The sequence below is a fragment of the Hippopotamus amphibius genome, chromosome 11 (assembly GCF_030028045.1).
Source record: "Hippopotamus amphibius kiboko isolate mHipAmp2 chromosome 11, mHipAmp2.hap2, whole genome shotgun sequence".
Taxonomy (NCBI): Eukaryota; Metazoa; Chordata; class Mammalia; order Artiodactyla; family Hippopotamidae; genus Hippopotamus; species Hippopotamus amphibius.
In genome coordinates this window covers 15422637-16576069 of record NC_080196.1, presented here as the reverse complement: position 1 = coordinate 16576069, position 1153433 = coordinate 15422637, and the positions used below count along the sequence as shown (strand labels likewise).

The 1153433-nt window shown below is 39.4% G+C and overlaps 4 protein-coding genes, 1 long non-coding RNA gene and 2 pseudogenes across 20 annotated transcripts in view; 1 reads left to right on the top strand and 6 right to left on the bottom strand.

Moving 5' to 3' along the window:
- Positions 1–3424, bottom strand: part of SOX4 (SRY-box transcription factor 4) — a 5102-nt gene extending 1678 nt beyond the window's left edge. Inside the window, exon 1 of the mRNA XM_057699108.1 lies at positions 1–3424. This exon is cut by the window's left edge and continues 1678 nt beyond it. Coding sequence (XP_057555091.1) covers positions 1066–2532 — 1467 coding nt within the window. The 5' untranslated portion in view covers positions 2533–3424 and the 3' untranslated portion in view covers positions 1–1065.
- Positions 3425–153496: 150072 nt separating this feature from the next.
- LOC130830805 (60S ribosomal protein L5-like) lies at positions 153497–166040 on the bottom strand (annotated as a pseudogene).
- A 154484-nt stretch (positions 166041–320524) lies between these two features.
- CDKAL1 (CDK5 regulatory subunit associated protein 1 like 1) lies at positions 320525–944063 on the bottom strand. Of its 14 annotated transcripts, none has more exons than XM_057700490.1 (16): positions 943999–944063; positions 943139–943182; positions 929522–929696; positions 928121–928233; positions 831641–831725; positions 771728–771824; positions 753965–754013; positions 729268–729388; positions 665275–665378; positions 567715–567881; positions 536519–536664; positions 481509–481689; positions 441872–441934; positions 354139–354222; positions 350996–351160; positions 320525–324158 (listed from the first exon to the last, which is right to left on the bottom strand). In XM_057700490.1, exons 3-16 carry the CDS (start codon positions 929689–929691, stop codon positions 323967–323969), a joined length of 1737 nt encoding a protein of 578 aa, XP_057556473.1. In that variant the 5' UTR covers positions 929692–929696; positions 943139–943182; positions 943999–944063; the 3' UTR covers positions 320525–323966. The 14 variants fall into 14 exon arrangements, with proteins under 14 accessions (XP_057556473.1, XP_057556483.1, XP_057556472.1 ...); XM_057700500.1 differs by having other exon boundaries at positions 929522–929691; XM_057700489.1 differs by having other exon boundaries at positions 943957–944062.
- Positions 666357–670234, top strand: LOC130831977 (transcription factor Sp1-like). Its single transcript, XM_057700486.1, is given in 1 exon segment — positions 666357–670234. A coding segment is annotated over 1 exon segment (2340 nt). The 5' UTR covers positions 666357–667011; the 3' UTR covers positions 669352–670234.
- LOC130831981 (prothymosin alpha-like) lies at positions 844989–845494 on the bottom strand (annotated as a pseudogene).
- Positions 944064–980691: 36628 nt separating the features above from the next.
- E2F3 (E2F transcription factor 3) lies at positions 980692–1050059 on the bottom strand. 3 transcript variants are annotated; one of them, XM_057700502.1, is made up of 7 exons: positions 1049370–1050059; positions 991270–991381; positions 989823–990042; positions 988301–988459; positions 985243–985357; positions 983828–983963; positions 980692–982678 (listed from the first exon to the last, which is right to left on the bottom strand). In XM_057700502.1, the coding sequence occupies exons 1-7, from the start codon at positions 1049760–1049762 to the stop codon at positions 982416–982418; spliced, it is 1398 nt and encodes a 465-aa protein (XP_057556485.1). In that variant the 5' UTR covers positions 1049763–1050059; the 3' UTR covers positions 980692–982415. The 3 variants fall into 3 exon arrangements, with proteins under 3 accessions (XP_057556485.1, XP_057556486.1, XP_057556487.1); XM_057700503.1 differs by having other exon boundaries at positions 989823–990024; XM_057700504.1 differs by lacking the exon at positions 1049370–1050059 and adding an exon at positions 1048150–1048389 and having other exon boundaries at positions 989823–990024.
- An 88707-nt stretch (positions 1050060–1138766) lies between these two features.
- Positions 1138767–1153433, bottom strand: part of LOC130831572 (uncharacterized) — a 15569-nt gene continuing 902 nt past the window's right edge. Inside the window, exons 2-3 of the long non-coding RNA XR_009048076.1 lie at positions 1142006–1142066; positions 1138767–1139823 (exon numbers count right to left, since the gene is read on the bottom strand). This is a non-coding gene — a long non-coding RNA (uncharacterized LOC130831572). The remainder of the gene's footprint in view (positions 1139824–1142005; positions 1142067–1153433) is intronic.

Here is a 1153433-nt window from a genome sequence, read left to right as displayed (position 1 = left end):
GTCTCCTCTCCTCCGCGCCTGCGGGCCGTGAAGTCTCACCTCACTGATTTCAGAGATGCAGGAGGCGGAGGCCCAGGAGACGCCGCCACCTTCTCCCGAACGTGCAAATCCGTTTCAGTTTTATTCTTCGCCCCCTTCCAGTTCGTGTCCTTCTCCTCCCCGCCCCTCGCCTTGGCTGGTGTGGCTTTCCAGCTAGGTTCTCGGGTCATTTCCGAGCGCCGGTCACTCAACATCTCCTCCTCCGGCTGCAGGGGCAACAAAAAAAAGAAAAAAAGAAAAAGAGGAGGAGGGGAAAAAAACACCTCCAAAAACAAAATGGGAATTCGCCAGTGTGGAGTTTCTCAGTCGCGGCGCCCGGGCCCATGCGGCCCCCCAGCATCTGCAGTCGGTCAAATTCGACGCCTCGGAGCCGTCTGTCTTCTTGGGGGGGGGGGGGGGGGGAGAGGATGGAGGCGGGGAAGCTGAGAACAAAATCCGCCGGAGGCGCGCTGGACATTTTTTACCCCCTCCTCTCTGGATCAAAAAACAAAACCCAAAATAAAATAGAACAAAAACACCAAGGGGCGATGAGAAAGGGACGAGATTCCTTCAGTCTCTTAGAAAACTACCAACTCGGCTCTGGCCGGGGGTGGGGGGGGGGGGTGCAGACAAGTCCGGAAGCTCCTTGGAAGGGGCGGGAGTGGGGGGGGTCTCTTCAAGCAAAGGGGAGGAAACTCGAAGTCGTTTTTTCGCCATCAACAACAACATCAAGAACAACAATAAAAGGTCGCCCCTGTCTACCTCCGCCTCCGCCGCATCCCTCCGGCCGGGGAGGTGGGGGGGATGGGAGCGCGGGTCCCCAGACGCCGCCGCGCTGCTCTCTTCGGCCACCGGGACGCGGCCGAAGCCGGCCCTGCTCACTTTTTTTTTTTTTCTTCCTTTTCCTTTTTCCTCTTTTTTTTTTCTTTTTCCCTTTTCTCTTGCAACTCTTTCTCTGTCCAGATTTTTTTTTCTTTTTTTTTTTTTCTTTTTTTCTCTCCGCCCCCCCCCCCCCCCCCGACCCTTTTCTCCCAGCCCGCGTGCCCTTCAGTAGGTGAAGACCAGATTGGAGATGCTGGACTCCAGCCAGTCTCCCGAGATCATCTCGCTCACCTCGGGCGTGCAGTAGTCCGGGAACTCGAAGTGCGAGCCGGAGCCGGGCTCGAAGTTAAAATCCAGGTCCCGGTCCAGCGCCGACGACGAGCTGAAGCTGCCCAGGGACATGCTCTCAAAGTTTGAGCTGGGGTTCAGGTCGAGCAGGTCGTCTTCGAACTCGTCGTCCGAGGACGACGAGCCCGAGGAGGAGGAGGACGAGGAGGACGAGGAGGAGGAGTGGGACGAGGCCGACGAGGACGCGTGCGAGGGCGCGCTGGACGGGGCGGGCGAGGCGGCGCGCAGGCTAGCGTAGCTACGGTGGTCGGCGGGCGAGCGGCCGGCGGCCGGCGACGACGCGGCGCTGCTGCGGCCGCTCAGGCTCGGCCCGTCGGGCGAGCAGCCGGCGCCGCCCTCCTCGTACAGGCCCAGGGGGTCGCTGGGGTCGGCGCCGGCGCCCACGCCGCCCACCGGCGAGGACGACGCGCCCAAGCCGCCGAACAGGTAGACGCGCTTCACCTTCTTCTCCGTCAGGTGCTTGCCCGAGGCCGCCAGGCCGGCGGAGGCCGACGCCGAGGCCGAGGCGCCGGGAGTCCGCGCCTTGTACAGCGAGTGGTGGTCGGCGGCGGCCGCGGCGGCGGCGCCCAGGGGCAGCAGGGCGGCGGCCCCCGCCTGCTCGGCCCCGAACGAGGCGGCGGAGGCGGAGGAGGAGGCGGCGGCGGCGGAGGAGGAGGAGGCGGCCGCCGCTTTCCCGCCGCCGCCCGCCAGGATGAGCTTGGCGTGGGGCTTGCCGACCCCGCCGCCCGCGCCGCCCGCCACTTTGGAGCCGCAGCCCTTTTTCTGCGCGGATTTGGAGTTGGCGCCGCCGCCGCCGCTCGCGCCGCCGCCTCCTCCCCCCGCGTGGCCGCTGCCGCCGCCGCCCCCGTGGCCGCCCCCGCCGTTGCCACCGACCTTGTCGCCCTTCTCCCCCGGCTTGGAGGAGGCGGCGGCCGAGGAGCCGGCGTTGGCGTTGCCGGACTTCACCTTCTTCCTGGGCCGGTACTTGTAGTCGGGGTAGTCAGCCATGTGCTTGAGGCGCAGCCGCTCCGCCTCCCGGATGAAAGGGATCTTGTCGCTGTCTTTGAGCAGCTTCCAGCGTTTGCCCAGCCGCTTGGAGATCTCGGCGTTGTGCATGTCGGGCGACTGCTCCATGATCTTGCGCCGCTCGATCTGCGACCACACCATGAAGGCGTTCATGGGCCGCTTGATGTGCCCGCTCGGCGTCTTGCACCAGCTCGGGTCGTCGGCCTTGCCGCCCGTGGAGGCGGTGGAGCCGGGCGTGGGGGAGGAGGCGATGCCCAGCTCCAGGCCGGCGCCCGAGTCCGAGCTCTCGCCGGCCAGCAGCGCTTCCGTGTTCTCGGCGTTGTTGGTTTGCTGCACCATGGCCCCGGCTCGGCGGGCGCCCACGCGCGCTCAGACCCTCGCGGCGGCCGCGGCGCGATCGCCGGGCCCTCCCGGCTCCCGGGGCCAAGCGCACGCCGAGGCTGGGGCGCGCGCGCGCGGCGGCCGGGCGGGCGGCTCAACTCCCGGCCGGGGCGGAGGTGGGCGAAGAGAGAAAAGTCTCCAAAAGATGCGGGTCCGGAGTACTCCGCTTCTTGCAGAGGAGTTTATAGTTCCCAGGCTGGAGAGGCTCCCTCTCCCTCTCTCTCTCGCTCGCTCTTCTCTCTCTCACCGCGCCGCAGTTTGCGCTGTCTCTCGGCTCTGAGTCCTGGAGACCGTGCTAAAGTGGAGAGGAGTTTCTTGAATGCTGGTTGCTGAAAGCTTCCAATGCAAGTTTCTCGCCGCCTCCTAGGCAAGTCTGGGTTTTTTTTTTTGTTTGTTTGTTTTTTTTTTCCTTCCCCTGAAGCAGTTGATTCCAGTTCACGAGCGCTCTCAGGAGCTCAGGAAAGCGACATAGTCTCTATGACTTAGTCCCTCTCCTACAATGCAAAGCAGAAAAGACTCTGGCTCCAGGACTCTCTGTGGGCGGAATCGGCACTAAGGAGTTTGTGCAATTATTTTGTTGCAAGGTAGGAAGCCAAAAAGCCTTCATGCAACAGACTGGCATGAATAAATGTATGTTTCCCCCTCCCTTCTGCAAGAAGGGAGCTGGTAATGGCAGAGTTCCTCCAATGCAGACTCTTAAAGAGCGTGCAAGAACTAGAGACCTGGGAGCGAAACAGGCTTCTTCCTCTCACACACTGTTTCCCTTGCTGCAGCTTAGAGCAGACCCCAATTCCGCCTCGCGCCTCTTTATCCTTTCCCAGTCTTGGCCGCGGCCAATCAGCCGCTGTAACCAACGCTTCCTCGTGCCAAGCCCCTCCCCCGGGCTTCCCATTGGCTTGGAACCCGATGCAATAATAATCTCCGCGTGCAATGAGAAGCTCCAAATCTGACCTCATTCCAATTTACAGAGCAAACTTTTTAAAAGGGCTAGAAGTACAGCTGAGATTTCTGCTGCCTCTTCTCTCCTTTTGCTGTGCGTGCCTGCGTCTGTGTGAGCGCGCGCGCGCGTGTGTGTGTGTGGTGTGAAGAGGATGTTAATGCATGAAATTATTAGGGGGAGAGACGGAAATGTATTCTAACCATTATGTTAGATAACAAGGGGCTTAGAAGGGGGGGAAGGGTGAAATACTGTAAATGGAAGCTTTCTGCTTAAAAGCCAAGTGATTATTTTTATTAGTTCTTTTCAGGATGGGAATAAAGAATCAGCCTCTAGTGCAAAATCTGCTCCTCGGCTCCTTCATAAAGCCAAGTATGTAAAAGGGGGAGGGAAAGCCACGACAATAAATCAATAGATATTGAAAACCATTAAGAAAGTGGTACCCAGACACCTGTCATCACAGTTATTTTAACAATTCCAGGTATAGCACAGATGTTGATGTATTGTGTGAATCCCTTCAGTGCAATTTTGGTGCTGTTTGTGGAAGGCAGAAAAGAGGAATTTTTGCAATAATTACTTGCTCTTTTAACCAAACAGGGGTTAACTATGGCTATTTAGTGATTTACACTCCCCTATAAATCCTGGATAGCCCAACAGAGGAGCTTTCCACTGGAACACATCAGGCAGTGTTCCATGGTTAACTCAATGGGAGAATTTCCATACAGTTTTGTGTAAGTAAAAGATGGGAATCGATTTTACTTTCTAAATATTTGTTTTCCACATTTTCAAAATTAAAGATAGCTTCGCTCGCCATCCTTCTCTCCCAAACCCTCCTCCTCCTTTCCTTTGTATGCATTTTCTCCTATATGTTTGTTACTTCAATCAAATGGAACTAAAAGGCAAAGGAGAAGAGAAACTGTAGAAGGCCGTGGTAACTGGTAGCAGAAGAGAATGGAACCTCTGGATTTATATTAGAGCTGGCTGCTAGTCCTTCTTACTGGTCTTGTGACCCCAAGTCTCAGTTTTCCTCATCTGTGAGGTGGGAATACTAAGAACTACTTTATATAGGGTTGTTGTCAGGGTTCAATGAGCTTGAAGTATAGTAAGCCCTCAGTGAATGCTCTTATCCTTCCCTTGATAATTCAGATTCCCAAAGACACTCCCTCTAGTAGAAGCAGCATGTTGTTCAAGAGACTAAAATCGAGAGTGGCCACTGATGTGAAAAAATAATCACAGGTCATGGATGTGAACCATCCAGGGACCACAGCAGCAAGCCTGTCATCCCAGTGATTTGAAAAGAAACTTCATGAAGAGCATTGTGAAGAACGTGGCAAAGAAAAGGTACCTAGGTAGTCAGAATACATGTTAATTTGGCCACAAACATCGCCTTTGTTCCAGGGTATGAAAATTAAAATTCTAGCAAAAATTGGTCTTCCCTAACATCATAATAGTAAACTGTTTTTCTACAGCCCAATTATAGGTGGTTAGGTAGGGCTAACATAATTAAGTCAGCTTCTGATTCAGATCAAACTAGTGCTAGGCAGCAGATTTCTATTTATCTTGTCAAACTTTTAAAGTATGTAGGCTGGCTAGAGGCCCAGGTTGTCAGATTTAGAATTTTACTGGAAAGAACACCCTTTGGAGACATCTGACTGGATCTCTAAGGACCAGCCACAAGCAAGAATGTTTTTGTGGGTAAAAGCAAATAATTTTTGACCAGTAGTTACCCAAGTTATATATTTTTTCCTTTAGAAGGGGAAATAAATCTTGAAAACAAACAAAAACCCCACAGGCACCTCTTTTGCATACAACAAAGTTGGGTGTGTCATCACACTTTTCATTTTCTTTGGTATGCACACTGCAACACACCCCTACATGTTATCAATCAGACATAAATATTACTCTAAGAGGTCTATTATTTGTAAAATCAGTATTTTCACCAGAATAAAAAGAGAATAAGCACTACATTTATTTTGGGATGTGCACCAATGATTTGAGGGTATGGCTGGTTTGTGGTATTTCAGCAAGGTGAGTGAATAATGTAATCAATATAATTGATTATATTCCCAAAGCCATTTATGATTCTACCAGTGAATATGATCAAGTAAAAGTGGAGGTGAAAGCAGTCAGAGTAATTCTATGTTTAAAGCACACAGATTTTTTAAAAGTATGTACTAAAAAAAAAAAATAGCCACTGGCCTATTTCTATTGTTAGATATATTTTCTATATTTCAACAAATCTAATTGATGTCTTTAAGACACACCATTGTCACATGCCATTAAAGGAGAACAACTGTCAGTGAAACTGACATCTCCATGGTTGTAAGGCATCTGAGCTGTTGAAAAGAAAAAGTTCTTCTTAGAATTGAAGAAATCTGATATTAGTAATTTCCATTGACATTATAAGATTGTTATCGTATATATCAATGCTTAGACTTCTGAAGTAGTTTGTTCTTATGTGTTAGTAGTTCTCTTAAAATGTAAAAAAACAGTGACAAATGGTCTTTTATTAAAGTCAACTTTCTCACCAACTGAGTATGTGCACACTGGAATGTATTAGGCCTCTGAATACCAAATAATGAAAAAAGATTTCTGTGTTCTCATTACCTAACTTCATATGCTTTGTAACCAGTTTTCCATTACTGACATTTTTTTCCCAAATACCAGATATTTGGTGGCCCCTACTAAATCAGTACTCAGTGTTCCCTCTGCTGGCTTTGCAGTACATGAAGTAATTCTTAATGCTACTCTTTAAGCCACATTAACAGTAAAGCAAGATAAAAATTTTTTTGCAAAAAAAAAATTCCTGTTTTAGAATAATAGACTAATTGTCTTTATTAGCAATGATGATAGACATTCCAAATTTTGAATTTAGGTAAATATTTTCCCTTATTTATTTTCCATTAAATAATGGAACTATTTGAGATGTAATGTAATGTCTGCTAATCCATTTCTTTTCTTCTGCTCTCACATACCTACACAAAATAAAATCTCACATCCATAAAATAGTATGGGGTATAGGTGGAAATAAGATTCTGTCCCACTGCTTAATATATTTCTATAGCATAGAAGGAGAAAAAAAAAACAAACCTTAAGGGAAATTAGTTTAACAAATCTCTTGGATTTGCACTGATTTGCAAGATTTTGCCTTGCCTTGGTTGTAGAAACTATGATTGTAGGAGCTAGTCTGACTTGACAACTGTTCAGTTCAAAGAAAATAAAGGGGCGGGGGTGGGGGGTAGGGGTGGGGACGGGACCTGTCTTTGTTACTTTAGCAGACAGGGAAGAAGCCTGAGAAATTTGATGTCATTGGGGTTTGCCAACTGAAAGGCCCCAGGCTTTTTGGTTTCACTCTTTATGGAAAAGAACCCTCCATCCGAAGCTGATATACTTCTCAATCAAGTAGACAAACATAACTTGCACTTCATCTTTTGGGGCTGAAGAAAAATTGTATTGGAACTGGGCTTCCTGGGCAGGGGTGGGGGGTTGTATTGAAAAACAGTGTATGGAAGTAATTCTTATTTGCACGATATCAAAATAGGATTTGAGGTAAAATTAAGTCCATGACTTATTTTTACTCTTAAACTGAGAATAAGAACTCTGCATTTCTAATAATTTTCACCATTTTCTCTCCCCTCCTAACCAGTGAATGACACGTGGTAGGTTTATGTACGCATTTCATACCAGCGCTAACGCACTTTTCTTTTCCTTTCAATTTCCTCATAAGAACAAGCAGAAAATGAGTGTTTGCACCGAGCCACGTAGATGTGAAGCATGAATACGAGCTTCTGCCCCATTTCGCGAAGCAGAAGCAAGGCACACCCACCGGGGATCCGGGTTTGCTCTGCCACCAGCCGGCTCCCAATCCGGGGAGACGCAGCCGCCAGGTGGCAGCGCTGAGCCTTCCCTGCGCCCACGAGGAGACGTGGGAAAACGTGGGGACGGTCGGACTTCTTTCTTCTCCCCCTTCCTCCTTTCCCGAACCCTTGTCATCCTCCACCATGCTACCTTCTCTAGGTAGCAGTTTAAACGATCAGCGGTGAATAGGGTGTGTCGGTGCATACTGATGATCTTTTTAAAATCAGAAATCAAGAGTTTAGGGCAATGACTTGTCAGAAGCTCCCAGAGACCGGGGACGCCAAGGCCGGCTCCCGTTTGGATCCAGTAGCTGAACCGGGAGATGGCCAGTTACCGTGCCCGTACCTTACCGAAGCCGGAACGAGTTAGAAGGCTCTCTCCTGGAGCCGCTGCAGAGGAGGCGCGCCTTACTTAAGGACCAGCCAAGGCCACCCCTCCTCCTCAAAAGATGGTTTCCGCCGGCCGGACGCCTCGGTGGCGCAGGCACCGCGCTCCTCCTGCCCTGAGCCCTGCGAGGATTCGGCGGGGATTAGGGGTGCTCAGCCTCGCTCCGCCGCCGCGGCTGAGCCTCGCCTTTCGATGACAGTTACAGGGAGGAAATAAATTGGAATCGACTCCAGCTGTGCTCTTTGGAGGACAGTCTTTCCTACTGTAAACATGTCTCAGGCGATGCTGTCAGCAGCACTTTAACACCCGTCTTCCGTTTAGGTTTACGACCGATGAAGAGGCCGGGGTGGGGTGCGGGGAGAGAGAAAGAGACACCCCCCCACCCCCACGCCCTCGCCAGCTCCTAGCCCTTCCTAGCCCCCCTTTGAAGTTGCGATTGGCCGCGCTAGCCGGGGGTTGTTTCCCCCGCGCTCGGCTCTTCCATCCCCCACCCCCCCACCCCCAGAGCCAGCTGGGCCCTCGGCCACCGTGCCCAGTTCCGTGCCTGAGCGGAACTGACAGCCACTTGGCCCCCTGGTCCCCAGCGCGCCCACCGCCTTCGCTGTGGACGCCTGAATTCTCAGCGCGCTCTGTGCGTCTGGAACCCACGCTCCGGCTGGCATGCGACATTCGTACACGGGCTGGGCAGCCTCTCCCCGGTCCCGTTGAGCGTGCAGCTGCCTGGTCTCTTGCAGGAGGCAGAGCAGGGTGTGTGCGCGGCGGGCGGGGGGGGGGGGGGGGCGAGAAAAAGCCGTAGGGCGAAGGGAGCTTGACAATTGGTTGCACCCGAATGTTGAAGCGTCCCCTTCCCAGGGACTCTGGAGGGGCCGGCGTGCCTCGGTGCCCTCCCACGTGCGGGAAAGGCGGGGGGGGGGGTGTGTGTGTGGGGGAGTCACGGTGCCAGGGCCCTGTGGCATGGGGCGCACCGACGCCCCCAGTGACTCGGCCCCGGGTCTCAAGTCTGGGAGCAGGAAGCTTCTGGCAGATAAATCACTGGTAGTAGAGGCTGCGCCCCAGGAGAGTTGCTTAGAAGCAAAGCGTCCTGGAGGGGTTCGGCTCGCTTTGTCCCCCCTTGGATTCGCGTCTTGCTGCCTTTGCGCAGGCCACCTCGGCACCCAGCCTCGGGAGTGGGCTGCCAATCCCGCCCCACACCTCGCGGGGCGCCCCGAAACCATCCCAGCGACCCCAGAACGCGGCGTGCATGGGAGCATATCCCGCGGGGTCCCCACCCCCAACTCAACAGCCAAGTGGAAGCAGTTACAGTTGGAGCCCCGTGGGGAAAGAGGCTGATTTCACTTATGGAAAAACGCTTAAACAAGAGCAAAGCTAAGCCAACGTTAGCAAACGAGCTGACCTACAATTGGAGGCTGTGCGAGGGCGGGCTGGGGCGGGCGCGTCTGCCAAGCAGGGAAACCCGCTGGGGAGTGGGTAGAGGGAAGCGAGGCAAAATGTCAGATAAGAGGAAGAGAGGAAGAGGGGAGGGGGAGGAAGAAAGGCGCTCGATGGCAGAGAGGGAGGGTGGGAAGGCGCGGAGGCTGCGCGGGCTGCCAGGCGACGCGGGTCAGAGGGGAAGGGAGGCGGCCGCCGGGTGGGCAGCGAGCGCAGGGCGCGCGGACTCCGCCAGGCACCACATCTCCTCGCTCCCAGCCCTCCCCTCCGCGGCTCCTCCTCGGCCCAACGTCACGTGTGGCGCCGACGGCGGCTCGTGGAGATGGGAGGGTGGGGTGGGGTGGAGCAGGAACCAAAGAACTCCGTGCCCCAGACCGCGCCGGGCGTGTTGCACACCTGGCACCCGGGACTCGCCATCTGCTCCGAGCTTACCGCCTCTCGGGCCAGGGTGTGGTCCTGGGGAGATATAAGGATATTGCCTGGGAAAAATATGGCTTCGAGTCAACCGAGGCAATGAACTTGGTCAGTCAATGTTTATGGTGCTCCTACTGTGTGCAGAGTCACCCCTCCAGCTGCTGGGCTCAGGAACGGCACCATCTGTTCTGTTGCGTATGTTGTACATTGTAGAATAAGTTCACAATTCGAATGATTATCTATAAGCAAATTCGCAGTGCCAGGGAGGGCGGTTGAGGCAGCTTCTCAGTCTGGAGAGGTGATGTCTGGCAGCGTAAGGAATGAGAGTTTGGTGATTTTCCTCTGCTTTCTTAAGGACGAGTCCCCCTCCCCGTGCTTCCTGTCCCAGGTTCTCAGAACACAGAGATCAAAATTAACAACAATAATTTTAAAATAATTTAGTGACACTTAATCTGGGCTAGAAGAGTTCCCAAGTAACTGAAGCCTGGTCCATAAACACTCAAACTTAACTCATTAATTTCACAAATATCAGACCCAAACACTGCCTTACCAGAACAAGTGTTTTGTAATGTAACTTAACTATCCTACTAGAAAATTTGTAGATAATATAACCTACCATGATTTAATAATGTTTTTTAAAATCAACATAATGCTCAAACTACAATATATAGGAGAAATAGGCACAAAATTTGTAATATAATAATATACATTTCAAATGTGCATGTCCAGGCTATATTTCACTAGAACACCCAAAATGTTGTCTAAAAGTTCCAAAATTCTCCCTAGGGAGTACTGCCCAGATGTGTGTTATGAATTAAGGGTGCCAGGCAAGTACTAAGGAATGGGAATGCTTTTGATATACCAAAGTCTTAAATTCACAGTGGATGATGTAGATTCTTGTGATAAATCAACCTGCTGGTATTTATACCTTTTGTGGATCTTCCCCCATCAACTCTGGATTTGACCACATGACTTGCTTTGGCCAGTGGGGCATTAGCAAGCCTCGCCCAAGCAGAGGCTTGATAAGTGCCTGCACACAGGGGTTTGTCCACTGGAAATCTAAAGAGCGTTGTGTTGTGAAGGAGCTGGTTTGACTTACGGGAGGATGAAAGGCCCAATGGGGAGAAAGTGACGCCCTGCCAGTGCTAGTGCCCCAGGCGTGTGACTGAGGCTGTCTAGGGCTTCAGTAGGATTGTCAGATGACTACAGCCACATGAGCCAACCCAGATGAATCCAGCAGAAGAATCACTAGATTGACAACCCACAGAATTATGAGAACAATACGTAGTTGTTTTAAATCACTATGTTTTGGGTGGCTTGTTATGCAGTAAGAGAGGACAGAGTAGTATTAATTACAATACCATGTGATAGATGCTAAAATACACATCTACCCGAGAAGATTATCTTTCTCTAATGACTCCAGATCTTCTTTATGAGTTGGGTCAATATATTCATGAATGCCCACGGTGGATATAGGGGTTAGCTGGACTTGAATAATTCAGCTTATCTATTCTTGTTGCAAGTTGTGCTCCTTTGCCGTTTCCCAGATTTTCCTGAAATTCCTTCTCCTCTCCAGAGACCTGCAGCCACCAGCACTGTTGTTTGTCTGTCATCTCTCACTCCGTTTGCTCTCTGTGGCCTTTTCTGGCTAACTTGTTTCTTTCCATTATTTTTTTTTTCTTTTTCCTTCTTCCGGGTCTCACTTTTCATTTTCTGCTATTGCTTCAACATTTATTTACTTATCATCAGTAAACAGGCCAACCACACTGAGCCTTCTATTATTTGATTCTTTAGCTTATTTTGGCTTTTTGGTCATTTCTTGTGCTTGTAAACTGCTTTCAGTCAAATGTTGCAGGTGGGCTGAGTATCAACTCTCTAAACCCTAGAAAAGTGTGGTGGTCACATACAGGGTGTGATTCTAATGCCATGGGATGGGTGTACTAATCATGGTTCTCCAGAGAAACAGAATATATATATATATATTCTATATGTCTATAGTATCAATGTATAGCCAGATATACATAGTGTATATGGCTGACAACTCCCAAGATTTAAAATCCAATGGTATGGTTTTAGTCCAAAGGCCAGGAGACTCAAGAACCCAGGAAGAGCTAATGTTTCAGTTGGAGTCTTAAGGTAGGAAAAAAGCCAGTGTCCCAGTGTGCAGGCAGTCAGGCAGGGGGAGTTCTCTCTTACTTGGGGGAGAGTCAGGTTTTTTGTTCTATTCAGGCCTTCAACTGATTGATTGGGGCCCACCCACATTAGGCAAAACCTTCATGGAAACCTTCGTAAAAACTCCTTCACAGAAACACTCAGAACGTTTGACCAAATGTTCTGGGTACCTCACTCATGGCCTGGTAAAGTTGACACATAAAGTGAACCATCACAGATAGTTACCAATAGTCCTGTTTTAGAAAACTGACTACTCAAGGATGGCCTTCAAGAATAGGTTGACTAGGTAGCTACCCAAAAAGGTGTTTTGATGGTAAATGGGAAGATCTTTAATCCTCCCTTCTGATATCTTAACCTTCCACCCCCACCCCCCCCAACCAATAAATAGCAGCAAAGCTCATCCCTTTAGGTTATAATATATATATTTCTAATTAAAATGAAGATTATTCAAGAAGGTGTTGCATTACTATTAGGCAATAACAGCTTACAGTACAGTTCTTTATAATAGCTTTTCTAGTAGGTTCAAGTAGGTTTTAACATGAGTGGGAAGGGTGGAGGAAAGGGAAAAAGAGAAGATCATTTTGAGAAGAGAAGGTTTAAATGCAGTGCCCTTGGCTAGAGGGTATGGTATGATGGATGAGAAAAGGAAGAACTAAAGGTTAAAATTTGCTGCCCCTTTAAATGTATAGCTTTAATTTCCTGAGACTGGAAAGTCCCTGATGCTAATATGCACAATAGTATGACTAAAATTACTTCAAGTTTAAGGTATGGTATAGCTTAGCTCAGAATAGATATAGTTTTCCCTTTCATGTATATGCCTCAAAGGTAAAATGAAAAAGAAAGAAAAGACTCCAAAGGAAACTGCATACCTTGTAAATAAAGGATGTTCTTCAGTAACCATCCTTTAGAAATAATTTTATCATGATAAACATTGGCTGTAATATTTAGTAGTCCAAACAACAGTTTCTAGAATATTAGAATTGGGAGGATTTTTTTAAAATAGTAATCTGAGAAAATGCTCTGTCTGTGTTAGTTTAGGCATTCCTTACTGTATTTACCTTTATAGGATGGACTATGATGAGATGTAGATGGGTCCTGAAAACTCAGTGACTCAACACATTAAAGTTCTTTCTTACGGATACGAAGTCCACTGTGAGCCCAGCAACTCTCCAGAGTGGCTCCCTTTCCCATCAGTGGCTTAGAGAACCAGGCTGAGTGGCTCTATATCTAAACATGTGACCTTCCTTGTTGTCTTGAAAGGGAGAGTGTAGAGAACTCTTATTCATTTTTAAATGCCTCTTCTTGAAAGCAACACATATCATTTATGCTCATAATCCATTGGACATAACTGGGCAACTGGCCCTGCCTGAAGGCTTGGAAATATGGCTGTCCTCTCTGTTCCAGGAAAGAGGAAAAATGGGTATGAGCGAACACTAGAACTCTGTTCCATATGATTTTGAAATTGATGTACCTCATCTAAATTTGCTATAGAGTGGATTTGTTTTAAGTGAATCCTATTCTCCTTTCAGCTGCATTTAAAATCAGAATTAGACTCTACCAGAAAAAAATTTTTATCTGGACTACTATTTTAAGAGAGTTTTGTCATTTTAAGCCACATTAAGATTTAAAAAATCATTACAGACATGAACATTTCTGCTTCTGAGTATGATGTGGTAGTATCAGAAAGCTGTCACAACTAGAAAAAAAAAAGTTTACAGTCATATGTTTAAAACATATTGGAGAGAAGAATATAAGATTAGAAGAAATAAATTTTAGAGAAAAGGCTGAGGCTGCTGGTCTTTTTCTTGCTTGGGAGCATCTGCTGAGTCTGGTCATAGGCTGTCATAGTAAAGTAAAGGTGAAAAACAAAATTTTTTATATCCATGTTGATTGGCATGGGCAAATTGGAATCTACAGGATCATCAACTAGCCATTTTCTCCCAGAGAATATTTGCTCAGTGCTAGGGCAATATAGGACAGGCAAATCTAATTGTTAGTGATAGAATTGAGAAGAGTAGTTATCTGTCTGTGAGGAGTCGACTGCACGTGGCCATGAAAGAACCTTCTAGAATACTTGAAATATTCAGTACATTTATCTGAGTAATGCTTGCATGGGTGTATGCATGTGTAAGAATGAATTGAGCAGTACAGTAAATAACAGTGCTGTTTATGCCTTTAGTGTCCATATGCCTCAATAAAAAAGATAAAAACAATCAGAAAAAGATGAAAGTTATTTAAAGAAAACCTACTTTTCGATACTTCAAAGCAGGAGTCAGCAGACATTTTCTGTAAAGGGCCAAACAGCAGATATTTTAGGCTTGAAGGCCGTATTCTCTATCACAGTTACTTAACTCTGCTGTTGTAGTGCAAAAGCAGATATACACAATATATAACCAAGTGACTATGGCTGTGTTCTAATAAATTTCATTTACAAAAATAGGTGGCAGGCCACATTTGGCCTGCCAGCCATAGTTTACTGACTCCTGCTTTAAAACATTAGCAAAGATATAACCTTATTGTTAAAATAAGTCACATAATACAATTCCTTCCTCTATAATATGAAGTAATTATAGTAAGGTTTCTTCTAGCCCAAGTGTACAGTATGATTATTTTTTAAGTACTGGAAGTAGTGTGGGGTTTTTGTTTGTTTTTATAAAAGTGAAAAAGAGTGCCAGTAATTACACCAAAATAGTTGTAAAATATCTCTGTCACCTTTCTCTTTTTCTATACCTTCTCCCTTCTCTCCTATTGAATCAGGAATGAATTTTCATTCAACATTAATGTAACAAAAACTTCTGCGACATGTATACAGTGCACACTCTGTCAGGATCCAGTGTGTAATGGAAATCGAATTAGACATGGTTCCTAACCTCAAGGAACTGTCTAATCAGAGAGTCAGGAATGAAATGAATACATACAGAAATAAGTAACTATGTGGGCATGGTAAGGAAAAATTAAGCACATGAGAAGGAATAGTAGAGCATAATTTAAAGAGGGAGTTGGTCAGGGCAGACTTGTCTAAGGTTGGGTCATTAAATATGAGACCTAAAGAATGAACAAATAGAAGTTGTCCAGGTTAAGAATGGTGAGGAATGTGGGGGTGGCAGGGAGAGCACAGCAGCTAGGGGGAACAAAATGGGCCAAGGCAGGAGAAAGGAAAGCTTAGTACATGAACTAGTGTGATGAGAGTGTAATGAGCAAGGAAAAAATGGCACAGAAGAAAAGGAGTGGTGGGTAGGACCCAGACCATGCAGGGTACTGGGTTATACTAAAGAGTTTAGATTTTATTCTAAATGCAATAGGAAGTTATGGATTGATTTTAAATAAGTGAATGGCATGACCTGATTAACATTTTTAAAACTTCATTCTACTTTTGGTTTTATTTCCTTTGCTTTCGGAGGCAGATCCAAAAATATTGCTACAATTTATGCCAAAGAGTGTTATGCCTATGTTTTCTTCCAGGGGTTTTATGGTTTCCAGTCTTACATTTAGGTCTTTAATTCATTTTGAGTTTATTTTTGTATGTGGTGTTAGAGAATGTTTTAATTTAATTCTTTTATATGTAGCTGTCCAGTTTTCCCAGCACAACTTACTGAAGAGACTGTCTTTTCTCCATTGTATGTTCTTGCCTCTGTTGTTGAAGATTAATTGATCATAAGTGCTTGGGTTTCTTTCTGGGCTCTCTATCCTGTTCTGTTGGTCTATGTGTCTGTTTTTGTGCCAGTATCATACTGTTTGATTACTGTAGCTTTGTAGTATAGTCTTTCTCAAGATTGTTTTGGCTATTTGAGGTCTTTTGTGTTTCCATATAAATTTTAAAATTATATGTTTTAGTTCTGTGAAAAATACCATTGGTATTTTGATAGGGATTGCATTGACTCTGTAGGTTGCCTTGGGTAGTATGGTCGTTTTAACAATATTAATTCTTCCAATCCAATATCAAGGCATATCTTTCCATCTGTTTGTGTCATCTTCAATTTCTTTAATCGGCATCATATAGTTTTTGTAGTATGGGTCTTTTGCCTCCTTAGGTTTATTCCTAGGTATTTTATTCTTTTTAATGTGATGTAAATGGGACTGTTTCTTTAATTTCTCTTTCTAATAGTTCATTGTCAGTGTATAGAAATGCAACAGATTTCTTTTTTAATTGTCTTTTTAAAAATTTTTATACATCTTTATTGGACTATAATTGCTTTACAATGTTGTGCAAGTTTCTGCTGTACAACAAAGTGAATCAGCTATATGTATACATATATCCCCATATCTCCTCCCTCTTCAGCCTCTCTCCCAGCTTCCCTATCCCATCCCTCTAGGTTGTCACAAAGGACCAAGCTTATCTCCCTGTGTATGCAGCAGCTTCCCACTAGCTATCGATTTTACATTTGGTAAATATGTATATATGTCAGTGCTACTCTCTCACTATGCCCCAGCCTTTCCTTCCCTCCACCCCCTGTCTCCTCTAATCTGTTCTCTACATCTGCGGCAACAGATTTCTGTACATTAATTTTGCTGAGGTAGAACTAACAGCTCTGCATTTTGGATGGGTCCTTCAATACATGTTGAAGTGGTCTTAAATGATGACAGGAGTTAAGGTGGACTGGAAGATTGGAAGCCAGATGTTGAAAGCTCAAGGGAATGAATAAAGTGACAGCAGGTGACAGCAGTAAAGAGGAAAGTATGACACAACTGAATAGCATGGGCCTCAAAGGAGAGGGGATATTTACAAGAGGAAGCAAAATTTAATATCTGAAAGTAGGTAAACATGGACCCAGCTACCAAACCTGAGGTGAGAATAAGCCTCTTTTCTACTTAAGAGGGCTACAAGAGAAGTGATGTTCTTGGAGAGGCTTTAGGTTTTACCGAGGCAGAGGTGGAAAGAGTGGGCAGAGCAAGGTGGAGAGTATAGCAAAGTTGGTTGAGCACAGAGCAGACATTTTCGAGGCTGCAGTTAGGTCCATTTGGGTCAAATGGAGTGATGGGTATGGTAAGCAGGTAGGAGCTGAGAGTTGATGAGATGAGGGATTTCTGGGGAGACTTTTCTATCTGGCAGAGGATTTAACTCCTAAATGGTTTTTGGAAGAAGGTGAGCACTTAGCCTAACGTCGAAGTCTGAAGGGTTTTGTTTTAACATCGAATATGGTAACTTTGGGGGACATTTTCATTTTCAAGCTGTCTTTTCATTTTAAAGCTGATTATAAAAATACACAACAGATTAATTAGTATAGAATTTCTGCTTGGGGTGATGAAAACATTCTGGAAATAGATGGTAGTGATATTGACACGGCATTATGGATGTACTTCATGCCACAGAATTATGCACTGAAAAATAGTTAAAATGGTAAAATTTATGTTGTATATATTTTACCACACGAGAAAACAGTATTTAGCAAAGGTTGTGAACTAGCATCCCATTGGCTAAATCTGCTCCCAGATATGTTTGGTTTGGCTGCAAACTGTTTTGGACATCATTGTGTGTGAAAAAAAAAAAAGAAGAGAGAAGGGGAGGGGAGGGGAGGGAAGGGAAGAGATTAATGCCTGACATTTAGAAATCTGGAGATTTTGTATAACATCTCTTTAAAAACTGGTCTATCTGCTAATTGTGGGCACACAGTCCTACTTGGGTAGGACCAGCTGGAGCCCAGGGAGACCTGCTCCTCTCACATGGAGCCCAAGCTTCCTCACTGTCTTCTTTTCACCACTGAGGCCTCAGCCCTCCAGGCAGTCAGCCTGGTCCTTGCCCTGTTGGTTCTCTTTACAGAATTCATAGGATGGTGAAAAACTGTATAGCCAGCCTCTGATAAAAAAAATGAAAGGTAGACTGAGCAGAGCCTTGTGTTTCAAGAAAAGTGGGAGAAAACACATTTCTGGGTGGAAGTGAAGCTGCGTGTTTAATGTGTAAACAGAGTACGTCCTGAGAATACAATCAGGTCAACTTCAGTTATTTTTATTACCTGCCCAACTCCTGAGGGTGGTTGTGGTTGCCTCCACGATTTATATAAACTGTTTATAACTTAAGTTTTAAATAATTTGTGTAAAGCTGAAAACCTAACAAAATAGAAAATCTCGAATTTTCGTCAGGTCTTTGATTAATAAAAGTATCCTGACTTTGAGCCTTTGGGGAACAGTCTGTGGGGTATTAATTCATTAACTCATGGATTAACTTATTATTCTCAGTACTTGTTTTTATGACAAATATTTATATGTTTTCTGTTGTGTGTGTGTGTCTGTGTGTGTGCATGTTAGAGGATAAAAAGAGAAGGGGGTCACGTAGATCTATCTTATTTGTTGGCACATAAATGCATTGTTTGTGCCAAATCAATCAGAAGAAATGGGAACATTAAATTGTGTGTCAATATTGCTGTGAAAAAAAGATTCTGGTACACAAAATGGGCACGTACTGTCACCAGAAAAAGTACACTGACTTCCTTTTGAAAGTCAAAAATACAGTAAACACCAGATATTCTGGCACAATGATTAACTCTAGTCTAAAATTTCCTAAGACTTTTAAGTTTACATAGAAAGCATTTTGCCTTTCTTTTTAGTTCTCTTCCTACTGGATGAACTTAACCTTTGGCCATCTTTGCTTGGGAATAACAGTGCATTGAATTACTATATCACTGGATGAGAGTTGAAAACGACCCTTAACAAGTACGAAAAGGTCCAAATTCTACTTAGAAATGGAGAATTTCCCCAGTATCTGTTGACCACAGTCTGACTTCTGTTTGTGGCCTGTGACATTAGGAAATATACCTGGCTAAGTCATATATGGGCATAGAGGATGTATTAGTTTCCTAGGCCCACGGAAACAAAATATTACAATTAGCATGGCCTAAACAACAAAAATATATTCTCTCACAGTTCTGGATACTAGAAGGCTGATATCTGGCTCTCAGCAGGGCCATGCTCTCTCTGAAGGCTCTAGGGAAGTATCTGTTCCATGCCCTTCTCTTAGCTTCTGATGTTGCCACCAATCCTTGGCATCCCTTGGCTTATAAACACATCATTCCAGTCTCTGCCTCCATTGTCACATGGTGTTCTCCCTGTGTGTCTTTATCTGTGTCTCTCTTCCTCTTCTTATAAGTCATACTGGCTTAGGGGCCACCCAATCTTAACTTGACTACATCTGCAAAGACCCTACTTCCAAAGAAAATCTCATCCACAGGAACCAGGAGTTAGGTCTTCAACATATCTTTTTGGAGAACACAATTCAACTCATAACGGAAGGAGAAAACAATGGCCATAGTGTGACCATTGAATTAGCTCTTCAATTAGACGCCGGCCCAGCTGTTTCTCATCTCAGCCATTGGCATGACTGCCTTGTTTCCTTCTTCACTTGTTTCTGAGCCATCTCCTGCTTTACCCTTCTGCCACAAGGCTAGTCAATGTCAGTCAACTTTCATCAATTTACACAGGTTCCTGAAACTAACACAACATTACTCCAATATAAAATAAAAAGTGAAAAAATAAGAAAAAAAATTTACACAGTTTCCTATTTGTGACTAGTCTCCCTGCTAGTGTGCTCTCTCTTTACCCCAAACCTTGGAAATAGAATCCCTTGATCAGAATCTAGAACGCCAGTCCCATGAATTGCTTCTGTCCATCCTTTCCCTCTTATCTTTAATTCTTCCCTGTTTGTTTCAATTTTCTATTGTCATCGCTTCAGTCACCTTGCAACTCTCTTGTCCTTCTCTTCCACCCACTTGTTGAAGCCCAGTCTTGACAAAGTCCAACTGTTTGGTCTCTGGGCTCATACATGGGCAGCTGAGCACTGTGAGAGGAAATCACACAGCTGTTTTCCTCATTAGCTTTCTCCTTGTTCCCTGCAGAGGCATTTCATTCTAGCCATAAGCTCCTTAATCCTGTGACATCACTGATTCCCCATTATTCATACCTTTCTCTTCAACTCTTTGTTCACGGAGAAAATACACAGGTACCCTCTTAACTTCATGCCACCAAATCTACAAATTAGCCTTGATCTGCACCCAGCACTTTTCTTCTTCCCAGTTGCAACAAAGGAAACAAAGTCCATGTAAGGTCTTCTTCCGCCTGTCTCGGGACTCAGTCCCCTTTCTGTTTTCTAAAGATCTCCATGGCTTTTAATCATTTCTCCTGTACCTTCACTCTCCATCCCCTTCATTGGCTCTGTCTCATCAAAATTTTGTGTCATCCATTTTCTATAAACAAACAATCCTTCTGTCACCAAAAACTCTTCCCTCAACCTGATAGCCACCTTCAGTTTTTTTAAACTATTATAGCATGCTTTATTTTGCAGTATTTTACAGGTTCTAAACTTTCACTCTCTATTTTCTCCAGCTCCTCCCATTCTCAGTTAAACTTCTTTAGTTATCTATCTTTGCTGTCTACAGGTGACTCACACACACGCATTCTTAGGTGCAATATAATCTCTCAACCAACCACTCCAAGATCATTGAAGACTTGCTTGTTGGTGAATCTAATAACATTGTTTTGTCTTTTATTATTCTTGCTTTTCCAGCAGCAGGTGACACATTTTTACTTTCTACTTCTTCAGTTTCTCTTATTAGCTTCTAGATACCCACACTTCTGGTTTTCCTTGTAACTCTCTGATGTCTTCTCATTCTTCTTTGCAGATTTCTCCTCCTTTCACTGTCCCTTAAATATTAGTGATCTTTGGTTCCTGCCCTTACCTATCACTGTTTCTCATTCTATACAATTTCCCATAGGATTTCATGAATTTATATGCTGACAGTTTCCCAATCTATAACTGTAGATCAGATTGCTCTCCAAAGACATATTCACATACCCAACTGTCTCCTAAACACCTTCACTTAGATGTCCCACGAGCACCTCAGATGAATCATGCCAAAAATCAAACTCATAATCTCTGTTCTCCACCACCCTTCTGTCTTGCTTTAACCCCTGGGTTCCCCATCTGAGTTCATCCTTACCCTACTGATCCACACCAGAGACTGAGTGTCATCTGTAGCAAGTAATTTTGGAGCCTTACCATTCCATGTGCTCCTGCCCATTTCCTAAGACCTGTATCTATGTCTTTTTTGCCTGAGGGCCTTTAAAGAAGCAACAGAAAGCTGCTCCGCCTGCCCAGAACAGGCTGGAAATGCCAGGGAATTAAACCCATCAGCCAATGACTCATGGCAATTGGTTTATAAATTCCCCAGCTCCCCAATCTCTTGGGTGAGAGAACTCTGAGATATTTGTTTTATACCATTTCCCAGGATTTCTCTATGACATTAATAGCGTAGTTGGCTTGATAAAGCACTCTCTCTTGGCTACATTTCCTCCTTGATATCACTTCCTCATTTTCCTACCCATATTCCCTGTTCTTCTCAAATGAACTACTTGCACTTGAACCTTTTCCTTGAGATCTGTTTCTGGGGAAAACCAAAGTAGGATATCACCCTTCTTTCCAATCCCGTCGTTGCTTCTTCCAGTTAATTACCAGATTCTATTAATTCTACTTCATCGTCATCTGGAAAAACTGGCCACGTGTCTCCAGCCCAGCTGCCGTGTTCCCACAGTACCTGCTGCCATCCTCCCTAGCCGGATCACTGCAGGAGTCTTCCACTGCCCTTCAGTATTGTCCCCCTTCCGACTTTTCTCTCCCCCACAGGCAGTGATCTTTCAGATATGCAAATTTGATAATATCACCACCACTGTAAACGTTTCGGGTCTCAATTCAGAGTTGAGAAGCTTTCCTTAACCTTTCATTTCTGGAGACCTGTTAAAAAGAGCACCCTGTGCAGCCATTATGGAAAACAGTATGGAAGTTCCTCAGCAAACTAAAAATAGAATGACCATACGACCCAGCAATCCCACTCATGGTCATATATCCAGACAAAACTCTAATTCAAAAAGATACGTGCACCCCTATGTTCATAGCAGCATTATTCACAACAGCCAAAACATGGAAAGAACCTAAATGTCTATCGTTGACAGATGAATGGATAAAAAAGATGTGGTACATACCTACTACTCAGCCATAAAAAAATGAAATAATGCCATTTGTAGCAACATGGATGCAACGAGAGATTATCATGCTAAGTGAAGTAAATCAGAAAGACAAATACCATATGATATCACTTATAGGTGGAATCTAAAGTATGGCACAAATGAACTTATCTACAAAACAGAAACAGACTCACAGACATAGAGATCAGACTTGTGGTTGCCAAGGGGGTGGGGAGGGAGAGGGATGGACTGGGAATTTGGGGTTGGTAGATGCAAACTATTACATATGGAATGGATAAACAACAAAGTCCTACTGTGTAGCACAGGGAACTATACCCAATCTCCTGGATAAACCATAATGGAAAAGAATTTTTTAAAAAAGAATGCATATATGTGTATAACCAAGTCACTTTGCTGTATAGCAGAGATTGGCACAACAATGTAAATCAACTATACTTCAATTTAAAAAAAAAAAAAGAGCACCCTGTCCTTTCCCTGTTAAAACACTTCTCACGCTGTACACAAATTGCCTATTCATTCATCCGTGTTCCTCACTATACTGTAAACTGTAAGGATAAGAACATTGCTTTTTGTCTTTCTTTTCCTTTTCTTTCCTTTTTTTTCTTTGTTGTTGCTGGACTCCTAGGTTCTAACCCAATATAGGGTACAGAGTAGAAACTCAGTAAGGATTTGCTGAATAAATGAGTGCTTAATGGGTCATTCCTCTCTTACTCATCTTGGCCTGTTTCTGGAGAGCCAGAATCAGAAGGCTAGGGAACACATCTGCAGTTTGTACCTGTGTTTACTCTTATGTTCTATTTTAAGAATTCTTTTTCTATAAATAATGACTAGTGATCTCATTAGGGGATGAGTTCATCAGATGATGGTGAGTCGGGCTTAGGACTGATTTTGTTTAAACCTTAATGCGTGATCATTCCTGTTATTTGATAGAAAAAGAGGTATGGACAAGATGGTAGCTTGGAACTTCCAAATTCTTTACATTTAAGGACTTTCCTTAATTCTTTACATTTATTCCTTCATAAGAGTTTGTTTCCTAAGAATATATTTCACATTTATTCTTTCAAAGAATAAATTCTTTCATGAGAATAAATTCATGCCAATTCATTGATGTCACTTATCATTTGAATCCTGTTAATTGAATGTCTGCTAAGATGGGCATGTTTGTATTTAAAAAGAAAAAATGCTACCATTATAATTCCTACCCAATTCTATAAAATTCAAACTTCAAAACTTCTGATTCTTATCCATGCCTCTAACTTAGAGTTTTCTTCTCCCATTTAGAAGTATTCTAACATTGCATTATTTATTCTAATTACATTGATGAAAACGGGTAGCCTGGACTCAATCATATTATTTGTAATATGGACTTTCAGCTACAGAACACAAACCACTTTATTTTTCTCTCTGCTTTTTTTGTTATTATAGGATACGTGTTAAAAGCACACATTTTCAAATGCAATGGACAGGCTAGAGTCCTCATTCTGCCAATTATTAAGCTATGTGAGCAGAAGTAGTTTACTTCATCTCTCCAAGCCTCAGTTTCCTCATCTTTTAAAAGGGTAAAATGATATCTACTTCTTAGACTTCCTGTGAAACAAATGAGACAACAGATGTAAAGGGATTAGCACATAATAAGTACTCAGTAAATGATGTCATCATCATCATTGTTATTTGTTTATTTATTTTTAGCTCTTTATTGGAATATAATTGCTTTACACTGTTGTGTCAGTTTTTGCTGTACAACAAAGTGAATCAGCTGTATTTATACATATATCCCCATATCCCCTCCCTCCCACGATTCCCTCCCACCCTCCCTATCCCAGCCCTCTAAGTCATCACCCATCATGGAGTTGATCTCCCTGTGTTATGCAGCAGCTTCCCACTAGCTATTTTACAGTTGGTAGTGTATATACATCTGTGCTACTCTCTCACTTCGTCCCAGCTTCCCCTTCACCCTCCCCCACCCGATCCCTTGTCCTCAGGTCCGTTCTCTACATCCGCATCTTTATTCTTGCCCTGTCACTGGGTTCATCTGTACAATTTTTTTAGATTCCATATATATGAGTTAGCATATGGTATTTGTTTTTCTCTTTCTAGCTTACTTCACTTTGTATGACAGACTCAAGGTCCATCAACCTCACTACAAGTAACTCAATTTAATTCCCTCTTATGGCTAATATTCCATTGTATATATGTGCCACATCTTCTTTATCCATTCATCTGTTGATGGGCATTTAGGTTGCTTCCATGTCCTGGCTATTGTAAATAGTGCTGCAATGAACATTGTGGTACATGTTTCTTTTTGGATTATGGTTTTCTCTGGGTATATACCCAGCAGTGAGATTGCTGGATCATAGGGTAGTTCTATTTTTAGTTTTTTAAGGACCATCCGTACTGTTTTCCATAGTGGCTGTACCAATTTACATTCCCACCAACAGTGCAGGAGGGTTCCCTTTTCTCCGCACCCTCTCCAGAATTTATTGTTCCTAGATTTTTTTTAATGATGGCCATTCTGACCTGTGTGAGGTGATACCTCACTGTGGGTTTGACTTACATTTCTCTAATGATTAGTGATGTTGAGCATCTTTTCATGTGTTTGTTAGCCATCTGCATGTCTTTTTCGGAGAAATGTCTATTTAGGTCTTCCGACCATTTTTGGATTGGGTTATTTGCTTTTTTTGGTATTAAGCTGCATGAGCTGCTTGTATATTTTGGAGATTAATCCTTTGTCAGTTGCTTTGTTGGCACATATTTTCTCCCATTCTGAGGGTTGTCTTCTTGTCTTGTTTATGGTTTCTTTTGCTATGCAAAAGCTTTTGAGTTTCATTAGGTCCCATTTGTTTATTTTTGACTTTATTTCCATTATTCTAGGAGGTGGGTCCAAAAGGATCTTGCTTTGATGTATGTCATAGAGTGTTCTGCCTATGTTTTCCTCTAAGAGTTCTATACTGTCTGGCCTTACATTTAGGTCTTTAATCCATTTTGAGTTTATTTTTGTGTATGGTGTTGGGAAGTGTTCTGATTTCATTCTTTAACATGTAGCTGTCCAATTTTCCCAGCACCACTTACTGAAGTGGCTGTCTTTTTTATCATTGTTATTTATTAGCTGTTTGTTGGAGTGTATATCCTTTTATTATCTTATTTAGTCTTCATAACAATACTATGATGTGACCAATGCTATGATTCCTGTCTTACAAATAAAGAAACTGAGGCCCAGAGAACTTAAGGAAACTTGCTAATAATTATAAAATAACGATAATAGAAAAAATTGTAAAGTGTTCCCCAGGTATGAGGCACCATTCTAAGCTGTTTATATATGAATTTATTTCCTCAATCCTAATAGGTATGTCGTCTTTATCCCCAATTTGCAGAAGGAGATTAAGACCTAGAGCTATGAAATAACTTGTTCAAGATCACACAGCTCTTTTTTTTTTTAATTTATTTATTTATTTTATTTTTGGCTGCATTGGGTCTTCATTGCTATGTGCCGGCTTTTTCTAGTTGTAGTGAGTGGGGGCTACTCTTTGTTGCAGTGCGAGGGTTTCTCATTGCTATGGCTTCTCTTCTAGAGCACAGGCTCTAGGCACCCAGACTTCAGTAGTTGTGGCTCGCAGGCTCTAGAGCTCAGGCTCTGTAGTTGTGGCACACGGGCTTCGTTGCTCTGTGACATGTGGGATCTTCCCAGACCAGGGCTCGAACCCTTGTCCCCTACATTAGCAGGCGGATTCTTAGCCACTGTGCCACCAAGGAAGCCCCACACAGCTTTTAAGTGGTAAAACTAGGATTCAAATGCAGGAAATCTGGTTTCAGAGAATATGTGCTTAACCAGTGTGTACATGCCTCTCTCGTGCTACTCTAGGCTGCTGTGCCTTGATAAAACAATTAATGAATACAGAATTGGAAGTTTGAGAAAAACACAAAAGCATATTTTTTATTTTAAATTTAGGAACAACTAACAGGTGAATTCCTGCCTACATTCTGGTACAATTCAGGGCAAACAAAAGAAAACATTTATGACCTATCTTCTTTTGGGTTCTCTGCAATTTTAGGATTTTTCCCCCAGCTTTATTGAAGCATAATTGAGAGATAAAATTGTATATATTTAAATTATACTACATGATGATTTGACATGCATATACTTTGTGAAATGATTACCACAATCAGGTTAATTAACACATCCATCACCTCATCTTTGTGTGTGTGTGTGTGTGTGTGTTTGGTGAGAATGCTTAAGGTCTATTCTCTTAGCAAATTCCCAGTACACAGCACAGAATTATTAACTATAGTCATCATGCTATACATTAGATCCCCAGAGTTTATTTATCTCATAACTGAAGGCTTGGATCCTTTGATCAGCATCTCCCTATTTTCCCTCTCCTGCTAGCCCCTAGTAACCACCACTCTACTCTCTTTTCCAATTTTGACTTTTGTTTGTTTGTTTTTATTATTTTTTTTAAACATTTAAAAAAATTTATTTGGGTTGGGTCTTCCTTGCTGTGCAGGCTTTCTCTAGCTGTGGCAAGCAGGGGTTACTCTTCATTGCAGTGCACGGGCTTCTCCATGTGGTGGCTTCTCTTGTTGTGAAGCACAGGCTCTAGGCTCTTGGGCTTCAGTAGTTGTGGCTTTCAGGCTCTAGAGCACAGGCTTAGTAGTCGTGGCTTTCAGGCTCAGTAGTCGTGACACACAGGCTTAGCTGCTTGGCAGCATGTGGGATCTTCCCGGACCAGGGATCAAACCCATATCCCCTGCATTGGCAGGCAGATTCTTAAGCACCGTGCCGCCAGGTAAGTCCCTGTTTGTTTTTAGATTCTGCATAGAAGAAAGATCATACAGTATTTGCCTTTTCTCTCTGGCTAATTTCACTTGCCATAATATCCACTAAGTTCATCCATGTTGTTACAAATGACAGGATTTCTTTCTTTCTTATTTCAACTTTGCTATTGAGTTGTATAGGCTTCTTATATATTTTGGATATTAACCCCTTATGAGATATATGATTTACAGATCTTTTCTACTATTCTGTGTGTTGCCTTTTCATTTTGTTGATGATTTCTCTTGCTGTGCAGAGCTTATTAGTTTGATGTTGTCACAATTGCTTATTTTTGCTTTTGTTACGTATGCTTTTAGTGGCATATCCAAAATATCATTGCCAAGACCAATGTCAAGAAGCTTTCCCCCATGCTTTCTTATAGGAGTTTTATGGTTTCGGGTCTTTTTAGTCTTTAAAACATTTCAGGTTAATTTTTGTGAGTAGTGTAGGGTAGGGGGGTCCATTTCATTCTTTTGCATATGAATATCCAGTTTCCCCAGTATCATTTACTGAAGAGACCATCTTTTCCCCATTGTGTGTTCTTTGTGCCCTTGTCAAAGATTAGTTGACCATATACATGTGGCTTTATATCTGAGCTCTCTATTCTGTTCCATTGGTCTATGTGTCTATTTTGTGCCAGTACCGTAATGTTTGATTACTAGAGCTTTGTAATAGAGTTTGAAATCAGGAAACTGATTTCAAACTGATTTCACACACAAGGAATTGTGATGCTTCCAACTTTGTTCTTCCTTCCCAAGATTGGTTTGGCTGTTTGCAGTCTTTTGTGGATCCATACAAATTTTAGGATTGTGTTTTTCTATTCCTTTGGAAAATGCCAATGGAATTTTGATAAGGATTATATGGAATCTGTAGATCTCTTTGGGTAATATGGATATTTTACCAATATCAATTCTTCCATTCCATGAACATGGGATATCTTTCTATTTATTTGTGTCATCCTCAATTTATTTCATCAATATCTTGTAATTTTCAGTGTATAGGTCTTTCACCTCCTTGGTTAAATTCATTCTTAAATAATTGTTTTTAATGCTAATGTAAATAGGATCATTTTCTTAATTTCTTTTTCTAATAGTTTGTTGTTAAGAGAAGTGCAACTGATTTTTGTATATTGCAACTTTACTGAATTTGTTTATTATTTCTAACAGTTTTTTGGTGGCGTCTTTGGGTTTTCTATTTATAATGTCATGTCATCTGCAAACAGAGACAAATTTACTACTTTATTTCCAATTTGGATGACATTATTTCTTTTTCTTGCCTAATAGCACTGGATAGGGCTTCTGGTACTATGTTGAATACAAGTGGTGAGAGTAGACACCCTTACCTTGTTCCTAATCTTAGAGGAAAAGCTTTTAACTTTTCACTGTTGGGTATGATGTTAGCTTTGGGCTTGTCAGAATTGGCCTTCATTATGTTGAGGTATATTTCTTATATATCTAAGAGGTATATTTCTTAATATCTGTTAATGTGGTAGATCATATTTATTGATTTGTGTATGTTGAACCATCCTTGCACCCCAGGAATAAATCTAAGTTGATCATGGTATATGATACTTTCACAGTGCTGTTTAGTTCTGCCTGCTGGTATTTTGTTGAGGATTTTTGCATCTATATTCATCAAAGATACTGGCCTGTAGTTTTTTCTTGTAGTGTCCTTGCCTGGCTTTTTTATCAGGATAATACTGGCCTTGAAAAATGAATATGTAAGTACTCAAATTTTTTGGTAGAGTTTGAGAAAGATTGGTTTTAATTCTTCTTTAAATGTTTGGTAGAATTCAGCAGTAAAACCATCAGGTCCTGGACTTTTCTTTGTTGGGAGGTTTTCAATTACTGATTCAATCTCCTTACTCATTATTAGCCTGTTCAGTTTTCTGTGTCTTCATGATTCAGACTCAGTAGGCTGTGTATTTCTAGGAATTTATCCATTTCTTCTAAGTTGTCTGATTTATTGACATACAGTTGTTCATAGTTGTCTCTTATGATGCTTTGTATTTCTGTGGTATCAGTTTTTTTTTTTTAACTTTATTTTTATTTTTTAAAATTTTATTTATTTATTTATTTATTTATTTATTTATTTATTTATTTATTTATTTATTATTTTTTGGGGGGTACATCAAGTTCAATCATCTGTTTTTATACACATATCCCTGTATTCCCTCCCTGTGGTATCAGTTTTAATGTTTCCTCTTTCACTTCCGATTTTATTTGAGTCTTTTCTTTTTTTTATAGTTAGTGTAGCTAAAGGTTTGTCAGTTTCATTTATCTTTTCAAAATACCAGCTCTCAGTTTCATTGATCTTTTCTATTATTTTTCTGGTCTTTATTTAATTTCTTTCTCCTCTGATCTTTGTATTTCCTTCCTTCTGCTAACTTTTGGGCTTCATTTGTTCAACTTTTTCTAGTTCCTTGAGGTTAGTTGTTAGGTTGTTTACAAGAGATCTTTCTTTTTTCTTAACGTAGGTGTTTATTGCTATAAATGTCTTTGAACTGTGTTGCTGCATTTCATTAGTTTTGATATGTTGTGTTTCCATTTTAATTTGTTTCAAGGTATTTTTAATTTTCCTTTTGATTTATTCTTTGACCCATTGGTTGTTCAGGAGTTTGTTGTTTAATTTGCACATATTTGTGAATTTTCAATTTTTCCTCCTGTTACTGATTTCTATTTTCATACCATTGTGGTCAGAAAAGATACATGGTATGATTTTAGTCTTCTTAAGTTTGCTGAACTTGTTTTGTGGCTTAACATATGCTCTATCCTGGACAATGTTCCTTGTGGGCTTGAGAAGAATGTGTAGTCTGCTGCTGTTAGAAAAAATGTTCTATAAATGTCTATTAGGTCCTTTGGTCTAAAGTATAGTTCAAGTCTAATGTTTCCTGTTGATTCTCTACGTGGATGATCTATTCATTATTGAAAATGGGGTACTGAATTCCCCTAATATTATTGTTTTGTTTATTTTCTCTTCAAATAATTTAGTATATGCTTTATATATTTAGGTGCTCTAATGTTGGGTACATATATATTTCAATTGTTATATCTTTTTGATGAGTTGACTGCTTTATCATTATATAATCATCTTCTTTGTCTTTTGTTACAGTTTTTGACTTAAAGTCTATCTTGTCTGATACAAGTATAGCTACCCCTTTTCTCTTTAGGATTCCATTTGCATGGAGTTTCTTTTTCTATCCCTTCACTTTGAACATATGTGTGTCCTTAAATCTGAATTGAGTCCCTTGTAGGCAGCAGATAGTTGGGTCTTCTTGTTTTATCCATTTAGCCACTCTGTGTCTTTTGATTGGAGAATTTAACCCATTTACTTTAAAGTAATTATCAATAGGTAAGGACTTACTAATGCCATCTTGTTAATTGTTTTTTGGCTGTTCTCTATCCCTTTGTTCCTTTCTCTCCTGCTGATTTGCTTTGTAATTTGATGATGCTTTGATTCATTCCTCTTTATCTTTGTGTGTCTGCTGTAAACGTTTGCTTTGTGGTTACTATGGAACTTACATAAAACATCTTATACCTATAACAGTCTATTTCAAGCCGATAACTTAACTTTGATCACATACAGAAACTCTACCCTTTTACTCCTCTCATTTCATGTTTTTGATGTCACAGTTTACATCTTTTTATATTGTATATGCATTAACAAATTATTATAGCTATAGTTATTTATAATGCTTTTGTCCTTTAGCTTTATACTAGAGTTGATTAACACAACACCATATCACTATTAGAGTTCTCTGAAGTTGACTATATAGTTACCTTTACCAGTATATCTTATATTTTTATATCTTTTTATGTTACTAATTAGTGTCCTTTCATTTAAACTTGAAGAATTCCTTTCACCATTTCTTATAAGGCAGGTCTAGTGATGATGAGCTCCATCAGCTTTTGATTGTCTGGGAAAGTCTTTATCTCTCCTTCATTTTTGAAGAATAGCCTTACTGGGTAAAGTCTTCTTGGTTGGCAGTTTTTTGTTTTTTTCTTTCAGTGCTTTGAATATATTAACCCACTCTCTCCTGACCTGCAGGTCTTATTCTGAGAAATCTGCTAATAGCCTTATGGGGGTTCCCTTGTACATGAGTTTTTTTTCTTTCTCTTTGTTGATTTTAAAATTCTTTTTCTTTGACTTTAGCTCATTTTATTATAATATGCTTGGAGAAGGTCTTTTTGAGTTGAGTCCTTTTGAGGACCCATGAGCTTCATGAACTTGGATGTCCACATCTCTCCTCAGCTTCTGGGAAGTTCTCAGCCACCATTTCTTTAATTTTTCTGTTTCTCCCTCTGTTCTCCTTCTGGTACTCCAGTAATTCATGGATTGTTTTTCTTGATGGTATCCCATAATTCACTAGGCTTTCTTCACTCTTTTTAATTTTCTTTTCTTTGTTCTCCTCTGTCTGGATAATTTCAAATGACTTCAGTTGACTTCACAACTTCTTCCTTCTGCTTGATCAGGTCTGCTGTTCATGCTCTCTATTGCATTTTTCCTTTCATTCAGTGTATTTTTCAGCTCCAGACTTTCTGTTTGGTTCTTTTTTATTATTTCTATATCTCTGTTAGACTTCTCATTTTGTTTGTGTATTATTTTCCTGATTTCTTTGAATTGTCTTTCTTTTTTTTTTTTTCCACCGAGCTCCTGAAGACAGCTGTTTCCAATTCTTTATTAGGCAAATTGCAGATCTCCATTTCTTTAAAGTTGGTTAGTGGAAAAGCATTGTATTCATTTGGTAGTGTCATGTTTCCTTGTTTTTTCATGTTCCTTGAAGTCTTGTTTTGCTGTATTTGCATTTGAAGAAGCAGTCACTTTGTGCCGTCTCTACTGAGTGTCTTCAGGAGAGAAATACCTTCTGCCAGCCCTTGTTAAGTATTCTGAGGTTCTCTCAGGAATTTTCCATAGATACACATGCTTCTCACTTCTTGTTCCCTCTTGGAGGAGGGGGATTCTTAATAATGGTATTCTTTCTCTTGAGACTGCAAAGTGTGGCTGAATGCTCACAGCATCCCATTTGCTTTCCCTAGAGCAGTGCTGAATGTTCAAGTTTTTATATTTTCTCCCAATCCTGTAGAGTTGAGTCAGCTTTCTGCACATACTCACTAGCTGTCTGCTAAGACTTGCACTTGTTGGCCTTGGGGGCACGAGCCGGCCATGTGGACGTGGTGGTGGTGGTATGTGTGGGTGAACTGTGCAGAGTGTTGGGGGTGTCTGTGGGCCAGTTGGCAGGATCCACAGTTGAGGCATCCCCAGTGACTTGTTGTTGAGCTTCTTGATAGAGTCTGCATGGCAGTTAGTAGGATCCGCATCGCTTTCTGACCTCTAGGAGTCCTGGCTGCTGTTTTTTCAGCCCCTCCCCACCACACAGTTGTATAGCACATCTCAGTATTCTGATGAAGCAAGAAGGAGGTGGGCCCCTTTGGCCGCATCCTGTACAACTGGAAAAACCAGGCTCTCACTTATGTGCTCTCATTGACATAGAAGGTCTCTCTTAGCAATGAGCTGTACCACCTTGGGGCAGGGGGTTGAATTGGGTAAGGTGAATTTCTTCCTCTTACCTTCTTCAGTGTGTCCAATCTCAGTATTTTTTTTTCTCCAACAGTGTGTTGGAACTTCTCTGTTGGACTTCTGAACTTCCACAGAAGCATTCTCATTTGTGTGTGGTTGTCAAAATTGGTGTTCCTTGGGGGGAAGACAGTAGAATTCTGCCATTTTGTTGTCACCACTCCCTGCATTTTGTGTTTTGTAATGTAAATTGCACAAATATCTAAGCTTTGGGGAAGAAAATAATTTTACTGTTAATGCAGTAGACAACTATGGATTCTGTGTGGTTTTGTTCGACAGAGACTCAGGTTTAGAATCTTTGCTTCTTGGAATTACACTTGGAACTCTGCTGGAAAATGTTACTGTTCTCTTTTCTCTATAATATTGATATACCTGTCAGATTCAAGTAGGACCCATGATTCATCTTAATGTGCAAGTGTTCCTAACTGAGGCCAGAGATTTGAATTTGCTTCATTCTACGCAGTCTGTTTTAATTTTGATTAATTGCCTTCAGGACTAATAACTCCTCAGGGCAGATCATTAGGAAGCTAGAGAATCGATTATGTTTAGCTACATAATATGTAAAACTAGTCACCACCACTGAAATGATCATAGATACCCTTGATGTTGCATGCACAAGGAATACTTAGGTCATTCCAACCGGATTTCAGAAACAAATTAAAATGGAATTGGAAATGCTTTTTCATAAATAAGTTAGCTTTCAAGTTTGCCCTTTTTTTCCTCAATAGATTTTCTTCATTCTGACATGAAAATCAGTAATCTCAGCTGGTAGTCATGGTTGGCAGGAATAATATGCTTTAGGTATATGCTAGGGAATTTAGATCAGTACATATTTGCAATAATTAATTGGGGGACTCATGGACCCTCAGTGCATAAGAAAGGACCCAAGCTTACCTGCTATCTTCCACCTGAGACCACTGCCTTAGTGGAGAGTGTTTCACTTTGTGGTTAATGCACTAGATTCCTAACTTCTTTACTTCTGGTATAGTTTCTTCTTGGCCTATTCATGCTTGACTCTTTGCTGTTTTCTAAATAGACCACACCAGCTCCTACCTTTGCATATGGCTCTCACTATTCCTGGAACACTCTTACTCCCCTTTTTCATCAACTATCTCTATTCATACTTAGGACTTCTCTGAAATGCCACTACTCTCGGAAGCTTTATTTGTTGCATCACTCTCCCCCAGGTGGCTCTTCTATGTGTCCCATTGCACCTTGGACCATTTCTGCATGACTGTTATCATATTTATTGTTGCTAAGTGTCCATTTCCTCTGTTGCAGGAGAACCTGTCTTGTGTCTCTGCAGCCCAAGCTCAGTGGATCCTAACCCTTTCATCTTTGCACACGCCTTTGAGAACCTGATGAAAACTGTAAACTTCCTCTCTAGACAAAGTAGTCTAAATTTTGCAAATAATTTCAGGGAGTTCTGGGACACTCTAAAACCATCTGTGGACCCGAGGAGTTCATGGACTCCTGGCTAAGAATCCCTGCATGAGCTCCTGGATACATGAAAATAGTTATCACTTAACAGATGTTTGTCGCTGTTCTGAGCACTTCATGTGATCTGCCCCATTAATTCCTTACAACAACCCTGTGAGGTAAATACTATCATTACCCCCAATTTGCAGATGAGGAAACTGAGGAATAGCACATAAGTGACTTGACTGAGGCTGTTCTTGAATCTTCTTTTAACCAGCCTGCCCTGTTAACCACAGCATTACATCACCTCTCCGCCTCACTATGGTCCTGTTCATAAAAGGTACTGAGTGGATGTCTATTGAATGAACCATAGAATGAAGGAAAGTAATAGTGTTATATATCAGGAACTATGAATGAGATTAAAATCATGCAGAAAATAAAGTGGTTTAGCATCCAAATGGTTTATAAATGCTATGAGCTTTTTCAGTGGAGTAAATAGCGTAGGAGATAAGCCACATCTAACCTTCAGTTAGCTTTAAGGATAAGGGATAGAAGGGCAAAGAACTTTGACTCAGTACTTAATACATGCCTGACATTGAGTTTGTACTTCTTAAACAGACTACATTATATAAGAGCGCTACTAGACCTGGGAATATAGTTGAATTTTGAGTCCAGTATTGACTCCGGGGAAGGACTGAATGGGAAAATATAAAATGCTGTGTTCTTTAGAGCAAGCATTTAGAAAGCACAGTTTGTAAAAGCCTAACCGTTGACTCCCTGTGGCATTAAGGAGTGGAAGTTTTACTGCTAGAATGGAGAAGGGTTAAGGAGGGAGGGGTGGGATCAGCTTTTTCTTTCTTTTAATAAAGATAAGCCTTTCAAGTCTTTTGTGATAAGAGTTTTACAATTACAGTTAGGTGTGAATAGGAACTTCACTCAAGGGTGCATATATACACACTTCTGCTCTGGTTTCAGAAAGGCAAGGAAGGAAGGTGGGAAAGAGAGAGGAACAGAGATCAACATGTGATTATCATGTGCCAGTAATTACACTAAATGATTCCAAATAGACACTCCCAACTCATCCAGCCTCTAGTTCCTACGATGGCCAATGGTTCAATGGTCAGATATCAGGTACTTGGTTGCAGAGGCGGCCTGGCAGGAGAGGCAGCAGAGAGACTTTTCATGCTCAGAGAAACTTGCAGTCTTCTTTGGAATCTTATGAGAATACTACACTAGCAATTCTAATCATTGTCCGTGAACAATTTTAACCACACTCAAGAAAATGCACTTGGTGTCATTCATTCCCGACGGTTGAGAAGGCTGATTTTACTGTGTTCTGCATTCCTGAGTCAGGAGATCCATCTCCAGGTGCGCCTTGAACCACCTCTAGCTTATCTGTAGAGGTGGCTCTGGTCTGTGCAGGGTGCATGTCTACCCATAAAGCTCTCAAGAGTATTAATCTATGTGTCCGGTGGGGAGGCGTGCCCCAGATCAATCACAGAGATCAAGGGTGTGTGATATTGATTTCTGTCTCTACTATGGATCTCCTAAATGGTCAGAGTACTTAAAACTCCATCTCAAAAATTGTGGGTGTGGGTGATACTTTTCCTATCAGTTTTTTTGGCCTCACACTTATCCACATCACTGACTCTAGGTATCTTGGTTTCTCAGTGTCAATATATTTGGATGAAGGAGAATGATATAAAGAACAAACTAAGACTGGACTTTTGGGAACTAAATTTGAGGAAATTTTCATTTTTTATAGTATAAAAAATACTGTCTTTAAATGTTGTTTTAGCAAGCTGTTTTAAAATACTGGGTTGGAAATGTTTAAAAATTTTTCTAATACAACCTTGAATATTCTTTATAGCAGCTATCTTAAACTACAGGCAATATGGAACTTAGTTTTTTGTTTTTTGGTTTTTCATTGGGATATAGTTCTTTTACAATGTCGTTTTAGTTTCTACTGTACAGTGAAGAGGAGTTCCCTGTGCTATACAGCAGGTTCTCATTAATTATCTATTTTATGCATATTAGTGAATATATGTCAATCCCAATCTCCCGATTCATCCCCCCCTTCCCCCCCTTGGTGTCCATACATTTGTTCTCTACATCTGTGTCTCTGTTTCTGCCTTGCAAACTGGGTTCATCTGTAGCATTTTTCTAGATTCCATATATATGTGTTAATATATGATATTTGTTTTTCTCTTTCTGACTCACTTCACTCTGGATGACAGTCTCTAGGTCCATCCATGTCTCTATAAATGACCGAATTTCTGGAATTCTTACTTTGAAATACAGTCATTTTCTCTAACAAATCATCGGAAGAGGGCTAAATTAAGCCAGCTTTCCACTGAGTTACAGTAATGGAGATTCTAATTATCCAGTCTGCATCTCAAGTTGTGTTGTAATTCATTAAAATACTTTTTGCCCCTTTTCAGTTGGATGAATTAAAGCAATCTAAATTCTAGTCTCTTCCTGTTTCAAAAAAAATGTAGACAGTTAATAGAGTATATTTGTATTTCATTTGTTTGTTAATTTGATTTTGTAATGATCTCTTTGTCCCTTCATTTCTATAACCCATGGCTATGTGTATATTACCAGTCAAAATGCAAATTTTCTTAGAGGCCAGGCCCAACAGTCCCTAACAAAAGAATTTTGATCTTGCAAAATGATTTGCATTTGGATGAAGAATTCCCACCACATGTATGAATTTGCACCTGGATGCAAATTCAGGGAGAGGGGGTTCAATGGTGGCCTACGGGAAAGGGAGTTGAAGTCTTTGGGGTGAAGGAAGGTGTTACACTATGTGAGGAATGCAACCTCATGCTACAGAACAGGACTGAGAGCGAAGCCTTTGATTTTTACCCTTTTGGAAGTTCTGCAAAGGTGTGTAGCTATAAGATGTTGGCAGGTTAACTGCATGTTGTCAGGGCAGTTGAGTGTATGTCAGTATTCTGCCCTTTGGCTTTCAAAGATCTCTCTGGGCAGCCCAACTAGGAGAGGTTATCAGGTCCCCTGCCTGCTTGCTGGGGATCACTATTTAACTTGTATAAACTCTGCGTGGAAATGTGTATCTTTCCTTACCGCGGATCATATCATTTTTGTAACTAGGCACCCTGGGAAGTCTGGAAGTATCCCTCCTAGGAATGAGTAGCCTTGGAGCTGCCCATGTGAAGTTTATCTTTGCTTGTCCTAATGTTTGCTATCTGGAGAGGATTATCCAGGGAATAGTTTGGCTTAGGTGTGAGGTTGATCTTTTCATGTCTTCTCCCCCAGTGAAAACATCAGGGCTTTAGATTACAAAGGAAATGTAATTCCATCAGGAAGAGTGGACTCCCAGGAGAAAATAGGAAGAGCCAAGGATTACTGAAAAATCGGATACAATGTGTCGTTCTCCACACATTTTAGAGAAGGAAGATCTATGATTTATTTTTTTTATAACTTTAAAAAGAATTTATTTATTTTTATTTTTTAACTTATTGGCTGCGTTGGGTCTTTGTTCCTATGCATGGGCTTTCTCTAGTTGCGGTGAACAGTGCCACTCGTCATTGAGGTGCTCAGGCTTCTCAGTGCGGTGGCTTCTCTGGTTGTGGAGCACGGGCTCTAGGCACACAGACTTCAGGAGTTGCAGCACATGGGCTCATTAGTTGTGGCTCACGGGCTACAGAGCACAGGCTCAGTAGTTGTGGCGCATGGGCTTAGTTGCTCCACAGCATGTGTGATCTTCCCAGACCAGGGATCAAACCCATGTCCCCTGCATTGGCAGGTAGATTCTTAACCGCTGCACCACCAGGGAAGCCCAAAAGACCTATGATTTATACTGGAGTTCTGCTTTGTGTTTTAAGATGTGAATCAGAGAATCTTTTAGAAAGGGGGAAATGAAGTGAGAAATAACTTTTAATACATGTCCAATTACCTGAATATTATTTTACAGGCCTGAATAAAGAGAGAGAAGATGATTTTAGATTATATATAATCGTTCAATATTTGTTAGTCTCATATAAAAATTAAATCAGATTATGCATCACATACTCTATATTTTACTTAATGTAGTTTTAATAAATAGCGATTTTCAAGCACAGTTCACTTGCTAATCACAGTGAGTATACTGGTTAAGGGTTATACACTATAAGAAGATAAAAATATTTGAGCTGATTAGGAATTTTGTCTAATTATGCTGGCCCATTAAAAAAATACATATAGTATTGGCTAAATGGCAAGATTATAACACCTAAATTTATTGCTGGAAATCCAAATGCTATCTTGCTTTCTCTTCTTTTATCCTGTGGAACATGGTGTACCAAAGATCTTATTCTGCAAGTTTTTGCAAGATGATTTTAACAGCCCTCCCTCTAAATTCCTTCTGCAAGAGTCATTCCTTTTTTTGAAGAGTGACTTATTTATAATTTGGGACTTGAACCCCTGGGAACCCTTGAAGTTACTTTAAGGAGTCCTGGAATCTATATTTATACCAAGTACTATCAAGGACAGAATAAATAATGCATTGGAATATATGCACTACTATTTTTCATGTGTAAGTTGCTCTTGTAATGATTAATAAATACAAAATATGCTGCTTTCACAGTAGCTTTTGGTATTCTCAGTTAACAGGGACTAAAACAGAACTATTATTAGGTAAAACATGGGCTCCCATACTTGAAAAGTTTGGAGACTGCTAGAAGAAAGGAGTGGAAAGTGCCACGAATACAACACATTTCCATTTGAACTGAAGTTCCTTGTGTACCTCTGAATTGCATGCGGTCAAAGAGTTATTCAAGTCTAAAAAGGAATCATGCTTATATAACATACTGGTAACAGAAGTGTAGAGTGTTAGGATTTGTGGGGAGAAAACAGGAGCATATTCAAATGAGCTGCTAATATGAAATCTTTTTTTTTTTTTACCCATAATGCTCTCAAATTACCACATTGTGGCTAAGTAGATGACAGCTGGCTGTAGAGGTCTATAAACTCATTTCAATCGTGCTTTCGGCCAGTCAGGATCCACTGAATCAAATTAAGGAGAGGATGCCACAAAATGCACCCAACTCCACCCCCTTTCCCAAGCGGAGCTCCACTTCTCCCAACTCGGGGTGGATGCTTGGTGGTGGAAGCAGAGGCCAGCTGGAGGCAGATGAACCAGAAAGTACCAAGGCCAAGTTGCAAAGAGAAAAGATCCTACTTGCTGAAGGATAGAATCCGAAAGTAGTAGGAGTTTACTCCTCCTACACTCTGAGAGAAACAAAACCTAGAGTCTAACATTTGAATATAAAGGACTAGGCAAGGAGGAGGCATTTCTAAGCACAGCACCAAAGTTGTCAACTACCTGGAAAACATCTGCTTCCGCTCTGAGTAGGCAAATAAATCCATTCATTTTATACACTGCACAGAAGTTTTTATTGTTTATAAATTACTACAGCTCTCTTTCATGTTTCCACATTCTGGGTCTGAGGAGAGAAGAGAATTGGGCCTGTTAACCTTCATATGCAACTAAGAAACAGTTTATGGCTGGCCAGGTGCACATGCCTATCTAATCTCTCCCTGTGTCTGCCCTGGAGCAGCTGCAGCAGTTGGAGGGAGTTAGAGAGTTATTAAATATCAAGGAAATGTTTGTGCCAATATTGTCCCAGTTCAGGGAGGTAGGAGAAATTTACAAGTTGTTTTCCATTTAGAAAAAGTGACTATCATCACTGTGGAAAAGCTATTTTTACTGAGATCTCAACAATGGGGGTGAGGACAAGGTAACCAAGTCCAAAGGGAAATTTGAGACCCTTTATCAGTCTGTTTCCTTTTTTGGCACCATGGCCCCTATAGTTGCAAAAGCCTTTACCCTGTACTTTTCTTACTGCCACTGGTTCCTTGTGATTGTGGATAGGATACTCAGGTCTCAGAGCTAAAGTATATTCACCTGGAAAACAAAAGTTTTCTTTAATTCCTCCTGAATGTCCAAGGATATGTAAAAGGTTAATAATATAATTCTGGGTACAGTAAAATGAGATCTTGAAGAGAGAGAGTATAAGACAAAAGGCAGTTTTGTATGTATTATTCAAATGAGGTGGTGCAATGTGATGAATACTGGCTGAGAATCTGAGAGTGATTCCGGCAAGTCCTAGAGAGCACAGGCTCTAGGACTTGCCAGAAGCCTGAGTTGGGACCAGGCATGTGAGCCCCAGTTTCCTTATTTTTTACCATAAGTTGCTTTTTGCAAGACTCCTTGAGTTTTACAAATCTATACTGAATGCATACCACTCATCCAGGAGAGGGCTAGGCACTGGTCAAATGTAAAGGAAATAAGACATAACCCATATGTTCTCATAGTGCTCATAGTGGAGACAAGACTAGCACAGGTGAAACAATTACCTGTTGAGATGAACTTTTTACAAAGTAAGATATTAATGTAAGAACAATCCTCTCCATATATATGTATATGCATATGTGTATATGTGTGTGTGTATAATCAAATCATGTTATATACCTTAAACTTACACAGTGTTATATGTCAATTATATCTCAATAAGTTTGGAAAAAACAATCAAGCTGGAGGATGGTTTGTAGTGATACGTCATAGTGTTCTTTTTTTTTTTAAATGAGGTTATTTATTTATTTATTGGCTGCATTGGGTCTTTGTTGCTGCGTGCGGGCTTTCTCTAGTTGCGGCGAGCGGGGGCTGCTCTTCATTGCAGTGTACAGGCTTCTTAGTGAGGTGGCTTCTCTTGTTGCGAAGCATGGGCCCTAGGCACAGGCTTCAGTAATTGTGGCATGTGGGCTGAGTAGTTATGGTGCATGGGCTTAGTTGCTCCATGACATGTGGGATCTTCCTGCACCAGGGTTCGAACCCGCGTCTCCTGCATTGGCAGGCGGATTCTTAACCACTGAGCCACCAGGGAAGTCCCATAGTGTTCTAGCTTTAGCTCTGTTCTGTTTCAGTATCTTTTATCTCCCCCAAATATTTAGATGCGACTACAGATGGCATCTGTAGTGCACAGCAATTGCATTTGCTAAATGCAACAGAACCCTGACAACAGAGGCTTAACCAAAGAAGGGTTGTTTTTGTCACAAAACAAAGACCCTGGGAGTGCCCAGTGAAGGGGCTGTGCAGCTGCTATGCAGTGGCACCATGCCCCAGGCTACTTTTCTTTCCTCTTCATCTTTCCTAGAATCTGGTTTCCATCCTCATGGATCTGGCCTCTTTAATAAGCTTGCCTGGGAGCCTTCCCAGTGATGTCTGCTTTTACCTCATTGGCCAGGACTGTATCACATGACCACCCCTAGCTGCAAGTGATGCTGGGATGTAGAGTTCAGTTGACCCTTGAACAGTCGAAACTGCTGGTGTAACTTTACAGTCTGCCCTCCGTATCTGTGCTTCCACATCCTCGGATTCAACCAACCATAAATACTGTTTATTGTTGAAAAAAATCTGCATAAGTTGACCTGCACAGTTCACACCCATGTTGTTCAGGGGTCACCTGTACTTTAATTGAGCCCATTGCTACAATTTAACCCGGTCAAGCATTTGTTAGTAAAGAAGAAGTTGAAAAATGGGTATTGGGTATGTCATAGGAGTGGATGTCACAGGCTTCACCTGAGGTTCACAGAGCACACAGTCTGGGGGGGACAACGAAGGCACTCAATGGTGGAGTCAGAACACAGAAGGATCTTAGGAGAATGAAACAATAAAATGAATCTAACGTGCAAAATTCAGTAGTTAGGACTTCCCTGCTGGTGCAGTGGTTAAGAATCCACCTGCCAATGCAGGGGACTCAGGTTCAATTCCTGGTCTGGGAAGATCCCACATGTGGTGGAGCAACTAAGCCCATGCCCCACAACTACTGAGCCTTCACTCCAGAGCCCGTGAGCCACAACTATTGAGCCCATGTGCTGCAACTACTGAAGCCCATGCACCTAGAGCCCGTGCTGCGCAACAAGAGAAACCACCACAATGAGAAGCCCACACACCACAACGAAGAGTAGCCCCCACTTGCCATAACTAGAGAAAGCCCTCATGCAGCAATGAAGACCCAACGCAGCCAATAAATAAGTAAATTAATTAATTTTAAAAAATTGAGTAAAGTCTTACTCCTGAGTCTAAAAGAATCATCTGTATACAGATAGAATGGGGAAATGTTTCTTAATAGCACTCTGTAAAAATCTCTATTAATTTAAATCTATCACAAGCGTAGTAACAGCAATCCAAATAATATGTTACATTTCTTGAATGTTTAATGTTAGTTATCGCATTTAATTCTCATAGTAATCCTCTTAGGTGGATTTATTATTATTACAAACCCTGTTTTATTTTTGAGAAAACATAATTATAAGTAACTTGACTAAAGTCCTATAGCTAGTAAGTGGCTAAGCCAGGATTTGAACCTAAGGCCAGGGCTCTTATTAATTACCTCTGTATCATACTATTTCCTAAGGAAAAGTGATCTACTGTCTAAAGAAGTTAATTCAGTGGTTGTCTACATTAATAGTATCACCATGTCTATGTCTAGGAAGATAATAGTCTGTCTTTTCTGATCAGAACATGTCTGCAGTGTTGCTTTTAAATCTGGAAACCACATTCAGACAGGCAGGAACCAGTAGCTCCCCCGTACGCCCATACCATCTTTCAGTTTCAGAGGATAAGAAGGATGCTCAAGGCCAACTCCTCCTCCTCCAAGGATGCTCTCGGCCCCATCCCACATCTCTCTGGAATTCCATCAATTAACCCTGCTATCTTCCATGTCGCCAACTTACCACTTTTTACGAATTATTTTTCCTGAGCCAATAAGTTTATTTTTTAAATTTCTATCCTAAATAAATACACCCCCAAATCTCATGTATAGAAATATGTACCCTTTACATTACTCCTTCTGATGAGTTCGTTAACCATAGCTCTTAAAAGAATATGCAACATATGCTGTCTCCACCTCTTTGCCTCCCATTCACACCTTCTTCCTCAATTTCCAACTATGCTGAACGTCACAGCCGCTACACATGCAGCTGGCAGCTGGCTTTATAAGTCAAAGACATTGACAAACCGCTTAGTTGTTGGATGCTTGTATGTTAAGGGCTGCTCCTTTGTCAGATTTGCATGCAGAAAGCATTCATAAATCTGTCATGAAGTCTAGTTTTCACAAATGTGTTCTCCTACTAAACCTGGATGACTTGTAGTTCACTTTGAGGCTGTGAACCTAAAGTCTGCATGATTTTATTGGCTCGTTATTGGTTTTCTTATTGTAGTATTCTTAACAAGGCTGACTAATTCAGCTCTTTCATACTTAGGAAATAATTTTGATGGCTGTAACACTAACTTGTTACGGAAATGGTGGTATGTTGAGTGACACAGAAAATGAAAACTGGCTGGTTCCACTTTGAATTATCAGTGCAATAAGCATTAGAGACGCGAAGGATCTGAGGAAAGAAAATGTACGGTCTGCATCCACCCTGGGACTGGCATTGCCCAGCACCACGTCCTCCGAGAATAGAAGAGACAGGAGTCCCTTTGGCAGAATGTTTTGTAAGCAGGTAATTTCACTGTAGAGGCATAGAAAATCTTAGGTTTCCATTGTAAGCATAATATAATCATATGTCTAAACTTCACCATCTAGAATATGTCAGGAATCCTGGTGGTGGTCAGAAGTTCTGATTCTTACCCATTTTAACTCAGACTCTTTCTGTATCCAGCAGATGGTAGCAAGCAATATCCTTCAAGAAAAAAATCCCAACATTTCCTAAAGGTAGGAGTAAAGCAGTAATTAACTTAACATCCTGCTAAGATACAAAGAACAAGTTTTCTACAAGGTTTGGCTTTTTGCAGCTCTTTGTTTTGGACCATATGCAGGGCATGATTAAAACAAGAAATTGCTAAAGACAGGTTGGAATGAGAGGCAGGGTCTAGGAGCAGTGGGGGAGTGGAGAGTGAGCAGTGGTGTACAGCCAGATCATGTGAGATTACTAGAATTTACTCAAAAATGTGAAGAATACTGTTACATTACTGCCTGTAGTTTAAAACAGCACTTCCAGCTTTTTAAAGCATGTTCATGTGCCTGATGCGTTTGTGTGCATTACTCACAAAATGTATTCATTTGCAGCTTAAAATTAATAAGCCTGAGATGGGAGAAGGTAAGTGATTTGCCCAGTGTCTTCTATCTCCCAGCTCAAAGACCTCTCCCCCATGCCCCAGGCATGCACTTATTTACTTTTATCTCTTCTCTTTTAGCTCCCATTCCTGAAATGAGAAAGGAGACAGAGGGAGAGAGAAATGCAGCCAGACTTGTTATTAGAATAAAATGGAATCAGAAGGCAGTGATACTTGGGGAGGATTCTGCAATCCCTATGTGCTAGAAAGAGCCCTACATTAATAAACAAACAAGAAACTTGGCACAGCTATGTATTTTTCCAAAATAGACTGCATTTACAATCAACTTTTAAAAGCTAACAACCTTTACATAAAGTAGAAAAAAGAAATCAATCCATATTGAGTTCTAACCTATACATAGAGCCTACCCTTTAGTATATTTTCCCAAACAACATTATTCAAACGAGTGATGGCTTAGCATTAAACAGAACCAAGGGGAAAAAAAATAACTTTAAAGTGTTCCACAGGTATAAGAAACAATTTAGGGGAATCTTCTATTAAACCTGTTTTCATGGAGAAATCAAAGAACATGCAATTATTTTGTAACTACCTTTCAGCCCCTTGCTGTAATTATTCATTTGGCTATATATGCTTTACAAATGAGTGCCCCCAAAGATCTAAAAAGAAAAATATTGCACAGAACATGGTGATCATCCTTAGAGTTACTTGGTTTCTCAAAGGGTAATTGCAATTTCATTTGCTAGGTCTAAATTCCTCTCGTGACCTCATGGTAAACCTGTACTTACAGAGTGACTTTGCATGGTTGTTGGGGCCTCAAAGTATTGTGCCCTGGCTAAAGTATGGGTAAGCACTTGGGAACAGGTACAAATCCAAAATGGTGAGTGCCGTGTGTTCGTACCTGCTCTTGCCTATACAAGGCTTGCGATACATAGTATCGAATGCATGTGTTGGGAGGGGCATGTGTGGAGTCGGGGGCACAGTGCAAACATATACCTGCAGACTCCTTAGTTCTCTCAAAGGCTGAGCAATTCTCAGCATGCGCAAACTCCTACCCAGTCAATCAAGGGTCACTCCCACTTAAAAAGCTACACACATTTGTTAATTTGTTAGACAGTCAAGGGAAGAGAAAAATAAATGAGTCACCTTCCTTTAAAATCAAGAACAACAAAAGTAAAAACATTTTTCATTACATACAAGAAGTACAAGCACACAGCTTGGGAGGGAGAACAAGAAAGATACAGGAGACTATCTAAGACCTTGAGGCACCAGAGAGCTGGGGTTTAATCAGAGAGATGAAGGCTGTCCTGAAAGTGGAGGCATTATAAAATGATATGGCTTTTGGAGGCTTTGAGGGAATCTGCTATGTGAGCCCAAACTGTGGTGTGCTGAGGGCTACTCCTACTAGCTTGCGAGAACCAATTGTTAACTGTTCAGGAATTTGGGGAACAGGTTGTTACTGTTGGAATCTTGAAATTGGCCACAGTGGGAGTATTACACCATGAGCTGCAAGCCAGGGCCCCCAGCCCGCACCCAAGCCAATTTATCAGCATACCACTGAGTTCAAATATTGTTAAAGGAACACTATAATGAAAAGCCCAGTTCTCTAATAATTCGTATAGGACAGTGTCTCCCTACTCATCAACTCTTTGACTTTAACCCTTCCCCTGAATGACTCCAAGTCTCACTTCCCTTTTTTTCTTCTTTCTTAGCTCTTCCAACCCCTTATATGCTTAAGCACTTTGGATTCTGGGGTTGAAGTAAAGGAACGTATGATTACAAGTTGGCATAATTAAATATATTACACCACGTAAACCAGCTCTCCAGAAAAAAATCCACAACCCTAAATTTTTATTTTTAATATTTGTCCATTTCCATGGTGTGAAGAGTCCCACCATGGTTAATTTCAAGTACCCAGCTTTTAAAATCCCTGCACATCACTGCCTAAAAATCAATATATATTAGGAAGGGTTTACTGTAGGTTTAGAAGAGTTGGGTCCTGGGCTCTATTCCCTTTTTACTCACACGCTGCTGTGGCAAGACTCAATCTTTTTTGAGCTTCAGTGCCCTCCCCTCATCTGTAAAACAAAAAATAGAATCAATTGCCCTCACTTTTTTTTTTACGGGTCTCTCTAATGTGATTTGACAGTTTGGAAAGTACAGTGTTTTTTTAATGTGAAAATGAGGAATCTGCTAGTCACTGAAAAGGTCCCTTTTGAGAAGAAACATTGTTTCAAGTTTAATGAAATTCAATAAATACAGTCATCTATTTCCCTCCCTATACTTGTATCTTGTCTAGGCGCTTTTTAAAAAAATAAATTTATTTATTTTATTTTTTATTTATTGGCTGCATTGGGTCTTTGTTGCTGCGCGAGGGCTTTCTGTAGTTGCAGCGAGCGGGGGCTACTCTTCATCGTGGTGAGTGGGCTTCTTATTGTGGTGGCTTTGCTTGCTGTGGAGCATGGGCTCTAGGCACTCAGGCTTCAGTAAGTTGTAGCACGAGAGCTCAGTAGTTGTGGCTCATGGGCTCTAGAGCGCAGGCTCAGTAGTTGTGGCCCAGGGGCTTAAGTTGCTCCACGGCATGTGGGATTTTCCCGGACCAGGGCTCGAACCTGTGTCCCCTGCACTGGCAGGCGGATTCTTTTTTTTTTTGGTCGTAGATTTTTCTTTTTTTTTTTTTAAGAACTTTTATTGAGATACAGTTAACATAGAATAAACTGCATATATTTAGAGTGTACAATTTACTATTCCAATCTCCCAATTAATTTCCCCCCAACCCTCCCCGCTTTCCCCACTTGGTGCCCATATGTTTGTTCTCTGCATCTGTGTCTCTATTTCTGCCTTGAAAACCGGTTGATTTGTACCATTTTTCTATATTCCACATATATGTGTTAATATACGATATCTGTTTTTCTCTTTCTGACTCACTTCACTCTATTTGACAGTCTCTAGGTCCATCCATGTCTCTACAAATGTCCCAGTTTCATTGCTTTTTACAGCTGAGTAATATTCCATTGTATGTATGTACCACATCTTCTTTATCCATTCATCTGTTGATGGGCATTTAGGTTGCTTCCATGTCCTGACTATTGTAAATAGTGCTGCAAAGAACATTGGAGTGCATGTGTCCTTTTGAATTATGGTGTTCTCTGGGTATATGCCCAGCAGTGGGATTGCTGGGTCATAGGGTAGTTCTATTTTTAGTTTTGCAAGGACCCTCCATACTGTTCTCCATAGTGGCTGTATCAATTTACATTCCCACCAACAGTGCAGGAGCGTTCCCTTTTCTCCACATCCTCTCCAGCATTTACTGTTTGTAGATTTTCTGATGATGCCCATTCTAACTGGTGTGAGGTGATACCTCATTGTAGTTTTGATTTGCATTTGTCTAATAATGAGTGATGTTGAGCAGCTTTTCATGTGCCTCTTGGCCATCTGTATGTCTTCTTTGGAGAAATGCCTATTTAGGACTTCTGCCCATTTTTTGATTGAGCTGTTTGTTTTTTTGATATTGAGCTGGATGAACTGTTTATATATTTTGGAGATTAATCCTTTGTCTGTTGATTCATTTGCAAATATTTTCTCCCATTCTGAGGGTTGTCTTTTTGTCTTGCTTCTAGTTTCCTTTGCTGTGCAGAAGCTTTGAAGTTTCATTAGGTCCCACTTGTTTATTTTTGTTTTTATTTCCATTACTCTAGGAGGTGGATCAAAAAAGATCTTGCTGTGATTTACATCGAAGAGTGTTCTTCCTATGTTTTCCTCTAGGAGTTTTATAGTGTCTGGCCTTACATATAGGTCTTTAATCCATTTTGAGTTTATTTCTGTGTGTGGTGTTAGGGAGTGTTCTAATTTCATTCTTTTCCATGTAGCTGTCCAGTTTTCCCAGCACCCGTTATTGAAGAGGCTGTCTTTTCTCCATTGTATATCGTTGCCTCCTTTGTCATGGAATAGTTGACCATAGTTTATCTCTGGGCTTTCTATCCTGTCCCATTGATCTATATTTCTGTTGGCAGGCGGATTCTTAACCACTGTGCCACCACGGAAGCCCTAGGTGCTTCTTAAAGACACTTTTTTTTTTTGGGCCGCACTGCGCAGCTTGTGGCATCTTAGTTCCCTGAGTCGGGGTAGAACCCGTGCCCCCTGCAACGGAAGTGCGGAGTCCTAACCACTGGACTGCTAGGGAATTCCCATTGTCTAGGCGCTTCTTGAACTTGCTTTCTTATTGGGTAATTGTTGGAAGAGAGACAATCAAAGTCACTTGCAATTTTACCTTGGGAATATTTTGATTTTCTAAGGCAAAGATTCTTCAGCTAGGATATTTAGGACAGTTAGTTTTCCTTGTAATCCCATTTATTATATTGTATATGCATATAAAAGCATCCTTGAGAAATAAGCCATAAACTTTACAAGACTACCAGAGACTGCATAGCAGGAAAATAAAAAAAAAGATGTGCACGTTCCAGAGGGCTTAGGAACAGAATTTTTTTTCCTGCTCTGTTCTGGGAGAGGGCAGATTTCTAGCAAAGGCATAAAGAGTCACTGCTTCATCGGCCTCACTCTCCAAAATGAAAAGGAAAATAAAATATGTGCTTTAATTTTCCAAATATCTAAATTTAACTGAAATTTATTAGCCATTAACTACTAATGGGATTTTGATTGACTTTCATAAAGTGTGTCATCCATTTTTCTACACATCCCCCCTTTTTTAATTCTTTGCTCAAAGCCAAGTATAAATATTGGCTTTGAGTCAGTATTTACGGTTGAGAATGAACGTTCAGTCATTGGGAAGCATGTTCTCTCAGGATAATCTATAAGGAAGGAAAAGCTTGAACTTCTTGTGTTGGAAACTTGGGTATCGCTGAGCTGTCTTCTCTAACAGGAAGACATCTTTTAACATTCCCTCACTCCTTTCACAAATACTGAGGACATACCACTTGCCAGGCAGAGTGAAGGCACTGGGGCCATTAAGACAAATGTCCCCCACCCCTGCTCTCAAAGAGCTAAGTCCCCGGAGGAAGACACTAGGTGAGCAAAAAATCACAACACAAGGTGCTGAAAGAGAAGAAAAAACAAGTTGCTTTGGGAGGGTGTGACCTCCACAGGTGACCAGACTGTCCCCAATTACAGAGGACATATGGGTGTATCTTAGTTACATAGATTTCCTCAATTAACATCAGTTTTTATTGATTTGTACAGAATTTTAACAGTAAAGATAGACACATTTGAGGACATTTTTATTTCTTAATTCTCGCATTCAACTAAAATATATATATTGTGTATTTGAATTGTTAACCACAAATTCACATTGCATTATTTAATCAGTAGTGCTCCATGTTGGATACGTGGTAGAATTAATGACCTGGTGGTGGGGGTGGCGGGGAGCTTTATAAAAATACGAATGTGTGGGCCACTCTTCCTTGATGGGCGAGGACCTGAGAGAAATCACGAGGAAAGATGGGATGCCCTTGAAGAGGGAGAGAGATGTTGCCAGAGTTTCTCCTGCCCCCATGACCCACACTGACCATCATATTCAGGGCACATGCTGGCTTTCGCAGTTCCCAGACCAAGCCTTACCTGCTCCACTGGGAGGTCAGCACCACAGGCACAGACTGGCCGTACGATGGAGACGTGGACTCCCTGGAAGGCCTCCTTGCCCCACAGAAATGACTTCCCACCTGGAGCATTGGTGCGTGAAATCCCCCCATGAGATAGCCATGCCTTTTCTGGAAGCCCTAAGTTCTTCAAAGACATAAGTGCCTGTGAGGAATTACATGAAAACCTATTGGTTATTTGTACCATCTGAGGGCTCATTTCCTGATAGCAGATTTTGAAAGAAGGTTGCAAGGTGAATTTATGAGATTTGGATTCTTAAATGAGAGCTGAAAAAGGGGACAGGAAGAGAAGGCCTCTTTGGTTCTCTCCAGATAGCATCCCTCAGCATGGGCCTGCGCCCAGCGACCACCTCAAAGTAGAATCACTGCTTTATTTAAATGTCACTTACTACTCATAATAGTTCCCTAATTATCAACACATGGAGGACACTTCTATCCAGTTTTGACCTCTCGGTTTGCTATTGAAAAACTTCTTCTTTCAAGTGGGATTCATGTCAAGAGAACCAAATAAGAAGCAAATAGGAGGATAAAATCCATAAGGCACAAAAAGGGAGAAAAATCACTGAATCCTTACAAAGCAAGTGGCATTGGTCCAGGTGGTGATCCTCTGGATGCTATCCACAGGATATATCCATAGATGTGTCTTTCTGGCTCAGAACCACAAGCACCTGTCCTCAGAGAGGCTGGTCATGGATTGCTCTGTAGAGCACTTAGCACATTCTGAGTGCTCTGTCATTGTCGGGGATGTGAGATCATCTTCAGGGGATGTTGCCTTAGAGGAAGGTGCCATGTAGATACTAGTATTGTTATTCTTTTAGCACAAATTTATAATTGACTTTCTGTTAAACATCGCAGCAAGTTAAATTAATTCAGTATGATTACAGTCATTAAACAAATGCCTGGTAATGACTGCTTTCTTATTTTAGCATTCCTCAAATCACTGGGGTAATACCACACAAGGCGGCTGCTCCACTGTCACATTAATTGGGACGCGCACCCTGCCTTTTGCAGTAGAGCCTGCACACAGCTTCACAGCAGCCGGACCATGATTTAAGGCTACTGCTAGACTAATCTACCTTTGAGTTTTTTCCTATTGCTCTTGCCATTCCATTAGGTACAACTTGCTAGTTCATTTCAGCATACAAGTAGCTTAAGGCAATTTCTACCTGCTAAAAAAAGCAATATGCTTTTAAAACCAAAACGCAGGCAGGGACTCTCCCACCATTCTTCTTTTGATGCTGAAATTAACCCAAACAATAGGGACCGTGAAGGTTTTCACCTGTTTTCGCCTTGGGACCGTCACGCCGAGAACCACCTGCCTTCTTCTCAAGCAGGACAGAAATAGTTAAGTCCCGAAGGCTGTGAGTTAAAAACTCTGCCTGAGAGACACACAATGTGAGGTGTCCCTGCCAGGTGTGGGGTAGCATTGCCAGGTGTGGACGGAGAAAGGCTGCCCTCCTGCAACTCAGCTTCACAGTCAAGGTCGTCTGACTGGTGCCACCTTAGAAACTGGCCCGGTTCTGTAGAGGACCTTGAACGATCACACCCTGCAAGTCAGCTGACTGCTGTGTCATCGCTGCTGCTTTCTGCATCACCGCACTGCTCCAGCCCGGGTCCTGCCGTTTCCTCGTCACAAGGCACACAACTAGGCAAAAAGCGACAGTTTGAAAGGGTTCTTTTCCTGCTGCTACCTAGCATTTCTTCCGTGAGGAGTATTTACCTTTGTTTAGCCAGGAGCAGAGAAGCAGTCTGAATGCACACGATGGCTTCACACTTGGCAGCGTGCATTTGCGGCAGAGCAGGTACTGCTGTAGGAGCCTGGTGGCCAGACTGCCCCTGGTGGAAGGCGGCTGGGTCCCCAGCACTTGTGGGAATAGTGTGCGGGCTGCTCACGCCGCGCAGCTCTACCTGCAGGAATAAAGGCTAGCACAAAGGAGATGCTGATGCTGCTTGTCTGGCTGGGGCCTGGGCAGGCAGACTTCACCGAACTGATGCTGTGGGACTCTCCCAGCTCCCAGTTCGGGCTGGGCACGGGGACTGGCGCAGATCCCTGCTCCTCAGTTAGAACACGGTTTAAAGGAGAAACCAGACTCACTGACCTAAATCCATCCCAGTTCTCTCTGGATGCGGGGACAGCTGTCGACTAGCAGTGACACAGCCAGCCATCAAGTGGAGAATCGTGGCGACTGCAGTCTGGGTGCAGGTGGAGCCTGGGAGATTGACAGTTTAATTGTGGTCCTCCGATGGCTTCTTATTTTCCTAAATAATTGCGCTTGCTAACATGTACAGTTGCCTGGATTAGTCTGCCTTCCATGCAGTCTTCATCTGCGCTGGTTGCGAATCAGGGTGCCAGGCAAGCCTGTTTAGTGCTGACTTCTTCCTGCGTGATGTTATTCAACTAGGATGGGTCACACTGACAACAAAGAAGGGAGCAGAAAGCATCACTTTATCGTCTCTTGTGATGTTAGCAGAACATAACTGTTCTTCGCATTGATGCCCTTCTCTGTGTGTGTGTGTGTGTGTTTTAATTCATCTAATTGAAGAGCCTAACAGATATCATCATGGATGTGTGTGTGCTTTAAAATGATTTGGGGAAAAAAAAAAGGCAGCCTGTGGAGACAGTGACTTGAGACAGCCGCACATTTAGGTTATTGCCAATTCGAAATACTTTGGTTTGTGAAGCCAAGCCCTAAGGGACAAGCTGGGTAACTGAGAAGGAGATTGTAGATGAAATAAAAATGACAAGCATAATGGAGGCTCTGCAGAAGGACTGTCAGAGCATCAGTTCCTGGATGGCAATTTCGCCAGGCTGAGATTGAATAATTCATGGATTGAAATTACCCTGCTTTCACCTTTCCATTTAAACCGGCATGATCTGAATCTCAAATAAATTTTCAAGATAAAATAAAATGCCAATTTGAATCTGAAGAGCTTTTAAAACCAGATGCTGCATCCCTGAATCTTTCGGTATCTTTCACAATTATCCTGTGACAACTGCACTTCGTCATGATGCACCATTACCACGGAAAATTACTGTGATTACAATAGCAACAATAGAATACCATCAAATGATCTCGAATTTACCTAATTTGCGAAGACTGACTGTGTGCTTTTAATGCCCATTGTATGTCACCCTGCCTGGCATTGGTGGGTATCTCTTGCACAGGAACAAAAGTGAGGCAGTGTGTGTGATACCTTAACTCCTAAAGCAAAGAACATTCTCCTAGGTTACAATGTGTCTTTCATTGGGTTTGCGTGTGTGTGTGTGTGTGTGTGTGTGTGTGTGTGTGTGTGTGTGTGTGTGTGTGTGTATGTTTCCAACGCTTATACCCCAAATGCTCATTTGGGGAAATGGTGAGCCTATTATGGATTTGGGGGTGATTCTTGGTTATAGGAAGCATGGACTTGTTAATTTATACACTCTTAATTTTAATGTATCCAAGCATGTGTTTACCAGGAAGGAGGGAAGATTCTATTCTGGGAGAGGAGTTTAACAGTGTAGCCAAGATGAACCTTTCTTTCTTGTTCATTTTTGTTTCTTCTTTGAAACCCCTGTCGGCTTTCAGGTTAGAGAGCCTTTGAGGGAATTATAATCCTGGTGTGATGTGTTTAAAAAAAAAAACCCCCAAACCCTCCCAGATTGAAAAGAAGCTCAAGAGACATCCAGTAATAACTCTGTGCAGCCCTTATTAAGAGCTTGTGTGTCTGAGTGAGTAAATGAAGCTTTGGTCCTAGACTTTGGTTGTGTTTGTGTCTGCTTGCTCTCCAAGTAGAAGTCTCACCCAAACAAGTGCTGTAGGTTTCATCTCAGGGGTCACTGTGTCACCCGGAGAGAGTGGCATGGCTCTTCAAGCCTCCGTGGAACAGCCTATAATCATTTAATAGGCACAGGGACTTGTGGAATTTCACTCTCTGTTGCAGACAGTGTGTGGGCTCCTGCTAGTCAAGTGATTTAAGTTTGATTCTCTAGGTAGGGCTTCTGAGCGATGACAGTCTCTGGGGAGAAAGGTAGGGTGAAACGTACCCGTCTAATATTGTGAATTGTTCGCTGAAGATCCTGAGCTCTGATGTATTTCTTAATGTGTTATCCCATCTCTACCCCTTCCCGCACCCCTGCAAATACCTTTGTCAGAAGGAGGTAAGTTGTATATCTAATCATTTCTATAGTTGATGATGTTCTTTGTTGTTTGGTTTCAGTGGGTATGTGTTTTTAATGTTGTACATTCTACTTACTGCTCTTCTCACTAACCTCAGGCTGACAACTTTTTTTTCCTGTGTTTTTTCTTGTATTTAGAAAAATGAAAACATGATGGTTTTTAAAAATCATTAAATATAGTTTTTGTTCTCTTTATCTGAATACATTCAAGGTTTTAAGGCTTTTCAAAGGAAAGGGGAAACAGTTTTACATAGTAAATAATTTGTTGAAAAATAGCAAGCAGTTCACTAGAGATCAATTCTGTTACCATATTGTTTTGTGAAATAGCTCACATTTCTAACGCTGAACCTATTCTTATTTTTCGAGAAGGAAGCTTGGCTCTTAGTGACAAAGGGCTTGTCACAAACCCACACTGCCTAGGTGCCAAAGTGTTTTCTTTTGTAGTGAAAAACAAACAAACAAAAACATAGCCTTGATGTTCTGCACAAAGTTTTAAACCCCTGCCATTTTAAAGTTCTCCAGTGTTCAGAATTGGAGCAGGGTAGTTAATCATAGATTTAGCAAACTGGTTTACAAGTCTGATATTTAAGTAATAACTGGTATCCTAAAATTCTCTAAGAATAATTGGAAATCAGATTTTTGTTACTTTTTTGGGAATCAGAAGCTACTTGTATTCACTTGATAAGATAGCAAATTTGAAACTGATGGCTTTATATTCGGGTATCTGTACTTCATATTCTTGGAAAATGAGGGGATTGTTTTATTTTGTTAGGATGCAACAACAAAGAAAAGATTCAGCATTTAGAGCTGCTAACTTAAATTTTTGAACTCCAGTATTTCTCTAAAATTAAATTTTCTTTTTATACTATTTAAGTCATTGAATGTAAATGATCGTAGTATCCTAAAATAAGTTCTTTAGATAATTTCTAATCCATTATTGACACTTTTTCACTATGAGTATGTCTTACCTATAGTGCTCTAGATAAGCATAACAGTTGAAAAAGACTACCAGGATAACTTTACAATTGCAAGTAATTTGAAAAATTAAAGAATTAACTGTGAAAGTATACTAGCAGGGGTTAATTTGGGTGAATCTCAGATACTATCATGACTTAACACTATTTTGTAATTTTTTTTTTTGATGAGCACGAGAAAGATAGGCAAAAAGTTATCTCCTCCCTCCTAACTCCTAAACCCCAATCACTGCAGAGCATCAGCTGCAGTTAGAAGGAGTGATTTAAAATGTAAACACCCAGAACTGCCCTCACAGAATCCACAAAGATGCCTCATGCTTTAAGATAGGATGTGCAAACTTTACCACTTAATAACTACAGTCTTTTCTGCAATACAAATACTTTGGTGAACAGATGGATTTGACATATAGTCAAATAGAATGTTCCTAGTTGATGTGAGATTTCTCTCATTAACATACGCTACAAGGATAATGGCATGGTATAGTTTTCCCTAAGTGTTAGGGGTGTAGTAATGAGACATGTCTTTACCAAGTACCAATATTTGTGCTGTCCTAGGCTGCCAAAGAGAAAAAGGCAGGTGAGACAAAAGAAACAGGTGAAGATCAAAGAAAAGCACTCACATTGTTCAGTGCACCTCTTTAAAAAAAAAGTAGTATGATCAAAAAGATTGAAAATCTTGAGTCTGTGTAGTGTGTCTGTGCACTTTTTAAAAAGCCTCTTCTTTCTAGTAAGAGAATCTTTCCACCATTTTACCATGAAAAATTTCAAACATACAGAAAAGCTGAAAAGTTATGAACACCCAGATAGCAACCCTCCCTCGATAAATAACATTTTCCTGTACTGGCTTCATCACATGTATATCCAGCTATCTACCCCTCTGTTCATCCACCAATTCATCTTATTGTTTTGATGCATTTCAAAGCAAGGCATCAGTATACTTTACCCCCTAAGGAGATGCCTATTTGTTTATAGTGCTTTCCTTTAAGTAAAATTTATATATGATGAAGATGGAATTTTGAAAACAACATATTTTTTCTTACGTGGCATTAATTATTTCTTTAACATGATGAGTGGCTGCCTGCAAACCCTTATGATCCTATGTTTTAAAGGTAGAAATCCCTCATTTGTGGTGGAGGGAAAGAGGCCCTTCCCAGTCCCCATCCCCATTGCCCACGTGAGCCTTCACGCACCGAGCCTGGGGACCGCTAGTAACTCGGCATCAGTATTGGGTTGGAAGAAGTTTCAGGGCATACATAATTAATTCCCAAGGTCTATCCCTATTCTTGGACCAGCTCTCCCTTCTTTTATCTGCAGGCCCTTGAAAAGTAACCCCTTCGCCTCTTGAACAATCACCAGCTGTTATTTTACTTGGATTCTTCTCCACCTCTTCCCTTTCCTCCCCTACTTTTCCCAGTTGGTTTTTCCCTTTTCCACTTCCTTCTGACTTCTGATTTCTTTTCTCAGAACAGAAAACCAAATCTCTTCATTTTTCAAGTCATTCTTCTGCATGCAATTTCAGGGAAATGATTATGGGAGGCAAAGGTAGGGAGTTAAAGAATCACAGGAACGCTTAAAGGGATTAGTTTCTCTTGGTCATTTATGTTATAACAACATAAATGAGTTAAGGACTGCCCTCTCAAGACCTCTTCATGAATCCATCTCTTGAATACAGTCTTATGGGTGAGATTTATCCAATCTTCTCTTAACTGAACCCTAGAACCAGCTTCTCTAAGATCGGTACTGCTGTACCTCCTAAGAATGAGGACATGCTGCTTCCCAGATCGGCTGTTTCATAGACTCAGCTTCTGGTCACCAGCTCTGGTCCGTAACACTTACATCAGTTACCAGCACAAGGCCTGCCTCTTAAATTATGCTTGGCCCTGATCCCCCAGGATGAAGAAATTCTCAAATCTTTGGTCTTTGTACACATGGCAGTCACTTTCTAGGTGGCCTCTCCCTCGGGCCATCTTTCTTCATTCAGTTCAGCCTGCCTAAAGCTTTCATTAGACATTAGATCATTGTGCCTGGGTCTGTCTTTGGGTGGATCACCACCAATTTGCCTATTTTTATAAAGTGCTAATTGGTTATAACAGACCGGTTAGAACCTGGATTGTAATCTTTATTGCTGTTTAACTAGCAGCATTACTCTAAGACAAGTTCACTTCTTCAAAGGTTGCTGTGAATATTAAATTACATTTATATATTATATAATATATACATATTTATATATAAACAATAATTTATATATTTTATTTTATAACTATTCATATTATAAATTACATATTATTTATATATAAGTATATATAAGTATATTATATAATTATGTGACATTTTATTAGGTATATTTAATGTATTTAACACAATGCTTAGCAGCCACTTGGTACTCAGTACATATTAGTGTCCTTATCATCACCATCACCACCATCATCATCATATCAACCGAAGATGCCATCCTCCTAGAACTCAATTGGCCCTCCATCAGTCTGGGCTCTCATAATAATAATAGTAGTAATAATAATAATAATAATAATAATAATATAATAATCCTAGCAGACCACCCTCTCTTCCCATGTCCAAATTTGCTTATCTTAAAGGACCTCCCGTTAAATTCCACCCCCCCCCTTTTTCTTAAGGTCTAAAAATGCCCCTCCCCCCAGCTTTCAGTTTGTTGTGGAGCAGAAACAACCAATAGCACTCACTGAATGTTATCAAGCTCTTCCAGGTGAGGGCTCCAGGTTTTCCTCAGGTTTCTCCCATGAGACTGCCCTCATTCTTTCAGAATTCGACATTACAAAGTCAAATTGTGGAATATGTACAAGCATAGGTTTAATTTAATTTTAACAAAAGGGGGAGGCACAGGGTCTTTCCCTCTAGGAGGGTCAAGGGTAGAATTGTGCAAGATTAATTTACTACCATATCATCACACAACATAGCAGATGACTGAGGATATACGATAGAAATACAGCCTTTAGACCCAGCAAGAGGGGCCTCTGCCCTGGGCACCATGCTTTTGAGAGCTGCGCTTCAGAGAGCCCTGCCCCGCCCCTCCGCTGTCATACCCTGTCATAGCACTCCCCACAGGGCAAAGTTGGGGGTCAAGGGGACCGGTGCATCCAGAGCCTGTGCTTCCCCTAGCTCCTAGAGCGTGCCTCCTGGAATCCTGAATTCCTGCATGAACATCCCTGCATAAACATCCTTGGCCTGCCCGGCTTAGGATGAAGGATGCTGCCAGTGTATGAGCTCCTAGGCCTGAGAGGTCGGTAGAGGAGGCTCTTGGGGAGCGGCCTCAGGTTGTAACCAAGCAGGACCCTGTGGGGGCCCCCCAGGACAGACCCCTCCCCTATATCCTCTGCTTTAGCTCCTCTCTCAAGTACCTAGATAACAGTATCTGATGCACATTGCCTGAATTGTTTTACAGGTGAGAAAACCCCCACCAAATGGAAGATGTTAACCACCTGATGACCACGAGAGCATGTAGCCCCTGGTGCCTACCGGGGCCTAAGGATTGATTATGTTACCCCTGAGACACCTGTTACCTCACCATCAACCAATCAGAGAATTGTGCAGGAGCTGATCCCGTACCCTGGGACGCTCCTCCCTCACCTGGCCTTTAAAAATGCTGTGCTGAAACCCACGGAGGAGTTGAGTGTTTTGAGCACCAGCTGTCCTGGACTCCGTGCTCCGTGCTTTGCAGCAAACGCTGCACTCTTCTTCCACCGCAATCAAGTGTCAGCAGATTGGCTTTACTGCGCATGGGTGAGCGGACCCGCGTTTGGTTGGGTAATAAGGTGGGCTGGGGTATCCGCACGTGTGGGGGACACCTTTCCTGGTGCAAGAAAGCGCTGGGGATGGGCAGAGGGGCTGGTCAGGCCAGGGGCTGCTGCCCATATCCGCGCCACGTTCTGGCACAGAACCCCGGAGCAGGGAAGGACCCCACGTTCCAGTCTGGTCTCGGGAAGGAGGATTTGTCAAGGTAAGAGAGTAGAATTTATTTAAGAGCATGTTGGCTCGATTTGTACCTTTGAAATATTTTGAGGTGGTGTGGAGGCCTCCGTCTGTACTCTGGCCCAGACCCTGCTCATGGGGGCTCAGGCCTGAACCTGAGCTCGCTTGTGGCGGCCCAGTCCCCCAAAACCTGATTGGTTGGCCGTTGTTGTGTTCGTGGACAAGTCAGTCTTACTCTTAGCACAAAGGGGGAAAGGCTGTTTATTCACTCAAATCTAGGAAGCTCATTCTCTGAGGTTTTTAATCCCCACCGGGTTTGAAAGTTAGTAAATTCCGAAAACATGAAAGTTACATTTTGTATTTACGTACAGAACATTCTATGGGTAAAAAAAGTGAAAATGATTCTTTCTCTCTACTGGCATATTAAAGAGGTAAACTGGTTTTTTTTGTACTTGACCTAGCTAGAAAGCTAGCAGCTAACTGAATTAGGTAGGGGGCGAGGTAGGATTGGTACATTAAAGGCTGTGAACCCAAAGGTGCTATTTTATTGAGCTACTTAAAGACATGATATCTCTTTCACTGCACTGACTTCAATATTCAGTACCAAAGAGGTGAGTTGAAAACAGAGAAGTTAAGAAATTAATACCCGGTTATAGGAGAGTCCCTGTTTCATAAAATAAATCCTGGAGTGTATTTGATATATTTTTTTTCCAATTGGGTTTCCAAAAGAAAATTCAGGGGACAAAAAGAACTTTGGGAATCGTGGAGAGGGAATACACCTAGGGCCGTGTGGGTGTTTTACCCACAGTGAATAGTAGACGTGTCAACGTCATTTAGTTCAGCATCAAACACAGGGGCTAAGGTAGTGCAGTCTGGAGCCACTCAGCTGGGGTTTGAATCCTGATTTTGTTGCTTTACTATCTGTGTGAACTTTGGTGAGTTTTTAACCCTTCTTTATTTCTTGGTTTCCTCATACGTAAAGTAGGGATAATAGTGCCCTCCCTGTAGGGTAGGAACGAGTATTAACGTAGTTAATATTTGCAAGACGCTGAGAGTGTGGGAACAGAATAGGTGCTATAGAAACATTTGTTAAATAACAGAGTAAAAATGGAAGATGAAGAAATTGAGTCAAGAGAGGTTATTAACTTGTTCCCAATCACACAGTGAATTAATAAAAGATCCACCATCCAACACAGATATTCACATATCAGGCCTGTTTCTGAGAGTGGCACATTGCCCAAGAACTGATTTTGGCCAACATAAAATATCTATTTGTGTCACTTATTAGATGTCTAAAGGAGAAACAAAAAGAACTTTAAAAAATATTGCAGTACATTATCCTGATATATTTTTAAAGTTTTTGTCCTACCCTTTCTGTATTTAAATGTTGTTTTTCACCTTGTTATCCTTTTTTGAAGTTAACTTTTTTTCCTAGCCAGGAATCTGCCAAGATAGCTTACTCCCTCACTCCAGTGTGTACACTACTCCAGAAAAAGGGCCACTGCCACACACACACACCCCATCATTGTACTGTTGCAGTGAGTCTCATTACAAGAATAATGCAAATATATGAAAGAAATTGGGAAAATGAACAGAAGCATAAAAAGCAAAATAAACCCCAACAATAATCCTACCACTCTTAAGATAAGCACTGCTTGTCTATGTGATACAATTGTGTGTGTGTAAATAAATTATAAAGATTTGACTTAAATTGCATATCCTGGTTTGTAACCTGCTTTTAAAAAAAATGAGTATAGCAAGGTCAGAGCCCTTTGATTGCTGTATATTATTCCAATATACAATCCCTTTAGTGGGACATTTAAATTTTTCCAGATTTCCACTATTATAAATGTAATTAGAAACATTAAAAATTTAATGTGGCAGAATACATTCAGAATCAACTGGGTTTGTTTCCAGGCTGTAAGTTCTTTATAAAGCAACCAAGGTCTTTCTTTCCTCCTCTGCCCAAGGACCCACATAGGGCTTTGAGCATGGCTATCTGTACTTTTTTTGGTCCCAGGGGCAAGTCAACAGGCCCTTGTGTTTTCAAAAGTGTGTGTCCAGGGAGGTGCGTCAACTGGGAGTCCTAGATAGGAAAGCGTCGGAGGCTTTGAACTTCTAGAGTCGAGAGGGAAAAGAGCCAGACTGGAAGCAGAAGGTGGAATATTCTAAGACTGGGAACGAGGGGAGGTTTCCTCAAGAGGGAGGCAACCGTCAGGAGGCGATGGTGGCAACAAATTGGTGGTGGTATCCTGGAGGGCGTAGAGCTTTGAATGGGGGACTGTGGGGATGCCTGGGGACTACTCTACACTCCTGTGGCCGAGTTGGGTTCAGAGGGTTGTGATGTCATCAGCAGAGGCTCTGGCCTTGACAATATGCATGCAAGCCTGGAGAGTAAAACTTCTGGGAACTACCTTTCCTAGATTCTTCCACTGCTTAAGCCAAAGGATTCTCCACAATCCCAAGGGTTGGAAGAGAAAAACTAGAACTCAGAAAAATGATTGAACATCCCACCAACCCTAGCTGGTGGTATAAACTAGACTTAATTGTGTTTAGAAAGATGATATGGTACCCAAGTATCAATATTAGGGGTACTTTTCCTTTATTTATATTTTTTAAAATTTATTGGCTGCATTGGGTCTTCGTTGCTGTGCGTGGGCTTTCTGTAGTTACAGAGAGTGGGGGATACTCTTTATTGCGGTGCACAGGCTTCTTATTGCGGTGTCCTCTCTTGTTGTGGAGCACAGGCTCTGGGCATGCAGGCTTCAGTAGTTGCCGCACGTGGGCTCAATAGTTATGGCTTGCAAGCTCTAGAGTGCAGGCTCAGTAGTTGTGGCACACGGGCTTAGTTGCTCTGCGGCATGTGGGATCCTCCCAGACCAGGGCTCGAACCCATGTCCCCTGCATTGGCAGGCAGATTCTTAACCACTGCACCACCAGGGAAGCCCAGGGGTACTCTTCTTGTATGTATAACTTTGTATGCCTGGTGATCTGCTTAGAATAAATTCCTAGAAATGAAATTACTAAAAAAAAGGGTCTAGTTTAAAAAGGGTCCAGTTTAAGCCTTTTTCTATATGCTAAGTCTTATAAGTTTCTATATTTTTCAAGTCCACTGCGTTTTCTATTTCTCACAAAGGATTGTTAGGGAAAGGGGGAAAAGGAAAATTAGCCAAGCTAATTGATCACTAAGTATAAATTTCCATTTATAATCTTCCCCATCTCAGAAGACTTAATTACTGTATCACTTTATTGATAAGCCCAAGTGATAGTTAATCATTGAGTGTTTAAGCAAACAACATAAATTCCCGCATGAGCAAGTGACATGCACTTTATCAGTTATGCAGACTGTCAAGAAATAATCTAAAAAACCCAACTCCTTGGCAACCTTGCCAGTTGTATGACCTTGAGCAAGTTACTTCACTTCTCCAAGCTTCAATTTCCTCTTCTATAAGCAATGGGTAATAATAGGCCTGACTCCTTGGGGTGGCTGGGAGAATTGAAAGAGGTGATACATGAGATATACTAGAAAAGTACCTGGCACTTGGTGAGCACTCTATAAATGTCATCATCAGAGCATGCAGCATGCCCTGCAAGGCAGGCCTCCTTCCTGACTCCCCAGTCACCTCTCCTGCTCCCCTCACCTTAGGCCCCAGCTATACTGAAATGCGTGCTAACTCTAACCTTTCCACGCTTTCATTTTTCGTGCCGTCGTGCCTGCCGCTTTTCTGCCTGGAATGACCTTGACTCCCTTCTTTTCCTAGAGAATTCTCTTATCATCCTTCAAGATGCAGCTTCTGTGTCACCCCTCTCCCTGCCTGAGCTGGGCAGCCCTCTGATGTGCACTTCTGAGACGTAGCAGAGTGTATTTTAATTGTTTGTTTATGCTGCTGCATTCCACCCCCACGTAAGCTCCCCGGGGTCAGGGAACATGCCAGATTTTCTGTTGTATCTCCAGGGCCCAGCCCAGTGTGGCCCACCATAAATCCTCAATAATCATCTGCTCAATGAGTGTATTTGTCATAAGATCACTGGGGGAAGAAAGAGAAAGTTTATATTCATAGTGTTTTCAAGCATTTCCACAAACCTCTCATTAGATTTCTATGGACCAGACAAGCAGGGATCATTTCCACTCTTAAAGATGTGGAAACTGAGGCTCCGGGAAGTTAAAGCTCTTACCCAAGAAGCCCTAGCATGCAAGAACTGAAGCCCAGTTCCTCTCCCTCCCCTCGCGGCCACTTTTTTTTTTTCCATTACACAGCTCCGTCTTTCTATAGCAGTCTCTATAAGACACTGTGTGTGCTTTTGACTAAGGGCTGATCTCTCCAAGTAGGAGTTAAAAGAAAGAAACGGCAGTGTAAAACCTGGAGATAGGTGAGCTGATTGGAAAACTGGAATGGCTGATGAAGGGAAGAAGACAGAAGACCCAGGTTTTGTCGAGGTGCTTTGGGAAGGTGGGAGAATGGACCTCGGGGTGACGTGCCCACCTCTGGGTTTGAGAAGTGGATCAGAATCCTTACATCCAGTTTGCTAGCAGGCTTTAGGCCAACACAAATCATTTGGATTCTCTTTCCTTCATGCCTGCCTCTTGAGGCCTCAAAATCTGACTCTGTGGTTCTTGTTCTTACCCACGGGCACGTGGCAGTGATTCAGAGTCCATCAATCAGATGGAAATCAGCTGCCTGCCTTCCTCCGCTATAGGCTGAACTTCCCATTCAGACACTGTGATTGATATTAGAAGATTGTGAGGCAGGAAGGATCTACTTTTGACCACAGTTGCGTTTATGTTCAAGAAGAATGAATGCTCTTCAGAATTTCATGCCTCAGATACCAGTAACAAAGGAGCTGTGACAGACAACGTTTAATTTCATTACCCCTCCTTGGAGGCTTCTAATTAAATGATGCTTTATTAGAATTGTGGTAGAGTTAAGCCGACACGTTCTTCCATGCTGCCTTTAATTTTCAGTCCCTTCTGCTTTGTGAGTTAGGATAATGGCCATTCTTTATATATATTATTTTCCAGTTTTCAAACCACTCTCATCTACGTTATCTCATTTGTTTCCTATGACCCTGAACTTGGAACATAGAGAATTGAAACGACGGAAGGTCATGCAGATGATGAGCAATCAGATCAGAAGCTCAGCTCCTGACTGCAGACTTGCATTCTCTCCTCACCCCTCTGAGGGTATTCTGACCAGGACCATAGGATGCCTGGTCTGAGGCTGGCCTGCCAGGTCAGGTCACGCAAGAATGGATTAGGGTTCCTTACAACTTCGAGGCTTCTGAAATCAAATTTTGAAGATGAGCGGTTTGGCGAGGAAAGAACTGAGTGAAAACTTTCAGAGGCAGAGTCCCCTGTTCCATGATCATACTGTGAGTGTTAACTGTTTTGGCAGAGTAAATGTAGCTGTTCAGGAATTGTCGTCTCAAAAAAGATTTCATGCATTTCCAATGGTGGGCCTTTATGATAAGGCCAATTGATAGCAGGAAGGCAGCAAGATCCTGGGTGAAAAGCATGGAGTAGGGAGTGAAATGGACCTGCTTTTCAAGCCAGCTTTGCCATGGACTGGCTGTATGACCTTGAGAAGTTATTTACTCTCTGTGGGCCTTGGTTTCTTAATTTTTACGGTGTAGATAATAACTACCTTGTAATGTTGTGAGGGTTCCCAACAGCATGTACCTCCAGTACTTAGAACACCAGCTCATTTAGTAGATGCTTGATAAAAAATCTGTTGAATGGATGAAATGAATTTGGGACACATATGGTGCACCTACATGGAGCCTGGTGAAAACAACAAAGGCTTTCAGCTGTCAAAGACCTCCAGAAGCACTAGAAGCGAATAAGTTAATCTAGCAGTGGAATAAAAATAAATGTGTATGAAAGAGATGATTTGTTTGGTTATTGTGAAATCAATCCCAACTCTCTTTCTGGTCATTTAAGAGACTGGAGGGAAAGAAAGTGTCTTTTAGATCATCTTGAAACATGGTTAAGAAAAGGGACTTGGCCCCAGTCTTCCTCATGCTTTCTGGCTGACAAGTATAGACTAGCCAGGATCTTCAGTGGGTTTGTGAACTTCAGGCCACTGATACACCAAAATTGCACCATCTTTGCAAATCTTGTGTAAGCTCATAATGGGGCATTGTCTTCTCTGCTCCACGGTATGAGGATTGTTTGAAAGAAAAGGTTAGTTGTTGCCATGACGGAACTTGGTATAGCCAAGACTACAGTGCAGTATTGAAGCAGAAATAAACCACGGGCTCTTGACATGTTTGCCAAGTGATTTAAAAAGTAAACATAACACATAATCTTGTATATTATGTCTAGGGAAGTTTTGTGACTCTACTGTAAAATGCCCACATCATATTCAAGTGATGACTTCACATCTCCCTACTAGGATCTCAGATCAATTTTTAGTTTTATCCAAATGCATTTCAGTAAACTCAACAAATCTTGATTTCCTGATCTTTTATTTATACTTCATTTATCCAGTTCTCTTTTTTTTTTCTCGACATACCTGAAACTAGTTTTGAATAAGAGGAACGGCATTAACCTTAGAACCTCTAAAAGCAATGTGTTATTGGAAGTTTTCCAGTGAAGTAGATGAAGGGGGAGAAGGGTGTTCTTGCATTTTTTGGTATTTCACAGAGCTTTGAGAGGTACAGAATGTATGGCTTTGAAATAGTGAATCAAATCATCATATACCTAATGAGATCACCTGATCCAGTCTCCAGGCTTCAGGCAACAGAATGTCTAAATCTTCTAAAACACATAATAATGCATATTTCTCAACTTAAAGATCTTAAAGGATAGAGACATTGTTGTCTGCCTTAGTAACCTGACTGAAGGGCTAAAAACTTTTTCTACATCCAACCTAAACTTTTGTCATCTAAATGGTAAATGGAAAAGTAACTGATCAGAACACCTGTGGCAGACACATAAATTGATAGACCCAGCACCCATTCCTATCACTTTTTCCCTTCCTGTCTCCACTATAGAATCTTGGAAAGTTAAGCAGTCACCTTCCCAGCTTCCTTTGTAGATAGAAATAATGATGCAAAATTTCAGACTAATATTCAGCAGATGAATATCCACTGGGGATGGTGATGGAGCAAGGCTCTGGATAAACTTTTGTTGTCCTGATAAAACATGACAAATATGTCTTGTGATACCCCTTTTCCTTTCTTCCTGTCTAAAACACAGATGGGATGCCTGGAGCTACAGTAGCCATCTGGAAACCATGAGGGAAAGGCCAAGAGAATCACACAGACATTGGTCTTATATTTTTGAGCAGTTGAACCACAGCCAGCTGCCACTAATCTCCAAACTTCTAATAAGTCCACCCCATTCCTTTAAGCCACTATTGTTGGGTTTTCTACTATTTGCAACTGACCTTAATGCTATCTAAAATTCATTATCTAAAAGATTTCATGTGGCCAGAGTCAAATCCATTCAGCTTCTCAAGGCAGGCTCTGTTCTCCCACTGCACTTTTCTAAGTTCCTCCCTTCTCCAATCAAAGCAGGCAATGAAGGCATTGGTTCCTTGGTTACTTTTCTCTATTTTCTCTCTTTAAAAAAATTTTTATTGGAGTATAGTTGCTTTACAGCATTGTGTTAGTTTCTGCTATACAGCAAAGTGAATCAGCTATACATATACATATATCCCCTACTTTTTTTTTTAATTTTAAAATTTTAAATTTTTTCCAATTCTTATTGGAGTGTAGTTGGTTTACAATATTGTGTTAGTTTATACTGTACAGCAAAGTGAATCAGCTATTTGTATACATACATCCCTCCTTTTTGGATTTCCTTCCCATTTAGGTCACCACAGAGCATTGAGTAGAGTTCCCTGTGTTATTCAGTAGGTTCTCATTAGTTATCTATTTTATACATAGTAGTGTGTGTGTATATATATATATATATATATATATATATATATATATATATATGTCAATCCCAATTTCCCAATTCATCCCACCACCCCCCTTTCCCCCTTTGGTGTCCATACATTTGTTCTCTATACTAGTGTTTCTGTTTCTGCTTTGCAGATAGGTTCATCTGTACCATTTTTCTAGATTCCACATATATGCATTAATATATGATATTTGTTTTTCTCTTTGTCTCTTTGATTTACTTCACTCTGTATGAGAGTCTCTAGGTCCATCCATGTTGCTGCAAGTGGCATTATTTCATTCTTTTTAATGGCTGAGTAATATTCCATTGTATATATGTACCACATATTCTTTATCCATTCATCTGTTGATAGACGTTTAGGTTGCTTCCATGTCCTGGCTATTGTAAATAGTGCTTCAGTGAACACTGGGGTGCATGTAACTTTTAGAATTATGGTTTTCACCAGGTATATGCCCAGCAGTAGGATTGCTAGATCATATGGCAGTTCTATTTTTAGTTTTTTAAGGAACCTCCATACTACTCTCCATAGTAGCTGTATCAATTTACATTCCACCAACAGTGTAAGAGGTTCCCTTTTCTCCACACCTTCTCCAGCATTTATCGTTTGCAGATTTTTTGATGATGCCATTCTCACTGGTATGAGGTTATACCTCATTGTGGTTTTGATTTGCATTTCTCTGATAATTAGTAATGTTGAGCATCTTTTCATGTGCCTTGCAGCTATATGTATGTCTTCTTTGGAAAAATGTTTATTTAGATCTTCTGCCTATTTTTTTTATTGGGTTTGCTTTTCTGATATTGAGCTGCATGAACTGTATATTTTGGAGATTAATCCCTTGTCAGTTGCTTCATTTGCAAATATTTTCTCCCATCCTGAGGATTGTCTTTTCATTTTATTTATGGTTTCCTTTGCTGTGTAAAATCTTTTGAGTTTAATTAGGTTCCATTTGTTTATTTTTGTTTCTATTTTCATTAGGAGATGGGTCAGTAAAGATGTTGCTGCAATTTATGTCAAAGAGTGTTCTGCCTATGTTTTTCGCTAAGAGTTTTATAGTGTCCAGCCTTACATTTAGGTCTTTAATCCATTTTGGGCTTATTTTTGTGTTAGGTGTTAGGGAGTGTCCTAATTTCATTCTTTCTCATCTATCTGTCTGGTTTTCCCAGCTCCACTTGAAGAGACTGTCTTTTCTCCATTGTATATTCTTACCTCCTTTGTCGTAGATTAGGTGACCATAAGTGTGTGAGTTTACCTCTGGGCTTTCTATCCTGTTCCATTTGTCTATATTTCTGTTTTTGTGCCAGTACCATACTGTCTTGATTATCTCTATTTACTCTTGGTTTACTTCCCTCTCTGCCCTCATGCCTAAATCTGTTCCATCTTTAAAGGCACATAATTATCTGTAGTCTCTCTTACATACTGAGCCCTACACAATTCCCCAGTAAAACATTTATGTATGGTCACTGTGATGCCTAGACTTTCCTGTGGAGTCTCAATTGTTCACTGCTTCTCCAAGACCCTGTGCTAGAAATGCAAAGGAGGGGGCAGGATAAATAAAATTTGAATGAGATGAAGAAATGGCATTAATAGCCATGGATTACTTAGAAAATGTCATATAGCATTAGTTCTTCCATTATTCCAGGTAATCATGGAGTGTCTCTAAATAAAAAAGATTCTTTAAAGCAGTAGCTCTGACTCCAGAAGTGTTTTTTGCAATCACAGCTCTATTAATGCAAAAGATTTTTTTTAAAAATAAGATCCAACTTCTCATTAGTCAGAATAAGAAAAATTATCCCTAGAAATTACTTACTAAATGAAATAAGATGGTTGAATTAGATTATCTTTGTTTCCTTCTAGCTTCAAATTTATGATTATAATGAACTTTTTAGACTTTTGCTTGATAAAAACATCTTCCCAAATAATCAAGTGATATCTTTTTTAAAAAATTATTTATTTATTTATTTTTAAGCTTTTTATTGGAATATAATTGCTTTACACTCTTGTACCAGCTTTTGAGTACACCAAAGTGAATCAGCTGTATTTATACATATATCCCCATATCCCCTCCCTCCTGCGACTCCCTCCCAACCTCTCTGTCCTGGCCCTCTAAGGCATCACCCATCATTGAGTTGATCTCCCTTTGTTATACAGCAACTTCCCACTAGCTATCTATTTTACAGTTGGTAGTGTATATATGTCTATGCTACTCTCTCACTTTGTCCCAGATTCCCCTTCGCCCCCCCCCCGTACCCCCAACCCTGTGTCCTCCAGTCCATTTTCTGCATCTACATCCTTATTCTTGCCCTGTCACTGGGTTCATCAGTACCATTTTTTTTTTTTTTAGATTCCGTATATATGAGTTAGCATACAGTATTTGCTTTTCTCTTTCTGGCTTACTTCACTCTGTATGACAGACTCTAGGTCTATCCATCTCATGACATATAGCTCCATCTCATTCCTTTTTATAGCTGAGTAATTTTCCATTGTATATATATGCCACATCTTCTGTATCCATTCATCTGTTGATGGGCATTTAGGTTGCTTCCATGTCCTGGCTATTGTAAATAGTGCTGCAGTGAACATTATGGTACATGTTTCTTTTTGGATCATGGTTTTCTCTGGGTATATGCCCAGTAGTGGGATTACTGGATCATATAGTAGTTCTAGTTTTACTTTTTTAAGGAACCTCCAAACTGTTTTCCATAGTGGCTGTACCAACTAACATTCCCATCAACGGTGCAGGAGAGTTCCCTTTTTTCCACACCCTCTCCAACATTTATTGTCTCTAGATTTTTTGATGATGGCCATTCTGACTGGTGTGAGGTGATACCTCATTGTGGCTTTGACCTGCATTTCTCTAATGATTAGTGATGTTGAGCATCTTTTCACGTGTTTGTTGGCCTCCTGTATGTCTTCTTTGGAGAAATGTCTATTTAGGTCTTCCACCCATTGGTGGATTGGGTTATGTGCTTTTTTGGTATTAAGCTGCATGAGCTGCTTGTATATTTTGGAGATTAATCCTTTGTCCGTTGCTTCATTGGCAAATATTTTCTCCCATTCTGAGGGTTGTCTTCTTGTCTTGTTTATGGATTCTTTCACTGTGCAAAAGCTTTTAAGTTTCATGAGGTCCCATTTGTTTATTCTTGATTTTATTTCCACGATTCTAGGAGGTGGGTCAAAAAGGATCTTGCTTTGATGTATGTCATAGAGTGTTCTGCCTATGTTTTCCCCTAGGAGTTTTATAGTGTCTGGCCTCACATGTAGGTCTTTAATCCATTTTGAGTTTATTTTTGTGTATGGTGTTAGGAAGTGTTCTAATTTCATTCTTTGACATGTTGCTGTCCAATTTTCCCAGCACCATTTATTGAAGAGGCTGTCTTTTTTCCATTGCATATTCTTGCCTCCTTTGTCAAAGATAAGGTGCCCATATGTGCTTGGGTTTACCTCTGAGTTCTCTATTCTGTTCCATTGATCTTCCTTTCTGTTTTTGTGCCAGTACCATACTGTCTTAATCACTGTGGCCTTGTAGCATAGTTTGAAGTCAGGAAGCCTAATTCTACCAACTCCATCTTCCCTTCTCAAGATTGCTTTGGTTGTTCGGGGTCTTTTGCGTTTCCATACAAATCGTAAGATTTCTTTTTCTAGTTCTGTGAAAAATGCCATTGGTAATTTGATCGGGATTGCATTGAATCTGTAAATTGCTTTGGGTAAGATAGTCATTTTCACAATATTGATTCTTCCAATCCAAGAACATGGTAGATCCCTCCATCTGTTTGTATCGTCTTTGATTTCTTTCAACAGTGTCTTATAGTTTTCTGCATACAGGTCTTTTGCCTCCTTAGGCAGATTTATTCCTAGGTATTTTATTCTTTTTGTTGCAATGGTAAATGGAAGAATTTCCTTAATTTCTCTTTCTGTTCTTTCATTGTTTGTGTATAGGAATGCAAGAGATTTCTGTGCATTAATTTTGTATCCTGCTACTTTACTAAATTCATCGATTAGTGCTAGCAGTTTTCTGGTAGAGTCTTTAGGGTTTTCTATGTATAATATGTCATCTGTGAAGAGTGATAATTTTACTTCTTTTCCAATATGGATTCCTTTTATTTCATTTTCTTCTCTGATTGCTGTGGCTAACACTTCCAAAACAATGTTGAATAATAATGGTGAGAGTGGATACCCCTGTCTTGTTCTTGACCTTAGAGGGAATGCTTTCAGTTTTTCACCATTTAGGACGATGTTGGCTCTTGGTTTGTCATATATGGCTTTTATTATGTTGAGGTAATTTCCTTCTGTGCCCATTTTCTGGAGAGTTTTTATCATAAATGGATGTTGAATTTTGTCAAAAGCTTTTTCTGCATCTATTGAGATTATCGTATGGTTTTTATCTTTTAATTTGTTAATATGGTGTATCACATTGATTGATTTGGGTATATTGAAGAATCCTTGCATTCCAGGGATAAACCCCACTTGATCATGGTGTATGATGTTTTTAATGTGCTGTTGGATTCTGTTAGCTAGTATTTTGTTGAGGATTTTTGCATCTATATTCATCAGTGATATTGGTCTGTAATTTTCTTTTTTTGTGACATCTTTGCCTGGTTTTGGTATCAGGGTGATGGTGGCCTCGTAGAATGAGTTTGGGAGTGTTCCTCCTTCTGCTATAATTTGGAAGAGTTTGAGAAGGATAGGTGTTAGCTCTTCTCTAAATGTTTGATAGAATTCACCTGTGAATCCATCTAGCCCTGGGCTTTTGTTTGTTGGGAGATTTTTAATCACTGTTTCAATTTCCATACTTGTGATTGGCCTGTTCATATGTTCTAATTCTTCCTGGTTCAGTTTTGGAAGATTGTACTTTTCTAAGAATTTATCCATTTCTTCCAGGTTATCCAATTTATTGGCATACAGTTGCTTGTAGTAGTCTCTCATGATCTTTGGTACTTCTGCAGTGTCCGTTGTTACTTCTCCTTTTTCATTTCTAATTCTGTTGATTTGCATCTTCTCCCTTTTTTTCTTGATGAGTCTGGCTAATGGTTTATCAATTTTGTTTATCTTCTCAAAGAACCAGCTTTTAGTTTTATTGATCTTTGCTGTTGTTTCCTTCATTTCTTTTTCATTTATTTCTGCTCTGATCTTTATGATTTCTTTCCTTCCACTCACTTTGGGGTTTTTTTGTTCTTCTTTCTCTAGTTGTTATAGGTGTAAGGTTAGGTTGTTTATTTGATATTTTTCTTGTTTCTTAAGGTAGGGCTGTATTGCCATAAACTTCCCTCTTAGGACTGCTTTTGCTGCATCCCATAAGTTTTGGGTCATTGTGTTTTCATTGTCATTTGTTTCTAGGTATTTTTTGATTTCCTCTTTGATTTCTTTAGTGATTTCTTGATTGTTTAATAGTGTATTGTTTAGTCTCCATGTGGTTGTATTCTTTACTGATTTTTTTCCTGTAATTGATATCTAGTCTCATGGCATTGTGGTCAGAGAAAATGCTTGATACGATTTCAGTTTTTTTGAATTTGCCGAGGCTTGATTTGTGACCCAAGATGTGATCTATCCTGGAGAATGTTCTGTGTGCACTTGAGAAGAAAGTGTATTCTGTAGTTTTTGGATGCAATGTCCTATAAATATCAATTAAGTCGAGATGCTCTAATGTGTCATTTAAAGCTTGTGTGTCCTTATTTATTTTCTGTTTGGATGATCTGTCCATTGTTGTAAGTGGAGTGTTAAAGTCTCCTACTATTATTGTGTTACTGTCGATGTCTCCTTTTATGGCTGTTAGTATTTACCTTATATATTGAGGTGCTCCTATGTTGGGTGCATAGATATTTACAATTGTTATGTCTTCTTCTTGGATTGATCCCTTGATCATTATGTAGTGTTCTTCCTTGTCTCTTGTAATAGTTTTATTTTAAAGTCTAATTTGTCTGATATGAGTATTGCTACTCCAGCTTTCTTTTGGCTTCCATTTGCATGGAATATCTTTTTCCATGCCTTTACTTTCAGTCTATATGTGTCCCTTGGTCTGAAGTGGGTTTCTTGTAGACAGCATATATAATTGTCTTGTTTTTGTATCCATTCAACCAGTCTGTGTCTTTTGGTTGGAGCATTTAATCCATTTACATTTAAGGTGATTATTGACATGTATGTTTCTATTACCATTGTCTTAATTGTTTTCAGTTTGTTTTTGTAGGTCTTTTCCTTCTCTTGTGTTTCCTGCTCAGAAAAGTTCCTTTAGCAATTGTTGTAAGGCTGGTTTGGTGGTGCTGAATTCTCTTAACTTTTGCTTGTCTGTAAAGCTTTTGATTTCTCCGTCGAATCTGAATGAGATTCTTGCTGGGTAGAGTATTCTTGGCTGTAGGTTTTTCTCTCTCAGGACTTTCAATATACCCTGCCATTCCCTTCTGGCCTGCAGAGTTTCCCTTGTATGTTATTTGTTGCTTTTCTCTTTCTGCTTTTAATATTTTTTCTTTGTGTTTAATTTTTGTTAGTTTGATTAATATGTGCCTTGGTGTATTTCTCCTTGGGTTTATTCTGTATGGGACTCTCTGTGCTTCTTGGACTTGATTAATTATTTCCTTTCCTATGTTGGGGAAGTTTTCCACTATAACCTCTTCAAATATTTTCTCAGACCCTTTCTTTTTTTCTTCTTCTTCTGGGATGCCTATGATTCGAATGTTGGTGCGCTTTATGTTATCACCAAGGTCTCTGAGACTGTCTTCCATTCTTTTTATTCTTTTCTCTTTTTCATGTTCTGTGGCAGTTATTTCCCCCATTCTATCGTCTAACTCACCTATTCGTTCTTCTGCCTCAGTTATTCTGTTGTTTATACCATCTAGAGTATTTTTAATTTTGGTTGTTTTGTTATCTAGTACTGTTTGTTTGCTCTTTAGTTCTTCTGATTCCTTTTTAACTGTTTCTTGTAGATTTTGGATCATCTTTACCATCATAACTCTGAATTCTTTTTCAGGCAATTTTCCTATTTCCTTTTCATTTATTTGGTCTTGTGTATTTTTACCTTGTTCCTTCATCTGTGGCATATTTTTTTGTCATCTCATTTTCCCCCCACTTTGGATGGATGGGATTGTGTTCCTGCTGGGTTTTGGTGTTAAGTTGAGAACCTCTGGGAGACCTCATGGTAAAGGATATTTCCTGGGAACTGGATTTCCCTGTTAGTCCAGTGTTTTGGCCTCAGAGCTCCCACCTCAGGAATGCAGGCCTGACACTGGCTTGTGTATCAAGATCCCACAAGCCAGTTGCTGCGGGGTTCCTGTGGTCTGCTTGGGCCTCAGGTCCCCTGCTGGCCTCCGGTAATTGTTCTATTTGTGGAGAGACCCAATCTCTGTGTCTTCCCATGCCGCCATCTTGACTCCGCCCCTATCTATTTTAACTATAGCAGTGTGTACATATTAGTCCCAAACTCCCAGTCTATCCCTCCCTCCCACCCTTCCCCCCAGGTAACCATAAGTTCATTCTCTAAGTCTGTGAGTCTGTTTCTGTTTTGTAAATAAGTTCATTTGTATAATTTCTTTTAGATTCCACATATAAGCAAAATCACATGATATTTGTCTTTCTCTGTATGACTTACTTCACTTAATATGATAATCTCTAGGTCCATCCATGTTGCTGCAAATGGCATTATTTCATTCTTTTCAATGGCTAAATAATATTCCACTGTATATGTACCACATCTTCTTTATCCATTCACCTGTTGATGGACACGTAGGTTGCTTCCATGTCTTGGCTATTGTAAACAGTGCTGCAGTGAACATTGGGGAGCATGTATCCTTTTGAACCACATTTTTCTCCAGATATATGCCCAGGAGTAGGATTGGTGGGTTATATGGTAGCTCTATTTTTATTTTTTTAAGGAACCTCAGTACTGTTCTCCATAGTGGCTGTATCAATTTACATTCCCACCAACAGTGTAGGAGGGTTTCCTTTTCTCGACATCCTCTCTAGCATTTATTGTTTGTAAGCTTTTTGATGGCCATTTTGACTGGTATGAGGTGATATCTCATTGTTGGTTGATTTGCATTTCTCTAATAATTATCAGTGTTGAGCATCTTTTCATGTGCCTCTTGGCCATTGGTATGTCTTCTTTGGAGAAATGTCTGTTTAGATCCTCTGCACATATTTTTTATTGGATTGTTTGTTTTTTTGATATTGAGCTGCATGAGCTATTTGTAAATTTTAGAGATTAATCCCTTGCTGGTCACATCATTTGCAAATATTTTCTCCCATCCTGTGGGTTGTCTTTTCATTTAATTTGTGGTTTCCTTTACTGTGCAAAAACTTTTGGTTTAATTGGGTTCTATTTGTTTATTTTTGTTTTTATTTCCATTACACTAGGAGACAGATCAAAAAAGATATTGGTGTGATTTATGTCAAAGAGTGTTCTGCCTATGTTTTCTTCTAAAAGTTTTATAGTATCAGTCTTACACTTAGGTCTTTAATCCTTTTTGAGTTTACTTTTGTGTATGGTGTTAAAAAATGTTCTAATTTCATTTTTTTCATGTAGCTATCCAGTTTTCCCAGCACCATTTATTGAAGAGACTGTCTTTTCTCCACTGTATAGTCTTGCCTCCTTTGTCGTAGATCAGTTGAGCATAGGTGCATGGGTTTATTTCTGGGCTTTCTATGCTGTTTCATTGATCTATATTTCTGGTTTTGTGCCAGTACCATACTGTTTTGATGACTGTAGCTTTGTAGTATAGGCTCAAGTCAGAGAGTGTGATTCCTCCAGCTCCATTTGTTTTTCTCAAGATTGCTTTGGCTATTTGGGGTCTTTTGTGTCTCCATACGAATTTTAAGATTTTTTAATTCTACTTTTGTGAAAAATGCCATTGGTAATTTCACAAGGATTGCATTGAATCTGTAGATTGCCTTGGATAGTATGGTCATTTTCACAATACTGATTCTTCCAGTCCAAGAACATGATATGTTTTTCCATCTGTTTGTGTCATCTTTGATTTCTTTCATCAGTATCTTATAATTTTTAGAGTACAGGTCTTTTGCTCCCTTAGGTAGGTTTATTCCTAGGTATTTTATTCTTTTTGATGTGATGGTAAATGGGATTGTTTCCTTAACTTCTTTCTGATCTTTTGTTATTAGTGCATAGAAATGCAACAGATTTCTGTGTATTAATTTTGTATCCTTCTACTTTACCAAATTCATTGATGAGCTCTAGTAGTTTTCTGGTAGCATCTTTAGGATTTTCTATGTATAGTATCATGTTGTCCACAAACAGTGACAGTTTTACTTCTTTTCCAATTCGATTCCTTTTATTTCTTTTTCTTCTCTGATTGCCATGGCTAGAACTTTCAAAACTATGTTGAGTAAAAGTGGTGAGAGTGGACATCCTTGTCTTGTTTCTGAGCTTAGAGGAAATGTTTTTAGCTTTTCACCATTAGCTGTGGATTTATCATTTATGGCCTTTATTATGTTGAGGTATGTTCCTTCTGTGCCCACTTTCTGGAGAGTTTTGTAAATCATAAATGGGTGTTGAAATTTTATCAAAAGCTTTTTCTGCATCTATTGAGATGATCATATGGTTTTTATTCTTCAGTTTGTTGATGTGGTATATCACAGTGATTGATTTGTGGCTAATGAAAAATCCCTGTATCTCTGGGATAAATCTTAATTGATCCTGGTGAATGATTCTTTTAATGTATTGTTGGATTCAGATTGCTAGTATTATTTTGAGGATTTTTGCATCTGTGTTCATCAGTGATATTGGCCTGTAATTTTCTTTTTTTGTGGTATCTTTGTCTGGTTTTTCTATCAGGGTGATGGTGGCCTCATAGACTGAGTTGAGGAGTATTCCTTCCTCTGCAGCTTTTTGGAATAGTTTCAGAATGATAGGTGTTAACTCTTCTCTATATGTTTGATAGAATTCGCCTGTGAAGCCATCTAGTCCTGGGCTTTTGTTTGCTGTAAGATTTTTACTCACACTTTCAATTTCAGTACTTGTAATTGGTCTGTTCATATTTTGTATTTCTTCCTGGTTCAGTCTTGGGAGATTGTACCTTTGTTAGAATTTGTCCATTTCATCCAGATTGTCCATTTTATTGGCATATAGTTGCCTTTGTTAGTCTCATGATTCTTTGTATTTCTGTGGAGTCCATTGTAACTTTTTCGTTTCTAATTTTATTGATTTGAGCCCTTTCCCTTTTTCCTTGGTAAGTCTGGTTAAAGGTTTATCAACATTGTTTATCTTTTCAAAGAACCAGCTTTTAGTTTGATTGATTTTTTTTCTATTTTCTTCATCTCTATTTCATTTATTTCTGCTCTGATCTTTATGATTTCTTCTTCTGACTTTGGGGTTTTTTTTGTTCTTGTTTCTCTAGATGCTTTAGGTGTAAGGTTAGATTGTTCATTTGTGATTTTTCTTGTTTCCTGAGGTAATATTGTATTGCCATAAACTTCCCTCTTAGAACTGCTTTTGCCACATCCCATATGTTTTGGATCATTGTGTGCTCATTTTCATTTGTCTCTAGGTATTTTTTGATTTCCTCTTTGATTTCTGTAGTGATCAATTGGTTCTGAAGTGGGTCTCTTGTAGACAGTGGGTCTTGTTTTTGTATTCATTCAGCCAGTCTGTGTCTTTTGGTTGGAGCATTTAATCTGTTTACGTTTAAGGTAATTATCAGAATGTATGCTGTTATTGCCATTAAAAATTGTTTACGATTTGTTTTTGTAGGTCTTTTTTCTTCCCTTCCTCTTTTGTTCTCTTCTCTTGTGATTTGATGACTGACTTTAGTGTTGTGTTTGGATTCGTTTTTGTTTTTTGTGTGTATCTGTTGTAGATTTTTTGATTTGTGGTTACCATGAGGTTTTGATTTAGCAGTCTGTGTACAAACAAGATTGTTTTAAGTTGCTGGCCTTTTAATTTCAAATGCTTTTCCTACATCCTGCATTTGTTTTCTCCTCTTCTCACAGTTGCTGGTTTTGGTATCATATTTGTGTGCAGATGATTTCCAACCTTTACTGTATTTTTGCCTTTACCAGTGAGCTGTTCCATTTGTAATTTCATTATTTCTAGTTGTGGCCTTTTCTTTTCCATCTAGAGAAGTTTCTTTAGCATTTGTTGTAATACTTGTCTAGTGGTGCTGAATTCTCTTAGCTTTTGCTCATCTGTAAAGCTTTTGCTTTCTCCTTCGAATCTGAATGAGAGCCTTGCTAGTATTCTTGGTTGTAGGTTTTTCCCTTTCATCACTTACATATATCATGCCATACCCTTCTGGCCTGCAGAGTTTCTGCTGAGAAATCAGTTGATAACCTTATGAGAATTCCCTTATTTGCTATTTGTTGTTTCTCCCTTGTTGCTTTTAATAGTTTTTCTTTGTTTTTAATTTTTGTCAGTTTGATTCCTATGTGTTTTGGCATGTTCCTCCTTGGGTTTATCCTGCCTGGGACACTCTGTCCTTCCTGGACTTGGGTGACTGTTTCCTTCTCCATATTAGGGAAGTTTTCAGCTATTATCTTTTCAAATATTGGATTGGCCAAGAAAATTTCCAGAACGTCTTACAGAAAAACCCAAATGAACTTTTTGGCCAACCCAATGTTTTCTCAGGTCCTTTCTTTCTCTCTTCTCCTGGACCCCTATAATGTGAATGTTGGTACATTTAGTGTTGCCCCAGAGATCTTTTAGACTGTCTTCATTTCTTTTCATTCTTTATTCTGTTCGTGCCAGTGATTTCCATCATTCTGTCTTGCACCTCATTTATCCATTACGCCTCAGTTATCTACTATTGATTCCTTCTAATGTATTTTTATTTCAGTTATTGTATTGTTCATCTCTGTTTGTTCTTTAGTTCTTGTAGGTCTTTGTTAAACATTTATTGTATCTTCTCGATCTGTGCCTTGATTGTTTTTTCTGAGATCTTGGATCATTTTTACTGTCATTACTCTGAATTTTTTTTTTTTTTTGATTGATTGCCTATCTCCATTTCATTTAGTTCTTCTGGGGTTTTATCTTATTCTTTCATCTGGAATATATTTCTCTGCTGTCTCATTTTGTCTAACTTTCTGTAATTGCTGTTTTTGTTCCGCAGGTTTCAGGATTGTAGTTGTTCTGGCTTCTGCTGTCTGGCCCCTGGTGGATGAGGCTAAGAGACTTACGAAGGCTTCCTGGTGGGAGGGACTTGTTCCTGCCCACAGGTGGATAGAGCTGGGTCTTGCCTCTCTGGTGGGCAGGGCCATGTCAAACAGTGTGCTTAGTGGGCAGCTGTGTTTTCAGGAAGACTTTAGGCAGCCTGTCTGCTGATAGGTGAGGCTGTGTTGCCACCCTGTTGGTTGTTTGGCCTGAGGTGTCCCAGCACTGGAGCCTACAGGCTGTTGGGTGGGGCCAGGTCTTGCTGATAAAATGGCCACCTCCAAGAGGGCTCATGCCAATGAATACTCCCCAGAACTACTGCTACCAGTGTCTTTGTCCCCACAGTGAGCCATTCCCCTTCCTTGCCTCTGCAGGAGACCCTCCAAAACTAGCAGGTAGGTCTGGTCCAGGCTTTTATGAGGTCACTGCTTTTGCCCTGGGTGCTGGTGCACATGAGACCATGTGTGCACCCTCCAAGAGTGGAGTTTCTTCCTCCCCCAGTCCTGCAATCAAACCCATTGGCCTTCAAAGCCAGATTCTCTGGGAGCTTCTCCTCCCATTGCCAGACCCCCAGGCTGGGGAGCCCAATGTCAGGCTCAGAACTTTTGCTTCTGTGAGAGAACTTCTGTGGTATAATTATTTTCCAGTTTGTGGGTTGTCCACCCAGCGAGTATGGGATTTGAGTTTATTTGCAGTTTCACGCCTCCTGCTTCTCATTGTGGCTTCTTCTTTGTCTTTGGATGTAGGGTATCTTTTTTGGTAGGTTCCAGCATTTTTTTGTTGATGGTTGTTTAGCAGTTAGTTGTGTTTTTTTTTTTTTTTTTTTTTTAAAGAAGAGGTGAGCTCATGTTCTTGTACTCCACCATCTTGTCTCTGTCTCTCAAGATTGGATTTTCCCCAAGATCTTTCATATAAACTGAAAGTTCATGGAAAAAAATCAGAACTTTTATAGTTTTCCTCCAAGTGGTCTTATGAAACAAATTATGACGGCTTTACCCCTGCTGAAAAAGAGAAAATTGTGGCATGAGGACTTGCTTTATCTGTAACCAGGCATCCACTTTTCACCACTTGTGCACAGTCTGCCCCATGGCCCCTCACAGATTCTGCTAACTCCTTCTTTTCTGTCAGACCTGAACACTGGCTGCTCTGGGGTCACCAGAAATGCACCCCAGGAACTCAAAAGCCCCCAATTTAAATTTCATCCTTTACCAAAGGAATATGTTCAGAATAGTAATAGAATTCTTATTAAGTTAATATGTGTGAAACAGGGAAATAAAGGTTTTCAGCTTAAATGTACAGGGAGGTATCATTTTCCATTTCTGAATTTAGACTTCAAATAAACCTATGCAATTTAGCAATGGCTGAGTAAAAAACATCTTAGGTTCTTCATGTCATTGGCTAAAGCAAAACTTTCTTTCAGTTTGGTAAAACCACATTCTATTTCTGTGTTTATTTTGTTACTTTGTCAGTGGTCGTGGGTTGTTTAACTTCATCTATTTGTTTACCAAATATTTCTAATAGCTTATTGCCTACTGGGCATCAAACTAGGCACTGCGATTCATCAGTTAACAAGACCACCATGGTCTCTGCCCTCATGGAGCCTCACTCTGCCCTTTGTACAACCTGATGCTGGACTGAAAGCCATGTATAAATATGGGGAAACTGGGGGGCTTCTCCATATTTGCTTGTCAGGGGTACTAGCAAAACACATTACTACATGAAGTTGTGAAAACGTTATTGGAGATTATTGACATTAGAGGACTGTTTACGTTTGCCTTGGTTGGGTTATAATCACCTTTTCTAGAAAAACAGAGTAGACAACCTTTTTGGAACTTTTAAATTTTTTGTTTCATCTGTGTATTACATAAAAATATTGCTTGGTTTTCAAACATAATGATGATTCCATTGGCCAATTATCTTGTTTGCTTTTTTCTGGAAGTTGGGATAGATTGCTCCATTCTGTCCATATTCTCCTTTCTGGTTTCTTTGACAACTGACATCAGACACTTGTTTCAGAATTCAAGTGAGATTGAGGGTAGAGACCATTAAAAAGAGGGGAGCTAATTACCTGGTCCACATGCACTTCAGATTTATGTGAATGTGGATAAAATAATGCAATCAGGAGGAAACGATCTAGATAAGCATCCTGGGAGGCAGCAAGGATAATGGAAAGAACTTGGGCATCACATCAACCACTTTTATGTGATCTTGGCCAAGTTACTTGAACTCTGAGATTCTTGGTCCTCTCACCTATGCAATGTAGGCAGGAATACCTATCACATAGTACTGTTGTAAGGATTAAAGTGAGATCATTTATGTGACATGCTGCAGGTCTATATGTAAACGGTCTTAGCATGCACAGAAATACCTTTGTGTCAGTCCTACCTAGGTGTGTGTGGTCTAATCTGCTCCAATCTCTTACATGTTAACACAGGTAATGATGGTTAATTATTGTCTCAGTAGTTAGGATAGGCTAGGTTATGCTGCAGTACCAAGCCATCCCTAAGTCTCAGTGGTTTTCAAAAAGAAAGTTTTTTTTTTCACACTTAAGCAAAGGCCATGACAGGTCTGTGTGACTCTTCAGGGAAGCTATCCTCCTTTCATGGCTCAGCAAGACACCTCTTTATGGATATAGGCTTCCATGACACTGAGGCAGGAGAAGAGGGTGCTGTAACTGAGGACCAGTGGTTAAATGATTTGACTCAGATATGAAATACCATGTCTGCTCACTTTTCATTGGTAAAACCAAGACATGTGGCCATGCCTAAACTCTAGGAACTAAAGAAATGCAACCTTCTGTGTTCCCAAAAAGAGGACCAGAAATATTGGTGGGCAGCACTGATGCCTATCAGTCTTCCACAGTGAGTGACCTCTAACCAAGGGAGCACTGGGGTGGGAGCTAAAAGTTACTAGAAAAGTTAGAATTCCTAAACCTTGAAAACTACATAAAACCTTCAGTGGCCACTCCAGTAGTTTCTGAAAATAATACTCTGCTTTAGAATAGCAAGGATGTTTCTTTACTTATTTCGCCATTAGCATGCTTTCTATTTCCCATTTTTCATCTTTTCTGCACGTTTGTGACTCAGAGACGTGGCAGTGAATTGTACCAAGCACATAGTGAGTGCTTCTAACTCATTTGTTGATTGATTCAGACCATCATAAAGAAACCACATTTGTAAGGGCAGTGAATTGATATGTTTCCTGTGCAAAGTCACAAGGCGTTGAGGGAGCCAGAAAGAGACATTCATGCTGACTGCCATTGGCCACAAGGGTACATTTATTACTTCCTCGAGAAAAGCTGGCCCCAGAAAAGTTATTCATGTTTGTTGGCAGTTTCCAAAGGTGATTACCGCTTTTAGCCTTGGACCGTAGTCATGCCCAGAATGTTAGGAGCAATCATAGTACAAAACAATGTCAGACACAATTAAGAGATCCTGACTGCAGGTCACTCCCCGGTGTCTGCTCCAAGAACATACAAAACTACCACTCATCTTTCAAAACTCAGCTCAAATGTCACTTCCTCTGTAAAGCCACTGCCAGTACCCGGTCAGAACTGGTAGTTTCTATACGTTTTTATACTTCTAGTGCTAGATAGTCAAATTTATATTCATAGCACTTCCATATCCTTTACTGGATTTTGACCTCTGTGAAGACACAGATCTGAGATTATTCAGATTTACTGCTCCCAGCACCTGAGAGACTTCTTAGACTAAAGAAAGACAAAATAACTCTTTGCTGAGTTGAAGCCCTGCATTCACTTCAAAAACCCAAACTGTGGTACTTGCCTCACCCCTTGCCACGTCTTAAAATCACAAACCAGTATCTATAGGCGAAGAAGAAAGATAGGGATGGTCTGTGTTTGTAATCCTGGTCCGAAACATACATCATGCTGAAGAGAGAATTTGATTCCATTTCAGAGCTGTGGTCTCAGGTCCAATTTAATTTGATCCCCAAATGACCAAGCTGATTAATTGTCAGCTCCAGTCTTTCTTCACTGTAAACCTTAATCCCTCCTAATTTGCCGTGAAATTCGTGGGAGTGGACTGTTCTAGGCATGAAAAACGTAGGTCTTGTTCAAACCTCCCCAGGGCTTCCTGAGGCAAGGTGGGGATGGGGCTCGCAGCCCTGGAGAGGAGCAGGTGTCTTGAGGATTAGGTCGCATGGGGAAAAGGGGGCTGCGTCAGGCGGGCAGCTGGTGAAATGCCAGGTGTGCGCGAGTTGGCAGGGGTACAAACAGAGGAGAGCTGCAAAACAGCACAGAGTCCCTGGGCTGTGCAGCTGCTTGCTTGGCACGTGCGCGGGCCCCACCTGTAGTGTTGATGGGCACAGCCCACGCCCAGGAGCAGGGAAGTCTGAAAGGTCTCCAGGGAGCTGCGGCAGCCCCACCCCTCCCAGGCGGAAGGCGGGAGGAAGCCAGCTTGCCGGAGGACTTCCGGGTAAAGCATCTCTCTTGCACGTTGTTACCTCCCCAGGCTTAAGACAAGGCAGCTCTGGCTTTTCTTTTTCAAATGATGGCCCTTGGAGGACGAAGATAAAGATATTTCTTTTCTTTCCAATCGGGGGGCATGTTTCCAAGTACACCTAGAAAGTAAGTGAAAAACTCCCAGAGCTGGAGAGTAAGTCAACAGGCAGAGTTACTCAGGGAAGAAAACAGGCTCAAGGCCAAGAGGCAAAAATAAATGATCATCCCCTCTCCTGGGCTGTGGGGAGCTCATGTAAACAAACTCATCATAACAAGCCTTTCTTAATCTGTTTCTGTCCCGCTGCTAATCGCTTCTGTGGTTTTTGCAGGATAGAATGCATTCTCAGTGCTGGGGCTAGTGTTTCAGATTTAGTTACTGTGAATTATGGAACATCTCTTGATCTCTGAGGACAAGAGGGGACTGCTGGCCACAAATTCAAATGACTGTCGTTCATGTAAGGTGAAATAGCAGTCTCTCTCCAGTGTACCAGCTGTAGAGGGTGGTGACCTCTCCTCTCCATATTAGGCCAGCCTCCAGAACAATTATGACACAGGTTAAGGCCATCTTGACCACTTACTGCTCTACTTTGCCTTCTCCTATCTCTGCTTTTAAGTGCAAATAGCAGAACCTACCAATCTGCCTGTACACAGCATCCATCCCCCTGTTCTTCTTACTAACAGAATCCCAGCTTTGGGGCAAGGGGACAACGCAGTGTACACAGTCAACACATACTCACAGCCAGACTCTGTAGCATCTGGGCATGGCTGTGTGACATTTATGGTCAAGGAGATATAAGCAGAGGAAGTCTGGGAAAGATAAAAGGCCTGCCCATTCTGGATCCACCCATTTTTCCTACCTGGCGTGCAGATGTGGCATATAGAGTACATCTTGCGCCCATGAAGATGAAAGCCACATGCTGAAGAGGTCGGTGCAGGGGAAGAGAAGTAGCCCACGTCCTCAACATCACTGAGCCAGGGTACCAGCCCCAACTGCTCAACCCTGGGCTTCTGTTAGGATAATCCCTGTGGTTCCCATACTCCAGCGGGCATCTTAATCATTTGGAGGGCTCATTAAAAGGCAGGTTTCTGGGCCCCTGCCCCAGAGTATCTGATTCAGAAGGTCTGGGGTGGGGCCTGAAACAAGTTCCCAGGTGCTACTGATTCCACTGGTTGGAGACCAGGCTTTGAGAACCACTTGGATAACTGAACTCCCATCCGTTGAAGCCATGGTCTTTATATATTCATAGCTGAATACAGTCCCAACTGACATGCTGCCCTCTAACCCCTCAATAGCTATATAGCCCACCTAGTCCTTTACCTCCAAAAAGGGGCTAAAAACTCAGTTAATCAGAAGGCATAAATAACCAATGAGGTTTACAATCTATCAGGATTCTCATTAGAGAGACTATTAAGTCAAAGAAAGGAATCTCAGCTTTTAACTTTGAGGCATCCTTGGCCTGATTGGAAGAGATATTTTGGAGCAGGAAGACTTTCCTGGAATCTCTGAAATTACACCAGACTTTTACCTTTTATACTTACAAGTGGATTTTCTCTGGGAACTCTTTCTTTCAGAGACCATTAGCCTAAGGCAGTAGGGTACATTAGCTATGGGACTTGGGGAAATGATTTTTTAATTAAAAATTTTTTCATTCTTTTTCATATTCTTTCCCATTATGGTTTATTACAGGATATTGAATATAGTTCCCTGTGCTATACAGTAGGACCTTGTTTATCCATCCGATATATAATAGTTTGCATCTGCTAATCCCAAACTCCCACTCAATCCCTCCTCCCCCTTGGCAACCACAAGTCTGTTCTGTGTCTGTGAGTCTGTTTCTGTTTTGTAGATCAGTTCCTTTGTGTCATATTTTAGATTCCACATATAAGAGATATCATGTGGTATTTGCCTTTCTCTTTCTGACTTACTTCACTTACTGTGATAATCTCTACGTCCATCCATGTTGCTGCAAATGGGAAAATTTTGTTCTTTTTTATGCCTAAATGGTATTCCTGTGTGTGTGTGTGTGTGTGTGTGTGTGTGTGTGTGTGTGTGTGTATACATACGTACCTATACACACACACCACATCTTCTTTATCCATTCATCTGTGAATGGACATTTAGGTTATTTCCATGTCTTGGCTATTATAAATAGTGCTGCTATGAACGTAGGGGTGCATGTATCTTTTCAAATTATAGTTTTGTCCAGATATATGCCCAGGAGTGGGATTGCTGGATCATATGGAAACTCTAGTTTTTTGAGGAACCTGCATACTGTTCTGCATAGTGGCTGAACCAATGTACATTCCCACCAACAGTGTGAGAGGGTTCCCTTTTCTCCACACCCTCTTCAGCACTTCTTATTTGTAGACTTTTTAGTGATGGCCATTCTGACCTGTGTGAGGTACTACCTCATTGTGGTTTTGATTTACATGTCTAATAATTAGTGATGAGCATCTTTTCACGTGCCTGTTGGACATCTGTATGTCTTCTTTGAAGAAATGTCTATTTGGGTCTTCTGCACACTTTTTGATTGGGTTGCTTGTTTTTAATATTGAGCAGTATGAACTGTTTATTTTGGAAATTAAGCCCTTGTTGGCTGCATGATTTGCAAATATTTTCTCCTAGTCTATAGGCTCTTTTCATTTTGCCTTTGGTTTCCTTTGCTGTGCAAAAGCTTATAAGATTGGGTCCCATTTGTTAATTTTTGCTCTTATTTCTATTGCCTTGGGAGACTTACCTAAGAAAACATTGGTATCATTTATGTCAGAGAATATTTTGCCTGTGTTCTAGGAGTTTTATGGTGTTATGTCTTATATTGAAGTGTTTAAGCCATTTTGAGTTTATTTTTGTGTAGGGTGTGAGGGTGTGTTCTAACTTCACTGCTTTACATGCAGCTGTTCAACTTTCCCAACACCACTTGCTGAAGAGACTGTCTTATCCCCATTGTATATTCTTGCCTCCTTTGTCGAAGATTAATTGACCATAGGTGTGTGGGTTTGTTTCTGGGCTTTCTATTCTGTTCCATTGATCCATGTGTCTGTTTTTGTGGACGTGGGGCAATTTTTTTTTTTAAACTGAGGAGAAAAGTGTATGGGGGCAGTGGTTAAGAAAATTTTAATTTGGAAACATTTTCAAACTTACAGAAATGTTGGAAAACTAATACAAAGAACTTTCATATACCCTTTACCCAGATTCTCCAATTATTAACATTTTGCCTCATTTGCTTTATCATTCTCTCTCTATATGCATATTTTTGAGTCACTTCTGATTAAGCTGTTTGTATTACGCCCCCTTATACCTAATTATTTCAGTGTATATTTCCTAAGTATAAGAACATTTCTCATATTATCCCAGTATAATGAAAACTAACATAATACTTTAATCGACCTCTCATAATTTTGGGGGCAAGTTTTTTTAACTTGCTTAAACCTCCGTTTTCTCATTGGAACACTGATACTCCTCAGATAGGCTTGTTGTGAGGCATAAGTGATGCTGGGGAAATAGAGACAACCTGCGTGTCCCTCAGTGAGAGGACACACAAGTAAGATGTGTGGGTGAAAACCACAGAATATTATATAGCAGTCAGAGTGACAGAATACCTGCACACGTAGCAAGACCTTGAAAGCACAGTGTTGAGTGAAAAAAGACATACAGTGCAACCATCTGATGAACTAAAGAATTAAAAATACATACCAAATACTACCCATCCTGCACAATATAAACAGATATATATTAAATATATTAAATTGGTTGTCTGGGACGGGGAGGGAATGGCAGTATGATATAGATATAAAAGCTTTTTTTTAAAAATAAATGTGTCTATCACATTGATAAAAATCAGTGTCTGACAATACCAAATTTTAATGAAAATATGGAAGAAAAGGAGCTCTTATATCCTGCTGATAGGTATGTAAATTTGTGCAAGACATCAGTATAGTGTACTAGTTATCCCAATATCCATTTCCTCTTTTGTTATGACCAGGATCCTAGGCCTCCTTAATCAATAGAAACCAGACAGATTCAGGCAAGGCTGAACTGGGGGCTCTGCTGCAGCAGGGAGTGGCGAGAACAAACCACAGGTTCCCTTGCTAGCTTGCTGAGGGGTGGGGGTGGGGAGGGCAGGCTGGTTCCTTATATGGGGTGAGGTAGGGGTGTATCCAGGGGTCGGGCCAGAGGCATGGCTTAGGTGGTTTGCCCACCCCTTTGGTGGTGGTGTGTGCAGGGCACATGCACAGTACCCTGCTTTTGCTGCCAACAAAAGCTCCCAACCCCCTGCTTTTGTTCCCAGCTTTTCAGAAGTGGCGGTTGGGCTTTTGGGGTTTTTTTGTTTTGTTTTGTGTCTTGTTATCCAGAGTTTGCCCCAACGGTATATGTACGCCGTTATTTTTAGTGTTTAAGGAGACATCTGTCCAGGAGCAAGCATTGCAGCACTGCAGCAAAAGGTCCCAGATCCCAGCCTGTCTCACGTCTACAAAGTTGAACCCTGATTCTTTAACTTAGCCCGCGGCCACTCAGAATAACTCTCCACTTCCCAGACTCCTTTGAAGCTCAGTGTGGGTATATGAATAAGTTCTGGCCGATGGCATGTGACTGGAGGCATCGTTTGAAATTTCTGGGAAGTGTTAGGGGGGTGTCTCAATATATGACTGGGGACAAAGGAGGCTGGCAGAGAGAGATGGAAATGATCTGTCATGTCTTAAGTCTCCCCCTTAGCTGACCCAGCCCCAAACTGGGAGGCAGGTAATCCAAAGTGCTCACTCTTGCCTTAAAGGAAGAGGGAAATAGGCCTGCGGTACACAAAATGATTGTACAGTATGTAACTGAGCATAGGTACTGCAACACCCTAAGAGGATGAAATTGTTAGAAAGGGACAGCCATAAACAAATGTAAAGTGAAGTGATCTGAAGCACAGTGGTGAAGGACGTTCTTTATAATTACTTTGTAAACCTCTGCCTCAGCCTGGAGATGTGTTAACAAAAAGAGTCCCCCCCTGTTCGTTGTGCACTATTCAATGTGTGCATAAACAAATATCTTACAGTTTGTTTTTGATGGTTAGGCGATCCCTTGAAGTTTTAAAAGATGATGAATTCAATTTGTTAATATTTTTCTGTCCTAAAAAAGAAGATAGTACGGTTCTCAGTCAGCTGCTTGTTTCAGTAACAGTTTGTCTACCACTCAAAACCATAGCCCCACATCTGTTCCTAATAAAAACCTATAATCAGAAATGCCCATTGCCTTTCAAAACTTATTTTCTTCATCCCCAAACTATGCACAGACCTGGCCAAAGCTTATTTCTGTTGTCACCAAGATATAACGGCATTGCATTTATTCCAGGATAAATAAATCAACAGCGATTCCAAGTAGAATCAGTGTCAGCCACTTAGGCGATTGAAAAGTTGAGCCTTAATTACAAATTGACATTTTCACTTATTAAAGTGCTAGCGTAGGCAGGTTTTTCTTGTTTTTAAGTTTATGACATTCAAACTTTTGTGATACTTTGTTTCAGGTCACAAGGCTAAAAGACATTTGATAATAAAAACAGTTCACATTTTCTGGAAAAAACGGACTCTCAAAGCAGCAACCCTAAGACACCCTTTCTACAAGAAACATTTATTTATAAAAATTGCGGACTTTAAATTGAGCCTGAAAGACAGCAGACCAGGCCACTGTCTAGCAAAGAACTTCACCTGGAACTGGCCTGAGGCCTGCAGGTTCCTGGAGAAGAGATTTAGAAGCAGTCCACTGCCCCACTTGGGCAGACTGTTTTGTGGCCATGTGAGATGCAGCCCAGCCAGGGTGTTTAAAAACAGCCTTTGGAAAAGGATAGTATACAATTCCGGGTGAAAGTTTAGTGCCGCTTTTCCTGGCAGTGACAACTCTCCATATTTTCTTCTTCCTCTGAGAACAGTTGATCCTCAGTGTTTTTCTAGCTTTGAGCCATTTTTAAAGAGAAGCACAAGTTGGGAGCTTCAGCTATTGCAAAGTAGGAGAAGTATGCAAAGCCATGGTGCAGAGTCACAGGGAACTCAGCAAGCCCAGGGCATGGAGACACCGGCAGAGAGGGGCAGGGTCCGGAAGCAGCCTCAACACCTCATGGTCTCAGGAGCAGCCACGTGGAGCTAACTGCTGAGGATGTATTTATAACTCTATGACCACTTCCTTCATGATTCAGAGGTGGGCACCAAACATTCGTTACTTCAGGCGATAATATCTCCTCATTCTACTGGTGACATCTAATAGGCGTCTTTTAGCTACAACCAGATCACTAAAAGATGCTGAAAACAGCATACTCCCTTTTGAAGGATGTCCATTAGTTTGTTAAAATCCCTATTTTTCAAACTCAAGGCCTGTAATGTCACAAATTGATTGTTTTGCGTGGAGGAAGGGAGAGGTTTAAATGCATGGAAAAGATATGAAAAGGGCATAATTTTGGGTTATCAGGATGACTTCAGAATGATATTTTTTCTCTACCAGGGACCTCTTAATTGTGATGTGCAGGAATACTAGTTTTTGAATTTAGGGCAAGTGGCCCTAATTCCATTTGTTTGTGCTTTGTTCAATGAGTGTGTATATAAAGAAAGAAAGATGTGGAGTTCAAGATGGCAGAGTAGGAGGACATGCACTCACTCCCTCTTGCAAGAGCACCAGAATTACAGCTAACTGCTGAACAATCATCAACAGAAAGACACTGGAACTCACCAAAAAAGACCCCCCACATCCAAAGACAAAGGAGAAGCCGCAGTGAGATGGTAGGAGGGGCGCAATCGTGTTAAAATCAAATCCCATAAATGCTGGGTGGGTGTCCCACAAACTAGAGAACAGTTATAGCACAGAAGTCCACCCACTAAAGTGAGGATTCTGAGCCCCACATCAGGATACCCAGCCTGGGGGTCAGGCAGGGACATATAGTAGTCAAATTGACAAAAATTAAAGACAGAGAAAAGTTATTCAAAGCAACAAGGTTAAAATGACAAATAACATACAAAGGAACTCCCATAAGGTTAACAACTGATCTCTCAGCAGAAACTCTGCAAGCCAGAAGGGAGTGGCATGGTATATTTAAGGTGATGAAAGGGAAGAACCTACAACCAAGAATACTCTACCCAGCAAGGATCTCATTCAGATTTGAGGGAGAAATCAAAAGCTTTACAGATAAGCAACAGCTAAGAGAATTCAGCACCACCAAACCAGCCCTACAACAAATGCTAAAGGAACTTCTCTAAGCAGGAAACATAAGAGAAGGACCTATAAAAACAGAACAATTAAGAAAATGGTAATAGGAACATACATACTGATAATCACCTTGAATGTAAATGGACTAAATGCACGAACCAGAAGACACAGACTGGCTGAATGGATACAAAAACAAGACCTATATATATGCTGTCTACAAGAGACCCACTTCAGACCTAGAGACACACACAGGTGGAAAGTGAGGCGATGGAAAAAGGTATTCCATGCAAATGGAAATCAAAAGAAAGCTGGAGTAGCAGTACTCATATCAGATAAAATAGACTTTAAAATAAAAAATATTACAAGAGACAAGGAAGGACACTATGTAAAGATCAAGGCATCAGTCCAAGAAGAGGAGATAACAATTATAAATATATATGCACCCAATATAGGAATGCCTCAATACATAAGGCAAATGCTAACAACTATGAAAGAGGAAACTGACAGTAACACAATAATAGTGGGGGACTTTAACACCCCACTTACACCAATGGACAGATCATCCACACAGATAATTAATAAGGAAACACAAGCTTTAAATGACACTAAATCAGCTTGATTTAATAGATACCTATAGGACATTACATCCAAAAACAGCAGATTACACGTTCTTCTCAAGTGCACATGGGACATTCTGCAGGATAGATCACATTTTGGGTCATAAGTCAAGCCTTGGTAAATTCAAGAATATTGAAATCATATCAAGCATCTTTTCTGACCACAACACTATGAGATTAGAAATCAATTACAGGAAAAAAACTATAAAAAACACAAACACATGGAGGCTAAACAATACGCTACTAAATAACCAAGAGATCATAAGAAATCAAAGAGGACATCCAAAAATACCTAGAAACAAATGACAATGAAAACACAATGATGCAAAACCTACGCGATGCAGCAAAAGAAGTTCTAAGAGGGAAGTTTACAGCAATACAATCCTATCTCAAGAAACAAAAAAAATCCCAAATAAACAATCTAACCTTACACCTAAAAAAAACTAGAGAAAAAAAGCGCAAATAAAAGCCAAAGTTAAGTAGACAGAAATCATAAAGATCAGAGCAGAAATAAATGATATAGAAACAAAGAAAACAATAGCAACAATCAATAAAACTAAAAGGTGGTTCTTTGAGAAGATAAATAAAATTGATAAACCTCTAGCAAGACTCATCAAGAAAAAGAGGGAGAGGACTCAAATCAATAAAATTAGAAATGAAACAGGAGAAGTTACAACAGACACCGCAGAAATAAAAAGCACCATAAGAGACTACTACAAGCAACTATATGCCAATAAAATAGACAACCTGGGTGAAATGGACAGATTCTTAGAAAGGTATATCCTTCCAAGACAATCAGGAAGAAATAGAAAATATGAACAGACCAATCACAAATAATGAAATTGAAACTGTGATTAAAAATCTCCCAACAAACAAAAGTCCAGGACTAGATGGATTCACAGGTGAATTTTATCAAGCATTTAGAGACGAGCTAACATGCATCCTTCTCAAGCTCTTCCAAAAAACTGCAGAGGAAGGAACACTCCCAAACTCATTTTATGAAGCCACCATCACCATGATACCAAAACCAGACAAAGATACTACAAAAAAAGAAAATTACAGACCAATGTCACTGATGAATTTAGATGCAAAAATCCTCAACAAAATACTAGCCAGCAGAATCCAACAACACATTAAAAGGATCATACACCATGATCAAGTGGGGTTTATCCCTGGAATGCAAGGATTCTTCAATATACACAAATCAACCAATGTGATACACCATATTAACAAATTGAAGGATAAAAACCACATGATCATCTCAGTAGATGCAGAAAGAGCTTTTGACAAAATTCAATACTCATTTATGATAAAAACTCTCCAGAAGGTGGGCATAGAGGGAACCTACCTGAACATAATAAAGGCCATATGACAAACCCACAACAAACATCATTGTCTATGGTGAAAAACTGGAAGCATTCCCTCTAAGATCAGGAACAAGACAAGGATGTCCACTCTCACCAGTACTATTCAACATAGTTTTGGAAGTCCTTGCCACAGCAATCAGAGAAGAAAAAGAAATCAAAGGAATCCAAATTGGAAAAGAAGAAGTAAAAGTACCACTGTTCGCAGATGACATGATACTATACATAGAAAATCCTAAAGATGCCACCAGAAAACTATTTGAGCTAGTCAATGAAATTGTAAAAGTTGCAGGGTAGAAAATTAACACACAAAAATCTCTTGCATTTCTATACATTAACAATGAAAGATCAGAAAGAGAAATTAAGGAAACCACTGCAACAAAAAGAATAAAATACCTAGGAATAAACCTAACCAAGGAGGTAAAAGACCTGTACTCAGAAAACTATAAGACACTCATGAAAGAAATCAAAGACAGCACAAACAGATGGAGAAATATACCATGTTCTTGGATTGGAAGAATCAACATTGTGAAAATGACTATCCTACCCAAAGCAATTTACAGGTTCAGTGCAATCCCTATCAAGTTACCAATGGCATTTTTCACAGAACTAGAACAAGAAATTTTACGATTTGTATGGAAACACAAAAGACCCCGAATAGCCAAAGCGATCTTGAGAAGGAAAGACGGAGTTGGTGGAATCAGGCTTCCTGACTTCAAACTATACTGCAAGGCTATAGCGATGAAGAGAGTATGGTAGTGGCACAAAAACAGCAATATAGATCAATGGAACAGGATAGAAAGCCCAGAGGTAAACTATGGTCAACTAATCCATGACAAAGGAGGCAAGGTTATACAATGGAGAAAAGACAGCCTCTTCAATAACTGGTGCTGGGAAAACTGGACAGCTACATGGAAAAGAATGAAGTTAGAACACTCCCTAACACCATACACACAAAAAAACTCAAAATGGATTAAAGACCTAAATAAATGTAAGGCCAGACACTATAAAACTCCTAGAGGAAAACACAGAAAGAACACTCTTCGACGTAAATCACTGCAAGATCATTTTTGACCAACCCCCTAGAGTGATGGAAATAAAAACAAAAATAAACAAGTGGGACCTAATGAAACTTCAAAGCTTCTGCACAGCAAAGAAAACTAGAAGCAAGACGAAAAGACAACCCTTAGAATAGGAGAAAATATTTGCAAATGAATCAAGAGACAAAGGATTAATCTCCAAAATATATAAACAGTTCAGCTCAATATCAAAAAAACAAACAACCCAATCGAAAAATGGGCAGAAGACCTAAATAGGCATTTCTCCAAAGAAGACATACGGATGGCCAAGAGGCACATGAAAAGCTGCTCAACATCACTCATTATTAGACAAATGCAAATCAAAACTACAATGAGGTATCACCTCACACCAGTTAGAATGGGCATCATCAGAAAACCTACAAACAGTAAATGCTGGAGAGGGTGTGGAGAAAAGGGAATGCTCTTGCACTGCTGGTGGGAATGTCAATGGATACAACCACTATGGAGAGCAGTATGAAGGTTCCTTGCAAAACTAAAAATAGTTATCATATGACCCAGCAATCCCACTGCTGGGCATATACCCAGAGAACACCATCATTCAAAAGGACACATGCACCCCAATGTTCATGGCAGCACTATTTACAATAGCCAGGACATGGAAGCAACCTAAATGTCCATCAGCAGAGGAATGGATAAAAAAGATGTAGTACATATATAGAGTGGAATATTACTCAGCTGTAAAAAGCAATGAAACTGGGACATTTGTAGAGATGTGGATGGACCTAGAGACTGTTAAACAGAGTGAAGTGAGTCAGAAAAAGAAAAATATCGTATATTAACGCAAATGTGCGGAATATAGAAAAATAGTACAAATCAACCGGTTTGCAAGGCGGAAATAGAGACACAGATGTAGAGAACAAACACATGGACAGCAAGTGGGGAAAGCAGGGAGGGTTGGGGGGGAATGAATTGGGAGACTGGGATAGCAAATTGTACACTCTAAATAGATGCAGTTTATAAATGTCTATTAACTATCTCAAAAAAAGTTCTTAAAAAAAAAAAAGATGTGGTTTATGCCAGAAACCTGCAGATTTTCCCAAAAACCCTTAAGAGAACTTGGAGTGTATTCCCAGCATGGGAGGGTAAGAATTGCCTCCTGATTCACAGTGGGTGAACTTGAGTCAGAAACAGAGGGTGCACTGGCACCCTAGGGGACCCTCTAAATAGAATGAGGATGAGCTACAGGGGGTCCTGTTAGGTCAGAGGCTGGAAACTTTTGGCCCTGGCCCATGGATGACAACTTCAGATGCCCAATCCCTAGCATCTGTTTGCACAGAGACATCTGTGTTGGGTGCGGGAGTCGAGGGGTGTAATTTTGCGTGAGCACCTGGAAGGAAAAGAAAGGGGAGCAAGTCCCCTACTCCCCCACCAGCCTGGGGGGTTGCCCAGAAAATTCGCAGACCCAGACCCCAAAGCAACTGTGGTCACTGAAGACTCAAGCAGAAGCAGAGCTGCTTGCCCTCCTCCCCTCCCTCGCCCAGAGGCCACAGGGAAGCTCCAGGGCTGAGGACAGGAGACTCCCAAGTGGCTTAGGTGGTTGGCATCGTGAGGACCTCTCAAGAGGGCACTGGCAGCAGAGATGGTGGGCAGGTATCTTGGCCAAGTTGGCATGGAAGGATGTGGCAGAAATACAGAGAGGGAGATGTGTCGAGGGCCTGCAATTACTGGGGCTGGGAGCTGAGAGCACTTAGATTTATATTTTAATGTAATCTTTTGTTGCCACAGGAGGGTGAGGCTTGAGATACTCAGTTTCTGCATACAAAGAGCCCCCTCACTATTGCACCCCTTACCAGGTCAATGACCAGTAAAAAGGGGATCCATCAGATTTCAGGCTTTCAGGGGCACAACCAGAGTCTGCGAGGCACCTCTTACCAACTGTAGAGGTGCCATCATTGAGAACCACGTGGCCCCTGTGCAAGGATGTGCTGGGTGTCCTTGGCTGAAAATAGGAATGGCTGTAAATGGCCCTGGCCTGCCCTAGTCTGTTCCTCATTCACATTTATCCAACAAATGTTCATTGAGCGTGTAGTATGTACCATGCACTATTCTAGGTGCTGACGGTAAAGGAACGAACAAAAAGGAGGGAAGATCCGACATCATGGGGTTTATGTTTCAAAAAGCAGGCAGATAATGAGATACATTTTCCAACCACAGAGCACATCAGGCAGTCATGAGTGCTAAGGTTAAAAATAAAGCAGAGGGCTTTCCTGGTGGCACAGTGGTTAAGAATCTTCCTGCCAGTGCAGGGGACATGGGTTTGATCCCTGGGCCAGGAAGATCCCACATACCGCGGAGCAACTAAGCCCATGCACCAGAACTACTGAGCCTGCGCTCTAGAACCCTAGAGCCACAACTGCTGAGCCCACGTGCTGCAGCTACTGAAGCCTGCATGCCTAGAGCCCATGCTCCGCAACAAGAGAAGTCACTGCAATGAGAAACTGGTGCAATGCAACAAAGAGTAGCCCCCGCTCACCACAACTAGAGAAAGCCCATGTGCAGCAACGAAGACCCAATGCAGCCAAAAATAAAATAAAATAAATAATAAAATAAATCTTAAATAAAAATAAGGTAGAGAAGGAGGCTGGGAAGAGTGTAGGAAATTACATGAAACCATGGAAAGGTAGGGAACAGAAGCCTGAGTGATCTGATTTCAAGGGGCGTTCTTCTTGGAAGGGAGAGAACTTGCGGTTCAAGTCAGAGCTATTCTCTCCCTTGGCATGTTTGGGAGGAGAGACTGTAGGAAGAAGTCATGGGATGGCAAAAGCTTTGGAGTTTGGGGTACTTGAATTTTTAGAGCATCAGAGCCTTTATCTCACCTTCACCCTCAGTAGAAAACCATCTGAAATGAAAGTTCCCCAAGATAGAGCAGTTTCCGAATTGTGCTGTCGATGGAGGCCTGGACACAGAGAGAAAGGAGGCTGAGTCAGGCCCACACAATCCAGGGAGAAGCAGTGAGGATCTGGGGCTCTTCTCTCCAACCCTCAATCGTGAGCTGCACAGAGGGTCCCACAGGAGGAAACAGGCAATGACTCCTGCTGAGAAGTTGATCAATGGCCGGAGGCCAACAGCTGCCATCTGAGGAGACTCTGACAGGAATGAACAAGAGGGCATTTGAGCCAGTGCCGTCCCGACTGAGACTCTGAAGCTGCACTGAGCCTATTTCCTTTAAAGGTGGGGTGATATCTCTGGACTTACTTTTTTCCCCCACTTTAAAAAAAACTGTGGTAAAATACACATAAAATTTACCATCTTAAATAATTTTAAGTTCAGTGGTATTAAACAGATTCCTAATGTTGTGCAACCATCACCACCATCCAGAATTCTTCTCATCCTATAACACAAACTCTGTATCCATTAAGCAAGGACTCCCCATTCTCTCGCCCCCCACTTGCTGGCAATCACCATTCTACTTTCTCTCTGGACCTAATCTCAATCACCCTATAAGGTCAGAGAAAACCTCTTATAAATCAATGGATTCATTGGAGAATGGACCCAAATCAGGGTTCTCACGTGGAGTTCTGCAGGGCCCATGCCTTGACCGAGGGCTGCCAGTTCCACCGCAGCAGGAAAGCAGGGAAGAGGCCTGGAGTCCTCCCACTCTGCTTTTCCTCCATGGAGACTGGCTGAGGCTCAGCAAACTAGAAGGGACCCGCTGTAAAGACCTTTGGACTCCTGCTACAAAATAAGAGCTCATTACCATATGGGAGGTTTCCTTTTTTAAATTTTTTTCTATTTTGTATTGCTTTTGACTGGAAAAGAAACAATTTAGGGAATTTGTATGGCTGATAAAAAGGCAAAAAGAGACTGGACTGTTAGAATAGGACAAATATCCACTACCAAGCAGGACGAAACTTGTCTTTATTGAAGGAGAAGTGGAAGGTTAAAAGGTACTGTTTGTCTACAGGTTGAGATTTGCACACAGAATTTGCAGAGTGCTGAATTTCAGCAGGATGGCTGCAGAGAAGTTGGAACGCATCTCTTGCCAACTTCTCAGGTGAAGGGGGACTTGACAACTGAGACTTCACGAATAAGTGACAAAAATTACGTGGGTAATAATTTGACATTTCCAGTGTGAAAGTCTCTATTGAAATAGAATGCGTAAATTAATACTCTTAAGAGACCTGCTTAGAGGAAAAACAGAAGGGAGATCATGAACTCTATTAACTCATGTCTCAAGCTTCTAATGAAAAATTCCTGAGGGAATGGGACTGAGTAGGGTGCTCTGAGTATCTGGGAACTTTGTTGAGTCCACAAGCATGTGTTTTATAAAGTTGCACAGCAGAGTCCTCAACTGATTTTTATAACTGAGATTTATGTCTCTAACAAAATAAGATACATAGCAAAAGAATCACTCTGCTAGCCTTTTCTGGAGAGGGAATGATAAGTTCTCTAAAGACATTGTTTATTCTGCCGAGTTATCTGCTTTTTTCTGTAAATTCTCCACATGGCCCCAGGTTGGAACTCCAAATCTGTTGCTCCCATCAAATCAATTTCCCCAGAGACTGAAGAGCACAGTAAATACTGTGCTTACAATTCATTGTTATCTGTTAAGAACCCAACTCAACAAGAATCACTGAGATTAAGAGGGTCTGTGTAGTGAAAATGGAGAGAATGTAGAAAAAAAAAAAAAGATCCACATGCTGATTATTTTCTAATAAAACTGTTCATTCTATCAGTAAAAGGACAGAATTAAATATAAACAGATTTGTTTAAACCCAGTTTCACTACTAGTCTGTACATTGCCGTAACCCTATTCTGACATAAGTTATTAAATAAATGGTGATATTTTCACAGATAGGAAACAACCAAGCTGAAGTTACCCAGACCAACAGGATTATTCTGTATTTAAATTTACACAGGTTAAAAAAATTTTATGGGCTATAGAACATATTCACAGATTTCACGAGCTTGGAATTCCATCCAACAAAATGACCATTTGTCAGGATGTATAACAGAGTTTTTAAAAATTAAAATAGAAAGTAACAGTAATAGAAACAACTCACTCAGTGCCTACTATATGACAGAGACATTATATATATATATATACATAGTTTATACCTCTAATCCTCCAACAACCCTGCAAAGTAGTATTAATATTCTGATATCACAGAGGAGAAAACTCAAACTTACAGAAATTTTCTAATGTTAAGTAAAGTCTTATCCATGGTTAACTAAAGCATAGAACCAAGGTTTTATGTGAATCTGACTCCTAAGTCCTGGATACTTTCCATCACTGTGCTCTGTCCAGTACTACAATTAGGTGGTTGTCAACTGGAAATTCAAAAACCCTAGTTTTCATAAATAACATTCCAAATCCATAGTTAAGGGACATATATTGATTGCAAATGTATTTGTGTGCGTGCTTCCCTAATCAGCTTCCTTGATTGAATTAAAATGTAATGGACTTCTTTAAAATGAAAATAGAAAAACTGGTTTTATTTGCTTCTTATTTATTAGGTACCTGCTAGGGCCCAGGCACTATGTCGGATGTTGGGGAGATGGGGGTACATAGATTTCCATCTCTGTCATTAATGCTTTAATGACTGCCGTTGTGAGCTCTAAAGCAAGTTTTCAAACATTGATTTAAAAGGACTGAAGATATAAAGGCAAAAGGGCTGTTCAGTCTTATTAGGTGTTTCAACTTACCTCTACTAAACCCACATGACAATTAAGCAGTAATGCAGAGAAGCATTTTATACTGCATTTTTCTTTTTTTTATTAGAGTATAGTTGGTTTATAATATGTTAATTTCAGGTGTACAGCAAAGTAAGTCAGTTATACAGCAAAGTAAGTCAGTTATACATATAACATATCCACTCTTTTTTAGATTCTATTCCCATATAGGTCATTACAGAGTACTGAACAGAGTTCCCTGTGCTATTCAGTAGGTTCTTATTAGGTAGCTATTCTATATATAGTGGTGTGTATATGTCAATCTGAATCTCCCAATTTATCCCTCTCCCCCCTTTCTCTCCTGGTAACCACAAGTTTGTTTTCTACATCTGTGACTCAACTTCTGTTTTGTAAATAGGTTCATTTATACAATTTCTTTAGATTCCACAGATAAGCAATATTGTATGATATTTGTCGTTGTCTGACTTACTTCATTCAGTATGACAATCTCGAGGTCCATCCATGTCACTGCAAATGGCATTATTTCATCCTTTATGGCTGAGTAATATTACATTGTATATAAGTACCACATCTCCTTTATCCATTCATCTGTTGATGGGCATTTAGGCTGCTTCCATGTCCTGGCTATCGTAAACAGTGCTGCAGTGAACACTGGGGTGCATGTATCCTTTTGAATTACGGTTTTCTCTGGAATATGCCCAGGAGTAGGATTGCTGGATCATATGGTAGCTCTATTTTTAGTTTTGCAAGGAATCTCCATACTGTTCTCCATCATGGCTGTACCAATTTACATTCCCATCAACAGAGTAAGAGGGTTCCCTTTCCTTGACATCCTCTCCAGCATTTATTGTTTGTAGATTTTTTGATGATGGCCATTCTAACTGGTGTGAGGTGGTATCTCACTGTAGTTTTGATTTACATTTCTCTAGTAATTAGTGATGTTGAGCATCTTTTCATGTGCCTCTTGGTCATCTGTACATCTTCTTTGAAGAAATGTCTATTTAGATCTTCTGCCTATATTTTGATTGGGTTGTTTGTTTTTTGATACTGAGCTGCATGAGCTGTTTGTATATTTTGGAGATTAATCCCTTGCTGGTCACATCATTTGTAAATATTTTCTCCCATTCTATGGGTTTTCTTTTCATTTTGTTTATGGTTCCCTTTGCTGTGCAAAAGCTTTTAAGTTTAGTTAGGTCCCATTTGTTTATTTTTGTTTTTATTTTCGTTAATCTAGGAGGTGCTACATTTTTCTTTTATATGGCTAAACGAAAAGTGAAAAGAATGTTGGCTTGGAAGCTAGTTCTGGTCTATTACCCACCTCGTGACCAGGCTTCTGTGAGTGTAAAAATGGAGATGGTAACATGGTTTTACAGGGCTTTTGCTCAGACTCAGCATGATCTCTGAGAACTGTTATGGTCTCCCTTCTAGTCCGGTCTACCGCTCTTTCTGTCACTCTGAGTACCCTAGGGTCCTGTCTCTGAAAGATTGGCTTTCTCCAACAGACCAAATACTTCCTGCACTTGCATGTCTCTGCTCGATTCCTCATCCAGGACTGTCCAGCATGCCCTTGCCTATGGAAATCTCTGCCACTTGGAAACCTTCTTCTGGATACCCCCAATCTGAACTAAGAGCTCTGGACCATGTCTTAGTTTCCTTCACTGTGCTTAGGACGGTGCTCTCTAAAGAGCAGTACATGCCGAACTAGTGAATGAATCTGTTCTCTATCAACACAGGGAAGGGGTTGGGAAAGAAGGTCCTCTTCCTTAGACGCCATTCAGTAATTAGTTCCATTGTCAAAAGACATATAAAATTTTTAAACAGTGTGTTTTCCAGTGCGGGTATCATTCTCCACCAATTAAAGTCTCAGACTCCAGTAAAGAAGTGATTTTGAAGGGTGATAAATAGTGATCTAAATGTTTTAATTGTGTACTATCATGAAAATGTTTTATATTTTTTGTGTAAATATACACAAATTTTAAACCCCAATATATGTATACATACTAACAAAGTATGCCTATATCCTACTTATTAATATATATGATACAGAAAATATAAATTTTTTAAATGAAGAAATAAAAATAAAGTTTTAATATTTTCTTTTTGTACCCCAATAAATGGTTTGCACAAGCAAAGACTAATCTTGGCTGAGCAGCTGCATTTTCTGGTAGGAAGGAAATCATGTTTTTCTTTTCCTAGGATATTCCCTGATGTTGGCTAATTCTTCTCTCTGTCCAGGTTTGTCTTATTAGACCACCAACATTCTTCAAATGTTAGTGAAATAAAACAGGGGGAGGGTTTAGAGCTCTGGATTCTCAGTTTATTAAATGTCACAATTTGATCTCAAAGGTTTGCTGTGAAGTTGTAAGCATGACAGTGTGAAACTCCACATATTATTCTTGAATTCCTTGTTTGGTTTCACTGTGACCTGACTCTCATAAAATTTTATTTTTTTCTTCAAAACTCCCAGGATGTGTGGTCATATAATTTAAATGGAGAAAAACACTGTCAAAATATCAGTAGTATCAAGGAATTACCACTGTCACACTGTTTTTATTAAATGAAAAGCTCTAATGTTCAGATAATCTAATTCTATAGTTTTTGTCTGTATCTTAAAGAAAAAAAGATTTAAACAAAGAGTTTGTTTTGAGAATGTATAAAATGCCCACAGCATTAAAACTATTTTAATTGTGTGCAGACCTACACACACACACAGGAAAAAATATCACATGGATATGCTCCAAAAGTTAACAAGTTATATCCCAAGATGTGAGATTGAAGTTAATTTTGTTTTCTTCTTTGTGTATTTCTGTCATTTTCCAGACATCCTATAATATCCAAGTACTTTTTTTTTTAATTGAAGTATAGTTGATTTTACAATGTTGTGTTAGTTTCAGGTGTGCAGAAAAGTGATTCAGTTATACATATATGTGTGTGTGTGTGTATAGTTTTTCAGATTCTTTTCCCTTATAGGTTATTACAGGATATCAAGTATAGTTCCCTGTGCTATACAGTAGATCCTTGTTGATTATGTTACATATAGGAGTGCGTATATGTTAATCACAAACTCCTAATTTATCACTCCCTACCCCCTTTCCCCTTTGGTAACTATAAGTTTGTTTTCTGTGTCTGTGGGTCTATTTCTGTTTGTGTGTAAGTTCATTTGTATCAGTTTTTTGTATTCCACAGATAAGCAATATCATATGATATTTGTCTTTCTCTGTCTGACTTCACTTGGTATGTTAATATGTAGACCCATCCATATTGCTTCAAATGGCATTATTTCATTATGTCTGAGTAATATTATATTGTGTTATATATATCACATCTTCTTAATACATTCCTCCATTGATGGGCATTTAGGTTGCTTCCATGTCCTAACTATTGTAAATGAACATTGAGGGGCATTATCTTTTCGAATTGTGGTTTTCTCAGGATATATGCCTAGGAATGGGATTGCTGGATCATATGTTAACTCTATTTTTAGTTTTTTAAGGAACTTCTGTACTGTTCTTTATAGTAGCTGCACCAATTTACATTCCCACCAACAGTGTAGGAGGGTTCCCTTTTCTCCACACCCTCTCCAGAATTTATTACTTGTAGACCTTTTGATGATGGCCATTCTGATCATTGTGAGATGATACCTCATTGTAGTTTTGATTTGCATTTCTCTAATTAGCAATGTGAGCATCTTGTGCCTTTTGGCCATCTGTATATCTTTTTGGAGAAATGTCTATTTAGGTCTTCTGCCCATTTTTTAATTGGGTTTTTTTTCTTGATGTTAAGATTTATGAGCTGTTTGTATTTTAGAGATTAATCCATTGCCCATCCCATAGTTTGAAAATATTTTCTCCCATTCCATTGATTTTTTTTTTTTAGTTTTGTTTATGGTTTCTTTTGCTGTGCAAAAGCTTTTAAGTTTAATTAGGTCTCATTTGTTTATTTTTGCTTTTGTTTCCATTACTCTAGGAGACAGATCCAAAGAAATATTGCTGTGATTTATGTCAAAGAGTGTTCTGCCTGTGTTTTCCTCTAGTTTTATAGTATCCAGTCTTGCATTTAGGTCTTTAATCCATTTTGAGTTTACTTTTGTGTATGGTGTTAGAAAATGTTTTATTTTCATTCTTTTACATGTAGCTGTCCAGTTTTCCCAGCACCATTTATTGAGGAGATTGTCTTTTCTCCATTGTATAGTCTTACCCCCTTTGTCATAGATTAACTGACCATAGGTGTGTGGGTTTATCTCTGGGCTTTCTATCCTGTTCCATTGATGTATGTGTCTGTTTTTGTGCCAGTACCATGCAGTTTGATTACTATCGTCTTGTAGTATAGTCTGAGGTCAGGGAGCCTGATTCCTCCAGCTGTTTTTCTTTCTCAAGATTGTTTGGGCTATTCAGGGTCTTGTGTTTCCATACAAATTTAAAATTATTTTGTTTCAGTTCTGTGGAAAATACCATTGGTAATTTGATAGGGATTGCATTGAATCTGTAGACTGCCATGGGGATATGGTTATTATGACAATTATTGATTATTCCTATCAAAGAATACAGTATATCTTTCCACCTGTTTGTCATCTTCAATTTCTTTCATCAGTGTCTTGTAGTTTTTGGAGTAAAGGTCTTTTGTCTCCTTAGTTAGGTTTATTCCTAGGTATTTTATTCTTTGTGATGGTAAATGTGATTGTTTCCTTAATTTCTCTTTCTGATCTTTCCTTGTAAGTGTATAGAATGCAACAGATTTCTGTGTCATTGAACTCTAGTAGTTTTCTGGTAGCATCTTTAGGATTTTCTATATAGTATCAAGTCACCTGCAAACACTGACAATTTTACTTCTTTTACAATTTAGATTCCTTTTATTTCTTTTCCTTCTCTGATTGTTGTGACTGGGACTTCCAGAACTATGTTGAATAAAAATGGCGAGAGTGGACATCCTTGTCTTGTTCCTGTTCTCTATTTCGTTTATTTCTGCTCTGATCTTTATAATTTCTTTCCTTCTACTGATTTTGGGTTTTATTTGTTCTTCTTTCTCTAGTTGCTTTAGGTGTAAGGTTAGGTTGTTTGAGATTTTTCTTGTTTCCTGAGGTAAGCTTGTATCACTATAAACTTACCTCTTTGAACTGCTTTTGCTGCATCCCATACATTTTGGATTGTTGTGTTTTCATTTTCATTTGTCTCTAGGTATATTTTTTATTTCCTCTTTGATTTCTTCAGTGATCCATTGGTTGTTTACCAGCATATTAAACAAAACACTAGCCTCCATGTGTCTGTGTTTTTTGTAGGTTTTTTTTTCTTGTAGTTGATTTATAATCTCATAGCTTTGTGGTCAGAAAAAAGATGCTTGATATGATTTCAATTTTCTTAAATTTACCAAGGCTTGCTTTGTGGCCCAGAATGTGATCTATCCTGGAGAATATTCCATGTGCACTTGAGAAGAATGTGTATTCTGAGCTTTCAGATGTAATGTTCTATAAATATCAATTAAGTTCATCTGGTATAATGTGTCATTTAAGGCCTGTGTTTCTGTATTGATTTTCTATCTGGATGATATGACCACTGATGTAAGTGGGGTGTTAAAGTCCCCCACTATTATTGTGTTACTGTCAATCTCTCCTTTTAAGTCTGTTAATATTTGCCTTATATATTGAGATGCTCCTATGTTGGGTGCATATATATTTACAATTGTTATATCTTCTTTTTGGATTGATCCCTTGATCATTATGTTGTGTCCTTCTTTGTCTCTTATAACAGTCTTTATTTTAAAGTCTGTTTTGCCTGATATGAGTATTGCTACTCCAGCTTTCTTTTGATTTCCATTTGCATGGAGTACCTTTTTCCATCCTCTCAGTTTTAGTCTGTATGTGTCTCTAGATCTGAAGTGGGGTCTCTTGTAACCAGCCTTTATATATGGGTCTTGTTTTTGTATTCATTCAGCTAGTCTATGTCTTTTGGTTGGAGCATTTAATCCATTTCATTTAAGGTAATTATCAACATGTGTGTTCTTATTACCATTTTCTGAATTGTTTTTGACTTGTTCTCTTGTGATCTGATGACTGTCTTAGTGTTGTTTTTGGATTCCTTTTTCTTTCGTGTGTGTGTGTGTGTGTATCTATTATAGATTTTTTGTCTGCAGTTTCCATGAGGTTTTGATATAGCAGTCTATATATATTCATGATTGTTTTAAGTTACTGGCCTTTTAATTTCAAATGCATATCCTGCATTTGTGCTCTCCTTCTCTTACAATTACTGGTTTTGGTATCATATTTGTGTGTGAATGATTTCCAACCTTTACTGTATGTTTGCCTTTAATGGTGAGCTTTTCCATTTGTAATTTATTTCTAGTTGTGGCCTTTTCTTTTCCTAGAGAAGTTCCTTTAGCATTTGTTGTTAACACTGGTCTGGTAGTGCTGAATTCTCTGTTTTGCTCGTCTGTAAAGCTTTTAATTTCTCCTTTGAATCTGAATGAGAGCCTTGCTAGGTAGAGTATTCTTGGTTGTAGGTTTTACCCTTTCATCACTTTAAATGTATCATGCCACTTTCTGCTGAAAAATCAGCTGATGACCTTATGGGGATTCCCTTGTATGTTATTTGTTGCTTGTCCCTTTTGCTTTTAATATTTTCTCTTTAATTTTTGTCAATTTGATTACTGTGTCTCAGCGTGTTCCTCCTTGGGTTAATTTTGTATGGGACTCCCTGTGCTTCCTGGACTTGAGTGACTGTTTCCTTTCCCATGTTAGGGAAGTTTTCAGCTATTATCTCTTCAGATATTTTCTCAGGCCCTTTGCCTCCAACAAGAGTTCAAGTAGATTAACTCTCCCTGATATTTCTGCCACCAGCTTTTATGATGCCAGAGAGAGCCACAGCCATCCCCTGCCTCTCCAGGAGACCCTCCAAGACCAGCAGGTAGGTCTAGCTCAGGCTCCTATGATGTCACTGCTTTTGCCCTGGGTCCTGGTGCACAGGAGACCTTGTGTGCACCCTCCAAAAGTGCAGTCGCTGTTTCCCCCAGTCCTGTGGAGCTCAGTCAGGCCCCATTGGTCTTCAGAGCCAAATGCTTTGGGGGCTCCTGCTCTCCATGCCAGACTCCCAGGCTGGGGCACCTGACATGGGGCTCAGACATCTCACTCCTGTGCATAAACTTTTGCAATATAATTGTTCTCCAGCTTGTGGGTTGCCCATCTGTGGGGGTATGGGATTTGATTACATTACGAATGCACCCCTCCTACATCTGTGGTTCCTTCTTTATGTCTTTGGATATAGAAGATCTTCTTTGGTAGGTTCCAGTCTTTTTATCAACAGTTTTTCAGCAGTTAGTTGTAACTTTGATGTGCTTGTGAGAGGAGGTGAGGTCAAGGTCCTTTTACTCTACCATGTTGTCCAGGAACCTAAGTTCTTTTCTTAAAACAAGAATATACATATAACCAGTTGTAAATAATTTATGTAGGTTTCTATAATATAAACTTCCCATAGAAATTTTTAAAATAGCTTTTTGAGTTACTGGTATTGAGGAGAAAATTTTCTATCGTTCTCATGCTTTGTGATGCATTGTAACAATTTATACAGTTATTTTGGTTCCACATAAGAAAATTGCATTTTAAATCAAATGAGTCATAATGGAACCTCCCTTTTCTAGATTTTAGCCCCATTTTATATTGGGGATACAAAGAGAGGCAGAGCACCAGTCCAGAGAGCTTGTAAACTAATGGAATCAAAGCAAAAAAGAAGCTCCTATATCAGAAGGTGGGTTTATCTGGAGAAGATTAAGATTGTGATAGTCCTTGTGAGGAAAGCCATCATCATCATCATATACATGGATAGTCTGGAATCCCCGTCCCCCTTATTTTTTCTGTCAGAGTCTCAGTTTGGCTCAGATGTCCCATGCGTCCAAGTTGGTCTAAACTATATATGATGGTCTCCTTCCCCCTGTCGTGACTCATTTAGGCAATCCCTGCCATTGGGACCTAAGAGGTATTCTGTTGAGGGCATTCTGGATAGACTTTCCCCTACTTATGAAGGCTGAACAAAATATTTAAACCAACTACTGAAAGCCATAAAGGAATAATGAAGGCAAACAGGACTTAAGTAGCCAAATTTCTGGAGAAATAGGAAACAAACTGAAGGAAGCCCTGCATTTTTTTTTTCACCATTGGGACACTACTTCTACCCATTAATGGTGTGGCGAGTGAAGGTGGAGCAGAAAGCGACAATCTCTCTAGGCTGGAAAAAGTTCAGGTTTGGAGTTTCTAAAGACAATAAGCAGATAGAGGTTGAAGTTTGAGGCCCGACGTGTTTGAAGGGCCCTGATCCTCTTGAGAGCCCAGATGACTCTGCTATGAGATTAAGAAGAAACCGTGAAGAGATGAAGCCTGAGAAAGCCTAGGATCCACCCTTAGCCAAATCAGGTTGACCTGAAAATATCCTATCTGCCTTCCAGAAAAGGATTAAATCCTCTTTGGATGAAAATAGCGTTAGTCAGAGCCTTACAATTTTTCATACACAATGCCTGACGTTCAATTAAAAAAAAGCAAACAAATGAGCAGTATATGAACAAATGGGATTGAAGGACAAAAACCAGTGTGAAACAGATAATATACATTACACCTAGGGGTGACTGAAGTATTTGAGTTCTCAGACAAGGAAGTAAAGTAACTGACCAATATGTTTAAGAAAATAGAAGAAAAGTAGAGAATTTCATGAGAATGACTATAGGAATCTCAGAGGCATAAGGTTCTGGTAACGTTTATCTGTATGGTGATGAATTGGGTGTTCTGGTAAAAATTTATCAAGCTGAACATTTAAGATTTCTGTATGTATGTTATACTTTTTAAGAAGTTCAGTAATAAATTCTAAGAGAGAAAGAAAGAAAATATCTACCTTATCTTTGCTGGCCATCATCATACCTGTGATCCTTCAGATTAATGAACTTCTCTCAACCATGAAGGAAGACACTGTCAATGTGATGAAGATGGCAAAGTAGAAAGCTAGAAATTAGCTAGGTCCAGAGGTGATATAGCAAATGTTTAAAACCAGTTCTATAGGCACCAATCAGAATGCACACCAACTGTAAATCAAGTGGTAGGCTTGAATTGGTGTTTTCTATCATTTATGAAATTGCGGAGCCAATGGATTAAGAATAGTCCTATTATATAGTTAAAAGAGTACGATTTTGAGTTGGGCAGCTTAGGTGTAAATTTTGGGTATTACATCCAGTATATGTGTAAACTTTAATAATAAACTTTCAGTGCCTCAGTTGCCTCATCTCAAGTTGGCGACACATCATGAGCTTTATATAAGGGGATAAATAATACATGTTAAGGGCATAGAATAATACCTGGGACATAGTCCTTAATGTTATTTCTTAAATTATTATTAATAGTATTATTCCTTATGGAATTTTGTTATGTGAAATAATAAAGCCCTTCCTGTTTACGTTTTTATTTGGATCTTCTGTTATATCCCAGTGCCTTCATGTGGCATCCAGTAAAGACAGAAGTATAAGGCAAATGCTAATTGGCCTTAAGGTAAGAGTCCTTTCTGGATGAACAATTCTGTAAGAATTCTCTCAAGCTAGTTCTTTCCCTTTTTCCCCTCCCATGAATCAACCTGAACACAGGTGTACTGTTGCCATGATACAGATTTCTCCATATAGGTGCCACATTTCAACAATGATTCAACTATGCTTGTCATATTATCATAGTTAAAAGATTCAAAGCCTTTGTTACTATTGTAGAGCAGTATGTATACTTAAGAAGTGTAGCACCAGAGCTGTGAAACATGTTTCCCTAGCCGAATACTTCTCTGGGATTCTTGCCACCTGGTTTGGAATTGCTCTCGGTTGCTGTCCATTGTTAGCAATACCCATCCAAAAATTTCCTTTTTTAAAACTTGAATCTAAGTTTTCATAGTCTTTTTCCAAGTAATTTTACTTCTGAGAATCCTAAGGATAAAAATCCCAAATTGAACAATCAATCAAGCAAGCAAAATCTATGTTCAGGAAGATGTTCATGTCAAGGCTATAATAACAGTAAAAATTTGAAAATAAAGTTCAAATAAGAAAATATTTAAGTAAATGAGTATACAGCTATTCAGTGGAATAATCTGTTGTCATTAAAAGGATAGCCATGAAGATATAGTAGCAAGGAAAATAGTTACAAGCTAGTGCATTTTAAAAACAGGATGCAGAAATACAAAGGATAAGAGACTACTATGAACAACTATATGCTAATAAAATGGACAACCTAGAAGAAATGGACAGAGTCTCAGAAAAAAGTACATGCTCCCAGGAGTGAACCAGAAAGAGAAAATATGAGCAGACCAATTACCAGTATTTAAATTGAATCAGTAACTTAAACTCCCAACAAACAAAAGTCTAGGACCAGATAGTTTCACAGGTGAAATTCTACCAAATCATTGAAAAAGTTAATACCTGTTTCTGAAATTATTTCAAGAAATTGCAGGTTAAGGTACACTTCTGAACTCATTCTATGAGGCCACCATCACCCTGATACTAAAACCAGACAAAAATACTACAAAAAAATAAATCACAGGCCAATGTCACTGATGAACACAGATGTAAAAATCCTCAACAGAATACTAGGAAACTGAATCTAACAATAAGTTGAAAGGCTCATAGAGGAAAGGGAACCCTCCTATGCTGTTGGAATTGTAAATTGATGCAGCCACCATGGAAGACAGTATGGAGGTTCCTCAAAAAACTAAAAATAAGAGTTGCCATATAATCCAGCAAGCCCCTCTTGGGCAGATATCTAGACAAAACTATAATTCAAACAGATATATGAACCCCTGTTTTCATAGCAGCACTATTTACAATAGCCAGGACATGGAAACAACCTAAATGTCCATCAACAGATGAATGGATAAAGAAAATATGGTGCATATATACAATGGAATATTACTCAGCCATTAAAAAGAATAAAATAATGCCACTTGCAGCTACATGGATGGACCTAGAGATTATCACAGTAAGTCAAAGACAAATACCATATGATATCACTTATATGTCTAAAATCTAAAATATGACACAAATGAACTTCTCTACAAAATGGAAAAAGACCACAGATATAGAGAATAGACTTGTGGTTACTGAGGGGGAGGAGGGGAGGGAGAGGGATATGCTGGAAGTTTGGGGTTGGCAGATGCAAACTGTTACATTTAGAATGGATAAACAACAAGGTCCTCCTGTGTAGCACAGGGAACTATATTCATTATCCTGTGATAAACCATAATGGGGAGGAATATAAAAAAGAATGTAAATATAACTGAATCACTTTGCTGTACAACAGAAATTAACACAACATTGTAAATCCAACTATACTTGAATAAAATATTTTTTTTAAAAAAAAAGGCTCATATACCAGGGTAAATTTGGATTTACCCCAGGGATGCAAGGATTTTTCAAATCTGCAAATCAATCAATGTGATACACCACATCAACAAATTGAAGAATAAAAACCATATGATCATCTCAATAGATGCAGAAAAAACTTTTGATAAAATTCAACATCCATTTATGATGAAAACTTTCCAGAAACTGAGCATAGAAGGGACATACCTCAACATAATAAAGGTCATATATGACAAACCCACAGTTAACATCATACTCAGTGGTGAAAAGTTGAAAGCATTTCCTCTAAGAACAGGAAGAAGACAAGAATGTCCACTCTCGCCACTTTTATTTAACATAGTTCTGGAAGTCCTAGCCATGGCAATTAGAGAAGAAAAAGAAATAAAAGGAATCTAAATTGGAGAAGTAAAATTGTCACTTTTTGCAGGTGACTTGATACTATATAGAAAATCCTAAAGATACTACCAGAAAACAAGTAGAGTTCATCAATGAATTTGGTAAACTTTCAGGATACAAAATTAACACACAGAAATCTGTTGCATTTCTGTACACTTACAAAGAAAGATCAGAAAGAGAAATTAAGCAAACAATCACATTTACCATCACAAAGGATAAAATACATAGGAATCAACCTACCTAAGGAGGCAAAAGACATGTACTCTGAAAACCATAAGATGCTGATGAAAAAAACTGAAGATGGCAAAAACAGGTGGAAAGATATACCATGTTCCTGGATTGGAAGAATCATTATTGTCAGAATGACGGGGTGAAAGGGAAGTTGGGACAAAGTGAGAGATTAGCATTGACATATATACACTACCAAATATAAAATAGATGGCTAGTGGGTGGCTGTTGCATAACACAGGGAGATGAACTCGATGATTATTGATGACCTAGTGGCATGGGATAGGATGGTGGGAAGGAATAAGGGGATATATGTATAAATACAGCTGATTCACTTTGTTGTACAGTGGAAACTGGCACATCATTGTAAAGCAATTATACTCCAGTAAAGATCTGAAGAACAAAAAAACCTAAAAATGAATAAGAAAAACCCAAACAAAATAAATGAACAAATGAAACCAAACAAAAACAAACATGTAGATACAGAGAACATAGTAGTGATTACCCAAGAGTAAGGGGGGGGGGTGGTGGTGGTGGTATGTGAAATGGGTAAAGGGGATCAACAAGACGGCAATGAACAGAAATTAAATTTTTCATGGTGAGCACTCTAGAGTATACAAAAGTGGAAATATACTGTTGTACATATGAAAGTTATGTTATGAACCTGTGTTACCTCAAATAAAAAATAAATTAAAAAAAATATTGTCAGAATGATTGTACAGTGGCATTTTTCACAGAACCAGAAGAAAAAAAATTTAAATTTGTATGGAAACACAGAAGACCCCAAAGAGCCAAAACAATCTTGAAAGAAGAACAGTGCTGGAAGAATCAGGCTCCCTGACTTCAGACCATAGTACAAAGCTACAGTCATCGAAACAGTATGGTACTGGCACAAAAATGGAAATATAGATCAAAGGAACAAGATAGAAAGCCCAAAAATAAACCCATGCACGTGTAGTCAATTAATTTATGACAAAGGAGGCAAGAATATACAGTGGAGAAAAGACAGTCTTCTCAACAAGTGGTGCTGGGAAAACTGTACAGGTATGTGTAAAAGATGAAATTAGAACATTCTTTAATACCATATACAAAAATAAACTCAGAACGGATTAAAGAGCTAAATGTAAGACTGGATACTATAAAACTCCCAGGGGAAAACACAGGCAGAACACTTTGACATAAATCACAGCAATATTTTTTTGGATCTGTCTCCTAGAGTAATGGGAAAAAAAGCAAAAATAAACAAATAGGACCTAATTATACTTAAAAGCTTTTGTACAGCAAAGGAAACCATAAACACAACTAAAAGAATACTTATGGAATGCAAGAAAATATTTGCAAATGACATGACTGACAAGGGCTTTATTTCCAAAGTATACAAATAGCTTATATAGCTCAATATGAAAAAAAACCCAGTCAAAAAATTGGTAGAAAACTTATGTAGACATTTCTCCAAGGATGACATACAGATGGCCAACAGGCACACGAAAAGATGCTCAGCATCACTAATTATTAGAGAAATGCAAATCAAAACTAAAATGAGGTATCCCCTCATACCAGTCAGAATAGCCATCATCAAGAAGTCTACAGATAATAAATGCTGGAGAGGGTGTGGAGAAAAGGGAACCCTCCTGCACTGTTGGTGAGAATATAAATTGGTGCAGCCACTACAGAGAAAAGTATGGAGATTCCTTAAAAAACTAAAAATAGAGTTACCTTACAATCCAGCAATCCCACTTCTGGGCATATATCCAGAAAAGATGAAAACTTTAATTTGAAAAGGTGCATGCATCTTTTTTAAGTAGTTCATAGCACTATTTAAAATAGCCAAGACATGGAAGCAACCTAAATGTCCATTGACAGATGAATGGATAAAAAAGATGTGAGATACATATATATGTACACACACATACACACACAATAATGGAATATTACTCAACCATAAAAAAGAATGCAGCAACATGGATGGACCTAGAGATTATCATACCAGGTGAAGCCAGAGAAAGACAAATGTCATATGGTATTGCTTATATGTGGGATTAAAAAAAAAAAGGGATAAATTGAACTTGTTTATAAAAAAATACCAAAGGGGAAAGGGGCAAGGGATAAATTGGGAATTTGGGATTTACAGATTCAAACTACTATATATAAAATAGACAGACAACAAGGACCTACTGTTCACAAGAAACTATAGTCAGTATCTTGTAATAACCTTTAATAGAAAAGAATCTGGAAAGGAATTGGTACATATGTGCATGTATAACTGAATCACTTTGTTCAATCATTGTAAATCAACTATACTTCAATAAAACTTAAAAAAAAAAAACCCAGGATGTAAACTTGTATAGAAGGTGTCAGTATAAGTATGTTTGCAAAAGCATGCATAAGAAAACTATGCATGTCAAAAGAAGTACACCAAAGTGCAAAGCATGGTAGTGTTAGGGTTATAGGGCTATGGGTTTTGGGGTTGTTGTTGATTTTCTCTGTATAACAAATTCTCTGTAATAGAATTATATTCGTCTTATTAGTGGAAATTTTACAAATTAAATTAATTAAAAATAAATAGGATGTTAACATATTGTATCATCCTGAAAATATGAAATTAAAAGCCAGAAAATTGAAAAAAAGTTGTGTGTAATCTGAGTATCTCATATAAATCTCTATCAGAGGCCTAAATTCTGTTTTATAATTAGCACCTTTTATTAATTTCAGTGGTACCCCATTTATACGGCCCATTCAAATCTTTGGAATGTGGTCAAGAAACAAAAGTAAAAAGTAAAAGGATTCTAGCAAGCAATGAATGTCACTTTACTCACAGGCTTCTACTAAGAACCAGTTAGGCTCACTCATTCTTGCCACAAATCTAACAAGTTAAGAGTTTTAGGCCATAGCATGTGAGAAGCAGGAAACTGAAAAGTGAATGGGGTTGCAAAAAGTGACGTCTGCCAGCCTGACAGTAAAGTCCAGAGGTAGAGAAAACCACCCCAAAGCGGACTAAAACATTTTGAAAATGATTTACTATTAGGTGCCAAGCATAACTGTATCCCATTATTTTCTATGGTAGTTGGCTCTAATAATGACATTGGAGCCCTCAGTTGCAAGACACTTACCCTACTTAGGATGCTGTCTCGTTAGAGAGGCATGTGGAATACACATTTCAGAAAGAATTCCACTGAATATGGTTTCTTTTTAAAAATATTTTTGGTACTTGTTTTGCCTTAAAACACACACAGATACACACAACTGCAAGGAATTGCCCAGTTCTCCATCACAGGCAATAAGTGAGGAGTTGAACTTTTCTGGAAAAAAAAAAAAGTGGCAATTTTTTATTGAAGCAATTCTCTCCTCAAATTTCCCTGGTTTTGCTCTGCTACTAATGAAGCATGATGAAAACGTTTCAGTCGCAAGGTTTGCAATGTGTCCTTTGTCTCCTGTTTCATACCCTCCCCCACCCGTGCCTTTTTTCCCTCTGCACTCCATCCTCCTACTTGCTTATCACAGGCCTGAGCTGCACCAGTCTACAGGGAATTAAAACTGAGATATGTAAATGTCAGATTCTATCATAGCTAATAAGAAGCTCTTCTGCCAGGATCTCCGCAAGCACCGTAACCCCTGGGAGATTGGGTTCCCCAGGATTGGGGCCACCTGTGGATCACAACAGTGGGGGCTGCTGGGAAAGTTTAAGGTTGTTTGCTTTAATGGATTTGTTCCAAGTGAGGCGCATGTTTTTCGAAAACGAATGCCAAAGATAATAAAGAATGCAAAGGAGAGGGGAAAGGGAGACTTATCCAGAATATACGAGTGAACCCGGATAAGACTTTACTAAACAGCCAGGACGTTCAAGGGCGCTTGGCTCTCCACCTCATTTAGAATGACCCAGAAGGACTGAGGTTAAAAACAATGTACATAATCACTTGGAAGACAGTGATTTGGGACCCGGAATGTGTTTAACATCTTCTTCATGTCACTTGGGGCATAGGCCACTGCACTATTCTGTTATTTAAGCTGTTTACAGCTATATTTGAGTGGTCTTTGTTGACAATTTTGGTTCCAAGTAATTTTCTAAAAACACTCTAATTACCGTTCCCTGTCATTAGCTACTGTAATTTGTTTTCAGGGCCAATGGTCAGCACTGTAATTGCATTTAGGACGCTGAATGGGTTTTTGCATGGTCATTTGGTGCACCTCCCTGCTAAACTTACTGCTGTTTCTTGAACCCACTTTAGATTTAAAAGAGTATGTCATTTACATCTTTAAAGAAGATAATGGAAGATGATTATTTTCTGTTATCATTTAGCATTTGCATAGCACTTCCATTTTCAAAGGCATTACAATCACTTATTAATTAGCCAGCCCTGTACCCTTGGGCTCTAAGCCACGTGGAGTCTCTCTGATGTCCAGATAAGCCACTGAGGCTGGGGAAGGGCAGTTGCCTGGTGAAATGCTCCTCCCTTCCTGTTAGGATTCCCACCCTTTTTTCCAGGCCACCCCACCCAACTGGGATCTGCACGGGCTGGCTTCATTGCTCTGTTTGAAGTTTTGTGTTTGATGTTCTCTGAATGTGTGTATGAAGTACATTCCTGAATGTGTGTATGAAGTACATTCCAAAGTCACATATAGATTACTCTGGGATTATTTGATGTTTGGGATTTTCCCTGTTACTATTCACTCCCATTCCTTCCTTTGCCCCTTCATTAAAATCTGTATTGAGTTGCCCCTCTGTGTCAGGCAGTGAGCTAGGCTCTGTGGAATGGGGAGCTTCAGTCTCACCATACAAATCATTAAGAATACGACTGAAAATACTGTTACATGTGTGGGATGGCATCTGAAGGAAATACCATGGGAGAACCAGTGGCATTGTTTCTTCTTGGGAGGGCAGGGGTGGTGTTTTTTGAGCTGGCAGTTGGAGGCTCCAGTTTTGTGTTGTGTGCACTGGGTGGGAAGTGGGGAGGAAAGGGTGAAGAAGAGGTGGAATGAAATAGGATTATTCCAGGGAGAAAAAACAGCAGCATGGAAAATGGGAAGTCAGGGGGAACAGTAAGTCACTTATTTGCCCTGATTAAAGGGTTTGTTGTAAGGAATGATGGTAAATGAGGCTGGAAAAATGGTTTAGAGCAACATTCTGGGTGGTCTGGAATTGTTTTGCTGATCAGGGTGAACTTCACCATTAAGCCCTATCTCCCCAGATGGACTATAAGTGATTGAAAGTAGCCAGAAACATAGGGACGGTAATAGGTATAGTTGCATACACTGTATGGGAGAAAGTTACACAGGGAGACAAATTATATGGATGAAAAACCAGTGACCAAACAACCAAGAGAACCAAAGAAAGCCAAGAGAATAGAGTTTAGGAAGGATAATTGAAAATTAAGTAAAGGGTTAATTATATTGGAGAATATTGAAAGCAACAAGATTGAGGAGAGTTTTCTGATTTTCTATCAATAGATTTATCTTAAACAACATAGGCTTCACTCAATCATTTATTTATTTATAGGTGATTAAAGGCTCAAATACTCTGAATTTCAGCTCTTATTTACTCATGGATTCCTCTTTCTCTCCTCCCTTCTGACTTTTTTGTCTCCCCCTGTGCTCTATACCAGAGTGGTGCCAACCAACATTTTATGCCAACTCCCACAGGAAGTCCAGTCATATCAATGATACTGCAATGTGTGCAGTTTATAGAGACGTGCAGGATGTTTAGAGCGTGGGTCACATCACAACCTTTTATCATTTCCCTCTCCTCAGCATCACCCAGCTTATAAAGACACCCCCCACACACACTCAGCAAGCTCCCCTTCATGACAGGTGGCCCTTCCCACCTGTTCTCAGCCTGTAGACACTGAAGACCTACCTCCGATTCACATTCTTCAGTTTATAAAGATAAGATATAATAAAGTTGGAGCAACTACCATTTATTGAGCATCTACTATGTGCCAAGTCCCAAACTAAGAGCAGCGTACCTGCATTATCTCATCTGACTCTCTAACTCTATTACTAAGGCAGGTTACAGACAAGGAAAGAGAAGCACAGAGAGGTTAAGTCACCTGTCCAAAGTAATCCACATTTTAAGACGCAGGTCTATTAGTCTTAAGTGTCATTAAAATTGTCCTCATTTCTCCATGCAAAAGACACATTGTCCTAGGCATCCTCTGGATAAGAATCAGATAGGTTATGGCAAAATTTTAAATATAGGAACCTCAGTTATTCAGAATGAAAAATCAGTGAGTGAGGTATTAACATATAATTTAAAGTCACTAATAATTATAGTGATGGTCCTTCAAATACCAAGTCTTTTAACTGTTTATACCTTCTGGTTAAAATCTTTCCAGAGGGTCCTGGTTACTTCTGTGTATTAGTTAATAGAACACAGTGACTTTAATCTGACTGCTTCTAGGAGGTTTGTTTTTGAGACACTGAAAGCATTTGTTACTGCACTGAGTGTATCAGTGAGGCTACCAGAAACCAGTACCTTTACAGCAGCGGGTGCTTCTTACATGGGTTTTCTCTGAATGCCACACCTCCCCCACATCATGGGTTGAAGTTCATTCCCCTTCCCCCCACCCCCACCCCACACCCTGCACCAAATTCCTATGTTTATGTTCTAATACCTAATACCTTAAAATGTGACCTTATTTGGAGACAGGGTCTTTATAGAGGTAAGCAAGTTAAAATGAGGTGATTAGAATGGGCCCTAATCCAATACGATGGGTGTTTTTATAAAGGGAGAAATTTGGACAGAGGGGGAAGATATAGGGAGAAGATGGCCATCGATGAGCCAAGGAGAGGCCGGGAATAGATCCTTCCCTCACAGCCCTCAGAGGGAACCGACCCAGCCGACAGCTTGATTTTAGACTTCCCAGCCTCCAGACGTGTGAGACAGTACATTTCTGTTACGAAGCCACCCCACCTGTGTACTTTGTTACAGCAGCCCTAAAAAACTAAAATACCTACCCCACACCTCTAACACTATGATAGTTGGAACTCCCTGTCCCTTCCTCATGGTCATCACATTGAATAAGAACCAACAGAACCGACTGCACTTTGATGACCTGTCACTTTTTGAACAAAGTACCAGACAGTGAGCTTGCCCTAAAAGAGTATCCTTTGGGTTGATCTGCTCAGGTGATTGGGTATATAAGAACAAGTATTTGAATATTACTTTTCTTGAATTAAAAAGAAAAATGAATGAGTTCTCTAGGTCTGTAATAGCTTTTGAGCCTGACCCACACTGTAGCAGGGGCTGATTCTAACAGAGACGGACTCTTCTATGAGATTACTGGAGACTGCCAGTAGGATTCCAAACGGATCTTAAAACAAGTATATGCAGCTTCCTGCTTAAGATGTGTAAATAAATTGGCAGCCAAGTCAACAGCCCCTTGTCTATTCCTTTTTTTAAGTAATTTTCAAGACAAGCTCAAACATAACTCTCACAGTTGGTTACTAGAGGAGTTAATGACTCCAAGCTCAAAAGGAATGACTTTTTTGAATTATCCATTTTACAAAAGTCTCCCTAAGGCAACACTTTTACCCCATGCCTGCTTCCCTAGTCCAAGGTAGCAAATGTGTATTAATTACTTGAAGCTAAATCCCAGGAAGCACTAACCCTTGCCTTTTCTATTTCAGAATACTGAGTTCACATTAGAAGACAAGTAATTCTAAATTACCTAGAAGCTTCTTGTTATGTGAACTGAAAGTTTCCTGGTAAATATTTTCTACAGACTACCAAATTAAGGACCTTTCATCTCAGTGGGACTCATGTGCTATGAGGGCAGTTTGTTCCCTACATGAAAAGATTAGAGAGTCAGCAAAAACGTGTTCCTCTCCAATGCATTGCCTTCACTGGGTTGTTGCAAATATCAGGATTTCACAACAAATACATCAGTTTTAGAGTTAATCATTGCCTTTGCTTCTGCATCAAAATGTACCATGCCTGGAAGACATAACTTCTGTTTCGTATTGGAACCCACTCACAGAGAGGGGGAACTCAGCAGGGACAAGTCAGAAGGGCCCCACCAGGCCCTGGAGCATGAAGCTTAGTTTTGCAGGGATCAGTGGGAAAAATGGTAGCAGAGGACATGCTCTTGGCAGGGTATTGAAAGTCAAATCAGCGCTGGCAGCCTTTTTTGCAAGTAAGTTGGGCTTTCAGATCTTCCTCCTATTGGGAGTCAAAAATAGTTCATAGTTTGTTGGTACTACCTGGGTAAGAAGTCCATTATTGGATTGACAAGATAACATTTTAAGTTGCTTGCACATTGGTAGGAATTGGGCTTTTGTGTCTAATTTTCGATGTGATGAAAATGATGCTAGCTGGATGAGAGGACTGGCCCCTCAGAGGGGGTTGGTGTGGGCAGGGCCACCAGAAAGGATAAAAGAGGAAACTGAAGACAAAATGTCTAGCCTCCAGAAATGTGAAAAAATAAATTTCTGTTGTTTAAACCATCCCCTGGTAGTACTTTGTTACAGCAGCCCTAGCAAACTAATAATGCTTTAGTGTCTTTGTGTGATGCACTATAAAAAATTGGTAATGCCTTTTTCCAAATACTTTGCTTCTTTTTGTGGTGACCTACAACTATAAATTCAGCCCTGTTGGATCATTCGTGGTATATTAAAATCTGAGACTTATGCTTGATGAGACACTTATCAAGTCTGCCATTGAAAACATATTTCTAGAGGAGATGATGAGATAATCCCAAATGTAGGGAGAGTTCATGGAGCCAGAGATGATGGTAACTTATTATTTGTCAATGCTTGCTATCTGTCAGCACTTTAAATGCACAGACTCAATTCTTATGACAATTCTATGATTTGAATTTTAATGCAGACTAATGAATAATTATTATTCTCTCCCGCTTTACATGAGAAAGGTGAAGCATAGAGAAATTAGGGAGCTTCCTTAAGATCATACAACTAGTAACGGAAGAAGAGGATCTCTGCAATTAGATGCTAGAGCCTGAGCTTTTAATCACTGCTATTCTGCCAAGACATTTCATTTTAGCAATAGAAAAACAAACTGAAGTTGGAACCCTACCTCACACCACACACAGAGCTAGACTGAAGACCTAAATGTAAGAGCAAAGTATAAAATTTCAAGAAGAAAACAAAGATGTAGGTCTTTTTGACTTGTCATTAGACAAGGATTTCTTAGATATGCTACCGAACGCACAAACAGAAAAAAATATATTTTAAACTTTTGCACTTCAAAGGACAGTATCAAGAAAGTTAAAAGGCAATCCACAGAATAGGAAAAAATATTTGTATCTAGAATATATGAAGAATGCTTAAAATTCAACAACAAAAAGACAGATAACTCAAAAAAAGTAGGCAAAGGACCTGAATAGATACTTTGCCAAAGAAGATACACAATGGCCAACAGGTAAAGATGCTGAATCTTATTAGTTAATAGGGAAATGCAAATCAAAACCGTGATGAGATACCACCGCACACCTTCTAGAATAGCTATAATTTAAAAAAGACAATAACGAGTATTAGGTATAAAGTGCAGAAATTAGAACCTCTTACCTTACTGATAGGAAAGTAAAATGATACAGCTGCTATAGGAAACAGTATGGCAGTTCTTCAAAGAGTTAAACATAATTACCACACAACCAAGCAGTTTTACTTTTATATATATCAAAGTATTATCATAATAGAAAGCAAAAACCAACTAAATGTTTATCAACTGACGAATGTATAAACAAAATGGTATATCCATACAGTGGAATATCATGCAGCCATAAAAAGGAATTAATTACTGGTACATCTACATCACAGAAGAACCTTGAAAACATTACACTACATGAAAAAGTCAAACATGAAAGATCATATATTGTATGATTCCATTTATATGAAATGTCCAGAATAGGCAAATCTATAGAGACAGAAAATAGATTTGTGGTACCCAACTGTTCGTTGCAGCACTGTTTACGGTAGCCAAGACATGGAAGCCACCTAAGTGTCCATCAACAGAGGAATGGATAAAGAAGAGGTGGTACGTATATACAATGGAATATTAGCCATAAAAAGAACTAAATAATGCCATTTTCAGCAACATGGATGGACCTAGAGATTATAATACCAAGTGAAGTAAGTCAGAGAAAGACAAATACAATAAAGCCTTGGTTTGCGAGCATAATTCATTCTGGAAACATGCTTGTAATCCAAGGCAGTTGTATATCAAAGTGAATTTCCCCATAAGAAATAATGGAAACAGATGATTTGTTCCACAACCCAAAAATATTCATATAAAAATGATTACAGGGCTTCCTAGGTGGCGCAGTGGTTAAGAATCCGCCTGCCAATGCAGAGGTCACGGGTTCGATCCCAGCTCCAGGAAGATCCCACATGCCGCGGAGCAACTAAGCCCGTGTGCCAAAAAAAAAAAAAAGACTATATATTGAAAAAAAAAATGATTACAATACAGTAATATAATATGAAATAATAAAGAAAACACAAAATATAAAGAAAAATAAATTAACCTGCACTTACCTTTTAAAACCTTTGTGGCTGGTGTGAGGGAGACGAGAGAGGAGGTTTATTGTTTCAGTATCATTAACGGAATCACTACTATCTATTGGCTCAATGCAATCTTTTTCTTTTCTTGCAACTTTAACAAGGAACCTATCCAATGACACTTGCTTTTGCCTCCTTTTGAGGATTTCGTGGAAATGTGACATTGCATTGTCTTTAAACAGGTTCATCGCTTGCATTGTTACAGCCTTATTCGGGTGGTGCTTTTCTACAAAACTTTGCACTGTTTCCCACATTTTACACATCTCCCTAATCTCATTCGAAGTGAGGGATTCCTCCGCCTTTTTCTCCTCCTTCTCTGCAGACGAGATCTCCTCCATAACCTCTTGCTGTTGCTCGCGATGCAGATCCATCAGTTCGTCGGTGGTCAGCTCCATTGGCTCAGTTGTGATCATGTGACGTTTGGTGTCACGAACTACTCATATTACAAGATATTGCTCATTTATCAAGTTAAAATTTATTAGAAATGTTTGCTTGTCTTGAGGAACACTCGCAGAACAAGTTACTCGCATTCCAAGGTTTTACTGTATGTGATATCACTCATGTGGAATCTACTTTAAAAAATGATACAGAAACAGACTCACAGATTTTGAAAACAAATTTATAGTTACCAAAGGGGAAACATGGTGGGGAGGGATAAATTAGGAGTTTGGGATTAACGTACACACACTACTACATGTAAAGTAGATAACCAACAAGGAACAACTGTATAGCACAGGGAACTCTACTCAACATGCTGTAATAAACTCTATGGGTAAAGAACCTGAAAAATAATGAATACATACATATGTATAACTGAATTACTTTGCTATACACCTGAAACTAAGACAACATTGAAAATCAACTATACGCCAATAAAAATTTTTTTTTAAAAATTAAAAATTAAAAAAAAGAGAAAATAGATTAGTGGTTGCCAGGGGTTGAGTGAAGAAGGAATGGGGAATGACCATTAATGGGCGAGGGTTTCTTTCTGGGACAGAGAGAATATGGTGGTTACACATCTTTGTGAGTACATTCAAAACCACTGAATTGTACACATTAAAATAGTGAATTTAATGGTATGTGAACTAAATCTCCCTAAAAAAAATGCACGTCTCTCAAATTTTAGCCAAGATAAAAACAAAATAATTTCAGATGTGCTGAATTTGTTTATTAGGGAATGTCTTTTGGGGAACAAAAGGTCTGTCTCTTTCCATTAATATGTATGTACATTGAAAATAATTTTAAAGCTCCAGAGGTGACTTTCAAAATGACTTAAAATAGCTGTCACACATACTGATAATATAATGTGGAAATAGTTGGAAAACTAAGTTGTTTTGTGGAAAAAGGAAATTTCAGCTTTGCTTTGAACTAAAACTTCCTCAAAATAATAGAGAACTAAAACTAACCAGATTTAACATACATTAAAAAAATTCAGTACATTCTAATAAGGTTTATAGATACTGAAAATGTAGAGTTTGGGGTTTGGACCCTGCCACTGATAAAAGACCTTGGGCAAGTTTCTTAATCTCTTTGAATATGAGTTTTCCTATTTGTAAAATAGGCAAAATAATATCTCCTGGGCAGGGGATTTGCCAACATTCAACGAAATAACAAATTCAAAGTGCCTGATATGTATTTCATTTCATGGGGGCTGTGTTGATGGTGATGGTGATGGTGAGGGATGCAAGGATCCCAAATGAGCTAAGTTCCTGCAGACTCAACAATGCCCAGCACAGGGCTAGATATGAAGTAGGTCCTAAACAAACACATGTGAGTTGATCAGTTATTTCCTACTGGAAACCACACAAATTAAAAACATTTGTCTTCTGATTTGTCATCTCTTTTCAAGGGACCTCCTACCCCTAGGCGTTAGCACGTCCTTTCTAACTAGCAAATACACCCTCCCCACTCATTAATACTGGCTCAGGGCAAGCCACTCTACAATATTATTTTCTTTTGATTATATTTTCCCCATCTAAGAACGTTTACTCATTCCGTATTATGCCAAACCGCATAATCTGGAAGGACGAACTACAACTCCAGTTGGAAAGACCTAATTGGGTTTCAGCCATTGCTGGGAAAGTTGTAGTCCTTGTTTAAAATCATTACTATTTTAACTGGCCGAGTGCCCTTTGTTCCCAGATTAATAATCTCCGCATCATGCCTGAAGCCTTGACATTATTTTCACTTTTACGCTAAATTTCACCAGATTCTTTTTGAAAGAAAAGCACACCCTTATTTTCAGAAGTCAAAACTCCTGTGAGTTTTTCTGTTCACCTATTTCAGAGCCCTAAGCTTTTGAAAGGAAATCTCACTGGGTTTAGTTCTCTTGAGCCTATCCACAGAGGCAGCTATTTTCACTGGCAAAAGGAAACACTATTTGGTTACTGTTCATTTATTTGTTTCAGAGAAACTTTGTCATGCCCCAGTTTAAACCATCAATATGAACATTAGTCTAGTAAACAATGCAATATTTTGGGACCCAATCAGTTTCAGACTGTTGCACTGGAATATTACAATAGACTGAATTATGTACAATATGTTCAAGCTAATATTGCCCCCTCTCCAAAGCACTAAAAATCTAAAAGTAAAAACAAGCTGAAGTCAAAGCGTAAAATAGAAGTGTTGTTTCTTCAGTAAGGTGTTTAATCAAATATAAAGTTTTGAAACTATTCAGCTAATTCTCAAACGTTCCATGGTAATTAACTGGGCTACTGAAAACCTAAAGCAATCCAAAAGCTTTACTTTTGCCTCCTCCAAGATAAAATTCGAATCCATTCTTGGTAACAAGGAAAATAATGTATGGGTTTCCATGCCTTTCTTTCCCCCTGTTACCCTCTCACCTCCAAGTTCTGAAATAGCTCCAAGTCAGAAATATGTTAATGTCCAACCCAAGGGCAAGTTCATTGATAGTTTGTGAAATTTGCCTCCGAGAATCTGAAGCTGACTAATTCCAGGAAGATTTCTGAGGAAGAGACAGTCTAGTAGATCAATTGAGGAGGCTCCAGTTAACCTGTCACCAGGGGACCCCGGTGGGCTCGTCTGCCCAATCCTGCCCCAGTGAGGGGGGCATTTGTGGGAGGGAATGAAATTGCCCTTGGATGTTAACTCCTCTCCCCAGCTTCCTCTCAACAGCCTGTTATTGATTTATTGTCTGTATATTTGTCTAAACCCTAAAGCTATTTATCTTTTCACCAGGATTACAAGTTCTGTATGTATTCAATCTACTACATAAGATAGAACTTTTTTACTTTTCCCTTAAACGAGCTGCTTTAAGCTTCAAAAAGATTCTGAGATTTAGGGAACAAGTTCTTACACAGATTTTTCTCTACCTTTCATGATTTTATGGACTTTCATCAGTTCCCCTCAGCTTTAGTCTTTTCCTGCCAATACTTTCATCCCAGCAGGCATCAAGAAAGAGGTAGATGAGGACACAGTAAACTGTGAGGGGGGGAAATGGAATAAAAGACCTCGGATGGGGAGCTGGAGAAAGATGAAGGCTTGAAGAATTGGCCATTGCAAAACAAAAGGCTTCTGGTAAAATACCAGTGATAACTTAGAAGAAAGTGCTTCACATTAATTTATTGAGCCTTTTCAAGTGGTATGTACTTGAAAGAAAGAGATACGGGTAGACCTATTGCTACACATGCCAGTAGGATTAAAAGCAGAGTCTTGCTATAGTAAAGACTTTCTAAGTCACATATATTAAAACCTCATTGACCAAAAAAGTCCCATATTGTAGGATTCCATTTATATGAAATATCCAAAATAGGTAAATGCAGGGAGACAGAAAAGATTACTAGTTGCCAGGTGCTGGAGTGAGTTCGGGAGTTGGGGTGGGGATGACTACTTAATGGGTGTGGGGTTTCCTCTTGGGGTAATGACAATGCTTAGAAACTGGACAGAGGTGATGACTGCACAACATGGTGAATGTATGAAACACCATTGAACTGCATATTTAAAATAGTTAATTCTATGTTATTTGAATTTTAACGCAGTAAACTATAATCCTGTCTCATGATATATGCATAGAAATACATATAAGTTGTATTCAATTTAACAAATATTTGAGTGTCAATGATATGCTAACCACTTTGCAAGTACTGGGGATTCAGCAATGAAACATATATAGCTCTTATGGAGGTTTTAATAAATTAACGACGGAATCACCCTGCAGTGTGAGAAGCACTGTAACAGGGAAAGCGCAGGTCGCTGTGGGAGGGACGATTAACCCAGACATAGAGGATCATGGAAGGCTTCCTACGAAAGTAACACTTAAGTGGAATTAAGAGGTGCCACTCCTTCCACAAATGGGTGCTAGAAGGTACTAGTCATTGATATAGGCCCTAAGGCCATGGCAGTGAACAAAATGAAGTCCCGCCCTCATAGACCTTGTAGGAGAGACAAAGGGTACCAGTAAGTATAAACGTGTAAGTGATAAATGCCACGGAGAAAAATAACCTAGAGGAGGTGGTAAAGAGGTGTACCTGGGGAGCAAAGGTCCACCGCTTTAGACAGCTGGGTCAAGGACTCCCTCCCTGGTAAGATGATATTTGAGCAGAAACCCAAAATTAGTGAGGGTGGAAGTCAGGTTTCTGTCTAGGGAAACAGCCATCCAGGCAGGTCATAGCAAGTGTAGAGACTCAGATGCAGAAGAATTCTTGGTGGGCTTAATGAAAAACAAGGAGGACAGTGGGTCTGGAACACAGTGAGTAAGAGGAAGAGGGCCAGGAAATGCAATTGGGAGGATCACCGCAGCCTCTTATCCATAAGACACTGGGTTGACTCTAAACGGGAAGACTTTAGATGATCCTAAGCAGAGCAGAGATTTTAAAAGAACTCCTCTAGCTGCTGTGCTGAGAAAGCAGATAAAAGGGCACAAGAGAGGAAGCAGGAAGATGAGTAAGGAAGCTGTTGCATTTAAGCAGGCAAGAAACAAGGTGGAGCTCGGGCCACATGGGGGCAGCAGGAAATGACTTGATTCTGGATTGATGTTCTTTGAAGGTGGAACCAACAGTTTTGCTGATGGATTAGATGTGGATCATGAGGGATGGGATGATACCAAGGTTTTGGCCTGATCATGGGGAAGAGTGGAATCGACATTTGCTGGGATGGGGAAGATGGCAGGAAGGACAGGTTTGCTGGAGAGGAATCGAGAGTCAAAGGTTCTGAACATGTGAGATTTGAGATGCCTAAGAGACATCCCAGGTGTGATCTGGAATAGGAAGCAGGAGTTTAGGTAAAATTCTGGGCCAGAGGACATAGCAAGTTGGGAGACATAAGCAAACAGATGGTATTGAAACCTTGAAACTGAATGAGATCACCCAGGAGTGAGTTACCCAATGTTTGAAAAGTCAAGTAAAAAATATCCCTGAGTCTTAATGCTGAGCAGATCATTTATGTGGGGAGGGAAGCAGTCGTTACAGAGCTTGGAAACTCAGCAAGCATTTACATGCCAGATCCAGTTTTCACCAGACATCTCAAAATCGTTCAAGAAAGAGTCAACACATATGTACAGACAGGAAAGCCGGCATATCTCCAAAGACAGATAGGAGCAGATCTAAACGGGAGAGACCTGACAGTCCTAGATCACAGCCTGCTGCTGCCTCTGTTCTACAGATTTCAGGGACATTGTGTTCTTAATAAGAACAGTATCCCAGTTCAAGAAAGCTAGAAGCACCGGATGGACTGCCTCTGAGTTTAGCCCATCTTGTTTTGTTTCATTTTATTATTTTGAATAAACACGTGTGTCTCCAGTAATCGGAGAAACTTTTCAAAGCATGAGAATTTTTAACCAGCAAGATCATTTCTTCCGCACTCTTTTCAGCTAGCAGCATGGTAAGGAATAGACCAGATTTTGCTATCAGAGGGACGGGCTGTTCCTCAGGGCTCCATCTTCAGACAGAGCTAGGTATCACTGGCCCCAAGTGCCGCCTCCCTCCTCTAGTTGGCCTAAGTGCTAGAAGACCCCTAGGAGGTGGGTCTTCTGGCCCCCTAACGTGTAGCTGGTATCAGACATCATTTGCAACACTATGCTAACATAGATGTTACCGAACCAAGTTCATCTGTGCAACTTGCAGCAAGCCAGATGCCAAGGCACTGAGGTTTGCAGCAGAGAAGGGGTTTACTCACGAGGCAGCTAAACTAGGGAATGGGAGAACAAGCCTCAAATCTGCCTCCCCAAAGCATGGGGCTTGGGATATTTGTGGGTAAAGAGTATAAGGTGGTTGGAGGTAAAGGGGAAGGTGATTGGAGGGAGGAAAAAGGTGACGTAATCGCGGCTCTGCGCAGGCCTATCCGAATTACGCACTTTTTCATGGGACTCATGTTCAGAAAATGGAGGCGTTCGCATGATCTGAGGATGAGTTTTTGACTCTCTGACGTCCAAAGGTCACTGAACGGACACTTGTGCGTGCCCAGTTGTCAGGTTGGTGGACCCAGCCAGTCTTAACTGGCTCGGACTCAAACTGGACAGCTGCTGACTCCAAGTTCCTGAAAAACAACTGTTACCATAGCAATGCATACATCAGAGGTGTTATCTATAGGGGGCAGTTAAAGCCTAAGCTACGTGAAGCTTGCAGGGTATGCAATTTGCAAGAATGACTAGTCAGTGAAGGCAGGTTACAGGATATTCTTTTTTTTTTTTTTTTTGGCATGTATGAATTGTAAGTTACATACATGTTTAAACTCTACAATTTATAACCAAAACCACTCACATGTAATTTGAGGAGATGGGAATCTGGCTTCCTGTTAACCAAACCAGACCCTGGGAGGTATCCCCAGATGTGCATGCCCTGTTGTCACTATCAAACGCCATCTTAAAAAGATCTAAACGATTTATAGGGTTGCTAACAGCAGCCATTATGGGCATCATTGCTACAGTTACTACAGCTGCTGTCGCTGGAATGGCATCACACCAGACGATACAGACAACTAGTTTTGTGCAAGAATGGCATAAAAACGCCAGTTCCGTGTGGGGAAGTCAAAGCCACACGGACGAGGAAATAAACAGTTGCCGTGTAGATTCAGAAAATGCTATACTGTTTTTGGGGATGGAGTGCAAAATTTAAAGTTGCAAACACATCTGAAATGCGACTGGAACGTGACCCTGTTCTGCGTAAGGCCACAGGAATATGATGCGGGTGACACATCTCGGGATAGAGTGAGGAGACCTCTACGGGGGTAAAGAAGATACCTTCACGCTAGACACACAACACTTACAAGCGAAAATAACTGGCACACAACATGCAACCATACAACCTCTACCGCAAACTGCAACTTTACGAGGCATAACCCACGGATGAACAGCACTGAATCCTTTGGACTGGATGAAAAGCATGGGTAGTGGTCTCCTAGGCACTCTGATAGTCTTCTGTTGCTTTTTAATTGTCTACGGTGTAGTCCTCAGATGCGCAGGAGAAGCCCTCGGAGAACTGACGAAAGAAGTCGTGGCTGGATGGGCTTGTCTTCTCCTACAAGAGCAAAAAGGGGGGCAACGTGGGAACACATTCAGGGGTCTTTCTGAAGCCTTGAGGATGTCACAGAAACGTGGCTAAAAGCAGCCGAAGTCCGCGGGCGAGCGCCGGGGCAGGAGGTCCCGCGTGCGCCGGGCAGAGCGCGGGCGCGGACCCGGGGAGGCGGGTCGGCGGGTCAGAAGACTGCCGGCGGCACCGACCCGCCGCGGCTGTCCTCGCGGGGGCACGTGGGAGGCCGGCGCCGGGGACGCCGCGCGGGCCGCGGACCCCGGGGGCTCCAGCGCGCTCTCGCGTCGGCCCGCGTCTCTGCACGCGGCGGCGCCGGCCTTCGCCCGCGCGGCCCAGCGGGTCTCGGCAGGCCGGCCCGGGCTCCGCGGCGGGGCGCGGCCCACGCGCGTCCCCAGGCCCACGGCCCGGCCGCCGGGCGCGCCTGCGCTCGGCTCCGTCCTCCGGGCTCCTTCCCGCGGTGCGGGCGGCCCAGGATATTCTTGATTAATTAATTAAGCTATGGTTTAAGGGATCTAACTGAGGATTGCCCTCAGATTCACAAATAGAAATTGTACTGCCTGTTCCCATTTAGTTTTCAAGTGCATAGTTCTTTATGGTAACCCTACAGGTTGTTGTTGGTTGGTCTGTCTTACTAATTTTTCTTTGGCTCTCCCTCACCCAGAATTCCCCATTATTGACCCAGAACTCCCACATTTACTGGTAACCTTATTAAAGTTAGACTCTGCATTTCATAATCTACGATGGTAACACTGTTCAATTTGTTGACACACTGAACCTGACCAAAATTGCTTGGACCAGGAGCCCTGTAAGAACCGTTGATTGCATTTATTCCTTTCCTGGGGCAAAAAGCTTCCATCTCCTTTAAGCCAATATCCCTCTCTGCAAAACCAGATCCGTTTGCTAGCAAAGCTACCAAAAACTCTTAACTACTGTTGCCAGTTGTCAGTGGACACTCATAACATGTTCTGCCGTGACAGAGCCAACCCTACAAAGAGAGGAGGTGCGTGGCCACTGCCTGGTAGGATTTCAGGACGGGGGGGGGCTCCCATGCAGGATCCCCTCCCAGACCACCTGAGCCCTGCTGCCTGAAACTCCACCACGAGTGAATCATTTCTTTACAGTAAGCATTACCTCTTGGAAAACATTCTTCAAAGAGGTATCATATTTAAGTCAGTTGGTGGTTAAAAGGATTGGGGTGGGGGGGGACATTACAAAAAGAGGCAAAGAGGAGGAGAGGTGAAATGAAGGTGGTAACGGACAACGCTGTGTGTGGAGAGTCTCATTAAGGATGTATTGCAACACTGGTGTAAACAGAGTAGGTAACAATTACGAGAGAATGATTCCAGTATGGCTCAAACCCGCAGGCACATGTCTAATGTGGTCTTATTATTATGTATTTGTAGGAAAGCTTAATAAATAAGTGAAGATTCAACCTGATTTGTAATTGGAATACTAATTCAATATAAATTATAGGGTTTTGTTTAAGATGGTGATGCTCAACTGGGGCCACTTTGCCCCATCCTCCCATGGGTTACTGGCAATAGCTGGAGACATTTTTGGTTGTCAAAAGTGGGGGTGGGGGTGGGTGCTACTGGCATCAAATAGGTAGAGGCCAGGGATGCTGCTAGTAAACATTCTAGGAGGCACAGGAAAGCCTCTTCCACAAAAGAATGATCTAATCCAAAAGTATCAATTGTGCTGCAGTTGAAAAACCCTGCTTTAGGGTTACGGGTGAGTAGCCAGGGTTGTGGAAATGACAGAACTGTCGTGTAGTAATTTCTAGTTCTCCCGTGCACAGGAACAAGAATGCATGGCTATAGAGCATGAAGGCAAACCATAGCCCTTGAATGTTGTTCATCTGCAGAAACTCATCATTACGTCCAGTCCCGCAGTCTACTATTTGGAGAATTGGTTTTCGGTCCCTACATTTAATCTATTCATTACCATCTCAGAAGCCAGAAGGAAAAGGCTAGGAATCTTAGCCAACTCATTTTAAGAAGCTCTGGGCCCCTGTTTCAGTGATACCTCTAATCAGTAAGTTCTAAGAGAGGAAATTTCCTATAAATAAATCACTCAGTGATGTATCTTGATGAGTGGCAAGAATGTCTTAGTTTCCAGCATCTAACTGTTCCAGCCAAATCATGGCAGACAGATGCCATGAGAGACCATCTTCCCCTCTGGCCTCTTCTGTATTTCTTTCCCTCTGATGGGAGTAATTCCCTCCCACTGCCCCTTGAGCACAGTGTGCACCCTTTAGCTTCACCTATTTGCCTTCTTCTCCATCCCACCCCCTCCTTCCCCAAGAGCAAGGGCAGGTGACTAAGAGCTGGTACAGAAGGATCTGCCATCACTTTCTTCCTGTTATTGATCGAATGCACTTTAATAGCAACTCATCCCCAGCAGACGGTGAGCTCATAGGTATTTGTGGAATAAAAGGATTTCTCCATTCCACCCTCCACTTTGGCAAAGCCACTCCAGACTTGAATAGCAGCAGAAAGATCTTGGGGGAGAGCAAACAAAATTTGGAAATTTCACTAAGCCTATTGCTTTGTCTGAAGGTAAATTGGATTTGGTCTTGAAAACTCATTTGGGAAAGGGGAGAGGTGTCATAATCAGTATATGCTCAGAAGGGACCAGCAGTGAGTCTCTGTTACCTGACACCCCCTGACTTAGGGCAGACCTGCCAACTTGGCCAATCAGAGTGTAGAAGAAATTTTTTTCAATCCTTCCTGAACACTCCATACCCTTAAAAGAACAGCCCCTGCTGGCAATCTGCTCCCTGCAAGCTTTCTTCGTGTTTCTGACGGTCAATCAATCAGTTCTTCCCCTTAGCACCGAAGTTTCTAAGACACATTTTTAATGTCTTATATTACCGGAACCTACATTACTATCGGATGACTTTTTTTTGTAATACCAGAAGTGCCCTGATGTAGCCCCATGGGGCCCTCCTGGGGCCCTCCTTTAACCCTCCTATATTCTGACTCTGATTGTGTAGCTTCTGATAAAATGTGTCCCTGGAATGTCCCTCTTGGCTAATGGAAGCATCACTGTACTGCAGTCACGATCCCTCTTTAGGAGACTCTGGTTTTAACCCGATTGGAACCTGACTGGTATCTGTAGGATAAAAGAGAAATGTTGCTGAGTAGTCAAGAGAATTTGTCCAGACCTCCAGCCACAGGGAGAAAAGGAAGGAGGGTGGGAAGGAACCAAACTAATCTTCATTCTTCCAGCAGAGATACAGAGGCTGGGAAACATCACATCCATAACAACTAAATCATGGCTCCCTCCCGTTTATGCTCCTTTCCATAAGGCACTTAGAGAAGAAGAAAAAATCAAGTCCCCCTTCGCCTTTATTCTCTTAGCCAAGTTGTGACAAGCCACTGATTCTACCCTATAAATTATTTAAAATTCCACCTTCACGTTGGGATTGGAAAATCAATCTCCCTGATTAAAAAGTGACCAGCTTCACATTTCTAAATGTCTCTTTAATCTTTTAATTATGTCTGGTTACAGACAGCATGAGTCTCAAAGAAGCAGAGAAATACACTCTGTGCTAACTGAACTCAGACGATCTATAAGTCCATCAGCCTTTTTACTTAACCATCTGGCGGTGTCAGTGTCACGTAGGACTGCTGTAGAAACACTGCCTGAAGACGAGAATCTTAATATACTCCGGTTTCAATGTCCTATGTAATGTTTTGTTGTTTCTAATTTCTCCAACTAAATTAAATATTATAGCATCTAACTGGAGTCTTTGTAGATACAAACACTAGTTTAATACAAAGCACTGAGGCATATGAATGTTCATTTACAGGCCTGAGAATTCAAGCAACATCCACCATCATAAATAGGCAAGCCAAAGTAACCCAGCTAAATGTATACATTTTTAAATTGACTCCGGTGCCAAGATTGTTGGAAGAAGAATTACAATCACTTCAACAACCCAATTCTTCATGAAAAACTACTCCTCTCTAGTGAGCTAGAGGAAAAACAGTCTCCAGCAGGCTTTTAAATGTAAGCAACAGATGATGGAGTGCAAAGCAAGGGGAGAGGGATCCAGGTGAGCCCCACGGTGATTCTTGGAGACGTCATTTATTATGTGCACTGTTTGAAAATGCAGCGAAGTCTGCGATAACGTGGCCCAGGAAACCAAAGCATTTCAAAGCCCAAGACACAGACATGCAGCCAGCTATTCTTGACTCAACATCCCAAGGACCATCAGCAGAAATCCCTGCTGACTTATCAGCTTGCTTAAACACCATAAACCACTGTTTTAAAATATTCTTGCCATGATGTGAATTGCGCTGTAAATTTCACACCCCCTTTTCTAAGTGTCTAGTGGAGAAAAAGCACATCTAGCCTTTCAGGGTCCAGTCTAAACAGAGACCAGGATGGAGGCTCCAAGGGAGACACTTCAGAGTGGAAATGGATGATTCTAATTCCCTCACTTGTAGGTCTGTGCCTGGTTGGGATGTTGGGGCATACAGAACATGGTGGGATCTGAAACACAAGAGCTGATTGTAAGCAAGAGGAGAGATTCACTGGGAAGCTTCTACGGCCATGAACCACTTTGGTGGTCTAACCTGCCTCCTGCCCGACACGTTCAGTGGGCTTTCTCCATCTCATCTAGGCGGGGAGTGACAGCATCCACTGGAGACGATGTGTTCTGTGGTCTTACCGCCATGTGCTTGTGATAAGGTGAGTCTGTACAACTCTTGAACTTAAAGTACAACCTCCTTATCTATCCTTGTGTTACAAGGACCACCCCTGAAATCTCTTGGAAATAATGAAAACTTGTATTCTCCAAGACTATTCTGAAAAAGATGACTTAACTCATATCCCCTATAATATTGCACAAAACTCTTCTAATCTCAGCCCCAGATGCCTCAAAAATCCAACTTTGAGCTAATTTAGACACTCTAGTTGAGTTGATATGGTATTGTCATGGCCTAATGATTTCCTTTATAAAATCAACTTTTTAAAAATGTTGTGTATTTATGTCCTTACGACTTTATTTTTAATTTTCCTGGTCCAAAGCCCTGTACTGGATCTGTTCCTTCCCATGGGATTGGCAGGATCTTCAGCTCAGAGCACTGCCCTTCTGAGTTAACCTTATTTAAATATAAAGGCCGGAACAGTGAAGCAAGATTAGCCATCAGTCATTAGGCATCTATATAGGCCAAGTGATAAAGGGGTACAGAGATAAATATACATAGAGATATCCACATAGACATATGTTTAAAGCGATAGGTATAGCTAGAGAGAGAGGAAGAGTTTAAAATCAAGTGAAACATACTAAAATAACTAAATAATTACAAAGTAGAATAACATAAATTCCAAAAGAGAGGAATACTGATTTGTGCAAAAAGGTAATGAGTTTCCTTTTAGGTATATTGATTTGTGAATTTCGTAAGAGGGAGAGATGAGTGTGTAGATTAGCTGTCATTATCATAGAAGTCATAATTAGAGCCCTGGAAGCAGATGAGGTTCCCCTGGGGGAAAAAAAATGAAAGAAAAAACATGATCAGCAGTAAAATTGAAAAATCAAAACGCAAAAGCTCAATGAAGTCCTCGTAAGAGAGTTTAACCTAAGAAGGTGTTTCAAGGAGTCAGATGTTGCAGGGTTCAAAGGAGACACTAGCAGACAAAAGGCTGTTGGCTGGCAGATCCCTTTGAAGCAAGGTGTACCAACCATACTGGGAAATAAGTGAGGAAGGCATGGTCTCAGCACACAAAGGACTTCCAGCAATAACTGGGAGGACAAAGCTGACCCAAAGAGTGGTACTAAATTGTGTGATGCCAATTACAGAAGGTGGGATATTCTACGATGGCCCAAGTTGCCGGCTGCCAAAGAGCCTTTGACCCCACAAAGAGCAAAAGCAGATGCTGCCCAGATTGCTACAGTAAGAATGACACTGAGGCAAGAACTTTTTAAGAAATAAATTGCCCAAGCTGGAAAATGGTGAAGGATGGTTTAGCCAAACATTGCCCCTGCGTTCCTGAATGGAAGAGTGAATGGAAGATATGATGGGAAATGCTGCACTCCAGCTCTGTGGATGAAAGCTACCAATGCATGAAAAGACACATGAACTCTCATCTCACCATCTCCTCTCACCTCTTAGTCTGTTGCAGAGCCTCACAGCCAAAGACTCTCTTATCTGCAGACCTGCCAGAGGAAATGATTGCCAACAGGTCTTTTAAATGAAGAATGGAGACAATCTGTTGCCTCTTTTCATTCTGAACCAGGGTATTGGATGTGAAGTGTTATTTGGGCATTTAAAAATGATGTTAGTGTCCCTTAGCTCTGTTTGCAACACTACATAACAAGTAATCCAGGAACTCAGGAAAGAACAGTGGTTTATTAGGATCAGCAAATAGCTAAAGAAATAGATTCTAAAGGAAGAAAATGGCAAATGATGACTCATATATCAGGAAAATAGCCTCATCTCGTGTAATCCAAACATTCTTTGATTTATTCATTCATTCATTAAATATGCATTAAGTGCCAACTTCATGTCCAGCGTTGCACAAAGGGTGGGGCTACATGTAAGAAGAGCATATGGTCTCTCCATCTGAGACGTTCCCAGCCTGATGGCGAAGGAAGAAAAAATAATTTCTGCCATTTATTCTGCACCTGCTTCCCATCAAGAACTGCCCATAGCCCTTTATCTGGCTTTGTTCATTTAATACAACCAATCTGGGAGTTAGGTATTATTATCTCAGTCTGATATAGCAGGAAATTTAGGTGTAGCAAAGTGGAGTAATGGACCAAAGTCACCCAGCCAATATGGGGAATTCAAACCCAGCCCCCCTGCAAAACACCACACTCTTTGCATGGCACCACAGGGTCTCCTGAAATGAATAAGACCTTCAACCTACCCTCAAAGATTACATGGACATGTTTACAAAAAATAACAATGATATAATTATTGTAATAATAATCTCACTTTCAAGGCTTAGCCAGGATTCTTCTCAGCACTGAGGAGCATTTTTGAACCCACACACGCCAGTGGATCAACTCTGAAGGGCATAGCCTGGGGAGTCTGCCCATGATGAGGAGAAGATGTATTTAGAGCTTCTGTGCATCTCTGGTGATGCTCCTCTAGGTACAGAGGCTGCTAAAATATAGCATCTATCTGTTTATCTATCTACCTATCTATCTGATCTATCATCTATCTATCACATATAGCTATATATCTAGCATAGAGCATACAGCTATATGGACTCATTTCCAACCTTCACACTAGCCAGAACCTTGGATCCTACATAAAGAGCATCAAGAAAAAGTGACCCAGGTATTTTTATCACCTTCAGGGGGAAATGGTACTCCCATTGCATTGGGTGCATGTTTCTAAACTACGATGAATTATGTTGCCTAATATTTATCTGTTTTCTTGCCAGTCTTTCACTAGGTTGTAAAGCTCTCCAGGCTAAGGACTCTGTTTCCTTCATCATGATATTTCCAGCTCATACAGAAGTTTATTGCACTTAGTAGGTGATAATTAAAAATGTTTATTGAAGAAAAGAAGAAAACTGCAACTCTATTAATTCATTGTGGTTGTTCTTGTTGTTTTTAAGTTTATTTGTAAAAGTCTGTGGGCTAAGTCCTAGGAGAATGGGTCACACAAAACCAAATAAGACAAACCCTGGTCTTGGTCTAACCTAGTTAGGACATCCATCTTGCACATATTATTTGTTTAATTTATAAGGGAAGACAGGGTCTGCATGTATTAACTTTGAAATAAATGCTATGTTAATATGATATATAAATTCCCACTCTGATTTCATTTATCAGTATAAGGTCTGACATCCCGTAAAAAATAAGCTATAACTCAGAAGTAATCATCAATCAAGTTACAAAATTGATATCCAACTAAATGTGAGACACTGGGGGGGATGAATATATATATTTATTTATAAATATTTTTTATTTATACACACACACACACACACACACACACACACACACATAGACATTCCTCCTGGAAATCCACTCACATGTCAGTAAAAGAATACAAAAGTATAAACCGACAAGAAACACAACAGCAAAGAGGACATTTGTGGACAAGGATGTCAACAGATATCTGCTATATGAACACTACTGGAGGAGTGATAACAGTTTAAGCAGAACAGATGAGGCTGGAGTCTATGTGCCCACAGAGGCAACCCAATAAGGAACAAGTATCCATCCTTCAGAACTCTGGGAAGGCTCAGGAACTGGAGGTGTGGGGCCTGCAGAAGGTACACGCTTGAGGTCAAGGGTGATTGAAAGTCAACATAAGGCAGCTAGGTCCGTAGGTCTATCCATTAACATCACCTGCCTCCCACCTCCAGAGACCGGTGACTTATTCTCTCAAAAAACGGAACCAAACAGGCTCAGGACCAGGGACCCAAGGCACAGAAGACAGAGAAACAGGGGCCATTAGCAGAAGTCTGATCACCAAACTCTTCTAGCCTTCTTCCACCTACCACCTAGAAGGCCACAGGCCAGGTTTATAATCCCTAGGAAGAGCTTTGAAACATCCTGCTGTTGAGAAATCAAAGGGCCTGAGGAAAAGACCTGTATAATTCAGGGGTACACTAATAAAAATGCTGGCTTACTGCCCCATCATTCTATAGTGAAAAACCTCAGTTGCTGAGCCTTACATACACATGGAACAGCCAGTTCACATGTGATTCCCTCACAGCCAAGAGTCACAAGATTTGAGGGACAACCTCCAACATGAAAGAGACAAACCAGCAAACATAAAACAAGAAAATCAGAGGGAAGAAAAACAATGCAGGGATTAGAACACTTCAAATAAAGTATGATGAATATCCACAGAGGTTAAAAAAAAAATTACATCTGTAAAACAGCACCAAGAATAAGTGCTATAAAAAAATGGAAACAATCCTAGAACATGAGAGATTCCCTAGAAATTAAAAATATGGGATCTGATATTTTTAAAACATCAATAGAAAGTTTTGGAGACAAAGTAGGTGAAATCTCCCAGCACATAAAACAAAAAGATAAAGCGGGCACTTGTGAGAGAAAAGATACGAAAATGTGAGATTAGTCTGGAAGAGTCAATAACCAACCAATAAGAGGTCCACAGGAGAAATCGGGGGTTGGGGGAGTGGGGAGAAACAAACTATTGAAGAGACACTACAAGAAAATTTCATAAACCTGAAGGATATGGATCTTTAGATTAAAAGATTCCAAAAGCTATGGAACTTTAGATTAAAAGGACCACTTAATGCCCAACACAATAAGACCCAACCAAGGTATATCATTTTGAAATTTCAGAGCTACAGAGCTACACAATGCTTACATAAAAATCATGGGGACTCAGAATGACATTAGACTTGTGAATGGAAACATTGGAAGCTAGAAGATAATGGTGCAATGCCTTTAAATTCAGAGTGAGAATTATTCTAACCTGGAATTCAAATTTCAGCCAAACTACCAAACAAATGCAAGGGTAGACTAAAGATATTTTCAGGCAGGAAAGCTCTCAGTAAATTTACCTCACATGCACCCTTTCTCAGGAAGGGTGTGCCACCAAAATGAGGGAGTAAAGTAAGAAAGACGAAAACCAGGAAGGAATCGAGAAGGAGAGGCTCCAACACAGGAAGGAGGTGAAGAGAATCAACAAGATGATAGCAGAGGGCAGTTCTGGGAGAACAGTGGTACAGTAGCCCAAGGGAAAAACCAGTCCAGGTTGGAAAAAAGACGTCAAGAGTCCCAGAAAGGAGGTATTTAGACTCTGACAGACTACCTGTTCTACGTTACTATGTGGAAAATTTGGGAGACACTCTTGAAAGTTGGGGATGGTTATATACAAAGCCAGGCTGATGGAAAAAACAAGGCAATTATTAACTCCAAGAAAAACAAAAAGTTGTACAAGAAAGGAAAGGAAATTATAGTGTAGCGTTAGCTCAGTAGAGAACATTATTTACAAAGTTATAATAATATAATCCTGAATATTGATTTAACCAAAAAGGGGAACAAGAGGAAGCAGTGTTGTAGGATAGGAGACTTAAGTCCTCCCCAACTGTAGTAGTCACTAAATAATGATCTAGTCAGACACATATATGACTTAGAAGTATGGAAGTAAATACCAGAAGAAACTGCTAAAATTAATTTAAAGTAGCTACCTTCAGGGACTGGTGGTAAAGGAGGTGAGGCAGGAGAATAACTGTGGGTTTTGTCTTTATTTTTTTAAAGCCCTTTAGTAATATTTGACTCAAAATATATACATTTATTTGGATACATTTACAATTATTTTTAAGCTGCCGTAACTCTGGTTCTAAGGAGGTTTATGATCAAGAAATTAGATACACTCCTATCCTCAAGAACAGTACAATTAAACACAAATCTGAGAAGACTCATACAGACGATTTTCTAATCTAACAAAGCCTAGGAGATTTCAGAACCAATCTGAATGCATTTGCCCCTTCTCCTCGCCAATCTGTAGAAATCTTTAAAATGTGAAAAGTTCCATAAGCAGATACTCCCACATTTTTCCAACATGTTTAAGAGATTACATAATTATAAAACTTGACCACAATCTGAGTGAATTTGTACATGGTAGCACTTGCTCACCAAAGCAGGGAAACCCAACTGATGTTAGGAGAATTTGTAGAGTCTTTTTCTGAGTAGAGATTCAGGGAAGGCACCAAGGATGGAGGGGTTTTGAGCCAAATCTTCAAGTACAATAGATGTGCAATTTGATGGATAGGAGGTAGTTCTATCCCCGAATCACGGAGAACAGCTTGGAAAGGAGGAAAGTTGTAGGTTAAACTGAGAGTCAGAATAGCCCTGGGGGTTCTCAGAAACCCACAAGGTTTGGGGAAATCAGACATGCAAGAGTCACAGAGAATGTAACCTGCTAATTCATCCCCAAACTGTAATTTCTTCATCACAGCCGAAATCCCTGGTAGAGCAATAAAGACTCTTCTCCTAAAGTGGCATCTCTATGACCAAGCAATAGCTGGCCTGCTAACAACAATAATAATGTGTTAATGACTTTGATAAGGGAGGATACATATCATTATCACCTCTTAATTACCTTTTGAGCAATGGGAAAGCAGCTGTGGAATACACAAATAAAGGAACCAGGGGAGGAAGTTCCCCTTAAAGTGGTCTCTGTGATTGTTAATTTTGTACTATTCTGCCTCTATTAATTATCTTTTTTTTTTTTTAAGGTTACCTGCCATTAGTTAGGAAGCAAAGTACAGGTTTATGGTTGATTTGGTTCCAATTACAAACATGGTGTTTATCTATGGGAAGACCTTATGGCTTGTTGACTTCCCTCCGCATCTTCACATTCACAAGATGCCGTTCTACGCATTTCCTTGGCAAACCAAGAACTAGAAGGCACTTTGGGGGGCTGTGATTCCTTAAGAAGAAGGCAAGCTCTAGTTTTTATTCACCACAGCACCTGGCACAATATAGATGTGTTATATGGCATCCCCAAAACTTCAGTCCTGAGGTGTCCCGTCCCCCAAAACTCTGTCCAGTGGCCGGCCGAGGAAGGAGTGAACTTTGTGCGGTAGATCAATACCTTTTCCCTTTCTCTCCACATCAAAGCCAGTCATCAACGTCAGTTTTTCCTTGCAAGCCGCTCTCTGGGATTCAAGGCTACCTGAACACAATTCCTGTGATCGCTTCAGGATTCCTCTGTCTTCATATTATCTAGCCCTCTGTGGAATGACTTTTCAGCTGTATGAAATTCTGGCCCAACTCCCTGTTCAGAGTTCACTGTTATCAGTTACAATCTTTAATGCTCCTGAGACAGCTCATTTCTCAGGTTGGCAAAAATCATTGCTTGAGAGAGATGCGGGGTGTGTGTGGGGGGGAGGTGCAGAGAAGGAAGGGGAGGGAAGGATGGGGGGGAGGGAGGGATGGGGAAGGGAAAGAAAGACACTAGACTGTTAATACATTCAGCTGGAAAAATTTAAATCCTGGTTCTTAAAGTTTATCTTGCCTTGTTATTTTTATTTTGATAGATTTTGTTCTACTTTCTGCTTCTAGTCTGGACTAGGAATAAAGGAGTTACGGAAGTCCTTTATATGCGTGAACCCGGGCAATCTAAGTCTAAGATTATACCTCAAATCTGAAGTTAGCACAAAACCACAAATGAGGAGCGGGCAGCTGAGATGACCACAGATTCCATTATTTGGATAGAACAAAAAGAGATCAGAAAAAGTGCTGTTTAGATTAATGGTCATCCTGATTTTTCTACAGTGACTCTGCCTTGTGTGTCTAATTTCTAAACGTTAAAATGGGGCATCTGAATTTTGTAAAAAAAAAAAAAAAAAAAAAAATTGCAGGTGAGTGCAATTCGCTGGGCCCGTTTCTATCTGCCCTGTGCACATAAGCAGACCTGGAGCAGCCGCCCGGCCCCTTGCCTTCCAACCTGGCTGCTGCTGTCCGGCGCGACCCCTTATCTCAGCCGGCTGGGCAAGCACAGCGTCTGTGACGTCAGAACAGATAAAGGGAAGCGGTGAAGGGAGGAGAGCAAGAGAGAAGACGGACACTCCTTTCTCTTCCACCCCACCTGCAACGGCCTCCTCGGTGTCACCTAACGCCCACCCCAACACTTTCCAGAGCCCCCGAGCCTTCTTTTCCTCTGTTTTGGCAACCACTCCTCAGTGGTACCCTGAAGCTGGGGTTTACTAAAACAAAAGAGTATGATTGCCCCTTTGTATCCGTGGGTTCCGCATCCCAAATTCAACCAACCTTGGATCGGAAATATTCAAAATAAAACATTCCAGAAAGTTCTGAAAGAGCAAAACTTGAGTTTGCCACACGGGAAAAATTATTCACATGGTATGTACAATTATTTACATAGCATTTACATTGTATTTGGTATTGTAAGTAATCTAGAGGTGATTTAAAGTATAAGGGAAGATGTGTATAAGTTATATGCAAATACTGCACCATTTCATATAAAGGACTTGAGCATCCGTGGATTTGGGTATCCTCACGAGTGCTGGAACCAGTCCCCTGTGGATACCGAGGGACAAGTGTAATTTTTACTTTCAACAATGGCGTTTGGGAATAACCTGCTATTAGCTTTTATTAGCTAATGAATCTATCTCTGTTCCTGGTTGAAACTGAAAATGAAAGGGTGGAGGGGGAAGACAGAAACCCCAAACTGCTGTGTGTTTGCTGTAAAGACGGCACAACTAGAAAACAAGAAAGGGAACCCTGGTTTCTAAAAGCCAGGCCAGTGAAATCTGTAAGTGTGACAGCAGACCGGAGGGGTAGAAGAGAAAGGGCGTTGCCTGTGAGCTCAAATGGGCCCCAGAAATGTGTGTATGAGTTGGTGACCGTGCGTGAGCAAGGGCAAGAGGGCTGGAGTTCATGACAGACGGTGCTAGCCCAACAGCTGTCCTCTTGATCCCCCCTTCACTCCCCTTACACCTTCACACATGATCCTCTGTTCCTTCTGCTTAGCCCACCCACCGGAAACGACCAAGAGCATGTGTCCTGAGTTTTCTAAGACCGTTTCTATTTTAAATGTCTGTTCTACTGGCCCTACAGACAATAGTAGCAAAGGCCAGAGTGCTGGGCTCTGGCACCAGACTGCCCAGGTTTGAATCCCAGCTTTGCCACGTAGTGACTGCGTGACCTTCCTTAACCTTCTAAATCTCAGTTTCTCACTTACAAGTCAGCCATAATAGTAGTACATCGGGCTTTTGTGGAATTAAGCATGATAATATGGTAAATAGTTTAAAGTAACATCTACTTCTGCTAATATCTAATAGTATCCAATAGTAATAGGAAGCCCTCAATAATGCTAAACTTATCTTACTCCTAACTGTCATACTATACAAGTAGATACTTTACGTACATTACCTCTAATCCTTACCACAACGCAGGAAGGGATAAAATGTCTTAGAAATTGCATACGTTGGTGACAAAACAACATCTCCCAGATTGCCCCTCCTGTCAAGAAAATGAGGTGTAACTCTTTTCTCATACTACTTATCCTCATTTTTTTTAATGGGAAAATGTGGCGATGGAACACAGAGCTCTCAACCTTCTCCCATGTTCTCCCCGCTCCTCCTCGACACTTTGGTCCCAGGCTGCTGTCAGAGAGGCTACATGGCTACTTAGTCCTGTCTTTCAAGTGGGGGGTGGGTGGGGGGACAACAGGGAAAGAGGGTACCCCCTCTCCCTGGGTAATGGTAGGGTGAGGGGAGCACAGTGAAGCAGTGGACAGGGGCAGGGAGCCATGGTCCCAAAGAACTAAGTTGGAGCTCTGTTGATTTTTCTGAGAAAAATCCATTCACATATGGTTAGATTCTATAGTATTAATATTATACTCTGCTAAACTTTTGTTATAGTGGATATAATAGGCTTTTCTGTGCTACCCCAAGGACATGATCACTATGCAAAACTGTTTGAATTAGGAAAAGGGGTTTCCAAAGTTCCAAAGAATATTCTTAGCAATGGACTGTTAGAACACAGCTGATACATAATGTGCAAACTTCCTTGTATGATTTTAAGTCAACCATGGCCATTTTCCTGCTAAGAATCTGTAGTAGATTTTCACAATTGAATCAATGTTAGGTAAGCCTTAGTAATGATCTGTTTTGACCCTATAGGATTGCACAGCTGTGACCCTCAGGGGGAGGCAGGAGCTCTCTCAATTATTTTAAACCTTCCTCCAGCATAATTCTTTTCACATTGCCCTGTGTTCACTGGTTTGTCTTTCCCAAGAGACTCAGCCAGGTCCTAGTCACCTCTGTATCCCCAGAGCCTAGCAAGATCCACCTCCCAGTAGGTGTTCGAGAATCTTGGTTGAATGAATAAACTAATAAAAGTTAAAGGTGGAGAGATTTCAACTCAGCATAAATGTGGAAGCACGGGAAGGAGGGAGGGAAGGAGGAAGGAAAAAAAAAAGAAAGGAAACACTGGAGAAGGGAAGCAAGGGAGGAAGGGAGGCAGAGGGGGAAAGAAGGAAAGAAGGAAGGAAGGGGTAGAGTATTACCAAGTGGTTATTTCTCTAATACAGCAGAGTTTATTTGCCTATCTATTATCTGGATTCAAAAGTCCCAACTCTAAGATTCTATGAATTATTGAACACCTATTATGGAATTAGAACTCTGATGGTTACCGGAAGAAAGGGAAAGTGAGAGTTTAGCAAATAGACATTAGACACAAAAGTTATCCTAAGGAACTTACAATTTAATTGGGGAACTAAAATGAACACATGAAGCAGTCAAAAGGCAATATATCCTAGCATGTGATTAGGTTCTAAATTACTTGTCACAGACAGAATTGTAAGATCAGAAGGGAGGAACTGTAAGTAAGAGCTGGAGGAATCAGGGAAGACTTGTCTGAGATTTGAGACTTGGGCTGCCCCCTGGAAGGATAACAGGGAAGAGCAACCACCTCAATAAAGACAGAGGCAGAGAGGATTCTGTTCGGGGATCAGGGAGACCAATGTGGCTGGGGGAGAGAAGCAGGCAGGGCGGGACCAAATTACTGGTGTCCTTGGAAGTCTGCCTAAGGCCTTTTTACACAGGATGTGGTAGCAGAGAGAAGCCAGGAGGAGGTTTCAGGTGGGAATCACTTCTTAGTCTTTCTTTCTCTTCCCTGTGGATGGGGGTGACTTGCATTGGCTAGAATCACCCTATGGGTGATGAATTTCCGAGAATGTGGCAGATGAAAGCGGTCGTGGCAGCACCAGGCAGCTCATTCTGGTTTCCAGATGGTGATAAATCTAGGCCAGGAAGCGTCACTACTTCCCCAAATTCTGTGACTTCACAAGTTGCAGGAAATGGGGTGGAGGTGGGAATAAAGAGCTTTTCTCCACTGCCTCAGAGGGTGGTATTTTACAAGAAGCATATGGTGCTGGCTTCCATTTGAGATGGTTTCCACGTACGCCTCTTCTCATGAGGGATAAACCAATCAGAGAAGGATCCTCTTGGCAAAACAGCCCAATGCTGGGTGATACTACTTTCCATCTTTCTAGATCATTCAGACTTTACATAAATACATAAGTATGTGTTTTTCTCTCTATCTTCTCTGAAGAGATTCTAAACACAGTTGATGGAGTATATAATATTGGCTCTCCATGAAAATGAACTCACCACAAAATTTGAGCTATCATTATAACACCCTGTTATCTCAGAATAATAACTGCTTGCAGCTATTATGATATTTGTAAAGTATCAGAGCTTTAACAAACTGAAAACATGCCATAGAAGAAATGCCCTTCAAATTTTATGCAAATATCTCAATTTGAATAAAATAAACATTAAGTTTACATATGCAAATTCTAACTAGCCATGTTTTCATACTTAGTTATTAGCCACAGTTTTCTTTTATGTTTCACTGAAATTAGCCCTATCATTTAGAAAATATTAACAAAAGAGTGCTTTAAATGCTTTAAATTTTTATGCATTAATTATGAAAAATCCAAATAAGAAAAAAATGTATTTGAAAATATACTATAAAACAATAAAGAAATAATGTTATGGAACTAATTTTGTGTTAATTTGAGATTTTACTTGAGATCAGAGAAACCATGTGTATTCGTGTCTCTGTTATGTATCTGTGATCCTACCACGTTTGTTTGTTTATATCTCCATTCTAAGACTGAGTCTTAGGATGATTTCTCATGGGAACAATAAAAAGGCGCTTTTACCAATGAATAAGGTAGCAACGGGACTTGCTTGGCAGTCCAGTGGTTAAGACTCCATGCTTCTACTGCAGGGGGCGCAGGTTTGATCCCTGGTCAAGGAACTAAGATCCCACATGCCACACTGCATGGCCAAAAAAAAAAAAAAGGGTAGCAAGAAAATGTTTGGGGGGAAATATTGAAAAGCAAGTCTGATCTTTTGTTTTATATACCAATGAGTAATTATAGCAGTTTTAATTAAGGTATCTTCTGCATCGTAAATACATATTTTCAACAAACATACAGTAATAATGGTCATTGCTTACAAAATCCATTTTGCAGGTAGAAAAACTGATTGCAAGAATAAATGACTTGTTTACAACACAGATTGTCAGTAACAATATCAAACCTAGCTGTCTTCACTTTTAGCTCAAAATATTTCTCATTAACCCTCATTCACGTCCAGGACCCACCAGTGAATAAGACCTCACTTAGCCCAGAAATGGGCTCACAAGAGAAAAACAGTGGATTTTAGGATATATCTCCCTATTATGTCCCCCCTCTTAATTTATATAGGAAAGTAAACCACTGGTTCTTAGCTATGGTTCATCATCAGAATCACCCATGAGGCTTAAAAACATGCAATGATCAGGACCCACACCAGAGCTAATGAAATATAATGTCTGGAGGTGGAGTCCTTTAAGACTTCTTTTTCAAGAAAAATAACATATGTTAACTCATCAACTTATGTATTGCTTTTTATTTCCTATTTGGAAATGTCCTGATTCTCATATTCCTATTTATTTATTTATTTGCTTATTTGCTTATTTATGTATTTGTCATTTCCATTTTCTATATTTTCTGTCCCTTTAGTCTTTTTAAAAGCTCCCCACTCCAAAGGATTTTGATGATCTTAAAGATTTAGAAAGGAAATGGTATTAGAAAATTTCTAAAACTCTCTGTTTTAGAATGAAAGAATTAAAAGAAAATCATTTGCTCTGGGGGGTGTCTTACTCATCATTTCATCAGCATTTTTGGAGATGGCTGTGAGGCAAAAAGATTCACTGATGAAGCGACACAAAGGAAAATACATACAAAGAAGAGCTCATTCTTACCAAGGAAGAAACAGACCCAGCCACGCTAGCTCATATGCAAGTGTTATTCTGTAACCTGTTTTAATTATCTAAATGGTACTCTTATATGAAGAAGAAGAAGAAAAAAAAGGTCTTTACAGGGAAGAATGGCCATCACTGAGGTTTCTTTTACCCACTTTGTTGCACACAATTCTATTAACCAGTGCTAGAATAAGATTCATCTAAAAACCTAATATGATGAAACAAAACAACAAAATTACAAATTTACTATTCCTCCAGAATGCTTGGTAGAGAATTTAAATTAACACCAAATTGTGATAAATTGGTAACAGCAATGTTTACTGTTTCATACAATATATTTAACAGTAAACATATTCTGAATATAATTTTTTTTATTAATTAATTAATTTATTTTATTGGTTGTGTTGGGTCTTCCTTGCTGTGCGCGGGCTTTCTTTTTAGTTGCGGTGAGTGGGGGCTACTCTTTGTTGTGGTGCGTGGGCTCCTCATTGCTGTGGCCTCTCCTGTTGTGGAGCACAGGCTCCAGGCGCATGGACCTCAGTAGTTGCAGCACATGGGCTCAACAGTTGTGGCTCACGGGCTCCAAAGCGCAGGCTCAATAGTTGTGGCGCACGGGCCTAGCTGCTCCGTGGCACGTGGGATCTTCCCAGAGCAGGGATCGAACCCGTGTCCCCTGCACTGGCAAGCGGATTCTCAACCACTGCGCCACCTAGGAAGCCCCCTGAATATAATTTTTAAATTTTTTATTTTTTATTGAGGTAACATTGGCTTATAACATTATGTAAGTTTCATGTGTACATTATATGTCTACTTCTACATACACTACAGTGTGCTTACCACCCAGAAATTAGAAACTAGAAATTTCCATCCATCATCATACAGCTGATTCCCTTTACCCATTTCACCTTTCCCCTGAATATAATTTTTTTTGATACATCAAAGAAGTCATATCTTTATTTCTCACTGGGCAATTCTTTTAGGTGCAAATGTACCCACAGAATTGGCATGAAGTGACTGAGCAGAAGTGTCTGTATTCTCTCTGCCCTTTCCATCACCACAGCAAGCAAGAGGACACAGCTGACAGAGAGGGCAGGTGTGTCCTCATATTCATGCATATGTATGTCAGGCACTGTGCTAGGCAATGGATTTACAGCTGTGAGTGTAAGTTATGGTCCTTGCCTTTCTAGTACTTACATTCTAACTGCAGAGACAGAGAACCATGGCGTTCCAACTGAGAGTGGAAGAAAGCAAAGCCACTGACTTAGTCTGCCCAGGCTGCTATCCCAGAATACCACAGGCTGGGGAGGCTTAAACAACATTTATCTCTCACAGTCCTGCAGGCTGCAGTCCAAGATTAAGGCTTCGGCAAAACTGATGTCTGGTGGAGCCCTCTTCCTGGTTTGCAAACAGCAGTCTTCCCCTTGTATGCTCACATGGCTGAAAGAACAAGCTCTAGTCTCTTCCTATAAGGACATTAACCCAGCATGGGGGGCAGGTGGGAAGAAGGGACTCCATCCTCACGACCTTATCTAAGCATAATTACGTCCCAACTCACCTTCTAATACCATCCATTGGGGGTTAGGTTTCAAAACATAAATTTTGGAGGGACAAAGTCCTTAGCAGCCATCTAGATGTGCGCTCTCCAACAAGATAGCCACTAGCCACATGTAGCTACTGAGCCCTTGAAGGTAGGCTTATCCAAATTGAGATGTCCTGTAGTGTAAATTATACACCAGATTTCAAAGATTTAGTAAGGGAAAAAAAAGCTATGGCAAATACCTCATGAATAATTTCTTATGTTGTTACCTATTAAAATGGTAACATTTTGGATATATTGGGTTAAATAAAAAAGATCACAACTTATTTTGCTAGTTTCTTTTTACTTTTTAACTTTTCTATTAGAAAACTTAGAATTACTTCGGATGTTCACACTTAATGTCTTGCATCATATTTCTGTAGGACAGCAGTGGTCTAGCCCCTTGGTTCTCAAATGGAGGTGATTTTAGCCTTTAAGGGACATTTGGCAATGTCTGGAGACATTTTTTGTTCGTCACAACTGGAAGGAGTACATGCCACTGACATCTAGCTGTTAGAGGCCCCAGGAAGCTGCTAAACATTTTACAATGCACAGGACAGTCTTCCCCCTCATAACAAAGAATTACCCACCCCAAATGTCAACAGTACCAAGGTTGAGAAACTCTGATCAAGAGAATGCAATTAATAAAGTATAAAAAAAAAGCTTATAGTGAACAAGTGAAAAGTCTACAAATCTATATCTATATAATGGACTACATATGAGATAGTAATCTGTAACCAATAAACTGCCATTTGCAAGATAAAGGGCCTAAGGCCTGAAGCATCCTATGCACGTAGCATGCGACAGAAGAGCAGATCAGCTCAGGTCATTTCTTCAGACACCTGGTTGTCACATATCACCAGCACGTTCACGAGTAAGAACTGGTCCTCTCAGAACCCTGAATAGATGGTTTGAAGTTTAAGGCATATACTTATGGGTCTGAGTATCCACAACAAATACTCACGACAGAACTCCTTAGGTCTTATGTGAAAGAACTTACTGCTTATAATTCTGACTAGTTGGAACCTTCCATAACAAAGATTTTAGAGTTCAGAATAAGCAATGGGTGGTAAATTGTTCATCTTGGAGAAGTTTACTTCTGCCCGAATGTGCCGTGTGTTTTAGAGAAGTTAAGAAACTTGGTTGAAATCAGTGCTAACCCTGTAACATTCTGGAAGTTGCTTTTCTTTTGAAGGTGTGCCTGATTTCAGCTGGTTTACTTGCCATGTGATTTTTTTCTTACTCCCAGGCAATAAAGAGTTCTGATTATTTTAGCTTTCTGGTTGTTTGGATTTTAGCATGGAAGTGTAACCGTACTTGGATGTGATGCACAACATATTTGAAGTTGTAGGATCAAAGGGTTTTGGGACTTCGGCTAAATATTTGGAACCCTTACTTCTGTATCTGTTTCCATCCTGATGCAAGAGAGCCCAGTGGTTATCACTGAAGTTCTTCACACATAACAGCAGGAAAATAAGTTTCCTTCCTTTGTCCCCAGAGATGAAAACCTACTCCCTTCTTCCCCGCTCCAGTGTCCCATCTGAAAACTCTGCTTCTTTGATTCTCCAGTTCCCCAGGCCCTGTTCACCTTAACCGTTCCTTCTCAAAGCACAACTGTTGCTTTGAGATTTAAATAAATAAAGTTTTCTCATTCATGCAGTAGCATTTTTACATGCAGGCCACCTCGGATTATTTCTTAAACATGCAGAAAGTGGCGTGCCCTTATAGTCACAGTCTTCAAAATTTAGGCAAAATTAAGGCTCTACTTGAAAGCAAAAACAAACTGGTTAGTGATCGGGTGAAAGAAAATTATCTTGTTATAGAAACCACTTGAGGAAGACCAGGATTGGTCTGCAAATACTGTGCCGCACCATTAAACCGCAGGGGGAGGAAAAAAGGAAACCACATTACTTTACATAACTTTCAAACCTCATGTAACCTCCCAGGCCCTCCCCCTCAGCCAGATTCATCCTCTGCCTCTAAAGCACAATAATTTTCCAGAGTAAAACACGTCTGGGAAAATTTCCTATACTTTGGATAAAAATACATATCACTCGTTTATATTCTAGGTGATGTAGGACTATGTTGAACAGTAGGGAGAATCGCAGATTGAGTTGGCATACGTCACAACTACTCCATTTCTCCTTCTGAGTACTTGGCAGAATCGCATGTTCCCACCCTTTTGAATTTAGACACAGCCATGCGGAAATGGCTAAGAAAAATACGAGCAGAAGTGATGAGTGTCACTTCCGGTCAGCTTTGAGAGGAAGTGCTCATGGCAGCATCTATCAGCTTGGATCTTGAGTGAATTAGATAACCAAAATCCTTCTGAAGACCTAACTTTGAAGATGTAGCCTGTGATGTTAAGTCCCAGAGATCTGGGGTTTTTCATTACTACAGCATCTCTCTCTCCTGACTAATAAACACATCGCTTAGTATTTAGTATCTTATTTTTACCCTCTGTGTCTTTTCAAAATATCACTTACTTTCTCCCAACATAACAGAGGAAAGAGAATTTTATAAACAGACTTAAAAAGAATAATTACAAAGAAAAAAAGTACATTTAAAGCACAGAGAGTATAGTGTCAGGGAAGAAGAGGGTGATTGTCTGACAATAGCCGTTGTTCTGCCGTCGTGTGTGTTTTGTTTTCATGGTGCCACTTCGCTGTGTTGAGCATGGTGATTTGCTCCACTTTTCCCCCGTGCCAATTCAACAATGCTACCACAGAATGATTTTTAGTGACCGATTTTTCCATGCCCTGCTTTTGGTTGCAGCCAGTTTTCCATTATGTTTTGCTGTTTATGGTCCTTATTTGACTCTGTTAGGATGGAGACTACCAACTTGAAGAACACCTGCAGTGTCTGAGGCTCGGCATCTAACTTTTCCATGTGCTTTTTTTCAATTCTCCCACTGTGTACTAACCACAAGTATGCAAGCCAGAAGACTGAATACTAATCAAAAGGGAAAACTGGGTTGGTTGTGGCTTAAGGTCTTAGTAGGAAATTCCTCCAGCTGCCGGGGCATGTGTTGAACACATGACTACTGCTGGCAATGGCCGATGCTCTACACCAGCTGACTACCAATAACTTGGAAGTTTAGTTATTTTTCTTTTTTATTTCCACTTAATTTGCAGTTTTATCAAAATGAAACATGTACTTAATTTTAAAAAATCAAACAATTCTACACAGCCTGCAATGAAAACCTCTATCTGTCCCAACCCCTGATTTACACTCCTCAGATATCCATTTTAAAATCCATTCACAGGGATTTCCCTGGTGGCGCAGTAGTTAAGAATCTGCCTGTCTGTGCTGGGGACATGGGTTTGAGCCCTGGTCTGGGAAGATCCCACATGCCTCAGAGCAATTAAGCCTGTGTGCCACAACTACTGAGCCCACGCACCTAGAGCCCGTGCTCTGCAACAAGAGAAGCCACTGCAATGAGAAGCCTGTGCACTGCAATGAAGAGTAGCCCCTACTCTCCGAAACTACAGAAAGTCCACATGCAACGAAGACCCAATGCAGCCAATAAATAAAAATTAATTGATTAATTAATTTTAAAAAATCCATTCACAGTTTTTGTCCCCATGTTTCTAAATAATCTGCTTCTCTTGTGTTCCTTGGTTCTTTAGATTTAGATAGATGTATTGATTTCCCATTATAGAACACAAGAACTTCGCTTTACTGCATTAACATCCTCCTGTAGACACACATGCATACATATGTGTGTCTACATACATACACACTACACACACATATGCATAATATCAGTTCGGTTTTGCTGTGTAACAAGTCATCCCAAAACATACTGGCTTAAACCAGCCATTTATGTACTCTCAATTCTGTGGGTCAGCCATTTGAACTGGACTGGGCTGGGCAACCTTAGTCCTGGCTGAGCTCATGGTCAGCTGGGGTAGCTGGAGGCTGACTGGCCAGAGTGGCCTCAGCTAGGGTGGCTCTTCCACTCTCCATGTTGTCTTCCATCTTCTAGCAGGCAAGACCAGGCTTGCTCATACAGAGGATGGGCAGGGTTCCGAGGGTCCAAGTGGAAGCACGTGATGCTTCTTGAGGCCCAGGCTCAAAACTGGCTTTCTGGTACTCCCATTGCATTCCCTCACAAGGCCAGCTGGATTTAAGTAGAAGAGGAATAGACCCTACCTCTAGATGGGAGATGCTGTAAAGTCGCGTCGTGAAGGATACAGGGAGAAGAGAACTGTGGCCATTTTTGCAATCTACTACACACAGGTAGTATATGCACACATCTGCACTTTCCTTTGCCACCATTCTCTTTATGTAAACAAATCATATATCAACAATCAGAAATGATGGACATTTACTTATAACTAGATCTCATAGTGAACTAGGATTGCGTTTTCTTTCTCACATGAGGAATTTTGCTCTGATCCTTAGAGTAAATAATTGTCTTGTTTTGAGCTGGCTGCTAAAGTTTTTCTACGTACTTCAGCTCCAAACTCTGCAGTAAGTATACATTTCCTAAGAACTGCAGATGAATGATCAGTTTCTCCCTCCACCCCCTTGGAGTCTTCCCTCTGGAGCCCTCCATCCTTCTATTCCATCTGGACTGGGTCTTCTTTGTTGCATAGCAATCACTCGGAGGTTCTCTTGGCTACTTTCTTCTGTGGAACGCCCTGTTTCTTGTCTACTAGTATCTACTTTCTAAGTTTTCTCCTCATTTTGGAGGTTATTCTCTAGTAGATTTCTGGAAAATAGTGCATAGGCAGCACTTTTTAAGACTTTGAATGTTTGAAATGCTACCCCACTTGCAGACTTATTTAACAGTGTGGATGGAAATTCTAAGGTGGAAATTACCTTCTTCAGAATTGTTAAGTCACTGCGTTTCTACTTCCATTATTATTAAGACCTCTGAGACCTTCTGATGCCTGATCCTTTGTCCATAATTGGGTTTTTAAAAAAAATTTATTTATTATTTTTTTTGAGGTATGCCAAGTTCAATCATCTGTATTTATACACATATCCTCGTATTCCCTCCCTCCCTCAACTCCCCCCCCCCCCCGCCCCGTCGTCCCAGTCCTCTAAGGCATCATCCATCCTCGAGTTGAACTCCCTTTGTTATACAGCAACTTCCCACTGGCTATCTATTTTATGGTTGGTAGTATATATATGTCTATGCTACTCTCTCACTTCGTCTCAGCTTCCCCTTCACCCCCCGCCCCCCCCCCCCCCCATAATTGGATTTTCTTCTCTAGAATTTTTTAGAATCATCTCTATTACCGGGCTTCTGGAAAAAAAAAAAAAGACAATGATATGTCTCAGTGGGGGTCCTTTTTCATTCATGTTATAGACACACTGACTCAATCTAATCACTTCTCTATTGTGGGACTTCCATTGGGTATCCTCGATGGATTTTTTTTTTTCTCTTTTCTCTTATTTTAAAAACTGTTTTCATTTGTTTTATTTTTATGCAAGTTTTTGTTGGCGGTGGTGGTGGTGCTGGTAGTGGTAGTGGTTTTTAGCTGCTTTGTCAATACATTTATTGACTTTATCTGAAAAATCTTCATAGAAGATTGTGGTTTGGTTTATCTTTCAGTGGTCCACTCCTGAGCTCTGAGGCAGCTTGCCGTCTTATGAGATACTCGATGTTTCTTCTGAGCAAGAAACATTTTGGAACTGTTCCACCGCTTTTTTTATTTCTTTCTTAAGCTTCTTCTGATAGACTAGACTCTCTCATATAGTAGCGCAGTTTTCGTGTACGTCTCCTCCATCACGTCTGGAGTTAGGTTGTTCTTTATGTATTGAGAGAATTGTTTCTTGCTAGAATCTTGATCCTCTTCCACAAGGTAACTCATATCCTCTGCAACACTCTGACCCATGATGTGCTTCCGAGGTACTTCTGCACTGAATTCCATGCTTTCTGAATCGTAATCAGGGAACCATCTGTTACTGTGAGGGACTGATAACCCTCCATCCAAAACTCCCCACAGGGCCCCCCAAACTTTATTTCCAGTGGTATAATTCTAGCAAGGTTTGCATTCAAATAGCAGGTGAAAGCACAAGGTTGATCATCAATGCTTTCCTCACTGTATTTATATCCTGTCCATGCCAAACCAACCAAGAAGCCTGCAGGCCAGCAGTAGGCCAGGACAATATGCCACAGTGTATCTGTCAGGCCAACTGTCACACTATGCTTTGGAAGTTCACGAGCCTTATCTGCGCAGACTGTCATATCCCCTTCTACTCAGGCATAAGAGATTTGACAAGTGATATCTCTGTTGGTTACAGGGACGATCACCCTTTATTTGGGTGTGTTGTATTTAACTTTTGTCCTGGGTTACCAAGTGTTTCTGAGCATAGAAATCAACTTTACCCTCTTGTTTACTTCTAAATTTCACTTGGTATCTCTTAAAGTAAGACCTATTTCTTTTTGTTTTTTTTATAAACCATTTATTAAATGCTTAAAGTACAGACTGCTAGTTGCCCCCTCCCAGTATCTATTCACCACTTCTATTTTGGCTGTCTAGCTAGGGACTACATTTCTCAATCTTGCTAGCAGCTAGATAATATGTTCAATGTCTAGGTCATTACAGTAAGACCTATTCTTGATATCTTTAACAGAGATCCATGTTGACAGCTTGCCATTGACTTCTCTTTAGGAGTTTTAAAAACATCATTTCTCTACCATTCTATTTAGTACTTATTTATTCTATTTTATTTTTAAATTCTAAGAATGCTTTTGGTCTTATGAATGTTCCTTTCTAAGAGCACTCTGTTCTTGTTTCATGGATGCAATATCTTCTCTTGTTTCTCTGAGAGTTTTGTTTGTTTTTTACATTTTCTTCTGCTCCTTGAATGGTCCCTTCCCTCTGTGGTGTTTATTAATTTTGGACTTTGCCTTTTATGTTAGATATCTCCTTCAAATATCTGTTACTCTTTGGCTGTCCATTTGCAAGAGAAGTCCCAAAAAGTTAATCGCAGAAGTCCTCAGAAGTTCCAGTCTGAGGAAGGAAAGTGTATGGGTGGGATGTGCAACAGATGAGATTCACGATAGGGTAATCAGGTATTTTGTTGGGTTCCCCCAACAGTCTGTATCTGCCCTGGTTTTCTATTGCAGCAGTAACAAATTACCACGACCTTGGCATCTAAAGCAACACAAATTTACTATCTTATAGTTCTGGAGGTCAGACGTCTGATACAGTCTCACTGGGCTAAAATTAGGTTGTTGGCAGGGCTGCATTCCTTTCTGCAGCCTCCAGGGAAGAGCCCATTTCCTTCCCTTTTCCAAGTTCTAGAAGCCACTCGTATTCCTTGACCTTTGGCCCTCTTCCTCCATCTTCAAAACCAGTCCCCGTGGGTCAAGTCTTTTTCATATCACATCACTCTGACCTCTTCTGCTTCTCTCTTCCACTTCTGAAGTCCCTGGTGATGACCTTGGCCCACCTGGATAACCCAGGACATTCTCCCCATTGTGGTCGGCCGATTAGCAACCTTCATTCCACCTGCCACCTTAATTCCCCTTTGCCATGTAATCTCGCATAGTCAGAGGTTTCAGGGACTAGGATGTGGACATCACTCTTACCACAGTTACCCCAGTATCTGTAGATACTTTCTCTTGGGCTGATCAGTTTACCCAAAGAGGAGGGCGCCTTTATCCTGCCAGTGCACGTGCAGCCTGGCTGTCAGCATTCTGGAAGCAAGGGTGCAATGGTGCTGGTGGTGCCACTAGTTGGTCTGCAGATGCCCCTCTTAGCCTCCCTGGTTTCTACTTGTCATGAGTGCCCTCAGCTGTGGCCAGTGTTCGCTCATCCAGAATGTTCTCACGCAACCTCTTTTGAAAATAAACCTTCAGTCTTGTACTGGGTTGGGAAGGGATAGTGGCTGGCAGTGCAGGATACCGTAGGGAATCTAGGTCCAGCTATTCCTTAAACGGATTTTTAATCATTCCTCCTGGTGTCTGTCTTGGCCACACCCTTTTGGAGGCAGCTAGTACCTCTACTGCTGAGACTCTCCAGGCCTCTGTGGCTCCGTCAAATCTGCTTTTTGGCTTTGCTTCTTCCAGGCTCTTGCCATTCAGCTTTCTCCTGCCAGTAAGTCGGTTACTGCCCATCCACCTGCTCTCTGGCTTTCAAAATAATGCTGTTTCCTCTTCTGTTCCCATGGTCCTTACGGATGTGTGCCTTTTCATTCTCTGTCATCTTAGTCGGGCTTTGAGTATTATCATTTTTTTTTTAAATCTGCCATGTTTAGCTAGAAGTTCCTATGGTTTGTTTTTTGGGAGCACTAAGTAATTGTGAAACCAAATATATTCTTTTTTTTTTTAAGCTCTTTATTGGAATATAATTGCTTTATACTGTTGTGCCAGTTTCTGCTGTAGAACAAAGTGAATCAGCTGTATTTACACATATATCCCCACATCCCCTCCCTCCCGTGGCTCCTTCCCACCCTCCCTATCCCACTCCTCTAAGGCATCACCCACCCTCGAGTTGATCTCCCTGTGTTAAGCAGCAGCTTCTCACTAGCCATCTGTTTTACAGTTAGTAGTGTATATATGTCAATGCTACTCTCTCACTTCGTCCCAGCTTCCCCTTCACCCCCCACCCTGTGTTCTGCGTGACAATCAGTTTCTATTAGTTTTCTGAGCACCAGTGACAAGAGTTCAGAAAATTTTGTATTCCCTGTGAAGGAAAAAAAGAAGTGAAGGGGGCAATTACCAAGTGGCCATCTCAAAATAGTAATGTCAAGACAGCCTTCTTTGCCTGGGCCAGGATAGGTGCTCAGTAGGGCATTTGTGTGAATTACATGATGCCTAAAATGTACTCCAAGAATTGGGTGGGTCCAACCTTTAATCCCAATATCTCTAAGCACAGGCTCAAGCATACTGAGTTGTTGCTGAATAAATACTGATGAGTTCATTAGTTGTTTTTCTTGAGTTGAAGCTAGAAAAGCAAGCTCCTTCTCATTCTAAATGTCTGAAATGAGAAGTGAAAAGTAGCATACCCTAATTAATTTCAGGGAAGGCAAAATATTGAATTCCCTGGAATGCATCAAACAGAATTTTGATATTTTATATACTAGTGATACTGTCGGTAGCAAACCATGTGTAGAAGATGTGGATTTTATCACCTCCTAGTTATGTTATATTACTATGCCATGCTCTCTCCTCCTTCCCCAAAAGCATGCTATTTTACCTTTTCCTGAGAACTTCTGTCTGAGGATTGAAAGTTTGGCCAACTACTAATTGGACAATGCAGGGCGAATGGGATGTAAACATCACCCAGTTAGAGGCAGAGTGGTGGCTACAATCTCAGTCTTTTCTCTTAGCACTACGGCTCTTTTCACAAGTATTTGCTGCCCCTTTTGGGTGCCTGCAGTTTGTTCCATGTAAATATCAGTAAGAGGTATTGGGAGCTAGCAGTGGGTTCCCAGGGGCCTCCGGGCATCTAGCAGATTGCTCAGACCAAGAGCCAACACAGCTACTGGGCAGGCTCCGAATGAGGACACTGGGTGCTCTCAGAAGCCCTCTTCTAGCCCTGGGCTAACGTCTCCACTGTCTTGGGCTTTCTTTGTTGACACCTAAGAGCAGCAGCTGCATCCAGCAATACCATGACACAGAAACTGGTTGTGTTAGCAAGGCCTACTTCTGCTCTGAAATGCTCCTAATTAGCTGTTAACACATGACATCTTCACACACACACCTCTGTGCAGAGAACAGTCAGTTCAACCCATGCATAGAAAGCTGATGACAAAGGTGAGAAAGAATGAATGGCTATGATACATTTTGTTCTTTCAGAGTAAAAGAAAAATATTTGATGAATGGTATATTGTAGTACTTTGTTGTCCCAAATTTATGATTCCAAACATGAGGCCTCATCTGGAATGCTGGGTGGCTGAGAAAACACAAGGAGAAGAAAAGACTTTTCTTTTTAATCTGCTCTGCAAAGATATAAAAGCAATTGAAGAGATACTTATTAAAACTTCAAGGAGCTCTGTGACCTTGGGCGCAATCTTTCTTCTCTTAGGACCTTAATGTTTCTCATTTACAAATGAAGGGATTGGGTTCTTTATATATTGAACTAAGAGGTTTCTTTCAATGTTAAAAACCTGAGATTCTAAGATAGGCTACTTTCCTGAAGCAGTGGGGAAGAAAGCCTTTGAAAAAGCACAACTCCCATTACATGAGGATTTGTTATATCCAGCTCAGATTTAGCACCTTTATATACAGACAGGTGTTAGAAAATTGCAATGAGTAAGAAATATGCTGAAAGATTTAGTAGAAAGAAACAGCATATTTTTTAAAAATAGCAATATGGTTGTTTGAAGAGCTCTGTGCATTGGGAAATTGTCATCTAGTACCAAAGAAAATGTCTGTCATATTTATGTTTTCATTTCATGATCTCAAGCATAAATTTGTAACTGCAACTAGTCCACCTGTCAAATCTTGGGACCCGGAGATTTCTAACTCCACAGGGAAGACAGGAGAGTGTCGCCGTGCACTGCACCTCTTAGCCCCACACAAAGTGTTTTATCACATATTATCTCACGCAGGACTCTTTTCTTACAGTCAGAAAGACACAACTTGAAAGAACTTTTTTGCAGACATTTTGAAAGCTAAACTTCTCTTTGTGGGTGGTAGATGAAAGGTCAGTGTTTGATTACCCATGGCCTTATGGCTAAGATGAATATTTCACTCTGCTTCAACCCAGTTTCCAAGGGCACAACCAATTTTCCCGATGGAGAGTGGATTAAATTTGCAGATAAAACAGTGCTGAGGCAAGAGACCTGGCCTAGGAGCCTCAAGGGAGGAGAGTTCAGAGCCTAACTAACGAGTTGGGTGGTCTAGGGAGAGTCACTTTCCTTTCTGCAGCTCAGTTTCTCTACTGTATGTAACGCCCATGTCACTGCATTCGCAACAAGAATCTTCTCGGGTAGTTTGCTTTGTGGAATGATGCCAGCTTGGAATTTTTATGCTCTCTTCTTTCAGATTCCTGGGAATGGCTTAAATAAGGAGAGGTATTATCACTCCAAAGTGACTTTAATACGTCAATTACATAAACTAAAGTTAGTTCCATGGTTGAGAAATACCATGCCACCAAAGTCTACATCTCACATGTTTTGAGCCCAGCTTCTGCAAGCCTGAAATGCCAGCACTCATTATATTTCAGCTTCCTTAACACGTTGTGGGCTTCCTCTTGTTCACACTTCCATTCTCTGGTTCCTTCTTGCCCTTCCAGAATCTTCTAACTGCATTATGGGCACATGCTCTCTCTTACTATGGAGAAGGGAACATGCCCTTTAGCATACAATTTTGATCTTCCTCTCCCGTGTAATGATTTTTAAAATTATTATTATCCAGACAGAGCACCAACGTGGGTCTTGTTTGAGGGCTGTTGGTAATTCTCCAGGTCTTGCTCTTTCTTATGACTATATTCAGTTAGGATTAGGTTTGGCCATGAATAATGGAACCCTAAATAATGAAGACCTGCACAAGACAAATGTCTTACTTCTCTTTCATGTAAAAGAAGGCTGGGGGCAGGTACCTAGACATGCATCAGCAGAAAATCATCACAGATGCAGGCTCTATCTTGCTATACTGCCAGTTTTAGCATAGGGATCACACCTCGTAGTCTAAGATGGTCCCTCAAGCTTCATCCATTATTTTGACATCCCTCTGTGCTAGAAGGAGAAAAGGCTTAAAGGGGAGCACTTTCTTACTTTAAAAATCACTTCCATAAGTTATATGTGACATTCTACTTATATCTCACTAGCCAGAACTTAGTCACGTGGCCACAACTAGCTGCAGGGGAGGCTGGAACACTGTAGTCTCCCTTCCAGGCAGCCATGGACACAGCTAAATGAGACGGTTATGGGGATGAGCACTAGGGTCTGGCCCAGATCAGATATCCTGAAGAATTCTTTCTCTCTCAAATTGTCATGAGTTGTTCCTCTGGAAAGGCTACAAGGTTAAATTAGGAAGTACTGTCCAGGGAAGGACAAAGGGGAGATAAGATGGATAAAAGATAACCTCAAGATGCACTAGACTATTTCAATAATGTCTTATCACATCCTTGCAGAGTGTGTTAACCTATCAGAGTAATGCAAGGGGTGTGGTGGTTATGGGTTAACTAGAAAAGTTTCCATGGATAAATTTTATCCAAAATCAAAAAGATGGGAAAGATACAATTTGGCAGGATGAAGAGGTGGCTGTTTCAAGAAAGCGTACGGTTGCTCTTTGGCAAAACCATAAAGTAAAGGACGTTCTTTTCACTTCCCCTCTATTCCCACCTCTACATACTTTCTTCCCTTTCAACACTATTCCCTTCCCATGAGCATGCAATGGTGTGTACACACGTGAGCACACACACATACACACACATATACACACATGCCCATACACAAAGGTACACACTAATATTTTACTGAACCATAATTTAAGAGGAAAAAACCAAGTCTGCTAATCAGCTCATCTATTAACGACTTAACTTTCTACCATCCCAGGAATATTGTGCAAATCAAATTAAAATTAAAGTTCCCGGGAGTGAGTGTTGCTTCAATTCCAGGCAACAAATGCCTTAGAGACTATTTCTTACAGATGCTATGAGGATGAAAAATATATATATTTCTACCCTCAAAGAGGTTATACTCTGGTAGAGAGTCATGCTCATTCCTTCCAAGAAAAACATGCAGTATGGTCTTTTATTCGAAATGTTATGAGGGCACTGGGAGAGCAGAGTTTAATCCCAGCTTGAGAAGAGGAGGATGAGAAATGGGTAATGCTCTGTAGGTAGAATTAGACCTGGTTGAAAGGAGGACATGTCAGGTGGAAGGACCAGCCTGAGAAGAGGATGGAGGCGGATGACAATGAGTAGCCTATATGAGGGAAGGAAAGGGACCAGGGAGGGCATCAGGAGTCTTGCAGCTGAAAATGCCATTTGAGATCTTATCATGAAGGGACTGGGAACTTTAACAACAAAAGAAATGGGCAATACATGAAAGTTAGAGAGAAAGTACCCTGATCAAAGCTCTTCCATAAGAAATGTCATCTAGAGGCAGCACATAGACTGAAGGGTGAAAAGGAGCAATCTAGGCAGAGCAACTTGGAGTCCAGCTTAAGTCCAGACAAGAAGTAACAGAGACCTGAATAAAGTTAATGGGAACTGAGAAGACAATGTATCTCTAACGGTGAAATTTCACATGAAAATCAGGTGGGATAAATGGGGGAGGGAGCCCTTCTAGGCACTTCTCAGGTAACGCCATGTGAGTTTCCACATTTCCCAATGGTATGTGTGACACCTGAGCCCAAGTGCAGAGAGGCAGAGGGAGGAGAGGGTGGTGGGGGGTGGGGATGGGGGTGGAGGAGAGAGGGTGGAGGCAGGAGAACTTTAATAAATCAAAAAGTAAGAGGAGAAAACAGAATCACAGACTTTCAGATGTGACTGGGCCCTACCGCAAGTTTCACATTTTTTACAGGTGAAGAAACAGATTTGGGGACATAGTGGTAGCCCAAGACATGTGGGACTTGCCCTCCCTGGTGTCTTAGCAGTAGAAAGAGATATTATCTATATATATGAAAACACCGCATGGAAAGTCGTAAGACAAATGACAAACTGGGGGAAATAGCTGCAACATATATCACAGGTAAATGGTTAATATCACTAATAAAAAGCACCTAGATAACAGGAAGGAAAAGATTAAGTGCCCAACAGAAAATGGGCAAAAGACATGAACAGTCAGTTCATACACACACAAACTACAAATGGGGACCTCCCTGGTGGCACAATGGTTAAGACTCTGTGCTCCTAGTGCGAGCCGGGGGGTGGGGGTGGGGGAGCGGGGGCAGGGTCAATCCCTGGTCCAGGAACTAGATCCCACATGAATGCCACAACTAAGAGTTCACATGCTGCAACTAAGAGTTCCCATGCCACAACTAAGGAGCCCACGTATCACATCTAAGAAGCCTGCGAGCTGCATCTAAGGAGCCCGTGAGCCACAACTAAGGAGGCCACCTGCCATAACTAAGACCCAGTGCAACCAAATAAATAAATAAAAATTAAAAAAAAAAAACTACAAATGGCCCTCAAGCACATGAAAAGATACGCAACCTTACTCAAAATAAGAAAGATGCACATTGAAATTGCCCTGAGTGCTGTTTCTTACCTCCCCATCAAAAGTCGGACAACACGACGGGTGAAGCTGTGGAGAAACACACACTCATGTTTTGCTGGTGAAGGTGGGAGATGGTACAACCCACAGGAAAGGTAATGTGGCGATTGCTATCAAAATTACTGATGCACTTATCCTTTGACTCAGCAATCCTATTTATGGGTATTTACACAGAACTTGCACATGTGGAAAAGACAGAGACAGGCACACCTGGTTATTAACTGCAGCATTATTTGTAATAGGAAAAGACTGAAAACATCTCAACGGCCAGCATAAAGAACTCGTTCCGGAAACAGTGCAAGAGTTTCACAGTAGAATTCTATGCAGCCCTAAAAAGGAGAAAGATTCTTTATGTGTTGATATAGAATAAGCTCCAGAGTACATTGTTAGGGAAGAAAAAGTTATGGTGTAGAACATATAGAAAGTATGTTATCTTTTGTGTCAAAAAGGGGACAAACAAGATATATATTTGTATTTGTCCTTGCAAAAAAGAAATACCGGAAAGATAAATAAGAAACTAATAAAACAAACGTTTGTCTCTAAAAGGAGAGGTTGTAGGAAAAATGAGAACAGAAATCAAAGCTAGATAGCTCAGTAAATATCATTTTATTTCATTTTTTTTTTTGCCAAGTAAACATGTTTACAATAGGAAAAACAGATATAAAAGTTGAGAAATGGCAATTGTGACAAACATGTAATTGAGCCATTCACAGTATTATCACAGCCGGGAAAGACCTGACCTAATCATAAAGGTCAGGGAAGCCTTCCTGAAGGAAGTGGCTCTTGAGATCTGAAGAATGAAGAAACGTTAATGGGTTCAGAAAGCAGAGAACATTATAATCAGATAGGGAAACCTGTGCAAAGGCCCTGCAACGGGAAGGGGAAAAGTGTTTATGAAGGACTGAAAGCCAGCTGTGAAATGAGGCTGAACCAATAACGGCAGGCTAGACCATGTGGGGCTTGTGGGCCATGCTGAGAAATGTTTTTTTATCCTAAGAGCAATGAGATGCTATTGAAAGGTTTTAAGCAGGTGGACAGAAGGAGGTCCAGGGGAGTTTTTGCATTCTTCAGGGGAATATTCACAGAAGATTACAGAGGAAAAAGGTGTGATCACTACACTCGTTCTTAGAAAGAATCGTTGGTCCTTCTCATCCCCCCAGTTCACCTGTAAAATCGCATGTGATGCTTGCTAACGACAGTCTGTATTTCAATTATGATCCATCAGTTGCTATTTGCTTAAAAACATTACACAAATTGCACAAAGGATAAAGTTGTTATAGTCTAATTTTACATTGGAACTTATCTTCGTTTCTAGGCAACATCATTGCACTGGATAATGATGGCTCTGACCCTCAGAATCTTTCACAATCTGGTAAGAGAAATGAACGAGGGAACCAATTTCTGTGTCTTCAGGCCAGTATCTCAGCCTATTAGATCCAGCCTGGGAATAAAACCCATTTTTAATGCATCATTTGATAAGAACACTTAACCTCAGTATGTGTTGTAATTAGATAATTAGAACTTCACTAGAACCTCTTAAGACTAGGAATACATTTGAAATTCACCTAGAATGAAAATTGCATTATCTAAGACCAATCCAAGGTATTTTTCCTTCCAACTCTACCTTGCCTCTCCCCCATCCCAAAGCTTTTGCAGTCTAAGAAGTGTGAAAAGGTAAGAAGTTTATAGGTAGTGCATATCACAGAAGGCTAATGGGTTCAGTTGAAAATTGCTTTATAGTTCTTTGAAAAGGAAAAAAAAAAACACTAAATTTTGAAAATGAGTTTCAGAGGCTGAGTATGAAGACGGAATGTGAGTCATGCACGCAGAGAGAAAAAACTGCTCTTGCAAGAACCCACTCAAAAAATGTTAATATATGCGGAAGAAAATTGTGTTCCTTAATCTCTGAAGAAACACTTATCACTAAGAACCCTTTAATTCTTTTCCTGTGCTTGATTTATTAGCTTATGAAATTATGTTAATAACCTTCATGTTAATGGTTTGGGGGCTCAAATGACCTGATTTTAATAATGAAGTAATTTATGCAATAAATGCAATCAGCATCTATGAATCTCACTTAACACAACGGTATTGGTGATTAGCCAATGCTAAAACCAGTGACTGTCAGTGTGGGGCAATGCATGTGCTTCTGCAGAGAAAACAGATCTCGCTGATGGGTGATGGGCACAGAGGTGGGGGCTCCTCAAGGCACGTGATGTAAGCTGCAGCTCTTAGCTGCAAAAGCTTTGATAGAGAGGTTGAGCTTGAATCCCAACTTAATTTACGAACTGTAAAATGAGGCTGGTACTTCACTAACTGTACAATAAATCTGCATAGGAGGTGTATCCATGACAAGGAATATTTGTATGTTTGTTGGAGTGGAGTAATTTGCTGGAAGGAAACTGGGGAGCCCAGAAAAGAGCAGATGAAGGAACAGCTAACAGCTTCCTGGGAGAGAGCAGAGGGGCCATGGAGGAAGGCCTCCCCGGAGGTGGAGGGGACACCTAGGAGGTATGGAGGTTCCCAGTCCTGACATCAGAAAGTCCACGTCTTAGAATAACCTGGGTGCTAGTGTTCCTCAACTTTGCCTTTTGAGATTATTAGGGTGACTTATCCTTTTTCCTTTGCTTTTTTTTTGTTTTTTGACTTTTTTCCAGTCCCTATAGATCTAAAGCATAGAAACAACTAATTTACACCCCTATACACTCATCCAAGTGCAAAGACACACTTTAACCATGCGAGATAGATGAGTTTTTCTCCTTTCTTTCTTCAGCGATTCCCCAGGAAACAACTTTCCATTTCTTTCTCTTATCTTATGATTTAAATATTCCTCTTAAAAATTCTATCTCCCTCCCAAGTAAAATCTACTAAACCATTATCTGATCTCCTAGAGATAAAGACAGTTGTGGTGATGGCCTCCTCCCATTGACTCTGCAAAACCCCAGCCAGGGGTGAGGAGGGCAGGCCGTTGTGTATGCCTGTGTTTCCAGCAGAGTCCGGATACCACAGTGAGAACCTTCCAGCACCCCTGATCTTCACCCCGAACACTGACATCCGGCATGGTATTTTTTTTTAATGTTCAAAAACACTGTCGGGATACTTGATAGAATGTTATACCTCCCCCTAAGAAAGTTTTACATCAAATGTGCTTTTGACACAATGTTAAGTCAAAACAAAAAGCAAAATATTAAATTAGCTGAACTCTGAACTGTGATGTCACAAAGACAGCATTAGCTTGGAAATCAGACTTCCTGGGTTCCTAACTTGGCTTCCACTCTCACTAATTGTGGACCTGGTCAAGGCGCTTAACTCTTTTAAGAGAGACATACTTATTTCTATCTTTCTAGATTTTAAGAATGGGCATTAATTTTATGACAAAATCATAAACTGTATAATTTTGGAAAATATATACAGACTACACCTTGTAGGAAGATAAATCTTCAGTAGAATTTTAATTCTTCATGTCAGTGGTAAATTGGCATTATATTGACTATATTGAAAATGAGGGTTATCCAAACCCTTGTGTCTCATATGATATTGAACCCAAACTCCACTCTTTTTTTGGCTCTGCGTAAAGTTGATCATAATTTTACCATTCCAGAAAGCATGAAGTAAAATGCCTTTGAGAGGCTTCATGTGCAATCTGCAGTCGGAGCTGCTATACATAATTCCATAATTTAGAAAATTACAAGTGATAATAATACCTTGCTCACTGCAGCACCAAAGTCCTCAAACCTCTACTCACAGGTGGTCAAGCCCAGCACCATGCAGGCGTTGAATGATTATTCAACACCACCACTGCATTAATCCTCGCCATTGAAAAGTAACCACAAGTGTTGTCCCATTTCACAAATAAAAACTGCTGAGAGACTTTGTACCTGCTTTCTCCGTGTCTTCAAGCACAAAATCTGGAATCTTCGTCCACTGTAATAACTGCCGTACGGTCATGCCTTCATCCATCAGCATTCTCGTCAAATATGGGCTTAACCTATGACATCACAAATAAATTAATTAATAAAATTACAAGGATACCTTCACTTTGCAAAAGAGATAACTCTTGAAGTTATTCAAGCCATCTCTCTGCATGCAAAATTTTGAGGAATTTTTTTTTCTATAGCCAGAAAACATTGTAAAAAGAAAGAAACCATACTTTTTTCCTAATATCAATGTAGAAAATGGAGATTAAGCCTTCCTTTGACTCTAAGGAATGGCATCCAAGATGTATAGTTTTGATGGAATTCCATCCTATTGAGTTCTGATGTAATTCCTTGGCTTTTAATATTATTTCTAAACTCTTACCACTATTACTTTAGGTGTCTTTCCCCTCACTTGTTTGAGCTTTCAAACTCACAAAGACACTTCCTTGCACTTCAGTGCAAACACTGTACCTTGCAAAGCAGGAAGAAAAAAGGGACAGGTGGAGGAGTGGATGGGTCAGAAGTGGGGCTCCTCTCTCCCACTCTGCTTCCAATCTCTTCTCTGTTTCGCCCTATAGGTACTCGCCACATGTCGAGGAACATTGGCCAGATTATAGCCACTTCAACCATCTTGAGAGACTACTTAAAATTATCCTTTGGGTGGAAAAAAACAAATGCTCTTTCCAACCCTGTGGTATTGAGATAGCTACCAAACCTGATCCTATTCAGGCCAGGAGGGTAACACAAAGTTCCTCTGAACACGTGTTTCTCTTGCTTTCTCCGCATCTTACTGTACTCTTTTCAGCAGTGCAAAAACTCTGACTTGTTTTGTATTTAAACTGACTTAAAATGAATGGGTAACAAAAAAAAGAGACATCCTCTTGCTAACAAAACTATTTCTGGGATACATGAATATATTTTTACACCCATGGCCAGAAATAGATTACTTTTAAAATCCCAGTGTCTTTAAATAACTCAGAACCACAGTATTGTGGTTGAAAAAGTGGATTCTGAGCCAGAATAACTTGGATACGAATCCTGCCTCTTTTGTAATAGCTGTGTGACCTGGGGCAATGGTCTAACTCTGCAGCTGGCTCTCCTCATCTTAAAAATGGGGATACTAATCATACCTACCACTTTTATTTATTTTTTTTGCTTTTCCTGGCTGTGCCGCAAGGCATGTGGGATCTTAGTTCCCCATCCAGGAATCAAACCCGTGCCCCCTGCATTGCAAGCACAGGGTCTTAGCCACTGGACCACCAGGGAAGTTCCATACCTACCACTTTTGATCGTAGTGCAGACCAACTGAATTCATACATATATAGCACTTAGAACTATGTCTGGCATAGAGTAGGTATTCAACAACTATTACCTATTACTCGTGTAATAATTACGCACCACATCCAGTCCCATTAATAAAAAGGCCATTCACCCACTGTGATTCTTCTTGGACTCTCCAAGTAGGATCAAGAACAAAGAAAATGTTTTGCCTCTAATATCCTCTCTAAAATACTTTTCTCTTTACTATTCAACAATTCTTTTGATTCAGCACTATCTTGAAAAGATACTTATCAAGATAATAGTTCAAGGGAATATGTGACTTAAATATGATAATCAGAGTTAGCCAGATAAGCATTTGACTCATAATGTTTAGTAGTCTTTTTCTTTTTTTTTAGCTCTTTATTGGAGATGTTTAGTACTCTTAACAACTTTGGTTTAAGCCCTACATAATCGAAAACAATCAAAGCAGTAGCTCTGTCAGCTTCTCCACAGAAACAAAAGTCATCAGAGGCCAAAGGAAGTTAAGATATTTGTCTTTTCCCTGTAAGAATTTCTCATCTCACATATAAAATACAGATTGCTGTCACTGCATCAAGCTTTAGCGAAATTAAGATATGTCTTGTGGAAGGCATTAAAAATTATTCGCCCAAAGCAGCTTTGCAATGTTCTATGTGTGTATGTGGGGGGGGACAGTCATTGTTTCTCCTAATTCTACCCCATCAAGATTATCCTCCAATCTGACATTTCTTAATCTGAGTTTATTTTCCAGGTCATTAATTTGATTTCTCAATGTTTTGCAGCCTTTAAATTTCTCAGTTAAAACAGCATCATCAACATCAATCATCATTTTCACTTCTTCCTTTTTTTTTTTTCCTTTTCTCCCGCCATCTTGGTTTGTTTGCTTTGTTTAAACTTTTTCCACCACTATTTTGGAATCCTTTTTCCATCACTATTTTTAACCTTTCTTTGCATCAACCCAAGCTAATTCAACTTAATAAATCAATTTTGAGTCTCTAAAGGGAGACAAATGGAAGAGTGGGCAGGCCTATATCCTGGATTGTGGAAACCAGAAGAATAGCAACATGGAAGCATATGTTTCTCTCTGCAGTATTTTTTCCTGAAAAACAACAAACCTGGCTACCAACCAGATAACATTACAAATGGAAAGCAGAAAATCTTCTAAGTGCATCATACCATCAACAGATAGCTGCCCACTCACCCAAATTCTCTTTTAGCTGAACCATGGGGATGCTTCTCTCATCATTGACCATGCTCTGGTCTGGTTATAAATAGAGAGGGCTTTCCTTTACATCTATGTTAGATGTAAAGATATAAAGATAAGCAGATCTCCCAGAATACTGAAACCTCTACATAAACTAGGATTTAAATTCTGCAGAAAGAAAAATAAGAGGAGTGAAATTCCAGTGACTCATTATCTGAAACTTAAATTAGTTCAAGTGAATGTACTTAAGTACTAATATTGCAACTTAATAGTTCTACTGTTCAGAGTCACAAATTGAGGGCATATGTGTACATTTGTTTAATATGTTTCAGTATGTGTAAAACTTTGGCCACCTGGCCAAGGTCAGCCTTACTGGGATTTTCTTTGGGACACTCTCAACTCTGAAATTGTCCACAACTCTCCATTATTCTTATTGTCTGGGGTCAGGGCAGCCCTGAGTATCTGACACTCACCTAGAGGTTTGTTGACTGCTTCTCGAAGACCATTCCAAAGCATTTCCATGGCTCCAAAGCAGAATTGCTGCTTTCCTCTGCTATACACCCTGATGTCTGATCACCATTCTTCAGCCATTCAATAGAACCCTTCATAAGCATTGCTGTCATGTGTTTAGGCATTTTGAGCTTGAGTTGATGAGGTACACATGAAGCATCTGGGTAGAGAAAGAAAGGTGAATTAAGTTACAAAGTGTCTTTGCATGGTTTTTGTTTGTATGTTTGTTTAACATATAGTGCATTAAAAAAAAAACAAAACCCACAATTCTTTAGGTGGTTAGGTTTCCAAGCCTGACTCTAAAAATTTATTTAAATGTTAGGATAGTTGAATTGGAGTATGAAAATCATTTCCCATTGTTTCTTTAGGAAAAACAATGAAATAATCCTAACAGAGATATTGGAAGCAGGGTGAGAACTCTGCTGTTGCTACAGTTCTAGTCTTCAGAAGTGAATTTCCTTTAAGTTTCTTTCCTCCTTTTTCCCTCAGGGAAAAATGAATTTTCTCTTCCCTTGTCCATTTTTCCTTCTTTTTCAGGAAATGCAAGTGGATTTCTTTTTCCCTTTTATGCCTCTCCAAACAATAACAGGACCCTCAGGGGGCCCTGCCTGGCAGCCAGGACAGTGAATCCAATGGTGGACAGTGACAATGAGGGTCAAGAGAGAATCTTCCTACAGCCCTTTTTGTCCCGTGTCAGCTGTGCAGTCCTTGGGGACCACAGGTAATAAAGAATAGCCGTGGCAAAACTACGGAGGCAACAAAAGGACAGTGGTTATCAGGGGTTTGGAGAGAGGAGGATGAACAGACAGAGCACAGAGGATTTTCAGAGCAGTAAAAATACTCTGTATGATACTATAATGGTGGATACATGTCATTATACTTTTGTTCAAACTCATAGCATGTACAACACCAAGAGTGAACCCTAATGTAAATGATGGGCCCTGGGTGATTATGATGTATACCAATGTAGGTTCATCAATTGTAACAACGGCATCAATCTGGCAGGGAATGTTGATAATGTGGGAGGTTACACATGTGTGGGGACAGGAAGTATATGGGAAATCTCTGTACCTCCATGTCAATTTTGCTATGAACCTTAAATTGCTTTAAAAAAACCCAACACTGAAGTCTTAGTGTTTTAAAAGAGGAAAAAAAGGAGGGAAAAGAAATACAGTAGAGCAATCCTGGAAAAAAAAAAAAGCCACCAACAATAATTTACTACTTACAAGACATACCCCTACCCATCATCACATTTAATACTCACATTAACCTTGCCAGGTAGGTGTGACTTCCACCGCCACCCTACAGAGAAGGTAACTGAAGCCCTGAGAGGGTAACTTAAACAAGGGCACTTGGTTCATAAGTGGTGGAGCTAGGATTCTAAATTCTTTTCATTTCACAGTATCAACTTAAGTCTTTAATGTGGAATTGTCATCAATTATACGTCAACAAACTTGAATGTAATTGTCTTAGTAGCACAAGCAGAGAGATGCAGTACAAACTTCTTTTAACTATTTTTTATTTTTTTTATTTTTTATTTTTTGGCACATGGGCTTAGTTGCTCCGTGGCATGTGGGATCTTCCTGGAGCTGGGATCGAACCCGTGACCTCTGCATTGGCAGGCGGATTCTTAACCACTGCGCCACCTAGGAAGCCCTCTTTTAACTATTAATGATCAACTTGCCTTTGCATGAAACTTAAGGAGTATTTTTCCTTTTTTTTTTTTTTAAAGAATCTGTATTTTAAAGCTTATTATTCTATTTTATTCATTTAAATGTTAAGGGCTTGAAAAATTGAAAAGCATACCTATCAGTGTATAACACAAGGATTTATTACAGAAACCTAGGAATGAACACTAGGAATTTTACCAACATAATTTATTCCGTTAATAAATTAAGCGGAAATATAGGATTATACCAATATATGATAAAAGAGTGATTGATATAATTCAGTAAGCATTCATGGTGAAATCTCTAAGTAAAATAAAAATAGAAGAAAATTTTAAAATGAGATAGAGTATTTATTGGAAACTAACAATGAAATACTAAAGAAATTTCTGTTAAAATCAGAAATAAGAGCTGTCCATGTTGCCATTATTATACAGAATGTGTTTCAGAGGCAGCTAATATTTTTGGGGGCGTGGCCAGAGAAAGGGGGAGCTGCACAGAGCTGGGGCCCAAGAAAACGGGATGGCCACTCCCTCAGATATTGGGCCAAAAACTAAGAAGCACATGTACAAAGCTGGACTCTGTGAATTCTGCTGCTGGGGGCTGAGAGCTGAACAGAGATATTAGAGAGCACACAGAGTTTGCAGACATTGGGACTGTAGTCCAGCCCCATTGGACATTCCTCACTAAAAACATAAGGCATTCGACTGAGACCCTAGAAAAGCTCTATCTTAGTAAAATTTATGTCCTAGAATAAAAACCATTCCCTAGGACTTAGGGAAAAAGTAGTAATAGACCATTCTAAGAAATCTTAAAGTCTGACTAGATCAAAATCTACCAATTATGTATCTATTCAATACTACCAAAACAAAACTCATCACCCTTTAAAGGGAGACAACATAATCAATTCTCCCTATAATGGATCATCTACAGTGTCTAGCATGCAATAAAAAATTACTAAACCTGCAAAGAATCAAGGGAAAAAACATGGAAACAGACCTTGAAAGACCCAGTTGTTAGGATTAGCATATGAGGATTTTAAAACACCTATTATAAATATCCTTAAGGACATGAAATAAAGCATGAATAAATGTGATGTAAGAGATGGGGAATCTAGTCAGTATATAAAAACAATTAAAAAAAGAGACAATGGATATTAAACTGAAAAATACAAAATCTGAAAAGATCCCCTGGATAAGCAATTTACTATTAAGTGAATTGAACACGACAGAAGAAAGCATCAGTGAACTTGAAGATAGCTCAATAGAAATTTTCCAAATTGCTGAACATGAAAAAAATTTCTTCAAAGTAAAAATAAACAGAACTTCAGTGACTTGTGGGAAATATAAAGTGATCTAACATAGTGTAAGTGGAGATGAAGAAGGAGAGGAGAGAGAATAGAAAAAAATATTTAAGTAAATAGTGTCTGAGAATTTTCCAAATTTGATGAAAGACATTAAGAAAATCATACTTGGGCATATCATAGTCAAAATACTAAAAATCAAAGATAAATTATAAAGCATTCAGAGGAAAAGAAAGAGACATTGTGTATCAGGGGACAAAGATAAGAATTATGAAGACTACTACTCACAGAAAACAATGAAGATCAGAAAACAATTGAATGGTATGCATAAAACACAGAGAGAAAACTGTCAGCCTAGAATCCTACAGCCAGTGAAAATATCCTTCAATACATGAAGGATATTTTAAAATATTTTTTAAAAAATTTTGGACAAAAGAAAGCTGAGAGAATTCATAACCAGCAGATCCTCACTTTGAGAAATGCTAAAGGAAGTTCTTCAGACTGAAGAGAAATAATAGATGGAAACTCAGTTACACAGAGAGAGAGCACTACCACCACTCTTAGTAACTATGTGGGTACACTTTTAAAAACCTGTCTTTCTTATTTTTTTAATTTCTTTAAAACAAAATTGATCGTTTAAGTTAACTATAATATTTTGCTGTTGATTTTATAACATAAATAGAAGCAAAATATACAATTCATACAGGATGGAGTAGCAGCATATGGAATTATACTACTGCAAGATTCTCGTATTTTACATGAAGTGGTACAATATTAATTTAAGTGGACTATGACAAATTAAGGATGCACAATAAAATCCCTAGAGCAATAGCAGGGAGGGTGAGAGGGAGGCTCAAGCGGGAGGGGATATGGGGCTATATGTGTAAATACAGCTGATTCACTTTGTTGTACAGCAGAAAATGACACAACAGTGTAAAACAATTATACTCCAATAAAGATCTGAGAAGATAAATAAAATAAATAAAAATTAAAAAAACACAAAGAGGAATACCCAAAAAGTCAATAGACATTCAACAAATGTTGCATCACAACTGGATATCCACATGCAAAAAGTTAACTTCCATCAACACAAAAATTAACTCAAAGTAGGTCACAGATCAAAACATAAAACCAAAACTCTAAAATTTATAGAAGAATACATAGGAGAAAACCTCTGTGACCCTGGGTTAAGGCAAAGATTTCTTAGGTATGACAACAAAAGCGAGATCCACAACAGAACAAACTGATAAATTAGACAATCAGAAATAGAAATTTCTGCCATTTATGAGAAGAAGATGGAGAGGATGAAAAGACCAGCTACAAACTGGGGGAGATATTTGCAAACCATGTCTGATAAAGGATTTGTATCCAGAAAATATAAAGAACTCTCAAAATTTAGTAATAAGAAAACAACAACCCAAGTTTTAAAAATGGTCAAAAGATTTGAACACACACTTTGCCAAAGAAAACAAGCAGATTTTTAAAAAAATATTTAACTTTGGTTATTAGGGAAATGCAAATTAAAAGCACAGTGAGATGCCACAAACATCTATTAGAATGGCTAAAATTATAATGACCATATCAATGTTGAAAAAGATGTAGAATACCTGATGATGGCAATATAAAATGATGCAACCACAGGAAAACAGTTTGACAGTTTCTTAAACATATACCTATCATTGGATTCAGCAACTCTACTACCAGATATTAACCCAAGAGAAAAGAAAACGTGTGTCAAAACAAAGACTTGCACACAAATATTCCTAGAAATTTTATTTGTAATACCCCAAAACAACACAATCCAAATGTTCATCAGTAGATAAATGGATAAACAAATAGAATACTTCTCAGTAATAGAAAGGAATGAACTGTTGACATACTCAAGTATAAGGATGACCCAAAGAGCCAGAAAACAAAGAGTATATAGAGTATGATTCCTTTTGTATACAAGTCTAAAAAATGCAAACTAATCTACAGTGACAGAAAGCATATCTGTAGTTACTGCATGGGGATTAAAAAAACAAACAACGGGGAGGAGAAGAGATGTGGAAAAAGATTGCAAAAGAAGCACTGAGGAAATTTCGGGAGTGATGGACACGTGTTATCTTGGATATGGTAATGGTTTTGTAGATGTATACATATGACAAAACAAAACTGTACACTTTAAATATGTATAGTTTATTGCATGTCAGCTATGCCTTAATAAAGCTGTTTTTAAAAAGTCAATAGAGGAAGTAGAATACTAAAATCTATTTTATTAACTCCAAAGAAAGTAGGAAAGGTGAAATAAAAGTTAAACATTTCCACTAATCAAAATGTGCCATTAAGAAAATACAAAGGGAAGTCACAAGATAAGAGAAAAATTAGATAAACAGATATACATATCTCAAGGGGCTTGAATCCAAAATACATAAAATCCATAAATCAATATTTTACAAAACAAAAACATTTTCAAATGGGCAAAATGCTTAAATAGACACTTCACCAAAATAGATTAAAATGACACACACAAAAAAAACATATGAAGGAGTGCTCAATTTTCCTAGTCAACAAAGAAATGCAAATTAAAACCACAATGAGAAACCACTCATTCCACTAAAAAAATAATTAAAAAGACTAACAACCATCAAATGTTGGCAAGAATGTGCAGGAATTGGCATTCTTATACCATTGCTGGGTATATAAATTGTACAACGCCTATGGGAAAAACTTTGTTGGCTTCTTTATAAAGTTAAAAATGTACCTCCCTATGACTCAGCAATTCCATTCTAAGAAAAGAAAAACACATATCTGCAAAAAGACATGCACAGGAATGCTCATTGCAACTTTATTCATAATCCCAAACTTACTCTAAAGTCCATCAACAGGAAAATGGAAAAAGAAATTGTGGTATATTTACACAATTGAAAGCTACTAAGCAACCTAAAGAGAAAAACTACTAAAACATGTGACAACATGGATAAATCTAAAACCCATTTTGTCATGCTAAAGAAATCAGACACAAAAGAGTATATACCATGTGATTTCATTTAAATGACATTTCAGAACAGACAAAAATAATCTACTGTGATAGGACAGGATTTGCTTCTTGAGAGGGACTGACTGCAACATGGCATGAGCAAACTTTTCAGAGTGATGAAAATGTACATCTTTATCGCGATGTTTGTTTCACAGATGTGTAGGTCTGTCAGAAGTCATTGGATTTGCACTTATTCACTGTGCATTTTACTCTATATAAATTTTGCCTAAATTAAAAATAAAACAAGAAAAGCATAATGAATTAGTGAATTCAAAATCTGAGCAGAAATTTATTCAATCACACAAAAGGATGAGGTCTAAAATATAAAAGAAACATTGCAAATGTAACCAAATATTATCATGTTAAATCAGGATACTGGGTATATGGGGTGTCTGAAATGTATAAACTATTCTGCATGTATAAACTATTTCAAATTAATTAAAATAAAACATGATGAAGTTAAAATGTCTCTCCAATCTTAGTTGTATCCTTACAGTCAGACTTGGGTCAGAGATCAATAAATAATGTCACTGTTTTAAAAGATCCCATATAAGAGAAATGCAAGTTTATTGACCCATGATATCTGATTTAAGAGTCATTATTCTATTGTCACTTAACAGCGTAATGTATAGCCTTTGTCTCAAACCAAGATGTCAGTTTCCTAATTCATTAGGTTTGTCACAGTATTGTAAATCCTATGAGCCAATATTTCATCAGATGAGTTGGGAGCACAATTTCTGCACTGTCTTTTGTTCCAATTTTGCTTTTGAAATTTGGGCATCTGACTGTTCCACTCAACTGAAAAACCATAGCGAAGCTCTTTAGGGGATTTACTCTTGCATTTTAAACGCAAAGAGCTTTCTAAGTGAATTGATACTATTGTTTACAATGTCATTCAATTGTCATCATTAAATTTCACTCAGTTGGACCTACTAGGGGGACCAGATTCTTTAAAAATTTCATTTTCATACATTGCTCACATGGAGGTGACATTTTAAAGAATCAACTGCGTGATTAGTGTCCTTAGTTTATTACTACACCAATTAGTGTCCATGCAGTTCTCAAAGAGTGGGTGGTAAATCAGTCTAGTAATATCTGATTCCTTCAACAAATTTCGAGTGCTTTGTATTAAACACAGACTCTATTCTAGGTGGGAGGTGAATACAAAACTATAAATGATACAGCCCAGGACTTTCCAGTTAGAAAAAGACATGACGTTCACACAACAATGATGCCTGAATATGAAAAATGACTGAAGAGATGTAAGGAAAGTGTTTTTGGAATTCAAAGGGAAAACTTTCTGGCAGCTGGGAGGAGAGAGTGGGTTCTCAGGAAAGAGTTCTTGGGTGGTAATGATGTTTTAATAAGGTTTTTAACGGTGGGGATTTCAGTAGCTGGGTAGAGGGACGGAGGGAGTTTGGGGGGCATTTATAGAGAAGCATAGATGCATTTGGCTGGGGACCTTGACGTCATAAAGATCCAGACTGCAATTAGGTGGAAACAGAAAATAAAAATGGAACAAGACGGTGTACAATGCTTTCGGCTACAAGTAGCTAAAGGACGACTGATTTAAAATGAAAAATTGTATCATATCAATATCATGGGGTCTCCAGAGGCAGGGCAGACTTGAGAGTTAGTAGTTGCTTCAGCAGCTTGGGGATGCCACTAAGGACCTAGGTTCTTTCTGTCTCTCTGCTCTTCCATCCTTGGGGTTGGCTTACTTCCAGGAAGCCCAGTCAAACGTGCAGCATCCAAAGACAGACTTCGCTTCTCCCTAAGACTCTCTCAAGAGCAAGGAAACTTCCAGAGGCCTCTGACACACTTCTCCTCACATCTCATTGGCCAGAACTGTGTTATTAGCACATTCCTAAACCAATCACTAGCAAGGGGATTTGGATTATTCTTAGACCAACCAGAGCCTCCCTTTTCCCCAAGACATATTTCTGAGGGTTAGATAAATGGAGATCTGAGAAAGATAAGGGTTATCTTAGGATAAAGGAAGTGGGGAGAGAAATGGATGCCAGAGGGAAGCCACTAACCTCCACTAAGGGGACCAACACTTGTCACGTGCCTTCCATGTACGAGCATAGGTCTTCTATACGTGAGTATTTTAGTTTAAAACGTGTGGATGTGGAAAATGAAGAGCTTGTACAGGACCAAGCTGAGATAGCTGGACTTTACTCCATAGGCATGAAGAGACTTATGGGTTTTGAGCAGGGAAATGATATAATCAGAGTATGATATTTAGAGACTTACAAGAAAGAGGCTGTGAAAATGGAGAAAATGCACGTGTACCTGAAAGTAGTATGACCACTTGTCAAAAAAAAAAAAAAAAAGTGTCAAATTTTCACTAGCTTCCCTTATTTTCCATTTTTAGTGGCACCCCTTCCTCCATCCTTCTGCCTGGCATTTGGTCAACACAACTGTAAAGTTAAGCTTTACCATCATATGAAGCAGATCTGAGGTGCAAACAGGATGGAATGGAGATAAATAACCAATAAAATCCCATGCTACTCCAATTGTCACCCTTTAAAAGTAATAAAGAGTCCCTGTCTGTGCCTCTGGCATAGATCCTAGTTTTGAGATTCTGCTTTCATCTACTTCGTGGTGTATTTAGTTCCCAGAGTTGAGCTCCCATCTCCTTCTATACTTTCTGAAAGTGGTTCTTCCAACTCTATTCATTCCAGTTCCTATCGTCCCTTCTAATCTTGCTATGAAGACCTTCCCAGAGATGTCCTGTGGTCCTTCCATGTAATTTATAAGGTCTCTCTCTTTCTTATTTTCATTTGGGTTTTTCAATATGCCATCTAGCCACTTCATCCAAATACACAATATCCTTGCTCTTATAAACCAGAGCAAGTGAGATTACTGAAGTGTATTTTAATTCCTCAATCAAATCTCTGAACTCACTTTTGGGAGTCAATATCTGTATCTTTTGCCACCAGATTAAAGGGTCCAAAATATCACAGGATTAAATTTAGAGCATAAGTCACTAAAGATGCTCAAATATTGGCAGATAGAAAAGGCTTCGAGAAATGATGTTGTTAACTCATCTCTGAGGTGGTGAGCAACTGTGTCAAAATAACATTTTGAGCGCATCTAACTTTCTTATTTGCAGTCAGAAGTTTGTCAGTTACATCTCCCTTACATCCTAGAGCCTCCTGAGAGAGGTCCCGTCTCTCTCACTTTCTCTTTTCATTGGTGGCTCCTGCCTTGGGCCAGTTCCAACTGTGGATTCATCAGCGGTAGCCTCCCTAAGGAAGAAAGGGATCAGGGAGTGGAAGTCAATGTCAGATCCAGGAGGAATCCTTTTACTCCCTTCTACCCCCTTTCCATGTCCCCTAAGCAATCCCATAAGCACCTGTGAGCTTGTCGGCAGCATGAGGAAATGGCCTGTAGTATTTCCAAGGGGATAAATTCTGGGGGATTGGGAATGACTAACAGCCATGGAAAGAGAAACGGGAAGGCCAAGCCCAAGGTCAATGAAATAAAAGCCTAACTAGGGAACTGGGAGCTTTTTCCTGATCAAGGTCTGACTTCAAGGTTTGCAAACATAGGACAACATGCAATATGGTCTCCTCTCAAACTCCTCATCAGCCTTTGCCCAGCCCCCCAGCAAGAGATGGAGTGATTCTATCCTGAAGAAGGATGGTCCCACTCAGCGCTACTCACTACCATCTAATACTGGAGTTGTGAACAGATTTCCCCTAGTGGAAGATGCTACATTGGAGAGGTGGGTTTTCTGCGCTCCTGAGATGGCACTGTATTGAAGGTATACATAGTCTAGAGGTGGAAATGCAGAGTCAAACCCACTGTCCCAAGCCACATGGCACATTAGTTTCAGATCCCGGACTAGAACTCAGTCTCCCAACTCCCAAACCAGCCCTCCTTCACGACAACTCCATTATGAGTGAACTGGGTTTTTTAGAGTGAATCTGAGACCCTGAACACGTCCGCTTACATAATCTATATGAGAGGGAAAAGCACATGGAATTGCAAACGATTAATTCTGCGAACATTCCTAATAGGGGACATCCCGTACTGGACTTGCAGCTCCCTGTGTCAGCCTTTTCCTCTAAATGCCTCTAGCATGTCTTCCTAGTATTGAACAAACATCAGTTCTGCCTAGGTCATGGATTTTGTCAATATGAGCTGAAAATGTGCTACCTTTTTTTTTTTTTTTTTAATCATCACTAACAGCTTTCTTAATTAACCTGCTGATAGAATCAACAGCACAGTTCACTGTTCGCTGTTTGCTCTCCCACCACTGCGGAGTCAAGATGCTCTTGGAGAAGTACAGAACACTTGCCTGAGGTTGTTTTGTTTTCCAGAAAGAAAGGGGGACAAAAAACCCAAACCCTCACAACCACAGTGAATTTGACTTAATTGCTAAAACTTCCTTCTGATTGTTTTGCCCCGAGTAACAGCCCTTCCTTAACTAATAACTTTAATTATAGCAACCACCAGTTATAAAAGTGTACCTTTCCTCTTGACTAGGTCTGTTCCTGCAAAACTTCTAATTACAAAACCAAGGATCAGCAAGTCACCTTCCTGGGTTTCATTAGATGGGATGTCGGGTACAGGAATTACACACATTGTATATTTCATGCTCTGCACATCAGTCTGTCATGGCTGAAGTCCATCTGCTGGACTCTGTCTTTAATGTTTTCCTTGACACATGCAATGAATACAAAGCAGAAACAGGATCCTGATTCTCAAAGGACTCTTCAGAGAATAACAAAGTTGAGGATGTTGTGTACCCTCTTTAAGATGAATATAGATTTCCCAATGAAACTCAAATTCATTTCATCTCAAAAAGTTTACTAAGATGGTACAGTTACTGTAAAAAAAAAATTAAAAGCTGTTTAAATTTAACGAACCAAAAAATTCCAATGGGAGCCTGTTCTCTGGCTCTGTACCCACAACACTTTCATCTGATTATGAAGAAAATCAAATTTTCCTGTACTTCAGGCTATTGTGTCAGTATTCTTCTTACAGGATGGTTAAAGGCCATGGTGGGCTCACTCGCAGTGAGAAATTACTTAAAGGATCTAATTCAAGTTTGTTGTGACCAGGTAAGGATGATCTCGTGTTTGATGACACACATTCAGTGGTGGATTGTGCAAGAAATGGTGATGTTTTTCTAGAATGTTGTGTCTCCCTATGCATCGAGCTAGCTTGCTTTCCCCACGCTGCCTTGCAAAGCTGCCCTTTGTCTTTGAAAATCACTCAGCAGTTTCGGAGGCACTCCCACTTGCTGGCTCTTCTGAGATGCTGTGGGGTGGACGTTCTCACCCCCGGCCTCACTGCCACCCGCAGGGAGTCCGTGGTTGGCCCTCACTTTCATATCCAGGTTGGGAGAAGCAGAAAGGGCAGTTCTCGGCATGTGGCCGCCATATGTGGAGAGCTGAGCGCGGGGTGCGTGGTGGTGCACTACCTATTCTTTCTGTCATGATGATGGACACTCCTACCCACACACCACAAGACCTTCCCACAGCCTCAGCTGAAAAACTGGATCCTGACAAAATGATTTCTAACCAGTGACAGTATCTGCTTAATGGGATATTGACTACCAAAGTTTCACTTCTCAGAATTCTTTCCTGGTCCCTCCTTCTGTGTGTCCCCCCCCCCCCCCCATATCTTACTGTTGTTAACTGTTTACAGAGACATGTAATGTTAAATGGGTGCCTGGTTAATCAGAATTGTTAACTTTTATTTTTTAATGAAAGTAGGTGGTTATTTAAAATTTGCAAGCCACATCTCTCTCCTAGAGATGCCACGTCCTCTTGGAGGTTTCCCTGGCTCTGGGAAGAATAAATTTAATGTAAAGTAAGTAGGTATCTGTAAACCAGTCTCTGGTGGATTAGAGTAGACTGACTGAGGGCTTCTGGCAGGAAAAGACATCAAGGGCCCCAGAGGAGGTCTCAGCATGATGGCAAAGAGAAGGTCTAAAAAGGTAACCCCAAATCCATAAGAGCGGAGTGATGGAGAGGTGGTTCCGGGGTAGGGTAGACAATGTGAGTGTGCTGGGATGGTCGGAAACAGGCAAGCGAGGAAGTGTAAACCGAGAGCTGTGGACCTTGAGAGGGTGGTCATCCTCCTGTCGTAAACAGCCACTTGGCACGAAGATCTGGACCAGCAGTGGCATTGTCACAGGACAGGATGGGCGCACTGAGCTGTGACCATGTGGGTCTACAGGAAGGCAGTGATGGAGCAAGAGCAGCCACCAGTGTGCTACCTCGTGGACTAGTCACATATGGCAGTTCTCTCTCCAAGAGCTGTTTATTACCGGAACTAAGTAATCTGGATAGCTTAGAGAGATTGCATATCCTGTCAACCTCTGGAGGACCAAGTTAGATTTAACTTAAATATCAAAAGGATGTGGCTCTATATGTGTCCAAGGTGGGACTCCAGTCGTTTAGGCTAATTTAGAACCAGAAAGGAATACAAAGGTCAATTAGTTGTCATTTTGCAGAGAAGAACTAATCAAGTCCAGAGTATTTACCCCCATTACAAAGCAAGTAATGCGTAGAGTTTATGTAGAAGACACTGACATGACTGCCAATCCAGTGTCTTTTCCATTGTCAAAAATGCAACCTCCCCATAAATGCAGTCCTATTTGCTTTAAGCAGTCTAAGACTAAGGAGGGTGCAAACTTTAGCTCCTACTTTGGAATTTTGAGATTAAGCCTGAATTTTCCAGTTTCATGCTTTGGGATATATGTTATCAATTTTCCTCTAGCAATTAGGATAGCCTAGAGATTTCTTAGTAAGGCAGCTACAGAGATGTAACTCTTATTTTTGACCCTTATTCCAGATCTCTCTTTCAAGCTCTCATCCTTTATATGTAGCCACCAACACAACATCTCCATCTAGACGATCAACATGGTTAACGCATAAAGAGTCATCTCAGTCTCCACCCAACCAGTCCCCACGCCCCCAAACAAAACCCCATTCCTCCTCCTGAGTTCTCTGTTTGAGGAAGGGCACCCCAGCCTTCTCCTCAGCCATACACAGTCCTACAGATTCCAGCTCCTAAAAACTTATTTTATATCCTCTTTTTTATTCCCACTGCTATAGGATCTTACCATCTTTCACCTGAACGGTGATAATTTCCTAATTGGCTCCCTGTTTTTTCATCCCATTCCAGGTCTTTTTCCTCACTGCTACCAGAGTGATCTTTTGAAAATATAAATCAGATCACGTTATTCCTTCAGTGGCTCTGGGGTCCATCAAGATAAGCTCCAAACTCCCTTGCATGCAACGAGCACCTTTCATTTTATTCCATTCAGGTCTTATTTCACACAGTCCACCAACCGTCTCCCCAAATGCTATGTCCCAGCTATTCCAAGCTCTCGGCGTCGCTCTGACTAGTCAGCAATTTTTCATGCCCTCTTTGTTCATCATGAATCCCCCCACTGCGCCACCTGGAATGTCCCTCTGCCTTTTCTCCAGGTGACCACTTACATCTTTGAAGACTCAATTCAAGTGCCACCTTGTCTATGAAGCTTTTTCCAACCTCTCAATTCCACAGGCTAAGGATGAACATACACCCTTTCATGTCCCGACTGGACCCTTTTTAGATGTCTATCCTAGCACCTCTAACATTGTGGGGTAATTATTTGCTCCATGTCTTGTCTCTTCTCCATGATGTTAGGAACAACTTGATGGTAAAGAGCATGTCTCATTTATCTTTGATTTTCTAGGAGCAAGCACAGTGCTGGGCATATAGTAGACACTTGATAAGTGTTTTCAGAAGGAGGGAAAGAGAGAGGGAGGGAAGGAGGGAAATAGATATTTTCACAAAATATTATTATTCCATTTTTTATTATTTCCAGAAAGAAAGGCATGCGATAAAACTTTGACCATTATTTCTATAAAATGCTGAAGCTCGTTACCCACGGCAGTTCAGGAATTCAATTAGTGGTGTTAACAAAGATAAACATTTATTCATTCTCCTACTGCACACTGTGGCCATTGGTGAGATACCTCAACCTAAAGATTTTTAAAAGTTCACATTAGGGACTACAGTGGACACTGTTTTTTGGTCCGGATGCCCCTCCTATGTTGAAGAATTCCCCTACGTATAAGTCTTTTGGGGAGGCAGAGCCCCTGATCCTCAATAGTAGCTGCAAAGCAGATGCTGGGAATGTGGGGTACCCACATTCCCAGCATCCTTTCCAGCCAAGGCACAGACTGAAGTGTGCACAGGGCTCACCAAGTATATGTATCCATAAGGAAGAGAAGTTGATGATAATAAGGTGTGGGGACACAGGATAACTCTTTTCTAGTGGTGGTAATGGTACCAGCAGCATCAGAGTTCAGCACCAGCAGCCGCATGGACCACAGTGACTGGCGGTGGCAGCAGTGTCCCCATGGCCCACTCTGCAGAGGGATGTTAGCCAGAAATCTGATGCATTGCCTCCCTCTGATTCTGCCCAACTCCTGAGCCTGGTCCCTCCGCTGTCCTAGCGGTTCTCTGAGCCAACTAATCTTTTCAGTAAATTCCTTGGCTGCCCGTAGTCCTTTCTGTTCCAACTAACAAACCCAAAGAGATCCAGAAGTCCTTGGTGATTCATACGTGCTCCTGGCTTCAGTGACTTGGGTCTACTAGTATGCATGATTTACATGAGTCTGGTTGGTAAAATATCTTATCCACTGGTGAGTCAATGGTTAGTTCATTCCACATTATTACAGGTGTTTTTCTAGGCAGATTATTTTCCAGAAAAGCCTCACTGGGGCAGGTTTTCTTCCCCTAAATCACACCCCCGTGTGTTAGTACACTGCCTAACATATACTAGGTACTTGATGAATACTTGCTGAAGGAACTAATGATGAATGTTTAAATCCAGGAGATTGTTACCTAATTTTACTATATCAAATTGATACTAAGATAAAATCCGAAGAAACTAGATGGTCTTTAAAGATTCTCTTCCTACGTGTGATTTGATGATGAACTCACTCAAGAATAATGCTGGTAGGTATTCCCAGTTCAATCCAACAAATATGTATTGATCCTTATTGATCACTCTTCATGCTGAGGTGATAGCTCCCCCAATTGCTGTCTGTGAGCTTTGGCCAAACTTAATCTCTGTGACCCTCAGTTTCCTCATCAATAAAATGGAGATAATAATCTTTCCTCAAAGGGTTGTAACCAAAATCAAAATGTTACTGAAAAAAAAAAAAAATGTTACTGAGGCCCATTTCTTTTTGCCTATATTATTCCTGTTTCTACTCTCAGCATCCTCTCTTAAATTTCGGTCAAAACCCCTCACGAGAACCTTCTCTGCTCCACTAAGCCACAAAGGTAAATAGGGCCTGCTCCTGCTCTCCAGGAGTTCACCATGTAGTCAAGGAGATGAATGGGCCAAAAGCAATCAGCAAATGTGGTGAGGGGAGCGATGGAGGCAAACGCAGGTACTGCTAAGGAAGGGAAGTTCATGGAGGAAGTGATGGCAAATGTGGAAGGATTCCTGGAGATGTCCTTGAAGGGAGGTCTCGAAAAGGCAAAGAGAAAGGCATGGACCTCCAAGAAAAATAAAACTACATGTGCAAAGGCAAACATGGAACATGACATTTCAGTATTTCTGGAAGGTGAAGTTCAAGATGGGTTTGGAAGAAAGCCAAGTTGGCAGACGGAGGTGGGTAAGGTCATGGACTGTGTCTGTTAATAAAGGGCCATGGGACTCTGGGTAGTAGGGAGTCTCTAGAGGATTGCAAACAAGTGTCTGTCTGCAAAACCTCAGTCTGGCACTAGTATGGAGGATGAATATGGGCAGGCAGGAGCCCGCGCGAGGGGAGGCACAGTAGGAAGTCATCCTCTGGTCCAGGTGAGTGATTGCCTGGGTGCAAATCAGTAGAATGGTGTGAGAGAGAGGCATGAAGGAAAGGAGTCAGCAATGTTTAAGAAGACATTAGGGACTTCCTAGGTGGCGCAGTGGTTAAGAATCCGCCTGCCAATGCAGGGGACACGGGTTTGAGCCCTGCTCTGGGAAGATCCCACATGCCGCGGAGCAACTAAGCTCGTGCACCACAACTATTGAGCCTGTGCTCTAGAGCCTGTGAGCCACAACTACTGAGCCCATGTGCCGCAACTATTGAAGCCCACACACCTAGGGCCCATGGTCCACAACAAGAGAAGCCACTACAATGAGGAGCCTGCGCACCACAATGAAGAGTAGCCCCCGCTTGCAGCAACTAGAGAAAGCCCGTGTGCAGCAACGAAGACCCAACGCAGCCAATAAAAAAAAAAAAAAAAAAAAGACATTAAACATGTTATGGGAGGGCCTATTTGTCTCCTCGGGGTTCACCTTTGTTCTACTTCTATTTCCTAGGCAATGTCATGGCTCAAAGGGGTTGAACTGATGATGATGGATGGTCACTTGGCACACCCATTCCCCACCCCTCCATCTTCAAATAGGATGGAGTTAGAGCCCATCAGACATTGTGCCCAGCACCAGGTTGTGACAGCTTTGTTCCAAAGCATCTTTCATTGATACTCAAAGATCACACAAATAGTGGAAAGGCTTCTAATATTTTCCATGTCAGAAGATATTTTCCATGTGATATAAATTATTCATCTTTCTGGAATTCCTTGTAAAATATTTTAAATTTTTTAGACAATCCTATTCAGAAGTTCAAATGGATCTTTAGCTAGGATTTCTTATTTTCCCTGGATGGCTCTCGTGTACATTAAAATCAAATAGGACAACAAGGTCCTACTATATAGTACAGAGAATTATATTCAATATATAATTCAATATATAATATAGAATTATATTCAATATCCCATAATAAACCATAATGGAAAATAACATCTATCTAAATCACTTTGCTGTGCAGCAGAAATTAACACAACAGTGTAAATCAGCTATACTTCAACAAAATAAATTTTAAAAAATCAACTAGGAAAAAAAAGGCAAAAAGGACATTAGGGTAAACACATGATAACATTGGCCAAAAATGTTGAGAACAGCTGCCCCGTTCTGTCAAATAGAAATGAGGCCAGACAGTTACTTCACTGGGATTTACATTCCTCCGCAGCACTGCCCACCCCCCAACGAATCTAATCTCATCCTGGTGTTCACAGTCTAGGCCAGCAGGAAGACAGTCTAAATGTGGAGCACAGAGATGCAGATAGCCTGGCTCCGTTCCCAGAAGGCCAGGTCAGAATGAGAATCAATATTTCAATAGCTCGGGATTAGGAAACACACATATCAAATCTTGTCCATTAAGGACACAAACGTTAAAACCACAGACATCCTGTATCTCGCACAGACTGATAGGGATGAAGTGTTTGACTCATCGGCAGAAATGTACCCATGATTCTTGTACTTTTCCGATGTGTACAAGTCGTGTAAAAACTTCTCAGAATGAGACCGGGACTGCTCAGAGGATTGCCGTAAATAAGATCTTAAGGACCCTGATGAGCAGCTTTTTGGGGGGTAAAGGGAAGACAGAGCAGGGCCCTTAAATGTGGTTGTGTTGTCCTATGTTATCTAGAAAATAAAAGTCACAGAAATCAGAAGAGGTAGAATATGGCTTGGATATGCAGCAGCCTTTGCTCAGATTTGACAGACCTCCCCCGGGTTCCTCTGCATCACCCCCTCCCACCCCCCCTCCCTGCCACGCCAAACATTTGGAAAAATCCAGGCAACTCAACGTTAGTCCCAGCCAATTGGTACCTTTCCTGTTTGTATCAGAGGAAAAGCACTTAAACCACAGCATGATTCATGTCAGCTCACATGCATCTGCAGGTATAACAGTGGGATTTCACACTTACCTTCTCCCCCTTCAAAAATGAGGACTGAAAACAGCTGTATTTAGAAAAGGGGTTTTCCTCGAGGAGAGGTTATGTCTCTCACGTCCTAGGGCACACTCAACCGCACGGCTTTCCCCGGGGGCATGCCTGGGTCTAGCACTTCCAGGTGTCCAAGAAAAGAGAAGGAATAAGAAAGGGCGGGGAGGGGGCGGGGCCAAGTGCAGAGTCTCAAAGATCTAATGGCAACTTTGACAAGTAGCAGATCAAAAGCATCTCTGCTTGGTCTTTGATCTCTTGATAACCACATTTAGCACCCTCCGCTGGCTGTGCCTGGGGCAGGCAGCCCTCCTTCCTCACTCCCTCAGCTCTTCCTCGTTTAAATAATTCAACTGCTAAGCACTTTCAAAGGGGTGGAAATAAGCAAATGCTTGAGGATCCAACTCTCTTGGTAAAGTCCCGTTACCATATTCATACCAGATTGGAAAATAAAAATAAACACCATCAGATCCTAACGAGGATAGTTGTGGCTTTTAATCCCTCATCTGACTTAAGTCTGTACAGCAAGTGCACAGAAATGTGGCACTGACCACAACTTCACCTCCGGAGGGGCCTGGGGTGGGAGGAAGGGCAAGAGGTGGCTTCCGGTTCTTCTGCTAGCAGAGGCGAGCATCTCCGGCAGCAGGCAGCCCCTCCCTCCTCCCAGATTCCCAAGACAGTTGGCTGGGCCTCCCCCTCAGGTCCACATCATCCAGTATCTTCTGGTGCTGAGTTTCCTTATCAGGTTGTACCCAGAGTGTTCCACTCAGAGATGGCCTTTATTAAACCATCAGGGAGCAGGGTGGAAAGCCTTGCTATGGAACTTGCTTCTACCCTAAGGTGAGTCGGGGTTGCCAGATTTAGCAGATAACAATACAAGCCAGCCAGTTCAATGTGAATTTCAGATAAATGATGAATCATTGTTTAGCATATGTGCCAAATGTTGCATGGGACACACTAGTACTACCTACCTAAAAAGTTATTTGTCATTTATCTGAAATTCACATTGAACTGGATGCCCTGTATTTCACCTGGCAACCTACCGGGGTTTCTCTGTCACCAAACCTTGCTGGAACGCCATGGGATAGCTTGGCTTCAGATTGTAGCACAGAGTGATTCAGTCCTGCTCTTCTGTTCCCTTGTGAATCTGGCCCAGGACAGGCCTTTTACCAGGTGGCAGGGGACAGAAGGGGGCAAGCATCTGCTGAGCACTTGAAGACATCATGTCCCATTGGATCCTCATAATTCCCCTATAGGATAGGGACTACGATTCCTCTTTCACAGTAAAAAAAATTTTTTTTATTGCAGTATAGTTGATTTCCAATATTGTGTAAATGTCAAGGGTACGGCACTGTGATTCCATATATATACATACATATATTCTTTTTCAGATTCTTTTCCCTTCTGGGTTATTACATAATATTTGGTGGAATTCAGGCCCTCCAAAGTCACAGTGGCCAGGTTCTGAGTGTTGGAGGTAGGATTCTCATCCAGGTATCCCTCACTTCAAAGCCATTATCTGTCCACTACATACCACTGTGTCCTTCCCTTTCCCCAGTGGGGTATGACAGACCGTGAGGCTAAAGAACTTGTTCCAACATAAACAGGCCTTTCTCATTCCTGATATATCTTTTCATGTTAATCAAATGTTCTAGATCTTATTTTCCAGAACTCCCTGTTTTGCCATTAGAGACTGAGGGATGTGGAAAATCCAGTCCAAGAAAGAAGAGGAGATCTGAAGGGGGGTCTTACACAGTAAAGTAAATTGAATAGTCGCCAGTGGTTTTCCTCACACCGGTGAGCCTGTGTAAACGCACTAATCTGCACTGAATTCAAGCTAGGAAACCAGCATATTGTGCAATCCTGACTTCCTTATTTCCTGGGGCAGTGGTTCCCAAATTTAAGTGTGTTTCAGAATCATCTGGAGGGCTTGTTGAAATACAGATGGCTGGGTCCTGCCCCTGGTCTGGGTTGGGGCCCAAGAATCTGCATTGCTGACAGATTCTGATGCTGCTGATCTGGGGATCCCACTTTGAGAACCACTGCTCTAGGACTAGAAAGGGGCTTCCCTAAAACTAATATAAAGTATGTGGAACTTAAATCCACATACACTTAGAATTCAAGGCCATTCTGCACCTTTCGTCCCCATCATCTGAAAATCTCCCACATCCCTACCTCTTCAATGAAGTCTACAAATATTCTTTCACTCAGTTGTTCCCACAGATATCAAGCAGGAAAATGTAACATATCAGATACTGTATGAATCCTCAGGACAGAGATGAACTAGACCCACTTCCTGCCAGGGTACAGGAGATAATCACCACATGCACAAAATAACACCAAGGGACTAGGAGATGTTACAAGGGAAGCAGATAAACTCAGTCACAAAGGAAGAGAGAGAAGGAAGGGAGGGCTCTTTAGAAGCTAAAGATGGGGTTATAGGAAGACAGAGGGCAGAGGGACAGTCTATGCAGAGCAAACACCATGTGCAAAAAGCACAGAGATGTGAAACAACATGGCTATTTCCAGGGCTGCAGGAAATTTACAGTAATCAACGTATATGGTCCATTTGCTGGTAGATGGGGGTGAGTGAGGAGGAGCCCAGCAGCAGGGCATGCTGAGATGCTTGGCTTTCTTTTAAGCAGATGAGGAGGCACTGTGTGGTTTTTAAAGGATAAATGACATATCCAGGCCCATAATTTGGAAAGATTATCTGAACGCAGGGGCCAGACATATCAAACTCAGAAGCTGTCCCAGTAGGACCCACTAGAGATGGTGAGGGAAGGTGGGACCTCTGTGAATTGAATGCAGAAGTAAATACTGATGGGTGGGAAGTGAAACCTTCATTTCCACTCTTGCTATTCTCCACTGCCAGAAGGACACTAACTAAATTGGGGGGAATAAGATGCAAATATTTCTGTGTGTTTTTATACTGCTATCTTAATAAGACTGCGCCTTAGTCTTATTAAGATAGCAGTATAAAACCATGCACTTCTGCTCCAGTAACTACCACCTTTTAAAGGATCGCTTTAACTCTTTATTAGTTGTTTAATTTTACTCTCCTTTCCATTCCCAGACATTTCTTTATTCATCCAAAATCATTTGGTAGCTTACTGGCTGGTAGAGGAGACAAAGAAGTAAATGGAGAGTTGGAATTCAATGTGGCACCTGATACAATGCTGGTATCTGCAAACATCCATGAGATGAACCTAAAAATGGTCAACTGTACAACAGTTAATTTTGAAATCATTTTGAAATCAATTTTATGGACTTGAATAGAAAATATCAATTCATTCCTTAGAATGAAAACTACTTCTCAGAAGAGCCTGTATTTTTTCCTTTATACACTGTCTAATAGAGCACCTATAAATACGTTTTGGTAATTACGAAGATTAAACTCTTTTAACACAGTAATCTCACTAGAATGTCAAAAAAATCTAAAATAAGTAGAACTGTCTTCATTATGTGACTTTTTCCAAATAAAAATATTTTAAAATTTGACTTAAAATGTTTCTAATTGTAGTAAAAAAACAAAAAACAAAAAACCGGTGAGAGTATAATATCAAATTATCCAGTACAAAAACCTAGCCCGAAAGAGAAAGCTTGACTTTCAAAGCCCTGATTGGTTGATGCAATTAGGACTCATTATGGAGTGAAATAATGGAGGACGTAGAAGAAAAATATACCAATATTCAAGAAATACACTTTTAGAAGATAAAAACATTTTCATAAATCACTCCTATGCGTATGTTAGGAAACTGAAGCAGCAGCAGTAGCATGATAAATCAATAGAATTTCTTTAAATAAGGCAAGTTTGAAAAACCATCTTCCAGCAAGTCACTACCAAATGCTTGAGCTGGAGATAGCAGAAGTTACACTCAAAGGGCAAACCTTTCTCTGGGTTTCCTGTGGGCTACACGTTCAGCTGGGAGTCCTGAGGATGGCAGCTTCTCCCCAGCTCCACAGATGACCTCTGGCAAGTCACCCACTGCGGTGTCCACAAAGAGTCATTGTCTGCCTTTGAGAGCTGCCAGCAGCCCCATCCATTGGGAGACCAGGAATGTAAATGATCCTCCCCAAGCCCAGTGCCTTGACCTCACTGCAGGGAAAACCCACGCCTTTGCAGCCAAAGGAACTTCCAAGATGAAATGGAACTAAAATTAACCGGGAAAAAATGAGAGAAAAGAAATTAAATAGAATGATTCAGGATCTCCCCCTTCTTTTGGCTCTTCTTGCTGAGCTAGTTCATGATTGGCCTTGTTCTTGAGGAACTAATTCAAGATTGGCCGTAAGAGTCTGCAGCTAAGCAAAGGCAGCTTCCAGAGGGTCATCCTGGCCTCACCCCTCCGAGGCCATACAGCTCGAGGAATGATCAGGCTGACTCCCAGAGGCAACAGTGACCTAAAGCCAGGAGGACCTGCTCTTTCAGCTCCTGCACCTGCAGCCCTAGCTGTGCTGTAGGTTGAAAGCTGCTAGCATCTTTCTTAAGGGCCTGGAAAGGGTCCTGGGTGTGGTTCCTGACAGCAGGTATCTGTGAAATTTAGTTTGCATGGCAATAAAAACAAAAACAAACAAACAAAAAAGCCAAACAGGCATTGGGGAAGTCACTTAGCAACTGGGATACCAGAAAAGTTGTCGATCCCGGGAAAATGACAATTATAAATTGGGTTCATCACTGCTGCCATCACATCTTGCTCTCATCATCCCATCCCATCCCATCGCTCAGCCCTACTCCCACCCTGCACTTCAAACTCCTCAGAAACCTGTTTGCTTAATGCACACTGTACAATGAAACTATCCTTCCTTTTCCTCACCTTGGGTCTATTTCTGTCCTACATATCTGCCAAAATTCCTCTCCTATAGCATAACAGCTTTCAGGTAAAAAAACAAACTGATCAGTTATTTACACTAAGGTGTGAACAGCAACACCAGCAGCAGATACGTTGCTCACTCACCCATTCTCTTCTTCTTTGTACTGACTAGTTATAATCCCAGCTGGCTTACTGGTTCTCCCAGCCTTTCTAGCCTGGGGTGGCCATGAGTCATTCTGGCCAATGGAACATAAGCACAGCGCTGCTGGGGATGTCCTTGACAGTGTTTTCCCCATAGAAGGAGGCAGACACCTGTCTTTACCCTCCTTCTACTGGGAAGCAGGCACGTCAGCTGGAAGCATAGAAGCCATGCTACAGGGACTTTCCTGGTGGCGCAGTGGTTAAGAATCCACCTGCCAATGCAGAGGACACGGGTTCCATCCCTGGTCCGGGAAGATCCCACATGCTGCAGAGCAACTAAGCCCATGTGCCACAAATATTGAGCCCAAGTGCTGCAACTACTGAAGCCAGCACGCCTAGAGCCCGTGCTCTGCAACAAGAGAAACCATCGCACTGAGAAGCCTGCGCACTGCAATGAAGAGTAGCCCCCACTCGCCACAACTAGAGAAAGCCTGCGTGCAGCAATGAAGACCCAATGCAGCCAATAAATAAATAAATAAATAAATAAATAAATAAATAAATAAATACTTTACCAAAAAAAAAAAAAGAGAGAGAGACAGAAAAGGTAAATTAAAAAAAAAAAAAAAAGCAGCAGCAGCAGCTATGCTACAGCCAGGAGGGAGGCAGCTGGCAAAAAGGAAAGGTGGAGGGAGTCTCAAGAAGACAAGTAATTGGCTTTGATTCTTCATCTAGCTGTATGGCATCCTGGATCCTGCCGGCACATCCTCCTTTATCAGCATCCTCCATGCCCTTGTGTCCTCTTCTGATCCTTTGCCTCTCTAATCCACCCCTTGAGCACCATCTAATCATTGACCTTCTCCTGTACTGCCTGCCCCCTAAACCCCCATCCTGTTGGTAGAAAAGGTTGATTGGCTCCATTACGTACTTGAGATTGGTTTTTGTTGTTGTTGTTTTTATTGTGGTAAGAACAGTTAGCATGAGATCTACCCTCTATAAGATTTTTAATGTACAATATAGTATTATTAACTGTAGATACAATGTCACACAGCAGGTCTCCAGAACTTCCTTATCTTGCAAGACTGAAGTTGTATATCCATTAAACAGCAAGCAACTCCCCATTCCCTCCTCCCCCCAGCCCCCAGCAACCGCCACTCTACTCTGTTTCTACGAGCCTGGGTATTTTAGGTTCCTCATATGAGTGGAATCAAGCAGTATCAGTCCTTCTGTGACTGGCTTATTTCATTAATCAAAATGTCCTCTAGGTTCACCCCTGTGGTTGCATGAGGCAAGACCTCCTTCTTTTTTTAAGGCTGAATAATATTCCATTGTGTGCACACATTTGATATTTAAACCTGAGGTGTAACATTTTCTCAGCCCTCATCTTCAGTAGGAACCACACTCACCGTGCCCCATGGCGGAAGGAGAAAGGAAAATACTTGAACTTAATGATTTTCTCTGGCACTTCCAATTTCTGGATCTGGTATAACTTTACTTTCAAGATCACAAAGAGATCTCTGCCTCCCTGTTCTCCTGGTTCTTGCCCCACTATTATTAGACAGAGAGTAATGGGTAATGTTTTGGTCAGAAAGACCTGGGTTCCTTTCCCTGCTCTGCCAGGAGAGCTGAGTAACTTAACTTCTCTCACCCTCAAATTCCTCCCTTGTAAAATGAAACCATTTTAGCTGTCTTTATGAATTGTTATAAAATACAAGTTATCATTCACGTATGTAATAAGAGTTCACTAAGCATTAGCCATTATGCTTAATGGGGTCTGGCCACTAGGCCACTGTCACTCTGGGGCCACCTTACCCGACACCAGCAGCAATTTACTCACTGGCTCAAGGCTCTCCCTAACTTCAAAGTCCCCTTTCTTCTTGAGAGCGAGAAATGCATTGTCACAAAGATAGCAGGTTAAATCTGTTTTTTAAGTTTCATTATTTTAGTGGCCGAAGCCGGGGTAGGATTAGAACATGAGAGCCTTCCTGAAGTAGACAAGATCAGGAGGCTGACAGTGATGGGATGGGGATGGAGAAAAGGGTGGGAAAAGTAGAAGAAACTAGGACCAATGGAGCTTTGCCCCAGACACAGTCCTAACTGGGTTCTTCTCTTCTCTGTTGCTGTTTTTGCTTCCTTTGGTTCAAAAATAAAGTGTCCTGTCTTAGCTCTCATGATGCCTTTTATTTTCATATTTATAAGATTAAAATTGCATAACCTGCCCAGGACAAACTATGATCTTAAGCATTTGATGTGTGTTGGAGAAGGAAGGGGAAAAAAAGCCTCAAGCCCAATCCGAAGAGGCAAAACGCTTATGTAGCATGAGAACCTTATGATTGGAGTTTCGGGACTCTTCTCCCAGGCAAGGAAAACCATCTTACAAAACAAACAAACTTGTATTCTGGGGTATTTCCCAGAAAAGACGCAGGTGTGGTTTAGTAAGATGGGATTTGGTTTTGTTTTTGGAGCTTCAGCCGGGTGGTAAAAGGTCAGCTCTGTGTTGTAATCCACTCTGGTGCCTTTCTCCCGTAATCCTAACCACAGCCCTCTAAGAGCTATGCAGCATGGCAATTAGTAAAATGAAATTTCATTTTTTAAACATCTTCTCCTTGATACCTTCAGAAGTCACTGCTACGTCTTAGAATATTCTGGAAAAACTCTGGTGGTCCAAAGTCAGAATAATGTCCCTCGCAGAAAGCTGTTAAAACTATTTTCTCTAAAATAAGTTAATGAGATGGAAAGATGGGGCAAAGCAGCATGTCTAACATGACTGAGGTCTTGAGAATGGGTTAGAAAAAAAATGAGGTGGTGAAATGTGGAGAGAAAAAAATTTTTTTTTTTTTTTTTCAAAAAAGTAAGAGCTGCGTCACCTCTTGACCTGCAAACGAGTATGTTTGCTGGTATGAAGCCCACCAGTCTGCCCCAGTCTGTTCCATGAACCACAGCCTATTTCAAGCCCTGTCCTGGGTCCTGGACCTCCAGGCCGGGAAGCTCAAGCTCCACCCTGTGGAGTGTGGGTTCCCTGAGGTCAGTGTGGAACAGAACCTGCCACCTATACACACTCGACGAAAGTGTCAAACAAGTAAATCACATGGCAGTGAGCATCGTCGCAAGGAGTCCTCTTAATATCATGGATTGCACAATATTGAGTTGGACTGCAATCCTTACTTCATCACCACCATTATAATTAGGTCTGGTATCTTACCCTGAATTCAGCCACCGCCCCCTTGTCTATCACTGTGACGGGAAGCCGCTTACACACACCATGAACTAAGAGCCTCGTTTTGACCCCATCTTGTTCCCAAAGCTTCGTGCCACAAAGTGAGACACATTGGCTTGAACTTTATTTTTCCCCCTTTACCTAACTTTTATTATAAGAAACTGGGAGGTGGAAAAAAAAAAAAAAAAAAAGTAAAATGGGGACATCAAGACCCTATATATCCCATAAACTAATTAATAAGCTCCCAGTTCAAGAGAACTACTCTTTTGTTATGGATTGAATTGTTTTCCCCAAATTCATATGTTGAAGTCCGAACCCACAGGACCTCAGTATGCGACCTTATTTGCAGATAGGGTCATTAATTGATATAACTAGTTAATGAGATCATACTGGAGTTGGGTGAGCCTTAATCCGATATGACTGAAGTTCTTATAAGAAGGGGACATTTGGACGCAGACACATGCACACAAAGAGAACACCATGTGAAGATAAAGGCAGAGATCAAGGTGGTGTTTCCACTAAGGAACACCAAAGATGGCCAGCAACCACCAGAAGCTGGGGACAGGTTCTCCCTCACGGCTCTCAGAAGGAACCAACTGTGAGGACGCCTTGATCTCGGTGATCTTCTAGCTTGCAGAACTGTGAGACAATATGTTTCTGTTGGTTAAGCCACCCCATCTGTGGTACTTTGTTACAGCAGCCCTGGAAAACCAGTACATCTTTACATTTAAAATCCCCGTGATTTGGACACAGGGCTGTCTCGACATGAATAGAAGATTGTGGGTACCCATTTAAACTTTGGACGGTTTCCCACAGGTTTCACGATCAGCTCTGTGTTTACAGAGTGAGGTGTGAGAGTCTCATAGGGATGAATAGAAATCTTCATTGTTAGGGAAGAAAATCAAAATGTATTGTTTTTCAGGCACTGCCCCCTCGGTAAGTCTCGTCCACCTCAGGTTATTAACAGGTTAATATATTTCCCACACAGCTGTGATCTGATGAAGAGGAAAGTGATCTTTAGAACAGTTTTCAACCTACGGTTCCTATGAAACCACCTCACTGTGTTCTTTATATTACTCTACCTGAGCGTGTGGTGCTGTCACTCCAAGAGCAGTACAGATATCAATGGAAATTAGGAGAAATAATTCACATCAACACTTCCCCTGCCTTGCAACAGTGATTCTACGTTCAACCCGTAAGGATGTTAATATCTACCACTGACAAGACCATTTACTATGGGCTCAGCAGAAAAGGAGGCAGGGATCTCTCCCAGCACCAATTGATTTCCTACAGCCTCCTGATCGTTATAGGTAAAGCTCAAAACCATCCTAGCAGATCCCAGGGGGAACTGTCTTTCCATTACCCAGAGCAGGCTGGTGCTGGGATGGATTCCTGGCCAGGTTTGCACCTTCCATGTGGCTTCTGAGCACTTGCTCTTGCTGGAAAATATTGACGTCAACAGGAAAGCGAAGCAGGTTGAATGAATATTATCAAGCAGATTTTCTGAACTCACTTTTGCCAAAATAATCCATTCCATTGACTATTTACATGTGAACTGGTCATGAAAATATGGTTCGCTTTGGCAATCTGCTGTCAGATGGACTGGCGTTTCACCATCCTCTCCAGGCCGTTTCCCTAATATTTACATCTCCTCATGTTACTCCACTTTGATCTTATTTTTCCTTCCAAGCTCCCAAGCTGAAATTTCAACAGAACTCCACCCCAAAAGCTGCTCCTATACTACTGGTGCTAATAATTTTTATAAGCAGAAAATGAAAATTGTGTATAGCGCTAAGTGGGGCAGAAAATTATGGCTTTCACTCTCTGCCCCTGAAGGCAAACCTTCTGTCCAATCTGCAAAGTGCCAAAGACAGCATTTGGTGCTTAAAAGGAGGAGGAAGAATGACTGTAAATGGGACTCAAGATATGGCGGTTCCCTGGGGGCTTTCCAATCAAGTTATCTCTAAAGGGTGTGCTTCGGACAAGGTATTTTTAAACAATACTTTGCAGAAGAAAAGATTTTAGGCCTCAAGGCAAGTGATGTGCTAATTAAACGGTTGTGTAGGGGACCAACTCTCTGCTTCCTGTGAGCACCTAGAAGATATGTCTTCTGTAAACCTTCTGAGGGTTTTACCTTCATGTTCAATCCTCTGATCACTTTGAAGTTATTACCTCCTTGAGAGTAGTGACCATGAATACGGAACCCCATACACCTGGTTACAGTCTAGGAGTGGTTAAAGCCCAGTGTCTGCAGACAGAGAGGCCTGGGTTGAATGGGGACTCTGCCATCTTGCTCGCTGTCTGATCTTCAGAAGAGTACTCACCACGGAGGGTTCTTGTGAGGATTAAACAAACTAATGTGCAAAGTGCAAGCACTGCTTTGGAGCAAGTGCCCAAGGGTAGCTTCTACTACTGCTGGTGTTGCAGACTATCTGGGGCACTTGGGAGATCTGGGTGGCAATCTAATGGGCCTGTTGCCCTGACCACCTGCAGTTTTCTATGCAGAGCTCAAGTGTGCAACAAACCTGTGCGTTTGCATCTCTTCTTTGTCTGGGTACTTTCGCCTCAATCAGTCTATTCAAGGTCATAGAGGGTTCCTACATCCGTTTCTCTTCAATCTGGTAAGCTCCCCCCTGCCCTCAACTTCTCACACACGTTCCCAAAAGTCATTCCGAGTCCTATATAATCACAGCTCTGTTTTCATTTCTCTTGTGCACAGCCTGCTAGGCACTGTTGCAAAATGTCAAGAGATTGACCCATTCATTCATTCATTCAACAAACATTTACCGAGCAAATATCTGCTATGTGTGGAGAGCACTTTGTTGGGAAGAGACAGGACAGGCATGGCGGTCCTCACGCCCATCACACTCACAGACTAGTGGGGGGACAGTGATTGAGCAAATCGACACACATGCATCTTTCCCCAGTGTGACAAGTACTGTGAAGGAAGTGACCAGCTGCTGTGGTAGGGGATGATGGGGGAGGAGGGAGGCCAGTTCCTCAGGAGGGCGTGTCCAGGCTGAAACCTGCAGGATGAGAGGCGCCTTTCAAGCGGAACAGCACATGCAAAAGCCCTGGAGAGGGAGTGCGCCCTGCATGTCCGGGCAGTTGAGAAAGCCTGTGTGGCTGCAGGGAGGAGTCTGAGGGGCAGAGTGGTGTGGGGCAGAGTTAGGGAGGCAAGCAGCGTTCAGCTCATGCCAGGCCTGGGAGGTCCTGGTAGAGCTGGAATTTTATCCTCAGAGAAATGGGAAACGATTGACAAATTTTAGGCAAAGGATGGACATGATAGGATTAAGATTTACCAAGAAAAGGAGAATCTCCCACATCACCCCTGAACCTGGGACATTCTGGTGCCCAGTTCTTGTGGGCATCCAGCAATGCTGTCTCACACAGGTCCTCACAGCTCTTCTCTCTCTGTCCCTGCCCTTGGGAGCTCTCAGCACTCACCCTCCCTACCTACCTGACTGCAAGACTGAGCTCACCCTTTCTCTCTCTCCCTCTGATAAACTAAAGCTCACATAAAATTTCCACTACTGGTAAGTGTACGATTCAGTAGCATTAAGTACATTCACCATCCATTTCCAGAGCTTTCTCATCATCCCAACCTGAAGCTCTGTACCCACCAAACGACACCCTTTCTCTTTTAACTTCTCTCCTCTGTACCCTCACCAGCAACTTCCATCCTGTCTCTGAAGAAAAGTAGGCCCCTCCTGTGCCAAGGCCTGTGCTCAATGCTGGTCTTCATTCCATCTTCTCCAACGCTCTCTGAGCCATTTCCAGGGACACAGCCTGTTTATATCTTTGACCTTTGCACTCTCTCCTTATACCTCCCTGACAAACAGACTTCTGTCTTTCTGACAGCAATATGAATGAATGAATGAGTGTTTTTAAAATCCTTCCTTCACTCATGCTACGCCCTTGGTACAAGCATAACGTGTTCCTTTGCTTCGACACCTAGATTGCGAGTTACTCTGTCCTTGGCCTGTACCGCTAACACCAACAGTAGCCAGGACCCCAGGGACCATCAGCTCTGGCCTAGCTGCAGCAGGTGACACTGTTTGCTGCCACTACCTCCTCAAGGTTCTTCGATTTTCTGGCTCCCATCACGCTGCACCACAGCAGTCCCTCACACGAGGAACGCCCCTTTCCTGTCCCCGCCTCCACTCCTCCCCTTCCTCCTGTCTCTAACCGTAGGTAGGCAGCTCCCGAGGTTCTGTTCCCCAACCCAGTGCTTCTACCATCAGGCTCATTTCTCCAGCTGCCAGCTGGACATCTCCACGGGGACAGCCTGCCAGCATCGAAAATGCAACAGGTCCAAAACCAAACTGGTAATTTTCCCCAACCAGGTCCAGCTCCACTGCCAGTTCAAGTGTCCCAAAGGCCCTCATTGCTGCTGCCCTAGTTCAGGTCTTTTTAACGCTTCCCTTTACTATGGCAAGAATCTCCTCTATGTCTCTGACTCCATTCTTGCCCTGCATGAATCCACCTTATCTGCTGCTTCCAGATCTATCTTCCTAACACCTGGGCTTGATCACAGTACTCACCTGTTCCATCATATCACTGACACACCTTTAGCCTGACATACAGCAGTTCCCAGACCGCCCTTCAGCCTTATTGAGGACAACGGACTGAACTGCAGGAGTCCGAGCATCCTTCAGCATCTGGGCTCCCGCCGCTTCCCACATTCCCCCATATGACATCTATATCGCTTTCTTTCCTCAAGGTCCTTCTAGATGATACTGTTCCTTCCTAAAATCTTCTACTCAAAGTGGTGCCTCTCTACTGTACTTTGTTACAACTTTCCTGTCAACGCGAATCAAGATCAGTCAGCTTCAGGTCTTCCTGGGCACCTCCACCTTGGCCAGGGAGGCCTGTCCCTCTGATCCGAGACCACCCCCATTTCCATACACTCAGTCTTTCCGAGGTCCTCACCGCTCCCAGTAAGTTCACCTTCGTGTCCAGCCATCTCCCTGGCTGACTCCCTCGACTTCTGGTCACATATCCAATCTCTTCCTCACAGTGAAGTGTCTGTGCCCACAGAAGGTCAAGTGCACACGGAGGAGAGATGAAGAATAGACAAGAGAGGGTGTGTGTCCCCAGCTACCCCAGGAGGGTGCCCAGGGGAACATTCTCCAGATCATCCTCTGTGCCCTGTCTGCTCTGAAGAACAAGTGCCACTATTTATTCACCGAGTTCCAAACTTAAAGTCTTAGAACACTTCTCCCCCAGTAAAAAACGGTTCCATCATACGGTCTTACTCATACTGTACTTAAGAAGGTGAAGAGCTTTTTCTAGTCTTTTTCATCTGTTTCTGTATTTAACACCTGTCTTGTACAGATGATTGTCAAGGGCTAATCCTGAGAAAGTGTGGAGGAGATGATGGGGTGCCCGAGCTTGTGTACTCCCTGCCCTTCCCATGCAGTGCATGCCCAGGGCTCCCTCTGCTTCTGCGAAAGGCATTCACCTTCAGCCCTTGAATGCACACTTTAATGTGGACCAACTCAAGTTGCAGTCTAAGCACCCCTCCCATCAGAAAGCCCTTGGTGCTTGTTAAAAAGCAAATTCCTAGCCTCACCCAGAACCACTGAGTAAGAATATTAAGGAGTAAGGGTTGAGGTCTGTTTCTTGCACTTAGCTTGTATTTCGTCCGTGTGCTAACGTATCTCAGGGATATATTTTAGCAGGAGGCACTGGGAACTTGGGAACTGATGACCAATCAGTAGGGGTGTGGGAGGCTGGAGATGGATAGGGTTGGGGCGGGGGGTGGATTTTGAAAACCAGAGATCTTATTTATAATGTTAAAGTCATACCTCTGGGTCACACCACCTCAGTCTATTAATATATTCTGTCTTCTCTAACTAGCTGGCACCTCAAATCTATGCCAGTTTAGAAATTCTGAAAATAGGCCTGCCACTGAGCTTCTGAAATGAGCTGTCGTTGTCAAGAATGTGACACCCCTCTTTCAGGAGTTTTAACTTCCTGCCACGTTCAGTTATAACAATTGTATTTTATGCAGTTGGAGCAACAAATGGCCAAATTAAATCTGTACAGAGCTCTGCTCCTTCTCCTCTCCCTTATATACATATAGTTTATATACGTTCCTCACACACACACAACTTCCTTATATACGTACAACACGGAGGCTTTCTCCCACAGGAAGACTTCATAACAGATCCAGCCAAAGGGGTTTGTGAAACAGCACCCTGCTGGATTTTTTTTTTTTCCAAAAATAATTCTCATATGGTACCAAAATAATTATATTTACTAAAGAACATTAATATTTTCCAGCCTTAAATAAAACCTGTGTCTATATGTACCTTTTTTTTAACTTTTTATTTTTTTAATTTTTTACAATAAACTGCATATATTTAGAGTGTACAATTTGGTATCCCAATCTCCCAATTCATTCCTCCCCCCAACCCTCCCTGCTTTCCCCACTTGGTGTCCATATGTTTGTTCTCTACATCTGTGTCTCTATTTCTGCCTTGCAAACCAGTTGATTTTATATGTACCTTAATTATATATATTTTATATGTACATATAATTAACATATTAAAAATAAGCTACATAAAACTAAAAATATTTAGTATATAAAGTTTAATGAGTATATCTAGTTAGTATTATATATATATGTATACATTTACACACACACACACATATATACATATCCATTAATCCTCAAGAATATCTTTCAGTGCATGGTCTCTGAACAAATCTTTTTAGCTGGAGCCCATTTCTGCTGCCTAACACTTTTTTTTAAGCAGATGAAGCTTGGTATAAATGAGGCCAGCTTTGTTTGGTTGCATCTAGAAACTATGGGTGCTCCTGGAAAATGCAGATTCCCAGGCCTTGTATTTTACTGACTAGATCAGCATCTCAGGGGATGACGTGCATCTGTTACGACTCCTCAGGAGACTGTGATCACCTGGATGTCGTATCCTATAGCATACATTTCACAAACTACTCAGGTGGAAGGTAGATGCATCCTTGCCAGGCTCTGAGTTCATGTGAAAGCAGCTTAGCTCTCTAGCAAGGCCCGGTGGCCAGGTAAGAACCCCGTCTTTCCCTTTTGAAATATCTCACAGCATGTAATAGGTACTCAAAACAGATATTTGTTTCATTGTTTCTCCTGTTTCCATGGAGGGAAGAGGGATCATGAAATGCCAGTAAGAAAGTGTGGGGGCTCTGCTGAAGCCCCCTCGCCCTAGTGCCTGCATGCAGCAACTGCTGAGCCCACCCGCTGCAACTACTGAAGCCCGCGTGCTCTAGGACCCGCGTGCCACAACTACTGAGCCCACCTGCTGCAACTACTGAAGCCCGCGTGCTCTAGGGCCTGCGTGCCACAACTACTGAGCCCACGTGCTGCAACTACTGAAGCCCATGTGCCTAGAGCCCATGCTCCACAACAAGAGAAGCCACTGCACTGAGAGGCCCATGTACCGCAACGAAGAGTATCCCCTACTCACAGCAATGAAGACCAAACACATCCAAAAAATAAATTAAAAATTTTTAAAAAGTGTAGCATCTAAGGGACTCATGCCAATAGTGTCTTACCTGTTGACCCTTATTTTCTAAGCCAGGTAATAGTGATAACTCCTCCACGTTCCAGAACCTCTCTGACCTTGGATCTGCAAAGACGGTCCCATCCTGTTCTTCCAGTAGCAGACAACTCTAGCCGCAGGCTGAATTTAACTACTGCAGACTTCTATTTCATCTTTCCTCATGGCTAAAGACTCCTTGACATCAGACTTAATGGTAAATTCTTTCTGGAAATCAAATAACACTTAGGCAAGTAAGTGTAATATCAATAGTATGGCTTGGTACTGCTCCCTCCCACAAAAAGAATACTTTTTCTACAGTACTAGGAATAACACCCACTTCAATAAGCCCTCCACAGCCCATGGAATTAAAAGTTTGGGAAAGCAATATTACAATGTGTTTAGTGACCAAAAATGCCCTTAACAACTGGGAAGGAAAATGGGAAGATATGGAAAAGAAAGACTGAGTAATTCATGAATTAGCTTTTCATATTTGTAATATTAAGAACTGTAGTCATTATGATAAAATTTGAAGATCTGAACTTAGGATCAGTACACCATGAGAACACATTGAGTTTGTTGTTATTTTACTATTTTTTTTTAACAGCCTAATTCCAGGCACCATCTGAAGCTACATATTTTAAAACAATAATGCTGGAGACAATTTTTTAAAAAAAGAAACTTTAAAATGTTCATTTTGAGTAAACCATTTGACAGTGCCTATTCCAATAAAAATCTCATTTCAGCTTCCTTTCACTGCAAGATTCTAGGCCTGGCTAGAGCTAAAGTTTTCCTTTCCTGAGATGGTGGAATTTCCATGAAGGTCAGAGTTTATCCTTGCAGCAAAGGTTAGACAGGTCAGCGATTTGGCAGTAGAATAAAGGGCTGGAGAGGAAATGAAAATCAAGATAACAGAGAATGTCAAAATACAGTCTATTCCCCCAAATGTAAAATAACTTAACATAACACTCACATACATGATGCAGATGAACAGAAATGCTTAGAAGCCAAGGAAAGGAAAATTGTTTTCTTTTGCTGCTTTTTTCCCCAAAGATCTCTGAATCTGCACAGACACACCCCAAAACACTTGGCTTGTTCCCAAAACTCCAGATGCTCAAGCTGCTGTAAAAATAGCTGTGAGCTAGAAGGAATGAAGGGTGGCAAGAATCTGCGTTTCTGAGAGGGGCCTTGTTCGGCTTCTGCCCAAAAGATTTTTTACGTGTACAGAATGATTTGTCCACGTGGCTGAATGCAGTCACTATGATAATCACATTTACAGGGCAAACAGTCACATGAAGTAAAAATCTCTGGCAGTATTCATGCTGTGAGGGAAAAGAGAGAGAGAGTCATTCCAGATGTTGCTAGATGATTCCGAGCTGTTTCCATGAAAAGCTGGAGGAATGGCATTAGCTCACATGGAAATAATGTTTTAACTAGCTAGGAGTGGTTCCTGGGGCTCGCCCCGATCCTGCCCAGATCTAACCCACCCTGGGCCACTGAAGAAACTATACCCAGGTACTGAGCTGTTAGAATTAACAGAGTTGAGCAGAGCTCTGGTAGAAATAACCTCTGGTCGGAAAAGACATGGCATTTATCACTGCCAGCATAGGCAGTGGTAAACATGCCTCAGAAGACCAAAAACTTAGGGCTCTAGGTCACAAGAAATGCTGAGATAACCCCACAGAGGTAACCAGGCAGAGCAGTTTCAGGGGACTCTGTGGAATTGAGTATATCAGTTGCAAAGAAAGGCATCTTCTGTCTATAACCATTGGGTGAAATCTGCCACTATGCAGTTTTATATATATACATACATATATGTGTGTGTGTGTATACACACACACATTTTTTTTTTTTCCTTCTCTGTAATAAACAGTCCTGGTGACATGAATTGATTTTACTTGATTTTGGTGCCAATGAAATGTCAAGATTGTCAGTTCAAATTAAAATCTTTTTATTTCAGGGTGAATAAATGTGAAAGGGTTCTTTGGAATACGGCTTTGAGCTGGAGTCTGGAGCTCCTAAGAAAACTGTGCAATGCTCTTCCCCTAAAATGCTAGAATTATAAAATAAAAGAGTGTAAAAAATGTTCTCAGATGTGCCTCTGCCTTAACCACAAGACTGCTGAGAACCAGCCCCTCACTCCCCCAGGGCCTGTCCAAGCAACCTTCACTGTAGAAACCTTGTAGAACTCAGCCTTAAAGAGACAGCACTCTATAAGAGGGACTTGTCTCCTCCTCTTGGCCACCATGGGCATGAAATCTAGGCTTGACTAGTTCGGGAGGGTCTGTCAGATCTGTCATTCTTGCTAATTGCGGTAAGTAGGGTGCAGAGCACCATCTTGGCCACAAGCCTCAAAGTCAGCTCCCACTCAGAAGTGGGCAAGGCCGGCTCCCAGCTGGGGCTGTGAAGCAGAGGACATCTACCGATGAGGGAGTGGATAGAGGAAGAGAAAAAACTAGAAGGAAATGGTCAACAATAGAAGGGTCCAACAGGTTCGGGAGGCAAGGATCTGGAGTGTTTCGTTAAGCCACTGGTACACAAGGGGATGGAGATGTTACCGAGAAACTGGAGGAACAGCATGTGGTGGAGTTGCTGAGGACCCCCAGGCCGTTGAGAGGACAACAGTGACACCCAGAAGGCCTTTCACTGGGACCCTCCCGAGGAAAACAGTAGGTTTTGTTGAGGATGTTGAACATGACACTGTAATGAGAATTAGACTCCATTTAGGGTTGTCCTCTAAAATACAGAACGGATATTGCACGGGACGGATATACACTGCAACAGTTACTCATTGTTTACCTGAAATTCAGATGTAACCAGGCGTCCCATATTGTTATTTGCTAAATCTGGCAACCCAGATTCAGTTTACAATGCTCACTATGATTAAACAAAATGAACTGTAAAGTTTACCTAGTGGGTTTTAGCACGTGCCTTCAATTCTTTCTCCTGTAAGGAACTGGGGGGGCTGGGAGGGAATAACCTTTAACACGAATGTGGCTTCAGAAATAGTCTCTCTTCATCTCAAGTCTTGATCCCACTGTATACACCACATGTGGTTTGTGAACCACAGCCTCTTATTGTTTCCAGGCCATTATTACTAAGTCTTCTCCTCCCTTACGCAGTTACTCTAAGTACAGTTGTTCAGTACCCAGTCTACAAATCTTTAGAAATTAACTTCTACAGAAGCTTTATTTGCTTCCAAAATACTCTTCAAAAGGTGTAATAACCTGTATTCCTCATTAACTTAGAAAAGCTGCACAAAACTGCATCATATCCTTTTTCTGAGCTATGAGAATTCTCTACATGGTGTAGCTTTCCAATTACTACACTTGTCTCTCAGTTTTTTTCCTCTCTCTCCCTCTCATGCAAGATACCAGGCCCCACAGAGCTTATCCACACCTTCTAAAGAATTCAGGGTGCTATGGAATTTTGTTTCCATTTTCCATCTTCTTGGCTGAGAATCTTACCCTAGCGATTAAATCAATGACTAGCTCCACGTGAGGATGATCAAAACCCACGGCTCCAGCTGTGATCTCTTTCCTACTTTGCAGACCTACATATTCCACTGCCTGCTCAGCCTGGCACCAGGGTGCTTCAGCAAAAGAGCCAGAAAACATCCTGGACCCACCGATTGTCAGCCACTCCCAAAAAGGCATGATGGGAGGTGAAGCACCTGTAATCACAGGAAGTAGTTTTACATTGGAAAGAAGAGTACGCCGCAGGTGGCCTCCTCTGGGGACCTTTGAAGGATAAAGGGCCATGGGATCAAGGAAGGGAGTTCCACTTTGAAGGGCAGATGCAGGGCAAATAGCCCCGTTTTCTGAGACAGAGGGGGCCAAGGGAGATTCTTTGTGGTTCAAGGAAAGTAAGAAAAGCTTCCCAAGGCTTGATGGAGGACTGAGGGGGAAAGGGGAGCTGTTCCGTGGAGGGGTAGACGCCTGCATTAAACTGGAGTGGAGTTTGGCTGAGAAGGAGATTTATTTCTTTTTTTATATGAGCTCAGATGAGTTTTTTTTCCCCCAAAGAGTCTTATGGAGGCTAACATTTCATGGGTGGTTACGACAAGTTTGATAGCACCCCTGTTAAGGATGAAGAGTGGTAGCGTTCAGCCAATAGTGAAATATGCAGAAAATACTGCAGAAACAGGCAGTAAACCTGAGAAGGATGGTCACCTCCCATGAGCATCTGAAGAAGCAGATTTGGTCAGTGCCGTGGATGGTTCTCACAGCTTAACGCTTCAAATGAGATTATTGACTAGGTTAATTTTCTGTGGGGTATTGGATTTGGTTTGCATTTCAAAATCAGAGTTCATTAAATTTGCATTGCAGTTGATTATCTTCCATTAAGGAGCACATCTTGAAGTTTCATTACTGGGAGATGTATGTGTGTTGACACCTCCTCAGCTCCAATGCTCAGAATGCAAATACAGGAGCTTCCTATTGATTTCACTGAATTTCACGAGGCAGCCTAAACCCATATTTCACCTTAAATCCCCATTCCCCGTTCCTTGAAAAATTAGCACCACTACCTGTCACTGCAAAGGGGTAGAAGCCTAGAAAATTATCACTACATTGCATAGGCCCTTCACATAATGAGCAGAGAGTAACTGAATGAATAAATCTGCTTTAAACAATATTTCTAACTTAGCAAATATATGACTCAATACCTTTTGAGGACAACTTCACTTATACGTCTCTCTGGGAGTTGGGTTTCTGGTTTTGGTTTTTCAATTACCACCGTATCTATGCAGGTTTTTAAAGCTATATTTCAGACTGATAACCTAGGAGCCGTGTGTCAGATCTCAGAACCTGAGCTCAGGAACACCAATCACTCTGCATCACAAAAAAACTGAAGAAAGAAGATATAATCCTACGAAACACCAAGTTAGCTTTGTCCATCTGGAAATCTCTCCCAGGCAGCCTGGGCTGTGGGTAATATAGATGACCATCCTACGTGGTGAAAAAGAGTGTGTTGTTCAAAGGCAAATGAGAATTTCAAAGGAAGAGTTCACAACTCCTAAACTTTTTTTTAACCTCTCACTTGCAAGAGACCAGGACTCCTGGAGTTTTTAACCGAAGTTGTTGAGATGTGGGAAGTTCTCACTCTTTTTTTTAACTGCCACCCTGGCAAGCCTATGTCTCAGGATAACAGACACAAAGTGGGGAAGGGATTTGTGAGGCTTAATAATGGTTTATGAGAGTTTCACCTTGATCTAAATTCCGGAAGCCACCCATTGTCCTTTCTGTTTCCTCAATAGTGAAATGATGAAGTTTAAACAACACACAGGAGTCCCACGCTAGAGGCTGGGCATTTCAGAAACGGAAATTTGCCTCATTTGGGAGGACATTTTACTAAGGCAAAGTGTGAACTTTGATCACCCTGTTTCTCCACCCATTCTGAGGTGTATGAAGTTCTATAATCAGAGTGCAGGCTCTGAGCTGGAGAACCACGAAAGCCGCCACCACAAACACACACACACACACACACACACACACACACACACACACACACCCCTTCCAGTTCTTAGTTCTTGAACTCTGGGAGCCATGAAGATGGCAAGACCCATAAAGACATGCTGTTATAGCCTTGGGTTGTGATATCAGGACCCCCCAGGGCCACATATTCTCTTTTTAAATGTCTCACAGCCAGAGACTGCAGATGGAACTAGAAAATCATGGCCTGGTCTCTAGAAGCAAAGGTTCTGCTAAAATGCCTCTTGATATAATTGGGTTTTTCTGCAAGAAAATTATGTAGGAGAATGCAAGTTTCAGAGGCCAAGTAGGCAACAGGTTGGGAGATAAGACAAAAAATTATCAAACATCAAGACCCAGGCAGACTGGAGAGTCACTACAAGGTCAACTCAATAGCAGTCAATACAACAAAAGCATCAGATAAACCCTACCCAGAACCCAGATGTAGATTCAGCTAAGCCATGGTTCTCAGCCCTGGCTATACATTAGAATCACCCGAGCTATGCTTTAATCTAAATTCAATAATCAACCCCGCTCCATACCAACTGAGTCCAAATTTGGAGCATAAGTAGGGTTAGATTTAAAACAGGTGACTCTAATTTGCAGTCACAGTTGAGAAACACTGAGCTAAAGATTTCTTAAATAGTCCAGCTGGGGCAGGTAGTGGTCACATGTCATGGACAACAAGAGCTTAACCCTAGGGAAGGATGGAAATGGATCACACCTGGCTGGAAACAGATGTGGAAAGAGGTAGATGAAGGTAGATTTTGATATAAATGCTTGGGCAACTGTAACTAGCCTGGTTATAAAACATGTCTTTGGGCCTGGGAAAATGGAAGAGGGCCTGATCCGCAGCCTATGGGAGTCATATTGCTGCTATTTCCCCAGGTCTATATAATCCCTTCAAAGTCAAGTGGCCCCATTGCTGGTTCTACTCCTTCAGTGCCGAGCTTATCAATAGGAATCGCAGAGCTGTAATCTCCTACCAACCCCCACCCCTCCTCCCACAATGGCTCTGCCACCTCAGAGGCCCCGAATGTGTGTGGGATCAATTATCCACACCTTGAAATACCCCATCATCCTTCCCAGTCTCCACAGGCCCAACACAAAAATGTTTCAGATCTGCTCCACATCTAGCAGAAGAGAAAGTTAATACATATACGTTTCTCCCACAAGTATCTTTGAGCATCATACTAAAATCCTGCCACCTTCTTTCTAGTCTGATTATGAATACGTTGAAAAGCAGTAATTCCTATCAAAGCCATCTTGGAGAAGTCAGTCCCCAAGAGGAGATATGTGGTTTTCTGGCCAAGTTCAAAGTACTTAGCAGATGTCACGACTTCCTCCCAGTGTGGTTCAATTTATCTTCGCACAATAAACAGTCGATCCCCAGGTGATTTCTCTGTTTCTATAATCATCTTCCAAGATTAATGGCTCGTAAGTACTTTCCCACGTGACTGGAGCTATTCGGTCTGTCACTATCATACCTTCCGAGTATCATTTCAGATTAAACTAGTTTAGTAGCTGAAGTTCGTCTGTGTGATAACTCTGGATTCTATTATTAAACCAGTTTAGAAACCACCATCTGGCTTTGGTGTTGATGTCAGCAATTTCTAGGTTCAGCATATAATATATCCACCAGAGAGATCTTTCTGGCGGTAACAATATTCCTCAAATTGACCATTACCATAGCTAAGAAAACCAGCACTAATAAAATTATTTCTCCTTTGACAATCACATTCTCTTTCATGCCTCTCTCTTGCCTTCACTCTCCTAAACCCTGGGCAGCTGTCCCTGTTACACCCTGAGACACCCAGGACACAAAAGTTAGCCTCTTCTCCAATTACTTCAAGGCAGGCATTTTAGGACTTTTTTCTTGACAGATTGTACTGGAGATGTGTGGATTTGCAGGAAGGAGTCGCACTGCAGATCTCTTGGCCTTTGATCGTCTCCCTTGCTCTACCTTTATTCCCCGCTCTATTGCACCGTGCTGAAAAGAATAAACTAAATCTTCTGTAAACAATATTCTCAAAGGAACCATACAGAAAATGCAGCATCTCTCCCTCCACCCACCCCCATTACTTTTAACTGAAAAATTTCACACATCAATGGTTGGTGGGTTTCTTGGAAAGAAAGTCTTTCAAATGAGCTCCCTCCCTACCTCCCTTCCTTCCTTTCTTTCCTTTTTAAAAACTAATTTCTAATGATTCGGGGTGCAGGGCACCCCGGAACACATACTCAGAGCCTGGCTTTCATGGGGATCACCAGAAGTGTCACAGCTCTGGCCGTTGACTCTCCCTACCCTTAAAATACGGAAGCTTTTATTTAAAAAAATTTTTATTTTCAAGAGTGGTTCACAGCAAAATTGAGCAGAGAGTACAGAGAGTTCCCATATATTCCCTGACCCACATACACACAACCTCACCCACTATCAACATGCCACACCAGAGGGATACTGTTGTTGCAACTGATGAACCTACACTGATACGTCATTATTATCCAGTGCCCATAGTTTACATTAGGTTCACTCTTGGTGAGTGGAAGCTTTTTTTATCAACAGGTTTATAGCACCTGCTCTGGGATCTCGGTTCTGCTGGGCCTTATGAACCGATGCTTACCCATATTCCCCATCAGAGGGCAGACAACACGAGGCCAGGGACCTCAATTCCAAGTTCTGTTTAATTCCAATGGCCTTCGATATTCTGCACAGCGATTGCTATAGACTTATCTTAACGTTCTGGAATAGAAAGATTATTTTACAGGTCGGGAAGAGTCACAAGCATGACTTTAAACAAGCCATTGGGGTGAGCTCACGTGGGAGCGTTTTCAGGACCGAGATGGCGGTGATGCCCTGCAAGGTTAGCGGGGTCGGATGTCCTCATGGGACTTAATCAGTGCCAGAGGCAGTGGGTTCAACTCAGCCTCAGTGTGGCAGCATCAGAACGCGGGGTACCAAGTTGCAAGTGTTGTTTAAAAAGAAGAGAGAGTCTTGTCTCTGCTTCTTTTATTACTTTTGGATCCTCGATTTCTTTCTAAAATAGTCCTGGTTCCAAAGCAAACACATCTCAGCTAATGTGCTCTGCTGTGTGCTTCTGACCTTGGCCAGGCCCTGACGGCTGCACCTTGTGGGTCCCTGAACTCACCACAGTTACTGCCGACTTTCTCATTGCGCAGTTGGAAGGGGCCTTCATTTTTCAATGATTCCAAAGACTGCACTCCTTGCTGAGGACAGTGTCTCAGGGAGCTCGGATGCAGCGAACTGTGAGAATCTGGAGGACAGTTTATCTTATTTCATAAACCCTAAAACTCCTAACACGCTGAAGTCACACGGTATCTTAACTTTTTGGACACTGAAATCCAAGACAAGGGGAGGGCCAACTTAAAACTTGTTTTAAGTTTGTGGAAAAGCAGGTTTTTCTTTTTGGAATCGTGACTCATTTAAGTGATCGTGAAAGACTGAAAATCAACCTTTCCAATGGGCCTTCCACAATGAATAAGGGTTATTTCGACAAAATCAAGAAGAAGGCTTCCCTTTTTTTGGTTTTCTTTCTTAAAAGTAATGCTTGGTCAAGTGACAACTTTGTAAATACATATTTTTCAAAATTATTATCTTTGGGTGGTAGAACTAAGGGTGATATTTTCCAACCTTTTTACTTCTTTGTATTGTCTTACTATTTCATAAAAAGTGTGTTGCTTTTATCATTTTTAAACCTGGTTTGTAAATAGATATAGATTTAAAAACCCTAGGGTTCTTATAAGACAAATTAAAACCTTTTTTTGACCATTATTATGGATTAAAAATAGAGGTAAGCAGGTTGATTTATTATAGAGATATTGCAAACTCTCCTAAACCAATTTGCACATTCTCAGTTAGCCTCCAGAGACTAAAGGCAGTGGTGTTCAGGAAATGTTTAATGACCAGCTTTCCCAGGGTAAAAAGAAAGCCCTGATTGGTAGTATTTGCTCATTTTCATGGTGGATTTTAAGCTAGTTTGTGACATCACTGGACATAGGGTTGAGAAGCAATGTGCAACACTGTCCTCTTTCCAGCCCACACTGGCCAGTGCCTGCAACTCCAGCCCACCAGTGGGATAACTGGTGTGCACGCGTGTGCACACACACACACTTACCACTATGGACATGTTACAATGGAAGTAAATCCCAGACTGATTCAGCAAACATTTCCCAGCAAACAGGCACCCGGCACCCGTGCAGTCACAGCCTGTGTTCTTGGAAGGTGAGGGAAATCCCAGGCCTCTGCCTGTTTACACATCCCAACAAGCACTTTCCGAACCACTCTCATTTGAGGCACGTACTCCTCAATCCTAACAGCAAGATTCAGTTTACTTTCCAGTGGGTATCAGGTAACCGCATCAGGGCCACACAAAATGCCATTCTGAGAAGTATCTGCGACCAGGCTGACTGCAGCCTTCAGCTCCGTCTGTGGGAGAGCAGAGGGGCCTGGAGACTGCTCCAGCCGGTCCCTGCATCTTAAACACCAGTCATCTTGATAAGGACAAATGTTTCCCAACATCTCCTGTGCTAGAACACAAAGCGTCTGCTGCTCGTGGAGACAGCCAGGAAGCAAAGCCTCGAAGGAGATACCTCTGGACTGTGGAGCAGAGAGGGCTGCAAACCTAACAGACCCCCTGGGGGTGGAATGTTCCCGACCGGAGTACATACTAACCCCTCGAGAACAGAGATTAAAACGAACAGCTCTAATCAACAAGGACCTACTGTATAGATCAGAGAACTCTACTCAATACTCTGGAATAATCTATATGGGAAAAGAATCTGAAAAGGAATAGATACATGTATAACTGAATCACTTTGCTGTACACCTGAAAATAACACAACATTGCTAATCAACTATACTCCAATAGTGAGAGGACAGCACTGACATATACACACTACCAAACATAAAATAGATGGCTAATGGGAAGCTGCTGCAGAGCACAGGGAGATCAGCTTGATGCTTTGTGAAGACCTAAAGGGGTTGGATAGGGAGGTTGGGAGGGAGGCTCAAGAGGGAAGGGATATGGGGATATATGTATACACACAGCTGATTCACTTTGTTGTACAGCAGAAACTAACACAATACTGTAAAGCAATTATACTCCAATAAATAAATAAATAAAATCAAAATAAAAAAATTAAGAAAATGAACATCTGTATATCTCACAGGCTGTCCTTTTGGAACACATAAAGCCCTAGGGCTAAGTGAAGCCGGGTACCAGCCTGGCCCCACACACTCCCCAGGGTCTGCCAGCTGAGACAGCATCACTTTCATCCCCCTTCGGCCTGCCTCTGCATGGGAAGGGAAAGCCAGCAACCATGAAGGCCTCTGAGTGACTGGAGCATTGACTGGTCCATCAGCCATGCTGACTTAACCTCCTGGTCTCCAGATTTGCCCGTAGGACAAGCTTATATTTGTTGTGAGTCTATCCCGGACTTGGATAAATAGCTAAGGCCTTGGTAGCCCAGGAGGCACACAGGGCCCAGTGTAAGAGCAAGTTTCTTGGGGAAGGGGAGAGTAAAGATGCACGAAGACAGTGAGCAGCCCACAGGGCATCAACATCCAAGATCTATGATATTTCCATCAGCTCATTTCATGGTATTTTGGCCAATTTCCAATGGCCACTAGTCATGTGACCCTAGGCAACTCATCTGGTCTTTGGAGTCTCTGTTTTCTCATCTATAAAACAGGGAGAATTTGATCTTCCTCAGGGAGATGGTGTGATTGAATAATTAATGAAGAAGAGCTTCTGCCAGGCTGTCACATACAGGCCACTCAAATGTCAATATTATTAATCTTGACCAACTGATACCAGCCTAAAAAAAAAAATCACAGCCAATTTCATGTGACAAGAAACTCTTCAAGAACACGAAAATGTGCTTTGTATCCCTAAAGTTTTCGCCTTCCTTCTCTCTCATTCCTGTCATTTATTCTGAACCCAATTTGTTGAATCAATTTCTCAATCTATCAATTAATGACATCATTTGTTTTCTTTTGTTTTAAACATTATATTGGTTCTAGTCTTGATAAAGATGAGAAAGCTCTGGGCAGGAACTGGGAGAAAAGAATGTTACCATCATTTTTACACACACAAAAAAATAAGAGCTAAAAATAGTGCAGTGATTATTCAGGAAAAGAAGATCTAGATTTGACAATCTCACTGTCATTTTTATTTCTGCTAGACTATCATGCCTCCTACTGTTTTAACCTAGTTTTTAAAATTTATTTTCTGCACTCCAGCAGCATCCTGCCTGTCACGAGTAGCTTTTATTGCTATGATATCTCATGCCAAGAGATTTGTTGCCGCTGAGAACATCTTTAGGGGATAACATGATTTAATGATTAAGCCTCTGTAAGTAAATATGTAAGCACAAACATATGCATGAACATATCAGGCACAGACACTCACGTTAACAAAGATTTTTTTCAATTCCTAAATATTGGCCCAAATCTCAGGACTTTGCTTTATTCTTTCTGTTTGTCGAGTTCGCTCTAATGCCCTGATTATACACCCGGCAAAAGCATCAAGTGAGGTCTGGCTGGTGGGCTTGTGACCACAGTGTCCTGCTACCCCATCAGCGCCGGACTGCCAAGGGCCCGGGGGACAGGGAGGTGAGCGAGGGCACGGCTTGGAGTGGGCCGGCCAGGGAGGGGAAGGGTGAACCATTCCTTCCTCACCCCCTCCGCCCCTTAGGAGAGGCTGTGACACAGCAGCTCTTGCTGCCAGTCACAAGATCCCCTGAGGCCTGCCTCTGCAGGACGTGCCAGGGCTGCGGTTGCTGCAGATGCAGTCTGGCTTCTACCGCCTTCCTCGGGCTCACCCCCAGGGCAGATGCCCCAGGACCGGACGTTCCACGTCAACAGGGGCAGCTTTCCCCAAGGCACCAAATGAGGGCCTCAAGACTGAGAGGCCAGTATTAGTCTAATTCCTATTTTATGTTGGAAAAGAGGATGCCCATGACCAAACAAAAAGGGTGCTGAGAGAGCTCACTGGGGACGCGTAAAAGCCAGCTCAGCCAACAACAGGTACATACAGCTCTGACCCACACAGTTCTGGGCTGGGGTTCAGAGCTGTTACAGCCAGAGGGTATCTGTGCCACCTGGAGGCATCTGGTCATCTCCACTCTCTGCCTGTTGGTAGGAGAGGGAAGCCAGAGGGCAGGAGGGGCTTCTCACTTTCTAGAAATTGATCTCTCTACCTAATGCTCACAATGGGCTGTCGGCCCCCTCCATTGCCTGGGTGGGGCAGGTTAGAGAACATTCTGGATCTGGAGAGGAGCAGGGGCTCTGGCACCCTATAATGAGATTGGTTCCCAAGTACAAGCCACAGCTGTTCATTTGTGAAGGCAGAGGTAGGCTCCTTGAAAGCTGCACAATTAAAAACAGAGTCAATAGAACCATAAAGACACAGATGACCCTCCCTACAGGAGAAAATCAGTTCTTTTTTTTTTCCTTTAAATAAAATGGATTGATAGGCTTTTGGGAGGAAGAAAGGGTAGACGTGAAGCCCAGAGGGCATGGGACTGTGAGAGCTGGAAAAACAAGGAAGACAGCCCACAGAAGAAATAGGAGGTGGGAGGAAAGCTCAGAAGCAGGTGGAAAAGGAGGGAAGAGAGTTGCTCATAGTCTCTGGTGAGGTCTGACTCCCTCCAGCGAACACTTAGGGGCAGTCCTCTCAGGCTCTTCCTCCTTCTGGAACCTCTGCTCCTAGTGCTTTCCCATCCCTGGTGTAGGCGGGGCTCCTCTGCTCAGACCTGGCTGCCCTTTTAGTTTCCACCAGGTTCCTGTCTCAAGGGGAGAAGATGCCTATAACCTCCCTAGTATGTCACTTACAGCCCCAAGACGGTCAGCCCTGTTATCCAAGGAGATTGGTTCCAGAAGCCCTGAGGTCCCAAAATCCACAGATGCTCAAGTCCCTTATATGAAATGGTACAGTATTTGTATATAACCTACGCACCTGCGCACACACTCCCATACACTTTAAATCATCTCTAGGTTACTTACAATACTTAACACAATGTAACTGCTGTATAAATAGTTGCCAGCACGTGGTAAATTCAAGTTTTGCTTTTTGGAACTTTCTGGAACTTTTTTATTAAATATTTTTGATCTGTAGTGGTTGAATCTGCAGATGTGGCACCTGCAGATACTGAAGGCTGACTGTATATAATAAAAGCATATAAATTCAATGTTTTGTAAAGATTTTCTTTTACTGACTTCTCTCTTCAAAGGCTTTAAAGAAAGGAGTGGTAATATTAAAGAATAACGTTAACTCTCTATTAAAGATGTCTCTTGTTATAGGTTGAGGTACATCCCCCAAAATGATGTGTTGAAGTCCTAACCCCCAGTACCTGTGAAGGTGAATTCATTTGGAAATAGGGTCTTTGCAGGTGCAATCCAATTAAGATGAGGTCGTTAGGGTGGGCTCTTAATCTGTATGCTCGGTGTCTTTAAAAGAGAGAGAATCCCAAGTGCAGACAGACACACAGAGGGAAGATGGCCACGTGAAGACAGGCAGAGATTGGAGTGATGCAGCCACAAGCCAAAGAACGCTTGGGCCACCAGAAGCTGGAAGCAGCAAGGAAAGATCTTCCTGAAGAAGATTTGGACCTGCCAACATCTTGATTTTGGACTTCTAACCACCAGAACTGTAAGAGAACAACTTTCTCTTGTTTAACACCACTCAATTCATGGTATTGGGTTGGCCAAAAGGTTCATTTGGGTTTTTTCCATAACATCTTATGAAAAACTGAAATGAACCTTTTGGCCAACACAATACTTTGTTATGGCAGCCCCGGGAAACTAATAAATCCCTTCTGTCTCTCACTGGCCTAGAGGCCTTACCCAAATATCATGACCCTTTACTCTCTCTTCTCTGAGTGTGAGTCCCTTCCCAAGAAGCTCTTTGGATCAAATTCAAATAGGTCTGAGTGGCCTACCCCAGGCTTTCCACATGCATCTGAGTCCCAGAGGGAACACGGCTAACACTCTGAAGCTGGCACTGCCACTATATCTCTTTTTTTTTTTCTAAATGTAGTAATCACAGAGACCCCTAAAACCTATCTTCAAAATTCTCATCTTCAACAGCATTTATTGACAAGCTACTATATGCTAACCACTATTGTAGACTGGTGGGGAGGTTCAAATGAAGTAGGTGGTCTCTGCTTTTAAGAAGTGGATGTTTCTTGCTGGCAAGAAGAAAGCAAAAATACATATATATTTAAAGGAGACTCTAAATCACAACATCTAATTAAATGTTAAACTGCAGTATAAAACTTAGTTTCTGACGGAGTTCAGATAAAAAGGGCTTGGAGATGTCAGGAAAAGCTTCCTGAAGATGGGGCTCGAGGGGTGCAGTGAAGAGACTGAGTGAGGCGAGGAGAAGGGAGAGGGTGGAATACTGTGGACAGTAACGCTTTGGGCTGCCCGCAATGGGAGGCCAGGGAGTCCTGGGGAATAACTCTGCCCCCAGATCGTAGAGCCCCACGAACCTCAAGCAGAAGGAAAGTCCATTTGCCTCCAAATTGCTAAGGGAAGCAGATGACTCCACAGGGGAGAACAAGCAGAAGGATAATCAGCTCGTCTGCTCCCAAGTTGGGATTTTCACTCTGTTTCTTGGAGTTTCTAAGATCATCAGGGACTAGAGGTAAGTACACACTCTCAAAAGCAATTTTCAAAAGATGAACAGAGCACTGAAATGTCACAGTGACTCTCCGGCACATCTCATCCCGCCCCATCATAAGCAGAATTGCGGCCGACACCCCAACGTAAGCTGGGGAGGAAGGCTGGAGATGTATGAGGTGTCTTAAGTGTGCTCTCAGAGATAGGCTCCACAAATAGCCCTGCCAGCATTCCGCCACCAAGAGTTACGGACGCCAGATGCTGTTAGCAGCTCGTGACTGCGGAGACCAGAAACAGGGGTCTTAGCGATACGACCATCATGTAGCTCCTGGCCTTAAGGCTCTTATCATGTTACTCACCCGATGACTAAGTGGAGAGCATTCTTCTTTCCAGGAATGTTTTTGTGCTTTGCTGTTTGCATTCTCGGTCTGTGAACATAAAGCAGCTGAGTTCAGAGTGCTGAGTTCCAGAAAAATCATTGAGCCGGATTTTCAGAATGCTGATGTCTCTGAGTGTGTCTGCCAGTCTGAGAGGTGGGGACCCCAGGGGTCGTGAACACCAGCTCACACACCAGGTGGGACCTGAGGATGAAATGTGAAGAAGTGTCACCATGACATTTCAACGCTCTGCTAATCCTTTGAGAACTGCACTTACAAGCAAATACCTATCTCTGGTTCCTAAGAATTTTAGAAACTCATAGAAACACTATGTCCTCGGCTGCAATTTGCAATAATGCATTTGTGACAAATTGTCACTCTGCCCCTTCCAAAGGCCTGGGGTGGCATGCTCTTTGGCTCTTCCTTCCATTTGGGATGGACTAGGCAACCTTCCAGAATCTATTATAAGTGTCCAGGCATGTTCATGACCCAAGTTATTATCTAGAGAAAGTCTGCGTGCAGTTATTTTGCCACCTTTCTGCTAGTCCTGGAGACCTTATCACCTGATCCACCTGGTGAGGGGGTCAGAGCCACCTGGGTGCCCTGAGACAAGAATCCAGGCCAGGGCTTTGCCCTATCATCTCTCCTCCCACACACAGAACAAGTCCTTGAATATAAAAGACTTCTTTTACTATAGATCAGGGGTCAGTGAACTTTTTCTATAAAGGGTCAAATAGTAAACATTTGGGACTCTGTAAGCCAGACTGTCTCTGTCTCGGTGACTCAGTTCTGCCACTGTTGGTGCAGCAGCAGCCGTAGACAATAAGTGAGCAAACGCACATAGCCACGTGCCAATAAAACTTTATTTACAAAATCAGGAAGGGGGCCAGATTTAGTGTGCTGTTCTAGATCTACACATACATAACTATCTTTGAACAGCCATATAACTTTAAAAGTACATTCACAGATATCTCCGTTTCTCACCACCCTGGTAAGGCAGGTAAGCCAGTGTTGTACACACTCATTTTATATACGAGGCAACTGAGGTCACTAGCGACTTATCTGATGCCAACAGTTAGAAAATCACAGAGGAGACTCAGACACAGGCCTTTTGTTTCGAAATCCAACGTATCTTCTACCAGGCCAATGTTTTCCAGAATGTGTCTCTGCCTCTTAATAGGTGTTATGTGAAAGTGGAGTTTTGGAGTCAGCTAAGTTTGGGAGACCACATTAACCAAGGTTAGGGAGGCTTTTAATGTTTGTTATGAATCTCCAAGAGGGGATTATAGCATGCTGAGTTTTCCAAACATATTAGACGCCAGGCCCCCTTTTATTCTTCTTGTCAAAACAGCTCTCAGGACTCACGCGTCTTGGATCAGAGTCGAGGAAATCCTTCACTAAGGATAAATACAAGCTATAGGGAAGAAGACATTTCAGAGGAGAAATGTCAGACTGAGCTATCAAACAGGTTAAGGCCCCACGGCAGCCCACCTAAGACAGACCGTGGACTCTGATCAAACCTTGACCCAGTGGAGTGATAGCAGATTGAAACAGGGACCACCATACCCTAGACCCAAGTTCAGTACAAACAAGGTAACTGAAAGAAGGGTGGAGGGAAATGTATTTTGCTCTGCCCATACTGTAACTGCTTCTGCTTTTTCTCCTTCTCAGGAGGAACTGCTGATGTGATTGGTCACGATCCACGTCACTGGTTGGGCCTCTTTTCCCTCACCATCTCTCGAGGAGAGGGCACAGGCCCTAGCCAAGATGCCGTATGGGGTTTGGTTATGGTCCACAGTTTCTAAAGAAACACTCCTTTTTATGATGCCAGATGTCACTTATAACCAGTATAATATTTCACTGAGCCAATCAAAGTAGTGAGGGTCCCCTGCGAGGGGGTTTGATGATACTCTGAAGGCACTGTGACTAGAAACCCGAGAATGTCTGAATCCTGACTGCAGATACCCCATCTCCCTCCAGGATTCGGGAGTAGGTGATACTCAGGAACCATCACAGGATAAGAAGCAAAATGTATAGTTTTAATAATGGCACAAATGCCCCTAAATCCCCGGTGCTGGCTTCTCTGATAAAGCCAGGGTTGGAGTCCACAGCTGAGGCTCAAGTCTAAATGAGGCTTCACTCACCACTTACCACCAAATCCAAGAATAGTGGCCAGCACACCAGGGCATGTTTGTGCAGAGCGAGAGCTTAAAGTATGATGGGCCCCTAAGAGGGATCCTGACTCAGTTTTCTAAGAGTGCTACGCTTTGTGGAAAAAAGATGTGCAAAGAGTAATGGCTTGTGAGCTTCAGTGAACAGAGGCAAGAAGCACACGAAGGAAGGGAGAATGGTTTTCAGTTTACAGCCTGGTCACCACGTCTCACTTGAGTCTGGCGGCTGCATGGCATGTTTCAGGCCAAAGAAACGTATGCTAGTCAGCTGAGGTCCTCTTGTCTCTTCTGGACAGCTCTCCAGGGAGTATCCTGGGATGCTGAGGATATTTCTCTCCTTAACCTCCTTTAAGGAATATGAGTCAACCAACAGTAAATGAAGGTCCACAGTTGCCTGAAGGTAGAGAATAGTTGCCTTTGAAAGAGCCTGTGGGAGAAGCTGACTAGCAGATTAGGCAAAATGGGGACGACAAGGTCTCTGGTAGGACATGGACAAGACAGTAGCAGAAATATCCTCTCCCTCCTTTTGTGAATGAGCACTGCTTGTGCCTGGAGTGCCTGAGAAATGCTTGCAAATCCCATGGACCATAGTGTGTATCTGCAAGAACAACACAAACCTAGAATAGAAATCATTTCTCTTCATAAACAATACATGATCTTATGCATCTACCTTAAAACCCTCTTGGAAAAAAAACAAACAAACAAACAAAAAAAACCCTCTTGGAATAAATTAAGGCACATAAAAATACATTTATGCATAAATCAATCAACCAATTCATAATATTGCACCTATTTCCAAACATTTTCTTATGAGCAAACAATCAGTTTGGGGGCTAGATGGTGCCCCCCCACCCAAATATGCCCACATCCTAATCCCCAGAATCTGTGAAGATGACCTCAGTTGGAAAAAGGGTTTTTGCAGATGTAATTAAGTTAAGAATCTTGAGATGAGGAGATCATTACAGCCCTACAACCAACGACAGGTACCCTTCATAGAGACACAGAGGAAAAGGTAATGTGAGGATGAAGGCAGAGATTAGAGTGACGTGGCTACAAGCCAAGGAATGCTGGCAGTCACGAGAAGCTGGAAGAGGCAAGAAACAGATTCTCCCCTAGAGCATCCAGAGAGAGCACAGCCCTGCTGACACCCTGCTTTCAGACTTCCAGCCTCAGAACTATAAGAGAATAAATTTCTGTTGTTTTAAGCCACCCGGGTCTGATATTTTTTATAGCAGTCATAGGAAATGAATATAGGTGCTTAACCTTCTAATGTACTTTTAGTTAAATTTCAAATGAACACACACACACACGTACAGATACATATTCATGTTGAGCTTCCACGATTCTCAATCTCCTCATACAAGTGTAAGACCTCATACAAGGCCTGCCACGTGGACCTGCTCTCAGCTCCCCACCTTGGATGTGGAAGAGGCTAGAAGCATGTGACTTGGTTTTTATGGCAGAGATTGGGGAGAAGGAGGGTCTGAAGATAGAGAGGAAAAGGAAGGGCTTCTTCTCACAGGACCAACCAACCTGCCAAATCAAATGGAGGTGTAGGTGGTCGCCAGCTCTCACCAGGAACTTGATTTGTGTTTCACTGAGAGAGAAATGAGGTGATGCCACGAAACTCGGCTCCATCCTCTCACTCTGCTCCAAACAGTGAGAACACCTCTTTGGTAGTTAGTGTCTGAGCTTCAGACATGGGATTCTATCTGGCTAACTTCCTGGGTCTGGAATCTACAGTGCAAATCTCCCTATTCCTGCTCCCATTTAATCTAGTACAACATTCTAATTCTGTCTCATTTGCACTATCTTCAAAAGAAGTGCTGGTTTACCCAAAGTTGATTTCTATCTCCCTTGAGAAACTAGAGGGAAGGGTGAACGCTGGGGGAGGATTGAGGGGGATGATTTGGTTGAGAAAATGAGCTGGGTTCCCAACTTGTACAATTAAATGGAGGGCTTTTTTGTTTTAATCAATTAGGTCAAAGGGTATTGAAGAAATGAAATGACTAAAAGGCACTTTCCCCCTAGGATTTAAGTCCAATTCAATTAAGTCCTTGACAGGAAGGTGCTTAACTTTTTTAATAAACAGGTATCCAGCAAGAAGGCAGCAGAAAAATTCTAGTAAGAGAGCAATAGGCAGTGTTCTCAGTAGCCACTTCTCAACTTTCAAGGCCTTGTGCTGTATTTTTCCATTAAAAAAAAAAAAAAAAAGATTATGCATTAAAAAAAAAAAAAAAAAAAGGAAGTTAGAAGTTACTGCCAAAACAGATCAGTTCCACCAAAAATGCACCAGAATACTCTTTTCCCTGCCCTGGAAATTATGCAGCTCTCCACCCTTCTAAATTACACTGTCCTGATAGATTTTATTTGCCCACTAAAAATACAGAGTGGAGATGTTAGCTGATAACATGGTTCGTGCTACTTTTGGCCAAGCATGTTTTTTTTTTTTTTTAATTTTCGCAAGAACAGAACCAAGTTCTGGATCACAAGACCTTTAGAAATAAAGCCTGCATTTCTTTGTCCTTTGCAAAAATGTGGTGGCTGTTTCTTATACCACAGAGGGGACCTAGAGGCTACAGCAATAGTATATATGAAATAGTTTTGTAGAAATCGCAGCTGAAAAAGGAGTACATTAATATTGCGTTTGGATTCTGCCCAACATGTGTCTCATCCTTCCTCTAAACATCCTTAAACATTCCAGAGCCTCAGACAGAGAAAAGACTGACAGTGGAATCAGTTTCTAAGTTAAAAGCAATCACAGCCTTGATGCAAAAACAGCAGCCAATAGCCTCAACACTGGTCCTGACTTGGGTCTAGATTGGCCTGCTAAGGAATCCACCAACATGAGAACCCTAGCCGGTCCTATCACTTCCCACCAAAATGAACGCATCTGACTTCCAAATGGTAGTTTCGAATAAAGACAATAATTTGTTTCCAGCTGGTACAATTGTTTAATAAAATGCCTGCTGGCTCTCCAGAAGTAATATTTTCCTCTCCTTGGCAACAATGAAAATTACCCTGTCTTGGGGACCACTAACTCAATCCATACAAAGTGTTCTCAACTTGAAGTATAAGATTTTCGATGATAGTAATTTGCCATATGGAGGAATGAAAAAAAAAGTTTCAGAGATACATAGTCAACTGGAGGAGAGAAAAAAAAAAAAAAACTTAACAGAAGGCTGAAGCCATTTCACTATTGTAATAATTATTCTTCTAATGTTTTAATCAAAGGAAGCAGCCGGTCTCTCTCCCCTCATCTATATTCAAGCCACCACACTTTGTAGGTGTTAATCTCCACGCCTTCAGGCTGTCAGGAGGGAGCGGAAATTGGCAGCCCCTGCACTGCAGAAGCCTGGAGGATAACAGTACCTGGCACTGCCCTTAATTATCTCAATTATGTGAATATGTGTTGTTTGTCAACAGCTAGAAAGAAATGAGACTGTTAGGCAGTTGGGGAGATCGGTTTTTAGATGTAGGTTTGGACAACGAAGGTTTCCTTTCTGTTATAATTTTTTAAAATTGTTTAAGGGACTTTTTATTTATGAGTGTGAAAGAAGAATCTAAAACGTCACCCGCATAATCTCAGCTAGTGTGTATTTTCTGAAAGTCATTTATCCAGTGTGGTTTCAGTAAGCTTTTATGCTCCTCCAGAAGTGATCAAAAAATGTGTGCCTATATAAAACATATAAATGAGTAAATGCAAACATTATACACACAGAATGTGAGGGGTTGTGATTTATTTTCCAGGAGCTAAATTAGCTAATTAATTAATACATAAAATCAGTAGCATGTAACACTTTAAATACAACAGGAAAACATTTTAGACTCTTCATGTAAAAGAAAACAATGCCATTAGTATTCAAAACCCTAACACTAGCAGATCTTTTTCAGAGCAGCATGGCGAAGCTTATATGAGAGTTTTGGTCAATTGTCCAGTTTTCTGGCATAAACAACTCCTGGAACCCAGCCTAGTCTGTCCATCCGGAGACCGCAGAAGTGAACTGAACCAAAGGCAATTGAGTTATTACTAACTCACCAAACACACACAGGGTGTGTTCCCGTATCAGCAACAGAAATGAGAAACAGGAGTGTGTCCTTTTTCTTGAGCCATTTCTGCTCGGAATGTGAGCTTTTTCTGAGTATTTCCCGAGCTGCCCAGGCAGAGCGTGGCCTGACCACTGGAGGGAAAGGGAGCGAGCCGTGGCTAGCCTGTTCTGATTTCAACAATCTGAGCCGCAGTTTCCTCATCTGTTGAAATGATGCTAATCAGGCTGGCTGGTTTTGATCAGCCAGCTCTCAGAGCCTCTGTCCCAACTTGCCGGATTGGCCTGGAAGAACAGGGGCCTGAGGAGGGACTGGCATGTTATCATTCAGCTGAAAGCATCGAAAAGCGTTGAAACTTTCTTTCCAAACCCCACAGGGACCCTAGAAATGTGCGACTCTTCCAGAAAAAGAGCCCTTGCACAGCAGGGCAGCAGAGTGGAGAGAGGTAACTGTGATTAAGGACCTGGCTTCAAGCCCCATCTTCCATCAACTTGCTGGGTGATTTGGAAAAGAAATGTAACATGTCTAAGTCAAACACCTTACACGTAAAATACAACTAACATAACACTGCTTTCATTGGGTTATTTGTAAAAATTAATTCAAAGAATGTAAGAAAAAATTTTATAAGGTATCAAAGGCTACATAGATGTAAATCTCATCCTACCTTTCTTCTGAAGGCAAATACTACTTTTAGATTCAGAACACTCTTATTTTCACTGAGGTGTGGGGTATGTCACCCTCACAAAGTGAATTTTATTCCCATGCGTACAATGTTCAAGATTTTCTGTTGAGGATTTACTCCTTGGCTATGTGCTAGAACTTACTTCCATGCAGAAAGAAAAAAAAATTGTGTCATACCGAAAAGGAGTTGTTATCGCCGTTTTTTTTTTTTTTAATGCTGATTGGAAATGTTGGGCCAAATTAAATATAAGTGTGAGCTTTTCTGCCTAAAAAGATCTGGAGAGAATTCGGTTTGCTGTGTCCCTGACGAGAGAAAAGCTGAGTGGGACAGCAGGGCCTTCTCCTGCCCTGCAGCCCGGGTGAGCCAGTGGGATGGGGTTGGCAGGGAGCCAGTGCTCACAAGCACCTTCTACTGGTCCTGCCTTCTGCCCAGGAAAGAGAGCAGAGCCAGGCTCCGCCGCTCTCCTCCCAACAAAAATGTAACTGCAGTGGGGTTGCCAGATGCAATACAGAACACCCAGTTAAATCAGAATTTCAGATAAACAACAAATGATTTTTGAGAAGAAGTATGTCCCAAATATTGCTCAATCTGGTAATCCCAAACTGTTGCCTGAGGCAGAATCGTGGAATCATGTAATTTCTTTTTTAAAGAAGAGGAACCACAGCAATCTTCTAATTCAGCCTCCTCATTTCATGTATGGGAAAAAAGAAAGCTACTTGCTCTCATAAACACCAATAGAACCAGGCCTAGAATCCCCCCAAAGAGCTGACTTTTTACGGATAGCAAATTTGTGGCTGATTTTTTTTTTTTTTGAAAAGCTACTGAATACACAGTACCTTCCATTTTTCTGAATATTTGTTCACATAAACCCAGGAGGCTACTGAGCTGCTGTTTTTATACCAAAGTCTTTGCGTGTCCGTGGCCAAGAGAAACAGCTGGCCCTAAAAGGTTAATTAATGTCCATCTACAGCTACTTCTGCTGACCACAGGATGCGAGGACAGGAGGGGATTTTGTGTGAGGTCAGTTATTTCACAGGATTTCCACCACGACGTAACTTGAGATAATGAGGTCAGGAAGCCAGGAAGGTGCAGAGTAAAGAGAGGTAAGAAAGGCCCACCAGGAAAAGGCTTTTACCTAAGAACTCAAAGTACACCTGTTTTAGTCAGTCTCATCCTTTGGCTTCTGTCTTCTGACCTTGACCTACCTGTAGACCCAAGGCTGCCACTGCCTCCTTCCCCTTCCATAGATGGGGCACATGTGGGTGCCCTCCATCACAGTAGCTCCACTTCTGAAATTGTTAGGCAGTACATTTCTACCTCAAGGTCAAAGCATACAACGAAAACATCGTGTGGCACAATTAAAGCTGGATTTGAGAGGAGGGTGGGAGGTCTACCGTGTTTCAGGTGGATACATGGGGTGGGGGAGGGGGGTGCTCTGACATTCCAAGGCTTCCGTTTCATGAATATAAACCAGTACTTCTTCCCCCTTTCTTTGTCTTTTCAGGTATTTTCACCTTGTGCTATGAGACACTTGGTACACACAAAGTATTATAAAAAGAAGGCTGGGGACAAGCTTTGTGTCGTCACTTTTTTCCCACACTCCAGAGCTGGCTAACACACTCCTCCTCTGTAGCCGGCCAAGCCTTGATGCCTGCAGAGTGTTTTGGAGCTGGTATCTATCATACCCTCCTCTGCGACTGGCCCTCAACTGCACACATGGGCCACCAGGGACTTTCCCCTCCATGCTCCGCAGTTAGCACTGAATCTCCTTGGCAAGGCTCACGGTGACTGCACAATCTCACACCTGCCCGTGCTGGAAAGTTCTGGAAATAAGCCCTCTGTGCCAGACATTCCTCTGGAGCACTGCACTTCATCCAGTTCCTCATTCTCCCGGCTGTTAGCCGAGTCGCCAATTTCTTGAACTTGGTTCAACTTTCTGCAGTGAAAGTATGCAAAGAGCGTATCTGAGAACCGAAGTGGCTGCCCAGGCCCTCGGGCTCTAGTGCTGGCTTTCTGGCTGCCTCTGACTGCCTCCCTCGGGTGGCACGCTTCACACTTTCCAAAGCATCCTATATCTGCTCCTCCTTGGCTCTTTAGGACGGCTCTGCGAGACTGAGTGGGCAAATTCACGTCAAGTAACACATTGTGAGGACTCACCCCGTGACAGGTTTGTGCTAGGCAACTTCGTCTCTTTTATCTCGTGGGATCCTGCTGATAATCCTACAAGGTAGGGGGGGTAAAGAGAAGGTACCCGCCACACAGATGAAACGCCTGAGAACCAGAGAGTGGAATGCCCCAGAGTTGAAAGTTGACTCTTCTTCTGCATTACAGATAACTTATTTTAAATTCTGTGCCTCAAAACTGACATATGGATCAATGGAACAGAATGGAGAGCCCAGAAATAGACCCACACACCTATGGTCGGTCAATTCATCTTCGACAAAGGAGACAAGAATATAAAATAGGAGAAAGATAGTCTCTTCAGCAAGTGGTGTTGGGAAGGTTGGACAGCTGCATGTAAATCAATGAAGTTACAATACACCCTCACACCCTATACAAAAACAAACTCAAAATGGCTTAAAAACTTAAAACATAAGACCTGACACCATAAAACTTCTAGAAGAGACCACAGGCAAAACATTCTCTGACATAAATCGTACCAATGTTTTCTTAGGTCAGTCTCCCAGGACAATAGAAATAAAAACAAACATAAACAAATGGGACCTAATCAAACTTACAAGCTTTTGCACAGAAAAGGAAACCATAAACAAAACAAAAAGACAGCCTACAGAATAGGAGAAAATACTATCAAATGATACAACCAACAAGGGCTTAATTTCCCAAATAATACAAATAGCTCATACAATTCAAAAACAAAAAAAACCCAAACAATCCAAATGAAAAATGGGCAGAAGACCTGAAGAAGACATTTCTCCAAAGAAGAAATACAGATGCGGGCTTCCTAGGTGGTGCAGTGGTTGAGAATCCATCTGCCAATGCAGGGGACATGGGTTCGATCCCTGTTCCAGGAAGATCCCACGTGTTGCAGAGCAACTAAGCCTGTGCGCCACAACTATCGAGCCTTCGCTTTAGAGCCCGTGAGCCACAACTATTGAGCCCATGTGCTGCAACTACTGAAACCCACACTCCTAGAGTCCGTGCTCCACAACAAGAGAAGCCACGGCAATGAGGAGCCTGCGCACCAAAATGAAGAGTAGCCCCCACTCACCGCAACTAAAAAAAAAGCCCTCACACAGCAAAAAAGACCCAACACAGCCAATAAAATAAATAAATAAATCTATTAAAAAAATAAAAATACAGGTGGCTAAGAGACACATGAAAAGATGTTCAACATCACTAATTATTAAAGAAATGCAAATCAAAACTACAATGAGACACCATCTCACACCAGTCAGAATGGCCATCATTAAAAAGTCTACAAATAACAGATTCTGGAGAGGGTGTGGAGAAATGGGAACCCTTATACACTGTTGGTGGGAATGTAAACTGGTGCAGCCACTATGGAAAACAGTACGGACGCTCCTCAGAAAACTAAAAATAGAATTACCCTATGATCCAGCCATCTCAGTCTGGGCATACATCCAGACAAAACTATAATTCAAAAAGATACACGCATCCCTATGTTCACAGCAGCACTATTCACAATAGCCAAGACATGGAAACAATCTAAATGTCCATTGACAGATGACTGGATAAAGAAGATGTGGTACATATGTAAAATGGCATAATATTGAGCCATAAAAAAGAATGAAATAATGCCATTTGTAGCAACATGGATGCAACTAAGGATTATCATACTAAGTGAAGTAAGTCAGAAAGAGAAAGATAAATACCATATGACGTCACTTATATGTGGAATCTAAACTATGACACAGATGAAGCCATCTATGAAACATAAACAGAATCATGGATATAGAGAATAGACCGGTGGTTGCCAAGGGGGAGGGTGTTGTGGGAGGGATGGAATGGGGTGTTGAGGTTAGCAGACATAAGCTTTTATATATAGAATGGATAAACAACAAGGTCCTACTATATAGCACAGAGAACTATATTCAATACCGTGATAAACCATAATGGAAAAGACTATTAAAAAAAGAATATATATATATACACACACACACACATATACATATATATATATAAAACTGAATCACTTTGCTGCACACCAGAAATTAACACAATGTTGTAAATTGACTATACTTCAATTTAAAAATATTGATAAATAAATTCTATTAAAATTCTTTCATTAACTATAGTGAACCCCTTCAAATGTATGTTCTTAAATACTATTTCCATGGGAGTGCCGAGTTAAAGTATATGCACATTTTTTTTTTATAGATGTGGCCAGATTACTTTCCTAAGAGGCTCTAATAACAATCATTCACATTTCAGCCAGCGGTGTGAATCCATGAGCACCCATCTCTTCCATCCTGGATGACTTTTGGTGTTTGTTGGTTAGTTCTGTCAATCTAATGGGTGTAAAGTGACAGCTCACTGATATTTTAATTTGCATTTCCCTCTCTATGGGGAGGCTGAGTATCTTTTTACGCTTGTTGACCATTTGAATTTGTTCTTCAAACTCTCTGTAATCGTCTAATTATTTTTCCTGTCTCCCTGGAATGTAAGCTCCACTTGGCAGATACCAAGTTTGTCTTGTTATTCCGGTTGTTATTTCTGGTTCCTAAGACAGTTGCTGGCAAATAGTAAACACTCAATAAAGAGTTGCTTAATCAATAAGTGAATATGCTTCTACCTAGCCATTCTCCTCCAAAGGAACGGTATTAAAGAAATAATAACAGCTGTGTGTAATGATTTGTCCATGAAATTCTCATTATAGGACTGTTTATAACTAGAACTAAAATAGGTAATGATATTTGACACAAAAGAGAAAATAATAATGACTATAATAGCTAAGTTTTATTTAGTGGATACTGTGAGATAGTGTGTTAAAACTTTTTTATAATTTATCCTGTTTTATCCTCACAATATATAAAGATTTAAAAAGTACTGTATGCACAATATAATCCTCATGGGTTAAAGAAATGTTTTGGTATGCATCAACAATCAACTGGAAAGATATATGCCAAACTTAATAGTGGTTTATTTGTGTGATTTTTTAAAATATAATTGTGTTTAGTTTCTTTTTTGCTTAAATCTACTTTTATCTAAGTTTTCTCCACCTTTTGAAATAAGAAAAGGAATGTAAGAAAAGCAATTCTTGAATAATATCCTAGTATCTAGTGCTTTCTTCTTGTTTTTAATAAAGTGTACATATATTTACTATATATGTATACATATCTTAAAATCTACATACGTATAAATATGTATATAAAAACCTAATGAAGTCCTACAATAAAGGCTAAAGCTGATAAATACCTAATGAAATAGCTCATTGGCCACCTCATTTTTCCTCGATAATGTATGTCCTGGGGCTTGTTTCCTCATGAACGAGGCATATTTCTCTCCTCAGTCTTTTAGGGTTGACCCAAAGGACCATTAATCATTCTGCCTGGAGCTCAGAGAGAACTCTCTGGAAACAGGGAGCCCGTCCAGCCTCGGCAGCGATGATGAAGGTGCCCGGCCACTGGGACGGAACCAAGCACAGGCACCAACAGAATGATGAAGTGTGTCATTTCCCGCCTCGCTGGCCTGCGCTGCAGGTGAGACCCCCACCTGCCCCACTCACACCCTCAAAGCAGTTCTTCCCCCTAATGTCATACGGAATTGAATGAGGTTTTTCTCTCAGTGGAGATCAGACTGGAAACCAGAGAGCAGAGCTGCGATGCAGCCCTTTAAGTGGTATAACGTGAAAACAAAGAAGCCAGTGACAACACATCACAAGGAAGATCTCCCCTTAGCAGCAAAAACAGCCCCCCCAACATCCAAACAAATAAATCAACAATTAAAATTTTAAAAACGCCTACTCTGGTTCTCTTGGGTGTTTCACCCCAAATTCCCTTCCTGTGTTTTGAGCAAACTCAGCAGAAGCCACACAAACCAATCTCCCCATGCTCTGTCCTCAGAAAACTCACGGGCTGATTCCATTTGTGTGGATTTCAGCTATTTCTAAGGACCTTGTGGACACCAAGCAAAGCCCAGGCCCAATCTGGGGGCTCACGGAAAGCTGTGTTGAGACACAATGTCAGTGCCGCAGGATCAGGCCCAAAGACGCAAGGTAAGAGCCTTCACGTAAGTGTGGAAAGTGGTCAAAGCACATCGTCCTCCACGGACCCTTGGTGACCAAGGCCCACCATCCCTTCCTGCTGTGTGCCTCTCTGCTAGTTGGATGCCAGTGTACCCCCAGTACCCCCAGCAACACCAGATACCAATGAAAATCAGCCTGGGGGTGGTATTCACACACGTCTCTATTAACATTCTTAAAATAAATTTCCTTTTCTCAAGAGACCTGGGCCTGCCATAACGTAAGGACAGCCCCCTTAGCACAGGCTGTTATCCCCACTGAGCCCAGGGGTCCTCACCTAGAGAAGGAGGCGGGACCCTGACGGGCATCAGCTCCCCATCAGCTCTGGATGACTACCATCTCTTCTCGTTACCATCGTAGTCCTCTCCTCACTCATCCTCCAAAAAGATGCCGTTCGCTTTCCCATGTGTTACCTAAGCAGGCTGCCACCTGTCCTGGCCCTGACCTAAGCGGGGGCCTCGCTGGCCTGGCCCTGACTCCCAGGCCCAGCGCTGCCCAGTCACAGAGGGAAGCCAGAGGTCAGGAGTGGGATGGGGAGCTGGAGGCAGGTGAGGAGCAGCCAGCTTCCCCTGGAAAGCTGCCCTAGACGGACGGTCTTGGGGACAGGTGTCAGGGCGGCTGCACCCAGCACACAGCCGGTCCTTCACTTGTTGCTGAAGGAAAACACAGAGATGCTCTCCTGGAGCCACCTTCGGTTGGCTCACGAAAGCCGATGATGGCTCCATCTTCAGGAACTCTGAGAGCCTGCTGAGTTCACAAGTTCACACTGGCAGCTTAAAATGGGCCCCAGAGTACTCAGCCACGGAAATCAGCAGAAGCTGTCACCAATGAGGCCTTTGTTTGTTTGTTTGAGAGCCGGTTGTTAAACCTTCCCCAGCACCTCACTGGGTGGGGGGCATCCCCAGCAAGTCCAACGTGGTGGACCAGGGCGAGGCCTGAGTCCCCATCCCAGCTCTTTCACTCACTACCCAGAAAACACGGGGGCAGCTCCCTAACCTCCCAGGGCCGGTCTGCTTCTCTGCAAGAAACGATAGACCCTATAGGAGGACTAAATGAGTTCATTTATTTAAAATGCTAAGAATTGTTCCCAGCACACTGTAAGTATTTTCCATTATTATCTGCTTTTATTACCCTAGGGCACAGAATGGATTGAGAGGCAATGATAAAAAAAACACCCCACCTGCCCCCTGCCACATCCTGAATGCCCTGAATGTTTAGCAAACTCATTTCAGGATTCAAATGTGGCTGGCTATACCAAGACAACTAGGTGCTAGAACGTTCAAAACATGAGCCACAGAGACAAGGATTCACCAGATAGGTGTGAAAGAGAGAAGATGTCAATGTAAAAGTACATGACGCATACAGTGGCTTCATCTGCTGATTTTCCCTGAATACACATAAGAAGGAACGGGAAAACGGAAGATCTTGGTGAGCTAACAGACTTGTAAAGTCCATCTGAGAAGCCGAATTCCTTCACAGCAATTATTCAGATGATGTTTTCACTTAGCTGTTCTGTGTTTAGAAAAAAACTCCAAGAGCATTTAGCTCACAAATGCAGAAACCTCTGTAACGTCTCATGCTTTGCAAAGCTGTCGGAGCCAAACACCACCGTGAAGTAAGCGGGTAGCAATAAATGGTTTTTTTTTTTTTTTTTTTTCACGTGAAGAAAGTTCTATTTTGTCCAACGCTTCACTCACCCAGGTGATCACAGTCAAATATTCGAATTTGGATTTCTGTTTCTCGCTTTGGTTTCTAGTGCACTGGGCCCCCTTCCTTCAGATGTTTATCATTTCAGGGACAGACTTGCCAAGAGCATTTTGGTTTCAGGCAGAAAACAAAAATAGACGCACTTCAAAAATGATCCAAGTGTTGTTATGGGTCTGATTTTTTTTATCCCCTCAACCACTAAAAAAAAAAAATCCTGCCGCTTGAAATAATCGCCTAAATCCCCTGAGAAGCTTTAAAGCACGTTAGACAATTAAACAGATTCCTGGCATCACTGGGGCCAGCTGTGTGTGTGGGTAGCACACAAGCAACACAGTGCAGCCAGAGGTAATACTCGGAGGACGCGCAGCAGGTGTAAGCAGCATCTTTTTTCCCCCGGAAGAGACCACATCTCAAAGTTGCTTTGATAATATCCCCATGACTTCTTGTCAGCATGATGCTTCCAGCAGTTTTGTTGAGAAATGCCTTTTGTGCTGAGGAGACCACGTGGGCTTTGACCCCGACCTTGTTTTTTCACATTTAATAAATCAGAAGAAAACAGAGCTAGAGGACATTACTCCAAAGACATTACTCCCAAACTTTCTTTTCCATGATTATCCACAGCAGTGTCTGTGCCTGAGAACACGGACAGGGGGTACTACTGTAATGTGATAATCCTGGCACCAAGGAGCAAAAAGGAGGCTTCAGGCCCTGATCATCTACCTTTGTCTGGACAGGGTTACTTCGCGGCACTGAAAGATCAACAAAGAAGAAGTGTCGTAACGCAAGTAAAAACTCTTCCGCCTTAAGTGTGTACAGTCCGCTCTCCGTATCCATGGGTTTCGCGTCCATGGATGGAGGGCCGACTGTATTACGCCATGTTACATAAGGGACTTGAGCATCCTCCAATTTCGGTACCGTGGGGGCTCCTGGAACAAATTCCCCCATGGATACCAAGGGAGGACTGTACTGTAATTGCAGTTCTGCGTCCATAAAAAACTTACCGGTACAGAAGCAAAGGTGGGCGTTGTACGCCAATATCAGACACACAAAATATAAATGGTGGAAATACAGGTACCTTACATATCCATTTGCAGACACCTTGTTCCTGAAAGGGCTGGGACAGCTTGCAAAAATATATAAAATTTAAGACAAGGTGTTTGGGGTTTTTTTTTTTAATCATGGTGAAATACACACAACATGAATTCACCATCTTAACTGTTATTAAGTATACAGTTAAGTATATTCACATTCTGGTGCAACCAATCTCCAGAACTTCCTAATCTTGCAAAGTTTTAACTCTCTACCCATTAAACAATTTTCCATTAGCAAGTTGATATAAGTTTGTATATTCCTTAATGAAAACAAAACATACTTTAAAAATGAAGCAAAAGTAATGACTTCTGCTATTCATTAAAGAAGGCTTTTTGGCTTGGAAACATTTTGCTTATCAACCAGAAAATTCCTTTTGACAGAATAGAAAAGGCTAGTAAGGAAATCAGAGCAGACTTACAGGAGGGTAGGCAACATAGAATAAAATCTGTAACTTTAGTATGTAAAACACAGCGGGTAAGGTCCAGTATGTTGCAAAAGCTGGGCTGCAAATGTCACAGGAGACCCTCCAGCAGCCCATGGGAAGAGAGAAAGATGAGCAGTTATAGGAATGAAGAGTAGATCCACTACTGCTCTCTCGCGAGACCAGCCAGGAAATAAGCTTCAGGAAAGGCGGGGACTGAAGGGTGCTGACAAGAAATGTACCTGAGACTAAGACAAAAAAAGGCGGGAGGTGAATGGAAATGGGGCAGAAATGGAGAGAATCTAAATGAAACTAGAGGACCCTTCTAGAGTTTCCAGGTGGAAGGATAATCTACAATTTGCTTGACCCAGGCTGGGAGTGAGAGCTCAAGACAGTTCAAAAGATCCCAATTATAGAGTCTAGAGAAGCAAATAGCAAGCTAACTCAGACTGTAGTTGTATCCACGTTGGAAAATTCCTCTCCAGAAAGTAACTTCTTTATACCCAAGCTAGTAGATATAAGAAGAAAACCCACCTTAAAATCTATTTCTAAACTAAGCCTAAAATTTATTTTCAAATGGATAAGTTAGATTTCCATATTCCTCCTTCCATAACACATAATGCACTTTAGAGCGTTCCAAGATTACACGCTACCGAGGAAAATCCTTTGGATGCTGGCACCAGAATCTACTAGAAGAAAATAGAGAGGATTTCTGCTAAATTTCAGGCATAAACAGAGATGAAAATCTGTCTCGTGGGATTGATGGCATGGATGGTATGGAAAAGAAAGTTTTCTCAGATTCTCAAAAGATGCTTTTAGCTCCATGGAAGAGAAACAGTCAAATGTGGATGTTCCTGACAGCATCTCACAGCTTTACTTGGAAGAATTTTAGCAGTGTTTTTGAAACTTGGAGAGTTTCCAAGCATATTCTATGGCTTTTTAAATAACTCTATATCCTATAGAACTAGAATACTACTCTCATGCCTTATAGAAATGCTACCATTGCATTTAGACTGTAGTAGCTGCCAAGGTGGAGGGAAAGGGCACTGGTGTTAGGTTCCACAATTTATTAGCTATGCAACATTGGGAAGATCACTTAAACTCTCTGACCTTTAGTTTTCCATCTGTAACCTGCAGGTGATAATACTGTCTTATGAAAATCATTGGGAGGAATGTGAATTGAACTGGATGCAAGAAAGTGTTACATGGATTTCAGAATATAATATTGAACTTTCAGCAACAAGGCAGATGAATCTGATGTGGCCTCGGTTCCCCAAGTTACAAAGATTCCCGAATGTTGGATAAAATAGAACATTTACAAATATAGAGGGAGAGCTGAGACTGAAGGAAAACAGGGGAAATGGCTAGGTGCCAGAAAGGAAAGAAAGCCAGAGAAATGAATATAAGCTGATTTGGAAGCAGCCCCGTGGGTTTTCACTGGGTTTCCAAAGTTCCTAGATGCAGAGTGATAGGCTTCTAGAGCCCGTGGAGATAAGAGGTAGAGCCTTTTTGCCTATAGATGGTGACGGGAGAGTGAAGCCCAGAGTGAAGAGCTGCCCCAGCCATTAAAAAGAGCTGTACTGTCTGCTCAGGTTACCATAACAAAATACTATAGACTGGCTGGCTCATCGAAATTTATTTTCACACACTGTTGGAGGCTGGAAGTCCAAGATTAAGGTATCGGCAGATCTGGTTTCTCCTGAGGCCTCTCTCCTTGGCTTGCAGACGGCCGCCTGCTCCTTGTGAGCTCATAAGGCCTTTCCTCTGTGTGCAACCCTGGTGTCTCTTTCTGTTCTTATTGGATTAGGGCCCCACCCTCACGTAACCTTAACTACCTCTTTAAAGGCCCTATCTCCACATACAGTCACATTCTAAGGTACTGGGGATTAGGGTTTCACCATATAAATTTGGGGGGACACAGTTCAGTCCATTACAGGGGCTGACAAAAACTCTACACGTAGGCTCAGAGAGGCAGTAAGAAAGCTTAAGAAAACTTGCCATTTATCAGGGGCTTTAAATGAGATGAGTGCGAAGATCACCAGTGAGAAATAAATAAAAACCCAAACTCGTAACATGTACATGTGTGGGCTTTGAACCTGTCCTCCCAGCATATTGTGGCAACTGCAAACTAAGAAACTGACATCAAGTGAAATTTCTCAAACCCTACCAGAAACTTAAAAAAAAAAAAAACTTATCAAAGCAAACATCTTACACCCAAGATATGACACAGATATGTTTTAATCCTGCTAAAAATTGATTTAAAAAAAAAAGCCACAAAAACTATAATGAGAAGCATCAAATACAATAGATCAATGGTTCTCAAAGTGTGTTCCCTGGGCCAGCTGCATCAGTACCACCTGAGAACTTGTTAGAAATGTAAATCCTTTGGGCCCCATCTAGACCTTCTGAATCGGACACTTGGGGAGTGGGGGCAAGACATCTGTGTTTTAACAAGCTCTCCAAGGGATCCTGATGAAATGCAGGAAGCCCTGCAACGGAGTGAGCGTCTTAGCAACTGTGGAGTGTGATGCTTCCAAACAATAACGTCTCCCTAGATGCCACCCGCTCAGACACTTATGCCACCAAATGCACTCTCCACAGCCCTTCCCTGCTGGCATGCTGTTCCAAGCCCCAGGCCACTTCCCTTCATTCCTAAATGCCTTTCCCCCTCCATCACTAACCCTCTCTGCTCTCCCCCCCACCCCCCGGGCTTAGCACATAGGTGGTGTTCAATACATTTTTAATGGAAAGAATAAACAAGAACTGCATGTGTTGTTGGGCTATGTTCTTTAAAAAGCTGCTAACCTTACCACATTTGATATTTAAAATGAGAGTGATGGGCTGCTACCTCCAACATGGCTACACCTAGAAAGCATACCTCTGAGACAAAGAAAGTAACTTTGCAGAAGGAGACTGCATCCCTCAGTTAGGGCTACTGTAACAAAGTACCACAAACTGGGTGGCTTACACAACAAATATATTCAATCATAGTTTTGGAGGCTAGGAGTCCAGATCAAGAGGTTAAAGAAGAGGATGAACTTGAATCCAGAGACCAAGATGATGAAGATGAAGATGATGGCAAGAAACAGGGTGTTGTCTAATTTTACAATCTCTACGTGCGATAGAGATTATATTGTAACTTTGCAGACAGTCGTGAAACAGCACTTTGGTTTGCCTCCACAGAAAATAAAGATCTAGAAGCCAAGTGGAAAACGTTCACTAATACGACAATTGACACACTTTTGAAAATGATGCCACCCATGTTGATAATCCTATACTCTAACTTTATGCAGAACACACATCTTTCATTGAAGTTTATCCGGGAACTTCCCTGGGGCGCAGTGGTTAAGAATCTGCCTGCCGATGCAAGGGACATGGGTTCCATCCCTTGTCCGGGAAGATCCCACATGCTGCAGAGCAAACTAAGCCCATGCACCACAACTACTGAACCTGAGCTCTAGAGCCCATGAGCCACGACTATAGAGCCTGTGTGCCACATATACTGAAGCCCACGTGCCTGGAGCCTGTGCTCCACAGCAGGAGAAGCCACTGAAATGAGAGGCCCACACACCACAATGAAGAGTGGCCCCCACTCACTACAACTGGAGAAAACCTGCACGCAACAATGAAGACCCAATGCAGCCAACAAATTAATTAATATTTAAAAAAAAGAAATTCATCTGAACTGACCCAAAATACAATTTGCAGAGAGCTTCAGACACCAAAAATGTAACATTTTAAGGCATGTGGGGGCAACACTATTTGCCTTAGTTCACTGGTTGCTTATATAAGTTCTGTATTTGTCTGCTATTTTTACTTTTCAGAATTTGTGACTTTAAGTACTAACACATTTGATTTAATGTGTGTTGGAACCACTGTTTATGAATTCATTATTGGAGTTCTTAGCTAATGATCTCCTTTTAAAGAAATGGATTTACTTAAAGGCAAGATAGGGTGGTCTGGGGGATAATATAGCATCAGCCCTTCACCCCTAAGATGAGCAGGATAGGACAGTTTAGAATGAGTGCCTGGACACTTGATCTGGCTGCATTCTGTACCTCAGTGAAGAAACAGAAGGATGTTGGAACACAGTGAAGAGGAGGGTGTTTCTGAGAAACTTCTGCAGCACTGTATTGGTATGTGTTCGGCTTGGGTTTTATTTTAAGCTAAACATTAAAATGAATTACTAGTTAACAGCTCATACAACTCAGATTTAGTAGTATTGTTTACTATGAAATATATTATGTTCCTACTTTTAAAAAGATGCAAACTATAGTTTATATAATGTACTGGCATTTTTGCTGAATAGGTTTAAGTCAGATAATAGGTTTTTAAAAAGCAATGAAGGAACATGTCAAAATTTAAAGTTTTCATTAAAAGAGTAGATATTATGTTCACTTCAAAAAAAAAAGAGGTAGGCAGGGTTCCCTCTGAGTGCTGTGAGGGAATGTGTGCTCTGCCTCTCTCCTAGCTCCTGGTTCTTCAGGTGTTCCTTGGTTTATTGAAGGTGTTCTGCGTTTTCACCTCATCATACCCCTGTAGGTGTTTCTGTCTCTTGCCAGGACGTTCTGTTTATAAGGACACCAGTCACAGGGACTCACCCTACTTCAGTACAACTACGCCATAACTCAACCAATCACATCTGCAGCTGCACTTTTTCCAAATAAGGCCACATTCTGAGGTGCTGCGGGTTAGGACTTCAACAGAGGAATTTAGGGAGACAAAATTCAACCCATAACAGATACAATCAGCTACGTAAAGTTTTAAATTATATAAAACCGTAAACCAGAAACAACATAGAATATAATTTAGGGACACACAAATGCATAGTGAAAGTATAGAAACACGTACGGCAGGGAAAAGACCGACTTCAGCATAGTGGAGGGAGAAAGGGAAGGAAACGGTACCAAGAAGGGGTCTGGAAAGGGGATTGGACTGCATCTGCACCATTTGTTTTTTAAAATATGAAGCAAACATAGCTCAGTGTTAACATTTGTTAAATGGTGGTGGTGGATTATTATTGTATCTCTGCAATTTTCTCTCTCTCTCTTTTTTTTTTTTGGCATGTCTGAAATATTTCAAAGTATTTCGCTTATTTGCGAAAGTAGCGTTAGGGAAGACAGGTTCCAGTCTATATTGACCATGACATTAGGACAAGCCCAGTAGAAGGCAATATGAACTTGGTGCAGGTGAAGACGTCAGGGAATGCCAAGCGGCAGGTGGCTGTATGAAAGGACGAGGACAAGGGGTTGAAACCAAGAGCCAGGCCAGACTGCAGCCGGGCAGGTGTGTCCTATGTCAGGCCACCGTTATGGGAGATGGGGGGTCAGGCAGGTTAACACAGGCAAAATCCAGAGGACGCTGCCCAGGTCAGCAGGGAAGGTGAGGCTGTGGCAGAGATGTAGGTGAAAGCCAGGTGAGCCAGTTCCAGGAATGCAGTCCAAAGAGACAAGCATCCAAGATGTGAACTTGCTGCAGGCAGTGAGCTAAGATGGGTGGCTGGAATAGGCACCGGTCAAGCAGGACTGGATTCGGAATTGTGCCTTAGAATTCTAGGGAGGGGGTTAGATTCCTACAATTTCACAAGAGGTGCTTGGAAAGGGAATGACCCAGATTTAATGGAGGCCCCAAACCAATTGGCACCCGGGTGTTTGGTTTTCCCCACACCCCAGAACAACTGCCAGGTGATAGACCTAAGGAGGGAGGGTAGGGCAGTAACCCTGACCCATCTCTCCTCACTGGGAAGACTGAAATGTTTGCCAGGTCCAGAGCTAAGCACTTTACAAGCATCCTCTCAATCCTCACAAACCCCATGGAGGTGGTACTACTATCCCCACTTTACAGATGAAGATGCTGAGGCTTAGAAAGATGACATAACTTGCCAGTAGACACAAGATGGCAGAAAATCAGTAGATGACAAAACTGGCATCTGATCCTAGTCTGGATTCCAGAGCTCGCAATTTCACACCCTGTGTTTCACCTCCTTTCATTTACATCAGAAATACTTGCCTGACCCCAGTTCAGGTGCTGGAAATACAGCATTGAATAAGCCAGAGAATGGCTCTGTCTTCTGCACACTTATATTCTAGGAAGTAGCTCACCACTCCCATCTTAAATAGCAAACGTAGCATTAGAGGCTTTTTTAGAACATGCCCCAATAACCTTAGCCTGACAGTTTTTTTTAAAGTGGAGAAGGGTGGGGTTCGGGGAAAGGAATATAGGCAGGACGCCCAGCTACATGGAAAGGCCAGGATTTCTAAAAGACACCTCTAATCACTTTTGATGTGACAAGACTGTAATGATGACCTTTGAGCTAAAAGGAAAAGAAGGAGGCAAATCCAGATGGCATGCCCACCGACAGGGAGACCCTGTTCTGGCTGAGGTGCACTGTGCTTATTATTCTAGCCTGGGGAGAAAAGAAGTCAATTCAAAAATTGCTTGTTCATGTCATGGTAAATCCTTAATGCTTTTAATGAAAATTCTTCTCCTTCATGAAATATTTTCTGTTTTAAAGAAGAACGGCAAATTAATACAGCGTTTCCAATAGCCTTTAAGTCAGGTTTAATTGGGGCAATTCCCTCCAGTGAATCGAAAGATGACATTCGTCTTCATTGCCTGGGTGGAATGTTAAACTAGAAGCAGAGAGGAAATGTCAACGTAAAATAATGCTAATAATTATTCTGAATGTTACATTCTCCTTGACCTTGGAATTTAAAGGGCCAAGATGAAGGCTTTTTGTCAAAAGTCAAGAAGTCATCTAGAGACGCTGCTGACATTTATGATTAATGTAATCTGGGATTATTCGGAGAGAAATGCAGAGCATGATTAGCTTCCAGGATCTCAGTAATTCATTTTTATATCATTATAGAAACCATATAGTATACGGACATAAAAAGAGCTGACATGCTGTGGATAATCCTAATCTCTAGAAATTTAAAATGGAAACCTTTAAAGATAAGTAAGACTTTTTAATTAAAGCTGCAGTGACCAAATAATTAAATTTATAGGTCTGTAGTAAAAAAAAAAAAAAGGGAAGAGAATGACCCCAGTCTGGGGAAAGATAATGATTTCTTATGCATCACACACATGTGCACACAAAAGAAATCAAGCCTCTATCTGTCAGGTCCTGTCGCTTCAGAGGATTTTCTGGTTCATTTGTGGTGACAAGAGAGAGTATGGCTGGGAGAAGGCTTCCCCAGCATGAGCTCTGAGCAGGCAAGTCACGTGCTCCCTGAAAAAATGACACTGGGTAACAGCAAAGCACCTCTGTGATGGGAGAGATGGCTTCCTGTTTCTGTTGAGGAAAACAAAGCTCCTGTTTTAAATAAAGCTTTTGGCCCAAAGCTTCAGCTGGGCAAAGTGCAAAGGGGAAGGGGCACCCACTCTTTGGGACCTGGTTTTCCTGCCCCCCAGTTCCCCTCAGCAAATTTCATCTCATGCCTCTCCTTTCTTGCCCAGCCTGAAGCAGGAATGAGGGAGGGGTGGGGCGGGCAGGGAAACCGACTCTTAGAAAGAAAAATAAATTGGTAAGAAAGATTCACATGCACATTACAAACAAAGAAAAAAGGGGGGGAAAGGGTTTTGAGAGAGAAAAAAATATAAAATATTTAACATCCATTTTAAAATTAAAAACTGGAAATGGGAAGCTTTACACCACACACTCTAGCAATATATATCATTTTGCTATATGTACAAACAACATATATGTCTAGGATGTGTCATATCCGCACAGTAACTCTTCATCAATTTTTCCCCAATAGGGACAGAGGAGAGAGAGTGTATGAGAAAACAGAAAGGAGGTGGGAAAAGGTGAGGAGACGTGTGTGGGAGAAAAATGTGGAAGGGAGACGGAGGCAGAAGGAAAAAGCACAAAGAAGAGAGACCTACATGGAGAGGCTTTCCCTAGTGCACCCTATATCCTATCCCTGTATCAGAGGTGTTTTTGATAGTTTTTGATTACTCCCTGGTAACTGAGAACAGGGTCTCCGGTTAAAGTCTCACTCTCATCATCTTGCCAGGTCAACCCCCAGTGCTGGTAGATATTCATGTTGGTGTACATATCAATCCATTCCATACAAAATCTGTGTAGGTCAAGAGAAGGGCTCACTCTTCCGTGGGTCTGTACAGCCTGCATTACACTGCAGGCATTTGGCATCGTAAGAAATAATAACTCAGGGGAAGTTAAGGGAGGCACTGTTTGCAAAGGAATCTTATGAGCATTTCTTATGTTGTACTGAAGGTACTTGTGAAAACAAATGAAAGGAATGTACTTGCAAAAATCCCAATAAGGTTGAGAAAACTATGCTCGAAAATCTCTCTAAATCAATACAGCTGACGAAGGACTTGAGACGACTTTGAAGCATCTGGAATCTGAGATGCAGCAATAATCACAGTTTGTTCCACTCATTCCAAGCCTCCCCCTGCCCCCCTCTGCCCCAGATGTTGCCATCTTAAATAAACACACATTTAAATGGACATCCTCAGCACCTTAAAAGGCATAGCTGCGGTCAACGTTGAAAAGATATACGTGGAAAAAATCTCTGAATGTCAAAACTTACCACGGCCAAGTGGCAGCGGGAGGTGTCATGGTGACCACTAAAACCTCACATCCACAAACATTCTTTGTGGACCACGTGCAGACGCTACTCTCGGCCCTGAAAGAGGGCAATGGATAAGGCACAGGGTTTACTGTCCTCAGGCGCTAAAGGAGCAGACAGACAAGCAAAGCAGCCATGAAAATACACCGGTGTGAGTGCGCAGGCGTAAATACTGAGCGCTAAGGACGGGAAGGGGAGAGGCACTCACCCAGTGCATCTCTGGGTGGGAGAAGGGGTGATAAGGCTTCTCAGAGGAGGGAACCCTTGAGCGGAAGTTTTAAAGAAGAAGGAGTTAGCCAGAACAAGGAGGAAGACTAGGGTGTCTGAGCGGGAGTTGGGGTGGGTGCACGTGAATGGGAATTCCCGCCACAGGGAACACTCTGCAGGAAGGTATAGCAGCCCACTTCCCAACAGAGTACCACTGTCCATCTAGTGGCTCAAGCGAGAACCCAGGAGGCACTCTTGACCCCCTTCTTTCTCTCCCTGATCACATCTAATCATTAATTCCTGTTGACTTTACCCCAAAATATATCCCAAATCCATCTAGTTCTAACTTCATGCTACCTCCTATTAGACACTGTGCAACAGACTCTGCAACAGACGCCTCACTTTCTTGTTATGGGCTGAATTATGTCCTCTGCCCCAAACCCACCTGCCCACCCCCGCCCCCGCTTCCATATGTTGAAACCCTTACCCCAGTGACTAAGTATATCAGAATGTGACTGTATTTGAAGATGGGGCCTCTAAAGAGATGATTAAGTTAAAATGAGGTCATTAGGGTGAGTCCTAACCCAATCTGACTGGTGTCTTTATAAAAAGACCTTAGGATACAGAAAGGCACCCGGGATGCATGCACAGAGGAAAGACCACGTGAGGCCACAAGCAAGCGGACAGTCATCTGCAGGCCAAAGAGAGAGGCCTCAGGAGAATCCGACCCTGCTAACACCTTGATCTTGGGCTTCTTTGCCTCCAGAACTGTGAGAAATACGTTTCTGTTCTGTAAGCCACTCAGTCCGTGAAATTTGTTAGGACAGCCTTAGCAAACCTTTCCCCTATATCTTAGCCAACCCTTCCCCTATATCTGTGTTTTATACAAGACGTGCTCAAGGGGAGTGGAAGTCCTTCTGATTTCAGATGGATGGTCATTTTCTCAAGAGAGGCCTTCCCTGGTCCCCGGTGTGAGGAGCTCACCAGACCTCTCCGGTAGATCAAGGTGCTGCATTTTCTTCCCAGTATCCAACACTGTATGATATTTTCTTCTTTATATGATTGCTTATTTCTCTGCCTTCCCCACTAGAATGTAAGCTCATTTGTTCTACCTCCAGAACCTTCATCTGCCACATTCTATCTCCTGATTGCAGAGCACAGTAGAGGCTCGGGTATCTTTTTGGATGAATGAACAAGAGCAGAGTACCTGACCTATTAGAGAATTGCATGTAGCTCAGGCTGGCTGGAGGATGGACAGGGAGGAGGCTGGAGAGGTAGACAGGAGTCAGAACAATTCTGATGTGAGGGACGCCAACGGTGCTGTGTCTGGAAGGAGTTGATACCCACCCACACACACTGGGTCTATGCACTCTAGTCAATGTCTCCTTAATTGCTATAGAGTATTGAGGGACAACTGAATAGTTATCCGGTCACAGGCTCTGCTTCATAACGGGGCTCACAAGCCCCATGAAAAAGGACCCACACCCTGTGCATGATTGGGGATGAACACTCACTAACATGACTCATGGGCTCTGGGAATGGGGTAGGTCAAGGACGGAGCCTGCAGATGACAGATGAACAATGATGCTGACAGAAAATCAGCAAATCAAGGACGAACGTGGAGGAATGGGCTGGCGTGGGTGATGGAGCCTGAGTGACAGCAAGGCGGAGGAGCTCAGGATACGGTACGGGGTTCAAATCCGCACCCCATCCCTGCCTTTCCCAGAGTAACTGTGTGCCGTGGAGGATGAGAGGCTTTGGGGGGAAATGGCAAAAATTTTTCACTACGGGCTGGGCCCCTCTGCAGGAGGCCTTTCCTCTCAAAGAGACAGGCACTTCCAGCTGGAGACAGGGAGGGCCGGAGACAGGGAGGGCCAAAGACAGGCGAACAAATGGTATTTGTAGGAGAAAATTCCTCAGCAGTGGGGAGAGAAGGCAGACCTCCTGGCCGCCACAGCCGAGCCCCAGAAGCCCTTCTCAGAGCCCCGGAGGTGTCAAGAGGGACGGCTGATGGAGAGTCATGGCCAGAAGAGAGGAAGGCGGAGGAGCGGTGCTGAGTTCACGTGTAGCCATCCCCCTCCCGTCCCTGATGGGGATTTGTAGAGAGACTTGAGAAACGGAAGACTTCCCAGTCTTGTAAAAAATGACCAATGAAGATTTCAAAGTGAGAAGACAATAATTTACTGTTTTAAAAGATTACTCTTGATACCAAATAGAAGATGGACTTGAGGGGAGAAGCAGGAACTTCCGCCCCATGTAGTTGCAGAGCTGCGACCCTCTCCAGCTCTCCAAGAATTCTGAAAATATCATCACAGTATCTAACTTTCAACTCAATTTGACAACGATTTTTATGATTCCCAGGAATTATAGGGTAACTGCTGGACTAAAAGGTTTCCTCCATTCCACATAACTAGGAAATTCAGCTCCATGAAAGAAAGCAGTGCTCTGATACCTATAGATACTGCCATTCCTTAAAATAGCTTGTAAATCACGTAAGTAAATATCTCAATGCTTAATCCAGACATATGTTTTCAATTAAAAATTATATCCTCCAACCTAATAAACCATCTTAATCATCAAATTTGGCCCTAAAAGAATCCCAAATGTTTTCAAACAAACAAGCTGCCCTCCTAGGGCAAAGATTTGTCCATTTTACTATTTTAAAAAATCTGAGATGAGTTCTGATTTTTTTTATTTTAAAAAGTCAAAACTGGTTTGGGCAACAGAAATATTTGACCAACACTGTTTTAATAAGCTTTTAGTCTCAGAATGATTAGGTGGTAGAAGCCATTGGGATAGAATTTCTAGCATGTGTATTTTTTAGAAATCAGATATGATTTTATGTTAAATGATATGTTTGTGTGCGTTGGGGTGATGGAGGGGCAAGGCAGAGAATATATGTGTATATTTCATGCATTCAAAGCATCATCAAAATTCTAATGGGATACTCCTAGCATCTCATTATTCTTGAGGTTATGGGCCACACAAAATGTAATTACAGTACATAAAAACTAGCCACATTATAATCAACCTTCTGTTCAGTTTCCCTTTTATAAAACAAAGGAAGTGATAGCATTTCTTTGGTTCAGTTTCTAAACTTGCACTGCTTTAAAAAATGACACTAATTTGGATACATTAATACACATTAATGTAAGATCCTATTAAGCAGTCACAGAAAAAGGCCAATTACTTCTGCTTCTGACAACACATCTTTTCCTGGCTAGCCCACAACGGCTTCAACCAGTTCAGAGAAGGAAGAGATAATAGTAGAGCTAATTCTCCTATTGCCCACTAAATAAATTTTCCTACAAAATGGCAAAATATTACTTCTAAAAATCACAGGGAAATTCATAAAATATTGGAGGTTTGTGATAAATATCCTGTACAAAAATTTACTTTTGGAATTTAATATATGTCATCAGTATCAGTACCAACTCCCCAATTACACAACACATTTTGAAAGTTAGTTAGCCAACTACACCACTCACTGCACTGTAAGGGTTGACACCAGAACAAACTTCAGATATATCAAGTGTTTTAAAAACTAACAAAGATGGGACTTCTCTGGTGGCACAAGTGGTTAAGAATCTGCTTGCCAATGCCGGGTTGGATCCTTGGCCCGGGAGGATCCCACATGCCCCAGAGCAACTAAGCCCGTTCACCACACCACACCTACTGAGCCTGTGCTCTAGAGCCCTCGAGCCACAACTACTGAGCCCACGTGCTTTAACTATTGAAGCCCATGCGCCTAGAGCCTGTGGTCCACAACAAGAGAAGCCACTGCAATGAGAAGCCTGTGCACCACAATGAAGAGTAGCCCCCACTCATCACAACTAGAGAAAAGCCTGTACATAGCAATGAAGACCCAACGCAGCCAATAAATAAATAAATTAAAAAAAAGAGATAAAGGAGATTTGAAAATTTTTTTCCAGGTGTATCAAGATATAACTGACATACAATATGTAAATTTTAGGTGTACAACATGTTGATTTGATACACTTACTATAGCATTAGTTAATACCTCTATCACATCACATATATGTAATTACAATTGTTTTTTGTGTGGCAGGAACATTTAAGATTTACTCTTTTAGCTACTTTCAAGTATATAGTATAGTATACCTAAGTATAATCATCATGCTTTATGTTAGATCCTCAGACCTTATTCATCTTATAATGGGGAGTTCATATTCTTTGACCAATATCTCCCCCTTTCCCCCATCCCCCAGCTCCTGGTAACCACCATTCTACTCTCTGTTTTTATGAGTTCATCTATTTTAGATTCCACATATAAGTAATATCATACAGTATTTGTCTTTCTCTCTCTGACTTACTTCACTTAGCATAATGCCCTCAAGTTCCAGCCATGTTTTTGTTAACAGCAGCATTTCCTTCTTTCTCGTGGTTGAATAATATTCCATTGAATGTATGTACCACATCTTCTTGTCCATTCATCTGTTGACAGATGCTTAGGTTGTTTCTGCATCTTGGCTGTTGTGAATAACGCTGCACTGAACATCTGAGTGCAGTTATCTATTTGAGATAGTGTTTTCATTTCCCTTGGATGTATGCCCAGAAGCAGGTTTTCTGGCTCATATGGTGGTTCTATTTTAATTTTTTTGAAGAACCACCATACTGTTTTCCACAGAGGATACACCAATTTGCATTCCCACCAACAGTACACAAGGGTTACCTTTTCCCCACATCCTCATTAGCATTTGCTATCTTTTGGAGTATTCTGTTTGTTTTTGGAGAGGTGGTTTTTGATAACGGCAGTTTTAACAGCGGTGAGGTGCAATATCTCATTGCGGTTTTTGTTTGCATTTCCCTGATGATTAGTGATGTCCAGCACTTATTCATGAACCTCTTGACCATTTGCATGTCTTCTTTGGAAAAATATCTATTCAGTTCCTCTGCTCATTTTTTAATTAGGCTTTTTTTTGTTTTTGTTTTTAAATATTGAGTTGCATGGGTTCTTTATATATTTTGGATATTAATCCCTTATCAAATATATGATTTGAAAAACATTTTCTTCCATTCTGTAGGCTGCCTAGAAAATTTCTTGATAGTTGTACCAAGCAGCCTCTTCCATGAATATCTAATCTTAAGGTGTTTTTTAAAAATAGCTCTATTGAGTTATAATTTACATAAAATTCACTCACTGTAAATGCAAAATTCGATAATTTTGGCACACTTGTGTCATTGGGTAATTATCACACCACCACCATGATCCAGTTCTAGAACATCTCTAAAAAGTTCCCTTGTGCCTGACTTCTGACAATCCTCATCCCCAATCCCAGAGGCAGGCAAACACGGACCTGTTTTCTGTCTCCATGTATTTTCCTTTTTTTTTTCTTTGATATATCATATAAATTAAACCATGTAGTCTTTCCTGCTTGGCTTTTTTCACTTAGCATAATGTTTTGAAATTCTATCCATGTCGTACTGTGTATCAATAGCTCATTCTTTTTTACAACTGAATAGGATTTCATTGTATGAACATTTTGTCTATCTATTCACCAGTTGATGGACCTTTGGATTGTTTCCAGTTTCAGGCTATTATGATGAAGTTAGGAATATTCACATTCAAGTTTTGTGTGGACATATGTTTTCATTTATCCTGGGTAAATACTACTGATGTATCTTAAGTTACTACTGATGTTACTACTGATGTATGGTAACTCTATGTTTAATCTTTTAAGAAAATGCCAAATCATTTTCTCAAGTGGCTCTATACCATTTTACATATCTTACAGCAATGTACTAGGATTCCAGTTTCTCCACATCCTCATCGATGCTTGTTGGTATTATTAGACTTTGACTATAGCCATTCAAGTGGGTATGTAGTGGTATCTTACTGTGGTTTTAATCAGAATTTTCTCAGTAACTAGTGATGTTGAGCAACTATTCAAGTACTTATTAGCTATTTCTGTATCTTTTTTGGTGAATTGACTAAGTCTTCTGCCAAATTTTAATTGGGATGTTGCCTTATTATTTAGTAACAAGAGAGTTTAAAACAATATACTCCATATATAAGCCCTCTATCACATACACAAATATATGATTTACAGTAAGATATATATCTTATAAGATATAAAATACATAAGATATATATAAAATATTTTATAAGACATAAGATATCTATCTTATAAGAGGTATATTGTGTGTGTATGTTTGCTCTTGGTAGAAGTCTTCTATCATATTTGCAAACACTTTCCCAGTCTGTCTTTTTATTTTCTTTTTATTTTCTTAATTGTCTTTTTATTTTCTTAATTGTATCTTTTTATTTTCTTTTTATTTTCTTAATTGTATCTTTTGGAGGACAAAAGTTTTTAATTTTAATGAAGTCCAATTTATCAACACTTTTAAATGGAAGTTACCTTTGTTGTCTATCTAAGAAACCATCAGCTAACCTAAGATCACAAAGATTTTCTCTTATGTCTTCCTCTAGAGCATTAGCTCTTATACCTGAGTCTGTGATCTATTTTAAGTTCACTTTTTCGTTTATGGTGTAGGGTCTAGGTGGAGGTTTCTTTTTTTCCTATGGAAAAAAATTGCCAATTGTTCTAAAGCCATTTGTTGAAAAGACTGCTCTTTTTCCCACTGATCTGCCTTTTCCACTCTTGTCAAAAAACACTGTAAATGTAAAAGTTTATCCCTAGATGCTAAATTTTGTTTTATTCATCTGTATGTTTACCCTATGCCAATGCTGCAGTCTTAGTTACTATACCTCCACAGTGAGTTTTAAAATTGGATAGTGTAGGGACTTCCTTGGTGGCACAGTGGTTAAGAATCCACCTGCCAATGCAGGGGACAATGGTTTGGTACCTGGTCCGCAAAGACCCCACATGCCAAGGAGCAACTAAGCCCATCACCACAACTACTGAGCCTGTGCACCGCAACTACTGAAACCCATGCGCCTAGAGCCAGTGCTCCGCAACAAAAGAAGCCATCACTCATTGAGTTGATCTCCCTGTGCTATGCTGATCGGTGATGACCTAGAGGGGTGGGATAGGGAGGGTGGGTGCGAAGCTCAACAGGGAGGGGATATATGTATAAATACAGCTGATTCACTTGTTGTACGGTGGAAACTGGCACAACATCGTAAAGCAATTAAACTCCAATAAAGATTTAAAGAAAAAAAAGAGAGAGAGAGAAGCCACCACAATGAGAAGCTGTGCACTGCAGTGAAGAGTAGCCCCCGCTCGCCTCAACTAGAAAAAGCCTGCATTCAGCAACTAAGTCCCAATGCAGCCAAATAAATAAATAAAAATTGGATAGTGTAAGTCATCCAACTTTGCTCTCCTTTTTCAAAATTGTTTTGGCTATCATAGGTCTTTTGCATTTTTATATGCATTTAGGATCAGTTTGCCAATTCCTACCCCAAAAAAGAAAAGCCTGATGGGATATTGATATGGATAGTGTTGAATCTATAGATCAATTTGGGGAGAATTGTCATCTTAACAATATTGAGTGTTCCAATTCATGACCATGGAATGTCTCTCCATTTATTTAGATCTTTTTAAATATCTGACAGCAATATTTTTCAATTTTAAGTTTAAGCGACTTGCTCTTTTGCTGATTTTTTTCTGAAGTATTTTATTCTTTTGGACGTCACTATCAATGGAATTGTTTCCTAATTTTATTTTTTGATTGTTTATTGTTGATACATAGGAAAATGATTTGTGTATAATGATCTATTATTATCGTGGAATCCTGCTAAACACTCTTGATTAGTTTTGGTAGCTTTTGTGTAATTTAGGTAGGGTTTTTTATACAGGATCATGTTGTCTACAAACAGAGTTTTACTTCTTCCTTTCCCATTTGATGCCATTGATTTCTTTTTATTGCTTTATTTCACTAGCTAGAACCTCTGGTACGATGTTGAACAGGCATAATGAAAGCATTCTGTTCACTATTAAGTATTATGTTAACTGTAGATTTTTCATACCTGCCCCTTATCAAATTAAGGAAGTTTTCCCTTTTATTCCTTGTTCAATATGAGTGTCTCATAATGAATGGGAGACAGATTTGCCAAATGCTTTTCCTGCATTTAATGATTATCATTAATCATGTGGGGCAGTTGGTTCTTTACTGTATTAATATGGTATGTTAATTTATATTTGGATGTTAAACCAACCTTGCATTTCAGAGATAAATCTCACTTGGCAATGATGTAACATCTTTTCTTTTTAAGATGTTGCTAGATTCAGTTTGCTAATACGTTTAAACAGATTTTTGCATCTATGTTCATGAGAAATATTGGCCTGAAGTTTCCTTTTCTTGTGATGTCTTTGGCTTTGGTATCAGTGCTTCAAAGAATTAGTTGGGAAGTATTCCTTTCTCTTCTATTTTCTGAAAGAATTTGTCTAGAAATGGTTTTGTTTCATCTTTAAATAATAATAGAATTCACCACTTGGATACGGGGGGGATTTTATTTGTAGGAAGATTTTTAGTTACTACTTTAGTCTCCTCACTTCTTATCCTTCTATTCAGATTCTCTATTTTCTTCAAGAGTTTCGGTAATTAATGCCTGTCCGGGAATTTGTCCATCTTTTCTAAGTTGTCTAATTTATTGCCATAAAGTTATATAATATCCCATTTAAAATTCCTTCCGTTTCTGTGGGGTCAGTGATGTCCCTTCTTTCATTCCTGGTTTTAATGGTTTGTGTCTTCCCTCTTTTATTCCTGGTCAGTGTAAGTAAAGGCTCATCAATTTTCTTCATCTCTTCAAAGAAGCAACTTTGATTTCTTTGGGTTTCTTTTTTGTATTTTTGCTTTCTATTTCATTGAGTTCTTCTATTTAGATTTCCTTCCTTTTGCTTGCTTTGGGTTTAATTTGCTTTTCTTTTGCTGGTTTACAGTGGAAGCTTAGATGTTTATTTTGAGAATCTCTTTTCTAATATAGACATTTAAATCTATAAATTTCCTTCTAAGTACTATTCTAGCTGCATCCATAACTTTTGGTATGTTGTGTTTTAATTTTCTTTCAGTTCAAAATATTTCCTAGTGTCCCTTTTGATGTCTTCTTAGACCCATGTGTTATTTATAATTGTGTTCATTCCCAAATAACAGGAAATTGCTAAATTTCTTCCTGTTAATGACTTCTACTTTAATTCTGTTAGGGTTGAATGGTTCTAATCCTTTTAAATTTATTCTTATGACATAGTATCTGGTCTATCCTGGAAAATATACCTTTTGTACTCAAAAATAATATACATTATACTGTTGTTGGGTGGAGTGTTCTATAAATGTCATCAGGCCATTTAAGTCAAGTTTGGTAGTGTTAAGTCTTCTACATCTTTCCTGATGCTCTGTTTAGTTATTCTATTAATTATTGAAAAAGGAGTATTGAAATCTCTGATTGTTCAATTTGATATTTCTTGTTTTCTTCTGCCATTTTTTGGTTCCTATATCTTGGGGCACTGTTGTTACATATGTATACATTTATGATTGTCATATCTTTTTCGTGTATTGATTCTTTTATTTTTATAAAATGTCACTCTTTGTCTCAAGTAATTTTTGACTAAGGACTATTTTGTCTCATAGTACTATAGCCACTCAAGCTCTGTTATAGTTACTATTTGCATAGCATATTTTTTCTACCATTTTACATTCAATCTATTTGTGCTTTTGACTCTAAAATCTATTTGTTGTGGACAGAATATTGTTAGATCTTGTTTTTTATTCCATTCTGGCAATCTCTGCCTTTTAATTGGAATGTTTAGTCCACTCAAATTTAATGTAATCATTGATTTGGTTGGATTTATTTGTCATTTTGCTATGTTTTCCATATCTCATCTTTTTTGTTCTCTTCTCTTTCACTACTTTATTTTGTGTTAAACAGATATTTTCTAGTGTGCCATCTTAATTCCTTTTATTATTTTATGTTATTTCCTCAAAAGCTATTTTCATAGTGGTTGCTCTAGGGATTACAATATGCATCTTAAATTCTAACGATATACTTTAGTTTGATTCTGACTTAATTCTGATAAAATATAGAAATTTTGCTCCAATTACTTCATCTTTCTATATGTTATTACTGCCACATATATCACATGTATGTATGTTATAAATCCAAATAAATTGTATAAAATTGTTTTATACAATTTTAAATGTCCTTTGAAGAACGTAAGAGAAGAAAGGGAAAAAATACATTTATACAATCTTTTATATTTACCCATATATTTGCCACTTCTAACCCTTAGTTTTATTGGGTTGGCCAAAAAGCTTGTTTGGGTTTTTCTGTAAGATGTTATGGAAAACCTGAATGAACATTTTGGCCAACCCAATGTTTTCTTCCCACATGTTCTCTACCTCAACTTTCTCTTCTACTTCTCTCAAAGTGATTCAGCCACAGGAAAAAATGTTAGTAACCACAGAAAACATCCTGAAACTAAAAGCTGTCCAGAAGTCTGATTTCTGATATACATCAGAAAGAAAGAAACTTTTTCAAAAATGATTCAAATGCCACCTTCCTAAAGAGACTCTTCCTAGAAGCAATCTTTCTGTGTAAAACCAAAGAGCATTTCAGCCTATTATTTCACAGTCTTGTTTTGAGGGTAACTTGCAACAATTTATGAACCTCATCCTTGAATAGTTGCTGATTTACTCCCTCCCACAGATATTCTTGGCAATCCCATTTGCTGTGTTTGCTGTTCATTTCCAAAATCCAGGTGTTTCCCTTTACCTCTCAATAAACTGATTCATTTCCTAGGTGTGATTACTTGGACTATTCTTCCTAGAAGTATTTGAATGACAGGGTTAGCAAGAGGATATCTTTCTGGCCTACAGAAACTGAACTCAGACTTAAATCTATATTAAACACCAATCTGGGAAAAAATCCTACTACTTTCAAATTCTTTCAACTGTGGGATAATTGATTGAACTCTTAGACTTCTAAGTTTGCATTCCAAACAGAACAGTAAAATAATTATTCTTGGACCTGTTAAAGCTTGACTAAATGTTTCATTAAGATTATGATTATAGTTTCAGGACATCACTAAGAAAATATTCCAGCATGTCATATCTGTTTAATTGTATGTATAAACCTATGGAGGCAATTGATTCATAAACAAACACATTTGCTTTTTTTCTTTTTTTCTTTTTTTGCTCTTGCTGTTACTCCCAGTGGTTTGGGCTTCCTTAAAATACTGCCTATGTATCTTTTTACCACTTCATAATAGGAATAATGTTTATAGGTATGAGATTCCTAACAGTAGGGTCTAATTCACAGTTGAAGGAGAAATAAAGAAAGAAAGAGGGGAAAGGGAGGCAGGAAGGGGGAAGCAAGGGAAGGGAAGGGAGGAAAGGAAGGAAGGAAGAAAAAGAAAATATAAGCTAAGAAATGTGTGAGAATTGGGAAGAAATAATCTGTGTCTGCGTCTCTTCCTTGATCTAATTATTACCTGAGAGAGTAAAACCTTGGAGCCCTGAAGAGAAGGAAATAGAGAACTGGGGTCAGAGTAAAGTCTAAAGAAATTGTATTTTAGTCACCAAGGTGCTTTAATTAAAAAAGGTAAAAAGGACACTCTTCTCCTTCAAAACAGAAGGCCTATTGAAATGCAAACTAATGATATCTTCAGGAAAACAGAAGGGGTTTGATGCGGAAAATAACTAACATCCTACACAGCAATATTTTGTTATTGGCAAACAGAAAGCAATAGTTCAAAATTTATCAAGCTTATCAGTTCCACCTAATTAAGGCTATAGCCAGAGGGTATAGCAAACAAAACTCTAATAACTCACTTCTGAACTCCTGGCTCCAGTGAAATCTAATATCCTTCTTGAAATGTGCTTGGTGGTCTCTGCTCATCTTGACCTTCGTCTGAGAGGCGACCACATGGAAACACTCTGATTCTGTTGAGGCCAAGGATGGCATTATTTAGAGCTTACATTTTTGTCATCTATGACAGATACTTGTCTCCAGCCATAATTTTGCCAGAGGATGCATGAAATTTGTATGTGATTCGAGGAAAAATAAGGTCTATAGAACGTGGAGGAGGACAATTTAATTTCTATTTCAATTACCACCACCATTTGTTTCAAAATGAAGCCCAACATTTTCCCAGAAAACCTCCCCTCTCAACTGAAAAGATGGTTCAGTGTGAAAGTTACATGTTCGTCAGAGTCCTTGGATGAGGGTCACAAAACAGTTTCTGAAGCTAAAATTACAAACACTGGAAATAATAGCTGAATGCAAATTTGAAGACCTTCAGGCTCCTGACTTCTAATCCTCTTCTACCTCTGCCCCAAATTCTCTTTCTTTTCTTCCTTTTTTTTTTTTTTTTGAGGACAAAATGGACTTTATTACTTTTTTCTGAATTAAAGAAATTTTATTTTATTTAAGTATAATTGATTTACAATGTTTCAGGTGTACTCTAACTTTTTCTTTGGAACCCACTTGTTGTCCTCTTTCAACCTACAGAGAGGAGAATGTTATAAACAAATGTTTGTGTCCCTCCCCCAGTTCCTTTGTTGAAGCCCTAACCCCCAATGTGATGGTGTTTGGAGATGGGGCCTTTGGGAAGTCATGAGTATGGGACCCCCATCATGGGAGTAGTATCCTTATAAGAAAAGGGAGGGACCAGAGCCCCCTTTCTCTTCACCATGTGAGCACACAATGAGGAGATAGCCATCTGCCAGCCAGGAAGAGAGTTCTCACCAGAATCCAAGCCTGATGGCACTCTGCTCGTAGACTTTCAGCCTCCAGAACCATGAGAAATAAATGTCTGTTGTCTAAGCCACCCAGTCTACAGTGTTTTGTTATGGCAGCCTGAGCAGGCTAAGAAAGAGAGATGGCCTTAAGTAGGGCTGGTTTGTCCTCAGGCCATATCACTGTCACATTGAGATACGGCAGCCACAGCAGCCGAGAGGGGCAAGGCAATTCAATCAGGCAGGCAAGACATCTCTGCCCAGAGTGGCTATGATGACTGGAAGGGCCAGGTAGATAAATGCGTCAGAGGCAGGAAACCCATTTCTCAGAAGAACCGAAAGCAGCAAAGAGTCCACAAACACTGGGTCTACCCAGCGATAAATCAGTGGGTACTCTTTAGCCAAGAGCTCAAAGAACCAGAGAAAGGGATACCAGAAAAGGGGAGAAATGGAGGCAGACGTCAACCTGGGGCAGAAGCTGATCTGTACTCAGATACATTCTGGACCTGCCTCTCTACAAGGTGGTCAGGGGTCTATGCTCTCCAGCTTAGATCCTCCATCACGCCCTCACATCATAAGTAGCCTGATAAATGATTCCTGGGAGGGGCATTGGCCCCAAATGAGGTGGTGATAACCTGGAATCATAAAGTCTAGAAACTCAGAGGTATGAGAAAGGAGAGGGATCACTGAGCCACTCTTAGTTAAGCAGATGAGGGACTGGGACGCCAAGAGACTAAATGATATCTTCCCCCTCAAGGTCACACCATCAGGAATTAAAACCTAGTTAAGTTATGAAACAATGCCACGTCAGCATTTTGTGCTCTACCTCATGATATCTTTCCTTGCACAGTGTCTGGAGACCACCACACATCCTTTGGTTTAGATCTCAGCCTACTCTCCAGGCACAATCATGACCCCCAAAAATAATTCCTTAATGGAGAAGTACATTAGGGCCAAATTATGGAAGATCTAGAATGGAGGCTTATGGAAACTGGACTTTTTCTGTAGGTCATGGTTTTTCATATGAAAATGTTAAAAGTCTCCTGAAAGTGATAATTAAAGAGGGTACGTGTGTGCATGCATGCACACACACATCTTCCTGGGAAGACCTGTTCAAAAGAATTCCAATATAGGTAAAGAACGACTGTTGTCAGCAGAGGAGAGTTACAGAACATTTTTAAACTAGAGAAGGTCATGACCCAGAGTCTTTTCTCCTGCATTAGGAAGAAGTTGGGAATCTGCTTCTAAAGTATTACTTTTAACAACCATACTCACGTCCTTTAAATTAGCCAAGCTTTTTTTTCTGTCACTTACACTCTGTCAAAGAAATAGATGTGCTTTACTAAGTGTTAGAAACTCTTCCTAAGCAAATACTTCTAAGAGTGTAATTCCCATCCCTCCTAATTGGAGCTGCATTGTCAAGATGAGGAATTCTGTTCGTTAGGTCCTGATATGCCTAGAAACTTGTTCTGGGCAAGTGGAGAAGAAAGAAGAGTTCCCCCTCTCCAACCCAGAGTTCACCTGGTGTTCAGAAAAACCACATTCCAGGGTCTGGTTTGCTACTTTGTCATTCTGCCTTTTTACCATGCATGACAGGAAAGTTTCCTGTTCCTAGTCCCTCTGCAGGGCTTGCCCTCAGCACAGTTGAAAAGTAGGAAAAGTTTGTCCTCATTAGGCTCCGCAAACCTTTTGGCTTTGGGCTTCTAAAAATTGAGTCTGACAGCTAAGTAGTTTGTGGTTTTCAAATCACATTGTCCATCTTGCTACTAAATCCTCCTTTTAACCAAGCCCTTTCCTTCTGTTTTATGGGCATTTCCCGCTCCTCCTCTCTGTTACATTCATGCTAAGAAGCAGATTCACCGCTGGGTCTGGGACATTTGTGCCTTTGGAAATGTGTTACTTCTCCCAAAGGTGCTGAAGTATAGAATGGATCTATAGATGTAGAATAAGAGACTTTATCAAGAGGTAATGTTGTCATAAACTATGTTGAGAGGTAGGGACATTTTCTGAGAGCCTTGAGTCATATGGGAGGGTCCTGCCTGCAGGAAAAATCTGTCTTGGCCATACGCACCTGTAAATTGGGCTACTGAGAATTTTCCTGTAACACATAGTGGAGAACCCCAACTCCAAAAATAGTTATATAGTCATCACCACAGAATCTCCTCAAATATGTATTTTACATCTGTTAACAATTCTTCTCTGCATACTGGTATGCATATACAATGAATCAATCTACTTAGTACTAAAATAAGGCTGAAAAAGAAATTTTCAGTTCGACATGCAAAATGTTTTTTTTAAAATGCAGATGTTGTTCGACTCATAGTTCCAACCAGGCATGTAAAAGGTCATTTTACACCAGGATTCCCACAAGGAACTCTGAGGAGCCAGGAATTGTGGACTCATTTTTCATATAAGCTAAAGAACTGTTTTAAATTTGCACACAATTTGCACAAGTCTTGCTAATCCAACACATATAGACGAGTTCAGTAAATAACAAACACAAAATGACTAAGCCTTTTTAAAAATATTCTTCCTTCAATAACCTTGAGAGCAGGAACCAGAACACCATTTTGAATCCTGGAGAAGCCCAAAGCTAAGCCCTAGATCTTTCTCCCTGGTCATTGGGGGAAGGCTAGCCTTCACCTTGACTATTTAGAAAAAAGTGGCAGTACTCCCAGTTTAAATCCGACATGGTTATTCCCTACTCTACTTCATTCTGGCCAGGAGAGCATTGCCAATTTTCTGTTTTTCTAAAAGCCGAACAAGTATGGCTTACAAAAATTCAGTCTGACAGGGAGTTTGAGGACTTCAAATCACATTGCATGTCTTGCTGTAGAATTCTAACATTGTAATCAAAACATAATGTTTCTGTGAAATCTAATTTTGACCAATGAGTTACAAGCAACGGGCATTATCAAACAGGAAATTCCATAATTCAAATAGACCATTTATCCATTTTCTGCATGTCAGAAATATCCTCGATGAGATTTGAGTTTTTCCAGTTTTTGTCCACATCCATTGATCCTCTGTGAGACACACAAAGTCCCTCTTCTGGCTTTAAACTCCATTATCATGACAAGGGGCTCAAAACGGCTGGCCTTCCCACCAGGGAACTAGAAAAACATTCGAAAGCGGTCTGGAGTGCTTTTGGATGCAGGTGGTAGAACAAACATGTTTGTGGCCCCGTTCTCTTGGAAAGGACCCCTGAAACCACCCCAAACAACAAAGATGTGGAAACACAAAGTTTATGTTTAATGAAACAAGAAGACAACTGTAATGGAAACAACAGCATATAAAGAGAGAAAGAACGTGAAGGAATGGTAAATACTTTGCAGAGGAGGGAGGATTCAAGCTGAAGTGCTTGCAGGGATGACGATGCTGAGAGATCAGCTATTTTACCTCTCAGAAACCCAGAAAAGCTCCCTGGAGACAGTTTCAGCCTGAAGGAGATACATATGAGATAGGCGATAAATACATGGAAATTGTTTGGAATTCCATATGAGAAACAAATTGACCCTGGTCTCCTTCTTGTCCTTTATTGAGGAAAACCTCCAAATAAAAAAAGCTATAAACAATTAACTGCCCCCTCCCCCAAAAAAGCCCTCAGAGGAAATGAAAACAACACAGAAAGCCAAAGAAAACTTCAAGACATTACATTTATGAAATAAGAATAAGATGTATTTACTAACAACAACAATAATAACAACAATAATAATAAGAGCACCCGGAAGCTAAAAATATGAAAGCCAAATTACAAATTTAAAAGTGCGATTGGAAGATAAAGCAGACTTTTACAAAATGATAAAAATGGAGAAGAGGAAAAAGGCAGGAAAATTAGGGGTTCAACAAGAAAGTCCAATACCCAAATAAGAATTCCAGAAAAAGAAAGCAGAGAAAATATTAGAGAGATATAATAATACAAAAGAAAAATCCCAAAACTGAAATAAATGAAGCTGAATCTCCAAATTGAAAATTTCCAGTAAGTGAATATTTTTTCAATGATTCACATCAAGATGCATTACCATATTTCAGAACAACTAGAAACACTTCTAGGGAAGACACCTAGGTTACATACAAAGCAGGAGTCAGAGCAGCACTGGGCACTGTGTCAGTCTGCTTGGGCTGCCATAGCACAACGCTATAGACTGGGCAGCTAAAACGACAGAAATCTCTCTTCCTCTTCTCATTAGGCCACCACTCCAATTGGATTAGGACCTCACCTTTATGACCTTATTTAAACTTAATTACCTCCTAAGAGCTGTATCTCAAAATCACATTGGGGGTTAAGGCTTCCACATTGAATTTTGGACAATTCAGTCTCAAGGGCAACACTGGAAGTGAGAAGATAATGGAGGAATGCATGGGAGGATTCATGAGGCAAAGCATCTCTCAAAAAACAGCAACAGTGTTCAAAGGAGACTTTGCAGTTACACAATATGACAAATGTCCACCACCAATTTACATAACTCGATAATAAAAGTTTCATACATGGATTTAATTTTTTAAGTGATATAACTAAATTGAGAGGGGAGGGGAGAGGAGAGGAAGGGAAATATAAGAGCTAAAGTACTATGTATCAAAAAAGGAATTCAGTAATATCTAAAATTGATTAATGCAATATAGGTTCATAGGTTGTGGCAGATATACTCTAAGGTGGCCCCCATGGGTCACAGCCTTGTATAGTCCTACCCATTCAGTGTAGGCAGAAACTGTGACTTGTTTTCTTGGCCAGTAGAATATGGCAAAGGTGAAAAGACTTTGCAGATACAATGAAGGTCCCAAGTCGGTTGATTTCAAGGTGAACCAAAGGAGATTATCCTTGGTGGACTTGGATTAATCAGATAAAAGTCTTTAAACAGAGATTTTCTGCTGAAAGAAGTGAGAGGGCCAGGTGGCAAAGAATATCAGGTAACCTTGAGCAGCTGAGAGCAGGCCACAGCCGACAGCCAGCAAAACAGGGATTTCAGTCCTGTAACTTCAAGAAGCTGAATTCAGCCAATAAGCCCATGAGCGTGGAAGAGGATTCTGAGCTCAAGAATGGAATACAGCTCAGCTGACATCTTGGTTGTAATTTCTGAGACTATGTGCAAAGGACACAGTGAAGCTGTGCTGAAATCCTGACCTGCAGAAATAATGAGCTAAGAAATGTATGCTATGTGAAGCCACTAAGTTTGTAGCCACTTATTATGCAACAATAGATAATTCATGGGCACCGTATTTAGAAATATGAAGGAACATGTCAAAAGACATTAACATGGTTACCTTTGAAACTCTGGACCTGGAAAAGTGGGGTGGGAGGCAATAGGTCAGTAGAGAGGGGCTATTTTAGTTATTGTTACAAGGCTTTTATTATTATTATCTGACTTTGAAAACTATCCATGTATTACTTTGAAAAAAAAATTGTTTTACAGAAGGTAACCTGAGGAAAATTTAAAGATTTTAGGACTTATTTCAGATGAAATGGGATAATATACATAAATGTTCTTTAAAAAGATAAAAGGTGCTGTATAAAGATAGGGACTTGTAATTGTTTCAAAATCTCAGTCTGTTACAGACTGAATGTTTATGTCCCTCTAAAACATTCGTATGTTGAAACCCTGACCCTGAGATGGCTATATTTGGAGATGGGGTTGCTAAAGAAATAACTAGCGTTAAATATAGTCATAAGGGTGGGGCCCTGATTCAACAGGATTAGTGTCCCTACAAGAAGAGACACTATAGCACTTATTAGTGCACTCACTCTACCCCCACACACCTGCATACACACTGAGGAAAGTCCATGTGAGGACATAGTGAGAAGGCGAGTGTCTCTGCCAGCAAGAGATTCCTCACCAGAAACTCAGCCAGCTGGAGCCTTGATCTTAGACTTCTAGCCTCCAGAACTGTGAGAAAACAAATTTCTGTTGTTTAAACCACCTGATCTATGACATTTCCTTATGGCAGAGCAAGAAGACTAATACAGATTTTGGTACCAAGAAGCGGGTGCTACTGTAACAAATACCTAAAAATGTGAAAGTAAAGTAGCTTTGAAACTGGGTAATGGGTTGAAGTTGGAAGAGTTTTGAGGTGCATATTAGAAAAAGCTTAGATTGTTATGAAGGGACTCTTGCTAGAAATATAGATATTAAAGGCAATTCTGGTGAAGACATGGAAAGAAAAGAGAAGAGCTAGAGAGGAAGCCTCTGCCTAAAGGATACATATTATATATCGTCACAAACAGAATGTTGGTAGAAATATGGACATTCAAGGTCATTCTGGTGAGATCTCAGACAGAAATGAGAAAGGTTATTGGAAACTGGAGGAAACGCAGTCCTTGTTATAGAGACAAAGAACTTGGCTGAATTCTGTCCTAGTATTTCATGGAAGGTAGAACTTGCAAGTGATAAAACTGGATATTGAGCTGAGCAGATTTCTAAGCCAAGTGTGAAAACAGTGGCTTGGTTTCTCCTTCTCACTCATAGTAAAATGCAAGAGGAGAGAGATAAATTGAAGGAATTGTTGAGCAAAAATGAATCGGAACTTGAAGAATTGGAAAATTCTCAATCTATCCATATTACAAAAAAAAATGAAGAAGCATATTCTGAAGACACTAAGGGTGTGGCTGAACTATCATTTGAGAAGGCCATGAGGATGGGTGTGAACCGTAGATTGAATCAGCCATGTCAGAAGCTAGGCTCAGAGATGGGATTACAGCTGCAGAAACACTGCCAGCTGGGACTAAATGAAACAGAGAAAATGGGCCAAAATGAAGGAAGGCTGTTAACATGTGCTATCATTCAAGAAAAAGGAAGACTGACCTCAAAGGCCATTCGGAGATTATGAGGGCTGCCACTCCCACCACACAGGCTCAGGGGCAAGCCTGCTTCCCTGAGTTTCAGAGGAGTGGCCTCCTCTTCAGTTTCACTGGGCAGACAGCCACCAGAGAGAGCTGTGTGGGCTCTCCCAGTAGACAGCCATGGGGGAAGGAAGGGGCAGGTCACCCTAAAGAGTGTGGGGGTGATACCATCCTCCCCACCCTGTGGGCCTGGAGGGCAGAGCACTGAACCAAAGAGGATTATTCTTGAGCCTTAAGATTGAATGAAATTTGTCTATCTAGGTTTTAGACTTGCTTGGGACCCATCACCCCTGTATTCCTTCAGATTTCTCCTCTTGGAGGTGGGAATGTCTATCCTATTCCTAGGTCACCATTGTAATTTGGACACACATGACTTGCTTGGTTTCACAGGCTCACAGCGGGAGAGGAATTTTGCCTCAGGATGACTCTTACCTCAAGTCTCACCCATATATGATTTAGGTGATATTTAGTTGAGACTTTAAGTTTTAGACTTTAGAGTTGATCCTGGAATGAGTTAAGCCTGTTGGGTTGGAACAAATGTATTCTGCATGTTGAGAAGGACATGAATTTGGGGGGGAAGGGGCAGAATGCTATGGATTGAATGTTTGCCTCTCCCCCCAAATTCATTATGTTAAAGCCCTAACCCCCAGTGTGGCTGTATTTGGAAATGGGGTCTCTAAGGTAGTAATCAAGGTTAAATGAGGTCATAAGAGTGGGGCCCTGATCCAACAGGATTAGTATTCTTATAAGAAGAGGCACCAGTGAGTTCACTCTTTATCCATAAGCATGTGCTTACCAAGAAGAGGTCCTGTGAGGACCTAGTGAGAAGGTGGCTATCTGCAAAGCCAAGAAGATCCTCACCAGAATCTGAATCAGTCAGAACCTTGATCTTAAACTTGTAACCTCTAGAACTGTGAGAACATAATTATCTGTTGTTTAAGCCACTCAGTCCATGGTATTTTTGATGGCACTCTGAGCAGCCTAATTCACAGTCCAATGCTCCAGTGTGCTTGTTGTTGAATATAATGATTTTTAAGTTTATTCTAACTATTTAAGAAGTGCTTTTAAAATAGAAAATATACTTGCTTCATGGATGGGAGCAAATAAAACAAGAGCTTCCTTAATATAACACATAAGTACAAGTTAAACTTGCTATTGCTAAGTGAATATATATGTATCAAGAAAATAGCAAAATAGGGAAGATAACACAACAAAGCAATTATCTGGAAAGGATGTGCACTAACAGTTTCATACAAGGATGCTTATTGCAGCATTACTTATCATAGTGAAAAACTGGAGACAAGCTAAATATCCAGTAATTAGAAGATGAGTTAGATAAATTGTCACAACCACACAGTGAAAGATTGTGTAGTCATTTAAAATCAGTTTTAGAGGAATAATTAACACCTTAAGAAAACATGAACAATATCGTTAAGGGGAAACACAACAGTATGAATAATAGAATCCAAACTGGGAGTGGGAGTGGGTCTTTTATGAACAATAATGTAAAAATGCCAAGGGTTATCACTAGACGGTAGGATTAGAAGCAGTTTTCTTTTCTTTTCAGGGCTTTTCTGAAAATTCTAAATATGCTACAATAAACAGTTCTTGCTTTCGTACTATATGTGTGTGTGTATATATATATATATATTTTTTTTTTTCTGGAGACCACACTGTGATAATTTTGTTCTCATTAGTTCTTAGAGAATATGACAAGTTGGTCCCTGTGTTTTAATGCAGCAGATAAATCCTGATTTCACAGTTCTGTCTAGCACACTCTTTTCTCCTAGCAGATGAGAAACGCCAGTGGGCTCTCAATCGCTCATCACGAAAAGCAAAGGGAGTTGCAGTCACAAGCAATGTCAGGGGAAGGGTAGGAATCCATCCTGAGGCTTTGCAGCCTCTGCTGTACTAGGCTGCCCAACACGTCTGCCCCACTGTGCATTGCTTTCGAGACTAGAAAGTGCATTAAGTATGTAGCAAATTCTCCTGGTACAAACTTTCTCTGTTCTTCCAGGAACCCTAAGGGCTTGGGTAATGCTTTCTCCCCAGGATTTAAATGGAATCTCCAAAGAAGAAGAGGAAAGTATGCCCCAGTTCTCCTAGTCTTCCTGCCTCACTCATTCCTTCTCTTCTCTTTCCTTCTCCTTAGAGCCAAGTCACTGAAAGACAGAGACACCTGACTCTCCAACAGCGGGTGAACGACATCTATATGTAGAGCTGAGAATTGTGCAGGCAGAGTCCTCTCAAAGGATGCATATGTTCTCAGGAGTTGGCAAAATTTTGGCACTATCATAGTAATAATCAGTTTGCTTTCACATCTTCCCAGACTGGTGTTAACTCAAACTATCCCAACAAGCACAGATTTGACTCATTAATTCACAAAGTTGTTATCAAAAACTAACCATTTAGCCTCATTAAGAACGGAAGGTAAATGGTGGTTTTCTATCTCACCAACAAGGGAGGTGGATATACAATAGTCACTGTTATCCTAAAGTGTCTGCGTCAACCACTTAATGAATGATGCCTGTCACTAGACCCTCTCACTTACCAGTGTCCCTGTATCAACCCCGTTTGGGACCACCTCTTTCCATTCCACCTGGAGACCAGGAATCCTACCATGGAAATGCCTGGCAAATGATTCAGGTGACAGGGATGTGGAAGAGATTGATCTCTCTCATCTCAAGCACCTCCAGAGTCCTTCAGATAACCCTGATGACCGAGGCGGTCTTCCCTTCTCTTCACCCCAATTTCCTGCCCAACTCCCTCTCCCTCTCCCACCCTGATCATCTCTTACAAAGCAGCAACCTTCACAAATTTTGTAGAGGAGCACCTGTCCTCAGATGTGATGGAATACTGTGTTAAGATGCAGAAAAGGGGTATGAGCAGTTCTTCAGCAAGCTCTGCACTCACCGCATCCTAATGACGGCCGTTTATGTTACTACAGCGATTCTCAAGGGGAAGGGGAGGATCATGCTCCCTTCCAAAAGAAGGCATCATAATACAGAGACCAGACATGTGTAGTTGGCAAAGCACACCTAATTGATCAAAGGTTAATGGACAAAAGCTCCAAAGCAAAGCTCAATAAAAGATACAGAGGATAAAGTAAGAAAGAATTACATGGGTTTGAAAAGGTTCAGAAATGCAGCAGCACTGCAAATCAAATTGAACAAAATAAAATCTAATAGGAACTCCATCTAATAGGGAATAGATTCATAACACTCAGAAAGCAATCATTTAATCAGCAGTGTGGTATCTTTTTGCATAACCTTCTGTAATACCGCTGGGGATAAGAGTTCCAGGTGAAAGACTCCTGGCTCCCTAGTGCTTAACAATTCTTGAGACATCATCTAATAATTCAGCAAGGCTAAGTTCCTTTCTTGAACATGCAAAAACAGACCGAGTAGTGTTATGGATTGGATTGTGTCCTCCCACAAGTTATGTTGAGGTCCTAAGCCCCAGTACCTCAGAAGGTGATCTTCTTTGAAATAGGGTCATTGCAGATGTAATAAGTTAGGTATGAATGAAGTCATACTGGGGTAGCATGGGCCTTTCACCCATTATGACTGGTGTCCTTGAAAGAAGAGGAGGAGAGACACAGGCCTATAGACACATGAAGTCTTGGAAGGAGGTAGAGATTGTCGTGAAGGATATACAAGCCAAGAAACACCAGGGTCAACCATAAGCAGGGAAGAATCCTGCTTTAGAGCCATCAGAGAGAGTACAGTCCTGCTGACACCTTGATTTCCGACGTCTAGCCTCTGGAACTGTGAAAGTATACATTTCTGTTCTCTTAAGCTACCCACTTTGTGGTACTTTGTTACCGTAGCCCTAGGAAACTAATACAAGTGGTAAGAAACTTATGGGCAACTTTCCTCCCATGATTTGTAATCAACACAACGGATCCACCATGCCATCAATCTGGCTGAGAATTATGAGGAATGATGGTAGCTGGTGCCTCGAGTACAAATAGAACAAATGTTTCATTTTCAGAAATTAGAGTAGTGAGATCCTGCTAGTAAAGATGCTCAAACATAGATGGGACACCCACTCAGGAGAAAGGTCAGAAAGGATGTAAGTTTTCTATATGAAGAGCTGCACTCTAGAAACACCTTAAGTGTCTCACCAAATTCAATGCCTTCATCCAGAAGCTTCCCCATGAGAGGTGTACAGATCCCACGTGGCACCAGACTAAACTTTTCTGGTCATGTCTCAAAGAAACATACAAAGGTTTGGCAGGTTGTGCCAAAAAGACTGGCATATGCCTTAGTTGTTTATAGCCGTTCCACCTGGAAATATTCTAGGTCCCATGACTTAGAGTTTTGCCAATGCTTTCAAAACGGAAGATCATGAATTGAGTACCTACTGTGCTCCAGATTCGATGTCAGTTTCCTTTTACACGTATAGTCATATTTAATCAGGTGCATTTACTCCAGGATATGCTGCATTTTATGACCAAGGCACTCTGATAACACCCTTCTAGAAAGACAGTGCACCTTCCCTCAAAAGCCATCCTGCACAGGGAGATAAATCATGTCCACACTTCATGAATCACTTTGACTTTGACCCATAGAACGTTCACTTGCAGACACGAGCCAGTTTGGGATCCTGTCCTAATAACGGCAGAGGTGAGCCAGGGAGAAATGGCAATCCTAGAAACTGGAGTGGAAGTGGCAGCCCCACATCTGGGATCGGCAGCAGTGGAGGACGCAGGACATTAGTATTCAACACTGCTCATTAGACTTGCCAGCAAGCACCACGCAAGCAGATGCTGTGCAGCGCACGCAGGGATCTCATTAGGGGCATGGACTATTTTTCTAAAAGGAAAAGCAATTATTATCCATTTTAGTTGTAACTGCTTGGTGTGTGTAGAACACTTTAGGACTGTGTTACAAAATCAGAAGATATGTGTGATTTTTTATAAAATCTAAAGGAGGTATAAGAATTACAGAATTACTAACACCTCTGTTCCCACTTCCCCAGTTTAAGAGGCAGTTGACTTTTTTTTTTTTTTCTCTCTCCTGTGATGTAACTGCTGGAGTTTGAGAAGTATCTTGAAAGATGACTCTGATGTGAGTCCCTGAATACACAAGGCTGAGTTGATTAAAACTGACCAACATCTGTGTGAACTACAGAACAAAATGTGCTTCCATGCCTCTTGTCTGTGACGTGTATCTACCCTCAGAAGTTCCCCAATCAACTCATTTTTGAAACACAAGGTTTCCAATTGCATACCAGAGTAGCGCTTGTGAAGAGAGGCTTCTACCTACCCCAACCCAACCTCTTCATCTCAGACCTACTGCCAGCTTCTCTGGCAATATTCCATCCAATATTCCATCCCATCCAATATTCCATCCCATTCAATATTCCATCCAATATTCCATCCCATTCTCCAAGCTCAACAGAGCCAGGCATACTGGGAGTAACGGTCAGACCCTAGAGTAACAGAAACCTCAAACCCAAGAATGTTCCTGACAGGGGAAGGTCATTTGCACGCCTGAGGCAGAATAGTTCATGAACATCCACAACACTCTAGCCAGAAAGGCAGTGGAACAGAGCCTCCACATACACACACAACCTAAGAGAACTCCCGGACCCTCCTCCTAGAACCTTCCAAAAGCTCTCCTCCACAATCATGCTAGTGGGACCACCTTTTCCCCGTGGTAATGGCAGCTTGCCAATGCCAGAACCAATAAAAACATCCTATGATGGTGCAGGGGTTAAGACTCCGCCTGCCAATGCAGGGGACACGGGTTCGAGCCCTGCTCTGGGAAGTTTCCACATGCCACGGAGCAACTAAGCCCATGCACCACAACTATTGAGCCTGTGCTCTAGAGCCTGTGAGCCACAACTATTGAGCCTGTGTGCCACAACTATTGAAGCCCACGTGCCTAGAGCCCGTGCTTCGCAACAAGAGAAGCCACTACAATGAGGAGCCTGCGCACCACAATGAAGAGTAGCCCCCACTTGCAGCAACTAGAGAAAGCCTGTGTGCAGCAACAAAGACCCATTGCAGCCAATAAATAAAATAAATAAATTTTTAAAAAAAGGAGGGAAATGATTTCTTCATAAAAAAAAATCCTATGGCATTCAGAAGATCCATTTTCAAGATAATCACATCTTTCAAATATCTTTCTGCCTCAGCATTTTAAAAGATAAAACCTGAATCCTGCTTTCAGAAAAAGGAGCCCATTCGTGTGATCTGCTGCCTGAGAAAAGTACTCCACTTTTGAAGTTTAATCCTAAATGGCCATCATTACTAATACTGTCATCTATTAATTGGTTGTAGACATTTAAAATACTTTTAATGTTGCTGTTAAGTAATGTTGAAAGCATTTTATCTGTGTCCATCAACTGATGAATGGATAAATGAAATGTGGTACATCCATACAATGGAGTATTATTCAACCATAAAAAGGAATGAAATACTGATAGAGGCAGACACAAAAGGCCACATATTATATGATTGCAGTTATATGAAATATACAAAATAGGCAAATCCATAGAGACAGAAAGCAGATTTGTGGTTGCCAGGAGCTAGGAGGAGAGGGAATGAGGAATTGACTGCTTAATGGGTAAGGGATTTTTACCTTGAGGTGACGAAAAGTTCTGAACCTAGATGATGATAACAGTTGCACAACACTGTGAATGTACTTAATGCTACTAAATTGCACACTTTAAGATGGCTAAAATAGTCAATCTTGTGTTTTATGTATTTTATCACAATTTTCAATTTTGCTTTATATGTATTTTATCACAATTTTTTTTTTAAAAAAAAAGATTTAACCTCTGAGTTTCTGTTTCCTCAGCTATACCCTTAGATCTGTCGTCTTTGGTATGTTACAGGAGACAAAAAATAACTTACTTTGTGAAAATTTTTGCAAATGGCAACTTTTTTTAAGTGGAGTATAAGAACCACCACGCTGAGCACACACTCAACGAGATATTAAAGGTGACAACTGCACTCCTCTAAGCATCACATTCCCCTCAACGTCTCTTGTTGTCTCTCCACCCACTCCCCAAGATAAATTGCTAGTCACAATTTACAATCAGAACACTATTTAGAAACATAAACAGGCAGTCATGCCTGTTCCTAATGGATTCTAAGTACTTGATATGCTGAGAGAGCAAGACGATTTTTTCACACGATTGAACTCCTTAGGGTCTGTTTTCTGGACCATTTTGTTGGTTTAAAATACACCACTGCTCAAGCATTGTGAAGTCCGCCCATGTGCCTGGTGTGGAAAGGGGGTCAATTTGGTTCACTGTGCCGAGATTTTTCTTTTATTTAAATGGCCTAAATTTCAAACTACATCTTTTATTTCTTTCAACAACATCAAACACTAGCATGTCACTTGCCTCTCTGTTTCTAGGAATGAAGACTAGAAATCTTAATATAAAACATTAACTCAGTGGGCTGGCAGAGTAATAGATCTTCGGAACTGCAGTGGCAAAACCTTGCTGGGGCTTCCTCAAGTCACAATAAAGCACTGTAATTGTTTTATTGAACCACTAGCATGTAAGTCACAAATATATCTATGCAGAAAGCAACTGTGGCAGCTCCTCAAACAGATGACTAAAGGAACCATTCAGTACCAGCACTGATGGGCCCTGGTGCTAAAGGTGAAAATAACAGCTTAGATTAGAAAGCACTGCTCAGACCCAGAGCAATCAATGACACCTCAGAATTGCTTATTTGAGCTGTGATCGCCCTTACTTTACATGCAAAGCACACTGCATTAGCTACCAGATGGCATCTTCCTTTTCCTGCTGGACTTCCTAGGATTTCCAAAGACACTTGCCTGAATTAGTTCATTTGCTCTGGCTGGCCTAATAAGGTTTCAGCCAGCTGACAAGCCTGAATACAAGGAAAAATGAATCCCAACAGATAAGCACAACTATTTATTGTGCTTAAAAAGAAAAGAGGAGAAAGGAAAAGAAAAAAAAGAAAAAAAAGCACAGCTTAGATATCAATATAGCCAATACCATTGGGTCTCATCTTTTTAACCCCTGAAAACTCATAAAACCCTACAGGTCTGGGAGGGATATCAGAGGCCAGCTACTCAACATGCTGGACTGGTTATCTACTGCTACCGAGCAAATTACTTCCACAACATTTATCATCACACAATTTCTGTAGGTCAGGAAGCCAGGTGCAGCCTATGTGGGTCTTCTGCTTTCAGAGTCTCCGACAGGCTGCAATCCCAGGGTTGGCAGGGGCTGCGGTCAACTGAAGGCTTGAGTGGGGAAGAATCTGCCCTAAGCCCACTCAAGAGATTATTGGCAGGAGGCATTTCCTCCTGGGCTGCTGGACTGAGGGCCTCAGTTCCCCACGGGCTGTTGGCCAGAGGCCTTCCTCTGTCCCTTGTCTCTCTGTGTGGCAGCACACAGTGTGGTGGCTCACTCCATCAGGCGAGCAAAGGAGATGGCAAGAAAGGGAGCATGAACAAAACATAAGTCATGGTCTTTTGCAAAGTAATGCAGGCAGACCTCGAAGATAGTGTGGATTTGGATCCAGACCACAGAAAAAAAGGGAATGTCACAATAAAGTGAGTCACACGAATTTTTTTGGTTTCCCAGTGTGCATAAAAGTTACATTATATTGCAGTCTAATACGTGCACAATAACATTATGCTTTAAAAATGTACAGACCTTAATTTAGAAATACTCTTGCTAAAAAATGCTAAGCCTTCTGCGAGTCATAGTAGTAATATCCAAGATCACTGATCACAGATCACTGTAACAAATAGAATAATAAAGAAAAACTTGAAATATTGTGAGAATTACCAAAATGTGACACAGAAACACGAAGTGAGCAAATGCTTCTGAAAAACTGGCACCAATAGACTTGTGTGATGAAGGGTTGCCATAAACCTTCAATTTGTTAAAAAAAAAAAAAAAAAAGCAATAAAGCAAAGCACAGTAAAATGAGTATGCTTGTATCAGAAGCAATATCCTGGCATTTTTTTCTATTTAGTAGAAGCAATTCACCAGGCCTAACCCACACATAGGAAGAGGGGATTACACAGGGCATGCATACCAGGAGGTGGGGTCATTGGGGGCCATCTCAGGGACTACCTGCCACCTGTGTCCATTAGACATTTCTATCTTATCCACAGAATCCTCACTGGCCTCTGCTTTAACTTCTTCTGCCATGAAGCGCTAACTCACCACCTCCTGAGGCACCCAGCTCATTCCATTTCAGAACCCTATTTAAACAGTTCTAATAGTTAGCCCACCTGCCACTCTCTGGATCCCTGAGATTCTATTAAATACCTGGAAACTCTGGAGACCCTGAATTCAAGATATTTATAAAGAAGATGTGCAAAAACAGGAACTTGGCTCATAAGATCTGGGAAGAGAAACAGTTTAGTTGTCACAAAGCGAAGTTCTCATGCAACTATTTAATCTCAAGCACTGTAAATATGAGGGCTGGTGATGTAAGGGGTAGGCACACACCAAGCTCATCACAGGGCTGAGCTCCCCCTAATCAGCCCCATCCTGGGCTTCCCAAACCATTTTTGAGATGCACACAGGTTTGTCTCCTTGTGGTTAAAACCACTAGGGACACAGACATAGAGAACGGATGTGTGGATAGCGGGGGGAAGTGGCAGCGGGATGAATTGGAGATTGGGATTGACATATACACACCACTATGTATAAAATAGATAACTAATGAGAACCTACTGTATAGCACAGGGAACTCTACTCAATGCTCTGTGGTGACCTAAATGGGAAGGAAATCCAAAAAAGAGGGGGTATATGTATACGTATAGCTGATTCACTTTGCTGCACAATAGAAACTAACACAACATTGTGAAGCAACTATACTCCAATAAAAACTTAAAAAACCAAAACACTAGGGAAGGCTTCAGACAACTCTGGACGGTGCCATCCTTGCAGAGGTTCAGAGGAAGGATGCCAAGGACAGTTGCCTGGGTTCTGAAGCATCCCAGAGAAATCTGGAAAGTGGAGAGGGGGCAGTGAGACAGCTCTGGTGATAAGTGGGAAAGGACTTCCAATCAATCCGGAAAGCAAAAAGCTGAAGGACCACAACCCTCAGGACAGTCACATTCATAAGCCTGAGAGGTCCTGATTTCCCAAGAGCCTGGGTATCACCGGTTCAGGCGGGGTTAGATGAGCAGAAATATGGACTGGAGACAGGCAGCAGGGAGGGCAAGACGGGGAGGAAGCCTGTGCCCCTCCTGCATTCTATTCACCATATTACAATGGTCACAGGAATATTTTTTGCCACCCCATTCACATTTAAAATAAAGACTCCATGTGGGGCTGGATCAGGGTAGGTAAGGGAGGGGGACTCAAAGAAGAGCATCCTGAGTTTGTTTTTTGCTCCACTTCCTTTCTGTTGTCCCAAATTCTATGCACTGCTTCCTGGGGCCTAAATCCATGGATATAGTATTATTCACTAACTTAGAGGGTATGTAGTTCAAATGTAAATCAGCAACTTAAAAAAAAAAAAATCACCTAACGAATTAGCAAGACAACTGACTCAGGTAGACATGGGTGGGAAAAGGAAAACTGAAGCCCTTGCACCTTAGAAGAGGTAGACTGCCCCCGAAATCAATCTGCTGGAAAGGTTATTTCCAACCGATACAATGGTAAGATTGTATTGTGGGGGCGTTAGCCCGTTTCTGTCACTTTCCCTTTCTAGCTTCTCTCTCCGCCTTTACACTCTTCTCAGACATGAACCGTGATCTCTCCGTTCTGTGCAGTGGTCCTCGGCTTTCAGAGGGACGGTCAGCACCACCTCCACCCCACCCCCCGGTGGGAGTTCAACGTTCGCCTCTGGCTGAATGGTAAGAATGAGAAACAAAAAATGCAAGCATTATACCAACTACTAAGTCCAGCGTGTTTCCAAATGCCCTGGAGCAAATTCAACGTGCTCTTTTAACCTCAAATGCTAAGTCACCGGTAGAGGAACATAAATCCCAACCAAGGTAAGAAATACCATGCCAGGACTGATAAGAGTGCATAGGCCATCTGTATGTCTTCTTTGGAGAAATGTCTATTTAGGTCTTCTGCCCATTTGGGGATTGGGTTATTTGCTTTTTTGGTATGAAGCTTCATGAGCTGCTTGTATATTTTGGAGGTTAATCCTTTGTCCGTTGTTGAAAAGATGGTCAACATCACTCATCATCAGAGAAATGCAAGTCAAAGCCACAATGAGGTATCACCTCACACCCATCAGAATGGCCAGCATCACAAAATCTGGAAACAACAAATGTTGGAGAGGGTGTGGAGAAAAGGGAACTCTCCTGCACTGTTGGTGGGAATGTAAGTTGGTACAGCCACTACGGAAAACAATTTGGAAGTTCCTTAAAAAACTACAAATAGAACTACCATATGATCCAGTAATCCCACTCCTGGGCATATACCCAAAGAAAACCATAATCCCAAAAGAAACTTGTACCATAATGTTTATTGCAGCACTATTTACAATAGCCAGGACATGGAAGCAACCGAAATGCCCATCAACAAATGAATGGATACAGAAGATGTGGCATATATATACAATGGAATATTACTCAGCTATAAAAAGAGATGAGATGGAGCTATATGTAATGAGGTGGATAGACCTACAATCTGTCATACAGAGTGAAGTAAGTCAGAAAGAGAAAGACAAATATTGTATGCTAACTCACATATACGGAATCTAAAAATGGTACTGATGAACTCAGTGACAAGAACAAGGACGCAGATACAGAGAATGGACTGGAGAACTCGAGGTTTGGGAGGGGGCGAGGGGTGAAGGGGAAACTGAGATGAAGCGAGAAAGTAGCACAGACATATATATACTACCAACTGTAAAATAGATAGTCAGTGGGAAGTTGTTGTATAACAAAGCGAGTCCAACTCGAGGATGGAAGATGCCTTAGAAGACTGGGGCAGGGAGGGTTGGGGGGACTCGAGGGTGGGGGGGGAGTCAAGGAAGGGAGGGAATACGGGGATATGTGTATAAAAACAGATGATTGAACTTGGTGTACCCCCAAATAAAAAAAAAAAAAAGAGTGCATAGGGGTATATTTTTCCAAGATACAGATGCTACTGAGAACCAATCAGCATTAGCCTTTGAGAGATACATAAGTGATAGTGTACATGGGGATATAGCAAACGTGGACCCAAACTTGTACGCAGAGTCCAGAAGTGTTTTTAGCAAATCTGAAGTTGTCTGGGAGTACAGAAATATTTGCACGATAAATCTGAATTAACAAGTGAGCTATAGGCTGAGGAATTCCAGAATCCAAGGGGCCTCCAGGCCAGCCAACTGTTATCTCCAGCCAAAATGGCCAATCTATATCCACACTTTCCATCCTGCAGTGCAGGTCGGCAGCATAGGTCAAAAATTCAAGAACAGGACATTATATGTTTCAACATTTATCTTAAAGGAAAATTAAGATGCCTTCCACCAGTTCAATCTTCACTCATATACAACGTCAATGTTTCTTTTATGAGCCCCAGACTCTGTGGTTCGCAGGTGACTAAGTAATGATAGTAAAACACTTTTGACTTTTTGAAAGATAGATGCTTTAAAGAGAAACCTATTAGCCAATGAAGAGAAGAGGGTCCCAGAACGGTTTCTCCTGCAGTCTTTCCACGAGGAGAAAGAGCATGTTGGGCCTCTCCAAATGTGGGCTACATAAATCCTCCACATGGTTTGTCAGCTGGTCTCTTGTGAGATCCAAGATTACAATGAGATCGATGCACGCCTGTCTCTGGCCTGACTTAATAACTTACTAATTGTAATCGACTGAACACCAGGCGTCAACTCACACATGTCAAGACTCATTTCTATCACCATCTTGGATCTATTGTATTCTATAGAGAAGCATGCCGGGAAATGTCCTGTGGGTCACCCAAACATGGCAGACCTGAGGTCGATATCACGATCCAGAAGATAAAGCCAGATGGTCCCGGGGCCGGGACACAGAAGCAGGGAGCTGAGGTCAAGCAGGCGCTGCAGGATGAGCGAATGAGGTCACGGGGCCCGGGGCACTGTGACTGAAGGTGCTTAGTGATGAGTGAATAAGCACAGCTCTTCTGAAGAGCCCAGGTCGGGGCACCACATTAGGGGGTTTTCGACCGGGGCTGATCTCACACTAGCTAAGCTCACTGCCCAAACCTTCTGAATGTCTTCATTTCTGGATGTCTCTGGTCTCTCTAATCCCCATAACTGGAATTCATTGCTTTGGGGGATAAGGGAAGGAGGGGCATGAGACAGACTTCTAAAAATATGAATTTGTCTAGATTTAGGGGTGATGAAGATGTAAAGGGGCAACACAGCCTAGGGCAGTTTGAGGAGCCCTTTAGCAACCTTCATCACCATCAAATAGGATTGTCCTGAGAAACTGGCATGAGAGAAATTAAGTATCTTGGCAAAGGATCTTCTGAATTTAAAAAATGAACTACAGGTAGACATCAGGACTTCTGATTCCTAATTTGATGCTGTTTCCAAGGAACCAACTATCTTTACATGCAAATTTCTAGGATGCAATCAATGTCTCTTTCCATTGCCTTCCAGCAACAAATATGAGATTGTGTCATTTAGAAGCTTCTACAAAACTAGGTCCAAGAGACATGTCTTGAGTAGAGTATTATGTACCAGGGACTATTCCAAGAACTAGAGAGAGGATGGCAAATAAGGGAGGGTTCTTGGGACCTCCCTGGTGCCGCAGTGGTTGAGAATCCGCCAGCCAATGCAGGGGACACGGGTTCAATCCCTGAACCCATGTCCGGGAAGATCCCACATGCCGTGGAGCAACTAAGCCCGTGCATCACAACTACTGAGCCAAAGTGTCACAACTACTGAAGCCTGCGTGCATACAGCCTGTGCTCTGCAACAAGAGAAGCCACCACAACGAGAAACCCGTGCACCGCAACGAAGAGTAGACCCCGCTCACCACAACTAGAGAAAGCCTGCACACAGCAATGAAGACCCAACGCGGCCAAAAATAAAAATAAATAAATAAAGAAGGGAGGGTTCTTGTCCTCAAGAAGCCTGCCCTGAGGGGCAACAGAGACCCTGTATGGAGATACATTTTCATACAGTCTCCACAGCATGAAGTTTTTGCTTGGCTTCTTTCTCTCAAATTCCGCCCATGACAGGAAGCCTAGTGATGCCCAAGTTGAGGTATCTCTTCTCTCCCCGCTTCCTCCAGCTCACATGGAAGGGCAGTGAGCCCAGCCAACCTTTGCCTCAAACCTTCACCAGATGGAAGAGCCTGTGAGCAGAGTCTGTCCCCAGCCCCGCGCGTTTGCTGGGACAGATTTCTCCTCTCAGCACTGTATTTATTACTGGGGCGTGAAACACAAGTCTGCAGATGCCTTTTCCACTTGCTTGCTGTTGAGAACCTGCTCAATAATTTAGCGCTCTCTCCCTTAAGGACATTTGGTTTCTGTTGGCTGTTGCATAAGACATAAGACGGTGCAGGATGGGTTCCCAGGGATCTGGATCCCTGCCCCCTCTCTCCTGCCTCCCGTGCAGTTGGCTCTTGCCAGCATTAGTTTGCAGCTGCAGAAGCAGCAGCCCCTTAACTCTTGGGCAGCCACCACCATTACTGCTCTTGCACAGATAACAGTACTGTTCTGTCTCCTCGTTACATTATCACAGCAAATTGATGATTAGGTACCAAAAAAAAAAAAAAAAGCTGTCACAATAGGAGACCAAACACTGGCAACAGATGAAACAAAAGGAAGCACCAAGCTCTTTAATTAAGGTTCACCAAGACATGTGAATCCTAGCTTTTAGTTAGCCTGCTGTGCCTCTGCCTGATTAGCTACAATGCATCTGCTCGCTTTCCTGGTATCCATCTGTACTGCTATGGAGAAATGTATTCGGGTCTCCCTGATACTCAATATGATGGCTCAGAGGCATCAGCTGTAGATAGACTAATAGTTATGTGTGTTGACAGAGTGTTTCCTGTGCTCCTTGCTGTGCTGACATGCAAGATCACACCACCTTACACGTACCTGAAATTAACCCACATCCACACAGACAGCCCAAATGAAGTGCCTACTGCCAGGAAACCCGGAGAGTTTTCGGATGTAGTGTTTGTTTAAAGCTGGAAATATCCCTCAATCACACCCTTTTCAAGAAACTCCACCTACCTGCCCTGCCATGGCTCCTGCCACAGAATTTCTCCTTCAACAGATTAGAAGGACCATGGGAATTGGGATCCTTCCGCACATTACAATGGAAGGGACTCTTCATTTCAGTGTGTCCTGAAGGGGTGTCTGTGTATACAAGGATTCTTTCTCATCAAGGAAAGGGCAGCCAGGACCTAAGTGGCCACTAGTCAGAGCTGTCTGGGCAGAACATGCTGTGCAACGGAAGTGACATTGGCCCTGTGTGATGTTTGTTTCCCCCCCTTTATAAAAATGTGTTAGCACCACGTGGACCCTAAAATTCTTTACTCCTATGCCATTCTGTGATTTGGAGCTATTGCCTCAGGTTCATAGAACTTGAAACAGCTGAGCTGATCCCTGTACACGGACTCAGACATCTGAGATTTAAAAATATTTTCCCCAAACTGGTAAAACCCAAATAAAGTCTGGAGTTTCGTTACTAGTAGTATATCTGTGGTTTTGTAGGTTTGACAAATGTACCATAAAAACGTAAGATGTTAACAGTAGAGGGAACTCAGTGAGGGGTGTATGGGAACTCTGTTATCTTTGCGACTTTTCTGCAAATCCAGAATTATTCCAAAATGAAGCATTTATTTAAAAAAATTTTTAATATGTATTTTCCTCGCTTGGGTGAACATGAAAGCAACATTTAGTTTAAACGGGGGTATTACAATGTAACATCTTGTCAGCCTTTTCATTTCAGAAAAGACAGATAAGAGGCAAGGGTTAAAATTTTGCCATCACTATGAATGTCACATCCATGCCATCCGATCACTGTCACTTTAACACTTTGTACTCCCCTCTATTGCGGTAGGAAGGGTCTCAGCCATGGAAGAATTTCACATTCTCAGAAAATTCCAGATTGCATGCCTTGAACTACTGATACCCAGCAGGGCCCTGTGGGGCTCCTGGGCACAAAGCCTTTCTGTGGCCCCTATTTCTCTAATTATAGGAAAACAGGCTTCATTCAGCCTCCGTGACCTTCCCTGAGTTCCAATGGGCAGATTCAAGCCGTTGTTAATTAGTGAAGGGAGGGGCTGCACGAGACCAGGGAGAAACAGGCAAGAGCGGGCTTGGGGCAGGTCCTGTTTCCCCAGCAACAATACACACAACATCTTTGAGCTATTTTGCATAAGTGGAAACCCCCTCCAGGTGCGAGAAGTTAATGATTAATGGTGGTACGCTGCCCACAAGCATGTAGACCCCAGAGCAGTTGGACTTGAAGGTGGATGATGCTGACTCCTTCTTACCTCACCACCCACCCGTCAGAAGAATGCCAGACTCTTACTGCCTTGATCCTTATCTCTTACCCCTGACCACGAGCCCCAACTATAAGACCTCTCCCTGTTCCCCAGAGAGGGGAGCACAGTTCTTGAGGCGCTAGCGTACTGTGTTCCCCCTTTGCCTGGCAAAGTAATAAAGCTCTTCCTTTCTACTCCTCCAAAGCTCTGTCTCTGTATTGCTATTCGGCATTGCTGAACAGAGGCCAGGTTTTTCTCGGCAATGCTATGAGGACAGTAATTGATATAAAATGCTAGACGTAAGACGAACTACGTGAGAAATTTCCCTTAGACAGTGACCAACCCAGAGAACCTTAAGTGAAAAGCTTTATAAATCCTGAGGGCTTATTGGCAAACATGGACCAGGCATTGTTTAGTCATTGTATACTAGATTTCCTACTACTTGTTCACACTAGCATATCAATTAGGGTTAAGTTTGGTGCAATTATCATTAGTCTAGCCCCTTCTTTTCTTCCCTACTTAAACACCTTACTGAACTCATAGTGGTAGCTCCAAAAGGGACTTAGGAATGCCCTGACCCTTTCTCTTCCTGAGGCCCAGAGGTAGGTTTCAAAGGAAACAAGGACACACAGGCAGAAATACTTTGAACAAATGGCTGCAAAATTATAAGGTATAATTACTATTGATATTATGAGCAGCCCCTTGGCCAAGATCGCCCAGCTGCATAGACCATGGAAGATTCTAAACTCCAAAGACCCTGGCACGGATCTTAGTAATTTAATTATGGACAGTACTGAATCCCACATGAGGAAGTGTTTAATAAATAATCAACCGATTGCAATGTGAACTCTTTAATCCCAAGCCAGTAGAGAGGCTCGCTTTCCTTTTCAGAAAGAGCAAAGCCTGAAGAGAGAGCATTTGTTTACCAATTTGAAAAGGGAGCAGAGAAAAGCCTGAATTTATTCCTGGGGGAGAATAATGTAACTGTTATAAGCTGCTGTGTTACATCAATTTAAAAGTAATTTTCCTGAATTAAGAGAAAATTGAGTGGGGAAAATGCTTCCTTTTGGAAATTTAATTCCCAACTGAGTCCTTAGATGCTGATATTCTTTGCAAGTACACAAGCCGTAAGCTGCTTCATGCGCCAACAACATCACGCAGGACAGGAAAAGAGTCGTTCTTTAAACAGTCATTTTCCTTCCAGTCTTACTTGCCCTCCCTGCTCCATCCCTAGTCCTGGCGATCTCACCAAAACCCAAGCCAACTCCTTTAAAAATTGATTGGCATAAAATAATTAAGTTCCATGATGAATAACCACAAAATCCACGGCAATGAATGGGCATGAAGGAGAACATTTCATTTCATATTTAAAATGTTAAATTGGGTACTTATAATTCCCCTGATTTAGATTTTTTAATTAAAAAATTCAAGCTTTATTCAACATTTGCATATTCATGCCTCTATAATGTGCACTGATTGCATTAAAGGCGGAGAAAAAGCATGTAAGTGCGGCACAAATATAGTTACTCATCAAGTGTACCATCTACGTGTGCACAGATAAATATTTCCAAACAAATTAACATACACCCCAGCACAGGTGCCCCGGCCTCACAGCTCCCTCCAGCTCTTTCCATCTGACTTTTCCTTTCATCAAGCTTCAAGAGCCAGAGCCTCAGTTTAAAATTGTTATAATTTGGCGATTTGTAGGATTGGTGGGTCCCTTTGCCAAAGGCACTGATTAGTGACTAACTCTTCGAATGAGCAATAGTCAGGGAAGAAAACAGTCACTGCACGTTTTATTGAAAACCAGAAGTACAGTTTCCATGATTCAACAAAGACCTCCAATGCATAGCTGGTTGCTGTCAGTCCTAGGAAAGAGCAGCTCCCACGCCTGAGAAGGGAATGCCCCTGACCAGGCACAGCAGGCACTGTTAATGGTCCACCAATAGCCGGTCCCCACTGACTTCATGCTTACAGAATCAGGGCTTTTTGTAGCTCTAGTGTGCCCGGCTCTTAGAAGCAGGTCATGTTTTGTCTAAGCCAGAGGCTGGCAAACGACCCCTGGGCTAAATCCAGCCCACCACCTGCTCTTGTAAATAAAATTTTATTGGAACAAAGACCCACCCACTCATTTACTTATTGTCTGTGGCTGCTTTCACACTCCAAGGACAGATTGAGTAGCTGCAACAGAGAGCATATGGCCTGCAGAGCCTCAAATATTTAGTACCTGGCCCTTCACAGAAAACATTTGCCAAGCCCTGGTCCAAGCCAACTGCAGCCAATTTCCCAGCCTCCCTTGCAGCTAGGAAGATGGTGAGGAAGAAGATGTGACCAAGAGCTACTCTTGGATAACAGAAGAGATAGACATATTTGCTGAAATAAGAACCATGGAAGTGCATCAGATTTGGGGAGTGGAGTGCAGGGAAGAAGGTTCAGGACATCTGAATATATGATTTGAGGTGCTTTGGGGAAGTCAAGTAAATAGTTCAACATACAAGTACAGAAGTCAGAAAAGAGGTTTAGACTGAAGACCTCTAGGGTCAACTGCTTCATTAACTTTAACTCAAATAGACCCTTCTTGTATCTTATCCCCTGCAAACCATGATCTCCAACTGAATCCTCTTGATCACTGCCTCCTCCTCACAACTCCATCTTCACCTAGTTCCTAGGGCACTAGCCTTTTCTGGTTCTCTGCCCACCTCTCTCACTGCTCCATCTTTTTTGCCTGTCCACATTTTCACTCCTTAAATTGGGGAATTCCTTTAGGTCTTATCATCAAGCTTTTTTGCTTCCTTCATTATTCTCTCCCTGAACATTCTCATCAGCTTCACAGCTTTCAAACAAATGACTCCCAAATGGACATTTCTAGCCTGGGCTTTTCTCTGGATCTTGACCCATCATTACCTGGCTGTATATCCCCAGATGGGTTCCATGTTGCCACCTCAAACTCTATGTACACGAAGTGTCTATTGATCTCACCCCCAACAGCGAAAAGACATTGGTCATGGACTTGGAATTACTTGTCTTCAGTCCTGGCTTTGAGTCTTAATGTGTGAGTTTAGCAAACTTCCTAATTTCTCTGAGCCTCAGTTTCGTCATTTCCACATGCCTCAAGAGAGGTACGAAGTCCCACTGATGGTGGTAGACGAGAAGAAACTGCTGATCTGGAATAAATGGTGAGGGAAAGCTGGAAAGACTAGAAGAAGATAGCATTTGAGCTTGAAAAGTGTGGGCAACTTCAGGAACCTGCACGTCCTCCTTTCCAGGGGCCTATGTGATTTCATTTGAGTATATGCATGGGCGGAGCATACTCTGACTTCCTGCCCCTTGTTGGGAAGAAGACAAAGCTCGCAACACTATTTTTGCTTTTGTCCTCTGCTTGCAGCTTCATTTCACACTTGCTTAGTTTCAACCTGGTTCCAACCTCTGCTCTGGTGTCCGTGGCTTGTGCTGGTTGGTGTGTATCTAACTCATTTCATCCTCTGGCCCTTCCTGAAGCCCGGGCATCCAAGTTAGCTCAAATGTGAGCTCAGGTTTGCCTCTACTTTTCTTAGCCTTAAGCGTCTCTGATTGAAGGAACAACCACCACCACCACCTCCAGCTGTAAACGAGCTTTACAAAAAGGCAGATGCTTAGAGTAGCTTTACAACAAGTCAGAGACAAAGCAGGCAAAACATCGGGAACAATCTTCAGGGGTGTTCCATCAGGTGGCAGCCAGCGAGCTGCATCCCACCCCTTCCTGGCTGTGGTGTAGCTCCTGCTGGTCACCCTGAGATGCCAAACTGAAAACTCAGTGGAAGTGAGCTTCTTTACCCCTTTTCTGTTTCCTATACTACATTTTTTTATTTAGTGTTTGCTGAAGGATCAGCTTCTAGCTTTCACATGTGTCCTGAGATGAATCTTTTACCAAAGGACACATTTTCTGACTTCATAAGCACTCAAAGGCCAGATTCAGAATACTTTATTCATCTCCCTTTTGAGATCTTCTAACGGGGGCCATCATTTCAGAGATCTACAATGTGGTCTCTCTATTCCTACTCCTCAAGTTCACGAGAAAGCAACCCTGATCTGAGAAAAGAAAAAAGAAACAATTTCCAAGCCAGTGTCATTCCCAGAAACAGGAAGTAAAGGTGGAATTCCTTGTCCCTCTCTCTTTTTTTTTTTTTCCCCTCTCTTGACTGTTGCTTTAGGACTGGGAGCTGCCCGGGAGGATGGAGTTAACACCGAAGCCCAACTCCTCTGTGAGAGTCCAGGGGCAGAGTTCTTTCTTTGTAGTGATGACTAGATAGTTCTGCCAGTTAGTGTGATGCCGTGGGCCTGGCATTTGAACAGGAAGTGAGGCCAATCCTAAATGAAATCAAACTGTGAATAAAGGAGGATTCAAATAAAAATTGACAGTGTGGCTCACAGAGCTCGTGTGTGGCTCGGCCGCCTGAAAGTTGCTGCCATCACACGCCTGGGACAGGAGACAGGAGAAATCACCTCCGTAGCGATTGGCTGAGGAGGTTGTGTGAAAGGAGTTTTTCTGCACTTTGTCGTGACTGTGACATGGGGAAGGTAAGAGAGGCTGGTGAGAATGTTGACAGGCTGATAAGTTTCTTTGGGAACAGCCTGGAGATGCTGCCAGGAATGCAGGAAGCTGAATGTTCTCGTTCGAAAGCTCTACTCCCCGTGCTTTATAACTGCCACAGTATAATTTTAAAATAACTATTTCAGAAAGGACATTGGATTAGGACTCTGGAACTGCAGTCCTGCCTCTGCTAACTTGTTGTATAACCTTGACAAATTGCTTCACTTCTCCAGGCCCATGTGTTTAAAAGGATATTTTCTGCTTAAAGGAGAGAGAAGGTGGGGAGAGTATTGGTAAGAGACTGGGGAGGGAGTTGTGGCGACAGGTGAGATTTGGTTCCTGGGTTCCTGGGCCCAGCCTGGGGAGCCCTAAGCCCTGGAGGACACAGAAAGTTAGAACAGGACGAAACTAACACTGCTCCAAGGAGGTTTTAGCTTATCAGCCACCATCTCAGCTGAAATATTTCCAGCAGCAATGAGCTGAGTATTAACTTTCCAAAAGAGAAGTCCAAGTTCTAAGCACCAGAATCTGTGAAGGTGATTTTATTTGGAAGAAAGACCTTTGCAGATGTAATTAAGGGTCTCAAAATCAGATCATTCTAGATTTGGGTGGGCCCCCATCCAATGACTAGTGTTCTTATAAGAAAAAGACAGAGTGAGGGTTTGAGAGACTCAGACACACAGGAGAGAAGGTCATGTGAAGACAGAGGCAGAGATGGGATTCTGCAACCCCAAGTCAAAGAACACCTGGAGCCACCAGAAGCAGGAAGAGGCATGGAGGATGCACCACTAGGGACTTCAGAGGGAGTACGGCCCTGCCAGCAACTTCATTTCAGACTCCTGGTCACCAGGACTGGGAGAGACTAAGTTTCTGTTGTTTTAAGCCACATGATTTGAGGTAATTTGTTACAGAAGCCCTAGGAAATAAATACAACATCCTTGTGAATGGAACAGTCAAGCATCCCTTTAAACAGACTTTCCCCCTCCCCTTAGGATCTTGAAGATTACCAGATTTGAGCCCCAATTTAAACATGGGCAAGGGGGAAGAAATACATCTCTCTTACCCTGTTAAATGCCATGCTATTCCCAGAAAGAAGAGACCTCGCTGCTTTAGTTTAACTCTGAGATGAACACCAAAGTGTCAGAGGTGTTTGAAGCTGTTTGGCAATGGTGCGGAGAGGAGGCAGCTTTTCTACAAGCCCTTCCTGTGAGAAGATGAGATGCTGACTGGACAGGAAAGGCTGATAAGGAGTTATTGGCATCGTGTCATTTTTGGTGTGAACACTTCATCGTTTGAGAGTGTGGTTCTCAGCCAGCACAGGCCCACGTGCACTCTGTGCTACATGCTCATGACTACCACACCACGGCTGACTGACTATAGGGATGCTGTAGGCCTCCTTATATGTCAGTCACACTACCCATCCTCCACGTGGCTGTGAGGTTCATTCTTAAGTTCCCATTCATGCCTTCATTCATTCATTCATGCAACAAGGATTTTCTTTTTTTAATTAAAAAAATTTTGTTTTTAATGTACACATTTTGGCTGCGCTGGATCTTAGTTGAGGCATGCAGACTCTTAGTTGTGGCACGCATGCGGGATCTAGTTCCCTGACCAGGGATCAAACCCGGGCTCTCTGCATTGGGAGCGCAGTCTTACCCACTGGACCACCAGGGAAGTCCAAACAAATACTTTCTTAACCCCAACGGTTGGCTCTGCCTGATTGGTACTGACACCCTACAGTTTTTGCCCAATTGCCCTTGAGATCCATGATGTGATTCACACAAAAAAAGGCATGTGGCAGTAAGTAGGGGAATGGGTGTGTCAAGCTAACTGGCTGACCGGCCACCCAAGGTGGGAGGGAGAGAGAGAGTCTGCAGTATAAACTCACAATAAGGATGCTTCTGTTTGTCGAGAAAGCTGAGCTGATTACTGATTTTCAATAGAGATTCATTACTGAATTTACCACCTCTGGGCAGCAGGACCAAGAGGATTTCTGCAAAAACTCTTGTTTGGGTAGAACAATTTTTTAAAAAATTCTTGGGAGAGAATATAGAGAGGAATCAAAGGTGCTTCACAATTGAAGTGAACTTAAGCAGTTTAAGAAAAGGGAACTATGGTACTCTAAGAGGCATTTTCCTTCACCATAGAAACAAATTATTACAATCTTAACTGCACATTTCAGTTTTAATGTTGTTTTTTTTTTTTTTACTTTTAATTGTGGCAAAATACACATGGCATAAATTTTTTACCATCTTAACCATTTTAAGTTTTTAGTTCAGTAGCGTCATGCAACAGATCTCCAGAACTTTCTCATCTTCCAAAACTGAAACCTTGTACCCATTAAACAACTCCCCAATTTCCTCTTCTCCCTTGCCCCTGGAAACCATCTTTCTGCTTTCTATCTCTATGAATTTGACTACTCTGAGTACTCATAAAAGAGGAATTATATAACATCTGTCCTTTTGTGATTGGCTTAGCATAATATCCTTAAAGACAAACTGCTTAATGTCACTTAGCATGGTGTCCTCAAGGTTCATTCATGAAGTAGCATGTGTCAGAATTTCCTTCCTTTTTAAGGCTGAATCATATTTCATTGTATGTATAGACGACCTTGTTTACCCACTAATTTGTCAATAGATATTTCGGCTGCTTCCACCTTTTGGTGTACAAACCTAGAAGAAATGGATAAATTTCTAGAAACATACAAACTACCAAGTATGAATCATGAAGAAATAGAAAATCTGAACAGACCAACAAGTAAGGAGATTGAATCAGTCAACAAAAACTTCCAAAAAAAGAAAACCCCAGAATAGATGGCTCTACACATGAACTCTACCAAATATTTAAAGAAGAATTAATGTCAATAGTTCTCAAACTCTTCCAAAAAACTGAAGAGGAAGGAACACTACCAAACTAATTTTATAAGATCAGTATTACCTAATACCAAAGCTAAACAAGGACACTACATGAAGGGCAAACTACAGGCCAATATCCTTGATGAATACAGATGCAAAAATTCTCAACAAAACTAGCAAACCAAATTCAACAGCACATTAAAAGGATCAAGTAGGATGTATTCCTGGAACACATGGATAATTCAACATATGCAAACCAATAAATGTAACACAGTACATTAACAGAATGAAAAAGAAAAATTGTATGATCATCTTTAAAAAAGCAGGAAGCGTATTTGACAAAATTCAACATCCATTTATGATAAAAAAAAACTCTCAAAGAAATGGATATAGAAGGAACATACCTCAACATAATAGAAGCTATATATGACAGACCGACAGCTAACATTATACTTAATAGTAAAATGTTAAAAGCTTTCTCTCTAGCATCAGGAAAAAGTAAAATGTTAAAAGCTTTCTCTCTAGTATCAGGAAAAAGACAAGGTTGCCAATACTCAACAAGGTTGCCAATACCCAACACTTCTATTCAACACAGTATTGGAAGTCCTACCCACAGAAATTAGGCAAGAAAAAGACACAGAACACATCCAAATTGGAAAGGAAGAAGTAAATGTCTCTGTTAGCTGATAACACGATCTTGTATATAGAAAATCCTAAAGATTCCACCAAAGAGCTGTTAGAGGAATTCAGTAAAGTTGCAGGATACAAAATCAACATATAAAAATTACTTGCATTTCTATATATTAACAGTGAACTATCTGAAAAAGAAACAAAGAAAACAATCCCACTTCAATAGCATCAAAAACAATAAGCTACCTAGGAATAAATTTAACCAAGGTAGTGAAACATCTATGTACCGAAAACTGTAAGACACTGATAAAAGAAACTGAAGAAGACACAAATAAATAGAAAAATATCCCATGTTCATGGATCAGAAGAGTTAATATTGTTAAAATGGACATACTATCCAGAGTTTTCTATAGGTTCAATCCAATCCCTATCAAAATTCCAATAGCATTTTTTCACAGAGATAGAAAAAGAAACAATTCTCAAATTAGTATGGAGCCACAAAAGATCCCACTTAGCCAAAGGAATCTTGATAAAGAACAAAGCTAAAGGCATCACATTTCCTTATTTCAAAGTATATTAGAAAGCTGCAGTAACCAAAACAGTATGGTATGTGCAACAACAAAAAACAAACAGACACACAGACTAATAGAACAGAATCAAGAGCACCTCCCCCCAAAAATCCATTCTTATATGGTCAACTAATATTTGACAAGGCAACCACAAATATACATGGGGAAAGGATAGTCTGTTCAATAAGTGGTGGTGGAAAAACTGGATATCCACATGCAAAAGGATGAAATTGAACCTCTATCATATACCACTCACAAGAATTAACTCCATATGGATTGTGAACTTGAATATATGATCTGAAACTGCAAAACTCCTAGAAGAAAACATAGGGGGAAAGCTCATTGACACTGATCCTGGCAATGAATATTTGGATATGACTCCAAAAGCAAAGGCAATAAAACCAAACATAAACAAGTGGGACTCTATCAAACTAAAAAGCTTCTGCACAGCAAAAGAAACAACAAAACGAAATAGCAGCCTGCAAAATGAGTAAAAATATTTGCAAATCACATGTCTGATAAGGGGTTAATATCCAAAATATACAAGAAACTCATACAACTTAATAGCAAAAAAAAAAAAAACCCAAAAAATCCAAAAAAAAAATTAAAATGGTCAAATAATCTGAATAGACATTTTCCCAAATAAGATATACAAATGGCCAACGGATACATGAAATGGTGATCAACATCACTAATCATCAGGGAAATGCAAATCAAAACCACAATGAGACATTATCTCAAATCTATTAACAAACGAAACAAAATAAGAGAGAAATGCTGGCAAGGATGTGGAAAAAGGGGAACCCTTGTGCACAGTTGGTGGGAATGTACAACCACTATGGAAAACAGTATGGAGTTTCTTTACAAAATTAAAAACAACTGCCATTTGATCCAGCAATCTCACTTCTGGGTATATATCCAAAGAATATAAAATCACTGAAGAGATACCTGCATACCATGTTCATTGCAGCATTATTCATAATAACTGAGACATGGAAACAACCTAAATGTTCACTGAAGAATGAATGGATAAAAGAAAATGTGAGATAGACAAACAATGGATTGTTATTCTGCCATAAAATAAGAAGGAAATCCTGCCATTTGCAATAATGTGGATGGACCTTGAGGGCATTATGCTAAGTAAAGTCAGTCAGATAGAGAAAGACAAATACTGGGTGATCTCACTTATATGTGAAATCTAAGACTATCAAACTCATAGAAACACAGAGTAGAATAGTAGTTGCCAGGGGCTGAGGGGTGAGTGAAATAGGGAGATGTTGGGAAAAATGGTACAAACTCTGAGTTGTGAGTCAGTTGCAGGGACCTAATGTACTCATGGTGATTGCAGTTAACAACATTGTACTGTATACTCAAAAGTTCTATGAGAATACAGCTTTAATGTTCTCACCATAAAAACAACAACAAAATGGTACTTATGTGAGCTGAAGGATGTGTTAACTAACATAATTGTGGTAAATATTTTGCATTACATACATATCAATTCATCACATTGTACACCTTAAAGTTACACAATGGTATATGTCAATTACATCTCAATAAAGCTGGAAAAAAAATAACACTAATTCCATTCATGAGGGCCCTAACCTCATGACCCAATCACCTCCCCAAAGCCCCACCTCCAAACACCATCACCTTTGGGGGATAAGATTCAATACATGAATTTTGGGGGCAACATTCAGACCCTAGCAGGGAACAAGGCTGAAAACACTAAGCACTTATAAAGAAGACCCTGAAAATACAGATGACATAGGAACAGACCCATTTTCTAGGTTTGTCACAGTGTTGATGGTGCCAATCTGTGGAGTGCCATCTGGAGACGGAAGGCTGTTTTGTTGGTTAAACCACATGCGGTTGAAGAAGAATGACGCACCGTCCACAGAGACCTTTCCTCACTGTGTCATCGATATTAAGCCTGGTCCCGTATTAGTGTGATGAGTGAATTCCAGGAAAAAAAAAAACAAAGTGCGAGGTCCTCTGTTCTGACCCCCTTCTGTTATTCCTTTCTGTTCCACCCTCCACTACTTCTTAATGAGCACCTGGACCCTGCCTCTCCTTATCTTTCACATAAACAGACTCTGAAGGTAGCAAAAGAAAGATGTTGACTTTTATGGGTCATAAAGCTTCTCACAGATATCCAGTTGAGCACAACCTATGTCCACTAATTGAATAGTTTAACACTTCTTTCACACCTCTGTGACCTTAAACATTTTACTGGCCAACGATGAACCTGAAGGAGGCTGTCACGTGAAGAGGCGTGCTTGTAAATCAAAGTGGTTTGTCTTATGTCCAAAATCTGACACCTTGTGAAAATGACAAAGATAGTCTTCTGACATCACAGAACAACTGTGGAGATTTATGATGTTTTTGGAGGGAGTAATCAAACTGTAAGGCTGGCAGCGAATCAATCCCTCTTGGCCTCTGTTTTCTCATCTGTAAAATAAGAGGGTTGAATTTGCCAAAAGATTTAGTTCTTCCAGGTCAGTGGAGGCAAGTGGAGCCCAGAATTCTAAGAATTCTGCTCAGCTTGGGTAAACTGTACGTCTGATGGGAGACTCCTTATGTATAGAACAATGGGAGAGCCCCACTTTCCATTGTGTACCCAAGTCTATGGGAATTTGGTTAACCTGAGGCCATGACTGAGGGATAACTCCACTCCTTGTATACAAACAGATCAGGTCCTGAGCATGGAAGGCTCAGAGTGAAACCTCTCACCAGGGGCAGGTCCACACCAGTGTGTAGGGAACTACACGACCAGGACTTGAGTGCCACTTGCAGCCTAAGCTTCAAGCTGCAAATCTGCATTTGCTTACTGGGGAGTATCACATGAAAACGATTCTTGCCCAGGACCATGGGGAATTCACCAAGCATTACCATGCCCCCGCTGTGAGGACGTATCTGGGCTCCCAGTAGGTTTTTCTGGAGTGATACCCTTCTGGATTGCCGTGTGCTCATTAAGAATTTTCAGCTTTCACATGCCTACAGATGTAATCTATGAGTTCCAAGTCATGTCTTGGGTTTGTGCAGTGATTTTTAGATTAAAAATATGTTGTTGATGCTTAAAATAAATAAATAAGGGGGTTGGTCTTTGAGTCCTTTTCAGTTCTTACACACGGATTCCGCTAATATTGGAGGGCCTTTGGCAAGGTACCATGGGGTTACCAAATCCTTCACAAATGCGGGTGAAGGGAAAAACTGGCCCCAACACTCCCAGCTACTTTCAGACTTGACGCAACTGACCTTGAGAGATGACTGACTCATTCCAACTTGTTGACAGGTCCTGCCTCCTTTTCCAGAGACTTCTCTTCTGACCACCTTTAAGCAGGACTGTTCTTCCAACACAACCTTTCCTCATGGCTGGTGCCCCCGAGCTACAGAGTCAAAGTCAGCCTCTGCTCTGCCCACACCACCCTCAGCTCCCGTGACCCATACACAGCCCCAGGCTCTTCATCCTTCTGCACCAGCCTTTGCCACCCCCCAGACAGCCAAACACACCTCCTGCTCAGCACTTCTGCAGAAATGATTTTTCCCACCCCACCTGCAGCCCATGTTTCCACAGAGCGGAAGGGAATTAAATCCATTTCTGAGGAGGCAACAGTGTAGGGTGAGCATGGGTGGCTCCCCTTTCCACACTCTTCTCACCCTTCAAAAAAAGAGGAGTCCTTTATCTGAATGAGGAAGCTGTGGCAGTACTGGGTAGGGTCATTTTGGTGCTGGAGTGGGAAGGAAGCAGTCTCCATCTCCCCTCACTCCCCTAAGACCTCCTTACAGACTGGTGAGGGGGCATTGAGCCCACTTCTCTTCCAGGTCACTGTGGTTCTCAGCGTGCAGGGTCTGGCTTCTAGAAGCTGCCTTAGGAGCCCACAGTTCTCTTGTCCACTCTCTAGCTCTCCCTGTTGTGCCACCGACTGGGTTCATTAGGTGACCGTGACTTTCTCTGATGGTTAAACATCTTTGTCACAGGCCTGGCTCTTCAAGAGGTGGGAACCAGCCTCATCTTGCAGACTCAGGAGCAGGAAATCCATTTGGGGGTTAGGTTTGGGGGTCTGGTTCAGGGTGTGGAGGGCACATTGCCCACAGTTTGCTAGGAAAGCAGGGCTTTGGGTAGTGAAACTGATAACTCTGCTCCTCACCTGACTGCCAGTCTTTGTTCTCAATTGTCTGAAAATTGGAGTAGATGAGGGGCACGTGGCGGTTCTCCAAACACTCCAGCAAGATCACACAGCTACTGAGGACCTGCCAGGCGCCAGGTACTCAGTTTATCCACATTTTCGGATTCATGCTTCTTTTTCCTCAATGCAAATGGCTTTCTGAGACCATTTTCCCATGAACTAAAGAGATCCTTCCATCCCATCTTTCAAGCACAGATTTCAAATTAACCTCCTCCACGAAGCCTCCTACAAATAATTTTACATCCACAGATACTACACGTCTACTCTGAATTTTTTATAAATTTTATGCAATATATTAATTTTAAATATGTCTAAATACCCTGGTTATTTTCCTTCCTACTCATCGTCTTCAAATCTCTTCAAAGTTACCTGTTTAGAAATGATATTTTTTCCAGCATCCCTCTTGTCCCTATAACCCTCCCATATCTCAGGTTCTCTGACAGGGTTTCAATTTTGTGTAATTTTATTAACTTATTCAGCAAAACTTCTACTGAAATCCTACAATAGGCAGGCATGACACAGATAAAGATAAATAGAACACAGTCCCAGCCCTTGGAGATTTCAAATTCCATTGGGAGAGAAGGTTCAATGGGAAGTAAATTGTCATAGACTTTATATTTACTTTGGAACAGAGTCACGAAAACAGAAGACAGAGCAACTCACTTTGCCTAAGTCAGGAAGGCCTTACGAGGGTGGGGTGTGCAAATAAGGCTCTGAAGGATGAACAGGAAAACACCACACAGATTAGAGGGAAATGTATTCTCAACAGAAGATATAGCATATGCAAAGGCACAGAGTCAGCAGTGGACCAAGCATGGCCCAGAAAACAATGAAAGTCTCTGAGGAGCTGGAGTGAGTTGCCACGGAGATGACAGGCAAGGGCTTAGGTTGGCAAGGTAATTGGCAGCATGTGGTGTGAACTCTGTACGCCAAGCTAACGTATTTAGATATTATCTGGTCAGCAACTAGCAGCCAATAGCAATTCCCAAAATCACCTTTCGCTTTATGTTTTTTTTTTTACAAACAGAAATTAACTTAGAATGAATTTCTGGTTTGATAATTATAGTGAAGATGTCCTTGACACCCACGATGATGCCAGACACACAGAAGGCACGAAATAAGCGCCTACAGAATACGAATTCAAAGAGGGTCAGAAGGGACGAACCACAGAAAGAGATGCTGAGGCCATATTGTTCACTTTTCCAACTCTTAGCTGCCATTGGTCATTCCACCAAAGGTAGGCTGCTCCACAATGATACAAACAGAGGTCCTTTTCCTCAGAAAGACAACTGTGCTTACAGGGCTGCGCACATCTGCTCTGGCCCACAAACTCTCATTTTGTAGTGAGGAGACGGCATAAACCACATTCACACACTCAGCTCAGGCTTGGTGAGGGCCTGTCATGACGCCTCAGTTTTACCGTGGAGGATGAAATGACTATCCCAGGTCTAGAAATCAATGTGGAGGGGGAGTCATCAGATGAAAATATCTTTTAAAAATTAGGCACAGAGAGTTGAGCATTTCTGTAACACTTTCTCAGATTCTTCTTCTCCTTTTCCTTTAAATAATGCAATTAAAGGAATCCCTGAAGGGAAGACCTGGATTCAACTTCCAGCTCTGTTGCGTACTACCTACCACACAGGTGACCTCCATCAAGTCACTTTACTCCTCTGAGCCTCAACTGTTTTTCTGTAAAAAGGGCTGTTGTAAGGATTAGATAATATGCAGAACAGGCCTAGAACATCACCTGGTGCAAAATAGGTACTTAAAACATGGTACTTATTATGATAACAAATTCATTTGATAGTCCAATCTCTAAAACCTTTGGATGAATTCAAGAAGGACCAATATACATGTCGCGTGTCAGGGTGACACTGTGGGTAATTATCCAAGAAACTCTCTCCTTTGTTTGGTTCCACCTTGACTCTGGTAGCCAGATCTACGTTCTCAATTTCAAAACTTCCTTTTGTACTAATTATCAGTTTTATCTCCTTCATCTTTGCTGTAGAACCGACTGTGTTTCTCAAAAGTAGCTTTAGCTAACCCTATCACTACAACAAGCTTTGGGGCCAACGGCCAAGCTCTGGAAATGCTTTAAAAGCATTTTAAAATCATTAATTAGGCCTCTAAAATAATATATTCTGCCTTAGGTGAAATCATCCAGCTCAAACATACATGAAACAACAATATTAAATTATTAATTTCTATTAATTATAAATGAATGGATAAAATAACCTCGTGTTTGTTCTGATTTCCATTTAAAATCAAGGCAGTCAGGTTTTGAACACCACATACTCTCACCCTTGCAGAATTAGCAAGACAACATGACCACAAAGAACTCACTGAAAACAAAATCCCCAGAAGGAGTCTGAACAACTCACAGGCCAGCCCCAGGAAGAAAATTCATTACATCCAGAAGGGCTGCTCCCTCCCTCTGCCCACAGCACCCTCCAACCCCACCACCCACAAATAAAAGGGGCAAATCTCACCTAGCTGTTGAGAGGGCCCTCACCCAGAGAAGGGATGGAAGATGTAAAAACGTCCAAGGATGAAAAAGTCCTTCGCAAATCTCTATGTCAATGACGAGTGTTGTACAAGCATGTAGAGATTAGATGATTCCTTTCGCTTAATCATTGTCTTTGAAAACCTTCCTCTTTGTGGTCTGTCTACAGGCCCAAGTGATAGAGACTCCAAAATTCCAGCTGTTAAGCACGGGAAGGGCAGCCCGCGGCAGCTCCCAGCTCAGCACCCATGAGCTTCCTGCTGAGAAGGAAGCCGTCTTAATATAGTGGTCCTCGGGCGCGGCTGCACGTTGCAGTCGCTTGGGGAGCACGAAAAGCTCTTGCCGGCTGGGGCTCATTGGCAGCACAGTGGTTCCCAAACGTTGCTACATATTAGAATCACCTGGGGGGCGTTTAAGCCTCCTATTGCCCAGGCTTTGCCCCAGAGCAATCACATTATTTTCTCTGGAGGTGACACCAGGCTATCGGTAGTTCTTAAAGCTTCTTAGGTGACTCCAGCGTGCAGCTAAGGCTGAGAACCTGGGTGAGATGCAAGTGGTCTGGGGTGGGACCTGGCTGCAGGATTTTTAAAGTCCCTGGAAGATTCCCGTGGGCAAAGCCCTGCCCTGATGGAAGTCGGGAGCGGTGGGATCAAGCAAGGATGAAGGAGATGGTCACAGGACTGTACAAGGAGAGCCACGGCAGCCTGGACAGCCTGCATGATGCAAGCCGGACGTGGTCTCGGCATTCACTGCCTGTTACCTGCACAACAGGTGAGTGTAGGGACCCTTTGTTCCTCGCTGACAGAACACTGATTTTACTCCAGTGACAATGTGTCCAGCTTTAAAACATGACATTTCCCAGCTTCTTGCAAGTATGACTAGACATATGATATGTTTCCGACCAATGAGACATAAGCAGCAGTCACAGAGCGAGGATTCTGGAAAAACTTAAACAGCCAAATCCACTAGAAGTGCTTTTGGTCTTTGGCCTTTTTCTTATTCTTGCCTTAAGCACAAATAGGAGGCTACAGATTAGATACCCATCTCACAACCAAGAGGACACAGACACCACACACTAAGGAGTCTGGAGCAGAGAGCTGGAAAGTCTCTGGAATTCTGAAGCTGTAGGGAGCCACCGTACCAGCCCATCCGCAGACTTCGTGTACGCGAGACAATTCCCCACTTGTTGAAGCTCTTCTCCCTCAAATTCCTAGACTGGATGATCCACCCTCCAGAGAAAAAAGGGACCAGATAAACTAACAGGAGAAGGTTTCCACAGCAGAGGTAACAAGGAAGTCAAGATGGAAACTGTGAATTAAAAACAAAGTGGGAAGAAACAGAAACATCATAGCAGAGCTCACGGATATTTTAGAGATAACCTACTTGGAAAGTACATTTTTTCTTTCTCTCCCTTTTGTTTGTCACTTGCTAGTTCCATGCTTCTTTTTGAGATTTTCTTGGACTGGCTGCTTGTCAATCTTCATGGCTCTAGAATTAAGGACTGTGCTATGTATTTCACATATATACATGCGTGTGTGTGTGTATAATGTGTGTATATCTCTCTGTGTGTGTGTGTGTGTATATATATATAATGCAAAATAATAAAACCATTGTTTCCCTAGCATTTTTGAGCATAGACTATTTCTTTAACACCCCCCAAAATGGTATGCTTTGTGCGGCTTTCCTTCTGCTAAATACCATCAGCTCTTTGGGGATGAAACTGTGTTTCTTTTACCTTCATATTCCCATCACTTAATAGAACTTAGCACATAATAGATACCGTTAACTGTTTGCAAGAAAGAAAGGAGGAAGGATGGGTATGTCAGGAGGGGAACAGGAACCCTTCCCTAGAGGGCGAGAAACTGTAATGAGGAAGAGTTTTTTAACAAGTCCCTGTGCTGGCCACTAGGTGCTGGCCAACTTAAAGCTGGTTTAAGGCAGTTTTGTTGCCCTTCAGAGGCCACATAAAAGGATTCATTATATAGGACATTTTAAAAGTTGGGGCTTCATAAACAGTATTTTTTTCATTACAAAGTTCAACTCCTCTCCACTTCCAGGTTTCTCCCCTGAGTTTTATCAAGCATCGCTAGGGATATCATTAAAGAAAATATGGCCATCTTTAACTTGTCTTTCTCTCATATTATTAGCAGGTCCTGTCTCAACTCTGTATGGGTTGGTGAACCCACATGTATATTACAGATATATACATATATATATACCATATTCCACAGTATGTGTGTAAATATATATATATTTTTTGATAACTCTAAATACCATTAATTATGGTCAATGAGACAACTCCTATAAAGTGCCTACTACTGTGTTTGGCAAAATGAAAAAAGCATACTTTGGTTTCTTTCCCCTTTCCTTTGATTAAGAACAATACATGTCTTCTAGGAGTGGTTTTATAAATGTTGGTTCTAGTTAATGGCAAGAATTCAGACTTATTGAGATATTCTTCCAGACCTACTGTGTGTTATTTCAAATTCTTTGAAAAATTATCCAAAACAATTTTTGAAATTAAATAGTAAATTGAAATTTTTCCCCAATATTTTTCACTTTTCTCCTCCTTATCTCTAATTCTTTAATCTTTTCTGTCAGTACGATGACTATAGTAAGTCAGTGTATGGAGAAAGAAAGTGGTTAACAGCTGTGAGGATGACAGTTCTCGTGCAGTGAATGGGCAGTGGACCTTTGCTTCATGGTTCAGGACATCAGAAATGTGCTGATATTGAAACCTCTTAGAAAAAAAGCTAATGATGAATAGAAATAGATAGATTCATTATTTTGTAAATGTCAGGAATAGTGAATGCAGGAGGATACACAGACCTAAGAACCGCAGATCCTTTTAGAAACTGGGTGGGAGAATCCATCTTAAATGAATTAAAGGACCTCACAGACAGTTCTTTCAAAAATCCATAGCCGGACAGTAACAGCAAATGTTAATGTAGGTATTATTCTTTATAAAATACGAATACAGATGTTTAAGAAAACTTACTTCAGAGAATGTGAGGAATTTTAAGAGCTTATCAAAATAAATTTTCTCCCCAGAGGAGTGCATCACAATTCAAAGCAAATACCATTGGTAATCTGAAAGTTATCCCCAAAGCTATTTTAAATCTTTCCATCATTTCAAATACTGCATATGTTCAGAGAAGATGAATTATAAGATTAGTGTTTGTTACACAAAATTATTTTATGGAGTAATTTTGGATGGGACAATGATTTAACCTACTGAGAAAGGAACAACAGCTGCTGGGCAATTAACACTATAGCTTTAGAACAATAAACGTAGTTTTGTTAAGATAGTCCAAATAATTTGTTACGCAAGTACACGTTACAATGCCAGTATTTCCAGTACTAGGACATGCACATAAAGATTAAAACTCCCCAAACCATCGAAGCATTTATAGTTGCTAGTGACAAACAGAAAAGAACACTGAGTATAAATCAATGTCCAAAATAAGGCATTTGTTGTTTACAATGATTGACAGTATCTACCTATTTATTGCCTGCTATTTATTTTAAAGTGCAATGAGAGAGAAAATTAGTTTACAAGATTGGTCTGATGTTGATTTAGCCCTCTTTTCAGTGCTTTCTGACCCCTTCAGACCAACATATGCAAATACAGATAAAATGATAATATCGTACAGCATCCTGGAATATACTAAGACACCCCATCAGCTATCCCAGGCCTCCCCTCTACTCCTCAAGGCTGAGGAGATCAGTACTTTGCCAGGCCCAGGTGGGGACCTGAGTTTAGTCCTTTCATTGGATGATGAAGTTGTGGGTATCTTAAGGTGTGACTGAATCAGAACAGTGAATATTGGGTAGTTATTTCTAGTTTATCTAGGGTAGCATTAGAGTAGCAACATTCTTTCTCATACTTAGTTAGCTGGTTGGGTAATTGAAATATACAGTTAAAGTGCGGCATAAAAGGTGACTTTAAAAAGTATAAACGTCCATTCACACTTCACCATAAAGGTGATGCTTCTACCTTGTAGTTAGGGACCACCGGCATCCAAACTGCCTGAGGAGCTTGCATAAGCTGCAGATTTCTGGTATGCAGCTCAGACCTCCTCAATCAAACTCTGGGGAGCAGAGGGGTGTGTGAGGAAGGGGAGGGGCACAAGGGCCAAGAATCTGCATTTTTTAAAAAGCATCTCAGGTGCTTACTGCCGTTGGTTTTAAAGCTTGAGAGTGACTCCTATAGGAATTGACTATATCACTGTTGCAGAAATAAAATGTTTACCTTAAGAGAGGACATAAACACCACCACAAGGAAGAAATTGGTTCATTTCAGAATGAGACCATTCTGTAAGACCCCTGACCTGGTTTCTTTCACAAGTCAATGACATAGATAAAAGGGAAAGAGATTAAAACTGACTTGAAGGACACTTCAGATAGAAACTAATGAAATACAATGGATCTTGTTTGGATTCTGATTCAAACAAATCAAAGACAGTATGTTAAGACTATTGGGGAAATGTAAATATAGACTATTTATTGGTTGATATTAAAGATTTAGTGTTAATTTGGTTATGATGGGAATGTAAGAAGATGCTGCTGTTTATTTTTAGTTGTCTACTTAAGTTTTGGTGGGGGCCAGGGTATGGTATTTGTTTCAAAATGCTCCAGAAAACCAAAGTGAGGTAGTGTGTGGCAGAAGGTTGATAGCTATTGAAGATAAGTAGTAGCTACACGGGGATTGTTGTATTTTAAATTTCTAGTTATGTTAGGAAATTTTTAAAGCAAATTGTTAAGAGGATCTAAGGAAATAGAAATGCATAATCCAACAGAATGAGTTGCCAAAGGTGGACTTGTAAAGAAAAGTTTGACGGTTCCCCAAAAAGGCAAACATAGAATAACCGTATGAAAATGTAAAATAGATGGCTAGTGAGAAGCTGCTGCATAACACAGGGAGATCAACTCGATGACTGGTGATGACTTAGAGGGGTCAGATAGGGAGGGTGGGAAGGGGTGGCAGGAGGGAGGGGATGTGGGGATATATGTATAAATACAGCTGATTCACTTTGTTGTGCAGCAGAACCTGGCACAACAGTGTAAAGCAATTACACTCCAATAAAGAACTAAAAACAAAAAACAAAACAAAACAAAACAAGTTAATTAAAAAAATAAAAATAAAAAAATTACCATATGACCCAGCAACTCCACTCCTACATATATACTCAAAAGAATTGAAAACAGGAACTGAAACAGATACACGTACACATATATTCATAACAACACTAGTCAAAATAGACAAAAGATGGAAACAGGTCAAACATCCACCAACAGGTAAGTGGACAAACAGAACATGGTATGTATATACAATTGCATATTATTCTACCATTAAAATAATGAAGTTCTGATACATGTTACAACATGGACTGAAAACATTATGTGAAGTGAAATATGCCAAATACAAAAGGACAATTATTATATGATGCCACTTATATGAGGTATGTAGAATGGGTGAAATTCAGAGAGACAAAAAGTAAAACAGAGGTTACCAAGAGTTGAGGGAAGGGAAAATGAAGGGTTACTGCTACTAGGTGCAGAGTTTCTGTCTGGTGATGGAAAAGTTTTGGAAATACAGTTGACCGTCGAACAACAAGGGTTTGAACTGTGCGGGTCCACTTACATACAGATTTTTTTCAATAGTAAATACTATAGTACTACATGATTCACAGTTTATTGAACTGTGAATATGGAGGAACTACAGAAACAGAGCAACCTTGGATATTGGGGACTCACTATATGTTTTATGTGGATTTTTGACTGCTCTGAGGGTTGATGGCCCTAAACCCAAGTTGGTCAAGAGTCAACTTTACACAGAAGTAGCGGGTGCACAGCATTGCAGATGTACTACATACTGCTGAAATGTTCATTTTTAAATGGTTAATTTTATGTTATGGGAATTTTACCTCAATTTAAAAATAAAAGATGGAAGTCACCCCCAGCAAAGTTGAAAAATAGGTGTCCTACCTCTGTAACCATGGAAACCACTGGCCCAAGTCACTGCCTGTTGTTAAGTGATCACTCTACATAAAAGATGAATCCAAGGATTACTTTCCATCTATTACTTAATCTCAGTAATTTCGTTGTCTTTGCATGCCTTCTTTCAGGACAATTTTATTACTTTTTTTCCCTCCTAAATGTAATTTTTATTCAGTGTCATAAATACTTCCATTCCTTTGTGTAGTTATTTTCCCTTAGATTCACTTTGGGATCAAATTGTGGACAATACGACTGAGAATGGTCAGATGAGGCTTTCCAAGGGATTGGCCTTTGTTGGTTACCTGCAGTATGTGAGCTGTTGGAGCATCCCAAGAGGTGAACACAGGAGCTAAGTAGGAAGGTTGCAGTAGAAATTTAAATTTCTCATCATCTGACTCCTCCTTTGTCCCAGGAATATTGGTGTAGCTACGCTAAGGCTAGCCTTGGACTTTTGCCTGCAGATAAACTTCTCATTAAATACAGTTTTTAAAATGTAGCTGAAACAGGTCTTGTCACTCCCAGAAGGGACATGGGGTTGGTGGGGAAATTTTAGAAAAACTCTTTTACAAGATAAAGATTAACTTGGAAAACAAGACGATAAAACCACACAGTGTGATCTGGTAGCAGTAGAGAAAAGACCTGCTTCATAATTTTCCTTTGAAAAATTGATCAGATCAAAACTAACCCAGGGTGTAAGTGGTCAGCATGAAAATAAGCGTCCCTGCTCAGGCCTGTGCTGCAGAGCTGGGCATTCAGGAAGAGGGGAATGAAATCAGGGTGTGGGAGAAACATCGACTGGCTCTGCTCCATGGAGGCCCCCGACCACTGAGAAACGCAGGAGGGGAATGGGTGGTACCAGCTTACTGCCAGCTCTCATTCACAGGTGCTGCACATTTCTTCATCAGAAAGAAAATGAGTTTTACCCATGTGTTTTCACTTGTAAACCCATCAGGGTCTGGGGAGTAGAGTGAAAGAAAAATTCAGAGGGGTTGACACACTTCCTTGCTAGATGCTTCTTTCTCTCTTTTCAAATGTAAGAATGAGGCGACAGGAAATGAAACAAGCAACCTCATGGAAATTGATCAGGTCTGTAAATGCAGGCAGGGGTGAGTAGCTGACGAGGAAGGAGGACTGAGACCTCAGTGGTGAAGGGAAGAGGCTCAGACTGGGGCAAGAATTGCCTTGGATGCCTCCGTTATTTCTCCTGTCTCCTCTTTTCAGGTTTTGTTTGGTTGTTTTTTTTTTAAAAACCAACTACTGTAAGCCTCAAGTCCAGAGTCTTCTTCGAGCAATGTTAAGTAGAATATATTAACACTTTTTATTTTTCATTTTTCTAAAATGCTAACCATCTGTGGATGGCAAGTGACATAGGTTTTCCATTTGTAATAAACCTTTTCTTTTAAAATAGATAAATTTAGGCCTCCAAAGTGAGTGATTGAGAGTAAACTATTAAGGAAGCAATTCTGCCCATCATTCTTGGCTGTGCCAAAAGTACTGAGGTTTGAGAAACTTCGTGATAGAACAAAGCCTTTCTGTTTGTTAATGACAGCTAATATCTAATCAGCATCGACTATGGATAGGCCACCGTGTAGAGCACTTTTCACGTCGGATCCAGCACAACCCCACAAGCTCGGTACCGTGAGCCCTGTTTGACAGAAAAGAAAGTTGAGTCTTGAGGTTAAATTCTGTTGTGAAAGATCACATGATAAGAGGAGAAGCCAGGAGTGGAACTCAGGTCTAATGTCCAAAGCGCTGAGCTTTCTGTGAAAACACACTACTTCAGGTTCTTCCTTGCAGGGTTGGGGCAGAGAGGGTCTCCAAGAAGACCTGTCAGAGGACCGCTGGAAAGGGCACGTGCTCTCTGTGTCCTTCCCCAGGTTAGAGCTCAGAAGAAGTTGTCCATATTTCCACATCCTCATTTGGTTTATACAATAGCTGGGGCCCGTTTTCATTATATTCCTTCCTAGTCTGAACACTTCTTCCTGCCTCAAACCCTGCTTCCTGCTCCATCATTATCAAAACACCTGTCTTCCTCAGTCTAGTGCTATCACAAGTTTTGTTGGAAGGAGGCAGTGCCCGCTGACCTCAGTGTGAATTAAAATATATCAAAGAGTCCGAGTTTTAAAGTTATCAGACCTCTGTTTCCATAAGGAGGAACTCTTTTTTTCACTCATACTCCAGCAAGAGATTAGCAGCCTGAAATCACTTTGACAGTGTCAGTTGCTCTATTGCAGACCACAGGGAATTTTAATTCCAGCCTGTGAAATTGTAATTGCTTCTCAAGGAGAAGTGAGGAATCCTGGGTAATGGCCACAGCCAAGCTCAATGTCAGAGTTGCCAGTTGCTGCCACATCAGATATTACTTGCTGTTATTCAAAAATCACTCCAGCTTTCCATATGGGAAGTTGAACTGGGGAGTGAAAGTAAATTAACAGAAACTGTCAGCTGTTCGGAATACCACAGACAGCAGTGTGACAGAGGTGACTGACCTCCCATCAAAAAAGGTAACTTTTTCTCTTTTTTTGGTTAAGATAAAGAGTTTCACAAACAAATTTCATTACTTAAGGTATGCAGCTAAATGATATCATTATTAAGCCAAAAATTATCTGGTCCATGGCATGATAAGATTAAAGCTGCCAATTTCTAGTCACTCCTTCCAGGAAGGTGGTGGGATGGCGGAAGGGAGGCGGGTCAGTGGCCCCAAAGAGTAATTAAAATAATGAAGATAGCAAGTCCATGTCAGGTTGATGTTTGCAATGGATTAAAATTACCTGCTATCAAAGTTAAACTGAGAAATCGCTTCCTGGCTATGTTTGGAATAAAGAGAATTTGGAGCTATCACATCTGATTACAAAACATTTAGAGACAAAGAAAATTATCTGCAAAGGGAAAAACTTGTTACCTGCCACCTTCTGAAGACAGGGGATGTTCTGATGAGTACTAAGTGGTTCTGAAATTAATTTTTTTTTTTTCTACAGAGGGTCAGAAAGAAAAGAGAAGGGGCTAAATAAAATTGCTTAAATAGATACGGTCTGTGACTTTTTTGTTTTAGACATTAGAAAAAATTCAGATGTGGGCTTTACTTTTCCTTGTTTGAGGATTTTTAGGGCAAATTTTAGGCATTACATTTCACTCTTGTGATTAAAGGTATCAGGGCATCTTCGTGTGCTCTGCCCACCCTCTCTAGCTGGAGAGCAGTAAAGCACACTGGTTGGAAACAGGACTGTAGTACCAGATTGCCTGGGTTATAATCTTGGCTCTGCCATTTACCAGCTAATGACCTTGGACAAATCACATCTCTGTGCCTCAGTTTCCTCATCTAGAAGAGTTGTTCAGAGTGACTCTGAGGATTAAACAAGCTAATATATTTAAAGTGCTGGGGAAAATGCCCAGCTCTACATACATGGTAGCAGTGATGAGGATGATGTTATTTACTTGTACTATTACTGCTACATGTATCAAAGGTATTTTGGCGACTGCTTTCATTTGCCTTGACTCTTGTGCCAATCCAGCCAACTCTTGAGCATGATTTCTAAAAAACCAATAATGGTAGGGAGTTCCCTGGTGGTCTAGTGGTTAGGATTCAGTGCTTTCACTGTCGTGACCTGGGTTCAACCCCTGGTCAGGGAACTGAGATCCTGTAAGCCGCATGGAGTGGACAAAATTAAAACAAAACAAAACCCCAAAACAAACAAAAAACCAATAATGGCAAATTACAGTGACTTCAGCTTCCTCAGAAGTAGTTATCCGGGACCCTTCTCCTGATTTCTGTGACATTTCAGGTCCTTCTGCCATCTCCTTTCCTGGATTTTAACTTCCTGTTCCAGCCCTAACAATGGAACAGGGACCCAATTACTATGGTCAGTAATTTTTTCTAACGTCTAAAACAAAAAAGTCACAGACCGTTTCCTAGCTCCAGTCACAAAGGCCTCAAATCTTAACCCCAGTCACTAAGTGTGGAGACATTTTCCTTATGACAGAGGATGAATTAGGGTGTTTCATCTTTTCAGGTTGTATATAACGAAAACAATGTTTATGGTAACAGAATCATGGAATGAGAATATCGGCCCCTGAAATCCCGGGCAATCCTGGGCCCAGGGGGCTTTAAGAGACGCTGGCGGGTGGTCCAGAACCTGTGTGCCCTGAACAGTCAGAAGCTGCTGCAGAGATCAAAGATCCAAGGCCCAATCAAAGATCCCAAGCCTGGCTGAGAGTAAAAGGGGCCACCGGGTCAGGCTTACAAGGGAAATGCAAACGTCCACACTGGTCTGGGTGTGGGGAAGGCAGATTCCAGATCTGGTGCCTAAAATCAAGACGTGTGATCACTATATTTCTAAATACAACATAGTTGTAGCAAAGTGTATAAACTCACGCACATGAGGGGTATGAATTTTATAACTCCACTCAAGTTTCTTTTTATAACTCAACTTTTTTTATAAGTCCATTCCAGTGGATAGACAAAATGAATCTGGCTCAATTCAGTGCAGTGTTCTCCCCCCTTCTCTGGGGTTGGGACTAAGAACTCAGGGGATGGAGGCAGTTGCAGGGGACATCTCTGGCCCAAGCTGGCATCAGGCTGCACAGCATTCTCTTAGCCATGAGGGGAGCCTCCAGAGACACGTTCAGTTACAGTACATTTCTGGACACAGGTAAGTCCCAAAGCATCTTAACACCAAAGAGAATACTTGGGATTCCTGTTCAGAAATGCTCCGGACTAGAGGGATGGATATTCTAGACACGTCACTGAACTCCTCCTCAGTTTCGCCATCTAGAAGCTAAAGGGGTCCAACTCTATGGTTCCTACGAGCCCCCTCTGCTCTTATTCTAGGCTGACCTGCAGGGTTCACTACCCCGCTTTTCAAGCAAGACCAAGTCTTGGGTGAAGCAGAGAGAACACAGAGCGATCCTGATCTTTTATCAAGCACTGAGAATAAACAGACTTTCTGTGTAACTTCTTTAAATCTCAATTCAAATTTCCAATATTACTGGAGAAAAGTTTGAACTCCCTGACACGTTGCAGAGAAACAGACGCTGTTTAGGACGGATTACCAGAAGGCAGCCCTGTGGTGACTTTCTGGGGGTTTACACTTGTGACTTCAACGCTGGGTTGCCACAAGTTTTGCTTTCAATATTAATTGGAGTTACTGCAGCTCCTCAGATAGACAGCTTGACTCTGCCACATAGCGTGAGGGAAAGCTGGTGTTAAATTTCTTCCCCATCCCCCTGCTTTCCTTCTGAGTTGTGTATCTAAAGGCATTAAAAAATATTCTTCAACCTGAAATACACTTTTAGCTAGTGAATGTTCTTGTAGCTGGTATAATTCTGATTGCCCAAGGCGGACTGGTTTGATAAGATTACATTTTTTTAGACTGGGATCCAACCAACTTGTGCTCTGTGTCAGACTGCTTTGGAACTTTCAACCTTCCTAACCTCAAAAATCTTGGAGGATGTTGTGTTAAGAGGGAAAAAAAGAAGAGGGATCTTAATTGGAGGCTTGAGAATCTTATCCTGCATGAATAGGGTTAGAGATCTTACACGTGGAAGGCATGTATGAGAAGAAAAACTATTGGAAAATCAGAGGCAATGAGATATAAAAACAGGAAAGGTGAGAAGTGGTCAAGGGCAACAGCTAGAACCTCTCTCAGAGGCTTTCAGGTCACTCTTTTCAACAACACAAAAACCCAACCCATCCTGAATGCCTCTCCATGTAATACATTTAAAAGTAAATTTCAAAAGTACCTTTACTTTCTCTAGATGAGACCCAGCCTCCATAAGTTCCATCTCCTGGTTCATTTTCTGTTTGAGTTCTGATTTTATTCTCGGATATGGAACCAAATGAGACACGATATTGACTATTCACCACAGTTTCCTGGGTGAGAGACTGTGCTAGAATCAAGTTTTCTTAGGCCCAAAACACGGAGTTCAGACCAAATTATAGTCAAGTTTTCCCAGTCCTGTAGACATGACAATTTTTAACACCTTGATGGGCCAATAATCAAGAATTTAGAGTTTTCCTGTGAAGTTTGGAATTGAGGGTAGTGGACCAGGAGGGTTTGATGGCGGCAGAAGCCCTTCCCTTATATCTGCAACAAGTAAGGTTGCAGAAATCATACTGGCTGAAAAACCAAAAAACAGAGAAACAAAAAACCAGGAGCATCTGCTCTCTAAGATCATGGCCTGAGACAGTTATCCCAGGTGGCTTTTGGTTAAGTATTCTCATCCATTTGTTGAGAATAGAGCATGTGACTTCTTAACTGAACAGGTGTATGAATAGAATTTGAGATACAGAAGATCAAAACCAGAAAGCTGGAGTCACTGATTTGAATCACCACAGATAAGCAGAGAAGGCAGCAGGTGCTGGAGGGATAGAGCGTTGCTAGGTCCCCAGAAGCTCCTCAGTGTGGCAGTGCCAAAGCAAAGATTAAAGAGCAAATACACTGAACTACAAAGACAGGAGCTTGACTCTTGCTGAGGCACTTTCTTAATTGAAATAATGATGGGATCCACACACCCAGTTCCAGTTCCGTGTTACGGCAACAATTGTAAAGCAAGCAAACCCCCACACCGGCAACACCGGTGTCAGTAACAGCAATGATAAGAACGTCACCAACTGGCTAAGTGAGGCTTGCTAATGGTTCTCTTGGAAATGGACAAATGGGAAGCTTGGCAGCAGATAAAAAACTCAGAACCAAGGACAGAGATTTCACTCTCCTGAAACCTTGTTTCATCGTCCCTGAAAAGTGATAAGTACATTGTACATTTCCAGAAGTGGCAGTATAGGGTCAGGAATGGGGAGCCCATTGTCCTCGTTCATCATCACACCAGGCCAGCCTCCAGACAGTCACCGCTTATCTTTTCAAACAGGAATCTCTTCAGAGCCTGCAATGTTTAGAAGCCCATTTGGAAGTCTACAGTGGCTCTTTCTTGACTATCAAATAAAATCTAAATTCCTTAGAATGGGATCAAAACTTTTCACAGCCTGAGCTTATTTTTAGTCTAATTTCTAGGCACTTCTCTTAGATAGCCTTCACCTAGCTACACTGTTTCTCAAATTCACCATATATTTTAAGACTACAGTGCCATTTTTATTTTGGTAAAATATGTATAATATTGATCATCGTAACCATTTGTAAGTGTATGATTCAGTGGCATTAAATACATTTACAATGTTTTGTACCCATCACCATTATCTATATGTTAAACTGTTTCATCATACCCAACTTAAACTCTGTACCCATCAAACAATAACTCCCTTTTCCTCCTTTCCTCAGCTCCTAATAACCTCTATTCTACTTTCTGTCTCTATGAATTTATCTACTCTAGGTATCTCACATAAATGGTATCATACAATACTTGTCCTTCTGTCTGGCTTACTTCACTAAGCATAATTTTTTTAAGGTTCATCCATGTTGTTGCATGTGTCAGAATTTCACTCTTTTCTATGGCTAACAGTCCACTGTATGTATGTACTGCATTTTGTTCATTCATTCATCCATCCATGGGCATTTGCGTTGGTTACTGCAAATAATGCTGCTATGAACATTGGTATACAGATATCTATTAGAGTCCCTGCTTTCAAATTCTTTTGGATATATAAGTAAGAGTGGAAGCGCTGGGTCATACAGTAGTTCTAGGTTTCAATTTTGAAGACGTGCCAAACTATTTTCCACAGTGGCTGAACCATTTTATAATTCCATCAATATTGTATGAGGGTTCTAACTTCTCCACAACCTTGTCAACATTTTTATTTTTTTGTTTGGTTTGATTTTATTTATTTACTTACCTGTGGTTTTTGATGGTAGCCATCTTAATGGGTGTAAAGTAATATCTTATTATGATTTTGATCTGTATTTCCCCAATAATTAAAGATGTTGAACAAATGTGTTTATTGGCCGTCTAACTTATTTGGAGAAATGTCTATTTAAGTCCTTTACATATTTTTAAATTGGGTGTTTGCTTTTTGGTTGTTGAGTTATAGAAGTTCTTTATATATTCCAGATATTAACTTCTTGTCAGAGATATAATTTGTAAATATTTTCTCCCATTCTGTCTTTCTGCTTTCTTGATAGTGTCCTTTGATGCACATAAGTTCTTAACTGTGATGAAATCTAAAAATTTTCTTTTGTTGACTGTACTTTTGGTGTCACAGCTATGAAACTGTTGCCAAATCCAATGCCATGAAGATTTCTTCCAATGTTTTGTTTTCTTCTAAGAATTTTGTAATTTTTTTTTTAAATTTTTTTGGGGGTACACCAGGTTCAATCATCTGTTTTTATACACATATCCCTGCATTCCCTCCCCTCCCTGACTCCCTCCCCCTCGAGTCCCCCCCACCCTCCCCGCCCCAGTCCTCTAAGGCATCTTCCATCCTCGAGTTGGACTCCCTTTGTTATACAATAACTTCCCACTGACTATTTTACAGTTGGTAGTATATATATGTCTGTGCTAGGAATTTTGTAATTTTTAACTCAAGTTTATTTAGGTCTTTCATCTATATTGAGTTAATTTTCATGTATGGTGAAAGGTAAGGCCATTTATGGGAATAATTTTTTCTGAGATCTCTATTCTGTACTATTGATCTATATGTCTGTTCTTATGCCATTACCATATTGTTTCAAGTGCTGTAGCTATGTTGTAAGTTTTGAAGTTGGAAAGTGTGAACAGTGAAAGTGTTCTTTCAAATCTGTTCTTCTTTTTCAAGATTCTTTTGGCTAGTTGGGGTCTCTTGAAATTCCATACGACTTTGAGGGTTGACTTTTCCATTTCTACAGAAAAGTCTGTTTCAATAGGGAATGTCCTGAATCGGCAGCTCACTTTAGGTAGTATTGCCATTTTAACAATGTTAAGTCTTCCTATCCATGAACATTGGATATCTTTCCATTTATTTAGATATGTAAAATTTTCTTTCAGCAATGTTTTGTAGTTTTCAGCATACAAATCTTTTACCTCTTTTGTGAGATGATTTATTCCTCAGTACTTAATTCTTTTAGGTGCTATCATAAATGGAATTGCTTTCTGAATTTCTTTTTGTTCACTGCCATTGAATAGAAACACCTGATTTTTCTGTGTTGATCTTGTAATATACAACTTTGCTGAATTTGTTTATTAACTCTAGTCGCTTTCTTGTGGATTCTTTGGAATTCTCTATACATAGGCTCATCCTGTCATCTACAAATATAGTTTTACCTCTTCCTTTCCAATTTGGATACATTTTCTTCCTTTTCCTTGGCTAACAGTTCTGACTAGAAATACTGGTACAATGTTGAATAGCAGCTGTGAAAGCGGGCATTCTTGCCTTGTCCCTGATCTTAGGGGGAAACTTTTGGTCTTTCACCACAGAGTATGGTATTGGCTGCAGGTTTTTCATAACTATCACATTGAGGAATTTCCCCTCCATTCCTAGTTTTCTAAGACTTTTTTGTCATGAAAGGGTGTTGGATTTTGTCAAATCTCTTTGTTTCAGTTGAGATGATCACATGCCCCCCTCCTTTTAAATTAATGTGATATTAAGTTGATTGATTTTATATTGAACCACCCTGTATTCCTGGTATAAATCCCACTTGGTCATGGTAAACAATCCTTTTAATATGCTGTGAAGTTAATTTACTAATACTTTGGGCATTTTTGTACTTATAGTGGATTTTAGTTTGCAATTTTCTTTTCTTGTAGTGTCTATCTAGCTCCAATATCAGGATAATGCTGGCCTCATAGACTGAGATAGGAAGTGTTCCTACCTCTTCCATTTTTTGGTAAGAGTTTAAGAAGAACTGGTGTTTATTATTCTTTAGATGTTTGGTAGAATTCACCTGTGAAGACACCTGCTCCTGGACTTTTCTTTGTTCATGCTGGTAAGACGGGAAAGTCTAGTGTTTAAAGAAAAAAATTCCTGTTGCAAGGTATTTTCTTAAGAGAGCCAAGGCCCACAAAAGAAGTTTCCCAGGGACTCCTACCAATATACCTCGTTCAATCTCATGCTTCACTCACTGTTTAAATTACTTCTGGTTATTACAAAACAAATTACACTTGCAAGAGTAAAAATGTTACATAAATTCCTCCTGTGAGGGCAAAGAGTCACAAGACAGCATGAGGAATTACTTTCAGGACTGAGTGTCATCAGAGTCATTCCAAAGTGACTTTTTTAGGGCGATAACACTCAATTTAAAAATAAGCTGGTATTTGTACGTACTCATTACTTCATTACTTATGCATACATTATGTGGATGGTATGCCTCAGGTCACAAGCTGAACCCAAGTATATCAAGTCATAAGCAAACTTCTTTTATATCTATTTTCAAATCTTTAGGTCTGTTTAAAAACCACGTGTTTTATTCCTCTTTATGGAAATTCAGGGTTAAAAACAGAAGTTAAAAGCTTGGACCTTTGAACGGACAGCCTGGGATAACATCTATAGTTATTGTGATTAATTACACATATTAAAAGCAGATTAAACCTGAGAGTTAAAATTCCTAGTTCTTCAGGCTTTTCTGAACTCCAAGTTTTCCCTTACCTTGATCCACATTTTTTTCTGGGCACTTGCCGCATCAGTACTCGTAAGTATGTTCAGATGCCCATAAATTAGGAAGACCACAAGAAACGAAATGAAACTCTTTGCTTCAACTGCTATACGGTTGGCATATTTTGGCTATAGAGCTCTAGGAAACAGTACTGGTAGCAAATAATTGACCGAAAACTAATGAAGAATAATAGTGTCTGCATTTCCTTTTACCCCTCAAGGTAGGGTGGGGGAGGGCATGACTTCTAGGCCTCCCTATTAATCTCTTTGCTCTTTTCATCTTTGGCCATGGAAAAATCTCCTTCTTGATCTTAGATTGGCCACCCAAATCTGTGCTCTGCAGCATTCATTAATTTGATATCCTCAAATACAGCTGCAATCCATTTTCTTTGAATTTTTCTTCCTTGGCTGCATTTGTTAAAATAGACTTTTAGTCCCTTGAGGCAGGAATTTTTTTATTTCACATGTAATTCTTTTGGGTGGTCATGTGTTAATATCAAAATTTAAAACACCTAACCTTATTTATAAAATTGGTTTTCATGTTTAAATGGCTAAAGGAATCATGAAAGGGGAAGAAACAATGCATGCCTAGGACACACCACTTGATAAATGTGATCTCATTTCATCTTTAAATGACCCTGCGATGGAACTGTGTTCCTATTTTACAGATGAGGCTCAGATAGAAGTGGTCTGGCTGCAACTTTAAACCAAACTTTTACTGATGTCGAAAATCTCATGCTCTTTCCCTATACTATCTTCCTCAGATTTGTACTGGAAACAACTGAGATCTGAATCCAGTTGATTTGGGTTCTAACTCCTTCGTGGTTCTTTAATTCAAATTCTATGGTTTCAACACCATAAAAATCAAGCTCAATGGTGAAGCAAGTATACATTTATCAAACATGTGCTATTGATCAATTAACTTTCAAAAACTAAAAATACTTTGAGAAGTGATTAGGACCCCAGATTAAACATAAATTTGGCATGGATGCTCTAGATTAGGTTGTATTGTAGAACAGAGGTACCCAAGCTTTCCTAATTCATGACACCCCTAAGCCAAAAGAAACAGCTAACCACTATGGTTATTAAGTAGGTAGGTCCTAACAACTTAATAAATACTTGTGTCTTAATATCTTACAAAACTGTTTGAAAACATAACACATGTAAATTGAAACAAATATATCTTTGTTTCACTCTAAAATTGCTATGATTATCTATTAATTGAAGGTGTGCATCTTTGGGGCACTGTATAACCTCTCAAACCTTGAAATAAAATCACCTTCATATCTTGTTAAACATTGATCTTTCACCTGATACTTGCTTTTTATCACAGCAACCGCCTAAAACCTAGTCTTACAAAGACAAGGTAACATCAGAAAATGTTGTGCATTTTAATGTTGAAACTGTGAACTATTTTGAGCTAACATTTTACATGGTATCTGACAGATATTTAGAATATCCCATGGTGCTCCCGTGAGTTCACTGCAGCACCTTGGTATGCCTAGGCGCCAGGTAAGTCTTAAGAATATTTTTTACCCCCCTTCTTTTTCCTTCTTTCTCTCCCTCCTTTTTTCGCTTCTCTGCCTCACTTCCTTCTTACGTCTTTTCCCTATGCTTATTTTATAATGATAAAACCTCTTGAAGTTTCATTTCTAACTCTAATTCTTTCTCCGTGACATCTTACGATATACACTGAAATTTTCAACCTGGAGTGAAGTTAATGGAAAAGCCTATGTTTTGACTGAACGACATATGGAAATCTGATGTTTAGACACATTTTCCCAGCAAAAAAGCAAAGTTTTCAGCAAAGAATTCTTACATTATCCTATTGACAGTCTTGCACTTGATGAACCAGGGAAGACAGAAAGAGAGAGAGAGAGAGGGAGAGGGAGGGAGGGAGGAAGGAAGAGAAAAGAAACTTGATTGATGAATCTTTACTTTAAAAGTGCATCAAATATCATGCCCATTCTTGGAGCAGGATGACACAGAGGGAAGGGCTGGGCTCCCCAGAACCTAGGCATCCACAGGGCCAGTCCTAGGCACACATCTAATGGCTCAGGTCAAGTTTAGGTGGAAGACGGGGTCACGGGAGCAGGAAGAGTATACAGCCTAGGAGCACAGGGTGAGTTCAAGTCCTGCCTCTACAACTTAGTAGCTCTGTGCCCCTTGCAAGTTACTTAGTCTTGTGGGGTTTGGATTTTTTTTCTTCAGTAAAATGGGAATAATAATACCTATCTCAGGGCTGTGTTTTCAGGACTGATGAACACTTGTAAAGTCCACATCATTTTGTCTGACGTGTTTAAAGGCCAGACAGTTGCTGGTTATCAGTATTATCATTATTCTCAAAATAGGGCTGACTCACGGATGAGAGACAACAGAGGCAAGGCCTGCTGAAGAAAGTCAAAGGTACAGAGAGAAGAAACAGTGGGGAAAATGGCAGAGTTCAGTCAACATGCGGATAGCATCTGGAACTCCCAGATACTGCGGACAGGAATATAAGTGGCAGCGTGTGCAAATGCCCCAACGTAGCAATTCCACTTCTTTTTTTTTTTTTTTTTTTTTTTTTTTATTATTTTATTTTATTTTTTTGGGGGGTACACCAGGTTCAATCAACTGTTTTTATACACATATCCCCATATTCCCTCCCTTCCTTGACGCCCCCCCCTCAAGTCCCCCCCACCCTCCCTGCCCCAGTCCTCTAAGGCATCTTCCATCCTCGAGTTGGACTCCCTTTGTTATACAACAACTTCCCACTGACTATTTTACAGTTGGTAGTATATATATGTCTGTACTACTCTCCCACTTCTTCTCAGTTTCCCCTTCACCCCCCGCCCCCTCCCATACCTCGTGTTCTCCAGTCCATTCCCTGTATCTGCTTCCCTGTTCTTGTCACTGAGTTCATCAGTACCATTTTTAGATTCCGTATATGTGAGTTAGCATACAATATTTGTCTTTCTCTTTCTGACTTACTTCACTCTGTATGACAGATTGTAGTTCTATCCACCTCATTACATATAGCTCCATCTCATCCCTTTTTATAGCTGAGTAATATTCCATTGTATATATATGCCACATCTTCTGTATCCATTCATTTGTTGATGGGCATTTCGGTTGCTTCCATGTCCTGGCTATTGTAAAGAGTGCTGCAATAAACATTATGGTACAAGTTTCTTTTGGGATTATGGTTTTCTTTGGGTATATGCCCAGGAGTGGGATGACTGGATCATATGGTAGCTCTATTTGTAGTTTTTTAAGGAACCTCCAAATTGTTTTCCATAGTGGCTGTACCAACTTACAGTCCCACCAACAGTACAGGAGAGTTCCCTTTTCTCCACACCCTCTCCAACATTTGTTGTTTCCAGACTTTGTGATGATGGCCATTCTGATTGGTGTGAGGTGATACCTCATTGTGGCTTTGACTTGCATTTCTCTGATGATGAGTGATGTTGAGCATCTTTTCATGTGTTTGTTGGCCATCTGTATGTCTTCTTTGGAGAAATGTCTATTTAGGTCTTCTGCCCATTTGTGGATTGGGTTATTTGCTTTTTTGGTATGAAGCTGCATGAGCTGCTTGTATATTTTGGAGGTTAATCCTTTGTCCGTTGTTTCATAGGCAATTATTTTTTCCCATTCTGAGGGTTGCCTTTTAGTCTTGTTTATGGTTTCTTTTGCTGTGCAAAAGCTTTTAAGTTTCATGAAGTCCCATTCGTTTATTCTTGATTTTATTTCCATGATTCTAGGAGGTGGGTCAAAAAGGATGTTGCTTTGATGTATGTCAAAGAGTGTTCTGCCTATGTTTTCCTCTAGGAGTTTGATAGTGTCTGGCCTTATATGTAGGTCTTTAATCCATTTGGAGTTGATTTTTGTGTATGGTGTTAGGAAGTGTTCTAATTTCATTCTTTTCCATGTTGCTGTCCAATTTTCCCAGCACCACTTATTGAAGAGGCTGTCTTTTTTCCATTGTATACTCGTGCCTCCTTTGTCAAAGATAAGGTGCCCATATGTGTTTGGGCTTACTTCTGAGTTCTCTATTCTGTTCCATTGATCTTCCTTTCTATTTTTGTGCCAGTACCATACTGTCTTGATCACTATGGCCTTGTAGTATAGTTTGAAGTCAGGAAGCCTGATTCCACCAACTCCATTTTTCCTTCTCAAGATTGCTTTGGCTATTCGGGGTCTTTTGCGTTTCCATACAAATCGTAAGATTTCTTGCTCTAGTTCTGTGAAAAATGCCATTGGTAATCTGATCGGGATTGCATTAAATCTGTAAATTGCTTTGGGTAGTACAGTCATTTTCACGATGTTGATTCTTCCAATCCAGGAACATGGTATATCCCTCCATCTGTTTATGTCATCTTTGATTTCTTTCATCAATGTCTTAAAGTTTTCTGCATACAGATCTTTTGCCTCCTTAGGCAGGTTTATTCCTAGGTATTTGATTCTTTTGGTTGCAATGGTGAATGGGAGAGTTTCCTTAATTTCTCTTTCTGCTCTTCCGTTGTTAGTGTATAGGAATGCAAGAGATTTCTGTGCATTAATTTTGTATCCTGCTACTTTACTAAACTCATCAATGAGTGCTAGCAGTTTTCTGGTAGAGTCTTTAGGGTTTTCTATATATAGTATCATGTCATCTGCAAAGAGTGATAATTTTACTTCTTCTTTTCCAATTTGGATTCCTTTAATTTCTTTTTCTTCTCTGATTGCTGTGGCTAACACTTCCAAAACTATGTTGAATAACAGTGGTGAGAGTGGACACCCTTGTCTTGTTCCTGTTCTTAGAGGGAATTCTTCCAGTTTTTCTCCATTGAGAACAATGTTGGCTTTTGGTTTGTCATATATGGCTTTTATGATGTTGAGGTAATTTCCTTCTATGCCCATTTTCTGGAGAGCTTTTATCATAAATGGATGTTGAACTTTGTCAAAAGCTTTTTCTGCATCTATTGAAATGATCATATGGTTTTTATCCTTCAATTTGTTGATATGATGTATCACGTTGATTGATTTGCGTATATTGAAGAATCCTTGCATCCCAGGGATAAACCCCACTTGATCGTGGTGTATGATTTTTTTAATGTGCTGTTGCAGTCTGTTAGCTAGTATTTTGTTGAGGATTTTTGCATCTATATTCATCAGTGATATTGGTCTGTAGTTTTCTTTTTTTGTGACATCTTTGCCTGGTTTTGGTATCAGGGTGATGGTAGCCTCATAGAATGAGTTTGGGAGTGCTCCGCCTTCTGCAATATTTTGGAAGAGTTTGAGAAGGATAGGTGTTAACTCTTCGCGAAATGTTTGATAGAATTCGCCTGTGAATCCATCTGGTCCTGGGCTTTTGTGTGTTGGGAGATTTTTAATCACTGCCTCAATTTCTGTACTTGTGATTGGTCTGTTCATGGTTTCTATTTCTTCCTGGTTCAGTCTTGGAAGATTGTATTTTTCTAAGAATGTATCCATTTCTTCCAGGTTATCCAATTGATTGGCATATAGTTGCTTGTAGTAGTCTCTCATGATGTTTTGTATTTCTGAGGTGTCCATTGTGACTTCTCCTTTTTCATTTCTAATTCTGTTGATTTGCATCTTCTCCCTTTTTTTCTTGATGAGTCTGGCTAATGGTTTATCAATTTTGTTAATCTTCTCAAAGAACCAGCTTTTAGTTTTATTTATTTTTCTTATGGTTTCTTTCCTTTCTTTTTCATTTATTTCTGCTCTGATCTTTACGATTTCTTTCCTTCTGCTCACTTTGGGGTTTCTTTGTTCTTCTTTCTCTAGTTGTTTGAGGTGTAAGGTTAGGTTGTTTATTCGATCATTTTCTTGTTTCTTAAGGTAGGACTGTATTGCTATAAACTTCCCTCTTAGAACTGCTTTTGCCGCGTCCCATAGGTTTTGGGTTGTTGTGTTTTCGTTGTCATTTGTTTCAAGATATTTTTTGATTTCCTCTTTGATTTCTTTGGTGATTCCTTGGTTGTTTAAGAGTGAATTGTTTAGCCTCCATGTGTTTGTCTTTTTTGCAGTTTTTTTCCTGTAATTGATATCTAGTCTCATGGCGTTGTGGTCTGAGAAGATGCTTGATATGATTTCAATTTTCTTGAATTTGCTGAGGTTTGATTTGTGACCCAAGATGTGATCTATCCTGGAAAATGTTCCGTGTGCACTTGAGAAGAAAGTGTAGTCTGTCGTTTTTGGATGGAATGTCCTATAAATATCAATTAAGTCGAGATGGTCTAATGTGTCATTTAAAGCTTGTGTGTCTTTATTGATTTTCTGTTTGGATGATCTGTCCATTGATGTAAGTGGGGTGTTCAAGTCTCCCACTATTATTGTGTTCCTGTCGATGTCCCCTTTTATAGCTGTTAGCATTTGCCTTATGTATTGAGGTGCTCCTATATTGGGGGCATAGATATTTACCATTGTGATATGTTCTTCTTGGATGGATCCCTTGATCATTATGTAGTGCCCTTCCTTGTCTCTTTTAATAGTCTTTACTTTCAAGTCTAATTTGTCTGATATGAGTATTGCTACTCCAGCTTTCTTTTGACTTCCATTTGCATGGAATATCTTTTTCCATCCCTTCACTTTCAGTCTATATGTATCCCTTGGTCTGAAGTGGGTTTCTTGTAGGCAGCATATAGAAGGGTCTTGTTTTTGTATCCATTCAGCCAGTCTGTGTCTTTTGGTTGGAGCATTTAGTCCATTTACATTTAAAGTGATTATTGACATGTGTGTTCCAATTACCATTTTCTTAATTGTTTTGGGTTTGTATTTGTAGGTGTTTTCCTTTTCTTGTGTTTCCTACTTAGAGAAGTTCCTTTAGCACTTGTTGTAAGGCTGGTTTGGTGGTGCTGAATTCTCTTAACTTTTGCTTGTCTGGAAAGCTTTGGATTTCTCCCTCAAATCTGAATGAGATTCTTGCTGGGTAAAGTATTCTTGGCTGTAGGTTTCTCTCTTTCAGGACTTTCAGTATATCCTGCCATTCCCTTCTGGCCTGCAGAGTTTCTGTAGAAAGGTCAGCTGTTATCCTGATGGGTTTTCCCTTATATGTTGTTTGTTGCTTTTCTCTTGCTGCTTTTAATATTTTTTCTTTGTGTTGAATTGTCGTTAGTTTGATTAATATGTGTCTTGGTGTATTTCTCCTTGGGTTTATTCTGTATGGGACTCTCTGTGCTTCTTGGACTTGGTTCATTATTTCCTTTCCCATGTTGGGGAAGTTTTCCACTAGAACCTCTTCAAATATTTTCACAGACCCTTTCTTGTTTTCTTCTTCTTCTGGGATGCCTATAATTCGAATGTTGGTACGTTTAAAGTTATCACTGAGGTCTCTGAGGCTGTCTTCTAGTCTTTTTATTTTTTTATCTTTTTCCTGCTCTGTGGCGTTTATTTCTTCCATTCTATCTTCCAACTCACTTATTCGTTCTTCTGCCTCAGTCATTCTGCTGGTTAGAGCATCTAGAGTATTTTTAATTTCAGTTATTTTGTTATCCATTGCTGTTTGTTTTTCTGAGTTCTTATGAACTGTTTCTTGTACTTTCTCTAATTTGTTATCGAGATTTTGTATCATTTTTACTATCATTACTCTAAATTCTTTTTCAGGCATTTTTCCTATTTCCTCCTCATTTATTTGGTCTTGTGGGTTTTTTTCCTGCTCCTTTGCCTGCATGGTGTTTCTTTGTTTCCTCATGGTTGTCCAAGCTTTTGGGGTTGCTTGTCCTGGTGATAGAGGTGTTTATAGAAGACTGTCCAAGCCTCAGACTAATGTCCAAGTATTGGATTAGACGAATATTCAGTCTAGGAAACACATACATGTATAAGACACACAATTATTGAATCCGTTAGGACATAAGGCTCTAGAAAGACCTGACAGAACCCCAGTGTGCTATCAGATATTCAGAGAGAAACCCAGCAGAAATTGACAACTGAAACAGAACAAATCAGAGACAAAAGCAAAAGCAAACAAACAACAAATAACACCCTACACATACAAACATCAATCCAGGGAGATTTTGTAAGCTAGGATCAAATATAGAAATGAGCTGGAGTACCACCAGAGAGAATGGAGATTCTCAGAATGTAATTAGACAACTGTACTAAGAACTAAGATAAAGACAAAAGCCTAATATTAATACCAAGGCAGTGCATCATCTGGAGAATAGAGCAAGGAGTCTGAGCAGACCGATAGTGTTGCTTATAAGTATGTTAAGATAAAATACACTTAAAATGGCTGGAAGAAAGGGGAACAGAAGAGCGTAATGTGGTTGGAAATATGCAAAGAAAAAGAAAGGAATAGAAGTGTATAAAAGAAAGGGATGAAAGGAAAGTATGAAAGATATTTTGTCCGTACTACCAAAAACTTAGCTAGATATAGAAGTATTTTAAAAGGCAAAAAAAAAAAAAAAAAAAAAAAAGTAAAAAATATCCTTATAAAATTATGTTGTAAAACTTGTAGATCCCTTAGGGCTAAGATCGTATTTAATAAATCAAAAAAAAAAAAAAAAAAAGAGAAAGAAAAAAAAAAAAAAATCCAGAACTGATCCCCGAATGGACCAGTTCAATAGGTATTGATACTACTATTTCTGTTTCCTTAGCGTCTCAGCTGTAAGTGTCCTTTTCCTTGCCTTGGGTTTTTTTTTTTGCGTTATTCTGTGACCAGCAGAGGTTCCTTTATTGTTCGTCTGTAAGCCTCGGTGTGTGGGGAGGGAGAGGGTGCAATAGTGGCTCCTTCTCCTGGGAGGGAGTGAGCAGTGGCGCACTGTTGCTTCAGTCAGGCTTGGAGGTGCCTGTTGCAGAGGGCGCTGGTGGCTCAGGCGTACACAGAAAGTCTTAGAGTTGGGCCTCTCTCGGGGTTTTTTCTTTTTGATGCTGGTTTTTTTTTTTTTTTTTTCTCTCCGCAGCCTCCCTGCTGCTGGCGTTGCAAGGAGTTTTAATCTAGCCCCGCCCGAGCGCCTGAGGGTGCTTGTTATCCCTGAGCGCCTTATGTGGCCCCGCAGGGCGTCTCTCCGCTGCCTGTTGCAGAGGCGCAGAAAGAGAGAGAGAGGCTATGCGCGCGGCTCCTCCCCCCCGCCCGGGAGCCTGCAGCCTCCAGCCGCCATCATGGCCGGGCAGCTCTCAGGGATCGGCACTCCTCTCCGCAGACCTCCTCCCTCCTGTCCTCTCGGTCCGTCACCCTACCGGCAACAATGTTTCTCCCCCTGAACCAGCTCTCTGGTTCCCACACTCCCGCTCCTGGACCCTCCGTTCAGCCGCGGATCGATGTCTCGGTCCGGGAACGCTGAGCTGCGCTGCGGACCCTCCGTATGTTTCTCACTCCCTCCCGTCTGCCACAGCTCCGCCGCTTCACCCTCTTTGAGCCCTCGTAGATGCCTCCCTACCGGCTATGTCAGGTTCTCCGCAGCCCTTTCCGGTGTCCGAGGCCGTCTGCTGGTGTTCAGCTGGTTCTCTGTGGGAATGACTGTGTCCTTCCGTGCATTCCCAATGCATCTGTGGAGAGGGATGCACTCCACGTCTCTCTACTTCGCCGCCATCTTTTTCTTTTCTCCACTTCTTGATATACGTCCACACAAATGCAAATATATGTGGACCCAAACACATGTTTATAATAGACAAAAAATTAGAAACAACTCAAAAAGGAGGATGGATAATCACAACGCGGTATATTCACACAACAGAATTCTTTTCAGCAATGAAAGTGAATGAACTACTGCCACACACAACACCCAGGATGCATCTCACACGCAACATTGAGCCAAAGGCGGCAGACACAAAACAGCCCCTGCTGTATGATTCCATTTATATGAAGTTCATGAACAGGCAGACCAATCTGCGATGTTAGAAATACAGATAGCAGTTACCTTTGGGGGAACAGAGTTAGCGAGTGGGAAGGTACATGGGAAGCCTGTTGGTGCTGGTTACAATGTGTGTTCACTTTTTGAAAGTTCATCAAGCTGGACTTCCCTGGTGGCACAGGGGTTAAGAATCCACCTGCCAATTCAGGGGACACGGGTTCGATCCCTGGGCCAGGAAGATCCCACATGCCGTGGAGTAACTAAGCCCGTGCGCCACAACTGCTGAGCCTCCACTCTCAGGGCCTGCAAGCCACAACTACTGAGCCCAAGTGCTGCCACTACTGAAGCCTGTGCGTCTAGAGCCCATGCTCTACAACAAGAGAAGCCACCACACTGAGAAGCCTGTGCACAGCAATGAAGAGTAGCCCCCGCTCTCCTCAACAAGAGAAAGCCCACACACAGTAATGAAGACCCAACCCGGCCAAGGGAAAAAAGAGAAGAAAACCCATCAAGCTGCTCCCTTATGATTTATGTACCTGTATTTATGTACATGCATATGCATTTTCATGTTTGTCTCACTTTAATAAAGAATTAGAAAAAGTTGGCCAAAGTATTAAAAAAAAAATCTTTCTATAGACTGAATATTGTCCTCTCCTGCCTCCACCTTTGAAAGGTGATTAGGTCATGAAGGTAGAGCCCTCATGAATGGGACAAGTACCCTTAAAAGAAAGATTGAGGAAGTTCCTTTGCCCCTTCTGCCATATGAGGACACAGCAAGAAGACTGCCATCTATGAACCAGGAAGTGGGCCCTCACAACATACCAAATCTGCTGGCACCTTGATCTTGTACCTTCCAGCCTCCAGAAATGTGAGAAACACATTTCTGTTGCTTAGAAGCTACCTGATCTGTGGTATTCTGTTATAGCAGCCTGAATGAACGAAGACAGATCTCTTCACAGATTTCCTTTTTAGTGGAGAGAGCCACATTAAAGAAAGAAAGAAAAGACTTTGGTACCAAGAAAAAACATGAAAAAATATGTCAATTGTTCTACCATGCCTGACTCTGTGTGAATCAGGATAGGTGGTCTTATGCGATGGTAACAGCTTCCAAATCTCGGTGACACAACAGAACACAAGCTCCTTTCTTGTCCTACACAATGTCAAGCACACGCTGGCAGGAGGCTATGCTCCTTGTGCTTCCTCAGGGACCCAGGCTGGGGGAAGCGTCATCCCGACATGTGCGTTCAAAATCACCTCTGTGGCGGGAAGAGTACAGGGCAGACCGGATTCGAAAGTGTCTGTCCCAAAGAAAGACGTGACCTTTCCACTCTCTTTGCATGTGCCAAAGCAGGTCACACCATCAGGCCTAACCCCAAAGGGGTAAAAGATGGGCCACTGCACTATGGGCAGGAAGGGCAGGAGCCGGAAAGGGAACAGTTTTGCTGGTGCCACACTTGCCCCCAACGGCTCCCAGGCTCAGTTGTGCTCAGAGTTCTGTCCACAAGATAACCGAGTGGTCACCACCCACCCACCTTTCTCTCTCTTCTCCCTCTAGCAGGAGGTCGTGGAAAAAAGTAAGCTGGATTTGCAGACCACGACCACCCCCTCGCCAACTGTTCACCAACATGGTGACCGCTATCATGCATGATCTTGTCCCTGCTGCAGGTCTCCTGGACCAAACTTTCTCGACCAAATTGCAGAGTGGAGTTGCAGCCTAACTGAGGGTAACATTTGGGGCAGAGTGGGGACAACCCTGCATGGCTGAATAATCCCTGAGAATCCCCACCATGGCTGGTGAGGGGGCAGTAGTGCTGTCGGACCACTGGGTGTATCACTCACTTACAGGAATAAAAATGAAGGGAGTGGGGAAGAGACGGGTGCAGAGTTAAAAGGGAGGAAGGAAATAGATGAAGGGGTGAGAGGTAAAGGGTGAGACTGGGGAAATAGAAAAATAAAAAGCTTTCTGTCTCCAGTCAGTACCAGAGGTGAAGCTTTTCTTCTGTCCTATATATTGTGACTCTAGGCTTTTGGTAGTATTTCCACTTCTGCTACGTTTTTGCTGAATATGTACCACGCTGGAACCCACTCTGTTTATTAATAAAGAAATGACTGCATGTATCTCAAGAAAGGAAGCACAGCAAGCTCCTCTACTCTCTCTGATACCATGTTTCCCTCTTCCTGCTGACAGAACAGGCTGATCCCAAGTGGCTGTCTCAATGCAGGGCTCCTAGAGGATGAGCAGATCCTTGCCTTTTAAATGTGACCTCCTCTTAGAAGCACATACCAGATTCGAGAGATATGTACTAACACTCAAGTTTTCTGTTTTGTTTTTTTAACTCACTGACATGATATAATTTTAATTTGGATTCCTTAAAGACACAAAAAAGGATAAAACATTTTGAGATAAAGGGAAGAGCTGAACAAGGGTGGGGGTTTAAAAATGACAACTGCCCTACAGTAACCACTGGGCACCTGATTTCCCTGGGACTATACAATCCAAGTAACTTACTTAAATTCTGACAGTCATGAGACTTGTTCGTTACACCAATTCCTTTTATTGTGAAAGAAATCACTTCATTTAGTAAAGGCCAATGTTGTCAGGTAGAAACAAACTGCTGATGGAATCGATCAAAAATGTCAGAAAAGAGGCAGAGCTTGTTTTAGACAAATTCAGTTTTTGAAAGTTTGTAGGTGCTAAAGAAGTTGGTGATCCTCAGTTCTCAAAATGTTGCCAGGAGCCCTTTAACTGGCAGGCTCTCCCTGTGCATTCCAAAAGGATTCAAGTTCCAAAAACAGGTTTCCGTATAAACTTTTCAGGAACACACCTGCTACGGAAAATAAGATGTTGTAGCATCAGGACCCCAAGCAATGCATAAAGAGAAAGATACATTGTAAAATGTTTATTGAAAATGGAAAATTTTTCCCACACAAGGGAGAGGTGACCAGACCCACCGTACAAATAGGTTCTGACTTGAAGATTGGTGATTTGATTTAAAGAAAATGCAATCACTTGCATTTCTTGCTAAAAATAAACCAAAGGGAGCTTAATTGAAAAGATATGCTTTGGCAGCTGTTATTAGGTTTTACGTCAAATAACCAATGGGTCCGGCTCAATGTGAGACAGGGTAAGCCTCATTAAAGACTGTGGCTGAAGAGCAGGCGGTGAGACCAGTATAAATTTTTGCCCTTTGAGAACTGATGTGGTCGCTCTCCTTTTCTTTGAAGATTTTAATTAGAAATTTATTCTTCTTTACAGATTTCTTTTCTTGTTTTTAAGGCCGTGCCTTGCAATATGTGGGATCTTAATTCCTCAACCAGGGGATCGAACCCGTTATTCTTCACAGATGCTTCAGTTAGTTGTATTTTAATTATAGACTTTGATCAAAAAAGCAAAAAGAAAAGCAAACAGAGCCAGGCCCACAGACATCCTCAGTGCACAGTCCTGGTGTAGCCTCTGCAATTGTAGTGCCTTTCTGGAACTTGCCGAATCTCGCTGAGTTGCAGCTGAGGTGTGGGATACTGAATTCAGGTGTTTCCCAAGCTTATTTCTGAATTCCTATAGAGAGAGAAACACAGAGAAAAACCAAAGATTTTAAAGATGCAAAAAAAGAAAAAAAAAACAAACCAAAAACGCTAATGTGATATCAGTTCATAAAGGGTTCCTAAAAGGAGCTATTTTTTTTAATTGAAATATAAGTGACATATAACGTTGTATTAGTTTCAAGTATACAACATAAGGACTCAACATTTGTATACACTGTGAAATGAGCACCACAATAAGTCCAGTTACAACACAGTTACAAATTTTCTTCCTTGTAATGAGAACTTTTAAGATTTACTCTCTAACCAGCTTCCAAATATACAATGCAGTGTTAACTACAGTCAATATGCTGTACGTTACATCCCCAGGGCTTATTTATATTACAAGGAATACAACTGGAAGTTAGTATTTTTTGACTCCCTTCACGCATTTCACCCACCTGCCACCCCCCTGTCTCTGACAACCGCCAGTCTGTTCTCTGCATCTATACATTTGGTTTCGTTTTGTTCTTTTAGATTCCAGGTCTTTCTCCGACTTATTTCTCTCAGCATAATGCCCTTAAGGTCCATCCACGTTGTTGCGAATGGCAAGGCTTCCTTCTCTTTTACGCCTGAGTAATATTCCATTGCACACGTATGCCACATCCTCCCTGTCCATCTGTCCATGGATGGACACTCAGGTTGCTTCCATGCCTTGGCTATTGAAAATAATGCTGCAAGGAACATGGGGATGCATGTATCTTTCTGATTTAGTGTTTTTGTTTCCTTTGGGTAAATACTCAAAAGTGGAATTGCTGGAACATATGGTAATTCTATTTTTAATTTTTTGAGGAAACTCCATACTGTTTTCCAGAGTGGCTGCACCAATTTACATTCCCACCAACAGCGCACAGGGTTGCCTTTTTCTCCATATGCTCACCAACATTTGTTAGTTCTTATCTCTTTTGATAACAGCCATTCCAACAGGTAGGAGGCAACATCTCAACTGTGGTTTTAATTTGCATTTCCCTGATAATTAGCGCTGATGAGCATCTTTTCACGCACCTGTAGGCCATCTGCATGTCTTCTTTGGTAAACTGTCTATTCAGATCCTCTGCCCATTTTTAAAATCAGATTTTTTAAAATTTGCTTTTGCTATGGAGCTGTATGAATATATTCTTTATATATTTTGGATATCAACCCCTTATTAGATATCAGAGATATGATCTGCAAATACTTTCTCCCATTCAGTTGGCTGCCTTTCATTCTGTTGGTGGTCTCCCTTGCTGTGCAGAAGCTTTCCAGCTTTGCATAAGAAGGAGCTATCACTTATTTACTCCTTCAACACAGGCACAAACACCCACCAGAGGCCAGGTAAGCCAAGGGAGATACAAGTTACAGTTCCTTTCCTTGAAGGGTCAGACCAAGTTCATACAATTTCAGATTACACACAAACTATATGAAAGAGAAACAGTGTTTACAGAGAATCAAGGCAGACTTCATGAAGCATAGAATTTATGTAGAGTGGAGTCATATCACAAACATACTTAACTTTTAGGGGTGCAACCATATCTACTCAGGCAAAGAAGAATGACGAAGGAAAAAAACCACAGAAGCCATTTTATTCAGCAAACACATCCCTTAGACAGGGACTCCCAGCTGGGTCATGGCTGCAGGAGGGCTGCCCCGACCCTCAGGGGGCACCTGAAGAGGTGCGAGTGGCCAGAGGGATCCATCCCCATGCGCGGCCCCTCCTTTTACTCTGGCGTGCCATGTGCCAGGCATGGAAAGGTAGGCAAGCCCTGCTTGCAGGGAGCGTAAGGAGCTAGGAGACGGCGAGACTTTCTTGGTGGTCTCTGTTTCCTGATACGTCTTAGCAGGTGTGGGAGGGAGTGGATAGGGGGCACCTGGCCACGCTCAGCGTGGTTCTGGTGTTTCAAGGTGTAATTGTGATTCCATGATATAAGACTTCCACCTTATGCACAGGTTTTAGAATCAGTGCCGCCCTTGTTGAAACCTGAATAACATTATAAGAGATGGAGGGGGATTGGGGAGGAGAATACCGGATGGAAGGAATAATGGGGGGGGGGATAGGAGGGGGCGACCCAGAGGCAGAGCTGTGGAAGTGCAGGAAATCCGCAGAAGCACCCATTTCATTTTGCTTATTCTTTCTTTCCATGCTCTCAAACAATCTTCTGGTGACAGCTTCGGCCTCTGTGTGGAATGGCAGCCCAACCATGCACAGCAGAGCGTTGGGAGTGTGCTTCACAGAAGGTAACTCTGGCACAAGGTGCAGGGTAGACTGAGTGGAGGGGAGAGAATGGGGGTAGGCAGAGAATCTAGGGGCAAGTGGCAGCCACAGATGAGCTGGAGGGTGATGAGGACCTGTGTGAGGACAATGGCAGAAGGCACGGGAAGGAGGGAACTACGGACATTTAATGTAGAATCAACGGTACTTGAGTTCAGGAGAGTGGGTAATGGAGGGACAGAGAATAGGAAAGGGGAAATGAGAAGACCTTTCATAACCCAATTTCCACCGGCTAATATTAACCTGTGATAGATGTGGAAGAATTCTTGCTTTGACTGCAGGAGACTAACTGCAAAATTAATATTAGCTTTCGACCACAAGGATAAATCTCTCAACCCCAATGGCAGTCAAGCCATCATTTACTTCTGGGTTCCTTGGGGATCTGGGCTGACACTCTGCTGCTGTCCCTGCAGGTGGGGGCCCTCGACAAGGAGGCTCACAGCTAGAAAGACGGAGCCATGGTCCCCACAGCAGAAACGGCTGCACCCAAACCTGCCCTGGGGAAACTGCTCTCTTGTAAAATTGGCTTTCTGCATGACATTGTGGAGCTGGGAATATGTTGACAAGTTTTCATTTTGACTGGTTAAAAATAGCCTCGAGGTCCCAAGGACAGCTCTCAACCTTGGGAAAGAATGCAGCCTTCTACAGTTGAAATGACAGCAGCTCTGTGAGTTCCTCAAAAGCAGAGAGGTTGTGTAATTCATCTCTTGGAACCTGCACAGCTGCAAACACAGAGCAGGTACTCAGCAAGTGTTCAGAAATGAATGAATGAATGGATGGATGGATGGATATGAGGATGTATATTCCAGATGAGATACAACTGATCAAAAACTTGCTTAGCTATGTCTCTGCTGACTGATGGGCACAACTGTATAGGAGTCATGAGTTGTGGCCTCTAGCAATTAAAGCATCACTTCCTAAGCTTGGGTTTACAAGACCAGAACTAAGAGCCTGATTTATTTCTCCTAGGCCTGAGTTCCTTAACCTTTTGAAGTCACAGATGACTTTGAGAAGTCAGTGAAGACTGTAGACTGTTCCCCTAGAAAAATGTGGAGGCACTGAGCACATATACACAGCCTCGCTCACACCCTGCAAATAACTTCAGGAGGTTCACATATCCAGATACTGTGGGGCCTGATACCTTCTCTTAAAAAAAAAAGTCAATACAAAATTAGGTCCAGGGCCTCAGAAGTGGCCCCTCAAAGTGTGAGGCCTTGAATCTTAAGCTCTACTGGCTTCAGGGAAGATCTGCCTCTGCCCCACCCCCAGTTCTGAATGCTGAACCTGGTTCTGTGCCTGCAGTTCCAGAAGCTGCCATTTGGTGATCACTGGTGCCGGGCCAGGGGTTAGGCTGTCCCAGGCAGGACGAGGTGAGTCTCAAAGCATCAAGCATTTGGTTGGCTTTATAACACATTCTGCTTCACAGTGGTGCAATATGGGTAAAGTACCTGTGTTCTCAGCCTGGAAAAAACCCTTCAACTTTTCACAAGTTTCACAAAATTTCTTCCTCTGCTTCTTCCAACTCATTTGCCATAAAAATTTGCTCATATAAAAGGCACCTATTAAACTACTATGGTAGATTATCTGTGGCTGCAATCAACTTAGTCAGTCTTCCTTGGGCACTGATTTTCCCCCTCTCCCACTCAGACATTTAACACATCTGAACATAACTGACCCATATGGTGCCAAGCTGCTCTCCTGTTCCGAGGAGCAAGTCTGCATCACAGAATCGTGTGGAAGTGCCGTGGCATCCGTGAGCAGCCACGAGGAGCCGGCCTGACCTGCCAGTCTCCCTAAGATCAAGGTAAGAGCTTGACAACAGAGCATGAAAGAGAAGATGTAGCCTGTCTCTACCATGCTGTGCTTCTTTTATTTTCTTCACCTTGTACCAATTCACGATCTTGATTAAAGGAGATGGATGATATATTTTAAAATATAAGATTGAAAAAAATTTCTCAGATGATAGAGTAATCTGCAGCCAGCTAGCTTCATACATTTCAATTGTCACTACCACCGTGATATTGAAGGAAAAGTAATTTAGAAATACAGAAAATACAAGTTTAAGACCCTCAAACATGCAAATGCACAACCACTGCAGATTTCCACACAGAAGCAGCATTCATGAGCAGAAAATAATGTAGCAGTTCTAGAATGTAGCGAAAATAGAAAGTGCTTACAGGTGAAGTGATGATAAATAATCAATAGCAAGATCAAGTTTACACACACACACACACACACACACACACACACACACAGAATAATGTATCTAATTGACTTTAGAGAAAAACTTGGCACAGTCAATAGTTCTGGAAAGTAAACAGATGGCTCGAACTTTCCTTAAACCTCTTAAACATTGTCAAAGTTATTAATTTTTGAAATTCAAGATGTACTTATATCTCTCAAGCGACAATGCAACAAATACAAGAATTTTATTATTTACCAAAACTGACAAAACATTAACTCTCAGATTTATAATTCTTAAGAAATCAAATTCCATTTAGAAATGGAAAACAGAAACAAAGCAGGATAGGAACTTTGTTCAATCAAAAAGATCCATGTATTTATCCAGTCATAGCAAACTATGGACACACTGAGAAAGTATTAACTTCGATTAACATGGTCCCCCCCAACTTGTATATCTCACTGTTCCCTTGATTAATTTCTAAACATACTTACTTCCTAATTCTTAAACATACTGTACTAATTTTCAAAAGTATAGATTTTCAAATCCTATTAAAGCAATCAATCTATTAGAGTAGAACCACGTATGTATGTCCAAAACCCCCAAACCGAACCAAACTAAACCAAAACCAACTTTGATGTTCAGAAACTTCAAGGATCAAATTTCAATCCGTTAAAGATAAAGACAGGTGGGACGGTAACAACAGCCAATCTGTAATTATTTCCTTCTTCTCTGAGCAGTTACACCTGTATTGCTAGGGAATGGAAGGAGAGGCCTTTCACTTGGGCACATTCAACACCCAAGGAACAAATGGGACCAGTTCTAGAAGCAGTAAGTGCATGGGCTCTGCGCTCTAATCCCAGCTCCATCTGAGGATTCTTGGGCAAATAATGTATCCTCTCTTTGCCTCCATACAAAATCACCTGAAAACGGAGCTGTCGTAAGTATCTGCACATCACAAGGTTGTTATGAGGATTAAACGAGATACGATATTAAGTGTCTTGAACATTTAAAACTCAGTGAAGATGAACACACTCCATGGTATTTTATGATCCTAATAGGCAAACTGCCTCAGATATTATTTCTGTACAATTACAAAGTCACTATTTTATTTGCTTTTCAAATATGGTTTATCAGTTTAAACTATTCTTGTTTCTTCTACATATCATCAGGAGGCGCACAGTATATGAATAGCACGGCAGACCAGAAACCGAATCCAAGTTCAGATGTTTATCAGCTGCGTGACCCTGGGCAAGTGGTTTAAGCTCTCCAAGCCTAGTTACCTCTTTGGTGCAGTAGGGATACCAATATCCACTTTCAGATGTTGTTGAAAGGGTTCAAATTCATATGCCCAGAGCCTGGGGCAGAGTGTCTGGAATACAGAAGGTTTCAATAAAGGGCTACTCTTATATTCCATTCCAGGAGTGTGGCTTGTAAGACGGAGAAGGCCAGAGCCTCCCAGAGCACTTACCGGAGGTGCTGGGAGGGGAATGTCCTGTGCTGGATGCCGTCCTCGAGGCTCTAACCCACGAGGGAGAAGCTATGCCCACTGTGGCGTCGGCACCTTCTACTCCCCAGGCTCTCAGTCTATGGGGTGAGACTTCTGGAAAGGCTCTTAACTAAAACCATCCCATATAAGAAGGGAGACCTGGGAACCACAATTTATAAAGAGGAATTCCCCTGTCGGTTGAGCCACGGGCCCACTTTGGTATCTGCTTTTTCTTCTAATATCTAATATTGTGGTGATGCTGTTTTCAAGGAAGCTAAAAAGGAAGGAAACAAGTCCCCGTCAACCCCACGATGCCACATAAAACCTTTTGCCCTCACTCTGCTCTTGGCCTGACCCAGCCATCTCCCCTCCGCCTGCCATCTGCCGGGCCCCCTCTTCTTACTGATTTCTCAGACCTCTATTGGACAGAGCCTCCTTTAGGCAAACCTCTCTCAACCAGCGCACAGCCCAGGTGGGTTGGGAGCTCCGTGCTGTGGGCTGTGTGTCCTGCTGGCCGGCCCTCAACACGACACTCATGCTCTGTGTGATCCCCCAAGCTCTCGTGGCCCCACCAGAAAGTGCACTCAGTTCAGGCAGAGCTGAACGAGCTGCACAAGAGAATGCATCCAGCAGAAGCGTCGTGCTCCACACAGTCACCGGGAAAAGGGCGCAGGGAGCCTTCCCGCCAACTGTGTACCCAGCTGACCCTGAAGCTTCCTGGTGGAGGAAGACAGGGGCCACCACGGCTGGGCCTCCCCTAAGGCCCTTTCCTTGTGTGGAGCTAACACAGACCTGCTGAGAAAACTGCCTGGTAAGAAAACAAGCCTCCAGGGCCACTCTTATTTGTCCTACTCATAGCTCTTTCAGCCAAAAGAAACAGACCTGAATGAAAGGGTACGTAGAAGGTGGTCAATCAACGTTTTCTGAAGGGATATTTGTGTTTCTACTTGTTCCTTTGCATTCTATGTTATATTTTCATATAGTTGCAAGGATCCTTTTCTTGGGGGCTGATGGGCTTGCCCTTCCAATGGGAGAAAGTCATGCTGTTCAGAGCCTCTCCTGCAGTTCCTCCTCGCCAAAAATATTTATAAAGGGTGGGATGCAATGGGAGGTTGGGATTGTCATATACACATTACTAATAAGAAAAAAATATCAAATTGTACACTTCAAATACATGCAGTTTACTGTATGTCAATTTTATCTCCATAGAAGTCCTTAAAAAAGTATTTATAAATTGTGACATGGCTGCAGAACCAGAGGTATAAGGGTCCAGCGAGACAGGTGGACAATAAGCTCTGTATAAAAATACTAAGTAGAAGAAGGAGGTTTTCTGGTATGTTCCCCATGTGTCCAGCAGGGCTCTACTCTCCATGCCTCCTCTCCTTTAATCCTCCCAACCGCTCAGTGAAACAGTTACGAGTTTCTCCCAACTTTAAGCACTGGCCGAATTTACAGAAAGTAGGTGTAAATGGGGAGGCAGAGGAGAAGCTTGGCTTTAATCATATTAAGTCTAGCCTGGTAGTTACACATCAGAGATGCATTTATGGTGCAATGCAAAGAAATGAGAAAAATCAAGGCACAGCATAATTGTTAAAATGACTACCAGTATCAAGATTCCTACCAAACAGACTTTCTCTGCTTTACATGGAGGTAATGGTGTTATTCTGTGTTTCCCTAGAGAAGGCCCTTCCAGGAAAGCCAGCCTCTGGTCAGGCAGAGCCACTGCATGCGACCTGTCTTGCAGCCCGGAGCCACGCTGAGACCCTGGAAATGGGACCTGTGGATGGCACGTCTCTGGGTTTTCTCTGCACACACAGGCACACGCCCACACGCACACACACTTGATCTGCTCACATTAGAACATGTTGCAAAATGTGTTTTAATGAGGAACAGTTGGTCTGGTTCTGCTCAAATAAAAGACATCCCTGTAAGAGAGTTGCCACCTGTCTCCCCATCTTGCAGTGCAGCTTCTAAATGAATTCTTCTGTCCCTGCCACCTGCAGGTGTTGCCAGGGGCCAGCATTCGTATTCCACATGCCTGCTCCCCTTCCTGGACTGACAGACAACCTTGTCCCTGTGCTTCGTGTCATTACTGGATACCAGGACAGGCAGGGGATTACAGGGGCCAAGGTACTTTCTCCACTATTCTGCTAGACCTTTCTCAAGTTAGGAGCATCTTAATATCACATAATTAGGAGTGTCCATTATCTCTGAACAAAGATGGTAGTATTTTCTAGCTCTTGCGGTCTCTGGAAAGAATGTTACATGTACAGTCCATCAGCATTACAGGTACATCATCACGTAACAGGAGCGACAAATTAAACTTGGAATCAACTACACCTTTTCATTTATTTTGGGAGAAAACTGACATTTGAAAACCTGTGTCACAGACTCACACAATGACAGCACAGTACTGTCAGCCTTTCTGTACCGCTTTTGGGCATGAGCAATTCTAAATCAGCAATTATTCAAATGGAATTTTCCCTCTCCCCCCTCACCTCAAATGTGCACTTGCTTATCAGATCATTAAAATCGCAAAGAAAAAATTTAAACCGGAACACATACACACTCAAAAAAAGTCACTATAATCTCAGTTTTTTGAATCTTATTTTGGTGATAGCAGAGTAAACACAAGACTTTGCTAATAAGGCCAAATGTAAATCATTAAACTACCTACCATAAGATCAAATGCACTTCCGATTACAGTCTAATTCTGGCTTGACGTCCACTGAAGGAACAGATCTGATGTGCCCCTGCGTGCTCTTGAGGACCCCTCCCTTTCTGGATGCCCGACCCTCTGGCTTGAACTACACCAGATGAAAGAAAGAGATAAATAATCACATCAAAACCCAAAGCTCGGCATCTGCCCATCACCTAATTATTATCTCCTGTAAGACTGTATTTCATCCTACTTAAGAGATCTGAAAACAACTCTTATGCTCTGAACTTCTTTTAATGAATTCAAAATATTTCTTATGTGTAAATTTTTCTCATGGCTTAGAGGCACTGTTACAGCTTGAAGTGGAAGCTAACACGGAGGAAGAAAAAACCGTTTGATATGTTGTAACTCAAGATAAATTAGAGTTTAGAGTCATCTTTTTTTCAACCAAGCCTGAATACATGGCCTGTGCAGAAAACCTATCAAAACCAAATATGTGATCAATGCAAGGAAACTGTCTTAAAATATACATCATGCAGCACAGTACACTACTGGAAAAGAACCTTAAAATCTCCTAATTTTGAAGAGGTTGCTTTGAATACAAAATTATCTTCATAGCAGAAGTTATCTCTATCATAATTGCATTTTATTCCTAAGTATAAACTTAGGGAGGCAACTCTTCATGTAAGCATCCCTAATGCACACTGCTGCATAAGTCCCTGGTGAGAAGGTGGGGACAAAGGTGATGTAATGCCTTCTCAACTCTCCATTGAGGACTTCGAGCTGAATGCCTTCATCTTCTTTGACCTTCTTTCTTTTTTTTTTTTAAGATTTTTTTTTTATGTGGACCATTTTAAAAGTCTTTATTGTTTGCTACATATTGCCTCTGTTTTATGTTTTAGTTTTTTTTTGGCCATGAGGCATGTGGGATCTTAGCTCCCCAACCAGGGATCAAACCCACACCCCCTGCAGTGGAAGGCAAACTCAACCACTGGACCACCAGGGAAGTCCCCTTTTTTGACCTTCTTAATCTTTCATAGCAACAAATGTCCATTCAAATAAGCTTACACTTTCCTAATTTTCGACCTGTTACACTAATCAAAATAAGGGGCGTGGGGCAGGTAGGGTAGAGAATCAGATCCAAATAAATAGCACAGTTGTCTCTTCTGCTAACTAGATATCAGACACACACACACATACACTCCCACACACCCCAAGAGGCTCACTTAGAACTATGAAGTCTGTGATCACAATGTTTCTGACAGTGGCAGAAATCAGATCTCATCTATTCTGAGTTACTGGCTAGAAATAAGCATTAGTGCAAAGTAAAGCTGCTGCACAGGTGTGGTAAAGTTAAAGTGAATTGGGGCAAAATGCAGATAATGTCTTAGACCACCACCGAAACCATCCTCGTTCCATGGAGTGTAACCAGAAGCTGTGAATCGGGATGCGGAAGAACATGACAACTGGGTGCATGAAAGCTAATCTTTAATCAACTCAAAATAATTACTCCTAAGGAGTTTGTCCAAATAGGTAACCATGAGAGTGTGTTGCCAGATGTTTTTGTTTTAAACAACCAAAAAAGCCATGGGTGGTGTTAACTGCTATCACGATGCAATGCTCTCATCCAAAGTATCCTTTTCAGTGATGCTGGAAATACGGGTTTAGCATCACTGAGCTCCATGAACTGCATAAAATGAATAAAGGAGATGGTAGGTGCTTTGTTCTGTGTCAAAGAATCTCATAAATGATGAGCTAACATGTAAAATGTTTCCTACAGGTCACCGTGATGTACATTCAACTTGGAAAGTTAGGATAAACTAGTTAAGAAAAATTACATGGTACATACTGCAATCACACTAAACTCAGCCATCTGAAGAAAGTTCACATCTCTACCTATTTTCCTATCACTTCCAAACTTCTATTATGCATTCTTCCAAATATCCATTCCAAGGTATGCCCATTCTCCCTTTCTATTTTGAATATGGATAGTTTTTAAAAAGTAAAAAAAATGACGACACTACCAAAAGTCACTGAAAATAACCGAGAGAAGAACAAGATTAAGAAATCTAATTACTTATATCACTACGAAAGCGTGGCAGACAGCCTTCAGATGGCCCCAAATGATCTTCACCTCCTGGTACTCATGTCCTTGTGTAACACCTTCCCCGTGACAATGGGCTGAACTTACTAACTTGCTTCTAATTAACTGCACTCCACATAAATGATGGGATGTCCCTTCTGAAATTAGGATACTAGAAACTGTGGCTTCTACATTTCTCACGCTCTCTGCTTGTTCTGCAGGAAACCAGCTCCACACTGTGAGCTTCCCTATGCAAGCCCTCATGAGAAGGAACTGAGGGAGGCCTTCTACCAACAGTCAACAAAGAACTGAGACCTCAATCTACCAACTCATAAGAAACTGAATCCGTCATCACCACATGAGTGGTGTCCAACACTGGTCTCACTGGACTCACGTCGAGTGAGGTGTCGTCCTCCTTCTGGAAGCTCTACGGGCAAATCCATTTGCTTGCCTTTTCCAGCTTACGTTCCTTGGCCTGTGACCCCTTCCCATGTGCAAAGTCAGCATTCTCATCCCTCTGGTTCTGCTTCTCCTGCAGACTTTTCACTTTTAAGGACTCTTGTGATGTCACTGGACCCACCTGGATAATCCAGAAATCTCTTTATTTTAAAGTTAGTTCATTAGCAAATTTAATTCCATCTGCAACCTTAAACCCTTGCCTCCCATGTAACCTGACATATTCACAGGTTCCCAGGATCAGGGCATGGGCATCTTTGGGAGGCTGTTATTCTGCCTACCACAGGCCCCATGGGTGATAGTGTTGAGTGGCTGGGTACATACACCTCAGAGAGTAACAGCCATACTCCACAGTACTTGAAGTTTCCTAATCGAAGACCATGAGAAAGTCCCTTAATTTCTAATTTAAAGATTTTGGATTCTTTACGTGAAAAATGAGGGGTTTTTTGTTGTTGTTGTGTTTTATTTTTCAAAGTAGATCTAACCATTCCACTTCCGCAACTCAGTAACTAAAAACAAGACACTGAGTTGTAGAGTGGGGATGACTGGCTCTAAGGTTGAAGCAGTGTGTGGTTGCTGCGGGGCTACAGAAAGAGGGTGGAACGATGTGTAGCTCACAAGCAAAAAAGGCCAGGATTTCATAGGGTGGGACAGACTGAATACAGCAACGGTCCCAACTCTTCGTGCTCTCCTATCTGTGCCCTCTGTCACATAACTGCCTAGTGCCTTCCCTGATCTTGGCCATGTAACTTACTTTGGCCAATTGGAATGTTATCAAACATGCCTCATGCCAAGGCTTGAAAAGCTCGTGTGTATTTCTGTTTGCTGTTTCTGTTCCTCTGCCTGTACCATGAGGATGTTTCCAGGTTAGCCCGCTGTAGGATGAGACATGTGGAGCAGAGCTGATTCATCCAACTAGTCCCAGCTGTGGCCACCTGCCAGCTGCCAGCTGAACCACCAGACATGTCAGCAGCCCCATCTAGATTAGGATATCTGCTCAGCCACCCCCACAGCTGACTGCAGATCTTGCATAAAAGTGGAATCATATAATATTCGTTCTTTTGTGCCTGACATTTCGCTTAGCATAGTGTTTTCAAGGTTCACCCGTGTGGCAGCATGTATCAGAACTTCATTTCTTTTTACTGCTGAACAAAATCCCATTGTATGTATATATCAACATATCAAACACATTCTGTTTATCCATTTATTTGTTGATGGACACTTGGGTTGTTTCCCACTTCTGGTTATTGTGAATAACGCTGCTATGAGCATTGGCATACAATACAACTGGCATACAAACAGAGCAAGTATCTATCTGAGTGCCTGGTTTTGATTCTGTTGGGTACATATGCCAGGTCATATGGAGCCTAGATGGTTTTGAGCACAAGAGAGGCATGATCTGATTTTTATAGAGGGCAGAAACAGGGAGACCAATTAGGCAGATTGTTTGTATTTAGTTTCAGATTATATAGTACAAGAGCATGGGAAAAACCACCTCTTTTTTTTTTTAATTTTATTTATTTATTTATTATTTTTTGGGGGGTACACCAAGTTCAATCATCTGTTTTTATACACATATCCCCATATTCCCTCCCTCCCTTGACTCCCCCCTCACCCTCCCTCGAGTCCCCCCCACCCTCCCCGTCCCAGTCCTCTAAGGCATCTTCCATCCTCGAGTTGAACTCCCTTTGTTATACAACTTCCCACTGACTATCTATTTTACAGTTGGTAGTATATATATGTCTGTGCTACTCTCTCGCTTCGTCTCAGCTTCCCCTTCACCCCCCGCCCCCTCCCAAACCTCGAGTTCTCCAGTCCATTCTCTGCACCTGTGTCCTTGTTCTTGTCACTGAGTTCATCAGTACCATTTTTAGATTCCGTATATGTGTTAGCATACAATATTTGTCTTTATCTTTCTGACTTACTTCACTCTGTATGACAGACTGTAGGTCTATCCACCTCATTACATATAGCTCCATCTCATCCCTTTTTATAGCTGAGTAATATTCCAAGAATATTTAAAAGAAAAACCCAAGTGCTCGCTTCGGCAGCACATATACTAAAAGAAAAGGCCTGGAGCGAATAACACTATCCTACACCATGGATGCTTTGTGACTGTTCAGAGGAACTGACCTCATCTGAAGAACAGCAAAAAAGAAACAGCACTCAGAGTCAATGAAAAGGGTAAACTTAGAAACACAATCACAAACTATTTATTTTAGGTAACTATACTTTAAAAAATGCTGTTACTGGTTATAAGTATGACTGAAACAACCAATGACCAACTCCTCTTCTCATGGTATATATGTCATGGATGCAATATTCGAATCTTGGTTAAGTAGGCCCGAATAAATCTTCAGTGATCGTCACCATGCCACCAATTTCATACCACAGTCATTTATCGCTTCCTCTGCGTCAGTACTACTGAGTGCTTCCCATGCAGTATCTCACCGCTGTCAAAACTACACTATTGAATGGATTCTATGGGCCCCAATTTATAGAAGAGGAAACATACCTTGAGATGGTAAGTGACCAGCCAATGATCACACAGTTGTTAAGGGATAGAATCCAAATTCCAAATCTACACAGTAGGACCATAAAGTGTATGTGCTTGAGGGATACTGCAGTCTTTCAAAGTGGATGTTTGCAGGAAACAATCCCTGGGAGCCAGGGGCCTCTAGAAGGAAAATGCTGACCTTGATAAAGTAAATCTGCAATGGTTTTTTTTTTTTTTTTTTTTTTTTTTTGTCCTTTGGACTTCTTTCTCAAGTGGTGGCAAATCTGAAAGTTACCGGAGCCTATTCTTATAGGTTGACTTCCTACCAGATAACTGTTGACTTGATGCATGACTCGTACATGTATGTCCTCAGTAATTTTATAGAAATACATTGGGGAGATTGAGGGACAAGAGAAAATTTCTTTCTCCAAAGCCCTTTAAATTTCAAACATGGCAAACTATGCTAGAAAACAAAGATATTCATGGTTCTATTATTTGAGGCACAACTCAAAGTTAGTATTCTGAACATGACAGAACAGACAGGCTGGAGATTTATGGTTAGAAGCATGCCTGGCTCTAAAAGTACTCATCCTCACAGTTCCCATGAAAAGAATTCAAATTTGCACGATTATTATCAGTTTAAAAAGGGGCTTTTGCAATCTGCTTATCAAGATGTCAAATGACTTCAAAGAGCAGGTTGGGTGGCTTGACTGTGATTTTTTTAGCCTTTGAAGAATATACTAATGTCCTAAGTTGAAGTAACAGAAGATGTCCACCTATCATGTACTGTCAACCTCCCTGCTTCGGGTCAAGAAACCCTCCATTCCACCCTGCATATCAGTGAGAGGCCAGTTCAGTCAACAAACACGCACAGAGTGCCAACTCTGAGCCAGAGACTGTGCTATGGCCGGAAGCTGGTGGTGAAGAGAACAGACAGGGTGGCCCTGCTCTTGCGAACTTCTGCTCACACAGACTACTTTCACTGTCACGCCTGCGCTCAACAACATTCATGGTAGAAGCCTTTGTATTCACCCATATCTTCTCTGTCTTATTTTTATGGAAGTATGTATTTTCCAAACTCTCGAAGTTGGGTGGGGCCATGTGAACAGTTCTGGCCAACAGACATAAACAGAAATGTCCTCTGCTGCTCCTGTGCTGAGGCAGTGAAGAGCCTGGTTCACTAGACAGTCAGCCTGGTTCACTAGACAGTCCCTGAGTGCCTGTGTGGAGCAGACGATCCCTGATTCTAGATCCCCCACTAAATGGCACTAGATGTGTTGCAGTGTGAGTAGAAAATAAACCCTTCTTGTGTGAAGCCTGAGATTTCAGGGTTACTGTGTTACTGCAGCACAGCCTAAGTTATCATGGACGAATACATGTGCTTTATTGTCTAGTGTGTCAGGTGTAAGTCCTCTTATTTGACTTCAAAGCCTGGAGGGCCCACGCTTCACAATGAACATTATTTTGCGCTTGCTCCCAACTGCCCACATCTGCTTACGGATGCCCGAAGAAAGCCAGAGTGATTCCTGTGCACCTGACTCATGTTCTCTTCTCACTGAGAAAAATCTCCTTCTTCACTTGCCTGGTTAAGTCCTTCTCACCTTCCAAGTCCATCCCATCACATCCATGAAACCCTCTGTAGTGGGAACTGTGGGAACACTCTCTTCATGTCTAAATCTCCACACTAAATTCCACCTTGCCAATACAGATTCCAAGAAACACTTTCCATCCTCCTTTGTCCCTAGGGTACAAACCTGAGACCCTGGTTCCACACTCAGATGCAACAGGTCTGAGACTGGGATTGTGAACTAAGCTTCAAGAGGAAGCAGACAGGGCCTGGGGCTTCTGTCTTGCTGGGGCAGGAGGGGCAGAGGTAACATCTCTTACCAGCACCTTCTATGTGGTTTGGGTGTTATTTCCAGAAATCTCAGCAAAGACTCTGCTCTGCAGCCCTTCTAATTATTCTTTGGACTACCCAGTATCCCTTTTTAAACCCCTTTCTGTTTAAACTAACTGAACTGTTTTCTGTTCTTCAAAGAACCCTGAACTATACATTCCCTGACACTGTGACTCTACAGAGGTCTCCTATCTTCTGAATCTCTTATGATGTCATTCAATTTAGCACTTTATATATTACAGATTCTGTTTTATAAACACCTGCCCTCTCTTCCCAACTATACTTCCATCTCCTCAAGGGCAGGGATCACAGACTTCTGATCCCAAGCAGTGCCTGGCATAGTGCTGAGTCTACTTTACGAATTGACTGTATGACCATATAACTTATCATCCAAATGAGGATACTTTGGAGAACGAAAAAAAGGGGCTACTATTATTAACTATACCAGGACAACAGGTATAAACCAGGACCGTCCCAGACAGACCGAGATACCTGGTCATACCTGGCACTGGTAATTGACGCCTGAGTAAAAAGTGAAAGACATTTGAAAGAAAAGTAACATAGTCAAAATGAGAGTGCAGAGGAGCAATTCTGGACACCTTAAGTTTGGCAAGAATCATCCGTAAAACTTTAAGCACAAGAGCAATGATGTCACATCAGGTAGCCAGTGCACCCACACAGGACCCTCTCTCACCCCCACCCCTCCCAACAAGGGCCACAACAGAACAGCAGTGTGACCAGAAGAACACTCAGACTAAAATCTCCTCAAAGGCTGAGACCGCATTCATTACTTCTATCTCCAATATGCCGTCTAGCGCTTAGATAATATTATGTTCAGCAGTTCAGCAAGTGCCGAACACATCCTAGGAAGCCAGCCACTAGCTGCATGTCGAATGCGTGAGTAACTCAGGCTCGGGGGGCCTGATTCTTTTCTCTTGCCCTCAGCCCTTCCTTGCTCTGGGAGTCTGTCTGTGCCTGCGCCTCAAGCTCACCACTCCCTCTACCTGCTTCCCGGAATGTGGCCAAAGGATGCAGAGGAAGGGAAGGTGCCTGCCCAACCCCCCCCCCCCCCCGCCAGGATGCCTCTCTGTGAGAGCACACAGCCACGTAAAGAACGCTTCGTGTGTTCTAGCTGCTCTAACCCAGGCTAGAAGAAATAAATGGCGGTAATACAGTAAAAAGCCTCAGCACCAAGCACCCAGCAGTGGCTCACTAGATAGTAGCTGTTATTATTACTGAGGCATGATCTGTTCCTTGAGGCACCCAGTTCCCCTCACCACGCCCTGGCGACAAGCCGCGGGAGCGGGAGAATTATCACCAGCGATCGCAAGTGAGCGACGCGAGTGAAATGAAAGCTAATCGTTTGGCATCAGCTTGCTCTGATGATACTCTGGATGGTACTCAAATCGGTGCGTGGAAGGAACTGCAAACATACTAAAGACCTTTTGAACTGACATAATCATATGAGTTCAGCTGTAATGCCCAATAAAATACAGCTCAGGAGCATAGACTAAAAGCTACGTATCTAGACTGTGAAACCCAAATATGTCTTAAGGGGTCTGCAAATGAAACTAATTGAAGCCATATGAAAGGGAGAAATGGACTAACTATTAAATGTGCTACAGTTTTAACTATGACACTGATTTAACATACGGGCAATGAAGAATTCAATCTTACATAAAGTTAAAAAGGAAAAAAAAAAACCTAGGAAAAACTGCTTGGGATTGGAGCCAGTATCTTGGGGGTGGAAGGAAAAATAGGAAGGAACACACCCTCATTTGCTTCTAGCACGGTTAGCTGATCTGTTTGAAATTAGATCCACTTTCAACGGTTTTAACTTAATTATTAAGCCATTTCTTAACCTCATGAATGCAGTTTTCATGTGCTTTCAAATGTGGCCCTCAACTAATAGACCCTTTCACTTCAGTGGTTTTGGAAATGAATGTTAGATGGAGAGGAAAGCATTTTAACGATGCTTTTCTAAGGGTCAAAGCTCTGAAAACATAGTATAGTTTGTACATAAAACTCAGTACACCCGAATATCCTGCTGGCCCTTTGTCTGGTAATGAGGCAAACCATGCCACCCTTTAAAACCTCTGCTTCCTTTCTGAGGGCAGTCGGCTGTGTTGGTGCTGGGCTATCTAACTGCTCAAGTGAATCCATCATTAGGATCAAAGTCCCAATAGATGAGAAACAGGTGGCAGCCAGGCACCCTGGGGCAGCCTTCCCTTCCCTTGTGAGAAACAGGGTAGGTCCAGGTCTCCATTCTAGAATATTCTCCTTTAAAAGGGGGCATAGGAGTAAGAGGAAGAAATGCCTGTCAGCAAGGTCAGCCAGCGCTATAAGATGGTTACTGAGTCTCTTCCTGAGAACTTGTCGTTTTTCACCGTGCGGAGGAATCCCTAAATGAATCTGATTTCATTTGCCATTTTGTAGGAAATCAATGGCTGATGATCAAAACATCTAAAATGATAAAAGACTGTGCAATTTTTACCTTCATTGCTTCAAGTAAAATGATGCCCTAGCATGTATCACAAATTAATAATGATAATCATTATTAATTATCAGTAGCCAACACTTCCTGTAACAGTAGCTGACATTTCTTGATTGCTAAGCCATTTCCATGTAAATCCTATGAAGTGGGTACTAGTATGAACCCCCATTTCCAGAAGCGAGAACTGAGGTGGAGAGAGGTCAGTAACCTGCCCACGGTCTGTTTCTTGTGGTGAAATGCAGGTGGTCAGAACCCAGAATCCCTGTTCTTATTTGCTACACTAAGCTGGAAAGTGAAGACCCATGGAAGCAAAGCACCACTTAGAAAATTAAAGTAAAAATATTAAAATTAAAGCCTGTAAATCGCTGATTTTTAAAGGTATACTTACTGAATCCCTTTATCAAATATTAACACATGTACTGTGCACTGAGCACGTCGTCCACATTATCTCACTTAATCTTCTGCGAATCAGTTATCTCCACTTAACGGGTGGAGAAACTGATGGAAGAAAGCATGCTGTACAGCATCACAGGAATTGCAGTTGTAATCCGAACCCACACCTGACAGACTCCAAACCTCAAGCTCTTTTCACAAAGCCACCCTACCTCTTCTTTCTTTAAAGCAATTCCTTATGACTAAGAATAAACCTAACAAAGAGAAAACCTTTGGAATGAAACTGACTACTTTTAAGTTTACAATTAGGAGAGAATTTTCTTGTTTTCTCTCTTCTGCCAGGCACAAAATAGCTCTGACTTCTTACGTATCGATCCCAGAAATGGGAGGATTCCAGTGATTTGTTATAACATGGGCCACAAAAGGAGAAAGGACATCAGCAGTAAACCTGGTTAGTCTTCACCGAGCAGCAGTAGTGCTCATATTTCCTTGTATTCCTGAGGCAGCCTCACAACTCGAGTGCCACTTTGATCAGAACACAGAGAAGATGATTAATACTGTCCCTTTCCTCATCATTTTTTCTCTCCTTTTTTGTACCTAGTGTAAGCTTACTCTGGTACATAAGAGGAAACTACTGTCTAGAAGTTATCAAATAAGGCTCCTGCAACTCAAAAGGGAAAGGCAGTATGGGCCTGGGATTAAAAACCCAGGCTTGACCCCCACACCCATCAGGATGGCTACTACCAAAAAAAATCAGAAAATAATAAGGGCTGGTGAGGGTGTGGAGAGATTGGAACCCCTGTGCGCTGTTGGTGGGAGTAAAACGCTATAGCCACAGTGGAAAACCGTATGGTAGTTCCTAGAAAAATGAAAATTACCATGTGATCCAGCAGTCCCACTGTTGGGTATATACTCAAAAGAATTAAAAGCACCATCTCAAAGAGAGACAGCTGTACGGCCACATCCACAGGCGCGTGAGCCACAACAGCCACAAGGCGGAAACAACCCCGGTGTCCACTGATGGATGAATGGATAAACAAAATGCTGTATAAATATACATCGGAATATTATTCAGCTTTCAAAAGGAAGGAAATTCTGACACATGAAGCAACAGGAATGAACCTTGAGGACATTATGCTAAGTGAAAGAAACGAAGCTCCAAAAGACAAACACTGTTATGATTCCTCTGACGTGAGTTCAGAGACAGAAAGGTGGTTGTCAGGGGCAGGGGACAGGGGTGAATGGGGAGCTAGCTGTTCAGTGGGTACAGACTTTCAGTTTTGCAAGATGAAATGGGTTCTGGGTTGAACAACATTGTGAATGTACTTAACACTACTGAACTGTGCATTTAAAAGTGGCTAAGAGGGTAAATTTTACTTCCCCACAATTCAAAAACAAGAACACAGGCTTGAAAATTGGTAAGACTGGGAAATAAATCATGGCTTGCCTCTCCCACCTTCTAATATTATGATTCTGGATAAGTTGTTATTATTGATATTTATTGAGTTACTGATGCTCGGCTTCCTCATCTCTGAAACAGGGATAAGAACAGTACCTGCCTCACAGTGTTATGAAGATACTCGGAGTGAACGTATGTAAGATTTAGTATTTCGCCCATAATAAACATGCCATAAATACTGGCTTTGCGTCGTGGCAATAGGCGTGGAGTATTTAGCTAATGGCAATGCAGAATACGTATAGAAAGAGGAATAATCCCTTGCAATCTCTCCAGAGACCACATGGGGTGGCATTTATTCCCTTAGGGGATTTAACATGGCCTAGGACTTGGCTCACAGCCTTGAAAGCTCAGAAACGGAACCGCTCAGCATCTACGAAAGGGATCACGGGGATGGGACTCAGGAGACCAATGTATAAAACTAGAAAGCCAATTTATGAACAGCACGTTTACAGAGGGCTGAACAAATCTACTTTCTTCCTGCAGGAAGGCAGATTTGCATAGGAAAGGCAAACAATATTCAGAGGGTGGCCTGGTAATCATGGACTCAACAAAGGGAAGTAAATGAATGGAGTGTATGATGGTACCAGGCTAGGGTAACCACATGCATTCATTTCTAAACAGGGATGGTTTTCAGACGTTTTGAAGTCCACTGGCCAAAGCAGCCTCTCTTCTGGGACACAGGTGTTTGGTGCCAGTGTTGGCTCTGCACCTTCCTTGTTTTGCTTGCATGTCTGACCACTCCTATCCTCTGGCCTATTGTTTCTCTGGCCACTTTAATGCCTTCCATCAGGCTGCAGTCAACTCCTGTAGGCCTAGGAGCCAGTCCTCTCTATAAGGTAATTCTGCCTGTCTTGTCTTTGACCAAAAGGGTGTTGGGTTTCACACAGGGTAGTATTATTCAACTCAGATGTGCGAGCCATATAGACTTTCCTGTATTTTGTTTAAAGCCTAAGAGAAACCATCAGAAACATTCATTGAATTTCTATATACTGCTGGGCAGTAACCATCAAAATATACTGCTAAGTGAAACCAGCAAAAGTATCTACCATGTATCTAAGAAGAAGGTGATAAGGAATATGTACTGTACATATTCAATACATGTTTATATTGTTAAGACAAACCACTGGAAAAATAAACTGAAAACTAAAACAAACAAAAACAGTTCCTTAAATAGGTTAGAAAGGACACAGGGTGGAAGTGAAAGGAGTAGGTAGAAGGTGGACTTCTCAGAACACACTTCTGTGGATTTGATTTTGCAAAATATTTTACATAATTATGAAACAAAATTAAACTTTAAAAATTGAAAAAAAAAGGAAAACAAATACTCCTATTTATGTACTGACCTGTTGGTATAACTTAAGAAGAACTATTTCAGGTGACTTTAAAACCATTGTTTGCTTGTACATCCCTAGTGGGGTGCACGCTAAGAACAAAAGCAACTGCTAAACCACCACCATCACCACCACAACCTAAACTGTTTCCAGTAATCATACTGTTGGTGGTAGTGTTGGTATGGTTATTATTAGACAGCTATATATTACAGGATAAAGCAAATGAATAATTACATTGTGTTATTGTAAACTGGGACAGAAGAAAGAAGTGACAGGTGCAAGGCAGAAAATTTCAGAATTTGACCTGGATGGGAGCATTTGTATGAATTGAAAAAGAAAAGTCGGGAGGGGAGGAGTATTTTCTAGTTCCACCTGCTGAAAGGTACAAAAATAATGACCAATTAAATAGCCCACACTGTACACTCTAAATATCATTTTTTTTTACCTAAAAGAAACCACGGACACAGTTTTTTAGAGACGTGGCTGATTCCAGGTCTGGAGCAAGGCATGTCCAAGATGAGCTTGGAACATCTTGTCACATCAAAAAGCAAAGATACTATCAAAGGCTTTAGGAGCTGTGTCAAAGGATTGAAGAACCAATCCAAAGAGCTTCCACTCTCCAAAAATGCAACCATGTGAACACCAATTAAGTATAATATCTGCAATGAATAAAACCATATCAAATATGCAAAATCTATGAGTTTATAATACTACTAAGAAAACCCTCACCGGTTACTTTTGGAAGATGTTACAGAATCAACTCAAAATTTTAAAACTGGTAAACGGAGAGAACAGCATCAAGCCTGCATCTCACCTTTCCTGTCTGCAATGTACCTCAGGGTAAACAAAAATGAATAAGACAAAGTTTCTCTTCATGGAAGTACTTTTAGCTACTAAATGAGAGAGGAAAGACAGAATTAGAATGCCAGCACTTTGAAACCCCTAATGACTCAATGAATCTAGGCAAAGCTCATCAACCACTAACACATAAAGAGAGAAAACCAGACATTCTATGCCTCGTAACGGAAATGCACAGCATCACACAAAGTAATCTTGTCAAAAATTCAAACCTGAATCTGATTAAGCCTCTAAATCTAACTACCAATTTATAAAACAAATAGGGAACAGAGAAGCCTGTTAAATTGTATCAGAGGCTGCAATTTGCAAATTCCCAACTGTGGGAAATGCTGCAGGACAAACAATCCAGTTTCTTCTATAAATAAACTATAATACAGAGAGAAAAAAAAGAGAAGGAAATAGAGGAGCACCTATAGATTAAAAATGACTCACTAATCGCAATGAGTAGAACTGATTTGCCTCCTGATTCAGATAAACTGTTTTAAAAAAATTGCAAAATTTGAACAGACTTGATATTAACTAGGCAAAGAATTAATGTTAATTACTTTTAGACTTGATACTGTATTGTGATTATGTTTTAAAAAGGAATCTTCATCTTTTAGAAATATTTTCTGATACATATCTTGATGAAATAAAATGATGAATGGGACTTCCTTTAAAAGAATTCGATGGGGATGGGAGGGAGTAAGAGCACAGATGACGTAACTGTTAAAGGTGGGCGACAGGTATGCGGGATGATTACACTGGTCTCTCTATTTTTGTTTACGCTTGAAATTTTCTATAATAGAGTTAGAACAGCTCTTTGATCCCGCTTTGTGATGATGGCTCTTGGATGATTTTTCATACCATCAAATAGTCATGGATTTTGGTTCAGGTGACACTAGGTTACCCTGTTTACCCAAAGATTTTCTTCAGATGGAATGCCTGAACAGCATAGCAATTTTCCAAGGAAATGTCAACTGTATAAAAAGATCATCACATTAAATTGGGTATTTACCACAAATTTAGGTTCCCTGAGAGAAGATGGTAAAAATATCATGCTCTTAACATCTTAAAACTGTTTTTCCCAAAGTTACTATTCTTTTGGTCCCTTTCATTAAACAAACTGCTTTTATAAATATCAAACACTCCTCCCCATTTGAGAATTCGCTTGCTGGAAGAGGGGATCTCAAACTTCAGCCTGCATCAGTATTAGCTGGGGAACTCGTTAAAAAACAGATTACTGGGTCCCTTTCGCCGAATTTCTGGTTCAGGTCTGGGTTGGGGCCCAAGAATTTGCATTTTCACAAGTTTCCATATATCGCTAATACTGTGAGTCTGGGGACCACACTTGAGAATCACTGTCCTGGAACATCTATGAAAAGGTATGTGTCCCCCTGCTTCCTCCTAAGAACAGAGTCCCCTGACAGTTTCCACAGAAAAGTGCATGATCTATGCTTTCTTTGATTTATATTTATCCCTTTGAACTCTATGATGCCTTCCATTGGATAATTATTACATAACTTTCTTCTGAAATTAATTACCCTTAAATGGTACTTATTCAAAAATGCTTCCTATTAGGTTAGAGGTGGCATTTTGGCTCCAATCTTCCCTAAAAATAATCAGACTAACTTTGTCTCTCTGTCCTATTCTCCCCTTCTTCTCTTCTTCCATTCCTCTAACCAAACTGAAAAGACGAACAGTAACAACCATAAAAAGATATTACTATATGCTGTTTTTATCAGAATATAATTTCTGAGAGGACAGTAACCTTTTGACTTTACTATAGCTTTCCTTTCCCACCATGTTATGGGCATTTATGTAACTATCATTATTTGAAAACAACAAGGCCTGATTTCTATTGATATTTATAGAATTCAAAGTCCTGCCACAGGGTAGGCATTCAATCCATTTTCGTCAAATGAAATATTTCAATCACAGAGTCTTAGAAACAACCGAGGTCCAGGGAACCTAAGTGATATACACAAGGTCACAGAGTCTGTTACTGCAAATGCCAGAATCCTATCATCCAGATCTCCTAACTCCCACCCAGCCTGCGCTTCTCCCTCTCCCCCAGTCTGTTGTACCTCTCACCAGTTTTATCAGAAGAGGTCAACAGTGCCTAAAGTGCGACAAAGTAAGTCCAAAGTAGCACAGGGCTAAACACTTAAAGAATAATCACAAAATTCTCAATTAAGGACATACATTTACTATGGAAAATAATTTTTTAATACAATATTTTGGTTTGGCTGCTTTGGTCTTTCTAGATTTCTTTACAAAGTGTGTAGGAGGAGGTTATTACTCTAGAAAAACTCAGAAAAAGCCTAGAAGATATAAGAAGATAGAAGTTCTGATAGGATTGGTTTCTCTGGCACTGAGTAGATTATCCTAATAGAGAAATTCACTCCCCACTCCAGTGCAATGTGCACGGTATGATCACAGCTAAATAATTCGCGAGAGGAAGTTGTTAGTACCACGGTCATCTTCAGAGGCTGCTCTCTCTAGAGCAGCTAGATTTGGCGGAAAGGGAAAATAACCGCTTAGTAACTATTTACTACATCCCAAGAATAGTTTGGTGGTTCACATACACTATTGAATATATTCCTTTCAACAACCCTATGAAATAGACATTATTATTCCCATCTAATAGACTAAACCAAAGCTCAGAGGAGTCACAGGTCTAGGGTAACTTGGCAAGTCCAGATGCAAACTCAGGTCTATCTGCTCCCAGGGTCACACTTCATCCACAGCATGAAGCTCATTTTTTCTCACTGAAGAGTTCTAGCCCCTTTATTAGTACTCAAAGAGCTCCGGATGTCTAAGACAGGATTATAACCTCTATCATCTACTTCTAAATTCTATAAAAATGGAAGCTGTTCTCCTCCTGCTGAATTTGTTTTGGTTCATAACATCAGCAAAAACATCTGTAACACCAGGACAAAATCATTAAAGATGGCTTTTTGACCCCGAGTCTGGCATATCTTTAAAAGCAGACAAATAATGAAGCGTAAAGCTATGTTCGTTAATTTACATGAAGTCACAAATGGTGATAAAGGACCTGCCTGATATTTCCCTTAATGTAAATGCCCAAATCAATATTCCTAACCCTTTGGCCTTATGCGTGCGATCAAACTATAATTCCTAGAGGCCCAGAAGGGCCAGCAATCAAATGACCTTTATCCTCATCTCATGTAGGGCTTTTGGGTCATCCTGGCTCAGAGGAGGGCTGGTGGGAGAACGGATGACACCATTTCCCAGGCTGGAGGAAGGCGGAGGAGAATAGAAAAGGCTGCCCCATGGAATTTAAATGGGGCTGCCCCTTTAGAAAGTAGTACTACAGCTAAGGAACCAATGAAAGGGTTCTGCTTTTCCTTACTTGTGTATTGTTAATGTGATGTTTTAAAACACCACTCTTTTCAATAGACATACATGAAGGAATTAAGGCGGGCAGGGTCTCTGAAATAACAATTTGCCCACCACTGCCATTTGTTGTAAAATCCTTTTCACTATGGCAATTTAAAATCAACATTGTAAAACATACCGCGAGGAAAAACAGAATTTTTTTTTTAAAGCCACTTCCTTTAAAAATTTCTGAAGTATTAGTTAACATATCAAAAGCCGACTCTCTAGCAATATAATTTAAACGCTGGATTACACTGTTCCTTCCTGGCCATCCATCCAAACCCCCAAGGATGAAGTATGATCTTTTTTTTTCTAAACAACAGCAAACATTAATGGTGATGCTTATCAAGTGTGAGAGTTCACTCCTGGTTGAGCAGGATGACACACTTGGCGGGGTTTTGACAAAGGCTGACCTAGTCATTCCGTTATCAGTCAGATGGCTGTGCACACAGATTCTTCACGTGTCCTTGTCAAGCTCATGTGAGGTGTCACTCACGTTTGGATTCCACAGTCTATCACCACAATAAGCGAGAATATAGATAATATGAGCCTCTTTGTCACTATTCCTAAAGCTTAATCAACATGCCCTTGACATTTCTTCTGAGGGAAAAGATAATCATATATTAAAACAAATTTGGAATTACATAGCCAAATAAATATCATCATTTTTCCGAATGTTAAGTCATCGCTATATACTTTTTTTTGGAGCACTTAACAATTGTGTTGAAGAAAGGACATCAAATGATGCTTAGAAATGTGATACACATTTTCATTTCACACTCCATCAGCTTTTACAGCTGTAGCTCAATGAAATGTAAGAGAGAGCTTGGCAAACAGCCATATTTACCAAGGTATAAAATAGGGGTCAGGTTACTTTTTTATAGAAAGAAAAAAATGTTTAATTTTCACTCCACATGACTATAGCAGATATTCAGGCAACCCCCTAGAGAAAGGCACCATACCCACATATACTGACATGGCTGAATGCCTGTTTAACTGTATGTAGGTCTTTACTATATTATCAACAGCTTTGCAAAGCACAAAAATGATCCCTTCCCTACCCTCTTCCACTCAGGATCGACCGACACAGAAACACACGGGAGCAGGTCATCTTCGCTATTAAATCTTTCACCTGAAAATACTGGCTTTTGCCCTCTCTTTCTCGCCTAGAAGCAGAAACAGCTTATTTCCTTCACAGGCAGAGAAGCAAAGCTTATAGGCATCAGCAAAAATGCATCCTTCTAATTCAGATTTCAATCTGTCAGAAAGGATTAAAGCCTCATGCATACATGAAAAGGGAACTATAACAGAAACATGGTCAGAAATCACTATGCTTCCACAGCTGCTGTTTTACCAGCAGGGCAGAGGGGGCGCATCTTTTACTCACCTCTGTTAAACCTGAGACTTCTCCTTTCGCTAAGGGTTTGCTGATGGATGGCGTGTATACTTCGGCCTCTGAAACTGGCTCCCCTTTCATAAAATGTTTTCCTGATTCATAAATGTCCACTTCGACCATTTTCCCCATGAATGTGGGGCTCTTTGGCACTAAAACCTTAAAAAAATTATAGAAGGCTTAATTTTTAAAAATACAATTTGAGTTTAGAATAGTTTTAGACTTACAGAATTACTAAGATAGCACAGAGAGCTCGTGTACCCCAGACACAGCTCCCCTCTTCTTAACATCTTATGTTGGTGTGACAGGTGTGTCACAATTCACGAGCCAATACTGATGCGCTACTATTAACCACAGTCCGTACTTTATTCAGATTTCCTCACTTGTCCCTGAATGTCCTTTTTCTCTTCGGGGAACTCACCCTAAGTGGGCTGTATCTTCCAGATGCTCAAGGATCTGGAGATCCAGCAAGAAGGGAAGGCATTTCTGGGAGGGGCAGGGGGCTACAGACAGCGCTCTCTCCCTGCAGGACGCCTGTGGTCCTAAGGCACATGGGAGACAGGCCTGGGAACCTCCCCCCCACCGCCCCAGGCATCAGCCAGGCACTCTTGGACAGGCCTTTGATATCCTGCTCTTGGCTGTCTCAGGCAATGAAGAAAACTGGGACAACACTGATGAAAGCCTTATACTTTTAATACCTTCCAAGGTCGCTGTCAGAGTTATGATTTGAGCAGCCACTTCAAATAAAGGCTCGCATGTTTGGGTGCATATGTGTGTGCGAGAGTGCGTGAGAGTGTGTGTGTGTGTGTGTGTGTGTGTGTGTGTGTGTGTGTGTGTGTGTGTGTGTGTGTGTGTGTGTGTGTTTGTTTTGGGGGAAGAGGAAGAACATTTCAAAGCTACCTTTTCAATATTCCAAACCTTGGTGTTTGGAGCTAAATGACTCCTTTAACTGATGGTTGCCGTTCATTTCCTTCGCGGTGGTATAAAATGTATGTACTTGTTAGTTTCAAATTCCATATAGAGCCAGCTCCTCTGAAGGGCACTTCGGCTGGCTCACAGGAAACTGTCAGATGGTCTCTTTCCACTAGAGATTGCTGATAAAGGTACTTGTTTACCTCGAGCAAATGTTTCCCCTCCTCTAGGACTTATAGGTAGTTTGTGTGTATTATGTCTCCCTCACACTTCTATTTCAGTACAGGAGCTACTTGCCAAAGTCAGAATCCAAAATAAATAGACTAATTCTAATCTAGCAATACTTTGATATCTAGATACAACCTTCACTTCTGGAAGTCATCTTTTTTAGAAAAACAATTTCTATGAAATCTTTGATATGCTTGGCTGTAGAGACAAGAAAAAAAAAAATCAGATGAGAGCCAGAAGTTCCATAGCCAGTTTCTCCGAGAGGCAAGACTGGATCTTGGTCTTTCTGAGTTTGATTTTTTATGACCACTGAGTACACTGCTTCATCAAAGTATAGGAAAAAGGTCAGCTGGGTGGTGGATTACTCATGGCTAGCAAATGAACTAAAAGAGCTTCAGTATCAGGATATGAAAGCCCTTTTAAATCGGTTTTTATAAAACAAGAAAATCTCTAGAGTAAACTATCCCGGGGAGATCTGGTACTATTCTGGGGGAAAATAACTCTCCTTGATCTGCTGCCTTGATCTGATGAAGGGCTCAGTGTTTTTTCCCCCTCCGGTTTTAATAATTGGAAAAAGCTCGACTGCTTTAAATTGGAGGAAACAGCTAATGAGGCATGCCATCGCCTTTAAAATGAAGGGGAAAAGAGTTCCCTGCTGAGGCGAAAACCCAGATGGCAAGAGAAAGGAGAGGAAAGAGGCAACCAAAATACAATCAAGCTCCTCCCGAGGGCTGAGCAGAAGGCCCTGAACAGGCAAACGGCTCTCTGGAGTCAATTACTGAGACTGAAAACGGAGAAGAGACTCAGCTCAGACGTGGCGTGCTGGGAATCTGTCCTTCGCTGCCGTCTCTACTGGGGACTGCCCAGGGCACATTCAGCCTGGGCCGTGACGGCCCAGTCTGAGATGATTCCACGTGGAGCATCCTTGCTGGAGGCCCTTCACCTCCTGCTTCCGTGCTTTCTAACACGGGCAGCCAGCTTCTCTTGCCCATCTCTCACCTGATCTGCCCAGGCTGGCTACAACCGGCAGAAAAAAATTCCACTTGTCATTTGATGAGAGAGGAACAAAAAAGTAGGAGAACCCACTTGATATTAAGAAAAGTGAATACGATCCAGGGATGGCCCAGGAAATCCCTGTGCCCCTCTGAGAGTCTCCTACCTGGAGGGGCATATTATACCTCCTCCTTAGCCCTTCTCAGGGTCAGTGGCCCCTGAAGGAGCCACTGTTTTCTTCAGTCGCTTTTGAACTGCCTCACCACCTGGGGAAATGGAACCCCAAACAATGAAATGGAAGTCTGGCGGCCGGTGGGGCAAAGCATGCTACCTTATATGGGCAGGGAGTGGGGAGCCCTTCAAGTTGGCCTCCAAGAAAACTCTCTAAGTGAAACTGGTTTCATCCTCACCCTGGTCTCTGGAGTTGTTCACACAATTTGAGTTGATTCCAATGAACAGACTCTTTTCCCTTTGCCCCCAGCATTTTTTATCAAGGTGGAAGTTTAAAAAAAAAAAAAGAAAAAAGAAAAAAAAAGAAACTAAACAAAACTAAAAAGCCAACCAACAGACCAACCAACCAAAAGCCTGTGTGAGTGCTGTGACAGGGACAGGAAATCCCTGCCCTTCCAGGCTGATGTCGCCGGTACAGACATCCTTCCTGTCTTCTGGACAGAACTTTCCCCTCCACGTTGCCAGGCTGTGGGGATTCTGGCAGTGAGAATTGCCTGTTTCAGCTCCCCAAAGCCAGAGGCTGGTCAAAGATGAATGGGGACTAAAACACACTTATTCCTTTGTATAGAATGTTTTGTAGACTAAGCCACAAAGATAAGCCCCATGTTAGCCTGGCTGGCTTGATGCTATAAAATAGCCTTCCTGCCACACGATTCTATTACCCTTTCCCCCACCTGCCCTGCCCACTTTAAGTCTCTTTTGCTTACACTGATTTACTTTCAGAACTCTTTCTCATTTTGGAGAAATTCTCAGAATATAGGAGTGTCTCTTACCTGCTCATAGAATCGATTGTGTGCAACATAAAACTTGGAGTCAAAAGATTCTTCTGTGACTAACACTTGTTGTCTCTCACCAATCTGCGGAGAGAAGGGGAGAAAAACAGGAGCGATCAGGGCAAACACCTGAGAACCCAAAATAAATGCCAATCCAAACAGTTAGGGACCAGTAAGTTGTGGCTTCTTGAAATTAGACTCTAGACTGCTAGCTGCTTAACAGCCAATACAAGAGTCACTGATTCAAATTTCCAGAAAGACATTATTATCTATGCAGTAATATAAAATTAGTGTAGAATGAAATTTTATTTTCTTACAGAACTATGAAACAAAACTTGATCTTATTTCCTTCTTCAACAAAAGTTAGATAATTAAAGCTTCTAAGACATACAAAAATCTTCTAAATATTACTTTGTTTCTTGAAACAAAGTTGCAAAACAAGCCAGAACAAGCTGCTTCTAATCCAAATTCATGAAAATATTTTGGCAATATGAAAGAGTGGTGATAAACATTAATTTGAGTTATGAGGGATGTAACGCTAAAGAAAATGCCTTAAAAACTAGTTATTAAGTCCTTGCACCTAAACATTTCACAGGTTGCATGCAATTCTGAAATTACTAATTAATTCACTTATTTACTTATTATATACATCTCTCTGTCATGGGCAACAGTCTCTTCTTTGCTGCAGCCATGACCCTATGTTTATTTTATTTTTTTAAAAGAAAGACAGCAAAAATGGAGGACTGTTAATTCTCTACAGGATCTATATTTATGATCTAAGCATGCATTTTTAATAACCAAGAAGCTAAATCAGCCAAAACGTTGGTTAGAGCAATGTGACCGTTCTAAAATAGTCTACCATTTTCAACTTTATTCCACTGTGAAATGCAGTATTTAAAGTATCAATTTTTTTTTTTATTTTTACAAGGCTGTCAAAATGTCTGATGTAGCAAACCAGTTGTATTGAATGACTGTGCCCAGAATCATTTTTGCTCTTGCTACTTGATAAATACAACCCTTCACGTTAAAGCACACTGGCAAGATTTTTTAAACGAAACCTCTATTCTCATATGTAGGGACTTGTCACCATGTTCAGGCAGTTACCACTTAGGAAACATAAACACAGCTGCACTAAACAGACCACCTAACAATTAAAAAGAGAAAAACCAAAAACACCAGACTCTTCTGTCCATTATACAATGCCAATACCTAAACACACCATAATTTGCTCTTTTTGACTCTCTCATTCAGATGTAGCCCGCTTAGCCGAAGGCTGTAAGGTCTCTAGGGTGATACCTATCAAATGCTTACTGAGTTCACTCCTTGAAAGCCAGTGAAAGTTCCCGCAACATTAATCTCTTTTAAAAATAAAGCAGCAACAAAAGAAAATTCTCCCAACTTCTACTTTAAGCTTTAACGGACCTGTTTGTTAAAAAAGACTGATGAATATTGGGTTTCGCTGAAGTATATTCTTCTGGAAGGAAACTTAAAATGTTTGCACACATTTCACAGTGTGAGTTGCTTATAACTTAGGGTAAGTATCTGTCAATGGTTCTTGAGGAAATCTGCAATTACACTTCATCTAACATGAAGTTTTCAGGAAACTACCAATATGAGACTATAGAGCCACTTAAAACGTATTCTGTTTCTTTCCTCTTGTTGGAATGAATGTGGACAGTTGTGGTCATCATTTTTAGGCCATTCCTTTTTATCTGGAGAGAATAACGATGACAGGAGTATATACACATGGAGCTAGAAAGACTTGCTATGTTTATACAGTAGAGGGCAGGGCTTTCGGTCAACCATCAGAAAACTATTTATATGCGAGTATTTAACTATTATCTGCCAAAGGCATTCAGGAAGATTGCTATGGACAGTAATTTTTATAGTGGCAAATACCTCTCCAGTCACCCTTTTGGTCCCCTCAACCATGGATTTTTGTCTCTTGGTGAGGCTCTTAAAACTCCCCAAAGGCTACTGAGCAAAAATGAGTGTAAGCAAGCTATGACTTTGCTCAAAAACTGACACAATCTATCCCCGCCCCCTAAAAAAACCAAGAAAAACAAATAATAAATGCTCTATGCAGTACTTTTTTTAAAAAATGAAGTTGCAATGAAGTGAATATCAAATATGACCTTTAATAGAATCAACTGTTTCAAATAATCTTAAAAACAACAAGGAAGTTAAAGAAGTGGCGGGGGGTGGGGGTGGGGCAGGGTTCAGCTGGAACTCTGGAAGAGGCAACTTTGCCTTGGTGACAGTGAGGAAACTTATGGGCCAAATGCATGAATATGAGACTCAAACCTTTTTTTAAATGATCCACCTCCCTACTTTCCAACTGTTTTCTCCCCAACCCCCTGTGATAACCCAGTATGGTTAGAGACCACATAACAAGATTTAGGGTAATCGTCCTGACTCACCTAAGAATGCCTCTGCTATCCAGAAAGGAAGTCCTCACCTCAGAGGAAAGCAGGGCTTCTGGAGGAAAAGGACAAGGCTACAGTTACCCTTAGGCCACTAGGACTGCAACCACCCAGCTCTCTATTATGCTAAAGGCAGAGCTAATCCGCTAGAGGGATCAGTTTGTCTTGCAGACAGAGAATGATGGGTGTGCATTGTGTCTGCTCTGAGATTCTGCAACATCTACTCTCCATTGACATTTCAATATTCTGCTGAGAAGGAGGCTTCCCTGGCCACTCAACATCCCTGACAGAACCTTCGCTAACAGCTGGACCCTCTGACAGGAATGCAAGGTTACATCACTGACTTACGACAAGCCCTCTGAAGAGGAAGTTAACAACAAGATTGCTTGTGTAACTCAAAAAATGAACCAACACCTGAGTTTATAGTATATATATGTCTACATACACACACACACACACACACACACATTGAGAATGCAGAGGAGGCTGAAAATAATAGTTTCCATAACTTTTGTTACTGGTCACACAATATGGCTGTTCAGCAGGGATGATTAAGATATAAGTGGAATTGTAAACCCAAAGAAGGGTCCAGAGGGTGACTTCAAGATAACTGGAACTTTCAAGGACAGGACAAAACGGGGAAGTGATTTGGAGGGAGAAAGAATGGTAAGAAGCAGTAATGCACAGTTCTAGGTGAGAGGAAGAGGAAGAAGGGTTATTCAAAACCATCAAATGCCACATATTTGAATTGGACAGTAGAGTGAGAGGACATGGGTCTGGGAAGATTATTTTTAAGATAAAAGAGATTTGGCTACATTTTGGGCCTTTGCTTTCCTCATAGGGAAAAAATGAGAGTTTGGAAGAAGTGACATGGAGGTGGAGAGAGGTGAGCAGGGCTGAAGAGGAAGTGGATTCTGATTTTGAGAGGACCTTTCAGTTCCAAAATTCTAAGTCGTCATTTATGGTAGATTTGGTCTGCTCACAAGGTTTCAGATGAAGGAAATATGTACTCCAGGCTGTCTCTTTTCTCACAGTAAATCTATGCTTAGAGCCCTCTGAAAATTACAGCCACTTTCTTGCTTCACTTAAAGTAACAGCTTGATTTTAACACCCACCAAAGAAACATTTACAAAGTCTCTCATAAAGCTAATGGGTGACCTAAACCCGAAGAATCCTGTCAAAATCTTCCCCACAAAGCCCTTTTTTTGTAACTCTTTTTCCTTCTGCTTTGCTTTACATGTATATAATTTATAGTTGATTAAAATGTTTCTTTAATTTCTAGAGCATGAGAGTTTAAGAACTTGGGCTGAGAATACAATTCCCTGAACTTCTATGGGAAAGTGTTTCCATTTACAAAGTCTGACCTTCAGGATATTTGTCAGGACTTTCCAAAGTGGCTGTCAGTCCTGGCACCTGCTGTAACCAGCTAGATGTACTTTGCAATTTTTGCATCAGATGTCAGTGAAGACAGTGGCTTTTCCTAGCACGTGCAGAACTTAATTTTGCCCATTTTAACTTGATTTCAAAAATATATTTTATAAAAAATGAACTACAGAAATAGTCTTGTAAAAACCCATCCCTTCATTTCAGAGATGGGGCCACTGAAGTAAGGAAAGATGCAGAAAAAGCCTGCTAGGATCCTGCATTACTGCTGACCTCACAGAGCTGGTGGGAACTACAGCCCCCGCTATGAAAGCAGTGTAGTAGAACATTCTAGGCTTTGTTGAAAAGATAGGAGAAAAACTCTTACTTTTTTTTTTAAACCACAAAGGCAAAAAATAAAGACTGTATTCTCCTAAACAGACAAAGAAGGTAAGAACCTGAAGGGGGCTTAGCAACCTCTGATTTCACAGAGAGGAGACTGAGGTCCAGCAAGATGCAGTGATTTGCTCAATGGCAGAGAGAAGTCTTGGAAGCCTTCCTGCTACTTGATGTCTCCTATTTAATTGCTAGCTGCAGAAAACGTACAACATCATGGCTCTAATTCTGCAGTGCATGGCTTTTTCTTGAGCAGAGAAACATCTGTGACAAACGAAAAGCAATGTTTTTTAAAAATTCAATTTGGGGGTAGATTTTTCAGTATGTTACATAATCAGCTGGCTGTGTTATTTGTGTCACATCTATGCTTCAAATTTCCCAAGTGCCTGAAGTGGTGAGAAACATCAGTTCTAACCATATGGCGAGAAAACACACAGAAAACACAGTGGTTTCCAACAGAATTTGGTTGCTGAATGAATGCTCACTCAAGCACATTCTATTTCTCCATTTGTCCTAAAACAATATTCTGCATGGCTCTTTAAGGATTTAAAGAGAGAAGCTAAAAAGAATTACTTCAAGACAGGCAGATAATACTGAAATTTAACAAAGACATTAAGAGTACTTGGGCCTTTACCTTTAACCCAGTAAGAAATGCTACTTGTATAAGTACTTCTTGAACTAGAAGAAGCAAAGAATTTCTTTTAAACCCACATATGGCTTTAAAGTATAAACTTTACATAAATTTTACTTTTCTTTTAACCAGTTGTTTTTTGTTTTTCCCCCTTCTCACTTTTGTTTTACTTAAACAGAAACCCTGAGGTGTGGCTTTGGAAAATAACTGCAATTCACTTTCTACCTTGAAGGGTTAGATTAGAGAGATTTCAATAATTCAATATAACTACTCAGAGTATCCAAAAAACATTCACAAAGGACAGATATACATTAGAAGAGCTGTGTAAGAGAAATATTTATTTCTTGAAAATAGTTATATGAAGGTAGAGAAATGATTTTGCTTCCCCTGAAAAGTTTCTAGCAATTATTTTCTCTGTCCAATTGCCTTAGGGGGAAAAAAGGAGATTAAAATACACATATCAAAAGCTCTCATAATTGTTTACAGCACATTCCTAATAAACTTGAATTTCATCTCTGTGTATCCTATACAATATTCTGACATGCTACTTCTGCAGCTAAGTTTTCTTTTCTTTTTTTAAATTGTAGATAATAAAATACAATTTTTCTACCTGACTGGTTTCTGAATGCATGACTCTGGGAAATGTCAAATGTCTTTCTTTAGCTCCAGTCAAATTAGATTTTTTTTTTTCCCTAAGCTGCCTGGAACATGTTAAACACAAGGCTGTGACCTTAAACTCTGAAATAATATTTCTAGTGTCTGTGCAAAAGCCTGCCCTCACATACACCTTTAGACTAATTACTGCAGTGTAATGCTGCCAGTGAACCACTGTAATTACACTTGGAGAAAAGTATGGTCTTGTTCTTTCCTAGCTAATGAAAATGATAACCTTTCCATTTTGATTCATCATCCACAACAGGCAGAGCATGCGATGTTGGGTCTCCGGGGGATAGAGTAATTTTCCTGACTGTTTATGCACACTTCTGGTTTCTGGCCCTGCAGAGGCAGGAATTAAAGAAGCAGGCATACTTATGCGAGAAACAGTCAACAGTAACAATAGCAATAACATTAAAATTTAATATCACCTTACTCCACAACGCCATTCTATAATGAAGTAGGGCCATGACCCAGGAATGTGTGTCAAAAATGATGATAGCATAGAAAACAAGTAATGAGCCTCTAAGTCCATCATATTCAAAATGCTTGCCATCAGTTTACTGGTCTACTTAAGGATTCCTGAGAGAAGAGATGGGACAGTTTATTGTGAAAGGGGCTGGACTTGAGTACGACTCAAACAATGACAGGAAATGCATTCTATTAAATTATTTTTAAAAACACTATCCTCTGTGTGAAAAACACACATATGCTCTAGCTATATTTATTATTAGAATTAAATGTGTTCATAAGGGAAAGAATGTTCCTTTGAGGTAGAATATCCATACTTCTCAAGTGTTTAATTTATGTTTATCTAGTAATTGCCATAAGGATTTTAGTGGCTCTGTTGTTCCTTCTTCACATTTTGGAAATAATCTAAACACAAAAGAAAAACTAAAAAACAATTTGGCTTTTTGAAAGTCCTTCCTCCTCCAAAGCAATGATGAAAGTTACAAAGCCCAGGCCCAAGGTAGTTCTGCTGAATCAAAGCAGACTATGAAATTTCTTCTAACAATGGCACTTGTGCTTTTGTCTTCAATTGCTGGCTGGTTTTCTTCTGGCCATGTGCCCATCCCAGGAGAGAAAAGCAATTCAAGGGAGTCCCTTCCCCAGTTGGAGGCAAATCCCATTCTTAACAAAGCTGTTTTCTTTCACTGGTTGACAGTCAGCATAACAGCAGAGTAACAGTGCTTTCTTGATCTGGTAAAAGTGATTCTTGACAGCAAATAGTTACATGACAAGTGCTGACCTGATCCCTTTGCAGCATTAAAGATCTGTACCTGAGTGCCTACTGAACAATTTGAAAATCAGCTGTTTTAACGACCTGCCTGTACATTTTTGGTATTCTAGAACATTCTAAGATGTTACCTACAATGCTTTTATGGAATTAAAAAAAAAACTGTGATAAGAACACATGAGATTTACTCTCTTAACAAACTCAAACAAGTTGCCTTTCCTTATCACAGACTTGGCACAAGTATGTTACATCTATTTCTCTCCCACACTAGGCAAGCTCTACAATGCCCTGGCAGTATAGGAAAGTGCCCAATATTTAAAACTATCAAAAGCCCTAAAACCAGATGTTGCCAGTAATACCTATCATGACATCTTATTAATGGGGTGACCAAGTGGGGCCAACATGGGATATGTGTGTGGAACTCTTTTTTATTAAAATTTTAATTTCAAGATTGAACAATTATCTCCATTTGCTTCTACCTTCCTGATCTTTTCCCATTGGTCCCTATCAATCATTACTCAGAAAGTCTGGGCCAACTTTCTTTGATGAGCTTTTCACACAGGCACAAAGATGACCAATCTTATGTCTTAGAACTACTGAACAGACTACCCTGTTGAAAGCGCCTTTAGAATTTTCACTGATGACACAATAAGTAATCCAAATTACAAAAAGAAAGGAAGACAGTCAGCTGAGTCTGAGAGAGAGATTTAGTGTTAATGTAATCTAGTAATGTGCAGTAATTACTTGCCAACTCACCTCACAGTTGCCCAAAGCCTTCATTTCAAAAGCACTGAGCATCAGGCACCTTCAGTCTCCTATCCTACCAAATACGTTATCAAAACAATACAAGACTCAGAAGAATTCAAAGAAAGATTCAGACATTTGGAGAGAAAAGGTGTGGGTGTGGTGCACAGGACACCTTCTAATTTTCTTTGTGGGGAAAGAAGGCTTCTTTTCAAATACTAATTTATAGGAGAAGATGGACAGGTTCTAGCATACTCAGGCTCTAAATGTGAATTTTTTGAATTATGAATTCAGAGCTGTGTGGGTGGTGGAATTAAAAGATCATTTAGTTCAAACTCTTCCATTTACAGATGAGAAATCTAAGTCTCCTTAGACATCGAGTGATGTGGTCAGTCATACAGCTTGTCATATTTATCCATTACTTTAAAAATGGATTTTATCCTGACCGTGCTTTTAGACATGGGGTAAATTAATGAGTTCATCTGAAGCTACACCATCCAGTACAGTGGCCACTGGCCACAAGTGGCTGTGGAGCACCTGAAATGTGGCAAATCCACATTGAGATGTGCTGTAAAACACACACCAGTATAAAAAACTTACCAGATTTCAAAACCTTACCATAAATAAAAGTGTAAAGTAACTCATTAATTTTATACTGATTACACGCAGGTTGAAATAGTAAAAATTAATAAACAGAAACCTCAATTAAATTAGAGTTGCAGGGTCAGAAGGGGAAGCACTGTGCCTTATGAGGGCTGCAGAGCCCAAGAGGAAGAAAGACGTCCTCTTCTTTCCCGGCAAGAGCTCAGCCAATGACAGACCAAAAGAACTCAGCCAATGAAAAGTCACAATAGTGCTCTGACCTCTCAATTCCTCCTGTGACCTCTTTGTTTACTATACCCCTCCTACCTTCCCTTCCCCCTCTTTAAAAGAGTGCTCTCCTTGCTGAGTGGGGACTTGCATGTGGCTCACCGGTGGCTGTAAACCCCAAACTGCGATTCTTTGTGGTTCCATAATAAACCCATTTTTACTGAAGAAACAAATGGCAGTCTGCTGTTGGTCAACAAAATGATATTTTTAAAACATAAATAAAATATATATTAAAATTAATTTCACCTGCTTTTTACTTTTTTTTTTTTTTTTTTAGCATAGCTACCAGAAAATTTAAAATAACATCTGTGGTTCATTTCCAATGGTCGGTGCTGCTCTAAAACATTATTATGTAGTTTTAAAAAATGTAACAGAAATTGCCCCTTTCAATACTTAATTAAGGACTTTTAACTCATCACAAATACCTTTATTTGCACTAATCATGTAAATGCAATGCTTTAATTTTAGGAAAGAATGCATACATATCTATAAATTGTTAAAGGCAGGAATTTTGAGCTGCTAAATTTCTCTTTTTGAACTTTGTTTCCATTTTTCTGGTCGACCCTAGCCTCTCCAAAAACTTATGGCATGATCAACTTGCTTGTTGTTTTTCGGGTATTACAGGCAACCAAAGAGAGGCCACCTGAATTTCCCAATCTGTCATCTCTTATTTTGTGTGGCTGCAAAAGTAACCATATAAAAGACAATGATGTTTGGACATAAAAGGCAGAAACAGACCATTCTCAAATTCATTTTTTTAAAAAGCCAAAAATGGATGCCCAAAACATGTACCCTCTTTGGTAAGATAAATCTTTTGTTACCAACCCTCTTACCAAAGAACACAGCATAGCTGTGAGCGATAAATAACACGTGCAGTGCACCTACCATCTTTCAACCATTTGCCAGTCAGGATGGAGGCAGAGAAAACAGAAAGGATTAAGCAGAAATCAAAGACAGCCAAGCGCTAATGGTGTCTAATTAGCATAACAAAAGACACTGCCACAATCTTTCAGCAATGGGCAATACATCTCATTAAAGAAGACTGAATAACAATTCTCCTGCTCCCCCCTACCCCAATCCCCATGCTTCTTGGCTTAGCTCTGGGAGACCCTGAGAGCTGGGCTTGAGAGCTTCTGCTTTCTTGGCCAAGCAACAGGGTTGCAGGGAAAGAGCCCACTTGTATTACTGTGCACCTGCATCTCAATGCTTTATTCTGCTTTCCTCTCCTGCTGTGAAAATATAGCTTCTTCAAGCACACGCAAGTCCTACTATGCTGTTTATAGGTATATAATATTGAGAAAAAGCAATGATGACCTAAAAAATGAATACAAGTCCCCCCCAAAATATCTTTATTTAGAGAAAATGATCTATTTGCTTCTTTTCAGTTATTCTGTTTTTCCCCTTTGATATTACTAACCTGTCTCAGAGTTAATGAAGCTAAACTGAAATTCAACCAAATGTACTGCAATCAGTAATGAGCCCTGAGCATGTGCACATGTATACACACTCATGTGCGTGAGTGTGCAGTCACACACACACACACACACACACACACACACACACACACCATGGAATTTAAATGAGAGCAGTCTGGTTCAGACCTATCTTCTCTTTCCATCTCCTCTTGATTATAGACAACTGAGAAAATATATGAAATTCAACACAAGGAAACTGAGGTTGCAGGTGAACATATGGGAGTTTTTGTATAAATTTAAACCAAGAATAAAAAATTCTAATTAAATCAAGAATAGAAAAAAATATTCTTCCAGGGTGATCACTAAGAAAGATGAAAGCTTCAAGTAACCCTATGTACTTTTTCAAATCAATCTACTTTGGAGGAAGGATTGAGTGGGGAGAAGAGAGAAAAGGATGCAGTTATTTAAACCTAACAATTTCCAATTCTGAGCTACATTTTTTGATCAGTAGATTTCAAAGTGATTTCAAAAAGGAATCTAGTTATGAGGGCTGCTTTGATTTTTTTTTTAATGGTCTCTCCTGCCAAACACAATATTACAGAGTCTACTTAAACCCAAATACTGCCATGTCTATGAGCTGCTCTAGGAAGAGCTGTTGACCACAGGGGTGGACAGGAACCTCTACAATTGCTACAGAGACTCAAGAGCAAAAACTGAGCCAATGCACCAAGCAGCTGGGAAAATCTACTGAACCTGTGTAGGACGTCTGGATTGTCCACAGTGCTGCAAAGTCACCACCTTGTAGGGACTGAAAGACCTTGAGAATATTCAGGTCATTTGCCTCATAGACAGCAGACGTGAGGGAAGACATTTTAATGCTATACACATTCTGCACGTGGCAGCACACAGTTAAAATAAAACTTAAGAAGTCATTTAAATCTTAAAAGGCCCTTCTCTCTCTGGTGAACTACTCAACATTCAAGACCTTTCACACTTTAGGAACAGTAAATTTTTAAAAATCCTCTCTCCCACTTCTGTTTAATACATCACATTGTTTGTTTGTTTTCTTTCTTAACTTCTTGCCTATTTCCACCTTAAAGTTTTGTCAGAAAGTAGTATGCAAATACAACACATTATTATGAAGTCTATCCTGCTTTACAGTTTAAAGCACAACAATTTGGTATTTTAATTCCCAGTCAGTATCTAGATCTCTGGTAACCACAGTCTGAGTCTATTGGTTGGACATCTTTAAAGGTATCTGGGTATACTGGTATAGCTTCTTTCTCTTTTAAGACAGAATCCTAGCCAATAGGAGAAGAACTTGAAATATACTAACCAGGGAGTCAAGAAGCCCTTAGTTCTCCAGACGAAGGAACAAGATAAAACCCCAGAAGAACAACTAAGTGAAGTGGAGATAGGCAATCTACCCAAGAAAGAATTCAGAGTAATAATCATAAAGATGATGCAAGAACTTGGGAAAAGAATGGATGCACAGAGTGAGAAATTACAAGAAATTTTTAACAGAGTTAGAAAATATAAAGAACAACCAAACAGAGCTGAAGAATACAATAACTGGAATGAAAAATACACCAGAAGCAATCAACAGCAGAATAAATGAGGCAAAAAGACCGATCAGTGAGCTGGAAGACAGCGTGGTGGAAATCACTGCCACGGAACAGAATAAAGAAAAAAGAATGAAAAGAAATGAAGACAATTTAAGAGACCTCTGGGAGAACATCAAATGCACCAACATTCGCATTATAGGGGTCCCAGAAGGAGAAGAGAGAAAGAGAGAGAAAGGACCTGAGATAATAGCTGAAGACTTCCCTAAAATGGGAAAGGAAACAGTCACCAAAGTCCAGGAAGCGCAGAGAGTTCCGTACAGGATTAACCCAAAGGACGAACATGCTGAGACCCACAGTAGTCAAACTGACAAAAAGCCTTTACTTTGACCTCTGTCACTAACTAGCTATTTGACTCCAAACAAATCATTTCACTTTGGGGTCTTAATTTCCTTGCCTTAAAAAATGGGGAGAGGATTTGAGATCAGTAACCGGAAAGGCTACTTCTGGCTCACATATCCATGGAGGAGGCAGGGCCAGCAAGGTGTCCTGCAGTGAAGGCTAAGGGCACACAATGGAGAGGGAGCTTCTGCTGGCAGTGGTTGTGGTGGCAGCAGCAGCAGATCCCCTGGACACGGCCAGGGGCTGGCCCTTGCCGCACAGCTTGGCACTAGTCTCATCACTATTATTCTTTCCTTTCACTTCCAGAGCTGACACAAAACCTGGAATTAACAACGTTTGCCAAAGGTAAGGCTCAATGAGAGAATGAATGGGAGTAACATTTCGGGGATTCACTTTACCTGTCTAAAATAAGCAATTCAAATAATTACCTGGCTTGAACCTTGAGTTGTCTTCAGATTAATGACCTAGCTTTTGGGAGTCAGTATATGTGCTGGAAAAGCTGAGTTACTATTGGCGTTACAGCTGACAATACTCCTGTTACCTCCAGGAGTATATTCACAAATTTCATGCATCCTTCATTTACTACAGAAGGTAGCTCTGTGAGCTGAAATAAATTTGTGAGTTCAGCGTTACTACTGGATATCTTGATTGAAGGAGTCATGAGAAAAATTTAAAGTAGAAAACTATCTTGGGGCTCCATCTAGTTACTGCTTCAGAACAGGCATAAGTTTCAGAAAGTAACACCACGTGGATGCAGGACTATTTAGTGTATACAGACTGTTGCTAAACAGAACAGAGGCAGAAGGCTGCAGGGGCATTTAGGACCCGGGCCTTAAAGAGTCCAGGTCAGCTGTCTTCTCTCTTGGGGAATCCTACCCCCAAGCAGAGATAACTTTTGTGCTCCCTTTTCAAAGCCATGACTCAAAAGCATTTCAGAGGTAAGACAAAGCATATTTAATGGGAAGAAAGGAGGATAATTGTCTGATATTGATAAACCCACAAGTCATTTTCTCAGCAGCTATTGGAAAGATGAATTATGGAAACAAACAAAAAACCTAAACCCGTCTCCCCCAAAAAAACCACCCTGAGCAGCCACTTGTCATTTCTAAAACATGATCCTGTGCGTGCATAAATATTTATCATTCTTCTTTCAAAAGGATAAGAAAAATTCCTTTTGCATACATGAATTTCAGATTGCTAAGCAAACATCAGGATATGGTCAGGGGCTCATCATCTTAATGAGGATATGGTAATGACAATTTTTTTTTTAAGCTTGCTTATATGTGATCAAAAACACCCTAGAGATTTTGATTTTATACTGGGGCACGCACAGACCCATGAACAGTTAATGCTTTTAGAAGCATATGGGTGGGATAACAGGAATACCATCAAGGGCTTACAGTGGGATGAGGGTGAAAGATCCATTAAAAGTGATAAATAGGATATGCCTTGCTTAATGTCTTGCAATTGCATATTTAATACAGCAGGCCAGTGACTATGCATTTTAACTGTCTTTATTTTTAAGAGAGCTGCCAGATTTTAATTACAGATTAAACAGTTATTTGCAAATGAGCACCTCTTCATTAACATATCAGAATCATAATAATAAACAATCCTCTGTTACTAAACAGTACGTAGACATTCAAGAACAGTACATACATATGACACTAGAGCAGGGCAAAATATCCTACTTATCCTAAAAATTTTAAATACCTTAAAATTTTTTTAAGGGAAATAAATAACCTAGATGAAAGCTCACAAGATTCTATATTTTATGAAATCAAAGATTTTGTTTCTTTTATTTGCAGCTATATCTCTAGTGCCAACACCATGCTTGGTTCATTGGTTCATTGTAGGTGCTCAATAAATGCTGAATGAATGAATAAATGAGTGAATCAGCTCTTTTAACAAGTACACAGTCATATTTTTGCAATTAGATTGTCGTGCAGTGATACTTATTAAAAAATTGCTAAATTGGAATCAAATCATCAGTGAGGTTAATCTCAAAGGATTTAATTCTCTAATTTATTCCAAGGGACACAGAAGGAACACATATTTCTGTTACCACCTTCATAACAAATAGCAGCTGTAATAATCTTACTTCACATAGTTCCTTATTTATTTTTATTAAAGACTTTATTTTTTTAGAGCAGTTTTACGTTCATCGCAAAATTGCGAGAAGGATCGAGAGACTTCCCATGTGTCTCCCTGTCCTGCACGTGCACAGCCTCCTCTATTGATGTAGCAATGTAGGTTCATAACTGGTAACAAATGCACCACTCTGGTGAGGGATGTTGATATCACTTGCCTATCTTTCATTTTCACGTATGCTTTTGTTGTTTCTAACTCAGAGACCAAGAAACACAAAGAACTTAAGTAACTTGCTCAAGGTTAATAAGTGAGTTAGATACAGCTCCCAGGCCTCAACCTTCCCAGCCCAAGTGTTCTCTGCAGTCTACAAATGCTGTACCATCGCTCTGCTACTTGTTTTGTGTCTGGAAGAGAGCACAAAACAAGGCCCCTAATAAGAGGTATAAGAAAACAAGAGGTACTGTAATTAGCACACAACGGAGTAAAGCAAAAAAGATGGGAAATGTTAGAGAAATTTTCATTATCATCGTCCGCTAACCAGTAGAGAAAGCTGGAAAATAATTAAACTCTTTTCTCAAAATAGTGACCTAGAGTTCTCTGCTTTGTATTAGTTGTCTACTTACTTCTATTATGTACCATGACTAAAAGCACAAGCACTGCCCCCACCACTGCTTCTGTTCCAGCGATGAAATGGTTTACCGCTATTTCTTCCCTATAGGGTAGGTACTGACATTATCCTTACTCTACAGATGAAGAAACTAAGGCCCACTGTGTGCTCTTAGCCAAAGTCACACAGTATAATGGTGAAGCTGAGTGATTTCTTTTTATGGAGGCAATAGTTAACAGCGTACAATATTCAGTCACAAACGTTTTATTTATGATTTTTTAAAAATACAAAGATACATTATTATGAATAAACAGTTACTTCCAAATTCTTCAGCTTGCCAGAAAGCCAGTAGGCAAGAAACATAAAATAAAGTTAAGGCTAATTATTAAAATACACCCACTCCCAGCATTTCCTAGAAAACAAGGGAGAACGTCCTCCCTCCCCCAAACTACTTGCTCCTAACTAGGCATCTTCATGTTCAGCACATGACTTTGTTTAGTATTAGTGCTGAGGTTAAATAAGGACTCAGACTGATAAATGAAGGACACATCTGACTATTAACAAGCAAACCCATGGTAATAAATTGCTGAATCGGGGCCGTTTATTTTATAAGCCTATTTTGGGTACTGTTTCTATTATGGTCTCATATTCTCTCTCTCTCTCTTCCCTTTCCCATCAGGCCCCCATCCAACCACCCCACTTCCTCCTCTGTCTCTGAAAATCCCAGACCCTCTTTCCAAAGATACTGAAAGGAGGTGAGGGAAGGCAAGCAGCGCCACACCAACAGCAGAGGAGTTACTTCCCCTCTAATGAGTCTATTGCCTGCTGTGTCCCAGGCTGAAAGATAACAGGGATACCGGCACATAAGGTTCCAAACTTGTAAAACTAATTGTGACAGCAGTCCTGTCACACTTTTTGAGCTGAAATGTTGTCTGGGTAAAAATTCAGAAAAATGTGTGGCAGGTGGAATCACTCCCTAAGCTGTGCACTCTGCTAGTGATCCCGGCGTTACAGAAAGAGCGTGGAACCCGGCTAGAGAGCAGAGCTGAGCTCTCTTGTGCCTGCTTAAGTCCTCTGGGGTTCTCAGTGAGATGCAAGGATAGCCAGTTCACTCAGCAAATGAGAGCAGGTGCCATTCCTTCAGACAGAGACAACTGCTACATGAAAATAAGTTGTCAGAGATGCTGGTATCATTGTTAGAACTCCAGAGGCTCAGAGACTGTATGAGTAAGTTATTGTCTGGAAGCTGTCCTGGGTTGGAAACTTTTTCGGGTACCGTTTTCAATCAGATTAATTCCTTTTGCAATGACTTTTAACAAGATCACCTTGGACAATGTGATCCCTCCTTTCGTTCAATTAAAAAGCCTTATGTACAACTTAAAATTAACACTAAAACCAAGTTTTTTTAAAAAGTGAAAAAGTCTGGCCTTCTCTTCATTATTTGAGTTCAGAATCTACACAGGGCACATCCATTCCCACTATCAGCATAATCACAACATACACGGTGAAGGATTTATAAAGAACAATAGGCATCAGCTTTGTGGGAGAATTTATATTATTAAAAATCCTTAAACATATAATAACCCTGTCATATAGTTTAGAATGATGATAAGAAATGTAACTTCATGACGGTTTCCTTTTCTCTCTCATCCTACTCTTTCTCCAGGACACTGCCCTTGCCTTGCATACTGTCCCGTGCTTGCAACTCTGGCTGCTCCTATCTTTTAGGTGACATTTCCTTCTTTAGTTGACAGACTAAACAGTATCAGGAGGTGACAAAATAGGCTGAGTTCAAGTGAGATTCTGAATTTGGTATGGACAAGCATTCACTTTGGCCGTCTGTAAAATGAGAAAAGCTTACATCCAACTATCTTAGAATTAAAGAAACATATATAAAAATATCAGTTGAAATACTACAGAATACATTTAAAAATGTCACTTTGCATATTGGTTGATTCAACATTTCTGATTAGGTTGCTGGGCTTTAAGAAAATTTTTATCAAAAAGAAATTATTACTCTGTGTTTGCTTTCATTATCTTTTTTGGAAAATCATCAAATATATCAGTAAATGATGATTCTTCAATTTCCTTATACAGCAAATGTTTGAGTAGATCCAGTCATTTTTAAGGTAATGTATCTCCTTGCTACTAAAAAAAGCAGATCACATGAAAACCTTAAATAATACCTAGCCAGGATGAAAATCGTATCACATTCTTGAAATCAAGCCTTTGGTTCTGTAAATCAAGTCTTCTGGTTTTGTTCAAAATACCTACTTTTTTATGTATTCATTTTTAGCAGTTAATGAAAAGAGGGTAGAAAAATAATCCTATAAATTGAAGTTTCCAAATAGAATTAGGCAATTAAATCAAGTCTATGAAAAATTCATAATCGTTACAAACTAGAACTAGTTCTTCCTTATATTTGATAACAGATATATTCTCTACAAAATAAAATGTGTGTGTGGGGTGAAGTGTTCAATTTATCAAAAACAGTAATTATCATGATATATAGAAACTAAATATCATGAAAATGGAAATAAGCCAGTGTATTAAAATGGAGGAAAAACTTTCTCCACAGTAGAAGGAAGACATTTAACTTTAAAAACAAGACAGTATTTTATAGATTTCCATTCTGTTCAACTCTACCTAAATTAACTGAAAACACCCAAAAGTCCAAAAAAAGCATATTTCGCTATGACTCTAATTTAAGGAGAAGCCTTGCTTATGTAAATAATTCAAATAAACAGCAGAGTCGTGGATTTTAAAATCATAATTCTCTAATAGTCAGGGGACTGTAAGGATTGTTTTTCAGAAATGAAATCCCAACCTGTGAAGACATTTTCAGACTACAGGGGCAGGGAAACCCTTTGCCTCTGCTATCTTGGGCTTCTTAAGATTTCAGGTTCTAGTGCATGTGTCATCCTTCACATATGGCTATCTATACCCATGAATTCAAAGCAATATTTTTGCCTCCTTTATTTAGGCTGTGATTTTCAAAAATCCCAAGCAGATTAAAATTTTCACCACTGGGGAGACAGCTGCATATTTAGCATACCCATTTGTCTTATTTGCACATCTTTTTAAGTGCCAGCCTTTTCACGTCTTCATTTTTCACCGTTTGGCCTTGCAAAGTAACACCAAATTAATCAACATGAACATTCATAAAACAATCTATTGTTTTAGATTGATTAATGTATAGAAAAATGTACTCTTCTTTTAGAAGTATATATGTATGCACGAAAAACCAAAATCAAAGCTTTAAACCTTCAATGCTCCTTTTACCATATAGACTTAAACGAAATAAATTTCTCTTACATTTAAAAAAGTGTGCTAGAAAAGAATTTTCATCTCTCTCTTTTTTTTTACTTAAATACCTATAGCAATTGCTTTATAAATATTAGCTAGTTGAATGCTCAAAACAACCTCATGCAGTAGGGACTTCCTCATGAGGAGTCTGAGACCCAGAGGGACCTGCCTACGGCACCACCATTCGTAAGTGACATGTACAGCCTGTGTTCAAACCTGGCAGTCTGGTTCTAGAGTCGGCGCTCTTAACTATCATGCTACCTCTTCAATTTTAAAGTCAAGTTACAGTGTTAAAGTAATGTTATAAATGCGATAATTACCGTGTAGCTTGCTAAGGAGTTAAGATGGCACCTTTCCTTTTAGAAGACCTTTGCTAAACCAAAATGAAATATTCACAACTGTAGGAGATAAAAGTCAAATGACACCTTTAAAGTCACCGAGGGAATCAAAGAGAATATGCAGCTAAAATGGTAAATTTAATGTATTTACTTTGTTATGTATGTATATAATGTATGTTAAGAATAAGACAACAAGCCCAAAATGGAAGTCACTTATGCTAAGCCCCACCATGCCAAACCAAGATTTAATTACAGCTTTGGCTTCTCCCAGAAATGGAACCTTAAACCAGTCCATCGAGAATTATCTGGTCAGCACTTGCAAGGTAATCTGCCTAAGAGACCCCTACCACTCCCTGAAAGAAAGTGACCTTACCACAACCAATTCGCTTTTTGCTAATAGAACTTTCTTGTTCCTGCTCCTGTCTGCCTACGGATGTCTTTCATTTTGCATAGCTCTTTGTAGCTCCTTTCTGTCTACTAGACTGGATGCTGCTCAGTTTATGAATCACTGAATAAAGCCAATAACATCTTTAAATGTACTCAGTTGAATTTTGTTTTTTAACAGTTAGTAATTTTAAACCTCTCTTGTTTTTTTTAAAAAAATGGATAATCAGCATACAACAAAAAACACACATAACCATGTAGCTTTTGAAAGTGAAAATAACAGATGAAACTACGGAGGAAAAAGTGGAAGCTAATTATACCCTAAACCTAAGCTATATGGTCCCTGCAGTTGAGCACTGAGTTTCCTGATAGTCAAGACAAAAAGGCTAGCGTGGTCACCTAGATGAGCTCTACTGTTTCAGAAAAAGGGGGTGAAAGACCTCATTTGGAAAGCAAACAATAAACTAGTAGACTTGTAATTTTAACATATTAGTAAATAGATATTGTAGCCAGGAAACCTACTTTATCATCCTTGCCTAGGAAAGTGCTTTGTACATAGGAGTTGCCCAACAAACATACGTTAAAATGGAATACAAAATGAACTTCCAGCTGAGTAGTGATTGGCTGTGTAACAGCAGTTTCAGCTCTGCTATACCATGGGGCCACCATCCATACTCCACTGGATTAACAGCCTCTATTTTCTGTCTCTCTGATTCATTTCCCATAATCCCTCTAGAGAGAGGTTTTAAAAACTCAAGTCTGGTCATGTCATGATTCTATTTAAAACCCTATGATGGTTTCCCACTGCTCTCAGGAGAAAGTTACCACATAAAGCCCTACACTCATTCATTCATTCATTCATTCATTTATGGCTGCCTCGGGTCTTAGTTGCAGCATGTGGACTCTTCATTGTGGCATGCGGACTTCTCTCTAGCTGTGGCACGTGGGATCTTAGTCCCCTGACCAAGGATCGAACCCATGTCCCCTGCACTGGAGGGCGGATTCTGAACCACTGGACCAGGGAAGTCCCTATTCTATTTTTTAAGTTACTGCACAGGGGGTCATGTAATGAAGATGTCATAATTTATTTAACTACTTCCCTATTAATAGACATTTGGCTTGTTTCCAATTTTTGGCTATGACCAAGAGCAACACATGCCTCTCTGGACACACAGGTGAACATTTCTCTAGAAGTGGAATCACTAGGTTCAAAGAAGAAAATTTACAGTTGTGATTTTCATACATACCACCAAATTGCCCTCCAAAATGGTTTTATCAATTTATACTTTCCCATTTAGCATCTGGGGCTTTTTTTCTCTATACCCAGCAACGTGGTACATTATCAATTAAACACAAAAAACTTTGCAGCATAAAAGGTGAATACATATTTTTGGTGTAATTTTCATTTACCTAATTGCCAATGAGATGGAACACCTTTCATACCTTTATTGGATGCATTTGCCCATGTTTCTGGTGAGTTATGACTACTGAATTACAATTATTAAAAGTATTTTCCCCCTGGTTTGTTGGTTATTTTTTAGAAGTATTTACTGTTTTGTAGCAAAATTTATCAATAAACCCTGCTGAAAGAAACCACAAACAAGACTAAAAGGCAACCCTCAGAATGGGAAAAAACAATTGCCTATGAAAAAACGGACAAAGGATTAACCTCCAAAATATACAAGCAGCTCATGCAGCTTCATACCAAAAAAGCAAATAACCCAATCCACAAATGGGCGGAAGACCTAAATAGACATTTCTCCAAAGAAGACATACAGATGGCCAACAAACACATGAAAAGATGCTCAACATCACTAATCATCAGAGAAATGCAAGTCAAAGCCACAATGAGGTATCACCTCACACCCATCAGAATGGCCATCATCACAAAATCTGGAAACATCAAATGTTGGAGAGGGTGTGGAGAAAAGGGAACTCTCCTGCACTGTTGGTGGGAATGTAAGTTGGTACAGCCACTATGGAAAACAATTTGGAGGTTCCTTAAAAAACTACAAATAGAACTACCATATGATCCAGTAATCCCACTACTGGGCATATACCCAAAGAAAACCATAATCCCAAAAGAAACTTGTACCATAATGTTTATTGCAGCACTATTTACAATAGCCAGGACATGGAAGCAACCGAAATGCCCATCAACAAATGAATGGATACAGAAGATGTGGCATATATATATACAATGGAATATTACTCAGCTATAAAAAGGGATGAGATGGAGCTATATGTAATGAGGTGGATAGAACTACAGTCTGTCATACAGAGTGAAGTCAGTCAGAAAGAGCAAGACAAATATTATATGCTAACTCACATATATGGAATCTAAAAATGGTACTGATGAACTCAGTGACAAGAACAAGGACGCAGATACAGAGAATGGACTGGAGAACTCGAGGTTGGGGGTGACGGGGAAGCTGAGACGAAGCAAGAGAGTAGCACAGACATATATATACTACCAACTGTAAAATAGATAGTCAGTGGGAAGTCGTTGTATAACAAAGGGAGTCCAACTCGAGGATGAAAGATGCCTTAGAGGACTGGGCGGGGAGGGTGGGGGGGACTTGAGGTGGGGGGGAGTCAAGGAAGGGAGGGAATACGGGGATATGTGTATAAAAACAGATGACTGGAGAAAAAGATGGCGGCGAAGTAGAGAGACGTGGAGTGCATCCCTCTCCACAGATGCATTGGGAATGCACGGAAGGAGGCAGTCATTCCCACAGAGAACCAGCTGAACACCAGCAGACGGCCTCGGACACCGGAAAGGGCTGCGGAGAACCTGACATAGCCGGTAGGGAGGCATCTACGAGGGCTCAAAGAGGGTGAAGCGGCGGAGCTGTGGCAGACGGGAGGGAGTGAGAAACATACGGAGGGTCCACAGCGCAGCTCAGCGTTCCCGGACCGAGACATCGATCCGCGGCTGAACGGAGGGTCCAGGAGCGGGAGCGTGGGAACCGGAGAGCTGGTTCAGGGGGAGAAACATTGTTGCCGGTAGGGTGACGGACCGAGAGGACAGGAGGGAGGAGGTCCGCGGAGAGGAGTGCCGATCCCTGAGAGCTGCCCGGCCATGATGGCGGCTGGAGGCTGCAGGCTCCCGGGCGGCGGGGAGGAGCCGCGCGCATAGCCTCTCCCTCTCTTTCTGCGCCTCTGCAACAGGCAGCGGAGAGACGCCCTGCGGGGCCACATAAGGCGCTCAGGGATAACAAGTACCCTCAGGCGCTCGGGCGGGGCTAGATTAAAACTCCTTGCAACGCCAGCAGCAGGGAGGCTGCCGAGAGAAAAAAAAAAAACAAACCAGCATCAAAAAGAAAAAACCCCGAGAGAGGCCCAACTCTAAGACTTTCTGTGTACGCCTGAGCCACCAGCGCTCTATGCAACAGGCACCTCCAAGCCTGACTGAAGCAACAGTGCGCCACTGCTCACTCCCTCCCAGGAGAAGGAGCCACTATTGCACCCTCTCCCTCCCCACACACCGAGGCTTACAGACGAACAATAAAGGAACCTCTGCTGGTCACAGAATAACGCAAAAAAAAAAAAAACCCAAGGCAAGGAAAAGGACACTTACAGCTGAGACGCTAAGGAAACAGAAATAGTAGTATCAATACCTATTGAACTGGTCCATTCGGGGATCAGTTCTGGATTTTTTTTTCTTTTTTTTTTTTTTCCTTTCTCTTTTTTTTTTTTTTTTTTTTTTTTTGATTTATTAAATACGATCTTAGCCCTAAGGGATCTACAAGTTTTACAACATAATTTTATAAGGATATTTTTCACTCTTTTTTTTTTTTTTTTTTTTTTTTTTTTTTTTTGCCTTTTAAAATACTTCTATATCTAGCTAAGTTTTTGGTAGTACGGACAAAATATCTTTCATACTTTCTTTTCATCCCTTTCTTTTATACACTTCTATTCCTTTCTTTTTCTTTGCATATTTCCAACCACATTACGCTCTTCTGTTCCCCTTTCTTCCAGCCATTTTAAGTGTATTTTATCTTAACATACTTATAAGCAACACTATCGGTCTGCTCAGACTCCTTGCTCTATTCTCCAGATGATGCACTGCCTTGGTATTAATATTAGGCTTTTGTCTTTATCTTAGTTCTTAGTACAGTTGTCTAATTACATTCTGAGAATCTCCATTCTCTCTGGTGGTACTCCAGCTCTTTTCTATATTTGATCCTAGCTTACAAAATCTCCCTGGATTGATGTTTGTATGTGTAGGGTGTTATTTGTTGTTTGTTTGCTTTTGCTTTTGTCTCTGATTCGTTCTGTTTCAGTTGTCAATTTCTGCTGGGTTTCTCTCTGAATATCTGATAGCACACTGGGGTTCTGTCAGGTCTTTCTAGAGCCTTATGTCCTAACGGATTCAATAATTGTGTGTCTTATACATGTATGTGTTTCCTAGACTGAATATTCGTCTAATCCAATACTTGGACATTAGTCTGAGGCTTGGACAGTCTTCTATAAACACCTCTATCACCAGGACAAGCAACCCCAAAAGCTTGGACAACCATGAGGAAACAAAGAAACACCATGCAGGCAAAGGAGCAGGAAAAAAACCCACAAGACCAAATAAATGAGGAGGAAATAGGAAAAATGCCTGAAAAAGAATTTAGAGTAATGATAGTAAAAATGATACAAAATCTCGATAACAAATTAGAGAAAGTACAAGAAACAGTTCATAAGAACTCAGAAAAACAAACAGCAATGGATAACAAAATAACTGAAATTAAAAATACTCTAGATGCTCTAACCAGCAGAATGACTGAGGCAGAAGAACGAATAAGTGAGTTGGAAGATAGAATGGAAGAAATAAACGCCACAGAGCAGGAAAAAGATAAAAAAATAAAAAGACTAGAAGACAGCCTCAGAGACCTCAGTGATAACCTTAAACGTACCAACATTCGAATTATAGGCATCCCAGAAGAAGAAGAAAACAAGAAAGGGTCTGTGAAAATATTTGAAGAGGTTCTAGTGGAAAACTTCCCCAACATGGGGAAGGAAATAATGAACCAAGTCCAAGAAGCACAGAGAGTCCCATACAGAATAAACCCAAGGAGAAATACACCAAGACACATATTAATCAAACTAACGACAATTCAACACAAAGAAAAAATATTAAAAGCAGCAAGAGAAAAGCAACAAACAACATATAAGGGAAAACCCATCAGGATAACAGCTGACCTTTCTACAGAAACTCTGCAGGCCAGAAGGGAATGGCAGGATATACTGAAAGTCCTGAAAGAGAGAAACCTACAGCCAAGAATACTTTACCCAGCAAGAATCTCATTCAGATTTGAGGGAGAAATCCAAAGCTTTCCAGACAAGCAAAAGTTAAGAGAATTCAGCACCACCAAACCAGCCTTACAACAAGTGCTAAAGGAACTTCTCTAAGTAGGAAACACAAGAAAAGGAAAACACCTACAAATACAAACCCAAAACAATTAAGAAAATGGTAATTGGAACACACATGTCAATAATCACTTTAAATGTAAATGGATTAAATGCTCCAACCAAAAGACACAGACTGGCTGAATGGATACAAAAACAAGACCCTTCTATATGCTGCCTACAAGAAACCCACTTCAGACCAAGGGATACATATAGACTGAAAGTGAAGGGATGGAAAAAGATATTCCATGCAAATGGAAGTCAAAAGAAAGCTGGAGTAGCAATCCTCATATCAGACAAATTAGACTTGAAAGTAAAGACTATTAAAAGAGACAAGGAAGGGCACTACATAATGATCAAGGGATCCATCCAAGAAGAACATATCACAATGGTAAATATCTATGCCCCCAATATAGGAGCACCTCAATACATAAGGCAAATGCTAACAGCTATAAAAGGGGACATCGACAGTAACACAATTATAGTGGGAGACTTGAACACCCCACTTACATCAATGGACAGATCATCCAAACAGAAAATCAATAAAGACACACAAGCTTTAAATGACACATTAGACCATCTCGACTTAATTGATATTTATAGGACATTCCATCCAAAAACGACAGACTACACTTTCTTCTCAAGTGCACACGGAACATTTTCCAGGATAGATCACATCCTGGGTCACAAATCAAACCTCAGCAAATTCAAGAAAATTGAAATCATATCAAGCATCTTCTCAGACCACAATGCCATGAGACTAGATATCAATTACAGGAAAAAAACTGCAAAAAATACAAACACATGGAGGCTAAACAATTCACTATTAAACAACCAAGGAATCACTACAGAAATCAAAGAGGAAATCAAAAAGTATCTAGAAACAAATGACAACGAAAACACAACAACCCAAAACCTATGGGACGCAGCAAAAGCAGTTCTAAGAGGGAAGTTTATAGCAATACAGTCCTACCTTAAGAAACAAGAAAATGATCGAATAAACAACCTAACCTTACACCTCAAACAACTAGAGAAAGAAGAACAAAGAAACCCCAAAATGAGCAGAAGGAAAGAAATCATAAAGATCAGAGCAGAAATAAATGAAAAAGAAAGGAAAGAAACCATAAGAAAAATCAATAAAACTAAAAGCTGGTTCTTTGAGAAGATTAACAAAATTGATAAACCATTAGCCAGACTCATCAAGAAAAAAAGGGAGAAGATGCAAATCAACAGAATTAGAAATGAAAAAGGAGAAGTCACAACGGACACCTCAGAAATACAAAAGATCATGAGAGACTACTACAAGCAACTATATGCCAATCAATTGGATAACCTGGAAGAAATGGATACATTCTTAGAAAAATACAATCTTCCAAGACTGAACCAGGAAGAAATAGAAACCATGAACAGACCAATCACAAGTACAGAAATTGAGGCAGTGATTAAAAATCTCCCAACACACAAAAGCCCAGGACCAGATGGATTCACAGGCGAATTCTATCAAACATTTCGAGAAGAGTTAACACCTATCCTTCTCAAACTCTTCCAAAATATTGCAGAAGGCGGAGCACTCCCAAACTCATTCTATGAGGCTACCATCACCCTGATACCAAAACCAGGCAAAGATGTCACAAAAAAAGAAAACTACAGACCAATATCACTGATGAATATAGATGCAAAAATCCTCAACAAAATACTAGCTAACAGACTGCAACAGCACATTAAAAAAATCATACACCACGATCAAGTGGGGTTTATCCCTGGGATGCAAGGATTCTTCAATATACGCAAATCAATCAACGTGATACATCATATCAACAAATTGAAGGATAAAAACCATATGATCATTTCAATAGATGCAGAAAAAGCTTTTGACAAAGTTCAACATCCATTTATGATAAAAGCTCTCCAGAAAATGGGCATAGAAGGAAATTACCTCAACATCATAAAAGCCATATATGACAAACCAAAAGCCAACATTGTTCTCAATGGAGAAAAACTGGAAGAATTCCCTCTAAGAACAGGAACAAGACAAGGGTGTCCACTCTCACCACTGTTATTCAACATAGTTTTGGAAGTGTTAGCCACAGCAATCAGAGAAGAAAAAGAAATTAAAGGAATCCAAATTGGAAAAGAAGAAGTAAAATTATCACTCTTTGCAGATGACATGATACTATATATAGAAAACCCTAAAGACTCTACCAGAAAACTGCTAGCACTCATTGATGAGTTTAGTAAAGTAGCAGGATACAAAATTAATGCACAGAAATCTCTTGCATTCCTATACACGAACAACGGAAGAGCAGAAAGAGAAATTAAGGAAACTCTCCCATTCACCATTGCAACCAAAAGAATAAAATACCTAGGAATAAACCTGCCTAAGGAGGCAAAAGATCTGTATGCAGAAAACTTTAAGACATTGATGAAAGAAATCAAAGATGACATAAACAGATGGAGGGATATACCATGTTCCTGGATTGGAAGAATCAACATCGTGAAAATGACTGTACTACCCAAAGCAATTTACAGATTTAATGCAATCCCGATCAGATTACCAATGGCATTTTTCACAGAACTAGAGCAAGAAATCTTACGATTTGTATGGAAACGCAAAAGACCCCGAATAGCCAAAGCAATCTTGAGAAGGAAAAATGGAGTGGGTGGAATCAGGCTTCCTGACTTCAAACTATACTACAAGGCCATAGTGATCAAGACAGTATGGTACTGGCACAAAAATAGAAAGGAAGATCAATGGAACAGAATAGAGAACTCAGAAGTAAGCCCAAACACATATGGGCACCTTATCTTTGACAAAGGAGGCACGAGTATACAATGGAAAAAAGACAGCCTCTTCAATAAGTGGTGCTGGGAAAATTGGACAGCAACATGTAAAAGAATGAAATTAGAACACTTCCTAACACCATACACAAAAATAAACTCCAAATGGATTAAAGACCTACATGTAAGGCCAGACACTATCAAACTCCTAGAGGAAAACATAGGCAGAACACTCTTTGACATACATCAAAGCAACATCCTTTTTGACCCACCTCCTAGAATCATGGAAATAAAATCAAGAATAAACGAATGGGACCTCATGAAACTTAAAAGCTTTTGCACAGCAAAAGAAACCATAAACAAGACTAAAAGGCAACCCTCAGAATGGGAAAAAATAATTGCCTATGAAACAACGGACAAAGGATTAACCTCCAAAATATACAAGCAGCTCATGCAGCTTCATACCAAAAAAGCAAATAACCCAATCCACAAATGGGCAGAAGACCTAAATAGACATTTCTCCAAAGAAGACATACAGATGGCCAACAAACACATGAAAAGATGCTCAACATCACTCATCATCAGAGAAATGCAAGTCAAAGCCACAATGAGGTATCACCTCACACCAATCAGAATGGCCATCATCACAAAGTCTGGAAACAACAAATGTTGGAGAGGGTGTGGAGAAAAGGGAACTCTCCTGTACTGTTGGTGGGACTGTAAGTTGGTACAGCCACTATGGAAAACAATTTGGAGGTTCCTTAAAAAACTACAAATAGAACTACCATATGATCCAGTAATCCCACTCCTGGGCATATACCCAAAGAAAACCATAATCCCAAAAGAAACTTGTACCATCATGTTTATTGCAGCACTCTTTACAATAGCCAGGACATGGAAGCAACCTAAATGCCCATCAACAAATGAATGGATACAGAAGATGTGGCATATATATACAATGGAATATTACTCAGCTATCAAAAGGGATGAGATGGAGCTATATGTAATGAGGTGGATAGAACTACAATCTGTCATACAGAGTGAAGTAAGTCAGAAAGAGAAAGACAAATATTGTATGCTAACTCACATATACGGAATATAAAAATGGTACTGATGAACTCAGTGACAAGAACAGGGAAGCAGATACAGAGAATGGACTGGAGAACTCGAGGTATGGGAGGGGGCGGGGGGTGAAGGGGAAACTGAGAAGAAGCGGGAGAGTAGTACAGACATATATATACTACCACCTGTAAAATAGTCAGTGGGATGTTGTTGTATAACAAAGGGAGTCCAACTCGAGGATGGAAGATGCCTTAGAGGACTGGGGCAGGGAGGGTGGGGGGGAATCGAGGGGGGGGCGTCAAGGAAGGGAGGGAATATGGGGATATGTGTAAAAAAAACAATTGATTGAACCTGGTGTACCCCCAAAAAAAATAAAATAAAATAATAAAAAAAAAAAAAACAAAACAAAAAAAAAAAAACAGATGACTGAACTTGGTGTACCCCCCCAAAAATAATAAATAAATAAATAAAATTAAAAAAACAAACAAACAAACCCTGCTGAGCTTTTGATTGAGATATATTGACTCCACAGAATAATATGGGGAAATCTGACATTAGCATTATGTTAAACTGTCTACACAGGAATGTGTTATGTTTTAATGATTTAAATATATTTTCTATATTTTTCAAAAAATATCAGTTTTCATCATAAAGATCTTGTACATTTTTTATTCATTTGTTTGTATATGTATTTTCTTAGTTTCTATTGTGAATGAGATCGCTTTCTATTAGATTTATTTCAACTGGCCTTTTCTGTTAATTTTAGTTTTGAGGGCATCTTGTAGCTGGCTCATACTCAATCATCTTATTAGTTTTTCAGTTAATTCTCTGATATTTCCTGTAATTGTATACTTGTCTGTATTTTCTACCAGAACAAAACTTTCATGAGAAAAGAGACTATATCTACTTTTTATAGGTTCCCACTACCTAACATAGCTCTTGGCACACAGTGGGGAATCAATAAATATTCGTTGAACTGAATAGAATTTAAAATGTAAATTCCGGTTTCTTTTCTCACGTATGAGTGTCAATATGTCTTCTCTCTACAATGGTCAAATCTCTTGATGGAATGAACTTAGGTTCTTTTCAATACTATCTAAAAACTTAACAATTAACCTATGAAAATAAATATGAAAATTAAAAACACTTTGCTAAATAATCAGTAGATCAAGGAGAAAAGAAAAACTCCAGGGAATCCCCTGGCATCCCAGTGGTTAGGACTTGGCACTTTCACTGCCAAGTGCGATCCCCGGTCCGGGAACTAAGATCCTGCAAACTGCCAAGAGCAGCCAAAAACAACAACAGCAACAACAAACACCCTCCAAATAAGTCAATTTAAAAATAAAAAAGATCAGAACACTACACACTAGATATGGAAGAATAAAACAAATAACAAAACACGTAAGTTTAGTAACCAGAAAAATAAGAACAATCACCCCAACAAGAGTCACACCCTAAGAAATGCAGAATAAAGGAATACAATTAAAAAAAAAGAAATAGAAAACATAAAAATAGGAACATTTAATCATTCAAGCATATTTTTCTGTGTGTGTGGGTGGGGGGAGGGTGGGTGCGCAGGGGAGAAGCTCACGAAACCAAAATGAAACATAATGAAATACTACTGAAGCAGACAAAAATTTAGCCAAACCAATCAAGGGAAAAAGAAAAAAAAGAAAAAAAGATGAATGAAAAGGACATGGTAATAATCAAGAGAACATTACATACAACTCTATGCTAAAAAACGTGAAAAAGAAAATCAACGATGTAGGTAGTTATTGTAGGAATGTATTATAACAACTGACTCAAAATTTTTAAAAAAACTGATAGGTATAGAAGCAATTGAAAAGGTTATTGTACAATTTCCTCATAGAAGACTCTAGGCAAGAAAGCTTCTTAGCAGTGAACTCTTAAGAAACAGATAACCTCATACTACAGAAACACATCCAGAGCACAAGAAAAATATGGCAAATTACCCCAGTTAGAGTTTTAAGAAGCCAGCCTTACTATTATTAGAAAAACCTGACAAAATAACATGAAAAGAAGAAGGACAAGGTATCTTAACCTCAATATCCTGTAATATTCTGGAAAAGAAGGCAGGTTCTAGAGTTTGAATTGCAGCTTTACCATTCACAGTTGACCCTTGACCAACACAGGGGTAGGGGCACCGACCCTCCGTGTAGTTGAAAAATCCTCGAATAACTTTACAGGTTTTCTTCCATATCTGCAGTTCTGTGCGGATTCAACCAATTGTGGATTGTGCAGTACTGCAGGACATGTTTATTGGAAAAAAAAAAATCTACATATAGTGGACCTGTGAGATTTTTCAAATGAATCATGGCCTCCCCCAAATTAAGACCCACTGCTAATCTTACTTTTGAGTATAGCTGTAGAAAATCTGGATGCAATGTAAGCAAAATAAATACAACAGCACATTAAAAGAATCATTCATCAGTCCCCCACAAAAATTAATCTTTGAAAATGAAGGCTATGCTGGGGTGAAATGTACACTGAACAGCTTTTTTTAGAAAGCAATTTGGCGGAATCTATCAAGAACCCCTTAACCAAGTAACACTTGTACTCTTTAACCTAATAATTGTGCTTCCAGAAATACATCTAATGAAAATGGCAATTGGGACAAAAAAAAATGTGTGTATAAAACGCTTATTACGGAGTAATTTATAACAAAATATCAGAAATAATCTGAATGCCCAACAATAGAGGAATACCCAATAAACTGACACATTCATTCAACATATAGTATGTAGCCATTCATGACTACACGAACTTCAAAGACACAAAATAATGCTCAAAATTTTTTAAAGTTAACTTGTATATACAGTATAATGCCAGTATCATAAAATAAAATAAATGAACACGGTCTAAAGGAAGTAAATACACCAAAAGAGTGCTAATGGTTAATGCCGGGTGGTGGAATTATGAGTGATTAATTTCCCTCCTTCCTCCCTCCCCCCCCTTTACTCTATAGACGCTCTACAACAAGCATTTCAAAAACAATCATATAAAAGCCATTTAATAAAAATATCTTTCTAATAAAGGTGGTTAATTAAATGGGTCATCAGAATTACTGTTCTCCACTTTGTAATTTTTGCTTATAATATTGTTTCAGCTTTCTATTTAGTATTATAATAATTAAAGAATATTGACAATTAATGGACAAAGTTGCAAACAGACCATTACTTTACAAGTCTTCTGAACAGCTGAATAACGCTGACTAAAAGCAGTATAATCTGCTTTGATAGGTTATGTTTCTTTCTCAGCCTCTGTAAACGGCAGGATGCTTTCCCTATCTTCCATGTAAAACCAGTGAAACATGTTCACTGCATTAGAAATATTTGAGAAACAGCATCATGATTTTTTGCTCTAAACTTCATAAAGAAAGGAAATATAAAAGTCCTTAAGTAGGCAATATGTATGAAATAAGATGATTAATAAAACTACTTCTGTAATCCTCCCTCAAAACTCCAGTCTTACATAATATTAAATGATTTCCTGGTCAACCAATTCATCTTCTGTAACAGTACAATATGGCCCTGGTGATCATCTCAGGTGGGATGCTTTTAGGCATCTTATCAGACAAACTAAACTTCACTTGTATGCTCCACAGATCATTATCTGTCTTCATTATTACTTTCTTTCGCTAGTAGGTATGAATTTGTCTACATTCATCAAAAATTTGATGGCTTTTCTATTATTTTTTTTTTCTTCAGCCTGTTAGAAGACTGATAAATCCAAGGGTTAGCCCAGTTCATAAATAACACTTAAAATGATATAGGGTCTCAGCAGGGACACAGGTGCACAATATTTGCAAAATCTGCTCATCAATATTACTATCATGGGGTGGACTTTGTAAAATATTCTAATCTCATATATATTTTTAATGTCCAACTTGCAGACCATCTTATTTTGTTTCTTCCCGTATTCCTTTCATTGGAATAAAAACTATCCAGTGGAAGTTCCCTCTTTCTTCAAATAAATAATTTCTTCCCTGCCTCTCACATGAATTTCTCACAAGTCTTCACTGACTTGGAACTTTGTCTTGTAGCCCAAGAGGTCTATCCACATTAAATTAGCTCCTGTCTCAGGCAGGAAAGAATGCACTTACATATTTGTGTTTTGCGGAAGGAGGACATTTATAAAGAGGAAGAGAGGAGAAAGGAACCTCTGAGAAGAGGAAGAGAGGAGAAAGGAACCTCTGAGAAAAAGAAGAGACAGAGAGAAAGAGAGACAGAAAGAGAGAGAGAGAGAAGAGACAGGAGTAAAAACCAAGATGGGATGGAGAGACAGAAAAATACTGAAGCGCTCTTGGTTTAGGGGTAAATATATTACCTGAAAGAGAACAGCAAAAAGCCTGCTATTTACCTGGGCTACTGGTACATCAGAAATTGTTTTTATAGGTCTTTGAAATCACACTGATTTTCAGAATATTCCCTTTAGCCCTTAGAAACAGATGGTATGCATTTTACTTTGAAATTACTCCTATCAACTTTTCCCAACTGTGGTGTATTATTTTCTGATTTGTAAGACAATAGCTTCGAGTCCAAGGAAATGTACGATTACCCACAAAAATGTCCTCATGTGTGGCTATGTCAGTTAAGCATTAAAGGTTCTTCCCCAAAGTGACTCAAATCTAATCGCTGTAGCTTCCATGTGTTGCTTGTAAAGCATCTGCTCCAGTGAGTTGCCTTCTAGGCTGCCTGATACTTTGGGACCCTGATCATGATCCCATCTTGCTTTAATCTCAAATGCCCTCCATAAGCATCACTGAGGAAATGGCCTGGATGTTACCTGAGTGGAATTTGGTTCTTTACTAGGAGTAGAAGGCTGAGTTCACTGGTGTGAAAAGTTGTCTATTATCTTCTCAAAGGATACACTGATTGACTTGATTTCATCTTCTGCTTTTGTACTCAAGTCACTAATCAGCATGCTTCCTGCAGTCACCTGTGATCTGTGGCTACAGGCGGGATACATCCCCAACACAGCCTGGCTAGAACCTCACCATGACTCAGGCTTATTGTCAAGTAACAATGCACCACCAGCTCTGCACAGCTATTTATAGTCTAGTACCCCTTCTAGGCTACGTCCAGTGTCTATCACACAACAATTTCAAGGGCTTCTGAAGACGTCTGCAGAATGCAATGAAAGAAGGCCTCAGAGACTCAGACAGACATTCTGACATCAGCTGGCAGGTCCTTATGTCTCCCTGAGTAAGGCTCATAAAGCCTCATGGTAAATACAGTTTATTAAATTACATCAAATGGAATCTATAACAATCCTGATTTACTTCGATGGCAGAGAAGAATGTTAGACAAGGTGCCATCAACTGGCCATCCATGTAAACATACTCAGGATTTTGGTCCCTTAATCAGTTTACAAGCTGTGTAACAGTCATCTGAGAGGGGGCATTCTCATTGCGTCAAAGAAAGGTCACGGAATAGAATACAGAGACCAGAAAACTGTTGCGAGCGGAGTGTATATTCTTGACCACAGGGAGGTCTAAGATTGTTAAGTAATTCTAGTGACCTAGGCAGAATGATAAAGTTGAGTAGCCATTGTTAGGTAAGGTCCCCATACCTATTATAAACTAGCTGCTGTTTTTGTTTCTAAGCTAATTAAATATTTTCTGGCATTTATTAAATAGCCCTTCCATGGTTCACATGAATTAGTCATGGTTACTTTTAATGGCACTTTCATTATAAGTGATTAAGTCAGTCAACTGTCAGCTTTGACAGTGCATGTGGCAGAAATACTTTGGAAAAGCAACTCAAAAATTAAAATTTAACAGCATCACTACTCATACTCCTTCTCACCTGGCTCAAAAACTCCACTAAAACCAAACCCAAATTTATAAGACACAGAGGATAAACAAAAAGCTTAAAATAGCCCAAATTAGATGCACAGCTTGGCAAACCACAGTGCCTTTGCTGCTTTTCTATTTCACATGGCTCTCACCTACATCATCCCATTTGTTTCTCATGACAACTATCTGAAATCCAGTTGGCCTTCTGTATCTGGGGTTCTGCATTCAAGGAGTCAACGAACCGCAGATCAAAAATATTTGGAAGAAGAATTTCAGAAAGTTCCAAAGAACAAAACTTGAATTTGCTGCGTGCCTGGAAACTATTTACATAGCATTTCCACTGTATTTACAATTATCTGCATAGCATTTACTCTGTATGAGGTATTATAAGTAATCTAGTGGTGATTTAAAGCGTACAGAAGGATACGTGTATGCTATGTGCAAATACTATGCCCTTTTATATAAGGGACTTAAGCACCCACAGATTTTGGTATGGGGTGTGTGCGTGTGGGTGTGTGCGCGAGCGTGCCCGTCCTAGAATCCCAAGGATACTAGGGGATGACTATAATTATCTCTAGGACGCTGAAAAGTAAAGTGAGGCTCCCAGAGATTAAGGAATGTACTCATAATCACCCAGAAGTCTGGATTTTCCATCTCCCACTTTCATATCCACCCTCATACTGTACTGATGCAGATAATAACTAGATGTTCCGTAGCAACGTATGAGACAGAGTGTGGTACCATATATTTAGTAGCTTCTCCTTCATTGGAGTTATTTGATTATTCCTCTGTTTAAAAAAATCCATGTTCCAAAGAGTTCATAGTAGGTCTAAAATTTTCACTCCCAATAACAATCTTCCACTATGCTTTCTTTGATTAGTCTATTAAAAGCTAAGCCTTTGTCCATCTAAAGGCTTTTCAATAGTTAGATTCAAGATGAGGACAATATGGTTGTACTAATGTTCGATTTGGCTGATGACTATTTTATCAAAGGACCTGGCCTATCAAAAGGTATGAAATAAATTAGCCTTTAACAAAACTGCCAGGTGAGAAGTGTAGCATCCTCTCCTCTGCCGCTCCTCTAAGTCTACACCATTTCTTGCCTGGCATGTTACACAATCTACTTTATGTTATCCTCAATCTCTCCCTGTCTTCCCCTCTTCCAGCCTTAAAACTGGCAGAAGGATGTTCTTTACAAAGTCCAAACCCAATCACCTAAGTGACGGGGGGTGGGGGGGGGGGGGCACTTACAGGATAAAGTCCAAATCCCATCTGCTTGCACAGTTCTCACCTCTCTTTACTCTTATGGGTACTACCTTCATTTGGGGAAATACTGAAAAACTACACAAAGTTCCCTGAACTTGGTATGCTCTCTCACACATCTGTACTTCTGCATTTACTCCTTTTCGCTAATTCAATTATCAGGTCAACTCCTAATAGTAGTAAAAGCTAATTCTGCACCAAGCACTGTTCTAAGGGCTTAGTGTGTGTTACACGTGTCATTTAACGTGTGTAATACTTACAAAACTTCTGTGAAGGACTACATTTACCCTCCACTTAATTATGAGAAAACCAGCAGCATAGGCAGGTTAAGTTACTTTCTGAAGGTCACACAGGTAGTAAATGGCAGAGCTAGGGTATGAATCTGGGCAGTCTGCTTCCAGAATGTCCTCCAAGGCGCTGACCTGGCCTTTAAGTTCAGCTCAGGCGGCCCTTCCTCTGTGAAACTTCTCTTCAGCACCCCGTCCTCAGTTAGCTAAGGCTCTCACTGTTCGCAGTTATCACCCGGACAGCATCCCACTCCCCTACAACCGGCCTATGATGCACAGCGCTGACTCCTACAGCCTCCCTGTCTGAGGCAGTGGTCAGTATCCTCTTCATCCTCTCTCCTCAGTGTCTGCCGTGTGCTTGGGACATAGTCATTTCTGAAGAAATAAATTTCGATTGAATAAAATGAAAGTGTCCTTACAGTGTGAACAATACGTCAACACAATAATTTCCTAATCTAGTTTCTTCTAATGGTTCTCAGACCCGAATGCTTTTCAACATTTCCTTCTCCATAAAGCAAAATAAAGAAAATGGGTTTATAAATATAAAAGTAAAAAGAAGCCATTAACTTATTTATCGTCTCAGAATCTTCTGAGCAAATAAAAATAACCTGATATTTCAGTTAATAATCAAGTATTTTTTTGCTCTTTATTGTCTGACCTTAGAACCCTAAACAAGAATACTATTTTTTTCAACTCTATCAACCACACAAAAACGTGAGCGCCAACTCTTAGGAGATCTGGGCAAGGAAGAGGCTGATTTCAGGAGGGGAGCGGTTGCTCAGAAATTCTTAGAAGAGTCTAGTAACTTAAATAAGACAAGCTGGCCTCCCCCTCATGGAACAGACAGTGGAAGGGAGGGGAAGTGAGAAGTTATCCTGGCTGTCGCCAAAGCTATGGCCCATTGCTTTGCAGCAGGGTTTTAGTCAGGAAGGGAGTTTGCTCCTCTGAAGAGACCCTTGGGGAAGGAGGAAAGAAAGAGTTTTTGCTTCCATTCTGATTAACCACATCTTAGCTGTCTATTCCATTCATTTCAGTTCAAAAAGTCTTCGGAGTGTACGCAAAGGTCACAAAGACGAAGAAGCCAGATCCCATACCTCGTGGAACTTTCCAGCGTAGTGATGGCAACAGATGTAAAATAGAGATTCTTTCCGATATGTGATCATGCTCTTGATAAAAGTAGCAAGCACAGGTACAGAGCACAGAGACTGGCACACTGAGAGTGAAGCTGGCAGTTAAGTTTCAAGGATCAAGAAAAGTTATTCAGGCTTCAACATTGCTGATTATTAGAGAAATGCAAATCCAAACTACAGTGAGGTATCACCTCACACCAGTCAGAATGGCCATCATCAAAAAGTCTACAAATAAATGCTAGAGAGGGTGTGGAGAAAAGAGAACCCTACTACACTGTTGGTGGGAATGTAAAGTGGTGCAGCCACTATGGAAAATAGTAATTTAATTAAAAAAGAAAAAAAACCACCCCAAACCAAAAAAAAAGTTAATCTGGTTTACAAAAGTGGGAAAGCTGGTTCAAGCAGAAAAGAAGACATGGAAGAGGAAAGGGCATTTTGATCTAATCTCATGCATTGGGAATTTTTTGATTCTGTGTTTATGAATATAAGTTTCTCAGTTTATATTATACCATCATCGATGCATTTTTACCCAGCTAGTACTTTTAGGAATGAATGCCCTCCAGCCAATTTAGTTCCAGGATAGGAAATGGTGGGAAACAATGGAAAGTAGACAGGGGCCAGTCCAGGTCTTAGTGGACGTGCTTTTGCAGATAATGGTGGGTGGTGCAGGGTAGTGGACAGAGCAGGGACACAAATAAAATTGGGTGGGGGGGGGTAATGTTATTAAAAAAAACAAACCCAGCTTGTTTATAAGGTTAACCACTTTTATTTTACAAGTAGGGACATACTTTTTTGAAAATTTAATATTTACGATCACAATCATTTCATAATAGAAAGGGATTTTTAAAATAATCTTTTCGATAGTGATTTTAAATTTACTGTTTTCTATTGTTCTTATTTTCTTTATGTCAGATTGGTGAGAACATCATCCTGCACCAGCACTGAATGCTTAAGGGCACTGGGATAGACCACTCTGGGACTATAATTTAGACAGAGCTAGAGGGGCAAGAATGGGAGCTGGGAGCCCGGCTAATTAAAACCACAGCATCAATATAAGACCACAAAGTTTATGATAAGGTTTGCCTGAGAACTCAACTCCATATACCTTTCCCTGATATTCACCTAACAACTGTCTGTGGTTTAGGAGCCTCCACGGAATAAGGATTCTGGACATTTGGTTAGAGAATCGTTAAGGGAGCATGGAAGGGACGAGGGTGGAAAAGAAACACGCAAGGAAAGAGGAAAAGGTGGCAACTTGAAATCAAGGGCTACTCTACCCCCAAACTATAGAAGGTTCTCTCTGTGGTTCCAAAGTGGTGTTTGTTCTGCATCATTGTGAAGGCAGGAGGCCAGGATACAGCCTGAAGCAGCGAGGGATGTACGCGAGGCCTCTGCAGTGTTGAGAGGTGTGAGGTGGCACAGGTTACTACACAAACCCCAAGAAGGAGGCGGACAGAACCAGAGCCAAAAAACCACCGCTTCAGCATCTGCCATCTTGAGAGAAGTGACTTTTTCACAAGGCAGGACTGAGTGAGGAGAAGAGAGGAGGCAAAAGGCCCATTTGCTAGCTTCCTACATCAGGAATGAATTGAAGGCCAAATCCTGTGTGTTGTGAGACAGACACCCTGATATCACACTGTGTGCGGTGAGTCCACCCTGGTGGATTATAGTAGATGGGTTCAGGTGTGACACTAGTAAATGAGACATCAAGAGTCTTATTCTAGGTCCTTGAGAGCAAACAAAGCGGCAGGAAAACTACAAATGTGATGCTCGGCCTGACTTGAGTCTGGCAGTTTTGTTTTTATTTTCAACATTAGAGCAAAGGCTCCATTAAATGGAATTCAGACAACTCAAATCCTGGGCCAGGGCTGGTTCCAGCGAAAACAGTGGGATGAAACTCACAGTTCTGAGCCCCGTTTACCCCCTTTCCATCAGGGTTTACAGTTGTAGGGTCTCTTAAACTTTAAAATGTTGCCTCTCTTGGGGAGATATTTATTTTCATGACCCCAAAGTGAGGCAGCTTTCTGGAGGAATTAGGAGTCCACAAGGAGACAGGACAGGAGGTATATCCTACCTGTTGTCCTGACAACCATGCCACTAGGAAAGGCTTTCGGATGTTCTCCAGACTTTTGGGAGAAAGCAGTAAATTAAGGCTCATAATCAGACAGGCAGAATTTCAAGGGGTCAGTAAAGTTTAGTCCCTTAGAGTATCCACAGAGAGAGTTTCAGAACCAAATATATTAATATGCAGAAAAGTAGATCCTAAAGACTCAAAGATACCATACTCACTAATACTCTTTAGACAGAATTTTTGAAAACGAAGGTTAAAACTGTAAGGACACACTGTTTAACCCCAAGACGGCTGTGCAGTGTTACAAACCGTTCCAGAATTCATCCTGCCCAGTCCTGGAGCTGTCCCAGCGTGTTTCTTGAGTCAATAATCAAATTGAAAACCTTTCTAAGGTTTTAAATTGGTCTGGCAAATTAGTGGCTCACATTTTTGGAATTTGAAACCAATCTCTCCCTTCCTACCAAGGCACATCTCCATCTCCAATGTCGACTTCCTGCAATTAACACAGTTTCAAGAAAATATCAGCATAAATTAACTCAGGGAAGCAGTGTCTTATTACTTACTAAAAGCTTCATGCTAGGCACAATAGGCGCTCGCATTCAAGTGCTGAATTAATGAAAATGGCACTTTGTACTTTCCATTCAAACACATCTTTTCCTTTGCACCGTAGTTTAACTTCTTTCTAAATGCAGCTTTTAGTGGAAAATGACAACAATTATGAGGCCTTTGAGATTTAAAATCTGAAACTCAAATTATCAAGCCTTAATAAAAGCCTAATAAATTCCTTTATGTGTTATATTATGTCTGCTTAATTACTCCAATCCCATAATGGAAGCAACGGAGAAGCAGAGTTTATAGGCGGCTTTACAGAAGAGTGATTTCTGAGCCTCTTTCCACTAAATTTAATTTTTATGTGTACATTTAAAATATATATTCGGAAACATTATAAATCTGAAACTAAGATCACTCCTATAAATATATTAAGTGGACAAATTCTCTTGAAAGGCAAAAAGCGATTAAAACCACCCCAAAGTTCTTTATCTCAAAACAATATATTCTCAGGTCAGTGGGCATCTCTTCATTATTGTTAACAGTTTATCTCCTGCACTGATTGGAAAGAGAGATATAACTTGCTTGTTGGAACTACTATTTCAATAGTGTTTTTCTACAGAACATAAATAATCTTTTAATGAAGCAGGAAGTCACTGTTACTTAGAAAATGGTCTTTGCTTATCTGCTACTGTTTAGAAAAAAAATAGCAAGCAACATTATTTTTGTTCTGATAACGTCAATCTTATACAGTATCTTTGGAGGGGAGGAAAAAGAGCCTCGTCAAGTACGGGAGGAGGATGGGCCCATTTATATCAGGTTTTCACAATCTCTTAACTCAGAGGAACAAGGTAATTACTCTGTGCTTGTGACACGCAAATCAAGCTGGTGACACCAAAAGGTCATCTTCCCTGTCCACCTTGACCCTACCTTCACCATAACCCCTAGGCTTTCTGTACTATAATCAACTCCTATTTTTCCTAAATTTGCATTTTCTAATTAACAGCTGTTTTCTTGACTGAATAAGCCACTGTTTAAGTAAAAATAGATACATATCCAAAAATTATAGGGAATAAAAAAATCATTTTTTCCCCTTGAAACCAAAAGATGGAAAGAAAATGAAAAGGTAGGATGCTCAGATGTCATTTCAAAGCCAAAAGGTTCTTATTGATCTTTCACTGAAACTCTTAAGCTTAGGTCTGTGTGGTTTAAAGTGGATCTACAAAAATATTTACAGACCACAAACATGCTATATGCTGCCCAGATGAGCAATGTGCTCCCTCAGAGAACTGTCACAAATGGACAAAAGCAAAAGGTAATCCAAAAATCACAAGGACAAATCCTATACATTTGGTGTCACAGTGGTTCTTTTGGTTTGGCTTGATTTGGTTTGATTTTTTAAAACATCTCTTGTTCTGGAAACCCAGGATATGAAAATAATCAGGCCTCACTGTAAAGATCTTTTTCAAGAGTTGCTAGGAAGTCAATAATCTCCCCCTCTTGTCTCTTATGGGAACATATCCTCAAACCCAGTCCATGCTGGGTGAAACTAGAGGGAACTTTCTGAATTTCAAACCCTGCCTGGAGCAGGGATTTTAATTTTTAAAAGGCTAGTCTACACTGTAGACTACAAAACAAGTATACAATGAAGCAAGATCTCAAAAGAGTGATAATTAAGTGAATTAGGTGTCACTGTTAAAAGCAGATATCTGTAAAGAACAGACTTGTGGTTGCCAAGGGGTGGGGGGGTGGGAGTTGGGGGAGGGATGGGTTGGGAGTCTGGGATTAGCAAATACAAACTATTACATATAGAATGGATAAACAACAAAGCCCTACTGTGCAGCACAGGGAACTATATTCAACATCCTATGATAAATCATAATAGAAAAGATTATAAAAAAGACTATATATATACACACATATATGTATAACTGAATCACTTTGCTGTATAGCAGAAATTAACACAACACTGTAAATCAACTATACTTCAACTTAAAAAAAATGAGTGGATATCTGTGAAAACTGTAAACCAGGTGACTGAGGACATACTTTCATACAACAGATACGGTTGTTTTCGTTCAGTTCTACAGGTCTCCACTGAGCAAGTGCCGTGTGACAGGCTTTGGGCTGGGCTGTGCTAACGTTATGGTGAGCAAAGCCAGGTGTGGTCCCTGTCCTTATGGACCTCAGCCATCCAGTGAGGGAGAGAAACCGTGATCAGATAACGGCACCAATGTCAAATGGTAACTCTGATGTATGTTTAAGAGGGGTGCCACCTGTTATTACCAATGATGGTGAGCTGGCCTCGTCAGAGATGTCTGGGCAAGGTTCTCTGAGGAAGCTCTGGGGGTGATATCTGCAAGGTGACCAGGAGCTACTGGGGTGAAAAGGGCGGGCAGAGCATCTTAGGCAGAGAAACAGCACCTGAGAAGGAACAGTGTTTGCCTGAGGGGGCAGAAGCCGGTGAGGGGTGCTCAGAGCAGAGAGAACCCCGGGAGCATGGGGAGAGGTTCAGCCTCACAAGCAGAAGGGCTTTCCATGAGAGTGGAAGGTTATCACACAGTTCTAAGCAGAGGAGTGATATGACCAGATTGATGGGTATAAAAGGTCATTCTAGTTTCCCTTGGGGGAATAGATTTGAGAAGGAAGCAAGAATGAACGCAGAGGGATGAGTCAGCAGGTGATTGCTGAAGTCCAGGTGAGCAAAGAGTGCTGCCTGGGCCCAAGGAGATTTTGAGTAGAAATATACAAATGTTTCCTCGCCTGTAATCAGTGTGGTGTTTTTCACTACTGGCAGGTTTTCTCTTATCTGGATAAGAGAAGTTGCATTCTATCCTAGAAATGAAAGCATCTTTTGACAGGACAAAACTTTATCCTGGAAAGACAAATCATATATAATGATATATATGATTACAGTTATGTAAAACCGAAAATACATAATTAGGAACACATGTTTCTAATTGAAAAAAATATAGGCTAGAAGTTGAAGATTTTAAACATTTAATAGGAAATTCATGTGCATGTTTAGCTATTCTGGACTGAGTTTAAAAGGATACAATATTGCTATTTATCCAAATTAAATCACTCAGATTACAGGCCATATACTTGCAGTAGGCGATGAACTGTACACTGCATTTCTAGACTTACCCTGTCAATACTGTCATGAATGCTATCATACATGATTTGCTTGTGGTTATTCACTACTCAAAAGAAGAGTGATGGAAATATGCAACAAGCTACCAGATATCCATAAAATGGAGCACACTTTTGTGGTCCAGGGAGGGAAAGAGTGGGGCATAAACGCACCCTGAGCTTTAGCAACGGGGTTAACCGGTGCCTGCAGTTCTCTGGCTTGTAGCCTTCATCTCGAGCCTTTGAGTTTTTCCCCCTGAGGGAAGCAGGAACAGCATATCAGATCCCTGCAGATGCTGAGAGCTGAAGGTAACGGAAAGAAAAGCTTTGACATTCTGTCACTGGAATGACAGGACAAAATGGACGGTAATAAACAAGAGTCTGAGCACGGTAATTTGATGCATTGGGAACTTAAGCTTCTCCAGATGCTGAACTCGGCTTGGGATGTGAGATAAGAGAACAGCATTTACCCTCTCGGATAAAGTAAGGGTGGGTGAAACCAGAAAAAAAGCAACCTCCTTGAATAAAGAGAAACCAGTTCAGTAACACGCACAGCTTCAGATATTATATACATCAATTCACATACAGAATACATACAATATCCATACATGTTACCAGAGCATGTAAACCATCATACTCACACGTACGTATAAAATATAACTTGTCCCTTGTCCTAATAGGAGACGATAGTTGAACCAGAAAGAAAAACAAATGCTCGCAAGGAATCCTAACATGGAAAGAGCACTACACCAACATGCAGCTCACTCCCTCTCATAATGCTCTATTACAAATAAAATGCCTCTGAATAACATTTCTTTTCCAAATAAACAAGCACATGCAGACACAGATTTTGACTGTGAAGATTTAATTCACAACAGAAGGATGTTGCTTATGGAGTGAGAAGTGAAATCACAGTCCCTCTGGGCACATCCAGGTGTCTGCCAGTTTTCCATAACAAGGCTGAGTGATGTGCTTGCATTTCTCAAAGACTGTTTTGTTTCAAGAAGGCCAGTTTAGGTGACCGGTAGATGTCATAATGAAACAGAAGTGTCACCACACTATTGATTTTGGTTAGGATCACTGAGAACCAACAAAGCAGCTTGCTTTCACTGATGAAGACTTGAACTTTTTAAAGATCTTGACTAGTTTTTCTTTACACTACTTAAGTAAAAATTATTTTAAAAACTACAAACAAAACAAGACATCAACACAAGCAAATGGTTTTGTAATCATAAGATACACTGTGCTTGTATAAGCAAGAACAATGAGAAAAGACAATCTTAAGAACAATAGCTAACATTTACTGGCTGTCTATTACTGTGAAAGGTATTGTGCTAAGTGACTTTACATACATTTATCTTGTTTAAAACCCCGCGAGGTATTTGTGATTAGCCTCATTTTAACACTCAGAGCATTGAAGCAGTTGTCCAAGGTCACAGAGCTCAGAGGTGATAGAGTAGGGATCAAACTCCTGTCTGCTGAATTCTGCCAAGCTCAAAAGCCCACCTTCTTCCCACTCCACCCACTGTCTCTCAAAATATCAGTGTTGAAACAAACAAAGAACAAGGTGCAGAAAAAGAAATCAATAAACACATATTAAGAGCCAAAGGAATACATGGCTAAAATTGTGCTTGAATCCTATGCTGAAAAAACCCACCCAGGCAGAATGCAGACACTTTCCCTAGACAAAGCTTACCAGGGTTCTGTTTCCTACCTACTTCACATGGCTTGACACTCTTAGGAGGATTCCGTACCAAAGCAATGACAAAGGTATGCACACCAACCTTGCTCCTCGGCTTCCAGGGATCTCTTTGCACCTTTCCAGCTACCTGAGTTCTATTAACCCCACGAAACAAACTCTTTGGTGGCTGCTACTCTTAACTGTTGAACCATCTCTATCTTCCTTGTGCACCCTGTCTCCCTTCTTCACCTTCCAATGACCTTTTAATTCCTTCCTCACGGGCTTGTCCCACAAAATGGCACTGGAAAACTTTTCTTTCTTTCACACTTCTTTACAAAAGCATTACACTTGTTTTAGAAATTTTCAAAAAATTCAGAGAGACCGCCAAAAAAGAAAATGAAAATCACCTGGGATTCCGTCACTTCGAGATAGCTAATGTTAATGTCGTTGTGTATGTTAGCAGTCTTATCTTTTTTCCTAAGCAAATGTATAGTAATTATTATTTTAATAAAATTGATATCAAAGATACATGTTATTGTGTCATATTCTTTCATTTCCATTTTTGACACATCAATAAACATTCCCCCCATCATTAAATATTCCTTTACAACACGACTTTCAGTGACTGCATGGCCTTATATCCTGTGAGTATAGCATATCTATTAATTTGTCACCTATTACTGGATATTTAGGGTTTTTTTTTTTTTTAACATTTTATTACTATAAACAGTTCTGCAATGAATATCCTCATAGATTTATGTTTACTGAAATTCATTACTGTTTCTTTTATTTCTCTATACATTTGGAAGGTCTTGATGCACACTGTCAGACTGTCCTTCTCACAGATTTTATGCATTTATTCCCAGCAAGACTACAATTCTTTTATAGCTAAGTTTCTAGGTATATTACAATCATTATGGTAAACCAATTCTCATGAACATCAATGGCTACCAAAACTGGTCAGTAGTAAATGGTCTAAAGGTTTAAAGGAAGCAGTCAAAATACACAGTAATTACATTCTCAAAATAACATCACCATCCCTGTATTTTAATATTTTACACAGTACAGCATTTAAGAACTGCCGAAGCGAATAACTTCTACAAAGTAAGCTGCTTTTCCATTTCATGCAGACAAGAGCCCAATGATTAAAACTTTAAAAGTTATGTCTAATGAGTCCTAGTTACACCACTGCTTTAGAAACAAAGCGCTACTTTTTCTCTCAAAGAGCAAGTATGCGGAGATTGGAAAATATATCAAGACTTTGATGAGATTCTGGTCTTTTAAAATGCATGATGACATATGGAGCCAAATAATACTGATATACAGATAATCAATTACTCACCATTTATTTGAAGTATAAAATACTTTACATTTAAAGGAGAAATGCTGTTAGAAAGAAGGGATACTAAATCAATTTTGATTCCTTTGAATGGGTTTTATATGTATTACTTCTTTGTAACTGAGTTTTAAGGGTATTCATGAAAAGCAAACCCAAATGTTCTATTACACGCATGCTTGCATGAGGATGGGTGGTGCATATATGGCAACATCCAGCACTTACTACGTCTAGCATCCTTCTAATCTCTTCACTTGTATGAATATACTTTATCATTAAGACAACCCACGAATACATACATATACACACACACACACACACACACGTACATATGTATATTTTTAAATTATTTCCATTTTCTGGATAAGGAAACTTAGGCACAGTGCAACTACGTATCTTTCCCAAGGGTACACAGCCAATAAAAAGGCAGAGCTGGGAATCAAAACTGGGAATGAATATATATGAAACTCAGATGTCATTTGGGGTCTTCCTGCCCCTTCAGATCCAGGCTCCAACCTTCCACACTATGTACTATGGAAAAGAGTGCAGTGCCCTTCTTCATGTGACTTTTGACATTTGGGGGTCTTGAATTCTCAAGGTCACATCTAGTTTCCAATTTGTGGTCTTCTGACTTAGTTTTGTGATTAAGGGCACACAGGGAGAAAATGCAAACCACCTATTAATTATTATTTAATTTAATTGAATATTATTTCCCCACTTCTTCCCCCTGTTTAATCACTCTTTCTTCCATTTATTCTGAGAGAAAAATTCCTTCTATTTTTCTACCGCCAAGCAGTCAGATTCTATCTCTCATAGCCTTGTTTCCTTCTAATTCATGGCTTCAGGTTCTTTCTTTGTCCATTAAACTGGTTATCAAAATAGTTTCCTAGACAAAGTATTTCCTTTCCTAAGAGGAATTCTGTTCCTAGCTAAGAGAGTGATAGCCCCCATCCCATATGTGCACACAAAGATGAAGGTGAGACAGCATATATTTTGATTAATATAAAATACTGCTATTGATGGTTATACAACTTCCATAACAGAAGAAATGTGACATATATTCACTGACATCAGAATAGAAGCAGAAGCAACCCAAGTTCAATTGACATTAGGTTAATTCATTACGGTCTTAAAAAAAATCCATACAAGAGCAATTATTTTTCTCTGTATTTGAGAATCCATGGTTAGAAATGACAACGCTTAACGATAAGAAATCACATACCTCCACCCTGTCAATGAGGTTGTCAATATATATAACAAGTGTTAAAAAGTCATGTCAAAACACCATTAGAAAAAACAGGGTAGGAGTATAATTGGGGGCATATACAGATTACTAAATCATATGTATCTAATTGATATAAAAATGAATTTTCAAAACATCACCTACTTCTGAACCACTGAATATGAATTAATCCCATGGCTTTATGCACTAGGAGGGGTTAACAACAGTAGGAGAAAGAAAGGATTCAAGGGTACATTTTAGAAAACAAAACAATGTTTCATAAATTGCTGGCATTCTAAGAGTCGAACAAAAATATTTCTTGAGCACCAAGAGCCACTTAGACTGAGATGTGTTTGGTTCCCCCTGGAGCTTAACAGCACACAGCCTGAGTGGCTGCAGGAGGTGGCCCTGTGGCTAGCGTGCCTTGTCAGGCAATGACCATGAAAGGTAAAAAGCAATTCAGTTTTGGAAAAACAGTCTTTGCCTTCAAGACGTTTCCACCAAAACTGAAGAAAAACCACATTAAGCACTCCAGATATATATAAAATACACTTCAGAATCTGGGACAGGAAACAAGTACAAGTTCAAACTGGCTCTAGGAATTGCATTCACTGTATGATCCTTGAGAGCCATCACTGTGTCACTTGAATTTGACTCAGGAAATGATTGTTTGTGGAGGTGACATATGGAACAGGTTACCTGTTGAATCGATTTACCAGCTGTCAGCTATTTCAGAGAAGGGATTCTACCTTATTTGAACGTATACATACCCATGCGTATCACTTGGCTCAATGCCTGGGACCTACTGCGTGTTCATCCATGGTTAGCATTTAACGGTCATTAAAGAAGGCAGGTTAAAGTGGAGATTATCACTAGGGCCACTGGAAAGCAAAAAGCAAGGAGTCCCAGAACAGGGGAGACCTAGAGACTCCTGGGGACAAACAACGGAATTCCAGGAAAGCCTGAAGAGATCTGATTGAGAGCTGAGGGGAAGGAAGAACTTTGTCAAGGAAGAGAGGAACTCTTTGGGACAGGAAGGGAAGATGAACGGAGCACAGGATTATTTGTGTGGGGAAAGGAGAGAACATTAAGAAAGTCACGATGTCTCCATCTTCTCGCTTAATGAAATAATGATACTTATTTAAAAAGTGCACAGGTCATTGTCAGCAAAGACGACTACTATCACCCAACAGCAGTCATGGTGGACCGAACAGGATCTGAGCCTCGAAAATGGCAAAGCCTGAAAGTCACCATTGTGTGCCTTTGGGGCGGGGGTGGCATGCTAGGGGAACTAAAAAGTTTAGAAAATTAGATACGGGCCTATTTCCCAAACCAATGCTTTAATTGTTCAATAGTTTTATCAAGAACTGTGCTAGGCACTGTGGGGAACTGAGAGAAATGTAAGATATGGCTCTCGTCCCTGAGAAGTTAAATAACAACCCAGAGATATTTCATGGCAGAATGTGAACAGATGCCAAAAAAGGTGGGAGAGATAAGGGCAAAAAGTTCCATAACAAGAACTACATTCATTACATGTGATTTCTTTTTATATTAAATTCTAATTATCTCCTCTACCATTTTTTTGCTGCTCACTTTGTTGTTTACAGTCAATAAGAAGTCATTTTCTGGCTTTCGTCTTAGAATAGTTATTTTAGTAGGTATTTCAGTTCTTTTGTTTGTGAAGAAATTGCTTCTCCTCAAGGTTCACTGAACAAAACAGGTCACAAAGCTTTGGTTGCACACAGGGTCATTTCTTAAGTAGACAGCACAGATTCTTTTAAAAAACACTCTTTGTGCAAATATAGGCCTGTGTCCCCAAGCTACACAACAAACAAAAACTGTTATTAATGTTGGTCCACACTGAGGCTGGGTCTGAGGGGGTTAAGCTAAAAATCAAGTTATTGTTGCTTCTCTTTTGGTTCAGTACAGCTTTTCTATAATTCTCCAGAGCTAGGCAGCTGACAGCATGGATTTTTATTGAAGAAATGCTATGACATTTGTTCTAAATGTCACATTTCTCCCCCACAAACTAAAAATAGCATGTCACCATACCCCTACCCCTAATAAAATTGTTGGCTTGGAAATGACATTGATAAGCAAAATGAAGCATATAACCTTTTCTCCCCTTTTCTATAAATGTTTTATTTATTCCTGAGTAACATTTGGTATCTTTTGTAGGCTAAGATCAAAGGGACACATCAGTAAATTTTACTGCTGAGTCTTTACAGTACGAGATTGTCATTTTTAAAGCATGTTCCAGGCAGGCACTGCTGTCATTTGAGTAGTGATCTAGTGACTGACAGAAAATATCTGTAGAAATAATGTGTGTTCTCATAGTAATGTGACATTTTATGAGCAGTTTGACTGTTTTCATTACTCTGATTTCAGTCTGGTGAAGAGTACGTTAGAAAGCCAGTGATGGAATATGGAAAGCCTGTCAGGATGAAGTTGATAGGACAACCCTGAAATTGGGCTGCTGTATTTAATAAGCCTTTGTGGCAATTATCTAAAAGTGTTTTAAATATTAAGCTGACCTGAGTGCTTAATCTGATCAATTCCAAGGTGACTGGTTTTATTGATAAGGGTGTTTGGTTAACTGACATTGAGAACCGAGTTTCAAGCAAACTGTATGGAGGCTTTGACTGTACCTGCCCGCATTATCTTAACCAGGTTTTGTTTAAAGGGTGAAGATTTTGGTTACGTAGGGAAACTTTCATTACAACAAAAGTCATATCTGCACCGTTCCCTTCAGTGGTGGAATTCTGTTAAGAATATATTGTTAGAGAACATGGTTCTGGACTAAAGGCCACGAAAGCAAGCTTCCACCAGATGCTCCTGAAGGGATCATTGTGAGTTTTGACTTTTAGCACAGCCAATAACGAATACCTGTGTACCTTGTTTGTGAATACTCACTAGCTATTTTTTTAAATAAATTTATTTATCTATTTATTGGCTGTGTTGGGTCTTTGCTGCTGCACACAGGTGTTCTCTAGTTGTGAGGAGTGGGGGAGTAGGGGCTACTCTCTGTTGTGGTGCGCAGGCTCCTCATTACCATGGCTTCTCTTGTTGCGGAGCATGGGCTCTAGGCACATGGGCTTCAGTAGTTGCGGCACATGGGCTCAACAGTTGTGGTTCGCTGGCTCTAGAGCACAGGCTCAATAGTTGTGGCGCACGGGCTTAGTTGCTCCGCGACACGGGGGATCTTCCAGGAGCAGGGCTCAAACCCGGGGCCCCTGCATTGGCAGGTGGATTCTTAACCACTGCGCCACCTAGGAAGTCCCCCACTAGCTATTTTTTTCTTGCTCCTAGAAGTGTGTGACGTTTGGTAAATGGACAATTAATGTGAGAATTTTTTCAAACAAGTGTGAGATCCTTACTACTTGTTTGAACTGGGATGTTGAGGACATATATCTATGTGCTTTTTTGGTGATGCACAATTTAGAATTCCCAAATTACTTCAAGACTGGTAGATGAGATGCACTCAAAGAGTGAAGACAGCCAACTTCCCAGTGTTTACATCTTCACATGGCTTCTTTACTGCCAACGTACACAGTCTCTTTCAGAAAGGCCTGAAGGTGCCACTCTAAATTTTCAAATACTGTTATTAACATAATTTAGGGCTGCAACTGTAAGCTATATATACTTATATAGGAGTCACACAATCTCTAGGATATATAGCCAGCAAATGTCAAAAGGCCACTGTATATACAAATTATTGCCACTGGATAAGTGCTATTTCCACTGTCAACCACCAAAATTCTCCTTAAAAAAATTCTTTTGTAAGTAAATTACTACAACTTCTATTTTGCTGCCACTCCTAGTCCCCCAAATGTTGACTTACACTGTAAGCTCCTTGCAGGAGACTCCTGTCTTCAGCATCTGTATCCCTAAGCACTCAGCAGATATCAGGCACATAAAATACACTGATATTTCCTTCACAGTATGAAAGCTGATGTCTCCTCTGTTTCCAGATGTAAAACTTCAACCTAGTATTCTAGGACTTAACTAAACATTGGCTCTTCATATAGTTTATAATTTTTTAGTCATGGATGGTAATCTTTTCCATCTGAAAAGGACGTACACTTGGTTTTGGGCAACAGTCTACAGCTCGCACTGCGTCTTGTCTCCCCCCCACTACCATCCCCCACCCCGATTTTATTACCTATTCCTGTGGACATTTTATCAGTACACCACCACTCTGTGAAACTACAATCAGATGCTTTCAAACCTCTGATCATTCTCTCCGGTTGTGAAAACATAATCAGTGTGCTTTAAAAAAGCCTGCAGTGGTAGTCGCTAGCTAAAAAAAGGAAAGCATATCCAGAAAACCCATAATTTTTTTAAAAAAGGATAAAATAATTCATTTGGAATGCAAAACTACAGTACTGTGATTCTGTGCTTTGCTCAGGGTATACAAAACACTGAAAAATCAATGCTTCTGAGTTTCATAAAATAATTACCTAGTCTTCTGTATACATTGTTATACATGAATGAGGTTACTCAGGTATTATTATTATTAGCTGGTGATTATACTTTCTATTAGATAAGATTTTTTTTTTTTAAGGATGAATTAAGACTATTTTCCCAACTAAATGTGGATGAATTAAGACTATTTTTCCAAGTAAATGTTAAGTTATAACGTGAGGCACGGAAGGGCAATACCAAAGCGCCACTCGTAAATGTCCAGCATTTCACTCACTTCACGGCCCCTCCGTGAAGACACAGTTCCTTCCTTTGGTTCATTCATAAACATTCCCATCTTCTTGTCTGCCTCCCCATCCCCCACCAAAACAAAACATTTATTAATTGAAGCTTCCAACTGTGACAGAAATTACAGTCGTCTTAATGGTACAGATGGTGTAAAAAATGCAATCTAAAAACATGATTAAAAAACTCAGGAGCTAGGTAACCCTGGTTCATCTCGGATATGGCTGACCAGACATCGCTCAGGAAGGAAATACACGTTTTTGGTTAATTAGTTTGCTTTTATCCATCCCTGTAATTAGAACATGCTTTTCCCCTACTTAATCCTAAAACAGTCATTAGATTTAATAAACCTTTCTCGATTGCCACAAATGAGAAAATGAATTAGTTAAAAAGTAAGCATTAAGCTGCTATTAACAATATGATTGTAACATTATGTGAATAAAAATGTTTTTGTTTAATTATTCAAGATTAAATATATCATTTTATAGCTTGTTGCAAAAGAGTATACAGGGTTTTTTGCTTTTCCTTTCTTTCCTTATGTTGCTTCATAAGGTAGTAAAAACATTAATGCTGCCTCTACAGATTACATTCTACCAAATGGAAGTGATTGTTAATCATTCTTTCCAAAAATTAAGGCATAATTAGCTTCTTCTCAAGTCAAAGGAGAGTCAGAATCCCACGTGACTAAGAAGAGAGGGTGGTCTTCGTTGCAGGATACTAACTAGGGAGCTTGGCTCATATAACTTGCAAGGCTCCTGTGAATTGACAAGGGAGACAGAGCTGCAGGTTAGGCTTTGTTATTCTTATCAGTTTAAGCTCTAAGCCTTTGTGTGATGGTCTGATCTCTCAGAGAGTCCAGAAAGGCCTCCTAACTCCACAGGTCCCATTAATCCCCACCATGCTCCAGCTGCCAATCTGGTAAGAAAGTTAGTTACTCACATGGTGCTACTTTTCAGATGATTAAAGGTTAAAATCATATTCAAAAGTAAAAAACAATATACCATAAGGTTGAGGACCCAAACTTCACAGACTTTCATCTTGTGGAGCATTCTCTATATTAAATGAAGTCACTCTTTGTTATACGTCAAGAGAGATATCAGTAAAAATGGCTTCATGTATGAAAAAGAACCCAAGTTGGTCCTCACCTGGATCAGGAGATACAGTCATAGCGAAAAACTATTTGTTGGATGGCAGGTTCTAGGGCATCAACATTTCCCGCAATCACCTCCCTGCCTGTGTTTGCCGAAGACCTTTGGTCACGGCACTCACAGCCATCACTGCTGATGGCCATGCGGGCTCCCCGGATGTAGATCTGGACCTGGATTGAACAGGAAAGTACAGGAGAAAGGAGGTTTATTTTGATCATAGGACAATAGCAGAGTTTTGGAGGCATCCTGGGTAAGAAGGTGAGTTCGAGAATATCTTAGTGGGACCAGTCTATCCCAGGAATGATGCTAGAGGCTCTAGAAATAATTCTACGTATTTTCCTCCTCACCTCAAAACTCAAAAGGTTAAGAGTGAAGGCAACCGAGCTTAGTCTGGTCTTTCCATATTTATTTTGAGCTGAACCTACCTTGGAATTTGTAGGATAGATTCGACAGGTTAGGGTCTAAAATCAAAACCATTTTTTCCTCTGGGCTATGGGACATCAACTGCAATATTTTGGGGGAATTTTTAGGGAAGAATGGTACTCTGTGGAGCTGACAGTTGGTCACATCAGCCAACTTCTCATTCTAATTTCAGAGCAGGGAAAACCCCCAAGACCCAGAAAGTACATGTCAGAGCTCAGACAACTGCCTGGTCCCCAACTCCCAAGGCCATACTTGATGATACATTTTCTTTTACTAGCCAATTGTGTTACACACAGTCCATATTCATTAAGGACAGTAGAAAGATGTAATATTGGATACTAGTTTAGAAGTGCAAAGTCTCCAAGCCAATTTCCACATGTACGAGTATTTATTTTAATAAAAAAGCTACATTCTAGTCCACCATAACCTTTAGGAAATATCATTCTTTATGTTGCCTAGTGTATCAAGCTATAGGATCAGCCACAAACCAGCCACGTGATTTTAGGCAGACACAGCTTCTCTGGGCCGTAGCTGCCTCACTGCAAAATGAAGTGGTTAGATAAGATGATCGCTGTGGTTCTAAGTCTAAAATTACTTGATTTCACCTATTCCCTAAGACCACAGATTGCAAATCTGAATTACTATCCTTTGTTAAGATCAACTTCGAATGCTCCCTAAAAAGAGGCTAGGAATCAAGTTAAGAATAAACTGCTCCTTTACAAACAAGGTGGAATAAAAGAGATGTGTGTCGAGATGGATGCTTGACCTAGGGGTTAATAGAGAATTCCAGTTTTCTGGGATGTCGCTAACACAAGAGGGGAAAAAAAAAATCTCTTCTCATAATAATGTTACAAGCTTTTGGAATCTTTTTTTTTTAAGGAGTTACTACAAAGGAGATATTTATTCTGAATGTGAAAAGATCAGTTCAGTAAATGAAGACGTTTACATTGTTACTTTAATTTAACATTTTTTAGACTTTCCACTCTTCATCATTAAGAACAAACATGAAAATCTGCACACTTTCAACATTGTTCTGAGAAGGAAAATGTAACTGCCTGAAAAGAGAGGCTGTGAATCCGGTGTGTGTGCAGAAGCCCCATGCTGCCCAGCTCTGCAGACCTCACAGAAACACGTGGGAGATGTTAAAATCCTTAAGCCTCCAGGTAACTGAAGGGGATGTGACCACCTAGTGCTCAAGCCACAGAGCTTTACAGAATCTCTGGTTGAGAGAAAATAAGAATACTTGAAACAGGAAATGCTGGAAAACACGGTAAGTGATGGCCTTCTCCTTGACTGCCTCCTCACCCGAGTTCCAGCTCACCCGCCTTTGTTTCCTTCATTTGGAAGAACTGACGGTGATTCAGTGTGACCTGCCCCATCACAGAATCCACTCCCAGTGCCGGTGTGACGCTGGGCTCCGCGCGGTGGGTGCTTTAAAAATAGCTGTGAATGGATACATGTGACTTCACTGGAGCCGAGGGAAAACACCTGACACTTGACGGAGCACTACATCATTTGACCTTCTCAGTTCTGTGGGGTTAAGAGGACAGTTTGCAATTTTATGCCCATTTCTCACAGATCAGAAAAACTGAGGGTCAAGGAAGTGAAATAACTTGTTCAAGAGAACAGCGCTTGGTGGTGAGAAGACTCATATGTAAAGTGCTTTGTGTAAAGTACTATACAAGTGAAAGTAATTACTAAGACGATTTTGGCACACCTCTATAAATTAAGGCAAAATTAAAACTTCACAAAGAATGGTACTCTAGTCTTTCCTGAATACAATATGTCTACTAAAACTTTGGTGTTTTCCACCTTGAAGCTCCCTCTTCACTTAGCCATAAATGAGGGGGTGCTCCTCCTCTGTAGCAGAACAGCAGGCAGGTCAGCGTGGGGAAACGCACTGTTCTACGACCTAAGTTGTTCCAGACGGCCTGTCACTGGGCATTCAACAGAGATCAGCAGGACACACAATTACCCTCCTGACGAGGGTCCCTGGAGACACAGGCCTGGAGAAATCATGGCGTTAAGAAACGGGGTTTGGTACAATCAATAGTCTTTCAGGTTGACTTAATGTGGAAAGAAAACAGTATTAAACAATTATGCTGCACACGAGCATTCTCTAGAAGAGTGCATAGTTGATCATTTTTATGGTTTAATAAAAATATATTTCCTTTCGTTTATTACAACTCCACCAGGAAACTCAAACATCTAGCAAGACACCAGCTAAAAAAATAAAAGTCTGACAAATTTAAAAAACAAAATATCAGCTTCTAATTTAAATAACATCAAGCCAATTTTGTTTAAAAACAAACACAAAGCTTTTGTGTGAGCTGTTAGTCACCCTCGTTTTACTACAACAGAAAAATGAACAGAAGAGCTTTGGGGATGAAATGCTAATATGAAAGGTTTACATGGTCCTACCTTGCACTCATGAGACATAGTCAGACACGACTGCTCTGATGACACACAGAAAAATAGAAAAAAACAAAAAAAACCCCACCCCTACAATATAGAGAAATGTTGAGAGAAAAACTTTCAGAAATTTATTGCCATGTGTGTTTTTGACTTTCTCAGTTCAGGGTATACTGACCTATCCTGGTTGCTTTTCTTTTTGATCTTCTGACAAAAGTGTGTTTTTTGCTTCTAAGAAATAAAATATGACTAAATGAAATACGAACTTACGGATTTCTGTTTCACCATCTGAGAATAAGGGTTAGGCCGAATCAGCAGATTAATTCTGTCCCCTACATTTTGAGCCTGACGGAATGATTATTTGGCTACAGGCTGCCCAGATCATGCATTCTTCTCTGTAACAAGGCAAATTAGATATTTATGCTTCTATTCCAAACAAAGCAGACATGCTGTCTGGCAGGATTTTTTTTTCTACACTAGTTAGAACTCTTGTAAGTAAAGCTTATGAGTTTTATCATGTGGCACTTCAACCCCACTGCACATAAACAATCTTTATGAGGGTCACACTGCTTCTTATTTAACAGTCAATAAATGTACGACTGCCATTACCGTCTCTAACTTCTTGCAATAATTTTGTAAAAATAATGTTTTCTTGCTTTAATTTGCACATGAATGAGTTCATATTTATTCTTTAAGAATGCCTTCCTACAATCTGTACTTCCTGTTTCTCTTAAAGCGTTCTACTTGTATTCTTGCCTATGCTTTGGTTCAAATTATCGACACAGTTGTTCATCTCTGAATCTTCATAATCCCTGGCACAATGTTCATCATATCCTAGGCATGTCAGCTACCACCTCCCATAACCTGCTTGGTTGCCCATGAGGTTTCTGAGCCTATGAAGCCAGCCAGCTTCACTTAGTTCTTGAGCTGAATCACTGTCAGGGTACAGAGTACATTGGTGGCCACCAGCTCGCCAGGAGGTAGGGGCAAGAATGAGGTGTGCGACCGCAAACCCTGCTGCTTGAAGTGAAACCGGGCTACCCCAATTTCTGTGCAGTCTCAGCTCTCCAGAAACTCCTGACAGGCTGACCTGATCCATCCACACCAATAGACTTTTTTGTTTTGTTTTGGGCGGGGGGCGGGGTCTTCTGCTCTCGTCAGGTGCTACTGTCTTATCCAGAGCTCTAGGTACTCGGAGAGGACCCCAATTCCTGGTGTGAACCAAACTCATCACTACATTGGGACTGCCTTGACCAACGATGCTCAAATCTCTGTGCTGAAGAGCAGCTTTAAGAAAAAATTTTCCCTCCTTGCTTTCCAAAAAATATTTCCGATGTATCAGGAACCAATTTACTTGTAAATTATTCTGTCGAATTCTTAAGTGCTTATTCCCACCTCTGTAGTTCGCTTGCCTGCGATCGATACGTTTGTGGACCGGCTGGGCCTGAGGACACTGCTGAGAACAGCGCTGGCCGGGCTCCTCGAGCTCCTGTGTCCCATGCACGGTCTTAGAGGTACTGAGTGAATCAAGCCTGAGCTGGCCCCATGGTAAGGATCATTTCCCATCCCTTCTCCTGATCTCTTCCCTTCCCTTGCACAAGGTTTCCTCTCCACCCGCGACGCCAGTGGTGCTGATATCCTAGTATGCCTCATGTCAAGGCTCTTTCCAGTTATGAAAAGTACACAATAAACATCTGCTGAATGAACTACTTCCTGTTTGAAAATCACACTGCTTGATTCACTTATTCAAAAAATTCTTTATGAAGTGCTCAGTATGTGTCAGGCACTTGGTGAGAGCCTGGGACATTCAACCTGTTCTTAAGCAGGTTTCCATCTAGCGAGAGGGACAAAGCAAAACCATGACCACAACTCACGGGGATAAATGTCGTGGCAGAAGGAAGCACATGCTGCTTTGAAAGCACATGAAAGTGCCACTCATCCCAGTTTGGGTTTGAAACCAGCAAAGGCTTCTTGGAGGAGTTGTTGCCTGAGCCTAGTCCTGATGGGTTAGAAGACATTCCCTAGAGGAGGAAGTAGGACAGGAGCAGAGGAAACAAAACCTGCAAAGATAATGAAGTAGAGCTTGGCAGGATGAAGAATCAAGTAGCTGAGTCAAGCTCAGGTACAGTGTATAAGGGGGGAGGGGGGAACATGAGGCGTGAGTAGGAGCAAGGGCAAAACTAAGGAATCCAGTGCTTCCTAGTGACAGCGACTGGTGGCCTAGTGAGCACAGCAAGTTTTTGCCATGAAGGACTGTGCTGTGCAACACTCAGGATGTTGAGCATCCCTGGCCCCTGGGCACCACATGCCAGGACATCCTCAAGAGTGACATCAACCCTAGGCTGAAAACCTTGGACAGACACGTGATTCGGTCAAAAAGTGGACAAGCCACTTAGGAAGAGGCAGTGGAACCAACTGGCCTGAGTTAAAGTGCTATCCTACAAGGTGTCCGAGGAAAACCACGTCAGCCATGTCCCAATTTTTCAAAGAAAAATCACATTAGACTCCTCTAGTGTTTATATCTGGCCTCTCCACAGTGAATTTGTAAAGTAACTTTACCATAGATTCAATTCCACTCAGCAACTATCTACTTAGAACCTATTAAGTGTCAACTACTAGCCTAGTTGCCTTTAAGGCATTTAAAAATATAAGACACAGTCTCTACCCCTGAGAAATTTATAATGTAGTTGCCGAGACAATTAAGCAAACATACAAGGCAGTATACAATTCAGTGCTTGACAGAGTATTGTTCATATGCTTCATGGGAACATTTAGCAATTAAGCGGATTCCTCTTTACTCCTTCTCCTTGATCTTTCATATCTGACCACATCCTCTATCAGACAAGTACAGCAAAGAAAGAAACAGAAAGTCAGCAGAAAGCTGACATTACCAACAATTACCTAAGAGTCTTTCCAGTCTCTCCTTTATTAGGGATTTTGGAGAAGATATCGTTTTAACTTAGTTGAGAGAAACAAAGATTTTCTTGCCTGTAATATATATCCTAATAATTAATAAGATTTTCATATATTTGCCACGAGTGAAGATTCGGTGGATGTTATTTTTCTCTGCCTTCTGCAGCACTATGACATCTTTCTTAGGACATGCAGATGTCATTGTGCTAGGCTGCCATTCTTCCTTCCTCCCAGTTCTCTTCCTTGATGACGCCGCATTTTACTGAACTACATGGTCACAAAGTGTAATGGGCTTCTGCCTGAAAAGGGCAGTTTCCAGTGATTTGTGGATCTCTTTGCTGGGGTCACAAGTCATCAAAAGTAACCTCTCCAAGGGGAAAAGCCCAATTTCAAGTTATAATTTTCAAGGACACTATAACTGGACACTTTCTGACCAGTTCCAGAAAGTCTGTTAGAAAATAAGTAGGTTCATTAATACAGGAAAATCAACGATTTTAGTGAATACTTGGGCTTAAGTCCTTGTCGCTTTTGTTAAAATGAAAATAGCCGGGGAGATTCTCATATTGACCCTTTTCGGTAATTTATACCTGGTAATGGATGTGTTTATCACCTTCTTTCCTGCAAGCGGCTAGACTGTGGATGACCGGAGACAGTGAGAGGGGGAGGAGCTCGGGAGCAGTGAGCAGGTCAGGAGGTGGGAAGGGAAGGAAACTGCCAGAGGAGGCAAACTCGCCTTCATGAGCTTCTCCAGGGCTGGGACAGACCTTGAATTTACGTATAAAAATGGACTTGACCGAGCCGAGTCGTGATGTGTATGTTTCCATTACAATGTATTTTTCTCAACTGCTGTGGAACGGCGTGAGAAATAAAACATGAAAATATTCAATAATTCAGTATTGCTGAGTGTCTAGACTACTGGGCAAATTAAATAGTAATTGTTCAGCAGGAAGGGAAAGGAAATGGGTAAGAGACTTTACAAGTACTTACGTACAATGAATCAGTTGTCCTGAGAGGTTTATTTCTCACAAAAACTAGACACCGTGTTCCCCTAGTTTGCAGATGACCAATGAAAGGGTCAGATAGATTAGGAAATGTGCCCGAAGTGTCACAGCTAGTGACGGGGAAAATGCACATTCCAAGCCAGGTTCTCCTGAACTTCAGATGACTCGCTCTTTCTCATGTTCACCATGCTGTCCAGATGTTTTGGCAAATTTGGATTACAGGAATGTTAGAAACAAAATTATGTTCCTTAAAGGATGCGCATTTAAAAAGCTTTGGGTTGTGGTTGCCTGTGGTTGACACGATAGAATAATGGTTTCCCCCAAACTCACACACACCCTGATAATGTTGGTTACTATGGCTGAGCCACTGCATTTGTTTGGAGGAATCGTTTTCTTTTGCATGACCAAATATAGATGGCAATAAACTACTTACCCGGACCTTTTGAGGTTAAGGGCAACAAGCATCATCTGAACCAACATATGGTCCCAGTGACACATATGAAAGTGAACTGCTTTGTGAATGTTAAAGGGAGAAAGGGGGAAATGAATAAAACAGCAAGAAGGAAACTGAGATAAGATGGAAAGGAGAAAGGAGGAAACTGTGAGGAGTACAAGGCATACATGTATGTTGTACAGAGCTGTTCTAGAAAGAAATGTTTATAAATACTAGGTGTGAAATGGAAAGTTAAATAGCTGTGATATTAAGACTTCCCACTCTTAGGAAAAATAGGGACACCCTGGCCTATATATTATTTGATTCTGACAAGCATCTTCCTATTTTGTCTAACCTTTATATTAACCGTGCAAGAGCTTTTCCTTTTATTATTTCGTGTTTCTGCCATCTGAAAACAATGAGCTTAAACAGCAATCATGTTGTCATTTTACCCCATGAATAGGTCCTTTTAATGAAGAATTCTAATGAAATTATCGCTTTGGAAAAGAACCAATTTACATTTTTATGTGCATTTTACTTAAAAACAAACCCTAAATCACAAAAATAAATACTCTTTCAAAAGATAAATATCTCATATGTTCAGAAGAAGACTTTATCATTTCAAGGCTTTTTCATGCTTTAACTACCTTTTGAAAATAGGTAGTTTGAAAACAGGCTGTGAAAAAGAAAATAAGTTAAGAGTAGTTCCTTTCTTTAATATGATAAGTCCAACTTTGGCAGCGAAGGTCAAGTATAGGGTGTAAACAACTGAAATGACTCCTAACTAGTAACACGCAGGTTGATCAACTATTATTAAAATAACCAGCTTTTTTTATTTTTAAGCAAGAATGGTACCTTCGACTTGAAAGTAAATAATTACGGCATACTCGGTTAACTAGGAAATGTAGAATTCTACAGAGCAAACGTTCTTTCCCTATTGCAAGTGAGATGAGTCTTGGTGACCTCTGTTCACATTAATGCTGACAACTCTGCGTAATGCATGACTGTCCCACCCTCCAGCTCCTCCCAATAGAGTTTTGTTTTTATTCCAATCAGTGTACTTACTCCACGCCTATGGACAGGGCGCAGGCATTAGTAACTGGCGGGGGTGAGGCGATGGAAATGGTCAACACCCGTCTGGACTATCAATAACCCTGGAGGCCTTGGGGAAGAGTACAAGGGCAAATAATTTATTGTGGCAGAGGAGAGACAGCGAGGAAATAATTCCTCAGTTACTATCTTTATGATCTGCAATATCATCAAAAGAAATAATAGATGAGAGTATAGCGCCATTAAGGAAAAATCACTGGAAAGTTATTTGCACAGGTATGTGCTAGATTTTTTGGTTACAATTTAAGCCAGACGTGAAACCCAAAGAGGTAAGTTGGGGTCATTACGCTCTTGGTGAATTGGCACAAGGGCCATGACAATTTAGACAAACCTCTAAATATGAGTTTCAGGGAGAAAACTGTGGGCACTTTTAGATCTTAAGAGAACGAGGAATGAACTGATGTGAATCAAATAATGAATGAATCTTGGTTCCCACAACGCCTTCAGGCGGGAAGCTAGGTCTGAATTCCTTGTGCTTTCAAAGTTTTATAGAATATGGTTCCTTTAAACTGCATCTATGCCTTGCTATCAGCACAACTACTATAACAGAGTAACTGATAACAGTGGTGTGATTGCCATTATGTGTGGCTGCTAGAATTAAAATCAGCTGCTCTCCTCGGGCCTCCCCAAAGCACCACGCGTTGAGACATGGAGCCAGACAATACCCCGTTCTTTGTGTTTCCAGTGCCTTGCCTACAGTGACTGAATAAACAAATGCGAGTTTTACAAAATTTCTTATAATGACTTCTGAGTCCCTAAAATGGGGACAATGCTGGCATCAGGGCAAGACTTACTGTTTACAGACATTAAAATCTGCCCTGGGATATTGGCTCAGCGTACAAAGAGAGGCACCTGATTTCACCTAAAGTCAAAGCAAACACAAAATGCAGCCTTGAATGGAATTTATTTTCCCCTGATTTGCAGAACCATTCACATGTCTGGCTGTCCCTCTGACAAGCTGGCAACATGAGAAAGTGCTTAAAATTCAATAACAATATAAACGTTTATATATTCATGATAATGCCAAAACATAATAGTGTAGATTCATTAAAATGTTACAAATTTAAAAACCATTTGTGTTCTTGTATTTACTATTTGAAAGAGGTTTATTTGGCACTCTGGGACTTCATTGCCTTTTGCATCAAAATCTAACGAGGACTCACGGAGGAAGGGGAAAGCTGTCTAGTTTGTAACTTGTCCATCTGTTCGTACCCTCCCTCTGCGTGGCCCCAGTTCTCCGACAGAGAAGTGAAGCCCTGGCCTTTGAAAGCTGTCTTTCTGGCACTGCCTTCCTGAACTAATGAAATGTTTTGCTCTAAAGTCCTACCCTTTCAGTCCTGTCCGAGCTTCAGGATGAATGTCCTTAATTTTAAAGAAGCACAGTCCAATAGTTTAGATGTTGCTTGAAGAAGGAAATGAAATTATGTCATATTTCACTAGTATATGGTCCTTTACAGGAAAAAATAGTTTTCAACCTCTGCTGTAAACTCTAGAGGGAATTTATATAAGAAGAGGAACCCAGGCACCAGGAAACGCATGCGTTCATCATTTCACTGGTTCTTAAATTTACTGTGACATAGGACAAGAATGTATCACTGTGCAAACTCTCATGAGCATAACAGATGAAATCCAGGAAAGTTTAATCAAACAGAGATGACAGTGCACATATTTTTAAAGTATTTAAAAGTTAATACATGCACATTACACCATTCGACCCTCACAAACACTAAAGGTAGATAGAGCGGGGATGATCTCCATTTTCAAGATAAAAAATCAGGTTTGAGGTTATTAAAGATATTTCTTTTTTAGATAAAAAGCTCACTACTATGTCTTAGAAGGAGGGTTCATCTGGAAATAGGCCAGTGAGTTTGAAGCAACTTTCAATACTGTCCAGCTAGTCAAGTGGCATGGCCAAGACATGAACCCTGCTTTCCCTTAGCAAAATCAGAGTTTCTCACAAATTCCTAGAACTACATCGGTATTCTCATGGTCATAGTTCTGTTTATTATAGATTTTCTACTGTATAGTTTCCCAGTGCAGTGTTCTTGGCAGTTGAGTGTATTTTTTAAAATCAATTGAATGAATTAAGCAATAATGGGATTGAAATTACTGGAAGAAAGCTAAAAATAGCTTTCAAATAAGAAATGGATAAGATGAATATTTTATGTTACTGTTTTTACTCCTAAAAATGATTTTTTTCCAGCTTTATAAATAATGTTACCTTAATACCATAAACCCTTCAGATGTCCATTTGGACCTATGGATTACATCTTATGTAGTTTCTATTGGTATTGCTCATAGCACTTATGTGACAAGTTAAACCGCAATGAAAAGACATTTCAAACAGAAACTGTAGTTTACTTCCTTCTCAGCAAAAACCATGATCCTCAGCCTTGTGTCCCAAGCACTCTTCCAGGATTGAGTCCTGTTACACGGCGGGTTGTATTTTGCATTCTGCAGCACGCAAGCTTTAACCTTCACTCATTCTTCAGGAGTATAGTTCATTAAAATACATACTTTGAATTTAAGGCACATATAAGAAGATGTAACCACAAAGGAATATGGTGCTGTTAGGACAAAACATAATTAATAAAACATAAAATGTGTTTTGTGAAGTTATGGTTTTAATTTGCTACCTTAAGAAATATGCTCTAGCAATTTTATACAAGATAACTTCCCAGGAGAATTTAAATCCTCTTTTACCCTCCTTCCTTGAGGTACTGAAAGGATTATGATTAATGCACACTAAATCTCTCTTAAGTGGAAAAGGTCCTAGACAATTTCTAAAACCAAATTTAAGCTACTGACAAGTATGATAGTCCTAAATCTGGAGCAAACTTTCTTTGACTTGAGAATTCCTATCCTCTCTCTCTCTCTCTTTTTTTTTTTCTGGACGTTATTACACAGCAGGAGACAGTGTGTGTCAAAAGTGGGCCCAGCCGGAGGCAACACAAAAGAGCAGGGCCACATACAACCCCAGCAAACGGGTGACCTACATTTGATGCAAGCAGTTCACATGAGAAAATGTGAATCTGTGTTGCAGCTTGCATTTAACCTGCATTTTGAGAGGCAGTGAGAAAGATAAAGTAAATATGGGCAAGATAAGTACTACAGGCATACATCACTCTAAATTCATATGAGACATCAGCAAAACTATACATGTTCATGTAAATGTGCACATGGTCTTCTTTCTCTTAATTCCTCAATCTTCATAAACAAATGTACTAGTAGGAGGTTAGTACAAGTAAAAACAGCATTAATGGGTCGTATATTAATATTTATGTTTTACTATATAAAGACCTTGCATACATTATGACTGTTTTGCAAGCTGAATGAATAACTAATGTTACATTATGTATGGGTACATATTAAACAGACATGTCTACACTTTCTTAGTTCAGGATATGATTAATGCAGCCTATCAGAAGCCAGATGGTGCAGAACCAGAACCATCAATCAAAATGAAAAGACCACTGTGTGCTCTCCACAATGAGGTTCTCACAAATGGAGATTCTGTTCACAGACCCTAACTGGTAATAGGCAGAAAATGCCAAGAACATAGCTGCACTGTCCCACTGGGATAAAAAGTCGCAGCTCAGGCTTGGCTGGATAAAAAATCTGGCGCAGGAATTCGTCGCTGGAACCCTGAGCATCCGAGCTGGGAAAGCCCCAACAACCAAACAGTCTGTCCTTAAGATGAACAGAAAGAAAGTTAGAAGCTTTTTAATTATTTTAATAATGTTTGCACTGATGACAGTATCTGTCAAATGGTATCCATTTCCCATTTGATTTCGGATGGGACAGTGCCATATAGTAACAAAGCAGCTGCCACTGTCTGCCTGACACGTGAGCTGGCATCTTGTTTCTCTCGCACAGGCTTTATTATAAATAACCCCAAATGCTTCAGTGTTACTCTGCAGCCTTTCTCCACGGATCTATGGGAAACAATTTCAGTCTCTGTTATGTTTAATACTAATGACTATTTTTGGGGCCGTTGTAGGGAGAAAGGTGGTTGAAAGATGTTTCCTGTTCCTTTAATAGCTTTACATAAAAATAACTACAGAAACACAAGGTGCTTTGTCTTTGTAAGTGGATCATGTGTGCTTAGAAAATGTTAAATAATCCCCATGCACTGTAGGACCAAAAAATAAAAAAATATATAGGTTCCAATTCCTAATAGCCACTGAAATACCATCTCGGAACTCTAATTTTGTGGAGTTGGGGGAGGCAGACAGATGTGCAGGCAAGGAGAAAATTCCAGGAAATGTATACTTCTTCCAGAAGAGTTATGCAGCAAAATGAGATATTTAAATATATTGAAAACCACAAATCTAAAAGGCTAATGGAAACAAAAATATTTGGAAAACTTAAATGTGTTATCTAAAGATATTTCTGCTTTAAGATAAAATTATATTATGACCCTCATAACTTGACATGTGAGATAATCTAGAAAGAGAACAGCCTACTTTTACTTTTGTAGCAATAATGGAAAAAGGAGTGACTATGCATACTTATATAAATAAGACCTTAAGTAGAATAGCTGTGCTTAAGAGATTTTTTAATTTTTGGTATTTCTATCTTCAATGTTTTGTTGTTTTAAAACAGCACTAACATTTGTACTTGTGTAAAATTCTGTTACCATCTTTCTCCTAATAATATGACCATTTCCCATATTGTTATAAATTCTGTGTAAATAACAGTTATCAGTTGAGTATTATTCTACTGCACATCTATATTATGATTTACTTACATAATTAATTTCCTTAATGGTAAACGTTTGAGTTTTTTCTCTTCCTCCTATTAACATTAATAATACAGTGAACGTTTTTGTGAAAAGTGGTATTTCTGTCTTAAGAAATATTTCCTTAGAATAGATTTTCAGAAGCGGAATTGCTGAGCTAAATGATATGAATTTTAAGGCTCTAAAATTTATATTCTCATCCAGCACTTGGTAGTCGCTATAAAAAATCTTAGTAATTTTATAGGTGAAAATAATACTTTATTATAATTTAAATTTGTATTACTTTAATTACCAGCTAGGTTAAGAACTTTTCTGTGGTTAAATAACTACATTTCCTTTTTAAAGTCTTACTGATGTCTTAGAAAATGTATCACTCTTATCTACTCATAAAAAGAATCACAAGGTACTCCTCCTTGGAATACTGAATTTGTCTAATTATGTGAAATCAGTTGAAATTACTTGAGAGTAATAAGCTTTCAAGTTTATTATTTTTGTATAAACTAAATATTCCCTTAAAATATTTAAAAATAAATATTTTTTGCTAATTTGGACCTTGCATACATTATGAGTTTTGCAGGCTGAACTGGTAACTAACGTCACATTATGTACGGGCGCATATTAAACAGACATGTCTATACTTTCTTAGCTCAGGATATGATTAATGCAGTTTCAGGTTTCCCTTGAAACTACTTCAAATCAGTGAAAATTTAATATAAATAATTAAACATTCTGAACTGATCAAAAACATTTTAGAGTAGCCATCTAGTTTTCATTTTATTTCATTTTTCCAGTGTTAGAAATGTTGAACAACATTTATCTTTTTCAGTAACTCCGTCCCATGAAAGGTTTCTCTGTTTTACTTCTACTGAAACTTGAATGTCGGGAGGTTAGTCAAGTTCCTTTTGACTTTGTGTCTTTCTATTCTACATGGGCCACACCAAAGTAATGAAGATGCATGGTATGAAAGAAAATAGTTATGATCAAAACATACAAGACCATACCATCAAAATGGTCCAACGAGAAAGTGGAAATTAAACTGATACAGAAACTGTATATCCTTCTAGAACAAGATATTATTGAGATTAAATACCCCAAAAGGCAGTATCTATCCTCTATTAGTAGTTCCAAAATTCAGTGATGTTTATATTTAAAGCAGACAATACAGATAAAAAAAATCAGATTTTGAAAAATCCAGAGCATCCAAATTTTCTCTAGCCCAGTCAAAGCCTTTTTTTACAGGAAAGTAATATTTACTCCTTTTATTCTTCTTATAGAAATATTATATAAAAAGGAGACAATTCAGAACAGATAGCTAATATTGGCATCATACTGAATATACTATTTTGTAACTGCTTTCTGAACACTGGTACAATCATAAGCACTACCCTGTATGGTAAAGTAGTCTTTGGGAACACACTCCTTTTAATTCCACTGTGGCAGCCAGGGCAGAGGGAAAACCAGAGAGAATGGGACTTACTGCTCACAAAAGAGAAATCAAATGTACTTCTAAGTGACAGGTCCTCCCCATCCTGGCCCTGGTGATGTCTGTCATACCATCCTCTCACAACTCTGCTTTCCCATCCCTAAGCACTGTATTTTTGGGGAGCTGGCCACAGAGAGGCCTTCCAGGGAGCAGAGGACCTACCACCAGCCCAGCCAATTCTGTGGCTTTCTACCAGTAGAAAAGTGAAGAGGGCAACTACAGTTGCTTTCTTTCATACAAGCCCCAGAGACATCTGCATAATCCAAGAACAGAAGTTGTGTTACTATACTGAACCACTATAACTTCTCTTGTGATCTGTATGTTCGGCCTCTGATAAAAGCCCAAGTAACCTGGAATCCACATTTTGTTGAGCAAATCAACTTCACATCAACCTCAAGGGCTTAAAATGTTCAGTCCAGTTTGCTAAAATGTGGTGTTCACTGGAGTTTTGAATCCCATAGCAATTAGAAATAAGGGAGCTCTTATTCTGTAGAATGCAAATACTGAACATCGATAAGAGCTACAAACAAACAACAAGGTCCCAAAACCCCCAAGAGGCCTTGCAGTGAAATGAAAGGCCTCTCAGACTAGCAGCTGGCAAATCTAACTTTAAGGTGTAGTTTTATTTATTAACTAGCTAACCGCCTGTGGAACTTAACCCCTGTGGGCCTTGGTTTCCACATCTAAGTTAAAAAGAGAGAAAAAAAAAGGAATTGTATTAATTTGACCTTACAATTCCTCTCGGTGCTAACATTAATGGTTCTAAATATATACCCCATTACTCGGACTTTTAAGGGATAGAGATAAAAAACACCTATCACCAGTGCATTAGCATGTAAAATTATCTAAGTAATCTTATTTTGGGTTATATCTAGAGTTACCAGTACACTTTTTCTATTTTTTTCTCCCTGTACTTTTTTTTTTTGGTGGGGGAGGGAATGGTACACTAGAGTTAGAATTTAAAGATAGGATCCTGCAAGACAATACTGCTTATACAAAGGATGGCTGGACCACGTCAACTAGGCTACAATGTGCTAATAAGCCAACACACATCTAAGCAGCATTCTAAGGCAGGTACTGTCAGCGAAAGTGTGAATTATGAGGTGTACTCTGGGTTCACACATGTTAGTTAGCTTTTTGACCCATCACACCACAGGCTTTTCACTGTTATGCTATCTTGGAGTGCGCCTCAGTGCTATTCTAAAATGACTTGTTTTTAAAAAAAAAAAAAAAAAAAAAAAATATATATATATATATATATATATATATATATATATATAACAGAAAAATGTAATCAGTTCGCAGAGAGAACCAGAACAATTATTTTCACTCTTCTCCTTCACATTTCCATCTGGTTATATTTTTATCTAGTTGAAGGGCCCTGGTGATATTTTCTAGTGTCCAATCACATGCATGCTTTAATGGCCATAAAGTTAGCTCACTGCTGATATTCTTTTACAGATATCTCATTACAGCAATACAAGTTTACGGATGGGATTTGTAATAATCATTATTGTAACCTCTAATGTTTATTACATACAACATTCAGAGCACGGTACCCATCTCTTCAACATACATTCTCTTTTTTATTCCTTATAATAACTCCATGGGGTAGGTATTATTTTTGTATCTCCATTTCAGAGATGAGAAAGCTGAGGCTCAGAGAAGTTTAGCAAACTGCCTATGTCACACAGATAATAAATGGCCTATTAAAACCCAGGCTTCAGCGTTTTTCTTTCGAAAACTGTCCAAAATAGTTTCAAAGCTTATTGGGTTTTGTAAATTTTATGGTACAATATAGTCCATTATGCTGTTCAATGCCCCTTAACAGAAAGATTGATGGGATATATTCTATTTAGAGATTTGTCCGAAGAAAAGGTTGTCATTCCTCTTGAGTGATATACTTTCCGTTATTACGAAATGAGAGCTGTGCATTTAGCTGTTTATCTATTTGCCTTTGCTTCCCAGAAGCCCAGGCTTTTAGTCTCAACTGTAGCAATGACTCAGATTTTATGGGTAAACAACATAGTCCTTATTCTGTCCTAAAACATATTATGTACTTTTTATATAAGCCACCCTGAGGCTTTACACAAAGCCAAAAATAAAAACAGAACAGGTTTTAAGTAATGAAGGCGATGTGTTAGTAAAAGAGAATTACGTTTTAATTATAATGATATTTTATTTGGCCAGGTAAACTCAACCTGATATGGTAGGGAAATAAATAACAATTAGCTCTGCCTTTTTATTATATGCTTTAACATATACAATACCATCTCATTTAATACAGTAACCCTGTGAGATAAATAAGACAGGTATTACTTATAACTGCATCTAGCAGATAACAAAATAACGTATCCAAAGTCAAGAGACAAAACATTGATTTGAAGTCAGTTCTTCAGACTCTATTATACCATACTTCTAATATTTAGTGTAGTAATTTTATTATTTGTAAAAACAAATTAAACTCAAATTCAATGACAGAGTGATTTCTTATATTGCTTATAAAAATAGAACTTTATAACTGGTTTTGCATTCACTTCACTAGAAAGTCAAAATGGTCCAATACGACCCAGCAATTTTACTATATCTACATGTATGACACTGAATTAAATATACATTGCTCAAATGTTGATGAAATCCTTATAGACAGACTATACTACGATAATGTGCATGGCTGTCAGCATGTGACGTCTGCCCTTGCTGCATTCACCCTTCACATCTTGGGGAATCCACTGCCCCTTCATCCCTTATGCTGTAGCCTATGTGGTCTGAGTGGGTTAACAGCACCTCCAGCTCCTGGGGTGAGAGCCCTGACTGGCTTAAGTCAATAAACACACTGACCCCTAACTCAGGGAAGTGCACACAATCCAAATCAATCAGGTTTGATGGAACTTTGGCTGGATTTTCCAGGACAGTGCCCTTCTCTCTTCTCTGTATTTGGTGATGTGAAGAGTGGGTCTGTCATAGCCATTTGGTTAACTCCACGGACGTGAGCCTGAGGATGGCTTATATATCAAACCCTGCCAAGTGACACAGCAAAGACTGCTCCTGGGGACTCCATTTGGGTCCTGAATCAAGACTTGCTTAATGCAAAAAATCTACCTTGACAGTTCAGTTAAGGAAACCAATAAATTATACATATAAATTGTTTCTTTGTTTAAGTCAGCATGAGTTGAGTTATTCACAACATTACTTTAAATAAAATATCCAATAAGTCCATGAGGATCCTTAGGGATAAGTCACATTATCAGATTAAGTACAGTGTGCATAAAACTAGAAATTCAAAATGGTAGACTTGGGTCTTCCGTTTGAACAATATAAACAGAAGACCAATTCATGAGGGGGGCTGTGTGTGTATGCGCATGTGTGCAGGCTACAGGTAAGAAAAGTGATAAAGGTTAGGGGTAAGTGCCAGGAGAAATGGGAAAGGGAGCTGAATGCAGACGCAGAAAAGGATTAAGGTTGAGGGCTCAACGGAGATGGGAACGCATAATATTATAATGAAGCCAATTAGCATAATTTGCCCATTTAGAACATTTGGAAGCAATGCAACACACACACAGACACAAACAAGTTGTGCAGACATGTGGGACCCAAGTGTCAGTATATTTTAAAGCACCCCTGTTGATTCTAATGTGCCATCGAGTTTGTGAACCTTTGGTGTGGAAGAGGCATCACACCCTTATGAGAAGCTTGCACACTCTTCACTCAGCTGCAGAAGAAAGCACACCCTGCTTTCAAACCATTCTCCTTAATTTTATATACATGTAACATAACTGGGACTAGAAAAGATACATTTTAAATATGAAATACGGAAATCCAGTGAGACCACTGCTTGTCCCTACAAGCTTATAAATTTCCCATGTGCGCACAGAATACAGAAGATGCTTCAAGAGATACACAGTCAAGAGTATAACAGCCGATCAGACCTTGAGAAAACACTATGTTCCTCCCTTACGTTAACATCTACCGAACATCTACTATGTGCCAGCCAGCACTCCTCCTGCTGGGGTCTAGACCTTACAGAAATACTCTGTAATGACCTAAATGGGAAAACAATCTAAAAAAGAGTGGATATATGTGTATGTATAACTGATTCACTTTGCTGTATAGCAGAAACTAACACAACATTGTAAATCAACTGTACTCCAAGAGAAATTAAGAAATAAAAATAAAATCTGCTAGATTAAAAAAAAATAGTCAATTGACCCGATTAGGAAAAAAAAAAGCAGTAGGAGAATGCATTGGGATTTGGGAGCACAGTGAAAATAGAAATAGGGTGAAGAAACCCAGGAGAGAACCGCCAAAGGTTGCACCATGGCCACTGCAATGAAGACGATGGGGTCAGATCTAGATAAATCACAGGAGTAGATTTGGAAAAATCTGACCCATCAAAGGTAGTGGGTAAAGGGAGAGGGAGGAGTCCAGGATGACATCCTGGTCAGTGGCTGAGTAGCTGGAAGGAGACGTGTTGATATTTGTCGAGGTGGTAAATACAGAGTGGATGTGCTGGGCAGGGAGTAGAGAGAGGGGGTGAGTTCACGCCAGCATGCGGTCGGGTTGCGGGATGATTCAAAAGGAACTGCCTGGAGCCTGCTGCACAGATGCCTGGGGTGCGTGGGAGTAGCTATGGGAGCGCAAAGAACGGAACACTACTGTGAGGGGTCACAGCTACATCAGAGACACAAATGAGGAGAAGCCTGGAGCAGAGGAGAAACCCTGGTAGAGATCAACACAGGACAGGCATGTTACATGCATGTTAATACATACACTGTCAACCTATTACCCCCAAATCACGCATTTATATACCTAGATGAGTGTTTTGCAATCTGTAAGGGATATTTTAAAATCATGTTTGTTCCATATTCAAAATTTATCATTATGATTATTTAATTTGAAAAAGATTTTTCATCCATGAGTTAAAATCATTTGTCTTTATTTTAAAATGAGTATATTTGCATGTTACAACTGAAGTGAGAACTGGTAAATGTCCACAATGGGAACCTGCACTCATGCATCAGGCTGAGAGGGATCACTGATGGACTCGAAGCGTGAGCAGCTGCTGATCTTCTGTGGCATGAACTTAGTGACAGCTCGGCAGCAGTTCTCGTCTGTTGTTCTAAGCCTCCCTGCAGACTGTGACAGTATATCGGTAGGAGATATTAGGTTTGCCTCAATTTTTCAGAGTAAACTTTCAGGTTTTGACCTTATCTTCTTCAAGCAATGAAAGGCGAGTGACTTTAAAGTCAGATAAACCCATCAGCAAACGGGGCTGTGATAAAAGGGGACTTTTATAACATGTGGGAGTGACCTTCATCCACACCAAGATGCTCATACAAGAGCAAGAGTCCCTCATTCCTCCCACAGAGGGCCCAGGACCAGGGCCATGCTCTACTGATTTAATAGACAGCTGAGTTTTCAACAAGACTCTGACTCAAACACTCCACTAAATTTAAGGTGAAAACATCCACACTTAATTTGTGGGTACACTTGAAGCCATTCAAAGAATTTTAAGGCCGCTTGCAAGGTGGGAAAAATAACAGTATCCAGAAATGGGCTATTTGTGGAGAATTAAGTTATCCCAGCTAATCTTGATACTAGCCAGAGCTTATATTTTAGCCATACCATGCATGCATGCATCTCTCTCTACAAACTTTTATACATACACACCCCATAAATATTTGTAAAACACACACACTTGAAGTCTATACTTCATAGCTCCTCTTTTTAAAGTAATCAAATCAATATTACATTTCAAACCCTCAAAGATTCAAGAAAGAGCGGCCACTGCCACATGGAAGTATCCAAATACCCATCATCAAGTTTAATAATATAAAGTCAAACAGTCAAAGTGAGAAAACAGTAAAATTCAAAAAGAAGAGTATGAAGGCTATATATACTTTGTGGCGTAATAAAGAATTTCTTGAAGTCCACATACTTAAAGCCAGAAAGAAGAAAAAAATTTCTCATATGAGCTCACGTTCAGTTATAAACAATTACAGTACTTCCCAATGAAAGTTCTTATTCTTTATTCTTTCTGTAAGGGATATACTGCACAGCAAGAGTTGAAGAGTAGCTCAGTTGTAAAGACAGTGTACAGTCGGCCCTCTGTATCTGTGTGTTTTGCATTCATGGATTCAACCAATCCTGGATCAAAAACATTCAGGGAAAAAAAAAATTCCAGAAAGATCCAAAAAAGCAAAACTTGAATTTGCTGTGCTTCAGTAACTATTTACATAGAATTTACATTGCATTAGGTATTATAAGTAACCTATAGGTGATTTACAGTATATGGGAGGAAGTATGTAGCTTATACACAAATACACACCATTTTATATAAGGGACTTGAGCATCTGTGAATGGACCAATGCCCCAGGGATACTGAAGAATGACTGTATTGTACTTTGACAATGCAAACTCTAAAATGTAGGACTTACACAAACCTTATAAAATTCTTATTAGGATCCTGTACAGATTACATAAAACACAGTTTGACCACTGTCTGGAAAAAAAATTTATACCAACCATATTCTGAAGAATCTTTTCTATTCAAAGTTTCTGGCTTTATAAATACAGGTTTTTAAATGTTTACACCAAGCTCCACAGGGCTCAATTATTTCTGAAACTAAAGCATGTGTTTCTGATAAGGTCCAGAAGTGTGGGCGAGGATGGGGGTGGAGAGAAGAGAGTTCAAGACCACAGAACCCTGAGATTCACGCCCCCTGCATCTGCTACTCAGGAAAAATTAAGATTTCTACATATACTGCTGCTTAAGTTTTGGAGGAGGAAGTAGATTAATTTCTTCAATCAACACATATTTACAGAGCACTTCCCACAGACCAACACTGTCTTAGGTGGTGGAGAAACATCATTGAACAAAACTGACAAGAGCACTGCTTGCATTCTAATAATGAATTCTGCATTAATAATAAAAATAATAACAGCAACAGTTATTTATTGAGAATGTACTATGTGCTCAGTACTAGTGGTGGAGCTGACATTCTAGTAACTAAAATTTTACTGCAAGAATAATAATAGCCATTTGCTTAGCACGTACTATGTGCCTGCTGGGCATTATTTTAGATACTTTTCATCCTTAGGACAACCTTAGAAGGCAGGTACTAGCAAATTTCATTGATTCTAAAATGCACATTTCTCATTTACATTTTAGCACCTCTCAGTTTGAGATGCATCTTTTAATGAGGGATGTCTCACTATTATAATAGGCAATTTTTTTTCTTTCTTCGTGTTACACAAATTAATGGCAGGTCTTATAATTAATAGCGTTTTAGAGACCATGAAATACAGTGTTATTCTCATTTTACACAGGAGAAAACTGAGGTAAAGAAAATTTCAGTATCTTGGCAAAGGCATACAGCTAGTATGTATAAGAGTCAGGATTTAAAGCTTTAAATGTGGAGGTAGCTACATAAAATCAAAGACCAAACTATTCTATTTTTGTGGCTATTTCTGTCAACTGAGTAGCTACGCTCAAAAGAGAAATATAAATTAAAACTACAATACGATATCATTTTTTCTCTAATAGGAAAGGATTTTAAAAGTTAGTTGAGGGCTTCCTAGGTGGCTCAGTGGTTAACAATCTGCCTGCCAATGCAGGGGGCACGGGTTCAATCCCTGCGCCAGGAAGATCCCACATTCTGCAGAGCAACTAGGCCCATGCGCCACAACTGTTGAGCCTGTGCTCTAGAGCCTGTGAGCCACAACTATTGAGCCCATGTGCCGCAACTACTCAAGCCCACGCGCTTAGAGCCCGTGCTCTGCAACAAGAGAAGCCATGGCAATGAGGAGCCCGCACACCACAACGAAGAGTAGCCCCACTCACAACTAAAGAAACCCCGCATGCAGCAACAAAGACCCAACACAGTCAAAAAAAAAAAAAAAAAAAGTTAGTTGACATAATATGTAGGGCAGGGTGTGGGGAAACAACCCTGTTTCACCTTGTTGATGAGAACGTACACTGCGACATCTTGTCTAGTGGGTATCTAGCAATTCCTATCGTGGTTTAAAATGTACACACCTATGATCCAGCCATCCCACTTCTAGAAATCTATCCTATAGTTAAATTTACACATGCATGAAATGACATGCTTGTGAGATTATACACTGCAGCAATGCCTGCAAGATGAAAAGATCAGAAGCCACACAAAGATCCAGCCCTAAGAGTCTAGTTAAATAAATATGGTAAAGGTCTGGAGGAGAATATACACATCTACCTTTTTTTTTTTTTTTTTAAAGGAATAAGGCAGCTCTTTATGTACTGATTGAAATTATCTCCAAGATACACTGTAAAGTGGAAAAAAGGGAAGAATCTGCAGTATGCTAACATCTGAATAAAAAAGAGCATATATCTACATAAAGACACATAGGAAGGTATGCGTTTTTATACACAGAAAACAACTCGAAGTCTACACACAAAATTAAAAACAGTGGTTGCTTCTGGAGGGGAACAGGGATCTGTAAGACAGGGTCGGGAGGGAGACTTTCTTTGAACACGGTGTGTAGCGCATGCATTACCTACTTTACAATTAAAAACCAAGGACAAACAGTGCATCCTCTCACAGCTGTGGTCATTACGACTAAAGCATTCCGACGATGTAGTGACATGGACAGAGCACCAAACTGGGAATTAAAAGGCTGAGTTTTCAACCTTGTATTTGCTATGGGATCACGGGTAAGTGCTTTATATAGTTACGGTATGTAGAGCAAAAGAAGAACAAAACAGACTTCATATATACAACACATTACATTCTAGTCCACCCTTCAGAGTTGTCCCCTGGAGGAGGGAAAAAAAGACAAGTCAGATATGATCTTTGTCCTGTAGATATTCACAGTGTAAAAGGAGGAAATAGTTATATCAACAGTAGACATATAACCCAGCAAAATAATTACAATGCATGTTTGTTGCCACCTCCTATTGCCCCACTGGGTTATAAGCCTTTATGCCTGTCCCCTGGGAAAAAACTCATGACTGCTGAATGGCACTGAATTCTAAGAGCATGACAACTCAAAATAACACAGACATGTGCACGTCACGGTAGTAGCATGATGTCAATTTTCTGCGAGCATCATAAAAAATGCAAAGAATGTAAATTAAACTGGGTCACGAAAGGCAAGTAAGAATTCAACAGGACAAGACAGACTTTCCTTTACGTGCACAAAGAGTGGGTGGGGGAGGGTGGTGGGATTACATGAGCCTCAGGTCTTCCAGGATCTCTAGTTTAAGAAGGAGGAAGGAATGGACCCAGTGCTGATTTTTCGTGTTTCTGTCTCCATGGGAAGGTAAGTCAGTCCCAGGATACGCCACCAGATTGAAGAGTCCAAGAATTACACCCATACAACTCCAAGCAGGAACATACCAGAGGGTAAAAAGCAAAAACATTCAAGAAACTGTGTGGAGAGATGTCAAAGTAAGTGGAGTAGTAAGGAAATATGAGTACGAAGAATGGACGGGGGAGGATAAGTCGGCTCCCAGGGAGGGAGACAAACTGAAAAACAATGGAAATAAACACACAGGCCCTGAGGAAGCATTAACTACATCATTGTTTTAAATTAGATTAGAAAAAGAAAGTGTTGATAAGAAATAAAAAGTGAGGAATACAAACAAGCAGCTTCAAAATTACCCTCTCCAAAAAATGAAGGGGGGGGGGGCTAAATTGAGTTAGAGATGTCTGTCTTATGATTACATGCTGGATTATTACACTTGCCAGTAATTAAAAATGGAATATTCTCCTCTCTTACCCGTGTGTGTCATATAATGGTAGAGCTGAATTAAAAAGAACTTGAGCTTTTAAAACTCCTTTATTTTTATTTGACACGTGTGCATTTAAAATACTTCTGGAAATCTGAAAAGCACCCGAAGGTACAGTGTGGAATAATGGAAAATACTAACAATCATTAGAGGAAGCTGGTTATCTTACTTTTTCTTCCCAGATGCTAAAACTCTCTACCTTTCCAATTTCAAGAGGAGTGTTAAATGTATACAGGAAAAAAGCACCGGAGATGCTAACTGTAATTATGCCTTCTTAACCTTGTACAGAAACTCTAGAGAGAACGAATTGTTGGCCCACGGAAATACTTTCATTTCACTATTCTCTGTCAGGAGAACCCTGGAAATTGTGCAAGTCAGAATCTGTATCGAAGGCTGGTGATCACAGGAGAGTGGTGCATAGACAGGGGCCTTTAGCCTCGGCTAATAATGTGCTGAGGAAGACAGAGGCCAGGCCTGGGGAGCCAACTCCACAACCAGCATCAACCCACACTCCACCAATCAAAGGACTCTCAACCGTCTGAAAACTTGAGTTGCAGAGCTAGAAGTGGAAAAAAGTCAGTAACAGCTTCTTCATTTCTCTAGTGGATGCCTGCATTACTTGCTTTAAGCATCACTGGCATGAATGCTTCTTAGTACATCTCAATAAAAAGAACTTCTGCGACAAAGTCATTAATTTATTTATGATAAAATGTATTGATGCAAAACAACGTGTACTTTTCAGGGGGGATTTGAAAATTCTTCCCTGAAAATAAGGTACGGGCGCTTTTTAATTGAACTTCTCTTTGTGCCTTCCCAGCAATTTTCCAAACAGGTTTCCCAGGTTAAAACATGGTCATAAGATTTCAGAGAACAAAAATTAAACGAGTAACTTGTTTTATCTTCTTCATTAAAATAGCAAATGTTTAAAAAACTATGTCTGACACTGGTGTCAGCCTTTGACAGGGAGGTCAGGAACATTATATAAAGATGGGGTTAGAAACAGGAAGAAATGTGCTCATATCCTTCACATCATATACAGGGGAGGTTTTAAAGTCATTCTTCATTTCATTCCATTTTGGATATTCTTCTCCCTTTCATCTATTTCAATTTGCTGAAGTGCAAAGTGTAACGTACATGCAATTGGGGTTGCCAGATAAAGACAAAACACCCACTTACATAAGAATTTCAGATAAATGAATTTTTTTTGATAAATGAACACATTTTTAGTATAAATAACTCCCACACATTGCATGGGACATACTTATACTAAACAAACAAAAACCCAAAAATAAAAAACAAACAGAAAACCTCATTGTTTATCTGAAGTTCAAATGTAACTGGGGTGTCCTGTATTTTCATTTTCTAACTGGCAACCCAACATGCAACAGGCCTAGCATATCAAGTGGAGGGCGTGCTAGCTAAGTTCACTGCTGGGAAAGGTTGGTAAGTGGTAGTGGCACTGGTGGTGAGACACGGGAAAAAGGGTTGGGGCTGGGCATGTATCAAGAAGGAAAGAGACTGGTGATACGTTTTCACTGCAGGCAAAGACTGATGGTAGAGGACCAGCATGGGGGTGACTGGTGGAGCAGTGGGAGGCAAGCAGCCCAGGGAGGAGTGGTACATGCACATGCTCTGGCTCTTGGTACAACGCGGTTCCTCTTCCCTCCTCTGCTCAATTCTTCCTTATGCTAGTGAATTTCGTAGAGGCAGTATACAATCAATGACAGTAGAAACTGAGATACTTTTAGGCTTGATAAATAACGTAAAATACAGTAACTGCCATTTCTATGTAGAGTTTCTTTTTTATTTATTTTTTAATTGAGGTATAATTGAAATACATTGTGGAGACTTCCCTGGTGGTGCAGTGGTTAAGAATCCACCTGCCAGTGCTGGGGACACGGGTTCGAGCCCTGGTCCCGGAAGATCCCACATGCTGCAGAGCAACTAAGCCTGTGCGCTGCAATTACTAAGCCTGTGCTCTAGAGGCTGCAAGCCACAACTACTGAGCCCATGTGCCACAACTACTGAAGTCTGCATACCCAGAGCCTGTGCTCCGCAACAAGAGAAGCCACCTCAGTGAGAAGCCTGTGCACCGCAGCTAAGAGTAGCCCCTGATCGCCACAACTAGAGAAAGCCTGCTCTCAGCAATGCAGACCCAACACAGCCAATAAATAAATAAATAAATTTATTAAAAAAATACATTATGTTATTCTCAGGTATACAACATAATGACTCAATATTTGTACTATATACAGCAAAATGATCACAATGGGTCCAGTTAACATGTCACCATACATACAACACTTGTCTCTTTTAATGAAGAACTTCTTAGATTTTTCTTTTGGCGACTTTCAAATACACAATATAATATTATTAACTATAGTTGCCATGCTGTACATTGCCTCTCCATGACTTATTTAATTTATAACTGGAAGTCTGTACCTTTTGACTCCCTTTACCCATTTCTGCCCACCACAGCCTGCCTCTGGAAACCATCAATCTAATTTTTTTAATCTATAAGTTTGTTTTGTTTTGTTTCTGATTCCACATTGAAGTGAGATCATATGGTACTTGTCTTTCTCCACCTGACTTATTTCACTTAGCATAATACCCTCAAGGTCCATTCACATTGCTGCAAACAGCAAGACTTCGCTTTATGGGTAAAGAGTATTCGTGTGTGTGTGTGTGTGTGTGTGTGTGTGTGTGTGTGTGTGTGTGTGTGTGTGTGTGTGTGTGTGTGTGTGTGTGTGTGTGTGTGTGTGTGTGTGTGTGTGTACACACACCTCCTTTTCCTTATCCATTCATCTCTCGATGAACACTTAGGTTGTTTCCATGTTTTGACTATTGTAAATAATGCTGCAATGAATAACAGGGTGTATACATCTTGCTGAGTTAGTGTTTTTGTTTTCTTTGGATAAATACCCAAGCGGAATTGCTGGATCTTTTGGTAGCTCTGTTTTTAATTTTTTGAGGAACCGCTACACTGTTTTCCACAGTGGCTCCATCCACCGACATGCCCAGCAATAGTGCACAAGGGTTCCCTTTTCTCTAAATCCTCACTAACAATTGTTATCCCTTGACTTTTTGATAAGAGCCATTGTAACAGCTGTGACTTGATATTTCACGGGGGGGTCTTCATTTGCAGTTCCCTGATGATCAGTGATGTTGAGCATCTTTTCACGTGCCTGTTGGCCATCTGTACATCTTCTTCGGTAAAAAATGTCTATTCAGATCCTCTGAACACTTTTTAATTGGATTGTTTGTGAGGTTTTCTGCTGTTGGGTTGTATAAGTTCTTTATATATTTTGGATATTAATCTCTTATCAGATATATGATTTGCAAATATTTTCTTCCATTTGCTAGGTTGCCTTTTCATTTTGTTGATGGTTTCCTTTGAGGTGCAAAAGCTTTTTAGTTTGATGGAGTCCCACTTGTTTATTTTTGCTTCTGTTGCCTTTTAGATTTTCTTTTGATTAATTTTTTAATCAATACTTTTATACTGAATGTTAGCAAAATATTTGATCATGAACTTTGTTTTTCCCTATTAACTGATACTTCCTGGGAGTAGCTGGGCAGGGAGGTGGAGGGAAGAGAATATGCTACTAAATAAGACATTATTAAGTCAGAACCTGGGGAACTTTCTGACTTTTGCCTCATGACCCCACCTGCCCATAAAATAAGTTGCAAATGCTAGCTGGTGTCCTGACGGATGGAACACGACAGCATTCTACCAGTTTCTAACCCGCTCTGCTACCACTTTCCCATCGCCATGTGACTTCAGTTGACTCTCTCCTCAACCTTTCTCTGGACTCTAGGCTTTTAGGCTGGCTTGCCCTATTTCTCTGGCTTGGACATCCCTGCTGTTTTGGCCCTAAAGAACGCCAGTCCTTTGGCTGGAACTTGCCCCATTCCCACCCTCACAGAGGGGAGGTGAAAGGAGAGCAAGGTGAACAGGGCTCTGTTAGAAACAACCTGCCCGACAGTGCTTAACAGTCATCTGTTAGACCCTGATGATATCAGCCCTGATGTCCCACTTAAATCAGGTTTCCTTTGCCCCAGGCTGACTGTGAATTAATCAAGTAGGGGACGAGTGGAGGTGAGGATGGTAGTTTTCAGCACAAGCTTGGCTGCTTTACTGTCTGCTTTACAGGGAGGTCAGTCAATGGTATCCTCGACGTTCTTCCCCAGGACTATTTCTGTTTTCTCTCTCTTCTAATTCCTTCTCCCACCTCTGTTTCCACGTAGAGTTTGCCCACTTAGGTTTAGGGGCTGGAGGGAAAGAGGCAGGGTAAGAAGGCCCATTTTGACCTTGAACGTAAGCTGTGTTTGTCAATCCACCTTTATTTGAGCCTGTTATTCTTGCAGATGTGCAGCTACTTATGGCATAGGGGTGGTGAGCATGGACTCTGGAGCTGCGCTGCTCTATAACTTACTAGCTGTGTGACCTTGAGCAGTGATTTAATCTGTGTCTCAGTTTCCTCATCGGTAAAACAGGGGATAATAAAAGTACTTACAGGGTTGGTATAAAGATTAAATGAGTTATGTGCATATGTAAAGCTTTGAGAATATTACCAGTTAGAGTGTGCTATCAGTAGTTTAATAACAAAAATAATGATAATATAACAATAATAATGGTTCAATCAGATTCCAGTTTCCTTGTCAATCCTCAGGGTAACTGCCAGCACAGAATTCTGCCATCTGTGGGTCCCTGGATATAACATCTTAACATCACTAAAACCTCTGCCATTTACACATACTTCCATACCACTTATCCCTGCAGTTACAGTAACAAAATAAATTAACATGTAAAAAAATAATGTTTTATTTTTAGAACAATGCCATGTTAGAGGAAAAAGAGAAAAATACATAAGTACAATATCAAAGTTAGGCTCAAGGAAACAGGATCTGTTACTCAACTTGAACCACAAGCTGAAGAAAGTTAAAAATAAGGAAAATGCTTTTGGATCAGGTTGGCATAGATCAGGAAGCAAAAGGGTGGCTAGAGATACCTGTCGTGCCAGAAATAGCTGAACTATATCTGCCTCTTTGGTAACAATTATATGGTCACCTTGAGAGGGAAGCACAGATTTTATATCAAAAGAGCTCTTTAGTATGTCCATTATTTTGAGGCTGAGTTACTCATCCAACTTTAGCGTGGAGTTCAGGGGGCCAATGAAATGGGTGTAATACTTACTGAAGCTCACGTCCCTGTGTTTCAAGGCCATAACGTGAGCATGGTTTTAGTATGACGTGTTAATGTAACAACAAGGGAACTCGATCAAGTAGACGTTTATTCAATTGTCCCTGATATTTAGCAACATCCCGAAAACTACTTTTTAAACATTTTTTAGTCTTTGCCAAAAATGGGGAACAGAGTTAAGTGCACAATTGGCTTTGGCCAATCTGCTACAGAGAACTGTTTTCAGCAGGGCATGAACATGCCAGATCAACACCTTGTTTCTTTCTCTGCCTGTGCCATGAAAGTCTGGCCATCACAGAATGCCAGGTCCATCACAAACTGAAGCTGCTCTTTCCAGACAGCACACAGCTCAGAGCTCACCAGGCCAGCAGGCAATAACCAAGCCCGCATCTCCCTCCGTGGAAGCACAACCCACAGCACTCTGCTGCTACATTAGGATATTCAAAACACAGAGGATGAGGAAGGTTTGACAATACTGTAGCTGCCTTAGGACGGAGTCAAATGGCCATTATCCTTCAGACATGAAGAGCTGGGTAAAGTAACTTTTATCTTAAATCACTAGACAAATTTGATGAATGGAAAAATGTAAATCAATACACGATTCTCCGAAATGAAACTGTCTCTTTTGCTTAAGGTATGATATATGTATTTACGAAACGATGTCATAGAGACTACTAGACTCTTAGGGAAGAAAGGACGGTGTATAACTGAAGACTTTTCCTTTCCCAAGACTTCTGAAATAGATTGGGTGCCTACCCAAATGAAGCCAAAGAAAATATAATTTTACATTTTTTATAATATAGTTCACTGTACACTAGTAGATACGAATTCCCGGAAGTGCGTGTATTCGTGACAGTTCTTAAGATAGTCTTAGGAAGTGTGGATGAGGGAAATATGTATCAATTATGTACTTAACTGTATATTTAGTACTGCAGTTAATGTATTGTACTGATTCACTACTTACAAGTATTCAGTCAAGTTATGCCTAGAATAAGCTTTAGGATAAAAGTATCTCATAATAATTCTCAAAGGTTTTAACAGTTTTACAGTATCTAAGTATATAAATAAATAATTTGGGGGAAGACTGATTCTACCCTTCTTACCTTTTATGCTCACATACATTTTCTGTCCTTTACCCAATTACCAATACATGTTCAACCACTCTTCCACTATTTCTTTTATTAAACCACTCTTCATAGTAATACGTACTTCATTTATCCAATCTTATTAACAACCAGCTATTCCTGAGGGTTTTCAAGATAAATGAGATTTATTCTTAAAATATCAAATGTTTGTAAAAAATAGATTATACACATCTCTATTTTTAAACAAAACATCTGTTTCTTGATATAATTTAGGTCCAATTATTTTACTCTGGGACCACAAAAATATGTTACAGGGATTTAGGTCCAAATTAAGTGGTCTTGGGCAGCTGCACTTTTAGAGTCCCTCTGTTAATGAGTTAGAGCGTTTATGGCCTTGTCCTTGCCTTCATTTTGTAGGCTGCCACTTCTTCATGGAGCTCTGACTTCTTGCAGCAATAACCACCCTCTTTTTAACTGCTGCTAGGGTTGACTGTGGCTTCAGAAGCCAGGCATCTATGTTTGTTAGAACTATTTAAAAAAAAAAAAAGTGGCCTGTTTGTGGATGGAAGACTGAGGAAGTAATGAGGCGGGGAGAGAGAATGAGATGATTTTGACAATCTGGGCCTAGGCTGGCTCACCTTCAGGTTCCGGGCTGTGTTTCTGACGGCTAAGACTGCTATACAAAAGATGGAGGGTTGAGTGATTTTCTATCTATTCATATGCTAACTTATCAAGTATACTCACAGGCAGTTGTTTTTTGGACACACATGAGTTTGTTTACAGTTCAACTGATATATGTCTATGTGCATAGAAAAATCATTAAAATAACACTCGTCACCAAAAGACAAAGAAATGTTTACTTCAACACAGGAGCTGTATAATGTTTCTACTCATGTGTGTCCACTGATTTATGTAGAAAATGTAGAACATTTTACAAATGTAGAAAATTATTAAAACAACAGTTACTAAAAGAAAATGAGAAGCCCAATTCACAAAATACAGAAACTATAACGTGACAACCTACTAAAAACTCACTTTTAATGATCGAGTATATATTAATTCATATAGATTATCTATGCTTAGGAATTTATTCAATTGTGCAGATGTTAAAAACCACTATAGATCTAAACAGAACTGTGTACCTTTTTCTTTCAAAAGTGTTTTCATATTTTATGGTAGCTTTTTATGATAGCAGATTATAAACATCTGTGTTTAGCTATTAACCTAGATTTCGCCTAAACACATAATTCTGATAAAATCTAACAAGAAAGAAAAGAAGGAAGGAAATAAGAAAGAGAGAGACATCTTTTACGTGCATGGCAATATTTTCTTCAGGCCAAAGACAAAAAGCACATGCTAATTTGCACAGCTTTAAAAAAAGTGTTCTAATTATAGCCTATTCTACTTACCTGCGACTATTCCAAAGGAAAAATTCAGCTCCAGGTTGGCTGTCTGTGACCTGGAAGACTTCTGTCCCTATAATCTTTCCTGGTAGTACGATGTGTTTTCAGAAGTTATAAGCTATGTTTATTATGTGTTTACTAAAATAACAGAGGAGAGAATATAATGTACAAAATACCGTCAGATTACCTGCTGCTTTGGATTCCCTTCACCAATGTTCCCTTTTATTAGGACAGATAAATGCAAATTAGGTTTGGTCAAGCTTTTCTGCATAAGTTCATATTATGAGAACTCTTCAAAACAATTTTTTTAAAAAATGGACACGGGACCAGAGGTAACAATCCAAAACTAAGTTCCTCCAGTCTCCAGCAAAATCCGTCTTAGAGTCTAAAAGAACAAGTCAGGTATTTTCCTTGAGACTCATTTGTGTGCTCATTTTACACTAAGCTTTATTTGCTTTTTGCAACAGCACTTAAGAGAAAACCAACTGACCATTTACAACCTAAACAATGGCTTTAGAGTATGATTAAGAAATGCACCTGGCTTCACTCAAACAACAAATCTGTCTAACCTGGTGACTCTGCTGTGTCTGGGGTCAGGCAGAAGTGGTCTTGGCTGGGGGGCAGGAGAGGAGAGCAAACACAACTGACTCACTGAGAACAAAACGGCTGTACTAATGCCCCTTTGTAATTACAACTGTTTTAACAGTTTCTTGTAGGCAGGGCTATCATTTAACTGACCCACTATAATTTGGGATGAAGCCCCAGGAAATTATGCCAACCCCAGGAAATTATGCCAACTCGAGAACAGGAGTTGCATTTCTGAGTTTACTCAACATAATCAACCCACTGAAATGCTGAGTATTCCTTCTTTGGTACAAATTTACGTCAAGGGAAAAATGAACAATTTAAAAAATGTAGCTAGAGAGGAAAAGAATACCACAACATTCACTCCCAGGAGCAGACCATAGTTTATTTTACTTATTGCATCATTTTTACTATGGAAAATTTCAATCATATAAAAAAATACACAGAGTAGAATGATGAACCCCTACAAACCAATAATCCAGTTTCAATAATCATCAACACATGGCCAACCTTATTTTACTGTGCCCTACCCAAGTTTCTCCTTTAATTCTTTTTTAAAGCAAATCCCAGACAGCCTATATTTCATTTTATGTAAGCTTTCATTTACTACATATGTATATATTTAACCTGAAGATCACTCCAGAAATCTCACTGAGCATGAGATGTTAAACCAACTTTAACCACATCTTACAAAACGTTTTACACTGCCTAGAAAACAAATTTGTTCGAATATAATTGAGTAATTAAAATGACAAAGTAACTTGAATCACAACCCTCTATTATTTTACCTAAGGGGGAAAGAGGAACATTCTAATATTGAGACAATAGTGCACGTTACTCAATCCCTGTGATTTTAGTCTTTGTGAAACTGACCAACAAGAGACACGGTTAAAAGTAACACGGTTAAAAGTAACACGGTTAAAAAAAAAAAAAAAAAAAGTAACACGGTTAAAAGTAACACGGTTAGACCTGCCTGGATGGAGCTTAAAAAAATGGGAGGAGGTGACTAAGGGGCAGGAGCTAGAAGGAAAACTTTTCCCTTTTCCTTTACTGTACATATAGAATAAAACTTCTAGAATGCCAACAGGCTAAAGCTTGGGAGCTTCAAAAACCACTCATCAAGCAGTCCAGCTACTTAACAATAATTTATTACTGATCTTAAAGCAGAGATCAAAAGGAACTCCATCTAGCATTTATATTTAATTCCTCATTGCCAGATGACTAATTTGTAAAGGAATGAAGTCTTCACAAGGGAAGCCAAAATCATCCGAGGTGACTTTGATACAGTGCCACAAAGGATATGAAGAGGAAGCTGGGAGAAGCTGTGAATGGCTAAGCTCCATTAAGAGTTCTAAAAAAAGAATGATGGAATTTCCCTTAACCGTGAATTTAAAAAAGTGTTAGAAGTGGGCAAAATTTAGACGAGTCAGGCAAAACCTTTTTTTTTTTTTTTAATTTATTTATTTAATTTATTTGTTGGCTGTGTTGGGTCTTTGTTGCTGCACACGGGCTTTCTCTAGTTGCTGCAAGAGGGAGCTGCTCTTCATTGCGGTGTGTGGGCTCCTCATTGTAGTGGCTTCTCTTGTTGTGGAGCACAGGCTCTAGGCACGTGGGCTTCAATAGTTGTGGCACATGGGCTCAATAGTTGTGGCTCACGGGCTCTAGAGCACAGGCTCAGTAGTTGTGGCACACGGGCTTAGTTGCTCTGTGGCATGTGGAATCTTCCCAGAGCAGGGCTCGAACCTGTGTACCCTGCATTGGCAGGCAGATTCTTAACCACTGCGCCACCTAGGAAGTCCCAGGCAAAACCTTTGATTTGTCACAGCCTCTTGTTGCTGTTGTTACATGTTAACTTTAGCCACTGTTGCATTTATGTTAATTAAATGGCACCATCTAAAAAAATGCAACTTTCCCATCAGAAATCTGGCCAATCTCATTCCTTTTGCTCTTGTACTACTTATCAGCCTGCACCTTCCACCTGTGTTGTCAGACACTCTTGGCTCGCTCAATCTCTTTCAAATAAACTGCCATATTCTGCAAAGTGATTGATTTAACTTGAAAAAATGTAACTTGATAAAATTTTTAGTCTTGTATAATGCCATGGTCACTCATGGAATATAAACACCTCTTTTGACAACTTTTTGATGCTTAAGTCAACTGGTCACTATAGAAACACTAGAAGCTATTCAAATTCTTTCAACTTCTATGAACAACTGGCACATTTTTTCCCTCCTGAATCCAGACATCTCTGTATTCTCAAATGAGGAAAGTAGTTTTCACACTACTTATTTTGGCTAGTTAAAAAATCCCTACCACATGTCTCCTTGTAGATTCATAGATAAAGATTTAAGCTTATATTAGCATTTCAACTGTGCAAATGTTTTGTTTGCTTCTGAAATCACCTCAAATTAACAGATTTACTGGAACCTTACATGATATAGAAGTTTTGTACAAGTCTCAGAATACTTTAATATATTTCCCCATGAAGATGTGGTGCTGAGCATTTTCTTCTAAAAGTTATGTTGCTTTTTTAAGAGAACTTATCTTTTACAAATATATGATGAAATACTAATAAGTGAAAGATGTTTGAGTATTCTTCAAATACAGAGAGTGGAGAGTGTTGGGTATAGATGAAACATGACTGGCCATGGGTCTATGAAGAAGCTATGGAATAGGGATGCAGGGGTCATTACATTACTTGGTCTTCTGTGTAGCAAAATGCTTGTGAGTGAATATTGCAGGTATAATTATCCACACTGCTTTCTGTTAGGATTTTTATTTAGAAACATAACTTTCTGTCAGGAGCAATGGAGAACCAAGAGTTGGCAGATAATATTTCAACTATCTTTACCAATTCCAAAGCCAAGTTCATCTACCACATTGTTTGGAAAGAAAAAACCCACCAATCAAAAAACACCCCGAAATCTGTCTTTTCACAGTCTTTGAGAATTCAGTGATGATATGTAACTAGATTTTAATATGCATAAAATAGAATTATTTTAGTTAAGAAATACAAATCTTTTCTTTACAGGAGATAAAGAGTTAAAAAATGAAAACTGAAATATAATTGGTAAGTAGAGTTCAAAATCACTATATACTGGCGAAAAGTGTGCTGTATGTTCAGAAGGACTTCTACTACCCAGTTACACTAATAACACGATTCTCTTACCTTGTGATCATACGGATTGTAAGAATGAAATACTCGAGAAAGATCTTTTGTTCTTTGCTTTTTCTGTGGAGGAAAACAGCAACATGTGAGTACACAGGTGGCAAAACATACATATGTGTATATATTCATATGTACCTACCTACCTATTTATCTATTGACCTATCTACCCAGTTACCTACGTACCTACCTATCTGCTTCATGACACTTTATTTAGAGAGTCCTCCTTTGTGCAAGCTGAGGGGCTACATGACAATCTGGGACAAATGGATACAACCAGAAACCAAGGCCACTTGATAGCTATGCAGGTCACTGTCACAGACCAGCTAGGCAACCTCTTTCTAGAAGGTTCCATAATTAAAACTCTATTTATAATAGATGCATAATTCAGAGGCTAAAATGAAGAAAAAACTATGAAAAGAAAGAAAACAAACACATTTAGGACACTTCCAATGTCACTGCAAGACCAACTTCAGTTGCTCTGAGTTGGGCACTAGCACACATCCATTTAAACAGTCAATACGCCTCCTTCAGGATCCTAGTCACAGCCTGGGTCTGTCTGCTGGAGTGTGCGGCCGTGAGGCTACCTTTGCTCGGTCACTGCTATATAGTGACATATATATATATATGTCACTGCTGCTATATAGTGACATATATATATGTATGTCACTGCTGCTATATAGTGACATATACATGTGTGTATGTCACTGCTAGATATACGGCGTTTCACACACAGTAGGCACTCAATAAATATTTGCTAAACTAATGAATAAACGAATATACTTGAGTTACAAAGGCATATACCTACTGTATCTGTAATGATGACGTGTAACACTAATAGACAGTTACGAAAAGAGAAGACTCTCTTCACTTCTAATGACATTTTCTTCATCAGAAGAAACCAGGTTCTCCACCTCCTGCTCCCCAGTGTCGGTGACAATGAAGTGTGCGATTGTCTTACGAGAGCTGACTATGAGAATCAGCTTGTTTATTCATCCACTGTGATCTGTCAAACCCCCACAACCATCATGCGTAATTCTGTGGATGGTTCCAGACCTTCTATTCATGTATCTTCACACACAGCTGATTATTACTACTTTCAAAGAAAAGGGATCATTCTGTATACACTGTTCTGAAATTTACTTTTTTCCACTTCACAATTTATCCTTGCCAAGATTAAACGCTTGTATATTCAGCTCTGCAATCCCTTAGACAGAGTTCTGAAATCAGAAAGCTTCTGAAATCTGAACTTTCTTCCTGCAATGAATTTCAATTTATAAATATGATGATAATCTTTGCACAAACATCTTTGCCAGCTTGACAGTGTGTATTTTTAAAAAAAATAAATTATGGAAGTCCGGTTGCAGGATCAAGTAATATGCATGTTTATTACCTTGACAGACACTGCCAAGCTGCCCCTCCCCCCAGACACTAGACCAATTTGTCCTCTCATCAAGATTGAATGAGGAAAGGGACTGTGGCTTAGGATGGAAATTCTTAATTTCTCTTTTCCGTTTAAAGGTCAGAACATTTCTAAATTCAGAGAACAGATAAGACATTTTAAAAACAGATATTGAACATCATCCCAGCTGCTGATTACAGAATTTATTTCTTGTATTTATTTTTTTGTACTTCATAGAGTTAGTCCAGTACCACATCTTAAAAATTCTGTCATGAGAGTGGCCTGTTTGCTGCACCCACCTTGCTCCAAGTTCTGCTCTTATGTTATTAATCCTTGCCTGGTACCCATGTTTCCTAAGGAAGCATTTCCTTCCTTTAAACTCCAGCCTCCTTATGAGCACATCTGTCACACCTCGCCAATGCTAGAGATCTAGGCAGATCCTGGCATAGGTTCTACATGACCTTGGGCAGCTACTTGGCTCAGTAGTCACAGCTGATACTAATTAGGACCTTGTGTTATAGAGTCATTTGTACACACTCACAGTTTTCCCGGACATTAGTTCCCTACTTCAGAACTGTCTTTGGAGCCACAATTCCAGCTCGCAGGCCTTCAACTCACTTGGCCTGTTTCCACTTTCTGACACCCACTAGAAGTCACCCCTCCCTGCAGCTTAGCCAGAATTCCCACTTCCTCTGTCCACCTCTGACCACCTGGCTTTAAAGCAGTCTAACATCCTTTTCTCTGAAGAGATGTATCTCTAACAGTTTGGAAACAGTCTCTTGGCTCTATGAGCCCTGGAATCTGTTCTGAACAGGTCACCTGCCCACCAAAGTTTTCATTAGCTTATAATTTTCTCTTTCCTTTCCACATACCCACTTAGTTGGTTTAACTGTTCTTGGCTTATACTTCAATCAGAAGAAAAATGACGGATATTAACACTTCCTTTGGTAGGAGACAATATAAAATACTGAGGAAATTTTTTTTCAGAAAGGAAATTATGCTTGAGAAGATAAAATAGGCAGCATATCAGTATTCAACTTATGAGGTGTCCCAAGGACCGATCAGTCCCCTAAATGGCTGAGCTACCAGCTTGACTTGGCAGGTGGATAAGGAATATTCAGAGGTTGTTTTGTGTGGCCTTTTTATGTGGGTTTGGATTTTATATCTTTATTTTGATAGCTAAAATCTAAATATACCTTCTTTTGTTTTGGGAAAAAAGTAAGGTATAAATAAAAAAGCAAACTACACTTTTAAGCCCCAAAAGAAGACAGTGAGGAAAGAACGCCCTTTTTTTTCTGACAACAAATTTATTACATACAACTACAGTGAAGTCTTGGCTGTGAATACAGAAGGTTGTATGTTATTAGTCCAGTTAACTGAATACCACTGCTATTTTTCCTTTGAGGTCAGAGTCATGTAGCCCAGAGCTGCATCTTCTGGGATCCAGAACAAGGGTTGACAAACGATGGTCCCTGGGCCAATACAGCCTATTGCCTGCTTTTGTAAATAAAATTGTATTGAAACACAGCCATTCTGATTTTCTTATCTATAATCTATGGCTGCTCTTGTGCGACAAGAGCAGAAGCTGAGTGGCTGCAACAGAGACCTGATAGTCCATAAATCCTAAAGTATTTACTATCTGTCCCTTTACAGAAAAAGTTAGCCACCTCTGATCTAGAATCTCTATTTTTGACCATGTCCACTTCTGGCAATAGTCCCTTGACCTCCAAACCAAATGAACAACTAACTGTCCAGCAGAATTCCTTGCTCCTTCTGCTCACTGCATGAAGACAGTTCAAGAATCAGTGCTAACTATATCCTGACACATCAGGATGAACATATCAAGGAAAATAACAATTAGCTGTCTTGTTTGTAGGGTTTTGTCTTCTGAGCATTCTCTATTCAGAGACTGCTACAAGTTGTTTTCTAGAGCATGCTGAAATAGATACAGGGCTTCAGAGCCTTCTGTATTCACAGCATAACTGCTGATGACAGAAGAGACCCTCTACTAAGTTCTAGCACTGAAGCCAAGTAGAAGCTTTTGTGTACGAGTAACTAAAGCATGGTCATTACTGCTAGTGAGCCCATTTCTCACGTGCAGAAAATGTTAACAATACGAAGCTACAAGACCTGTCGAGCCTTGTTATCAGCAGTTTTAACTGAAACTAAAGCTGAGCCAAAAATGGAATAATTAGGTATTTTCCTATTGCATCACAGTGTGTCTAAATTACCTCCCACTTTTTCGCCTGTTAAAACAAACATCTCAGTCATGCAACCACCTGTTAATTCTCCAAGTGTTTAAAAAGTAAACATGTTAAACAAGTTGTGTGATGAACTTGGAATGAGGGTGGGCAAAGTACAATGAGTACGGCAAACACCTCCCCGAGAACTGTACGAGGTGTCTTCAAGTTCACCTCATCATTAATCTCAAGGTCCAGGCCACAGAAATGAGAGGATGGTGAAAAGTAACCACATGCTGAGTCCTGCAGTCTCTGTGGGCTGCCGTTAGGTTTAAAAGATGAGGCAGTCTGCAAATTTGATAAAGTTTCTACATTTCTGACAAGCTGAACATATGCAGATCTCCATCCTATAGGCATTTGCTGCCTACAGGAATTCTGAATTTCACTCTGCAAGGACAGAAAACACCGATGACCTCTTTTACATCCATGTTTAAATTCCCTTTCAGACAAAACCAAACAAAATTAAATGCCCCAAAGGAGGATTTTTAACAGTTCAGATCTCCAGATGATGTAATTATTTAAATTTTCATCAAAGGCAACAAAACAGCTCAGATCTGAAAGACATTCCACATGTGATGAGAACCTGTATTTTGAATGTGAAGTTTCACAGTCCACTGAGTTTTAACAATATCTATCAATTTAACTTCTTCTGGTTTCTCAAATGAATTCAATGTTTTCTGTGCCCATTCTCCTGCAGATCAAAGTTTTCTCAAATAAAACAGTGCAATTATAAGGTAAAACTGTAATAATGCTATGAGTGTCATTTCTACATATGGATTCTCAAAAATGATAAAACCTACAAGCTCTCAAAGAGTTTGATGTGCTTAAGGTATATTATAATAAAATATAAATGTTTTAGAAAGTCTTCATCATACTCTGCAGTAAGAAGACAAAACAGCAACTCTGAGTTTCAATGTACCGACTTCAGGTTTCTGGTTCCACATGTAAGGAACTTGGAAGTTAACACCCTGTCCTCAGAAGTAATAAGCTGAAAAGACAGAAAAACCAGCAACTCAGGGAAAACTGCTGCCTGCCCTCCCCCCATGCCCACCCCAACTGGAGAGACCAACAGGCAATCACAGGGAAAGAAGCTTCCAGTGCTGGGGCAGGAGAACCTGATCTGTAATTGCTGGATTGTTGGAGGCTCAGTGCTGACAACTCTGAGAGTTGAGGACTCCAATGGGATCCAGTTGTGGAGGGAAGAGTGGTCCCCACAATGTTGTGAGATGTACTAGCAGGAGCTCAATGAGGTTCCCACAGTAAATATCAGAGAAAAATCCCCTTGGGCTTCCACCAGAAGGAGAGGGAAAGGAACCATTTTGCAATACACCAGTGCACTCTGTTCTTAACAAGGTCTGCCCTCAGGAGAAACTAGCTAATCAGAGCCCAACCTGCTAGGGGATTACCACAGCTTAACTGACCTGGGCAAGAGAACACCCAACTCCAACCCACTGAGCCATCCTATCCCATCTAAGAGGAGAGAAGAACACTGAGAAACATTTGTTAAGGGCACATTTGTAAAGGCCTAGGCTAACTCAAAGACTGAGATGTAATCATAGGAACATAGACTATTTCCCCACATCTCACATCTTGCCACGTTACTAAAGGCAATTCCTTTTAACCAGCGCATCATACCCAACTGTCAAGAAAAATCACAAGGTATGTCAAAGGCAAAAAACACCCACAATTTGAAGAGAGAGAGCAAAAATCACAACCAGACATGACAGAGATGTTAGAATTATCATAAAACAATTATGTTTAATACACTAACAGCTCTAATGGATAAAGCAGACAGCAAGAACAAATGAACAACGTAAGGAGAGAGATGGAAATCCTAGGAAAGAGCCAAAAGAAATGTAACAGAAATGAAAAATGCATTTACGGGCTTATTAATACACTGAACACAGCTGAGGAAAGAATGTCTGAGCTAGAGGATATATTGCTAGAATCCTCAAAAACTGCAAAGCAGAAAACAAAGACCAAAAGAAAAGAGAATAGAATATCCAAAGATGGTGGGATGACTAAAAAAAAGGTGCGATGTGTGTTATGGGACTACCAGGAGGAGAAGAAAGAGAGAAAGGAGGAGAGACATTTGAAACATGAATGACTGAGAATTTCCCCAAACTAAGGTCAGACACCAAACCACAGATCCAGGAAGCTCAGTGAACACCAAATAGGTCATATGCCAAGAAAACTATACCTTGGCATATCATTTTCAAATTACAGTAAATCAAAGATAAGGAAAAAAAACCCTGAAAGAAGCCAGAGGGGGACACATTACCCATAGAGGAACAAAGGTAAGAATTACATTTAACTTCTCCTCAGAAACCATGCACGCATGGAGAAAGTGGAATGAGATATTTGAAGTGTTGACAGAAGAAAATCCACCAACCTAGAATTCTGTACCCTGCAAAACTATCTTTCAAAAATGAAGGAAAAATGAAGACTTTTTCAGACAAAGAAAAATCGAGGAAATTTGTTGCCAGCAGATCTGCCTTGCAAGAAACGTTAAAAGTTCTTTAGAGAAAAGGAAAATAATATGTCAGAAATCTGAATCTACATAAAGAAAGCTAGAGCACTGAGGAAGGAATAAGTGAGTGAAAGAGAAATTTTTATTTTTCTTATTCTTAATTGGTATAACAGATAACAGTTTATTCAAAACAACGATAGCAACAATGTATTTGATTAAGTATGCTTAAGTATATGTGAAATAAATTACAGCAATGATACAAGGGATGGGAGGAAGAAATTAGGATTACTTTATTATTACAAGATATTCATACTACCTGTGAAGTTTTATCATCATATGTGGAAGTGGATTTCTTTTACTTGGACTAGTTGTAAATGTATGTTGTAAATTCTAGGGAAACCGCTGAAATAAGTTTTTTTTTTTTTTTTTTTTAAAGTATAACTGATATGCTAAGAAAGGAGAGTTTCAACACACTTACTTTATCCCACTCCCTTTCTGGCAGAGAGCCTAAGGAGTGGCTAACCGAGTAACTGGCAAGTAGCAGCAGCAAAGCAAGAGTGACAGGATAAGAAGCCAAGGACAGTCACCAACTGGACGATCAGGTGCTGAATAGCTGACCCTTGTTCATGCAGGGGCAATGGAGGCAATGACGGTGCCGTGGGGACTAGGAGAGTGTGGCTCTAAATATATCCCAAGAGACTGGAGTCAAAATTCCAGGTAATAATGGCCAGGAATCAAGAACCGGTCCGTTACTACATGACAGGGAAGGGACAGGCATTCCGCAGGGAAGAAAGAGAACCACATCCTGAGGCAAAAGGGTGGAAATAGCCAAGCGTTGCAAGATAATAACAAAGGACTGAGAATCCAAAGGGTAGTCGGTAAAGAACTAGGAACTGGAAGAATCACAGTGAGAACAAGGATTAAGCAAAAAGCAGTAAGAGACACTGGAGTCAGGGATAAGGAATGCAGCAGCCCGGAAACCTTCAGAGGTAAGTGAAGGCCTTGACTCCCAAGGATGTGATCTGATGCTGAGGCAGGTCTGATGTTTACCCTGAGATCTTCTATTATACTTCCTGCAGGGTCAGTCAGGGTGTGGGCAATGCTGGGCCCATTAAACTCAGTCTGAAATGGGACAGCATTTGGTTGAAGAGGGAAATAGTATCGCCTACTGGGGAGGTCAGTTTTTGATAAAAGCAGAAATAAAAGAACTGAGTCTATAGATAGATTATGCCATTTATAAACTGTAAGAAAGTAGGTCGAGTATAGGCACGTGGAGGCAGAGAGAAAAGGACACGGCTTTGTTGAATCAAAGAAATGGCTAAATGATTCGAGCACATGATGTAAGAAATGTGACAAATGATCAGATTTGCGTTTCAGAAAGAGATTTGTAATGGTGTTCAAGATGGAGCGTGGGAGTAAGGCTAGTGGCGCAAGACTGTGAGAGGAGGGTGCAGTGGTTCTGAAAAAATGACACCATCCCAAAGGAAGTGAGGGGCCAGGAGAGCAGGTGAGATGGATGTGAGAAATAGCTAAGAGGCAGGATGGGTGGCAGCTGGCTAGACAGGAGTACAAGACAGGGGAGAGCAGAGGAAGACTCCAAGAATTTCTGGTGCAGACAGCTGAGGGGAGAGAGATGCCCTGCACTGAGATAAGGAATCTAGACTGACAAGCAGGCTTAAGGGGTGGGGGGAGGGGAAGGGAGTTCAATTTCAAATATAGTGACACTTGGAAGTTAATCTGAAGGAAGTTAGACACAAGGGTATGGTGCTAAGAAGAGAGATGTGGCGCTAATCATTAGAGAAATGCAAACCAAAACTACAACGAGGTAGCACTTCACGCAGGTCAGAAAGGCCATCATTAAAAAGTCTACATATAACAAATGCCTGAGAGGGTGTGGAGAAAAGGGAATCCTCCTACATCATTTGTGGGAATGTAAGTTGGTACAGCCACTATTGAAAACAGCATAGAGGTTCCTAGAAAAACTAAAAAGAGAGTTGCCATATGATCCAGCAACCCCACTCCTGGGCATATATCCAGACAAAACTATAATTCAAAAAGATGCATGCATCCCTATGTTCACAGCAGCACTATTCACAATAGCAAAGACATGGGAACAATCTAAATGTCCATCGACAGATGAACAGATAAAGAAGAGGTGGTACATATATACTATGGAATACTACTCAGCCATAAAAAAGAACAAAATAATGCCATTTGCAGCAACATAGATGGACCTAGAGTATATTATACTAAGTGAAGAAAGAAAAAGACAAACACCATAAACATCACTTACGTGAGGAATCTAAAATATGACAAAAAGGAACTTATCTACAAAACAGAAACAGACTGACAGACATAGAGAACAGACCTGTGGTTGCCAAGGGTGAGGGGGTGGGGGTGGGGGAGGGATGGAGTCAAAGTTTGGGATTAGCAGATGCAAACTATTACATATAGAATGGATAAACAACAAGGTCCTACTGTATAGCACAGGGAACTGTATTCAATATCCTGTGATGAACCATGATGGAAAAGAATATAAAATAAGAACGTGTGTGAACATATATATATATATATATATACATATATATATATATATACACATAGTGTATATACACATAGTGTGTGTGTGTGTATATATAAAATAACTGAATCACTTTGCTGTATAGCAGAAATTAACCCAAAATTATAAATCAAATACACTTCAATTAAAAAAAAAGAAGAGAGACTTGGGACATAGATTTGGGAGTCATGAACCTACTGGTGTAATTTAAAGCAGGAGAGGGGATATGATCACATAGGGAGTATACGGAGACAAGAAGATTGAGGTCAACATCCAAGCAAATAACACCTCTCTAACTACTGGGTCAGGTATCAGCCCTGGACCTCATATGTAAAATGAAGGAACTGGATTAGGTCAGTGGTTTTCAATCCTGATTGCAGGTTAGAATCACTGTGGAGCTTCTAAAATATACCAGTGCTCCAGTCCTAACCCCCAGCGATGCTGATTTAATTGGCATGGTGGACCTACACAAGTGTATTACTTAAAAGTTCTTGAGTTTTCCAATGAGCAGCCCAACTTGAGAACCACTAGCCAAGATGATCCCTAAGGTCTCTTCCAACGGTTCACCTCTGTTCTTCTAGATCTGTTCCCCACTGTCTTTCAGCTGTTGTCATCCTTGGTTGTGAATTCTATCAGGCATTCCCATTCTTAATCTCCATGTTATGCCTGTAGCTTTGCCTTATTTCCTGACCTCTTCCTTTACTTAAAAATGGACTCTAAGCTGGAATTCCTCTGGGGCACATTCAAGTTTTGGCTGCAGAGAACAGGCTGCTGGTATATATTTAGTTCCCTATGTGTTGAGAGCTTTTGAAAAATAAGTGGAAAGCTAATTTAATAAATCTGAGCCTTTATTTTGTTATCAATGTATAAAACATTAGAAGCTTAATTAAAAGCACTTGACATTATCAGCACTCAGTCACAACCTCCCTTTTATATCGTAGGTTTTTGGCCAGTGTCCCTAAGATGCTGATAATAACTCAAGATCACTGAGAAGAAGGAAAAACAAGCCCTGGGAATTTAAATAATGGATCCCAAAATTGACAAATCAATTAAAAAAATCACTGACGCGAAGTATGTTTTGGTGATCAAAAATACCCCAACATACTCACGGAAACAGACAAACTTCAAAACATCATCTGCTTTTCCTTTCTATGGTACACATAATACTTCTGTGTTCTGTGAGAAACAATTCTACTGTGAGGACGGTAGGAAAAATAAAAGCATAGCTTTATATATTTTTTCACCTCTTTCCAGTAACATCTGCAAGATAACGGAAATGACCATGAACGCTACTGGCTGTAGTCCTAACTCCCTTCTCTCCCTCCTGTTACAGCAAATTCAGAAAGAGTTAACATGTTTTTTAGTTTCTTGAATCTTCACAGTGGGGAGCCTGGTATAAGCATTTCTTGGAGGACACTGAAACAGCAGACTTCTAAGAGTGGAAGTCAGAAAATAGGTAAGTGAATTTGTTCACCAGACTGTAATGGTGCTCCAATAAGATAACCAGGCCAACGTGGAAATGTACCACTGATTTTAAAGCACAGTAGGTGTCAGTGGGAAACTTTTCCTTAGCCTTACAGTTTCTAAAATAACCTCCGTGGGATGAAGGTGTAACAAATCAGCCTCTCATTCTCATAGTGGGGATGGTGGAGGGGCAGTGGCACCATTCACCCTGGCAGGTCCTTAACTAGGCAACAAACGCTGGAAGAAAATGCTACGACGGAATTCTGCATTAATTCAACGGTATCTGATAAAATAAAATGTAAGTAACCATATCTCCTTATATCAAGCTCACCTTACTTTCTAAAGAGAACATTTGTTTGCAAGGAAAGGTCATTCTTTGAAAACAAAGGCATGGCTGGCACATAAGAAAGGAAGGAGACAACTATTTTGTGGTGAGAGGTGTTGCCTAAATGAAAAGCCTTTTACAAGTAGCTGGAAAAGAAACAGCCTTTCAATGTAAAACAAATTCCTGTAAAGAGACAAAGTCAAAGGCAACTAAGCACCACACACCACACACAATGGTTCCTTCCAAGCTCCTTTGTACAGCAACTTCTGGGTGCTCAAAAGTAGCACATGAGAACATGAGTTGCTATAAATATCAATTCAATATCACTTATCTTCACTCTGCCCTTCCAACCAACCACAAAAGAGAGTTAACTTGACCTCTTCTCTGCAGTAGTGCAGCAATATTTTCTTTCCTGGACTACCTGGGTTCAATTTTCAGCCTCTAAATCAAGAACTGGCTAAACAGGGTCTGTGGGCCAAACATGACTGGATGCCTACTTTCGTACAGTCTGCAGTTTGTTTTTACATTTTCAAATGGCTGGGAAAAAAACATCCAGAGAACAAGATTATTGGTGACCTGTGAAAATTATATGAAATTCAAATTTCCATAAAGTTTTATTAGCACACAGCCACACTTATTCATTCACATGTTGTATGTGGCTGCTTTTGTGGACAATGGCAGCCTGGGATGGCTCCAACAGAAACCCTGTGGCCCGTAAAGCCAAAAATTTTTACTATCTGGCCCTTGACAGAGTTTGCCAAGCCCTACTTTAAATCACTGGCGTTCAATCCTGGCTGCACACTGGAATTGCTGGGGATTTAAAGAATACTGGTGTCCAGGTGCCATCGTTAGAGATTCTGATCTAATTGATCTGGGGTGCAGCTTGGGATTTGTAATTTTAAAAATCTTTGCAGGTGAGGCTAACGGGAAGCCAGCCAACCCTGCCCTGAGGCCAGAGTGAGCTTTCTAATGCATGGTTGTCTGCAGTCACTCTCCTCTTCAAAAACCTGCAAGGGCTCCTACTGCTCAGAGAATCAAGTTTCAAGTACTGTTATTAGGGCTCTGGCCCACTTTCTCCACTAACACCAAAGACAATGTCTTGTTCCTGGCAGACCCCGCATTTTCTTGAGTCCTCATCTTGCTAAAGCTATTTCCTTTGCCTGCAATGCCTTCCCTACCATCTCCACATACTAAATTCATCCTGAAAAGCGCAGTTCAAAGATCATCTCCTTCCTGCTGGATCCCCCCACACAGAAAGAACCTTTTAAACTACGTGCTTCCACAGATCTCTTTACCACTCTCGCCGAGTGTCACCGGCTCCCTGGGGCAGAGGCTGTGTCCTGGTTGTCTGGGGAGCATCCCTTCCCTGCACAACACTGTTTGAAAGGGTCTTGCTTTCATGCAAGCACTATTCAACAAATGCTGCCACCCCTTTAACCCCACAACATTAAGGTTTAACCTCCACTGAGCCTTCTAGACCCTCAAACGAGCCACCCAGGTCACCTCTGCTCTCCACGCTCTTGGTTCGTGAACACAACACTCAACTTGAGTAAGCTCAGCTGCCGCATAGTCCTCAGTCCTTCATTCTCCCTACAGACTCCTGCGCCCATCGGGTACCATCTGTGGACTGAGGCCCCCTCAGCATTCCCTGGTCATTCTTCTGTGAGGAGATAGTCAGCTGCTATTCCAATTCCTCATAAGAACCTCCCACCAGCTCTTCTGTCTCCAGTCTCACCCTCTATATCTAAAATACATTCTCTGGGCTTTAAGACTTAGCTATTAAACCCCTATGTTCATAGCAGCACTATTTACAATAGCCAAGACATGGAAACAACCTAAATGTCCATTGACAGATAACTGGATAAAGAGGAGGTGGTGTATATATACAATGGAATACTGCTCAGCCATTAAAAATAAAACCAAAATAATGCCATTTGCAGCAACATGGATGGACTCAGAGATTATCATACTAAGTAAGTCAGAAAGAGAAAGACAAATGCCATATGATATCACTTATATGTAGAATCTAAAATATAACAGAAATGAAGTTATCTATTAAACAGACTCACAGACATAGAGAACAGATTTGTGGTTGCCCGGGGGGGGGGGGGGGGGGGATCTATTGGGAGTTTGGGATCAGCAGCTGCAAACTCTTATATATAGAATGGATGGACAGCAAGGTCCTACAGTATAGCACAGGGAACTGTATTCAGTATCCTGTGATAAACCATAATGGAAAAGAATATGAAAAAGAATGTGTATATATGAATAAGTAAATCACTCTGCTGTACAGGAGAAATTAACACAACATTGTAAATCAATTATACTTCAATAAAATAAAATTTTTAAAAACCCTCAGCTATTAATAGAATTTGACGCACCAACTGTGTGCCCATCATGCCTCAGGGACCATACTAAGCACTGGTGAGACAGAAAGCAAGTCAGATGAGGCCACTGGATTCAACAGAACTTACAGACTAGCAGGGAGAAATGAATACCATATTTAACCACAATCAGGAACACAGTAAGTATTTAAATGTTTGCTAAATGAATGCAAACTCTTGGTATTAACATCTGGTATTAACACTGCTTATTAAGTGGCTGTGTTAATGAATGACCTGTTTATGGCTTGTACACAGATTACAAAGTCAAATGCAAATTTTTTTATGTTGGATGGAATTATTTTTGTAACTATAAATGGTACTTTAAGATGATAATCATAAAAACTCCAGAATTTGAAACATCTCCACGGGATTCCGCTTTTGAGTCAACTTCTATCTGATGCACAACTTTTTTCTGTTAGCATGTCTGCACTCTCAGAAAGTTTGCTCCTTTCTCTGACAAGTTATACACAAAATAGGGGAATGACAGCACCGGTATCTTGCACCATGCAGAAAAATATTAGGAAAGGACAAAATCAACAGCTATAAGTCAAGGATCACCCTTACCTTAAAAATAAATAAGCAAATAAAACAACCAATAACAGTGTAGAATATAATCAGATAACTGATTCGCTATCCATATATTTGATACAAGCTTTTATAACATACCCCAAACACCTGATAGCACAAGAATAAATATTACATCTCCACTGAGGTCCTCTATCCCTGCTCCCCCATTCCACCCCGTCCTTTTGGTGACTCTGAAGCTAAGCAGTTTGGCAATGGAAAGAAAACTGGGTTTCATCTAATTCCTTTAAAATTCGCTTTCACATAAATTTAGAATTTCTAGACCAACTCATATATATATATAAACATTACCAATGCTTGAAGAGGTTTCACTATTACTTCTAAAATTTAAAAAATGCCTTTAACGTATGACAACTATTCTCACTGCAATCTTTTAGAATTACCAGTTACAGTGCTGGAACTCTCTTGAATTCTGGCCCAGCCTCACAGCCCAGCAAACAGTGTGGGGCAACAAACCTGCTGCTATCTATGCATTACACTGTCTATTTTTATCTTCAAAGGTTTACTAGGCTATAAACTACTTGAAATTAGGGAGAGGGCAGGGACAAGTGGGTTTATTCAACTTTTTTTCTACTTGCTTAATAATAACGTCTGATGCCTGTAAATTGTTTTAGTAAAGACAACTTATATAACTGAAAAGAAAGTAAAAATAGGAAGTCATATTAGAGATGTAACTATGAGAGAATAACATTTTGTGACTGGATAAAATAAATGCAGGGTGGGTTTTTCTAATGAGTGCCCTGGAGTCCTAGGTCTTTCTGTATTGTCACTACTTTTCTTCCTTTCATTCACAGAGCAATGGAAACACACTTTCACTAAATCTAACATTCAATGAGCTTGGAGCCCAACATCATGAAATACGTCTGGATCTGCACAAACTCTATTAACACTCGGAGCCTCATCCTGGCTTCCAGAGGCTAATCCACATCGTGCCCAAGGGGAAAAATGATGAAAAAAGAATGGAGGAAACTAAATTTCTCTCACCCACAGATAAGCTGCTCTCCAGTTCTAAAAACTGATCAAAACCAATGCATCTCCTTCATGACCCCGAATAACCCCTGGTATCACCCCATTTGAAGAGAAGCTCGAAAATTGTTCTGTGCCAGTTATTGCTGCATCTCTAGATAAGCCCACAACTCGTTTTTATTATGATTCCACAACTGGGACCTGGAAGGTCAGACATGACAATGTAGGTTTGATAACTCTCCTACTTTCTACATCTAATTTAGCACCTACTGTAAAAAATCACTTCTATCAGCAACGCGACCATCGCCGATATCTCTTTCTGCCCCACCACATCAATAATAAGAGTCTAAAATTCATTTCAGGGGTGGCTGGGCTTTTCGACCTATTTTCTCCTCCAGTACTACATCAAAAATAGACTTATTTTTGTTCCATGTATTAAACATACACATTTTCTTTTTTATCTTTGGCCTTTATGACAGAGGAGTCTTTATCTGATAACCAGAAGACAATTTAATATACAGCTCAATCTTTTCCATTCTCTCGTCCTCATGTCGCTTCAGAAATCAGTCGATTCTTTTTTATGTTGTAGAGCAAGGTTACCAGGCAGACGGCCAGGGGATGAACATCTCTGAGGTTGGCTCTAAGCCAAGCAATACTTTCAGTCACTGTCAAGAAGGATGCAGGGTGGGTGGGTAGGTGGGTGGTAGAGGCCCAGGAAATTAGAAAAAGGGCAAGACAAGAGGAACATAAAGTGGCTGAGGTCTGCCCCGTGCCCATTCCAACACTTCAGACAACTCCAGCTAAATATAATTCACGTTACACAATAGCTTTCAGAGAAATTAACCCATGTTCACACAAGTAGGGAAAAAAATGCCCAGAGAGGGTAGGTTTCTGTACCAAATGACAGGCCTAACCATTTTAAGTAATGAGAAAACAGGCAGAACATGATGCTTCGACTAAGTCCAGATCACAGACCTGCCTGGAGGCTGTAGGACTGTTATTCCATCAGCCAGGCTCTCTGTTCTCAGGAGGCCCGTGTCCATCAGCTGAGGCACATTCTCAGGGCTCCGAGCAGGCCTCCCTCCTCAGTCTCGGGATACAGTTCTCATGTCCTTGTCAATCTCTCATCTCTTGCCTCTCTTTCTTTCCCCAAAGAGGATGAGCTAAAAAATGAGAAGACCCTAACATTCACTTATTGTGAATATTATGTGCTTTCTGCTTTTTCACTGGGAGATGATCCTAAGGTGAAAAAAACAAACAAAATACAGCCTGTAGGTTTACACATACATGCATGTTTACAATGCAAAATGACAAGAGTATCTTAGAAAAAGCTAGAAAACTACCTATGATGATTTTAAAGGAGTTATGCTTAAAGTAACTTTAATTAGTGTCAAAGTCCAAACATTTTCTTGACATTTATATCATACTTAATATTTTCAAAGCACTCATAACTATAGTTCAATGATAAACATTCATCCATTCAAAGATTTACTGAATGTTCCATGCATATTACAGCAATTAACCTCCTTCCCTTCACCCAGCAACTGGATATACTGGCTGCCTCTAGAGCAAATGACTACAAACTTCATTATGTTTAAAAATTTCAGCGCAATGTTTGAAGTTCTTTATGAACCTAGTAGTTGTAGAAGGATGCTATATGCTCTTTGTAGTTCTGTTTCTCTTTCCATGCCAGCATCTTCCTACCTCTTTATACTCATGTGCACCTCAACAAGATTCTAGGTTGGAGAGTTTGCCTTGATGTAATCTCTTTTTTGTGTATGTTGTTTGGTTCTCTTAATCCTAACCTCCCCTAGGCATTTGCTTATCTTTTCCACTGTTCCAAAATCACTTACAGGCATATATAATCTAAAAGAGTCAACCTCAACAGTTTCCCAGCTGCCCCTTCCCCTTTTTGCTTCCTTAGAAGGAACTACTTTCAACTCTTGAGTTCATTCTTTCGGTATTCATCATCATATATATGCTACATAACATGTCTTTACTGCTGTTGTTAACTTTTTAGTATTAAATACTATGAATTGGTTTCTCACTATGGAAGATGGGCTTTCATGCCGTCCCCTGCCCACTCCATTTCCCTGTATATTTCCCACCACCACTCTCCTATATGATGACATCACACACATGCCATTCAGAATTCAGCTATGTAGCAACTAGGACTGCATTTCCTTTCATGTATTATTTTGTTTTCCCTGGAGTTATAAAAAGAGTCATATTTCTTATTTGTTTAATTTTCTAATTGCTAATTCAGTCTCCAATTCCCTTCCACTTCTCTGTCAGTCTTCAAGAAGTTCATTGACACAAAGTATTCTATCCTTTTCATCTTGAAGTTTTTCCTTCAGACTAAATATTTAGTCTGGTTTCCCTCCAAGCTCTGATTCACGGCTCTCTCTTTTACCATCATCCTGGAGATTCCGCTTCTCTCATCTGTGTGGAGTCTTCTGTTTCCTTTATCCTATATCTTTTCTCAGTATACTCTCTTGTTTTGATGATGCCTAGAAATTCTCTAAAAGCCTCCTGAAAAAGAGGTGTCTTGGAACTTGATTGATGCTTTGGTGAGATATTAAATTCTAGGATGGGAAGCATTTTTCTTCAGAATTGAGAAGGCATCATTCATTTGCTTTCTGGGTGCCATTAAGAAGTTTGCAGCCATTCTGATTCTGGATCCTTTGTGACTTGGATTTTCTCTCTTGTCTAAGTGCAGGTCTATTTTTCATACATACTGGTAAGCTCAGGGTGATTGCTTTCTGTTGGCGATTCATGTCCTATAGTCATAAGAAATATCCTCGACTTACTTCATTGACAATTTCTTCCTTCTCTTCACTTATTTTGTAATTCCTATTATTTGGATGTTCTGGATTGGTCCTTTAATTTTCCTTTTTTCCCCCTACTATTTTCTATCTCATTTCCTTTTGTTCTACTTTCTGGAGATTTTCTCTGCTTTATCTTCTAACTCTACTGAATTTTTCACTTTGCTACCATGCTTTTAATTTCTAACAATTGTTCTCTAAATCTTTATTTTTGGCATCCTGATCTTGTTTCATGAATATCATACTTCCCTCATTTCTCTGAGAATATCAAGGATTTTTTTAAAAAGTTTTTTTCTCCCTCCATAGTCCTATGTCTTTTTTTTTTTTTTCCCCCTTCTCTCATCCCACTTCTGTTTGTTTGCCTTGGCCCTATTCTTCATGTTAGTTAGTGGCTTTCCTCAGCTGTCTGGTAATCTCTGATTGCCTATTCAAGTTAAAGGGTAAGGTACTATTATGAACTGAACCGTGTCATCCCCAAAATTCACATGATGAAGCCCTAACTCTCAATGTGACAGTATGTGGAGCTAGGGCCTTTAAAGAAGTAATTAAGGATAATAAGGTCATAAAGACAGGACCTTAATCCAACAGGACTAGAAGAAGAAGAGACAGCAGAACCCCCCCTCTCTCTGTGCACTCAGAGGAGGAAGAACAGGTGGCCGTCTGCAAGCCAGGGAGAGAGGTCTTACCAGAAACCAGCCCTGCCAGCACCTTAGTCTTGGATTTCCAGTCTCTGGAACTGTGAGAAATAAATTTATGTTGTTTAAAGCCACCCTATCCATGGAATGTAGTAAGACAGGTCTAGGAGACTAATATAAGGACTAAAAAGCTGACTGAAATTTCTGAGTCTATTCCCGGGCTTGTCAATGTCTTACTATAGGATGATCTGGCCAGGCTGTTTAATTCTGGAATTTCTCATGTTAACATCTTTTAAGTCTTGGACTGGTCAGGTTTCCCAAAGAAACTCTTCCAAAACTCTTGCTGGGAAGGTAGAGGCATGTATGACTGCCACATTCTAGGTGCTAAATGAACAAAGAGATATGTGATATCCACAACTGATGGAATCTCCCCTGCCCTCAACTGTGCCCCATGGCCTCCAGTCCAGAGACCTTCCATCTTCCTGTGATGGTTAATTTTATGTGCCAACTTGACTAGGCCATGGGGTGCCCAGGCATTTGGCTAAACGTTACTCTGATGTTTCTGTGAGGATGAGACTGACTTCTGACTCGGTAGACTAACTAAGGCGGATTTGCTCCCCTTAATGTGGATGAGCTTTATCCAACCAGTTGAAGACCAAACAGAACAAAAAGCCTGAGTTAGGGGAGACTCCTCCTGCTCGACTGGATGGGCTCGGACACTGGTCTCCTCTAGCCTCTGGACTTGAACTTTAACATCAATTCTTTTTGGGTCTTGAGTCTGTCAGCTTTAGGATTAGGACTTACACCATTGGCCCTCTTGGTTCTGAAGCCTTTGGACTTGAACTGTAACTACTTATTGGCACCCTCCCCCCACCCCCGCCCCCGCCCGGGGTCTCCAGCATGCTGGCTGCCAATCTTGGGACTTTTCAGACTCCATATATACATACGTGTGTGTGTGTGGTGTGTGTGTGTGTCTACATTCACATCCTGCTCGTTTTCTTTCTCTAAAGAACTCTAAAAGACATCCCCTCCAGAGAACAAGCCTCCAGTCTTCTGTCAAGGTAGGTGAAGGGATGCTACCTGGAAGCCTTCATTGGGGAGGAAATAGAGAAATCTAATTGCTTCTTAAATAGTTGTCAAACAGTCTTTATTTTAATCACCTCCTTTCCTGCCGCTTTCTCCCTTCCAGAGGTGCCAGCCAACTCTTGGGCCATTTAAGAATTCTGTGGTTTGCATTAAGTTGATGATCAGTTTGGCTTTGGGCTTTTCCTCCCCACCAGGTGGGTATTTAGGTTTCTCTGGGGTGGTGAGGTTAGTCGTCCACTGTCTCTCTCCTTGAAACAGCAACTCTGTTATTGTTTCTTCTTCTGTTCTCTTTATCCTTGTGGGTTAATAATGCCTGTAATAAAAATCTCTATGCTGTAGTTTTAGTAGAATTTGGGAGAGAATGAAATTAGATCTGTCTTGAACTTTCTTTTCAAACGTGAAGCCAAACTTATTCTTTGAAAAATTTTTAGTTCTGTTAAAAAAAATAGCCCCTAAATCCACTTAGTTCACATATATACACATGTAGCTTATAAACTTCTTTCACAGAAGAATCAACATAAAGAATATAGTAAATGATAATCTAACATTAGAATCCACTGTATAAAAGGGAAGGACTTTTAGATAATGCTAGAAATTATCTGTATGTATTCTGTTTATATATTTTTACTATACACTCTAGTAGCATTCTTTGTTCTACAAGCTGGTATGAGTAAACAAATTCCATAAAGGATAAGATCAGTCTCTATTGGCAAAGGGCATTTGAAAGTTGCATGCTACACCTCTCTGTTTTTCCAAATACAACAGACTCTGTGTTCTCTGAAGACTGCGTTTAGAGAGAGAAGAAACTGTGTTCTGGTTATAAAAAAAAACAAAGCTGTTAAAGTTGTGCTTACCCTTTTGGTTTAGCTGGCACTTACAGACAGTCTTATCCTATAGTCTTAATATAGATACCATTCCTTGCAGGACAGCCACAAAGATGAGAAGAAATGTCAATAAAATGCTTGGTACAGTGTCTGCATATAGTAATCACTCAATAAATGATAGCTCCTATTATCCACTTCCAAGTTTCTTAATTAGTCTTCCAATTAACATAAGTCTGTGACAGTTCAATAATGTAACTTGTATTCACTATCTTATCATAAGCTAAAGTGTAACAAATGTCTGTGCAGCTATAGTTACAAATATGTGACCCTCATAAACTTTCTTCATAAATGACTAGATATTTATCTCCATTAAGTCAAAGAATGATGATGACTTTCACACTGGCACAGTGTAGAGCAATAATGGAAAACAACATTAGCTGTTGTTTTCTAATCACTGCTTCAGTTCACATAGAAATTTCAATTTCAATGGGTTGTATCTGTATGTTCTCAAAATTTCAAAAGCAAAGAATCCCAGTATCCTCAAATCTTACTTTCCAGAATTAGCAGTACATTTATGGCTTCTCCTGCTCCACATCCCTTACCCTGGCTTATCAAGTTTGACAAGATCTGACCCTTGTCCACCTCAGCAACTTCATTTCCTACAAGTTTCCGCCTCACCCCTGACACTTCAGCCACACTGCCCTCCTCTCTGTTCTCCATGCATCCCTTTCGAAGGTTGCTGGGTGAGATATTTCCTCTGCCTAGAATCTTCTTTCCTAGAATCTTAACAAGGCTGGCTGCCTATTCTGATGTGAGTTCTGTTATCACCTCCACGGAAAGGCCTTTGGATCACAAAGCATCCATCCAGACATGACTGATTACATTAATCTGTTTTAATTTGCTACACACTGTCTGGTATTTTGCGGACTTCTGTTTTCCTCCCTGTGCTCCGTGAGAGGAGTGTCCTGACCACACTGCTCATCACTGCAATGTCAGGCACACAGGAACCTGACATACACGTGCTGAATGAGTCGGGAGAAAAAGATCATAAAGGCCAGTCCTCGCGATTACAAGTTAGGGTTGGCAAAAACCTTCAATACCACACTTAAAGAATACGGGAGAGTATTAAGTTTCAACCCTTTATGCCTGGCGTCTTGAGTCCCTTATAGCAGACCCAGAGAGTCCCTGACAGGGTGTCTAGCATGGAAGACTGGGCCTGAGAGCACAGTGTTTAAGGCATGGGACTTTTATCTTTCCTAATAACCAGAAAACAGAAGTTTATTTTTAAATTATATTCTTGTTTAATCTTTTAAACTGTTCGTTTTCCAGGCCTTCAAGATTAAAAGACTACTAAGCATTGATGATTTTAACAATTAAACACATGTTAAAAACAAGGCAACAGGTCCCAAAGGGAGTAGTCTGTGCGAAGCCTCAAGTCACCAAACCAAGACTTATTCATAGTTTCGGCTCTTCCAGACATGGAATCTTAAACCAGTGACTCAGAAATCACCTGATTAGCATTAGTGAGGTCATCTGCCCGATAGGCCCTGCCATCCCCTACAAGGAAAGTAATCTTGCAATAACCAATCTGCTTTTTTGCCCAGTAAAACTTCCTTGATCCTGCTCTTTTCTGCCTATGAGTCTTTCAGAATGTAAGCTCCTCAGACAGCCTTTCTGTCTGCTAGACTGGATGCTGCCCCATTCACGAGTCATGGAATAAAGCCAACAAGATACTTAAACTGTGTACTCAGTTGAATTTTTTTAACATAGGTTATTAAAAAAAAAATGCCTATTTTAAAATTTGTTTCTTAAACTGAGATATTAACAGATGATTGGTTCTTAACCTTGTGTGGGATAAGGACCATTTTAAGCATCCAATGAAAATGAATGAATTTCTCCTCCAGGAAAAAAAAAATACTTATAGACCCTGATCCACACAACTTCAGTTGGTTTCCAGACCCTCTGAAGCCTATGGATGGACTAACCCAGGTCAAGAAACACCAGCACAGTTTTAAATTCCTCTGGAATCTCCTCAAGGTATGGGAATTTCAGAACACTCATCTCAGAACCTACTGACCTCATAAAGCATTCCAGTTTATCTTTTTTTGTTTCATTATTTTAAAAAATCAAGGAAAGTAAATGCTATAATTTTAATTTCCAGAAGCACAATATATTGTAAGGCTGCATAGTACATGATTCAGGATCCACAAATGACAATGGAGAAGGTATTATTTAATACTCTTTACATCATATTTATTTTTAAGACTTAGTAACACAGTTTCAGTTGCAAAAACAAAACAAAACAAAAAACAGTATTGGAGAGCCTAATATTAATGACAGAAATGAGTAAATGATGAATGTATATAGTTCCTAACTTTTAAACAAGTTATGTTCTATAACTATTTTTAAGTTGGCTGTTTGGAATCGGGCTGTACTTTTTTTATTACAAATGATTACATTCTGATAGAACTTCCACACCCTCCAAATCCAAAACAACAACAACAAAAAATCCAACCAATTATTTAACCTGTAGATCGTGTGTGTTGTTTCAATTTCACTTAAGGGCCATTTATAGACTGTTTCTATGAAGTCTTTTTCAGTTTCAGGTCATACTGTACGAACCCTGTAATGGTCTCTTTTTGATTCTGTCTCAGATCTCCATAAGCCCAGATTCTAGAAATGCTGCACTATCTTTGCTCTTGACCTGCTTTTCTCTGTTAGTTTATATGAAAGCATGTTCACTAACCAGATGTTTGAGCATGTTTTTCTCATGAATTTATCAGTTAGTGTCTTTATGCAGCTCCTTCAGCAATTATGTGGTCACTCTGCATTTAATCTTTCATTCAACAAGCATGCATTGTTGGTGTCTGCCATCTATGAGGAAATGTCCTGCTGTGGAAAGGAAGTAAACTGAGACAGAAGTAACCCAGTCAGGTGACACAAGTCACTGTGCACATTGGTCCTTATACATGGCTTTAGGATGTTTATATACAACCAAAACACTGACATTTTGCGGAAAATTGGCTTTTTTCTGGGAAGAATTCATATGTATGTATGTTTATGCATGTATGTGCAGAAAATATTATTTATATGTACATATGTGTATATATATCATCAGATTCTCAAAAAAAATGTTAAGAACCATTGATGTAGAATTAGAGTTAGATAAAATCTCCTATAAACTACTCATCTGGCATCCACGGAAGCCAATATTCTTGAAATATTTGATGTTCTGAGAGGACCAGCTGAGCATCAGATGGAAGGGAGAAGCAGGAACACAGGGAGCGGTGTCCTAGCCTGGTCACTCCACCGGGCAAATCAAAAGGCAGGAAGTGAACCAGGCACTCTCTCTCTAAGAGGCAGTTAAAAGCATATCCTTTGGGAGTCTAAAGCCCCATTCCAGGTGGCTTCTCACAGTTTTAGTTACAACCCATATACAGTCCCTCTCCCTTGGAAGAGGTTCTAATTAAAGAACAGTTTTCCCCATCTCATCCTATTTCCAGTGATGTTTGGCATCACTTGTTCTGTCTTTGACAGAGTACCAGGCACATCATGTGCCAAGAGTTTCATGCAGTTTATGCTGCTTGTTGTTTTGCTAGGCTTACATGCTGAAGAGAAAGAGTCCACAAGACCTATGGAAGCATAAGTGGATAGATGGTCAAGTCAAGGAACACCTTCCTAATTCATAAGCAAGAGAGTCAGTGGGCCACAGAGATTCAGGACACCATCCTAATCAGTGATTGATACATAAATCTTCCCTGAAAAATATTTGTTTAGGACAATGACATCTAGCTCCAGTAAGATAGTTAAGAATTAAAAATAAGGGACTATGGTACTTTTTAAACTTTGTAAATTTCCTCCAAGTTTTCATTCTGGATTTCTGTTTTCAAAACGGAGATTAGCAAAAGACTCAGAGTGAAAAAGTTGTTTGGGCACAGCAATGAAGGGTTTAAACCCTGGGTCTTATCGGAAGCTGGTCTGGGGGTGAAAGGAAACATAAGGACTGTTGGGAAGGCAAAGGGAGGTGCCTGGGACTCAAGGCCAGATCCTGACCCTGAATGCTTCCAGACACGCCTTATGACAGCCCGAGCAGCACTGTGGTCTGCCTACGGCTGCTGTCCATTCACCCATTTGGGCCCTATTATCTCTTCATGGATGAAACACTGGGTAAATAATTTTACCTTGCGAAGCCTTGGTGAGCACAGATTCCTACATCTTCGAGGTTGCCACACTGGTTAAAGCAACTTGCCTTTAAATGAGTAAAAATTTGGCTCTAAAATTCTATACATTTAAAATAGAAATCAAGGATTCTGTATTTTAATTGTCAGAGCTTCATTTCAGGTAGTGCTTTTCTTCCCCCTTGCCCTTTTCCCTTATAATTTATTATTGAACAGCATGGTTAGGAAGCAGAGTACAGAGCCAGAATGCCTGGTCTCAAATCCTAATTCCACCACTATCTGTGTGACTTTGAGGGAGTTACTTATACTCTTTGTGCCTCAGTTTCCTCAAATGTAAAATGGGGTTAAGAACAGTCGCTACCCAGGGTTGTTGTGAAGATGAAAGGCATCGATACATTATAAAGCATCAAAAGTGTGCTTGGTACATGGTGAACATTACACACGGTGTAAGCCACCAGCATCCTCTAGTTTACAAGTCATAGAGATTCTTCCTGTAAAGTCTCTCTTGTTCATTCTTTTCTGCCTGCTCCGAAATTCACCACCAACGGTTAGGCCTCTGTCACCTCATGGAAACACTATTTCCTTACCCTCTCAATTCCTGCCTGCAGCCCTTCTCCTCTTGGATGCATCCCGCACATTCTTCCTGATTTCACTTTCCCACAATACTGCTGAAATTGTGTCACTCCTCTGCTCAAAACCATCCCAACAGCGGCTGTTGCCTATGAAGTACAGACGACGTACTTCTTTTTTTTTTTTTCCCCCTGGCCACGCCATGCAGCTTGCAGGACCTTAGTTCCCTGACCAGGGATGGAACCCGCGCCATGGTGGTGAAAAGGCCGTCCCAACCACTGGACTGCCAGGAAGTCCCCAGATGATGTGCTTCTGATGGGTCAGCTTGTGATCATTACCTAGGTTCCCAGGGACTAAGGTTGTGAATCTGGGTGTGATTACAGAGCCAAAATTCTCTCGACTGGCCCTAACCCATCTTCTCAAAGGTCCTTCTCATGGTTTACTACAATCCCTGTATTTTAGAAGAACTAAACTCACCTAAACTCATCATTTTCTAGAAACATCTTGCACCTTACTTCTAATACCTTTCATATAGTAAAAAACTCAGCTTAAAACTTTCTGACAGTGACCTTGACCATCACACTCACAAGCCTTTAAATGTTAACAGCCTTTTGTATCACTCTTAGCGCAGTCAAGACACTGCCCTGTAGTACTGCCACTCACTCATCTTTCTCTTCCTTCCTGGATTATGCTATTTCAGAATAAGGAACACCTAGAGGTCATCTTGATACCTGGTGTAGCACCCAGCCCAGTTCCTTGCATATAGAAGCTTATCTGATACCAGATAAATTAATTAATGTTATCCTAACTGTAGTTTTAACTATAATTTTTAAAACAGCAGATCTGATTGCCAAAGGGATCAAGAGACTTAAATTACTCCCCAGAGCCATATTTTTGGTCATTTGGGGACTCAGACTGCCGCGGTTACATCATTGTGATGAGAGGTTCCAGCAGAGGGTCTCCTTCCAACTTCCAATCTGTCCCTGTATAACGCCAGATGCTAACAGAAGATAAAATCAAACTAAACTACTTCACAGTGGTCTTTAGGTTCGCTAATGGAATAGGATTTCAGGTACCTGACAAATTATCCATTTCGATAAACTTTCTAGACCTTTGAAGAACAAAGGTTTCTAGAACTGATTTTCACTTTAGTAGCATCTGAATAAAAAGAGCTGCTCCCTGGGGGTCTTGGGGCTCCTGGGCTCTGAGACTTTACTTTGTGTTAGTTGGGAAGAGATCCATCAGTGTCATTGGATCGCAGTGTTAACTCTGTAATGTCCCCAGTGACTTCAAGCATATGCTTCTGTGCTTGACTCCGAGCAGAATCAAGCAGGACTGGATTCCACCAACTGCAATTACATACAGAATTCTTCCTTCACATTCGTTTGTCCTAAAATAACAAGTTCAAATCACCCAGAAAGTAGTTTGAGAGGATACCTTTTGACTTCACAGATAACAAAGGTCAAGAGGAAAGAGAGTAAAGGAATAGAGGACACATGGAAACTATTTCTGACTCCAACAGTATGGCTTTGACATTGAGTAATATCCCACTAGAGCAGTGAGTATCACAGTATTTCAGGAGAAATATTTCACTCATGACCTATGAATTCCCCGTGAACATTAAAGATATTTCATCCATGAATTTTCCTAGCTCCTTGTGATCCACACAAGTTTTTGATCTGCACAATTTTTGAGAATGAAAGTTGTTCCTGTATTTAGATGAACAACAAGGATTTACTGTATAGCACAGGGAACTATATTCAATATCCTGTAATAACCTATAAGAGAAAATAATCTAAGAATACACATACACATATACACATGAAGTTGAATCACTTTGCTGTATACCTAAAATATTATAAATTAACTATATTTCAATAAAAAGGCAAAAAAAGTATCTCTTTAAAAAAAACTGTAGTCTAAGGATTAAAAACTGATAGAAAAAAATCCAAAGATTTAGAATAGATTAAAACTAAGAAATGAAAAATCTTTTACACTACATAATTGTGGCAGTCCAAGCTATTATAAAATTGAAAGTGTGAATTAAACCACTAAGATTTTTGAGTTTTCAAGGCCTGCTTTTTCTTCCTGTCTGTGATCCTATTAAATACTTGAGATTAAGCATTCTTATGCTAAAAACAGATAAGTATACAGTGGAGAAGCTAGACACCACCTTAACCACGTGATCAAAATTAACATCACCAATAAGAGACAAAAAGACACCATGTGCCCCCAGATGTGATATTCTGAGAAGGACGGAACATTTATTTAGTTTAACAGGGCCAAATATATAACATGAATCTATTCATGAGGAAAATTCAAACCCCAACTGAGGGACATTCCATAAAATAACTGGCCAGTATTCTTAAAAAGTATCAATATATCATGAAATACAATATAAAGAAAATCTGAGGAACTGTCTTGATTAGAGAGGACTAAAGAGATTAAATGTAAGATTCTGAACTGAGTCCCATATCAGAAAAATGACAGCTATGAAGGATTCTTGACAAAATTGGAATCTGAACTATAGATTAGAGAAAGTATAGTATCAGTGTTAAACTTCCTTGGATATGATAATATTGTGATTATAAATGATCCTTGTTTTTAGGAAACTCACACTAAATACTAAGGGGTAAAAGGGCATGATGTCTGTCTGTAATCTACTCTGAAATTATTCAGGGGGAAAATCTATGTCTAAGTCTCTGTCTGCCTATTTCTTGAGAGAAAGCAAATTTAGCAAAATGTTAAAAACTTAAATCTTGGTAAAGGGTATACTGGAGATATATAATCTTACAACTTTTCTGTAAAGTTCAAAATCATTTTTAAGAAATAAAGAAATTTCTAGGGCCTATAAATAAAAATCACTGCTATGATAGAAAAACAACTTTGGTCAAAATGTTCTAAAATTATTTTGAATTTCTGGGATAAATACTTATTTTACTGTTTACTATGTATAAAATAGATAACTAATGAGAACCTACTGTATAGCTCAGGGAGCTCAACTCAGTGCTCTGTGTGACCTAAATACGAAGGAAATCCAAAAAAGAGGGGATATATGTATATGTACAGCTGGTTCACTTTGCTGTACAGTAGAAGCTAACAACATTGTAAAGCAACCATACTTCAATAAAAATTAATTATTAAAAAAAAAGAGCATGGAGCAAAGAGAAAGAATGGAGTCTGAGTCTCAGGCATTTCACTTAGTAGTTATGTAACCTTAGGTGAGTTTACTTAACTTCTCTGAGCCTCAGCTAACTCATCTGTAAAGTAAAAAATAATATCAGATAACTAAAAGTATTATTGGAAGAATAACACAGGACAAAGTACACAAAAAGCGCAGACTATGTGATTCTGGCATGTATTAACATTCAAACAATGGAAGTTTCTTTTCCCTTCCCTTCTAATCTTACATACCTCTTCTACAAAGGTACTTTATTATAAGTAGCAAAAATAAAGAATCAGGACATTCATCACAGATTATAAGATCTCAGAAAGAACGTAATTAATAGAGTACATCTTTATCCATTTTAATGCTTATCTGCTTTTATTTGATTTGGTAGTCCTTAATTATGAAATAAACATGATTCTAAGAGGCAGGAGTTAGAAAAGAGTGTCATATTAAATTACCAAATATATTCTGTTGACCCAAATACATGTTTAACATTAGCTGTAATACTTGGAACTACACTTAGAAATCCCTTGGAAGGTTATAAATATGGAGTTATTAATGAACATAGCTATCACAGAAAAAAATAAGATCAAAAAATAAGATAGATCACAAGGTTCTTTATCTTTAGAAGTTACTCCAAAGAATCTACTCAATTCCAAAATTGTTATTAAGGTAATAAAAAGTGAGTTCAAATTGAATATTACAATTTTAATAAATCAAGTTCATATAAAAGGCATAAAAGAATTATGTAGATCCTCCCAACTTTTCTGAAACTTATATAAAGCAAAGCATGCAATCATCACTGAAAAAAAGTTAGACTAAAATATAATAAAGATGACTTTGCAAAGGATAGAATTTATATTCCCTTTATTTAATATAAATTCACTAAGCCCTCAATCCTAATTACCACCACATTCAGCAACTGAGAGAAAAACTTATAACCACATATCTTCCCACTGTTTTGGTAATTATAAATTCATAAAAGCAGCAGGATAAAAATAAATGCCAAAATGAAAGCAAGAAATTAAAAACTCATAAGAAACAAGTGCATTTTTTTTTTACAGAAGGTAACAAAAAAAAAGATTCTCTGTAAGATCATGATGAAGTACAAATTCAGACTGCTATCACTGAACTCAACGTTCTCAAATCATATCTGACTCTGCACTGTCCTAAAGCTGGGTTATTTTAGAAAACCTGAAATACTAAGATTCCCAAGACAAACCATGGTTCCAAAGTATAGCCATCCCTGATTTTTTCTTACAATGGCTTGTATTTAACAGAAGAGTCATATGAGAGGGTTTCAGATATCAACAGAAATCTGTGATTTTCTTATCTTTACCATCCTAAACAAAAACATGGCTCCACCCTGGAGCTACAGTCTACACATGTCTAGTCCCGGGGGTCTGACAACACGGAATTCAGTTGGTTAATGCCACATCAGGACTTAATAAAAAGTTAGGCAGTGCTCTGTGGCAGGCAGGAAGGCAGGCAAGAGGTCAGAGGGCGGAAAATTAGGGGGAGCAGTGAAGGTACACTGAGAGAAGGTTGGGGTTTTCTGAAGAATGATTCAGGCTGAGTGGAATCAGGAGCAAGCTCTTCAAAACAAAACAAAAAAACCCCACCTGTGGCAGTAAAAATGAATAGTGGTCTCACTGGTGCTACCTCTTTCCTACTTTTAGAAGTAAGAAGCCTAAAATGGGTCTCATGGGCTAAAATCAAGGTGTTGGCAGTGCTGTGTTCCTTCTGGAATATCTAAGGGAGAATCTGTTCCTGGCCGTTTCCAGCTTCTAGAGGCCACGTGCACTTCTTAGCTCATGGCCTTGTCCTTGAACTTCAAAGTAGTTACTCCAATCTCTGCTTCTGGCCTTACATCTCTTCTAACTTTAATCTTGTTGCCTTCCTCTTATAAGAACCCTTGTGATTACACTGAGCCCACCCAGATAATCCACAATAATTTCTCCATTGCAAATGCTTTAACTCAATCACATCTCCAAAGTCCCTTTTACTCTGTAAGGTAACACATTCACAGGTTTGGGGATTAAGATGTGGACATCTTTGGGGGCCAGTTATTCTCTCTACCACAGTTGGTCTCAATGCTGTCATTCTGAGCTCCCACAAACAACTAATTTAATTGTTATGTGTAGTATTCCTAGTTCATATTCAAGAAAAAGTCATTCAAAGACTTCCTGGGTGGCGCAGTGGTTAAGAACCCGCCTGCCAATGCAGGGGACATGGGTTCGAGCCCTGCTCTGAGAAGATTCCACATGCCACAGAGCAACTAAGCCTGTGCGCCACAACTGTTGAGCCTGTGCTCTGGAGCCCATGAGCCACAACTATTGAGCCCATGTGCTGCAACTATTGAAACCAACGTGCCTAGGGCCTGTGCTCCACAACAAGAGAAGCCACTACAATGAGGAGCCTGCGCACCACAATGAAGAGTAGCCCCCGCTCGCAGCAACTGAAGAAAGCCCGTGTGCAGCAACAAAGACCCAACGCAGCCAAGAAATAAAATAAACAAATTTATTAAAAAAAAGAAGTCATTCAATTAATTGATCATACAAACAAAAAGTCATCGGATTCATAATAAAGGTGAAAGAACTGGGGAATGCAGAAAACATATTTAGGCCAATGATCTAGAAAAATAAAGCACCTAAATTTTCTAAACATCGTTTGAAAGGTGGCTTAAAACCAAATAACAGAGAATCAAAGATTATTAAGAGTTTCAAGGGGCCTTAGATCATAAAATTCAATTCTCCATTTGTTAAATGAATACCATCTCTGTATAAAAACTCACCCAAGGTAGGCAGTTCCCAACCACCTCTCTGGATTACACTGTAGTTCATACTTCCCATCTTACTACAGAGTCATAAAAGACTGTTAACTGATCTGCTGAAATCTATAAAAACGAAACTATGGTCAGGCTAAAAACTCGATCAAAAGTAGAAATAAAATGAGAAATGATATGCACAGAAAAAAAAATTTAAAAGACCCACTGCAGGAATCAAATACAATTAATTGTGTAAGAATCCCAAAATATTCTTTCCAAAAAGAGAAGTCAAATGAAAAGGATCTTCACAAAAGGGGCTTCCCTCAAGGTATGTTTGAACATCAATTCAGAATAACATATAAGGAATAATCTAGAGTATACAAACTCTTGAAAATATTTTTACCTCTCCTCCAAAGAAAAGTTTAATTTGAAAATTGAGGACTGTGTAAATAACATAATTATGCTATCAAATAAGGAAAAAAATGTCAGAATTCCTTCCATTAAGGCAACTTGATTTTCAAGTTGTTAAACTTCAGAGCATACGCAGAAACAATCAAAAGTCTTAAATACATTTAGAGAAAGTGACAAAGCTCTTTCTATCTGCTTTTTTCCCGTTTTGCTTTCTTTATATAAAGAACTCACAGGCAGCTAGATTTGGGAGAGCCATCATATGTCACTGTTCTTAATCTGCATACGATTTAAGAACATCTCTTACTCAACATCTGCTCGTAGCGGTCACCTCGCCTTGGTTTGAATACCTCCAGCAAAAATTCACTCCCTCACAGGGAAATCTACTGGGGACAGTTTCAGGAAAACTGCCTGGATCAATCCCAAGGATGGTCCCCCAGTTGCCTTAGAACCATGCATCCACACTCCTCAGAGCTGAGGCAGGAAGGGTCTACTGTGGCCTTGTTATCCCTAGGGTGAATGTTCTTGAAACTGTAGGTGAGTTATGATTCTTTTATGCTAGCATATATCTAAAGGCAATATCTTAATCTCTGGTACCAAGATGTAATATAAGCAAGCAGGCGGATTTACTATCATAATTTAACAGTTTCAATAAGAGCATTCCAAAGCCACTCTCGTCATCTAAAAAAATTTTTTTCAAGTACTGGGTCTCTTAACATAAAGATTTCATTACAACTTCATTATTTTTCATCAAAATTTTCTAAAAAAAAGTCTGGAATTGATAGCTAAGAATCAAATGATTTTTTTAAACTTATCTTTTCTAGGCAGACTAAGAACCTAAGCCACAATTTTAAAATACTAATAGAATTACTTAAGATTAATGAAGACTAATGAAGGAAGACTCAATGAAATAGAATATATAAACATGCAAATTTGACCTTTCATCTAAAAGTCCAAGGTCACTCCCAATTAGCTTAAGTGATTCCACTATTAAATCTTACACATTAATAAGCTTGCAAAAGCTAAGAAAAAAATTTTAGTCTACCCTGTTCATGAAAATATATTGCCTAAGTTATTTTCATTATCAGTTTAAGAGGGTTATACTCTTTTTTAAGCAGACAATAAAAGACTGGCAAAAAATCTGCCCCTCCCACCTATGCAAATACAAAACTCAACTGAATGGTTTTTCCTCATTTGATGATTTAAATGATTAAAATACAGAAAATTTACTTCATTTATCAGAGCTCTACTATAAAACATTAAAAGCACTGGAATTTACTTACATTCATACCAGGATTCATATAAAAGTAGTTATGAGAAAAGGAAAAGTATATGGAAATTATTTATGTCATATATAGGGGAAGAACATTTGGGGGGGCTTAATTTTAGTGGAAATAAAATATATTTAAGAAAACAATATATTTTTACTAAGAGGCATTCTAAAGACAGAATAAAAAGCATTGTTTGAAAGTAACTTATGGGACTTCCCTGGTGGTGCAGTGGTTAAGACTCTGTGCTGCCAACGCAGGGGGCCCGGGGTTTGATCCCTGGTCAAGGAACTAGATCTCACATGCGTGCTGTAATGAAGAGTTTGCATGCCACATCCAAGGAGCCTGCCTGATGTAACTAAGAACCAGTGCAAGTAAATAAAGTAATTAAACAAATTTTTTTAATTAAAAAAAAAAAGAAAGGAACTGATATTGTGGTCTTTCAACAATGAGTTAGAGCCTATTTTCACTGTTGATGTTTTGGGCAAGGAAATGGGAAACAAATTAGAAAAGAAAGAATTGCTATCTATTTAGTAGCAGTGTTTTATTTTAGTGAAGTCTAGCTGCTAAGCAGTTTCATTAAGTACCTACCTTAGGGTAGACAACTGTTAGTTTTTTATAAACAGTTGATTTAATGAAAACAAGGAGATTCAATGCACATGATATACCTTCTCTTTGATGAAAGGTCTCTAAAGTTTCATTGTTAATACTTAACTCCCTTTATTTAAGGTTCTGAGTTTTATAAAGATGAAACACTTCCAGGTTACAGCTTTTACCTAGAGCATAATTACAGAAATTTAGGGAAGTGCTGTGTCAGGCGAACATGATAACCACTACACTACGGAAACATGCATAAGTGCTGTGGATTGAGTTGTATCTCCTCCCCCAAAAGATATGTTGAAGTCCTAACCCCCGTAATCTCAGAATGCAACCTTATTTGGAAAGAGGGTTACTGTAGATGTAAGGAGCTGAGATGAGGAGTAGGGTGGGTCCCTAATCTATTATGACTGAGGCCCTTACAAGAAATAGTCATGTGAAGACAGAGACACACAGGGACACCAAGTGATAATAAAGGCATATAATCAGCTATAAGCAAAGGAAAAAGATTACCAGCAAACCACCCAAAGCCAGGAAGAGGCAAGTAAGGATTCTCCCATGTAGTCCAGAGGAAGCAGGGGCCTGCCTCTGCAGTTCAGTATCCAGAACTGTCAGACAATAAATTTCTGTTGTTTTAAAATGAAATGAGCTATGAAGCCATAGAAAGACATGCAGAACCTTAAATGCATACCTTAAATGCAGTAAGTGAAATAAGCCAATCTGAAAAGGCTACAGTACTCTAGGATTCCAACTATATGACCTTCTGGAAAAGACAAAACTATGAAGACAGTAAAAATAATCAGTAGTTGACAGGTGTTGAGGGCAGGGCAGGGATGAATAGGTAGAGCACAGAGGATTTCTAGAGAAGTGGAACTACTCTGTATATACTATAATGGTAGATACATGTTTACACGTTTCCCCAAAGCCATAGACTGTAGAGTGAAATGTAATGTAAACTATTGACTTCGGGTGATAATGATGCCAATGTAGGTTCACTGATGTAACCAACTACCACTCTGGTGTGGGATGCTGACATCAGGGGAAGCTATACGTGTGTGTGGCAGAGTATATGGGAACTCTATGTACTTTCCACTCAGTTTTGCTATGAACCTAAAAGTGCTTTAAAATAGAAAGTCCAAAAAAAAAAGGTTCTGCTATGCCAGGACTGGGTGACTGAAGTATAAAAATGTAAGGAAGATGCTAAGTGGCTATTTTTAAAAGATAAAAGATGAGCAAAATAAAAAGCATCTGAAAGCTGATTTTATGCAATGAGTTCTGCTTCCGGCTAAGGCAAACCAGCTTGTATCAGACCAATGATCTTGCCAAGAACAATTATAAAAAGTGAATAAAATTTATAATATGTACTGTTTGAACATCAAAAAGCTGATAAAGTAGTGAGAACCTGAGAAACTAAGATCCTAGAGAGAAGCTCAATATTTGGATCTACTTTTCCCTTCTGGGTATTTATCAATTTGTAAGCAGTGACTGGGAGACTGAGCAGCCAAGTAAAAGCTTAAGAGGCTGAAAAATTATGCAGAACCTTCAGCATTCTCATGAGCCTGCAGAGACAAAAATTGGAGTTGAAGACCGCCGTAAAGAAAAGGCCCTGGTAACTACCACAGAATTTCAGTTGAGATCCTGAAGAGCTCTACTAGGTGGTACGTTGGCTCAGGCTTTTCATCAGCTCACAAGAGTTGAGTACGTGCATCTCTTCCCAATTTCATGTTCAGTGATATCACATTGGTGGTTTGAAATTGGCAAGTGGAAGTATTTACGATACGGAAATTGACAAAAGGTACAAATCAGAACCCTTCCCACTGAATGTCAGTACACTACTGCCTGCCTTCAAAAAGTAAGGGCGAGCCAGAAATAACCCAATCCTCAGAAAGACTGAAAAACAGTTTCAAAAATCCATCTCAGGGGACTTCTCTGGTGGTCCAGTGGTTAAGAATCTGCATTTCCATGCAGGGGATGCAGGTTCAATCCCTGGTCAGGGAACTAAGATCCCACATGCCGCAGGGCAACTAAGCCCATGCACTGCAACTACTGAGCCCGCATGCTTTGAAGCTCACACACCACAACTGGAGAGAAGCCCACGAGCAGCAAGGAAGAGCCTGCATGCTGCAACTAAGACCCCACACAGCCAAATAAATAAATAAATAAAATATTTTTTAAAAATTAAAAAAAATTAACCTCAGATCAATTCAAATAATCAGTCCTTAACCTTAGATTCTAGCAGAAGCAAAATTAAATCCTCACAGAGGAAGATACTTTACAGTCTAAAACCTATAGTCGTTTTTTTTTCCTTTTTGTAAAAAAAAACAATGGTAGTCATATAATAAAAATGATCAGGTATATGGAAAGAGAAGACAACCAAAATCAAGGAAAAAAAAAAAAGACAATACAAACAAAGCAACATTAGTTCCAGATATTGGAGAATTCAGTATGGGTTATAAGGTAACTGACTAAATATGTTCAAAAAATACAGAGGAAAGTATGGGGAACTTCACCAGAACACTGGAATCTATAAAAAAGAATCAAATTGTAATTCTAGCAGTAAAAAAATAACTATAATTAGAAATTCCATAGATGAATTTGATGGCAGATTATAAACAGATGAATAAAGGATTAGTAAACTAGAACAGCACTTCACAAATGTCAGTGTACACACAAATCACTTGAAGATGCAGACTGACTGAGACGGTCTGGGATGGGGTGGGGCCTGAGAGCCGGGCTTTCCAGGGGCCCCACGGGTGGACAGCAGCACTGCTCCTCTAGGATCCACACGTGCCACAGCTGCTGCTGGCCTCTCGTGGCTACTGTGAACGGCAAGAAGCTAGAAACGAGGTGAGGCGGAAACATCCAGGAACACAGAGAGAGCAAAGAATGAAAGATACAGAAAAAGATAAATTAGACACTGGGGAAGATAACGAAAATATGTAACATGTATAACTGAAATTCTAGAAGAAAAGATGAGAAAGAGAATGGAGCAGAAGAAATACCTGAAGAGAGAATGGCCGACATTTTCCAAACCTGATGAAAGAGATCAGGGCAGAGGAAAGACGCTCCAGGAATTCCAAGGAGGAAAAATACAAAGAAAAGTACTCAGCAGAGGGCTAAGGCAGAGAAAGGGATCATATTATAAAGATCTGTTGATGTAATTTTTGTCCACTGGAGTAACACTCCAGCGAAATACAAAGTTTTCGAGAAATTTTGCTTTCACGAAAAAGGAAAAATGAGTCAGGGCAGAACCAAGAAACCAAAGGGCAGAGCAAATGTCAAGTCAACAGTCCCAGGGGCTGTATAGTGTATACACCCTAGTGAGGGCAGAAGGGGTGAGGGCGCTTCTGGGGTCATTTCACACTTCCACTTAACACACTAGGGAATTCTATTAAACATTTAAGGAAAAAAATAATACAAATACTACACAAACTCTTCCAGCAAAACGTAGAGGAAGGAATACTTCCCAACTCATTCTATGAGGCCAACACTACTCCGATACCAAAATTAACAAGACACTACACGAAACCTACAGGTCAAAATTCTCCATGAACAAAGATGTAAAAATTCTTCACAAAATTTTAGCAAACTGACTGAAATAATATACCAAAAGCAATACATTATGACCAAGAGAAGTTTATCCCAGGAATGCAAGGTTGATTTAAATATTCAAAAACCATTCAGTAGAATTCACAATATTAACAGACTTAATGCCAAAAACAAACCATGTGATTATTTCAATAGATGAAAAGAAAGTGATAAAATTTAATTCTATTCATGATTAAAACACACACACACACACAGAGTAAATGAGGAATAGAAAGGAACTTTCCTAGTCCCCGCAAACTACACAACTTTTATACTGAATGGTGAAATTCTGTAAACTCCATCCTTGAGTTAGGAAAGAAGAGAAAATTACCCAATTTTATTCAGTAGTGTACTGGAAGTTCCAGGCGATACAATAAGAAAAAGAAATGAAAGTTATGAGGATTGAAAAGGAAGAAATAAAACTTCAACTATCTGCAGATGACATAATTGTATATACAGAAAAATTAGAAGAACAAAAAAAAAAATCCTACAGAAAAACTATTAGAATAAATAAATTCAGCAAAGTTGATGGGTGAAAGGTAAATATGTTAAAAGTCAATTCTATTTCTAAATAGTAACAATTAAAAATGATTAACAGTATTTTTATTCACATGTATGAATAAAAATAATAAATGATACATAAGGCTTGTATACAGAAAACTACAAAACATTACTGATAGAAATTAAAGATTAAAATAACTGAGAGCTATATTTCATTCAAAGAATGGAAAACTTGATATTATTACAATGTCAATTCTCCCCCAAATGATCTATAGAATCAATATAATCTCAAAATTCCATCAGGATTTTTTGGTGGAAGTTGACAATTTTAAAAAGTCTAAGGATCAAGAATAGTCAGGATAATTTTCAAGGAAAAAACAGATTTGAAATATTGGGTTGGCCAAGAACTTTGGGTTTTTCCATAAGATGTTACTAATAGGAAAGTAACACTTCTCCATAAGTGTCACTGCCAATATCAAGACTTATTATAAAGCTACAGTAATTAACTTTGTGATTTCATGGAAAGATCAACAGACCAAAGGAAAAGAATAAAGTTCCAGAACAGACCCATGTGTAGAGACACTTGATTTTATGATAAAAGTGACCAGACAGAACAGTGGGTAAAGGATGAGATATTCCATAAGTGGTTATGACCTAAATGGATATCCTTATTTTTTTAAAAAAGTCTTGACCCCCACACCTTATACTCTAAACAAAAATAAATTCCAGTGGGATTGAAGATCTAAAGGTAAAAGGCAAAATCATTAAATTTCTAGGAGTTTGGGGGGGGCGGGTATCTTCATGACAAAGTGGGGAAGGTAATCTTAAACAAAACAAAAAACACTAAAAAAGAAAAATACTGATAAATTCTATATAAAGTTAAGAAGTCTGCTCTTTAAAAGGTACCATTAAAAGAGTGAAAAGACTGGTTACAGAATGGAAGATATTTAAATTACCATGAACAACAATGGACTTCTATTTAGAATACACAAATAATTTCTATAAATCAGAGGAAGGAATGGTGGGGAGAAACAAACAAAACAGCCAAGAGATGAAGGGGCAATGGTTTGAACAGGCACTTCAAGAAACTGTATATCCAAATCTCCAATAAACATATAAAGTGTATTCAATATCAATAGTTGACAGGGAGATATAAATACCACAATTAGGTTACATTACATTCTCATCAGAATGGCTACTAATAAAAACACAACAATGCCAACTGCTGCCAAGGATACAGAACTATTAGCATTTTTAGATATACTGCTGTTGGAACTGTGAATTCAACTAGTTGGGAAAACTACTGGGCATTATCTAGTAAAGCAGAGTAACTGTTGTTTCCTATGACCCAGCAATCACACTCCTAGCTAAACATTCAGCAGAAATGTTTACATACATGAGTCAAATAAAAGATATAAGCAGGAAAGCTGACAGCTGTATTAGCTGCAGTACTAACAATGGAATGTTGAAAAGATCTAACTCTTCTTTCACATTAGGATGGATAGATTGTGATTTGCATAAATGGAATACTATTCGGCAACGAAAATGGATGAGCTACAGCTACTAGACTAGTCTCACCAACACAATCTTAAATATAAAAAGCCAAACATTTGAACATTGATGAATTCTTTCATTTATATCAAGTTTAAAAAACAGGTCAAACTAACATGTCAGAACGCGGGATAGTGGTTTCTGATGGGAAATGGGAAAGGATAGTCAAGGGAAGGCATGATGCGGACACCCAAGGTACGGCTAATGCTCTATTTCTTGATCAGTTTGAGGGTTATATGGAAGTATTCACTTTATGAAAACATACACTTTTCTGCAGGTATTTTGAAGTTCAAGAACTTTTTTATTAAAGAAGTTTAAAAAAGAATGAATTAGAATGTAAGGACAATAGAACAGCAGCTGCCAGGAGCTGGGCATGGCGAGAATAGATGCCTACAAAAAAGTAAAAGGGAATTGGGGGGTGGGCGGGGGAGGGCTGATGGAACTGTTCTGCATCTTAATTGTGGGCACAGTTACACTAGTGAATGTATTTATCAAAATTCAAAGAATTATACATCGGAAAGAGGTAATTTTGCTGTATGCAAAGTATATAGCGATAAAAATTATACTTTTGATATAAAAAGTAATGAATTCATTTGATTTCTTTTTATGTTTATGAAAAATTAATGGTAGCACACAATTTGTTTTAGTAATCAGAAACAAAGCAGAAAAATTTTCAGTGAAAAAAACTCTACTTCCTCTTAAACAGTTTGAGAGCCTTCACTGGGCTCTCAAACCTTTTCACGTTTATTTTAGGTCATCTTATTCAAATATATCTACGACCACGTAAGGATAAAATTAAATTGAGATTCACGGTGAAAGCAACACACATCCGAAACAGACAGACAGACAGCATCAAATCTATCCCATGGAAAAGTAGGAAAACCAGGGGACCTCAAGAAAGTAACAACTTATGAAAAGCATCTCTTAAGAAGCAAGGAAGCTGCCTTTGCTCACAGATATTTAAATTCTGTCTTATTTTGAAACATCCAAGGATTTATCTCATAAACACAGCTAGTACTAGATACTAGTTTAAAAAATTTTCCCAATGTCATCTGAACCTCACTTTTCAAGAGAGAAAAAACAAATGTAATATTTTAGTTGCCTAAGGTCATTTAATGTACCAAGGTCTCCCAGCCCCTGACCCCAACCGAGAACAAACACTCCGTATTTTGTAACTTAAGGGTTATACCATGAGCTAGTTGTGTTAAAGTAGGCAACACAGCTGCATTTTTATAGCTATTGGCTAAATATAATAACTTACAAGAAAAGTATCTTACCACTTGCGCTGGAACTTGTTCCATTTTTGCAGCAGGAGTTCCTGGTCTTGGGTAAAATTGGTTAATAAAGAGACTTGGAAATTTGTATTCTTCAACAAGTTTCACTGTTTCTTGAAAATCTTGGTCTGTTTCTCCAGGAAAACCACAGATAATATCTGTAGCAATAGTTATTCCAGGAACTCTAGAAAATAATAAGATAAAAATGTACAAAGTTGACTACAATCCATTATTATTCTACTTCCTTGACATTTTAAATACCACTATTCCTTTAAAATTAAATTTTATTTTTAGGAAAGGGACATTTGCAAATAGTTATAAAATGCCCTAAATACTAAAAGTTTATGGAAAACATGGACCCCCTGTCATCCTCAAGAAATGCCCATTTTTAATAATTTCAGATGTTTCTTCATCCTTCTATATTTTAATATTTATGCTTATTCTATTTCTAGATTTATTGATTGTTCAGCAATATTTGCTGACTCAACTAGGATTTAGCTCCTTAAATGACTCTATTCCTCCCCTCCCAACATAATCACTGTACAACTTTTAGTTAAATCAATAGTGTTAATAGTATTTCCATTGGTATAAATGCTAAGATATTGTTCACTGCACAGCCAACTGGTATACTATCAGTAAGTCTTCTTTTGCCACAACATTTAATTTTTCCTAGAGTTAATAACTGCCTCCTTTAAAAAAAAAATATTGCTTACTATTCTATGCACCTATGTAAATGTTTTCCAGAAGATCCATTGGTTCTATCAAAACCAAAACTATTTTCTAAACACTCAATGTACTGTAATATCTGTAGCAATAGTTATTCCAGGAACTCTGGAAAATAATAAGATAAAAATGTACAAAGTTGACTACAATCCATAATTATTCCACTTCACCAGTTCCATTTTTCTCTCTGGAAATGCCACTTCTAACTTTCTTCAAGTATGTGCTGCTTTCATAATGAACTAGCTGTCATCCTTGAATGTGGTTCCTTGGTCTTTTTGCAATCCACCCTTTTTTTTTTCCTGGATCCTATGTCTTCCTAACTCTTACTATTCTATTCTCCTTAATTCTGCCGGAGTATTCTTTCAGAAGCTTCATCAGAAAGAGAGGCAGGGAAATTTTGTTGTCAATGTCTTAGCATCTCTGAACATGTCTTAATCCACACAACTGACTGATAGCGTGGCTGAGCATACAGCACTCCAAAATGAAAAGTATTAGACATCTGAATTTTATATTGTTCCTTTTTTTTTTTCTTGAGTTGGCAAGGATGCTGATGAGATGTCCAGATTTACTCTGATGCAAACTTCTTTACATGTGCCCCACTATCTTTTGGAAAGTGTTTAGGATATTAATTTTTTTCAATGTTTTTAAATTTCATGAAAATCAGCCTTGGATTAAATATTTACATATTTGTACAGGGTACAATCTGGAGACTCGTGGTCTATAGGTCTACTTTTATGCTAATTTAAAAATCATTTTTCTCTCTTTGCAATTCCTCTCCTTTGAAGGTTGAAGCTACAGGATTAACTCTCTAAGCTTCTTCACTATTATTTTCCATCTTGTCCTTTTGTTACATTTTCTGAAAGACTTACTTCGGTGTATCTTCCAATGCTTCTATTGAAAAAATTAATTCATTATCGTATTTTAAATTTCTAAGAGCACTTTTTCGTTTTCCAGTTTTTCTATTCATGGCTTACTGTTTTTTTAGAGATGCAACATCTTTTCTTCACTCTATGAGGATACCAATTACAGTCTATCCACAATTTTTCCTTTGCTCACTATAACTGTATCTATTTCCTCTGGGTTCTTAGATTTTGGTCCCTCTTATTTATGTCTGAGATCTGCCATAATAAATAGTGACTCTTGATGCCCTTTGATATTTAAGAGTAAAGCACTAAAAGCTTTTCATCAGAGTGACTGGGTAACAAGCTGCCTTCATTTTTCATAGGTCCAAATGTTAGCATCTTGGAAGTCATTTCTCTTTGGCCACTGAGTTTCTCCATAAGTATGCTACAATATTCTGTGTGAAATTTATTTTTAAAAATATTCCTTTCTCGATTTCTGCTTAGTCTTACCCAGCTATTAGTTTGGCTAAACTTTAATTAGTAAGGGAAGTTCTAAGGCCTGGAACTTTTCTACCTGATGCTAAATAGAAAAAGAGACAATATGCATATAGAAACATTTAACAGTATATCTGGAAGAAAATTATTTTTTAAATTTTTATTGTGTTATAAGTTTTTTTTCTCTTTTAAGGATAATTATCAAAATTACTTTTGAAAATCATAAAAAACATATGCTTTTACAGGAAATTGTACATAAAAAGACTATTTTCTAGACTTACTAAATCGTGAAATAAAATCATGTAAATAACTTTAATTAGCAATTTTTTACAGTTGACTTACAACTACTTCCGAACAAAAGAAATCCACAACTAAAAATAAAAGTAATGGATCACAGCAGAAATAACAGAGAAGAGTCCATCTCCCCTAGGAAATTAGAAAAACTAAAACTAAAAATCTGAGAAATTGCCTGTGAAACACTGTAGCAGCAAAGACAATTGGTTATTGTCCCAGACTATGAATTGGAATGAACTTGGCACTAGATTATGGGGTATTCCCAAAGGAAAGTACCTTCCTGATTCCCCCCGCCCCTCACTCCACATCCTTCTTGATCCAATGTAGCTGAGCTCAGTATTACACAACACCTGGTTACTTTGGCCTTAAAGTTCATAGTGAAAAAGAAAAGACAAACCTTCAGAGTAGCCATCATAAATGTTCAGGAAGGGGATGTTCAATGTATAAGTATAGTTGATAATCTACACAAAAAGTTGACCAATAACAGAGGTGGGGATAAGACACTATGAATTCGTGAAACATCTAAGGCAGTCAGTACTTAAAAGTAAAAGCAGTTTAAGTTCAAAGTAAAGACAATATAAATTGATTACCCAAAAAATATTTTCAAAGTAGAGACTACACTTTAATGTTGAAGCTCATCTATACATTGATTTTGTATATGCAAATCATGCTACTTAGGTTCTTCAAAATAATTAGGCTCCTTAGGTGAATCAAATAAAAAATCTCATATTTACACTGTTAATAATTCTCTTCAGTACATAAGAAAAATCAAAAAAGTTTGAAGTAGACCAAATTTCAAACTAATTGCACATGATTTAAGTGGCTATGAGGAAATTTTAAGGGGCATAAAATAGAGTATTAATCCAAATATTTAATATGCTAATTGTGAGTAAATGCTGTTTTTTGAGACAGTGTGAATTTTCAAAATACTAAAATTTTAAAAAATGATCATTTCCACAAATTTATTGAAGCTGTAAGTCTAATAAACATAAGTACTAGGTATTATGTCTTTTTAAAATTTAAAAGACCTTCTATATTTACATTTTCATAGCAGTATCAATTCTGAAAGTGATGAAAATGAAAATGTTCAATTAGCTTAAATAAGAGGTTTTGATCCATTTTTTTCTGATAGCTATTTACTTGCAAAAAGGCTTCACCAAATAACTTGGGAATGGAATTAATGAGAAAGTTTCCAATAATGCATCTGCCTTGATCTGTATGATTAGTTATGAAAATCGATCAGGGACACGTAAGTAGAGTATTACCTACTTGTTGACACTAGGCCAGGATTTAAGAAAGCCCCAAATATTTTAAAATACTTAATTATTTACCTTAACTAAAAATATGAATATATAGATGCCATACTGTATTTGAAATACTACAAAAAATGTTGTACTTCAATTCATCTCAAGATTTTTACTTGCAATTTGGTGTTTCACTAGCCAAAATATAAAAAGGATGATTCTATTTCATTCTTTAGATCAATAAACTGTGCTTCAAATTCCACATGTGAGAAAAGTAAGACTAACACACATGCTATTTATCACAAAAGAATGTGGTAAAAATGATCAGAAAAAGGATCAGACCTATTAAAATTATCAGGCATAAACAAAACACATGATTAAAAGAAAAATATTTTAGTCCTATGGAGAGTAATTCCAGGACAACTGCTCCATACGTTCAGGAAAGCTAAATTGGAAGTAGAAAGGGAAAAAAAAATATTGAACTGAATGAAAATAAAAATATAAGATATCTAAATATATGGGATGCAGTTAAAGCAGTGCTTAGAAAGAAAATAGAAAATGGAGAAAAAACAATAAAAGCAAAGGTGCATCTTTAAAAATAATTGATAAAATTACTAAACTACTAGTAGACTGAGAAGAATAAAGACACAAATGACCAACTTTAGGCATGAAGGAGGAGACAGTACTACAGACGTTATCAACATTAAAAGGATACTAAACGTATATCAGAAGCAATTTTATGCTAATAAATTAAAAACTTAGATGAAACAGGCAAATTCTTTGAAAGACATAAATTATAAAAACTGACTGAATAAGAAACAGAAAAACTGTATAGCCTTTTATCTATTACAAAAATGGAATTTGTAATTTAAAATATTGTCACCAAAGAAAACAACATAAAACAACACAGGCTCAGATGACTTCGCATTTAAGAGAGAATAAAACCAATTCTACAGAGATTATTTCTTTCCTATTTTTTTGGCCTCAAGGCTTGTGGGACTTTAGTTCACCAACCAGGGATCGAACGCAGGGCCCTGGCAGTGAGAGTGCCAAGTTCTAACCACTGGATGACCAGGGAATTCCCAAAGACTATTTCCAAAATAGATGAGAAATAAACTCATTTTACTAGTCCAGCAATAGTAGCCTGTTTGAAAACCAGAGAGAGAGACAAATAATTCCAGACCAATAATCCTCACGTACTCAGAGACAACAGTTATTAACAAAATATAAGCAAAGTGAGCCTTGAAACACATAAACGTATTGTATATCATGACCATTTAATCTCAGAAATGCAAGGGTTGGTATGACATGCAAATATCAATTAACGCAATAAGCCATATGAAAAGAATAAAGGATAAAAACCCCATAGTAATCTTAGTACATGCAGAAAACTCAGTTTACAAATCCAACACCCATTTATGATTAAAAAACCTATCAGCAAAGAAAGAACAGAAGGAAAACTACTGCAACCTGATAAAAGGTCTACAGCTATTATATTTATTGGTGAAAGACTAAATGCTTCTCCATTAAGAGTAGTAACAAGGCAGAGAATTCTGTTCTCACTTCTTCAATTCAACATATTAGTGAGGTAGAACATTATAATCAGTGCAGAAAAGAAAGAGAAAGAAATTTAAAGCATGTACATTGAAAAGGAAAAAGTTTTTTTTTTTGCAGGTGACAATCTCATACGTAGAAAATCTAAGGAATCTAATGAGTCTACTAGAATGAGTTCACTAAAGCTAAAGATTGACATATAAAAATCAATTGTACAAACTGCGAGCACTAATCAATGAATTTAGCAAAGTAGCAGGATACAAAATTAATGCACAGAAATCTCTTGCATTCCTATACGCTAACAACGAAAAAGCAGAGATATTAAGGAAACTTTCCCATTTACCACTGCAACAAAAAGGATAAAATACCTAGGAATAAACCTGCCTAAGGAGGCAAAAGACCTGTATGCAGAAAACTATAAGACACTGATGAAAGAAATCAAAGACGATACAAACAGATGGAGAGACACAGCATGTTCCCGGATTGGAAGAATCAACATTGTGAAAATGACTATACTACCCAAAACAATTTACAGGTTCAAGGCAATCCCTATCAAATTACCAACGGCATTTTTCACAGAACTAGAACAAGAAATCTTACGATTTGTATGGAAATGCAAAAGACCCCGAATAGCCAAAGCAACCTTGAGAAGGAAAGACAGAGTTGGTGGAATTAGGCTTCCTGACTTCAAACTATACTACAAGGCCACAGTGATCAAGACAGTATGGTACTGGCACAAAAATAGAAAGGAAGATCAATGGAACAGAATAGAGAACCCAGAGGTAAACCCAAGCACATAGGGGCACCTTATCTTTGACAAAGGAGGCAAGAATATACAGTGGAAAAAAGACAGCCTCTTCAATAAGTGGTGCTGGGAAAATTGGACAGCTACATGTAAAAGAATGAACTTAGAACACTTCCTAACACCATACAGCAAAATAAACTCCAAATGGATTAAAGACCTACATGTAAGGCCAGACACTATAAAACTCCTAGAGGAAAACATAGGCAGAACACTATGACATACATCAAAGCAAGATCCTTTTTGACCCACCTCCTAGAATAATGAAAATAAAATCAAGAATAAACAAATGGGACCTCATGAAACTTAAAAGCTTTTGCACAGCGAAAGAAACCAGAAACAAGACACGAAGACAACCCTCAGAATAGGAGAAAATACCTGCCAACAAAGCAACGGACAAAGGATTAACCTCCAAAATATACAAGCAGCTCATGCAGCTTAATACCAAAAAAGCAAATAACCCAATCCACAAATGGGCGGAAGACCTAAATAGACATTTCTCCAAAGAAGACATGCAGATGGCTAACACATGAAAAGATACTCAACATCACAAATCATTAGAGAAATGCAAGTCAAAGCCACAATGAGGTATCACCTCACACCGGTCAGAATGGCCATCATCACAAAATCTAGAAACAATAAATGTTGGAGAGGGTGTGGAGAAAAGGGAACTCTCCTGCACTGTTGGTGGGAATGTAAGCTGGTACAGCCACTATGGAAAACAGTTTGGAGGTTCCTTAAAAACCTAAAAATGGAACTACCATATGATCCAGTAATCCCACTACTGGGCATATACCCAGAGAAAACCATAATTCAAAAAGAAACATGTACCATAATGTTCATTGCAGCACTGTTTACAATAGCCAGGACATGGAAGCAACCTAAATGCCCCTCAGCGGACGAAAGGATAAAGTAGATGTGGCACATATATACAATGGAATATTCCTCAACCATAAAAAGGAATGAGATGGAGCTATATGTAATGAGGTGGATAGACCTAGAGACTGTCATACAGAGCAAAGTAAGCCAGAAAGAGAAAAACAAATACCGTATGCTAACTCATATATATAGAATCTAAAAAAATGGTACTGATGGGCCTGGTGACAGGGCAAGAATAAAGTTGTAGAGGTAGAGAATGGACTGGAGGACACGGGGTTGGGGTGGGGGGTAGGAGGGCGAAGGGGAAGCTGGGACGAAGTGAGAGAGTAGCATAGACATATATACACTACCAACTGAAAAACAGATAGCTAGTGGGAAATTGCTGTATAACAAAGGGAGATCAAGTTGATGATGGGTGATGCCTTAGAGGGCCAGGACAGGGAGGGTGGGAGGGAGTCACGGGAGGGAGGGGATATGGGGATATACGCATAAATACAACTGATTCACTTTGGTGTACCTCAAAAACTGGTACAAGAGTGTAAAGCAATTATACTCCAATAAAGAGCTTAAAAAAATCAATTGTATTTTCTACTATATAGCACAGGGAACAATGTTCAATATTATATAACAACCTACATGGGAAAAGAATTTGAAAAAGAATACACGTATATGTATAACTGAATCACTTTGCTGTACACCTGAAACTATCACAACACTGTTAATCAACTATACTCCAATATAAAATAAAATGTTTAAAAAAATCAATTGTATTTTTATATATTAGTAATGAATAATGAGAAAATGAAATCAAGAAAGCAATTCCATTCACAACAGCATAAAATACTTAAGAATAAATTTAAGCATAGAAACCTAATTTAAAGAGAGTTTCCTAAAGTTTGCTGAGAGAAATTAAAGAATATCTAAGTAAATTGAAAAATATATCATTTTCATGGGTTGGAAGATTTTACCGTCGTTAAGATGCAGTCTCTTCAAAATGATACTATGATTCAATGCAACTATTAATACTATCAAAATATTTCAGGATGTTTTTCTGTAGAAAATATTGACAACCTGATTCTAAAATTTATATGGAAATGCAAAGGACCAAAAATAACCAAAACAATTTTGAAAAAGAACAAAGTTAGTGTAGAATGGATGAACTGGACTTAGAAGACTTACTACAAAGCTACAGTAATCAAGACAGTTGGGTAGCAGTATAAGGACAGATCAGTGGAAAATACACCTTTATAATTATGGTTCACTTTCAACAAAAATGCCAAGGCAATTCAATGAGGGCAGGAGACAGTGTTTTCAATAAATGGTGCTGGAGCAATTGGATACCATATGCCAAAAGCAAAGCAAAACAAACAAAAATACTTACTAGACCCTTACCTTATCTTACATTTTACACAAAAAGTACTTCTATATGAATCATTGATATAAATGTAAGAGCTAAAATTACTAAACTTACAGGAGAAAATCTTTGTGACTTAAGTAAGGCAAAGATTTCTTAGCTATAACACCAAAAACAAAAGCACAATCTGTGAAAAAAAAACTGGATAAACTGATAAATTGGACTCAATGAAAATACACCATTAAGAAAACAAAAAGAGAAGCCACAGATTGGGAAAAAGTATTTACAAATCATATATCTGATTAAAAGATTTGTATATTTTGTATACAAAATAGTTTAGGGCTCCTGTGGCTCACCAACAGGAAGACAACACCACGGTACAATGGGCAAAGGATTTTAACATAACTAAAAAGACATACGAATAGCTAATAAGTGCATAAAAAACTGCCCAACATCATTAGTAATCAGGGCAACGCAAGTTAAAACCTTGTAAGATGCCAAATATCCAGGAGAATGGCTACTTTGAAAAAACACTAGAAAACAACAGACATCGATGTGTGTATGGAGAAATTGAAACCCTTATCCACTGTGGGTGTGAAATTAAAACAGTGCCGTTACTTTGGGAAACTGGCAATTGTTTAAAAAGTTAAATACACACTTACTGTGACTAAGAAAGCCTACTCCTAGTTATCTACACAAGAGAAATTAAAACATATGTCCACACAAACACTTGTATGTGGATTTTTAAAGCAGCAGCTTTCTTCACAATAGCTCCAACCTGGAAACAGTCCAAGTGTCTATCAACTGGTGAAGGGATAAACAAAATGTGACATACCCATGCAATGGAAATTTACTTACAAATAAAAGAAAACCAACTAATGATACACGCACCAACACGGATGAACCTTGAAAACATTCCTAAGTAAAAGAAGGAAGACACAAAGGATTACTTATTCTTTCCATTTATATGAAATTTCTACAAGAAGCAAAACTATAGAGACAGAGAACAGATCAGTGGTTTCCTGGGGCTGGGAGCAGGGATTCACTCCAAATAGGCATTAGGAAACTCTCTGTCATAACAAGAGCATTCTAAAACTGAATTGTGATGATGGTTGCGTAAACATATACATTTACTAAAAATCTTCAAAACATACACTTACACTGGGTGCACATTCAATGGTATCTGAATTATGCCCACAACAAACCTCTTAAAAAGTGAAAAAATGAAACCGAAACAGAAAACATCTTTCTGAAGACAGAGAGATAGTTATGGAATCCTCCATAACACATTACACTTTATTCTAAGAAGTCCCCGTAGCTAAGATTTTGACAGAGCGCCAAAAATTAAATACGGCGAAATAGGGGGGGAAAGGCAAAGATGATAAAAGGTAAAGTTAAGGTCGAAAGGGAGTTATGTTCAGAGTCTCCTATCAGGAAGGACTAGAAGGAGGAAAACTTGTACTTATTTTCCATCTACTGATTTATGACAACGAGGAATCATTCTGTTCATACTGAATGAGGAAATCTAGGGAGAAACAATATGACATCTTCAAATAAAATTAAGAACATTTTCAGCAGCTTTAGATTTATTTTCATAATTTTACAAAAAAATTCTTAAAGGACCTGAGCTGAAAACAGAGAAAACCCTGAAACAGTTAGATAAGGGTTGAAAAGCCATAAATGAGTCACTAGGACAAAGAAAGACTAGTGAGGCTTGGGAGACCACCCCTAACCTTTTAACATGGGTATCGAGGAGAAAAGTCTTCCCTCGTGTAACTGAGGGGCTCTGCCACTAACCAGCTGCATGCTCCTGGGCAAATTACTTATTCAGCACTAGTGCTGCAGTTTCCTTTACGATAAAATAAGAAAAGCAAAAGTATTCACAGATAAGAGGAGTAATGAGTTAGTATACACACTACTTGCTCAGGACAGTGCTTGCTACACACTGCCTGACATGTTATAACATGTAATAACAAGCTATTATTACTGTAACCCTGTCGGAGACAGGATACAACTATCATTTATTATATAATACTAAGTGCCATGCAATACGTGAACAACTTACATCTTGTTTAAAACAACCTCTAATTATGAGGTAGATTCTATTTTGTCCCTATGAGAAATAGGGAAAGTACCATTAGGGAAATAAGATTCAGAAAGGTAGAAGAAATTGCCAACAGTCACAGAAACATTGAATGGTAAAGGAAGGATCAGTCTTATCTCTTACCTGTGTCACTTAGGTACTCATCACGTTGATGTACATATTTGAGCAAACCTTACCAAACAGAAAGTTGGGTACAGAACTGCTCTTTAAGCTACATTATAAGTAAAAACTTGTCTGAGCTATTTTAAGTTTTATTTTTTATTTTTATTTTACTTTTTGTTGTCAACTTATACTGAACAGTTTTTATTTATGCAGCAGGTTTTAACATAATTGGACTTCCAGAAGCAAACTCAGTGCTGGTATAATTCCTTCATTAGATATTTCTGGACTTTTGTCAGCTTGCGCTGCAGCTGGAATACTGTTCATGTCTGGAGCATATCAGAGTTTCTAATACTTTACACATAAATCACTTCACCATGTGTCTTCTTTCTAATTTTTGTGTGATGGAGAATATCCATGTCATGTCAACTTTGCTTTAGTGTTTTTTATATTCTGATGATACACTCCTGCTATAATTTTCTACTAACACTTATGTATGCTTCCAGATACAGAAGAAATGTTAGCGAAAACAGGGGCCACAAGTGCAGCAGAAGGAGAGGAGTCCAGGTTCATGGTAGATGGTGTGGACTTGTTCCCCATTTCTGTGAGTCTCTTAAGGAACACAAAAGCAACTGGCATCTATTAAGCATGTACTATACGGCAGCTGATATTATAAATGTTTTATATTCATTAGTTTACTTGGTCTTCACAGCAGTCCAGGAAGGGATGTGCTGTCATCCCCACTTTGTGAAAGAGGGAACTGATGCTCAGAAAAGTAAGATGATCTGTGATAATATGGCTAGAAAATGGGGACCCAAATCTGTCTGGATTTAAAATCTGATTTCTTTCTAGTGATACTATTACTGCTTTCTCTCCAAGGCTTGCAAAGTTTTTCTTCCTAATAGGACCCTGATCAAGACAATCAAACTCACCAATATTCACATTTTACTATCTTAATGAGATCACATTTACACAGACCATATTCTCTGAGAATGAAATGAGAAACAAATGGTAAGACGGTACAAAAAGTTTAGAAGTTTAGAAAATTTTAGAAGTTTAGAGAAACTTCAACCCTATTTTTTAGAACCTGAATACAATAAGAATATAAATGTATTCCTACAAATAAATAGCTGTGTTTTTTTTTCAAAGGAGAAAATAAAATTTCTGACCTTTAGAGAGCAGTTTAACCTACTTGTTTGAAGAAATTGCTATCAATAGTAGCCAAAATTTACATGCTAATATATAATTCACATAATAATTTTAAGAGATATTTATAATCAAAGATAGCCTTTCAAGGCCTCTCTGAGAAAAAATTAGTAGCAATTAGTTTTTTTAAAAAAATTATTCCTTTGAAAGTAATAAAACCTTTTAATAGGCTTAAAATATTCAAATGGTTTATTGTTTAAATTTGGTACAATTTTACTTTTTTGAAGTAAAAAAGTAATATGTATGAGGCAAGCAAAGGAACAATAAGGATAAAATGACAAATGATTTGCTAAAGCCTTGCAAATTTCTGGAAATTCTAAGAAATCAGAATTTAAAATGATAAAAATTGGGTTGGGGTAGGGATGGAGTGGGACGTTGGGGTTAGCAGATGTAGGCTTTTATATATAGAATGCATAAACAAGGTCCTATTGTATAGTACAGAGAACTATATTCAATATCCTATGATAAACCATAATGGAAAAGAATATTTTAAAAAAGAATGTGTATATATATATATATGCATAACTGAATCACTTCGCTTTTCAGCAGAAATTAATACAACATTGTAAATCAAGTATACTGCAATTAAAAATATTAAAACTGAAAACAAACAAAATAAAATGGTAAAAAAATAACTATTAAATATCTGTGATAAAGCTGATCATGGGAAAAAAGTGTTTCTGAAACTCAGAAAGAAAAGTGGCTATCAAAACAGGACCAAAAAAAAAAAGGAAGACAGAAGAGGGGCCAAGCACATGCAGATGACAGCAAGGAATTTGGTGCCACCCATTACATTTCTAAACCTGGTTTAAATCCAGAATATACAGTTTAGCTTCAAGCAAAAATCAAATGAATCGTCACTGTTAACTAAAAACTACATAAGTGCTATGTTAAGTAAGTTTTTCATCCTGTAACACCATGCTTGCTTTCCACAGCAAATATGTTAGAGTAAGCACATAAGACCAAAGATATTGCTTTAAAAATTAAAAGTAATCAAACTGGATAATATTGTTATAATATCTAAAAGGAACCATATTAAATTTCACAGAAGTTTTACACATCTGTTATTAAAATCACTCCATGATATTGCTGGTTAAAGTGAAGGTATTTACTATCCATGGTACTGTTAACACAATTCTTATATGAGCTTTTCCGTTGCTATGGTAACATGAATTATAAGGTTCAATGAAGCCAGATTCCGTAATGTGTATTTTTCTGTTACTCAAGGTGAAGAGGAAATGAAACATTTCTAACATTCATAAACTGCAGCAAATGTCTGAATTCCATTTAGAGATAAGATGATAATTACTAAACTAATTAGAATTCTTCCTGGATGGAATTATTTTGCACACAGTGGAAATTTAGATTTAGGAATGAAAGCAGGGGCCAGAGCATATTCAGCATCGGTAATTAATTACAACCAAAACCAATACGCTAGTCTGATACCTTGGAACAGACTATACCTAATGTCTGCCTCTGACTACAATGTGAAAGAAAACTGGTCCCCCACCCCCATCCCTTAAGTCAGAAAGATAAAGTGGGTGAAATCATTTTATTCAAGAGAAAATCCAATTACAGAAATAATCAACTTTTCCCTCTTGCTTTATTTTTTTCATATTTGAAAGGGCATTCACATTAGCAGAACCAATTAAACGAGTATCAGGACAGGGCAAAAACTACAAAGTTGGGCAAGTTGCTTAAATCTTTTAAAATTAAACTTTCAAAAAAAAAATCACTTATTGAAATTTTAGAGACTCAAACCCAGATCATAGCATTCTTTAATAGGAAAGCATAACTGGAAGGTGACTAAACATCGGGTCTCAGGAAGAATAGTTTAAAAAATGGTATAGTTATAATGTAGTTGCCTCTAATATCCAGTCCACTATAAATAAGAAATAAGGTTTAATTTTACTTTTAATGGAAGTGTTGTTATTATCAAGAAATGGTACTCAGAGATGCCACATTTGAAATTTATACCACCCTAAAATGCAATTTGTGTAGTGGCATCATAAATAATACTGGAAAAATACAGAGAGAGAGAGGATGCCAAATGCCACCAAACCGGAACACAGTAGTATCATATTATTCACAATTTCTTTATCCCTTATTAGTTGAACTCACATTTTATTTGTTTAAATTCAGTTTACTCTCAAAATCAGATCAAAGGTTGGCAAACTATGGCTCATGGGCCAAAATTAGCCATTGCCTATTTTTTTTAAAGCTTTACTGGAACTCAGCCACATCCATTCATTTACATATTTGACTATGGCTGCTTTGGCCATAAGAAAAGAGTAATTGTGACAGTTGCAATCACAAAGCCAAAAATATTTATTACCTGATTACCTGCAGCTATTTTAAACAACCGAACAAATGATGACTGATTTTTGGTAAGTACTCCCAGGGACACTCCAGGGTGAGGGGTGGTGGGGTGGGGAGGGGGGGGGAGAGGGGGCTGTCAGTGGGCATATGATTCTCTCCAAAATGCAGCCCTAATCAAGCTTTTCATCATCACCACAGTCTTCTCGATACAATTCAAATCAGAGTACTTTCTCCCTGAGGAATCGTCACGCACACTCTATTAGCACCTATCTATACGATTCATCCCTCATGATCCATCTCTCTGACAAAATTTTTCCTGATTTTCTCTCAGCATCTCAGCTTCACGGTTCCTCTTCATACCTCTGTGAAGGCTGGACTATGATGGCATCTGGCACCTTTCACATTTGTTTTCTTGTCTTATGCCTCCTAGTAAACCATAAGCACCTGGTGGAACTAGGATAAGGTCATATTGCAATTTTTATACTCTGCAGCAAGGAGGCAGCAGCTCACAGAGAGCTGAGGCTCAGTAAAGGTGCCCACTGAATTAAAGGCGATGGGCAAGAGAGAAATGGGGAAAAAGACGGGGTGATGGATAAATAAACTCGATAAAGCAACAGGCTTTATTCATATGTACTAACGATTAATCCCTCTTCTGACTAATAGCAATCTCAGCATTCTACTTCAAAGTCCTAGAAGCGAACTTTTGGCCTTTCTCTATCTGGCAAGGGAAGAGAAGGGGCAATTCGCAAGGCTTTTAAGTGACAAGCTTCTCTTTGGAGTAATGGCTACACAGATGCTGCCCAGACACTGGCCACTGGAGCTGATCTATTCTGCTTACGATGAAGGCATAGATTCTCAAATGAGCACTTTTAAACAATGTATTAGGTCACTAACAGTTGTCTCACCTTAAATTCTTACTTCTAGGAATAATTAAACCACTTACAAGGGGTCAAAGCTTATTTTAAATGACCTGAGTTTATCTGCAACTTTCAGTTTAAAATCAGGGAAATGGGGTTCAAGCTGGAATCTTTGAAGGTGAAGCAAGATTTAGGAGACTCGGAAGAGGAGTTTTCATTTCTAATTCTACGTTACAGTTGCTCTCTTGTATTTCTGAAGGTGCTAAGTCCCATCATTCAAAAATCGTTCATTAATTGGATGGTATGTTCTCGGCAGAGCTCTTGATAGTCACCATCTATGAGGGCTGCTGTGGCAGAGGGGCTGCAAATGGCCGAGAGCCCTTTCCATACAAAAATCCCATGAGATGTGTCTGTGCGTGAAACACTGCAGCTTTTATATGAAGGGCCTGTCAATTCTATGACACTGCCTTTTGGGCCCCCCGTTTGGCCCAAATCTCTACTTCCAAAAGGAATGCCATTCTGTCTCAGGCCATGCCTGGCCGAGGTGTCAGCTGTGTTTTTCCCCCGCCCGCCACAGCCATGCAGTGCTGCCTGAGACACCCTTTTCCGATCCTTAAGACACTCCAAGGCTCTTCCTGGTAGTGAATAACCCAACTCAGTTCTGGCCACAGCAGCTGTCTGGAGGCAGCCTGCTTCTCGTGCACCTGGTTCAGCAGTGCTGGGATGCTGGGCATCGCTTTGATGCTGGTGGTAGCTGATTCTAAACCAAGAAACATTCCAAAACCCAAGAACAAATCTACTACCTGAGGGAACATCAGGACACTACGCCGATCTCCAAAGTCATGGTTAGGGCAGAAGACAGACATAACTAGTCACACATGAACTAGCTCAATACCAGGTTGATCTTGTGGCATTTTCTGACATCAGCCTCTCTGAACCTTACTGAATACTTACTGTGTGCCTGGCATTCTTAAGTGCTTTTCATATATTGACTCAATCCTAAAAGCAGTTAAGGAGAAAGGTGATATTTTCTCCATTTCATAGATGTGGTAGCAGAAGCACAGAGAGGTTGTCTCTTGCCTGACATCACACAGCAAAAAGCAGGAGAGTCTGGATCTGTCTATTTTCAGAGTCTGTGATTTTAAGTGACAAATTTCCTCCCAGCGATAGTGGGCAGTGAATATCCAGTAGTGTATCCAGCCAGATACAATTCAAAAGACCTCCTTTCTCAGGAACAATAACTATCAGGCATCATCATAGAGTAACCTGATGGAGACTCTCATCTAGAAGCACGAGCGCCATCTGGATGAGCTCAGGACTACTAAATCACAAAAATACCCACTTCACGCTACCTGCTCAGTCATTCCTCAGTTATTCCATTATTACTTTCATGTTAAAAAAACAAGGACACTGGGGATGAGGTCACTTGTCCATGGTCACAGAGCAAGTTAACAGGAGAGCAGACCTGGGATTATGTTTTCTGACCCTTAGTGGTTTACTCAGGTACTTACTTATCCTTTTAGCCAAGGAAAAGAAATGCAGGAAAAAAAATCCTCACTAGATAGCATATCTGCACCAGTAGCCAGCAAAAAGATATTCATGAAAGCTCAGATTTTATCACACACATTTTCAGCAGTGCCAAAATGAGAAGGAGAGACAGGCCCCCATGAGACTAGAAACATTAGCAGAGAGAACTAGCCCTTGGCTCAGAGAGGCAGTGAGGAAACAAACAATCTTGTTAATTTTTAACACTTCACATCATGTCCCAAACCATGCAAGGTTTAGAAAGAGCCCTGAATGCATCATTTTTGGCAAAAGAATCTGAGGAATATTTAGATAACTATGGTGGCGCTTGATTCCAAGTCCTGGACAGGTCATAGCCTGGCACAAAAAGCAAAGCCTGGATCTGTATTTCATATAATTCAGATCCAACTAACAACTATAAAGACCCACAATGGGTCACATGCTGATATTCCTTTCTCTGTGTTATTTCCCTGACATCAAAACAACCCTCTGAGGAGGAAGGGGTGATACACTTACTTTACAGAGGTTCTGAGAGGTGAAGTATCTGCACAGAGGAACCAGGATTTGAACACTAACTACTGCCTCTCAAATCTGCTAAACTGAATAATTCTCAGGAACCACAGACTGTGCAAGAGGTTTTTGTGCTGATATCTTAGACCCCCCAAAATTTTTGTCTGTGGGCACCAACATAAACAGAGCTGTGTAAATGTCTATCAGACAAGCATCAGGAGGTAAGATCTACCAGAGGAAAACCTTATTTAAGACAATTTGATTCAATCCAATCTATGATAACTGAATATGTACAACCAAGGGGCCAAGCAAATAGAATCAGAGTGCACTGGAGGGCTGCGCAGCATTTCCAGTCACCAGTGGAGGTGAACAGAGACGTGGCCGACAGCGCCAGGCTTAATACAAGGGGGGGGGGGGGGGGGGGGGGGAGGGGAGGGAATAAATGGGATCATGAGCCTCAGAGAATGTGAAATTAGGAATAACACATGTTGGGGGGGGGGGAGAAAGGACACAAGAGAAAACTGCAGAGGTTTGTGGTGATGACAGGGTACACAGAGCCCCAGAATGCCACCTCATACTGTAGAATCTGCTGAAATGAACGGAAACAAACTGTGACATCACTAGAATCTACGTTCCACTTCAGTCTATGTATGTAGCTCCAATTACAGCGAACACTTCCTTTGGCAAACAGCTTTAACAAATCAGTTTCTGATCAAAATAGTCAACGAGGAAACCCCGGGTGGTAAAACACAACCAATGGCTATCTCATCAGACCTAAAGGTCCAAGACAGGGTCTGTGCAATCAGTGACAACAGGCTTCCTATACAAAGCTGTTTCCTTCTGAACACAAGTCACATTTCCCAGGCAGCCTTGAATAGTAATTGTTCTTAATTGCATGATGATACTTCTATAAAATGTGAACAAAAGCAAACTGAATATAACAGAACACCATGAGAAAATGACACTGAGAGAGCAAAATGCGAAAGTACATATCGCCACTAAAACACGGATATGAACAGAATCATCTTGAGAGGTATGAGAGTGCAGAGACAAATGGTAAAAACATGCGGACGTGACGTATTTTTAAGCATGTATAAATGCTTTGTGGAAAGAGGGAAGGGCAGTCTTGGAAGCGTCTCTCGGAGTACTGCCTAGGAAGTATCCCCAAGTACAGAAGAAACAGAATGAATACAAAACCACTGTCACACATATTTTGGGGGAGACTGAAAGAACCTTAAATGTTCAGGTAGGTCACCCTTCTATTGAAATTTCTCTTCTAAAAAAAAAATGTAGGCAGAAGAGTCACTTTGGGCTTTGATGATTTCCCAAGGAAAATTCAATTCACTCCATATTATCAACTGAATTGACAATCAACTTAATCAATATCATAGAAGGAGGACCTTCTGGGTCTTAGCACTTTACAATATAAAGACAGCAAAATCCTAGTACCTGCCTTCAGAGACCCCAGTCAGAGATATGTCAGGTATACACCAGTAGCAGTAGTAGAAGTAGCAGCAGTAATCTTAGTAGTTATGGAAAACATTTACATTACGTTTTATGACAGGCACTGTTCTGAGTATTTTCCATACATTAACTCATTTAATCCTCCCAGGACTCCCAGAAGGTAGATACTACTAATCTCTCTCATTTACAGATGAGAGAAATTGAAGCTCAGAAAGGTTAAATGACTTCCCCCAGGTCACCGAATTAGTAAATGTCAGAACTTTGATTTGAACCCAGGTGGAAGGGAGTAGAGACAGTAAAAAATGGGAGTCGATATCACTCTAGGGTGTTAAACCTGGAAGTGACTGGACCAGATGATCCTACCCGAGTACCCAGCGTCACTACAGAAGTGTTCGTCGTATAAGTGATGAATCTAAGCACAGTGAGGGCAAGGAGCAGGTCACATCTAGCCTTTATCTCCCCGTCCATGGTGCAGTTCTAATATTGTGTTTTTTCATGCGGATGAACAGCCTGGTGACTATAGTATTTGAAAGCCGCTAACAGAGCACATCTTTTTAAAAAGTCCTCATACACACACACACACACACACACACACACACACACACATTTGTAACTATGTATGGGGACAGATGTCAACTAGACTTACTGTGGTGACCACTTCATAATACATACAAATGTTGAATCATTATGTCGTACACCTAAAACTAACATAATGTTGTATGTCGATTTAAAAAAGTGTTTGTCTGAGGAGCAGGGATGGAGTGAGCAGTGGTGATGGCGATAGTGAGTACAGGGGCAGGAAAGTGAGAAGACAAAGGCGAAAGATGAGCATAAGGACCACACAACACAAAATGCTTGAAAGGGAGGCACAGTGTCTCAAATGGACTCAGACTTGAGAACCTTGACTCTACATTTCTCTCGCAGTTCAAAACATTAAGGGAATAAAAATAGAACAAATAATAATAATAATAATAAGGAAAAGAAAAACACTTTTACCAGAAAGAAAATTGCACTCTAGTAGATGACTATTCCTTTAAAGCTAAAAGTGTTATCCATGTAATTTATTGTATTAAGATAAATTTTACTGATGAACATGAAATGACAAGAAACGTGTCTTTATACAGACTGTAATAAAGAGATATTTACAAGCCTGTACACTACTTACCATAAAAATTATAACCAAGATAGGACTCCCTAGGCGGCGCAGTGGTTAAGAATCCGCCTGCCAATGCAGGGGACACGGGTTCGAGCCCTGCTCTGGGAAGATTCCACATGCCACAGAGCAACTAATCCCATGCGCCACAACTACTGAGCCTGTGCTCTAGAGCCCATGAGCCACAACTACTGAGCCCATGTGCTGCAACTATTGAAGCCCACACGCCTAGAGCCCACAACAAGAGAAGCCACTGTAATGAGGAGCCTGTGCATCACAATGAAGAGTAGCCCCCGCTCGCAGCAACTGGAGAAAGCCCATGTGCAGCAACGAAGACCCAACGCAGCCAATAAATAAATAAATTAAAAAAAAAACTATAACCAAGAGAGACATTAAACATTAAGTCCCTAATCATCAGATATTAGAAATGCTACAAAAACTGTTACCAAATTATGCAAAGGACACATAATATATGATAGGCAATTATTGTACGTTATGTGTTAAAGTATTTTAAAGGGAAAAATCTGAAATACCCAGAAAAATATGATTTTCAGAATAGTGAAAAATCCAAGACAGAAAGGTAACTTGATACAGAAACTCTATTGTATTAAATTGGAAATTCCATTTAAAGGAGTTACATGATTTTAAGCCTGAGTTTTTTATTTAAATCTTCTGTTTCGATTACTTTTTACAAATTTAAATCTGCTGATGGTGTGCATATTTCCAATAAATACAACAGCATGAGATTCCATACTAGCAGGACACCTGCTAACATCTTTTATTCATCTACGTGTTCCCAGTGCAAAGCAATTATATTATTTCAAATATTTTAAAATGTTTTCTATTACTGCCTAACATAAGTGCAGGTTACCTTACAAATTATTGCTTTCCTTTTGCACTCTCTCTGTCTAAATCTCTGAGGGAAAAAAGACTTGCTTGTGGTGGTGTTTGTAGAAGTCAATAATAGCTCACAAGTAATAGTCTGGTTTACTTGCATCTGATTACAGACATGAGAATATAGCTTCCTATCAAATGCAGGAAAAAGACATGCATATATAGATTTTGTTTCCTAGTCTTGATTCAGCTCTTTGGAACTGGTTTCCAATGTTATAAATTCTGGAGAAAGAAATAAGTGGTAAAAGCTAGTTATTATAGCTCTGAAAATTCAGAGATACTCACTATTCTCCTATCAAGGGCTCATCATCTCATGAAGCCACTGCAGTCTTGTCAGCTTCTCATCTGCAGGAGTGGCCACAGAGGTACGGGGGGTGGGGGTGGGGTGGGGGGGTGGGAGGATGGGGAATGATGCTTCAAAGAGTGAGGGGTGCAAGGAATTAAGGAAACAACATATGTGTGTTTATGTCATATTTTTCTACATTTGTTGAAATGACAATCACTTAGAAATAACTCACAACTGAAAATGGTAAATCTGAAAGGCAATGAATTTCTTTATATTAATTTTAGATCACCATTTTACGGCTATGTCATTTATTTTTAGTATTTGGTGGGGGGGGGAGGCTAGCTTTGAAGATTAATAAAGAAATCTCACTGTTAGCATTGAAATAAGGACCCCAAAGTATAACAGTATTTTTTAATAAATCTGAAACTATTCATTGACATATGCCTAAAGTGATAAAGATTTTTAATGAAGCTAATCAATCTATTTAATCCATTACTTATATGACTTATAAAGTATTAATTATAGCTAGTATCTATTAATAGCCTATTATTTACTCTATCCCTTCTTTATCTAACTTTCTCAGCACTGGTGACTACTCAACAAAAAAATATTTTTAATCTCAACTTGACAAAGAGACATTCATCTAAAAGAGAACAGTTTCACACAAAGCTTTATCATGGGGGCACAGGACTTCAGACCATTACTGTTTTATGACTAAAAAATGAATGACTTAAGACAAAAAGCTCAACATCCTTAAACTTCATTTCTATTCATTCTCTAATAAATACCATCTGTTGTGTACTTTAGGGATATAATACCCGTCAAAAACTCCATCGTATTATGAGAACCGGCACCAAGTTGATCTGAAATGCATATTTGAACAGATGTGTTTAAATTACATCTCCGTCTATCCACATGCATAAATTCAGAGCAAGCGTGTGTTGATTTAAAATGCATAAAAAAAGGGATTTGGAGATGCATCAAAAGTGAAGAGCATCTCAACGGATCAAGGCTCACATTACGAAAGGTCATTACTAAAAATAAAGTTTGCATTTATTAAGGGTTGCACCAGGGGGCTGTTCATGGGAACTGATTTGATGTCTGTTGCACAAAATCAGCCACTGAAACTACACTAATTTTTTACAACTCCTCCATGTAAAGCATTAAAACCATCATGCATGAACGGAAAAAAATGGAACAGAAAACATCAAAATAGAGAAAATTATATGGCATGTCTATTGAACTGACATTGGTTCATATGACTCAGTCCCCCATGTTTCAATTATGCTTTGCATTTGTCCAAAAAAAAAAAAAAATCTGAGTGATTTCTGTAGGCATAATGCTGTTCTGATTCAATTTTTTACAGGCATGTTTCCAAAAATTAAAATTAATTAAATCCCCTTGGAATTATGAAGTCCATCAATGTTTTAGCAAGACATTAAACATACTAAAATACAAGTATGAAGGTAGAGACCTTAATTAAATGCTCCCTATATTCTATAAGGTGCTAATTTCTAAGCTGGCTTTTCACCATCAATATAAAGCTTAATGGTGAGCTGCTGAAAATCATGCCCATTCCTCATTAGGTTTACGGCATAAGAAGAAGAAAACTGCTGAGTGAAATTCCTAGTTATCAATATTATCAGCAAACATCTAATTAATTTATACTATTTTACAGGATATACATGTACAAGCAGCTCCTGTAGACTCAGCTCTCAAGGAAGACGCTGAATCTGAGAGCAAATCTACTCATTCATGAGTATTCATTCTTAAGTAGTGCTACTACCTCAACCAGTGCTAAATATACTGGACAATTGGTATTTTATTTATTCACAGATGAGGAAAGTAAAGATTAAGTATAAAACTGATAGAGGAGGGGGGAGGGATAAATTGGGAGACTGGGATTGACATATACACACCATTATATATAAAACAGATACCTAATAAGAACCTGCTGTATAGCACAGGGAACTCCACTCAATACTCTCTAATGACCCATATGGGAATAGAATCTAAAAAAGAGTGGATATATGCATATGTGTAACTGATTCACTTTGCTGTACTGGAGAAACTAACACAACATTGTAAATCAACTATATTCCAATAAAAAATAATTTTAAAAAAACTGATAAGGGAAAAACTTTATATACTGGTCATCTTTCAAATAAGTCTTTAAGGTACTACAGTATGTTAGGGCAATTTAAGAAAAATGACCATTTCAAGAGGAATTTCAGATTTGTACAAAAAGATTTCTGAAATGCAAAAGGAAATCAGATTTTTCAGAGTATATCTAGTCTCTTAAAGTGTAGGCTTACAGAGACATCTCTGGTGGTCCAGTGGTTAAGAATCCACCTTCCAATACAGGGGAAGGGGGTTCGATATCTGGTTGGGGAACGAGAACCCCACATACTGTGAGGCAACTAAGCCCAAGTGCCGCAACTACTGAGCCTGTGTGCCTCAATTAGAGAGCCTGCACGCCACAACTAGAGAGAAGCCTGTGCACCACAACAAAGATCCCACATGCCGCAACTAAGACCCAACGCAGCCATAAATAAATAAAACAAATTTTTAAAGTGTAGCTTTACAGTTCTTCTTACTGATTCCAAAAATTCTCTGAAGCTTGAATTAATTAACGAAGGGATAGTAATGAAATTAGGCATGACTAGTAAGTGTAGTAATAACCACTATGGAAAAAATTGCTTTTTATTAAACTTCTAAATATCATGCAGGTTTATAATTTGTGCTAATTATTCTGTCCCCTGCCCCCAGTCAGCCATTCCTGCCCTTTGTGCCCTGCCGTGTGCCCCAGAGAGCTGACCCCTGTGGAATACTCATCTGGGCTTCACATCACGCATTGCAGTCCACTCCACTGACTTCCATTCTCTTCTTCAAAGCCCTGTGCTCTCCTCTCCAGCTGCAGATCTCAGACATACAACATTCTCCTCCCTGCTCCACCAAGTCTGTCTGGTAGAGCTAACTCTCCCTTATTATTCAGGCCTCTAATTAAAGAGCACTTCCTCTAGGAAAACTTCCCTGCACTTAGACTACATTCAGTGCCTTTTCCGAGCCACCAAACTCACTGTATTTTTTAATGTTCCATTACAATTGCTTGTTATGTCTAAGTTTTCTCCACTGGGACTGGTAAGTTCCTTGAGGACATGGACTGTCTTGCACGCCACTGCATTCCCAGGGTCCAGCTCAGTGCTTGGCACAAAGTGGGTGCTGACTAAATATTAATGAATCAGTGAAAGACTCATTACTTCCCCTTTTACGGAGGAAAAAGCAAATCCCATAAATACTTTCTATTGAGGCCTGACTGTCAGCTTTTTAGTTGAAATAAGTGAAATTAAATATTTATGTGATACATTTAACAAAATGGTCTAAGATAAATATAAATCACATAAGACTCTTTCAAAGAAGTGAAAGTAAGAGAGAATCATTGGAGAACCAACCAGTTTGAATGAGACGGCTATCTGGAGCTGAACTTTCGAATATAGTAGATGCTATCTACCTATTTAAATGAAAGCAAATTAAAAGCAAATAAATTTAAGATTCAGTTCCTCAGTTACACCAGCCACCTTTCAGGTGTTCAATAGCCACATATGGCTACTTTCTTTCATATTTGACAGCACAGATATAGAACATTACCACCATTGCAAAAAGCTCTATTGAATAGCACTGTTTCTGAGAATAACAATACTTAAAAAACAAACAAAACAAAACCAAAAACAAAAACCCTAACTATGTATTTGAATCTTCTTTTCCTTGTTTTACAAACTGGTGATGATCTCTACTAGTTATGTTGCTATGAGATATGTTAAGTGAGATACTTTAAAAGACTTGTAGCTCAGTGTCTAATATGTAACAGGTGACCAAACAAGTTTCCTCCCTCTTCCTCTTGTAATGCAAAGGCACTCTGCTCAAAGTACATTTTTTTACACGTTCCCTAGCCATGCTAAAACACAGTGCTTTCAAATTGTTCTGCAAGAAAGGCTATGGGGACAGGGCTTGTGTGGCACTTCAGGACTACAGGGCTCTAAGCCTCCCACCTCCTGACTTTTCAACCAAAACAATTTCAGATTTAGCTGCTACAGATTGGGATTTTTTTTCCTTCCCAATAAAGGACTGTGAAGCCAAGTAAGCAAACAAAAACCCCCCAAACCCCCAACATCCTGGAAGATATGTCTCCAGCCTTTATGAATGGCAAGCAAGCAAGGCTCATCACAACTGAACTCCTCTGGGCTCATCTATGCCCACAACCTCCTTCTTCTCAATGTTCTACCCACATGGAGTTGAGGCTATCGGGACCAATGTCAACAGTCAACTAGAAAACAAAGCAAATAATTTTGACAGGTAATCCTTGGCTTTGATGAATTAATAGAGGTTACAAATACTGCATAGTAATTTTTTGTTTATGAGTGAAGTCCATGCCAATATTGAAGTGACTAAAAATCAGCCTCTATGAACAATGTTCATGGAACACCTACAGGCAAGAATATTTTCAAAGGAGTTGAAAAAACACTAATTCATTACAACCTGAAGTGGAATCTACTATGATGCATTATAACTGATGGTGGGTAATAATGTATGTAATACAAAGAAAGGCTTAGGTAAAAAAAATTTACAAACTTATGAGACTAAAAGCCTGTGATACTGATGAGCAGGTACTCTCTGGAAATATTTGAATCTTATATGTTATTAAGCCAGTAGTGTCAACAATTTCATTCACTCTTGTGGACTTAATTTTCATCAATTCCATGAATTTCTGTCAGACACAGAAGCTGAATTTTTTGCCTCACCCTACCACACCACTTCAAGGGCTTAACAGAGGTAAAGTTATATAGTGACTTTTTTGAGATCAAGGTTGATAACTGAAATTTTCTTGACAAGAAGAACTAACTTCAACCACTATTATGAAATGGCCTTAAAAATTAGCTTTTGCTATAGATTTGATAATGATTCTTAATAAACTCAACCTAACTATTACATGGCAAATTTTGCTTTCAAGCAAAACACACTGTAGTAACGTCATTTATAATGACAACTAAGTTGTTTAAATCACAAATAATGTTCAGGTGCTTTATACATTCACCATGCTGTCTAAAGTGAAAGTGTGCTCTCCATTCCCACACAAATTTGCAGCAGATTTATTTTCTGAGCTCAAACTACAGTTTGAGCAGCATTTTTCTGATCTCAATACAAATGCAAGGGAAACGTCCACATTTAAAAATCCATGTAATCGTATGATTGAGAGGAGCTTCCACCCAACCTTCAGTTGGAAGTGACTGATTTGATAAAAGGAAAATATCAAGAAAAGGTTCTAACACAATTCTATAAATGCGAAGTGATAAATATGTTCAATTAAAATCATGACATACTGATATCATGAATGATACCAATATTTGGCATTATGTATCTGTGTGAAAAGATATTTTCAAAAAAGAAATACGTAAAATCTCATTAGACATCAACACTGACAAATGAATATTAGTGATTGAGTTTAATGATAGGGAGTATTAATCTTTGTACCCCAATAAGTGAAATGTTATACAAATAAAGTAGTTCTATTCCTCTTACTATTAGGTCAATATTTTAAATATTGTAGTACATTACTATTATATTCTTCATTTCATCAATAAAAATTTATGAAAGTTGGTTTTCTTAGAGATGGATGGTAGATAGATAGATTATCCTTAATTTTGTTTCTTGATCTACAAAGTCTAAAATACTACCTGGCCCTTTACCAAAAAAGCTTGTTGACCCCTACACTAGATATTTTCTCTAACAACCCCGTAGAGTTTAAAATATACATAAAAGTAAAGTTTTTCTCTCAAATATGAGTTATGCTCAAAACAAAATCTATGGCACCTATATCATTTTTTTTAATAGTAAAGAAAAGCACCAAAGTAGAGAGATTCCCAGGAGGGTACTTGGCTAGATATGCCTTGTCTCAGGGATTGCCTACACTTTCCTTTGAATAATTCTATAAAGAGAATTTCAATAGATTTTAAAGAAGGCCAGTTTCCAATCACAAGCCTCAGAAACTTGCTTATAGAGAACTTAACTCTTTAGGCAATATTTAATGCTAATTAAATATTATATGTTGTTATGATGATATGTTCCTATAATCGCCTAAGATTAGTGTTGATGGAGATAGAAAGATGCTGTAACAAAATCCGTATTGAATCTCAAGGACAAACATCAACATGCACAAACATTTACAGAATAAATATTTCAATATGAAAAGTTCTTAACATGCTATCAATTTTAGTCTATTCATTAAAATGAGCACCAATTAAAGACATTATGTCTTTATACAAAAATGCCATGTAGACAAATCCACCATATTGTAAAATTTATAGATTAAAAGCTTTTAAATGTAATTGAGTTTACAATTCACAAATAAAATTCCTAAAATGAAATTCTGTACCCTTAAGCCTTTTGTTTACATAGGGAAAATGTCATACATGAATTGCTCATGTTTTATTTCTTCATATTTATCAAGTTGAACCAAAATTAGTTATTTAAGAAATAACAAAAAATAATTTGCTGAGATTAGATTATCCATTTTTTGCTTGGATGAACGAACAGCTGTATTAAACTAACCTTATGTTCACATGAATAAGTCATTTATGTGCTGAACTTGTAGGCAGTTTGTGTTGGCCTGACAACAAAACAGATATTTTCCTTAGTGATTTGGCTAGCTTTATTAGGTACAGACAGCCTTGGGATCAAACTACACATGTGCTTTAAAAAACTGTATTCACCTCTGTAAAATAAAGCCTATCAGACTAGCTACTCTATGAGCTCCTTTAATTGGCCACTTATTTGAAATTAAACAGGTGTAATTCCAAACACTTTTTTATTTTACAAAAACTTTTTTATTAAAAATAGGGAGAGGATGTCAGAATCTCCAGAGATAAGACAATGATGGCCCAAAGGTAAAGCTGGGAAACTCATAAGAGTACCGGTTGCATAGCCAACTATGGTGACAGAGAATAACACTGGCTCTTTAAGAGGGAAGATGGAGACCACCTGGCAGGACCAGAATTTTGTCTTTATCCACATATCTCAATGTAGTTTGGTATAATTTTCTGTATCTTCCTCCCAGGTTCTGAGGAACACATTTACTATTTTCTTTATAATTGTGCTCTGGATTCCAATTTTCCAGAACCCTGGATGGGCTTTTCTGTCCTTAACGCTTGCTACTTTCTCTCACACTGCCATACTCTTCTCTATACGATGAGTCACCTACACTGAGAAACAAACCCACCCAGCGTACCTGGCCTGACTCCCCCACCCCTTCTCCCTAACTGATTCCACATATCTTCCCTTTTTTCTTTCCCTTCCAGACTTCTGGAAGAACAGTCTATGATTTCTGCTTCTACTTCCTCATGATTAACTTCCTGGTAAACCTGCTATAACCTGGCTCCTGCCCCAACATAGTGATGAAATTATCTCATCTCTGGCACATTTATGAATGTTATTTTCTGTCCTAATTCCACTTGACCTACTTACTGTGTTTTACACTGTTAATCATCCTTTCCTTAACTGTTAATTTGACAAACGAGGTGATGGGGTGAGCTTTAAGGTTGATGGGTTGTCAGTGTATAAACAGCCTTAGGATGATAAAAAGAAGGAGCTGAAAAAGATGTTCCTTGCGGGAGCTAAATGGTACGGGATAGGGTTTCTATGTTATTTGTCCTCCAAACACAGACACTGTGGAGTGAAAGCATGGAACTGTTAATAAACATGTTGGGACAACAGGTATAAACCAAGATGGTCCTAGGCAAACAAAGGAGAAAAAGTCACCACAGGTAAAGGAGGAGTAAAGGCCTAGATGACTCCACACTTTCCGGAAACCTCGGGACACGGAAGCATTTTCCAGATAGTATTCAAAAGTCATGCAAATAATACACTGAAAGAGACTGGGCCTTGGTATGTGGTAATCTGTAAACTCAGTAATAGAAAATAAAGACACAAAGAATGAACTAAAGGAAGTCCTAGACAACCACTAACACTTCTGTCAGCTTCAGTGAAAAGAAGAGACCAAGAGAGTAATTAAATCAACTCCCCCCAATTAAAAGTAACCCAGAAAAGGAGAAACTGTGGCTGGAGTGAGAGACCTACTTTTCAATGGATCCCCCCTTTATACTTTTTGAATTTTTTTCCCATGGGCATGTATTCCCTATTATAAGATAAATAAGAATGAAATTCATCATGACATATCTGCAGATGCTTTCAGGAAAACATCAGAAGAACGGATTTAGTGAAAACTGATGCTTATACCTTCATACAACCTTGACGTCAGAGCAACTTAACCCACACAGCATAACGTACCTATCCTATACAGAAGCCCTAAGCAGAAGTTTTACAGGGAATCTCCCAGGAAACAATGCTTCTCCATGACCATCTCCATTACTCTGACTTTCAACACGCTCTAATCTTTCATTTTTATCTCCTTTTTTCTCTCTTGTTCATTCAGAGACTGATCAGCATTACAAAAAAAAAAGAGAGAGGGACAGAGACAGAGTTAGTGACAACCAGTTAATTGCCAGATGGAGGGAGCAAAGGAGGAGAACAAGAGCATCAAGTTCAGTATCTCCAAATTTTAAGTTGTAGCAACTCTGAAAGCCTAAGTACAGTGAAGGGAAATAATAAAGCCTTACATCAGTCAGGCTGGCTCAGGGAAGGAAATATGATTTCTGTTGGAAGCTGAATTTGAATCATCAATGCGACATCCAGGTTAAAAGGTCTAGCAGGTACTTGGTAAAGAGTGGTGTGATCTTGAGTATCTCCTCCCCCATCCCCCAGTTTTATTGAGAATTCTTGAGCCTCTTTAAGGTTGTATTTTTAGTCTACAAACTGAGCATAAAACCTAACTAGCTGAATGTTGGCACGATCAGATGAGATTAACATCCATGCAGTTCTAAGATACTTCCTGGCACAGAGCCAGTTCTTAAATGGTATCTATTATAATTGTTGGAAATGGGAGAAGTGAGTCAGAGTCAGGAAAAAAAAAAGACATATTAGAAAGTTCTTTCAATAGTCTAAACAAGATTTGATTGACTCAGCCCCTTGGCTTACCTTCATCAAGTGACTCCATTCTGCCCAGATGACCTATCACATCAGCTTCCTTCAAATTCCCTAGAACCTGGGCCCACCTGCTTTTTCTTGCATTTCCCGACTTCTCCTCAGTTCCTGTGTTTAGTTCCTGTATTTCATCCTCTCTGGGCCTACTGAGCACCCTAGGCCTACTGCTCTCCACCTCAGACACCTGGACCAAAGCCTTTGGCTAACTCTGCTTGGCTCTTCCCCCATTGATTCTGTTTTCAGATCGTGGTCAACATGGGAAGCTGGCGCTGCCACACCTCTCACCTCCCTTCCCATTAGGATTTGCATCAGTCCAGCTAAGAAGGGAGGGAGGAGTGACAAATCCTTAGGTGGGAAGGATGTGGGAACCAGCCAGTATACAACTATTAATACATTCTGAGGAGAGGAGCTAAGGTGGAACTTGTTGGGAGGTCCCATCTTACTGATAAATAGGTTAGGTAAAGTTGGAGTATTATACTTCAAAGAGAAGAAAAAAATTGGATGTGGCTAATATGAATATGGAGAAACAGAATGAAAAAGAAAACAGAGATGAACAGCAAACAGGGCTCAATAAAGATTTAAAAAATATGACTCCTTTTGTAAGGTTTAAGCCAGACTTCTACAGGCATATTCAGCAATCTGGAGGGGGGGAAAGTGGGTGCTAGTGGTAGGGCCAAGGCTAGTTGTAGGGTAGGATTACAAGTAAAGAAACACCAAAGCTGTTATCAAAAAATATCACTAAAAGAAAGGACCATGGGGACCAGGCCGGTGGAAGCCAGAATATTGGAGAATTAGGAGAGATCAGATGATGAGAGTTCATGACGAGGATGAAGAACAGGAAGAAGAGAACATAAGGGAGGCTGAAGTTCACCCTTTGGTGGCCAGTCATTATTGTAAATGGATAACAGAATGTATAAAATCATGTCCAATAACAGATAAAGAAGTGTCTACAAATGAAGCCATTTTCTCTGATAACATCTTAGTTAAGACTGCATGTACGTTTGGTTTCACCCGTGGGTAGTTTCCACTTTTCTCCAAAATGAATTCCTGGAAAAAGCATCATAAAAGTCTGCCTTTTCTTATAGGAATAATAAAGATATTGGTTGCTGCCCTCCTGACTGTGACTTGACTTTAAGTAGAGATAAGACCAAGAATAAATCATAAAAAGCAAAGATATAATAATAATAGTGTATAACCATTTAAAACAGTAAAACTGTGTTCCAAGTTTAAAATGGTAGACTTTTAGAGCAAAAGTGAACTTCAGAGCATGTTTAGTCTACTCCCTGCATTCAAAAGATGAGACTCAAGTTGAAACTACAAAGATTAAATCAGTTTTTCCAGTTCAACAAGAACAAACTTATTTTTCTTGATTCCCAATCAAATAAAAGCCTTCACGGCCTATTTCAAAAGAATGCCATAAGATGAACAAAATTATACTGTGCATTTTGAATATATAAGGACATGTATTTTACTTATAGAACCGAAAAATGCAACCATATTATATCATAATTTTGGATTATCTAACATTAATATCTTAGGTGCAAATACATACAGTCGCCCAGCCGTATCCAAGGATACAGAACCCGTGGGGTCCGACAGTACTAAGCCATTTTACATGAGGGACTTGAGCATCCACAGATTTTGACATCTGCAAGGATCCTGGAACCAGTTCCCCGGGGATACCAAGAAACAACTGTACAATGAATTTTAACTTGCTTCTGTAGTCTGCACTTCAAAAAAAGAAAAAGGAATTCTTAGCCAACTCTTTACAGGATAGAAGTTGAAAACAATCCAAATGTTTAAGAAGCGAATGTAAACTTACTAACACATTATATAAACTCTAAAAATGATAAACACATGGACAACACTGAATCATGGAAAGTGTATTCAAAAGAATGATGTGAGAGAAATGAATACAAACTAATAGGTGTTCAGTTGTAAATTCAGAGACCAATCGTTGGAAATTAACCTTCATTGTATTCTTTATTTTCTCTAAGGTTCTTCCATGTCCATACATAAACCAACAAACAGCAAGCAGATGAATGAGCAATCCCTCAGGGAAGTTTGGGATGAAGCTTTCTAAATTCCTCTGCAGCTAGAAAGAGGAACAGGGGTTCACAAAATCACTTTACTATTCATTTATTTCAAATGATTAGAGCACTTAAATATTCAAAGAATCTCCTTAAAACTTTCGTTTCCAAGGCCCAGAGAAAATACTAGTCTGAATTCTTTTCGTTCATCTCCATTTCACTGCTCATTACCTTGCCAACCCCCAATAAACAGATCAAAATCTCTGTCTCCAAGTGGAGAAAGAAGTCAGAGGGATGGCCTGAAAGTTCTAGAGGAAGAGGGGTAACAGGATCATTCATCCACCTTTGCGTTTCTTTAAAACTTGCATAAATTTATAACAAAATAAACAAGCAAAACCAAGTCAAGACAAAAAAGCTAGAGCAGACAAGTACACCTTTAAGAAAAACGAACTGAAAACATATAGAAAAGCATCTAGGTAAGAGCATGCTTAATCAGAAAAAGTGTCTATTAATTACATTAAAAAAATAAAACTATCTTGGCCCATCTTAATAATCCAAAAAGCAGAAAGAATTTTGGGGAAGAGAAGGGATGGGGTGACAAATTGCACAAGTGACAATTAACCAGAACCAACATGAAAAGTGCATGAGACTGGAGGACATGTGTTTTTAATAATAATCTGACCATTGGCATTATCTTGTCTTTCCTACATTAATTTTCTCCTTTCTCTTGATTTCTTCAACTGCATTAAGAAAAAAACCCTTACATTTCACATGTTTCTCTGTAAACTAGTCAACTGAGTGCAGGTATAAATAAATAAATTCTGTTAATATATGTTAAAATTACATAGACTCACATCATCTATCAAACTGTTTCATACTTTGCCCCAGAAAAAATTTTCTTCTTATCTTGATACTTTTTATCGACTCATCTCTGAAGTTAATCCTCATCGCATAACAATAAAGTAAAATCTAGCAGATATAAGCATAACAGGTATATCATAATATTTTGTTGGCTAAAATACAACTGACATGTCTTCTTATTTTACTATCTCTATTACATATGTAATATAATTAATTAATTAATTAATATAAAATTAATATAAAAGTAAATGCCACACTGAAATTTATGATATATTCTTCAACTGAGGACACTTTCCTCTTATTTGAAGATATTATGTAAACCAAAGGAAAACAATAGTAACTTTCCCATGTCACACCATGTGAGTAACTAATGTACCCCATTAAAGTGAATGACACAGAAAATGATGAAAGAGCCATGATGGATTTGTCCCCATTTTGCCAGGAAAAAGTGAAATGGCTACGATCTATGGTAAATAAAAATATATCGTGCCATTCTGTCTATTGCTTCTATTCTTATGAAAATTTGCACTCTCTTAAACAGGAAAGTAAAATAAAAACCAAGGAAATTTGTAGCAGACATTCTCTAGAAGACAAAATTCTAGTCATTAGAAAATGGACTCATTCACGATTGAGAAGCAAATCTTTTAAATGATTTGGGGACTTTCAAAATTATAACAGGAAAGAGACAGTGTACAAAGTTTGATAAGGTATGGAAGAAGAAAATCACTTGTACTTAAAGAGCTGGAGCTTTCTGGCTTTCCAAACCAAAAACTAATTTACAGGAAGAACATGAAGGCAATCCACACCAAAGCACAGCCCCCAAGGGTTCCTGAGACTGAGAGTCAGGCTCCAATGGGAGTAGGTGAGGCTACAGCCACCATGGCTCACCCCCTGGGGTCCAGTTCCTCACAGGCCTTCCCAGTCAACAAAAGCATCCTTTGATAAGACCTACTGAAATGAACACACCTATACACAGTAAAGACTTTATATCCCCTCAGAGCAAATACATTTAAATTGGTATCAAAGGGGTAACAAGTTTCCATCTGTGTTTGTGTCTCAATTTCAAATTGCTACGACTTATTTTCAAAGGCAAATGGTAGAAAAAACTTGAATTAAAAATTGAGAAACATTTACCTTCAAACTTAAAAATCTTATTAAAACAAACTGCTAATGTTTTGCCCATATTTATCCCCATGCTTTCAACCTTAGATCACTCTTCCAACCAGCATTTAACCTGAGTGATCTATTCAAAAGGTAACAAGGATGATTAACGCTGATGCAATGTAATTCCTGCCCTGCCCTCGCCTAAAATACATTGGACAGATATGATTCCCTATGAAAATCATGAAGTGCAATATAGATGTGGAGTATGATAAAGTGAATACTAATGTACTTCTTATTTAAACATCACTAACAAGAGTGACGGAGAGTAGAAATGAATAGAAACTACACGAAGTGCACAGCATACTGGCATCTCCCTCAAGCATGCGGCTGGATAACCAGTGATGGGTGTGAGCGGTATAAAGAAGCCGAAGCCTGAGCAGATGAAAAGTCATAGCAAGAGTCTCACGGCCAGGGTGCTGGAGGCCACAGTGAGCAGGAGGAGGGGTAACAAGAGGTCATCCCCTCCCTCCTCACACACAAAAGAAGCCTCTTTTACTGGTAATGGTTTACAGATAAGTCAGCTGAGCCAAACTGGTGTCGGGTCTAAGTATGAGTCAAGCTCTCTTGACAACTTAAATCAACAGTTTGGGCGCAGTCAACCCGCCACTTACTGGAGTCCCCGCCACAATCTATTGTTTAGAATTAACTGAAACTGATTACATCTCCCAGGACTCTGGGCAGCAGCCAGGCCAAGAGACTTGATCATTTATCCTCTCTCAATAGTGCTCAAAATTAACTCTTGGGCTGGCACAAACCTGTGGAACAACTCAGGACAATACTTTTATGTATTTACATTATAACAGCGCAACAAGATAATGTTTTACACCATCCAGAGACTAGAGAACGAATTCTGCTTTTAAATGCAATTAAATTTTGTACCTGGGAGCCTAAAAAGGGGGAGGCAGCGCTGGGAGTCTGTGCTATTCCATACACGGGTAGCTTTTCTAAAAATGTGTTGGAGGGTCCATTATAAAAACATACAACTTCTGAAATTTCTGAACAAAAAAGTCTTGCATTTTGTCTCTTCAGACCTCCTAACCTATTCTCTGTTATTTCCTCTTTTGCTTTAAGTCAGTAAAGACCCCAGCCAAATGCAAATTTTATTTAGGAAAGAAGTTCCCAGCCGTTATCAACCAACAACATTTCAACAGAAAATGAAATTAACTACCAGTGACAAGGACAAGGACTGTGAGGTATTTCTGGAAAGCAAAGGTTTACAATGACGAGGAAAGACTGAAAGGTTTGGCGGACTGGCACAACTGGGGGTTGAATGAAGGTTGGAGAGAATGAAGGGAGAAAGGTCTTGAGATGGTTAAGGGGACTCTGGTCCTGGAAAGAAAAAATGTGACTCCATTTCACAGCACCATTCTTAGAGACATTAGCAGACCTTAATATGTAGCTGTTGCATCTTCACCCTGTTTTCTCAATCTTTTGGATGAGGTCTGCCAAGTAAACTACATTTTTAACCTAACGGGACTTTTTTTTTTTAAATTTGTAGGAGAAAATAAAACAGAAAAATATTTTCAGTGGGCTTTATTTCTTCCATACTGATTATGTGTGTATCTTAGATTGCATAAGCCATGTGCGTTGGCCTCTACATAAATATATCAGTTATTTTTACTTTTTAGGTATCAATTAATGACTGTTCTGTGTTGTGGTTGTGTGCTGCTGTTAATGTTATTAGAAGAAAAGTATCAGTGATCACTTAATGAGTGCATACCAAGCACTGTCCTAAGTCTGTCTTAAGGCATATCATCCCATCTAAGTCTCACAACCTTAAAGAAAGGGTATTGTTTATCCTCATTTTACAGATAAGAAAACCAAGGTCAAAGAGGTTAAGTAACTGGGTCAATGTTACAAAGACAGTCGGGATTTAAACCTAGTTTATCTGGCCTGGGCACCAATATTCTGATTTTGACCACTCCCAGACGAAAATTTTTGCTCAGAATAAAATTATGACAGCACCTCACTTGAATATCTCTACCAAAGTGGCGAGGGTCATAAGATACTTAAGTTTAGCATTTTTTGTCTTTGGCTTTTTTTTTTTTTTTTTTAAAGCATCATAATACCTGTGAATTTGCTAGAGTTCCTTTCTGTCAAAAATAGCAAAAATTAGTTGAAGATATGGGGCCATCTCCCAATGCAACCAACTTATAGATTTCTGTCATTTTCAGAGAATAAGCCTTTTATGGCCGTCAGGTGGTGCCACAGGAAAACCAGAGATTGACCTGGCAATTAAATGTAAGTAAAAGAGAAAAACAAACAAAGAAAAACTTCTCTGGGCTTTGGCTGAAAATAAGCAAAGAGAGACTATGATTTCTAAGCTGTCTTCTAATTCCACATGTTCATAATCATATTAATTAAGATACTGGTGTTAAAGAAGCACTTTTACTGTGGAGATAAAATATTTGGGGGGTAAAGAACGAAAGAGAAAATGGCCACGGTATAAATAAAATGATTTGAAAAAAGGTAAAATGGTGAAAAAATAATTAAGCTAGAAGCAACTTCTAAGATTCTTTCCTCGACGCTAGCTGAAATAAGTAAATTAAACGGCCATATTGTTGTTTAGCATCTCCTAGTGGCCTGCCGGCGTATGAAACATTGGGAAAGACAGTCTTAAATAGGTTATGTTTTGCCTGCTGCTGTACGGATGAGGACTCCTATGTGCAGGCGGCACAAGACAGCAGTTAATCATGGACAACAGCTGAAGCACAGGCTATTTACTGCTACAACTGAGTGACTTCTAAGGCTTCTGGCAAAGGTATTATTTAAATTTCCTATATCTAAGCATAGCCTAAGCCACTAATATTTATGCCATCTAGCCTCCGGTCTATTTTTTAATGCAAAACAAAACTCCTTTAGAAACTCTAATTGTGTACACAGCACCTGACACAGCAGTAGAAAGAATACCACCTGGGATCTTAATTAGGGAAAAAATAATAATACTACATCCACAGTATTGCAGTAAATGGGCACTCGTAGAACTAGTTTCTGCTAAAACTGAGAGAGAGAGAAAAGAAAAGGAATAACTCAGTGATGAGGACAACAGAAACCAATTAGTTAAAAACAAAATCCAAACCAAAAGAAACGAACAAAAACACCTAACAAATGAGACACATGACAGATGACAAAGCAACAGAGATTAAAAAAAAAAAAAGGTCGTCCAGGTAGAACCTCCCTTTTGCCACTGAGAAAACACACCTAGTTTATAATATGGATGTAACTTCATTTAAATAACCTGTGAGGGACTGTGCAACAAAAAAAGTTCACTTCCTACCTTCACAAAGGACACCCTTACCACAATAATGAACAAAAAAGTAACGACTGGAAATGAAATAATAATGTACAAACTTGTATTATTCAATTTTAGGCCATTAAAGTTTTGCTTAACCTCAGAGTTCATCTTTACCAAAAGCACTCAGTGTCATAATATTTGCAAAAGGGTACACAATCCTATTTTATATCTAAGTATAACTTCTATTACTTAGATAGAAGCTTATTCCAACATTTTAACATTTTATAAGAATACATTCCATTAAGACAACATGAAATAAATCGACATAATCAAAAATTACGACGTATACATATTTTTACTTTAAGGATCAACTTTGGTTTCAGCATCTTGTTTTAGGTAATCAGCAGCAAATCAGTTCATTTGGAATCAGTGTTTCTTTATTTTTCTCAGTAGCTCTTACAGCAAAAAACAGGAATATAAAACCCTGTCTTGAAACATACAGTGTGGACCAAAAAGAGCCTGTCTGCATATACTTACCTACATTGTTAGATTTATTTCCCTTGGCTTGATGTTATTTCTAGAAAAATAATCTTGGGCTCTATGTTTAGCCGTCTAAATAAGAGGTCCTATTAATCCACATCTATCTTAAGCAGTGAATATTCTAACAATTTGTCTGAAGAAGGTGTAAATTCACTCTGCCCTTTCTGCTGGTGCACCAAATACTGCGATGGCTTACCCAAGGGAGGCTGCACAGAGAGAGCAGAGACTCCCGTTTGACCCCTGCTGGCAATCAACTTACGGCCTCAAGCACAGAGCTTGATAGCCCTTGCGAGTCTATATTAGCTTTGGTAACTCTTGATATTCTTATTCATATAAATGTCAAATTCCTGTTGGTAACCTGACCTAAAAGTGTTCATAATCTCAGTTTACACCCTTCAGAACACCTCAGAATGGAGGAATTAAACTAAATTTTATATATTTTAAATTAACACCCAAGAAAGGGAATTAAGGAGAACAGTTTTTGCTGCTAAACACAGGACACCATGCTGTGTGAAGGCTGATCATTTAGGAAATATAAAATAGTCCGGAAGAGCCAGCTATCTTACAACAACGAAATCACTGTCTTTCAGTGAAGGGGCTCAGCAGTGAAGAATGAGACAAACCGGAGCTAGGAAGGGAACGGACTTTCCGAGGCTATTTTCTATAGGATACAATTATTTTGCCTTAAAATATGGTGCATGTCAGCGTGAGGCAGCTAGTAGTAGGCTGTATGCACTGAATCAAAGCATGAAGACAGTCATTTTCACCCTTTCCCGAGACCTGCTGCATTTAGGTGATGATGAAAGAGGCAGGTGAGCTGGGTTACAGGGCCTCTGACTCCCTTGACCTGGGACAAGTATTCTGCTCAAGCCAGCAAAGCCTTTGCTGTCCTCTTGTAGGCTTTTCTACTATAGGATTCTGAAATCTCCACATCCGACAACGCAAGTTAGTCCTATGACAACAACAGAAATCCTTCATTCAGAAAAGATATAATGGGTTTATGTTTCAGGCACTGTAGTATGTGCTGGAGATACACACATGAAAAGACATGTGAAGTTCTACGGGGTGGGGGGAGTGTCCAGGGGAGGGAAACACATGCATAAGCACAGAACAATGTGGGAAGCACCAGCATTGAGACTGTGCACCTACAATACTTTGCAGAATTCCTGGCAGTGCACAGCAGTAAGGGGTAGATGGTCGAATGGCTATTGTTGTTGTTTCTCATACTGAAGGCAATGGGGAGCTGTGGAAGAATTTTGATCAAAAAAAAATACAAGGTCTGTATTTTAGAAAGAACACTCTGGCAATGAAGTGAAGGGTGGATTGAAGGGAGTGAGCCTGGAGTTTGGGAAGGGATTTAGGCTGCAACCAATTCAAAGAACACCCTCAAAGAGGGGAGTGACAGTGGGGATACGGGGTTGGACACAAGTCCTGTGGAAGATCAAACTCACGGGACCTGGTGGCAGATTAGACTGGGTGGAAAAAGGAGAGTGGGAAGTGCATTAAAACCTGTGCTTCTTCCTTGGATGGATGGATAGTGTGGCCTTCTACTTAGATAGGGAGAATGGCAGGAAGAGTAAGTGTGAAAAGTGGGGACTGGGCGCTTAAGGGACACCCAAGTGGAGAGCTCTCACTGAAAAGCAGTCTGATAGACGGACGCACGTGTGTGAAGGTAGGGGAAGGGAGGCGGCAAGGACTGACTGAGACTGAAGCTGACTCACGCAGCAGGGAGCCAGCCAACATAAGAGAAAAAGAAATTAAGGATGGAAGACGACTGCCTGCTGAAGTCTGCAATGAGGACGTTAAGAGTAGACCTACGGAAGGAGAGCGGGCAGAAATCAGACCCCAGAGGATCAAGGAGCGGATGGAAAGTGGGGGAGGGGGAGGCGGGCAGCAAGGTGGTCATTCCTCAGAGAAGTGGGCCTTGAGGAGGAGGGAAGTCACAGGCAAGCGCAGGCTCCCTAAGGGGCTTCCAGAGAACAGGGGTCGCCGGAAAGTAGGAAAGACTAAAACTGATCAAGAGAAAGCTAAGGGGGAAAATGATACAAATCTTCAGTTAGCCTGGAATTTAAAATAATGTAGCCCATGCTTTTTACTTTATAGATGAGGAAACTGAGGCAACGCTACCTTACACTCTGCCGTTGCCATGAGAAGCAGCAGCAAGAAGATCTGAACTGCCTCTAGTAAGTCAAAATAGAAATAATACCTTAATAAGTGAAACTGGCGTTGTCAATACACATTTAAAGTAAGAATTGCCTCTAATAAGTCACAGTAAAAATAATATCTTTACAAAGGGCTAATACATGACTAGCTTGTATTATTCTCTTTATATTCTCCAGGTTTCAAGAATCTTTAAATGTAAAAAAAAAAAAAAAATTCTTACTTATTCAATCTAAGCTCTCTTTTATAGAGATAACCGACAGAAAGAAGAAATATCTTGAAAGGCTTCAAATTTATATGTTTCAGTATGAACGTCACCAGGGCCAGGAGAATATAGTTTCTATATTTTATAGAATAAAGACCAGGCTTTGAATTGCAGATCTATCACACATATACCTTCTCTGATCTTTAGTTTTCCCACCTAAAGCATGTGAACAGCACCATAAACTTACAGGGTTATTGTGTGAATTGAATGAAATTATGAATTTAAAAGCACCTAACAGCCATAAAAGGCACTTTTAGAGCAGTGCTTCTTGAACTATTTATGGGGAATAACCAGTTTTCCTTTCAATTCATTATGAACTGATACATTTCTAAAACACAACAGAGGTGAATTACTAACAAATATATCATAAACGTGACATCTTGGGAATGTTAAATCCTAGAAAATCTAAGCACTTACTTTCAATTTCAGTAATCCTATACATCAATGACAAAGAGTTTGCAAACGAGCACTGGTCTGTGAGCCAATTTTTGAGCAGTACTTATTCAGAGCGCAGCACGTGCCACAGTAGAGCACAATAGTCCAAAACCACTAGCTCTGGCACCCGGCAGCCAGGGGTCAAAGTTTCCTCCAACATCTACAAACTATGTAACTTCCAGTTCTCTGTGCTTCAGTTTCTTCATCTCTAAAATGTGATTGTCAAAAATACCTGTTTCATAGGGTTGTGGTAAGAATTAAATGAGTTCATATATATACACCAATCTGAATAGTTTATGAGATATTCTTAAGTGCTCAATATTAGAAATTAATATAATTATTCAGTGAGTAATATATACACAAAAAGCCATGACACTAAGGGTAAATATTTTTATGCAAATGCTGTTTTTCTATTTGTTTATTTCTGTTGTTGTTTTATTTGGGGAAAAAAATGGAGATTTATTTTAGCTTACAGAAAGGGAAAACATACATCTTTTATGCATGAAAATATTGCTTGAAACTGTATTAAGATTTAATAGCTTTTTTTTTTTTTAAAGCTTCCTATGTACCAGGATTCTTAATGTGGTAAAAAGTTTCCCATCAAATTTAGTCTCTTTTATCATTATAAGAAAAATTCAGGGAACTACACTATAAACATTAAGATGAATTCTGACTTTTTCATAAGTAGAAAAACACTTCAAAATTTAATTATATCATGATTCTTGAAAGCACAAACTATCTGAAAGGGAGAAAAAAGAACAGTTGAAAGAGAACAAACTAGACAATGAAATAAATATTTCCTTTTTTCAAGGAAATATTTCCTTGAGTTTTTCAAGGAAAAACTCAAAAGAATAATATTTTTTCAATAATAATATTGAATCACAATAAATTAGGGAAAAGTATATGAAAAAGACTCATTATTGGACAGTTGAATTAAAACAGTATTTTCTAAAAGGCGTTTGATGCTTGGTCTTATTTACACGGTTAGACTAAAAACAATTTGCTCTAACTAATAATTAAGAGAAGAGAAATTTGTTCACTTTAAAGGCTATTAACAAGAAACCACTGATTTCATTGATCAAAATAGATTAGTTTATAAGGAAGAAATTCCTTTAAGAATCTAAGATTTAAAATAAAGCAAAAGCACATCATACAAGTAACCCCACAGAAAAGAGAAGAAATACTTGGGTGGAAATAAGCTTGCCCCAACAAATAAAATAAAAATGTGATTTTTCTCCTCTTCACCTCTTCTGTTCTAACATGAACATATTTAGCAATTCTGGTAGAATGCCAACTCCAGTGTATAGTCATCTTGAATTGGAGATGGTAGCAGGAGAAATATACTTAAGACTTTGTATCTACTTTTTGATCTAGTGTGACAGATAGAAGCAATGGGTAGAAAGATAAGCCCTAGAAGGTACAGAACTACAGGAAGGGACTCACCATGAGGCTGAGGTAGTTGTTAATATATACAAAAAGGACATCTAGAACAAGAAAAATTGAGATAACACTGATTTTTGTTTAATATTAGAAAAAAAAAAAATGAAAACGTTAAATGTCTTTAAGTCTTCAAGTCTTAAATGGTGTTTTCTGATAATCACTCAATATAGACAATTGATAATATGCCAAAATATTGTTCAGGTGGTTTCAGTATATGAACATTTTAAAAAGTGAAACCACCATCCCCACCAGCAACAATAAAAGACAAAGAATATCAATTGGCTCATGTGCAAAAGCAGTTATGATACCCAAGAAAAAATAACTAGGTGCTCAGAATTATGATTACCAATTCAATTCTTTTTAGGAGCAGTTATCAAACTTCAACATCAGCACTTTTTAAAAGGTACACGCAGTGGCAGAGACTGCTGGCGACCCCTCCATACCCATTCCCGTCCTCTTCCACAGAAACAGATCATTAGCTGGACACATGGATGCCTGGAAGAAACTGTTATTTCCCATCTTCCCTTGAAGGTAGGGGTGGCCACGTTCTAATCAGTGAGATATAAGTGGACGTGTCCCGTACAACTTCCAAGAAAGTAACTTTTAAGGTAAGGAGGGGTATACCCTTCTACAACTCTTTCTTTTTGTTGGCTGGAATGCAGACTTGATGGAAGGATTACAAGCAGTCACCATGGCCCATGACACAGAAAACCACACTGAGGACAGCTGAGCAGCAAGACAGAATCCTGGGTCCTTGCTGCTGTGGACCATCCCACCAGCACAAGAATACTACCTCCTAAATTTTTTCTTTAAATGAGAGAGGGCAATACACATCTATCTTCTTTGAGATATCAGTTTATGTTTTTGCTAATTCACAGCCAAAACCAATCCTGTCTCACGTGGAGTGCTATGTGTGACAGGACCTAAAAGTATGGACAGTAGGTAGAAAGAACTCATAATGCAGGCTGGAAAGCTACTTAATGTTATATGTTGGCAAAATATTTGGTCAAATTGTCACCTGCTGAACCCTGGAAGACAGACGCAGTGTCAACTAAGCGTGCAGCAGTAGCAGTGTCACAAATGATTCAGAACCTTAAATACTAGCTGGCTCCTCCTTACTCGTCTCAGCAACGAGGAACACAGACTGGGACTGGCCAGCTGTAAGCTGAGAGGTGAAACAGAGCTTTTCTAAGAAAAATCTCTGTTTGTGAATTACAGTCTAATTGGACTGAGAATCCTGTGATTTTGAGGTTTGTAGGTTAGCAAAAGCCAAGCAAAGTAATCACAAGCACTGGCTACAATACCATGGAAGATAGAACTGGTGCCCCAGCATACACTGGTCCAGTTTTCCAGCAGTGATGGGATTAAGAGTGTTTCAGATGGTCTGAAAGGAGTCATCAGTAAGTTCAGAGAGGGGAGATAAACAGAGGCCAGAGGTCAATAAATAAGAGAGTCTTCAGGTTGAAAACTATGTCCAGACATGACTTTTGACTACACTTGTTCATGGAACTTACAAGATACAAAGAGACTGAAAGCATACTAAATTTTTGAGGGAATTGGGTTGCCAGAGATACACCAAGATGGTCTGCATAGCACGTACAGCTCGTAAAGCAATTTCCACGCCTCTAATCAGTACCAGAAGGAAGTAGGCATGGAAGTATTAGAACCCAGGCACGAGATGAGACTCCCTAATGCCTTTCTCAGATACGGTCACCAAGGCCAATCAGTGAGGGAGTTTCTCTCACAGAGGGAAATCAGGGCTCATCAGATGGGATAACTGAGGAATGTCCTTCAGTGCAAGGGCAGAAAATCTTCATGATTTCTACCAAGCAGGGTTTGTTAACACTCATCGAACAGTAGCTGATATGTGTTTCACATTCTCCCATTTTTCAAATGGGAATTTTAAAACCTATAATCATCTTATTTTTACTCCATTTTAAATGGGGAATTTGGGTTGCCCTTTAGTTTATAGCCATCAGTCCACAGAAAACCACATTTGGACCTTCAGAAAAGGATAGAGCATCAACCATAGATCCTGGTACAGCAGGACAGGGTGACTAGGTGGGGTTATCTCTCTTAGACAAAGAGTAAATTCTGTATGTAGTAAGCAGAGTGATCAAATGGGTCTGAGACAGAGACTACTAGTTGTTCCCCACTATCTCACCTACTCTTATTTCCAACAGAGCCCTTTGCTTACAAATGGGAACAAGGCCACCAAAATAAAAATTACATTGCTTAGCCTTTCTTTCTGCCAAGTGCAGACACATGACTAGGTTCTGACCAATTGGATATAATCAAAGTAACACGTGTGACTTTCAGAAGGCATTTAAAGGGAAGGAACATACTCTTCTTTGCCTCTCACCTTCCTACACATTAAAATGCAAATCTGATGGCTGCAGTTCAAGGAGCCACGCTGAACCATGAGATGAAAGATTTATCCTGCCTGCATCCCTGATATGTTGGAGCCTCATAAAGCCCTACTGCCTAGTCTGTATTTCATTTACATGACTGAAAAATAAACTACTACTTTCTTTATGCCATTACTTTTTTTCTGTTACTTGCAGACAAACTGAACTATGACTTCCATGTACATAAATATACGTGTGTGTGTAAGCTAATTAAAACCTTTCTCTACAGTAGTAGGTTTTATTATATCACAGAGAAACTCAAACCGATAAAATATTAATTGTTTAAGGAAAAGAGGTTGGTCTTCATGTAAGACCATTAAATTCAGTATTTCTGTCTTATTCATGGAAAGCCTGTAATAAACATCCACGCTTGTCCCCACCGGCTACACCAGAATTAACACTGGGGTTTCACTACTGTTAGCACACACTGCAGTTATAAGTATTTATATAATATTAACCACGATTTAAGAATGTCAGTCCCTAAAAGACAGTTGTCAAGTTGTACTAATCTCTTCATATTCTATACCTAACAAGTACCTAACATATATTCTATAACCCATTAATAATACTTGAATAAATGCAAGACTGATTCCTTTGAAATTAATATTAATTCAGTGATTTTTTTTGGTCTTATTTCCAGAATTTAAATTGGTCAGATTTTAACAATCTGAGATTCAAACTCTAAAAACAATTATGGCTTACGTTACCTACTCTTTTCCCCACTGGCTGCTGCTGACTTGGTTTTGGTACCTTTCAGACAGTACTGCAAGGTCGAGTAGCAGTCAAAATTACATGCACTATACATGCTCCCTTGGTTTCTTGTTTTTGATAAGAATAGAAGGTCCTAGAAAGAATAATGAGGACTCAGTAAATGTCCATCAAAGGATGACAATGAGAACAGGGAGGCAAGAGTGACTAGTAACTGGCTCTCCCTCCTTACGCAGCAGCAAGTAAGGAAACGAACAGCGCTAAGAATTGGGGCTGTTTATCAGCAGGAGTTTTAGCTGGATTTTTAATATACTTGGCTCTAAGGAAAAGGATAACTAGGAGGCAGAAATGAGGACTTACAAAGGTTTTAAAACTCAGCAGGTTATGCCTGACGACAGCTCTGCCACACATAACCATGAGTAGAGTATTATATGTACTTACAGACACACTTCCTGACGAACATGCAGCTTATAGTTAAAGATGGACTTACAGGTAAGCCACTCATTACTTCTTTTTGTAGGTTTCCTCCATGTGGCCACATGCAAACAACTTATCACCCCCCTAACCCAGTGACTCCCCCTGGATGGGGAGTAAAAGCAAAAAGGGGAATAGTGACTACAGAAAGCTGTATTAAATTTTTAAGAGAAAGCATGTACCATTTAAAAATTTCTCTGTAACAGTACAGTACAATTTTTAACTAGAAAATTTGCACCATCCCTAATGTTTCTAAGTATTATCCTATCTGAAAAAGCTGGACGCCACGACGGCAATGAACGAAGTTTGCAGGATCACAGACGGGCGCCTGAACCTGCCGGTCACTAGCACTGTAACTTGGGGCAAGTCTCCACGTGCCTGAATCTCCCCCCTGTAGAAGGGGTGTAACAGTATTTCCTACCTAGTGTGTGCCATGGTGAAAGCGACATAAGTTAACCTCTGTAACTAGCACATTACTTTCAACATATTATATGCTCAATAAATGTTCTCCAATAATTAGTATTAGCTATTAGCCAGCAGGGGTTCACAGAACACAGAATCTCTAAGAAAGCGGAGTATGACGTTCCACTACAGGGAATATATCAGTTTCTCTGCAAACATCAGGGGATTTCCTTGGGTATGAAAAGAGAACTTTAATTAAAGCAGACTGAGAAATACTTCTCTGACTTAATGTTACTGGTTCCAGAGTAAGCGCCATTCTTCAGCAAATACACATCATCCCTGCTTCTCGCTCCTGTGCCCCTGGATGCCATGTACACAGTGCAGCCACATGGGGTCAAGGGGGACACATGAAGCCCTGTGCTAGGAACCGAGAATGCAGCCGGCAACCAAGGACGAGGAAGACTTGTTCTCATATTAGCCATGACTACAGCTCAGTAGCTTTTGAACACTTACTGTATTTGGTAAAGAAAGTAATCTAACAATACTTTTTATTTCCCCATATAATCCAAAGCACCTGGCCCCACGTCTGCTTACAGGAGGCAACTCGAGGTGACATTTGACCCTTACCATTTTCATTTTCCTAACACTGCAACGTCCCTTGGCTTCCATGGTGTTATTTCCTTCTGGGTCTCCTGGACTTTTGTTCTTGGCCTGCTTTTTTTCTTCTGGATGATCTCATCATGCACAGCTTCAGCTACTCGTCAAATGCTGATGACGGTCAAGTGTTTCTCTCTAGACCCTCATCTTCCCTGGGATCCTGACCTATATTTTCTAAAGCCTACAGGAGCAGTTCCCTGCATTGTCCACAGAGAGGCCTTCTGGATTCAATACCTCCAAAACCAAAGCCATTATCGTTTCCACCCAAATGCCTCTTCCTCCTCATTTCCTTATCTTGGTTAACTACATCACCTTCTACTATGCCTTGAGATAAGAAACCAAGGAGCCATCCATCTGTGACACAAATGCCTACCTTCCTCCTCTTCCCTTCTGAGCACACACCATAAATTTTATCTTCTCACTACCTGCTGAGTGCACCTTATTGTCTCCATCCCTAGAGAACATGCCTTAGATCAGAACAACAATAGAGTACTGGCTCAGCAATAACATGGCCTGAGTTTTCATCAAGGTCCTATCACTAACTGCATGACCACGGGGAAATTACTTAACATCTTTTGGCCTTAAAAATTAAATAAGCTAATATACGCAGTGCCTTCACAGCAGTATTTGGCACAAAAATAAAACTCAAAAATATTAGTTACTGGTTTTATTACTATTAGCATGTTAAGTAGTATTGCTGATGCTCTTTCTGTTCCATTTATTATAGTGCTGGACACAAAACAGATAAATGAAAATGTGAATCATTTAATTAATATGTATTATCAGAATTGGCTGGAAGACTGTTACTTAGTAGAAACTAAGGATCTAGTCCTATTATGCATTAAGTCACTACAGGGTTTCAACAAGTTTTTTTAACCCGTGAACCCTGACCTTCACTCTGTAAAGTGCCGATTAAAAATACCTGACTTACATACTTGTCTAGGTTTTTGAGACAATATCATGACAATATGTGAGCCCTGTAGAATAAAAGAAGCACTCTGAAAGGAAAAATGCTTACTATTAGTATATAACTTTATAGACTCTAAAGTTTACAAGAAAATGTTGAGGTAGAGAAAACACACAAAGGATTAAGGGAAGGCAGTGTCCCAGTTTCTAAAAGGAATAACACAATCATATTACAAAAGGTGGAAAGAGATTAGGGATGATGAGATTTCTCTCTTAATGAGGCTGGAAGCAAAACAGAAAGCTAAATCAGTAGAAAATTTAATTACCTTCACACCAATTAATCAAATTTGGGGTAATCCCCAAATAATACAGTATTTAGCACCCGACGTCAAAATCTTCCAAATAGCAATATAATAAATACCAAGTTCAAAAAGAAAAAAATAAATGTTTTTCTATTAGATAACTGTTCCAGTGATACGTATTCATTCTCTTGAAAAATCTTAAAAGTAGCAAGGGAGAGAAGGGAAAAGAACCGAACTTCACTACCTCAGAAAGAAATCTGACAAAAGATAAAAGTGTGAACAAGACCTTTGGGACTCCCCAATAAACAACCTAGTTAAAGATATTAAGAATGATGAAAAAGAGCCAGAAAACATCTTTGAGGGAAGTGTTTTGCCTAAATTATTTTTGAGGTGGTTGTTCAGTGAACAGAAACACATCTGGGAATGCATCTGGAAGAAAACTTAATTATTGAATCCTTGTTGAACTGTTCTTTTTTCTTTCTTTTTTTTTTTGCAATTTTCTTTTCTTCTTTTCTGACAAATACAGCTATTTACGTTTTCAAGCCACCAGGAATAAAACTAGATGGGGATGGGGTGGGGGGAGGGAACAGAGTAAAATACAAGTTTCATATAATTTGCCTTTTATCAGATTGTGGCCAGTATGGACAAATGGATGACTGGGACTAACGAGAGGAAGAAAAAGAACTCAGGATGTTAACGCGTGAGCATGACTTTTTTGCAGACAGACTGGAAAAGTAGGGCACAGGACAGGCTGATGATATGCGATAACTGTGACTCAGAGAAATCATCCTGCCAGACTGATCCTGGCTTCGTGCCTTTGTGCCCCTTCACTGTCTGAGTGTACAGTGGAGAGATCAGAGGACAGAACTTTCTCTGCAAAGCTGCCACTTCCCCTCTGGTTTGTTTTCCCCACTAAAAGATTCCCCTTTATCCCTGAGTATTCATTAGTTATTGGTGGTGGCATTTCACTGGGAAATCTCTGGGTAAAATAAATAAACTTAGAGGTGTGTGAACGGATATCACAGGGCTACAAGGGTTAGTATTCTATGGGAAACAAGACAAATTAACACAGAAGTACACAGTGCATTGACAAACGATAATGGTAAACTCGGAGATAGATAATGCCATGGAATTAAAAGTCAACACAAAGATGCTACAGTATGGTGCAAGTTACTTTAGATCCATGCAACTTGCAAGTAAAAACAAACTGGTCATTAATTCATTCAAATTTTATTTACTGAATGAGGGAGATGAATCTTGTCTCCCAAGTTTAAGGTCCAGTTAACAAAAACCAAAAGGCCACTGGACTTTTAACAAAATAATTTGTGTAAACAGCTAGGTCTTTTATTTTAAAGTCTATTTTATCTGATATGAGTATTGCTACTCCAGCTTTCTTTTGATTTTCATTTGCATGGAATATCTTTTTTATCCCCTCACTTTCCATCTGTATGTGTCCTTAGGTCTCAAGTGGGTCTCCTGTAGACAGCATATATATGGGTCTTGTTTTTGTATCCATTCAGCCAGTCTGTGTCTTTTGGTTGGTGCGTTTAGTCCATTTACATTCAAGGTCATTATCAATATGTATGTTCCTAGTACCATTTTCTTAATTGTTTTGTTGTTGTTTTTGTAGGTCCTTTTCTTCTCTTATGTTTCCCACTTAGAGAAGTTCCTTTAGCATTTGTTGTAGGGCTGGTTTGGTGGTGCTGAATTCTCTTAGCTCTTGCTTGTCTCTAAAGCTTTTGATTTCTCCAGCGAATCTGAATGAGACCCTTGCTGGGTAGAGTATTCTTGGTTGTAGGTTCTTCCCTTTCATCACCTTAAATATATCATGCCACTCCCTTCTGGCTTGCAGAGTTTCTGCTGACAAATCAGCTGTTAACCTTATGGAAGTTCCCTTGTATGTTATTTGTCATTTTTCCCTTGTTGCTTTTAATAACTTTTCTCTGTCTTTAATTTTTGTCAATTTGACTACTATAGGTCTTGGCGTGTTTCTCCTTGGATTTATCCGGCCTGGGACTCTCTGCACTTCCTGCACTTGGGTAGCTATTTCCTTTCCCATGTTAGGGAAGTTTTCAACTATAATCTCTTCCAATATTTTCTCAGGTCCTTTCTCTCTCTCATCTCCTTCTGGGACCCCTATAATGCGAATGTTGGTGCGTTTAACATTGTCCCAGAGGTCTCTTAGGCTGTCTTCAGTTCTTTTCATTCTTTTTTCTTTATTCTTTTCCTCATCAGTGATTATCACCCTTCTGTCTTCCAGGTCACTTTTTCTCCCTTTTGCCTCAGTTAATCTGCTATTGGTTCCTTCTAGTGTATTTTTCATTTCAGTTATTGTGCTGCATATCTCTGTTTGTTTGCTCTTTAATTCTTCTAGGTCTTTGGTAAACTTTTCAATCTCTGCATCCAGTCTTTTTTCAAAGTCCTGGATCATCTTCACCAGCGTTATTCTGAATTCTTTTTCTGTAAGGGTGCCTATCTCCTCTTCATTTAGTTGTTTTTCTGGGGCTTTATCCTGTCCCTTCATCTGGTACAAAGTCCTCTGCTTTTTCATTTTCTCTATCTTTCTGTGGCTGTGGTTTTCAGTTCCACAAGACAAAATACTGCTGATACTGCTTGATACTGTTGTCTGCCCTCTTGTGGAGGAACCTATATAGGAGCCTGCTGTGTGCTTCCTGATGGGAGGGACTGATGGTGGGTAGGGCTGGGTGGGTGGAGCTCAGTAAAGCTTTAATCCGATTTGGTGGGTGGCGCTCAGTAAAACTTTAATCTGCTTGTCTGCTAATGGGTGGGGCTGTGTTCACACCTTGTTGGTTGTTTGGCCTGAGGCCACCTAGTGCTGGAGCCCACAGGCTCTTTGGTGGGGCTAATGGCGGACTCTGGGAGGGCTCATGCCAATGAGCACTTCCCAAAACCCCTCCTGCCAGTGCCCCTGCCTCCTCGGTGAGCCACAGCTGCCCCCCACTTCTGCAGGCAACCCTCCAACACCAGCAGGTAGGTCTGGTTCAGTCTCCTACGGGGTCACTGCTCCTTCCCCCTGGGTCCTGGTGAGCACACTTTTTTGTGTGCCCTGGAGTCTCTGTTTCCACCAGTCCTGTGGAGGTCCTGCAATCAAATTCCGCTGGCTTTCAGAGTCTGATTCTCTGGGGATTCCTCCTCCCGTTGCTGGACTCCCAGGTTGGGAAGCCTGACGTGGGGCTCAGAACCCTCACTTTAGTGGGTGGACTTCTGCAGTATAACTGTTCTCCAGTTTGTGAGTCACCCACCCAGCATTTATGGGGTTTGATTTTAACGCAATTGCGCCCCTCCTACTGTCTCACTGTGGCTACTCCTTTGTCTCTGGATGTGGGGTGTCTTTTTGGGTGAGTTCCAGTGTCTTTCTGTCAATGATTGTTCAGCAGTTAGTTGTAATTCCGGTGCTCTTGCAAGAGGGAGTCACAGCTAGGTCTTTTAATTCATAAAACATTTCATTTCTTAAAACGTCTCCATCAATAGGACATTCTTGCATATTTCTTTCCACTTTCGTGGATGAATTTGAGGACCACGTGATTCTTTTACTTATTAGCCTTAGAACATATGCTTAAGAAGAACTCTGCATCCTGTCATTTTTTAAAAATATATGTGAATATACGGTTTATGTTGGGGAGTGACTGTGTAAATTCAACAGTGCTCAAATAGGACAGGACCCAATTAAACTTTATGTTCAAAGCCCCAAGGTCCTGGGAACCCTAATTAATCCTTCCCATATATCACAATGAAAAATCTTTTCATTGGGAAGTAACTCTTTACACGAGAAAATAAAAGATTCAAGTTTTCTACTTTTTAAAATCCCAGTATTATGTTAAAGAAGACAATAGAGAAGCCAGTAAAGTGACAGGTAATGAAAGTAGTAAAATTTATGAGGTATTTATTAAAAATTATAAAAAGACAAATCTCTCTCAAACCAGAATCACCTCTTGCTTTGTTCTATGTAGTTTTCTTCCATATCCCTGTAAATCCCATCACATATTTCAAAAAATCATCTTATCCATTTAAATAAAAACATCAAAGGACTTAATTTTCCAACTAGATTAATAAATTTGAATAGAATAATTTCAGTCATATGACTGTCTGCTCATGACCAGCTGTTTTAAATTAGTATATTAAGTAATGTAGATACCTTTCTTTGCAAAGGTTGCATGATTTAATAAATTCCCATGTGCCTCCACATGTGCCAGCACCACTGGGTTATCTTCAATCCAGCTGCTGTTATGATAGTAGCTGCCAGCTTTCAACCAACTGAAGAGAATAAGGAATCAGCTTCAAGTTGGCTCATATGTAAACGTCTACTGCTCCCAGCTAAAACATGGGCCAATTTCAACTTTAAAGAAAATTAATTAAAAAGATTTCACCTCTGCTGTTTGAGAAACGGCACCTCAAATACCGCTGAATTGGTAGTTTAAAAGGCTGCAGCTTTAGGTAAAATCCCATACTGTGGATTTCAGTCTTAAATGCTATAGGTTGTTTTAAAGATTGGCTTTTTTGAGGAAACAGATTAGGAAATGCCTCGTTCCTAATTCGTAACATGAACATTTGAGAAGCCTTACACTGCTGGAGAAAAAATAAATCAGTGAGACTCTTGTTTGTTAAAGGTTCATTACAAAAAAGACTTCAAAGCCTTCAGAGGAAATAAGATGCAAATGAAAAGGGCCACATTTATAGAGAAGCTAAAAACACAGAAGAAGCGAGCACCAGACACACCATTTTAACTGACTGCCATTGTATGATTTTAGCGTTAGGCATAAAATAGGGCAAGCTGGTAATATCAGATCCTCTTTCTAAGACTGACAACACCATATTAAGTTTTAATAAACAATGGATGAAACAATTTTGTGCTGGATCAGTTATCCAGACTAGTAGTTCTATAGAAACCCTTGAGACTTTGGTGTTTCCAGTAAGCATGAATCTATCTGGCATAAAGCTATGCTAGTTTTTATAGGGGAAAAGAAGCAAATGTCAAAGCAGAAAAGTGCCTAACATATTTCATTTATTTCTAAAAGTCCATCATGATTGACAATTATTCACACGATAGACAGACTTCCCAAGAGGACAGGAAAACTTTTCCACTAAAGACTGAAGTTAGATTATAGAGTCTTCAAAAGAGTGAGGCTATACTATTCTGTACAAGCAATAGGATAGAAGGGACAAAACATACAATTTTTTGGTTTTGATGAGCTGTCTAAAACTATATATAGTACAGAGTTAATTTTTTAAAAATCACCTGGAGATGCTAACTGGCTAAACTCATATTCTCCAATCTCGGTGATTCACAGCACTTGAAACGAAAATTGGGGATGGGTGGGTGGGATGGGGAATCTTCTCTAGGCATCTCTAACTCTGTCTCCAGGGATCTCTGACATTTCCAGTGCTGAAAATACTAGAGATGCCTAGGTAGGTTCTGGAGTCTTTCAGACAGTTGGGATAGTTCTAGAAAAGCTACTTGGATGCCTCAGGGTAATTCAGAATCCAAGGAAAGAACAATGAGCTTAGTACTATTTTCTAATACTTTGATGTGATCATCTTTTGACCCTTATTTAGCTAATGGATGCTGTTGAAACTGTTCAAGATGCAACAGATTTGAAAGGTCCATCTTTGGAGTAACATAAAAGGCTAAAACTTGTTGGGAAATTGTTGCCCAGTTAAGTAGCCACAGTAATTTCCCAAACAACTGACTCAGAACTCACCCAAATGGAGGTAAAAGGAGATGTGTTGATTCCTTAACCTCACTGAGTCACATTAATACAACAATTTGGAAAGTGTTCTAGTATATTCTACACAACAGGCTGCACGTCTACACTTGGCAAAACCTTGTGCAATAGGTAAGAACTGTGTGCATTACTCGTTACTGCTCTAGTAAGCAAGAGGCAAGATGTTTCACAGGTGTAACAATCTATTTGCAGTTTGAAAATATGCCATTCACCAGCGCCAGTGTGCCCAAAAGGACTCTCTTACATGAGACAAGTTTACCTATAGTAAGTCAGAATAAATGCAAAGGAAGGATACAGGCCAACAACAGACATCTAATGTAAAAATTCCTATTCTTTAGCCTTGCCCTCAGTTCTGTTCAAGATCAGAAAGTATTGGAGATCCATCATTACTCTGTTTTCTACTTTGAAGCTTGTATACACTTAATGATTATAATTATGAAATCCTAGAATAAATATACTTTCTATTCACTGATTTGAATATTCAAACAATTAACTGTATTTGCTTGAATGCACACCAAGTGTCTTTATTTCTGGTGGTTAGGATAATCAAGAAATGCCTAGAGGTGAAAAAAAAAAAATAAGACACATAAAGAGAAGATGAGGAAGGAAAGAGAAAGTAAACAGAAGGAGAAAAAGATTTTTAAAAGATTTGTATGTAGTCAGGATAAGTGACTAATTGAAGGTGGAAAAAATAATTGCTTACAATTTGTATAAAGCAATCATATCCACGTAATACTTGGTACAAAGGTACATAATTAAAAACAAGAAAATGGAAATAAAGAGTTGTATTTTAATTAAGAAAAATAACAGAGGAAAAAACTATGGGAAAAAATTATGGAAAGTAGAAAGACCCATGCCACAAATATGCCAAGATAACTGACATATCCCCAGAGGGGAGAACAGTGCCCCAGACTTGAGAACATTCTGTATGACCTCGGCCAGCACTATTTCCTGCCTTGTATAATCACAGAAGGCATTCAATGTTTGGTGATGATGAGAAGTAGGATTTTGAAGAATATAATTATAGGCTGCAAGTGTTTTCTGTGGAAGCAAAATTATCATTCATGTCTGAGATTGTGTAAATATGCCTTAATTTTTGTCAATGGCAATTTGAACTTTAAAAAAACAGAATCCTAAAACCTCCTTACGAATCTCCATTCTTCAAGAAAACTACAGGGATAAGTGTGTAAAAGTAAAGACGTTCCCAGATACTCGTCAAAAAATGCTATTTCAAAACCAGCTGACAACTTCAAAAAGCCACATTAAAGGAGATTTAAGCAGAGCAAAGCTAAAGCAGTTTTCAGCTACTAGCTCAGGTACAGAAATGATCACAACGCACATTACCTCAGGAAGACTGGGAACCATACACAAACCAATGTGTGCGATGCACAGATGGAAGGTGGATAAAACTGAAGGGAAAGAAGAAACCACATCAAGGGTGTCTAAGGAAAACTTAAAGGCTTTGAAAGCTTCGAAAGTCTCACCTCTCTCTGGTCCTTTAATTGTGGCTACCATAAGTGCACTTTTGGTACATGCTTTTAAAAGAAAAAAGAAATGGTTATTTTCTTAAGTGCTAACAGACTTACTTGTCTTTCAGAAAATCCACTACTCTTTTGAAGTCAGCCACGCAGTATTCTCTTTTCATTTCCATGAGCACAGTGTCAGAGGCAGACTGGACTGGTATGTGCAGAAATGCATAGACTCGGGGGTGATTAAGGATTTTTGCCATTTCCTTGAAAAAGATGGAAGGAGAAAACAACCATTTTAACAAATCAGAGAATGGTTTCCCTCAGATCAACTCTCACAAGTGCCAGCGAATAAACACAGCTGAAAACAGACCAATCTTCTAGGCTCCTCAATTGAATGTCCATTGGCATCACTCTAGAATGACATCTGGGAATTTAACACGACTTTCGTAGGATTTCACCAAAGACCTATTTCCTCATCGTCAATGCCTCTCTTAGGTGACGAAACAGAGATAAACTCATGTAATGCCTAGAGAGTAAAAAGATTTTTGAGTACTTCAAAATAAACACCACTCCTTGCCTGCCTCAAAGCAGTGTTATATTCTGCCCTGTTACATTAGCAGCAGAAGCAGCAATATTTAAGGCAAACAGTTGAAGCCACAGAATCCTGTGTACTTGAATAAATATCCCAAATTTAGGGCTAGTCAACGCTGTTTTTTTTGTTTTTGTTTTTGTTTTTTAAATGATGATGGAGGAAAAGAAATCTGTAACCCACCTGTTTCTTTTTCAGCTAGTTAGCAATCACTTATTTTTGAGTTATCTACTATGCAAAAGGTATATTATCAGACAATGAAGGCAAACAGCTCACCACTGGTCATCTACTACTACCTACCTTTAAGCTGCAGAGTTCCAAAGAAGAGAAATAAGGAAAGAGCAGGAAGAAGAATCTGTCTTGCAACGTTAAAGAGAGCAAGTTTGAGTGAAATAAATTAGGAAATCCAGAGACTGTTCTAAATTCCTCCAAGGATACAAAGTGGGTAGAAAAAGAGTGATAAAAGGAAAACTGTGATAAGGAAACCATTTATGTGAGCAAAAAGAAAAATGTGACTTATTCATGGCCCATCAATGGGGGGTAGGGGAGAGAGAAGGGGGAAGATGGAAAAGAGGAGGAAGAGAAAAAGCGGGAGGAGAGAGAGAGAGAGAAAACGCGCTAAAGGCCCAATAGAGATAAAAATGTCAAGAAAGGAACTGCTCTTGAATAACTTGTATGTGTCCAGTAATTTTTAGTTTTCAAAGTACTGCACTTGCACATCTGTTATCTCCCTTCTCCATCAGAACAGTATTTTGAGGGATCTTTTGGAGTCATGGCCACCTAATTCCATAGAGTCACCTCTTCGCTATTCAGGGGTCAGTCATGCATACGTATCACCCATGACCTTTGTTCCTTCATTTTCTTTCCATTGACTATGAATATTAGTATTTTTATCAAAGTGGAAGAAAAGAGTGACAAACTCAAACTACTCACCTTCTTAGGGGCAGCTCAGTTGGTTTAAAAAATCCTTCTGACTAAGCTATTCAAATCACCAAATGATATCACTCATGGATATCCTTTATCCACCTTCTTTTCCAGGAATTTAGAGTTATATATCTTGTTACATGTAGATTACTAAACTGAAACTGAAGTTGAAGAATTTCTTATTTAGTAGCAAAATAACTGGCTAACACATTATCTGAACATTGCCTTCACAAAACTGTTTCATTTCTTGGCTGGGTATTTCGTCAGAAGGCTCTTCCTCTCCTTACTCAGCACCTTCCCTGTATCAGGCTGTGGAGGGCAGGGCAACATTTATCACTACCTCCTCTACAGTAAATATGTTAGCCTCTTGCTATGATTCTCTGTCTTTCAGGTTTTTCACACTTGAATATCAAAATTCTTGAAGTGTGAGAAAAAAAATTATACAAAAATCTCTGTTTTCTAAAGGGGCAGGACTCAGCTTTAGCTAACTTTCAACATATATATCATGGTGGAAAAAAAAAAGATACCTTAACAAATAACACAATTTGTGAAATGAAATTTTACTCTCAATCTCTGTGCCTTGGTTTTCTCATCTGTAGAACGGAGGTAGTGCTAATACCTACCTCATAGGGCTCCCGGGATATCATAAAGATAAAACAAGATAATCACAAATAACACACATGTGCTTGTGTGTTACTCTCAACACCTAAATTATCTAACATTCTTCTTCCTCCTTGGGGAGTATTTACAGTTCACGGGGACACATTTCCATACACATTCATGGAAACCTATCGATAAAGAGAATAGCTGCTCACCAAGGTAGCTTCCTTAACTAGTAAGTGAAGGAGAGAGAACTTGGTCTGATTTGCAATGAATAAGTTTGAAAGGGGTTCCCAGTAAACATGACCTGGGGCCAGAAAGGGTGCAGTTTCTTTTGGAAACACTCAGGGTGGCCTTCTTCTATAAACAGGACACTGCACTAGATGAAGCACTGCCCTATTACAGTATGACAATTTTCAAATTAAAACGTTAATAGCAAACAAATAGGATGCATTTGGTGGTTTTTTCCCCCCTTTGGCTCTCAAAATAAGATCTCCCACTAGTAATTATCTTCAGCTTCATACTACAGACTGTGCAACTTTATAACGGGAGGCACCAGAACACAAAATAAAAGTAAACGTGCCCTTTAAAGTCTGTATTTCCTATACTAAAAGAATCACGACTTAACATAGATTAATGTACCCCAAACAAAGTACATATTTTTACTTTTGTTTTTCCTTTTATCCCTCTTCTCCTTCAGCACTGTTGGTTAAGAATAATCTTTGGGCTATTCCCCTTTCAAAGTTCTTCTCTATTTTTAAGGTTCAGCTTAGAGTTATAGATTCTCTGGTGTAAGAGATGACTTCTTGCTCTGTGATCCCTCAGCAACCTGTTCCTGGTGTTACCAAAATATGTCCTTGGTTCTACTCTGCAACACAACACGGTTATGCGTCTCCAAGACGGAAGGTCTACAAAGACAACAATTATGTTTTACTCCTCTCTCTGTATCTCTACAATGACTAGGACTGTGCTGAGTATACCGCCAAACAAATAAACATAGATTTGAGTCAAAACTGCATCAAGATACAAAGAGAGAGATTTAAAATATAATTGCTATTTGATAGGAAGACAAATTTTCAATTAGTTCCATTTGGCTAAAGCAGGTAAATAAGTGCATATTCAGGCACGTAAACAAGCAGATAATTGGCCTGCCTTAAGTTTAGAACAGTGAAAAATGATACATGAATATGTAAGTAAATATGTACATAAGCAAAGATCAGATTCTTTATAGGTAGCCCCACCATTGGTTATAGTTCTAAAAGTCTGCTAGAGCTTTGGATTGGCATTACAATAATAATTTACCTTATGGAAATCATTTACAAATGGTGCACAGTGTCCAGGTGAACCAAGAACAGCAGCCATGAGCAACCCTAAGCTCTGAGCTGCATAAGAGTCTGAGCAGACAAGGAAGTATGTGAGCAGGCATGTGTGCACACAGACCTGTGTGGGTCTGTGTGTGCACACGTGCACATGTGTGTGTTCTGAGGAGCCCTGGTAGTAACGAGCATAAAAATAGTACCTATTTTAATATAAGGTCATTTTAAATTTAAGGGTTGATGTATCACGGCTGCTTAAAGTAGATGGTAACTATTTTATAGGCAAGGACCAGAGAATGGCTAACAGATCAACGAAATAGTATTTCTATCTGGTGTTTTCACATGGAGTTTTCCTATTGCAAACTGGTATTTATCTCATTCTTTCTGATTTTTTAATGAACTTAAAAAGCAAAGAAAAAATAATGAATGAAAACAGGCTTAATTTCAAAAAGCAATTTATGCCTGGTACATTTTTAAAAGATATGTTGTTTCATTTTTATTGCCCTGCAGTCATCAAATTAATCATCATATTCTATCTGGTTTTGAATATATACACTACCAGCTCAAAAAAGTCGCTTGGTGTGTGAGAGTATATAAAATATATCAATACTTGCAATCAGACGTCTCTGCATTCACAGTGAAAGCCCTCTCAGACTATGGCTTTGTTAGGAAGTATATGCACACTTAAAATGCTCAACTTTATGTAACATTGCTATGTTGTTGTTTTTCTTTTTAGCTAACCTAAGATATGTTGAAGCAAGAAAATACCTTAAAAAAAGGGGGGGGAGGAGAGACAAACTATACTGTTTACCCTTAGGCATTAAAAGATAGCTTATTTGATATATAATTCACATACCGTACCATTCACACATAAAAAGTATTCAATTAAATGTTTTTTTAGTATAGTCACAGAATGGTACAGTTTGCCTGGAAAATTCTTGTTTATCACTCAAAATTAAACTCCAGTTGGGGTGGAACTTTCTGTGGCACATATAGCACTTAATGTCTTCATCCCCTCTTCTACTTTTATAATTGATACACAATTTCATTCCAATATTTATTGAAAACCGGTTAAGCAAAAGGACTCAGCAGTCCGACAGGCTCAGCTTCTACATCTAGTTATTCCATTGTCTGCTCTTCATTGCAGACAAATTATATAAATATCTCTGTGTGTTCGTTTTCTTCATTCATAAAATGGCGATGCATCAGCAGGTAATGCTGTGTAGCACATGATCTCGAAAATCTCAATGGCTTTTAACAACAAAAATGTAATTCTTCCTCATGCTACGTATCTGTCGTGGGTTGGCTAACAAAGCTTTGCTCAAGTTGCCTCCACTTCCAAACTTTGGTTGTGGAAGAGGGAGAAGAAAAGAGACACACAGAGAATCGTTGGCTTCTGCCCAGAAATGGCACCTGCCACATCTGCCTGCATTTCACTGGCCATTGCAAATCACACAGCTACTCCTGCGTTTAACTAGGCAGAGATTCTAACGCTCCCACCGACAGGGAAACCAGGATGTTTGGTAAACAGTGATACAATCAACCACAGAAATAATAAAAATACCTACACCGTAGAGGGAGGGGTCAGATGAGATACACATAAAGTACTCAGCCCACTGCCTGACAGAAGTGAGTGCTCCCTCATCAAAGGAGGCAGTCATGTGTCTACATGTTTATAAAATGCAAAGGAGGTTACCGCCTTCTTTGCATCCCCTTCCCAGAAACACAGTTTGCTGTTTAATAAATACTTGTTTAGCTGCATCATTTTACATACCAAGCAACTGTACTAGAGCAGCGAAATCACCAGAACATTCTTTTGACTCTATACCACCTAACACACATCTAAAGTTAGCATCATTTGGGATAATCAGACCATAAATAGAGTTAAATATTTCTAAATAAATCTTAACATCTGTCTTCCGATTGGATTCTTTAATTATTTACATCATATTTAAGAGAAGCCAATTGAATTGTCTAAGCTGAAAGCTCAGTCTAACCGGGTTGCATATACTATCCCCATTAAATTGATCAAGTATTGATTTGTTCTTTCAGTGTTTGGTAGACATGGTCTTTTTTTAATGGAAAAAAAAAAGGCAACTATATTATATATATATATATATATACACACACACATATAAAATTTTTAACATATACCTGTTCATGTTATATAGCATTTGAATCACAGATTTTTTCAGATCTTTATTGAAGTATAATTGCTCTACACTGTTGTGCCAGTTTCCGCTGTACAACAAAGTGAACCAGCTGTATTTATACATACATCCCCATATCCCCTCCTTCTTGAGCCTCCCTCCCACCCTCCCTAACCCACCCCTCTAGGTCGTTACCAATCATCGAGTTGATCTCTCTGAATCACAACAGATTTTATTGTTAGTTTTCTTTTTTTTTAAATTAATACAGTAAAATTGACTTTTTTCTATGTGTTCAGTTTCATGAATTTTAACGTATGTGTAGATTCATGTAACCATCAGCACCATCCAGATATAAGAACTCTTTTGATTTCTTGGCCTTAGCAGAGCAGAATAACAATTTAAAAATAAAACAAAACACTGATAATATCAGTTGGAAATAAATGTGTGTGTAATTACAACTCAACATTTTGACATTAGTATTAATGTCTATTCTTATCTTCATAATGTAAAGTCTGATTATTGACTCTGACACTAAGTTGACTCTGGCACTAAGATGAAGTGGTAATGGTAAAGGGGCACTGAAGTCCTTTGAACATTTCTATGAAAGCTAATTAGAACAGACATTTTGTCTCAACTTCTTTTAATGCAAATACTGAAAATGTTAACTCTTTGCAGTTTAGAAGTGAATTTCCTGTTATAATTAAGTTATAGGTCAAATGTAAATTAGAATCTGTTCACAATACCTACTCCTTTTCATTTGGGATATAAGGATTGGAAATGTTCTCTTTTTATGTTCCCTTGTTCACTTTCCGATATGCTATTAATGATAATTTATTTTTAGATGGCTGAGAGTAAAGGTAAGTGCAGGTAACTGACCTAGTGGCTGTTACAGTGTCATCAATGAAGTAATGGGTGAAATATGACTCTGGTCTTATTTTATCTTGACTTATATGACTTCTGGAGTGTTGAAGGTGACTCCAGAAATAGGATCTCCTAGAACACAGGCACTGATGTTTTACCTAGAATTCTTTGTAGGATTTACTCTAAAATAACCATGTTGATTAATCCATGAGGTCATTGACTCATTCATTCATTCAACTATAATTTAACTGTTTTATTAAGTGCCAGGCAGTAAACAAGGAAACGGGGAGACACAGAAAAACACTGTATGCTCTTGGGGTACGAGCATGTATCGTAAAATTGTAGGACAGGGAAATTAGAGCTAACTGAAGTCTGTACAGTGTGATCTGACACTGAGAGTAAAACTACCTGAAAAAGAGATAGTTATAAGAACATAATATTGCTACAACAGGGATGAACTTTGAAAATATTATACTAAGTGTAATCAGTCAGACACAAAAGGACAAATATTGCATGATCTCCCTTACATGAAGTACCCAGAACAGGCACACTCACAGAGACAAGAAAAGGAGAGAGGCGTGAGGAGTTCCTTCTTTAATGGGCACAGAATTTCAGTTTGGGACAATGAACAAGCTCTAGAGATGGATAGTGGTGATAGGTGCGTAAGACTCTGAATGTACTTAATGTCACTGAACCGTACACTCAAAAATAGTCAACAGGTAACTCACATAGGACATAAGGCTGTATATCTTATAAAATGATCCAGTGACCTGTCATATCAGTTCTGCTTTTTTTAGTCTAATAATATCAATTACATCTTTAAAAGTACATTTGGAAAAAGTAAGAAGTATACTTGGGGACCACTTTATGATTCTCTACCTATTTACTCTTATATCAAATATACCAACTGTAACATTATTTGTTGAAAGCACTTTAAAGGGAGAATTGTTTGTTTGAGGGTTGGACTCATACACCTTATAGGCTAAACCTCTTACATACTTCTAAAATAAAGATGCATATGGTAATTAGTATACATAAAATAATGAAAAACAATGTTCTTTGTAAAAATGAATGCTTTTCTGTGTTATAAAGGTAATATATATTCATTTTTAAAGTTTTGGAAAAACAAAAATAGAAAAACAGATCAGATTAAAGCAATATTGGTACTATCATCTTGAAACAAGTATACAATAAAATTATATTTGATACCATCTAGTGGGTTTAGAAAAAGTAAAATGATTTTCAAAGACCAAAATATTAAGTTAAAAGTTAATAATAATCATTCTGTGTGAGCTCAATTTCTTCAAAAATGAAAGAAGCCAACCTTCCTTCTTAGCAGGGTCCAAATCACCCAGGCACTTACACTCAAGGGGCTTATAATGCTTCCACATTAGCATAACAGGAGAGAGAAATCTGAATATGAAAACAACAAACAAAGAAGAATCAGAGATAAGAATCAGCAAAGTGGCTTAGAATCATTCCTGAAGAAGTTATTACCATTAGAGCACAGTCCCTGGAGCTATGATGAGAGAGTAGAAAAAATAACCAGACATGAAAGAAATTTCTTTGTTCAAAAAGAACACAAAAATGAGAAAGAAAGTAAAAGGAGAAAAGAGGGATGGGCAATTCTTTCCCCACTCCCAAATTTATTGTAATGTAAGGGAATTCTTAAAAACATGGACCATAAGAAGTCATTTAACTGGACTGATTATTAGAGGGAAGGAGAAAGCTCTTGGCACTCTCTGAATCACAATACTATTAAGTGGTACAGTTGTGGTAATAACAGTAATAACAATGTAATAGAATTCTTCTGTGCTAGACATTTTGCTGATTCACACTGAAACCTGCAGAGCCCTGTGGGGCCTTCCTGGGTGTAAAAGCCCCTTTGTGAGCCCCGTTTCTTGTTTGCAGAAAAAAAGGCTTTAGTCCCCTAGGCCTCCCCCAAGTTCCAAAGAGCATACTCAATTACTAATTATGGAGAATGCAGAAACAAGGAAAAGCAGTCAAGTGAGAAAAGTAATAATAGCTTAAACAATAGTTTAGGGATAAAGGAGCCTAGTTCCTCCCCAAGGGTATACATAACAATCTGGCACACATCTTTGAGTTGTTCTGCAGAAACTGAGACTCACATCCAGGTGGAGGATGGTGATTACAGGCTGATCACAAGCACTAGACCCCTGATTGGTTGGAACCAGAAGGTTGATGATTAAGATTCCCAAAACATAACCCTGTTACCTCACCACCAACCCATCAGAGGGAGGTCCATGAGCTGCAACCCTCACCCCAAATGCTGCCTTTACATATCCTTCCCTGAAAGCCATCAGGGAGTTAGGGTCTTTGGAGCATGAGCTGCCCATTCTCCTTGCTTGGAGCCCTGCAGTGAAGGCTGTACTTTCCTTCAGCACAACCTGGTGCCAGGAGACTGCTTTGCTACGAGTCAGGCAAGCAGACCCAAGTTCAGTTCGGTAACAACACACTCATTATCTCATTTAAATTTCTGAACAAACCTAGAGAGTAGTTTCACTGAATCTAAGACCCAGGGAAGTTAAAATCTTATCCAAGGCACAATGGTACAGCTGGCGTGTAAACACAGGCACTCCCACTCTCAACAGTTACCAGAAAAGGCCAACCCCCAAGTATGCCTCTTTCCCATATGGATTATTTTGAGCTAAAGGCCACTGAGAAATAGCAGACCCAGGAAAAGCTCTAAAAACAGGGCCTTTGATTTCCTTTTGTAAAAGGAATTTCTATTTATAAAATTTCCATTTTTAAAGGTAGAAATTTTGGGAAAAAAGAGACGTAAATATGGAAATCCCGTACTAGGAAGAGGAGAACAAAATTTTAACAATTCCTATCAGTGGTGAAGACAATACTTAAATGTGCATAACAAACCTTTCTAAACAATCCCCGTTTACCATACTTTTCCTGGTCACCTTCCTATAACTAGCCTTCCTCACCCAGAAGCTACAAATCTGTTTTCTTTGGTTTTAGCATAAGACGGTCTATAAACCCAAGTTCTAAACACCCTTTGGGGTTACTGACTGCTGGGTGCTTCCATACATACAAGCGGGAAGCACACGTTACTAACCTTCTGTTTTTCTCTGATTTGTCTATCTGTAGCTGGTCTAACTTACAGAAACCCATCTGGAGAACCTATGGGAGGGAGAGGAAAAGATTTTTTGCTCCTCTCCATCAAAGTGTGTCTCACAAATGTGCCCTCCCTAAGTCTAAAATCCTTCCTGAGGAACAGCACTAATTAATGCACACGACCATGTTAACTAACAGTAAGTGATTCCTGGGAGCAGGGCTCAAAATGAGCAGTGGAGAGTTCTCTCTCCAAAACAAGACCGAAAACAAAACAAAACAAAAACAACAAAAAAATCAAAGACAGTTTCAAGTTTTCAGTCTGCACAATTCTCCTTATGTTTGATTTATTAGAAATGTGCAGACTTTTCCCAAATGTTTCAAAACACATGAATTAAATGGTTCTTATTACATTACTTGAAATTAAGATAAATTAATAGTATCTTTGCACTCTTTTGCTACTGAACAATATGGAATTTGAGTTCAAACTTATAAATGGGTATATAATTTTTATAAAGCAACAAAGAAGGGACTATGTCTTTCTTGTTCTACTTTAATTGTTCTCACTGGGTAAAACTGGCTTCACATGTCAGTTCTTTCATTGGAACCGAACTGAAAGCATTTCCAGTTACTACATGGTAGGCGAGCTTGCCTAAGAGCACCTTGTCAGAATATTTTCTGAATTTGAATCTGCTGCTTTTTTAAGCACTGTGGTTCCAAAGTTACAGGATCAGATAGCTTGTCTAGAATGTAAAGAAAGATCAGGAAAAACGACCATTTGATGAGCCAAATATACCTTTTAAGACCTGAGCTATTTTTTAAATGTTCTGTTATTTTTTAATCAAATGGAAGTTAAAATCCTATGCAATTAAAATAGATTTCTTCCAGATTAGCGGGGGAAATGAAGATTTTTATTTTCCTCTTTTCTGTCAAAGTCTATAAACTCTACAAATATAAAAATCTACCTTTTTTGCAAGGTTCTGCCTAATGTTATAGAAGCACTCATTTGATACACAAGTATTTTCAGATTAAAATATTGCCATTTTTATAGGATTTAAATATTTTTTATAAAAAAAAGATAGCTGAGCAGGCCTTGAATGTCATCTTTCCAACGATCAAATGTTATAAATATATTATTAATATATCATGTTTACCTCGCTTCAAAACTGGATAAAGATGGGTCTAAAAAATAAATTAAAAAAAAAAAAAAAAAGATGGGTCTAAATAATGATTAAGGAGATATAAAATACCATATTACATGCTAAGTATTTCCTTCTGTCTTAGTTGAGAAAAAGGATTTCCAAATCAAGTACTCTGCCTTTTTTAATATTACAAAATTAGCTAGAGACTAAGAATCTAGAAGACAGATAGGAAAAGAGAGAACTATGTCAAAGAGAGGTTAACAAAATGTGCGATACATTGACATGTACCCTAGTGGAGAGTCATGGCACCATTAGCAGTTTTCCATAGAATGTTTAGATCAATTCTTTTGTCCCATATCCTCACAGGGCTCTCAATAATCTCTCACAGAATCACCTAAATGGGCACAGTTCATACAGGAGATCTAGAAAGAGCTGGGATTATTCTGAAATAATAATAACAATTTATTCTGAATAATACTCAGTGTCTCTCAAGAAATGGTGTCAAGGAAGTGGGAGAACGCAGCCCAGATGAAGAAATTTCTCCCAAGAGGCTGCCCTGAGTAAAATTAACACTGAAATGTCTTCAGCTGAGTGAAATGAAGACCGGACAATCCAACCCCTTAGAGGTTTAAGGATTATACATTAAAACTACTCATTAAAAATTTAAAACAAATGGGATACTGCCATCTGGGTATTTATTTTCCCCTTAATAAACTAGTGAATGACTTTCCCGAGCACTGATTATAGATATGACGTTTAAAAATGAACTCACTGTGGATAAATGGATAAAGGAAATGTGGTGTATATATACAATGGTATACATATTAGTCAGACCAAAAAAAAGAAGGAAATCCTGCCATTTGTGACAACCTGGATGGACCCCGAGGGCGTTATGCTACGTGAAATAAATAAATCAGACAAGAAAGATAAATGCTGTATGATCTCACTTACATGTGAAATTTTTTAAAAAAAGAAAAAGAATTCATAGATACAGAGAACAGATTGGTGGTCACCTATTCTTATCACGTACTGTGAGCGTTTCACCATACATACAAATAGCCAATCATTATGCTGTACACCTAATAAGTACAGAAACTAATAAGTTATAGTCAATTATAGCTCAATTTAAAAAAAATGAACTCAGTATATCCTTGCCAAACATTACAACCTTTTCCTGATCAGAGTTTCAAAATCTCTGAATTTCTCACCTCCATTCATTGCATCCCATTAGTTGCTATGTGCTTCTTCTACTCCTCAACCCTCAGCAGTCTCTGATATTTGGCCACATCTACCTCCTGAGCACAGTCATGGACTGTTCAGGTCACACAACATCTTTCTCACAGTGTAAGATGGGCCTTCAAATGGGCACAGAGTATTCCTGGAGGGAAAGAGACTAACAGGCAAGGGTCGTTTAAAAATGAATCCACATCCAGGTCTTTAATTTCCACCTGCACCTTTTCAGAAAACCAATCTGTCTGTGGTCAAGGCTTCATGTGGGGTCTCCTTTCACACCTCCTTCTCACTTTTACTGAACACCTTCAGGTCACCAAGTAGAGACTTGTGAAGCTGCCTTTTTTCAAAGCAACACAACGAGTTCCCATGGCTGCCACCCTCAATATTCATTTCATTAAAAGCAGAATTTATAATAAATTTCTACATTTATGCTTAATAAGTATTTATACTGTTTTTGATGAATTGTGTACTACTAGTAATCTAACGACAATTCGAGAAAACGTGTTTTTAAAAAAATATTTAAAGCCTTGTGGTCACAATATTTTCATTTATACACACATTTTAGTACAGAGAAGGATGGTAGAATAGATGACTTTCAAGCTTAAAAGTATATTATATTAGATAGAATTCTGTAGAGAAAATGGAAACTCAAATTCCAGGAAAAAAAGAGGATGATGTAAATTTTCCTATTTTGTAATATTTATTTGAATACATTCGATAGAGTGATGTAACAATTTTATATTTAAAATATACCAGAGATTACCTCTTTTGCAACTATTTAAACTCACCATGAAAAAATTTTAATGTAAATCCAAAAATGTATGAGGTGGCACGTGATTTTTTTTTTTTTTCCCTGTTGTCACAGCCATTTAATTCAATTTCATAAGTGACTGTTGAGTCTCTGCCATCTGGATGGCACCAGGCTAAGTTTGGATGCCTTATGCCCCCATTCCTCGATACAGCATCCAAGGACCTTCTGTGCGCCTGCACAGCCTACCATTCCAGACTTTTCTCCAGCCACAGCCACCAAGCCTGGTGAAGTGCAGCCACACAGGACCCTGAGATGATCCCGGACGTGTCTCCTTGTCTCCCACCCTCCGTATTTGTGGATGTTTCCTCTCATATCGTCTTTCTCTGCACAGTGAACTGCTTCGGAGACCTCAGGCTGAAGCTCAAATCCCTTTTCTGTTAGACTGTTCTCTCGCCCTCTGTCCCCAGCAAAGTTCCTCTCCCTTCTCTAGGTTTCTGCAGTACTTTATATGATGCTGACCACAGTCTTTCTGAAGTTCTTCATGGTTGTTCTTTCTCACCATGTATGAGGCTACAGATTCTTCAAGGGAATGAACTGGTGGCACGTGATTTTTAAAAATTGTTCTGGGGAAATACCAAGCACAAGTTTCAATACCACTCGCGGGTCTGCAAAACCAAGTCCCAACATCTTCGGCCGGCATCCTGCCTTCTTTCCAATCTCATCTCCCTCGATGGCTTTCCTCTCTCCCTCCCACATATACCAACTCCCAGGAAACACACTGCCACTCAAAACAGACCTACTGCGCTTTACCTGGGACATGCTCTAGACTTTTCACCCTTGTTCACATGTCAACCTCAGCCTAGAATGCAACTCCCCACTTCCAAGGTACTCCTGCCTACCAGAAACTATCCATACCTCCTGTATCAACTCCTCCTGTTTCCCAATGTACACAAAGAATTAATCATTTCTTTTCAATTCTCATTTAAAGCACTCTGTATCTCTACCAGGAAATTATTACATTCTACATTTCAATTACCCCTCCACCTCCCCACCACATCATATATTAAAAAAATTTGATATCTTTTTGTTTGAGTTGAATAGCAGTTAATTTTACCAAGAGTCAATGTGTTTAAGCGAGACAAACTATACACTCTATTCACAATTCTCATTTTGGCTTTTTCAATGTATGTGTCTTTGTATGTTTCCAGGGAAACCTCAACCTTAGATAGTTTACACCTAAGTCTCTTCATTGTAATCTTGAAGAATATACTCTTGCTTTTTTAAGTGTACAGTCTGAGTAACTTTGTACAATTGTACAACTACAAACACAGTTTGCAAAGTCATTTTTCTAAAAAATTGAGATATAATTGATATATAACATTACTAGCTTCAGGTGTACAACATGATTTGACATATGTATATATTGCAAAATGATCACCAAATAAATCTAGTTAACATCCCTCACAACACATTAACAAAATTTTTTTTCTTGTGAAGAGAAGTTTTAAGATCAACTCTCTCAGTAACTTTCTAACATAAAACACAGTGCAGTAATATTAACTATAGTCACCATGCTACATTACATCCCCAGGACTGACTTATTTTATAACTGAAGGTCTGTACCTTTTGACTACCTTTACCCATTTTGCCCACTGCCCTACCCCTGGCAACCACCAATCTGCTCTGTTTTTATGAGCTCTTTTTTTTTAAATTTCACACATAAAGACATCATACAGTCTTTGTCTTTCTCTGTCTTGTTTCACTTCATATAATGTCCTCAAGGGCGATCCAGGTTGTTGTTTTCTTTATCCATCCATCCATGCATGGGCATCTTATTTTTTACATAGGAGAATTTTTAATGAAGTTAACTAAAAATAACTTGTCATCATTTGCAAATATGAGAGACCAAGTATAAATATTACTAAATTATAGGAACCTAAAATTAAAGCCATTTTTAAGATAAGTAAGCCACAAGGAGGTCACATGACAAGGCCAATCACTTGAAGAGCAGAAGATACTTCTGAAATACACTACTATGCTAGTACCCAAACTTATCTTAATTTTCTTGTCCAAAATATGAGATTTTCTAAACAAACATAAACTCTACAACCGTAAAAAACAAAAAACTGCATATTCAGTAGCCATTTTACTATTCACGTCTCTCAAACAACAAGCAATACCAAAATGATGATTAAACTCATTTTAATTTTTTACTCAACATTAAAATGTGCAACATGATAGAGAAATGTCCACAGTCCATTTCAAAAAGCATATACTATACTTCATCCCCCAGTAATTAAACTATTAACTTATAGCCCAAAGAGGGTCTCAGAAATAGCTCAACTTCATAGCCATCTGTATGTCTAACCTAACATCTGTTTCCTGTTTATATTTTCACAAGGTATTTTGCATTGCTCAATGTAATTATATATTCTGCAGTAAGAAAAAAGTACAATATAAGGCTTCCTTTAGTCCCATCTGGATGTAATAAAGGAATCAAATTTTGAAATGGCAAGACTGTGAAAGGAAACTTCTACCTTTAATCATAACAGAAACAGCTGATTGCCCTTTGCCCTGCACCATGGCACCTACTAACAACTAAGAAAAACACTTGCCACATGTGAAACTCTGAATCAGTGTAGGTAGGATCTGAAGAGCCACAGGGGGGCTGAATCTGTTTCAAGTTGACTTTACAAAACCCAGTCCAAAGTTGAACCTTAGCAACATTATATGTGGAATGTCCTTTAGAATTCTGATTACGTAGTAGCTGAGTAGCCACATCTGTGATATATTACAAAACCAAAGTAGCTGCCAGAAAAGTTGTCAGCATTTTATTTTTCAAGAACTTAACATTTTTGGTTTAGTAAATCCTATAGTCTCAGTAGTCTAAAATTTGAGAGTTATTTCCATGTCTTTGTCTGTAACCACTTCTAAGTTAATGAAAATTAATGTATTAGGTTATTAATTTATTAAATAGATATGTATGGTAGTAATTTAACATGTTAACTTTAAGTGACATTAAAAAATCACAGAATGAGAAAACTAAGTGATGTTTATATAAAACTCCGCTTCTACCGCTACTATCTCTATACAAAGACAAAGATTTAAAGGGGTTACATGACTTGCCTAAAGTCACACAGCTATAGTGCTAGAATTACGGTTAGAACCATGGTCTTCAGATATTCAGAACAGTGTCCTCTCAAATATAAATCTTCCAAATTGTATTGTATGATAGGTAGATTAAACTAAATTATACCAAAATGCACCCTAACAGAATATGTGGCTCAACTATTCAATCTGTTATCATACAAACAAATCTAACACGAATAAAACCTGTACATTCTGAATATTTTCATTTTCTTGATTAGGCATTATATCAAGTACCTTGGAAAAAAAAAAACTCACAACCAATCCCAAACACTTTCCCTTATAGGGAGAATATTATACTAGGCCATCTGTTGAAGGGTCTTCCCATTAAAAAGTCTATTTAAGAGAATAGTGGCAATGTTCACATATGGCTGGCAATTTTATTAAAGCCAAACATATGTCTACGCTATGACCCAGCAATTCCACTCCTAGGTATATACCTAAGAGAAATGAGTGCACTTGTTTACCAAAGGACACATATGATAATGTTCTTACAAGCTGTACTCATAATAATTGAAACCTGGAAATCACGCTAGTGTTCACCAGGAAAATGGCTGAACAAACTATGGAACACTTCACAACAATGGAATTGTAACAAATTCCCAACACACAGAACAACGTGGATGACGCTCACAGACATTCTGACTGGCAAAGGACCGCTCTGCACTAATGCAGAGCCCAGGTGAATGATGGCATCCCTTTATCTCTGCTCACAAGCCACTCCTCCCCGCCGAGCCCTTGGAAAGTCTCTCACTTCCTGAATGAGTCCTACTTCACTCCCTCACTAGGTCTCTTTCTCCTTTCCCATGAGGACCCTAGACCTCAGCCTGCTCTATTAATCATGAGATTTCTGATAAGCAGATACTTAAAAGTTGCACATGTCTGATCCAAAAGATATCTTCACACAGAAAAATAAAGAAGTTATGTGCTTTCAGACCTGATGCGTTGTTTTAAGGTAAAATTCCAAATTTCTGATATAAATAGTAATATTAATAGCTAAAGCTATTAAGTACCTTCTATACATCAGGTACTATTCTAAGATATTAATTCATTGTTCTACCAATGTTACTCTAATCCAGCTAAAATAAAATCTCACATTTATACAGCATCCCATAGAGCACTGCTGATACATGGTTTAATATTCTTTGTACAGGGTAACTGCTATTATGCCCCAGTTGATATCTGAAGACATCAAAACCCAGAGAAATGTGAAAGGTTTGCTCAGTGTCCCACCACAAATCAGCAGCACATTTAGGACTATGTCAAAGAATGCAAGTACAGAAGAATAGAGAAACAGAAGTAGGTTATTGTTTTTCCTGCTTTCTTTTGACAACTTCTTACAGAAATAGTAAGGACTTCTAGGGATCTAAAGTACAGCATGGTAACTACAGTTAACAATACTGTATTGTGTAATGGAAAGTTGCTATGAGAATAGAGCTTTCATATTCTCACCATAACAAGAACAACAGAGTGGTAATTACGTGATGTGAAGGATATGTCAACTAAGCTTGCTGTGGTAAGCATTTCACACTATACATTTGAATTAAATCATCACATTGTACACCTTAAACTTACACAATATCATATGTCAATTATATCTGAAAGTTGGGGAAAGAAGGACAGTGGGAAAAGTTATGTTTACACTATACTGTAGTCTATTAAGTGGGCAATAACATTATGTCTGAAAAATGTACACACTTTAGTTAAAAATACTGCCAAAAAATGCTAATCTGAGCTTAGAGCAAGTCACAATCTTCTTGAAACAGTTTTATCAGAGATCACTGATCACAGATCCCCATAACAAATATAACAATGAAAAAGTTTTAAATATTGCAAGAATTACCAAAATGTGACACAGAGACATGAAGTAAGCAAATGCTGTTGGAAAAATGGCATCAATAGATTTGCTTAATGCAGGGTTGCCATAAACCTTTAAATTTGTAAAAAAGCACCATATATGTGAAGCACAATAAAATGAGGTATACAAAAGAAGAGTAGCTGGTGCACTGGGAGACTTGTAAAGGCTCACTAAGAGAACAGAGAGTGCCCCAAGCCCAGGGAGATGGGGAATGAATGCTAGAGGCTATGTCTGAAGCCTTACAGAGCCAGCCACCAAAACGATCCCCAATTCCTCTCCAGGGTCATAGATGGGGAACCAGAATAGTCTGTCTACGGAACAATCATTCCTTGAATAAGAGAGAGATCTTCTTAATATGGTTTTCCGTAGGTTTCATTTTTCTACTCTATCATTTGCAACATGAAAAGCATTTGCAAGTGAGGAGGGCCATGCTATCCGAAATAAATGGTTCTTTTTCAGGTGTTAGGTAGGGGATGCAAATTCAGTAAGTGATTCCCCACATTTACCACAGAAACAAAAAGCTTTTGTGTTCCAGGCCTCTGTGACACAGGCTTTTATAAATATGATACAACTGTCAAAGCAAGTATTGAGATGATTATTTCATACCAAATACTAGATAATGGAATGGCATGACAATTCTTTGAAATGCTTTTTTTTTAAGTTCTAGGTCACATCAAGCAAAATGAGTTTGCAAAGATTTTAGAAGGCTCGGAATTAAGAGAGCCAATGGAAAAATTCAAATCTATCTCATTCAGCTCAATCCCTTCAAAATGGTGTTCCCTTTTCAAAATGACTAAAATGTAAATAGACTGATCACTATACAACTAATTTGGACTTCCCTGGTGGCGCAGTGGTTAAGAATCCACCTGCCAATGCAGGGGACACGGGTTTGATCCCTGCTCCAGGAAGATCCCACATGCCATGGAGCAGCTAAGCCCATGCGCCACAGCTACTGAGCCCACATGCTACAACTACTGAAGCCTGCACGCCTAGAGCCAGTGCTCTGCAACAAGAGAAACCACCACAATGAGAAGACCATGCACAGCAACAAAGGGTAGGCCCCGTTCGCCGCTACTAGAGAACACTAGCGTGCAGCAACAAAGACTCAACACAGCCAAAAATAAACTTTAAAAATGAAAAAATAAAAATAAAAAAATTAAAAAAAATCAACTAATTTGCCAGATTAATGACAAACTGATTCAGACTCAGGTATTCTACTTCTGTGAACACTTCAGTACAGTCATGTCCCATTCAGTTAGAAGGATAACAAATAAAAACATCATAAAGATATTTTAACAAAAATGTTGGTAATAAAACTAAAGACTTTAAAATCTGTGTTTACTTTCATGACAGTAAAACAACATACTGCAAATTTCCAAATGGCTTTAATTCCTGGAGTTACATATCCTCAATAATTACCAGTATTTTCCAGTGTTTTACCACAAATTCTAGAGTTTATAGCTATTAATTCTAAGTTTGATATCTTCTTAGTGTGGTAAAGCAGCAGCAAACATCTTTCTAATTAACAAATGCCTAATCAATTGATGTGCAAAGCTTTCTGGAAAACTACACAGAGGATGGACCATGGCATAGTGATGGGGACGTCATCTATCAAGAAACCAAAGCATTTTCATAAGAAGAGATCTGCAGTAGCTTCAACAATATAAAACATAGTGATTGTGGAAGCTGATCTATTAGAATATAAACAACAAAGTAATATTTGGTATGGTTTTTAGAAAAAGAATCAATTAAAAAAGAGAAGGAAGGAACTCAATGTGACAGGCAAGGTTCTGCCGGTGTAAGCCACATTATCCCTGCGTGGTGCCCATGGCTATGAGTACCTAACGAGGTATGCATTTTAGTCTCTCAATCTCTCTGCTTTCTGTGAGGGTGTTATTTGTTACAGGCCACTGAGAGACTCAATTAATAGTGATCTTTTGCTGTCAATAACCTACTAATGACATGAGCTCCTCCTCAAAAGCTTTACAAGGGCAGATGGAACTCGTGATTGATGGTACCTTTGACATGGAACACAAAAATTAAGGAAGAATATTGAGTCAACCCCATACACTACTGCCCTGACAGATACAGAGGCAGCCCATTTTAAGTCACAAGTAATATTTATGGACATCAGCAGGAATGGCAGAGTAAAGACCTCTAAAAATCCTCTCTTCCATAAAAAGCAATGAGGACCGTAACAAAATGGTCAGAATCAATTTTTTTCAGAACTCTGGAAATTAAAGGCTGACAGCAATGCGAGGAGTGTTTATTCAAGAAAAATGGAGCAACCTTGGTAACAGCAGAGAGTTACGTGGCATTTTCAATTGGCCCTTTTCTCACTTCCCACTCCCCAGTTCTGTGGTGGTCTTGAAAACCAACAACCTTCAATCATGGTGAAAACCAGCAGTCTGGCAGCCACTGGATGGGGCAGAAAAGGGTTGGAGCTCCTTCAAAGCCCCATTCCCAGAAAAACTATCATTATTTGACCCGTGTGGTGGTTTCATGGAAGACTCCACTCACATGCCTTTCTTATTTAACCTGACCTGGCACTCACCCAGTGAGAAAAGCCTTTTTCCCAGGGGCATTTGTCAAAAATAATCAGCTGCAGTTGCTTAACATCACGGCTGCCTGGGGCTGCAAATAACAAAGCAAATAATAAGCAAATCAAAAAGCTTAAAAGGAAAAGCTAGGGAATGTGATATCCAGAGGGGGTTTTGAAACACACAGACATATTCCTGGGAATCTAGAAGGTCATGTGCAAGCACAAGGACGTGTGCATGTCCAGACTTTGCACCTGCTCAGTAAAGACACGAGAAGGCCCTAGGCTCCCACCTCTGGCTAAGTCTGAGGTTTTACACAAACAGGAAATGAAGGTAAAGATGGAGTTGTAAGCAACCTGAGCATTGAAGGGTGCTCCAATATGCACAAATGGCTCTTCTGCAAAGACAGAGACTTATTGGTTCCAGGCATTTAAGGAAGTCTCTGTCCAAACATTAGCTGCATACTAAGCTAATTTGATAGCAACTTCACTGACCACATATAACAAAGTACAGACTTTAGTGAATTAAGAAAAGTCACTAAACAACAAAAATAACAACAATAAATTCTGGGGAGAGAAGAGTATCTGATTTCCAGAGCTGCCACATTATATTTAAAAGTATATTTACATGTCTAGTTTTCAACAAAAGATTATAAAACATGAAAAACACACAGGAAAAAAAGCAATCAATAGTATCTCGCAAAAAACCCAGATACTAGACATACTAGACGATGACTTTAAATCACCATTTTGAATATGTTCAAAGTAAAGAAAATCATGTTTAAAGGACTAAAGAAAAGCACGAGAATGATATCTCACGGAATAAAGAATATCAATAATGAGACAGACATTCTGGTATGAAAAGTAAAAGAACTGAAATTAAAAATTCACTATAGGAGTTCAGCAGGAGATTTGAGCTGGCATAAGAAATAATCAGCAAACTTGAAGACAAGTTAACTGAGATTACTTGTCCTGAGGAACAGATAGAAAAACACAATGAATAAAAATTAACAGTGCCTCAGAAATCTCTGGGACACCATCAAGCATACCAATATACACATAATATGAATTCCAGAGGGAAAGAAAAAAGCAGAAAAATATTTGAAGCAATAATAGCCCAAAACTCATAAATCTGAAGAAAAACATTAATCCACATAACCTAGAAGTGCTACAAACTCTAAGTAGGATAAATTGAAAGAGATCTATCCTAGCTATCTCACAAACCACTGAAAGCCAAAAAGAACCCTGATAACAGCAGGAGACAAGCATCTCATAATGTATAAGGGATCCTCGATAAGATTAATAGTTGATAACTCATCAGAAATCAGAGGCCAGAAGACAGTAGAATGACATATTCAAAGTGCTGAAAGACTGTTAATGAAGAATTCTACATCCAGAGAAGCCATCCTTCAAAAATGAAGGAAAAGTTAAGCTATGCCTAAATAAACAAAAACTGAGAGAATACTTTGCTAGAAGACCCATGTTAGAAATACTAGAGTCCTTCAAGGCTGAAGTGAAATGACACTACACAGTAACTCCAATTGACATGAAGAAATAAAGAGCACAAGCAAAGGTAACTACAAAGGCAAATATAAAAGACAGTATAAATGTGGCTTTTGTTTGTAACTCTTGTTTTCATCTTATCTAACTTAAAAGACAACTGCATAAAGCACTAGTTATGAGTGTGTGGATAGGTATATTTTATAGATATATTTTGTATGATAACATCAGCATAAGAAGGGGAGAGGGAACTGAGCTGTATATAAATGCAAAAATTGTGTGTCCCTTTTCAAAGTTGATATTAACCTAAACAACACTGTTACAGATTAAGATACTAAGGTAACCACTAAGAAAATAATTTCAAAGATTATATATATGAATTAAAATGGCACATAGAGAATATCTATTTACCAAAAAAGAAGGCTGTTGTGGGCTGAACTGTGTGTCTCAAAAAGACATGCTGACATCCTAATACCCAGAACCTGTGAAAATGAGCTTCTCTGGAAATAGGCTTTGCAGATGTAATCAAGTTTAAATGAGGTCATACTGAATTACGGTGGGCTCCAATCCTATGACTGGCGTCCTTATAAAGAAGAGGAAATTTAGTCACAGAGAGGAGAATACCACGTTAAAACTGAAACAGAGACTGCAGTGATGTGTCTACCAGCCAAAGAATGCCAATAACTACCAGGAGCCACCAGAAGCTGGGAGAGAAGAATGGGACAGACTGTCCCTCAGAGCCTCCCGAAGGGGCTAAGCCTGCCAACACTTTGATTTGGGACCCTTGGCCTCCCAAACGGTGAGAATAAATTTCTGTTATTATAAGCTGCTTGGTTTGCGGTGCTTTGCTACAACCACCTTAGGAAACTCATAAAGGCAGTAACAGAGGAACAGAGGAACAAAACATAACAAGGATCTATTGAGGTGGAAAAATGAAGCCTGACTATAGTGTAGCCAATTAATAAAAAGATTAATGTCTGAAATTTCAACTGATCAGCATTTAGGCTGACGTTCCATATGACTATGTAATAAAACGCTGATGTAAAGCTTGCTTTTAAGATATATTTTAACATGGAATTATGAAAGTTACTTCTTTATTGCTATATATTAGAGACAGATTAACCCACAATACCTTCTCTAATCAAACAATGCTTTACAGGTAGCAAACTTTTCACAGTAATTTTTAAAAACAAAGAAAAATGCATACTATAAAAAGAGACAGAATAGATTTCTGCCCCCCTAAACTAATGAACAACTGGAGAAGTTTCAATATTATTCTAAACAGTTTGACTTCTCTGGCCCACATGCAGCATCCTCTAATGCTAAAAATGATTTATTACACATGCACCATTCATGCCCATTCCAATCTACCTGACACTTCTGTTTAACACATACAAATAAAGGCACTCTTAATAATTTAAGAACCCTTCTATTTCCAATTTAGGACACAATCGTCATTTACTGTTAAATGACATTAAAGAATTTTGGAGTTAAAATTGGAAAGCTTAACATTTTCACGTGGATTATTTTTGTAGTAGGCAAAGGAAGATATGGGAAAAAGAACAGATGCACACTGGACATAAAAACAACAAACAACTGAGTAGATTAAAAATGGATAGAAACAAACTGAGGAACTGCACTTTACTTTCTGAAAAACATGCAGAATGTCCCTTGACTATTCTATGAACCATTAACTTCATTACCAACCTTTCTGTTCTACACCATGAATCACCTGAAAATTCCATTACCCACCTGATATAAAATACGAAGATTTCATTTTACTAAGCGCTGAATTAGCAATGGCCTAGGGTGGCCTTTCATAGGCTATCAGAGCAAAGAAATCAATACAGAAATGATCGTAGTATCAAAAGAAAAATGTACAGAAAAAACTACATTGAATGCCTTCTGTGTTAGCCATGCTCTGTGCTTATGAAGGAAAGTCAAAGGCAGCTTTTCTCAATGGTTTGAGCATAACTGACTTCCTAAATTAATGAGGACGATAAAGCCCACAGATGGTGTACTGTGGAGTTTGAACTATACTAATTTTGACAGGTGACATGGAAGCCTTCTCAGCTACTCCTGTGAAATTAAGGATTCAGGAAAATGGCAACGTGAAATGCCTTTTAAGATGCAAATTAAACCATATACATATCTAATGCCCTCCTTTAGAAACTGAAATGTACACTAGAATACTAAAACACGAAACAGGAATGTTTTGTATGCCACAATCAAAATATGTAAATTTCCAGGCTTCTAGTATCCTAGAATTATATTTACAATTCTGAAATATTAGTGTCTTGTTTTGTTAAAAGATATACACACACATATATATGCACACAGACGCACACACACATACAGAGAGACATGGTTCCAGATATCTGATTATGACATCAGTTTCTTTATAAGGCATCTTCTGAGGCCCTTTTACTTATCATTTTGACCCATGTTTTATCATATGTCCCTACATTCTTTTCCTCTCAGGAAAACGATCATCGCTTTTGGGAATGGATATCAATATGTCTCTGGATTTCACTGGCAATAAATTTAGGCCAATGGCAAGAGAAAAAATGATGATATTAGTGGTTGCAAAGTTCAGATAGTTTTTATCACAAAGTGGATTAAATCATATTATGATAACCAAAACCCATTTGACTATTCACATTCCTCTGGTGGGTCTAGACTCCCTTCCATGCTGTGTTAATTCAGAAATTGTAACTGAGGGCAGCAGGGAGGCCCATAGGGTGGATCTCCGTATAAATTATTGCTGGCCATATAAATAGAATCTTAAAACAAGGAATTTTCCATTGTTCTCCCCCAAAAGACAGAGGAACCCAATATTTTCAACATGGGAAACATTCCTGCACAAAACAGTTCATTTCCCCCCTGAGAACATACCTGAGATGATAAGCATAAAATAAAATTCCTGATGAAACTGACGAGTCTGTGGCTGTGAGGACAACAAAGAGTCACCTGTCGAGATCAAGTCTATCTATTTACGAGCTCATTTCTTTTCCGGGTCCTCTGGCCTGCACGTTATCCTGAGGCTTAATCACCCAGGCAGAATATTACAAACTGAAGCTCAGAAGTCAGAAGCCATAAGCTATGGAAGTTTTTCTGAGGAGCTGTTGAGTTCAAGAAAAGCTGAGGCTTCTTGGGCAGGGCTGGGGTTAGGGGCTGAAGCCTGCAGAGGGAACACGTGAGGATCACGAGATGGAACGGGGTGAGGTACAAGCATGGGCAGAGATGCACGTGTTTCAGTAGAAGAGCCAGACTGAAGCTCTGCAGATGCTCAGAGCTGGGATGTGGGGTGGAGCTCACAATCACGTTCCTGCGGAACAGCATTTCAATTTCATGGCTTATCAGAAGGAATCAAGCCATTCGGCAAATAGGGCTGGGGCATAACCCCCGTTCCTTCTTCCTTTCCAGGGGGGCTGCTCGCAGCATTAGGCCTGATTAGCTTTTTATTAAGGATAAGAATCCTTTTAATATTTGATGAAGGTCCCCACCCCCCACCCTAAATGTTCAGGTAGGCACACACTTTGGTTTCCAGTTTCAGAGGTTTCACTGGCCTCTTGAAATCTATTCACAACTGCCAGGTTAAGAATGAAGTAAAGTGTTGATGATTCTAATCAATAAGAAACTAGGTACCAACCGTCACACAAACCACACTGATGAGTCCCAAAAGCTATAGGACATGGAAGGCAGAAACAAAGGATTTTTCCTTTCTATTTCCTTGCCCAAAACAAATCATCAGGTATGTCCTTCTATTCACCAAAAGGGTGAAATAATTTGTATACAACAGCATAAAATCTATTTGCATATTTTTCTATTATTCTGGAAAGTATAAGCTTTAAGGAAAAAAAAAATTTAAAGACCCCATGTGAACTGTTGACTTCACTTTGGAAATTCTGTATTGCTTTGAAGAAACATAAGCACAGCAGGTACTGAGTTTGCTATTATTTTGAAACTATGAGGCATTTTTCAAAAGTCTGCCAAGCCAAACATACTATTAATGTTCATAAATTGCCATGCAGCAAAAGTCCTCGACAGATATCTACTGTCTTTTACCGGGTAAATTAATTTTGCTAAATATACAAATAGATTAGAACATAAGGTCATTTAAATAGAAGTAAATATACAAAAATCAAGGGTAGCAGGAAACTGACTTGTAGTGACTACAGGATTTCTCAACCAAAAACAGATGGAACATTTAAAATATCACTATGATTAACCTTACACAATGTAACATATATAATATATATGACAGAAATATACTAAATATCTATCTTGTAAAAAACATACATTTTAATTCAAGCTGAATAAAATATAAAGTATCAATGTGAATAAGAGTGTCAATATTCTCAGCAATATCTTGCAGAGTAATAGAAATTAAAATATAACCAGTTTGCTTTATTCCTAACTTGAATGTAGGAAAAGTCCTTAATAACAAGTATTTGCACTTCAGAGTAATCAACTTGCCCTCTCTTTCCAGGCTGTAAGTGATGTACTAAAATTCTGATACGACTTTAAGACATACAGGCATCTTCAAGGAAGATAACAGTTATTTTAAATTATTCATAACACAAGGAGAACCAGAATAGCTTAGATAAATAAAATCCACAGATAATTCCCATATCCCTTGCCGGTCAGCAGCTTTAATATCCTCCCCCTACCAACTAACCCATAAAATGAAAAGCAAGCAAACTGCCTGATTTTAATTTCTCCTCCTTGACCATCCGCTGCTGACATCTCTGATGGGGATTATAAAAAGTAGTGAAAGCTAAGAAGTAGGAAAGAGAAGGAAAGAAGCTAAAAGCCTAGATAATCTACAAATTCAATAATCATATAATGAGCTCATTTGCTCTAGCTAAAGACACTATCTGTCACTATGATATTTTAGCAGGGCAAATAACTAAAGCACATCCTTTAGATGGATTCTCCCCATCTAGTACCTCTAGTACCTCTTCACACAGAAACACATACGACTCATAAGTGAGAAACATGTATGACAACCATCTACAAACTCTTCCGAAACTAGATGCTTAGCCCAGATATGAAGACATGTATGTATGTATAAGACATGCAGTCAAAGGACAGCTAAACATACACATTTATTAAGTGCATGTTATCACAGGTGCTGAAATGCAAAGATGAACAATACAGCCTTCTCCCTAGAGATAACAGTTTTGTTGGATTTACGTGTAAATAAGTAATCACGACGCACCATGATGAAGGCCTACAGAGATACAATGGACAGAGTCTGACAAAGCATGGTAGGAATCTGGAAAGTATCTGGGAAGGCCTTATGGAATATGCAATATAGTAGAAAGCATTTTAGAGTCAGACACGATCAGAACCAGTTCAGCTGCTAATTAGTTATGTTATTTGGTCAATTATTAAAGCTTTCTAGGACGACTTCTCAATCAATGAAATAAGGATAGTGATATCTATATAGCTAGCTTGTTGTAAGAAGGAAAAGAGATAATGTGTATAAAGCAAGCAGCACGGTTTCAAGAAAATAATAAGAGCCTGAGAAATTGTACTGACATTAGGATTATTATTACACAGTGTTGAAAGACGTTACCAGTGTCTTCTGGTGCCTGGGTGCCAGTGGCCGTTGTATCACTGTCACCGGCTACCTCACGCCTTTCTGGATTCATGTGCGTTGTGTTCAGGCTGAATTAATATCTCAGCTGTGGGCTACCTACAACTCAGAGGGCAAAACTAAGCAATGCAGTTTCAAGAGTAACCAAATTCATAAGCCGTTCCACCTCGAAGGTCAGAGTGCATTAAAGAGGAATATGCCAGCATTATTATCTTAGTGATATCAATAGGAAAGCAAACATTGAGGGAAAATATCTACTTGCCACTATAGGGGCAATATATTAGTCAACATACATAGTAGCAAATATTAGTATATCTGATTAGCTTGATACGACCAACTGTCATCATGTGGTAAGTATGAAATGGGAAAAAAAAGTAAAAATAGCAGGAGTATGAAATGGTTAAAAACAACAACAACAACAAACAGGCTAAACAGGAGGGTAGTAAAGGGACGAGAGAACAGGGATGTAATGGAAGAAGCATCTTAAGTACCCTGTATGTCACGATAAAGAGCCTATCTTTACCCTATGGGTAATGAAGAGGCATCACTGACCTAAGATGAGGTAAAATATTTTTTAACCTGTTGTTTTGTCTATTGTTTCTACCTCATATCCAAATTTAGTAAGTATTGCATAAGCTTAGAATTATGTTTCTTCAATTCCAGGGTGTTTTCCCACCAAATACACACACACATGTGTGTGTATATATGTTTGAGATTATCTTTGTCAGTTATGTCATCATTTAAAACGAATCACATACTGTTTTTTAAGGCAGTGACAAGTTAAAAATAGGGTTTGTAGGTGTTCCAATCAGATACTTGACTTTGTCTGTTAGGGATTAAGAATTCTCCCTCCTTTCCTTTTATTCACTACACGTTTACTCAATATCTACTATATAAAGTGCCATACATAACGTTAGACTCTCAATTAAAAGTGAAACGTGCGTCTTATGTTAAGTGTGATATCTTCTGTTCCTGGGAAGATTTAATAAAATGTATTTTCAACAGACCCATTTTTCCACACCATACATTTAAATAATGATAGAAACTTTGGTATTTTCCTTTAAATGATTTCCCCTTTGAATTGTTTCAATTAAAAAAAAAAAACTGGTAAAAAAGTTTAAGAGAAAAATCTCAAGAGTCAGGTGAATGTGAAGTGAACAGAACCAAGAGGAAGCCAAGCAGCCCAGTGAAGTGCTCTATAATTAAAGTCTGCAGCAGGAAGCATCTTCCAGAAACACAAGAAGGCTGCCTCCTACCAATACAATTTGCCAGGAACCCTCACCATAAGTGTATTAAAGCATCAGAGTAGTTATTCAAGAGTGGCTTCCTTTTATCCAGACAGTTAAAAAAAAAAATCATCACCTGTCATTTACTGGTGTTTTCAGCTTTTCTCCTGTCCCCACCCCCACCCCCCATTGAAGAATTCTCTTCAGCACTTAGGTAAGTCAAGTAATTTCTTCAGAGCAGTTGATGCTTAGTGAGAGGAAAATGGGGACACACAACGCGGTGTGGGTGCGGGGCTGCGGCTCCCCAGGGTTGGCTTCCTTCCCTGATGTCCTTTTTCACACTTGGAAGCCAATGATGCCTGTGGAGCTCAGATTCCTTTCCTGTTACAGAAGGATGGGTTTGTGGGACACTGTGAGCTTGAAGCTCTGCCACTCAGAGGAGGATGAGACCCGCCACCAAGGTGTGCAGGTCTTGTCAAAGCGACAAAGGAAGACTTGAAAGGCTCTTGCTTCCGGATGCTTGGGTCTTTCATTCTTGCACACCTTTGCTTATCTGTTTCCTTTGGTTCTGTTTCCTTTGGACTGCTTTCTCCTTTGGTGTGGTACCACAGGACAAAATTACTCCCTGCTTATCAAGCGCAGGGGAATGGGTGGCTTTCTTTGGGACAAACTCTCACCCTTGAAACTCATTTACTCGTCATCTTGTGCTGTCTCTTCTGGCCAGAATGTTAAGACCTCAAAGCTCACGACAATAGTGTGGGCTCTACAATTTATTTTATGAAGAAGGCTCTTCCTTTATTCATCTTTCATTCACTCATTTATTGAGCCACTACTGGGTGGGATAGATCGAGAGAGAGATACGACAAGGTCCTCGCCTCATGAAGATGAGAATGTAGGTGGGAAGGCCAACATTACAGATATCTTATAGATCTCTTTAAAGAATTTTTAAAAGGTAATTTTATGACATTTGTAACTTATCCCTCTAACTACAATCTATGAACTAAACAGCTGGTGTTTCTCCAGGTAAAGTGTAAAGCTAAGGTTAGCCTCTTCTGTTGATTTTTAGCCCTCTTCTGAATCATCTATCTGGAGGTCAACAACTCCAGCACCACCTTAGCTACTAAGCATGAGGGTTTGTTATAAATGCGACATTAGCTTCTGCAATCTTGCAATTAGTTCAAGGGCTGAATTTATTCCAAGAGATATTAGGTTACTCATCTCAGAGCCAAGACATGGTTTTTTCCCCTTGGGTTTCCTCCCCACCTGAACATCTCTGACTGTAGCTACTAATGTTCCCTTGGTCTTTGATGAGATTTTTTTAATCCAAAGAAACTGGGGTGTTATCAGCTGTATGCTGGCTGGACTTACTTCTCTTCCTACAAACCATACCTCCGTCTCCTGATCTTCGTGATGGATGCCTCACATTTACTGCAAACATAGCAAGACTGCCTCAGCTCTTAGCAGATTTGATTTTCACAGAGAATCACTTGCTTTTTCAAGTGCCAAGTCAAAGGGTTAAGTAAAAACTGACATGCCTGTGGCTTATTTTTAAATAGCAAATCATAACTGTCACACACGGTCCGAAGTACCGAAGTTAACCTATAAATCATACACCTTTACTAAAAAGATCAGGTTGGGGAAATGTGAATAACAAACTTGAAGTCGCTAAATTTCTTCTTTAGATATATATATAATTAACGATCAGAATTTCTAAAACAGGTTGTTGATAGTAGGGTGGCTTTCCAGCAACAACCTCAACAAGCACAGGCCTCAAATCAGATCAGCAGAAATAATCTTTGAATATTCATCTGCATTCATGCACTAAATTTCAGCCACTATACTTGCTTTTAGAATTCTTCAATGTCATTTTTCTGCACAAACTAACTGCAGAGAGCACAACTGATTAAAAATATAAGGGAGTTATTTCTATACTTTGCATGTGACTTTCCAACAGCACTTCCTAGATTTCTTATCCTTAACTGTGGGCCTAATAGCATAATCGTATTTCTCAAATAATAATCGTGGACCCTAGCATGGACTTTTTCATTTAAACGGTTGCTCCCCTATCCCTATTCTTTGCTCATATTTATTGCATCGTTTGTCATCAAGCATCACAGTTACCTGTGCACACGTCCGTTTTCCTAGTTTAATAGTAAGCTACTTGAGGATAGGCAACCTGATCATTCGTGGAAGGTATAAAAATAAAACCAGAGACCCTGCATTATCCTAACTCCTTTTTTCATGGTGATCACAAGAGAATCTTCGCAGAAGACTACAAAGCTCTGTGTCTCTGATTTCATTTTACCCCTAACTATCTGCCAGACAAAGGGATGAAATTTAAAACATCCTTAACCTCCACAGCACAGTATTCTTACTGGTAGGGCTAAGAGTAGTTCAGATAATGCCATGTGCACAGCTGGTTGCAAAATCAATGCAACATATTACCAGTTCTGAAACAGACAAGGGTTATAAATGGGGGGATTGAGGCAAATTTACACACTGGAAAACTGAACGGCTGTAAGGAAGAAACAAAGACCTGGGACAAGATGGCAAATACTGGAAAATCTAGGCAACACTAATGAATGGTGAGGAAGCAGAAACAAGATGTGCAGGCTGACAAAGAAGGCGACTTGAAATTCCCCATTCATTCTTGATAATGGGGGACCACAAAAAAAAAAAAATGTGAAAAGTGGTTTTAAACATAACTCATGTGATGGTGCTGAGGCTGCCATGTTGTCTGGATTAGTTTGTGTCTGTGTCAGCATGGAAATGGGGTGCTTTTCCTTACCTCCAGATGCTCTAAAATATAGGGCGGATTTGTCATGCCAAGCCTCAGCATTGCTCCCTCAGGAATCACTTCAACCAGTTTCCACAGTAGCGCGGGGAGACTGGTGCCAATATCTCTGCCATAAGCCCCGGTGTCTTCACTGGTCAACCATATCTCACAAACACCCTCTGTGAATCAAAGGAGATAATTAACAAATCTGTTGCAGAGCCATTTCCTTCATCATACAGCTGCTCACTCTTTTTAATGCAGTATTTCTCAACACTATTATGCAGGCAGCCTGGGTATTGAACTGCAGAGAAAAAGCAGCTTATCCCATGGTGGCAGTGAGTTATTAAGTTCATTTTATGAACACCAGAGAGTTACAACAATGCTGTAAATTATCAGTGCGTCCTATGGAGTGATTAACATTCACAGCCAATCAGTTCCTCCAAAGCACTTTGATCAAGACTAAAGCTTTAGTCCCATCACAGAGAATACGTGGTTTATTGAATAGCAAAAGGCCCGGAACTGAAACAGTCACTCCACAGAATAGGTACTATCAGCAGTTAACTCACTAATCAGTCTGTCACCGACCCAAGGAAAAATGTCAAGTGCAGTTAAGGTTTGACTCACAAATTATTAATTATGAGGTACCCACTTCTCCTGCTGTAACTATGCTAATTTGTTTTCTTAATTCAATTAAAAACAGAGTACATTGTACTGCTGCATTCAAAGAAGTTGGTTGCTGTATAAACTAAGCATCTGTGTTGGAAAACCTGTTTACTAAAAATAGGACAGGTTGCATCCTATTTTCCATCAATTAGACTTCAGGAAAATGTATCTATGTTTCCTTGTTGTTGTTATAAAGAATCTTGACTTCAAATATTACCGCCTGTAATAACATTCTTCCAAAAATTGAAAGGAAATACTTCTGGATCACCTAGTATTATTTAAAATAAGTAAAGCAGAGTTAGCAAGAGCTACCCAAGTTTTCAGGGCACACAGAATCTTTCTGAAAGCATATTCAATTAAAGGATTAGCCTGTTTTAAAAGGCCAAATGATTCACAAAGCTAAAACAAACAGTGAAATGGGCCTGTGAAATTTGTTCATGCTAACGTGATTTGTTGCTTCTCAAAGAACCTGGACACACACACAAGGCACACAAACAAAGACAGCAGCCTGAACCAAAAGTAGAAGTTTCTAGGAAGAGTCTTAAATTAAAATTTTAAATTGTCTTTAGTTGACAGAACAAAATAATTTCAAAAATACATTTGACTATTTTGAGCTAAGAGAGACAACAAATAAAACACACAGCTTCTACGTGAATGTGACTTAAAACTTACAGAATAAAGAAGCAAAAAGGAAAGACCTTCACTCTCTTTAACATGCTGCACAGAGGTGGAAAAATACATTGACATGTGAAGTTAAGATCTCCTATCATTAATCCTTCCTTTAGAAGAAGAGATATATTTGCTTTATCAACAAACTAGCCAACCTCCATAAAAACACGTTCTCTTTTCCCCACTTGACTATCTTTCTGAGACAAGCACATCCTCACCCACACCCAGACAACATGGAAAATACAAGGATAGGAATAAAATTAGTTTCCCAAGATTAAAAAACAGGAGACATCAAAAAAATTAAATAAATAAACAGCTCCATTTTAAAAGTTAGAGATGCTTTCAGTATTTGAAAATCAGTTATGAATACATGGGTTTTCTGAATTTAAATATATAGTTTCAGAAATTACTAAACCTTTGTTTACTTTTAATCATTTAACAAAAAGTTTTATCCTCAAAGTAAATACTCTGGCATGTCCACAGGATATCTTTGTACCTCTAGTTTAATAAATATCCTCTGTACATGGAGTAGATATTTTTCAGTAGAAAAAAATTGGTTGCCATTAGTGGTATCATCTGTATTTTACTATTACATATGCTATCAGACGCTAGACTCATACAACCTTTTAAAAAAAAAAAATCTTATCACAAAGTCCACTCCAGGAAAAGAGATGGCTAAGTAACAACATAAACGGACTTTAAAACACTCTGAAAGAGGTTATAAAAACAGAACATTATCCACAATTTTCCAGTTACTGGCATTTGAGCAACACAATATGAATATTTTAAAATGAACAGAATAATTTTAATTTATAATTTTTCCATCCAAATGGTTCCATGTTACGCCTTATGTAGAGAGAGCGTGTTCCTGGCACAGTGCCTTGCTGTTGCTAGATGAATACAGAAGGGGAAAAATCACTATGAATAGGAATGGAAATAACAGCCACACCGAACACAGCAGCCAGCTCTTCAGGCTGCATAGGTGGGGACCAATAGCCCCCTGGTGGGCTGAAACTTCAAATTAAATCACATAAAGAGGAAGCAGCTGTAACACTAAATCAGCAACAACAGGAATAATGGTCTTGATGTCTCCAAGATCAAGGCTGCTAAAATGCTCTCTAGAATAGCAACCTGGTTTACAACACAATGAAATGAGAAAACATATGCAAAATGTGAAATCCTTGGACTTGAGGAGACCTGTGCCTTGCCAATTCAATCCAAAAATGTGTCAAAGATGACTTTGCTCTTCACTTGAGAAAGTTCAGGTTTTGTAAGGTGGTATTTCAAGCATTCATTCTAATGAGAGCTGACCCCTCCCACAGTTAGAACACAGAAAGCCGTTTCATAGTAAAATCGAAGCTCAGTGTGGAATCCCCATGCCTGACATCCCTTCCGCTGGGAAGTCTTGTGATTATTCATAGTGCAAGCGGTTCCTGTCAGGTCAGCGTGCATACGAATTCACTAGGGAAACCTAAGGCTGCAGTATGTAATCACTAATGGATATTGGGACACATGCATGCTTGGAGCTGCACACTTAATTGGCTAAACTTATGGACAGAAGTGCTTGCCTAAACAGCTCCATTCCTCACGGATTTCAGTTATGGGCTATATTCCTTTGCACGTTCATTTCTTCATTCGTCCATCACACATGTACTAGGCCCTCCCCTTCCCTATCATGTGCCCTGCAGCTTTTCCAGCTCATGACAGATATGGATTCACCATTAAACTCCCGTGATCTCAGACAGGCTATTATTCAGGCGCTGGTGAGGGGACACTGACAGACATCCTGGGAACTTCACATACATCCCTATCAGTGGTGATGTGTACGGGGGTGGGTACTGGAGAACAGAGCCTTAGAAACCAAAGTCATGGGCAAACTGAGCTGGCTTGAAGTGGATATGATGTCAGCCCCAATGAGATAGACCCAGTCTACACTGTAACATGGATTTTGACTAATACGTGTCAGAAAAACAAACACATGAAAATGAAAAGGAGAAGCAGGCAGGAAGAACTGAGATAAGAGAAGTGAATGCCCAGTAAAAACTCCCATGCCTGTAATAATAAATACATGCAAAAGAAAAAAAAAAAAGAAAGCAGTGGGTAGAAACTTGGGAGAATGAGGAATGAACAGGAATGAGCTTTTTTCAAGCATCCAAGGAGAAATCTTATTTTCCTAAAACTGTTCATCTACCTGACTTTTGTTCATGTTCCTTAAATTATTCAGTTTATCTGACTTTTCTAATGAACATTAGGTTCATAAGATCATCTACCATCCTTTTGTTGTGTTAATTTTGGCTTAAAAAAAAGAGCAAATACTAGGAAGAAATGAAATACATTTTACAAAGGAAAACTCTTCAAAAAGTTATTGGAATCCAGTATCATTTTACCCAAGTAATTACAGATCAGCCTATAGTTCTAACACTATTTTTCCCTGAATAGAGAGCAACTTCAACAGCTGGATTCTGATCTCTGCTTCATAGTAATATGCGATAACAGAGGATGGAAAAAGTAGAAAGACATAAAAGGTTAATAATAAAAGAAAGAGAATATTCTCAGTAAAATAGTCTCACAACAAAGAAAATTCCTTTTGAAAAACCAAACTTTTCCGAAACTCAATTTCAAAAGATTATGACTCATTATAACTTTTCCTGTGTATGAATTTCACTGTAATAAATTAAAATATGGGTTAAGATTGATTTCATCTGGTCAGAGAAGTGAAGTTTCTCTGGTAGCTTTTGCTTTATCACTCGGGAAAATTTCCACCATAATAAATTGTTTTAATTATTCCATATAAGTAGCCTCTAAAAATATGGATTATAAAAAACATAAAAACAGTAAACAATGATTAATTGGATCAATGGTTAAAAAACACTAGATGGTAAGAAAATCTATATCAACTAAATATAATTAAAAAAAAAAATCACCTCAGGTGGAGAAAACAGAATCCTATACTGTTGGTGGGAATGTAAATTGGTATAGCCACTATGGAAAGCAGTATGGAGGTTTCTCAAAAAACTAAAAAGAGTTGCCATATGACCCAGCAATCCCACTCCTGGGTATATATTCAGAGAAAACTATAATTCGAAGATACATGCACCCCTATGTTCACAGCAGCACTATTTACAGTAGCCAAGACATGGAAGAAATCTAAATGTTTGTCGACAGATGAATGGGTAAAGAAGATGTGGACATATACACAATGGAATGTTGCTCAGCCATGAAAAAGAACAAAATAACGCCATTTGCAGCAGCATGGACGGACCCAGAGATTATCACACTAAGTGAAGTCAGACAGAGAAAGACAAATACCATATGATATTGCTTATATGTGAAATACATATAAAATATGACACCAATGAATTTATTTATCAAACAGGAAACAGACTCACAAACATAGAAAACAAGCTTATGGTTACCAAAGGGGAAAGGTAGTGGGGAGGAATAAAGTAGGAGTATGGGATTAGCAGATACAAACTACTATATATAAAATAAACAAATAGCAAGGTCTTACCATATAGCACAGGGAACTATATTCAATATTCAATACAGCAATAAACCATAATGGAAAAGGATATGGAAAAGAATACACACACATACACACTCACACATATATATGTATAACTGAATCACTTTGCTATATACCAGAAAGTATTAGGATTGCCATATATACATTACTAATAAGCAAAAAAATACCAAACTGTACACTCTAAATATATGCAGTTTATTGTATGTGAACTGTATCTCAATAAAAGTTCGTAAAAGAAAGTAACACAACATCGTAAATCAACTATACTTCAATGAAAACCAAAAAAATCACCTCCAACGTGCAACTTTCTTCCTCAGAAGATGTGTTCTCTCTCCTCCTTGATCTTGTACTCTCCACTACTAGCCTTGCTTTCCCTTCTTCCTACAATTCCATCCCCTAGTCTTTCTCCACCATCCATCCCAGCCTTCATTATCCATTTTCTTCTATGGCCAATAAGGAATATGAATTAAACATACATTATTTGTTATGTTTGTTTAATACGCATTGCATTCTTTGCTCTTAATTCCCCATTCTCTGTTTTGAGGGTTACAGTGTATACTAACTAGATTCTTATGGGATCTTTCTTCTTAAAAAATAATCTTAGACAATTCAGAAATGAATATTGCTCTCTGTTTAAACATTTGAAAGGTCATGGAAATTTCTTCAATGGCAATGTTTCCAAGCAATAATATACACGGGCAGCCTTCTAGCCATCTAGCTTATTCATTTAATAGTGAATTAGACAATATAACTCCTTTGGTCCCTTCTAATCCTATTATTAGACACTCAATGGTCTTAAGCTTCCCATTTAGATAAAAAAGAACTTAATTTTATTAAAGATAGCATCACAGCAGATCCAATCAAGGCTGTCTTTTATAGAATAATGATCTATCACTGATAAATACCCAATTAATAGGCCACCATAGAAGACAGTTATTAATTAGCTAATTCTTCAATTATAACATGTTTATACTACTTTTATAAACTTAAAAAAAAAGTTTATTAGTGACCTGGAGGTTTTCTCCCTCTTTTTATTTTGAACAGTGTTAAATTTCAAGAAAACTTTTAAGAGTAATACAATGAATCCCTATACCTCTTTCACCCAGACTCAGGAATAATGTATCACGTTTGTGAGCACTCTCTCCACATCCACAAATAAAAGTTTTTTGATTTTTTTTTTTTCCCTGAGCCATCTGAGAATTAGTTGCAGACAGCAGCACACTTTAGCTCTAAATATGTCAGCATATAGCTTCTAACATCAAGAACATTCTCCCTCACATTCTCACAACACAACCACTACTCCAGGCAAACCTAACGCTGGACAATATTGTAGTCAGAACTCCATGCTCTGGCATTTGCTGTTCCCTCTGTCTAAAATGCCTTCCACTCTTCTTGCACAATGAGTACCTCTTCCAGGAAACTTTTCTGACCAACCAGACTAATTCAGATGCTCTCCTGTGCTTCCAAGCATCTTGTACAAAACTCTGAATCACAATGCATTATAATTATTGGTTTAACTGTTTGTCTCCCCGATAGGATGCAAGCATCCTTTGGGTAGAGATGCAAAAATCTTACTAATACACGTATGTCTAGGACCTATTATGGTGCTTAGTACATAGGAAGAACTCAATAAACTTTGGTTCCATCAATCAATTTAATAAGATGTCTTCAATTAAAAATGACTAAAGTTTAATTCACCTAATGTTTGACAAGTACCTCTTCCCTGTCCCTACACAGGCATATATAAACATATATGTGTGCGCGCACACACACACACACACACACATACACACACACACAGAGCAGTGTACTAGGTTCTGCATTAGGCAATAAGGAAATATCAAAATGAATTTTCTTTGGACAATATGAAAATGCAGCTTGAATGTTTGTTGCACAGTCTCTTAACGTCTAAGAAATCTCACTTAAAAGTTCCTTATTACCCTATAGTGATCGCAGGATAGCACGGCAAGTGAAGACAAAGCATCTTTTTACTTAAGAGGTAAGACTTTCCATGTACACGTAAGTTCAGATGGATCAATTACCCATGAATCAATTAAACTTTAAAATGATCTTTTTTGTGCTTTAACAATAAGAGTTAACAGACCGTATTTCCAGAGCACCCTGACATCTGTGGATTACAGTCACACACAGAAAAAAAGGTGTTGGCATAAATTGATAATGCTGCTGCTAAATAAAAACAAACTGTTTACTTTTTTTTTGAAAGGTCATAATCAGAAAAAAATTATTTATTTCCATACTTCCATAAGAATTTGGAAATAATGGAAAGCTAAAATCAAACTAAACACCACAAAAGGATGACACGCTCTCTGAAAGAAAGGCATTTGACTCCCCAGTCTCCAAAATCTGCAATAAGCCTCAGTGAGGCAGATTAAGTTTATCCTCTTAATGCCAGTGTGTTCTGTTCCATATACAGGCTTTTTAAATACTCCTAGAGAGAACACAGACAGCCGTGTCTATGAAAGGACTCCCTGGTGTTTCAATAGGATATGGAGAGAGATGTTATTTTGTCTTTAAAAAAAATAAAATCACACCAGTCTCAACTCCCAGCAGTCCAAATAGTACAGATATAAACAGAAGTAGGGAGAGGAGAGAATAGGCAGATATCTGTAATGCAGTACCTGTTCTCAGAAAAGATTAATACGAGCTGATCATGGTGATGGACAGAAATTTATCTAGATTCCAAAGCAAACTTAAAGAACTACAGAATAGTTTAGAGGGTAAAGGAAACCAAAAAAGCAAAAAGATTTTGTGTTACTTTGGCCACTGAACTCAATTACAGAATAAAGAACAGATAAAACTTAAAGTTTTACATGAAAAGAATATTTTTATGACTCACATTTTCTGATCCTAAAGGTCTATGTCAAAATTGAACTCCACCAAATCTACAGTCAAATTGGACCCAGAGTTCTATAGTTATAATTAGGGGATTTTGACTTTGAATTAAAACTTATAAATTAACACTTCAAATATTTAAAGAGCAAATAGAGTTTTCTATTTTCTACTACATTCTTATGTTCCGTTTGGAGGTGCACTGAGTAAGTGTCCTAATACAGACATAACATCATTCATTCATTCACTCACTCACTCACTTTCTCTTGCTCCTCCTTCTTCCAGCAAGTATTTGTTGAGTCCTATTATGTGCCAGACACTGTTCCAGATCTTGAGAAAAGTCCTCTGCCCTCATGAAGTATATTCAAGTGAGAGACAATAAACTGAGAGATAAAGAATATATTGTCAAGTAAAAGTAGGTGCTGATAACATGTCTGAAAGCAGGATAAAAGGAATGAGTGATAAAGTGGTTGGGAGAGGACATGGCTATTGTCAACAGGGAACAACAGTTGCCGACAACTCAGGATGACACAAAACCTGAATGAACCAAGCAGTAAGCCACGCAGACCAGCGACCTGAAGGACGAACACTTGCAACAGAGGCCCCACGAGTGCAAAGGTGCAGCAGGAGCATATTTATAGCTCCCAAGGGACCACAAAGCCGTCAGTGTGGTTGGCGCAAAGCGGGTGATGCTTGGTGAAAAAGAATTGTAAAATGGGAGCCACTGGTGACAGTAGCTGTTGCAAGAGGCTCAAGCTCAAAGGACAGAGCTAAGAGAGCAAGAATTACATGTCAATAACCTATTAACTATTGTATACAATGAATATGCAAGATGCATAGTATAACTGCTAGTTACAATTCTCGATAACTCCATGTTTTAAGATACTTTCAAGCTTATGCTCATGAATATTCAAAGCAGTTTCAGAATTCTCAAATCACTAGATTTGGTATATGAGAAGGGACAGGAAAAGAAATAACAGAAAATGCCACTGTCCAGTCTTTCTTTAAAAAAAAAGTTGCTTTCTTTCACTGTTTTCTGGAGAAAGGAATTTATAATTGACCAAAATGCACGAAACAAGACATATATTTAAGAAGAAACAAGTAAAATGGCACCCAAGACCAGTAACACGTTTATGCCTTCCAGTTGGGAGCACGTAGAGGGAAAGGACATGGTGTCATTCTTTTACCTCTTCTCTTTCTTCTGACTCCTTCCCACCCCACAGAGCCTAAGTATTACTACTTGGCCTCTGCCCATCACTTAGCATCATTTAGGCTGACATCCAACAAACCAATATTTGCCACAAACTCAGAGAGTCTTCAAAAACGTTGAACCACTACAACAACGTCAGAAAGAAGGACAAATAAGAATAAGTAAAATAGAATCCTCTTATGAGGCAGGAAAAGGAAAGGAAAAATAGGCTTGTCCTCAAGAATCTACTACCCACATACCAAGTAACTATTATGATAAATAGAATAATTCAGATCAGTTTTACTCTTTGTAACTATAATTGGCAACTGACCAAAAAGTAGGCTAGTTAAAATATTCTGGGAAGTATAACTTGTGCCCTTTCCAGGTATAATGTCACAGGGATCAGAAGATATTTATGCTTTCTGGTGAGTAAAAAGTAAAAAGGGGGGAAAGAGGTGAGTGTCGTTCCTATACAATGAAAGGGTACAGTACAATTTTAGGACAAAAACATATTTAAAAGTTTTATGGAGAAGTTGGTGGTTGTGCCTTGAGAAGAAGATGAATCAGAATAGGAAGGTCTGATACACACCCCAGATATTAATGATTTAACAGTCAACTGCCTCTTCAATTTAAAATTTCTAAGAACAAAGCACTATAAACATTTGCATGTGGAATTAATAAAAGGTGATTTTAATATATATTACAATAGAATAACATATATACCAAAACCTAGCTCTATAACCTGACCAAGCTATGCTAATCAACTTATATTCACTAGCATGTCTGTTTCTGTACAGGAACGTATAATATACAGTATGAATTGTGCACTCTGGCCGTATTCATGGCAACATATAGTTTTAATTAAAAAGTAATATTGTGAGGGCTTCCATTTCTACACATGGAAGATTAATTGCTGCAAGAATTGCCTTAATGCTATCAATGACTAGAAAATTTGACGAAATATGTAAAACAACAATCATCATACAAGGACTAACAGGCAGGGCAGGACTATGGTTTTTGAGAGAAGAAAATGAGTTGAATCCTATGACTGCCCATCTTACTGCCTGGAGGCATCGTCTAGGCCACAGCACAAAGAAGGGGAACCAAATAGAGCCTGATGATCTTGCCAAGCTGCAGAGGTAGAAACTGGAGTTCAGAAAGCTACCTGTACGGGGTTAAATATTACCAACGAGAGATATGCACAGAGACAGAGCTCCAGAGATCAGCAGAGGGCTCTGTTTGCTTCCCCTTCTCTGTGCTGTGGCCTAGAAAATGCCTCCAGGCATTAAGATGGGCAATCATAGGATTCAACTCATTTTCTTCTCTCAAAAACCCATAGTCCTGCACTGCCTGTTTTCCTACCTTAGTGGTAGAGAAAAATCTGTGTTAAACTAAAAGCTGCTCTGGATCTATACTAACAGGTCTTAAAAAGAAAGTCTCAATAACTAACTAACTAAATAAATAAATAAATAAATGTAATTTCAAATAATTTAACTCTAAAACAGAACAAAGCCCAAAACACTATAAAAGAACAACAAAATCAAAAATGAAATTCAAAATGCTTGGCATCCAAACAAAAATTACCAGGCATGCAGAAAACAAAGAAAATAATGACTATGGTTATGATGAGGAGAAAAACCAATCAAATGAAACAGAGTTACAAATGAGAGAGATGATAAAATTAGCAGACAAGGACATTAAAACAGCTACCGTAAATGTGGTTCACATGTTCAAAAAATATGAAAACGAGAAAATAAATAGAAAATTTTATAAAAAGACCGTACCAGAACTTCTAGAGATGAAGCTGAAGACCTAGCAACAGAAACTACCCAGAATGAAGCAAAGAGGCAGAGAACACTGAAGATGAGCGTGAACTGGACAATACCAAGCCAAACAACAAATGCAGATAATTAGAGTCCCTAAAATAGCAGTTGAATTTTTTTTCCAAATTTGATGACAACTATATATAAAGTAAAAATTTAAGAAACTCGGATTAAAGATGGCGGCGACGTAGAGAGACGTGGAGTGCATCCCTCCCCACAGATGCATTGGGAATGCACGGAAGGACGCAGTAATTCTCACAGAGAACCAGCTGAACACCAGCAGACGGCCTCGGACACCGGATGGGACTGCGGGGAGCCCGACATAACCGGTAGGGAGGCATCTACGAGGGCTCAAAGAGGGTGAAGCGGCGGAGCTGTGGCAGACGGGAGGGAGTGAGAAACATTCGGAGGGTCCGCAGCGCAGCTCAGCGTTCCCGGACCAAGACATCGATCCGCGGCTGAACGGAGGGTCCAGGAGCGGGAGTGTGGGAGCAGGAGAGCTGGTTCAGTGTGGGAAACATTGTTGCCGGTAGGGTGACGGACCGAGAGGACAGGAGGGAGGAGGCCCGCGGAGAGGAGTGCCCGTTCCTGAGAGCTGCCCGGCCATGATGGCGGCTGGAGGCTGCAGGCTCACTGGCGGCTGGGAGGAGCCACACGCATAGCCTCTCCCTCTCTTTCGGCGCCTCTGCCAACAGGCAGTGGAGAGACGCCCTGCGGGCCACCTAAGGCGCTCAGGGATAACAAGTACCCTCAGGCACTCGGGTGGGGCTAGATTAAAACCCCTTGCAATGCCAGCAGCAGGGAGGCTGCCGAGAGAAAAAAAAAAAAGAAAAGAAAAGAAAAAAACCCCCCAGAGAGGCCCAACTCTAGGACTTTCTGTTTATGCCTGAGCCACCGGCGCCCTCTGCAACAGGCACCTCCAAGCCTGACTGAGACATCAGTGCGCCACTGCTCACTCCCTCCCAGGAGAAGGAGCCACTACTGTACCCTCTCCCTCCCCACACACCGAGGCTTACAGACGAACAATAAAGGAACCTCTGCTGGTCACAGAATAACGCAAAAAAACCCAAGGACAAGCAACCCCAAAAGTGTGGACAACCATGAGGAAACAAAGAAACACCATGCAGGCAAAGGAGCAGGAAAAAAACCCACAAGACCAAATAAATGAGGAGGAAATAGGAAAAATGCCTGAAAAGGAATTTAGAGTAATGATAGTAAAAATGATACAAAATCTCGATAACAAAATAGAGAAAGTACAAGAAACAGTTCATAAGAACTCAGAAAAACAAACAGCAATGGATAACAAAATAACTGAAATTAAAAATACTCTAGATGCTATAACCAGCAGAATGACTGAGGCAGAAGAACGAATAAGTGAGTTGGAAGATAGAATGGGGGAAATAACTGCCACAGAGCAGGAAAAAGAAAAAATAATAAAAAGATTAGAAGACAGTCTCAGAGACCTCACCGATAACATTAAGCGTACCAACATTCGAATTATAGGCATCCCAGAAGAAGAAGAAAACAAGAAAGGGTCTGAGAAAATATTTGAAGAGGTTCTAGTGGAAAACTTCCCCAACATGGGAAAGGAAATAATTCACCAAGTCCAAGAAGCACAGAGAGTCCCATACAGAATAAACCCAAGAAGAAATACACCGAGACACATATTAATCAAACTAACGACAACTAAACACAAAGAAAAAATATTAAAAGCAGCAAGAGAAAAGCAACAAACAACATATAAGGGAAAACCCATCAGGATAACAGCTGACCTTTCCACAGAAACTCTGCAGGCCAGAAGGGAATGGCAGGATATCCTGAATGTCCTGAAGGAGAGAAACCTACAGCCAAGAATACTCTACCCAGCAAGAATCTCATTCAGATTTGAGGGAGAAATCAAAAGCTTTCCAGACAAGCAAAAGTTAAGAGAATTCAGCACCACCAAACCAGCCTTACAACAAGTGCTAAAGGAACTTCTCTAAGTAGGAAACACAAGAAAAGGAAAACACCTACAAATACAAACTCAAAACAATTAAGAAAATGGTAATTGGAACACACATGTCAATAATCACCTTAAATGTAAATGGATTAAATGCTCCAACCAAAAGACACAGACTGGCTGAATGGATACAAAAACAAGACCCTTCTATATGCTGCCTACAAGAAACCCACTTCAGACCAAGGGACACATATAGACTGAAAGTAAAGGGATGGAAAAAGATATTCCATGCAAATGGAAGTCAAAAGAAAGCTGGAGTAGCAATACTCATATCAGACAAATTAGACTTGAAAGTAAAGACTATTAAAAGAGACAAGGAAGGACACTACATAATGATCAAGGGATCCATCCAAGAAGAACATATCACAGTGGTAAATATCTATGCCCCCAATATAGGAGCACCTCAATACATAAAGCAAATGCTAACAGCTATAAAAGGGGACATCGACAGGAACACAATAATAGTGGGAGACTTGAACACCCCACTTACATCAATGGACAGATCATCCAAACAGAAAATAAATAAAGACACACAAGCTTTAAATGACACATTAGACCATCTCGACTTCATTGATATTTATAGGACATTCCATCCAAAAACGACAGAATACACGTTCTTCTCAAGTGCACACGGAACATTTTCCAGGATAGATCACATCTTGGGTCACAAATCAAACCTCAGCAAATTCAAGAAAATTGAAATCATATCAAGCATCTTCTCAGACCACAACACCATGAGACTAGATATCAATTACAGGAAAAAAACTGCAAAAAAGACAAACACATGGAGGCTAAACAATTCACTCTTAAACAACCAAGGAATCACTAAAGAAATCAAAGAGGAAATCAAAAAATATCTAGAAACAAATGACAATGAAAACACAACAACCCAAAACCTATGGGATGCAGCAAAAGCAGTTCTAAGGGGGAAGTTTATAGCAATACAGTCCTACCTTAAGAAACAAGAAAATGATCGAATAAACAACCTAACCTTACACCTAAAACAACTAGAGAAAGAAGAACAAAGAAACCCTAAAGTGAGCAGAAGGAAAGAAATCATAAAGATCAGAGCAGAAATAAATGAAAAAGAAAGGAAAGAAACCATAAGAAAAATAAATAAAACTAAAAGCTGGTTCTTTGAGAAGATTAACAAAATTGATAAACCATTAGCCAGACTCATCAAGAAAAAAAGGGAGAAGATGCAAATCAACAGAATTAGAAATGAAAAAGGAGAAGTCACAACGGACACCTCAGAAATACAAAAGATCATGAGAGACTACTACAAGCAACTATATGCCAATCAATTGGATAACCTGGAAGAAATGGATACATTCTTAGAAAAATACAATCTTCCAAGACTGAACCAGGAAGAAATAGAAACCATGAACAGACCAATCACAAGTATGGAAATTGAGGCAGTGATTAAAAATCTCCCAACACACAAAAGCCCAGGACCAGATGGGTTCACAGGCGAATTCTATCAAACATTTCGAGAAGAGCTAACACCTATCCTTCTCAAACTCTTCCAAAATATTGCAGAAGGCGGAGCACTCCCAAACTCATTCTACGAGGCTACCATCACCCTGATACCAAAACCAGGCAAAGATGTCACAAAAAAAGAAAACTATAGACCAATATCACTGATGAATATAGATGCAAAAATCCTCAACAAAATACTAGCTAACAGACTGCAACAGCACATTAAAAAAATCATACACCATGATCAAGTGGGGTTTATCCCTGGGATGCAAGGATTCTTCAATATACGCAAATCAATCAACGTGATACATCATATCAACAAATTGAAGGATAAAAACCATATGATCATTTCAATAGATGCAGAAAAAGCTTTTGACAAAGTTCAACATCCATTTATGATAAAAGCTCTCCAGAAAATGGGCATAGAAGGAAATTACCTCAACATAATAAAAGCCATATATGCAAAACCAAAAGCCAACATTGTTCTCAATGGAGAAAAACTGGAAGAATTCCCCCTAAAAACAGGAACAAGACAAGGGTGTCCACTCTCACCACTATTATTCAACATAGTTTTGGAAGTGTTAGCCACAGCAATCAGAGAAGAAAAAGAAATAAAAGGAATCCAAATTGGAAAAGAAGAAGTAAAATTGTCACTCTTTGCAGATGACATGATATTATATATAGAAAACCCTAAAGACTCTACCAGAAAACTGCTAGCACTAATTGATGAGTTTAGTAAAGTAGCAGGATACAAAATGAATGCACAGAAATCTCTTGCATTCCTATACACTAACAACGGAAGAGCAGAAAGAGAAATTAAGGAAACTCTCCCATTCACCATTGCAACCAAAAGAATAAAATACCTAGGAATAAACCTGCCTAAGGAGGCAAAAGATCTGTATGCAGAAAACTTTAAGACATTGATGAAAGAAATCAAAGACGACACAAACAGATGGAGGGACATACCATGTTCCTGGATTGGAAGAATCAACATCGTGAAAATGTCTGTACTACCCAAAGCAATTTACAGATTCAATGCAATCCCCATCAAATTACCAATGGCATTTTTCACAGAACTAGAGCAAGAAATCTTACGATTTGTATGGAAACGCAAAAGACCCCGAATAGCCAAAGCAATCTTGAGAAGGAAAAATGGAGTTGGTGGAATCAGGCTTCCTGACTTCAAACTATACTACAAGGCCATAGTGATCAAGACAGTATGGTACTGGCACAAAAATAGAAAGGAAGATCAATGGAATAGAATAGAGAACTCAGAAGTAAGCCCAAACACATATGGGCACCTCATCTTTGACAAAGGAGGCAAGAATACACAATGGAAAAAAGACAGCCTCTTCCATAAGTGGTGCTGGGAGAACTGGGCAGCAACATGCAAAAGAATGAAATTAGAACACTTCCTAACACCATACACAAAAGTAAACTCCAAATGGATTAAAGACCTACATGTAAGGCCAGACACTATCAAACTCCTAGAGGAAAACATAGGCAGAACACTCTATGACATCCATCAAAGCGCCATCCTTTTTGACCCACCTCCTAGAATCATGGAAATAAAATCAAGAATAAATGAATGGGACCTCATGAAACTTAAAAGCTTTTGCACAGCAAAAGAAACCATAAACAAGACTAAAAGGCAACCCTCAGAGTGGGAAAAAATAATTGCCTATGAAACAACGGACAAAGGATTAACCTCCAAAATATACAAGCAGCTCATGAAGCTTAATACCAAAAAAGCAAATAACCCAATCCACAAATGGGCAGAAGACCTAAATAGACATTTCTCCAAAGAAGACATACAGATGGCCAACAAACACATGAAAAGATGCTCCACATCACTAATCAGCAGAGAAATGCAAGTCAAAGCCACAATGAGGTATCACCTCACACCAGTCAGAATGGCCATCATCACAAAGTCTGGAAACAACAAATGTTGGAGAGGGTGTGGAGAAAAAGGAACTCTCCTGCACTGTTGGTGGGACTGTAAATTGGTACAGCCACTATGGAAAACAATTTGGAGGTTCCTTAAAAAACTACAAATAGAACTACCATATGATCCAGTAATCCCACTACTGGGCATATACCCAAAGAAAACCATAGTCCCAAAAGAAACTTGTACCATAATGTTTATTGCAGCGCTATTTACAATAGCGAGGACATGGAAGCAACCTAAATGCCCATCAACAAATGAATGGATACAGAAGATGTGGCATATATATACAATGGAATATTACTCAGCTATAAAAAGGGATGAGATGGAGCTATATGTAATGAGGTGGATAGAACTACAGTCTGTCATACAGAGTGAAGTAAGTCAGAAAGAGAAGGACAAATATTGTATGCTAACTCACATATACGGAATCTAAAAATGGTACTGTTGGACTCAGTGACCAGAACAAGGATGCAGATACAGAGAATGGACTGGAGAACTCGAGGTATGGGAGGGGGCGGGGGGTGAAGGGGAAACTGAGATGAAGCGAGAGAGTAACACAGACATATATATACTACCAACTGTAAAATAGTCAGTGGGAAGTTGTTGTATAACAAAGGGAGTCCAACTCGAGGATGGAAGATGCCTTTGAGGACTGGGGCAGGGAGGGTGGGGGGGGCTTGGGGGGGGAGTCAAGGAAGGGAGGGAAGATGGGGATATGTGTATAAAAACGGATGACTGAACCTGGTGTACCCCCCCAAAAAATAAATAAATAAATAAATAAATTAAAAAAAAAAAAAATTTAAGAAACTCAATCAACCTCAGGACAATAAACATAAAGAACTACACCAAAGCACATTATAAGTAAATTGCTTTTTTTTAAAAAATAAAGAGGAAATTTTAAAAGCAGTTGAGGATGGGGATGACATTGTACACAGGCACAGATATAAAAATGGCAGAAAACTTCTAGTCACAAACCATGCAAATCAGAAGGTAATAGAGGGACATCATCAAAACACTGAAAAACTGAATTAGAATGTTGTATTCAATGAAAACAGAAAAATATCCATCCAATGAAGGCAAAATAAAGACTTCAGACAAAGCTAAAAGAATTCATTACCAGCAGACCACTACTCTAAAGAATACTACGTATATTTAAACCCTAGAACAACCACAATCACTCAATCAATAAATAAGTTAATCAGAGAGGTATAGCTAACAAGGCAATAGTGGAGATAAAAATGGAATCCTGATACTCAATCCAGAAGAAGGCAGGAAAAGAAGAAAGAAGGAATAAGAAAATTAGGGAAGTAACAATAAATAACTAACTCCAAAAGAGACAGGAGTGGAATGGAATCATGGAGAGATACACACAAGAGGCTTCAACATTATAATTCTTCCTTTGTTAAAAAAAAGTTTGAATTGAACATGATAAAATGTTAGGATCTGATACAGCTGGTAATGTGCGTGTGTGTATGTGTTTAACTATTAATTTCTATAGTTTTGTATATTCTGAAAACACTTTACAATTTAAATTTTCAATGACAACTAATGAACTCTGTGATTAAATCATTACTGGTAAAGTTCATCTTTTTTTTTCTGTTTTACAAAATATTTAGAAGCTAAATCAACTAGTGAAGCCAGTGTGTTTTACAATAAGTGGTTCTGTAAGCACAATTAAGTGCAAAGACCTTTATTAAATTCTGCTATGGGAGCCTAATCTAGATAGCTAATATTCAATATTTTAAAATAGAATGTTAATTCTTCTCTAGCCTAAGGGGGAAAATAGAATGCCATTTTAAAATAACTACCTCATGGGGGGAAATGATAATTTCTTGCTATCAATAATTCAACTTTTCAAAGAAAGACAAAATATAGTTAGTTGGTGACACTGAGGAAAACAACAACCCAAAAGCTCTGCTGACTTCGTCCTTTTCTTTGCCCTGATTATTCCAATTCAGGGCTCTCCAATTATTACCCAATGATATAAGACTTTAAACTGTCTTGTTAGAAAATGCCAAAAGACTTTATTCACTTCATTTTACAAACACAGACTCTGAAGATCAGAAAGGTTAAGCAATTTGCCCAAAGTTATATAATAACCAGTAGCAGAACAGGGATAAGAATTAATCTCTTAACTTCCAAGGAAGGAATTCCAACATAATTCTTTTTATACCAATTCCGGGACCCAAAGAGAACACCTATAAAACTTTGGCTATAATTATGGCAACATGAAAAGTACCAACTAAAACTCAAAAGAAAGAAAGCTTTAGTAGCATTAAGAATAAGAAATGACTGAAGAAAACCAAAACACTGTACAGATAACATATGAGATGCATTAAAGTGTAAGCCTGCACCACCTAATATGACAGACACCAACCACATGTGGCTACTGAACACTTAAAATGTGACTGGTCCAAACTGAGATGTGCTGTAAGTGCACAGAATTTGAAGACTTAGTATGAAAAAAAGAATGTAAATATCTCATTAAGAATTTTTACATTGATTATAAGTTGAAATGATTATACTTTGATATAATTGGGTTAATTAAAATATCTGATAAAATAAATTGAATCTATATTATTTTACTTTTCTCAATTTGACTACTAGAAACTTTAAAAAAATATTTATTTATTTATTATTGGCTGCATTGGGTCTTCATTGCTGCACATGGGCTTTCTCTAGTTGCAGTGAGTGGGGGCTACTCTTTGTTGTGGTACACGCGAGCTTCTCACTGTGGCGGCTTCTCTTGTTGCAGAGCATGGGCTCTAGGCTCGCAGGCTTCAGTAGTTGCAGCATGCAGGCTCAGTAGTTGTGGCACATGTGCTTAGCTGCTCCGCAGCACGTGTGATCTTCCTGGACCAGGGATCGAACCCGTGTCCCCTGCATTGGCAGGTGGATTCTTAAACACTGAGCCACCAGGGAAGTCCCAGAAATTTTTAAATTTCATACTTGGCTCACATTATATTTATACTGGACAGCACTGCTATAGAACAGTCTACAATGGAGAACTAAAAGAATTAACATGAACTTTAATTCATTAATAAAAAGCACTTTCTTCCAAATAAGTAATCAAGAAAAGTGAAAATTCTTCACGGTTAGATAATTAATAATAGCTATAAGATGTTATACCCTATACATTTTATACCTCATTTACTTATGTCTGTTTTTATTTATTTGATTGTGTTGCTATATTTTATTAAAATCTGAAAAATATTAAAGTTAATAAATAAAAATGCCATTAGCAAACTCCCAATTCTACTACAACCATTTTGTGTATTATGTTTAAGTCATCTTTGACATGCACATTTTATATAGTTCATAACATTAAAAAAATATAGCAAGACTGTTATTCTATTTAAAACTATACTTAAAAGTTCCTTGAACCCTTAATTCTCATCATTTGTATTACTACAAACAGCATTCCCAAACTTTGATAGTAAACCATTATTTATCTTACAACTTAAAACCAAGGAAATGAACATAGAAAATGAGATACGTGACTCATTTATTGTTAACCAACATATGAGTTGAACAGAAATCCTTTAGAAAGCTTCTAATTTCCAAGGCTGATACATACAACTTTTCTTCTTTGGGAAAAAATGAAATATCACCAAAGCACTCATGGTAACAATAAAAACTAACATTTGCCCTGCCTCAGTCCTCCTTTATGAAACCATTACAAGGAAACTCTCCACCTTTTCCTCCATTTCTGCAGCCAATATATTACTGTGATATTTTCTAATTATGAAGAAATGATTTAAAAAGAAATTAGAGTACTTGTGGTAATTGCACTGACAAACTCAGGCAACTGCAGCAAAATCATTTTGCTTTTTTTTTATCAGTTGGTTAAGTTTTTAAAATAGTTTAATTTACCTCTATTACGTCTGCAAAATCTCTCCCAGGAAACCCAATTTCAATGTTTCCTCACTCAAATATTCTAAAAAATCCCTGTGAAAAAAAATTTTATTCTGTATTCTGACATCGCCTAGTTCTTTTGTGTTATTTCACGTGACTTCAGCCGGTTGGGGATTAAACTGAGGTTCTAGAGAGGGTCTCTTTCATTCATTTTCATTTTAAAGATTTCCAACAGTATCCATGGAGAGAAATGACTCACTGAATAGCACAGGAGAGAGGAGCATGTAGAAGGAAATGTGGAGAGAAATATCTCATTCTAACACACTATACATACTTCTAACTACGTTTATTGTGTATTGTCCCTGCTCTAACGAGGATGAAAGCTACAATAAGACTGAGATTTTCACCTGCTTTGTTTACTGATGTATCTCCTGCAATAGACCAGTGCCTGAGACTTCATGGGCATCCCATGGATGTTTGTTGATTGAACTATTCAATTAATAAAAAGATAGGAAGAAAGGAACACATGAAACAGTGGAGAAGAAGATTCGGGGATCAGAACATGTGGGACTTGAACAAGGAGCCTACAAGTGCAGCTCTTAGGTTTAAGTGGCAGGAATACAAGAAAGTCATAGTATCTCAAACAGAACACAAAATATAAATGCTCTTCCAATGATAGTAGAAAATCATGCAATCAAAAAATGCCTTGAATATACTGAATATATGTATTTAACAGAAAAAGAAACACAAAACAAATTGTAAAAATAATCATAATCAGTTGAGGTTCTGTTAATACTTGTTTTCTGTTTCTGCACAGATTTGTCATCCTTTATACATCCATCCAAGCAGATCAAAACAAAGAGAAAAAGTTTTCTGAAAAATACTGACAATTCAGATAATTCTATCCATTAACTTAATACTTTCCTTTTGAAAATATTCCACTAGAGAATCATTTGAAGATCATCAGTTTACACAGAAGTGCACTTTTTCAAGCTGCAATAGAACTCCACACATTTGAAATATAAAAGATCAAACTAGAAGAAGATGATATCCCAGAAGCAGTGACCACAGGTAATGACCAGATCTTGGGTTTAAACACCATTGTCCCATAAAAACAACCATGGTTTTTATGAAGAAATGGTAGATTCTAGGACTGGGCTAAGTCAAGTACAAGATGAGCCTGAAACATTTTCTGGTGTCAGAAAGGAAGAAAATGCTCAAAAGCTGATAGTATTATATATCAAAAGAGCACAGGAGCCAATGTGAAGAAGCTCCCAATGGCCAGTCCAGGATAACTCGAGCAATAACATAAATAATGATAGTAATGGAATTTAAGTGCAGAATAAATATTCACGAACCCATACTCACGTAAATAAATATTTGAAAAAAAATAGGACAAAGCACAGCTCTTCCTTATAATATAATTCAATTACTAACTGTAAAAGGAGAGAGAAAAATCTCCAGCTGGCAAACACCACAGTAATAATCATTGGAGGTAAGAATCAACAACAAATGTTAAAGTCAGTGGGCAAAAGTATGAGGAGAAGCAGGTGACTTGGATCGTCTTGCAGTGTATCCCCACAGGATGCTTAGTAACTGCGGAAAATAGTAACTTCACAGTGGAGAAACTTGGCAGATACCACCTTCATTAAGTGATAAAAATTAACCCCACCTGTAATGAGGCATCTCAGCATCACTGTACCTGGATATCCTGAAAAGTGCACAACATCACTTTCAGTGGTATTCCTGCCAAAAATACATAATCTGAATTTAATAACGTGGAAATATCAGACAAGCCCAAATTGATAGAGGTTCTTTTAAATAACTGGCCAGTAACTTTAAAATTAGCAAGGTTGTGAAAGATAAAGAAAGGCAAAGATACTATCCCAGACTGGAGCTGAAGACACTCAGGAGACAGAACTAAATGTAATATGAGATCCTGGATTGGATCCTGGACCAGAAACATGATTTCAGCAGGGCAATGGGTGAAATCTGTACAGGGTCTATAGGTCACGTGACAGTATGACATCAACGTTAACTTTCTGGTATTGATCAATGTACTATGGTCATGTAAAATATTAACATCTGAGGAAGTTGGATGAAGACTAACTGTGACCTCTCTATAGTATTTTTGCAACATTTTCTAAGACCAGACTTATTTCAAAATAAAAGTTAAAAAGGAAGATGATCAAGGCAGGGTTATCGGTTATACCAGGAGAAAAGCGTGTATCTGTAAAAACCTTTGCTTACCACTTTACCGCAGAGGCTCCAGGTGAAATTTACATAGGGCAGACTCAACCCAGTCTTTGTCTAACACAAATCAAGAACATATTTCCCTTAGAAGTGAGTATATAGTTTCCTGATTTAAAGTAGCTAATGTCAGGATGCTTCTGAAAATTATTACCTTATTAAAAAAAAATCCATCAAATGAACAGAATTTGAAGAATCTGTCTTCAAATAAAAAGCTCACACACAACGTAAAGAAAAATGTTATATATTTGTTTTTAGAAGCAAAAAGGCTGCTTTTTGAAACATGTCATAGAACTGCCATTTTTATCACAAAGTAGTATCTATTAAGAAGTCACCATTGAGCCCTGTGTGAAGTTTCCCAGTTTCCTAAGGCACTTATAAACAAAACTGATGACACAGCTATGAAAGAGAATTTAAAAATTAAATGTACAGAATATTTTTAAGTTAAATATTTACAAGATATTGCCTATCATGTAAATAACCATAAGAAGTAGACCAGGGAGATGTGAAAATGATAATGTCAACATGCAATGGGAAAGAATATTCTATGTCTCTGAGGTATTAAACTTAGGTATAATGAAGATAAAATATACCACATCTATATTTATTATTACACTCATTAATACCAAGGAGAAGCTACAGGATAAGAAACAGTGGTATAAAGGAATCAACATAACACATATCTGAAAAAGAATCCAATTGCTGGGAAGCTACTAACACACCCTTCTATAATAGAGAGGGCAGGGAAGCAGGTCTGGTGTGCAGCTACAGGAGCCCAATTCCACACTCCACACAGGGCAACTTTTACAGTTGCAGGAAAAACAGTGGGAGGGATGGGGGGAAGTATCTGGCTTTTTAACAAATATATTACAATTCAGCTTTGAAAATCATGCTTTTCATAATAGTTACCGCTTAGAGAATACCAAAGTTAAAGAATATTTATTATAAATTACAAGGCTATTAAAAGTCATTAGCAATAATAAAAAATGATGTTACAGAATTTAATAAAAAGTATAAAGTAAGTTAAATACAGGTGTTTTGTTTTGTTTTAATGCAACGGCTTTATAATATGCCTTAAAGGTCAGAAAGCCTAGCCAAGTAGAAAATGAAAAAGAGGTGTTCACAAATGAAGATAATCTGCAGAAAATGATCTTTGATTCCTTTTGGTCACCATGTTATTCATAATAATTCCACAAATATTAACCGAATGAGATGCATATGTCAGGAACTATGCTTAGAGCCCAAAGACGAACAAGACACAGGCACTATATCCCAGAAGCACACTGTCTAGCGTCACAGAGCACCAGAGGCAACCTGTATTGAAACACCCGTAACTTCAAGTGCGTGTCCACATCCAAAATTCTATTCTGCCACGAGATGAAGTCCCCTCTAGTCCTGATTCTAGAGATGGCCATCTACCTGCTATGATGTACCCAGCAGTTACAGCCACGCCTTGAACCGTACTGCTCTCCCATACTGAGACTCCCACCTCCAAAGCTATTTATTTATTCTACCTGTGTCACTCAAAATATTCTGTTTTTAATCCACAGTCAACCTAAAAAAAGAGGTAAACTGAAGGAATCTCAAATTACCAGACACTTAGTTTTTCGGGAAGAGCAGAGGAATCACAATTTGGAAAATGCTGCCGCAAGCTACAGGGGAATCTGCTGTATTTATGGGCAGGAAGCGGAAAGAGGGGCAGGTCCAGCCTGAGTCCAGGCAATAAGTTCACTGGTTTAAGGATGGGGAGGGATATTTGGTGGATGTTTAGGAGATATTATACAGGAAAAAAGACTCCGTTGTCTGTATATCAGACATTCACAGGGAAATCTTTCTCTCAGTTAAATTCCATCGTTCTGGAATTTAACTGAGATTACAGTTTAACATGCGTGAGATTCTCCATTTCACATTCTCCAGTTCCTTTTTCGACTGCAATCCTTTCCCATCACTTACTGATCCTTGGTTTTTGAAAACTACTGAGATTGGCACCACAGTCCATACAACGCTTTGAACATTACCAGTTTCAGTAAACAACAAACCAGCTTTACTATTAAAAAATAAATTAAAAACTAACAATGAATCTAGATTGTAGAAATCTCCACTGAGCAGAGAATTGCTGTCAGTGACACTAACAGCTATTTTATTATAAAAGGCCCTCAAATTACAAAATATGCAAATTATCTTTATGCAAGAAACATACTGAATAGTCTAAGATTCAGAGTCCATAAAAATATTCACCCAACTGGGATGATTTCAGATTAAAGAAAATAAGGACTGTGTAATTATATACACTTACCTTGACAAATAGAAAGCAATCTGTGATTAGAACATAGCAATTAGTTACAAAATGCTTCACATGGATTTAATTACCCATCAGTCTACATGTAGCTTAATTACTTTTATCTCATTGCATCAGTAAAAGATTTCTGCCTAAGGCAACTGCCAGTCATATATTTATAAGGCTTCTAGACTTTACAGTGAATACATTATAACATTTAGGCAAATGTGCTAAAGTTACAGTTGCAGAGACATTCTTAATTTTGAGTCTCTAGTTTTAGTTCATAAATGTCTCATCACTGTCTTAGAGTCAACTCTCATCTAGCTTTCACACAGACACTGTCACCTATTTGGCTGTATAACATTGTTGACTAAAACATCACTTCTGTTTATTCTAATCCTGTAAGAGCCAGAAGGAAAGACCTTTAAAACCAAAACAATTATCTTATTGTCCTGAAGCAAAGGGTGGGGTACTATATATTCTGATGAGTAAGGTAAACACTTAAATTCAGAAAGGAAATGACCCCTCTTTAAGGAGAGATGAAAGGAGTCCTTTCACTCCCTGCTACTCTGTTAAGTTTGGAAAGATGGTGGCTTCATGGAATGGTACTTTTTACATGTGTGACTCAGAGTGGGAAGTGCTGTCTTCCATTTTTCTTGCCTTAGGAAGACATGTTTTACAATTCAGCCAACTAAGATTTGATTCCTAGGTCCTTTGCTGATTAACTCTGTGTCTTTGAGCAAGTTATTTAACTGACTTAAGGATAAATAACAACCATTTCACTTAACTGTTCAATTCAATAACACAAAAAATATCTAGTAGAGGGTCTGGCTCATAGCAAGTCTGTTGGGTTCCCCTAGGAAGGGTCTGTGAGGATAACATGAATTCATCAAAAAAAAAAGGTCTCTCTGGAACTAAGTAGAAAAATACTCTCCCCTCCATTTTTCTTTGAGGAAATATTTTTGGTGTTGGTTAGGAAATTAGATTCTTTAAGAAGCGGGAGTTTTCAAAGCTCTGGAATCCAGTGTTAGGGAATTCTGGCCTCATCCTACTCAGAACCATTGAAAAAACTACCATCTGTTAAGGAAGGCAGGTCTTTGGACCACATGGCATTGTTTCAACTTAATTTACAGAGATCTACTGAGGCTTCCTTTAGGACTTGTAAGTCACTGAGTATCCCTCTATAATTTCTTTTTTTACTCAAACCAGAGTTTCTTCTGCTTCTGCTTAAATACATACAAAATCAACAAGAAAATAGGTCTCAAGTGCTACTGTGCTTAAGAATTACTTACAAAGCATGTTAAAAATTCAAGCAGGGTGGGCAAGATGCTAATGAATTAAGCATGGGTCGATGTCTAAGACCATCTACTCTGCTGAGATTTATAACCACAATTAGAAAAACACTAGGTTATGCTTCACGTGAGTATACAGCAACGACAATTATATATACTATCAAAATTCTAAAAAAAAGCAAAACCTTTTCACACCTTTTAAAGACTTTTAAAATTTCCTTCTTGAATTTAGTTAACACTCACACTGTGATCTCATAATTCTTAATTATCGATCCCCCAAAGTAATATAGGCTCCAGATTCCTAACAAGGGCTTGCAAATAGTTCGTGTGTCACCATCATGTACAGGTTTTCCACTACAGCTGAAAGAAACACAGAACTGGGAGAGATAACATGTGATACAATGGCCAGATTTTATGGTTGGGTGTGGCCACTAAAGCACAGAGAAAGACCTCAGTGTCTGAGATGCATATTAAATATGTGGAAATAACCTATACTGTAAAATCAATCCTCTGAAGAGTTTATGAATTTTTACTCCTTTATTTGTAAATGTCAAAGCCACGAGTACACAGTAGTTGCTCAAAAAGCATTTGAAGGTTCTTATAGGTCAGACTGTGTGTTTCCTTCGTCAGATGCTCCCAGTTCTCCGCACAGTGATGGCAGCACGTAGTAACTCCTTAACTAACATTTGCTAAAGGAAAGAAGGGGAGGCAGCAGAAAGGAGGGAAATGAGTCCAATATTTAACCTTCTAGGAAAGGGTGAATGTTCTCAAAACAAATTTTTCCAACATTTCTCTGGTTAGGAAATAATGTTTTAGAAAGTGTTCTAAAGATAATCAGATCCCAGGGCAGACAAACACCATCACGCTAAAACAAAACGAACAACCAAAAACCCTTCAATTGTACTTTAATCCTTTTGTGTAGATTATCTGATACTCCTACCCAGCAATAGAAAAATAGCTTTGTTTGGAGAAAGACCAGGTTCTTCTTCTTTTTTTTTAAATTTTTATATTGGAATGTAGTTGATTAACAATGTTGTGTTAGTTTCAGGTGTAGAGCAAAGTGATTCAGTTATACATACACATTTATCTATTCTTTTTCAAATTCTTTTCCCATTTAGGTTATTACAGAATACTGAGAGTTCCCTATACTATACAGTAGGTTATGAATTTTAATTATAGTAGTGTGTACATGTCAATCCCAAACTCCCAACCTATCCCTCCCCCCAACCCTTCCCCGCTGGTAACCGTAAGTTCATTCCCTAAGTCTGTTTCTGTTTTGTAAGTAAGTTCATTTGCATCATTTTTTTTAAGAATCTGCATATAAGCGATATCATATATCTGTAAGAAAGACCAGGTTCTAATCCCCTGGGTTGGCCTCTTACTAGTCAGTGACAATGACCACACTAAAACATTCTATGTCTTGTCTGTAAAGTGGGCATAGTGACATTGGATTGTGACGATTCAGTGACAGCAAATTTTCCAGTAAAGAACTCAGCATAGGACCTGAAACCCGAAGGTCAATTACTATGTATAGTTACTCCTCTAAATCAAAGTGGCTTCAAGGATGAATTGTAGGTAGAAACACTACACAGAAACACACCCACACCCACACCCATACCCCCCAAATACCCCCCCCCCCCCCACAATGTATCAGTACAGCACAGATGGTCATGTTACAGCAAGCTTTAGAGTCAGCCTGGGTTAGAATTCTGGCTCCACCAGTTGCTAGCTGGGTAGCCTTGGGTAAATTAACTACATGACTCAGAGCTTAGGTTTCCTCAGCTGTGAGATGAAGACACTCATACCCACACCTCCCCAGGGTGATGTAAAGACAAGTAAGATCATCCATCCATACAAAGCAAACCACACTCTGCCTGGTGCAAGCAACTAATGCTGGCCACTGTTATTACCATGTGAGATTCCAAAGTAACAACCAGGCAATATGGATCCATTTCAGGTCTCAATGTGGGTTTTGTATGCCGGGCCGGGGGCCACTGCCTTTGGAAATTGGAAACGACAATATGTTTACTAAGGCATTTGAGTTACTCTGAATTTCCATTTGGAGAAGAAAACTACTTCTCTGACAATCAAGTTACAATAAAAAGGATAATTGTGGCATAGCCTGTTCAGACCTATATGCAGAAACTGCCCCATTTGCAAATGGGAACTACCCAAGCACAGAAACAGAGCTTAATGCAGGGCTTTAAAAACAATAAAGTTAATTAAAAGAAAAAAAATACTTTTTATAGAGTTCAAAAACAAGTTAATTTTTCTCACATTCACATTCATAGTGTTAACAGTCAAGGAGTTAAAAAAGCAATGAAATAAATGCTTAGAATCACTTCAACAGATTTCTCTTAGATAGCTTTCATTAGTTTGGTTTGAGTCTGCTTTTTAACTCATGAAGTGATTTTTAAAATTAGATTTGTTGCTTTAATGCAGCTTTTCTTAGCACTTTTTGTCAAGAAAGAAGTCCAGAAATTACTTACACTTTTGATCTGGAAAATCCAAATCAACTTGATAAATTTTTCTGAAAATGAACTTTATGCAGATGAGTTAAAATTAAAGGAAAAAAGAAAATACAGCTGTAGAGTATTTAAACAAGGACTCAAGTCATAAGCCAGGAGCTGATACCCTTTTAAAGAATAATGTGTCCAACCTCTAGACTTTTTTCCTGTATCCTCTGGGGTCCACACGGGCGACACTGACGGGAGTCAGTCCTTGAACGATGTGCAGGAAGGGGCCATCAGCAGCCCACCTGCCTGTGGGGAAGAACACACCTGCCAGTGACCACTGAGGGGAACAGGCGCAGACTTTCCACCGGGGCTGGTGCGAGCCAGCAAAAATTAACAATAAAAACAAGAAATCTAGCCCATGCCCTGCCTGCTACAAATGAAACAAAAAAACCTACTTTAATGGTTATGGATGTTAAAGAAAGGCCAAAGACAAAGCAAAAATCACTGCTGCTAACATCAAAATACTCAGAAAGATTATATAAGAATTAAATAGGATTAAGATTAAACAGGAAACATCCAGTCTGCTATCATTCCTTCCTTGTGAGTAACTGCTCTTGTTAGAACATCCAGCATTCCACAGCCTTCCTGACTGTATCTTACTTTTCCTACGACGGCTTTTGCTGGAGACCACCTCTGCTCTTTGGGGTTCTCTTTTCCATTTTGTCCTACACTGTGCTGTAGGAGTAACTATGAGCTTTGCCCCCAAGGCTAGCCTTTATTATCAGAAAGAATGGGATAATATCTGGATGTGCCCTCTCCCCCAGAAGACCAGAAGTACCCCCAAAGAAAACAAATGAGTGGTTGCATATATTAAAACCATTTGTTGTCACCATCCTCAGAGGAAGGTCATCTCACAAAGCTGGAGCCTTTAAGTAAGGATCCTTTTAGTGTCTACTGGGAACCCTCCTGATTATCTGGAACTGCCAAGATTTATTCAACAAATGCTGAAAGGAGAAGCTACATTTCCATTATAAAGGGTTAAAATTAGGTGGGGGGGGGGAGGGGGGAGGCCGGCATCACCTTCTCTTACAAAATGTAATCACTACTGGCTGTCTTCTACCAACAGGAACTTCAAGCTAAGATAACATTCAAAACCATATCCCCGAGATAACTATAAGTCCTGGTCTCTAGCTCATATTTATTTTGGGTTGAATAGATTTTTTTTGTATGGAAAAGGTCCATATTTTTTTTTTTTTCAATTCCAGGTTCTGAGCACCTAACTTTTAAAAGAATACTGGAAACCTCAGGGATAGTCTATGGTAGGAGAAAGGATCTTAACGGCAGCTCTTCCAACACTGCCTCCCTTTAAATTTGTCACTTGATTTTGCTGGATCTCAATTTCTTCATCTGGGAAACAAGGAGATTAGACCAGGCTATTTATTTAGCTCAACTCGTTTGGGGTAGAGATTGCCTTTGACACTGATGGAAATTATGGATCCCTTCCAGAAACTAGCCACACACAACATTTTGCTTGATATTTCAGGGGATTCATAGATTCTTGAAAGCACATGTGTGGAAGAATTCTTCAACTACATATTAAAATGTGATACTACAGTCCATACACATAATAAACTATTAAAAAAAATAAAGATATACAGTTTTTACCCCTGGAAAATCAGCTGCTTCACATCCCCACTAAACAACTGTTGGACAATAACTCGAAAAGTATACATTTAAAGGGAGTCTGAAATGACCAGACTGCCCCTGGTACCCCATACATACACGTGCTTTATGTGTAACTGTAAAATAATCATTCTATCAACCAAGGATAGCCACTATTGATTGGCAAGTGACTTACAATACTACAAGAGTCATAATTTCTCTCTGGCTGGAGACTTTCAAAGCTCTCACCAAACTTATTAATGAAATAGCTGGATATAGCTAAAATAAGTTTTTCAGAGACAGTCATTTCCCTTTTACATCTAACATAGGCTGTTCACTTAGAAAAAGAGAGTAAGAGTGGTTAAGAAAGAAGCATCTCAATTATCAACAGTCAAATGAGATAGTTAATAAATAAGCTTCTAAGATTTTAATAAAAATTCACAGAATTTACTTTTATCTTCAGCAAAAGCTCCTATTAAAGGGAACAGATTTTATGATGACCACTAAAGAAAGTAATATAATTAAAGATACATGGTTCTTCTAAGTTTAAACTAGAAGACATCATCATTCTCAAGGGGAAAAAAAAAAACAAACCATTACTCCTGGTTAACATTTTCAATAAATAACCATTATTCAGGCTTATTGGTTACCAAAGCAAATAGAAAATAGTAGAGCAAAAAAAGCACATCCCTTTTTTAGGAAACCTAAGGATGTCATTCCCAGAGTATCTCTCAAGTTTCAGAATTCTAGAGTTTAGGACATAGCTTCTTGTCCAACATAGCTCAAAAATTTGATTTTCCACTTTGTTACTGTGGATAAAAATCAATGAAAAGGTAATATTAATGCAAAATAGGTGTGCCCCTACTGAATTATTAATAGGCAATACAACTGCTAATGCTTTTGTTCATCATTCTTCACTGCCCTTGTGAACAATTTCAAAATGGGAGGTGCTGAAGCATGAACATTGTTTGCAGCCATTGCTTTTTGAAATCACAGTGCTGGGAATTGGTGGAGTTCTTGCTTCCTTGGGTTATTATCAGACATTGTGAACTTTTCTTTGAAAGCAGACTATAAATTCACAAGGGGGTCCCTTGCCTTCAATCAAGGAAATGTTTAAAACGACCCCCATCTGCCATTTTAATGTATTCTTCTCAAAGACTGCTATAAATATTTAATATAAGAAAGGCACTGTTTAAACACAACGAATAGCTTATGAAATTAAAGTTGGCTGACGGATTACACTGTGTACATAATACACTGTAAATAATGACAAAGAAAATATAAGCCGCATTACCAACCTTCTCTTGCTTCTCTTGACATTTCTTAAAGAATATGCAAAAGACACTTAGATATGAAGGTCAGTTTGATTGACATCAAAGGGTGACTAACTCTATAGAACCATTCTATTCTTGACTCTGTATGCAATATACTGATACATTACCTCACTGAATGGACACCACACAGGTTTCTCCATTTCTCAAGAAGTCTCACTTAGCCTGCTAACTACTGGGCTGGCTAAAAGGTTTGTTCAGTTTTTTCTGTAAGATGGCTCTAGTAGTACTCAAGTTGTCTTTAACTTCATTCGAAAAAATTTTGTTAGATTATGACATATCAGTGTGCATTTAAAACAAAAACTTATCAAAATTGGTGAATTTTTGTGTAGCCATTTTGATATTGAAGATGGAAAGAAAACATTTACAGCACATTATGCTTTATTATTTTAAAAAAGGTAAAAACTCAACTGAAACACAAGAAAAGATTTGTGCAGTGTATGGAGAAGGTGCTGTGACTGATCAAAAGTGTCAAAAGTGGTCTGTGAAGTTTCCTACTGGAGATTTCTCTCTGGACGATACTCCAGATCCGGGCAGATCAGTTGAAGTTGACAGCGATCAAATCGAGACATTAACTGAGAACAATCAACATGGTAGCACGCGGGAGACAGCCAACATACTCAAAGTATCCAAACCAAGCCCTGAAAATCACATGCACCAGCTTGATTTTGTGAATTGCTTTGATGTTTGGGTTCCACATAAGTGAAGAAAACCTTGACCATATTTCCACATGTGATTCCCTACTGAAATGTAATGAAAACTTTATTTTTAAAACAAATTGTGATGGGTGATGAAAAGTGGATGCTGTACAATAATATGGAATGGAAGAGATCGTGGGGCAAGTGAAATGAACCACCACCAACCACACCAAAGGCCGGTCTTCATCCAAAGAAGATGATGTTGAGTATAAGGTGGGACTGGAAGGGAGTCCTCTAGTATGAGCTCCTTGCAGAAAACCAAATGATTCATTCCAACAAGTACTGTTCCCAATTAGACCAAATGAAAAGCGTCACTAGATAAAAAGTGTCTGGAATTAGTCAGCAGAAAACACATAATATTCCATGAGGATAACACAAGACCACATGTTGCTTTGCTGACCAGGCAAAAACTGTTACAGCTTGGCTGGGAAGCTCTGATTCTTCCGCTGTATTCACCAGACACTGCACCTTCAGATTTCCATTTATTTCGATCTTTACAAAATCCTCCTAATGGAAAAAATCTCAATTCCCTGGAAGACTATAAAAGGCACCTGGAACAGTTCTTTGTTCGAAAAGATAAAAAGTTTTGGGAAGATGGAATTACGAAGTTGCCTGAAAAATGGCAGAAGGTAGTGGAACAAAACGGTGAATATGTTGTTCAATAAAGTTCTTGGTGAAAATGAAAAATGTGTCTTTTATTTTTACTTAAAAACTGAAGGAACTTTTTGGCCAACCCAATACTGTCAAAAAAGTCACAGAACTAGGAAGGACACAGTATATCTAGCCCCTAGTTTAGTTTCTTGTCTTCAAACAGGAATCAACACCGAACATTAGACCTTTCTATGGAAGACATTCAATACATATTTATCAAATGACTACATAGTTATTATTAGATACAATTATGTAATCAAAATTTCTAAGAGTAGGTTCTTCTTTTTCTTTCTGGTGCTATTACAACAACCAACCTGCATGTTTCCCACTCGCATTAACATCCATCTACTCTCACTCTCTGTTAACAGAAATGGAGAACAGCTGGTACCTCTTCTTATAACTCAATCTCTTGATTCTTCTGTTTAAATCAAACCATTTCAATTTCTTTTAATTTTTCTCAGAGGTCTCTTTTCCTAACCCATTTTCACTGAATTTCTCCAGAGTGTAACAGAAGAATTATTTCTCAATACTTAATGGTTTACCCGAAAGTAATGTTAACTCTTACAAGAATATAATCTATGCGAGCTGCCCAGATTATCCCCCACCCCCCTGCAGGGTTAGTGTCAAGATACAGATACAATTTTACAGTTCAACATACTACACACCTACTGATGTTTTGGACCAAATCTTCTACAGTTAATTTAGATTCTTTCATTCTAATTTAAATTCTTTCATTCTCTTGACATCACCAATTTCTCCCATATGGATGTCATGCATCAATACCCTCTGTATGTTTTTCATTCCATTTACTAAATAAAGTGCAATATTGTTCCAGGCTAATGATATCATCTGTAGAAAAGAATCCTCAGGCTATTAATAGAGCTCTGTAAAATATCCTTCAATATGTTTGAGTTCATCTTCCTAAAATTTCATGGGAAAAATATACTGGAACTTGTCAAAATTTTCATTGATGTCTAAATAGTTAACATTAATGTCTTTCCACACTTTAAGATGGACCATCACTCTATCATAAAAGAGAGAAACAAAATTGATTGGAAGTATTCTTCAAAATGTCATAGTATTTACAAACCAATATCACTGGCTTGATATTCTGACTACTGGTTGAGGTTCCAGTATCTTCACAATTCTTATTTATAGATATGTCTATTTAAAAGATGATTACTACATACAGTGAAAACTAAGATATCGACAATGTAAAATATACATTTTTTGTTATATGGATCAATAAAGCTGGGAAAAAAATAAAGTACACTTTATAAAGTATGCTTCTAAGGGAAAAAAACCACCACAAAATGTTTCTAAATAATTCCAAAGTTCTCTCAAGTATAAGATGCATCTTCATTTAGATGTAAAGTGATACATAAATGTATCCTCATTTCAAAGTAACAATCAATGTACCCTAAAATTTACTAAACAACGTATTGTAGATTTCTGCTCTTATAACACTATATTCTATGATAAGAACATCTCAGAATATAATGAATGTAGTTATTTATAAGCTAGAGTTAAGTATTTAACATCAGTGTGTTAATAACCAATTTCCTCCAGTAGAATTTTGAACACCTTAAATACCTCAGTTTATATGTATGTTTTTCCCCTCTAAATACCGTTTAAAATCACTTTATCTTTTTACAAGTTCTAGTCTGCCTTAATAAAACATTTTTGAGTCAAATACCACCCCACCTAATAAATATTCTTGTGCCTAATGCTTAAGACATATACCTTAAACACAAGTTACGCTATTCATTCACTTTAATATATCAGCTCAAATGGTATATAGATGCAGCTGAAATTACAAATCATTTGAAAAATGATGGAAATTTCTGTGCATTATTTAGACTCACTGAAATAACCTACTTTTGTAATGAACAAAAGCTTCTGAAGGGAGAGTTACTGCTTGAATAAAGTCAAGCTGTAAAATTCAACTTCTGTTTCTCTATTCTCTTCCCAGTCTTCAGTCAGATCTTACAAACTGCAGACTATTTTTCTGGGTGAAAAAGCTTGGAGTTGTTTGACTCAAACAATTAAAGCCTAATACTGAATACAATGCACACGGAAATTTAGTAACCCTCAGTTTAACCTCAGTTTACCTTCACCACTCTTGCACTCAGCAACTCGCCTATCATCTTTCACAAAATACACACATGCTACCAGATGTTACCAGATTATTACATTACACAAGACTTAAAATCTTCATGTCCATACTATCCCCTCTCTCTGGCCTCTGTATTTCTCAGGTGAGATCACTGTTTTGTTAAGTTCCTCCTTCACCCCCACGCAAACTTCCTAGCAATCAAGAATACTGAAGAGGATGAAGTAGGAAAAACTTCAAAACCACAATTTCTTTATAGCCTAAAATACAAAAATTTTTTTACAGTACTTCTTTTTATGTCTGCATTTTGAATATGCAATTCATTATGGCAGGTGAAGCAGACCCTTTGAATGTGGATGGGGTGATGATCTATTCAAATACAAAGTTTATTCCCCAAATAGCACGGGAGGACTGAAAGAAGTTTGATGTCATTCTTCTCTCTGCCTTGGCTCAGAATGTATGCCCTTATCACAAAACCAGGTTGAATTTTGTTCCAATATCCTATTACACTTTATTCAAAATATCCTATGCTTTTAAGTACTATGGTTCTGGAAAATCTATCTGAGGCGCTTCTTCCACAGTTAACAGCATACAAATAAATATATTAGGGCCTCTAAAGGAAGTGCAAATCAGGCCTGGCATCTCCCAGTATGAGAGAAAAATTGAAAAGTCTGACATTTTTTTCTTCCTAAAACAAAATAGTGGAGGTATCTGCAGTTGTTGAGAAACAAGTCAAAGGGTTTAAATTCTCAACACAGCACTCTCTTACTCATTTTGCTGTTTTGGCCGTGTGTAAAGAATGGAAACTAGAGAAAGTGCAGCTCAAATCTGTGAGGAATTACTTCACCAACAGGGAGTGAAATGAAGTGATTCCTAGTCGCTGCCAGTTTTTAAAAGATAGTAGTCTGTGAAATCAAGCCACAAAGTTGATCCACAGGTTAAGGACAACTATTCTCTTAAGATATAAGCTAGTATGAGCCATAGGGCCATCCTACTTAAGACTCTGAGATCAAGTTTAGGATAAGTAACAAAGATTCTTAAGAAAAGTACCTTTGTCTCCTTTTGTTTAGTTTAAAATTACTCTGAGGACCTCCCTGGTAGTCCAGTGGTTAAGGCTCTGTGCTCCCAACGCAGGGGGCACAGGTTCAATCCCTGCTTGGGGAGGATCCTGCAAGCTGCGTGGTGCGGCTTAAAAAAAAAAAAAAATCTCTGTATAGTATGTCAATTGTATCTCAATGAAAATTCTTAAAAAAAAATTTTTTCTCTGAAACATCAACTTAAAACAGAACTGTAGAGCCATGAGCAAGTCACTTAAGCTCTCTGAGCCTTATATTCCTGATAAGATAGGGAAAACGACTTGTCTTTCTGGGTGTTGTACAGCTCACACAACATTTATGTAAAACATATAACACAGTGACTGGACCCAATCAGCACTAAATAAATGGAAGCTATTTTTACTGTCATTTTATTTTTTAATAAGACATTTTTAAGAAGGAAACTTTCAGTTGCATATGTTTGAGAGGCTTCAACTAAGATAACCATCTGAATCTCAAGAGAGAGAGGCACTTAGCAGTTTGGACCATATTATTAAAGAAATATTACCTCCTGATTGCCATATTCCCAAACTAAGAGTTAGTTATTCATTCTATAAAAGGTAAGTAAAACTCTCAATATTAGAATAAATCTACTAGACTAAGAGTATATGAAAGACGATTTCATAGGTCCACAATTTCTGGAAGCGTATTTTCACTATACGTGCTTTCTTGGAAAATTAGCATAATTATTTGAAAAACAACTAAATGGAACTGTGGAGGGCAGTACATAATCCTAAAAAAAATAATCTTGGTTTACTCACTTCTGTATATGATAGACAAAGAACCCGATTCTTTGAAACATTTTAAAACTTAAAAACTTAGAAATGTGACAAAGGAAAGTCAGAATCAAAAAATGGTATTGAAATCTAAAATTTTCTAAAACCAAGGCAAAAATTACCCATATTTCCATGTGTCAATCAAGCATGAATCTAACATACTCCATTCACTTCACCGACTTTGATCTCTAGCGTCACCTGGTCTTGGAGTTAGCTTTTCCTATGGTGGGATCAAACATTTTGAACCCAGGCATCACTCCTCATTTACAGGCCTACCTTTCTAGGTCTAGTCCTAAAAATGGTATCATTCTTTCCAAGTTCTGAGCACAGACCCTGTCCTCTGCCTTTACCTATCACTGAAACACAGCCAGGCTAAATTTAGTTTGACACCCTAATGAGATGCTCCACAGCGTTAACTGAGAATTGATACCATCAAGTTCTTAGTTGTAAGTAACAGCAGCTGATTCTGAGTAATCACACAGGCTTTTTAGTATTGAGCCTGAGAACGAGGCTCAATACTAAGCTTCCAGGAGCAATGTACAACACAGTACAAGCAGGCCTAATGAGAATGTCAGTGTTTCTGCTGCACCAAGAATTCAACCCTACAAACACCGCCATCCCCAAGGGCAGGCTGCCGCTATCGCCACTCTGGCTAGCAAAAATGCATTATACTGATAGGTGGAGCCTCTATCCTCAAGTTGCTCACTTCAGAATTTAGATTTGTTGGTGGAATCTAGGTCACATTCCAGTGCCCTAAGGGCAAAGGAGGTTAGTTTTCTGAGTTCCACCCTGGGGAGTTGGTTCTTACAAGGCTGGAAACACCCCACATTAGAGTAAGAGTGTTCAAAAGGGCAGCCAGCAAACACAGCTAATGCCAACTGGACAAGGCTATAAACTGCTAAGACCAAATAAGCACCCACATAAAGAAGAAAATGAACAGTCTTCATCCCTTCATTGTGGAAAAGAGATGTGTTCTAAAGCAAATAATTGAATCATAAATACAGCAAACAAATATGGTTTGGCTCCGGCAGTATCTCCAATCATGATTTACGTCCATCACAACGAATGAAGAAGAAAATCTGGAGTGTTCCTAACTGCCTGGGGCCAATATTTCCAATACCTATTAGTCACCCTCAACCTTTTCAAACTGTATAGGCACAGCTGATGCTTTAGGCCCCTTACTGACTTATGTCACATCTTGGTGGATTCTGTTCCCTTTAATCCTCCCTTTCCTCTTTCCTTTTTCCTTTTATCTTTAGTAACTCAATGACTACTGACATACTAGTTTTTGCTGAGTTCTCACAGAAAACCGCTTTCATCATTAAACATGTGTATTCAAGTGGAACCACCTCTGTAACACAAACACTTTGTTCTGACTCATAAAGTGAAGGATTCCAGGTTCAGATATGCACAATATTGCTACTGGCCAAGACTAGAGGGTAGAAATGTCCATGAAAACTGAGTGCTGGCCACATTCTTGCTCATCTCAGCATCAAGCATGGATAAACACAACAGACAGGTTGATTCCCATTTCTTGATGCTCTATAACATAGCATCATTTTATGTAGCCTCCCATGTGAGAAACTGTATTTAGGGATAGAAATATTGAGTAAAGAGACTAAGAAGTGGAAGCAAGAGGATTATCACCTCCAGGCTGAAGTCCTAAAACAAACAATATGCACTTACAGTGGGCCTTCACTGTATCCGTGGACTCTGCCTCCGGGAATTCAACCAAGCACTGGTCAAAACCGATCTATGGTTGGTTGAAACTCTGAATGCGGAACCACGGATACGGAAAGCCAACTGTACTAGGCAATTTTACATGAGGGACTTGGGCATCTGCCGATTTTCGTGTCTGCAGGAGTCCTGGAATCCATCCCTGCAGACAGGCAGGATGACTGTATAAGCCTTAAAAATGATTAGAAGAACACATAAAACTTCACAGTACTTGTATATGGGCAGAATTACAGAATGAGCTTGTCTTACTCTTCTTTGTGGCTTTTCTTTGATGTGCAAGAAGAAACATGTGTTATAATTCTCCCCTTAGAGGGAAAAAAGACAGACTTGTTTACTGGAGTATAGTCCCCCAAATCTAACTAAACTACAATGACATCTTCCAGCAAAATTCAAGATTATTATGATCATTTTCCTTTTTAAAATAACATCTTTAATAGTACTTTTATCGGAGACACTTTTAAATCAGGTAAAGCTTGTGATATTTAATGGCATATTAAATCTCTTTGTGTCATCAAGTACAAGGCAACCTCTTTCATCACTCTTTTTCAACATCATAATGGAAGTACTAGCTAGTGTAAAAGACAAACACAAGGAGATAAAAGATATACTGACTGCGAAGGGAGAAATAAAGCTGTCTTTACTTGAAGATAACATGGTCATCTAAGTAGAAAATCTGAAAGAACTGACAGAAAAACTCCTAGAAATAATAAGTGATCATAGCTAGGTTGCAGAATACAAGGTTAATAACCAAAAATCAATCACTTTCCTATATACCAGCAATGAACAAGGAGAATTTGAAATTTAAAACATAATACCATTTATATTAGCACCCCCCCCAAATGAAGTATGCAGGTATAAATGCAATAAACTATGTATAAGACCTATATGAGGAAAACTACAAACTCTGATAAATAAAATCAAAGAAATAAATGGAGAGAGAGTCTATATGTTCATGAATAGGAAGACTCAATATGGTCAAGATGTCAGTTCTTCCCAAACTGATCCATATATTCAATGCAATTCTAATTAAAATCCCAGCAAGTTACCACCAAACAAAGTTTATATGGAGAGGCAGAAGACCCAGACGGCCAACACAACACTGAAGAAGAAGAAGAACAAAGTTAGAAGACTGACACTACTCAACTTCAAGGTTTACTAAGAAGCTACAGCAATCTCAAGATGGGGTATTGGACAAAGAAGAGACAAATAGATCAATGGCATAGAACAGAGAGCCCTAGACCCACACAAATATAGTCAAATGATCTTTGAGCAAAGGCAATACAATGGAGCAAAGATAGTGTTTCAAACAAATGACGTTGGAAAAAGTGGATATCCATGTGTAAAAAAAGTAACCCAGACACACTCTTCACAAGAACTAACTCAAAAGCGATCACAGACCTAAATGTAAAACACAAAACTATAAAACTCCTAGAAGACAACATAGGAGAAAACCTAGATGACCTTGGGTATAATAATTACTTTTTAGATGCAAAATAGAAGAAATAATTGATAAGCTGGACTTAATTAAAATTTAAAACTTCAGCTCTGCAGAAGACAGTATCAACAGAATGAGAAGACAAGCTACAGACTGGAAGACATGGCGCAACAGGAACTCTCGTACACTGCTGGTGGGAGTGCAAAATGGTACAGCCACTTTGGAAGATAGTGTGGCAGTTTATTACAAGACTAAACACACTCTTACCATACAACCTAGCAATTATATTCCTCAGTATTTATCCAAAGGAGTTGAAAACATGTTCACATAAAAATGTGCACATTGATGTTTATAGCAGTTTTATTCATAATCGCCCAAACCCGGAAGCAACTAAGATGTCCTTCAGTAAGTAAATGGATACATAAACTGTGCTACATCCAGACCATGGAATATCATTCAGCCCTAAAAAGAAATGAGCTACCGAGCCATGAAAAGACATGGAGGAAGACATGGAGGAAAGTTAAATGTATATTATTAAGCAAAAGAAACCAATATAAAAAGGCTATGTAATATATGACTCCCAACTATATGACCTTTTTGAAAAGGCAAAAGTTTGGAGACAGCAAAAAGATCAGTGGTTATCAGGGGCTGAGAGGGTGGTATTCCATTGCAAGAAACACAGTTTGTTTATCCATTCATTTGTTGAAAGACATTTCAGTTGTTTCCATTTGAGAGCTATCACAAATAAAGCCACTATAAACACTCTTGTACACTCATGTATAGGTTTCAGCATAAACTTCAATTTTCATTGCTCTGGTATAAATACCCAGGAGTGGGATTGCTGGGTCATATATTACCTGGGATGGTTAATTTTTATGTGTGAGTTTGCCTAGGCTATAGCACACAGTTATTTGGCCAAACACCAGTCTAGATGTTGCCATGAAAGTATTTTTTTAGATGTGATTAACATTTAAATCTTTGAGTAATGCGCATTACTCTCCATAATGTGGGTGAATCTATTCCAATCAAGTGAAGGCCTGAAGACAAAGGACTGAGGTTCCCAGAAGAGGAAAGAATTTAAATAGCCTTTAGACTGCAACATTGCCTCCTGCTGGAATTTTCAGCCTGCCCTGTAGATTTCAGGCTTGCCAGTCCCCACAAGCATGTGAGCCAATTCCTTAAATCACTCAATTACTCACTCACTCACTCACTCAATCTGTGTGTGTGTGTGTGTGTGTGTGTGTGTGTGTGTGTGTGTGTGTGTGTGTGTGTGTGTGTGTGTGTGTGTGTGTGTGTAACTGGTTCTATTTCTCTAGAGAAATCTAACACAGAACTCTAAGATTAGGAAATAGGCAGAGATATCTGTTCTCATCACTGCTTTTAAATTTTTTCCCGTTATTAAATAATCTGTGATTTTCAAAATGCAAATCAATTTATAATAAGTACATTCTTTCAGATATTTGCATAGTGGCTAGACAAAGATTAAGAATTTAATAAAGATTCAGCAAATATGATGCAAGGACATCTTATTGTAAAGTCCATTAGTATTTTAGCAAGTAAATTCTACAAGAAGGAGTGTAAAACAGACTACCCTATCTCCAATTTTACAACCACTATGGTAAACCAAGTAGAAAATATGTTCAGTCATATATTGTGAGTTTGGAGGTGAGCATTACGAGCAATGCTTTAGATATACAAATGATATGTAAATTTTGCCAAAGTGGTACCAGAGCTGTGAGAAAATCTTCACATTAAAAACGTGCAAAAATTGCGGGCTTCCTAGGTGGCGCAGTGCTTGAGAATCTGCCTGCCAAAGCAGGGGCACGGGTTTGAACCCTGCTCCAGGAAGACCCCACATGCCGTGGAGCAACTAAGCCCGTGCGCCACAACTACTGAGCCTGTGCTTTAGAGCCCATGTGCCACAACTATTGAGCCTGCACTTTAGAGCCCGTGCGCCGCAACTATCGAGCCCATGCGCCACAACTACTGAAGCCCACGTACCTAGAGCCCGTGCTCCGCAACAAGAGAAAGCCTTGGCAATGAGGAGCCCACGCACCACAAAGAAGAGTAGCCCCCGCTCGCAGCAGCTAAAGAAAGCCCGCACGCAGCAACCAAGACCCAACACAGTCAGTAAATAAGTTAATTAATTTTTAAAATAAAGGTGCAAAAATTGAGTACTACTTCAAATGACTACTAAAGACCTTTTAAAGGGGCTATACGAAACTACAGAAAACTATTACTATGCTTTTAAAACCTGTTTTAAATAGCAGTGTTTTAGAAAATAATGCAGGACCAGACCAGGTAGTGTCAATATCTCTGCCATTAAGACAGTCATCCAAAAATTCAACAACAAATTTCTGTTGAGCATTTATTAAGTTCTAGGTTCTGGATAGTAGCAATAAAAAAATATCCAGTCCAAAGTCTCATGGAATCTACACTGGCCTGGGGCAGGGTGGAGGGAGAAAACTAACAGATTATAATAACTCTTATGAAGAAATGTAAGTCTAGGTAAGACATTAAAAGATGGAGATGTGGGTGGTGGCAGGTGCTATTTTAGAGAGGACGGTCAGGGAAGATTTCCCTGAGAAGATGACATTTGTGTGAAACATGGACTCTTTAAAATCAGGAGTGACCTCCCACAAGGGAAGATAGAAAGCGATATTCTCAGGAATTTCCTCTAGTAAAGGTGATTCTTAGATCAACTATTTGACCATGTGAGCCGCCAACTCATATCCTGCTTGCTGAGCTATCTGTTTTTCACAAGGTACCTCTGATTTCATTCTTGATTACCTGCCTCATTCAGCTGTTCCTAAATTAGAACATCACTTTTACGCCTCATGTATCTAGACTCCTGAATGCCTTCCCCTTGGTCAGATACTGAAGACCAGATTAACACACCACTTCCCTGATAAAACTATATCAGCAGAAACTAGACCAACTTCACCTCAAGAGAAGGTGAAGCTGGTCTCCTAGTTGATGCCAGGACCCAATCCAGGAACGCCTGCTGTTTCCCCACCCAGGCAGAGAGTCAAGTAAGATTAACCGAACTCCACTTTAGATGAAGGAAAAAGAAACAAATAGTAACTAAAGAGAGGTTGGGGGGAGGGGAGGGGTTGGAGGGAGAAGAACACTGGAAATTTTTAAGAATTTGAATGAAACAATAGTAGTAACAATAAAATTACCCAATAGTTTCCTGATAAAAATCAAGAGCAGAAACAGGAGCTTCTTCATACACTTTCACTCAAGACAAAGTGGCAGTGGATCATGGGAACATCAATTACCACGCGGTAGAAAAGTACAAGAACTACCAAACTACTGGGTGGTCCTTCTCAGAGGAAAGTTGTCAGATCCATCTGACTTTGATCTCTCATTCACAGAAATAGCCTGCAGAAACTTCTCCATGCCATAAAAATAATAAATCTCAGAAGCCACACACTCTGCATGCCAGATATCACCTCTGGTGAGAAATCCTCCTTTCCAATGTACTAGGCACACATTAACTGTTAAAATGCTGGACTAGATGCATTTCAGCGAAAACCCAAAGAAGTAAGTCTGCACCACACATCTCAGGTGTCAGGGAAGAAACAGGAAGAAGAGAGAAGTACAGCTGTATTATTTCCTGCATCAGAGAGATTCTATTAACTGCAATCCTGCAGGGAAACTGTTAAGCAGCAACAGGAATGCAACACCCATAAATTAAATTTGACAATGTCTATCCTCCTCTAAAGACAAAACAGAAGGAGCACAAGTAAACGTGCCTGTAATAAGATGAAAACCTTACTTGTATCACATTCTTCTAATTCTTGATAAAACTCATGAACACGGGCATTTGGGGTGACCTTGCCCACATCAAAGATTACTGATTCACGTGCACGTACACAAAATGAAAATGAACCAAAATATGTAATTCTAGAGAAAAAATTAAAACCCCAAAGCTATTAAATAAATGGCCTCTTTTCATCTAGTCCTTTGCAGAGTTACACAACTGGTTAGTCACCTAACCACGCTGAGCTTCAGCTTTCACACCTGTAAAATGGAGATTATGCTAGTTGTTAAGCCTACAGTCCATAGACTTTCCACACCAACGCAAGAAAAAGTTCATCAGCCCAATTTCTGTATTGCATGTTTATTAGTTTGACAGGGTTGCCCTAACAAAGTACCATAGACTGAGTGGCTTAAACAACAGAAATTCCTATTCTGGAGGTTAGAGGTTTAAGACTATGGCGTTGGCACAGTTAGTTCCTTACAATGGCTGTAAAAAAAGAATCGGATGCCTGTCTCCTTGCCTCTCGTGATTACTGGCAATCTTTGGAGTTCCTTGGCATCACCCTGATAGTTGCCTTCATCTTCACATTGCATTCTCCCTATGTGAGTGCCTGTCAACAAAATCTCCCCTTTTGATAAGGACATCAGTCATACTGGATTAAGGCCCATCTTAATGACATTAACTTGATTAACTCTGACAACACTATCACCGAGTAAGGTGAGGTATTGGGGGTTAGGACTTCAACATATGAATCTGGAAGAGGGGACACAATTTCACCCATAACAGCATGCTGCATCAAAATAGCCAGCAAACCAGGGGATACATAGAGGGTCTGAGGTGGAACCCACATTTTATGTCCAAGAGACTTCTAACTCCTGGCTAGAATTCATCCGGCCCCCAGGCTACAAGTTCAAACAGCTGCTTCTACAGCACAGATCTATTTTCTCCAAAGTAGGATTGCCAGATAAAATACCACGTTAAATTTGAATTTGAGATAAACCATGAATAATTTTTAGTATAAGTATGTCCCACGAGCCTCCTGTACTTTTATTTGCTAAAGCTGGCAACCTACCCATGGATGGACTTGCCAATGCACTGCCACACTGAGCTCTCAAGGTCTCTCAATTTCTGGCAGTGCTGCCTAAACCATAAGAACCACCTGAGGTACTTGTTATACACACCAATTCCCAGGCTCCACCCAGACTCATAAACTCACAGAATCAGACCCTCCATGGGAAGAGCCTGAAAACTAGAGGCTTATTAACCAATAGCCAAGATGATTCTTATCAAAGACATTTGGGGCACAATGGGCGGGATGAGGACAAAGAACAGTTGAAGAGCTGTTAGTATAAGAATTACAAGGAAGAATGATAAAGTGAAAACAACATCTAGAAATAAACAGCTGGGAATAACAAACACGTCTCTAACTTAGAACATGAGAATGGAGGAAACAGGACTTGATAACCAAAAATAATTAATGCTTACCTTTCCGGGAGGTGGGAGTGGCTGTGATGACTGCATGAGTCACACGGGTTCCCACTGGGCTTACTCTACCTGGTTACAGTTGCTAAACTCTGACTGCCCCACCACCAAGGCCACCTCCTGGTGGAAACAAGCTCCTGCTGTTCTGCGCCTCCTGGCACTGTAGCTTTGTTCTACCTGAGGCCTGCCCGGGAGGGTGCTCTCACTGGCTCCAGAGCCTCAACCTCCCTCACCCTGGGACATCATCTTTCTCCCTATAAATGGAGAATCTAAGGGCAAAACTGCACGTAGTTGGTGGGTGGTCTGGGTGCAGCTCAAAGTACTGATATAGGTTTCAAACACTGGAAAAAAACAAAACCAAACCAGGGCAAATACCACATTAAAATAAAATCTGTGTTTTAAGCTGATTTTAAATGAAGCACCTAAAGCATTTAGATAAATCTCATTGACTGCATATGCAATAATAGTCTAGATATGACTAGCGGCCTTTTTAAGTATCATTGGTTTACAAAACTAAATTATAGTGAATGAGTCAAGACTTGCTGGATTCATTCTAAGAGGTGCTGAACTGTGATACATTCTTTGGAAAATCTGACCCACTTTTGGTCCCTTCATCAATTCTAACCCCAATTTTCTTCTTGTACCAGATGTTTAGAAAGATTTCCGAGCTCTGTGTAATTTGAACTCTGTCCTAGAGAGGCTTAAATTCAACAAAAGCATCATACATATTACGTCATACACACAAATCACACAGATAAATGCATGCATGTTTTTTTAAAATACAGCCTATTTTAGCTTTTAGATTTTAATTTACACTGTTTGACCTTTTATTTAATATAGTTTTGTTTATGAGGAAAGGAGACAGCAAAAACAAAGAGGAAACGACCAGAAAGTTTGACAATCCATTAGAACAGATCCAATGCCTAGTATTCCTTCAGATACGTATACTGTAGCAACAAGACACACAAGGATATAATATTTACCACAAAAATGAATAATTTTCTTATTACTGATGCTAAACCAGTACTTTCACTGAAAAAACAAGTAAAGATTCTTCTTAGAAAAATAACCAAGAAATAAGAGTATTTAAACTTTAATAAAAATATTCTGTCACATTACAATTGCTTGGAGACAGACTTCGATGGAATCAGACAATATGTAATGCAGACAGTCTATTCATTAGAAGGTTAGTACTTAGGATAAAAACGCTTATTACATAAGCTAACCTCTTGTCAATTAGAGGAAACTTCTCTCCTAAAGACATGGTAATATCTGAAGATTGTATAATGCTTCTTAGTTTCCACATACATTATTTCTATTAACCCCCATAAATAAAGAATGTAAAGATGTAAAAAAATAAATATTTATGCCAAGTCACAGAGCTGGTTTATAACACAGCTAGTATTAAAATCTAGAGAGAGTCATGTCTGGCTCAGTGTGTCTTTTCATTTGCCTACCAATGAAGATTCAGGAAGGAATTCATTGGTAATCATTCAATTAAACTTGTATTTATAATTCCTATCTTAAATATGACATTTTTAATCAATACTAAATATTTTCAAGTAATTGCAGGGCTCATCTAAATCTGATAAACACAGACAGTACTCCATTCTTACTAAGTTGAAGACTGTCTTTTCAAGACTGTCATTTGTTTTCCAGTGAAAAATACATTAACATTTCTTTTATCTCCATTCGATAATTCTGGTATTTGAAGTGACAGGGAAGAAATACCAATTTTCAGGAGCGCCGTCACTCCAATTCCAAACTGTGGCAGTTTGTCCCTTCCCTGTTCGGTCCTGGGTTAAAGCTGGCCCAAGGAGGAGCTCAAGTGAGATTTGGAAGCAGGAGTGAGGGAGCAGCCACTGTTCTCTGAATGAAGGCCATCGTGATTAGAAGTGCTGATAAAAGACGCAGAAACGCCAGCAGGTTCCAGCTTCTTCTCACTCACCTCCATTCTGTTTCCAGCAACTCTGTCTGAGCTGACCGCACTGACCAGCCACAGCCTGAGGCCCATCGCCAATCTCCTGCCCTGACCTGCATATCTTGGTTCCCACCACACTGTGGAGGCTCCACCTCCTGTAGTAAACCCTACGTCCCGTAACTCCCAGTGGTCCTGCATCCCCTGATAGATCCTTAACTGATACACACACCTTCTAGACCACAGTGGTGAGGACTAGCCAACGGTTGCTTTTGGTTTTCCTAATTACTATTCTTTTCTTAATAGTCACTTTTGAGACTACAATTTCTAATCCTAAAAGGTTTTATGTTTATCATGACAAAATAAAGCAAGCCCAAATCTGCCCTATGATATGACAGCACAGGGACTTTGGAGTTCCATTTGTTCCATAGAGGTGTTTATAAGCACTTCTAAATAAAACATTTTCTATTTAGAAGCAGCACCTTCATTACCAGAATTCTCTCTTCTCAGTTACTATGTGCACTATATAGAAAATACAACATGATTGAGCAATCAGACTAAAGCATATAGGAGCAGAAGATCATCTCATCTTTTCCAATAAATATATAAGGGCACCGTAAAAGCAGCAAAGCTAAAAGAGGGAACATCAAGACTGATCTCGGAAGACTTCTAAAATGACGCATATTACTAATGCTCAATTATAAAGTCTCAAAGGAACTCAGGCTGAGTAAAGTAATGAACATGCATTTACCAATTCCAGCAGCACTTTATTCAAGAACACACCTCCAAATAATGATGCTTGGGAAGATTAAAGGAGCTAGTGTTTCAAAGACTAACGTCCTCAAAAAAGCTTTGATATCAAAATTAAGATATTCAGCATTAAAGGTGTGTGTGTGTGTGTGTGTGTGTGTGTAAAGGGGAGAGGGAGGAGGTGGGGTTAAGTTTGGTTGTTCAAATGTAGAAATTGGGCATAGTCTTTGGTGACTAGGACTGGCAAATAGATATGTTAAAAATAATTTGGCTTTTTCATCCACAACCTCAAACATGCCCATTTTCCCTCAAAAATGAGTGGCTTCCTATTACAGCTAAGTGCCACTTAGCCTATAGAATACAGTGACAGTCACAGTATAAGAGAGAGAGATGACCTGTGGGCAAAAGTCCTAACATCACAACTGAGTGTACCGCTACTTTCCTGGACTCCCGGGAGGCTTTACCTCAACACATTCTCCATCCATCACTCATGTGGACCGCCTAAATGACCTGCTGTCACCCACTGCCAATGGCCATTCTTCTGTTATTGCCTTTTGGATTGCAACTTCATTTCTCTGCCTCCCTTTTTTGGTATCCCATACCTTTTAAAATATTATCATTTCTTTTCACTCTATACTCCATTTCTAAGAGATTTCATCAATAGCCATGGTTTTAAATGTAATCTGCATCAGGGATTCTCAAGGTCAGATCTCCAGCTCAAACTCTTTTTTTTTCAAACTTCAGATATATCTATGTATTCAATCATCTCCTAGATCATCCCCCTTTGAAAGCTCACAGCTATTTCAAAATAACATACCCAAACTGGACCTCCAGAACTCCTCAGCCAAACATGTGCCTCTTCCGGTCTTTCTCATTCAGTACATTAGATTTCAACCATCAACCTGGGAACTGTTAATGTCCCCCCACTCATGCCTTACATCTACATTCTGTCTACTTCATCTAGCATTTGTGTGTGTGCGTGCGCACATACACACACACGTGCACATCTTGAATCTGTCCATTTCTTTCCACCTCCACTGCCATGGCCCTAGGTCAAACAACCGGGTGATTTCATCAAATATCCTCTTATCTGGTCCCTCCACTTAAACCCTAGATCCCTAGATGTGTTCTTTACAGTGCAGCTACTGATCTTTTAAAAATGCGAATCAGATGATGTCACCCTAGTGCCTCAAATCTTTTGATATGGCTTCTTCCCATTGTTCTTAAAAAAAGTTCAAAACCTTAATCTAGCCATTTGTAAAGGCAAAACTAATCAATGTATTAGAAATCAGGAAAGTCGTTACTTTGCGTAGATGACTGGAGGATAAGAAACTGCTTTCTGAGTTGCTGGGAATGCTCTGTTTCTTAATCTGGATGCTGGTTACATGCTATGTTTCTTGCTTTCAGTTTGTAAGAATCAAATTGTACACTTAAGATTTACGCAATTTCTTGTATATATGTTACACCTGAATAGTGATATTAACCACAAATTCAAAAGAAAAAAAATAGACTCTGCAAATAAAGGTAACAGTCACAAATAAAGACTCCATCTTTATATCTGTGTATCACCAGAAGGCCTACTCAACATGGATCTGACTCTTAAAACCAAAGAATTCATACCCTAGCTCTCCCCACCCCCGCCCCACATACACACACATAGAGCAAGCACTAGTGAGGCTGTCATCTCTGAATTTCAAAAGCAACCTAAATGCTCATATTTTAATATCTGAGCTCCAATGGACATTACCTTGTCATGAATATGGAAGAGGACATGTCCCACTGATTTTCAGTACATGATTGCAATTGAAACTATTGTAGATACACAAACCCTCCAGGACAATGATTTTTCATTTAGTTTTAATATGTAACTTCCAGGGGAAAAGATCTACACAAATGATAAAATATTCTATCACATGTTCATAAAAGATTTCCTTAAGAAATGCTGCCTATTTTCTTACATTCTACAACATAATAACTCAGAGACGCTGCAGTAGTATTTTGCAAGTGAGAGTTTGTGTTTTCCTCATTTACCAAGAAATCCATTAGCAAAAGCAAGGTGATTCCATGAAGAGGAAGCTGGACATGAGTTTAACCTACAGGTGTTGTTTAGAAGTGACGCTTCTGAGGAGGGAGCAGATGTTGGCGGTGGGGGGACCCTCTTTAAACAAACAGACAGTCGCTGACCCTCAGCCTCATCATTACCTTCACCAGCAGCCTTTCTCACTCCAGCAGCCTATACATGATGTGCACTAGCCATGCTGACTTACGGTGCTGGTGCTTGATCTGCATATTGCATCAGAGAACGCACTATCAAAAATGAAAGGATGAGGGGCCACGTGACAGTGCTGATTAGGATATAAGCCTTGAGTGTCTCACAACTTATCAAAGATGCGAAATCATCACCACTAAAGTATATTACCACAGCAGTTTGGAGACTATCTTTTAAGTAATAAAAGATATCAAAATATTGCTTTCATAACACCATTTTACCTACTTATCTTGGAAAATGGCTTTAGTGTGATTCCACGTGTACGCTTACTTACCATTTTTGATGAGGGCTGGGCCAAACACTCACTATCCCAAGGCAGGGAGTGGGCCAAATTCTATATGGGTAAAGGAGGAGGAGCTTTTTAATCGCAAACTTTCTCTGAAGAAAAGTTATCGTGGGTAACATTTAAGGACTAGAATATTGAGCCGGTGAAGTACACATCTGAAAGTGTTCCCTAGGGTGTTGAGAGCAGAAGGTCCAGGCAGCATCTCTAGTCACTGAGCATTTCATCAGTGCTTCAAGCTAACACAGCGTGGTCATAAAGAGCAAACACTTACGTTACCTTGGTCACACCTCTCAGGACTCCTTTGATTCAGTTTCCTTATCAATAAAATGTTGTTAATAATAACAACTTCATAGGGTTATTGTGAGACTAAAAATGAAATTAATAACATAATAAATTGCCTAGCACAATACCTGGAGATATTATATGCCCAATAAATGGTTTTTAAAAGCAGCATCATTCTGTTGACAAGATTCATTGCAGCAGGAACAAGACACACTCTGCCCTGAAAATAACACCCCATTAATAGGATATAACGTCATGCGGTAGCTAAAGAATTAGAAAAGGAAGGATTCCAGGAGACTGTGTCTTGTGCTGAGTTCACTAGACCTAGTTATATAATTATATAACATGGGCAAGTCACTTAGCTCCTCTTGCTCTCAATTTCCATACAAATAAAATGCGGAATTTAGTAAGATGATGTCCAAAATACTCTTGGAACTAATATTTTGTATATGGGGATCCCTGGGAGCCATTTATCTTAGCAATAAGCTATTCTGAGTGAACATAAATTAGGAGGGAACTGATTTATAAAAAGTTTCATCATAAGGTTATTTTAAATACAGAAACCGATTGTTAGAGAATTTAAAAATATGTATGATTGACTTTACAGAACATTATTTAATTCAATAATTTTCATGATGGTAGCATTTAAATAATGTTTAATTTATCAGTACTCTCAATAAGTGTTCCTAATCCTATTGTATCCATAGTATTTGGGAAGAGGAATTGGGTTTCTATCTGTTAGATTTCAGATGCCAAGAAAAACAGTCATTAGTCAAGAGTAGGCCACTTTAGAATAATGACAGCATTCCTATAAAAATGAGTTCACTCCTGAGAAGCTAAAGAAAACTAAGCAGGAAGCCACTCTCAGGATGACAGTCACATTTAGTGACTCTGCTCTAGTCAATACAGCCTAGCCTGGCTAAAAATCTCATCTGGAATACCCCCAACTAGAGAGGGCTACAAAATCATCAGGAACAAGAAGAGAGACAAAAGGAGCAGGCGGGGCCGAAGGAATACACCTCTAAGGACCAAGAGAATATCTAGAGGTACAGGGAAAGACAAGTAGGACAGGACGGCATATGCTGAGATACGCGGAACCAAATGAAACAAAACTCAGACCAAGTAAAACAACAGCAAAAAAGAGCCCAAGGAGTCCCCCCATTACAGTACCTAGTTGTCATAAACTGTCACAAACTTCTCCGCCCAGAAGTGAAGGAGTAAAAGCCTGTTGATTAACAAGACTGTATCCTGAAGAGTAACTACTTTTCATGGACTTCTCTACAGACTCAGAAACTTAATTTCATCAATTCATCAGACCTTGACTGAGTCATTCACATAATCCAATCTTAAATAGATTGATTTATTAGTTTTGAAGCCATTTCACTGAAAAATGAATAAACCACAAAAACATCACAGCCACCACATATCCTCTTACTTTCTGTGCAGTATTAAAACCATTAAGTGCTTTAACTGTGTATTTTTATTTACTTTATAATGGGGGGAGTTAATTCACATTGATTGTGGGAAAAAGGATTTTGGACACTCACTGTGATACATTCTATAGAATATAAAATTAAAATAACTAAATCCCATTACTGAGGCATAACTACTTAGATATTTTATTTCAATCCAATCTTTCTTCTATACACACATAGAGACACCATTTTACCCTGCACTAGGGTAGCTTCTTTCCAGGAATGATTATAAACAGTTGCAGTTAAAGCTAAAGAGACAGAGACTCATCTGGCCTCTCACAGCAGCCAATGTGAGATGTCACTTGCAAAGTCTGAAATCTCCTGATGGAGACTATCAGCACAATAATGATAAATACCTACTGAACAAACATATCCATTAACCCAAGATTTCACATAGAGGTAATACAGCCCGAAGCAGCTACCACATGTGCACACAAGGAAATGAGTATAAGGATGTTCAATGCAGCTTCATTGTTTGTAATTGAAAATAATCCAAATGTCTATCACCAGATAAGTGAAAAAAATGTAAATTCATAAAATGAAATACTATAGAGCTATTAAAATGAGTGAAACAGATATATGGACCAACATGGATAGCTCTATAAAACAAAATGTTGAGTGAAAGAGAAAAGCTGATAAATATTTTAGAATATAAAACCATTCTTTAATATTATAAACATACAAAACAGACACACACACATACACACACACATGCACAATAAACACCAAATTCATGACATCAGTTACTTCTGGTAGAGAAGCAGGAGAATAAAATCAGGTAGGAGATGACAGGGTATTTCAACTTTATCTAATATTTTATTTCTTAAAAAAAACTAAAGAGCATGTGACAATACTAACATTTGTTCATTCTTTGTGAAAGATTCACCAGTTTTTGATATATTAATTATGTACTTTACATATTATTTTTATTTGTCAAAACTAAAGTTAGTACATACTTAGTGAAAAATAAAAATAATGGTCATCTGTATAAATGACTGGTTCATCTCTACAAATGTGGGGTCACTTATTACACCCGTAACACTCAAATATGAAATAAAAAACCTTCTTCCGACTTCCCCAAGTGGAAAATCTCTGATTTAGAAGAGCAGCCTTTACAAAGAAGATTACCATCCAAAATTCTTTTAAAAACAGCTTAAATTTAAGGCTTTTAAAAACTTAAGGTGTTAATGTGCTTTCCCCCGATCCCACTTGAAGAATTATTTCCTATATCTATGACTGAAAGCACAGCAAAAAGAGTGCAGAATGCAAGATCAGAGGTGAATTCTCCCAAGTTCTAACACTAGTAAATGTATCACCGTCAATTTATGAAGACATCTGAATGGCATGGTAAGAACAGAAGAAAATTTCTTGATGTGTATACTAATTTACTAAACAATACTTGGCTGAAAAAACAGTTAAGCTGAATTTTTAAAAAATCAAAGAGTTGAGGTCAATAATACGCTGAACTGAAAACTATATTAGACTGACTCCAAAATGACATTTTAGATACTAAATTTGCAGCCAATAAGCACATGAACCACCAGTATCCTTGGCAATAATTCCACTGTAGCCTTGATTAAAATGGGCTCAGTACACAATTACATTTCAAATAGTTTGCAATGTGTTTCTTTTCTATGTGTTTATATTTCATCTATAATCACACCACTTGAAGGCTTTAGCAAGGTCTGTTTTGTTAGCATGAAATAATGTTAATTTCTAACCTAGTAAGAAATGTTCAGTTATACACCCAATCTTTTTGCTCATGTACTACTATCACTCCTACTCCATCAGCACCATCACTTGAGCACTTATTTCAAGCCCAACCCCCTTGTCAAGCCCTCTGCATACATTTCTTCATTTGATTCCCACCAGAACTCAATGAAGTTAGTTCTGTCACTCTTACTTTAGAGACAGGGAACCGAGGATAAAGATGTCAAATTCAAAGTCATTCAAAGTCATGTACACTCAGCAAATAGGAGAACAATGATTCATCTGACTGCGGAAGTCAGTTACTTAACCATTACACATTCTACACGCTATCAGACAGAAAACCTTAAACACAGTATAGATAAGTGCAACTCTGTACACAAATAAAAATGACGCAATTAGACAAATACACTTTAAAAAATTTACATTATCTTCCCCCGAGTCAGGCCCTCCCCACTCAAACAGTGCAGCCTTAACATATCCTGTAACGTCCCTTACTCTTTACTGTAATTATTAAGAAACAGTTGCTACACACAAGAGATCTAAATTGAATATGCCAAGAACCATTTAGTTCTATGGACGGGAGGCAGGTGCACGGGATTCTACTGTCCTTTTGCTCTGAGGCAAAGAAAAGGCCAGCAAATGCCTCATGAAAGCAGGCTCTAAACTGCGTTCGGTACAGGTAGTGAAATGAATCATGATTATCTGACTCTGGTCAAAACCCCAAAGAATTTAGTACCTTATTCAAACGTCCTGATGTGCTTCTTTTGTGATGCCAAGTCAAAAATATCAGCTATGAAAAATGAGACTGCGCAGACAACTGCCTGTTTGGGATCATTCCAGACCCACCACCTACAGAGTAACGCTATTCTGCTTTCCACAGCTGTTTCTCCTTACCTGAGGTGAGGCAGGTGCAGGACAAAAGCAGCCAACGACTCTGCACCTGCTCCCTCAAATCCAACTCAGGTAAAGCAGGAAGACTGACCTTTGTGAGCCCGTCACCAGGAGCAGATGTTTAGTGGAGACCAGGAGGTTCTCATCCACTTGACTTTGCCTCAGTTGAATTCATTTAATTTAACCAATCTGATCAGACTCTACTGACAGATGCTTAGGGCAACTGCTTCCTGAAGGTTTGGTGTATCTTGAAAGATCCTGTCAGAAAACACTGGAACAAAGTCTTAGCAGTTCGAGGTAGAATTGGATAGTTAGTAGGAGGTAAACAAAAAAAAATTCCTTATAAAGAATCAATTTCAAAGTAAGAACTGCTTTATTAATTCTGGAGATTTGTGCAGATAAAGAAGGAATATAAGCACATACTTCATTTTAACTTTTTATTATAAAAAAATTTCAAACATATTTATAAACAGTGTGGTATAATGAAGCCTCATGTACTTATCAAATTAGCTTTAATAAATACAACCCACACAGACCCATGGCCACCCATCCACACACGGCCCCCCTCCGACCCCTTCCAGGGATTTTTGAGGTAAATTGCAGATATGTCACTTCACCTATAAATATTTCATTACCACAGCTAAAAAATTTTTAAATATTCTTCTAAATCATCAGTGTTCGCTTTTATAACTGTCAAACAGGAACTGTTTGTGTGAGTAGGGATGAACACACACTCCACACATTGCAATTTCCTTTTAAAATCCTTTCATCTATACAGTTCCTCTTCCACCTCTCCTTCTATCACTCCGCTTCTTTGTGGAAGAAACTGTCTTTGACCCGGTAAAGTTTCTCTGTCTGGATTTTACTGACTGCATCCCTGAAATGCACTTTCCCATGTCTCCATGTCGTCTGCACTGCCTTAATCAAATTTGAGTTCATCTTTCGGGTAGGGTTTCCTCATGGGTGGTGGTGTGTAAACATTTATTTTAACAGAGATACACAACAAGCAAAACCAGAGAAACTCTAAGGAAGCTGCAGCAACTGAAAGAGTTGAGAAAAAAATCTCTAGAGATTAGACTGAATTTAAAAAAGAAAAATAGACAAGTGTCGAAAAAAGCAGACGAGCCCCAAATGCATATAAGAACTGAGCAGGGTGCGCAGTAAAGGGTGAAACGGCACAGGAGTGGAGGATGAGTGACACACCACTTGGCATCACCACCTGGGATCTGACCACCACAGGAAGTGTGAGGAACTTGTGGAACGGACAAGGCTGTGTCACGGCCATGGTCCTGCTGCAAATAAGTGAGCATGTCACAGCTCAAGCCAAAGCCTTCCAACCCCCATGCGGTTTAAGGTCACGAGTGCTAGAGGCTCGGTAAAGAGATAAGAGAGGATAGGACAGAGGCACTGGACTACCATTATACCTCATCACACTACTGGAGAAAAATTCCTTCCAATCTTCAAAAAAGATGAAGAGTTCTTCTTTCTACAACACATTTCGCGGCCAAAGTGCTGGGTACGGCATGGGCTCTGTAGCCAGAATCTCTAGGTTTAAAGCCTGACCCTGTCACCTTCTATCTTTGTGACCAAGGGCACATTATTTGTCCTCTCTGGACCTATTTCCTCATCTGTAATATGAGATAATAACAGCACCTTCTTCTCTTGTGAGGATTAAACAAGGTAACACAAACAAAGCATTCAGAAGAGTGACTGGAATACAGTAACTGTGTAATATTCAATAATATTATCTTATCATTGTTATTATTGTTCTGTTGAATAATTAAGCTATTATTGGTCACCACTAAGAATTTCAAGAGTACTGTCTGATGCCTTTACCTACAATCCAAAAGCAGTGTTTCCCAAACAATCTGACATAAATTGCCTGGTGTACTTGTTAAGAAAACAAATATCACAATCCCCATCCAGACACACTGAGGGAAAATGCCCAGGAGAGGAGTATAGGAAATATAGTTTGAACCCACACTCCAGGTGATTCTTATTTTAAGCAACGTTAAAGAAACACTGGAGAGTTTAGGAGAGAAAAATTTGGATGTCACCAGAAGGTTCTTTTCCATTAGACTGTTTGAAATTACAAGGGACACAAACAGAAAAACTTGATGTTATAAATACTCTGTCATCCCTGAAATTTTATCGAATTATATACTGCCCATTTTTTTCCACGTAAATTGCTAAGCACTTTTTCCTTCACAACTGCTTTACAGTGTTCAAATCTGGGACCCAACAATTTTATCTCTAGAGAAGACGTTCTTGAGAAAGCAAAGCTTCCATAAACAGCATTTGTGCATCTTGCTTAGAGTCTACCTATTGATAATTAAGCAGTCAGAAATATTAAGATGCAGCTTAAAGCACTCGTTTTTAGGATACACGGTGAGTACATTGTAAAACAGCAGGCTCTCACTGCCCAAGGCCAGTAGTAACAGCCCCATAAGACATGCAGTTGTTTTATGTCACTGAGTGACTATCTTAGAAGCTTAGAATTATTTTCCATTCATAGCACCTACTAGTTTTTTTAATTTGATGTGAAATTTACATAAAAGGAAATGCACAGATCTTAAGTGAATTTTGACAAATATATACATCTGTGGAACTCAAACTACTCTCAAGACACCATCTGCACTCCTCTGGAAAGTGATTCCCCACTCACCTAATTAATCAGTCTCTACCATCTCCTCCCCAGCCACAACCCAGAGGCAACAAATACACTGAACATTTTCCCACCATAGACTAGTTTTGCATGTTCTAGAGACTCATGTAAATGCAAAATACATCCTGAGTACTTTTTGTATAATGCTTTCTTTGACTTAGCAAGTTTTGAAATAAATCTGTTTCTGCTTCTATCAGTGGTTCCTTTTAATTGCAAAATAATATTCCTTTGTGTGAATAAACTGCTCTTTGTTTATCCATTTTTCTATTGATGGACACATGATATGGTTCCAATTTTTTGGCCACTGTGAACAAAATGGCTATCAACTTTTCTGTACAAATCTTTTCTGACCATTTGTTTTCCTTTCTTTTCAGTAAATGAGTAGGTTATCTGGATCATTAGATAAGTGTACATTTACCTTTTAAAGAAACTGTAAGACCTCTTCCTAAGTGGTTAGAAACTCCAATTCCCAACAACAATGTATGAAAATTCCAGTCACTCAACATCCTTGCCAACGTTTAGTGTGGTCAACCTTTTAAATTTTGGTGATGATACTGATGTACAGCAGTACCTTACAGTAATCTGAATGCATTTCCCTGATGACTCATGATACTGAGCACTTCTATACGTACCCATAGGTCATTTGATTGTCTTCCTTCATGAAGTATCTGTTCAAATCTTTTGCCCATTTAAAAATTCAGTTGTTCAATCAAAACCACAATGAGATATCACCACACACCTCTCAGAATGCCCATCATCAAAAAAAAAAAAAACACAATTACAAATGTTTGGGGAGGATGTGGAGAAAAGGGAATCCTCCTACACTGTTGGTAGGAATGTAAATTGGTGTAGCCACTACAGAAAACAATATGGAGGTTCCTCAAAAAACTAAAAATAGAACTAAAAATATGACTCAGCAATTCTATTCCTGGGTATATATCCAAAGAAACCCCCTCTAATTAAAAAAGATACATGCACTCCAATGTTCACAGAAGTATTATTTACAATAGCCAAGACATGGAAGCAACCTAAGGGTCCTTCAATAGATGAATGAATAAAGATGATGTGATGTGTGTGTATATATATATATATGTATATATGTGTGTGTGTGTGTGTATGTATATATATGTATATATTATATACACACATACAATGGAATACTCAGCCATAAAAAAGAACAAAATTTTGCTATTTGCAGCAACATGGATGGACATGGAGGGCATCATGCTAAGTGAAATATATCAGAGAAAGACAAATGCTGTATGAAATCACTTAGATGTGGAATCCAAAAAAATATAACAAAGTAGTGACTATAACAAAAAAAAGAAGTAGACTCATAGATATAGAGAACAAACTAGTTGTTACCACTGGAGGCAGGGGAGCAATAATAAGGGTGGGAGAGTGGGAGGTACAAACTATTGGGTGTAAAATAGGCTCAAGGATATATTGTACAACATGGGGAATACAGCCATTATTTTGTAATAACTGTAAATGGAAATCAACCTTTAAAATTATATATATATATTATTTTTTAAAAAATTAAAAAAATAAAATTCAGTTGTCTTTATATTATTGAGTTCTAAGAATTCTTAAATCTTGGATATCAATCCTTTGTCAAATAAATGCATTATGAATATTTTCACCCAGTCATATATAACAATAGAAGTCTTACTGTTTTAACTCCTTTTATGCATGGCATGAGGCAAGGAGTCTAACTTCATTCTTTTGAATGTGGAAATCCAGTTGTCCTAGTACCATTTGGTAAAGATACTAATTTTTCCCCATTGAATGAACATGGTACCCTTGTCAAGAATTAGTTGGCCATAGAGGTATGGGTTTGTTTCTGGACTCCCAATTCTATTCCATTGATCTGAATGTCTATCCCTGTGTAAGTACCACACTCTTTTGATCACAGTAACTCTACAGTAAGTCTTGCAATTGGGAAATGTGAGTATTCCAACTTCTTTCTTTTTGAAAAATTGCTTTAGCTATTCAGGGCCCCTTGGAATTCCACATGAATGTGAGGATCAGCTTTTCCATTTCTGCAAAAAAGGCTGCTGGAATACTGATAGGTATTGTGTGGAATCTGTAGATTGCTTTGGATAATACTGACATCTTTGCAATACTGTCTTTCTATCCATGAACAAGAATGTTTTCCTGTCCACTCACATCTTATTTAATACTTTTCAGTAATGTTTCAGTTTGCACTGTACAATTTTCTTTTACTTCCTTAGTTAAATTTATTTCTAAGTGTTTATTCTTTCAGATACAACTATAAATGAACTGCTTTCTTAATTTCATTTTGGACTGTTCATTGCTAGTGCATTGAACTGATTTTGTGTGTGTGTGTGTGTGTATGTGTGTGCGCATGCATGTTGATCTTGTAACCTACAGCTTTGTTAAACTCATTTCTTAGCTTTAGTTGCTTTCTTCTAAATTCATTGGTATATTCTGTATATAGGATCCTACCATCGGTAAAGAAAGTTTTATTTCTTCCTTTCCCATTTTGATGCATCTTACTTCTTTTTCCTGTCTAATTACCCTTGCTAGATCTTCCAGTACAATGTTAGACAGCAGTAGTGGAAGCAAGTTCCTGATCTTAGGGGGAAGCTTTCAGTCTTTCAGCATTTAGGACGATGTTAGTTGAGAGGTTTTCATAAATGTACTTTAACATAATGAGGAAGCTCCCTTCTATTTTATTTATTTATTTACTGGCTGCGTTGAGTCTTCGTTGCTGTGTACGGGCTTTCTGTAGTTGCAGAGAGCAGGGGCTACTCTTCATATCAGTGAGCAGGCTTCTTATTGTGGTGGCTTCTCTTGTTGCAGAGCACAGGCTCTAGGTGCGAGGGCTTCAGTGGCTGCTGTGTGTGGGCTCAGTAGTTGTGGCTCATGAGCTCTAGAGCACTGGCTCAGTAGCTGTAGCACACGGGCTTAGTTGCTCTGCTGGCATGTGGCATCTTCCTGGACCAGGTCTCAAACCTGTGTCCCCTGCATTGGCAGGCTGATTCCTAACCACTGAACTACCAGGGAACCTCTCCCTTCCGTTTTTAGAATTTTTTTTTTTTTAGTGTTTTTGATCAAAATTAGGTGTTGCATTTTGTCAAATGCCTTTTCTGTGTCAACTGAGATGATATTTTCCCCCTTATTATCTAATATGATGTATTTCATTGATCAATTTTCCATATTTAACCACTTGCTTGTATTCCTGGGATGAATTCCAGTTGATAATGGTGTCCAATCTTTTCAATATGCTATGGGATTTAATCTGCTAGTACTTTTGCTGAGGATTTTTGCATCTATATTCACTAGGGATATTGGCCTGAAATTTCTTTTCTCCTAATGTCTTTTTCTGGCTTTGGTTTCAGGATAACAATTCTAGTCTTAGGAAAAGTTCTCTACTCTTCTATTTTTCAAAGAGTTTGAGAAGGATTAGTGTTAATTTTTCTTAAATGTTTGGTAGAATTCTCCAGTGAAGCCACCTGGTCCTGGACTTTTCTTTACTGGTTATAATTAATTTTTCAGTAAAGTGCTTTGAAAGATTTCCTCCCATCATGTTATTATAAAACTTTAAATATATAGAAAAAGTTGATATAATTGTACAATAAATACTCTATATAATCAGCATCTAAATTCTATGATAAACATTTTACCATACTTGCTTTCCCACATATCTATCCATCTTTAATTTTTTTATGCATTTCAAAGTAAGATGCAGACATCAGTACACTTCATTCCAAATACTTCAGCAAGCACATATGGCTATTTATTTTTAAATTAATTAAAATTAAATAAATAAAAACATTCAGTTGTGTGGTTGTATCAGCCACATTTCAGTGTTGAATTGCCACTTTGGTTAGCAGCTACAAAAATCACTGGAAGAATATCCCATCATACTCATAGATCCCACCCACATTCAAGGGAAGGGAATTATGTAAGGCATGTACAGCAGAGGGTGAGAATCTTGGGGACTATATTTCAATTCTGCCTACCACATGTGGGAAAGGGGCAGCTGCCTAGAGTTAGTCATCCTTGTCTGGACTCAAATGCAACAACTGGGAAAACAATGCATGCAGAGACGGCAGAAGAGGCTCATGCCTATAGCTCAAATCCAGTTCCTCACTGCTCCATTTCCCATCTAGCCACCTACTGAGAACGGGATTTTGTTATCCTTCAATATGGATTTGGGAAGATCCTGTTGGAAGAATTATAGGTGGGGCCCTATACAACCTGTGCCAGAACTCATGGTAATACTTAAAGTATCTAATCTTGTCTCTGCCTCACAAGTGACTGCAGACTTACTTCTCTCTCACAAAGGATAAGCAAAGAAAACACAGAACAAAAATTTCAGCAACAGGAAAAGAAAAATCAAAGTGCCAAAGAGAGAGAAATTCCCATCCATATAAAATGTAAATAATTTTTTTTTTCAATTTTGGAAACTTGTTCCTAACAACACACAAAAGAACACTGACTCCAGAAGGCAGAGAAAACCATTATGAGAAGAGAAGACCTCACAGTAGGTAAAGACTGCATGAGAAAGAAAACCTGGTGAGGAAAGTCAGAAACTACCTAGGATGTTATCTATCAAAAACGTGTTATCCATTGCTGTTTGTTTTTCTGAGGAGCTATATGTAATGAGGTGGATAGAACTACAATCTGTCATACAGAGTGAAGTAAGTCAGAAAGAGAAGGACAAATATTGTATGCTAACTCACATATACGGAATCTAAAAATGGTACTGATGAACTCAGTGACAAGAACAAGGATGCAGATACAGAGAATGGACTGGAGAACTCGAGGTATGGGAGGGGGCGGGGGTGAAGGGGAAACTGAGACGAAGCGAGAGAGTAGCACAGACATATATATACTACCAACTGTAAAACAGATAGCCAGTGGGAAGTTGTTGTATAACAAAGGGAGTCCAACTCGAGGATGGAAGATGCCTTAGAGGACTGGGGTGGGGAGGGTGGGGGGGACTCGGGGGGGGGGGAGTCAAGGAAGGGAGGGAATACGGGGATATGTGTATAAAAACAGATGATTGAACTTGGTGTACCCCCCAAAAAAATAAAAAAAAAATAAAAAAAAAGTGTACGTAAATTTTTATCTTGGCATCGTTGATAATTGACGAAATTTGGAAACAACCCAATGGCCCTCCAACTGGTGAACCCATAAACAAATTATGGTACACTCATACAATGGAATACTACTCAGCAATAAAAAGGAATAAACATGCAACAACATGGATGAATCTTAAATACATGATGCTAAGTGAAAGAAGCCAGACTAAAAGGGCTACATACTAAATGATTCTATTTACATGACATTCTGGAAAAAGCAAAACTATCGGGATAGAAAACAAATTTGTGGTTGCCAGGGCTTGCAGTGAGGAGAGGGCTGGACCGCAAAGGGACAAGGAGGACATTTTTGTAGGTGCTACAACTGTTTAGTATCTTGATTGTAGTCGCAATTACAATTTCCAAATGGAATGAATTTTAAAGTATGTAAATTTTTTTAAATGTTTAATTTGGAGGCAGAAACAGAAGATTTGAAATTGCATAAAAATAAATTAATAAGGGCAGACTTAAGAAATAAAATTATAACAAACAAATAACAGCAACATGCTAGCAGATAGGAAAAACATTTCACAGAGAGCCATTTCTGGAATAAGCAGAGTTCAAAGAGGAGAATAGAGATAATACGGTTGTTTACCTAGAAAGCCCAAAAGCACCACCTAAAAAGCTACAGGATTAAAAATTAATAAGAAAGTATAATCAAATGTTTGGGTAAACACAGCAAAATCAATAGCTTGCCCATCTATAGGTGATAAAGTTAGAAAAGATAACCAAAAAAGCGAACCATTCACAAGAAGAGTAAGCTAAAAATAAAATCTTAAGAAGCATTACAGAATAAAGAATAAAAGGTTTATAGTTACATATCATATATACAGAATATATGTTTATAAATATATACAGTAAAGAAGGAACAATACACCAATGGAGAAAGGAAGGTCTCTTTCCAGTGATCCCTGAAGTGAGTCCCAGACCAGCAGCAGCAGCATCTTCAAACTTGAAAGAAATGCAAGTACTCCAACTCTGCTCCAGACCCACTGATTCATAAACGCTGGAGATGGGGTCCAGCAACCTGTGTTTTTAATAAACCCTCCAAGGTGAATGTGATGTTCCTTTGAGTTTGAGAAACAAGATGCTGATATTGTTGGTCTGGGATCACACTTGGAGAACTGCTAGTCTATTTAATGAATAGTGACGGTACAAAGACTTAGCAACTACCTGAAAGGATACCACATTAAATCCTCATTATATATATGTAACTTATACTTAAGGATATATGTGTACACACACACACACACACACACACACACATATACATATATATAGTATCCTGAAATAAGTTCCAGGTGGAGAAAGAGCAGTTAAGGAAGATGCCTGGATAACTCCCCAGTCCTCAGAGAGCTGGTGATCCCTTGCCAAGGAAGCCCCCAAACCCATCCAGCCAAGTCATCTATAGATGTTCTCCCGCCTGCTGAGTTGTCCAGGTGTTGCAGGAACCATCAATAAGAAATTCTATAAGAAATGGAACTTACTTAGCAAACCCTACCCCCCCCTTATAACACATAGCTCAATAATGTGACTTTTAGAGAGTCAAGCTTAAATGTTTTCAGACCTACATTTTACATCAATTCGGGGGCTTAAGTAGATAGACTATATAAAATATATACAGAAAGACCAGGATTATGATAGAGCATCTTGATTTTATAATGAAATATTGTAAAAATTGAAAGATTTTCATTTCTTTGATGGGATTATAAAAAAAAACCTGTAGCAAAAAATATGTAAAACTGCTCACCCTTACCTCACATTCCCAGTCTAAGTATTTTGGAGCCCTTGGCAAACTTCATGTTGATGTGTAAGGAAATTATTTACAAAAATTCCAAAATAATAAAATATCCTCTAGTGCTTCTCTGTCTGTGTGTGATGTGGAAGACACAGAATTTATTTATAAAAATAAAAAAATTAATTCAACTATTAAAGTCACAACCTCTAAGAAAAATAAAACAACTATCCTGGTGAACTAAACACTGGAAAACAATGGCAACAGCGTGGCAGTCAACCCTGCTTGTAATAGCCGGAGAGGCCTGAAACTGGGGAAGACAAGAGGCACAGATCTGTAGCGAGTGAGACAGAAAAGGCGGGAAAGGCGGGGACAGAGACACGATAAGCAGTATCACAATTCTGTGCTGTAACTGGGAAATGGACAGTCAGGGTGAGCCTTTTCACTGACTGTGAGGAAAAGGCGCTGTTTAATACACTTGGTCCACCTCCTGGTTCTGATAGGTTGGATTCTCTCACTCACTATCACTCCTGGATGCAGGCAACACACAGCAGGGATCGCTGCACAGAGCAGGAACCGGAAGTCCCGGGAATTGGGGATGACGTCTAGAACCAGAGAGGTAAGAAAAGTCAGAGGGAGTCAGGGGCAAAAAGTCTCGAAATCCAGCAAGGATACGAAGGAATTTGCTGATAAAAAGGAGAATAAAGTTTAAATTAATTTCAAAACACCAGGCAGAGACAGCAGTAAGCCTGACCCTAAGACATACATTTTTGCTTCCTGCATGAATCTTTGAATCTCAGGTTTTTCATCTACAAAAGCAGGAATAATAATTACCAAAAAAGGTGTTTTGAAGATTAAATAGCATTAAAAATTATTCAAGTACCTTGTACGTAACAGACAGGAAATATTTATTGAGAGCTTTTTTAAGCGTATATGAGCTATTCTAAACCCGAGATGTGTATTCTGTTTGTCTTAACTAGGGAGGACCAACAGTTTAAAACCAAACGGAGATTCTTACTGCACCTTCCTCCCATTTCCAAAGTGTTCTCTGGCCCTTTTAGGGAGCCTGGCTTTGTCAGCAGTACTAGTGGCTTTCTGGGTCCACAAAAATGGGAGCAGAGCCCACCTGAACATCACCCTTAAGACTGTGTAGGTACTTCTCTGTCCTCTTAGTACTGGAACAATCTCTGATGGGAGAGATTTACTTAAAAACATAGGATTGTTATGGTTGGCTTTAAAGATGTATTGACTTATTCAACAATTGAAGGAGTGCAGGACAACAGTGCAAAGCTGCTATATGTGGGAATGTGGGCAGGGTAGGTTAGCACAGAAAGGGCTGCTGGAGATCAAAGTCTGTGAGGGAACAGGGAGAAGCTTATTAGGCAACAGACAAGGGCTTTCAAGCTCGCTGCTCTTGGTTACTAGCTAACATCTGGGTCCCCACTCCTTTCCTCTAGCAAAATTTTACTTTGAATCTATATGTATAAGACAGTACATGAGATACGGAAAGAAACATCTTATACTCTAGTAGGGGTGACAAGACATAATACAAATAACTACAATGCTAAGTAGAAAAAGTAAAACATTATTAAATACACGACAGTTTTGAATGGGGAGAAATTATTTCTGGCAGGAGACATGGCCTCAAATTCCAAAACCAACGTGGCAATTTTGAGCTTGGCCTGAAGGAAGGAAGGAAATCAGGTCAGCAAAGATCCATCATCTTGGTGGGAAAGCTTGAAACACTCCCACCAAGTGGAAAAGTATAAGTAGGTGAGCTTGAAGGAGCAGCAGGAAGTGGGGTGGTTAGGCCTACCGCTGGAAATAGAGACCACAAGTGGCCTGAACTTCCAGGCTAAGGAGCCAGGATTATAACCGTACAAAGCCAAATACAGACACTTCAAACATTCAAGGGCTGAGTCAACACAAGATAAGTAAGAGATTCGGCTTCTAAGAGAAGGAAGGCTCAATTAAGAGTGACCCCAATGCACACGTTTAAAATGAGAGCAGAGCCATGAGTCATGTGTGGATGAGTAAGGGTGAGAAATGCACACAGAACCAATTTAGGGTCGCAAACAGGTTCTCTGAGTTCACGCTGCACTCCCACTGAGGAAGCAGAGTCAGGGCCAGCCACAGTAATACATGGTGAGTCATTAGTAAATCAATGACACAGGTCTTCGCCCCCGGGCAGTGAGCTCAAACAGGCCTGTATAATGGCCAGATCAGTACATCTCAGTCCTGGTCAGCCTGGGAGGACACATGAAGATTCTGTGATGGTGGGAACAGGACAGAAATTTCAGACAGAGAGATCTGAAAACTCCCAGGATACTTCCACCATATTCAACTAAAAATTCCCTCAATTGGTCAGGTCTTAGACTGCACAGGTCTGAACTGCACAAATCCGTCAGGGTCACAATCACTATGCTCACTGAACGAGGGAGGCATTTTCACATCCCTGAGTCCTAACTGCTGTTACAAACATATTTTGTTGGTGAAGTGTTCCATATTTTGTACCACTGGCTGCAGGAAGGCTTCCCTAACCACACTAGTCTTCCCTACCACGGCACTGATCAGATCACAATATAAATGCTTGTCTGTTCTTCTATATTCACAGCAGTCCACACCGTCTCCCCTCCACTCCCATTAGAACGTCAGCTATGTGAGGCCAGAATTGTAACAGTCACATCTATGTCTTCCCATACCTACCACATACAATATACTAAATAAATACGTTAATTGAATAAGTGTACTGACTTTCAGCTGGTTCTGGCTAGCATATAAATGATAACATCTAGAAGACTGATTTGTAAAAAGATGGATAGTAAAGAGGGATATACACAGCGGGGTGTGTGTGTGTGTGTGTGTGTGTATCATACTGGGAACTGGTCAATCTTTTAACTAATTGTTTTCATTACTTAAAGGTGCTAAAGCAAAACACTTAAAATGGACTGTCCTCTTCAATATGAGGAAAGAGAACAAAATGTTTAATGATTATACACTGAATTCTAAATCTGTTACTACTTATAGAATCAGAATGTATTGAGTTTGCATGATACTGACAATGTAAGGATTTAGGACACCAAAATGTTCAATTCAGAAGTGAACAAACTTTTAGTAAACATTTCTCCTTTTGATAAGTCTACACCCGGGGAAAAAATAATAAAAGGCTACTAAACCATAAAAGTAATCTCCTATCTGTGAAATGAATATAGTGCCATTTGGGTACACTATTATAGAGTAAATGCTAAACCTTCACATGTGTTTCTTGCTTACTACTCATAGTATCATAGATCTTAATATGGTGTAGGAAATCAACAGAACACCTGGCTAGGCCTTATTCCCTCAGAAAGTCACAGTAACCACACTGGAGCCATTGTTGTTTTTCTCCCTTTACTTCCATGTTTTCAGGGCTATAGAAACAGTATCAGATTGAGGTACCTTTCCAAGGTGTAAAAATTGTCACAACAATTCCAACAGGTACATATCATCCCTCTTTGACAGATGAGTAAACGGAAGGTCAGAAGATTTAAGCAACTTGTTTGACAAAATTAAACACCTAAGAAACAAAAGAGTCTGAATTCATATCTAGGTATGTCTGACTTCAAATTCTTTTCCAAGAAATCATTATACCCTCCTGGCTCAGAATAAAAGTTTTGGAAATGAAATACAAGAAGAAAAAAAAATTAGGGAGTTTAATCTAGAGTATTAAATCTCCCAGCAATGTACAAACACTGCCGTTTAGCCTAAAATATGTCTACTGGATAAAAGACGGGTGCGAATTTTTTCCTCCAAGATGACTCCATGCTCAATAGTAGCGACATCCTCAATGTTCTGACCCTTCAGCAGCAAGCAGCGGGTACCCATCTTCCTTATTTGTACTATAACATCTGTACACAAAGTATATCCTTAATTCCTGCACCAAGTGGAAGAAGCTCTGCTGCTTCAAATCACAGGCACTTCTCTAATCACCAGCCCAGCCCTGTCAGTCTAAACTACAGGTTCTTAACATTTATCAGCAGCAACCAACCCACCAGTGTGTTCAGATCCTGAGTCAGCTTCAAAACCCCAGCAGCAGCTGGTAAAATGGAATGCTAATTCATTACAGATGGCAAAACACTTCCTAACATTTTAATTTATTTACATTTTCAGAAATTCTGAATCTGTAGTTAGATTGCCAAATTATTTTAACATGTAAGTTTAGCCTTTTTCAATTCAGTCTGTGCTCAATAAAAATTAATGTTTATATGTTAAAAATTCTTTCAACAAGCCCAATTAGTTTATATTCCCCCAGTTTATATTTTAAAAGCTATTTAAGCTGGTGAGCCTTTTTTGAAAATATTATACAAGCCATATGCAGAGATGGGACAAAATTAGGCCTACCTCATACCCAAATTTTTCTAATCAAACTATTACATACAAGGATAATTTTCAGTACCTCCCACAATTATGTTTAGTAATGTGAGTCTAATAAATTAACAAATTGTAAGACTATTAAATAAATAGCTTTCTAGATTCTATTTTTTTCATTAGTTAAGGTAACGGGGACAGAAAACATGTTATAACTTAATTTTTAAAAAGCCAAGTGAACAGAGAAAGGAAATTTGTACCCAAATTAAATGCTTATAGCGCTGCTGCCCCCTCCTGGAATCAGCCTTCTAACCCCGCCCCCAACACATCTCAGAAACAACAGTGACGATGAAATATTTTAAATCTAAACACCGAAACATATTCTAAAAGCGTCTATTATTTTTTCCCTTGCCAATTTCAAAGGTCTACAGAGACATACAATGATCAGGTGATATACAACCATTCTCCTTAGATCCCCAGTGATTCCTGGAAGCAGACGACCTTGCTACCAACTTACTAAAAGAGCTGGAGAATGTTCATTGGGAAAGTCTTTAACCTTCCTTCCATCGCTCCAAAATGTCTCTTTTTATTTTTTTTGACATGAGCTCTCCTTTTCCCTTTTTGTGTCACAGCAACAAGTGTTCCTGTTTTTTTGCTTGTCTACCTTACCATCCTTTCCCGTCTCCTTCAAAATTGCTCTCCCATTGGGTAAGATCCATCTCTCCAATCAGACCAAAATCTTTATTTCTACTTCCTTTCTCTGTCATACAGAAATATGCGTAAATAGAGCCTAATGTAAAAACATTCTTCCCTCCATACCATCTCATCATCTACCACACCATTTCTGTTCTTCTTTCCATAGTTGGGGGCAGTAAAGGGTAGTTGTTATGGGGCCTTAGCAATCTCCCCTTGACCCCACTCCCAAGCCCAATTATTTCCTTCTGTATCCCTGGCCCAATGCCCTTCAAGGTAGTACAAATAAACATAACTCTAAGTGGAATCAGTGTGCTTGTCTGAAAACGACAGCTTCCTCACCTGGAACTGCCACCCTTAAGTCCCTTCTACATAGACTTCTGGGCCAGGCACTATTCCTTCACCTCCAAAACTTAGCTACTTTGATTTCTTTGCCTCCCCTTAACTACTAATTTCACTGCAATCCAACTTCTGCAATCACTTGCCCACGGCCTCTTAAAAGTTAAGAGAAACCTGCTCACTCACATTTTTTAAGGCTCAAAGAATATTAAAAATTAAGCAAAGTCAAAACAGTGTTACAACAACTGTAACAGGAAACAAAGCAAAGCCTTTTAAAACACCCACTGAAATAAATACAATGACTTAGGCCTCGGTAGATGAAAGCCTGGGTCAATGGTCTTCCTTCACCTGCCTTTGACTGGCCGTGCTCTAAGTTACTGATTCTCAGCACTTACTGGGACTAACATGGTGGTCAAGATCACTGGCTGTGGAGTCACCATTTCTTGGCTGTGTAAACTGGGGCAAGTTATTTAAACTCTTTGTGACTCGGTTTTCTCATTTGTAAAATAGGAAGATCATGGTATATACCTCATAGGGTTCTTATGAGACCATGACTATAAATACAATCAACTTAAAACAGTGTCTGGCATATAATAAGTTATATGTGTATATGACCGTCATCACCATCACCTGAGTGCTTTTTCAAAGGAGACTTCCAGGACCTGCCCTCGTCCTAGAGACCTATGATAAAGAGTTAACAAATCTACATTTTGGACAAGCTTTCTAAGCCCATTCTCAGGCACACTAAAGCCTGGGGATGGCTACTACAATAAAGTTATCCTCTTCAGGTAATCAATAAGTTCCTAATTGTCATATCTATGATATCTTCTTAAATCTCATCCTACTCAACCTCTGCAAAACAGATGGCATCTCTTCAGCTTTCTACTTCAGTTTGACTCCCCAGTCCTCAAGTAAACTTGAACTTTTTAAGAGAACATCAGATGAGAATTTGGAATGGACAGCTATATTTTTCTACAGACTTCCAACACTACACTGAACCTAAGCGTAAAACTGCCTTTTCCTCTGAAACAAGCTATTCCTTTTTAAATTTCCATTTCCTTTCCCAGTCATCCAGGCTACAAATTTCAGACATTTATGACTGTGTCCATTTCTTCCAACCTCTGGTTTTGCAAAACCTGTACTCTAAAGTATCCCTTGGTTCTAAACTCATCCTTTTCAAAATTCCCAATGCCAAGTTCAAATCTCTCACCTGAATCATTTGAACAGAACAGCCTTTAATAATCTCCTTCTCCAATGTTTTCCCTTTTCTAATCATCCTTCATATTACAACCTGAATTATTTCCCTAAAAGGTAGATTTGTTTCAATGTTCTTTCTGATTAAAACAGAAAAAGTTTATTTCCTTCCAATAATTACAAAATAATGGTTAAGCTTCTTAGCTGTGGACATAAAGCTTCAATAATTGGGCCTCTATAGACTCCGTCACACACTGCCATGCACCACGCTATTCAGACCACACCCTGTTCCTAACGAAATATGCACGACCATCGCCTTCAGAATCTGCTCGTATTATTTCTTCAGCCTAGAATAGAAATGTCCCTTCCCACATTACCATCTACCAAATCCTACATTTCCTCTGAAACCTAGCTTAAAGGTACCTCCTAGATAATCCTGCACCATCTTTAAAGGCAAAATTAATCTCTGCACTCTGATGACTCTCACAAAATTACTTTTACTTAGTTCTGAGTACAATTTTGACAATCAAAACTATAATCAGAAAAGTGCATATTAGGAAAAGTAAGCTTTTCAGAGTAAAAAAAAAAAAAGTACCACTGCTCTAAAGTATACATTTCAAATTAAAATATTTTTAATAATACAAGTTGCTAAATATGTTTTTAAAACATGGTATATTTTTTGAAGCTACAATCTTCTATAATTAAAGATATATAAAACTATGCAACTACAATCTCTAAGGAATATGCTTGTATCTTTCCTGTTGCTCTATGTTTGTGCAAAATAATTTCAAGATTTCAATTCAGGCATCCCCTCCAGTTCCGGACACATCGTTTGAGAACTCCAAGCCTACTGTGTTCCTAAGTATTCTTTGATCACAGGTAAAGCGACAGATATTTTGTTTGTAAAGTAAGTGAATGTTATAGACCTGTGACACAGATAAATTTGACAGGAAATTACATTGATTTCATGGAAAATCTGTATTCTGGCTCAAATAAAATAGTAAGTATATTTGGAAACATAATTAAGTAACAAGGAACTATTGAGTATAAGACTAAGACATAGCTAATCTTATAGGAGGGGATGGACAGAGGTAGCAGTGAAGAGCCCATTGATCAGGGGTCTTGGGTCAAGGGGTAATACAACACAAACCAGCTGGTCTGAGTCGTTTTTGGATTCTGTTGATGTTGATAAGTCTGTGTATTAGCTTCTGTCATTGTTGTTTACATCTTTTCCTTCATTAAGAAAGCTAGTTGAAAATTACCTATACTCCACCAGGGGTTCTTATTTTGAGTACAAAAACCCTGAAGGTATGACAGACTTGGGGGGGTGAAGGAGAGAATGCCCAGAGTTGAATGAGGGAAAAAAAGTCACAACTTTGTTTTCATTACTCTTTTGCCAAATTTCTGCATTTTTACAATTATATCAACAAGTTACAGGTATTGCCAAGCCAGGATTCAAATAGTATGACCTCTTGCCCAGCCTTTTGCTAAGCTCACAGCCTAGTAAACAGGTGATATAGCTAACGTCTGTTGAATGTGTTTAAAAAAAAATTCCTGATATTTAAATGCTCTGAACACAAATGAGTAAACTTCAGGAGAGAAAGCACTGCTGACACACTTTCTGTCCACACCACACGACATATTAATAATCAAGTAATTTCCCAAGAGATAACTTACAAGGAGTTTTCAACCTCTTCTCATTTGCTGCCTTAAATGAATTTATATAAATAGAAAGGAGGGGGAAATGAGATACATTTTATTAATGTTTTAGGAGTCTTATTCAAGATAAAAGTGAAAAAAAATGAGTTGGGTAGTAAATTGCTTTTAACTCTCTCCTTTCCTGGAGCTGGGGGTACCTGGATACCAGGCTGAGATCTGCTGAAGGGACGTTCAGATGGCAGCACTGTCACTGACAGAAAAGCTCCCCAAGCCTCTGTGCAAGCACACTGACAAACTGTGACCGCAGGGACAGACAGCGCTCTCGTAGGTTTTAGAAGAAGATAATATGTCTTTCTCTCATTTTCCATTTTAGGAAAATTCATGGAAATGGAATGACAAAATGCATGGGGATTCTCCTGGTGGAAAATTTTAATACGAGTATTGCTATTATTTATAGAAAGCTCTTAGAGAACCACTCAGACCATACAAATATTATACTTGTATTTATTAAGGAGACTGTGAAATCTCTAATCTAATGTCATTAGATGCAAGCAGACTCCAGAAGATTGCCCAAATTATTCTGATACACTGAACTCTGATATAAAATAATATGTGGTATAAAAAAGTCAGCCATCAGATGCTACTTTATTGTTACTTTTCCTGTTATATGAATGTATACTATAGATTCCACTAAAATTTTTCATGATATTAATATTCATATTAATAAAGAAAGCAGTCATATGTGAACTACATACAAACATTATGCTAGGTGCCTTAAATATATTTTCCTCAATATTCGTGAAAATATTTATAAAATTCATTTAGCAAATTTAAAGTATTTTACTTTCCTATAAAATATACAACTTCAAGTGTTATTTTCTTATTCTTTTTTTTTTTTTTTAAACCACTTTAACCATTCTTAAGTGTACAACTCAGGGGCATTAAGTATATTCATACTGCTATGCAAATAATTTATTCCCAAGCTTGACTGAAAAATAAGTTTTTGTTATATCTGAGACAAAAATTACATCAGCCTGTAGAAATAAGGCATGTAATTTTTTAAAAATTACCAAAGATGCACTTTTGTAATTTTTTATAAAATAATCTTATTTATAAAATATTTTGGAGAACAATATGCATTTAGTCAATGTGAACAGCTATTTTAATTATTTTACTGAAAAATAACTACAAAAGTGGTGAATCATTTAGAATTAGTCATGTGCATGTTACTAATGACAGCTTTAACCAAAAAACAAAAAAAACCCAACTCAACGATTTGTTTTAATATATTTCACATAGCTGAGATTGTGAATTACATCATATCAATACCATTGTTGAAAGCAACTCCCAACTAAAATGAGATGAGATACTGAACAGATGAACTGCTGTTCAAAGTCAATGTAGCCCAGACTTAGGGGACAGAAGAATTAATGAGAAAATGAGAATCTACCAGATGGTGCTGCAGGATTCCTCGCTGCACATCCGCCACCTCAAGCAGCTTCTATACATGCAAAGCCCCAGGGCCCCACCTGGTAGCAGCGTAATTACCCTAAATGTGCACTTATGTTTCATTACACCTTGGCCATTACTATGTGCACTGATTACAAGTATCAATCCCTTTCATTTTCATACACCTCTGCAGTTCCACAGCATTCAACTGTGAAAACTCAGCACTCTGGCTGCTTCTAACATGCGGCCCATGCTGATAAAACCGCAGAGGGTAAATTATTTGTCACTCTACAGGGTGCCAATTCAGTTTGATAAGGATGACATCATCCCCATTTTACCAATAACAATGGCACTAACAAGAACGTGTAATCAACAAACCTCAGTCCTCCGCTAGCCCTGGCAGGTGCAACTCTTTTTATGCTAAAAATAAGCCAACATTAGCTTCCAGCTCAAAACTATTTCTTTTATCACAATGCTAAGCAGAAGTTGGCTTCCATAAGGCACTGCAGCTGCTGCCGCCGCCGCTTCTGCAGATGCCTGCATTAATTGTATCAAGGACATACTGAAATAAGTGCTTATTCAGCACAATGGCTATTGGGGAGCAGCTGGAGGCGCAAGACAAACTGTCTTGAAGAGAATGTACCAACCCAGTGTGTAAATTACAATGATGAAGTACAAAGAGAGTCTAAGTTTAAGGGTCTAATATAACTTCAGAACAGCATGAAAATTGTGTTATCAATGGGGTCTGAACCCAAGTATTTTCCAAGTAAGGAGCAGACACTTTTAGGTTTCACTAAAACCATTTTTAGAATGGGGGTGATATTTAGTGCCCCTTCAACACATCACAAATAGAAAAGTTACCATAAAAATATCAAATTGACACTGCTCTCCTTATATGTATAAACCGTAATATAATTCCCCTATGTGTGTGTACAGGCAGTGTGTGTATTTCAAAGACATAAACAGCAATATAATAATATTGTTTATTATGCAGAAGCAACATGTGGCTCAAAAGAAAGGACTGATAAGTCTACCTTTCTTCCTCAATCCCTTACTACTTACTCACGCCCCCTTTATACATGAGTTTTATGTTCTTTAATCATTTCCCTTCTACTTTCTAACCCTTACATTCAAAGGCAAAAATGAATTAATGGTGATTAGAGACTATTCCAGGTGATGGGTTATTATGGAGCATTTAATTGTGCCAGTTTGGGTGGGGATAGGGGAAATGGGTCCATAAAGGTCCTGCTGGAGAGGAATGGAATATGAAGTCAGAGAAACACTAAGGCTGGATAATGACATCCCATGATTCTTTGTCAGCCTTCAACATGGTCTCCCCAAATAATACATACCCTTTTCTAGAAGGGACTAAGGATGGCCATACTCCTGCACTGGTTCAGAAAGCAGACTGAAAACAAATTGTGGCCTAATGACACATCAATATATCTGATCTGACTTGTAGTGGAAATCACGACCAAGCTGCTCAAAATCTGCATCACAGACATCACGCCCACACAGGCTAAACTTCAACCAGGAACATGGTTTATGAATTTCCACAAAATGATCCACGATCCTGGTAAAGAATCACACTTTTACAAATTAAGATTGACCTCAAATCAGAATAATTAAGTTTTTTAAACTTTTCAAATATCTGGTTATTAATACAGTAGATCATTACCATCTACAAACCTCCAAATCCACAGAGGTTATATCACTAGTAATTGACTCTCCTTTAGGTGATATCTTGGACACAGAAACAGATTTAGTCATTTATAACTAAAAAATTACAAAAGACTTACTCTCCATCACACTGAGATAAATGCTGAGCTGCTGGCTAAACTCACTCATCAGATAAATGACTAGATCTCCCACTTGAGCCTCAGAACACAGCTACTCAAATACAAATTCAAGCTTCGGAAAATTCAAACTGCTTCTTTCCACACTATCAAAGTATCAAAAAATAATCAAAAACACAAATGGTAAGTCTTGAATGCCAAAGGCCTACTATGTAAGTCATTAATGCATGTCAAGTACACTTTAATTTTAGTTAAGAGCCAAAAGGGTACTTTACATGAACAGACTAGGATGGATTTGTAGAAACACTGTTTAAAGCACACAGAGACAATAATAACTGTACTTGTAATCAGTGCTGAGAACCAACACCTCACTGCTTCAGAAATAATTTCCGTCTTTATGTAGCAGTTCCTAGCAGAATTGCCATGATGCTACAGTGTTATTATGGTCATATTCAAACCATTATATCATCTGCAATCCCATAAAATAACAATTAACAGTATGTCTCCATTCAAATGATATATATCTGAATTTTAAAGTTTCTAACCAATTTAATCACAATGGATACCATTCAAATGATTCCATTCACTTACCCATAACCTTACAATCTATAAAATAGCATCCCTACAGATATTTGAGGGGTTAGAAAAGATACATTTAAAAAAGGATAAAAATAAAATTCTGGTGTAAACCACAAAGCAAGATATCCATGCTCCAAAGAGTCTTAACAGGATTTTTTTCCTGAAACAGTTTTTTCTTTGAATGTATTTGATATTTGACAGATATACTAACTCTCGAGCATCATTTATCATGTTTATTTTTAATAGGGTTCCCTTAGAGCAGCTGCCTAAGATGCTAATCTTTTCTTTTTTCTTGGGCCTTTTGTAAATATTTGAAATAGCTATTCATTAACAGTTGCACGTTTATTCAGTCTTGTTGTATGGCTTGTGAACTGGAATTAGCTTTTATTTTATTTTTTCTATCTGTTGGCCAGACTAGAGAAACCCTGCTGTTTGGGTTCAATCTGTCAAGGTTCAAATTATCCTCCAACTGAGAGCTAATCAAGGGCGTCTGACCTGGTTTGCAAATAAACTAGGAACAAAAGTGGGTTTATTTTTTCTTTCTTTGGAGCACTGGCTCTCAAAAAGTAAAGCCAAACAAGAGTGGGTCACAAATGCAATTGCCTAAAATTAAAAACAGACACAACTGGCAACTGAAGATGAACTGGATTTACTTGGCATTTCTGAAATACCCAGTTTTCAAGCTATAAATCCATTTTGTAACAGGAATTTGTTTCCAAATACATTTCAAATTAAAATTCACAGTTCGTTTCATGCAAGTCTGTGGCAGGAGGAGAACACGGATTTCAGGCAATCGAGCTACCCTGATGCGTACATTGGAAACTTCAAGCATCTTCATGGATCTGAAGCCTCAAGTGAATAGTTACACACAGTAGAGTTCATCTTTCTGCATCATTAACATCATTCCTACATTCGTTTCATGTACATTATCGAAAATAGGAAATATGGTTTTCTCCTCTTTTACAGATTTTTTTAACACATACATACATTCTTTTTTAATATTCTTTTCCATTGTGGTTTATCACAGGATATTCAATATAATTCCCTGTACTATATATTAGGACTTTATTGTGTATCCATTCTAAATGTAATAGTTTGCATCTACCAACCCCAAACTCCCAGTCCATCCCTCTCCCTCCTCCCCTTCCCCTTGGTCTTTTAAAGATTTTTAATCTCCGAACTTGAAAAGAACAGGTATTTTTATAAATTAAGCAGAGTTTGTTTTAAATGTATCTTAATGAATTACTTAATGAAAGTACTTAAATGTAGTCTATTTACTGACACACATATTAAAAACACTTCCTCCTAGCATATTAAGGTTCCCAGAACCCAAAATTACTGCTGGGGTCTGATTTTCAGCATCCTGTTGTTCTTATAAGTATCTAATCTTTTGAAACAGCGATGGCCAATGAAACTGAAAACCTGTGAAATGTGTCAGTGCCACCATTTAAGAACGTTATGACTGCATTTCCACTAAGGGCTTCTCTCAAAATGATCTCAACTGATGAAATAACCTCAGTTATCATAAAAAACTGAAATGCACTACAGCAACCAATGCATTTGCAATATCAAGTATTTGAGTACCGCATTTCCCCTGAGAGGCAGCATGCTATAAATGCAAAGTACACTGACCCATCCATCAGGAAATCTCTGTTTTAACTCTTCTTCAGACTTGTAGCATAACCTCTCTGTGCTTCAGTAAAACAGGGACAATAAGCACCAGCAGCTGTAATTCACTAAACAAATGTAAGGATGAACTGAAAAGCTAGATGTAAAAGTACAAAGAACATTATTTGACACCAACTTCTTAAACAATTTGATCAACGTAAGGGCCTATAAAACAGCATGATGTCTGAATTATATTTATAATCATACCTGTATTCATCACAAAAAAATCAGTATCACAAATAAGAATGAAAATAAAACAAGGAATAAAATCAGTGATGTGCAAAGGTTCTATTTTATGTTTTTTGATAGTAGAATATAATAAATACTATGCAGCATATAAAATAAAATTTTCTCTGCTTAGGGATGGCAATTTGGCTGCCTGAAGTCCATGTTTAAGAATTATTAGCAATATAGTGGCTGACCATGTGATTAGATGCCAAGAGTCAGCTGACATCCAGTCTGAGAAATATCTTGTCCTACCTAAAATACACTGGTTCAAGTACCCACTTACTTTTCCTTTTATATAAATAATTCTGAACAAGCAAGCCACTCTTAAGTAGCAACTTACATTTTATCAAATTCTGTATTTTAGTGAAGAAAAGTATGTATTTGTTTCATAACCTGCTATCAATGCATACTTACAAACCACAAATTGCTTCTTCTGAATGTTCCAGGATTCACTACAGAAAAAGTACAATGTAAACAGCATTTCACTATCACAAATCCTCCACTTAATAGGTACTTGACAAATGTTTGTTAGTAACAACATTCAGATTAAATCCCACACTAACTTTTGTAGCAAAAGTGCTACAAAAACCCTCAACCATTCCCCTGTATTTACTCAAAGTAAGTTACTTTAAATATCATCACTTTAAATCAAGAGCTAGTTGACAAAAAGCAAAATGTTAGTCAATGAGAGCAAAAAAAAACTTACAGATTTTCGAAATTCAGAAGGAGAGGTATATTTTCATGTGACTGCAATATTTATGAATTTACTTTAAAAAGCACATACTATTTGAAAATTTAGTTGCAGGACTAATACTGCTGGAAACATTCAAATGCTGGGCTAATACAGTTAGAGAAATTATTTTTTAAATCTTTATTCAATTATTCTCCACTTAACAGAGTGCCAAGCTTCTCCTATTGCCCCCCTTTTTACTAAAACTAATTACACAGTGAATTATATCTCCGTCAGTACAACTGTAAATGAAGGTCAGACCGTTGCATATAAATTATTTCTAGTCTAAAAAATAAAGCACAGATGTAGCCTGAGTGAACAAATATAGATACAAAAACAGAAATGAATTCACTTGTATATAAATATGTAGCAATCCAATTTTTCAAAGAAAACAGATATTATCTTTTTAAATCCAGTTTTCTTCCACATTTCCTACGTAGAACATTCACTTTGTTTCAAATATTATCCAATTTGCCATTATTTGCTTACGTGATATAGTATGGGTGTACATTAATATTCACAAAATGCGACAGTCTGTACTGTGCCCAATCCACATTATCCTCCCTAAATTACCTCCCATCTGTGACCAATCCATGGTTCTCTCATTACCAATCAAGGATACTGGCTGACTCCTCCTGCAAACTCCAGAATCCACAGCCAGATATTGAGAAGGTTTATTCTGAGAACATTTACTACTTCCAGTTAGTAAGATGAAAGATGAAGTTTCCAGTCTACGGTTATGAGAATCATAAGGGCATTGCAGCAAAAGACTTTTACTGAACATCAGCTGTGATATCAAGATAAGTGAGACCCAAGCAGTCCTTATCACAGAGATCACAGAGGAGACAGAAAATAAAAGTATTTAAACAAGTCACTTTATACCTGGTAAGCACTGTCACAGATGTATGAAGAAAAAATTCCATGTGACTAAGGAACAAATTATGAATGGTGAGAGATGATGGCTGAAGAGGAGATTTAAGACTAAAATATGAAAGGTCATGAGGACTAGCCGTATCAGTATCGACAGAGAACTTAAAATGCAAATTCTCAGGCTGCACTCAGGACCCACTAGAAACAAAATCTGCATGCTAACAAAATCTCCAGGTAATCTGCCTGCCCTTTAAAGTGTGAGAAGCACATCTACAGGCTAGTGTTTCTTCTTAGAAACAACCAGCCATGGGCATGTGAGAGCATGTGAGTATGTGCGCTAATACACACAGAACGGATTTGGAAAGGAAAAGAAAACGGCAACAGCATTTTCTCCTCTCTGTCTCCCTGCCTCCTTCTTGCTCTCTTACTATATCGTTAAGAACAGCAGTGATAAGCACTTGTTATTCTCAAAGTATCCCAGCTTTAGCATTACCTCACCTTGTTTAATATTCATGTTGATCACCTAATGAGTATGCTTTACTCCTATTTTTTCAGACAAAAAAACTAAGCCTGAGAGAGAATGAAGAGTTTTCTTAAGGCCACAGAGCTAACAAGCTAAGGAAACAGGATTTAACCCTCTCTGTTCTTAACCAAAACGCCATACTATCAAAGGCTTATCTGAACCACTGCTCTTATCACTCAGTGCTGTAATTACTTACTAAAGTGCAGACTATAAGCTACACGGCGCTATGATTTTTAGCTCTCTCTATGCTTAACAGTTCCTGGTGATATGCCAATGATTATTTAAACCATACCCTACCGTTACCACCATATTCAGTTTAACGGAAAACAATCTTGGATGTATTTGGCTAAAACCAAAAGGTACTGTAATTGTAAATACAATGAGGACATTATGACATTTTAATACTAAAATATACTTTAAAAATATTAACACAATACATTTATTGCTGCAAAACACTACACAAAAAGAGGCTTATAACAATAGTTTATTACTGCTCACAATTCTGCAATGTGGATTAGGTTCAGCTGGGAAGTGTTTTTTTGGAACAATGTGACAGTGGGAATTCGATATGGCTTCTTCATTCACATCTGGAGTCTCAGCTGGAATATCTGTGGGCTGACTATGCATCTCTTTGTCCATATGCTACTGCCAGTGAGGTAGCTGGACCTCCTTCAAGGTGGCTCAGGCCTCCAACACTCCATAAAAACAAGTCCTGGTACACAAGTGCTTATCAACTCTGCTTGCATCATGCTTTCGAATGTTCCACTGGCCAAAGCAAGACACGTGCCAAAATCATCAGTGTGGAAGGGGTCTATTTACACAAAGCAAGAATACTAGGAGGGATCCAATGAGGGCCACTGAGTACTAATCTACTAGGATTTTTGAATAGTTTATCCACATGGTATTTAGAGAGAAGAAAACAGGAACTGTTGAATTCTTTGGGTTTGTTAAATATTAGATCCTAAAATGTATGTGTAAAATCTTCTATAACTAGAGAGGAAAAGATGGAGGCGAAGTAGAGAGACGTGGAGTGCATCCCTCCCCACAGATGCATTGGGAATGCACGGAAGGACGCAGTAATTCTCACAGAGAACCAGCTGAACACCAGCAGACGGCCTCGGACACCGGATGGGACTGCGGGGAGCCCGACATAGCCGGTAGGGAGGCATCTACGAGGGCTCAAAGAGGGTGAAGCGGCGGAGCTGTGGCAGATGGGAGGGAGTGAGAAACATTCGGAGGATCCGCAGCGCAGCTCAGCGTTCCCGGACCAAGACATCGATCCGCGGCTGCACGGAGGGTCCAAGAGCGGGAGTGTGGGAGCAGGAGAGCTGGTTCAGTGTGGGAAACATTGTTGCCGGTAGGGTGACGGACCGAGAGGACAGGAGGGAGGAGGCCCACGGAGAGGAGTGCCCGTTCCTGAGAGCTGCCCGGCCATGATGGCGGCTGGAGGCTGCAGGCTCACTGGCGGCTGGGAGGAGCCACGCGCATAGCCTCTCTCTCTCTTTCCGCACCTCTGCAACAGGCAGTGGAGACGCCCTGAGGGCCACCTAAGGCGCTCAGGGATAACAAGTACCCTCAGGCACTCGGGTGGGGCTAGATTAAAACCCCTTGCAACGCCAGCAGCAGGGAGGCTGCCGAGAGGAAAAAAAAAAAAAAAAAGAAAAGAAAAAAAACCCCGAGAGAGGCCCAACTCTAGGACTTTCTGTTTATGCCTGAGCCACCGGCGCCCTCTGCAACAGGCACCTCCAAGCCTGACTGAGACATCAGTGCGCCACTACTCACTCCCTCCCAGGAGAAGGAGCCACTATTGTACCCTCTCCCTCCCCACACACCGAGGCTTACAGACGAACAATAAAGGAACCTCTGCTGGTCACAGAATAACGCAAAAAAACCCAAGGACAAGCAACCCCAAAAGTGTGGACAACCATGAGGAAACAAAGAAACACCATGCAGGCAAAGGAGCAGGAAAAAAACCCACAAGGCCAAATAAATGAGGAGGAAATAGGAAAAATGCCTGAAAAGGAATTTAGAGTAATGATAGTAAAAATGATACAAAATCTCGATAACAAAATAGAGAAAGTACAAGAAACAGTTCATAAGAACTCAGAAAAACAAACAGCAATGGATAACAAAATAACTGAAATTAAAAATACTCTAGATGCTATAACCAGCAGAATGACTGAGGCAGAAGAACGAATAAGTGAGTTGGAAGATAGAATGGGGGAAATAAATGCCACAGAGCAGCAAAGAGAAAAAAGAACAAAAAGAATGGAAGACAGTCTCAGAGACCTCACGGATAACATTAAGCGTACCAACATTCGAATTATAGGCATCCCAGAAGAAGAAGAAAACAAGAAAGGGTCTGAGAAAATATTTGAAGAGGTTCTAGTGGAAAACTTCCCCAACATGGGAAAGGAAATAATTCACCAAGTCCAAGAAGCACAGAGAGTCCCATACAGAATAAACCCAAGGAGAAATACACCGAGACACATATTAATTAAACTAACGACAACTAAACACAAAGAAAAAATATTAAAAGCAGCAAGAGAAAAGCAACAAACAACATATAAGGGAAAACCCATCAGGATAACAGCTGACCTTTCCACAGAAACTCTGCAGGCCAGAAGGGAATGGCAGGATATCCTGAAAGTCCTGAAAGAGAGAAACCTACAGCCAAGAATACTCTACCCAGCAAGAATCTCATTCAGATTTGAGGGAGAAATCAAAAGCTTTCCAGACAAGCAAAAGTTAAGAGAATTCAGCACCACCAAACCAACCTTACAACAAGTGCTAAAGGAACTTCTCTAAGTAGGAAACACAAGAAAAGGAAAACACCTACAAATACAAACTCAAAACAATTAAGAAAATGGTAATTGGAACACACATGTCAATAATCACCTTAAATGTAAATGGATTAAATGCTCCAACCAAAAGACACAGACTGGCTGAATGGATACAAAAACAAGACCCTTCTATATGCTGCCTACAAGAAACCCACTTCAGACCAAGGGATACATATAGACTGAAAGTAAAGGGATGGAAAAAGATATTCCATGCAAATGGAAGTCAAAAGAAAGCTGGAGTAGCAATACTCATATCAGACAAATTAGACCTGAAAGTAAAGACTATTACAAGAGACAAGGAAGGACACTACATAATGATCAAGGGATCCATCCAAGAAGAACATATCACAGTGGTAAATATCTATGCCCCCAATATAGGAGCACCTCAATACATAAGGCAAATGCTAACAGCTATAAAAGGGGACATCGACAGGAACACAATAATAGTGGGAGACTTGAACACCCCACTTACATCAATGGACAGATCATCCAAACAGAAAATAAATAAAGACACACAAGCTTTAAATGACACATTAGACCATCTCGACTTCATTGATATTTATAGGACATTCCATCCAAAAACGACAGAATACACGTTCTTCTCAAGTGCACACGGAACATTTTCCAGGATAGATCACATCTTGGGTCACAAATCAAACCTCAGCAAATTCAAGAAAATTGAAATCATATCAAGCATCTTCTCAGACCACAACGCCATGAGACTAGATATCAATTACAGGAAAAAAACTGCAAAAAAGACAAACACATGGAGGCTAAACAATTCACTCTTAAACAACCAAGGAATCACTAAAGAAATCAAAGAGGAAATCAAAAAATATCTAGAAACAAATGACAACGAAAACACAACAACCCAAAACCTATGGGATGCAGCAAAAGCAGTTCTAAGGGGGAAGTTTATAGCAATACAGTCCTACCTTAAGAAACAAGAAAATGATCGAATAAACAACCTAACCTTACACCTAAAACAACTAGAGAAAGAAGAACAAAGAAACCCTAAAGTGAGCAGAAGGAAAGAAATCATAAAGATCAGAGCAGAAATAAATGAAAAAGAAAGGAAAGAAACCATAAGAAAAATAAATAAAACTAAAAGCTGGTTCTTTGAGAAGATTAACAAAATTGATAAACCATTAGCCAGACTCATCAAGAAAAAAAGGGAGAAGATGCAAATCAACAGAATTAGAAATGAAAAAGGAGAAGTCACAACGGACACCTCAGAAATACAAAAGATCATGAGAGACTACTACAAGCAACTATATGCCAATCAATTGGATAACCTGGAAGAAATGGATACATTCTTAGAAAAATACAATCTTCCAAGACTGAACCAGGAAGAAATAGAAACCATGAACAGACCAATCACAAGTACGGAAATTGAGGCAGTGATTAAAAATCTCCCAACACACAAAAGCCCAGGACCAGATGGGTTCACAGGCGAATTCTATCAAACATTTCGAGGAGAGTTAACACCTATCCTTCTCAAACTCTTCCAAAATATTGCAGAAGGCGGAGCACTCCCAAACTCATTCTACGAGGCTACCATCACCCTGATACCAAAACCAGGCAAAGATGTCACAAAAAAAGAAAACTACAGACCAATATCACTGATGAATATAGATGCAAAAATCCTCAACAAAATACTAGCTAACAGACTGCAACAGCACATTAAAAAAATCATACACCATGATCAAGTGGGGTTTATCCCTGGGATGCAAGGATTCTTCAATATACGCAAATCAATCAATGTGATACATCATATCAACAAATTGAAGGATAAAAACCATATGATCATTTCAATAGATGCAGAAAAAGCTTTTGACAAAGTTCAACATCCATTTATGATAAAAGCTCTCCAGAAAATGGGCATAGAAGGAAATTACCTCAACATAATAAAAGCCATATATGCAAAACCAAAAGCCAACATTGTTCTCAATGGAGAAAAACTGGAAGAATTCCCCCTAAAAACAGGAACAAGACAAGGGTGTCCACTCTCACCACTATTATTCAACATAGTTTTGGAAGTTTTAGCCACAGCAATCAGAGAAGAAAAAGAAATAAAAGGAATCCAAATTGGAAAAGAAGAAGTAAAATTGTCACTCTTTGCAGATGACATGATATTATATATAGAAAACCCTAAAGACTCTACCAGAAAACTGCTAGCACTAATTGATGAGTTTAGTAAAGTAGCAGGATACAAAATTAATGCACAGAAATCTCTTGCATTCCTATACACTAACAACGGAAGAGCAGAAAGAGAAATTAAGGAAACTCTCCCATTCACCATTGCAACCAAAAGAATAAAATACCTAGGAATAAACCTGCCTAAGGAGGCAAAAGACCTGTATGCAGAAAACTTTAAGACATTGATGAAAGAAATCAAAGATGACACAAACAGATGGAGGGACATACCATGTTCCTGGATTGGAAGAATCAACATCGTGAAAATGTCTGTACTACCCAAAGCAATTTACAGATTCAATGCAATCCCGATCAAATTACCAATGGCATTTTTCACAGAACTGGAGCAAGAAATCTTACGATTTGTATGGAAACGCAAAAGACCCCGAATAGCCAAAGCAGTCTTGAGAAGGAAAAATGGAGTTGGTGGAATCAGGCTTCCTGACTTCAAACTATACTACAAGGCCATAGTGATCAAGACAGTATGGTACTGGCACAAAAATAGAAAGGAAGATCAATGGAATAGAATAGAGAACTCAGAAGTAAGCCCAAACACATATGGGCACCTTATCTTTGACAAAGGCGGCAAGAATATACAATGGAAAAAAGACAGCCTCTTCCATAAGTGGTGCTGGGAGAACTGGGCAGCAACATGCAAAAGAATGAAATTAGAACACTTCCTAACACCATACACAAAAGTAAACTCCAAATGGATTAAAGACCTACATGTAAGGCCAGACACTATCAAACTCCTAGAGGAAAACATAGGCAGAACACTATATGACATCCATCAAAGCGCCATCCTTTTTGACCCACCTCCTAGAATCATGGAAATAAAATCAAGAATAAATGAATGGGACCTCATGAAACTTAAAAGCTTTTGCACAGCAAAAGAAACCATAAACAAGACTAAAAGGCAACCCTCAGAGTGGGAAAAAATAATTGCCTATGAAACAACGGACAAAGGATTAACCTCCAAAATATACAAGCAGCTCATGAAGCTTAATACCAAAAAAGCAAATAACCCAATCCACAAATGGGCAGAAGACCTAAATAGACATTTCTCCAAAGAAGACATACAGATGGCCAACAAACACATGAAAAGATGCTCCACATCACTAATCAGCAGAGAAATGCAAGTCAAAGCCACAATGAGGTATCACCTCACACCAGTCAGAATGGCCAGCATCACAAAGTCTGGAAACAACAAATGTTGGAGAGGGTGTGGAGAAAAAGGAACTCTCCTGCACTGTTGGTGGGACTGTAAATTGGTACAGCCACTATGGAAAACAATTTGGAGGTTCCTTAAAAAACTACAAATAGAACTACCATATGATCCAGTAATCCCACTCCTGGGCATATACCCAAAGAAAACCATAATCCCAAAAGAAACTTGTACCATAATGTTTATTGCAGCACTATTTACAATAGCCAGGACATGGAAGCAACCGAAATGCCCATCAACAAATGAATGGATACAGAAGATGTGGCATATATATACAATGGAATATTACTCAGCTATAAAAAGGGATGAGATGGAGCTATATGTAATGAGGTGGATAGAACTACAGTCTGTCATACAGAGTGAAGTAAGTCAGAAAGAGAAGGACAAATATTGTATGCTAACTCACATATACGGAATCTAAAAATGGTACTGTTGGACTCAGTGACCAGAACAAGGATGCAGATACAGAGAATGGACTGGAGAACTCAAGGTATGGGAGGGGGCGGGGGGTGAAGGGGAAACTGAGACGAAGGGAGAGAGTAACACAGACATATATATACTACCAACTGTAAAATAGTCAGTGGGAAGTTGTTGTATAACAAAGGGAGTCCAACTCGAGGATGGAAGATGCCTTTGAGGACTGGGGCGGGGAGGGTGGGGGGGGGGGGCTTGGGGGGGGAGTCAAGGAAGGGAGGGAAGATGGGGATATGTGTATAAAAACGGATGATTGAACCTGGTGTACCCCCCCAAAAAATAAATAAAAAATAAAAAAAAAATCTTCTATAACTAATTATGAAACATAAAATCAACTATGCTTAAACATTTCAAACACTTTTTTATGCCAAAAGTGGTTTTAGTCAATTGCACAAGTAGCCTTTAAACCCCAAGTCAAATCCAACACTCTGCAAGTGGCAAGCAACATGGCCCATTCTAATTAACGAGCTAGGACTTTTTCCTATTTATTCCCCATGTGCTTGGGTACATTTTCTCTATACTTTTCTGGTTTCGGACTCTGGTTTTGATCTCTGACTCAGACCTCTTTGTTTTGATGACTTTCTGGGCTACTTTTCTGAGTTTCACCACACGTCTGAGCGCTCATCGTGCCACATCAACTGCACACGTGCGCACACACTTTCCGCATCAGGCCTGACGCAGGAAACACTGCCACTGCCCCACCCACACCCACCACTGAAGCCTGTCACTTCACACGTGCTGAGGAAGGTATTTAGAGGAATCAAACCTGTATTTCTTAATAAGATGAACATGTAGAAGACCACTTACATAGCTTACATTATTTATGCTGATATTCCTGACCATAAATGGTATGTTTCTTCTCCACTTCCATTCAATATTTTGATCAAATGATTCGGTGTATTTAATCAAGAAGGTTCTCTAGACAAGTTTCTAGAAGTGGTCCTCACAAAGCTGTATCTGGGTTGTTTGGAGTGACTGATTTGAAAATGTAAATTCCTGGGCCTATGGCAGACCTACTGAACAGCCAATCTGGCCAGATAAATTGCATTTTAACCACACACCCCAAAGGTCCAGAGGTTTTTCTCACAGACAGTAAAGTTTAAGAACCACTTCCATGGAGGATTACTACCTCACAATCATTCACCTTCCTTAACTAAAATTCAGTAAGTCAAAAAGATCTATGCGGAGTGTATGATCACGTAAGCCTTCATTCCTTCCCTTTTTCATTCAGTTCATTCTTTTATTAGATTTTTCTCATTCTGCCCCAACTATATTTTCACTGGTTAAATCCCCTTACCTCAGGTTCTCACTCTTCTTTTTTGACAGTACCAGAAATGAACTAAAGGGCATAGTTTTGAAAGTTAGCAGTCTAAATCAAACTTTTCTCTCTTATATTACAAATAACAAGAAACATGTTGGAACTCACTGAGAGAAATAAAAAACATAACTGAGAGTAACAAAGAAAAAGAAATACAGAAATTTATAACCTCTGCTGAACAGCCAAGGTCCCACTAACAAACATTTTTTTTCACGCAGAAAATTGTGCTTGCCATACCTGACACTGCGCAAGTATGTTTACTGCAATTTAACATCCACACAAGCAGGAGAAGAAATTTAATAATTTTTCAGCTGGAATGAATTGACAGCCAGGGTTAGAAAACTGCAGACTCTGCAGAATCAATAAAAGCTGCTGGCATCACAAAGTAGTACTTTTGCCCAGAAAACATCTCACAAAGGTCAGGTTTACAAACCACCAGGTAGCAGTATCACTTTCACATCTTTCCAGGGCTATTAAAATTCCATTAAACAACCTTCCAAAACTAACTTGCAGCCTTTAAAGTTCACCAAAATGATCCCAGAGACAGATCAGCCTCAGTTCAAACTCTGAAAGCAAACCCTTGGTTAACTTTTGTCCCCTTGTCACCAAAAATTGTTTGCAGAATTCTGTTTCATAGAAGAAAAAATATCAAAGCAAATATTTATTTATAACTAGAAAAGTGGACCTACATGGATATACTCATTTGGTAAGATGATGGATACCCGTTAATGATCAGGAAATACTTTCCAAAAGTAAATTATTTCTCTGTTGCAAATCTTGGAAAGCCACCACCACCAATAATCTGGTGTCATAAAATCAAGCCTGTGTTATAATACACAGCACTCAACTGTGAAGGAAGAGCAGCTGAAACTAAGCAATCTCTCTTGCCCACTTTAGAAATATAGCTTTTCCAGGCTATATTTTCATTGTTGGTTCCAAGTCACACATGGAATTTCATCAAGGATAATCAATTCAGGATTAGCCACTCATTCAACATTCACTGAGCACCTACTAAACCCAAATACGCACTGTCACCCATGCCTGACCCGACGCCCTCCTGGCTCAGTCTCCCAGTGACCTGAAACCCAGATGCAAGGAGAGCGGGAACACATGTGCCAGAGGCCCAAGAGCCTGGAACCTGCCTCTGAGCAGATGCTTGGCAAGAGTCTTCATTAAGTACTTCAGGTTTCCTCCACCGGGCATAAACTTCATTATTTGCTTATTTGATCTCAAAAGCACATGGATTTACACTCAATCAACACAGAATACGACACCTTAGGACCTTGACAAAGAGCAAAGAACTCTGCTGCCCTATGCAAACCAACTGGCTCTCTGCAAGTTATTTGTTCCTCTAAATCAGTGGTCTCAGTATTTTAAAAAAATCAATCTCCTGAAACAGTTAAAAAATTTTTAAATACATCCCCATGGAAATGTATTTATTAATGACACTCAAGCACTACTGTGATAATACATTATATACAATATGAAACATACCAAAAAACTTTTTTAAGGAAGAGAAATACAAATCAACACAAATCCTAGTATCTTCTTCCTACACTCTGATGTATCATCTCACAAAACGACCTCAGGTGTGCAAACCCTAAACTAGCAGACTCCACAGCAGAATTCTTTTGCGGTGCCCAAGGGCTACGGAAGTGGGGCCAGGTCACTCTCGATTCCCAATACTTGGAATGTATTGTCTCAGCCTCCCAAGAAATCCTTCCAGAGTGTTATGCTTTTCAGGGCACAGCTGCAAGTCTTAACAAGAAATGCCAAAACATACAACTTTAAGAAACTAGGTATGTGAGTTTGAGTGTTAAAGGGATGCTGTTGAGACCTAGTGCATCTCTCAGTACTCCCTGTAAGAGCTCACATGTGAAAATTTTCTTTCAAATCTAATGCCAAGCTGGGTTGTTTTTATTCCTTACAGACAATAAGCTTTTAAGAGAAGTCCAGAGTCAAAACTGCACACATGACTATGGCCTACTTTCCTGTGTTCCAATTCCCCACCGAGTCCTGACTTTCCTCATCTGTCTTCCCAACGTCTCATTATTTTATATATTTTTCATACTTATTTGCATACTTGCAGGTTGTTTTGTGGAATAAAATAGGGTAAAAAAGATAAAACTCACCGGTAACTGTGGGGGACTGATTACACCAGTAACAGTGGGGGATGGATATAAAAAGGTTTTCCCAGAAGCTCCAAATTTTCTATACAGTGGATTACATGTACTCTGAACTACGAAGGCTTAGAGAATTATGAACAGATGTCATTCTGTACAACAGCCTTGGGACGGCATCCTTGTTCCCCACAGCAGGGATAAGCAAACCTCACCACCAGCCTCCCTATCTTATTAGCAGAAGTAATCAAAGGCTGATTATAATAATGTATTGTGATCACCGCTTTCCTAAAGCATGTGCCTATCAGGAGAAATGTGAACTATTTCTAATAAATGTTCAATAAATATCACTTGAATGAATGGCAAAATAACAACTATATAGTTCCAACAGTTACTTCAGTTAAAGAGTCACTGTTTGGTTTCCTTCTTTCATAGACCTCCAGCATCACATAAACCTTAAGATTCAGAATGGCAAGTAGATTTCACCTAAAATACTAAGTAGTGGCTAACAAGAACTCTGTAGTGAGAGGAATTTTGTGGAGAAAGCCTGGTTGATCAGTAAAGGAGGCCTGGTGTTGGGAAGACAGGGGCCCAGCACAAGGGCTGTCAATTTGCTGACACCACCCTGATGGATAAGGAATGTTTTCAAAATGCAAAGATATTTAAGTTAAAAGGCTCAATGGGGCTTCCCTGGTGGCACAGTGGTTAAGAATCCACCTGCCAATGCAGGGGACACGGGTTCAAGGTCTGGTCCAGGAAGATCCCACATGCCACGGAGCTACTAAGCCCGTTTGCCGCAACTACTGAGCCTGTGGCTCTAGAGCCTGCATGCCACAATTATGGAGCCCACCTGCCACAACTACTGAAGCCTGCGCACCTAGAGCCCGAGCTCCGCAACAGAAGAAGCCACCACAAGGAGCAGCCCGCGCACCACAACGAAGAGTAGCCTCCACTCTCCGCAACTAGAGAAAGCCCACGTGCAGCAAGGAAGACCTAACACAGCCAATAAATAAATAAATAAATAAATAAATTTATTTTTAAAAAGGCTCAATGATTTTTGCCATCTGAAGACTTGCTTCCCGGTTCTGTGTTTAAGTTTCATTAGTCCAACTGGCTACTCTGCCCTCCTAAACTAGGAGGAGCTCCTTGGAGACAAGGATGCTGTCTTTTCCACCTTTTCAATTCCTACACAGCACAGTAAACACTCATAAAATGCAGGCTGACCCTTTTGTGATACCTGGAGATAACAAAAATCATTGAGCCTTTCCACTTAAATAAGCACTGTTGGATTTTGAAACCAACCATTAACTAGCAGGGTGCTGTCTGCAAATTAAGAACACTGTGCTGCCCTGCCAACCTCCCTAACCTGGCTCATTCTTTCTCTTTTCTTTTCTTTTTTAATTTTTATTGGTGTACAGTTGGTTTGCAATGCTGTGTTAGTCCCTGCTGTACAGCAAAGTGAATCAGCTATTATGTATACATATATCCACTCTTTTTTGGATCTCCTTCCCATTTATGTCACCACAGAGACTTGAGTAGAGTTCCCTGTGCTACCTGGCTCATTCTTTACCAATAAACCAAGGTTTCCTCCTCACAATCCCTCTCAGTAGAGGTTGAGAGGGTCAGATCACTAAACAGCTTCAACCAAAAAATTATCTAAACTAGTAGTTCTCAATTCAAGTTCTCAACTTCGGCTTATATGTAGGAATCACCTATATTTTAGAAAACGCAGGGCCTCCCAAGCCACAGAAATGATGATGCAGTTGTCAGCAATGGGACACAGACATCAGCGTGGTTTTGGTTTTATAAAATTTCCAAGTAACTAAAATGAACAGCCAGACTGATAATACTAATCTATTCTAGGTCAACATTAGTTCCTAAAGACTACATCCGTCACTTATGAATTTATGATGCGTATTAGCATATTAGAGACAATAGGAAGTTCCCAATAATGTCTTATTTAAGTTAGCTTTCCCCAAAGTTGACCGCTAAACCCTTATTCAAACACTGCCACACCTATTAATTCATGTACTGTCTGTCGCTGCTTTTATGTTACAATGACAAAAATGAATAGTTACAAAAAAGACCTTGTAGCCCACAAAGCCTAAAATATTTATGATCTGGCCTTTTAAGAAAAACATGTGCCTGCCCTGGACTGGTGTATTTAAGGAATACACCAGAGAAATACTAATCAACACCAGCCGCTTCAGGCTGAATCCTAAAGGTTCTGAGGAAAGGCCTCAGAAGCAAGGGCTCATTAAAGAGGGCCCCAACCTCTACTTCAATCCTAGTGGTTCTGCTTTTACTTTTCAAATTTCATTTGAAGAAAGAGTTCCTTCACTGCTAAGAAAACTTTGAACACCACTGACTTAGAAACTCAAAGGTCTGAAGAGGCAAGAACCAAGTAAATTATACTCTGGTCTGCCATAGATAACCTTAACTAACATTCTGTGAAATCAAAGTGATTAATCTCAGCTCATTTAAACTGAATATCTGATAAACAGCTATTTAGGCATCAGATCTCCCTATCAAGTTATATGTATTATGTACATTACATACATTACATCCCCCATTAAAATTTCTTTTAAAAGTTACAGTTTAATATTATATTTGGAGTTTTGTAAGAATCAACAGAAGAAAAAGCCATGTAGAGACTATATCTTGAAATTCTATACATTACCAGCTAAAGAAATTTCTATTATATTTGTCAATGTCTGTTAGAAAACAATGTAAGAAAATAATTATTCTTAAGTGTTTATAGCCTAGAAACATGTAGATTTCTTATCATAAACTATAGCCTTCCTTTTATACACTCACATCAAATTATATAAATCACCCTATCTCCTCATTCTTTGGGAGAGCCAAGATTCACCAGTTGGTAAAATTATCTGCCCTCTTTTGAAACAGAATACAGCATTTCATACAGCGTTTATTTTCATGGTCTATTACATACAATCATTTAATGTAAGCTGCCTAAAATCCTTTTTTGGAAGTTGACAATGTGTAACAAATAAGTACATTAACATTATTAATCCTATAGAAGAAACAGATTTCTCAATTTGTACACAGCATAAATGAGAAGATAAAGGAATAAAAGAGATTTAAATAACTGCCATATAAATTAACAGGATGCAATTATTGGACTCTTTTTACTCTTAGATGAAAATCAATACACTGTATTCACTGCTAAAGGTGATAAGCAATGTAAACCATACAATTCAACAATCTGAAGTTTATACACAGATATACAGAAAATCAAATATTGCTCATATCCTTTCCTATCTAAAAGGGCAGGAAGCAATGTTTTCCAGCTGCATTGCATAATTAATCTCACACACAATAGACAGTATCTTTGCAAGTCTTGAAATAAAGCAGAACTTATTTCACAAAATTCCAACATTAATTTTGAAATCACTAAGCATCAAGAAATTTTCTCTTTGCTCTGAATATTTCATCTTAACTTATTTACCTTTCTATAACCGGTTTATGCCACTTATCTTTTGGGGAGTGTTCAGATTTATGAGGGAGAAAAAAAGTAGCAACACAGAAATGAGATCTAGAAAAGCACACGAAAGCTATAAAAACAGCTCATCCATCATCTCTACGTTTTGATTCCAGAGACAGCAGTGAAAGGTGTTGTTTCCACACCACTCACCCAGCACACTTAAAAAGGTTTGCTCCATCACTTATACAACTGAAACTGATTGATTAGCTGCTAGAGAAAAATCAATACAAATATCCTAGAAAACACCAGCTTGTAAATTCATTCTGGCCCCAACAAAGTCCTGGTCATTGCTTGACATGTTTTTCTAGATATCTAAAATGTAACCATGTCAAACCCCAGCCCCCAAAGACTGTTATGCCTAGGAATTTAAAACCTAAAGCTCAGCATAGGTGAGAAAGTGAGGGGGAAGGTTTCCCTGTTAGAACAATGTGATGATACTCAGAAATTAACCTGGTAAATATTACACTCATATACAGAACTGCCCATAAAAATGATAAACACATTGAGAAGGTAAAAATCGTCAATGAAAATGTCAAGGGGACTAAGATAAATCGAAGAAAAAGAAAAAAAAAAAAAGGAAACCAATGAAATATAAACTATATATATATTTTTTTACAAAAGGTAAACTAAAGTTTCCATTCAAAAATATAAACGATTTTATTTAATGACATCCATTCAAAAGTTAATGAGCTCCCTTTCTCATTCTTGGCAGCTGAATGTATAGTCAGTATATTTTTAGTACTTTAGGAAACCATTTTATATTCAGAATGATTTCATGATTATTTCAGAATCTCTTCTGAACGCTCCCTTGCCCATGGGTTAGCCCTTGTCTCTTCACTCATTACACTTCTAAGAAATAAATGTTTATGAATATAAAATGTTTCATAAATATGCTATTCAGAAAGAAATTGTGATCTTATTGTATAGTCTGTCACATGACAGGCCACCGGGGCTGTAATCCCTATTCTACAATGGGTGTAGGGTTCTTTTTCTAAAAAATCATTTTTATTTGTGACACATAGTCATTTAAAAATTTAAGGAAAAGAAAAAAGGAAACAATTTTCAGCTGGGAAATTTAACTTGCACTGACAGAACGGCTTTAAACATAGCACTAAAATTTAATGACAGCATATTTAGACTTTTCATCTTACAGTAAATTTTCAAAGAATCATAATGTTTATTATTGATTATAGGACAATTTAATAATGGTATAATGTAGAATTTAAGGGGCTCTGACCCCCCAAATATTCCTAATATCCAAATTATTAAAAAACAAGATAGGCAAAAGTCACAAAAATAAGAAAAACGGGTTATTTCTTCTATTGCATTTACCTTTATAATTATCTTCACAATTATTTATTTATTTATTTATTTATTTATAAATTTTTGGCTTCACCGTATGGCATGCAGGATCTTAGTTTCCTGACCAGGGACCGAACCTGCGCCCCCTGCAGTGGAAGCACGGAGTCTTAACCACTGGACCACCAAGGAAGTCCCTTCTTCGCAATTTTAAAACTCAAACATGAGAATTTTGTAAGAACATTATGACCCCAATGTCTTCTGCAGAAAAAAAGACAAATGCTGCTAACTCAATGTCCATAAAATGTGAGCTTATAGACTGCTATCTCCTATTGTGAAATTATAAGTTCATCCTTAGCATGAATTTGCATTTCTCCAATTAAGAAAATAAAAGGTAATTGTCATAGTAAATAGTCTCTATCTACAGAGACATTTCTCATAAGATATTTTAAAAGGAAAAGAAAATCAGTCTTTTGATTCTAATCATTAATGTTACAGATGCTCCAATATTCTCACTCAAAACTAGACTTCTATTCTTGAATTTACTTTAAATGCCTTCAGTTTAAGTAACATGTCTTCTTCATAATAAGGACACAACCAATTACTTCATGTAAGTTATCTCAAATTCAAACAAGCAACATGAAATGTCATAGTAATGAGAAAACCATGGCTTGTACATAGGTCAAGTACCTTGGTCAGATCATGTGGCTGGTAGACAGTAGAGCACTGTTTTGAATTCAAACTCGCCTATGGCAAACAGCATCAGATACTTAAGACGTAAAATTGCCTAAACACATTCGCTTATCTGGAAAGTTATGACCTCAATATTTTAGTAACAGTTCCACATACCAATCAAACGAGCCTTCCAGTCCAAAAACTAGCCTTCCATTTCAGCCCTAATATAAAGATAACCAGACTTTACATTGCAAACATTTCATGGCTGGGAACAACCAAGTACATACATATCTACTGATGACGATGGAAGTGATAATAAATAAACCTCTTCTAATCCTTCTCTGCAAATAGCCACTAATTCACTGCTAACCTCTGATATAGTCTTTCAATCATTCACCTTAACCAGCAAACTCACTCGTGCTGGGAATTTTGTATGCCTTCCAAATTGCACAGTTAGGTGTATAGATCATATAGTTTTAACATCTCCATTATCCAACGGATATATAGAAAAATGAACACTAAGTAAGAATGCCAGCAAAGGGATTTTCAAATAAAGTAGGTTTCTGTGCAAATTCATGCCCTTTCTGAAAAATCCTTAAAGTAGACATGCTGCAGAAAAGACAACCATTCAGACTTTTCCTCAGATTAGACAATTACCTGGCTCTGAAAGAGAACAATTGCAAGAGAATGAGTTTCCATTTACTTCTTTCAAGAGAAGTTGAATGTGAACAGAGGAGGCGACTATGCTAAGAATATAAAGGTAGAAAAAAAACTGTTGAGAAGTGTTAACTTAATCAAGCATACTTTTCTCTCTGTTATAAAGAGCATTTCAAATTCATGTTGATAAAAGCTTTAGACTAAATAAGTGTGTTTGGAACTCATACTTTCTGAGACTCAGGGTGTGAAATAGTGAAAGTAGCACTCCAAGTGACTTGCTAAAAGGAAAAGTACATTGACAATAACTATTAGCCCACAAGATTATAACACAATAGATTATCTCCTGTGGGTTATAAAAACACATCAATGTTATATACACACATTATAAACAAAGACAAAAGAGGAAATTTAATGGTTATGTGTCAACACAACTGTGACTCATGTTACAGATAAGTCTTACTATATGCTGGGAGATACCTAGGCAATCATATTTTCCAGCAAGTGATGATTCAGAAGTAGATGGCCACCCACACAAAAACTGTGTTCATTAGGACTCTATACCAGCACCACTATTTACTGCTCCACTACGGTCCTGTGGATAAGGAGGGCTATCTTTACTGGCTCATAGTAAAATCTACCTTCTCTTCCCAAGACGCCTGGCAACCCCTATCAGCTCTATTTTCTAAATGGTCCAAAAATTACCAAAGAAAGAGGGCGAAATCTTGAAAAGTATTTCACTCAGTACACAAAATTTTTATTAACGTACACCAGAAGGTCACGGCTTTCATTTTTATTTATTTATTTTTTGTCTTTTCCATGGAATATAAAGAGAGGTGATAAATTTCAAAATATTTCACTTACCTTAGAGTCTTAATAAAATAAGAGTGGTGAAAGAAGAGTTATAGGACTACTATAACCTGAATCAGGTAACATCTTCTATTAGATAAGCTGAAATATTTGTAAACTCTTCAGAAAGCTAAAGAAACATGAATCTAAAGTGAAGTGTTACTTAGAAGACTATTATAATTTATTAAAAAGACTATAATAACAGAGAATTCTAGAAACTCTTACCTTGAAAAGACTGTTTGGCTCTATCTACTAACTCATCAATTGGATAACTGGCCAAATTTCCTCTGGCGTGTTTAGTTTTGCAGTAGGTACAAGCATTGAGACACCTGTTCAAATGATAGCAATAAATAAGGTTAAAGTTTTAAAGACAAATGCACACTTAACACAGGGAAATATATCCAAAACATAACCAAAGTGCTGTTTTAGTATCATTTGCTAGTTTATATAAGAGATACAAAAAATGAATATCTACCATGATTCATATTTATCCTACTTCCACCAGGCACAGAAATCTGCAATTTGCAGTTCTTTTAAGTTTCAACTATTCAAGAATGATTGTACAAATCACATAATATTATCTTCAAATGCACACATTAATGTGGAACAAAGATAATAAATGCTTACAATGGTGAATCAAACTCAAAAGAAATTAAAGATTCACATTTTTAAAAACCAATGACATTTATTTGGCTATCATAAAACTAAAATTTTACTATCAATTATATATACTGTATTATTCATAAGTGAAAAAAGCTTTTCATTTAACTTTTAACTAATGATTTAAGAATAAATAGGCAATGTAGAATTCTCATAAGAAAATACACCCTAAGAAATCTTCAGATAATATTTTTAATTCTTTGAAATCAGAAAAAAATATTAAAACATGTCCAGTGAATGCTCTTTGGGATTATATTAGTCAAAGAAGAAGAATAACATTAATTTAAAAAAACTAAAAAATAGAATTATTTCCCAAAATACTTTACACATGATAAAGAATTACCTTTTATAAACTAAAATGGGGACTTCCCTGGTGGCGCAGTGGTTAAGAATCCGCCTGCCAATGCAGGGTAAGACACGTTCAATCCCTGGTCCAGGAAGATCCTACATGCCGCAGAGCAACTAAGCCCGTGCACCACAACTACTGAGCCCGTTGCTCTAGAGCCCTCAAGCCACAGCTACTGAAGCCTGTGTGCCTAGAGCCCATACTCCACAACAAGAGAAGCTCATGCACTGCAATGAAGAGTAGCCCATACTTGCAACAACTAGAGAATGCCCACACGAAGTAACAAAGACCCAATGCAGCTGATAAATTAAAATCAATTAATTAAAAACTAAAATGTTTTTTCCACGCCCCTCACCCCGAAACCGCCCTTTCCCTCTACGGCCCGCCCTTTAGCCGCCCCGAAACGCCTGATTTCTAACCCCTGGACCTCTTTAGCCCCTTACTAGTATTCACAAATGTTTCCCCACTCAAACTTTTTATCTGTTCTTTTGCCCTTTCTTCTTTCCTCTTGTTACTTTTTACACTTGAATTTTTCTCTTTCTCCATCTCCTTTGATCCTAATTTTAGCAAGCTTTCCATCCACCCACATGTTGTTTTGTGCCTTACCTATCTTTATTTTCCCCAGGATACTTCTACACTTTTCCAACATGCCCACCGACCCTCACATTTCCTATACCAAAAGCACCTTTTCAGTGTTTTCTGAGTTTAATTTTGTGCAAGGGAGAGTTGAGGCCCAGTTTTGGCATCACCTAGCTTTGTTCACATCCTACTGGTCCTACAACTGTTCTTTCTCCCCCATTCCTTTTTTTTTTTTTTTTTTTTAAATACTGGCGCCTTTGGCCTTCCTGTTAGTCATTTCAGTTTCATCACAGCCTCCTTTACCCTTCCTCACTTCACCCTTTTCCTTTCTCCAACTTTAAGTTATTTTAAAATTATTTTTAGACCAAGATCACTCCATGGACGAAATGACAGCCGTGGTGAAGATTGAAAAAGGAGTTGGTGGCAATAATGGGGGCAATGGTAATGGTGGTGGTGCCTTTTCTCAGGCTCGAAGCAGCAGCACAGGCAGTAGCAGCAGCGGAGGAGGAGGAGGGCAGGAATCCCAGCCATCCCCTTTGGCTCTCCCGGCAGCAACTTGCAGCAGAATTGAGTCACCCAATGAAAACAGCAACAACTCCCAGGGCCCAAGCCAGTCAGGGGGCACAGGTGAGCTTGATCTCACAGCCACACAACTTTCCCAGGGTGCCAATGGTTGGCAGATCATCTCTTCCTCCTCTGGGGCTACCCCTACCTCGAAGGAACAGAGTGGCAGCAGTACCAATGGCAACAATGGCAGTGAGTCTTCCAAGAATCGCACGGTCTCTGGTGGGCAGTATGTTGTGGCTGCCACCTCCAACCTGCAGAACCAGCAAGTCCTGACAGGACTGCCTGGAGTGATGCCTAATATTCAGTATCAAGTAATCCCACAGTTCCAGACGGTTGATGGGCAACAGCTGCAATTTGCTGCCACTGGGGCCCAAGTGCAGCAGGATGGTTCGGGCCAGATACAGATCATACCAGGTGCAAACCAACAGATCATCACAAATCGAGGAAGTGGAGGCAACATCATTGCTGCTATGCCAAACCTACTCCAGCAGGCTGTCCCCCTCCAAGGCCTGGCTAATAATGTACTCTCAGGACAGACTCAATATGTGACCAATGTACCAGTGGCCCTGAATGGGAATATTACCTTGCTACCTGTCAACAGCGTTTCTGCAGCTACCTTGACTCCTAGCTCTCAGGCAGTCACGATCAGCAGTTCTGGGTCCCAGGAGAGTGGCTCACAGCCTGTCACCTCAGGGACTGCCATCAGTTCTGCCAGTTTGGTATCATCACAAGCCAGTTCCAGCTCCTTTTTCACCAATGCCAATAGCTACTCAACAACTACTACCACCAGCAACATGGGAATTATGAACTTTACCAGCAGCAGATCAGCAGGGACCAACTCTCAAGGCCAGACACCGCAGAGGGTCAGTGGGCTGCAGGGGTCTGACACTCTGAACATCCAGCAGAGCCAGACATCTGGAGGCTCACTGCCAGCAAGTCAGCAAAAAGAGGGAGAGCAAAACCAGCAGACGCCGCAACAACAACAAATTCTCATCCAGCCTCAACTAGTTCAAGGCGGACAGGCCCTCCAGGCCCTCCAAGCGGCCCCATTGTCAGGGCAGACCTTTACAACTCAAGCTATCTCCCAGGAAACCCTCCAGAACCTTCAGCTTCAGGCTGTTCCAAACTCTGGCCCCATCATCATCCGGACACCAACAGTGGGGCCCAATGGACAGGTCAGTTGGCAGACTCTTCAGTTGCAGAACCTCCAAGTTCAGAACCCACAGGCCCAGACAATCACCTTGGCCCCAATGCAGGGTGTTTCCTTGGGGCAGACCAGCAGCAGCAGTACCACCCTTACACCTATTGCCTCAGCTGCCTCCATCCCTGCCGGCACAGTCACTGTGAATGCTGCTCAGCTCTCCTCCATGCCTGGCCTCCAGACCATTAACCTCAGTGCATTGGGTGCTTCAGGAATCCAGGTGCACCAGCTTCCAGGCCTGCCCTTGGCTATAACAAATGCCACAGGTGATCATGGAGCTCAGCTTGGCCTCCATGGGGCTGATGGTGATGGAATACATGATGACCCAACAGGCGGAGACGAAGGAGAGAACAGCCCAGATCCCCAACCCCAAGCTGGTCGGAGGACCCGGCGGGAAGCATGCACCTGCCCCTACTGTAAAGATAGTGAAGGAAGGGGCTCTGGGGATCCTGGCAAGAAGAAACAGCACATTTGCCACATGCAAGGCTGTGGCAAAGTATATGGCAAGACCTCACACCTACGGGCACACTTGCGCTGGCATACAGGCGAGAGGCCATTCATGTGTACCTAGTCATACTGTGGGAAACGTTTCACACGTTCGGATGAGCTTCAGAGGCACAAACGCACACACACGGGCGAGAAGAAATTTGCCTGCCCTGAGTGTCCCAAGCGCTTCATGAGGAGTGACCACCTGTCAAAGCATATCAAGACCCACCAGAATAAGAAGGGAGGCCCAGGTGTAGCCCTAAGTGTGGGCACTTTGCCCCTGGACAGTGGGGCAGGTTCAGAAGGCAGCGGCAGTGCCACCCCTTCGGCCCTTATTACCACCAACATGGTAGCCATGGAGGCTATCTGTCCAGAGGGTATTGCCCGTCTTGCCAACAGTGGCATCAACGTCATGCAGGTGGCAGATCTGCAGTCCATTAATATCAGTGGCAATGGCTTCTGAGATGAGGCACCCGGGGCCAGAGACATATGGGCCATACCCATCAACCCTGGGATGCAAGGTAGCATGGGTCCAAGAGACATGTGGGAGAGAGAGCCATGAGGCATTAAAAATGCATGGTGGTGGGAAGAATTGGGGGAGGGATACAAGAGAAGAGATGGGGTCCTGGCACACACCTGTATCATCAGTACCTCCTTGAAGTGGGAAACATTAGTGAAAATTCTGGCGGTGCCACCCTTTGATGCGCATTTGTTTGACCCCAGTTTCTTAACACTTCTTACCCCAGCTTCCCCTTCCTGCATTTCCCTTCTCAGCTCCCCCATGATGGATCCCCCCCTTTCCTAAAGCCATCATGCCTTGATAAATATATATGATCATTGAAATACTTTTTAACAAAAAACAGATTCTATATTATATATATATATATATATAAAAGATATATAGAGATGCATTTGCAGGGGTTGGCTGGGAGGAGGAAGGAGACCATTCTGTGACCAAAATAACTTGGTCATTTTTTTTATATTGCCTTATTTCCTTATGGCTGAGCCTTGTTGTGACACATCAAGATTTTCTATAGATGTTGTCTTGGCTTCCCACCAGATTAAGCATTTATATGCTCTGCTTTTAGTTTATATATACATACATAATGTTTTTCTTTCTTAATTTTGTCTTTTAATTTGGGATCAGCTTCTTGCACTCTTTCCCTGACTCAACCCTTTCTGTCTCCCTTCTCTCACCTGATCACTTCATGTTTTGTTTTTGGTAGCGGTCCCTGGAAGAGGCACTTCTGTTATTCTTTTAAAGTCCTTAGTCCCAGCAACAGAATGGAGAAACCTTGAAGCTCAGGCGAATGCTTGGGGTAGCTGTGAAGAGAGTGTTCAAAATACTACTGATGCAGGCACCCTCTTGGTGCTGGAGAGTCAAAGGCACCTCTCTCTTCATTAGCTGCTTTAAGCATCAAGAATCAGAAGTCTTTCTATGGAATTGTAAAAGAGACCCTTTGAAAGTTATTATCTGGGATCAGTTTGTATAAACTGTGAAAAGATGGTCAAATAACAGGTAAGGGCTTTCAATAGGAAAATGAAGTGCTCAGAAGCAGAAGTGACTCAGGTAGTCCAGTTCAGGAGTTAGTAGATTATTTGGACCTTTTTACAACTGTCTTCCAAGGTAGCTCTAAGCTTTGATGTATGGGCTTCTGAGTTCACATTCTGAAAGGAAATACACTTCCTCTTTTGAACATCCCCAGTAGTTTCTTTCCTGTTATGTTATTAAGGAGCATCGGCCAGTGAACCTGTTCTGGGTTTCCATTCTGCAGAACCCCAGAGTGTGGACCAGTGGCAAGGCAGTGGTTCTTTGATCTTTTCCCTTAACTCTTCCTTGGGTGGTTCCTAAGGGGAAAGGAAGCACACATGATCATGGGAATGATAGCCCAGAACAAAAAGAAATCTTGTCTTACCACTTTGGTTTATAGGAGAGATCAGGAAAAATCATCCTGCTTTTTCTCCATGGTTTGATTGCTGAAGAGACTGATCCAAAAATTATAGCGGCAGGGAACTCTTAGTGCATTTGGCACTGAGATTTAAATGCAACCAGAGTTGTCCTCAAGGCCCAGCCATTAAAACATTGTCTCTCTCGACCTTTTGGTATCTTGTCAGAGAGCTTTTCACTGTGAGCAAGTGTGGAAATGGCTGTGTGTATGTGTGTAATCTGTTAGGTTGGGGATAGGTTTTCTTTTAGCTAATACTATAAGAGACCTGCAATAAAAAAATTACCCTAATCTGATAGAAAGTGAAGTGTTTATGTATGACTGTGTGTGAATGTGTGTTTGTGCCTGTATATATCTACACACAGATAAGAAATTATATTTGAAATTGTTGGAGAATAAATCAAATTCAGATCAAAATGCCTTTCAGGCCCATTACCTAGAAATCTGTCTTAAAACCTGGGTATGTTCCTGAGGTAATTTCTTTGCTTTTGCTAAATTAGTTACAATTATGAATGGGGGATGTGTTACTGCACTTTTAAAAAAAGAAACTATTTTTGTGTTTGAAAGTGAAACCAACATCCAGATCTACAGCAGAGTCCTAGTTCCTTTCATGAATCTATTTACCTTGACTACAAATAGACGATGCTATAATTCTACTATATATTTTATATAAAATCCATCCAAATTAGGCTTTGGGTAAGTTTGTGTTGTTGTTTAACCTGAAATACAATAACTTAATATTCTAAACAAAAAAAAAAAAAAAAAAAAAAACTAAAATGTTCTAAAATTTTATGTTCTCATAATTTAAAAATATAGTTTAAATAAATTTTATTGTAAAATTTAAAAAAATACACATAATAAAATATTCCTATGCCAAAAAGATAAGGCTCAACAACACTGAACAAAACAAAGAATAACATTTCCTTAATGATTCAATTGCTGTAATAAATGGCAAGGTTTTAGAAGACCATCATTACATAAATGCTTTAAAATTTCAAACTGAGAAAAACTGAACTTTTAATAATTACAACTGGCCAATGTTTACTTTGTTAATATATGACTTTAAAATACATATAAAATCATTGTACTCTGGAGACAACAATGTAACATTTAATTTCTAATTATTTTTGCATGGAACCCTTAAGTAAAACAACACACACATTTTGATTTTTAACTGACCACATATTCTTAAACAGCTAACATGTCTTTCTTCCTAAGCCATTTACACACACACACACACACACACACACACACACACACACACGCAAATTGTGGCCTCTCTCTTATGAACAGAGGTTCTAGTCTCCCAATTGCTATATGTCTTCTCTTTTCAATTTCCATCTGTTCCAGAACAAGGGGGAAAACAAAACTGGTTTAACTGGTTTGTTTTTTGTTTTTTGGCTTCTACTTGGGAGAGTGAGTCAGTTTCATTTAGCCCTGACTGAACACCAGGCATTTTGCCAGATGTTTTACATACATTATCTCTTTTAACTCTTCTAGAGTTGGATGTCACTGTCTCCATCTTACAGATGAAGACTCTGCTAACAAAAAGTGAGATAATATATCTGATTCCACAGAAATATAAAGAAGCATAAGATACTATATACTATGAACTACACACCAACTAACTAAACAACCTAGAGTGAATAAATAAACTAGAAATGTACAACCCACCAAGACTAAATCATGATCCCATTTACAACAGCATCAAAAATTGATTTAAAAAAGAAAAAAAGCCCAAAAACGGAGGCATCACAATTCCTGCTTTCAAACTATATTACAGAGCTATAATAATCAAAACAGTAGGTCCTGGTATAAAAACAGGCAAATAGAACAATGTAAACCAATTGAAAGCTGAGGAATAAACTCATGCATATACAGTCAACTAACATTTGACAAAGGAGCCAAGAATACTTAATGGAGAAGAGACAGTCTATTCAACAAATGGCGCTGGGAAAATTGGATATTCATATGCAAAAGAATGAAACTACTGCTAATTTATACCACTGACAAGAATTAATTCAAAATGGATTAAAGACTTAAATGTAAGACCAGAAACCATAAAACTCCTAGAAGAAAACTCAGGGGAAAAGCTCCTTGACATTGTTCTTGGCAATGATTTTTTTTGGATATGACACCTAAAACACAAGTAACAGAAGCAAAAAACAAACAAGTTGGACTGCATCAAACGAAAAAATTTCTGCACAGCAAAGGAAACAATCAATGAAATGAAAAGGCAGCCAATGGAATAAGAGAAAATATTTGCAAACCATATATCTGATTCATAATAAGTGACTCATAATATATGATTGTTATTCCATAATAAGGGATTCATAATATCTGATAAGGGGGTGGTATCCAAAATGTATTTTAAAAAACTCATACAGCTTAACAGTAAATAAGAATAATCCAATTTAAAGATGGCCAAAGAAAATATTCAAATGGCCAACAGGTACAAGAAAAAGTACTCAACATCACTAATCATGAAGGAAATGCAAATCAAAACCACAGTATCACCTCACATTTGATAAAAAGGCTATTATCACAAAGATAAGAGTTAACAAGAGCTGGCAAGGATGTAAACAAAAAGGCACCATTGTGTACTATTGGTGGGAATGTAAATTGGTACTGCCACCATGAAAAATAGCATGGAGATTCCTCAAAGAATTACAAATGGAACCATTACATGATCCAGCAATTCCATTTCTGGGAATATCTACAAATGAGATGAAATCACTATCCCAAAGAGGCATCTGAAATCTCATTTTCATTTCAGCGTTAACTACAATAGCCAAACATGGAAACATCCTAACTGTTCTTCAACAAGAGAATGGATGAAGAAAATGTGACACATGTATACAATGGGATGCTATTCAGCCATCAAAAAGAAGGAAAACATGCCATTTGCGACAACATGGATGGATCGTGAGGGCATTATTCTAAGTGAAATAAGTGAGAGAGAAAAATACTGTTTGATCTCACTTATATGTGGAATCTGAAACAAACAAACAAACAACTTCATAGAAAAGATTGTTGGTCTCCAGAGGGTGGGATCTGTGGGAGGTGGGGGGAAAGGGTGAACATGATCTAAAGGTACAAACTTCTTGTTATAAAATAAATAAATTCTGGGGGTATAATGTACATGGTGACTAGAGTTATCAATACTGTATTGTATATCTGAACAGTGTTAAGAAAACAGAACTTAAAAGTTCTCATTACAAGAAAAAAATGTAATTATGTAAAACAAGGGATGTTAACTAAACTTACTGTGGTAAACATTTCACAATATAAACATATATCAAATAAGTATGTTGTGCATCTTAAACTTATACAATTATATTTCAGTCAATTGTATCTCAGTAAAACCTGGCAGGGGGGAGGGAGGAGGAATCGGATAGGAAGCTTGTTCAAGACACGTAACAGCTGAAATTCAAATATAAGCCTGCCAAATTTCAAATTCCCTCGTTTTTCCAAACCAAGCTGCCTCCCCAGAATAAATGTATATCAACTATCCTAGCTATAGACAAATGCAGATAAGAAATAATAAGACAGGCAATGATCTGACAGGAAACATAAAGTAATACAGCATACACGTTCAAAGATATGGCTGGTATTCATCATCTTGCATATGGAACTATTTGTTTAAAATCCGTTTCTCTCCTTTATTCTTTGGAAATCTAGGGTTAGGCTTCTTGTCCATCCACTGGCCCAAACTAGTTATTTCACCCTTGTTGTTTACAAGTTCTGTTTTTCATCCCACTGCTGCTCTGTGGCAGAATGTGTCACCTTGTTTGTCTTGCTGTGGTTTTTAAATTCTACTGCTCAGGTCCTCCAAGCCGATTCCTCTCTCTGCCCTTCTCCTCAGTGGCTTCATAATGAGCTTGATGCAAGAGAGCCCATATTCATTCACCTGGGATCCCCCTCATGACTGCCATTCACTCAAGTTGAATCAGCACCGTTCTGGGGAGTCTGCTCTCTACCCCCTGATACTACCTATTCCCAATGGAGAGCTCCATAAATTAAGTGGACAATCTCGATAAAAGCTAATACTGTCTCTGACTTGGACTATTTCTTAAAAGTAACTTTCTTCCATGTCCTGGCTAAGGACATGGGGGGTGGGGGGGTGGCGGGGATGTGGAAGCTGGAACGAAGTGCTAGAAAGCAGGATATATATACACCACCAAATGTAAAATAGATAGCTAGTGGGAAGCAACTGCATAACACAGGGAGATCAGCTTGGTGATGACCTAGAAGGGTGGGATAGGGAGGATGGAAAGAAGGCTTAAGAGGGAGGGGATATGGGATATATGTATAAATACAGCTGATTCACTTTATTGTACAGCAGAAACTAACACAACATTGTAAAGCAATTATATTCCAATAAAGATCTGAAGGAAAAAAACCAAAAAACAGTAACTTTCTTAAGGGACACCAGCCTAGAGAAGGAGAAGAAAAACACAAGGGAAACATACTTTTAAATATTTATAACACAAATGAATTAACACACATAAAACATTTAGAATACTGCTGGCACCTAGTAAGTGATCAGTAAGTATTGGCCAATGGTGCTTAATGCGACTGTTCTAAACAATTCTGTAAGAAAATAATTATGCACTATCATGTTCCAGGGGTACCTAACTTTACCAAACAGATGTGTTGGTGATAGATTGACTTAAATCAACTATGGAAACCAAATCATGTTTTCCTACTGGCTCACTTAATAAAGGTGGAAATGTATGCCCCATGGAAAATCACTCATGAACATGTACTAAACGTTTAAATAAAACAAGGTGATATTCGGAAACATTTATAATAATCAAAATAAGCTAATGAGTATAAATATTACATTAAGAATTCAAAATATTCTTCACTAAAATGCTCCCTTGGAGTTAGAGTTGTTGATATGATACATTTTTGAAGTTCTAACTCTTTATTGTATAAGATGGGTTCATCCCTATCTGCAGTTACTAAAATAATACTTTATATTATTTCAATAAAGTGAAAATTTTAGAGTGGATTTCTTTCAGCATGTTATAACAGCACTAATCAAGTATTAAATCTGCTATGTCTTACAGTTAAAAAGGAGAGAAATTTGTTATAATACACAAAAATATCCAATACAAAATCAAAATAGAATGAGCCTTTTTGATCCTATTTGGTTTAAAAACAATCTTCTCAATCACCAGGAATTATGATGGCCGACCATTTCAACATGACAAGCCTCCAACAAAATAAAGGGACTCATCATAGAAACCTTTAGTAGTTTCAGTTATCTGTAAACAATTAAATAATTGTCTAAAAGTAAGAACACCGAGCCAGTTTCTTAACCGTCAGAAGACAAAAGATCTTTGAGGGTTTACTGTTGAAAGCGAAAACCAAAAAGAGATGGCTGTTGAACTGCAAGGAAGAGGCAAAATCCCGAACAGGCATAGCCTGTTGTGATAGAAGGATAAAGCTAGCACACCCCACCTACTCATCTTTGTACAGGTTGTTACATGGCCACAGGCCAAGAAATAATTAATAACCTCAAAAGCAGAGACGGACTGGGCATTTAATTTAGCAGTATAACGCAAGTCTTAAAAAGCATCTGTGGTAAAATATTTTTATATTACAGAAACTTCTTTAAATTACAGAAACAAATGAAATAATGAATTTTCATAATTAAAATTAAAAATTAAAATATTTCAAAGGGTTCAAACACATAACAACATGCCAATTTGATACATAAACCACATAAAGCAAAGGAAAATTAAAAGTTTTAACACATTAGGCTTTTTCTTCTAAAGAGCATCTTTAGATATCACAAATTTTGGAATAATTTAAAAATCAGAATTAAACTTTAAAAAAAATTCACCCATACGGATATCTCCTTTTATAAGGGGGAAAAAACAGCTTATGTGACTCAAGATTCTGCTTCTCTCTGCTTAGGGTCAAAGATAATTTTAAATATGCAAAAATTATTGTTTTAACAATAACATTAACACTTCAAACTAATATTCTGTGCCACTCACATAATTTAATCCTTATTTATTTTTAATCAGTTGACAGAGAATAATCTTTCTCAAAGCTTCATATTTTACAAAATAAGCCCTTCATAGAGCAAAACCTTGGAAAACTCATATTGTGGCCTTCCATATGGAAGCCCCATTAAGCACAGAAAAAACAAAAACTAAAGAAACAAAAGGTTCACACACTGTAGGCTGTGCCAGACTTGACTGTTAAATATTGCCTATTGTGAGTCCTCATCATGGTTTTTAAAGTATTTAAAACTATTTCCAGGAAAATCACAAACTTTTTGATCTTTTAAACAAATACAAGAGACACTCTTATCAGCAAAATCTGATTGGATCTTCAAATGATAATTCCTGTTTGCCAAGATCAACATCCTGAACAAGGAAAACTAACACACCTGAAAAACTAGCAGAATATATTCTAAATTCTTCCTGTGGCCAGGACTCCTCCAACAAAACAAATCTCTGCACCTGAGTTATTGCCTCCATCTCCAATCTCAATCTCCTATTCCAAAAATTCATTCTAATAATTACTGCCTCTGTCTTTAACTGTAATTGTGCCTGTTGTGGAGTTCCTTTCCACCTGGGGGGTGGTGGGGTGCGAGGCAGGGGCGGGGGGGGGGAGGGGGAATAGGTCTGGGAACCCAGCTGCTAACTTTTCTCCTATTTGTACTAAATTCGAAAACAATTGCAGCTACATTGTTTCCTTATCATACCCCATTAGCTGCTGTGCTACATCCTTTGCTTCAAAAAGTTGTGTCAACACATTTAGACTCTACACCCTTATTTCTCATTCCCTTTACCTGAAAGAGGTATCATTATCATCATCACCCATCAATCTCTATAAAAATCATTACAAGCTTTAAAATCATTTGGGGTTGGGGGGGTGCTAATAAGAGTAAAAGATGGTTGCTGAATGCTAGTCAGACACTCGGCCCTACATTTTATATTGTTTCTTTATCCTCACAACAATCTTGATATAAGTATCATTATCCCTAATTTTCACACAGGAAACTGAGGCTGAAAAGGATTTAAAAACTTGCCCAAAGTTGCATAGAAGGACAAGTGAAAGATGCAATCAATCTCACCTGGAATTCTTTTATCATTGATTGTACTCTACTTTTTCTTAAGATACAATAACTTACTCTAGGTAAGAATACGTGATTGCTGGGAAGGATTACGGGAAGATGACTAAGTGCGAAGCTCCAGGAATCTGTCTCTCGACCTAGACAACAACTGCACTGGCAGAAATCTGTGTGGTGTAAACTACTTGGGAACTCTGGAGTCAGCTGAAGGCTAGCAACTTCCAAGGGAAGATCTGAATGGTTAATTGCCCAACAACTATGGAATAAAGATGGGATATTCTCGAGGACAGACCATATGTTAGACCACAAATTAAGACTCCAAATATTTTAAAAGATAGATATTATACGAACTTTATTCTCTGACCACAAGAGAATGAACTCACAAATAAGTAATAGAAGAGGGAAAATTCACAAAATTGTGGGAATTAAACAGCACAATTTTAAATAACCTATGAATCAAAAAAAGAAATCATAAATTAGAAAACACTTAGAAATGGACAAAAACAAACACCACACAACAAACCTTATGGGATGCAGATAAAGGAGTACTATAGGGAAATTTCATAGCTTGCTATAAACACTTAAAAAAGATTTCATATCAATACCCAACTCTACAATGTAAGTAATTAGAAAGAGAATAAACTAAAATCAAAGCTAGCAGAAGGAAGTAAATAAAGATTTGAGAAAAGATAAACAAAATAGAGAATAGAAAAACAAAAGAGAAAATCAACAAAACCAACAGTTGCTTCTTTGAAAAGGTTAATAAAATTGACAAACCTTTAGCTAGATGGACTAAGAAAAAAGAAGGGAAGACTCTAATTAGTATAAACAGAAATGAAAGTGGGACATTACTTCTAATTCTAAAGAAATAAAAAGGAGTATTAGGGAGTGATATGAACAACTGTATACCAACAAATTTTACTACCTAGTTGATATGAACAAATTCCTAAAAACAAAAAAACTACACAGGCTAAATCATGAAGAAACAGAAAATCCAAATATATTTGTAACAAGTACAGAGCTTGAGTTAGTAATCAAAAATCTCCCAACAAATAAAAGCTCTGAACATGATTACTTCAGTGGTGAATTCTGTCAAACATTTAGAGAAGAACTAATACCAATTCCTCTCAAACTCTTCCAAAAATTGAAGAGAAGGGAACACTTGCTAACTCATTTTCTGAGGGCAAAATTTCCTTGATACTCGTCATACAAAGACACTGGAAGAAAAGGAAACCATAGACCAATATTCTTTATGAACATCAATGCAAAAATCCTTAACAAATAAGATGCTAGCAAACAGAATTCAGCAGCACATTAAAAGAATTATACACCATGATGAACTGGGATTTATTCCTAGAATGCAAGGATGGTTCAGCCAATTTACTCAAATGTAAATTGATCAATGTAACATGCCATATCAACAGAATGAAGGAGAAAAAAAAAAAGATCATCTGAATTGATGTAGAAAAAGTATTTGACAAGATTCAACATCTTTTCATTATAAAAACAATCAACAAACTAGAAACAGAAACTCCCTCAACATAATAAAAGCCATATATGAAACCCACAAAGAATATCACATGCAGTGATAAACAAGTGAAAGCTTTTCCTCTAAGATGGGGAACAAGGCAAGGATGCCTACTTATACCACTTCAACATAATACTGGAAGTTCTAACCTGATCAATTAGGCAAGTAAAAGAAAATAGGGGCATCCAAATTAGAAAAAAAGGAAGTAAATTATCTGTTTGCAGATGATGCCATTTATAATAGCATCAAAATAAAATACCTATGAATTAACTTAATCAAAGCATTGTAAGGACTTATGCAATGAAAACTACAAAACATTGCTGAAAGAAACTGAAGACATAAATAAACGGGAATATACCCCACATTCACAGGTTAGAAGACAATATTAAAATGTCAGTATTATCCATAGTGATCTAAAGATTCAGTGCAATCTCTTTCAAAATTCCAATGACATTTTTTGCAGCAACAGAAAAACCTATCCCAAAATTCATATGAAATCTCAAGGTACCCCAAACAGCCAAAACAATCTTGGAAAGCAAAAAACAAACAAAACCCCCAGAAACCTGGAGGACTCACAGTTCCTGATTTCAAAAACTTTCTATAAAGCTACATTAAAACAGTGTAGTACTGACATAAACACAGACATATAAACTAGTGGAATAAAATAGAAAGCCCCAAAATAAACCCTCACATATATGGTCAAATGATTTTTGACAAGAGTGTGAAGACCATTCAATGAGATGACGACAGTCTTTTCAACAAATGATGCTGGGAAAACTAGATATCCATATGCAGAAGAATGAAGTCAGGCCCTTACCTAACACCATATACAAAAACTAACTCAAGATGGATCAAGGATCTACATTTAAGACCTAAAACAATAAACCTCTTAGAAAAAAAACAAAGGACAAAAGCTTCACAACACTGGCCTTGGCAATGATTTCCTGGATATGACAGCAAAGGCACAGACAATGTAAGAAAACAGAAAAAGGACTTCAGGAAAGACATTATCTAAAGACGTTATCAACAGAGTAAAAAGGCAACCCACAGAATTGGAGATAATATTTGCCAACTACATATCTCATAAAGGATAATACCCAGAACTCCAAAAACTCAACAACAACAATATCAAAAAAGCAAACAATTCAAAAATGGGCAAAGGACCTGAAAAGACTTTTCTCCAAAGAAGATATATGAATGGCCACTAAACACATGAAAAGATACTCAACATCACTAATCATTAGGGAAAGGAAAGTCAAAACTCCAATGAGATACCCCCTCACACCAATTAGGAAGGCTATTATCAAAAAAACAAAAGAACAAGTGTTAGAGAGTATGTGAATAAACCAGAATCCTTGTGTACTGCTGGTGAGAATGTAAAATGGTACAGCCACTGTGGAAAACAGTATGGTGTTTCCTCAGAAAGCTAAAAGTAGAATTACCATATGATCCAGCTGTTCCACTTCTAGATATTCTTTTCCAAAAGAATTGAAAGCAGGGTCTCGAAGAAATATTTGTACACTCATATCCATGGCGACAGGAGTGTTATTTGCAATCAATAAAATGTGGAATCAATCCAAGTGTCCATCGATGGATGAACAGATAAGCAAAATCAATGGAATATTATTCAGCCTTTAAAAAGGAAGAACATTCTGCAACACACTACAAAAGGAATGAACTTTGAGGACTTTATGGTAAGTGCAATAAGCAAGTCACAAAAAGACAAATAGTCATGATTCCACTTCCATGAAGTACTTGGAGTAGTCAAATTCATACAGACAGAAAGTAAAATGGTAGTTGCCAGGGGCTGGGGAGAGGGGAGAATAGGCAGTTATTGTTTAATGGGTGTAGAATTTCAGTTTTACAAGATGAAAAGACTTAATGGGGATGGATGTCGGTGATGGCTGCACAGCAACGTGAATGTACTTAACACCACTGAACTGTACACTTAAAAATGGTTAAAATGGCAAAATGGTTAAGACGGCAACTTTTATGTTACTTGTGTTTTACCAAAATTTTCTAAAAAGTGAAGGAATAAAAGAATACATGATTATTTGTGGGCTTAATACACGGTAGATTACAGCTTGCTTACTTCCTCCTTTTACTATCTGACGAAGGACCTAATACAGTAACCTGTATACTATTAGAATATCAACAAATACTTACAGGTGATTTCATAATGAACCAAACCAGATGTCAAACCAATACTTTGTTACAGAGTCAGGAGCAGTGCTTAGCAGAAATGGGCTGGCAATTATTAATTCCATCTGCCTAGAAACAAATCCAGAAAGATACAAGGAAGCAGGGAAGGAGAAGCCAGGAATGGAGAGAGACAGGGAGAAGCCAGGAATGGAGAGAGACGGGGAGATACCATGTATCTTGCTATGCAGAAGGATTTGCACTCTTCTCTTCAAGGTCAGGCAGCTGTGAACAGGAAACTAAAGCTTGTAGACTAAAACTATAAGGCCAGGGACCCTACAAAGGATGTAAATACAATACAACGTGTACATCAAACCAAACAGACCATCCAACAAGAGAAAACAAAGGGCCAAAGTATCCATCAAAGAACCAATTATTTGAATTATCCATTTTCTATATAATTGTCCATGCATTTTCCATCAGTAGTTCCCAGACCTTAAGATGTCACAGCAATAAATTTAAAATGCACACACTTAAAACTGGCAACGAAATCGCATGCAAACTTTTTATTTTGCCAAGTAAAGACATTTTTTGAAAAAGTTAAACTACCCTATAGTGTTTATATATTTTATATATAATCTGATTTTTACATTTTTAAATATATCAAATTTTAATATTTTTATTATAAGATATATTTATATTTTAAAATATAGAAAATGTTAAAATCTGATATAAAATAAAATATCTGATTTCTAAGTCTTCAGTGCTACTAAATGTAGTATTCAACAATAAATGCACCTTGACAATGTTAGTAGCTATTATTATTATTAATAGCAGTAATTTATCACTCCATTCCTTGAATGTTTATATAATAACACTATAACCTACAAGTCACATAAAAGCTAGATATTCTCAAGGAAAAAGTAACTTTGAATGAATGATATCTGACACACACGGCTTCAAGTAGTTCTGAACTGAACTGAACAGATCATACTTGTATGTCTGTGATTCACTGTCTAAGTGTGCTTGACCACTGTATGTTTCTGGAAGTGGACTTCCAACAGTGTAAGAGGGTTCCCTTCTCCACACCCTCTCTAGCATTTGTTGCTTGTAGACTTTTTGATGGTAGCCATTCTGAGTGGTGTGAGGTGATACCTCATTGTGGTTTTGATTTGCATTTCTCTGATAATTAGTGATATTGAGCATCTTTTTCATGTGCTTTTTGGCCACCTGTATGTCTTCTTTGGTCTATGATAATCTTTACAATTGAAGATGTACAGGTAAAAATAGCAGAAAAGTGGCTTTAACTGAATATTAGCCTAATCAAGTAATATGCCAACTGATACAAACATAGAATATAATTAATAAGCAACAATAATAATCACAGTTGGATTTTCAATGTTCTATTTGTAGCTAGTGGTTTACTGCCTGGAGACAAAGTCCCACACCCATAACAGCAACAACTGTTTTCTGAATGTGTTTACCAAAATAGCATGGTGAAAGATGAGGAAATCCTGACAACCATAAAGCATATACAATTCTAAAAATTTTCATTTATTCCACTTACATTGTTATTTTTAGTTTGATAAAACAACAACAGCAGTACCAACAATTAAGGCTAAGCTATTATCTCTATACCTTTCAAAGACAGCAGTGGAGATAGCTGTAGCCACCAAATAATATTTGCTAGTGAAGCAAAAATACCTGATTGGCCATTAGAACTGGAGAACCCATATAAAGTGATTCTGTGAAGCAGATCTGAATTAACTTATGAATGTCCAAGCTGAAAAAGAAATAGGGACTCAGATGGCAACTCTTTACCTGCTACCATAGTAGAGGACTTTATTTATATAGTGTGTGTAAATCATATATATTTATATATATATTATGCTTATATATTATGTGTATATTTAGGTTTATAAATAAATACATATAAATATATTTCTGCCTTTTAGAATACAATTCTGCCATATAGGACATATTCCTAATATACTATAAAGTCAAAAAGGCAATAACAAATACTCTTTTTAAAGTAACATAATCAAGTATATATATATATATATTTGTACGTAAAGCACAAGCATACAAACACGTGCAGAGTTTCGTCACTTCCATGCCTCAATATTCACCGCATCTCTGAGTTTGTGTTTTTGGTTTGCTTTCTTTGTTTTTTTTTTTCTCTTTTTAGGTATAGATACCTGGCGCCCTTTCCAAACTTACTAAATCAGAATCTGCAGGAATGGAACCAAGGCGTATGCATTTGTAAAAAGTAAGTACTATTTTTCTTTTTTTCTTTAAGAACTTTTATTGGCATACAATTGACATACAATAAACTGCATATATTTAAAGAAAGTAAGTACTATTTTTAAATGTCCGAGTTGAGGCCAAATTTACTTGGTGATAATATTAGAAATCACAATTTATTTTCTGTGGCTTATTAGTTAACACTTATCTGCTATCAAACATAGGAGAACTGAAGCTTCACTTCCAAGTATTCTTAAGGATAACATAGGGGCAGTGATCTCTAGCAAAGGCTTGCCTAAGGGTTAATCTTCTCAAAGTTTGACTAACCACACACTAATTATACCAACCAAAAAAAAGAAACCCCCCAAAACTGAATAATGAACCTCAAAATATATTGAAAAGTAAAGGAGTATCAGTGGAGAGCTATTGTTCTTGCTTCCTCACTGGCTCTGGAGGCTGATGTCTGCCGGGGTAAATTCTCACAGGAAACACTGGCAGACGCTAATTCTATAACATATGACAGGTACCATATTTTAGTACCTAGGATAAAAGCTATTGTTCTAACACGGGTCAAAACATCCTGGGAAAAGAAAAAGAAGTCTTATATTTCAACAGTGTTGAAACTAGAAAGCTAAACTCAGATAATTTTCTAACCTGTGTAGGAAAATAAATTGTTTCGGTCAAATAATGGTGTAGTTACATAATGAAGAGAGAGGAGGTGTTTTAAATTGAAATGAAAAAGTTAAGCCTAAGCATTTGTGCAATTACCTACTTTTTTGTTTGTTTGTGGCCGCACCCTGCAGCTTGTGGGATCCTATTCCCCTGATCAGGGATCGAAGCCGGGCCCTCGGCAGTGAAAGCGGGAATTCCCAATTACCCACCATGTTAACTTCAACAAATCCTCCCAATGTGAGAGTATAATTCTGATATTAGCATTATAATAATCAAATAAGTAAACTCCAACTGCCTATCTTTCCCTTTTGGCGACTATACCTAAAGCAGGGCCAAGACAAAATGTAGAGATATAATGAGGGGACAAGGGACTTCCCTGAAGGTCTAGTGGTTAGGACTCTGCGCTTCCAATGCAGGGGGCACAGGTTCAATCCCTGGTCTGGGAATGAAGATCCCAAACGCCATGCCGCACGGCCCCAAAAAATAAATAAACAAAGGCAGGGGATGGGAGTGGGGGTGGGGGTGGTGACCAGCAGGTCCTTAAGGTAAAGTCACTGGCTACCAAGCCAACCACCAAAACCTGCATGAGAAGAAAACTGTTCCCACTCAGGCCTCAGGGGCACAATGGTTTGTTTGGTGTCCGGTGTTTTCCTCCATACATATTACAACTATATCCTTGAACAACTGTTGGAATCTCTACTGGTTCAACAAAAGCCCTTTTTCTTTCCTTTTTGGGACAGGGAGGAGGAGTGATAAAAGCTCTCCCAATTAAACATAGAATTTAATCCTTTCTAAAGAATCATGCTGTTTTCAGATACATTAGGGCAGAAGAGGAAAAATGTATCTCAAATGGAAGAAATATTTCAATTTAAGAACTCGAATGGGAACACTAACGGAGGCTGTTTTCGAGACGAGCCATATACCAGTTGAGAACTTCCTTCGCAAGAGATGGGAGTATGCAGGGGGGATATGACCCTAAAGAAGTCACCCTTTGATGGAGGCAAAAGGGAGTCATAAGCAGCCTCTGGCCCCGCAGCAGGGTTAGGCAGACACCAAGGTGTGGCATTTGCTTCTGTTTAAAAGAATCAACCGACGGAACACAGTCAGATGGTTTACCCAAATGCTGGAGATCAGACCAGGAACCTGAGCACCCACAACTCGCTGAGAACACAAAACAAATGATGGGAAATGCTGTTTATTAGTACTTCCCAGAGGAGATTCCTTACCTACCCTTTACTGTTTATTTTGTTGGCTTTCAACAGATCCTACTGGAAAATTCTTTCTTATATTTCCAAATATCTCCTGTCTTATTTAACTTCTTTTTTTCCCCCTAGATTAAATAGGGAAACCTGGTTCATTTTAAAATTTATCAAGATAAAATCATTCTAATTTGGCTTAGTAATTCCATTACCAGGGGCTCTCAGAGATTGCTGATGAGAATACAAATCAGTATAACTTTGTGAAGACAAACCTGCTAATATGTGTTAAAAGCCTCACAATGTTCCCCAATAACTCGATTTCCAACCTAATAAGAAGTTATTTTAAAACTGTTCAAAGTGTACACAGTGTCTAAAGAAATAATCTTTCAAGTACAGATTCTTCAAAACAGAGTACTCTTGCTGGCATAATAATACACAGTAAGGTAAGAGCTGCACAGTTGCTTACTGTCTGCAAGGCCCTATTTTAAGCACTCTACCTGTATTATCACTTTTAATCCTTACAGCAACCTCGTGAGGTTCTCGTTTTTATCGACCCTCTTTTACACATGAAGAAACTGAGGCAGAATGAGACTACACAACTTAACAAGAGGCTAGTAATGAGGTGTGAGGCTGGGCTTTGAAACCAAGAAGCCCTAAGTCATCCAACTTCAACAGACTAATATACATGATTCTACTGATGTTCTGATATCCGGTACCAAATATCATATCCTAAGGCATCTAAATTCCACCATGATAAAAGAAAAATATTAAAGGTGACTAAAACATATATAACAAATGGTAAATTCTCAAAGAAACTATTTACATTTTTGGATCTTTTAATTGTTGAGAAAATAAACAACATTTTTTTGTCCTTATTTCAAGAAAAGTAACTTAGCTACAAAAATGTTAACCTAGAACAGCTGTAGACCCTGCAAAGTCGCTGCTCATCAGATGCATCCCCCAATGGAACACGTACTACAGGAGCAAGAGCATCTATTTCTTTTCCACTGTGAAGCCATTCAACTTGCCACAGAGTAGCTAAAGTTGATGCTGAGTTTCTAGATACGACTGCTGCCTTTTTATTTCTAAGAGAAAATATTTTTGTAATATGCAAATTTATTAATGTTTAGTAAGCTAATAACTGAAATTCAGCAAATCAAACAGCCTTTGAAACACAATCATCAGTTTGATTTGCTTCAAGGCTTTTCCTCTTCCCGCTGCCATTTCTTGAGGGCATCTCCAAACTAATGACACAGCTACTCAACCAATTCACAACCGAATAATGCATGTACGGCCTATTCAAGGGTCATATGTCCTCACCTCACCTCTCCATTACACAGGAGGGAAAGGAGGCCAGACCCACGGGGTATCCTTTCAACACTCGGAAGAAGGAAGGAGGGAGAGGAAGAGTGTTAATTCGAAGGACACAAAGTGCTCTCTCTCACAGCCTCCTTGCGAGGCGTCTTTGGTACAAGTAGTAGAAGCTCTGTTTTTCAGAGGAGAAAACTGAAGTTAAAAAGGGTTTATAAGACACAGCCTAATTAAAAGCCAGAACTAGCGTTTGCATCCACCTCTTCTACTTTTAAGAATACTCAAGGGGTTGGGTAGTTTTTTGGTTTTGGTTTTTGTTTGTTTTTAGGGGGTGGGAGGAGGCCTTGTTTAATTGCTGAATAGGTATTCTTTTAATGAATAAGCATATTAATCATCTTAATAGCTTTACTGAGGTAAAATTGAGGTAACATATACCTCGATTGAGGTAAAATTGACATACGATATACTGCACATATTTAAAATGTTCAATTTGGTAAGTGTTGACATATAAATAAATACATCACCCCAAAGATTTCTTGTGTCTTTGTCATCTTTCCCTCCAGTCCCTTCATCACTTCCCCACCCCAGTACCCAGTACCTGTTCTTTCTTGCACTATAAATTAGTATTCACAGTAAATGAGTTTTGCAGAACTTCATGTAAGTGAAACACAGAGTATGCACTCTTTTTAGTCTGGCTTCTTTCATCCCTGTTGCAGAGTGTATCAAGAGCTCACTGCTTCTTATTGCTGAGCACTAACTAGTCCATAGATTCCACACTCTGCCAAGCTTGGTCCAGTGAGGCCACGAGAGCCAGGGGCAAAAGCGGGAACGAGAGAGAAAGGGCTTGCTTTTTCTCCTTTGCCTCCTGTCCCTGTTAGCGGCACATGCTTCCAACTCCCACAGGGAGAGCTGAACATCAGTGCTCTTAGCCAAGGAGCTAAGGCCTCACGCTCACTCCATGCATGTCTTACGGCTGCTTCAAGTAAAAGCAACTTAAGTGGTACAGAAGGTAAGAATGATGACATGTGTTGCTTACTTCTAGCCTAGATTAAGGTAAGCTTAGGCTAAAAGCAGAGAGGGGAGAAAGCAGATCTTTGCTGTAAGAGGTCCTCTCTGCCTCTATAACCCAAATAAGCTAAAAGTCTGGTTATGTGGACTCCAGCAGGATTAAAACAAAAACCAAGCAAACAAACAAAAAGCTAAGTTGTGAAAGCCAAGCTAAGATTTGTGAAAACAGGCTGGTAAGTTAGATTCCACGGGAGATGAGACTGGAGCCTAGAAGACACCTCACCCCACACCCACGATGGTCCTTTTCCAGCACCTCCAGCTACTGGCCTCGCCCTTGCCCAACGAAGAAGACAACACACGTCACTGTGAAAAGGTACCTGAAATGCAGCCTGAGGGCAGGGAGCAAGCAGAGGCCAAGACAGGGCAGCAGCCTTTAAATCAAGGTCCCAGGAGCTGGGCGGAGGCTTCATGCTTTCAGAGGTCCAGAAAGAATGACTCTGCTTAGGGTGAATGGAACTGACCGTAAAACGAACAGGAGTCTACTTGGGTTTTAAAGGAGCCAACCCGCCAAAGAAATCACAAAACCTGCTAAATGTCTATGTCAACGATTCTGAAACTCAAGAGTAGATCCAATGCTCTAGGAGGTGCTGTTAATGGACAGGATGCTGGAGCCCCTATTCTGACTCAACAGGTCTGGGGGGACGCCCAAGAATTTGCTATCCAGGTCATACTAGTGCTGCTGATCCTGAGACCATGCTGAAAACTGCTGCTCCAAGACAACCTCCTCTCTACCTCACGTCCACTGTGGGAGAGCTACTAGAAGCTGCGGTTCCCAGATGGATAGTCCTTCCCAAAGACCATCCCACATGTGCTATGGAAGACAAGGAAAAGGGAGACGCTCTCGGAGGTCAGAATCGCTTGCTGTCAAATACACTGACTAAGAAATTAACTTCCTGCCGGTACAGGGAGTATTCACCATTCCTGGACTATGAAAGAGTGGCCAATGTGTGTCCTTTTCCACTATCCTCCTTTAAAAATAGGAACTTTTATTGCCGTCATCCTGCTCTTGCTCAAGCATTATGAACAGACATATGGAAGTGATTCTTCAGCCTTAGGTTTCAAGACTGTGAGGGGCTCCATTTACTGAGAAAGAGGACCTCGTCTTGGAACTGGATGAGACTTTGAAATGTCCCTGTTTGGGGAGGTGGTGAAAGTATTTCGTTGAAGGGCAAATTTTAGATAAGAACATGTAAAAGAGGAAGTCTGGGAGTGAAGAGGGTGAACTATAGGGCATGCTGTTAGACTCCTGTCCTGGACTTATTCCCTCTCCCCTTCCTAAAAGAATATTGGTTTTGTTCAGGAATCAGTTCCTCCTCATGCCATCCATAAAGCTCAAGAGAAACCAGCTCCAGCACCAGTTCTAGAGTAGGACATGATTACAGAGAGATCCCTTTTACTTTTACGGTGTTTGCCACAAAAATTGTATACCTTCCTTAGCCCAAATAATTTTCTTTGCAATTGCAATTTTTCTAGGTGCCAACTTTGAGAAATGCCTTGTATTGGGAGATATGAGGTTTGCAAGATGGATAGTCCCAGCCTTCAAACTAGGAAGGAATTAGAGCATAGACATATTATCAAGACTCTATCAAGATTATTTAGGGAATCTGCTCGGTTTCAGAATTTGGGGTGTTTCTAAGACTCCAGGATCATACCCCCTCCCCACACATACATTCACAAAGAAGAAAATCAGAGCTAGAAAGAATGTCAAAAGTACACCCTTCTAGTTCAATCCTCTCATTTTACAAATGAGCAATGAAGACCCAGGGATTCAGCTAATTAATTTAAAGAAAAAAAAAAAGGATATTTTCTAAAATGCAGTTTAATTGTACTGCTTGTTGTCAATCTTTCCTCCTGCCCAAAGACAATCCTGAGACAGGCCCCCAGTCCCCAACAACAGGGGTCCTGACGGGAGAAGAGGAGAGGAGAGGTGGATTGAGGTCGTGTCACCGCTGACCTTGGGGGAGACAACTTCTTTTACCGAAGCTTTGTTATATTAGATGTCATTTGCAATTTTCTTTAGTTTGTTTTGGATTTTTAAATTTGGTCCCAAAATATATGATTCTAAAATCCATTTATTAAAAAAAATCTGTGGCACAATTTCTATGCCTTAGGAAGTAAAATATAATGAATAGAATCTTGAATAGTATCAAATTATCACGCTCAACTTCATACAATCATTGTCAAGTCTTACAGGGATATAAGACAAAAGACGTTGCTGGACTTTTCTTTGTCACTGGGTTTCTTTTATTTGTTTGGAGAAAGTGAAAAGGGAGTCATAACTCTACTATCAATTAATTTATTTTTGCTAGCCCTCATTCTAAAGTTACATGAAAAATTTTTTCAGCTATGATAACGTCATTGGTTGACAATAATCCATTTTAAAGAATCACAAAAGTACTAAGATATTCACATAAATTCACTATCATATTCACATTAAAAACAGTTTATCCAAGTACTTAAAGGTACACAGAAGTGTCTGTTGATCCACAGTCTCTTCCATGAATCTGAGAAATCAAAATTATTAATGTCAGTCCACTTCCATACTCTCAGTATAGAAGGGCCTGAGATAAAATACTTAATGCTACTTTTTGTGTTCTGTCATGTCAGTCTTTTGGTGAGCTTGAAAAATAATTCTGTTCTTCTGGACTACTTGAACACAAGATTCCACCTAACCCCATGGTTACTATTTTGATATTAACGCATATGACTAAAGTTGAAAGGTTAAGGCCGTGCATTTCATCTTCCCAAGGAAGTTTTGGTGGAATGAGGAAACAAGTGGGTGGCCTAATGAAACTAACACCTGTAATACAATATTCATTGTATTAGGTATGTAGGAATTAAAATGAATCTGATAAGGACTGAATACTAGGACAATGGTTCACTTCGAGACTGATGAAGTCTCATAATTGATTCTCAAGAAAAATGTACACAAAACAAAATTCTATAAACAGTGGTGATATAAAATGGTATAGCCACTGTGGAAAACGGTATGCTGGTTCCTGAAAAAATTAAACACAGAATTACTATGTGATCCAGCATTTCCACTTCTGGGTAATATATACAAAAGAACTGAAAGCAGAAACTTAAACAGATATTTGTACACCAGTGTTTACAGCAGTATTATTCACGGTAGTCAAAAGGTAGAACAAGACAAATGTCCATCAACAGGTAAACACATAAACATACAACAGAATGTTATTCAGCCTTAAAAAATAAAACTCTGACATGTGCTACAACACGGATGAACCATAAGGACAAATGTTGCATGATTCCACTTATTTGAGGTACCTAAAGTAGTCAAGTTCATAAAGACAGGAAGTTAAATTGTGGTTGCCAGGGGCTTGGGGAAGGGGAGGGGACACAGAGTCACTGTTTAATGGGTACAGAGTATTGGGCTGGGATGATAAAAAAAGTTCTAGAGATGGACAGTGGTGATAATTACACAAAAATATGAACATACATACTACCACTGAACTGTACACTTAAAAATGGCTAAAATGGTTAATTTTATGTTACATATACCTTACTACAATTTAAAAAGAGCAAAACATTGATTAATGATAACAATGCACCATGAAAGCTTCAAAAACAAACCAAAATCCTATAGACAATTTCAAGAGTTCACAGATCACCTAAAGATCAACAATGAATCCCAAGTTCTAAACTCCTGCTAAATTTCAACACAAATATAACGAAACAGGCACCATAGCACTTTTTATAGAAACTAGCTTTCCGTGATCTCTATAATGATTGCCAAGAAAATCCCATGCCTAAATATAATAAAAATTTATTAAAACAGCAGAAAGTTTTCTCCTTCTCTGAAGCTGTCTTTCCCACACAAAAATAGAGCAAGAGCAATTCCACATTTGTTGTTTGTGTTTCATCACTGTTTTCAGACAGAACAAGAGATCTGCTGCCTACACACCATTTCTCAGCATCAACACCCATTTTCTTATGCAATTTTAAGTTCTGTTGGCAGGTTAAAGACATTTTTTCCAACCACAAACAAAAACTTCTTTTGATACTCTAAGTGAATGTTCAAGGAAATGTTCCCAATAAAAAAATACTATTTAAAACAATAATGTGGAAGTGTAGCAACAGTCAAGAAAACGTAAGTGGTAACTCAATGAAAACTTAAGTTTTAGATATAAGACGTAAGATTTGGTACCTACGTTGTTGAAAATCAGATGTTTTTATGTCTTGAACTAGGAACTTAAGCAAATGTTAAAAGAACACAGAATGCTAAAAAGGGCAGAATCACATTACTTGGTCTGTCATACAACTCCATGAACAGTTTTTTTTTTTAACATTTAAAACACTACTTTGCAACAGTCCTTGATAATGAAAAGTGTCTAGCTTCAATTGTTCGTATCTTAAGAGTTATAGATGTAACAAATGGTTTCTACTGGAAATTTTTAGTGTTAAAAACATAAATCCTAGTAGATACTTTTAATATGTCATAAATAAATTCTTAAAGTTATTAACAAACTATTTGTAAAACTAGACAATCACAAAGATGACTGATGACAGCTAAGACTTCTATATGCACTTACCTGGCAGTGCCAGGCACTGTGTAAGCAATTTACATATATATTAAGTTAATCGTGAAAACAACCTTATGAGATAGGTAATATTATTATTCCCTACTTTTCTGAGGCACATAAAGACAAAGTGATTTGACAAACAACACAAACCTCACAGAACCGGTTAAGTGGTGGAGCTAGTACATAAGCCCAGACAGGCTGGCTTCCACATCCATTCTCTTAACCACAACACATACTACCTGTCATAATATACTAGGGAAATAAAGATGATTTTGATAATGCTGAACAAGTTTTTCAATAATGTTATATGAGATATTTCAGTTGTCTTTTTGAACATTAGTACTGTTTGCTTTTTAAAACTATGAACCACTGAGATAGTGTAATTCACAGGATTATACACACAAATGAAATCTAGATTTTTGGTACTGCCTGTAACCAAGAGGGATGTAGGTCACGGAGGTTGAGTAATCCTTTTTTTTTAAGTCTTTTTCTAACTTTGCAATCGATATAGAATCATAAAAACAAAGTTAGAGCCAACAGGATTGGTAGATACTCAACCCAAGAAATAACTGTAACAACCTATGAGGAATGAAAAGTATAGATGACTCAGCAAACCTTTATAAACAGACATATACGTTGAAATTTTTAACCTATTAGCTTCTAGATGCTAAGGTAAGCTGTCCAAAATAATCAGAGGTTTGGAAGAAGGACATAGTTCATAAGTATGACTCACATGTGTCTCACAGAAAAACAAAAACCACCAGACGTTTATCTCTTAAAAACAGAAGACACGGAGTCTGGCACCAGCCGGCCAAGCAAGAGAAACACCACGTGCGAGTCAGACACTCGTGTGCTGTTTAAAAATAAAAAAGGGAGATAGGCATGTGATGAGTGATGACTGCTAAACCTGACCTTCTCCAAAATACACAACTCCACTTATAACTCCCCCCAAATCCAAACATCTGAAAATAGCAAGTTTCAGAAAAAAGAAAGACAAAAAAGAAACTCTATAAATCAAAGGATAAAATATCTTATAGTAAGAAACTACTATATTTAGGGAGAAAAAAGTCACAGCTTTTTGTCACACTGACTCTTCATTCAGCAGTTTCCCCTCCTCCCTGCATTTATATGAACTCAGTGAGGACAACCACTCTCTCCTCAAGCCAAGCAGGCTGAGGCCACCAGGATGGGGTATTGGCTTCCACTAAGAGCAATTCTTACACAGAACTCTATTTCCACCTCAAAGGAGAAAGGCTGCGGATAGACTGAAAGTTGCTACATCTACTTAAACGTGGATCCTGTTAGAAGAGGACATTAAATAATTACATGTTGAAAGAACACCTCTTCCAGGACCAAACTCAGGTCCTCTCTGTGAATAGAAAGAAAGTAGTTAATTTCCCCCCAAATATAATATAATGTAAACGTAACGTAGTAATCTCCCAAATTTTTTCTAAAAAAAATAGAATGGAGATATAAATCCATAAAGAAATACCATAAGAACAGACTTCATGAGGTTTGGGGGCCTATGTGGCCTGCCCATATTTTGAATATCGCAACACGTTCACTAAGGCATGACAAATAATCAACTTGGGTTAGTATCTGTAAACTGGGATCATTTAAAAATTCATTAATTAGACTTGTCAGCAACAGTTTTTAAAGTATTTACAGTAAATACAGCCTGTCACTAAAGGTTATGCTTTCACATCACAAGTATTGCCAAGAAGAATCAAGTCATGCTCTAAAAGAGAAGAATTAAGTCATACTCTAAAAGTTTATGAGAGCAATCACAAAAGCACAGGGTTTGACACAATGTAATATTATTTAAATCTAAAGTGCCGAAACAAAACAAACAGAAAAACCTGACGGAAGCTTCTTAACACTTACTCTCTATTTCTGTATGTACCTTCTCTTAGATTAGTAGTACCACATCCTTTACAAAGTTCACATTTTGAACACTAGGTAGACAGAGCTAGAGTGCCATACTGTTTTCCCTAGTGACGTAGTGGCTGCTAAATTATACTCTCAGCAACAAACGGTGCAGAAGAGTTCCTCCTCTTCTTCCTCCTCCACCACCACCACCATCATCATTAGAGAGAAGAGAATGGCTTCCATGCATGAAAACTTGACTCCAACAAGATTGAATGTGCTGGCGTAACCACAGGTGGCGAAAGAAGGTGTGATTAGAGTCAGAAGTCTATACCCTCTTCTGCCGACACTACTACAATCCTTACTTGTGAAGAGCTGAGAGCAGTGACAATGCTGTCTACACATTTATAGGCCTAAGAACTTCTGCTTACTTTCGGGAACTCTGAGAAGCACCAAAAGAAAGCAAACAGAGTCCTAGAGGAAATCCACTGGCCCCCATGGCAGGCTACACTCTGGACTTCAGCCCTGTGGTGTTCTCTGGGTAAAGGAAGCCGGGGCAACTACAGGTACTAAGCAACCGCCGTGTCAGCTCATGGCATCACAGATAGGGGCAGGCAAGGTCCATGAGATACCCTCTTAAATACTCAACCAAAATGAGAACTAAAAATTTTTGACATGGCATTTACTGCTGTCTTCCTATTTCTATAATAAAAAGCCATTTGTAAAGCAGAATATATTAAAAAAAATTTATATAATCTTCATAGTTTGCATTTTTTTCAAGTACAGAAAAGTCTCGTTTGTTTAGTGATCAAAGCTTTCAATACAGCATAAAATGAATATTTAGATCATCTGGTCACCACAGGTAAGTATCTAGTTAGTTGTTGTCTTCTGTCACCAAAGGGGTGACGCAAAGTTCAGGTATCAGTTTGACCGTCAGGAATACAGGAGACAGAGCCCTAAATGAATCCAAAAGAAATACATTTCCCAACAACAATGAATATTCTGCCACTTCTTCAAAAAATTCGAAATTGTTATAGTCACAGAAGCCTGGAGTCAGAAGAAACCTACAAGGCCCAACTATCAGATTTTCCAAAACACATACTCTAATTCTTTCGCCTAGCAAAATCAAAGAGATGCGTGCTTATAACCCACCTGAGACTTTTTTGGATAGCCCAGCAGATTGTCATCTTTGCCAAACTATCCATCAATATCGGTAAAAAACATATACTCTAGATAAACATTTAAGCATACAAAACATGGAGAAACGAAACAGCAAACATGTAAATCAAAGTTTTGTAACAATATATGCTAGCTGCACGAAGGCCAAAAATATAGAAAACACCATTTGAAAACGGCACTATCAGAAATTGTTCCCAACAACCAGATCAAGTAACTTGTAAACACTATTAATTCTGGTTCGACCAAATGATTGTTTTAATATAAAGCATAAATCAAGCACTTGCATCATCCACAAACTGGAGAAACACATAATCCTGTATCAGTTAATAACACACAGAGGATGAAAAGATTTTTAAAACATTCTATAAAACCTACATTCTAAACATATGCAATAATCAAGATGTGTCACAAGAGGATGAACAAAGAACTTCTCTTCCTACTCCCTAAGGTACCACAGCATCTCACCGTGACTTCACAGCAACAGGCGCACTTTGAAAATATATATACCATACCGGTATAGCATAGCATGTTGGTAAGAATTTTACTGTGAACTCTTAAATGTTTATGTAATTTTAATGCATCTGTTCTAACAAACCTCACTCTTAGATTCTGAATGAAGACTTATAAAGTAGAAGCCCTGAATGAACAATTATGTAGTCACTCTTCTTTATTTTCAGTGGTTAGAATAGAGATCTACAATTCTTTTAAGTAACTGATTTCAATTACAGGAGGTAGAAAAGTAACATGAGCTCAATTTTAATGACAAGAACCTTATCGCTTTTCTTAAATACAAAACACTCAGACAAAAAAGATAATTAGTTGATACTGGATTGCTATTTATAATACTGACAACCCGATAATGTTATAATAATTTGAGTTTATTGCTCCATAGTATGTGAGCAATGACTGAGGTACAAATCTGAGCCACATGACACTACTATCATAGAACAGTTTCTAGGATTCAATTCAGAAACATTCCTCAGGTAAAGAAATAGTGCTAACTCTTGAGTTTGAGACACATTATCAAAGACCATGATCTAACTCTTGATTCAGACAGTATAACATTTGGTCCCACAAGACCAAACAAGAGATTGTGAAAGCTCTGAAACAGGCCATCATCATAGAAATGACTCAGTCGTTTGAGGGGAGCACCTTTGGAAAAAGCTGACACCACAGTGTGAACCATAATGTAATGACTACTTGGTAAGTACTGATGGGGATGGGGTGGGGGTAGGGAGTCAGGGGCACAAGACTTGGACAAGGGTGAAATACCTTTTCTTCAGGAACAGGAAGCTTCTCTGAGAGCCAGGCACTTCAGGTTATACTCACGTTCATCCAGTCTACCATTATTTTCATAAAGCGTTCTGTTAAGATCAAGCAGGGTTTTTTCACCAAAATCCTATGATAAAGTTTCTTGTTGCTATAAACCATAAAAACTCTCAGTATAACAGTAGTAAGTCTAAGTTTTCTTGGGTCACACAAAGCTGATTAGACAAACAGTGCGTTTGTGTGCTTGCTGGAGACGGAGGACACCTTATATCATCATTACCCTTCAAACAACAATAGTCAATTCTTTTTAGACAGGTTTTTAAAACACCTAGAAGTCCCCATATTATTTAATCCAATAACATAAAACAAATCAGTAGTGTAAAATAAAAGCAGTCTGACAATGACTTTCTCTGACCTTCTGACAAATAGAAAATAGTTTTAAACTTATAATGACAATGAAGAGACAGTATATGACTGAGAATTTTAAAAATTTAAAGAAAAAACTAAGCAAAATTCCACATCAATTCTTAAAAATGGGTTACCTTATAGAAGACTTTATAGAGGATGTTTATATATATATCTCCTGTCTCTATGCCTGCTTGTACATTTACTAATAAAAAGAACTACAGATGTTCCTCAAATTACTAGGAGGTTATATCCTGATAAACCGATCCTAAGTTGAGAATATGGTTAAATCTAAAATGCATTTAATACACATAACCTACCACACCTCATAGCTTAGCCTACCCCACCTTAAACATGCTCAGAACACTTACATTAGCCCACAGTTGGGCAAAATCACCTAACACAGAGCCTATTTTATAATAAAGTGTTGAATCTCTCGTGTACTTTACAGAACTCTGTACTGCAAGTGAGAGAGAGAATGTCTGTCTGGGTTGGGAATGGTTACACGTGTGCCAGCTGTTTGCCCTCCTGATGGCGTGGCTGGCTGGGGCCTGCTCACTGCTGCCGCCCAGCACTGAGAGCGCTGCACCACCTACCACTAGCCCGGGAAAAGATCAAAACCCAAGGTTTGAAGCAAGGTTTCTACTGAATGCGTACCACTTTCACACCACCCTGAAGCTGAAAAATCCTAAGTCTGTAGTGCTATAAGCAAAATTTTTAAAGTTAAGGCCTAAATTTCAGTTCCAATTATACCAGGAGCTAATGATATGATTTTGTCACGTTTCTTTTTTTTTTTTTTTTTTTTATTTATTTTTGGTTGCATTGCATCTTTGTTGCTGTGCACAGGCTTCCTCTAGTTGCCACTAGCAGGGGATACTCTTTGTTGTGGTGCTTGGGCTTCTCATTGTGGTGGCCTCTTGTGGAGCACAGGCTCTAGGTGGGGGGCTTCAGCAGTTGCAAGATAAGGGCTTCAGTAGTTATGGCTCATGGGCTTAGCTGCTCCACGGCATGTGGGATCTTCCCGGACCAGGAATCTAACCCATGTCCCCTGCACTGGCAGGCAGATTCTTAACCACTGCGCCACCAGGCAAGTCCTGTCTTCATGTTTCTAAAACTGAAAATGGTTGTAATACTTACCTTTCAGTCAGTTTTAAGAAATGAGCAAAAAATGACAGGTAATATCACACAGTACATCGCATGTAGTACCCTCAAAGAATATTGGGTCCTTGCCCATACCCTGCCCTCCAGAATCCTATATCTAGATTAATTAAAATATGACATGTTAAACAGTCACAACAAGAAATACTTGTTAATTCATCATAATAAGGAAAAGCCATTGACTTCTGAGTTACAAAAATAGCAATGGAGATAAATTAACATTTGTTAAAAATGCAGAAGATAACTAGAGAACGTTATAGGGCATGTGAGGACCAGGACGGAAATCATGAGAAAGGTCCAGGAACCACCAACACCACCACCACCACCACCACCAACAACAACAAAATAAGCCACTCAAGCCACCAATTTTTTTTAAAGTTTTCTGATGATACAATTTGATTAAATCTATTTGCTTTTTTATGATACTTAATTTGGATTTAAAAAACACCACGTTCATTCTATTCACTTATATATAATCCATTTAAATTCTTTTCAAGAACAACATGAGAAAGAACAGTCTCATCTTCTAAAATTAACCAGGATATAAGCTCTAAGGAAATTCAATGAGCCCTGCCTCTCTTTTCTATGACGACGCTTTGTTAAGTAATGATGGCAATTTCTGTAAACTGAAAGTATAATTGGCTGCTAGCACATCACAATGCTGATATACTCTAGCACTAATGGTGCCCAGCAGCAGACCCTAAAATTCACTTATAAAAATAAAAGCACAAAGTAGGTCTTGAAATAAATACAAGTGAAAGTAATAGAATATAGTACTTGGGTGAATGGTGTACCCCCAAAATTTACGTCCACCCAAAAACTGTGATGGTGAACTTATTTGAAACAGGGTCTTTGCAGATAAAATTTAGATGAGCTAAAACTGGATTAGGATGAGTCCTAACTCAATGACTACAGTCCTTTAAAAAACAGAGAAATATGGACACAAACACACAGGAAAGAAGGCCATGTGAAGATGAACAGAGATTAGAGTTATGTTTGGAAGGTGTGTGGCCATGCCTACACCTTGTTTTTGGATTTCTGGCCTCTGGAATGGTAAGAGAATAAATCTCTGTTATTTTAGGCCACCCAGTTTGTGGTACTTTGTTATGGTTGCCCTGGGAGATTAATACAAATATGTGCACAGAAAACTGATCTCAACTGTGTTAATATGCAATTAATTACATGCATATCAACATATGAAATGTTACCAAACTATTAACGAAGGCTATCTCTGGGTGGTAGAATAGCTGATTTTTATGCTATTATTTGTGATTCTTCCAAATTTTCTAAACTTTTTTCAATAAACATGTTTACTTTTAAAATTAGAGTAAAAGCCAATAAAGATGACTCCATAAAAAAATTTACAAACACTAAACTAATCAGGAAGGAAGGAATAAAGAAAAAAACATGCAAAAATCAGAAAAGGCAAGAAAGAAATAACCATCAAAACAGAGAAACATTTTAGAAATAAGAAACTATTCTGCACAAACTCATGTAAATGTCTTTAAAATCTAGATAAAATGAATAAATTCTAGAAACATACAATTTAGCAAAACTGATCTCACAAAAGACAGGAAGACAAAAGACAGGAAGACAAAAGACAGGAAGACAAAAGACCCAATTACTAGAGCAAAACCAGAAAATCTAAAGCACTCCTTCCATCACTGAGTCTTTAAAGAGCAGATGATACAAGTGCTACAGAAACTATTTCAAAACATAGGAAAACAAGAAAATTATCCAATACTTTTCTTATTAAACAAACAGAACAATAATTTAGAAATCTGACAAAGAATTCAAAAACCAAAACTACAACCATTCTCAAGAATACCGAAACAAAAATGCTAAATAAATAAAACACTGGCAAAAAGACTTTTGCTTCTGGCCAAGATGAAGGGACAGGAAATGATATTTATTATGTGGTTTACAGTATATAAAAAAGCAAAATGTAGGACAGCATTTGAATAAAGAAGGAAAAGAGGATGTAATCATATACTGCTACAAGGTTCTTAATCTACATCTAAAATAGTATATCCTAGAAGTAAACTGTAGTAAATACAAATATTGTAAATTGTGTAGAGCAACTACTAAGAAAATGGGACCAAAATAAAGGGATAGAATAAAAAAAACTTCACATTTCATGCAAAAGAAGGCAGGAGAAGAGGACAAAATAAAAACATACAGGATGAAGAGAAAACGGCAAAATGGGAGAACTAAATCCAACATGCCAATAACCACATTAAATGTAAGTGGCCTAAACATACCAATAAGATGGAGGTCAGCATTTCCATAATATAAAAGCTAGACTTCAAGAAAGCTACAGACCAACATTTCCCATGAAAAGAGATTTTAAAATTCTTTGCAAAATTTTAGCAAATTGAATCCAAAAATGCATAGAATAATAATACATCATAGTCAAGGGGGATTTACACCAGTAAAGCAAAGCTGGTTTCACATTCAAAAATCTATCAGCATGGGGTTATATGTATAAATACAGCTGATTCACTTTGTTGTGCAATAGAAACCTGCACAACAGTGTAAAGCAATTATACTCTAACAAAGAGCTTAAAAACTTTTTTTTAAATAAAAAATAAAATAAAATCCAAAAAAGAAAACCATCAGTGTAATTCACCATATTAAGACTAAAAAAGAATAAATATGCATACAACCATCTCAATAAATGCAGAAAAAGCATTTGACAAAACTAAACATCCATTCACGATTAAAATCCTTAGCGAGGACTTCCTAGGTGGTGCAGTGGGTAAGAGTCCACCTGCCAATTCAGGGGACACGGGTTCGATCCCTGCCCCAGGAAGATACCACATGCCGCGGAGCAACTAAGCCCATGAGCCACAACTATTGAGCCTGCACTCTAGAGCCCGTGAGCCATGGCTATTGAGCCCATGTGCCACAACTACTGAAGCCCACGCGCCTAGAGCCCGTGTTCTGCAATGAGAGGCCACCACAATGAGAAGCTCGCGCACCACAATGAAGAGTAGCCCCCGCCTGATGCAACTAGAGAAAGCGTGTGTGCAGCAATGAAGACTGAACACAGCCAATAAAATAAACAAATAAATAAATAAATAAAATTATAAAAAAAAAATCCTTAGCAAATTTAGTAATAGAAGCAAACTCCCTCAACAACATAAAGCCCACAACTGACATCATACTAAATTGTGAAAGACCACTACTTTCCACCTGAGATCCAAATATGATAAGCTACCATTCTTATCTTTCAATTTCACATTAGGCTAGCAGTCCTAGCCAGCATAATAAGGCAAGAAAAAGTATCTAAAGACTTAGAGATCATAAAGAAAGAAGATAACATGATTTATTTGCAGACAACACATGATTATCTATGTAAGAAACTCTAAAAAAATCTACAAAAAACTACTAGACCTAATAAGTTTAGGAAGGTGGTAAGATACATACAAAAATCAATTATACTTCTATATAATAGTACTGAACATTTGGAAATTGAAATACTTAAAAACATCACTTATAATAACATCCCCCCAAAAGAAATACTTAAGAATGAATTTAACAAAAGATGTGTAATACCTGTTAACAAAAACTCTAAAACATCGCTGACATTAAAGAAGATCTAATTAATTGAGAAATACATCATCCTCAGGGATTAGAAAACAATATTGTCAGTTCTCCCCCAAATGATCTATAAATCCAATACAATTTAATGGAAAATCATAAAAGAGACTTTTTTTTGGTAAAAACTGAAAATGTGATTCTAAGATTTGTAGAAATGCAAATGATTTACAATAGTATAATTGATTTTTCACAATAACAGTGAACTTGGAACACAAACTACGTGATTTCAAGCAACACTCAACATAGTGTATAATTGGTGCAAAGGGAGACATACAGATCAGTGGAACAGAACAGACAGTCCAGAAATAGATGCACACATTTATTGACAACTGAAGGTTCAAAGATATGGGGAAAGGATTCTATTTTCAACAAACAGTGCTGGAACAATTGTAAGTTCATATGCAAATAATGATCCTCAACCCTTACCTCATACAGCATACAAAAATTAACCAAAAATGGATAATAAACCTAAATGTAACAGCTAAAACTATAGAATTTCCAAGAAAAAATGAGAAAATGTTGGCGGTCTTGGATTAGACAAAGATGTCTTAAATAAAGTACAAACTGCATTTTAAAATATGATAATCCAGTATAAAAAAATGCCTGCCATGCAATAAGATAAATAATCCAACAAAAATGACAAAACATTTAAACAAATCATCACAAAAGATCGCATGTGAATGGCAAATAAGCATATAAAAAGATATTCAACAGATAAAAACGAAATTGGAAACCATAATGAGATATAACTACACACTCACTAGAATGAATAAAATTTAAAAGACTGACAATATCAAGCATTGCTGAGGGTGTGGAGCATCTGGAACTCTCATACTTTGTTGGTAGGAGTGTAAAATGGTACCACTTTGGAGAATAGTTTTGTGGTCTCTGATAAAGTTAAGCCTACACCTACCATATGATCTACCCATTCTGCTCCTAGATATTTACTCAAGAAAAAGTAAAACATTTGTCCACAAAAGACTTTTGCAAGAACATACATAGACGTCTTATTCATAATAGCCCAATATTGGAAACAACCTAAATGTTATTCGACAGTTGAAGAAATAGTGTGCATTTATGATGGATAAACACAATATCCAAAAACAAAATGTAATAAACTACTGATATACCCGACATAAAAATAAATAAATAAATAAAAATTAAAAAAATAAAATATGATAATCCAGACCTCATCAAAATTTAAAACTGTTAAGAAAATCAAAAGGCAAATCACATAATGGGAGAAAAATATTTGCAAAAAAAAAAAGAAAAAGAAAAAAGAAAAAAAATATGATGAAGAGCTTGTCTCCAATATATACACAGAAATCTCAGCACTAAATAGTAAGCCAAACAAGCCAATTAAAAAAAAAAAAAAAAAAAGACTTGAGCAGGCACTTACCTAAAAAGACATATGCATATTCAACATTATTAGTCATTAGAGAAATGCAAGTTAAAACCACAGAGATATAAATATATACTCACTACAATGGCTTACACTGACTGACTATGTCATTCGTGTTGGCAACAATGTAGCACAACTGGAACTGTCACCAACTGTTAGTGGAAATACAAAATGGTACAATCAGTTCAGGCCATTCTACTCCTAGATATTTCCCAAGAGGAAATGAAAGCAATTGTCTATGGAAAGACTCACACAATAATGGTCAAAGCAGTTTTATTTGAAATCAGAAAGCAAATAACTCAGATATCCGTCAACAAGTGAACAAATTTTGTAATATCCCTACTATGGGTACTACTCAACAATGAAAAGAAATGAACTGTCATACACACAACAATGTAAATGAATCTAACAATCTAGGCTGTATTAAAGAAATTAGAAAAAAATCACACTATATGGTTTTATTTATACAAAACTCTACAAAATATCAATACAAACTAATCCTTAGTAACAGAAAGCAGATCAGTTGTTTGTAGATAGGGAAGGAGGGCAGACTGCATTTTAAAGGAGTGTGAGAAAACTTTTGGGGTGAATGTTCATTATGATTGTGGTGATGGTCTCATGGGTATACACACATGTCAAACTCTTTACTTGGTACACTAGAACGATCACCGAGAGCAAGTCAAAAAGACCCAGGAGCCAACTTGAAGGAGCCTCCACTAGCCAATATGCAATGGTCTGAAACACATCACACACACACACACACACACACACACACACACTCCACAAGTGTGTAATGATTCTTGGTTAAAAATTTAAAATGAAACAAAACTTACTACTTTTGGAAAATACTAGGGAACCAACTTATTTTTCCAATGCCAGTAACTAAAAGGGAAAGAATGAGGCATTCATCCTGCCTTCTCTATAAGAACTGTATATCAGGGTAAACAAACAATTAGGAAAAAAGTTATTTTCACAGGAATTGCAACTAAAAGATGAAGAAACAATATTAGGAGAATCAAAATTTAATGATTTTGCAACACATAATAAAAGAATGGATGTAGGCTAAAGGGCAACGTTTGCCAGTAGGTCAAATCTGGCTCACACTTTTATATTATATATAACCAGGGTGCTAATAAGGACTTTTACATTTGTAAAGAGATGTAAAAAGACACAAAGAAAATTATTCGGTAGGGATTTTATATGACCCACAATGCCTAAAATATTTATCTGGCTCAGGCCCACTACAGGATATGTTTGCCTATCCCTGATCTAGCCAACTGTCTAGCCTCCCCCCCACCCCTTTTTTTTTAACCATTAAGTAAAAAGCTGATGAAACTTCAGATAGGTTGGATTCAGTTAACAACATAATCCACATGCTATGGTCTGAATGTATGTTCCACCAAAATTCGAATGCTGAAATCCTAACCCCCAAAGGTGATAGTATTAGTAGGAGGGATATTTGGGGGGTGAATAGGTCATGAGGGTGGGGTCCTCATGAATGGGATTAGTGCTCTTATAATTTTGAGGCTCCAGAGAGATCCCTTGACCCTTCCACCATGTGAGGACACAGCAAGAAGGCGACGGCTATGAACCAAGAGGAGCCCTCACCAGAAGGTGACCATGCTGACGCCTTCATCTTAGACTTACTAGCCTCAGGAGCTGTGAGCAATAAATTTCTGTTGTGTATAAACTACCCAGTGGTATTTTGTTATAGCAGGCCAAACAGACTAAGACAGCACAGATTAACAAAAGTAAGTTAACTAGAAATAAGCCTCCTGACATAATGCAATAAGTAGTACACACCACCTGCTATGAAGTATTCTTGCCAAAATTCTAAACTCTGATCAAGCCTCTAGATCTAATTTCCAGTTTATAGCAGAAAATGGGAAACAAAGAAACATATTAAATAACCCGGCAAGAACATAGTCAACAAAACCCAGAATGTGAGAAATTGTAGGACAAATGAAATGATTTCCTAAGTTAAAGAAAGAGAAAAACCAAACAGATGAAAAACTACTTAAGACACCATGTGAGTAAAGGGTTAACATTGGCTTGGGCTGATGCAGACTTTCCTGGGAATGACCTTAATGTCTCTTCTCCTACTTGGAAACCTCAGAGTTAAGAAAAACTCAGAATGTTATGTCTGCTTCATCTGCTGTATGGCACTGCCCTTGGTATTCAGTGAAATGGTATGCAGGGCTGAACCTATTTAACTAAATGATTTAAAAAATTCATGAAAAATTGAGGCTCATTCTTTGCTATGTAAAGGTAGCATCCACACTCTTGACCATGGCAGCTGAAATGCTCAATATAGGTAAAGGCTAAAATAAGCTGTATATGAGAGTAGGTAGGCCAGGCTTCCTGATGAGATTAAAATGCTGTACCTGTTATGTCTCCTGCCCTTGGTCTCTCTATGAACTGAAATTAAAAGCAGTATTAGATTAAAATCACTTGAGTCTTGTGCGTCTGATGGCCAGCTTGGACACATAACCAGTGCTGTGGTGGTGCAGATACACCAACCAAAAGCAGTGTGTGGATCATCTTTGGGTCCTGATTCAACAGAACCAATCGTAAAGCTGGTCGGGGGAGAAGGAGAAGAAGAAGGAGCAAGGACATCAACTGAAAGTTTTGAGACAGACTAGGTATTTGTTGGTCGTAAAGAAATCTATTAATTTTTTTTAAGGTGCAACAAGGGTATTAGATTGGTTTCTTCCCCCGCCCCCTCCCCCCTTTAAGGGAAGAAAAAAGAATGAACAAGATCTTTTCTTTAGAGATACATAACTGATACATTTACCAATTAAATAATACACTGTCTGGAACTTGCTTCAAAATAATCAAGTTGTGCCAGGGTAGGCAAGGGTTGGGGGGTGGTGGGAGGCAGATGAAATAATACAGACTTCCCAGTAGTTGGTAATCACTGCAGCCTGGTAAGTACTTGAGGGTTCACTATAGTACCCTCTCTTTTTTATATGCTTGAAATGTTCCATAATTAAAAAAATAAAGGAAATGTGGAAAAGTAAACGGGAGAAAAATAGGATACAAAACAAAGGATGACAGTCAGTCTATAGGGATGTCTACCTATAAGTGTAGATGCACCTTTAAACTGACTTACTGCTTCCCTGTTTTATACTTGTTAACTTTTTTCATATGATAAAATTGGCATACTAAACACAGTGACTATTCCTAAGTAATTTCTATTCATAAGACCTCAAAAATAAAATTCTTTCTTCAGGTAGTTACAATCTTATAAGAGAAAAAAAAATCAGCTAAAAATAAAATAAAAAGAATGAGCCAAACCCATCCCCCATTTTCTGTCACTCTTTAGGAACCAGAGCCACTCATCTCTGTCTCCTTTCTTCCTTTCTCAATGTATTTATTCTTCAATTGTTAATACTCTATTTTGCTGATTTTCTTGAGTTCAGCTGAAGAAATATTTACTGAGTATTCACTAGAATCAGGCATTCTGCTGAGAGCAGTCAAGAACAAAAAAGAAGTGTGTTGCCTCTTCAGGCCAATGCTTCATCTCACCTACTCCAGCTACAAAAATTATTCCTAGTATACAAAAATCTCAATACATTAAATTCTCTGCTTACAGCTGGCTATTGCAGAGATATTCTTATTCAGCACACTGAATTTCTAAACTTGTTTGCAGAAAAAGGCAAAAATAATAGTTAAAAATCACTAGTGATATGAAGTAAAATATTTTTTCCTAACATATTCTTTTAAGCTAAAAAAGGCTTGGCCCCCAGATGCTGACTAGCAACCTGAAATACACACTGTATTGAGGAAGGAAGGAATGTGTGTATGTGTGGTGTGTGGGGGGGGGGGGAGTGTGGGGGGAGAGGGTGTCTATGTTTAAGGAAGGAACAGCCCTCTGGGTGATGGCTGGGACTGGGAGCCCCAGCTCTAGCTGAGTAGTCTTAATTAGGAAATACTGACCTTAGATGTCTGTTACAGTAAGTTGTTTTGGAAAGAGTCCTCAGGCAAAAAGATCACAGATTTTGTTATGCTTTCCACTATAAACAAGTTTTTGCTTTCCCCCTGATAAAAATACTGTGGTTTCTCTGCAAGCAACACTGATGGAGCCAAAATGCATGTATGCTTTTTCCCTTCAAAAAAGATCTTCTGGATGCTATTTCAAGTATTGTAGCTGAGAATTAAAGGTATATGTAATGAAAGAGAATTATATCATGTAGTCAAGAAAAGAATGTGAAATATCCCCCTTACTATAAAAATCAAAGATTGTTTACTTAGTGACCAGAGTCTGTATTTCAGGAATTCCATGAAAAATGAGCCTTGTTTCAAAATAGAAAACATAGTAGAAAAATATACTTATTTTCTAAAGGAGTATAGAATACATTTAAAACCACACCCTTATCACCACCTTATACTAATGACAGCACATCCAGTCCTAGTTTCTCTCCTGAAACCCAGACCCAAATTTTCAACTGGCTCCTGAAAATCTCCCCCAGGCATCCCAAACGCAAGTCCAAAATTCAACTACTCATCTTTGTCTCAGCACCAAACCTCTTCCTCTCTTGAACTCCTATCTGCAAGAATATCACAGCAATGTCCCGCCAGAAACCATGAACATCATGTCTCCTGTTTCTATCACTCCTCTTTCCACATCCAATCAACTAACAAAGGCGTGGCACATTTTTTTCTATAAAGGGCCAGAGAGTAAATATTTTTTCAGTCCAGGCTTTCCAGGCCAAAAGGCAGTATCAAGGTTATTGTGTAAGTACTTAACATAATTAGAGAAAACTAATTTCCATAAGCTTTTTATTGACAAAGTTCAAAATACAGTAACAGAATACCTTTTTTGTAATAGAAGTCTATTAATGAGAAGAATGAAATTCTTTGTGGGGAATAATATTTTACTTAATTTCAGTTCAAAGTTAATGTCCCCATCATCAAAATCAGTTATGAGTGTTCACCTGTTAAGACGTGTTTTTACCTTTGAAAAACTCTTTTCACACAGATCGGTAATGGCAAATACTAATAGCAACACGTAGGCATGATTTTAATTGAGCATATTCATCACTTGGAAAGCATCTACAGAATTCTGTTCTTGATGTTTGCCTTTTAGCTTGTCATTATAAGGCAGATTAATCCTTTCCAATGAAGGTTGGGTGGGAGTTCCTCACTGCACACGTCAATGGATTTTGAAGTATAAAAATTTCCTTTGCTCTGGCACTGAGGTCCAAAAAATGCTGTTAGGACGGTAGTTGGAGCTCAAAAAATGGATCTGCTACAACTCTGAGTGGGAATGAAAGGTGTGCTTCTTGGTTTCAGTCCTGACAGTACACGAAGCATAGAGAGTAGCTAGATGTTACTTGTGATGCAAACATTAGTTGCTAACAAAACAAATTTACTATAATATGAGCTTTACATATGAGTTCTATTTCACCCTTTCATTTTAATTTCGTTAAGAAATATTAACAAATCTTTAGCAAAACCTAATTTCCAAAGCCGTTTTAGTGCTCAGTTACAATAGTTAAGAGTGGTTCTCCCTACTCAGAAAAATTTCAATTCCAGCCCCCACCTCAAAAAAAAAAAAAAAAAAAAAATCACGGTAAAACTTTGCCACCCCTAAGTCACAAACTGCTGTGTAGTAAGGCAAATCACTGTATTTAGCTTTAGTTTCTGACAAAATTTCATGGAACCGAGAAAGGCTAAGTCTGTGAGAAAAAATCAAAGTTCACCAGTGACACCACTGGTTCAATAATACGTGACAAGATTCAAACATTTTCCCCAAATATTTTCTGCTGATGAATAAAACAATGAATAACTATATGTTTTCCACACCCTACAATTTTCCCTTTATAAACCTAAGACTTTGAACACATCTTAGCAGATTCCACTTCAGCTTGTACTGAATTAGTGCTTTCTTACCTTCTTTATAAATATTCTCACCTGTATGTTCCACACAGTCTATTCAGAGAGGCTCATTCTTCCATCACTACAAATTCATCGACTCCTCAAATAAACAACAACTGAGTAGTATTGGAAACATCTGCTGACTAATCAAGACCCAAAGAAAGCCACATGAAATCATTTGTCTTGTTTTATAATTAACTATTGATGTAGCTCCCCATGTCCTCAAATCTTTTAGCAACTGTTCTCACCTAACGTCTAACACATTTATTTACACTGGACATACTTCTTCAGCACTACAATCAAACATGATTTAATTAAATCACTATTCATGAGCAGCTTTTCTTGCTCGGCTAACAAAAGTGCTAATCAGAAACTTAATTTGGTTGCAGCCTCATTTTCCTTTTTTTTTTTTTTTTTTATTGTTGTGAAGAAATTCTGCTGTGAACAGATACTCCATTTTAAGTTGCCTAATTTTTCTGATTGCTGCTTTCCTGTGAATTGGGAATACTGTGATTAGTGCTTAGTCTGGTAATGTCAAGGCATATTGTGTTCTTTCAGCACAGTGCCTCTGGATAATAAACACAATGCTATGCCATCTAATTTAATAACAAAATTATTCTGTGACTGGGACATGGTTGTTCTAACCAGATTCCACCCTTGCCCACTCTCACCTCCAGCAACAACAGAATACTTCTGAGAGTTGTCTTCTCACCAGCACATGGCAACCAGCAGGAATTGCCAAAATGAAAGGGAGGCTTCTTTAATGGGAGGTGACACCAGGTAACTTAAAAGGTTTATTTAATAAATCAAATCATGACACAATCCTGCCATTTAACTGTCTTATTATTTATCTCATATTACCTAGAGGTGACAATATCCCAGTCAGTACTGAGGATAAATTCACTAATGTTCCATCTACCCTTGGCAACTGGTTCAAAGCTCAGTTCTTCTCAAATAGTCAGACCCAAATTCACCTCCCTCTCTGTCCAGATGACTTTGCCTCCTACTTAAATGAGGTATAACCCGTTTTTCACAAAATTTAATCTCTTACCTTAAATCCCCATCTGAACATTTCTTAATATATTTTCTTTACAGGACCAATTAATTTTTTAAATAACTGTCATACAATAGAACTGACTTTTTGTAGCGTATAGGGGTCTATGAATTTTAGCACATATACACACATATGGAACCACCATGACAATAAGGATATGGAAGAGTTCCATCACCCAACACACTCTCTCTTGCTATTCCATTATAGGCACACTTTCCCCTCCTCTACCCACTGGAACTCACAGACCTCCACCACCACTGTTCTCTCTTTTCTTGAATGTCATATAAATAAATCATACAGTTACAGCCTTTTACAACTGGCTTCTTTCACTGGGCACAATGCTTTTGAGATTCATCCAAGATGGTGAGGGTATCAATCATTCATTCTTTTCTTAGTGCTTGGTAATATTCCACTGAATGAATGTAACACAGTTTATTCATTCACCTCCTGAAGGACATATGAATTGCTTTCAGTTTTGTACAATCAGGAAGTGAGTTGCTACAAACCTGTGTTCAGATTCTTCTGTGAATTTAAGTTTTCATTTCTCATATCCAGAAGTAGGATTATTGGTCACATGGTAAGTTTATGTTTAACTTTTTAAGAAAGCTGAAAAGCTGTTTTACAAAGTAGCTGTATCATTCTGCATCCTCACCGATGATGTGTAAGAATTCCAGTTGCTACACAACCCCAACGACACCTGGTATTACTTGAGTATGTAAATGTTTTCTCCCAGTTTGTAGCTTGCTTTTTATTCTCTTAATAGTATCAGTCACAAAGCAAAAGTTGTTCACTTCGATGAAGTCCATCTTTTGTCCTTTTATGGATCATACTTTGGGTATCGCGTCTAAGAACTCTTTGCCTAACTACCAGTCTGGTCACAAAAATTTCTCTTTTGTTTTCTTCTATAGTTTTTAAAATTTAAAATTTTATGTTTAGACCTTTGATCCTTTTGGGGGTAGTGTGTGTGTATATATATATATATGGCTTAGGTCCAACTTTTTTCTTTTTTCACATGGATATTCAATTGTTCCAACATATTTTGATGAAAATACTGCTTTCCCCCTTGAACAGACTTGGCACCTTAGTTGAATACCAATTGGCCACTTTGTGTGGGTCTATTTTTTGCTATTCTGTTTCCCAATGACCTATGTGTCTATCCCTTTGCCACTACCACACTGTCTTGACTGCTGCTACTTTATTAGTTTTAAAATAGGGTGGTATGATTCTTCTAATTTTGTTCTTTCCATATAAAATGAAAATTCAGAATTAGCTTGTCCATATCTACAAAAAATCCAATTGGAATTTGTACTAAAATCACTTTAAATCTATAGATGAACTTGGGGAGAATTTATATCTTTACTATGTTGAGTCTTCCAATTCATAAACTTCACATATCTATTTTTTAGCTCCTCTTTGATTTCTTCTGTTTTATAGTCTTCAAAATACAGATCCTATACATCATTTTAGATTTACACCTAAGAACTTATACCTAATTAATTTTTCTTAGAGCTACTGTGTAAAATATTTTTTAAAATTTCAGTTTCCAACTGTACATTGCTAGTATATATAGAAACAGGATTGAGTTTTGGTGGGTTTACACTGTATCCTTGCTAAACACTTATGTTCTAGGAGTTTTATGGTAGATTCCACAGGACTTTATATGTAGATAATCATGTCATCTGTGGATAGGTATGGTTTTATTTCTTCTTTTCTTTTGATACTGTAATAGAGAAGAAGTTTTTGTATTCTATTACAAGTTAATTACTAAAGGGATGTTGCCTATAAGCTTAAATTATACATAATGGCCCATCTCTGGGAACCCTGCCTCCCAGGTAATGAGCATTAAGCTAAAATACCTTTGTTTAGCTCACAGGAAACACCTGGACCAGGCCTGCCTCTGAATGACTGCAGGGAGGAAGAAATTAACACATCCCTTCCTGAAGCTGACCGGAACCAGGAAACATTTGACTGTACTCCCTATTACTTCTAGTATAAAAGAAGCCTGAATTCTAACTCAGGCAAGATGGTTCTTTGAGGCATGAGTCCATCAACTTCTAAGTGTGCTGGCTTTCTGAATAAAGTTGCTATTCCTTGCCAACAACTCATCTCTTGATCTACTGACCTGTCATGTGGTGAGCAGTACGAGCTTGAACTCAGTAACAATACATCTGAGCCATGACACATCTAATACTGACCCCCTTTGGGAAGAACTCAGATAGTTACTAGCCTTACATGTCATGAATAAAAACAGGGCTGACTCTCAAGGGTCAGTTGGAGTGGTCACGTTGGTGTTAACGATACTCAATCTACTAGTTCCACTAGTCTTCTTCCTTTGCCTTTAGACCTTGTGTTGTCATGGTCCTAGCATGTCTCACATACAAGGCTACCCAAACAGTGACCAGTTTGACATTTTGGTAGTATATGCTTTACATGAGAAAAATACAGCAATATGAGAGCTACATTACACACTTATTGCTGATTGCTTCAAAAGGATAAGACAATTTACTGTAACTTACTCAGCATAAAGCAAACTTAGCAACCACCCTAAGTAAAAAGTTAAATCTATGCAACCTAAGGAAATGTGGGATTAAGAAAAACAACTGGCATCAAAATGAAGTCAATCAACGATGACATCTCTTAGAAGTAAGCTTTAAGAAGGGTATTAGGAGGTCTGATGAAGTGAGTAAACCAGACCTTTTCAACCAGTGTGCTAAGATAATTAAGTACTACAAAAAATAATCTAAGTGATCATTTTCTCAATTCTCCCAAGAATGGTACATGGCTATTTACCAATCTAGTGCCCAGAAGAAAAGACAATTCATTAATTACAGTGAATGCATAGAACCTTCGAGTTGTAAATTTAGGTTTAATTCTCTCAGCACAAACTGAGAAAGGCTGGAATACAGGGTCAAGACTCAGCAAACAGCAAGGGACACTTTAGAATGAAAACATACCATTATTGAGTCATAAAATCTTTTTTGAGAGCTTCCATACGCTAGCAACTACTAGGTACTAGGGATACGAACAAATAAACCTACAGGAATAAATGTAAGGTAAGAATTAGAACCAGAAATATCGATGGGAAAGGCAAATAATGAAAGAATAGAAGAGGAACACAAGGAGATGTAAAGTCTGGAGTTCTTGTGAAGGTTCTCACACATCAAAAGAGAATCTTAAGTCTCAATAGCCTCTTTAACCCATGTAATCCAATTCACCTAGTAGAAAGAATCACTGTTTTCCATTGTTTATTTGCCCAACACTAATGGCCAAAGAGATACCACTTTCTGGTGTTTTGATCTATATATGGTTCAACACAAGCTAAAATAAAATATCATTTTTATGATGTCTTGCAGACCACAAATGCTTCTAATCCTCCCACCAAGCTCTAAAACCCTAAAGGTGAAGGTCTACCACCTGTCAGAGGGATCTCTTTCTCCTTGTCATGAACAAAATTCTCCAAAGTGTGAGCGACAGGCAGGCCATCAGACTTTGGGCTGTTGGGTCCCGTGAACCTCAGTTTTATCATGTATGAAAAAAAGATTTTAAATCTCTAAAATCCTTTCCGGCTCTAACAGTCTCTGAATATATAAATCTGCCAAAAGGATTTTTAATTATCCAAGAATAGTTTGTATTAAGAAGGTGTGTGGGCAGTTGGTATTTGGCCACGGGGCAACAAATAATAAAGAAACTTATTAAACAGTTTGCAAAGCCTATCCCTAATTAAAAGGTTGGTTTTTTTTTTTTTCCATCCCTTATAAAAAGAAAAGGCCTCAGACCATTCTCATTAGTTGGCAAAAGATCTTAGGCAGTATAACCCATTACTAAATAGCTTAAATCAAACTGCTGCTCACTATGCAAACTATGTTACTGTATAGTCCAACCAAACACTTGGCAAGGAAATGTTACAAAGGACAAATCCTTATGTCTACAATAGACATGTTTAATTTCAACTTGTTCTTTCTCATCTAGTATATCAAAATAAGGAGGTTTTAGTAAAACATAATTATATAAAAGCCAAAGATGTGAATTCTAGTCTGGCTGGCTGGCTTTCTTTCTTCCACTCAAAAAAATGTTTGAATGGTTCAGTAATTTGATAACCCAAAATGCCTATGTTGTTTTAGAAAGAATAATAGTGATAATGGTAACAATCTCTATATAGTAATTATATTTACCAGATGCTTTTCTAAGCTATACATATATTTAATCCTCACAACAAGCCTATGAAACATATTATTTTTATTATTATTCCCACTTTAGAGCTGAGAAAATTGACACACGAAGAGACATGCCCAGAGTTACACAGGAAGCACTGGAGCCGGAATTTAGACCCAAGAAATTTGGCTCCAGAATTGTACTCCTAACACTAGGCCAAATGGCCTCTCACATTCAATAAATTAGGCTGCAAACGGTGGCTATATCTATAGTAAGCTGGCAGCTCTGGGCACATTATTTAATCTCTTCAACCTCAGTTCCTATAAAACGGGAACAATAATGAAGACTTTATAGTGAAGTAAAATACGTACCTCTTAATTGTTAGCACTGTAAATGACAATGTTTTGGAAAGCAATTTTAGTTTATATGCCAAGACCCATAAAAAGGTTCTTAGTCTTGACATAATAACTCCACTTCTGTAAATTCATTCTAATGAAATATATTTTAAAATCTATGCTTTTTAATATGTAATAGTACGAGTTAGACATGTCGAGGTTAACTGCAGTTAAGCCCATCAGGACAAAGAAAATAAAAAGACAAAGGTAAATTTATGAAGTACTGTGTTCTAAAAAGAACAGATAACGTAGTCCAGACCATAAAAGCTACTTTCTGGCTGTTGTCACTATATCTATCTCATTTCAGCAAAAAACTCCTGCTAGCGTCCACTCTCCAAAAAAACACACTATTAATTTCATATCAGATGTAGAGAAGAAAACAGCACACCGGTGATACTTTAAGACCCAACTACTCTAGTGATCAGTCTCCTGATGGTAAGGGCGGCTCATAAAAGACAGGAGCTACAGAAGATGTGAGAATGGGAAGGGAACAAGCAATAATTTAAAGAAGATAAAAAGACTGCAAGACAAGAGAAATCAGAAAATACAGACATGACAGGATCAATGAATTAAAGTTGTCTACGAACACTTAAGATATAAGCATAAGAGATAAAGAAACTAAAAAATTAGGTGAGCCCCACTGATACAGTTTCAAATGAGCACTTGTGAAGCATAACAGGAAAGTACTCTACATGTGAGTCTTAGTCACATTTGGATTCTGAGTTAGGATATGCAAAAGTAAGGTAATCAAATTAAAAATCAAAAAAAGAAGACACCCTGAAATATCTGTACTATTCTTACTGCCATCATTCACCTTTGAAAATCTATCACAGAATTTAGTTAATGGAGTATTAAATTATGTTAGCTTTATTTCAAATAGAAAATTTAGAAACAAAAGCCGCAATCAAATTAAGAAAATTTATCATCTGATATACTACTGCGAAAAGCAAAATATGTAAGTGCAAGTCAGCTCAGCTACACAGAAGACTTCCATTATGCCAACTGCCATGAAGCAACCATTAGGCATCACTAAGTATCACTAAAATTTGCTTTCAGCACCATGAGAACCTCAGCCCCACTCTCTCCTCATAGGCACTGGACACAAAGATCTTTTTTAAAAATATGAAAAAATTTCGGGAATTCCCTGGTGGCCCAGAGGTTAGGACTTGGCACTTTCACTGCTGAGGGCCTGCCTTCAATCCCTGGTTGGGGAACTAAGATCCGGCAAGCCTTGAGGCGTGGCCAAAAAAAAAAAAAAATGTTTCCTTTTATTGCTTTGCTTCTTACTTTGCATATAATTGAGAATTAAGGTAGGAAAATGATAAAATAAACCTAGTCGTAGAAATAGGAATGAGAAAGAAGTTGGAGAAAGCAAACAGGGGTCTTAATTCCATTCTTAAGAAGTGAAATCAGGTGTTTAACAGAGTAGCCAGAGACTCCACACTCAAAGGATCACGGGTTGCCTGAATTCCAGAGTGAGAGCAGTATGTAACAATGGGTGAGGGGATTCTCAATAGTAATCAATTTACCACAGAGGCCCCCCAGCTGACTTGTTACATGAGTTACACACCACTGTTGTACAAGCCCATTTTCAGCCGTCATATATCATATGAGTCCTGTTTTATTCTTTCTCTATACTTGTGGTCATTTCTAGGTACACAGCTCTAAGTCTCACACATATTGTTTAAAAACCTGATGATTATTACACTCCATGAAGATTAAAACAGAGTTATTTACCAGTTAACTAAACTACACTGTTCATAAGACTCGGGGGGGGGGGGGGTGATAAAGTAGATAAGCCTTGTTTCTTTTATTGCACTTAGTAGAGTATCTGATACATACAGATACCTGTGAATGTTTGTTGAATAAATGAGTGAATGATCGAAGAATAAACAAACATGTTAACAAACTAATGAATAAAGTAGACGACCACCAACCCTGATAGGGGATATCTTTCCGTCAGAAGGGCTACTGGTCCTAAATAAATAAATTCATCGTACACACATTATCATAAATGTATAGATGTGGGATGGGAGGGGAGGGCAGGGGAGAGAGAGAAACAGAGATGGGGAAAAGGAAGTGGGGGAGGAGAACAGACTAAAAATCTCATTTCAGACAGTTAATGTTTTCCTTGAGAGCAGTAACGGAACAATACACAAAAGGTACTTTACAAGGTACAAAGATCTTCCTAAATCCATATTATCTCTCACCATTAATATTTATTTTAAGGACAACCTAAAAAGAACCACAAAAATACACACTACAAATCACAGAGCTACATACATTGTTCAAAAATAGAAAACCAGGATTTTAAAAGATGACCTTGCCTTAAACCCAGTTTCCTTAGTGGATTTACAGAAAAATAGACATTCCTCAGAGACTACCTCATCAGATAAAGTAAATGAGGTCTTAACTAAATGCACTATTGCTTTTTTAAAAAGCCAAACAAAACATTCTGCTTTGTAAGGGTTAGCAAAAATAAAACAACTGGTGCTACCATGCTGAGATGCAGCAAAATAAAAGTGAAGTGGTTTCAGAAACAAATATGAGATATATATTATTTTTGTATTGAAAAAACTGACAAGCCTTTATCCACAATCACGTGTGTGTCCAATTATACTTAATTAAAGTTGGACCACACAAGTATTGGGCTTTTCTTTTTCCCCCTTCCTGATAGGGCTGGAAAACAACTTTTCTTGAAGCAATAGGAAAATTGACAGATGGCAGCTTTTGGAAGCATCCATTCATTCACTCCTGTTGTGCCCTTCCAAGTGCACCCTAACTCAAGAAACCGACAACCAGACAGGAGGGTACACATGCCAACTGTCTGTAAATCTATATGACTGAATAGTTCTATCCTTTAAACAACGTAATAGGAAATTCAGATTCCATCCCACTGGATAAACTTGATGCATCTTAAGAGGCGTTTGACACAGTACAATATAAGAAAAGAGGAGAAATTCTCCCAGCCCACCTACAGTTGACAGCCCATGTTTTCCATTCTCTTTGCAAAACTCTGGGGCCCACAGCATCTTTTTTCGGTTTAGTTGGCTATCCTCTAGATTTGCATCAAGCTTTAGCTCTAACTGGCTTTCCTTTCAACTAACTACACAACTATAGTCCCAACGCAAGGATAGAAAACTGGGCTAGATGCCAGTGAGCCTGTGGTTTACTGGAAAAAGAACTGGTTAGATGATGCGGTTTAAGTCACGAATTGGCCACTCACTGCTCCGTGGTCTTAAACAAACTGCAATCTAATTAGGCCAGAGGTATGCCTTCTGCACAGTTGTGATAGTAATAAACTTGATAATAATTGTACTGAACAGATATTATGTGACAGGCATCGTGTTATTTTAAACAGATGATCTCTTTAAGTTCTCACAACACTATTATTATCCCCATTTTATAGATGAGAAAATTGAGATCTCCAGAGGGGCTGAATAACTTATACAATACCACACAGCAAATGATAAAATGATGAGGCCAAGTTTGAACCCAAGCAACCTCAAGCTATCTCTTTCTAGCCTTTTTCCTCTCATTCCCTAATTCAAAACACCACCCCACTGATCCACTCATAGTTCTCTGTGTAAGACACTGCCTTTCACAATTCAGTACCACTGTTGATAGGGGCGGGGGGGGGGGGGGGGGGAGAGGAGCGCCCACACACCTGCTTAAATGATATACACTTTGAGACAGCCTCAGCATCTACTTACCAGAGAAGCTCCTGCTAATTCACCCAAACAATTCATCATGCTGGTAAATAACTCTGATTACCCCTGTATTATTGTACTTACAGTGTTATAATTTGTTTTCTGCTTGTTTTACTCTCTCTCCTGTGGGACTCTCAAGGGCAGATACCAAATGCACATACCTTTCGATCCTCTGCACTTAACAAATGTTCAGCCATGTTTGTTGAAAAAAATGAACGTCCAGAAACAGGGCTCTTTAGTTTTCTTAAAGGACAAACATAAAAGACTTTCACACATGAAATAAAATAATAAACTTTCTAAACTATAAAAGCAACTATAAGTATTAATATCTAATGTATATCCTCGCCATACAATCTCTGAACTAACCTGAAAAAAGTGTGACCCATTCTACTCAATTGACTTTAAGGTTCCTTTAATGATATGCCAAAATTTGAGTATCTTTAAATTTTGCTTTTTTATCCAAACTCAGTTATTCTACCTTCCTCAAACTAAATAATTTTGTTTATCGGAAAAATGGTAAGCAAGATGCACTTTTTAGTTAGAGCAATGGTATATTCTGTAACATACCAGAACTGAAACAACTTTTAAAAATCAGCCTTTTCGGTATATATAATTACTAGAAAATTTCTATGTTCATTTCAAAGTTTATGTAAAATAATGATTACATAAAGAAGAATTTATAAAATTTAAGACTAAATCCCCAACCTAATGCTGCCTAAAATTTCTAACTGGGTCACTTACTTAAAGGCATTTATTAAACCTACATTTCCAAGTTCAACTTAATTACTTCACAGGTATGAGCCAATAGTGCCATCCACTGTTCTTATAAATGATCTTGCCCAAATACACTTTTTATAATGCACTAAAATTAAGATTACTTTAAAATTTTATTTGCACAATATTTAAGTGAAAATAAGGTACTGGGGAATTACAATGAAGATATCAAAACAGCTGCAAATTTCAGGACAACAAGCTCTGGGATAAAAGTAAAAATGTAATAAGTTCCAAACTAACATAAATACTTCAATTTCACACATATAATTGTTTGAGATAAGTTTCACTTCACTCATGATTCAAATTAACATTTTTCTCTACAAAACAATCATCTATAGCCAGAGACAAGTAATCAAAATTATACTCCAGCTCAGCCAGAACATTTTTCCTGCATGTAAGTAACCCTGCTGTTGCTGAAATACTAAAATACTTATGAAGCGATACTGTGAACAAGACTGTTCTAAAAGCTACAGGAGAGACTAAGATTAATTTTGTTTGTTTGTTTGCCAAACATTCTCTTAAAACTGAACAAGTGAAACAGGAGATTGAGGAGCTGATGATGGATCAAATAAACTCCTAACTTTAAATTCTAGTACTATCACCTTTCTGGCCTAAATAGTACCAAGGATGAAGAGAAAAGAAGGAGACGGGGGTCTTGGAGAATGCCGGTAGAGAACAGGATACAGCAAGATCACAGTTCTAAGGAAAACTTATTAAAATGCCTATAATGTGTCAGGCTACATATACAGTAGGTAGCATGTGTCCATGTTACAAAAGAGATCACCTCTTAGAAGTTACCCATTTTAAGTCACACAGCTAGAAAATAAGTGTCTACTGTTTAAACCCCAAGCACAGAGCTCTCTCCAATGTACCATAAACACTACTGTCTTCTCCAGAATAGGACAGTGAGACATCCCAGGCTCATTAATAAGAGAAAAGCTTCCAGGCCTCCGTAAGCTTACGGAAGAACAAGAATAATAACAGCAGTTATTTACTCATCTTAGGGATGTGCCAAAACAACAGTTATAACCTCTAGATTCAAGTTTCACGTTACAACTTCTATAATTTATCTTCGAAAAACTTTAAAGTCAAGGGTATAATATAAAGCGTGTGAGTTATTTTAAGCTACAACTCCCTTTGCTAGCACTTAATTAGAAAGGCTACCTTCCAGAGCTTACTGGTATGTTTTAGCTGTCTTTTATCTTTGGTCAACAGCAGAGGCTTTGCAAATTAGCATAATAAATGACAGAAATAAGTTTTCATTTGTGAAAATAGTGGTTAACTACTAAACACAAGTGGTTACCTAATAGCACAAAAGATAGTAGAAATGGGATCTCATTGGTAAAATCAGTGACGTTCAAGATAAGCTGACTGGCTAAAACACTTGCCAGAAAAGGGTAAAGAATTCTGCAACATCCTAGCTGAGCTCAGTGTTTCTCAAGCTATCTATAGTGACAGACCAGGATTTTTATTTCCAACCTCTTGTAAACCAATATTTTTGTAAAACATAATGAAAAGGAATTATAAGACATTGCAGCAACGTTAAACCATCTTAAAAGTTTCTAAGAGGCTTGCTTTCAATCTCTATACTTGTCACAGACCAGTCATCAATAGTTAATAACCTGGCATTGGTCCATGGATCACACTTTGGGTAGCACCGGCTTGGACTATTAAGGTTATTATTCTGTCTTGATCCCTCCTTTACCCTCACTCTAGACACTGGGCAGAGGATTCTGGTTGCCTGAGGCTGACAATACTGTCACATCTGGTTCAAGTGAACCTTTCAGGCAAGGTTTGATTTAATCACCCTGAAGGAGAAAGAGGACTTCACTGAGCTTGTAACAACAGGTGGATGGTGCCAGCTTGCTTAACAAACTCTTACTGCAGATTTTGGACTGGGACTTGCTTTCATTCTAACCTGACAGCTGGGTTGTAGAGAAGCAACTAATCCTCACTGGTAGCTACTATCGTCTGTCAAAAACAGCTCTAAGAGCTGTATATGACAAAACTGACTTACATTAATTTACAATCATCAGTGTCCAATACATAAAAAAGTGATACTGACCCATAATTTTTAAATAAATGAGTAACTATTAAGTGTGCTGAATTCTTTTCGTTAAATGTTTTATCTTGAGATACTGCCTCTTGGAGAGAGGTGTCAGGGCCTAATAAGTGTCTCTGAGGACGGCACCAAGGCTGAGGTGGCTTTTCCCAAGAGAGCAGATTCAGAATAGGGCCATGGTTATTACAATCAGGACATGTAAACAGAACCGTACAGTATAACTGAGAAAAAAAGAATACTTATCATTGACACCACGCTAAGATCTAAGAAGTTAAAGAATCATTATTGAATATACTAAACATGTAATCATTTCAAAGAGATTATAAAATAAAATATCCCAAATTTTATTCTCCAAAAATGTTAAAAAGATTCATCCTAATACAAGTGTGATATTGCACATATTCAACGTTCTAACAGGATCTCTTCGGAATCTTTTTTTTATATAAATTTATTTTTATTTACTTATTTAATTTATTTATTGGCTGTGTTGGGTCTTCGTTGCTGCACACGGGCTTTCTCCAGTTGCTGCGAGTGGGGGCTACTCTTCATTGCGGTGCGCAGGCTCCTCATTGTAGTGGTTTCTCTTGTTGTGCAGCACGGGCTCTAGGCACATGGGCTTCAATAGTTGCGGCACATGGGCTCAGTAGTTGTGGTGCACGGGCTTAGTTGCTCCTTGGCATGTGGAATCTTCCCAGGGCAGGGCTCGAACCCGTGTCCCCTGCATTGGCAGGCGGATTCGTTACCACTGCGCCACCTAGGAAGTCCTCTTCGGAATCTTAATTCAAGTTTCATAAGAACACTTCTAATTATGGATTGGCCAAAAAGTTTGTTCGGGTTTTCCTATAGCATCCTACAGAAAAACCCTAACGACCTTTTTGGCCAATACATACCTCCAAATATTTTTTACTAGAATGTTATTTTCTGAAAGCTATAATTTAAGAGTAACATTAAAAAACAGCATTTGAGGCTTATATTTTCCATGTGTGTACTGACAATGGCAGGAGTCTCGTTTGATGACAAAGGTCTGGAGAAGACCTTTTCACTGTGTTGCTGCCATATCTCATAGAGGGGCAATAAGAGAATACCTGAGCATCTCACACCCCTTATATTCAGAGGTCTCGGGAGTCACTGCTGTGGACTCTCACCCCCAGAAGAGTGTCATGCTGGGACCTAAAAGCATCCACTCCCCAGAACATGGAACAGAATAAGACACAAATCTTCCCCGTTACAGGAGCTGCAACTAACTCTGTGTTTAGAGCCACCTGTTTGGATAGTTACCTGTTGACTTGGGAAATGTTTACCTTTATATACGTCATAATGTCTAACACAATACCTGGTAATGTGGTAACCACATAATAATTATATTTTCAAATGCATTGTGATTATATCTAGTTAATCACTATTTCATGTTTTAATCATTAGAACCAGAAAGATAACAACATATTGTTAGTAGTAATTCTTTTTCTTTGAAAACAACTTCACTTATATGAGAGAAATTTGCATTCTTGCTCTTTCATTCATTCATTCAACTATGTATCTAGCCCTGGAATAAGCATTCTGGACATTGCAGAAAAAATGTTAAAATATCTGAGTTAGTTTTCCCAAAGCTAAGATGTCACTGGGGAAAAAGTAACAGATACTTTTAAAAAATGATAATAAATTCAAGTATGGAATCTCAAAGAAAATTAGGTTCCCCTTATATGTTCCCATATACCATCATTTTATGTCTGGCAGGTGGCCAATAACAAGGAAGGCAAGATAGATTTTAAAAGAGAAAGTATCAGTAAAGTATTACAGGGCCAGACGGTATTTTCTAGGAGGTGTTTAGCCCTGGGGAGGATTATCCCTTCAAACTAGGGATAATCTGATAGCAGTATCTAAAAAATGATATACCTTATATCAGAACTGCTGAGTAGCACCCAACTCTTGGCTTCGGAAGAACGAAAATTGCCAAGGATTGTCAAAAATGATGACTTTAATAGTGACAGAGAGGGCAAAATGAAGCAGGGATTTTCTTCATGGCCCAATTTCTGACTTTTAACATTGTGTCCTCTATCTTACATTGTCTCCACACTCCATTCTCACTGCTAGAAAAAAATAAGGCAATGGCACAAATGGGGCCCCCTGACAGACACTGAGCTCTTCAGCCTCAGCTCACTTCTTCCTCCTTTGCACATGCTGACTCCCCACTACACTGGCCATAGCACTTGGCTGATACTTTTCTACATAAATATCCACACACTTCCTACTCTATTGTGCATCAGAATCATGACTTCAGGCCACGAATTAAATGAAAAAAAAAAAAAAAAAAAAAAAATGAAACACTCTGGCATGATCCTTCAAACGTCATATATTTACCCCAGAAACAAGATTATTTCTGGCCAAATACTTAAGTAGAATCTCAGATTAGACATAGTTTGCAGTTGATAGAAAATTCATAGGGTAGGTATCAGCTCAACACCACCACCAAAGGGAAGAAAGTGGGGAAGGAGGAAATTGACATATCCTGGAAGGAGGGGGAGTTCTGATGGAGAACTGGCTTTCTCTCAAGTCAGTGGCATCAAAAAGAGACCACAGTGTGTTAACCAAAAGATAAAGCGACGTGACACTGAACCCTCCACCCTCCATTTTGCCTGACGGCATGGAGGAACTGAGCACCTTTCTCTAAATTAAATCGGTGAAGACCTTTAAGAAAAATGAACTAAGTTCTACACTTAAATCTACGTCCTTACTCTTATCCCTGAGGAAGCATGAAAGTGTCCTTCTGTCCAATACTCACCTTTCTATGTTCACAACTGTTCCTGTTTAAACAGTTTCTCCTGTCAATATATTTCTAATCTTTACCCCTCTGCCTCTAAACAGGCTCAGACAGAAAAATCTTTGTACTGTAAAGACCACGTCTCTCACTTTATAGCCGAACTCCATCAAAGAGCATTCCTCCTGTAGAAAAGCCTACTAATTTCTTTTTTTTTCCTTTAAGAACTTTTATTGAGGTACAACTGACATACGATAAACTGCATATATTTAAAGCGTACAATGTGATATTTTTTTTTCTTACTAGTAATGTATATATGGCAATCCCAATCGCCCAATAAAGCCTACTAATTTCTAACGTGGTTTCTAATTTTCCCACTCTTTCTAAAATGATTCACCTCTCCTGGTATTACTTCTCCTCAAGAAATCAGAAGTAATTGATAGTTAGACACTGCATATTCATAAAACCTTCGCCTCTAACTAATTCTATTTCACAGATAATTCCTCTCTCTCCTTCTAATTCCTACACACAGGCCCTGACCATTCACCTTCACTGACCTCAACTCTTACCCCTCCAACTAAAGCTTCTTTTTAGCCTTGTATTTCTAGCTCCAGCCACTCTTTGGGACTTCCAGATCCATGGTTACAAATAAATCCACTGGAGAATAACAAAGCCCATCTTCTTAACCATTACACAGCACTGCCACCCCTGCTTTTCATTCCCAAAACTACCACCCAGGTTCTCATTCCTTCCTGGCTGGGTTGCTATGGGAGGCATAAGCAAGCAATGTGGGTGACCTATAGATGCTGAAATTTCATTTCAAATGTCCCTATAACGCAGATTATTTTGTTCCCACACTTAATATCATCCCTTGCTCCTGTGAACCCACAAAAGTATCTGACAGGAGCAATAGATAAGTCTCAGTCACCTACCAGCTACATGACAGTGTGAAGTTACCTAACCTCTCTGTAACTTACTTTCTTCATCCACTAAAAAAATCTCATAAGGCTGTTGTGGGGACTAAATACAGGAAAAAATATACATTTCACAGAATTGTGTCTGGCACACATTAAGTACTCAATATACATTAGTAATGATTAACTTTATTCTCACCTGTATTTCAGAGTCATGTCGATATAGCTCTCATCCTATTAGACAAACATGTGCCTATTCATGTCTACAGAGTCCTTACCCCATAAGGGACAGTCTAGAAATAAGAGTGATATTGGATAAGGGGCAGATAATCTCAAAAGGCTCACCTCAAAAAAAAAAAAAAAAGAAGAAGAAGAACATTATAAATTTGGACAAGGAACCGAACAGACCAAATCTACATATGCATTACAGCAAACATAAGTGGGGTGAATAACTGAACATAAAATTAAGAGAGAGTATAGAAAGAAAAGATACACGTTATTTAAGAAATAAAGGTACTCTTATTATACACAATGTGATCAAATAAGTAATCATCTCAGCTCATCCACAATCTAGCATGATCTGAAATTTTCAACTTCTTCCTTGGCTAGAGCAACTAATACATACTCCTTTTACATTTTAAGTTAGAAATGTAACAAAGCATTACAACTTTGTAGAGTTTAACAGTAACTTTGCTAATTTACCAATACATATAATAAAACTTGAAGCAAATGGGATCCTTTCCCTAACTGATGAATAGGAAATTTATATGAAACTTATACATCCATGTTTAGTTTGAAAGCCATAAAACTTTGAAAAGGATAAGGTTTTGATGGAGGTGATAATTTTTGCTTGAAAGAAATAATTATCCGTAGCACTCTTTTAAAACATTCAAATGTAAATGAAAAAAGCAATGAGCTCTACCAGAGGTAAAAAAATAAATGAAATTCAAGGTAAAGATGTTAAGAGTGATACTGTCAACAAACACTCATGGAGATACTTTCATCTGAGAACAAGTGATAAGGCTGCAACTGATTCAGGAAAATGATTAGTAGTCAGAGAAGTTCAGAAACTCTTATCTCAATGAGTCAGTATGGACTGAATTCTCTTAATAGCAAAAGAATGTTTGCTAATTTACTTACTATGGGGCAATTCTATGCTGTAACATGAGAGATGGGAGAAGATGACAGGGTGAAAGGAAATATCCAGTGAGCTTTAAAAAGCCTATAGCCTCATTTTATGAAACATTAAATCCAAGAGAAGAGGGCTTCCTAGGTGGCGCAGTGGTTGAGAATCCACCTGCCAATGCAGCGGACACGGGTTCGACTCTTGCTCCAGGAAGATCCCACGTGCTGTGGAGCAACTAAGCCCGTGCGCCACAACTATTGAGCCTGCACTTTAGAGCCCGTGAGCCACAACTATTGAGCCCATGTGCTGCAACTACTGAAGCCCACGTGCCTAGAGCCCGTGCTCCGCAACAAGAGAAGCCGCAGCAATGAGGAGCCCGCGCATCACAACGAAGAGTAGCCCCCACTCACTGCAACTAAAAAGAAAGCCCGCACACAGCAAAAAAAAAGACCCAACACAGCCAATAAAATAAATAAAAAAATAAATTAAAAAAAAATCCAAGAGAAGAAAAATTCAGATTATAAACATGAAAAATTTTAACTTGATGCTATTTAAAATGGCTGTCTAAGGAAAAATTTGAAAAATAGATGGCAAAATAAATTAGTAATGGCTTTAAAATACAACCCTGAATTCGACATTTATAGAGTACTCACTTTGTACTAGACCCTGAAGTCAGAGATAATAATAGCGATAACTAAATACTTTCTGAGCTCACGAAGCTCATAACTGAGTAGGAAACATAAATCATACATTCTGAGCAGTGCCGTGGTGAAGGTAAATAGGGAATGCTGTAGATGCACAGGGGAAGGAGAGAGGAACAAGCAGCCACCCATGGAAAGGGGCACACGACTACATGCAGCAGGATTACCCACAGTGAGGCTAGAAATGGTAAGACACGCCAGGGGACCCTTGCAGCACGCAGAGAGGCCTGGAGTCAAGACAGAGAAGGACCCTGAACCTGAGAGTTTCAAGCAGTTCAGTGTGACTGAATACTGGCGTGTAAGGTGGGGAGCGACAAAACACAGACATACAGAGGCTGAAAATATAAAGCATCTCTGAAAACAGTTAAAATCGACACTCAATAGGTCACAAGTAGCTACAAAGTCACCTTGATTCTAATATAATGGATTCTAATATAAAAGAGTTTGACAGGCCCTAAAATACTAACATACTTAAAGGAATGTGCCAGTCAAAAAGGAGTTGATCAGTCCTGCATTTGTTTTTAAATGAGATTATCGGAAACATCTAGACTTTGCCCTTCTAAAGACATTATTCACAAGAAAGTAGGCTTAGCCAAACTCCAAGTATTATTGTGCAATTGGCAAGGCAATTTGTACTGTGACAAGGAATTAACACAATCCCATGCAACTTGCAAATTATAAAACTCAATTATTCATTCATAGTGAACATTTATTAAATCCCTACTGCGTACATACTTCTGTGTACTAAGGATACAATGATAAACAAGAAAGTCAATCCCCCACCCTCATGGAGCTTATTACATGCCAGGGAGGGGAGACAGACAATTACAACACAAATGGACATATGTCTATTTCAATACTGAGTATGGTACAGAGGACATTCAGGCAAATATGGAGGACAGGAAGTGTAGGGATGCTGCAATTTTAATAGGAAGTCAGGAGTCAGAACAACAACGTCAGCGATGCAGGAAGTGAAGGAAGGAGAAGAGGGACTGAGACAGAGGAAACAGCAAACAGCCTTACCCTCGAAACCTGGCTCAGGCTCCAAAGAATCTATTAGATTCTCCAGTCAATGTAACAACTATGTTTCTGACTGTTAAATTATGACTTAGTCACTAGTCTCTGAGCTTGACGAGCCCAGGTTTCTGAATCTTCCACACCAAAGGCCAGACGTTGGTCCTGGACAAGTTCACGCAGTCAACTGAAAGTCCCCAAGGACTTTTAGGGAAAAACCAAACATCTCCTTCAACATTTGCAGTCTTTGGCGGCAGTGGCGGGGATGAACCAGAAGGTGGATGATAAGACAAGAGAAAAGGTGACAAGTGACAAATACAGCTGCAGCTGTGCAGGAGGAAAGGACGGCAGTGGCTAGTAGAGAGGCAGAGAGATGCTGGAGCAGGAAAGGTAAGTTCACCGGTTCTCAATGGGAAAGAGCATGAAGAAAGCAAAGAGCATAAGGAGAACAATTTTTAAAAAGAGGGAAGGAGGATAAAATTTTAAAGGAGCAGGAAGGCTTAAATCTATAGGAAATGTGAGGCAACTGTATGCATGGAGGGATTTCCTGAGGTTTAAATTTAAATTTATTATCAGACTATAGCAATAGAGATTAAATTGGGAAATAAGTAACTGCTTCAAAAGGAGTCATTATTTAATGGAACCAAATTCAACAAATGCAAATAAAACCAAGTAAGACTGATTACACCAGGAGTCACAGTCAGGCAGAACTTCAGACCAACATGGCAATTAGAATACTTGATATTCAGTCACGATGTTCATTTGCAGTTTAAGGCTCATAAGAGTAACATTTAAAAATATTCATTTCAGATAGTTAACAATCAAACTATGGTTAGGATCTTGGACAATATTTACTATAAAAGACAGTCAAAGATGATGGGTGTGTTAACCATTTCACAGAATGAAATTACTCTTCTTAAAAAGATTTTAACCAAAGGCAGAGCTGGAAAATAAAATCCATGTTTATTACCAAAAAGGAGACGTTAGAATAATGTTAATCAAAGATAAGACCCTTGCTGCAAACAGAAGTGCAACTGCATACAGGGAACATCTTAGGTGGAACGATATTCATGTCTGATTTTTTAAAAGTTCACTTTTGATTTTTCTTTCCCATGGAAATGTTCAACTACTTTTTTATGTCATACAGCCAGGAAAAAAACTGAATTCATGAGGTATATTGAATGTTTTATGAGTAAGTGAGAGAGAAGCTTACCCAGTATTGATGGAAATGATTTCTATCAGTGGATTCTTCCTAATCTTTGGCAAATCCAGCCGTGCTCCCCCCAACCGTTTTCCATTATCCTTTTTCTGACCCAGCAGTCTCACAGAGTGACCTTCAAATAAAACAAAGAAATATACAGCAGTATGAATCATACAACTTCACTTTAATTTGCCACTTTCAGCAAATGTGTTAATATTTGCATTTAACTTTTTCTTTTATGAAAACAAAAATAACCCAGAGAAGATGTGATCATTGAACCTAAGAAATACTACCAAAGGGAAAGGCGGCTGTGTTCAAGTCTTACAGTCAAAAGTACTTTGCTAGAATATTTGCACATTCATACTGCACAGCTGAGAGAAACAGAAATATCCTCAGTGTCCTTCCACAGGTACGAATGGTCCCTAACGTAGACCAGATATGTGAATATATGACACCCGAAGGATTCACTTGGGCACTGGCCCCGTAGCCCAAGTGCAAAAGCAGATCATCTAAATCAAAGAAGTCAAGAATTAAAAAGCTGAGATAAAATGACACTTTAGGGTTGGACTTTTAAGAACAAACAAAAGCTTTTAAACTTTTTTTTTTTAATTACAAAAGAATCAGAACACTTCTAAGGCTTGTTAAAATTTTAAATTAATTGTAGAGTTACAGAAAGGTTGGAAGAATAGTACAAAACTTCCATCTCCTTGACATTCCCCAATTATTATTTTCCATATTTACTTTATCATTTTCTCTATATACATACATATTATTTTTTCATAATTTTACTGAAGTACATCCTATAAACTCACTGTAAGTACAAAATTCAATGATTTTAAATAAATAACCATCACAACCCATTTTTAGAACAATTCCACACCCCAGTTTCCCTCAAGCTTATTTATGGTCTATCCCTGCTCCCATACCAAACACATTACATTTTGCTCATCTATCAAGCAGCTGATGAACATTTGGGCTGTTTCCACTTAACACCTTTTATAATAATGCTTCTCTGAATACTTTAATACAGATCTTCATGTGGACATATGTGTTCATTTCTCTTGGATAGATTCCTAGGAAAAGAATTGTGGGTTGTGTCGTAAATTTATATTTAATTTTATAAGAAATAACTGTTTTCCCAAGAAGTGCTACCATTTTATATCCCACCAGCAACGTGTGAGGGTTTGAGTTTCTCCACATCACCAAGACCTCATATTGTAAATTCTGACAACAGCTATTCTAGTTGGCTTGTAGTGGCATATTATTGTGCTTTGAATGAATATACATTCCACGATGACTAATGATATTGAGCACTGTTTTGTGTGATTAGTCTACTGTATTCCTGTTTGGTAAAATGTTGTGATGGCTAATTTTACGTGTCAACTTAACTGGGCCACAGGGTGCCCAGACATTTAGCCAAACATTACTTTGGGTGTGTCTGTGTGGTGTTTCTAGATGAGACTGACATTTGAATCAGTAGACTGAGTACAGCAGACTGCTCTCCCTAAAACTGGTGGGCATTATCCAATTAATCAAAGACCTGAATAGAACAAAAAGGCTGAGTAAGAGGGAGCTCCTCCTGCCTGATTATTGAGCTGAGTATCTGGTCTTTTCCAGCCTTCAGACTCGCACTGAAATATCAGCTCTTCTTGGGTCTCATACCTGCCCAGTTGCCAGCTGGAACTTACACCATCAACTCTCCTGATTCTCAGGCCTTGGGACTTAGACTGGAACTACATATTAGCCCTCTGAAGTCTTCACCTTGCCAACTACAGACACTGGGAATTCTCAGCCTCCTTAATGGTGGGAGCCAATACCTTATAGTACATCTCTTTAGACACACATGTACACACCCCTATTGGTTCTCTTTCTCTGGAGAATCCTCACTAATACAAATGTCTACTCCAGTATTTTGCCAATATTTAATTTGTAGTATTTGTCTTATTATTGAATTACAAGAATTCTTCACATATTCTGGTTACATGAGATATATGATTTCTAAATGTTTTATGTCAGTCTGTGGCTTATTTCAATAGTTTCAGTTTCATAATGGCATCTCTTGAAAATTAAAGTTTTTTAATATAATGAAGTTCAATTTATCTATATTTTATTTTATAGCTCACGTTTTGGATGTCATATCCAAGAACTCTTTGCCTAGCCCAAGGGCACAAAGATTTCTCCTAGGTTTCCTTCCACAAGTATTATTGTTTTCACTCTTACAGTTAAATTTAGGGTATACTGTGTTACTCTGTGTATAATAAAGTTCTAAGTTTATTTTTGCACATGTATATTCAATTGTCCTAGCATCATTTCTTTTCCTTCTTCCTCCTTTGTGCCACTGTCATCACCCATATTAATACAGTTGTATAAATCCTAAAATATAGTACAATTTTACATAATTGTATATTTTTTTATTTTTATTTTTTCACCTGTATTGGAATAGAATTGCTTTACAATGTTGTGTTAGTTTCTGCTGTACAGCAAAGTGAGTCAGCTCTATGTATACCTATATCCCCATATCCTCTCCCTCTTGATCCTCCCTCCATCCCTATCCCACCTGACTATGTCGTCACCAAGCACTGAGCTGATCTCCCTGTGCTCTGCAGCAACTTCCCACTAGCTATCTAGTTTACATTTGGTAGTGTATATATGTCAGTGCTACTGTCTTTGTCCCAACTTACCCTTCCCCCGCATGTCCTCAAGTCTGCTCTCTACATCTGTGTCTCTATTCCTGCCCTGCCAATAAGTTCATCATTACCATTTTTCTGGACTCCATTCTTATGCGTTAGCATACGGTATTTGTTTTCCTCTGACTTACTTCATTCTGTATGACAGACTCTAGGTCCATTCACCTCACTACAAATAACTCAATTTTGTTCCTTTTTATGGCAGCATAATTGTATTTTTTTTAAAGAAAAAAAATGTGAAAACATATATTTATAAAGTACTATATATTTACCCACATAATTACCACTTCTAGTACTTTTCATTTCCTCCTGGGAATTTTCATTTGGTACCACTTTCTGCCTGAAAAAACTGTCTTTGGTATTTCTTGTAAACCAAGTCTGCTAGCAACAATTTTTTTATTTGGAAATGTCTTTATTTTGTTTTATTGTGAATGATACTTTTGCTGGATATAGAATTCTTCGCTGACAGTTTTGTTCTTTGAGCACTGAATATATCACTCCACTGTCTGACCTCTATTGCTTCTTATGAGAAGTTAACTATTAATCTTGTTGTTCTCCTGTACGTAGTATGTCATTTCTTTCTTATACTGTCAAGGTGTTCCCTCTCTTTCAACAATGACTATGATGTGTATAGGTGTGGATCTCTGCGATTTCTCTGCATGGAATTCATTTAGCTTTTTGGATCCAAAAGGAATGGTTTTCATAAAACTTGGTACATTTTCATTCAGTACTGTTTAAAACTGTCATCGCTGCTGTTTTTTTTTTTACTGTATCCTTTTCTTTTGTGACTCCCATGACACATTTGTTGATGTGCCAGATGTTGTCCCACTGGTCTCTGAGGCCCTTTTCATTTTCCTTCTGGTCTTCTATCCAAATCAAATCAATTCTCTTGGTCTATCCACAGATTTTTCTCTTCTGCCATCTCGAATCTGCATTTCAGCCCCTCTAATGCATGTTTCATTTCAGATACTGTACTTTTCAACTCCAAATTTCCTATTGGCTCTCTTTTATAATTTCTATCATTTTGTGATTCTTTATTCAAATCACTGTCATCATTCTTTTCTTAAATGCTTTTAACATCGTTTCACTTAGTTCTTTCAAGTCTTTGTCTGCTAAATCCAACATTTCTAGCCACTCATAAACAATCAATACTGACCGCTTTTTCCCCCTTGAATATGGTTATATACTTGGTTTCTTCGTGTGTATTGTAATATTTCGTTAAATACTAGAAATTTTAGGTAATATATTGTAGCAACTCTAAATTCAGATTTATCCCCCAAAGGTTACTGCTGCCTTTTTTAGTAACTCATCTGGACTAAATCTATGAAGTCTATGTCTCCACAATGAATGGTCATTGATCTCCATTCTTAGTTTTTTTTGGCTTTTTTCTCCCCACCCAAGCATAACTTCCCAGCAGTCAATTCTGTATCTGCATAGCAAAGCTAAGTCAGGGACTGATCACACATACACTCAAACACCTTAAGGCAATAAGATTCCTAACTACGTGTTGACTGATCTGTGTATGAGCCAAAAGCATTCATACTTAGGGCCATTTTCAAGTCTGCCCCACCTTTTACTTTCTCCTGGGCTTTCCTGGGTCCTCTCGCACCTTCTCGGGATGTGCATGCAGGCTCCAGCTGACAGATAAGCGTAGGTGGCTTGGGCCCACTCCAGTCCCTGCTGTCTCTGTGCACAACCTCCAATCAACTTACAGTTTGTGGAGACTTACCAAGCATCCTGTCTCTGCCTCACTTCCCAGAAGTCTCTGCTAAATCCGTGGCTAGTCTGTCTGTCTACTACTTTTGCCAAACAGGCCTACAACTTCAGGTGTGTAGAGCCGGAGCTACCCCATCCCATAGCCCCCCAAGCCACCCACCCCCAGTCTCTTGCCACAAAAATCTTCACTTTCACTGTCCTCCAACTCAACCGAGCCTTTTGGGAGCAGCAGTGAAGCTGCTGGTTTTCACAGCCTGCCCTGCCCTGGCTGAACAAGCTTGTGCACAGAGCTGAGGAAGCAAAGTGGCAGTAGTGCCAGGCACAAACACCACAGACTCACACTTTGCTTACCCAAAGTTCAGTCGTTTGCACAAACACTTCTCAGTTTGCTGACTGCTTTTAGTCAATTTCCAGAGTGCTAGAATGGCTTGTTTTTGACCATTTGTCCTGCTTTATTGTTGCTTGTGGGGAGACTTGTTGACCTTCTCACACAGTCATGCTGCAAGCTAATCAATGCCAACTTTTTAAAAGCAATTATATAAAATAACTTCAAATACACAATTAGTACGGATATAAGATTCTAAGCAATTATATGTGTGTTTCATCACCCCTCATTTCAGAAAGATATACTGCTTAAACACCTCCTGCACAGACAGCTTTTCAGGACCAGAAGTAATAAAAACATCCATCATAGCCTTTTTGTACTAATGGCTTTAATAAGAAACATTAAGTACTTCATTCATTCTGAAAATTCTTGCTCTGATGGAGAAACACAGCTAGACTCAAGCAATCATTTGGCATACCAGATTTCACAGATTTTCAAGATAAGTTGAACTCTTCAATCACAAGTCCAGTTAATGAAGAGGTGAGCTAGATTGGCATGACAACATAATAGTTCTCTAGGAGACGCCAAAAGTTCAATAATGACTATGCAAAGGCATGCTATTTTCATACTAGTATGAGACAAATTTCATTATATCCTGCTGAGACTTCAGCAATATGAGCCTGTACTAATAACATTTGATAAATTATTCATCTCCACTATCTACATGCAAATAAAGGACCATATCTCTGCCTGATGATATAATGAGTTATTTTCCAATCCAATGATTCATTAAAGAGTGGCAGAGCTAACAAAAGTCTGTTTTTTTTTTTTAATTGAAAAATATACTACACTAAAAACAAAGTAGGAAATAACATAAAAGCCCCTCATTATAGCTGGCCAAAGATGAAAGAAAGGAAACTCAACCACATAATGATTCATTTTTTAAAAAAACAGACTACCAGAATAAAACTTCTATACTTGTTATATACCATCTCTTTTAAAAATCCTTTTTGCAAACAGAACTGCTATTTCAAATTAACTCCATAGACCACAGAATAAAAACATATACTACAAATCATTATCCATTATATGTGCAGCTATCAAAATTATTACCCTCTAAAACAAACTGAAATTTGACAGGAAAAAATAAGATGAAGACGATGTCTTAAAGAAAGTGTATCTATGGGATGAAAAAGAGAAGAAACAAGGACTTAGAACAGGGAAACATGCCAAAGGAATAAAAATGTGAAAGGTAAAAAGGAAACTTCTGGAGCAAATTTATACTGAAAATGAACATGCTATACTTATGAAGGGACCAAGCCGCAAGGACCATCAATAGATGCTCGCACATTGCTTCTCTGTTTGATCTCTTCTGGTTAGACACCGGTGCCTAGCACGGTGATGGGAAAAGAACGCTGCTCAATGAGGACCAATTTATTTTGTGACTGCTGCAAATTTCATCACCCTTTGTGGCTAGATTGAAGAGAAAGACAGGAAGAAAAGAAATCAGGACAACAGAGTTTGAAAGAAAAGGAGAGTGATTGGTTTTTACATCATTTCAATCACACGTAATTAATAGGAAGAGATGGGAACAAGGATGCTCAGTGTGACCAGATCAACTGACAATAACCTGAGACCACTGAGGAGAGAGGGATAAAGATGGATGTGATTAAAATAAAGATATGTGATTTTAATACAAGGATGAAAAAAGAAGATCGCCTCATATGTAGAATGCGACATACTCAAATGTTCTATTTCTGAGATCTTTTATCTTTCCCATTTTCAATGTAAACTCACATTTAATCTCCTCTAAATAATGGTCAAATATGTCTCAGTGGGCTTATTACCCATCTTTAATAAACATGTCTCTAAGTTGTTACTTACAAGTGTCACATAAAATTCAGTCCTGTTAAACCAAATTTAATTTTAAGCCTGAGGCTTTCAGCAGTTATTTATAAATCAGCTACAAAACCTGATTCTGCGCTGGTTTTTACGTTAGATCTAATCCATTAAAGAATGTTACTAAACCATTTTATTAGCTAAAATTATTATATATTACCAAGTATTAAACCAAAACCTAGTTTGTTTCATATATTCACTAGTATATGCACACTTGTGACTTGATAATACTGAAGAACCTATATGAAAAAAGGCATGTTTTATACAACAATTGCTATACTCGTTGAATCAATATTCAGTGTTGTTTATGGATCTTCATGAGCAAATAATCTTCTCCAAATCCCACAGTGCTAACTGCACTGAACATTATTAGAGCTGAGGAAAAACATCCCACCCATACATACTAGAAAGTCCAGTCTGTCAACATGGCAGGAAGCCAATTATAATGGTCATTCACAAGCAGAAAAGTACCAACTCCTGGAATATAAGCATATGTATAAATAGAAACACACACACTGAGTGACAGAAACAGGACTACCTACAAAATACTTATTAATTAAATTATGTTCCTACATATAAACCAATCTTTCTCCCCCCGGTTCTCAAAGCTAAAGTGGGTTGTGCAAATTATCTTTAGAATATCATTACACATTACGGAAGCACTGGTAATCTGGCAGCTTCGACTCCAATTGTTTATTTCTTTTCCCTTTAATTTCTTTTTCTTCTAAAGGCTCTATAAACAGCCAGACGTTCCTTCAATACTTCATTCATCCCACCTAAGTTTAGAGGCCATCACTGTTTCCTTAATATGTGACCACCCACCTCCACCACCACCAGAGAGGCCTCACGCCAAGTTATTTTTTCATCTCTTACTAACTGTTCTCACTTCACACAAATTCAGTCCTATTAACAGACATTCTGAAGACCTATCTGAACCCTAAGCTCTGGGTCGGCCTGTTGGAAAAATTCCTAATAAAGCAACCCAACACGATGCTGGGAGCAGAGGGTAAGAGAAGACTGGTAGATATTCAAGCAAAAAGGAAAAAAAAAAAAAAAGAAGAGTAAATGCACAGACATCACTTCTCACTGAAGTAAATATAGCTCCATCAATGTGAATATTGTTTAAGAATATTAGAAAGGAATGCTCAAGTTACTGCTTTTCTATAAGATGCTTGGAGTTATTAGTTGGCATAGCCTCTAAAAGCTTTTAATTACTTAATTACACAGAAAAACAAAAATTTAGCCAAAAGTTTGTCTCTGCAATTTCATTCCTCATATGTAGGCTCCTCCCAAGAAAGCAAGCATTCTCTAATAGTCACACTTAAAAGTAACTCTCTCTTGCAATAGTTTTATTTTAAAAGAAGAAAGCAAAGTAAAACAAAGAAGTTGGGTTAAGTGAAAGGAGCAGCTAGTCTAGGTTGGAAAACTTTACCCAAAATGCTAGAATTGATTCAAAAACACAAGATCACTACAATTCAAGCGCCAATTTCAGCCACTAAGATTTCAGCAATTATCGAGAATTTAAATGTTAACTAGAACAATGACACTTAAAAAGAGACATTAAAATAAGAGAAGAATGGTTAGAAACAACTGTCCAAAAAGACAATTCAAAGTGTGAGTCAAAGTATAAACGAAGAGAGCCTACCAAGGTCCTGATGTTACCAGCGTGCGTTTCCAGAGTTTTGGGTTGGAGAGGAAGCTAAGATAGGACATAATACAAAGTTTAAATACCCTGAAAGTTTAAGCGTTATTTAATATCAAAACTCTGCTTGCACCAAAAGGTATCTATGCTATAATTATAACGATGTGAAATTTAGGTATGATCCAGAACTATGCAAGATGTAAAGATGAAAACATGTCGGAATGGAAAATTCTAAGGCAATTTTTTCTTTCATTTGCACAGCATTGTTGGTACAACTAATGACAACTATTTTAAAGTCATCACACTGGACAAGGGATACATATAATAAATAATGCACATAAGCAAGATGTCTTCTTATATAAATGGAGATATCTTCTGGAGGCAAACTACCAGAAGCATTTAATTTTATGTTTTTTTTTAAGCTTTTTATTGGAATCTATTTGCTTTACACTCTTGTACCAGTTTTTGAGGTACACCAAAGTGAATCAGCTGTATTTATACATATAACCCCATATCCCCTCCCTCCCACGACTCCCTCCCCCCCTCCCTGTCCTGGCCCTCTAAGGCATCACCCATCATCAAGTTGATCTCCTTTTGTTATACAGCAACTTCCCACTAGCTATCTATTTTACACTTGGTAGTGTAAATATGTCTATGCTACTCTCTCACTTCGTCCCAGCTTCCCCTTCACCTCCCACCCCAGCCCTGTGTCAAGTCCATTCTCTATATCTGTAACTCCACTCTTGCCCTGTCACTGGGTTCATCAGTACCATTTCTTCAGATTCCACATATGAGTTAGCATACGGTATCTGTTTTTCTCTTTCTGGCTTACTTCACTCTGTATGATTTAACTGTGTCTTTCGCAAACGGATACACCTTTTATGGCAATGGGAGGAGATCTGTATGGTGCCAATTTATTTTTCACAATCTAAATCAAGTGTACATCAAAATATTCAAGAGTCAAAGCAGCCCATGTCAATAACCTCACCTTAGTACTGACCCTTAAAAAGAACTCAGGTCATTGGCTGTCTTGCTATAGTAGGCTCTCCTGAATTCTTTTTTTTTTCCATATTCTACTTATTTACTTATTTTTAATTTTTATTGGATTATAGTTACTTTACAGTGTTGTGTTTGTTTCTACTGTACATCAAAGTGAATCAGCTATACATATATTCCCTCTTTTTTGGACTTCCTTCTCATTTAGATCACCACAGATCTCCTGAGTTCTAAATTTAAATAGCCCCAAGGCTTTAATATTTATAGCAATAAAGCTACTCAATGCTTCATTTCAGTAAGTAAAGCATCCATGGCAGCAATGCAGAAACCTAATCACTGCTCATGCTCAGACCCATATTCCCCAAATTACTGCAGCAGGTGATGAAAGCACAGATAACAGACCTAATAATAGATGGCATTCAAGCTCCTAAAAAAAAGAGAACAATATTATACAAGAATAATGAACTTATAAGCCACATTTAACTTTTAAAAACTGAAGCTCAAATGCCCATGTCCAATCATGAATGAAAATGTCAAGTTCCTCCTGATATTATTCAAATCATGTATAAAATGCCACAGAGGAGAGGTGGGAGGCAGTATAAAGGAAACCTAAAAGGGAGGAAGTTAGGGAAGGAGGCATCTGACACTTACTTATTGGCATTAAATTCACACTCTTAGTCCTCAACCCCTTGCGACAAGGTGTTATCACTGCCCTTCTATAGAAATGGGGACAGTGATATGAGTAGAAATTTAAAAAAATAAGAAAAAGATGTACATTTTATATCACAACACAATACTACACTAATGCACATACATAACTGAAACAAAAGTTCCAAAATGGTACAGATTAGTCAAAAAATGAAATCTGTTTGAAATATTATTTTATCAATATTTAAATACAACATAAAGACTTCCCGAATATATATCCCTCTCCAAAAAAAAAAAAAACCATTCTGTCCTGAGTCATCACAATCACTTTTGCCCTAAACAAACTTAAGGTCTTGAGGAAAACTTCTTATAAACAAATAACTGGAATGACGTGTCAGAGATGGTCTGATCAATGTTTTGAAGGACAATGGATCACCATGAGAGAGTGGTCAACTTTCCTAAAAAAAGATCAGGAAAGGCTTCAAGAAGAAATGACACTGTAGTGTGGGAGGCCAAGCAAGCCAGACACAAGCTATATACACGACTGCACAGATTTCCCAGCACATCTGGACACAATACTGCTAACACAGCAAGCACAGATCTCTGCTACAAATCCTGTTGGCTCATTTTCCACTTCTTAAAACCAGCCTATCACTAGAGCCAGAATTCACTGAAAAGATTTATTAAGCCTTGGTATAAAGGAGCTCCACTGTGAAAAACCTAACCTTCAATAATTAAATGCCTCTAAATATAGTTTATGAGGTAGAAGTTACGTGGGTTTGAGATGCATTCTCAGATCTAATCAAAAGACTGCCCAAACATTGTTTTTAAAGTGTAATTCAAAACTTTAGTGATGAACACTGAAAAACAAACTTTAATTCAAGAAATTACAATTAATGTTGGTTATGAAATATTAAAGACAGAAAGTTATCTACATCAAACTCCTTCTGGTTACAGCTTCAATACTTACCTGGCCTAAACACAAAACTAGAATTTGGAACAGAGGCTATATCCTTAAAAAATATGGAAGAAAGATTTTCTTGAACTAATCATTTGACAGTAAAAACAGTATAAACTGTGTTTCATCTTACAAACCTTTAAAAATTATCCTTAAAAAACACAGCCAAGAGAATTCTCTCTGCAGAATCTCTTTAGCTTTTTATTGGTTGCTTACATTTAAGGAATACTTTTACTCACTCCTTTCCTAAGTTAAGCACCTTTACAACAAGGTAAGCCTAAACTATTTTTTTCAGAATTTTTTTTTCAAGCTCTTCATTTGAAAAAAATTGCTTTACACTCTTGTACCAGCTTTTGAGGTACACCAAAGTGGATTAGCTGTATTTAGACATATCCCGATATCCCCTCCTTCCCGCAACTCCCACTTGCTCTCCCTGTCCTGGTCCTCTAAGGCATCACCCATCAACGAGTTGATCTCCCTTCGTCATACAGCAAATTCTCACTAGCTATGTATTTCACAGTTGGTAGTGTATATATGTCTATGCTACTCTCTCACTTCGTCCCAGCTTCCCCTTCACCCCCTGCCCCCGCAACCCCGTGTACTCCAGTCCATTCTCTGCATCTGCATCCTTATTCTTTCCGTCACTGGGTTCATCAGTACCACTTTTTTTTTTTTTTTTAAGATTCTGTATATATGAGTCAACATACAGTATTTGTTTTTCTCTTTCTGGCTTACTTCACTCTGTATGACAGACTCTAGGTCTATCCACCTCATTACATATAGCTCCATTTCATCCCTTCTTATGGCTGAGGAATATTCCATTGTATATATGTGCCATATCTTCTTTATCCACTCATCTGTTGATGGGCATTTAGGTTGCTTCCATATCCTAGCTATTGTAAACAGTGCTTCAGTGAACATTACAGTACATGCTTCTTTTTGGATTGTGGTTTACTCTGGGTATATGCCCAGTAGTGGGATTACTGGGTCATATGGTAGTTCTATTTGTAGTTTTTGAAGGAACCTCCAAACTGTTTTCCATAGTGGCTGTACCAACTTACAGTCCCACCAACAGTGCATGAGGGTTCCCTTTTCTCCACACCCTCTCCAACATTTGTTGTTTCCAGATTTTTTGATGATGGCCATTCTGATCAGTGCGAGGTGATACCTCATTGTGGCTTTGACTTGCATTTCTCTGATGATTAGTGATGTTGAGTATCTTTTCATGTGTTTGTTGGCCATCTGTATGTCTTCTTTGGAGAAATGTCTATTAAGGTCTTCCGCCCATTTGTGCATTGGGTTATGTGCTTTTTTGGTATTAAGCTGCATGAGCTGCTTGTATATTTTGGAGGTTAATCCTTTGTCCGTTGTTTCATTGGTAACTACTTTCTCCCATTCTGAGGGTTGCCTTCTTGTCTTGTTTCTGGTTTCTTTTGCTGTGCAAAAGCTTTTAAGTTTCCTGAGGTCCCATTTCTTTATTCTTGATTTTATTTCCATGATTCTAGGAGGTGGGTCAAAAAGGATCTTGCTTTGATGGATGTCATAGAGTGTTCTGCCTATGTTTTCCTCTAGGAGTTTTATACCGTCTGGCCTTACATTGAGGTCTTTAATCCATTTGGAGTTTATTTTTGTATATGGTGTTAGGAAGTGTTCTAATTTCATTCTTTGACATGTAGCTGTCCAATTTTCCCAGCACCACTTATTGAAGAGGCTGTCTTTTTTCCATTGTATATTCGTGCCTCCTTTGTCAAAGATAAGGTGCCCATGCGTGCTTGGGTTTACCTCTGAGTTCTCTATTCTGTTCCATTGATCTTCCTTTCTATTTTTGTGCCAGTACCATACTGTCTTGATCACTGTGGCCTTGAAGCATAGTTTGATATCAGGAAGCCTAATTCCACCAACTCCATCTTTCCTTCTCAAGATTGCTTTGGCTATTCGGGGTCTTTTGCGTTTCCATACAAATTGTAAGATTTCTTGTTCTAGTTCTGTGAAAAATGCCATTGGTAATTTGATGGGGATTGCATTGAATCTGTAAATTGCTTTGGGTAGTACTGTCATTTTCACAATGTTGATTCTGCCAATCCAAGAACATGATATGTCTCTCCATCTGTTTGTACCATCTTTGGTTTCTTTCATCAGTGTCTTATAGTTTTCTGCATACAGGTCTTTTGCCTCCTTAGGCAGGTTTATTCCTAGGTATTTGATTCTTTTTGTTGCAATGGTAAATGGGAGAGTTTCCTTAATTTCTCTTTCTGCTTTTTCGTTATTAGTGTATAGGAATGCAAGAGATTTCTGTGCATTAATTTTGTATCCTGCTACTTTACTAAACTCATCCATTAGTGCTAGCAGTTTTCTGGTAGCATCTTTAGGGTTTTCTATGTATAATATCATGTCATCTGCAAAGAGTGACAATTTTACTTCTTTTCCAATTTGGATTCCTTTTATTTCTTTTTCTTCTCTGATTGCTGTGGCTAAAACTTCCAAAACCATGTTGAATCATAATGGTGAGAGTGGCACCCTTGTCTTGTTCCTGTTCTTAGAGGGAATTCTTCCAGTTTTTCACCATTTAGAACGATGTTGGCTTTTGGTTTCTCATAAATGGCTTTTATTATGTTAAGGTAATTTCCTTCTATATCCATTTTCTGCAGAGTTTTTATCATAAATGGATGTTGAATTTTGTCAAAAGCTTTTTCTGCATCTGTTGAGATGATCATATGGTTTTTATCCTTCAATTTGTTGATATGATGTATCACGTTGATTGATTTGCGTATACTGAAGAATCCTTGCATCCCAGGGATAAACCCCACTTGATCATGGTGTATGATCTTTTTAATGTGCTGTTGGATTCTGTTAGCTAGTATTTTGTTGAGGATTTTTGCATCTATATTCATCAGTGATATTGGCCTGTCATTTTCTTTCTTTGTGACATCTTTGCCTGGTTTTGGTATCAGGGTGATGGTGGCCTCGTAGAATGAGTTTGGGAGTGTTTCTCCTTCTGCTATACTGTGGAAGAGTATGAGAAGGACAGGTGTTAGCTCTTCTCTAAATGTTTGATAGAATTCGCCTGGGAAGCCATCTGGCCCTGGACTTTTGTTTGCTGGGAGATTTTTAATCACAGTCTCAATTTCTGGACTTGTCATTGGTCTGTTCATATTTTCTATTTCTTCCTGGTTCAGTGTTGGAAGATTGTATTTTTCTAAGAATGTATCCATTTTTTCCAGGTTATCCAATTTATTGGCATATAGTTACTTGTAGTAGTCTCTCATGATCTTTTCTATTTCTGTGGAGTTAGTTGTTACTTCTCCTTTTTCATTTCTAATTCTGTTGATTTGCACCTTCTCCCTTTTTTTCCTGATGAGTCTGGCTAATGCTTTACCAATTGTGTATATCCTCTCAAAGAACCAGCTTTTAGTTTCACTGATCTTTGCTATTGGTTCCTTCATTTCTTTCTCATTTATTTCTGATCTGATCTTTATGATTTCTTTCCCTTTGCTCACTTTGGGGTTTCTTTGTTCTTCTTTCTCTCATTGTTTTAGGTGTAAGATTAGGTTGTTTATTCTATATTTTTCTTGTTTCTTGAGGTAGGACTGTATTGCTATAAACTTCCCTCTTAGAACTGCTTTTGCTGTGGCCCATAGGTTTTGGGTTGTTGTGTTCTCATTGTCATTTGTTTCTACATATTTTTTTACTTCCTCTTTGATTTCTTTAGTGATTTCTTGGTTGTTTAATAGCATACTGTTTAGCCTCCATGTGTTTGTATTTTTTATAGTTTTTTTTTACTGTAATTGAGATCTAATCTCATGGCACTGTGGTCAGAGAAGATGCCTGATATGATTTCAACTTTCTTGAATTTACCAAGGCTTGATTTGTGACCCAAGATGTGATCTATCCTGGAGAATGTTCCGTGTGCACTTGAGAAGTGTTTTTGGATGGAATAAGTCGAGATGGTCTAATGTGTCATTGAAAGCTTGTGTGTCCTTATTTATTTTCTGTTTGGATGATCTGTCCATTGATGTAAGTGGGGTGTTCAAGTCTCCTACTATTATTGTGTTACTGTCGATGTCCCCTTTTATGGCTGTTAGCATTTGCCTTATGTATTGAGGTGCTCCTATGTTGGGTGCATAGATATTTACAACTGTTATATGTTCTTCTTGGATGGATCCCTTGTTCATTATGTAGTGTCCTTCCCTGCCTCTTGTAATAGTCTTTACTTTAAAGTCTAACGTGTCTGATATGAGTATTACTACTCCAGCTTTCTTTTGACTTCCATTTGCATAGAATATCTTTTTCCATCCCTTTACTTTCAGTCTATATGTGTCCCTTGGTCTGCAGAATTTTTTGTAAAAAGCAAATCTTTATTAACTCCTTACAAAAAAGTTTTTATGTTGGCACAACATAAAATGGCAAGTAAAACTGAAGAGGAGGAGAGGGGGAAAGAAATCAGAGGAAACAAGAAACATGAAGGAACAAAACACGTAAGTGAGGATATGAAAGCGAACTAGAAATGGGAGAGCCGTGACCTTAGTCAACAGGCAGGAGGTATGGAGATAACAATATATGGGTCTCACTTTCTCACTTCCCTCTATTCAAGGTAAGCAGCCTAATGGAACGTAAAGAACTTGAGATTAAGTTTCAAATTATAGTACACTGCTGCCTCTCTGTATAATCAGTAATGCCAGAGTTCCTGTGGAGTACAAATGAATTAATGTATATGAAAGGGTAAGCTACAAAGAGCCAGATAGAAGTTAATTACAGTTGTTACTATAATTAATGCAACTGTAATCCTATCAAGACCTATAATGCTAATGACGTTTCTCAAAAGCAAGAAGGCAAGGAGATCTTTAAAACTCTGAAACACTGTAAAATAAAGTCAGATCCCATTTATTTTTAAACCTCTGGGGAGCTAGGAAATAGGTCACAAATAATTGCATTGACAATGATAATCAGATTTGTGAATGATTTTATAAAATACTTTAAATATTTAAATCAAAGTAAATTCAAGGTCATCCCTCTCAAACCACTCGCACTCACTTGCAACTTCTTGACTAAGAGGGAAGAGAAAGAAGGTGTAAGTAGAGTACCAGGAACTGCACCTGACCCTGGCGAAGTCTAAGTGTAGGTGCCCAGGGAGCCATGGCTGTTTTCCCACCCCAGGACATCTGAGTGATAGGATCCTTATCATGGTAACAGTGGCTCACACAACACTCTCCCCACCAGCTTCCCCAGGTTCAGGTAAACCACCCTGCCATCTTTCCCCTCTGGCTAAGGGTCCCCCTCCTGGCAAACACCCTTGAGAATCACTTCTGCAGGTGATGTTCACACCTTACATTAAATCATCTCAAATTACTTTTTCTCTCAGCAATCCCAGTCACCAAGATGAAAACTGCCTGTCTCAAAGTCCCAAAATAAACATGCCCCAGGGTAGAAATGAAATTTGCTTTGGAGAATCACAAAACTCTTAAGCAACAGTGGAAAGTACACTGCCTATCACCACCCAGGATGGCATTAGCACGGAACAGAGTAAAGGCAAAGGTGTCAGGGAACCGTGCTTTACACAAGACCAGCTTTGATGGAGAATACGGAGACATACAAAAGAAAAATGTATGGTATATCTGCCACAAATGCCTTCAAACTCATTTCGTAAGTAAGGCAGCACGGGGAAAGAAAAAGTAAAATTTGGCATGTGGAGATTAGGATGTGAGAAAAAGCTAGTCACATGATAGTAACTTTTGCTAGAGATCACTGTCCAAAATGTCAGCATCTCATTCTAATGACAGGCTCTGAAACTCAGTTCTACATTGCAGACTCCAACAATCCTAGAATTTCAGAGTTGAAGGGACCTTCCATGTCATACAATTTACAACCCAGGAAATTGAGAACCAATGAGGTTGTGCGGGTTGTTAAACATGACACTGTTAGCAGTAGAAGGAAGTATTTCAACCTAACTCTTCATATTCTCAATCCACGATTCTCAGCCATCACAGCACCAGACTTTAGGGCAGCTTAAAGAGAAGGTGCACCTGAATTTTCAGAGTTACAATAAAGATTTAATGTGTTAGAAACCATCTTTTATAAAGACATTTCAATTACTATTTCTTTATCACTCAATAAAATGTATGCTTTGTTATAAAATGGTAGTACTGATAAACTTCTACTTAAAAATCCATCCATAGTTGATATCCTAACTGGAGATTCTGCAAATAAGTTCTCCCCACCCCAAACTAATAAGTAAGTGAAACTGGTGTTTATTCTCTCAGTCTCAGAAGTAATTGCTACATATATGCTGTATGCTTTGTAGGGTGTTATGGAATGAACTTTTGAAAGAAAAGATGTGCATCTCCAAACGTTTGATACAAAACTTTAATATCAACTGAGCATTCTTTCTCTATACCAATTGTCAACAATATTAGGTTTTCTAAGGCAAAGTCAATGACGTCACCTAATAAAAGACATTCTACAACTTGTCTCATCAAGAAAATTCTTCTAATTGTCAAAATTTTCAAGAAAAAGAGAAAATCAGATTTAAGTTTCTTGTCTAGTTACATCTGAGCCATCAAGTTACTCTATGCTGCCAGTTTTTTCACTTGTCTGTGATATATGATTTTACCAGTAATAAAATATTTGTTTTCTTAATAAAATTTTCAAAGATGTCATAATTTTTCTGTATATTTTATGACTGGAGTTTTGGATAGTGCACCTCTAACATGACCTGGTTTCCACTTTGTATTTCTACTTTTACAGAACGCAGCTATAAAGTACCAAAGAAGAATTACCAATACAATACAATTTACTCTTGTGTTAAGAACAGTCAAACTGAAACAGAAAATACTACAATCAACCTACAATTTCACCCTCTATTTAAAACATGTAATAAAGCTGCTAGGATTATTTTCTCTGTTTTATAGTCCCAACTATTCTCACTACATTTTACTAAACAAAAATAGCGGATTCTTTAAATGAAGACTAAAACTCTTCCAGTATGTAATAAAGCACATACATGCATGCAGAGTATAAAAGCAGTGTACCACATGCCAACTCTCTACAAAAGTAGTTACAGTAAAGGGAGAACTTAAGTACATTAAAGTTTATTATATTAATTTTAATGCTTTCTGCCAGAGCCTCAAAACAGGATTAACTGATCTATGTGGCATTGTTTACTAAGTAAATCCTATTAGGTTAAACAGAAATTAGAAACTTGGGACCCAGAAATTGTTACACCTGTGAATACCAAATACCTGAAATGAAAATTATTAATACACAAACATGGTTAATGTTCAAATTTAATAAACGGTTTTAACATGAACAGTTCTCACAGATGTCTATGCTACAGAAATGCATTTTTAGAGAATTCAACAATACTTGCAGTCTCACCTTCATGCAATCTGCCAAGGCAGTATCAAGCTTTGCAAAGAGTAATTTTCACAGCAGGCAAGTCCCTATTAATATTTAAACAAGGAAGGATGGGGCTACTTTACCAGGCAGATCAGTGGGACCACTAACACAAGGGTTGGGTCATGGGAAACCTGAGAGGTTCAAACTTAATTTCCTTTCCTTGTTTTGAACAATGAAATCCAGTGAACCATTATAACAGTGTTATGTGAAAACTATAATATGATTATCAACCTAACAAACTATTCAACACTATGCACCCTCCTCACTTCCACTTTGGAATAAACAAGTCAAAGTTAATGAAATACCCAAGTCTTCACATCAATAAATTCCATTATTAATAAAAGGTGGTTGCAAACCATAGGATAATGCATCTTTGAACAGAAAAGGACATATAAGTGATGAATGCGCAAAAGCAGTGTAATTAACTTTAAGACAAACCAAAACATATAAAACAATTCTGAAGCCAGTATAGCAGAATGAGGGACACATTTATGCATTTATTTGAGTTTTAAAAGCTTTAATGGCAGAAAAATATTGACAAAGTTACTTAACTACTTTTATTTTAAAAAAATAAAATAAACATGACTATTTTCAATGTTTAAAGAAGACTTTTGAAAGCATCTATGGGCTATTTTGGAGCAGATAAAAAATACTGGGACTGCTTAGTACTTCTGTGGCTAGAAACAGGACTGATAATTTAGCTCATAAAGTTATAAAGGCATAGAAATACAGACAAGACATGGTGGTTTCTCCAATAAACAGTCCTTTCCAGCCATTATTCCAAACTAGCTCTTATAGGATAAAGTGATGTGAAAAATCAACTTACAGTCTTATGGCAGAACTTTGCTGTTTGGGATCAAAAGAAATTTGCCTGGTCTTATTTCTAAAACTATTAGGATTTGAAAAATGCTACCTAAAAGAGATACAGTGAATGAAAAGAAGTTCATTTTAGAACATATTAGAAATACAGAGGACAAACAGGTAAAGTTAGAGGACTATAGTTATTTGGGAGAACCAAAGAAGGGGAGAGAAGGGTAAGAGGACTGGAAGGGACATAAACTGACACATCTGAGAAAGTGGCAAAATGTAATGTTTACCAACCTGTAATCACGTATTAACACAGAATATAAACTTAAACAGGCTCACAAAAAAAAAAAAAAAAAACCCAAATAACAGCAATAAATTTCTGGATCCTTTAGTTAATTAGAAGGCAGAAGTTATCACCTAATTACACCAGTGAGACTGGGAAGTGTTCCCAACAGGTAAAACCAATGCACAGCTTTCTCTACTACATTTAGACTATAGTAACTACATCAGAGGTTACACATAATGAGAAGATGTGTAAGAGTATCCTTTCAAAGCATATTTTGAAAATCAAGAAAATTATTTTATTGAAAGTCAAATACTGAAAAAGCAGATATGCTTTTGTGGTCCAATACTATCCCAGATGTACCATGCTACATATCCTAGTTCAGTTCACTTATTCATTAAGCTTGGAAACATCGTCAAGTAAATCTCAACTGGACTTTGTAGGGAGGTTACGAAGTCATCAACACTGATAAGAGCACTCCTGAGATAGTTCTGCCTTGTGGTCTCAATTTACAAAAAGTTTGTATTCTAAATTAGTATCAAATGCAAAGTACAATTGTAACAGAGTGAAGATTACTAGCAATGTATTAAACAAGAAAGAGCTGTTTGAAAGTACCCTGGGAATGTAGGTCAGTCTAATCCAAGATCACATCAATTACTGAGAAGTTAGGGGAAATGGAAAATCAATTAAACTTGCAGATTGTACCATACTGGGATAGCCTTGAATTACCAACACTGGAGGCATCTGGAATTAGACTAAATGAAATATCAGCAAACATATTAATAGAGGCCTCCTTTATTAGAGACTGACTAGAGAAGGAATATGACTTAACAGTAAAAACATTTTTTCTATTTTCAATACATATTTATTTGCAATCACTTGTCTTAAGTTACCTGGTTAGAGTATCTTTTACAAACACAAGAACTTTTTTTTTAAGATTTTTTTGTTTAGAAGACTTCGTATACATGTATCAGAAGAAATACCCAGATTTATAGTTCCTTCAAAGCTTTTATACCAAGAAAAAAAAAGCTTTATTGACCAGGTAACCCAAGACTAAGGTGCATATGAGTATTTTTTAAAAAAAGAAATGTAAATTCTTTAAATAGTGTACTTCTTCCCTTAGCGTTAGTTACATAGTTATACAGAAGAAAATCCTAAAGTCATTATAGTATGGTCTCTCCTAAAGCAAATACTATAAATGGATGGTATTTTCAGGCCACTAGTGTCAAGCAGTGATAGCTCATTCGCAATAACTTAAATTCTCCATTTTTGCTCCAACCAAGACAGATAAATGGAATATGCTTTGCATGGTTTTATTGTAATTAAAATAGATTTAAAAGTTTTTATCACCAATGTATCTTACTAATACATTTTTTAAAACATTACTTGGTATAACACAAGAAGAATGCAAACAGGCTGTGGCAGAAGCTGTGTGTCCAAACCCCCTTCAAGGAAGACGTATGAAGAGAGCCCAACAGGAATCAAATGTGGAAACAAGACAGTTACAGCAGAATCCTCTAGTCAGGCTATCTTCCATCTGGCCCTTCTGGGCAGAGCCTTCTTCTCCATGGAGCACTTATCAATCAGAGCCCCAGCAAAGCAGATGGCACTCTGCATAACTGAAGAGATTTTAATAAAGGGACTATTTACTAGAGTTTGGCAAGGTTAGGAAAACCAAGAGACAATGCAATAGTCTCAGGCTAGCAACAATGGGGTGCTGTCTTCACCCCTGGGCCTGAAAAAAGCAAAGGAAAGGAAGAGTTACAGGAATCCAGAGAAACAGATGAATACAGAGGACCACCTGACAGGAGCTGAGACCTTCAGGTAAAGGAAGCAACCAATCTAGGATGAGCACGGAAGAAAGGGGCGAGTGAGAGAGGGGAACGAATCCTCCCATCTCACACTCTAGTCACACCTCCAACTTCTAAGTGGAGAGATCCAACTAGATGCCAAGTAGCAAGGACCCTACTGATGCAATCCACACAGGTCTGCCTCCATGGACACACATCAAGGTGGGGAAGGGTGGGTAAAGGGTCTGGAAGGCAAACAGAACTTAACAACTTCTGCGTAAGATCCTAAGATGAATGTAAAGCAAACTGCAAACAATATACAAGACACATCAAATAGAGCAGGTGGCTGGAGCAAAAGGTGTATGTATGGAATTAATGGAAGAAAATGTGGAAATGGCAGAGTGAGGTAGAAGTCACACGTTAATTTGGTAGGTAACAAGCAGCCACTGAAGGTACACAGGCAGGAGAGTAAAATATTCCCAGAAAATGACAGTCATGTATATATAGTTTGATTGAAAGACGTGTCACTGCTATCTAAGGTCATTTAGATTATTCCAGCAGCAGACTAAGTATTAAGGAGGTAGTAAGAAATAAACATTAACATGAATTTTCCCCTAGTATATCCCAGGTATCTCAAAACTCTTAACCATTTAACACTCTCCGTTTTAAACTGAGAAAACTGAGCCTCAGGAAACTAACTTACCCAAAGACAGCCAACAAGTAGTTAACTGTTACAAGGACCCCATTATTTCAATAACTCATGCTGTCTTAATGAAAGTAAGTATTGGCAGTAGAAATAGAAAGTGAAGGACGGAAGTGTCAGTTACAGGCCCAGATCTCCATTAACCAGAAGAGCTCAGATAAGCCACTTAACCCCTTCCCGGACCAGCTTCCTCATCTGCAAACTAAGGGCATCTACCGTAATTATTTCTTCCATCTCTAAAATTCTCGTTTGTGTTACTAAGACTTAATTCATCAGCCTTCCCACCCTCAAACCAACCTGCCAGTGAACACTCACATCAGCTTCATCTTCAATCCATCTCTTGCTGTAGACTATCACAATTAAACCTCACTGCAGCCTCTCCAATAAATCCACTTAAGCAAAACTCTTCAGTGAGATGCTATCCCTAATTAATCCAACCTCTAAGTGATAGGCCTTCTGTGATACTGTAATATAAGAAATACATATTCCATCACGATCCCCAGTTCCTGGTACAGATCTTCTAAAACTCTTAGGATTTCCTGGGTGACAGGGGTGAGAGGAACATCTTTTGTTATTCATAATAAGCCCACTTTAAAGCAAATCTGAATTAGTATGAATGAATTAATTCTTGGAGGAAAGAGGCTGGTTGGTGTCATTCCTGATGACATGATGTGGAGCATCTTTTCATAGGCTTATTTTCCACCTATGTATCTTCTTTGGTGAAGTTTCTGATAAGGTCATTGCACATTTTTTAATCAGGTTATTTTCCTATTGTTGCGTTTAAGAGTTTGTTTGTTTTTTTAATTTTTTGGCCACTCCGCACGCCATGTGGGTTCTTAGTTTCCCAACCAGGGATCATCCACATGCCTCCTGCATTAGAAGTGTGGAGTCTTAACCACTGGACCGCCAGGGAAGTTTCAAGTTATCTGTATATTTTAGATTACAGTTCTTTATCAGGTATGTCTTTTGCAAATATTTTCTTCCAGTCTGTGGCCTGTCCTCCCATTCTCTTGATATTGTCCTTTGTAGAGCAGAAGTTTTTAACTTTAATGGGGTCCAGCTCATCAATTACTTCTTTCACAGACTGTGCCTTGGAGTTACATCTAAAAAGTCATCGCCATACCTGTGGTCACATAGAGTTTCTCCTGCATGATCTTCACTGTCATTCAGTTTTTAAAAACTATTTAGTGGCTAGTTTATGCCTGGTACTCAAGACAAGCAACAATACCCTCAAGCATCCTGAAGCACTGCTTTAAGAAGCTCAATTGAACAGCCATTAAGACAGTGATTCTCAACTGGGAGTGAGCAGAGCAGTCACGGTGCAGTGTGAACAGAGTGTCAAATTTAAGAGCACAGGCATTGGAGTCAGACCGCCTAGATTCAGATTCCAATTCTGCCACTTAGCACCCGTATGCTCCTATGTCCCAACTTCGTCTTCTGAAAAATGAGAACAGATGTACCCACTTCACAGGACTGTTGTAAAATTAAATGACTTATACTCCATGCTTAGTATAGTGCCTGTCACACACTAAGGGCACAATAAATGCTAGTACTTCTAGACCTTACAAGATGGGGTTGAGGTATAGTTTGAAAAAAAAAAAAATTCAAAATTATCACTGCTACAAATTTTTAATCATGGTATTTCATTTTATTTCAGGATTTCAAGGAAGACTGAAGTATAGTCTAAAATTCTCATATTCTGTGGTCACCTAATAACTAAAGATTCAAAGTTAATGAATAAGAGCAGGTAGAAGGCAGTAAATACAAACCAGCAGGAAGAGTATGTGGTTAAAAATCTCAATTTGGTGGAAGTGGTCTGTTTTTTGTTTGTTTTTTGGCTGCGTTGGGCCTTCATTACTGTGTGTGGGCTTTCTCTAGTTGCAGCGAGTAGCGGCTACTCTTTGTTGCCGTGAGCGGGCTTCTCATTGCGGTGGCTTCTCTTGTCACGGAGCACAGGCTCTAGACAAGTGGACTTCAGTAGTTGCAGCATGTGGGCTCAGTAGTTGTGGCTCGCACACTCTAGAGCACAGGCTCAGTAGTTGTGGCTCATGGGCTTAGCTGTTCCGTGGCATGTGGGATCTTCCTGGATCAGGGATCAAACCCGTGATCCCTGTATAGGCAGGCGGATTCTTAACCACTGCGCCACCAGGAAGTCCCTATTTTTGTTTTTTTTAAATACAAAATTTCCACTTATAAAAAAAATGGTTAAAATTTTAAGTGAGAACCTCAATTCACTTAATATTTTAATATTATATTATCAGTTTTCATTTGTACTAATCTAACAGAAAAAAGTAGACTATATTTACAAATTAATCCACAGAATTAAGAATGGTTTATTCCTCAGTGGATTCAATAAGAATCTGTTTCAAAGAACACTGGCTAATAAAACAATCAAAACATAATTCTATTTTCTGGTATAGCTACAAAAATTATACATAGAAGAGGAATCAAAATTGAATACTACTTTCAGGGGGGATAACTAAAACTATGTGATATAAAAACAAGCAAATAATGCCAATTATATCCCAATAAAACTGAAAAAAAGCGAATAAAGACATTTCCTTATTTTAAAATTAATTAAATTCTGTCTTCCTGATCTGAGATTCAAATGAAATCTATTTTTTTCACTAAAATAACAATAAGATTTTTTAAAAAGACTATGACCTGACTCATTTATAAGCCAACCAAAAATATGCCTCCTATAATGGACTGGTCAACACACGAAGCAGTCAAGGACAAAATTTTATGATTTCTGTCCAACAATAATTTTCATGAAAATGCTTAACAAGTGTTAACCAAGTAGTATTTTTATAATATAGTTCAAACAATATATACAAGTGCTTTTCTGACTTTCAACAATTACCTTTAATTGTTTCCTCCACAACTTCTACCACACGATCTATCTGTTGAACCTAAAAACAAAACAAACTGTTAGACAAGCAATTTACATGCAGAAGAAACATTAATTTTTGTTTATCCTTCTGCCTGAGTCAACATAACACATTTCAAAGCACACAAATGCAGGTTTTCTTCAATTAACGTATTTGGAGATGATATAAAATATACTCCATATTGTTTTGTGTTACAATGAAGTATGAAATTATAACTCTCCTGTCCTCCAATTATAATTGAAGAAATCATATTACATTTAAATAAACTGCCTGGAGTTCTGTTAGGATAGCTTATCAACATAAATTCAACACATTGTGAGACATAAACTGCAGTTTAATTAAAACGTATTTTCACACAAAGCTTCAAGGAAAATAGAATAATATGACAACCTACACAAAAGGACATGCCAGCATTAAGATCTACTCCAAATTTTATGCTTTATTATTTAACACTGAAACCCCTTTTAATGAATTTCTACCATGTGCTGGGTACCCCACTCAGGTTCATGGAATACAAAATCAAATAACAGCTCCTGCCCTAGACACCAGTGACTACGGAAGATTTCCCAGGGTGCCATGGGAACAAAGAGGGAAGGTAATAAACTGTGTCTGAGTAATCCAGCAATGCTTCTCAGGGAGCCAAAGGTGCCTCTTGAGGGATAAACAGGATTAAGATAGGAGAAGCCCACTAAGGATATTCAGTTCCAAGTGGCTAGAGTTTGGAAGGAAAACAAAAAAAGCAAAGATTGTAGTCCAGGAAGCTAGAGCAAGGAGAGCAAGACAGATAAGAATAGGTCATAACTTCATACTTCTTCTACCTTTAAAATCCTCAAAATCATTATTGTTTTATTACAAAACAGAAATATAAAAAGGAAATAAAGTAACTCATAACACCCTCCATTTCCACTCCTCAGATGGAACCACTCATAATGGTTTGATGAATAGATACCAAGTTTAAACATTTATACATGGTTCTGTTCCGCAGCATTTTTTCCCTTACAAATTATGAGAGAGATAGATGACAGATAAAATGACACACCTTCCCGCTGATTTTTTTCCATACATCATCAATACATCTAGGTCTACTTCATTCATTTTCCTAGCTGCCTAATATCTCATGTACAGATATAACGTAATGCATTCATACATTCCGCTATTGATGAACACTTTTGTTATTCCTAATCTTTCATTATTATACAATGATGTTGCCATGAACTCAGCTGAGACAAGAAGAACACTTTATTTAAAATGCAATGGCCAATCTCTGAAATATTCTGTTGGCCTCAGGAAATACGGAATAAGGGAAGACCTGCGAGAACATACTCAAATCCAGCCCTGCCTGTGACCACTCAGCCCCACCTGATGGTAGTAGTAACAATAATTATTGAGAAATTGACAAAGGCAAAGTAAATCTCAGAGAAAGTTAGGTCGTTAGTCCTAAACAAACCTACCTAACTGGAGATGCATGTGTCCACCTAGAACCACTGGAACCATTAAGTTCTGGTTTTATTAAGAGAATCCACATGCCTTCCTTATAGAATGTAATCAAACCCATGATAACAGAGTTCAAAGAGGAAGAAGCAACCAACAGTGTCAAATGCTTCAGAGATAACAAGTAACACAGACTAAAATGGGTATGCCTGATTCAACAGTAAGGGGGTCAACGAACTCAGGAGAGACAGTTCAGCAGTAATGAATCATAAATAAGAAAATGGTGACAGCTCATATAGACAACTCTTACAAAAAGCCAGGCAGATAAAAGAGAAAGAGGACTCCTGGAAGCTTTAAAAAAAAAAATTGAGTATACATGTGTTAGTATATTTAATTCTTTCTTTCCTTCTTTCCTTTCTTTTTTTAAGTTTACATGCTGGGGGAAGAAAGGCCATAGAGAAAAAGGAACTGAAGACAGAAGAAACAATTGATGGAGCTAGGTCCTTCAGGAGGTAGAGAGGGTAAGATCCAAAACGCAGGTAGCAGAGGCACAAGCCCAGAATGGGAGAGGGGCCAAGTCATCTTCGGAAACAAGGGGTTTAGGAGGAAAGCATGAAAACAGATGCTCTGCCTCTCATAGAAGTCAAAGAGGATATTAAGCAAGATTCCTATCTGTTGGCCTCAATTTTCTCAGTTAAATAAAAAGTTCATCTGCTATGGGTGAGAAAGCATACTGTTAAAAGGCAACAGAGGGGATGTTTAAAATACCTGTTAAAATTTAATACCTGTTCTAAAAAAAAAAGAGAGAGAGAGACTAGAAACACGTAAAAATTGCCACGGCATTAAGAATACCAGTTGAAATTAGATAACCATGAACTTTTAACAATGATTCCATGTATAGCTGTCATTTCCCTCAGGGCCCAGCAGATCTTATGTCGGAACCAAACAGTTAAATAGATTGACCCAAGGTTTGTTCATTCATTCCATCATTCATTCACTCACTCATCATTTGTTAAACAGCTAACATGTGCCAGGAAGGTTCAAAAGGCTGGGGAAACAGCACAGAGATTTATAGGATGGATGTGAAGGATACGGAGAAAAGGAAACTATGTATGCTGGATAAGATGAAACTTTAACGTTAGATTGAGAAAGAAGCAGAGCCAGAAAAGAGAAATAAAATGGCTGGGGTTGAAGGAAGGAAGGAAGAAAGGAAAGGGAGGGTGGGAAAGAGGAGTCAGGATGGAGAAAGATAAAGGAGAAAAGAGAATAGGAGGTTATAACAGAGTACAGATACAGGCATTTAGTATTTTTGAAAAACAGCAAGGCCCAAGATCTAGTCACAAGAACAATTAGCTGAAAGAGGATGAAGGTGATAACCACGGGAGTTGAGAAGTAAGGTTAGAGTGTTGGTGAGACATTCCACATGGACACTCACATTGCCTACAATATTAGAAACACGAGTAGAATAAAGAAGGAAAAGCTGGTCAAATTTCCCAGCGAAAGAAGGTGAAAAACCAACATATCAGTTGAGGGTAAAAGATAATAGAAGTACAATATGAAATAATTCAATGATGGAATCAAAACAAAAATGCCTTCTTATGCAGTTGGAGACATAACAGTTCAAAAGGAGTATCGCACCCAATCTCATAGCACAGGGACCAAATAAGAAGTAGGATCCCTAGAGAACAGTCAGAATAACATGTGGCGGGAGCAGTTAAAAGGTCAAAAAGTTGGAGGTAAGCTAAAACTATAAAATTCTTACAAGAAAACAAAGCCATAAATCTAGATGAACCATGTATAAGGCAATGCTTTCTTACTACTGCATCAAAAGCATGAATGATGAAAGAAAAAAGGCAAACTGAACATCACCAAAATTAAAACCTCTTGGTGCATCAAAGGACACTTCCAAGAAAATAATAAGATAACAAAGAAAATGGGAGAAAATTTTTGCAAATCATATAGCTAAATAAGAGACCTGAATCTAGAATATATAAAGCATTAAGACAAATAAGGCATTTAAAAATGGGCAAAAGATCTAAATAGACATTTCTCCGAGGAAGATATACAAATGTCCAATAAGCACATGAAAAGATGTCCAACATCATTAACCAACCAAAGAATGCAAATTAAAACCACAGTGGAGGAAGTGGGGAGTTACTGTTTAATGTACATAGATTTTCAGTTTGGAAAGACAAAAATACTCTGGACATGCATGGTGGTGATGGCTGCACAGCAGAGTGAATGTACTTAACGCCACTGAACTACACACTTAAAATTGGTTAAGATAGTAAACTTTATGTTATGTATATTTTACCATAATGAGATACTACTTCATAGCCACTAGGATGGCTATAATCAAAAGGACAGACAGTAACATGTACGGGCAAGGCTATGGAGAAATTGAAACCCTCATCCCGCATGGCTAGCGGGAATGTAATAAAATGCTGCTTCTGCTTCTGGAAACCAGTCTGGCAGATCCTCAATTCATTAAACCATATGATCCAGCAATTCCAATCCTAGGTTGATACCCAAGAGAAATGAGGGACTTCTCTGGTGGTCCAGTGGTAAAGAATCCATCCTGCAATGCAGAGGACACAGGTTCAATCCCTGGTTGAGGAACTAAGATCACACATGTCGTGAGGCAACTAAGCCCAAGAGCCACAACTACTGAGCCCGTGCAGAGGGCCCACGTGCCGCCAACTACAGAGCTCACGCACCCTGGAGCCTGTGCACCACAATTAGAGAAGAGAAAACCTGCGTGCCACAACTAGAGAAGTCCACACGCCACAGCAAAGAGCCTGCGTGCCATAACAAAAGATTCTGTGAGCCACAACTAAGACCCAATGCAGCCAAAAATAAAAATAAATAAAATAAAATATAAAAACAAAAACTTAAAAAAAATCACCTTGTTCAAAAGAAATGAAAACGTGCGTCCACACAAAAACTTGTACACAGTCACAGCATTATTCACAATAAACAAAAGGTAGAAAGAACCCAAGTCCTATCTATTGATGAATAGATAAACAAAAGGTGGTATATCCATAAACAAAGTATCAATGAACCATAAAGGGGAATGAAGTATTAATAATGTTAAAACATTATGCTAAAGGAAAGAAGCCAGAGGAATAAAAAGAAAAATATTATCTGATTTCACGCATGTGAAATGACCACAACAGGGAAATCTTCAGAGCCAAGGTAGATTAGTGATTGCCTATGGTGGGTGGTGAAAGAAATGAGAGGGACTGCTAAGGAGTACTGGGTTTCTTTTTGGAGTGAAGAAAATATTCTAAAATTGATTGTGGTGATGGTCACGTAACTCTGAATATACTAAAAACCACTGAATGACACACTTTAAATGGGGGAATATATGGTGCGTGAACTATATCTCAAAAGAGCTGTTATTACCACCACCATCCCCCCCGAGAAAGGTTGAGGGTGGTCAAATGTTCTAACGTCAAGGTCATGAAACTCAAGGAAAAACGGAGGCAATGTTCCAATTAAAGGAGACTGAAGAGATCTGACAACTGAATGCAGCTTTGGATCTGGAATTTTTCTTTCCCTATACAGGACATTATTGGAACAGTTAATAAGATCTGCACATTAACTTATAGAATCTTATCAATGTTAAATTCCTGATTTTTATGATTGGACTACAGTGATATAAGAGAACGTCCTTGTTTTTTAAATATAAGGATATTTAGAAGTAAAGAGGCATCTTGTTTACATCTTGCTCTCAAAAGGATCAGGAAAATGTGTATATATAAAAAGAATAATTAAATTAGGTAAAATATTAACATTTGGAGAAGCTGGGTAAATGGTGTATGTTAATTCTTTATTTTCACAACTTTTCTGTGAGTGGAAATTATGTCAAGACTTTAAATGTGTACATGGGTGTGTGTGTTGAAGAGATGAAGAAAGATTTTTCTTATACCCTAATGTCACACAGAATTAACCTGAATGCATACAGCTGAAAACACAGCCTCTGATTTTAAAAAGGTACCTGATTATTACATCTGCTTTTAAGGCAGAAAAATAGATACTGCCTACACCTGATCAGTAATCGCTGGGTGGTGTGGGGTGACTCCAGGACTTCAAAAGGAAGACTCTACCAAACTTTAAGAAAAAGGAAAAAAAACATTTGATTACAAAAAAGCAGGGGATAAGTTCATTAAATGCTTTTAAGAAAATTTTGTGTCATTTCCACTTCTAGTAAGGAGGATGCTGGAGGAGGCGGTGGGAGAAAAAAAGAAAGAAGAGGAGACAGTGAAGAAAGAGAGATGAGTCAGGGGAAGAGGAATTTAATGGAAGCAGGAGAGTCCAGGAAGTAAAAAGCACAGGGCTGGAGGCCGGGGGAGAAGGAAAAACAATCATGAGTGAGAACAAACTCAAGATTCACATACAGTAATGAAGAATATATTGAATTCATTCTGGGGAGAAAAGGAAAGCTGTTCTTAATTAATACTATAAATTGTAGCCCTGAATACACAAGAGCTTAGTCTCTGGCATATAATTCAAATAAAATAAATAAAACAGTATCTTGTGTCCTTCAGGCACTTAGTTATAAATATACAAGAAAAAAAAAGACATGCAGTCTGTTCTATTACTGACTCCATATGTTCCTGACAGTGAGCAAACAATTCATAAATAACATTAATGAGTCATTCTGCTGCAGAACTTTTAAAAGAAACCCATAAAAATATTTTATTCAGCTATTATGAACTACTCCAAATTTATAACTCAATATATATTCAAGAAACAAACATATACGAAGTCACCTAAAGCAAATAAAAGAGCTATTCCGAAGTTTCCTATTTGTTTCGAGCAGTGCTGTCCAACAGAACTTTCCACAATGACGGAAACGTTTACACGCTGGGCTGTCCAGCAGGGTAGCCACCAGCCACATGCAGTTTCTGCATACTTGAAATGTGGCTAACTGTGACTGAGGAGCTGAAGTTTAATTTTAATTCATTGAAGTATTCATCTGTGGCTACTGACAACCACGCTGGAAAGAGCAGGTTTAGAGTATGGCTAAGACAGCCACCCAGTTTGTGGTGACTTGTTACGGCAGCCCTAGGAAACTAATACGCACCTCAAACACAATTTTGCAAATTAGGCTAAAACAAACATGTAGTCAGGTAACAGGCCAATACCATCCGGCAGTCAGAGGTTCAGCTTTAGTATGCACTTGAAGTATGTTTTTTCCTGAACAGCCAGCAACTAGGTAAGTCGATGACTAGTAATAACACATTTCTTGAGCAATTACCCTGTCCCAGGCTCTGTGCTAACATGCCACACGCACCATCACTTTTAATCCTCACAACAACTGGCAGCGGATACTCACTGTTATTTCCGAGGTTGAGGGAACTATGGCACAAAGGTACCCTGCTAAATTTTTGCCAAGTAGTCTTAGTATATCTTATCTAGGAATGGCACATAGAGGACACGTTTCATGAATTTCCCTTTTCCTTTACACATGGAGGTCATCACTAAATGATCACAAAACCATATCCAACTGAACCTAGCAACAACTACTCCCCCAAATGCTCCGCCACCAGTCACCTCTACCACGCAATCATTTGCTTGACAAATATCTATTAAGCACCAACCAAGCATTATGACTGTTCCAGGAATCGCGAAACTACTACCAAGTCCGTGCTTCGTGGGCCTTACGTTCTAGCTGGGGGAGATAAACAGGTACACAACTGAAAATGTTCATTTCCCACCATGATAGATGCTATGAAGAAAGTAAAATCTGGGGGTGGCTGGAGGAGGAGAGGGCAATTTTGCTACAGTGGTCCAGGTCGACTGCTGGACAGGCAGCATTAATGCTGGGACCTGAACCCTAAGACAGAAGCACCATGTGAACCTCCAGGGGGAAGAGTACATACAAGGGCTGAGAGACAGAAGCGATGGCAAATGAGGGCACCGTGGTAGGAGATGAGGTCAGATAATCAAGCAGGAAGACTATGTGAGACCCTGTGGCTCATGCTGTGCCGGTTAGACTTTATATTCTACCTGCAAAAGGAAGTAACTGGAGGGTTAACAGAACAACCTCAATAGCATCGCTCAAGTTAATTCTATTGAAAATGTGCAAAGACTACTCTTTATCCACATTTCTCTAGTACTTGGTGTGAGTCTTTTTATACTTGTATGTTCTGGCTATGATTTTACTAGCTTTTGATTTTTTCCCAAGATATAACAAATCCTTCCAGGAGTAACTAAGGTTAATACATGACAGATATACACCAACATAGATACAGAGGAACTCTCTCATTAGCTCTCTTAATTTTGATTGTACATAAATAAACTAGGACAACCTGTCATTTCATTCTAATTAAAGAATATCAGACCAAAATTTTAAAACCACCTGAAAACTCTTATCAACCTTTAAAAGAAAAAAATGCCTTTCTTTCTATCTCTGTTAAGAACTATAAAAAGCCTTTTCCATTAAATGTATGTTCAGATTTTTCACTTTTACCATAACAGGAGTTTGATCCAATAATCAGCATTTGACAGGTTAAAGTTCAATACTGACTTCACTGTAAAAAATATTTTTCTCTAAAAAATTTTTCTTCAAGCTGTTAAGGAAAGTCCCTACCTCTATGAATGGTATTGGAAGCGAGCTCAATTTCTAAACCTTTTAAATTTGGGAAAGTCCAGAGCAATCACTAGCTAACTCTACTGGAAGAAAGATTTCTTGAATTCACAAGTCCGTGAACAAGTTTACTAATGTTACACAAAAGAGCATTTGATGCTACATGTGGTTTAACTTTTTCAAAAGAACTTTCTCATCTGCCAGTATACTTTCATCTTCTTTCATCTCTTCATTGAGAAAAATTCTTCCCCAGTGGTAGAAATAGCCCTTTCATCAAAAGTTATATGACAGCACATTCCACACACAACTAAAAGCATATTTTCTACCTGAATGGTACCAGTGAGTGACGAACACAGAGTAAGAGATAAAAATTACCAAGTGAAAGATGAGGCCAAGCTAGAGGGATGCCAGCAAAATGGGGATCAGTACCAGGAACCTTTCCCTCTTAAATTCAATTAAAATACCTATAAAACTTTCGGGGCAGGGAGAGGGGGGTGATCTTTAAACAACTATAACCAAAATCAACATGCTAAAGTCAATTATACGCAGAAACGTTCTTTGGGACATCAGAATAGTAGAGCCATACTAAATAAGAGGATATGTTATAAAGTAAAAAATTATATTTAAAGTAATACTAAAGTTGAAAACAGCAGTATTAGAATTAAAACAGAAATACATATTAGGGATGTAAAACACCAACTAATAAACAATATTGCATGTAGTAGGCAGAATAACGCTTCTCAAACATGCTCAAGTCACGATCCCCAGAACTGGAGAGTAAGTTACCTTCCATGCCAAATGGACTTTGCAGATGTGATTAAGATTAAAGACCTTGAGATGATGAGATTAACCTGGATTATCCAGATGGGCCCAATCTATTCACATGAGTCCTTAAAAGCTGAGGATCTTTCCCATCTCTAGACAGAGAGATCAAGACAGAAGGATTAGAGAGAGAGATGGCATTGCTGGTCTTAAAGATGGAAGAAGGAGGAATGTGGTAGCCTCTAAAAGCTAGAAAGGACAAGGAAGAAGACTCCCCTAGAGCCCCCAGAAAAGAAGGCAGCCCTGTCAACACCTTGATTTTAGCCCAGTAAAACCCATGTCCAACTTATCTCCAGAATCCTAAGATAATAAACACACGTTATTTTAAGCAACTGCACTTGTAGTAATTTGTTATGGGGCATATGAAATTCATACATTAATTAAGAAATAAACATATGAGAAGAGTTAGCATCATCAAAGAGGGAAAGGAAATTATAAAAAATAAATGCTACTGGAATAACAGAACAATATGGAAAAACATAAATGCATACTTGATATTTAACAAATATTCACTCAGTAAATATTTACTGAGCCACTGTACTAAGTACAGAAATAATGTAAAATATGTAAAGCTGTAAAATAATAGCAAACAAAATCCCTGGCTTTATGGAGCCTGTAAGTGTCCACCACAGTAAACTGCAAACAGACTGAAGAGTTGAACAAATTCTTTTCATAATTAAAAAAAAAAAATAGGTCTAAAAGAAAGAGAAAAAATATATACATTATGGCCTAGATCCTGGGAACATAAATTTTAAGTTTTGAAACCACATGAGAAATTACCCACTCATTCCCCTCTCCCTCAAATTCCAAGTTTCTACTATATCAAAACTTTAAAAGGCAATGAAAACTAATGATATACCTTTTTACACTAAGCATTATTACTTTAAAAACAAAAGTTGTTTTTAAGAGGTGAAGATAATGCTGACTTTCAGTTCTACCAAAAAGGTATTTGTAATAATGGAATTTATTCAGGTATCAAATTAACAACTACCATCAAGAAAAAGAAAAAGAAAAAAGAATGATAAAAAGACATGAATTTTCCCCCATGTTTAGGAGAAAAAAATCAATCAAAATAGGTTGATTCCCTGCTGTTGAGTTGTAGGAGTCTGTTAGATATTCTGGATATGAACCCTTTAGGAGATACGTGCTTTGGAAATGATTTCTCCCAGCTCGTCACTTATCTTTTCATCTTAGTATCTTTGGGCGAGCAAAAGTAATTAATTTTGATAAAGTCCAATTTATCAATTTCTTTTCTTTCATGTCCTAAGAAATAGTTTTGTGTGTGTGTGTGTATGTGTGTGTGTGTGTCCTACCGAAAACAGTCTCCTAACTCAAGGTCACCAATAAAGAGAGAAAAGTGATAAAAAAAATTCAAACACTTTATCAAAGATACATGGATAGCAAACAATCCCAGAAAATATGCTCAATATTATTAGCCAACAGAGAAAAGCAAATTAAAACCACAATGAGATACTACTCATTCCTAGTACAACAGCTACAATTAAACTGGGAGTACCAAGCTTTGATCAAGATGTGAAGCAAATGAACTACTGGTGGAAATGCAAAATAGTACAACTGTTTTGGAGAACACTGGCAATTTTTAAAAGGCTGATAGATGCTGACAATATGACCAAGCAATACCACTCCTAGGTATTCACCCAAGAGAATGCAAACAAATGCACACAAAGATCTGTGCACAAATGTTTACAAGAGCTTCAGTCTTAATAGCCCCACACTAGAAACAACAAATTTCTGTCAACTTGCTGACTGGGTAGACAAACTGTGGTGCATCAATACAGTGAAATAACTCCATACAATAAAAAGCAAATCCATTAATAATCACATCACCACCTAAGAATACCAAATAAATTATGCTAAGTGAAAAAAGAAACAAAGTAACATATACAGGCATTCCTCATTCTGTTGCACTTCACTTTATTGTACTTTCCAAATACTCAGTTATTTATACATTGAAGGTATATGGCAACCCTGTATTGAGCAAATCTATTGGCACTATTTTTCCTATAGCATTTGTTCACTTCCTGTCTCTGTGTCACATTTTGGTAATCCTCACAATATTTCAAACTTTTTCATTATTATATTTGTTATGATGATCTGTGATAAATGATCTTTAATGTCACTACTGTAATTAGTTTCGGGCACCATGAATGGCGCCCACATAAGACAGCAAACTAACTGATTACTGAAATGACAAAAAGGATTTAGAATATTACAAAAAGTTAGTTGACAAAAAAGCAGCAGGATTTGACAGAACTGATTCCAATTTTGAAAGTTCTACTGCGGGTAAAATGCTATCAAATACCATTGCGGGCTAATGAGAAACTGTTTGTGCAAGGAAGAGTCAATCAATGACGCAAACTTCATCGCTGTCTTATTTTAAGAAACTGCCACAGCCAACCCAACGTTCAGCAACCACCACCCTGATCAGTCAGCAGCCATCAAAACTGAGGTAAGACCCTCCACCCCCAAAAAGATGATGACTCACTGAAGTCTCAGATGATGGTTAGCAACTTTTTAGCAATAAAGCATTATTTAAAATTAACGTATGGGGACTTCCATGGTTGAGACTCTGCTCTCCCAATGCAGGGGGCCTGGATTCGATCCCTGGTCAGGGAACTAGACCCTGCATGCCACAAGTGAAAGATCTCATGTGCCGCAACTAAGGATCCTGCGTGCCGCAACTAAGACCCGGCACAGCCAAATAAATATTTTTTAAAAATTAAGGTATGAATATATTTTTTAGCCATAATGCTATTGCACACTTTAGAAACTACAGTATGGTATAAACATAACTTTTATATCCACTTGTAAAGCAAAACAATCGTGTGACTTGTTTCATTGTGACGTTCGCTTTACTGCAGCAGTCTAGAACCAAACCCACAATATCTCTGAGGTATGCCTACAATTCCATTTATTTGACATTCTGAAAAAGGCACAACTATAGGGATAGAAATCAGAACAATGGTTTCTGAGGACTGTGTTTACATTTGTGGGGGATGGGGGAGCTGACTACAAAAGGATACAAGGGAACTTTCTGGTGCAATGGAAATGTTCTATATAAAATTCATCAAAGATGATTTCATTATATATTAATTATATCCCAATAAATCTTACTTAAAATAACAAAGGTTAGTATCAATAACATACAATAAAATAATTAACATACAATGAATAAAGGGCATATAGAAATAACCACTACATTATACTGCTTCTAACACTTACCTTTTCATACTATCTTACTACCCCCATCTTTCAACCTGTCATGTTGATTCTGACTTCCGCATTCCATTGAACACAAACTCCTTCTTTCCACCCTATTTATCACTCATCTGCACTACTCCAAACTACACCTCTTAAAACTAGCACCTCCAAGTTACACTCAAATCAGGATGCTTTTCTTGCCATTCCTTCTCCTCTCCAGACACCCTTACGAGCACATGCTTTTCCTTAGATACATTATTACCTCTGCTCAAAAGCCCTCTCTCCTCTCTCCATTCATCAAACCGACTACTTACTCAGCCTTTGAAACCCAAGTCAAGGAAGGCTTCAACCCCTGTGTGCCCACCAGACTTTATCCCTACGCATATTTATGATTATTTGTGGTTCTTTTCAGATTTCACTGTTGTTAGGGAACAGACAAGCTTTATTCATCTCTGTATCTCTAGTAAATAGTTTCATTCTAGGCACATAGTTGTGTTCAGTGTTAATTCTACTAGTAAGAGAATTAAATAATTAAAAAAAAAAAGCTAACACAGAGCACTATGTGCCAGGGACCATGCTAAGCACATTACATGTATAAAATACTTTACTTAACCTTTAGAAAACTCAGAGTTAGTTTCTATTATCATCTCCATCCTACAATGAAGAAACTAAGGCACAGAGAGGTTGAGTAACTTGTACAAGGTCACACAGCTAATCAGTGGTGGAGCAGGGATATGAACCTGTGTAACCTAGCTTCTGAATCCACACTCCTCCTAGCATGCTAGACTACCTTTTTATAATTCAGTAGGTGAAAACTGTATACATATACATATAAAATTAGAAGAGGCCATGAAAAAGTAAAAACAACAGATCTAGGAAGGTATAAAAATGAATGGGCTTTTCAATCTACATGTCATTCTGTTACAATACTGCCATTTTGGTAATTAAAGGTAAAAAAAATGGAATACGACAAGAAGAAATATTAGAAGACATGAAGTAGAGACAAATAGGACAGTTTCTCAAGTTTTACCCTCAGTATCGATGCCACCGTTACTTTGACACTGATCCATTTCATGAATTTATTAACCTTCTTCAATACAGTATGTGACAGAAATATTCTAAAACGTTTCCTCTTTCAAATGCTGCTTTATACACATAATTTTCAAAATTAGCATTCACATATGAAATAGTCATCATGCTGTCTGACTTTTCAGGATTAGAGCAGCCTGCCTGAAAAGATGTTTAAACCACTGCGAATCAATGGGGTAATAGTCCCTGAGATAAGTGGACACCTGTGTTAAACCACATTTTTGTTCGGCTCTCCAAAGAAAATATGCACCTGCCTGCAGGGCTCACAGCTGGCACATCAGGAAGTTCTGTCATTTACAAATTTTCAACATCGAACTGCATATTCTGCTTTGAATTGCATGTTTTAAAAATGTTTTAAAATGTTACAACCTGTTTATTAATTCACAGTTTATTTCAGATTTCTAGAGATATTATACAAAGATAAGCCTAAGAAATCAACACCAAGACCAAGTTCGGATGCAGTCTTTTTTTATTAGCATAGAAAATCTAACTAAAATGTACAATTCTATAAACATGCTTTCCTGTAACAGAATAAAAACCAACCTTCCTAATAAATGTAATGCTTATCAATAATGACTACTATAAGAACTGAGAAGTAACACTATCTCAAGAAGAACTCAAGCAAATAAATACTATTTCAGCCATCTATTCCTAACACAATTCTCAGCTAATGGACACAAAGTGTATTTTCATCTGAACCTTACAGAAAAATTCCCAGCTAATCAATCTCCCCCTCATCTGGGGACCCATCCCACCGCATTCTCCAGGAAGCTGACAATGTTCTAGGCTCAAACCAGGTTTGTCTCCCCAAGAACTGAAATGTAAGCTCTATGGGGACAGGGATCTTTGGTGATTTTATATATTGCTGCATTCCTAGCACCTAGAACAATAGCTTGCACTTAGTAGGCACTAAGTACTAGCTGAATAGAAAAAAGAATGATGTGGCAGCCCTGGGATTTAAGCCTGGCTTTCTGAGCTCTGACGTCTATTATTCTTTTTTGCTACCAGACTTCAAAGGAGAACATCCTTTCTGGTTGACTAATCTAAAAGAAACTTTGCTGCCAAAACATGAACTAAAGAGAAGAAAAGTAGCATTCAATAGGTATAGTCACAAGATCTTGGAACTACCTACAGCTAGACACAGAGTAACCAATGTAAACAAATAAGAGCAGTGATTAAAAAAAAGGTGACATTGCATGAAAGCTAATTCCAAGGTCAACAGTTAAGCATAAGTAGTCAAAAGAGAAATGAAAATTTTCACTGTAAGGTAAAATGTTTCAAGATCCTGTAAAAATGAAAAAGATCTTGATTCTGCACTGATTACCTATAAATTTATGCTTTTAGAAATTTATATTCTAGATATAAACTTCATTTAATCATGCTAGGGGAACAGTTTTGGTTAAAAAAAGATCTTTTATCCAACACATATATGTTTTCAAATCTGTTCTTTCTCCTCTCCCACTATAAAAAAAAAAAACCAGGATGGGAGAAGCCTTGATAGGTATTACTTCTGGTTTTGATATTCTGTTATTTTCTTTCTCTGCCCCACCACACAGATAATATTAATCACAACTAGATTCAGGAGACATAAAGACAGATGATAACATAAAGCCCAGGAGTCAAATCACCAATTACTACGTGCTCTCACCACACTGCTGTCTCTGAGTATGGAAGCAAATTAACTGCCCCATCTCTAAAGGCTGATATGGGTGGAAATTAATGTTACAATGGTAACAAATATCATTCTTCCTTATTAAACATCTTTTAAATGCTTACTCCAGGAGCACATGCAAACACAGGACAGTGTGTCTTTTTAACTCAAGTGTGCAATAAGTACCATGCTCACCATCTAAAGGCAGCTTTTTATTTCAATCACCTGGTCTACACAGCAGACCATCCTCCCTGCATTGTGGGGCAACACAGACAAATCCTAGCAGGAGGTGAAAGCAAGGAATATAGTTACAGCTGGTCTTGCTTCCACCTCTATTAACACCCTCCATCACAGAAACTGTGAGGAAAATCCTGTGAAGGAATAAGTTTTCACACACTCTGTAAATCAACTGTGCATTACAATTCTAAACATCCTCCTAAAAATAATTTCCCACGTCAATGAATTTAAACATCTTCATATTTTTTTACACTTCTGAATTGTTTTTTCTTTGCGTAAACCAATATAATTCATTTCTTTACTTGAATGTAACTCACTTTATTTCAGAAGGTTTCTGATTTGTAGCAGTTCAACAATTCTATTCAGGAATAGATCTCTCCAAATGCCAATTATAAATGATATTGGTTTTCTTCTCCAAATGCTTTTCAAAATTTTCAGTTCTCCTGGACATAATTTTTAAATACAGTCACTTATGATAGATGTCATATAGCTGCCACAGATAAAAATGCTCTATAAAATGATGTTGACAGGGAACAAGCTTATACTTTAATACTACTACTAAATGTTGAAGAAATAATTAAATTACAACTCTCAAATGTTGTTATTGATAGTGCAACTCTGCTTTTGGAAACTTTTCACCATATACTGATCTTAAGTTAAAAAAGCCCTTTATGAGCATTACTGTATTGTGTATATTTCCTAAAATTAGAAAACTACTTATACCCAACAATTAAGAACGGTAAGTAACTTGTAGTATACCCCCCTTCAGTAGAAAATGAACGCAGGACTCAAAATGGTTAAAGAGCTCATGGAATAAAATCTCATGGAAAAATAATGACACAAAATAGTTTTGAGATTACAATTGAGTAAAATATGCAGAGGCTGAAAGTCTGAAGGGGATAAGCGAAGTTATAATTATTGTGTTAAAGTGAGAGGATTATGAGTTTTCTTTCTACTCACTTTTTCAAACATGTATTGTTTCTCCAATTATAAAGAAGCTAAATAAATCTAAAGAATTTTAATGAAACAGAGACAGAACAAAAAGCATGCCGGATTAAACAGGAAAAAAAATATGTTCATCTGCCATACCCATGGGTTTACATCATCCCTGGAATCATCTTCTAAATCACCAGCACTGAGCATCCTCTCACACTATCCTGAGAATCTCCCCAACATCCTCACATACCCTAAGTTCTTCACAACACACAGTGGAGTTCAGGTAAAGTTACTATAATGCACACAGAGAAAAAGCTTTTGCCATACTATAGAAATTCTACTATTCTGGGAACTTAATTCCTTGAGATGAACTCAAAGATGAATTCCAAGGTTTTACCACACTACATCTATAAAACAGAATTCTAACTAGTTTTCTCTTTCCCTAACACAGCAGGATTGTGTTTATGGAGAAAGTTAGTCTGACATGAAAAGATAACTCAGAGGTCCATATTCAGTTTATTCCTTAAACCAAGAGAAATCAAAATGTAAACAGACAAGTGGTGAAAACAAACTAAAGTTCCCAAACATTCAGGTTCTGTTTGTTTAACATGAGAATGTTTGCTCAAAGATTATTAAATTTGCCAGTGGGGCAAAAGGACTTCACAGCAGAAAACAAGTTCGTTACACTGAGAATACAGTATAAGAACCTACCAATATTATATCGAATAAAGAAGAAAATCCATTAAGTCTCAGTCCAGATGCCAATTTTTCATATAATTTTTTCTATGAGCATACAATATTTTATAACATTTTTTAAATTAATAGAGCCTCTTTAAAAGAGGATCATTACTAAGCACAGTGAGTACAGCTGTAGTAGAATGGTGGGAAGGATGAAGCACCACCATTTGGTCAACAAATACTGTCTGAATGCTGACTACCTCTGGGCACCTATGAACAGTGCCGGCCACAAAGAATAAGAAAGACAGTAAGTAGTCATCTCCTGACTTCACAGAGCTTCCTGCCCAACAGGGAAAGCAACACTTCAATGACAAAAGTACAACGGGAAGCTTCTTTCACCCAGTCAGCCACCAAACATTGAAAGAGTCCCTACTGTATTTCAGGCACCTTAGAAAAGGCTGGAGAAATGTGGTGGGAGTTTAAAAACAGACTGAAAAGCTGTCAGTGTGCAGCTAATAATTCAAAAAGGGAGATGGGCTGTATTCAAAAGATCATTAACCCCAAAAATACAACTCCGTGAAATGCTGAGAACTGAAATGAAAGGTAACTGCATAATAAGTGAAGGGAACCCAGAGACAGGATTATGGAGGCCTGCACAGAGTGCTCAGAGCAGGCTTAGAGAAGGGGTAACGGTAAAGCCAAGACTTGGAGGACAAGTAAGACGGAAGCGGGACATTCCAAAAAAGACATCTATATAGTATGATATGGCAAGAGATAGTGCTGGACAGACAAAGGCCAGGTTATAACTAATGAACCTAAATTCCATACTATGGCTTTTTACTGTGTAATTTTCTGTTTTTAAATGAGAGAACCTAGAACACGTTTTTGTGCTGGGTTCAAACATTACGCAGACATGACAAAGTTTCCGTGGCAACAGGGAAAGTATGTTAAGGACAGCCAGAAGTGTAACCTAGCTTAGCTCGTAAATAACCTACAAATAGAAACGAAAGTGTGGAGCTATGACAAGTTTTAACAACATAGGACCGTCTTTTTTCCCACCAGGTGCAAGCTTACCCCTATGATGCTCAGCCCTTTAAGGTAGTCTTGACGAGGCTGGGCTTGAGGAACACATCCAGCGAGCACGATTTTCTTGTTCTCCTCTTGAGCTTTTCTAAAAGATTGGAGACAGTGTTAATCCTTTTCTTCACAAGCCTACCCTGGGAAACCATGTTAGTGCACATAAATTCCCTAAAACATACAAGCCTATCTAGCATAAAACAGGATTTTCTTACAATTGCTCCAAGAAAATACATTATAACAAGACTTCTGAATTATGTGTCTATTTATCACACCATAAAGAACACAATGGCAGTCCAATCTGATAACGTCTTTCATTACAGCCTCAGTATAAAACAAAAGATTTTACTTATATGGAATTCTTCAGGATATAAATCATTCTTGAAAACCGCATTTTCCAGATAGACATTAGCCATTCAAATAAGTTATTTTAAATATTAATGAACATGTACCTAAAACATACTATATGATTTTCAAGTCTTTTGTATAGCATAAAAGTAAAATATATATTTAAAAAACTGAACAGGAAAGTAGCAAATAGAAGGTATAATACCCCCTTTATCCTGAGAATACACACATCTTCTCACTTCTGTTCCTCAGAGAATGTCTACAACTTACAGATTATTTATGCTTACATCCAGACAATCCCTCTCACATGCAGGCATGATGTGTAATCAGACCTGTGTTCACTATAAATACACAAAGATGAAACAATATTTTGTTTTACAACATCCATCTGATATACCTTGAGCATCTTTCCTTTTGTGTCTTTAGCTAAAGATCAGCTTCATCCCTTTTTTTTTTGTATTTTTTTAAAGTGAAGCATCGAAAAAAAAAAGTGAAGCATCGAAAAAAAAAAAGTGAAGCTTTGGTAATGTATAATATTATTGAAGTTACAGGTGTACAACATAGTGATTCATAATTTTTAAAGGTTTACTCCATTTATAGCTAATTATAAAATATTGGCTATATTCCCCATGTTACACATATGTCCTCACAGCTTATTTATTTTATACATAAGTTTATGCTTTTTAATCCCTTACCCCTATTTTACCCCTCCCCCCTTCCTTCTCCCCACTGGTAACCACTAGTTTGTCTTATGTATCTGTGAGTCTGTTATTTTTAGTTATATTCACTAGTTTGTTTTATTTGTTAGCTTCCACATATAAGTGATATCATACAGTATTTGTCTGACTTATTTCACTTAGCATAGTACCCTCCAAGTCCATCCCTATTGTTGCAAATGGCACAATTTTATTCTTTTTTATGGCTGAGTAGTATTCCATGTGTGCGTGCATGTGTGTGTGTGTGTGTGTGTGTGTGTGTGTGTATCACACCTTCTTTACCCATTCATATGCTGATGGACACTTAGATTGCTTCCTTATCTTGGCAGTTATAAATAATGGTGCTAAGAACACTGGGGATGCATGTATCTTTTCGAATTAGTATTTACATATCCTGGATATATACCCTGCAGTGGAACCTCATCCTTTTAAATATTAAAATGCAGGTATACTATTGCCTAACTATTTGTGTTCTGATAGGCACTTAGGTTGTTTCCAATTTTTCACTATTACAAATTATTTTACAATAAACATGCATAAAGATATATGCACACACATACACGTACAAATACACGTGGATGGATAATCTTTGAATATTTGAGGAATTACTTCTGGATTATAAAAACCTAGATGAGAAATCTATGCTAAATTGCCGATGTCCCTAACATAAATTCAAAGAAGTAGAAATGCTGGTTCAAAGGTATATGTGTCTGTTTATTTTATTAGGTATTTCTTTACTTAGGAGGAAGTCGGGATATATTTTATGTGGGTATTACTCATTTGTCTGGGAACACAGGCATACAGCAAACGCTGATTCTGTGCTAGAAGAGAGTGGTAAGCCAAGCAGAGCCAACAACTCTTCCTAGAGACTACTCATTCTCTGCCCATTTTATATTAAAATTTATGTCTTTAATTCTTTTTCAAGTATGTGGGCTTCAGACTTGCGATGCTTTGTTTACTTTATTCCACTGGTTGCTCGGGTACTGTGTTTCTGAGCCCCCCACTCCGGGCAATGTCTAGGTTTCTGAAACCAACTGAAAAAGCCATGGGAATCAGCAACCCACTTTTCAGACACATGACTTTTAGACCACACCACTGTGACGTGAAACGTCTCTATACCTGGCACACTGCTTTGTTTCTGTCAAGTTTTCCAAGAGTACAAATTCAGAACTGAAAGCCATAAAAAAAAGGCGGGAATGGCCGGGCGGGGGGTTAACGGAACTAGCTGTGTGTGATCAATAGCCACACCAAAGCCTTCTGGAAGTATGCAGAGAATGAGTAAATGGATGGACAGGTAGAGGACAAAATACTCGTTTAACAGCACCTATAAGCATTTCACTTCCACAACTTCTTAGAATACTCTGGAATAACTTTTCCACTTGGAATCCTGAAAAGAACTTGTTAACAGAATCGAGAAAATCTGACTTTGGTAGATTGCTTAACATATCCAAGAGAATTACTGCCTGGCTCTGACACTTGGTTTTCCTTTTTTTCTTTTTTTTATCAGTACCAAGCACATCATTGCACACAAATAGTTTTCTTGTAGTAAATGTGAAATACCTTATCAAACAAAAAAATCTTTCCATTTACATTAATAACATATACAAGGAAATAACATCTGGTTTCTTCACAAACTTCAGCTACGCACCTAGAATTACTGCCAAACGTTCAAGAGTCTGTGAGGTCACCAATAATTAAATCCAAATTAAAAAGCTGCCTTCCAATAATGTGACTCAATTACTTAATTATTAAGTACATCTAAGACATGATAGTGAGTGTTTAAGGGACCACAGTAAGAGGAAGACATGCACTTTGCACTCAGCGAGCTTCTGGTTTATAATGTATGAGATGAGATGTAAAAGAACAAACAACACGGCATCAAGTAAAATGCCCTTAAGCGACAGGAAGATGCACAGACAACATATCATGGAGGGAAAACGGATATGCACACAGAAAAAGACAATAAAAAGCTTTATGAAAAAAAAAAATGAGAGGATTTTAAGGGGAGAAAGGAGTTGGAGAGGGTGAAATGGAGGCAAAAAAAGCTCCAGGCAGTTGTTACAGCATGGACAAAGGCAAGGAGCGAGGAAGTTGGGGGAAAGTATTTCATTATAGAACTTCTGTATGTGGGAGACGCACATTGCAGAAGGAGGCTTACCAAAAAAGGCCGGACAGGCTCCAATGTAGTGGGCAGTGGGGAAATTAAGTTTTGGTGGCAGAGTGGACACGGAGTGCAGCCAAACCTTGAGAACAGGACCCTGGGGACAAGGTGCAAAATGAAATACATGGGGAAGAGAAGCCAGTGGGTGGGGAAATTCATTTAATACCCTAGGCAAAAGAGTGTGAGGACTTGAACACATGTGGAGGATTTAAAAAAAAAAAGTTATAAGGAGATGAGTTCTCTTGCTATAATATACTTGGGAAATTCCAAGGATGTACCAAAGATGATGCCAAGGTTTTGAGTCTAAGGCAGGGATTAACAAACATTTTCTAAAAAGAGCCAGAGAGTAAATTACCTCAGGCTTTGGTGATCACAGGTCTCTGTTGCAACCACTTAACTCTGCCACCTTAGAGCAACAGCAGACAGACACAATACTTAAACAAACGGCTACGTTTCTATTCCAAGAAAACGTTATTGAAAACAAGCAGCAGGTGAGATTTGGCCCAAAGGCAAGAGGTTGCCGATCCCTAGTCTAAGAAAATAAAAGAATAGTGGTGCCACTAGCTGTCACCAGAAGCTGAGTACTGGGATAGAAGGAGATTCAAATAGGACACACCAAATCTGAGGTTCCGCTAATGCCCATCAAGGCTCTGGAAACGCAGTTCAGCTGGCTGGGAATAGAGCTGGGGGTAGAGTTTAGAAATGTATTCCAAAGTGATGGTTGATGACAGTGGATGCAACAGTCCCTAAAGGTGTGGAGAGAATCCTATTGAGTACAGAACTGTAAGGTTCTTTAGCAATGTAGAAGCATTTCCATAGGCTAAAAAACAAAAAAAGGTAATATGACCACCCACAATACTATAACAGCAATAATAATCATGGGTAGCATTTACATGCACTTCATCAAGGTAACCATTATGCAGTCAGTTGCATAACACATCTGAAAACATATGCCAACATACAACAACCCAGGGAAAGTGTTCTGCTGACATTATCAACACTAGACCAGGTCACGAAACAACAGTCCAAGGCTGATTTTAGGGAATAAGCAGAACACCAGAAAATTAAGAGGAAAAGTTCAAAACAGAGATGCTTAAATAATTTATCTAAAATATTATTTCATGCTTTTATTGAATTTGGCTTTAAAATGCTAGGGTAGACCAGAACTATAAGCCAAAAATCACACCCCAGCTATGGAATATTGATGCTAAACTTTGTGAACAAATAAAGTAGCAAAAGTTTTAATGCTATTTCTCAGAGTGTTCTTGTTCTAAGCCCTCCTTTCTTACATTCTGTTCTTCTTATTTAGTGAACTTTGTTCAGGTTAATAAGCCTGAAATGAAGTCTGAAAAATTTTTCTTTAGAAATGTACCCAGCCCAGACATATTTTTTAAAGCCTTATCCTTCAACATATGACTGCTGATAAGAATAACCTTAAGAAATTTTAAAATACTATAAATGTCCATGCTTTCATTTTAGATAGCCTTGAAATGTCAAAGTGAAAACTGAATGTAAAGTTAATTCAATATAATCATTCATATTTTCTTGAAACATTTTTCTAAATTAAAACAGATGTATCCTTGTCTAGAGCATGAACTTGAGTAATAAAGAAAACATAAAGAAACATTTTCTTCTTTTTTGCCAAGCACCAAATGAAATAATTTGTACAGAATCTTAAAATTCACAGCATCATAGAAAACACATATAGATGATATAATATTATTTCACAGGTGAGAAGATTGAAATTCAAGACAACGCAATGGTCGAGGTCCAAAGTGCCACACTTTATGGATTTAGTGCTGGAGCTGGGATGAGCACCCAGGGTCTCCTGGGTCCTTGGATCCTACATTTCAGACATAAATTAAACTTGAGCTTTGATTGTGTAATAATAAACAATGGAGCCAACATTCTTTGATTAAAACATGGAAACTGACAGAGATCATAATATATTGAACTTCAAAGTAGAAACACAATTTAATACTTCACAGTTCTTGTCTTCCTGAGTCTTGTGAACAAAATCATAGTCTAATAGAAGAGTAATAAATTCATGGATTTATCAAGAAAAACACAGCTCTCTACAAGCAGCAGATAAGGAGGAAATGTTGCTTCTTCTCCATGTTCACTTCTCTTATTCCTTATATCCTTCCTGAAAATTGATATTTAATCTATATAAAAATACTCATAATAATATCTAAGTCTTCAATCAAAATTTTCTTTCATGAAAAAGTATTCTTAAATATACCACTGATGTTTTTATTTCTAAATGTATATTGATAACACTCCTAAAAACTGTTATTCACAGCAGTACTGGAAGGAGGGTCAAAACCAAACTGCTTCTATGCAAAGCAAGCTCTCTTAACTACTCTGCATGTGAACACTGTCTGCATTCAAATACTCAAAAGAGGACACTATTTTAAGTATTTATGTGCAGGCATGTAGCCATGTGAAAGTCATAAAAACATCTCAGCAGATAAACTAAGATAAAACAACAAAAGATCTATGTTTGTGATTTATTTCAATAACCATGATGCCCTTCCTAAATTTGGGAACAACCAGTCAAGAAGAAAAGAGTTTTGCAGCAACAGTGCAATTGTCTCCAGACACGATTGTTGTCAGGACTTGGAGAGTTAGCCTAGGTGCTGCCAAAAGTTGAAAATAAAGTAAGTCTTCATGGAATTTATCAATCTAAAAAATAATCCAAACAGATATATACAAATACGTAACCGGGAATGTCTGGAGACATTCAAATCCAAAGTAACTGAGGTATAATCTCAGGATCATAAGGCTGAATATTATCTGAACCAACAAAGCTAAAAACATAAGTGCACAGTTTACGCCCTAGGAGAAGAAAGAATGGTGCCATAGGGACCTGGTCTTCACTGCATTAGAAAAGAGGAGTCCGAAGGGTAGAAGTTTCTCAGCACTTGTAACAGTGGCAAACAAAGTAGGCCCCTGAGGCACATTATCATAGTAGTTAATCCTTTTAGACACAGCAGTCATTTCTTTAAAGTGTATCTAGATATAACTAGCTACCATTCCCTGATGAGGCCATATAAACCCAGTCAAGAAATTCCTACTTGATTGCAGGTTCAATAGGTTTCCTTTACTGTGCTTACTGCCAATACAAGTTCCTGGGTTCACCTATAAGAACTATTATTTATTAAAAATCCATTAATTCAGCATTTTATTTTTCCATTCTACCATTCAGTCACTCACAACATGCTAAACACAAGGAAACCCCCCAAAATAAATAATTAAAAGGATAGTCTCTCCCCTTCACGGTGTTCGCAATTTAGTGAGGAAAGGAAGAAACTGGCCGTAGAACCCAGGTTTGTGCATGAAGGGGAAGAACAGAGATACCAAGGTAGCAAGGAGAGCTGCAAGCAGCCTTGTGGGAGGAGCAGCATGTGTCCACGTAAAGGGACCCAAGGGTACCAGTTATAAAGGAGAGGGAGCTTCTCTGAACGCAGGGCTGTGGAACGCTGACTCCCAGTGAGGTCCCTGAGGGACCAGGTCAGGGACACCGAGGGGGCTGAGCAAGCGGGACCAGAGTCTTCCTCTTCCTCTTATTCCTACATGCTGTTACTGTGCTTTCATCTGCTCTACCTATCAAGAGTCTGAAAGATTTTGTTTCAAGAGAGGATTCTGTGACTTTAAGAGAGACCATGAGAATAGGGCATGGACTTTTTTTCTTCCCAGCTTCACTGAGGTATAATTGACAAGGACACAGACTTCTGTAAAGAGGTTAACAGCATAAGGGAGGTTGGTTCATTACAGAAAAGGGAATTTCAATGAGGAGTATAAAGTTTTTTAAAACAGCTACGGGGAAGAGTGATGGGGGGAGGGGGGAGACCAAAGACGAGGCGATGGGAAGAAGTAGGAGCAAGAACCTCCTGCAGAAATCAGAAAATGGGTGACAGATGCCTGCACGCCCGGTGGAGGATGAGAAACACAGCAAGAAAGCACCAGGGGGGCCTAAGTAGCCTCGTGCTCCAAAGGGAAGCAAGTGCAGAGAATGGGGACGATTCCTCAGGCTTACAGGAAGATGGCTGTCTCTGAATTCTGCCAGGGATTCTGAAAGAAAATATTCCAAATTGTAAATAATAGTACCTCTGCTGGGTAAGGAATTAAGAAAACAAAGAAGACACTCATAGCACTGTTTTTAAAGCCTGACACCAAAATAGGGCAAGGGAAAGATTCCCCAGCATCTGCGGTACAGCATCGGGACCAGCTTCTCGGGAGGCATCATCTTGGGATAAAGACCAATCTCAGGGGATCATGAGGCATATTCCTCCCTATCTACTTTCCTAACTGACTTTAGATAACCACAAAGTGCTCCTCTTGGATGGGAAGGTTGCCCAGTTAAACAGATTTTACCCAAATGGTTAATATTTTCTACAATATCCCTTATAAGTGGTCATGTGGCTTCTGCTTTACTTTCTCAAAGGCAGGAAGTTCATTACTTCAAAATTTCCTGTTTAATCACTGTATACCTGTTTTTGTCCATATGTTTGTATTATTAAATTCTACCTCTAGATAGCTTCCACTTACTCATCCTAATTTGCCTTCTTTCACCTCCCAAAGCTTTATCTCCTACACACTGGCCTAAATCCCAGACAAAACATATGTAACCATTCTCAAGAAAATGTTTCTAAAATACATGGCATGCTTACATTTCTTATTACACAAGATACAGTGAATCTAATTGAATCTGTAGTTGACTGCCATAGAGAGAGAATTTCACATCTGTAAGAGACATTCAAAACTTTCTAGGAGGGGTAATAGAAAAGTGCTTTATTCTTTAAAATAATACAATAAAAAGTGGCCAAGCAGGGGCTTCCTAGGTGGCACAGTGGTTAAGAATCCGCCTGCCAATGCAGAGGACACGGGTTCGAGCCCTGCTCTAGGAAGATTCCCACATGTCACAGAGCAACTAAGCCCGTGTGCCACAACTATTGAGCCCATGTGCTGCAACTACTGAAGCCCACGCACCTAGAGCCCGTGCTCCGCAACAAGAGAAGCCACGGCAATGAGGAGCCCGTGCACCACAATGAAGAGTAGCCCCCGCTCACTGCAACTAAAGAAAGCCCACACACAGCAAAAAAGACCCAACACAGCCAATTAAATAAATAAATAAATAAATTTATTTTTTTAAAAAAAAGTGGACAAGCAAGAGACACTTGCGCCCTGGAAAAGAAGAATCTGCAGGAATTGTCTCTTTGGCTAATTTACACAGTCATGGAATCCCTACCTACAGGACTGAGGCAACAGAAAACATTAAGTCAAGCTGCTGTAACTGGGTTTCAGGCAGCTCTAACTCCTGCATGATCAAGGCAGAGAATATCAGTATTTTAGGGCACTATTAAAAAATTTATTTGTAACATACTCTAGTTGAACTAGCTAATTCAGAAGGAGTCGTCCTAAATTATCAGTATTCTTAAGACAAATGATTTACAATTTTAAGCACTGATCTATAGTCTTGATACTATAGCTCCTTCAACAGACTTCTCTCCCCTACAAGACTGTAAGCTCCCTGAGGGCAATGCCTAGATATGATTCATTTTACACATCTGAGAGTACATTTTCAAGAAATCTCTTGCAATTTAATAAATGAATGAAAAAACAATTAACAGGAAATAACACTAGAATCAATCATTAACTAAAGTTGTGATTCAGAGCCATGCTTATGTCTCTTAAAATTTAATAGGGCCACCACTAAGCAGGAATCCATCTTTTTCATCATCAGAAATACAGATAATCCAATCAGAGGAACTACCTTTGATTTGTGTCAAAGCCATTTATGTACATTTGAATTTTACAGTAAGGCCCCAAAGGACTTTGACTTTCACAAGTCAAATAAACAGTTCATAAGAATTACTATCATATTCTTAAGAACTATTTTCTTAGTGTTTAAACAGCACTATTTTCCTCTGTCCCCTCCAGCACTCCTTATTTTTTTTTTAATTTTCATTTTATCTTCAGAAAGATAACACAGCTATTAGTTATGATTACTCTGACCTCAGTTCAGAAAGGTACTGAGCACAAATCACCTTTTCTTTTTTTTTAACTAAGGAAAGAAAATTTTTTTTTGGCAGCAACCAACACAGCTGGTCACAGACAAACCCTGGAGCCACTACTCAACTCTCGTCCTTTAGAAAGCAAAGCAATTTCAGTGAAATGATCACTACCTTCTACGTGAAGATGCCCCATTTACCAACATCGACGTGCAAAACAAGATCCATTCTGGGGGGGAAAAACTGTCCAGTTTTTCCTGTTTGCAGTGCTAGCCAAAGGACAAACTTCATCATGCTGACACCAACGTCAGACTGACATCAATTAAAATTATCAACTGAAATAACCAAGCGAATGGCATTCACCATTTAGCAACACAACTTAAACCAAAGTGTATCATAATAAACTAGAGAGGATGTCTTCATTATTACTCCATTATTATCAGCAGAGTCAGAGAGAGACTACAGGCTCGCTCTGAGCCACACAAAACAGCATGTTCAGCGTGTCTCTTCTATGCGTAATGTTGTCGTCAGGGGGAAGAGCAACAACAATGAAAAGGCTGTACGCATATACGAACACAACACACAGGATGGCAGCGATGTAATCAACCAATACTGAACAATCGCTATGTAGCAAGTATGAAGTATCTGGGGGTCAAAAATTATGTATGTTGAGGATGTGGAGAAAGATTTGGTTTGCTTTAACTGTATAATCCTATGAATTATCCATTCCCCTTTATCCGTACAAACAAAGCATGTCATTCTTGGGATGCTTTTTTAATTACTACGGCTAGCTGACATCCGTGGTTAATTTAAAGCCTCCAATTCCCTCTGGAGATTTTTCTCTTAATTCTATAGAAATTAATCAATTAATTGGCCCTTTAAGTAACCATATTTTAGTAATGCACAAAAGTGAGTACACATACATACCTATAAATATGAGAAACAGAGAACTGACACTGTTAAGACTGATATTTCATCATTTTTATCTCAGAACTAATAAACAAGGTATGACATATTATCTGTATTTTTGCACATGAAAAAAAAATTAGACTGTTATGGTCACATAAATAATAAAAAAAAAAAATCCTTAATTTGAAGCAAAAGAAAAAAAAGAAATGAGACTTGAAAGAAATAAGAGAATTATATTCAGAATTATTGCAGAAAAATTGTTGTGAAGGAGTACGTTATAACTGGAACCAAAGCAGCTGCTGTCACCAGTGCCTTACTTAAAATACAAAAAATAGGTGTGGAAATTTACTACATTCTAACTCCTTCTAAAAGGTAAAGCCAAATTATGTACTTTGATCCAAGCAGAAAACATCACTTTTTATTCAATATTGTAATTTCTTTATTGCCCCAGCTAAGGCAATAAAGAAAGAAAAGGCAAACAATCACAGGGAAAAGGAATTAAAAGGGTTTCTTCACAAATGAAATGACTGAATATGTATAAAATCCTAAAGGCATAAAAAGCTACTAGAACTAACAAGTTAGTTTAGCAAGACCACAGGATTCAAGAGAAAGTAACAATTATTGAAGATAGACAATCTATCATATGAATAAGAGTTCCTGAAAAAGAAAAAGAAACCCAAAGGCAACAGAAGAAAATACTAAAAATTATAATTCAAGAAAATTTACAATAAAATTTTGAAAAGATTTGTCTATATATTGGAAGACTCTACTATATACCTGAAAACATTGCCCCAGAACAACGAGAACAACCAACACCAAGATACATTCTAATAAAATTACTGGACTCTAAGAAAAAGAAAAAACTCCTTTGAGCTTCCAGGCAAAAAGAACACATGACTCATAGGAAGGGAAAACATTACACTGCCACCAGACTTTGAAACCAGTCCTCCACACCAGAAAAAACATGTGACCCAAGAATTTTTTTTTTTTAATTTTTTTAGGGGGGTACACCAAGTTCAATCATCTGTCTTTATACACATATCCCCGTATTTCCTCCCTCCCTCGACTCCCCCCCATCCTCCCCCTCCCAGTCCTCTAAGGCATCTTCCATCCTCGAGTTGAACATCCTTTGTTATACAACAACTTCCCACTGACTATCTATTTTACACTTGGTAGTATATATATATGTCTGTGCTACGCTCTCGCTTCGTCTCAGCTTCCCCTTCACCCCCTGCCCCCTCCCAAACCTTGAGTTCTCCAGTCCATCCTCTGCATCTGCGTCCTTATTCTTGTCACTGAGTTCATCAGTACCATTTTTAGATTCCATATATGTGAGTTAGCATACAGTATTTGTCTTTCTCTTTCTGACTTACTTCACTCTGTATGACAGACTCTAGGTCTATCCACCTCATAACCTATAGCTCCATCTCATCCCTTTTTATAGCTGAGTAATATTCCATTGTATATATATGCCACATCTTCTTTATCCATTCGTTTGTTGATGGGCATTTTGGTTGCTTCCATGTCCTGGCTATTGTAAATAGTGCTGCAATAAACATTATGGTACATGTTTCTTTTGGGATTATGGTTTTCTTTGGGTATATGCCCAGGAGTGGGATTACTGGATCATATGGTAGTTTTATTTGTAGTTTTTTAAGGAACCTCCAAATTGTTTTCCATAGTGGCTGTACCAACTTACAGTCCCACCAACAGTGCAGGAGAGTTCCCTTTTCTCCACACCCTCTCCAACATTTGTTGTTTCCAGATTTTGTGATGCTGGCCATTCTGACTGGTGTGAGGTGATACCTCATTGTGGCTTTGACTTGCATTTCTCTGATGATTAGTGATGTTGAGCATTTTTTCATGTGTTTGTTGGCCATCTGTATGTCTTCTTTCCAAGAATTTTATATTGAGCAAAATTGACTATCAGCTATAAAGAGCACTATATAGTATCAACATATCACAACTAAGAGACTGTTGTTCCCAGGGGCCCTTCCTAAGGAAGCTACTAAAACGCACTTCAAACCACCAAAAATAACTAGAAGGATATTTACATGGGGTCTTGAGGCAGGCATTAAATATACAGTTATTTATGGGATGAATACCAAATAAGGGTTGAGAGTGAGAGACTGAGTATGTAATGACTATACAGTATGATAATGTAGATACAGAATTCCCATTAAAAATATTTGGGAGGAGAGGGAACTAGCATTTGAAAAAAAAAAATCCTTTTAACTTTCTCAGTACTTATGATTGGTGACATATGTACAAGTATTATTATTATTCTGAAACTACTATACATATAAAGTGGGATAAAGCTAATGAGGACTATGGGATAATTCTAATTCTGTCATCCCCTATGTTCTTGAGAACTAGGATTCTTGGTGAGGAAGGAAGGAAATATATATGTAATATGAGATTAAGGTAAAAAACCTATAACCTTAAATGTAAATTGGAAATGTCAATATGAACTCATGAGGTATTTCCTCTTAAAAGTTGTGCTTGAGTGTGCATGTGTCCACTGAAAAGGCCTAGAAACAATAACCAATACAGAAGCAGATCACCCAGATGTGGTGATGAAATGCCATTTCCCACTGAAGGAATCAAGGCTTCTTAGAGAAATGGCTGATTCCATGTCTGAGACAAGAAATGTACATGATGAGCTTGGAACATCTTATCAAACCACCTGAGAGCAAGGAAGCTGTCAAAGAGTACCAGGGTCATGTCAAAAGGACTCAGAAATCAACCTGAAGGGGATCGCAGTGCCCAAAGACAGGACAATTTGAACTTGGGTAAGAATTGCAATTGACTGAAGCCCAAATATGTTTAAGTTCATGAGTTTCTAATCATACTTGAAAAAAAAAAAAAGGGGGCATTATCAACCACCTTCTGAGAATGATAGGAAACCAATTTATTAACTTGGAAAACGGGGAAATAAAAGAATCTAGAATGTACTCTGCGCTTCTCTATAAACTCTACCAATGAATAAACAGCTGATGAGGGGAAACATCTCCTTATCAAATTATTACAGCTAATTTCTGTCAACAAGATGATATAATAGAATGTCATCATTTTCCAAACCCCAAAGAAATAATGACTCTCGGCATTACGCATCAATGGCTGGTAGCATTGAAAACAGAAACCACCACACATTACGAGCCTGCTGATGAAAGAATACAATTCAACCTAAAATTCTGCCAAGGCTCTATAGCAAGCTGCCAATTTGCAGCAAAAACAGAGCACAGAGGAACATACGAAACTGCACCTGAATATGTAATTAGCAAAATCTGGACTGTGGGGAGCTAGCAGGTCAAAAGTCCCAAGTTCTTCAACAGGTAAATTATAAGGAAAAGAAAGACATAAAAGGAGAACTTATTGATTAAGAGAGATTTTAAAATACACTTAAGGTTTTTTTCTTATATGGGCAGGATATAACTGCCCTGTCTAAAAACAAAACGTGGGGTATAAAGCCATAAGGGATAAAGCCATACAGAGGTGCTTATTATAAAAGTCAAGACAGTGCTCATCTGCAGAGGTAGGGAGACAGCTGGGTCTGTGATAGGGAACACAAAGGGGTTTCCAGAGGGGCTAGCTATGTTTTATTTCTTGAACTGGGGGGACAGTGACAGTGGTGTTTGCTTTAAAATAATTCCCTAACCTAGATGTTGTGCAATTTTAAAACTTACTATTGTGTTTTTACAATAGAGTTAAAATAAAATAAATCCCTAATAAAAAATGCTCTAGAACTAAATAATCAGAGATTTCCCAGTAAACAAAAAGGGGAAGAGAAGTAAAACTGTGGTAGCCAGCTCTAAAGTCTTTTCAACCTCCCTATATATCTCAGAACCCACATGAAAGCGGTTTTAACCTGTGGTGTGTAAACAGGATGTCACAGTTAGCTGGAAGAACCCCAATGCATGCTTGTAGAAACAAAACAGTATTTTGTCCTCTGAGCATCTTTGTCAGAGGTCATTGGAATAACACCGAAAAGACCAAGTAAGTCAGAATTATTACTGAAGAGATTCCAAGAGAACAGCACAAAAAAAACGTGTTTATTTTCTATATTTTGTGGTAATTAATTGCCACTTATACCACTGAAAGGACAGGAAATTAAAAAGCATGAAGAGTGCACAGAATGCACCTCTGTCTGCTCTCCTGTAACGTGTATGGGCAACTTTATTCGTTCTTTCTGCGAACGTTAACTGTGAGCTTTAAGAGGCAGAGCGGTTCAAGAAGGAAAATCCTACGCTGTCCAGAGACCCACATTCAGGTCCTGCTGTGCCATGAACTGAGAGCAAGACAAACCATCTTCATCTCTGAGCCTTAATTTTTTCACGTATAAATGAAAATGGCTAAACAAGATGAACCTTGACACTTACTCCAGCACTAAAAATCTTGGTTGAGATAAGAAATATTTGCCTCAAAAAGGTAGCATTTGCCATCAGAATCCACCAAGATTAAGAAAAAATACCACAGTGGCAAAAAACATCATTAGAAATTTTTTTTCTTTCTCAGTGTTATGCAGTTAGGAAAAAAAAGGTTAAATTTTTTGAAAATTCCCCCAAGAAGCTGCAATGTCTGTTCAATCCTTTTACACCCAGCTGATCTTTAGTAGAGTTGAAAATTAGCTACTGAAAATATAAGAAGAAAGCTCATTTTTAATATTCTAAATTCTGGTTTATGCTTTCACATATCCATTTGTGAAACTGTGGTAGAAGGGAAAGTTTGTGGCTTTAAAAAGTTAGAATTAAAAAAAAGAAAACAATAAATTCCGTTTCCTTTCTCCGACCTCCAGTTTATAGTGTTCAAATTTCAACTCCACACATCAAAATCACAAACAGTACTTAAGTCACTATATTAAGCTCCTAACAGAAAAAAAAATAAGAAGTGATCAAACAAGAAATGAATGCCCCATAAGGTGAAACCCAACAGTCTAAGGGATGGTCCATGTCTTATGGAGAATAACAAAAATTATCATCATGACAATAGGATTTTGTTTTTTATACTGCTTTAGGCTCTTCCAGAGCAATTTTAACATACATCACATGCTGCCTCATGCAAATCTCCATTAAGAACCTGTGAATTAAAGGAGCGATTTTTACTTTACAATTGAAGAAAATGAAGTTAAGAGAAGCGAGCTGAAAAATGGAACACAGAAACTGGTCTCTACTACTTAGAGCAAAAAGGGATACTTTGAAGTACTCAAAGAAAACAGAATAAATGTAGAAGATCTGTACCTGCTGAAGGAGAAGGATGAGACTTCACTTAAAACCTGAACTAGGGACTTCCCTGGTGGCGCATTGGTTAATAATCTGCCTGCCAATGCAGGGCACACGGGTTCGAGCCCTGGTGTGGGAAGATTCCACACACCACGGAGCAACTAAGCCCATGCACCACAGCTACTGAGCCCGTACTCTAGAGCCCGTGAGCCACAACTATTGAGCCCATGTGCCACAACTACCGAAGCCCGCATGCCTATAGCCCATGCTCCGCAACAAGAGAAGTCACCGCAATAAGAAGCCCACACACTGCAATGAAGAGTAGCCCCCACTCGTGGCAACTAGAGAAAGCCCGTGCACAGCAACGAAGACCCAACACAGCCAATAAACAAATAAATTAAAAAACAAACAAATAACAACAACAACAACAACAAAACCTCAACAAAAGCATGTCTCCACTCGGGCCACTTTCACTAGAGGGGTAGGTATGCCACGAGAGCTTCAGAAGGTGGAACACTTCACTGTGTAAGGGATACGTTTTCAACTACTCTCAAGTCCTAGAGGCAAGTGGATGCTGCAGAACATAACTGAACTCAGTGAAACCATCTTCCCTCTCTACCACTAGAAAGTTAAAGAATTAGAACAAGGAGAAGGCCCAAAACATAAGGTTACTAAATTTCGAATCCCCTACTCAAAACTCAGTGGGAGGGGAGAGGGGAAGAGTCTGATTCATGCCACAGAAGTCCTAGTGAAATTCACCTCTCCCTGTTTAAATAAAATGTGTATTTGGGCATAGATTGCTAACCACCATAATAACAACAAAAACCCTATAGCTAAAGCAAGAAGATATTTCTTAATTATTATTAAGCAAAAATAAAGCAAGCATTTTATATTGCTCGTTATAACATGGCCTCTCTCCATTAAGGTTCTCAGCGGATGACCTTGCTTATTTCACTGAAAAAGAGAAGCAATCAGAAGAGAATTGCTTTCCTTCCATCACTGCATCTATCAAACTACCTGCTCTGTATCAGCATCTGGTAAAATAAATCAACTGTCCTTACCGCCATGTAAGCCCAGTGCTTCTGCGTGTGTGCTAGATCCCAGCCCCTCCTGTATATTCTGCTCCCATAATTACCCTCTTTCCTTCTACTAAGCAATTTTTACCTCGATAATGGACCATATGCAATAGCATACAAATATGCAGTAACATCCCATCTTAAAAATACAAAACAAAAACTCTCCTTTGATTCTAAACCTTTCCCCACTCAGCTCTAGCTCCATTTCTGCTTCCTTTTATAGCAAAACACCTTTAAGATGAAATCTGTACTCTGTCTCACTCTCTCATTCTGTTTTAAATCCACTCAAATCAGTCCTATATCCCCACCTTTCCACTGCAACGCTCATCAAGAACCACCACCAGCTCGCTGCCTCTTGACAAATCCAACAGATCAATTCTCGGTCTTCATCAGACTCAATCTCTCAGAAGCACTTACACAGCTGATCACTGCCTCTTCTTGAAACATACCCTTCACTTGCATTCTGAGACAAAACACTCTCCTGGTTTCTTCCACCTTGACTGAGCCTCCTCTGCTGGCTCCTAGTCCTTGGTGTTCTCCTTCTCTGTCTCCCCTAATTCCCCAGGCGAACTTCTTTGGTCTCATGGCTTTATATACCAGGATGAGAATTCCCAAATACCTCTCTCAAACCTAAACCTCGTATACCCAAAAACATATCAACTCAGGTATCTAGTAAGCATCTCAAATTAAGCATGATCCAGTCAGAATTCCTGATCCACCCCCTGCAAAACAAGTGGGAAAAATCTGTCTTTTCTATTAAATTTCTTATAAATATCCCATAAGTCATTTTCCTTACACGTAGGTTTTCTTTCTTTTTTTAAAGAAGTGAGGGTAAATTTTATTAAAAGTTCACATTGATCAAAATTACTATCACAGATGGATTTTAAAATAGCCTGCTAATATAGAAGATAATATATTTCTCACATTTGGCTTTTACAGTGACCAATCCACATAGGTGACTCTGATTTCTCCCTTGTACTCACCTTGTAATATTTTGTGATAAAGTATTTTTAAAGCTTGATAAAGAACATGCCTTAAATTTCTATTTCAATTTTAATGATTACATTTCCTGAACCTAGATTTTGTTTTCAGCAAGAAGGGGAAAAAGAAAAGTAAAACCTAAGGCAATATCAAATATAAATTCTTAATTAAGAATTACCATTGTACATTGTATGAGTCCTAGTTCATCAAGAATTTACTTGTAAACTATACCACACCCTTCTCCTATTTGAAAAATCTGCTGATTAATCTTGCACTCTCCATGAATATAACTGACATTATATTCCCAGTAACAATAATATAGAGTATCAATCTCCTAATACAATGTCTATGTCTGTGGAGTTAAGGATTAGGAGTCAAAAAAGAGTCACTTCATGTACTCTTCTCAGGAGGTAGTACCACTTTTAAAGAATATAAGATACTGGTATTATTTAAAGAGAAGAAAAACATGTAAAAATACTAGCAGAGAACAGAAAATGGAATCTCACTTCCTAATCATTAGAAGAAAAAAACACTTGATAGTCTTCTCTTCTGAACTAATCAAATAATTAAATTGAAACTCAAGAATAAAGAGCTTAAAGAAGGCAAGTAAAATAATATAGCAAAATGCTTAATCCCAGGTATAGTCATTCCTCGCTATTAAGGCGGGGTTAGTTCCAGAACCCCCTTCCCCCACAGATATCAAAATCTGAGGATGCTCAAGTCCCTTATATGAAATGGCACAGTATTTGCATATAACCTTCACACATCCTCCCATTTACTTTAAATCAACTCTAGATTACTGATGATACCTAATACAATGTAAATGCTATGTAAATAATTGTAAACATAGTGTAAATACTATGTAAACACTATGTAAATAGTTGTCCGTGCCAGGCAAACTTAAGTTTTGCTTTTTGGAGCTTTCCAGAATCTGCCCGCCCCGCCCCCCCATATTTTTGATCCACAGTTGATTGAAACCCACGGATGCAAACCCAAAGGTGTAGAACCCACACACACAAAGGGCCAACCAACTGTGTGTGCTCTGCATCCTAATCAAAGGGGAAAGGTCTCTCACTTGTGCTTCCTGAATAATGAAAGCCATCCTAGGTTTTGTTCTACTAGACACTCTTCTCACTACAGGGTATCAGGTAAGTAACAGTTGCTTTGTACAGAAGAGGTAAGAGCACCACGATTACAAGTCCTCTGATTCTTAGACTCTTTCAAAAGATAAAAGAGTGTTGCAGGGCTTCCTAGGTGGCACGGTGGTTAAGAATCCGCCTGCCAATGCAGAGGTCACAGGTTCGATCCCAGCTCCAGGAAGATCCCACATGCCGCGGAGCAACTAAGCCCCTGTGCCCAAAAAAAAAAAAAAAAAAAAAAAAAAAAAAGAGTGTTTCATACCGAAAATATATGGAACTTTGAAAGTTATTATACAACTTTTACTTGAACACTTTGGACATTAGCTGCTATAGCTATAGGTAATGTGGCTTAAGTCTGATTGGGTATTGAATCCAAAACTTTTGCCCTAAAACTTTTCTTAAAATAGTCCCGGATACACCATGATGGGTAGGTTTTGACCTTTTATAAATGCGGGAAAAGGGAACATGGCTCAATGACTAACAATTGCCTAATCTCCACTCATTCTTCAGGTAACAACTTAGATGTCATTTCCTCCAAAAGAGTCTTTTCTAACCACTGCAACCACTAAGTTTTTCTCTTGTATTCTTCCGCAGTGCCCTGTACACTTCCCTCCCATGTATCATCCGCTGTCATCACAATCTCTTGGTTTAGGTGCATCTCCTATTAGATTCTAAGAAACATGGCGCACGCACTATACTGCTTGCCAACTCAGACCCCTTCTCCCAACCCACACCTTTTATTCTTGCTAGCAGAGACCTGATTTTGTTTGTTGTCAATCCTTTGAGGCATTGTACTCAGGAAAGAGTCTCCCAAAGTCCCAGAGCAGGTTAAAAAACAGTCTAAGTCAGTCACAACGTCTTCATCCTCCTTGCTAGTAAGTAATTTTTAGGTCTGAGTTTGGGATCCAGTTCTAGCCAGTGGTATGCAGGTGGAGTTTTGGGGAATGATTCTCCTCTCTACTAAAAAGAGAATTATGAGAGTAATACCTCTCTTCATCGGCTGTCATCGTAAGTGTATATAATACCCAAAACTGTTGCTATTATAGCAATATTTCCACAAGTAAAGAACAGCAGCATCAAAAGGACCACGTGCCACAGAAGGTGTTGTTGCTATGAAATCAATCAAACTACAACTGACAATCTCCAGACTTCTTGCTACGTGAGATCATAAAAACCCCTATCGTTCAAGCTACTTTTGGTTGAATCTTTTGCTACTTACAGCCAAAGGTATTTAAGCTGAAATGTCCTGGTTCATCACAATGTATTAATGTAACTGGTAAAACCAAACACATTCCAGTGTCCATATTCTCATCCTACTATACTACCAGGCTTTCTTCTCAACTAGCTGAGCCAGGATTTCAACCTACTCTTATGACACCAAATCCAAACCTCTTTTTACTGAATTACAGTTGATCTAGGGAATCTATGCATCTGCATTTTATTTACAAACGTATTAGTCTGATAGCATTCCAGATGTCAGACATCATTAGAAGCTCATCTTTGGCTAACGACATACTAGAAGTGTTGGGAAAATGTAATGCACATATACCTACAAAATACCTGCCTTTCTAATGAATTAACATGTATGTTTCAGAACAGAAAGACTTTTCTATAAGCACTGAAGACAGAACACCTATCTATCTCACAACTTGGATTTACCTTTTACCTGTGCCTCCTTGTTCAAATAAACTTAAATCACACATGAACTTTTCTTTCACCTATGATCTTAATTACACTAAAAAAGCCACACCTCTAAAGGAAAGAGATATGTCACTAAATTCTCAGAAAAGGAATGATTTCAACCAATGAAGCGCAAGACAGTTTTAGAAAGCTAAAGCGGAACTCTTTTACACATAAAAAGAAATGAGGGCTCATAGAGGTTGAATGTTTTACTAGAAATTATATAGATAGTTAGGGTCAGAATCAGAATTAGAAATTTGGATTCCAATTCCTAACTCAGGGACTTCCCTGGTGGCACAGTGGTTAAGAATCCGCCTGCCAATGCAGGGGACACGGGTTCGAGCCCTGGTCCAGGAAGATTACACGTGCCGCCGAGCAACTAAGCCCGTGTGCCACAGCCACTGAGCCTGTGCTCTAGAGCCCTTGAGCCACAACTACTGAGTCCACATGCCGCAGCTACTGAAGTTCACATGTCTAGAGCCCATGCTTTGCAACAAGAGAAGCCACTGCAATAAGAAGTCCATGCACCGCGGCAAAGAGTAGCCCCCGCTGGCCACAGCTAGATAAAGCCCACGCAGCAACAGAGACCCAAGGCAGCTGATAATAAATAAATAAATAAACAAATTTATTTTTAAAAAATTCCTAATTCAGTGCTTTCTCCACAATATCATAATGCTTCCAAGATGGGAATCAAATATTTACTGATAATTCTTGGCCAAACAAAAATAATCCATTACTGCATGTTCAAGTAAATCAAAAACCTTTTAGTAAGTTAGGGTGACAGATGCACACTCCCTTATATATTGACTTTTTATTTTTTTAAATAAGCTTCACTATGTCCTAGTGATCTTTTCTACTTTTCTAGTCAACAAGATTTCATTTTATATAAATAATTTAAACATACCAATTGTTATTAGTGCAAATACACTTAAGGGGGAATCATGGTTCTGACTTTTACATATCTACTTTCTACTTTACAAAAACATTGTAGCATGTCATATTTATTAGACTTTGGGAAGACAGAACAAAACTGTCACATTTTTTAATTTAAACGATGTAATTTCCCTAATGAAGCAATTATGATAATGTTGACTTCACTCAGCATCCTCTTGGTTATGAACCTAATTACTCTGGGAAGCACTAACCTGGAACTCAAGAAATCAACAGTCTTTAGAAATTTATTTTAAAAGGTTAATTCATATGAGATCTTAGTGAGTGTTGAAGCTGATTCCAATATCTATTTCACTAGAGACGATTAGTCCAAGTCAATTGCTATACTTCCATCTTCTTTGCCAATGTTCAGGGACGAGCAGTCTCAAGCCAGTTTGGACCAATGATACATGCAGAAAGTCTTGCTCAGGTCTTCAAAGAAGGAAAAGCCCATCTCCTCCCCACTAGTAAAACAGGGACTCAACTGTTGCTCCTGTCCTCATAACCACAGAAAGAACAGCTTTAAGGATGAAGCTAAGAATGTAAAAGGAAGAGGATAAAGAACAAATGAACCTGGATCTCTTATGACAACAGTTAAGTTCAATCTAGCCACTCTGAAGCTTTCCAGGACTTCTTGTGAGAATGATCCACTTCCTTATTGTTTAAGTGAGTTTCAGTTGAGATTTCTATCACTTGCAGCAAAAAGGATCTTAACTGATAAAATAGTCAAATCAAGTCTAGAGACATAAGCACTAAAAAGGGAAGAGACTATAAGCCTACATTATTATAAGAAGAATCACTCCAAAGAACTTTCCCCCTCAGTAGATGGTTCAAATACCAGCCAAGACTCAAGTTTTCTATAGAGCAAAGGAACTCTGAGCCTCTCCCTAATTAACACTTGATTTAATAAACTATCAGGAAACTAAAGCATTTCTAATCATTTCTTTAAATAGTTATTAGGCACTGGGCATACTTCCAGGCTCCGGGGATAAACAAAGCAGAATGCCTGCCCTGGGAGCATCCACTGCGAAAGGGAAAGATAATTAACAAATAAATAAATATCTTCCTCATGGTTTTACCTACTGTACAAAAATCAGGAAGCACCCGAGCAAGTTCCATCATGACCAGTATCTGAATATCATGAACATTTAGGGTAGAAATAAACAAGAAGACTGCATGAACTCTCACCAACATGGAAAAAAGTCAGAGAAACAAGACCTGAGAACAAGAAGAAAAAAATGAAAGACCAAGAGAGAAAAAAAAAATCAAGTTAGAATTGTAGAAAAGAAGGGAAAGATGGAGAAAGAACAAGACTATGAAATCATCAGAACACATACACATACAAAGAATAAAGAAATGGGAATTTAACATCTATTTCAACTCTGCCATATTAGAAACAAGGAGACTAGGACAAATGGCGTGCCAAACCAAGTAACAAGGTCTAGAACCCAAGAGCTTCTAACACCTGTTTTAAAAAAAGAAAAGAAAACCTATCTCAGACCAGAAGAAAACACTAAAGTTCCCAGCCCACATCACAGATTGCCTCTAAACCACAACTGACTTTCCAAAACTCACCACATTGTAACCCACATTCCAAGGTTGAAAATCCATCTCATGAGATGGCCAGACGGGCAAGAAACACCATTTGATTACCTCATATAGAAGAGAAATTGCTGTACCTCTTTCTATGTCTTACACACAATACATTAAGGCTTATAGAGAGAGAGAAAATTTTTTTAAAACAAAGAAAATTTCTAAAGTGATAAACACAAACTTGAAGCTCAGTATAATAAATTATCCAAAATTTCAATCCCTCCATACTATGGAAGTCTCTGCCTAGGTACTATCACATAACTAAACTGAATAACTTGGCATTCTTATTTTGTCAGAAGAAATTTAAGGAATTGTTAAATAACCAATGAATGAATTGTTTAACAACTTCAAGTAACAAGGAAAAGTCAATAAGTTACTGAGATAAGTCATAAGCACTTGACTAAATGGCTCACTCTATTATGTACTTTAAATTATTTTAGACAGAACAATAGGCAATTGCAATTTTTAAGTGCTTTCCCGACCTTTAAAATATACTACGTATTAAAATGGTTTCAGAGTTCAAATCATAGACCAAGGGGTACTATCACTATGGGGAAGCCTGAAACTGAGCCTCCATATTAGGATAAAGAGGATTTTTAACCCAAAGCTGTTTTAAAAATGTACATTTTTTAAAAGATAAATATCTTTAAATAGCAGGAAGCTTTCAGTTTTTTAAATATATAAATATTAATTCAATTTGCAAATACTGATTGAGTGCCTACTTTGTAAGAGACATCGTACCAACCACAATTAATGCAATTTAAATATAGAAATCATCCTTAAATACATATGGAATATTTGGTTTTTCCTGATCATCAAAGATGATAAAAATGGCCATGTCTTATACATAGAGTACCCATACGTCCTAGTCTATGTCTCTTCTCCCAGTATAATTTTTAGTGGCTCTCTGTCACTCTCAAAGGGTCCCAGGTTGGTCACTGAATTACAGGCTTACCCTACCACAGTGGGTAAGCAGACAGGCGCTATATGGTAGCTAGTTACCATAATGCCAAATATTACTAGATTTCTATGTTGTAGATAAGAATAAGCTACCCCTAGATAAAACGTAAAGACTCAGATGTTATATCAACAAGATAAAAGCATTGTGATTGCTGAATAACAACTTTAAAAGGGATTTGTTTTCTTAATTCAAACACCCAGTAGTCAAATATTCCATCATTCTGTGCTACCAGATTAATGGTTTGCAACTAAACCAGGCAGATCTCAACAGCCACGTGACCAACGGAAGACCCAAAACACTGGGGCCACTTGCCAGACTGACACAAGAACAAAGGCCTAGCAGGTGGCCATCCACTGCTCCAAATTAAATCATGCTGCACAGAACATTATCTCCATCACTGTATAATGTTGTTTTTGTGTAATGTTACTCCTCATATCCAATTTTTAAAATTAAGACAAAATTGTTTTTAATGACAGGCAAACCACAATAAGAAATAACAATGATCTGAATACCACTGTTCGAGACTCAGTGAAAAGGGCCCCTCCCAAGCTGCAGAAGTAATCACCAAACCCTACCCACCCCTCACCCCAATGTTTGCTCACTGAAGCAGTGCTGTGTATCTGGAACAAATCCCGAGGCCTAGTTAAACACCAGGTGGTATACTAGGGTCATTTTTTTTTAGGTAACAGATGGCTCAAACTTTTCATCTTTATGACAGGCAGCAAAGGACTTAGGCAAGTGAAACTGTCTTCCAAGTACTTTATACAAGTAATACAATTACTCATGTGACTCATCCCTTCACAACATAAAGAGAGCAGCAGGTGAGACAGATGCTGTACTCCTGGATTATTTATTACTTTATATAACAGATATATAAATGATATACATAAACACAGATACGCACATATATATTTAAATATGGTTATATATTTGATGGTATTCTGTTTCTTCTGTTGTAAAATTAGGGGGTGCAATTAAACGAACACTTTGGTCTCAGTAAATAAAGGTAAGATGTTACAAATCTGAAATAAAGTCAGTAGTGAGGAGAAAGGTGTGGCCAGTTTCACTGAAAGTTGCCTTGTAGGATATTTTTCACAAAAATTTAAGAGTGGAGAGTAGGCAAAAGCTGGTTGGGTCAGCCTATGGACATCTGATCACTACCTCAAACGTACCAAAAAAGACCAGGAAAGCCTAATGTAAAAGTAAAAGAAGTTAGGTGGAGTGATTTGTCTTCTTTCCTCCCTGTTTTCCCCCACCACACACAATTCACCACCCAGCCAAAGCCGAGCCCCACATCAGGCAAAGCCAGTGACGGGGGTGGGTATCCCCTCATCTGCAGCAGAATCAAGGCAAAGGAATCGTCACAAGAAGCATCTTGGGCTGTTAAGTAGAGACAGAGCATCTGTCCCAGCACTGCACCTGGCATTCGCCGCCTCCTACCATCCTGCAACGTAGGGAGCAAATGGGTAGTCAGGGCTATGGCCCTGCCCATCACCTCAGCTTTCTCATGGCTGAGAATCAAGGGGATGGGGACCCAAGGGTAAGAACAGCTGTCCCGGGAAGAGCCAGTGACAGAATTAAATGTTCGGTGACATCAATAACTGCCTCACCTATAGACCCAATTCATGAAGCAACCCTATGAACACAGACTCCCTTACCTACCACAGGGGACAAGGCGACACGGGCACCACGGACAAGTGACCCTCAACAGACGCGAGGAGGAACGTGCTGCTGAAACACATGCACCAAGGAAGAGAAAAGCTACGGGGTTTTACTAGAAATTAGATCTGCTCAAAACTGCACCAGAGTTGTCTCCAAAATCCATGATATTCGTATAGATGCCTCATATATCTGGGGCTTGGCTGAAAATCAACTACCATATGTATTATTACTCCTGGGTAAAAATGAGTTCTGAATTCCAGCAGGTATTTGCGAAAGAACTTTTTTTTTTTTTTTTAACACAATCTGTTTACACACAGGGGCCTTCTTGGTGAAATACTTCCCTGAACGGTACAGATTTAATTAGTCTTACCTTTGTATGGCATTTCAATAATCATTAGTACTGTGTTTCAAAAACCTGCACTGTTTTAAATATGGTAGCTTTGTGACAGTTGATTCATGATGTTCTTTGTAAATATTTTATGAATAAGCTGAAGTAATAATATTATGCCAGAAACAAAATTTCATTTATTGATACCTCTGTTAAAATTGAAAGAATCATCATAAAAATGTTCTCAGTGATATTACAATAAATTAAAACTCCACAAATATTGTCATTGGTAAAATGAAACAAAAACAAAAACAAAAAAAATTATTTTTAAATATCTACTTTTGCTAAAGCAGATTACACAAGCCCTAAGTTACTGAGTTCACACTTGAGGTCAGCTACCTAACATGCCTCTCGATTATAAATACTATGATCTGTGTTTCTACAATTTCAGGAACTTGACTGTTTTGCACAACACTTCCAGGAAAAATTAACACTTGGAATAAAGCTGACTTTTAAATTTACAGCTGTTAATTATCATTTTACTTCTGTTCTCCCCTTAACCCTACTACAATGAAAAACTATTGCAGGCTACGCACGTTTTAATTGAATGTGAATTGTTATTCTCATTTTAGTCAGGCTTTCTGACCCATTTATTCCAAACCTCATGTTCTTTGTTGCAAATTAATCGGATGGCCACCCTGTAATGGGTATTGGCACACCATAAATTCAACAATTTATACAGACCTCAGGGCATGGACTATATCATGTAGAATTCCATTTTGAAAGAGTAAATCGCAAGGAAGGTCACAAAAGTGAGATGTAATTTCAGAAACAATGAGCAATTTGACTATTATTTCCTGATCTGATTTAGGGACATCTTCCACAGATCCTTATTTTCCTGTTTTATACCATTGTCATTTCATATAGAGTTTAGCTTGGTCCCCTGTGACTTTACCCCTGATAAATATTCAGAGCCATTCATTAAGTAGAAAATAAATTCATCTCCTACCCTTCTTCCTCTGGCTCCTTCTCCACCAGCCACACTGGCCTTTCCTTGATGTTCCTTGAACAACCAAGCATGTTCCTATCCCACTGCTATCAGCTCCGCTTGGAATATTCTTTCCTCAAATATCCCCACTGCTATTACTTTATTTCATTCAAGTCTCTGCTCAAATGTCATCTTATCAGAGAAATCTTTCTTGACCATCCTATCCAAATTAGAATCCCCAATCTCTCCCCCAAGACCTCGCCTTCATCTTCTTCACAACATTTTTTCACCAGAGTTATTATACATTACCTTTCTTCTCCAACAACAGTGTCAACTACGTAAGAGACAAAAATTTGCTTTTTTCACTACTATATCCCCAGGACTTTAAAATGCATTTGGTATAGCTCAATAAATAACTGAGTCAATGAATGTTTGTTTCTCTCCTTGTCCAAGTAAGCTAAGTGTTTTTTATTTAGTGCTGGAATCCCAGTACCTAGAACAGTGCTTAATTCTTGAGACACTCAATCATCACGCTGAATGAATCCCACAATACAGGCCTGCTATTTTCAAATCTTCTCAAAATTGAAAACAATAAAGATCTTAAGTTAATTCATGTTTAATTTGATCATTAAATGAAAGTTCACTATTTCTCTGAAACTTTTAGAAGTTTTCAAAGTTTAAATTAACGCCACAATGAACCATATGTGCACATTTAAGCATTAAATACATTCCTAAAAATACGATGCGTAAAACTAAATAACACTATGCTTTCATACTTACTGCCATTATATTCTTCCCCCCAAAAAAGTTGTAGTCCAAAACATAACAAAACTTTTATTTTACTAATTTTTACTAATAACATGTTTTTACTCCCTATATTTCTTCCTGTTTTCCTGTTAACTCTGATTTAAATCTTCCCCAGCAATAACAACAAGGTGCTGGAGGAGGATGCTGCAGGTGGTGGCAGCAGTTCATGCCTCAGCAACAAACCTGGCGATTGTACGGTGGGGCACTGCCTACTGGAACCTGAAGGGGATAAAATCCCATTCAAAATTTGCATTATTCTCTATGAAGACCGAGAAAAGTACAACTCAGGTACTCCCAAGATATAAATAATTTAAATTGCTTTCTTCTTTACAAATGTCAAGTACGCTCCTAAGACTAAAAATCAAGATGTTTTAGAAATAGGTAACATAAAAAGTGTTAAAAAAAAAAAAAAAAAAAGACCACCCTCCTCCTTGGGTGTTGAGTGATTTATTTCAGTCAACATGTAAATCAATTTAAAAACTCATCTATAAAAATTCCATCTGGTCCTAAAGGCATACAAAAGGTGGCTCAATGGACAGTTTTCTTTCTCAATATTCTGTATACATTTCTCCCTTCGCAGCTGATACCTAGTCTCAATCAGTGGAATCTTGCAGCAGAAGGTGAAGTTAGTTCTATAAAACAAATCTGAGCTTGCCATAAAATTTAGGCTACTTAACTCAGGTCAGACCTGTCACAGGTCAGGCCTACCAGCTGCTGTGCAACTTCGGTTTTAGTTTCTGCTCAAGCCTGCAATTATTTACAGTTTTGCACCTGTCAAAATCTTGAAACAATGACTTTCCTTGTTTCTCGGAGTTTATAGACAGTTAACTGTACCGAGTTTCAAAACTGAACACTTAAGGCACACAGGTTAAAAGGGGGTCACTATAAGTTTTCAAAAAATTTTTAAACAGAAGTAAAATAGAAATGAGAAGAAAACATAAATTAGGGTTTGATGGTTAATAAATAAAACATTAGATATTCTCAATCTTCACGAATAAAGAAGTTACCCATAAGTTGTTATAAAAAACAAACAAACAAAAACCTGCTAAATCCAAAGGCCAGACCTCCAAAATCAGAATCTAGAAATAGAGAGGATGGATATATCTTTACCATGTGGTCTGGAAAACATGTTTTTCTAAAATGCTGAGTACAAATAATTCAATAATATAATAAACCATAACCATCATATTAAAAGCTTGACTGATCACTCTTACTACTGTTGAGTACACAATTGGGGGGGGCTATTTGTTAAATCAGTAGACAGGTAAAATAAAAATACTAAGTCAAAAGAAGGAAAGCTAAATAATAACTGAAAGTAGTTCTTTCAAATAATCTGACCACTCATGAAGAGATAGATGTAAACAGTCCTTCTCAGTACAGCTGATTTTGCAACTGAGAGAGATGGAGAGCTCTGGCTGGCTGAGCTTTTATTCCTTCTCCTAAGTTATGCAACTCTATCCAGAAGGTGTATATTTCTTTAAGAAACCAGCAGCACTGGGTAAACAGGGTGCATCTGGTGAACACATGTCCATGTACAGGTAAACACATGATTTCAGTAATTACTTCCAACACCATCTGTCAGGCAGGTAGTTCAAAACCTACTCAACAGGAAAGGCAGTTTGAAGCAATTTTTAAGCAAGTACACTTCTCATCTGCCTAAATAAAAGTAAAGATCAAAATACAAGCCTGGAAACCTGTCTGCTGTGTCCTGAATTTATCCAGGGCAGAAGCAGGCAGGTTCGTTCTTGTAGCTAAAAAAGATGATAATCCTACACTGGTTGGGAAATACACAAATCTGATTAATGATCCTCAAAAGAAATTTTCTTCGGATTAAAAACGGCAGAATTTATTCATCACTAATCAATAACTAGCAAGACTAGTCTCTGCAATACATTAAAGTGTGTCACCTGTCTCCAAAACGACGTCACCATTAATTAAGGGATAATCTACTCTGGTGACAAATGCTTTGAAATGTTTCTCAGTATCATTAACTCATTTTGAAAAATATAAACCCTAATGCAGAAGAACACAGGAAAAGAAAAAACGCAGCCACAAAGGGAAAAAATCCAATTAAGAATTTTTCTGACTTCAAAAAATTGGTTATTTGAGAGACTGCTTAAAGATTATTGCAGTCTGCCTTGATATGTATCTATCAACATACCACTGGCCTTTTCAATTCTCTTGATTTATATCAGGCAAGCATTTAAATTAAGTAAATACTGCCAACTCTCCAACATACAACACAATGCATGACAGGAATACCAAGGCCTGAATTCCCCCAGATAAGTTTACATTTTTCTTTTAGATTCAGTGGCCTTGCCTTATCTTTACATTTTTTTACCATGGCAAAACATTTAAATTTCACCTCCATCTCTCTCCATTGTGAGACTGATATATTAAAAATAAAATTGTTTAGTATGTACCCCTGATATGACATGAGAGCGATCACCTGTGATCTTCCTCCCCAAAACCCAGAGCCCCACTCTAAATGTGAGAAAAATATCAGACAAACCAAACTGAAGGACATTCTACAAGACAGTATTCCTCAGAAGTGTCAAAAACAAGCATAGTCTGAGAAACTGCCACTGACTAGAGACTAAGAAGACATGACCATTAAATGCAATCCTGGATGAAATCCTGGAACAGAAAAAAGGACTTTGGGCAGAAACTTTATTCAGAAACTAGCGAAATCTGAATACAGCAGTGGTTAGCTAATAGTAATGTACCAATGTGAATTTCTCAGTTGTAATAAAAGCACTAGAGTGATGTAAGACCTTAACAATAAGGGAAACTGGGTGAAGGATACACAGGAACTCTCCACATTATCTTCACAACTTTTGTGTAAATCTAAAATTATTCTAAAATTAAAAAGACTGTCTAAAGTTTTGCTCAGCGGGGATTCTGAATGTTCATTATTCATTCAACCGAAGTTCATTCAGCAGCCACTATATTATAGCCACATCCACACAACGCACTGGAGACCCCACAGGAGACAGGGACCATGTGAACACACACTGGAACACCACAAAACTGGGACTGAAATCAACCCGGATAGGAAAATGATTAAAAGCAGGTGGGTATGAAACAAGGGTCTCATTGATAGAAAGCATACAAATTATTATCTGCTGTTACAATGTCTGTCAGTGAATTTAAAATACTTGAGCATAAAGAATGTAGTTTCTGTAGTTCAAACCTGAGTCTAGGGACATTCAGTTGCCCTAGTCAAGAACGCAAATCCCCAGGGTACTCTCATCAGAATCCCAGTCGCAGAGACAGCTACTATAAATACTTCTATTACCAATATCTCAAATAACAACTTAGGGTTTGCTAACTGGTACATTAAATGTCAGAAATGAGTTTTTACTGGTAAAAACAGCTTTTGCTTTGTTGACTTGCTGGATTCTTGCCAGAAATGGGTTTTCACTTATTGAATGTAACGATACTCAAGACATGTAGACTGAGTAAACAATTTAGAGACAAGACATGCTTCTGAATCTCTGAATCACCAGGCATACAATTAGTGAGGCCCAAGGCTCTAACCCTCAGGGATGGATCCCAAAACTTAATCTCTAGAAGGTCCTGTGTCCGGTCATGGGTTTAGGAGGATTCTCTGTCGTCTGATGTTGCATATAAAGGTAACTGAATCCTACTTCTAAAATGTCACTGCATCTGCCCGGATGAAGGTTCCAGACAAAGTGCCAGTCAAAGCACCTAAGAGAACAGAGATCTGAACCTTCAGTTAAGCTTACGTAACAAACTATACTAATCATTTTGAGCCTGCTTCACTAAGGAATGATTATTCCATATATTTGTGGGGAAGAATGTGGTGTGAGACTTGTAGAGAAGTAGCTCCCCTGCCTCAAACTTGTTTGGCAAAAAGTAAGTGTTGTGAATGACAAATCTGACTTAACCTCACTTACAGCCCTTAGAGAAAGACTTACCGTCTGTGTATGTTCTAACTTGACCTCCATGGAGGGCTTTCCAGAAACCCAACTGAAATCGTATGAAAACTTTCCAGATGTTTGTGAATGTGCTTCTTTTTGGTAGAGAAAGAATGTCCTTAGCTTTTACCAGATTATTAAAATGATCTGTGACCCCAAAATCATTAAGGACCATATATAGCCTGAGTAATCAACAGTCAACCAACAATTACTGGTTTTTTTCCATTAAAACTAGTCTTCCCTTAAATTACACAATTTATATTTTCCCCCAAACAAGTGGCCTTCTCGTTTCATCTAAATGAATACCACATCCCTTTCAAAAACAGATAAAATTTTAACTATTAGGAAATACAATTCACTTGACATTTCAAAGATCCCACCCAAAGGAGAAATCAAAACTTCCCTCACGAAGCCGTTATTTTCAAACAACAATGCACAATGCAGTTTTGCACTTTAAGCCATTTTATCCAAAGGTGCAAATGATCTGCACATCTCAGTGGAGGTGGGTTGGTTTTTTAAACAAAATCAGTTTACTTCAGCTATGTTTTATACTAGTTTTTGAACTATAACTTTTAGTGTCTAGTTCATCTGACCTGGGAAAAGAACGGCCTATTTTCTTTCTCTTGCACTTCTCTCGTGATTTTTTTCATCCTGAATGAACTGATACAGGAAAATAAGTTTCTAGGTAGTCACCAGAAATGCTAACGGTCAGGTCATCATCTCAGCTGTCAAGTGTCTAATAAAGCAATAAGCAGGTTTGTTTGTTTTTTTAACCCTCATGAGCAAACATGGAAACATGCTAAAATTTATTACAAATGAACACTATGAAAAGCAAGTGCTGAGCACCCACAAAATATCCTTCAGCACGTACTGTTTTGGATCAAGTCCTAACTAGGGAAAGCTGGAAGGAAAATGAACAGCAGACGGGGGTCATGGACCACTCATAGTGGGCTGGCCAAAAAGTTTGTTCGGGTTTTCCATAACATTTTACTTTTTGGCCAAATGCTATATAACTATCAGCTGTGATTCTTCTTCCATGATAGTATCTTTCAGTTTAACATATTCTACATAAAAATAACTTTAGAGATATTTGGTCAAAATACAAATAATTTTTTTAAATATTTACTTTAAAAAATTATTTAAAAAAAGATTTTTCTCTAATCCAAGCATGAAATGATGGCTAGAGATAAAAAAGGAGTCCCAAATTAAAACATCCATATACTAGCTTCAGAGAGGCAACCAAAGGAAAATGTCCTTGCTAAATGTTACAGGGTTTCAATTTGGGAAGATGAAAAGGTTCTGGATATAGATAGTGGTTACGGTTACATAGCAATTTTAATGTACTTAGCGCCACTGAACTCTATACTTAAAAGTGTTGAAAATGGTAAATTTTACGTATGTGTATTTTACCACGATAAAAAAATAAAATCAGTGAAAACCAGAATGGCTGTGCACAGCACCCTGCAGAATGGGTGGCAATGCAGGGTATACCTGCACAGCCAGAGAAAATGTGAACAACAAGAGAATGATACACATAGCAGGAACAGACAGTAGGAAATCAGCTGGCAGCTCAATTAGCAGATATGAAGAACCAAAGCGCTCCAGTGGTGTAGAAATACCACTTCCTTCAAGTATAACCTGACATCTGGGCTCAGCTCTAAAAGAGAAGACTATGCATTTATGAACATCTGGATAGACCTATAACCTGAACAGCCCTAGAGGATGAGTTTTACAACAAGCCCTTCATCTGAGAGATAAAGGGTTATTGGCTGGTGGGCCAAATGTCCTAGGTACCTTTTTAGAAACAATTTTGGACATACCTATCAGTATCAAATTTCAGCTAGAAGCATGAGAACATCCAGTTCTGAAGGCGCTAAACAACTTGATTTTTTCCCAGGAAGACACAGTCCTAAAAAACATGTATTATATCTATCTCCTTCAAACTTACAGGCTGGGAAAGAAGCAGTTCTGCATTATACAGGGACTTAAGACATTTTCTACTTTTTCATTAGAGGTGAAATGCAGTGACAAAGGTCTTCAATATGATTCTGATGTATGTCACTACCTGGGTGGTGACATACTTCATCACCTCCATGGGCTGTATGCAAAAGACAGAAAGGACTTCTTTAGCCCTGGCATGAATGCAGCTCTGGTTCCTGTTACCTCTGCTAAGTTGATGCTTCACAACAAATTAACATAAACATGGCGAATATGCAAAAGATGGGGGCGGAGGACACTTTCTGCACAACTCTAAGAGTGACATCCTGAGGCACAGGTAGAGATGTCCATTCTTCTACTTCTGTGGAACTGAAGGGGATCCTCCCGCCTCCAGAGTAAGAACTGTGACTCCTATGACCATAGCTGGCAGGTTCTGAACTACAAGTTAATTAAACTAGAATTTCTCTAAGTAACCCCAAGTCTGGTCTTATGAGCAGCTTTTAGTACTAGACTTCAATCACCCGCATTCAATGGATGAGACATGACAAGAGAATGCAAGAAAGTGAGACTGCTGTTATGCGTAGCACTAGGTGTATGTACATTTAACAAGTATATCAACTGAAAAAACTAAGTACAGAACATTTGTCCCTGGAAGAAACACATCTATCTGGAAAGATAATTTGGTCATTTGTCCCGTTCTTCACTCTGTGTTTCTGGGAAACAAGAAAGTGACTGTTCCTCTTCCTCTTGATAAAAAACACACAGAAAGTTCTAACAGCGGATAGTTCTAAAAGTTTAGTCTCAAAGGGATTTCAGTGATCTAGAATTAAATAAGAATTACCTTATCTCATTTGGGTTAATTATCACAAATGGTTAGTACTTCTGACCAACAAGAAAAGCTAACAAATATTTGCACGCTAAAGATATTTGTCAAGGAAATGAGAATGAAGGAAGAAAAGTGAGAGTCTTAGAAATGCAAGGGCCACGCCTCGTAAAGATCAGCTGAGATCCGATACCTTGCAAGTTCAGGCTCTTTCTTAACTTCTTACCACTGCTGGCAACTCCCATCTTAATTGTGACCCCTCAAAATAGTGGTTTTCCAAATTTATCCAAACGGTTTGGTTATTCTTTCTTATGTTCAGGGCTGCTGAAAAACAACAACTAAAACTAACAATGAAGCCTCAAAAAATAATTTATCCTAAGGAAAAAATACAGAAATGAGAATTACTATAAACTCTCACAGCTGATATTCCCCATCAGTAAGCTTTCTACAATGGTTTCACTTTAGGTTTCAAGATTTTCAAACCACAACAATAATAAAATTTCAGAGTTCCCCAAAATAACTAACCCCTCTGCGACCCATACGGAAATTCTGTGGAATACCAAACTAAAAGGCCAGAACGGCTTCAAACATCATAAACAAACATTTAAAAGAAGTAAAGATGAAGAAAACCAGAGACAAAGTACGCCTATTTATTAGCTGTAGACAGAATTCACAAGAGCTCACGAGGGTTGGGGCTCCAAACCGAAAGCTGCCTAAAACAGTTATAAAACTCCAGGCGAACTTTGAGGTTAAATAACAAACCGAGAGTCCACACTCGCCATCTCTAAAGTCTTTAGTCTTTTTGACATTTTTAAATTCAGAACAAAATCCTGACAAAGACATAGTGCGAACTGTCCTCGGCCTCGTGCCCTTCGTGTGTACTCTATAAAGGCTGATTTACTCTGGGAGAAAAAAAGCAAAACAAAGAAACTCTTAATAATTTGTAGACGGTAATGTTATATAAATGCTAGAGAAAGAGTAGGATAATTAGTTTAAAAGTCCCGCTAGGAATTTTAAGGAAGTCTGGGAGAGACTGTCCTAAGCTAATGACCACTCAAAGCAAAAAATCCAGGAACCCAGCAACAGTCTACACTACCTTGAAGGAAGACCACGCACATTCAAGCTCCAGGCACACTCAAGTCACAAGTCCTGATAGTTAAAATACAAGACAATAGATATGGGGTCTGGAAAGGGTTCCTCCTTGAAGTCAGGGAGTGAATGGTCCTTGAAGAGCTTCATTTCTGCTTGTGCCCAAACAGGAATATAGGTGAAAGGGGAAAAAACTATGTGAAAAGGGACATTATAGCACTCAGGTAATTCACCCGAGATGAATTACCATATTTTAGTACATGTTACCACCCTCTTGCTAATATACATATGATTTAAATAGTGCCACGACAGTCCCGGTTAGACCACACAGGGTCAAAGGAGGAATCAGTGATGCAAGCCTCGATGTCTACCCCAAATTGAGGAAGAAGGTCGTCTTCTCCCCTCCCCACTTCTCCTCTGATTACCAAACCGTAGCCCTCCTTGTTCTCAGGGCTGTGCTTCCTTGCCTGCCTGCTTTTTCTCTCACAAGCCTCCTATGCTAATAAACTCACTCTCTGCCTATGGCCTTGCCTCATGCTGAATTCTTTCTGTGATGAGACAAAAGAACCTGAGCATCAGTTAAGTCCTGACACCAGCTGAGTTAAAGACAATTAAATTAAAAACAAAGACAGTGAGTTCGAGTCCCCTCCTAAGTCAGGGATCATGCGTTCAAGTCCCACCCTAGAAGGACTGCGGTTTCACCAATGTCCCAGTATTAATAAGCAAAAGTTACCACATCTAAACAACAAATCCCGTAAGACAAGGCCCTACAAAATTTAAAAACTGCATGCTGTGAAAACTTAAAGTTAAAAATAAACTTTTGAGCATACCACTCCAATTTATATATATTTCTTTATAAATTATATTTGTCTTACTGTACAAATTAATTGTGTACTTCATAAAAGATATACAGAAACAGGAATTTTAAAAGAATGAGATAAAAATGAAGTTTTTACTATTTTCTTCCCACCCAACTCCCATGCACTGTTTTCTCTACCCTAGGGGTATGTGTGCTCCGTTTTGGAGACAACACCAAGAAAAGACAAAAACCAGACTGAGACACACAATGAGCTGCCTTTACACTGCCTCGGAGTCCACTCTAAATTACGAGAGTACTGATGACTGAGCACCTTCTCCAACTCAGGACCGTTGTTTTCTGCTCTTTCTGTATCTATTATTATCACCTCCCTCAGAAGATTCAGGACAGCAGAGGAGGCGAGGAGGCAAAAAAGCATGTGCAGAGGCTACCACTTACGAGTACTAATAAGGAAGTTTAATAAAACTCGGATTAAATTAAGTGTGCATGTTTGTTCTGCCAGCTCTGACTCTCACTTAGCCTGGTACACTTGCTCCCCTTGCCTCAGATCATTATGCAGAGCAAGCTGTATGATCAATCACCTTCTCCAGCACCACCAAGCAGAAGGCAGGCTGGCCCCACCACACCATCTGCACACGCACCTGCTCTCAGCAGCACTGGCTGCTCAGGGTCTGCTGGCCCAGAGATGCCCTGGCCCAGAGGGCACCACTGTGAACTCATATTTTCCACAGGAACTAGTCCAAAGATTCAGGAAGAAAGCTGGAGAGAGCCAAAGACAAGAGACAGGACAACAAATGGGAGCTTACAAATGAGAGCCACAAAACCTCTTGGGAGTAGGTCATAAAGTATCTTACCCACCCACAGTCCCTATAGAATTCAAAGTCATTATTGCCTATTCCTTTGGATATTTCCTACTTTTAAAAAAAGTCTAGTAATATAGTATTTGTTACATGAAATATATATTTTATCTCATTTGAAAAATATATTCATCATTATGTACAAGCAAAATAATGATCATAACATATAATCTCAATTTCCTTTTTTTGTACACTGATGAAAGAATTCAAGCAGACCAGGGTGGATACACAGGAATATGAGCAAATGAACTCACATTAAATCTGCAAAACCTTCTCCCAAGATGTGAATGTTAAATTTATTCTTGATTACTGTTTTTATGAGGATGGTAAAGCAGTCCTGACTTTAAAAGTTCTCTTATAGCTGGTTCTCAATATACAAAAAAGCTCATATGAGCATACTTGAAAAACATAAAGTCTATAACAAAGACAAAGTAAATGGTAACCAACCCAAATACATGTAAAAATGTTCAATTCCATTCATAATTAATGAAATGTATATTAAAACAATGAACTATCATCCCAATCTGCATTAAATTAGCAAAGTCAAAATTTGTAATTCCAAAAGCACATGAAGGAGAAGTATGTCTCCTGCTGGACAGGAGTCTAAATTGATACACTTTTTCTAGAGAACAATGTGACAAAATATACCTAGAGATTTTGAAATGCTCATCTTTTGATCCCAAATTCCACCTTTGCAAATATAAGCTACATTAAAAAAATAATAGCCAGAAATGAACTCAAAGACTTATACCCAGAGATGTTAATTTATTTGATGGTTATATTTATTGTAGTGAATGACAAACTGGATAAAATCTAAGCATCAGCCAAAGAATGTACATATAAGTATTACACAGACACTTAAAATTAATATTAATTAATAAACATGTGTTTTTTTAGGTGGGATGCAAAAACAGCACAAAACAATTTCATCTAGGTAAAAGAGAAACCAATACAGATAAAGACTGGAAAGTCATACGGCAGCATGTTAACTGCATAAAAGAACAGAGATGACTTTCAAATTACTTTTTCCAAACATTCTACAGTCTGCAAGCTACCTTTATTTTTTTTTTTCTAATTGGGAAGAAAAATAGTTTTAAAAAGTCTATGTATCAACAACCAATGATATTTCTGAAAAATCAGCTACTTTTTAACACTAAGACCAGCTTTATGAAACATAAGCCTTATACAATAAAAACAGAACTCCGTCTCATTCACTTCTGAATGATTCTGAGATAAAGCATCTATGATTTTGAAAATCAATGTAACAATATAAACCTTTAACAAACAACAATCAACGATGAAGAAAACACCATTTATTCCCAGGTAGAATTATACAAGAGTCATAAAATAGTCATTATGATTTCTGACCCCATGATTTTCATCCCCTAAAAGTCACTGTGTGAGAGATGAAAGAAACATTGTATTAATTCCAATTTCCAATTATATTAATACCAATGGACACAAGACACTATCCATTAGCAATTTGCTGCCAACAAATAAATCTCTAAATATAAATAAAACTAGGCATCGTTAACCAAACGCTACATTACTATGGTACTCTAATAGATCTATGCTAACTATAATGGAAATAAACATTAGAAACATACAGAAATGTGTTTAACTTTTAACATCTTCTGAACATTAAAGGGTCTTAAGAGTGGGACAGACCCAGGTTTAAAAACCAACTCCATCACTTCCTAGCCACATAAACCTGGGGGCAAGATACTAGACCTCTCTAATCACACCTGTTTCCTCAGGTTTAAATAAAATTAAATAAGATAAAGTCTATAGAAGTGCCTCACATACGACTCAATAAAAGTTATCTATTATTGGGACTTCCCTGGCAGTCCAGTGGTTAAGACTCTGTACTTTCACTGCAGGGAGCATGGGTTTGATCCCTGGTCAGGGAACTAAGAGCTTGCATGCTGCAAGGTGTGGCCAAAAGAAAAAAAAAAAAAAGAAGAAAAGAAAAAAGATAGCTATTATTTTCCCAGAGAAACAATGTTTTACTAGGTAAAAGGAAGGGTAAGGAGGGCAATAAAAGATTTAAATCAATTCAGTCAGCATTTGGGAGGCTGTGCTGGGTGCTAGGTATACTGAAATAGATAAAAGCTCAGTTTTCAGGGAAAGAAATACAAACCAACTGAAAAATACAACCCCCTCTAACAGGATGATATAACTATGGTAAACACAGGATGCTTCAAAGGAACGCAAGGTAGAAAATGTAACTTGGGCTGGAAGTTCAGGGAAGACTTCAAGAGGGAAGCGCTGCTAGATCTGGATAATAAAAGAGAAATATTATCCAGTCAGAGAAGGAACAGAAGCTTGGGGAGGTACAGATGGTACGATACAGCCAGAATCAGAGTTTCCTGAGGGGTATGGCCTGCAATGTCCCTGGAAAGAAGGCAGGACTGTCACCTGAGCCTCGCCAGGCTTTCCACACACCTACACCTGGCTCTGCAGGGAATGAAAAGGGAAGGGGGCCTGGAACCCAGAAAAGAAGTGCTTTCCTGCTACTACAGCCTTGCAACTTCCCACCAGCACCCTCTACTGACTGCAGCTCCTAACAGAGGAGATCTATCACTGGGTCCAGTTCCAGTTCCACAAAGCCAGGCAAAGAAGGCTGGACTGGGGGCTGAGAGATGATGAACGGATAACTGGCACACTCCCTCTCCTATCAAATAAAAACAGGACTCTGCCTTACTCCTTTTCTGGTCCTTGGCCCCTAGTACAATGCCTGGCATAAAGTAGGAATGTAATAAATTCGTAAAGCACAGTAAAATGGAAAGAATACAGAATTCAGACTTGGGCAAGTACTGGCTCAAGCTCCAGTCACGGGCCAGGGACAACACACAACTAAGCAGCAGGAAAGAACTGGATTTCCCCACCATCAGCATGCACAGGACTGTTGCTGCCTAGAAACATTCCTGACGCCAGAGCATGCTTAGGAGTTACTAGAGCAACTTCCTATGTTTTTTATAGGGATTCATCTACAAAGAGAGGCCATCGTTCAAAAGAACTATAAATGCATTCAGGACAACACTGAACAATTGAGGTAACGTGGGCCAACAGGAAAGAGGCCTAAGCTAAAGATCCCCGGCTAATGTGATGCAACACACAAAACCGAAACCATGGATCCTTCCCCTCCTGCTTCTCGTTTCTCACAAAATACTGATTGTTCCTTTCAGATATTAAAAACTTTAGTATCACTAGTATCAAAAATTGTTACTTTCTCTTCTTAAAAATCACATCCTGATGTCAGAAAACTTAGCTGATCAAACAAAATACTGCTTTGCAAGCTAGCAAACAAGAAATATGGGTTTAAATTTTGCCCTGTTATAAACAGCCTTGCCCTGCTGAACAGAATGATGATTGTTAAACTCTCTTTTTCAAGGTTTTTTAAGGCTCAGTATTTGATCCAAAAGTGCCCTCTCCAGCCAGATTTCTATATAAAGCTACATGTAGGAAGATTTTCTTTCAATCAAGAATAAAGAAAATCACAGATGTAGACAGTGACAGACAACATTCAGTCTTAATAAAGTCTTGCTTACTGAAAGAACAATTCCAGGCAAGTGACAACCTGTCTAGTTTTAACCATCTTAAAAAAAAAAAAAAAAAAGACTAGTCCTAGAATAGTAGTGCTTTGAGCAATGAACGTAAAAAGTCAAATACTGCTAACAGCACTGTCAGGAAATTCACCGTCAGTTTTCCTTAATCTGCCACATATTTATAAGAAAACTAACTTGAAATATAATGTCATAACTTTAAAAAGTACTAACACATGGGAGTCTACAATCACTACAAAATAAAGTTTAAAAAAAAAAACACAACATAATTGATAATGTTCTTATATTCTAAGATGTTCTTCCAATAAATTTCAAAAGCAACACTTTCATTTTTCAGAAACTATACAATTTAATTACACCAGAACCTCCCTCTAAAGCCATTCAACATAGAACAGAACTAAACTCAAAGCTCTCCTCTAAAGGGGCTTATTTACAGCTGAGGACAGGGTCCAGACCCCAGTGCCCAGTACACTGTCCAACATATAATAGATAAGGGATGATGTTATTTGCTGAAGAAATGGCTAAAAGGGTTTCTCCACATGGTAGTATAATCCACAAGGTGGCCCAGGCCATGGATAAGAGTGCTACTCATTTTACCTCATATTCACAATTACCAATTTAAAAACAGTTAATTTATTCTGTTCACTACTACTGATCTTAACGAATCATTTGCAAGCTAGTTCCAAAGAGAAGAAAATACTACCCACATATAATTTCCATTCCTAGTAATAACCTAGGTCTCGCCTGAAGAGGCCTGGAACTAGAATGGCAGCAATAGGAAAGGCAAGGAATATAATATACAAAGGTTTTTATTTAGTGTTTTTCTGCTATGTCTGGAATGTTCTTCTCTTACTGACTACGAATAAATATTTAGAACTTGAGATCTAGATTAAGACTTATTTTTTCAAAAGCCTTCCCAACTAACCCACCCAAAAATGATCCCATCTAACTATAAAGAACCATGCTAAAATCTAATACAAATGCAATAGGAAATATTGAAGAAATGCAGTAAAACAATTAAGATAATAAAAATGAGATAAAGAAGCTAAAAACACTAAGTCAGAAAGAAAGTAGTGGAATTAGAGAACAAGAAACAGGAGTAACATTCATAAAACTGGAGTCCAACAGAAGATTAAAAAAAAAAAAAAGGAATAGAACCAATATTTAAGACTAGAATCCAAGAAAACTTCCCAGAAATAAAAGAAGATCTGAATCTACACATTGAAATTCTCCCAATACCTGGGAGAATTAACCTGGAAGAATTAACCCCCAGACATACTTCAGTAAACTCTTAGGCTTCAAAGATAAAGGAAAGATACTCAAGGCCTCCAGGCAAAAAAAGATAAAATAATGAACAAAGGCAAGCACATTTGACTGGCATCAGAGTTTTCTAAAATATAACACAATGCAAGGCAACAATAGAGCAGCGTTTTTTAAGAAATTCAATAAAAGTACGAATAATGGATTTTATATCCAATCAAGTTGTCCTTCAAATATCAATGCTATATAAAGACAGTTTTAAACATACAGGAATTCACAATCCCTTCTTGAAGAATGTACTACAGAATGAGTTTAATGCAACCAACTGATGACTAGGGAAATCTCAGCAAAACAAAGTGATATGTACATTCATACACGTACTGTAGATCTGAGATTAAAATAAAAGTGGGGACAATTACTCTTTGAAAGCTGAAGATTAATGTACAGATGTTATAAATTGTAACAAAGTACAAAGGGTGCAAAAAATGTGAAGAAAAGGGAGATAAGGAAGAAAGTAAAATAAGTTCATAGGTTGGCAAAAGTCAGAAGTTAAACTCTAACACTGAATTGACGATAAATGATTAAATAGGTAAAAGAGGAATAGTCATTTAAAAGGTATAAAGACAAATGTAACTACTAGAATAAAAACACAAACGTTCCTAAATACCATTCAGTTAATATATCTCATAGAGAAACATAGCAAATATAAAATAATATATATAGAGAGAGAGAATCACAAAATATCACCAGAGTTGGGACAAAATATATCAGTCATATCAACAATATAAAGAAGCTTGGCTTTCTTTATTGAAAGAAAAAGATTTTAAATTTGGCTCACAAAAAGCAAGATCCAACTCTATTCTATACACAAGAGACACATCTTAAGCAACACAGTTCAGAATGGCTAAAATAAAGGGATAGACAAAGGTATAAAAAGAGAGTACAAAAGAGCAAAGTAGAAGCCACAAGAATTAAATGTGAAAAGTGCACTTTAATTCTAAACCCACAACTGACAACTGAACTATAAGACTGAGAAATATTCATGGACCAAATAATGCCAGAACCACCCTTATAAAATAAAGAAGGTCAGTGTGAAGGGATTTCCATCTAAAATGGAACTGGAGACTATGAAATGGAGAATCTCAAAAATGTGCCCCCAGAAAAAGGAAACTTAAAAACCAAGAGACTGTTTTTTTTTTTTCTGGAGAATATTTTGGTAACATCTATGTATGCACTTAACTTTCAACCTAGCCATGTCCACTCCAGAAATTCATCCTGAAGACACACTTGCAATAATACAAAAATATATGTGCAAAAGTTTACTCACTGCAGCACTGTTTGGAACTACAAAATATTGGGAATAACCTAAATGTCCATACATGCTGAAAAAACCACGACACAGCCACTCAATGAAGTTACTATTCAGCCATGAGAAAAAATGAGGATGATCGATCGCTATCCACTGATGCAGAGTTCCAGGCTCTATTACAAAAAGTAAGGAAGAAAAAAATATCTAGAATATGCTACAATTTAAGTAAAAAACAAAGGGAGACTTTAAAAATTTACTTGGATTGCACACACAGAATCCTGTATATTTATTTTGTGGGATTATGACCCACAGAATAACCATGAGTCTATACTGATATAAATAAATGATTAAATAAACAGATGGGGAAGGAAACAACTCTTCTTCACAGTAAAAGTCCAATCAATACATGTAGAAGATAGAGTAGAAACAGAAGAATCACAACTTGACTTGTGCTTGTATGTACAAAAAAGGAAGAATAAACTGGAAGCTGATGGAGACAAGGTGGGATTAGGAAGAAGGTAGAGAGCAATGGGGACAATAAACAGGATGAGTTGTCAGAGACTATTTAGTACAGTTCTGACTCTGAGAATCACGCTAATGTTTCACATACTCCAAAATCAACAACAAGAACAACAACAAAAATTAAACCAGACAGAATTGGACAGAATCCATAATGAAATGCTAGTGGTAACAAATTAACCCAGGTAAATTACAAGTTAATAATATAACCCCACTGAACAGGGTGGCAAAGGAAAGAACTAACCTTAGTAACTTTTTGTTTTGTTTTGTTTTGTTTTGAAGTTCTGGTGTAAGGACTTTTTTTTTTTTGATTGATTGATTGAGTGAGTGACTGAGTGACTGCACCACAAGGCAGGCAGGACCTTAGTTCCCCGACCAGGGATTGAACCCATGCCCCCTGCAGTGAGAGTGCAGAGTCCTAGTCACTGGACCGCCAGGGAATTCCAGTAACTTTGGAAAGCAGCAGTTTGACTACATAATGTAAGATTAAAGACAAAAAGGATTTAATAGGACTGCACAAAGAACACAAATACAGTGTAAAAAATGAGAGCTGTGTTTCTCACTGATACAGAATGAAGTTACATATACGAAAAGGAAGGGGACTTGCCTGGCGGTCCAGTGGTTAAGACTCCATGCTTCCAATGCAGGAGGTGTGGGTTCGATCCCTGGTCAGAGAACTAAGATCCCACGAGCCGTGCAGCACGGCCAAAAAAAGAGAAAAAAAAGGAAAGGAAAGGAGGATGGCTAGAAATAAATCATATGCATTTGAAACCGAATCAAAGGGTGTTGTATGACTTCATGCTTTTTAATACATATACAGACAAACAGATATAGATATTTTTGTACAAATATACATTTCCTAGCCCTGTCCACTAACAGTGCCTAAATGTAATGACATTCCAGTAGCAAGGAGCATACCAATTGCTCAGATTAGGCTTCTTTATACCATTCACCAATGAAAGGAACCAGAGCTCCTTGGAGAAACAGCTCAATCTAAGACCAAAGCAAGGAAAGTACAAGATGAGCCTGGACTCTCATGTACCAGAAAGTAAGAAGCCAACTTAGAGGAGTTTCCATTGGCCAAATCCAGAACAATTTGAGCAGCAAAATAATGATAGCAAGGGATTATGTCCAAGGTTAAAATACACAACCTTGACTCTATAATGACATTATTACAAAGACAGACACATAGACAGATGGGAGGGGGGAAGAGTCAGCTCTTCCTTACAGTAGGATTCTGAATAATTAATTCAGATGGCATGGTGGCAAAAGAAAAATCATCACTTGATAAATACCACAGTATTAACTGTTATGTGCAAAAATAATCAATGGATGCTATAATTAAAACATGAAAATATGATGAGAAACAGGATATATGCATAATGCCAAAGAATCACAAAATACGTATTAATTCCAAAGGGGAAGATAGTAACTATAGTGTAGAAAGCTGAAAGCCACCACCTTAAGTAGATACACCTAGTTACTGTATGTCAAAGTTAACAAAAAGATTTAACAACACCCTGAATCTCCTTGGTATGACACACTGAGAAGGACACATACCTATCACTCCCTGTATTCTTGACAAAATGCATAACATCTGAATCGAATCATGAGGAAGTATCAGAAAAGCTCAGATTAGGCAATATTCCACAACAAAACTCACCCATACTTTTCAAGTGTCAATGTCATAAAAGATAAAGACAGACTGAAGAACAGGCCTAGATTGGAAGAGACTGTGACACAACAGCTAAATGCCATGTAGGGTCCAAAATTGAATCCTGAACCAGAAAAAAAAGACAAATTTTGAATAAGGTCTGTATAACAGTTTATAGTATTGTATCAATATTAATTTCCTGGTTTGATCATTGTATTATGGTAATATAAGATATTTAAACATTAGAGGAAGCTGGGTGAAAGGTCTATGGGAAGTCCTTGCACTGCTCTTGCAACTTTTCAGTATGACATTATTTCAAGATGCAAATTAAAACAGAAAAGTTTAATACTCTATAAAATTGCAGTCAAAGCATATTTATAAACAATATTTATAATAGCAAATTATTAGAAAAAACCTAAATGTCTATCAATAGATGAGTAAATAATATTTCATGTATATAAAATAGAACATTTATGACTCCATAAATAAATAAGAACACAAAGAAGTAGTCTACGAATCTATAAATTTAAGAATAAGGAAGTTTTATATACACCTGTAGGGAATTACTCCAGGGTACACAGTTAGTTGAAGAAAGGAGGGAAGGAGAGAAGAAGAGGGAGGAGAGAGATAAAGGGAGGGAGAGAGGAAGAGAGGGAGGAATAGAAGAGTCAGATTTGCTGTAACACTTTTTGCTGTCACAAACAATGACGCAAAAAATGACTTTATATCCATATCCTTGCAGACAGGTGATTTTAAATCGGTAGGAGAGGGACAAAAAACACAGAATTGCTAAACCAAGGGGCAAACATTTTTAATTTTTATACTTATCAAAAAATTACTTTCCTAGAAAACTGTGGTAATTCAAACTCCCACCAGCAATATATCACAGCAAACGTTTCCCCCAAATCTTAGGAGCACCGGATCTACTGAAAAATCCAATCTACTCAGCAAAAAAATAGTATCTCATTTTAATTTGTGTTTTTCTGACCACTGGTAAGGGTGAAAATCTTTTCATGTTTATTTGCCACTCACATTTCCTCTTCCATAAATTGCCTGTTCATGCCCTTTGAAGATTTTTCATTTAAGCTGTCTCATTTACGGAGCTCTTTGATATTATTCACACACACACACAATATATATATGTAAATGTAAATAATTACATATAATTAAAAATCTCTACAGATTTTTTAAATCTTGTTTTGGGTGCCGCAGGCCATACAGAAATTATAATCATTAGGGATTAAATCTATCAAATCTTTTCGGCTGTGATACTGATTGGAGAATGCAACTGCCACTTCGTGGGCAGAAGTCGGAGGTGCCAGATGTCTTCTAAGGCACATGTCTGCCCTGTACAAAGAACTCCACATGTCCTGCATGACTTCTGAATCTCCCACTGAATATTCAAGTAGATAAAAAACACTTACAGTATCTAGTCCTAGAATAACTCTATCTTACATATAAATACAATATATTTCTCAAACACTTTAAGGAATCCAACTTCTGTGAAAATGGAGGGAAAAGCATACTTCCATTAAGAATTTCAGCAAGGGTTGTCATCCATTCTGGAAAGGCGCATCCCTAGGGTAACATCATTCTCAGTATTTAAGATTAACTATTTAGTTAACACTGCACACATACATGAAATTCATTACTCTCACATTTAGTGTAATTCTACATATAGGTGACTTCATCAGGTCTTCTTGTGTATTAGTATCTGAGTATTTATATTTTGAAATATATGTTACAATATCAATGTTTCTGTTTATTTCCCCCTACGTTAATTATATTCAGAGCATTGTATTATTTTTAATTATGTATATAGGTAAGTTCTGTAATTTATGAATTCTACTTCAGAATAATAAAGGGTACATTGCTAAACGCTTGTTATACAAAAGAATCATTGGGTCTGATAAGGTTCAGAAACACTGCCCCAGGAGTATAGGAAAAGTAAAGTCTCCCCAGATGCTAGATCTTTCACCCTCCTCTCCATCCCCACTAAGACTAGAGGTAAGGCCCCTCCTCTAATCCCACCTACATGGCGTACCCTCTTCCCAGGACTTAGGGTCTCAACTCCATCTGTGTTCTCCTCTAACACAGAGTTCTAAGGCTCTAACAGACGTCCAGAGTTATTTAGGCAGTGGGACAAGGGAATCAGAAATATACACTCAAGATACCATGTGCCCAGGATTTGCTCAATGGAGTATCTACCAGTTCTATTTTCACGTTTCTTTAAAAATTACCATTTGTAAGGACTTTCCTGGTGGTCCAGTGGTTAGGAGTCTGCCTTTCAATGCAGGGGACATGGGTTCAATCCCTGGTCCAGGAAATAAGATCCCACACGCAGCAGGGCAACTAAGGCCGCGCGCTCTAGAGCCTGCACACAACTAGAGAGCCCACACGTCGCAACTACTGAGCCCATGCACTCTGGAGCCCACGTATCACAACTAGAGAGAAGTCTGCACACCACAACGAAAGATCCCACATGCCACAATGAAGATCCCACGTGTCGTAATTAAGACCCAATGCAGCCAAATAAATAAATATTTTTTTAAAATACATAAATAAAAATAAAGTGATACAATTACTTTGGAAAACAGTGTGGCAATTTCTGTTAAAAAAAAATACCATTTTTAAATATAAATGATCAATGGCACCAAAACCTTTGTGTTTTATTAGAAGAGTAAAAACATCAAAAGAGCAAATTAATCAATGTTTCAACCGCTGATGACAAAAAAAATAAAAAAGTTGACTCAAAACATTTTCTCATTTAAAGCAAGTCTTTCCCTTCAGTAACTATCAAGCCATTGACAGGCATTTAAGGAAAGCATCAAATTAAATGTTCTAATTTTATCATAAACTTGCTTTATCTGATCACTCTTAGAAAATAAATTTATAAGCTAGAAAGCAAATCATTGGCTGGAACAAAGGATGAGCTGTTGATTTTTAAAACAGATTGTAAAAGAGATACTTGACATACACCTTAATTTGTGTTTTTCCCAAAATAGTTTGCATCATGTGATTCTGTCAGTTTCTTTCTCAACACATCTGCATTGAAAAAAGCAGACCCATTCTCTCTCTCCCTCTCTCACACACACACACACACACTCATCACAAGAAGAAAAACACTAAAGAATGGGCCATTACAACATAAATACGTCTGAGCAGTTTGTAACAATGGTTCAACAGTCTCTGCAGGGACACAAAAAGACACTCGCAGAATGTTCAGGTCACAATCTAGTATGAGGACTGGATACTCAACTTTTCCTCTAATGATATCCAATGGCGCCAACCTATAGAAGCCTGACAGCAAGTTGTATAGGACTCTTCCCTTTGGCTAGCTTTTCACTAGTTATATCTAATTCTCCATTTTTTCCAAGTTAAATGTAAAACACTAACTTTCTATCTGAGTGAAAAGAAGCATTGTTCTCAGCTGAAATAAATTTTTTAGAATCATATAAAATATTGTTTTCTAACAGTTAATTACAGAATGAATTTAAGTCTCAACCTGTCTTCCAATTGGTTAAGACCTTCTGTGATAATTTTAAACTCTGCTTTTATATTCTGTCTAAATTCCTTTAAAATGTCTAGTTTCTAAACCATGTTTATAATTACTGTTATCACAAAACAGTATCAGAAACAATAAGATACTTTCCTTATAGATTCCATTTTAAATACAGTCACCGCAGATCTTAAGAAAAGATGGAAAACATGTGAAAATACCAATTATTCTTTTTTTATTATTATTTGTGTGTGCAACATCTAAGTCACAAGCTTCTCCAGTGTAGTCTTTACTGTTATTAGTTCATCAGAGACAGCACAGGGTAACCGAAAAGAAGAAAAGTTCTCAAATGTCAACTGTTGTTTCTTAAACATTCTGAATAAAAGTAAACAGGAGAAAGAAGGCCCTTTGGTTCTCAAATACTATGTTGAGAATCTCATCAAATACTCTAGTCCTGATAAATAAGGAAGGTAAATAAAATATGTATCTTGCCTCAAAGACTATACAACCTGTAGCAGAGGCATCAAATAAAGACCCAGTGAGCATTCTCCCTTTCTTCAGTACTGAGAGAACCCCAATTCTGTTGGAAGCAACATGACCAGTCTAAAACAAATGAAAGTACACCACATTTCCCAGCCTCCTTACAAATAGAAGTAGTCATGTGATATGGTTCCAGCCAATGGCATGCAAACACAGGGTTTTGTGTGGGACTTCCTACGTAGCTCCTTTAAAGGAGGGATAAGCTCAGCTGGCATTGTCCCTTTTGGTAGTTCCTTCTTTTTGTAAAGTAGCAACCATTTTACATCATAATGGAAAGATCAATAAAACTTTAGAGACGTAGCCCTCACATCCTTGAGTTGGTAAACCAAAGCCACCAACTTATGGACTTAGCATTAAATAAAGAAAAATAAATCCCCTATCTTACTTAAGCTTCTACTTTTAGGGTCTTGTATGATATGCAGCTGAACTTAATTTCTTAAGTTCAGCTTAACAAACAATCTAATAGGAAAGAGATACAGAAAAAGTTCTATGAAAATTTAGAGGAAGACACTTGTGACAGAGGCAGACAGAGGTACCCACAAAGGTACCATCCACTCATCAAAGCCTGTACTCAAAGGTGCCTTAAGGACTGCCCTCAGCCCTTGAGCTATAAAAACAGTGACAGAGGTAAACATAGGGTACTCTGAGTAGAATTTGCACCCACAGATAGGACTGCAGACTAAAGGCAGAGTTGCATTTTACCTGCGGATTTTATTCACCCTTCACTGCCACCCCTTATCCAATTTTCAATGATCATGGACAACCATTCCTTAATGCAGTCTAAAATCAATGTAACTATTTTAATATGGCCCACAGGACACCTAACCCTAACTGTAAGCGTAAGTAAGGAACAGAAACAGTTAACATTTAATATTTTAGTATCGTGTCCTATGGTCACACTTTTTATTTCATGTATTATCAGTTAATAAACAATACTACTGATTGATCAAAAATTAAGAAAGATTATGTTTTTCACACTTAGAGCATACAAGTAGGGTAGTAAAAAAAACCACAAAAGTCTTTTTTTCTCTGCTGTTGTATAAACATGCACACCAAGAATAAGTAGAAAGTCTTTCAAACCAAAACAATAGGAAATCACTCTTGGCTGAAAGCACAGGCTTAGATCATGTTGATTTCTTCTTTAATCCTGCTGAAGCAAGTTTCTGCATGCTTTCTGGGGCCTCCACCTACAGAGTTGTTAGGACAACAGCCAACACATATATTTAATTACCTAAGTATTCAATGCTATCAGCCAGCTGTTGCCAGTATATAATACACTGACCTCTTTCACTTACTCTCTTGCTTAAAATGGCAAAAACAAAGCAACTGTTGATGTAACAGTAATCATGAAATATGCAAAATACTATTTTCCAAAAAGATTTTAGATAGCTATGAAACTCAACTTTTGCATTTTAAAATGATTTACCACATCTAAACTGCTTTTTATGTTCCTGATTTGCAAATTAAGTAACTAATCTTTCAACTATAAATTTAACTATTCCTTCATTTTTTTTTTTTTTAAAGTCAACCAGGCATTCAATCCTAAAATGTACTTTCTCCTTTACTCCCCACCAAATTTCTCATTGGGATTTGTCATGTAATAATCTACGTGCACTCCCATCCATCTCCATATTTTTCCATGGATAGGGGACAAGCAACTAAACTCTGTAACAGGAAATGGGTCAAAATCTGCTCTGAATTATGTAACTCTCACCCCTCACTTTAGGAATCAACAGAGAACTCTTCATTTATGTTTCCGGAAAGCATGTTCCTCCAATACCATCATTAACCCCAGACTAGCTGGCGGGGGAAAAACAATACAAACTCCTAGCAACAACAGAAAGTAGACTAAACAGACCTGTGACTTAAGACTTGAATAATATGAACTCACATATGGTAGACAGTAAGAAGACCTAACACATAAACAGCAACTTATCCAGAGAAATTTGCTCTTCATCAAATCAGCTTTCAATTCAATGCAAAACTCAGTGCCAAATATTTACCAGGCACTGTACCAAAGACCAAGGCTCCTTCAGTAAACAAGTAGAAAAACACCAGTGTCCGTGTAAATCTTACTGTTCCACTCTTCCCTCAAAGATCCTATATCAAGTCAACCTCTCCAAAACATCTACTTCTTCCCCCACAACAGCCATGTTGATTTATTTTCTCCCACTTTGGTGTTTTTAATGTTTTTTTTGCTCATTCATTGGAACTGGACAATTTGATACTCAAACTGACAAGTCAGACTAGTAAGACAAGTGCTGTGATATTACTATAGTTAATATAATTAATATAAATAATAATATACTTAACACAAAATAATACTTTAGCAATGACTTGCTGATGCCCTGACAGCAGAATGATGCCAATCACTCTTCCCAAAAAAGGAAGAATCAATCAATTTAACCTAATTGTACAAATACATGTTGAGTACAACAGTGTGTCTAAAACAAGGTCAAACACTACCTGGTTTTTATCTACACCTTTCCTACCCTCTGACTCAAGATAAGGTGCTTCAATTAACCCAGTGCCCAAGGTCCTAAAGCAAATCCAGTTCACTTAGTTTGGCAGGAAAAACAGGGTCCTGCCACTCACAGCTAAGCTTCTGCCAGCATGACCAAGTGATACTCCAAGAAGGGAGAAGAATTCTTACTCCTTTTACTACTTTCCTCTGGAAAGAAACTGTAGACCAATAGTGACAAGCACAAGTTTTTTATCTCACTTAGGACAACCAGGGGCAGGTTTCTTCCTAGTTTATAAGCAAAGTATAAAAAGCAAAACAGCATGATTTCTTAAAAGGAGAGCCCTTTAATACAATCTTTGCAAATTAGAATATTCTTTCCCCTTTTTGCAAATATACAGCCTGTTTCTACAAGGGATTCACAGGGGCCTGGGGAGTCTCTTCTCAGAAGAGGTGACAAGCAGTCTTACTCTATTAATGGTATCCATTTCCCAAGAAAAGGAAAATCATTACATGGTAGAGTCAGAGGGTCAAAGATTTCATAAAAAAGGATTTTCCTGAGGTCAATAACCTGACCTCAAGGCTCACAATCTACTAGAGAGCCAAATATGTACACAAATAATAAAATGTAATGCAACAATAGATGTTTGTATGGGATAAAGAAGTAGCACAGAGCAGAGGAGGATTACCTCTGTGGACCTTGGAGGTAAAGGGTGGGAGTTAGAAGGGAGATAACCTTACAGATGATATTACCTTTGATATGAGTTCCACAAGATGACTAGGTTGCCAAGTGGGATTACATGGGGTCCATGAGAGAGAGAGAGAGAGGGAGAGAGAGAGCATGCACGTGCTTGCATTTGGGGGGGGGGGGGGGGAGCATATTCCAAGAAAGAAGAAAAACATATGCAAACACATTGTGTCTGGAAAATCATACAATTTAGGCAAGAAGTAAAATTCTATGGAGGAGTGGCGAGGAAAGAGGCCATAGAGGTAGGCGAGGAACAGATTATTTTAAAAGACCTTGTTACACTAAGAAATTATATCTTTATCCTATAGCTGAGAACGAACTGTTACAGGGTATGAAGGAGAGGAAAGCCTGAACTGGAACAGAAAAGAAGCTGAGAACAAGCTAAACTTCTACTGCAATATTAAGAGCAAGAGATATTGAGGACCATAACCAAGACATTAGCAATAGGGATGGAGAGAAAGGATTAAATTCAAAAGATATGTGTCTAGTTCGTGGCAATTTGATGAAACATGATAACACAATGGTTCACTGCAAGTTCCAAGAAACAATAAAATACTAACAACACTGGACAAAAGCAATGAGAAGGAAGGAGTCGAAGGGAGGAAGGAAAAGATATTTTAGAAGTAGAATCAGTTCTGAAGGATGGAAAACAGGGGAGGGAAAGAGAGATTCAAAAAAAACTCCCAGACTATCTGATAGGTGACTCTGTAAACCAAACAAGGTAGGCAATACGAATAGGAACATCAGCTGGGGAAAAGGTGAGGTAGATAATGCAGAGGTTCTGACAGGATGATCTGAAGTGTCAACAGGACATCGAAATGGAGACGTCCAGAAAGCAGTTGGACATACCAGTTTGATTTCTGGAAAGAGAGAGCAGGCTCAGAAACAGAAATTTGGGAGTAATCAACACATAGATTGTATCTAAATAGTGGAAGTAGATGAGAAATGGTAGGAGGAAATGTAAACTCGTTAAAAATAGCACTGTTTAGAGAAAAACAATCGTCTTAAACAAAACTTCATATTAAGTCAAACAGGACAATATTTCGAACTAACTTTCCATACACAGGGAAACCTTTAAGGTGGGAAAGGATAGCTGGAACCCTGAGCCTGTGACAGGTAAAAGCAAACAATGACTCACTGTATCTGCTGCTGATACTTGAAACAATAACATAAAACTGATACTGAACTAAAGCCATTTCATACAACTAGAAAAGCCAAAATTAAAATATCTAAGTTTAAAGGAAAAATCACAACCTACAGCACTAAAAAATACATTTAACAACGTGTATTATCCAACTTGTTTCTTGCAAAAAGCCAAACTAAAACCTAGTATTTTTATCTCCCAAGGCCAATTTTTTTAATTAAAGAAAGAAAGAAAGAAAGATAATCTGATTACTAACAGGTTAGTAATTTTAAACAAGTTAAAAACACAACTGGTCGAGTTTTTTTTTCTTTTTTTAAACTGTATAATTACTAACCGGAAAGGAAAGCACCTCTCTGTTCTTAATAAGTCAGCTTTTTTGAAGGCAATTTATCTTACAAACTCAAGTTGAAATAGTACTCTGATGCCTCCCCCAACTTCAATTTACAATGAAGATCTCAAAGTTAAATCCACATAAAGCAAAAAAATTTTTCATAATAGGAATGAACATCCAATAATTTGATCAGCAGAATGCTGTTTCTAATAAGAGCTCTCCTTTAAACAGAAGGTATCATACAAAGCAGGTTATCCTGTCTCAACACACACTTTTCTTCTTTGTCCATTTCTCCTTATATTTCCATTGTTCTTTCAAGTAGTTTCACTCAGATATCTAAACCATCCCTTCAGCATTACCATTTATTTCTACAGGCAAAGGCGGTTCAAAGAACTAGTGACTCTTGTCTATCTACTATCAGTATGGCTAAACCACAGTGCCCATTTGGGTTAATAACGCACAAGGTCAAACAGAGGTTGACAGTCCATGATCAAAGCAAGCTGGCTATTCTTTCTGTCATTTATATAGAACACACAAGACGTGTTTATTTTCACCAGCCTCTGAATGACCTCCTTTAGGTGGCATGGAAAAGATCCCACATTTCTATAAAGCACTAACCAAAGGAGTTTTCTTATTTGATACTCTCATTAAGAGCAAATTTTATTTTTTTGAAACTTTTGATCTTTTTTGTTTACTCAAGAACCCCTCAAGTTAAAGGCCATATTGTCTAAATCAAATTGGTAACATGGATAAAATAAGGACAGGGCAACTGGCAAATGCTCAAGAGGAAAGAGTATACATACGACAGGCTGCCATCACCAAACATGGGGCTCATTAGTGATTTTTTCAAAATTAGTAAAGGCAATAGCATTTAAGATTTCAAAGGTCAAAACGCAGCCAAAAAAATCATTAACTCCTTTTTTTACTACTTAAAACTCCTATTCTTTTAACAATCTGAACATCAATAATACAAACACTGCAAAACCTTAGTAATTAGATCAACTAGTAGAAAGTTCTCAGCAGTACAGTGTACAGATTAACAGATATGCATTTTCATACCAGGTATGTTACTTCGACTAGGTTAAGGAATTAAAGACAGAATGATTTACTATCAGCACTAGTGTATAAAATGAAGATTTCCAAATAATTTTAAGCCAATAGTCTCTGTGACCAAGGTTAAATAATACTCCCAATATTTTTTATACTGTGAGATTGCAAAACTAATACTTTTGACCACCAAAATTAAAAAAAAAAAAAAAGTCCATGGCTGTCTTGTCACAAATTCACAATTCTGGGATCTTAATCAAGACTGCACTAATCACATGAAAGATTACAAATCTCCCAGTTTTCTTTCTTTTCTCCTTTTAAAACAAGAGGGTCTTGGGGCTTCCTAGGTGGCGCAGTGGTTGAGAATCCACCTGCCAATGCAGGGCACAGGGGTTCAATCCTTGCTCCAGGAAGATCCCACATGCCGTGCAGCAACTAAGCCCATGCGCCACAACTACTGAGCCTGTGCTTTAGAGCCCGTGAGCCACAACTATTGAGCCCATGTGCTGCAACTACTGAAGCCCACGCGCCTAGAGCCCGTGCTCCACAACAAGAGAAGCCATGGCAATGAGGAGCCCGTGCACCACAATGACGAGTAGCCCCCACTCACCGCAACTAAAAAGAAAGCCCGCGCACAGCAAAGAAGACCCAACACAGCCAATAAAATAAATAAATAAATAAATTAAAAAAACAAAAAAAAACAAGAGGGTCTACTGCCTGGTAGCTCAAGAGAAATAAAAGAGTTGATAACAGACAAACAACTACTAGATATCAAGAATACACATGACACAGAGAACTATGTTCAATATCCTATGATAAACCATAACGTAAAAGAATACATAAAAAAAGAATGTATATATATATGTATAACTGAATCATTTGTTGTACAGCAGTAATTAACAACATTGTAAATCAACTATAATTCAATTAAAAATTTTTTCTATGGTCCAAAAAGAATGCATTGGGAGAGAAACAAAAGCAGGTGATCAGAAATAATGGCAAACATTCAGAAATAAGTGGCAAAGTGAAGCAATCATTATTTGTAGGGGGTTCAGGTTAGGGAAAAAATAGCTCCAGCCCATCCTGTAAATGCGTGAATTTGAGCATGAGGGATTAGGTGCAGCTGAACAAGGAGAGATGAAACATCCTATCAGGCTCTCCTTGAATTTAAATGTTGCCTCACTGTCATGGGGAGAAAAAAATGCATGCTAGTGAAGAGGTTGAGAGAAGACAAATGTGTCGCATGACTGAAGGGGTAACAGTTTATGAACTATTCGTCTTTGTTTTGCTTTGTTAGCAGACAGTGATGAAAGGGGAGAAAACATTTAAATAAAGCAAAATGCTTGACAAGAGTAGGTAACCTTTCACTGAAAGCCTTTAATGTATAAATGTCACTTGAATTTGACGTTTTCTCAATGTTAATTGTTACTGTGCCTTCTACAGGATTATATTTATTCTGGAAACAAATCCAACGTTAGCTTAGGTGTTATGTTAACAAGAACTAGTTGTGATTATCAAAAGCCTTGAAAGCCATTTTAAAAAGCAGCTAATCATCTATAATACTATTTTTAAATTTTCTTTCAATCAAGCAGAACAGTACATTAAAGTAACCTGTGCTCACTACCACTAGCTTTGTAGCGTTAAAATGGCAAACATACCTTAAGTGATTACCTCACTTCATCATTCAAACAGCCTATCATTACCTTGAACCACATTCACAAGAGTTTATATAAGAAACCCACTGACACAAGTTATATCTGAGTTTTTAAGTACACTTTTAGAAACAGTCTAGAGGTGTATCCATTAATCACATTATAAAATTGATAATCACACAAACTGAATTCTCTCCTCTTTACCTGGAAAGCACAGTTTTAAATTTAACAATGCACAGACCCTAGTGAGACTATATTAACATTCCACTTCCCCCATTTATGAACTCAACAGCTTTAGAGGACTTCATCTGCAAAACAATGCTGCTTCATCTATAAAATGGAAATAAAATTGGAACCTACAACTCATTGCTAGACTGCAAGAATTAAACTAGGTAATAGCCAATTGACATAAAGCATTTTAAACAATGCCTGCCATACAGAAGACACTTGATAAAGATCAAATACTATCCATTACTTTAAAATATTTTACCTGTAACTTCAAACACAGCATGTTTAAAACCAAACCATGTCTTCCTTCAAACTGAAGAACAAAAAGGCACTAGGACTATCAAACATCTAGACTTAATATAAATCTACACTAATTATGACTGTGACAGGTAAGCAGTTGTAGAACAAGCACCAAAATAAAGAAATTGATCAGCAGAACCAAACAGAGAGCCCAGAAACAGACCCAGACATCTATGGACACTCAGCCTGTGACAGAGCAGATAATATATAGATAAGAGGAGAAAGGGCAGGTTTTCAAAAAATAATAAATGATACTGGAAAAAGTCAGTGTCTGCACAGAAAATAAATAAATAAAATGGGACCCCTTGCTGGTCCCATAGGAAAAAAAAAAATTCAGCTCCAGATGAATTATAAGTCTAAATTTAAGAAGTAAAAAACATGAAATTTTTAGAAGAAAATATGTAGAATATGTTAACTTCAGAGTAAGGAAAGACTTCTTAAACAATAAGAGCACAGACCCAAAGGCAAAGATTGATAAATTTTAAGCCAGAATTTCTCTTCATCCTAAAACACCATTAAAGAAAGTGAAAGATAAGCCACAATTGATACTTACAACATATGTAATATGTAAGGATTAGTATATAGAATACATTTAGGGCTTCCCTGGTGGCACAGTGGTTAAGAATCTACCTGCCAATGCAGAGGACATGGGTTTGATTCCTGAGCCAGGAAGATCCCACATGTTGTGGAGCAACTAAGCCCGTGCAACACAACTACTGAGCCTGTGCTCTAGCGCCCATGAGCCACAACTATTGAGCCCACATGCCACAACTACTGAAGCCTGAGCACCTAGAGCCTATGCTCTGCAACAAGAGAAGCCACTACAATGAGAAGCCCATGCACCACAATGAAGAGTAGCCCCCGCTCGCAGCAACTAGAGAAAGCCCCTGAGCAGCAATGAAGACCCAATGCAGCCAATAAATAAATATTTTTTAAAAAAGAATACTTTTAATGTATTCCCACAAATAATAAAAAGACAAATAACAGGGAAAAATACTTAAAAAGCAATTTCACAAAAAAGGAAAATCCAAATGGCAAATAAATGTATAAAAAGATGTTCAACATCACTAGTAATCATAGAAATGCAAATTTAGACCACACTGAGATACCATCTCTACCACCAGATTGGCAAAAATTTACAAGCCTGACCATATCAAGTACTGGCAAGAACAGAGAACAACTGTACACACCCATGACTGGTGGGAGTGAACGCCAATACATCCATTGGGGGAAAAGTTCAGCATTACCTGAAAGTTTGAATACGCACACACCTGTGACCCAATAATTCAATTCCTAGGTACATATCCTAAAATAACACTTGCACATCTGCACCAGAAAACATATTCAAAATATTCAGAGCAGCAGTGCTCGTGAAAGCAAAACATGGTAAAACTCAAAACTCTTTCAATAATAAAATGGATAAACTGTGACAAATTCATTCAGTAAAATACTCTGAATGGCCAGTTACTTTAAATCCACCAACATGGATAAATCTAAAAGCAAAATGCTAAGGAAAAGAATCAAATCTCAGAACACAACAGTATAAGTTCAATAAATAAAATTTAAAACAGGGTAAAACTAAACAACATATTGTTTACAGATATATTTAATAGATGATAAATTTACTAACAAAAATAAGTGAATGACCCATAAAAGTCAGGATAAAGAATACATCTCAAGTATGTGACTGAAAGGGGGACAACGGGGCAGCTTCTAAGGTCTTGGCAATGTCTTATTATGCTGGGTGGTGGATGTACAGGCGTGAAGTTTCTTATTCTTATTTAAACTGTACATCTTTCATAAACATTTATGTATGATATATTTCACAATAAAACCAATGTGGTGGGGGGTGAGTTTGAAAGTGAAGTCAGGAAAAGAAGAATCTTAAGAAGTCTCTCGGGGGAATTCCCTGGTAGTCCAGCAGTTAAGACTCGGTGCTTCCACTGCAGGGGGTGTGGGTTCGATCCCTGGTCTGGGAACTAAGATCCTGCACGCTGCACAGTGTGGCCAAAAACTGAAAAAGTCTCTCGGGGAAGGCAAGAAGAACAGGGCCAGAGCTAAAAGGGGTGCACGCGACTGAGCAGACAGGAGCTTGTTTAAATGCCAATGAAAAGGCACCAACAGAGCTGGAGAGGTGAAAATAGAGGTGAATGAGGAAATAATTTATAGAATGAAGGTTCTAAGAAGGTGGGTGGAGTAAGATTCAGAGATGTGGAAAAAAGGATACTTCTTTCACTGTAACTTGAGGAACAATTCAAGCACCATGGGTCACATGCCCAGTCCCCCAGTAAACTGGACTTCCCTTCTGGCCAGGCACTATTAGCATCTAGAACAGTGCTAATGGACAAGGAAGAGACAACAGGTCAGGACAGCTCTGGGTAGTTTCAAAGAGTAGGGACTGGATTCCTGAGAAAATGTTGTTAATACTTAACAGATATTCAAATCACCTCTTCGCTAACTTCACAAACACTCAAATACCTATTGAAAAGTCTACATCAAAGTTTCACTCTTTATCAGATAGATTCAAAACAGTACAATGCTCAAAGTCCAACTCATACTTTTGCTGATAACATACTGAGTATTTGTAATGTTAGGAATCTTTTAAAAGCTGATTTCCTGAAAATTAATTCTTATGTCACTTATAAAAGATAAGAAAAAAATCAACTTCCACTTACTTAATTGAGTTTCGAAAGTGGTCTTCAGCCGGATTTTTTACAGTACAACTATTCAGGAGCCATAAGTCTGCATCTGATGCATTTCCTAATAAAAAAACAAACATGAAAAAGAAAAGTATCACATGAGCCAAAAAGAACCAAGCACTTAGATGGCACTAGGACCGCAGGAGGAGAGCAAAGACAGCTAGTGGATACAGTCTAGTAAACGGGCAATTACAATATAGTACGTTAACTTCTTCAATATGGAAACACTGGTGAGAAATAAATATTAAAATATATAACCTGTGTTATTATCTTCTCATTTAAAATATAAAGAGGATAAGCATTTTCTTCTTTCATTTTCAATACTTGCGAGCATTTAATACTTGCAAAACTAAAGTGAAATTGGCCTAATCTTACCTCTGAAAATGAAATTAACTGCCCCTTTTTGGGCTGTGTTAATATTTTTCAAGCACACATACTATACACTGAATATTCTTCAGCTTGAGCTGTTACTAAAAATATGGTTTATCGTCTTTAAAAAAGTTAATGATTTACATCAAAGTGAGTCTTTTATTCCTCTCACTAATCTGATTAGATACTGTTATATACTGTAACAAACTCACTAGCAATGCAACAAATCACCCAAACCCATCATGTTTATTGAAATGAATTTATAAATGCCTGAAGGGCTTGACACTATTCCAACAACCTTGCTGCCTTAACAGGCCTTATGCACTAAAATAGGATTACCACAATAAAAGGAAAACCAAAATTGAAAACTCCAGCACTTTCAATGGTATTTCAATAAGAACAGAAGCAAAGGTCAAAAGACATGAAGAACTAAGAAGAGGTGGATGTCTGTGTGTACATTCTCTACCTGGGAATGAGAGCGTTACATGAGAGGGACTGTAAGCACATCGAAGCTTCTAGTAACCTGGCAAAACTTTTTTCCCCAACATTTTATTATAAAAATGGTAAATTTTTTTACAAAAAGGCAAGATCCACAAATTTGTGAAAAGGAAAGCTATTCATTGCTATACGTCAGCTGAATACTAGGACCCCTCCTAACTTATCTCGCTCCTTCCATTCATCCTTCCCACCCCCACCCCCACCCCACTGTCTACCTTCCTACCCAGCAGCCAGAGTGGCCTTTTGTAAAACATCCAGCTGGTTATGCCACTTGCCTGCTCAAACTTGGAAATGACGGGTATTTACCTACCTCTTCTGGTTCCCTCCAAATTAATCCCCATGATGCCACCTAAAAGATAACCCTCTAATAGCAATCTGATCATAGTGCCTTTCCAATCTTCCAGTGATTTCCAGTTGGTATTTAAGACCTAGCCAGAGATCTTCACCTCCTCAACTTCAATATTCATTTCTCCCTATATTCATCTACCCCTTCAACCACACAAAACCACATTCCTCAAGCTTGCACTATTCCATCTGCCTAGAACACCTTTATTTTCTTCACAGAGTGACAGCTCATACCCCTTTCAGCTGCCTCTCCACCTGGCTGACTCCTGTTCACCCTTCAGTTTCAGCTTGATGTTCATCAGCTGCCTCCACTCCGCACTCCCACAGCAGACTGTCTACTCTTCTCACACTTTACAGTTCTGTATTAAAATAATTCAGTTTTCCAGCATGTCTTTATTACTATTTAAGAGATACTGAAGACAACATTTTTTTCTGCTGCTCTCTGAATATCCAGGGCCTAACACAGTGATGGGCACAGAACAGACATTCTAACAACCATGGAACACTAAGCAATGTATAACGGGTACAAGAAAAAGTATGACAGAGGGATAACGTGTGGGACCACACACACATGGTTTGTTAGATGCCTTCTACCAATTTCCTAAAGCTCTGAAGGCCATACTAATCCTCTGAAATAAACTTCAAGAAAGTAAGCTATTTACTTAACAGATATTTAGGGCTGAGACTTTATCTTATGCACAGCTATATCCCCAGCACTTATTACAGTGCATCATACATGGTAGATACTCATTAGGTGAATATTTCGTGAATGAATGCTGAATTCTGAAAGATGAAGCAATACTGTAACCAATGTACTATGCACGTAAGAAAAAGTCATGGATGCCTGTTACCTAATGATAAAAAATACAGAGACTATGGATTTACTTCAAACGAACAAAAATCAAGAGACAGAACTATCTGTGCAGATGCCAGCTGTGTATCCTGGCACGTTCTTCTCTTCAGTCCCCTTAAAGAAGTCAGACAACTCTCTCCATACTTCAACAAAAGCCCTCTCAAGGAGAATACCAGCAATAAATAAGGCATATTATTCTACTTTGTCTGGAATTTTGCCAACGTTGAAATGTACTGACTTGCAAAATAAAGTGAACACTGCTTGGTGATCCAGTAACTGCAATCAACAGGAATCCTGTGAATATACCAAAATGCCCACAAAATTACCTAACTTTTTAGTAACCACTCCCCAAAAGACAATGTCCCTTCAGCGACATTGATAAACAGAGGAGTTTGTTATCCAATTATTTCTGAACTCAGTTTTGTGTTAATATATCTTATTTAATATTGTCAAAAGATTGCTCTACTTATCAGCATAAATCAGTCAACAACCAAAACACAATGAGGATTTGCTATGTGCCAGGCTCTGTTCTAGGTACTAGGGACATGGCTCTGAAAAGAGCTTCCACCCTTAAGAAGGTTACAGCCTTAAAGAGGAAGTGTGATCAAAACAAAACAAAACAAAAAAATAGAGAAGCAAGATAATTTCAGGCACCAGTCAATGATATTAAGATGATTAAAGAGGGTAATGAACAGAGAATAATTGTGGGATCACTGGTCAAAATAAGTCTCCCTTAGAAGTTTAAATCTGAACTGAGACTTAAACAATGGGAAAGAATCTGCCATGCCAAGATCAGAATAAAGAACGTTCTAAGGAGAAAATACCACAAGTGCAAAGGCCATGAAACAGGCCCAAGCTTGTCATGTTCCAGTAACAAAGAGAAGACCAGTGTGACTGGACAGAGGGAGAGAAAGGTCCGAGAGGTAGGCAGGAACCAGATGGTACTGGCAAGTTAAGAACTTATGTTTATTCTAAGAGTAATGGGAAGTCAGCACTGGGTTTCAAACATCAACTAATTCCTACTTCAGAAATCCCATTCTGGAAATACTGTGAAGAAAAGTCTGCAGATGGGGTAAAAGAAGTGGGAAAAAAGTAAAGGCAAGAAAACCAGCTGGAAGTTGATACACTGGTCTAAAAGTGAAAGACCATGGAAACCTGGACTGGGATTAGAGCAATGGCAAGAATGAGAAGTGAATGGAGGCATGTTTGGGAGGCAGAATTAAAAGATTAATTCTAATCATTGTTAGATTAGGTATGAGTTGTGCAAGAAGGAATCAAGTAAGATCCCTAAACACATGGAAAGGATTCTGGCCTGAGCATCAGTTATTTCTGGTGCCATTTATTGAGATAAGGAAAGTTTGGAAAGACACAGATTTGGGGAACAGAGAATCAATAGTGTTTTTGTGGCCGTGCTGTGTTTGAGATCCCTATTAAATGTCCAACTAGAGATACTGATCAGCCATTTGTATATATGAAACCAAAGCCCACAGGAGTCTTCCAGGCTGGAGACACAAATGGGAGAATCAAAACCCTAAAAAGATACCTGGATTTATAGGAGTGGATGCACTCACCTGAGGAGAGAATATAAGATGGGGAGAAAAGGAGAGAGAAAAAGTAAAAGACAGAACACCAGGTCATTCAAAGGTTTGATGGAGAAGTTGAAACGAGAAAAGGACATGGAAAAGGAATAAGTTAAGAGGATTAAAAACTAGGGAGCATGGTGTCATAGAAATCCAGAGAAGAAATTAGTTTAAAAAGAAGTAATCAGGGCTTCCCTGGTGGTGCAGCGGTTAAGAATCCGCCTGCCAATGCACGGGACACGGGTTTAAGCCCTGGGCCGGGAAGATCCCACATGCTACAGAGCAACTAAGCCTGTGCACCACAACTAATGGGTCTGTGCTCTAGAGCCCGTGAGCCACAACTACTGAAGCCCACGCACCTAGAGCCTGTGCTCCACAATAAGAGAAGCCATAGAAATGAGAAGTCCACGCACCACAACAAAGAGTAGTCCCCACTCATGGCAACTAGAGAAAGCCCGTGTGCAGCAACCAAGACCCAACACAGCCAATAAATAAATAAATAAATAATAAATTTTTTTAAAAAGTAATCAGTTTTGTTAAATGCTAAGAGTTCAAGAAAGATATCTGTATAAATATTAGTATGTTACCAAAAAATAAGATGGTCCTCCATCCCTTTTCACTTTCCTCTGTCAATTTTGAGTATTTGCTTGCTCTGTGCCAACCTACAATCACCCAGTAAAGGCCCTTTTCTAAGGTTTTTAAATAACAGAAAACAAACTCACTACAAAAGGAGAGTGAGGAGGAAAATCGTATATGGCTATTTGCCAATAAATAATGCTGATTCCACATGTCTTGCCCCCTTATGAACATGTTTCCTGAGTTTTAAGATGCCATCAACTAGAAGAATCACTACCAACTTTATAACAGCTCTTCAAGAGAGGTGGAACATTATATTCAGTTCTTTTAAGTTTTAAGATACATCCCAACTTCAAACATTAATACAGGAAGCAGGATGGGAGTGAAATGCATCTGAAAGAGAAGAAATAAGCTAGTATTTGGCATGTCTACCTTAGAGCAGCACCATCTAGAACAATCAAGAAATTCCAGAAGACCTGCAGTTTCTAGAACCTCACCACCCCAAATGAATGTTCAAACATCCCACTGCTAGTAGGTAATTTGGTTATTAGATCAAATATCTGTTACGAGAAGGTTAACAATTTATGGTCTTGCCTTAATCAGAGCATCCAAGTCAGGTCCTCTAGTGCCTGGGATGGGGAAGCAGAATTAGAAAGGAGGACACAGGGGACAGGACCAGGGAACTGGGCAAGAACAGACCAAGGAAAAGAAAGGCAGTAAGAAGACACCAAGATTGGAGGCACAGACTTCGAGAAGACCCAGGAAAGAATTCTACCTACCTGGAGACCTGTCCTCCAACACTTGTCCTTGTTAACCCCTGATATGCAGCTAAAAATCATCTGCAAATAAGCCAAATACTGCCAATGCCAGAGCTGGGATGTCGGGACTGGGGTGAAAAGCTACACACTAGAGACTAGCCAGATGGAATCTAGATCTCAAGATTTGATTATTTACAGTCTTTCATTATCACAAATGGCAAGGAATGAATAGCACTGTACACACATCATTTTGTATTTTTCCCAGATTACCTGTGGAATCAAGTCCAAAAAATTGGGACTGTTGGGTCAAAGGACAAATTCCCCTCCATAAGGAGTGCACCACTTCACACTTCCAGGAGCAATGCATGAGACTGCCCATTTATCCACAGCATCACCTGCGCAGTGTGTGATCAAACCTTTGTACTTTTGCCAATGCAGTGAGAAACAGGAAGCCAGTGAGGTTTGAATGTGTGCATTTCTCTTATTAAAAATGATGTGAGCATTTTTTCACATGTTTAAGGGCCATTTGTAGAGTTAGGTTTTTCCCCCCTATTTTCCATCTGTTCAGATCTTTTGTCCATTTTTCTATCAGGCTAAATAGTCATTTTAATCTCAAGTTTTAATTTACAAATACACACAAATACACACACAGAGGATGTTAATCTTTTGTCTGTGATAAAAGTTACAATATTTTCTCCCAGCTTGCTATTTTACTTTTTTATAGTTTCTTCATGCTTTCTTATTTTCAGGATATCAAATTTATCAAACTTTTTAAAAAATTTTATTGAAGTATAGTTGATTTACAATGTTCAGTTAGTTCTGTTAATTTCCACTGTACAGCAAAGTGACTCAGTTATATATATATATATATATATATATATATTCTTTTTCATATTCTTTTCCATTATGGTTTATCACAGGATATTGAATATAGTTCCCTGTGCTATCCAGTAGGACGCTGTTGTTTACCCGTCCTATATATAATAGTTTGCATCTGCTAATCTATCAAACTTTCCTCTTATTGCTTCCAGATTGTGAGCCATAATTAGAAAGTTTCCTCTACTCCCAGATTACTAAGGAATTCACCCATGTTTTATTTCAATACACATAGGGTTTACATTTATATCTTTGCTCCATTAGAACTTTATCCTGATATACATCGATTTCATTGCATATTTTTAACGCAAAATAAAATAAGATCGTTTGTGCTCATACTGAATTGGAAAATATTAAAAAGTATGGAACTACCTAGTGCTAACAAAGGAACAGGGAAGCTGGCAAGCTCTACTCTGCTGATGGAGTCTATACTGATGAAACTCTTCAGAATGCAACGTGGGAATAGCTATCAAAAATTTAAATGTGGGCTTCCTTGGTGGTGCAGCGGTTAAAAATCCACCTGCCAATACAGGGAACACGGGTTTGAGCCCTGGTCCAGGAAGATCCCACATGCCTCGGAGCAACTAAGTCCTTGCGCCACAACTACTGAGCCTGCGTTCTAGAGCCCACGAGCCACAACTACTGAGCCCATACTATGCAACGAGAAGCCACCACGAGAAGCCTGAGCACCGCAATGAGGAATAGCCCCTGCTCTCCGCAACTACAGAAAGCCCATGCACAGCAGTGAAGACCCAGTCAACCAATAAATAAATAAAATAATTTTTTTTTAAATTTAAATGTGCATTAGAATTTCTCCTACACGTGCTTGTAGAATGCCTGCACCACACACACATATTTATATACAAACACACATATACATATATATGTACACACATAAATTTTAAAATTCATATGGAAGATTACTGACAAAGCAAAAAACTTGGAAAGCCTCCATATCCATTATAAGGAGACTGGTTAAATAAATTATGAGACTGCAGCTAAAATGCCACTCAGCTGTTAAAAAGGCAAGATAAATCTGTAAGTGCTAATTTATAATAATCTTTTTTTATATCATCAGACGAAAGCAAGGTGAAGAGTAGGTCTTGTATTTCACTTGTGTTTTAAAAAGGAAAAAGAGAAAAGAGGAAATTCTAAGTAAAAAAAAATTTCTCAAAGCATAAATATGAAACTGTTTGAGGTGTTTGCCCTTGAAAATAAGATGAAGGTTCAGCTGGCCTCCAATATGGTCTTAAGATGCACCTTTTATAATCTCTTTCCCTTGTTTAAACTTGAATGGATATTACTCTTATAATTTTATAAAGTTTAACCCTGAGAAGGGACACATTAATATTTAATTTTATCTCCATCTGCATTGTTTGAATTTTTAAAAAGCATTTAAACTGAACTTAAAAAACTAATCAAGCCTTAAAAAAAATTTTTTTTTTAATTTCCTTTTCCAAAGAGCTCAGAATCAATAGTGTTCTCTCCCTTTAAGGTAAGAACAGAAACTATTTTCCTGCTGTGATCCATCATGAAAATAGTGATCTGATATACATTTTCTGGGACTTTTCTCCCCACTGCTAAAAGCTTTTGTACTCACTGAACCAAGAAAATGATGGTCATTGACACACCACCCCCTCTGAGTGTGAGGACAAACTATTATTTGTTTTAATCAAAACGCAGTTACTTTCCAAACTATTTCTTTATGTATACAAGATAAATTACTTCTAAATCCAAAGTAATAAAAATCTGATTAGCAATACTGATAATAGCTAACATTATTGAGTACATATCATGCAACCAGCAATGAGCCAAGCATGTCATATTCCTCTTTTCCCCCCATTTAATCCACTCAATTTGAGGTGGGTTCAACTTTTACTCCAGTTTTACAGAGGGGGAATCTAAGGCTTAGAAAGGGAAAATAACTTGCCTAAAATCACACAGTAAGAGAGGGGGCCAGGATTAGAAATCCAGACAAAATGACTCCAGAGACTGTAAATTTAAGCAAATTAGAAGGCCTCATTAGTGGCTCTTTGCCTCTTGATCAAAAATAATATAGACAATATCTAAAAACAAAATTAAAATGTATTACATGACCTTGTGATTGCCTCATGATACTATTTCTAAGAAGACAACCAGGCTTCAAAAGGAGCTGTTTGGCGATTTCCAAAACTTCCAAGATCCTGAACATACCAGCTCCTGGCCTTCCGTCATCAGTGAGAAACAAGCAAGTAAAGAAAGAATTGATACTGAGTGCAGGAGCATCACTGCAGAGCACAGGCTAACTCTCAGCAACCAACCTTCCTTTCTCACTGCAGCCTTGTGCATAAGGGCGGCATTGCAGACAGGATGCGCGTGGTTCATACCAGCACTCCTCGCAATCAACCATTTACTTCACACAACTGTTCCACCTGAAAGGCCACAAGAGCAGCAGCCTCAAACAGTAAGAGGAGCCTTAGACTACTTAAATTCATAGATTTGACTAAGGCAGTTAAACAAGCAGATGCAAATAAAAATTCACTGAGAACAAAACAAAGAGGGAGAAAAAAACCTTGATTATTTTGGACCCAACAGCATTTTGGGGGAATTTCTTTACCATAGAACCCTGGAAGACAAGTCAAGTTCAAACACTTTAAATGTCCATTAGGTTTAATCACAGCTGGGGAGTTTATTTATGTAATACAAACCATTTGGATGCCTACTAAAAACTCAGATGATACAGCATGCTGTAATAAAATTTTAAAGCACCTTTAAGGAGCATTTTGAAAAATAATCTTAAAACCACTAAAAGGCAAAATAAAAATTCTAGTCAATGGGTTCATATTTTCCTTCCACATTTCATTTATTGTTCTTCATAGGGACTGTGGAAATGCACAGCCTGGAGTAACCGTGCTTTCGAAATCTGTTTTATAAAAGCAAAGTGATCCATGACAAAGTATGCTCCCTTTAACCAGCTAGGCCTGGAGGAGTGGGAGGCTGGGGAGAAGGTAGGGAGATAAAGAAGGAGTAGGAAAGATAAAGAGAAATAAGAGAGAGACAGACAGACTGACAGAGTATCTCTAGCTCCCAGGCTAAGACACGCGGAGCAAGAACTGACCCTTCTCCACTGGACAATGTTAGTGACTGTTCGACATGTTTCTGGGTGAAGGAGAACATAGCAGCTCCTGGGGAAAGCACTTATGCTGGAAGATTACATGCATAATGAATTTGTTCTTTTAAAGAAGTCCTGCTGAGCACTTCACAGAAATAAGATGAAGATACCAAGGGTCAGCTTGAACTCTGTTTACTGTATGAAGGGAAAAGAACACTTTATTCTCCTAAATGAGAAATGATAGCTGCCAAAACTCTACCAACAACTATTGAAAATTAATTATATAGCTAAATAGACCTGGTCATAATCAAAATCAGAGCGCTAGACAGGCAAACCTTTTACTTACTAGGCAGAACAGAACAAGGACCTACTGTATAGCACAGGGAATTCTACTCAATAATCTATAATAACCTATATGGGAAAAGAATCTGAAAAAAGAATGGATATATGTATATGTATAACTGGATCACTTTGCAGTACACCTGAAACTAAGACAACACTAAATCAACTATACTCTAATACAAAAATTAAATTAAAAAAAAATTGAGACTCCTATAAAGCTACTTACAAAAGAAGAAAGTCCTAATATAAAAAGATCTTCAGGACATATTGTTCAAAGAAAAAAAAATAAGACACTAAAAAATATATACACTATGCTACCACTGGAAATCAAGAAAATATATTCACATTTTTTTGTACTTGTATTAAAAAAAATTCTGGATGTACATCAGAAACAAACAGCAATGGCTGGGACTGGGAGGAAAGAGTGGAACAGGACTGACGGGAGACAAGAAGAAGATTTTTTCCTTGTATAACTTACTTTGTTTTTGAACCTATTCAAAATAAGGTATTTTCAAAGTAAAATAGCAACTGTAAAAAATGTAGCTTGTCTTAATTCTCCTGATATCTTCCTATTTCTTCACTCCCTTCCATAGTCAAACATCTGGAAAGAACTGTCTCTCTGTACCAGCTATACTGTCACCTCCCATTCACTCTCCCACCATTTCATTTTTTTTTTTAATATTCATTTATTTATTCATTTGGCCGTGCTGGGTCTTAGTTGTGGCATGCTAGCTCTAGCTCCCTGACCAGGGATCAAAATCCCCTGCATTATCTTAATACCAAAAAAGCAAATAACCCAATCCACAAATGGGCGGAAGACCTAAATAGACATTTCTCCAAAGAAGACATACAGAGGGCCAACAAACACGTGAAAAGATGCTCAACATCACTCATCATCAGAGAAATGCAAGTCAAAGCCACAATGAGGTATCACCTCACACCAGTCAGAATGGCCAGCATCACAAAATCTGGAAACAACAAATGTTGGAGAGGGTGTGGAGAAAAGGGAACTCTCCTGCACTGTTGGTGGGACTGTAAGTTGGTACAGCCACTATGGAAAACAATTTGGAGGTTCCTTAAAAAACTACAAATAAAACTACCATATGATCCAGTAATCCCACTCCTGGGCATATACCCAAAGAAAACCATAATCCCAAAAGAAACTTGTACCATAATGTTTATTGCAGCACTATTTACAATAGCCAGGACATGGAAGCAACCGAAATGCCCATCAACAAACGAATGGATAAAGAAGATATGGCATATATATACAATGGAATATTACTTAGCTATAAAAAGGGATGAGATGGAGCTATATGTAATGAGGTGGATAGACCTAGAGTCTGTCATACAGAATGAAGTAAGTCAGAAAGAGAAGGACAAATATTGTATGCTAACTCACATATACGGAATCTAAAAATGGTACTGATGAACTCAGTGACAAAAACAAGGAAGCAGATACAGGGAATGGACTGGAGAACTCGAGGTATGGGAGGGGGCGGGGGGGTGAAGGGGAAACTGAGATGAAGCGAGAGAGTAGCACAGACATATATATACTACCAACTGTAAAATAGTCAGTGGGAAGTTGTATAACAAAGGGAGTCCAACTCGAGGATGGAAGATGACTTAGAGGACTGGGGCGGGGAGAGTGGGGGGGACTCAAGGGGGGGGAGTCAAGGAAGGGAGGGAATACGGGCATATGTGTATAAAAACAGATGATTGAACCTGGTGTACCCCCCCCAAAAAAAAAAAAAAAAATCCCCTGCATTGGGAGCACAGACTCTTCGCCACTGGACCACCAGGGAAGTCCTCTACCACTTCATTTTGATGAAGACCTTCAACCACTCTCCATTCCCTGGAAACCACTTTCATCAAGGGAACTGATGCCAAATGCCAAAGACAGGGTACCATGCAGTCAAACACTTTTTTCTTTACATTGTCAATAGCGTCACTCTCCTGTTTTCCTCTCACCTCCTTGGCTACTCTACATTATCCATCCCCATCTGCCCTCCACAAAGTAAAGTTCCATAGGACCTAGATTTTGGTTCCCTGTCATCTATTCACTGGATGATTCCAACCATACCTCTCATGGTTTTAAATACTACCAGTGCACTGAGAAGTGATACCCAAATTTATTCTCCCAGTTCAGACATCCAATCTGAGCTCACTATCCAACTCATCTAGTAATGTCTCCACTGGAAAGTACTGAAAAAATATGAAACTTGATACAGACCATTTCTGAAATTGAACTCAAATTTTCAGGTTCTACTTAGGAAAACAGAAACCACCCTAGGTGTTAAGATAAAGAAAAAATAGAGAAGTGTGGTTACTTGAGCGATGGAAAAGCCAAGACAGCAAATGAGGAAGGGTGAAACCAGGAGATGAGTAACAGCAGGATATCAATGCCAGCCTAAGGGCTGGAGGGACCCACTGGAAGAGTCCAGAAGCTACGGTCCCTTGTAGAAGCAAAAGCAGCAACAGGAGCTGCCCATTGCAAAGTAGGACTGCAACGAAAGGAGGAGCTAGCTGTCTGATGTGTGACAGGGACTGAAGCCATGGGAATGTAACTGCCACTTCCTGGGACCTGACCCAGTGCAGAAAGAGAAACCACCCTACCTTCTCCCTACTCCCGTCTGCCAGGTTTTCATCAGTGCCTCCTACTGACCAAATCTAACCACAAAAGCCAAAAAACAAGGAGGGTGTGAGATGTAGTTCCATGTAATACCGAGGACAGAGGAAGTCAGGAAATTGAAACAGTGAGCCAACAGGCAAATAACTGAACCTTCCCTCTTCCAGACTTTCCCATCTCCATAAATGGCACATCTGTTCAGATGCTGAAACCAGAAACTGGGGAGTCATCATTAACCATTCCTTTCACCTCACCATCTCCCACAGCAAATCCAACAACTTCCAAAGGATTTTACCTCCAAAGTAATGTGAATATGTCTGCTATTTACCTCCACAGCCACACCCTTGTGTAAGTCACCTGGACCACTGCATGCTCTCCCTCCCTCCCTATGGCTGCCATGAAGGCAATTATGAAAACTATCAATGAACCAAAGGGAAGCAAGAGGTGTTTTGCTTTAACTGGATTATCATGGATAATGTGTAATGTGCACAATGAAAACTGGGTGAATAAGATACATACTATTGGCAGCTATTTGCAACTATATTTTCCTAAGCAGAAAATAACATTGAGAATTTGCTACAAACTAAAAAATTGTTGTTAAAAAAATACAATTGTATCTTTTAAAATTCTGGTTTATTGTTGGACAATATTGTTTCTCACATATCAAACTGGCCAAAAAATAAACAAACAGCTACTTCATACACAAAAAAGGGGGAAAAAAATAAACCTGTTATCTTTGGCCTTTATAACCACCTCCTAAAAGTACTTACAGTACAGCTAAGTATATACACAAAAATAGTTACTGGCATCCTGGGAATAAGACCATTTTTGCTGTTATTTTTGCTATTTTTTTAATCAGGTTTTTTTTTTCTCCTTTGAGATTATAATGAACATGGTCATATAACAAAGTCAGAAGTAGGACAGAGAATACTCTAAAGGCTGGTCTGGTCATCCAAGATCATTAAAAATGGCTGATCCCTAACAGCAGGTTAAAAAAATAAAAATGCAAATTAAAAACAAAGCTTCCTTTTGAAAGCACTTTTTAAAAAAACTGAAGTATAGTTGATTTACAATGTTGGGTTAGTTTCCGGTGTACAGCAAAGTGATTCAGTTACACAAATACATATATGTGTATATATATATAAAAAACTATTCTTTTTCAGTTTCTCTTCCATTATAGGTTATTACAAGATATTGAACACAGTTCCCTGTGCTATACAGTAGGCCCTCATTGGTTACCTATTTTCCATACAGTAGTATGTATATATTACTCCCAAACTCCTAATTTACCCCCTCCCCACTCATGTTTTCCTCTTTGGTAACCATGAGTTTGTCTTCCATGTTACTTTTAAGAAAAGAAGCAGGACCTTGACTTGAAAGTTTGGGGGGTTTTTTCCTTCTCCTGTTGCAAATTCACCTTGTGGGTTTGCTTGGGTGGTGGGGAGCACGTGCCACCTGCCAGTGACTCTGCCCGCAGTGGGCAGCCTGGGGGGCCTCTCTCCTCCAGGTAATCATGTTTAGATTCTGAGATAAGAAGTGGGGAGTGAATGGCTCAGAGTGGCCTTTCTTTCCCATTTTTTTTAGTTTAACTTTTTCTCTTTTTGCTGTCTAGTCACCCTCATCTCATCGGTTTTCTGCTTCTTGGCGTCAGCATCGTCATCCTTGTCACCTTCAGCTGCCCATCTGCCTACAGCGGCCTCAGCCTCCTCGCTTCATTCCACCCCCTTCCTCACCATGGCCTCCCTCCTCTTCCTCTTCCACCTCATCACAGCCTCCTGCTCCTCATTTTCCTCATGAGCCTTGCCATTAGCAGGTACACCTCTTCCACTTTCCACTTCCTCCACAACCTCCTCCTTCTCCTCTAAGTGCTTGGTGGTGATCTCAGAGCTGGTGTCCACGGCCATGTGTGACATGGTGGGGCGCACCAGGGATCCAGTGCAGCAGACTGAAAAAGAAAGCCCCAGTTGCGGGTCTCCGGCAATAAAGCCGCCTGAGTCCACATCTGCGGAGGAGACATGCAGACCTGTGGCTGCAGTGAGCGGGGAGCCAGTCTAGGGGACAATGAAAAGATGGCTTTTCAGAGCAGCCGACTAGTCCAATTGTATCTTTAAATTCATGTATTCCATGGAAAATTTCCTTCCTGATTCAAATATTTTAGAAGTGGGATATAGAAAAGAGTTCTGTTTAGCCAAAGAGCAAATCATAACAACCTAAAGAAACCATTCACTAGCAAATTTGCAAAACATCTGGTTTCCATTCAGATGATAAACAATCCTCAATTGTTTAGCACAAATCGATAATTCGATTCATCTGCTTGGAATGGTACATTTCCATGACCAATTCTAGAATATAGAAGTATCTCCCCGAAGGGAAGTTTAGGTTATCTGCTGAATATTATCGCTAAGACCAGGGCTACCTCTCAGATTTTGACCCAGCAAACTTACTGGGTCAAAACAGTTACCAGTCCAGTAATCAAAAGATAAATATCCAAAGGATACTGCCAAGAGAGGAAAGATCCAGATCAACAATAAACCTATGGACTAGGCATAAGTTCACTAGACTTCAAAGTACAAAGAAGAATAACAAAGATCTATGACTGGAATAATGAAACTGACTGTGAGTGAAGAAGTTTAAAGCCAGTGTCCATTCGGATTTGTTAATGCCCACACCACACCAATGTTAGACATTCTGCCTATGACCCCCAGCGAGAAACAAAATGAGCCAACTGTATACCTAAGCGGGCATCCAATAACTGCTGTTCAATAAATAATATCCCCAAATGACAGTATCATACTTTCTAAAATTACAAATATGTTTTACCAATTTGAGACCAAAAATAAGACACAAAGCAAAGAAAAACCATTGCCTTAAAGGACAATTTGGGAAAGAAAAACTATTAGAAAACCTTGCTCATTTGTCACAGCAGCTGGGGACTTGCTGAGAGAAGTATTTGATTATCTGACACCAATGTACATGAGTAGGGAGAATTAGCTTAATAAAACTCATAAGATCATTTAACTAGAATTTTACTTGTGGAATATATTAATGTTACCACTTTTGAAAATTAATATTGATATCCCCATCTTCTACTTTTCAGATTTAAATATTCTTTCTCTTAGGTGATTCAAAATTTTGATTGAGTCATTTTCTACTTAAAGTCAAAAGTAAAGTATTCTAGTCTTAATTTTGCTTCCAAACACTGGTGACAATATAAAAATTATTACAATTCAATGATAAAAAAAAGGCAAATAATCTGATTAAAATAGTCAAGACCTCTGACAGACATTTCTCTAAAGATATACAAATAAATTAACATCACATGAAAAGATGTTCAACATCAATAGCCATCAGGAAAATGCAAATCAAAAGTACAGGAAGTGGGGCTTCTCTGGTGGCACAGTGGTTAAGAATCCACTTGCCAATACAGGGGACATGGGTTTGATCCCTGGGCCAGGAAGATCCCACATGCCATGGAGCAACTAAGCCCTTGACCCACAACTACTGAGCTCATGCGCTGCAACTACTGAAGCCTGAGCACCTGAAGCCGGTGCTCTGCAACAAGAGAAGTCACTGCAATGAGAAGCCTGCGCACTGCAACGGAACAGTAGCCCCTGCTCGCCACAACTAGAGAAAGCCCATGCATGGCAACAAAGACCCAACGCAGCCAAAAATAAAATAAATCTTAAAAAAAAACCCAAAACCAAGGAGTTACCACTTCACATCTACTAGGATGACTATAATAAAAATAAACAATAAAGTGCTGATGAGGATGTAGTGAAATTGGAACCATCATGCACTGCTGATCAGAATGTAAAACAGTATAGCTAATTTGACTATTAGTATAGCTAACAGTCTGGCAGTTCCTCAGATTGTTAAGCAGAGAGTTAACATATGATCTAGAAATTTCTTTCCCTGGTGTATATCCTAGAGAAATAAAACTATATGTCCACACAAAAACTTGTACATCAATGCCCACAGCAGCATTATCCCTAATAGCCAAAAAGCAGGAAAAATCCAAATACCCATCAGGTGATGAAACGGAGAAATAAACTGTGGTATATCCATATAATGGATTATTATTAGGCAATAAAATGAAGTACTGATACAATTTATAACATGGCTGGGCCTTGCAAACCTGATAAATGAAAGATATCAGTCACAAGGGAACACACATCATATGATTCCACTTAAATGAAACATTGAAAGAGACAGCAGACTGTTGATCACCCAGGTCTGGGAAGGTCAGTGAGAAGGACTGAGGTGTGACAGCTAAAGGAGCTTCTACTTGGAGCAATGAAAATGTTTTAAATTGACTGTGGTGATGAATGCACAACTCTGTGAATACACTAAAAACTACTTAATTGTACACTTTAAATGGAGTGTGGTAGGAGAATCATTATCTCAATAAAACTGTTTAAAAAACACAGTAACAAAAATACTACAGATAAGCTTGAGGCACACCATCACCACTGTTCTCATTTCTACGCCCTCTGCTTAATGTGTCTTCCACCCACCTGCCCTAGCAAACTCGTACTTACCTTCCACAGCTCAGGTACATGTCACCACCCTGGGAAGCCTTCTCTACCCTCTTCAGAAAGAGTAAGGCATTGCTCTCCATGTGCGCAAAGATGAGCACGTGGCACAACCTGGCAAAGATTCATAAATGTGTCTCCCACTTAGAATGAGTCCCTCAACTGTGTAGTCATCTTTAAATCCCGAGAGCCAAGCTCAGGACCCAGAAGAGAACATGTTCTTACTGTGGATGGATGGAAAGAAGGAAGGAAGTGACGGGAGTGAGACAGGGAGGCGGGAGTGAGACAGGGAGGCGGGAGTGAGAGAGGGAGGCAGGAGTGAGAGAGGGAAGGAGGGAGTGAGGGAGGGAAAGAGGGGTAGGAAGGGCAGGGAGAAAGAGAAAGAGAGGGGAAGTGCATGAATGCACAAACAAGCAGTATGCATCCAGACCAAACTTCCAGACTTGGGAGGCAAACAGACCAGTTCTTGTCAGCAATCAAAACTTAACGCTACAGAAACACCACTTTCAGCAGATTTTCAATACTACTTTCAAGCTCTGCCAGAGAATCTGGTATTTCTTCCAGGGAATCCTCTTGTCCTAACAGGGACAAAGAGAAGCAGCAACTTTTCATTCTATGGAACACTGCGTACTGATAATTTTTTTTTTAATTGCACTTACAAAAATATCACAGAAAAATGTCTTTCATCTAATAGACATTATGCAATTTATACATATAATTATAGAAAAAGTGAAAGAAAAAAAACCCTATGCATTAAAAATAGCTCAGAAGGAAATACGCCAAAATGTTAATAGTAGCTGTATTTAGATGTTGGCACTCATGGTCTAAAGATCAGGTCTTCCTAGATTCCAGAGGCTTTCAGACACAAGTCTGGGCCTGACAAGGCAGAGGTCCTTCCCCAAGCCTGATCCCAACCGTCTGGAGGTGCGTAAGGTCTCTGGAGACATGTTCTATAGCATCCGAATGGCTCATCTGCAAGAGCTGGCCCCTCAGAGAGTTGGCTTTGGCCCCAAAGGCCCTTTTCATCCCATTATTCAAGAGAGGCCCAGGACGGAAACTGGCAAGCCAAGTTTCTAACACTGGCCTCGAAGAAGCCTATCTCGATAGTTCAGAGGTTAGGTATTAAGGGCCAGAGGTAGGCTGTTAATTATAGAAAAAGGAAGGCTCCAACGGGAAAGAGGTTTCTGCAAAAACAAAAGAACTTAGTGACTGATTAGATATGGGAAGTGACAGAGGGAAGACGGAAGGTTTCTAGCCTAGAAGGCTAATGCGAAGAGTGACACCAATAACGTAAGCGGAAGCTGAAGGGAGGAGCAGGTCAGAGGAAAAGACTAAGTTCGGCATTAGACGTGTTCACTTTAAAATACTATCCAGTGATCTATGTGAGCAGACCTGCGCCGCAGACCTATACATGCATGACAGAACTCAGATAAGGTCAATGATGCTGATGTCACCAAAGATGACAGACAGCAGGCACCACGGTAGGGAGGAGTACTGTACACCAGGGGTAAAAATCATCAAGGAGGTGGAAATATGTCACAGAGGCAGAATGGGTGGGCAGGACTTCAAAGAAGGAGTGTTTGCCTGACTGAGTAATGGTGACAGAACAATGGACTTAAAGTGGTAGCGAAAAGCAAAAACTATGCTGACCTCTTCTCTGCCTTATGAATCAGAGGGAATTTGCCTAGAAATCACAAGTGCAATTAAAATGCTTGACAATTTCCTGTGGATTTCCATTTGACTATGCGATAAATTAGAACTAAATAACCACATCTGCACAGCATTTTACCCTCTGCAAAGCATTTTCAAATCCATTATCTCACCTGAGCTCCCCCACAGCCCCATGAAGTACATATTTATGACTGCCAACTTATGGGTGAGGAAACAGGGACAGAAAGATGTTGTGACTTGCAGAGAGGCGTCCTAAACTGGAAACCAGGAGGCAGGGCCAGGATCAATCTGTGTCTCTAACAGGTGAACTGAAGCACCTCTGAAATCTGAGCTATCAACTTCCCTTTAGAGGGAAATGGTGGCGTTGCCGTAACTCCCAAGTATAGGGATTACTGATGCCTACAACAACTAAGCTTTGCACCTTTAGTCACAGATTAGTCATCTACTTTTCTCTACGGAAAATAAATTTTACATTTAGAATGTCATAAACTGTCTCTAACTACTCCTCATAAAAGGAGCTATGAAGTAGAAAGAAGAGATGAGAAAGCAAACAACAGGGGGCTGGATAAGAATGTAACAACTAAGAGGAGACTGGAGCTCCCCTCACCATCCCCACCTTCCACACCGATTCCACATAAGATGACTGGGTGGTGCTGAGCGAGAATGGCAGTCGTGCTGGGGAAGGTAGGTGGCAGTCCACAGGAGGATGTCAGAGCACAAGCAGGAGGATGAAGGCATCTCTACAGGAGGGTGACTCCACATAAGGGGGGGGGGGGGTCAGTGGACAAGAAACGAAGAGGGTTGGGATGGTCACAAGGGAGAGCAGCCTGATACCAGGTGGCAGAGTGTGAGCAGGGTAGGAGCATCCGCCAAGGAGGGCAGCCCAGGCCAGGGTCTCCGAGCCCAGGAAGAGCAAGAAAGGCATCCCTGTAAAGGGCAGCCCAGCTTGAGGTGTCAGAGCTGGAGCACAGTGAGATGGGCATGTGCACGAAAGGGCAGCCTGGCCTGTGGTGCCCAAGCCCCAGGGAGGAAATGAGCACTGCCATGAGGCAGGCAGTGGCAGCTGCCCGGTGTCTGCTGTCAGAGCATAAACGGGGCGAGGGAAGTATGCACACAGGAGGATGGCCCTGTTAGGAGGGTGTGCTCTCAGGTACTAGGATCCGAGGGGGTAAAGAGGCCATTTCTGTAGGGACGCAGCAAAGTGCAGAGGACAGGAGTTCAAGAGAGGTGAAAGTTTGATGAGGAAATTTACATAGCTCAAAGAATCTTCTCATATAATACATTTTAACTACAACAGAAAAAAAATAACCTTACAGTACAGACACTTGGCAGACAACACCTTAATCAACTGATCAAAGTTAACATCACCAATAATAGGACAAAATCAGGCCAGGTGTCACTTGATAGGATGCACTAAGAGGATCACTTCTGAAGATACTCCTGCCAAAGATGCCTAACTTGAACCTACTCAAGAGAAACATCAGACAAACACAAATCATGGGATCATCATTCAAATAACTGGCCTATACTCCTCAAAAATGACAAAGATAGAAAGGCAAGGAAAGAGAGAGAAACTGGTCCAGATTAAAACGGCCTTAAGGAGACATGATACCTCAATGCAAAACATGATTCCAAAGCAGGTTGTCTTGCTATATAAAGGACATTATGGGGAAAACCTGTGTGAGGACTGAAGAAGAGGGGGTAGTGAGGCCTAAGGGCCAACTCCCTGTTTTTGATGGCAGTGTTGTGGTTTGTGTTGGAAAATAACTCTACAGGAAACAGACACTAAAGCACTTGAGGGTGATGAGGCACCAAGTGAACAGTTTGCTATCAAATGGCTTAGAAAAAGAAAAGGAAAAGATTTTCTGTAGTGCTCTTGTAACTTTTCTGTAAATATTTTTTTTTTTAATTTTTGAAACAAAGAGGCGATTAGAGGGACAGGCGGCTCGGCAACATAAGAATACAAGGCTGCCACCAAAAAACTGCAAGAAAATGAAAGGCACTAAAAAACAGGGAACATAGACTATCCACATGGAAGTATTTTTTTCCTCTGATAGGAAAACAAGTGTCAGTTTTATGCAAACAAGTCAGTGGCAGGACCAATAAAGATACTGGCAAAGTGGGTTTTTTGTAAGTATCTACATTAAAGGAATATCTACTTTAAAAGCCAAAGGAAAAAAAAAATCACATGTAATTATATTCATAAATCATCCCTTAAATATGGAGAAATAAGTGAAATTGATTCAGAGGTAAAAATACCTTTGGTGCCTTAAGTACTATATGTATTAGGTAAAAGACTTTATCATTCTGCTATGCATGCACTAACATATTTCCAACTAAAAAATAATTCAGTCTCCCTTATAGTATTTTTAAATATCTATAATTCATCCAACACCCATTCATGATAAAAACACTCAGAAAACTAGGAGAAGAAAGTATTTTCCTCAAACACTTAAAGAAGATCTACCAAAACTTCTATAGCTGTCACTTAACAGTGAAAGACCAAATTCTCTCCCCCTAGATCAAAAACCAGGTAAGGATGTCCCATCTCACCTCTCAAATCCAACACAGTACAAGATGGTCTAGACACCACAAAGAAGCAAACTGAGGAAGTAAAATGCAAACAAATCAGAAAGAAAGCTGTCGCTTTTTGCAGATAACACAATTACCTATGTAGAAAATCCCAAGAAATTTACACAAGAAACTCCTAGAACTAATAAATGAGTTATGCAAGATTGCAGAATATAAAATCAACAAACAAAAATCAATTGCATGTGTATGTACTAGCAACTAACAAGTGAAAAAAATCAACAAAAGGAATACCACTTATAAGTGCTCCAATGAAAATGAAATACTTCGGTATAAATCTGAAAAAATATGTACCAGATCTGTATGCTGAAAATTTTAAAATTTTGTTGAAATAAATTAAAGTAGACCAAATCACTGGAGAGACTTACCATGTTCATGGATTAAAAGACTCAACGTAGTAAAGATGTCAATTTTCCCTGAATTGATCTGTAAGTGTAATGCAAGTCCTACCAAAATCCCAGCAAGGTTTTTGGGAGACACAGACAAACTTATTACCAAATGTATATGGAAAAGGAAAGTTCCTAAAACAGCCAAAACAATTTTGCACAGGAAGAAGAAAGTAGGAGTAATCAGTCTACCCGATTTTAAGAGTTCTTGTATAGCTAGAGTAAACAAGACTTTTGTGATTGAAGGAGACCCTCCTGGAGAACATAAAACAGGGGCAGCAGATGGATTAATTTAGGAATTTAATCGACTGCCAAAACAGGAAGTCTTCATATTCACATCTTCTAGAGTATGGTGTGTTTGTGGACCAGTAACTATTGAGTTTCACATTCTCCCCTCTTCTAAGTGGGAAGATTTATTAAAGTTATCTTGTTCCTTTCCCCACTGTAGTTTTCTGGGACTACTAGAAACACAGATTTTCTCTTTTAGCTTTAGGTCACCAGAAGACAAGCTACAACCAGACCTCATGGAGAAAAGTACACATCAAGCAGACATCCTGAACTATGAGGTAGATGCAATCATGGGTGAGAACAAGTATCATCTCCCTCAGAGATGTGGTGACTGTATTCCCTGGAAAATGTATTCTTAAGAAGAAGGGTATATTTCGATTTTGGCGAGCCAAAGTGATATATGCTTCAGATACTATTGGTTAACAAACCCAATACCCATATCCAAACTCTTTCTCCTTTCCCCCATCTCTACCAAAGGCTGCAAAAGCTAAATCACACTTTCTCAACCTTCTTCTACTTCGGGATGGCCATGTGAATCAATTTTGGCCATGACACTTGAGGGGAAGTCTGCTGTGCTACAAGGTTTCCAGGAAGCCTTCTGGTTTCCTGATAAAATAAATAGAAATGTCCCAGAAAGGCTTTTGGTTTCCAGGTAAAAAAAGAGATATGCTGCTGTCAACCCATACCCCTTCGTGGCACCTCAGACAGAAAGGTGACACCTAAAGCAGAAGCAACCATCTTGCAACCATGGAGGAAAGGCCAAGAAAATTCAGAAAAACAGCCCTTGTTAAGCAGCTAAGCCAATGTCAGCAAGATACGTACCTCCAAGCGTCTCCTCACGTAAGAAAAATAAATCCTCATTAGTTTAAGCCACTGTTGATTAGGTGTTTTGTTACATACAATGAAAAGCACCCATACCTAAATATAAAGTACGTTATCTAATAATAGATTGTTTTACAATATGAATAATGATTTACTCTTGCATGGATAGTACTAATAAGGAATCTTTCTAAAGCCTTTTGGAGCACTTTTGTAACGAATATTAATTTGACAGTGTGTGTTGTAATAGGCATCCCCCACACATATTCACTTAGCCTCTCTGGACCTCATTTCCCTTCTCTCATTCAACGTGCACTTTGAAGAGCCGACTATGTGTTAAGCACTGTACCAGGTGCTGGGAAAACAAAGTGATCATGAGTCAGTCAAAGCCTCTGTTTCCACCCAGCTTACTTTCTAGCAGGAAGCTTATTTGCAAAACAAGACAGATGGAAAATAATCTCTCCTAACACCAACATTTATAAAGCAATGAAGCTAGTTTCAGCATAGAGCACAGACATCAAGAAAAACAATAAAGAAATGGGGCTTCTGAATGAGACCACCCCAACTCAGTGAGTCTAGGAGGAAAAAAGAAGTAGTGAGTCTAAGAGAGAAAAAAAAGTAAGAACAGTGCATTTGGATGTTAAATAATTACATAATAAAAGAAGCAGGAAAAAAGTACACTCAACCCACATTCTCAAGCCCCACTCTGCCCAAAGTAACTGCAGCAAAGAAAACATAGATCCCAAATCAGACTTTAATGGCTGGGTAACAGGCAGCACAATTAAGGCAGGTCTTGGAGATAGTGCTATGGCTTTAAGCCTAAGCCAAGGGGCGGAAGGCCGATATTTATCAATTGAGTGTAGTCTCCCAATTCCAATTTTATAAAATCTCCATTTTTTTTTAACTTAGTCTACATTTTCCTCTACAATGATATTTTATAATCTCCACTATAGCCAAATCTGTTTATGTTATTCTCTACCCAGAAGCAATTCATTGATTGTAAATGCTTTACTTTTACTTAACCTCATAGGGAAGATAGGTCAAATATTACAAATCACTTGAGAGTTAAAATACACACAGTGCATTTAAGCCAAATATGTCTAAACACTTATTAAACCGCACCTTATTAGCAATATATTGACTTTTTACATACTACCTATATAACTTGACTCATTAGAAAGCCCCAATTTTCAGGAATTTATCATAAGTCACAAGACATTCAAAACTTTTCAATTAACTTAGTGAAATTCACACATTTCCCTGGTGAGAACTGTGGGAAACATTCTAGACTAAGATACACACCACTGGAATTCCTGTTAAACTAACCAATGCAGAAAAGGTAAAAAGGATACATGTTCACAGAACACTTTAACTTAATTAACCAATAACATTTTCTCTAACAGCCATTTTTATATTTGATAGATAAGAGAACTCAGGTAAATAAAAGTTTTACAACATATTTAAAAGAAGTTTGCCAAAGTGAAATAGAATATGGCAGTGTTTCTAAACTACAGTTATAAAAACAGATACCAGTCATATCTATGGTTTTATTCTTACAAAAAGCTTTAATGGAAATAATTTTTCCCAGTAATTAACTGTCCATAATATCTTTATCCAGAATGCATCAGTGGTTTATCTCATTGCAACCATAGCAAAGACAAATATTGTCTTTTTGAACTAAGTGTGCTAAGTATTCTAGGAAATCGCCCTACTACTCAGAAAACAGACAAAGGAGGTGAGAATATTTTACAAATCATAATTGTAGGATCTATGCCAAAAAGCATAGAAGCATTAGAGACAGATTTTTGTTTTAATAAAATCATTATTACAAAGAAACTACTTCTGTTCTATAGCCTACTCTAATACCAGTTGTGAATATAATAAATTTAAACAAACAAAAAATTGGCTTCCATAAACTCTGCAGAAATACTGTACTATACAGAATTTTAAACAAAGAGGCTTATGTACAAAATTTTAGTACTAAGTAATCTCATAATTTGAAATACTTTTCAAATTTTCGTGTCTTTTTTTCCCCCACTACTCCCTTCGTTTGTGGAAATAGATGTTTTTAAATTAAGTCTAGCCCTCGGTTCTCACCTGAGATGACAGCCCAGTTTTATACGGTTTGGGGACTTAGGGTGGTGGTGAGTTGTTAAGGGAGCATTAAGGTGAAAAGAAGTAGGGATCCAAGTACATCAAAGGCAGGATTTCATGTGGATACAGGACAGAGCAGCAGCTGGCCACCCTATTACTTGCCTAGCCTGTTCCTGAGTAAGAAGAGAAAAAGTAGCATCTTCAAGAAAGAGGAAAAGTCTTTAAAAAACAAAATACTGTAACTTTTCCTAATGAGTCCTCTTAACTGACTGATAGGGAAGAGAGGTTGTACCTGTGGGTCTTAGCTCCAAACACGACTACTCCACTCCTAAAAAATGGTCTCTACCAAGAGCTGACCAGCCCCTCATCCCAGCATTCACCTCAAGCCACCAAACGCCTTCTCATAAACTCTGAAAACAAACCCCTTGAATTAGGTGGTTAACTCTCCCCAACTGCACAGGGTCTAGTTTCAAGAAAATAATTCCACAATAAGCTGCATTTAAAAGGTTCTTCAATCTCCCAAAGAAAGCACATTAATAAACCAATGTGCCTTTTTAAAAAATGAGATATAAACAGATATAAATCATAACTATTACTTATTCAGCATATGCTTGTGCCAGGCTCTGAGTTTTATATGCATAAATTCATTCAATCCTTATAATAATTCCACGAGACAGGTACATGGTTATCTCCACTTTACAAGTGAGGAACCCGGGCTCAAGTAATTTGGGCAAGGTCACATATTGTCAAATGATAAAACAAGGATTTGAACTGAGCAATCTGGCTCCAGACTCTGCAACCTTAATCACCACTTATACACTCCTGCTGTCAAACACATTTAAAAGCACTTCAAAATATATTAGGAATAAAATAAGGGTCTATTACATAGCACGATTTTTCTTTATGTCAAGCACCAGGGCTTAGAAATCAACAAATCCTCCCTATTAATTAATAACCTCCACTTTGATTTACTTTGTAAAACACATACAGCAAGCATCTTGCACTTTATAAAAAAAAATTTGAATCAGTATACTACTCCTTCTGTAAATTATAGCAGTAAGATTTTATTTTAATAAGATCTGAACACAACATAGCAATTTCCCTTTCCCAGCAAGTTTGGGAAAGTATATTGTAAAGGATCCCATTTTAAAACCTTTAATACACTGAATAACCTAAGTGTTACAAAATAAGTCTAAGTTGGCAGGCTCTTATATTATTATATCATATCCTCACTGTCCACAGTCCAAATGGATCACTGCATAAACTTATTGGTTTGCTTTCTTGGCTTACAAAGTTAGCTTATATACTGATTATCTTAAGATTTCTCAAAAATTATCATTTTTTGAAAGCGTATATATTTTGCCAGATTGTTAAACAGTTTTTCTGTTGTTACTAAAAAACGAATGGGCTTTCTGCAACACCAAATTTGTCTACAACTTTTATTTAAAGAGAAATTATGCTTTGCCCTGGATATACACTGATTAATATTTCATTGCTCACTAACCAACAAAATACCTTTAATATACATTTTTTCACCAAAAAAGCCATATTAAAAACAATATAATTAGTCTCCACAAAGATGCTTAGGCACAAAAACATTTTACTGAAAATTGCCTGGCAAATACAAGTGGTCTCCTTTCTGTTTCAGATTAGTATTTAAAAAAAAAAAGTGTCAGAGTGAAGTAAGTCAGAGAGAGAAGGACAAATATTGTATGCTAACTCACATATACGGAATCTAAAAATGGTACTGATGAACTCAGTGACAAGAACAAGGAAGCAGATACAGAGAATGGACTGGAGAACTCGAGGTATGGGAGGGGGCGGGGGGGTGAAGGGGAAACTGAGAAGAAGCGAGAGAGTAGCACAGACATATATATACTACCAACTGTAAAATAGTCAGTGGGAAGTTGTTGTATAACAAAGGGAGTCCAACTCGAGGATGGAAGATGCCTTAGAGGACTGGGACAGGGAGGGTGGGGGGGACTCAGGCGGGGGGGGGCGTCAAGGAAGGGAGGGAATATGGGGATATGTGTATAAAAACAGTTGATTGAACCTGGTGTACCCCCAAAAAAAAAATAAAAAATTTAAAAAAAAATTAAAAAAAAAAAGTGTCAGTTTCTAATGAAAATGATAGCTAATTAAGTTCTTGAAAAATCGAGAGTTGTACTAGATAACAGCTAAGATAACAATTAGATATTACAATAGTATTTACATGTAAACAGTAAATTTGAGGAAGCAGTAAAGCAGAGTGGAAAGGGCTTTCGAGAAAAAATGTGTTGGTCAAGGGAAAAGATGGCAAATTAACACAGAATCAACTGAACCTATCTTCTTCAAATCCTAATGAACTAAAAGAAGAAATAAAACTAGCAAAGAAAAATATCACAAGCATTCTAACCTGAGAAGGGGCCAAACTTAATCTATGAATTTTTTTTAAATGTTATCTGGAAGCAGAGTAAACATATAAAACTGAAAACAAAATATTTCAATCATCAACTCATTGTTACCCTTCACTCCTTTGCCCACATTATCCATCTAAAATCAAAAAGAAATATAATAAGGAAACTCCCTGACGGTCCAGTGGTTAAAACTCCATGCTTCCACTGCAGCGGGCACGGGTTCAATACTTGGTCAGGGAACTAAGATCCCACATGCCACGCGGCCAAAAAATAAAAATAAAAGAAATACTATAAGGATGAAAAGTGAACGGATAAAATTTTCAAATATCTCACTGACAGATCTCAATTTTTATTAAAAGAATATAATTTCAAACATATGAGTAAGAACTTAGGAACTATAGTATCCATAAACACTGGGGGGGGGGGGCGACACTTGAGTATAAAAAAGCTATATAATCCATGGAAGAATGAAAGTGATACAGGAATGGAGAAGTCGTTAAAGGAAACAACTGGGAGTGAACACTGAATCCACCTCAACATAGCTACACAAAGCTAAATAACAGAAAAGGGTATCTGTTATGGGACAGGATAAAACTGCCATAAACTTGTAAAATGCTTTTTTAAATTACTTTAAAAATAGGAGTTATACTAACTAGAGTTGAAAACATAAGAACTCATGTTTAACCTAAAATACATATAGAAATATATACACATGTGTATATGCACAAGTTAGTATACACATATATATTTCCTTGATCCGCCATCTAAGATTGTCTAAAAGAAATGACAAGCACTGGAAACCAGTACACCTAGCACCCAATCTTGGTTTCTAACACCTCTCTCCAGTAAAAGGAACCAGGGCTCCCTGGAGAAATGGCTGCTTTGGGGGTGCACAGAGAACAAAGAGTGTTGCTCACCACCCAGTTCTACAAGGGCGAGGTGGTAACCCACTGCAGCTGCTGACTGACAGTACACCCTGGAGGAATTTAGGATGAAGAAAACAGGGTAAGGCACTCAGATAGTTAGAAGCATACTTCGGGAAGAACTTCAATGACCCCAGATTCCTGCATCTTCCCATACATAAAAAACACTAAAATCCTTAACTTTGGATATCTGGGTTTTGTGGTTAGCAGTAATCTCTTAGCAAGGTGAATGCTTGATTGCATATATTTCCTAGCCAAAAGTCATATATAAACAGGCTTCTTATCAGCCTCTTCAGAGCAGTTTCCTCGGAGCTGGATGGCTATCTCCCAGGCTATAAAGTCCTCAGCAAGACCCTGAATAAAACTTACACTCACAACTCTTACGTCTGCATTGTTCCTTAAGTCAACATAGGAACGGGGCAGAAAATATGCAAATAAGCCTGGAGCACCCTGTAAATTCCAGAAAGTGCTAAAAACTTGTTTAAAAACTAAAAGAGGGCTTCCTAGGTGGCGCAGTGGTTAAGAATCTACCTGCCAATGCAGGGGACACAGGTTCGATCCCTGCTCCAGGAAGATCCCACATGCCACAGAGCAGCTAAGCCCATGTGCCAAAAAAAAAAAAAAAAAAAAAAAACTAAAAGAGAAACTGATGGGGACACATCAGAGGGACAAAGGAACAACTGAAAGATCTCCCAATGACCAAAGTTAGCACAACTTAAGTAACAAAATTAAGTTGTATTGGATTATAACCTAAAGTATAAAATAATATCCACGCATCCACAGTAATATAAACAAATGGCTGGATAAATTAATAAATAAGAGAGAAGAGGCAAATCTCCCATGCAGAAAAATTCCAGTGGTTAAGACTTCACCTTCCAATGCAGGGGGTGCAGGTTTGATCCCTGGTCAGGGAGCTAAGATCCCACATGCCTCTCAGCCAAAAAACATAAAAAAACAGAAGCGATATTGTAACAGATTTAATAACGACTTTAAAAATGGTCCACATCAAAAAAAATCTTTAAAAAAAATAATAAATTCAAAAAATAAAGGAAAGGGAGCGTAACTTCCCACTTCTTAAGTGTAGGCTGCACATAAGTGACTTCCTTCCAAAGAGCACAGTACAGAAAGGGTGGGGTAAAGGAGTAATTTTACAGTGGGAAACCTGACAAACACTACTTCAGGCAGCTGATCAAGGTCAACATCAATGGTCCTAAATCATGTTGATATGATATGATATGATTATATAATGTATCTGTGGTCTTCCTCCCCAAGACCCATCACCCCAGTCTAATCATGAGAAAAACACAGGACAAATTCCAATAAAGAGACATCCTACAATATATAATGACAAGTCCTTAAAACTGTAAAGGTCTTCAATAACAAGGAGAAACTGAAAAACTGTCACAGCAAGTAAAGCCTAAGGAGACATGACAAGTAAATATAATGTGATACCCTAGGTGGCATCCTGAAACGTAAATGGAACAATAGGTAAAAACAAAGGAAATATGAATAAACTATGGACTTAGTCAATAATAATGCATCAATATTGGCTCCCTGATTGTAATAAATATACCACACTAATGTAAGATGTTAATAATAGCAGAAGCCATGGGGAAACAGGGGCATATATGTGAACTCTGTACCATAGGCTCAATTTTTAAGTCTAAAACTGTACAAAAAAATAAAGTCTAGGACTTCCCTGGTGGTTATGTGGTTAAGAATCTGCCTGTCAATGAAGGGAACACGGGTTCGAGCCCTGGGCAGGGAAGATCCCACATGCTGTGGAGCAACTAAGCCCATTTGCCACAACTACTGAGCCTACGCTCTAGAGCTCGTGAGCCACAACTATTGAGCCCATGTGCCACAACTATTGAAGCCTGTGCACCTAGAGCACGTGCTCTGCAACAAGAGAAGCCACCGCACTGAGAAGCCCGTGCACCGCAACTGAAAAGGAGCCCCTGCTCTCTTCAACTAGAGAAAGCCCATGTGCAGCAACAAAGACCCATCATAGTCAATAAATAAATGAATAAATAAATTAAAAATAAATACATTTTTAAAAAAGAAATGCCCTTCTTTTAAAAAAAAGAAAAGAAAAAAGAAAAAAGATATTCGTCTATTTTAAAATCTAAAGTCCTCCAACCCACCCCTAACACCTATCTAAAATATGTGTTACACAGGCAGGGAATACAGGTACAGTAAATGTAAGTGTGCCAGTTTTCTCATCTTCATGAATTCAACAGAAGCCATTAAATGTTGAAAAGAAAGAGCTATATATTCAGAAACATAGCTTTAAATCTTCACTGCATCACATACCAGCAGTGTGACAACAGTGATGATACTTAACCTCTAGAGCTTCAGTTCCTTCATCTGTGATATGGGGATAATATTTACTTTGTGGATTTGCTGTCAAAGTTAAAGATGATATACACAAAGTTGCTACCAGGACAGATCCAGTAGACTAAAGAAGCTTAACAAATGGTACAAATATTTAAATTCTTTAAGAATCTGGACTAATAATTATTTTCAATAATTCTAAGTTTAGTAGTTCTAAAAGAAGGTTAAATTTATAAAAACAAAATTTAGCTATCTTGTTAAATATACAGTGTCTAGATAATACTTTTCCAGATTTTACCATTTCCCTCAAATAGAGTGAGGAGGTTTTGTTTTTTGTTTTTCCCTCAAATATAAACTATGGTTTTATATATGTGGGAAATAAGATTTTCAGCCCACACTTTGTTGTATCTATCTAGCCAGCACATGTGAATTAATAATAGAGATAAAAACCTATCAGAAGAAAACTGAGATATTCTAACGTGGCAAAACTGAGTACACTTGCCATAGATAATCTGCTTATATCATACACAAGGGAGAAAAAGATTCAAATAGTTTAGTCAAGTCAAATAAGAGAGGTGTGAGTAGCTTTCCACTAAATTATTCACTAAGGGATTGTGCTATAACCTTTCCAAGTCTGCTGAACACAGGTAGAAATTAAGGGGATATTTAAAAGCTTAAGGAGAATATGGAGACTTTATTTTAATTCAGTCAAATGACTAAATAGTAAAAACCAATGAGAAAAATTAAAAAGTGCCTTATCAGATAATTTTTGGGAACTGCAGGGCCCTGGAAGACCTAACCAGTCAAACATCTATGGCACTAATTAGATAGTAACAGATTGTAACAAGGCATATAAAATGCAATGAAACTGAGGAAAATCAAGGAACTGTAGAATTCTTCAAAAAAAAGGAAGAATTCCTAGTCAAACTGGATATAGGAATTGTGCAAAAAATAACTAAATTCTATATTCATTTTATATCACTGTCAGGTATTTGGTAAACCCTGGTGAATACCAGGGCTGTTCAATGAAAACAGCTTATCATTTTCAAAAGAGTCTTCCAGATGTACAGGAATGTGAGCCACTTTTTAAGTTTCTGAAGCTGCCTTTGGAAGTAAATCTGAGGATATAATTGAATTATCAAAAACAAGCCCTATGAAGTTAGCTCAGTTTTAAGAAGATTAAACTGAAAGGAAACGTACTAACCATGGAATCTAGTCCACAAATATAACTTAAACTGAAATATATAGTTATGTAAAACGTGTACCCATCTGGCATCATGGAAGTGTATTTTCTCACATGAAACTGACACATCTGAAACTAAGCACTAACTTCAGTGATACAATTCTAGAATCAAATCGGACATATGCCCTGACACCCTTCTTCTCAAGAACGATTTCTAGCATTAGCCTTCTACACAAGTCAGAAATAGATTTAAGAGGTATCTTAACTGCTTGTCTATCACTCCCCTGCTCCCATCCATATATTTGGCTATACTGAACCACTGCTTACAATTTTATCAGTCATGTAGCCTACACACAGACTGCTCATTACATGACCCACTAGTAAAATCATCTGGACACCTCTACACTAATAAACATTTCAACATCCATAGTGTACAGAGCCAGGTCCCTCCAAAGAACACCAGTGCAGGAAGAAAGCTTCATGATGACTCAATACTAAACAACTCAAGGGCTAACATGGTATCACCCTCTGAAGCAACTGATTACTCATAAAAGCACAGAGACACCAAATGTTAGCCCCAAATGTTTTATCTCTTGAATTTGGAATAAAAAGTCAAATATTTAACTTATCTTTCAAAGTGTGCATACTTTTAGCGCTGCATACAGAAATTATATGAAGGTCAAATAACACAGTATCTGGGATTGCTTTAAAATTCTTCAGCAGAAACAGAAATAATGAAAGAAAGATAAATCTTAATTATTGAATCTGTTGATAGGTATGGAGGGTTCACTGAACTCTACTTGTGTCTATGTTTGAACTTTCACAATAAACAAATATAACTTTTGAATATGAAAAACAGAACACAAATACATACACGAATTTAATGTGTGGTAAACGTAGCATTTCAAATTAGAGGAGAAAAGATAAACGACTCAGTTAATAGTGTCAGGAGAACCGGTTAGTCATCTGGGGAGAGGGGGTAAGGCTGAATCCACATGTCACACACAAATCAAAATAAATTCCATGTAGCTCAAAGCTTTAAATGTAGGAAAATGAAACCATTAAAGTCACAGCAGAAAGGATAAGAGAACTATGGTCATCATCTTGGAATAAAAGAAAACACTGATAAGGTCAGCTGTATAAAAAAATAATTACTTTCTGCATGGCAAAAGCAACCATAAACGACAAATACAACAAAGAGGGGACAATCTGGAAATCATACTACAAAGGATTACTTTCCCAAACAGAGATGGCCTACAAATTAGAAAGCATCACCCAATGGAAAAACAATAAAGGGACATGGATAGGTCACAGAAAAGATTAAAAAGAACTCTTAAGAGAAATGCAAATTAAAAGACATTGAAATACCATTTTTCATTCATCAGATTAGCAAAAAAAAAGCACTGGCAGTATCTATCAAAATTATAGATTTATATACTGTTTAACCCCATAATTCCACTTTCAGGTATTTATTCAACAGATACATTTACACATGTGCAAAATCTCTCACACACACACACATGGATGTGAGTATCCCTGTAGCACTGCTGGTAATAGCAAAAGACAAGAACAGAAACAACATAAATGTGTAGAAAGAAGGGTCTGGTTAAAAAACTTATCCTTACATCTATAAAACAGAATACAATACTATTTCAAAAAAATAAGGAAATTTGTAATGAATTGGTAGAAAATGATCACCAAATCATATGGTTAAATGAAAAGGGTGCAAAACCATGTGCATTATATGCTAGCTTTTAGGTAAAAGGAGGAGGCAAAAAACATATGTATGTTTATATATGTGTGTGCGCGTGATAATGTGTGTATATTTATCCTTATAATTCCATGTCCTTCTTTATAGAGAGGAAGAGAAATGTTAACACTGGATTTCTTCAGAAAGACTTAGTAGCTGAAGTGGATGGAGATAGTACTTTATACTCTTTGGTTCCTTTTGAATTTTGTGCCATGTGAATGAACTATACATTCGAAATTTTTTTTTTTTTTTTTAATATTCTAGGTCTGATCCAAAAGCACAACAGCAATAGTAAACACCATAGGCTTGGTTACATACACTATTAGTTTAAAACTGAAATACATAACAAACGTCTTGGTCCTGGGTCACAATGAAAGCCTTACCTACCCAAAATATACTGATAAAAAAGTTAGCCTCCTGAAAATGATACTATCACTTTAAAATAATCTCTAATTTGCTCCCATTCAGACTATTAGAATTCCTTCTACATCCAAAGAGGCAGCAGGCATAATCAACCGCTCATTATAGTTACCAGTCTATACTATCAAGGAACAATGCATGGTTTGCCTGCAATCTTTCTCTACACTAAAGTAAGATGATGAAATGGTCACAACTGGAAGAAAATTATCCTAGGGTAGGTAGATGTGCACTAACATACTTTCTCAGGCTACAAAAGAGGCAACAAAATCAAAAGGCAGTTAAGTGGTTAAAAGAAAGCAACCTACAGCAAAGAAATGAGGGAAAATTCCAGAGAGGCATGCAAGATGAGCCCAGAAGTTACTGTTGATAAAATAAAAAGGTGGTCATTTTAGCACACAAAATTAACACTGTGTATGTATATATAAACTTGAGAGTATATTAACAATCTGCACATAGAATGCTGAATACAGATTTCTTCAGATATAGTTAATGCACATATGGATTTTTATTTTTATTTTTTTATTTTTTGGATTTTTTCATATGCACTAAAATTAACTGCTACCATGTATTTTTTTTTTAACCATGTATTTTTTAGTGTACCCCTGTAAAGAAAATTCCAGAAAGTACAGCAAAAAAGACAAACAGAAAATAAAACAGAAAAGTTAAAATGAAAAGAAGTTGACTCCACAAAGACTAACATATATAACAGGACTGCCAGAAAAAGACAAAGAAAATAAAGGTACGGAAATAAAGAATAAAATGTTAAACTTCCTAGAGCTAAGACAGGAACCTTCTGACTGAGGGGGTGCTAAGTAAAAAATCATCCACACCTGGAAATACCCTTCTGATACTTCACACTGAGGCTAAAGATAAGGTCCTGTTTTCTAAAAAGGAAAGATAAGAAAAAATACCCACAGAGAGAAAAAACTAGATTATCATCAGACTTCTTAACTATTAGACTGAATTCTAAAAGGAAAAGAAAGCCTCAAAGATCTGTGGGAAAATCATTTTCAGTCTCAAAAATGATGCCCATTCCAACAAGTATGAAACATGTTCAGTCATGCTACCACAGACCTCTTCTGACATAATTATTCAAGACTGATTCTAAGTCAAAGTTGAATTTTGTTGCCACATTTCCCTACTTTTTATATTTTGTTAATATTTGTTTTCATCATCTGGATAAGATTTACTCACAGAAGGGAGGGGGGGGAAAGGATGGGTAAAGAGAGGGAAGGAAAACCCTAACCTGAATATTGGTTGCTGGTCCATTAATGACTCTGGGAAGGAAGGGTGGGTAAAGAGGACACCAGACAAAAACACAACCATAAGTAATTTCAAAGTCAAAACAATTAAAAATAATAATAACAATAAAACTGTTCCCAGAACCCAGGCAGAGAGAGCAAAAGAGTGGTAATACACACACCTACTGCCCTCCACACCACACACAGGGCTGTGAAGAACAAACCAGTGTCCCCCCAACCCCAACAAGGTCTGTAATTGCGCTATAGCCCCAAACATGCAATGCAAAACTTTATTTCACAACAGAGCCATAGACATGAAAAGGAATAAATTATAAATGTCTAATAATTTTAGGACTTACTTTACTGCACAAAATTGTCCTAAATCCAAGTCTATGAAAAATCATTCTTGTAAAGGTTTTTGCCTCATTGTGAGAACACCTGTTCCAATTCTCAGCACACTAGCTGTGATGGCAAAATCACAAACACCAGTAGTTTAATAGCATTAAAAACAAAGCATATCATGCAAATCTTTTTCGAATAACTTAATCATGTGTTATTTATTTTTTATAATGCATTACCCATTGCTAAGAGTAAATAAAGAGCTAAATCCTGTTGCTTCCTGATCTGGTTTCCCAAGGTAGCACTACCTCCAATTGTTTGACTAAACTAACTGTAAAGTACTTGACTGCAGGCAACTTCAGACATACTCTCATTTACTCCATGTTCACAAACTAAAAAATAACTGGCTTCCCCTCTACTGGTATCAGCCATAGTTTTAACAGATGGTGCCTTTAAATGAGGAAGGGATGGTACTGAACACAACTAATGACTAACATTATGCCAGCAAAAAATCGTGTTCTTGTCAAGGATATAACATAATGGATTCTAGTTACTTGTTTGTTTTTGGATAGAGTAAAACATAGTGCAATGCAGGTATATAAACTGATACCTACTTGGAACCAGGAACAAACCTAAAAAGTACGAAAAAGATCTTAAATTTTTCAATTTCCTAAAGTATACAGAATATACCAAAGAAAACAAAAGTACACAAAGTACCACTTTCACTCTCACACTCAAACAATGAGAATTATTTTTATTAGTTCAAGAACTTTCTCAACTTTGGCCACAGGCTTTAGACATTACCAGAAGCAATAGCATCATCTATATGATCAACACTAAACTTCGCCTTTCCTCAGTAAACTTCTATCTATTCACATGGTGATATCTACTACACATATGTTAATTTATTTCAGGAACCACAGAATATACACAGACTTAAAGTACTATGAGCTACCTATTAAGAGCTATCTCAGTACACCATTATTTAACATTCTTAACAATGCAATAATAGGCTTAAACAAAAGAATACATGTTGGCATGGAATGTGTTCAACTCTATTCCTACAACCACTGCCTTCCCAAGAGAAAAGGGTAGCCACCACCCCCTGTCATAATAACTCTGTTTTTATAGTATTATTTAATTGTGATTCAGGATCAGATGATCTTATTTGGGAAAGGGACTCTGAATCTTTCTTCTGTAATACCAACATTATGACTCCAAGTGCTATCTGATACAAAAATCTATCACAGATCATACAAGAATACATAATTAACTGTTTAAAATATGCATTTAAAATATATAACTTTTATTTAGAAATATGTATGGCTATTTCAACAAAATAAGTGTGGGCATTTCAACAAAAAGTACATTAGTCAGAACAGGGAAAACACAAAACCTGAGTTAGACAGGCTACTCAGTCTATACTTCCCTTTTTCAGTTAATTTGGTGACCAGAAGAAACTGAGATAACCTAAGAACTACTTTCAGTTCTTCAGTTTTTTCTCTTTACCCGAGGAAAGAAATCATCTTTTACCCTCAGAAAAAGTAACTATAAACACACAACCCCTGCATGTGATGAAGTATAAAGAATACTGGCCTACAAGTCAAAGGACCAGGCACAAGCCCTGCTCACTTACTAGCAGTGACCTTAAATAAACTACCTAAACCCTTATAAGCCTCAAAAATCTCCATCTCTAAAATGAGATTAACACCAAATACCTCACAGGATTTATCAAGAGAAAAAGATGAGATAATATATGTAAAGCACCTGGCACAGAGTAAGGCAAAAAGAAGCCAAAGAAATAAAAACCTCACTTCATAAGACTCACACCAAAAGCCAGAATACCTTTCAAAACCGCAGTGGGAGCCACAAGGTTTTGCCATTTTCACCTTAAATTGAAACTGATTCTATGAAAAGTTTCATGAAAGCTAGCCTTTTGCTTTCTTAACTTTTCTGCAGCATGTCTGGATCAACTCCTTCAACCTGATAAATTCTCCAACATACATAAAGCAGATCTCAAATCAATAAGTAACAAACACAGAAATATATCCTGAAGACAAGACCTTAGGAATACTGGGCTTTAAAAGCTTCTCTTTTGATTCTTCACTTTTTTCATCCTGCATTTATATACAAATGATTCTTTGGTGCTCAGATAAACTCTACTCCTCCTCTATTGCCTTCCTGAGATTCTACAAATTCAGCCTCTCTTCGAGCACAAACCTACAGAGGCAATCAGGTCAATCTTATCTGCTTTCTGTGTTCTACAATTTATAAGGAAAAACTCTGGAGACACACAAATCTTCAATAAAAATATATCTTGCCATGATTAAGAAGTGGTTATATATGGCTAAAAACAGGCTTCCATTATGCAGAAAGGTTTACTTTTTACTTTCTAAATAATCAATACACTTTTGCTCTGTTTAATCTTGGCCTATTAAATGTTACATGAATATGTGGCCTCAAACACTATACTAAAAGCTTCCACCTGAAACAACCAAAAAAAAAAAACATTCAAAACATATAGAACAATAGTTTTCAAGATACTGAACATCACACTGTGAAGGACAATGACCCCTGAGAGAGGGGAAACAAAGGAGGTGGGCTCGCAATTGCTCCATCTTATTGCCTTCACAGTTTCCAGTCTGACTTGTATTTGACCAAGACAGTCCAGAGGAATCCAAATTAAAAGTTAAGGGTCTGCCTCCTGCACTGTTGGTGGGAATGTAAGTTGGTGCAGCCGCTATGGAAAACAGTTTGGAGGTTCCTCAGAAAACTAAAAACAGAACGACCATATGACCCAACAATTCCACTATTGGGCATATACCCAGAGAAAACTATAATTCAAAAAGATAGATGTACCACAATGTTCACTGCAGCATTATTTACAATAACCAGGACATGGAAGCAACCTAAATGCCCATCAACAGATGAATGGATAAAGAAGATGTGGCACATATATACAATGGAATATTAGCCATAGAAAGGAATGAAATTGAGTTATTTGTAGTAAGGTTGATGGACCTAGAGTCTGTCATACAGAGTGAAGTAAGCCAGAAAAACAAATACCACATGCTAATGCACATATATGGAATCTAAAAAAATGGTACTGATGAACCCAGCAGCAGGGCAAGAATAAAGATGCAGATGTAGAGAAATGATCTGAGGATGGGGCGGGGGTGGGGGATGCTGGGACGAAGTGAGAGAGTAGCACTGACATATATACATTACCAAATGTAAAATACATAGCTAGTGGGAAGCTACTGCATAGCACAGGGAGATCAACTCAATGACTGGTGATGACCTATAGGGATAGGACAGGGAGGGTGGGAGGGAGGGAATATGGAGATATATGTATAAATACAGCTGATTCACTTTGTTGTACAGCAGAAACTGGGACAACAGTGTAAAGCAACTATACTCCGATAGAGATCTGAAAAAAAAAAAGGTAAGGGTCTGGGGAAACCAAGGTTTGCTATGGTTTGCAGCACAGAGTACTGGAAAGATGAGAGCTACAAAGCAAGAGAATTCCAGAGATCTGCAGAAGGTACTCTTCAAATACTCAGCTGAGTATTGATCAGTGCAAACACATAAGGAAACAAGCCAAATTTAAGGAAAGAATGGTCTCAAAAGAATGGAGGTAACAGTGCCCACAGCTCACTCACAGTTGAGAATAATGCCTGTTCTCTCCAGCCAGATGGAAAAACTTTACAACTCATGGGACACTGGGTAGAGTACACAGAAGGGTCTTGCCTCAGTAGCAGCCCTTGACCAAGTACAGCTCTTGTCATGCTCTTGAGGATCACACTGCTTCCAAGTAACTTAACCAGATCCCAGAACAAAGCTCAAGAACATGTACAGGAATGCAAAACTACCACATCCAACAACGTAAAATTTACAATGTCTAGCATCTAATCAAAAATTACCACACGTGCAAAAACCAAGGAAAATAAACCCACGATGAGGAGAAAAATCAGTAAATCAAAACTGACCCAAAATTAACACAGACATTAGAACTGGCAGACAAAACCTTTAAAAAGTTATTATAACTATATTACATATGTTCAAGAAATTAAGCATAGACCTGAAAAAACCAAAACCAAAAACAAACAAAAAACAAATTGAAGCTATAGAGATTAAACTAACTCAGCTGCTCTGAGTTCTTCATCTGATAGAGTGACCCAAATCTTTTTTTTTTTTCTGCCATACCACGTGGCATGCAGGACAGGCGGGATCTCAGTTCACTGACCAGGGATCGAACCCACACCCCCTTTAGTGGAAGCACCGAGTCTTAACCACTGGACCGACAGGGAAGTCCCCAAACCTTCATTCTTGAAAGATCTGAGTCATTAATCATTCTGCCCTTTCTTGGCTGATACAGTTTTCCATTAACCTTCACTACTGTGAATAAAAATACTAAGAGGAACCCCACCAAAATCCCCTGGATTCCAGATTCTGTCTCCTTGACTCCATTATATAACAGTAACCCAATTTCCCCTTGGTAATCAAGATCTATCTCTCCAATGAGTGAGTTAGCCTCTTTTTTTGCCACCTGTTGGTTCAGTGGCACAAGGACCCCAAAATGGCCAAGCAGTAATTTCATCTTCCCATTCAATGGAGCCACTGTTGTTTCCCCCAGTGGAAACATTCTCCCCTTGGAGACTAAGATCTCCAAAACAGCATAGCTCAGTATTCCCAAAACAGGTAACAAAAGTTCTACAAGTGGGTTGTTAGGTATAATAGAAACGCCACTCTCACTTCAATCCTTGATGTCCAGAGCCATGAATTCTAACTATGGAAGAGACAGAACCATATAATTCAAACTATATATTACAACATGTAATGCAGTACCCTATCGTTTCACAGTACTGTCTGAACTGGTGCTGCAACGGAGTATTCAGTAAGCCATTCCACCTTTCAACTAGGTAAGCCACTTTCAGCTAATAGGGCATGTGGCAAAACCAGTTAAGTCCAAGGACAGGAGCCCATTCTACACCTTTGTTGCTGTGGAATGAATGCCCTGATCAGAAGCAATGCAATGCCATGACAGTGGATAGGGTATGCTGTGAACCCAGATGCTGGTGTTGGCAGAAGCATTATAGGTGAAAAAGCAAATTCACATGCAGAATGTGACTATTCTAGTGAAGATAAATCTTTGTCCTCTCCATGATGGAAGAGGTCCGATGTACTCAACCATCAGCAGATGGCTGGCTGGTTCCCTTGGAGAATGGTGCCATGTCAGGGCCTCAACGCTGAACCTGATGTTGGCAGATTAGGCACTGAGCAATAGCATTAGCCAGGTCAGCCTTGTTAAGAGAAAGTCCACACTGTTGAACCATGAACCCTCCAGACCTGCCAACACAGCCACTTTTTCATACGCTAACTGAGCAAGACGCAGGGTGGCTGAAGAAAGAGGCTACCTGACATTCAGAGTACATCATTTTGTCCACCTCATTAGTAAGAGTCTCCTTTGCAGTAGTTGCCCTTCGGCGGGCATTCACAAGGGAAACAGTCTTCACAGTCTGTGAATATTCAGAGTGGTCCATCCACACACCTCTTCTCTAGACTTCCTTGTCACCAGTTTTCAGATTCTGTTCCTTCTAGATAAAACATTAGCAACTGCCTACTAATGTAGGTCTTTGCCATCTCCCACTCCAAACGTAGTGGGCAACAAAATTTACTGCTCCAAGTCTGCCCAATTTAGGGACTTTCCCTCATCACTGTCATTCATGATTAGTCTTGAGTGCAGCTTTAGCGCTGTAATGTCAACTTCTGAGTGACAGCCAGCATACCATGCAGACTCATCTGTAAACCAGGCTCAAGTTTTTTCTTCTTTGTTCATCTGATCATAAGGAGGCCATAGGCATAGACTGAAAAAGAAGCAGCACTGAAACAAAAGTTGGCATCAAAGGCATTGGAATCATCTACTCATACAACCTACTTATACCTTCCATACCTGTCCAAATTTGGTGTCTTAGCTACCATTTCCATTTGCCAACAGATTGCTGTTATTCATTCCCAATCTCTGGCCAAATGGGTTAGACAAAACCCAATTCATGGTGGGAAGCTCAGATCACATGGTCGCCTGATATCTCATGATCACATATTCAGTCTTGAGCGAGGCCCAATATAAGCCAGGAGCTACTCCTCCAAAGAAGGATCATTATTTGCACAAGAGGGAATAGATGTGCCTCCAAATCCTTGACGTCTACACTGATTCTTACCAGTGTTTGCCAGAGGCAAATAACTGGGAGAAAAAGGAAAAGGTAGGAGTGAAAAGAAAATCATAGAATACACCCTTTGCTCGTAATACCCTCTCTGTTTCCAAACACAGTGGAAACAAGTGGATGCCACTCCCTGAATCTATACCCTTCTGAGAGGTCATCAGTATGACAGGACTATAGTCCCAAGCAATAAAGGAGACCCAGAGAAAAGATGGTCTTTTTCTTCCTTGCCTTGAAAAACTAGATGTGACCATTCTCTTCAGATTAGAAAAGAATACAATGAATATCGCTAAAAGGAATTAGAGGCCAAAATGAGAAACAAGCACCAAGCGCCTCACTGCTCCAAAACCAGCCCAGGTGACTGATGTTCCAGAGTAAAGAGAGAACAAACAGGTGAGGCTACCGAATCCATCACTAAACTCTAAAGAATCAGGGAGAAATTAGGAAACACAGCAAGATAAAAGGTAGGTATTTCAATTTTCAAAGTAAATTGGGCAACCTGTCCATTTGCCATCAATTCTCAAAGGACTGTAAATAAGCCATTTTAAAGATGGCTTAAAACCACTTCAAAAAGAAATCACTTATCTTTTATACATTTCTATTTCTTTCTTTTTCTTTTCATATCTCCAGTCACACTACACTCTTCTGTTGCCCTGCCTATCCTTTTTCAGTTTCTTTTATCTTAATAGACTTATAACCAATATTATCACTCGGCTCTGTTTCCTTGCTTTATTATCCAGATGACACACTGCTTTGGTTTTTCTTATTAGGTTTGGTCTTTATCTTAGTTCTGATTATAATTGTCTGATTTTGTTTTAGGAATCTTCAGACTGTCTCATTGTACTCTGGCCCTTTATTATATTTGATCCTAGCTTTCAAAATTTCCTTGGATATGTCTTTGTGTGTGTGTGGTTTCTTTTTTTTTTTTAATTAATTACAATCTTAGTCCTAAGGGATCTACATGTATTATAACATTTTTTTATTCTTTTATTCTATTTTTTTCTTGTATTTTTATTCTTAGACTTTTTAAATATTTGTATTTCTAACTTTTTCGTAGTGCTAACTTTATCTTTTCTACTCTCTTTCCTTCTATCTTTTATACATTTCTATTTTTTTCTCTCTTCTCTTTTTCTTTTCATATTTCCAGTCACACTACACTCTTCTGTTGCCCTGTCTTCTATCCATTCTTAGTTTCTTTTATCTTAATATACTTACAAGCAATATTATCGGTCTGCTCTGTTTCCTTGCTTTATTCTCCAGATGCCACACAGCTTTGGTTTTTATTATTAGGTTTTGTCTTTATCTTAGTTCTAAGTATAATTGTCTGATATTGTTCTGAGAATCCTCAGTCTGTCTGGTGGTACTCTTGCTCTTTATTATATTTGATCCTAGCTTTAAAAATCTCCCTGGATTTGTGTGTGGGGGTTTTGGTTTTTTTTTTTGGTTTTGAATTTCTGTTGGTTTTCTCTTTGATTGTCTGATGGCATACTGGAGTTCTTCTGTCATGTCTTTCTAGTCCCTTATGTTCTAATGGATTCAGTATTTGTGTATCTTATACATGTATGCATTTCCTTGATTTAGTATTTGTTTGACTCAACACTCTGCCATTAGTCTGGAGCTTAGACAGTCTTCTTTAAACCCCTTTATTGCCAGGACAAGCAACCTTGGAAGTGTGCAGTACTCCATCAGAAGTCAAGTAGGAGGCTCTGGGGAGGGAGCACTAAATCCAGGATGCTAGACTACTAGGGAGTCCTCAGACACAGGGAAGATTAACTGCAGAGAACCTCTCACGGAGCCCTGTATCAGAGTCTTAAGATCCAACTTCGTCCAACTGTCTGCAACTGCCAGTGCCGGACACCTCACACCAAACTACAAACAAGACAGGAACACAAACCCACCCATCAGCACACAGACTACCTAAAGTCATATTAACCTCACAGATAGCCTAAAACACACCACCTGACATGGCCCTGCTCATCAGAGAGAAGAGACACAGAGCCACACACTGGAAAGCTGACTCCAGACCCCTCCACCAGGAAGCCTACTCAAGACACTGGACAAACCACACCACAGGGGGCAGAGGGCAGAAACAAGAGGAATTACTACTAGGCAGCGTAGGGAAAGGAGACAGCCAATCCTATAAACTAGACAAAACGAGAAAACAAAGAAATACCATGCAGGCAAAGGAGCAGGAAAAATACCCACAAGACCAAATAAATGAAGAGCAAATAGGAAAATTGCCTGAAAAAGAATTCAGAGTAATGATAGTAAAGATGATCCAAAATCTTGACAACAAAATAGAGAAAATACAAGAAACAGTTAATAAGGACTCAGAAGAACTAAAGAGAAAACAAACAGTTATGTACAACAAAATAACCAAAATTAAAAACACTCTAGATGGTATAAACAGCAGAATAACTGAGGCAGAAGAACAAATAAGTGAGATGGAAGAGAGAATGGGGGAAATAACTGCCACAGAGCAGCAAAGAGAAAAAAGAACAAAAAGAATGGAAGACAGTCTCAGAGACCTTGGTGACAACATTAAGCACACCAACATTCGAATCACAGGCATCCCAGAAGAAGAAGAAAAAAAGAAAGGGTCTGAGAAAATATTTGAAGAGGTTATAATGGAAAACTTCCCCAACATGGGAAAGGAAATAATTAACCAAGTCCAAGAAGCACAGAGAGTCCCATACTGAATAAACCCAAGGAGAAATACACCAAGGCACATATTAATCAAACTAATGACAATTAAACACAAAGAAAAAATATTAAAAGCAGCAAGAGAAAAGCAACAAATAACATATAAGGGAAAACCCATAAGGAAAACAGCTGACCTTTCTTCAGAAACTCTGCAAGCCCAAAGGGAATAGCAGGATATACTGAAAGTCCTGAAAGAGAGAAACCTACAGCCAAGAATACTCTACCCAGTAAGAATCTCATTCAGATTCGACAGAGAAATCAAAAGCTTTACAGGCAAGCAAAAGAGAAGAGATTTTGGCACCACCAAACCAAACTTACAACAATTGCTAAAGGAACTTTTCTAATTAGGAAACACAGAGAAGGAAAAGACCTACAAAAACAAACCCAAAACAACTAAGAAAATGGTAATAGAAACACACAAGTCAATAATCACCTTAAATGTAAATGGATTAAATGTTCCAACCAAAAGACTGGCTGAATGGATACAAACACAAGCCCCTTCTATATGCTGCCTACAAGAAACTCACTTCAGACCAAGGGATACATATAGACTGAAACTAAGGGGATGGAAAAAGATATTCCATGCAAATGGAAGTCAAAAGAAAGCTGAAGTAGCAATACTCATATCAGACAAATTAGACTTTAAAGTAAAGACTATTACAAGGGACAAGGAAGGACACTACATAATGATCAAGGGATCCATCCAAGAAGAACATATAACAATTATAAATAACTATGCAACCAACATAGGAGCACCTCAATACATAAGGCAAATGCTAACAGCTATAAAAGGGGACATCGACAGTAACACAATAATAGTGGGAGACTTGAACACCCCACTTACATCAATGGACAGATCATCCAAACAGAAAATAAATAAGGACACACAAGCTTTCAATGACACATTAGACCATCTTGCCTTAATTGATATTTATAGGACATTCCATCCAAAAACTACAGAATACACCTTCTTCTCAAGTGCACACGGAACATTTTCCAGGACAGATCACATCTTGGGTCACAAATCAAACCTTGGTAAATTCAAGGAAATTGAAATCATATCAAGCAACTTCTCTGACCACAATGCCATGAGACTAGATATCAACTACAGGAAAAGAAAGTGTAAAAAATACAACCACATGGAGGCTAAACAATACATTATTAAACAACCAAGAAATCACTAAAGAAATCAAAGAGGAAGTAAAAAAATATCTAGAAACAAATGACAATGAGAACACAACAACCCAAAACCTATGGGCCACAGCAAAAGCAGTTCTAAGAGGGAAGTTTATAGCAATACAGTCCTACCTCAAGAAACAAGAAAAATATCAACAACCTAACCTTACACCTAAAACAATTAGAGAAAGAACAAAGAAACCCCAAAGTGAACAGAAGGAAAGAAATCATAAAGATCAGATCAGAAATAAATGAAAAAGGAAGGAAACAATAGCAAAGATCAATGAAACTAAAAGCTGGTTCTTTGAGAAGACACACAAAATTGGTAAAGCATTAGCCAGACTCATCAGGAAAAAAAGCGAGAAGTCACAAACCAACAGAATTAGAAATGAAAAAGGAGAATAACTGACACCACAGAAATACAAAAGATCATGAGAGACTACTACAAGCAACTATATGCCAATCAATTGGATAACCTGGAAAAAATGGATAAATTCTTAGAAAAATACAATCTTCCAACACTGAACCAGGAAGAAATAGAAAACATGAACAGACCAATCACAAGTATGGAAATTGAGGCTGTGATTAAAAATCTCCCAACAAACAAAAGTCCAGGGCCAGATGGCTTCCCAGGCAAATTCTATCAAACATTTAGAAAAGAGCTAACACCTATCCTTCTCAAACTCTTCCAAAATATTGCAGAAGGAGGAACACTCCCAAACTCATTCTACGAGGCCACCATCACCCTGATACCAAAACCAGGCAAAGATGTCACAAAGAAAGAAAATGACAGGCCAATATCACTGATGAATATAGATGCAAAAATCCTCAACAAAATACTAGCTAACAGAAACCAACAGCACATTCAAAAGAGCACACACCATGATCAAGTGGGGTTTATCCCTGGGATGCAAGGATTCCTCAGTATATGCAAATCAATCAACGTGATACATCATATCAACAAATTGAAGGATAAAAACCATATGATCATCTCAATAGATGCAGAAAGAGCTTTTGACAAAATTCAACATCCATTTATGATAAAAGCTCTCCAAAAAATGGGCATAGAAGGAAATTACCTCAACATAATCAAAGCCATATATGAGAAACCAAAAGCCAACATCATTCTAAATGGTGAAAAACTGAAAGCATTCCCTCTAAAAACAGGAACAAGACAAGGGTGCCCACTCTCACCATTATTATTCAACATAGTTTTGGAAGTTTTAGCCACAGCAATCAGAGAAGAAAAAGAAATAAAAGGAATCCAAATTGGAAAAGAAGTAAAATTGTCACTCTTTGCAAATGACACGATATTATACATAGAAAACCCTAAAGATGCTACCAGAAAACTGTGAGCACTAATTGATGAATTTAGTAAAGTAGCAGAAATCTCTAGCATTCCTATACACTAACAACGAAAAAGCAGAAAGAGATATTAAGGAAACGCTCCCATTTACCATGGCAACAAAAAGAATAAAATACCTAGGAATAAACCTGCCTAAGGAGGCAAAAGACCTGTATGGAGAAAACTATAAGACACTGATGAAAGAAATCAAAGATGATACAAACAGATGGAGAGACATACCATGTTCTTGGATTGGAAGAATCAACATTGTGAAAATGACCATACTACCCAAAGCAATTTACAGATTCAACGCAATCCCGATCAAATTACCAATGGCATTTTTCAAAGAACTAGAACAAGAATTCTTACGATTTGTATGGAAACGCAAAAGACCCCAAATAGCCAAAGCAATCTTGAGAAGGAAAAACGGAGTTGGTGGAATTAGGCTTCCTGACTTCAAAGTATACAGTGATCAAGACAGTATGGTACTGGCACAAAAACAGAAAGGAAGATCAGTGGAACAGAATAGAGAACTCAGAGGTAAACCTAAGCACATATGGGCACCTTATCTTTGACAAAGGAGGCAAGAATATACAATGGAAAAAAGAAAGCCTCTTCAATAAGTGGAGCTGGGAAAATTGGACAGCAACACGTCAAAGAATGAAATTAGAACACTTCCTAACACCATACACAAAAATAAACTCAAAATTGATTAAAGACCTACATGTAAGGCCAGACACTATAAAACTCCTAGAGGCAGAATACTCTATGCCATACATCAAAGCAAGATCATTTTTGACCCACCTCCTAGAATCATGGAAATAAAATCAAGAATAAACAAATGGGACCTTATGAAACTTAAAAGCTTTTACACGGTGAAAGAAACCATAAACAAGACAAGAAGACAACCCTCAGAATGGGAGAAAATACTTGCCAAGGAAGCAATAAACAAAGGATTAATCTCCAAAATATACAAGCAGCTCATGCAGCTTTATACCAAAAAAGCACATAACCCAATCCACAAATGGGCGGAAGACCTAAATAGACATTTCTCTAAAGGAGACATACAGATGCCAACAAACACATGAAAAGATGCTCAACATCACTAATCATTAGAGAAATGCAAGTCAAAGCCACAATGAGGTATCTCCTCACACGGGTCAGAATGGCCATCATCAAAAAATCTAGAAACAACAAATGTTGGAGAGGGTGTGGAGAAAAGGGAACTCTCCTGCACTGTTGGTGGGAATGTAAGTTGGTACAGCCACTATGGAAAACAGTTTGGAGGGTCCTTAAAAAAATAAAAACAGAACTACCATATGACCCAGCAATCCCACTACTGGGCATATACCCAGAGAAAATCATAATCCAAACAGAAATATGTACCATAATGTTTATTGCAGCACTATTTACAATAGCCAGGACATGGAAGCAACCTAAATGCCCATTAACAGATGAACGGATAAAGAAGACATGGCACATATATACAATGGAATATTCCTCAGCCATAAAAAGGAATGAAATGGAGCTATATGTAATGAGGTGGATAGACCTAGAGTCTGTCATACAGAGTGAAGTTAGCCAGAAAGAAAAACAAATACTGTATGCTAACTCATACATACGGAATCTAAAAAAAAAAAAAAAAAAAAAAAGGTACTGATGAACCCAGTGAATAAGGGTGAAGATGCAGAGAATGGACTGGAGGAGACGGGGATTGCGGGTGGGGGACGAAGGGGAAGCTGGGACGAAGTGAGAGAGTAGCATAGACATACATACACTACCAACTATAAAATAGGTAGCTAGTGGGAAGTTGCTGTATAACAAAGGGAGGTCAAGTTGATGATGGGTGATGCCTTAGAGGGCCAGAACAGGGAGAGCGGGAGGGAGTTGCAGGAGGGAGGGGATATGGGGATGTATGTATAAATGCAGCTGATTCACTGTGGTGTACCTCAAAACCTGGTACAAGAATGTAAAGAAATTATATTGCAATAAAGAGTTTAAAAAATAAATAAATAAATCACTAACCAGTGAGGGAATGTCTCAAATCCTGAGGACCAAATAATGTCAAGCTAACCTCAACTGTTCCCTTTCTAAGGACTGGTAGACCTTCCTGAATGAACTCTACCCCATGAAGAAGTCTCCCCTCTTAGAAGCTAAAGTGAGATCCAATAAGCTAACTTTCTCATTATAATTGAAAAGAAATTAAAATTCAGTGGTTATTGGATGTTAAAGCTGGAGAGGGCTTTGGATTTTTGCAAAGGCCTTCCCTTATATGATTGACATACAATGGGATGCAGAATGGTAAATGACAGGGGAGTTCAGATCTGCGCTCCTACACTCAGTGGATACTTATGTTTCAAGTTACAAGAGCGAGTCAAAAATTATCCACATTCCAGTTATATTAAAGTTTCTGCTGGCCACAGTGTGGTAGCGCTTTCCATTCAAGGCTATTGTTTCCCCAGTCACTGCTGTGCAAATGTGAACGTGTCACATCAGTTCATTTGTAACTGCGGCGCAAGCAAAAATGGATGCCCCACTTGTGATCTGCATCAAAGAAGAGCAGTGTGCAGTGATTCGTTTTTTGTGGTCTGAGGGTGTAGCCGGTGCTGTTATTTATCAAAGACTTTGTGTGCAATACGGAAAAAGAGTTTTGTCACGAAGAAGCATGTATGAATGGATAGAGATGCTTACTGAAGAGGTGAAGCCTAAGCTTCAGACTAAACGCAGAGGACTGCTATTCAAGGGCACTGTGATCTTGCATGACAATGCACGTCTGCACACTTCTGCCCACACTGTCACCACTCTGCAAAAACTTCGTTTTGAGGTGTTAAAGCATCCTCCCTATAGTCCTGATCTTGCTCCATCAGACTTTCACCTGTTTGGTCCCCTGAAGGCAGTGCTACAAGGACGAAGATTCACTTCCGATGAAGAAGTGAAGACAGCAGTGCATTCATGGCTTGCAGCTCAGCCTAACACATTTTTTAATGAGGGAATACAAGAGCTTGTTGACAGATGGACAAAGTGTATTGAAAAGCAAGGAGATTATGTCGGAAAATGATGTCTTTTCTAAAAGTTAATTAAAATAAATTCTACAGCCAGGGTGCGGATAATTTTTGACTCAACCTCATACTTCATCTCTTTAAAATTTATCTACTGTTAATGAAATTTTGTGCACATCCTTGTGCAATACACCTTGATAAGTTAATATGCAAGTCATTTGGAAGGGGTCTATATACTAGCTACAGATTTTCTCTGCAGTAAACATTGTTTATATATAAATTATAAACCTATCCAACTAACTTGCTGAAATAATTCCAGTGATTGGAACAGGCTCAGTCATCTTCATATATGCTTAATCCTTACTAGTTACTTGTGTTATTTCATTTTCTTTTCGGTTTTTTTTTTTTTTTTTTTTGGTTCATTTGTTTGTTTTTCCAATTCCCTTGGTATATCAATCCCTTTGTTACTGGTTTCTAAGAACTCATTTATGACTAAGGATGTTAACCATTTGTCATGCAATGCAAATGAAATACCATATTTTATTGCCATCAATTTACTATGGTGTTCTGTATTTTGGTTGTGTATTAAAATATAATCACGTTGTGTTTAAAAAAAAACTTATCTTTTGCATCTACAAAATAGTATAACAATGCTATTTACCTAACAGATCTCTTTTGAGAATTACATGCAAGTACACGTAAAGACCATGCCTCTTATACAGCAAGCCCTCAATGTTACATTGGCTGCTGTTACTGTCAGCAGCCTTGGTCTTTAGCACAACTGCGAAATCAACTTTTGCATTAGGTCTTCCTACCTCCTTTCTCAGTCATACCTAACCATCTGGTAGCCCTATAATAATTCTGCATAACCAATAGACAAGCAAGGAGAGGAGCGAAGGAAAAGGTGCTAAGCTAAACAAATAAGACCTGGAATCCAAGCTGCCACTAACTAGTTCAATAACTTGGCACGAGTCCCCCACTTTCTATGGGCCTCAGTTTTCTTAGCTATAATATATGTGTGAGTTCAGTGCTGTCAGGAGTTCTCTCTTCCATTACAACTCCACAGTGCAATAAACACAAAGCAAATTTGTAAGTTCTGTGTTAGTAGTAAACCAGTGCTCCAGCCCCCAGATTTTTGCTTATATCATCATCTTCATCCCTGTCACCTACCAGCTCACTCCCAGAGAAGCTCTGAGGATGCCCACTTTTCCAAAGACAAATTTACATTAATTCTCAGGGTTTTTCTTTTCCTTCCATTTATTAAACCCAAAACTTTAATCACCATTTACCATTCTCCCATAATTTATTATGTTTGCTTAAACATAATAAATTAATGTTTGAGGATAGCAAGCCTATATTATCTAAAAGAAAAACTAAGGATCATTATGATATTTAATAGATGGACCCCAAGTAGTACTACCCCACCCCCCCAGGGATCAACAATATTAGATGAACCCACATTAACTCAAAATTCAACAAGTTGCCACCATTTGCATTTAATTATGGGTTTCTGCTCTTTCTCAGAGGTACTGAGCCTTCAATAATCATGTTCAAAGCACTCATCAATAATACTGATTTTCTCAGATATCTGACCTAAGTGTGGGCCACAGGGAGAGCCAGTCAGGAAGAAAACTTGAGATCTAGCAATGTCATCCAAGGGCAACTGCCAGCTCCCTCAGGAGATCCAGGATCAATCTGACTGAGAACAGGACAGTTTCTCATTCAGCACACCTACCACAGAATCTGGAATAAAAAAAACATGCCAGGTTTCATAGAGGCATGCCTCACTTTACATAACACACATCCTAATCTAATATTGTACATAAAGTGAATTCTACAAATCTAATCCTTTAAATACACTAAGGGGTGCACACGAGCCAGAAATAATTTATAAATAATGCTACAAAATATTTTTCATTTATATACCTATCCATTCAGGTTTTCTTGGACATCATTAGATTTGTTCAAGGCAGCCAAAACTTTGTAAGTAGAAGTAAGTATCTTGAGTATTATTCAATTACCACCTTATTAAAAACTTATTTTAAAAGGCATAGAGACTATTCATAATAAATGGAGAAATTTTTTAATAAAACTGTATTACTTAAGGACTGATGTTTGTTCAGTCACTACCTCGAAAGGGGTATCATTCTGAGGTCCTGCAGAGAATAATGACTTCAGTGAAACTGATAGGATCAAACTGTTCAAATACAGAGGCCTATTCAATGGCCTGACACCCTCACCAATATATTTACAGTAGGTTTAACAGATGGAGAAAGGTAAAATAAGAGGTGTGATTTTCCTCTGCCTTTGCAAATCTCAAGCAATCACTATTCTAAGAAGTAATCAACCTTTGTAAATAGCCAGAAACTTCATCTGAAAAGATTTATATAAGCTCACTGCCTCCAGTAAATCATTACACATGTATACACTCATACAATATTCAATAAAAAGAATCACCTTCTCTAAACAGTAACAACAACAACAACAAAGACCCAATGATTGGGAAGTTGTCAGTTAACACCAGAAATAAAGCCTACAATAAAGCAAGAGCCAACGTGAAGTGAACAAAATTAGTGTAATTTCTTTCAAAATTATAAAACACACCAAGCTGTAGTGCCCCTCTCCTAAATGGTCTGTCTACCAAGATTCACATAGAGAGGAATTTGACATAGCACAGCTGCTAGGATTTGAAATATGCTCTCCACCATTTCCAGTATGAAAAGGCAAACTGTCAGACATGTTTCTGACATTGTGACATGATACCACAGCTAATTTCCAGAAAAGATTATCAGTAAGCCAAATGTGCTTAGATTAGTTTTTCATCCTGACAGTCAGTCAGAGCCACACAAGCTACATAAATAAGGAGTTAACGTTTTGCTAACCATACCTTAAGCTATCAAGAAGACTGATTTTATGCAAATTTTCATCAGCCGTAAATGGAGCTGGGTTAATAATCATAGGTCTAGATTCAATATGCAAATTAGATTTGAATACCTGAGACAGAGTCATCCTGGGAATGTTGGCTGTCACAGTACCTTTTTATTTGGTACACACTATAATCTTTCGTATCCATAGCATTTGAACTCTTAACAGTATACAAAGCTAAATGAGCCGAATCACTATGCAAATTTTACCAAAAACTCCTTTGAGAAACACAAATAAAAAATACAGGTGGTAATATTTGTATAAAGCACAAGAGTGTTTGCATGACTGAGTAAGTTTGCATAGGATGGGTCAAACAGAAACAGTTCCAGAAAGGGTAGGTCCTCTCCAGGAACTTTCTATTCTGAAGACGAAGCAAACATGTGCACTCAACCTGAAATAATAGGGGAGCAGGGTGATACACATAATTGAATGAACAGATTTCCAAGTATAACAATACTGTGACTTTGTTCTTTCCGAGTTATGATCTAACAGTTATTATCTATTACCTTATATGTCTGGATTTCTACCTTTTTTTTAATGTGACAAAAAAACTAATCAATGTTTTCACCTGGAGAGGATGTGAGAACAGAGCGAGCAAAGAATTTGGATAGGAACACACCTTTGCCTGTGAATCTCTTTATGTCTTAGGTATTTTAAACCATGTGAAGATATAAAGCATACTAGAGATAAAATTAAGAAAAATGTAAATAAAATGATGTGACAATACACCACAGTAGCAGAAAATACCTTTTAATTAACTGCAGGAGTTAAAGGTGGAATTTTAACATTCCAACAGACTACAATTGAATTTAGGTAGACTAAAAAGCATTAAAGATATTTTACAATTATAGTCTTATCATTTAAAAAACTCAGTAAGTTCTTTTGTTATATACAAAACCCCCAGAGAATAAAAGCAGAAATGCCAATGTTTAAGTGTATGAAAAATAAACGTCCCCTTTCATCTTCCTGAGGCAGAAATCTTATAGCATGTAGTAAATCTATTTTAATTACCTTTATTCTCAGTGCTAAAAACTAATTAATTATTAAGAGTTGATAAAATGAGCTGTTTGAAATGTTTAATTTGATTCCAGTTTCATATGTATATTTTAATGAACACAGCAGACATTTCTCAGTGGGCCACCATTTATGAATTTAAAACATGTGTCTATGCTTGTGACAGGAGGTCATGTCATTAATGACTTGCTTCAGCAAGATGTGTGAGACACATAGCACATGCTGTCCTTAATGCAGATGTTCAAACGTATTCTCTCTTCAAAAATGGCTGTAACCTATTTTTCAGTCATCACCATACAGCCCTCAAAATCAATATTAAGCTCAGTAAGCTGAGGTTTCAGTTTAGAAACAATTTTGCCTTCTGGGGAAAAGAAAATCAGTATGTGACATTAGCAAAAGCAAATTCTGATACAAAACTAGCCTACACCACAGTCTTCCCTAGGTTCCAGATTATTCCAATTCCTTTTCTAACTGTAACCATTACAAATGTAAGAATTTAAGAAAATGCAACTTCATCTTTCTAACAGTGCCTCTGAAACTCATTTAATTCTTTAATGCCTTTACAGTTTTATGTGGCCCCCATTCCGACATTCTAAAATAAAAGGACTGTGATTCATATTACAGGCACTACATTTTATCACCATAACTCCAGCCACCATAACAACCTCACAACAGATGTTACTGCACAGAAAGTAGGAATAGTAGACAGGAGATAAAGGAGGGGGAAACACTGGCCCAGCCTCACATCCTCACCCTCAGTGATGAGACCAGAACCATCCCCACCATGCTTCTCCCACAGCCAGCAATTAAGCAACATTTATTTCAATTTTGTCTAAACCCCTCAATCCCAAAAGCATTCCTCTTTTTGGAAACTCTCTAGATATTCATTACCAGGATACAGTGAAACATTACAACAGATTCAGGAAAAACGAAAATGGGTATCAGGGCAGGGTTTTCAAGAGAAAAAACTATTAATACTACGGCTACTAGTAATAAAATTATGGCGCCCAACGATCTGCTTGTAGATCACCGTAGTAGATCGTTTAGATATGCGTCTCTATGCCTGATGATGACTTTTATAATCTTCATTTTTAAAGATGAAAACTTGGATGTGAAGTAAGCTGGCAGAGTCGCATAACTATTCAATGACAAAGCAAGACTTCAGGCACAGTCCTGTTAATACTAATAAGGACAACAATAATAGTAGTAGAGCTGCCTATTACTATTGTATTGTTTCTTCTCAATACACTTTTATGCACTTCTGTCTTAAATATTTTAATCTAAATTCATTTATTATTCATAATAACCATACAGAATAGATACTATCACCCTTCTTACAGATGAGAAAAGTGGGTACAGAGAGGTTAAACAACTTACTCAAGGTGACACCGTAAATAAGTAATGAAGTGGCTCTTGGGCTTAGGCAGCCTGGTGCCGTGACACACGTTCTTCCCTGCTTTCCTAGACCACCCCTCAAACGTCTAAAATAACACAATGCGATTCTACTCTAGTCAATGAATAACTCTGTAAATCTCTAAAACAAAAACCTGGGCTTCATTCTTAAAATTTCACTGATATAAGAGAAAACTTGCCTAATAAAATAATTTTAAAAGTATTTTTTGTGGTATATTCTTTTTTGAAATTCAATCTAACTGATGTGAACTGGAAGGCTCTCTCTCCACTTTCCTAAAGAAGTGAGGCAACCCCCCCAAAAAATAAAAAAAATTTAAAAAAAATAAATAAAAATTAAAAAAAAGAACTGAGGCAATTAATGAATAATTTTCTAATCCAACAAGAAGTATTATAGGATCCTGGAATGTTCCATGAGAACACCTGCCAAAGGAAACTTAAGAAACAATAATTATTAACTACAGAATTAAAGAAACAAAAACTCTCTTATAGTTAAGGCTTTCAATTTCATTGGCTTTCAGTAAGAGTTTCAATCACATCTAAAATCGAGTAGGAAGCAATCTGAAACTAGAATGTGTGTGTGTGCGTAACACTAAGTACAAAGGAGAAAGCAGAAGCAAACCTATCACTGAAGTAAAAGCCCAACATAAATATGCAAGATATTATGATACATGTAATTTAACAGCTCTGATTAATGCTATTTACCCTGAACATTCACAACATGAATCTGATAACAAAAGGTAAAGCAAATTTCTAAATGTAGGAGAGTAGATATTCATGAACAAAAAGACCACCAATAATTTCACATACAGCTCCCTGAATGAAAAAGTAACAAAATACCTTCTTTTTGTAGTGAGTATTCTCATATTATTCCCTGGACCAAGGCTTTGATTCATGTAAAACCATAAAAGAAAATTCCATATCGTAAGATTTCAGATTTTTCATTTCAAAACTTAAGTATATAATCCTATAAAACAAAAATGGATGGTAGCTGGACTAGACTCAAGACATCTTGATTAACTGAGCTTTCTAGTCTAGACAAGGAAAACAACAGCTTGTTTTCATGACTATTTTACCTACAACAGAAGCAGCAATAACATGTAAAATAAGAGAAAATATTTTAAAAGATATCCTTCTATCTCAAGCAACTATCTCAGTAGAGAAGTCTGAAAACAATAAACAAAGTTCAAAGCCTAATTTTACTAATTTTGCCTCTGAACTTCTGAAAGACTGCCAAAGAGACCTAAGCAAAAGGGGAAAAAAATGTTTTAATGAAAAAAACCCACCTCTGAGCCACTGAAGGTAGGAGTGCTAGAGGGAAAAACTGAAATAGAAAGAAAACTTCAAAGAGATTCCATAATCGAAGATGCCTGACTCTTGACTGCCTCATCTCAGAGATTAAAGAAGATTTTTAAAGCTGTTCCATGGACATAGAGATCAAACATTTATAAATGTTTATAATTTTACAAGTCCTAAATTCAAAGGTGGGCTCAAAGAAATAAGAGTAACATAGGTAGCTAGGAGGAAAGGTGAGTTTTCTTGGATGAGGGAGGGATGTTGAAGGTGACTTTGAAGAATATACTCTTCGGGTTGGAGAAAAGAAAGTATTTTTGAAAAGCTCATTCATCACCCAGAACACCTAACTGAACCACAACATGCTAGGAAAAGGGTACTAAGACACTGCCTCAGTTTATTTCTCCTCAATTTTAGAAAGCATTAAATTCATCAAGTATTCACATAACATCTATTCTGCAGCAATCTGAGATTACCATATAAACCTAGTTAGCGCTTCTCTTCTACAATGAAAATCTTCACCATTCAGATTTGTAATGTTTGAAAATTCACAAACAATTGATGAATTTTATTATCCTGGTTAGCTTTCTATAGAACCCAATCTCATAATGAGAAAAAAAGAAGGGAGGTGGGAAAAACAAAGACTGATCCCTACTAACAACAGCTTGAAACAAATCAACCAGGAGGAATGGTCCTTACAGGCGCTGATGGAATCAGAGACATTGCTCTCAGAATATTTTTATATGTCAATCTCTTAATTATTAAATAATCAATACACCATTTCAAATGCCAATAGAAAAAGCTGAACCTGAACTTTTCACTACTTTATTTCCAATCAGTGGATACCACTATATTACATACAATGAGTTCCCAGAAGGAAGTGAGAACATCTTATTAACCTTCCTCTTTGTATCACCATGGACCAGCATAGGGCCCACAACACAACAGAACTTGTATACGCATTTGAGTTGCCTAAATGCCAGCATTGCTGAAAACAAGGTACAACTAAAATATCAATTAAGTCACATAATTTTAATATCTCTTCTAAAATAAGCCAATTTTCTATTCATTCTTTAAGGCCTGATTCGAATTTCACTGTTCTATGAAGGCAGTCTTAATCCTGAGGCTGAAGTCACTACTAAATTCCTCTGTAACTATAAGAAGCCTTCATTTATAAGTCAACGAGAATATACCACCTTGACTCTAATTACTTATTCATTAACTTCATATTTACTGAGTGCTAACAACTGTTATAGGCTCTGGGGCTGTAACAGTATCGCGACAAGAAGCTCCCTGGTCCCACAGAACTTACAAATTACAAATAAGTCTATCAGGTGGTGATTATTACTCAAAGGAAATACAGAAAGTTAGAGGTAGAGAGAAGGGAAGGATGCTGTTTTATTTAGGGGAGTCATGGAAAGACTCTCTGACAAGGTAACATTTATTTGAACAAAGCCTGAAATGTGAGACGACAACAAGTAGATACCTGGAGGAAGAACATTCCTGGCAGAAGGAATAGCAAGTGTGAGCACATACTTGGCATGTTCAAAGAAAAGCAAAAAAAAATTAGGGTGACAGTGGTAGTAGGAGGTAAAGTCAGAGAAATAAAAAAGGTTCAGTTCATCTAACATCTCACAAGTCAGGATAAAAATCTGGCTTTTACTCATGTGGCTACTTACATTTAAATTCATTAAAATTAAATAAAATTTAATATTCAGTTCTTCGGTTGCACTAACCAGATTTCAAGTGCTGAACAGACACATATGGCCAATGGCTACCATATTAGACAATGTAAAACAGAATATTTCCATCACTGCAGACAGTTTTATTGGATAGCATCGTGAAATTTGAGCTGAAGAGTGAAATAATATGGTATTCAAAGAATCTCTGACTGCTGTGTGGAATACAGATTGTGGGGGTGAAAGCAAGAAGATAAATCAGGCAACTACTATAATCTAGGCAACAGGATGATGCTGACATAGAGCAAGATGGTAGCCTCGGTGGGGGTGATAAAAATGGTAGGACTCCAGATGTCTTCAAGGTACAGCCATCAGGATTTGCTGATAGACGCACTGTGGGCTGTGAAAACAAGAGTAGTTATACTTGATTCCAAAATTTGAGACCCAAGCAACTGAAAGGACATAGGTAGATTTCTTTTACTGAGATTGGAAGACTATGCAGGAGCAAATTTGTGGGGGAGATTAGGAGTTTTAGACATGTTAAATAGCCATGCCTATTAAAGATCCAAGGTCAAATGATATAAAGCAGAGAGTTCAGGGTTCAAAGGTGAGATCAGATTCAGAAATATATATATTTGTGAACTGTGAGCATATAGTGAGTACTTAAAAGCTGCAGAACTCTATAAAATTCCAAATGAGTGAATACAGGTGGGAAAGTAAACAACTATCTTGGAGACACTCCTACATTTAGATATCATAATAATGAGAAGGAAGTGATGAAGACGCTGAAGGAGCAGCCAGTGAAATGGGAAAAGAACCAGTAACCAAGAGGAAGTGGTGCCCAGAAAGCTCCATCAGTGTATTTCAAGAAGCAAAGAGTGATCGTCTATGTCAAATGCTAACAGATAAATACTACAAGGACAGGCCACTCTTGCCTTCTGAGATGGCCCACACTCTGTCTGTGGAGTGTGTTTCTCTCTAATAAATCCACTTGTTACCTATCACTTTGTCTTTCTGTGATGAGACATCTAGAACCTGAACACCAAACAAAACAACCTGAGCATCATTAAGTCCTGAAACCAGATGTGTGATCTCAGCTAAAAGAACGTAGGTTCAGACTTCCTAGGTGGCACAGTGGTTTAGAATCTGCCTGCCAATGCAGGGGACACGGGTTCAAGCCCTGCCCCAGGAAGATACGACATGCCACAGAGCAAATAAGCCCGTGTGCCACAACTATCGAGCCTGCGCTTTAGAGCTCATGAGCCACAACTATTGAGCCCATGTGCCGCAACTATTGAAGCCCACGCACCTAGAGCCCATGCTCCACAAGAGAAGCCACTACAATGAGGAGGCCATGCACCACAATGAAGAGTAGCCTCTACTTGCTGCAACTAGAGAAAGTCCCTGTGCAGCAACGAAGACCCAACACAGCCAATAAATAAAGTAAATAAATAAATAAATTTATTTAAAAAAAAAAAAGACTACAAGGACAAAGACGTGACAGTTGCATTTGGCCATACAGAGGTCACTGGTGAACTTGACAAGAGCACCTTTAGTCAAGGTGCATGACTGGAGTAAGCTGGGGAGCAGCAGGTATAAACAACCGCTCATAAGGAGTTTTTGCCACCTACAAAAAGGAAGAAGGACCTGGAATAATTGGAGAGAAATACGGTATCAAGAAAGGTGATTATTTTAAGATAGCATGTTTGATGATAGGAATGACACAGTAAAGAGGGAAAATAATTCAAAAGAGGAAGGAGAAAACTGCAGGAGCAATGTTCTTGAGCAAGTGAGAGGAGGTGAGCACACGGCGACACAGCTGGCCCTCAGCTGGGCTCATGGACCACTCATCAAGGGCTGTGGAGGGACCAGAGTAGGTAGGTGAAGCAAGTTCAAGCAGGCAGGGGGATCTGGTATTGGGAACGTGATAATATTCTCTTCTGATGGTTCTAAATAGTTACGTGCCTCATTAGACTGATAGCTTTTCAAAGGAATTGGCTGTGTTTTAGTCACTGTTGTATTCCTAGCACTAGCAAGCTGGCACACATTAAATTATTCAAGAGTTCTATTGAACAAATACATTCTTGGAACTATCTAACTACCCAGGGACCTCAGCTTAAACCCTGACTTGCGTAGGACTTAGCCATCCGTTCTGTACTGAGAACACTCAACATTACACAGAAGAAAAGGAGTCACAGCTATCACCAACCCAGCTTTACCCCCTCCCCCTCCCCACACAGGGCTACTGCTCCAGGATGAGATGGGAGGATTACACATATTTCCAGCCTGTTAGATTAAAATCCCCAAATGAGGACTTCCCTGGTGGCACAGTGGTTAAGAATCCGCCTGCCAATGTAGGGAACACGGGTTCAATCTCTGGTCTGGGAAGATCCCACATGCCGCAGAGCAACTAAGCCCGTGCGCCACAACTATTAAGCCTGCGCTCTAGAGGCCGTGAGCCACAACTACTGAGCCCGAGTGCTGCAGCTACTGAAGCCCGCTAGCCTAGAGCCTGTGCTCCACAACAAGAGAAGCCACTGCAATGAGAAGCCAGTGCACTCCAACAAAGAGTAGCCCATTTGCCACAACTAGAGAAAGCCCACCTGCAGCGAAGAAGACCCAACGCAGCCAAAAAATAAAAAATAAATTTTTTTTTAAAAATCCCCAAATGGCAACTACCCACTTTTATTTTGACCGACTCCCCTCGGACAGTGGTCTCTTTACTCAGAACAGACCAACAGGTTCTACTTTTTTAGAATATAATTGAGTCCCTTTGCCTTTAAGCGTACTATAGCGCTCCTTCCTCACTGTGACCAAACCCAGGTCCTGTGTGGTCTTTCCCCTCCTAGCTTCCCAGACTTATAGACACTACAAACCCCTATTTACAAAAAGCCTTTAGAAATTATACAAAATTTTAAAATAAGAATGAGATTAGAAACTAACCATATAAAATGTAATACAATTTCCAGAACCCCTTTCTAAGAGTAAGGGTACTGAAAACAAATCAAATGTGAAACACGAGTAGTAACATTCAAAAAAAGAAAAAGAAAAGGAAAGCAGCCAATATGATTGATGTTCATTAAAGGGGCAAAGACATATCCCCTCTAATCTGGACTACATCTGACTTGATTCCTATACTTGCTTTCCTAGCCTAAAGTAGTATTTTTAATAAAATAAATTTAGGCTTATTAAATCTGTTACAACTTGGCAAAGATAAAATAATATCCTCAGCCTCTCAAAAATTCTGTAAGTAGCTCAAACTGTCGACAGGAATCATTCCCTGCAACAAGCATGCTGAAACTAATGCGGGGGTGGGGAGCTTTTACTAACAAGAGTGTCTGACTAGATAAGATAATGCAATACATCTATTATATCTAGTGTAACAATGCCATTCACTATAGCTAAGACTCTTAGCATTTCCATTATAAAAACCTGTTTTTCAACTCTGCCACCTGCCATCCATTAAAAAAAAATTTTTTTTTCTCCCATAGCATTCAAGTGTTGACCCTGGAAACATTCTACCACCACTCCCACTAAGTGTTTTTTGTTCTTTAGATTATCATGCAAATATTTTAAGAGTGTATTTTGTCTTTCCCCACAGCACAGGTCTGATTTCAAACATTAAAGTTCTAATGTGCAAGCAAGGATCACAGAAACATTCACTCCAGAAATATATCAATATGTGCTGGAGGTCAAGTTGGTAGAATCTTAGCCGATAGAACATTACTCTAACACCCAAAATAAGAGCTACGATATTGGACTTCCTCGGTGGCGCAGTGGTTGAGAAGCCACCTGCCAGTGCAGGGGACAGGTTCGAGCCCTGCTTTGGGAAGATTCCACATGCCATGGAGCAACTAAGCCTGTGCTCCACAACTACTGAGCCTGTGCTCTAGAGCCCACGAGCCACAACTATTCAGCCCATGTGACGCAACTACTGAAGCCCACGCGCCTAGAGCCTGTGCTCCACAAGAGAAGCCACTACAATGAGGAGCGTGCACAACACAATGAAGAGTAGCCCCTGCTCGCAGCAACTAGAGAAAGCCCATGTGCAGTAAAAAAGAACCAACACAGCCAATAAATAAAATTTATTTCCCAACACAGCCAATAAATAAAATAAATTTATTTTTAAAAAAAGGTTACAGATATTTATGATCTTGAAAACATCAATAGTGATAAATGCCCTTCATCTGACAAAAAGGAGGAAAAAATCTAACACGGTAACATGAAACAGAAAAATGTAAAAATATCATGTAAAAAGAACTAAATTCATGGCAAGGAAGAGCAAGTATGCAATGGTAACAGTACAATAAGAAAAAAGTGGGCTAAAATACAACCTGTTCACTGTCTCCAAGAGGTATTAGCTAGCTACAAAAAAAACTGCCCAAATGTAAGGCACAGTTTATTTTTCCTAAAACAATTACCCCTCAGAGAAAACTGTTTTATACATCTAATAAAGTCCATATCAAGTCTTTCTTTTTTCCAGGGGCTCTTACTCTCTCCATCCTCTTTCTCTGAGTTACAGTATCACTTGGAGAAGACATTACCCCAAAGCAACAGGATCCTTGGAAGCTTAGCGGAGTCACCTGAATCAGTCAAAAGAGCTGCAATGGATTTAAGCCTGATTTAATGCCTGGGAATATAACCTGACACTGGCAAGTATTGGATTTCACTGTAAACAAGTCTTTCAAAGACTAAATTTTATGAAGCATTATAATAAGTGGTTAAACTTTAGAGATCAACATATATGTTTCTCCAGGAAGAAAAACAAAACCAACTGTTCTTTAATTATGAGAACAGGCACGGAGGAGAAAATTTCCAGGGACCTCATCACAGATTCAAAATACGCTGGAATTTAAATAAGTCAAGTGGAAGTGGAGTCTTGAAAACTGTGTCAGAGGAACTTCCCTGGTGGTCCAGTGGTTAAGGATCTGCCTTCCAATGCAGGGGACGCAGGTTCAATCCCTAGTGAGGAAACTAAGATCCTACACGCTGCAGGACAACTAAGTCTGCATGCCGCAACTACTGAGCCCATATGCCACAACTAGAGAGGCCACACATGGCAACTAATGAGCCCGTGTGCTCTGGAGCCTGTGCACCACAACAAAGAGCCTGCACACCACAACAAAATATCCCGCATGCCACAACTAAGACCTGATGCAGTCAAAAAAATAAAACAAAACTAAATATTAAAAAAAAAAAAAACTGGGTCAGATAACTCAAAAAATGATTTCAGGAGGGAAAAAAACCCTTACGTTCAAGATGCCCTCAAAGTATTTAAATAAAATTGCTTCATGAAAAGCAACATTTAAAAATTACTTCATATAATGCAATTTTAAATATGTATGTATAACTTAACATAAGCATATGTGACATTTTCATCTGCATTCCTAAAGTTTATATATTCCAGTTAATCAAAACACTTCAATCTACTCACTGGGAAAACAGGGGCATCACCTAATATTGGCATCATCCATATTGGCCACCTGTGATAACTGAAAAAATAAAGACAAGGACCAAATCTTTTCATTTTTAAAATCGTTTCCCTCAGCACATAGCATGTATCTCACAGACACGTTGAACAGTTAAGCAACATGTTAAAATTTACTTCACAGAAATGAAAAGGTCTATGTAAAATGTCTTATGAAAGCAACAATCAAGAGTATTCTATGGGTTAGATACACAAAGTACTTCCTTCCCCCAAAGTAACTATAAATTTGCAATATGTCTGTTTTTGAAAATATATTTATCTATACATCTGTATGCACATGTTTTTTAAAAAGGAGTGGGGGTGCTGGGCTTTCCAAACCGTGGGTCTGCAAAAGAGCTTTGTTGTATTTTCCCCAAAAGATTTAGTATTACTTTTTTGAAAACCATGCTTAACATGAAGTTAATATATGTACAGAGCTCAGAATAATGCCGGGCACACAGCAAAAGCTAAGTACATTTTAGCTACTATCGTGAATTCGGAAGCCAAAACTAGGGTGTTCAAGGTTGTTTACTGTCTTGCACTTTACTGCAAAAGGCAAAACCTGAAATTTCACGATATTTAGTATAAATCACAGATAAGTAAAATAATACACAAACTGGAGAGTGTACTTTGACGACTGCTGCAGGCACTTCATACTGGCTGTAAATCTGCTCAATTCTGAAGGTGCTACAGCAGCCACCATGCCTGACTGTCACACCACGTGGGTCACTTTAACACCTCCCTTTCGTACTGAAGAGCACTGAAAATGAGGGCTAATGAAATGTGATAAGAATTTAATATTGTGTATAGAATTTTTCTTCAAATTTTTACCCATATCCTAACAAAAGAAATTACATTTGGTTCGCCCCAAACATTAGCTTAACACCTTTCAAGTCTTAAAAACAGATGACTGTTCTGTAAGAAGGGAGAACAAAGCTTCATCTCTAGGTCCCCCACAACATGTACCTCAATATCTTTTATATAATAAGTATACACTAAACAGGCACTATGAAAATGACTCCTTATGAAATTCAAAGAACTGTAAGACTTCTTACCAAACCACACACAGGCAACATATCTTATGAGTTAGTATATAGATAAAATACTCCTTTACAAAAGAACTGTGTATTTAAAGCAATCTCCACCAGAGAGGGGGTATATGGTATCCTTGTTAAAATATAAATATGAGATAACCTTTTTTTTCCCCCAAATTACAGTACAGTAAAATGGAAGTCTGACTTTGAAAAGTGTGTATTAGAATAACCCCATTCCAGGTTTCCACAATGTTCAAGGTTTCAAGTTAGTAGGAAACAAGGACATGATCCACTACATCAAGGCATTACTAAGACTCTGGAGGCCGTGCTGAAAAAAACATCTGGGCTTCTCTTGCAAAATTAATAATGTATTTTAAAATGAAAACAGTTGGGGCTTCCTAGGTGGTGCAGTGGTTAAGAATCCACCTGCCAATGCAGGGGAAATGGGTTCAATCCCTGCTCCAGCAAGATCCCACATGCCATGAAGCAATTAAGCCTGTGAGCCACAACTATTGAGCCCATGCCGCAACTACTGAAGCCCACGCTCCTAGAGCCTGTGCTCCACAAGAGAAGCCACGGCAATGAGGAGTCCATGCACCACAACGAAAAGCAGCCCCACTCACCACAACTAGAGAAAGCCTGTGTGCAGCAACGAAGACCCAATGCAGCTAATAAATAAATTTATTAAGAAAACAAAAAAGATGGATAAGGTTAAAGGCAGAAAAAAAGTGAAACCAACCTAACCATGAGTTGAGGGAGAGACAGATACAAGGGCCATGGCACCATGACAAAAAGGGAAAATACTATCCAGAATGCTTTCAACCCACAGCTAACCCACGGCTAAGAAAGGGGCAGCCCTGCACAGTCTATATTATAACCTGGAAAGAGGAGTCACACAATAACACACAAAGGAACTTCATCTTTAAAGACCAAAGAGGAGTAAAAAGTAACTGCTCCATAAATTACAAGAAGGTGAAAGTAACACTGAAGGCCGGAGTTCAGGGAAGAAACTCACTGCTCGCATGGTCGCATGGACCAGGAATGGCAACAACAGTGCCTCCATGACATGGTAAATGGTGCATTCTGAGACCCTCCCAAATTCACGAGTGTCAAAAGAAACAGACAGGTGGGAGCCTCTGCTGGGTTCACTCTCTAACCAAAGGACTAGAATTTGTATTCCAGCCTCCTGATAGCTAATTCCTACAACTATGAAACTGATATTATTCTCATAACAAACTACCAAATGTCATGGACTTTCTGGGTGCTTGAAAATAATTGAAATCCCAAATGCTAAACTCACAACAGTCAAGGGCCTAGTGCAGGTGTGTCCAATCTTTCTGAGTACAAGGACTCCGCATGGCGATATAATACTTTCAATTGCCAGTGACTAAGAAATCACACATATACATTCAGAGACCTTCCCTGCAACAAAGCTGGTGAGTCTCTCACCCCGAGTCTACAGACAACTAGCTGAGAAGCATCAATCCTCTGTGTGTACAGGCTTACCTAAGCACTATTTCGTGAATTATACACGTCTTAACATTAAGTTCCAATCGTTACATCTGTTTGAATCTTGTCAATCCCACTACTCACCCAGCATCATCAGCAAGGAAAAGCCTACGTAAAATGTAAGGAGTGTGGCTGGTGTAGGGGACTGCGGCATACAGTGTAGTGGCTAAAAGCAGCATGGGTTCTGAAACCAGCCCACCAGGGTAAGAATCGCAGCTCCACCCTTAGGACTTATGTGACTTTGGTCCAGTCTTTTAATCTCTTAGTGCCTCAGAGGCCTCATGGGCAAAACAGGAATTAAAAAGAAAAAATTCATACTTAGCACATTTGTGAGAATACATATGAAGCAGTTAGGACAGTGTCTGGCACAGAGTAGGTATTACGTAAGTGCAAGCAAAACAAAATCTACACATGAAAATTCAAAGCTGGACTGATAAAATTCTGAACAGAAAGAATAGCATCATATTATTATAAGTATCTTTGAAAAGTCTTAACACAGCAACATTTCATATATACAAAGGCTATATTTCCTTGCAGTCATGTAAGAGGAATCTAAACTGAGCTACCATACTGCTTTCCTTCCTAGCCAATGCCACTTCTCCATTGCCCTTTCATGCTTTTCCTCTTGGTTCACATTTTAGCTCATCAATACCTGTCATAAACAGTGCTGGTCCTGAGGAAAACAATTAGAATTTTACAACACAAGGTAGTCCATCGGATGTCAAGACTTTCACCAAATAGGTTTGCCACAGAGAACTAAATCAACACATAACCACAAAACGCAACAAAATAAGATAGTGCATGCATAGCATTTTGCATGAGGGCTGGCACTCCATAAATGTGAGTTGTTGCCCTTAATTCTATTAACAATCCTAAAAAAGCATTACTCAATCTCTCAGTTAAAGGTAAAAAATAAATTTTTATTTGGTTGTTAGTGTACACACTGTATTGTCAGATGCAAATGGAATTTATATACACAACAATATGCATTTCAGAAACATTAGTTTGAGTAAAAGAAGTGAGACACAAAGGGTACATACCATATAATTTTGTTTCTATGTCTCCCAAGAACAAGCAGAGATAGTATCAAAAACTGGCTGCTACAGAGCGGAAGAAAAAGGGAGGATGCATTGGAAAAAGGCATGACAACATTTTCTGGGTGATGGAAATGTTCTCCATCTTCTTTGGGTGGTGGAACACAGATGTATAAAAGGGGAAACATGCACTGAACTGAACACTTAAGATGTACATTTTATTGGATATAAATTATACCTGAATTTTTAATTTAAAAAGCAAATAGCTCTTCGTAATTGAGAGTAGGGATGTTATATACATAGGTGATTTAGAGGAGGGAAGATCTGAATAACTGAGAAATTTGGGGTCAAAAATTTACGAGTTATGGTCCAGGGAGGGCAAATACGTCTATTTATTCTTTCTATTAAAAGCACACCTCCTATTTACATCCACCTCATCCACTTCCTATTGTCCCTCCCAGTTCTGAGCACTGGCTCATTCTTCCACTCATCTCAGAGTCTGCAGTCTCTGCTTACACCATGATACTAACAGAGTTAACAAAAAGAAAGACTATGAATACTCAATCAAAACAGCAATGTTTTTATTAAACAGACCAGCAGCTGTGTGAGCAGAGACTTGTAAATGCATCTGTTCTACAGGATTTTATGTTTAATTCAATTTGTTCAAATCAGAGCAGCAAGGCCCTATAACTATGGGCTAGACAAGGACACAGTTTTGCAACACAGAATCCTGCATTAAAATGGCGTTTGTTAGAAAAGAATCGCACCTATTCATTCATTCGCTCATTCACGCAACAAGCGCTTACTGAGCACCTATTCCATCCCTGTCATTGTGTGCAGTGCTGGGAACACAAAGGTGAAGCCCAGCCTCACAGAGGTGACAGACATCTGAACAGATGGTCATAATACACTGGCAGGTTCACAGGCCTGGGGTGGTACTCTGAAAGCACAGAGGAGGGGAAGATTTCCTCTGAAGGCTGGAGCTTTTCTGGAGTAAACAGACAGAAAGAGAGAATGAAAAACATACTCCCACCTAATCCTCACTCCCTACATAAGGGAGCTTCAGCTGTAACAGTAATGTTTTATTTCTAAATTTGGGTTGGAAGTACATGGCTGTTCTGTATCTTGTTCTTTTAGTCCTTTTCTCTGTTGAGTACATCATAATGAAAAACTTTAATGCAATCCACCATGTAGTGCCTGTAGATGTTGAAAACCTTCCCCACAAGCAGCTCCTTCTCCCACAACAGACAGCTTAGTGTGGCCAGGGTTAGATAGGCAGAAATGGGAATAAATGGGGGAAAGAGACAGCCTTAGGAGTTCTCTAATGATGGCTGTGTGTTAGGCCTGGAAAGGCACAAGGGATGTGTAGGACATATTCCAACTTCATTTCATATATCCACAGGGGAAAACAAAAATAGCAATATATACCTTTGCCATAGAGGGAAAAAAAAAATAGCTCATCACAAACAACTACCTCCATTCATTCTGATCTCTATTCTCTCAGCAAACATGTTCACTGAACACTTGTTCCATGCAACATCCATCCAGAGAAAAGCAAGCTCCTGCCTCCCAAGCACCTGCCATCCAATAGGAGGAGTGAGTCAGGTGTGTGAATTCCGAGAGTGCAACGGGTAGACTCTACAGTAAGGACTGGCGAAGACACAGCATAGGCCTGCGACAGGGGACGCCGGCCAAGAGCAGGCACTAGGCCTTACCACACTGAACATCTTCACAGGTCACACCAACCAACCCTGGGAATTTTGCAAAAATATAAGACAAGGAAATAAAATCTATTTTTAATTTTTTAATTATTAAAAATTAATGTTCCTGTGCTCCAAAATACCAGATATCAAAGGGTATGAAATTTTCAGTAATGATGCCACCACACCATTGTCCTCCCATCCCATAAACAAGTGGTAATCACATCATCTCACTAGCTCCTCCCAAAGGGGAAAAAACTGACAAAATTCTGGAACTCACTTTGAAGTTCAAGGTGCCACTCTTATGCTGAAATAATACTGCCTTAAGCCAAAATGACTGATGGGAATGTGCTAGAGCCTTTAAGCAAAGGTAGACTTTTCTTAACTGGAGTGATTCTGTAATATGTTTATGTGGAAAACATAACTCAGTTACATGGGATTTCCCTCAGTTACATGGAAGTCCATGGTTAAGAATTCATCTTCCAATGCAAGGGAGTGCAGGTTCTATCAGGGAGCTAAGCTCCCACAAGCCTCGTGGCCGAAAAACCAAAACATAAAACAGAAGCAATTATAACAAATTCAATAAAGACTCTTAAAATGGTCCATATCAAAAAAATCTTAAAAGAAAAAAAAAAGAAAAAAAACCTCACTTTTCCTTCTTTTACTGTTCTCATAGACATTAAATGATCAGCCTTCAAATCAATTTTTTAGAATCTTAATTTTTCCATTCTAAAAAAACTGTGTAATTCAAAATAAAGTCAATCATATACACACACACACACACACACACACACATCACTAAGTGAAGTTAAGGTACTTTTGAGATTAATTTTTTTTAATTGACTTTCCTCTCCTTCCTCCAAGCCTCCTGTAATCCAATATGCTCTAAGAATAATGTCACTGCTTACACGCCTCCTTCTTTCTGCACTTCAGAGTTTAAAGGTAAGGGGCAAGACAGATTTGCAATGTTTTGATAGAGTGTGTTGCCATGGAAATGACTGGCTTGTTCCTTATGAAGCACCATGACCTCATTGCAAATGAAAAAGGAATAGGATGATTTCTGAGGATTCAACTCAGAGAAAAATTAATAGCTAGGAAAAAAAATCCAAAAACTGAACAATCTGGAAAATGCTGCAATGTCAAGAGTTATACTGAAATATTTTCAAAGAACTTATAAAAGCCTGACCTCCAAAATGGAACCCTGTAATCAAAAAGGAAGATATAATATTAATGTGAAGATAAACCATTCAAATAACATGGGCCTGTGGTTTCTAAATAAATACATTACACCCTCAATCCTGATAGACTATGAGCAAAATCCTATGACTTTCTGTGGGCACATTATAAAATTAAACCCACACCATACTTTTCCCTTTCTAAAAGCAGCCTGCTTTTTCCTTTTCCTTTTTTTTCTTTTTTCTTTTTTTTTTTTTTGGTGCCCCTGTTTATACAGCTTATCCCTTATCACACTGACAAGACTGGGAACCACAGCAGATGGTCCCCCCAGACATAATTCTAACAGGTTTTTTGTGCAAACAAAAGATAAAGAAGGCTACAGCAATGATTTACTGATATCTAAAGTTGAAAACTGACAAAACACAAACTGCTTTTTTCTTACTGTTTGAACTGTTTATCCTTTAAACTACTAAGATAGATATGGCCAAAATTAAATATAATTTCAAACTACAAAACCAAATAACCAGTTTTAACGGCTATTAAGTTCTGTCTTTGAGTTACCAAAATGTCCTAAATCACTATTTACCATTCCCTTTGTACTGGCAAAAGAGGAAAATATTTATAAATTTCTGACTTATAAATCCCACTTAGTTGCTGGCTGTAAAATACTCATCTGGATTTTTCTAAAGCAAAGAAAATGCATTTGAATTTTTCCAAAATGTTTTCCCCAAGACCACCTAAAGAATGAATTAACTGAACCAAATTTGGAATCTTGGTTGTAGAACCAAAGTCTATTCTATTTCAAAATAATCTACAAAGTGAATAACACAAAACCAAATGGAAAGTGTCCCCCAAATTACTCATCCTTCAAGATTAAAGAGTGTTTGCACACCATAAAACAGAAGCTCGCTCATGACAACCTAACTGCAAAAAGCAGTGTTTTTACGGTATACCTGAAAATCCAGCAAGAGCCCCAAAAGATAATATATAATGAAACTGACAAGCATCTGAAATAAACTATCCAGACACCAAGCAAAAAAGATCCACAGGGCTCTTGTAATGTAGGTCATGATTGTCAGACCACAGCAAAAACATGGTGACCCTTGATAAAAATTAACCTTGATTACATGTAATCATGCACATATTTTGCTCTCAGTAACCAGCCCTCTGAAGTAAGTCCATAAAGCTGCAAGAAGTGGACATCAGAGGTGGCTGGGAACTGCTTTTCACCAAAGAAAATGTCTGCCTCGTCATCTATCAATGGAGGTATAGGGGTAGCTTCCAACAAAATAGTCCAAGACCTCTGGGGCCTCCATGCATCTTACTTTCTGAGAGGTCTTATTACTTCAACAAAATGCACTTACTCTATAGTGTGTCTGTACAGATGTCTAAGACTCCATAAAAACCTACACGTGCATACATTCTAACTAAACTCAACCTTTCTAGAGGTAGAATAGGGCTGTTTTTTTTTCTTTTTTGTAGAAAAGTTACAAAAGTAAGCAAATTAAAATCAGATCAGGAATAATAGGCCTGATCATTTAATCTCTTACACAGTCTCTTTTTGTAGAAATCACTCACAAAGTCTCTGACTGGAAGAGAGGTGGTGCTAAAATGCTGATTTTCCAATTAAGCCAAGCTCATATAACCTCTTATGAAACGTTACATGGGGACAAAAATTTCCTGTGCAGCAGAACAAAAAAGAGCATGTTCATATGGTACAGACAATTTATCCACAGCTAGTTAATTCAGGTAGTGATAGCACAGTACTCATCAAGCCTGTGTTGTAAATTTGAACCAGTAAGAGCCAGCTAGTCACACTGCATTCCACAGCCACAAAGCAGATGTTTAATTCTGCCAGCCAGCCATCACACATGAGAACTGAAAACAGAACCCAGGGAAAGGCTATACTCAAATCAGTGCAAATCTCTGACCACTTCAAGAGCGACAGGTCACAAAGGTCATCTCCGTAGGGCATACATCATTCAAGGGAAACAATAGGTGTTCTCTGTACAATGTTTCCAAATCCAATCTAAACCCACTGTACCATGGGTAAAGCACATAATTTTCTGATGTAGGAATATCCAAGACCCAGGACATTAAACTGTATGAAGTATAATCTAACAGTTATTATTTGATGGTCTACATCCTAAGCCATATATTTTATTTATTTCTGAACATAAAATTAATTCTGTCAGCAAGAGAAGAAATCTAATTTTGACTTTTACAGCAAAAATATGGCATTTATTATAAAATCTAAGACAAAATAAAAAACATCATGCTGATGTAAGAGAGAGAATTTAAAATAAATGCAGCATATTTTCTTTAAACACATACTAGGTTCACTTCCATCTGCCATCTTTAAGGATGAAAAACTCCCTAGCTGAAATATGTTTGCTAATAAATATAACTTGAGATTTTTCTTTTAAATTAAACTGTAAAAGTGTTATGAAAACTATCTTGTTTTCTGACGGCGCCAATCACATACTATTCTCATTATGGTCACTATACACATGTTCTTAATACATAAATAACAAACACTGATAAACAAGATAAAATAATAACATTGGATTCCACAATGGAAATTTTCAATCTGAAAAGGCAGATCTAACATACTTTTTAAAAAAGGCAAACAGGAAATGTGTAACAATGGGCTGTGCAACGTGGTCCTTAAAATCCTGAACTCACTAAATGTCATCATATTAGTAAGAGACTGGCTACAGGCTAATTTAATACTTAAATGTTAATATAATTTTCCCATTACTACATCTGCCATGAATGTTTTTTTAACCAATAAAAGCAAGGTTAGAAAATGGCACGTAAGGAAGACAAGAAAAATCCTCCAGCAATATCCTTGATACATAAAGTCACAAATACACATTATTTCCAGACCTAGTTTATTAAAAATTACTATACTTCCAAAAATGTGTAATTTGAGCAGAAATAAAGGAAGGAACTAGCTTAATAAAAAAAAATCTAAAAAGAGTATAACTGAAATTAGGCTACTGTCTTGCCAGACATGAATATATAAGAACAGTGTAATTTTATTTAAAACATGCAAAGACTAAATCCTAAAATAATTAATTTCTTTAGCCACCGCAAGACAAGTGAGTCACAAAAATAGCACTGGATAAATCTTGTTACAAATACTACAATGTGGACCCGCACATATGATAAATAAAGCATAAGAAAGCACTCAGCATTTCTATGTAAACTGCTCCTGAAGGATTATTATGGAATGCACACACTGGCTGAACTTAAAGTGTTCGGGTTTTAAACATTAATTTACTTTGACTATGTGCATGTCAAAATGAAAGATTGCTGTCTGGATCCAGACATGCCGTATTAATATTGAACACAGGCATTCACTTCAGGTCACTAGTCACTCCAAGCCGACTTCAGCAGGTGGTAAAAGTAATGTACTCATTAAAATGTATGTGTTACAAGGTTATCTCCCCAAAACAGCTCTCAAATAGAGGTAGCCTCGAAACTGAGGCATTAGATATGCTAGAACCAACCTCTAATTGTCACAAGTCTGAAGAAAATTGAACTCACTCTCCCTCCCTAATAACCAATAAATTTAGTTGCTTTCGTCAGTATCTTGGGAAAAGTCAGAGTTTTAAATTCTACAGAGCTAACCTGGCTGCCTCCAACAGAGTTAAATGCTCTTGAACCAACCTACACAGACTAGAGTATCATTTTAGATGCAGAAGCCAAACATGGAAGTTTTTTGCATTTCGGATGCCTCAGTGTATTTCTTAATTAAGTAAAAATTTACTCCTTCCGTTTCAATTAACTCTATTTAAATTATTTTCCCCTTTTGTGAGATAATAAATTTCAGCTAGAACTGCCTCAAACCAAAGAGATTCCCCCCCACCCCCGCCGCCCAAAAAAATTACATCTGACCTTCAGCATATACAGCAGCATAAGTAACTACACCCAAAAAGCTCAAATACTTTTTTTTAAATTACTTTCAATGTCAGGGATAAACCTTTTCCATTTATACCAGGTACACCTAAACTTAAACAAGATCATTCCCTAGCCGTCTTTCACTTCTCTCACTCCTAAGTCACCCAATTATTTCTACTAACAGATAACTCACTTCATTTTAATAACGTTTTTAATGTATATATACTATGTTCTTTTCAAGTTCTTTTTTTCTCCAAAAAATACTAATCTATTTTGTACATAAATAACCAGACAGGGTCCCCAAATTTGTAATTAATCATTTCACATTGCTTCATTTCCTCATTATCCACCCAATTACTAGATAAGGGAAGAACAGGGAAAAGACTGGTCAGCAGAGACAGGGGAAATAGAAGTCTTCTTACAAGGATGAGACCGTATCTGCCTTGCTCACTGATGAATACACAGCACCATAGGCACACGATGAATATCTAATGAATAAATGAATTTATAAAGAACCAGAGAACACTGGAGTTCAACTCACTCATTTTAGATACAAGTAAAGTGAAACCCAGAAAGATTAAATGGCTAAGATCACAAGGCAAGTTGGTCAGCCACTCAACAGATTCTGCTTTAATGCTGAGTTATTTCTTATTCTTTCTCCCACCTTTAGTATTTATTCTTTAAGCTCAACACAACTCTTTCTAGAGATTTACATGTTTCCCTTTTGAGAAATATAGGTAGAAGGCAGTCCCTCCCCAACCAGGGGGCTAATATTTATAAAGATTCCCATAGCAGGAGAATATATTTGGAGGGAATTTAAGCTCTAACTGGAAGAGAGGACAGAGAGACCAAAGGTAGATAAAGAACTCATGGAAGCCCCATCAATATCTGTAAAATGTACTACAATCTAATAAAGACATCGCACTGAAAGAAAGGACAATAAGTGACATTTTACTCTTTCGGTTCGTAAGGACAGATACTGCACTTTTAAGGTTCTCTAACCTCCCTTGCTTTCGAGAAAATTCAGGACTTCCCTTCTAACAGTTTCATTCAAACATGAGTAAACTTCTTTTGACTTGCAGCAGATAAAGTGCATTCTAAGAATATATCCAAACATTTATAAGTCCAATAGATTCCTTTCTTACTGCAACAGATTCCTATTTGGGGGGGGGGGGGATCCCAGGGACCCTCCAGCACAGATCTCAGCTTCCTCCCAGCTCTCAGATACAAGATGATAAGCACTAGGGACCCAAAGTATCCCTCTCTTCCAGGATGAAGATTAAAATCTCTACATATGATCTATGAACAATTTTTTCTTCCTTTTTAATTGCCAACCCTCAATTTCCTCTTTTCTAAATTATCTTAAAAAGAGATGACTTAACTATACCTAAGGAAAAAATTCTAACGATCCTGAAAGATTATATAAAAGTAAATATAATACAATCTACTGGAACGTCACAAAAAGTAAAATCATACTGGAAGTGAGGGAAAAGTCTTCAAATTTGGTAGCTAGTTTTATATTCAGATAAAAGATTTTTCTATCCTCTATAACACCTTTAGGTTTAAAAAGCAGAGCACCAGAATTAGGCATTCTAGTGGCTGCCAGTCAATGCTAATTAGTATGACATGCTTAGACTTATCAAGTGGTCCATGACCTACACCATAATGAAATCTAACTCACTCCAAACTTTCTTGACCAAAGTAAAAGCATTTCTTTGGCAGGTGGCAGAAGGAATGATGAGTCAGGAAGAAATATGCCACACTGGCCAGATGCCTTAAGGTATCACCAGTAGGAACAGGAAAACTAAAAGAACCAATTGAGGAAACTAACAAAGAACAATGTGCCTATTCTCTTCAGTCACTTTTAAGCAGGAAATCTATACTTAACATGCCCATGAATCACAACATTTGTGAAGTACCAACAAGGCCATTTACTATGGTCAGGCTCATAAAAGGGTCTCAAAAATTTATAAAAGACAATTTGACCTAGAAAAATGCTAAATTTAATTCTTTCAGGTGGTAAGAATCATTGGTGGTTTACTCCCAACAGGAAAAGGAAGAGCAACACAAATGAGAAACCACGTCTATACTCTACGGAATCACTCAGTAAGTTTTATGTGTCTCATGAATGACATGAATATTGATATAAATTCATTCAATGAACATAAACTGAGTGCTTTTTATAGGCCAGATATGGTAGTGGGTACTAAGAACACAAGAAAAAAGGGATATCTCTGTACTCAAGTTCAGTGTTACAGGGGAGAAAGATATGTAAATAATTCCAGTAGAGTCTAACGAGTGCTACCAACAGAGATAAAGATAATCTTGGTCTCAATAGTGTGTTAAGGAAAAGCCTGATTTGGGAGGTGTGGCAGGGGAGATGGGGTAAAGAGGAATGGAATTAGAAATGCTGGAGAAGGATTTCACACCTGGTATTTCTTAACCTAGTGCTTTACCTCTTTTGATTCGAGACAAAGTACATGAAAAAACATCACCTGTCCACCCAACCCTCACACTTCCAAAACAATCAAAATGGGTTCTTTCACAGATAAGAATTTAAAAAATCAAAAAAAAAAAAAAAAAAGACATATGTATATGCATAATGGAATCACTCTGCTGTACATATGAAATACAACACTGTAAATCAACTATAGTCCAATATAGGGCTTCCCTGGTGGTGCAGTGGTTAAGAATCCACCTGCCAGTGCAGGGGACATGGGTTCAATCCCTGGTCCAGGAAGATCCCACATGCTGCGGAGCAACTAAGCCCATGCAACACAACTACTGACCCTGCACTCTAGAGCCCTTGAGCTGCAACTACTGAGCATGTGTGCCGCAACTACTGAAGCCCGAGCACCTAGTGCCTGTGCTCCACAACAAGAGAAGCCACCACAATGAGAAGCCCGTGCACCACAATGAAGAGTAGCTCCCGCTCTCTGCAACTAGAGAAAGCCTGCATGCAGCAACAAAGACCGAACACTGCCAATAAATAAATAAATAAATAAATAACTATAGTCCAATATAATTTTTTTCTAAAAAAATGGGGGAAAAGGCCAAAAAAAGGTAAGTTCACTAATAATTCATGTCATCTTTGCAGCAAGACCTCTAATCTTCCAACTTCTAATCAATCCTTCATCCCTTCTATGGAATCACTCCATTCTGCCTTACTGGTTTCCCAAAGAAGCCATCTATTATACATTACTTCACTATCCCATCCTCATTTCCTAATTAATACCATCAGAAAAAGATGTGCAAGAGAGAAATACATTAAAAGACATTTAAATAGATTAAAATGAATTAAACACATGTTTAGATTTCATTAAGTTACCAGTTCATTTCAGAGACTCAAATTTAAAACATATATAATGGTGAGTTTTCTTTATTAATACTTAATAATAGGGGCTTCCTAGGTGGCGCAGTGGTTAAGAATCCGCCTGCCAATGCAGAGGTCACGGGTTCGATCCTAGCTCCAGGAAGATTCCCACATGCCGCGGAGCAACTAAGCCCGTGTGCCAAAAAAAAAATACTTAATAATAGCTAGCATTTATCAACCATTTATTAATTTTCACAACAACCCTGTAACCCATTTTGGAGACAAGGAATCACAGGCTCAGAGAGGTTTGAGAAATACTTACTCCGTTATGCTGACTCTGGTCATTTAAAAATTACCCCATGGTTTTCAAGCATTTGAGTTGATCAGTGTCTTTCAAATCAAGACGAGAACCAAAAACGGGGTACAACAATTTCAAAGCAAAGCTAAAGGGACATTACACTTTCAGATAAAGGGCTAAATAGAAGGATCCTCCTAGTATACTTTTTATAGAAAGAATAAAAATAATTTATAAGTTTCGCTGGATGAAGGAGGATAGATAAGTTGAATTAATTACATCAATACTTAAGTCATCTACATTATGATTTTCTTTTATTTTAACACGTCACTCTTTGCAGATGACATGATATTATATATAGAAAACCCTAAAGACTCTACCAGAAAACTGCTAGCACTAATTGATGAGTTTAGTAAAGTAGCAGGATACAAAATTAATGCACAGAAATCTCTTGCATTCCTATACACGAACAACGGAAGAGCAGAAAGAGAAATTAAGGAAACTCTCCCATTCACCATTGCAACCAAAAGAATCAAATACCTAGGAATAAACCTGCCTAAGGAAGCAAAAGATCTGTATGCAGAAAACTTTAAGACATTGATGAAAGAAATCAAAGATGACACAAACAGATGGAGGGACATACCATGTTCCTGGATTGGAAGAATCAACATCGTGAAAATGTCTGTACTACCCAAAGCAATTTACAGATTCAATGCAATCCCGATCAAATTACCAATGGCATTTTTCACAGAACTAGAGCAAGAAATCTTACAATTTGTATGGAAACGCAAAAGACCCCGAATAGCTAAAGCAATCTTGAGAAGGAAAAATGGAGTTGGTGGAATCAGGCTTCCTGACTTCAAACTATACTACAAGGCCATAGTGATCAAGACAGTATGGTACTGGCACAAAAATAGAAAGGAAGATCAATGGAATAGAATAGAGAACTCAGAAGTAAGCCCAAACACATATGGGCACCTCATCTTTGACAAAGGAGGCAAGAATACACAATGGAAAAAAGACAGCCTCTTCCATAAGCGGTGCTGGGAGAACTGGGCAGCAACATGCAAAAGAATGAAATTAGAACACTTCCTAACACCATACACAAAAGTAAACTCCAAATGGATTAAAGACCTACATGTAAGGCCAGACACTATCAAACTCCTAGAGGAAAACATAGGCAGAACACTATATGACATCCATCAAAGCAAGATCCTTTTTGACCCACCTCCTAGAATCATGGAAATAAAATCAAGAATAAATGAATGGGACCTCATGAAACTTAAAAGCTTTTGCACAGCAAAAGAAACCATAAACAAGACTAAAAGGCAACCCTCAGAGTGGGAAAAAATAATTGCCTATGAAACAACGGACAAAGGATTAACCTCCAAAATATACAAGCAGCTCATGAAGCTTAATACCAAAAAAGCAAATAACCCAATCCACAAATGGGCAGAAGACCTAAATAGACATTTCTCCAAAGAAGACATACAGATGGCCAACAAACACATGAAAAGATGCTCCACATCACTAATCAGCAGAGAAATGCAAGTCAAAGCCACAATGAGGTATCACCTCACACCAGTCAGAATGGCCAGCATCACAAAGTCTGGAAACAACAAATGTTGGAGAGGGTGTGGAGAAAAAGGAACTCTCCTGCACTGTTGGTGGGACTGTAAATTGGTACAGCCACTATGGAAAACAATTTGGAGGTTCCTTAAAAAACTACAAATAGAACTACCATATGATCCAGTAATCCCACTACTGGGCATATACCCAAAGAAAACCATAATCCCAAAAGAAACTTGTACCATAATGTTTATTGCAGCACTATTTACAATAGCCAGGACATGGAAGCAACCGAAATGCCCATCAACAAATGAATGGATACAGAAGATGTGGCATATATATACAATGGAATATTACTCAGCTATAAAAAGGGATGAGATGGAGCTATATGTAATGAGGTGGATAGACCTAGAGTCTGTCATACAGAATGAAGTAAGTCAGAAAGAGAAGGACAAATATTGTATGCTAACTCACATATACGGAATCTAAAAATGGTACTGTTGGACTCAGTGACCAGAACAAGGATGCAGATACAGAGAATGGACTGGAGAACTCAAGGTATGGGAGGGGGCGGGGGGTGAAGGGGAAACTGAGACGAAGCGAGAGAGTAACACAGACATATATATACTACCAACTGTAAAATAGTCAGTGGGAAGTTGTTGTATAACAAAGGGAGTCCAACTCGAGGATGGAAGATGCCTTTGAGGACTGGGGCGGGGAGGGTGGGGGGGTTTGGGGGGGGGAGTCAAGGAAGGGAGGGAAGATGGGGATATGTGTATAAAAACGGATGATTGAACCTGGTGTACCCCCCAAAAAATAAATAAATAAATAAATAAATAAATAAATAAATAAATAAATAAATAAAATAAAAAATATTTTAGTTCTCCCATGTTTTAAGTCTTGTTCGTCCTCACCCTATTTTCACCATAAGATCTTGACGTTTTCAACCACATACAGTATTTTCCTACCATAGGGATTTTTGGACACATGACCCTCAAAGTTTACAGAACAGGACAGGGGTATAATAAAATAGTTTACTTCTTAAAAACTGCCTATAACATCTATTTCTCATTCTTGTGACATCTTCTCATTGACATTTTTAAAAATTAAAAAATAAAAAGATGTTACTAAACCCTTGCTTAATAAAACCAATGATCCAATTGTCTTTCCTAATTAAAAGCTGACAGTACTTGGAGTACTTACTATTTTCAATGAATGGTCAGATGTAACAGTCTTATTAAAACTATGTCTATTTTGTAATTTCCTCCTTTACTAATTCATGCTTAAAGAAACTGATTCTGAGATACATTTTTCTTGTTCTTTTCCAGTCCTTGCCATAGACTGGTGAGTGGTACTGTGGACTCACAAGCATATTCAACCAACACAGATGACTGAAATTAAAAAGCTATAACACATTAACATATCTAGGCCACACAGAAGGGTCATAAGCTAACATCATCAGCATAAATTAGCACATTATCATAAGGCACCTAAAGGAGCCAGACAAAATCTGCATGATAGATTTTTTTTTCATACAAATATATAATGCTGATTGATCGGATTTCTTTTAATCACAAGTGTTATTTAGAAAAAAAAAATTCTTGCTTGTATAATATCACATTTTACTACTTCAGCCCCTACCCTGAGAAGCACATCTGAAATCATGGGGAGCCTGGGAAGGGGCATGGGGCTGGGAGCCTGTCAAAAGCACCTGGGGGACACTTAGCTGTCTTTCTCAGTTTTGTGTCCAGAAACAAAGGGGGTTTTGTTTTGTTTTGTTTTAAAGTTATTCTGAGTGCATTTCTGCTCTTTCTAATTTCCTGACAAAAATCTGTAAACGCAAAGTCATTTAGGAAAATAATCTTTGTTATTTACCAAATCCATAGAATTTTACATCTACAAAGAGACTAGGTTAAAAAACAGATCTGTTTCTTGCTAAATAATGAAAACACTCTATTAATCTCTACAATAAGAATATCCTAAGAGTATGGGCTCTGAAGTATTAAAGTGTCACAATATTTTCCTTCAATTTTTCATACTATTCATAGCTCACAGAACAATTGTTGAATACTAGAAGAAAATGTCTACATGATAGTCTTTAGCTACTGAAAAACAGTTGCTGAATAATCAAATCCTCCTTTAATTATGTATTTTTAAACAATTCAGACAAATCACATATGTATCATATTCCTAACATCAACAAAAGCGGCAATAAGGGTGACCATTTAGATATATATAAGTACATACACTCGCATGGACAGAAAAGAAACCCTCTAACTGCCAAGTGTGTCTTCACTTCCCCCAAACTACATACATTTAGTAACTGAGACAGTCATTTCAGAGTGATGAGTTTTTAGTGGAGGAAGATGTTAACTCTTTATCTCTAAGGATCAGTACCTTAAAAAGAGATATTTAAGAAAAAAATAATAAAAACTGAAATGTACAAGTTAGGTTGACTTGAAACATTTTCTACTTGTAAATAAAGGAAACAGTGGAAGCACATCTGAAATCATCTTAGATTTCTTAATCTTACCCCCCAAAACAAGAACCAAGCATTTTATAATATTAGTAACAGAAGCATTCTGTGCTGTTCTACAGCCATTAAAAATCATTGGCAAATTTTCTTTATATTAAAAAAACTAAAAGACAACTACAGATAGCTTTGATTGGACATAAAAATATACTAATTGTATTACCTTCTTGGGTCATAAACTACGTTGGATGTAATATGCTCCACGAATAAACAATTAGGAGGCTTCCACCTAACTGTATAGGAAATGTATTCACCACATCCTATTATACAAATAATCCTTACTTCAAGTCAAATTCATATTATCTAATTTTTGCACTCTTCACCTACAGAAGCTATTCATAGAACCTAGATTCTCCTTTCATCACACTACTGCCAGCAGGAAATTTAAGCAACGAAAGATTCTGCTAAATTTTCAAGGGTATGTTTACCAGAAAATAACATTCCAGAATGGATAAACCTAGGTGGTATGACCTAAAAGCTACACAAATCATTTATTTATAGCTGTTATGTTTTAATCACTGGATAGTTTTTAAAGGCTTAAAAAAATTAATGGTTTTTGCTATACAAAAGCAACTATGTTTTCCATGAAACATTAGCCGTCACATTAATACAAGGTTTTATCATTAATTATACTGGATTATACAGGAGTTTATGTCTACAAGATGACTGTTAAATATCTGAATTTCCAAACCATTTCCAAATAAAAATGAAACCTGGTCCTAGTAAATCTTACATGAATTAAAAATCCATTTACAAAACAGAAAATTAAACATAAAAAATATAACCTCAATTTAATACATTTGCAGATAAAACATGTAACACTTTTTCATCAAAAAGCAAAACATTATACATATGTAAACACTGCCACCTTTTGGTATATTTAGGAATTGAGCTTCTAAATGGTACAAAAATATCTTTAAATGTAACAGATGAAAAAGGGCAAAGCAAGAAATTTAAAAACCATCAGTTTACAATTTAATAACATTAAGGTGTAATAAATGAGTTATTTTGTAACAAATATTTTCAAAAACAGAAATATTATCTCATGTTTATATGTTTTTATTTCAGTCTCATGAGGGTGTTGGAGCATCATTTCATTTCAAAGAAAACTGAGGCTAAGAAAATGCTAATGCTTGACCCAAATATCCCTCAGTTAAGAATGGTTGAGTTATCAGTATCTTGAAATTGCTAGTTTTTAAATTTCAACATTAATTCCTCAATGAGTCAAATCCTATAATTATCCTGTTACAGTAATGCACACATTTCTATCCTGCCTGAGAGTCTACAAAATTTTATTATTTGTACCATGTTTTTTGTATACACTTGCAAAGAAAAGATACTTACGTTTTAAATTATTACATGAAGAACACACAAACACTGACTACATTCACACAGCTGTTTACATTTCACAAACACAAAAACTCTTCATCTAATACAGTATTCTTCCCACCTCTATGCCAAAAGAAAAAACTTTCACTGAAAACTGCAAAGCCTTCTCTCAAAAATCCTTGTTTATGGCTTGCATGTGGTTTGCAACCTACCTAAGACATAAGATAAAAAGCTGCTACAAATGAGATGGAAATGATAAGCTTCAAATATTCTCCTAAGGCTTCTTTGCCTTCATTTGATCTTGTATTTAGATGTCTGTACAGGATTTTCAACGTCTTCTACTTTTACCTCTTTCATAGATTTCCTGAATAGTTTTTATGAGACCATAACATTCATCCTAGAAGACTAGCTAACAATTTAGCTCTCACATGGAAAAAAGAAAATATTCTCAATGATCTTTTATCTTTGATTCACTTGTTCCTATGAATTTTACTCAAAGTGCAGTCATCGAGTAGTTAGTTCGTTATGGAGCAGATTTCAAAATCAGTTAATACATAATGAATCCATATTAAATTACTGTACACTTCCATTCAATTAAAAAGAAAGAAAGAAAAACAACAGCTAATAAGATGGTGGCTAAAATGGTTACTGAAAACAATGCAAGAGAAAAAGCAAAGAGCAAGCCAGAGGGATGAGCCAGAAGTACTATACCTTCTGTGAAACAGAATTCCACGGTCAAATGCAATCACTAGACGTTAACTCAGAAATGTTCATTAATTAGCCTCACCTCTTGTTCATAATATATCCAAGAAAAAGCACAGTATAAGATAAACATCTGTAAACTTAGCTATTTCTAAAAATGATTTAGTGGGAAAGACTGAATATAAACACACTAAACATACATTTTTGAAGGACTCCCTGTGACCTCACAGCTCTTTTTTTTCACCACCGGGAGGGCTGGATGCACTCCCCGCCAAGAGTAAAAAACATTCTAGATTTTCTCTAGAGACTCTTGATTTCTCTCCCCTCTTTCTGAATGGATGAAAAATCCCACTTTGAAGGCCCTTAGTTTTACTTCTTTTTGTTTTTCTCCCTGGATAGAAAGGGAAAAAGGAAGGAGGACGTGCCACTCTCCTTGCCACTCTGTTATGCCCCCTTAGCAATTGCTGAAAATAACGCATCTGAATACAAGCAACGCTCCAAGATGACTTCTCTCTCTGCAAGTGCACAGGCATATACACAAATACATGGAAATATATAAAACCAAATTTTATTATGTTCGAAGGAACATCAAAATTTCTAATACTGAATTCAATCCCATTAAACTGAAAGCAATGACTACTTCCAACTTAATAAGAATGGATTAAGTTAGATTTCTGATTCAATATAACTTGTAGTGTCCATGTCAGGCAAAGTGAGAGTACGAGGATCTTATCCAAGACTGGTCAGGACCACGCAGACTGGACTTGACAGCCACTAAATAGGATCCTACTGAAAAACACAAAGGACTCACACACGTACCACACACCACGTGTATTTAACCTTTAGAATACGTTTTAATTTTTACTCTGCTATAAAGATTAGAAAGAATAAAGTTACTTCAATAAATTATAGTCAAAAAAATTATTTTTACTTGCTCACTGATGCACACACAGAAGACACCTGCGTTCCCACTGTGTGCCAGGTACTGAGTTTGATGATGATGGTACCAAATACACACTGCCCATGTTTGTATGCACTAATATTTAATCTTTAGAAAGGACTGCTGCTGTCATCTTCATTAAACAAATAAGGATACTAAAGCACAGAAGTATTGTCATTTGCCCAAAGTCACAAAGCTAATACGTGGTAGTAGCTGGTTTTACAGACTGGCTCAATATTAATAGCTGGCTACAGTCTGCTCTTAATCACTAAGCAACAGTGTCTCTGAGATGCCAAAGGTAAAGATGATTAAGACAGAAGGAACTCACACACCATGGGAGAACATGTTAAAAAGATAAATTACCCTAAGACAGGAAGTAGCTGAGGTACCTCTCTCTTTGTCTCTAAGCCAGGGGAAATAAGCTGAAAGGCAGCAGTACAAGTGGAGATACAGCTATACAAGGCGTTAGGATCTAAAATGACATATTAGGGGATCGAAGGTATAGTCACAACACACACACACACACAAAAGCTCTTAAATCACCCATATATATGATATACATGAATCTGTGTATATAACACGGTACAAGAAAGAATTCTTAGCAACCCTTAAATTTGAGAATCACCAAGCTACAATGAAGGAAAGAGCAAAAGGAAAGTCTCTGCAAATGCCTGGACATTCAAATCATCTTGAATTAACCATCAAACACATGTTGGAAAGTGGGAATTAGTGGGAAATTTTAAGTGCTGTAATTTAGTCCATTCTCTTTTAATATTAAGCCTCTTTAACCTTAATATATGTTAAGAGATTTGGGGATTAATGAACTAGTCAAGATGCATCTTATGCAAAGGTTTGTTTTTGGTTAAGTGTGAAAGTAACATAATGGTAAAGGTATCATATGTTTGTCCTCAGATTCAAAAACTCCAACTTCAGCATGCTCCTCCAAGCAACAGGACAATGACCACAGTCTAGAACAAGCACAGTCAGGGCAACAGAGCAATGACAATGTCAAACAGTAAGCCGTGAATGAATCATTTCACACGTGGCCTCCAGCATATGTATGCGGTAGGCTGGCATCTGAGCTGGATCATGCTGCCTCTGAAAAGGTCAATTGGTCCGATTCTTATCTAAGTACTACTAAAAAGTTTAAAAAGCAATAAATCAGGATAAAATAAAGTGTTAACTAATTTAATAACTTCTAATAATTTTATTAGAAGACTATTTGTAACGTGAAATTCACTTTTCATATTAATGGCATAGCTGCAGTGATCATGTAATGTAATACTGCCATCTATTGTCCAAGAGCTAAAAATGCATCATGTCTTCAATCCAAACCCACTAGAATTTTAATGGCCAAAAAGAGCCAACATTATTTTACATGTTCCAGTGTCAACATCTCAAAAAAGGTTTTCTTCCCCAAAATCAGACACAACAATGCAAAAAATACATATTTTTAAGTGAAGTTATTAGGGTAATTACTCATCTACCCATTTTCTTAAAAAATAAAATTTAAACACAGGCTATTTCTAAATGAATTATCCAAAAAGTTTCTCAAAATCTCAAAGGGTAATATGAATCATTAAGCAAGTTAGCAAAAGTGAAGTTTCTGAAAATCTATCAGTCTTTGCCAATTGTGTTACTCATAAAAACTCTAAAATACTAAAACTCTAAAATATTTTAAGTTGCTCAGAATCAGAATGCCAGCAATTTTGAAAATACTAGTCATCTTAATATAACTGAGTACTCCACAGCAGTTTATTCACAAAAAGTAATGCTGCTCTTTGTGCGCTGCAGTCCTACCACTTACCTGCTACAAGAAATGCAAACAAGAAGTTTAAGTGACCTGAAAAGGTCAGGCCAAAAGTGAGACAGGATGAAAAACGATCTTCAAGTTCCCAAAGAAAGACAATAAAAAAAGGTGTAGTTTTCCCAAATCCGCTACTGAGAAAATTGAGAAAAAGAGATTAAAACTTTTATCAAAATAACTTGATTATCATGCAAGTTATTAACATTACTGGGCATTCACCTTGGACATAATACTAGGCTAACCAAGACAGGACCTGGAGCCAAAATATTTTAGAATTCACAAGCGTGAACTAGATTTTTTCTTTATCTCTGTAAAAGGTGAAGATTCTCTTCAACCATGCAAGCTCACTCTCAAGCATAAGGAAAACATTGCTCGGGATTTAAACAACAACAAAGTTAACACTACTTAATTTGTATGGGTAACCACAATTTAGTACAGAATCAAAACTAGTGCCACTTAGGAGGCTGTTTGTTGAAGCATCTAGTTTTGTGTTTCATATCATGACAAGAGGAGATTCCTGTTGAGATGAAAAGAGGAGTTGAAAAATAACAAACTACATGTTCCCATGCTCTATTTAAAGAAAACTAGAATGTAGAGATCAGAAAAATCAGCATGTACCCTATTTTATGTCACAGTAATAAAGAGTCCCAATACCCTTTTAAAATGTACTAAAACATCTTTTTGAGATGTTTCATTCTACTAAAGCATTGCAAAATTTAAATAAAAGTTCCAACTTAAGGAATTTAAATTTTAGGAACTTGAATAGAGAAAGTTATTCAGTCTTTATAACACAAGAATAATAAAATTCCTTATGTAATGAAAAGCAATTTTCAACCATTTCTCAGTCACAATGGGCTCATTTTAAAATAAAGACAACCTGACTTCCTAGGTGGCGCGGTGGTAAAGAATCCGCCTGCCAATGCAGGGGACATGAGTTCGAGCCCTGTCCTGGGAAGATTCCACATGCCATGGAGCAACTAAGCCCATGTGCCACAACTATTGAGCCTGTGCTCTAGAGCCCATGAGCCACAACTACTGAGCCCATGTGCCACAACTATTGAAGCCCATGCGCCTAGAGCCCATGCTCCACAACAAGAGAAACCACTACAATGAGGAGCCTGTGCACCACAATGAAGAGTAGCCCCCACTCGCAGCAACTAGAGAAAGCCCGTGTGCAGCAACAAAGACCCAATGCAGCCAATAAATAAATAAAATAAATAAATAAATTTTTAAAAAATAAAATAAAGACAACCTCCTTGCAAGACCTTATAGGGAAAATGGGTAAAATTTAAGGGTAAATATAATCTAAACTAAACTTCAATAAAGTTGCTTAAAATTAAGGAAAAAAAATTTATAGGAAAAGCATTCGTCACAATATGCCAGTTAAGGTATGTAATATCTTCACTACAACACTTTCCTTGAGAAATGCACATATCTGGCTTCATTTTCAGGTGACATATGTTACTATATTTTTACAAAGTCTATTTATTCCTGAGGCCACAAAATCAATAGTAATAGTTTTCCAGAAAGTTATGCCGAACATACAGTAATTAATTACATATATTAATGGCCTCCCAAAATGAAGCACTTTTAAGACCCAACTATAAAAATGGTTTCTCAATTACATTTGTCCACATCCTTCAAAATGATGGAGTCTTTCATTAATACACACACACACAACCCTAATTAATTCTCTTACACTGACTTTCATTTCAGGCTTTGGTTTTTATTCAGGAAATCAAATCTGTTCTCTGCAATCTCCACTTTAAAAATCATACTTTAACCCTTTTAAATAGCTTCTCACTTTCCACAGCTTCAACCAACGCATCTTTTACTTTGTCACCATTCCCAATCAACTTTCCTCAACAATAGGGAGATATGGCTAAAGAGCAAATCTTGACTCAATTCCTTCTGAGATCACAAAAGGACTTTTTCTGGTTCAGGCTAGCCACTGCAGAATTCCCCAAGATAGGATTCCAAAATTTCAGCCACCTAGAACAGAAGGTCTGATCAAAAAGAAACCATCTAGTTCCACTGTTTCAACCCCGCTTGTTTATTATACATATTGCAACGCTGTGTGCCTAGAGGTCTCATTTTATATTTAGAGATCTCCAATTACTTTCTACCTCCAAATCCTAACATTGTGAGTTGTTTTGTTTTTTTCTGTCTGGGCAGATTAAAAGTAGGGAAGCTTCCAAACCTCTTTAAGACTTCTATCCTTTAAAGCTGGGTCTGTTGCAGAGACTTCATAGAAAGAATACAGCTCAGTGATCCAATACAATTGTCATCCCTGATACAACTGGTACATCACTTTTATTTTGCTGGAAGTCACACCCTGAAAAAAATGTCTACTTCTACTACCCCTGTGCCATCAACTCCTCATACAAGACCAGCTTTTAATAAAATTCTCAACTTTTCAGGTGATATAATAGTGGCAAAAAGTAACCAGAAAAATATTGACTTATGAAGAATATCCTTACTAGTTTATGCAAACAACCTAATATAATACTCCCACAGTAACAAGGGAGGGAAAGTGAAAGTAAAAGACTCAGAAGTTAAGAAAGTACTTTTAAATAATTATCTTAAGGTTATAGTTTTCTAGGACATAGGATACGTATAAATGTAAAAGCTTTTATTAGCCTGAAATGCCCACTTGAGGACATTTCACAGGTCAACAGATATAGTTCCTATTTTAGTGTAGGAAAGGCTTTGCCTCCCTTTATATAACCCCTTCTATGTTTAACTTCTGGGCTTCAGAATAATGCTAAGACTCAACTACACCTATAAGCTGATGGTCACCCTTTGCATTACAGGCACTCTGCAAATGATCACAACAGAATTTATTTTCACTACAATTCCAGATGGACTTCAAAACTTTCAGATAAAAGAATCACCTTTGGCTAGAGAATAAAGAATTTCTGCAGGGAAACTCTGCATTACATTAAGAAAATGTTCTACTCAGCACATAACTAAACCCCTCATTGTAAATACTAATTACTAATATATATAATTTAAGTCAGGAACCTAAACATCAGGATATTTTTAAATAACTTTTTCAAAGCCCAGGTTAACAAAGTCTTTGTTCTGTCTTTATCTCAAAGCTATGTAAACTTAGCAACAGATATGAGTGTTTTACAAACTGTAAGACACTATACACATGCAAATAATCACGGTGATGGTAAAGGAGCAGGAAGGCTGAACTAAAGAGGTACGTATGGAAGGCAAGTTAAAAGCCCTGCACTAAGATGGTTGATGATTCTTTCACTGAATTCCATTGGAGGTTCAAGAAGAATACAAAACTCAAATAGATGTTATTAGATATGTTCCACTGGGAGATGATGTCAATTTATGATTAAAGAGGTGGGAACGGACCAGGAAGCTCTCAGCTGACACTGCTGTCTGTAACTAAAGAAACAGCTTACTTCCAACTCCTAACTCAGTGCGAAAATTAATAAGTTGAGCATATTCCTGCAGTATCGACTCCTATGATATGAATCCCCCTCTACTCCTCCAAAAGAAAAGAATAGCTTCGTTAAGGATCACATATAAAAGACTACTAACAGAAGAAATTTCAAACATGAAGGGCAGGACTTCCTAGGTGGCGCAGTGGTTAAGAATCCCCCTGCCAATGCAGGGGACACGGGTTGGAGCCCTGCTCTGGGAAGATTCCACATGCCGCGGACCAACTAAGCCTGTGCACCACAACTACTGAGCCCATGTGCCACAAGTATTGAAGCCTACATGCGTAGAGCCTGTGCTCCGCAACAAGAGAAGCCACTACAATGAAGAGCCCGCACACCACAATGAAGAGTAGCCCCCGCTCTCAGCAACTAGAGAAAGCCCATGTGCAGCAAAGAAGACCCAACACAGCCAATAAATAAATTAAAAAAAAAAAAAAACTACTCTAATAAAAGCCATTAATATTATTAAAGTTCCATACTGGACTGCCTTTAAAATATCAACTCTGAGAGACCACACAGCATAATGCAAAGATCAGAGGCTGTGGGGACAGACAGATATGTCTCAATATCAGCTCTAGCACAGATTAGTTGGCTGAAGTTGTGTAGGTTATATGTCTTCCTTCTTAGACTCAATCTTGTCTTAAAATATGAAGTAATTTCATGCCAAAGTTATCTCACTTGATCCTTATAACCTATATGAAATGCCTAGCATACAGTAAGCTTTTAACCAGTTCAGCTCCCTTCCCTGGAAATGTGTACAAAAATCCTGATTTACCTTTAAACCAGCAGGCACAAAATAACGTATCACTTAAGAGGACGTCCTAGGTGGCACAGTGGTTTAAGAATCTGCCTGCCAATGCAGGGGACACTGGTTCGTTCCCTGCTCCAGGAAGATCCCACATGCCGAGGAGCAACTAAGCCCGTGTGCCACAACTATTGAGCCCATGTGCCACAACTACTGAAGCCCACACGCCTAGAGCCCAGGCTCCACAACAAACAGTAGCCCCCACTCGCCACAACTAGAGAAACTCCACATGTAGCAACAAAGACCCAACACAGCCAATAAATAATAAAGTATCACATAAGAGAAGAATACACCTTACATTTTTCATTTAGTTGTATTTTGAAGATGTTGAAGTCTACTGCTTTCAGTAGACTTAATTTACTCATCTTAATATCTTTTATTATGTAGGTAAACTCAAGATATTAGTGTGAAATGTCATGGCCACCAGTTCTTAACACAGATAAGAAAGCAGGCAAAGTTGTTTTTTTTTAAGAAACTTTATATGCACTCATACTTTAATTACGTACAAGAAGTATGATTTCCAAAAACCCAAGTCCAAACACAGAAGCATAGCTTTAATGTCCTTGAAATTCTGCTGTGCACAAGTGTGGTTCTTGAATGTACAACTTAAAGATTTCCATATATCAATTTCATATACCCCACTGACCTGTTTTAAAATTTAAAACTATTTCAAATTAAATGGCCATGTCCAAAAAATATGCTTACACTTTAGGCATTTAATCATAATATTATGACCTTTACCAAATAAACCAGTGTTTGTTTCTACAGCAATAAAGAGATATTACTTTTCTTAATTCAAACATAAGACTTTATACTTTTTTTCCTTTTTTTAGTAACTTTATTTTTTAGGAATTTTAGATTTACAGAAAAAATAAGAGCATGTTACAGAGTTCCCATATAACCTGCACCCAGTTTCTCCTGTTATTAATATCCTACATTAAGATGGTACATTTGTTATAATTAGTGACTAATATTGATACATTACTATTCGCTAAAGTCCACAGTTTATTCAGCTTCCCTTGGCTTTTACCTAACAGACTTTATATTCTGACTTGACACTAACATCAAGCATTTCTAATGTAAAAAACACTTTCAATAAAAGCAGGTTCTACCTACTTCCCCTGTATTATCAAAAAAACATGAAAGAATACACTAAAAGAGCTTGACCATTTACTAAAATAATGTCTCAGATTTAGCATACAATATGAAGGCTTTTCCTCTGCCAGAACACAATAATTCTCTTGTATGCTGGAATCCACATTTAGTGCATTTTCACGTCTTTACACCTCCTAGCACTACACCCTGTAACACACATCACATACCGAGAACTTTTGCTGAATGAATAAAGTATTTACAAATATATAAAGAAACTAACAAGAACTGCAGCAGCCCAGCAATTTTAAAATGATTTCTCTGAACCTGTGGGCACCCAAGCCAAACGCTCTATTCTGACTTAGGTAAGCTTATCACAAATATTTCGCGTATATAACACATATTATTATCATGTGTTTATGAACTAGAACCTCATTCAACAGTCTTGTGATGGACTTTTTTCCACTAACCAAAAGGCAATACTACGTACTCACAGCACATGTGACTACATACTAAATGTAACATAGCTCTCTCCACATATCCCTATCTTTATGTAAATGAGGACTGTCCCTAAAGCAGGTGGAAAAAGGTGTGGTCACTGAGCTAGGCAATGGTTATGAGTTCTTTGCTGAAACTGTATAAGAGTTGTGACATTCTGAAGATATCCAAAAAGTATAAGAATCACTGCTGTAAACATTTTTTGAAACTCTTTTAGAACAGTTTTCAAAATCAGTTAAGATAAACAAAAAATGCCTTATTTTTAACTAAGACAGCATTGTTCAATATCATATCATAATACTTTGTTCATCAGATCTGGCCTCAAACGACCTGTGACCATTCTAACACTAAATATATTCTCAGGATATAAAGCTCTGCCACCAATGAGGACAATGAAAATAATTTACCAACATTCCAAAAGAAGTAATCCAAAACAATAACCAAAGGCAGCATTATTTGGGGGGGGGGGGGGGTAGTCTATAAAAACTGCTCACTTGAAGAATACACTCATGAAATGTATGTGTTCAAATCTCTTTTTTAAAAAGCTACTGTACCTACAAGTACAGTTTGATTGCTTTCCACAATAATAATTTAATTCTATAATACAAACAGGTATCTGAGTTTTAGGGAATGGCATCATTTCTACTCAGCAGGTTTCATTCTTTGAAATGAGAAGGAAGCAGGCATTATAAGTTATAAACCACCCTTCTCCTCAAAATAAAAAGGATTTGAAAGAGGGAACGAACAAGTGCTTACTACTCTGAGTAAGCCTCTGTGAGGTCTTACTATGGAGTAATTATATTCCTAGATTCACACAGTTAGAAGCAGCAATTTCAAGAATATACCTACATAATCTCTCTTTCTTCCCCAAATAGTAAAAATATCTACCATTGGTAACAGAATTCTGCATTTCTCTCTATACTGTTTTCAACAGCCTCTGTGTACATTATACATAATCTATTGTATATCTCATTCTTATCAATTACAGAGTTAAATGAAAATATTTTAGGTCTACATTTGATTAATAAAATATTTAAAACTATTAGGCAATAATAATGTTTATAAACTCCCATTATTTCACAATAACAAGAAAGACCACTGGCAAAGGTATCCAGAAATCATTCATATATCTAACCTAAATAAAAGATCTGTAGAGATTTCCTTATTAAATGTTTTATGGAAGTTAATGTTTATATTTTCTGGGCCTACAGTACCTAGACAAGAAAAGTGATCCTATAATCTACTGCATGCCAGCCAGACCAGAATTAAAAACATTATAAATTTCTGCAGTGGGTCAAATCAACAGTATATAAAATCAATACAAACACAGAAGTATAACAGGACATAAAAGTAATATACTATATTAATAAAGAAAAATAAATTTCATATTCAAGTAATTGGTTTCTTAATTTTCCCTTTTTACTGTTCCCTAGTAAGTCAAAATTAGGTATACATAACAAAGCTTAATATTATTGTGTAAACACATCAAAACTGTTATTTTACATAGAAGAGTACTAAGATTAAAAAACTGCTAATGGACTAAAACAAATTAAAATATGTTGGATATTTAATATTACCTAGGATAAGTCAAGCTTTGAATTTTTTTTTTACTATTTCAGGAAATTACCTTAAAGGCTATTTTCTTAATTTTCAAATGCACCATCAGAATGTCCAGGCAAGTCCAGGCTAAACTATACAAAAATTACTAATGAACACAGAAAAGGGATTCTAAAAGCAGATTGAGTTTTTTTTTTTACCTGTTTTAAGATTGATTTTGCTGTCTAAAGAATGAGTTATCAAAAACAGAGTTAATGACATATGATCATTTACTTACTGAAGGAAACAAGGCTATGAAAAGAATAACTTTCCAACCTGCCGCACTCCTCAATCCACCTTGAAGCTAGGACCAGCCAATTCTACATGCTAAGGCAATTTGCTATGCAATATAGACTAGTGGTCAAGAGCAGTGTTTCGCAGCAACAGACTTTACTGCTCATGTGATTTAAAATAAGAAACAACCTCTCCATTCTCACCTATAAAGGTAGGGATGCTAATATGTCTTTATATCACAAAGACTAAGCATGATAATACAAATAAAGCATTGGGTCATGGCCTGCCACAAAGCGTTCAAATTATATTCCCATTTAATATACATACAACAGAAACAGATACAGATGTGTATGTGCCAGTTGGTATACACACATATTTCCTAACTCTGTCCACTGAGAAGACCCAGAAGCACTTTACGATGGCAATGAGCATATCTAGTGCCCAGATCTCTGGTCTGGTTCTAAACACTATTCTCCTAATAAAAGGATTAAGAAATTCCTTGGAAAGATGGTTGCTTCCGAGGCTGGGGAAGGGGAAATACAAGATTAGAACATTTTGAGGTGTCAGAAAATAAGGAAGTGCTCAAAAAGGAACAGAGATATGTTTGAAAGACACAAGAGCCAGCCTAAACAAGGTGCTACGGCCAAAGTTGGAACAATACAAGCAACAAAATAAATAATGATAGGGACTTCCCTGGTGGCGCAGTGGTTAAGAATCAGCCTGCCAATGCAGGGGACACGGGTTCAAGCCCTGGTCCAGGAAGATCCCACATGTCGAGGAGCAACTAAGCCCCTATGCCACAGCTACTGAGCCTGCACTCTAGAGCCCGCGAGCAACAACACCTGAGCCCACATGCCGCAACTACTGAAGCCCGTGTGCCTAGAGCCCATGCTCTGCAACAAGAGAAGCCATCGCACTGAGAAGTGCACACACCACAACGAAGAGTAGCCCCTACTCCCTGCAACTAGAGAAAGCCCTCGTGCAGCAACAAACACCCAACACAGCCGATAAATAAATAAATAAATAATAAATAATGATAGCTCTTAAAAAGGAAGGAAACTGAGTTATCTGCAGTGAGGTGGATGGATCTAGAGTCTGTCATACATAGTGAAGTCAGAAAGAGAAAAACAAATACTGTATGCTAACACATATATGGAATCTAGAAAAATGGTAATGATGAATCTAGTGGCAGGGCAGGAATAAAGATGCAGATGTAGAGAACGGACTTGAGGACACGGGGCTGGGGGGGCGGGGCGGGGCGGGGGGGAAGCTGGGATGTAGTAAGAGAGTAGCACTGACATACATACATTACCCAATGTAAAATGGATGGCCAGTGGGATGCTGCTGCATAGCACAGGGAGGTCAGCTCGGTGCTTTGTGACAACCTAGAGGGGTGGGATAGGGATAGTGGGAGGAAAGCTCAAGAGGGAGGGGATATGGGGACATATGTAAACATATGGCTGATTCACTTTGTTGTACAGCAGAAGCTAACACAACACTGTAAAGCAATTATACTCCAATAAAGATGTATAAAAAAATGCAAAAAAAACCCCAATGAAAGCTCTGAACTATACCTATAAAACAAAACAAATATCCATGAGTCCATACTGATATAAACAAACTGGGGGAGAAAGGACAGCCCTTCCTTACAGAAGACTCTGATTAACACATGTGGAAGAAAAGAAGAAAATAGAAAATCACCACTAAGCAAATAACACCATTGCAGACAAGATCCACCAACAGATACTCAAATTATCGAATACTAAAATTAGTAAGCAAGAGGTTGAGGAAACACAGCATAGTCATTAGTTACAATGAGAACAAAAGCAACTTTATTGTGGAGAAATCTGGCGGACAAGGGTTAGTGTACTAACATCATGAACCCCACCTCCCCGACACGATGCACTGAGAAGGATATAATATCACTTTTGTGCTCTTTTTGCCAAAAATGCATAACTACCTTATTTTAATCATGAGAAACTATCCGACAAATCCAAGGTGAGGGACATTCTACAAAATAATCGACTTTCAGAAGTGTCAAGGTCATAAAAGACAAGAAAAAATTTGAGCAACTGCCACAGATTGGAGGAGACTAAGGAGACACCACAAATAAACAAAAGGTGAGATCCTAGATCCTGGAACATAAAAAGGATGTCAATGGGAAACTTGGCAAAATTCAAACAAGATCTGTAGTTTAGATGATGCTATTGTACTAACGCTGATTTCCCAATTTATTAATTATACTATAATTACGTAAGATATTAAGTTTAAGGGAACTGGGTAAAGGGCATATACAAGCTCTTAATGTTACTACTTTCCTATAAGCCCAAACTTATTTCAAAATAAGTTTTCTTAAGTTTTTTAATATTTTTTTTAATATTTAGTTTCTTTTTAAATATTATACACACGCACACGTGCACACACGCGCACACATACACAGAGTCATCCCTCAGGATGTTCAGGGGTGGCAGAGACCGAAATCTGCACATCCTCAAGTGCCACAGCTGGCCCTCCATATCCGAGGGCTCCACATTCAAGGATGCAACCAACCACGGACTGTGAACACAGCAGTGTACGTACTGAAGAAGGCCCCCAGTAAGTGGACCCACATAGCTCAAAGCCATGTTATTCACAGGTCAACTACAGTTATCTAGACAACATATATTTTGTAACAGCTATCATTTTGTTTTCCCTTAACATCATTATGTTATGCTAAAATATTCTTTAGTTGCTGAAATCAGAATAGATGTCTCTAAAAAACCGAGCTCTGAAAAATTTAATCAATAAAATACATTACAGATCTCATTACCTGTAATTTTATATCCATAAGCAGCTAGTTGTCCAGCCATATATTCTCCATCTGAATTATTATGAGAACAACCCCATGTTCGTATCCAAATTTTCTGTATGCCTGGAATAGTGCTGTTAATCAATTTAGAAAAAAAAAAAGTCTCATTAAGGGATTTTTTAAAATAAAAAGCACTAGGTAATTTCTGGGCACGTTATGCGAAAACACTCACTCACTGCAATCCACTCACAAGCTATTCATTAAATGCACCAACTTAATAGATAATGTGCTGTTTGTTACACCAAAAGTCTAAAATTGAGATAAAATAACAGCACAGAATTCTAAGTTAAGACTCTCTATATAAAAACTATCTTTTCTCTGAATTGTATTTTAAATTCAATACTACTTAAATACTACCACTAAGTTCAACTCCTGCAAAGGTACAAATAACAATAGCACAGAAATTGGTTCCAGCAGCAATGGCAAATTAAAATTAAACACATCTAAAGAATACTATATACTATTTACAATCTTTTATTTTATAACCTACAGATATAAATAACTGAATCAAAATGAAAATCTGTCACCCTAGAGCATTATTAAAAGCATGCCATATATAAAGAGTTCTAAAAAATGTAATATTTTATAGCAAAAAATAATAAAAAATAAATAAAAAATTAAAAGTGTAATATCTTTACCAAAGAAATAAAAGGACTTTCAACTTGGTTGCCCTAATAATTAATAATTAAATAGACATTACCTTAACAAAATTTTTAGGGCAAATTTAATAAACTTCAGTCATTAAAATATAAGCAAATTTGAAATCCCTGGATCTTATGAATATGTTCCAAACAAAATAAAGTGTAATAAAACTCTCAACAATTTACTAGATAAACAAATATAAGCATATTAAAATTACGTAACTGTGTAATCCTTTCTGGCTACGTTGTATTAGAATTTCACCAGAGACCTAATTCAACAGTATAAACAGCACAATAATGTGTGTTCAATGCCTTTAGATGATCCACAAGTATTTGTAAATTTTCTAAGAAAAACCAAGTGCCCAAACCACCACTACCTCACAAGAATCACGAATTCCAATAATATTTTTAATGTGGAACTAGCAATTATACACCAACTACTGTAATATCAGAGATCCGGCCAGGGGAGGGTGGGAGCGAGGGAGAGCTGTCTTTGTGCCAAATACTGCCCTAGGCCCTGCCTTTAAGGAACATGCAATTTGATATCTTTTTCTTTTTTCAATCAATGACTTGCTAAATTTAAAACCATTCCAAAAAACAAAAACCCTACATATTTCCTCTCAAAATTTCAAAAATTTTTTAAAAAGAGACATTTATGTATATCATATACAGTAGTGCCAGCCTCTCCCTTGCGGAAAAAAAAAAGAAAAAAAAAGCTTACCTATCACTTGGTGGACTATCTTCCTCTTGCAAATATTTTTGGGTATTTCGCCTTCGCACCTTTGGAACAACGTGCTTTCTCGCAAAATGCCTATCTTGGGGCTTTGAATCTTCTTGTGACACAATATCTTCTATGTCATCCAGGAGTGTATCACAGGATGCAGAAGGCATCTTCTCTATCACATAAAAAAAATTATAGATGATTCAAGCATATGTGTCCCTCACAAAAATCTGTTTAACATCACCTATGAAATAGTCTTGCCAAACTTGAATCTAATAAAGCCTTTAGATTTTAAGTTCAAGTTTACAGACAATACAGGAGATAGCAGAAGTGCAAGAAACACCAGATAAATCTTACTGCTAGTGGGACACTCCAGGGTTCAACTGCAACTATTTCTTCAACAAATTAGTGTCATGGAGAAAAAAGCAGGAAAGGAATTGTTCAAGATCAAAGGAGACTTGAAAGATAAACACACTTTATGTTCTTGATCAGGTCTTACTTTGTCCAACCATTTGTAAGACATTTTGGGAACAACTAGGGAAATCAGAATATAAACTGGGTATTACATAATATTTGGATACTGCTATAAATCATTAGATACAAAGTACTGTCCTTATGTTTAAAATCTTATTTTTTGCAGATGCATATTGAATACGTGGAGGTAAAATATTATGTCTATAATTTACTTTAAAACAATAAAAAATATATTAAGACATGGGAAAACATTTACAACTCAAATCTAGGAAAGAGATATGTTGGTGTTTATTATCCAATTTTACTTTCCTCAATGTTCAAAATTTTTATAATTAAGAAATGAAGGGCTTCCTAGGTGGCGCAGTGGTTAAGAATCCGCCTGCCAATGCAGAGGTCATGGGTTCGATCCCAGCTCCAGGAAGATCCCACATGCCGCGGAGCAACTAAGCCCGTGTGCCACAAAAAAAAAAAAAAGAAATGAAAATGTGGGGACTTCCCTGGTGGCACAGTGGTTAGGAATCCGCCTGCCAATGCAGGGGACACAGGTTCAACCCCTGGTCCAGGAAGATCCCACATGCCATGGAGCAACTAAGCCCGTGTGCCACAACTACTAAGCCTGCGCTCTAGAGCCCACGAGCCACAACTACTGAGCCAACATGCTGCACAACTACTGAAGCCCACGTGCCTGAAGCCTGTGCTCCGCAACAAGAGAAGCCACTGCGATGAGAAGCCTGCGCACCAAACAAAGAGTAGCCCAGCCCCTGCTCTCCACAACTAGAGAAAGCCTGAGCGCAGCAACAAAGACCCAATGCAGCCTAAAATAAAATAAAATAAATAAAACAAAACTTTTTTAAACTCTTAAATATTTAAAAAAAACAAAACACTTATTTGTATTAAAAGTTATATTAAAAAAAAAAAGAAAAGAAAATGTGGACACTGGTTCCAGGAAGATGAAATAAACATATTTTTCCTATCCCTCCCACTAAATACAACTAGAACTCCAGACATATATACAAAATAAACATGAGGACACTTATAAAGCTGGAGAGAAGGCAGGCCAGCCAGGGACCCTCCTTGGGTTTTGTTTTCCCTCCTACAAAATATCCCAGACTTGCAGCTGAAGAAGCCAGCAACCCAGAAATGCCAACAGGTGCAGACACTAAAAGCCCTCAACAAAACAAAAGCCTGTTCTCTTGCCAAAGAACCAGAAAAGTGGCAGCCTAGCAAGACAGAAAACTTTTAGACAATAACCATTCCACTCCACACACACACCAAAAAAACACAAAAATGCAAAACACAATTCAGTGGAGGAAAGATAGCCATTTCAACAGTTAGTGCTAAAGCAACTGGACATTTATAGACAAATGAACAACCTAAGTTTCACACCTTATACAAAAATTAATTCAAATGGATCACTGACTAAAATGTAAAACAAAACTATAAACTTTTAGAAAAAAATCATAAGAGAAAGTCTTCTGGATCTAGAACTAAGTGAACTGTTTTTAGACCTGACACCAAAATCACCAACCATAAAAAGAAAAATTAGCAAGCCCAGACATCACCAAAATTAAAGACTTTTACTCTGCAAAAGACCCTTTTGGGACTTATTTGGTGGCACAGTGGTTAAGAACCTGCCTGCCAATGCAGGGGACACAGGTTCCATTCCTGGTTTAGGAAGATCCCACATGCCGTGGAACAACTAAGCCTGTGCACCACAACTACTGAGCCTGAGCTTTAGAGCCCCTGAGCCACAACTATTGAGCCCACGTGCTGCAACTACTGAAGCCTGAGCACCTAGAGCCCATGCTCCACAACAAGAGAAGCCCGTGCACTGCAATGAAGCGTAGTCCCAACTTGCCACAACTAGAGAAAGCCCCTGCAGAGCAATAAAGACCCAATGCGGCCCAAAATAAACAAATCTTAAAAACAAAACAAAACAAAAAAAAACCTTTTGAGAGATGAGATGTCCAGTTGTAGACTGGGGAAACAAAAGTATTTGCAAACTACATACCTGACAAAGGACTAGTATCTAGAACTCAGAATAGAAGAAAAAAGAAAAATAAGAAAAAAGAAAAAAAGCCAATTACAAAATAGACAAAACAAAAAGAGACATTTCACCTAAGAGGATATACAGAGGGAAAATAAGCACATGAAAAGAGATTCAACACTTCTAGCCATCAGAGAAATATAACCTAAAACCGCAATGAGATATCACTACACACCTGTCACTAAAATAAAAAACAGTAACAATACTAAATGCTGTCAAGAATGCAGAGAAACTGGATCACTCATACAGTCTTGGTGAGAATATAAAATAGTACAGCTGTTCTGGAAAACAGTTTGGCATTTTCTTAAGCTAATCATGATACTGCAAAGCAACCCAGCAACTGTACTTCTAGGTATTTATCCAGAAGAAAAATTAGAACAGTGATACAAAAACCTAAACATAAATATTTATAGCAGCTTTCCCTGCAGGAGCTGAAAACTGAAAGCAACCCAGATGCCCTTCAACAGGCTGAATGGTTAAGTAAACTGGAATACTACTCAGCAACAGAAAGGAAAGAACTATTGACACATGTAACAACCTGGATGAATCTCCAGAGAATTATGCTCAGTGAACAGAGCCAACTGCAAAAGGTTACATACTGTATGATTACATTTATATAACACACTTGAGATTGAAATAACAAAATTATGGAAATGGAGGACAAAATAGCAGTTGCCAGGGATTAAGGAGAGGATGGAGTGGGCAGAAAGTGAATGTGAGTATAAAGGGCAATGTGAACGATCCTTATGGTGATGGAAATGTTCTGTACCCTGACCATATCCGGTGATGTCCAAATTGTTATACTGTAAGTAAATCTACAATTATGTTAAAATAAAATAAGAAAAAACCTGAAAAATAAAACCTATAGGCATACCTCAAAGATAACTGCAGGTTCAGCTCCAGAGCACCGCAATAAAGCAAACGTTACGAGTCACACAAATTTTCTGATTTTCCAGTGCATGTAGAATTTATGTTTACACTATACTGTAATCTACTAAGTGTGCAATATCATATCTAAAATAAGTATATGCCTTAATTTAAAAATACTTTGTTAAAAAAATATTTTGTTGCTAAAAAAAAAAATGTTAACTATCATCCAAGCCTTCAGAGAACTGTAACCTTTTTGCTAATGGAGGGTCTTGCCTCAGTGCTGATGGCTGCTGACTGATCAGGGTAATGGCTGCTGAAGGTGGCCAGCTGTGGCAATTTCTTAAAATCAGACAACAGTGCAGTTTGCCTCAACTGACTCTTTCATGAACAATTTCTCTATAAGCATGCAATGCTGTTAGACAGCATTTTACCCACAAAAGAACTTCTTTTGAAATTAAAATCAATCCTCTCCAACCTTGCCTCTGCTTTATTAACTAAGTTTATGTAATAAATACTCTAAATCCTTTGCTGTCATTTCAATAATCTTCACAGCATCTTTACCAGGAGTAGATTCCATCTCAAGAGATGGCCTTCCTTGCTTATCCGTAAGAAGCAATTCCTCATCCACCCAAGTTTTATCACGAGATTGCAGCAATTCAGTCACACCTAATTCTAGTTCTCTTGCTATTTCCACATCTGCAGTTATCTCCTCCACGAAATCTTGAACCCCTCAAAGTCATCCATGAGAGCTGCAATCGACTTCTTCCAAACTCCTGTTACTGTTGATATTTTGACCTCCTCCAATGAATCACAAATGTCCTCAATGGCACCCAGAATGGTGAATCCTTTCCAAAAGGTTTTCAATTTACTTTGCCCAGATCCATCAGAAGAATCACTATCTATAGCAGTGACAGCCCTTTAAAATATATTTCTTCGATAATAACACTTGAAAGTCAAAATTACTCCTTGATCCATGGGCTGCAGAATGGATGCTGTGTTAGCAGGCCTGAAAAATATTATTCTCATTGTACATCTCCATCAGAGCTCTTGGGTGACCAGGTGCGTTATCAATGAGCAGTAATACTTTCACAGAAATGTTTCCTCTGAGCAGTAAGTCTCAAGAGTGGGCTTAAAATATTCAGTAAGCCATGTCATAAACAGATGTGCTGTCATCCAGGCTTTGTTGATCCATTTACAGAGCACAGGCAGGGAAGGTTTAGTATAATTCTTAAGGGCTCTAGGATTTCCGGGATGGTAAATGAGCACTGGCTTCAACTAGAGTCACCAACTGTATTAGCCCCTGACAAGAGAGTCAGCCTGTCCTTTGAAGTTTTGAAACCAGGCACTGAGCCACTGTAATTATTTTAGCTAGATCTTCTGGACCTTCTGGATAACTTGCTGCAGCTTCTACATCAGCACTCGCTGCTTCACCCTGCATTTTCATGTATGGAGATGGCTTCTTTCCTTAAACCTCATGAACCAACCTCTGCTAGCTTCAGACTTTTCTTCTGCAGCTCCCTCACCTCTCTCAGCCTGCACCGAACTGAACAGAGTTAGGGCCTTGCTCTCGATCAGGCTCTGGCTAAGGGAATGTTGTGGCTGGTTTGATCTTCTATGTAGACCACTCAAATTTCCTCCTTATCAGCAATAAGGCTGTTATGGTTTCTTATCATTCATGTGTTCACCAAAGGAGCACTTTTAATTTCCTTCAAGAACTTTTCCTTTACATTCACATCTTGGCTAACTGGCACAAGAGGCCTAGCTTTCAGTCTATCTCAGCTTCCTTATTAAGCTTAATCATTTCTAGTTTTTTATTTGTAATGAGAGACGTGCAACCCTTCCTTTCACTTGGACACTTAGAGGCCACTGTAGAGTTACTAATTGGCCTAATTTCAGTATTGGTGTGTCTCAGGGGATAGGGAGGTGCGAGGAAAGGAGAGAGATGGGGGAACGGCTGGTCAGTGGAAGTCATGGCACACATTTACCAATTAAGTCCACTGTCTCATACTGGCGTGGTTCATGGTGCCCCAAAACAACTACAACGGTAACAAGGATCACTGATTACAGATCACTGTAACAATCATAGTAATGAAAGAGTTTGAAATACTGCAAGCATTACCAAAATGTGACACAGACACACAGAATAAATGCTGTTGGAAAATGGCACCAACAGACATGCCAGGTTGCCACAAAGCTTCAATCTGTAGCAAGCAAGGAAGGAAGGAAAGAAGGAAGGACAAAAAAAGGCAACCTCTGTGAAGCACAATAAAGTGAAGCACAATAAAATGAGGTCTGCCTGCACTTGAGGACGCTTACTGGCAGAACTACTACCAACACTGTGTCCAAACAGGAAGCAAGGGCTTCACAGAATCATCTCATTAACCATTCATAACAACCCCAGGAAGTAGGTGGTGGTGTTATATACTCACTTCAAAGAGTAATCTAGGGAATTCCCTGGTGGTCCAGTGGTTAGGAATCTGCACTCTCACTGCCAGGGGCCTGGGTTTGAATGCTGGTCAGAGAACTAAAATCCCAAAAGCCGCACAGCTCGGCCAAAAAAAAAGAAAATCTAAAACATAGAGAAGCTGGGACTTCCCTGGTGATCCAGTGGCGAAGAGTCCGTCCTGCAATGCACAGGATGCAGGTTCGATCCCTGGTCGGGGAACTAGGATCCCACATGCCACAGGGCAACAGCCTGCCTACCACAACTACTGAGTCCGCACACCTCAACTAGAGAGCCCAAGTGCCACCAACTACAGAGCCCACGCACTCTGAAGCCCACATGCCACAACTAGAGAGAAGCAAAGAGCTCATGTGCCTCAATGAAAGATTCCACACGCGGCAACAAAGATCCCACCTGCTGCAACTAAGACCCAGAGCAGCCAAAAATAAAAAAGTGAATTTTAAAAGTAAAAAATAAAAATAAAACACAGAGAAGCTAATTTACCCAAAGAAGCACAGGGACTCCATGCCAGACAAGCCTAAGCCCATGTGCTGTGTGAGACTCTATGGCCTACTTAATTACATAAAATGACCACTTCTCATCCAGGTCACCTAAACCAGTATTAAGGGTCCTATACTCTCCACTGGTCTCAAGCCTTTCTGATGAATTTTCCTTCTCTTCATTTGTCAGATTCCCATCTTTCCATTAACTTTCAATCAACAGAGTAGTTTCCAGCCAGGCTCATATTGTGCCCTTGACTATAATGCATGCTTTACAAGTATGACAAACTAGGCCCTGTACGTCAGACAAATCTGTGTTCAAATCTGAGCTAGCTTTACACTGCTCAGAAGAGCAAAAGACCAGAACTAACCCAGATGGCAATCAATCAAGAACTGTTTAAATTACAGTGAACATGCATACCACGTGGTCAGGGTAGGACTGTCAATCACAGGCCTCCTCTTCCCCAGATGCAGCAACGGGGCACGTGACCCACACCTGCCAGAGTAACTCATCCTCTGGGCCATAACGACTGGTTCAGGGTTACACATGCCAAGTCCAGCCAATCAGAATCATCACGAGAACTTCTATGCCAGGGCTAACAGGAGAGCTGGCTTCTCTTCCACTGAAGCGGCTAAGTTAGGAGGCTGTCAACCTGAGGATACTGGGGGCCACCTTGCCTGCCGCACGGCAGAGGCCTACCCAAGGCAGGAAGCCTTCTAAGAGCTAGGGAGAGAAAGCAATACCGACATTATTTGAGCAGCTGGATCCAACCAGAGCCTGCAGCCAGACGCAGCCCTGCTCTACCAGTCACGCGAGCTGATAAATTCCCTCTGCTGCTTAAATTCATTTGACTTGGGTTTTCTGTTCTTGCAAACAAGAGCCCTGGCTGACTCAGCAAACCAGGTAAGGTGAAAAGAACGAAGTTAGTCTTTCCCAAAGTGGTTCTAATTATTAACTATCAATGAAGAAACAGTTCTGTGGTCAAATAAATTCGGGAAATGCTGCCTCTTACAGATTCCCAGTATGCATTAGTAAAGTAAGGACTGGGAAGAACTACAGTAAAGACACAAACTCATTTATCTTAGGAGTTGTCTGAAAATTAATTTCTCACAGATCTCCTCTTCATGAGGCTGCAGACAGTACTAAAAACAGAAGGCCTGAATGAAGCCGACCCTCAGATCCCTTCCCACATTCTGCACAGATGGACGACTTCATTCTCTTACCGGGAAATGGGTCTTTGCTCACGTACCAGTCTGTTACTATGAATAACTGCCCACCTCCCTAAGAACAATCCCTCTCCTCTGACCTGCACAGAATTCCAGCCGTACTTCCTCTTCTTGCATTATCACTAATTGTCTCTCTACTGAATCTTTACTATCTGGGTATAAACATACTGTTATTTCTCCCATTTAAAAAACAAAAAACTTATCTGGACCCCACTCCCTCTACCTATTATCTCCATCACATTTCTATCCTTTAAAAGAAAATTCCTTGCAAGAATTGTCTTCGGTTTCCCCCTCCCATTCTCTAATAAACCGGGCTTTCACCCCCACCGCTCCACCAAAACTGCTGTCCTGATTTCAGTGACTCACAACAGTGTACACAATGGTCAATTCTCAGCCCTCTCACACAACCCCGTCTGCAGCAACTGACACTACTGACCACTCATTCCCTTGAGTTATTTTCTTCACTGGCTTCTGGGATCCCATCCACTGAGTTCTCCTCCTACCACGTTAGCCATTCCCCAAGTCCCCTTTGCTGGTTCCTCTTCTCCTCTCCAACTTCTCCACATCAGAATGCCCCCAGGGCTCCGTTACAGGACTTCTCTTCTCCAGTTACAGACACACCCTAGGTGATCTCAGCCAGTCCTGTGGCCTTGAAATACCAACTACATGCTTATGTAACCAGTCCCAGTCCTCCCCTGAACTTCAGACTCAGATGTCCAACTGCCTATTCAACACCCCTGCTTGAATGTCTAATTATTTCAAACTTAAAAAGTAAAAAACAGAAGGCTTGATCTTCTCCCCACCTTACCCCACCTGCAACCAACAACATCACACCAGATCCTCCCACAACTTTCCTCATCTCACTTAAAGGCAATCCCAACCTTCCACCCACTCAGGCCAAAAATCCTGGCATCATCCCTGACTCCTCTATTTCCTTCACCCTAAATCCATTCCACCAACAGAAGCCTGTTGGCGTGACCTTCCAAACATTCAGAATCTGACTATTTACAACTATACCCACTGTTACATTCTTGGTCCAAACCAACATTAACTAGTACCTGGATTACTGTAACAGTCACCCTGTTACTACCCTTAATTCCTGAAGGACACTTGCAGCACATAAGCCAGGGATCCCTTTAAAATCTAAGTTCATCTCAGGCTTCTGATCAAAACCTTCCCTTTGGTATTCCATCCCTAGAGTAAAAATCGCTACAAAGGGGCTTCCCTGGTGGTGCAGTGGTTAAGAATCCACCTGCCAATGCCGGGGACATGGGTTCGATCCCTGGTCCAGGAAGATCCCACATGCCGCAGAGCAACTAAGCCCGTGCACCACAACTACTGAGCCCACATGCCACAACTACTGAAGCTCATATGCCTAGAGCCCATGCTCCACGACAAGACAAACCACCACAATGAGAAGCCCGTGCATGGCAACAAAGAATAGCTTCCACTCGCTGCAATTAGAGAAGCCCATGTGCAACAAAGAAGACCCAACGCAGCCAATAAATAAATTTTAAAAAAAAAACTTAATGGTGAGATGTCAAAGATTAAAAAAAAAAATCACTACAAAGTCCTACAAGGACATAATCAGCTTCCTGTTACCCTACTTCCTACCGCTCTCCCGTCTGACTCCACTCTGCCACAAGGGCTTCCTGGCTAGTTCGCATCCACTAGGTACACACTCATCTCAAGGTCTCAGTCTTGCCTGGGATACCTTCAAGCCCTTTGGGACTTTGTTCAAATGTCACCAGTGAGGCCTTTCTGAGCAACTCCCACCTCACCATGTACACACACCTCCTATCCTCCTTCCCCACCTGGTCTTCCTACCACAGCACTTCACCATCTGCTTAGATATTATAGGGGAGCAAACTTGCCACCTCAAAATGTCTCTCTGCCATGCAGATTATCCTGAGCTGAAAACAATCAAGGCCCAAAAGATTCAGGAAGAAACTCTGACCTTGCCCCAACTGCCTAAAAGAATGTAAATAGAGGACCTGTTCCAGGGAGGGGGTAATCACCATTGACAACTATAGCACGAACTATGTGCACAGACAGGGAGGAATCCAGCAAAGTCGGTCTGTTAAAATTCCTCTCTGTTACCAAACACCTGCTTTTCCATGTCACAGCAATTGCCTTCCTCCCCTCTGAGGTCCCAAACCACTACCCCCAAGATCCTCTTTTGTCTTTAGCGGAAGGTGGTATTTAAGGTAAGGGTTTCAACCATTTGGGTGAGTTATTCACTTTTCCTGGGTTTCTCCCATGTATACTTGTTATTAAACTTTCATTTGCTTTTTCTCCTGTTAATCTGTCACTTTAATTCTTAGACCGGCCAGAAGAATCTAGATGGGTAGAGGAAAATTTCTTCCTTCACGACAATATCTGCATTATTTTGTTACTATCTCTTTCTCCCAGGATATATACTAGGGGCAGGGGACGGGGGTGGGGGAAGGAAAGCTTTTGGGTGCTTTGGTCACTACTTTAGCCCAGGTGGTACCTGTAACTGTCTAGCACATTGCAGCTTCTCAATAAACACTTTTTACTGTACCTAGTCTAATAAAATATGGCCCCTCTGCCACCTCCCACTCTGCCCCAACTATAGTAACCTTTCAGACATTCTCTGAGCATGCCAAACTAGTTTCTGACTCGGGGCCTTCATACTTGTTCTTCCTCTGCCTTGAATATCATCCCCAGATATTTGTATGCCTTGCTGCCTACTTTTCTACTCAAATGACACCTCCTTGGAAAGGCCTTTCCTAATCACCCTATCTAAAATAAGCACACACTGATCAGGCATCCCACACACTCTCACTGGCCTCTAACTCCACTTCAAGCTTCATTTTTCTTTTTCTTCATAGCACTTACCTACCTGACTCCATACATATAGTTGCATCTGTCTTTCTCACTACAGTTAAGCTCCACGAGAGTAAACATGTCATTTCTTTCTCACCAGTATATCTACAACGCCTAGCACACAGCAGGCGCAAAATATTTGTTGAGTGAATGGATGAATAAATGCTTGTTCAAGCTGAATTTAGCTAGTCTTTCTATAACACAGGAGGAAATTCGTACAGTAGGTGGGAAGGCAAAATAACCCTTACAAAACTTCCCTGGTGGTGCATTGGTTAAGAATCCGCCTGCCAATGCAGGGGACAGGGGTTCAATCCCTGGTCTGGGAAGATCCCACATGCCTCAGAGCAACTAAACCTGTGCGCCACAACTATTGAGCCCATGTGCACAACAAGAGAAGCCACTGCAATGAGAAGCCCGAGCACTGCAACGAAGAGTAGCCCCACTCACCACAACTAGAGAAAGCCCACGCACAGCAAAGAAGACCCAATGCAGACAAAAAAATTTTTAATTTTTTTTAATTAAAAAAAAGACAAAACAGTCATACTTTCTCCTATAAACTATGACTCTATGAAACAACTAAGTCAGTCGGAAAGGCTAAGACCAGGTAGTGCCTTTCAATGTTACTAAAGAACTACTGAAGGATTATAAACTGAATGACATTAATTTTTTTAATTACACAATATTTACATCCCATACACAACTGCATATGGATCCACTGATGGGAAACAGTATGGAGAAGAAAGAGGAGAGGCGTCCACTGCAGGAGACATACAATATCAGAGTTAGGGAAGCAGGCAACACTGCTAAGCCTCTTATTTTACAGAACCAAAGTCCACAGGAGCTAAAAGATTTGCCCACTGATAGAGCCAGAATTAGAACCTAGGCCCTCTCTCAACACCAAGCTCTCCCCACATGGCTCTGCCTCACTGGCAAAGTACAAATAATACAAGAGTCTAAGGCAACCCTAAGAAAGAAAAACATTCCAGAAAAAATGGGCAAAGGCAAAACCGGCAACACACTTAAGAAATGCAAATAGCCATTAAGCGTAGGAAAGAACGCTCAAACACACTAAGGGCCTGTGTTTAAACAAGGAGTTATTTTCCATCTACCCCACTGATAACAAAGACTGACAAAAACCCAACTGTTAGCTGAAAGCATGGTAAAATTGGCATACCCTTTCTGAAGGGCAATCTGGCAATACATATCAAACTTCAAAACGTGCATCCTTTTGCCCAGCAATTCCATTTCTAGAAATTCACTCTAAGCAGACAAAAGAGACAAATACATAATGCAGAGCCTCCTGAACCTGGCTGCATATCATAAGCACCTGAACTCACTCATCACTTTTAATTAGCTTAAGTTTTTACTTCCAACTGGTAAAGGGAGTTGTTAGCCTTCAGAAATTATTAAATAAGTGAGTAATAATGAAAGTTTGAGAATGAAAGGAAAGCAAGATAGTAGCTAAATGGAACAACAGGGTCATATAAAGTTTTTTCTCAAAGGTAGAGGAAATCAAGTTTAATAAAGAAAATAAAAACAGTAAGCGAAAAAGCAAGATATTGAAAATGATGGAGAGAGAACAGAGTACTGGTTACTTACAGAGGTGATTTATTAGGAGAGCCTGTATAATAGCAAGTACCCAGGCCCCATTCTGAATTAAAATCTCCAGAGTGGAATTTAAGGATGAGAACTCAAAATCTGCCCAGGTGATTCCACTATACACCCCTGATTGAAAACCACTGTTCTGCAGTAAAGGGTCTCAGTCTGGAGTGTTCACTATAGCCACCTGAGCAGCTATGGAAAATTACAACTGAGCCTTGCACTAGTTGAATCAATCGCTAGAATAGAGCCTAGGCATCAATATTTTTTAAAACTTTCCAGTAATTCTCATATGTATTGTCACAGTTGTGAACCAAAGTCCTACACCAGTAGTTTTCACGGTGTGGTTCCCACACCAGCACAATTAGGGTCACTGGGGAAATTGTGAGAAACGAAGTCTGGGGTCCCACACAAAACCTACTGAATCAGATACTCTGAGTAAAGCTCAGCAATCTTTAACAAGCCCTCCAGGTGATTTTGATGTGCACTAAAGTTTGAGAATCACTGTCCTAGAGTTATTCTTTCAAAAAGATTATCTAGAGTGCTTGTCAAAAATACATTACCTGGTCAGCTGATTTTCAACAAGGGTGCCAAGAAAATTCAATGGGGAAAAGAGCAGTGTTTTCAACAAATGGTGCTGGGACAACTGGATAGCCACATACAAAGAATGAAGTTGGGTTCCTACTCCGCGTCACATACAACAATTAACTCAAACTGACTGTAGACCCAAGTTTAAGAGCTAATGCTATAAAACTCTTAGAAGATAGGTATAAATGTTCATGACATTAGATTAAGCACTGGTTTCTCAGTTGTGACACCAAAAGAACAAGCAACAAAAAAAACAGACTGGACTTACATTTAAGACTTTCATGCGTCAAAGGACACCATCAAGAAAGTGAAAAAACAATTCATACAATTGGAGAAAATATTTGCAAATCAAATGTCTGATAAAGATCTGGTATCAGAATACATACAGAACACATAACTCAACAACAGAAAGACAACAACTCAATGTAAAATACAAGCAAAGGATTTCAACAGACATTTCTCCAAAGAAGATATACAAAAGACCAATAACGTATGATAAGATATCAACATTATTAGCTATCAAGGAAACGCAAATCAAAACCACAATGAATCATCACTTCACAAACACTAGGATGGCTAGAATAAAAAAGACAAAGAACAATGTTGATGAGGATATGCACTAGATCACCCAGAAAAAGAGAACAGAATTTCTTCTAATTGGAAAGAGGACAGAACCAAGCCTTAAGGAACTCCATGTTTACCTGCCAAACAGAAGAGAACCAGCCTATAATGGAGTACAAGAAGCAGCCCCCCAGAGAAGAAGAAAATCAGTGGGTCACAGAAGGAAAAGGACGTGAGCATGTCAAAGAGGCGGAGGTGGTCAGTGCTGCTCAATGCAGGTGATAAAAAGTTAAGCAAAATGAATGAAAACGTTTCTTGGATTTAGTGATACGGAGATCTTGGCATTTCCATATAGTGATGATGGCAAAAATCACTAAGAAATTAAAATCAGGCTATCTTTCTGCACTTTATACTGTGTAACATCACTTCAACATAAAAGGTTTAAAATAAAAGAGTACCTTGATTATTCTCAATTAGTCTCAAATATTCTTGAAAGATGAATCTGGAAAATAAAAACGGATAAGAAAAAGCAAGCTCGCAACAAGTTCACAAAACCACAGTAAGGACTCTTTAAAACTACCTAAAAGGGATTAAACTCCATAAAAAGCTACTTTATACAGCAAAGTTAATGATGTTCCACACTGCTCCCAATTTCTTGCTGTTGGCATCTGCCACATTTGCTATGACTAAGATCCAGCGTCCGGCCATAGTTAATAAATACTATCCAGCACTACAACACGTCCGCGTGATTCAACAAATACCAATAACTACAAAACAGCAATATGGCAATGAAGCAGCTACCCACATCACCTGACACTGGAAAGACACGTGTCGTCCCGAGATTCAGAGAGTGGTTTTATCAGTAAACAAGACGGAAAAGTGAAAAATCAAGACACCTGCTCTGCAGATCAACTTCAGCTTAAATTTTTGAGATACAGCTCTGTGAAGACTGGGTAACTGTGAAAGCCTTGTCCCGTCCCCCAAGCTCACTAACGCAGAAAGTGGGAGAACGAATGAAGCTAGATTTGACAATAAGCAACGAGGTCGCGTAAATACTCCTTACAGCCCTGCAGCACCTAAGGCCAAAGACCCCCTCCTCACTTCTGGCAGCGCTACCTGCCTCCCAATTCCCCCGGCCCAGCTGCTAAGTTCCCTTTTAACTACGAAACAAACCAGAAAACGCACCGAGAAAGACTGAAACTGGGGAAACAAGGCTAAGCCGTAACTGGAGCTCTGGCTAAGCTGTGCCCCACACTGATCCACCCGCCACCCTTACCCAGCAGTCGGGAAACAACAAGCGAGCCCAAAGTAAGAGAACCTGCACGCCACTCTCCGGAAACCGCAGAGACTTTAGATGGAGCTCGCCATGACACATACGTCCCGCCACGTTTATTTACGCATGCTCGCAGACGGTGGCCCGGAGAGGTCAAACTACGTCATCGCTGAACGTGCGCGTTCAGGTTTAACTTAATTTAGTAATGATTACACTCGAACGACTCCTTTGGTTGCCAGAGCGAAAATAAGACCTTCAAGACCTCGAGTTCTTAGAATCGTTTAATAGCTAACTTCTCCTGAGCTCTTACTACGTGTCGGGTACTGTGCTCAGTGCTTCCCATATACATTATCTCCCCACTTATTTATTAATATTCTTATTTTACAAAAGAGGAAACTGGGAGTTTGATGACTTGCCCAAAGTGACTCTGCTAACAGAGACTGTCCTCTGTGCTCAACCCAACTCTGCCAAACTTCCAAAGAACATGCTCTTTTCATTACATTTTACCAGCTTCCTCGACCTTTTGTGAAAAGAGGTCATATTGAAGAAAATAGAAAAGGGTAACAGTTGGATTGAACTTAATATAGATCGTTTAACACCAAGCAGGGTTTTTTGTTGTTTTTTGTTTGTTTGTTTTAATGCTTAGAAGACAGTGTAGGAGCCTCAGTCAGTTTAGCAGAGAAAGAGACTTTTCATGTAGTATATGCAGATTCTGACCTGGTTAGCTTAGATGAGTTCTCTCACCCTATTATTCTTTACCCCAGATACTGAATTTCACCTTGTTTACCAGAAAAACATCTCCACTTTAGAAAGTAAAGACAACAGCCATGAACAGGAAGTGGAAATTATGACTCTGGGTTTCACAGGGATTTGGGGCAACTGCCTTATTTTGTAAATGCCTTTCCTAATGCAGTTGCCTCTAGCTAAAAATGCCACCCATTGCTCATCCGTCTCCATTAAAAAAATCTGAACTGTGACCTAAGGTCCACCGCAGTCTTTACCCAGCTGAATTAGAACTGTGTGTTTGTGTTGCCCCATTTGGTCTCATGAAAACGAGACCAAAAGTAGGCCCAGGGTCACCTTCTTCTTGGTGGTAATCCCACTGCCTAGCTCATAATCTTGCACTTAATAGCCTCTAATAAACATCTGTTGAATCAATGAATGAGTGCACCCCTTCTCCCCAAGATCTGGTTAGGTTCAGTCAAAGAAATTTTATTGAGCGTATACCATGTGACCTCAGGACTGTGCTGGAAGCTAGAGCTAGAAAGGAAGACAACTCCTTACCACTGTTTCAGGCTACTGCAAGGACATAGCTTCCGTAGAGAGTAGTAATCCCTGCTGAAAATGAATGCAAGGGGTCTGTGGAGCACAACGGGGAGGTTTCTCCTCTCACATGAGAAGATCAGGACTTCCCTCTGGGTAAAGTGAGGGAAATGGACAAAGGTATTCCAGACTGGGGAGGCAATGAGGACAAATGCATGGGGGCCTGAAACTATAAACTACTGTACATTATAAAAGCAAAAAAGAGTAAAGTTAGGTGATAGCAGAGAAGGCTGGAAAGGAAAGTGCAGGGACCAGATTAAGGTGAGCCTTGTTTGCTGAAATAAAGACATTAGACCTAATTCTGGATGTACTGGGTAGCATGAAAGTGTCTGAGCAGATTATTCTCTCAGGAAGATGGGTCTGAGGACAACATTTCAGACATGAAAAAACAGTGAAATGCCTAAATCAAGTTGTTGGCTGTGGGGCTTCCCTGGTGGTCCAGTGGTAAAGAATCCATCCTGCAATGCAGGGGACAAGAGTTCAATCCCTGGTCGGGGAACTAAGATCCCACATTCCACGGGGCAACTAAGCCCATGCGCCACAACTACTGAGCCCACGAGCCACAACTATAGAAGAGAAACCCGAACACCACAACTAGAGAGAAGCCCATGCACCGCAACGAAAGAGTCTGCATGCTGCAACGAAGACCTGACGCAGCCAAAGATAAATAAATAAAACTTTAAAATAAACATTTTAAAAAATGCAAAAAGGGAGGACAGAAGAGACTGAGGAGGTAAAATCAGCAAGACTTAGAGATTGATAGGTATAAAAGAAGAGGATACAAGCACATTTCCAAGTTCGGCTATTAAAGCAATTGACACCAGTACTTCTTTGGTGAAATCTGTCTCTTTAGGCACTTTTAATCTGAATCATTTGAAAAGCCAGTGACACTAACTCTAGGAATTTGACTTATGGAAATGCTCACAGTTACATAAAATGACATATGTGCCAGATTATTCTTTGAAAGTTTGCTTGCAATAGCAAAAGAATGAAAACCCTTTCTGGCTTCTCAATAGGAAATTGATTATATATCTCTATGGTATCTATACAGCTCTTGAAAAAGAAAAAGATCGCTTTTAATGCACTATCTATTCTTAAGTGGAAAAAGAAAGTTGCAACATAGTGTATGATTATAGTTATAACTACAGTTTTATACATGTATAAAATCTCCAGTAGGATATATAATTAATTGGTAATGGAGTCATATCTCTGGGAAAAGGAACTGAGTGGCTCAAGGAAGATTTGCTTTTCCCTGTATATCATTTCATACCTTTTACTTTTGGACCATGCAAGTGTTTTATTTATTCAAAAAGTAAATGGATGCATCTTATAAATAACATGACATTTGATAATTTATAATTTATTGGCTTATCTGTTACATTGTAGTATTTTTATATGAATAAATTTTAAATCTTTTTATTATGTTAAGAGATACATAACATAAAATTTACCATTTTAACCTTTTTTAAGTGTACAGGTCAGTAGCATTGAGTACATTCACATTTTTGTGAAACCATCTATCTCCAAAACTTTTTCATCTTCCCAAACTAATTCCCTATGTATTAAGAAACAAGTTCCTAATCCCCCTTTTCCACAACACCTGATGACCACTTCCTCATATAAGTGGAATCATACAATATTTGTCCTTTTGTAACTGCCTTATTTCACTTAGTATAATGTCTTCAAGGTTCATCCATGTTGTAGCATGTCAGAATATCCTTTCTTTTTAAGGCTAAATGATAATTCCATTGTATGTATATACCACATTTTGTTTATAAATGTTAAATATTTATGCTTTGTTTCTCAGATTGTAAACTTCATAGGAATAGACATTCCATATTGTCATTGTTTTTTCAGCCCACAATATAATATTAAATGCTTTATAAATGTTTGGTGGTAGACAAACCAATTGGTATATACAAAGACATGCTAAAAATGCAAGTGCATCTATAAAATACTAGTAAAAGATAACATTTTTTGAGAATGTATATGTGTGTGCTAATAACCATCCCAAGCTCTCTGAGAATTATCAAATGCATTCATCACAATGACTCTATAAGTAATCCTATAAATTAGGAGTACTCTCGATATCATCATCCTCATTATCCCCTTTTTACAGAGAAGAAAACTGAAGCTTAAGCAGTCTGACTTCAGGGATATATTTTTTTTTACTCTATATAAATACTTCAGGAGAAAGAAACTGTATACATTCATTAAAAATGCAAAATTTCAAATAAAGAAAAACATTGGGGAGAAAAAAGAAAAAAATAAGGGAAATGTGCAATAAAATCTATAAACCTTCAGAGGAATTGACTCAATCTTTTAATATTCTTTACCGTGAAAAATTGAAGAGAAAATGTAGATAGTAATGAAGTTAGAGAATTCTTACTATCTCAGCCACCAACCAAGAAAGAAAGAATAAAATATGAAAGTTATAAAAATTTAGGGGCACATATTTTAGCTCTAGCTTATGATTTGAGTAATTAGCTGGTGTACTTATACACTTGTTCCAATCAGTATCTTTTTGATAAATAAATCATGCATTTAATTCACTCTTGAAAAATGATAATAAGTATATATGAAATTTCCTGTGTAGAATATTAGATAAGTTTAGTAGAATGCAATTTCAAATGGATTAGTCTATTATATATGAGATAAGAAAAGTATGTGTTCTCAATTTTTAAAGTTCAACAGGTCAACATGTATTATGTAAATATATTATTATTTATGTTAGCTTCCCACCACATGTGGTGGAAAGCTGACTTTAATTTCTTAATTACAAAAGAATGAGCGGGCACATGAAAATGAATGCTAGACCCAGGGATTCTGATTGGATCTGACAAATTGTCAGAGTAAATTCCCCAGCTAGATACCACACAATTAAAGCAGTTTTTAAACAAGGCTTTTCAGGTGTTTGTTTTCATAAAGGATTTAAAATGAAGAAATAAGTTAGGAGATTATCACAGTTGTCTAAATATGAAACCAAGAAGAAGATGGTGATAGTAGAAATAGAGAAAAAATAAAGGATACACAAATGGGCAAAAGAGCATTTGCCCTGGGACCTCCTTGCTGCCACAGTGGTTAAGAATCCACCTGCCATTGCAGGGGACACGGATTCGATCCCTGGTCTGGGAAGATTCCCACATGCTGTGGAGCAACTAAGCCTGCAAGCCACAACTACTGAGCCTGTGCTCTAGACCCTGTGAGCCACAACTACTGAGCCTGAGTGCCACACCTACTGGAGCCCGTGTGCCTAGAGCCTGTGCTCCACAACAAGAGAAGCCACTACAATGGGAAAACCTGTGCACTGCAACAAAGAGTAGCCCCCCCATGCACAGCAACGAAGACCCAATGCAGCCAATAAATAAATAAATGAATAAATTATAAAAAAAGAACATTTGCCCGAAATGGGTGAATGCTTCAGTGTAGAGGATAAAAGGGAAGGATACTGATGTTCTTAAATAAATTGAGAAAAGATCATATAAAAACATATTGAAATAAATTAACCTGCTGTTGTCTTTGAATGCTGAATTTTCTCCGTGTAATCTAACCACTAGGGGTCAGAGCGCTATACTTCTAATATCAACTAGTCTATCAATTGACACAAATTGGTTTGGCTCCATTCTGTAATTAATTTTATCTTTTCCTTCTCCCACTCTCACTACAGGTGGTTTGGGGGCTGTTTCTGTGACCCAGGCCAGAGCAATGAGATCACCACATTCCCTTGCCGCAGGGCAGGTAACCCACGCTCAGCCAGAGTGAATTCTGGCCTATTAGTCAAGTGGGAGAATCTGTGGTTGGAGCTCCCAGGACGACCAGGTGGAGAACACCTGCCTGAGACCCAGGCTATTTCGGAGGAAAGTAGAGCTGAGCGATGTAGGGAGAAATCAGTAAGTTCTGAAGACAGCTGTAAGCCCTCTATATCCACATGCCTGGAGCTAGGTTTACTTCTGAGCTCTTCAGTTTTGTGAACAAGTAAATTCCCCCTTTTCATTCCTGAAGCTAATCTGAGTGGATTTCTTTCTCTTGCAACCAAAAAAGTCCTGGCTCATTGCATTTTTACATATTCTTTTAGCTTTTAAACAATTTATCTCAGTTGTCTAACTCCCTGATTGGGAAAGAGACATATGATATTTTCTCTGTCCTTCGGTGATACATGACACAAATAATTAACTTACTGAGTTATAATAATAATATATTTATTGAGTATATACAGTACCAAGGACTGTTTTAACACTCAGAAAAAAAAAAACAGACGAAGATCTCAGCCCTCTTAAGAGTTTACATGACAGCAGGTAGAGATAAATAATACATAATAAATATGATATAAATAAAAATTATATATTGGCTTCAGAGGTGATGAAATGGCCAAAAAAAATTGCTGTAGATTAAGGAGAATCAAAAGTAAGGATTGCAATTTTTAAAGATGGACTTGCAATTTTTAAGCCTACATTGGTAGGCTCATTGAGAAAAAGACCTTTAGGCAAAAGCTTGAAAAAGATGAGGAGGTTAGCAAAGGAATGTGTGGGGAAAGAGCATTCAGGTGAAAGGGACCAGTCAGTGGAAAGCGTCTCAGAGAAGAGCACACCTGCCATGTTCAAGAGACAGCAGGGTCCATCAACAGATGAATGGATAAAGAAGATGTGAGAGAGAGATATATATAATGGAATACTGCTCAGTCATAAAAAAGAATGAAATTTTGCCATTTGCAATCACATTGACGGACTTGCAGAGTATTATGCTTAGTGAAATAAGTCAGACAAGGACAAATACTGAATGTTATCACATATGTGGAATCTAAAGAATGAACAAAATAGCGAATATAACAAAAAAGAAACAGACACAGATATAGAGAACAAACTAGTGGTTACCAGTGGGGAGAAGGAAGAGGGGGAGGGGCAAGACAAGGGTAGGGGATTGAGTGGTACAAACTACTGTGTATAAAATAAATAAGCTACACGGATATATTGTACAAAACAAAGAACATAGACAATATTTTATAACTGCAAATGGACTATAAACTTTAAAAACTGTGAATCGAAATTTTTGTATGTTGTACACCTGGAACGTACAAAGTATTATAAATACTTCAATACAAGTAAATAATTTAAAAAACAAAAAACAAAAAAACAGAGACAGACAGCAGGAAGATCAGAGTGATTGGAATGGAGGAAGTAAAAAGAAAAGATGTCAAAGAGTGAACAAAATCAGACCATGTGTGGCCTCACAGGTCACAGTCAGAACTTTAACTTTTACTCTGAAAGAAATGGGAGGCTTCAGAGGGTTTTGAGAGGAGGGGTGGATCAAGGAGGTCGGTTAGAAAGCTGTTGCAATAATCTAGTCAGGCACTGATGGCATCCTGGACTAGGAGGGGCAAGAGTAGGAGGTGATAAGAAGTGGTTAGATTCTGGACGTATTTGAGGACATAGAATTTCCTATAGATTGGATTTAGGATATGAGAGAAAAAAAGAGAAATAAAGGATGATGAATTCCAAGTTTTGGGCCTGGACTACAAGAAGAATGAAACTGCTATCGATGGAGATGGAATAGATTGCTGAAGGGAGAGATCAGGATTCAGGATATTCTTAGCTTGTTTACCTTTTTTTATGTTTTTCTTTTGCAATAATTTTAGATTTTTTAAAGTTGCAAAATTACTACAATTAATTTATGTATAACCTTCACCCAGCTTCCCCAGATGATAACATTTTACATAACCAAAGAATAATTATCAACACCAGGAAATTAACGTTAATATGATACTGTCAACATTGATATGATACCCAATTTAGGACAGTTCTTCATCCTTCCTTTGTCTTTTGTGACTTTGACACTTTTTAAGACTACAGATCAGTTATTTTGTAAAATGTCCCTCAATTTGAGTTGGTCTGATGTTTGCTGATGACTAAATGCAGGTTACGAATTTTTGGCAATATTACTTCAGAAGTGATGCTGCGCCCCATCATATCAAGGATGTACATGATGTTGATAGGTTTCATTTACCACTGATGTGCTTTGAACTTGGCCTCTGCAATGTAAAGTTCCTATTTTTCCCATTGTTATTACTAAGTGTCTTGTGGGAAGATACTTTGAGAGTATGTAAGTATCCTGTTTCCCAGCGGTGTATTTGCCCACCCATTTTAGCATCCCTTAATGATTCTTGTAGACAACAGTTATTACTGTGCTATCTGACAAATGGTAATTTTCCATTTCCATTATTCCTTCTACTTCTATTATTAAATGAGCTGTCCCTTCTCATTTACCTGTTCAAATATTTATTTATATTAGTGTAGATTCATGGATACTTACTTTATTCTCTGGCTTACAATCCATTACCAGAATTAATTTGATGCTCATATTATCCCATATTTGGCCATTGGCCTTCAGGTTAGCTTCTGTGTTCTTTCGACATGTCTGCCTTTTTTTTGGCGGGGGTGGTGGGGGGGGGGGAGGGGTGCACTGCTTGTGGGATTTTAGTTCCCCAGCCAGGGACTGAACCTGGGCGCTTGGCAGTGAAAGCACAGAGTCCTAACCACTGGATTGCCAGGGAATTCCTGATTTTTTTTTTCCACTTCCTTATTTTCTGGCTCCACAAGATGCCCTAGGCTCATCTCGCGCTTCCTCTGCTCTATCCCTAGAATCAGCCAGTTCTCTAAGGAGTTGTGGTTCCTTTTAGTAGGAAATGGTACTTAGAAACTGGATGTGTGCTCATTGCTATTGGATGGCATTGCTTCAGGAGCTCAGTTTTAAACAATTAAACTTGAGATACCTATTAGACATCCAATTCGATTGCTAACTTGGCAGTTAGAATTATGATTCTGAAGTTTAGCTCAGAAATTTAGGCTGAATATATAAATTTGGGAGTTACTGGCATACAGATGATGTATTAAGCCAAAATACTAAACAAGATTAGAACTGATATAAAAAGTGAAGAGGATCAAAGACTGAGACCTGGGGCACTCCAATACCAAGATGAAAAAGAAGAAGCATCAGCAAAGAAAACTGAGAAGGAGCAACGAGTGAGGTAGGAAAAAAACTAAGAATGTTGTATCCCAGAAGCCACGTGATAAAAGTATATCACGGAGGAAGGAGTGATCAACTGGCTAATTACGCTGATAGGTCAAGTAAGATGAAGACTGAGACTGAATCACTGAATTAAGCAACTTGGAAGGATAGTTTTGGTGGAACAGAGTGGGTAAAAGTTGAATGAAGTGGATTCAAGGGGGAGGAAGGGAAGAGAATTGGAGATAGGAGAAGCAAAGATATAGGACTGCAGCAGTGGAGAAAGTGGGTTCAAAAGGAAGGAAAATCTTTTTTGAGATAGGAAAAACAAGAGCATGATGATATCCTAAATAAGGACAATCCCTTGGAGATGGGGGAATTCATGGTATTGTACAGAGAGGGGGAAACTACTGAAGTCATATTCTTGAGAAAGGACAGTGAGTATTTTCTAAGCATTATATCATAGTAACTGAGATATAAATATTTGGAGAATAAATAAAGGTTGTTCACCAAGTTTAAAAAAATCAAATATGTTTGGCTGTTGTTATTTTTAAAAATGCATTTAAAGAAACGTTACCTTTTTAAAAACTAGAGCTTTCTAATAAGACGTTAGCAGTAACCATCAAGAGTCCACTAAAATATTATCCTGGGGATATATTTCACTGGCAAGCATCAGAATGTATGGTCATTGCCAGGAAAATGTGGAAACAGAAAATCCTTTTTTTCTTTCTTTCTTTCTTTTTTTTTTTTCTTTTTAACCATAGGATACTCATGGCTTCTGTTTTAAAAAATGCATTCATTAAATGCTCTCTATTAGTCATATCTCTCACTGGCTTCTTTCCAAATACTTTCTTACCAGTGATAAATCTGTAGGGGAAATTCAGAGATTTGCAATTCCATGGAAAGAAAATCTCTTTGAGAGTGAGTGGTGGGAATAATAAAGGCCACAGAGGGCTTTACTAGTCACTCTGCCAGAGAACAGAACCCTTGCAGTAGCTGATTTCATGAGAATATATTCCCTGAAGCTACAGAGAAACCAGGTTTAAACTGCAACAGCTAAGAAGAGGGGAGGAAGAAGAGGGAGTGTCCAGTTTGGGAGTATTTGGTTTATTTGTTTATTCTAAATTTCTTAAAGACCCCCTTGGGGTTGTTGTTCATTCAGTTAGAGAGTAATAGCAGAGATGAAAAGAAAAAACAAGCCAGGAAAAAAAATAAAGGAAACAAGACTTTTTGTCTTCTTTGTTGTGTTCTTATATTTATCTTCTTTAATTTCTCTGTAAATGATTTGTAAAGAGACAGAAAAAAATGTTTAGAAAAAAGGCACTCACTGAATAATTGCAGCATTTATTTTCAAAGCATGTATTTATGTTATATGTAAACATGCACAGAACTCATATCCTAAATGAATTTGCTCAAAGCAAAACTGCATTGCCTGAAGTTGACTTGCTTTGACAAAATTATGATGTATTATTAGACAACTACATATAAGTGTATGTAGTTGATTGTTGATTATTTTGGCTAATGGAGGCAAACAATGATGTAGTTCATACAAAATAAAGTCATTTATATTTGACTTTGAAAAGAAATGTTTGATATTTGGCAATGAATGTGGATTTTTTAACATTCTAAGATTTTTTAAAACGTCAAATAAAGCAACAAAAACATACTGAGTAAAAACTTATTCAGGTCATAGCCTAGCCCTGCATATGTTAACCTTGCAATAAATAGAAGCACCAGGAAGTTTCTTAGCTTATCTATCATTTAGCAACTACATCAGATAGTCATTGTTTTTCTCTATCCAGAAGAACCTACTCTAATTCTCTGTGGTTCAGGTGGCCATGGACTACTTCAGCCTCTACTAATGCGAAAGTGACTAAGCCCAGTTCAGTCACAGCCTAGTATTCCCCTGACCACGATATGTGCTGTATTTTACGAGTACATATAACCTAGGAAGCTTCGTCAGCACATCCTATCCTCCCTGGCCATAAGCTCATGGATGAGACATGGTAACAACCATCCCGTGGTAACAAGAGTCCCCAGCTGCCATTTTTATAAAACATGACCATGCCCTTCTGTCCCTAATTGATCGATCTAGAGTTGACCTCTGACCAAAATTGGTCCAATCAGAGGTCTTTTGCTATGAATTCATAGAGTGGGGGGCAGAGGGGGAAACAGCTTCGATCGCTGGTTGGAGAACTAAGATCCCGCAAGCTCTGTGGTGTGCCCCTGCCCCCCACAAAAAAAAGTAAAAAAAAAAAAGTGCTTTTAAATTACTTTATTACTAATCGTTAATTAAATAAACATTAAATTGAAGATCTTAGAAAAGAAAGTTTTTAAACCCTGAGTGAAAAGATATTAAAAGCATGGTAAATTAGAAATTAAAAACATACAACAAATAAAATCAACAGCTGATTTTTTAAAAGAGACTACTATAACAAGTGACATATAACAGGAAAAAAATGATTAGAAACAAGAATGCAGACAAGGCAAGCAAATAAAAAGGAATGTAAAATTACAAAGGAAAATATTAGTATTATAAAAGAATTTTTGTTGAAATCAGGAAATGTTTATAAAATTCATTTTTTTAAATACCACAAAAACCTGAAAACAACTCATGTTTTTCAACTGGTAAATACTTGAACTTTGGTACATACATTTAATGGAATATTATTCAGCAAGAAAAATGAATGAACTCAACATATACACAAATATGCTGCATTAAAAAAAAGACAAATGACTACATACTACATGATTCTATTTGTATGACATTCTGGAAAAGGTTAAACTATAAAAACAGAAAACAGATCATCGACTGACAGGAACTAGGGGTAAAGGAAGGGCTGACTATAAACGGGCATGAGGGAACATTTTAAGGTGTTAAAAATGTTCAATATCTTAACAGTGGTGGTTGTTATATGATTCTATGCATTTGTCAAAATTCTTAGAATTGTACACTAAAAATGGTGAATTTTATTGTATGTATATTATACTTCCATGAACCTGGATTTAAAAATTTTTAATGGACAAAATATTAACAAATAATGCTAAAAAGAACAGGTAAAAAATACTCTCATAAAAGAATATTCCATAGACTAAAATTAAAATGATGTGTTAATAGTATGAAAACAGAAATCTAGAACAAAAGAAAAAAAAGAAACCAGACATAAACTTAAATATAAATGATAGTTACAACTATCCCTTCCTTTTCCTCTCTTCCTTCCCTTCTCTTTTCTTCCTCCCCTGCTCTGCCTTTCCTGAACAATCTGATGAAAAAGCCATTAGACTATGAGAATGTAAAGTGGTTGAGCAACTCTGGAAAAGAGTTTGGTGGTTTCTTAAAAAACTAAACATGTTCTTATCAGATGACCTAACAATTGCATTCCTGGACATTTATTCCAGAGAAATGAAGTCCTATGTTAACATAAAGACATGTCCACAGCTGTTCACAGCAATTTTATTTGTAATACCCCACGTATTACAAATAACTAATGTGTCCTTCAATAGGTAAATGGTGAAACAAATAATGGTACATCCATACTATGGATACTACCCAGCAGGGATGACCCAGCTTAGGATGTCAGAGTCAGAGTTGGGTGAAGAGGATAGCCGTATAGAACAGCACCTGTACCAGCCTGGCATAAAGTATCAGAGCCCAGGCAGAGTAAGTGTCTGCCAAGGGCGGGGGTGGGGTGTCAGATTCCAAGTGGGGTGAGGAGGGTGTCTATGATGGGGAAGAGGCATGCTGGCCACAATGCAAGATTGGTTACATATAAGAAGATCGAGCAAATAATATAATGAGGGGACTTCCCTGGGGTCCAGTGGCTAAGACTCTGAGCTCCCAATGCAGGGGGCCTGGGTTTGATGGCTAGTCAGGGAACTAGGTCCCACATGCCGTAACTAAAGATCCCACATGCTGCAACTAGGACTTGGCACAGCCAAATAAATAAATAAATATTTTTTAAAAAGATTTAAAAAAATAATATATCAAGGATAATGGGAGCCAAGTTTCTCACAACAAGAGAATTAGAAATAAGCAGAGAAAATAAGAATGAGCCCTGTGGTACTGGGTTTGAATTAGAGATGTCAGTGTGAACCCATTTTTAATATAGAAGTAGATATAGAAGAAAACATAAATAGAATAGCATGTGTATATATGTGTGTATATACATTATACGTGTGTGGGGAGTGATGTGTGTGTGTGTGTGTACACACTAAACAGATTTTCTTAAGTAAAACAGGATGTTTAAATCTTAGGATGGTTCATGCTTCAGGCAAAAATGGATTTAGAGCCTCAAATAATTTCACCCAGGGTCAGTTTCTCCCTTTATGTCTTGACTCTGTCACTCATCTTGACCTCATTTTCATTCTCAGACTCTGTCATTAGTTTCCAGGCCAATTTCCAGATTCAAATCCAGAAGAAAAGAAAAGAAAAATTACTTTTCACTTAACAATCTCAAAAAAAAAGAATTCTCATTGTATATCATTGCCTCTGACTGGGTCTTGTGCTTCTTCTTGTAGAATCGCTGTGGCAGGGGGAATGCAGTGCACTGGTTGACTAAGGTGGAGCCACACCCACCCCTGGAAGCAAGGGTGGAATGAGCTCTCTCTAAAGCACCAGGACTGGTGGGGGACAGCATGATTCCATAAAGGGAAACTGGAATGATGAATGGGTGCTGGGTAGAAAAACGGATTTTCACTACTCAGTTCCTTCCTTTCAGCAGCTCAACGTTCCCACACACCCTTCTTTCCATACATATACCTTAAAACATGCGTACACTTCTATACAGGAACATCACATGCAACCAAAACACAACCACTCCATCCTTAAAATAAGACGACTCAAAGTCCTGTCTAGTTGCTCCACTGAAATACAGGTCTAAGTTCTCTGGGTGACTCCGTTTAATCTAGCAAAGCCCAACTACAATGATTAAAGAACATACACACACACACACACACACACACACCCATACCCAATATATAATAGTATTAACGGTAATAAGAGAACCAAGCTGCCCAGATAGTCAAATCAACTGGTCATCACACGGCGGTACCCATGGAAGTGCAACCAGCAGGTCCGCTCTCAAGAAAGTACATGCTGCTCAGCTGTGAGGAGTGAAGAGCCACCAGCTTCTAATCAGCAGCACCTTCAGGACCCACCCTAGCTTCTCAGCTGAGGCCAGGCTCTTCCTGAGCAATCCCCACAGGCAATGATTAAGCATGACAGGCTTATTCATAGGTAGCCATTTCTGTCCAATGCAGACTACTCTAACTGCAGTTTTTGCTACAGAGCTGTCCATGGCATTGACCCAGACTTTATGATTGGTGTTGTCAACTGAAGGCTTTCCCTACTCAACTTGCTCCCCCTTTATCTTTTACAGACATTAGTGAAGTCTTGATTAAGATCTCGCTTCAATCAAGGCTGGATTGGCAGGAAGGTTAAACAAAATGTCATCAGGAAATACCATTTCAATTTCTCGTCTTGAAAAGGTTGGGCTTATCTGGTTGCATGGGCGTAACAAGATGGCTGCCTGTAGAATCATCTTCCCAGATTCAATTCAATTAAAAAAATTTTTTTAATGTGTGCCTTTCAACAATCCCAGCAAAAGTCTCATTTCTTTTTATTAGCTTGAATAGGTTACATAACAGTCCCTGAACAAATTCAGAGTGGCCAGGAGAATGTAATATTCTAATTAGCCAGACTAAGTTACATGAATTCTATTTTTTTAAATAACAGCTTTATTGAGATAAAATTCACATGCCATAAAATTCATCTCACATGAACTCTCTGGAAGTAGGACATGGAATGAACGCCACCTACAGCACCTGGAATGAAAGTTGGGGAGGCAAGTTTTCAAAGAATAAAATAAGCACTCATTAAAAGAAGGGTGAATGGGTGCTGTCCATCAAAAAGTGAGTTTGGGGAGTATGAACTGATCTTCTAAGGCTCCCACCTGATATATTGACACTTTGTCCAGTTAACAGTTATCTTCTCGGTTGCCCCCAAGATGTAGCACCTGTAAGATCTGGCCTAAAACAACTTAATCATTGCTTTTCTGCAAATGTTGGAAAGGTCTTAGTCTTGGTTTATAGTTACAGCTCTACTTGGCTCTGTGTTTTGCACAAAATTGACACAAAAGTTTTCTGAATTTCCTTATTTAAAACACTTTATTTGTTTGAGTCATAGTGTTAATTCTGTAATTCTCCAGCAACATCCAGGAAAGACTGTGGCTGATTGAGAAACGACTCTATCAGTGCTTCCCTGCCAGGGCTCAACACAGCGTGATTCACAGGTGCACTTAGTGTAAGGTAAAGATCAAGAGCTCGGACATGGAACAAGACAGCCCAAACTTCAAATCCTGGCTATTCCACTTCCTAGCTCAGTGAATCTGAGAAAGTTACCTAAACTCCCTGAACTTCAATTTCCTAATTGGAAAATTGAGATAATATCCCAAATGACAGTCATGGGGGTTGTAAATGAGATGGCCTACGTGTGAGGAGAGAGAGCAGATAACAAGTCTCTTGCATTTCTCTTATGATCTAGTACATGAGTTTGGAGGAAATACTTTGATGACTCAGATCCCAAGAGTCAAGCCCTACCAATAAATATACTGCCTTCTATGAAGGATGAATCCTATTGACTGAAGGCCCTTTGTTTTTCTGAATGTTGAATAGGGTTTGGATATGCAATGTTTGATGGTTAGGAGCTGAGAGAGGGGGTAAATCTGTGAGGAAGGAGAAAGGAATCGATGCTGTTAGTACTGACAGGGAATTAGGGTGCTGGAGCTGGCTCCTATTGGCTCCCAAGGGCTGATCACTGGCATTTCTTCCTAACTCTGTGTTCAGTGACATCATGTTCAGAGTGTAAAATCAACCATGGGGAGAATATTTACACCACAGCAGTTGGCAGCGCTACAAATAAGTCCTTCCCACTCCCTGAAAGAGCTGGTTGGTAAACACACAATATTCAATAAAATGTATCATTTGCTTTGGAACAGAGACTTCTAAGGGAGATTATTGTTTTCTTCTCATTCTTCCCCTGACATCTTTGGTAAAGTCCCTTTTATTCACTTGTTTTTATGAATTCTTGTTTTTATAAGACTTTTATTTTTATTTATTTATTTATTGGCTGCATTGGATCTTCGTTGCTCCATGTGGGCCTTCTTTAGTTGCGGCAAGTGGGGGCTACTCTTCGTTGTGGTGCGTGGGCTTCTCATTGCGGTGGCTTCCCTTGTTGCAGAGCACGGGCTCTAGGCTCACAGGCTTCAGTAGTTGTGGCATGAAGGCTCAGCAGCTGTGGCTCATGGGCTCCAGAGCACAGTCTCAGTAGTTATGGCGCACAGGCTTAGCTGCTCCGAGCGGCATGTGGGATCTTCCCTGATCAGGGATCGAACCCATGTCCCCTGCATTGGCAGGTGGATTCTCACCCACTGTGCCACCAGGGAAGTTCATTTTTATGGATTCTTGAAGGTGACGAGGACAAGGGTACAGCTGCACGCTCAGTACTGACAAATGGTAGCAATAATTGTGTTCATCATGCTTCGTAATAATAAAAAATGGTGCCTTTTCTTCCCCACGTGGGTGCTAATGGAGCTGCCTTCCTCACACAGAGCATATTTCTTTTCTCCTGCTTCATGGCAGCACGTGGTTCAGGGCCCCCTGTTATGAGAGGCTGTTTCTCCATTTGAATCTCACCTGGGCAGGAAAGTTCTCTCTGTAGTAGTGACATGTAAACTGAAGCCTAGAATAAGAAGAAGCCAGAAGAGAGGGAGAGTTGTGAGGAAGCAAGGGAAAACATTCCAGGCAGAGGGGACGGCAAATTCAAAGGCTACAAGGTGGGGGAAGGGGCCAGTGAAACTGGAATGTATGAATGGGGAGAGAGTGGCCTCAGAGGAGGTGGGCAGGGATCAGCTGTGCTGGCCCTTCTATACCGTCAGCCACCAAGAGAGGTTCACTGGCCTCAAGGAACCTGTCAGTGAATACAGTGTCAAATTTCCTGATGCTCCGCATTGACTAAAGCTTGGTTGACAGGTTCAATATTAATAAAGGATTGCCTTAAGGGTATGGTGTGCGTGCTTGTCTCTAAAAATCTATCTCTGGGTTAAGTCAGATGAGCTGAGGGATAGATTGCTGTTGAAAGATACTATGATGTAATGCCCCAAGGCCAGGTTGAGGACAGCACAGGTTAAAGCAGCCAGTGTCCAAGATGACCCCCATGAGGCTCAACTTCATATATTCCCCTCTCACATTAATCCGGCTGACCTGTATAACCACTAGGATATGGAGGAAATGACCATGATTTCTAAGGCTGGGACATAAAGAACAATATAGCTTCTGTCTTTTTCTTTCTTGGATCATTCACCCTAGGGAAGTCAGTGGCCATGTGACGGGGACACTCAAGCAGATCTATGAAGAGGTCTACATGGGAAGGACTGAGGCCTCCTGCTGAAAGCCAGCACCAACATACCGCCCATGAATGAGCTAACCTGAAGTCAGTCCTCTGGTCTCAGTCCAGCCTTCAGATGACTGCCGCCCTGGCTGACGTCTTGACTGCAGCCTCATGAGAACCCTCAAGGCAGAACCACCTAACAAAGTGGCTCCCCGATTCCTGACCCACAGAAACTGTATGAAATAATCAATGTTTATTGTTGTTTTGAGCCAAAAGGTTTTGGTATTTGGTTACCTGGCAATAGATTAAAGCAGATCTTAAAAGAACCCTAATAAACTAGTTGCTACGATAACAGTAGCACTGTTTATTAAGGGTATTGTCTGTGAGTTTTGGAAAGTTACTTAACTGTCCTACACTTCAGTTTCCTCATCTGTCAAAGGGGACTAATTAATAGTGTCCATTTTTCAGAATGTCTGTAGCATTAACTGGAATAATAGATGTAGATACTATAAAGAATAAAAGGGAATCATAGAGACATAGTAGAAACTCATTAGCTGTCGTCCATCTTTATTTGCTGTTATTGTTATAACTATTATTTTTTTAATTCTAATTTTAACATCTGTTTCTCCTCCTGTTTTGTTTTGTTCTGTTTCTTCCCCAAATCACAGTGATCCAGACAGTCAAAATACCAACATATCAAACTGGATGTTATCCTTGACTGATTTTATTCTTACTCTGTATACCCAATCAGTCACTATGTTCTAACGGTTGTATCTACTAAGTACTTTCAGACGTTGTTCTTTATTTCTACTCCCACTGCCTGAGTTCAGGCCTCCATCAACTCCCATCTGGACAACTAAATAGTTTCCTAAATTGTTTCCTGCCTCTAATCTTATTCCGCTTGAACCTGTTTTTCACACTGCAGTCTGTGACCTGTCTCCAACACAAATATGATAAGCCCTTCCCTGGTGAATCCTTTCACTGGCCCCCTGACAACTATACAGAGTCCAGGCTTTGTGGCATGACCAGCAAGGCCTGTCAGGGTCTGGTTGTCACCTGTCTCTCCTCTAAGGAACACAGTGTAACCAAGTGTTAATCTTCTTACTTGCTGCCTTTGGTGCCTCTCTTTCAAAGTGTTGACTTTCTTCAGATGTCTGGTAGTTCTTGCTTTGTTTTACTTTTTTCTTTCTTGTTAGTATTTGCTGTGTGGACCTAGATTAAACATCTTATTTCCACGCCCAAGTGAGACTCTCTGGTTACCTACCAGTGGGTTCAAGTTGTGATCACAGAAAACGATTTCTGATGATGGCGGGTGAGAGCTGGGTCATGTGGCAAGAGGAGCATTCATACTCTGACACTTAGGCATAAAAGACTCTGCACAAAAATAAGTTATTAAAGAGAACACGGCTGCCTTTTCCACCCAGGATAAGCACTCAGTCCCCACACAGCAAGATCTGCATCCCTAAACATCTGCTGTCACGCCAACACTGTTCAAGCCCTAGAGAAACACCTTTCCTCACATCTGTGATCTTGAAACAAAAAAAGGCAATCCTGTGCAAATGCCCTGAATGTTTGTGAGATGTGCCCTATCGATTTCAGAAATGAGTATTGTTTCAGCAGGGAGAATTTGAGAGGCAGAAACACTGACGAAAGAGAAAATACAAATGAATAATCGTGACAAATCCTTCGTCGCAAGATGAATGCAGTAGATTCTTGCATAATGAGGGATTATTCTCTAAGAGGGCTCCGTGTCCATTTTCTTGCTTGCCTTTGTGAATCTGAAGGTTCTCTTGAATTAGCTCAGCATTTGAAACAATTGTACATGACAGGTGAATAAAATTTCCCAATATTAAATAATTCATATCACTCCTAAATTCCCATGTACACATGTTTAGACATAATAGGCATGTCACGTGATGCTGAGTCTTTCTATTGGCAACCAGATGGACAATGAAAGCTAAATATGTGACTAGCTTTTAGTGTATTTTATTTTAAAACTAATAACATTTAGGGACTTCCCTGGTGGCACAGTGGTTAAGAATCTGCCTGCCAATGCAGGGGACACTATCCCACATGTGGAGGAGCAACTAAACCCGGGCGCCACAATTAGTGAGCCTGTGCACCACAACTACTGAAGTCCACATGCCTAGAGCCTGTGCTGCGCAGCAAGAGAAGTCAGCGCACTGAGAAGCCTGCACACGGCAACCAAGAGTAGCCCCCACTCTCTGCAACTAGAGAAAGCCGGAGCGCAGCAAAGATGACCCAATGCATCAAACAAACAAACAAACAAACCCAAACCTAATAATATTTAAATAAATTTTAAAAAATTAAATTTAAATTTCAGCTTTAAAAATAATTTGATTTGAAAATTCAATATTCATTAACGTTAACTTGTAGTTTGTCATTTAATTTTAATAATTCAAAACACTTTAGAGAAAATAACATTTGAAAACTTATATAAAAATAATTTTCCTATTTAATTTATACATTTTGATTAAAATAATTGAAATTTTGTACATTTTAAATATAATTATATTTTATTTTTAACCCCTCAGACAATAACCGTCAATAGAACACAAACGATCTCAAAATACTGATTATAATCTGAAATGGTCAAGACAAAGAAATGTTATGGAATAAATATATAATCATTTATGAATTGCAGATTTTTTTTTTTACACATTTAAGCATGATTGGTCCATCAACTGAGTATGAAGACAGATGCAATATTACTAAAGGCAGATACCTTTGCTGTTTTGCAAAAGCATGGCTTTGCATACTTTAAAAAGTTTTGTTATGAAGGAGTATTTGTCAAAGTAGAAAGATACACACATGATACATATGTGTGTATGTATGTATTTGTTTATATACAAAGAGAGAGAGAGAAAGAGAGAGATTGAGGGTGACATGGTTTTGGAGACACCTTCTTCTCACCTAGGGCCTCTACCTATCTTTTGAAATACAATTCTCTCTTTAGAGAGCAGTGCTCATGACTTGAATTTGGAAACCCTCACCCTCTATAGTTCTGGCCAAAGTCTAGAGTTACCCCCGGCACCTTTTTGCTTTGCTCTCTGACCCAAATATCCATGATAATTCTACCTCTAACCCTAACCCTTCCTTGCCATGCTTAGAGAAAAAACATTCTCAGGCCTTTATCCTGAGAGCAAACTTCACTAGTACATGGGGAGGGGAGGGAGATTCAACAGGTCTTGCTATCCCAAGTCAGATCTCTCAGCAATTGTCATTATGATGTGTCCAGGCTCTTTTCTTCTTTTCTGTTTATGAACAATGAACTTGGGGTTTCCTTAGGAAAATCCATTCTTACCCTTGAAATATCACTGAAGTGACTTTCTCTTGTTTGTGTTTTGGCTACGGTTTCTCCACTTTGTTGCTTTGTTAATGTGATGCTATAAATGTTCTGTTTTCCAGGAATTCCTCAACTCTTTTATCTGCTGCCTACAGCCCTTCTACATTTCTAGTGTCACTATGAATTACTGCTTTTAAAATATCTTTCCTGACGTTCAAACAGGCATATGCACAGGACGGGAAATCATCGTGTTTAGCATATCATCTGAATTCCTAAGCATTTACTGACATTTTAAATCTCATTGTCTGTACCAGTGAGCTTTGCTGATACCAAAATGCTTGAGTTCCCTTCTCATACACTGCTGTGTCATGCTTCTGTGCCTTTAGTCACACTGTTTTCTCTTTCTCACTCATTCTTCCTGCCTTTCATCCCCTGGTGAACTCTTACTTATCCTTCAAAACTCAACCCAAGCGTTCTTTCTCCAGAAAAGAACTAACCGAGTAGATAAATAAATATATAAATAAATTAATTCATTAAGACACCCTAGTTTGGGTTAAGCATCCCCCTTCTCTAACATCTGTCCACACTCTATCTCTGAGGTTGCCAGATGAAATATTTGGGAAACACTTATGCTAAAATATGTTCATTGTTTATCTGAAATTCAAATTTCACAATGCATCCTGCTTTTGTTTTTGTTTTCTAAATCTGGTAACACAACATATCTCCTCACTTACTATACTGTATAGATTTAATCTGCAAACTGCTTACGTGTATACCTCTCCCTTGGGTACTGGAAGTTCCTTGCAGGAAGGGATCATGTCTTTTTTTTTTTTTTGGTGGGGAGTTGTGGGGTGGTGAGATGAGAACCATATCTTTTTTTTTAAATCTCTATATCCCTAGTGGCTGACAAATTGTCTTACACACTAGGTTATTATATTAGTTAAGATCTATTGCTTGCAAGTAATACAAACAAACTGAAGCCCAATTAAGCAATGAAGAATTCATTATAAGGAGAATTTCAGGGCCAGAGGGCTGCTGGCTTCAGGAAGCATGTGGAACTCACTGCTCTCTCTTTGTCTCTTACCTCTGTTTCTCTTAACCTCAGAGTTCCTTTTTCTTTAATTGCCATGGCTTCCTCTGCTACTCACTTCATGTAGAAGATGGCTACACAACACTCCTCAATGGTTACATCTCTTCCATCTAAGAAATAGAAACAGGGGCTTCCTAGGTGGCGCAGTGGTTAACAATCCGCCTGCCAATGCAGGGGACATGGGTTTGATCCCTGCTCCAGGAAGATCCCACATGCTGTAGGCAGCTAAGCCCGTGCGCCACAACTATTGAGCCTGCACTTTAGAGCCCGTGAGCCACAACTACTGAGCCCGTGTGCTGCAACTACTGAGCCCGTGTGCTGCAACTACTGAAGCCCACGTGCCTAGAGCCCCGTGCTCCACAACAAGGGAAGCCATGGCAATGAGGAGCCTGCGCACCACAATGAAGAGTAGCCCCCACTCACTGCAACTAAAAGAAAGCCCTCACACAGCAAAAAAGACCCAACACAGCCAATTAAATAAATAAATAAATAAATTTATTTAAAAAGAAAAAGAAATAGACACAAATTTCTCTTAACCCCAATTCCAATTCCTGGAGAAGAGGCTGCATTCAACCAGCTGAGTCTAGGAAATGAGGGTCATGTAATGTTAATCAAAGAACCCACCTGTGACCCTATGGTTTGACATTGGAGGAGGTGCAGGCACGATTTCTGCTACACAGATGCTATGTTAGTTGAGTTCTCCAGAAAACAGAACCTACAGGATGTGTACATGTCTATAATATACACAGACCAGTCTGTTAAAAAAAAAAAGTCATCAAATGATCTGATTCCCACATCCCTTCCATTCCGGCCTTCCTGTTTACAGTTTCAAAAGAAACTCAGCACATATCATCAGTCTCTTACCATTCAAAGCATAATGAAAGCCAACTGCTCAATGCTGCAATGTCTTGTCAAACCACCTCCAGGCATTTTTTTTTTAAACCAGTTTAAACCGTTCTCCTTCAACCATCTTGAAATGTATACTGTTTGTCTCAGATCTACAAATATGTTGACTTCTAGAGGAAGCCCTTTGTTTAGTGGTGGTAGTGCTAAAAAAGTGAGGTAAAGTAAGAGAGTTGCTGAGATCAAGAAGAGAACCAAGAGAAGGGAATTATAGCTGAATCTGTTCAATAAACATGGCTGGTGTTAAAATTTTCCTTAACCATCTGGAAAATCTCCTTAATTACACTGCTATATAATTAAGTTTGGGAGGTTACATTGAAACCACTATATTTTCGATAACTGAAGCAATAGGAACTTTATTATGTATTTAATGCTAAGAGTTGAGGCTTTTCTTTTTTTCTTTTTTTTAAATTTTTTGATGTGGACCATTTTTTTAAAGTCTTTATTGAATTTGTTACAATATTACTTCTGTTTTATGTTTTGGTTTTTTTGGTCCTGGGGCATGGGGGATCTTAGCTCCCCAACCGGGGATAGAACCTGCCCCCCTGCACTTGAAGGTGAAGACTTAACCACTGCACCACCAGGGAAGTCCCAAGACTTGAGGCTTTCTATGTGATGTTCACTTGGTATCCCTCAGGCAGTCCTGAGCATGGCAGCTCTAAGTGGTACAGACCAAAAAGGGAAGAGACTAGGGAGTGCTCTCCATTTCCTTTTCTATTATCATGTCACCTTTTGCCCTGGTAAGAAAAAAAGAGTCATCCTAAAACAAAAGTTTTCATAAATGACATAGCATTAGTACTATCTATTTCAGTTATGGCAAATAATCGCCAAAAGAAATATGAGAATACAGAATTGGTGATTTCACCAGGAAGAGAATACCTTTGCGATTTTCAGAAGCTAAATAGCTGGGGCGGTGGAGGAGCCTGGAGAGTCTGAGTTTCAAGCCGGAGCTGGGCCTTTCCCATCCCTGTTTCCAGGCACGGGGGGCGGGGAGGGCGCTGCAGAGGGCGGGAAGTCGGCTCGGCCGAAACCTGGATTTGGTTCCAGGAGCAGAGCCGTGGGGTTGAGAACAAGTGGCCGGAAGTGATCTTGGGATGACCGGAAGCGAGGCCGGGAGGGGAGCCGGAGAACGGACCCGGGAGGGAGGGGGCTTCCAGCAGAAGGAGGCGGGGAAAGGTGTGAAAGCGGCCTGGGAGCACCAGGTAGGTGGCGGGTCGCTGGCCTGGTCTGTTTGGAAAGCAGCGAGTGACCACCATGAGCTCAAGGGGGGAGCCCCGCGCGTGGGATGCAGGGAGTCCAGGGGGTCTCCCAGCAGTTGGGAAGACTTAAGCCAAGTGGCCTCGCGCGGCTGCAGAGACCTGGGAAGAGGGCTTTTGGAAGTCAGGACAGCCAAAAGCAAGGAGCCAAGGGTGCGGGCACTGCGGATTGGCCTCAGGGGTGCCTGGTGGGTACTGCGTGGGAGATCTTGGTTTAGAGTTTCCTAGTCTTGCCCCCATTGGGTAGAATCACAGTACTCACCTTTAGTGCAAGAAACTGTGTCTCTGGGGGATGAAAGGAACCGGGATGGCCTGGGCTCTGCAGCTGCCTCTGGCCGATGAGGTGATTAAATATGGCTGGTGCGGGACTTTGATGCTAGTCTGTCCGGGATCCTCCAGGAACTGGATGCTGGTACCTATAGTATGAGATGAGTGAGATTTTCCCAGACCCTGTACTTTCTGAATAAGAAAGGCAAAGTACGGAATAAGCAGGGGCCTGGGTTGGTGGTGGAATAGAGTTAAAGAAGCTGTTTCCTCTGTGGTTAGGGAAAGGGAACTTGTTTCTTTTGCTGTTTTTGAGTAGTGAGTATTGTGGGAGAAATGGAAAAAGAGATAGTAGGCAGCGTCAGAAATGTGGCCCTTTGTTAGCAACCAGATGAATGTTGAGAGGCTGCTGTGCACTGTGGCTGACTTGGAGACGGTTGGTGTGTGTGTTAGGTGTGGATTGGTTGCCCTGGACTTGTGTATGTAAGAGGCCACACTGAACATGTGTGACATGGCTGGGGAATTGGGGCTTGATGATGAATCTTGGTTGATTGCTTGGGAGGAAACGGGAGGCCTTAGTGAAGAAATCCACAGACCTGTATCTTAACCTGCTTTAAGGCTTTGCTCGATTATAGGGTTTCTGATTTTTGAAACATAATCAGTGAAATGAAAAAGTCAAAAATAACTTTTAGATGCTTCTAGACCTTCATGTATCAAGCCAAATGTTGATAATAAATAAAAATCTCTTTCCAAAGCAAAAAAAAAAAAAAAAAAAATGAAGACGCTAAACAATTGAAGGATGAAAAGTATATATAGATTATATAGCATTTTTCCCCAAAGTACAATACATGAGAAAAAAAGAGCAGCATGCCAAAGAAGGTTGTAAACTGAGTTGAATGGCTATTTCCAGAAAATAGTTAATACAATATTGTTTGATTGCCTCTGCTCTTCCATTAATGCCTGCTGCGATAGCCAGAATTGGAATAGTAAGGTCTCAGATGCCAAACACTAACCCTGGGTGGTAGGAGGGGATTTGGGCTTGTGGACAGGAGGTCAGTACTGGGCAGGTGCATCCAAGTCAGGTTCACACTGGTTGTGATTGCCTGACAAACAGTGGGCCTGAGAGAGGAAAGAAGAGAAAGCAAAGATGATATGATATAAGCTGTGGAATTTGGAGGTGAGACAGAGGCAAGAAGGAATAAATCAGCAAGAATGGCTCAGAAAGTCTTTTCTTACTCTGACTTTTTGCCTAGTATTTTCCTGAAATGATTCCGAAAGGCGCAGGGCACATAGCACAGCATCAGTGGTGGTAGCTGCTCCTCAGCCCTTCCTGCTCTTACCGGCCTCTGCCCTGTTGGCACCCATCAGCAAGAAAGTTGTGCCTGGGGCCTTTGAAAAGGTAACTGAACTCACCTGGACAAGGGACCTGGAGGAAAAGCAGTTTTTATCAAGGGCAGTTCCTGGCATTCTGCTCACATCCGCCCTTCAAAGAAGGGCTAAGCAAAGCACGCTGTAGTCCTGCTGAGGTAGAACTCAATTTTTTTCTGTCTCCTTGCTTCTCTTCTGAGTATTCTGTTTCTGATTTAATTCTTGGCTTTAAAAAAAAAATTGTAAAGCTTTGCCTTTCTCTTAATTCTACCGAATTCCCTATTTTTCTCTATCAGATGGCTTTATTGCACAGCACAGAAAAAAAAATGAACTCAATCTATGGTGTGTTAGCCATATATCAGGTAACAGTCTATCACATTTGGTACTCTAAAGACCAGTTGGTTGTCAGAAAACCCGCCAATCCCTTACCTTTATCTTTCTGACATTTTGAGGCCCAACCTCAAAATTAAAAAAAATTGTGTAATAATTTTACATGCAGAAATATTATGTACAACATGAATACAACTTATTATTGTTTTGATGCTTAATAATAGAATGAGTACCAGTGAACTCACCACCTAATTTTAAGAATAAGGCACCAATACCATTGTATCAAACTGTGTCCAACCTGTCAGTATTGTTTTCACAAATCGTGCTTTTGGTGTTGTATCTCAAAGTCATCACCAAATCATAGGGGACCTAGATTTTCTTCCATTCTGTCTTCTAGAACTTTTATGGATTTATGTTTTACATTTAGGTCTATGATTAATTTGGAGTTAATTTTTGTGAAAGAGGTAAAAGCTGTGTCTAGATTCTTTTTTTTCTTTTTTGCACGTGGATGTCCAATTGTTATAGCACCATTTTTTGAAAAAACGATCTTTTCTCCATTGACTTGCCTTTGTTACTTTCTCAATTATCAGTTGACTATATTTTTGTGGGTCTATTCCTGGACTCTCTTTTCTGTTCCACAGATCAATTTGTCTATTCTTTTACCAATGTCATACTGACTTGATCACTATAGCTTTTTTTTTATTTTTATAAATCTATTTATTTATTGGCTATGTTGGGTCTTCATTGCTGCACATAGACTTTCTCTAGTTGCAGCGAGCTGGGGCTGCTCTTTATTGTGGTGCACAGGCTTCGCATCGCAGTGGCTTCTCTTGTTGTGGAGCATGGGCTCTAGGCATGGGGGCTTCAGTAGATGCGGCACATGGGCTCAATAGTTGTGGCTCACGGGCTCTAGAGCACAGGCTCAGTATTTGTGGCACATGGCTTAGCTGCTTTGCGGCATGTGGGATCTTTCCAGCCCACGGATCAAAGCCATGTCCCCTGTATTGGCAGGCGAATTCTTAACCACTGCGCCATCTAGGCAGTCCTGATCACTATAGCTTTATAGTAAGTCTTCAAGTTGGGTAGTGTCAGTCTTCCAACTTTGTTCTTCAGTTTTGTGTTAGCTATGCTGGGGATTTTTCCTTTCCATATAAAATTTAGAATCTCTTTGTTGATATCCACAAAGTAACTTGCTGGGGTTTTAATTGGGATTAAGTTGAATCTATAGGTCAAATTGGAGAGAACTGATATCTTAATTTTAGTCTTCCTATTCATGAGCATGAAATAGCTTTCCATTTATACAGATCTTTGATTTCTTTCATCAGAGCTTCATAGTTTTCCTCATGTAAATATTATACATATTTTATTAGGTTTAGACTGAAGTGGGGTTTCTTTTTTGCCTTTTTTTTTTTTTTTTGGCACTAATGCAAATGGTATTGCTCTGTCTGAAATAATATAACAACTCCCACTTTGTTTTGGTAAGTATTTGCATGGTATAACTTTCTCCATTCCTTTACTTTTAATTTAGCTGTCTTTATATTTAAAGTGGATTTCTTATAAATAACACAGTTGGCTTTTGGTTTTTAATCCATTCTGACAGTTTCTGTTTTCAATTAGTATATTTACAGCATTGATATTTAAAGTGATTATTGATAATATTTGGATCAATATCTACCATATTTGTTATGTTGTCTATTTGTCATCTCCCCCACATTTTTTTTTTTGTCTTCCACTTTTTTTCTCTCTTCTCTGGTTTTAAGTGAGTATTCTGTAAGATTCTATTTTTCTTCTCTCTTAACATATCAATTATACTTCTTTACAAAAAAATTTTATTTGTTGCCATAGAATTTGCAGTACACATTTACAACTAATCTAAGTCCATTTTCAAATAACACTATTCTGCTTCACATGTAGTACAGGTATCTCCTAACAGTATCTCAGTTCCTCTCTTCCATGCCTTATAACATTTCTGTCATTCATTTCACTTATCTATAAGCTATGATCATCTAACATATTGTTGCTATTGTTATTTTGAACAAACTGTTATCTGTTAGCTCAATTATGAATAAGAAAAATAAAGTATTTTATTTTACCTTCATTTATTACTTCTCTAACAAATTTCCTTTCTTTATGTAGATCGGAGTTTCTGACCTCTATCATTTTCCATATCTCTGAAGAACTTGTTTTAACATATCTTGCAAGGCAGGTCTGCTGGAAACAAAGTCCCTCAATGTTTACTTTTCTGAGAAAGTTTTTATTTCTCTTTTACTTTTGAAGGATAATTTCTCTGGATATAGAATTGTAGATTGGCCTTCTTTTTTTTCCTTTTAACACTGTAAATATTTCACTCCACTCTCATCTTGTTTGCATGGTCTTTCTGAGAAGTCCAATGTAATACTTATCCTTGCTCCTCTATAGATAAGGTGTCCTCACCATCCCTAGCTTCCTTCAAAGTTTCTTTTTTGTTGTTGATATTCTGAAGTTTGAATATGCTATGCCTAGGTGCTGACCTTTTATCCTCTTTGGTGTCTGGTGAGCTTCGTGAATCTGTGTTTTGGTGTTTGTCATTACTTTTGGAAAATTCTCAGCCATTATTACATAAATTTTTTTTTCTGTTTCATTCTTTCTTTCTTTTCTTCTGGTATTCTCATTAAGCGCATATTACACCTTTTGTAGTTTCCCCACTATTCTAGGATAGTCTGTTACTTTTTTTCATTCTCTTTTCTATTTGTTTTTTAGTTTAGGAACTCTCTGTTGACATATCTTCAAGCTCATTGATTCTTTCCTTGGCCATGTCCAACCTACTAATGAGTTCATCAAAGATGTTCTTCATTTCTGTTTCTGTATTTTTAAGTTCTAGTATTTTCCTTTTGATTCTTTCTTAGAGCGTCTACCTGTCTGTTTACATTGCCCAGCTGTTCTTGCATGAAGTCCATTTTTTCCATTAGAGCCCTTAGTATCTTAATCACAGTTATTTTAAATTCTTGGTCAGTCTCATAGTTCTCAGACTTGAGTCTGGTTCTGTTGCTTGCTTTGTCTCTTCACTTTGTTTCTTGCCTTTTAGTATGCCTTGTAATTTCTGGCTGGAATTCAGGCACTATATATTGGGTAAAAGGAACTGCAAGCAGTAGATAGGCCTTTAGTGTGAGGTTTAATTTTATCTGGCTAGGAGGTAGGCTGTGTATGCTATTTGCTGTAGCTGTGGTGTCAGTGGCTAAAATTTCCTTTAGTGTCATTGTTTTTGTCTTTCTTGTTGTCTTTGGGTTTTGCTAGAAACTGCTTTTTAAAGAGTCCGAGGCTTGCATTTCTTTCCGCTGCAGTCCCCTGTGATTGTACACAGCCCTATTAATGTGGTGGTAAGGTGTGCACAATGGTAAGCGTTCTATAATCCCATGATTAGATCTCAGTCTTTTATTGCCTCTGGCTCTGACCTTCACAAGCTCCACCCCCCCCCCCCCCCCCACCACCGGTTAGATGGACAGGAAGGCTAGAAAGGGCTGGAATTGGGATGCTGGCAAAATCCACGTGGGATGGGCTCTGGCAAAATGGTTTCCCTTGAGAACAGGCCTTTGTTAAGGAGAACAGAATAGCCTGAGCATATTTCAAAATAGTTACTCTCCCCTCCCCTTACCAGAAACATGAGGGAAATTTTCTCAGCTCTTCACCCTGAGGTCCTTCTCCTGATGGCCCACAATGCTTAAAACATTTATTCTGGCTCTTCACAGAAAAAAAATCTAATCCCTTCTCCCCATCTCTGTTTCCCTATTTCCCTCCTGGAGGGAAAACTAGTGAAGGTGTAAGGACTCCTAAGAATGGGTCCTCCAGAGATTCTATTTCTCAAGCTAGTCTATGCCCAGACCCCAACAACTAGTCAGTTATGCTTGAGGTTTTCATACCAGTTGCTGGTCCCAGAGGCTGTTTCTGCTCTAAGTAAGCTCTGGTTCTCTGGATTTGCCTGTTTCTCCAGTTTTCAGGGTAGTATTTTATCCTGGACCTCAGTTCTTTCATGGATCTAAGGAGAGGTGTTGATTTTCACATTCTTCAGCTTTTTTCTTGTTGTGAGGACAGGCGCGACAGCTTCCACTCTCTACGTGTTGGACCAGAAACCGCCCACCACCTCTTTTTGTGCAACCTGCGAGCCAAAACCAATTTTTGCATTCTTAAAATGGTTGGGAAAAGTCAAAAGAAGAATATTATTTCATGACAAGTGAAAATTACATGAAAATCAAATTTTAGCATCCATAATTTTTATTGGAACACAGCCATGCTCATTTATTTACTGACTGTTTATGGCTGCTTTCATGCTACAGAGGCAGAGATAAGTACATAGTTTTGACAGAGACCTTATGGCCCACAGTGCCTAAAATATTTATTGTCTGGATCTTTACAGAAAAAGTTATTTTTCCAGTCCCTGCTCCCTGTTCCTTAAAATTTATTTATATTTTCCATCTCCTTTTCTCTCTGAGCTACATTCTAGGTAATTTTGTCAGATTTACCACACCAGTTTATTATGATCTCTCTAGCTGTATCTAATCTGCAGGTTTCGCCATCATTTTTTTTCTTTTCTTCAACAATTTTATTTTTAATTTCTAACATTTTATTTTATTCTTTTTCTAATCTGTGCGACAGGTTTTGATCATCTCTTCTTGATTACTCGTTTTTGTGTTACCATCTTTTATTTCTTTAAGCATTTTATACATATTTATTTTATATACTGTATCTGATAATCCCATTATTCAAATTCTTTGAGGTTTAAATCTGATGTTTCCTGCTTCTGCTATTAATGCTGGTTTGTTTCCTTATATATTTGTTGATCTTTGACTGTAATCCTAGATTTGGTAGATACAGTCTGTGGTCCTACGTTAAGGAGGTCTTGTCCACAAAGGATATGTGTTTGCTCTGCCAGGGAGATGACTCTGACCTGGAGCACTAGCACCTTCTTCCAATTTCTCTGGTTTAATCTGAGTCATAGGTTCAGATTGGCCTAAGACTTTTTTTCTCAATGCTAGTAATTGTATTAGAAATGAAATTGGTAGTCAACCCTAGGTTTACCTGTCTTTTCCATTTATATGCTCTTCGACCTTTCTTTTCAGCTCAGTTTCCTTTTTTATCCTTCTGGCCCTCAGGAAATCCCTGTAATCTCAGTAATACAATAAAAACTTTTTGTGTGTGTGTACAATCTAGATTTTTGTAACAAGAGGGTTTCTTGGCCATCTAATCTGCCGTATTGGCAGAACAGGAGTCTTATCCAATTCTTTCTTCTTCACTTATAAATAATTTTGCCCCCAAATTGCAGATTTATCTCCTCCCCAGGACCAGGTAAGGGAATTATTTCTACACTTTCTATTGTCTCCTTTCCTTCATTACACCCCTGTGCCTGCCCCTGTCTTTAGCACCCACCTTATTCCCTTGATAGATAACCAAATTTTGAATCAATTTTCTTTGACTAAAGGAACAGCCATTCTTTGGTTTCTTGCCAAGGATAGGATTTAACTGTGGCTCATTTCAAGCATCTTGGGTCTCACTCCGTCTCCTCCCATTTCTAAGCACATACAACCTCTATTCCCATCCCTAACCCATTAAACATGCTCTCTTTATTGACACGGTTTAATTTTTATTTACTGATGTCATTATTCCAGGTCTCTCCTGGAATTGCAGTGTTCTTTCTCGCTCCTTGGTCTCCAGAGTACGTCTTAAAGCTACATGCTTTTCGACCTTTGTTTATATCACTGCCCACATACTGTTCTGTCATTTTTAGATTGATTAGTTACTTCTGCAGCTGTTGCCATCAGTTCCAAATGGCTTTAGATGCAGAAACAAGGCGGATGAAAATACTTTGTAAACTGTGAAGCCTTCTACAATGCTAAAGACTATTCAAGGATGAGAGACACAGTATAGTTTAGGCTTCAGCCAAGGCCACTGCCCCTGGATTTGATTATGCAGAAAAACCATCTTAAAGGCTTCTGAAGCTGAAAAGTAGTCTGTACAGGAAGAGACGTCCGAGTCTTTCAAGGGGGAAACGGAACATCCTATTTAGAAGCTGTTTCCAATTTGATTCTTCCTCTGTTTAAATAGAGCAAATCCATTTTTATCAAAGACTGAGGACAAAAGAACCACTGAGAAGTCCTCCAGCTTAGACTTCCAATGGTTTCCATCTCTCCTAATTTGTTACTGTGCACAGAGGTGCAGAGGATAAGAAACATGGTGGGGAAGAGTAGAAGAAATTACAGTGCCACTGCATAATATGGCCACACATCTTCCAGAAGCTTAGGTTCATTCAGAAGGATGAATTAACCATGTCAGCCAGCTATGGTTCCAAGACCAAAACTGGGAAGAGACAGTTTCTGCTGTGCGTGTCTGAGGAGGGGAACTATGAGACCTTATAGATATCACAGAAAGGGCATTGGACTAGGATTCTGGAGGTGGTTTTCTTTTCTTTTCTTTTTTTTTTTTTTAAGCTCTTTATTGGAATATAATTGCTTTACACTCTTGTACCAGCTTTTGAGGTATGCCAAAGTGAATCAGCTGTGTTTATACATATATCCCCATATCTCCTTGGAGGTTGTTTTCTTGATGAACAAAAAAATGATCACTGAATTGTCACATGATGAAACCAGCTCCTTGTGAGGGATAAGGTTGCCTTCTAACTCGAATTCTGTGATTCTGTGGTCCTTACCAGTTGACATGGATTTGTCTGAGTTGAAAAAATTAGGCCTTGATTTAGGTTTTTGGTTTATCTGAATTTCATGGTTAAGTTAGATTAAAACATGGTTCTCATGCCCATGTTTCTGTATTCCTGACTTGTGTGCAGTCAGCCACTGAAATTGATGTAGGAAAGAGAACACACCTGCAGCCTCGCTTTCCCCTAGGAACTACCTCTGCCTTTTCTGTTATATGGTGTATGCTCAAGTCCTAAAACAACCCAACAGAAGCCCTACGTGTAGGAGTTTCCAGTGTTGTTTCTAAGGCACATGATAACACGGGATTTGGTCCCTCCTGTTTGCCACAGCCCTTCCCAGACACCTCAGAGTAAGGAACTCCAGGACTTTTTGATAGTACTCGCCACACAACAAAGCATAATCGTAACTTCTAGTGTTATACATGTTCCGGGATAGTTTAAGAAGTTGTCCTGTTTGTCTTTCGGTCTTCGGCTCCCAGATCTAAGGGCGCAGTGGACAGCTTGCTCTTTGCGGTCTGTGGGTCACTACCACTTCCTGCTATTAACGGTATTTCTTTTAACTTCTGGTTGACTCCTGGGTGATTAATTCTAAGTAGCCAGGGTAGGGATTCTTGTTCAGATCCCAAGGCATGACCTACCATTTAATCTTGTCATTTCCCTTCATGGTATCTGGGTTGTAGTCTAGATGCATTGAGGTTCCCCAGCTCCCCAGATCCTAGACAGTGAATCCATTGGCTTATTCACACGTGAGCTGTGCCTACCCAGGTGGTCTGCAAGCCCTCCTGCGTCCAGATGCACAGGTTCCTAGCCACCCTGGATCAGAATCACTCCTGCTTTGTAGAGCCCTGCAGTAGCAAGGCTATGTCTTCCCTTCATTTCCATTTCTGCCTCTAAGCATCTATCCCTCCAAGTCTTCCAAATATGGCTTCAGAGGGAAAAATTGCTTCTTAAGACCCGGCCCTCAGAGTTTATTTCTATCTAAAACCTGTTTCTCTCCTTGCTAGACTGTGAGCTTCCTCTTGCTCATAGGATCTATGTCTTTTTCTGTTTGGACTCCAGTACCTACAGCAGTGTCTGGCATATAGTGATCACTTTATGCTCATTCAAAGAGTGACTGAATGAATAAACGAACAACTATTGACATTTCTCTTAATGGACATTGAGTGAATACAGTGAACTTTTTAATAACGGTTTTATTTTCTATCTCAGTATTACAGACTTCCGAATTCTCTGCAGAGTAGAGTGAGTCCATTTTAAAACAATACTCAGGTAAGATTCTGAGTTATAAACTATTTACACATCCTAGCTGTACATTCACCTTTTGAAAAGATGCAGCTCTACACAATTGATTAAATTCATCTTGTCTCCATTTTTCAACTGTATATGGACAATTCTTGTTTTATTTGCTAGCTCTCACCACCCCCACCTTCAGTAGTCCGCCTGGAAGAAGGGATACATTTTTGCTATCACTTTGTTCAACTTTTATCACTGGCTTGACTGTAGAATACCTGCTGACCAAATATGCACATCCCTGGATAGGAGAGCGGCTATGCTGGATGACAGAAATAAGGTGCCCCAACTCTGGGAAAATGGGACTCCAGACAGAATTAAAAATAAAATGTAAAAATGTGAGGGGAAAAAAAAAAAGCCCAGTGTAAGGTACAAAATGAGGTGAGAAAGCCTTTCACTATATTGCCTTTTCATTCATTAACTCTGACATTCTCAAACCTCGGACTCATCTGCTAAATACGAATAATTCATTTAAATATGTATTAGGTACTTATTATGTGCCAGGCACTATTCTAGGACCTGGGGGCACGATAGTGAACAACGCAAAGTACTTCTCTTCACTGAGCTTACATTCTAGAAGCGGAGCGATAACACATATAGGATCAGCTCGTGACGTGTTCTGTGAAAAACCACAGAGCACTCATATGAAGCACTTCAAATAGTACCTGGCATTCCAATAGCCAAAAAGTGGAAACAACCCAAATGTCTATCAGCTGATGGGCAGAACATCGAAACATCCATACAATGGGATATTATTCAGGCATAAAAAGGAATGAAGTCCTGATACATGGATGCACCTTAAGGACATCATGCTAAGTGAAAAAAGGCAGACATGAAAGGTCACATACCGTATGATTCCATTTATAGGAAATATCCAAAACAGGCAAATCCATAGGTACAGAAAATAGATTAGTGGTTGTCAGGGGCTGGGACTAGAATAGGGTGGGGAGTGACTGGGTAATGGATGTGCAGTTTCCTTTTTGGATGGTGAAAACGTTGTGGAACCAGAGAGTGGTGATCATTGCACGAAATGGTGCACGTATTGAGTGTCACTAGTGGTCAATTTTATGCTGTGTGTATTTTACCATATTAAAAGAAATAATGCCTGACATAATATAAGCATTCAATAAAACATATTTTCTACAGCAAAACAAACAAAAATATCTCTCAAACAGGAATTTAGCTAGGTAAATAATAACATTTTAATCACTGGAATGCTCTGCAGCCTTTGATGAGAGTGAACATGATCTATAAGTACAAACATGGAAAGATGTCCAAGATGTTATTTAGTGGAAAAAAATAAAAGCAAAAGATAAGCATGTATGTATTAAGTACGATTTATGTTAAAATTGTACATGTACACGTGTTTACACATGCCTAGAAAACACCTAGATCAGAAGGATACACATAAGAAAAATGAAAACAGTGGTTACCTCTGGGGTGAATAGACTGGGGGTGGGGCAGGGAATGTTTCTTTTTTTGTACATTATACTCTTGTGTATTGATTTTGTGTTTGTGTCTTTGTGTGTATATATGATATACATTTCGTCTTTTTTTTTTTTGATATACATTTTGAAGTTTGTGCATGATGAGCTCTGAGTTGAGAGTGTGACATGGCAGTCAAAAAAAATCCGAAGTTGTTCATAGGTGGCATTACAAGAAATACAGAATCAAGACCAAGGGAGGTAATTACCAATCTTGAGAAATCGAACTACTGGCTTCATACTCCTTATGAGGACTAAAACTTGACTTGTCACTTTCTCAGTGTAAAAATCCTTCCTCCATAGCTGGTAGTGGTTTCTGCCAAGTGATCAGAGACATGGCAAGTTCTTCTGCTTCCCAAAGTGGCAAGCACAACACAGGTGCTCAAAAAATTTTTTGCTTAACGTTCCCCAAATCCCAGATAAACGGTAAGGCATATGATGTTTTGAGTTTTTATTCAAACTTTCCCCTTAACTTGTTAAGCATGTCTTTAAAAATAAAATTAATGTAGGAGCATAAGACAATACTAAGGAAATCCATCCACAAGTCTGAACTCTTAAAAAAAAATCATTTTATTGATCCTTTACCATACAAAATTTATTCAAATTACACCCATTTGAAGTGGTAAGATCACAGCTAGAGAACAGGTTACCCTGTAACAAATCTATTTACAAAATCCATCATAAAAGCTTTTTTTTTTTTTTACATTATATTACATATTTTCTTTTTTAAACTAGCATACAACACAAAGCTAAACTGATTAGTAGTTTGCCTACTCCCAATTTTGGGAGAAATACTTCCTTTTGACAAAATCACGTACCCCATAGGAAAAGAAATTCCCACAATCTAATTGCCACCCAACTCACTCTGCAAGGCATCTTCCTTCAAATCCCTCCTCTCGTACACACGAGTTGTCATGCACACGCTGAGTTCTTTCTTTTTCCTGAAAGCTAAAGCTTTAAATACTGCAACTGTATTTACAGATCTACACTTACAACAAAAATGAACACAACACAACAACAGAAACAAAAACAATAACACTCTTTAAAAAATTACAAACCAGCTAGAAAATATTCTGGCAGTGTTTACAAATTAATTGCTATTTTTGTACAAAATTGCTAGATAATGAAAATATGAGTAGACTGCGTATCAACTTAAATAAAAGGATTGCTACGCACAGATCTGTACATATAAACACACACCTAACACTGTTTGACAGCTCATGTGTTGCTCTTTATACAGTTTACTTTCTAAGGCTCACGCAGTCATAATTCGCACACTTGTAACTTTTAGCCTTTTCATGTGTGAGCTTTAATAGCAGCAACTCAACGGTACCAGTAAACCTGCATACTCAGTACTTAAAGTAACACAAATACTGTAGTACTAACCCACTTTGTGTGCCAGATACTATGTAAAAAGGAAAATGACTAACGCAAACAGAATACGGTATGGACGTCTAATGAATGGACACCAGTTAAGCCCATTAACTGGGAAAACCTTATGCATGAAGGAACTTTAAGACTTATTAGGATTCCTTTCATTTTAAAACAATAAATACGGCATCACGAAAAGGTTTAACGAGAAATTCAACCAAACACACAACCACCTAGCCAGGTGAGCTCAGTCTTTAGACTTTGGAAAGAAATCAGCTTTGTGCAGCTGGCAAAGAGAATTACACAAAGCTGGAAGCAGAGGCAGCTAACCAGATGAGATAAATATGGGAAATGGGGAAAAGCTTGGCATAAATGGTTTCCCATACAGGAAAAAACCCCACAGTGCATTTCCAGTAGGCACTTGACACAAAGCTCCCCCTCCCTCCCCCACCCAATGCTTCATCTCGGACCAAGTCCAGTGTGTGTGAGGGGAGGAGGGTGGGGATGGAGGCCGAAGAAAAAGGAGGATAATCTGCACCTTTGTTTTTCTTCTCAAACATACACCCATGCATACCTACACAAATAGTTTAAAGTGCTGGTGTCATTTGTTTTGACCCCACCACCACTTTGCATATTGTGGAAATCTACCTAGAGTAAACTGGCTGGGGCTTCCGTGGTTTTGTTTGTATTTTTCCTAAGGGATGTATTTTCCATTCAATTGAACGTGTGAATCGAGTGCCTACCATGTGCCTACCACTGTGTCGGGCACATAGCATTTCAATTTAACTGTTCTTTGTGTTGAGGTTTGTTTTTTAGATGACTCCCTCATTCCCACGGTCTTTAGCATCCAAGGAATGGATTTGAGACACTCTGCCACATTGCCAGCGGGAGATGGCCGTCTCCCCCCGGCCAATGGGAAAGCCATTCTTGTACATAACTGGTAGGATTTGCAGCTGTCATGAAGCCTCCAACTTGGGACACCATGCCTGAAGAGTTAAGCGAGAGATGCCCTGGCATCCTGTCCTGCTTTTGCTACATCCCCGACTTCCCTTGGTCCAACTCACTCTTTCACAGAAGGGGAATCGGTTCTGGCCAGGACTCTTGCAGCCCCCAACACAGTGGGAGCTCCCTGTTCTCACCAGCTAAAGTAAATGCCACTGATAGAACGCTACTCACAACGGGGGGATGTCTTTCTCCCCAGAGGCCTCTCCATCTGACCCCATCCTGAGAAGTGGTCTCCCTGAGTGCAGTATAAGAGAGCCCTTTCCCCAGTCACGGGAGCCCAGGAAGCCCAAGGACGGAGGGACCCACACCTGCTGCTCCTTGGGGCTGCTATGTCAGCTGACCTGGTTCTCCTTCCAAATGGGCCACCCCTGTCAGCGAGCTCCAGTTGCTCCAAGCACCCCCTCCTGAGGAAGGAAGGACGATGGGGCAAAGCTTCTTGCAGAGGCTGTTAAACCTTAGATCACACACGTTTAGATGCTCTGATCAGTAGAGGTTCTCCACCTCTGCTTAAATAATTTGAATTAGCAAAAACCGCTTCAAAGTAAACAATTAAATTGAAATGGTGATGGGTGCCACAGGAATGCTTAAATGGCAGCTTAAAAAATTAAAAAAAAGAAATCTAAATCCACAAAGAACTCCTAAGTAGGCATTTGCTACAAATCAACTTCAAACTGACAAGTACATTGGGGGCAGGGAAGTGGGAGTGGTTTATGGAGACAGGAAAAATCCACAACAGCTTAGAGGGGCAGAACTCGACTAGTCTTCTGTATCTTCGACAAATATTTGAAAACAGTTTCTTCATCCGAAAGGCTGTGGAGGATCTCTTGACCTCCTAGTGGGACACGCAGTCCATAGCTTAAATTGAATTATGACAGTAATTTAAATATTCCTAAGAAGAGCTGAAGAAATCCATTTCATACTTTTGCATGACTTCAAGTTTACAGTTCCTGCAGTTCCATTCCAAATTAGCAGACCCCAAAGACATGCATTCTGCGGAGAAGGCACGGCTTGAAATGCTATTAAGGAAGATTGCTGTTTTCGAGTGGGCCAGGTGGCCAGACCCCATTCTACAGCCCATCCATCAGGCACAGCAAGCCAATCCGGGAGGGAAGGAGGAAAAGGACGGGTGAGAGACACCTGATTGCACATTTTCTCACTTGCTGACTCATCCAGGAGATTTTGGAGCCTGGGGCAAGGCAGGACTTTTCCAAGGGAGCCTGCAACTGTGCGTTTAGACAATTTTTTGTTTTAATTCATTAAAATGTCAGCTTTGTTCTGAAGTTTGTAGTTTACTTCATGATACTATCTTGGAGGAAGAAGGTAGGAAGGGACAACACTGCATGACAGATGTTCTGGTTCCGTAATAAAAAAATATTGGTTTATAAGGGGAGTCCACACAAAGCATGATCAACTACACATAAAGTCTTCCACCAGCGGGAGCTTTTCCAAATCGTAAGCATCAAAGAGATCGCTGATGCCTTCTTCCTCCCCAAGGCTTAGGAGATAGTCTTCTTGGAGCAGGGGAGGCAGTAAGTTCACAAATGGTCCTTCTAGGTTGGAAGGAATTTGGTCCTCAGTCTGCTGTAAAAGGTTGGTTGGGGAGGCCAAAGGAGAAAGGTTTGCCATAGAAATTGAGCAATCACTATGTCCTGAGTTGGTTGAAGCCAAGTCTGCAAGGAAAAAGTTGGCGGAAGCAAGAAAAGTTAGGCAAAAATCAAATTAATTTCAGGGAAGCATATACATGTGACTGTTATAAAAGCATGCACTCTCTGCTAAGGACAATTAGATGACATGACAGTATAGATCACCTTTTATACTGACAGGCACTGTCAGCAGTGACTCCAATCAGGTCTTTTTTGTTCTCGTCTACTTACTCAACTTTTAAAATACTGACTGTTAGCAAACAAGAATACCTGTAGCTTCAAAGATTAGAGGCTAACAAGTTCAAAAACGTCCTGCTATCAATTAGTCATTCTTTAAAGAAAAACAAAAGAAAACAAAACACGCAGACTGAAAAGTTGGCTCCCTTAGTAGAGATCCCTGATTTTAATTTAGTCTTTTTTGAACAACTAGCTTATTAAAGATACTTCTAAAAACACATCCTCTTTGAAGTTCTAGGGTGGGGAAAAAAAAACAAGTGGTTTTTTGTTTTACCATTTGAGGTAGCTTCCCCCCTGCCCCCCCCCCCCCCGCCGCAATATTAAGTCAGACTTGATTACTTAAATGACTCTTATTCTTGCTGCTATATTGGAAGAAAATTAAATACTTATCTCCAATCTGAAAAAACAAAAAGACTGCAAAAACCTTCCTTTGCTGTAGGGACAGTGGAGGGAGGAATTACATTTATTTTCCCAGGGTTTGCCTCCCTTATTCTCTCTCCATCACATTGGGGGTAAAAATTAAGATAAAACTTCTCTGGCAAAAGGCTTCTCTCTCCAAACTTTTTTTCAGTTCCCTCTCTAATGATCTCTGCGGTATCACTCAGCGGTGTGCGGCCAAGTGTAGCTGGTGATTCACTCAGACAGCTCACAGCTTCACTCCTCGTTTCTGCCGGTTTTCCAAAACACTGTAGAGAAATGGTTTCTGCCGATAGCAAAAGCCTGAAGGGACTACATTAAGTGGGTGGAGGAGCCCTTTGCCCAAGATCATTATTTTCTTCTGCAAACTATTCAGAATGCTTTTGTAAAAAAAATGTTGCTTTAATCACATTAATAACAGAAATGTTTGTTTCTTGCCCATACTTGTGATCCTGATACAGGATTCTTCTAGTCACCTTCATTTTTAACATAGTTTCCAAATGACAGAAGTGGAATTTTTACCTTTGGAAGTGGGTTTAGGGATATTCCCATTGTGGTCTTGGTTGTTTGTTTTCATTGGACTGTGTGTTTCAGTCTCTTCTGGACACAAATAAACCTCAATGGGTCCTTGGGTACTTGCCAAATGTATTTGTAGGCTCTTTGAACAGAACAAGTGAGAGAAGTTCAGACTGAAAGTTCTTTTGGGAATGAAAACTGTAGTAATTTTCAGCAAAAAATGGAAAATAAGGGTAATTTTCATTGTTCCGTTTGCCTCTCCACTGGTAGTCCACCTTAATCAACGCCTGTCATCCTTTAGAGCAGGGGGCTGCAAACTGCAGCCTGAGGGTCCATCCTCTCCAATAACTGACTTTGTAAATAAAGTTTTATTGGCAAAGTCACGCCCATTCCCACTGTCACTGTGTAGCCTCTGGCTGTCACCTCCCCCCCCCACACACACACTATAATGGCAGAGCTGGGCAGCTGAATAGTCCCAACAGACTATAGGGCTCACACAGCCAATAAGATTTACTGTCTGGCTTCTGTAAAGAAAAAGTTTGCTGATCCCTGCCAAGAGGAGGTGAGTTTTTAAAAAAACATATATATTCCTTTTATGCAAACTATTTAAACGGCTTTTAAGTGTTCCAAATACAGTTTTTCCATGTTATTATTCTTAAAAGTAGGGCTTTTTTATGTTGAACTTTAATAGCCACTGGATGAATAGTATTCTTAAATGCTAGGAACTGAGTTTAATACGAGAATGCAGCACACTAATATTTAAAATTCTTCTTCATCTAGGTCATAGAGTGAGAACTCTACCCTAGATTGGGAGCTTGCAAATTTCATTCTCTTTTTATTTTCTATGCATTCTTTTACTACATTTCTTTATCTTATAATTATAGTCTAGGCCTATATTATCAAAGTATATCTGAACGCAATCACAAAAATATGCTCCTTGTTTTCTCACAATTTTCTAGTCTATCAATTAACCCAAAGTCCCATTTGATTTCTTAAAAGTAAATGTGTTATAAATGATAAATTCTTAAAATGTGCTAAGATAAATTAGGGAGCTACTTTAAAACATTTATATCTCCACTCACGGTGGGGACCATATCCAGAGTCATCAACATAAAATTCCTCACCGGTTCAAACTGATCAGAACAACCAGCTAAAAAATTATGAAAAAGAAAATACAAGAGGGACAGGTCCCCATGAACCACTTTGAGTTGAATGCCCTGCTATGTTAAAATCAGACTTTTTGGACACTCAATACATATCAAACTGTTGAAATGTTTTTAAGGTTAGGATTAAGTAAAACAGATGGGGAAGAACTATCAAGCTTTTAGGAGAATACAGACTTTAACCAGGAGTCAATGATTCCTTAACACCAGGCATTCCAAAAAGATCTCCACAGATGAACAAAGACATTATCTCCTTACCTCTATTGGGTCAGGCACTTCAAGTCTTGTTTCTGGAGGGGCTTTCACAACTATAACAGTTTGGTCTTTAAGGCCACTGATTTTTCGAATATCTTGATATGTAACATAAGCTAACGTAACAAGCGTTAAGGAAATCTTCCAACTAATCGTCTGGGATGTAACCATTATGAAGATAACAAAGTAGATGACTGGAAAATTTTTAAAGTATTTTCTCTCTTAGAAGAATGCATCTGTCTCTCCTTCTAGTTCTTTAACTATATGGGATCTCCCTTGAATATATGGGATTTCCCATGAATCTTCTTTTCTGGTTGAAATCCTAAACAGCAAAACAAGTGCCTAGCTTTTTTTTTCCTTTCCATTTCTAAGGCCATGGCTGCTTTATTAAACACAGAAACAAATAGTTAAATTCAACTCTCAAAAAGAAAACTGACACCCAATTTGGTCAGGGATTTTCAAACCAGATTCCTCTGGAGCACAGGTATCCCGTGAATCCAGTGAAGTATTCCGTCACTCACACTGACCGACGGCAGGCCCTAATTTACAGAAAGCACTTAAGCTCTATTAACCGTATTGTTGTTGAAACTCCAGTAACTTCTGTCACTTATTAGAAAGCGGCAGCAGCCACCCAGATGAATGAATGAGCAGAAGATCTATACATCTGTGGAAGAACTCCGAGCACTGCTCAGGCAGACAGCTTGTTTTCTTAAGTGCACCTGGGCTGGTTGTGTCATATATTGCCTACCGATAAGCGTGTCGTTATTTCTCTGTTAGAAAAATTATCCTTTGTATGATATCATGAACTATAATATTTCAGTGTTCACAAGGAGCAAGGCAGCTTCCAGGTGCTCTGCAACCTAAATGATTTAGGAAAAGAGAGTAGAATGATATTTCAGTACTCTCAGTAGTTACTTCTGAGCACGGAACAATTCTTGAAAGTGCCCTGACAGTCAAATCTAAGAGGATGTTAAGGAGACATGTGGTACTTAGCATATGATAAAAGTACGCATGCCAGCTTGCCTAGAGAGACAGGCTTTGACTTGGTGCTACAAGAGAATAGGTCGCATAGCTTCCTTTTATAAGGGACGTGGAATAACAGAATTAATGCACAATGTCTTTAGCTGGTTGCTTTTTATATTAACTTACAAAAAATGCCCGGGATAAAACGGCAAGTCACAACCCAACAAAGGCATTTCCGGAGGTAATATAATGTAGTGAATAGTCTGTGATCTAACATGTTTAATACAGAAATAGGACTTACACAGCCTAGAGGAAATGATGTCCCTTAGATGAGTAGCTTTTTATTAGAAACTGAAGTGAGCTATGAACCTACTGTCCAGAAAAAAAGCATATTCAACCAAAATCTGCATGTACATTTAGGGACATCTATCACAGACTATCATCTTTAAGTCTCAGTAGTTCAGACAGCAACTAATTCAGTGTTGAGCTTGACAGGACAGCTCGAGCAGGATTCTGGGTTTCAGGTCATCGTCTGTCTCATCAAGGAAGCCAATTGCTGTCTTTATAGAAGACTTGACAGTTATGAATTTTTTTCTGAGAACAGTGGGGAAACTGATAACGAGGTACTTACCCCACAGCCCACTGTCAAAAAGCTATTGACAACAACCTATTAAAAATAAAAGCTCATCTACAATTACCCAACATGCTGCAGGAAGGAAAATTTCAACACATCTGTGAACAAGCTGTACCAAATTCGGAACTGGATGGCCAATTGAAATCAATTGTGCAAACACATTCTCTAATCTTACAAACTTAGAAGTGCTTCCACTGTGGCTCCCTCCTGAATTTGCTTCTTGGGTTAGAATGCACCCTGCAAGGAAGCTCTCATTTTCTGCAACAAAGGCCCCAGGGAAAGCTAACGTAGGTGACAAGGCTATAAGTTGCCAATCACAGGTAACAACCACATTTCCTCCTGGAAGGGGCTCCCGACGAAACAATGTAGGAAACAGCCCAGATAGAGCTATTCTTGTTTCTTCCCAGGTAAACCCACTCTGGCCACCACTGGGAGGTCAAATCATCACACCTCTTCTCTGGCTCACAGATCATCAGCTGACAAGGTTAATCTTCTGGCCAACAGGAAATGAACAATCGGAGTTTCCAAAAACTGCTTGAATTGGAGAAGAAATGTCCCCATAACTCCAACAGAAAGCCAACTAGAGACGAGATACTAGAAGAAACTGGGCAGGTCACATTTTATTTTCTGTCTAACGAAGATAAACGTGGACCCAAAATTAGAGATGGGATTACTTAAAATACTGGTTTTGTTTTCTACCAATAACCGAGAAAACTGCAAAATCTTCTTGTCAACACGATGAAGTAATCTCTCTCCTCTATGGCCTGAAGTGAGGTGATGAACAGTAAGTTTTCTTCAGGTGGTCAACAGATTGTCAGCCAGTTGCGAACAAGAGTTGGCTTTTTATATGTTTCCTTCCAAGGACTAATGCTTGTGGATGAATGGGTAAACTGAGATCTCTTAGGCCTTGAGGTGGTCCTGAAATCAGTTTTTGGTGTTGTGATTCAGCATGATATGCTTTAAAAATTATAGAATGATTCTTCTGTACTCTTTCAATTCCCTCAACTATAGTTCAATCACACAGATTCAACAAATCCCAACTGACTCTAATATCTGATGACAAGAAAATAGAATATGAGAACCCCAACAGAGACAGCTAACACCCACCCAAAATCTGGGAAGCCCAAGACGAATCTGCTGAATGTTATCATTAATATGAATAGTGACACCTTATGTATCTCATTAATCGCTGCCTTACGCTCTGGGTGTATCCATATGTCCCAACCACGCATGAAAACAATGCTTTAAAAAACAGTTCCCACTTGGCTATCAAAAGATATATGGGAGGATGCAGTCTAATGACTATCATTCCATAAATACTGAACACACACACATGCTTACTAGCACGAAGCTAGAGTAAAATTCTATTCTGTGAATAAGGGTCAGATCGTCAACCCTGGAAACAGTCTGGAAGGCACTAACCCCACCCCCACCCCCGTCCCCCGGAACAGGTGGCACAAAGGATATCTTTGATTCTCTGAATCCTCGGTTAACAGTTTGAGGTCCAGGGTGCAGCTTTGGATCAGTTCATCTAATTTCTTCTCTTCCTGACTGAGCTCGGTCACTTCCTTTGACAGGCCTTGACACTGGGCCAGCATGCCCCCGTCCTCAGACAGACTGCAGCCCCTGGAAACCCAAACACAGATTCTGCACGGCTGCTCAACAGGCCAAAGGGGAGAGGGGGAAAGGGAGGGCTGGGAGAAATGGTCCTTTGGGTAAACCTCCCATCGTGATGCAGGAGGTCACACTGCTTGTTATCCAAGTGTTAAAATTAGAACATTTATACATATGTTTTCATACGTACAGTCCTTCACTTTTCACACCATAGAAATTAAGCGAAGAAACACTGCTATTTTCAGGTTTCTTTCCTCCAGAGGAGGCCTGTTTCTTCAGAAGACTCAAATTCAAAGGGCAAAAGGAGGCGGCTCCTTCCTGCCACATGCCTCCCAGCGGGGAAAAAGAAACGGGGGAAAAAGGATAGAAAGACAGAGCAAGATAGAAAAATGTGAAGGGAAAGATGGAATGGTTCAAAATTCAACCAAACGTCATTCCAAAAAAAGCATGGAAGAGCTAGGTAATTTCTGACCGTCTTATACCAACAACTAAAAAGGAAAAGGAGGTTAAGAAAACAGATATACATGCTGGATGCAAGGACAAAAACTAACCCCCAACAGGCTTATCTCAACCACAGGCTAAAATGGGTCACTGAATCGTCGCAAAATTCCAAAAAAGTACAAAAAAACTACCTGTTCATTTTATCATGTTTGAAGTAGTGTTTTTTTCAAAGCCAACCCATAACAGGTTTATTCCTTCCAATGATGCTTTAATAGTTCCTTCTAAAATACTGGGTGTTCACATGCTCTGTCCATAATTCACAAATGACATTATCATACATTTAATCATACATGTGGGTGTGTAGATGACAAGTATTATCATCCTGGCTTTCCAGAAGGAACCGAGGCATTTGAGTCTTGACTTAATTTACACAGAAAGTGAGTTAATCTGCAATGAGAACCACGGAATAAAGATACCTGACAACTATGCGTACACACAGATGTGTTGATACACAGCCACAGAGAGTTTCTAAATTCCTGTCAGAGACAAGCCACAGATCTGTGCAAGCATCTCTTAGGTTACACATGTGCGCATACACGTAGATACCACGGTGACAGATGAACAGCATTTTACTTTACATCTGCAGGGCCCCATTTAATCCCAGGATCCCCTTGCTTGAGGCTAATTGAATATAAACCCTTTTATCTCTGACAGCATCTAAACAGAAGGTCTCTTTGTAAAGAGACTTTGAACTTCTGGCTAAGGAGTTGAGGAGGGGAGAGAGAAGGAGAGAGAAGAAAAAGGTAGGAAAGAAAAGGAATGAAGTGTGCGCATGGGTGTGAACGCTGGGGCTGGGAGAAGCCCCTGTGCAGTTTGCAAGGACCCCAGAGCCAGTGAATGGGGGGTGCGGGGTGGGGATGGGACTGGTACTCACATCCACTGCACGTTGTTTTTAGACTTCTTCTTAATGAGGTGGATGCCTTCCAGTACATTGGTGATGTCATAAATCCTTCTCTTTTGCACCTTCAGCACCTCGGCTGCCTTGTTCAAATCCAAGACCCCATCAGGTGATTGGCTCAGTAGCTGAATGAACTTCTTGGTGAGCAGACCAAGTGATGTATCATACCGTGTTTTTTCTGAGGGAGATTTTGGAGCTTAAAGAAAAACAAAAACCGAGCGGGTAGGGGGATAGGGGGAAAGGTAAAGAAATGAAGGGTTTCTTTGCAGTCAAGCAAGCCTCCTTTCCCCCAGCAGCCCAGGTATTAGTGTCGGAAGCAAAGCTGTTGTTGCTGATGTTTTGGTGAGTTACAGAAAGCTCTGAAATTGCTTTATTAGAAAAGGAAGGGACAGTAAAAATTCCTGTTTGATTAAAGCGTTTTACTGTGAATTTCTCAGTAGTTTCTACTTTGGCTTACCCTACTCCCTGGGTCTACTGAAGTATCTCACACAGAGTAGGTGCTCAAAAATATCTGTTGAATGAATGAAAAAGTGCTGTAGCCTCAGGGGATCAGCACATGTGGCGCCTAGCTTGATGGGGTCAGGCTACAAATCTCTTCAGTATCTGATGACAGGGCCCAGACAGACCCACCCTAACTGGACTTTCAGGCTCTGGTGTCTCTGTGTGTATATAACTTATTCACCAACTTTTCAAATCATGGAGATGAAGAATACCTGGAAATCTCTTTCAGTCCAATCTCCCCATCCCTCTGGAATGAACTGTCCTCATTTAATATTGTATTTATTCTCCTATAGGTGCACAGGTCAAGGGTTTAACTTAGTATGACACACAATTTGTGGACTGCCTAATTGATAACTATAGGATAGGAGAGGACAAAGTCTACATTAATTTAGTCTTTGCATTGAATGCCAGAGATGTAAAGGACTATTTAACTATTTCCAACCTCCTTTTCTCTCTCTCCCAAAAGAAACAATGATTGTGTCTGATGGAAATGGAAACTAGCTGCAATTTATGGGTCTCAAATGAATTCTTACACTGCCATAGGCTGAACTAGAGATTTAGGCCAGCACAGACATCACCTACGCCCAGCAAGCCCTGGTCCCTGAAGTAAGATCCATGAAGGAAACTTGAAGATAGATTTGACTATAGAATGGTGCCGAAGAGCTTGAATTCTGAGTTGAAAAATGAGACTGCGCACATCGGAAGAGGCCTCCCCTGAAGTCAGTATTCAGGTACCGGAGTGACTCTGTAAACCTTTCGCTGGATGTCTGCAGACATCGTACTTATTTTTTGGATAGGCACAGATAGAAATGAAAAAGAATCAAACATGCCAAAATTATCCACACCTCGGCACCCCTTCAGCCACAAGCTCTGAAAGTTGGGAAGCTCACACCCAAAGAGGAAGAGGTGACGGAATCCTTACTTTTTGGACTATCTGGACTTCGGAGTGCAGCTCTTCCTTTGCCCTTGGGGGTTTTTAAACCATCTGAGAGGTACTGCTGACCGCTTTCTCCTAGCTCCAGCCTGCGCTTTGCCTGGAATAAGGAGAGTAGAGTCGTTGGTCGCTGGTCACATGGACGATCACCGGTGAGGCTGTGATCTGGCCCTTGCCAGACGCCGCAGGTTTGCACCAGCCTTCCCTGCCCCTCTCCGCCCCACTCAGGGTGGGTCTCGGTTCTCTCCAGCCGGGGCTCGGCTCTGGGGCGGGGCTCTCACCACCAGCGCTCAGATGGACAAATCCAACCATCCTTCAGGGTTAGGCTCTGCAGCCCCTCTGTTCATTTACTCATTGATTCAACATACGTGCCAGGCATGGGGCTGGAGACTAAGAATACCCCAGGCACCATGGAACTTAAATTTGCTTTTCCCCAGCAAACCTCTGCTGCCGTCTTCATCTCTGACCTGGGCTAAACCCCCTTCCTTGTGCTCCCCACACACCCTGTGTTTACTGGTATCATAACACTTGCTGGATATGAGTTATTTTACTTATCTGTTTCTCATTTCCTTTAAGGCAGGGAGTGTTTCCCATTTATCTTTGTATACCTAGGCCTTGGCACAGAGCCTGGGTTTCTGTAGGTATTCAGTCACACACACTCTCTCTCTATATATTCAATGAAAGAAAGAGTGATTGAATAGTAACACAACTAGTCACAGACTACACATCCTCATTCATCAGAATAACAGATACTGCAAACACTCAATCTTGGGCTTCAACTAGGATTATTTTCCCCATTTTGTCATCAAACTGGGCAAACAAGAAGTTCTCAGCCAAGTTTTGAATCTGATTTTCACTTTAGAAATGTCCACTTCATGTCTTCTATGTACTGGGCTCTGGATGTAAGGAACAGAGGTAAGCGAGACAGGTAAGAGTCCCTTGGTTCCTAGTGCACAGAGTCCAGGAGAGAAGCCAGGTAATTAAATAAGGAATTGTTGAGGACTGACTGCATGGGTGTGAAGGGCGTTCAGACAGGGGTGGTACCCACGAGACACCCATATGGCAATGTGCATTTAGGCTCATTTCAGGGCGGGATGCTTCTAATGAGGAGATTCACAATTTCAAAATAAGTCCCCATGACACAGAAATCAAAGTCCAGCTTCCCCATGGAAAGTTATCAGCTAACCTTGCTCTGTTCACTACAGTAGCCACCAGCCACAGGTGGCTCATCCAAACTAACACTTGCTGTCCGTGTAAAACACACGTTGGATTTCAAAACGTAGCACAGAAAAGGTTGAAAGAGCTCAAGAATCATTTTTATGTTGATTACACGTTAAGATGATGCCGTTTTGGCTTTATAAAATATTATTAAATAAGATACTATTAAAATTATCATTTCACCTTTTTCCGTGTGTGTGTGTGTGTGTGTGTGTGTGGGTATCCTTTTACTATGTGGCCTGCTTTTGTGGCACACATTATCTTTCTGTTAGGCAGTCCATCATCACTTCAAAGGCCTAGGAATGACAATTAGCAAATTAACTTTCTTAATTTCATTGTCTACTCCCAAATGCACTGTCAAATCCTTGTGTGGGCCTGTTGCTTTGGTTGGCCCAGTGAACATTCCCTCTTCATCAGGCAAAAGCTCCCTGACTGTTCTTTGGGGCGCATCCCTCCCCTCTCACAGACTAAGAGTGCGATGGTGCACACAGGTGCCCGGGGCCGGGCTGGTCTTAACGCTCCATCCTCCCCCTCCCCCACAATGACTGCAGTCCTTTTGGCACAGGACCAACGCTGGCTGAACAAAGGCAACCCCAGGAATTTTTCTGGAACTACGGGTAGGAAGGGTGTGCCTTCTTAGTAAGGTTGATAAGCTGGTAGCCAGAAGCTACCTAAAAATGATGCCTCCCCAGGGGAAAGCAGAGTGGAGAAACAGAGAGAAAAGGGTCTGAAGCCATTATTCAAAACTGTGGGTCAGGACATGCAGTTGGCCTTCCCCAGATTTTTCAGTTACGTTAGCCAACAGAGTCTCCTTTTTGCTCAAAGCACTCTGAGTTGGGCTCCTGAAAGTGTGGTGGGGACGTGACAGCCTGTGGACATGGCTGGGTCAAGAGGGGCTCCAGGGCAATGGGCAGCTGGCATGAAGAGGGGCAGGGTGTGCTGGTCACTTCTTGGGACCTTTGGGAAATGATCACTGATAGAGATAAGCTTCTTTGTTGGAAGCTTACCTAAAAGTAGAGACGGAGAAAACAGCTTTGCTTTGGAGGCTTTTTCTCTCTGTAGAAAGCAATCCAAGAAGATACAGAGCTGTATCCTCTGCCCCTGCTAAAGTCCACAGAAGGCAGGCAAAATGGGAAAAGAGCTTGGGCCGCTGAACTCCTGGCCCCTTCAGGCTGCACTCTCCTTGAACTCTCAGAATAAAGAAACACCCACTGCCCAGCAGCCTGGGGACATTTTCATTTTTGCCCCCCCATCCTCAGCTATTATTTCAAATTGATTTGAGGCTAAGGCCGGTGGAAGCAGTGAGCTGTAGGCTGGGGAAATTCTGAGATCTGTTGCTAAGAAACTGAGATCTAACTTCAAGGACCAGGATGAGTCAGGTTGTGTGACTTTGGTAACCAAGCACCAAACCACAGAGTTGACCAAATCTCAATACTAGATAGAAAATCTACTACATCTGAAAGGCACCAGAAAAAGCAAAGGCCTACGAGACCTCAGTCTCTAAGGGAATCAATCACTAAACCTATAAATTTACACCAAAAAGAAATGAGCTGTGAAAGAAGGGCAGCCCCAGAAAATGGTCCCAAAGAGTAGAAATCAGGGTGGCCATCTTGGCTGCACAATCAAGTCACATTTCCAGCAGTCTCCAAGTGCCTGCTATTCCTACTGAGGACATGACACCCTTTGGGAGGTGACTACCGGGTGTGATCTCCCCTTTTCCAAATGGATGTTTCTGTTGGGTTATCCTGTTACCTTTCCTCCACTGTTTAGTGACTGAGGACTAAACTGGACCACATAGTACCTGTAGGTCCTGGATCTGAGAACAGGCACAGTAACTGGACTCTCTTTTGGGGAAAGGCTACACATTTTGATATGTGATGGAACCGCATGACTTTAATGCTTACCTTGGCAAGCTGGAGCACGCATGCTTGTTAAAACAAACACGAAGGCAGATGGGAGGATTTAAACAGGGCAGGTAGTCTCTGCCTACACTCCCTTGCAATGGGCAGAGCACCAGCACAGGTGAAAAGCTCCTCTCGGTCGTCTCAATTTTTGTTTGCTCAAATGTGAACATCTTGCTGCATGGAGAGCTACCCTGTTTATAAACACATCTTCATATTACATGGTCCCTACCGGTAAAGCGACTAATGTATCTGGTGCCTAACAGGAGGCCCAGCCATTTGGTCCTAAGCAGGAGTAAAGGCTGAATATGAGTGATGCTATGTAGATCACCCTCACAGCATCTTTCTGAGGTATTATCAAGGGTGGCTTTTACTAGAAAGGAAGTATGTGCTAACTTTAGGACCTCAACCCCAACTATGATGACATAAGGAACAGTTGCACTGGTATGCGTTTTGGAAAACGTCCACGTGAAAATAATAGGAGTAACTGTCAGGCAGCCAAGCAGTGGGCCGAGGGGAACGTCCATGGTTTCTGTCTACCTGGCATTTGTTACCCCTAATTTTTCATTTGGGGAGCTTCTCTACAGTTCTTAGTTCAGGTGGTTTCTTTGTCTCCAGGTTTGAAAACAAAAGGCCAAACAAAAGGCCTGACACTGTTCAGTGTCTTAGGCTGGCCCTTCCCATCAAGGTTACAGAGTTGGGGACCTTAATCTGGGCCCACCAATCATTGGGGTCCAGTCAGAAGGCTAATATGCCTGGTTTACGGATGGTTTACCCGTGACCAAGGCAGGATGAATCATTCGGTGATGGGACTTTTGTCGGAAAGTACTGGGTTCTTTTCACTGGGACTTATCGGGCTGGTAGGATGTAGGAGCTCCCTGGGAACTGAGCCAGCAGAGAAGAAAGCAAAGTTAAGAGCTGCAGAGAGACTGAGTCCCAGTGCCTTCAGGGGAGGTGCAAGATCTCACCAGTCCCAAAGACAGATCTACCCTAGGTTTTCATTTGTGTGAGCCGACAGATTCCCTTTTCTGGTAGGAGATATCTGTTAGATTACTACCACTTGCAACCAAGAATCCTAGATACAGCCTTTTAGTATGAACTATAATGCACTCAACATTTGAGTGCTGACAGCACGTTATATGCCAGGTTAATCGCTTTCCACTTGACTATGTTATCTTATTTTTACAACAACCCCAGAAGGTAGTTGTTATTATTATTTCCTATTTTACAGGAGAAAGTGGTGGTTTAGAGCCCTTAAATAACTTTTCCAAGATCCCCACAGCCACTAAATATGGCTATTCCAAAGCCTGTGCTTATAACCACTCCATAAAATGATTGTAAAAGATTGCCACATAAAAATATTTGAAAAGTTATATTAAATTGATACCATCTTACTTTATGGTAAACTTAAAGGAGTTTTACTTTATTCATAATTAAAAAAAACTTTCCTTTATATAGTAAATGCACATAGTAATTCAAACAGCACAAATGGATATACATGGACAGCAAATCTTTCTCCCACTGTTTTTTTTTTTTTTAATTTTTATTGGCGTATAGTTGATTTACAATGTCGTGTCTCTCTCCCGCTCTTGGTCCCCAGTTCCATTCCTCAAAGGCAAGCACTACTAAGTTACTTAGATAGCCTTTTAGATGGTCTAGGTAAATACAAGTACATATATAGTTTTATACCACCACATCTTATCAAAATTTTTTTACACAAATGGTAGCAAACCACACACTATTAATAACATGTCTCAGAGTTTGGCCCCTATCAGTACACACAGAATGACCTCATTTTTTAGAGCTGTATAATATTGTATCCATTAATATACCATGATTTGTTTACTTAGCCAGACACCTGCTAATAGACATTCAACACTCCTCTGCTATAACCACTCTCCCAATAAATATTCATGACGGCATGGTGGGGTAGGCATTACAGTACCCATCGTGCACTGAGGCTGAGAAGCTAAGGATTTACCTAAAGGCTCAGTTAATAAGTCACAAAAACCAGGATTGAACTAAGGTCTGTTCGAATAATTTGTCGGTGACCATGACTTCCCCGCACTGATTGAGACGTGCCTCCTTTGCTGCCATGGCAATTTCTGGGCTGCTAGGACATGATTTCAGCATCACAGCACATGTATACTCCGGGTTTCCGCACTGGACCGTGAGCTCAGGTCTTAAGGAACTTAGTTTCCCCAGAGCCTTGCATATGGCATGTACTCAATCAAACTGACTCATTTATTTTGAATGAACCAAGGAATAAATTCCCGAAGTCTCCTGGCAGGTAAATCACAAAGCTCCAATATTACCAACCAGTAAGGGGGATATATATACATATATATACACAAACACATATATACATATATATATGTATATACGCACACACGTTTTAAACACATGCTGGAGGTTAATCTACATGTTTGGAAAGATTTTTAAGAAATATAAAGGGGAAAAAATTAAGGTTGCAGAAGGATATGTAGAATATGATCTCACAGGGGTAAAAAAAACTATAAAACTATAGACCTTAATATGAAATTTTCTGTGTATCCACAGGGGAAAAAAGTCTGGAAAGATCTGCATCAAATTTTAATGGAGATTATCTCTGAGAAGTAAAATTAAATATGAGGTAATGAGTCCATGTTTATAGTTCTGTAATATTTGGTTGGATTTTACAAAGTGATGTGTCTATACACACAGTAAATTTGTATCTTTCAAACTAACACTGCCACTTTTTGCAGTATATCCTGAGAACATTTACGTTGTTTCTAGGGTTTGTCTAATAAAAACAGCACAGCCCGTTTTTCGTATATTTATGCTTTTCCACATATGTCCAACATAAATGCCCAACCTCAGGAGAAAAATTCAGTAAGTTATTGTACATTGATATAATGGAGTGTTATACAATTAATAACGATGTACATCTGTATATGTGATTTAAGATAGCAGGTGTGAATAGTAAATTTTTATTTTTGTGGGAAAACTATGCATAGGAAGAAAGTATCTAAGGATATATAGCAAACAGCTTAAGAGTATTAATCTTTGGGTGGTAGGATTATGGTGATTTTATTTTCTTCTTCTCAACTTTTTGAAGTTCAACAAAAGAAGTCTGGTGGCTTATACCCATTCAATATGTATGGGTATGGGTTCGAAACAGAAACAGGGTATGTTATCAGAACGGGCATCCCATTTTCATGGTGGGAAGGGAAGTGGCGTTCTTACCTACCACTCAACGGAGTCACAGGAAAAAAAATCAAGAAAAAGGCCTGCCCGCTGTAGGTTAACAAATTGTGAACAGTGCAATAAACTCCCTTTACCCCGGTTCACAGACCTGGGCAAGGGAAAGAACTAGATATACGATAGTTTCTGTCTCAAAGCCAAGGGTGAGATGGGGCATTTTGAACAGAGGAATAAGGGAAATAGAGGAAAATAGGGATTAAATAAATAGAATGAGGACCAGATTAATTACAATCGTGAAATAACTCAAAGGAGGGGATCTCCAGCTTGAGACCACACCGTAGTTGAAACTCACTTGGATTCTGGCCATTAGGTCAGTGGGTTAGGGCACAAGGATTTTAAGAACAGAATACCTCGTTTCCAGCTGTGACTATATATTAACTCAATCTGGTTAACCATTTAAAAAGGGAGTGGGAGTGGGGGGCCTTAAGCAGGTTGTTCAAGCACAGAGTCTTGGAAGGGCCCTGGTTTGGAGGTGCTGGTGAGTTAGAGAGGAGGGCTTCGGTGCAGAGGATGAAGAAGGGGCCAGATCATGGTCCCTTACATGCTAGGCGAATAACCACACTCCCAGCATCAACCTTCACTGATAACCTTCTTTTAGGATGAAGAGCTCTGAGGTCTTCTCTGGAGTTATTATTATTATTATTATTATTATTATTATTATTATTTTCTCCCAGCAATAGGTTAAGTTCAGAATCTATCAAGAGCAGCATCTCTATGAGCTGTTAGGTGAGGAGCCTAATCAGAAACCAATATCTCAAAGAAGTGATGAACTGAACAGCACGCAGGAAGTGCAGACAGAGGCACCTGGCGCCAGGAGTAGCTGGTGTGCATTTTATCTCGGTGGAGATTTCCCCTTACGTGCCACATCCCAGCCACCAGCAGCTGGTGGGCAGAATATCCCCTCTCCTTTCTCAGGGGTGTCCCTCTCCATGCCTGCCCCACGGCCCCAGCCAAATCCCACCCCCATCATTTCTTGTTGGATTACTAGAATGGGCCCCAAACTTGACCATTTTTCTTTTTCTTTCTTTTTTTGACTTTTAAACTACAGATCTAGGCATTCTAACGTCACTCTAACTTGTATTTGTGGACTGGTTTGGGAATCTAACCACATACATATGAATGTTTCTAAAGGAAAAGGAATAACATACAACTTTTGGAACAGAAGCCATTTACTTATGAACTGGTGACTGCCTTCCTTTCTATATCATTTAAAAACATAATTAAAAACAATTTAAAAATAGATGCACATGATTTTTAAAAAAATCCACAATCTCACCAGGGGAACCAATTTTACTATTTCTCCTGGAGGTCACGTCCGTATTTCTAAGTAAAATAAGCTTATGCAGATGTTTCTTGGTTTAACCATTTTAGTTATTATGTAGACTTCTTTGAATGATACCACACCCACCTTTCGTCCACCCTTTCTGCCCATAGTGACATCATTATTTTTGTTTACATTAAAAACCAGTACTGTGTATTTTGACTATACAAACATTGCTCCCGCAGAGTCAGATGGTATACTCAGAGTGCATTTCCTGTTTTGTAACGTTCGTTTGCTTTCCTTGGAGTTTCCAATTGTCTTTCCTGCTTGTTAGCACCATTTGCCTTCACCACATCTTCAACTTTTTCCAGCTCCCCATCATATCAGATATTCTATCAAGTCCTACTTTTTCTCCCTGAAGCCCTTGGATCTCCTGCTGTCTAGACCCTAGACGGTTCTCCAGGCCATTGCATGGTTTTCCCTCACCACATACAGTATTGAAGCCTGAGGTGGGCATTCATCATTTCACTGACCAGTCCCCACTTTGTCAGTCTTCATGGGAAGCATTAGCCACCTTCCTACTGTTGGGACCCAGGGCAGGCACCCCAAAATATGCCTCAATAGCACAATGATTATTGTGAATTAAAGTTACTTGAGAAACAGTTGGGAAAAAATATTTAAAAAATAAAACAAAACGCTCTGACTCCCCTTTCCCCATAAAAGTGGGAAATAAATCTCCCATGTGAAGGTATGGAGGGCATCCTTAGCACCAGAATTAGGGAATTCCAGGGTAAGAAAGCTGTACAAACAAACTCTGTTACTTCTTCATTAGTTTGCTACCCCAAGCACAAGCCCCTTTGTTTTGTTAAATTTTCGCTGGTAATTGTTTCTTTCTCTAAGAATGAAATATAAACAGCCTGCTTTGGTCACTTTGGGGGTCTCATTTCTGAGACCTCTATGCATACGAATTACATTGCTTTTTCCCCTCCTCTGTTAATCTGTTTTGTGTCAATTTAATCACTAGACTAGCCAAAAGAACTCAAGATGGGTGGGGGAGAAATTCCCTCTCTCTTGAATCAGCCATGGAAGGTGAAGACTCCCAACCCTCTCTCCCAGCTTCCCTGCAACCTGGGCTAGGGCTACCTAGGCTGGGACAGGCAGACATACCCACCCTGGATTTGGAATCTGGAGTTGCTCCTGCAAAACAGCAGACCAGTGGTGATGGCTGTGGTTTTATGTTTTAGCTGTGGATCTGGCTAGGGACCCTTCCTTGTTCTGGCCTGTTTGCCAAGCCTAGTTCTCTAATCTTCCTGACAATTCAGTGAGCTATCCAATATCCTTTCAATAAACATCTTTTCTGCTTAAGTTGGCCAGAGCTGGGTTCTATTGCTTGCAACAAAGTCAGTTTCCTGATCCCACTGTTAATCCACTGTTTTCCTGGAATACATCCGAACAGTAGTATGGAAGAGAAAATCTGAGCCCTCATATATCTGGAAGGTGAGGGTGCTCACACTTGACAGTATGTCTAAGAATTTAAGGCTGCACATCAGTTGCCCTCAGAACTCTGACATCCCTGCTTCCCGGGTTTTGATATCCAGTGTTGATGATAAGAAACCTGCAGCCACAGTTTCTCATTCCTTTGAAGCTATTTAATTTTTTAACCTCCCTGAAAGCTTCCAGGCATGTCTTACATTTATTATAAAATTTCATAACACGTATTCAGGTGTGCATCTTTTTCTCACTCACTGTGTGAGGAACTCATGGGCTTCTTCTAGAAACTACATGCTTGGACTTTGGCTGTGAGAAATATTTATGTTGTAAACCATTCCCTCTCATTGTCTTGGTCTAATCTTTCTGGAATTCCTATTCCTCATGGTTTGCTCCTCTAAAGCTTTTATTTTCTATTTTCCATGTCTTGTTGTTGTTGTTGTTGTTCTACTCACTGACATCAAATTTACTTACTTGCTTACATCAAATTTAGCTTTTACCTGACTTAAAAAAAATGGGCAATTAGATTTTGAATTTCCAAGAGCATTTGTTTTGCCCCCTGATCAACCTATTTTTATAGCATCTTGCTCTTGTTTTATGAATAGTGTAGTCTCTCCAATGCCACTAATTATTTCTTTTAAAGTCTTCTTTTGTTTCCTGTTTCATCTGTTTCCTCCATAGTCATAGCTGCCTGTCTTAAAAAAAAAATCTTGGTCTCACTCTTTAGTGTTGTAGTCTTTTCTCCAATGTCTTGTCAAGCTTTGTGTCTTTAAGGCACACATTTGAGAATAAAACAGTACAGTGACAACTGGGAGCTGTGTGAGTCAAGTTGAAGTGATGCCCTAAGTGCCAGAATGGAGCCAATCCATTTATTTTGAGATTTCTCAAAAAATTATTTGTTTGGGGAAAAGTCTCCTGGATTCTGGACATTAATTCTGCATGAAGACCTTGATGAGAATCCCCTTCTTACTCTGACTTTGTCACACAAGGTTCTGTGGCTCTCCAAAGCCGACCGACACCCTCTTTGGCCAGGCTTCCTCCGCTCTACTTTATTCATTGCCACTCCTCCACCCATTCTCTGTGTTCCAGAGATCTTGTTTGGATTATCTTGTCCACGAAAAGCCCCACCCCCCACCCCCATTTTCTTTATTTTTTAAATTCACTTTTATTGGAGTATAGTTGCTTTACAATGTTGTGTTAGTTTCTACTGAATCATCTGTATGTATACATATATCCCCTCTTTGTTGGTTTTCCTTCCCATTTAGGTCCCCGCAGTACAGTAAGTAGAGTTTCCTGTGCTATACAATATGTTCTTAGTAGTTGCCCCCGTCTCATTTTTAATCATTAAAAAATTGTTCACTACTATGTTCATAGTAGTAATTGTTTACTACTTTCTTTCAAGAGAAAGAAGACACATATGTATGACAGTCTGCCTTTCTGAACCAGAAGTGTCCCTCTATGTATTTAATTTTCATTCCTTAGCAGGTGGTACTGATGGGTCTCTAAGTATAAGACACTGTGCTTGGCACTTTATACCAGCCAATGAACTCACATAATAGAGGCAATTTTTTCTTTTGCAAATAGGACCTGAAGCCCTAGTATCTTTCCTACCTAAACCTCTGAAAATCTTTTATAGGTTAATTCTATATCTATCTATCTATCTATCTATCTATCTATCTATCTATCTATCTATACCAAACTAAGAGTAAATGGGTAAGAAGCTTAAGAGAAAGGCCTGATTAACAAGTTACATAGACCTAATGTTACTCAGATGAAATAAGAAAAAATGAGTAATACTTTTAATAATAAGAAACACTATAACAACCCTTTTTATCTGTGAGTCATAGAGGTCTCTAAATCATAGTGGGCAAAAGATTTTTATCCCCCATGCAATGCTTAAGCTTTATTATTCCCTTCGAAGTCTGAATTTTCTATGCTTTTACAGAAAAATAAACAGCAGGGCAAATTGTGCAATTAAATTGCTAACTTAAAAGACAGTTTTACATTTATTCATATTACCAAATTCATAATGTGCTCTTCTTTAATTTAAATGATTGCTAGCCTTAAATATGTAGTTATTGCCCATAAAATGCAATTTAAGAATTCTTCTCTTCAGACATCTGAATTTCCAATTTGGAGGCTGGCAAAAGTATTTAAAATATATTCAGTGATGGGCAGTTAGGAAGCTTAGGCTATCATTCTGCTGCTCAGATGTCTCCTCATAATAGTGTACTTGAATCTCCCACTCGAGTACTATTTAGTCTCTAGTTCCCTCTCCAATTCCTAGTTTTTGGTCTTAAGATTTTACTTCGCTTCAACAGCTATGGAATAAACCAGGAAGTACAAACATTTTCTGTAAAAGACCAGGTGGTAAATATTTTTGCCTTGTGGAACACAGCTCTGTTGTAGCTACTGAACTCTGCTATTGTAACGAGAAAGCAGCCAGAACACATGTGTGAACAGGCTTGGCTGTATTCCAATAAAACTTTATTTAAAAACACGCAGTGGACCACATATGGCCTACGGGCCACAGTTTGTGGACTCATGGGATAAATTATTATCCTCTTACAAATTTTCATTATGTTTTATCAAAGGAAATCTATGTTGCTCATACCGAACACTAAAATTTTATGAAGTGAGAAAGCCAATCATCTTTTGGGTTAATGAAATTGCATCTGTGATATGCTTTATGTTATATGTGAGGACTTGAAACAAGTATTAAAATAAAAGCAAATTTGAGCTATTCATTTGAATAGTTGGACCTCATCCCATCCATGGAAAACAATGATAATTAAACACACGAAGAGCAGTGTCCTCAACCATTCATAGCTAAAAAAGACAGTTTATAGGTGCAATAAAGAGCTATAAACAAATTCCTACTATGGGTTTTACATATCAGTTTTAGACAGTAGTGATTCAGCTGCTTCATAACTAGCACCAGGAAAAAAATCTGTCAGCAAACTTTCTCCCATTGAGTTACTGTTAACATATGAGGGTAACTGTTCCGAACCTAAACTGGTGAGTTCACAGAAGCTTACTTCAGAATGCAGTTCTGAAGTAAACGTCTTGCAGCACAGCACTGGTACAGAACAAGAGCATGTGTTTATCACTTGGGCTCCAAAGGACACTTGGCTCTGGAGGACATAGTTTCACAAACTATCTCCTGGGGCAGGAGCATGATAAATGGACTTGAAGAAGTAAGAATGGTTTTGGAAGACTCATGACCCTAAGAACTAATTGAAGAACTCTCTCTTAAAGTAGGGAAATGTAACCTTAAGAAATACATACAAAGAACTGAAAGCTGACATCTGCTAGTGTCATAGCATGTCAGGAATATCCAATATTTGTGCAACTGACTTGATGGCCCAAAAGGAATATCCAATATTTGTGCAACTGACTTGATGGCCCAAAACTCTCTCTTAAAGTAGGGAAATGTAACCTTAAGAAATACATACAAAGAACTGAAAGCTGACATCTGCTAGTGTCATAGCATGTCAGGAATATCCAATATTTGTGCAACTGACTTGATGGCCCAAAAGATGCTTTCCTGCTTGCTCAAGTTTCATTTCATGGCAAACGCAATTCCTGTATTTGAGGCCCGGGAGTCTCCAGGCTGCAGTACCGTTAGGAGGAACCCAGGTGGAGAATGATACACTCCCTGAGTTGAGATGCTGCTTAGAGTCTGGGAAGATCAAAATAGCTATAATTCAGACAGAGGACCGAAAAGGAAAGAACTATTTAGAGAGAGAATCTTGGAAATCTGCAGAAGACCCCTTGGATTCAGTAAACCCTGATCAGTGCATGCAAGTGAAGAAACTACCCAAGGCTAGGAAAAACAAATACCTGAAAGGAATAGAAAATACAGTGTTTCCACAATTGTTCTCAGACTGGGGTGGGGGGACCTCTCATAATTAATGAGGCATAGGGTAGAATACTCAGAAGGGTGTTGTATCATTGGTGAAGCAAAATTAGCCCTTGAATAAACACTGCTCTCGACCCACCCAACAAAGCAAGACCTGAAAGAGCAAACTGTTTCTAAGAAACTTAACTGCAACTCAGAACAAAACTCAAGAATTTATACAGAAATACAAAAATGTCTAGCACCCAACAATGACTACTATCCAACCAGAGATTACCAGGCTTCCAAGGAAGCATGAAAATCCCACCCATATTCAGGAGGAAAAAAAAAAAAATAATCAACAGAAACTGACCTAGAACCAACACTGTTAGGATTAGTAGACAAAGACATAGATAAAAGTTAATATAACTATATTCCATATGTTCAAAAAATAGCGACATGGATGACATAAGCCTATAGACTCAAGCTCAGTAAATCTCAAACACAAGAAATATAAAGAAAACTATGCCAAGGCACATCACAATCAAATTGCTCAAAATCAGTGACAAAGAGAGATAATTTTAAAAGCAGCCAGAGGGGTTAAAAAAAAAAAAAAGACATGTTACAAACAGAGAAATAGAAATGATGGGAGGTTTCTCATTTGTAACAATGTAGTCAGAAGATAGTGGAGCAACATCTTTAAAAGCATTGAAAGAAACTGTCAATCCAGAATTCCATACCCAGCAAAAATATCTTTCAAAATCCAAAGGCAAAACAGAGACTTTTTCAGAGCCACAAAAGCCAAAAAAAAAAAAAAGTTTAATCAGTAGACTTGTATTAAAAGAAATATTAAAAGAAGTCCTTTGAGCAGAAGTAAATTATGCCAGAAGAAAATATGGATCTATAAAAACAATCAAGAGTATCAGAAATGGTAACTACATGGGTAAACATAGGATGTTTCCCCTCCATTATATTATATTTAGATCCCTATAAAAGATAACTGTCCAAACAAAAATAGTAAATTGTATCATGGATATATATAAGTAAAATACATGCCAATACTAGCATAAAGGCAAGGAGGGAAGAAAAGGAAGTATCTTACCATAAGGTACATGGCATAATGTTAAGTAGAACTAAAGAATGAGTAGAGGTAAGTGCAAAGAGCCAAGAATAAAAAAAAGACCATTTGGGAGGGAAACAAAACAGTTTTCAACTGTATTGTTAATGTCATCACATGGGGCTATTCTTTCTACCCTTTGTATCTGAAACATTTTATAGTAAATTTTTAAAAATTAAACAATGAATAGGAGCCAGCTAGTGAGAGAGAACAGTAGGTATGCGACCAACAATTTGGAGGGTAATCTGGCAGTATGATCAACATTTTAAACAAACACATCCTTTTGACCCTACAATTGTACTTCTGGGAACCAATTTATCCTAGAGAAATACTAAAAGCATGTGCACGGAGAGGCAAGTACAGGGATTTTGTTACAGCATTGTATTTAACAGGGGGAAGTTAAAAAAAAACAAAACACCTAAATGTCCGTTATCCATTAATTGGGGAATGGTTAAACAAACCACTCAATATTATACACCCACATTATAGAACATCATGTAGTTGCACTATCTTATGGTGAGGTCCACCTTTGGCTTTATCTAGTTAGAAAAAAAAGCAAGTCAGAACAGTATTTGCCCTATGATCTCCTATGAAAAGGCAAAAATAACCACCATTGAAAATACATAGAAAAGGCCTCAAAGGAATTCCACCAGTGAGGAGGAAGGTGAGGGGTGGAGGGAGGCAGTACAGTCTAGACTTCTGCTAGAAGGCGTGTGAGAATATACTATCTTTGTAATAATTCATTTCAAAAATTGGTGAAAATAGAAATGCTAACAGAGGAAACATGTTAACAACAAAAATGCCTAGGGACCAGGGATTGGTCAAATGACAAACCTGAGGAATAAGAAGTTAAAGGTGCGAAGAGTGGGGGCCAGCCAGCTGTGAGAACTTCGGAGGTGGCTGGGCTTCTGGGAGATGGGGTGCTCCGTGAAGAATGACAAAGAGCAAAGTGTAATGAAAGAAAGGACAGATGAGAGGAAGGCAGGCAGGCAGGCAGGCAGGAATGGGGGATGGGAGACGAGGTTTTAGGATTACTGACCATTTCTGTAATATCACTTTTCCACTTCCCTGTAGTTAGGTAACTCTGAAATTTCCAGAAAGGAAACAAAAATTTATCTAAAGTACTGTGTACTTTTGTATAGATTATTTTAATTAAGGAAAAGTGAGTTTTCTAACACATTTTTAATTTGTTAAGATGAAAATTTCTTTGTATTTAAAAAAAATCAATGTGTAAACATAGTGATGTCAATTCTCAGATACTCTGACTATTCAGAAGCACATAGTATATTGGAACAGGAGAATTTCACAATACCGTCGTCCCTGGGTATCCACAGGGGATTAGTTCCAGGACTGCCTCCCACTGTCACCCCCCAACTAGGATACCAAAATCAGAGGATGCTCAAGTCCTTTATATAAAATGGCGTAGTATTTACATAGAACCTACGCACATCCTCCTGTATACTTTAATTCATCTCTAGATTACTTATAATATCTAATATGCTATGTAAATATTGCAAATACAATGTAAATGCTATGTAAATAGTTGCTGGTGTGCATGACAAATTCCAGTTTTGCTTTTGGGAATTTTCTGGAATTTTTTTTCCCCAAATACTTTCGATCTGAGGTTGGTTGAATCTGCAAATGTGGAACCCATGGATAGGAAGGGCTCACTGTGGTCTCTCCATCTAATGGTATAAGGGAGCCTTGGTTTTTATAGGTTATCCTGGGATTAATGAGTCTCTTCAGAGAATGTCTATAAGTTCATTCCTCCCACTGGTGCTCTTCCTGGCTAGATCCCTAAAGAACAAACAACTATGGGAAATTTAACATAGATCCCAATTGATATGATCAGCAACAAAGTAGATATGGGATTTAACAACTTTTGAGATGGGAGAATCACCCTAAAACACCCACACTGGGGGCCGGGCAGATGATGAAAGAGCCTCCATTATTCTAATTGTTTTTTCCCAATAACTTCCACAGAAGCGTCCTGTTTCTGGGGAATGGATTGTTTAAAATATACTAGCCATCCACAAAAAAGGCAAGTTTACCCCCTTTGGAAGGACAGACTTTTACCAACAGGCCTACCTAATTTTGAGAAATCTCCTAGAGTTTAAAAGATGGAATGGATTCTTTGGAAAGTGAATAAAGTAATACTGATAAGACATGTATTGGCTCTAAGATGAGAATTCAACATTCTTAAAACAAACAACAAATAGAAATTTCTCACCAAAGAGGACCACTAGTGAGCTTTCTAAGGCTGAGTAAACGGAGAAATGGTCTGGGAGGGGGGTTCCAGAGGGGCCTGGCTGGGTGAGTAGGGGCCCTGCTTATGGGCTGCTTTAGCCGTAGAGCGATTCCTGCATATGAGGTACTTACCGCCTGACCTAGGATTTAAGACCCCCTCAATCTGGAGAACACAACGTATGGATCTTCTCTTTTTAGATCTACAGGGCAAAACAATATAGCCATCAAAACAGAAAAAATACGACTCTTTGAAAGCAGTCAAATTCTTCCACTTGCTTTTGTAGGTTTGACTCTCCAGATTCTGACACATGAAATGGACTTGAACTCCCTGATATACTAATGTGGGCAAACATTTTGATAGAGATCATGATTCAGGAGCCTCTCACTTACCCAGGAAACGTTCAGAACAAGGTTTTACCTTTTTTCTACTTCATAATGAGCTACTATCTTTGACGTACAGAAGGAAAATCAAACAGAAAGGCCTACGGCAGTGACTGCTAATGCATACATATGAAATCGTGTTCATTTCCCAAATGCACATAAAAAGATCTTGAAAACATCCTAGGAATAAATGCTATGAAAAATGTGGAATGGAATAGGGGTGATGCAATTGCTCTAAAACTGTACAAACTTGATAATACTGAATTCAAAGAACACGTAGACAAAGAAAAATGTTTTTTATCTAAACAAGTTTTGAAAAACAGAAAGCTAGTGTGTTGTATAGGAGATGATGATAAAGGCTAACCTTTATTAATGTTGAAAATCAACAACAAACTATAAAGTTTACCAAGGACCTGGCTCTACTCAGTAGCTTGGTAATTACCAGAAAAGCAGCGATTTATCTCAACGGGGCTTAAGCTCAGGTGGAAAAAATCAGGCTCTCTTTAGGGGGCAATATAGCCTCTCTCCCCTTTTTTACAAGCGAGTTTTTTCCTAACCCATTTATCTTTTCACAATCTCTAGCCTATATACTTTACAGTTCTAGGCACTGGATGTTATCTCAATAAATGTACTGGGAGACTAAAGAGAGATCACAAAAATTGCTCAAGTTGAACCTGAGAATTTGGAGAAGAATTTCTCCCCTCGTCTGTATATAGTCTGCCTTCCGGCCCTTGGCCTCAGCGGGTTCCGCATCCACGGATTTTGGTATCCGCGGGGGTCCTGGACCCAATCCCGTGGGGAAACCAAGGAACGACTGAACTTACTTCCAGATGTAGGCAAGGTGGCTGCACGAAGCACAAACACGCCCTCCATCTCTGAAGTGGTACCTGCATCAGATCCCCTCACTGCCCCTCCTCCGGCCGCTTTGCAGCCTGGAAATCTCTCGGTGGCAAAGTGAGTTCACACACCTGAAATGCATTGCTTTTCTTGATGAACGACTGCAAGCGAACATCAAAGAACCCTCCAAAATCTCACCTGAGAATTCATCTAGGGATTCCTGTTAATTTTTTTTTACAATTAATTAGTCATTACAAATGCAAAATAAGTACCTGATTATTAAAAACAGTAACTTATCTATGTGATAAATAAAACTTCCTGATCTCTACAAATCGGTTAAAGTTTACTGATCTAGAGGATGTTAAGAATTTTATAGAATAAAATGAACCAATGCAAAAAACCCTGATAGTTTTAATCTGATTAGTGAATCTTGTAATTATATACTTTGGTACTTTTTTCAACTTATGGACTGACATTAATTTTCACAAAATCTCTATTTGCACTCACACATTGCATTTGCTCACTAAAAGACGTGTGCGTGTAGACAGTCCCTTCATAAAAGTAGGGAGGAAAAGAGACAGGGCTATTTGAATCATATTCCAATGTAGGAGAATGCTCTTCACGAGGATATCCTCGGAGTGGTTTATAAAGGTGAATAAAATAAGAAACTACAAGAACCGATACATTACAGTGTTATTTCCATCATATTGATATATCATTCTTTTTGTCAGTTCACAAAATATAACTTAAAAAAAATTTTTTTTTAACTGTGAGACGGGAGGAACAGCAAGAAACGCTGGCTAAATTGCAGAGCTTTCTGGGCCTCAGCTTCCTTGTTTGTACCTAGTGAAGAGAGGATGGAAGAATCCCTGGAGTACTTTCCAGAGCCCTAATGCCTGTGAGCACCTCTGAACCTCACCTACTAACAAAGTTCACTCCTTTTGTTCACTTGTATTTACATTTCTGAGCAAGAGCCCTTGCATAGGAGTGTTCTAAGCAGAACCTGGTAAGTGCTAAATTCATCAGAAATTTTTACTAGATTAGTTACGAACATAAGGTAAGGGAAATATACTTTAAAAACGATCATAGAATCCTAAGCAGAAATGTAAGAATATCAAAAGTCTCTTGATTTGTGACTTAGTTTGTAGCCAAACACACAAGGCTTGCTCTCTCCCCAGCTCCTTCAACCGTTAAACTTGAGGAGTGGCCAAGGTGTGTGTGTGTGTGTCTGTGAGTGCGTGCATGTGTGTGTGTGTGTGGGGGGGGGGGGGGGGGGCCGGACACCTCAGCCTCCAGACCATTTCCCAAGCTCTTTCCCTGGGGTTCCTAAAGGTTTGGTTCTAGAGTTGTCCAGAGTTGTAAAAGGGATGAGAGAATTTCTTTCTGTCCCCACCATGTTATCACATTGTTTATGACCAAATGGCACCCTTATCAAAACATTCGGGACACCCTTGCCCCAGGGCTGGTGCAAAAGAATGTTCACTTTATTATGAACAGTGCCCTGTCTTCAGGGAAAGCAGGGTGTTCAGAAAGTTTTGCACTCAATCTTCATCTTCCCTTTCAGCCAGTCTATGACTCTGTACAGAGAAAATTGTACAGCAGGGTCAGTTAATAAAATCAAGGAATGATTGTAGACTCCTGCTGTAGACCAAGCAATATCTGATGGGCAAAAGGCAGGAAGAGGTCTAAAAAAGACCACAGCTTTCCTGGGAGCTCTCAGATAGCAGAAGCTTCTGGAGGTCAAAGTTTCCAAAGAGGGTTGGAATCAACCTGCTAAATGCATGAAAGCAGAGCCAATGGGAAAGTCCAATAAAGACCCACCTGGTACTTTGTCACTGCCAACAAAATCAGCAAGACTGGGGCTTCCTAGGTGGCGCAGTGGTTAAGAATCCACCTGCCAATGCAGGGACACGGGTTCAATCCCTGCTCCAGGAAGATCGTATATGCCACAGAGCAACTGAGCCCGTGCACCACAACTATTGAGCCTGTGCTTTAGAGCCCAGGAGCCACAGCTGTTGAGCCTGTGTGCTGCAACTACTGAAGCCCACATGCCTGGAGCCTGTGCTCTGCAACAAGAGAAGCCACGGCAATGAGGAGCCCGCGCACCACAATGAAGAGTAGCCCCCACTCACCACAACTGAAGGAAGCCCGCACACAGCAAAAAAGACCCAACACAGCCAATAAAATAAATAAATAAATAAATTTAAAAAAAATCAGCAAGACTATTACAATGAAATACGGGGGATTCAGAGAGAAACACATGCTACAACCTGGAATCTTCAAAAGATGAGAAAGTCATCCAAAAAGCAGGTGATTTAAGTTTCAAGCAAGTTGCTATTTCAACTACAAGTTTCTTGTTCAGATTGTATTTGGTATTTTCAGGATCATTTTCTTGCATGTGGTATCTGACCACTGTTATAGTCCTTGTGGTACTGAAATCACTATAAAACAAATGCATAAGTCCTGGTTCTCAAACTTGGATACACATTGGAATCAACTGGAACATTCGAAAAATTCTGGTGCCTGGGTCTCATCTCTGAGATACTGATTAGTTATATAGGTGTAGTCTGGGTGGCAAGATTTAAAAAAAAAATTTTTAATATTTATTTAAAGCTTTTTTAAAAAAGCTGAAGTACAGTTAATTTTCAATGTTATGTTAGTTTCAGGTGTACAGCAAAGTGATTCAGATATATGTGTGTGTCTGTGTACACATATATATTGTTTTTCAGATTCTTTTCCATGATAGGTTATTACACGATATTGAATACAGTTCTCAGTGCTATACAGTAGGTCCTTGTTGTTTATTTTATAAATAGTAGTCTGTATATGTTAATCCCAAACTCCTAATTTATCCCCACCCCACCCCACACTGCACCATCCCCTTTGGTAACTATGTTTGTTTTATATATCTGAATCTGTTTTGTAAATAAGCTCATTTGCATCATTTTCTAGATCCCACATATGTGATATCATATGCTATTTGTCTTTCTCTGTCTGACTTACGTCACTTAATATGATTATCTCTAGGTTCATCCATGTTGCTGCATGGGTGACAAGATTTTTAAAAGCCACGCAACGGAGTCTAACGTCTAGCAATGTTTCAGAACTATAGCTCTAAGCTAAACCCTGGTCAGCAGTTAGGCTCAGAAGGTACTGCTGTTTATGGGAAGTCTGTTTTAACCTGCCAAATACAAGCACAATTATGGTGTGGCAAACACTCATCCGAGGGAAATATGTCTTCTGTTCTGATACCGAATTATTTTTAAAGGCAGAAGGGCAAGAGACCAGAAGGAACAATGATGCTTTTGTAGGAGTAAGACAAGTCTTCAGTGCTACAAAACTTCCTAGCGTATTATAGAAACCAGTTTTGCTGGTTTTTTATTACATGACAAAGGGAAGCACTGGGTCAATCAGCTGAATTTTGGACATAAGATGTACTAGTCCAAAGCACTAGTGACATATCTCTGTGACTTCTAGGAAAGTCCAGAGAAGCTTTCCACTCTAAGAATACCATTGTGAAAGAACAGATGTTGTCATTCCCCCCCCCCACCCTGTCTTTACATTTTCCATGGCAAGAAGATAAAGACCAAACCTATCCCCCTAAAAGGCAGTGCTATAAGGTTGTGGCTTTCCATTAAGAGATTAAATAGAACTTCTAAGGCTGAGGGTCTCAAACTTGAGCATGCTCAGAATCACCCAGAGGGCTTGCTACATGCAGATGGTTAGGCCCCACGGCACAGGCCTGTGATTCTGCAGGTTGAGGATGAGAATTTGCATTTCTGACAAATTCCCAGGCCCTGCTGATGCTGCTGGTGTGGGGACCACAGGCTGAGGACCCCTGTTCTAAGGGCTCACAAATGACATGTCCCTGGTGTAACAAGAAATGTTTCTGTCTTACTTCAGGCTTTGTGATAAAGAGAAAACTCACTTGAGTGACAAGACATTGTCTCAAGATACATCTTGAGATTTATGCCAAGAGGCAAAATTTTATCATTCCCCTAGAGAGGAACAGATGGGTTCAGTTAACGTCATTCATTCATTTGTGAGTAAATGTTATCCTTGGAGGAGAAAATGGGAGAGCTGCCTTATGTTAAAAGAAAAAAAAAGACCTTGGGAGTTCCTTGGCAGTCCAGTGGTTAGGACTTGTCACTTTCACTGCTGGGGCCCGGGTTCAACCCTTGGTGGGGGAACTAAGATCCCACACGCTGAGCGAGGCAAAAAAAAAAAAAAGAGAGAGAGCTTAACCTTATTTCCCCACAAAAAACATTGTTTTTGTTTCTTGTTTCAGAAAGGAATAGTAGCTATTTTTCATTTACAAAATGTTTATATCATAATGTGGCATTTAAGTGGGTATAAAGGTGGGCTTTTTAAATAAGTGGTCAGGGCTATAGAGTAATATATCTGGAAAAAAATAAAGTTGAATCTGTACTTTATAGAAGAGCAGGATAAACCTCAAATGGAGCAATTACTGAAATGCAAAAAAAAAATACTCTACATAATTCTGCAAAAAAAAAAAAATATACATGGGTCAACTTCGTATGTGTCTATGGAAGTGGGATAGTGGAGGATGCTTTCTGTGATGCAGAATCTGGAAGACATAAAAGAATGGAATAAAGTATGCTTTATAAAAATTAACTTCTGTGTATGTGGCAAACCAAAACCTCAAAGACTAAAGAAAATGATAAACTGAGAAAAATATTTGGATATCATATCATGGTCTCAGAGCTAATTAATCTCCCTATTATATAAAGCGCTCTATAAATCAATAAGGCAAAGACCAATAACCCAGTAGAAGAGTAAGTCAAGTACAGGAACATACAGTTTGCAGAAAAAGAAATACAAATGGCCTTTAAACAGATAAGACGTCTGATCTCAACTCTTTAAAAAAGGCATGCAAATGTAAGCCATCTTGAGATGCAGTTTGCATATCAGATTGGCAAAAATTCAGAAGTGTGAAAACCAACTCTGTTGGTGAAGTTCTCATAAGTTGTTGGTAAGAGAGCAAAATGAAACAATCCCTTGGAAGGACAATCAACACCATCACGAGAAAGCATGAACGTGTCCTCTGGCCAAAATTTCAATCCACCCTGTAGGAAACTGCTCTGCAGTTACAATTGCACATGCGGGAAGTTGATAGCCATGCAACTTTGTTCACAATAGCAGAAGACTGACAGAATCTATGATACTATTCATAGGAGATTGGTTTAATAACTGACACATCCATACAATGGAATATTATTTAGCTCTAAAAATCATGAGGTGGTTCTATATGTTCTGACATGGAAGGCTCATTAAAGTATATAGTTAAGTGTAAAAACAAGGTGCAGAACCGTTGTCATCTTTTCTAAGAAAAGGAGGAAAATAAAAATATTTCATTTTTTGAGTTTGCACAAACAGTGGAAAAACTCACAAGAAACTAATGGAAATAGGAGGGTAGGGTGCCTGGGAACAGGCCTGAGAGCAAGATTTTCAAGTAAACCTTCTTATAAAAGTTCCTTTATAATAGTGATTGAAATCAAATTGTAGTATTATTTAAAATATGAGAAAACTGTCTGAGTATTTTTTCTTTATTTGTTTTCAGCACCGTTCAAAGCCCCGCCCCCCCACCCCCACTCAAAAAAAAAACTTAGTAAATACAGGTCAAGTGATACAGCTGGGCCAAAATTATTGACCTCTAGGAGGCCAGACATTAGATGGCAAAGTCCACTTTGCAGGCAAGGGCTTTTCAGAAGAGCATTTACTACAACAGGTCTCTGAAGATGAAAGAAGCCAGGCTTTTAGTTTTACTGGATCCTTCAATTTCTATAAATACTCTCTTCCAATTAAGCCAATGAATTTACATTTCTTTGCAGCCCATGCTTTTAAGTGACGCTCAGATGTTTGCCATAGAATGTTTTACACTCCGTGGCACTCTCCTCACTTTTGTTTTAATAAATAAACAATCAACAGAAGCACCTAATTATAGACTTCAGGAATATAAAATTCCCCAGATCAGACAAGAACTACACTCTCCCCTCCCCCCACCTCTCAAACCTGTCTTTTCTCAAATGCAAAACTAGGAAACACCTTTAGACACTGTACAAAGTATACCACATAGAGGATACAAGTAAGTCAGAGTAACCAAATTTTTAGTATCTCCATGTCTCCCTGAAGAGATGCCAGTTTTTACATAGTCCCTAAAATATCATATTTTAAAATCAGACTGCTGCTACATAAAATTCACAAAGTTAATATAAACTGCATATAAATGTCATATAATTTTTTTTTACATAAAGACAAACACATTTAACTTACTTTGGGAACATGTCAAGGCACCAGGGTTACAGTTACAGTTCTATGACTTTCTGTCATGTATTGATGAAAAAAAACAAGTCAGCTGTCCTTTCCTGTACCTACTTTCAGCAGTAGGAACTTACACGAGGGTATATACCAGCAGGCATGGAACCTGCCATTGCACTGGTACTCCCTGCAGAGACGATTATCATTTCCCTGGAGATGTTTCTAGGCTATTCATGGAGAGCACACATGACAACCAAACCAAAAAAAAAAAAGAGCCCACTCCACAGACTAGCTTTCCAGCATCCCTTGCTCAGTTTCTAAAATTACCACTTGTAATCTATCTGGAAAAAGAGAATGGGGTTGGACAAGTGAATCCTTTCACATCAACCCCCAGGAATGAAATTGGAGTAAAATTCTATCCACTGTGACACCAGGAAGTGGAATAGAAAGATCCAAGGACAGAGTATCAAGAATCATCTGCTTTCTAGTCCTCCATAGGGCCTTAATTCGCTGTGTGACCCTGGGCAAGTCACTGCCCCTCTCTGGGCCTACATTTGTTCATCTCCAGAAAGTGGTGGTGATACCTGAGATCTCACAGAGGTCTTTCCCAGCACTCATAAACAGAGACTGGAGCTCCATTTTGCTTAATTCTGTTACCTTACTCTGTCACTCGAACACCCAATTTACTGGCAAGAATAAATTATGGCAGCGACAGTGGCTTCTTCTGTTGGTGATGGCTTACAATGAATGAATGTGTTGTAACCCAACTCGTGGGCAAAATGACATCACAGCCTAATCCTTTCGATTTCTGACTCCTGATTATGTAGCAGTCTCTGCACGAGATGACATAATATAAAAATAAATTCTCTATTTCATCCTGTCCCTTCCCCTTGGAGGCTGGATCCGTGCAAATCACTGACACTCAGAAAAAAAAAAAGAATCCAGAAGATGGCTGTGGGTCTCTGTCTGGGGCAGCGGGGAACGGCCTCGTTGAGAGGCCCAAGCAGAGAAGGCAATGGCTTGGCTTGTCAGATGTAAAGCAAAATGGTAAGACCTATCAGCTCTGCCAGTGTGCGGTTCTCTCTGTCACACACACACACACACACACACACACACACACACACACCAATAATGCAGTACTGCTTAGCTCATTTGTCCCTTGGGCAAAAAAACAGAAAACAAAAACACAAACCCTCACAAGAGAGCCCGGGTGCTTCCCCCAAGTCAGTCAAAAGCTGCAGAACACGAGGCAGTGGCTGGTCCTACTCCCCTTCCAGACATTCAACAAGATAACATGGAGGTTCATCTCTCCTCTGTGCTCGGAGGACCTACCTATTTTCCCTGATAAGATGCCACAGCTAACATAATATGTCAATCTAACTTATCACATTGCATCCTGATATTATCCAAGGAAGACATTTTAAAAAAATTAACATCCTCTGGGTCCAAGGTGGCTGCATTTCTTTATAAGGATGCAGTAAAACAGTGACATTTTATGAAGCTTTTTTTTTTGGCATTGTGATTTATACGTTCTCACTTTTAACTTTCTAGGTTCCCTTTAAGTGTCTGACTTGTCTATCCTGTCAAAAATAAGACAGAGGATGGATGACAAATCTCACTTTTCATTTTCTAATCCAGAAACAGATATGCTACATCAGGGGTCAGCAATGCTTCCAATCTTATGCACGGCCCGTGGTGTTACCCAACCCCTGTATGTGTCAAGTAGGCACTCCTCGTGCTTTCAAGGGTAAGTTCCTAACCTTTCGGTGAAATAATCAGTTAACAGGCACTGAGCTGAAAGTTGGATTGCGGTGCTCAAAACGATCACTTCATCTTCCCTGAACTCCTATGTCACAGATGAGGAAGGAACATCAGCTAGAAAGTGGCAAAGTGGCCACTTGAACCCGTCTTTGTAATACTCAGTTTCCCTCCAAGAGTGGATGAGAAAACAAAGTCCTCGGCTCTAAGAAGCCCGATTGCAAGATGTACCATCATTTCATAAACAAGTGGAGAGACCAATGGCAGATGACACCTCCCCCAAGATGTTATGACTTAGAAAATGGAGAAAATACTCTCCTTCTTACACAAAAGAAACAACTCACTGTGACCTGTTCCCCACTCCCCACCCCGATTGAGGAGGAGCCTGAGGCTCAGAAGGCTGTGATTTGCCCAAGAGCCCAAGGAGTGGCAGGGCCAATGCAGTTCAGTTCCAAAAACATGCACCTATTGTGTGACAGAAACAGTGCTGGGTCTGGGTCCCCGTGTGATGCCTGCCCTCAGGGAACTTAGCATCAGAATGAAAGCCCAGTGGTCCTGATGCCTCATCCCAGCCCTAAACTACACCCATTCACCACTCAGGGAGACTTTCCAAGGCCTTTTAATCGATTCTGCAACATTTCCTAAGACTTCATATAAAGTCTTGAATTGAATGGTTAAGAGAGAAAATGTGTTTTCTCTGTTCTCTTTGTTTTGTTTTGTCTCTTGACATAACATTTCATTTCCAAGGATCGTGCTTCTGGGTGAGGATGTAAACAAGTTGGGCAGAACTGCCAGGATAGCACTCACACTGCTTTCCTGCCTTTTCTTCTGGAGTCAGCTACAGTAAGGAACTCACACGCAACAGGATAGAGAAATAGACCCACAAACTGAGTTAAGGTGGAGATGGAAACTAATATTTTTTGAGGGTCCATGAGGGATCATTACTAGATCTGAGATGTTCTTGTTTTGTGAAGGGATGAACTAAGAAATGGATAAACCTTTAATCTGTTCAAGGTGTCAACTACGTAGCTCTATTGCAAAATGCACCAGACATCTCAAGGATCTAAATGAAACTTATTTCACAGAGGCTGAACTTGTGATGAATCGTGAGTAGCTAATATTAAAAACCTCTTTGCGGGACTTCCCTGGTGGTTCAGTGGTTAGGACTCCACATTCCCAAGGCAGGGGGCACTGGTTCAATGCCTGATCAGGGAATTAAGATCCACAGGCTACACGATGCGGCCACAAAACAAAACACAAAAAACAGCTTCTCTGCCTGAAAGCACCATATTGAATCATAAATACATGGTACAGACACCATGGGGACACTAATATGGAAATTTTATCTCTAAAAAGCTTACAAGATAAACAATGATCAAACAGTTGATAGGAAATTAAAGTAAAATAAATAAAATAACTTTTAACTTATGGAAGACATGAAATAGTAGTACACACAGTTAAACTGCCAAATAATTTCCATAGTCAATAAAGCCATGGGACTTCACACAGGCCGAGACAGCATCTGAAGTGCTAGTTTTCAAATAATGTTATTAATAACCCCACACTGGGAATTCCAGATTAAGAAAGCGTATCCTTTGTAAAGTGTAAGGTAGGGGGAAGTGATGAGTTGGGACGTGGGATAATTATGTCCATATCCAACACAATAACTCCACGAAGAGGACCCGAGAAGGACATGGCTATGGAGACAGCCACAGAAATGAGAGCAGACATCTTTGACCCCATTCATGCCTACCCATCCCCCACTGCAGGCAGCAGCACCCAGTCTCCCTCCCCCATCTCACCCCCCATGGGAATTTGGGGTCAGGTCCAGCTTTCCTCGTTGACAGACACGCTCACTTCCTCATCTGCCAAAAAAATGGTGCTCAGGAGTCACCTACTTCATGCAAGTGTTTGAAAGTTTAAATTAAAAAAGAGATTTCCATAAAAGTGATTATTTGAGAAGCCTAAATGTTCACTAAAGCTTTATCTGCATTGATCAAGGAAAAGAATCAGGTCCAGATATAAACACATATAAACACATACACATATATAATTGAAGGTGTTACAGCATTTCAAATAATTCTAAAGCTTGCTTAATTTACTGTTACTACCTAATGATAAAAAGTTGAAGGTTATGGGGACTCAAATAATTCTAACCTTTGCTTGAAGAAATGAAAAGTACACAAGTTACCAAGATAATTGGTAAAATAATATCTGACATGTGAGGAGCCTTTCCTTTGGGTAAGCAGCACAAGATAAATTTTTCATTTAGACGAACCGGCAGCTATTAAGAAGATGGTTACCGGGAGAATGAAAAAACTCCAAGGCAGGTTGCTTCTGGAGGCAGGGTGAGCCTTTCCCATGCGGGTTCCTTTTCCAGTGGAGAATACAGAGCAGCACAGCACCCACAGCCAAGCCTCAGGAAGCCTTCCTACACCTCATAAACAGGCTGCCATATCTAACCGTGTGACAACAAAACAGAAATGCTCTTTTCTCCAACCAAAGCCAACTCAGCAAACAGCAGAAACACTCACTCACGGGAAACCCAGTGATGAATGAGGCCTGGGGAGAGCATTCACGTTCGGTGACATTCAGAGGGGTCAGAGCAAGGAATCCCGCCTTGTGCAAGGCTGGTGAAAATGTAAAATGGTGCAGCTGTTGTGGAAAAGTTTGGCAGTTCCCCTAAAAGTTAAACATGGAAATAAATACCATATGCTGCAGCAATCCCACTTCTGGGTAGACACAAAGGAACTGAAAGCAGGAACGCAGATGTTTCTACACCAATGTTCACAGCAGCACAACAGCGCAAAGGTGGAAACAACTCGAGTCCAGCCACAGATGAACAGATAAACTGGGGAGTGTATATGCAACGGAATATTATTCAGCCATAAAAAGGAGTGAAATTTTGATATATGCGACAACGTGGATGAACCTTGAAGACAAAGTGAAATAAGGCAGACACGAAAGGACAAATATTCTGCAATTCCCCTTATACGAGGCACTGAGAGCAGTCAAGGTCAGAGACAGCAAGCACAACAGTGGTTATGAGGGACTGGGGGTGGTGGTGGGGGGAGCGTGGGGAGTTCTCGTTTGGTGGGTACAGAGTTTCTATTGGGGTGATGAAAAAATTCTGGAAATAGTGGTGATGGCTGTGCAACATTATAAATGTACTTAATGCCACTGAAGTATACACCTAAAAATGATAAATGTTATATGTATTTCACCACCATAAAACAAACAAACAAAACAAGGATTCCCAAAGGATACCCTCACCCCTGCGGGTCCTTCCCTGGTGTGTCCTCATTGGACTGCAGCGTCTTCACACCCCTACCGTTGACCGCTTTCCCTCTCCGTGGCCATGTGTGCACTGTGAGATGCCCACTGAAATTAATCCTGGCAGAAGTAGGCTCAAATAAACCTGGGAACCAGAGTTAAAGCAGGAGGCTTGTGATCCCTGGTCCTGATGTTCCACTGTTAGCTCCGGCGTGTCCAAAGGAAAAGAACTCATTTTTAACGAGTCTTCACAGAGACGGTAACTACCAACACTTAAGATCATTATGGAAAGAAAACTTCAGTGTTTCCAGTGGGTTCCAGAGAGCAGACCAAATCCTAAGTAAGAAAAACGGGCTTTTTGTACTAGTATCACTGACTTCCTACCAAGAAGCCCGAGACACAGAAGAGGGGCCGAGCCTCCCATGGGTGAATGGGTGAATCATTCGCTCTCCCTGACGTGAAGCCTGAATTTCCTCCTCTCTTCTTGAGACTGATGGATATATTTCTCCTTATAACTGTCTTGACAGGAAGTAAGCTAGAGCTAGGGTAAAAATTCACAGCAACCACTTCTTTCCACTGAGTAATTCTGAAAGAACGTTCAATGTAAGACACCGGTGACACTATTAACCTAGGTTATTATAATTTTTCTGAATAACTGAATTAAATAATTGTTACCATTTCTTTGGTAGTAATAGCCCTGTCACAAAATGTGCATTGGTTAACTATTTGTGGAATGAAGACTATAAGAAAAACAACTCTCCAAAACAAAAAATGAGTTCAAAATATGTGAAGCCCATAATTGAATACTGTGAGTACATCCTTGATGTACAGTGATGGGAGTTTTCGAGAAAGTATGACGAAGGGTTCAAGTAGCACATAATGTCTTGATAAGGAGATTTCACAGCAAGAGATGAAGTACTGGGTAGAGGACCCTGGCTAGGCTGATGGGTCACTGCTTTCTCCACTGGAGTTTATAAACAAAATACAACATACGCACAGGAAAGTATCAGAACTGGTCATACATTTAAGTGTTTTCTTTACATATGCTTAAGTAGGATGAGGTTTGTGAAGTCAGTGAAATGCGAATTCTCCTTTTCTTTCTTTTTTAAGGAAAAAATGGGAGGAAAAAAAGATGGGGGCAGAGGGACACGTCACTGCACTTGTAATCAGTCAAAAGTATGTGGAAAGAACTGCAGGATTAAAATCAGATCCAATAGAGAAATGGGCAAATAAATCAAGAATGAGCATACACACAAAGGAAAAGAAACATCTGAGTAAGCCTCTTCCTCCCTCTTGAAAGGACAGCTTGTTTTGTCACCCCATGTGGAAGGGTGGTCTCTACATTCTAGAACCCAGTTCAAAATCTGAGCGATTTTACATTTTGTTTCACACTGACAAAGTCGTTCTTTGCTGTTACTTATTTATAATTTAATTCCCCTGATGGTTCTAAAAACAAGGGAAGAAATATTTTCAAACAAAAATCATTATTTATACAGCTGGAGTTTTCATTTAGTTAGGAAAATTAGTAGAAAAACGTTTGGTCAGAATTTCAGATAAGTTTTGAATATTTCACAAAATTTCATATCATCAGCTTCCAAATCCCTTTTACTATGTTTAAGTGTTCCCCAGACTCAACGAGGGATGCCCCCAAATCGACTAAATTAATGGGTCCTCATCTGGGCGACTCCTTTGGCAAGGGGTGGGGGACCTTTGAATCAGCAGCAAAAATAGCGCAATTAAAATACCATTCTAATATGTAGTTCATTTTTGTTTGAAAATGGAAACCAGCAACTTGCTTGCATGAGTAAAGAGAAGACAATTATTCAGGCTGGGGTCTACAGAGCAGAGAGCAAAGGAGACAGATGGCAATTATCTGGCTAACTTAACCAGATAATTCATGACTAAAAATTCACTCTGGTGCCCAAATTGCCCAGATCTGCTATATTCATAGAAGAATGAAAGAGTGTAATTACCAAATCTCCTTCCAATCTGTGTTGCCTAGGCAGGTTGTCTAAGGTGATGCTCTTAACACGAACCGTACTCAAGTCTCCATTTCCCCAGTGAAGAGCAACCTAGGATTTTCACAATATAAGTCTGAACATTTGCTTACGTATCCTATGGCCTTATAAGATGCAGTTTTCATATAGTGAATAAAGAATCAAATATTTCAAATAGGCCAGAGGACTGACGAATTGCACTGGAGGTACTGCTTTGAGTGTGTATACCTTAAGACAAAGGCCAGATCGAGAGAGATGCTATGGTTCCTAGCATCTAGAAATTCTAAAGGGAAGAGACACTAAGAGTAAAAATAGAGAAAGAATGTGTATGATTATGCAATTAGAGTAAACAAAATTTGAAAGCATGTCTTTTTAGCCTAACACCAAAAACGTGAGATTAATACCCTTATGCTTATGCAGTACTTTATACTTTATGAAGCCCTCCATAATTAATCCTCACACCTGTGGAGGGTGGTTGGGTGAGTAGTAGTATTCCCATTTCGTGGATTAAGGAAACAGGGCTCTCAGATTTGCTGAAGCAAAAAGCTAAGGTCGAAACTGAAACTTGAACCCAAGTCTTCTAGATCCAAGTGTAGTGCCCTTTCTGACACACCATGCTACGGGCTAAAGTTAACTTAAAGCAAATAAAAAAGATCACATTACCCAGTCAAATCTGTGGTATTCACCATCACAGTCTTAGAGTCAACACATGTCATTAGATAAATCTTATAACCCAGCAGGGCGGGAGAATACAGTTTACAGGGGAAGGTGGTAATGAGGAAGGCTGCTTTCCCACTTGATCTGTCTGACCCCGGGCCAGGGATTTCTCTGACTCAGTTTCCTAAGTGAAAGGACTGAGCAGAGAATCTCTAAAAGTCCCTTCAACAGCAAGTTGGTTATGAAACTAAGTGGCTTCAGTTTTTTTCTCTTCATGCCTACTTAGAATTCAGTGCCAACTTTTTTTCCCCTGGATATTAGATGCTTCTCCAAGTCAACTGCTCTCTGCTCTCCCCAGCTAAACAAAAACAGGGTTCTGAGATGCATCTTACCAACTTTTGCCCAACCTAAGTAAAGCAATACATGAACACTATGGAACAATCGTTTTGAGTATTATTTAATGTTTTTTGTAGATTAGAGTGCTGTTTAGTTCCATTTCCAAATTGGATTTGCATCAGCTGATTTTTATACTCTTCCGATAGAGCTAGGGTATCAGAATGCCAGAATAAGAGCAGTCTTGCACTACAGACAAAAACTGTTCCTTTTAAATTGATGCCATTTCAAAAGCTGATAAATTCTATTCAAAATTACCAGTCACCTGTAGTTCACGACTGATGTGTTACTTTCCGTATCAGGTAGGTCCAACCAAGAGACTTTGTTTTCTTGGTAGTACATCCCACCTGGGAATGTTGATTTTTGATGTTTTAAAAGGCATGAAAGATTTTCCTGCTCCCTAAATGGACTTAATTGTGACACTTTTATATAAGTCTGTATTAGAACTTTACTGGAATTCAAGGGTTTGAATTACAGTCACTGTGTTCCCTTTGCCTTTGTGCTTTCCTACTCCTGCCTGGTACTTTTGTTTAAGGGAGGAGGGGAAGAGAGCTGCTAATTAGAGAAAGCTTCTAATGTACAGAGAGGAAGAAAATCTAGAATCTCCATTCTACCGTAAATGTTCTAAGAGAAAACTCAAACATTCCTTTTTCACAAAGACAATTCTTTAGTGCATGATCTTAGTTTTGGTGAAGTTCTCTTTTTCCCCAGGGGAGGTTGAGAGGAACAAGATGGTGAGGAAAGAAAGAGCTGTAATAACAATCGCTATTATTATTGTTGTTGTTGTATAATAACAAAAGGAGCTCATTCTTCTTACCTCTGGTATTCCTTTACTTACGGTACTCAGAAGTTCCATGAATTTTAGTAATGTTCATTGTTCTCTCTCTTTTTTTTTCCTCTCTTTTTTTTAAGTTAACAAATTGACTTGGTAAACTTCTACAACTTTTCTTATGCTAAAGTGGTCTGGTCTTGCTATCAAATCAAAAGGCCAAGCAATATTCAAGTCACCACGTATTCGGGGCTGACTATTAATTTTTTACACGAGTTTGGGCAAGTTATAACTAACCTAGGTCTCAAGTTCTTCCTCTGTAAAATGGATCCACCACTAAACTACTTCAAAGAGCTGTTGCTGGGAAGAACACATAAAAACCATCATGAAATATTCTGAAATAATCCAGCAGGACCGCCCTCATCCGTGGCCACGCCCACCGGCACATCAGTGCTGCACAGAACACATGGGGACAGGTGCCAAGAGTTCTGGCTCTGGTGCCCTATTCCAGGGCCCTCCTCCGTCGCTTGTGCCTGGAACTGGTCACTCTCTAGACTCCCCACCCCCTCTCCATCTGCCATACTCTGATTATGTGCGTGTGCCTCTGCTAATTTTGAAGAGTAGAAGCCATGGCTCTGCTCAGTATTGCCCGTGGCCGGCCCCCAGGGCTCTCATTCCAAGGTTGCCCACAAGCATTGTAAAGTTTGTACCAGTGAAGGGGGGGTGTCTGGGCAGGGAAAGGATATTCAGTTACCTGGTCCCCTTCTGATCCTACATGAGACAGAGAAGTGACGCTCCAAGGTACGACAGTTAAACTTAATAAAGGCATTTTGGAAGAAATCTGAGTTTCTCTATGTACTTTCTAGAGAAAGAACAAGCAGGACACTTTTGGTAATACTGAAAAATCCATGGATGCACTGAGATGCTTTTAGTGAGTCTAAGATCTAAGTGGCTTCTCCCATGAGGAGCAAAACTGAGATGTATTACTTGTCAATTTTTCTTCAGACATCTTCACATCACAGTTTAAACTATATCTAAACATACCACAAATCATAGTGTCTTCAGGTTCAGAGACTCTTAGTGACCATCCCACCCCCTAGTTACATGGATCCCAAGCTGTTAAGTGACCAGTCCAAGGTTTCTTGGCTACCCTGCACCAAGTTCACCAGAATTCATGCCTCCTGATCCCCACTGGAGCGCTCCTTTCTGTAGGGATTTACTGATGGTTATTCTCCTTTAATAAATTCTTGCCACAAGTGAATTTAGGCTGTTTTTAATTAAGGTCTTAAACCAAAAGATCATTTGGAAAGCTCTGTCCCTCCCACAAGGCAGGACAAGCTTGTTTTGACCAGCTGTCCTAAGATTTTTCTGCTCAATCATCAAAGCTTGCGATATCCTCTTACAGTCCCGTCAAGGTGAGTACATCTTCCAATCAAACTACGAGAAAAAGAATCTTTCACAAAAAGGTCCATTTCAAAATTACGAAAGCTCCTGGGAACGGGAAGAAGACTCAAAAAGAACCAGTAAGCCCAGAGCAGGAGGTGGGATCACTTTTGATAGGAATTACTAACTATCGTAATTTAAGATAAAGTGATGACCTCTTTTTTTTTCTTTTTAAAAAATATAATTCCACTAAAACTCTTAACGTTTTATTTTGTTTTTTGTTTTTTTTTCAGACCACTGTTTTTATATACCTAAAATAAAATACATAGGATCACAAAGGAAACCCTTGTAATGAAATACAGCTATTCAAAATATTAAGAAACTTATGGTACAGTAATCTGTTTTATTAATGCAGTCAATGAAAATATCCAGCAGCAGGTCCAAAAATCACTGTAATTTTGAAGTTGTGATGAGCATACACAGCATTTTAAGATATCTGCCAGCGAGTGTAATGTGAGATGAAAATATCTGTGATTTCTGCAGGTGACAAAGTCATAGGTACTGCCCGTACTACCGTGGTTTACTGCCTACATTCGTAATGAAAGGAAATGCTAAATTTCAGTTACAGATGCAGGTAGTAAAAATAAGGAATATCTAGGGCTTCCTAGGTGGCGCAGTGGTTAAGAATCTGCCTGACAATGCAGAGGTCACGGGTTTGATCCCAGCTCCAGGAAGATCCCACATGCCACGGAGCAACTAAGCCCGTGTGCCAAAAAAAAAAAAAAATAAGGAATATCTAGAATTCTACTCGGGGACCCAGGTTAAGAACCATACACTGGCCGGTGATGGCCATGAGGTCTTATTCATTCTGTGATTCCCGAGACCTAGGAAGCATAATGCATGGCACAAGATAGGCACTCAGTAAATGTTTGAACTGAACTGGGTAAATATGACCTAAAAAAAAAAAAAAAAAAAATTAGGACAGAGCTCAGGAAGCTTTGAGTGACCTTCCAAACTCCCAAATCTCAGCGAGTCTACCTACTGCCAGCCATTGAAAATAAAGGTATACTTGTTTACATGTTTGATTTTAATACACGGCAACAGACAGCGCGAGTCAGCACAATGGACCAGAAAGCTAAGTCTGTGAGGACAGCCAGTCGACGTGACAGCCAGGGCCCCGGAGCCCGATCAAGTTCTTCCATCATTTAGCAAATATTCAAGGAGCACCTGGTAAGTGGCAAGCAACATTCTAGGTACTGGGTGAAGATCCTAACTTCAGACAGCAATTAGTGTGAAGAAAATAAAATAGAGTGGCTGGGAGGGGCATTTTAGACTGGACGGTGGCAGGGGCCTTTCTGAACTGTCAGCTGAGTCAGTGATGACCAGGAGCCAAGGTCACGTGGGAAGTTGTGGGCCAAGGCCATTCCAGGCAGAGGGAACAGAAAGTGCAAAGGCTCTGAGGCAGGAAGAAGCTTAGCTCAGGTGGGGTAGTCTGTGTTCTAGATCGAGTTTTTCTTTTTCACAGGTGGTGTGGGCTGAATTGTGTCCACCTCCACATACACATGTTGGAGACCTAGTCCTTAGTACCTCAGAACGTGACTGAATTTAAAGACAGAGTCTTTACAGAGGTGACTAAGTTAAAACGAGGCTGTTAGTGTGACCCCCAATCCAGTGACTGGTGTCCCTAAAAGAGGAGATTTGGACACACAGAGAGACACTGGGATCTACACGCACAGGGTCCGTGAGAAGAGGCAGCCAGAGCGCGGCCAACTGCAAGCCAAGGAGAGAGGCCTTAGAAGAAACCAACCCTGCTGGCCTTCATTGAACCCAACCTTGATCTTGGACTTCCTAGCCTCCAAAACACTGAAAAATAAATTTCTGTTGTTAAAGCAACCCAGTAAGTGGTATTTTGTTATGGAAGCTCTAGCAAACTAATACAATAGGTGTCTAAAGTTAGACATTTCCAAAAATAAAAACCAAGACAAGGACTTAGGTGTAGGTAGTTTATTTGGAAGCCATCCCAGGGAGCAGGAGTAGAAAGCAGGGGGCATGAAGCAGGTGTATGATTTATGAGTGTGGGAAGCAGCTCATGGCCATGGGTAACAGGGGCTTAATTATGTTGAGGTCTCCCAGGAAGCATCTAGAATTCCTCCTAAAATTGTTTTGGGAGCCAGGGACATTTACTCGCTGGCTTCCTCCCTTTCCCAAGGGGTGGAGGGTTGCCTCTAGGGATGTTAGCTCCCTTGACCTGTAGGCTGCAGTGTGTGTGGCCAAGGCTCTAGAGAAGCTCCTTGGGAGAAAGAAAAAGCAGTACTGCATGCACTGGAGGTGGCTGAAAACAAGGGTGGGCCACAGGGATGTGATGTGGGACCAAAGGGAACATGCAGTTATTTGACAACAGTTGATATAGCTGGTTCTTCCTCCAGAGGCAAAAACATCCTTCAGCCAGCTGAAGGCAACAAGATTCTGGTGCCCAGAATCTTGTGATGGACCCATTTTGAGGCCACAAAGATGTAAAGATCCTGGCACCCTTGACAGTTGCTTTCCTCCCAAAAGGCAAACGTGGGTGTCAGTAGATAATGGAGAGGAACATTAAAGAAGAGTCAGTTGGGCATGCCCGCTTTCAGCAGACTCTTGCAGATTCTGTCTTTTAGATGAAAATTTTGGTTGGGTTCTTTGCTATTTTCCAATGCCAATCAAGTCTTTTGCAATCCACCTGTTGCATGATGTAATGGGCCCTTCAGCTCTAAAAGGAATCTACCACTTACGAAGAGCAGAAAGAGTCTAGATATTGTATAGTCACCTCATTTATGTCCTAGGTAATTCCTGGAAGCCAAACCATAGAAAGGATTCTCTCCCACCCAGGTTTCACCTCTGAAGCTGAGTTTTAAGCTCCAATATATGGCAGTTCTGAACATCAGGAGAGAGAGTTCTTCTAGTTTATTCAAGCTACCCTTAGTGACCAATGAATGAGATTGCAGAACAAGTTTTCTATTGCCTTCAGAAAATTATTTCCATCTTTTTGGCAAATAATTGTCTGAGATTTATTATTTAACAGTTTTGTAAAGTACAACATCCAAGATGAAGTTATGCAGGGAGATGCCAGACATGAGTGGTATTTCCTGGTATTTTCCAAAACTCCAAGGCCTATCCTCAGGGTTGCCAGATTTAGCAAATAAAAATGCAGACATTCAGCTGAATTACAATTTCAAACAAACAGCAAACAACTTTTTATTATAGGTATGAGTGTATCCTAAATATTGCATGAGACATACTTACACTGAAAGGACTTGTTTATCTGAAATTCAAATTGAATGTGGCATCTTATATTTTACATGGCAATCCTACCTATCTTAATATTCCAGAATGGAAAATTATCAAAACTAGAATTTAAGAGTAAAATTTCTTTTTAAAATTTAAACTTCCTGTTTTAACTTCAATAAATCACACTCTCAAAGCATGACTAGTTAGAAAAAGCTGCTATTCTGACAGGATTCGTTTTAGAACCGATGGTTCATTCTAACGATCAGGGTAGTTCAATTTGAAAGAAATAAAATATCAATAGTTTAAAAATAAATATTAATATTCCCCTGAAATCAATGCATAAGAAAAAGCCATAAATTATCTGCATAAAAAAAAGCAATTAAAATATAGTAAGAACACATTTTATTTGTATAGCTTGCCACTGTTTACCTAGTGCTTACAAAAACTAAAACATTAACATAGGTTATGTGATCCTGGGGGAAAAAAGAAACACAAAAAGAAAGCTATTGAGAAAATTTCTGATTGGATTTAAAAGCTTTACACACCACGAGGAAGAGCTGAACAATTTCCCCTCTAACCTCCTCCTCCCCTTAGAGTTTGAGAAATGGTCCTAGATTTTCAGGACTTTGAAGATTTTTCACGTGGAAAACCAATATATCTTAGAAAACGAGTAGGCTTTGTTTGAAAAGACTTACATGACTTTGCAGTAAGGGAAGACAGTTTGACTGCAATAGGAATGGGATTACCTGAGAGCATGGCCTCTGAACCTCAGCACTACTGACATTTGGGGCCTGATAACCCTTTGCTGCGAGGAGAGCTGTTTCCTGTGTGTTGCGGGAGGCTTAACAACATCCCTGGCCTCTACTCACTAGATGCCAGTAGCAGCCCCCCATCTGTAGTTATGACAACTCAAAATGTCTCCAGACATTGCCAAACATCCATTCCCAGGAGGGCAGAATTGTCTCCAATTGAGAACCACTGGCCTAGGAGAACTTTTAGTGTCTTGGCTCTCTCTAGTTCCAAGCTCCCAGCAATTTTTAAAAATATCATTGCAGGGCAGCTTAGAATAACAAGAGAGAGAGAGAGAGAAACAAAACAAAACAAAACAACACTACAACAAAATTTGCACCAAATCCATGCTGATCAAAATTGTTCTAAATATACTTACAGTATAATTAGATGAAACAAGTCTATCTATCTAAAGATGCCTCTAATTCTCTTTATACACAGGAAGTTGTGTGCTAATATAAGGTTTAGATGGGAGACCTGTTTTCAGTGCCATCTCTCTCACTTGCTCACCATATCTAGGAAGACCTAACCTTCCGGTCACTTTCTATGACATGCTTTCTCATTTAGTCTCTCCATCAACCCTCAGAAGCAGGCCATTAATTGTCCCACGTTATGGATGAGTAAACTGAGATCTAGAAAAGTGAAATAACTTGCCCGAGCTCCCACAGCACATGAGAGTTTAAATCCAAGTCACTGTGAAGTTTAACCCTTTAACCACCTCTCTCATCCTGGGGGGAAAAACAAGTCACTAAATGTCTTTGACCTTCATTCCGTTTCCTCACCTGTAACCTGGAAATAACATTTCTCAGTATTTCTCAGAATCACTGTAAGCAGTTTAGTGAGTTGTTGGAGGGCAGGGACCAAAGTCCAGGCCACGGGCGGGCAGCGATATTCAGTGATTGCTGAATGACTGTAACGTTCCCCTAGGCCTGTTGCACCTGAACTATGTTCATCTCAAAGGCCAGAAGAACCACACCCTGATTCTGAGATCTACTTCGACTAGAAAACGAACTGGAGCCAGCTCACTCAAAGAACACTATCAGGAATGCAAATGTACATAGTGAACATCATAATCAACCCCTAGGACTTTAAAAGAGAAGCGAGAGACATCAAGTCTGGCTGGGAAAGGGTGTGGTGAGTGACGGGAGGGCTCCCGCCCACTGTGGCTGGCATTCCCTCCTTGCTAAGGTCCTGGTCACCTCCAGTGGGACTCCCAATGCATGGTTGCAGCTCAGTGGCTACCCGAAGCCCCTGAACTTCCCCGAGGTCCCCAAGAACCCCTGTGGCTTCGTGGACAAAGTCACAGGAGCTTTGAGTGGAATGGGGCCCTAAGGATCACTCACATCCGGCAGGTAAGAAAGGAGCCTAGATGTGAAAGAACTGAGCCAGCCCATCCCGGCTGGGAGCCCCCCCCGAGACGTCTGACCACATGGCAGACGCCTGCGCGGCCCAGGCCCCGGCTAATCCTCCTTTCCTGAGCAGCCTCCCGTTCCGTGTAAGAAATCACCGCGCAGCCTGGCCCGCCTCCAACATAAACAGTCATATTTGTCACGCACCTATTTTGCAGAAGTTTCAGGACCCCATTATTGTTTTGAACAAGAAAAAGGCCCAAATACAAAGGGTTTGGGTAACTCATTTCCGAGAGCACAACCGAAACGTTTAATCTTTGGGTTGTAAAGTCTCATTAGGGTAAGAAGCAGCTGTAGGAGCAAACACAGGGAAGGTTCTTGATTTCTATTACATGATAAGAAACGCAATTAGGCTGAAGTCCATTCAATATGATGGGGGGGATGCGAGCAGGCAGCAATGGTGGTGAACACCCCTCTGCTTTATCGTAGATGCAAAAAACAGCGAACACAGTGCCTTATGCAGAACTTTCGATTCTAAATCACTTTCCCCATATCCGCCGCCCCCCCCCCCCCCCCCCCCGCCGCCAATATCACAGCGGAGAAGGTACAGGTAGGTGGTTTGGGGTGCCGGTAGATCACAGACTATTCAAAGAGAAAAATGTCTCACCCATCGTTTCATGAAGCCACATTTAGATTCTAGGTCTAATTTCAACAGATATCAGCACAGCGGAGCTACAGTTACAGTGGACAGATCATTTGTCAAGAATGGAAAAAGCCAGGATGCCAGGGCAGTTGTATTGGGGAGGAAGGGAAGGAAGAAGTGAAAGTATATTTTAAAGGAAAGGTGGAGAAAGACGGCTAACAGAGTGCACAGAGTGAAAGCTTCAGCCCTGGGAGTGAGAGAAAGCCCAGGTCAGCGAAGGCGAGGGCAGTGTTACCGGCACAGGCATGGTCCCCACCAGCACAGCCCTGGCAGGCCCAGCTGTGGTCATAATCCCGGAGCGACACTAGGTGGTGATCAGAGAGACACCAGCAGCGGGGAGGCAGGGAATGGACGCACCAGCCATAACTGCAGACCTAAGAAACAAGGTCGGGCAGCAAGAGCTACGTATATAATAAAATAATTACACATTCACCTTCCAAACTGGAAGGAAACCTTGCAAGCTTTCACAAAATTAAGTGTAGTCATGCAGTATAAAGAAGAATTCTTTCATGAAGTGCCTCCTACTTTATAGTACAAGATCAGGTTAAGTGGGCTGATTAAACAAATAAATGGACAACAAAGCACAACTATATATTTTTAAAAAGGTCTCTAAGATGTAATAGCTACGCGTCTATCCTTACACCAGTGATTGTTGAAGTAAAGGTAAATTAAAGGATTTAGGATTTGAAAACAAAACTTGACCTACCAATTGCCAGTTTAATTGCTGCACATGAGAAATTCACTAAGCATCTAATCATTTCCATTCTGGGGTAGTAGTTCTGCCCAGCTATTCTGCTAGATATTTTAAATTATAATTTCAAATGGACTCATTGTCACGGGCCTCTGGGTCCATTTTACACACAAAATCAATATCCTACTACTAATAAATAGGATTACTTTCCCAAGACTCCCGATGGGAGCTCAGCTGGACTTCTGTTTGGGAGGCAAAGTTCTCCAAAGAAAATTACTTTCCTGATGTTCACCCGTAAGAACCCACAGACGGCACCTGAGAGAAACCGAATAGAGAGGCAACCACCAGGGGGAAGGGAAGGCTTAGACTGGTAGGCAGATGGATTTAGACACACAGGAGATGCATCCCTGTTTAAAAGCCCCTCTCAGGATCACCGCAGACCTTTGTTTCCCCACTAGGGAGCCAACACGTGTTGCCTTTTCTTTGAAAAGGTAGAAACTCCCAGGGTTGTGTCTGTGGCCTCTCCCACCATAATGCCTCTTACTTTAATGTCCAGGGCTGTGTCCTTCTCACCTTTGTACAAACCACACCCTGACCCACTGCTCTCAGAGCTGAAGGAGGGTTAAACAAATGTCTGGCCAAGAAGAAACATCTGCTAAATGATCTCTCCCCTACTTACATTTTACACTGTGGTCCCACCCCAACTCATCCTATATCGGAACAAATACCCTTGGCAAAGCATGATTTTTCAACTCTTGCTTGTTGAGCCTTCTTCACGCAATAAACACTGTAAGTCCATTGACTGCCCCGCAGAACATGCAGACACCTAATAACCCCTCCCAGACAAAGGCCTGGAAATATCCCCTGAGGAGACTCCCCGCACCTGAGGGTGGGAGCATCAGAGTTAAAAGAGAGGTTCGAAGTCTCTCGGTCTGGAATCCTGGTTCTACCACTATCTCTGGAAGTGTAGCTGGGGACAAACTGCTTAACCACGGAGCCTAACTTTCCTCCTCTGTGGATGAGGGAGGGTTGCTTTATCAGATGAAATAATCTATGTAAAATGCTCACTGCCATTGCCAGTGTACAAAACTATTCAATAAGGTAGGCAAGTATTATCTTTCTTATGATCCCAAATTGACAGTGGATGGGGAAGACAGAACCCCAACCTGTACAATTGCAAGAACATGTAAGAAAAATGTAATAATGAAAATCATAATTTTAATGAAAAAAAATCAAGTATAAGATGTAAGGAGGTGGGGGCTTCCCCGGTAGCACAGTAGTTAAGAATCTGCCTGCCAATGCAGGGGACACAGGTCCGAGCCCTGGTCCAGGAAGATCCCACATGCCACGGAGCAGCTAAGCCCCTGAGCCACAACTACTGAGCCTGCGCTCTAGAGCCTGAGAGCCACAACTAATGATGAGCCCATGCTCCACAACTACCGAAGCCCACGCGCCTAGAGCCTGTGCTCCGCAAAAGGAGAAGCCATTGCAATGAGAAGCCCACGCACCGTAACGAAGAGTAGCCCCTGCTCACCACAACTAGAGAAAGCCCACGTGCAGCAACGAAGACCCAACACAGCCAAAAAATAAATGAATAAAAAAATAAATAAAAACAAAATAAGGAATAACAATCAAATGGGAAGAGTTAACCACATTCTGGCACATCCATATAAGGGGCGGTGCTACAAGGTGTGATGAACATCAGGATGGAAATACGTCTAACACCTTGCTCAGTACAAACTGCAAGCCACAATTTGCACCTTTATATAAAACATATATTTGCAAATGGATATAAAAGGGAGAAACCAAGCTGTTGTGGTTCCCTCTGGAAAGTGAAGCAGGACTAGGAGGGAATGGAGAGTGTATTTCAAATTTTACTCACTGACTTATACCATCTTTGATTTCTTTAAATAACAAACCCGTACTAAAAACAAAGTATTTTTCTTAAAAAAAAAAAAAGGGCAACAAAGTCAGTGTTTCATAACAGTCATCACTGGACACCTGAGTAACAGTGTCTGACATGTTCCTTAAACGGCCAGCAGGACTCCCGCCCCTGCAGGTGAGCTCCAGAGAGGAGCTAAGGTAGCGGGAAGATACTAACAGGATGATTTAACCCCTTTATTCTGACTCCACTAATAACCTTCTGACCGGGAACCCAAGGCAATACCAATTTCTGCAACTGTCCACTTGGCAGTTAGGTGTCTCAGGGTAAATAAGTAAGTTCGAAGTCTAGTTTATCAGCCTTCAGAACTCCAATTCACACAAAATAGTCCCCACAGCAATAAATGAGTCTGTAATCATGCAAAGTTGGAGTCTATATCTAGTCACTTCTCCAAGGTGCCAAAAGAGCTGGAAACCTACCTTACTTGAAACGGGCAGCCAACAAGCTGGCCATTGTGACATTATTCTTACATTACAGCAAAGAGAAAGCAAGACTCAAAAGATCCCAGTGCTTGGCAACTTGTTCCTGCCAGATGTGAAGATCTATCTAAAAAATATTTATAAAACTCAACTATGGGGACTCCCCTGGTGGCACAGTGGTTAAGAATGTGCCTGCCAATGCAGGGGACATGGATTCGATCCCTGTTCCAGGAAAACCCCACATGCCACCGAGCAACTAAGCCCCTGCACCACAACTACTGAGCCTGAGCTCTAGAGCCCAAGAGCCACAACTACTGAGCCCATGTGCCACAACTACTGAAGCCCGTGCTCCGCAACAAGAGAAGCCACTGCACTGAGAAGCCCGCACACCACAAGAAAGCCCCTGCTCACCACAACTAGAGAAAGCCCGGTCACAGCAATCAAGACCAACACAGCCAATAAATATATAAATAAATAAATTTATTAAAAAAACAAAAACAAAAACAAACCCCTCAACTATGCAGATAGCATGGTTCTAGCCTAGTCTAATTTCTTTTACTCTGCAAGGCAGAGGGGAGGCCCACACCTTGGTCCCCAGAGTGGTTTTGGAAAGGATGGCAGGTGCTGAGTCATGCTAGGCCTTCAGAGGTGGTGGTATGCAAGGGCCACACCTTGGCCACCTGTACCATATAGAGCACCGAACGTTGAAAGTCAAGGACTTAGAAAAGATGATCCCCACTCTCGAGCAAGGCAGGAAGCAAGAAATGAGTACTGCTTGCCTTCCCTTCCCTACCTCTATAATACAATCAACCACAAATGGCAAACTTAAAACCATTTCTGTAACCAGAAGTTGTTTTGGCTGAAGGTGGATGGATGGAAAGGGGGAAGATGTGCGCATGGATGGCCAGAGAGACATTTTGAGAAGACCAACAGGACAGCTGGGCCATAGTAAGCCTTATAATCTTCCACACGCATTTTCAAGACAGTCTTTTATCAAAAAGGACTATCAAGCCACCCCAAACATAATCAACATAACAGTAATTAATTAGCATTTGTAAACTGAAGATGCTTCTTAATTTGATAGATTCTGTATAAGCAGAATCCTGGGCTAGTGCAGAAGTAAAGAATTTCTGTCAATCTGATTAGGGCTTTTAAAAAAATTTTTTTTTAATTTAAAAAAAAAATTATTTATTTATTTATTTATTTATTTATTGGCTGTGTTGGGTCTTCGTTGCTGCACACGGGCTTTCTCTAGTTGCAGAGAGTGGGGACTACTCTTCATCATGGTGCATGGGCTCCTTATTGCAGTGGCTTCTCTTGTCTCGGAGCACGGGCTCTAGGTGTGAGGGTTTAAGTAGTTGCGGCACACAGACTCAATAGTTGTGGCGCATGGGCTTAGCTGCTGCGTGGCATGTGGGATCCTCCCAGAGAAGGGATCGAACCCATGTCCGCTTCACTGGCAGGTGGATTCTTAACCAGTGTCACCTGGGAGGTCCCCTGATTAGGGTTTTTAAAAAAAATCCATCTTCATAAAGAAAACCAGGTAACATTTTTTTTTTTAGTTTCTAAGTTTATTTAATTACATATATATTTAATAAAAGTTTTAACTGACCAAAATTTCTGATTCCATGATTTTGGTTATAATTTATATGATTCTTATTCATACCCATTCAAACTGTGAATAGTCGAAAGCTTTTCTCATAAAGAACTGTGGTATCTATTTACTGCCTTTATTGGTTTTCATAATGAGTTGGGAACAGGGGCGGGAATTTATCAAGTGGCCGGACACTCTGTGCCCAGCTCCAGGCTGGACGCTGGCCCAGGGTCTCTCATTTCATCTACTCCTCACGATATCTTTAAATACCCAAATTACCAGACATGTAAGAGAGCAACCATTTCATTTCCAGAGAAGCCTGGTACATCTGGCTGGCAAGTCAGTTATAGATATAAGGAATTTTACTGGTGCTAGATAAGAGGACGATTAAAAGAGAAGGAATTAAAAGGAAGAACATAACTGTCAAACAAACACATCAAAAGCCTCTGGAGAAAAGGGAGGGAAGCAGTTTTCCTTTTCACGGGATGATGCTGAAAAGCCCAAAGCAGGCGAAGAATGTCTGTTACTGAGCTCTGTGCAGTGTGGCTCGCAGGATCTTCCCAGCGTCCTCCCGTTTCAAAGAGGGAGGCCAGGCCCGGTAGAGATCAAAGGGCACTGCCAGTTTTGAACTGTCTTGATACACCTAAGATCTTTTGTGAGCTCTGCTGTTTTGGGAAACTCTCTACATGGGCAACGCCCTCTTTGATGGCAACACATAACACGAAAGCCCAGTCCAGGCCTTGGCTTCCCCTAGTCTTTCTGGTTGAGGGGTATCTTTTCCCAAACTGTGCCTCTCAAACTTGGTGCATCTGAATGACCTGGGGGGGCGGGGGGGGGGGAGCTGTCAAACCCCAAGCTGCTGGTCACACCCAGAATTTCTGACTCAGTAGGTTTCGGGTGTGAACTCAATTTGCATTTCTAAAAAGCTCCCAGGTGCTGCTCCTGGCCGGGGACCACACATTTAAGAAACACTGTTGTAGAAAAATCAAACCAAAGAACCAGAACAGGCTTCACCAAAGACAGGAAAGGGGGTGGGGGGTAATTAGTTACTTGGCAAGATCTTCACCTATCACGATCCAAGCCACATGAAGGCAGGGGATTGTCTGTGATGACCCTGCTGCATCCCTAGCACTTAGAATAGGGGCTGGCATACACTAGGTGCCCCATGCATAGCTGCTAATTAAGTCCAAGGAATCAGTATGCCCCATGCTGCAAACTGGGGCCGGCGCTCACGGGGATGGAGGAGCAAGGGAAGTGGTTGTGGAAACACCAGCAACAAAGGGAATGGTTGTTGAACTGCCCTGCAAGGGAAGCTCGACTTCCATATTGGCAACCGTATTGGCAACAACAGCAATGATAAGACAGATGATGACAAGAAACATGTCGGGGTGTTTAGCACGTGGCGGGTGGGTGGGCGCTGGGGCCAGCACTGTACATGCATTAGGGCGTTCAGTTTTCACAGCCACCTATGAGGTGGGAACCTTGCTTCTGCTCATTTAACAGGTGAGGAAACAGGTTAGGAAGGAAGGGCTACACCCAAACCATCTACCTATGGAGAAGCTGGGATCAACAACCGTTGCTGAGAAGCTGGTCCCGAGCAGAAGGGCTCTCTTAATTACCCAGTTGAGTAAATGATAAATGCAAAACTTCTTCGGCCTTTTCTGAACTGCAGACTTTGATCCTCTCTTCTCCAAGCTACGGACAGGCTTCGAGTGGCCCATTCCTAGCGTGCCTGATCGTGAAACAGGCAGGGCTTCGGCTGGGTACACAGAGCGCCTTTTCTCTGTATCATCTCTCAAGAGTGGGACAGTGAATCACTGCACTGGGGATCCATGCGGGGGTGAGGCCTGCCCAATAAAGGGCTAGTTCAGTGGTTCATCCACAGGGCACGGGAGAAGTGTGGGCCAATTTTGCCCTCAGAGGACATTGGACAACGTCCAGAGACAATTCTGATCGTCGTAACTGGAGGGGGCTACTGGCGTCTAGCAGCCAGTGACGCTCACCACCCCAGTGCACAGGACAGCCTCCCCATCACAAAGAGGTGTCTGGCCAGTATGTCAAGGGTGCTGAAACCCTGCTCCAGTTTCAAAGCCTTCTCTGTCCTCCCCTCACCCCCCAGGCTGGATGCCTAAAAAACGTCATCAATATTCTCTTCCAGCCTTCACTGTCTTTTCTCTTGTCTTAGTTACCGAAGAACTTGTTTCATCTCTCCTAGCTCCTGATGAACTCCTGGAGGGCAAGAAGAGCATCTTAGTCATTGAAACACCCAGAATACTGGGAACCCAGTCAGCTCAGAGTGGGTGTTCACTAAGTGTCCTGTGTTTGTTTTCTCTCAAATGGGTAAAAATGCTGAGAATTCAGATTCAGTCAACACTCCAGAGCTCCTAACCATGGAAGAGGGGCAGTGGGGACGCACACACTAAGTTAGGGACGCACAGCTCACTTCCTATAGACTTATCTCATTTAATCCTCTCCACCGTTGAAAGAGACAGGAACACGATTTGAGGTAACTACAGCTCATTGATAGAAGTTGTGAAAGGTCACACACTGGTAAGTGACAGAGCACAGATCGTCAAGCCCTCCGCTCCTTCCGTACCGCACGACCAGGCCATGGGTCCGTGGAGCTGAAAACCTACCCCCCAAAGACTAGTTCCAGGATTAGCGTGTTTGGGATGCTAGTAAGGAAAGCAGAAACAGGAAAGGTTGAAAACTTTACCACATTATTAATGTGATCATCGCAGGTCTTGCTACCAAACGTAGCCACAAAATTGGTTGCTACCAACCCAAGGGTTATTGCAAATTGACTTAAACACAAGTTACATATTTATAAATCAATGATCAAGATACCTAGAATGTACATGGCCCTTCCATTTTTAAACTTTAATATGCTAGGGCTTAAGAAAATACATCCAAGATATATATTTTTTTAATCTGCAAAATCAGAGAGCACAGGAAATACTGGTCAAAAAATCCATCTTAGTTCAAGACATCATTATGTGACCTTTCTTTACACACAGCACTCTCCAGCTGGCTCTTTGCTTTGAGAGGTGGCAAAGGGGGCTTTCTCAAAGCAGCGAGGAGTCAGGCCCAGACCTGGGAAAGCACATCATAAATAACATCTGATGGCTCGTCTCTGGGAGCCCTGACAGTATTGATCCCCCCAAATCAACCTGATGAATGTCTCGTTTTCATATTATAGAGGGAGAAGTGAAAATGATGAAAGCTTTTTGTGGCACCACATTAATTTTTTTTTTTTTTAAGCAAAGGAGGCCAGTTCTTGGCTGGCTGCTGTTCATCAAGCCCTCCGCTCTACTCTTTGTGCCAAAGCCACATTCCTGGTGCTGGGTCCCAGCCTCTTAGAAAGCTGGGTGGCCCACGGCGTCCCTCACCACAGCCAGCTCATTCCAAACTCACCATTTCATCCGCATGGTGCAAACCCTGATGGAGAAAAAGCTCAGCCCTTTCAGCCCCATGAGCTAACCATCTTGGGAGTCAAGGTCTTGTACTTCTCTCTCCTAGCCTCTTAATTCCATCTTGCCTTTCACACCTTCACTGTTGCTGTCCTGCTTCCAGACTCTTCAACTCTATTGCACTCATGCTCTAAATGGTATGCCCTGCTTCCCTTCCCAGGGGAATTTCTGGCTTTTTGTCCCCTTGGTAACCTGTTCCAGGCAGGCCCAGACCCGACAGAATGGAAAGCCTTCCTGCTATAGGGTAAAGCAAATCCCTTGAGGGCATGGTGTCCAGTGGCATTGGTGCCAGGCAGTAGTGCTCACTTGGACCCCCTAAGATTCTCAGCCCCTTGGAAGCCCTTTTTGTTTCACCTCCTTTGGATCACCCATCTTTGGGTGGTTTGCCTTGGCAGTGACCTGGAAATCCAGAAGTTGGTACAAGGGCAGGCATGCGGTACCCGTGCACCGGGCCCAGGTTTCTGGGGTCTGTAGACTTTGCAGCCAGGCTCCTTGGGTTCAGTTTCACTTGCCTCTCTCATCAGTGGAGCCCCGAGCCAGCCTCTTAACCCCTCATTGTCTGCTTCTTCCTCTGCAGAACAAGCGTAAGGATAACACTCACTGCATAGGTTACGTGGATAACGTGCTAACGCGCACAGAGCGCTTAGTTCAGTGCCCTCCATGCGCGCGGGCACTTGACAAACATTAGCTATTATCATCCCGCAGAACAGAGACTGCTGAGTGGCAGCCCTGAAGCCAAATCTGGCCTAGAGACCTATTTTGTTTGGCTTGCACATTTTCCTTTTTAATTGAGCCAGCACTTTAAAACTGGTAGATTTCTGGCATTTTAAGAAAACCAAAGATCTGGCAACAAACAGGACCTGCTTTCCCCTCTGGCAGCCATCACCTGGGGCGGGGTCCCTCCTTGGCCCCCTTCTGATAGGGCCTTTCTTCTTTGTTCAAGTCCGACCCCTATACTACGTATCCTCACCCTCTCATACCCCGCAGTTAATTCCCTGCCCGGCCCTCGTAGGAAGGCAATCTCTATTCCAGACCAATTTTCCCAATGTTTCCAGTGTGAGGTCCTATTATTCCCCCATATTGACCCCAGTCCAGCTGGTCTCCTTATGCTAGCCTACTTCCCGCCTCCCTACCTTGGCCTCATGGTGTTGCCCCAGCCACGGACAGCCTCCCCAACCTTCCCTGTCCACCTAACCCAGCGGTTCCCATTCAGTGCACGTGAAAATGACCTGGGACACTTTCAAAAAATACTCACATCTAGATGGGGGTATTTCTCGAAAGTGCCCAGGTAACTCAAATGCGCACCCGAATGTACTCTAAGGTCGGTGACACGGGAGCCGTGGCTTCCCCGTTCTCATGGCCCAGCTGGCCCGTCCTGTTGATACCGTACAACCGAGGACAAGATGAGTCTTGTTTGACTCCTGTTTAGTCTTGCTTGCGACTCAACGTGTGTTTAAAGGTTGTCTCCCCAAACAGACAGTAAGCTCAAGAGTGGGTGGATCACACCTCACGCTTCTTTTGCATCCTCAGCAGGAAGACTGTGGTGCCAAGCACACTGTAGGTGCCTAATGACAACGCCTCCTGTCAACTATTTGAGCGTCCACAACGGAGAAGGCATTGCAAGGACGACGTGAGAAAACCACAGGCTGGTTTCCTGAAGCTTGCGGGTTTGGAGGAAGAGTACGTCAAGGGCACCAGTGATGAAGATGTCAGATGGACGGCGATGTGCTGCGGGAAGGAAGCAGTAACTCAAGGGAAGGGAGGGGTCCAAGGCCCTGGGGAATCAGGGAAGGCTCTGCGCAGGGGGTGTCGTTGACAGGCTGGTGGGAAGGACCAAGAGGAACGAGCAGATAAATGCACCAGCGGGAAAGCAGCGGCCACCCTAAGCCCTGCGCCAGGATCCCAGTTGGGAGGAATGGGACGCAGAACGGGAAGGGCGAGATTTCACTGGACCTCAAACGCTAGGGAAACGCTTGTAATTAATTTGATAAGTCACGGAAGCAGCCGATGAAGGCTGCGATTCTGGCATCCTTCTAAAAGCCAGGCAGAGGGAGAGGTGAGGCGTAGGGGGAGGAACAGGCGTAACGCACCAAACAACCAGGTACTGTGAGAGGGAGAGGAGAAGAGGCGAGGGGGGCCCGGAGGAAACCCCTCTCCCCCACACCGACTGGAGCCTCCAATCCTGCCGGGGCCCAGAGACCTCAGACACCCTGATCTCTGTCATTCAGTCTTAATGTTTGCTGTACGGAAGCGAAATCATGCTAATGCTGCAACTTTACCAACACAGATGATCACAGAAGTAAAGATTTTAGTCATGACACTATCACTACCAAAAGGACTATTGTAATAAGAAGCTTATTTTTCTGTTCTTTCTCCCAAGTCCATGGACAGCTTATAAAGAGATTACAAAAATTCTAAAGAATACGGTAGGAGAAAACCACCCATGGTTCACTCCTCCCCATCACTGCCATTTTTAGAGGCGTAACTGGGTTTGGATGAACACGAGGGCTGGTTCAGATACTAAACCACTGAAGCATGGGCCCAAGAGACAGCCATGGAAGGAAAGGGCAATTCTACCATGCATCTACCGACTCCTTTCCATGGGCCAGGCACTGATCTAGGCACCTTATGAATATGAACTCATTTAACCTTCCCGATCCCGTGAGGTAGGTACTATAATTTCCCCATTTTACAGGTGAGGAAATTAAGACTCAGAGGTTAAACGGAGTTGCCCAAAGTCACACAGCTGGTGACAGAATAAGAACCCAGACACTCTGGCTTCAGGCTCCATCATCTCTTACGCTTGGCTATCCTTCAGTGTGCCTTTTAGGTAGAGGGTGTGGGTTAGGTACATAGAAGCCTTCACCTCTCCTAAGGGCTGCCAGACCCAGAAAGGCTCAGGAGGGATGGGGTCACAGGGCTGCTGCTCTGGTTATATGTTTCTGGAGCCTCAAAGCAAGAGATACGGAAAAAGGGCAAGGGAGGGGTGAAATCTATAGGCTCTGAGTTGAGCTTCTGTGACCCCCCCCCCCCCAGTGTCCAGAGCTGCAACATTCAAGGTCACAACAACCAGAACTTAGAGAAGCCCTTCTCAGCAGTCAGATGAATGCCGGAGGAGCCAACAGGATCTCCTGGGGAGCCAGGCATGAGCTGGCAGGAAGGACCAAGGGTGTTCAGCTTCTCTGCTCCCTGAGATGGACTCCATCCACCATAAAGTCCTCCAGGGGAAATCAGCTTCACTGGTAACTACAGGTCTCACCAGCAGTTGCCCCCCAATCTAAGACCACACCTATGCGTGGCACCTTTCTGGTGTGTGGATTATAGACAAGCCATAGATCCCCGCCCCTAACGAGTTGGTGAACTACAGCCACATGGGATTATGTTTCACTTTTAGGCTTCAGGGCTTGAAGTGATTCTATTTTTAAGCTTTCTCAATTCCACAAGTAAAAGAAAATGTTTTAAGAAAATTCATTCTGGCTTTTAGGGGATGAGGACTTCCTCTGAAAGAGTTAAGCTTTGTTAAACCAGAAACCTTCCTGAAGGAAGGGCACCTGGTCTAATGTCTCTGGGCAGGGCCCCAAGACCTCTTAAAACCATGACAGTCACCTGGGATGTGGACGGCCCAGGACAAACCACTAACACCAGGGCCAGACTCTACCCCTCTCATGAAGAGAGCAGCAAAGATCCTTTTAGGTTCTATTCTAGGTGAAGTGTCTGTTTCACCTTTGGAGCACCAGAAGTGTTATATCCTCAAAAATTTGCAAATAACAAACAAAGCTTTAAAAATGCTACTATCTTGTTTCTATAAGAGTCAGTCATTCCTTCCATTTTTAAAAATTCCCTTTCATTGAACCTCTAAAGGAGCTTCCCTTATTTTGTATCTTTGAGAATGAGTTGTTACTCTAAAGCCAACTGTTCAAAGGACACTTCTGTATGTGTCTATTTTAAAAATGTAACCATTCCTGAAGGCAAACTAAAATGTATTCTACACATCCCAATTTTCCTATATAGGGCACATGAGACATAGTTAACTTTCTCTTGGCAAATGGGGCTTCTTCTAAGAATTCAAGTCTCTGGTTTCAGTTCTGGCTTTGCCACTGGTTAGCTTGTGACCTTGGGTAAGTAACTTAACTGTACTGGGTCTTAATTTCCTCCCCTGCAAAATGAAGGGGACTGGGTCAGATGATGACTCTTGTTTTACAGCTCTCACATGTTATGATTCAAAGACCATCCGGAACATCCATTATTGCCTATGCTAATTAGAAGAATTAGTTATACGAATGTTGCCTGGACACTAGAAATGGCCCCAAACAGTTGAGCTGCAGTAATAGAAAGCGGACTAAAGTCAATTACTTCTATTCTTCTTGCCTCCTCCTTTCTCCCCTTTATTCTGTCAGCTGTCTGTTCTCACTGCTGTCAACCTCCGCTGACATAAACCCCTGCCTTAGTTTACGAAGCTAAGCAGTGGTCTGTTTCACCCAGGTTCTCCAGCAACGCAAGGTGCCTGGGCTTTGTGATTATAATCTGACAACCAGTGGGCTTTATCTCTTCCCATTCAAAGTTATATTGTAGATGATTGTGGCCACCACAGAAACAAGACTGACCCCCGGGGAAGGTTGGAGGTAGACTGAGAACGCATCTCTGTAACTTACACATTCCGAGTTCTAAGACTGCACTGCTTTGGGAGGAGAGTGTCTGAAGCAAAAGTGACAACAGAAAAGAAACTAATTTCCTTCTTGCTGATGCAAAAGCTCTATGTATTACCCCTCTATATATCCCCACCCCTGTCCTCCTGGGTCCCTTGCCCCCATCCCAATTGGTTTCTTTGTCCCTTCTGCTGTATAACTTTTCCTTGTGTAAGATACATTTTCCAAGTCACTCTTGGAAGCCAAAGAGAGGGTCAGGGTAGGAGGAAGGAGATACCATTAGTGGTTTCCTATACTTACTGCTTTCCCAGTTAGCTTCCCTTCTTAGTCCCATGAAAAATGATTAGTAGAAAAAAATGCTTCGTAGCAATCGTAAATACAGTCCCCGAAACACTATTTTTAAGCTGCTAACAAGCATGAGAAACATGCATTAAACCACATGCTTAGTACCTCAAAGAATTCAGGGATGTTCCTCTCTTTAAGAACCAAAATGAAACGGAGCATCTGATAAGAACTGCAATCTACCTTTTTTGCCTTGCCCTATTTGGGGTGGTTTCAAGGCCATCTAGGAGGGATGTGATTTAATGAACACAGGCAGCGGTTGATTTGTCACTCATCTTAGTTTAAAATGTTAGTAGAAAGTAGGTGGTTAAAAAGGAATTGGAGTTGGTCAGCTTGGGAAAGTGGACGTCCACTAGACATACAAATGGAATATATGTAAGTCATGTTCAATGAGAAAACCAGCCAGAAAAAACAACTATGAATATTTGAAGCCTTGTCAAATGGGTCCAGGTCCTTTGGAAAGAGGCTAAAGGTATGGATGGTGTGTCTTTGGGGATGGCAATAAAAGGCTGCTCTGCATTATACCTATGAGAAATGAGACTAAAAGCCACTTTTCCCTACAACCTTTCAATCTTCAGGTGCTGTTATTTATTCATGTCTAAGCTTAGAGTATTATTTTCTGTGTTCAAGTTAGCTTTACACAGCACAACCTTAATCTCAGAATCTACTCTTCCAAGCATTATACAAGGTGACGATTTATAGAAAAACAACAACAAAAAATCCTTTGCTGTTCGCGAGCTTGGGTTCCTGAGCTCACAGAGCCACATTTAAGGGTGCTTTGTTTCAGAGGATGATTAGAGTGGCGCCCTGGCTGCTGACTATAGTGGAGCTATTTGTACTGCCCAAGTCTGGGCACTGCATTATATTAAAACTTCCATTTTGGGGTATGTAGTGACTAAAAATTCTCTCCAAGCTTAAACTTGGCACCAACCATCTATCTCAGCAGAAGCAAGATTACTGAGTACAGAACCACAGGAACCCAGCATTTTCTTCTTTTATACTTGTACAGGAAAGGAGACTCGGCTGTAGCACCTATGGTTTCTCCATTCTTACACGGGAATTTCAAGCATTGCAGGGTCCTTCCCAAAGTCTAATCAGCATGTGGCTATGACTGGATTAAATTCAATCAGATGTGACAGGCCATTGTCTCTTGCATTAATAGATCCCAAACTTTCTAGAAGCAGAATGAAATCATTTCAGCTTCTTTTTAGCAGAGGCAGAAAATGATGAAGCCCTTTCAGTTGCAGAAAATACAAAGCACTTGTGACTCTGGTTTCTCTAGACCCCTTCCATGTCCAACGGTTCACCATCTAAAACTGAGTTTATCTAGTGCATGTTTCTGACATGGTGATGGTTAAGAGTTCAGTTCTACAAAAGCCACTAAGCAGGGGCTGCACCCAAAAGATGGCAGGTCCATGGAGTCAAAGGAGGAGCAGGGCAAAAAAGTGAGGATGAATTGATCTAAATTTGTCATAACTCAAGGCACAAGCTCATCCTGGGGCAGTTGTTCATCACCACCATCTCTAACACATGCCTGTTGTACTGATGTGTCCCTATTTTATCCATTCTTAGGAGAGCCATGATTTATGGATTTAAAAACTCAAGTTAACTAGGTATAAAGAGTTAATTATATATCATTTTTAAAGACTTTTAACCATTTTACTCATATATGTCAACAAAGGGGCAGTGTGCACATGGTCTTACATGATTTCTCTAAGTGACAAAAAAAAATATTTCTGAATATTCATTTTATTGGGCATCTACTCTTTGCCTGGCACTGTGCTAAGTGGTTCACATGCATTAGTTTGTATTGTTATTGTCCCTCTTTTACAGAAGAGGAAACTGTGTTGTGAGAATTGAAGTTACTTGCCTAAGATCCGATGACTTGTAAATGACAAGAGGCAATTACAGCTAGTAAGGTAGTACTGATATATACGTATTTCCACATTTTAAAAAAAGGTGAAGAATATGCTCCTGGTTAAGTTCTAGAGACAGAATGTGGAATCAGAACCAGGTGGGCCTGTAACTCTGGACACCAGAACAGGAGTTCTCAACCTCTTCTTGGATGGAAAGTGTTTAAATGATCTCTCTGCTCAGCCAATTGCTTAGCTATGCCTATGCTGTCCCTCCTGTTTAGGGAAAGAATATCAACTAAAGTTCAAGACTTAAATAGAAGTCTAATATAATTTTGATAAGGAAAAAAAAAAGAAACCAAACTTTATAAACAGTGCTCATGACTTTGGAATAATAACCTCGTGGCAAGGAGCATAAAGTTTTGAAGTAGCTTGGAAGGTGGTGAGGGTAATTTTTTATACTTTAAATACTTAAATACAGTGAACTGCATAGAAGTTTGGCTAGACAGTTTCAGAGACCTGGCTCAAGTGGGCTAAAATTCAAAAGGAAAAAAAAAAAAAGCAAACTGGTGGTCTCACAACTTCCCATTATCAAAACTACCCTCCCACAAATCTGAATCCAATCCCAGAAGTATGTCAATAGCTGGTTGTTTCAGATTTGATTTATGATATAACGACAGAACCATGTAGGGGGCAAATATGCTTAAAATATATCCAAGCACGGTTAGGTCAAGTCAGTAATAGTATTTAATGCTAATAAAAGTGTGGCATATTCTTGTGCCTGAGAATCCGGCACACTGGATACTGTATGTATAAGCAAGTACTGTACTCCTTCCCCCCTGCTGGCAGACCCTAGTCACTAGAACACGATGAGCTTCTTTGACTGAGACAGTATCAGACATCCCCAGCAAGTATCTCTGGGGCTGAAAAGCAGTTAAGATCCAACTCGAGAAGAAATTGGGAAGAGTCAGGAAATAAAATTTTTCATTATTCCCAAACCCATCTCATCCCCCAAAGTGTTGCCTGCATGCCGACTCTCTTAAAGACCTCTTCAAAATCCTGATTCTCCAAAAATTCTGCCCATTCGGAGCCGAGACAAGGTAAGGTCAATGACCGGTATTATCAGCCCACCATTTATCGAACCGGGTCTGGTTCGTTTCTAGCCTCGTGGGGGCCAAGCCTGACCACGAGGGTGGAGACAGGAGGCATGGAGGAAGGGAATGAAGGAGAGAAAAGGAGAAAGGGGGAAGACCTCCGGGCCACACTTCTTTCTAGTATCAACAAAAAAGAGAAGCCGCATACTGACCTAAATCATCTCTCAAAGGCGCTTTATAAATTACAGGGACAAAGGGAGGGGGTGGCGGGTGGCCTGGGAATCCTACAGACACCCTACCCTCTGACCCGCCCCCCTCCCCCTCCAGCACAAGGGAAGGAAGACAGAAAACAGAGCTCAACTCGGCCATTGGCGAGAAGCCCCCCTCCGGTTTTCGATCGCCCATCCCTCGGCCCCCTAGAAAAAAATACACGTAAACACCATACCCACCCCCCGGGGCGGCCACTCCTGCCCCGAGGTTCCCAGAACCGGAGGCCGGGGCATTTACTTACTTAGATTTTTCTTGCTTACTCATTTCCCTCGAGCACCCAACCCCCCGTTCCCACTCCAAAACCCCGCTCGGCCGCCTACCCTCGCGGCTCCAGCCCCCAGCAGAAGCCGGTGCCCCCGCGGCGGCGGCGGCGGCGGCCCCCGCGCCGTCCCGGTCACTAACCTGCTGCTGTAAGGGCATTTCCGAAACCAGCCTGGCTCCGGGGGGAGGTGGGGGGGGCCGGCTGGAGAGGGGGCCCGGAGGGCCGAGCGGGCCGGCGGCGCCGGGCGAGGGCGGGCGCCCGTGGCGGGGCTTGGGGAGAGGAGAGGGAGGGTGGCCGCGCCGGGGGCGGGTGCGAGGGCGCCGGGACCGTCCCAGGCCAGGGAGCCGGCGAGCAGGAGGAAGTGGGTGCCCCCTCTCCCCCTCCAGCGCCCCCTCCCGCCGCCGCCTCCTCCCCAGTCACAGGCGCGTCCTCCGCGCACGTGTGCGAAACGTCACCGGCGGGTCCCGGGGAGAGGGACAGACCCAGGCGGCGGGACGGGAACACGGCTGCCCCCGCCCTCCGTCGCCGGGGGGCGGAGAGGGGGACAGGGCGGGGAAGGAAGGGGCAAGGGGAGAGGCGGGTCAAGGGCAGGCCCGGGGCCCGGCGAGCCAGGCCCGGGCGCTCGAGCCACGCGGGCGCCGCCGCTGCCACCGCCGGGATGCGCGCAGGCCGGGGCGCCAGCCCGCTAGCCCCTCACCCCCAGACAGCCCACGCCCCGGCCCGCAGCCGGCTACCAGCTCCACCTCCCCGCCCCGCTCCCCCCGGCCCCTTTGTTGCCGGGAGTTACAGATCCCCGCATGTGTCAAGCGCAGCCTGGCAGAGCCCCTGCACTCCTAGCACGCCTTAGGGACCCCCGGCTGCCAACGGGCCTCCGAGGCCGGCGGGGGGGGGCATCGCCCCCGGGGCCTCCCGGGTTCCACCCCCCCAGCGATCTCCCACTCCCCAGCACACTACTCCCTCCCCCACCCCCTTCTCCATCCGGGGCGTGACCCCTTCCTACGCCCGAGAAAGAGGAAGCTTCGAGTTGGAGGGGAGGGGAGAGTGGGGGTAGGGAAAAGTGCAGGAAGAGAAGGGGGGGGCCGCGAAAAGTTTCGGAGTGTTGGATGTGGTTCGCGCCAAGGCGATCCCCGCTGCCCCGCGCGCCTGGCGGAGCCCCCTCGACCCTCCGGGCGCTGGGGTGGGGGGGGGGGGGACGCACAGGTCTTAACAATAAACCCTCGCCTGGAGGGGCAGCCGCCGCGGCGCACGACGCCCGGCCGCGCGCTCTCTCCCAGGGCGGCCCGCAGCGCGCCCACCACCCCGCGCGGGGCGAGCCCACCTCCCGCCCGGGCCGGGGACGGTGGGAACGGGAGGGCATTACCGGAGGGCCGCCGCTGCCGCCGCCGCCGCTGCCGCGTCCCAGCGCTGGTGGCTGCTGCAGCAGCCCGGCTCTGCTGGAGGGTCCGTGCGGCGTGGTGTAGAGGAGGCTGCCGGCGGTCTGCTCCACGCCGGGGGCACTGGGGAGGAGGGGGCCGGCGGCGACGGCGCCGCTCTGGAGGGAGGAGGAACAGGAGGTGGTGGAAGTGTTCGTGGTGAGGATCTGGATGTACGCGCTCGGGGCGGCGGCGGCGGCGGCGGGGAAGCCGGGGCTGGCTAGCAGTGCCCTTTTGTCCATGGAGGCTGCAGCGGCGGCGGCGGCGACGACAGCCGCCCCCTCCCCACCCCCGGCGGTCACCAGGTACGGCTCCAGGGCGGGCTGGATCCCCTTTCTCATCTCTCGCTCCTGCTCTTTTTATTGCTATGGTATATTAACGTATGGTTTTCAATTTCTTTATTATTTGCAGTCGGAGTTTCCAAGTCTCTCCTCCTCCTTCTCTCCTCCCCGCCCGGCGCTTCCGAGCCCCTTCTCTCTTTTTTTATTTTTCCGCACCGCGCGGGCCCCGGGGGCCAAAAATAATCGGGGCCCTGGAGAGAGGAGGGTCCCGGCCGCACGGATATCGGGCCCCGAGGGGGGATGGAGGCGTCGGGGGCGGCCGATGCAATGGATTGCGAGGCGGCGGCGGCAGCCCGGGTGCTGCGGCCGGCAGCTGAAAAATGGCTCCAGGAAGCTGCTGCTGACAATGAATGAAGGGATACGGTTTACGCGCCAAGGTCCTCCCGCGAAACTCAGATTTCCCGCCGGCTTTTCAAACCATATTTGCATATACCCGCCCCTCAACCCGCCGTGGACCGTTCCCACAGCTCATTGGGTCGCTGTCTCCTTCCTTCCGTCCCAATCATGGAGCAGGGTCGCGACTTGCCGGTTCCCATTGGCCGTCGTGCATCATGGTTGCCGGGGCGACTGGGGCCCTATTTGCATAGACTCCCTTGATTGGTTGGCAGGGGGTAAGGGGTTTAGGAGGAGGGGGCAAAGTCTGCCTTCTCTCCCACGGAAGACCACGCCTGGTCCAGGCTCCGCCCCCGTCCCCGCCCTCCAGCCGGGCGGGCGCTGCTGACCTGGGCAGGGACTCCGCGCCCCGCAGACTCAGTGAGGACCTACCCTAGAGCGCAAGTTTCGCTTTTGGAAATTGTCAAGGTGACCAAGGGGACACTTTTCGGGAACTCGCTTCCCTTTGACCAGTCAGTGTAATAGATGAACAACAGCTAGAGATTCTCCCAAGTATGTGCCAAAGGCAAGTTGGACCTTGCGAACGACGCCTGGCAGGTGGAAACTGAGCCCTTTAAATCGTGGGTTTCTCCCTTCCTGAAGTCCAACCAATGCCGCGGCGAGAGCTGATCCCGAGGCCGAGGCTGATAGACAGAAGCATGTGGGCAGACAGAATCGTGGGGGCAGAAGGTTCGACTGACGTGATTGCGGGCACCATTTAGTTACCATTCCAGATCATTCCCGGTAGCTTCATTATTAGCCTGGATGGAGTTGACATAAAAATTAACTCCGAATGTTTTGCCGAGTGAAATCTTACCACGAGTGTTGGTTTGAGTCGAGCAGACGCCCCCAACGCCCCACCCACTGGCCCAGAAGCACCCAGGACAGTTAATCTGGGCTAACCTAGGACTGATCTGCATGTTTCTAATCCGCCAAACAGTAATCCGAAGAAGGACGTGCTTCCCACGATGACGTCTTGCTGCTAACAAACGCTGCACGCAGGGCACCAGCACTTACAATTTCCGTATCCTAGCAAGTTCACGGACACGACGATCCAAACCTCTTCCAAAATATTTTAAAAGAATTTTTTTTAAAGTAAACTAGAAATTGCCACCAGAAAAATATTAAGTTGTTGTCAAACTGACTTCTGTATTGGTGCAAGTATTCATAGGTCTTAAAATTGAAGATTGTGCTTGTGAGACGGAGCAGGGAAAGGGACCCCGGCAGGTTGTGGGAAAAGGTGTAGGTAGGTCAGGTCATCATTTACAGTTCCAATCACTGAGAATTGCATGAAATAGCTGCTCTGGTGCTCACTGGGTGATGAGCATTGCAATACCTCAAGCCCTTTTGCAAGACTTTTTATTTTCATTATTAACATTAATTTCCAAAACTCATATACTCAATGTTATGAAAGGCCTGATAAGATATCTCAGTTCAGGCTAGGAGTCCTTACTGCTTCAGTCCTGCTACCTGAAATAGGGTGAGCTCAAAGAGCTGTTAAACCTTGCACAGGCTCAGGAATCTTTTGGTCTTGCATTCAAGCTGAGGATCCAAGGCCCAGGAGCCAAACATTTATTGACATAAATGATATGTGTCATCAAAGTGACACCATCTTTAGGGCAGATTAGGTGGTATTCAAAGGGCATCAGTTCCTGGTTGGGCTAGAAGCACAAGGTATTAGCAACTTCCTTTAACTTGTTCCATCAACCTGCTTTCCACTGTGGGTCACTATGGAGGAAACTAGTACTGTAACTACTTGGATATCACCAGCTGTAGAATGTCACTGGCAGCATGCTTTTGGTGGCTATAGGGGGGGTTGTGGGAAGAGGGATGGTACAACATGCACAGTCATTATAAGACCTGCATTTTAAGATTAGAGACAAGCCTAGGACTTGGGACTGTGCACAAAATCTCAGCTTGAACTCCTCACACTCTTCGTTACTGGTCACAGTAAGATGGATATAACAGTCACAAGGGAGCAAGTGTTCACCATCTAGATCCACACCTGTGGTTCTGGTTTAGAAAGCTTTGAACTATTTACCATTCTACCTTAGCCAAGTTACATACATATATATTCTTTTAAATTAATTAATTAATTAATTAATTGGCTGTATTGGGTCTTCATTGCTGCACTCAGGCTTTCTCTAGTTGTGGAGAGCAGGGGCTATTCTTCCATGAGTTGCACAGGCTTCTTATTGCGGTGGCTTCCCTTGTTTGCGGAGCACAGGCTCTAGAGCACAGGCTCAGTAGTTGTGGTGCATGGGCTCAGTTGCTCTGTGGCATGTGGGATCTTTCCAGGCCAGGGATCAAACCTGTGTCCCCTGCATTGGCAGGTGGATTCTTAACCACTGTGCCACCAGGGAAGTCCCCGTTATATTTTTTAATGTAGGGTATTTGGTAGAGAAACAGATGGGATGGGAAGTGTTCAAAGAGAGAACAGGAATTGTTAGAAATTAAGATGCTAAAATTTGGGGGGAGGCTATTAATTTGTGAAGAGGTAGCATGTTTCAGGAGAAAGAAAATGGGCTTTGGAGTCAGAGTGATCTAGTTGAAATTCTAGCTCTGCCACTTACTGGCTGTATAACTTCAATCTTTAAAAGGCAGTGTTCTTGTATGTGAAATGGGAACCCATATTGTAACACTGCTATTGCAAGATTATGATGAAAAGAGGTAATAGTAATGGCACTTTACCAGGTATAGAGCAAGTGCTCAATAAGTGGTAGGTATTTACGATTCTATTTATTTGTGTGATTGTGCTTTGCAGCTCTTTGTAGTCCAAGCTGACTCCCTGCCTCTAATCTTCCTACTGCCTTGGATGTCCACTTGCTGTGACAGCTTAGCTTTGTCACAGGGTAGGAGCACAATCATGTCTTGGTTAGTAGGGATTATACATGACTCAGAAATTAAAGGTAATAAAGTCAGTTCTGCTGCTCATCCTACCCCAACCTGCGCATCTGCTCGTGGCCAGCTTCTGGCCAGTTACTAAGACTGAGCCCCTTCCCTCAAAGGTCAGACTGCTCTAGCACTAGAGTCAGAGTATTCTCGCCAATCACCACCACCCTTTCCCTTCTCTGACAGTGACCCATGGCAGCTAGTTGTCCCAGAATTGGCCTGTGTTGTTGTTTCAATGGTGCCTGTCTCCCCAAAACACGTCTTTGTCCTGATCCCTAGAACCTGTGGTTGTGACCTTATCTGGAGAAAGGGTCTTTGCGGGTGTAATTAAGTTAAGAATCTTGAAATGAGATCATTCTGGATTATCTAGATGGGCCCTAAATCCAATGACAAGTGTTCTTACAAGAGACACCCAGAAGAGAGACATACAGAGAGGAGGAGATGGCCGTGCAAAGACAGAGGAGGAGGTTGGGATGAGGAGCCAAAGACAGGGAATGCCAACAGCCACCGGAAGCTGGAGAAGCAAGGAACAGAATCTCCCCTAGAGCCTCTGGAGGGAGCAGAGCCCTGGCAACGCTTTGAGTTCAGACTTCTGGCCACTGGACCTGTGATAGAATAGATCTCTGTTGTTGTCAGCTCCCTGATGTGTGCTCATTAATTATGGCAGCTGATGAGCTAATGCAGTCTGTTAGCCTGCCTACCTGAACCTCAGACCTCTTAGCTGCTACTCACCTTGTTTTGGGTTGCTGCCAATATACTATTCCTTACTGGATGCCGATGATGCTTATTGCCAGCCAGGGCTATAGTCCCTGTTGAAGATTCTTCAAAGTACGACTTGCTGACCACCCAGTGCGGACTCACCCAAGGAGCCTATAAAAGTGCAGATTCCTGAACTCTACCCCGACCAGTCAGAATCCCTGAGGCAGGGCCCACGAATCTCATTTAACAAGGCCCTCCAGGCAATTCCTTTATGCTCTAGAGATCGAGGGCCACAGTCAGCTGTATGACTTTGGGCTTCTGCCCCTTATTTCCCATTGCTACGGCTAGCATTGCCATCCCTGTGTCTAATACCATAATGGGTGTTTCCAGTCCCCTGCTGCCTCTTCTCATCCTGCCGGTTACCATAACAAGCTCTGAATTTCATTCACACACACACATATAAACATATACACATATATACACGTATATTTGTACCTTACACATACTATAGATACGAAGTTTGACATTACAATTTTCTCTAAGAGTCTTCATTTTCATTTTCAAATACAATTTTGCCAACATCCATAAGATCTATGTAAATAACTCCCAAGAAACGATGCTATCAAACACTTCTTGGGGAATTCAATGTTAAATCTTCAGATGGAAATATTATAGGTTTCTGAGATTAAGGAAACTGTGCACAAGCCCAGAAAGTCGTTGGAACATCTAAAGTTTAAATTGTGCCTCTAATTTAGTTTAGCCAAATCTGGTTGCCGCATTGGATTGAGAGTATAAAGTTTTAAATTTTAGAGTCTGGAAGAAACTAGTCCAAGAGTGTAAGACTTTTCTATTGCAATTCAGTTGGTTGCCCACATAGAAATGACATTCTCTGTTTTATCTTCCCGATTAGGAAGAAAGAGGAGCATGTCCATAAGCCATTACCACATCAAATACTAATAACAAAATTTCTAAGCGCTCATCCTAGAAAACTGACCATTGTAGTTATTATAGATAGTGGTTTAGGTACCAGTGTAGAGTTTCTGGTCTTCAATTCTTTGCCCAGACCAGGAAGGTACTGTTTAGATAGAGCTTTTGTGTTTTTAAATAAATCTAGTATGAATTTCTGGCATAGAGCATTGCTCTCCATCTCATGTACTGAATCTAAATTTCTGGTTGGAGTCCAGGAATCTGCATTATAAACAGGATAATTGTGATGCAGGTGGTCCACAGAATACACTTTGGGAAACACTGCCACACAGGCATCCATGACCTAGCAATCTCTCTTCTATAAATTGGCTTCTAGGCAATGATGACAAAGAAAACTTCCTTGTATATAGAATCTTTGAGCAACTAATGTTACCATTGTTAGCATAACTATTTATTTAGACTGTACTGTGATTGCAAATTGCCTCCTACTAAAGCTCTTCCTGCTCAGTTAACAAGTAATGTGATTCCAAGCAAATATACTAGATGGAAAAGAAAGGTATTATCTGAAAAATGCGTTTCCTTGCTGTTTTGAAACAGATTTTTATTGAAACAAGAAATACAGATACAGAAAACTAAACAAATCATGGATTAACGAATTATTATAAGGTGAACACTCTTGTAACCACCATCCGGGTCAAGAAGTAGAACTTGACCTGCACCCCTGAAGTCCCTTTCAGTCACCCTAATTCTAGTGACAACCCCTTCCCTCCTGCTAAAAGTACCATTAGCCTAATATTTTTTAGTCTTTACTTCCTTGTTTTTAAAAAAGTTTGTCACCCAAATATGTATCTCCGGGAAATATAGGTTAGCCTTGCCTGTTAAAAAACGTTGACATGTCTTTTAAGTCTCTTCTTAAAAATTTTTTATTGAAATATAGTTGATTTACAATGTTGTATTAGTTTCAAGTGTACAGCAGAGTGATTCAGTTCATATATATATATGAATGTAAAAAAAGAATACATATATATATTCTTTTTTACATTCTCTTCCATTATAATATAATCTATTTTATATTACACTCTCTTCCATATAGATTGAACTATATTCAATATTATAAGATATTGAATATAGTTCCCAGTGCTATACAGTAGGTCCTTATTGGTTATCTTTTTTATATATACTAGTGTGCATCTGTTAATCCCAAACTCATAATTTATCCCCCTCTCCCTTTCCCTTTGGTAACCATAAGTTTGTTTTCTGAGTCTATTTCTGTTTTATAAATAAGTTCATTTGCATCATTTTTAGATTTTAGATTCCACATATAATGATCTCATATGATATTTGTCTTTATCTGACTTACTTCACTTAGGATGATAATCTCTAGATCCACTCTTGTTGCTGGAAATGGCCTTATTTCATTCTTTTCTATGACTGAGTAGTATTCCATTGTATATATTTACTACATCTTCTTTATCCATTCATCTGTCGAAGGACATTTAGGTTGCTTCCATGTTGTCCTGATCAATTTTGATTCCACTCCCACCAGTTCCTCCTTGGTCTTCCTCCCTGCCTTAAAAGGGAGCCCCGAGAGTCCATTTTCAGGGGAGTTGGGTGAGACTGCTGTGGTCCCTTTAGACCTTCCTACTGCAGTCCCTTGCTTTTACCTGCTCCTGGGGAGCAAAACCCCTCTCAGTTTCAGCTGCCGTTGCCGCATCAGCCCACTCACATCCCAGTGAAGATCTACTGGCTCTCTGGGGGGTTCTCCTGTTCTTAGGTCCAGCAGGCACCCAGAACTACCTAATTCTTTCCTTCTTCCTCATGTACAGGGGCTGATTCCACACAGCTCTTATGACAGATGGTGGTTGGTTCACATTCATTTGTATTTTGGGACTCATGGGGGTACCTCTGGCACCAAGTCTTGCCGTAAATGTAGCCCGTGGTTTTTGGTTTTCCTATCTAAATGTACTTTCTGTTTTCATGTGGGAGTAAGGAGAGATTGAGCAATGATACTGCTTCATCGCCTTCTTCAGATTTACCTTTCCTTTCTTTTTAAATGCTTACATTGAAGTATCATTGGAACTATGCCACGTAGGCAAATGTCTCCAACAAGCATTAAGGGAAAGGAAAGTCATGATCTGTTTTCTTTATAATTTCTCAGAGAGAACTTGAAAGAGCTAAGAAGAAAAGTAGAGTCAATATCCTTAATTCACTTAGAATGAGATCTGGGACAGGAGGAAGCAGAAGGACACAGGCTACCTTTTCAGACATGGTCATCTGGGTGTACCTCTTTCTTGTGGATTTTAAATAGAGAACATGGTTTGCAGCATATCACAAATGGACCTGTGGGTAGAAAATTACCTTTTCTTTCCCACCTTGGTTTCCTTGGCAGCACTCCCTCTGGTTCCCACTCTACCCTTCTGACTTTCTGGATCTCCTTGACAGCCTCATTTTCTTCTTTATTTCCTTAAAAATCTCTTTCTCCTTTTCCTGTTTTAAGTCGTTCTCTCTGGATAATTTTTTATATTATTGTCATGGTACAATCTACATAACATAATATTTACCATTTTAACCGTTTGTGGTTGTTAAATTCAGTGGTATGAAATACGTGTTATATAACCATTGCCATTATCTATACCCAAAAACATTTTTTATCATCCCCAATAAATACTCTGCACCCATGAACAATAATTCCCCATCCTCCTCTTTCCCCACTCCTTGGTAATCACTGTTCTACTTTTTGTCTTTATGAATTGGACTATTCTAGGTAGTTCACAGAAGTGGCATCATATACTATTTGTCCTTTTGTGTCTGGATTATTTCCCTTAGCGTAGTATCTTTGAGATTCATCGATGTTGTAGCCTGTCGGAATGTCGTTTTTTTAAGGCTGACTAATATTCTATTGTATGCATATACTTATTGTTTTTATCTGTTCATCTGTTGGTGGACTCTTAGGTTGCTTCCACCTTTTGGCTGTTGTGAATAATGATGCTATGAACATTAGTATACAAATACCTGTTCAAGTCCTTGCTTTCAATTCTTTTGAATATACAGATATGCCTTGGAGATATTGCAGGTTTGGTTACAGACCACTGTAATAAAGTGAATATCACAATAAAGCAAGCCACGCACATTTGTTGGTTTCCCACCACATATATAAGTTATCTTTACCCTGTCCTGTAGTTTATTAAACGTGCCATAGCATTATATCTAAAACAACAATGTATATACCTTAATTTAAAAATGCTTCATTAATAAAAAATGCTAACCATCATCTGAGCCTTCAGTGAGGCATAGTATTTTTGTTGGTGGAAGACTTGAACTATTGCAAGAATTTCCAAAATGTGACACAGAGCAATGAAATGAGCGAATGCTGCTGGAAGAATTGCGCCGATAGACTTGTTCGATGCAGGGTAGCCACAAAACTTCAATTTGTAAAAAAATGCAATATCTGTGAAACATGATAAAGAAAAGCACAAAAATGAGGTATGCCTGTATACCCAGTAGTGGGGTTTCTGGGTCATATGGTAGTTTTATACTTAGCTTTTTGAGAATCTCCTGGGACTTTAGCTATAACTTCAACTACATTCTATGTAGTGTTGTCCAATAGAGCTTTCTATAATGATGGAAATGTTCTTTAATTCTGCACTGTCCAATACAATAGCCATTAGCCACACATGGCTAATAATCACATGAAATGTAGCTAGTGTGGTGAATGAACTGAATATTAAAGTTTTATATAATTTAAATGCAAATGTAAATAGCCATGTGTGAATCGGACAGAATATATCTACAGGCTGTGCCTTCTTCTAATTCTTTATTTACAATCTGGCAATTTTTTCTGTTTTGAATACACACTTCCACTAAGTTTCCACTAACATTTCTTTAACTCATGTGGTCTTTATTTCTTACATGCATTGTGGCTGCAGACTCCAGTATTATTTCCTAATAGGAGGTTGGCATCCAACTCCACTCAACTCTACTGCCAGAATGATCTTGTCTACTTTATCCCAGGTACTTTATTTGTATCTAGACTATCTATGGGCAATGAGATGTAAAAGAGCTTTCTAAAATGTAAGTTCAGCAAACTATCCTTCTAAGGCTCCTCATTACCCAGAAAGTTAAGACTAAATTCCTTACTCTAGCCTATGAGTTCTTAGGTTACCTCTCTAGCCTCATTTCACATCATTTTCCAACAGGTAGCGTGAACTCCAGCTGTATAACACTGTCTGGAGTATCTCAAATGGTCTCTCCACTTCCATGTCTGAGATAGTGGTCACTCTGCTTAAAAATGCCTGCCACTCCCTGTCAAAATTATAAACCATTACTCATTTTTTAAAATAAATGTATCTATCTTTTTGTTTGTTTATTTATTTATTTATTTATTGGCTGTGTTGGGTCTTCGTTGCTGCACATGGTTTTCTCTAGTTGAGGCAAGTGGGGGCTGCTCTTCATTGTGGGCTCCTCATTGCAGTGGCTTCTCTTGTTGCAGAGCACAGGCTCTAGGCGCATGGCTTCAGTAGTTGTGGCACATGGGCTCAATAGCTGTGGCTCACGGGCTCTAGAGCGCAGGCTCAATAGTTGTGGTGCACGGGCTTAGTTGCTCCGCGGCATGTAGGAATCTTCCTGGAGCAGAGATCGAGCCCGTGTCCCCAGCATTGGCAGGCGAATTCTTAACCACTGCGCCACCTAGCAAGTCCCCCATTACTCATCTTTTAAGACTCTGCTCATGGAACATCTCTGCAAAGCCTCCTAAGATACCCATCTTCATATTATTCATTTAGCCAATAAATGTTTGTTGAGCATCTACTTTGTGCCAGATCCTAAATTAGAAATGGCACATATAAGTGAGAAAGAGATAGACTTAAGGGTATCCTCATCCAGCTTGAAGATATAGGCTAGCAAACAGGGAATTATAATAATGTTATCATTGTAATTATATATTGTGATAGTAATTATAACATATAATAGGTGCTGTGATGTGAGGCAATATACAGTGGAATCAAAACACTAAAGACCCCTAACCCAGGCTTGGGGAAGAGTTTAAGGAAAGTTTCCTGGAGGAAAAAATAGGTAGAAGAATGTGTAGGGCTTATTTAGGTAATATGGAATGGGGGCAGGGAATATGAGATGCATGGTTTGTTGAAGGAAATGAAAGCGCTTCAGCAAGGGACTGTGAAGAAATGATCAAGATATTTGGAATTTATCCTGAAGGCAATGAAAAGTCATTGCGACAGATGTGTGACATGATAAGATTTGGTCTTAGAAGGATTCCTCTGGCTACAGGATGGGGGATGTATTGGAGTGGTCAGAACTGGCAATAATCCAGGTCAGGGATGGGCAGTCTGACTTCTGGACCAAATCTGGCCCACTGTCTGTTTTTGTACAGCATGCAATCTAAGAGTGATTTTTATACTTTTTATATTTTTGAATGATTGAAAAAAATATAAGAAGAATATGTCCTATGACATGTGAAAAACTAAATGAAATTCAAAGTTTGGTTTCCATTAATAAAGTTTTATTAGCGCATAGCCAAACACATTTGTTTGCATATTGTCTATGGCTACAAGGACAGAGTTGAGTAGTTGCAACAGAGACAGTTTAAACCACAAAGCTCAAAATATCTACTATGTGGCCCTTTCCAGAAAAAGTTTTCCAACCTCTGACCTATTTAGATGAGACATCATAGTGAATTAGACCAGACAACCCAGGCCGACTTTGATGTCTACTCTCCTTTTCCATAGCATATGAATTAAAATGGTACTCTAGATTTCTTATTGCTTTCTATTTTTCTCTATTCCACTGGACTGTGAACATCTTGAGAGTAGATTTTTTTAAGTCAGTTTTGTCTTTTTGATGCTTAGCACACAGTACATGCTTATTAAATGTCTGTTGGATAAATAGATTTATGTGGATTGATATGGGTGTGAGACATATATAGTTAAACACAAAGCATCAGCTGCTTTTGCTTGCTGGCCCCTGCTCCTCATTGCCAGGAACCATGTGATTTATTTGAAGTTGGAAACTTTTACCCCCACTTCAAGAGTGGGAGTGTGGCCTGGGCCTGGCCAGTAAGTCTTTTCTAAGCCTTAAGTTTTCCTACTTGGGAGCTCAGAGGGCCACTTTCCCTTTAGTTGATTTTGCCTAGAGTTGACCTTACTTTCATTCTACCTAAAGCTAGTGAGATATCCATGAGTAAAATTGAAAGATTTTTCCCTCTATGCACTCATTTGTCCTGTTCTCGCATGGCACCAAAAATAATGAGATATGATAAGATAAAATAAGATAAGATAAAAGATGAGATAAAATGAGGTAGAACCAAACATCATGGGTGGGCAAATGGATTAAACCAAGCCAGTGAAACTCAACTCAGGAATTTTTTTTTCCTATATCTACCGGAAAGAGGAACTCTTTCTTTCTACTGTATTCTAAGCTGGGAAGACATAAGCCTAAATCATCTGGAGACCACCATTTAGAAAGAGGCTGCCTGAGATTGAAGTCAATGCAGAGGACAATGGAAGTGAAAAAAAAAAAAAGGAAAATCCAGGTGTTAATAATATAATCAGAGCCCCTTGATCTAGGTGTACTTGAAATTGGACTCCTGTGATTTTAAGTTGTGAATTAATAAGGACCCTCTTTGCTTAAGCTAGTGTAAGTTGGCTTTCTGTTATTTCAAATGGAATAATCCATGTCTAAAGGCTTATGGAGCTGAAGCCTATCAGCAGTTGTGTTAGTTTGGGCTCCAGAGCCTGAGATAAATATTGGGGTGTGGGTGGCTTATTTGGGAGGTGATATCAGAAAGCAGGGGTGAAGGAGCAGTGAGAGTGAAAGAGCAAAAGCTAGTAAAGGGGGCTTGTTAACGAGCTGAGGACCCTCTGGGTAGACTGTCTCTGAATCGTCCCTCCAAAGGAAGGGAAACTGAGGCATCCACCCAGCATCTCTGGTCCCTCATTTATCTGTAATTCAGAGCTGCTGGTGCACCCAGTTGAGCAGGCTTCCTCACCTTTGGGGAGAACGTCAAGCAGAACTGTAGGGAGATGCTGGGCTTACACCTGAGGTGCAACAGCTTCAGGGTGCATGGAACTCCCCACAGCTACTCAGAAATCATGGGCAAGTGGGAAGTGAATATCACCCAGGGCACTGAGTGGATAGGCCACACATGTGACCTATTCTTTGTTAGTGGTCAGCAACCTCTCTTAATCCTGTGTGCTCTTAGGAATGCCCTTGAGTGGAGAAGCCCTAAAAGAAACAACAGAGGAAAAGCAGAGGAAGAACAAATGGGAAAGGTGAAAGGCGAGAGGAAGAAAAAGAAAGGGGTGGAATGTGGAATCATGGGAGTGCTTTGGACAATTGCCTCGAATACCATGTATTTGCACGAGTGAAACCTAAGATGAATTGCAGATATTTTGGAAGGAATATTTATACTTTTAAGACATTGGGTATGATTTATTAAATATAATAATATCTTAATTTGTGAGTGCTTTACAGATTATAAAGTCTTATGCTTTTTAATGAAGGTATTTTAATTTTACAAGTAATATATGAATACATTCTTATTTTGAATAATTAAAAATATTTCATAGGTGCTTTTGCCATATGTAATATTGATATATAAGTGTTTCAGATATATAGATACCTGAAAAACCTAAGTATTTTTACCCTCTCTAACACAAAGAGTTACAGATATCAAACACCTAGCCCAAAGTTATACACCTGCTAGATGGCAGAGCTGAATTGTTAACTCAGATGTTCCTACTCTTGATTCAGTGATCCTTCTACAACTCATACCACCCTAAATGGGAGCTCAGTGGCCTATATATATTAATAACATAGCTCTGAATATGGAACACTGGTTTAGACCAAGCATCCAGCTTCTACAGAGGGCAAGACCTGCTTTCCAAGTCATTCTCAAATAAAATCAGAGGTTCCAGATGTGATGACTTCAGTTGTGTACCCCTCAAAAGATGTGCTGAGGGACTTCCCTGGTGGCGCCATCGTTAAGAATCCGCCTGCCAGTACAGGGGACATGGGTTCGAGTCCTGATCCAGGAAGATCCCACATGCCGCAGAGCAGCTAAGCCTGTGTGCCACACCTACTGAGCCTGCGCTCTAGAGCCTGTGCGCCACAACTACTGAAGCCCGCACACGTAGAGCCTGTGCTCCGCACCAAGAGAAGTCACCGCAATGAGAAGCCTGCGCACCGCATTGAAGAGTAGCCCTGCTCGCCACAACTAGAGAAAGCCTGCGTGCAGCAATGAAGACCTAACACAGCCAATAAGTAAATTAATTAATTAATTTAAAAAAAAAAGGATGTGTTGAAGTCCTAATCCCCAGTACCATAGAGTGTGATCTTATTGGAAACAGAGTCACTGGCGATATAATTAAAGTTAAACAAGATCATACTGGAGTCGGGTGGGCCCTTAATCCAATAAGACTGATACCTGCATAAGAAGGTGGCTAGGTGAAGACACAGACACAGGGAAAATGTCACGTGATGATGAAGGCAGAGACTGGAGTGTGTAGCTACAAGCTGAGGGATGCCCAAGATGGTCAGCAAACTGCCAGGAGCTGGAAAAGGCAAGGAAGGATTCCCCCACAGTTTTCAGAGGCAGCATGGTCCTGCTGATGCTATGATTTCAGACTTCTAGCCTCCAGAACTGCGAGACAATACATTTCATTTGTTTTAAGACCTCCCACGTCACAGCAGCCCTAGGACACTAATACAGCAGGTAAATGTCTTTCTAATAAATTCTACAAAGGTAAATGTCTTTGCTAACATCTCACTTGCCAAAAAAAGTGATCACATTCTTTTCTTCAGGGCAATATTTTCTGTTTATATCTTAAGTTGCTCAAAACAAAACAAGCTCTTATAAAAAACCAGAAACAATATGATTTGTATCTTTCAGTTACTCAATGAAGGTTTGAGAGTTTAAAGAGAAATGGTGTATCCTTGGTTTAAGAGCAAGCAGTTGATATTTAATCCCTAAGGTTATTTTCCCCAACATTTTATTACAAAAACGGATTTTTTGAAACTCTGAGGCTATTTTTTTGGAAATGTGCAGAGAACTATTTACACATTAAGGTTGTATGAAAACATTTGCAACTTAAACTGTGGTGGAAAATGTATAAAGCATGGCTACTACTTGAAGTATGTATTAATTTTTTCCTCTCCTTGAAGAGGAGGGCTTGCAAGATCACTGAATTTTCTTTGTTGAACTAGTTTTGTGTTGGGGGATGACCTATAGGTAATAGTATGAAGCGAAGGACCCTCCAGTGCTAATATATCTCCTGCCCTTTTTACTGTAGCCTGAAGTTCTTAAAAGGCATTTCTTTGGGTTAAGAGAACAAAGGTTGGGATGTTGTCCTGAGAGGTTGTAATAATTCACAAATGACATCTGAGAGAGGTAACAGATGAGTGTTTAGATTCTCCATGGCTCTTTTCCCATGAACTGATGAGCCTGGAATAATTTACTTGATCCGTTAAAGTTTACCAGCAATGTCAAAGAATCTGGTTCAGAGAGGCTAAATTTGGGGGTGGAGAAAGCACAAGAACATGAGCTTGGAGGGTTGTTGGAGAGACCAGTAGACTCTTTACACAGACAACAGTCCTTCTCTATCTGGAAAGGTCATCCTCTCCCTTTGGCCAGCCAGCTACAAGAGGGATATTCTTGAGCAGGGAGGAAGGGAGGTCCACACTCCCAGGAGCAGTTGGACCTTGTTGATGAAGGAAGGAGGGGGCTGGGTAGAATGCCCTTATACCCTAGTGAGGAGGCGGGTCAAACAATGGGGCCTTGGGTAGCAATATTCTGGGAACAGAAAGATGGGAGTGGTGCTGATGAGGTGATGATGATGAGAAAGCCCACTTGAGGGGGAGCAGGAGGAATACGGGAGGAAAGGATGCTCAGAGGGTCACCTTCCCATCCTCCCTTTTGTTGGATTTATAGAGAATTGACCTTATTTTCATCCTGCCCAAAGCAGGTGAGATAGTCATGAGGAAGAGTGAAACATTTATCCCTCTATGTACCCACTAGTCCTGTTTTTGCATCAAACACACCACACACACACACACACACACACACACACACACACACACACACACACACACACACACACACAGAGTACCTAATGTGAAATCGTTCAATACAAGGCAGTCATCATTTCGGCTTTGGATTGCAAGAGGAGATAATTTGCCTGCCACCTTGAAAATCTTTCCTCTTCTCTTCTCATATTACTGAAGGGAGAGGGTGGGCCTCTGTTACCTTCACTGAGTTGTCCATCACAGGAAACTTGATATGCTTCTTAAGAATGAGGATACTGTTTTATATGTTCAGGAATGTCTCATAAATATTTGTCGATTGATTATGTCTACATTGTCCATCAAATTGTATCTACCCAAGGTATGTACATGTAAACATCCTGCTCCGAGATATACTTCCCACATGTCATCCTGAATATAAAGCAGAAGAGAATGAAGCAAGGAACAAGCATGTGTTACACAGACGTACTTGTTTTACTGCACTGCCTGGTCCAGAATCAAGGGCAGAAAAATTCAGAGACTAATAGACTTCAAATGAGCAAAAGTTCAAGTCTGTGTTTGCGAATAAACAGAGATGACTTTCTGGAGGGAAGAAAGGGTGGCAGAAAGGGGGTAGGGTGAGAAGGAATGTGTGGAATTATGGGAAGAACATCTGGTTCAGTTAAAGAATCAAACCTGAAAAACCAAAAGCTGGGGGTCTGGATGCCCAGTTTATGTTGGTGATGGCTTCATAAGAGCTGGGACTTTGTCCTTTTCACTGCTGAGACCCTAGTGCCACAAGAGGCATACAAGAAGTGTTTGTTGAGTGAATGAATGTTGAATGAATGAATGGATGAATGAATGAATGAATTTCTAGAAATAATTTCCTGTCTATGAGGAAACCCATTAGACTATGATTTTTCAAAATCAAAGCTTTATTTTATTTTTGATGTTCAATTCTCTATTCAACCAAAATCTTGCTGAACGTAAATAAGGGCAGAGCCACGCTGACGTGAGTTTGCATGAGAAGTCCAGGGACGTCATCCTATCACCTCTCCACCTGTCACATCCCAATTCATTCGAGATGCTCCAATTCACTGGATCTGGGGAGAGGCACCCAGGGATTGTGTTCTTAGGAAGCTTGCCAGGTGAATCTGATGCAGATCCAGGATTGGACACCGCAGCCCCAGGGCACCCCTGGGCACCAGACCGGATGCTCCCTGAGAGCAGGGAGTGTACATGTTGCATCCCTCACAACCAGAGGGCCATCTTCACCCTGGACCACTGAGCTATTTTCTCTACTTCTGTTACTACAGTTGCATGTTTGTGGTCTTCTAAGCGTCCCTCGGAGCTGATTTGGAGTTATCATAGATGCTCAGTTGAATGTATTGATTTATCTAGCTTTTTCAGAAAGTTTGGGGATAGGACAGATTTTTTTCCTCTCCATCTGAGACAGAGCTTTCTCCCCTTTGAAATGTCTCTCTCTGTCCTTTTTCTTCACAACATCCCAGTGGGTGAGGAAAGACAGGTATTCTTATTTTATAAATGGGGCAACCGAGGACTGGGAGTCGTTATTCACTTGCTCCCTGCCAAAAGAACAGTTCCAAGTGGAGCTGGATTGGCTTTCATGGACATATGTACAGTGATTGGTTTTCCTTAAGCAACAAAAAAAGATCTATTCTCAGGAAAGTACATTAGAACAAGCCGCTTATACCAATGTCTTCTGCTTAGCAGAAAACTGGAAATATATGATTACAAACAATACAATCTCATGATTTTGTTTAGCAACAAATAAAATCTAATATTTTATTTCAAAGGTCATACACTTTACAATCAGTTAATATTGTTCTATTTTGTTCTATGCATTTTGGGTCCCTCAGCTCCTTTCAAAGCACTACTTAGAATCTTTCTCATCAGCAATATTTATACATTGCATTTCCCATTAGTTTTCATCAAGCCCATTCTCTCAAAAGTTTCTAATAAGCTTCCTTTGCAACTGAATTCCTCTTCCTCCCCAGTACCTACTAAAGAACAGACCTCCTCTGAAAGGTACAACATTTAATATTTTATCTTACACTCTATTTCTCAAACTTTTTGGGATAACCTTGAAAGGGCATCAGCTCCGTGGCGTTCTCTAATGAATATCACAGGAACGTGAGCGTTATGACCCAAACCACGAGAGGAGTTCCTTTGGAAGTAATCCCAGATTTGGGTCCACAGATCATAAGAATGAGTTTATTTGTGGACAATGACAATGTGAAATCTTCTGTAGAAATACAGACAATTCTAATCATTGCCTTACTCTCGAGCATCTCTCCTCAATCTGAGCATAATTTCTTTCAGTTTTGATCAGGATGTGTGATGCATAACTAATGGGCTTCCCACTGCCATCTGGCAGACTGTGTGAGTTTGCAGCTCATGTTACGGCAAAAGCGAGACCACAAGCCAAATTTAAAGTAAAAGTGAGCTACAGGACACTTGAACCTGCAAGAACGAATTCTTGTTTTGCTTCATAAATTCTCTTTGGTGGGACTATCACCTTTAAAAGTTGGCAAATCTCTGCAGCCTTTCCGATAGGGTCCGTTACCTGTGCTGTTAAAGGTAAATCTGAATTCCCAAAATATCTCGTTCCCCAAGAAAAATTTGCTTATTTGTGGAGTTTTAAAGCTTTCTTTAGTTTGAATCATTCCTTCATCACTATTTGTTAGAATATGATTTAATTATAATAAGAGGGTGGATTCTGAGGACTTTCTCACTCTTGAGAAGATGCTCATGCATATTAACCAGTATCTGCAACTGTGTTTATGTTTGATAATGATAGGAAAACAGCGAATTGACTTGCTTGAAATTATTGTTACTGTCATTAGTTCTTCACCTCAAGATGGGTCACCGGAGTGCTTCCAAGTAATACTGGAGCAAATGAGGACACTGGCAATCATCATGCTTACTTTCAGGATAATTTATGCTTTTTATAATTCTTGCATGAAAAAATTTTTCCCTTAAGAAATACTTACTGCCGTGTGTTTTTCACATTATCGTATTCCCAGGTCGGAACTTCTCTCTGCATCATATTCACATATGTAAGTCCATAATATATTAGTTATTCTTGTGATTTTAAGTCATGGCAAGCCCAACTTGAATTTGCTTAGACGCCAAGGAAGAGTTGAATAACTACTCTAGTTCATTGATTCTGAAATTTGCATTACAATTTTTAAAAATAGCTCTGGGGACTTCCCTGGTGGTCCAGTGGTTAAGACTTCTCCTTCCAATTCCGCGGGTGTGGGTTGGATCCCTGGTCAGGGAGCTAAGATCCCACATGCCCCGAGGCCAATAAAACCAAAGCATAAAACAGAAGAAATACTGTAACATGCAATAAAGACTTTACAAATGGTCCACATCAAAAAAAAATCTTTAAAAAAAAAGCTCGGAAATAAAATGAGTCTAACAATTGATAGCATGTTACCGTTTCATTACAAATGTATTTAAGTAAAATACATACATAACAGAGTCGTGCATCTTTTAGTTGATGGTGTTGTAAACTTGCTCAGGTATGGTAAGCCACAGAGGGCTGTAATGTAGGTGTGTCTTGGGAATGACCAAGAGTGGACATGAACAAGGAAGGTCCTGGAGTAGCCAGGTAGATGGGAGTGGTGGTGGGGAGGGCACTTCTCGGGAGCAGAGATGTCATTGCTGGGGGAACAATGCCACGGATATCCATTATTGTTATATCTATATTAATAGGTGATCAATTATCTTGGTTTGGGAATGTTAAATCTTCACCGGTTTCCAGTTCTCACTTCGTTCTCATGGCTGGAACCACTAATTTTCACTTATAACCCTGCCCTCATATTTAGGACAAATTGCAAGAGGGCCAAATCAGGAAAAATAAAGATATTTATAAATCATATTTTTTCCCCTCTCATTCACAGAGGACAAAACTTTATTGAATCCTGAGGGAGAAAAAGTATATGTTTCCTTGTAGTGGAATCTGTCAGTTGTGTAGAACTCACTTCAATCCCCTCTGGACTGTACTTCAGAGGCTAGAAGGCTAAAAAGCCACTTTGCGGACGCCAGTAGCTTACGCCAGAAACTTAGAAGGCAGAGAAAATGATGTGAGCTGGCAGCCCACAGGGAGACAGTATCCTGCAGTGGAAACTGTGATTCTTCCTGGGCAGCTGGATGGTGGCACAACTGTCTGGTGTCCAGTGGTTCCAGCAGCATCTGAAAAGTTTCCTGGTGTTAGGCTCCCAGTGTGGCTGGGTATGGTTGGGTGTTTCTCTCGGCAGCATAGTTCCTGGCTGTGTGGCTGCCAGACTCGGTCCTGGCCCTCTTGGAAATTCTTTAAGCTTAGATAGCATTACTAAATCTATTTCCATTGCAACTTGCTAGAGTGATTTTGCTGTCTCCAACACAGATCCCGCACCCATACTCTTACACTGTCAGGAAGAAGAACATTAGGGCTTTTCTTTTAGTCACAAAAATATTAAAAGCTTGGTCTACTGGAAACAAATGTTGTATATTAATACATGTACGTGGAATCTGAAAAAATGGTACCAATGAACCTAGTTCCCAGGATGGGAATAGAGATGTACAGGTAGAGAACGGATGGGTGGACACAGCGGGGGAAGGAGAGGGTGGGATGAATTGGGAGATTAGGTTTGACATAAGTACACTATCATGTGTAAAATAGATAGCTAGTGGGAACCTGTAGTATAGCACAGGGAGCTCAGCTTGGTGCTCTGTGACCTAGATGGGTGGGATGGGGGTGGGGAGGGAGGTCCCAGAGGGCAGGGAAACTAACACATAGCAGAAACTAACATAACATTTTAAAGCAATTATACTCCAATTAAGAAAACAAAACAAAACTGGGTCTACTGGAGAAGCAGCCATGTGGAGTCAACTTTCTAAGGTTTTACTCTTTACATCCACTTTAGAGCTCAAATAGCATGCCCGCCCACATTGTTTCATGAAATTGACAAAAATGCATAAATCCCTGTTATTAATAAAGGTGAGGGGAAATAGATACCTTTCCTTAGAGAGGCACATGGATAAGGATTCTTCTCTGGAGTCCAATTTACTAATCCATGACTCTGGTCAAATTATTTGCCTTGTCTATGCTTCAGTTTCTACATATGTAAAATGAAGATAATAATACCTATCTTAAAGGGCTATTTTAAGGAATCAACAAATCAATCCATGGAGAATATTTGGGAAGGTGCCTTGGATACAACACATACTCAGTCAACATTGGCTAGCATATCATTTGCCTTTTTTAAAATTAGTTAATTATTTTTTTGGCTGCATTGGGTCTTTGTTGCTGCATGTGGGCTTTCTCTAGTTGCAGTGAGTGTGGGCTACTCTTCATTGTGGTGCGCAGGCTCCTCATTGTGGTGGCTTCTCTTGTTGCAGAGCATGGGCTCTAGGCACGGGCTTCAGTAGTTGTGGCACAGGGGCTCAATAGTTGTGGTGCACAGGTTTAGTTGCTCTGTGGCATGTGGTATCTTCCTGGGGCAGGGATCGAACCTGTAGTGTCTCCTGCATTGGCAGGTGGATTCTTCACCACTGCACTACCTAGGAAGTCCCTCATTTGCCTTTGCTACAACCATAAATGGGCAGCATCTGGAGGGCTGTTTGGCATTATGTCTCAAAATGTCTGTATACTTTGGTTCAGCAGTTGCATTCTGTATCTAGCCTACAGAAATATGCTTGCTGAAATGTCTGTTAGTAGGGAAATAGTTAAATAGATAATATCATATGATAGAATGCTGAGCAGCCAATAAAAAGAATAATGGAAGTCCATCCATACTGCATGGAAAGATCACCCTTATATCATTCATTTATTCAACAAATATTTATTGAGGACTTACTTTGTCTTTACTGTTCCGAGTGTTGAAAATGAAAAGTATTAAATTATGAAATGTATGAGTGTTAAACAATAATCTGCATCTGTGTATAAAGGTACATTGGGCTGTGGGCTTCTCTGTCCAGGCAGCAGAGAGGCTGGCTGGTTCTCCTAAGGCCCCCCAGTGTGGATGTGGGAGCTGGCTTGACCACATATCACTTCTTGGGTATCCTGGCTCCACCCTCCATCTTGGAGGCCTATAAATGGCCTGGGCCTTTGAAAAGGGCAAAGTTCTGGGGCATACACAGGCGTCATATCTGCTGAACAACTGATGGCTGTTCAGCTGGCTGCTGTTTGCAGGAAGATCTCACAAGGGGGCAACCAGAACAGCTGAAGGGTTCCTTGGTTCTGCTCATTCAAGGGGCTGCTGGACCCTCTGTTGACATTGCCTTGGCCCCTGGTGCCTCTCTGCTGCTCATAAGGGAGGAAGGTGGAGTCTCCTCTTCTGTAAGATGTGCCTGCTTCGGGTCCTGCCCCTCATCCTGAGGTCCACCCCCCCACCCAAGTCCTGTCCCTTCCATCACTCCACTTCCTGTCTAGTCTCTGGTGACAGGGAAGTTGTTCTCTGCAACCATTCTATCTCCAAATGACTGTTTATGCCATGAGTTTTTTAGCCCCCAATACGTCAGGGCTTTAATTTTGATACATAACATCAAGATTTGGGAACTAAGAATACTTTTTGTCAGATCTTTGGAATCTAAAGCTTTGGCCATGAGTCGCCTTGATTCCTATGATGCCCCCTCTTGGTCCTGCTTTCATGGTGTGTGTGTGTGTGTGTGTGTGTGTGTGTGTGTGTGTGTGTGTTTAGGCTGTGTAGGGAGTATAATTAAAAGAGTTATCAAATAAAAAAGAATTACGAAAAAAAGTCAGAATCAAAACCAACAAATTTTAAAGACAAAATCACACTGATTAATATGCCAGCATATTATTCCACCACACACAAGAAATTTGGGAAACCTGCCTACTTGTTAGCAGGGTTTATCGCTGAAGAATGGAGGGGGATTGATAGTGAGGAGAAAGCAGACTTTCTATTTTCACTCTGAAAAACTTCTTTTGATTTCTTTGAATTATTTATAGACATGGTTTTTTAAAAATATTTATTTATTTATTTATTGACTGCATTGGGTCCTTGTTGCTGCGCACAGGCTTTCTCTAGTTGCGGTGAGCAGGGGCTACTCTTTGTTGTGGTGCACGGGTTTCTCCTTGTGGTGGCTTCTCTTGTCGCAGAGCACAGGCTCTAGGCGTGTGGGCTTCAGTAGTTGTGGTACATGGGCTCAACAGTTGTGGCTTGTGGGCTTTAGAGCACAGGCTCAGTAGCTGTGGCGCATGGGCTTAGTTACTCCTCAGCATGTGGGATCTTCCCGGACCAGGACTTGAACCCGTGTCCCCAGCATTGGCAGGCAGATTCTTAACCGCTGCCACCAGGGAAGCCCTATAGACATGTTTTAATCATATCTTTTGTAGTTAAAACTAATTATAGAAAACAGTAGTTTTCCAAGCAGGTCATAGTGTTTGGATCTTGGGTCTGGGTTTGGGTGTATGAGTCCTGTGCTTCTACCCTTTGACCTTCTCTGCTCACTGTACTTTCTCCAAGTCTGGGCTGCCCTTCTTCACCTGGCTGACTCTTTGAGGACACCTTTCAGAGCTCGCCTCCTCAGGAAGTCTTTCTGGACTTCTTTCCCATCCTCTCCTCCCGGCTGGGTTGATAACCCTCCCTATGTCTGGTGGTGCTTTCCACAGACCATAGTCCTTACCAGGCGGCCATGAAATAATCTGTTTTTGTGTTTATCTTCCTCTCTCTACTGTGAACTTCTCCAACGTAGAAATTATGTCTCATTCATTACCATGTCTCCAAATCCTACCCCAATGCCTGGCCCACAGGCGTGCTCATCACAGGGTTCATTTGAATTCTGTTCCTGTATCCAGGCGTACTACAGATATGCACAAATAACACACACACACTAGCACCAACGGTGCTTTCTCTGCTAATTGACAGTTCTTGTTTCCTATAGCTTCCATATCTCATTCCTCACATCAATTGTTCCAAGCTTCTTCAAATTCCAAAGGTGAACTTCCTTTCTCCTAAATTTACCAGGAAGATCAAGACCATCCCTGCTTTCTCTAATCCTAACTGATTACGAGTCCCTCTGGCGAGACTACTTCCCTTTTTCGGCTTTTGAAAGCATTTCTGTTTCCTCTTGAACCAAAGTTAGTTCCTTAATTACCGCTGTTCTCTGTTATCTCAGACTTAGTTGGGCACGACTTGATGAACTGCTGCAGGGTGACACATTTATTCACTCAGTCATTACTGAGCACCTACTGTATGCCAAGCACTATGCTAGACGTGAAGCTTCAGAGATAAAAAAAAGAGTCCATCTTTATCCTTGTATCATTTAGGATCCCAGTAGAAATCAGATGGTATTTAAAATTGGGTGGTTTGAAGAGAAAGTAGACAGAGTGTAGGGAAACCACACAGGATAGTGTAGTCTTCTAAGGCTAGTAACAGTGGGAACCCCTTCCCATCCTAAGGCCTGAAATTGGGGGTGATGGGGAGCAAAGCTACTGGAACATGGGAGGTGAAGGAGAAGAGGTACCAGGAAGCTATATAGAGATGCCTCCTGCCCAGGAGTGACTTTCAGTCCCGGGAGCAGTCAGCCAATGACAACCTAGCAAGAAGGGAGCTGGGGGATAAATACCCTGACCTGATTCTCCTCACCCTGCTGTGCCCCTTCCAAACCAATTAGAAGCCAGTGGAGGAGGAAGCCAATTGATGCATCAATACAACAGCCTCCTCGAGCAGAGTAGGAAGGAGAAGGGTAGAGTGGACCTGGAAGTCCAAAAGAAAGGTACCCTGCAAGTCCTCAAGGAGCTCAGTATCTAACAGAAATAAGAACATTTTTATAATACGATGTGGGATGGGATGGAGTAGCTGTGTAATGTACACTGGAGTTAATACTCTAGGCCACTGTTGGGCGTAATTCTGAGTGTTTTATTGCATGAACTAAAAAATGTACAAGGTTTTGGGAGGCAAACGAGCCTGGAAGGACCAGATAAGCTTTTTTGGAGAAAGCAAAGTGGAGATGACTCTTAGAGCATGAGTGTGAGATGGTCAGGCTGGGCTGGATTCAGGGAAAGGGCATGAGCAGAGAAACAGAGGCATAAATAGCATCATGGGTAATTAGAACCTCATAAAATTCATTGCTGTTGGAGTTTGGGGAGGGGGCACTGGGCAGAGATGGAAGAGGGAGACAGGGGCTGGATAATGGAGGGCCCAGGGAGATTTTATTCAATGCATGATGGGCAGCAAGTGAACAGTTTTTTTAAAATTGAGATATCATAAACATATAACATTATGTTAGCTTCAGGTATATAATGTAATGATTTGATATTTGAATATATTGCAAAATGATCACCACATTAAGTCTAGTTAACATGCGTCATCATGCATAGTTACAAACATTTTCTTGTGATAACTTTTAAGTTCTCCTCTCTTAGTAACTTTCAAATATGCACCACAGTATTATTAGCTACAACTGCCATGCTGTACATTACATCCCCATGACTTATTTTATAACTGGAAGTTTGTACTTTTTGACCACCTTCACCTATTTCACCCACATCCACCTCCTGCCTCTGGCAACCACCAATCTGTTCTCTGTATTTATGAGCTTTTTTTTTTTTTTTCCTAAGATTCCACATGTAAGAGAGATCACATATCTGTCTTTCTCTTTTTTCACTTAACATAATGCCCTCAAGGATCATCCATGTTGTTGCAAATGGAAAAATTTCCTTCCTTTTTATGGCTGAATAATACTCCATTGTACGTTGATACCACATCTTCTTTAACCATCATCCATCAATGGACATAGGTTGTTTCCGTAGTGTCCATGGATGGTGGCAGCAAGAGAAAAGTTTTAAACAGGAGAGGGTAATGGTAAGCTTTGCAATCAGCTGACTCTGAGAATGTGGGGAGGATGGATTTGAGGGAAGCAGGACAGAGAAGGGGAGACCAATAATAGACGACCACAGTGGTGGTAGAGGAGGGAGATGATATGGTAGGAACTCAGGCTGGAGAAGCAGAGAAATGTTTAGGAGCCCAAAGTGGCAAGTCCCAGGGATCGGAAATGAGGCTTGGAGGAGGGGAGTTTTCACAGATGCCTGACAGGCTTCCAGCCTGGGTAATTGTCAGATAGTGGTGGGTCCAGCTGAAAGCTGTAGACCAGGGAGGTGGATGAAGAGTTCAGTTGGGCTTGTGGGACGTCCAGGTGAAAGTGTTTAGCAAGTAGTTGAAAAAAATGAGCATAAACTTCAGGAAGAGGTCGAGACAGGAGGAATAGATTTGGGAGTCCTGAGCATGTAGATGAGAGGTGGCTAAAACAAGGAAAGTATTACCAAACCAAACTTGGGTCTGCCCTCCCATGTGCAGTAAAGCCAATCTCCTGACATTGCATTGTGGTGAAGGAAAGTTCAGTGTTTATCACAGGGTGTCAAACAAAATGCCCGGGACAGCTACTGCCCCAAATGCCTGAACTCCCCAGTGGATTTCAACAAAGCATTTTCAAAGGCCGGGTGAGGGAGGGGCGTCCCAGGGTACATAATCAGCTCGTGCACAATTCTCTGATTGGTTGATGGTAAGGTAACAGGTGTCACGGGGGTTAACATGATCAATCCCTAGGCCTCAGTAGGCGTGGGGGCTACGTGGTCATGGTCATCAAGTAGTGAATGTCTTCCATTGGTGGTGCTTTTCTTATCTGTAAAACAACTCAGGAAATGTGCATCAGATACTGTTATCTGAGCACTTGAGGTTGAGAAGTTAAGGCAGAGGATATGGGGGAGGGGTCTGTCCCCGGGAGGCCCCACAGGTTCTTGCTGGGTTACAGAAGCGGATGGAATTATGTAGAGACAGGGTGGAGAGTGAGAAAAGGACGTGGACTTCACCTGAGGAAAAGCGTGGCTGGACAATAGTTGGGGGAGAGTACGAGAGAAATATGCAAAATTCAGAAAGGACTTTTTTTTTAAGGAGTAAATGTTTCAAGAAACCTAATATTTGGACACTTTTAACTCTCTGTTCTTGCAACTCCCTGCTTTCTTGGCGTCTGCGTAATTGCTTTTTGCTGGTCCTTTTTTATTCTTCTCACTTTTCCTAATTCTTCCACTGACGTACTTCCTTCTTCTGTCCCCTAAACAGGTAGCACTACAAGTACTTAAATACCCTTCATGATTCGAAATAGTAGTTCTTACCGGCTTGTTCTAAATGGAATCTAAACACTCATGGTTGCCTCAGGGATGACCCCAGAGCCTCTCTAGATGGGATACCACTTCCTACACCAAGCCTCCATCACTAGAGGAGGAAGTTTTACTGGTGCCGATGCAGTTTTCAGCCACTATCCTCCGTATGACATCACTTATTCTCTCTTCCCCCTTATCTGTGTAACTGACACTTTTACGTGTTATGCCAACAGGTGGGTGTACCATAGAGAAAACAATAATAATAATTATAGAGACTAGATCCTTGGAAGTAGGGCAATAGAGCAAATAGACCCAATGATCTATTCTTTATAATTAACTTCTTATGATCAACACTCCAATAATCAACTTCTTCTACCCCTCCTATTCTCAAAAGTTTTCTTTATGCTCATACATCAGAAACCTTAGAGAAAGATCAAGGAATAAGCCAGAGAGGATTAAGTAGGGAGGAGGGTACAACATTTGGATCAAATGCTTTTGCTGCCCCACATGCTGTGTAAGTATTTCGTGTGTCCCTCATGCTTCTGAGCTGAGAGCCCTGGCTTTGTCCCCATCTCGTATTCTTGATTTGAGGAGTTTGATACAATTTAGGTACTTCCTGGGAGATATAAAAAAAAAATCCACATCATTCACATGTGGGAATTATTTAAGAGTAATCAACTCTAGAACACGAGTTATAGAGCCAGAGAGAAAGCTTCTAGAGTTACTGGTTTGCAGACCAAATGCCTGTCTGGAAGCAAGATTTGGGCTTAAGGTTGAGTTTATTTTTAATTGGTGAAATATTACACTCCCCACAGTGGACTAGTGATTACAAGACAGATTCCCCGCCTCCCTTCAAGAATTCATTGCAATCAGTGGCCTCTTCTGCCTTCTGTTAATTGAATCTCCAACCCACTACGTGTCATGCTAGTACTGCTCTACTAGAAAACGGATGTCATCTGTGCTTATGTAACTCCTGGTGGAGTGCTTTACGCTCCAGCCATGGTTATTTGTGAGTCATCATTATGTCTGTGTTAAAACACTGCTGCAAGCTGTGTGTGCTTGTGTGGGTGTTTTATGTATGGGTGTAGTCTGCAGCCTGGGAAGCTAAACCTGTTGGTGAAGGGATTTTCATTTACCTAAGAGAAAGATCTTAACATTTAATAGAGATCAGATTAATTTCACCTGGTTATTTCCTTGGAAAATAAGTTTCGTTAGCAAAAGAAAGTGTAACCAACTCGATGGCTGATGCCTTCTTCCTGGAGCTATTTTCTTGGGACAGGACTGGGGAGGAAAAAAAATCAAAGAAAACTCTTAACTTCTCCCAAATTAGGCAGGCTGTGTTCTCCTGTCTACATAGTAAACCACATGGGCTTCTCCAGCTCTAGAGGAAGATTCCACTTTTTTTTTTTTTTTTTGAGTAAAGGAGAGCCAGGGGGTAAAATGGTTAAGAGAATAGATTCTGGATTCAGACCACTTCACCAGCTGTGTGCCCTTGGGTAAAGTTTCTTTATCTGTAAAATGGGATGATAACAGTATATCTCAAAGGGTTGCTCTAAGGATTCAATGATTTAATACAGGAAAAGAGCTTAGTGCCTAGTACACCGTGGTACTCAAATGGCTGTCTTCTTTCTGAAGGCTTCAATAAGTGTCCTAAAGCTGGAGCTGCCTCATTGCCTTGAATCGCACAAAGGAGTAAGGTCTTAAGCCTCCCCAGCTGGGCCTTCAGAGGCTGTCTCACGTGGACGCGCCCTGGCTGCTTCTCTTCTCCTGGACCCCTCGTCTCTGTGGCGGTCTCTGGAAGGCCCTTGATCGTGCCGTGGCTCGGCCTTGTCCTTGACACTCTGGTAAGGGCAAGTCTTTCTTTTCCTTGAGTTCCATTTTCATGCAGGCTGTGCTGCGTGTTTGTCTTTTGTTCCACCCGGTTCCTTCCACCGCCCCTCTCCGCCCCCAGCCCCACAGGCACAGTGCCTCCTTGCCAGGGCTGAGTTTTTTCATCTTGCTCAAATCCAGGCAGCTCTGTCAAACCCCCTGTTTACCCTGATGTAGTGTGGGTGACTCCGTGACTGCCTTCCCACCTTATCTGAGACTAGTTTGTTTTCCCTGCGGTGCTGTAATTGGCAGGCTCGGTGTTTCCTGTTTCTCTGTACCCTCTGGGCATTGGTAGGGGGGCTCCACTGAGGCTGGCGCCCTCTTAGAAAACCTGAGCTTTGTGCCTCTCAGTTCATCCCACCTGGTGTTCTGCATTTCCACAGGCTTTGGATCCCTTTTCCAGTTAAGAGGGTAGCCCTGGAGCTTTCCCATCCATGTTACTCCAATTGACTGTGTCACCCAATTTACCTCAACAGCTCTTTCCATTCCCTGCAATCAGGAAACAGAAAAAAATAAGGACAACCACGCAGATCTGCAGATTTGGAGTACTGACGAGAATCTTAGGATTTTATAACTTGTGATGCAAGGAATTGGGGTTGGCAGCCCTACCAAGATGCTGCCCTGCTTGACTCCCAAATCTGTGTCCTTTCCGGATCACCTTTTCAAGGTTGATAACATTGGAATGTGCTCCTTTCCTCGTTTGATTGCTGCTGGTGAATTTTTGGAGGACTTGCTTCTACTTTTTTTCCATTATTCCCTTAGGAATTAGATAAGACGCAGCTTCATTCCACCGTATTAATCCAGAAGTTGCATTTTTTTCTTTTAATATAAAAAGACCTATTCCATATGCAGTAGAAACCCTGACTTTACTAGCCTATAACACAGTTGCCTTATTTTTCTAGCCTGGCTTTTTCTTTACAAGGCTCCACATATAAACCAGCAATACTTCTGCTTCAGCCATCTGGTCAAATGGCACCATATATATCTTCAACCTTCAAATATCTCCCCAGTAACTGGGATAACAGTGGATTCGAGAATCAGTTCAGTGCGCCATACAAACTAATTTTGTATAAGCAGCCACAGAAATTAGGCTCCCTCAGGAGCAGTGAGTGATTACCAGCATGGCTTTGGAGCCAGATTGCTTGGGTTCCATTTCTCTCTCTACCACTTACTAGCTAGCTATGCAAACTTGAACATGTTACTTAGTTTCCTGTGCCTCTATTTCCTCATCTGTAAAATGGGATGATGATCATTCATTTTACCTACCTCTTAGAGTTCCTAAGAGGCTTAAATGAGTAATTATGTGTGATCCACTTAAAATAGTGCCTAACTTGTTGTAACTACTCAATATGTATTTAGCAATCTTCCTTTCTTACTCCATTGTTTATTGTTTAATCTAGCTATGTCTGGCAAGTCCTGGTCTTCACTGACCAACAGGAGCAAATATATTTTTCTTTAAGAAGAACAATGTAGAAATATTGGGCTGGATCAAAAGTTCATTCGGTTTTACATAAAAATAAAAGACACATTTTTCATTTTCACCAAGAACTGTACGGAAAAACTTATTCATTAACCACATGAACTTTTTGGCCAGCCCAGTATAACAGCTCTTCTGGTAGAAAGAAGAGATGGGACTAGAAAGGGGCAGAGATTGATGAAATAAGAGTGGGAGTTATTGGAGCTAGGTGATGAGTACACGGCCAGTCATATGTTAGTTCCTCGTTTTTGTGAATGTTCATTTTCCGTAGTAAAAATTGAAAGATAAAATGAGATGAATTCTGGAATGTGTCAGTGTGACTCAAGTGCAGTGCGATGGATGCTCTCATGTACTCTAGGTGGGAGGCCAAATTGCTATAAGCTGCCTGGAAAACAAATTGACAGGATCTATCAAGAACCCTGAAAATGTTTGTTCCAGTTACTATTGCTACATGAAAAATTACCCAGAAACTTGGCTTAAAACATCATTTTATTAAGTTCAAAGATTCTGGGAATCAGGAATTCACACAGTGGGGATGGTTTGTCTGTTCCACGACATGTGGGGCTTCAGCTAGTAAGACTTGAAAGCTGGGGATGACTTGGTGGCCGGGGGCTGGGATCTTCAGAAGGTCTGATCTCTCATAAGTTTGGTGCCTGGACTGGAGTGATGCACGGACTAGAAATGTTGCCTGGCGTGCCTTACTTGGCCTCCATTAGGTTGGCTTCCTCACGGCATGGTGGCCACGGGGTAGTCAGGTTGCTGACATGGCGGCTCAGAGATCCAAGTGTGAGTGCTCCAGCCATCAACTTTCAGACACCACACAGCATCAGTTCTGCTTACTCTGTTGGTTGAAGCTGCCCCAAACCTGCTGAGATTCAAGGAGAAGACATGTAGACCTCAGCTCTCCCTAGGAAGAGTGTCAAAGAATTTGTCATGTTTCAAAACTACCTCAATGTTTGTCTTCTGACTCAGTGATTTCACACTTCAGAATTTATCTTAATGAAATAATTCAAAATGTGGACAAAGTTGTATGCTCATATATAAACTTACATATATTTACATTCAATATATATTTATGTTTAATAAGTATATACATAAATCATGCTGAAATATATTTATGAATGCATTTCAGTACAATTTATAATAATGAAATATTGAAAATGAACTTAATGACTATCAATAGGAAAATAAATGCTGATGAACAACTAAGATGATGTAAAGCCTTTAAAATAGTGTTGGAGATTTCTAATACATAGAAAAACATTCATATTTAAAATTGATAAGTATAGGGTTCATATTTTATACAACATATAACTTTAAATGTTTTTACAAATCTAAATTATTAAAAACTGCAATGAGAAGGACAAGAAGGAAATACATTAAACATCAACAGTAGCCATCTCCAGGCAGTGAGCTTATGGTTACTTTAATTTTTTTTCTTTATAGTTTTTTGCTTTTCCCCAAATTTCTATAATTTGCAGGTATTAATTTTGTAGTTGCAAAAAAAATTTTTTTTTAACTCCAGTATATTTGATGCATTAAAAAAATAGTGAGCTCAACCGTTTTGCTTTTTATACTGAACTGAAAAAAATTCTTGCTGAGTTGATTAAAACTTGCATATATATGGTCAACATACACCCTCTGGACTCTGAAAGGGGGTGGACTAACTGGACAATAGCAAGATTGGCAGGATTTTTCTGAATCCAATTTCATCCCGTCTATACCTCTTCCCTCAGCCTATCCCCTCCATTTTCAGGACTGGGAGACCCTCTCTTCTCTGCTCAGAGTAGCCAAGGCCTGGCAAGAGAGTGTGCATTTGACAGAGACCAGTTTCACCCTTCCTATCTGCTCTGTGAATGGAGGGCAGGCCAGGAAGTAAAAGCCCAGCCTTCAGCCCCCAGCTAAGAATTTTCCTCTGCAGTGAGTTTTGGTTCTTCAGTGTCTTTACGGCTTTTGTCTAGGAAACACCTTTCTCCACTATCCCAGGTGCAGAACTCCTTTCCTGCCCACATCCCAGTAAGACTTGCCCTGGACCTCAGGGACTCTTCTGCTGTGCTCACCACTGGCTCAGCGCCCTTTTCCAAGAGCTGAAAACTGTTGTCCTTGCAGTCCCATCATCTCTCCTTTTTCCACTCTTCCCATGCCTGATGCATATTTACCAGTGAGTTGATGAGACTGGTTATAAACAAGTGTTTGTGTCTAGTCTCATCAGGGGTCATCCCTGGAACCTGTCTGCCTCAAATCCGTAGCTTCCAGTACCCAATAGGCTACCTTTGTTTCCATCTCAGCCTCCACCAAAGTCAGAGGGCTGTCTACTTTGGTTCCAGGGGTATCCACCTTGTCCTAGGCTCAGGTGCCCTCTGATGATAACCTAATCCACCTTTCTCTTCCCCAAGGCTGTGGTCCCTTGGGATCCATCAATGAATGTAACAGGTGGATATACTTAGTTGCACCATACAGTGGCTAAAGATGTAGTTTTCCCATATCTATATACCACTTTTTTAAAAAGACCCCAAACACTTATCAGTTAATATATTCAGTAGGCAATCCTAGAAATAAACTGGTTCCAGAGCTACATATTATTATTGGTAGCATTTTCATAGTAATTTCCTGGTCTGCATCACTGATGATAGTGGCTCTAATATTGATATTCAATCCTTAAGGATAATTTTTTTTTCTTTTCTTTTTTCCTTTTATTTGTATTTTTAAATTTTATTTATTTATTTATTCTTTTTTGGGGGGTACTCCAAGTTCAATCATCTGTTTTTATACACATATCCCCGTATTCCCTCCCTCCCTTGACTCCCCCCACACCCTCCCTCGAGTCGCCCCCACCCTCCCCGTCCCAGTCCTCTAAGGCCTCTTCCATTTTTAAAAAGCAATTTAAACAATCAAAACTATTTGTTGTAGATCACCTAGAATGAATAACACTGGGCTTTTTAACATGTCACAAAATTGTCTTCTGTGCAAGTTACCAGCACCAGCTGTCCATGTCCTTACTTTCTGGTTTGTTTGGTATTAGATAGACAGAGGATTAGGGGGAGGGACAAAATACAGTTTGAGATAGAAATGGAAATGATTTATGATGCAAACTCTGACTGATATGGTTAAATCATTTGATCCTCTTAAAGGATTTGCAAATCGGGAAAGATTTTATTCTCCATTCCAACCCAATTTCTACCACTAAATTGTTTATTTACTCCAAAAAACAAAGCGTCATCTTTGCCACTTGCCACTCACAAATATTTTAGTTCTTCTGGGGACATGGAAGGGTTGCATGGCAGGATTACTGCTTTGGAGTTAGCTTGCCATGAGATTTGCTTTGGTGAATAAATTATGATTGGAAGTAAGATGTATCACTTCTGGGTGGGGCTTTGAGAACCAGGGTGTGCTTTGCTATATTCTGTGCCCCTGTTAGGTTGAATGGAGATTTTATTACCCTGGTTCCCAGGTGCCTAGATGAACAGAGTCTCCCCAGCCTGCATTGGACATGTGGTAGAAATACATTTACTAAGCCACTGAGATTTCAGGATTGTTTATTACCAGAGCATTACGTAGTCCATCACGACTGGTAAAGTAGGTAGCTAGCTAGATGATGGATAGGTACGTGTATAGGTAGAAAGATATATAGGTAAAGAGATGGAAATTCAGATATACTGGTAGCAGTTGTTCATGGGTAGGACTATAGGTCTGGAAACCATGACTTAAAAGTTTTACTCTAACATTGATTAATTAGTCTACTGGTCACTATCTTTGATCACAATTCATATGAGTCTCCTTTCTCTGAATTAAAAATTATATTTTGATCATGTTGCTATTTAGAGTTTTCACAAGGTATTTTAAATGAAAAAAGGCAACTTATAATGCAGGATATACAATATGACTCAATTTTTTTGCAAGGAAAAAATTATATATGATTAGAGAAATGTCTGAAAACCTATATACCAGAATATAAAGTGTGGTGGGAATAAGGTGATTTAAATTTCTTTCTGTACATTTATTTTCTATTAAAAAATTAGAAGCACGTGTCATAAACATCTATTACTTTTGTCCTAATCAGTGTTCATTCCATTGAGTAATTGCCCTGCCTTTCCTCTGTGTAATTCTGTTTCCCACCTTCCCATCCCACCCAACAGAAACGCAGATATAGATTATCTGAAGTGGGTCAATCAGATATTTTTCTGGAATCTAAATCTTGATACAAATAACATAGGAGTAGATGGTTTTTACAGTCGCATTTTCTGTGGGCTGTGTCAAAAGAGATACCTGGAACTTCCTTGGTTTCTAACTTTCTGGAGGATTTAGGAGTTACTTTTATTTTAGGGTTACCCTGTTTCTTTCATTGTTTTGTCTTTGGTTTAAGTTACCCTAAATTGCTTTTGGGGGTTTGCAACAAAATTATCTTTACTGATACATCAGGTATTACTTGGGGTTTTGTTTTGCTTGGCGGAGCTGGGTCTTCCTTGCAGCGGGCCGCCTTCTCTCTAGTTGCGGTGCGTGGGCTTCTCTCTAGTTGTGGCATGCGAGCTTCTCTCTTGTTGTGCCACATGGGCTTAGTTGCCCCGCGGCATGTGGGATCTTAGTTCCCCGATCAGGGATCAAACCCAAGTCCCCTGCAGATACTTAACCACTGGACCACCAGGGAAGTCCCGTGTATTATTTGTTTAGTTTAAAAGGTTAACAAGATAAAACATAAAGAATAAATTCATCTTGTCCTCTTGCCTATGAAACGTTAAATCATGGAAACTTTTTAGGCTTTTTATTCTTGCTTTTTTCAAGGTGGTGCTGATTATTACCAAGCTTTTTAAAAGAATGAACGAGACGTTTATAATCAGCTAGTGCTAGGTGTGTGTGCACGCTTACGTGTCCTGTAGATTTATGCGATCATTGGAGTTTAAGCTGATACACATGTGAACTCAGACACACTGGGAGTGTGTGTGTGAGTGTGAGTCAAGGTTGTCTGGGTATGGGTGTGTGAGGATGAGAATAGTGGGTCAATATCCTTCCATCCTAACTAGCCACCCACCATCTCACCCACACCTAGTTATATTATACAAACTTGTTATTTCTGGCTCCTTTCAGGTGGTGAGTTGAAATGCCCACAGCAAGGAGCCACCCTTCCTAGCATTCTGTTCCTATGCTCTCCCTCCAGTACTTTTTATATAAGAGCTGTTCCTTCTTTCATGTCCCATTCAATTATTAATATTTGCTGAGTAATTGCCATGTGCCAAGATATGTGCCAGGTGCTGGAGATCCAAAGCAAGACAAGATTTTATCTTTTTTTTTTTTTTAAATGGAGTAATGTTTATTTTTTAACACATTTATTTATTTGGCTGTGTTGGGTCTTTGTTGCTGAGCGGGCTTTCTCTAGTTGTGGCGAGTGGGGGCTACTCTTCATTGTGGTGCATGGGCTTCTCATTGTGGTGGCTTCTCTTGTTGCAGAGCATGGGCTCCAGGCACATGGGCTCAGTAGTTGTGGAGCATGGACTCAATAATTGTGGCTCGTAGGCTGTAGAGCACAGGCTCAGTAGTTGTGGCTCACGGGCTTAGTTGCTCCGAGGCATGTGGAATCTTCCTGGACCAGGGATCGAACCCATGTGCCCTGCATTGGCAGGTGGATTCTTAACCAGTGCACCACCATGCAAGTCCCGACAAGATTTTGTCTTTAAGGAGTCTGCAGGTTCATGGGGACCATAGAGAACATACCTAGAGCCCTCTGAAAACAAACCACGATGACTCTGAAGATTCCTAAAACCTGAAGTCCATTCCCCACCCCCCACTTCCATGGGAATAAGAGTCTGGTCATCATTAGTGCTATTCCCCAATATTTCTGGTTCTCTTCCTTCAAAAAACATGGTAGAATTTCACTTCTCTCCTCCTTGAAATTAAGTCTAGCCATATGACTTGCTTTGGCCAATATGATGTGAGTGGAAGTAACATATGTCACTTTCAGAAAAAGCCTTTGTGAGTAAGTGCATGATTTGCTGTGTTAGTGGCTGGCCATGATCTAGACAGTGAGACTCTATTAGACTTGGTCCCATGGTAAGAGTGACTTGGGGTAGCGCCCCCTACACTGACCCAAGATAGACAATGCTGTAAGCATAAAAAATCTTTGTTGTTTTAAGCTACTGAAATTTGGGAGTGTTTGTTACCTCAGCACAACATAGCCTTTCCTGACAGATACATTGGACTTCTCCCAGACCTGGCAGGAGTTTTTGTGGTCCTAGATCAGGGTATCTCAGTTAGGATTGGGGGTCCTGGGTGACTGGCAACACTAAATGAACAACACTGAATAATACTGAACTTAATTTACCTGGAATTTCTAGAAGGAACAATCCTTTTAAGTGCTGAGCATTTCCCTCCTAGCCTAAAGGGGCTGCCTCACCATGCCATGAAAGTCTTTGAAATAGTAAAATCCAGGGTACCTACTTGGCAACAGTAGGTTCATACCTGGTGAAAGAAAAGGGACCACTCCTGAGAACCAGGACTAGAATTGTCTGTAACAAAATATCCCTGGAGGATGCTGGAAAAGCTGGCATGCCCTATTGAGAGTCTATAATCTTGAAATCTGGGTTTCCCACTTGACTCTGCATTTAGAATCTTAGAAGCCACCCCTGAGATGTATTTCAACAGAAAAAAATGGTACAAACATCACCAGAAACTAGGAAAATGAGAAATAAAATAGCACCGTGATCGTTTTGAGTTATTGATCTGGCAGGATATTTTAAATGTCTTGTGTTGGCACAAGTGAGGGAAATATAAATTGCTACAGTCTTTTTGCAGACAAATAAGGTAGTATATATCAAAAACCTTAAAAATAGGTATCCTCGTTAATCCCTTCTTCCACGCTAATAGAATTTGCAGCCAGGCTACGTAGAATAAAGATCACATTCCCAGCTTTCCCTGCAGCTAGGAATGGATACCTGAATGAGATCTGGCCAATGGGGTGAGAGCAGAAGTGATGCGTATAACCTCAGGGTGGAGCTCTAAAAGGGCAGGAGTGTGGTCTCTTGTTCCCCCTTTGCTGTGTCTTGTTGTCTGGAATACAAATGGGCTTTTGGCTTGTGTGGGCAGAAGCAATGTCTAGGGAAGGCAGAGCCACAAGACGAAAAGAACCTGGATCTTTGACGTCATGGTACAGAATCACTATTCCAGGCCTAACTGTAACCCAGATATAAATACACATGTTATTTAAGCCACTGCACATCACACATGTGGCCCAAAATATCATAACTCATGCATCGGAGCCCCTACTTTCGGATGTTCATCCTAAATCAATAATTGAGGATATGTGCAAAGATTTAAATAACAATGAAATTTATCACAGACCTTGTGTGAAAGTTGGAAATCAATTGAATAGTGGTTTGGTTAAAGAAATTATAGTTTCTCTGTACAATGGAATACAATGAAGCCAGTTAAAATTACGACAGAAGAATGTTGATTGATGTAGAAAGACATTCTTTTTTTTAAATACATTTATTTAATGCTTGTTTGAAACATTTTTAAGATATTTATTTTTGGCTGCATTGGGTCTTCATTGCGCAGGCTTTCTCTAGTTGCTGCGAGAGGGGGCTACTCTTTGCTGTGGTGTGCGGGCTCCTCATTGCGGAGGCTTCTCTTGTTGTGGAACACGGGCTCTAGGTGCATGGGCTTCAATAGTTGTGGCATTTGGGCTCAGTAGTTGTGGCTTGCAGGCTCCAGAGTGCAGGCTCAGTAGTTGTGGTGCACGGGCTTAGTTGCTCCTCAGCATGTGGGATCTTTCTGGACCAGGGCTTGAACCCTACATTGGCAGGCAGATTCATAACCACTGCACCACCAGGGAAGTCCCAAGACATTCATTTTTTAAAGGGTACATATAAGACAAGAAAATGATGACCAATGTGTAGGAGCTTGGCTTTCCCCTCTCTCCACCTGCAAAGGAGGATTCTAACTTCGTCTGATAGATTTCTTTTTCTCCCTAGTTCTCTATGAAAGGGCCTGTCTTGGCAGATGAAGTCTTTTGGGCTTTTGTGATGAGAATTGACAGGGAAGGCACATTGGCTAGGGGTAGGAGGATATTTTCTGAAGGGTTTTGAGAATCGAGAGGTAAGCTGTTGAGTGTAAGACAGTGGGTGGGAGAAGTAAAAGAATTTTTAAAAGTATGCCTGTGGACCATATGCCTCATCAAGATATTTGGGCTGAAATGATTTCAGGCTGCTATGATACGCAGGCATTGGACCACGGGTTTCTCTGTCGTGGACATAGAAATGGGTCTTGAAGATATTTTTCAAACACCCAGGGTTTTTACCAGCTTTTCCTCTAAGTGGGTAGAATTGTGTTTTCTACTTTTTGGATTTCTGCTAGTATTTTTCCATTTGTTATTAAAAACAAGTGCTAAAATTTATTTTTTTAAATGGTTGCTGAGCCCTGCTAATAAAGTTGAGGCATAAATTCATCTTAGTCTTTTCTCTTAGCACAGGGAGAAGGGAGAGGAGAGGAGGTAAGTTCCTGCTTTCACTGTCCTCAACTCACAGCAACACTCACCCCCATCTGCTAGAAATGACCATCTGCCTCCCTGCAGGCCCTGAGCCAGAGTCAGGTCAGGTGGTGTATGTCAGTGGCTCTCTGCCTGCTGGTGGGGAGGATGAGGGAGCTTGGTAAGAGTCTGCTGCTTTATTTCTGGAAAATGGGGCCATAAACACCCTTGTAGACATGCAGGCCCTCGTTCTAATCAAACTCATCCGCCCAACAGACCTCCTACCCCCGTGCTTGGTTTTCATTCTTGGTAGGATGAAAGCTCAGCCCAGTTTTATCTACAAAGGGAATGAACTCTGCATCTGGAATTCCTGATCTATAGTTATGTCACATGCCTGACGGCTTGAAAATGATAGCTTCGCAGAACATTCTCTCGTCCCCTTTCCCCCACCTCAGGGGGCATCTGATGGGGAGCAGTGGGTGAAGTCCCAGGTTCTGGTAATCTCAACGTAGAAGGGAAAGAGAGAACGGTGTTTTGTTCGTCCACATCAGTGACAGTGGATCAAATCCCTTGCTTAACTATTTTTAGCTATCCATGTCCTCAGAGAGACATCCTGAAGTCTTCTGAACAGCTACAGAGATCAAATATAAAGAGTATGGTAACCAAGGTCATTCCACCTATATAGGATCTCCTTTAATTGGCTGCATTTTTTTAGGCTTCATACCAAGACTTTGTCCCATGAAATGAGGGGCAGAGATGGACCTGGAGCTCATCCTGTAGGCACCCTTGTGGTTCTGGGGTGGATGGGAAGGATGGATGAGGAAATTCGTAATTATTGTGAGAGGAATATTTCAGTTGTTTAATAAAGAAGGTACTAGTCAGCAGTGGGCCACTCAGCTGCCCAATTATCTGGATATTATGGGGTATAGTTCTTCAGGAATTAGTTCACAGGTCTGCTAGCGCATCTGACATTGTGATACAGGTGCCGGGCAGGGGACCCATGGGCCCGAATGGCAGGATCTTAATAAGGAGCTGCAAGAGCCTTGCTGGGCTTGTGATCATCTGGGCCTAGGACTCTACGGGGCTGGAAAGTTTCCCAGATGGAAAAGGCCACTTTCTTGATGGTCATCTGAAGACATGTCTATACGACACCCTGTGCCAGATTATATAAAATCAGAGGAATATAGTGCCCTTGAGACAAAAATCCATTGGTAACAAAAGCCCAAGTTCTTTCTTAGCACTGCATGTGAGTGGGTAGCGGGAGCAGGAAACTTTTAGGCAGGACTGTCTACATTATTTGCAGGACTCTGCAAAATAAAAACACTGGGCCCCTTGTTCAAAAATTATTAAGTTCAAGACAAGGACAGTAGAGCATTATATCACATGTGGGATTCGTCTCAGCATGAAACCCTGTGCAGCTGTACAGGTTGCATGCCCAGGAGGCTGGCCCTGTTTGTAACATTTCCCAGAGTCTTTGAGGGCCACAGCAGGGCTGAACTGTATCGATAATTGCTGAGATTATTCTCTTCCCAGTTTTTAATCTCTCTGGCTTTATGAGATATTGCCTCATGGATTATAAAATTTGCCCATAGGACCCCCTTAGGTACCACTTCATTTCTCTCATTTTCTTCACAGCCAAATCTCTCAGAAAACTAGATTGCAATTGCTATCTCCACTTTTATTCTGATTAGACAGTCACTGATATTTTAAAATCAAATTTTATCCCCCACAAATCTACCAGATCTTACCACTGGGATCACTGGTATGACTTAGGGGTGCTTCCATCTATAACAGATAATCTGGTAGATAGCAGCATAAACAAAAAAGAGTATATTGATTTTTCTCTGCTTCCAAGAGGTCTGGAGATAGATAGTTGTAGGTGTTGGTTCAGCAGATCAAGAATGTCAAGGCCAAGATCATGCTTTCACCACGTGGTTGTAAGATTTCTGCCACTCCCATTCTGCTCAGCTCCTAGAATCAAGGTTGGAAGAAGAAAGAAAGGGTCATATTAGCTACATCCACATTTCAGGTGTAAAGCAAACCACCCCAAAGCTAAATAGCATAAAAAGAACCATTTTATTTTGCTTGTAGGTTCTGTGGTACAGGGATTTGTACAGAGCACAGTGGGAAGAGGTTGTCTCTGCTTCACCATGTCTGGGGGTCTCTGCTAGGAAGTCCTGATGTCGGGCATGATTCCATGGTGGGGGCTATAGTCATTGAGAGATGTCCTCCTCACATGTCTCATAGTTGGTACTAACTGTGGGCTGGGACCTCTGCTGTATTGTCCAGAACATCTAGACACGGTCTCTCCCTGTGGTCTCTTGGCAGGGTTTGAGCTTCCTTCCAACATGGTTGCTGGCTTCCAGAAGCAAGTATCCCAACAGACCAAGGTAGAAATGCATGGCAATTTTATGATCTAGCCTCAGAAGTCACAGTGCCACTTCTGCACTCTAGACAATCACAAAGCTCACTCCAGGATCAAGGGAAGGGGACGTCGATCCCCACCTCTTAATGGGAGAAGATTTAAGATCACATTGTAAGAAGAACATATGGGTGGGAGCCATTGTTGTAGCCATCTTTGAAAAACAAAATCACCCATGAGCCCTTTTATTAAGAAAGCAACAGTACGCCAGAAACCACCAGCAAATTTTTTCTTGTGTCTCATTGAACACATCTGTATCACATACACACTTAGTTGCTAGGAAGGGTGAGAAAGGGAGTATTTGACCTTCAAGTCTCTAGTGGGTGGTGGTGTGGGGGAAGGGGAAAGGATGACTGTTAGCTAGGCAGTCAGCAAAGTTTGTCACACCCCCGCCTACTGCTAGACTCAACCACTCCCTCCTGTGTGCTGTTTCTTCTCCATACATGCGTCTATATCACGCCTATAAAATTTTATTGCATTTATTTGCTTCTTTCAGTTATATCCCAAGCCCTTTATAGGCAGGGACTCTGAATTATTTGTCTTAGCATCTCCAAGGTCTATTGCTGCCTGACACAGAGGAACATTTAATAACACACATATTGAATAAATGACAGGTAAGGTTCTGGAATTTTCTGAGTAGGATAACGTCTAGTCTTAGATGTTTTGGATCCAAGATTATAAGCAATTTTAATGGAAAGACACAAAGAAGTCCACCTTCAACACCTGTAAATAGCTAGGTTGCCTAGTGATCTATAGATAGCAAAGAACCCAAAGGTTGAACATTATCATCACAACCCATTTGTTTTATATTAAGTAGTTTTGCCAATATCATCCTATTTGTCCCTTATAACCACTTTGAAAGTTCAGAAGGGCAGATATAGTTATTCCCATTTTGTAAAAAAGTAACTAAGGTTTAGGTTAAATGACCCGCTCAAGCTAATATGTGTAGGAAAAGCATGGTAATTTCTTTCTAAATCAACCATGTGTACGTTTGAAGTCTGGAAGTCTATGGGATGCAATTAAAGCACTGAGTGCCTAGTTGCAGTCTGCTCTAATTGCAGCTACAGTTTCTGAAAGTAACCATGAAGTTTGAAATTACAAGTTTACACACACACACACACACACAATCTATCACCTCTCATATCTATCTATCCCTATAGACCCACACACATACACACAGTCAAGTACCACTTACCTTGAAGATTTATGTAAAATAATATTCTAGACGAATAGCTATGATTTTCCTTGAACATAATTTTCTGTCAAAAGTTAGGGCACAGTGATGTCTGTTTGAAAATTTGAATTCATCCAGTTCTTGGCTACCTGGCTTGGAATCTCGGCAGTGGCGTAGATATGTCAGAACATTGGCCTCTTTCAGGAGGAAGGAGTGGGAAAGAATTGTGAAGGATGTTAGCTCAGCATCACATATCCTTTGCTAAGATACCAAGGGGAGTCCTACGGAGAGGACAGTCCACACACAAATGTTGAAACATAGCTCTCAAAAGTTTCCGGGTAAAATGGTACTGAACTATTGGAACTGGAAATCAAGTAATGAGAACATGAAAAAGGGATTCTGCAGCTAAAGAAACCAAAGCTCCCTAAGATCATCCTAAAAATGTTTCCGCATTTCACTAGAACATAATCCCACATCTTTTGGTATCCGTCCGAACACGGATTCCAAAAGTGGAGGAGCAGGAATGGTGGTACCAGAAGAATCTGTCTGGGTTAATTGTGAAGGAAGTGACTGAGGTATATAATACCAAGTGAAGCAGTATTCCTTATACTCTGTTTCAAGAACAAATGAATACAAATCTGTGGGCAGAGTCGTTACTATTTCCAACAAGTAATTCAGATCTTTGCCATTTCAACCCAGTAATTGAAGGTAAACTTTGTGGAAATGTTGACCCCTCTTTACATAGCTTTTACAGTATTTACCTTAGGTTTCCTGGGTTAGAGTATGTGCATATAAACCCTAACTGTTCCAAGACCGTGGTCTGTCAGATAACAGGGACTATGTCTTATTTATCTTTGTGTCTAGCCCAGAGCTTTGTACTTATGAGTAGCTTAGTAAATGTTGTTTGAATTGAATAGCTCTTTGTAGAGGCTGCTAAGGCAGATAATAGAGACTGCGTTCTTCACTTAATCAGGTTCAATCAATACATCATAAAATGCCCAGGGAAACTCAATGATAGGTCCAGGCTATGAAGGTAAGAGCAGAGTCTAAAACAGCCAGGATTATTATCTGTCTCCTTTGGCATTCAGAAGAAGTTGACCCCCACATCCTGATGCCTACAGGAGGTACAAAAAGGATCTGGCTGGGAATATAAGGAAGAGCACTTTACAATAGTGCTTGAAATGCATTTTAAAGAATACTCCATACCGTTGGCAGCTTTTTGGGAGCAGAAATATCCAACAAAAAAGTATATTGCCTGTAGAGCTTCCCGCCTGAGTAGATCTTTGATATGGCATAAAATATAATTACCAGTCCCCAGAAGTCAGACACGTCGCATAAAGAATATCTTTATGCCTCTGACGGCTGCTTATTATAAGCTTGCATGACAACGGGTTTAAGGGTGGGTGAACTTTGAACTGCCCGGCTAGTGAAAAATTACTTTTAGTTTCGTGAAGGCCCTGGATGGATGGGAATGGCTCAGACTCCTTGTCTTCTTCCTTATTTGATTATTATGATCCCCGACACCTGAATATTGGGGCAAAGTTTACAGATCTACTTAGCTAGAACTACTTCCTGTTTTTGCAGAACCCAACTGACAACAGATCAAACTGTCATCCCCTTCAACTGTGCTATTTTTCATGGCTTCAACTCTCACCCATAAAAGTGGGTGATAAACTCCAAGATCTTTAGCTCCAGCCTGAACCTTGTCTGAGCTCCGTCTTGTTAATTCACTTAAAATTTACTTATTGAGCATCTATTTTGGTGCTGGAGATAGAAGAAGCCACCATTCTTCCCTTAAGGAGTTCACAGACTGTTAGGGAGACAGAAAAGCCACTTATCATGATATAGGGTCATGAGGACTACAATAAAGGCATAACCAGAGGATTCTGGAAGCACCAGAGTTGAGGAGGAGACTTCCTGGTAGGAGATGAACTTTCAGGTGGCCATTTCCACTTACCGAAGACTAAATATTTCAAATAAAAAATTCATAATTTTCTCTCCCCAACTCTCATTGCATCCTAATATTTCCATTTCTGTAAATGGTACTATTATTTATCTTCCCAATGATTCAGGTTTAAAACCTTCTGTTTCTATTTTCGTCATCCCCTAGAGTCATTTAGGTATTGTGTTTTGTTAGTTCTTCCCTTTCATTTCAGGTCACCAAGTCCCTGGGTACAATAATGCCTGGATTCTTTGTTTTCTGCCTCTAGTCATCACAATTCCAGGTACCCAGTGTCATCAAAATTAAAAAACAAGACAACCTAGCAAGCTCAAACCACCTTCTAGTCCACACCCCATTGCCTCACTCATGGATTACTGAACTAGCCTCCAGGCCTGCAGGGCATGATATATCCTGGGTCTGCCTCCCAGATCATAAAGATATTTGCCTGGAGTCTGGCTGGCTAGAACATGTGGCTTTAAAATGAAGAAAGCAGGAGGGAGAACATAGCTGCATAAACCTGTGAAATTAGGATGCAATAAATATGAGTGGGCATAGCATCAGGAGAGGTAAAAGAACAGGGATTACCTAGCAATTCACCAGGAAAGCCAACAGGGAAGCGAAGTGATCTTCCAAAAAGACAAGAGGCCAAGGTAAAGAGTAGCATAATTGTATTAGTTTCCTGTGGCTGTTGTAAGAAATTACCACTAACTTGGTGGCTTAGAGCAACATAAGTTTATTTGTTCACAGTTCTGGAGGCCCAGAAATCTGAAATCAGCATCACTAGGCTGAAATCAGGTGTCAAATGGCCACACTCTCCAGAGGCTCTAGGGAAGACTCCATTTCTCGCCTCTTCCAGCTTCTGGTGGCTGCTGACATCCCTTGGCTTGTGGCCACATCACTCCAATCTCTGTCTCCATGGTTACATTGCCTTCCCCTTTCTTGTCTGTGTTTTTCTCCCTCTGTTGCTCTTTTATAAAAATACCTGTGATTGCATTTAGGAGCCACCCAGACAGTGGAGGATAATCTCGGCATGTCACGATCTTTAATTTAGACACATCTGCAAAGTCCAGTTTTAGCCACAGAAAATAACCTTCCCAGGTTCCAGAGATTAGCATGTGGATCTCTTTTATTTGGGGAGGTAGAAGGGGGCATTACTCAGCTTTCTATGCTAATAAAGTAAATTTGAAATCATGATCCAGGCCTATATATCTGATCTCCTGGTGGTCTCAGAACTAGAGCTGGGATTTGGGTGAGGCATAGGGTGTTTCTTTCTAGGGAAACAGCATGAGCAAAGGCCCAGGGGCAGCTGCGAGGTTGTAGAGAAGATAATAAGGACCACGCCAACTGGACTGGAAATGTCGTAAATGATATATTGTTGTAGTGGGGGATGAAACTGGCTACATGATTAAAGAGGGACCAAATAACAGAAGAGCCGGAGCAGCTAGAGACTGGTTCTGATAGATAGAGAATGCTGTTTCTTCCTGCACAGGAAATGGCATCTTGGAAGTTTTGTTGTAGGAGGATCAGTCTGCATTCTCCTTGGAAAGGCCACTCCATTCCTAACTAAGAAGCTTAAGGTAATGGGCCAGAAATCCAAATTCCATCTCTGGACACCATCTCAGATATTCCTTTCAGCTTGCTACCAATATTTAGACAAAACACTGAATCAAATCTAAACTTTACCGTAGTCTATCAGGTCCTTTATGATATGGCCTGTAGATCCCTCTTCAACATCATCTCTTGTCATTTTTTCCTTTTACCCCTGGCCCCTTTGAAAACTTTGAAGATGTCCAACTCATTCCTGCTTCAAGGTCTTTGTGTTATTTTTTTTTTCCTTCTAGAATGGTCTTCTCCCACCATTTGCAAGGCTGGCCCTATCTCATTCTTCTAATCCCATTTCTTTTTGAAGATCCCTTTTGACCACCCTATTTAAAGTGGTTTCTCCATCACCATACCTGTTAGCTTCCTCACCACACTCATCACAACCTGTAATTATACGTGTTTTTTCTTTTACTTGTTTATTGCCTGCCTCTTATAACGATTATCTTCATGAAGAAAACCATTTCTTTGCCTTCCTGTGTTCAGCAAACACTGAGTGAGGATTTACAGTATGCCGGGTGCTGTACCAGATGCTGGGAGACAGCAATGAACAAAAAGATACACTTCCCATTGTCAGAGGACTCATTCTAATAGGAGGCAGGCAATAAACACTTAAGTGAATATAGAACAGATGATGATGAGCATCAGAAAGAAAAATCAAGCAGAAGAAGGGGATAACAAGGCACAGAGTGCTACTTTATAAGAGGTGGTCAGGGAGGGCCTCCTGGAGAAGGTGACATCTGAGCAGAGACCTGAAGGAAGTAAGAAAGCAGCCATGCACATGTCTGGGAGAAGAGTTTTCTAGGTAGAGGCAACAGCAAATTTAAAGCCTCTAAAGTGTGAGCAGCTTGGCTGGTGTGTTTGAGGAAAGCAAGGAGGCCAGGGGCCAGGGTGGCTGGATTGGAGAGAGCACGGAGAGTATGGTAGGCCTGATTGAGGCAGTGAACACTGTAGATTTCACTTAGAGAGAGATGGAATTTGTTGGAGGGTTCTGAGAGTGATATTCTATAGCTTCCATTTTTCAAGGATCACTCTGGCTTTTGACTTAAGAATACACTATCTGGGAAGGCAGGCATAATAGCATGCAGACCTATTAGGAAACTGTTGTAAATCCTCCATATAAGACGACTGTGGCTTGACCCAAGGCAGTAGAGGCTGGGATGGGAGAGGATGGTCAGAAAGTGATGTATATTGAAATAGAGCTATAGGATTTGCTGACAGATTAGAAATGGAATGTGAGAGAAAGAGGAGTCAGTACAATACCAAGATTTTTTTTTTTAACCTAAACAATTGAAAGGATGGGTTTTCAATATACACAGTGGGAGCAGATTTTAGAGGAGAAACCAGAATTTAGCTTTAGATGTGTCACATTTGACCTTCCTACTACACAACCAAGTGGAAATGTTGAAGAGGGAGCTGGATCTATGAGTCTGGGGTCCAAGAGAGATATTGGGACCAGGCATGCGGTCATGGAGAAGAAGAGGTGTTGTCAGAGCACAGATTGAATTCACAGTCATTGGAAGAGAGCAATAACTTGGGGAGTTTGTGACGATGAAAAATGGTGAGGTCTGAAGACGGAGGGAACTCCAAGATTCAAAGATCCAGGCAATTGGGAACTAGTTAAGGAGATGGACTGGACAGTGAAATAGAAAGAACTAAGAAAAAGGGATGTCTAGGGATGACAAGAAGCAAGTTTTTCAGGAAGGAAATTTCGAGATGAACTCATCAAATACTGCTGGTAGACAGAGCCAGTGATGTCTGCATTGTTAGCTCTTCTATTCATGCTGGCCATGGAGTAGACATTACACAAATATTTGCTGAATGAATAAAGAAGTGAGGTGAGGTCTGTGTCCTTAGTAATCTAATGAAGGACTAATTTTCTAGTTTCAGAGGTGGAGCCAGAGCAGGTTTTTTGATATAGGTGAGACGGTGTTAACACAGAGTCGTGAGCTCCCCAAAAGAGAAAAGCACAAGATATTTTAATGGAGGTCCTGTCCTCCAAGGCACCAGCTGGGGAAAAAATAGAGAGTTAAGAGTTTCCGTTTCTCAACACACAGGCAGGAACCATAAGGTGGTGATGGTGGAAAAAGACTAGGAGAGATGCTTCTGCTGCTTAAGTGTCCTTTGTGTCTGACAAGAAGCAAGACAGCACTTCCTTAATAGATCCTAACAGTAGGGATAAAAGGAACATTTAGTTATTTTAAAATCTTTTTTTGAGGTATAGTTGATTTACATTACACACACAAGTTCAAGTGTACAACATAATGATTCACAATTTTTAAAGATTATACTCCATTTATAGTTACTGTAAAATATTGGCTATTTTCCCTGTTCCATGCAATATATCCTTGTAGCTTACTTATTTTATATCTAGTAGTTTGTATCTCTTAATACTCTTCCTTTAAGTAGCCCCTCCTCCCTTCCTTCTCCCCACAGGTAACCGCCTGTTTGTTCTCTGTATCTATGAGTCTATTTCTGTTTGGTATGTTCATTCATCTGCTTTGTTTTTACATTCCACATATAAGTGAAATCATTTGGTGTTTGTCCAATTTATTTCACTTAGCATAATTCCCCCTAGGTCCATCCATCCATTCATGTTGTCACAAATGGCAAGATTTCATTCTTTTTTATGGCTGAGTAGTATTCCGTGGTATATATGTACACCTATCTGCTTCTTTTTTTTTCTTTTTGGCCATGCCATGCAGCTTGCAGGATCTTAGTTCCCCAATCAGGGATTGAAACTGGGACCTCGGCAGTGAAAGCACAGAGTCCTAACCACTGGACTGCCAGGGACTTGCCTATTCATCTGTTGATAGACATTTAGGTTGCTTCCATATCTTGGCTATTATAAATAATGCTGCTACGAACATTGAGGTACATGTATCTTTTCGAGTTAATGTTTTTGTTTTCTTAGGATATATACCCAGGAGTGGAATTGCTGGATCATATAGTAGTTCTATTTTTAATTTCCTGAGGCAACTCCATACTACTTTCCATAGTGGCTGCACCAATTTAATTCCCACCAACATGACACAAAGTTTCCCTTTTTCCACATTCTTACCAACACTTGTTATTTCTTTTTGATTAGAGCCTTCTAACTGGTATAAAGTGATATCTCATTGTGGTTTTGATTTGCATTTCTATGATGGTTAATGATGTTGAGCATCTTTCCATGTGCCTGTTGGCTATACATATGTCTTCTTTGGAGAAATATCTATTCAGGTCTTCTGCTCATTTTTCAGTGGAGTTGTTTGTTTTTTTGATATTGAGTTGTATGAGCTCTTTATATATTTTGGGTTTTAACTCCTTATTTGTTATATCATTTGCAAATATCTTTTCCCATTCAGATTGTTTTTTCATTTTGCTGATAGTTTCCTTTGCTGTAGAGAATGTTCAGTTATCTTTGCCTGCCTGGAACCACCGCCCTCCTTCTTCCCAGGGGAGCTGCCCCTCTGTGACGGGCCAGAGGTCAGGTATCCACCAGACTGACCAGTCACAGTGGGGGTGGCCAGACCTTCAGGGGCTGGGGCTCTTTGGACAAAACTAAGCCATCAATTTGTCTAAAACAGTGCTGTCTAGTAAGAACATAGTGCAAGCCACATATGGAATTAAAAAAAATTTAGTAGTCACATTAAAAAAGCTAAGAAAAAGTGGAATCAATTTCCATAATATATTTTATTTAACTCAACATATCTCAAGTATGTTGGGTTAAACGTAATCAATGTACAAAATTATTAAAGAGGCATTTTTACATTCTTTTTCTTTCTGTAATAAGTCTGAAATCTGGTGTGTATTTTATTCTCATAGCACATCTCAGTTTGGACTAACCACATTTCAAAGGCTCAGGAGCCACACGTGGCTTGGGTTATTGTAAATTGCTCAGCATAGGTCGAAAACTTACCTTTGCAAGCCAACACACACATACATTTCCTTATTTTATTTTATTTTATTTTATTTTATTTTATTTTATTTTATACTGGAGTATAGTTGATTTACAACATTGTGTTTCAGGTGCACAGCAAAGTGATTCAGTTATACATATGTCCATTCTTTTTCAGATTCTTTTCCCATTTAGGTTATTAGAGAATATTGAGTATAGTTCCCTGTGCTATGCAGTGGGTCCTTGTCGATTATCTATTTTATACATAGTAGTGTGTATATGGGAAGCCCAAACTCCTAATTTATCCCTCCCCCTACCCTACCTTTTCTGCACAAATACATTTCTAGTGTAGCTTTGGGGCCTAAATCGAAAGCTGCCTTAGCCAGATTATGCTCAAAGCTTAAAGGTATTAGCTTCCTCAGGGGAAGTCTGGGGAACCAAAGGAAGAAGGTCCCATCAGGGGTTTGGGCCAGAGGGAAAGGAAATGGTGCAGACCATGTTCCTCTCCTTACCTTTCCAGACCACCTTCCCCATGACCAGGTGCCTGTGGTCCTCATGCTCAGAACTGAATCTAGAAACTAGATCCCATGAAACCCTGATGTGAGCAGGAAGAAGAGAACAAATGCTGTGTGAACTTCCACCTTTTCCCAATTTCTTCCCGAGTCTTCACAGTCCTAAAGATGCTTCCTCTCCTCCTCTGGAGCTGGCTGCCCCAGGTCTGGGGAAGGTCAGTGCCCACATGAATCCTCTGGGGGGAGTTGCAGGCATCTCTGCAGACTGAGGTCTGGATGCATGAACTATGGGTGACTCAGTGTGTTCCACATCCTGAAATGCCTACATCTTGAACAACTATGCCTGGGGAGAAGAATATTTAATTCAAAGAAATGAATATATAATGGTGGAATTTTAGGTACCAGTGGTCCTGAATTAAGAAGAGGGGATATTTTTTGGATGACAGGGTCCACTGGCTCTCAGAGTGATGAACTGTTTGGTTGCCTAATCCCACATCCCTTCCCTCTTTCTGCAAGGGTTGTTTGGATCCTGCCTGTAGGATCAGTACTCCTTGAGCTGGAAACAGAGGCCAGTAAGTCAACACCCCACAGCTGATTCTTCTCTGAACCCGAACTCTTGTTTTAAGAAAAAAGTAGCCCTTGCTCTTTCCATAGGCCCAAACCCACTTCTGGTTCCTCTGTCTCAGCACCATCCAGCTTTAGACCTCCAGGCTAGGCATCATCCATCTCCTTTGGTGATCTGGACCAACGTGGCAGTGCATTAAAAACTCCATCTGCCTCCCTCCCAAAAGGCGTGGTTTGGATTTAGTCTTAATGTTAGTAATAGCTCTGTTTACAGAGCATCTATAATGGTGCCAGGCACCAAGCTTGGGGCTTCTTACACATTACATCACATAATCTTCACAACAACCATGTGCCAAGTCCATGTTGTTATCCTCATCTTAAAGATGAGGCAACCACAACTCAGAGACGTTAATGAACCAGCTGACATTCTCACAGCCAACTCATGGTAGAATCAAGATTAAAACCCCAATTAGTCTGAGTCCAGAGCAGAGGCCAGATTCTACCACCGTGCAGTCTTGCTGCCCCCAGCCAACATCTGGTGGACCTGGGCGGTCCTACACACTCCAGCTTCACATCTAACCTCGCTGCCTGTGCCTTGTCTGTGTGCCTGTGCTTCTGTCCTGGATCCTGACTTCTACTCCTGTACTGAAGCTCCAGCCTGCCTCCTGGTCTGCTTTGCTGAGGCCCTCACACCCTGCCTGGGGTCTCCCCTTCCTCCTTTCCTGGGGGGCTGCACCTGTTCCCTCCAGCTGCATGAAGTGATGCACGACCTCTACCTGGAGATGTTGCCATGTACCGTCGGTTCCTCTTTCAGTGGCTCAAGGACATCTACATCAGCCCATGTTGGGACTGCTACATATAAGGCCACCATCAGGGCTCATATTTTGTCATGAAATTGCCCCGGAAGCTGCCCTGTGTGCCTTGACCCTCCACTCTTCACCCTTTCCCCCTAGTTTCCTGATTTCCCATTGGGCTCCTTAACTCAAAAACTATTCTCAAACTTTTGTTTTATGACCTCGTTTTGGATTTGCCGTCTAAGATTTTTTGTGTGGAAATTTATTATTGTTATTTTTTACTTTTTTATTGAGGTATAGTTAATTTACAATATTATATTAGTTTCAGGTGTACAACATAGTAATTCAAAAATTTTATAGGTTATATTCCATTTAAATTATTATAAAATATTGGCTCTATTCCCTGTGCTGTACAATATATCCTTGCAGCTTATTTATTTTATACATAGTAGTTTTGTATCTCTTAACCTGCTACCCCTATCATGTCCCTCTTCCTTTCCGTCTCCCCACTGGTAACCACTAGTTTGATCTCTATATCTGTGAGTCTGTTTCTGTTTTGTTATATTCATTCATCTTATTTTTAAGATCCTACCTATGGTATCATATACAGTATTTGTCTTTCTCTGACTTATTTCACTTCGTATAATATCCTCCAGGTCCATCCATATTGTTGCAAATGGAAAAATTTCATTCTTTTGTATGGCTGAGTAGTATTCCATTGTGTGTGTACACCACATCTTCTCTATCCACTCACCTTTGATGGACACTTAGGTTGCTTCCATATCTTGGCTATTGTAAGTAACGCTGCTGTGAACATTACTAAGATCTGACATGATTCGAAGCCTTGACCTTCAGCCTCACCCAATGTAACCATCACCCTGGGGAAGTCGTGCTATGCCCAGTGACCTATCACAATTCGTGGGATTTGCCCCAGTGTTTTTTGTTTTTTTTTTTTTTAGAGACATGTGCTCTGGTTTATTTTATAAATTTATTTATTTATTTATTTATTTATTTATTTATTTATTTATTTATATTGGCTGTGTTGGATCTTTATTGCTGCACAGGAGCTTTCTCTAGTTATGGCGAGTGGGGGCTACTCTTCATTGTGGTGTGCGGGCTCCTCATTGTGGTGGCTTCTCTTGTTGCAGAGCACGGGCTCTAGGCACATGGGCCTCAGTAGCTGCGGCACATGGGCTCAATAGTTGTGGCCCGTGGGCTTAGTTGCTCCGCGGGATGTGGGATCTCCCTGGACCAGGGATCAAACCTGTGTCCTCTGCACTGGCAGGCGGATTCTGAACCACTGCGCCACCCGGGACGCCCCAAGTCATATGATTATCACCCCAAACTGGGAGACTTCTGAGAGTAGAAGGGGCCCTAACAATAATTAAGTGAACTGGTCTACAGCACATGGAAACCAGAACTATCATGGGAAACTGGGAAGCAGGGTCACATTTCTTGTATACTATCTAGTCTGGCCTTCGTGGGCCCAGCACGCTGAGTGGACTCCTATGCAAGGCCTGACAGCGGCAGCACCAGGCGCAGAACCTCCACCTCCTGGCTCCTAGCTCTCTCCATGTCCGTTGTTTTCATCTGAATCTCTGCCCCTTAGAAATGTGTAGTCTACCTGGGAAATCTACAAGATCCTGGGGAAACATAAGACAATGTATGCCAGTTCACTGCCAAGTAAGTGATATAGGCAAACATTTCCTTTTTTAAAAAAATTATCATTATTATTATTATTATTATTTTTGGCTGCACCTCATGGCATGCGGAACTTCCCCCATCAGGGACTGAGCCCCTGCTCCCAGCAGTGGGAGCATGGAGTCTTAACCACTGGACCACCAGGGAAGCCCAGCAAGCAGTTTTCACATAGTGTTCCAGGATACCCCAGGGTTTCTCAGGCTATCCATGGAGAAATGCTCAGGCTAGCATATCCCCACTTCTCCCAGAGTCCCTCTGCTTATATCTGGCTTATCTGTAGAATTTTTATCTTCAATAAACAGTTTAATGGCTTTAAAAAGTATGAAAGCTTTGGTGGACAAGAGAGAGAAATGGAAGGTCAGAGCGGGGAGAGTTTCTTCTTGATAGATTTTTAGAAGCCATGGTACTTAAGTTAGGCCTTGAAAGATGGGAAGAATTTAGATATTTCTAATGTACTTCCAACCACATCCAACTCAATATTGTGATCAACCTTGTTGCTTAATGGATACTAGTTGACATTTTTGGCCCTCACGTACACACAAGTACATTCTGTGGTTTTTTAAAAAAAAGTACCATAATAATAGCTAACCAACATGACCTCATACTCATCTCTCTGATTCCTGCTTCCTGAATCATCCCACATCCTCACTCTTCCTACCTTATTCCTAGAACACACTTAGCATTGCTCTTCCCAGTAATGATGGTTTGAGGATCTTCCTCTGGTAGGAGGACACCCAGTTGCCCCCGCATGAAGGAGTCCCGTTGTCTTGCTTCCTAGTGGTGGTGTTGACCTTGTGATGAGGGTGTGATGCTGCTGCTTGTCCACAGGTAGGCCAGCAGGTGGTGGGTGCGTATGTGTGTGTGTCAGTGGCTCATAGGTGGTTATTGGTCTGACTGCATCTGATTTCCACCAATAGAACATCATGGCTGTGGCCCCATTCACACGGGAAAAGTGTTAATGAGCTCCGTCCATGCCATGAGCACCAGCAATCTGATCAGCAGGGAATCTGCAGGGCTTTATGTACCCATAGCAGAGGGAGCCTGAAGGATAGACTCGGAAGCTCGTGAGTAAGGCTCTGCTAGTGGCAGCTGCTGGTTATTCCAACTGCCTCGCTGGTTGTAAAGAAGTGCAAGTGGGCCGAAGGGTCTTCCTGCACATTTGCAGAACATACCAGACAGAACAAGAGATGGAAGAGAACCTGAGTTTGGGTTACATTCAGGACCCCAGGGCTCAGCCACCTCATGGCCACAGGGGTGTCAAAGGATGCATCATAATCTCCAGTTCTAGTTCAATTTTTAGTAAGACTTTTTTTTCCCTCTTAACCCTGGAGCTTCAAATTAGATCATTTGCAAAAGTAAAACTCAATTCTATCACATCGGCAAAGATTTTCTATTTACAAAAGTTAACCAGCCCAGTTCTCTAGTCTTTAGGATATATCACTACATTTTTGTGACCCTGGAGAGAGTGGAAGAAACCCTGTCTCTCTCCTCTTTTTAGGAAAAGGAAATCAATTCTCTCATTTCTTATAGAAACATAAAGCTCTACCACTCTCTGATCAGAGAACTGGACTGTCTGCATTCATTCAAATTATAAATGGATACATGGTGACTTGCTACCTAGTGCCTGATACATTCAATATGTACAAAATGAACAGAACAGGATACAGAGTTCAAGTTATCACTAATCATCAGTGACAAATCACCTTGAATATTCTCATACACATAAGTGCAATTAACAGCCTTTTAAAAAAATTTTAAGCATACCTTCAAATTGTTGCTATTCATTGAGTATAACAAGCATGCTTTACAGGATCAGTTCAGCTCCACTTGGATGCTAGGACTTGAGTACCATTAGCATCATTTTATAGGTGAGGAGACAGGCATAGGAAATCAACTGACTTTCCCAAGGCTGCAGAGAGCTAAGCTCTGAATCCACATCTCTCTGAATCCCATTGCTGTTAATCAACATGCTCTATCCTTCTAACAAAAGCCTAGTCAAGTATTGATTCTTTATTCTCTGTACTTAATTTTCAACAATACATTTTCAATCAGGGAAACAGTATCTAGAAGACCCTGACACCTAGAAGGCGATTAATGCTAAATAAATGCTTCCCTTCTTGGAATCTGCGATATGTTTAAGCACAGGTGATGTGATCAAGGAAGAGTTTGGTTTTTAGTGTAAGCCCTAGGAAGCTTTCTGAACATTTGCTGTCAAAAACATATTTAAAAACAAAAGATTCAACTTTTCTTTCACCTAACCATGAAAAGGCATGAAAAGGACATTTTACTACCACCCCTAAACAGAGTTATACTCCTGGGAAATTAATCGTTATTTAACCCTGGTTGAAAAAATCAATTTGTCAAATTTAGCTCTACATCAGGGAAGGACAGCCACATGCCTCCTGGAAATCAGGGCTGAAGAGCATAAAACCTGTACACTCTGCACCTATAAACCTTTGTATTTTGATTTTAGAACGTTCTGTGCTCCACTTAACAATGTAACTGCATTTCAATGTATGTCACAAGGATTTTGGCTCATGTCTCTTAGCTGGTAAAATAAATGCACTCATGAGCCTTAGGAACACAAACAGGAAATCGATTCATACTGAGAGACAACCAAGGATTAGAGAAAAAAAAAGATTCTGGTGTCAGGAAGAGAATTGACATCTGAGAAGAAAGTGAGAATGTCCAGGGAGACAGAAAAAAGAGCAGCATGTAGAATACAGGTTAATAACCAAGCTGGGTGGGCCTCAGCTTTTAAAAATATGAGCAGGTTCTAAACTGATAATTAAGAGTGGATTTTATTTCCAGCGTTATCTCTAATGTATGTGACTTTGAGAGACTTAATTATTCTGTGCCTCAATTTCTTTATCTGTAAAACGGAGTCATTGACCGTCTACTCAAATCCCCTTATGGTTATAAAGATCACTGAGATACGGATTACAACATCCTATGAAGAAGTGCACTGTACAGGTATAGAATACATCTCTTATGGTAAGCTACGCTATATTTCACTTTCAGTTTCCTCTGACTGTAAAGTCATACTTGAAGACAAATCCTCAGGCACCCATTAAAATCCCCTGACCTGGCTGATTACGTCCCCATTCTCTTTTTCAAGTTCTTATTTGGAATGCTTAAGAAATCAAAAGTTTATTAGTTACTCCAGGTTCATTTGTGATACCTGAACTGAAATACCTATCTACCATTAGTGTCTTAAATGTCAGGTTTATTTAAAAGAATATGGGTGGTGAAAATAGGAAATTGCATATTTTACCTTCTGGAGCACAATTTTTGTGATAAAGGTCAATCATTGTTATATACATTGTAAATTTTTTTAAATGAGTGCATCAGTTAGGAAGAAATTCAAGAAAAATTAATTATTGTAGGAAAACAGAGAGGACTGCTAGCATCCTGTAATGCTAACTTAGCATGTGAGTTTTATAATACAAGAAGATTCAGTCAACTCCAAGTTCTTTTGGGAGTAGAAGATTGCCTGTAAAATCACAGCAGCCAGGAAATGAGTGTATCTTCTTACAGATGCTATACAGAATTTAACTATTGACTGTTTCAAGGGCACAATATTTCCCAGTCAATTAGTAAAAGACTCTGAGACGGAACTTCACCAGTGCAGTTATAACTATTTAGACACTAACTGCTGCCATCTTGAAAGGCCACTGGACTTTCTCTCAGGATATCAGCCAGATAAACTGTGGGAAAGAGGCCCTGGGTTGCTTGGAAAGAGGATGCAATGGGGGAGCTGGAGAAGAGAACTTCCGTTCTGGCATTCTTTTACTTCCTGTCCTTCATCTTGGTGTAGCAGTGTACTCACCCCAATTAGTGTCTCACCCAGAACAGCTCAGGTCCAGTTAGGATCTGAAGACCAGGGAGGGTGGCACTCTTGGACTCTGCCTTCTAAAGAGCTCAACCTTGGTGGAAAGAGGGTAGACTGGTCATGACTGGAAATAGAAGGCATGCTGTGAAGCAGAGGAAATTATCCAGGATCAAGTCAGAACTCAGAGAGGAGCCGAAAGTAAAGAAAGCCAATGTGGGCATCACTTACTAACGCCACAGGGTACCGGGAGTCAAGGCACTGCTCCGAGCGCAGGTCTATCCTAGGCGGAACCTTCTCCTTCAACAATAAATTGAATAAAGACTTCTGAGCTCCCACTACGTGCCAAGCACTGTGTTAGGCAGTCGGAATACTACTGCAGGAATATGTGTTATTTTGGTCACTTACTATCCACGCCACATTTTCTTCCGGTAACAACTCCAGGGATTTCTTTTACGGAACTGCTCCCACCCATCCTTGCTCAGTGCACCTGGTTTAGAGAGAGTCTCCACCCCCAGTTTCAGAGATGAAGCACGTGCCTCAGGGCTGGCCAGTCACAGCACTGAATTCCCCTAGCTAGTGATTGGTTCAGAAGTGGCTGAGTCACTCAGATTCCTCCAATCAGAATGAATCCAGAGTTTAAGAGGGCGGCTCTAGAAAGATATCTTTCTCCTTGGATTATAAGTACGAGTGAAGTGAGCCGGGAATTGCCAGGAGTCACCACATGGCACCTAACCCACACTGTGGGAGGCAAAGCTAAGATGAAGAAAAATGGAACCCTGAAGATTCTATTTGAGCCTCTGGATCCAGGATTTATCAGTCTGGTACTAGCCTTGAACTTTTCACTTTTATGAGCGGATAGATTTCCTTTTTTGCTTTTTTAAACACACTTCCCCTTAGCTTAGGCCAGTTTGAATTAATTTTTTAATTAATCCTTTGCCACCAACACTTCAGAGTTTTGACACAGAGACATAGATGAAAAGATGTCATTCCTGATACTGCGTTAGGTGGCAGACGTATGGCAATTAAGATTTAGAGATACCTTCCTAGTGTGAGGCAGGTAGAGCCAGTGATTCTCTCTGGGGAAGGAAGTTTCCTCAGCTTGGAGAGGGTAACAATTGGTGACTAACCTACACTCCTACTGACTGTAAGACATACAATCCCTCTTCCTACATGCCTCAAGCTAATTAGTTCTAGGAGGATCCAGTGGTCTGGAAAAAAATTTCTGGCAACTCCTTTTCTTCTTCAATTTCCCCTCCTGTGTGCATTTCCATTAACTGGTGGATACAGCTGATGACTCCACAGTCTTAATCAAAGACTGAGCAGGTGAAAATGGCAAGAGAAAATAGTTCTCTCTCTTTAAGGCAGCAGTAATTGGCCTCAAACCCCCATCTACAAGAAGAGGTCAGGTAAATTACGAAAACAAAAAAAAAAGAAAAAGCAGCAACTTACTGTACTGTCAAATATTTCTTGTGACTGGATGTACTCTTGAGAAAGATAATTATTGAAAAATATCAAATTCCTGGATTCACAGAGCTCGTGTGCTCTCCTCCAAGCTGCACAGCCTGCTTCTGCCTTCAGCATCAGTTCTTGTAGGATCACTGCTGTGGCTGTGTTTTGAATCTGTAAGATTTGCTTGGCAAAACTTAGACTGGCAATATTCTCTAAGACCCAAGGTCTTTAGTTGCAGGCTGGCATGGAAGAGGCCGAATAGTGAGGTGGAAAGGACGTGACCTTAGAGTCTGATGGATCAATTTTGATTTCTTACTGCACCCAATCAAGATAATTAACTTCTCTGAGCATTGATCTCATTTGTTAAATGAAGATAATATTGCATCACCCTCTGGGTTTCTGTAAAGACTAAGACCAAGTGCCTTGCACACTTCAGGTCACATTCTGTGTTCATTACAAAACAAATGGTTTTAATCAGTGTGTGTAGTCTATTCGAATTCTGTCTCTAAAAACCAAGATTTAATAACTATCTAACTAGACCTCTACTGCCTCTTCTCCAAGCTCACTGTACCCCAGCTTATTCTCTTCTGCTCCTTTCTGTTCCCAGAGCATGAGGGCTAGAGCTCCTGTCCATAATTTACAAAGTACCAGGGAAACTGGTGAGCCGTGTGGCCAGCTGGGATCACAGTGGGGAGGGCAGATTAGAGAGCAACAGCTGGCCTGAGAGAGACACCCTCCCTAAAAGGGTGCGGGGCTGTATTCCAGGCAGCAGAGCCGTCATGGACAGAGGTCGGGTGGTAGATTTCTTCTGCATTTTCATCGGCACAGACACCTCCACTTAGCTGATTGTGTAACACAGCTCCGCATCCTGGCAGAGGCCCCACCAGAGCGCACACTCCCTGAGGGCAGAGCCTGATCTTTCATTCATTGCTGGGACTTAATGCCCAGACTGTGTCTGGCATACAGTTGATACACAATGAATATTTAGGAAGTGCTGTATAAACAAATGAATCCAGAGCCCAGACCACCTTCCCTTCATCAGTTTCTCCCTGGATAAAGGGCTGATTAGAATCCCCTTGCCAGATAACAGGGCAATCTTTCTCAGCCTTGACCACCCAGATACAGATCCAGACCTTCAACTGGCTCTGAAGATGGAAGGAGAGCCTTTTGATGGCTCACAGGAGATTAGACTCAGCAGGTGAAAAGGCCAAGTTGACTTTCTAATACCCCTTTCTCTAGATGGAACAACACTCAAAAAGTTTCTTTTCCAGCTGGATAGTTTGTTACACTATATTTATATTAAGAAGGAACTGCTTTAAACACTTAGGAACTGAGACCCCCCACTCTGCCGCCAATAATAGTAGCTTAAACAAGTTAGTTTCTCTCTCACATAACAAGTAGGCTGGAGGCAGGCAGTCAAGGGCTGGTGTGATGGCACTGCCGTGGCATCAATATCCAGCCTCCTGGCTTTCTTCTCTGCCATCCTTAGCATGTGGCTTCCATCTTCACGAGAGCTAGTGCTAAAAGCATCTCATGCAAGTTGGGGAATGGTCTGCCCAATAAGTACAGGCACATCTTGTTTTCTGTTGTTGTTGTTGTTGTTGTTTAAGATCTTTATTGGAATATAATTGCTTTACACTGTTGTGCCAGTTTTTGCTGTACAACAAAGTGAATCATCTGTATTTATACATATATCCCCATATCACCTCCCTCCCGCGACTCTGTCCCACAACTCCCTCCCACCCTCCCTATCCCATCCCTCTAGGTCATCGCCCATCATCAAGTTGATCTTCCTGTTTTATGCAGCAGTGTCTACAATTCTCTTCATTTCCCTTCACAGATATTGCTTTTTTTTTTTGATTGAAGATTTGTGGCAAGTCTGTTGGTGCCACTTTTCCAACAGCGTTTGCTCACTTCATGTCTCTGTGTCACATTTTGGTGATTCTTGCAAGATTTCAAACTTGTTCATTATGATTATATCAGTGATGATGATCTGTGATCAGTGATCTCTGAAGTGATGATTGCAAAAAGATTACGATTTGCTGAAGGCTCAGATGATGGTTAGCATTTTTTAGCAATAAAGTATTTTAGAATTAAGGTATGTACATTTTTTAAGACATAATGCTATTGCACACTTAATAGACTACAGTATAGTGTAAACATAACTTTTAGATGCACTGGGAAAACAAAACATCCATGTGACTTGCGTTATTGTGCTGTTCACTTTATTGCGGTGGTCTGGAACCAGACCTGCCATCTCTCTGAGGTCTGCCTGTAGATCTTTCCCAGAAGTGCTGTCCAAACTCTTCCATTTCATCTCCTTGGCCATTCATTCTGCAAAGGAATATGGAAATGGAGCATATGTTTTACAGCATGACATATTTATACCTCCCAAATATAGAAGTTGGTGGAGAAGAGAATGGATACAGGGTAGGCAATTCACAGTTTCTGACCAATTAGTCTATCACTCAAGATGAATACATGAAGATGACGGGATCCAGCCTGTAGACGTATGGAGAAATTGTTGGGAAGATGCAAGAGCAAATCGAGGAGGCTGTGCTTGGGGAATGACCCCCAGAACCACACTGAGGACTGGCCTGCTCCTTTGGCTGCTGCTTCTAGGCCCCAGTCAGGTCTGCTGGTCTCAGAATAACCAAACATCTCCACTGCTGTGCTTGCCAGAAAACCCCCTCTCCCTATGCATGGCTTCCTCCTTATGTAGCTTCATTCCTCCTTCCAAGTTGGGCAAAGTCAGTTTCTCAGGACCACCCTCCCCTGAAGAAACCCAGCAGTGTGGGAGTTTAGGAAATCTAATTATAATGAGAGTTATAGTCTCTACAATATAGAAAGCAGGTTAGAATGAATATTGAGTAAGTTAATTGGCCATCTTGCACCAACATTTTAATCTGATCATATGATACACAGCTTTGCTCTTTTCAGTAACTATATGTTCTTTCCCTTATATCTTATTTTGTTTTATTTTTGGCTGTGTTGGGTCTTCGTTGCTGCATGTGGGCTTTCTCTGGTTGCAGCGAGCAGGGGGCTACTCTTCCTTCTGGTGCGTGAGTTTCTCATTGTGGTGGCTTCTCTTGTTGTGGAGCATGGGCTCTAGGCACAGGCTTCAGTAGTTGTGACATGTGGGCTCAGTATTTGTGGCTCACGGGCTCTAGAGCGCAGGCTCAGTAGTTGTGGCACACAGATTTAGTTGCTCCACGATATGTGGGATCTTCCTGGACCAGGGATTGAACTTGTGTCCCCTGCACTGGCAGGCCGATTCTTAACCACTGTGCCACCAGGGAAGTCCCTGTTCTTTCCTTTATAAACTCACTCAGTCATTCATTTACTTAACAAACATTTATCAAGTGTGCGCTTTGTGTCAGGTACCATGTTAGGTGCTTGCATGAAAGAATAAGAAATGAAAGTCTACCCTGGGGATGGAAGATGAGGCCAATAGTGAAGTGATTTGCAGAGAACTGGAGGGTGCTGGCAACCACCTCTCCTCACCAATCTGGTTTCCTTGAAGGACTGCAGTCAATGTTGTCAGATCTCCCTACATGTAAAGGGAAGCCAGATCTGAACTTTCATGTGAACTCTTCACATTCTTAAAATCAATGATTCTTTTTTTTTTTTTAATCCTAGCTGGGCTTAGAATAACTGAGGGATCTTTTAAAAATGCCAGTGCCTATATATCTGGAAAAGATGAAAACTCTAACTCAAAACAATACATGCTCCTCAATGTACACAGCAGCACTATTTACAACAGCCAACACATGGAAGCAACCTAAATGTCCTTCAACAGGTGAATGGATAAAGAAGATGTGGTACATATATACAGTGGAATATTACTCAGCCATTAAAAAAGTGAAAGAGGACTTCCTAGGTGGTGCAGTGGTTGAGAATCTGCCTGCCAATGCAGGGGACATGGGTTCGATCCCTGCTCCAGGAAGATCCCACATGCCGCAGAGCAACTAAGCCTGTGTGCCACAACTATTGAGCCTGCACTTTAGAGCCCATGAGCCACAACTATTGAGCCCATGTGCTGCAACTACTGAAGCCCACACGCCTAGAGCCTGTGCTCCACAACAAGAGAAGCTGCGGCAATGAGGAGCCCCCACTCATCGCAACTAAAAGAAAGCCTGTGCACAGCAAAAAAGACCCAACACAGCCAATTAAATTAATTAATTAATTAATTAAAAAAAACAAAAAAATGTGAAAGAATGCCATTTGCAGCACCATGGATGGACCTAGAGATTATCATACTAAGTGAAGTAAGTTGGACAGAGAAAGACTAATATCATATCATATCACTTATATGAGGAATCTAAAAAAAGTGATACTAATGAACTTATTTACAAAACAGAAATAGACTCACAGACGTAGAAAACAAACTTATGGTTACCAAAGGGGAAAGGGAGGGGGGTATAAATTAGAAGTTTGGGATTAACAGATACACACTACTATATATAAAAAAGATAACAAGGACCTACTGTATAGCACAGGGAACTATATTTAATATCTTATAGTAACCTATAATGTAAAAGAATCTGAAAAAGAATATATATAACTGATATATATATATATATAACTGAATCACTTTTCTGCACACCTAAAACCAACACAACATTGTAAATCAACTATACTTCAATAGAGATAGATAATTAATTCATTGAAAGAGTACCAGTGCCAACTCTAGTCTAACCATGAGAAAAACATCAAGCATATCGCAAGTGAGGAACATTCTGCAAATCCCTGACCTTGCTTCTCAGGTCTGTCAGGTTTCCAAAACCAAGGTAAGTCTGAGAAACTGTGCCGACCAAGAGGAGCATAAGGAGACACAACATACTAACTGCAGTGTGGTGTCCTGGATGGGATCCTGGCATAGACAAGAATCATTAGGAAAAAAACCAAGGAAGTCTGAATAAACTATGACATGAGTTGATAACAATGTATCAATACAGTTCATCAATTGTAACAAATGGATCATAGTAATATAAGATGTTAATAAGAAGAAAAACTGGGAGTGGCATAGAAAATACTCTGTACTATATTTGCAATAATTCTCTAAGGCTCACACTGTTCTAGACTAACACGTTTATTAAAGGGACTTCCCTGGCAGTCCAGTGGTTAAGACTCCACACTCCCAGAGCAGGCAGCGCGGGTTCGATCCTTGGTCAGGGAACTGAGATCCCACATGCTGCACGGTGTAGCCAAAAAAAAAAAAAAAAAGTTTACTAAAAACAAACACTGATGTATTTGTACTAAATTAAGGCAGAATTGCTCAGAGGGTAGGATTCAGGCACTGACATGTTTTGAAAGTTTTCCCGGTGATTTTAATGTGCAGTTGGGGTTGAGAATCAGTGCTTTGTCTTTGGCAACCAATTCATGTATTTTAAAAACACTGTGATGGTAAAACAAAACATCTGTGGGGCCATATGCAGCCTTTTGCCACGAATTTGGGAATTCTGTTCTATACTTTCAAGAAATGTGTAGTATAGTTAGGGAGAAACACATAGAATCAGATACAGGAGCTGTGACTGAAATTTGTACAGCATATAAGGACACTCAGAGAAGCAGGAGGGTTCCAGTGGGAGAGGAAAAGGTGGCGGTCGGTGTGACTGAGATAGTATTTGTGGAACACCCCCTGAAACATTCTCCCATTGCTCATCTATTTTCCAAGGGAAAGTGGAGGAGGGGAGGTAAAAATACAATCCAGTGAAAGAAGATTAATGAGCCTGGCTCCTGAAAGAGTGATGGTTGACCAGCCTGGTTGGCATCACCTGGGAGCTTGTAAGAAATGCAAATTCTCAGGCCCCATTCTAGAACTATTGAATTAGAATCTGCATTGTGATAGCATACCCAGGTGACTTATTTTCACATCAACATTTGGGAAACACTGATATAAGTAACTCCTGTAGGTCGGGAAGGGACATCAGAAACCCATTCCAGCACTAGGGGAAGGTGCTCAGGAGAGAGGAGGTGAAGGGCAAGGGTTGAGTTATGACTGTTGGACTCACTCTTCAGGGTTGGGAAAGGGTGTAGAAACAGCCAGGTAGTTTTGTGGCAACCAAGAGTATGGGGACTGACCCCTTGTTTCTTTGGGTATTATTTGGGGGCAGCTCAGCACATCATCACATCCTGTATGACACAAAAACAATAGGATGACATTGGCAGAGGATGGAGCTACATTTATGAGTCTGACACAGGGTACCAGGTGCCCAAAGCCTGCACATGGCCTGAGGATTCCAGAAGCTCCACACACATCAGAGCAGGGCTGTTCAACCAGGAGACTGGAAAGGCTCCAGGGCTCAGACTGAGGGTGCTTCAGAAGGTGGGGATGATGCCAGAGGTTGTGGATTTCTGCACCTCATATTATCACAATGTCCAAACACCAGGTCAACAAACCATATCTCAGCAGCTACCAGTTTGGTATGTTTAGAGACCTGACAAAGCAGGTGACATCTCAGCAAAGCCAGGGAGGAGACTGATATTTCAGAATCCTATTTGCAGACCCATCATGGTGAAGGTATGTAATTCAGGTGTCATCTTGAGAAGTGCTGGGGGTGGTGGTGCATGAGTTCCTCTGAAAGAGAAGACATTGTCTCATGAGGTGTTGGAACCTTCCCTGTCTTCCTGAAAGCAACAGTTTTAAACCCAATGAGACTGAATTACATTTTGGCACTGCCCCTATCATTGGCAGGAGTAATATAATAGAGAGAAAATAAATGTAGGAATGTATTTCTGCATATCTAACATGAAGTGCATGCTTTTCATCCTTGCTATATGAGAAGGGACTTATAAGGAAGTGAAGCTGGAGTTAAGGTTGAAAGATGAGTGTTTGACAGGAGGACAAGTGAGGAGGGGAGAACATTCCAGGCAAAGGCAAAGGCATTGTATGTTGTCAACAGCATGATGGACTTGTTGAACAGAAAATGGTCCAGATGGTTAGAGAACAGGATGTGTGTGTGTGTGTAGGGGTCGGGGGTGGGGGTGGGCAGTGTGAAGACATAAACTGGTAGGTAGGGTCAGGTCTTGGAGAACTTTGGATGCTGTGCTGTTTGGATTTTATTTTGATGGGCAATTGGGGAGAGGGGGATGGGCACTATAGGATTTTTAAGTAGATTCGAGTTTCAGAATTAGCACTCTGGCACCATTGTGGAAAATGAGCTGGTGGGGTATGACACTGGAGGCTGAGACCAGTAAAGAAGCTAATAGATAGGGGAAGGGCTGGAATACGGTAAAGAAAGAAGTCTTAGGTTTCTCTGTTGGGTTTCTGTGTGGGTGGTGCTGTCATGCACTGAGAGAGGGTATGAGAGAGAAAGCAAGCACTCCACACAGCATTTACTGTCATCTCCTTAAGCATCTACTCGTAGTGGAGCTTTCGGGCTGTTTGTAATATCCTGCTATTAAACTGCTGCCATGAGCATTCTTATATAAATTATTATTCCTGAAATTTGAAGTTTTGAGGGGATTGAGAGTAGATCTCCAAGTTATGACTATTTTGTCAACATGCAAAACAGTTTAATAATGCTTTTAAATATTGTCAGATTGCTTCCTGGAAAGACATGCCACTTGATAGCTGTTAGTACACTCATCTGTATGTAGTCCCAATGTATTGGATTTTCACAATGTAAATCAATTTTAGCTAATGTAAAAGGTGGAACCTAGAGTTATTAAATTTTGATTGCCATAATGAATGCTAAGCCTGTGAATTTCATACACATTGTTTTGCTGTATTTTCTCATCCTACTTGTACATCTCTTTTGACATCTTACCTTTGATTGACAACAGCGATGAGAAACCATCCGTAGCTGTAATACTCTTGTAACTTCTAAAATAGGCTTTATTTCATTGTATGACCTAAGGTAGTAATTCATATAATTCTTGATTAACTGTCCCAATAATATTCATTAATAGTGACTCTTCCTGATTTCCATTCTTTTCGGTTATTGTTTTCTGGTTTCTAGAACAAACATCTAGTACATCTACTTCATTGGCTGCTTCTTAAGGTATGTCACTAATTTATGGCAATTCAGTTAGGATGCATGGATTTTATAACCTGCTTCTTCATGAAACTCATTTATAATATTTTGTAAAAAATCATGTATTATTTTTTCCATTGTCTATATTTGCACCTCTTTAATGTAGAATAAAAATGTACAACTTTTTTAGTACAATATTTAGTAGGATTAATGACAAAGGGAAATTTGATACATTCCTAATTTGAAACTGAACATTTCTTTTTTTTTTCTTCAGATCTTTATTGGAGTATAATTGCTTTGCAACGTTGTGCCAGTTTCTGCTGTACAACAAAGTGAATCAGCTGTATTTATATGTCTATCCCCACATTCCCAAGCTGACCATTTCTGTTGCTAAGTTCTGTGCTAAGTGTGATAGCTACTATCAGTTGTAAGTACGCACTCTTTTTTTTTTGGCTGCACCACGCAAACATGCAGGATCTTAGTTCTCCGAGCAGGGATTGATCCCACACCCCCTGCATTGGAAGGCTGGGTCTTAACCACTGGACCACCGGGAAGTCCCAAGTATGCACTCTTTGTCAAATGAGGAAAGAAAAATCCCTACAGTTTTAATCAAGAAAATAGTTTGTACTTAATCAAATACTTTCTTTGTACCTATTCATATAATTATATGATCTTTACTCTTTCCTGTTAATATAATTATTGTCTTGATCATGTTTTATGTGTTATATTAATCTTGCATTCCTGGAATAAACGTAACTTGGTCATCGGTGATCATTTGTGTTTAGATGTTTGGAACGATCTCATTTTCTTCCTTCCTGCTTCCTCACTTCTTCCACCTTTTTCCCTCCTTGTCTTCTCTCTCTCCCCTTTTCCCCTCTCTTCCTTTGTATAATTAAAATTTTCTCCTTTGATACTGGCCTTAGGTTTGGGACACAAATCCATGTTTAACTTATAAAGTCAGTTCCAAAACATGTTGTTTTTCTCAGTTTTTTGAAACAACATGTGACAGAATTACTTGTTATTTGAAAGCTCCACAAATTTAGCAGAGCCAGGTGCCTTTTCTCCTCCTTTCTTTTCATTGTATTGTAACAGCTTTTCCTATTCTTTTCTGTTTAATTCTGTTGGGTTTTTTTCTCGACTACAAGAAGTCTGTTAGGATAAATCATCTCCTGTTGTTAATTTTTCAGTCAAGGGTAGAATAACAGGTACTTGGTGCCTGGAGATTACTCTTTAAAGACTTCCCAGAAAACCTCGTGAGAGATTCTTCAGGACACTACCCTTGTATTTCTGTGAGTTCTGTTAGCTTTTATATTTTTGAAAACTCATCCATTTTGTTTTGATTATCAAGTATTTTAACATACAGTTGAAAATAATAGTTCTCCATTTTAGTGAAATAAAAAATTTGGGTTTGAATTGTGATAGCTTTTCTCTTGCTCTGAATGTTACTAATCAGGTTTTCCTCTTTATTTCAATGATTAACACACTTTTAAAAAATTGTCCAAGAACGCCCTGTTATTGATTATGGCTTTTCCCTTCTTTATTTATGCTTAGTTTATTAGGTCTCCTTTTTCTAGTTTTTCCTGATGATTTTTTCTTTTTACAAAACAGATAATTTAGAAAATTCATTAAATAAGGAATAGTAGGGCTGAGTCCCACAACCCAAAGACAACTATGTTTATTTTGATGCAGTTACATAATTTTGTGACAGTCATATATAAACTTTATATGTCGTGATCATATGTGGGTATTATACAATATAAATATGTAGTTTAAATTATATAGGAATTATATAGCAGATTTCTTCTCCGATGTAGGTCATTTAAGAAATTAGTCTAAAATTTTAATCAATTCTGCTATTGTTCACTATTTCAAGTTGCACTATTTTTTACTTTGGGAATGTGGTATGTAGAATCTGTCTTGTTTTTGTTGATGTTCAAATGAAGAAGTTTTTTTTTGTGCCTTATTTGATTGATATTTTTGATGACCCATTACACCAGAAAAAATGTATTAACTTCTGTGATTCTACAAGTCTGTTAATTACACCTAATTTATTTTACTAATCAACCCCATACTTTCTTCATTAAATCTCGATCCTTCCGATTTGTCATGTGGAACACCCACATTTCAAAGAACAATTCTATTTCTGCCTATTTTTTCCTTGCATGGTGTCCCGGTGTTCTCAGGCTTTTGTTGTTTTACTATAACTTTTATTCTTCTATGATGACTTTATTTCACTTTGAAATTAAACAGTGAGACAGCAACTCTTATTAATAAACCTTGTCAATCCCTTCCTCAGTGTTTGCCTCAAACGTGTTTCTTGGCACATGTGTTGATTTCCTGGGGCTGCCTTAACAACGTACTACAGGCTGGGTGGCTTAAACAACAGAAATTTATTATCTCCCAGTTCTCGAGGCTGAGTCCAAGATCAAGGTGTTGGCAGGCTCTGTTCCTTCTGAGGGCTGTGAGGGCAGGCGCTGTTCCAGCCTCTCTCCTTGGCTGGTCGATAAGTGTCTTCTGCCTATGTCTCTTCATATTGTTTTCCTTCTATGTGTCTGTGTCCAAATTTCCCCAGTTTATAAGGATACCAGTAATGTTGGATTAGAGCTCACCCTAATGACCTCACTTTAACTTGATTATCTCTGTAGAGACCTGTCTCCAAATAAGGTCACATTCTGAGGTACTGGACGTTAAGACTTCAACATAGGAATTTAAAAAGTTAAACATTCAGTATATGATGTTTTGGAGGAATAATCAATTCCATTCCATTCAATTCAGCAAATCTTTATTAAATACCCAATGAGGATTGGGTCCAATAATTGAGCTAGTCATACTCTTTTTTTTTTGCATCTCCTTGCAAAATGTATCTTTATTTTTGTTATTCTTTCTTCCTTCATTCATAGGGTTTTTTAAAAAATTTTTATAAATTTATTTAATTTATTTATTGGCTGCATTGGGTCTTTGTTGCTGCACACAGTCTTTCTCTAGTTGATGTGAATGGGGGCTACTCTTCATTGTGGTGTGCGGGCTCCTCATTGTAGTGGCTTCTCTTGTTGTGGAGCATGGGCTCTAGGTGCGTGGGCTTCAATAGTTGCGGCACACAGGCTTAATAGTTGTGGTGCACAGGCTTTAGTTGCTCCACGGCATGTGGGATCTTCCCAGAGCAGGGCTCGAACCCGTGTCCCCTGCATTGGCAGGCAGATTCTTAACCACTGCGCCACCTAGAAAGTCCCCATTTGTAGGGCTTTTAAAGTGTTTTAAACTCTTTATATCTTTTTGAGATGGTGATGATCATCTCATCTAATTTGGTTACTTTTCTAACATTTTTAAACTTTAAGTATTTAAACACAATATTTACTATTTAGTCCTGTCGGCTTCTCATACAAACTGGTGAGCTTTCTCTCCTTCGGGGAGATGAGGAGTTAAAAGGTTTCCTATGAAGGTGCCATGCCCCATCAATGTCTGTGTGTGTGTGTGTTTTCCTTTACATCTATTAGACTTCCAGGCAAGATTTTGTTTGAAGAAAGCCATTAGTTTCCTGTCTAGATTACCTTTCCCAGGCCCGGTGCACCCATCCCCCAGCTGCAGTGAACATTGGCTCTTGTGATCCACCCCTGCCCTCTTGTCCAAAGAATTGCCCTCAGCAAGGGGTTGCCTGGAGGTTAACCCCATTCAGCCGCCCGCAGTCAATGACCAACCGATGGGATATAAAAGGCTGACCCCTTGCCTAGCAGGTGATTGACTCTGTAGTGTAGATTGACTCCTGGGCTCCTTGGGGATCAGGCTGAGCTGGGCGCCAGCTGAGACCATGTCCTTGTTCAGCGTTTCCATCCTGCCCTATCCTACTTTCCCCTCTCCTCTTCTCCAGGAGCACGTCCTCCACAAATCACTTGTGCAAGAATCTGCATCTCAGCTTCTGTTTCTGGGGAACCCATCCTTAGACAAAAGGGTTCCATAATGAAACACCATGTAAAAATCACGGATCTAACATAAAGATGTTATAATACATCTACCAGGGTAGGTAGAATCCCAGGTGGTTCTAAGGAAAGAAGTTAGAATTCATCTTTCAGTGATTTTCTTGCTGTCTTCTGAGGAAGAGCCCACTGGAGACCACTTTTAATCAGTAGATAGAAAATGAACCATGATAACTAACCATCATTGTGGGGATGTTTGAGACCAGAGGACATCATCCAGATATGATGCTTCAGATTATGCTATGAAATTGTTAAATATCTTCTCTAGGGAGAATTACGTTACTAATCCTTCTCATCGTATGTTTTTATTTTTATTTGTTTCTTCTGATGGGAATTGAAGACCTGAAATTGGGAGGCCTTAAACTCAGGAGAGAAAGAAAACAAGGAATAGGAAGGATGCAGGTCAGAGGAGCATGGCAGGAAGTAGGCAGCTGAGTAGGTGTGGGAAGTACTCTCTCCAACTGGATATCTCATGGGCCTATCAAATACATGTGCGGAACAGAAGCATCTTGTCCCTAAATCATACCTCTTCTTCTTCCCTAGTTCACTAGATGACATGACCATCTATCCACTCCTTATCTTCTCCCAGACTTTTATCCTTTTTTCACTCCAGTCTTTCCCATGCCTTCCAATTCTCAGAAATCAATCTAACATTAATGTGTCAAATGTACCTTCTAAATATTTCTCCAGTCCATTCACTCTTCTCCATCCTTCCTACTACCAATCCTGTCTCCACCACCATTACGTCATGCCTGGACTATGCAATAGATTCCTAACAGGTCCATTCTCTACACTGTAGCCACCGTGTCTCCTGAAACACAAATCTGATCCTGCCACTGTCCTGCATAAAGGCTTATAGCAGGTCTCCATTTCCCTCAGGATGAAGGCTAAAATATGTTATCACAACCCACATGACCTCATTTTATTTGGCCTCAGCCTATTAACATATTTTTTAAAATAAATTTATTTTTTTATTTGTTTGCTGCATTGGGTCTTTGTTGCTGCACACGGGCTTTCTTTAGTTATGGCAAGTGGGGGCTACTCTTCATTGTGGTGCGTGGGCTCCTCATTGTGGTGGCTTCTCTTGTTGTGGAGCACCGGCTCTAGGCGCGTGGGCTTCAGTAGCTGCCGCACATGGGCTCAATAGTTGTGGCTCATGGGCTCTAGAGCGCAGGCTTAATAGTTGTGGCACATGGGCTTAGTTGCTCCATGGCATGTGGGATCTTCCTGGAGCAGGGATCGAACCCAGGTCCCCTGCATTGGAAGGTGGATTCTTAACCACTGCACCACTTAGGAAGTCTCCATTAACATATTTTAAAATCATTTTTTAAATTGAAGTTTAGTTGATTTATAATGTTGTGCTAGTTTCTGGTGTACAGAAAAGTGATTCAGTGATACATAGATATAGATGTATTCTTTTTCAGATTCTTTTCTATTATAGGTTATTACAAGATATTGAATATAGTTCCCCATGCTACATACAGTGAAGCCTTGTTATTTATTTTATATATAGTAGTGTGTATCTATTAATCCCAAATTCATAATTTATCCCTCTCCCCTCCTTTCCTCTTTGGTAACCATGAGTTCATTTTCTATATCTGTGAGTCTGTTTTTGTTTTGTAAATAAGTTCATTTGTATCATTTTTTAAGATTCTATGTATAAGTCATATCATATGATATTTGTCTTTCTCTGTCTGACTTACTTAGTATGATAATCTCTAGGTCCATCCATGTTTCTGCAAAAGGCATTATTTCATTCTTTTTTATGGCTGAGTAATATTCCATTGTATATATCTACAATGGAACATTGTATATCACATCTTCTTTATCCATTCATCTGTCTGGACACTTAGGTTGCTTCCATGTCTTGGCTGTTGTAAACAGTGCTCCCATGAACATAGGGGTGCATGTATCTTTATTGTTTATTGCACTATGATTGTTCATATGGCTATCTAACATGGAGTAATTCTGTAAAAACAGACATGTCTAGGGAAGGACTGAATCTTCAATTATTTCTCTTTCTCTCTCATCTATTGTCAATTACATGAGTTAAAAAGCCTGTGTTTCTTACTAGAGTTTTATCATTTATCCATCATCTTGTAGAGCAGGACTGGGCAAATTATGGCCTATGGACAAAATCTAGCTCATGACCTGTTTCTATGAGTAAAATTTTATAGGAACACCGCCATGCCCATTCATTTCAACATTACCTATGGCCGCTTTGTGTGACCAGGGCAGAGCTGAGTAGTTTTGACAAAGACCACATGGCCTGCAAAGCTTAAAATATTTACTGTCTTACCCTTTTGTAAAATGTTTGCTGACCCCTGTAGTAGAGTCTCATTTAATTCCACGGCAGCCCTGTAAGACATGTATCATAGCTCCGTTGAAGCTATAATGGTGCTATAATACGTAGAGAGGTCAAGGTTACACAACTCCTAAGCAACAATGCCAAGATCTGATCCCAAGTCAGAAACCCCACTGTGTATGCTAAGTCTCTTTTACATACACAAGGCCACAAATCTCACAAAAATGCTCTCATTCTTTTTCAGTCAAGGAGACCAAGTCTTTGTCATCTGTCCAAGTTCATACAGCTGGTGAATAGAAGAGCCGGGATTTGAACCTACATAGTCAAAAGCTTCATTCCTCAGCCTGTAAATACTACCAGGTAACCCTGCCTCTAAATATTATGTTATTAAATGTATTACCTCTCAAAGTTTTTTGAAGAGCAATGATTTGAACCTAGCTTGAAAAAAATTGTCATGAAATTAATACTGAATTCAATTCCCTTCAGATGCAAAGGTAAGGGAAGCAGCTGGCAGGCTTGGGTTGTTTGACACATCCGTTTTTGTCCCTCCAATACTGGCATTTTCTAATCCTTAACACATTTAAGGATATCATTTACCTAACAAAGCAGTCGTAGCAGAAACTTGTTAAGACTGAGCTAATTCATTGCATTAATTATAGCACTGTCGTTCTCCCTATTTTTTTCCAGATTAGCAGGCAATAGATGCAAAATTACTTCTTATACAAGTTCCCTGTGTAATCCCATCAGATTGACTGGAAGCATACAGTTTAAAAAAGAAACTGCATAAGATTCTCCCTCCTGGATATCTTTTTGACCTTCAAACCTGTAACACTACAAAGTAATCATCATTTTATGATGTTCAAAGAGTCTCATTTTATCAAAGTACTGATAGGATGTATAGGACAAGTAGGGAATCCACACTCAAACTGTGCAGTGTTGGGTTGTAATTCCATCTGGCTTTGTGGGAAGGAATTGGCAGCCAGATGGGAGTGAGTAGAACTAGAGAGACAGTGTCAGCAGCGGGAACAGGCAAAGAGGCTGTGATGAAGACAGAGAAAGAAACAGAAATTCCCCTTGCAGGTTTCTGTGTGGGTTTGGAGGGCTCAGGCAAGGAAAGTGACACAGACGTAGACGGTAGTGTGACTGTGAGGCCAATCCTCACTGACGTACCAAATGTGTGAGATTATCATCGTGTTTGTTTCACACCTGGAAGAGCAGAGGCCTCCTTTGACGTCTCACCCAGGGAAATAGGGGGAGAGAAGGGCACACACAGCAGGACTGGTTAACAGAACTGATGTGTTCAAGCACCTGCCAATCACGTGACAGAAGCAGCCTCTAAGATGAAATCTTCCACCCTTGACCTCATATGCCTTGTAATGCATTTTGTTTACATGTTGGTTTGTTTTTATCCCAGAAAGAATGAGCAGCTTGGGCTTGCTTTGCATCACAGACAGGAATGTATTTGCCTGTTGCTTGTTAGGCTTCTTCGAAGAAGTAGCATTTTTAGGCTGGGAGCCTGTTCTGCAGAGGGCCAGGGAGAAATAGAAAAATACTCATGGGACAACGTGTCCCCTTCTAATTACATTACCAGAAGCCTCCTGTTGACTCCCCAGGCTGTCCTGAATCAAGCCTTGGGATACTAACAAGTGGCAGGTGAAATTCACACCAGGCAGTCTGTCCGGCTTGGGAATTGACACCAGTAATTCCCAGTTAACTATTTTTGCAAAGGTGTAAAGTTTGTTTTCTTAAATTACTTTGAACACTCTTCCCATGATTTTAGAGGCTCTTTTAACAGGATCCAAAACATCTGGCAGAAGGTAGGAGGGGAGATTGTGATCAGAAGGACTTTTGAAATTAGTTACCACATCAACCTGGAGCGCCCAAAACATTGCTATTATTGTCATGCTTTTTTCTTCACAAGCCACTACAACAGGGCAAATAACAGATCGCTTACTCTGCCAGCTTCCACATACCGCTGAAAAAAATAATTTGCAGAGTTAATGGGAGAGTCTAAAGCTGCATTTAATGAGAGAACAATCAGGTGATGTTTCATTTGTATTAAATAGAATAAACAAGGAAATTAATTCATGAAACAAAAGTATAGACTACGTCACAGTACGGAACATTCTTGCTCAGAGAGACAAACCAGGTGACCTGCACTGGCCACTGGAAAGTGCCACTGATGTGAAGGAAAGTGACCCAATGGGCTGCTTTTATGGCTTTAAAAAAAAAATCATTTACTTATTTATTTATTGGCTGCGTTGGGTCTTTGTTGCTGCACACGGGCTTTCTCTGCTTGTGGGAAGAGAGGGCTACTCTTCATTGTGGTGCACAGGCTCCTCATTGTGGTGGCTTCTCTTGCTGCGGAGCACAGGCTCTAGGCGTGAGGGCTTCACTTCAGTAGTTGCAGCATACGGGCTCAGTAGCTGTGGCTCATGGGCTTAGTTGTTCCATGGCATGTGGGATCTTCCTGGGGTAGTGCTCAAACTCATGTCCCCCTGCATTGGCAGGCAGATTCTTAAGCACTGAGCCACCAGGGAAGTCCCTCCTGGTTTGTTGTGACAAGCTTTGCCTGTGTGTAGTTATGGCAGCTTGGTACACACAGGTGGACTGGTTTGGTGAGCTTCTGGGATTTCCACGACAGCAAACATTGACACCGTTTTCCAGCTCCTATGATTAGCAAAAAAGATGACCTGATTTAAGAAATAGCTGATAGTAGGAAGAGGACAAATAAACATGTACAGATTGTATTTATTTTTATTTTGTTATTTTTAAATGCTGGAGTAATCAAAATGTCTCACAAGAGTGAGAATGCAGAGGCTTCCTAATGAAGGCAGGCTGGATCTAGACATGCTTGGGGTTGGTATTGCCACAGAATGTCTCCCAGCAGCTTGTCACTGGTGCTCGAAATAGTACCACTGGATTCACTGCTTTGGATTTGGGGTGGTTATTAAAGAGCCAGTGCCCAGATGGCATAAAACCTTAAGTCTAGGCTAAGTTATTCATGAAGGGCCCCTCTCCCCAATGTGGCAGGTGATTAGCTGGGGCCACACGTGTATAGACTTTCCAAGGAATGGTTCTGGGTGGGCAGAGAGTCACCAGGTGGTAGCTGGGAGAAGAAGAAGCTCTGGGAGTGCTAAGGGGTGTTCTAACAGAACCAGGATGGGTCTTCCTAGGTGGTGCAGTTGTTAAGAATCTGCCTGCCAATGCGAGGGACATGGTTCAATCCCTGCTCTAGGAAGTTCCCACTTGCCACAGACCAACTAAGCCCGTGGACCACAACTATTGAGCCTGTGCTCTTGAGCCCGTGAGCCACAACTATTGAGCCCATGTGCCGCAACTACTGAAGCCCACATGCCTAGAGCCCGTGCTCTGCAACAAGGGAAGCCACAGCAATGAGAAGCCTGTGTACCACAACCAAGAGTAGCTCCCGCTCACCGCAACGAGAGAAAGCCCGTGTGCAGCAATGAAGACCCAACACAGCCAATAAATAAATAAATAAATTCATAAAAAAAAGAGATGCATTCCTTATTAAAAAAAAAAAAGAACCAGGATGGGCTGACTTTACCCGTTTCAGTGTTTCCAAGGCTGATGGTCAAATCAAGGATGAGAAAATATTATTGAGACATCTGCCCAGCCATTTCCTGCAAAGTAAGAGAACCAAGAAAATGCCTCTGGATTTCAAAGGCCTACTCTCATTGCTATTTGTAGGACTGTGGGGAAAACTACAAAAGATCTAGGAAACAACACATCGTTGGCATGAACTTGGCTTTTGAATTGAGTAGCATTGTGGATCAGTGAGCTTTGGCCCCGGTGTGGTAGAACAGATTGAAACGTGATCTTTGCAGAGTGAGGGATGCAGGGAAAGCCAGCAGATGGTTTGCAGTGATGTGGCCAAGGCGCTAATAGCGACAGAGCCCAGGGCTTGCAGTTGCTTAGTCAGCTGAGGCTCCACGTACTGCACAGATGAGGGAGTGGGCTCTCACAGGGTCATGTCAGGACAAGAGTGGAGCCTGAGTCCCAGTCTGGGCGAAGCAGATTTCCCCTAATCTCCTCAGCACGTGGTCACAGGGGTGCAGCCCTATAGAGCTTCACGCATGGTCTAAGAATGTCTCTGATGGTTTGTAGAATTTCATGCTCCTAGAATATTTTCTGAATTTTTTGGGCAATATTTAGAGTTTAGTAAATTAAAGAATTTTCCATGTGTAGGGAAGTTGTCTTCAGATACCAACTTTCTAGGTCATTTTTTTTTCATGCTTGATTATGGTGGTGTAAAGAGATAAAACAGGACCTAGTAAGAAAATGAGATACACGAAAAATTCAAAACTGGGAGAGGAGGTGTTAGGGACCGTGTGTGTGTGTGTGTGTGTGTGTGTGTGTGTGTAGTGTGTATACATAGATACACACTAGGTTCCAACTACAAATACTCTGATAGGTCCCATCCCATCCCCAGATTTTTCAATTTGAGTTATTTCATTAGTATTGTGGCTACAATTGTATTTATTTATTTTTTAAAATTAAAATAATAAAACAATTATTGTAGTTAATAACAATTATTTTAGTTAAACTGAAACAACTCAGTTCTCCCATTTATCTTATCGTTTCAGCACCCCTCCATAATTAGACTGAATAATCTAGTACCATTGTATTTAGATGCGGGAAACAGAAAATAAATCTGTAGTGGCTTAAACAAGAGGAGAATGCTTTTTCTCACATGAGAAACCTGGCATTGGCGGGTTTCGGTCCAGCAGTTAGATTCTGGCAGGGTCTCTACTGTGGGATTCCCTTGGCCTTTTCCCTCATAAATGCAAGAAAGCTACTGTAACTCAAGCCATCCTGTCCATGAGGAGGGGAGGGAAATGGGAAGAGGGTCATGTCAACTTTCCAGCAGCTGCCTAGGAAGACTTCTGCTTATGTCTCATGGGTCCGAATTGGGTCACCTGGCCATCTGCACTTCAAGGAGGAATTTATAGTAGGGGCGAGGAGAGGAGGTTGGGGAGGCTTTGGGGTAGCCATTTAAAAAAATCTGCCACAAAAAAACCCCAAAAAAACCAAAAAAAAACAAGGAATCTGCAACAAGTAGTTTCCAGTATGGTCAGAAACATTACCAACTCTGACTGAGTGGCCATTGCAATTGAGATGGTTCTTTCTTCTGATTCTAATGTAAGATTTCATTGCTGCAAGCGGTCGCTAAACTTTGGTCCTTAGGGACATCATCTCATAATGCTTTTCCACGAAGCAAGAAACGTATTTGAGAAGAACCTTGGAGTGGTAGCAAAGTCCAGACTTTAAATCTAGAAGGCAGAAATGGCTTGTGCTTTTTAGTTATGTGAAAGCTGAGTGTGCCTTGGAGGCCATATCTTTACCCTCAAACAGTTCCGCTACATATTCAACTTTGCAGAAAGGTAATAAAGAGTGAAGATTCTGTGTCTGACAACAGATTCCCTGGGTGGGACAGATGGGTGGCTGCAGGATATCCAGGTACCTTTGGTCTTGGTAAACTGTACGCAGTCATGATGAACAATTTTGAAAGACTCCTTCCAAAGAGAAACCAAAACAGAAATCAAAACAGTGTGCCCACAATTATGAACTACTTAGAAACAGAGTATGAGCTCTGGATTCCAGCTCTGATTCTGTTACTGTTCAACTGTGTGACTTTGGGCAGTTGGGTCACTAATGTTGAAGGGATATTATTTCCACATATGTGAAATGATGGAGTTGGATTAGGAGATCGCTTTTAAATATAAAGGATAATGGTGTTCCCATAAAGGACAAACATTAAACTGTATATTTAATTAGGTGGATTACAGAATATATGGCTTGAAGATTGGATACCATCCACTAAAATTGACCCAATTGCAGTGTAAGAAAAAAAAAAAAGCATTACTCCACTTTTTTTGAAAAGTAGAAGTTTCATTTCCTGCATTCCTTCCTTACAGTTTAAAAAATATGACCAGCTTGGCTGACTGTGAGAGCACATGAGTTTGAAGTTAATTGGCAGCATTGAATATGTACATTAAAGTACTTATTCAAAAAGTATAACCTCCAGCTAACTGCTGTTCAACAGTTATCAAAATTTCCACTGAGATTATATTTATGAACTGCCAAATCTGCATTTCTAGCCCAGATCCCTCTGTTGAAGAAATAGAACTGCCCACTTAACATTTCTGTGAAGAAAGTCCACTCAATGAGCTTAAAGCAGAGCTCACTTCTCCCGCAGATCTGCTCCTCTTTCTGGGTCTTCTACTTCTTTGAATGAGCCCTCCATCCTGCCTCTTGATTCACTCTTTTAAATATCTGTCTCCCCAAATCTCCCTGTGGCCCCCTGTCATTATCCGGGCCATCTTAACTACTTGTATGGTTAAGAAACAGCCACCCAAACTGGTTTCTCCCATTCTAGTCCGCACTGCAATCTATCCTCACAGTCTTTCTAAAACACAAATAGAATCATTCTTTCATTCACCAGATATTTAATGGTTGTTTGTTTCTTGCATGACCAGCACTGTTCCAATTCCTGGGATTCAGTAACACACAAAACGAAGTCCTGGCCTCATGGAACTTATATTGCAAGAGAGACAGACAATAACAAAATTAACAGATGGCTGTATACTAAAATGATAGGCGAGGGGAAGTGCTATCAAGGAAAGCAAGGCAGGGATGTTTTTAGAGAGGGTGGTCAAGGAAGGTGGTTGAGGGGTGATGTTACCTTCAGAATGAAGTGAGGAAGCAAACTAGGTGAATATCAGTGGAAAGAATGTGCCAGAAGAAGAAAGCCCTAAAGTGGGAGCATTTAGTGAGTTGAAAGAGGCCAGTGAGGCTGGAGTGGAGTCAGCCATTGGAGAGTGGAGGAGAAGAGGCCAAGGAGGTGACGAGGAGTCAGATTGCTATAGGCCAGTCCAGCCACTGAAAGCTGCTCAGCAGGGGAGTCAGGTGACCTGACTCATGTTTCATCCGTCACTCTCTCTGTTGAGTAGAAAATAAACTATATATAAGGGATCAAGAATGGTCCAGGGAGATCAGTTAGGAAGCTTTTATATAGTTTTGGCAAGAAATAATGAAGTGTTTATTTCATTTAATTTTATTCATTTATTCTTTACTGTGATAAAATATACATAACATACAACTTACTGTTTTAATCACTTTTAAGTATACAGTTAAGTGGCATTAAATACATTCACACTGTTGTGCAACCGTCATCACCATCCATCTCTAGAACGTTTGCATCTTCCCAAACTGAGACTCTGTACCCATTAAACAATAACTCCCCATTCCCTCCTCCCCCAGCCCCTGGCAACCACCATTTTACTTTCTGCTCTATGAATTCGACTATTCTAGTTACCTCATATAAGTGGAATCATATAATATTTGTCTTTCGTTTCCGACTTGTTCACTTAGCGTAATGTCTTCAAGATTCACCCATGTAGTAGCATGTGTCAGAATGTCCTTCCTTTTTTTCTTGTCTTTTTTTTTGTCCTTCCTTTTTAAGCTGAATAATATTCCGTTGCATGTATAGACCACATTTTGTTCATCCATTCATCTGTGGATGGACACTTGGCTTGCTTCTACCTTTTGGCTATTTTAAATACGGTGCTATGAACATGGGTATACAAATAACTGTTCAAGTCCCTGCTTTCATTTCTTTTGGGTATCTGCAGAAGCGGACTTGATGGGTCACATGGTAATTCTTGTGGGTTTATTTTAAACATAGAAATGACAGGAATTTAACCCCCTGTGTAAAATTTTTCAGTGGTTTTCTATTGCCTTCAGGACAAAGTCCAAAGTCAGTTCACACATCCTGCGTGACCTCACCTTTTGCCAATCTTTCACAATTGTCCGCCCCCACATTCTAAATTCTAGTGAATTTCTTTGACTCTGTAGAATAGGCCATCTGTTTCCTCTTCTGAGAACTGCCCCTCACTCCAGCCGATTTGTACTTATTCTTAGTTCTCCCTTGCAGGGCACCTCTCTGTCCCACCAAGTTCAGGTTGGGTTTTCAAATCCACCATCCCATGTGCTTTCTGGAGCTTGCTTTTCCAGCACCATATGCATCACCCATCCTTGCAGGGCTGTCATGGATTGATTGGTCTCTGCTGCCCTTGAGATGGTAAGTGCTGTGTCTGTCACAGACCTGATATATGTAGACAGAGTATTTGTTGAATAAATGAACAAAAGAGGATACACAATAAAATGACAATCTGTCCTTCCTTGAGACATGATTCTTTCTCTCTCCCTCCTTCTTTCTTCCTTTCCTTTCTTCCTTCCTTCCTTCCTTCCTTTCTCATTTCTTTTTCAAATTCTTTTCCCATTTAGGTTATTACAGAATATTGAGCAGAGTTCCCTGTGCTATGCAGTAGGTCCTTGTTGGTTATCTATTTTAAACACAACAGTAGAGATATGGTGCTTTAAAACATGAGTTACAAACAAAAACGCCTCTAGGGTCCAGATAACCTAAATATGTGATGTGGAGGGTGGAGGTTTAATAGAGTAGAGGATGAGGGGACCCAAGGTCTTCTGGAGCTGTACTGCCCAATAGGGTCCCCACTAGCCACACCTGACTATTTACATTAAAATTACTTAAATACAATTTAAATTCTATTTCACATACTCAGTAGGTAGCTGCATAGGACTGTCAGCTACCATACTGGGCAGTGCAGATGCAGAACCTGTTCATTATTGCAGAAAGTTCATTTGACGGTGCTATTCTAAGAAGTGCATGTCCCACCTGAAGGCATTCAAATTAAACAAATCTTAAACACGGTGCTGGCCAAGCAAAGTACTTTGGCACCTCGGTTCCTAACCCTTGCTGTCAAAAATGGATCTGCTGATAAAGCCAGACACTTGGAGACTGAAGCATGGGGGTGTATCTTTGTGAAAATGAGGGTCATTCTGTGGATGGAAGAATGACGTTGAGGATGTTAATTACCCACCTTACATGGTGGCCTCTTTCTGAAAACCCTGGGGGAAATTTCCCTCTGATCTTAGTGTCAGGAATAGTCGTGTGTTTTTCCATCATGGTCTGATTCTGTAACTGATCAGATTTCCCTTTTTAGCATTGGCTGCTAAAAGTTTAAAGCCAAATGTGACACAGCACTAACAGTAAACCAAACCTCATTTTGTACATTAAACCCTTAGCTTAATCTTGTTTTTCCTATTTTATCTCTCTTAAAAAAAAAATCCTGTGGCATGTTTTGTAAATACATTATTTCCCCTAGTGAATCTAATTTATTTATTTTAGTGCTATACGGTATTCCATTGTATATATGTGCTATAGTTTAATGCCCCATCCCTTTATCAGTAGGCCTTTGAGTTGTTTTCATTTTTCCCTATTACAAACAAAGCTAATGGTTGTCCCTGTACATATGTCTTCACCCAGCTGTCTGAGAGAGTGCTGAGAAACGAAACTGCCAGATGGGAGGTTACACTTATTTTTAACTTTGAGATGTTGCCAAATTGCCCTCCAAAGCTCTTGTACCAATTTACATTCCCACCAGGTATGCATGAGAATCTCACTTTTACATCCCTCTATCGTTTGGAATTGTTATAATTTTTCCAGTATAATGGGTTTAAATATCTCCCTGTTGTTTTTGACCTGCTTTTTCCCCAACCCCTTATGGGGAAACCACTTATTCGCCAAACTGTGGTTCCTTTTCTGAGAGTTTTCAGCACACATCCTTTGCCCATTTTCTGTTGGATTATTTATTATCTTCTTATTGGTGGATGGGAACCATGTAAATCCATTTTAAAAATAACAGCTTTACTGGGATATAATACACATAGCCATAAAATTCACCCTTTTAGAGTATACGATTCAGTGGGTTTTAGTATATGCAGAGTTGTGCAGTCATCACCACTATCTCGTTTTAGAACATTTCATCATCCGCCAAAGAAGCCCTGTACCCTGAACAGCCTCTCCCCATCTCTCCCCGTCTCCACCCGCCAACCCCAGGCAAGCACCAATGTCCTTTCTGTCTCTATGAATTTGCTTAGTTTGGACATTTCATATAAATGGAATCATATAATAAAATCCATTTTGAAATAATATGGAGGTGTAAAGAAATAGTTATTTTAATGCGTTATAGGATAATTCTGCATTTTTGAATTATGTAAGTGGCCCTTCATGCTTAGATGTCTTTTACCTGCATCTAAATCTTTTTTTCCCTTTAACATAAGTATGATGAACAGATATATGTGTATATATATATGTATATCATTCACCTTCAAGGATTCCCAGAGATCAAAATCTCCCCCTTTGAAAAGCATTGGCCTGGAGCAAATCATAGTCTAAACACAGCTCTTGGAAGAGCAGAGCTAAAATTCAGTTCTGTTTACATTTGGATGAACTAAAAGGGGTCATTTCAAGAAAGAGTCAAGGACTGGAAAAGGAAATGGCCTGGAATGAGTCTAAAAGATTTAATATTTAAAAATTGGGGAACTCTAAGGGAACTTCCAGCTATTATCAACTGCATGATTGAAAAGGAACCAAGTGTGAGGGTAACCGGCCAAATTAAAGTTCTTTAAGGGTAAACATTGCAAAGTGTATATTTATGTGTGTACATAATAGAGTGTACAATGCAGAAATGGGAACACAGACTGTAAAATTCCTCTAGGAAATACATTCCTTGAGAGTTGAAGGTCGGGGGGCGGGGGGAGAAGAAAAGATGGTCTGTATTGAATGCAAAACTTAGAATTTTTCAGCCCTTGAGACAAAAGGGATTGGGTTAAATAGAGATGAAAGTTACATCTAATCATAAGTCAAATATAATGTTCACATATTTTGTTTTTCTAATCGTTCCAAAGCAAACAGTGGTGGCGGTTATTGGTTTTCTTTGCATATTCTGATAGGCAGAAATGGTTTTTAATTGTATGGATTTAAAGTTCAATATTGTGTTATTTTCAGTGGGAGTCATCTTCTTATTTTTCTATTGGGTTTTAGAAATCCAAGTCATTCCAATATGTCTTTCAATGTTAACGTGGTGGGCTTTTTTACCCCTAAAATGTAAACACTTATAAAGGTATTGTAACTGATTCAGCATTCACACATGCCCACAAGAGCTTAACAAATGCCATTTGCTGCCAGACACAGATAATGACTGTGGATATTGTTAGAGAGGCTGGCATCTTCCCCCAAGGAAATAAATGTATATCAAGGTCTTCTGGGCATGCACTGCATCTAAGTATAAATGGGATTATAAAACAAACGCAATATGCTTTCTTGACTTAAAATTTCCACTTATTTCTCACCAGTTCACCTCTTCTATTTATACTGCTTTTAAAGAGAAAATTGACAAACCCTCTTGTGGTTTACTGAAGTAAGAAGAAGGAGATTCATGAAACATATGGACTGTAGCACTTCGGTAACCTCAACTAAACGTGGGAGCACAATCTAAACTCGAGAATATTTTTTAGGAACTGTAGTTTATGACTTTCTGGCACATACATGAACTAAATCTTCAGGCAAGGTGTTTTCAAGTTAAGGGCCTCGTGGTCTGTCTCATTTGTGATAGACAGTGCAGACACAAACACATAGTGTGCTAACGTGCTTACAGCAGATAGTTTGGGCAAAGAGAAATGAAAATATGATCAACCTCTTATTTATTTTTTTATTAAAGTGCTTATCAAAACTTTTTTTCCCCCAAGAAATGCGCAATAGTATGGCTTCTTTTGTAGACTTACACACTTCAAAGTATTTAAATTACCAAGGTTCAGTCAATAATATTGAAGGTTTGCACCCCAGGCACTTACCAAAGAATGCAGCACTTAATTGGTTGCCAAAAGCACAGCGGAAGCAATTAATATCAAGAGAGATGGTTTAAAGGACGTGTTAATTATTCATTTTCCCAAATTCTTCCATTTCTGTTTCTGCATTCTACATGACCTAAAAGCAGCCATATTTTTCTATAGTGGTGGTTTTCAAACTTCAGTGTACTGGATTCCTGGGCCTTATCTATCCAAATTTTGATTTAGGTGGACTGGGATAGGGCTTAGGAATTGGCATGTGTATCAAGCAGTGCTAAGTGCTAAGTGACCTGCGGGGGTAGGGGTGGGGTGGGGTACCACTGACCATGTTTGAGAAACTAGATGTGAATACATCAAATTTTCCTACATACTATGTTCTGGTAGATTATGTGGAAGGTGGAATACAATGCAATTTCCCATGAAGAAAATTTTACATCTCTGGCGAAACTGTTGTTTTTATGATGCTATTCAATATTGCTTATGGGTCTTTTATATAAGGAATTATGTGACAAATTTATTTGAGAATTTAGTGACAGGAAAATGTTTTCCTCTCCTGAAAAGTTGATTTTCCTCCAATTAACAACTAAACGAATTTCCTTTTTTTTTTTGCCCTGGAAGACATATAGGAAGCTCAGAGGACAAATAAGCATCTCATTGCAGGTTCTCAGCTGAATTTTTTTCCTTGCTTCTTCCTCAACATGGCTTCTAAACATTCTCTCTGATTTAGGTTTTAGCTGTTCTGGTGCAAATAGCTTTTTATTACTATAATGTTTTCTAAGAAGTAGGGAGGAGAAATTATAAAACTGTAGGTAAAACATTTGATGTGGTTTAGCTTCATATTGTTACCAATAGTTGTTCTGCATTCAGCTACATTTCCTGCATTCAAGTGCAAGAGAGAGTCGTGTTACCCTGGGCTGCCTTTCTGACTATGCTTCTCACATAGATTTTAGTTTCTCTCATTCCCCATGGGTGTATTATCCTAGTTGATCTGGTCCAATGGTGGCCTTTCTTTCCATTTTCACGATAACCCTTCTCCACTGACTTGTCCAACAGTGTTGCTTGAATTTGTTGTTTTCAACAATGTCTAATATTTTGTGTTTATTCACCATGAGAATAATGTACTCATTTTCTAAAAATCCTCATTGCCAAAAGCTGGAAACAAATGTCCTTTAGTGGGCAAATAAACTGTGGTATATCCATACCATAGACCATTGCTCAGTATTTGCCACGTGAAAGAAGCCAGTCCCAAAAGATTACATACTATACAATTTCATTTATTCGAGAGGCTGGAAAAGATAAAACTATAGGAACAGAGAACAAGTTGCCAGAGGTTTGGGTGGTGTGAGAGTCAGATCAAAAAGTGGGACATGAGTGAATTCTTTAGGGTGCTAGAATATTCTATATCCTATTTGTGATGGTTAGAAGAATCCATGCATGTGTTAAACTCATAGAATTGTACACCATTGTGAACTCTACTGTATGAACATTTTTCAAAAAGACAAACCAGAGACTAGGAGAAAATATTTGCAAAACATATATTTGTATTCAGTATTATAAAGAAGTCTCAAAACTTAATGATAAAACAAAGCAATTAAAAATAGCAAAAGATTTGAATAGACATTTCACCAAGGAATATATATGGATGGCAAGTAAGCATGTGAAAAGACGCTCAGCATTTTTATTAAACCATATTACATGCACAATGAAATATACTTATTAAATGGACTTCCCTGGTGGTACAGTGGTTAAGAATCCGCCTGCCAATGCAGGGGATATGGGTTCGATCCCTGGTCCAGGAAGATCCCACATGCTGCGGAACAACTAAGCCCGTGAGCCACAACTATTGAGTCCGTGTGCTGCAACTACTGAAGCCCGTGTGCCTAGAGTCCATGCTCCACAACAAGAGAAGCCACCACAATGAGAAGCCTGGGCACCACAACAAAGACCCAATGCAGCCAATAAATAAATAAACATATAAAAAAGAAATATATCTATTAGAATTGGTAAAATAATAATAATAAAGAAAAAGCTGATAATTTACCAAGTATTGTTAAGGATCTGGAGCAATTGGAACTGTCCTATATTGCTGGTGGGGATGTAAAATGGTTACAGCCACTTTGGAAAACTGGCATTTCATTAAAAAGTTAAGCATACTACACACTCCAACAATTCCACTTCTATATGTTTACCCAAGAAAAATGAAAACATATGTTCACACAAAAACCTGTACATGATTGATTTCAGTGACTTTATTGATAATTGCCCTAAACTGGAAGCAGTTGAAATTTTCTTCAAACTGTGGTCCACCCATACGATAGAAAAAGGAACGAACTACTGGTACATGCAACAAAATGGATGAATCTCAAATACATCATGCTAAGTGAAAGAAGGCAGGCTCAAAAGGTCATATACTGGAAGATTTCATTTATATGACATGCAGAAAAGAAAAAACTATAGGAACAGGAAACAGATCAATCATTGCCGAGGGCAGAGAGAGCCCACGACTACAAAGGGACACAGAGAATGTTTTAGTAGAGTGCCCTAACCATTCTGTATCTTGAGGATGACAGTGGCTATGTAACCATATGCATTTGTTAAAACTCAGAGAATTGTACATTATGCAGACTAAATCTTACTGTATGTAAATTATACTGCAGTAAACCTGACTTTTAAGAAATCAGTATAGGACTTCCCTGGTGGCGCAGTGGTTAAGAATCCACCTGCCAATGCAGGGGACACAGGTTTGAGCCCTGGTCTGGGAAGATCCCACAAGCCGAGGAGCAACTAAGCCATGCACCACAACTACTGAGCCTGCACTCTAGAGTCCATGAGCCACAACTACTGAGCCCACGAGCCACAACTACTGAAGCCCACATGCATAGAGCCCATGCTCTGTGACAAGAGAAGCCACCGCAATGAGAAGCCCGAGTGCATCACAACGAAGTGTAGCCCCTGCTTGCTGCAACTAGAGAAAGCCGGCGTGCAGCAATGAAGACCCAACTCAGCCAATAAATAAATAAAGTAAAATAAAATGCTCACCCATCATGATTATAAAAAAAATCAATATAGTCATCAGAGCTAAAAGACTTGAAACTATGTGAGTTTAACTTTCTTTTCTTTTCTTTACATTTTCTTTTCAAATCAATCGATCAAATATTGTTTCCATATAGCTAAGCAGGCTAAGCATTTCTGGGACTACAACAAATGTTTCCAACCTCAGGTTATTCATAATTATGAGGACAGGAGTTGCAATTTATTATTATTTGGTTGTGCCAGGTCTTAGTTGTGGCACGCAGGATCTTTTTTTTTCAGTTGAGGCATGTGGGATCTAGTTCTCTGACCAGGGATCCAACCCGGGCTCCCTGCATTGGAAGGGCGGAGTCTCAACCACTGAACTGCCAGGGAAGTCCCAAGTACTGCAATTTAGACTTTACAAGTCCTTAAGTATAGAGATGATGAATGAATGCAACATCTTAGAAAGGTCAGTCAGAAAGCTTTGTGTGGTCTAGATTATACTGGGAGGAACTGCAGGAGGAGGCTAGTGAAGAAACAATGGTTTGGACTTCCTTAGTGGTGCAGTGGTTAAGAATCCGCCTGCTAATGCAGGAGACATGGGTTCGATCCCTAGGCCAGGAAGATTCCACATGCCACGGAGCAACTAAGCCCGTGAGCCACAACTACTGAGCCCTCATGCCGCAACTACTGAAGCCCGTGTGCCTAGAGCTCTGCAACAAGAGAAGACTTTGCACCGCAGTGAAGAGTAGCCCCTGCTTGCCACAACTACAAAAAGCCCTCCTGCAGCAATGAAGACCCCATGCAGCCAATAAATAAATAAATAAATAAAAAAAGAAACAATGGTTTGTCACAGGATATTGAATATAGTTTCCTGTGCTATACAGTAGGACCTTGTTGTTAACTGTATAACTGAGTCACTCTGCTGTACAGAAGAAATTAATACAACATTGTAAACCAACTATATTTCAATAAAATCTAAAAAAAAAAAAAAGGAAGTAACCTACAAGTGAGTTGGGTGATAAGAACACACACAGATGAATATCTGAGAGGCAGATCAAACACATACCCAGGGACAAAAGAGGAGCCCCGAAAAATGAGAAATCTTCAGAGTTCATAAAGTTTTACAGACCTTTGCAACCTGTAAAAAAGGGCACCAGACTTTTTTTGGTCTTAGGGCCAGATCTTAATCTGTGTTCATGTCATGACAGCAGAGACAGAAAAGAGTAAATCCAAAAACTCTAAAAAGGAAAGAAAAAGAAAAAAAAAAGCTAGAACACAAAGACTGAAGTGAAAAAGGAATTTAAAGATAACTTCAAAGCTATGATCTTGGAAGAGTGTAACATTAATAAAAAGGGAAAATATGACAGAAGGATTAAAGGGGGAAGACGCCATGTTTTGTTTTGTTTTGTTACCTTCACCTGATATGCCCCCCTCCCACCATAGCTACATGGTATCTCCCACACCGTCTCCAATTCTTTACCAAGCCACACCTTCTAAATGAGGCCTAAGCAACCTCCTGTTTAAAACTGTACTGGATACTGGGGACTTCCCTGGTGGCGCAGTGGTTGAGAGTCCGCCTGCCAATGCAGGGGACATGGTTTTGATCCTTGTGTCGGAAAGATCCCACATGCCTCGGAGCAACTAAGCCTGTGCGCCACAACTACTGAGCCTGCGCTCCAGAGCCTGCAAGCCACAACCACTGAAGTCCTCATGCCACAACTATTGAAGCCTGTGCGCCTAGAGCCCGTAGAGCCCGTGCTCTGCAACAAGAGAAGCCATCGCAGTGAGAAGCCCACACACTCCAATGAAGAGTAGCCCCTTGCTCTCTGCAGCTAGAGAAAACCTGCACAAAGCAACAAAGACCCAACACAGCCAATAAATAAATTAATTAATTAAAAAACAAAAACAACAACAACAAAAACCAACTGTCCTGCCCTCTCCAGTCTCTATACTTTGCTCTACTTCTTTTCATAGCACTGATTACCTCCTTGCCTTCTGGCCTACTGTACTTACTTACAATGCCTGTTGTCTTACCATCTGCCTTCCCTCTCTTGAATGAGACTCCCACTGGCAGGGGTCATTCAGAATTTCATTCATGGATGCATCTCGGGCACCCAGAATAGTACCTGGCACACCATAGGTGATCAATAAATATTAATAAATGACAAGACCTAACATTTATTGAGCACATGCTTAGACTAAGCACTTTACTATATGCCTTATATTAATTAATCTCGAGTCCTTACAATTGTTCGTCTCTATTTTTTTTTTATTGTGGTATAGTTGATGTATAACATTATATAAGTTTCAGATGTACCACATAGTGATTCACAATTTTTAAAGGTTTTACTTCATTTATAGTTATTATAAACTATTGGCTATATTCCTGTGCTGCACAATATATCCTTGTAGCTTATTTATTTTACACATAGTAGTTTGTACCTCTTAATCCCCTACCCCTGTCTATGCTCTATTGTTATTTGCATTTTATGGGTAAGGAGACAGAGGCTGAGGCATATTGAAAGACTAGCCCATAGTTACATAGACCTAGTAAGAAGCAGAGCCAGCATTCAAACACAGAAATGCCCAACCCCAGTGCCTGTTCTGGCCTATAGGACACATACCACCTCTTGGTGGCTGGGTACCTGGAAACCTAACAGACTCTTGGTTGACAGATTAGATCTATAGGATGGATTTGTCAGTGGAAGCCATTTGAAGGAAAGAGCTATCCAAGACAAACCTGGTACCAATGATATGGAGAGACAGCAAGGCTGAGACAGCTGCTAAGAACACTTATGGGAGGTAAAACTGGAATTTGAACTCAAGTTCTTCACTCGTCAATAGTTTATAAAGAATTGAAATTCACATCTTCCCTTCCTTTCTAAAAGGGAAATGCAGGCTGAATCCCTTTTAGTCTCCAATTTTTAGTAAAGCCTACCTAAAATAAAATTCGCGTAATGCTGACGCTTACTGGAATTGTTTTATGTGAGCAACTCATTTGGTTTCAGTTTTACCAGACAGGAAAAATGTGTTTTCATTCTTTACAGAGTGTCTCTAAGAATTCTTTACAGAAATGGGACTGACAACACAAAAATAGTATTGGAGCAAAAAAATCTTAATTTGGATCGTTGTTTTACCAATTCTAGCAGCAGTGCCTGATGATAAAAATATTCCCAAGCTTTTCAGGCAGGGATTTACTCTTCCGGTGCATATTTAGGGCAGGATGACCTTTCACTCCCTTTTGATGAGCGCTCTCTTGTGGTGGATTGTGAGTATGCACGTCTCCATCCTGCTCCCATGTTCTTTGTGACACAGGGCGAGCAGTGGTTTGTCTTGAGCATCCTCTGACGTATCTGGGGAAGAGAAGGACACCGCATCTTCAGTAGTCTCTGGTATTTTAGAAACATGAGGACATATATACTGTTTTTATTTCTAGACTTTATTTTCCTCTGTATTTTTTTCTGCCTACTGCTGTTACCATCACTGGTTTTAGTTATTATTTTCTCATTCTATTTGATGGCGGATAATCGGTGAATGAAAGTAGAAAACCCATTTTAAACAGGTTTAAAAGGCTTCAGATTTTAAACTCTAAATTCATTGCTTACCCAAACAACTCTGCATTTTTGTGTTACAAGAATAATGTGACTTAGAGGCTGAGAAATCTCAGCATGTCTTGGGATTGTGATTTCATCTCCTTTCAAAGCTGTCTGAAGGTCAGGGAGAAAATGGCAAGATTCGGGGAGATGAAGGAGGATGATGATTGTATAAGCCTTTAGGACGTGTCTCCTGCACATGGACACTTTGAGAATATGCCTCCTGGAAAATGATAGATATTATGTATAGATCACTAGTCTCAATTTAAATTCTCCTGTATAATGGCTGCCATTTTAATTTCACTAACTTAGGGGATGATGTCTTATGCTTATTTCAGGATCCAGCAAAAAGGTCTTGGATCTTTGGAGTCAAGCAGGACTAAATTTAAATCCAAACTCTGATACTTAGCAGGGCGACTTTGGGCAAATTACTTGACCTCCCTTGTTGACACAAGGGCACACAAGTTCCTATTTCATAGGGGCATGAAGTTCAAAGGAGGTCATGAGTGTAAAGGGCCTTTCACTTGGAAGGAAAACACCCACTCATCACTGACTTATTGTAATCTAGTTGGGATGACGAGGCCCACATTGAAATGCTGGACAGAGTATATATAAGACATTGAAATTATTTTGTGTGTACATCAAATTTTCCTTATTGTACTATCAATTTTACTTTGAAGCTATCTCAATAAGAATATATAAATTTAGAATTGGTATACCTTCCTGGTGAACTGAAGCCTTTAGAAGTGTTATTTGGTAACCCCTAATAACGTTGTTTGCCTTAGAACCTATTTGGTTTGTTATTGCTGCAGGTATACCAGTTCTTTCGGCTAATGTTTGCCTGCTTCAAGTCTGTAATTCCCTATCTGCAGTTCTGAAAACAAAAGGCTTTTTTTTTTCATAATTCATCTGGCAGCCTGATCTGTGCTGATGTGAAGCTGTTTAGTCTTTATTCCACTTAGTGTGAATGTTAATGTTTCTTTCAGAAATATTACTCTGCTTGATTATGAAGTGCTGTATCAAACCCCACTGGGGGTGTTATGTAGATATAACATATACCTCTATTAATTTCTTAAAATAAATTAAAATTAATATGAATTTGGAAACATTTTGTTCTAGGGTTTGGGTTAAGGACGTGTGTGTGTGCATATATATATTTTTATATGATGTAAAATATTTACAATATATAAAATATATAAAAACTATATAACATACATAATATAAAATATATAATACACATTATATATGTGTTACATACATAATGTATAAAACATAAAATATGTATAATATATTTATAAATTATAAAATATATGTAGTATATATTTTATTTTTCTAAAAAATGTTTATTTATTTATTTATTTATTTGGCTGTGCCGGGTCTTAGTTATGGCACAGGGGATCTTCGTTGCCGTGAACTCTTAGTTGCAGCATGTGGGATCTAGTTCCCTGACCAGGGATTGAACTTGCGCCCCCTGCATTGGGAGTGTGGAGTCTTAGCCACTGGACCACCAGGAAAGTCCCTATATTTTATATGATTACGTATGTAATACATAAAATATATGTTATATATGTATATTTCCCCCCATGTTCCTATGTCTCACATATGTGTCTTTAAGCAGCATTTAGCTGGATTTATTTTTAATCTAATACAACAATCTGTCTTTTAAATGGAAAGTTTAGTCTACTCACATCTATTTCTGATGTATTCGGATTTTTTTCTGTCCTCTCACTTTTTTGCTTTCTAATTGTCTTACATTATCTGTAGGTTCCTCCTTTCCAACATTCTATTGGATTAATTGAGCTTCCTTTCTCTTTTTTTAAAGTTTTTGCTCAATTAGCTAGGAAGTTATAACCTCCTTATTCTCTTAATGGTTCCTTTTGAAATATTTTCATGCATATTTAATTTACAAAGTCTGTAATCAATCAAAATCTTTAGCCCATACCTCAAAAATTCCAACGCATTTCATTGCTCTAATTCTGATCACACTCTCCCAGCTTCACAGTCTTTGAAGTAAGCCAGACAAAGACAAATATCATATAATATCATATATGTGGAATCTAAAATATGACACAAATGAACTTATCTACGAAACAGAAACAGACTCACAGACATAGAGAACAGACTTGAGGTTGCCAAGAGAGAGGGAGTATAGGGGAGGGATGTACTGGGAGTTTGGAATTAGCAGATGCAAACTATTATATGTAGAATGGATAAACAACATGGTCCTACTGTATAGCACAGGGAATTATAGTCAGTATCCTGTGATAAACTATAACAGAGAAGAACATGAAAAAGAATATATATGTATTTACACATATATATGTATAACTGAATCACTTTGCTGTACACCTGAAATTAACACAATATTGGAAATCAACTACTGTATATTTCAATAAAATAAAATTAAAAAAGAAACTTCTATTGGTTTATCATGTACAAAGCCATCTAAGAAACTCAGAACCAAATGAGATGGCTGGAAACCAAAATTTAGCTCTTAATTCAAAACTATGGGAACAGGACTTCCCTGGTGGTCCAGTGGCTAAGACTCCGTGCTCCCAATGCAGGGGCCCTGGGTTCCATCCCTGGTCAGGGAACTAGATCCTGCATGCTGCAACTAATACCTGGTATAGCCAAATAAATAAATATTAAATAAATAAATAAAATCCACGGGAAGAAATAATACAGGTGAATTAAATCTCAACTTTTCTTGGTTGCCATCTTTGACTCACTAATTTATACTTTCAAGTACTTCAGTGTGTGTGTGTGTGTGTGTGTGTGTATGTAGAGACAGTGTGGTCCACTCGAATATGGACTGAGGGAGAGAAGAGCTGCTTATCTATTAATGAGCTGTACTTTAGGCAAAATATTTAGTCATACGGTGGCTCATATGGTAGGATGAAATACTTAAATAAAAAAACCTCAAAGAGGAAGGAGGTGGCCAGCTTTTAACCCCAGTTTTCACAACCAGAGACTATCAATCAGAGTGGGACAGACTTCTAGGAAGATATTTTCCAGCGTACACTTTACCTGTAGGTTATTCATTTTCTGCTTAAAGATAAGGATTAAAGCTTTTCATCACCGGAAAGAAAAAGTACCCAAATTTTGGGGCACTTTCACATTTTTGGTAGATTTGTGCAATAGCAATTAAAATGGGGATATCTAGAGAGATAGAAATATGAGTATTACATATATGTGGCTGAAAGCTGAACTTTGAGAATTGTAGGTATAAATGACTGAAATCTGCTCTGCAATCCACGGATCGGATCGCAGGGGTGTGGTGTGGTCCGGTGCGAATCAGCAGCGGAGGTGGACCGCCACGGCATGTGGTCCACGTCGGATTCAGAAGCACATCAGCAGCTGATTAAAAACCAGGATGGGATGATAGAGATGCAAAATGGGAGAAGTGTCTTCAGCCTGGACGCTGAACAGCAAGTGACAGAAAACCAATCCAAACTAAGTTAAACAAAACGAGTGGTTTATCTGAAGAGCATAGAGGTAGCTCAAAGGACCATCACAGGACCTACAGCCATTCTGGGGTCCCCCGGACTGAAACCAGGAACCCAAACACTGTTAGCTCTCTTGCTCTCTGTCTCTCTCTGTCTCTGTCTCATCTGTTCCACTTAAGCTTCCTTCTCTGTTAATAGAGATGGACATTCTCTGCCCAGTAGGAAACGTGGCCTTCAGCAACTGTCAAAGTCACATCCTGAAAGATCTGCTGCCAGAGATGTCTATTTATCTCTGAATTGCAGTTGGAAAGATCCTAGGGAAGGACTCAGACTGTTCAGATGGGATTCTTTTTTTTTTTTCTTTTAAGCTCTTTATTGGAGTATAATTGCTTTACACTGTTGTGCCACTTTCTGCTGTACAACAGAGTGAATCAGCTGTATTTATACATATATCCCCATAACCCCTCCCTTTCGAGACTCCTTCCCACCCACCCTATCTCAGCCCTCTAAGTCATCACCCATGATCGAGTTGATCTCCCTGTGTTATGCAGCAGCTTCCCACTAGCCATCTGTTTTACATTTGGTAGTGTATGTATGTCAATGCTACCCTCTCACATCATCCCAGCTTCCCCTTCGCCAGCCCCCCTCCTTCCCCCAGGTCCTCAAGTCTATTCTCTACATCAGATGGGATTCTTACGCTCACCGCTTGGACTATGGGACTATACTGTGGCCAAGGGGTGGACTTTCCATTCACTTAGCCTAGGTCACATTCCCTTCTTTGGGCCAGAGTGAGCAGCTCCTGTACTGGGTGGTGGCTTGGCACAGACATGACCACTGGGACACGTGTTTGTGTGGGACAGCCCCTACGATGCACCCCTGACGGTCACCACCCTGGTCCTTCCTAGCACCTCTCCGAGGAGGACGGCTGGGCAGTTACTGTGAGAGCTTCACCCTGGGGGTACGTGTGAGCACGTGTGTGGTCAGACCGCCTAGAATCCGGCGGCTGCTCCCTGCGCCACTTACTAGCCGAGCGATCTTCCTATATACCAGCTTCCTTGTTTATAAAATGAAAAATAACAATAGTACCAACCTCATGGGATTGTTAATAGGATTAAATGACTTATATGTAAAGCTCCTTGAATGAGCTGGGATATGAAAGCTTCACTGTCACCGTTACTAAGAACCAAGCCATAAAGACCACGCACTAGATAAGGACACTTTTCATGATCTCGTCCGTGCCCTTTACGTCAGGGCATGGATGAGAGTTACTTTCCATTTGTCCTTGTTTGCTCACCAGCAGCTGTCCAGGCTGTCCCTGCCAGATGCTCAGTGGGGCTCTGAGGCTGTCCTGTGTCTTTCTGGGCCTCCATCCCAGGGTGAGTGTCTTTCACATTTTATGATCCCAGACAGTTTATTTCTCAAATAAATAAACTTTTATTATTGGGTCTCTATGAAGCCTCAGAGCTAAAGCCTCACTTAAGCTGACAGTGAGCAGAACTGTATCACCCTTTCTGAGCTGGCTTCGCCTGGTCAGGCCTGCATTTCTGAGCAGCCTCCCGCTACTTTGCAACCATGCTTCCTCCTGCCCTTGGTGGCTTCATGTCAATCCATTCGCCATCAGGCACTCTTTTACCCATCACAGGCTTCTCATTCCTAATAGTGTGTCTCTAAGGCCTGGATTTACTTTCCCTTAGCTTTTTTTTTTTTTTAATACATCTTTCTCTTCACTTTATTACACAAGCTTCTATGTCCTTATCTTGATCCAACTCAAGTCAGCAAATATTTTAGACCAACAACTGTGCTTGGATCACTCATCTTACTTCCTTTTTCTTTTCTCTGCCTTTAATTCTCTCTTTTTCAGTTTCCTTCATAGAGGGAATCCCAACATTTAATACACAACTTTTTAATACTTGAAGTAAAATTCTCCTAGTTGTTGAAAATATATTGGAAAATAAACCTTCGTATATCAAAACTTTGTGTGAGAGCAAATTCCAGGTGAGAAGAAGTTACATATACCTCCTTCTTTTATCTATATGTCTGTAGTTAGTAAACTGTACATTGTTTATTCCATATAATGGGTTCATTAGTCTCATCTCAGTTAATCTTTTTGTTGAATGTATAAAGTCCTGAGTTTTGAAGTCATTTTTCATATTTATTTATTTATTTTAAACCACTCAGAGTTTCTTTTTTTTTAAATATTTATTTATCTATTTATTTTTGGCTGCTTTGGGTCTTCATTGCTGTGTGTGGGTTTTCTCTAGTTAAGGCGAGCAGGAGCTACTCTTTGTTGTGGTGCACAGGCGTCTCATTGCGGTGGCTTCTCTTGTTGTGGAGCATGGGCTCTAGGCATGCAGGCTCAGTAGTTGTGGCACATGGGCTTAGTTGCTCCGCAACATGTGGGATCTTCCCAGAGCAGGGCACGAACCCATGTCCCCTGTGTTGGTAGGTGGATTCTTAATCACTGTGCCATCAGGGAAGCCCTCATATACTTTTAAGAGAAGTGCCTGAATCAGGTAGATCTATCAACATTTATGGTCTCTAATTGGTTGATGAAGGTAGTTAAATCAGTCAGGAACTTTAGACTAATGCCTAAAGAGGGTTTACTCTACTGTGGGTATGGTTTTGTACACTTTCATGCCTCTTAAAGTGAAAATAATTATATACCTCATGTGTGGAAGATAAAGGGTTAGTTGACTGTCAGTAAATCTCTTTGAATATGTAACTATGTAACTAGAGAAAAACATGTTTTAAATAATTTATCATGCGATCATAATCCATGGGAAGGCAAGGATGCATAGATAGGTACTATGTTTGCAGACATTTACCTGATTTCATTGCCTCTCATTCTTTTCACAGAAAGTATTAGAATTCTTAGTCAATTTCTGTAAAATGGTACCCATTTGCTAAATAGTTATTTTCTTGGAAGACATGCTAGGTCTTCTGCAGAATCAAAACAGAGAGGATTTAGGAAAAAGCGGAGGGGTCCACAACCTGAATCTTCTATTTTAAAAATCACATTTACTATTCATTCATGAATTCACCAGTCATTTATTGAGCATCTCTGTGTCAAATCCCGTGCTTTGAGCTGAGGACTCAAAGGTGAATAACATAAAGTGATGCCCTTGAAAAGCTGACTGTCTACTGGGGGATCCAGACCTGTAAATGAACAATTATAACAGAGTAAAGTATTAAGAGACTAATGTACCAAGTGTTGTGAGAGAAGGAAGGAATGAATGACTAACTGCTTGGTAGGGAGTCAGGAACATCTTCATTCATTTAAGGGATTAATGGTTCATTGAGAAAATAGAGACTCTAGAGAAGGGCATTTCTTGAAATAGGTGCAAAGACCACAGTGGTCTGCAAGTGTGTGGAATGTTCAGAGAGTGGAGGGGAGCTCAGTGAGACATGTGGGTAGGACTGTGTATGAGGTGAATAACAGACTGGGGAAGACCTTGTGTTTCATGCTGGGGATTTCAGACTCTCTCTTGGAAGGAATAATTTCCTGACATGAAATGGGGAAATGATTTGATCAGAATCAATAAAGAATTAGAGAAATACTTAGTGAATAAGACACTGAACCTCTGGAGATAATTGAATAATTGTCCTTCAGAGCAGCCTTGGGGGAGTTTTCATTTAAAAAAGGAATTTTTATTCAGATAAGTTTGAGAAGAGCTGCACATTCAGTTCCCTCTCAGAGAAACATTATTTACCAGAATTTATTAGTGGCTCCGTGAAGACCAGCATAAAAGATATTTGTTTAACTTTACTGAAGTCAGTATTTTTATAAGGCCATGATATAGATTTGACAGACAAAACTCTGGACATCCAGTTTAAAGTTGAATTTTAGATAAACAACGAATTAAGGGATATGGCATGGGACAGTATGTGAACTTAGAATTCTGAGAAGCACTTGCACAGCACTTTAAACTTCAAAGATATTTTCTGCTGTGTATCTAATGAGACAAGAAAACGACTCCACCCCCTAGAACTCCATGCATCCTTAAGAGATCTGTTTGATGGAATTTAAACCTCTTTATATTAATTGTAGTAGATACTAAATGTTATCTTTTTTTGTGTGTAATAAGAACTTTAAAGTCTACTCTTTTATCAGCTTTCAAATATACAATACAGTATTATTAGCTATAGTCACCCTGCGCCATGTTACACATTGCATCCCCATGACAGTTATTTTATAACTGAAAGTCTGCACCTTTTGACCACCTTCACCCACTTCTACCCCCCTCCCCAATTTGTTCTCTGTATCTACAAGTTTGGTTTTTTGATTCTGCATATAAGCGAGATCATATGGTATTTATTTTCTCTGACTTATTTCACTCTTAGCATAATGCCCTCAGGGTCCACCCATGTTGTTGCAAATGACAAGATTTCCTCCTTTTTTTGTGGCTGAGTAATACTCCATTGTGTATATATGCCATGTGTCCTTCATCCACGCATCCATCAGTGGACACTTAAATAGATTCCATGTCTTGGCTGTTGTCAATACAGTTGACCCTTGAATAACATGGGTATGAACTGCAAGGATTCACTCGTACTGGATTTTTTTTCATCAAATATGTGCAATAGTACTACATGATCAGCAGTTGGTTGAATTTGCGATTGCAGAAACTTGGATGTGGAGGGCTGGCTATAAAGTTATAATGTAAATTTTTGACTGAGCAGGGGCCAGTGCCCCTAACCTTCAGATAGCTTAAGGGTCAGCTGTTATGTTGCACTGAGCATGGGGATGTGTCATATTTTCAAGGTAGTGTTTTTATTTTCTTTGGCTATACATCCATAAATGGGATTGCTGGATCATATGGGAGTTCTATTTTTAATTTTGTGAGGAACCTCCATACTGTTTGTCACAGTGGCTGCACCAATTTAATTCCCATCAACAGTGCACAACATTTCCCTTTTCTCCACATTCTTAACAACACTTGTTATTTCTTTTTGGTTATAGCCTTCTAACAGGTGTAAGGTGATATCTCATTGTGGTTTTGATTTGCATTTCTCTGATGATTAGTGATTTTGAGCATCTTTTCATGTGTCTGTTGGTCATCTACATGTCTACTTTGGAAAAATGTCTATTTGCTTAAGAACAGCCCATTTTGTTGAAAGTTTTTTTCATCAAAAATACATGAATTTTGTCACATGTTTTTTCTGCATCTATTGAAACGATCATATGATTTTTAATCTTCAATTTGTTAATGTGGTATATCACATTGATTGATTTGTGGATGTCAAACCATCCTTACATCCGCAGGATAAATCCTACTTGATCATGGTGTATAATTCTTTTGATGTATTGTTGATTTTGGCTTACCAAGATTTTGTTGAGACTTTTTGCATCTATGTTCATCAGGGATATTGGCCTATAATTTTCTTTTCTTGTGGCATCCTTGTCTAGTTTTGATAACAAGGTAATACTGGCCTTGTAAAATGAGCTCAAAAGTATTCCCTCGTCTTCAATTTTTTGAGAAAGATTGGTATTAATTTTTCTTTAAATGTTTGGTAGAATTCAATAGTGAAGCCATCTACTCCTGGACTTTTGTTCTGGGGGAGGTTTTTGATTACTGATTCAATCTCCTTACTAATAATTGTCTGTTTAGATTTTCTGTTTCCTCAAAAAACAGTCTCAGTAGGTTGTATATTTCTAGGAATTTATTCATTTCTTCTAGGTTGTCCAATTTGTTGGCATGTAGTTATTTATAGTAATCTCTTATGATCCTTTGTACTTTTATGACATCAGTTGTAATATCCCCTGTTTCATTTCTGATTTTATTTATTTGAATGCTCTCCTTTTCTTGTTGATACTAGCTTCTTGCCAATTTCATATTTTCAAAAAAAAAAAAAACACCAAAAAATTGTTTATCTTTAACTTAAAATATCTTTTGTATTTTACATTTTTTCCATTTTGCATTAACTATATGTTAATATAAATGAAAGTTGTTCTTCCTGAAAATGATTGAAAAAGTATTCTCAGGACTTCACTGGTGGCACAGTGGTTAAAAATCTGCCTGCCAAAGCCGGGGACATGCATTTGATCCCTGGTCCAGGAAGATCCCACATGCTGAGGAGCAACTAAGCCTGTGTGTCACAACTACTAAAGCCAGCAGGCCTAGAGCCCATCCTTTGCAACAAGAGAAGCCACCACAATGAGAAGCCTGTGCAGCACAATGAAGAGTAGCCCCCGCTCGCTGCAACTAGAGAAAACCCGCATACAGCAACGAAGACCCAATGCAGCCAAATAAATGAATAAATAAGTATAAAAGAATTTTAAAAAAGTATTATCCTTCCAGTGATAGGATTTAATTAATAAATTAATCTAATTATCCAACACATATCTATTGAGAGTGTAGGCATGTACTAGGCACTGAGGATATAGAAATGTACAAGGAAGACATGTTCTCTGCCCTTTGCAGTATTTATAGTACAGTAAACAGCCTAAGCCAATCTGTGGTCCTCCAAACTGAGCCTAGCACAGTAGCTTATGCGTGATCTGGCTCCAGATGATTTATGTAGCACCACCTCCCACCATCCTGCAACCTGCCTTTTTCTCTAGCCATATTTGTAGTTCCCAGGACATACTAAGCTTTCGTACCTGCATGCCTTTGCATGTACTAAGGCCTTTCCCCAGAATGCTGCTGCTCTTTTCCTCCCTCCTCATCTTCTCCATGTCATGCTTGGCCTTCAAGATTCAGTTTAAACATGAATCTTGGAAGCATTTCCTGATATTACCTCCCCCAGTCGGATTGGATGTCCTTTTTCTTTTTGCACTCCAAATATTCTTCCCTACCCAAATACAACTCTATCATCACAGTTACCGAATAGACTTGCTGTAATTGCTGATTTACTTGAGTCTTTCCTCCACATTAAACTATTAGCTACCGGAGACCAAGGACTCTGGGTTTTTACATTCTTACTACCTGGCACCAAGCCAGATAGATATTCATAAGTGTTTGTTGAATGATACATTGAGGGTCAATATCTTTCTGTCTTATATCAATAGGCTCTCCTCCATTCTCTCCGGCCATCATCATGATACTGAATTATTCTGAAATGAATTATCAGTAAAAAAAATCATTATTTTCCATTTTGTGAACTATAGGACATGACGTTGAAAGACAAAAAAGAAAAACTGTAAGTACCCTCTGAAGAAAAATTTTAAGTAGTGCTACTTTTTGATTGCTAAGAACTGCCACCAAAGCCATGCCTGAGGTAGTTAGGAAGGGACAGTTTGACCCACAGAGGCTCTTGTCAGAGAGGCTGGTTTATATGCAGTCATTATGGTTCTGTGAATGGCAGCTGTGGCCCCAAACCAAGGAAAAAATTTTACATCTCCTCAGAGTGGTAAGACGGTTGGGCTTGTCTTGGTGAATATGGCCACATTCCACACTCCGATAAGAATTGTTCTGCGTTGTGTCACTTACAAATGCCAAACGCCAGAAGGGAAGTCAGAATTATCTCCTGTTAGAGGATAATGAAGTTATAGTTTAGTTAATGATGACTTTATTAGACTAAAAGTTGAGAATGAATATATAAGCCTACCTTTTCTATGTCTTGTTCTTCTATTGCATTTCTATATACCCATCTTTCCTAATCTCGTTTTCAACACCAAACAAAGACAGGGGGGTAGATGCAGTGGGGCCATAGCTTGAAGGCTGAAGCCCTTTCAATGGAGAGAATGGCTTCCACAGCAGGGATATTATGCTGTGTCCCTTGCAGATCCAAACAGAAATGTGCTTCCCCCTCCTCTCCTAGTCACACCCCTAATTTTGAGTAGTAGTTTTAAAACCTCAGCCACCAAGACAAAAATGCAACTCAGACACTCAGAATAACCTGCATATGCCCTGGAAGGCTGGGCCTGGAGACCCAGGTGATAAGGGGGGGGGTTCTCTTTGATCGAAGTTTGTGATTGTTGGCTTGGGAAGCTGGGTGATAGCTAGAGAAGAAGGTCTAGAGGCACACACTGTAGTGTTGAGAAATATCTGTACAGTTTTTGCCCTAAATTTTTGAGGTTCGGTTCAGTTTAAGAAAGACTTACAGGCTGTGGTAGGACCAGGTGCTAGAGATATAAAAGTTTGCAAGGTAGATACAATCCCTGCTCTCATAGCTCTTGTGGACAAGTAAATACAAGGACACACAGACAAGCGTTATGATAAGGGAACTGTAAGATGGGAAAAGACCATCTTGGAGGAGAGGCTATTACACAGCCTGATAATCAAAGAGAGTGAATGGAACTGTCTAACCTTTCCGTATAGAAGGGTAGGTAGCTGGCTTGACTTATACCTCTCCAGTGAAAGAGCAACGTCAAGGGTCTGCATTGGGTGACAGAAAGTCTATAGCCCAGATGTCCCTTCTTTTCTCAGTTTTTCTAAGGAACTAATATGAGAGAGTCAGCAGAGCCAGCGGTGGTGGACTCAGGGATAGCTGGCGGGGATCACAGTGAGGGATGTCATTGGCAGGGGAATATCTGTGATGCTAGCTGTGACAGCCATGACTGTGTGCCAGCAGTCAGGAAGGAAATGCCAGCCTGGTGTTGTACTGATAAGTCAAGGCAATTAGCAGCCAAGTGCAGAGAGAGTGAAAGCAACATGGTACCCAAGGGCAAGGAAGTGCGGCCTGAACAATACCTGGGGTTTGTAAAGGGATTTACCTGGGGTACATGTGCTCCTTTGGAAATGGAGAAATGAGAGAGAATCTGTCCTCTTTTCCTGAAGACTTTGGATTGGACTACAGATGTTTGTTACTGGAAAGGGCATTAGCCTTATAGGTAGGGTTTCATTTGCGTGGTGAGTGAACTTATATCCTCTTTCAGGACATCCTTTTACCACTATACATTGTGTGACCAAACCGATAAGATGATGGAATTTAATATCTATTTCAAATCATTAATTAAATACACACAGCCTAAATAATATGGTCATGAAGCTAAGAAAAGTAAAAAAATCCTATCCCCTTTTCACAAAGACTTTCAGATCATCTGGATTATGATAACTGGCAGTTTACGACGATGCTATTCCCCAAGATTGCTGTTAGGACCAGAGCACAAGCAAGATCCCATGATAATGAAGTTCCCTTGAAACTAAGTTCCTTAAATGGTGTTAGAGACAGACTATAAAACAGAATTCTGTACTTTGTCAGGATGCATTTAACAAGACTTTGGTGTCTATCTGGTATTTGGTATTTTTATGACCTGTAGAGCAGCAAGGCATGTGAGCATGGCACCCAAGATAGTTACATAGTAACAACCAGTGCAAATTTTGAGATTTACTAAACATGTTTTAGAATTAAAGATGTTTGAATATTTCCATAGTGCTCTCTCTAAAATAAACTAGAATACAGAAAATTCATTAATTTACTAAATACTGAGACCTCACAAAGTCCTTTCATAAAGACACTTAGGAAAAAAGTGTCTAGAAATTTAAATAAAAGGAGCAGATGTCATTAGAGTTACTTCTTGAAACCATAATACAAACTGACACCTTAATTTTCCTTTACCGTAAAAACTATAATCCCTCTTCTGGTATTGTCATGAATTACTGACAGTAAGTTACAAATTGCTCTAGGATGTAGAGCATAACAATCTCTTTAACAGGATGAAAAATGAACATGTATCAAAGAAACAATCCTTTACTACTGATAAAATTGCAAATCACTCATCCTCCTAAGAGCAGTAAATAACCAACCTTTGATTGAAATACATAGTATACTTCACCCCAGTTCCAACATTCGCAGGGCCAGGCAAGGGCACAAATGGAAGCCCACACGACATAGGTCTAAACCAAGCTAACACATTGCTAAACAAAATATGTTCTATCCTCCTATATCAATGAATGTACTTTCGTGATTGGAAGTCAAGGTCAAATTTAGAATTCTCAGACCACTTAGTGGTGAATGTCTGCAGTCCCCCGGCCACCCCTC

Excerpts from the sequence above, each read along its gene's own strand:
- CDKAL1 (XM_057700487.1), bottom strand. The coding sequence starts at position 944,055 with ATGTGTCATGGCGAGCTCCATCTAAAGTCTCTGCGGTTTCCGGAGAGT. Across the intron at positions 771,825-831,640 it reads CACTTTCGAAACTCAATTAA|AAAAGCTCAAGAGGAGAACA; the intron begins GTAAGTGGAAGT and ends CCAATCTTTTAG. Across the intron at positions 324,159-350,995 it reads AAGTCTCAGGTTTAACAGAG|GAATTCAGAAATAAGCTTGG; the intron begins GTGAGTAAAAGA and ends CTCTCTCTATAG.
- E2F3 (XM_057700502.1), bottom strand. The coding sequence starts at position 1,049,762 with ATGAGAAAGGGGATCCAGCCCGCCCTGGAGCCGTACCTGGTGACCGCC. Across the intron at positions 991,382-1,049,369 it reads GCGGCAGCGGCGGCCCTCCG|GCAAAGCGCAGGCTGGAGCT; the intron begins GTAATGCCCTCC and ends TCCTTATTCCAG. Across the intron at positions 988,460-989,822 it reads AAAAACAACGTGCAGTGGAT|GGGCTGCAGTCTGTCTGAGG; the intron begins GTGAGTACCAGT and ends TTGGGTTTCCAG.